The sequence below is a fragment of the Lissotriton helveticus genome, chromosome 3_1 (genome assembly GCF_964261635.1).
Source record: "Lissotriton helveticus chromosome 3_1, aLisHel1.1, whole genome shotgun sequence".
NCBI lineage: Eukaryota > Metazoa > Chordata > Amphibia > Caudata > Salamandridae > Lissotriton > Lissotriton helveticus.
This window is the reverse complement of record NC_136061.1, coordinates 1,501,799,783-1,502,903,823: the sequence shown is the minus strand read 5'-3', so window position 1 is coordinate 1,502,903,823 and position 1,104,041 is coordinate 1,501,799,783. Positions and strand designations below refer to the sequence as shown.

General features: G+C 47.2%; 2 protein-coding genes across 4 annotated transcripts; both read left to right on the top strand.

Moving 5' to 3' along the window:
- The first annotated feature begins 174,197 nt into the window (after positions 1-174,197).
- On the top strand, positions 174,198-1,100,323 carry ARHGEF12 (Rho guanine nucleotide exchange factor 12). Of its 3 annotated transcripts, XM_078682160.1 has the most exons (41): positions 174,697-174,861; positions 301,053-301,076; positions 303,715-303,803; positions 306,024-306,080; positions 313,841-313,939; positions 314,134-314,183; positions 324,883-324,940; positions 325,203-325,369; positions 325,970-326,047; positions 330,171-330,290; positions 355,118-355,252; positions 355,539-355,610; positions 392,287-392,379; positions 419,859-419,969; positions 488,446-488,544; positions 521,060-521,102; positions 534,574-534,679; positions 535,827-535,964; positions 536,108-536,140; positions 554,479-554,593; positions 632,133-632,241; positions 633,673-633,885; positions 635,059-635,194; positions 643,476-643,511; positions 644,091-644,245; positions 644,422-644,568; positions 645,359-645,444; positions 646,303-646,428; positions 695,973-696,087; positions 758,022-758,122; positions 758,235-758,312; positions 809,572-809,647; positions 812,260-812,421; positions 870,815-870,902; positions 948,248-948,340; positions 948,705-948,778; positions 999,084-999,305; positions 1,012,058-1,012,495; positions 1,040,336-1,040,877; positions 1,089,390-1,089,459; positions 1,096,695-1,100,323. In XM_078682160.1, the coding sequence occupies exons 1-41, from the start codon at positions 174,830-174,832 to the stop codon at positions 1,096,703-1,096,705; spliced, it is 4,797 nt and encodes a 1,598-aa protein (XP_078538286.1). In that variant the 5' UTR covers positions 174,697-174,829; the 3' UTR covers positions 1,096,706-1,100,323. The 3 variants fall into 3 exon arrangements, with proteins under 3 accessions (XP_078538289.1, XP_078538286.1, XP_078538287.1); XM_078682163.1 differs by lacking the exon at positions 306,024-306,080 and having other exon boundaries at positions 174,198-174,861; XM_078682161.1 differs by lacking the exon at positions 643,476-643,511.
- Positions 443,368-486,518, top strand: LOC144825334 (uncharacterized). Its single transcript, XM_078684136.1, has 2 exons — positions 443,368-444,311; positions 486,488-486,518. The coding sequence occupies exons 1-2, from the start codon at positions 443,368-443,370 to the stop codon at positions 486,516-486,518; spliced, it is 975 nt and encodes a 324-aa protein (XP_078540262.1).
- Positions 1,100,324-1,104,041: the final 3,718 nt, after the last annotated feature.

The following is a 1,104,041-nucleotide window of genomic DNA, read 5'->3' as shown; positions in this document are numbered from 1 at the left end:
TCTGGTAAATGCATGAAATGATTTTTCAGTATCTCACTAGTAAAGTAATGTCCACCGTTAGTTATTGTAGTGCTGTTTTTTGCATTCCTGGACACATGCCTATGGGTGATTCATCTTTTTTATGCAGAAAGTAGCTGACCTCTTTAAGCGTGTATGAATGCTGCTTGTATTTCATCAGGCCTGTACCACTGAAAAGCACATAGTTGCATCCCAAGGCCCAACAGCCTAATTAGTTTAGGAGGAGCTTTAACGCTTTAAGTGCGGCAGACGTGAACACCACGTGCTCCCACCAAAGGGAGAAAATCCCTTTGGTGCTCACAGAGGGGGCTCACTTTTGAAGTCCCCACCTTGGAGGTGCTAGGGGTAAGCTGTAGCAGATCAGAGTGCATGGCACACTGACCTTATCATGACAGAAAATGATAGTAAAAGGAGACATTCTGTCCTTCTCGTTCCACATCTCGGTTTTCTGAGCACAGACGTCAAAGAGAGAAGGTCCCCTTTTCATTGATGTCTCTCCTATCAGATTCCTGTTTGGGATTTGGGCCAGGAGTTCAATTCCGAGTAGGACCCACAAGAGATTTAAATGGTGCAGGGAGCAGCTCCGGGGCATAGCTTACTGCCCCCCCCCCCCCCACCCAACAAGGTTACCTACAGGCTTTCAGCCATAGAGGGTGATAGAAAGCCCACTAGCCACCATAGTAGTGTATAGTTAATTTAAAAAATAGAATGGGATGGGGACTAGTCGACCTGGTATTGTCTCATACCACCCACCCCTAAAGGTCAAAAAGTCTATGTGCCCCTATCCCTCAAATAAGCCAATTGGGGGATTTACCCTTTACCTGTCCTCCAGGGGCAGAAAGCACACTAGATACTGGGAAAATGTCCTGCAAAAGAAAAATGGCATTGGGACACACTACCTCCTCTAAGACCTCAACAGTTTTTCTTCCCCTCTCAACTATGGGATTTAAATTCAATCGGCTCTCTCCAGGGGAGAAATGGGGTTTAGGGCAGCAGAAAGTCCATACGGCAAGAATGATTTATTTTTTGTAATGAGGTTGTGGCCAGTCCATTCTGGCATTGGGCTGTAACAACCCCATGCCTAAAGCACACAGGGGCAGATTTACAAGCCCCTTGCGACACTTTTACGCTGCTGTTGCGTCACTTTTGTGACGCAGCGGCTGTGTAAACAATGCGCCACGTTGCGACTTAGTTATTTACAACGTGACGCAAAGCCCTGCGCCACATGAAACCTGCGTCAGGTTTCATGTGGGCATTCTGTCGCAGGGTGGGCGTTCCCTCGCAGGAAAGCTCCGTAAAACTGGCGCAGTGAAATCTACATGATTTCATTGAGTCAGTTTTACGACGCTGCTGTGTCAAATCCTTACGCCTGCTTGAAGCAGGCGTAAGGAGTGACGCACCACGTTGAGTATGGGTGGCCCCTGTGCATTGCAGGACTCCAACAATGCGCCGCCCATACGCCACAAGATGCATCACGCATCTTCCCTTCTTTGTACCATGGTGCGCCGCATTGTAAATGCGGCGCATCTGTGGTGGCGGAAGGAGGGAATTGCATGACGCATCTGTTCTGGCGCATCCCTGCTGATTTGCAGAGATGCGCCAGAACATGTAAATATGCCCCACAGAGTCTTTCTGCCCCACCAGATGGGCGAATTGGGGGATTTACCAGGGATACATATTTTTTTATTTCAAATCTTTTTTATTGAAGATTAGATAAAATTGAAAATAAAAAACAGTACAATAAATCTTCCAAAATATAGATGGATATAGCATTGGTGAAAAGACACCTACAATAACCAGGATATAGCATTGGCGAAAAGACACCTACAATAACCAGGGATAAATATTTATTTGAAAAAATGGGGTGAGGACCAGCTCACCCGGGCATTAGGCTGCATCCCCACCTCTAAAGCCCCAAAAGTTTTTCTGCTCCTCCTCAGGGGCACAGTTAGGGATGTACCCCCATATGCAATACAAACGAATTACCCTGCCCAAACTCATAAAAGAAATGGAATATCTCACCTTTATCTGGGATATTCATTCCCCAAATGTGGCCCAGCTAATCATAAGAACACAATACATCAAACCAGGTATGAATATATTTAATAAAAGTATTTCATTCAAATTGCGTATACATACAGTATTAATCACAAATTAAGTAGATTATTATATATAGTTCACACTTTTTCAACACAACGATAAATGACCAAAAAAAGGAATCAAATCTAGATCTCACATCCCCCATCAACCAAAAAATCCTCATCCACTTATATCCACAATCATCTCATACACATACCTCTATTATCCAACACACCAAAATACATATACAAAGATTGCATATATAGGAACAAAAGATAACACCTGAAATTTAAACATACAATAATGCAATGTCACAGTACATATGTTCTATAATCCAAGAAACTATTTCTTTACATATATAGACAACGAAAAGCTACATCACGTTCAATTCAAAAGGAAATACAAAGCTAATAGATAGCTGTCAACATATCTTGCTTTACATTATATATCCTAGAATAGTTTCCTCTATCTAGGTATAATATCCTAATGTTCCTGCTGTAACCAGCGCCAAAGTGTGTTTCAGTGACCACCACAATATTGGTAACACCTTCTTCAGGGCGCTAAAATAGGATGTTCTCGACTTCAACAGGATTTGAAGGGGGAGGGGAAGCAAGGAAACACTAGTCATGTTTCCCTGTCTGTGAGGGTTTACATCAAAATACCTGACCTGCTGCAGGTTGGCTCAATGTCCATTCCGAGAGGCACCAATTCAATCAAGGGCCCTCGCTTCTCAAAAAACGGCCAACAGTCGTCCTGTTTTTAGGAACTTCCAGGCACACACTAGGGTTAGAAATCGGGCAAATAGGAAATCAAAATTGTAGAACTCTGCTGTGAATCAAGGGATTAGACTTCACTGGCGAGGCAGCAAGCGAATCAGCACCCGGCTTTAGCAGGAACGCTGCGCAAGCATCTAAGTACGGCGTCGTAACGACCAGATTAAAACTGCCTCAGGGATGCTCGATCACGGCGAAACAGTAACTCCAGCCTGACCTCTTGGGGGTACAGAAAGCCCACTGGACACCAGGGATAATTTTGAATGCATTAATAAATAATAGGGTGAGTGCCAGGCTGTCCGGGCATTGTGTTGCCTCAGCCCTAAAGATCCAACAATCTTTTAGCTCCCTAGAGGGCCAATTGTGGGATTTACACCACAAGGGAGCAGGAAGACCATTATGCTCCGGGGATAGGGTGAAAAAAAATGGGCTCCGAGCTGACCTGTCTTGACATCACACCTCATCAAGCACATAGAGGAAAACAGTCTTTCTGCCCTTCTGGGCCATTTAATCCCAGTCTTTCTGCTGGGCGGGAGGCAGAAAACACACCACACACGATGGGCCACAACAGGGGTTTGTGCCTGCACCCCACTGCACTCTGCCTTTCCTCCTGCACCATATTGCAGATTTGGAAGTAGAAGCTAAACCATTTTTGTAGGCCCACTGACTGTATGCCGCACAGGGAGTGGGTACTGGGTACCAGGTTTCCCCAGTCATCCTCCCTTTACAAAGTGAGGCCGGTCCGCCTCTAGTGAAAGGTGGAGCAGCAGCTTCAACCTGTGGCCCTATATTTCACTATTGCACTCTCCTCAGAACATTCTTGCACTGTCAGAGCAGAGATCATGCTTGTGCTGAAAACACCTGTTTTTATTTGTAATCAGATGTACTGTGCACATCTAATTAAGGGTGCACTGCGACAGAAAATGGGGCAGTGCGTCTAAAGTGTGATGTGGCACCTAATTCTTTTTTTTGTTTAGAAAAATGTGATGGTGGGCCAGTTCATCCTGGCATCAGACAACATCCCACCACAGTGGTGTTGTAAGGTTGCCATGGGCACTAGTGCAAGAACACGAAGTGGGCCCCCTCACTAGGGTGACATCTCTGTCTGTCAGCTGCCCCCAACACTCCTCACCTCCTTCGACAGAGTCTGCGTCTGCCATATCAAAACTCACTGTCATTCTTGTACACACACTTTTAAATTTGCGCTTTGCACTGTACTTCTGCAAGTCCAAGCCAAAGCCCTGAAAAAGCCAATAGGTTTTGCCATTGTAATGTGCATGCACACAGAGACACAGCATGCAGGGGCCCGACATTAATACATCTATCCTCACATACGCACATCTCTTGCAGACATATGCCTCACTCTGCATTCACACAGGCACAACTTTCAAACTGTAGACAATGTTAATCCTGCAATTTCATTGGAACACCTCTCACGATGCAGTCACTAAACATGGTAGCTGTCCTGGACTTGTGCAAGTACACTGCTCACAGACGGATATACCACTCACTAGGAAGAAAAAGAGTTTGGATAGATAGTGGCATAGGAAGCACAAGTTGAGTATCTGGTGTATCGGGCCACTAGTACAATTCAAAGTTGCAGAGTTAAGCTACGCTGAAGCCTGAATGTCAACTGAGGTTTGTAGTAAAAGCATATGCTAACATAAATAAAGAAAAACAAAAAAAATGCCTACAAAATGTGGAGGGCATGTGCTTCAATAAAAAAATGTAAAGCTGCACACTGGTCTGCTATCTTGGGACAGTAAAAATGTATGCAGAGTATGCAGAATACGGTTTCAAGATGGTGGCATGGTATTGAAGCTTGCAACAGTGACACCTGCTGCTCTGAATAAGAAAATTGTGGTGCAGTAGCAAAGGAAGCACAACTACTGGTACTCTCATTACTCAGTCATCACTAATCTGCATTTGCATGAGCTGCTGGAGTATAAACATAAAGAAAAATTTTCAGGAGGTTGGGCTCCTCTGGATGCAGAGTAGCATAGTGTAAGTAGGGAAAATAATATTACTCAAACTACCTGACATCCTAAAGACCAGTGATTGTCTACTAGGCAGAGCCAAACATTGGCAACATAGCCAATGGTTGATGAGGGCTGATCTACTATCTAACTGTATTTAAGCTGTTCTAAAAAGCTGATCCGATATGTGAATGACATGCTGTCTGATAACCCAAAGCCCACTTTCCCTAAGCAAGATGAAGTATTATTTTAGCGAAAATATGAGGCTGGTAAGACAGCTAAAACATTCTTTTGGTCAGACAAAAAAACTACAGAAATAGAGCACAGGGGGTCCTTGGCTCACATACATAAGACATGCAGCACTGGTAAGGAGCATCACAATCTTCCCTGAAAGACACTAAACAAGTGTGGTACGGCAGAGCCAGTGTAAGTTTCTTCCTAAGACATGGAGCGATTGTGGTACTGCAGTGCCGTCACAAGATTCATTAAAAACTTGGAACAAATTGGCATTCCAGGGCCAGTGCAAGTTTCATTCAAAGACCTGGAACAAATGTGGCATTGCAGGGTCAGTTCAAGCTTGATTCAAAGACATGGAACAAGTGTGGCACTTTGCAGCACAATTTAACGCCTCCCTTAGACACAATGAACAAGCAGAATTTCAGATTTGGTAGCCTTGTAAGAAACAGCACTGACCTGTATGAGTGAGGTACAGTGTTGAGCAATACAAACTTTCCTCACACCCACATAATGCATACCTCTCTGGTCAGAAACAATGCAAACTTCCCTCACATGCACAGAACATGGGCAGCATCTGCAGCAGTAGTCCAAGTCTGCATGTCAACACACACACACAAATGTGTAGCATTTGGGTTCAGTGTAAATTCCCCTCACACACAGCACAGGCACAAGGTGGTGATCAGCTGTGTAAATTCAGATATTCTCACGTACAAAACAGGTATAACACTGGCAGCAGTATCTATGCTTATTTCAGGCATGGTATACCCAAAATAAAGTATATGGTGGGGGAGCCTATGAAGGCTCGAGACAGATGCTAGACTCTGGTTCAGCTCAAGTTCCTCTTGAGCACAAAACGCACTGCTCTAATCTCAAGCACCAAAATGAAAGACAAAATATTAAACTTTGTTGTCAAATAGGAGTGAGAAAAGGATACCAATCTGGTGGCTGAATTACACAGTATGAAACTGGAAAACCAGGAATCAATCCTGGCTTGGCCTCTTGATCAAATTGTGTGTTTCTAGGCAATTATTTTATTTTATTGTTCCTCCTATTTTTTTCATTACTGCATATGACTTAATGGGCTATTATGTACCTCCATGTAAAAAATATAGCCCACATATAGGGTGAACATGACAACTAACTGGCTTCATATTTCACAGATGGGATTTTCGTCGGATGGGGGCATGAATGTTTCTAAGTTCATGTTTAAAAACGATCACTTTTAATAAACATCTCTCAATGCGGTGATATAATCTGATGCACTAAAGTGAAACTTGTGTTAAAGAAATATACTTTTTGGAATTTTGAAGACACTTTACAATTTTTTTATATATTATTTGTTGCATGATTTCCATGTCAAATGTTCCCATTATTCAGTCCTTGTTTGAGAGCCAAGAGCCTTAGTCCGGCTTTCCTTGTTAATTTGTTAGCTCGCCCATTTCCACTAAAGTATTGTGTATCACAGTTACTCTAGTTCCCCCTTTCTAAGAATCTTGCTCTGGGGAGCAACGCCTTGTTTTCTGAGGTTCTGGCAGGTGTCCACGGGTCTCCGAATTAGAACTATTGCTATCCCAGGTCTTAATAAGGAAGAATTGTGCCTTAGCAACACCAAAACATTGTTTTAAAGTTACCTGTCTATTTTTATAGCATAAAACGATGCAAAAATGCTCAAATCATTAATTTTCCCAGTTCCAGCACTCAGTCCTAAGTAAGCCTCTATTCTTTTAATAACTGTCATAATTTGCCTTCCACCCATCAGGCTGAATGAAGTGATTACTGTGACTATCTTGTCTTCAGAAGCAGCATGGGCATAACTTCTTCTTTGACTTCTGCTTGAGTCAGGTAGCCAGGGCCGAATGCACACACTCTACCTTTGCAAAAAGTGAGCAGGCACACTGCTTCCCCATTCAATATGCACACAATGAGGCATTTGCAGTGCTCCAACAGAAGTTTCAGTAGATTCTGCTGCTCAGAGTGTGACTCCTGCCGGTGAGAGAATCAGAAGAATCTAACAACAAGCTCCCAATGCTGTAGATGTTCCTGTGGCCCTAGTAGGTAGTGAACTCTTAGGAATTATGAAAAATACCACCATCACACACAGAACAAGTGTCACAAATGTGCAGTGACCATATAGCAGGACAGTGGTAATGATGTAGTATGTGGCCAGTGTTCCATTTAGAAACACACTGCCACAAATATATTACTAAAGCATAGTGTGGTAGCCACCATCATTAGGAAGCAGCATATTTTCCATTGAAATGAACACTACATTTGCACAGACATAGGGGGAGATTTACCAACGTTATAATGTAGCGCACTGCAGCAGCCGCAAATGCTGCGCTGCGCTACATGAAAAGGAGAGAGGAGAGCACCCCATTTACTAGAACAAGGCACTCTCCTCTCCTCTCAATAGGGCAGGCACTGAAGTCAGCTGCGTTGCGCCATGGAGACACCTTGTGCCATGGTGCAAGGGTGTCTCGTGATTCTAGCATAGGTTTTGTACTGGAAGGGTACCCCTCCAGTGCAAAATACTATGCTGAGACTCACTTGAAACCTTTTCCTTCTTTGTATGTGTGCTGTGCAGTGCAGCACGCATGCAAAGTCGGAAAAGGAAGAGGAAATGAAAGCATTTCTCCTTCCTTGCGCCTACCTGAAAAGGGTGCAGTTTTCTCACACTACACCCAATCTACTTTACTTAGTAAATTGGGTTTAGTGTGGAAAACCTTGGGTGGTTGCATGGGAATGCCCATGCTCCACCCTTGGAAGGCCCCCATGGCTTCGCGTTACTTCTCTGTTATTTCGAGCGCTAAACAAGTTTAGCGATGGAAAGTAAATTGTAAAAAAAAGATTTAGCACCAATTTGCGTCACTTTTGTGATGCAAACACAGTGCAAAATCTTAGTAAATTGCCCCCTCAGAGTTTTACTCATAAAGCTATGTAGCGCACAAATGATAATGCATTGAAATTTGGTTTCAGCTAATATTTTTCACTTGTGCATCACCAAATAATGGTCTTGATTTGTTTTGATCCTATTAAAATCTTTGTTTTTATTAAACTTCTGAATTAGAAAATAGAACTTCATTTGTGCTTTTCTAGATGTTTATTTATTTTTTGAAATATTTGTACTGTTCATTTATAGGTATTTAAATGTTGATGTGTTAGAAAAAAACGACATCATACAGCATTTCCTTTCACACCAGCAAGATTGTCACATAATTCATTTTAGAAAATCCTGAAATTTTGCCATAGAAAAGTTAACACCAGTCTCCATGTCAAAAGAATAAACAGCAATGTGTCAGTAGACTAGACTGACATTCGACCTCTGCCTTTGAACGCACAGCAAACGTACGTTCACCTTTGTAACTCCAGCCTGATTATTTAGGTGTCCTTTCAGGGCTCAAGGGGCTGCTGTAGTTGGTCCCCTACACACTTCTGGGCCCAGAGCATTGCACCGGCTGCACCACTGGCTGCTATGCTCTTGCCCCTCCACTCAAACACACTTTCTGCCCCTGATGGGCCTTGAGTTCAAATACTGTAATTGAGAGGAAACTTGGATTCTTTGGGGTGTAGGTTTGGCATATGATCGACAGAGACTGCTGTTTCTGCCTCTCTTGGGTGCGTGATGAATATCTTTCCCTGGTGTCTAGTGTGCTTTCAGAAAGGTACAATGTAAGCCTTCCAATCTTTCTCCTATGGAGGAAGAAACATTGTCTGGTGCCAGAGCTGTGGTTGCACTCCAGTGCCATGATGGGTATGCCTTAAACCCATTCATTCTTTTCTCTGAAGTCCCGGTGTGCTTTCTGATCCATTCTGGGAAGGACAGCTAGTCAGTAGACACCCCAATCTGCCCACCCAGAGGATCAGAAAGCCCACCTCACTACAGGGGAAAAAAGAGGAAAAAAATGAGGTCAGGCGCGGTAACATCTTGACTTCAGACTCAACCATAAAGCACCAGGGGTTTCCAACCTTTTCTGTAGCGAGAGCTACTTCTGATCAGTGAAAATCGTAGTGAGCTACTACAGGCTAAGCAACTCACAAATCTTTCCGAGAGACCCCCAATGCCCAGCGTCATTGACTTTAAGGCTGTCTCACAGCTCCTCATCCACCACGCTGCGTCCCCTTAACATGATAACCGCAGCTAGGTGTTCATCAGTCAAGACATGGAACCACTTCCCACACAGTATCAGAAACTAAAGAAAACACTTGCAACCACCCACCCTACACATGCCAAAGTTGCTCTCCATGTAGGTAAGTAATTCAGTGCCATACATTGGGTTAGTAAGCACTATGAAAAGACTGCAACAAAATTCCTCTTTTTTTTCGTTATCAAATAAACAAAGGGAGAAAAGTTATGCTATAAATTAATGCATATGATTTTCCTTCATGTTTGGACTGTTGCAGACAATAAAACAATAAATGTCTGTTTTTTAAAGGTTGCAACTCTAGTTTCATTTATTTTCAAATGGCAATGCATGCATGCTGGTCATTTAACAGTTCCAAAGCAGCGAATTCAGTGGATTAATGTATCTGCTGCAGAAAAATGTATATGTGTTAATGCACCTGCTGCAGAGATAGGAATGCAACCTTAAGGTTGCAGGTTCAAACCCAGTATGAAAGCTCAGGAGGTTAGTGCGCTTGCTGCAGAGCTCCAGATGTAACCCGCAGGTTACCAGTTCTTGCTGCAGTATGATAGTTGAATAGGTTAACACAGCTCATCTCCCTACTTGCAGATCAAAGTTTCCTGTTGTAGTATATATATTGGAGATCAATGTACCTCCTTCACTAATCTGCGTTAACCTATGGCTCATTAGTTCCAATGAAAGTAAAATAGATCAGGGGATTAAGGCACCTGTTACGAAGCGCTGCAGGTCACAGTCTCCATTAATTAACTCACAATAGAGCTCTGTGAGGTATCCTGCAGGACAGAGGCTTCAGTCCAGAGAAGAGCGCTCAAGTCAGTCTTACTAAGGTTGCTCATGGGGCAGAGCACCTGCTGCAGCAGTCAGGAACAGTGGCTTGAGGTTTTTCCAGTTGTTGTAATCTGCGTGATCGGATGACGCATTTCAAGGTTACAAACAGTGGCTGTAGACCCGGTCCCATGGTTTGATTGTCCTTTTCGTAAAGCACTGCAAATACATTTTCTGTCTGTTTGGTAGCAAATGCACCCACTTCCTGCCTCCTCTATGTCTATCTCTCTGTGTACGGGCTGATAATATTTTCATTAATCCATTTGCTGACACAGATAGCACGTTAAATGACAACTCTGAGAACAACTATGAGAATGCATATCGTCACTTCTGCCTCGCATGCAGGGCTGGACTGGGAACCAAAACCGGCCCAGGCAAAGTGCTTGGCCGCCCCCCATTCCCCCCACCCACTCCCCCCCCCCAGGTTTGTTTGGGGTGCCGCCGAGCACTTTTCCAGGGCCGTTTTTCTGCCAATTTTGTTACAGGGACGATTTTGCAAAAACAGCCCTGTAACAAAAACGTCCCACCGGGTTATTGCCCGGTGCCCGCTACGGCCAGTCCGGCCCTGCTCGCATGCACTCAGACTGCTCGTCGCTGGGGCTGGCCTGTCTGCGGCTGGGATTGTCTGTTGTCTTACTCAGCGCTCGGTAACCAGAAAAGGGTAAATTAAAAGCATTATTTTATTTATTATCTGATTTATGCCTAATAAACTCCCATAAATAAAGAGTCACAAGACCACTAAGCAATTGTATTTCAACCAGAGGACAGCAAGGAGAATAGCTATCTGTAAGAGCATTTTGACTTGCATTCATTGTGCTTTTTCCCACAGGCTTGTTTCTTGAATTAAAAAAATACATCTTTGAATCCTATAATCCGCAGCCATTGCAAGTAGGCCTTTGTTGAAATAGGCAGCAGAGTTATTAAGCATAAAACAGAACATTTGTTGAAATATTATGAATAAAGGTATTGGTGCATGTTTTTCAGCTGCACGAAGCGGAGGACAGTGCTCCCCGTGGCACATGTTTGGTCTTGCTATTATCAGTATCTTTATTAGGTATTGTAGAATCATTCAAAACAGGCAGCGTTTCACTGCGATTTCTTCTTTTGGGCGGGGGAATATTGCATGTACAGCTATGCACGTTCAAATCAAAGGGTCTTCTATGCACTTAGCTGGGAAACATCCTTTACAACAAAACTTTTTCCACGCAGTACCTTTACAACGCAGGAATTACAACACAAGTCGTTACAACGACGTGCGCTGTAAGATAGGGAATAGTTTAATTTACTATCCAAAACCTTCCCTATTATCCACGGGGACTGGAGTTGGAATAGTAAATTAAACTATTCACGACTTGCGTTGTAAAACCTGCGTTGTAAAGGCATGCGTGGAAAAAGCATGAGTTTTAACGACATACATCCCACTTAGCTGCATTAACTCACCATGCAGTTACTGGGGCTCGGTTACCAACCTGCTGCCGTGCTCCGCTCCACGCAGGATCAAAAGGCTGCTGCTGCAGTTCTCGGAAGGGGCAGTAGATCAATAGTGCTTGCGCCACCTGAATTACAGCTGCCAGGCGTTCCGTCCTGATTATCTGCGCCCATGTCTTGCAGGATATAAAGTGCGGTGACAGCCTGGAAATAGCAGGTGGCGCGGTTCCTGCTTGCTCCGGAGTTCAGGAAGAACGTCATGTTCTTCTGCCCGCCCCGTTCCAGCTAAGCTCCCTTTCAGCCAATCTGAGCTGCTGGTTTGGGTGAGGGCGGGCAAGTACTCATAAAAGGCCTACAAAGAGAAGGAAAGCGTAATAAATAGATGCCAGAGCTCAGAGTGAGGCCATAATAATTCAATACTGGTGCAAGCTACTCCCAGGGGGTCGGCGAGCTACCGGTAGCTCGCGATCGACCGGTTGGAGACCCCTGCACCAGATAGTATTTCGGCCCACAGGGGATGGCAGATGAGTGGTTTAATCTCTGTCTGCAGCCTATATGGCAAACTACACCCAAGAAATCACAATTTCCTCTAAATTGCTCAGGGGAATAGTTGTGCTATTCAGTCACAGAGTCAGCCGGCAACCAGGGAATGCAACTAATCCTGTGCATTTCTGAAACATAGAGAAAGAGGGTGATCGATCCATGGTGGTGCGGCTTGCATGGTCCCAGCAAGTTTTCTTAACCAGAATGCCAAGCAAACACTAGAAATACGCTTCAAACACCCAATTTCCTCTCTCTTTCCATGGGGGATATCTGCAACATTTCAGCCTTTAGAGGCCTGTCAGCCCCCAGAGCGTCCTCTCAACCCTCGGCATTTCTAAAACCTAGCAACCCAGGCGAAGCAAGTGTGATGTTGCTTGCATGGATCCAGCATCATTTCTTGGGTCCAAAATACTATATTTCACTTATCTACATGACAAAAAAACAATGGAACTTCCAGCCAATGGCCAAGGTCTTACCCATTCCATTGCCACACTTTTCCCAATTGAAATGCTGCCCCTTATGTGTGGTTGGCTCTAATGTACTTTGTAGACACAGACAAAACCTGTAACCATGTGAATACATCATTCACACCACATTGACTTCTCACAGTCCAATTTTTGACCAGTTTTTATTGCTGGCAGGCCAGCCATGTTTTTAATCGGGAAAAGTGTGAAACGCTACGGGTAAGACTTTTGTGGAACCCCACAGATTCTGGAGCTTTCCTTCACAGAAATATGAGAAAAGTCAACGATTTAGCTGTGGTTGGACTTTTGCAAAGCATTCTAGGTAAGAAACTGCAGTGGGATGCAAGACATATCACCCTGAATTAATGTGTGTCTACTCTTAAAAAATGTCAGGGGTTGGTAGTTTTTTTTGGGTGTCATCTGACCCCTGGCCCAACTACTACTACAAGCCACATCCCCAGAATGAGTGCCCTTCAAATAAAACATGTTTCAGCATCCACATTGAATTTTGGGGCCCTTCCTATTGCAGTTCCATCCACACAACTGGGGGTACACTTTTTAAAATATGAGAAATATGAGTTGAATCTATGTTTTCAGTCAACGTTTGATTTTTGCAGGGCAATCTGGGTAAGAAAACATAATAGGATCCATGCAGGCCAACCAACACTGTACTCCCTGTGAATCTAGAGTACAGAAATGTCTACGGTAGGTAGGTTTCCATGAGGCCTGGGTGAGCCGGGTCCCAGATACAGCAACTTCCCCCATCACCAGAATGAGTGGATTTCAGAGGGAAAATGTTGAGGTTTTCAAGTTGCTTTTGGGGGCCTTTCCTTTCTCAGGCCCATACATTCAAGCGGAGCACCGTTTTTCTTGGGAGAAGTATGGAAGCACTGTGGCAAGACATTTGTGGATCCTTACTGATTCTGGAACTCTCCCTCTTGGATATGTTTAGGATTATCAATGATTTTTACTAACATCTGATGCTCACGTTGCATTCTAGATAAGAAAACGTGGTGGCTACATCACCTTAAGCCACATCACCCTAAACTTTCCAGAGTGTGTAGTTTTCAGAAATGTCTGGTATGGGTACGTTTTCCTGAGTGATGACTGACACTGGGTCTAAATATCACAGCTAACCACATTCCCAGAGAGAATAAAATTCAAAGGGGAAATGTTCATGTCTCCATTTTGCATTGGTGGGCCTTTCATTTTGCTGGAGTAAGGCCTATTCACACAAGTGCAGTAAAATTTTTAGGACAATGCCATCCAGAAAGCATGGCTTTCTAGGTTTGTTAAAGACATCTTGGGGACATTCAGAAAGTGTACATAGAAATGCATTACGCCCGTTGCTTTGTAACTTACATTTCCTGGCTTTCAATTTGCTGGCTTTATTTGCTTTAGGCCTATCCAGCTCGAGCTCGTCCCTCTTGTACCCAAACCTTGTTTACTGTGTTCTCCCACAAACTTTTTAAATCTTATCTTGTTAGATTTGCTGTGCATTCAAAGGCAGAGGTCAAATGTTAAGCTAAGTCTTTCGGGGAGCTTGGTATTTATTTTTCTTTCTCTGACTTCAAAGTGAGGGTATTTATGTGACAATCATGCTGGAAAGTGGGAACCTGTTTGAGGAAGTCTGTACAGATGTTTTTTTTTCTAGTAAACAACAAAATGTAAATGTCTGTAAATGAACTGTGCTGATGATCAAATCAATAAATTGGATGAATACATTTCCACACATCGTTTTTGCAGTGTATACTTTTATCAGTAAAAATGTATCTGAGTGCAAATGTAATGCTCATTTCATTTGAAGATGTGTTGTCTGTAATGGCAATACGCTACCATACAATGCATACTCCATGCCACCCCACTCCACTCTACCCTGCACCACTCCACACAACTGCACTCTTGTCTGCACCACTTCACTCCTCTCTACTCTACTCTGTGCCAATGCACTCTTCCCACATTACTATGCACCACTGCACCACGTGCCACTCCCATGTTATGCCACCCTGCTCTGAAAAACCACAATATATGCCACTGCACTGTACGCCAATGCACTCCATACCAGTTTTCTCAAAACCAATGTACTCAACACCAATCTACTCTGCACCAAATCACTCTACACCACTATACTTTACCCCACAGCACTCTACACCACTCTACTCACCTCTGCGTTACAATACTGTATGCAACTCTATTCTACTCTGAACTACTGTACCCTATGCCACTGCTCTCTACCTCACTCTATTCTGCACCACTGCACTCTTTGCCACTGCATTCTACGTCAATGCACTACACAGCACTCTACTATACACCATTGTACTCTACAACAGTATACTCTGTCACTCTACTTCATGCCACTCTTCGTCACTGAGCTCCACGCCACTGAACTCTATGGCACTGAGCTCTAAGTCACTGACCTCTACGCCACTGAACTCTACATGACTGAACTACTCTATGCCACTGCAGTCTACACCACTGTATTCCACTCTACACCAATCCACTTTACCCCACTCAATTTTATACCACTTCACTCTACACCAATGCTCTCTACACCACTTTACTCAAAACCAATACACTCTATGCCACTGCACTCTACACCAATCTACTCTGCACCAGTGCACTGTACGCCACCATACTCTGACACTGCACTCTATGCATCTCTACACTATTGCACTCTGTTACTTTACTTTGCACCACTCTACGCCACTGCACTCTATGCCATTCTACACCACTGCACTCTAAGACATGCTACTCTATGGCACTCTACCCTGTGCCACTTTACTCCATGCCTCGGCACTCTACTCTGCACCACTGTACACCAATGAACTCCAAGCCACTCTAATCTACTGTGTACCACTGCACTCTATGACACTGTACTCTAGACAAATCCAGTCTGGGCTACTCCACTCTTCACCACTCCACACCACTCAACTCTACAACACTGTACTCTATGGCTCGCTGTCAAGAAGACAAAAACTCAATTCTCTAACATATCTCTGCTTCTATCCAAGACTCACATAGAGATAAATCTAAGTCTCCTCTTAAATCCACATTGGACGTGAGTTGAATATACCATCATTTAGTCTCCTGTTATCTCTTACAAATATAATAGTGTTAGGGCCTTGATGTGGCTCTTGATCCTTTTTCATTCGAATAAATACTATCACCATATTGTGTATTCTTATATGACATAATATTCAGGTTTTGTTTAGTATACCATAGTATATTATATTTCTCTATCTTGTACTAATGTTTTTCTTCCTTGTTATTGTGTAAAAAACTGGCATATTTTGCATGAAACACTGTTTAAATCCTACTTAATTAGTCATAGTATATTCTAATGTTCTATTTTATATTTATGCAATTCTATTGTCACGATGTTCTTCTTCCTCAGGTTTATTATCTGCTATTTTCAGCATGCTCTGTTACATTTTACTATTCTAGGCTGCAATGTCTTATATTAATCTATATTATTCTAGTTAATGTTTATACTGTTGATTAAGAATGGGTTTTAATTCATTTTAGGATATTCTCCCACCAATTTGTTGCTATTTATAACTCACATTCCACTATAGATCAATAAGACTTCATCCATTTTCAATATATCATAGCTCATTATAAGATTATATTTTGCACTTCTAATGTTCTACCATAATAGATCTTTTGATTGTTGCTCTTAATATTATACATTATACTGTACCGCTATAAGCCCTACTCTATTATATATATTTAATATTCATCTTTATATTTATAAACCCTCATTTATATAGGTTTACTACTCTCTCATCTCTATTTATGCATGTATTACACATTCCTTCAGAATAATCCATGAAATTAATATCTTCCATTTTTACTCACTGTTGCATCATTTACCTTATATTATTTTATTTTGTGTTTCTCAGATGGATTACTGTGCTATCATAGGTTTTCGTCTTGTAATTTCCACTAACCCTCCTCACTATCTCGCTTTCTGATGGGGCCCACCCCCGTGGCGTTGCTCCAGTGAACCCGGAGCCTCGGTTAACAGTTTAGAGTCCCTAGTCCTGTTTCATTCCTACTCTCCCTTCACTTCAACTTTCTTCTATATCCTTACATAACTTGTCACATTGTATCCAGTTTCCAATTTTCTAGACTATTTTCTCTTTCTCCTTGATTGTCTTCTTATATCCACATACTGCTGTCTTCGTGGTAAGCCAGAGTACCCCCCCTTTTCCTATTTTGACCTCTATCCTCTTATTGCATTCTCATTAATTTATCGTTCTTTTCACTTTTGACCACTATATTGAATCTTGCTCTATTAATTCCTTTTGACTGCATTTCAGCATGACTAATGTTCATCCACTCTCTACCATCACATGGAATGTCCATGACTCACCCACTACATAAAAAGGAAAAAAGTACCTTCTTATCTCCACTCCAAACATGTAGATACAGCCTTATTACAAGAAACACACTTAGATGCGTTAGAATCTGACAAACTTTGTAGAGATTGGGTGGGGAAGGTCAATCACAGCAGCATCCAAAAAGATTAATCCGCAGATACTAGACCTGTCTGGAAGTGTGGAGTTGCAATCCTTATTCGTATGTCATTTCCAGTTACGATCTCTAAAACATTGACGGATCCTGATGGCCATTATGTGTTTGCTAAACTACGTATTGGTAATTCTTACACCTGCTTAGGATCAGTTTTTGCTCCGACAGGCACTAAAAAATCATTCTTCCTCCAGCTGAACCGCCTACTAACAGAGATTGATGCCTCACAATATCTCATTGGTGGGGATTGGACTTTGGTACGAGATCCTATACTAGACAAAACAGGTCCGTTGGATAAAGGAAACGCAGCAGATAGAGCTATATTAAATGATATACTTTCAGAAAATGGATTAGTTGATCATTGGCGTCTTATTTATCTAACAGACACAGAATACACATTCTTCTCTCCCACCCATGGCACGTTTTCTCGCTTAGATTACTTTTTGACATCACATAAAGTGGTTCAATTGGTCACAGAATCTCACATTTTAGAGGCAGCTTAGTTTAGAGGCAGCTTTGTCTGATCATTCTCCTGTCCTTCTATCTTTAGATCTAGGACTTTCTCAGCCAGGGCGCAAACCATGGCGTATCAACATCCAATGACACAGGACTCCGAAGGGTAAACTCCAATTGCAATCTCATCTCCACGATTATCTCTCTACTAACCTGTGTTCTGTAAATTCCAGCACGACTATTTGGGCTGCAGCTAAAGCCACTATCAGAGGCCAGCTAATGCGTGATGCAGCACTTGCTAATAAGCAAAATAATGCAAAGCAAACAGAGTTAGAATGAGACATCTTATTCCCGCCTGTACACATCAACTCCAACCTTGCATAATCGTAAATTATTAGAGCAAGCATGCATGTCCCTAAATAGCCTTTTTACCTCTAAAGCTGCATGTGCTTTGCAGACAATGAAGGGGCAGCATTACGAGCAGGGAGAGAAGGCCGGCAGATTGTTAGCTGCACAATTGCGTCAAAAAGAGGCAACAATAGCCATCCCAGCTAGTCGTTCAACACAAGGTGACATACTCACAAGACCTCAAGAGATTGTATTTTTATCAATCCTCTCGGAATCATCTCCGTACGTTGGCTCATACATTGTGGCCTGTCAAACACCTTTCAGAAGATGCATTAGCCCTCTCACTTGACGCAGAAAAAGCGCTTGATCGCATTGAATGGGAATACCCTTTTACAATAATGCAACAATTTGGATTAGGTGATCGATTTATAACTAAAGTATGTTTATTATATGATAATCCCTCTGCTCAGGTGAATTGTGGGTGTTTTTATCTGATGCATTCCCGATCCGGAGAGGAATGTGCCAGGGTTGTCCCCTATCCCCTCTTCTTTTTCTTTTAGCAATGGAGCAATTAGCTGACACAATCCGTCAATCTGCTGAAATCATGGGTGTTCCTCTCCCAATTGGACATTAGAAAATGTACTTATATGCAGATGATATTCTACTTAATCTTACAGATCTCCCTCAATCTCTTCCGTCTCTTCTTCAAATTATCAATGACTTTTCCTCTTTCTCAGGTTATAAAATCAATTGGGACAAGAGTGAAGCTCTATCCGTTTCTAATGGAACTACAAAAGCAGCTGTATACGGTTTTCCTTTTCATTGGCAGTCTTCACACCTCAGATACCTTTGATTTTTTTTTAAAAAAGGGTTTGGAAAACATGGTTACAGACAATTTAGCTCCTCTGCTTTCTCAAATGCAATGTGACTTTGACAAATGGAAAACTTTGGGGCTATCGTTTTGGGGCAGAGTTCAGGCTGTCAAAATGGTCACTCTTCCGCTTTTCATTTATAATTCAGGCATGCTCCTCCTTCAGATTCCTTTACTTACACTTCGCTCAATGAATTCCAAGATTAAGTCCTTTATATGGGTTCTGCTAAGCCACACCTTGCAATGGCAAAATTAAATGGAGGAATGGGTCTTCCATCTATTGAACACTATTCTCTTGCATTGCACATCTCTCAATTCTCTTACTTCTTGCCAGGAGTCAAAGATATTCCACTATGGGTTTCTATTGAGCGCCATCTTTTATCCATGGATTCACGTCTCTCTCTTTTGTATGACAGCGGCACTAGTCGTTCTGACCCTAAAAAACAGATGTTATCAGCTATGCAGAAATCCTGGCAAGGAGGTAATTGTTTATTAGATTCAAACCCGCATATTCATGTCAAAGCTCCCATGTGGAACAATTCAGCTATGTGCATTAATGGTCGCACTTTATCCTGGCTTTTGTGGCAAACAGCTGTCATCTTCTCCCCGGATCAACTTCTTCATAATGGAGACTTCAAACCCTTCTCACAATTAAGTGAGGAATTTAATCTACCTATACAGCAATCTTCTAAATACCTTCAATTCCAACAATGTTTGAAGAAACACCTGGGATCTTCCCCTTGGTTGCTTCAAGTACCTCCAATATCATCCCACTTAAATATATGGGGACATCATAAGGGAGTGACCTCTGGCCTTTATAAAACTTTTACGCTTCACCTATTTTCACAAACCCTCTCTCATAATCTTCAAAATAAATGGCAATACCGTTTAAATATTTCCTATACAGCCACTGAATGGGAACAGATATTAAAAGGATTACATAAAGGTGTCTGTGAAGCTAGGCTTACATTTTATATATTCAAAATCCTTCATGAATGGCACTGGTCACCGCTCAAATTGCATAAAGCTGGTTTACTTTCGCATGCCGATTGATGGAGATGTTCACCTCTTGTTGTGACGTAACTCATTATCTGTGAATGCCCTAAGATACAGCCTTTTTAGACCTTTGTTGGCAACACATTGTAATCCACAATGTCATTATGTCTTCCACTTACATCTGCCAACATTCTTTTGCATGATTTACGTCATTCTCCAAAGCTCTCCAAACCACAAATTTGTCTTTTCCATACTGCATTGGCTACAGGAAAAATGTGTATATTACGCCATTGGAAGTCATCATCCCCACCCTCACAGGAAGAATAGTTAGTGGCAATTATGCAGACGGCTTCACATGAACGCACTATATACAACCTTCAGGATCAAGCTAATATTTTTCTCCAGACCTGGTCTCCTTTCCTTAAAACTGAAGTTGATAATACTGCTAATTCTTCTGTTTTGCCTAATGCAATTTATCACATTGACTAATTTACTGTCTTACATCTTCATACATTAAATTGTTTCCACTATTACTTGCTTTTTTCCATTTCCCATCTTCTTTTACCATCTCTTCCCCTTCCTTTCTTTTCCTCTTCCCCTGTCTTCTTCTTTACTCTGGCTCGACTTTTCCACATTTTTATTCTGGTTTATTATTTTCCTCTTATATTCTTCTTCCCCTTTTCCTTTCTTATATTATTTTCTTATCCTCTTTCAAACTATTGTGTCCTAAACTCTTGCAAGGTAAGTATTTTCTATGATAGCATTTTTACCTATTATTATTAAGATGATCTTATGTAAAGTCGTTTCTTTCATACTTACATTTGATTCATTTCTATTGTATCTATTATTAATACATGTGATATCAATTTTCTATTTCTCTAATTTCTCACTATTTATCTATTTACTTACTTAATTATTTATATACATGACTGCTTATATATTCCATATTTACGTCTTTATTCATCACAAATACCATGTATTCCATGTTACCTTTTATTCCTGTATTTCTTCAATATTTATTGACAATTTATTGCTTTTACCTATTTTGTGTTACCATGTATCTTACTGTAAAACTCAATAAAAAATGTCAACACAAAAAAAAGCACTTCAGCGCGATATACAACCTTGTTTCAAAATGCAAGATAACAAAAACAGAACAAAGTTCCTTTCACAATGCTGTTGGTTAAGAAAGGAACAATCTTACCTGATTGTAGCTGAGAGAGGATCTACAACCTGGGAAAAGAAAACAGAAGTCTTCTTGCTGCAACTGGAATCTTCTTTCAGCAACCAGAGAACAGGAACAGCTGCTGCTCAAGCTCAGTGTTCTCAATAACCAGCAATGAGAACAGGGTGTGGCCCCTATTTAAAGGGCTCAGGAAGAAGCTTCTAGAACTGGGTGTGGTCCCTATTAGCTCACAGGCAACTACTGGAGCTGAGAAAGGATGAAAGGCCTTGATAACATCATAGTCTGCAACAAGCATTGGCACAGACAAGTGGCAAAAGTCACAACAAGCATTGACAAACACAATAGAAAACAGTAAACAGATAACTTCGTAGTCTGCAACAAGCAAAGGCAAAGACAAGTGGCAAAGCCATAACAAGCATTGGCAAAGACAGTAGAAAACAGTAAACAGGTGCCAGACAAGGTGCACCAGGAATCTCACGTGGCAGAATCATGACACCCAGTAGCCAGCTGGTAGGCCATTGAATTTGAACTCCTAGGTCATAGTGTTCGAACATCAAGGTCTCCCTTGTTCCGTAGGGAGCTGTAGTTTGGATAAGTCCACCTTACATCTGCCCTTGTTCCATATAAGGTTGTCTAGCGTGTTCAATTAACAATATATGGTACGAGGAATAATGACCGGAAGGTTGGCAAAATAGTATAACAGCCTCAGTAACATCACCATCTTGGAGAGGGCTACACAACCTTGCAATATGAGGGGGAGGTAACACAAGAAAGCAACCTGTGGCCTGAAATATGAGATGGCCCTTGCAATGTTACCCTCTATCAGGACCAGTGTTGAGTGGTAGATATTGATAAGAATGTATTGAAAGTTTTGAGGCTCCAAAGTAGGATCATAAGCAGCAGCCATGAGAGCGTGCAGTGGGCAAGAGGGATGTCGAGAGAACAGACAGGTCTTGTTCCAGTTCACCTCAGTCAAAATGTTGGCTGTATTCCCTAGGCCCTCTCATATATCTTTTATATATACCAAAACATCCACAGCATATAGGGAGACCTCGTGCGTCTTAACATTATGTGGCATGCCCCAGGCTCATCCCAACTTCTGAAGGTGTTGCACAAGAGGCTCCATCGCCAGCAAGAAAAGCACTGGGGACAGAGGGCATTCTTGGCGCATGCCCTTGCTGATTAAGAAGTGGTTCAAAATCTCTTGGCCAATTTAACCCTCACCATAGTCTCCGCATAAAGTAGTTGGATCATTTTCAATATCCTCCGACTAATGCTCAATTTCTGTAAGACCATAAACATATACTCAAAATTTAGCATGTTGAACGCTTTTTTAAGATAAGAACCAGGCAGAATAAGGCCAGTATGGTGGTGCTTTAACATGTATGCAGTTCAGGAGATGGATATTATTAGGACGTGGATCTGCCTGGTATAAATCCATTCTGGTTTGAATGGACCAACTCTGACATGTGCCAGCAACGAGTTGCCAATATTTGGCTAAGGATTTTGTAATCGCTATCCATCCTAGAGAGTGTTCTATAACAGGCGATCTTCAGTGGATCCCTACTCGGTTTTGGCAGTGACACCAGCAATGCCTTGCAGATAGTAAGAGGTAGACAGCCAATATCAATAGAAGCGGAATACAACTCAGCGAATTAAGGGGCTAACAGAGTTTTTGTAGGCCGTCGATGCCCTTAGTTTTACTCATGGGAGGGTTCTGTATTGCCTTCTTAAAAAATAAGAGAGTCACCCAGAAACCAGAAAGGACCGGGTATCAATGATATAAACAAAAAGAGTTCCTTTCTGTGTTGTTATACTTCTAGTTGGTGGCCAAAAGGTCTACACACAAATCATGATTTACTTTATATTCAAAATATGACACAGATAATTATTGCTACACAACACTATATTTACTTTTATCTCTCAGATTTTATTGACTTTAAGAGAGTTTTTTCCTTTGGTTAAAAACATGAACTGGTCAGGCATTCATTTACATATCATGAAAAAGGTCATGTGCTCTGGTACATAATATAAAAATCTAACTAACAATTCCAATTTACGGTCACTGTCTCAGAGTCACTGATCCTTGTACTTTGATCGAAATTTAACTTGAGTCACAAATCAATAAATGAACATGATACATTGAATCAATTAATAAACATAATACATAAATATAAGGATAGTTAAAAAGTCCTTTGTCAACGCGTTTCGGTGCTTTTTGTAGTGTTGTAACACCTTCCTCAGGACAGACGAATTAAAAACAAGAATAATCTTCTTTCTAAAAAATGAATGCATATAATTAATTATACTGACTAGAAAAATAATATAGCGTAACAAGTTGTGTGCTAATCGTGTCATGATTAAAGAGGTATTTATTTCAATAACTAACGGGCTTACTTTAGTTAGTCAACTATTGGTCCTTCTCATCAATGTTGAGGCCAATGAATATAATTTTCATTATGGTTATGGAGCCAATAAAATGTAGCTCACGAGCTCTGTAATTAAAAAGGAGAGCATGAGAATAGGTACAACTTTCCCTACCCTTTCGGCATAATATGAATAGCCATGCCTACTTACTTAAAAACGGGGATGCTCTGATCTATGGTGTCATATTATCATAGCTGCGTCTTTCAATCTGCACAGTGCATTTTAGTAGATTTTCATGTTCCCGGTACCTACATGGATTAATCAAAGTTTCTATTTAGAATCTAAGCATTATATAGATTCCTTATGGACAATCGTTAGATTCTTTTCAATGTAGATACGTACCAGTAACATTAAGGTGCATCACTTCGTCCAGCTTATTATTTTCACGCTGCCCTTTTGATTTTAAACGAAGACCCGGGTGTAATCAATTTAACCCGTCTTGATGTGATGACCCACTTCTTCTGTAGTACCTAAATAATGGGGGTATGCTTAGTACACCTAATTCTGTGTATAGTTCATCAAGCATATGTTTATGCATTATCATCTATACGTTTTAAGTCTAAGATAACTGCATTCTAGTAAGAGCCCGATTGGTGTCTTACAGCCTCAGTTTATAGTACTGTTCTAAAACTGAATCTACCAATAGTCCCAGTGAACAGGTGTTTATGCACTGTGAACTAATATCAACAACAGGCAGAGACCCCTTCACCGGGTTTGATGCCCAGCGCTTACTACCCCCTTTTTTTTCTTTTTTTAATTCTAGGGCACAGTAACCATTTTTTTTAAAGGAGGAAACTGCCAAAGACCAGCTACTTGAATAGACGGCCGGCGGTTAGATATTATATCTAGGGTCTGATAATAGGTACCCTAACAAATAAAGTTCTCTATTTCTAGTGCTGGTCACATGCTGCTCGGGTGTGGCTCTAGCTCGCTTTACCAATAACAACGAAGATGAGCGTTTTCGCATTAAAATTTTACAACGAGTCCCACCGTGATTGACTGCTTTATTTAAACGTCGACCACTAAGCATTATGTCTAAGGCCTCATGGATGCGTCCTGAACCGATAGCGCAACCCCCTGTTCTAACAACGCTCCTTACCGTGTTTTAGCGTTATGATATCGTCTGGCACCGTCCTGCTCCCCGCACTTGATAAGAGATGACGGCGGATTGGGGCTTTACATACAGGCTTCCTATTTGCTAAATTGCCTAATTGGCGTTTCAGGCGGCCATCAATTGGTCTCACCTGTTCTGTTATGTCAGACGCCATTTTTGTAGTTTTTCAGAGGAATCAGCCTACAAATCCCTTCCGGGGTGTCTTAGGTCGGCACATATAGGTGCGCCATCTTAGTAGTTCTTAAAAAGATAATTTACCGTTTATCCAACTATGTGTAAGGTGTGTCGATTATCTGTTGTTGTTAGGTTTATGTTGGCATTCTAATCTTATTCAGTAACCTATTTTTCATGATATGTAAATGAATGCCTGACCAGTTCATGTTTTTAACCAAAGGAAAAAACTCTCTTAAAGTCAATAAAATCTGAGAGATAAAAGTAAATCTAGTGTTGTGTAGCAATAATTATCTGTGTCATATTTTGAATATAAAGTAAATCATGATTTGTCTGTAGACCTTTTGACCACCAACTAGAAGTATAACAACACAGAAAGGAACTCTTTTTGTTTATAGGGTTCTGTATTGCTCCACTGACCTCTTGTTCCATGATGGGACCATTCAGGGCTTCTCTCTAATCAGCTGTCACTGCTCGCAGCACAGCGTGAAGAAACTACACCTTTCTGGGTTGCTGCTATGGAAAGGTCTAGGAGGCGCAATGATTGGTAATGAGTATAAAAAACTTAATAGATATCTTCTTGGGTATATACGATAGAGTAGGGAGTGGCACAAATAGTGTTTATTGGCTCAAAGTTAGTTTCTTGTCAGAGGAAAAATGGCACTGCTGTACCATGAACCACATCTACAGTCCATGTTTGATGTAATTTCGAACATTGTTTTTTACTGTGTCAACAAGCAGAGCTTCCTGTGGAACTTTAAACATCTCTCTTATAATTTCCTTTTCCACAGACCCTTCATTAATTTGTGTGAAAACTTCCAGGATCCAAATCAGGAGTGTATAATTTTCTTTTGTTTGCTGGTATATTACGGAGATTCAGACAATTTCACTGCTTGCCTAGATGGCCAAAAATGGTCTAACTTCACTTGCAACAGTTTAAGGCAGACTCATCGCATCTGGTCAAAATGATAAACATCAAACAAGCATTGGCAATGCCAATAGGCCTCGGTAATCCAAGAGCTATAAGCATTGTCAATGTTAATATCTATAGGCGTTGTCAATGCATTGTCAATGCTAATGACACATCAGCGCAGCCATGCACACTCGGTGCCAGGTGAGGCCTGCCCTCCTCACATCAATGTGCCCTCACTCCTTCGGGGTCTATAGCACTGAAAGCAAAACAGCAGAAACACATCGACATAGGAAAGCGACATCTCAACAGCAGTTCTCTGCTAAAAAAGGTATTATATAATAAAAATGTAATAACAATGTTATTTACGTTGGTTTGCATGATGTAAGCAATTGCTTGTAGTTATTGTGATCTCCTTGCATGCATGGAACAACGTATATGTTCCTAATGAGTATGTTTGTTTCCACTATATATTTCTTCTTCCTTCTCATGAAAGAGATTAATAAAAAAGTATATAAAGGAAATGTAAGGTGGTAAATATAACAGAGTCACTGTTGTACCCATGGGATGGTCAGCCTTTAATTTGATGGATGTGACAACTGAAAATCAAGCGCACAGGCAAGATAAAATAATATGCCAAGGGGAAATGTAAATATAAATTCACACTTCTGTGTATTTTATAGAGGCTCTAATGTGAGTGCATGTCTTAAATGTGAAACCGATGTAAAGCCTTTTTAAAGTGAATATTTTGAAAGTTATGTCAGAATTAAAAGTAATGTTTCACTGGTAAATCATTGCATTTATTTGTACTCTGAATTGCTGGTAAGACATTTTTAATTGTGATTGCGCCTAAAACATACACTTAAATCGCACTTCTATCACTGCAAATAAAATAGTATATTTAGGTATATATTTACAAGTAAAATCATAAGATTAAAAGCCTTCATTTAAGCATATGTTTTGCATTTAAATCAGATGCACTCAGAATTAAAAGTAATGTTGCACTGGCAAATATAAATAAAAAATAAACGCAATATGTTGAAAGTGTTTACTTTTGATTTACTGGTGCAATATTACATTTAATTATGAATTCGTTGTGTGAATTACTTTTACAACATGAGCTTAAACAAAGGCTTTGAATCATTTGATTTTGTGTGTAAACACAAACCCAAATAAGGTCTTTAAATTGAAGTAAGAGAAGTGTGATTTTACCATGTGTTTTGAAAGTCAATCACAGGCACTCAGAATTACAAGTATATCATACCAATGCCAGACCTGAGTGTTGACATACACCAATCATGTGTAGAATGCATGTGGATTACTTTTACAACATGCGATTAAACAAAGGCTTTGAATCATTTGATTTTGTTCATAAACAGGCATCCAAATAAAGGGGTCCATTAGGATGTCGGGCGGTGGCACCACCGCGGTGTTGGCGGGGCGGAAAGAAGCCCTTTTCCGCCCTCGAGCTGCGGTACTCACGTCCGCCATATTAATATAGCATAACACAGGTAATTTCCCGACCGCCGCGGAGCGACGCGCACCGCCATCAAAGTGCGCCCGCTACCGTGGCGGTGGGAGCCAATGGAGACTCACCGCCATGCGAAATGACGTCCGTCCCGCTTCACAAATTAGGATGGCCCAAACAGGCAGACAGGCAGACGCAACGCAGTGGAGACACCGCCCAACCAGACACGGTGGAAACTCGACAGCGGAGCGCGATAGCAGCGACCCAGTCCTCTCCACCCAGTCATGAACGCCATGGACCCAGCTCTACATATGCATCTGGTCATGTACCTGCTACAGCACTACCATCAAATTAGCCGCCGCCGCCACAGGTACGCAAATACAACACACAACACACGGACTGACACAAGGTCCAATTCTACAACAGACACCCTGCTGGGGATCACAACACATCCACAAGGGCACCAACACATTACCCACCTGCCAACAAGTCACCCCTTTGCATCCGGGACACAAATCGTCCGCGAACTAGCAGCAACGTCCCGTTCCCGGTCACGTCACCACCGTGGTCAACAAATGCGCACAATGCAGAAGGCAGAAGGCAGGGCCACTACAAGGCATGGGCAGGGCACAAAGACCACAGGGACACACCACCCCCAAACACACATCAACACACCCCATCAAGTCACAGGCCAGCTGCCCATCCTGTGCAACCCCATGCACACCAACAAGCAACAAGCACAGCAACAAGCAAGCACAATACACACCCTGCACCACACAATAAACAACTAGGGAGACAGCCACTGCAGGAGTGTCTGACAAGGAACACACAACACCAGTGCCTGACACACTGAAGGCTGCCGATACTTCCCAGCACATATACACACAAACAAACACACACCCTGTGTGTAGCCATGAACAGAACACACACACAGGGATGCCTGAACAGATGCCTGCCCCAAAACAACACACAAACACTACAGAAACACACACACAACCCCAGCAGAAACAGACATACCCTGTCAGCCAAACTGTGGAAAGGCAATGGGAGCACAAACACAACATGAGTGCACAACATCATCACTCAAGAACAAAACACACTAAAAATACCACAAATCACACAAGAAGTGCACCTGCACAGACCTACACCGCCACATCAAATCAACCACAGATGCCCATGAAAGCACAAATCATCAAACACCACAGGACATCAGGGGGTGCACATCAGGTAATGTCAAGCCCACATACACACAGCACTGTATGCACAACAAGCAGTATGTGCACAACAAGCACAGCAGCTACACACAGACATGACTGACACAACCTCAACACACACCACAAATCAGCACAGCACAAAAACAACAGCACACCCAGGAAGTGAAGCAATACCACAGCCAACACACAGACATCCAAAACAACAACAACAGGATGCACCACTCTGGGATACACGAGCACAACCACCTACACCAGAGCACTGGACAGCATACACAGCCCAAGTGCACATGGGCAATCCTCACTGATAAATACCTCAAGTACATCACACATAAACCATTGGGGCAATGTCCAGAGTGCAACATCACTCATGGCCCAAGAACTGCACCCCAAGGCACAGTCTCACAAATGAAGTGATGGGGAGGCACATACACATGTAAACAAAGGGGACAGCTGACATCAAAGTCAACCGACTTGCATGTCAGTAGTCGACATGTAAGGGGTTGTAAAGGGGCAGGGTCAGGGGGAGTGGTAACAAGCGAGACAGAGTCCGGAAATAGTGCTCGTAAAGAGGGTTTTATTTTTAAGTAGGCTTTCCGCCTTTTGCTAGTCACTCTTAATTTGGCAAACTCGTTTGGCTCCGTCCTGACTCCTCTTGGAAAAGCCGAATACTCCAGAATGAAGCCGCCCCGACGTTCTACTGGCTCCGTCTGACCGGTCTTGGCAGAGGGTTGGCTCGTCTGGGTTTGGCTCCGCTCTCCGTCCGGACCGTTGAAAAGAAGAAAGAAAAAGGAAATCACTGGGGCGTCCTTGACAGGACTTTTGGGGCCGGGAGTGAGGGAAACCAAGTGCTCAGATATGAACAAAACCTGCAGTGCTCGTGATGGGAAGGGGCACAGAGGCTTTACAATATTTACACTGGCTAAAGGGAGTACGGCTGGCCGCTACGCCCCACCCAGCCCGCTACTTTGCCCCGTACCTTTGTCAGCCACGCTCCTCCCATGGGAACGTGGCAGGGCGAGTCGCCGAGTCGGTGGCCTCCTGGCTTGATGTTATCAGCTGGGCTCCGCTCGTCTCCTTCTTCTTCGTCTCCAACGCTCGTCTGGTCCGCTCTCCGTCTCCACTCCAACACTCCTTCCGCCTCCGGGGAAACGCCGTTCACTGTCTTAGAGGTTCTTCCGCCTTTTGGCCCCGCGTCGATCACAGGGGGCGGGGCCATGACGCCCTGTGGTCCAGGGTTAAAGGGACCCTGCTCCTTTTCTTCCGGGCGGTACCACACTGTTTCGCCTTCCGTGGGAAACCACTCCCCGGGGTCAGAAGCATCAGTCTGTACAAGGGGAACAGAAAGGGGGGCCAACGGTACAGCGGACCACCAGTCCAAGGCAACATCCATGTCTATATCCGAGGGATCCGCCTCCCCGTCACAGGGGTGTACCATACACAACTAGAGGGAGTGCAGAAACACAAATGGCTAGGCACACGTGGCACACATAGGATAGGGGATGGCATCACACCACACACACCATGCCATACAGGAGGAGAACAGGCACCATGTGCCTGCAATGCATGACAAACACAAACACAATGCCAGTGAGGAGCAGCAGGGCCACACAGTATAACCAAACACACTCAAGACACATTGATGATCAAACAAAAACAACACTGATGTGCAAGTTACACACTTTGCACACTCATAAGTGACCAAAACAACAAGGAGTCACACAGAACTGCATGGACACACCAACACACTGCACAGTGCACAACAGACAACTCTCACAAGTGCATACAATCATTTACACGGTGGAGGACAATCCAAACTACAGGCACACAACTCCTGGCTGACAGATGTGTGTCTATCACAATACAGGGTCACACACCCACCCACACCCACTACAAAGCCATACCCTTCACACTGCACACCTCCTCACCACGCAAGAGCACACATCTCATGTAGGCCAGGGGACTAGGACTAAGGGCCAACACAAAATGAACATACACATACACAGCTGGGCACATATACAGGAATAACACACATACATCATGACATTGCCCAGCCTGCTTGCAAACCTGTGCACAGCATCACACCCTGTGCTGCAAGTACATCAACCTGACATGGCAACAACGTAGCCAACAATAACAAACCACTAAAAAGAGAACTGCCTCACAGGTAAAAGAGCCAACACAGATAACACAAGTATCAGTGTTTGAATGGACTGATGGCCCTGTCACCCCTGTTTAGAAATGTGATGCGGGCAACGAGCTTGGCAATGTTTAAGTGACACATAGAGCATGGGGCACAGGCAACCAAATGCACACACCGAAAAGAACTGTAATCAGCAAGGACACTGACAAAACACACAACAGGAGTAACTGTCTTTATTCACATATTGCACAGGTGTGATAGTAGAACAACAGTGGACAAGAGCAAGGCACAATATTCTGACCATATGCAAGATAATCAGCACAGGCAAACTACAAACAGGAAGGCCAGTGGGCATGGCACAGGGGAGATCACAACACAGCAGAGCAACAGGGCCAGCGTCCATGGCACAGGGGAGAGTACAACACAGCAGAGCAACAGGGCCAGTGTCCAGGGCACAGGGGAGAGTAAAACACAGCAGAACAACAGGGCCAGTGTCCATGGCACAGGTGAGAGTACAACACAGCAGAGCAACAGGGCCAGTGTCCAGGGCACAGGGGAGAGTACAACACAGCAGTGAATGTCAATATCAGTGGCCAGGGAGAAATGCGGAATCAGGACACGAGAAGCTGCACAGTTAGTGTGTCTGACTGTACCCTTCCATGACCAGCAACACACCCAGGTGGCAAACAATGGGCAGGACTAGCACACCTGTATGCGAGACAGGTGTATGAGGGGGACTGCCACTCACATTTGGCTGTCAGGCGGACTTGGAGCTGGCTGTGTGTCGGGACAGCAGGAACACTTGAGTGGGGAGACAGAGGCACAGGTGATGTAGGGCTATCTGTTGTCTGTGAAGCTGGAGGGCTGTTTGAACCAGGTGGCATAGTGGCACGTGGAGGTGGAGTCATGCAGACCTGTGACACAGTGTGGGTGGGAGAGGTTGGAGGGGTGCCCTTCCACTTTTTGGGAATACGAAATGGCTTCCCTGTCTTGGGGTTAATGGGAACTGGTGATAACACAACAGGCACACACACCAACTGTCCCGCATCAGGTGCAGACACTGGCACTACCTCTGGTGATGTGCTGGATCCTGCGGAACGCTTTGTCTGGCTACGCCTCTGGACCACCTTCCCCTGTTTGCCAGGTGTCCCACCTACAGTGCCCTCCTTTGACTCTTTGCCAGGGGTGGGCCCTACAGTGCCCTCCTTTGCCTCTTTGCCAGGTGTCCCACCTACAGTACCCTCCTTTGCCTCTTTGCCAGGGGGGGCCCCTACAGTGTCCTCCTTTGCCTCTTTGCCAGGGGTGGCCCCTACAGTGCCTTCCTCCACCTGCTTCACTTGGCTTGGAATTGGAGTTGATGTGGTGGAGGGATGTGGCCCTGTGCCCTTCCTAGGTGTACCCTTGCTATACAACACCTCCTCAGTGGTCACAGACACTGCACGCCTAGCTCTGCGTGAAGTTTTAGGGCCTGGAGAGTCCTTTGATGGTGATGCCTCTGAGGCATGTGAGCCTGATGTCAGCCTCATTGCTTTTTCGGCCTTGCTCTTCCCTGGCGGGCTCTTGTCCTTGCATGCTGGGGTGGCTCTGCTCTTCTGTGGGGATGGTGTCTGTTGGCGGGACCGCTTGGGATGTGCTGCTTTGTGCTCCTTGTGCTGTATCGTGTCTGTGACGCATGTGAACCATGGTCACTGTCATCTGATGTGGCCACTGACTGAGGGGTGGACAAAGGCACCTGAGCAGGAATGGGAGCATGTGCTTGTTGAAGGGCAGACGTCACAGCGGATGACAAAGCTTGGACTGTATGGTGTAGCCCACCCACGTCAGAGTGTATGTCCTCCATGTAGGCAACCACCTGGCCTAATTTCTTGTCATGGTCGCTGAAGGCATTGAGCAGGGCGGTCTGGCCCACACAAAGCTGGCGCAGGAGCTCAACAGACTCAGCACTGAGGCCAGCAGGGGGGACAGGTGCAGGCTCAGCGGTGCCAGGTGTGAATGTAACTCATCCCCTCTTACTGACACGGACACGGCTAGCACCAGATGAAGTGGATGGGAGGCTGGGCACTGGCCGCTGTGTGGTAGATGATGTTGCAGACTCCCCATCCCCAGTGCCTGCCAACATGGATGCATCACCTCTGGCATCAGATGATATAGTACTCTGTGTCTCAGCCACAGATTCCTCCTGCAAACTACGGTCCCCTACAGATGCTCTGGTGGGCTCGGTGTCACTGGCCTCCGGTGAAGCTGTGGTGCTACTCTCGCCACCACTGGTTTCCGGCTCCCGTTCCTCCGTGTCCACTGGCGATTCTGCATGATAGGGAGATGCAGGGTTGTGTTAGTGTCATCTGGACAAAGCAATCCAATCAATGCAGTACAGGGGATGCCCGAATCAACATGGTGACCACCACACCCTGCAATCACATTGCAGCAACACACTACATAGGCCACAACAGTGCCTGTAACCCTGAATATCTGCCATGACTGAGCCATGTTGAGGCCACACAGCACAACACCATGCCCGTGGATGAAGTGTAACAGACACACAACTTGCCCTGCCCACACCTATCATGTCCCAACACTCATTGCCACTGACAGACCTTTAGGGAACAGGAGGGGACCACACACACACCTATTAGGACATGACAGTCCACAATGTCAAGTAGGCCATACCAAGCACCATGTGTTACTCTGGGTCACCTTGTCAGATGTGTGGGCCTCACTGATCATGGTGCTTGCAAAGTAGGCATACATGAATTCACACTCAGATAGTGGACCCTGCTGTTCAACCCCTAATAGATTCCCCACGCTATCCCAATGCAGAATAACCATGTGGTTCCTAACACATCTGGCTATGAGAAAGCACAGCAGGGAGGATCAGCTTTATAAGGCCAGTTTCTCCCAATGCCTGACACTAGCACACATCCCAGTACCCACTCACAGGACATAGCCAGCACCACCATAAAAACTTCACATGGGCCACCGCTGCCACAGGCCCTGTACACATGCATCTGCTCCCAGCAAAGTCACCCTCCCCAAATACTCACCCCTGCCTTGCTGGCGATGCTCCTTCAGACGTGCATCCAGCTCAGGATTAGTCACTGCCAAAATGCGGGCCATCAGTGGTGTTAAGTTGCGCCGTGCCAAACGCCCAGTGCGCGGTTGCAGTCCTAAAGTCATCTCAGCCACGTTCTTTGCCAGCCGGCTGATGTCGTCCCACCTCTTGTGGCAGTGGGTGCGTCGTACGTTGGATACCCCCAGGGCTCGTACCTTTGCTGCAATGGCCCTCCACACGGCCTTACGCTGGTGTACCTTGAGCTGCAGGTATGGGAGAAAAAGAAGGGTAAATGGCCAGTTACACAGAGTCATGTACCAACATCTATCAGTACAGTGGCAATACACAGACTCAGGACCTATCGTAATCTCCCTCCATCCCAAACTGGGGGATACCTCACAAGTGCACTCTGCATGGGCCAAACAGATGTGATTGCATGCATACATGAGGGCGTAGAGGGTACCTGATATTCACACACGCATGCAGGATGACTGCACTGAACCCCCTCAGTGGCTCACAGATATTACCAGTCCCATGCATGTCTGACACCCCCTGCCCTACAGCTCCCTTCATGATAACTTACCACTACATTGGGGCCACCATACAGCCTTGGGTACTGTGCCAGCACCTCGTCCACTAGGACCTCTAGCTCCTCACTTGTGAATGGACTGGCACGGATCTTCTCTGTCCTTGCCATCCCTGTGGACATGGAACACCTGTGGTTGATGTGAGTGGTGAGGAGTCCCAGGCAGCAGGCACTTCAGGCAGCAGCAGGAGAGGGTCCCAGGCAGCAGGCTCTTGAGGCAGCAGCAGGAGAGGGTCCCAGGCAGCAGGATCTTCAGGAGAGGGTCCCAGGCAGCAGGCTCTTGAGGCAGCAGAAGGAGAGGGTCCCAGGCAGCAGGCTCTTGAGGCAGCAGCAGGAGAGGGTCCCAGGCTGCAGGCTCTTCAGGCAGCAGCAGGAGAGGGTCCCAGGCAGCAGGCTCTTCAGGCAGCAGAAGGAGAGGGTCCCAGGCAGCAGGCTCTTGAGGCAGCAGCAGGAGAGGGTCCCAGGCTGCAGGCTCTTCAGGCAGCAGCAGGAGAGGGTCCCAGGCAGCAGGCTCTTGAGGCAGCAGCAGGAGAGGGTCCCAGGCTGCCGGCTCTTCAGGCAGCAGCAGGAGAGGGTCCCAGGCAGCAGGCTCTTCAGCAGCAGCAGGAGAGGGTCCCAGGCAGCAGGCTTTGTGAACAGTGGAAATGTGAGGCTCACTCCCACAGATTTATAGCCCCCTGGGGTCGTTTGTAAGGTGCAAAGCTGCAACAATTGGTTGTCCAGGTCTGCCTCATTCAAACCCATCCAATGACTGCCTCCGCGGTGGCGGAGCACGCGATTTTCAAATGTGCATCATGCCACCGCAATCATCGTTCTCATTGGCAGTAGGCAATGCTCCATGGCGGTGATGCACCGCAGGGGCCAGGTGGTAGCTACCGTGATTTGGGTGGCGACGCATGCCCACCGCCATCTACCCATGTCTCCATGCCAATGGCTACCGCACTTGTGAAGGGGGTAGTGCTGGGCTCACACCGCCGTGGCCAGGCGGTAGCTACCGCGATTTGGGTGACGGCGCATGCCCACCGCCATCTACTCATGTCTCCATGCCAATGGCTACCGCACTTGTGAAGGGGGTGGTGCTGGGCTCACACCGCCATGAGGTAGCTACCGCGATTTGGGTGACAGCGCATGATCACCACCATCTACCCATGTCTCCATGCCAATGGCTACCGCACTTGTGAAGGGGGTGGTGCAGGGCTCACACCGCCGTGGCCAGGCGGTAGCTACCGCGATTTGGGTGACGGCGCATGCCCACCACCATCTACCCATGTCTCCATGCCAATGGCTACCGCACTTGTGAAGGGGGTGGTGCTGGTCTCACACCGCCGTGGCCAGGCGGTAGCTACCGCGCTTTTGGGCACATGCAATGGCAATGTCCATCGTGAACTCTGCATCAGTACACAGCAGCAACATGGTTAAGGGCACATCATTGGGCACACAATGCCATTATTCAATATAATGCACGAGTGGTCACATGTTATGTGTGAGGCACATTGGTCTGTGGTGCCTGCAATGTCACTTATGCATTTGATGTTTGATGAAGCTTCACAGTGTTAAGCTGATGTCAATGAAGTGTGACAAATCAATGTGTTGTGGGTCAGTGCTGACCTAGGCAAGGCTTGTCTCGCTGTATGGTGTTGTTACTTACTTGTGCTACCATATCAGCTCATGCACACAAGTGACAGTTTTCCTGCTACTGTGATCATTGGGCTCTTGATGTGTGCCAAGTTCACATGATGCATTGAGGTGTGACAGGTACAGCAGATGGATATGAGCCAGTCATGTTCATTTGACACACTTTTGTGGATGGTACGGTACGAGGCGTGCACATGTGGGATGTAGTGTTATGTATGTGTGCATTCCCTTTGACCTATGTGTTGTTTGCGGCACTTGTGTATTGTAAATGGAGAGGTGTGCCCTCTGTGTGTCTCAAATGTCCACCCATGTAACCTGGTGTGCCACGCATCTCTCATGGCAGTCTTTGATTTTGCGTGACATCCTTAACGGGATGTGCTGTGGCCACCTCATGATGTTTGTCATTGACATTTGTCCATTTACATCTGAACTAGGAGGAGGCCTAATCTCATACGTTACCTGACAGTGCTGGAGGACATGGAGGATATAGCGATTATTCGCAAATTCCGCCTCCACAGACCGACCCTGAAGACCCTTTGTGATCTGTTGGAACCCCACCTGCAGCCTCGTTGCCACTACCCAACTGCATTCACACCCACATACAAAGTGATGGCAGCCCTCCACATTTTTGCAACTGGTTCCTTCCAGGAGACCGTGGGCGGCGCTGCAGGGATGTCGCAACCCATGTTCAGCATAGTGCTGAGGGATGTTCTTGCAGCCATGATGATATATAAGGATCGATACATACATTTTCCCAGGGGAGCAGAATTGGCCGGTGTGAAGGGGGACTTCTATCCCTTTGGGCACATCCCCCATGTTGTTGGTGCCATCGATTGCACCCATGTAGGTCTGGTGCCACCACAGGCGACTGAGCACATTTTAAGAAATCGCAAACATTATCATTCGATAAATGTGCAGATGGTGTGCCTTGCGGACATGATCATTTCACATGTGTGTGCAAGCTTCCCCGGCTCAGCCCATAATTCGTACATCATGAGGAACAGCATGGTGCCCCGGATGATGGCAAATCTGCTTCCCGAGCGTGCTTGGATTGTGGGTGAGTATGCCTAGTGATATGGTGTGCTGTGTGTGTGTGACCTGCTACCCTCTGCCTGTGCAACATTGCAATGTGTGTTTGTCATTCACAGGTGACTCTGCATATTCCAGCCGTCCATGGCTGCTGAGCTCACTATGAAATCCCAGGACCCCAGCTGACGTCAGGTACAATGAGGCCCATGGCAGGACCCGACGTGTCATTGAGCGGACTTTTGGGCTGCTCAACTCAAGATTCCGCTGCCTTGACAGGACTGGAGGTGCACTGGCATACTCGCCTGGGAAGGTCTGCAAGATCGTTGTGGCATGCTGTATGCTGCACAACATGGCCAACAAGGGACTTCCCCTGTTCCTGGATGATGGTGAGGAACCAAGGCCCCTGCCTGCCCAAGGACCTGAGTCCAGTGATGAGGACAGTGGAGAGGAGGAAGGAGTTGACATGTGTCAACAGCTCATCACCTGCTACTTCACTTGAAGGTGGGTGAAAAGGTACGACTTGTACATTGTCTGGTGTGATTGTTTTTGTTGTGAAGGGCTATGGACGGATGGTACAGACAGGCACATGATGAGTCACTTGTTTGTGGAAAGGTGGCAGTGACATTGCATATGTGAACGTATGCAGAATTCTGTTTGTTGACACTTGCTGCACATTGTGTTGTATGCCTGTAGACTTATGTGTATGTTTTGTGTATCGTTATGTCTGGGATGCCACACTGACGCCACTGACTGTTGTTCTGTTGTACCTCCCTAGGTGCTTCAAAATTATCCTGCCCTACATACTGTATATCTTTTGGATACATCATGTACATTTTCAAAACTGTAAATATTGCACTAAAAACAAAACAGCACAAATTCTAGTGTGTAAGGTATTTTATTTGCAAAGTGGACATGTGAGGGATGCAGGCATATTTACATGAAGGTGGTGATGGAGCAGTGAGTTGACAGTCATGGTAGATGAGTTGCAAGAGTAGACACCACATGGATGTGGTGACCCAGTCCAACAGACAAGTGCCATTCACAAGGCAGTGTGGGGAAAGACAGTCCAAACAGTCAATGCAGTGGGTAAGAGGGTTGCCATCAGGGCTGGCTCCGTGACTGGCGTGTGGATGGTGCTTTGCCTCCAGAGACTCCCAGGCTCTTCTTTGGATGCTCCCTTGATCGCTTGGGCGAGGGGGCCTGCTGCATGGCCAGCGGCGTCCGAGGACTCACCCCTCTCTGTTGGCGCAGGGGAGGATGGTGCACTGTCATCCTTCAGCACAACAGAGGGGGGCGGAGGTGTTGTTTGGGAAGCAGGCCTGTCCCTCAGCAACGCCACTTGCTGGGCCATGAGGTCCACCATTTGACCAATGCGTGTGTCGGTGGACCTCATCAACAGGATGAGCTCACGTAATAGTTCGTCAGACCGGCCACTTTGTCCCTGGACCTGTTCATATGCACCGATGACTCTAGTGAAGTGGTCCAGGGATGGTGTGCCAACCTCCCGAGGTCTGGGGGTGACCCTGGCCCTCCCACCTGCCCTTCTGCCATGGACCTGTTGCCTTGCCATGGTGGGTCCATGCACACTCTCCCTGCCCTCCACAGTTGGTGGTGTGTCCTGGTCGTCCCCTGGGACAGGGAGGGTGCTGGTGATGGTGGTGGTGTTGGTGGTGGCCAAGGTGGCAGCGGTGGAGGCACAGGCTGTGACTGCAGGGGTCTGCTGTGCTGTTGTTGGTGCAGCAGACGTGGTGGTGGGGAGGATGGGGTCCTGGGACCTGTTGGTCCTTGGCACACCAGATGGGCCGGCCCAGAGCTCATCGTCCAAACTATCCTGGGAGTCAACATCCGAGAGTCCATGTACCATGGGTGGAGACTGGCTCTGTTGGTCGTTGTTGTTTTCAGCAGCGAGATCTTCATCAACTGTGGATTAGATGGGGAATGATCAGTGTTGGGCAATGTGCAAGTATTCTGTTAGCTGCATGTCATCCGCTGTCTGTCCACTACACAGTTGAAACAACTTCACTATTATTATTAAATGCAATACTGGGTGTTATTACATGGTGCAGAGGAACATCAATTAATCATACATGTCAGGTATTGATTCAGTGTGTAGTGATGCAGGTCTCACAACCACAAACAGCCAGACCAGTGAAGATGGCTACCTATCCGTAAGTTTGTTTGATGAACAATGCAATGGCTTACATGTGCTCCTGGGTGGTGTGGGGGGAGGCCTCCATCTTACTGGGGAGTGGGACAGGGGGCATTGTGGGAGTAGGAGTGTAGGCCTCCCACCCCCTAACAGGCCTCACAAGCAAGATGGCTAGCTACCTGTTAGGTAAGGGTGAACAGTGCAATGGCTGACACATGCTCCTGGGTGGGGGAGGCCTCTATCCTGCTCAGGTATGGGACAGGAGGCATGGTGGGAGTGGTAGTGCAGGCTTCCCACCCCCAAACAAGCCTCCCAAACAAGATGGCTACCTACCTGTTAGGAGAACAGTGCAATGGCTGACACATACTCCTGGGTGGGGGAGGCCTCCATGCTGCTGGAGTGTGGAACAGGGGACATGGTGGGAGTCATGGTACAGGCCTCCCACCCCCAAACAGGCCTCACAAGCAAGATGGCTAGCTACCTGTTAGGTGAGGGAGAACAGTGCAATGGCTGGCACATGCTTCTGGGTGGGAGAGGCCTCTATCCTGCTCAGGTGTGGGACAGGGGGCATGGTGGGATTGGTAGTGCAGGCTCCCACCCCCAAACAAGCCTCCCAAACAAGTTGGCTACCTACCTGTTAGGTGAGGGAGAACAGTGCAATGGCTGACACATGCTCCTGGGTGGGGAAGGCCTCCATGCTGCTGGAGTGTGGAACAGGGGGCATGGTGGGAGTCATGGTACAGGCCTCCCACCCCCAAACAAGCCTCCCAAACAAGATGGCTACCTACCTGTTAGGTGAGGGAGAACAGTGCAATGGCTGACTCATGCTTCTGGGTGTGGGAGGCCTCTATCCTGCTCAGGTGTGGGACAGGTTGCATGGTGGGAGTCGTGGTACAGCAAATTCGAGAAAGTTTCTTTCTAGTGACCTCTGAGCTAGCTGGCACTCACAATTAAGTCTAGTATATTCGATAGAGACCTAGTAGACCTCAGTCCTATGTCAAATCTATAGGATATATTATTCCAATGCGCAGAGCCTATTGGGAATATAGGAATTACACTACAATATTAAATTCTGGTAGTATTTTAATTTCTTGAAAGGTTTGGGGGGTGAAGTTGGATAGGATGCTCTTTTAGTTTTAGCTATTAATCATTTCAGGTTGGGGATGGAGGGCAATTGTCGTGTCACATGTTCAGATACCTTTGTCAATACATTTTAAAAAATTTCAGTGCTTGTTTGTTGGGAGCCTGTGCTTGCTTCACAAACTGTTTCTAAGGCTTCCCTTACTTCTACTTCTGTCACATTGGGTGGATGGTTGTGCTCTGTCACATTCACAATGTTGTTATCTATAGTTGTAGCTTGACCATAACATGCAGTTGAATAGTATTTGATACATTTCCAATGTGTCTTGTTATCTTTTACTTTTTCTTGGGTGTAGGTATAACCCATGTAGGTGAGCATTAATTTTCCTTTTTGTGATGTGATAAAGCTTGCTCCTTCAGCCATTTCTAGGGTATATCTGTGAAAACATATATATTTGTGTTGAATGAATATGCTATGGTTATATATGCATTTGTTTGTTTGAATAGTAATTTAAAACAAATACTTACATTATTATTCTTTCTGTTTTGTTGATGGCTTTCTTTGTTGTTATTGCAGTTCCACGGTTGTAATTTCTGGGGTAGAAAATAGTTTGAGTTAATAATATTGTATATTATTTTTTGTTTCTTTGTTTTTATCATTTATTAAAAGTAAAAGTATACTTAATTTTTGTAGTAGATGAATTTAATTTGGTGTATGTTCTTTGGTAGATGCAGTTTGTTGAAGCTGTGATGAAAAAGGTATACATTAGTTTTTTTTAAAATTTTTATCTTTGTAAAAGTATTAGACAATGTTACTTTATTTCTAGATAAAGTTTGCTATTTTATTAGTTCTTGTTTTCTTCATGTAGCATTAGCTATGATAGTCAATCACATTTGTATTTTATACTTTTTGCTGTTGATGAAAGGAAGTTTAGTTTTTATTTAAAAAGAAGAGAACATTTAAATAATTTAGGGAGTTAAACTAAGGATGTTGAGGACTTTATATTAATTAAAAAAGATTAAAAAAGGGTTTTTCTTACCTGTGTTGTTGTGTAATCTGTTATAGTAGTATTTGTAGATCGTCTTTCTCTCTCTCTCTCTCCAGCAAAGTAACAGTCTTCCTCCGTGTTTTGCTAAAAAAACGGTAATTTTTGTAAGTTAGGTAATTGTTTTTATAGTGGTTAGTTAAGTAGTTCTAAATTGTGGTTTTGTAGTTTGAATTTATTGGTTGAGAAACTCTTTTGAATTTGGTAGCAGTTTCTTTTTAATTAGGTAATTATATTTGTTGTTTGTTAGTTGTTTATAATTTATTTTTAGTGGTAGATGTTTAAAAATTGGAGTTAATAGTTTTATTTTATAATTTAGAAAATGGTTGTATATGAAATGCATGTTAATAAATATGTGTTAGTGAGTATATTTTAATTACGGTGCCTGTATATATTTATTTGCATTTTTATAATTGATAAATATTGATTTTAAGTATATACTAAATTTATATATGTTGGTATAATACGTTTTTTAATTTTTGAATGTATTAAATTGTCAGATAGTTGAAAGGAGTGTTTATTTAATGTTGAATAGTATTGTCGATATATTTTGTATAAGTTATAAGCAAATGTGTAAGTCGATATTAGTGTTATCGATATTTTTGTAATGTTTTTTTATTTGAATTTTTCGATATTTTTGTATTCAGTATGTTTGAAGTCGATATATTTGTTAACAATATTTATTAAGGCGATAATTACATATCGATATTTATGTTAAAACTTGTTTATGTATAGGACGACAATATTTTTGTGTACAATCTTTTCACCTAGCTGTTTTTTTTGGTCGGTGTTTTTGTGATCGATATTTTAACAGTGATCCGCACAAACCCTCTGAAATCCGCCAGTTATGGGAAGGGATGCAGACAGCACATGAAATAACTCACTCTAAACTGCCATATTTTTCTGAAGGTACCTTTTTATGGTCTGGCTTGACAGCGCAGCTGTCGCCAGACAATTATGTGAGCATTACTAGAGAGGCTTTGCCTCCGCCCACATATTGGTAGCCAAGAGTACATGTTTTGATTGGGCAGAGGTTGTGTACTTCCACAAAAAGTACTTGTCCTCCATGCATCTGTGATCATTCTGTTTATTCATCCAGCTACCTAAGCTTGAACTTTCAGAGGCACACACATGACATTGGAATGCTACCAAAGTGTCTTAGAGATCTAGATGACTTGTGTTGTTTTTCTTTGGCAGCAGTACAGAAGGGAGGAGGGCAGTTATTAACCTACAAGTATGTGTGGATCTGGCTTGACAGTGCAACTGTCACCTGACTTTTTAACCTGCACCAGTATTATTGTACACATCTTTGCTTCCACACAAAAGCATATCTATGCCCATGCTATTTACTTGTAATGCTTCACATTACCATACGACATTCCTTTAAAGCCAGATCTATTGGCAGTGCCAATGCTTGCATGTTTTTGTGCCATTGCCAAATATCTGTTTTGTTCATGGTGGTTGGCCAAGAGTTATGTTGTGTGTGTTCTTTGCCATACACAACTGGCACATTTCAGTGGTTTTGGACCTGCAACAGCCCTGCACTCAACCAACTGTGGGTGCCCATCCATGGTGCGCATAGCTTCCAGGTCCTGCATCCGTCTGCGACAGGCAAACCAGAGCTATGTGAGGCATTTGGTTCTGGGGCATGGCCTGTGACCAGGCATTGTGCCTATAATATCCCATCACATGGGCTGAACACAATATAATGGGACACATTTACAAAAGGACAGGTCTACTAGCCTTTTCAGGGTGCCACCTAAAAAAAGCAGAAACAGTTCACAAAAACCCAATGCATAAGACATTAAAACCTGTTATGACCATAGCAACATATAATTACATTGTTTATTATATAGAGATATTCAATGGTAACTTTGTTAATGGCAAGCAGCATTGCGTGTTTCAAAATACTGCAAGCATGAGTATTGTTCTATTTTTACGCATGATGCAAAACACCTTTAAGACTGTAACAAAGAACGTTGTAACTCAAAGTCTTAACACTTAATTTGTCCCCTGGGAGACTTAGGGCGCCCATCTGAAATTGAAGTGGGAGGCTCCTAAAGGGGCTGTTGCACTCATGGCAAACCCAAAATAATTTCTAAACTGTTAGTCATGGCCCTGCCCTGCCTGGGGAACAACATGCTTTAAATACACATTTTGATAGGCCCAACGGAGCGTTTTATGAGGTGAGTCTCTCACACAACTGATAGGGGCCATGGTGTTGCTTTTGATGTGCTGAAGGCTGTCAGCTTTGCCACTTTTTTTGGTATACATTCTGGGGCGCTTCATATTTTTTAAGAATAGTAGCTCAGCTGTAGGTGGCCACCCGAAGCAGTGGGGGAGCCCTACAACCTCTGTACCTGGATCTGTTTTGATGCACTGATTCAGGAGCTTGCAGCTGCATTTCTTCCCACCCGAAGTTAGGGCCATATTTATCAAGTAGTTGCATCGCACTTGCACCACGCAACAGGATGCAAGCGCGATGCAACTACTTAGTGCAATTTATCAAGACATGCAAGGCCAAGGTGCATGGCTCTGAGTGGCTTGATAGTTCTGGAGCAATGCAAAGCAGCGCAAATTGCTGTGTTGCGTTACTCTACCTCAGGGAGGCATTCCATGAGAGGTGCGTGAGTGTTCACACGCAAGATCCATGCATTTGTCCCAGGTTTACCATAATGGTGCAAGGATGCCTACATTGGTGCTAGGTAGCACATTGTGCGCCAGTGCCAGGAAAAGGCCGGAATGCGATGTATTGTGTAAAATACACTGCATTCCTGCCCTTTACCTGTCACGCAGTGCAGCAAGGTGACTTGCTGCGCTGCATGACATATTGGTATATATGACCCTTAGCACAAGCAATTTACTGAGGTGTCGCACCACAAGCTCCCCCTAGACAGGTTCTCTAGAATAAAAAGGGGCAACATAGTAACCCAGGGACCTGGACCAGACAGTAAATATGTAAAAGGTGGTCCCCACAGGAAAAGTGTAGCCCTTGACTTCCACAGCAATAGTATCGAAACAGAGATAGAGTCATCCCTTTTAAGACTCAGTTTTCAATAATGCGTTTAGTGTATTTATTTTTATGTATCTTCTCAGTTATGAATATATATATCAATTGTTAGTCTTTTTTTATACATTACTTATATTATACAAAAGATAAGGTGGTCCTATAAGGTGATGGCGCAGTGAGAGTGATCAATAGTGAAAAAAGTGCATACATGCTGTGTACAAAAATATATTCATGTGATCGATAGGGATAATAGAGTGCTTGAAGTCAATGTTCATCAAGCAAGTATTGATATCCACCATCAACTTCTTAAAAACACAGTCCACGGGGGCGTGGCCTAGCGGGCGAAGATGGTGGACGCAGCTTACTAGAGCTCCCACCGGCCCGACATAGATTTGCACATATATTCTGGCTCCCGGACCTACTCAGCGGCATACCGGTTTCGATTTGGTGGCGGAACGTGAGAGGTGCCCTCCGGTGTCGCGAGCGGGGGTTCCGAGCTCCTCGCGGTGAAGAAAACGGCAGTGGCGTCTTGCGGCCTGGTCCCAGCGTGTACAGCCGGGGCCTCGATTTTGGTGGAGCCCGGACGGGCGACGTTGGTGCTAGCCCGCGGCATCGGCTACTGGTGCTGCCCCGGGCAATCAGCTTGGCACCGGAGCGGAGTGTAGATGTCCCGCTGAGCCCCCCGCTCTCTGAGTAGCTGCCCGGGCAGTGTGGATGCCAGGGGAGGGCTGCGGCCTGTGCGGCGGCCTGGAGACCGGGGCCTCGATTTTCGCGATCCCTGGCTGCGAGTGGTGAAGCCCGGGGCCGACCCGGACGGTGAGGTAGGCGGCCCTGCCTGCAGTCACAACACCGGTGCACAGACTGGGATCCTTGACCGGTGGCCACCTGGGAGCTCCCGCTGGTTTGGTGCCTGGGTCCCGGGAGTGCCCTGGACAGTGGCCGGGGAGCCGCAGCGTACTCCGTGGGTACCTCCGGCCCCTGTATATGTGGACAAAGGGTTAAAAGGCTGCGGCGGCCGGCGGAGCCTGGGCTGTGGTGTACGGGGACCCCCGCGATGCGAGGACTACTCTGAGGCCCATTGACGAGCCTGGACGCGGCCTACCCTATACAGCCTTGGACATGACCAGGGGCGGAGGAGGCAGTGGGTCCGCCAAACAGGGGCCCATCGATAAATTCACTGGGCCGAGTGGAGGTGCCGGTGCGTCGGGGGGGGCCAGGGTGCAGGACCGGACAATGCAGCACTTATGGCGGCGATCACCCAATCCAGGGACATGCTTGACGTCAAGATAGGAGCGGTTGAGGCAGATGTGACCTTGCTGTGCCAGGACCTTCGCAACGCGGTGACCCGCATCACGGAGGCGGAATCCAGACTCTTGACCGTGGAGGATGATGTGGGAACCCTGAAGCAGAAAGTGGTCGCAATGGAGAAGATTCAGAGGGGCCTTGCGCTCCGTGTTGAGGATGCCAAAGGGCGGGCGCGCAGGAACAACCTCCGCTTCGTGGGATTTCCCGAGGGCTGAGAAGGGGAACATGGAACGCTTCCTGTCCCAATGGTTGGAGGCCTGGTTACCCCCGGACGCGCTGTCACGGTGCTTTGTGATAGAGCGCGCCCATAGAGCCCTGACGCAGAAACCGCTGACCGGAGAGCGGCCCAGACCGGTGATCGCTAGGATTCTGAACTTTCATGACAGGGACACCATCTTAAGGGAGGCGAGGGCAAAAGACACTGTTATGTTCGAAAATCAGAAAATCATGATTTTTCCGGATTATACGAAGATGGTGCAGCAGCAAAGACATTCTTTCATAGCGGCCAAGGCGAAATTACGTGGCTTGAAGCTCCAATATTCTTTACTTTATCCGGCCCGCCTCCGAGTGATTTTCCAATGCCGGACCCACTTCTTTGACACCCCGGAGGAGGTCTTCAAGTGGACGGATGAGACAGTGAGGGTCCGGCTACATGCTCAACCGGGCCTGAACCCGGGTTCCTCCAGGAGCTCCTCTCAGGAGCGGGCCGACCAGCGTGTCCGGGGAAAGAGACACAGGAGTTCTAGGTCGCAGCAGCGCTCCTCTTCTCACACTGGGGCGCGAGATGGTGCACCTACGGACTCGGACCAATCCAGCAAGGAACATTGAAGGACATTGGAGTGCGAGGTGACCTATTGATGTTGTAGATTCTGGCACTGAGTGGTCGATTGCTATGCCCGGCTGCCCGGATGGTTTGGGACTGGGCACCTTGACACTGTTCGCTCTACATGTTGGTGATGGTGTAGGCTGCGGTGTGGGGTTTGGGGTGCCTGTTTATAGGGGCTACTTCCCTCCTTCATAGGCGGGTGTTGGTAAGGGGGGGGGCTCCCGGTGGTTAAGTGGGTAGTTGGGATCCATTGGTATGGTTGGCCTTGGGCGCTCTGTTTTGGGCCCGAGGTTGCCCATGCCGCGACAGATACTTCTGTGTTCTATGAGGTATAGGGGTGGGGGGTGGGGGATGGGGCCGGGCGGTTCAGGGGGGTGTTCTGGGGGGGCGCGGGTGGGGGAGTGGAGGGGGGCCGGTTAGTTGTGCACGTGATTTTCATGCCGGGATAGTGCTGGGGCTATGTATTCAGGCCTGCTGTTGGATGCTTTTGCTTTGTGTTCCCTGGGATCATGGCTGATGCAATACCTCCGGGGCCCCAAGGGGCGTCTATGCGCATATTGAGCTGGAATGTCAGGGGGATGTTGGATAAAATTAAGAGGGGTGCCGTCCTGCGATGGGCGAAGAGGGAGGGGGCGGATGTACTGCTCTTACAGGAAACGCATATGATGGGGGCGAAGGTACTTAGTCTGCAGAGATTTGGCTATTGTCAGGTTTTTCATGCTGGCTTTTCGAGGGGCTCCAGGGGGGTCGCCGTCTTGATCCATAGACGGTTAGCTTATGTTCATGAGAGACTATGGCTAGACCCGCAGGGCCGCTATATTATTGTGAAGGGGATGGTGGGTACGGAGCCTGTTGTGTTTGGGAGTGTCTATGCCCCCTCCTCTACAGTGGTCCCTGGCTGAAAAGCTGTTTGCGGTGTGGGCGGAGGTCCCGGAGTCCCTGGCGGTGATGGGTGGAGATTGGAACGACGTGCTGGATGCGAATGTGGACCGCAGAAGACTGCAGGAGACTCCAGCGGTGGCCGCCCCCTCTCGGTTGCGAGCGATGGTGGACGGTTTGGGCTGGGTTGATGCTTGGCGACACTTGCATGCTGCGGCCAGGGAGTATACGCATGTTTCAGCGGTGCATGGCTCCTTTTTACGGCTAGATTGTGTGTTTGTGCCCTGTATGTATCTGAGCAGAGTGCGAGGGGCGGCTATCCTGCCTCGGGGGTTGTCCGACCACTCCCCAGTGGCCGTAGATGTTGAGTTGTGCAGGAGGAGGCAGCCGTTTTGGTGGCGAATGTCCCCATGGCATCTTCAGCAGGCTGACTATATCCATCATATGAGGGGGGCGATAGCCCACTATTGGCAGGAGAACCTTGGCGAGGAGACAGGGCTGACAATAGCCTGGGAAGCTATGAAGCCTACGTTGCGTGGAGTGGACATAGCGTGGTGCGCGGCGGCTCGCCGTCGACGCAGGGAGGCCATAGTTGCAGCGGCGGCGCGAGTGGAGGTCCTCGAGCGACGGTGCCAGGGGGAGGGAGATGGCGAGGCTGTGCGGTTACTCCTGCAGGCGCAGCAGACCTATGCGTCTGTACTGCTTGATGAGGCCCGACAGGCTTGGCTAGCCACACGCAGTAGGATTTACCAATGGGGGGACAAGTCGTGCACTATGCTTCATCGACTTTGTCAGAATACCATGCAGCCGATTACGCTGCCTGGACTCACGGATGATGCTGGAGTTACGGTGACAGATCCGGTGGAACTGGCGGCTAGCTTCGCGCGATATTACGCGGAACAATATGCACCGCAAGATTGCCTCCCGGCTGATGCGGTGGACAAGTTTATTGCTGACCTGCCCCCGAGAGCCGTCTCCGACGAGACGCGGGCGGTATTGGACCTCCCTCTTATGGTGGAGGAGCTTGGAGACGCGCTGGCGCAGCTCAACACTGGTAAGGCACCCGGGCCGAGTGGCTTCCCATGCGAGTTCTACAAGAAATTCCAGCTCCAGTTGGGGACTCACTACAAGGCAGTCCTGGAGGCTGCGTGTGAGTCGGGTCGGTTGCCCGCTGACTGGCGACATGCCGAGGTGGTGGTGTTCCAGAAACCGGGTAGACCACCTGCTAGACATGATTCGTATCGCCCCATATCATTGCTTAACATAGAGGCTAAGCTACTAGCGAAAGCGCTGGCGAACCGACTTCTCCCTTACGTGGCAGACCTAGTTCATCCGGACCAAGCAGGCTTCATGCCGAACAGAGCGACACGACGCAACATTAGATGGGCACAAACGGCCGTAGATGCGATGGGGGCCATGGGTGAGCGAGCTGCCCTGCTCCTGGGGGATATAGATAGGGCGTTCGACTCGGTGAGTTGGGCTTACTTGTTTGCGCTCCTGCCTCGCCTTAACCTGGGCCCGGTCTTTATCTCATATGTTCGGCTGCTGTACACTGACATCACGGCGGCCGTGCGGGTCTCAGGGGCGGTCTCTGCGCGGTTCCCAGTCGGTCGTGGGACCCGTCAGGGCTGCCCGCTGTCCCCGTACCTCTTTGCGCTTGCTATGGAACCCCTGGCCTCCTGGGTGCGAATTGCTGCGCAGATGCGGGGCTTTAGATGAGACGGGGGACGTTCTGACAGGATTGCACTGTATGCGGATGACGTCCTTTTCTTCCTTACGGACCTCGATAGATCGGGCCCGCGGGTGTTAGAAATTATGCGAATCTTCAGAGAGGTTTTGGGTCTGTACCTTAACCCGCGTAAATCCACCTTGTGGGTGCTGGGCGATGGAGCGTATGCGGGCTCCTGGGCATCGGCCCTAAGAGTGGCGGTTGGAGGCCTGTTGTACCTAGGTGTGTTCTTGTCCGAGTCTGCGTCGATCTCTTGGGAGCGTAATGTGGTGCCGGTCTGGGACAAAGTTCAGTCAGATCTTAAAACGTGGGCCCGGATGCCCCTTACTATTTTTGGTAGGTCTGCAATTTTCAAGATGGTTGCGCTCCCGCGCCTTTTGTATCAGCTGCAGAATCACCCACATCCGATTGCACCCCAGTGGTTTCGGCAGGTTAATTCTGCGCTGGGACGCTTTTTGTGGGCTGGGGGTGCCGCCAGGGTGGCACTGCGCACATGTTTTTTGTCCACCTACTGTGGTGGTCTTGCGATATCAGATGTGCTGTCATACTACCAGGCCTCCCACTTGTTAGTTCTGAACGAATGGTGGTACGGAGATAGGGGGGATCCGGCATACGCCCTGGAGCGCTTGCTGATGGGGGATCACACCTTGCATACGATTCTATACTCGGCCAGGCTGCGGCGGTGGCTGCCCCGTGCCACGCAGGTGGTGTTTACGATATGGCGACAAGCGCTATGCCGCATGGGTTGGTGGGGCAGACTGACGGCTGAGACTCCTTTGTGGAATAATGGGCAACTCCCCGCATTAGCCTCGCTGTCAGGGTTTGGCGGATGGGATTCAATTGGGATTTCGTCATTAGGAAATGTCGTCTCCGGCGCGGCCCTCAAATCGTTTCAGGAGCTTAGAGTTGAGTTCCATATGCCCAACACCCAATTTTTTAAATACCTCCAGCTCCGCCATGCGCTTGGACCCAGTTTGGTGGGCTTGGAGTCGCTTCCAGAGTTCAGCCCTCTGGAAGCTAAGGTCTTCATGGGAGACCTTGGCGATAAGAAGGTATCCCGTATCTATCAAACCCTGGTCACTCATTGCTCCTCCTCCCTCCTTAAGTTGAAGGAAACCTGGGAGCGGGATATTGGCCCACTGGATGAAGATGACTGGAGAGAGGCTTTGGAGTCCCCGCGGGGACTGCTATTGCGGTGCGCCTGCGCCTGGTTCAATTCAAATATCTACATAGGGCCTACTATACGCGAGAGCGATTGTGGAAGGTGGGCTTGATTGGGTCCCCGGAATGTTTGCGATGTGGTGCTGAGATGGGTACTCTGCTGCATACTGTATGGTACTGTACTGGTCTGACTCGGTTCTGGTGGGGTGTATGGGGCTGTCTATCTGAGGTACTGGGATGGGATCTTCCTCGGTCCCATCGTCTGGCCCTTCTCCACATACTGGAGGGTGTTGGGGGAAACGTGTACAAGCGTCACCTGTTGTTGCTGGGCCTTGTCGTGGCCAAGCGAGACTTGGCACAGGCGTGGAAGAGTGATCGGGCCCCCCCGCTGAGTGTTTGGAAGGCAGGGATGGACTATTGTATGGGGTTGGAACGCCCGGTGTTTGAAGCCAGAGGGTGCCCCCGAAAGCATTTTAAGATCTGGAAGAGGTGGGCGGACTATAGGGGTTTGACATTGGATCCCCCAGCGGAACCTGATGAAGAGGTGATTTTGATGGACGGGCTGCAGGCCTGAGGAGACGCTAGCTCTCTTACTGGATACACACGACTACTGGTGATCGGCTATGGTTACGTGCACGGGGTTGGGGAGGGATAAGGGGTGGGTAGCGGGTTCGTTGGGGGGTCCTGAGTGGTGGAGGGGCGGGGTGGGGTTGTTTCTGATTGGGTCTGCATTGTGCTCCTATATGCTTTGATGTTGTGGCAGGGCTCTCCTGACTGTGGAGGACTGCATATATGCTTTGCCTGATCAATAAAATAAAAAATTTTGTTGTGGAAAAACACAGTCCACAAATGTTGATTCATCATCATCGGGATGTAAACAATATATAGGAAGCACCAAAAATAGTGGCAGAAGGTTGTGCAGTCATAGAGAAATTGATATTCTAGTGGGTAAAATAACTGCCGGAAGAATATATATAACAACATCTAGTTGGAAAACGGGTGCAATGCTGGATGTCAAAATCATCCGAAAATGTATTTTATTTATTTTTATTTTATTTATAACGTTTTATATAGCGCTAGCTAGACCCGTGGGTATCAGAGCGCTTCACATACACAAAGGAAACTAAACAATGGTATAACATCGCAGGACATGAGGATGCATAAAGATATAAGCAAAGACATAATACTTATGTATCCAGTGAGGGGAGAAAGACGCAGGTGGTTGACACAGTCAGATCATCACCATCCTTGAAGGTCAGAGTGAGGGGGGAGTCCATTAAGTTATTGATGCCTAGGTTGGTTGACTTGGCTGGCAAAGTATTGGTTGAGGAGAAGGATTTTCAGGTCCTTTTTGAAGCAAGAGAAGGAGGGGTTTCACCTGAGGTCAGTAGGGAGTGCGTTCCATATCCTGGGTATGTTACCAGAGAAGGACCGGCACTGGGTCATTTTCTTTTTCAGTTTCGGAGGAATGAGAAGAAGTGAATTGATGCTTCTCAGAGTTCTGGATTTTCCTGCTTTTACTAGTTTGCTGTTTAGGTATTTGGCGGATTGGGCGTGAAGGTCCTTGTATGTGATGCAGGCCAGGTTGTAAATACATCTACCTTCCATGGGAATCCAGTTGAGAGCGTTGAGGGTTGGTGAGATGTGTTCAAATCTTTTTACATCAGTTATGAGTCACAAATAAGCTACTTCTTTAAATGCATTTTGTACATTGTGCTTTAATAAGCAGCTTCCAATTAACCCAGCTGAACAATTGGTGCAATGCTGGATTCTTAAATCATCCATATTTATGTTCCTATCTTTTAAAATATAAAGCACTTTGCTCTTCAGTGAGCAGCTTCCATGGTCTCCTACAGCCAGCTTGCATTATAGAAATGCATTTAAAGAAGGAACTTATTTTCGGATGATTTTGACATCCAGCAATGTGCCCGTTTTTCAACTAGAAGTTGTGATAAATATCATTCCAGCAGTTATATCACCCACTAGAATTCTAATTTCTTAATGACTGCGCAATCTTCTGCCACTATTTTTCGTGTTTCCTGTATATTTTTTATGTCCTGATGATGACCTTGCTTTAAAGGGTCGAAACATCGACGAATCAACACACGTGGAGTGTGTTTTTAAGAATTTGATGGTGGATATCAATACTTGCTTGACGAGTATTAACTTCAAACACTCGATTATCCCAATCAGCCACATGTATATATTCCTGTACATAGTATGTATGCACTTTTTTCACTATTGATCAAACTCACTGCGCCGCCACATTATAGGAGCATCTTTTGTATGATATAGGTAATGTATAATAAACGATAAAAATTAATATATATATTCAAAACTGAGACGATACATAAAAACAAATAACTAAACGCATTATTGAAAACTGACTCTAGTAAGGGGTTTACTCTAGCTCTCTCTTGATACTATTGCCGTGGAAGTCAAGGGCTACACTTCTCCCTTGGGGACCACCTTTTACATATATACCCCCCCAGACAGGGGCACGCCACAATGCTCCTGAGCTGAAGAACGCTATGAATGTACACCACAGCTACAGTCAAGATGGCTTCACACCCAGTGGCGGGAGGGGGCTCTCCAGGGACAATGTTTGAAGCAGTGCAACTGCACAATAACCATTTATTTTTTACAATAACCCAAACAACAACTCCAAACAGTTTTAGCCTAAGCCTTAAAACAAATCTAACTATAACCCTATTCTAACGTGAACCCTTATGCAGTGTTTAAGAATAGAGTGAGGGGGCGTGGCTTAGCGGGCGACGATGGCGGTTGCAGCTTGCTAGAGCTCCTGCCGGCCCGATATTAATCCGGCCGATTATCCTGGTCCCCGAACCCAAACTACAAACCACTTGTGGGGCAAGTGTTGCTGAAGGTATCGGGAGTCCTCCGGTATGCACAGCGTGGCTCCTGGATTATTTGATGCGGCTGGGTCGCCGGGAGAGACGTGAGGCCTAGAGCGGGGCGGCGAAGCCGGGGCCTCTATTTTGGCGCCTCCCGGCCGGAGGGCTTCTAAGAGGGCCGGCTGACCCGCCGATCTCCCTGGTCCTAAATTAACCTGGAGGCTGAAGGGTGATAGGCGTTCCCCCCGTTGCCTCACCGGTGGGGGCAGAGGTGCCTGGAGCAGAGAACGTGCCCAGAAAGGAGAAGCGGCCTAAGGGATCCAGTGCAGCCGGAGCCTCGAGTTTCGTGTTTCCCCCCCATCGAGATCGACGTCGGCTCTTGACCCCAGTCGGAGTGCGGCCCGGACCGGGAGACTGGGCTCCCACTACTGGACTCCTACAGGCGACAGACCGGAGTGTGGCCGGGCAGACCCGTTACCGACGCTGCCCTGCGGCGGACAACGAACTGTGAGTGACTCCCCAGGGACCTAGACGGTGGACTTATTGGTGGCGGGCTCTGGGGGTCGGGCTGCTGCAGCAAATAGGGCCCGCGGCACCCAGCGACGTGGGACAGATCGGTCCGAAGCGGGTGGTCCGCGCGGCTGCGGGACCACGGGGCCGTTGGTGACAGAGGTGAACATCCCGGGGCCTGATCTAGCAGCCACAAGTCCACGGCCTCGCCGGGGATATACGCCAGTACTGGTGTGAGGGCGCCTGTACCCTGTGGTGGAAGGAACGCTGGGTTAGGCCTCTATTGGACATTACAGACGAAGTAACGAGCCTGCGTTGGTACCACCGTTACTATCCTACACGGCCCATCAGTGGTCTGCAGCCATGACCAGAGGAGGCGGGGGTCCCTCCAAGCAGGGGACCATCGATAAATTTACAGGGCCCAGTGGGGGTCCCGGGCCCTCGGGAGGAGGACATGGCGCGGGGCCGGATAATGCGGCGCTCATGGCAGCGATCACCCAGTCCAGAGACATGCTCGATGCTAAAATTGGTGCGGTGGGTGCAGATGTCACCTTGTTGCGTCAAGATTTATGGAACGCAGTGGCACGAATTACAGAGGCGGAATCTAGAATTTCGGTGGTGGAGGACGATGTCGGTTCCCTGAAAAAGAAAATGGCGGCAATGGAAAATATTCAGAGGGGCCTGGCGCTCCGCGTGGAAGATGCAGAAGGGCGCGCACGCAGAAATAACCTCCGCTTTATTGGCTTTCCGGAGAGATGTGAGAAGGGGAATATGGAACAGTTTCTCTCACAGTGGCTGGAGAGCTGGCTGCCCCCGGGGGTTCTTTCTAACTGTTTTGTCATTGAGCGTGCCCATCGAGCCCTAACACAGAGGCCACCGGAGGGTGAGCGGCCCAGGGCAGTGATAGCTAGACTTTTGAATTATCATGATCGGGACGCCATTTTGAAGGAAGCGAGGACCAGGGATTCCATTGTGTTTGAAAATCAAAAGATCATGATTTTTCCAGATTATACTAGGCTTGTGCAGCAAGGCAAAGCTGCGAGGCTTGAAAATCCAGTATTCCCTGTTGTATCCGGCCCGCCTGCGGGTGGTTTTTCAATCGCGAACGCTCTTCTTTGACACCCCGGAGGATGTGTTTAAATGGACGGACGAAACTGTGAGACTCAGGCCGAATGCCCAACCGGGTCTAAACTCCGGCTCTTCCAGAGGATCATCGCAGGAACGTGGTGACCAGACAGCCAGGAGCAGTAGGAACCGGAGGTCCAGATCACGGAAGCGATCTGCTTCTGTCAATGGGACACAAGAAAGTAGGACAGTGGACTCGGATCAATCTGGAAAGGATCATTGAAGGCCTTGGGAGTACTCTGCTTCTCAGTTGCCGTTACAAGCTCCTCTTAATGGGAGCTGCATGGCCGGGTTCTATAGTTGGGTTGCATGACCAAGGCCTCTGTTGTTGATGGAGAATGACTTATTGAACATGTGTGGGATTGTGGGGTGGGGTTCGGGTGGCTGCTTATTAGGGGCTGCCATTCTCCTACTAGTGTGGGAGTTGTCTTGGGGGGGGGATGTTTCTACTGTTTTCCGGGGAGTTGGGATCCATTGGCATGGTTGGTCTTGGGTCCTCTGTTTTGGGCCCGAGGCTGCCCATGCCGCGACAGGTACTTCAGAGTTCTATGAGGTATAGGGGAGGGGGCGTGGGGTGAAGATGGAGAAGGAAGGGGGGGTAGAGTTGGGGTTGGGTGGGGTCAAAGTGGGTGGGGGGTCTGTTGCTGTGGGGGGACGTGGGGTAGGTGGGGGGGACAACACGTGAGTCTTTCTGATATGTTGGTGTCGTTGCTAGGTGTGTGGGTGTGGCGTAAAGGGCCTGATTGGGTGGTACCCCTTGATTATGGCTGAAGCTTCCTCAAGGCTCCCTAGTGAGTCCATGCGCGTAGTTACTTGGAATGTCAGGGGGATGCTCGATAAGATTAAACGTGGAGCGATCTTCCGATGGGGGAAGAGGGAAGCTGTGGATGTGCTATTATTGCAAGAAACGCACATGATGGGGACGAAAGTGCTCAGTTTACAGCGGTTTGGCTACCAACAAGTGTATCATGCCGGATTTGCCAGGGGGTCTAGGGGGGTAGCCGTCTTGGTGCACCGCAGGTTGGCCTATGTCCACGAGAAACAATGGGCGGATCCACAGGGTCGTTACATCTTTATCAAAGGTATGGTGGGTACCGAACCGGTGGTCTTTGGCAGTATATACGCCCCCCCCCCTATGCAGTGGTCCTTGTCTGAGCGGCTGTTTACTGTGTGGGACGATATTCCAGAGTCCATGGCAGTGGTGGGAGGTGATTGGAACGAGGTGATGGATGTAAGCATGGATCGCCTGCGGGAGACGATAGTGACTGCCCCCCCTTCCCGATTGAATGCGATGGTGGATGGGATGGGCTGGGTGGATGTGTGGCGCCATATGCATCCTAAGGTGCGAGAATACACGTATGTTTCCGCGGTGCATGGCTCCTTCTCGAGGCTGGATTATGTGTTTGTACCCGGTGTGTACCTGAACAGAGTGCGGGAGGCCGAAATTTTGCCGAGAGGGCTATCTGACCACTCCCCAGTGGGGGTCAGAGTTGATATGCTTAAAAAACGACAGCCTTTCAGGTGGAGGATGTCCTCGTGGCACCTCCAGCAGCAGGACTACGTCCAGCATCTACGTGGTGCGATTGCCCACTATTGGGAAGAAAACCTAGTGAATGACATAGACGCGGTGGTGGTTTGGGAGGCAATGAAGCCCACCATACGGGGCATTGACATTGCGTGGTGTGCGGCAGCCCGCAGACGACACCGAGAAACCATTGCTGAGGCGGCCGCGCTTGTGGAGTCCTTGGAACAGCGGTGCCAGAGAGGGGGCGATGAAATAGCGGTGAGATTGCTCCTGCAGGCACAACAGACTTATGCGTCGGTGCTGTTGGACGAGGCTCGACAGGCATGGCTGGCCACGCGGAGTAGAGTATATCAATGGGGAGATAAGTCCTGCACGATGCTTCATAGGCTGTGTCAGCGTACCTTCCAGCCACTTACACTGCCGGGCCTCACTGCTGAAGACGGGACAGCGATTACTGACCCGGGTGAGCTGGCGGCGAGCTTTGCCCACTATTTCGAGGTGCAATATACACCGCAGGATAGTCTGACTGCGGAGGAGGTCGCCAAATTCATCGACGACTTACCGCCGAGGGCGGTCTCGGATGAGACCAAGGTAGCACTGGATATTCCCCTTACGGCGGAGGAGCTGGGCGACGCACTGGGGCAGCTCAACACTGGGAAGGCACCTGGGCCAAGTGGCTTCCCGAGCGAATTTTATAAGAAATTCCACCTCCAACTAGGGTCCCATTTCCGAAATGCGTTGGAAGCGGCGCGCTCACGAGGTAGGCTGCCCCCTGACTGGCGACATGCAGAAGTGGTGGTTTTTCAGAAACCAGGCAGACCTCCGGACAGTCACGACTCCTATCGTCCGATCTCATTGCTCAACATAGAGGCCAAAATACTTGCCAAGGCGTTGGCGAACCGCCTGCTCCCGTATGTGACGGATCTGGTGCACCCCGACCAGGCCGGCTTCATGCCTCATAGGGCGACGCGGCATAACATCAGACGGGCGCAGGCAGCGGTTGATGCTATGGGTGCCACGGGTGAACGGGCAGCGTTGCTGCTGGCGGACATTGACAGAGCGTTCGACTCAGTTAGTTGGGCGTATCTATTTGCACTTCTGCCCCGTCTCAATCTGGGCCTGGTGTTTGTTTCCTACGTCAAATTACTATATACAGATATCACTGCTTCGGTGCGGGTCTCCGGGGCGGGCTCGAAAGAATTTCCAATTGGCCGGGGGACCCGACAAGGGTGTCCACTCTACCCATACCTCTTTGCTCTAGCTATGGAGCCTCTGGCCTCTTGGGTGCGTATTGACGCCCAGATGCGGGGTTTTGAGTGGGGTGGGAACCTTACTGATATAATCGCGCTATACGCAGATGACGTCCTATTCTTTCTTACGGATCTCTCTAGGTCGGGACCCCGAGTCTTGGACATCATGCGTATTTTTGGGGAGATATCGGGCCTTCATTTGAACCCACGCAAGTTTACTCTGTGGGTGTTGGGTGGTGGTGCTGCAGCAGGTCCCTGGGCGTCGGCCTTGCAGGTGGCGGCTGGGGGGTTAAAATACCTAGGAGTGTTCTTCTCTGAATCAGTGGATATTGCATGGGAACGGAATATAGTGCCAGTATGGAAAAAGGTCCAGACGGATTTGAAAACATGGTCGCGGATGCCCCTAACCATTTTCGGTAGGTCGGCGATATTCAAAATGGTTGCGCTTCCGCGCCTCCTCTATCAGCTGCAAAGCTACCCACATCCAATTAACCCCCGGTGGTTTCGACAGGTCAACTCAGTTCTGGGCCGCTTCCTCTGGGCTGGAGGGGCGGCCAGGGTAGCGCTGCGCACATGCTTCCTGTCTACGTACTGTGGTGGTTTAGCCACGTCAGACCTCTTATCCTACTATCAGGCCTCCCAGCTGCTGGTACTCAATGACTGGTGGTATGGAGACAGGGGAGACCCGGCGTATGCCCTGGAGCGTTTGCTAATGGGGAATAACACCCTCCATACGATCTTATACTCGGCTAGGCTAAGGCGGGCATTGCCGTGTGCTACGCGAGTTGTCTTTGAGGTGTGGCGACAGGCACTGCATCGTATGGGTTGGTGGAGTCGATTAACGACGGAGACTCCGTTATGGCACAATGGGCCACTGCCCGCACTGGCTACATTGACGGGATTTGATGGCTGGGATGCAATCGGGATCTCGTCGTTGGGCCACGTCATGACAGGGGTTACCCTCAAGTCGTTCCAGGAGCTCAGTAAAGAGTTCCACATGCCCAAGACCCAATTCTTCCGATACCTTCAATTTCGCCATGCGCTGACGCCTAGCCTTACGAACCTGGAGTCACTCCCGGAATTCAGCCCAATCGAAGCGAAGGTATTCATGGGAGACCTTGGAGATAAGAAAGTGTCCCGAATTTATCAAACACTGGTTACTCACTGCTCAACCAACCTACTCTCACTCAAGGAGGCCTGGGAGGAAGATGTTGGTCTCCTAGATGACGATGATTGGAGGGAGGCCCTGGAGTCCCCGCGTGAGGCCGCCATCGCCATACGGCTCCGGCTCATTCAGTTCAAGTACTTACACAGGGCGTACTACACCCGAGAGAGGTTGTGGAAGGCGGGATTGATTGGGTCACCAGAGTGTCTGCGCTGCGGAGCTGAGAAAGGTACGCTATTGCATACAGTATGGTCGTGTGCTGGATTGTTCAGGTTCTGGAGGGGCGTTTGGAGTTGCCTGTCAGAGGTATTAGGATGGGATCTTCCCCGCACTCCTAGATTAGGGCTGCTCCATGTATTGGAGGGAGTCGGTGGAAATATATATAAACGCCATTTGTTGTTGTTGGGGCTTGTGGTTGCCAAAAGGGACCTAGCGCGAGCGTGGAAGGGAGAGCGGGCCCCCCCCCCCTGTGTGCGTGGAAGGCTGGATTAGATTACTTCATGGGACTGGAACGCCCGGTGTTTGAGGCGAGAGGGGGCCCCCGGAAGCACTTTAAGATCTGGAGGCGATGGGCGGAGTATAGGGGATTGCTACTGGATCCCCCAAGGGAACAAGAGGCCGAAATACAGGTAGAGGATGCGGTACAGGCATAGGCGGTGCGTCATGCCTATCACAAAGCGACCGAATACAGATTGTCTGGTATACTCACGTGTTAGCGGTTAGGGAGGGATAAGGGGTGGGTAGTTGGGGGGTTGGGTGGTTGGGGTTTGTGGGTGGAGGTGGGGGAGGGGGTGTTCTGTTATTCGGCTTTTCTTGCGTAAAATATGCATTACAGATAAAAATGTGTCATGATGCTTGGTGGTGATCTCCAGACTGTGGGGAGCCACGTATTTCCTTTTTACCTACCTGCTCAATAAACTTTGTTGTGAAAAAAAAAAAGAATAGAGTGATGCGTGTTTCATAATTTGCTTTGAATCATTTAATCAAGCGACCATAACCTATGTCTTTAGTCTAACCCATACCCTAAAAAAACCAGAAAAAACCTTAACCACACAATGTTTACATCACTCCTTAAAATAGATATTTTAAGCTTTCAGTGGATAGTCTTCATTACTACTGACAATTTTAAAAAATGTCAAATTTAATACGCCACCAGATGGCAGCAAAAACCCATTACTGATCTTTTTAAACTAATGCACTTTAAAGTTCCACGTGAGTTGCGTCCAAAAATCAGAGAAGAAATGGTTTGAATGTAGAAAAAGTTGTGAATGATTTTACTTGTTTCTGTTCATGAAAAACTGATGTTTTTTTAAAAGGTCTTCTGTAATATTTCATACCACCCCAATTTTATACCATTTAAAATGTAAGCAACGGTTAGTCAAGAAATCTTTATTAAGCATACTCCTGCCATAAAAGATACACAATGCTTTAAAATACATGTACATAATGGAAGATTCCTGAGATATAAAACGATTATTAACCTCTTCCATGCTCATGACGGCTCCCAGCCGTCATGAGTCACGGTGGGCGTGTGCTGATGACGGCCGGGAGCTGTCATGACCACGCCCGTGATCGGAATGTTCAGCAGCCCGCGATCGGAATGTTCAGCACTGCGGCGGAATTCGCGCCGCAGTGATGAGGTTAAAAAGTACAAACTTCTGATATCAATTTATCATGGCACAATGCCAACAGAAAGATTCTTCGTCTCACAATCTTGACATACCACCTCTTATTACAATACAATGGGGCATATTCTCAAGGATTTATCACCAAGTTAGCGGGGCATTATAGTAGCCAACGTGATGATAAATTTATCGCCCCATTCACAAGCTGGTGATAACGGCCCATATCACCAGTTTACCTTCGATAGCAGCCACAAAAAAACGGATGTATGACATTACAACGCATGCTTTTACATCGCATGCTTTTACAACGCGAGTTTTACAACGCATACCATTACAACACATAGTGCTTTGGGGCGCTGGATAGTTTAATTTACTATTCCAACTCCAGTCCCCGTGGATAGTAGGGAAGGTGTTGGATAGTAAATTAAATCTATTCCCTATCCTAGAGCGCCCCCCAGCGCAATGCGTTGTAATGGTTTGCGTTAAAAATACCGCGTTGTAAAGGCACTACGTTGTAAAAGTTGCATTGTAAAGGTTGTTCACCCAAAAAACCGCCACAGATGACCCCGGCAACTACCGCTAATGAGATGCAGAGTAGACGTTCCTGTGCAAAATGCTGCGACAATACCACTCCGCAACATTCTCAACGAACAGCCCGATTGGTGATAAGAATCCAAAAAAGGTGATAAGGTGCATTAGCAGCAGGAAATTAACACCTACTCTGACCTGGTGTAAAGTCAGACGACAGCCTGCACCAGAAAAGGAAGCCCAGCCCAGAGCCACACCTGAAGGGCAACAGATGCCATGGAACCACTGCTCATGCAGCTCGGAGCCCCAATCGGGTCCCAACACACACCGCTACCACCCCCAAGACCCCCCACCCCTCGGCTCCTCTACCCCACCCCCCCAGCAAAGACATGCCACATCAACTTCACGAAATTATGTACCAAAGAATCCGCCTGATGTCGCACACTAACATTTGGTTACATGCATGTGTCGTCACAAAAATGAGCATCACACATTCACCTTCGAATTCCCAAACGAAAATGTATTTTAAAAAGTCACAAGAACATTAATGAAGACACATGACGGCTCTCCTCGGGACAATCTGTAGGTCACAACCTGCAAGACAAAAAAACAGTTTAGAAGATGTGCTATTCCCTCACCAAAGTCAGAGAGAGAGAAGGAAAGCGAGAGAGAGATACAGAAAGAGAGAAAGAGAGGGAGAGAGAGAGGAAGACGGAAAGAGAGGGAGGGAGGGAGAGAGAAAGATGGAAAGAGAGGGAGGGAGAGAGAAAGATGGACAGAGAGGGAGGGAGAGAGAAAAACTGAAAGAGAGGGAGAGAGAAAAACAGAAAGAGAGGGAGAGAGAGAGAAAAACGGAAAGAGAGGGAGAGAGAAAAGAGGAATGGAGAGGGGGAGAGAGACTCAGAGAAAAGAAGAGAGGGATAGGGAGAGAGTGTGCCGACACTGCACACCCAGGCCTCACTGCTCGCTTGCTGCCACCAGTGTGTCACCAACCACGTGCCGGTATGTAGTGCAGTTCCCCAGGTCCCTCATCTGAAACAGACCCCTCATCTGAAACAGAGTCCAGATACATGAATGGCATAGTGCATACAATTGCACACGCCATCATCGCCTGTCCGTCCCTGCGCACCCAGGCAGCTGCACCCCAGCCCCTCCCACCGCCCAGTGGTGCATGACCGCCCCTGCCCACCACGGCAGCTTCCCCAGCCCCTCCCGCTATCCAGCGGTGCATTCCAGCCCTTGCGCACCCAGACAGTTCCACCCCAGCCCCTCCTGCTGCCCAGTGGTGCTTGCCTGCCCCAGCGCACCCAGGCCTCACTGCTCACCTTCCTCCTCCGGCGTGTCGCAAAAAGGGCCCCCAACGTGCCGGTGCAAGCCCGGGGTCCGCAGACATGGCACCCTCCACATCATGCAGCCCCCTCTGCGGGTCACCAGGTCTCACATTTGATTCTGGGTCTTGATTCCGCCATGGCAGAGGACATACCAGTGCACACGGCATCATCGCAGGCTGCACACCCGCTCAGCCCTTGAGGTGCCACTAACTCTGTGACCCGCGAGGCAATGCCACGTTGTGGTTGGCATGCACTGCCCACTGACTCAGGCCTACACTGCGGACTAGCTGGGCTCACAACGATCATCACTAGTCCAGACCGCCGGGACAGGGCATCATCGCAGGCTGCACACCCGCTCAGAACTTAAGGTGCCCCTACCTCAGAGCACCAAAAGTCACTGATCTGTGGCAGTGTGCCTGTGCCGACCGTAGTGTATCCGGTGCCACCAAGTCTGTGCCCCGAAAGTCATGGACCCTCTATGATTGAGTATTGTGGTGCAGACGACAGGATGTCACCTCCGGCCCTGGGAATGTGATGTTGCAATGCCCTAGACCCTCATATCTACATTAACACCACACGGATACGCCCAGATGGAGAGTGAAAATGGCATCAAGCACATGCGCCCCGCCCTTTTTATTGGCAAGATCACATGTCCTGTGACACGGGTGCTGGATGGGTGTGGTGTGGGTGTAAACCAGCTATGAGGGAGTGCCTGCAGAATGCTGACAACTAGACCTGGGATCAGCAGAACACTACAGGAAAGACCTGGGACATGTAGCTTTGTCATCCCCCCCGTGAGCATTAGCGGATTGGGCTGTCCTGGCGTATGCCAGTCAAGCATAAGGGTTTGAACAATGACCCCGAGGCTCTGGACGTGGTTCGTACTGGGCTGGACAAGGAAGTAACTAATGCGTGTGTCCCTGTTGTTGTGTCGGTGCCACCCGGACCGGATTCAGCAATGTGTCACCCTGTGACCCAAGTCCAATGACATGAGCAACATGGACGTAAGGGGGAATCACTGAGTCTACATTCATCCATACTTCCACACTTGAAAGATCATAGACATGACACATCTGTATGTTTATGAATGTTTAATGCAAATTAAGTGGAGTGTTGCAACTGAAGCAGTACAGGGCCATGTAAACCCCACTTTACAATGTAGGCCAGTGGAGAGCCAGCAAGAGTCCTTCAGGGAATGACAAGTCCAAGGAAGAGGATGAGTTCAGTACACAGTCTGATTGCTGTGTCATTGGCGATCAAACAGAATATGGCAGTCCATGTCGAAGTTGAAGGTAAGTGTCGCAGAGTGTATCAGGGGACAGTGGAAGATGATGATGCAGAGGACAGAACCAAGCAGAAACAGGCCCTATGGCGGAGATGAATGCTACAGTTTTCTCCTTACCAGTAGGCGGTTACATCCGCTTCTTCGTCCTCTGCTGTTGCATGTGCCTCACGTATGGGTTGTGGTGTTCTGTCTCCAGCACTTTGTGGCAGTGACACATCAGTGGACGGAGGTGGAATGTCTGCCACACTGTGGCACTGACACTTCAGGGGTGGAGAGGTGTATGTTGTGGTAGCAGCAGCATGTATCAGCCCGATGCCTTGTGGCAGCAATGCCATGAGGATGGTCCTGAGGTCATTGAGGAACCCAGCTACCTCTCGCTGGTGTGCAGCCGTGGCAGCCGCTCTTTCCGCCTGTGTCCGCTCCATGGCCTCCATTAACCTCCACAGGTGTCCCAACTCCTGTGTGACATCTCTAGAGCCACTCTGACTGGACAGTTGTTCTAGTCTCTGAGTCAGGGCTCCAGCGATGTCAGCCATGGTCCGTTGAAGAGCATGGAGTGGACTGTGGGTATCCGTTAGGGACTGTGATGGGTCCCTGATAGGACTTAAGACACCCAAGTATGGCATCTACTTTGGCTGCCATGCTGTCGCACCCCACTGGACCTGTTCGGCCAGATTCTCCTGGCACCCCAACACACGGTGTTGGAAGGCCAATTGTTATTCCTGGTGGTCCTGGAAGGCAGCCGTGGTGGTGGGTGCTGCCTGCTGCGTGGTCTGTGCAGGGGGTGTGGTCTCCTTGTGGCAGCTGGGCTGCCCTGCTTCTGGAGGTGGGGTGCGGAAGCTGTCAATGAACTCTTGGATGCGGGACAGTGGACATTTCGGCAATATAACGGATGTGTTTGTACTTGTACATTATCAACTCACATTTCCCTCCATTGTCAAATGTGATTGGCCAGTTCCTACACACAAGCGGCACCAGTTGTGTCCTCTGTCAATGTTGATGTGCTCTGCATGTTATGTGTGTGTCCTGCATTTTGGGGGTGTCGCCCCTGCAGCTCTGATGTTGCTGCCCCTTCTCCCTTTCGTGCGGTGTGCCTTTGACTTCTGTGCTTATACAGTGCTGAGATGTTGCATACTTGCGTACATTGGTCTCTTGGTGGGAGTTGGGGGTCTAGGGCATGGTTTGTCTGCAGATATGCTCTACTTAAATGTGCACGTGTGCCACTGTGCCCATCTCCCCCAGTCCCCCAGCCCCTGGTCGTTACTCACCCCGGTGCTGTTGTGTCAGGTCAAGTTGAGCAGTGTCCGGTCCCCCAACTCCTGCGACCGTCTCCCCACTGATGACTGTGGACAACATTTTCTCCATATTGTCCAGCTCCTCCTGTGGTGCAGGACTCCCACCTCCAGTCTGCATTGCTACCTTCCGGTTGTTTGCGAGTTTCTGCCTGGTTTTGCGCTTCACATCATTCCATCACCTCTTGACCTCTTCCATTGTCCTCTTCAGCACTCCGACTGCATTCACCTTGTACACAATAGACTGCCATATTCCACTTTTTGTTGCCAATGACACAGTGGAGGTGACAAACAGTAGTTGATGGTGTTCTACCACCTCCGTTTTCCTGCGGACTGAACCACTTCTTCCTACTCTTCTTGTCCTTGCCCTTCCCTGACCCCGAAGTCCCAGGATGGTCCTCCGGGAGGCTTGTGGGGTTCTGGTTGTCCTCTGTACTTGCTCCGGCAACATCCATTGTGCTTCACTGTTGTTTGGCTTTTGTTTGTATGTTTTTTTTCTACTTTTCCCGCCTGACGTGTGTGAATTGCAGGCCTGTTGCTGGTTTTCTCTGATTTTTGTATCGCTATTGGCCTCATCGCAACTTGTTTTGCATTTGTGTTTCACATTTTTGCGGTGTCGCATTGACTTTATCGCAGTCATTTGATGCGTTATCGTGAGCCTATCGCATGGTATCACCATGTTGAGAATACAACGTTAACAAAGTGTTATTTTCCCGCGATAGACTGTGATGTGAAGAGTTGCGTTAAGCTAATTTTGCGGTAATTATCACACGTTCTTGAGAATATCCCCCCCAGTGAACAAGTGTGTGCAACTTAATTTGATCATCCAAATAGGGAATTCCTATCTCATTATGGCAAATAAAATTAGAAGTATTTGTCAGGGCAGTAAGAAGTCAGCGTAGAAAGGCATTCTCAAGCAGATGTAAACCATTCCAGTTGTTATATGCCACAATTCTACTTCATAACTTGCAATGTGAATACACTGGACAACATCTCCTTGAGAGGTCTGTATCTCAATTCGCTCAAGAACCAGAAAACTGTGTTAATGGCTTTTTCGGATTGTGGCCCTCTAACTGAGTATACTGAGCGGATTGAAGAGCTCTGTAAATTAACAATATACCGTGGTTGAAATGAGCCTAGTTTTCACAGAGCAATGTCCACAGGTCATCACAAAAGATTTGGAAAATGTTGTATTAAGATTGAGATCTGATATAAACTAGGCAAACAAACCTCACACCTTCACAAGCCATTGGCAATTCGGGCCATTAAAATTGCCTCATCTGCGTATACAGTAGAGGCAGTGGCTGAGTCCCTATCTGTGGCATGTTCTGCCCCCCTTGCTCTTAGGTATATACGTTATGTGTATTTGTAAAGCGCACTATCACTCGCAAGGATATAATAGCACAGAGTAGGTGTGTGTGTGCATAGCCCCATCTATGGTAGGATATTTAATTCTAAATCCAAGTCTTCAGCTTCTTGCAGACTTCATGAAGAGAGGAAGAGGCTCTGACATGGAGAGGGAGGTCGTTCTGCTCTTTAGAAATGATGTAAGAGAACGCTAGTACTCCTGATCTCGCTCTGTGTATGTGTGTGATGGTTGCAAGTTGGAGTCCTGTGGAGCGGAGGTGTCTGGAGGTTGTTGAACTGATATGCAACTGTTCAGGTAGGTGGGACCTTAGATTGTAGAGTGGCTTGAATGTGTGCATGAGGAGCTTGAATTGAGTGTTTTTGTGTATTGGAAGCCAGTGTAGTTCCCTGAGGTGTGGGATAATGTGAGTTCTGTGTGCAAGGTTGAAGATGAAACATGCCGGCGAGTTCTGAATGGTTTGTAGTCCTCTAGAGAGTTGCTTGGTGATCCAGGGGTAGAGGGTGTTCCCATAGTCCAACGTACTAGTGACCAGGGTGTGAGTGACAGTTTTTCTTGTGCTGCTTGGGAGCCTTTTGAAGATCTTCCTCAGCATCTTCTGGGTGTGCAAGCAGGATGCAGTGACGGCATTGACTTGTGCAGTCATAGCTAGTTTGCTGTTGATGATTATTCTGAAGTCCCTGGTACAGGTTTTCAGAGTGGGTGTGGGTCCAAGTTCAGCCGGCCACCAGTTGGAGTCCCATGGTGAGGTGTTCGTGCTGAAGATCACTACTTCTGTCTTGTCCGTGTTGAGCTTGAGACAGTAGGCTTCCATCCAGTTACCGACTTCGGTCATGCAAGGGGTAAACGTGTTTCTTGTGTGGGGGGTTTTGTCCGAGAGGGTGAGTATGAGATACTTGCTATATAGTTCCAGATCATTAATGTACATGTGCAGAGAAAGGGGGATTCCTGTCTCACCCTTCTGCTTCTTCCTAAGTGACTTGTGCACTTACCCTCCAAATCAGATCTTATGCAAGCTCTCATGTTGGTTTGAACCTGCAACAAGGAATGAACAGTGGGAGGATTAACTCCCAACACCAACATTTTGTGCCACAACTTATTCTGATTGACTTGATTGAATGCGTTTGACAAATCCATAAACTCAAAGTGCATAGGATCACTGTTAAATTATCGATCACAAAAATACCGACGTACAAAAATATTGAGGTGAAAATACCGTATACAAAAATATTGCCATCCTATACATAAACAAGTTTTTACACACATATTGATATTTAATTATCGCCTTAATAAATATTGTGATTACAAAAAGGGGGTGGTGATGGACAGAGTATCTGAGTTAATCAGAACACTCCTACCCAGTCAACAGATCAGGGCTTGATCCATCACCGTTTTTTAGCTCACTGCACCATCCCAGTTCAGAACCTGGCTATATGCAAATTAGTCTGTCCCTGGCCCAGTGCATCATGGGAACAGGGCAGACCAAACTACCAAGCCAATTCTTCACTGGAAAGGAAACAAGCTTCCGGGGACCGGTTTCTGGCATTACAGCCGTCTTCGGCCCGGCTTGCTTAAATCCTGATGGTGCAATGAGCAAGGGACTCATGTCTGAGCATACCCTTCCACACTCATGGTGGCCAAAATAATTACAAAAAGGGGGTGGTGATGGACAGAGTATCTGAGTTAATCAGAACACTCCTACCCAGTCAACAGATCAGGGCTTGATCCATCACCGTTTTTTAGCTCACTGCACCATCCCAGTTCAGAACCTGGCTATATGCAAATTAGTCTGTCCCTGGCCCAGTGCATCATGGGAACAGGGCAGACCAAACTACCAAGCCAATTCTTCACTGGAAAGGAAACAAGCTTCCGGGGACCGGTTTCTGGCATTACAGCCGTCTTCGGCCCGGCTTGCTTGAATCCTGATGGTGCAATGAGCAAGGGACTCATGTCTGAGCATACCCTTCCACACTCATGGTGGCCAAAATAATTACAAAAAGGGGGTGGTGATGGACAGAGTATCTGAGTTAATCAGAACACTCCTACCCAGTCAACAGATCAGGGCTTGATCCATCACCGTTTTTTAGCTCACTGCACCATCCCAGTTCAGAACCTGGCTATATGCAAATTAGTCTGTCCCTGGCCCAGTGCATCATGGGAACAGGGCAGACCAAACTACCAAGCCAATTCTTCACTGGAAAGGAAACAAGCTTCCGGGGACCGGTTTCTGGCATTACAGCCGTCTTCGTCCCGGCTTGCTTGAATCCTGATGGTGCAATGAGCAAGGGACTCAAGTCTGAGCATACCCTTCCACACTCATGGTGGCCAAAATAATTACAAAAAGGGGGTGGTGATGGACAGAGTATCTGAGTTAATCAGAACACTCCTACCCAGTCAACAGATCAGGGCTTGATCCATCACCGTTTTTTAGCTCACTGCACCATCCCAGTTCAGAACCTGGCTATATGCAAATTAGTCTGTCCCTGGCCCAGTGCATCATGGGAACAGGGCAGACCAAACTACCAAGCCAATTCTTCACTGGAAAGGAAACAAGCTTCCGGGGACCGGTTTCTGGCATTACAGCCGTCTTCGGCCCGGCTTGCTTGAATCCTGATGGTGCAATGAGCAAGGGACTCATGTCTGAGCATACCCTTCCACACTCATGGTGGCCAAAATAATTACAAAAAGGGGGTGGTGATGGACAGAGTATCTGAGTTAATCAGAACACTCCTACCCAGTCAACAGATCAGGGCTTGATCCATCACCGTTTTTTAGCTCACTGAACCATCCCAGTTCAGAACCTGGCTATATGCAAATTAGTCTGTCCCTGGCCCAGTGCATCATGGGAACAGGGCAGACCAAACTACCAAGCCAATTCTTCACTGGAAAGGAAACAAGCTTCCGGGGACCGGTTTCTGGCATTACAGCCGTCTTCGGCCCGGCTTGCTTGAATCCTGATGGTGCAATGAGCAAGGGACTCATGTCTGAGCATACCCTTCCACACTAATGGTGGCCAAAATAATTACAAAAAGGGGGTGGTGATGGACAGAGTATCTGAGTTAATCAGAACACTCCTACCCAGTCAACAGATCAGGGCTTGATCCATCACCGTTTTTTAGCTCACTGCACCATCCCAGTTCAGAACCTGGCTATATGCAAATTAGTCTGTCCCTGGCCCAGTGCATCATGGGAACAGGGCAGACCAAACTACCAAGCCAATTCTTCACTGGAAAGGAAACAAGCTTCCGGGGACCGGTTTCTGGCATTACAGCCGTCTTCGGCCCGGCTTGCTTGAATCCTGATGGTGCAATGAGCAAGGGACTCATGTCTGAGCATACCCTTCCACACTCATGGTGGCCAAAATAATTACAAAAAGGGGGTGGTGATGGACAGAGTATCTGAGTTAATCAGAACACTCCTACCCAGTCAACAGATCAGGGCTTGATCCATCACCGTTTTTTAGCTCACTGCACCATCCCAGTTCAGAACCTGGCTATATGCAAATTAGTCTGTCCCTGGCCCAGTGCATCATGGGAACAGGGCAGACCAAACTACCAAGCCAATTCTTCACTGGAAAGGAAACAAGCTTCCGGGGACCGGTTTCTGGCATTACAGCCGTCTTCGGCCCGGCTTGCTTGAATCCTGATGGTGCAATGAGCAAGGGACTCATGTCTGAGCATACCCTTCCACACTCATGGTGGCCAAAATAATTACAAAAAGGGGGTGGTGATGGACAGAGTATCTGAGTTAATCAGAACACTCCTACCCAGTCAACAGATCAGGGCTTGATCCATCACCGTTTTTTAGCTCACTGCACCATCCCAGTTCAGAACCTGGCTATATGCAAATTAGTCTGTCCCTGGCCCAGTGCATCATGGGAACAGGGCAGACCAAACTACCAAGCCAATTCTTCACTGGAAAGGAAACAAGCTTCCGGGGACCGGTTTCTGGCATTACAGCCGTCTTCGGCCCGGCTTGCTTGAATCCTGATGGTGCAATGAGCAAGGGACTCATGTCTGAGCATACCCTTCCACACTCATGGTGGCCAAAATAATTACAAAAAGGGGGTGGTGATGGACAGAGTATCTGAGTTAATCAGAACACTCCTACCCAGTCAACAGATCAGGGCTTGATCCATCACCGTTTTTTAGCTCACTGCACCATCCCAGTTCAGATCATTAATGTACATGTGCAGAGAAAGGGGGATTCCTGTCTCACCCTTCTGCTTCTTCCTAAGTGACTTGTGCACTTACCCTCCAAATCAGATCTTATGCAAGCTCTCATGTTGGTTTGAACCTGCAACAAGGAATGAACAGTGGGAGGATTAACTCCCAGCACCAACATTTTGTGCCACAACTTATTCTGATTGACTTGATTGAATGCGTTTGACAAATCCATAAACTCAAAGTGCATAGGATCACTGTTAAATTATCGATCACAAAAATACCGACGTACAAAAATATTGAGGTGAAAATACCGTATACAAAAATATTGCCATCCTATACATAAACAAGTTTTTACACACATATTGATATTTAATTATCGCCTTAATAAATATTGTGAACAAAAATATAGACTACAGACATATCGAAAACAAAAACATTGAAAATTATAAATTAAAAAGAAATACAGCAAAAATATCGATAACACTAATATCGAAGTACAAATATAGTTATAACTTATACAACAAATATTGATAATACTATTCAACATTAAAAAAACACTCCTTGCAACTATATAATAATTAAATATAATAAACCAAATAGTATTTAATAATACCAACATATAATAAATTAATATATATTTAAAACAAATATAAAACATTTATAAAAACACATATAAATATATAAGTTCACAAAATACAATGAATATGCTCACTAACACATATTTATTCACATATACATATCATATACAACAATTATTTAAATTATAAAATAAAATTATTAACAAATATTTTTAAATAATTACAACAAAAAATATGTTATAAACATCTAACAAACAACACATATAATTATCTAATTAAAAGGTAACTAACCTAATTCAACAAATGTATCTCAATCATATCTCAATCAATGAATTTAAACTAAAAGACCACAAACCAATTAAAATTGAGAAGTACTGAGCTAACCACTATAAAAACTAACACCTAACTTAAAGAAAATTACCGTTTATCGGCCAAACACAGAGGAAGAGAGTTACTTTGCTGGAGAGAGAGAGATAGAAGATCTACAAAAACTACTATAACAGATTATACAACAACACAGGTAAGAAAAAGCATGTTTTAATTAATATAAATGCCTCAACATCCTTACCTTAACTCCCTAAATTATTTAAATGTTCTCTTCTTTTTAAATAAAAACTAAACTTCCTAACAACAACAGCAAAAAAAATGTGATTAAGTACCTTATCTAATTCTACATGATAAAAAGCATGAACTATTAAAAAACAAATTTTACCTAGAAATAAAATAAAATTGTCTAATTTTGTTACAAGCTTATAAAGATAAAACAAAACTAATTTATAAATTTTTCATCACAGCTTCAAAAAACTGCAACAAATAACATCCACCAAATTGACTTCATCTACTACAAAAAGTAAGTATACATTCACTGTAAATAAATTATTAAGACAAAGAAACTAACAATAATCTCCAATATAATTAATATAAACACTTTTCTACCCCATCTACAGAAATGACAACTGTGAAACTCAAAAAACAACAAATAAAGCCATCAACAAAACAGAAAGAACAATAATGTAAGTATTTTCTTTAAATTACTAATAAAACAAACAAATTTATATATGACCAAAGCATATTTACTCAACACATATGTATATGTCTTCACAGTTATACACTAGAAATGGCTGAAGGAGCAAGCTTTATTACATCACAAAAGGGAAAATTAATGCTTAGCTACATGGGTTATACCTACACCGAAGAAAAGGTGAAAGATAATAAAACACATTGGAAATGTAGCAAATACTATTCAACTGCATGTTATGGTCGAGCTACAACTATAGATAACAACGTTGTGAATGTGAGAGAGCACAACCGTCCACCCAATGTGACAGAATTAGAAGTAAGGGAAGCCTTAGAAACAATTCGAGAAGCAAGCATAGGCTCCCAACAGATAAGCACTGAAATCTTGAAAAATGTGTTGACAAAAGTACCAGAACATGTCACAGGACAATTGCCCTCTACCCCCAATCTGAAACGATTAATAGCTAAAACTAAAAGAGCTTCCGCTCCAACTCCACCCACCCCCAAACCTTTTAAGAAATTGAAATACTATCTGAATGTACTATTACCCACAAAGAGAACACATTTTTGATGTATGACAACGAAAGTAATGCTTAAAGAATTCTTGTTTTTGCTTCTATTAATAACTTGCAAAAATTGAAACACTGGGAAACATGGATGATCGACAGAACTTTTAAAGTGTGCCCAAAACCATTTTACCAACTTTACACCATTCATGTTGAATTTCAGGAAACCAATATTCTCTTCATTTATGCATTGCTGCCAAATAAAAATAATCCCACCTATATTGAACTATTAACAACAATAAAATAATTAACTGATAATTATTATCCCCAAATGAAAATAATAGATTTTGAACTAGCTATGATGCAAGCTATTCTAAAAATATACCCACATACTGCAATCCAAGGGTGTTACTACCACTTTAATCAAAGTATGTGGAGACTCCTCCAAAAATCTACCTTAGGTATTGAGTACTCTACTAACAGCAACTTTGCATATCGAATAAAAAAAATTAAGTGCACTAGCATACGTGCCAACAATACAAGTAGCAAATTATTATGACTTGTAAATAGATTGTCCTTTCTACCACATTAATGGCTAAAAAAATACTCCCTTGTTGGATTACTTAGAGGACCCCTGGGTGGGGAAGTTGCATCGTTCAGGTCACCGTAGACAACCAACATTTCAAATTCCCCGGTGGAATGTCTACGCTAGCACTATTGCACAAAAAGCTAAAACTAATAATGAGGTAGAAGAAGGGCATAATGCCTTCCAGGCCACAATAGGGAGGGGGCAACCAACACTGTACAAACTTATACAATCAATCGAAAAAGAACAAAGTTACCAAGAGCTCAGAGTGCAACAATTTCTAACCAAAATAGGACCAAAACTGAGTAAACAAACAATTAATATGTATGAATACTTCCACCAAAAATCAAGAATGTATCCAAATATCCAAGGTCTAGAATACATAGACCTAATAGCAAAATCTATTCTTAATTTAAAACAAATAGCAAACATTAAAAACATATCAAACACAAAAGTATTTTTATTTTTATATTAGTTAAATTATGTCATATATGTTCTATATAACTCACTATGATATGACATAATATAACTAATAAAAAAATAAAATTCACAAATAGACATTGCCCACCCTCAATAATGTTAAAAACAACTTACGGTTGTGTAGCTGTAGAATATCCTCGAAATAGATTAAAAGAAAAACAATCCAAGGCAAAAATAATCCATGTAGTATATATATGTATATATATATGCTCCAAAACTCCCCCTCACGTAGGAAAGACTAGTCGCACACTTGACTTTACTGTTTGCAGGTATTTAATTATTTGTTGAACAGCACGTGGCTTTATCCTTATGCATTTCGTTCGTTCCACGAACTTCCTCAGAGGTGAGCCAACACCCAACACGCCGCCACCAACCACTGCCAAAATGCCTTTCAATTAGATACTTTTTCCGGTCCCCAGATGGACTTTTATACACATTGCATTATGGGGCTTGTGGTGCTTAAGTGACATGTCCGTTTTAAAACCCTCCAATGGGCGGTGTCATTTTAACATGCTGCTACGGGTTTCACTCTCCATAGTTTATACATTGTTATTTTCGCAACAAGTCAATATATTATCCTACCCACTTTCAAGGCTGGATACATAACCCTTACCAAAGACGGTCCTTGGTGGCACCTCGTTGCTCTTCGTGTTTCCACGGACCCACAGTTCGGTTATATATATATATGTGTACTTTATTCGGTTTTACAGTGTAGAAAACCATAAAAGCAATATCACAGATAAAAAACAACATTATACATCATTAAAAACGTATTACAGTTCGCTATACACACGTTACCCGTAAGCAGCATTGGGGATCCCTGACCATACTTTCTAATACATCAACATTCTCAGTGTCCAGAACTGTCCCGATACAGAAGGAGGGGCTTATCATAAGTTTGTCCTGTGTTTAAAAATAAATGTTAAAAATTTGGCGATATATTTACAAGTCCATTCAGTTTCTAAAAACTGCAAGCACAGCATGGCTGGACGACATCTTTTAAAACCCAACAATTTTAGCAATGGTAACAACAAGAGTTTGCGATGGCAGTCGTAAAACTTACAGAATAAAACAGTGTGTATAGTTGTCTGCTCTGAAATTTCATCACAAGGATAGGGTAAAACAATTCGATCCCAGTTGTTTTTCACAGAGAAAACCACCAATCGATGGAATATATTTAACCTGAATCTTGTCGGAAGGAATCGCTCAAATAGCGTAAGATCGTAAACTAAATATGGCTGAGTTGAAAAAGTAATCTGGACTGCCATTGAATGTTGAACGGAGGGTTTCATTGCTTCCTTGGCAATTCGCAGTTCTTCTAAGTGGGCAAAAGCCGTTACTTTCAGTTCCTTCCTAGATATGCCACAAATCAGGTCTGGGGTAGAGTAAAAATCCCCTAGTCCAAAATCAGTCAAAAAACTTTTTACATATGTTAGCCATCTAATTTTAAGAGAGCGGTCAAGAGACATGCAATCTGCCAATATTTGCTTGGTGAATAAGTTGTTTGGGGATGTCCAGATTCAACGCCAAAGTAAAAGTGGTTGGAGTCTTGCTAGATCCACCAAATACGGAATCCCCAATTCTGTATGGCAAGCAAACGTGGACCCACATTTTGGTACAGCTAGCAAAAATCTTTAAAAAGTGTTCTCTGCCACTTGTTGGTCGCTAATGTTGGCGTGCCCCCACACTCCTGCCCCGTAAAGGGCTATTGCCTGACATTTAGCCCTGTAGATCTGCAGCAATTCTACAGGCGGCCTTTTACCCAGTTTTTGGGAAAAGTTTATGAGTGCAGCAATCGCTCTCATCAGATGATGTTTCCAAGCCTCAATCGCGGCTTTCCAATTCAGTTTGTCGTCAATTATGATGCCTAGATAGGGGTATTGTCCAGTAGTTTCTAGTTTTTCTTTATTAAGGAATATTTTTTTAACCCTTTTTTCCCTGTTCCAGCTACCATTACATAGGTCTTTTTTATATTTATGCGTAGATCTAGACTCCCCATGAAGTCAGCATACCTATCCAGGGCCTTCTGTAGTTCGCATGGGGTGCGAGCCAATATCACGGCGTCGTCTGCATAGAGCAGTGCGGGGATCGGACGAGTTCTTACTTGCGGTAGGTCCTGGCCCCCCCTCAGCATTGCCACCTCCAATCCATTTGTATAGAGGGAGAACAGAAAGGGGGCCAGGACGCATCCTTGCCGAACACCGCGCTCTACTCCAAACGACGCAGGCAGCTCGCCCTTAACGCCAAACCGTACCCTCGCAGAGGCATTCGAGTATAATTCCCTCAAAAAGTTTACCAAAGGGGGATCAACCCCCATTAATGACAAAACAGACCAAAGCTTGGCATGGGAAACGCAATCAAACGCAGCGGTCAAGTCAACATAAACCATGTATAACTTGCCCAGCTTTGCGCAAACATATTTGCCCAGCAACAGTGATAGATTCATGGCTTGCTCAGTCATGCCAAAGCCCTCCCGGAACCCAAATTGAAGGTCAGAGAGGACCCCGCCATTGTCCGCCCACTGCTGGAGACGCCCAAGCACTACTCTCCCTACCACCTTGCCCAGTGAATCCAGCAGTGAGATCGGGCGATAGCAGGATACCTCCTGCCGGCCTCCTTTTTTAAATATAGGGACCATAATAGATTTGGTCCAGGAGTCCAATAAACCCTTCACCATTACTGCCCTAAACACCCTGGTCAATATTGGGGCCTATAGGTCCATATTATACTTAAATAGATCTACAGGGACCCCATCTGGGCCCGGGGCTTTCCCATTTTTACTTGCACTTTAATGCTTGAAGAACCTCATCAATGGCAAATTCTAGCGGAATGGGATATGACACCTCAACCGAACTACTGGTGGAAACTACATCAGTCCCTGGGTCTTTCTGGAATATTTTCGAGAAATGTGCCACCCAGACCGATTCCTCAATAGCTACTTCTATATGTGGAAGATTTTTCTGGTCTGCTAGGAAGGGAGATTTTACCACTCTCCAGAATGCCTCACTATTTTTATCTATTGAACGTTTCTGCAGTTGATCCCATAGTTCTTGTTTTAATTCGCCCTTTCTCTCCTTACGTGCAATATTATAGTCTTTCCTTAGGTTGCTTATTTCCTGTGGGTCTCTATTAGCTTTATTTAAAGCAGCTTTCAGGATTCTGTGGGCTTCCGTGCATCTATGATTGAACCACCCTGTTTTCCTAGGTCGGTCACTTTTTGTCTTTACTGTTAGTAATTCATTTACTTGTGCCAAAATTAGCGCAAAATTACTTAGGACTTCCTCCTCTGACGTTACAGGGTCTAGGCATTTATTAAAAGAATAGTATACGGCCATTATCGCGTTTTCCGTTATTTCCCCGGGGACAATCTTCTCCCACCTTAGGAAATACCCATTGATCTTAGCTAACTGCAAAGTATTCTGGCTCAACGTGCTGACTATGGTCTTTGAAGAAAACTGGGAACAAGTTAACTGGAGTTCTAAACTAAGGGCGCAATGGTCGCTTAATGTATTAACCAATAGGTCAAAGCTCGTAACTCTGTCAGCCAGAGCATTTGAAACTATAATGTAGTCGATTGTTGTATCATACCCCCTCCCCAAAAATGTTGGATCACGGCGATGCAAGTTTTGGTTCACTTTATTGACTACCCTAAGGCCCAAGTCTGAGAGAACTTTGTTCAACTACGTCCCCGTGCTGGAATGATTAAAATGAACAATCGGATCCTCGTGTTCATCCACCAACCCACAGATGTTACTATGGGTGCGTGGGCAAGGATGCTGGTTAAAATCACCCCCCATATGATGCTAACAGTTACTCTACCTCCTATATCTTGCCTCAATTGCGAAAGCTTCTCTCGCAAGTTGCACAGAACCTTTAACACCTGTCCTTCCAATAGGTTATTGTAGAAATTAAGCAGAAGGATGGTCTCTTTATTATTGAAGGAAAGTCTAGGAAGCTGGTAATTAGCATCCAGGTGTATTACAATTGTTTTCAGTCCCCATATTGTGTTTGCTATGTAAGTGATCAGGCCTCATTTGGCCCTGCCCGAGGTTACTGCTAATGCAGAAGTGAAGTATGTTTTATATCCTACCAGGTGTAATTCGGTCTTTGACCATGTCTCTTGAAGACAAATTATATTATAGCCCTTGAGAAAATTCAAAGCACTACCGTCTTCAACCTTTGGGCGAAGGCCCGCAATGTTCCAGGAAGTGACTTTCAACACTTGGCAGTCATTAACTAGGAGACTGTCCTTTAAAGGGGTAAGGTGGAATCCCGGACGTACCTTAGCCGTTATAGGATCCGTTATATTTTCTCTGTCTATATTTTGAGCCACCCCTCCTACAGGATTTCCAGCTTCATTTTTATCTACGCTACTAACTACCCTTGCTATCATTTGAATGCAAGAGGATTTATCACTAGTGTCCTCTTCCTGATTAGCTAAACCACCTATTGTTAATTTTTTAGGATTTACAGGTTGAGCAGGGGTAGATAGTTTCTCATTTCCTGTTGTCTGGAGTCAATCCACACCTTCTAACCCAGACAGCATCGAAAAGTGATTTAGGGTTGGAATATTAAAACCGTGATATTCTGTGCTATGCCTATTAAAGACCTGATTTCCTAGGGGGAATCTTTGAGGGTGTCGGAGCGGTCTCTGCGGGTAAAAATAACTTAAATAATGCGTAGAAATTTCTTCGCTACCTCTCGCATCGAACCAATCACCAATGTGTCTCACGGCCCTATGATCTTTAAAATTAATGATAATGACATCCCCCTTTCTGTCTTTAAGCCGATTTCCAACCCAATTCACACGCCTTACATTTAAAATGTCTCCGTTGATATGAGCCGGTAAGGGTCTATTATTGCACAGCCAAAATATTACTTTATTTTTTAAAGCACGGTGATCCTCTTTTATTCCTTCTGGGAGTGCCGGGACACCCGCCATAACAACAACAAATGGTGCTGATTCCGGTGGCAAGTCTTTTATTTTATGGGTTGCGCTATTTCTATTATTATTTGGGGCAGTGGACCCATTATCCATTTTTAGTTTGGCTTCCTGCTTCTTTTCCGGCTTATCCCCCTTTTTATGATTAATCACACTGGGTTTAGATGTCCTATTGGGGGCCGAGGTCTTCTTAGATGGGGAGGGTAATTGGGCCTTATTTGAGGTGTTAAATGATGGCCCCTGACCTGATGCACTGGGCTTTATAGGGACGGTGGGACACAAGGGACCTTGCTTATTGAGCAGCTCGGTGTGCTTTAACATCTCCTTTGTAATAGAGCCAAACGATATTCTTAACTCAACATTTATGTATGTCGACATGTCCCCGTCGTTATTCTTGCTCTGCACCAAGTGCATAGCACCCTTTTTAGTGATGTATATTTAAATGTCAACAGGAACATGTTGAGGTACTGATCAATGATGCCTTAGCCCTGCTGAAAGGCGTATTGAACATTTGAAAAGACTGGAACATCAACTGCCTATTGCTCTGATTTATCCATTAAGTCTCTCCCTGCCACTTTAGCCACTAAATCTATTAGCAAGATTGGTTAAGTGTAAGCCTTATTCCTCCTCTTATAGATCGGAATGATAACCTGGGGGCCTATTAGGATGGCGGGCGGACCTTAGCAGTGCTGGGACCAGCCGCCAGTGGTGCGGCGGTCCTACACCAGCAATTAGGATGCCGCCGCGGTGGCATCCCCCATCCACATAATTGTGGCGGGCGGTGCAAACAGCACCACCCACCACATAGCTGTGGCTGCACACTGTGCATTTGCATGCACAACGTGGCAGGCACCAATTTTTTTGACCCTTTCTATTAGGGGGATGATTAGTGACTTAACCAGTTTTTCCATACTGGGAATTAATGCATCTATGGGCGTTATTGATGGGAGCTGTTGGACTGTACTATTTTTAGGATCAGTTAATTTCACGCATGTTGGCTGGTTTTGCGTGAGCTTTGCCATTTTAGCGTTCTTACCACCCTTATTGTTGTTGCTCCTGAGCTTCCTCTTTTTTGACTGGGGGCCTGTGTCACTGCTTTCTATGACCAGTCCCTCACCTAAGGTAGACTTGTTTGTAAATGACAATATTACGGGATCAGAGGAGATATCTAAAGAAGTATCCAATGTTAGGTCAGTTCCATTTGACACTTGTGTAGGTGGTTCGATAAACGATGGATGCAGTGAATCATTTACAATTTGGGAATCTTGGGATTGAGACAGGGTCACTAGAGGGGGTTACAACTAAGTTAATTGGACCCAAGGAGGAGCGTTTTTTGTTCAATAACTCCAAAGAGAGACGCTTTTCTGTTAATACTATCTCTTTTTCTAATACAGAAGCTGCTCTAGTAATAAAGGCATCTAGTGTCCCCCTCACAGAAGCCCCACCAGTGAGGGTTTTCCTAAACTGCTGCGTCGACTCACGATGCCCTAGGGTAATACTGACAATCAAACCCTAAGACAATTGATCATACACTCCAGTTAAAGATGTGTCTTGATCTTTCTTTCCCAATTAAAAATGAGAATGTGAAGAACAAACGAATCGGACTAAGCAAAATATATTACACAGGAACCTAAAACAAGGCTCCTTACTTCTAACTGATGCCCCACCTGAAATGTCAATGGGATGGCCCAGCCCAGCCTTGTCCGGCCCCGGACGGCCACAGATGGCCCGCCCTTTGCCCGGGCTTAGCCCGGCTGGTCCCGCGCGCGTCCCGCGAATCGCGTGTATCAACCAGGCTAAATAATAGTAGATAGAGTGGAGGTGATAGGCGGGAAGAGGACCAGCAGCGCCCGATATCGCGCACTGCCTGCTGGTCCTCGCAGTCCCGCTGCCTCCCGTAGATGTTATGTCCTTCGCCCAGGTCCCGGAGCAAAATGGGGAAACAGAGTCTGCTGATTATGCCAGCCGAGGTCAGCAAACAAAGAAAGAACAGCCAAAGGTGATCCTGACACGGCGGTGTCAATCCAATTCGGAAGGGCTCTGTACCTTAAGATGGCTGCGAGCCGCAGCCGTCTTAAGGTTCAGTAATGAAATACCCCAAAAAATGGAAAAATCCAACTGTAGAAAAAAAATCCAACGCAGCAATCCTCTCGATGACGAAACCATAAAAACCAAAAAAATATTTAACTCTAAAAAACACTCCAACAACCCAATAAAAAAAGGAAATGTATAGCAACTTGTTTTAAAACAAGAAACAACAATTTCCTTTATTTAAAAAAAACAAAAACGCTTGGACATTTCCATCTGTTCACCAAAGACCAGACTTGTAAATAAAAGCAAACAACACCCACCCATAACAAATATATAAACCCACAAATCGAAATAACAACATATAACAAATATAAACACACATAGTAAAATAATAGTAAAATAACTTTGCATTTTCATAACATTTGATTGTAAATAAATCACTAAATCACTACCCTACGTAAACAATACGTAACTTTCATAAAAATGGTTAAATAACACTTTTACAAAGGCATTAACACTACCACTAACTTAACACTACCTTAAAACTCACTTAAAAGTAATTAAAAGTAAACTTACTGGAACGTAGACGAAGCAGCTCCCTACCGCGAGGTTTCATCTTCACAAATGACCCAAACAACAAAGTAGATAGTTCAATAAGTGATTAAAGGAAAACAAAATGATGGCATAATTAATACAAAAATAGGAGTAACTCCCCATAGGAATAAATGGAAAATAATAGAAAATGCTTTAGAAATGTATACAAATGTGTTATATATTTTTTTATAAATGTTTAAAATAAACATATGAGACTTGTAAATTATACATGAATTATTTTATTACAAAAAATTATAATATAATGATTAATGTATATTAAAAACTATGTTAATTACATACACTCTTTATTTCCTAATATTATACAAATGTTTAAAAATACATATGTATTTTTCAAAATATAAATGGAAAAACTTGTGAATTATTTAACATACTACATTTTATTTTATTAAAATAAAACTGAATATACTATATAATAAAACATAATGTAAAACAATGTACAATGTATATATATTCCAACTACTGCACTTTTATAAATCATGATATAAAAATATAATAAAAGTTGATGACAAATATGTAAATGTTTGCATAAAAAATATTAAACAATACAAAAGATACTGTATATTAATGTAAAAATTATACTATTGTACATTACCATTATATATGTATACCAAAAATATAGTAAAATGTTTAAGAACTGTCAAATTCATTTGTACATCAATGTAATAAAATAGAATTTGTTGAACATGTCTAATTAAATGTTACAATATCCTAATAAAATATGAAAAAACATAACAAGGTGTATTATGTAGTCAATATTGTAATAAATTTTAAAAATCTTTTAAATGTCTTAATTTACTATTCAAACTGCAACTCCAAAAAACATATAGGAAAATGCTGGATGGTAAGCCATAATAATTTAGTATTATAACTCTAAATCCAATGAAACTCAGGGAGAGTGCTGGATATTAAACCATGATAATGTACTATTCTAACTCCAAATCCAATCAATTTCAGGGAAAGTGCTGGATGTTAAAACATAATAATTTACTATTCGAACTCCAAATCCAATGAAACTCAGGGAAAGTGCTTGATATTAAACCATAATAATTTACTATTCTAACTCCAAATCCAATGAAACTCAGGGAAAGTGCTGGATGGTAAACCATAATAATTTACTATTCTAACTCCAAATTCAATAAAACTCGGGGACATTCTTGGATATTAAACCATAATAATTTACAATTATAACTCCAAATCCGATAAAACTCAGGGAAAGTGCTGGATATTAAACCACATTAATTTACTATTCTAAATCCAAATCCACTGAAACTCAGGGAAAGTGCTGGATATTAAACCATAATAATTTACTACTCTAACTCTAAATCCAATGAAAATCAGGGAAAGTGCTGGATAGTAAACCATAATAATTTACTATTCTAACTCCAAATCCAATGAAACTCAGGGAAAGTGCAGGATATTAAACCATAATAATTTACTATTCTAACTCCAAATCCAATTAAACTCAGGGAAAGTGCTGGATAGTAAACCATAATAATTTACTATTCTAACTCCAAATCCCATTAAACTCAGGGAAAGTGCAGGGTATTAAACCATAATAATTTACCATTCTACTCCAAATCCAATGAAACTCAGGGAAAATGCTGTATATTAAATCATAATATTTTACTATTCTCCAAATCCATATAAACAATCAACAACAAATATTTAATATACCCTCTTTCATTTACAGTATTTAAAAATATATATCCTTAAAACTGCATATAAGAAATTAATAGATATGTCATTTCTACATTTAAATTAAAAACAAATTATATGAAAATACAAATATAAAAATTCTTTACTATTCTTAGTATTTTTTCAAATTTAAAATATGTTTTTTTAATATTAAACAATTTCATTACCAATTAAATAAATATAAAAAAATATTTACAAAATATTTCCAAATACAATGTAAATATTATACAAATATAATATTTATGTACATTGAAATTACATTGTTGATCAAATTCTCTATAAAATGTATATTAATATATTTTCACTTCAAATAAATATATTAATTTCATATATTTCATAATTAAATTTGTATAATTCAAATATAAAATGTTTTAATTACCAACTTTTCCACATTTTATTTTATGTATGTTTAAAATTAAAAATATATGAAATTATTATACACAATTTATGAATCTGATTATTTTATTTTAATAACAGATTATCAATTCCAATTTAAAAACAGATTTTCGCAAAAATTATAATTTTAAATGATAAATTTCTAATTTCAAATTACATTTTTTCTTAATTTAAATTATTATTATTAAACTTTTGAGACATTTTTAAATTACTACCCACCCTTATCCCCTATAAACCCAAATATTTACAAATTGTTTGAAATTTAATTAATTAAAAATACACTTTTTAAATTACTACCCACTCTTATTCCCTATAAAATCAACATCCCACTCCTAAAAGTAATATAGAAATTACCCCCAATTTTTTCACATTTATTCATTCCATACAAACATTAGAAATGTGAAAATATAACATAAAATAACTATTAAACAACTAAATAAAATTCACATCATAAACATTAAATCGATATTATTTACATTGATTTTTTTACATCTATATTTTTAACATTGATATTTAACACTCTTGATATTTTTACAAAACTAACAAATCGATATTTTTTACATAGATATTAATTACATCAATATTTAAAACAAACGATATTCTTAACTCAACATTTATGTATGTCGACATGTCCCCGTCGATATTCTTGCTCTGCACCAAGTGCATAGCACCCTTTTTAGTGATGGTATATTTAAATGTCAACAGGAACATGTTGAGGTACTGATCAATGATGCCTAAGCCCTGCTGAAAGGCGTATTGCACATTTGAAAAGACTGGAACATCAACTGCCTATTGCTCTGATTTATCCATTAAGTCTCTCCCTGCCACTTTAGCCACTAAATCTATTAGCAAGATTGGTTAAGTGTAAGCCTTATTCCTCCTCTTATAGATGGGAATGATAACCTGGGGGCCTATTAGGATGGCGGGCGGACCTTAGCAGTGCTGGGACCGGCCGCCAGTGGTGCGGCGGTCCTACACCGGCAATTAGAATGCCGCCGCGGTGGCATCCCCCATCCACATCATTGTGGCGGGCGGTGCAAACAGCACCACCCACCACATAGCTGTGGCTGCACACTGTGCATTTGCATGCACAAAGTGGCAGGCACCGCGCGGTGCCTGCCACTTTGTGCATGCAAATGCAGGGGGTGCCATTGGTACCATAGGTGCCATAGATACCTCCCATGTGCCCCCCACTCCCCCAACTTCCTGTTGGCCCGCGACGGGCACCCAACTGCGAAGCCCGCATGCCTTGCTGTGGTGGAAAGGCTGATCCCTGCATGCATAGTAATATGGATGGTGGTGTCTAACAGACACCGCCGCCATATTCAAACCTTGTGGCGGACTGTCTTCCCATCCACCACGGTACCCTGCCAACACAATCAGGCGGGGTAATTTGCATGCGGGTGGTGGGTAATGGCGGGCGGATCACCACCGCCATACGGGCGGTGGCGATCCGCCCGCCATTATAATAGACCGCTTGGTGTGACCAAGATCTTAGGGGAGATGTTTTAGAAGAAGCCCTGATTACATTTGTGAACAATGGTGCCCAAAGGTCAGGCTTATCTTTATAAGGCAAACACAAGGAGATGATAGACGGAGCACTGAAACTTTCAGACACTCACCCCAGTCACAGATCGGGGTTGAATCCATCATCATTGTTCAGCTCACATCATCACCCCAGTTCAGACCTAGCCGTATATAAAACAGTCTTGATCCTGTTCCTAATGGGAACAGTCCAGCCTGAACTGCCAAGCCAGGTCTACTGTGGACCGTAAACAAGCATCCTGGACCGGTTTCGGGGTTACACCCCTCATCAGCCAGGCTAGCTTGAATCCAGTGGCAAAGTGAGCAAGGGAACCATGTCTGGGCATACCATGCCAACTTAGGGTGAACAAAGGAAACACAAGGATATGATAGATCGAGCGCTGAAACTTTTCAGACACTCACCTCCATTCACAGATCTGGGATGAATCCATCATTGTTCTTTAGTTCACAATGCTATCCCAGTTCAGACCCAGTCATATGCAAATCAGTCTTGACCATGTTCCTCATGGGAACAGTCCAGCCTGAGCTGCCAAGCCAGGTCTTCTCTGGGCCAGAAACAAGCATCCTGGGACTGGTTTCAGGGTAACACCCCTCATCCGCCAGGCTAGCTTGAATCCAGTGTAAAGTGAGCAAGGGGCCCACGCCTGGGCATACCATGCCAACTTAGGGTGAACAAAGCAAACACAAGGAGATGATGGCCAGAGCGCTGAAACTTTTCAGAAACTCACCCCAATCACAAATCTGAGCTGAACCCATCATCGTTCTTTAGCTCACTTCGCCACCCCAGTTTAGACCCAGCCATATGAAAATCAGTCTTGACCCTGTTCCTCATGGGAACAGTCCAGCCCGAACTGCCAAGCCAGGTTTCCTCTAAACTGGAAACAAGCATCCTGTGACCAGATTCGGGGTAACACCCCTCATCAGCCAGACTAGCGGGAATCCAGTGGCAAAGTGAGCAAGGGATCCACGTCTAGGCATACCCTGCCAACTTAGGGGGAAAATAAAACAGAAGAAGAAGATAGACGGAGTGCTGAAACTTTTCAGACAATCACCCCCCAGTCACAGATCTGGGTTGAATCCATCCTCGTTCTTTAGCTCACCTTGCCACCCCAGTAGAGACCCAGCCATGTCCAAATCAGTCTCGACCCTGTTTCTCAGGGGTACAGTCCAGCCCAAACTGCCAAGCCAGGTCTTCTCTGGACCGAAAACAAGCATCCTTGGACCAGTTACGGGGTAACACCCCTCATCAGCCAGGCTAACTTGAAACCAGTGGCAAAGTGAACAAGGGACCCACGTCAGGGCATACCCCGCCAACTTATGGCGAACAAAACAAACACAAGCAGATGATGGACAGAGCGCTGAAAAGTTCATTGGTACTTAGTTCATGAACATTGGCCTCTAGCGCTGGGATGCCTTTGGTAACCATGCGCTTTATAAATGTTTTCCAATTACAATTACAACTCACCCCCAGCCACAGATCTGGGATGAATCCTTCATCGTTCTTTAGCTCATTTCGCTACCCCAGTTCAGACCCAGCCATATGCCAATCAGTCTTGGCCCTGTTCCTCATGGGAACAGTTCAGCTCTGTCTGCCATCTTGTTGTATTTGCTATGTTCGCCCTAAGTGGCCAAGGGTATGCAAAGACATGGGTCACTTACTCACTGTGCCACTGGATTCAAGCTAGCCTGGCTGATGAGGGGTAATACAGCCAAATCGGTCCCAGTATGCTTGTTTCCGGTCCAGGTTGGACCCGGCCTGGCAGTTCGGGCTGGACTGTTTGTTATATTCATATGCTTTCATGTTTTCTTATGATTTGTGCAAAGCATGTGGAATCTTGGGGGTTACTAGGTTACTGGAGCTGGAGGGTTGGAATGACGGTTTCAAAGCCTGTGTGGGAAGGTGAAGCTGTGTCCTAGAGGTCCCTGCATTTGTACAAATAAACCAACTCCTACAAACTCAACTGTGTTGGTGTCTCTCTTCAAAATTGGCGACAGAGGATGGGATTGTTCATTTGTTATGAAGAACTCCATCACTGAAGAAGATTGAATTTTTTTTCACAACTCCACTTTCAAAATTTCAACATTTCTACTTTAAAGTGACCTCTGGATAAGGTATTTATGACACTGACTTCTTTATTTATTTATTCAAGGGCTCAGGAGCTCCGTTTAAACACTCCGTTTAAACATCTGCGCTTCCCTGCTACATCTTATTTTGCATGAAGAACATGGAGGTATGTCTGCTTTGAAAAGGAAGTGTAGGGAGAATTTCTGGTGGGCCGGTATGGATATTCAAATGGAGCGTTTTGTCCGTGATTGCATTGCGTGCGCATGTAGTGACAAGACTCATTGTTCTAGGGAGACTGAAATTGTGTCATCCTCATTTCCCAAGGGTCCTTGGGAAAGGTTAGCTATAGACATTTGTGGTCCTTTTGATATTCTTGGTGTTTCAGAGAGATTTGCAATAGTCATGATTGACTACTTTTCTAAGTGGCCTGAGGTTGCCTTTGTGAAGGAAATTAAGTCTGGTAATGTGATTTCTTTTTGTGAGGACATTTTTAGAAGAGAAGGGTGTCCAGCAGAGATTATCACGGATAATGGGCCACAATTTATTTCAGACGAGTTTAAGTCCTTCTTGGATAGTTGGGCTATAAAACACAGCACCACTCCTCTTTATCACCCAAGGGGTAATGGCCTTGTTGAACGCTTTAATAGAGTGTTGGTGGAATGTGTTCAGTTAGCATGCACCAATGGGAAACCGTGGAGGGAGCATGTTAGGAACATGTTGTGGTCGTATCGTACAACACCACATTCTGTAACTAATGAAACTCCTTTTTCTCTTCTAAAGGGAAGGGTTCCATGTTCTCAAGCTGTGCCAGCATGGATGAACAGAGCTGATAAACATGAGATAGATTTAGGAAAATTACAAGAGAGAGTACTGAAGTATCAAAAGAGTTATTGTGATCGTTACAACAGGAATATTGTCATGCCCAAGCGTGTCTTTACTCAAGGCATGTTTGTCAGGGTTATGTTGGTGACAAATCCAAGAAAGGTTGGTCTAAATGGTCATCTCCAAAAAAGGTGGTTTGTGTTAAGGGAAATAGTGTAATGTTAGATGATGGAAATTGGTGGAATACAAGAAAAGTTTCATTGTGTTCTGATACTGAATTAAAGGTATTTACAGGTTCTTGTCGAAGAGCGTGTTCCAATGTTGATGGATCGCCTGATAAACATGATTCATCGGTTCATGCTCGTGATGTTTCGGTTCATGCTCGTGATGTTTCTAATACCTTGATTAGAAGACCTTCAGAACGTTGTCATGTAAGACCAAAAAGATTTGATGACTATGTGTGTGCTTAGAGATGTTTTCTTAATTGTATATATTTTTCTTTCTCCTTTGTGATTTGTATGATTTTCATTTTCTTTATTTATTTTAAGAAGGGAGATGTGTTATATTCATATGCTTTCATGTTTTCTTATGATTTGTGCAAAGCATGTGGAATCTTGGGGGTTACTAGGTTACTGGAGCTGGGGGGTTGGAATGACGGTTTCAAAGCCTGTGTGGGAAGGTGAAGCTGTGTCCCAGAGGTCCCTGCATTTGTACAAATAAACCAACTCCTACGAACTCAACTGTGTTAGTGTCTCTCTTCAAAACTGTTCCCATGAGGAATAGGGTCCAGACTTATTTGCATATAGCTCGGTCCAAACTGGGGTGGCATAGTGAGCAAAAGAATAATGGATTAAACCCAGATCCATGACTAGGGTAAGTGGTTAAAAAGTTATGTTATGTTATGTTAAACTTTGGTGAAGCGCGACAGCTGCCCCAGCAAAGAGGCGTCCCGGCGCTGGTAAAACACAGAACATCCATGAGGCAGAGAGCTAGGCAAGGACCTAGAGGGGAGGGAATAGGTGGAATTTCACAGCTCTTCGGAAGGCATACAGATTTTCCAGTGAACGAATCTTAAAAGGGAGATCGTTCCAGAGTTTGGCTCCTAGCACTCTGAAGGAGCGTCCGCCGGTACGAGCCAACTTAGTAGGAGGAATCGACAGAAGTTGTTGCCCTAGTGAGCGCAAATTGCGCAGTGGCACATACGGCGTAAGAAAAGGCCGGAGGATTTCAGGGCGTCCAGTTTTAAGGGTTTTAAAGACCATGATGAGAGCTTTAAACTTGATTCGGGACTCGATAGGCAGCCAATGCAATTGACGGATTGTGGCTTTGGCTGAGCATCTGCGGGGTAGTCCGACTAAGGTTCTTGCCGCGGTGTTCTGAACGCGCTGCAGACGCGTTATCTCTGCTTTGTTGGCGCCCAGAAGTAAGACGTTCGCGTAGTCTAGGCGGGACAGAATAGTAGCTTGGATGATCGTTTGGCGGACCTTAGGATCAAAGAATCTGAGTATGGGCTTGAGGCTCCTCATCAGGCCCACACAGGTGGCCGATACTCTTTTTGTGTGGGTCTGGAAGTTAAGTGATGAGTCCATCCACACACCTAAGTTTTTAACCAAGGGTTTGGGGGATGGGACGATACCCATTGACGATGGCCACCAGTGTTGGTTCCAGTGACTGGTGTTCTTTCCGAGGAGCAGCACCTCAGCCTTGCCTGCGTTGAGTTGGAGGCAATTATCTGTCATCCATTGGGCTACCGCTGTCAGCCCATCTCTGAACCTTGCCGCAGAGGTGGAGGGACCCTCGGTAAGAGTAATAACCAACTGAGTGTCATCAGCGTATGACACCAAGGAGAGGTCCCATTCTCTGGCAACAGCCGCAAGAGGTTGTACGTATAGGTTGAAAAGGGATGGGCTGAGTACAGAGCCTTGAGGGACTCCCTGTCCGATGGTGTGGGACTGGGAGAGGAATGGAGGGGCTGAAACCCTGAAAGATCTGTCCTCCAGAAAGGAGCGGAACCATTTTAGAGCCCGGTCTGCAATACCAGCGGTTTCTAGACGATTCAGCAGGATATTATGAGATACCGTGTCAAAGGCGGCCCTGAGATCTAGTAGGATCAGCGCAGCACTTTGGCCGGCATCGAGGATCGTCCGGAGATGTTCTGACGTCGCTAGAAGGGCAGACTCGGTGCTATGGCCTGGCCTGAAACCGTTTTGCGAAGGATCTAAGATGTTATTAAGGTCCAAATGTTTGGACAGCGCAATGTTTACGTGGGCTTCCGCAAGTTTAGATATCCAAGAGAGCAATGAGATAGGTCTGAAGTTCTCCAGTTTGGTAGGGTCAAGAGTTGGCTTTTTAATGATAGGAGAGACCCATGCTTGCTTCCAGGCAGTAGGGACAGTGGCCGAGGAAAAGGATAGGTTCAACATAGAAGCCAAGGAAGGAAGTAGAAATTCCAGGGAATCCATAAAGTTGGCCGGTCTCATGTCGTCATGTCTTCCTGGGTGATTTCAGGTATAAGCTCCAGCTTGGTGCCATTTTTGGCGGGTAGGGGGGGGGCTAAGAGGTACATCAGAGTGGTGCGGGAAGGATTTATAAATGTTTTGCACTTTGTCGACGAAGAAGGAGGCAAGGTCCTCACATTGCTGAGCTGACATGGTATGAGAGGAGAGAGATCTCTTACTTTGTAGCTCGTCCACTAGTTTGAACACCACTTTGTAGGGGTTAGGGCTAGAGCTAATCTTATCAGCATAAAAGGCAGCTCTAGCAGAGCAGATTGCTTTGTGATAAAGCTTTTGTTTGAGACGATACTCAGATTTATCATTGTTGTTATATTCGCGTCTCCATGCTCTTTCTGCAGTCTTGCAGTCTTTCCGCATGGCTTTCAAGGAGTTATTATACCAAGGGTTGGAGGGGGAGCTGCGTCCCTTAGTCCATTTGAGCGGTATAAGGGTATCTAACCCTTGAGTGATCCATTGGTGAAAGGCAGCATATGTGGAATCTATATTTGTAAGCGCCTCTTGGTGGAATTCACCTAAGGTGGCGTGCAGGTCACTAGTAGAAAGTTTGTGCCAGGCTCTTTTTAGGTGACGGGGCGGTTCAGCTCCTGTGAACGCTTCTTTAATCGGAGTGGTGAATTTGATAAGGTGATGGTCCGTCCAGTCCATGGGTTTAGGCAACTCTGCTAAAGTCTCCGGGAGGTTGGTGAAAACGGGGTCTAAAATATGGCCTGCCGAGTGGGTGGCGTTCAGAATCAGGGGGTAAAGTTGTAGGGGTGAGAGATCGGCCAGTAGATTTTTAACCGTAGGATCTTGGTGCCGGTCAAAATGGAGGTTTAGGTCGCCTAATATGGTAAAATTAGCCGAGCTCACGACTAGGGAGTTTGCTACTTCGAGGAGAGATTCTATGAACTTAGGTGAGGGCCCGGGTGGACGATAAATATAGAGGCCGGATAGAGAGAACTGGGGTCCCGCTATGATCTTGAAGCGTGCGCTTTCACAATTCGCGATGGTTTCTTTAGTGAAAGAGCACAGAAATTGCTTTCTGTATATGACAGCGATGCCGCCGCCTCTAGTATCTCTATTTATCGATTTCATGTGAAAGCTATCGGGTAGCGCGAGATTGATGATGCTGGTCATATTGTCTTGTAGCCAGGTTTCGCAGATGAAGAGAATATCGGGGTTTTCTTCTATTAGCAGGGTGTTGACCTCTTGGTGGTGCTTACCGAGCGACCTCACATTGAGTTGTAGGATAGTGAGGAGGGCGGGTTTGTGCCCAGCTGACAGATATTTGGGCAGACAGGGCTTAGGTGTCGAGAAGTGACAGGACTTACAGTGGAGGTTGGTCTGTCCGAGACATCCCGATGTAATCTTACAGTTCCTGCTAGGGTTCAGTGCAATAAGGGAGTCTCTATCATAGCGGATGGGTTCCCAGGTAGATTGGCCAGAGGGACTGGCGAGAGGCGATGTCTTGGCGATGACGGGCGAAGACGGGCTTGCCTTAGGCTGCGCGTACGGTAAATGCACATATTGATAAGGGAGTGGAGAGGGCGGGGGCGTGGCCTCAGGGTGGGCGTGGCCTCGCGGCTCGCCAGAGATGGCGGCGGGAAAAGTTTGTTTTCCAAGGGTCCGCGACCAGCGTTTACTCGGCTGTGCCGTGTGCTCGGTCCTAACAAGTGAGTGCTTTAAAATCAGCAATCATTCAAGTGACATGTAAATTTTTAAAATTAAACCACTGAAGAACTCCCGGCTGCGCCTCAGGAGGAATAGTGCATCTAGTTGTGGCGCTGAAGGTCTGCGCTTTAAATAGAGCGGGGCGGGGGCGTGGCCTCAGGGTGGGCGTGGCCTCGCGGCTCGCCAGAGATGGCGGCGGGAAAAGTTTGTTTTCCAAGGGTCCGCGACCAGCGTTTACTCGGCTGTGCGGTGTGCTCGGTCCTAACAAGTGAGTGCTTTAAAATCAGCAATCATTCAAGTGACATGTAACAGCACTCCGTCTGTCATCTTGTTTTGTTTGCTATGTTCGCCCTAAGTGGCCTAGGGTATGCCCAGACATGCCCAGACATGGATCCCTTCCTAACTGTGCCACTGGATTCAACCTAGCCTGGCTGATGAGGGGTAATACACCAAAATTGGTCCCAGGATGCTTGTTTCCGGTCCAGGGAGGACCTGGCCTGGCAGTTTGGGCTGTACTGTTCCCACGAGGCACAGGGTGAAGACTGATTTGCATCTGGCAGGGTCCAAACCGGGGTGGCATAGTGAGCAAAAGAACAATGGATTAAACCCAGATCTGTGAGTACGGGTGAGCGGTTGAAAAGTTTCAGCACTCCTTCCATCATCTTGTTGTGTTTCTTATCTTTATAACAATCAGCAGGGACTAAATCCGGGCCAGCAGCTTTCCCTGACAGGCTCTTTGTCAAAGCCAGCTTAACCTCTTCAAGTTTGAACTCCACCTCACTCTCTGGATTTGTATAAACTTCTTCCTGTGTTTTTTCATTAATTGCTTTTTCATTAATTGTTTGGAAGCAATTTGTTCAGGGAGTGACTGAAGTGTAATACACCTTGAGAAAGGACTTATCTGTGTTTAACTCAAGTTTTGCTAGCATTGGGAACGTTGCTCAACTTTGAAAACAAAAAAGGGTTTCCTCTTGGATCTCAAACTGAGTGTGAGATCTTATTGCAACAGTGATCAAGCTTGTGCTTGCAATACATATATATATTCACAGAAAAAACATAGTTTTTAGGGACGTTATAGTTAGTTGGACAATTCACTCACAGAAAACGATAGAAACTCCACTGGTATAGTTAGTTGAACTAACTATAACTCGGGCTCCCGCAATGCACTGCTGATGACATCGCATATTACATCATTCATGACATGGTCAGTGACATCACTGATAACATCTCAAATGACATCACTGATGACATCATCTAGTGAATGTGTGTTTCTATAAAATGTAAATATGTTATATATATATATATATATATATATATATATATATATATATATATATATATGCCAAAGTGTATTGAAGAATGAATGGGTGTATAAGAGTCAGGATGGATGATTAGGTAGGTGTGTGACTGACTGTATAACTGAGTGATTAATTATATCTTACTTAATGCATGTGTTAGCGACTGATACAAACATTCACACAGTTTAGGTTGTCAGTTGGTGTGTAAGCAGTTGCATAGGTTGGTTAGCAACTACATGAAGATCTATATGGGCTATTGATTGGTTGTCTGAGTATCCGTATGGGTGCCTGAGTGTCTGTGTGGGTGGGGGGTGTGACTCTGTGCATAGATGTCTAAGTGGAAAATTCACTGGGTATATGTGTTTAAGTCTGTATCTGTGAAGGGCTGTATGGCTGGGAGAGTGTGTATGGGTGTGTTGGTGTGTAAATGGATACCTCAGTGGTACATGTGTGAGTAACTGCATATGTGAAAGGCAGTATATGTGAGTGTTGGACTGTATAAATGACTATATGTGAGAGTGACTGATTGTGAGAGGGCCTGGATGGATCAGTGTATGCTTGTATTAGTTATTGTATTATAGTGTAAGTACGTGTTAGTATATGTTGAAATGAGGTGGTATGTGTATAACTGTACAGGTGAGTAAATGAAAGTGTGATTGATTATGTCCATTAGTGACTAGGTGTGTGAATAACTCTATGAATCAGAGGCAGTCTCTGAGTGTCTGTATAGATGATATATGACTGGATATGATAATGCTGTATTGATGGCTAACTATATATATGAGTGACTGTATGGGTCAATGAATGGATCTGTGTGTAAACCTACGAATTAGTGAGTGGATATGTAATAACTGGTATTGGTGTGTTCATGGTTTCGAAAATTATAATCTGTATTTTAGAGTGGGTGTATCAAGTGTTATATTAGGGTCTGATGAGGTGCATCAGATTTTCACATGGATGATGTCATCAGGGATGTCATTTGAGATGTCATAAGTGATGGCATCAGTGATGTTACTGACCATTTCATGAATGATGTAATATGTGACGTCATCAGCAGTGCATTGCGGGGGCGTGAGTTATAGTTAGCGCAACTAACTATAACAGCGGAATTTCTATCGTTTTGTATGAGTGAAATGTCCAACTAACTATAACGTCCCTAAAACCTATGGTTTTTCCTGTGAATTTCTAAGGTTTTTTAAATGCTAGTTCCTAACTATACGTCCGTAAAACCTATGTTTTTTTCAGTGAATTTCAAAGGTTTTTTAAATGCTAATTTCTAACTATAACGTACCTGAAACCCATGGTTTTTTCAGTGAATTTCAAAGGTTTTTTAAATGCGAATTTCTAATTATAATGTTCATTAAACATTTCTTTTTTTGTGTTTTTTAATTATCATCCCATTCTCAACCTGGTGAAAACTGCAAATCTCACCACTCTTCCATCGATACCTTCCGCCAACAAAATCGCCACAAACAAGAGCCACAACTAATGCTAATGATATGCAAAGTAGGTGTTCCCGTGCACAACAACACGAAAACACCACTTCCCCATATTTTCAAAAACCAGCCAAATATGCAATGCGATCCAAAAAGCAGACGATAAGCCGACTTACCAGTAACAAATTAACATCAACCTTTAGCTGGTGTAAGGAGGTCGACTATCTACTGCGTGAATTAGACCCAACTCACAGCCACATCTAAAGACCAACATGTGATAGAGCTACTGATCATGCAGCTCCGACACCCAACAAGGCCACAACACCCAGCGCCACCAACATCAGAACCTCACCCCCGGACCCTCCGCCGCTACTACCGCCGAAGCAGCTCAAAACAGGACAACGGACCTTCCCAAAACACCATGGCCCCTCAGCCGCACAATAGCTGAATGTTGGGAGTTGTGGCAACCAACTATGTATGAAGGAAGCAAGTCACCCATCAATAATAATGCACACAATGCCAAGTGTAACGCTGATGTGCTGCACAGACCTCACTATATAAAGCACAAACCTCTCCATGTGGAGATATACTATTGATACTTTTACTGTAGTGCACAGTGGATGGAACCATGTTACCTCAGGCAGTGGGGAAGATCTCAGTCATGTAGCTGTGTTGTCCCCCCTGGAAGCTTAAGCGGAGTGGGCTGGTCCAACGTACGCCACTCCAGCGTAGGAGTATGAATAAATAGGCCAGGCCCTGGGTGTGGTTCACTTGTGGGAAGACCAACGGGTCTGCAGAGCGGCGGTCCTCACCCTGTCATGTGGCTGCCGCCATGACCGCGGGCCTCCTCCACACAGGCCCCCTGCGAGCCCAGTGGCACAGCACCGCAGACTTATGTCTGTACCTACTATTGCCTTCGTTCTACACTGCAGACAGCAGGGTTCACAACTGGAATTCAGCCTTGATGTATTAATTGCACAGAGAATTGTACTCTAAGTCCTCGGATTTTGTCCAGATGAAGTGAAAAAAGCATTCCTCAATGTCTATGCTAACTACTGCCTTTGATCTACACTGCGGACAGCAGGGCTCACAATTCAGATGCAGTGGTGATTACAGATGACACAGTCCAGTTCGCAAGACATGTTGCTCCCAGTGCGGCCCGCCGGGACCATGCATCATTGCATGATGCGCACACGCTGTGTGCTTCCTGTGCTACTAACTCACTGCACCATAAGTCATCTCCACGTGGCCTTATAAAGGCAAGACATTGCTCCCAGCGCGGCCCGCCAGCACCACGTATCATCGCAGGGTGCGCACAGGCAGAGTAGTCCAGGTGCCACTAACTGTGCAGCTCAACTCAACGCCACGTGGCTGTGCGCCCATCCTGACCGCTGACCACTGCCTGCGCCCTACACTGGGGTTACACGGTTCACAATTCAAGATTAGTAGTGACGCAAATTGTGTAAGAGACTATAATGGGTTAAGAAGACCAAATGCTCCCAATCTGTGCAGCTCAAGTCAACTTCACATGCCTGTGGGCCTTTGCTGACCGCTACCTCTGGCCTACACTGTGGAAGACCGGTGACACGTGGTGCCAACTAACCCTGTTCAACACAAGCCGATCCCACATGTGTAACTAGTTCCTGAGTCCTGAATGGCAGCGACCCCAACTTTGTGGCAGTGACCACAGCACCAGACTCCCTTCAATCAGTGAAGGACATTTGCATATGGAATGCCAGCGACAGGTGGTGCCACTGAACCTGTACTATGCAGGCCGGTGGGGCCACCAACGAACGCACATGGCTATGGGCCCTTGCTCACCACTATGTCTGACCTACACTGTGGAAGGCCGTGGGCAAATGGTGCCACTAACCATCTTCAACACAAGCCGATCCCACATGTGTAACAGTGTCCTGAATAGCAGTGACCCCCAACTCCGTGAGTCAACCACAGCACTAGACTCCCTTTGATCAGTGAGGCATATTGCCATATGGAAGGCTGGCGACACGTGCTGCCACTAACTCTGTTCAACACAAGCCGATCCCACATGTGTAACTGTGTCCTGAGTCCTGAATGGCAGTGACCCCAAGTCCGTGGCAGCGACCACAGCACCAGACTCCCTTCCATCAGTGAGGCATATTTCCATATGTAACGGCGGCGGCACATAGTGCCACTAACTCTTTTTAACACAAGCCGATCCCACATGTGTAACTGTGTCCTGAATCGCACTGACCCCATGTCCGTGGCAGCGACCACATCACCCCAATCCCTTCGAACAGTGAGGCATATTTCGATATGCAAGGCCGGCGACACGTGGTCCCACTAACCCTCTTTAACACAAGTCGATCCCACATGTGTAACTGTGTCCTGAGTCCTGAATGTCAGCGACCTCAACTTAATGGCAGCGACCACAGCACCTCACTCCCTTCGATTAGTGAGGAGTATTTATAGATTGAAGTCTGCCGACAAGTGGTGCCACTGAACCTGCACTACGCAGGCCGGTGGGGCCACCAACGTATGCACATGGCTGAGGGCCCTTCCTCATCACTACCTCTGGCCTACACTATGGTCAGCCGGCCTCACAACACAGATACAGTCCTGATTCCACATGACGCAGTCCAATAGGCAACACACAGTGCTCCCAGTACGACCCGTCCACATAAAGCTTCATCACAGGCTCATACAGTCTCAATGCTTCTGGTGCCACTAACCCTATTTAACACAAACCAATCCCACATGTGTAACTGTGTCCTGAGTCCTGAACGGCAGTGACCCCAACATCGTGGCAGCGACGACAGCACCAGACTCCCTTCAGTCTTATTTGTTGTTCTTTTCTTTAAATACATTTTTTTATATGTAAATCTATTAATGACTAAGATTCTTCTTTGTCCAACCGCACAGGGACATTTCCGGGCCCAAGAAGGTTGTTGGGGGTATGCTGGTAATGTGGGAAGAGGGTACGTTACCTGCTAATGTGAGGAGAGGGAGCTTCAAAGGGGTATCACTCACAGAAAGAACTCCGATATGTTTTCACAAATGCCTCGGACAGATGCCAGCTGACGGACTGAATCACAAAATGTTTTTTCAATACTTATGTAGTGTGAGTTATGAACAGGTGAGACCCAGGCTCGCAGAGGGACAGCTGCGGCCCGTCCGTCGACTCCCAGACACAGTACTACGAGCCGTCCGCGTCATTGTGTCTATCCCTGCCCTGTTCTGTCGTACGCCACACCACGCCACTCCAACTACGTTCCAACATTGGCCCCACATTGTAGTGTAGCTCCTATTTTCCCAATAGGCTCTGCGCATTGGAATAGTACCTACAGCAGTAAAGGCCTAGGCCAGACGTTAACTAGGTCTACTACTGTCGATACTAGACTTAATTTTTGGGTTTGCCAGCTAAGCTCAGAGTTCGCTAGAAACTTTCTCGAATGTTCAAGGAAGGATTAACTCCCCTGATTAGACAAGAAGGGATTTAGTTTCTGACAACCATAGAACATGACAACTTTGCTCTCCCCTAATCAAGAGTCAATCTCGAGAGTCGTGTGAGCACAAGGCAATTATTTTACTCAGTCAGTACGTGCATTCTTAGTCTCATCAGAATGTAGAGAAAAGGAAGAGACGGGCGTGTTCAATAAAAGATGTTATTTATTGATCAGTCTCTTTTCTCGTACAAGAGAAATGGATCGATATTATTGCAATACTTATAGTTAAGTAAAGTGCATACATTAAAAGCAATAGTATAAAATAATACTGTAAAAACATTGATATGGTTTCTGAGCCATATGATGTTTTAAAATGATTAAAATATATTTACATACACATATACATTTGACTAAACGTACTCAACTGGTGTTTCTAAATACGCCTACCCCGTGTACCTGACCTAAGTCTAATGCGTGGGCGGGAATAGAAAGTTACAGTTTAAGTTAAGTTTGTTTTTGCCAAGTGAATAACTAAAGAATTCTCTAGGAGGGGTTATTCAGTTCTGTACCTGGAATTTAGGATGAATGAGGAATGGTATCTCTTTCTCTGCTCTCGATATTCCAGGCTGCCTGCGAGGGCTACCCGGAAGCGCCGGTGCTGGGTCTCTCGGCTTGAGATAGCAGCGCGTCTCTCAGCGCGTCAGGAAGGCGGGGCTGCTGCCTGCGGGGTCTGCTTCTGCTCTCGGCTTCGGCAAGTATGGCTGCTCCGTCCTGTCACCACGCGTGTGTTTTGCATAGGGCAAGGTCGGCAATATTTATACCTTAAAGGTGCCGGGATTGACGTAAGGATGGACATAGGTACGTCAATAAAGATGTCATACGACTTGCTCGTTAGCACATTCTTTACTAAAGTTCTCTGTGAAATCAAAACAATGGCCGCACGGATTATCCAGGTTGTCATAGGTTTGATTTGTTATGAGAACGTCGTATGCCTTATCAGGGGCTGGAGGAATGTCGCTTGTCTAATTAGATCTCAAGCGTTATGACCTAATCAGATAACACGTTCCTGTGCCGTAGTGTGACTGCGTCAGATAACGGTATCTGCATCATGGGGGATTTCTTGCCTCATGGGCTGACTGTTAGTTAACTAGCTAGGTAGGTTAACCAGAATAGGGTCAGGAATAGGGGGATCGATTCAGAACCTATAGAAATACACGACACCCACTCCACGCTAACTATGGTCATATCTACTAATCTATGCATAGTATAACATAGTACAACATACTATAGAGTATAGTGTATACCTTACCACCCCAAAATACATAAATGCATTTTGAAATTTTCAAATATACTGAAAAATTGCAGTCATATATATTGTATGCACTTAAGCTATGAATTAAATGCAAAAGTAAACACGCATCGTTATGCATTATTGCTTGTTGGTATATGAGAAATACACATGAAATGGCTCTTAATATGGCTATACAGAAAAAAAGTCGAAACCATTTCATCACATAAAATATATTGTGAACATACCAGCGGGCAGCTAAAGTCTATATAAAGTTTATAAAGTATCTAAAAAAATAGAAATCTTAGTTCTCTAGGAATAGTTTCTTACTTTAAGCAGAAGATCAGTGTCCCGGGGCAAAAATATATAGAAAAATATTTTAAGGGCTTGCTGAAAAAAGTTGCTGTCCGTGAACTGGATCGTAATTGTTCATGTGACTTTATTTTTTAAAAGTTGAAGGCCGAATTCAGGGAACGCCGTGTGCGAGTTTACTCAAAAGTCTCTATTTCTGTTCCGGAGAGAACATCATATCATTCAGGCTTTCGAAAAAACTGTCAACAGCTTCATGGGAAAGTTCCACTAAGTCGGAAATAGGGGTAACCATGCATTCATGCGCATGATTGTCTGCATTGACATTCTGATTTGCATTGCTGACAGAAGGTCGTACCTGTTCGATGTTGCTTTCATCTTGAACTTCACTACTCTTCAATCGCAGTGGTGAAGATTCCAGGAATGCCGTCATCAGAATTGGCAGCCTTTGAGGGCAGCACAAAGCGTGAACCTTGGTAGGAACCAGCAGTGTATCTGCATCCACCGGCGCATCCGATTGTAGCGTCAGACAGGTGTCTAACACGCATTCTTCTCCGCATAGCAGACACCTTAGTACAGGTAAAACACACCTTTGCCACATTGGTCGAAATGATAGAAACCAAGTCATGTTTAGGTCTCTAAGCCGGGAGAGTCCCAGGATTTTTGATATCCGGTCCCGGTATCCAATGGCTAGGATCGTATCTTCCATTGTCGTGAGAGTTTGTTCTGTGACATGGGTTGCCATAACGAAAAATAAGGACTAGGAATAGGATTCCTGCAATTAGTCCCAGGATCAGGGGAAGTCCGCCAAAAATCGAATGGACGAAATCTGGAAAAATACCCAGTATGGCTTTGAATGGTGTTAATGCCATCGAAAATACTGTCTTAAATACCTTTGAGACCCCAGTGGTATCAGAAATATTTAAGATTTCGCTCAGGATTTCCGCGAAATGTACGGGGGAATTAGTTGATAATAATGTATGTATCTCTGCAGTCGTCCTTGCGACTTGTAGATCATACGTTTCTTTAGATGACGTGAGCCTTGTAGGCGTCTGAAGAAGCACTGTTTTCATTCTGCTTAAAGTGTCTATTCGAATAGAAGTAATTTTCAAACCGGGCCATGCCCTTGCCTCCCTGTCTGGAAAGGAGCTGGGGAACAAAGAACGTCCACAGCACTTGACCTTCGCCGTCGTAGTGACGAGATAAGGAGTCCCGGGCATAAGACTACAACATCTGCGGTCTACAATAAGAATGTAACTCCCATTATAGAGTCTTTGAAAGAATGGTTCTATTTCAGTTGCAGGTGCGCCTTGCTGGTGACATGAAAGGTTGTATGAATTCCCTTCACAGGCTCCGTGCAAACTAATACCGTTACACAGAAGTGTGCCGCTTAGTGACATAGCACAATTGTTGCCACTAAGAAACACTTTCTGTCCTTTGTTACTGACACATGCATGTGAATAGGGCAGGTTCCAAGTTGTTTTAAGGTACCCCTTTCCCAATTTCTCGTACATGCCAGCCTGTATATATTTTTGGCAGTATTGAAACCTGAAGGTTGAGATTGGAATATTTATGATTCCATGGATTATCCATTCACTGACAGGTCGTTCTGACATTGTCAACGGTAATCTTTCTAGTTTTTCAATGCTCAAGATTGTATAATCAGCACCCTTCTGCGCCATACCGATTTGTCTATCAGTAAGGTTAAAGATTTGGAATAGTGACGTTGTGTTGATTAAACGCCAAGGCACATAGCCAGAACGCAGATTTTGTAACGTCCAGCCAAGCTGTACAATAGAACGCAATTGTGACTGACCATGTTGTAATAACAGTAAGTCTTGCGATAATATATCGATTGCTGAAGACACAATGCTGTCCAATGAAAAAATTCTGGAGGACAGAGTCATTAACCCATTGTCCACTACAGAAAGTGATTTTTCCAAATTAATACGATCAATTTCACGTATTCTCTCTGCTGTTTCAATTTGAGTAACCTTCCAGGCCTCATTGTATGCTGCATATACAGAGGCTGCTATGAAACGCTTTTGACGCTGTTTGCGTGGTCCCATTATGAAATCACGCAAGTCAGCACCATCAGTAAGTAAAGTTAGGTGTTGCTTAATTTCAGGCAGTGTGGAAGACTGTAGCCATTGAAGGCATAATTTGCCCACACTGTAGGTTGTTATTATCCCTGGGTGATGTCTTTGGGGATATCTAGGGTCTGGCCTGGTCATTTTGAAACCCTGTGTTTTATTCAGGAATCTATCTTGACAGTTATTTGTATCTGTGGGCCAGATCAACCATTGTTTCCAATCAGGATGTGTTCTGTTTTGGTTAAGTATATGGTTTATGTCTATTTCTTCATCTGTATCAGAGTTATTGCTAAACATTGTTGGCTTTGGAATAGACGGGTTATTTAAATCTTTGATTTTGGCTAAGCCAAGACAGGTGGTTTGTTGAACAGTGTCATTTAAAAATATCATTTGTTCTGGGATCATGCAGGCTCTAAACAAAGCTTCTATACCCTGTACTTGCCATTCTTTTGTACCCCAAACACTTTTCAAATCAACATTTTTGTCCCAATAATCGAATCCAAAAGTATTCATTTTTTCAAAGAATGAATCAGAATAAATCAATTTTGTGTTGGTTATCATGGTTTTGGTCCCTGTCTTGTTTGACAATTTATAATAAAATGTTTCAGCATTACTAGTGTTAAAACCTTGAAAGTATGAATATTTGTCATAAACGGTTCTAGAGCTCCCTTTTGGAGGTGTAGCACAATGTTCCCATTGATTATAATTTAAAACATTTCTAGGTTGTGCAGATTTATGCAAGAAATGGTTACCATAGTGGTTATAGCAATACATACTATCATAATTTGTAGAACCTTGCAAATAATCATGTTTTGTAAATTTAGCAGACATTACTAAGTCAGACATCATGTTGTTTAATACTTTCAAAGTCCCAATCATCAGCAAATGAGTTTGGTTTTGCAAAGTCACTCAAAGAGATCTTAATTTGGTGTGGATATTTCAGGATCTCGACCGGACCATAAATTTCATAGTCAGTGTTGTCCCAGGCTACCCCACCAGGTATTGGAATTGCTGTGAAGTTGGCTGAAGAAAGTTCTGAAGAAAGTTCTCTTTTCTCGACGTGTGAAGATGTGTGTGGTTTGAGGACCAAGTTGATGTTCTGACTTGCTGTGTCCATTTTAGCATATTTTCCCTCAATGAAGCGTCCCAAAGTAAATACCATGATGAGCCAAAGTATGAGGATAAATGCACCAAAACCCACCCAAAATTCAATCCATGGAGAAATCAGATATATTCCTTTTAGTTGTTTCAAAAGTTCCTTCGCTTTTTCTTTAAAGGATTTTGATGAAGGCTGTGTCTTTTGTTCGCTGAAACCTTCAGAGGAATCATCGAAGTTGATGAAGTAACCGGATGCAGTTCTGTCAATTGTTCCAATTGGTTCAGGATTTTTGTTTCTTGCATTTTCACTTGGTACTTCAGTATAGATTGGTGTGTCTCTGCTAAATGTCTTTATTTGGGTTTTCAGAGGTCTAAGTTCTATTGCATTGTTGCATAGTCCTTGTTGTTCTTCTGTAGGCGTTTCGAATGTGATGAGCCTCTTTGTTAGGACCTCTGTACTGGTAGCAAACCTTGGTGTTCTGCTACTTATTGGGAGTCCACTTGGCCTACTGTTTGTTATCGGCCACATGTTGTGGTTTTACCAGGTCGATGGATACAACTCGGTTCTCCTTTTTTCCAGCAAGGGGCGGTAGTACAACTGATCTTGTCCCGTTGACAGACAAGACAGGAACTGCTTTTCTGTAAGAAGGCCCAAATTCCTTCTTTACCGCGATCTTCTCCCTGACTAGATCCCCGACTTTTGGAATCCAGACAGGTCTTGCTGGGACAGGTGGTGATTCTTCAGTGGTTGTTGGCTGTTGTTTCAACTGTATGTTGCTCAGGTCTTTTCTTGTTTTGTTTAAGTCCTGCAAAATAGCCAAACGGTCTTTGACATCAAAGCTTTTTTCTATTACCACTGAAGTCTGACTATCAAGGTCAGAGATCAACATCCTAGTTCCGAATAATAATTCGTACGGACTGAATCCCTTCAGAGAATTTCTTGGCAAGTTATTTAGACTACGTTGGACACTTATTAGATGTTTGACCCACCCAGCTCCCGAACCTAATATCCCTTCTATTATAGATTGCTTTCTGTCTTGGTTTTTTCTTTACACCATCCCATACCCTCAGGAAGGAAGTGAGAAGATTCCCGCTGGGCTGTGCTCATTTGGCCATTCTTTCCCCCCCCAGGCTGGATTGTCTGAGAAAAAGAAAAAAAAAATGGTCGAACGTAGCATGCTCTTAGCGTATATGCCATTTAGACTCGCAAATCTTGTATAATAGTCCGGACGTCAGCCGAGTGCCGTGGATCTACATTATAAGTGGGAACTAGCCTGTATATGTTAATCGCAAGCCATTCTTTTTGCTGGTAATATTATCTGCCTTGATACGACGAGGTATTAAACTGCTTCTCTCCCCACTGCGATCTCTGTTGCAGTTTGGGCAGTTTTTTACAAAGATGGTAAGATGGAGGCTCATGCCTGGCCACCAGTACCGTGATTGTAAATCTTCCAGAGAATCTTTTAATTTAAGGTGTCTGTGACCCTCGCCCATGTGTGCGTCTGCGATTAACAAGTTTCTCCTGTCCATGTTTGGAATCACTCTATCCCCCACTCCAGGGATTCGAGCAAAAGGGACGGAGTTTGCATCGATTATGTATGTATAATTGAGTGGATAGTTGATCGGTAACGCTGAGCAGTCGCCTTTTGATGACGTTTTCACCGCCAGCAATGTTTCACCGTCAATGTATTTTAATGTACGCTTTTTCCGATCTACGGGAGCCGATTTAGTGGCTGCCGCTGCAGCTGTCTCAGCCAATGAATTCCCTACAACGTGAACGCCATCACGTTGATGACTCAGTGAGTGAGTCACGTGAGTCTTTGGTAGTTCTTTCTTCAAAAGAGCTACTTGTTCCCAGAGAAGTCTCTGCTTTATTGGTGCATCTGTGTCATCTTTGTAACCGTTCTGAATCCATGTCTGCAAATCCTTGTTATATGCTTTGACGCAGAAATATGAATCTGACACTATAAGTGTCGGGAATTCGCGATCCGCATTATCTAGCGCCATTTTCAAAGCTATTATTTCAGTTTGCAGTTCTGAATTAGTTTCTACTGAGTGTGATTTTATTAATAGAGGTCTTAGTTTCCCTCCGCGCCACACTTCTTTTGTGATCTCACATGTGGGATTGTATGCATGTTCTCCCCAAACGGAGGGTTGAGCATGTCCGTCTGTATAGATTACACAGGCGTAATGTCGTAGAGGCAGAATGTCGATTGGCAGAGGATACGTTTTTTCATATTTTAGATTTTTTAATTCTTCTAGTTCTGGATCAAAGAAGTAGTATACTTTGTCCGTTGTGATTGAATTTACCCATTGTAACCATTCTGGATCCAATGTTGTTGTTGGTAAATTACACGGTGTTGTTAATGCCTCAAAGGCTGATTCAGCTGTTCTGACTGTGATATGTCTACCGTCAGCTATGTCTTTTTCTCTAGCTATTGCGGTTTGAACTGCTTGAACAATTTTTCCTTTGTTGCTGCATCTCTGTTCAGCTTTTGTGTACAAGTGTGATCTGAATGCAATTGGTACCTTTTCTCCCTCATTAGAGGTCAGGTATGTGAATCCGCATCTCCCTGGGATGACTCGGATCACAAGGTTGCGTGTATTATCACGTGTTTCTAATTTTGTCTTAATTAGCATGTCTGTTTGTAAGGATCTCAAAATGTCTGTGTGTGTTTGAGTCTAACTGGATCTTTTAAAATCTGGTTTAATTAGATCGTAAAGGGGTTTGACCCTTTCTGTGTAATTTGCAATGTAAGTTCTTCCGAAATTTAGGAAGCCTAGAATTGACTGTAGGTTTTTTAGTGTTTTAGGAGCTTGGATTACGGCACATTTCTCTAGGAAATTGTCTGCCAGGCTTTTGCCTTCACTTGATAACTCATATCCTAAGAATAGGACCGTCAGATGGGCAATTCTGGACTTTTTGAAGTTGAATTTGTAACCCTCTGCAGCGAAACCAAGTATTATGGTGTTCACTCTTTTCAAGTGAGTCTCCAAGTCATCATCTGTTAAGTAAATGTCATCGACATAAGATAATGCTTCATCATCATATTGTTGTAGTAATTCTGTTACTCTCGCTGAGAATACCCCCGGGCTATTCTTGTACCCCTGGGCTAACCGACAGAATTGTTTTTGAGTGCCATTTACTGAGAAAGCTGTTAAATATCTGCTCTCTGGTGCTATGTTTTGACAAAAGAATCCATTGGAGATGTCCAAGGTTGTTTTGTATTTTTTGCGCACTATGTTATTCATTAGTGCAGCACTGTGTGAGTTTTGCACTGCAAAGGTTTTGCAACATGTGTTAAGGTGTCGGTAATCCAAAACTAGACGGTACGAATTGTCTGGTTTGGAGACCGGAAAACAAAGGATTGTTCATTTGTGAGGTGCAAGTTTCAATCACCCCCTGGTATTCTAGCTGATCTAGTATTTCATTTACTTGTTTTTTAGCTTCTTGCTTAACTGGGTACTGCCTTTGTGCAGTAGGTTGTGATTTTAACTGGATTTTGTGAGGAGGAGAATCCTCATCCCATCCTACATGATTTTTGTATAAAGCAGGTGCTAAGGCCACTGCCCACTTTCTAGCAAGTGTGTATTTTTTATGAATCGGTATTTGATTCGAGAAGGCAGGCATAATTACTTCTTCGCCATGAGGGCACTCCCTGACAAACTCTGGTGGCCAGTCTTTTTCAGCTAGAAGGATGTCATAGCCTTTGGAGAGGTTATCCCAAAATAGTCCCCTAATTTTCCTAGTCTTATCTCCCTCTATACGTAATGTTATCTCGTATATTTTGTGGGGCTTGCTAACTCTGGTATCTGCAGTTTCCACTTGAAGGTATTCATTCGTGTCCACTGTCTCCAGATGATTCATAAGGACTTTGCGAGCTATGCTCACCTCTGCTGCGCTGTCTAGCATTGTCTGAGCCCACTCTCCGTTTTTCAGTTGTGTCCTCAGTATTCTCGGCATTGTTAACTACCTTGATACTGGCTACCTTCTTTTTTGGAAATTGTGATTTCTTTTTCAGTTGAGCAGGTTCCTTGTCTTTGGACTTGGCGTGCTCTTCTGATCGTCCTCTTCTTTCCGATTTCTGCGAGGAATTCTGAAAAGATTGAGAGGGACTTGTATCAATGTCTTGATATCTATCAGGTTTTTTAATATTATCCCTATTTCTAAGGTTATATCTATTCCCAGAGGGTTCACTCTGGGGTGACCTTTGTCTCGGGTTTGGAGATTTCTCTCTTCGCCTAGGAGACCTTCCTCTGGACTGGAATTTCTTTTCTTTAGGATTGGATTGTTTGTTCCCATCCCAGTTCTTTTTTGGTGAATTATTATTATTATTAAAAAACATTTTTTCTGGACTTGTAGTCAGTTGCGGTTTTACTGGTATTCCACCTAGACTATCTCTGCCTAGTTCTTCATAGGATTTTTCTATGATTCTGGCAATTTCAGCTGGTTGGTCTGCTATATCTGTCTCTTTTAACCTCTGGCGGATCGCCACGTTTGCTGCTTCACCCTTTATGTTGGCTAGTAATATAGCCGAGACCTATTTGAAGTCTTTTAGTAATTTCATACCAAGAGTTAAAGCAGGTTCTGGACCGTATTCATCTTGAATTTGTTTTAGCACATCTGGTATCACCGAAATGGATGGAACACCGTGCGTTTTTGTGTAGATGGAAGCAAAGACTGTACCCCAAGTGTCACAGTCCTCAATGTGTGGTGCGATTCCCATTGGGAGACATATAGTCAGAATCCTGTGTTTTTCTAATGGGGTGGTGTCAGGAAACACCGCCTCTATTTGGGTAATTTTCTGTGCCAACCAGAATGGTATTTGTTCCCGTTTTGCTGGGACTTTACCTAGGCAGGATTGGATGTTCTGTGGTGTAATTTTATTTGTGTTCCCCTGGTGAGGGGTCAGCTGTGGAAGTTTAATCGCTGGCTGAATTGTTGAAGTCCGCATTACATACTGAACTAATTGTCTGTGAATTTTTAGTAGTTGTTTTAGCTGTATTAACAGCTCTGCTGCAGGCATTCTTTCGATGTCTGGATGTGGTGTGTATCCGGCTAGGACCGGCCACGTTGCTCCTGGTCTTCCTAAAGGACCGAGCCTTGTAATGTGATTGTTATGTATTAGGGCGCCATCAAATAAGAGCAAATGCTCTTGGAATTTGAGTGGTACTTCCACCTCCTCAAAAGGAGTGTACTCATTAGGAGGTTCCTCTACTTTGTAATAGTGGAAGTACTTTGTTACAGTATTAGCTGCTGGAAAATGTATCCATGTATAGTATACCTCTGTCTGCCGATATTCGTGTGCCTCGATTACGAATATGACTGTGCCACCTCTAGGTGTCAGTCCATTTTCTATTAGTTTTAAGGTTATAGATCTCCTTTTGGCGACCTGGATGAGTATTATATCCGGGTCTGCTGTTTGCATGGTAGCATCAGCATCTGCTATTTCAGTAGCTAATCTAGTAACCTCTCGTTCTTCATCGCTGTCCATTTTGCTGACAGGATGGTATTATGTTTATTTGCAGATCAGGTTTCTTTATGGAAACAGAGATTAGATGCACAATATTTTGGAACTGTTTTATCCTTCAACGTTGACTAGACCAAGAACCATACATAGGAGTTCCCTCCTGCGAGGTTTTGGAGGATATAATAACCTTTCACCCACTCCAGACGTCTTTGGAGTATTTGGGAAAAGGGGTCTGAGTGAGAAAGCACGACTGAGTTACTCTAAATGTCTTACGTTAGTTTTATCGCCCTTTCCAAACGCGTTGGGCGCCATGTAGTGTAGCTCCTATTTTCCCAATAGGCTCTGCGCATTGGAATAGTACCTACAGCAGTAAAGGCCTAGGCCAGACGTTAACTAGGTCTACTACTGTCGATACTAGACTTAATTTTTGGGTTTGCCAGCTAAGCTCAGAGTTCGCTAGAAACTTTCTCGAATGTTCAAGGAAGGATTAACTCCCCTGATTAGACAAGAAGGGATTTAGTTTCTGACAACCATAGAACATGACAACTTTGCTCTCCCCTAATCAAGAGTCAATCTCGAGAGTCGTGTGAGCACAAGGCAATTATTTTACTCAGTCAGTACGTGCATTCTTAGTCTCATCAGAATGTAGAGAAAAGGAAGAGACGGGCGTGTTCAATAAAAGATGTTATTTATTGATCAGTCTCTTTTCTCGTACAAGAGAAATGGATCGATATTATTGCAATACTTATAGTTAAGTAAAGTGCATACATTAAAAGCAATAGTATAAAATAATACTGTAAAAACATTGATATGGTTTCTGAGCCATATGATGTTTTAAAATGATTAAAATATATTTACATACACATATACATTTGACTAAACGTACTCAACTGGTGTTTCTAAATACGCCTACCCCGTGTACCTGACCTAAGTCTAATGCGTGGGCGGGAATAGAAAGTTACAGTTTAAGTTAAGTTTGTTTTTGCCAAGTGAATAACTAAAGAATTCTCTAGGAGGGGTTATTCAGTTCTGTACCTGGAATTTAGGATGAATGAGGAATGGTATCTCTTTCTCTGCTCTCGATATTCCAGGCTGCCTGCGAGGGCTACCCGGAAGCGCCGGTGCTGGGTCTCTCGGCTTGAGATAGCAGCGCGTCTCTCAGCGCGTCAGGAAGGCGGGGCTGCTGCCTGCGGGGTCTGCTTCTGCTCTCGGCTTCGGCAAGTATGGCTGCTCCGTCCTGTCACCACGCGTGTGTTTTGCATAGGGCAAGGTCGGCAATATTTATACCTTAAAGGTGCCGGGATTGACGTAAGGATGGACATAGGTACGTCAATAAAGATGTCATACGACTTGCTCGTTAGCACATTCTTTACTAAAGTTCTCTGTGAAATCAAAACAATGGCCGCACGGATTATCCAGGTTGTCATAGGTTTGATTTGTTATGAGAACGTCGTATGCCTTATCAGGGGCTGGAGGAATGTCGCTTGTCTAATTAGATCTCAAGCGTTATGACCTAATCAGATAACACGTTCCTGTGCCGTAGTGTGACTGCGTCAGATAACGGTATCTGCATCATGGGGGATTTCTTGCCTCATGGGCTGACTGTTAGTTAACTAGCTAGGTAGGTTAACCAGAATAGGGTCAGGAATAGGGGGATCGATTCAGAACCTATAGAAATACACGACAACATAACTACCTGTCGCAGGCGTACTCGCTGTTGGTGTACACGTCGGTGGTCTAGTTTCAATATCTCACGGCCACTCCCTGAGAGCAGGTTTGCACACACACTACACCCATCCTGAAGAACTGGGATTTCAAGTACCCAGCGGCGCCAGGGACACGCCCAAAGTCCTCTGGGTTCCCTTGCCTTGGTATACAGAGACACGGAATACTTCTAGGTGGCGTCAGAGATCAAATTTATTAGCTGCAGCTAGTAGCAGAAATCCCAGTAATACAACACGGTGTACAACTCAAGAAACTGCTCAATTTTACTAAGGCGAGACATCCCTATTTATACACAAAAAGGTACATTTAAAATGCACGCCCCTGCACCAAAATTCAACCAATAGAAAATACATGACATCACACAGCATCATATAGTAAAGCTCATTTTACAGTGTCCCAACCCACAAGTTAATATTTAGGCATATCTAAATAATAATCTGGAAGGCCCGGACAAACCCTTAATTGAAAGCGTAACCCATGAAATGAAGAAACAGTAAAAAAAGTAGTTTCAGATAATGTGCAAGATAACAGAAACGTAAAGAAACTTAAAAGTTAACAAATGTCTTGAATGTTGATTGGGAAAGTGGATAACGATCTTGCAGGGAAATTGGCTTGGCAGGGTCAATTCCAGGTGAAAGGCCAGCTTCTGAAATTAACTCCAGCGCACGAAGGAAACCTTAGTTAATGTACACATGACCCACAAAAGGTCAGACTGCTTTGCTCGCAGACTAACTTCCGAGGCCTACGTAAAAGGCAACACCAGATGGCAGTCACGACGCATGGCAAAAACCCATGTTTAGAAAAGAAAGTCGTGCACTTTAAAAGCACGCAAAATCACAGAACCTCAATCCGGCACATGTGGCACAGGCCATGTGACCACGCAAATATAATAGATCGACGTCACATCCTTTATTGCCGGTGCTGACTAGCTGGCGAAAGCTCCACGGGCGTCAACCATAAAGAGTCCATGAAAAGTTGTGCAGAAAGTTAGTTGCACCCTCAGCCGTATGGCCTTCAGCAGCCTACCATCCCCTTGCCGCGGACTTCATATGCATAGGGTTAGTGCCACCCGAAACTCATATGGCCATCAGGGGCCTACCACCATGTGGCACGGACTTGAGTTCCAGAGGCTTAGCAGCACCAAACCCTGAGGTGGTCTCTGCCATTGATGACTCAGCGACTTGTGTGAGATCTGCCGGGCCACGGAGAAGCTGATATGGTCTCCACCATTCATGACTCCGCGACATCTGTCACATCCGCGAACAAGCTAATGTGGTCTCCGCCATTCAGGACTCAGGACTCAGTGACATCTATAAGATCCGCACAGAATCTGATGTGGTCTCCACCATTCAGGACACAGCAACACGTCTGAGATCGGTGGGGTTTTGACGGGCACGTGGAGTCCGCCCACTGCTGCACACTCCGCTGGCACCAGGTAATTATTTGCTCATGGATGCGCAAAGGCGACAGTCTGTCTCTCTCTTTCTCTTTCTCTCACGTCCCTCTCTTCTCTCTCTCTCTCTCTCACTCTCTTTCCTTCAATCTCTCTCCCTTCTCCCTTTCTCACTCCCTTTCTTTCTTTCCTTCCCTTTCTTTTTCTCCCTGGCTTGTTTTCCATCTGTGTTTCTCTCTCTCAGTCCTTTGAAATGCGCATTACACACGTCCTTATTTTGTGCCTTCTTTTCCAGGCACTGTCGTCGACATCCATGGTCCCCACAGGAGTTTTCCACCTTGTTGTTTTCTATTATGTTTGTTAAATTTTGTTTATTGGTTTATTTTTATATATATATAATAATAGAAAAATAAAATTTGAAAATTGTTTATGGTTTATATATGTTTATAAAAAATAAAGTTTGACAAAAAAAAATGATTAACCTTTTCGGTTGTTTTCTTAACTGCTGTGTGACTCTTTCTTGTTCTTATTACTGTTATTTGCTGGTATCCACCATGGTGTTAAATTTTGGAGCACGTATCGCGGGAATACTGGTGATCTATGCAGTTTACACCAACTTCTGAATACTGTGTTAGATTTATCTCAACTTTAGTTGCATTAAAGTGCTGATAATGAAATGCAGAGTAGCCGTGCCCATTCAAAAACACACGAGGTGCACCTTTGCGATTTCTTCTAAATACTAAAATCCTGTATTGAATTGCACTGAGGTAGTGTCTGCACTTACAGTGTACACACAAAATCAATGAAGAAATCTCATTGTATTTATATTGATTAGGAATAGTGCGTCAGGTGCTGGATCTTGACGGGATACACTGCCCAGTTCGTATATTGTTCTGCACACGAAAAAATGACATCACAACTTTCACAACTGCAATGCGAAATTAATTCGGCCGATAACCCACGTTACCACCAGGAATTTTACACCTGCTTTCTGCTGGTGTTAATCAGGACGACTACCTGCAGCATGAAAGGAAACACAACCAAGAGCCACACCAGAACGCCCGCATGAGCCAGAGAGTCAATGAGAACGATACAGGGATAACCATGAAGGCCACAAGACTCATCGCAACAACCCCAGAACCACCAATGGCCCCCAAACATGCATCAGACCATGTGTGTCTGTGTGGTCATTGAGTTAGCATGATAGGCACGGACCCTGCAACATCACAGTGTGCCGTCTTCAGCAGACGTTACCATGTCACCTCAGCGTTGGCAGTGACGCACTCATCCTCCTGAAAGCACAACACACCTGTGCTAGTCTGGCGTAGACAGGTCAGTGCAGGGGTGTGCCTATCCGAAAAGGGAAACGGGGTGTCTTGGACATGTCTGTGTGCAGGAAGTGCGGTAAGTGTGTCTCTGTGTTCTGGTGTGGCCTGCCACAAGGGCCGCAGCAGACGATGTTGTAAAGTGGCATACGCCACCACCAAATAGCACTCTCATGGTGTAGTTTGAATGCCGCAGGACATGCAGGAATAGACATTACAATGCTGTGTCTTACGGGTGCATGGGATACAACAGCGTACCGTACAAAAGTGTGGGGGCTCATGGGAGGGAGGAGCAGCTGTTTGGCAACGTAACACACAGTGAACAAGCCCATGTGCCACGTGCTGGGCATCTCATCCATGATGACCACGGTCGCAGATATCCCACAACACCCACGACCGGCCTTTGTACACATCCTGTATGAATGCAGCGTGGTTTTCACTTCTATGCTCCTTCATTGGTGTGATGTTGCCTGGTTGTGTGACTTACACTCCTTGTGGGTTGTTTCATTTTGGCCATTCTTTGTCTATACTTGTGCTGTACTTGATTGTACATGTGTGCCATTGTGCCCATCTCCCCCCGTCGTCCTACTCCCAGCTTCTTCCTCTTCCTGGTGCTGTTGTTTCTATATTTTTGTTCCTCCACACATAAATACATGTAAAGAACAAATTAGAATACTTTATTGATTCTTTTACGTTTCAAAACTTCTCTCTATTAGTTTCTTTTAATTTTCCATATAAACAGTTTTTTTCATATTCAACGACACATCGAAGTCAGCAGTGCAACCTATTCTATCAACACACTTTCTAGAACATTCTACAACACGGGCAGGTTAAAAATTCATGAATTTCTTTAATCCTAAAAATATTTTTTTGCAACATTTTCTCGAACATTTAACGGCACGTGCAGGTTAAAAGTTCATGATTGTCTTAAGTTCGAACAGTGCCTTCCAAATACATGTAGCAGGTGTGGTTGAGTTGAGCAAATGTTAACCTATAATATGTACTCCACGTTCAAACTGCTTTTTCTTAACCAATCACAAAGATGCTTTTCCACAAAAGGAATGTGCACCTTACTTTTAAAAAACAATGCTTTTCATCTCCCAATCTGGTATCGTTTTGTATGTGAAAAAAAACTAGTTCCCCATCTTTAAACATATCTCTTATTCTACGAAGGAACTGCATGAGCTACAGACATCTTTCCATACCTTCCAGCAATACCTTCAAAATGCTAGTGTGGATCGTAGGACATAGCTATGTTTTCTGGTGCAAGAGGTATGCAGAACAGAAACGTATTGGCTTAGATCTAGGTTTACAAAATGTGGACATTGAATGGTTTGCACAGAGAGGATTGAAGTGGCACCAAGTGCTGCCTTTAATTAAAACAGGTTTGCATCTCCAACACCCTGACCTCATGATTGTGCACTGTGGTGGAAACGACCTAGGCACATTGACTGGGTAGGTTTGGAAATGTTTATGAAGGACACCTTTGGACAATTGATGTTACTTTTGCCTCAAACTGTCTTTGTATATTCCAATGTATGCCAAAGACAGAAGTGGAAATGGTCAAAACAATTTTGTCCTCAGATTGAAAAATCTAGGAAGAAAGTCAACAAAGCTGTGTCTGCATACCTCAGAGACCACAAAATGGGGTCCAGCTACAACAACATACGTTTTGATATGGCTGATATCTACAGAAGTGATGGAGTACACTTCACAGATCAGGGAAATCGATTTTTCCTGAATAACTTGAAGCTGTGCATCCGCACTTATATGTAGCTCGAACTAATAAACAGCAAAACACACAAGATGATGGACGGAATGTTGCACAATGGCTAAACATTCACCCCCAGTCACAGATCTGGGTTTAATCCATCGTAATTGTGCTCACCAAGCCACCCCAGTTCAGACATGGCCATATGAAAATCAGTCTTGACCCTGTGCCTCATGGGAACAGTCCAGACCGAACTGCCAAGCCATGTCTTTCCTGGACCGGAATCAAGCATCCTAGGACCGGTTTCTGGCCATCAGCCGTCTTCAGCCAGGATAGCTTTTTTTAGCCAGGATAGCTTGACTCCAGTGGCTTAGTGAGCAAGGGACCCACGTCTGGGCATAACCTTCCCACATAGGGTGAACAGCAAAACACACAAGATGATGGACGGAATGTTGCACAATGGCTAAACATTCACCCCCAGTCACAGATCTGGGTTTAATCCATCGTTATTTTACTCACCAAGCCACCCCAGTTCAGACATGGCCATATGCAAATCAGTCTTGACCCTGTGCCTCATGGGAACAGTCCAGACCGAACTGCCAAGCTATGTCTTTCCTGGACCGGAATCAAGCATCCTAGGACCGGTTTCTGGCTATCAGCCGTCTTCAGCCAGGATAACTGGACTGTTCCCATGAGGCACAGGATCAAGGCTGATTTGCATATGGCCATGTCTGAATTGGGGTGGTGTGGTGAGCAAAAAAACGATGGATTTAGGCCCAGATCTCTGTACTGGGGTCAATGTATGACATTGTTCTGCATTCTGTCTATCAACTGTTGTTTTTGCATTTGTCACCCCGAGTGGGACGGGTATGCTCAGGCGTGAGTCCCGTGCTCTCCACTCCACTGGAGTCAAGCTATCCTGGCTGAAGACGGCTGATAGCCAGAAACCGGTCCTAGGATGCTTGATTCCGGTCCAAGGAAGACATGGGTTGGCCGTTCGGGTTGGACTGTTCCCATGAGGCACAGGGTCAAGGCTGATTTGCATATGGCCATGTCTGAATTGGGGTGGTGTGGTGAGCAAAAAAATGATGGATTTAGGCCAAGATCTCTGTGCTGGGGTGAATGTATGACATTGTTCTGCATTCTGTCTATCAACTGTTGTTTTTGCATTTGTCACCCCGAGTGGGACGGGTATGCTCAGACGTGAGTCCCGTGCTCTCCACACCACTGGAGTCAAGCTATCCTGGCTGAAGACGGCTGATAGCCAGAAACCAGTCCTAGGATGCTTGATTCCGGTCCAAGGAAGACATGGCTTGGCAGTTCAGGCTGGACTGTTCCCATGAGGCACAGGGTCAAGGCTGATTTGCATATGGCCATGTCTGAATTGGGGTGGTGTGGTGAGCAAAAAAACGATGGATTTAGGCCCAGATCTCTGTACTGGGGTGAATGTATGACATTGTTCTGCATTCTATCTATCAACTGTTGTTTTTGCATTTGTCACCCCGAGTGGGACGGGTATGCTCAGACGTGAGTCCCGTGCTCTCCACACCACTGGAGTCAAGCTATCCTGGCTGGAGACGGCTGATAGACAGAAACCGGTCCTAGGATGCTTTATTCCGGTCCAAGGAAGACATGGCTTGGCAGTTCGGGCTGGACTATTCCCATGAGGCACAGAGTCAAGGCTGATTTGCATATGGCCATGTCTGAATTGGGGTGGTGTGGTGAGCAAAAAAATGATGGATTTAGGCCCAGATCTCTGTACTGGGGTGAATGTATGACATTGTTCTGCATTCTGTCTATCAACTGTTGTTTTTGCATTTGTCACCCCGAGTGGGACGGGTATGCTCAGACGTGAGTCCCGTGCTCTCCACACCACTGGAGTCAAGCTATCCTGGCTAAAGACGGCTGATAGTCAGAAACCGGTCCTAGGATGCTTGATTCCGGTCCAAGGAAGACATGGCTTGGCAGTTCGAGCTGGACTGTTCCCATGAGGCACAGGGTCAAGGCTGATTTGCATATGGCCATGTCTGAATTGGGGCGGTGTGGTGAGCAAAAAAATTATGGATTTAGGCCCAGATCTCTGTACTGGGGTGAATGTATGACATTGTTCTGCATTCTGTCTATCAACTGTTGGTTTTGCAAATGCTCCAACTAATGAACACAAGGGCTTTTTTTAGAGCCACCCTATAACTTACAACTTAGGCCTGCTATTTTAGGGCCAGGTAGCGGCAACTCACCCTCGCCAAAATGTATTCTCCACACAGCTGTGGCGCAGCGGCCACACCATCTCACTTTGCAGCACAGATCTCTCGCTTTGATCACCGGCTCCACTCACCCTTGGGGTGAGTAGTTTGCGCTTTACAAATACCGTATTGATTTACCTTCGCACTCCCTATACAACACCACCTAAGCACCATATACAAGTTGGACAGGTGTGGCACAGAGCCCAGAGCACATGACTTCACAGCATAGCACACGCAGTTTAGGCTCACGTTTTCATCCCTGTGTCCAGCAGCAGCTCAATTTAGCAGCATGCCACTCTAGGCAATACCACATTTAAATTTCCATACCCACCACTTTCAGACCGGTGGGGGTCAGTAGTTCAGCGGCTTTACCCCGACTTTGGCAGCACCTCAGCTTACGCCCCACCTAGGGTAGCCTGGCTCAAGCGATAAGGCCTAACTCTGAGGCGACTTGTTGCACTTGCGACACACTCAACACAGTAGCACCGGGTACTTCCACTTAAAAATGACACTACACCGTATTTATAAAAAGTTAGAAAAGCTTTATCTTTCCTTCAGTTAGTTTAGCGGTTGCACACAATTTATTAAATCAACATTTAGGCCTTACTCCTGATACACCTGCACTTGTAAACACATGTTGAACCATAGGATCACATTTCATAAGCGATTCTTCTTTTTACTCATAGTATCATAAAGAAGATTAGATGTAAAAATAAATTCATTACATTACCCATCAGAAAGAAAATAAGTTCTAGTGGTAATTCTGCAGCACTGGTGCCTTGATAAAGGAATCAATCAGCTGAATGTCTAGTATGCTGTCTGCAGACCAAAACAGTAAATCATTTATACATTGAATCCATTCTACATTCGTTTAAAATATTAGATCAGATTAGCAATCCATACAGGTATAGAGTTGGTGGAGAAATTACCCTCTTAATGAGGGCAGAACATGAATTAAATTAATAACATGGGGGGGCTTTTCCCTCTCAAAGAATCATGGCTTCACATTTATTTCAGCACATCAACATGCCCCCCTCGATTGACTTGTCGAGTACCAGTTTCAGATTAGCCCAAGTCATGTTGGTGTGGTTCCTGAGTTCTTAGTTCTGACAGACAATAACTTCCCCCAGCAGTTTAGTTCTGTTAGTTTAGCTCCCTGGGCTCTTCTCACACTCTTCCTGTTTAGGCTGAAGGGGCCGATCACCTCACGGCCCAACAGGGGACTTAGAAGGACTGCCTGGCCTCCCACTAGCCCAATTCCCAGCTTACTTGTCGTCTAAAGCGGTAACAGTAGGTCCCGAGGACTGTGGCAGTCGGTGATACAGAGCTTCCACATCCGACGCCTTCTTCAGCTGGGAGGGCCCTTAGCGGCTGGCTCGCGGAGGGGAATTCCCGCTGTCTCCGATTGGCAGGCCCTGCTCCTGGCGTCCCCTCCCTTCCGCTCTCCAAGGAGGAAGGAACCTCCCGGGGTCTGGCCTCCTGTACGTCCGTCCCACCTCCCTGCGCTCTTTCCTGTCAGTGCTGGGCGGGACTTCGCTCAATCTCGCTCCCGACCTTCTCCTCACAGGAATTGCGGCACTTCTCTCTCCCGCACCGATCCACCTCAGCGGGAGAGGAGCTCTAGCGGCTGGCAGCTCCCTCTCCACTTCTCTCTCTTGCACGCCAGTTCCGGCCCCCAGGCAGAACCATCCCCACTACAGGGGCTCCAAACAGGCCGGCAGCAGCAAGATCAGGTACGTGCTAGCCAAACCAGGGTCTGTGGCAGTCTTAGGACCCGCACTGGAGGGCAAGTTCTAGGGAGTTCTGTCAGGATAGTAAGACAACCCAAGGGCTCCGGGAGGCAATTCAGCAGAGACGAGGGGCTGATGAAAGTGGACCCGATCCCCTACAGGAGGGTGTAGCACTCACCTCCCTCCTGTCAGTTTGGATGCCCTTACACCCCAGAGCCAAACCAGGATTTCTCTCACGGGGCAATAAAGGGAGGATGATGCGACTTCCCCAAGCTGAGGACAGCAGGGGGTAGCGTCAGCAGTTTGGGGTAGCAGCCCCAGGGGACAGTCAGACCCTCCCACAGTGCACTAACCTCCCTGCCCAGCAGCCTCAACTCCTAACTGGACCCTCTCTCAGAACACACTCTCAAAATGGCTGCCCAACATTCCACCTTTTATAACCTGGGCCCAGAGTGTCCAGAGTGGACCAGAAGGTTCCGGAACCCCTCATGTCCCTCATTGGCACCAAGCAATGAGGTAAAAACTTGACAGTTGGCAGGCCATCATTTTGTCAGGATCTCCTATTCATCCACCATTTTAGAGAAGCACCTACGCTTCATGATAAATCAGTCATCATGGAGCGTCCAGAGACCTAAGGACAACACCAAAAGAAATGTGGTGGACAAAAAGAAAAAGAATGAGAAGGCAGAAAAGGGGGTAAAAAAAAATAAAAGATAGGAGGGACCACCCAAAGGGCTGACAGGTCTAACACCCAGCACCATCAGACCCGTAGGAGTGAGTAGCTTGCACTTCAAAAATACCGAATTGATTTGACACGCACAATTTTACCTTTGCATTTCCTGTATAACACCCCCTAAGCACCATACACAAGTTACAATGTTCGAAACAAAAGTTCATCCGAGTAGGTATAACTACATGCTCACACTACTTGGACAGATGTGGCACAGCGGCCAGAGCACATGACTTCACAGCATAAGACACACAATTTGGGCTCACGCTTTAATCCCCGAGTCCTGCACCAGCTCACCTTAGCAGCATCAGACCCAAGGCAATACCTCACTTAATTTCCGTAGCCCACCACTTTCATACCGGTAGGGGTGAATACTTCGCTTTGCACCCCCTCTATAGCACACCCTAAACACCCCACAGAGGTTACAGTGCTCCTACCCTCCTCTTTCCCACTTTTTATTCCCCTTTTTTCCCCTTACTCGCTTCAACGGAATCACAAAATGGCGGCCAACACGTCCTAGTTGCAACCGCTCGCAGCCAATCAGCAGCAAGCTCGTGCTTGTAACGCCTCAGCCAATTAGATGGCAGAATTCCCAAATATCAATATTTGTAAATGTCGATATTTCTCCAAAATTACTGAACAAATTGACACCACATAAACAAAAGCGTGCTTTCTAGACCAAGACCCTTCTCCCTGCCAAATTTGGGGTGATTCCCTTCACCCGTTCGACCTGTAGCCTTGTCTAACGTTTCCTATGGAAATTAACATGGAGAAAACACATTTTGGAACCCCCTTTTATCTCAGCTCCCCTTGACCAATCACCTCCAAACTTTCAACATATGAGCTGATATGAGCAAAGAATTTGTTTTGAAACTTTCATGAAGATTCATCAAACGACTCCAAAGTTATAAGTGAAACATAAAATGCTTTTCCTATGGAAACTTAGTCGTAACTATAACTACCTACTGGCGACCGCCAGTAGGTAATATATATATTACCTACTGGCGGTCGCCAGTAGGTAGTTATAGTTAGGATCGTTTTCCATAGGAAATCCGCAACATTCTATTGGGAATAACTTTGGCGCCGAATGAGGGATCTGCCTGTCATTTTCCTTAACTTTGCCTCGCTACGCTCCGCTCCTTCCCTTAAAGTTTCGGGGGGATCCGTCAAGCGGGGGCTGAGATAAAAGGGGGGTCCCAAAACATGTTTTCCCCATGATAATTTCCATAGGGCGGTTGAACTCACTTTTAGCCCGAACGGCTGAATGGATTTCCACCAAACTTGGCAAAATTGTAGGGACTGGTACCCCGATGTGCCTTTGCTATGTTTTAAGATATATGCTCCAGTGGTTTTTACGAAAATTAACTTTGAAAAAATATATATTGGGCTACATTGGGCTATATATATGTTAGAGCCCAAATGTAGCCCAATGTAGCCCAATGTAGCCCAAAGATGGCCACCAGAGACAAAAAAAAACAAATGTAGCCCAAATATCAGCCAGATGTAGCCCAACTATAGCCCAATGACAGAATGTCCCAGAGTGTTCTAAAGAACAACTAGAGCGCTAATAGTCTTACTTATGACAAAAGTATGGCACACCTGAAGTCATCTTGATTGGAATAAAGTGTTAACACTTAAAACATTTAATTTGCAAAGGAACAAAATGAGGGGGTTCATTTTGCCATAGAAATTATGATTAGTGCTGAAGAAAGAAAAATTAGGGCACATTTTGAGTGACTTCTCAAATCCTCTTATATTTCATTAAAAAAATTCTGATATACAGTCTCTCAAGATGGCCACCAGAGACAAAAGAGCCCAAATGTAGCCCAAATATCAGCCAGATGTAGCCCAACTATAGCCCAATGACAGAATGTCCCAGAGTGTTCTAAAGAACAACTAGAACGCTAACAGTCTTACTTATGACAAAAGTATGGCACACCTGAAGTCATCTTGATTGGAATAAAGTGGTAACACTTAATACATTTAATTTGAAAAGGAACAAAATGAGGGGTTTCATTTTGCCATAGAAATTTATATATATATATATATATATATATATATATATATATATATATATATATATATATATTCACTGAAAAAACCATAGGTTTCACACCAGTTATAGTTAGGAATTAGCATTTAAAAAACCTATTAAATTCAGTGAAAAAAACATAGGTTTCACACCAGTTATAGTTAGGTGGAAATTGTACTCGCATAAAACCATTGAAATTCCCACGTTATAGTTAGTTGGACTCACTATAACTTGCGCGTGCAATGCACTGCTGATGACGTCACATATTACATCACTCATGACATGGTCAGTGACATCACTCATGACATCACTGATGACATCTCAAATGACATCACTGATGACATCATCCAGTGAATGTGTATCTTTCTGAAAAATAAATATTTTTTATATATGTATATCTAAAGGTTGATGGAAGAATAAATGGGTAAATAAATGTCTAAATGGATGTTTTTTTTGTGTAAAATTGATTGGTTAACTGACTTATTAAATGTATCTTAGTGAATACATATATTAGCGAGTAATGTTTAAATATTTAAATATCTGTATCTGTGTCTCACTTTGTGTATAAGTGGCTGCATGGGTTGGTGAGTAGCTACATGAGTGTGTATATGGGTTATTAGTTGTTTTTTGAGCATCAGTATCAGTGTCTGTATGGTTCGGTGGGGGATATTACTTAGAGCACAGATGCATGAATGAGTGACTCACTATTTGTATGTATTTTGAAGACAGCATGTGTGCAAGACTGTATGGGTGGATGATTGTGTGTATGGGTGGGTTAGTGAGTATGTGTTTTTATAATTGATTGTTTAAGAGAGTAAATATGTTTCCGTTTCTGTAGAAGTATGTGTAGTGGTGTGTATATAGCAGTATAATCAAGTAAATGTTTTTTTGATAGTTTATTTGCATGTGTGAATTTGTGTGTGAGTAACTATATGGATGAGTATTAGTGTGTAACAGGATGTATAGGTGTATGAGTACATATGATGAGTAAGTACATGCATGAGTGACTATATAGAACTGTTGGTGAATGAGTGGATGTGTATGTAGATGTTGGAATTACCTAATAAGTTGTTGTAATTGGTATTGGTTTCTCCTTTTTTAAGAAAATGTTAGTTTCTATTTTTGAATGTGTGTGTCAAAGGTTATTTTATGCTGATAGGAGGTCTGCCACTTTGTCACAAGGATGTTGTCATCAGTGATGTCATTTGAGATGTCATCAGTGATGTCATGAGTGATGTCACGGACCATGTCATGAGTGATGTAATATGTGACGTCATCAGCATTGCATTGCACGCGCAAGTTATAGTGAGTCCAACTAACTATAACGTGGGAATTTCAATGGTTTTATGCGAGTAAAATTTCCACCTAACTATAACTGGTGTGAAACCTATGTTTTTTTCAGTGAATATATATGTATATATATATATACATATATATATCAGGCTCCTCAACCGCTCCCTAGGAAAAGGATAGTGTGGGGAAAATAACAAACATCGAGCTTTGCTCCAGCTCTAAGACTCCGAAGATCCTCGAAGGCAAAAATGTCCTACATTACAATGTGCTGCTCTTTTATTTCTTGTACTCCTCTGTTTTATGTTCCTCCCTTATTTTGTATCTGATGATTATCTGTGTTGTTCTACTGTAAAGCGCTCCGATACCACGGGGTCTGGCCAGCGCTATAGAAAACCTCTAGATAAATAAACAAACAGGCACAATCCCGATGCCACTGCGCCTTTCCACCTCCCTCAGAGCAGCGCGACCAGGGAACGGACCACCAAACAGCAAGTCTTTTCAAATTTCGTGCTTCATTTCAAAATCAGCAGTCATGACGCGTTTCGACCGGAGAATCTGGTCTTGATCACATGACATGCCCTGACCACCCAAGTGCCAAATGCTGTCATATTGGAAACTAGCTCCTCCCAGCAGTCATAGAAGTGAACAACAGACTTTAAATGCTTGTACATATTTCAGACCACCAACATGCCTGTTCTTGAAACATTTTTCAATAAGTATTGTGAGTTGAATCAAGGTAGGTCTAAAATCAATTAATTTTAAGATCCATATATGCGGATTAATGTATGCATATATACACACATGAGCAATACTGGGCAAGTGCCCTTAAAATATATATCCAAATAATGCATCCGCTATAATGAGATCAAGTACATATCTTCTTATAATGTTCAGTAGGCTGTATCAAAAGGTGTTAAACGTTCCCGACAGTATTTCAATTTATTGTGTTAAAAAAATTATATATAGTGCAATATTTAAATTTAACAGAAATGCAACTATATCATTAGTTCCATGATTAGCTTGCCATTTTTGAAACAATAATGAATAAAGAGGCAAATTGCATCGGACTACAATATCAATACTTATTGCAATAAAGTGCAAGTGCAAGTTAGTACAAAAGAAGAGAGCATTTGGACTAAAGTGTCATAGTAATGTTTGAACAATACCTATCAATTTCATTTAAATACATAACAATTCGATGATTATTGCACGAATTCATGATCTCTTGTTCATAAAGTTGTATTGTAACCAATAAAGTACACGATAATAATCTATAGATTCAAGTTAAAATCACATGCACACAGCAATCAGTGCAGCTTCCCACCTCACAAACACCAGATAAAAACCAGTAAAACCAGATAGCCAGTAAAAATAGTTAAAATCTAGTAAAAAATTAGGCTAAAACCCACATAAAAACATTTACACATAATTAAAACAACAGTCCATAAAAATCATCATCACAGTAAAATCAAGAGCATAGCAGCATATCTAGAGGTTCAATATTCATAAAAATGTTTATAAATCTTCCCCCGTGTTTAAACCGTTCGGCATTTTTGTATCGAATTTACAATATATTGGCTTTCCAGTTGCCGTAATTTCTTTTCCCTGTTGCCACCTCTAATAGAATTTGGCACAGCATCAATTACAAAATATTTAAGATCATTTAAGTTGTTTTGGTGTACTAATTTGAAATGCTGTGCCACAGGGTAACTGAATCAGAGTTAACAATCACATGTAAGTGCTGGAGAATGCGATTGAACACTTGAAGTTTTGTACTGCCTATATAGCTTAACTGACAAGTACACTCTAAAACATAGACCACATAGTCAGTTTTGCATGTGAACGGTCCTTTGATTTTACAGGGACTTGGGGAAAAAGCATCTAACAGTTCTGTTTTGTTCACACCAAATTTACATGGCCTGCAGGAGCAGCATTTGTAAAATCCTGCCCTATTTGATAACTAATTTCCTTTTTCTTGCACCTCAGGGCTAGATTTTACCACGACATCCCTCATACAGGTTGCGCGTCTAATGTAATAGATGGTGAATCTTCTATTTCCAAAGATAGAGAGATGTCAGATTTCAAGATAGGCCAGTTCTTAGTAATAATTTGTCTGACCTGTTTATGATGACAACTATACATAGTTATTAATCTGACAGGTGGTTTCTCATTTTTCGATTCACTCCGTTCGTTTAAAGGAATGATATTTTCCTCACTACGAGTTGTTGGTACATTCGATGGCAAAAAACACAGTTGATGGACAGAATGTAGAACAATGTCATACATTCACCCCAGTACAAGGATCTGGGCCTAAATCCATCGTTTTTTTGCACTCCACACCACCCTGGGTTAGACACTGGCTATATGCAAATCAGCTCTGACCCTGTGCCTCATGGGAACAGTCCAGTCCGAACTACCAAGCCATGTCTTTCCCAGACCGGAATTTAGCATCCAAGGACCGGTTTCTGGCTATCAGCCTTCATCAGCCTGGATAGCTTGACTCCAGTGGTGTGGAGAGCCTGGGACTCACGTCTGAGCATACCCAGCCCACTCGGGGTGAAAATTGCAAAAGACACAGTTGATGGACAGAATGTAGAACAATGTCATACATTCACCCCAGTACAAGGATCTGGGCCTAAATCCATCGTTTTTTTGCACTCCACACCACCCTGGGTTAGAGACTGGCTATATGCAAATCAGCTCTGACCCTGTGCCTCATGGGAACAGTCCAGTCCGAACTACCAAGCCATGTCTTTCCCAGACCGGAATCTAGCATCCAAGGACCGGTTTCTGGCTATCAGCCTTCATCAGCCTGGATAGCTTGACTCCAGTGGTGTGGAGAGCCTGGGACTCACGTCTGAGCATACCCAGCCCACTCGGGGTGAAAATTGCAAAAAACACAGTTGATGGACAGAATGTAGAACAATGTCATACATTCACCCCAGTACAAGGATCTGGGCCTAAATCCATCGTTTTTTTGCACTCCACACCACCCTGGGTTAGACACTGGCTATATGCAAATCAGCTTCGATGGGCCATGTATTTTGGTTAACGCTGATCTCAAATCTGCCATATTGTAACCTCTCTCTAAGAATCTCTGTACACACTGATTTAGACATATCGTCAAATCTTTCTCATTGCTGCAGATCCTTATAATTCTTAGGAACTCCCCATAGGGGATGCTCTTGATCAGATGCCTGGGGTGGGTGCTACTAGTGTGGAGGATCGAATTCCCAACAGTTATTTTCCTGTGTAACTATATATATATATAGAGAGAGAGAGACATGGAGTGTCACTGAAGTTAGAAAACACTGATTGATGACTCAAATATTTCATAATAAACCACTTTATAAAAGAAAACCACTGGACCATTACCCACAAGGCCTAGTATTTTAATTTTATCTGAGTGCACATTATTGCATATAAAAAAACTGCATGGCATACATCATGCTTACAGATATGCTGAGTGAATTATGGTGTTTATTATCATTGTTGAAGTAGGAGTGGTGTATCAAGACCAACTTGAGGCTTCACTCCACTGGCTTCCCCACCCCGTGAGCTATGATCCCTTCTCACACTCAACAATGGTAATAAATTCCATATTACACTTGCACATCTGTAACTATATACCTTTCTCTCTCTATTCTGTACATAACAGTGGTGGTTGGCAATGTGTATTTGTGATTCAGCCACACTTTCCATTGAAAATGCCCCCTGTATTGAGTACATTCATCCTACCCATCAGTTCAAGTGCAAGACTGTGAGTATATGGTATCCAGGGGCATAGCTTCAGGGAGGGTGTTTGGGGTGTTACACCCCCCTAATAAATGTATTTTCTGATGAACAGTTGGGCACAGGTGCTTTCAGTTGGGTAGGGTGAGGTGTCTGTCTGATTCTACCTGGGATTTTTGCATGAACAGACTGATAACACATGCACTCTCTGTTTTGAAACTCCTCAAAATTGTTGGTTATTCACAAAATAATGTGTCTTTCTTACTTAGAACTCATACCAATATGCATTCCTCTCCCTTTCCACTGCCCCTTAAGCCCATCCCATGCACCCTACTTGTCATATAATGTATTTTATCATCATGTGCCAGCGTCATTGTTGGGAAATCTGAAGTTCACAGAGTCCCAAGCTCACTGACCAAGCTACGGCCTTGATGGAATCCTGTTTTTTTAATTTTTGTCCTTAGGCTCACACTAGTGTGTGCATAGCCCTAGGCCTGTCCTTGGACAGGTCCTGGACCTGTCTTGTGACCTGAAAAGGTGCACCAAGTGTGCCATCATTTAAAGATGGTGGACTACTGTCCGTGTGGTTGGTTTAGCTTGTAGAGCGATGGTGGCAGCGTAACCTGTTTTGTGAATCCTGAGTTGTATCCAAACCTTTTTATCTGTGTCACTGAGTGGTGGTCTGCTGGCTCACTCATGTAAAGATCCGCTTTTATGCACTAACCTAGACCAGGTGCAGAGATCTCAGATTTATTTGTGTCTCTGCTATGGGTGCTCCTGGCTGGAGTTTTACCTGCTTTGAGGAGCATCACCCTGCACAAAGATTGTGTCTGTAAAGTATCTATGAAAGGACGACACTTGAAAAAAACTCCCCCAACCCAGTTGCGAAAGTCCCAATAAATAATCCTCATCTCCTGTCTTTTTGTACCTTAAAACAGAGGGAGCCACTGACCCACTTGTTCTTCCTGTTCCTAATTCCCTTTTTACAATAAAAGGGAGTGCTCCGCAGAGTGCTCAGGGGACAGCTCTGCAACAAGACCTGGTGTCTGCCGAACAACCAGCTTCCCAGAAGTAAGGGGACATCACCTGCAATCTAGCCGTGCTCGAAGATGATGTTTCCATGACCTGAGTGTTGCGAAGCCAGCCTGCCTTCTGCGAGAGAAGCCTGCCAATCCTGCAGGAGAAGCGACTCCTCAGGGATTGCCAGAAGCAGCTAGGCCCTGGTGGTGTCAGATTCAATCACAAAAAGAAGATTGTGGAGAGCAATCTGAAGTTCTAGTCTAGGACGTAATTTCAGGGGGTGTTTGGGTTGTTACACCTCCTAATATAAATAGTTGGTGACAGGTACTTTCAGTAGAGTTTTGTGGGATGTCGGATTTCACCAGGGATTTTTAAACAGACAAAAAGGCACACACACTCTCACCCCCTCTGTTTTAAAAGTCCTCAGAATATTGGCTATTTGAAAAAACATTGGGGCACTTTTACAAGAACTTAACACCGCTGTATCGTCGATTTTTTGACGTCATGGTGGTTTTTTTATTGACTTATTCACAAGTTGCCGCTCACTGCAGTCAGCGGCACTTTTCCAGCATAAACGTGAATTTTCAAGATTGCCACTTCTGTGGGCTGGATGGAAGGAAAATGCATTCCTGTGTTAAAACTGCCGCTAACCACACTTTGCAATATTTACACTGAAATTCCCACATGTCGATAACCCTCCAAAACTGCTACTAAGTCCAGTTAGAGGCAGTATTTTAAGACCAAACAATTGCTGGTCTTAAATTTGGTGCAAACACTTGGGTCCACATATAGGATGTTTGGCTGAAGGACAGCGCTGCAAGGAATATTGCTGCTCTGCCCTGCACCACAACAAAAGGTCATGAATGCGCCCTATCAATAAGATAGGGCGCATTCCTGGGCCTCATTCATGAAAAGTGTTGCATCACTGCGACAAAACTGTATTGCAACACTTTTCAATGCGCCCTCATTGAGACACCATGGATGCGCCATATTTACTGTACAGCTCTACATGTCGCAAACGATGACAGATACATCTGGAATCCTGATTTATCTGTTAGCACTAAAGTCACGCATTGCTGCAGTTGTGGCGTTCCGCCCGCCAAAACACCCCGCCGGACGGCCTTTTACCCCCACCATATTAGCATGGCGGGGTTACCGCGGCTGAAGGAAAGACCGTCCACCACTTTTCCGCCAGTATGCAATCGTCCCGTAATGGCCATCCAAATTATGATGTGACATTTTCAATGCCTTTTCATGGTGGAGACTCCGCCATGGAAAGGCATGCAGGGATTTCTTTGGGGGCCTGTTGCGGGCCCCCAGGGGGTACCCCCCAACATTGGTACGCACAAGGTGGCAGGCACCGCACGGTGCCTGTTACGTTGTGCATACCAATGCACAACATACATATATTGCATTGTGGCGGGTGCTGCTTACAGTGCCGCCCGCCACAATGCAATATATACAGGATGCCACCGCCACAGTGGCGGTGGCATCCTAATTGGTGGTGCAGGACCGCCGGACCACTGGCGGACGGTCCCGGCACCGCTAGGGTGGCGGGCGGACTGAAGTCCGCCCGCCATCCTAATATACCCCTTAGTGTGGCACACCCCTGCGGTGATGTGCTCTAAGGTTGACATGTTTCTTGCCAATTTGTCAAGTAGACGGCAATTCTTCAGGACCAGTGGTAGGATCTATCTATACTATTGAAGGTGATCAGTGGTAGTGCAAGTGAAAGACGACACACAGTACCCTAAATGTGGTACCTGTCAATCTAGAATGACAACCTGTAATGAAACAAGATATTCACAGCACAAATTTAGGGTGAACTTGGCATTCGTCATACAGTTTAAAACTATGCGCATGCAGCACTCAAACAGTGAGAAAGTCATGCTACATGCTGAAGTGCTGTGGCAAACCATGTGGCGGCGGTGTAAAAAATAAATCAGTGGCAACAATTACGTGGTAACTTTCCCCTTTGGGGTCAGGGGTTCGTGTCAGTGTATTCCAGAAGGTATGGACACTGAAGCAACTAGTGCCCTCTTAATTAGGAATATGAATAGCATAGTAAAAAGGCAGGTATGGTTAAAAAGATGGCCCTACCTGTCGCAGTGACCTAGGGTTCGCCCGATACCCTCAGATCAAGGTGTCAAAAGAAGTCTGGTTATGTGTCCCATGACTTGGGGCATAGAGGGGGGCTGTGTCAGATGGCTCGTGCAGATCGGTATGGTGCAAGAGAGTGTGCGGTGACGCCCAGTACCCAAAACGAGTACAACGGGGTTGGCCGAGGCCGTTCCTATCCATTGCACTCTCCGGGCCAGGACAACCACGCCAATCCCCTGTGCATCACTCGTGAGTATCCCTTTCCCGCTACATATGTGGCAGCTCCTTTGATTTCCTGGTGCCATCACCCGAGGTGAATTCTTGCAGTTTGTGCTATTACAGACCGCTGTCTGGCTGCTCTTGATCCTCCTGACACCACGGTGATGCGCGGGGGATTGGCGATGATGGTGGTGGTGTACAGTGGGAGTGGTGAAGGCGTGATGTATACAATGATGATCGGTCCAGGAGAGTTTGGTGGTGTGGCTTTGGTTGAAGTTCCTGTTGGCGGGGAAGATGGGGTCAAGCGTGTGTCTGGCTATGTGGGTCGGTGAGGTGACTAGCTGCTTGAGTCTGATGTTACCAAGGTTCTCTAGGAGGGTGGTGGTGTTCTGGTCACTGGGGTTGTCCAGGTGGAAGTTGAGGTCTCCGAGTAGAATGTAGTTGGTGGATGGAGAGAGCCTGGCGTGCGAAGAGGTCTACAATGGCATTGGTGAATGGGGGGTCATGGGGCGGGGGCCTGTAGGAGAGGGGGCCTGCTGAGGGTGGTGTTATGCTTGGTCTGGATCTGGAAGTGGAGGTATTCCATGGTCGCCGTTGGGTCATTAGTGTGTGAGGTCATTGGGATTGCTCTTTTGTAGACGATGGCAATGCCTCCTCCAGGGTGGTTAGGGTGGTCCTTGTGGGTGATGTTGTTGCCGTCGGGCATGGCGATGGCAATGTACTGTCCGGGGCAGAGGTTGTTTCAGGTTTCAGTGAAAAAGGCGATGTCTGAAGAGTTGTGAAGGGGCCACACGTTGAGGAGGGTGCAGTTGAGCCGGTCAGGTGCGATGTTGGTTGGCTGGGGGGCGAAAGGTGCTAGTGTGCTGATGTGGCAGAAGGTGCATTTGCAGTTTTGGCAAGCAAAGGGTGCAAGGCTATTCTTCAGTGATGCTAGATGGCAGGCAGTGTGGCATCCAGAGTTGAGGGCGAGGAGGGTGCTGGCATCATAGCGGTAAAGTGACCGAGAGGCAAGGTCCATGGCATTGGGCATGGTCCATGTGCAAACAACACAGACAAGCTTGCCATTGGCGTGCATTTGGTGCACCAGTGGCACGCCCGCTGTGCATGGCTGCACAGCGGGCGCCATTAAGTAGTGCTGTTGGGGACTGGACAGCTGGAAGGTGGGAAACACGGGAAAGGACACTGGAGGGGTGGGGCTGTGGTGGATCACAGCATCAACAAAGGAGGATTGAATGATCATACAATGCTGGTAAATACATTGCATGCCTTTTCCTCTCATTTTGTATCCTGGGTACAGCAGTTGCGGCCAAGTGCATTGGGGAACTTCCCGATGCAGGTGATGCAATAGGGCACCTTAGGCATGAAGTTGCAGCTCTTCCGCCACACAAGTATGGTGCAGCTCAGGGGCCTTACCTTCCACAGCATCCCTTGCCAAATCCTCCAGCCTGTGGTGTAGAGAGGCGCAGCCCACCATTGGCAATGTCCTCTGTGAGCCCCGGTGTAGTGGTGACAAAGTGTTATGCTATGCAGACATCCCTATATTGGTGCGCAGGAGCCTCTACCAATCACAGCTCCGAGGGGCGCCAGGCATACAGGTCAGCAACATGTCTCCATGCATCCTGCCAGACTTCACCACCAGGTAAGGTGCATCGCCGATGCATCAATGTCTACCGCCAAGCCCAAAGGGCTTGGCACCAAAACAGCCCGCCTCCACCGTAAGGCCACAGCAACTCCACAGCACCTCCGGCTCCCACTTCAGGTCTCAGACGCAGGCCCAGCAAGGCCTCCAGGGAGTGTCCATGCTTCGGCTGCCATGGTATCTCAAGACAAGCACTATGTAAAGTGATTCATCACTGGTTTTCCCCAGCGATGTGCATCTTTACATAAATGGAGCCCTGAATCTGCATTTCCTTTTCCCCATGGGCTCTGGCTAGTCGTCCTGGCTGTTGTGGGTTGTGGGGGGTGAAGGGGGCACAGTTGTTTACCTGTACTGAACTTGGCCATGGCTGATTCATTCTGTATTCCATTGTTTTTATTTTCTGTTTATCCTTGGTGGTGGACTTATAGGCTATTTTTGCCTCTAGAGGCAGAAAAGTGACTTTGGGCTGACTAATGTGAGTTTGTTTGCCTCTAAATTGGCCTTTTGTCACTTTTCGCTCGCTAGTGGCATACATTTTATCACCTTGACGCTAGTGTTAGCAGCAGTTTTCGCCACACGTAGCTGATACTATCTCCCTGTAGCAACGTATTGTACATACGTCAGTAATAGGGCAATAGTTTTTGTCGATAGGCAGCGTTACAAAAATTGCCGCTAACTAACGCTAACGCTAATTAGCGGCAATTCTTGTAAATATACCCCATTGTGTTTTCTCTCTTAGTACTCCTACCAATCCACATTCCTCTCCCTTTCCACAGTCCATTAGGCCCCTCTCATGCACCCTGCTTGTCCTATAATGTATTAAAACATTATATGCTAGCCTGATTGTCGGAAAATCTGAAACTCAAGTCCCCCCATCTTACTGACTAAGCTACGACCCTGGTCTTAGGAGCGCAGGGCACAGTCTCTTTAAATTTAAGAACCACAGAAAGGAATTGTTACCGCTGTGACCAAGAATTGTGCCTGAGGTGGATGCCACAGCTGTAACCCAACTTCCGCTAAAGCAGCCATTGCCACTCTCAACAGAACTGAGACAGAGGTGGACTGTGCTGGTAGAACCAAGAACTATGTCTGAGGCAAACTCTGCTGCCATAATCAAGATGGTGCACTTGATGGTGTGCCTATAGCTGCCCTCATGCCAATTTGACCCCTAACGCTATGATGGGCCACTTGCTGCACCTAACCACAATACCCAGAACTCATTCCAACTCTTGTTGTCAGCCTTTGCCAATATTCAGTACATGCACCAGTGGCGTAATAAACGCCCTCCGCAGCCCCCTCAGTGCGGGGGGCCGAGCTCCAGGTGGCTCCATCAGCACAGTACCCTGGCCTGAGAGCTCCTGAGTGAGTCTGGAGGGGGGGCCCCTCCATGTACTTTGCAGGGGGAGGGGCTCAAGTTTCATTACACCACTGACATGCACCCCATCTGCGAGGACGCTGGATGGCAGCTCCCACTGCTTTATTCTACTGTGGCCAACCCGGATCACGCTCCAAGCCTATGGCTGGCATCTTTTCTCCTGGAAACAGAAGAAAAAAGAGATGCAGGCGCAGGTTTCCACTGACTGCTGAAAATGAACACTGTGATGCTCTGTGGTGAGACTGAACCAAAGGGGACACTAAGCATCAAAATGCCGAAAAACAGACAATCTAAACTCTAGGTGGGCATAAGACCAGCAGCAGGTCAATATCTTTAGATAAGGTGCTATGTTTTCTCCTCCGTGCTACACTGCAGAGCATATTTGGACATTGTGCTTCACTGCATGAAATCTTAGTAAATTTGGACTGAAGTGTGTTGTTTCAACTTGTTTCACAAGTTATTTCCAGAAACATTCTGTAATACAGTCAGGAAATGAATAAAGCTTGATGATATGATCCAAGACAATTTTTTCCAAATCTGTTTCTGTGGGGATTTCTTCCAAGGGAATACAATGTCTGAAAAGTCTATTAGCACCAAAAATGGTGTGTACCTTTCGGTCTTGAGAAGATCCACTATAAAATCCATTGAAAGCACTGTCCATTTCTGCTGTGGGTCTCTCTTTCAAAGATGTCTAAACACAGGTGAGTTATAGTATCGGGATATGGGATGATGTTGCAAACGTTTGGTAGGAATTAACAAAGATTGTCCTCAATAGATTAGGTCTATGATCTGTTTCTTTTTTTACTCAGGTCCATCTGTTTATCTATTTCCTGATTAAATTGCTGAACCTATGCTACAAATGGAGGAAATTCTCTGGAATCCCTCAGGATAACCATGATAATGTAAGGGGAGGCAGCTTGGCATCAGGCCTTTCTTCATGGTGAGACATGGCATTTGCCTTACCTTGGCATGTCCGAGAATGATAATCAATAGTTATAACTATAATGGTATCTGGAAAAGAAGAGAATTCAAAGTCCAAGGACAACATTTGCATATTTTATTGATTTTAGAATAAGAGTCTGGTCTGTCCATACAGGATGAATATGCTTTTCTCAGTACAGCCTCTGAGCGATTGATTCATTAATTGCAAGTAATTTCTAATACAGATAATGTAATTTAGTCAGATTGAGGATATCTTTCAAGAATATTACGCTACCGCAAGGCTTCTGTCTCTTCATTCTTTTGTGACAATACAGCTCCAATACCAAAACGGGGAGGCGGTGATTTATTTGACAAAAGATAATTCTGCATCCAGATGTTATGAGACTCGTACAGTGGGAAAGACTCACTTCCATATGTGAAATGCTTTGGTCAGCCTAGTAATGGGACCGGTGATATTAAGGAGTCCTGGAATGAAACAGCGATTAAAAAAGAAATTGAGAATTCCATAAATCTATGCACTTATTTCACTGAATTTGTCACTTCACGACTACTGAAATCTTGGATATCACTGTACTTCTCCAGATATCTGAAATTAAACGAATACCCTTGTTCCACACTTTTGTGTTTTCTCAATTTTTATTTTCAATTAATTTATAGGAAATAAAGAGTTGCTGCATTTTTGCCAAGCTGTCACTGGTTGTTGCTTCTCAGATCAATTACTTTTATATATTAGGACAGTGATTCATAACCTGTAGAACGGGGGCACCTGGGGGTCCGTAAAGCCATCTCATGGTGTCCCGGACTACTTAGAAAATTTAAAAATACTAACAGATTAATAAAGTTTATATAAATTAATAAGTAAAATATACAATTGAAAAATGTAAAATGTTCTGAAAATGTGAAGGAATTAGAAATTGTAGGTTAAGCATCCCTTCCGCACCGGAACGTCACTTTTTTGAGGTTCTGGTGGCGCAATGTGCCCCATCATATTTAGATGACCACGTAAAGCCACTTTATGTGCCTTTTCAGGACTTTGTAAATATGAGCCCCATTTACGCAGAACACTGCGTGAAAGTGGCGTTCCATGGGTGTTGCTGTGGGTGTTTTTCCCACGCAACACCCATCAAATATGAAGCATTACCAGATTTACAAGAAATTGTAACCCTGGCAATGCGTCAGAATTTAACGCTACTCCAGGGGTGGCGTTAAGGAGGCGCAACGAGGAAGAAATATTTAGATTTCTCCTTATTTTTACCTTTTTCTATGTGTTTTGCATTCTGCAGCAGACATAGAAAGAGGAAATCGCCTGAATTTATTGATTTTGTGCAGGAAGGTATCTAATAAGACTGCCGCGAACAAAGGGCCCTCGCTACTATGCAAATTAATGCTATATGCAATATGGAGCGATAGTGCGAAAGGCTGATGCAGGCAGGTTTTGAAAAGCAGCGTATTTTGATATAATCCATTGCAAATTAAGCTGTAATCTGATGTGCTATTAAGCAAAGATCAACCAGGTGTTTACAAAGAGACATTTAAGCATAAAGTCATTAGAATATCATAATGTTATCTGCTTAGCAAATCATTCCAACACGAAAATACTTTACTTACTGGAACAACTAAAGAGCATCATCATACCACAGCCTGCTGTGAATTGGCCTCAGAGGGAGGGCCGGGGTTGTGCTTGTCGTGCTGTCCATAAACGAAGTGGCCCACTACCAAATCTACTGAGTGGGGGCTCAGAACAACTCTTCAGACTCCATCAAAGTAAAGAGCTTCAATGGAGAGCAAGGCGAGGCCAAAGCTCCTCCAACTGTCAGTCTGACCCTGAAGCCAGCATGCAACAAGGCTCTAGAGATGGTTTGCATGAGCAAGTTCACCAAGAAGGAGTAGAGAGGCCACTGCTTTCCACCAATGGTTACACTGCTGATGTTTCCTTAAAACCACCATCGTCATTTTTATACTGCCAAAAAACCCAATATTGGTAATTGATGGGCTGCTTGGATAGACTTTTGAAGATTTCATAGATGCACTAGATGACAAAAAGATTATCAAGTATCTGAAAAACATGGCTGATATCACAAAATGGGGAAGTGACATGCAATCAAATCAAAGCAGACTTGAATGTCAAGTTCAATCAAGTGCCAAATGTAGATTACGAGAGATACATCTTCGGTCAAGAACGCCAGACAGTAGGTGAAACCTTCAATTAATTTTTCGAGAGACTGGATCTCCTTATAAAACACTGTAAGTTCTGTGAATTTAATGACGAGGAAGCTATATGCTTCAGAGGTATAGATGTATATCTGTCAGATTCCTTTCAATGATGAATACGGAAGGAAACTCTGAGCTTAGAGCAAGTCCTCCCGGCTGCCTGAGCTGAAGAGCATGCTAATCGACCAGCAGCTGGCATGGAGGCTAGAGGTGCCCAGAATGCATCAGTGATGAACCTGAAAAGTAAGCCAAAGCACTAAGCTGAGGGACACAATGCGATGTCTCCACAGAAAAAATAAATTGTTACAGATGTGGACTGTTGTTTCCACATGATGGTGGATGTCCCAACATTGGACAGATTTGCAGTGCCTGTGGCAAAGCGAACCATTTTCTGACGGTTTGCAAAGTGAAGGGAAAAGTACGTGTTTCACAGCATGAAGACAAATGGCCGAACAGCGCTGCATTCGACACACTCACACAAAGCCAAGCAGTCACGCCAACTGAGGCAAATCGACACCAACCAAAGTTGATCGTCATTAAAATCATCGTCAAAGAGTTCCTCCATTTCGGTTTCAATTGAAAGTGACAATGATAATAGTGCAATGTCGTTGTTAACTCAGGAGAGGAATGCACATGTGAGACTAGTCAAATATGAGAAAAAACAGATGAAAGAAAGATTAACATGAAAAAGCACTAAAGAGATCCAGACATTGTCTAAAGATTACCCTGAAGATAAATGGTTGTTTTATACCTTTTATTATTGATAGCGGTGCGTCAATAAACATTTATGCCTTAGGAGTATTGGGAATTGTCTTTCTTACCACAGCTTACAAAATTGAAAACTAAATTATATACATGGGCTGCGTTGACACCTTTATAAAAGTCAAGGTTCATTTGTAGCTACAATGAAACACAAGAACACAGTGGTACAAGTGTACTTCAAGGTACAGCTTCGATTTTATCACTGCTGCTGCTATAGGACTGATATCAGTGAACTACAATATGAATGGTCATCATGACATAGTAAGTCAATTTCTTTCATTATTTCATGGGTTAGGAAAGCTCAAGACTATGAAAGAAAAGTTACATATAAATGACGATGTTTGTCCTGTTGCCCAAAGATACAAACAAATTGCATTTCACTTGCAAGAAGCCGTTGAATGGTAACATAATGTGGTGCTCCGACATAATATCAATGAACACTCCGCTGGTCCAATGCCATGGTTTTCTTCCATTGTAGTAGTAGTGCCTAAAAGACACAGTGAAGTAACTGTATGCATGTGTGTTCACATTTGGCAGGCCAACAAGGCAATCGAGAGAGAACAATATTCAGGTCCATACATTGCTGATATGATAACTCCATTGAATGGTGCAAAGTTTTTCTCTCGACTCAACTTAAAGAAAGGATATCACCAGTTGGAACTTTTAGAGAATTGCAGGTACATTACAAACTTTTCTACACACATTTGTTTTTTTCGCTATAAGTGACTGAGTTTTGGTATATCCTCTGCTGCATTGCTTTTCCAAGACGTCATCCGACGTATCATACAGCCTGTTATAAATTCCTTCAAATAGATAGATGACATATTAGTATTCGAAGATACTCAGAAAGAGTATGACAAAGCTCTCATGCAAGTATGTTGTTTGCTAAATGATGCTGGTTTGACGTCGAAAGCTGAGAAATGGGAATTCCATCACACAAAATTTAAATTTTTTGGCCATATCTTTTCTGATGGGGGTATGACTCCAGACCCAGCTAAAGTGCAAACGCTATCTACTGCTAATCCCCCATAGGACCTTTCTATGTTACGTTAATTCCTTTGTGATGGCCAGGTACTGTTCTAGATACATACAAGACTGTAGGAAAGTGCCCCTTTTTGACATGGTCACCCACACATTTTGTCTGGTAAATGATGTGATTTCGACTGAAAGTGCACTGTGTTCCTCTAGCCAGGTCCTCAGTGCCAGAACTCTTTCTCAAAACTGTACAATTGTTCCCCCAATTGGCAAAATCTTTAGCACCAGCTGCAATTCCCTAGCAAATGGCACTCTGGTGCCTCAGGTCTGAGGTACTAATGAGGGTCCCTAAGGGATGCAGCACAAATTGTGGCACCCTAAGGGACCCCTCACTAAGCACATGTAAGACTGCCATTGTTGGCTGCGTGTCTTGGTGAAGACGAAAGTGAAAATGCAACATGTCACACATCCCTGTGTGCCATGTCCTTAATACCGCATGTAATATTTGGAAGTCACCCCTACAGAAGGCCTGACAGCCCTAAAGCAGGGTGTTGAATAATACATGTGAAGGCATATCTGCATGAGCAGATATGCCCCTGTGCTTGTAATTTCTGTACTGCCAGTACAAGTGACAAGGGAATCCATTTTAAAATGTGTTGGGCACTGGTGAAAAGGAGTGAGATCCTTTGGTCTCAGGAGACACAGAACAAAAGCCTGCCCCTCCCACAGGATAACCTGCTGATTAGCCTCAAATGGCCAGCATGCTTCATGGAAGGTGTATCTGTCTCCCCTCACAGGAGAGGAAGCCACCTTCTGTTCAGAACCCCCTTAGCACTTGGAACAGGCGGGAAAATTAGCTAGTCAGTTTGGGGTGCCACCTCCAGGTTAGTACCACCCCTAAAGTAGGCTACTGTAAGGTGGACACTATTTTTCAGAAGTAGCCATCTTTGTAAATGCATACTTAGGAATTCTAGGACACGGTTATGCCTACTTCCCACAAAAAGTGATCATATAAGGGGCATAGTAACCCCAATTGTCAGTAGGTCATTGGCTGCTACCCAAAAACCCTAAATTCAGTATTTAGGGGAGTCTCTGACACCAGAGAAGCATATTCTCATGACCTAAGAAGAGAGAATACACCGAAGAGCCGCTAAAGCAGAGAGTAGGAGTAACTGACCTGGTACCATCCCTGCTGGCCGGTCTGAATCCCTCGTTGAAAATTGTGCCAAAGTGAACTCCTACTGCAGCTGTTGGCCCCAGAAACCTGGGAGGACTGCCTGCCTTCGAAAAAAACCTCAAGACCTATCAAGAACCGCAGACCTGTTCTGAAGAAACACCAAGAGAAAAGGCTCTGAGGCGTCCAGAACAACCAAAACATGACACCAGAAGCCACCACTGCATCTGTCGCCTCCAGCCCAAGTTGAAGTGGGCCACCAGTGCCAACAAGGTCACCGAGCCCTCCAGAGCCTGAGTCCATTGAGCTTTCACCCCTTCTGGACACCCGACGTTGCCCTCAGCCTCTGCACGCAGGCCTCCTCAACTGCAACTGCTCCGGTAAGGAAAAACCAGACACCTAAGGACACCCCTGCATTCATTGCCCCCAGGCCTTGGAGAAGAAGAGAAGAAGACCAAAGGAGTGCCCCCGTCCACGGGCATCACAAGACCTGAGCCCACTTGCTGGTTCAGCCCGACTGGCCTCCAGGCCAGAGCCTGCAGCCTCTTTTCACAGTGACCAATCTCCATTGAAATACATTGAAAACCCAATGCTGATTTGAACCCTGCACCCGGCCACCCTCCTGCTGCTGGTGGTGTACTGTTTGTGCTGCCTTAGACCTTGACCAGCACTCACCTTAAATCCTGGGGATTGGTCTTGTAAGTCGTTGTACTATACCTGTTTGAAGAACTTGTTCTTCCTTCCATAAGATAACATTGCAGAACCCAGAAATTGCACTGTGTCCACTTTTTAAAGTGAAAAGAATTGATATTTAAACACATACTTACCTGAATAATTTTTCTCGATGCCTAAACATATATAAAGATACCTTCTTTTTTTATAAATTGGTTTGGATCCCCTCTATAAATCGTGTGTCATTTATTATTCACTGTGTGTATTTGGAAATGTCTTGCAGTCCTCTGTGTCACACCTGCTCGACCACACTACCCCCTGATAGAGCACTTTGGGATTGCATAGCAAGTCTTTATACACTCATAAGGGAACCCCTGGACTCTTTACATGGTATATCAGATTCTTGATATATCATATAAAGAGCCAGCTTACTACAAATACTTTGCCATGGTCAGGGTTATGAGAACTGAGGAAAAGAATGTTGTGTTTCAGTGGTCACAAGAGTGTGAGTAAAGTTTCAAGAGAAGTAAGCAAACTATTGGGAATACCACTGAAGTTACCTACTTTGATCCAAACTTCATACAGAGGTTGTTGTTGATGCTAGCCATGTCGCATTTGGTGCAATCCTTGCATAGCACAATGGACAGTCAAATGTCCGAAGGCATATCTTGGCTTACGCCCGTAAAAGCTTGTCACAAACATAACATGCTTATTCACAACCTAAGAAAGAAAGCTTTGCAGTGATGTGGGCTTGTAAATATATTTCCATGTGTTCTTATATGGAAAGCCTTTCATAGTAGTGACCAATCATCAAGCACTATTGATAATATTAAGCAATCCAAAAGCCAAGATGCCTCCTCATATTGAATGTTGGGGTCTGAGTTTACAAGAATACAACTACACAATTGTTCACTGTCCTGAAAAAGATCAAAATCCTGCTGATTATTTTTCAAAAGTGCCATTACAATGCCTTGGCACCCCATCTAAGAGGGCTGAAGTATACATAAATGTAATTGTAAAATTGAGCACACCGGAATTAGAACAAATTGCCATGAGCCAAGATTGTGACACATGCTGACATTGAAAGATATCATGGCTCACCAATCTTGTAACCAGCACTCTTGAATGCTCACAAAGTGATAGTGAATCCTTAAAATGTAGAAATGTTAGAGATGAACTGTCTCTAACCCAGGAAGGCCTCTTCACAATTGCCATTCCAGAGAGTCTACGACAGCAAGTAATTGAGGTGGCCCATAAAGAACACCAAGGAATAGTTGCCACTAAGAGAGCTCTTTGAGGCAGAGTCTGGTTTCCTCATCTCAATGAAAGGGTTGAAAGAGAGTTAAAGGGTTTACATTTATGCAACTGTCTCTCATCCAATGTTACTCAGCACCATTTAAACATGTCAGAATTGCCTAACAATGCTTGGGAGAGAATTGCTGTTTATTTCTTTGGTCCTTTTGAGAATGGACATCATTTGATGGTCATTGGTGATGAATACTTCTGCTTTCCATTGGTAGATCTTTCATCCATTACTCATGAAAAGGTAATAGAAAGATTAGATAACAACTTTGCGACATAGTGTATCCCTGTGATCTACACATCTGACAATAGCCAGCCCTTCAATAGTCAAATGTTCAGAGACTTTCTCAGCCATCTTAATGTAAAGAATCAGAAAAGCACTCCTCCTTGGCCTCAGGCCTTGTAGAACAATTCATAAGGACTCTAAAGAAAGCTGTGCAGAGTGCTGCATTAGAGTCGTTCGATATAAAGGTTGTTTTGAATACCACTCTTTAAGCTTAATTATCAACCCCTCACTTGACGACAGGGGACTGCCCTGCAACCTTAATGTCTAGGAGGAGAGGATGGATGACGTAGTCACCGCAATGGACCAACATCAGAGCAATGACTGAGAAAGTGTATTTATTCATTTATTTATTTATTGTAAAACGTTTTACCTTGTTATTTAACAAAGAGGGAGATGTAGTTTGGTGTAAGTAAAGAATGACAGAACTCTTTTGGTTCCCGATGGAATCTGTAGACCTGTGACGTAAGCGTTGGAGGGTAATGAAGTAAATGCAGGTTTAGAACGTTTAGGTCTTAATTACACACTGAAGAATAAAGACTTGTATAACTACTCTGCGTGTGTTGCTTAGTCATTGGTGAGTGCCCAGGCTTGGTAGGCTGCTACACATGGGAGCAGTGCAAGTGCATCAAATAGAATATAGTATGGACGATAAGTGGCGTTAACTGAACTTAGAGACGCTGCAGCCTTCCTATTGAAAGTAAAATTTCACTTTTTTTTAATATATTTGTGTATCATTTAAATTAAATATTTATTCATTTGTGTATTTGTGTGAATAATGCGTATTTCTATATTTTTGTGTATTGTTTTGCAGTTCAAATCATAGAAAATTCTCAGACCAGGGTGCCGGGCTTGCAGTAATGACTCAGTGGGGGTTCTGGGATTCAAAATATGATTCAGTGGTGGTCCCTGGGTTCCAGGAATGATTAAGTGGGGTTTCCTCAGAAGTCACAAGATTAAGAACCACTGTATTAGGATGTAGAAACTTCTTCTCTTCCCTCAAGACACTCTGGCTTGCCCTTCAACTGAGGTTTCTGGTTTGCTTTTAAATGTATTTAACATAATTGCTAATTGATTATTGATACATTTTCAGACAAACACAAACCAGAAACCCCAGAAAAGGGATGAACAAGAGCATTTCAAAGGGAGAGAAGGAATCTTTATGTTGTCTTACATAAAATCCTAAAGATATCTAAAAAAAAACATGGTTTCTGAGACTTCAAAGATTCATTTTTCCATTTTTGAGCAAGTAGAGTGCTGGTGTGGCCTAGGGAGAACTTTACTGAGATTTCTGCAATGTTTAAAGTTGGTTGACTATACCAAAATGATGGACATGTGTAGGAGCAGAGAGAGAGGGGTGGAACTAGATTTAGGAGAGATGGGGTAGAATAGAAGGGAGGCTGAAATGTCAGCTGGAAGGAAGAGAAGTGAGATAGAGAAAGAAAATATAGAGCTATGGGAAGTAAGGAGGAGCAAGAGAGCTGGTGGGAGAGAGAGTATTGTGCCAAATCTCACTCGTGTTACATTAATATTGTTAGGAAAAATCCACGGGGCAAAGAGAGGTGCTAATGGAGAGGAAAAACAAGTTGGTGGGGCAAGATAAAGGGAGACGTGAAAGATGGGAGCTTGGTGGTAGGGCTGAGTTGGGAAGATGAAAGATAGATGAGAAAAATGGACTGGGAGTTAATGGGGTAAAGTCAGAGGAGAAGAAAAACTAGGTAAAGGGAATGGACAAAAGTGAGAAGATGAGAATTATAATGATCCAGGAGAGAGAAGAGTGCTGATAGGGCCGAATGAAGGTAAGTAGCAGAGTTAGGAAAGAAAAGAGTTGGTCTGAAAAAGGCAGAGGGGAGCGGGGCATGGGAAAGATGGTGGTCTCATCAGATGCATCTTAACGAGCTCTGAGGCTGGCCCATGCGTAATGCTCCTCTAATCCTTCCCATCCAGAGATAGTTTCCAGATTTGTACAGCCCAGGCTGCCTGCCATTTTCAGGTGGACAACAAACAACACTGTGTCCAGTGTGCTGCGTTGTCTCCATTTCTGCAGCATTGGGGATGTGCAGAGTTGCCCAGAGGAGAGGCCTAGAACAGGACATGTGGCGGTACAGTCCCGCTGCTAAATGTGGACCGTACCACATAGGAGCTGGTGCAAGGAGCAGAGCAGCGAGGGCATCCACCCCCCATTAATCTACCTGAGGTGTCCCAGAGGGCAGCTCCTGACCCCTGTGGCGGGAGACCCTCTGCATTATCTGGGCTTGAGCCCCAAGAGACTTTACGGCTGCCCTCCTGAGGCCGTGAGGTCATGATACATTGGGGCAAGGCTGAACCCAATCTGGCCTACATGATAGCCGCTGTAATCTCTCTATGCAGTGAGTGTGGCACGCAGGCCTGTTGTTGCGTGCTGCGAGGGACCAAGTAGGAAGTGAGGGGCGCCTCGGAGCGGTGAGGACATCTGGCACCCACCATTAACCTTGGAGTGTCCCAGAGGGAGGCTCTCGACCTCTGTGTGTGGACCCTGATAGGATCTAAAGGGGCGTGCTGAGCCGAGCGGCCATCCCCTGTCTAACTGTCTGCGGCCACAGGGTCTGCACTTCTTGGAGTGAGATTGCCCTCGGTCGGGCCGCCTGGACAAAGCTGCGGTCTTCCTAACCGGTGCATGCAGTGCATGGGCCTGACGATGGCTGAGTCACTTGGCGACGTACACTGCGGCACAATCATAATGAACCAGCTGTAGCACGCAGCATTGATGTGTGCCAGCATGAAAGAGCTACAGTGAGTTCCCCGTAGTATTGTCCTCCGCTTCTGGCCCTTCTGAGTTTTGTCTTACCTCATGGATCTCCCGAACCCCGTGCTTGGCCTGCTGTCTGCCAGCCTGGGCTTGAAGCTGCTGGGGACAACAAGATACACCGTATCCCTGGTTCTTGTTCCCCCATAGTCCCGGACTGATGGAGGGTGGCCCTGAACATGCTGGGGTTGACAGCCATAGTCCATTCTGTGCAGCTCGATGTGCTGCTACTTTCTTGAACATTGCTTGCCCCTCTCAATGGCTGATCCTTCAGGGGCTTGACTGTGGACCAGTTACCTTGCACACATAATTCCGACAGCGCCCGTCCCCCCACCACAAGTGCACACTCCTCTTACTTTTTTGGTCTAGCGAGCCCCCGAGGTGCCAGGGATTGTGCAGATGAATTGCCTTGAAGTGCATGCCTCCATCAGGCAGTTTCCGGACTAACCCTGGCACGCTGTGCTTCACATCAGGGGCCCTTGCTGTTGGTTAGACCAGAGGCCTACCGAATCAAGTGTCCCATCCGCAGGTGCACGCTACCTGCTTCGAGACATAGAGCAGCAGACTATACCAGATATTTACGATGTTCTGAGTGCTGGCAGTTGGGAATGTGGACCTGCATCTTGCTTCAACACTGGCCTATAAGTGGGTGCCGTTACACGGTACAGCGAACTGCTTTCTTATTTCATCTACAATGGACACGCTGTGGGATATAACGATGGTAAAACCCAAGTTTGCCAAGCCTCTGACATCTGCTACCTTTCACACACATTCCACTCAATTTGAAAAAGTGCTCCAAGCGATTCTGGACACTAAAATGTTATTGGAGACCAAGATCAACACAGTTTCCCTGAATGTGAATCTGTAAGGGGCAATCGTCAAAAACTGGCTGACCGGGTGGATGAAGCTGAATCTACCCTGACCACCCTGAAACCCACAGTACTAGAGTTACAAGTTGAACAGAAGACGATGGAATTGGAGGGGGCCTCTCTGCAATGCAGAACAGAAGATGCAGAAGGGCGCTCCAGGCGCAACGATGTGCGCCTGCTGGGATTTCCCGAATGATCAAGGGGGTCAATTTGGAGCTATTAATTAAAACCGTGCTAGCGAGGAAATGCCAAAATTCTTTTCTATGCCAAGAGCTGACCGGATACCTGGCATGTTGCCCCCTTCCACCGAGCCTCACCATGTCCAATTATTACCAGACTGAAGCAGCTGAGCGCGGAGTGTGCAGATCACCGATTATCGGAAGCGCGAGTGAGAGGACGTCCTCGGCCCCTCCGCCTCTCCGCCTTTCTCAGCTGAACTGCTGAACCCTACCTGTACCCTGCCCCACCCCGTGCATTGAGGTGCAGTGAGGTGCGGGGCACGGGGGGCGTGAGCGCCGGAGCGCCGGAGGCCGCCTGAGCCCACAGTTCACCTAGCAGCCACGCCGGGAAAAACCGGGAGCGGCCCGGTAGCGGCGGGAGCCGCTGTGAGGCTCTTCCAGCCGGCGGCTGGAGGCAGGCGGCTGGGGCAGTGGGAAGCCACTAGTGAATCCACGAGAGAGAGCCAGAGAAGCATAGAGCAGCAGCAGCAAGCAGGACGCCAGCTACCGACAGAAGCCGGTGCCAGAGCCTCCACAGCCCGCCACGGCCCGGTGGAAATAGGGTGACCAACTGGCATTGGTGCAAATTCAGGACGGTGGCGCTGCTGAGGCAAGTCTGAGCCGAGGTCCGAGGTCCGTGGAGAGAGACGAGAGGAGAGGAGAGGAGTGTTCGCCGCCACCGAGGCACCACGAAGCCACGAATTGCGGGGGCCGTAGCGGACACTGTTGGTGTTTTATCCCCTTCTCCTCCCCCCTCCCTCGTGAAGACGCAGTGAAGACGCGGTCAAGCGGCGCCGGGACGAGCCGCGAGCCGCTACCCGGGAGCCAGCGGAGCGAGCTGCCGCCTGTGAGGAGTCGCGAGGAGAGAGCAGTCCCGTCGCGGGGAGCGGTGAGGGGGGGGTTGTGAGTGATTGCCCGGACTGCGAGTGCTGGCATCAGCTGCCGGGATACCCACCCCCACCTCCACTGCATACCTCCAAACAACACTACTCCCACAGCTTAGAACGCCTGAAGCCGGCGCCCCTGCTGCTGCTGGAGGCGGGGTGCTCTCCTCCGAGCTCCATGCGCCCAGCGCTGGGCCGGGCTTCACAACCCCTTTTAAAGGAGCCGCAAAATACTTGCAACGCGGCAAAAACCCCTGGGCACGTCTGAGCGTGGCAGAGAGCTGTGGTGAGCCGCGAGTCGCCCCACAGCGTGGTGGAGAGCCGCAATCTGCCACATAGTGACACACAGTGACATAGTGAGACTCACGGGAGGCAGAGGCTTGGCCTGAATCGACCAGCTGCCTGCAAGAGCACCTGGGACACGAAGAACATACCAGCTGACCCAGGTACGTGGTTACACGACAAAGCTATCCCTGCCCTCCACGAAACTGATAAAGAACACTGCCAATTAACTGCATGGTGCTTACAAACATCTAACCGATTACATCATTTTTAATGAAATTAATGAAATTACAATTTGAAGTGGCCCACACCTACTGTCATTCACCTATCAAACACTCTAAATAAATAACTTCTATTGGGAAACAGTACTTATTCTCTTGATTCACATGCAGTGGTGAAAAAGAGTTCAAGTCAAGACCTTTCTGGAGCTATGAGATCCGGAAAAGAAAGAAAGTACACTGCTCCTAAGCGAAGGAAGTCCAAGCAAGTAGACGCAGCTGGGGTTCAGGGCCTCGTCAAGCACACCGCAAAACCTCAGAAACTCAAGAGCCTAACTCTACGGGATTATTTTAGAAAGACCCCATTAAAAACTACAGAACTAATACAACAACTAGAGCAATACCTGCAAGCCTTGGAGGCAACCACCTTTACAACCTCTGACCACCAAGGGGTTGACCTTAAAGCATCACCGAAAAATTGGGTTTTTAACACAATGCCAGCAAAAGAGCCGCCAGAGGTCTATCTCTTTGGGTCTACCTGTACCAACCAAAACAGGGAAAACACCCAAACAGATTCTCTCAAATCGGAGAAGCCTTCCACCCCTCGGGCAGACGATAACGGGACTGCCCCTCTACTGCAAACACAGCTGGAAGACATCATGTGTTCAATAGAAGCCTCTCCCTTGCTGCTACAACTTCCACACTTTCCGATCAACCAACTCAAGGGCTCCCAACAACAAACAACGACGGCCCAAATTCACGGGCTAGTCGGGCCTCCGCTACTTAATGGTAGTTGCCAACCTCCAAATTCGCTAACTTCACCAATAACAAAAACATTAACAGAACCAACAGACTTAAGTCCACCACATAAGTCATCTCCACCTTTTGGCCAAATAAGAAGTCTATGTCAAAGTCAATCGGCGCAGATGGCAGCAAATGATCAATCCATCCCGAATTTGTCACTTTTCCTTAAAACCACCTCAAATTCCCCAAACCAGAGTCTTACTCTGGATGACAATCCTAATACAGAAGAGGACACTACGACCAGCGCTTGGCCCCAACTATTGCAGACCCTCCAACAAATTGTGACCGCACTTAACTATCACTCAATCAAATTAGAGGTCCAAGTGGATCTACTAAACACCCTGGCACTCTTTACGTCAGGGATTGATGGCAAATTAGATCAATTGAATTCACTAATTTTAAGAGCGCAAGCATCTGCAAACTTTGTACAACCAACGTGCTGCTGCTCTCCAATTATTGACTCCCTCTCCCTGCTCCCAGATTGCCTTTCCACAGTTATCAGGGAAGTAAAGCAGCGGAGGGGGGGTAACGTGTCAGCCATACCGCAATCCATTAAACATCAAGAACAGGACAAACCATTGAAGGACTGTGGAAATAAAAACACAAAAACAAAGGAAGAAGAAGCGGATATTAAAGGACCCACTAACCGCCTCTCATCGATGAACGACCACCCTCATAGCGCTCTAATAAATCCAACACTGACAGTTGAAAACTGCATTCTTCCATCATCAACCGGGCCTACAAACCAGTATGTCAAACCTGTGGACGGACGAATCAACAGCCTTGATTCTCCGCCCGCTCCATCAGTCCTGGTCTCTCCTAGGCCTATTCCCCCTTGCAGCAAAAGAGAGCGCAAACGTCAACGAAAAGCGAGGAATAAACTCAGAGCTAACTCCAATCTGGCCCATCAGAACCTTTTCCCCATCTTCTCGAAAGCTGAAAATAAAAAATCCTCTTCAGAGCCCAGCACAGTGGTACCGACAACAAACCTAACAACAACTTCATACGGACCAACTGTGGACTTACCCATTCAAGAACTGGCGAGGAGCCCCCAGAGTTTAAGTACATCAACAATCGCCTCGGCAATGAAAACAGAGGGCATCGACCCTGCAACAAGCACAAGGGCGAGTCCAGCTACGTCAAGTAACTCTTAGCAAGTGACAACGGCTGGAAAATTTCAGCCTTTAATGGATTCCCCCCTTTTTGGAAATGAAACAACATCGTCAAAACTGAGTCTTACTAAAACCATCTGCAATGACATAGCTGTTCGGATCAGACACACTCCACAATCAAAACAGGCTCCTCTCCAACCACTAGTAAAAAACAGGTGTGTGGAGGGTCTAGGGGAATATTTACGGACCTGTCTGCTCACTCCCCTAAAGTCACGATACAAAAAACACAAAAGAGCAGACCAGGTCTATAGAAGGTGTGTGGCTACTGTGGTCATTGCGCGACAGCAAAGTGCATACATGAAACAAGTTGTTGAAGACGGCAACTGTGGATAACAGAAAGCTAAAGCAATTACCATCAGACCACCCTCATGGTGGAGTTTGCATCACGTGGGAATTGCTTGTCATCCCAGACCAAATCCGACCCTAAAGTGCCGGTATGGGAAAGGATGTCAAAAAATGTGATCATGATGTACATCCTACAAGTGATATGAATACATTTGCTCAAATAATAAACGTGAGTGAAAAAAGTGACTGCCTCGACTCTGAAAAACGTTTAAACAGAAGTCTCAGTGTCAAGAATAAAACACCTTACCAGGTAGTAAGACTGCCTAAAGGTGCTATGTAGTACGGTCGACATGTTTCAGCCTAAGGGGCATTTAGCCCAGCTTTCTTCAGGACCTATGATGTAAAATAGCTACTGCAACTCCATATGTTGTATTGAAGTGACAAGTAACACAAATGTACTAGTAAGAAGTTACACTTATACCACAAACTTATGATACTTAAGTGTCCACTGATGGAAAAGATGTGCGACTTCTTCCCAGCTTTGTGTGGGTGAAGACCTCACCTCACCCGGCGACCGCTCGGGAGTATGAGGCCCCGCTCTGTCCGTCGGTGCCTCCAGTTTGGGCCCGAGCGGAAGTGGCACTGACACTGAGACTTCTGTTTAAACGTTTTTCAGAGTCGAGGCAGTCAATTTTTTCACTCACTATTATTATTTGAGCAAATGTATTCATATCACTTGTAGGATGTACATCATGATCGCATTTTTTGACATCCTTTCCCATACCGGCACTTTAGGGTCGGATTTGGTCTGGGATGACAAGCAATTCCCACGTGATGCAAACTCCACCATGAGGGTGGTCTGATGGTAATTGCTTTAGCTTTCTGTTATCCACAGTTGCCGTCTTCAACAACTTGTTTCATGTATGCACTTTGCTGTCGCGCAATGACCACAGTAGCCACACACCTTCTATAGACCTGGTCTGCTCTTTTGTGTTTTTTGTTTCCTCTCCAACCACCACAGAAGCCACATAAAAATAGATCCGCTGCAACAATTGAAAAACAGATCCCCAAACCCACAACTGCACCAGAGCCGCGAAGCGACAACCAATCGTGTCATCAGATTTTATTAGCCCCCGAATACAAATCCAAGGGGCGGCACGATATTCTCAACAGATCAAATCTGCTGAAATTAGCGGAAGGCATACCGGGGCTAGTGGGCCTGGATACGAATAACATCGAATCCATTGAATTTCTTCCCCCACGAGGAAATCAACCCTCTGAGGTCACTGTCGTAACTTTCACGCAAGCAGGCTGGGCTGGGGCCTTTCTCGAACACAAGGCCACACTGCGAAATTGGGGGATCAGAGTGCACCCTTACTCAACGCCAGGGTATCCAATCACGCTGCTATCAGGAGCAACTACATCCAACAAGCCAGCCTTCATCAAAAATACAGAGTATGGGAGGCCGTTCTCTGTTTTAAAAAACGCCTCAGGGCCGGACACAGAACTTAAATGCCCTGAAACAGCGGTGAGAAACAACGAACCAGACCATGCCTGGAGTTGGCTGCCAGTAGCACTGGCCACAAAAAGCAGAAACTGACCATCTGCCACAGGCCCACCAGCAAAAACACACAGTTCAATAAAACCACTTCCTCCATCAGGGATACAACAGCACAGTGTGGCCAGTGGCAAGGGGGAGCCACTTTTCTCACTGTGCTCATGGAACATATGTGGGCTACACCATAAAATCCTAAATGAAGACACTATGTCTTTCCTGGGGGAACATATGGCAGTTGCCCTGCAGGAAACCTGGGAGCTTGAGGGTTGCCCCATTGAAGGATTCATTGAATATCGGAAGCAGGCACTGAGGGACAGTCGCTTCGGCCACCCCAAAGGCGGGCTCTCCATATACGTATCCAACAATCGAAAAGGTGAACTGAGCCAACTTAACCTGAAGGAAGACTGGCTATTGGGGGTCAAAATCAAACTACGTAACAGGCAGCGATTGCTCCTACTTATAAATGTGTATATCAATCCCAACACCCGCACAAAAAAAGACCACCTGGCCAGATTTTGCGAAACAATGAACGATATAGCCATAGAATACCCCAGCTCGGACCGCATCATCACTGGGGATTTCAATACAAACCTTTTCCAGGGGAATATAGCAGACACAGAAGGACCCAATTTGACCAGCATTATTGAGGATGTCCCCCAATCTAGACCCCCCAAGCAAATTTCCAATACACTAGGTGAGGTCACCGTGTTGAGGCTTTACAACGCAGGGTATCTGGTGGTGAATGGAAGATCAGCAAGCGATTCCCCCCCAAATTGGACCTGGTCAAATGGAAGAACAAAATCCTACCTGGATTTCGCTATCTGTAACTCGGAACTTCTGACCAATCTGGCCAGTTTCTCTGTCCTGCCAAGACTTGAGAGCGACCACAGGCCACTGGTCGTTTCCTTTGCTACAAATTTAGTTATCCATAAAAAGGCACCATCCACATACAAAGGAATATATTCTGACAACCTAAAACGCCTGAAATGGAGTGAGGCTAACGGACAGTGCATTCTAAAAACCAGCAAGGATTTTATCATGTGTGCTCTAGACCAAATGGCCTCCCCAACAGCAACATGGTCGCAGTTATGCACACATCTGATCAGAATGTACCCAGCCACAAGGCAGGACCCAAACCGCACACCACCAGTAGGAGCAACAGCACTCCCCATGATAAAAACATTAAAAAGAATGAGAAATAACGCACTGAGGTTGCTTTTAAAATCTCCAGAGAACAGCAGCCTCCTCGACACATATCGTCATGCCCAAAAGGCACTTAGGAGGACAGTCACCTAAGAGAGAAAGGACCAGGAATCTCGATTTTGGGTTAAACTAGCATGGTCGCAGTTATGCACACATCTGATCAGAATGTACCCAGCCACAAGGCAGGACCCAAACCGCACACCACCAGTAGGAGCAACAGCACTCCCCATGATAAAAACATTAAAAAGAATGAGAAATAACGCACTGAGGTTGCTTTTAAAATCTCCAGAGAACAGCAGCCTCCTCGACACATATCATCATGCCCAAAAGGCACTTAGGAGGACAGTCACCTAAGAGAGAAAGGACCAGGAATCTCGATTTTGGGTTAAACTAGTATGGGAAAGTAAACAACAAAACTCAAAGACATTCTGGTCTCTTATCAACAATATCGATCGAAATACAACATCCTTCGGATCAGCGAATATCCAGGAAGCAGACTGGATCTCGTACCTAACAGAGCATTTCCAGGCACAAGATAACCCTGACTGCCCTGGATTAACACGGATCTCTGACATTGGCACGAGTACAACATCGAATTCTCCATTTGATCAAATGCAGGGGCCTTCTTCATTCGCGGAACTGTCTGAAGAAAGAGTAGTCAAAGCACTGACTAAAGGGAGACAGGACGGAGCACCAGGCCCGAATGGCCTGCCACAGAGACTATTCAAGTCCGACGTCCCTTTCTGGTCCAAAGTGCTATTAAATCTTTTTAATTACACCCTGACTCACCAAACCATCCCGGATTCCTGGAGAGGTGCTATTATCCATCCCATCTACAAAGCCGGACCACGAGGCATCCCGAACAACTACAGATTAATTGCCTTGTTGGACATAGAGGCAAAACATTTTGCAGGCCTCATTTTGGAGGATCTTAGACAATGGGCCAAAGATAAAAATCTGATCCCCCTTAATCAGACAGGGTTTGTTGCCAAATCAGGAACAATGACAAACTTACTGGCAACCTCCACCATCATTGATAAAGCCCTCACAAATTCCAGGTCGGTCTTTTGCTGCTTTGTCGACTTCAAAGCAGCATTCGACAGGGTGCCCAGGGCAGCGCTGTGGCAAAAGCTAAAGCAGTGGGGAATCCCAGACAAGATCTTGAATCCTATTATCCTGCTGTACTCCAACACATGGGTTCGAGTGAAGTTAGGGTCTGGCGCGCATCTCTCCCGGAAAATCTGGACCTCGCGTGGAGTCAAACAGGGATGCGTGCTGGCTCCCCTTCTTTTATAGCGGACCTATCAAGCACTTTAGAGGAAGTAATCAGTCATCCACCAAAAGTCGGAGGCACGGCATTATGCAATCTTTTATATGCCGACGACTTGGCACTGTTCAGTCTCACCAGAGTGGGGTTACAGAGACTTCTGGATGCCTTGATGCAATACACGGCCAACAACCAGTTAGAAATCAACATGAAAAAAACAATGGTTGTTCCGTTACGTGGAGGTTGGACAATAAACAAAGAAAGCATTTCAATTGCCCAGTCGTACAAATACCTAGGGGTCCATTTGGACTCCAGGGGCAACTTCACCAAACAGAGCACCAAACAGAGCACCGTGATTGCAGCCAAGGCAACAGCGCTAATGATATCCCTGGCTAAGCTATCGAGGAGACTCTCAGGCCCCACGTTTCTGCCCTTACTGGAAGTGCTTAGAGCAAAGATCGGGCCCACACTTTCGTATGGCATAGAGATCTTTAAGGGAAAAATGAACAAATCCCTAAACAAACTGACAACCAAACTCTATAAGAAACTGCTCCACCTGCCGAGTACCTCCTCGCCAGCACAGGTCAGACTAGAGCTGGGCTTAACTAATTATGAATCCTCCAATGTTGGCTCATATCTTAATCTGATCCACAAACTAAGGAAGGCAGAAGCTGGCACCTTGGAATTCCTGGTCTGGAACGAAATTAGTATGAGCAATCCGGGAGGAACATACGGCCGCCTCCTAAATAACTACATCCAACAAACGTCTGCTGCGGATCTCTGGGCCCTCAACCCAAGTCAGACTGCCTTCAAAAACACAATCAAAAAAGTTATAAGACTGAAATCCCTGACTATGGATAAAGCTCTCCTTGCGAAACGCAGCCATGCTTGGGCAGTAGCCAACTCCTATAAACGACTTTACCCGGCAAATTATCTTTCGATCACATTCTCCTACCATCTAAAGCGATGTCTGATCGCCCTAAGACTGGGAGACTGGCGCTTCCTACAAAATCTCCCTGTATGGCGGCAAAAAGGGCTGATCAAACGTGTAGAGGGTGTGGGTCTGTAAGCGAAACTTTTTTGCATGTGCTTTGCATATGCCCCTTCTTCATTTCCCAATGCAGACGCCTACTCAGGCCGGAATGGAACAGGCTGGGAGTTCGGACTTGCAGACACGCCATTACTGCTGCTCTGTCCTTAGAAAACACTGCCTTAAACATAAAATTGGCCAAATTCGTTCAGTATGCCTACAGGCTTCTAGAAAAATTGGACTGCTGTGTAGCATAATGTGTACCTTACCCCATTTGCATTGTCCGGGAGTGCTATTTTTAAATTGATATGTTGCAGTAAGCACTGATAAGAAAGTCACATTTTATTCTGTTTTTATTTTCTATTCTTTTAAGCTGTAAGATTGTATTAACGTGTTGGAAGAATCTTTTAAAGATATGTTTTATATCTAAATAAAGAATTTATTATTACAGGCAAAAAAAAAATTATCAGTCTTCTCAATTTTCGCAACCATGACCTTGTGTTGCAACATTTTCAGGTGAAAGCCCCCTGGCTATGTGGGTATGCTGTGATCACGGTGTATCCTGATTTTACAACAGAGTTGCAATGTCTTAGTGGATCCTATATCAAGGTCAAATAACCCCTCAAGGTTGTCGCCGTTGATGCAACCCATGTTTTACCTGCCCTAGAGAATGTGTGGACCTGGCTACATGCCAAAGGACTGGCTCACACTCGGCGGCTGGGGAATAGTTGGTACCCCGCCCTCGATGACAGAAGCAGAAATCCCTTAAAATCTGTACCACTCGGCCCAGGCTGAGCAGGCAAGGGCAGTAAAAAAAGCCTTGCAGCACAGCACAAACTGCTTTGTTCTTCTAAGCACAGAACACCCTTTGGAGTCTGTCTCTCACACTGGTGGCTCTGGGTCCTTGACAGCTGGTGTCCACCAAGGCCCGAAAATTACTCCACGATCAGCAGATGACTTGTAGTCCACACCAGTCTGGGCCTCCTTGGGCGGACACCTGCAGAATTGGACTGCTAATACAGCAGGGCATTACCAAGGTAAGCCATTGAGATTTGAGCTGGCTGGATGATAAGTCTCTGAAACAGGCTCATGCCATGGAACACTTGGGCTTTAGTTTTTCCACGCTCCACAGAGACTCCAAAGTGGACGTGTTTTGCCCATTGTCTAGTATATTTAGTTTTTGGTTACTTGTTGGGGCCTTATGGCCAGGAACTCGTTTGTCACCTGATCTGGGAAGGGGACACTTATTTGTTATTGTTTTTAACGTTTTATGTTTGTTTGTATGGAGTATTTGTATGCAGTCAAGCTCATATCGTGTGCATGTAGCTAGTGGGAGGAAGTGTTGGACATGAGGTGTGAGAGGATATGCAACACTAGTTTCTTGCCTGGAACACACATCACCACTATGCATCATGGGGATATGCACTGATAATCTTACACCACTCTACAGTGTGAATAAATGGAATATGCTCCGCATGGTAACTGCTGAAAGATACAGAATTTATGGCTACCTTCAGTGGCAACACACTTGCCATGTTACAGGAAACGCATCTCACAACCACAGAACTTCAAAAGGTGTGTGAGCACCAATGAGCCATTGCTGGGTCAAATGGTTTCAATAGGAGAGCGCTGCTGGAGCTCCTTAACAAACCACAGCAGCAGCCTACTCGACCGGTCACCCTCTGCATGCAACATGGTAAAGGTGACATTTATAGTTGTGCATCTGCCTCTCTATAGTGCCTTCAGAGTTGCTAAAGACGCTCAATCCCTTCAGTGCAATAAGCCATGTCCCACTCCAAGCAGTGAAGTCAGCAGCGGCGTGTCAGTAGTGGTGTTAGCAGCAGCATGTCATTAGTGGCGTGTCAGCAGCGGCATGTCAGCAGTGGTGTGTCAGCAGCGTTGTGTCAGCAGGGTTGGGTCAGCAGTGGTGTGTCAGCAGTGGTGTGTCAACAGCGACATCAGCAGTGGTGTAGCAGCAGTGGTTTGTCAGCAGGGGCGTGTCAGCAGCGTCATGTGCACATTCACGCATTCTTTAGATAAATAAAACATCAACCGCACCTCAAGCGTATAGTAACAAAGTAGCATAAAATTAAGAAAAAGCATCCCACAGGCAACAAGTAGCGTAGAATATACAAAATGCATCCCACACGCAAGAGACCACACCTTAATTGCATAACCGATATCACAAAAAAAGCCATAAATAAACCAATCAGAAACGCATAATCCACTAAAGCTTACCTTTTATTCCGAACCCTCATCTACAAAAGCTTAACTTTTATACCGAGTCTTCTGTCTGGATGCTAATGTTACGGACATCCCCTCATAACGCTTCCAACGGCATGTGCACATTCAAGCATTGTTTAGATTTTTAAAAAAGCGTATAGTAACAAAGTAGGGTAACCAAATAGCGTAGAATGCAGTCCACATGCAAACACATGTAACAGTTTTTTTAAAAAGTGCAGCAAGCCAATGCTCATCCCATAGTCTCACTCCGCCAGTAAAAGAACCAATCGCGCTGGGAGTGGCCTAAAGAGGACAGGGTGGCAACCAGGAGGGACTAAAAACCCTCTGGTACAATCAACAAAGGCAGTTCTGAATAAGTGATGACAAATTAGGCATACCAATCACATTTGCAGGCGGAGCTGAGACAACTTCTGGAACCGTATCGATTCCAAGAAACTCTCGCATGGCAAGAGCAGCGTATGCGCTCTGCTAACGCCAGGCGAGACCTAAAAACTGTTGTTACACAGTTACAGTGTGGCTTCAAAGTGACCTTTCCTCAGCCCATCTTACATGCTTCATTTAATACAAAGTAAGCATTTGTAAATATGACCTAAATGTCTTCCTTTTTTACAATAATCCTTACCAGTTAGGAGCGCTCCGTTTTTGTTTCACTTCAAGGATCTTTTTATTATAATACGTAACACTGCTTTATGCACTAACAGTTACACAGTTGAGGATGGTTTTCTTGGCAAACCAAACATTTCGAATTGCTAATGGGCCAGTCGGGGTGGAGTAGAAGGTTGCACTCAAGCATCACATGGCAGCCAAACCCTAAGGAATGATAAACACAGTTTACTATCGGGTTTTTTCGGAGGGAGCGACCGAAGGGAGACACCTGCTGTGACAAGAAGCCACATTTCAATGCTGTCTCTGGGTTCCAGTTGGATTTGTACTGCAAGCTTCCTTCCCTCACCTTCGCCTACAGTTAGCTAGAGGCGCTCATCACAAGCATCCTTACTAATGTACAGGTCCAAAGCAAGGTGAACTCTCCCCAGCACATCTAACGGCTCTGAAGCCTTAATATGTTGCAATCTGCATAATACTTCACACTTCCTCCCCTGGTCGTCTCCCCAGGCTACTTACAAACATACATAAAAAACATTGTTACACAGTTAGAGCGTGGGTGCAAAGTGACTTTTCCCCAGCAAATCTTATGTGTTTCATTTAATGCAAAGTAAACATTTGTAAATGCGCCCTAAATTGCTCCCTTTTTAAAAAAGAATAACCCTTGCCAGCTAGGAACGATCCGGCGCACACCAAAAGCATCCCTACTAATGCACAGGTCTAAGGCAAGGTGACCTCTTCCCAGCCCATCTAACCTTGCCAAACATTTAATATGAAACAATCTGCAAAAAAGTTCAGGCTTTGTTTCCTGGCTGTGCCCCCCAGCTACTTACAGGCATACATAAAAACTGTTGTTACAGGGTTACAGTGCTGCTGCAATACCAGAACCCACATTTCACAACTTGAAACACAATACAAGCATTTTCGCATTTGCGAGAGTTTGAGCTATTGGCATTGTAAATGACAATGCCTTTTATTTATGTGTTTTGAAATGTGTAATGTGGTGCGTAAACACAAATTCTTTACGAGAAGCAAGGCTGGCAGTAACTGAGTCTCTTTAACCGCCAGCCTTGCTTCTGGTAAGCACTACAAGTACAAAGTGGCACCGTTACTGCCAGCCTTGCTTGTCGTAAGAAACGCCTATAAGTACAAAGTGCGTGTTTACACAATACTTGCAAGTTTTCAAAACACACAAATAAAAAGCAGTCAGTTACAAAGCCAAAAGCTCAAACTCTCGCAAAGGCGAGACCTATTGCATTGCAAATGCTTTTTTATGTATTGGGACTAAAAGAGTACCTACCCGTCCATGACTCTGGAATTTGCCTTCCTGATCTATACTCCGTAAATATTGGTGCCATAATGGTGGCCCATTTAGAGACTGTTCCCTTATATACCATTGGAGGTATGCCGCTTGGGTGTGATGTCCCTCCTGGCCGCATTTTATTTATAATGTGCTCGACCATATCTGCTGTTATTTCCTTCTGATCGTTTGGTGCTGGTGGTGGCTCTAAGCGAGGTAATATGCTGGTTAAAGTAGCCGGTTTGTGATTTGTGCTGTCTTCGCTGGACGAGTCCGCGTAAAGAACGTATATATGATTTTCCCACGCTTGGGCCAAGATGTTTGTGACAGAGGGTTGAAGATTTGATTTGAAGCAGCTGTTCATCCACTTCCAGAATCTCTTCTGGTCCTGGGACTTTATTATTTCATGGGCTTTGATCCAGTGAGATTCTTCAGCCATTCTTCGACGAGAGAATCTTGTTTTCCTGCAACTATGAGGGATTGCTGCCACCTTTTCCTGGGGTGATCTATGTTCAGAGATTTCATTGGTGATATTTTGCATGATACAGTTTAATTTACGTTTAATTGCTGATATTAACTCTTTTTGTTTTTGAGGTGGTCATCTGTCAAGTATGTTTTGCACGGATTACTCTTCGTCACTCTTAGTTTATCCCTAATCTCTCCCAGAAGTTGTTCCCAAGATATTGTCGGGTTAGATTACCATTTCCCTCAGTTGCTCTGGACAGGATTAATTTTACTTCTCCATCCATTTTTTCTCTATGTTCGATCAACCACCTTATTTTCCTGATTGGCTCGAGATTGGCCTCCTCACCGATCAATTGGATTTTTGGGTGATAGCATTGTGATGATAGAATATTGCAGGAGATGATGGCATGGTCACTTGCGAGTGAGGGAGTAACAGCAAAATCTTGTGCTGCTTGAAAATGCACAATTGAGATCCAAACATAGTCTAGAGTGGCCAGTCTGGAGTGGGAGAGGTGAGTATACGCTGCTTGTGAGTCAGAGACTGATCTTCCATTTAAGACTCGGAGGCCCAATTGGTTGAAATAGGCTGACAATTCGAGTCCATGGTTGTTCTTTCGTTGGTACTGGCAGCTTATTTCTGGAATAGACCAGGTTGAGTCATCCAAAGCTACCAGGGAGGAGTTTAAATCGGACTCCATTACATTTGCGTTAAAATCACCCATAATTAGCCACAGATCGTCCGGGTATTCAGCATGTAAATCGCTGATTATTGGCAGCATTCTGTTTAACGATGTTTCTCTTTTGGGCTTAGATGGATGAAGGTAGATACAGACCAAGATCATTTGCCGCTGAAGAAGGGCGAAGAAGATGCCATGCAAAGAAGACAGTCAAAGCCCACTGACTTGGCCCCAGCCCTACCGGCCTGTCCGCAGCCCTCGAAGATCTTGCGAAGAAAAGATACCTGTCCTGCAGTCAGCCACCTGCACAACTCCTGGTTGGACTGCCTGCCTTTGAAGAAGACCAGAACTCCCAAGGACAGCACTTCTGCCCACAAGAAAGCAACACAAAAGACTCTGGTGCCCTCTGGATCTGTGATCCCTTACCACTCTGCACCTGATGCCTCCAGCCTGTGTCCAGGGGGTCCACAGATCCAGTAAATGTTCCCCTGCGATCATGAGTCCAAGTCCAGCGTTGGCTAACCCCTCCTGTACTTTACAATGACACCTGCAGTGTGAAGCCAAAGGCTCCCCGCCCCCGCCTCCGGTAAGAGAAACCCGACGTCAATGGACACCCCTGCATCGAAGCCCCTGGGCCTTGAGGAGCTTGACCAACGGTGTCTCTATGACCTACAACATCCCAACTTACCTCTGCTTCTGATGATTTCCTTCATGTAGCCTCCAGTTTGTCAACTGTGGCCTGTTTTCCAAACAGAGTTTCTCAACTGAATTGCATTGGGCGCCCAAGACAGTGTTTGCACCCTGCACCCGGCCGTCCCTGTGCCGCTGGTGGTATATGTTTGGTGCTGCCTTGTAGCCCCACCCTTGCGCTTGCCTAAAATCTCAGAAGCTTGAGCCCTACAGCTGCTTTACTTACCTGCAAGCAATGTGTCTTCAAGCAACCCCAGTCTCCAGTGGGTAACATTGGGCCTGATTTTCAACTTTGACCCCTGCACCCGGCCGCCCCTGTGCCGCTGGTGCTGCAGTGTTTATGCTTACCTGAACCTTGCCCTCTGCTGACCCTGCAACCCCAAGACTGGATATGTAAGTTGCTTACTTACCCGTGAAACCACATTATTATTTTTCTCCATAGGTTAACTTTGCAAAGACTGAATATTGCACTAGGTGTCCACTTTGGAAACTGAAAAGAATTCCTATTTAAAAATATACTTAACTTTTTGCGAAGTTCTTGGTCTTAAAATAAATCTTAGGCAAATCTTTTTTTTATAAAATTGGTGTGGATCTCCTTTTTGAGTCGCCTGTCATTTATTGGTCATTGTGTGCACAACAAATGTCTTACACTCCTCTATGTTAGGCCTAAGGCTGCTCACCTACACTACCACAAATAGAGCACTTTGAGTTTGCATTGAGCCCTGTAAGCTTCTTTGGGAATCTCCAGACTCTGTGCACGGTATAGACACATAGTGGTATACCATATACATAGCCAGCTTCCTACAACACCCATGTGTTTAAACAGGGCCACACTCTGCTCTGGATATTTTTCATAATAGATTTTATCAAAAAACTCAAATGCTGCAGTTTAATTTTATATTATCATGGATAACCTAGTTTGTTTGGACAGTTCATATTCTTCCTCATTGGACCCTTCTTTAGCTCCCAGCTCCCTATGCAACAGCTTAAACATTTTAACATATACTCCCTGCAAGATCTTTTCTGTGGTAGACAAGATATGGTATGCCCATATCTTTGTCAACCCCATGTATGGCAACTTATTTATTTTCAAGTCCTTGATTTCCGTGACCTATGCTATTTCGACCTTACCTTTCCCCCCCTTACCCAATCTGCTCCCCAGCGTCGGTTCCCGTGTTCTTAGCCTTGTCACCTTGTTGTTCTCCTGCTGACGTCCATGTCCATGTATGAGACCCTCTGTCCCTCTGTGCAGCCGCCTTCTTTTTTTTTCTTACTCCTTTTTATTGCTATTTCGTATACATTTGTTCAAAGTACAGACAACAGGCACACCTACATGCAGCTCCTTCCGTCTTAACAGCATAGCATTATAAAAAAAATAACTTCTCATGAATATTGCAGACATTTGCTATTGGAAAAGAAAAAAAAGAAAAGAAAAAAGAAAGAAAGAAAAAGAGAAAAAAGGCATTACTCGAAAGAGAGTAATATCATGATAGTTCATAATTCAAATGCCATTAATAATCATCATTTAGAGCATAATTTGTTAATATTTGCAGCTAGAAAAAGAAAAAGAAAAAAGGCATTACGAGAAAGGGTGTAATATCCTAATATTTCATCATTCAAATGCATTTAATGGTCACCATTTAGAATGTAATTCATTAGTATTTGGGGGGGGACATATATACATGTATGTAATGGACCCTAAGACCTGACTGAATAGGTGTGAATTAATATAGTTGCAACCCATTGTCAACATCGGTTTCTTTATTTATGCTATATTATAGTACCCGTAGCTATTGATTTATTGTGCTCCCATATTTGTGCACATTTCCGAATAGCCCATATCCTGAGGGAATAAAGGTTTTCTCTTTCTTTCGTGTTTCTCATTTTGATTGCCCATTGTGCATGATTTCCACTTTTGTAAGATCAATGATCTAGCTATTAGTGAAGCATTGAACACAAATTGGTATCAGTTTCTGATTCCTGATATGTGTTTAATGTGCACAACATACGTGACTGCTTCAGAAAGTGGATCCTCCGGGAGTCGCAATTTCTTAACTAGACTTGAGATTTGCAGATATGAGAATATTAAGATAGGGGGTTCTTCTATTTTATCTTGTTTAATTTGTCCTCAAGAATTAACCTCTCCTTGTAGTACCAAACCTTTAATTTGATAAATGTCCAGCCTTTCCCAGTTCTTCAATGTCTGTGTATCAATTGCAACTCCAAGTTGCCTACAATGTACCAACTTAGTTTCTGGATGTAGTGGTGTAAATTGATACTCCTCTTTTAGTCGATTGAGTCTATCATGGATGATGCGGGGAGTCTTGTATCGGTAACGTTTGGGTAGCTTAGGTATTTTAATAAAAGATCTTAAATCCATATTTTATTCAGATAACATTTGATGTAAATAGAAGTTAGGTCTATAACCTTGTGCTGATAATGTGTGTCCACACCAGTCCAAAAGAGCAGCTTGGAAATATTTTTGTATCTACGGTAACCCTAGACCACCTTCTTACGGTCGCAATTGCAGTTGTTAATTTGGTTAGCGGTTTATTTCCTCTCCAAATGAATTTTCAAACTAATTGATCTATTCCGGAAAAGTAGGTGGGAGGAATTTTGATGAGAACGCTTGACAAAACGAAAATAAATAATGGAAGTACCATCATTTTTATCAGTGCCACCCTTCCAATTATAGATAGAGGTAAATTGTGCCAATTATTGAGAATCTTGGTAACTTTACTTAATGATGTAATATAGTTAACTGTGAAGAGTTGTGTATAATCATTTGAGACCCAACTACCTAGATAGCGAATAGGATAATGTGTTGCCACCCTACTCTGAAGGGCCTGAGGCAGAATCTGGTTGTGACAATTGAATAGTAGAATCTCCAATTTACTATCATTAATTTTATACCGCCCCAGTTTCGAGACTCATGGCCACATGAATTTTGTGTCTTGTCACCCCAGCTCCTCCGGTGTCTGACGATCTACGGTCCGAAGTGGAAGGGGGTGCAGGAAGTCTCTAATAAGAGATGGGCTGACCGCTGCCAGGGTAGCATACAACCTCTCGTAGTAGCTTTGGAAGGCAGTGTTTATTTCATCCAGACTGTAGAGAGGTTTACCTATTTCCTGACTTGGGGGCTCATTAGGATGACGGGCGGACTTTGTCCGCCTTCCATCCTGTCGGAATTCGGGACCGCCCGCCATAAGGGCGGGGGTCCCGCGGGGGTATTAGGATGTGCCCACTACAGTGGGGCGCACATCCTGCATTTTTAGCATTGTGGCAGGCGGTGCTCTCTGCACCGCCCGCCACAATGCTAAAAATGCATTGATGCATTTGCATAAACAAAGCGGCAGGCACCGCGTGGTGCCTGCCGCTTTGTTAATACAAATGAAGGGGGGGGGTACCACAGGTACCCCCCCCGTGTGCACCCCCCACCTCTCCTTCACTCTGGGGGCCCGCAGGGGGCCCCCAGAGTGAAGACCGCATGCCTTTCCGTGGCGGCATCGCCACCATATTATTTCTTTTCCGCCCCGGCCGCAAGGCGACCGGGGCGGAAAAGCGGCGGACGGTCTTTCCGTCCGCCGAGGTCCCCCCCGCCATACTAATATGGCGGGGGGGAAACGAGTGTGGATGTCGGGCGGATTGCCCCCGCCAGGCTGGCGGTGGCTACTGCCAGCCTGGCGGGGCAATCCGCCCGACATCATAATGGGCCCCTTAGTTGGGTGATAGGTGACCCACGGGTTTCCAGGTGGATCAACCACACCAAGAGTCGTCCGGCTCTCCCCTCTTCCCTCTACATCCTCTCTAAGTACTCATTGTGGCTGTGGCAACAGAGGCTGTTCAGCACCTCCTGATATTTCACTTGCGCCTCTTGTAACCCAATCAGGGAAGCGAGGTCACCTCCCTGAGCATTATCGAATCGACGCAGCTCTCCCTCCAAATCCAGAAACTCTTTGCGTATTTCACGCTGTGCCCCAATGGACTGCCCCATGCAGTGACCCCGTACCAATGCCTTAAAGGCCTCCCATTCTAGCAGGGCAGAGGACACCTTAAAAGATTCAATGAGCGCCGTCAATGAGGACCAATGTGGTGCATCTTCCAATGCCAGCATGTTAAATCTCCAGGAGGGGATTGGAAGTCGTCTCCCTAAGGGTTGATAAGACAACAATCGGGGTCTGTGGTCTGATAGAGTATGCCCTAGGTATTCAGTGTGTGTGATGAAGCCACAAAGTGTTGGCGTGCAGAAGAAGGTATCTAGTCTGGTTTATCAGTGAGAAGAAAGAGTACTCTCTATCACTGCCATGTTGCCGTCTCCAGACATCCTCTAAGCCCCAATGGTTAATCCAATCCCAGAATCCCTCTGCTGTACGATAGGACTGTGGCGGGTGGGAGTGGTCAACCCCGGTGTCTGCTACACAGTTAAAATCCCCTCCCAGTAGTACCTGCCCGCTCATGTACTCAGCTATTGTGGTTGAGAGGGAAGTTAGGTAGGTAGTCTGATCATGGTTGGGCGCATAGATGTTCCCAAGTGTTACCTCTCTTCCCGCCAGTCTACCCATCAGGATTATATACCTGCCCTCCATGTCTATCAGCGAATGTGTGAGGTCAAAAGGGACTCCAGGCTTTACCCATATTGACACCCCTCTGGAGAAGGCCGAGGTGGTTGTTGCGAAGTCCTGGCCCCTCCACCTTTTGCGAAGCTTCCCAGCTTTGTCCATAGTTAGATGGGTCTCCTGGAGGAGAGCTATGTGTAACTCCCTGCGCTTCAAATATGAATGAATATTATGGCGTTTAGACATGGTTCCCATACCCCTTATGTTCCAGGACAAAAACCGTATGTTATTGTACGTTTGTGCCCTGGTAGCTGTAGATCTCTTGCAGGTCGCCCCGTGGACCCTCCCATGTTCTCGCTCCCACAAGCATGTAGAACCACTCTATTCTGCAAACAGTCAAAAGAAAATTAACATAACAACCCATTACTGAACAACTCCCCGACTCCAGGGCAGTCTGACAATGGACAGCCTCCCAAATTGCATGTAGAACATCAAACACTAGGTGAGGCCTGTGAGACGTTGGCCTGATATGTGATGTCCACTATTCTAGTGGGCACCTTGTATCAGTCCAAACACCTAGAGGCACACTTGGCTCACCTGTGGCAGACATGATCTAGTGAGGTGTGGTGTGTGCACCTACCTACACTAAGTGTTTTCCTACTAAACCTCTCTAGGAGTTGTAGTCAGGGTGTGCTAGGCCCTTTGGTCTACAACAACTAAGTTCAGTAGAACTTAAGTATTATAAGTCTTGTTTTATATGTACCTATAGGTACCTGTATGATCTTTCAAATGATATTACAAAGATTACAATTGGTAAAACAACAGCAAGCTCAAATCCCAACCGGTGCACACCAATGTGAGAAGTTGGCCTGATATGTGATGTCCACTATTCTAGTGGGCACCTTCTATCAGTCCAAACAACCCTTATGGTGATAGTTGTAAAGTCAACCTTATAGACCAGCTATCCTAGTGGTAGCATGGACAAAGCAGTCTTAGGCTAAACTCAAGAGGGCATGTGAAGCCAGCTGTTTTACCATATGTAACCCCTTTAATACCACGTGAAAGGACACCACAAAGGTTGTATATCAAAATATATATGTATTTATTTCTAACACAATCATCTGAACTCTTTATGAGGTCAGAGGCACCAGCACATAACAAGATACCTAATTCAAATACAATAAGTTGCACAAAATACAGTAATGCCTTAGGGGCACTTCGAACCATATACTAAAATAGTGGTATAAGGACTACGTCACAAACAAAGGAAAGGCCTAGGGCCTGGAGAATCGCTGCGGCTACGCTGTACTACCAAAGGTTAGGGAGCAGGAGGCCCACGGGATGCGTGTGCAGTGTCTTTACACGCACGCAAATTACCATAGAGTTAGAATGGGAACAAAAGAATTGGAAACTAGTTCTTTTAGGACACTTCCGGATGGACTAGGGAAAAGCTACTTGAAACTAGGACACTAGGATAGTCAATACCCACAGGAGTACCGAAATACTCGCGTTACCTCACCCACAGGAAGCGGGTGCATAGGTGTCAAAGTGTGTCCGGTTTCGTCGCTGATTCCTACGGAGCCTTGGAGAAAGATGCTGCAGGCAACCAGGAGAGAAGTGTCCGGGTGGATCCAAGGGCGGATTGAGGATGAAGAGTACCTGAAAGCAGAGGGGACAGAGTCTGGGTCACTAGCCAGTGACCAGGATGGAACCAGGAAGGAACCAGGCGATGTCGCAAAGCAATCAGGTGATGTCGTGAAGCTTGTCTCTGCAGCCACGTGGACCAGGAGGTGTCGACGATGATCAGGAGCTGGATACGAACTGTCCCACAAAGGCTCTCGCTGTCGGCGGTGTCGGCTTCCGGATTGAAGTCAACAAGCCTTGGCAAAGGCAACCCACACGGGAATTGAAGATGGCTTCTTGATCAGACCAGCAAGGTCTGATGGGCTTCTCCTTTTCAGGGAAGCAGGGGCCAGTCTGGAGCAACCAGACCAGTGGTGTAAATCAAAGGTTTCGTCATCACAGAGGCCACTAGCCAACGGGCAAGTGACCGGACAGACGCGTCGAGCAGGAAAATGCAGAAGGGCCCCACGCAGAACTCGTGGAGTGTGGAGGGCTGATCTTCGGTGCAGTTGGTGCTCGGGGCTTCTCAATCCCCAATACACAACTTCGAGGGTGCCTCAGAAGTTGCACGGAAAGCAATTCGCTGGCTTTCCAAGATGGCAGGTCCCACGTTTCTCGTCACCTCCACGGGCCTCAGCTCTGCTGTGACTGTGGATTGGGCTGTTAGTCTTGGGACTCAGCTCCTACCTATATACCAAATTTAGGGGCTGGATTACCTGCTAGGTCCCTCCTATGGGTGGGACCCAGAAAGGGGATGGTTACATCCCTTTCCCTTTGTCCAGTTTCGCGCCAGAGCTGGGGCTGGAGTGCCCCAGCACCGGTTTGTACTGGACTATGCATGGGACACCTTGTGTGCCCCAGGCAGTGTCTCATTTCATTCAGCCCTCCCTGCCCCAATACACAATAGCCTGTCTGGGGTGGTGCTAGCACCTCCCAAGACAGAAAACCTATTGTCCAAGCCTCCCTCGCTGGAAGGACTCCCAGCAGCAGGAGGTCAGACTTGTGTCTGTGGCAGCAGCATCCATTTTGTGATGCTGAGGCTCTGGTTAACTTTAACCGGGATTAGTAGGAACAACATGTCTTCTCCCTCTAGAAGGGTGGAATGCTACCCCCATCGCCAGAACTGGCGAGGGGGTAGTATTCCAAAGCGTATGACACCTTACACGACATGTTTTGATAAAGCCAAACCAAAGTTAGCATTTAACCGCGAGGTTCATAATGCACTTAAGAGTATATGGTATGGCTATATCCTAGAACAGCTATAGGGACATGGTTCCGAAAGCTGCAGACAGGCTCAGCTCATGCAAGAGCACCATCTCACATAAAACCAAGCACTCTGCCTCCAGGATTGTTAAGGCCTGCCATAGGAGTAACTTATAGGTGCATATGTGTCTATATATAATGGTAGGTATAGGAATACTATACCTAAGCAAGTGGTGATTACACGACCTTGCCCCAGCTGAGTGATCAGTCAGTTATGTCAGTTTGGATGGCCAGCCAGGGGTGGCATAAGATATGCTGCAGCCCCTGGTAGGCCTTGGGTGCACCTATGCCCTGGGTACCTATGGTACACTGTACAGGGACTCACAAGAGTGACCCAATATCCAATTAGGTATGTACCTAAGGTACATGGAGTCCATTTTATAGAGGGAGCAGATAGCCTGGGGCCCTGATTAGCAGGATCCCAGGCCAACTAAGTCGAAAACCACAAGGCAAAAAATCTGGGGTAACCATAGTCAGGTATCCACCTTCCTACAAGGCCCAGCTCCAAAGGAATTAAGGAGTCAACGGGGTCGCAAAGACAAAGGTGTAATCTGAAACGTGTCAAGTGCCCATGGCGCGCCGGCCCAAAGCAATGTAAGCCAAGCCTGGCCTCCGGCAGACATCCGGAGCCATCCCGTCACCCCGGTGGATTCACCAAGAGTCCCCAGCCCACCCCTTCTTCAAATAATCTCATCTGCAGTGCCAGGGGTCACCGCCGGTAGTGCGGTGCTGCCGTCACGGGAAGAGTCCGACTTGATCCCCTCAGCCTCCCTCGAGGAGTGGATCCAGCGTCCGATGGGGGTCTTCTGTCCTGCATGATGGCCGCTACCGCCTGCAGCGCCTCAGCCCTCTCCTTTTCAGTTTGTGAGGATGTTGGCCGGTTTGGTGTTCCCCACCTATCACGCCTCCTGGATCTCCGCCTGGGTTCCAGTTTCTCAGAGGCCACTACCTGCGACCATGCAGTTAGGGGGGGGCTCCTGTTTTGTATGTCTCTAACCACTTCCAGGCAGCCTTGGGATCATTACAAAAGTGTGCTTACCTGTCTAGGAGTATATGTAGTAGGGCGGGGAAGATCAAAGAATACTGGAGCCCCTCTTCCCTTTGTGCTTTCTTGACCTCAAGAAAGGAGGTTCGCTTTTTCTGGACATCCAGGGTGTAATCAGGGAATATGGAGACTTTAATATTGTCCACAGTGTATGGGCCTTATACTCGGGCTTTGTGTAGGAAAGCATCTCTGTCCCTAAAATGGAGGAGTCTGGCCACCACAGGATGCGGGGTTCGGCCAGGAGCCGGCAGCCTAGCCAGGACACGGTGCGCTCTCTCAAGAGTGTAGAAGGTCCATAGGCCTTCAGGGGCCACCACAGTCCGGAGCCATTGTTCAAGGAAGGTCACCATATCACTGCCCTCAATTCCTTCAGGCAGGCCAAGGACCCTTATATTGTTCCGCCTATTCCGCCCTTCAACATCTTCTGCTCTCCGCTCCAAGCTGCAGATTCGCTCAGTGAGGTCTCCCATCTGCGTCGTTAGCATTTGTTGCGCCGGCTCAAGTACTATTAGTCGAGATTCTGTGGTCTTCACTCGCTCGGCCAGCTTCTTTTGTTCCTAACTGAGCAGGGCCAGACCCACCAACACTGTGCTGATGTCCTGGTGGAGGGTGGCCTTGGTGTCAGCAATCGTCTCCAGGATTTTTGCTAACTGCTGCTGTACTGGGCCGTCCTGGTCATCCTGCCTTTTGTCATGCAGGGCTTCTTCAGTATCTTGGGCAGCCCCCATTTGCTTTGTTTGTGGCTTGCCCATTTTGGCGGGGTATGCTTGATCTCGTGGCCCTTCACCTGTGGTATAACTCTAGTCCCAGTAGGGCACAGCCACACTCCAGCACCCCCTGGAGCCCCCACCAACAGAGTTCCAGTGTACCTGCAAACACAGGGACTCTGCTTCTCGGCACCCTCACATGGCTTGTGCCACCTGGGGGCACCAGGTTTTCTCCCACGCTGCGTGCATCGCTATCTGCTCCCGGCCAAAGGCCCCAGCCCACAATTGGTCCTCTCGGGGCAATGGCGCTGTGTCACTCCCCCTTTGATGTCTTACGGTAAGGGGAATCTCCCCCATACAGCTACGCTTCATCAAGCGCACCACAGATCTCAGGCAGGTCCTTCACAGGGGTCACCACTGCCTTACCAGTATCCAATTTGCCTCTCAGGCTGTGGGATAGAGAAAGAGGAGGCGCAGCAGTGCCCTTATGTTAATCTGTGCCTAGTTCCCTCTTTGCTGCCAGTAAGACCGTCTGTGCACAGCTTTAATTACCACTCACCAGCCGGGCCCCAGGGCTTCACTCCTCCCCAGTTGCCCGCCTTGCCAGTACTTGGGCTTCTATCCGCCCTGCAGCTATTCTCTAGGGCCTCCCAGCCGGGTTCTCAGTGCCCAGCTTGCACCTCCAGGGGGCCAAACCTCGCTGGGGTGCACCCCGCACTGCACCTCCGCAGTGGGATTTTTCTGCCGTCCTGTGGTTCTGAAATTCTGGACCCTACCGTTGTCCCGGTATCGAGGTCCAATACCCGTGTCCCGAAACATCAACGTACCAAGACGAATTTGGTGTCGACGAACCGATAATGATTAGGACATCATTCCTATGCATTTGCGTCATGATCGAGGCATGCTAACACTCCATAATCGTAGTTTCCGTCCCGACCCCTCAGACTCCATTTTGTAAACGGTATCCATCTTGTGTCTTGCCCTCATGATAAGTCAATTAAAGGTCGAGCTTGATCTAAAAGGACACGTCCACCTTCCCTGACTCCCCCCTGACCTGTCTCAACTGACTCCCTTGCCTCCAGCCAAACCTGTTTGGGCAGCTCCTCGCCCAGTGGCCAAACACGATAGCATCAATGCACAACATACCACAAACCATTCACCGCGTACAGATCATGTTTTCTACACACATACACACCTGTCCACGATCCCTGTTTATGGCCAGTTTTATGACTAGGAGGTGCCTTCTTTTATTGGGGCTTCACCGATATCTGATGGGAGTTCCGGGCCTGGCTAGGTAATCTATCACGAATTGGACATCTAAAATACGGGCTTGCCTACATGACTTCGCTCTTTTGTATTATTGTAGAAATATGTGTATAGCCATATCATAAACTCAAGAATTCTTGCTTGCAGCTATTATTTTTGTATATAAGGAGAAGGCTGGTTCTGTAAAAACGAACAGTCTCCTGAGAACACATGACCCGTGTTTGTCGTGCTTGTAGGACACCTGTTACTTGGTAGCTGCCAATAAAACTTGATCTCTGACTGCGACTAGAAGACTCCGTGTTTCTGTGGTCCGGAACAGGGAGAACTCAGAGGTCTTCGGGTGTTATCCCCTGGCACCAAACGGGTTCCTAAAAACCCGTTACCTCAGTCCCCTGCCGGGTCCAGGGCGGGCGGCAGGTGCCGAACCGCTCAACTGAAGTGCTGCACCGCAGGGATCTCTCCTTTCATGGCTGCCGCACTGGCCAGCCCAACGTCACCAAGCGCTTCAGATTTTGCCGGTGCCCACTCGATATCAGGGGCCAGCCGCTGACACTCAGTGCTCTGGTTCAATCCTCCACTGTCTGCATGGCTGCTGGGTTTCACCACTTCACAGTCCGCTGCTCCACAGGTCCCTCGACCGCAGGTCTCGCTGTCACTCCTTTGCCGGACTCCCTGTCAGGGCCCCCAGCAGTCTATCCGTGCTGGTAGCCAGTACCCGCTGGGGCCGTTGCTTCGCCTCGTTGCTGCCAAGGTTCTCTAGGTGTTCCCGGGTCTCTCCCCCAGCCGTGCCCTGGGGTTCACACCGCCATTTTCTCAGTGCTCAGGTCAGCACTGCTTTTGCTCGGCAGCTCCACGTCTCAGCTCCCCACGCGACTCGGGCGATCCCGCCTCCCGTCCCAGCTGCTCAGGACTGCCCTGGGCTGTGTGTCCGAGCTCTGTCTGCCTCCAGGAGAACAGGATGGTTGCGGGCCGGCAAGGAGCTATAGGCTCACGTGTCCTCCATCTTCGGCGTTCAAGCCACGCCTCTGTGCAGCCTCCTTCTATTGTGTACTTTTTCTTTCTTTCGTATCTGACCTTCATTCCACCAGTACATCTGTAGACATGTAGTTTATGCCTACTTTCCATTCACAGCCTTCACCCTAATTGACACCATAACCGAGGCCGTCCAAGTGGCCCTTACATCCTTACCTGACATTAAGGTCAGTGCCGGCTCTGTAGTCTGCTGCCTTGCCAGTAGAAGCCGCCTGCCCGCCAACCTAGTGTCAGTGGATCAGGAAGGTACGGTGTCTTAAGCCTGTAAAACACTATGTGGACAATGATTAACAAACCCAGCCCCCACGCCCATGGACCTTCCTGTCCCTTGCTGCCACCACCTCTACTCCGCCTCATCATTCGCATCACTGTCAACAACCTCGCCCTCCCCTCCAGTCTAACCTCCTCATAGTCCAATTCCATAATTAATGTGCCCCCTCCCACTCAGCGTGTGGTAATACCGCCACCAGATATTGCACATTATGACCCATTTCAGGTTAAATGTCTACCTTCTCTGGGATTGGGGAGCAGTAACGAACCCTCCCAGGTCCTCTGTAGTAGCAGGCCACCTTGACTTGACCCATATGCCTTTCCTCCCGAAGATTCTCTGCGCTTGCCCTCTGGTAGGCCAGACGAGTCCTTACTGGACCTTTCTGTGTCTAATACGCCAGGTCCCATGACACCATCCAGCTGACCGCTCCGTGCCATACCATCACTTCTCCTAGGTTTGTTGAGCCACACTATACCCTCCATAGTCTGCTGCCCGCAGATGTCCCGAAACCTGTAAGAAAGAGGTTAGGTCCAGTGTGCATAACCCTTGCTGCCCTATGTTCCTCCCTGTCCATTCTGTCTCTTCACTGACTTCCATACTCCTGTTACTCCACCCCAGAGCACTAGACCACGCGGCTCAGATACCTACTGGCTCGATAGAAGCAGACTGAGGATACTCAACTGCAAACCTCTCTTATGCCCTCGCTACGCCTATGCGTTGTCTTCCCTTGCGCTTGCATCCCCTTTGACCTCTGTGGGAATATACACTTTTGGGCCCATTCCTGCTGCTCTAGACTAGCTAGACTATGCTCCACTACCTCCCGGCCTTCATCCTCGCTCCACTTCAACCCCAACACTGCTGGGCCCAGCAGTGGCCCTGTGGAAAGACACCGGGCCAAGGTTTTGCATCAGGTCCCTTTTCCCCGCAGCATCTCCCCCCCGGCCCCCAAATCACCTCCACTTGCCATTGTACCTGCGAACCTTGCAGCGCCATTTCCAGACATTCTTGAATCCCCAGAGATTTCCGTGGCTTAGCCCCAACACATCCTGCCTCTTCAGCATGTATATTTGAACATGTAACCTCCAACCACTGCGCTTCACCTCCTACTTTCCCTTTTTCGGATATCTAAATCCTCTTGGGAACGCTCCATCACTTCCTTGCCACTCACCTCTGACATAGCTACAACTGGACGCGTTCCCCTCCTCCTGCTTGCCTCTGAATTATTATGAATCAAAGGCGGGACAAGGAGCAGATACAATAGGTCCAGCGACCAAGCTCCTAAATGGGAAATCTAGCACAAAAGAAGGGTGCCGTTCCTCATGGGGGTAGTGGGGTGATAAGACTGTCAGAAGGAACTGGCGGGTAGACCAAAGGGATTGGGAGGGGACCTGAGTGATCAGATCTGAATGCCCTCACACACGCACAAGGTTGTCATTTTTCATCATTGGGCTGCTCCTCGTCAGGCGGGTGCTGCAATGCCCGACAGGTCCTTTCAGTGGGGGCACTTTAGCGGAGATCTTCTGATCTTAGACACACTGATGAATGGAAGTGAGAGGGTGTCCGTGTAAGGTGGTGTGTACTTCTGTAAAACTGCATCAATACTTGGTAGAACTAGGTTTAAGCTCTCACCAGGAGTTGGGGAAGAAGGCTGACCAATGGATCAAAACAAAGGTGTACCAAAAGTCTCATACTGGAGTGACCAAAAGAAAGGGTTTGCTAATCCCCCCACAGGAAAGATGCGAAACAGTCTAAGAAAAAAGAGAGAGCGTCTTCTAAAGGACCCAAAAAACCTGTTCAAGAGGGTGGACCGGGAGACACTTCACAATTCAAGGGTGGGAAGCAGGTTAAGAACTGGGATTTTAAAAAAAGCTTGATGGTTCACTTGTAAAGCAATGGACACCTAACTGGGGGCTCTTTCTGTTTCAAAAAGGCTTCCACTAGTGCACCCCCAGTTACCACTGGGGTGGTGGGTCTCCAAATATCAATGGGGTTAGAGTAGAAGTACTGAGGGATACAGGTGCAAGTGTTACCATGGTGACTAAAAAACTGGAATCCCCAGTGCCGTACTTGGAGGGACAAACTTATCCAGTCACCAGTGCTCATGACCATACTAAGGTTCATTCCATGGCTATGGTGTCCTTAGAGTGGGGAGGGGTTACTGGCTAAAAGAAGGTGGTTGTGTCCTCTGCCATCCCAGTACAGTGCCTGCTACAGAATGATCTGGAGTCCTCAGCATGGGCTGAGGTAGAGCTAAGATGCAATGCAGCCATGATGGGAATTCCAGAATAGGTGTGTGTAAAAACAAGAGAACAGAGCATAGCCCAGGGCGAAAAAGAGGAGTTCAAGTCTGGAATAATGGCCCAAACCTGCAAGAAAAAAAGGTAAAAAGGCTGGGAAACCAACTTCCAAGCAGCCATAAGTTCAGGTACCCTCTCCTCAGGGAGAATACCTGTTAGCCCTAGAGGGAAGTGAGCCCAGGGAACTTGGGCCTCACACATCAGAGCTCCAAGCCCCAGGGGGATCCTCTAGGGAAGAGCTGTGCCACAGAAAAAGAACCTGTCCCACTCAAGAGCCTGAGACGGCAAGCCGCTGCACAGGAAAAGGGAGATGTCAGTGGCTCCCACAAAACCTATTGGGAGGAAGGGTTCCTGTATTCTGAGGCCAGAGATCCCGAACCTGGTGCCATTAGGAGTGGTAGTGCCCCAGCAAAACAAGGTTCTTACCAGCTATGGCCGGCACAGGTAACCGCAGTGGGGCGGGGGAAGTCGACAGACAATGGAATAGGTATAATTAAATAAATAAATAATTCCAATTCTGTCCTTTGTCAACTTCCTCCCGGCCACGCCCCGACGCACTGCACTTACCTGTGCCAGCAGCAGCTGGTTCTTACTCTCATTGCCCCATGGCATCCCCTAGGTTGGGCATCATGGCCAGGCAAAGACTTGGGAGTAGGCTAGTTGCCCACTTCTGCGGGCCGCGAGAAGTACACTCTTTGGAAATGTAAACAGTCTGTCATATTTTTATATGGGATTTGTTGCACAGTTGGTATGCCACACGTTTTCAGGGCTCAGCTCGTGCAATGGTTTAGAGCCCAGTCAGACCCTTGGCATGGCTCAGCTCTCCCTGTTAATGATTGGCTCACGCCTTGCCCACCTCTAGATGAAACAAGTGTTTTAGACTGCTAGTGTAGGCAGACGCAAATACATGGTATGATATTTTACATACACGTAGGCAGAATCTGTACCAGCCTCTCTCATCCTCTGCCTTGGCTTCTAGGGGTTTCTGGGCTATGCAACATGTCGCGTTTACTTACCTCACGCAGGCACTAGGCCTCGCCCTCCCGAGAGCTCCGGTGGCACACTCCTCTCACAGGCTAGTGCTCCATCGCCAGACTACAGCTCTCATTGACCTGTGAGTCGAGGTAAGAGTTCATGAAAGGCTCGAACGGGTACTACTGCTGCGGACATCTGCGATGACAAATTGCACAGTATGCATGCATTCAAATGACACGCATGTGCACTTAAACGACAGAACACTGGGGAGCTTAGAAATACCTACACCAAATTACAGGGCACGCACGCGTACGATGACGCGCATGCGCAAACGCGAGGATGGGACGAAAACAGACGAGGAGCTCAAAACGACTGAACACCCGGCGTAGGAGTCCCGGCGGAGGGATCCCTGGAGGTGAGGCGTCGCTGGACAGGGCAGGGAAAACAGAGGCACGAGAACCGGGACCCGAGCCAGCCGGACCGGAAGCGGCTCAAGTGGCACCGGAAGCTGCTCTGGAGGTACCGGAAGCGGGACCAGTCTGCAGCGATGCGGCTCCAGGAGCACCAGCGCCCTCGCTGAACAGCTGCACCCGGGGGATGGAGCAGGGGCACGGGCCAGGGAGCGCAGAGCCTGTGTGATCCGGGGAGAGAGCCTGCAGAAGGAGAGGAGCCCCGAGGAGCGGGCGGCAAGCGCATACCACCGAGGACAAGGGTAGATCAGCCTCCTTAAAAAGTAGCAGGGTCCACCCCCTGATAAAGGTGTGTACCGTGAGGGCCCTCGTAACATTTGGAACAACAGCAAGGGACAGAGGCGACTTCCTCCCGCGACGATTGATGTCATTTGTCATGGAGAAAAAAGGGATTGTACACAACCTCTAGAACAGGACCCAACCAGAAATCGGCAGAGTTTACATAATTTGCTCTACAATGCTAATTGGATAAGAAGCGGCATTTGCTGAGGGCCCCAATGAGTGGCACACAGGCGGCGGTCACGGACAGGTCAGTATGAGTTGTCTGTGCCCCTTTTTCATTCTTAGCTGAAAAAACACTTGACACATATTTAGGACATGCTTTCATATACATCTGGGGTGTCCCATGTGGATCCAGGGTGGCTGTACATTTCAGATTTTCAGGATATTTGGTTGCACTTAATTTAATGTAAATAGTTCTCCATATACATTCCAGGTTGTCTTGTCATGAACCCACCTGTCCGTGTTCTGTGATGGAAACCACTATCTATCCTAAATAATGTGTGGAGTTGTTTAGTATTTACATTCTGGACTTTGAGGTATATAAAGGCCCTTTGTTGTATGTTTGCTGTACAGGCTTCTTTTCACCTGCCTTCACCTTAACACCCGCTTTACAAGTTTATCCGCCGTTACTACAGTAAAATAATTACTACAGGATGGATTAGATCTGTTCTGGCATGTGATACACTGCCTTCTATAACTTCAGGGCATCTGTGACTGCATAAGCTTTGAGACCAGTTGCTGCGCCGCATGAACTCCATGCTTTATAAAAGGTGTACAAGTCCGTGTAAACCCCCTCTTAAAAAAAAAAATATATATATATATATATATATATATATATATATACACAATTGTATTCTGCCTTTAAAGCTGTTTTTTTAACCATAGTACTTTGAATTTTTTTTTTTACAAAATGGCAAATGGGCTTGGTAAGAAAGTGATTTTGGGCTAAGTATTGAACTCAAGTTGGGAACCACCTGTACCGCAGACACGGGGGGTAGGCAATGCACATTCCGAATCGCTCTGGGCAAGTGTGGTCACGCACTAATGACAGGCTAAGAAACGTCAGTACTGACTCCAGCAGCAGCAACGAAAACATGCACACTGTATTGATTCCTGTAACATATCAAATGTATTTCTCCACTTCTGAAGTACAGGGTGCGATACCCCCTTTGGAGGTCAGCAGAAAACTGTGGTAGGGTCCTCTCGTGGAGTGAAATCAATCCATTTTGAGTCTTAACCAAATAATGCCTCAATGTAGCACACCGCGTGAAATTTTGGAAGAAAGACTTTTTCATTCACTTTTAACATTGCCACCTGCTCGTCCATGTCACATTTGAGATTTTGGGGAATAGCCAGCTCGGGCATTGTTTCTGTCCGTCACTTCCTCGTGTCTGCTCATTTAGGAAAACGTCTGCTCGAGACACCAGAGACCTTTCTGGAAGTTAGTTTGAGCCCTGCAGTATTAGCATAAACAATCTGGTAGTATTCGGGTAGCTTCGCTACGCTACAGCGTGGCAAAAATGGCGATAAACCGATTGAAATACGTTTTCCTCCGTTGGGAGCTTTCTGGAGAAGTTCTGAGCTGCCCTCTCAGCCGCGTCGAAAAAGGAGGCATCGCAGTTACACTATTATCAGTAACAGAAACTGGGAAGTCAACCTATGTTTCTGTAACTAAACCCTTGCCGAAAGGTGCAGCATTTTAACTCGTATGTAGCAGCATTACAACGCCGACAGAGGGGGCCTTTGTTTACTTATTCCAATTAAAAATAATATCCCGTACAATAATAGATATGTGTCTGTACACACGGGTAGGAACCCGGTTGCACCACGGAACGTCCCGCTGGGTAGAGAGATCCTCTTAAGTTTTGGCAGCAGTGTGATGTCGTTGAATTCTGGGAAGGCCAGGATGCTCTTCCTGGGAGGCGGGGCGAGTGCTGAAATGGGGGAGGGGTGAGGGGGCTTGGCTGTTGATTTGCAGCTGGAAGAGGCTGCCCGGCTTCTGGAGAGAGTCCAGGCAGCAGGGCAGCGTGCTTTCCGCAAAGCCCGGAGATGGCGCCGGCAGAGCTAATTCTGTTCAGGGCCAAAGATGTGACTGCCCGCCAGTTGAATCTGCAGTGTCCAGACTGCCGCCTGTGGAGGCAAGACCCCGGAGCTCTAATCCCAGTTGACGACATTGGGTGATGTTGTACCACACCGCAGAATGTCTACATTTCACAACACAGTGAGCCTGTAGAAATCCTCTGAACACCAGCGTTTAGTGCTATTTTATAATACATTAGCCTGGTGTGCCTGATTGGATCTGAACCCTTGCAAACGTCGCTAATATAATAACATATACAATTATGTTGCTTGGATTTTCTCATGTTGTTGATCCAGCTCAAAGATACTTGTTTTATCAACAACATAGAGACGAACCAGTGAGTGAATAGATCTACCAGCAATTGACCCCTGTCGCTCTGGTTACACACGGATTTCCACAGTGAACGCTTTCTTCCCATTGAATATCTGACCCTACTGTATACGCCTTGTTCTTGTTGTGGTGTTTTACGAAGCGTGCTTCTGAAAGACATCTGTGTGTGGCAGTTCCACAGAGAGAAACAAGGTAACGCTTTGTAAGAGGGCTTTTGCATGTGCTGGCGCCCGGGCTCCTTCCTGGTGGAAATGTTTTCACAAGAGGCTGGCACGCACCGACGCCCTGTGGGTGACATCTTTGGACAGCCCTCATGGCTGCCGGGTAATCCCACGCTTACGGAGGCCCAAACAGGGTCGAATGTGCCTCCTGGGAGAGGTGGCCTTGTGGTTTCATGACCACCTAATGAACCATGAGACATAAACTGTAATCCCAGCTTCCCCTTTGGAACGTCCGTGTGATCTTCTGTACAAATCATTCAATTTTGAACTGCTACTTTCTGCCTCAACGCTCCAATCTGAGAATTCTTCGCTGCAGGCCAACACACTGCGAGGCCTTATATTCCAGGGGTTGTGTTTGGCCAGCGAAGCTATCCCATAGTCTGTAAATGTTTTCTAAGTTGAGCTGGGACCGCAGAACTCCGTCAGCTGTCAGTGATTGGATATACCTTGTCCCCAGACAGCTGGTCTATCTCACAAGTAGCCCTAAGAACACGGACTTTGACCTGTATCCCCAGATGCATGGTTGTTACCGTGAGGAGTGTAGGTCAGAGACAGAGTTTTCATTTTAGAGAAAGTTTAAGAAGCCATTCGGCATTGACAGGACGCCCCCTTTTGGGGGTGGGGAGGGGTAGGGGAGAGGGTCTCTCTCCCTTGTGTTTATCTATTTGTTCATTGCTTTGGTTATCTACACAGTACAAACCTAGCCCAATATATAATATGCCTACTGCTTCCAGGCAGTCTAGGGTTCAACTGTACAGGTGGACTGTGAATGCTTTGGGTATGTAAAGACATACCATGAGATCTGATCGAATACTGGCTGCAGGCAGTCCTAGATAGAGGTTCATCTGAATAGTTGTCTGGGTTGTGAATGCCTTCGGTATAATAATATATATATATCTTAAGATGTGCTATACACCTTGCTCTCAGGCACTCTAAGGGTGCAACCATGTAGGTGTCTGGATGGTGTTCCTTGGTGTCACAGGGGCAAAACACGAGCTCTTGGAGGTATGGGAGTTGACTGCGTTGTAGTAATTTACAGATTTATTTATAGACAGTATTTGGTACACCTTCTTTGGATATATTCCTTAATAAAGGGAAACACATCGGATTCTTTTGTGGCATTAAAAGGCTTTCAAGGTGCAGCCCTTAAAGGTTTTATTGGATGGCCCGGACCTCTGAGCTGCATGCTTATATTTACATTCGGTTAGGCGTTGCGATTTGTTAAGTTTTTGGCTTCGTTCCTTCGGTATATTTTCTAGTAAATTAACTTTGTGTTTATTTGTTTCTTGAGCGAAACCAGCACTCTCCCGGTTTGAACAAACTTTGCAGATTGAGGCCAGGCCTTGTAATAAATGAAACAGTGTTTCTTTTTGCATCTCTGTAGCACTGGCTACCTTGTTGTGAGGATGCAGCACTTGAAAAGACGTTTGCATGTTTCACTTCTGAAAGCCTCTCCTGGTGTTAGACTTGTCGCATACTAAGTACGCTTCACTTCAGACTCGTTAATTGCAATTTCATGGTACAACAAAACTAAAAGAAACTTAAAAAATAAGAATATCCCAATGTGTAATGAGTTCAAGTGTCTTTGCAGCGTTCTTCAGCAGTGTAGCAGAGACTGCAAAAAACACAATCGTGTTAATGCTTTTTATTATTTTATTTATAACAGGACCACCACAGCAACACATTGGGCAGCTTGCCTTGTAAAATTGAGTTTTTGCTTTAAGATTTTCATCAATGTGTCCAGCCCATTGTGTCCTTAATGATAGCTTAGTATGTTGATGGGACGCTTTCTAGGAGGTGGAATATCTTATGTGGAGAATACTTGTAGTGGCGAATAATTGTTATAGAATGAATCGATAATTTATGGGGACGCTTTGTAGGAGGTGGAATATCTTATGTGGAGAATACTAGTAGTGGCGAATAATTGTTATAGAATGAATCGATAATGCAGAATTTGACTGTATCAATTAAAACAAAAAGTATTTGCAGCATATAGCTGCAGACAACTGATATTGTAAATGTACTAATCATGCTTATTGTATCAACTGCTGCCGAATGAATCTTACAACTTTTTTTGCTCATCGCAACAGCATGCTACAGAGCTATCTTGTTGGCTACTATTCTGGTGGGTGACTTTTAACCCCTCCCCTGCTGGTGACGGAACCACTCCATCATCAGCCGCGGTCGCGCCGTGCTGATGACGGAGCGGTTCCGTCACAGCCCGCTCGGAACGCCTGCGCGGCGCGGATTCCGCACCTGCGCTGAACGTTCTATTGAGCAGGCGGGGCCGTGACGGAACCGCTCCGTCATGAGCACAGCGCAACCGCGGCTGGTGACGGAGCGGTTCCGTCACCAGCATGCGCCCGCCCCGCCCCCTTAGCACTGCGGTGGAATAGCCGCCGCAGTGAAGGGGTTAAACATGATTGTTGTTACCCATGAATAGTATATGAATATTTTTGCCGTAATTCAAATGAAAACCCAATTATGTCTATTAAGCAAGCTTTGGTGCATAGGGAATCTGAGATCCCTCCTCACAGTTAATTTGATACAATGGAAAGGTGGTAGCCTTCTAGGATTGAAGTTGTTTGTAGTTCATTGTTGTGGTGGAGGGTGGGCAGCTAGCTGCCTTTGATTTCTTTTTGAGAAACGAAAACGTTGCAGCCATCTTGAAGTGGGGAATTCTTTGTAGTTCATACTTATTACTGTAAAACATATGCTTGACTATTCCTTTTACAATGCATACCAGCGGACCGCATAAAAGATCTGATCATATTGTGACTGATCGAGAAATATTTATCTGCTGTACTTGATAAATGTATGTATTTGGAACAGTTGTGTCTGCGTTGAAGAACTCAATGTTTCCCCCATTACCATGACCTGTATTTTCATTTTTTTTTTTGTAAATTATTTTTACTGTAGCTCAGCAGTATGCTTTGGCCACTATGGGGATCTTCAGAAATAGTTAATGCATTAACCAATTGTACCGTTCATGGTGGAGGCAATGTATATTGTGGCGTATGTACATCTTCAAGGTTGTTAGATGGAAATTGCCATATACAGGTGGTGGATGATGAGATGTATGTCTCCTCCAAAAAGGGCCTTTAGCTGCTTTTTTGTTAAATATTTTTCCATGTTTAAAATAGTACTGACGTTTGGGTTCTTCTACTTTTATGTCTGCTAGTTTCTGCTTATCAATTGCCTTGTTAATTTGTTGCACAAATTCAACCCTGGACTCGCTGAGAAAAAAAATACAATAATATATATTTATTTTAAGGCTGCTGGTGTTTTAACTTCATTTACACACCTTACCTGCTCTCACAGTCTTTTCCTTTTTACGATGGTTCCAAATGGGAGATGGGCCCTTTTTCCCACTTAACACACAATTTAGTGATGTTAGAGTTTTCTTACTGTTTACTACAAATTCAATAGGTAAGATTTTTTTTTTATACGTCCCGTTTGCCTAATTCTCCAGCACAGTTGAATGGGAATTTTGATACAAAAGAAACATGTTTTAAAAAAAAAAAATGCAGGCAAAAAGGCTCCATCATTCTAAAGTTATGTTAAATGCCATATTAATCCCAAATCTTCTTTTTGGTCTTAATTTTAATTAATACATTACATCTTATAGTGTAAGCAGTCCTGAATTAAGCATAGCTGAAAATAGGGAATAGCTAGCGGACTGAACCTAATTCCATGGTGAAAAAAATAGCTTTTACCTGTCACTGTGGGCAAAATAATATGCAGCAATAAATACAGATTTTGGTGCCATTTTCTCTGCAGATGTTTTAATACCAAGTACCTTTTACTATTAAAATGGAGAGGTTAGTGCCGAGCAGTGATGGAAAGTGAAGGAGAAGAATGCTCTATATTTCCGATTTATCAATCCAGGTTATAAATAAAATTGCACATATTCATACATTCTCTATTTGTGTCTGGTCAGCACGCAGTACCCTTCTTCCAATACCTGCATGTGTTTGTAGCTTATATTCAGCCTGTTAGTTTCAAACATGTTCCTTAAAATTTGATTTTTGGAAAGTGTGTGCTCTTGACTCTGACTTTTGATGAAAAAGAGAAAAAAACAGTGTTGCTGGAATATTGTGGGGGAGGTGTAAGTCAGACAGGTTGCAAGGCACAACATGATGCTGTAGTGAGATGGTAGGTAACATTTGCAAGAATAAAGATCGAAACTTTCATAGTAGTTTGCACACCTCCCAGCCCATGTCACAATAATGTTCTCCCATTATTCGCCCTTCATCTTTACATGTTGAAATGTTCATGCATGAGACCTGCAGTGTATCTGCCCGTTCTTTCCATCAAGTGGGAATTTCCTGTCCTAGTCGGCGGACTAGCACTTTGTCTTTTCATGGCCCCACTTTTTATGTCTTTTCATGGCCCCACTTTTTATGTCTAGTCGGGGCAGCGCATACGCTGCTCTGCGAGGCATGCTTTATTCAGGTAAGGACTTGATGCTCCGCCCACTCTCCACCCACTTTTTTTAATTGGCTTGTGTCATTGTCTTCTGTAAACTGTGGTTATTCGTTGATCAATAGGCTTAGTAGTCCCTCCTTAGTACCGCCTTGTCTCATTTTGTAACCTCCCATGGTGACAACCCCCTGTTACGTGTGTTGTTACTTGGTAGGCTTTAATTACAGCCTCCGAGCACTATTTACTCAAATTGTTCTGTTCAGCCTGCTGTTGCAGATAGAACACGCTCTCTCCTAACGTTTAAAAATAAATAAATTTTTAGCACAAACGTATTTGCAATGTAATAGGCCTTGCATTTGTGAGAGTTTAAGCTGTTGGCATTGTAAATGACAATGCATTTTGTTTATCTGCTTTAAAAACAACCCATAAATAAAAGGCATTGTCGTTTACAATGCCAAAAGCTTAAACTGTCGTAAATGAGAGACCTGTTGCATTGCAAATATATATATATTTTTATATATATATTTTTATTAATTATAACACGAGTAGAAATATACACATCGGGCATCATTTGGTGGAACATATCGTAAGGGTGAACGGGCAAATCAATTAAGAAAATACACAACAATTATAGGCATCTGAAAGAAATCAATACCAGCTTAGAGCTGAGGTAAAACAATACTGTACAGATAACCGTAAGCAAACATCATCGGATCCCGCCCATCCAGAATACAGGATATGAAATCGGACACTCGACACCCAGATATGAAGAATAAAAGATCAGGAGAATATGCCACATCTCTTGCGAAGAAGGGAAAAGGGAAAACGAAAGGTCATAGAACAAAATAAAGGAAAAATAAACCCCCCCCTCAACCCCCCACCCTGCACTGCACCCCTGCGGATGGCTACGACCTAACCCCACTAGCAGCGTGCCTGTCACCCACTAAACTAACCCCAAGGAAGGGAAAAAGATGGAGGAGGGAATGTCGTAAAAGCAAATATACCCCCGGTCTCCCGTACCCCCCGCCAGCAGCAACCACCCCGAGATATAATCAAACCAACATATAGCGAAATATACAAACCAATCGGGGGAGTGTAGCAAAGCACCACCCAACTCCCATCACGTTACATGTGACAATCCCGGCATTGAATCAAGCTATTTTATCAAACCCAAGCCCTCAAGTTCAACCCTGGCCGGTACGGTATTGCGTGAGAGTCTTTTTCACTCGAACCACCATCTCAAGGGAAAAGGCAGAACGTTCGTTAAAGTCCACGTCAGTGTTGCAGGATCAACAACCGGAAAGAAGTTCACGATATCCACGAAACGAGCGAGGGAAAGTGTCCAGAAATAACGAATCTCTCCAACAGTCACTGAGGAACTTGTTACAGCACAGAAGATTGTCCATATCAGTACGAGGCGGCAGCAGGATCGAGCAGGGAACGCTAGCGACAATCACGGGCTCGCTGGCTGTGAATTGGGGGCCGACAAAGCACATTAAATCCGGGTTCTGCTCGGGGACCTCGGTCTCAGGCGTACATTGCACCGCTGGCACCACAGATAGATGAGGACTTAACGGAGAGTCGTGCACCAGTCCCAAGATACCGTCCACTTGCACGATCAGTGTCCGGAATACAGCGGAAGATTGTGAATGGAGCGCCTCAATGGCGGCCATGACGGCCTGTAGCGATGGCGTGCCTTCCGTCCGCCTCATCTCCTCTCATGAAGAGGCAGAGCAGGATTCGAACCCCGGAGGCCGGCTACTATGGGGTAACAGGCCACGTGAATCCGATGACAACAATGGGCGCTCTCCATCGTGCAAGATCGACACCTTCGCCGGCAGCGAGGGCCCCGACCCGTCGACCCCGGGAAGGTAGCAGGGTTTCCGGGCGTCTGACCCCCGAACACGGCACCCGGTGCAGTACGCTGTTGTCTCCACGGTGTAGAACGTCCACAGTGTCAGCATCCAAAACAAACAGTTTACGGTGCACTTCGGGGGACCGGGCTCAGTCCAGGTCCAGCGGCCGATGTTGATCAACTCCAACCCGGATAAGCTAGAAATCGAGGCCCCGGCTTCCACATGATGTTAGGCCGAGAATGGGAACACGGCGTATCTTCGGCATCCGACAAGATAAAAAGCTCGGGATCACACCTTTAGAAGCAGAAATACTTCATGAACCCGGGAGTCTGGTGCGAATTCAGGATTGATAGCAGGATATACGAGCTGCTGGCGGAGGTCGGCGGAGCCGGGAGCTTACGCGGCCATCTTGGTTGCTAGCGTAGCTCCTCCAGCGCATTGCAAATATTTGTTTTATAAATGTTAATGTGGTGTTAGTTGTGGCCTCCGGTTAGGGAGGCCACAAGAGGCACACGGGTATAGGTTCTCTTTATGTCCGGGGTTTATTCGCATGCCTTGTTTGGTATAATGAAGAAATCTATACAGATGAGCTTGTTGGCAGAACCCCATTGCATCCGAAGGTTGGAAGAGAGTATACCGCTATTACATGGCAGGGCCTAATTTTTATAGGGGTTGCTCTGACTCTCCTTCCCACCTTCATACTGGGGCTGATTGGTTAATCTGTGCTGCTTTTCTAACCACAGTAGAATTTAGAGAAGGCCAGTGAGTCATGCTAGGCAGGTGTTGGAACCTGGAGACTTCATGGATTATGTAACTATTCTCTCTCTATCCCTTTTGATATAAAACTACCTAAGGAATCCAGTCTCATGGGGACCTGCGGTGACCCACTCTCTCAGGCCCTGGCATGGTAAGCTTTAGGAGTCCTGAGGCTGCAAACCAGGCTCTGTTACACACACCCAGAGGCATACGAAGCTCACCTTTAGGGGAGGAAGGAGCAGGCAAGGGTGTATCTTTCTCCATTTTGTGGAGGTCTAGATAGGGACTTACCAACCCTTTCAGTTTCCTCTCCGTGAATGCTCTTCAAAGGAAGCTTCCTCACACTGCAAGCTCCATTGTTCCTCCAGAGCCACCGGTCCTTGTCTTATATCAACGAGGAACACGTTGCCATTTGCTGAAGTGCTAAGCAGGCATCCCCGGGAAGGGTTGTAGTGAGCTAAAGCATATGCTTCTGGCTGATACTGGTCTGGTGGCCTCTTTATCTCTAAGCTCCTGTCCTAACTGCTGCAGAAATGCATGCAAAAACTTGCTCTTCAGTGTTTACGTACAGGTTCGGTAACCTAAGCCAGGATCCTTTTTTTGTTTTTACTTTTTGGGAGTTACAATCCCTTCTTGGCTATCAAAACACAAACACACACAACGGGACCTGTCGCAGACTTGGAGTTTGCTATTTTGGAAAACATGCTTAATTTGCGTGTTGTAAAATATGTCAAATGAAGTACCCCTGCAGATATTCCTGGTTCACATATCTTCCAAGCTCTAAAGGCTGCTGTAAGACATTTGGCGGCACCACATAGACCCTCCCTGCCTTTCTTTGCTTAAAAATAAGAGGTTTTAATTTTGGCTGCATCTGCAATGTTTAGTTACAGATTTTCTATGCAGTTGGCCTGTTTGTTGTTGTTACACTACCTCGCTTTGCTTTTCTGCTCATAACCTACATGGTTCTCTCCCTCTTGTGCTTTGTAGATCTTCCTCCACTCATTACCTACCTATCCCTTTTAAACCCATCGTGCTGCTTCTACAGTTTACCTTCATTTGTTGCCTGTGTAGCCAACTCCTGCCCCATCTCTTCTTCTGAGCTACCCAACTCTTTCCTCCCCATACAACTTGTGACCTGCATGGATTTTCCCATTAGTTCAGGCCCTTATTCCCTTGCAGTTTACAGATTACTTTCCATTGTGCCACCTCGCTGCCCGAAAGGCCCTTGTGGTTTGCTTGTTCTTCCAGTTTTGAGATTGTCATGCTTGCTGTCTGCCTTGATTCAGAGTCCCTCTTATTCTTTCCAAGCTTTCTCTGATGTGTAAAGTCCTAGTTTGCAAAGGTTCCTCTTTTCCCCTCAATCTGCACCAATCTAGTCTGCAGGGGCACCCTGTGCATTTTACTATCAGAATTTTATTTTTTTCTGTCATTGTAGGGCATCTCCTGCATTGATGTGACAAGGTTCCTCACATTCATCACTTGTTTTCTCTGGCCACATTCTGTGGCCACAGTCGGCATAGAAGAAGATGTTGAGTCTGTGGCTTCTGACGATGGCTGTGAGGGGGGCCATGTAGACCATGAAGAGGGTGAGTCTCAGAGAGGAGCTGATCTCTTTAGGTTCTGAGAGGACCAGGGGTAGTCTAACTCGCTGAGTGCAGCTGGTGAGGAAGGAGTGGATCCAGTCCAGTGCCTTCTTGCGGATTCCGGCGTCGTAGAGTCTTGTGATTAGGGTGCAGTAGTAGGCACACTAAGGTTGCCAAGAGGTTTAGTAGGATGAAGGCTGTGGTCTCGCCCTGGTTGAGGAAGGAGCAGATGTCATCAGCAGCGAGAAGTGCGGTCTCCATGCTGCGGTTGCTTCGGAAGTCGGATTGAGAACTGTCCATGAAGTGGTTTCCTTCTAAGAACGCAGAGAGTTGGGCGTTGGTGGCCTTCTCGATAACTTTGGCTGGCATGGGGAGGAGGGAGATGGGTCTGAAGTTCTTGAGGTCGGTCGTGTCTGAAGACGGCTTCTTTGGCATGGGGTTGATCTCTGCGTGTTTCCAGGTGCCGATTTTAATGGAGAAGTTGATGGTGCGGCAGAGGTGGGGTGGCGATGGCAGCGGCTTCTCTGTGGAAGATGTGGTACAATTTTCATTTTGTATGTAGCAGCCCCGCCTCCCCCCAGGCATGTCAGTGATACATTTGTGGGTACGTCGATATCGAATGCCTTAGTGAGCTAACCTAGTAAGTACATCATGCACAAGGCTTTGTGAGCAAAGTGTGCTGGATACTTTCAATAGCCGTACAGTCTGTACTCATCTTCACAACCTACAAGCTAAAAACAAAATGGCACAAACTCTGAAAAAATCCTTCATGGTTATGGTTTGAGTTCTCTGGAATCATTTTTACACCTGATTAGCAGAACAACCAAAACACGTAATCTTCATGCATATGCTGAAAATGATTTTTTAAGGCAGCAATTAACAACACTATCACAGTACATCTGCACCTGTTTCTCGTATCATGAAGTGACCTAGGCCCACATAGAAAGTTCTTTCTCTTCTCAAGAAAGGGATGGGACATAACTGACCAGATCTCGCTGAACCACCAGAGGCGGCTGATGCCAATCCAATTAGGGTTGAGGGGGAGGGGCGGGCGGGCGGGACCAGCACGGGAAAAAATAATAAATAAATGTTCACTTACCTCTACTGCCAGCCTCCTTGATCTACTCCAGAGCCGCATTGCTTCTCTGATCCCCCCGCTCTGCAATACCCGTGAGCACAGGCTTCCAGACTCCCCCACGCAATCCCAACGCTACTCTCATTCTATACTCCCAGCATAAGAAAAGGTGTTGGGATTGGGCAGAGTAGGCCAGTTTCCCACTCCAGCAGGGACTGGGAGCCTGTGCCCCTGAGCACCGCTGATATCTCCAAGGAACAGCTTGGAGATATCCATGCACACGTTGGTTTGGCTCTTCTTAACGTGCCTGATTCAGACTAGAGGTGTATGTCAAATACTTCAGTGGTGTGCTCCCTCCTGCACCCTTATAATGACCAGCACTAGTCCCCTTCCTGCCCTCTACCTTCTTCCTACTTCCCAGTCCACCTCACTCATAATCCTTTGGCTAAAGCTATGCACCGGTGACTATTAAATGAGATATTTGGTCAATGCTAAAGGTAGAGAATGGCCCTCTGCCCCGACAAAAATCTCTGTGCTTTATCTTCCACCACTGGAGAGGAATCCTCTTTTCTTCCTGATTAGCAGCCAGTCAGCTTCCAGTAAAAGCCAGAATGCAGTTTGAATCCACAAAGCATTTGTTCATGGATTACCTTCTGACTGTCTTGTCAAAATAATTGAAGTGTAATTTTCTATGTAGATTTCATTGGACTCCTCGAAGTATGCTGGAGTTACCACAGTGTAATTTTCCTCTGAAAGCTTGGAAAAGAATATCTGAGCCCAGTGTAGCCGTCAGTTTAGCTATCTTCTCCATTCTCCTCAAATGTAAGACCACCCTTCTAATTGTAGGTGCTGTGTAAAGGTTGACATGCTAACCAGCTAGAGCTCCTTTCTCACGGTGCTCTGGTGCCCTTGTGTGATCATTCCCCATGTATAGAGGGCGCAGAGTCGGGGTCGAGGGGTGACAAATGCTTTATTGACCTGCTAGTGTATAACAGTGTACAGGTCCTCAGGGGTCCCAAAACAGAAACAAAGTGGGACAGCGTTGCCAGGCTTAAACAACAAACAAAAAAAAGGGGCTCCTTGGGTGTCAGTCTGGTCAGAGTCTCACGAGGAGGATAGCTTCTGTGGTCTTCCCGTCAAGGGGGGGGGGGGCTTCTGTGGTTACTGATGGGCTTCTCGTCACTGCTGGGATGCCAGGTGGGTGTTTATGTCCCTTACCCTCAAAGAGAACAAAATAACAGTAAGTTCAGCAACATACGGTTTGGGTCGGTTACTTCACCGTCACCTACAATCGGGGATGTGACTAGAGCTTAGGAAGGGAGGTCCAATTGTGCATGTGATGAGGATGAGGAAAGGGACTTTGACCAGGGGGAATTCTTACAATCCTGACCTCCACAAGCCCGCAGTGAAATAGCTTAAAAATAGTACTTGCCTAGGGCCACGGTCCTCCTGGGGCATGGCTGTCGGATTCTTGCCACCCTCCTCCTCTCTGGGCCGGCTGGACTCGTGCATGTTGCCACTAGGCTGTTTTCCAGACAAGAAGCTCTCCTTCTCCTCAGCGTCTTCTTTCTCCAGCGATGAGGGCCCGGTCCAGTCTCCTTCACAGCAGGCTGCAGAAGTGGCATAAAATGAACCTCTGTCCCTCTTGGCGTTCTCCCCTCGCGCTGTTTGTTTCTCCCCCGCTGAGTTGCTGAATTCCCCTCCGGAAAGACTAGACCTCCTATTTCTTGTTCCGGCGGTCTAGTCGCGGACGCCTTTTTTGATTTCTCGCCCGCGAAGGGCGCAAGACTACACCTTGGTAACTAGCCTTTATAGTTATATGTGGCTCGAAGGTTTACTCAGAATTTGTGTGGGAATGAACTAACCCAGGTTGCAATTTCAGCTGTTTCTACATTTACTATTTTCTCACTGTTAATTTCCAATTTAGTCAGATTGGATTTCTGTGCTTGCTTAATTAGAAGAAAGAGTTCAAGAATTTGGCACTCTAGTCCCTCTCTTTTAAACTCTTGTCACTCACCAAAGTAACCTAACTACTTAGCACCATCAAATCATTTACATCATGGAGTTAGTGGAAGCAACATTACAGACGATTTGGATCATAATGCCATCACAGAGAGTGCAACCACAATAAGTGACTTTGGGTTAAAGGCCCCCATTTATATCGACAGCTCAAGGCTGGATTGCTTCAAATTCATCACTTCTCAAGAAAAAGTTATTGGGATTAATATGGAAGGAAGCGATAAGCAAAACACAAATGAAGGGAAAAGGTGGTATTGGCACACCCCACTCTCCTTTCTCATCACCTAACCCATCCCCTACCCCTCCCTCCTAAAATAACAAGCATTTACAATGCAACGGTCTCGCCTTTGCAAAAGTTAGAGCTATTGGCATTGTAAATGACAAACTTTTTATTCATGTGTTGGTTTTGAAAACAGATAAATAAATGGCATTGTCATTTACAGTGCCAATAGCTTAATCTCTCGCAAATGCGAGACCTGTTGCATTTGCACACACACACACAGCCACACACACAGACACACACACACACACACAGCCACACACACAGACACAGAGACACACACACACACACACACACACACACACACACACACACACACACACACACACAGCACAGAGCCACACACACATAGAGCCACACACACATAGAGCCACACACACATAAAGCCACACACATAGAGCCACACACACAGAGCCACACACACAGAGCCACACACACAGAGCCACACACACATAGAGCCACACACACATAGAGCCACACACACATAGAGCCACACACACACAGAGCCACACACACACAGAGCCACACACACACAGAGCCACACACACACAGAGCCACACACACACAGAGCCACACACACACACAGCCACACACACACACAGCCACACACACACACAGCCACACACACACACAGCCACACACACACACAGCCACACACACACACAGCCACACACACACACAGCCACACACACACACAGCCACACACAGCCACACACAGCCACACACAGCCACACACAGCCACACACAGCCACACACAGCCACACAGAGCCACACACAGCCACACAGAGCCACACAGAGCCACACAGAGCCACACAGAGCCACACAGAGCCACACAGAGCCACACACAGCCACAGAGCCACACACAGCCACAGAGCCACACACAGCCACAGAGCCACACACAGCCACAGAGCCACACACAGCCACAGAGCCACACACACACACACAGAGCCACACACACATTCTTACCCATAATAGTGTACAAATGGGTTTACAATGGACATTTAGCAACACTACTAGTGCCTTAAATGTTTAATCCGCATAGTCCACAACCCTTGAGTTTATGAAGGAAACAAGCGTCAACAGCCCCTTTCAATCTCACCCCAATTAGGAACGAAAGTTGAGAGCACAACACGAGTCGGAGACCACCCTGTTTCTGTCACTGAGATCACCTTGTTTTGCAAGAGAACATCAAGCCCACTCCGCCGGTAGCAACTCACACTCACTGAATCACAGTGGAGGACATGCAACACGTGCTAATCAAAGCTTTAACACTCATTCAATTCGTAATGGCACAGTGTGCGATTTGTGCATACAGTTGCTGCCTCATAAGAGAACTCTAGTGTTGGAACAAAAGGCATTGGGAAGAGCTAAACACGTTTAAATACTGCCCTGAATATTTTGTAGCATTGTTTTTAAGAGGGCAAACATTGAAATAGCAGGTGCATAAGGACCCTTCATTTAAGAAGCATCTCAGGGAGCATACGCTAGGACCCTGGCAGGCAGCAGCTGGGAGCGCTTATGAAAACAGTCAAGCCACATTCTGTAATCGTGGGGGGTGCGCAGCCCTGTGTAGCAATTCGGTGGGCCCAACCCCAGCTCCATAACTTGGTGAATTTAGCTCTGCGAGGCAGCTCTTCCCGGCTGGTCAATTTCACCCTCACCTGCACCAGTGCAGGCCTGACGTGAAGGTTAAAGGGTGGCGCAGGAGAGGTGAGTGGCGCGTGTCGGCAAACGTACAGAGAAGCACTCACGGGGGGGTGTGAAGCACCTATAGCTGGGCAGTGTTGGGCCTGAATGCTCGGGAACACTCGCGGTGGTGGCTCGCGGCGAGGCGGGCCATGAAGCGGGAGTGATGTCTGAGACCCGACCAGCAATGAGTGCAGACGAGACCGAGGGCAGCAGCAAATGACGTCCCATGACTTAGGTAGAGGCCGCGTAGCTCTGATCAGGGAAAGTGACAGGGAGGCCGCTGCGTAGCTGGGTTTGAAAGAAGACAGACTGAGATTGCCTCTCGTGCCAGTCACAGTTGTCTTCCTGCTGGCTTGAAGTCTGTCACACGGACGGACAGGCTAGATTTTGGGCCCGCAGTTAACAACGCAGAACAGATAAGTTATACAGTACCAAGCGCCCCCCGCACAGCCATGGTTCAGACCACCCACTCTCGGGAGGCGGGCCGTTTTGTAAAAGGACTGCAATTCTAAAGGAGTACAATTTTGTTCTGTGCGCGCCGAGCAGTGATGCAGCCGAGCGCCGTGGGTGCGTCACAGCAGCGCACCGTTGCTATGGCTGTCGATCCGAGGCAATCAGTATGATGAGGCCACGCGGGTGAGTGTTCTATTGATTTTTGTGATTTAATAGAGCGCTTCACAAGAAAGTTAGAACATATCAATTTAAACTTGTACATGTACATTAAAGGTGAAGTGAAGTCCTTCTGAAGGTTGGAGGAAGCGTATCTTTGCGTGGCTGTCTTTCTCTCTAAGTGCCGTCCCTTGCAGACTGGGTGGCCCCGACTTCCTGCTGTGGTAAAAGGTTCCTTATCTTCTTTATGGGGCCATCTGGACCCATAAAGAAGATAAGAAACCTTTTACTTCAGCAGTAAGTCAAGGAACCCAGTCTGAAAAGGACAGGGCTTAAAGAGAAAGAAGAACGTCACTAGGACCTCTTCTCCAATGGCTGGCCATCGTTTAGGAGGCCTACCAATGGAGAAGATGGGCGGGGCTTAACCCTCGATAGTGAAGTACGCTCTAAAACATAAAATCTTGTGAGCTTGACTGCGCATGTGCGCAGTACGCCATGCGAGACCTAAAAATGCGTAAGTAGTTGAAGAACTGGAGGAACATGGTGAATAGATGAAAAAAATAAAGATTGGGGTTGAAAGGGGGGGGGAAGGGAATAGAAGGGCGATGCTGTTTTAGAAAACAATTGGGATTAAAAAATAGACCAACTAATACTCTAAGTGTTCAGAAAAAGTAAAGGCAAAAAAACTAAAAAAATATGGGAAATAATTGATACAGTTGATAAATACATTTGAAGTAATTCGGTCTATTCACATACACACTCATAAAAGTTAATACTCAAAGTTAAATTATGCGTTTATAAACGACTTCATAATGTTAGGGTTGCTTCCCCATCATGATTCTAAATTAATATAATTCACAAATCTTTGTTTTTTTTTTTACAGACAAACGCATATTCACCCTGTCTTTAACACGTTTCCCTGACAGGTACCTTCATCGCAGAGCACAGTTCCCTCCCAGATAGAGCATGGATGAGTTTTATTAAATCTAATAGTAACGCTGGTAAATAACATAATCTAGCAACAGTAAAAACGTTTCAATTATGTGCATCTGAAAGAAAGTCATCGCTTCTAATAATATTGTATTTTTAAGAATGATCATACATAGCGCTTGTTTACAGTCATCAGCGAGGAGGTGGATGAAGTTGTACCACTTGTTGCCCATCCCAAATACTCCTCTGTGGGACGTGACGCAGTTCACATTCTAGCATCCCTCCTTCGTGTAAAAAATGTGCGAAACACAACCGCATCTTCTAACTCTTTCTTCTCCCAACACATTCCCATTGAGGTTTTTGAGGCTGTTGGCAGAAGGGTAATATAAACACAAAAAGATACATATTTTGCTGTGTAATTGGGTCAATCATAAAGTTAACTTAGAATAATTTTTGTTTCTAATTTTTTTTTTGCTGTGGTACATTGCATGATATCTGATATGGGTTCTTCTGCTGTTTTTGTAATTTACAGTAGGTGATGGTTAGAGTATTGACACCATATTGAATACATAATTATAATTTTGATTGATGAGGTGTTTTGCCTGTTTATTGGGTCTACCCCAATCTGATATATATGGCCCATTATATCCCATTGCGTTCTGCTCCTGGTTCCAGGTGGGACCTGCTGTGGTTGTATGAATCCTTTTATTTACGGTGACAGCTTCTCCAGTGGCCTTCCCACAACCCTGTATTAACTTTGCGGGTCTGTCTTGATTCCCTAACATACTCAAATAAAAGCAAAAGTTTAGAATTTGTAATGTACTGATAATTAGCAATCCATTAGCAAGTTAACAGTTGAAATGTTCCCACTGCTAATGACAAGAGGCAAAGTCGGCTTCCAGACATTTGTGGGGAAAGGGAACCAAACAAATAGGTCTCACCTTTGAGATCAGTTGGCTTAGTCCCTGATGAGGTGCAACTTGGCTCAGTGAGGGATGAGTGAAGCTAGCTTGTGATGCGCTGGCTGCACTATTTTGTAGGCTCACACACCATGCATGTGCACGCCTACTAAGATGAAACCATTTTATAAAGTTGTCAATCCGAGTTTCATCGGGGGAAAAAAAAGAAAATCAAAAGTGTGAAAGCATTTTTTTTTAAAGCACGGGTAGAAGTGTAGCAACACAGCGAGCTTGTGTGGGGGCAGAAACAGGGCAAGGGTTGGAGAGATGACGCAACGGTGACAGAAGAAGGGCGTGGTTGGGTAGGAAGCAACACTTGTAGATGGGGTGACGGAAGCAACTTGGAGGGTGGGGTTGAGGAGAAGAAACAACAGTTGAGATAGAAGTGAAGACTGGGGGAGAAACACTGGCTAGAAAGTATGTTGAGAGGATATGAGAGTGAGCACAACATGAATGGCGGCAGGGAGGAGCACACAGGAGGCAAGGATTACATGGGTAAAAGAAGTACACAAGGGAGACACTTGAACTCTCCTAAACCAAAAAGAAAACAAGTACTGCTTAAAAAGCAAGCAGAGGAAGCATAGTAGTGAGCCAATCAAAATAGATGCTAAAGAAGCTGTGCTCCATTGGAGGAATAAACAGAAGATTGATAAGCTGGGACAAGAATAAAGAGCATGCAAATGACCGACAGAAACCACAACCAATGGGAGGCAATTGGTAGGCTCCAAGCCCCTGTATGTTCTTGGTAAGCCCACAATATGGCTTTGGCTTTCAGACAGCTGCACTGTCTGGTGGGCTTTATCTAATGCTGTTTTTTTTTCTCTAATAAAAAAGAAACCATAGTTTAGACCTAAAACTAAGACCGTTTTACCAAGATCTCTTAAAATGGTCTTAGTTTAAGGACAAACTATGGTTTATTTTTTATTAGAGAAAAAAAGTCATACTCTTATTTACGGCACATAACCTAAACTTGGGATTTTCCTCCGCTCCCTACTCCTTGATTCGATGGCTTTGTTGTCTTTTTTAGTTTTTTGCTCTTGATTCAGTGGCTTTCCTCCCTATTTGTTTGTCCCACCCAGGAGCATTTTAATTCAGTGTTCTGATTGATGAGTTGTATTCCTGCGCTGCATACTTGAGGACACGATTTTCTTTTTATTTATTTTTTATATTTACTGTTGAACTCTGTGGAAGTGTCTCATTGCTCTCTCTTCCCATGTTCCTCTTTTTCCCACAGCTGTCTGCCATAATAGAATTGTAAATTTAAAATGGCTGCTATGCATCACAGTGCACGTTTGCGTCACAACACTTGTGTGTAATATTAGCAATCTTGGAGAGGGTTTTCTTTAATAGAAAACCCATTGCAAGATTGTCGGCCAAGTGTAAGTGTGTGTTTGGCAAGCCAAAAGCTCTGCCTCAAGAGCTGACAACGATTGGCTTTACCAATGCTTCTTTACAATAGGCGTAATTCTGTTAAGCTGTCAGATGTATATATCTTGTTTTCTGCTTCTAGCTTAGTGAATTTGTGTATTGACCTATACTGTAACAGGGGATACCTTGATGGGCACAGCGTTTTGCTAGGCCTTCAAAACAGCAGACAGGGTTCCTATTTTTCCTTGAACTAACTTCAGCCTGTCAAAATAAAAGGCTTCCTGTATGGAACCTTGGCTTGAGGCTGAAAGGATTTCTGTTTCTGTGAGCAGTTAATGGGAGTGTACCCATGTTCAAAGGATGGGGAACTGTACGTTGGCAACCATCGAAAAAGTATTCGAATTTTTTTGTCACGGTGAGTGTTCTGAAATCAATAAATTCACACAAAGATGTTGTTCAACTTTTGTACATTTCTTTCATGTTGTCTAGCGTTGTAGTGATAAATCTGTTTTAGGAATATGGAATATTTGTAAAATGTAGAAACACGTTCCCTCTTCTTTGCACCGTAGTCTTCATTCCCCTGCCTTAATGTACACAGATGTTAACAGATTTTTGATCCAAGCCTAACACCATGTATCAGTGCAACTTTCTGGAAACCAAACCCCAACCAAATGTCTCATCAAGAGACAGTTTGGGATCCTACACCGATAGACCTTCTCAAACAAGAGGAATCCCTGAAAACCAAACCCCAACCAAACCTCCTCAAGCAAAGTGTACTCTGTATCCAGACATCAAATTTAGGAATGCCTTGAATGCAACGCCTCAACCAAGCATAAGCAATTAAAGGAATATGCTGCAATGACAAACTGCATCAAATAGAGTGACATTTCAGACTTGAAACTCAAGTAGATGTAAACCAAAGTGGCATTCGGAAATCCGGACCCTCAACCAGAGGTCATACATTGAGGCATTTGGGAATCCCGACGTCAAACAAAATGACATTGCGGACTGGAAACGGAATCTTGATATCAAACAAAGGGGAATTGTGAATTTCAAACACAAGATAATTTTAGAATCAAAAACTCCACCAGATATCAAACAATGTGACATCCTGGGCTTCAAAACCCAGTTTGACATCAAAGGTATATTGTGGAATTGAAAAGCTAAGGACATAAAACATAGGGGCATTCTGGAATCTATAACCAAACCTTACAACTTCAAGCACAGGAACTTTCTAGCATTCCTAATGTTTATGATGTAGGATTTTGTTAAAGGTGGAGCACAGGAACTTTCTGGCATTCCTAATGTTTATGATGTAGGATTTTGTTAAAGGTGGATTTCTTCTCGTCTCGTGCAGTGGCTGTTTTACATTATTTCATCCCAGCATGCACTTGTTTGACAATGTCCTCGAACTTATCGATTTTAACTTAAGTGTTTGCTTAGAACAGGCAATTGGTCTAATGAGATCGGTACATTCTGAGTCCTATAATGTCCAATAATTGTAGCAACATTTTTGCCCTGTTTTAGGCTTGTCAGTGTCATGTTCCTAATTTGGTGGGTAACATATTAATTCTTGCTGCTTGAAACTTACCCGCCTCTCCCGCCCAAAAATGCTTGTCGAGGAATACAAAATGTTCCCACTGTTGCGACAAGAATTTTAGATTCTCTCAAGGACACGGAGGTGAGGATTATGCTGTCTCAATTTCTTTACTGCACTCACAGCAGCCAATTAAAAGTAAACTACACAAGTAAAAAACATCATATCCCATGAGGCTTTGAACCACGCCTCCTCATAACAGCCAATGGCAACATGTCAAAGTATACAAAATAGAGAGACACCATCTTGGCTTCCTCTTTCTTTGCGAAGGAAGGTGAATATTGTTTCCTGGTGGATGGAGCCCAAGCTTGTTGTATAAATCCGGCAGCTGCCTGTGAAAGGCCTTCAATGCTCTCATGTCTCCTGAGAGCGTCCACACCATGAGAGATAGTTGGTTCTGCAGGACCAGCGGATGGCAAGCTCCCACTGGGTCCTGGAGAAGCGTCGGGAATATCGGAGGCTGGGAAAGGAAGATCAACAGACAACTCCAATAGTGTGGGAAACAATGACTGAGTCTTTTACAACGGTGTCACCAAAACTATTGAGGCTGTCTGACGATGGACGAAGGCCGCCACTCTCGGGATCAAGGCAAAAGGAGAAAACGCATGATTCCTCTGCGGTCCTCAATGGTGAAGGAACGTGCTGTTCCCATCACCATCGGGTCCGGTCTCCATCTGAAGAATGACGGGAGCTGAGCATTGAGGGGAGAGGCAAAGAGATCTATCTTGCAGGGGCCTCGCATACTCATGATCTCCGCAAACAGCGTGGGGTGAAGCCTCCAGTCGCTGTAATCCCTGAGGAACCTGGAGCTCCAATCCGCTACCTGGTTGAGCTTGCCTTGCAAGTACTCTGCTATGACGGTGATCTTGTGATCTAGGCAGAAGTGCCAGAATTCCTTCACTATGTTGACCAACATACGTGACTTTGTTCCCCCTAGGCGATTGATATATCTCACCGCCGGCACATTTTCCACCCGGAGGAGGATGCAACAATTGCTCTTCAGAGGAGATATTGACCATATTGCAAATGACCCTGCTAGTAGCTCAAAGCAGTTGATGTGCAACTTTAACTCGTCTGCAGACCTAAGTCTGCCTGTGGCAAAGCCTCCACACCGAGCGCCCCAGCGGCTGGACTCAGACTCTACAATGACGTCCGGGGATGCGCCCAAAATCGCCCTTCCATTCCAGGCCGTCATATGTTCCAGTCACCAAAGAAGCTCTTCTTAAGCATCTGGAGCCAAAAGAATGAGATGATCTAATGAAACCTCTTCTGAATGTAATAAATGTTGAGGCGCTGAAGGGCCCAATAGTGCAGAGTGCCTGGGACGATGGGCTGAATGGGGAAAGCTAGAAGGCCACTATTCTCGCCAGTACTCTCAGTGAAATCATTTGTTTGGACAGGGTGGATTTGATTTCTCTTCTGATAGACCTGATCTTGGTCAATGGGAGAAGTAGTTGCGCGGATACTGAATTTATCTGAAAACCCAGGATTTGTATCTGTTGGCTCGGAATTATCATTGACTTTTTGATGTTTATGACTAAGCCCAGATCCTGTAAAAGGGACATCGTCCACTCCAACTGAGTGAGGAGGAGATTCCGATCCTGAGCCAGGATCAGCATATCGTCACGGTAGACAATCATGCGCACTCCCATTTCCCGAAGGCGGAAAACAACTGGCTTCAAGAGTTTGGTGGAAACCCACGGGGCTGACGACAAGCCAAATGGGAGTGTGCAATAAGGGTACCATTGTCCTTTCCATTAGAATTGAAGGAATTTCTGATGAGAGGGGCAAATTGGGAACGTGAGGTAGGCCTCTTTCAGGTCTAACCAGACTATCCAGTCCTTCTCCAGCAGGAGATCTCTCAGAAGATGGATGCCCTCCTTCTTGAAATGCCTGTAGACTACAAAAGGATTGAACTCTCTGAGATTTAAGACTAATCTCTGACCTCCTCCTCTCTTATGTACCAGGAAGATGTTGCTGCAAAATCCTTCGTGAATGAAGGATCCTACCGCAATAGCCTGCTTGGCCAAAAGCTCTTGCAGTTCTGAGGATATAAAAAAACGGTTCTTGAAGGGAAAAAAGGACCAAAGAGGGGTCACCTGACACGGGGAGTCTAGAAGTTCTATCTGATAACCCTGTACAGTCTGAAGGATCCACACCTCTGTGGTGAGGTGCGTCGAATTTGCAACAAAATGTAACAATCTGCCCCCTAGGGGAATCATCGGACACACCGGACTTACGAGAAGAGTGGGAGTCAACATTTTTGTAGCCTCGGTTAACACCTCTGTTGAAGCGGCCCCTGTAGCCTCGAGACCTGGAAGGATAGAAGCCGGCCTGTTCTGGCTCTTGGGTGGAACCCCTGCGTCTGGGCGCGAAACCTCTCTGAGGACTGGGGTTGGTGTAGCAGCCGGTCGAGCGTCCTCTGCCACGCCCGGCCCTACCAGAGACCTGATGAAACACTCTCTTCAATTAGGACTGTGACTTATCCAGGAAGGCGAAGGTGCTCACAAATTTGGCAATCTCTTTTACAAACTTCTCACCAAAAAGCTGTCCTTCGGCCAGAGGGACCGGTTCAGACAAGGTCAACTCCACCAATTGAGGATCAATTCCAAGCAGGTCAGACTTGCGCCGTTCGGAAGCCAAGGCGCAGTTAGCGTTACCTAGCATACAGATCGCTCTTTGCGCCCATCCAGCAAGGACTTCGGGGTGAATAGCGGCACCCGTCTCCTGTGCCTGGAGGACTAACTCAAGAATCTTGGCCAGAGGACCTGAAAGGTCTAGCACCTTATCCTGACACGCCGGAAGGGCGCGGTCGATCCCTTTCTTCGGATCCTTTTGTAGTTCTTCAAGAAGGTAGTCATAGAAGTGTGTATGCCTGGAGTAAGCGCCACCTTAAGAGCTAAGTCTGGACGGGGGCATTCAGATTTCAAGCGAGCCCTCACCTCCTTATCAAAACTCTTACGTATATGTGTTTGCATGTAGTCTGCAACTACAGGGGGAGGGACCCAATCAGCTCAACGTGGGTGGAAAATGTCTGAGGGGTCGAACATAAAAGGGAGAGGGTTGGACGGGGAAGATGAGTGTTTGCGCTTCTTAGCGCATTTGCGAGGCCTAGACTCTTGAGATGAGTCCATGTCAGTGTCTGTATCAGTAGTGGTATCAGGAATATGGATAGGAGAAGAAGAGGGAGGGGGGGCCAGGGCAACCATCCTGGGCCTGCTCTTTAGACTTGTAGAGCTTCGAATACGTGTGCATATGTGGCCAGGGAAGACCAGTGGGTTCTGGCGTGGGTAGTGGCGCTGGAATAGAGTAAGGCCCTGGGGGAGAGGGGTTAGAGGGAACAAGAAGTTCTAGTTTCTGGGCTATAGGAAGCAAGGCGGAGGAGAGTGCCTTACCGAGCTTGACATCCAACTTCTTATCAATAATGTCCTCCATTGACTCATCCTAATAATAATCTCCATCACCCTGGTCCTCACACGCAGCTACCTCCTCTAGGTAGAATGCACATTCTGCCATCCTCAAGGCGAATATTGATGATATTCAATCCCAATCCCCAGAGGGAAGCACAATTATCAGCCCACACAAGTAGAGTAGGGCGTCGGTAGGGAGCAATGCCGGGGCAAAGGAGCCAATGAAAAAATATTAATACAGTCACGAATAATAAGTACAGCCCAGGACTAATGGAGGGAGTAAACCCCCACCTGCCTGTGCAGAGCAGAGGTGCCAAAAATTAATTTCCAGATGCCTTGTAAGCTTAAGAGTTAATGTCTAGTCCGAGATGAGCTGAAGCGCTGCCTCAGCTTGAGAAAATTGCCCGTTATGGCTCCAGAGCCTGCTGCGTAGCTCCCCTGTTCAGCCTGGGGCAGGGCGTCGGTCCGGCAATGAAATGAGGGAACTGTGCCACACACTGGTGCGAGCGAGCTCCCGAGATGCATGCTGGCAGCCCGGCCGGGCTCCCGCGTGTTTCTTGCTCCCCGCGGGGGTGGGAGGGTGGGGGGTGGCAATCCCCTCCACACACAAGCAGCGAGCGGTTAAAGCCAGCAGCGCTGGCGGCAGCAAAGGCACAGAAAACGGGGAAGATCCTAAAGCGCAAGACACGCTCAACAACCGGGGATTTAAGCAAAGCACATCGCGTGCTGGAAACGGAGCGTTTTACCGCTCCAACTCACCAAAGCAATAATCGCGCTGCACAACGTGCATTAAACGAATACCGCATAGAACAGTAAAACTTCAGGTTTAAAAAGCATACATTCCAAATAAAGGCATCAACAAGTGAATAGCAATATAAGCAAAGTCAAAGTAGAGAGACACTTATCTTGACTGCGGGAGCAGCAAAGAAAGAGGAAGCCAAGATGGTGTCTCTCTATTTTGTATGCTTTGACATGTTGCCATTGGCTGTTATGAGGAGGTGTGGTTCAAAGCCTCATGGGATATGATTTTTTGTACTTGTGTAGTTTACTTTTAATTGGCTGCTGTGAGTTCATTAAAGAAATTGAGACCGCATAATCGGAAACCTCCGGTCCTGACATAGAATCGGAATGTGAACAGCAGTGAGTTTCACCTTGCACGCAACCACCTGCAGGACTGTTGTGGTTCTAGTAACATTTGTACAAACATCAGATTGCTTGAAAATGTGGAGTTTTGGCCCTACATGTTCTTGCTCGTGTAATGCATAAAAAAGGAGAAAACAAATTAAAGTGGCCGTTTTTTGTCTTTAAAGTGAAAAGCATGCATGTGTTTTTTAGAGTTGGAAAATAAACTGCACATAAGCTCTTTTCTGTGGTGACTATATAGAGTACCATAAAATTGATATAATTTCTTATATACAGCACCTGTAAACAGCAGAATTGTGGTAATAAATGCTTTATAAAAAAGTATTCATTATTTTGTGTCCCAAACTACTTCCACTCACTTCATGTACTGCAATTTCCTCGCAGCCTGCGACACCCATGTCTAGGCTGAGGGATATCCGGAAGGGAGTAGGAGAGATCATTGGAATCAGTGGTGCTGGTGTTACTGGCTGCTGAACACCCATACACGTCTGCAAGTTCAATAGGATCCTTGGCTAACCAGGGCTGCTGAGACCTTTTAAACAAGGTGCACCTAAGTCTGAGGTCACTGACACACACATCCTGGACCACTAGTAGGTTCTGATTCTTCCTACAAGTGAGGTGTCCATTGTAGGCCCAGGTGGGTGGGTGCATTCCAGATTTTCTGAATAACCACTAAGAAATTCTCATTAGGGTCCTTGTATGTAATGTATCTGCCTATCTTGATAGTTTGGCATGAATATGGTAACTCTGAACTTGTATTTTGATGCCTGTATCCTAGAAGCCTATGGGGATGGTTGACTGAAGTGGCCAGATGTCACGCATTTGTTCTGTACAATAGTGCGCTCAGGAGGCGAGTACGGCTTCCTGGGACCTTGCTGACTACAGGCTTCTGACGTGCTCCTATGAGAACTCCCAGGCTGGTCCCTGTCCCAAGTTCATGTTCTGGTGGTGATGCAAACTACCCAGACCATTTGCTCTGGTTTCACGACTTTAGTCCGAGGGTTGTAGCTTTAGGAGCGTTACCCGAGGGCTCCTGTCCTAGGCTGCACCTCCAACCCTGAGGCGGGTGAGTCCGGCTGCTTAGCCGAGCTGGGTGCCAGCCAGTGGGCGGTACTGTAATGAAAAGGGACGGGAGAGTGCCCTCCAAGCAGGACATTCGAAGTGATTGGAATTGACATGCTGCAGTCTTGGGCAGTTTTATTATCTCATTGTTTTGCGTGTTTGTACGTAACTGATTGTTGGCTAGTTATTACACAACACTATATTAACTGTCCCACCGATCTCTGAAATTTGAGATGGTGGGCATTGCCTCTCCCCAGCTCTGTGTCTTTACTAGTTATTTCTCAACTACAGTATAGCAGAGTACTGTAGTAGGATCGTGAGAATGGTGGACACAGGACGGGTGCACGGGAGAACTAAAACACAACATAATACACAACACCATGTGGTAACAAAATGGAGGTAAGAGGAGGCTTAATTTATGTAGCTGGTTCTGCTGAAATTCCACTGGTGCCCTTTACGAAGACTCTACCCCTCACTGCAAACAAGGGGTTAAAGCTCCATTCAGTTCCAAGTTTTTTTTATTTTTTTTTTTAAATCACTGGGTGCTAAAACCAGTGCAGCAGGTTGCCCAGTTACAGAGAAACATTCCAGAAATGCTCTCAAGGCACTGTTGGTGATGGAGGCATTACCAGTTAAAAGACCCCATTTTCGAGCTTGTACAGTACCAGAGGTCACTTGATATAAGACAGGTAACGTCCCCAAGTCCAGTGGACCTAACAAGTACTTATTCTCAAGCAGGAGACTTTCCTATAGTTAGTGTAGCTGGGCCCTATACAGCCAAACATTGAGCAAACAGGATGCGAGAAGTCTTAGAAATAGGAATAGATAAAGGGAATTCTAGGTAGGCAGGCAATTTTTTGTTTAAGAGGTTTTATATAGCGCTAGCTAGACCCGAAGGTATCGGAGCGCTTCACAGCATATAGGGGAGAAAAACACATAAAAGAGGTACAAGAAAGCGTAAGTGATCAAAAGTTCCAGTGTGCTGTGCGTCTGAGGAGCACATTGAGGTACAGTGGTTCCGATGTAGTTTCGATGCGTTGGTAAACTCCTGACCTCGGTCTCCCTCTGGCAGTGGAGGAGAGTAGGGGGTTAGGGGGCATGGATGAGGTGGGGGGGTGTTGGAGCAATTTCCTGTTGGCAGCAGGGTGTCTGCTTGTGCGCTTCAGAATTCAGTTGGGGAAGGCACGGTTGAGGTATGATTCTTCTAAGAGTCTTTTGAATTTTATGAAGGAGGGAGTAGTCCTGAAGTAAACCGGGATGGAGTTCCAGATTTTGGGTGCGTTTCCTGCGAAGGAACGAGCCGCAGTTTTTTTGTTTGCGTGTTTTCAGAGGTATTAGTAGGAGTGTGTTGGAACTTCTAAGGTTTCTTGACTGGCTGGCTTTCTTGAGCTTGGAGGCCAGGTATTCCGGTTTCCCTGTGTGTAAGGCTTTGTGAGTAAGGTAGGCAGTTCTGAAGCTGGCGCGCATTTCCACTGGGAGCCATTTTAGTTCTCTGAGTGCAGGAGATAGGTGGTCGTAATTTTTGACTCCGGTGACCATTCTGGCAGCAGCATTGAGAGTTGTTTTGAGTGGGGCTAGGCGGGAGAGAGCTGTACCGGAGACAACTACGTTCCCATAGTCCAGTCTAGATAACACCAGTGATTGGGTAGCTTGTTTGAGGTCCATGGGTGGGATGAAAGGTTTAATTTTGTTGAGGAGCTTTAGATTAAGGAAGGCACTCTTGGTGGAGGTCTTAATGTGGTTGGTCATGGTTAGTTTTAGGTCAAGAGTGATTCCTAGTGATTTTACTGAGTTAGCTAGGGTAAGATTGCCGTTGAGAGCATCAATAGCTTTCAGCCACTCTACGATTTGCGGGTTTTCATCTTTGTTGGGGATGAGGAGGATTTCGTTTTTTTCTTGATTGAGTTTAAGTTGGGTTGTTGGAATAGGAATAATTGCTTCAAAATCAAGAAAATGAAAACAACCAATATAAAATGACACTGATTTCCTTGCCCTTCTTGCTACCCCTCCCCTACTGAAAAACAGTGTCGGGGACAAAACATTTGAATTCCGACTATGAATAGTCAAAGCCCAGATAGATCATGAAAGCAGACCATTTTCCTTGTAGGGCTTGTTTGTCTTCCTCTGATAGGAAGCAACCCTAAAGTTGTAACACCTTCAGTAGGATTTTATGGAAAAGAGTAACCAAGAGAGGATCAAGATAGCCAGTAGTTTGGCATAGGGCTAGCAAAGGAGTATTGCTCAAGGTTTATGATGAAATAATGTAAAGCCCAAGGCGTAGCCAAGATTGAGGTCCTCTGAAATCCTAGATGTCGTTACAAACGCACAGTTAACCAGTGGCTATAGTTGAAACTTAAAGAGCAATGATTGGTGGATTAGAATATGTGCTAAAGACTCTAAAGTAGTCTTCCAAGACAGCAGGAGAGCAATTCCATGCCATAGAAGCTGTCTTTAAAGACAAGACACCCAGAACAAAGAAAATAAAGTTACCTCCTCACTCCCACGCCCAGAAGACAGTATCCTCCTTACTCCCAGCTTGTATCTTTTCATAAGGCCACACAAAGAACATGGTGCTATCCAAGCATTCAGTCGTGAGTTCAATTATTTCATGAGGAATGACAAGCTTTGAGTGGATATTAAACACTGAGTTTTAAGCCCAATAAATAAACCAGAAACCATGTTTTTTCTATGACACTCTTCCTGAGAATAAAAACAGCTATGCCACACCTAATGGTAAAGGGCTGTGGTCTCTGGCTCATGACAGGAGTTATCTCATGATCACAAGTGTGCCTAAATTCATGAAATGGGAGCCAGTGTGGGCTCTTAAGAACAACTGCCTGTCCTGGCCAAAGGACAACTTTGGGCACTGTAATGTGTGGTCACAGTACAGGAAGTTTGTTAACAGTCTTTGACATGGATGGAATCAACCAAATGCATTATTATAGTGTGTAGTGTTAGGTATTTTCCAGTTTATTTTTCTAGAGGAATTGAAACTATTGTTATAATTTCAGTCCTTCTCAAATCATAACTGTGTAACCGCTCCCCACATTGCTGGTATTTCATATTTGATGTTTTCTATGTCAAAATTCAGTGATTTTGACCATTGATCGCTTTTTCACAATTTGATTGCTCCACAAAATATTTTATTCCCTTCCCTTTGTTCAGCTATTTCAGTGTGCATTGAAGTGCTTTTCTGTTTAAATGCATGAAAAACCTTTAGTTCCCTACCATAAAAAATCCTTTCATCTCGGTTTTCACATGGCACTTCTATGAACCAAGCACTTAACGAGATGAACAGGCGACCTGATTGAATTCTTCTCTGTGTGGAAAGCAAGGCCTTTTCATAAGCGTCAGTCCTCTGGAAAATCCGGTTTGCAATCTTCGGGGCAGGGTTCAAGGCTGATTTTTCTACTGATCTGTTGGCATTTTCGTGCTTCCTGTCCAAGGCCACCGCCGCGACTTCCCCAGAACTGTGTAATGTGATCTTATGTGCCGACTGCTAGTCTTAAGGCAATGATTAAGTAGCATACTACTGCAGTTCGGCAGGCTGTACCGCTACTTTAGCAGGGCAGCATCGTAGGACACTGGCCCAACAGTATATGAAACTAAAGACCAGCCTCGAGGTGTTGTTGTTCAGATATGCGTGGCAGTTGTACAAGAGATATAGAAGGTGGTGGTGCAGATAAACTTTGAGATGCGTCAGATGAGCACTGGTAGGGTACCAGTAGCTGAATAACATGGGAGCTCTTCATCAGCATTGCCGTGCGTTTGCCTTGGCAGCTGTGTGCATGTACCCCATTACTAGAGTTGGTTTGAGGTGCAGAGGCATTGGAGGACCTTGAACAGGAATATAGGTGGAGGCTGTAGTTCATGAGTGAGCTGCATTAGAAAATCTGCCTTTATTTAAATGGCAGGTGGTGCTGCAGGGAATGCAGTGCTTTTTCAGAGCCGGGCATGGATGGGTTCAGTACTGGAAGCGTTGAAGTGCGGTGAGGATGTGTTTTGTGTTCCCGTATTTGCTTAAAGGGGCGTGTTGTCACAGATGTGTGGGGGAACCTGGGGATTGTACGCAAGTGTGTACTCCAAGAAGGTATCGAGGTGTATTGGGAGAGGAATGTGTGGGTGCCGTTATTAGAAAAGCAAGAGTCTGCATGTCTGAGTTGAGGTGCATTGGTAGACTGGGCTTTCATTACTGGAATAGTGCTCTTTGTAGTTCAAGTCTGGGGTCTATGTGAACAGCTCTGCGTGTAAGACTTAATTGACTCACTGTGGGTCAGGTTGGAGGTGCGGCGGCAGAACTATGTGCAATTGTCTGTGTAGAAGCGGATACTTCAGACCTGGGATTGAATGTAAAGGTAGAACTGTGTGTTGCTGCCATTAATGGAACAGCAGGGAATTTTGCAGGCTGCTCAAGTATATTGCAGACCAGTTTTATTTGCTACAGTTTTGCAATGATGCACCAAATCCGAATGACATTTGGAGTCGGTGCATAGATTTTTTGGCACTTGACAGGTTGAGATGGCAGTTCTAAAACTGCACACACAGACATAGTAGTGGCAGACCTGAGACAGGTTTGAAGGGCTACTCATATGGGTGGCACAATCAGTGCTGCAGACCTACTAAGTAGTATTAGACTTACAGGCCCTGGGCACACCTGGTGCACTGTATTAGGGACTTAATGGTAAAGCAAATAAGCCAATCCTGGAGAACCCAAATACCATTACATTTTAGACCGAGAGCACTTGCACTTTTAGCACTGGTCAGCAGTGGTAAAGTGCCCAGAGTCCTAAAGCCAGCAAAAACGAAATCCAGCACAGTCAAAAACAGGAGGTCAGTGGCAAAAAGAAGTGAAAACAACACCAAAACATGCCAGGTCTAACGCAGAGTGGTGTAGATGTATGAATGAGGCTCACTTCACTGTGTAGCAGAGCGAGGATCCTATTGTCCAGTTGAATGTCTTGGATTCTGCTATTGGGGACGTAGTCTTTCACCCGTGCAGAAGATCATTGGGCCTTGAGCCTGCCTTGCACTCTTTAAAAACAAACCAGTGAGTAAATGAACCATCTTGGCAGGTTGTCAAACTTCTAGGCTTTCTAAGTGCTAGAATGGACTGTACAGGGAGACACAAAGCCCAAGGCACAGCATTTGCTGCAGAAACCCAGATAACGCCTTCTTCTGAGAATACACTGATAGGCAGATGGGTTTGGGACCTGTTGTGGTTGATAAGGAATTCAACGACGGCTGCCCCACACTTTAAACCACAGAGGACACACAGACATCATGAAACTGGCTTGCTGACATCAACCATGAGAACACTGGAAAGTTGGAGTTGGTATACCCCTGGCAGCCCCTCCGTATAACCATCAGAAACCTGTTTGAGCTGCCCTCTACCGACAATACTGTGAATGTTAAGCTGTGAAATACACCAAAAAGAGGTACCAGTTGTGGGAATGAAAAACCTGAAAGATGCTAGATGACAGAAAAGGAAAAGCTGTGAGTAAACTGAGATGAACATTGATGCAGATATTCTTGTAGGTGGAATCGCCAAGTACCGATTTAGAAAGCAGACCTAATGGCCATGTTAATGAAATGAAAAGACTACAAGCTTCACAAGGAGCTGTTAGTCCTTGGGTTAGAGAGATGTGCTATATACAGCCAAGCTTTATGGTTATGGAATTTGGACTGAGTCTGGGTATGAGCCGCCTGTAATTTCTCTCTGCTTACAGACTTGGTATGGTCACACTGTAGTCTGCACAGCTATCTCTCCAGTTGGAGAGATTTAACTGGCTCAGACCAAAGGCACGAGAGCTGTGGCACACGTCTTAGATATTTGATTGTTTAGGATTTAGGTAGGGTTTTCCCTCAGGTTATAGAGATTGATCACCAGAGGCTTATATTGGGTTATGCTTAGTATTTTTATATAATATTGCTTCAAACAAATATTTCGGGGGAAAAAAGCGATGTTCAGTCCTTTTCCAGTATGCCAAGCTAGGCCTATCTCCTTGGTAGTTAATGTGCCTTTTTACAGTGTGTTGAGTGTGGGAAGTATTCAGTGTCATGTCTGAGGGCAGGAGTGATGGTAAAAATGTGTCAATGCAGTCTTGGGCCCTGGTTAGGAGTAGCCTGAAAATGCCAAAGGGGGTAGCACCGGTACTTACCAGTCATATCATAAGTATACTCTTTGGAGGAGCATTGGAGCACCGTTATGTTTCACCAGGCGATTTTTACATGCTACAAGCGGGTGAATACTGTGGGTAAATTACCTGGGGGGAAACATGCAGAAATTGGACTGGCAAATTTGACTCCTGTATGTTTTTCCTCCAAAATCTGTAATTCTTATTATGTTCCTCTCCCAAAATTACCAGGACTTAAGTAACACTAATTCATTCCGAGCAAAATAATAGTTATTTTTCATGGCCACTCATAATGCTATTGTAGCGCTGTGTGTCGGCATGTCTGTGATATAGAAGATTGTCTTATCGATGTGATAATGGATTATTGACACAAACCCCTTATCATAGTCTCTGGCTTTTGGTTGATTTACCAAGTATTGGTGTAACTGTCTTTGGAGTTTTTGTGCCAAGTTGTCATTTTGTCAAGGATGGTGCAGTGATTTTATACAGGATAAAGAAGAACTAAATCATTGCCCATCGAAATTCCACTGATTTAGAAAGGTTTCCTATTCAAGCTGGGAGTGAGTTTCATAGTTTGGTGTCAGTGCAAAACAGAGGCTCTGATGAGGTACTTACTGAACCTGGAGATGATCAGAACAAGGTGTTCTTCTTGATAGGTGGCTATCTTTGCAATAAGTGCAGAGCTTGCTTTACAGGAAGTCTGTGCATGCTGCCCATATTGCTCGAGTTGCAATGTCAAGTGCAATGAAGGAGATTCAAATGGGCACAGGGAGCAGGTGAAATATTTGAAGAGCATTACAAGTTTTATATAGCCTTAATAACATGTTCTATTGTATGTTAATGACTTGCTACCATCTACAAAGATTCCATCAAATGTGCCACATCCACAGAGAACTCCATCCCATTAATGCAAAACCTGCACTTCAAGCTGCAAATCTCTGGAAAATTCACCTTCATTGGGACCGTCGCCTACCGACCACCTGAACCATGAGCCACCTTTACCAACCTCATCACCAATTCTGTTGTTTCACTCACCATCGACTCCGGTGCCTACATTCTCCTCGGTGACCTCTGCTTTCACCTGGTAGACAGAACCGACCCCTGCTCAGCAGCACTCCTTGAAAGCTTGAGCAACTTCTGACTCCCCCTGCTCGTCACAGAACCAATACATACATCAGGACACACACTGGACCCCATCTTCACCACAAGCGTTAGCATCAAATACAACTCGACCACACAGCTCACATGGACTGACATCTCCGCCTTCCTCTTCCGAATCAACACACCAAGTCAACACCCCTGCTAGGTTCAGCACTCCAAGCCGCAGTTGGGGCAACATCACATAAGCGGACTGGCTCAACACTTTCCACACTGATCAGCCTAGCCTCACAGACAACCTCAACAAGGATCGATTGGCTCAAGAACTGTGTGGAACCAATCGCACCCATGAAACCCAACAAGTATAGTAGATCAAAGAAGCAGCCCAGCTGGTACACAGAAGATCTCCGAGACCCCAAATGACACTGTAAACTGCTGGAAAGGAAATGGAGCTGTAATCCACACCACAATCAAACAGAACTACCAACAAGACTGCACTGAGATGCTATCACCATCAAGTTAGAGACATCCAGTAAAAAGCATGAGTGGCCCGCATCGAAGGAAGCTCCAACAGCTGCAAGCAGATCTTCTCAATCGTCAAGAATTTTACCTGGTCCACTGTCAACAACATTGTTGCCTCCCAACAACTCTGCAATGACCTATCCAACTTCTTCCACAGCAAAATCGTAAAGATCTACAGCAACTTCACACACATGCCAACCCCAGAGCACTCATTGCTGACCTACACACCACCAACCAAGACAGCTACCGTACCAAATGGAAAACACTCACCAGAAACGAGACCGCTGCAGTCATGTGGACCATCCACTCAGGAGCCCCAACGGACACAAGTCCCGCCACATCAACAACCTGGGAACATCACCAATCAGCACCAGCCTAGTCCACATCCTCAACATCTCCATTATGTCCGCAACTTTCCCGGATAAATAGAAACTTGCAGAAATCAACACCTTCCTCAAGAAGCTCACAGCCGACCCGAATCAACTGAGCAACTTCTGACATATTTCCCTTTTCGGAGATTGAGAAGTCCATTAACAAGCAACTCACAACCCACCTCTAGCTTCACCATCTTCTAGACCACACAGAGCCCGGATTCAGAAAGAACAGCAGCACTGAAACAGCACTCATTGCGGCCACTGACTACATTCGAAACATCATTAACTTTGGATAAACAGCAGCTGTCATCCAGCTTGGTCTCTTTGCAGCCTTCGGCATGATTGCCCACAGTACCCTCATCAGAATCCATGAGATTGGCAAGCAAGGATCCACTCTCAGATGGACCTGTTCCTTCCTTATGGGAAGAACCCAAAGGGTCAGACTGCCACCCTTCAAATCCGAGACCAAGAAACTGATATGAGATGTCCTACAGGGATCATCCCTCAGCTCCCCTCTTTTCAACATATACATAGACTCTCCAAAATTATCCAATCACACAACCTCACAGCCACCTCCTTCGTCGATGACACCCAACTCGTCCTCTCCTTGGGCAAACACCACTAAAACCAACTTCGCCAACTGCATGACCATGGTAGCAGACTGGATGCAAAAACGTTGCCTGAAACTCAAGTCCGAGAAGACTGAAGTACTGGTCTTCGGAAACATAACCTCCCAATGTAATTACATCTGGTGACCGTCCGAGCCATGACCAACTCCCACAGACCAGTCAAGAAATCGAGGGGTAATTCTAGATGACAAGCTCAACATGACTGCTCAAGTCAACGCAGTGACCATTATGAGAATGGGGTAACCCTAATTGGTCATGGACCTGGGTGAAGTTAGGTATAGAAAATAGTGGTCCTGGACCTTACTTAATTAGCAGAGGTAATCTGTACGCAGTTATAAAGTAAAAAACCATTTAGAGCATGCTATAAAAATTATCAGCTCGTAGTACTTAATACTTATACACAGGAAAAAGGAAAAGACTACATTCAAGGACTAGAGGCAATTTAATTCATTGCAACTAGAAGGTTGAGTACAAATCACAATTATTGTTCATAAAATATAAACGTGTAGATTGTCCCAAGGGAGGAACGTGCAGAAAGGGGGTACGGTGGTTGGGGGTGTTTGAGTGATTGGGTAGCCGAAAGGAAAGCCTTTAAGATGGTGACATAGAATTAATTTACTATATTTTACATATGGAGGATCGGTTTAAAATCACCGTCCTTATTAGCCTGGCCACAATGACAAGTGGACACATTTATAAAAATCATTCAAGCAATGTGGATAATTATTCCAATTTTATGGCACGTGGAGTGTGGATAATAAGGGTCCAGGTTGGGTCAAAGGAGAGCATCGTGATGTCCATGGTTGCCAAAAGGCAAGACGTAGGGTCGTGTAGGCGTCCATCAATCATTTGAATCGTTTGCATTGTGTCCCGTAGATATGTGGGTGTAGCTACCGCAATGGGTTTAAGGAAGACATCTATATATTTACATAGTGGTTCCAGTAGAGAGCCACATCCTGATATGATGGGTCTACCTGGTGGGTCCTACATCCTTTTGTGTATCTTTGGGAGGGTATAAATAGTGGGCATCCGAGGGTGTTTATTATTTAGATAATCATGTTGATGCTTGGTGATGAACCCATTATCAAATGCTTCACGTGGGATTCTATTGATAGATTCACTGATATCTTGGGTGGGGTCTTTTCTAAGCTGGGCATAGTTGCCTGCTACAGACAACTGAGATAGTATTTCGCATTTGTATTTCTCCGTATTTTGTACAACGATTGCTCCGCCTTTATCCGCGGGCTTTATTACAATCTTGGAGTTGTTCTTCAAGGTTTCTAAACCCTCTTTTTCTTGTTTACTTATATTGTATGGGAGATATTGTCGACTAGTCAGTATGTCATCCACATCCCGTAATACCACTTGTTCGTAGGCTAGTATTTTATGGGCCATCAGATGAGTGGGGGGATTGAATTTAGAAGGTTGTCTAAGGCCACTGCCTGAAAAACTAGGGTTGATCCACCCAGACCAGCAACCTTTTTTAGCAGAGGAACCATGGTGGGGACAACGAGGAAGGGGCCGTCCCTGGGGGAGACCCAGGGGAACAAGAACTCCGATGTGGAATCGGGGCACAGGGAGAGGGAGAAAACAGACACACTTCCAACAAGACTCACACGGGGAAATCCTGTCAAGACGCCAACACTACAGATGGTAGTACACAAACCTGACAACCCCATAGTTAACCTTTTGGACTATACACTAACATCCAATGAACAGCAGGTCCTATCAAAAGGCCTATCTTTTGTCCCTACATCTATGCCCAATAACTTCAACCTTAAAATTGAATTGCATCAATTTTTCAGAAAAGTGAGACTTAAGCACAGCTTTCTCAAAACCCCTCACAACCCTAGTTTTTCAGGCACACGTGAAGCATTTGATAATGGGTTCATCACCAAGCATGAACATGACTATCTAAATAATAAACACCCTCGGATGCCCACTATTTATACCCTCCCAAAGATACACAAAAGGATGGAGGACCCACCAGGTAGACCCAGCATATCAGGATGTGGCTCTTTACTGGAATCACTATGTAAATATATAGATGTCTTCCTTAAACCCATTGCGATAGCTACACCCACATACCTAAGGGACACGATGCAAATGATTCAAATGATTGATGGACGCCTACACGACCCTATGTCTTGCCTTTTAGCAACCATGGACATCACGACGCTCTCCTTTGACCCAACCTGGACCCTTATTATCCACACTCCATGTGCCATAAAATTGGAATAATTATCCACATTGCTTGAATGAATTTTATAAATGTGTCCACTTATCATTGTGGCCAGGTTAATAAGGACGGTGATTTTGAACCGATCCTCCATATGTAAAATATTGTAAATTAATTCTATGTCACCATCTTAAAGACTTTCCTTTCAGCTACCCAATCACTCAAACACCCCCAACCACCGTACCCCCTTTTTGCACGTTCCTCCCTTGGGGCAATCTACACGTTTATATTTTATGAACTTTAATTGTGATTTGTACTCAACCTTCTAGTTGCAATGAATTAAATTGCCTCTAGTCCTTGAATGTGGTCTGTTGCTTTTTTTCCTGTGTATAAGTATTAAGTACTACGAGCCGATTATTTTTATAGCATGCTCTAAATGGTTTTAAACTTTATAACTGCGTACAGATTACCTCTGCTAATTAAGTACGGTCCAGGACCACTGTTTTCTATACCCAAGTCAACGCAGTGTGCACCTTGTGCTTCCACATCCTACGCATGCTGCAAAAGGTCATTAAATGATTGCCTCACAATGCCAGACGAACCTTCACACAAACACTGATCACCAGCAGGTTGGGAAAATGCTCTTAGCCACAATCTCTACACAACTCCTACACAGACTCCAGACCATTCAGGACACAGCTGCAAGACTCGACCTTCACACTGCACCTGCATCACAATGCACCTCAAGAAGCTCCAATAAATCCCTACTCACAAGCATAGCCAATTTACACGTCTCATGCACAAATACAAAACCCTACACAACACAGGAACAAAATACCTGAACAGCACTATACACTTTCACCAACCTACCAGACCCTTGTGCTCTGCCTCACTTGCATCAGATCAGTCACTGCACCCGCAAAAGCAAAATTGGACGTTGCTCATCCTCCCACATCTCACCCAAGACATGGAACAACATCTCACAACACATCAGAGCCTCCTCCTCACTTCTTGAATTCAGCAAGAAGCTGAAGACCTGGCTCTTCATATAATCACTTGGGGACCATACACCTACACAACTTGCCCAAGCACCTGGATTCCCTCTCAGTTTGATTTCTATAGCGCACTAATCACCCAACAAGGTATGATTAAAAAACTAGATATTGTTCCAAGTTCTTTAGGGAACAAGCTGTGTCACTGAAGCCCTTCTGTTGTGCCTGTGACTGTGAGGTGTACTGTGCTGATGTTTGGTGAGTATTTTTTTGCTCTTTTTTTTTTTAGCTACCACTGGCAGTCAGAGCCTGCCCTGGTAAATCCACATGGCAGTTTTTGTCTCCAGATTTTTAATGTGAATCTTCTCGGAACCTGAGGAGCTTCAAGAAAAGAGACCATTGTAACCCAATCGTGCTGAAATGATAGCTATGACCAGTGTTGCCTGTTGCTTTCAGTAAAGAACTGTTGATGTTTAGTCAACAGTTATTGAGATTCTGAATAACTCATTAGCCACTGCAGAAGTACTGGCAGATTGAAAGTTGGCAGTGGTTAAACCCTGGCAAAAAAAGCCCTTGCAGTCCAATTTGTGCCCAATCTTATTATTGCCTGCAATGGATAAAATAATTTAAAAATTGTTCACCAGCCAATTAGTTGCATTAATGGAAAACGCTAATGTACTCCACTCAAGGCAGTCCTGTTTCCATCTAAAACACTCCACTGAATCTGCAATGTTTGAAGTTGTCGACACTTTAAAACTGATGGATGCAGGGCAGAATGCAAGGTTGATTTTGTTAGACTTATCCGCTGCATTTGATACCATCTCCCATGACATCTTGCTACATTGGAGCATAGAGTGTGGGGTTTCTGGACTGGCCTTCTCCTGGATAAAATAATTTCTTACAGATCGCAGATAAAGGGTCATGCTGGGACCTTCTTCCTCTGTAAAAACAGCTGTAATCTCAGCGGTTCTGCAGTGCTCATTGTTGAGCCTGACCTTGTTTAACATCTACATGTCTCCTCTAATTTCCCTGATTGCATCTATTCCAAAAGAGGTAATCACCTCGTATGCCAATGATACCCAGCTGATACTATCGCTAGACAAAGCACCATTTGGGTCGGAGCTGAACTTCAAAAATTGTATAACTGCAGTCATTCAGTGAATGCAAGATAAGGGAAACAACCTTTACAACGCAGTCATTACACCGCGATACCTTTACAACGTGGTCGTTACAACGACCGCGTTGTTAGTACACAATGTACACGATGCAAGTCTTTACAATGAATTCCACTAGGGGGCGCTGAGGTATTGGAAATACATTTCCAACACCTTCCCTACTGTTGAGCAAACTGGTGTAGGAATAGTAAATAATACTATTCCGAAGTCCAGCGCACTTTCTAGTGGAAGTCGTTGTAAAGACTTGCGATGTAATACATTGTGTACTAACAACGCAGTAGTCGTAACAACCGCTTTGTAATGGCACACAATGTATTACATTGCATTGTAATGTGCCATATTCACAAAATAACCATCTGAAATGCAATACTGAAAAAACCGAGATCATGCTGCTTGGCAAGTTTAATCCCTTTGCCGCAGCCAAGTGGTGGCCAGACTCCGCCCCTCCCCCTCTTCTAGACACAGTGGAGGTCGTTAGGAACCTGGGAGTAAAAATTGACTCCTTCCTGTCTTTCTGTCTGTTGCAGGCATGTGCTTCCGCTTAATAAAATCTATGAGAAAATGTTTGTATTTCGTGCCTCTAACAGCTAGAAAGACAGTAGCTTGTGCACTCATAACCTCCAAGCTGCATTACTGAAATAGTCTGTACGCCGGATCTTCCTAACAAACTGTGCCGAAACGTCAAGTTGTTCAGCCTGCAACCGTCAGACTTGTTCTTAAAATGCCAAGAGGATCATCTGCCTCTGTCTCTCTGAAATAACAGCATTGGCCGCCAGTTGACAAGAGGGTCCATTTCAAGATTCTCTTGATGACTTCCTGAGTATACAATGCAACCGGTCTGAAATATTTAACAACCAGGTTCACTCACGATATTACTTTACTGTCCTATGTACCAAGGTCTGGAACCATCTTCCAAGACATTTAAGATTCATCGACTCAGAAGCTACCTTCAGAAAGCTGTTAAAGACGTGGATCTTTGGAGTCCCTGACATACTATGCTATTCTCTTATTCTCTAAGGGAATGGTCCTCCCAGGCTTGATCTTCACACTATGGGCCAGATATAGCAAAGAGTTTTACTCATTTTGTGTGTATGGGAAAATGTGTTCATACATATGGCCCATTGAATGATGTTGTTTTTCGTAATAGCACCAGGATGCTCCTTTGGGAGCGGCATGGCGCTCCACAAATATTTAGTTCAAAACATTAATCTAATTACCACAGGTTTTGCAAGATAAATGGTCTGATTTTCCATGGCGAGACAATTGTATGAATAAAAACCAAAAGACTTTGAACACTTAATGTGTCCATCTCCAACAAGCATAGGTTTTGTGGGCGTCAAGCAATTTCTTCACTGTATCCCTTGAACCTTCTGGTAACAGTTCTATTAAGTTAGAATTAAGAGCTTGCCAGTTTTCCAGGATCCATCTGTGGATCCGCATGACTAAAAAGTCTGTGAAACTGATGTAAAGCATCTAACCAAATTAAGAAAACACAAACTGTACCAAGAGCACAGATACGAAAAAGTATTCCTAGCTGAAAATCAGCAGCCACTTAAATTATGTTAATCCACTGTGCAAACTGACGTGTTTGTAAACCTCCTACCAGAGTATTGCCTCGTTTTAAGTTCGAGGAACAAAATGGGCCATTAAGAAAACCAGCCACACTGAGGTGTGGGTCCACTCTGTGATGTGTGAGTTTGTTGGATTTGCATAATGTGGGAAAGGCCTTCTTTGTTCAGACAGCCTCTGTAAGAAACCTATAATCTTAGTGCATGTATCCCCTTGGAATGAATATGCTGTCTGATGATGATACTTTTATAATGGATATCAATTTATGAGAATGCTGAGTGGAAGTTCCATGGCGTCATTTGACCATTGTTGATATCCTAGGGTTTACCCATGACAATGCCTGACCTTCAAAGCACTGTTCAATTAGTTGCTATGAAGCTAGGTGAAGGACATAGTGTAGGAACAACATAAAGCAAACCTGGTTCTTAGAACCTTTCTTATATTCCATTCCTGGTTCTATCTTCATGACCATTTCACTAGGAGTATCTAGGGCTGTGCCTGGGGTACAGTAGTAAAAGCCGCTCCTGCACTTGCTACCCTTTATTCACATCCATGATGTATATCTTCTCTAACCTAAGGAATAGCAGTGCTGTGCCATGGTAAAACCTGCGTAACCTGAGGTGTCAGCTGTTGGTGGCGCGCCACGGTACCTATAATGTTGCTCTACTATGCACGTACTTCAATTCTAGGACTGAAGTAACCTGAGGGATTGCCCTGCTGTGCACATCTGCTGATTTCAAAGCCCAGTTAACCTGAGGAGTATGTTACATTAACAAAGATTTAATTATTCTACAGACTCCTGTCTTGCACAGCTGAACAGTGTAGTGAGAGCTACTCTCTGATGGGCTGACACATTGTATTGTTTTGTAGCATTTATTTAGAGCTTACTACCCCTAGGTGGGAGGCTGAAGTGCTTGCCTACATGAGTAGCACGCTACATTTTGGCGAGTGTGTGGTAGAAAGTATGTTGTCTTTGTGTCGATCTCTGAGGACCACTGAGCTGCGGTTAAGGTGTAGTGGGGCGCAGCGCTTAGCAGTGTGTTGGGTGAAGAAGTGTGAGACACACATGCGGTTTTGTGGTTTTCAGTTTGCTGAAATTGTGCAATACCTAACCAGAGCACGTTCTGGTGGTATTGACTCCCAGCAGCGCCGAACATTTTGTCCCTTTTCCTCCGATATATTTTGATACTTCTAGATGATGTGACTTGTGTCGTGAAACATTTCTTGAGTGGCCTAATGGCTTTCTGGACACATGCAAAAATTGTTGCAGCCTAGGCAGACCAGAGCCCTTGCTGCTTCCTGGTTTGTTGCAAACAATAAATCATTCTGTCCTTCGCTGACCTTCTCGGGGTGTCTGTCCCACGACAGTCGGGATCTCTCTAACTCGTGCACGTGAAATTCTTGGAAATATTTCATTGAGGCACTACGCATGGCAGTGAGCTTTGTAAGTGCCCATAGTAACGTGGATTGGTTTCTAACCAGGAGCTGCGCTGAAATGTTTTCTTTTAGCCTCTGCCCCTTGCGTGCCTAAGTGGAAGGCTGTGTGTCGCACTCCGGTTCGTCTGCGAATTTCTGTGGTATTGTTGGAGAGCTCTCGTCGATCGGTTTAGGGCAGGTGTAGTGTGGAGGTGGTTTGTGTACGAGCAAGATAGTAAATATAGTTCTGTAGCCTGTCAGTCGAGGCTCACGGTTCTATCCTCGCCACTGTGATCGATTGCTACACTTCAGTGTCTACCTCTCGTAGTTATAATTTGGGGATTGTTTACTATTTATTGAGAAACCCAGGTTTGATCCATCGCTGCTCAATAACTTCCAACGTTTAGCGCGCCGCCTTTTTTCTTTGTTTTTTTCTTTGTTTTCTTATTTTTTTGGCGGGGGGGAGGGGGAGTTGAAATTATCACTAAAGCAGTGACATTACATTAGCCAGCCGACGTTATGGATTTCAGCTATGTAGCCTTCAGTTTAGAGAGCGCAACTAGGCAGATCCTACTAATTGTGGTAGATTCAGTGGGTTTAACATGTATATTCAACATGACCCAGGAATTTGTATTAAAAAACGCAGTCCAGATTAAAAAAAGAATAGGTTGTAGTTTACATATACTTTGTTGTGAAGTACAAAACTGTAGTGAAAATGTGATGAATTTTACCTTCTGTGCGCCTTTAAAATAGTTTAACCTTGTCCTAAATTTACCGTAATTCTATCCTTTACCCAGCACCGTACTACATTTACTATTTCAAACCTAACCGCACACCAAAAACTAGCTATTGTAAACTAGGAGTGTGCAAAACACACATAATGTGCTCTAGGCCAATTACACAAAATCATTCAGAATCATGTGAAATGCATCTCGCACTAAAAAATTACCCTAACAATCCGTTCCGATTAAAATTCAAACTGAAAAATGTAAATTCAAGTGATTTCTGGTTGTTTGTGTTCAAAAGACTGCTGCTAGCATTCAAAATTACTGATACTTGTGTGTATTAAAAAAAAATCTGATTTGCCATGCGCATTCCTAAATCACTTTTAACAGTACATCTCCTCTTAAAATGTCTCTCTGAAAATGTGATATGGCTTAAAATTGGTCATTACACAAATTTTGTTATGAAAAGTTACCATATTATCTCGATTTATTTAAAAATTCACCCAGTCCGAACTCTAAACCTCACCATGACCGTGCCATTTGTCATAACGTTAAACCCTACATCTTAACATAAGTGACCAGAATTCTTACCATAACCCATTTCTTTCCCTAACACTAAACCATAACTCTAATTTATTAATATACTTTACCATTCATTTTCTTTTTTCATTCTAATATACTACAGCATTTTTTATATCTACACATTTAAAAAATCTAAATCTAACATTACGTTAAAAGTATACAATAATAATACCTTAAAGAGACTTTGTTTGTGCCTCAACTAATTTTGAGGACACCTTTCTGCTTGTGTTAGTGCCTTTTTATTGTCTAGGCTCAGTTGACCCTGGCTTTATTATTTTCATGTTCTCCTCATGAGTGGCCTCTCGGAAATGGGGTCTTGGCATTTTTTGTATCATTTCTCTCTGGCCTCATTTGGTGCTTCGAGCATTGAGGCAAAATGCCCTCCCTCTTTTTAGGTCTCGCCTAGCGTTGTAGCGCATGCACTGTGCGCTGTGCGAGATCTATGGTTGTAGAGTTGATTTCGGAGGTGGAGTGGAAGCTCCGCCCATGCTTTTGATTGGTTTATGTCCCACCTAATGCTAAACGCTCGCTTTCGATTTGGAGTGAGTCTTGTTTGTTCCCTCCCTGTCTCCTTTTCGGCTCGCCCATTCGGACTGGATCATGCACTTGCGGCGTGACACGATCTCCTACATTAGTCGGTGTAGGTCCTTTTCTTTTTCTTCATTAAAGGGAACGCGTGATGGCGACGGCTTGCTTTAGTTTGTAAGCCCTCTTTTCTTTAATGGGTTTCTGCCCGCTTTCACCTTTAAACACAGCATGCTTTCCAGCAATCCTCTGATTACTTTCCAGCAGAGAAAGGTTGAAAGGCTTGTACTGGTATGAGAGAGCTGATGTGGGGAGAAGTTGTCAGAGGGCGAATGCTGGCGCGAGGTGAAACACTCGGGTGTTGGGGTACCGGTAAGTGATCAAACACATGGGGGCTAAGTAGGGACAACGGGGTATACGCTTAGTTGATGAACTCTGACTGGAGACATCCTGCGAAGCAGCGCCCGGTCATGGTTTCAGCATGGACTGCAGCCTCCGTTCAGTCAACAGTTAATGCAGGGACTGGATTATATGGCTGTTTACATTATTGTATTTTATATTCGGCAAGGTTTTCAAAGATGATCTGTGGAGAGTTTTATGTGTGCTGTGTACACAGAATAAAAAGTAACTAAACACACAGAACTAGACAGGGAGCGGGCAGGGAGCCTAGGCTGAGAGAAAAGGGGCGGAGACTGTGACGGCAGCGAGAGGAAACGCTGAAAGGAGTGTGCGAAGTGCAGAGAAATGGAGAACTGTGGAGAGAGCACACAGGAACGGTGTAAGGCCTTCTGCCAGACCACACATCAAGGACTAGTGCATCCTTGTCTTCTTCAGCATCAGAAAATATTGGCCTGGGCGCCCTTTGGGGCTGTGAACCACATTGCTAGCTGCGTAGGGTGGCTCAGTGAGCTGAACATTCACCACTGACAAAGGTTCTGCTCTGGAAGTCATGAGACCGAAACCAACAGGGCACACTTAGATCTTCATTGTTCCATAAATTCAGTACTATAAAGTGATTAATAGTAAGAGTTGTTATTTACAGTGCTTGGAAACGGCGAGTAGAGTTCTTTGACACTACATAAACATCAAGTTAGCATTCACGTCCAGACTCTATTATTTGAGCACTTCCTCTGGCCCCCCTTTCTGCCACCTCGTTCACACGTCAACAGCCTACTCTCAGATCTCAGTCTCAGCACCCAGCCCCCGCAGTGTTGGTCTGTCCTCAGGCTCAGGGTGCCAGATATTATTTCAACTTACTTTGTAGAGCTTGTCTGCGGACCAACGCTTGCATCAGAGCACACACAGCAAAGCTAGTCCTCTGTTTGTGTGGAGTACATTCAAACACAGCTTGGCGGGCTTTCATCTGCCCTAATGGCCTTTACTGCAAACAGCACTAGAACAGCATTTGAACCTGCATCCCACGGTACTTGATTTGCATATATCGTATCCAGTATGCATATAATATAAACATCCTTATGTATATGTGGCAACCCAGGCATTAGAACTCAGTGTTCAATGAGCTTAAGTCGGCATGTGGCATTTGTGAGTTAAACATGCTGCCAAATGGCCCCACATTATATATGATGCCTTCAGTGTCCCGGGCCTTTTTAGGGCTCGCCTGCTGATGCGCTTCAGCGCATAGCTGGCGAAGCTCTATAGGGGCTTATCCAGTGTTTATCCACTGGCGATTCCACTGGCGATTCCTTCAAGTGCATGTGCTTTTTAGGTCATTGCGCTTGCGCAAGCCCTAAAAAGCGCGTGCACAATGCCACCAGCCGCCTGCCTGCCTGCCTCGCATTACCACATCAAAGGCAGCCCTCCGAGCGCATTTCTCACCCCCTAATTATTCACGGCCGGCCGGCAGGCACATCAAAGGCTGCTGCTGCCGTGACTCGCATTTCTCCTCCCTCCTCCCCTATCACTGCCCAGGCCGGCCGTACTTTCTCTTTACAAGGGCGCCCATTCCTGAATCACTTGAAATCTCTCCACATTATTTGCATTTTGTTAATTAAAAAAATTAACTTCAACACAGCGTTGCACATTTTTCTCGACTTCGGAAGGATGAGTCCCAATCTCATTTGTACAAAGTGTTGTAATGGGATTATTGGAGAGTTAGAGAAACGTGCTCACAAGTTACATTTTTATGCAAATCATCTGAGTAAATAAACAATAGCATGGTGCCGTTTGCGTCCTTGACTTGATCTGGTTTTTATTTTTATTTTGCTATTATTCTCACAAAGGCTAAGAAGGTCTGCCTACTTTAGTATTAAGTGCTATACGTCGCATAAGCAACAGCTAACCATTCACTCACCCACGCAACGCCACTCACCCATGCAACGCCACTCACCCACGCAACGCCACTCACCCACGCAACGCCACTCACCCACGCGACGCCACTCACCCACGCAACGCCACTCACCCACGCAACGCCACTCACCCACGCAACGCCACTCACCCACGCAACGCCACTCACCCACGCAACGCCACTCACCCACGCAACGCCACTCACACACGCAACGCCACACACACACGCAACGCCACACACACATGCAACGCCACACACACATGCAACGCCACTCACACATGCAACGCCACTCACACATGCAACGCCACTCACACATGCAACGCCACTCACACATGCAACGCCACTCACACATGCAACGCCACTCACACATGCAACGCCACTCACACATGCAACGCCACTCACCCACGCAACGCCACTCAGCCACGCAACGCCACTCAGCCACGCAACGCCACTCACCCACGCAACGCCACTCAGCCACGCAACGCCACTCAGCCACGCAACGCCACTCACACACGCAACGCCACTCACACACGCAACGCCACTCACACACGCAACGCCACTCACACACGCAACGCCACTCACACACGCAACGCCACACACACACGCAACGCCACACGCAACGCCACACACACACGCAACGCCACACACACACGCAACGCCACACACACACGCAACGCCACTCACACACGCAACGCCACTCACACACGCAACGCCACTCACACACGCAACGCCACTCACACACGCAACGCCACTCACACACGCAACGCCACTCACCCACGCAACGCCACTCACCCACGCAACGCCACTCACCCACGCAACGCCACTCACCCACGCAACGCCACTCACCCACGCAACGCCACTCACCCACGCAACGCCACTCACCCACGCAACGCCACTCACCCACGCAACGCCACTCACCCACGCAACGCCACACACACACGCAACGCCACACACACACGCAACGCCACACACACACGCAACGCCACACACACACGCAACGCCACTCACACACGCAACGCCACTCACCCACGCAACGCCACTCACCCACGCAACGCCACTCACCCACGCAACGCCACTCACCCACGCAACGCCACTCACCCACGCAACGCCACTCACCCACGCAACGCCACTCACCCACGCAACGCCACTCACCCACGCAACGCCACTCACCCACGCAACGCCGCTCACCCACGCAACGCCGCTCACCCACGCAACGCCGCTCACCCACGCAACGCCGCTCAGCCACGCAACGCCGCTCAGCCACGCAACGCCGCTCAGCCACGCAACGCCGCTCAGCCACGCAACGCCGCTCAGCCACGCAACGCCACTCACCCACGCAACGCCACTCACCCACGCAACGCCACTCACCCACGCAACGCCACTCATCCACGCAACGCCACTCATCCACGCAACGCCACTCATCCATATGCAAAACGAAAAATGTCAAACTCTTCTATTGCGAGACCTATTGCATTTTCAATGCTTGTTAGGTTTTGCCTCGCCAAAAAGATGCGCTCTGCGCATCTTTTTCGGCGCAGGCGAAAACCTGATGAGAACAGTAGTGTGGCTTTGGTTCGGCCCTCGTCATTGATTGGCTGGCTCCGTAAACGGAGCCTTGCCATTGGACGAGGGGCCGGACCAGACACGGGGGCGTTCCTGACATTCTTTCCCTTTTGCCGACGTCACGCGACGCCGGGAACGCCCCCGAGTCTGGTCCGGCATTGCCGGCACCTCCCTTGCTCTACTGTCATCACCACAACACTGCGCCCATTTTATCCCAAGCTAAACACTCGGAGAGGTGCAGTGACCAGGTCTTTGAAGGCCGCTCTCCCAATGAAAACAAGTTTTCTCTCCGAGTCAGCACGAGCAGGAAGACGAGCAGCGCGCCTCCCAGCTGGCCTCTCGCATCAGCATCCAGAGCTGCCCTGCGCGGTGTGTAGCTTCAGTGGAGCTTCAGAGTGGAGCTTCAGAGTGGAGCTTCAGAGTGGAGCTTCAGAGTGGAGCTTCAGAGTGGAGCTTCAGAGTGGAGCTTCAGAGTGGAGCTTCAGAGTGGAGCTTCAGAGTGGAGCTTCAGAGTGGAGCTTCAGAGTGGAGAGTGGAGCTTCAGAGTGGAGCTTCAGAGTGGAGCTTCAGAGTGCAGCTTCAGAGTGGAGCTTCAGAGTGCAGAGTGGAGCTTCAGAGTGCAGATTCAGAGTGGAGCTTCAGAGTGCAGAGTGGAGCTTCAGAGTGCAGATTCAGAGTGGAGCTTCAGAGTGCAGAGTGGAGCTTCAGAGTGGAGCTTCAGAGTGCAGAGTGGAGCTTCAGAGTGCAGAGTGGAGCTTCAGAGTGGAGCTTCAGAGTGCAGAGTGGAGCTTCAGAGTGCAGAGTGGAGCTTCAGAGTGGAGCTTCAGAGTTCAGAGTGGAGCTTCAGAGTGGAGCTTCAGAGTGGAGCTTCAGAGTGGAGCTTCAGAGTGGAGCTTCAGAGTGGAGCTTCAGAGTGGAGCTTCAGAGTGGAGCTTCAGAGTGGAGCTTCAGAGTGGAGCTTCAGAGTGGAGCTTCAGAGTGGAGCTTCAGAGTGGAGCTTCAGAGTGGAGCTTCAGAGTGGAGCTTCAGAGTGGAGCTTCAGAGTGGAGCTTCAGAGTGGAGCTTCAGAGTGGAGCTTCAGAGTGGAGCTTCAGAGTGGAGCTTCAGAGTGCAGAGTGGAGCTTCAGAGTGGAGCTTCAGAGTGCAGAGTGGAGCTTCAGAGTGGAGCTTCAGAGTGCAGAGTGGAGCTTCAGAGTGGAGCTTCAGAGTGCAGAGTGGAGCTTCAGAGTGGAGCTTCAGAGTGCAGAGTGGAGCTTCAGAGTGGAGCTTCAGAGTGCAGAGTGGAGCTTCAGAGTGGAGCTTCAGAGTGCAGAGTGGAGCTTCAGAGTGCAGAGTGGAGCTTCAGAGTGCAGAGTGGAGCTTCAGAGTGCAGAGTGGAGCTTCAGAGTGCAGAGTGGAGCTTCAGAGTGGAGCTTCAGAGTGGAGCTTCAGAGTGGAGCTTCAGAGTGGAGCTTCAGAGTGGAGCTTCAGAGTGGAGCTTCAGAGTGGAGCTTCAGAGTGGAGCTTCAGAGTGGAGCTTCAGAGTGGAGCTTCAGAGTGGAGCTTCAGAGTGGAGCTTCAGAGTGGAGCTTCAGAGTGGAGCTTCAGAGTGGAGCTTCAGAGTGGAGCTTCAGAGTGGAGCTTCAGAGTGGAGCTTCAGAGTGGAGCTTCAGAGTGGAGCTTCAGAGTGGAGCTTCAGAGTGGAGCTTCAGAGTGGAGCTTCAGAGTGCAGAGTGGAGCTTCAGAGTGCAGAGTGGAGCTTCAGAGTGCAGAGTGGAGCTTCAGAGTGGAGCTTCAGAGTGGAGCTTCAGAGTGCAGATTCAGAGTGGAGCTTCAGAGTGCAGAGTGGAGCTTCAGAGTGCAGAGTGGAGCTTCAGAGTGCAGATTCAGAGTGGAGCTTCAGAGTGCAGATTCAGAGTGGAGCTTCAGAGTGCAGATTCAGAGTGGAGCTTCAGAGTGCAGATTCAGAGTGGAGCTTCAGAGTGCAGATTCAGAGTGGAGCTTCAGAGTGCAGATTCAGAGTGGAGCTTCAGAGTGCAGATTCAGAGTGGAGCTTCAGAGTGCAGATTCAGAGTGGAGCTTCAGAGTGCAGATTCAGAGTGGAGCTTCAGAGTGCAGATTCAGAGTGGAGCTTCAGAGTGCAGATTCAGAGTGGAGCTTCAGAGTGCAGATTCAGAGTGGAGCTTCAGAGTGGAGCTTCAGAGTGGAGCTTCAGAGTGGAGCTTCAGAGTGCAGATTCAGAGTGGAGCTTCAGAGTGGAGCTTCAGAGTGCAGAGTGGAGCTGCAGATTCAGAGTGGAGCTGCAGATTCAGAGTGGAGCTGCAGAGTGCAGATTCAGAGTGCAGAGTGGAGCTTCAGAGTGCAGATTCAGAGTGGAGCATCAGAGTGCAGATTCAGAGTGGAGCTTCAGAGTGCAGATTCAGAGTGGAGCTTCAGAGTGCAGAGTGGAGCTTCAGAGTGCAGATTCAGAGTGGAGCTTCAGAGTGCAGAGTGGAGCTTCAGAGTGCAGATTCAGAGTGGAGCTTCAGAGTGCAGAGTGGAGCTTCAGAGTGCAGATTCAGAGTGGAGCTTCAGAGTGCAGAGTGGAGCTTCAGAGTGGAGCTTCAGAGTGCAGAGTGGAGCTTCAGAGTGCAGAGTGGAGCTTCAGAGTGGAGCTTCAGAGTGCAGAGTGGAGCTTCAGAGTGGAGCTTCAGAGTGCAGAGTGGAGCATCAGAGTGGAGCATCAGAGTGGAGCATCAGAGTGGAGCATCAGAGTGGAGCATCAGAGTGGAGCATCAGAGTGGAGCATCAGAGTGGAGCATCAGAGTGGAGCATCAGAGTGGAGCTTCAGAGTGGAGCTTCAGAGTGGAGCTTCAGAGTGGAGCTTCAGAGTGGAGCTTCAGAGTGGAGCTTCAGAGTGGAGCTTCAGAGTGGAGCTTCAGAGTGGAGCTTCAGAGTGGAGCTTCAGAGTGGAGCTTCAGAGTGGAGCTTCAGAGTGGAGCTTCAGAGTGGAGCTTCAGAGTGGAGCTTCAGAGTGGAGCTTCAGAGTGGAGCTTCAGAGTGGAGCTTCAGAGTGGAGCTTCAGAGTGGAGCTTCAGAGTGGAGCTTCAGAGTGGAGCTTCAGAGTGGAGCTTCAGAGTGGAGCTTCAGAGTGGAGCTTCAGAGTGGAGCTTCAGAGTGGAGCTTCAGAGTGGAGCTTCAGAGTGGAGCTTCAGAGTGGAGCTTCAGAGTGGAGCTTCAGAGTGGAGCTTCAGAGTGGAGCTTCAGAGTGGAGCTTCAGAGTGGAGCTTCAGAGTGGAGCTTCAGAGTGGAGCTTCAGAGTGGAGCTTCAGAGTGGAGCTTCAGAGTGGAGCTTCAGAGTGGAGCTTCAGAGTGCAGAGTGGAGCTTCAGAGTGGAGCTTCAGAGTGCAGAGTGGAGCTTCAGAGTGGAGAGTGGAGCTTCAGAGTGGAGCTTCAGAGTGCAGAGTGGAGCTTCAGAGTGGAGCTTCAGAGTGGAGCTTCAGAGTGGAGCTTCAGAGTGGAGCTTCAGAGTGGAGCTTCAGAGTGGAGCTTCAGAGTGGAGCTTCAGAGTGGAGCTTCAGAGTGCAGAGTGGAGCTTCAGAGTGGAGCTTCAGAGTGCAGAGTGGAGCTTCAGAGTGGAGCTTCAGAGTGCAGAGTGGAGCTTCAGAGTGGAGCTTCAGAGTGCAGAGTGGAGCTTCAGAGTGGAGCTTCAGAGTGGAGCTTCAGAGTGGAGCTTCAGAGTGCAGATTCAGAGTGCAGATTCAGAGTGGAGCTTCAGAGTGGAGCTTCAGAGTGGAGCTTCAGAGTGCAGAGTGGAGCTTCAGAGTGCAGATTCAGAGTGGAGCTTCAGAGTGCAGATTCAGAGTGGAGCTTCAGAGTGCAGAGTGGAGCTTCAGAGTGCAGAGTGGAGCTTCAGAGTGCAGATTCAGAGTGCAGAGTGGAGCTTCAGAGTGGAGCTTCAGAGTGGAGCTTCAGAGTGGAGCTTCAGAGTGGAGCTTCAGAGTGGAGCTTCAGAGTGGAGCTTCAGAGTGGAGCTTCAGAGTGGAGCTTCAGAGTGGAGCTTCAGAGTGCAGAGTGGAGCTTCAGAGTGCAGAGTGGAGCTTCAGAGTGCAGAGTGGAGCTTCAGAGTGCAGATTCAGAGTGGAGCTTCAGAGTGCAGAGTGGAGCTTCAGAGTGCAGATTCAGAGTGGAGCTTCAGAGTGCAGAGTGGAGCTTCAGAGTGCAGAGTGGAGCTTCAGAGTGCAGAGTGGAGCTTCAGAGTGCAGAGTGGAGCTTCAGAGTGCAGAGTGGAGCTTCAGAGTGGAGCTTCAGAGTGCAGAGTGGAGCTTCAGAGTGGAGCTTCAGAGTGCAGAGTGGAGCTTCAGAGTGGAGCTTCAGAGTGCAGAGTGGAGCTTCAGAGTGGAGCTTCAGAGTGCAGAGTGGAGCTTCAGAGTGGAGCTTCAGAGTGGAGCTTCAGAGTGGAGCTTCAGAGTGGAGCTTCAGAGTGCAGAGTGGAGCTTCAGAGTGGAGCTTCAGAGTGCAGAGTGGAGCTTCAGAGTGCAGATTCAGAGTGCAGAGTGGAGCTTCAGAGTGGAGCTTCAGAGTGGAGCTTCAGAGTGGAGCTTCAGAGTGGAGCTTCAGAGTGGAGCTTCAGAGTGGAGCTTCAGAGTGGAGCTTCAGAGTGGAGCTTCAGAGTGGAGCTTCAGAGTGGAGCTTCAGAGTGGAGCTTCAGAGTGGAGCTTCAGAGTGGAGCTTCAGAGTGGAGCTTCAGAGTGGAGCTTCAGAGTGGAGCTTCAGAGTGGAGCTTCAGAGTGGAGCTTCAGAGTGGAGCTTCAGAGTGCAGCTTCAGAGTGCAGCTTCAGAGTGCAGAGTGGAGCTTCAGAGTGCAGCTTCAGAGTGCAGAGTGCAGCTTCAGAGTGCAGAGTGGAGCTTCAGAGTGCAGAGTGGAGCTTCAGAGTGCAGAGTGGAGCTTCAGAGTGGAGCTTCAGAGTGTCAAGAGCAATGCCAATAGCTCTAACTTTAACAAAGGCAAAACCATTGCATTGTAAATGCTTGTTTGCAAATAGTAGTTTGCATGCAGGGTTTTTATCTTAGACTCACAATGTTAAATAAGTATTGGTAAATTCAATAAATAGGGGCTCTGTTAGGTATTTTCTATTCTTTGTAGAATTACTTGCTGTGTTTGGTGCAGTGGTAGAGTGTAAGGTGGTTTTGATAGGAGCTATTGAAATGATGCGATTTGTGCGCCTGCTGCATTGTCCGCATAGTTATGAATTCACCACATAATTCATCATCTGCTACTTAATCTGCAGATTTTGATAAACAATTTTGATTCTAGTGCTGATGGACAAAAAGTTACTAAAACTGGGCAAAATGTTACAGTGCAGTGGAAGGACCTTTGTAAATGTTGGTTGGTCCCCTTTCTGTTGCTTATTGCTATATTTTGGTCTTAAACTGCTACCAATGGAGTGGGGCATTTGCTCAGACAGTGTTAACCTATGCACAAATGACAAAAAAATAAAGTAATACTATACGAAATGTGCTACATAACACCACATAATTTTCCTCTTATTGCTGCGTAATTTAGTCAACCATGCTCCACCCTTCCGGTCCTCTCCTGACGCATAATTCTATTGGCCTTGGTCATTATGTAAACAGATCACCAGTCAGAGGAAAGGATTGTGTAAATGGGAAGGCAAACCAATAATTTTTGTAAATTGACAGGGTTCAGAGTGTTGGAAAGACCGGTACAGTGTAGCTAACGCACCCAGTAGTAGGGGTTGTTGGTGCTTGAAGTAAACCGAGACAGCTAGTGAGAGGGGAGGTTAGGCAGTGACCCCTATTGCCAGGGGTTATGGGGTGAAATGGCAGGCTGAGACAGAAGGGCAGGAATAGACAGCCAGTGGCATGGATTTGGAGTGCAAGGGCCGAAAGAGATCGGCAGGAGATAACTAGAAATCCGAATTAATGGATCATGGGAAGTTAAAGGACAGGATTAAAAAGAAGGGCACGCAGATGCTGTCAAAGACAGCCTGTGAGAAAGACTGAGGCAGCAGGAGTGCAGGGGAAGACATCAGGAAACAGCAAATGACTAAGATGTGCAGGTCACACGGACACCTACAGGGGAAGCCATTGGAAAGAAGTGGATTAGGTGGTGAATGACCCCGAGGGAGCAGGATGAGGAGAAAGAGAGATCGCTAGTGACATGGACTGAGAGGGTCGGGATGGAGACATCGCCAGATCAGACAGTCAGTGAGGGGCTGGACGGATGATGTCACTTGAAGTGAGCAGAAGGTTAACTTAAATATTTATTTAGTCGAAGCACTTTTATTTTTATTATTTATAAACCAGAACAATGTAAAATGGTGGGAAAACTCATGCTGTGCCTCTACCATGAACACCTATTCTAGGGATACCTCTCCTGTGTGCTGCACAAAGAAAACACTGTTGCACCAGAAACTAATTGGGTAGGAAAACACACGTGTCCAAGAAATACGCAGCATATGAGCTGTTTACATCAGAAACACACAGGATGCACATTACTATGACAACTACAATTGAGTAGTTACCAGACGTAATTTCATTCGAGACTTAAGCCCTAATTTATTTTAATTCTATACTCGCTAGACTTAGTTGCTTCCAATTCTCCGTTGGTGCATTTCCTGTTGGGGAAATTACTTTTTCCTGCCACCTTTGTTACACCTCTTTAATTATTTTTTCAATTACAACTTCTTTTAATTTAACAGCCGTGGTCTTGTTAACACTACCTAAAGTTTCGACTCTGTAATGTGTGCACAGTTCCAAAAGTTCAGTAAATTAGAAAGGCAGGACTCGGTTATCAGGGTTTATAATGTGAAGATTGTGCTGCATTTATTTTATGCAAAATAGCTTTATTTAATCGCGATCACTATTTCTTTTAGTAAAAGTTGTAAGTTCTGCTTGAGGTGGAGCGGCAAGGACAGTAGTGCAGAGAAAATATGGCTTGTCATTTACTGCAGCAGTGGTCTAAACTGTGAGGGGGGCACCGCTTGGCAACCATTCACAGGTAGCACCCATACTTCAGTGGTCACAAACCTAAGAGCCCATAGAAAACCCGCCTGATATTCAAATGACATGGCTTCCAGGTCCAGACACACGCCTGCCATAGTCTATTGTGCTGGTTATCGAACTGGGACCCGCCTAACCAATAACTGGTCAAAGGAAGCTTCTACGATACTGCCATTACACTTCCTGGAGGGCTCTGCACACCTGCCTGCTACACGCGGTTCCTACTGTCAGCTCATGTATTCTTGGCTGGCACACAGTCCTAGGCCCAGAAGTCAGTGTGCATGCTCTGAAAGCGCTCGCCCTTTATGGAGCTACACTTTGTGCAAGAGATGGGGCTGAACAAAAACCACGTTAGAATCTACTCCATCCCTAGCGCTGAAGCTGATGCCTCCTGTTCATAAATATTTGCATGGCCAGGAACGTCTCTCGATCGTTTCATCATCAAAGAAGGTTTGTGGCTGTCTCCAGATCGTTAATCGTTTAATATCTCATTTAGAAGTGTAGTTGTCAGCCTGTCAGTCGAAGCGTTTGTGCCTAATGTTGCCTTTATGTATTCAATCCTCTGTACTAAACTAAATATTCAGTTTGTGTGATTTGCCCGGATCGCTCTAGTCTATGCAGTGTCAGAAGTTATTTTTAAATATTTCTAGACGTTTCATCTAATTGTTTTTAGTAACTTTATTTCCTCAGTATGGATAGAGGAATGTTGTATTTTTTTATTCACTTGTTGCAGCCATAGGAAGTGGGTTTCAGACCCATGGGAAGAGCCCTGGTGTCACCACACCCAATTACACTTGCTGATGATCTTGAAACTCATCAAATAGCATATGTTTCGGTCCCGCAAAAGTACATGGTATCACATACGTTACAAGTACTCTAACAAGAGCTTTAAGTGGAATGTAAAAACTTGGGCTGTGGGGGAGCCTCTACAAGCGACGTGGTCGATTTAATTAAGGGCGTGGTTTAAATAAATGAGCTAAAAATCTGTGTTTAGCATATCGTGCCGCTCATCTGATATAATGCTGCTTCTGTCATTGCACTGGATAGCCCCTTTGACATACAGTAATTGTCACTAAGCTTGAATGGTGTTATGCATATTATTGAATGTGGTAGTTTATATTGGTGTTATGTGGGATTAATTGTGGTCTTTCGTTGGCAGATTTTATTAGCATTGTTCAAAAAGAGACTCCTAGTTGGAATTACTCTTGTTTTAAAAACCTGCAAGCTGTGCGTAAATACGCAGTTTGTACTTCTAGTCCTTGCTCACCAGAAGCAAGGCTGGCAGTAAGAGGTGCAGTTACTGCCAGCCTTGCTTCTGGTGAGGAAGGACTAGAAGTACAAACAGCGTGTTTACGCACCACTTGCAGGTTTTTAAAACACATAAATAAAAGGCGTTGTCCTTTACAATGCCAATAGCTCAAACTCTCGCAAATGCGAGACCTATTGCATAGCGAATGCTTGTTGTTAGTATGTTATGTTATGTTATGTTATGTTACACATATTTGTATTGCGCACAGCTGCCCCAGCTAAGGGGCGTCCTGGCGCATGGCAGGAAATATGCAACACCTACAGGGAACACAACAGATAAAAACAAGGGAGATTATTAAAACAGAAAAGTTTTTAAAGCTTTGCGAAAAGCTAAAAGGTCATCTAATAACCGCAATTCAACAGGAAGGGAATTCCAAAGCGCAGCTGCTCTGACCCGGAAGGATCGACCACCAACCCGGCACAGCCTGTATCGAGGGGTCACGGCAAGAGCTTGGCCCTCAGATCTCAAAGAACGGGTAGGTACATACCAGGACAGAAGATCTGCAAGGATTTGAGGACCCCCTCCCCTCAAAATCTTGGAAGCCAAACACAGCACTTTAAACTGAATTCTTGCCCTGATAGGCAGCCAGTGCAACAATCTCAGTGTGCCGGAGACAGAACTCGTTCGGGGTAGACCAACAATGGCTCTCGCCGCAGCATTCTGAACGCGTTGGAGGCGGGTGACCTCAGCCAAGTTGGTCCCTACCAGGAGAGAGTTTGCATAGTCCAGGCGAGATAACACAGTAGCCTGGACTATCAGCTGCCTGGTACGATGGTCAAAGAACTTCAGAATGGGACGCAGCGACCGCAAAATGCCGAAGCAGCAGGCCGCGATTTTCTTCGAATGGCCCACAAAACTAAGAGCAGGATCCATCCATACTCCCAAGTTCTTTAGTTCAGTGACCGGACAAGGGGCCGGCCCCAGTTCAGCCGGCCACCACCTGTCCCCCCACAGTTCCGCCCCCCTACCGACGATCATGATCTCTGTTTTCTTAGCGTTGAGCTGGAGACAGTTGTTCTTCATCCAGCTTGCCACCGCCCTGAGTCCACTCTGAAACCTGGGGGCATCCCGGTCCGCGTCCCCGCTGATCGTAACCGCTAGCTGAGTGTCGTCGGCATATGAGACCATGGTCATGTCCCATTGCTTGACGACCTCAGCCAGCGGTCTCACGTATAGATTGAACAACGTGGGACTCAGCGAGGAGCCTTGCGGGACCCCCTGTTTCAGAGGATGGAATTGGGACTGGAACGGTGGCAGGGCAACGCTAAAGAAACGATCGTCAAGGAAGGACCGGAACCACTGGAGGGCAGGACCACCCAGCCCAATCTCCTCCAGGCGATGCAACAGGATGGGATGAGAGACAGTGTCAAACGCGGCGCTCAGGTCTAATAAAACGAGCGCCGCTGTCTGCCCCGCATCCATCACCGTGCGAAGATGTTCCGCCATGGAGAGAAGGGCGGTCTCCGTGCTGTGACCAGCACGGAAGCCGTTCTGGGTGGGGTCCAAGATGTTAGCCTGGGTAAGGTGGGCCGAAAGAACTTTGTTGACGTGGGCCTCCAACACTTTGGTTGGCCAAGGAAGCAGGGAGATAGGCCGATAATTTTCTGGCTTATCTGGGTACAGAGAGGGTTTCTTTAAGATGGGAGAAACCACTGCCCGCTTCCAGCTAAGGGGAACCGTGCCGGACTCCAACGAGCTGTTCATCAAGGAGTGTACCACGGTCCGTCCCACGAACGACTGATCTCTAAAAAGAGTCGAACTAAGCGGGTCAGCGGGGGACCCCGATTTAATCTGCTTAGCCAAGATGTCGAACTCTTCAGATGTCAACGGGGGCAACGCGTGCAAAACGGTATCTCCATAGATGTTAATCGGAGACTCCACTGGAGGCCCTGTAGAAGGGAAGGTCTTATAGATGTTATGGACCTTATCCTGAAAAAACAAAGCAAGGGCCTCACAGTGAGCGATGGAACCAGTCGTCGGGGCACAGGGGCGTTTAACTAAAAGATCCTTCATCAGTTTAAAGATGGTTTTAGAGGGATTGGAGCTGTTGCCTACTTCGGCAGTATAGTAAATTGCCCGAGCTCGGCAAACAGCCCGATGGTAAGATTTGACGGAGGCGAGATAAATAGCTTTTTTCCCAATATCGTACGCCTTCCGCCAAGCCCTCTCTGCTCGCCTACAACTACCCTGTATGTTAGTATTTTACAGAGTACCCTAGGGGCCTGTACTGTCTCTCCCCATATTTATTCAGAATTTGGAGCTGCTGTCCAATCAGGTGGCTGACTGGGTGGGCTTCATCCATCAGTACACTGCTGATGCGCAATTGTACCTTCAAGTGGATGCTTTCCGTGTGTTTGTAGGCAGTGTGTTTTAATGTTAACCCTTTAGAAACCATAATTTTGCAGATAAGTACATGGAAGTTGAATACTGTCCCACAGTCTTTATAATTATTGGGTGCGATGGTGGATTTGACTCTAACCTTGTGGAGCACCCAAGTCACAGGGCGTTGTGCTGGACTCCAAACTTTAATTTGAGGCACATTTAGCCAGCAGTGTCCTGTTTAGCCCATCACTATTCCACCTGGGGCGTGGCCAAGCTGCCGACCGCGATGGCCGCGCAGCTTTGAAGCTCCTCCGTTGTGTCCACAGAAACGTAATTTATTAGCACCAAAGACGTCCCCTAGATCATGGGAGACCAACGCAGGAGTGGTGCAAGGCAGTGGTGGCTCGGCGAGGCTGGGACCGGTGGCCGCAGATGAGGTAACATCGTTGAGACCGGGCCCGACCAACTTCACCGAGTGGAGCTGCGCGCTGGGGCCTGTAATCAAACCCAGGCCCAGCTTGCGGCCTAGCATAAATCTGAGCTGATGGCTCAAGGAGCGACGGTGAACCCCCACCAAACAGAACACCGGAGTGAGCAGCGAGGTGAGCAGGGCTATCCTGACTACCCCCCACTCCAAGATCCATTATGGCGAGACCCGTGAGTTGCGTGCGAGGGGCCTGCCCGGCGGTGATGCCGGAGGCCCTGCGGCAACAGGGGTCGCAGGCCAGCCTGGGATACAGCCACCCGGCTGGCCAGCCAGGCGGGAGTGGAGGGGGGACAACAACAAATCAGCCCTCCTCTTCAGTTTACAGCCATGAGATCGGTGATGGGGAGGAGCCCAACTACAGGTGGGCCTGCTAAAAGTCTGTGTGCCATGGACTAAGGCCTGCCGGGAATCCCAGATTCAAACACTTAGGGATGAATCTGCCTACCATCCTGGTCCGCAACGAGACAGCGTTTCGTGTGGGGGCGGTGTGTTGCAGCTGAGCTCCCCCGATAGATATAGTGGATGAGAGGGCCCGCTGCGCAGAGACCTGGTCATCCGGGAGCTCTTCTCTGGGTCTCCTGCTTTGCCCCTGCGACCACCACTGCCATCCCCCTTGCTTCTACACTGGTTGTTGTGCCTTAAGGAACCTACTGGCTGGCGCACTGAATGTGCACATTAGCGGATGTGGTCGAGAAGGCATGGGCCGTAAAGACCAGAGGCAGCAAATATTGCAGTTCCCCAAGGTGACAGAGAGGGTCCCTACTACTGACGTAGATATGGCTGCTGGGGGTTCTGCCACAGGTTCCCCAGTGGATCAGCCCGCAAGCCCAGACTTTCTGCTGAAGTTGCTCCGTGCAGGATTTAAAGCCTTGGACAGCCGATTTGACATTTTGGGCAAACATTTGGACAATCTAGGCACCACGATTTATGATCATGAGAAGCGATTGGACACTGTTGAGGGGAGGATGTCAGACTTGGAGGATGGGTCGGCTCAGGCTGTGCGCAAGCTTGAACGATTCAAAAAGATTCTCAAGGATTTGGCAATTAAAAGCAAAGATTTAGAATCCCGCAGTGGACGGAATAACCTGCGCATCCTAGGCGTTCCAGAAACTTCCAATAATGGTCGTTTGGATCAGTTTGTGGAAAACCTATTAGCTGATCTATTTGGCAGAGAAGCTTTCACCTCCGTTTTCATTGTTAAGTGTGCCCATCGCTTACTGGGCCCTCGCCCTAATCCTGGATGCCCCCCTAGAGCTACAATTGCGTGCTTGCTAAGTTTCCGCGACAGGGACACCGCACTGCGACTAGCAAGGGAAAAGGGCTCACTAAGCTGGCAGGGTTCTACGCTATCATTGTGTCCAGATTTTACTATTATGGTCCAAGAGGTGAGGCGTAAATATAACGGTGTGGAGACGACGCTACATAATTTGGGCCTGCAATATGGGCTTTTATACCTGGCACGTCTTCGTGTTGATATTGAGGGCAGGCCCTGAATATGTGAGTCCCCTTCAGCAGTACAAGAATTTTGCAGAGGCTACAAGGTTGGCGGGCAGCGTGGTAGCAAAAATGCAGTGGAATCCTCCCCCCCACATAGTGGCTCTGCTGCCAGTGTGGAGCTTTTCTCTACTGAATTATACAGGCGCAGGAGTGTGGCCTTCGGTATCTCCGTACAAGATGTAGCTGCGCTACCTTAATTCATGGACTGTCATTGGACTTATTAGATAATAAATAGACGATGTTGATAATTTGTTTAGATCCTTATCTCTCTTCAGTGTTGACTGGTTTGTTTGGGGTAGCTAACTGTACGCTTACTGGGGATGTTCCCTGCTTCAGTGTGTGCGGGTATGGGAGGGGGATGGGTTTACCATATTCCTGGCTAAATTTGCTGCTGCTCCATTTCATTAGTTGTACACTTTGCCACATTAATACCGCCAGCAATTTGAATACAATATTTAACAGAACAATATGCCTGCTATAAATGTACCTACCTCTTCCAACCTTAAAATGATCACTTGGAATGTTAGTGGGTTGAACAGTGCAAAGCAAGGAAGGATTGTAGTGCAATATCTTCAGAGACATGGGATTGATATTGCATTTCTGCAACAGACTCACCTGCCTAGAACAGAGGTTACTTTGTTTGCTTCCACTTGGGGTCCACATAGATATTTAGGTAAGTTACGCACCTATGCTCGTGGTACAGCGATTTTAATACATAAACGCTTGGCATTTCACCTACATAAAGTACATAATGATACAGAGGGCCGCTACACCATGGTAACGGGACAGTTAATGGGCCACTGTGTAGCCCTACTGAACATATACGCCTCTAACATAGATTGTCCGGAGTATTTTCAAGATGTACATTCCCACATTCTGCAAATGGAGGCAGAGTTTATATGCATGGTAGCAGATTTTAATTTACTAATTGACCCTAAACTAGACAGCTCTTCCGTTTCCACAGATGCTAAGCCACGAGCGCACCAAGCTCTGTTTGAGCTTAGCGATTCAATTGGACTGTTAGATATTTGGCGACGACAACATCAGCCCACCCCCGCCTACACACTTTAAGCCACCCAGTATGATACCTGGACCAGATTAGATTATTGGTTAATTACTCCAAATTTGTCTACTTGGTACAAAGGTATTAAACTTTTCCACAGAATGTATTCAGACCACGCCCCAGTGGTTTTGGAGCTGCTGGTCCCTAGGCCTGAAGGGGTGGAAAGACAGTGGAGATTCCCTGGACTGGCACTGCTAGATGGTCTCTTTTGAGCAGAGCTTCAGGTTGCTATTGAAGAATATTTTGAATTATGGGCTCAGTTGCTACTTGGGCAACACTCTGGGGGGGCTTTTAAGGCCTCCCTCCATGGCGTTTCCATTTCTAAACATGCAGGAGTATTAAAAGATATGAGCTACGATAATGAGCATTGAGTGAAATTTAGAAGACCTATATAGGGAGCAGGCTGCCCGACCGACACCACACGATAAGGCACTAGATTGACCCTACTGACTGAATTTAGGGAGGCCGCAGAAAGGGAAACTCTTTTTTAACCAAATACAGTAACGCCCGGCGATATGGAGAGGGGGATAGGCCAAGGCGGATGTTGGCCAGGCTGTTCAAACCCCACACTGGACGCGCCTATTTCACAGATTCGCACCCCTGAAGGACAGATTCTCACGAGCACAACGTAAATAAGAGATTCATTTTTATCATACTACATAAACCTGTACACTTCCCGGAGAGATGATGATGGCTCTGCACAAGCTACCTACCTGGCAGAGATTGCGGTGGTCTGGCTAGAAACATTTATGCAGGAGTTCCTTGCGGAACCCTTTTCTAAAGAGGAAATCTCCAGCACGATAGACGCGATCAATGGATCCACGGCCCCCGGACTAGTTGGATTTTCTGGAGATTTTTATAAGGCTTATAAAGACCTATTGGTACCGCATTTGCTCGAAGTTTATAATGAAGCCTTGGAACAAGGTCGACTGCCCCCCCCACTCCCCCCACCCTCCCCCCACTACGGAAAGCAGTAATTATACTTCTTCCCAAGCCGGTTAAAGATATGTCGTCATGTGGAGCATATCGGCCTCTCTCGCTCTTGAACTTAGATTATAAAATCTTGGCCAGAATGATTGCGTCTTGTTTAGCCCTGTTATTAGACTGGATAATTTCCCCAGCTCAATTTGGTTTAATTCCCCATAGATCGACAGTCCTGAATCTGAGAACGCGATTTGCTGTCCTGCACTTCATTCCGGAAAGGCCTTTAATTCTCTGGAATGGACTTTTTCCTGGCAGTGATGCGCACAATGGGCATGCCAAAGTGCTTTTTATAGCTCTCACTGCACTCCTATACCAGAACCCCACTGCTAAGCACCGCTTGAGCGGTACATTGTTGCGGTCTTTCCGCCTTTCTCAGGGCATCAGACATGGGTGCCCGCTTTCCCTGTTACTTTTTATTATCACAATGGACCCTCTGGTTAGGCACTTTCAAGAATGTCATCCTCATAGAGGACTACAGTTCAAGACCGGCCCTTTGCTTGTGTGTCTCTACGTGAATGATAGTTTATGTACGCACCCCGGAGGAGAACTTTGGACCACTCATCAGGGAGATCATTCGTTTTGGGTTGCATTCTGGCTTTGAGATCAATTGGGAGAAATCTGTGATTTTTCCGATCACTCCCGTCACCAAGAGATGGGACTGTGGGTTCCCTCTTGACTGGTGCTCTGATTCGGCGCGGTATCTAGGGATAAATATCCATACAGATACAGACCAGGTATTTAGACTGATCTATGGTCCTGTGATGCATAATCTGGAAGAGCAAGTCGAAAGATGGCTGTGCATCCCTCTCTTACTGGCAGGCCGAGTCACCTTGATGAAAATGATCATCCTCCCTCGGTTTTTATACTTGTTCAATAATAATCCAATTCCGCTTCCCAACAGCTTTTTTTCTTAAACTTCGGTCCCATTTGATTAGCTTAACTTCGGGTGGCACGAATTCCAGGGTCAGCTGGGACGCTATGACATTGCCTTATGCCGGGGAAGTTTTGGGGTTCCGAGCCTTCACATATGTTACCTGGTAGCGCAGTGCAGCTTTGCGCACTCCTGGTATCATCTGGATGCTAGATTGCTCTGCTCAAGACCTGAGGCTGATCTGGTTTTGCCTGCAAAACTTCATACAGTATTACTTCAGGGCCTGCCAAGAGACCCTAGAGACATTCAAACCGTTTCCACGACAAGCTGGGCCTGGCAGAAATTGGTTAGAATCACAACCACGAATACACTATATTCCTCTGAAATTTCGGTTTTGAATAATGCATGGATCTCCGTCATGACTGAAAAAATAGTGCAGCACACTCTCACCAAATATACAATCAGCAAGATCGGCGACCTATTTCCAGACGGCCATGTCTTTGACAGAGACGAGGAGGATAGATTTAGTAATGCTACATTTATGGACAAATGTATCCTTCTGGTACGAAGCGCGCTTAAGGCTACATTTACAGAATTTTCCTTGGTACCAGCCGACTTGGGCCCATTAACCACTGTAATTTCTTCCCCGGGTAGTGCCTAACTGGTTTAAAAAATGTATAGTTCATGCATGACACTAGTTCCTGGAAAGGACACCAAGATCAGGGAGGCTTGGGAAAGGGATTTGGGGCATCCTGTTCCAGACATACACTGGGACTTTAGCTGTGCACAAATTAAAGAAGTTTCCTTAAACAGTAGACACCGGTTATTACACCTTAAGTTCTTATGGAGGGTTTATATGTCCCCAGAAAAAATGCACACCAACGACGCTAGCAGGCCACATGCATGTTTAAAGTGTGGCGTACCACACGCAGACTTTGCACACTTAGTTTGGAACTGCGCAAAGATTGCGGCATATTGGCGTTCGATTGCGCTGAAATAGCTAAGATGATTTATGATAATGTGTGTCTCTATCACCGGAGTCTGCATTATTGGGCTGTGTACTAAGCATCCCTAAGCCCGTTCGTAAATGTACTGCAATGGCCTTCCAGCTTGCCAAGCGGGAGATTGCCCTTAAATGGGGCTGCTAGGCCCGTCCCACGACCAAGGCCCGGCTACAGAGTTTAGCCTACTGTAACATGAATAGTGATCTGTATACGGAAACCATACCTGCAGCGTCGCGTCCAAAGGATATTTGGGACCCCTTCATAGCCTATTTAGTAGATATGAACACCACCCCCACTTCACAATCTCTGGACGGTGACACACTACAGCGTGGGCATACGCCTCTCAGATGCACCCATTGTTTTGTATATTTCATCTTTTGGGGGGGGACTCGACCTTCTCAGATTACAGATGATTATTGTGGGGTTGGAAAGCATTGTCTTGGTATTCTGGTTACATAAATAGGCAGTTACCTATGTAAAGCCAGTTGCAGGGTGGGGGAGACCATCTCAGCAAATTTATTCAATGTTCATTGTATGATTCAACTTGGAGTTACCTACTGCGGTGCGGCAGTGTACTACATATGTGAATGCTGTGACTCTTTGTACTATGGAAATGGAAAATAAAGCTTAAAAAATAATCACTATTCCACCTAAAATATTCCAGTCTTGTAAGAAATTACATTATTAATTACTATAGGTGACTATCCACCTCGAGGAATAAACACAGTTCTTGTAGCAGTGAACTCTCAGAGTCATTAAATTAGCCTGCGCTATGACATGTGGTAGCTATGACACATAGCAGACAGGCTTAATTTAGGGCAATGTGTAAAGTATTTATGCAGTACCAAGACAGTAATAAAGTCAAAATCCCAAACAAAATTAGAAAAATAGAGTAAAATGTAATGAACAGAATGACCTAAACATAAAAAAAATCCAATAAGGGGAACCGGAGATATTAATTGTTACATTTTTTAGTAGAGGTAACGCCAAAAGACACATTGCTCTAATGATAATCAATGGTAACAGTAAAAAGAGACCTAGGCACAATTGAATGCTGATCGCGATGGAGTGAGTGTCGGACACACTAACCAGGATTGTCCTGGTCAAAGACAGGAGTACACTTCTTGAAACCCCCTTGGACCTCAGGTGAGGCACTTGAAGACTTGCAGGTTGTCCATCACAGGCCAACAGGAGAGTCTAGTCCAGGTCCAGCTGCCACTGGACACCTAAGCAGTTGCAGAAAAGGCCTGATATGAGCTAGTGGGTGCAAATTACTACTGGACATGCCCTAACCAATGGGGTAAAAGTTCCCTGGGCCAACCTGACCCACTTGGGACATTTTCAAGATGGCAAAAGTCTTCAGCTGCACAAAACTTCAGCTCAGAGGGCTGGGGTGTGTGTTTGTGGGGAGTGTAATATAGTAGTCTTAGTGTCCTCACACATGTAACACCTAAATCCAGTTTGATGCTGCTACTGTACCCACCAACAAAACCAAATAGTGGATCCACAAGAATTGTATTGGATCTTGTTCTGCCCTTTGAAGTGTGCCACTAATATTATATGTAAACCCCACGGACCTATCCAGCTGAATTAGACCCGCCAGCAGGATTTGACCCTCCATTGTCCCCCAAAAATTCCCAGTCCCCACTATTCTGTTGAGCTTAGAGGAGTCCTCCTTACCCTTTCCGATTCATCGGTTGATTATAGTAACCTATTCTGTAGCTGATTGGAGGTATTGCATACATTTTTCAAATGCTAATCCCCGTCTGGGAGAATGTAAAGAGCAAATGCAAATTAGCCTCCAGGAAAATTAGACATGGAAAATATAACTTTCTAAAAGATATTTTCTTTAATATCTATTAAAATCTGACTTCACTATTGAATTGAATGTTTTAATACCTATTGAAATAGTGCATTTCTACAGAGGCCACAGTGAAAAATAGCCTGTGGGTGCAAGTCACTGTAAAGACATGTAACATTAAATTTCTACTTTTCCTACTTTTAATTACCATGCACGCTGCCTTGCGAACTGCTAGGCTTACATATGGGTGACTTATACATATTTTAAAAGGAGGTTTGACCTGTAAAATGTTTATTATGATAGGTCAAATTGCAGTTGAAAAGCTGCTTTAGTCAATTTAAAATGGGAGGCCCAAAGCCATGTTTTACCCAGTCACTGTAGTGGATGACACAAAGGGTGCAACAGTCCGCTAGTGACATTTTAACTAGCAGGATCGGAGTAAACTTTGTCCCATATACCAGGGTCTTTTAGATAAATTGCTTATGCCAATTAGGGGTATACCAATTTCATCATGTTGAACTGAGGAGCACAGATACTTCATTTCTGGTTAGCAGGGGTAAGGTACACAGAGGTCTACAGCCGGCAAAACCACAGGAGGAGGGAGAGGCATCATGCAAAATATGCCTTTAACTCTGCAGCATGTCCAGTTGTAGATGCTGGAAAATTTGTCAGGATTTCCTATGCATTCACTCCCACTTGAATATAAGTTGTGGTACTTGCTTTATACGGCTCTAGTTTTTTTAATGTACACGTCTTTATTATCCACCAAAGTAGCATTGGCTGGAAGGATTTTTTATTTTAGACAAACGATGAGGCAGACACGGACCAAATGGGTAACATGACCTAAGCAAACTCAAAACTTGCTCACAAATGTACAGGAGGGAAGAAGTTAATCTATCAATACAGGAACTAACATGGAAAGGTATTCCAGTGTACAATCTCTCAGACAACTTGGTGCCACACACAATTTTTTTGCTGGGTAAAGGCCTTTCCTTTGTCCCTACCACTTAAACTCACATAATCAGCATCACTTAAAAGTCATAATCAGCATCACTTAAAAGTCATAGAACTTTTCAGAAAAAATCAGGCTCAATGTGTTCTTCATGAACCACCTGAACCAATAAGAAATTCACAATTCCGAACTCAAAGGATTCAGGCAAAAAATATTTTAGATCATCCACTCTTTTTTTCCACCATCCATCCCAGCCTCAGAGAAAGCAATGTCGTTAAACAATGATGCAAAGTATTGGATCAAATAAAATATGTCCTAGAAGAGGGACTAACTAAAGGGTGGCTGTCCAAGACAGAATGTAGCATCTTGTATCATAAATAGCCCTGGGGCACCTGTCTTCTACACTCTAACTGATATTCATAATCTACTAACCCGCTAGAGAACCATATTACATTGTTTTGCGACTCTGCTCTAGAACCAGTTTCTAAATGCATAGATCACATAATCAATCTCTTTGTACCTGAAAGACAATAATATTTGAAAGACCATATGCACTCTATTAATGAATTTAAGACTATCACTTTGCTGAAGGGACCGATATCCAAAAACATCCAAGCATTATATCCCAATATCCAGCAGGACCTGACTTTTCAAGTTTTTGAGAATACTTCGATAAATGCAGCTGACAACGTAATGTTCCAACTTCTATTATTCTCAAACTCACCAACTTGTATTATTCTCAAACTCACCAAGGTCTCACTAGACGAAAACTATTTCTGATTCAAGGGCAAATGGTAGTGGGGTTCTGCGTTGCAATTGAAATAGCAAAGCTCATCGTAGGTAACACTGAGTACATGTGGGTTTGAAATTGATGGTAACTGAAAAACGATAACATCAAACAGAAAAGATACATCAGTGATGTTCAACTCATACAGCACTGCTCAACCAAGGATCTTGGGGCATTCAGTGAATGGTGGACACACAGTTAGGGAATGAAGACTGACCATGGAGTGCTAGGATAGGAAGACTGAGCATGGAGTGCTGGGTTATTAAGACTGAGCCTGCAGTGCAGAGTGTTACCGATTGAGCCTGCATTGCAGCCTTGGGCAGAGGTGCGCAGATTGGGTGTGGAAAGCAGAGTTGTGTAGACTGAGCGTGAAATTTTGAGCCATGTAGACTGTGCATGAAGTCCATGGGTGTGCAGATAACATAGTGTTTTACGTATGAGACAGAATGTGGCGTAGTGAGGTATGCAGATTGGGCCTGGAATGTATAAGATTGGAAGTGAGCGTAGAGTGCAAATTTATGGATGCTTAGTTTGACGTGCAGACTGAGTGTGGAGTGCTGTAGAAGGCAGAAGCGTTTGATCTGTGCAGGCTGACCATGGAAAACGGAGGTATGCAAATCGCCATGTGGTAAGGAGATGTGCAGGATGGGCCTAGAGCGTACACTGACTATGGAATACTGAGCTGTGCAGACTTGCTGTGAAGTACTGCGTTGTGCAGTACAGCCCAAAGATACCGAAGTGCAGACTGCCCATGGAGTGCTTATATGTGAAGTGACTCTGGAGTGATGGTTTGAACACTGTGATCTTGGAACTCTGATGTGTTGACTGACCCTTGAGTACTTGGGTGTGTATGCTGGGTACTGAGCTACACAGAGAAAAGGCTTCTCAAAAGACACATTTTCTGCTCGATCATATATCCCCTAGACATTTGCTGCTTAAACCAATCCTCTGCGGCAAACAAAATCTCAAACATTTCGGGCTAGAGTAGTTTCTGACACTTTGCATAATTGACTTGATGCATAATTGCACACGTTATGAAAATTGCGTAGGGTAACAGAACGTTTTGCATAGACTTCTTAAAAGATGTATAGTATTAACATAACAGGAGGCACATATGCAAGATGGTAGTGACAGTCTCCTAAATGAGTATGTTCCTGAGTGCGCCAGTCTTGTCTATAATGGTTGCTCATCGCATATAGGTTATTCAGAACTCGGAGTCCAGAACTTTCAGGCAGCTGGTGTCATGTAAGTGATTTTTTAAGGCTGGTCTTGAACAGAGTGAAGGAAGAAACCAATAGTACCTTGGTTGGGATTTAGTTCCAGAAGTTTAGGGCACATGGCTAAAATACATCTTCATGGTCGAGTTGAAATGTTCTTATATTTTTCAAGGTTGATGCATAGAGGAGCCTCCTCACCCTCAAAGGCCATTCCTTCATTTAGCTATGATAGGTTTGCTTGCAAGTTATTTTAGAATTTTCCCTTTGCAGTCGCCTTGTATGTAATACATTGGACTAAGAATGTGCTTCCTGCCTCTAGTGGTGGCCAGTTCAAAAGGCTAGAGTGACATAATCTAATTTTCTTTTTTAGGTTTTGCCCTGACAGTGTGCTGTCTCTGCAAGACATTTTGTTTGCATACAGTGGGCTTACAGCCAACCCATAGCTTACCATGTGTTAGCCACAGCGGTACTCTCCTTTGCGTCGTTGCCATTTGTATTGGCATGCCTGTGTCATGTTCTCTTCTGGCTCTCCCCTAGACCATGGACCAAGTACTTTTGTCCTTCCACTGCTTCTGTCATCGGAGCTACTTTTTTGGGGGGATTCACGCTCTACATGAGTGCTTATGGGTTCAGTCTGTCTGCAATATTCTGTCCATGTAGCTTTTATCCCCTCCCACCCACCCACACACCAAACAATATATGCATAATAGATCGTCATTACGGCGCATAATTTGCATACCCTTGTACTGTAACGGGTGACAGTGATTCTGCAAGCTTTCTAAATAAAAAAAACTCTGCAACATTATTTCTTGTCCTCCAATTATCATTTGCTGAGTAAAAAATGGTTTCTGCTGCACGCTTTCCTTTGTCCAAATTATAGTGCTCACCAGTGTAGTGCCTCTGTGAAATGCACTGATGTAGGCTTTTTAACTGCATTCCTCTAGGCCACTGCACTCTATGCCAGTCTACACTGCACCACTTACTCTAAACACTTTGCCACTCTACACCACTCCACTCTGCGCCCCTCCACTCTGCGAGGTTCCCCGCCCTCGGCTTTGGTACTTGCAAGTTCCAAAACTCCACTCTGCGCCACTCCACTTTGCGCCACTCTACTCTGCACCACTCTACTCTGACTTTACATTACACTCCACTCTGCGCCACTCCATTCTGCGCCACTCTACTCTGCACCACTCTACTCTGACATTACATTACACTCCACTCTGCGCCACTCCACTCTGCGCCACTCCACTCTGCGCCACTCCACTCCACTCTACTCTGACATTACATTACATTACACTCCACTCTGCGCCACTCCATTCTGCGGCACTCTACTCTGCACCACTCTACTCGGACTTTACATTACACTCCACTCTGCGCCCCTCCACTCTGCGCCCCTCCACTCTGCGCCCCTCCACGCCCCTCCACTCTGCGCACCTCCACTCTGCGCCCCTCCACTCTGCGCCCCTCCACTCTGCGCCCCTCCACTCTGCGCCCCTCCACTCTGCGCCCCTCCACTCTGCGCCCCTCCACTCTGCGCCCCTCCACTCTGCGCCCCTCCACTCTGCGCCCCTCCACTCTGCGCCCCTCCACTCTGCGCCCCTCCACTCTGCGCCATTCCATTCTGCGCCACTCCACTATGCGCCACTCCATTCTGCGCCACTCCACAATGCCCACTCTACTCTGCACCACTCTACTCTGACATTACATTACGCTCCACGCCACTCCACTCTGCGCCACTCCACTCTGCGCCACTCCACTCTGCGCCACTCCACTCTGCGCCACCCTACTCTGCCATTACATTACACTCCACTCTGTGCCACTCCACTCTGCGCCACTCCACTCTGCGCCACTCCACTCTGCGCCACTCCACTCTGCGCCACTCCACTCTGCGCCACTCCACTCTGCGCCACTCCACTCTGCGCCACTCCACTCTGCTATACAGCATGGCTAAAAGACATTGGCAAAGACAATAGCTCTCACATAGGCTAAACATATTGGCTTTGTTAGTGCTTGCTTAGAGATGTGACCGGCAGAACATTCGAAGAACTGCTTGTAACTGCATAATTTCCGATTTAGTAAGGCCTGTAAATAAAGCATTTCTATATTCTATTCTACATATGACTGGCTTGACCAGATCATTCAGCTGAGTGCTATGTAGTCGGTTCTTTGTGATCTAGTGGTATTCTCACATCTATCATGTGTCTCTGTGTTGACTTATGCTTCAGGGGCACCGAGATTCGTGCTTTTGGTTGAGAAGTGAAGTAGCTGCTGTTGTGAGGTTGAGTTCGTCTGAGACTGGTGCATTGTGGCTCAGCGACCTGCGACTGAAGTTGTGTGGTTCAGCATGTCTATGACTGTTGCGGTGAGGTTTAAGAATTTGTAAATGTGTGGTTTAGCTGGTCTAGGACAGATGCGCTTTGATACAGTGGGTCTGTGACTGGGAACCGTGTGCTTCAGCTCGTCTGTGGGTGAAACTGTGTGCTCTCTGAAGGGAGTTATTTGATTCTGCAGCCTTATCACTAACTGTGGATGCGACCAGTCGTTTCCGTTAGAAGGGAAGTGGTTTCTATGGATGAAAACATGCTGGGTCTGACGATTGCAAATATTTCATTGGCAGTCCTTGATTTCCTGTCCGTTGTGGTCTTTTTTGGGGGTTTCTGGACTGACGGAAACCTTGGTGTCTCTCCCGCCAGGCCTGCTCAGGAACTTTTCTAGCTTCACTAGCACTCCTTGTTTGGCTTGGGTGTTGCTAGATTGTTTAAGCCCAGGTTCGCAATCTGGCATTGCAAGGGGGGATTCTGGTATTTTTTGTTTTATTTTTATTGCATTTATCCAGATTTATTTTCGCTTATTATTTATCTATATTTATTTTTGTGTTATGTTGAAAAACGTAGTTAATACTAGACTATTTACAAATGTATTCAACCGCAAAACAAACTCTAGCCTGGATGCCTGCAGATGTTTAGTGCAGCAAGAAGCCATATATATTGAAATACATTAATTTGAAAGCAGCAGCTTTGCATTCCAATGACGTGAAAATCTGCAGGTATTTATACATCAAATAAAGTTTTGTCATTTCTTTGAACTAACTATACTGTCAATTTGCATCACATTTGACTTGGCAGAATTGATTGCACAGTGTCTCAAAAGAAAACTGGGGGTCATATGCACAAAACTTTTTGGGAGGTTACAAATTTTTGTAATGTACATGAGCCTGCTACTGAATCACAACTTGGCTTTGCAAATTGGTATTTGGAAGGGGCGTGTTTAGTGCACGCCTTCCAAATACCGATTCGCAATGGTCTCTCATTGGGCCAGATGCATCAAAGGGTTTTGCCCATTCTGTTTCTATGGGAAAATGTGTTGATGCATATAGCCCTTAATGTTTTGCGTCCGAATTCTTGTTGCAAAACATTAATATTTTACCTATACCTCGAAGGAAGGGGTAACCCATAAGCATTTGGGTGGGGATCCTAGGCTCTTCTTTCACTTTGAGAATGTAAAAAATATTTTTTTAAGAGCAAGCTGTGGTCACATTGGCCACTGCCTACTATGTTTTTCTCTAAGGAAAATGTGTTTCATTAGGAAAAAAAATAAACATTTGTTTAAAAGCAAACACAGACATGGTGGTCTGCTGGCCCCCTAGCAGGCTTCCATTCTAGGGATTGCTATCATTCCTAATGGGTCAGAAACTTCAATATTAATATACATGAGGTAGGTTCGATTTGTGACACACTAGGAAAATGTTTATACATATGGCCCCAACTTTCCATTTTGTTTGGTCTCTGAAAACAAATAGTTACTGAAACAGTTGCTCCTGGAAGGACTCATCCTTGAATGGCTTTTGGCGCCTCCTTGAAGGGCAGGCTTTTGACGCCTCCTTGAAGGGCAGGCTTTTGACGCCTCCTTGAAGGGCAGGCTTTTGACGCCTCCTTGAAGGGCAGACTTTTGACGCCTCCTGGCTTCTGACGCCTCCTGGAAGGGCAGGCTTCTGACGCCTCCTGGAAGGGCAGGCTTCTGACGCCTCCTTGAAGAGCAGGCTTCTGACGCCTCCTTGAGGGGAAGGCTTTTGACGCCTCCTTGATGGGCAGGCTTTTGACGCCTCCTTGATGGGCAGGCTTTTGACGCCTCCTTGATGGGCAGGCTTTTGACTCCTCCTTGAAGGGCGGGCTTTTGGCGCCTCCTTGAAGGGCGGGCTTTTGGCGCCTCCTTGAAGGGCGGGCTTTTGGCGCCTCCTTGAAGGGCGGGCTTTTGGCGCCTCCTTGAAGGGCAGGCTTTTGACGCCTCCTTGAAGGGCAGGCTTTTGACGCCTCCTTGAAGGGCAGGCTTTTGACGCCTCTTTGAAGGGCAGGCTTTTGACGCCTCCTTGAAGGGCAGGCTTTTGACGCCTCCTTGAAGAGCAGGCTTTTGGCGCCTCCTTGATGGGCAGGGTTTGGGCGCCTCCCTGAAGGGCAGGGTTTGGGCGCCTCCCTGAAGGGCAGGCTTTGGGCGCCCCCCTGAAGGGCAGGCTTTGGGCACCCCCTGAAGGGCAGGCTTTGGGCGCCTCCCTGAAGGGCAGGCTTTGGGCGCCTCCCTGAAGGGCAGGCTTTGGGCGCCTCCCTGAAGGGCAGGCTTTGGGCGCCTCCCTGAAGGGCAGGCTTTGGGCGCCTCCCTGAAGGGCAGGCTTTGGGCGCCTCCCTGAAGGGCAGGCTTTGGGCGCCTCCCTGAAGGGCAGGCTTTGGGCGCCTCCCTGAAGGGCAGGCTTTGGGCACCACCCTGAGGGCAGGCTTTGGGCGCCTCCCTGAAGGGCGGGCTTTAGGAGCCTCCTTGAAGGGCGGGCTTTTGGCGCCTCCTTGAAGGGCGGGCTTTTGGCGCCTCCTTGAAGGGCGGGCTTTTGGCGCCTCTTTGAAGGGCAGGCTTTGGGCGCCTCCTTGAAGGGCAGGCTTTGGGCGCCTTCCTGAAGGGCAGGCTTTGGGCGCCTCCCTGAAGGGCGGGCTTTGGGCGCCTCCCTGAAGGGCGGGCTTTGGGCGCCTCCCTGAAGGGCGGGCTTTGAGCGCCTCCCTGAAGGGCGGGCTTTGGGCGCCTCCCTGAAGGGCGGGCTTTGGGCGCCTCCCTGAAGGGCGGGCTTTGGGCGCCTCCCTGAAGGGCGGGCTTTGGGCGCCTCCCTGAAGGGCGGGCTTTGGGCGCCTCCCTGAAGGGCGGGCTTTGGGCGCCTCCCTGAAGGGCGGGCTTTGGGCGCCTCCCTGAAGGGCGGGCTTTGGGCGCCTCCCTGAAGGGCGGGCTTTGGGCGCCTCCCTGAAGGGCGGGCTTTGGGCGCCTCCCTGAAGGGCGGGCTTTGGGCGCCTCCCTGAAGGGCGGGCTTTGGGCGCCTCCCTGAAGGGCGGGCTTTGGGCGCCTCCCTGAAGGGCGGGCTTTGGGCGCCTCCCTGAAGGGCGGGCTTTGGGCGCCTCCCTGAAGGGCGGGCTTTGGGCGCCTCCCTGAAGGGCGGGCTTTTGGCGCCTCCCTGAAGGGCGGGCTTTTGGCGCCTCCCTGAAGGGCGGGCTTTTGGCGCCTCCCTGAAGGGCGGGCTTTTGGCGCCTCCTTGAAGGGCGGGCTTTTGGCGCCTCCTTGGAGCTGAAGAAGGTTATACTCCTCCTTCCAGCTGAACTAACTGGGGCTATTCTTTGATGGTTTTCCTAATCAGTCGCAGCTCGCATGTCTCGTGGGTGGGGGGCTGTGCGGGTGGGTAGTGGGTGGGGTGTTTAATAATACATTTTCAAATAAATTAACTTACCGGTTCCTGCGCCGCCTCCGCTCCTGGCCGGCTCCGCTGCAGTGCTGGAAAACGAAGATGGCAGCCTCCCTCCCCTCCTCAAAGCCAATCACAATGCTGTAATGGCAGCGTTTTTATTGGTGCGGACAGTGTCAAGCCGGGTGCCTAAGGGGAGGCGATTTTCTCTATGTAGGCTGCATGCAGCCTACATAGAGAAAATCCAAAGTGTGCATGACTGGTTTGGTAGGGCCCAGAGGGCCGACCAAACAGTCAGGGCACTCAGAGTGGCCAAGCCACTCCTCCCCGACCCGCCCGCCCCCAACCAGGCATATCCTCCCGCCCGCCCTAACCAGCTATACCCTACTTTCTCGCAGCGCGAGAAGCAGAAATGTGTTTCTGCTTTCTCGCACCGTGAGAAAGCTGTGCGGCAACCCACCTCTGCCCTAATGGAAGAGCCGCCCATGTTCCTAATGTTTTGCCCTGCGCTGTTCCCTCAGGGCAGCATGTTCTCTAATTCAAAATTACCACTTTTTAATCCTTCCTAAAAATGATTGGAGAATTTCTATGTCCCCCACACCCCCAAACATTCCAACACTGGAGTTAGAATATTAAATACCCTCGTGGAATATTTGAGGGAAAGGACTGGAGCTAGAATAGTATATTTAACCTTCCAGTGTCCGCCACGCACACTGCTGCCCTGAGGGCTCAGTTCAAGGACAGACACAGGAACAAGCTTCCATGAAGGGATGGCGGCTACTCATGGATAGTACAGTGGTGGCTGCTTCTTGAAGGTCTGGGGCTATACCTTGAAGGTTGGAGTTCTAAGTCACTCTCACTTCCCCACCATATTCAGTGGCACTCAAAGCAAGTTGTGCCTGGCATTCAATCATTTTTACACAGAACCTCATTGTAGGTTCCCCTAAGCATGTCAGTATCCTCTCAAAACCACCCTCTCACTGCCCCTTCGGTTAGTCATCCTAAAAGCATGCTCTCTCTGCCATTCAGTCAGTCCGTGCCGAACAAATCACTCTTTTCCTATTTCTCAGTCTTTTTCAAAGGAAAATCTATGCAGCCTTTCCCTAAGCCTTTTGTACTATTTTCCCTGTCATTAGACCTCTTTCGCTCAAAAGCCTTCCTCCTGAACCTGTCAAAACAGCCATGCATCCATAGCAGCTATGCAGCAGACGCACTTCCACCTGGAGCATGTTCTATGAAGCAAATATTCCTGTCGGAAACTTTTCTGAAAGACATGCTTTCTTCCCTGTCCATCTCTGGAAGAACAGTACTGTGGCCTCAAGGGTGTCTCTCAAATGATGTTCTTGCCTTTCTCACAGTCTACAGTCTACCAACTTCAACCATGAGCAGGCTTCGCACACATGCTTCCTTTTGAAAGGCTGCTACCGACGAGAAGTTCAGCTCAGTTTAGAAACTGACCTATGGGAATTGTGGGGATGCAAATCATTGTATAGTCTCCACAATATTATTAATGCCTCTGTATTGAACAACATGACTAAATCCTTTATCTTAATAGGGTCATATTGAGGCCCATGTGTGCTAACTTGTATACAGTGGTTGAAGAGTGATAAAGCAAGGCACATTGTACTCCTTTTCTAGGCTTCCAGTCTTCGTTCCTGTGTGTTCTTATTGGCATCACAAGTCCTTCTTGCGGTAATCTTGGCTAATGGCTGAAGATTGCTTAGGTCAAGATACACAGTATTCCTTTTTAGGTCTCGCCTGAGTCAGCACATGCGCTGCACTGCGAGACATTTAGTAGTGGGATTTTAAAAGTGCTACCCCACGCTTTTGCTGGCCTAGTGCTTGCGGTTACACATGCGTGCACGCACGCAGCCGCCAGCTTTCGCACCACTCGCGTGCTTGTTTTGTTTAACTTTCGCGGCCGCGTCACTTTTTTTTTCCTTTGCATGCTTGTTTTGGTTCACTTTCGCATAATCGCGGAACCCGCGCTTTACTTTTAATTTTAAAAGTATAGCGCAGGTACCGCGATTATAGCAAAAGTAAAGAAAAAGATATTTTTTTTTTATTTCTTTACTTTTGCAGCAATCGCGGCACCGGCTCTTTACCTTTAACAATGAGTAAAGCGCCGGTGCCGCGATTGCTACAAAAGTAAAGAAATAGAAAAAAAATCTATTTGTTTACTTTTGCTATAATCACGACACCTGCGCTTCACTTTTAATTTTAAAAGTAAAGCACGGGTGCCGCAATTATAGCAAAAGTAAAGAAAAAAGTTTTTTTCTATTTCTTTATTTTGCAGCAATTGCGGCACCGGCGCTTTATCTGTTCTTCATGTTATTTCTCCCACCCATTCCCTCCTCCTGCCAACCATTGATTCTGCTCGCCACTCCTGTATTGCCTCCCCATCTGTGCTGTGTTTCTTCCTCCACCTATTCCCTCCATGCTGCTCCCCCACTTGTGATTTTTGAAAAAAACATTTGCATTGTTTTCTTTTTCTATTTAATGATCCAACTTTTGATCTGCAAATCAAAAGCGGAAAGACAGTGTCCGAATCATAGACTTTTTTTTTCTTATTTATTCCTGCTACAGAGCTTCTGGAATGACATGACATAAAAAACATTGACAAAGCCATTACGTCTCAGTCATTACCTATTTGCTTTGCCAATGCATGTTAACATATGGCTCCTAATTCTTTTCTTTAGGAAGTACATTTTGCTCTGTTTTGTGTCCTCGCTCTCTGGTAGACTTCAGCTGTGTTGAGGTATAGGCTAATTGTGTTGTTTCCATCAAAAGTTTTCATGCTTAAAGAGAATTCCTCTCCACAAATCTTTCTATTTGTGGAATTGGGAAAGAAGCCTTGCTTAGTTATTGCGCACAATTTCTGTTAAACCAAAGCACAATCTCTACTAAGATAAAATTGTGGTTAATAAATTGGAATAGTGATTGCTTTTGAAAGACCAGGGACCACTGCCTCCCGATATTGTTGACACTGAAGAAGAGCATGTGGTTAAATATTTGTACTCTCACTTTGTTGCCTTTATTTCTTATCCCATTGGGGCTTGGATAAGGATATGCAACTCCTGCAATAGTTAACATGTCTGTCTATAAAGTATTAATAATGCCATGCAGACAGTTTGCTTTCCTCCATTGACTGTATAAACCCATCATTTTAAATTGTATTGTATTACTGCAATTTTTGCTTGACATCTGCAAAAGAGGAATGCAGTCAAAATAATGTGGTTTTCTGCCAACAGTATGAAGCACTAGCTAAAGAAGTTATTGCCAAAGACAATATTATCCCATTGTAAATATTGGAATTTTATTTAGTAGATGCATGCTTTAATACTTTGAGCTGCAATCACGTGTTAATATAAAGTGTATGTTCAAACAATAAAGCATGAAATCAAACAATGATATGTTACCCATGTGAGCTGGATATCCCAAGCAACCTGACACAGTGGGCTACGTTGTCACTTGAGAACATTATGAAATTGTTTTGTACACATTTGCGCCAAGACGAGCCATTGCATTTTTAGGTCTAGTTTGACAGAACAGTTTTTAACTTATCTTAGGTGAGCAACGGAAAAATAACTTCCAGAAACTACCGAGTGACAGGCTACTACTCATATTGCTTCCCTTTGGTAACTATATGCTGTTTGAGTGGGCAGAAATTGTGTGCTTTCACTGAAAGAGTGCTTATTTTTCACTTTTTTTTCTTGTGAGAAAGCTTAGGCTCAACACAGCAGACTGCAGTTGGTTATGGTGGCAAGACAATGATCAAGGCTATAGACCTAATGTTTCTTATGAAAAGTTATGACAAATGTAGGAGCTCTGGTGTATTTGTGTTGAAAAGAGTATTAAGGCAAACAGGTGTTTAACAGTGGATTGTTATTACAGGTTGAAGCCTGTAGAGAGATATTTACTTAAATGGAATGTTATTGATAAACATAGTACATAAGGGTTTTGGTGTATGTTCGCTCTTCTGATAAACCCTGGATTGGAAGATTTGCACTGAGAATCCCTGGATTATATTTTGTTTTGCCAACTGAAATTGTGTATATTTGGAAATTGTATGGCTGTATTTCTGATTGTTAACTTGTGGGAAAGCTGATACTTAATGCATAGTTGGTAAGAGAGGAAATCTTATGTAGAATACAATAGTCTGGAGTTGTGGTGACAAGCTAATGATTAAGATCGTTATGATAGGTTATGTGTATTTTTATCATACACACCTCACCCGAAAGTTTATCCTGGGGCTGCAGCTGGAGCTGTGTGGGCTGAGCGAGGGTCTGGGCTGGGTGAAAAGCAAGATCTTCAGTTTCTTGCAGAATTAAACAAGCATTGGCATAGCCAATAGGTCTTGCCTTTGGGACTATTTAAGTGTTTAGCCATGCTTCAGTTGTTGTTGCACCAAGAATATTGTGCTGCATAACTAAATACTTAGAAGGTCCCAAAAGTGAGACCTATTGGCTATGCCAATGCTTGTTCACAGTTGTCTTTGAGTTATATTTCCTTTGTCGTCAATAGTAGTTGTCCTTTTTAGGTCGAGCTGGAGTTAGCATCCAAAGGATGCGTCCAGCTGGAGACCTAATGTTGCCTGTCTCGGGGGAAGGAAGGACAAGAGGGTGTTACGAGCTTGAAAGCCGGATTTGTGTGCGCGAACACGCACGTTCCGTCCCGCGCCGTGCACTTCCCTCCCATACTCCCAGCAAGTCAGCCTAACGCGCATGCATGCACACAGACACACACACACACACGCGCACATGCACTTACACTTACTTACTTACTTGCTTACACACACACACGCAGGCACCCAGACAGGCAACCCCCTCTCCCCTCCTTTCTCTTACCTAACCGGGCTTCTCGGGAGCCTCGCAGAGCACTCGAGCTGCTCTGCCATGCCTGCAAGATGCGGGGCTCTCCCTTTAGGCTTGGGGGTCCCGCAGTCTCCTTGCTGGTCTTCACCCGGGCCCCCTCCTGGGTCCCGGGACTTCAGGAACGGCACTTCGCTGTCGCTCCGGGGCCGGGCTCGCGCTTGGAAACGAAACTTGGAAATGTTGCGCATGCGCAGGCAGCCCCTGCCCTCCCACTCCTCCCAGGCCGGATACTGAGCTTGTGTTCATCGCAAGTCGGCGAAGTACATGTCCGAGACCAGCAGTGCAGGGCCCACCCAACTCGTAGTTTGCAGAATATGGCCGAGAACCTGGAGTCAAACACTGGTCTCTTTCTTGCATGCGCAACGACTTAAATACATCCACTTCCGAAGGCCATCCTGGCAAATGTCCATGTTTTTGTGGCGCATTAAAAATACTACGGTCTTAGCTCGAACTTTACATTTACATGTTTTGCCTTGCTGGGTAGGCGGGGACATCCACTGTACATAGAAAGGATTTAAGTGAACGGATTGGCGTTTTGACCTATTTCTGTCGTCGTGTGGACTAGTTAATGGCGGGGACGAGAATGGTGTTGCGTTTTGAACACTGCAGAAGGTGTGGACAGAGTGAGGGATGGCAGAGGCTGCGCGAGAATGGATTTGTTTCTCGTTTTACACCAAATTCAATATTTAGCACTATGTAGATGCACAATGGCGGACATATGTATCAAAATAGAATTGAAATACAGATATTGCAATTGTTCTGATAATTAACCTAAAGGTGTATTTTGGAAGTTTCAACACGATCGTGAAGTCGTTGTTTTTGTGCATGTGCGCCCTTCTTTTGTAAAATGATCCTTTGTCGTGTTACGAAATGAGCGTGTAAATGACAGCAAGGCACTCGGCAGTAGCCGTCTCAATAAACCATCGCAGCCCAATTCTGTCATTCGTATTTGCTTGCATATCTGTACTCGCACAAAGGACTGTTTTAACATTTTTCAATAGGGCTTTCCATTACAACAGTGGGCGTGCCGCAAGTTACACCGACTCGTGCATTTGTCGTTGATGCCGCGCATACCCCTTTGTCTGATGATGTTCATATTTTCAGCTTTGTTTAAATATGTAAACTGAATTACAGAGTATACCGAACCTGGGTATAGTTCAGGCTTCCACCAATCTGACCTTTTCTCGCCCACCCTCGCCTGAAATACACTAGAGGATTAAACCTGTTTAACTCTCTGATAATGCAGGTTCCACATTAAATGTTTTTCCTCCTTACTACGAGAAGGAATCACGCAGTTATACAATAGTTTACACGAGCCCAAAGTGCTATATTTCCTAAGGAATTTAAACAGGCACCAGCATGCTTTAGTCTCGAAAGACACAAACACATACTAATTGTTCTGGATATAGTCATATCCATAAGATACCATCTACTGTAACGTTCAGAACTACACTTTTTACTTTTTAATCACCCATTATTGCTATTCAAATCCGACACTGCATTTATAACCTCTAACCGTATATGTTCCAGTCACTGACCTGAAAATATTGACGCATAGGGCAAAATTGGTCGATTCATCTGGATAAGACACTCTTATTTTCTCACTGGGAATCAGTCCAGATAGTTGTAGGTGTAAAGATACCGTTGGTAGATGGGTGAAGTTTCCAACTGTGAAACCACCACTGTGTGAATCAGTCAAGTTCTCCCAGAGAAAAAAAAACACTGCCTTCCAAGGTTTATGCATATTATGGTAGTCCATGTGCAATGAATTATGGGTCACATGTGCCCTGTGTAAGGACTGTTGGTGTAAATTAGACTTCCAGTGAAAGGATCACTCATTTTGGATGTTTCTGAGACTCCGGAACGCATAATTTGATTTTTTTAATGTTTAATCTTGCCCACAGGTATTTTTTACTTCCGCTGGGCTTTCTTGTCGGCTATAATCACTAGCAGCGGTGCTGTGCCCAGCATCTGGCCAGGCCTCTATGGTGGGAATGTTCACATAGTCGAGTTTATCGATGAGAACTTCCCATGACAGCGCCTCTGCCTGCAACATGTTTCAGCGTCTCCCACACTGCACCCTGCCCCCCTCTCCCCCAGCACAGCGGGGGAATTACCCCCGCAGCGAAGGGGCTAAGCTATTAGCATTGTAAATGTTTAAAAACAAAAACATAAATAAAAGGCATTGCCATTTACAATGCCAATAGCTCTAACTTTAATAATGCGAGACCTATTGCATTGCAAATGCTTGTTTATCATCTTGGCCAGTGGCTGGCCACACTGTACTCCCTCCCTTGCCATGAATGTCCATCACCACCCTTCGTGTCTGTTGTCCTATATGCATAGGCAGTCCTCAAAATAGTTGTTGGTGGAAAAAGTGGCAAGAGCAACACATGCTAACCCGTTTTTCTTTCCCGACTGCCTCACAAAACTTTTTACCACTGTTATTTTCTGTATGACTGTCTGGCTTGGAGCGAGGTATGCTTTGCTCCCCCCTGTGTCTTGACTGACCTTCAGCACCCTGCATTTGTCATACCCTCCATCTTAAGATGGTCCTCTTAAGTCATCTGACTGGTTTCCTTGGCCTGTGGCTGGGGATTATATAGAGGAAGAGCTATTCATCTCTCTTCTCTAAGATGATTTCTCCTCCTTACCCAACCTGTCTGGCGCGCTTCGTCTAAATGATTATCTTGAAGCCTACTTGTGGACTTCTCAGACCTCTGCCTTGAGCAAGACATGCTCTGCTCCCTTCTTGTAATTACTTTATTTCAGTACATAGCTTGTCTTATTTCCTTTGTTATTGATGTCTTTGTGTAGTTTACTTGGCAAGTTGTTCCTGACTTCCTAGCAGCTGACATGCCGTACTCTTTAGGAGCCACCCTTCAGCACTTCACCTTTAATATTTCCTGTTTTTTATGTTGGTAGTCTTGAGGCCTGGGTAAATATCGGGAAAGTCCCTGGAGCAAGACATTCTGTACTCCATCCTTTTTTCTGATCGCCCTTTAGCATCCTGTCTCTCATCGTTTATCTAGAGATGGTACTAGGTTCTGAACCCAGTTGTCTCAGCCTTCGACTGGAGAGTGCTTAGAGTGAGACATGATTTCTTCCTACATATTGACTGCCCTTCTGCACTTTTGTATTCTATCCTGGGTCCAACATTGCCTGTCTCGAGGCCTGTACCTAGTGACCTCTGGTTAATTGGAAGTCCTTAGATTGAGAAGCATTCACCTCCCTCCTTTGCTGTGACTGGCAATCGGCATTTTGGGGTTCCAATGTTTGTCTTGTATCCCTGGACGGCCCAAGGGGCTGCACCTGATTGTTTCAACCACATTGGTGGTTGTTACAAAATGGGGTTATGTTGCAGTACCCCACCCCCCTCCACACACACACACACACACACACACACACACACACACTTTCTGCTTGACTTTTGATGCAACTTTGACTGTAGAGTACTGGATCCCTGCTGTTCAGGTTCCCAGTACCAGTGTTATTTCCCTAAAACTAAATCACAAGATGCCCTTCAGGTCCCCTGTAAGTCCCTGGTAAAAGGTGCGTGGGTACCTATGCTATTGGCACTGAAGAGGGTCTCCTAGGGACCCCTCCCCTAGGCCATGCACACTGCAGCATGCATGGCCTGCTGCAGAAAAAAATTACAAAGACGACATGTGCCATGCTGCCAACTAGCACTGCCTAAGATCTAGGTAAGCCAGTCCTCAAGTTGGCCTCACCAGCCCTAAGGCAGGGTGCACTATATCATATGTGTGGGCATATCTGCATGAGCAGATATGCCCCTGCCATATTTGGGTCTATTCCTTAGTTTTGTAAGTGCCAGGTAAGCCATAGAGAGTATGTTGACTGGGAACTTAACAACTCAAGTTCCATAGGACCATGATGGCTTCACTGAACACAGGAGTGTTTGGGTACATGTTTCAATAAATCCCACACTGGCATCCGTGTGGGTATATTGAGAGGAGTAGTTTGGTACCAGTGGGCACCTCAGAGGTGCCCCTGAAAACCTAGCAACCCTGGTGTGGCCTGACAGGCTTTAGGCAGCCTGCCACCTCCAGACATGTTTCTGGACCCCTTGGTAGAGAGCCTCTGCTCTATGTGACCAGAAACAATGCACAACCTGTACAGTGGTGTCAGACCTCCTCCCCCAGGATAGGCAAAGTGCTTGAAGGGGAAGCTTCAAAGGCCTGCCGCCGTTGTTATGTGACCCCCAGCCTCTGCTGTTCGTATCAGATGGCAGCCCCGGGTTTACAGCCCCACTTTAGGTGGGAGAACCGTTGGGAAAACCTAAAAGAATAGGAGGTGTGCCCATCTTTGCCAACTCCACCCCTAATGTGGGGGGGGCGAGGTGAAATACATCTTTCAGTTCCCGCCATCTTGAAGATGAGGGGACCCCCTCCTATCAGGGCCAGGTCTATGCCCCCTGCCACAGGAAGGTGGCATAATTGTGGACGTTGTCATCCCAGGTAAGGTGCCCATTGGCCCTACCTGTACTCCCTTAAAATACCCCCACATTTTAAATTTTGGTGGTACTTCTAAACCTGGAAAGCAGGTCTGTGACGACCTAAGAAGAAAGAAGATATCCCTGTGGAGAAGACTGAAGACGGCGACTGCCTTGGCCCCAGCCCTACCAGCCTGTCTCCAGCTTAAACGACCCTTCAAAATGTCTTGCAGCCAGTGACTTTTGAAATTCTGGTAGGACTGCTGCCTTTGGAACAGACTTCAGTCTCCCGAGGACAGTGCCAGAAGATACCTACTACTAGGACTCTGGATCTGTCTCTCCTGCCCACTCCACTCTTTACCCGATAACCACGGCCTGAGTCTGAGTGGCCCTCTGTTCAATGAAGTCACCCCAGTGATCCAGACTCCGAATCCAGCGTTGGCCAAACTCTCCTGACCTCCACGATGGCGCCTGCAGTGTTAACCTGAATGGTCCCCCCAACTGTGACTGGCCAGGTAAGACGAAATCTGACGTCTGAAGGCACCTCTGTATCCCCTGGACTTTGAGGGGCTTGACCAGCGGTGCCCCTGTGACTCCCAACATCCCAACTTAACTGTGCTGTTGCTGGTTTTCTGCCTGCACCCTCCGGTTCTACGCCTGGAACCTGTTTCCCAAAAGAAGAATCTCCATTGAAAAGCATTGGGCGCACAATGCTGAGTTTGCACCCTGCACCCAGCTGCCCTTTGTACCGCTGGTGATGTCTGTTTGTTGCTTCTTTGTGCCCTCTGCATCACCGTGTTTGTACTAACCTCCAGAGCTTGGCCCCTGCAAGCGACCTACTTACCTGCAAGCAGTGTGGTTCCGAGCACCCCCTTCCTCCTTTGAAAAGCATTGGGCTGAACTCCGATTTTGACCTCTGCACTCACCTCCCTGGTGCCGTCTTGCCACTTGCTGACCTTTGGGCCCGCAGACTGGAATTGTGAGTGTTGTGCTTACCTGTTAAACTCCATTATTATTTTTTCCGCATAGCATAACATTGAACTGTTCAAAAAATGCATTGTTGACTTTCTGTGGTGAAAATAGTTTTTAGTTAAAAACGTACTTACCTTAATGTGAAGATCTTGGTCTTTAAAAATAAAATACAGACTGTGTTTATTTTTCTAAAATTGGTGTGGACATTTTTTTTTTAGTTGTGTGTCCATTATTGATCAGTGCTGTGCAATAAATGTCTTACACTCCTCTGTGTTAGGCTGAAGGCTGCTAGTCCACACTACCAATAATAGAGCATTAAGGGTCTTACATTGAGCCCTGTACACTTTTGGGGAACCCTTGGGCTCTGTGCACAATGTAACCACCTAGTGGTATACAATATACAGAGACAGCTTCTTACAGTGGTTTTAAATGTGTATCTGTCTCTGATCCTCAGACTTGGGACCATATGTCAAAGCATTTCATGCGTGCGCACTGACTGACCTGTATTTTAATCTTCTCATTTACCGGAAGTACGATAGTACTCACAAACCTGATATTAAAGCACTGAAACTACAATAGTAAACTATGCTTAATTTGAGCCGGTGGTTTCTGGTGCTCAGCACCGATACCTAATCATCAACACCAACGGTTTTCATGAGCACCAGTTAAGGGACACAATGTATGGGGAGATTAAGTAATTAAGAATCACAGGATGTTGAGCTCATGCAGAGACTCGACCTGCATCCCCAGCTGCAAAGTCGGCAGCTCTGGCCATTACGCCATATCCTTTCCCCGCTTTCATGGTTAGTAGTTGGTTCTGTTTTAGGCGGCGCTAACAAGAGAAATGCGCTGTAGCAAGCTGCCTCCTAACGGGAACCCCAGCACTTTTTTTTTGTTTTTGTTTTTTACAAATTACCCACTGATAGTACATCTCCCTTTCCTCGAATATTTGAGGTACTCCTATGCCTCTTCTCCGAGGTAGGGCGAGGCTTTGACTACTGGCACTGTCCGGGGCAGGGAGGGGCACGGGCGGAAGGGGAGCTCGAATGGTTCGACCTCTCGCTGCGGTGTTTACTTGCTGTGGGTGGGGAAGCTGAGGGCTCCCGCTGGCAGTAATCTTGACTTACCTGTGAGACGGGAGCGAGTAATTATGGCCTTGAGCAGGCAGTCTGGCTCTGTGGGCGGTTTCAGGTTACAGGAAGGTGTTCGAAGCTCGCGCATTGTTGTGCTCCGGGCCAGGTGAGGCCGGCGCAGGGGATTGTTGCGGTGGCTCCTTCTCACGAGGGTGGAGCCCGTCTTCTTCCTTTCATCCCTTGAAACCCCCACCACTCTGCTCGCGTTCGGATTGGTGAATGTCTCGTCCCTTACCTCCCCCAGAAAATAAGCGGAGGCTCTCCAAATTATAGGTCCCTCGGAGACGTGACTGCAGAGGCATAGGCCTTGTTTTGAGGCCTTCTTTCTCCGGGACTGCTTTGCGTATGGGCCACTTTGGGGGTTTTCTTAGCAGGATACACACTTGTACTTTTCTGTTCCCTTGTAATTAACTCGGCTGGTGTTTGGAAGTCTTATTGGCTGAGGAGTGGTGACGGTGCGTTACGTTATGTGTACTTTTAATGCTCCCGTTCTGTCATTTTAGTGCAGCCCTGCCGCTTTTCTCGAGTTTACGCGTGGCGTGGCCTAGTGGTTCCCTTCAGAGGCAAGAAGGATTCTGTTTTTTAACGTGTGCTTTGTTGTAGGTAATCCTGGCGTGGTCATATAGGGCAGACACAAATGAGTTCTGCTTTTATTTTTTTACGTTATCTCTTGTCTTGAGCTCCTGTTTCCCTGGCTCACTTGGTACTTATACCAATCAAAGTATGCCTGGCATCGCCTCTCCCTCACAGGCTATGTTATTGAGTTTCCCTCTCGAGTTTTGAATGCTGGAGCATGAACACAATTCCACATTGGTGTCTTGTAGTCCATGAATGTGGGGATGCCTTCCTTTCTTAGCCCCCATTGTCGTATACCCCACCAGTCAGGGTGGTAGGATTGTTTTGAGCTGCGGTCTAAGTCCATAAAAAAAGGTATGGGAGCTGTGAAGCTGCTCGCAAAAAGGATCAGTGTGAGGGAGCGTGAGGGCAGGGTCAAAGGCCGATCTAAACTCCCCTCCCCCCAAATATTCGATGAGTTTTTCGGCCTTTCACCGTCAGGTGACTACATATAAAATAACGCACAGCTTAAATGAAAGATATATGCTTGTTAAATTAATCCGTGGGAAGTGCACTATCTTACATTATGGAAACTCTATTAGCTAATGCACTCAGTAGGTCTGTGTCTGTAATCAAGAGCCACATCATTGAATCAAAAGGTCTTCCAAAATATAGATTTTCTTAATAACTAGATTGTACTTAGTGCATTTTTTAAGAACTGTCCTTTAAAAGCACGTACTTTACAGCTCAGCTAGTAAGTCCCTTGCAATACTACGCAAACATAATACATTTTTTATCAGGAAGCTTCAAGTGATTCTATCAATTAACGCCAATACTAGCTACCAAGCACCCTTTACATTTTCAGATAAACCATTTGCATTTCTTTCAGACAAGCAGGCACACTGGCAAGAAAGCGTGTTTAGCCATTTCACAGCACAGGAGACTGCCCCTGCCTTACACTTCAGTTGAAGCTTTTCACCTGTAGAATTTACCCGTCCTGGGACAGTTGCCTTTTAATAAATAAAAAGTAGTGCAACCGTGTTGTTCTTAAATAAATAAAAGTATTGTCACGTCGATCCCGCCCAATTCGACCACTGGCTTTGAGAAAGCTTATGTTATTAACAAGGCTCCTCCCTTATTCCCTTCCTGCACAACCTTTTTCCCTCACCCTTTCTGTGTTTTGCGGCGTCTCCAGCAACCACCACAAAATAAACTTAACACCGGCTCCGTGCTCTCCTTAGAGCCCTGGAAAAGTTCTCCTTGTTCCTGCTCTTTATACCCTTTCCAAAGGCCTTGCTTTCTGGATATGGACGGCAACTGGCTGCCTCGGCTTGGATGGTCCTCTTTTTGCACAAATGGAATGAGGGCCTGGTTTGCCCACTTTGGGCGACCGTCTTTTTGCAGTAAAGCAGATTTTGTGTGGCATTGTAAGTTTGGATAATGCACTTGTGGCAAGGCCTGGCAGCCTTTGTTGCTCTGTTTGAGTGATCCTTATCCTGTATAGTTTCACTTGAAAATGTCTTGCGTACTTTGGAGAGGTTTTACCTTCACAGTTTAGACATGCCTCTTTTGCACAGTTTAATTTTTTTCGTGTGCATGTTTAGTGATTTCCTTTGTTTAACAGTTTCAATGAAAGTTTTTTGTATTCCAGAGTTTGGGTGAAGTAACGTTGCAAAACGTGTCTGCCTCTTGGTATAATTTTGATTATAAACGTGTTGCACAGGGTGAATTTTGAATGTCTCCTTTCTGCTCAGTTGTGATGCTCTGACCTTGTTAGACTGCACGGATGGCGTGAAGGCCGGCTTTGAAGACCTCAGCGATCTTGCTTCCCTTAACAATTCAGAGTGTTTATCTTTTTAACGTCACTTCTCGGATTGACTTAACCCCTCGGGCTTGGCTTCGTTTTCGTGCAGTGAACCCTGGTGATTAGTTGGCTGGATTGCGGCAGGTTCCTGAAGTTCTTTACCTTGCAACATACATACCAGCAACGCCCAGACGGCCTCTGTCTGGAGGGGAGATTTGAAGCATACTGCGGCCGGGCCGTGTGGGCTGCGCACACGGGGGGCGGGTGGTGCTGACGGAGGGCTCTTGTGCCCGGGATTGTTTAGTGTTGAGTCACGCTGAGCCGGCCAGCCTGCACAGCCGGATCTCCCTGCTTCGAACCTGCATTGCCTGCTCTTCCTGATTACAACCTGCACTTGCTTCGAACTTGCGCCTGCTTTCTCTCCTTCAAATGGCACCGCTTGATTTCTCTTCTTCAGGAGACCGCATGACCTTCTCTCGCTGCTTCCAAACTACTTTCCAACATCCAGATCTTGGGGCCTCAGACCAGGCCTTCCCTGCTGTCTCTCTCTGGTTCAGACCGACCCTTCACTTCTTCCCCTTCGTTGGGCCGCCACCTGGTGTACCTACCGCCCGTGGGCTCTCCCGCCTACCTCCACTGCCTACTCTCCTGAACCTGCACCGCTTGCTCTCTCTACCTCAAACCTGCACTGTCTACATTATTAATCCTGCTCTGCCTCTGCCTCAAACCTCCACCTGAGCACTGCTTGCTCGCTGCTGCGAGACTACACTGTCTGTACTCTGGTTCTAGTGTGTCTTGCTGGGCCTGGCTCTTGGCCTCAAACCTGGCTGCCTTCTGCCATGTAACATCATTCCCTTAAAGCGACATCCCCTCTTTTCTCCATGCGCAGCTCTCATTTTCTTCCTCCCAAACACTTCGCACCTTGTCCTCTGTCTGTAATCCACATTGGGCATACTCCGCCCCGCTGACCAACCATGTTTGTGTGTCTGACCGTGAAGGTAGTTCAAAATGTGCCTGTTATGGGACTACCTGGAGTCATCTTTGTTGATGTTGTCCATCTGGTGAGAAGTTGGCCAACTCTTCAAGGCTATAATTCCCTAATTTCCAGATATTGGGCTGGATCGGTGTGCTTGGAGAAGAATCGAGGCAGCTGCCCTGTAACTCCCAGTCCCCGGTTTTCTTATGGCTAAGGATGTCACGTCACTAAAGACAGTGCTCCTTTTCTGGGAAATAATTGTGTTACTTGCATTGGAACAACGGAAGTCGACGAGGAATACAACTCCCAGAATGCATTTTCTAAAAACATCTTTTTTTATTAATTTAACAGCACAAAGATAGTGCACAAAATAACAGTCCTGTTGTAACAAACGGTGATCAAGTGATGAGTAGCTCTGAACATACAAGCAGGCTTGGGATGGACTGATCCCATGAAAAGCAGGGCCAGTACTGATTCGCATTAGGTGGACTTCCGTTGTAACAGTGACAGAGTACCCTGTCCTACACCTTCAAGACCACCCCCATCCGAATTTGAGTCAGGCGGGCCGTCCAAGTTAAATTTACTCTCTGTGTAAAACTTCCTTCAATGGTCTGACCAAGTAGGTGTAATTGGAAGTAAGCCATCTTGCTGTAAGCCCTATTTAGAGTGGGTGGTCCGATGGCTTTATTTTTTTTCTTACTGTCCCTCACAGCCAGGTAGAATCAGTAAATAGAAAAAATGATATCCCACACCATTGCGGGGAAAACTGGTGTGGGAATCACTCGTTTTTTTTCATTTTTCAAAGGCAATCCCACTTTAGAATTTTGTTTTTCAAAAATAAAAATCTTCAAAAAATGTTGACGGCCAGCCATCATGTTTGACGGATCCATCCATTGAACGTTTCCTACATTGACAGGAATCACAATGACGGCGGTTTTTGCCAATGTATGAAGAGTTTGCTGGGCTGGCTGACATCTCTAAATTTGGAATACGGATTAAAGGCAGTAAAGTCTTTCAGCACCATGTCTGCCTTTACTCTGCCTGCTAAATCCTATATCAGGCCCTTTGTATGAAGTGGCAGAGTGGGTAAAAATAATGGTTTGTAATGCTACTCCAAGGTATTGCCTGTAGTTAGACTATTTGCAAGTATTCATCCCATCATTTTTTAGGTGTGTGAATGCCAGTAAAATTCCCGGAATTCCTGAGAATGGTATAGATTTCCACGCCTACTAATGCGAATATATTTGAGTGCAGATTTGCTACCTTTTTTTAGTAAACTTGATACCTAGGGGCATATTAAGAAAGCAAAGCAAAGTTGAAGCACTGTGTTTCATCACCTAAAGAGCACAGAACTGTGCCATATCTTCACAGAAATGGCAGACTTCTTATCTTTTCATACTCTGGTGCAATTTGGGATAACTAGTGTCAACGCAGGCACCTATGTGCCACAGTGAAAGGGTGTCTGTGTTATAGTCAGGATGGTTTTTGTGCAGGATGTTGTACCTTCCTGCCCAAAAACTATTCTTGGAGGTTTTTTTACTCTCTTTGTGTGCTACATAATGCAGCACAACTGCAAAGAGGAAATAAGGAGAACTAAAGATATTTCTCCTTGTTATGGCAGACTCATGAAGGCACAGCACACTATTTTGGTGCAAACTCAGATCTACAACTCTTCGTAAATATTGGTTTGTATCAAAATCCATGGGTGGATGCACAGAAACACCCATGCACCACCCATGGAATGCCTACCTGATGCAAACTAATGCAGTGCATTAGATTTTCTTACAATGCACACATATCGACATTTGCGTTACTTTGTGAATACTAGGGGTGGGCAGTGAACTCTGCTCTGCTAGCGGAGTTCACTGATTTTTTGGCATTCCGTGCTCTGTTTGGAGCTTGGAGATCATGGTTGGCTGCTAATCACCTCAAACTCAACGCTCTTAAAACAGAGTTCCTCTTGATCTCACCTCCTGCGAAGATCACTAGCACTCAAATCTGGCTTAAACACCTAACCGCACTCAATGTTCAGCCCACCATTGTGGACTCAGCAAAATCTCTAGGCATAACACTTGACACCAACCTCAACATGCAGGAACACATCAACAAAGCAACTAAAGGGGCGAACTATCAGATCAATACCCTAAGGAAACTCAAACCCTTCCTTCCAGCCAAAGATTTCCAAACTGCGGTACAAGCTCTAGTCATCCCTCGAATAGATTACGGCAGCATCGCCCTCTGCGGTCTCCCCCTAACTACCACGGCACCCATAAGAGCTTCTCTAAACGCTGCAGCGAGACTCATCACCGGTTCAAGAAAGCACTCACACATTTCCCCTGACCTGAGAGCCCTGAACTGGCTGCCTTTTGAAGCCAGAATTCATCTGAAAATCGCCTGCATCACGCAGAACTCACTCCCCCCCTGAAATCAGACTCATCTCCTCTACCATGCTTTTTAAGAAAGAAGTAAAGGCTATCCTCATGGCTAAATACACTTGAATTATTACTGGGGACGATATTCACAGACGGTGCACCATTCAGTTTTACTAATCTTTTTTTGCATTTTTGTATGACGCATGTTATTGACCTGCCTGAGTGTTTACGCTATCAATTATTTTGCACTTGTATCATTATTGATGTATCTGGATGACTATGCTCCCTCATGTATCTTCCCCACCCCAATTGCTATTTTACTCGCACGTTGTTCCTTTCGTCTGTAAAGCGCTCTGATATCTGCAAAGATCTTGTTCGCGCTATATAAAACTTTCAAAATAAATAAATAAATAAATACAATACAATTAGGAACTCCTTGAAGGTCTTTCAAAGGGCCACGGGCCAAGCAGGATTTACTGAGCCCAACTGTGGTGTACTTATCTACTAACACAAAGTGCAATACCACACACTGCAAAACAATATACCCTGCCGTCTCGATGCAAGCCTCCTAGCAATATCCGGGTCAGCTTTCCAGCCCCACTTCCCCATTCATGGCTGATGGTTGTTCCCCATTCCTATGCTGCAACATCCAAGGGAGGCCCTCTAAGGCACTCAAGGTTCAGAAGTTCTAGGGGGGCTCATGAGTAAGGTCACAGAGTCCCTGCTCTGTAGTTCATCAGTTCAGAGCAAGTTTCCCATGGACTGACAGCCTATTTTTCAATCTTACCTGCTCTTTTTGAGCAGTGGTTCAGAGTCCCTAGGGACCCCCTCGGAGCCCGGCTGTATCCGAACAGAGGGAAGCTGCAATTGCGGGAGTCACCACCCTCGGCGCTCCTCCAATGCAGTAAGTCTCTCCTGGGATGTGGGGGCAAGTCTCCGATGCTCCTTGATAGGGGAGTTCGAGACGCTGCTCTCACTCTACACAGGTCCCTGCCCATCTTGTCTTCTCAGCTGCACATAGGTTCAGCACAATGGCCCACTTCCTCCTTCACTGTCCCTTCCTCCTGACATGTAGGTAGGATCACAGCAGCACTTGCAGGAGGGCAGCCGTCCCTCTTCACCATGGCTCCTCGCCTGGCATACAGGGGTCCTGCAAAAAGAACAATTGATGGACAGAATGCGGAACAATGTCATACATTCACCCCAGTACAGAGATCTTGGCCTATATCCATCGTTTTTTTGCTCACCATGCCATTCCAGTTTGTTCCCAGCCATATGCAAATCAGTCTTGACCCTACGCCCAATGGGAGCAGACCTGCCCGAACTGCCAGGCCTGGTCCTCCCTGGACTGGAAACAAGACTGGAAACACCGGTTTCGGTGCTTCAGCCCTCATCAGCCAGTATAGCTTGATTCCAGTGGCATGGAGAGCACGGGACCCACGTCTGGGCATACCTGTCCCACTCGGGGTGACCAATGCAAAAAGAACAATTGATAGACAGAATGCAGAACAATGTCCTACATTCACCCCAGTACAGAGATCTGGGCCTAAATCCATCTTTTTTTTGCTCACCATGCCATTCCAGTTTGGACTGGGGTCCTGGGCAGCACAAACAAGGTGATGGCCCTCTTTAGGTCACAGGGCTGTATTGGCAATAGCCCTCTCCTCTCACAGTGCAGCACCAAGGGCGATAATCCTTATTCATCACTCCAGCCCTTATTAGGCAAGGGGTCACAGAATTTGGTACACAGGTTGGCAGCCCGATCGGGACTGTGGTGCAGATAAACCAGAATCTCACACTCTGCTCCTGGGATCCATGCAACAGTATCTGTTCTGGACCTCGCTCCCTTCAAGCGATCTCCTCCACCCCACAGCGTCCACTTGTCTTGAGCTGTTCCGCCCCTGCATAACAAGGTTAACCAGTCAAAACCCAAGGTACGCCTTGAAGCCAAGAGTCATCCCACCGTGGAAACATCTCTGCATGGCCATCAGCCTCCAATGATGTGGCACCCAGTGCCTGCACGACTGCTGCAGCAGTCTCTGTCTCCCAGTCGAGTTAAGTCCCACTTGGGAGAGGTGCCAGGGCAGTAACTACTTCTTAGCTGGAGTGGGCTGGATAAAGAAAGGCTAAAGCGGGACCAATGGAGCTCACTAAATGGCATCTGCCAGCTTGGCCCTGCCACCACCTGCATGAGCATTGCATCTTTGGTGCCATAGACCCATTTGTAATCGGGTAATCCTATGTCTGACTGCATTTACTTTGACACTGAACTATGAGTTTTAGCAAGCTGGGGATATTAATTCAAATGTACCAGGCCTCCGGTAATACAAATCGACCGGGACTAGTGAACAATCACATACAGTAAGGTAGGGATCATGAAATATTCACAAACCGTAAGGAAGAACTGGGTAACGTTGATTCAGAGCTAATCAGGGATCCTGTAATATTGACTGAGAGTAAGTCTGGAATTGGGGAATATTCACTCCTAGTAAAGCAAGGGCTTGGGAATATTCACTGTAAGAAATTGGGTTGAAGAAGGGTTTTGTTAAATTGGTGAAATCCCTCTCGAGCAACAACCACAATCCCTCTCGGGGTGGATCCTGAAAAGTCACTAAATTAACCTGTGCTCAATCCTTTGGTAGCTTTGCACAAAAGCAGTTATGCTTGACTTAGAGGCAATGTGTAAAGTATTTATGCATCAGAAGATCAGTAATAAAATGAAAAAAGAACACCAGTTTAGCGGGCGAGTAAATTTGAATAAATAAAATACCAGAACAACAAAGATGTAATCTGTTGAACTGAGAGTATGCAGCTTTAGAGTTCTAGGTAAGTATAGTACCTAATAGTACTAAGCCCCACTCGCGGTCATCTGGTCGTGCTAAACCAGGGGAAAGTCACAAGTTCAGGTCAACCACAATGGAGTACAGGCCAGATACAGGGATCAAGTTAGTCCCCTAAAAAGTTGCCTTCTCAATGTCCAGTGGGAAGAGTTCTGTGTGCCGTGGAGAAGGCAGCGAAGATAGTAGCGACTGGTCATCTCTGTAGCACGTTGAGCAGGTGGTTGTTGCTATAGTGCGAAGATCCAGTCTGGCATCACAGATGACGTTTCTGTAACTTTCTATTGCCGGTTAACCCAGGCTTGCTTTGCTGAAGCGTGAAGTCCTCATCTTATGTCACCAGTCGGCGCTAGCGGTTGTTGTAGTGTGAACAGTTTCAATCAACGGAGCTTCTTATTGGCAGACATCTGGCGAGCCAGAGTCTCGGTGCGAAGAGGCTCGTTTTGCGTTTGCAAAGAGCCCAAAACGTAAGGATTTTTGGGATTTCTACTTTTCTTTCAGAGGAATGCACTCTGACTCCAACTAAGGGCCCAGAACATGGAGATGCACCTCCAGGGGATCTGGGACTCACTCTAGCAGAAGCCAGTAGGTCCAATTGCAGCAGGTAAAAGGAAGCTGCAGGGGGCTTGTGGTGTTCCTGTAGCTGAGAACGGATGGCTGGGTAACTCGACTTTAGAGTAACTCTGCTGGTCATTGACGCAGCAGGTTCAGTCTCCCTTCATCAGGCAGCAGGACAGTTCCTCCAGCAGCAGAGCAGTCCTTCTTTGGAATCTTCCACTGGTCCAGATGTGATCTGATGAGTGGCTTAGGGGCTGCAATATTTCTTCCTGCGGACAGCCCTTGAAGTGGATGTACTTCCTATACTACCCTCACATTTGGTTCTGGATAACGCCTCCCCTCCCAAGGCTGCAAGTGGTCTAGGGTTACAATAGGCTGGTGCCAAGCCCCTTTGTGAGTGTGCTGGAGGCAGCCTCTTGAACTGTATGTAGAGCAGTGAACGGCTCCACCCCACCCATTCTTCCAAGATGCCCCCCCCCCTGCCACCTTTAGTCCCCCTTTGTCTCATGGTCTGGGAGGAATATACAAAGGCCTACTGCCAAGATATTCACACTCATATGACCCTGGACATAGGCAGCAGGCACCAAATGATTAGGACAAGAAAATACAAACTTTCTAAAAGTGGCATTTTTAGAATTGTGATTTAAAATCCAACTTTTCCATTAATGAGGATTTTAAATTACAATGCATTTCAGCGTAGCCATCATTTTCCTAACTGTTTCCAAAATTATGTTATTATTTATTAAGTGTAATAAGGTAACCCAGTGTTCTCCTATGGGAGACATAGCCTTGCAACAGGGAAAAAGCGACTTTCAGAGTTTTTTACTTCCAGGACATGCAGAACTTAACCCACATGTCCTACTTATGAAATTCAATGCAGTCTGCCCTCTGAGCCTTTAGGGCCGACTTACATTTATTAAAAAGTGAGGTTATGCCTACAAAAAGTTTATTTTGCTAGGCCGAAATGGCAGTTTTAGACCGCACTGCAGTGGCATACCTGAGACCTGTTTTAAACCGCTACTTCAGTGAGTGGCACCATGAGTGCTGCAGACCTACTAGTAGCATTTAATGTACATGCCCCTGGGTACATGTACCAGTTACTAGGGACTTGCAAGTAAATTAAATGTGCCAGTTAGGTGTAATCTAATTTTACCACATTTTTGCTCAAGCTCTTTAACACTGATGAGCAGTGCTAAAGTGCAGAGAGTTGTGAAGCCAATGAAAACAAATTCAGCAAAAAGGTTGAAGTGAAAGCAAAAGGTTGGGGTATTACCATCCATGGTTGTTAGGTCTGTCTTTCACTTACAGTAAGAATCTGACTGGGAAATATTCCCTCACCATCCGGCTAGATCTAGGGAATATTCACTTTTTGTAAGGCTGGGACTGGGGAATAGTGTCTCAAAGTAAGACAGTACTGAACAACATTGATTTATAGTAGGACAGACTCTGTAATATTGACTCGGATTAAGGCAGGGACTGAGAAATATTAATTCACAGTAAAGCAGGGTCTATTGAATATTGACTCCCCTTAGTTACCGACTGGGTAACATTCGGTCTCACTAAGGCAAGGGCTGGAACTTATTTGCTCACAGAAGGGCAGTGCCAGAAAATTATTTCAAAGTAAGGAAGGGCCTAATAAATATTCATTAACAGGACCAGCTGTAAGAATATTCACTCACAGTAACTTCAGGACTCAGTAATATTAACTCACAGTAAGGATAGTCTGGAGACTATTCACTCTCTGGCAGTGACTGGGGAATATTAATTTACATTAAGGCAGAGAGGAAGGAATATTCAATCCTAGTATGGATGTTACTTGCTAATATTAAATTGAAGTAATATAAGGACCTGGGAATCTTCAGTCTGATTATGGTGGAGAATGGGTAATAGTGACACAGATTAAATCAATTAATATTCCGTCACTGTAAAGTGTGTACTTGAAGATACTCATTCACGGTTGGTTGGCGTATCGGTAATAGTTATAGGTGGGCCTGTGCAGAGTTCGCGAAGTTCCGCTATGCGGAACTCGGCAGAGTGACAAAAAAAACTCCTCCGTGCTGTGCAGAATTCCGCAAGAGGCAGAGAGCGTTACGTCGCACCGTTCGCGCTGCTGATGTTTAGTGCTGTGGGTTTGTCCTGTGCTGTCAAATCAGCGCGACCAGCATTACGTGCAGAGCAAGAGGGCGCTGCTTCTTTCTACCACTCGAGTAGAAGTTCTACTCGAGCCGCAGCTTCCTCAACCCGAATGGAAGGTTTCTGAACACGAGCAGTAGCGATAATCCTCGACCGCCCGTGTGGAGAAATGTTGCTGGTATTGGATTTTCCTCACTCGCCTACTTGACATTGTGGAGCGAGGAAAAAACTCTACTCCACTTGGCTTTTCAGCACTCAGCGTGCTCCGTGTGGTTCAGAAAACTGTACACTTCGCGGAGGGGAGTTCACCGCCCAGGCCTAGGCATAGTACAGAATGAACGGGGGATACATTTATTCATAGCATACGTCTCTCATTCTGCAAATTGACACTCTTGCACACAGTAAAATGTTCACTTTCATTCAGTCTGGTGCATCCCCCACACAAGGGATTGAGATAAACTCACCCAGCAGTGGCAGATGGTACACTGGTCCTTTGACTTAGATCTCGGTATGAGGCTTGCTTAGGGCTGCTAACACTCTGAAGGGCACTCCTAGCATGCACCACTTAAGTCTCTGTCTTTAAGCAGCTTTATTTCTATTCAACGAGACGTAAAAACATATTTTTTTAGTTGCACTGCAAAATATTGAATGCAAAGTAGATGGTGGTGACAGTGGTTAGACTACGGAAGTGACGAAGTAGCCTGGGACAGAGGTGGAAGTCTGAATCTAAAATTTGCACAGCCTGAAAGTGGAGGCCAACTGAAGGGCGTGTGTGGCACGGATACATAGTGTACAGTACATCCCTAATTAAAGAACAGGCGGAGGAAGTGGAGAAGGAAAACATAAAAAAAAAAAAAAAGAATGGATATTTAATTAGGCACTTTTTAAAACAACACTCCCTGTCTAAGGATGCGTGTATCCGCTCCCCCGATGACACGAGACATGTCACATGGTGACTTCTGCTGAGTACGTGGTGACGCCATAGGGGTATCACTGCTCCTGAGTTGGTGTTTCCAACTGTGCAGATTTGCACAGGTGCGCACCGTCAGAACTGTAAAGACATTGGTCTCGGGTAGTAGCACTGTCTCTCCAGGATGTGTGCTGTAAGAGGCATACACTTAACACTGGGGTATGCTCTCAGTGGTGCACTCTGTGAAAGGTGTACATTGGCGACCACTGAACTTTTTTTTGTCCAGAAGAAAACCTCTGATCGTAGTAGCACGACCTAAACACATGTAGACCAGAAAAAACCCTCGAAAAAAAACATGTACTCTCAGTTGTGCGTTCTGTAATGGGTGTTCACTACCTGCTCTGTAGAGACAATGTCTCAGAGACTTTCAATGATGCCCCTAGTGACAGGTTTATAGGGTTAGTGCTCTGGGGACACGTCCAGAGGGGTGCACCTGGGTACGTACACTCTCTCTCCACTGTAGAGACCTGACCTCCGCTTCCATCCTGAGATGGGTGTATGGCGTCCGCAATGAAGATACATGTCCTCAGGGCCATACCATTGCTGAGTGCATGATTTCTGGTGAGGCACTTATGTGTTGTGATCTGCTGGATTTATCATAGTGTGTTGCAGTGGCAGAGTTTCACTGGTGTGGTCCAAGGAAGTAGAGGAGGTAGCAGGGCAAGAGAAAGCTTACAGGTGATCTGTCTACTTACCATGGTCTTTACGTCCAGACTACTTGTCATTTTCCAGTTAACCAGGTTACTGGCTTTGTGCCAGCCAGCTTATATTAACTTCCAGTGCAGACTCCCAAGTGTATCGGAGAAGGAGCAGTAGTTCACGACACAGGCCAATATTGCAGTTTTCTCTACCAGAGACCAACAGCCAGCAGGAGGACCCTTGTGTCGAAGTGTTTCATTACAAGTATTGCCCTCTTTTTCTTTTTACCCAGTGTTTTTATTTTCTTCCAATATATATTATAGTTCTAAACTAGCTTTTCTTTTCTTGTAGTTAATTGATTCTCTTGACTTCCTGGCAACCCCCCCCCCCCCGCTCCTTGGTCTTATTTTTTGCATAAGAATTACATTAAATCTTAACGTGTTAAGTCCCTTTGGGCTAATCATTTCCAGTATTTCCGTTCAGTATGTTTTGTGTTCTTTTCCTGCTTATGGGAGATCATCAAATGTCAATTATTTTAAACTGGATCTAAGGTAAATTATGGTAGAAGGATTTGCTTCTAATATAACTTACTTTTCACTATTTTGTGTTCTTTAAAAAAAAACTCATGACGGTTTATCTACGTGATTTGGTCCTAGTGAACTCTTTTTGACTGAATAAAATTAATTCTATCACAAGTTCTTAATTTAATGTTTTTATTTGAATCCTATACAATTTTTTCACAAGCAGTTGAGAACAGTATTTTATGTATATTTATTTGGATGATGTTGTTCATACCTGAAATAAGCGATCAGAATTGTGAATATATTGGCGTTCTGTGAACCGTTAGTAGGATTATATGCATGGCCACTCGATTTACGAATCCAATAGAGGGCCAGGTGTAGCTGGGTCGACATAATTGTGTCCATGAAAGGCATATTATGTGTTTATTATGTTCACCTTTTTCCTTTAAAATGGTATATAGAACAGTACACAACATTTTTAGATTTACTATGTTCTTCTCTCGCTAGCAGATACCCTAAAAGAGGTGCAACATATGTTTAAATCTTCCAAAGTTTGACTGCCCCTTTGAAGTAACTGCAGCTTTGAGAACAGTGACTTTGATGTAAACCTAAACTTAAGTTATTAGTGAAATAAGCAAAAAAAGCATGACTGAAGGATCACTCTCTCCATCCTTTGTCAATAACATTAAGTTATAAAAGGGTGTTATTGCAGGTTGCAAATAAACGCCCTGCCCCCAGGCTGTGAATTTGGGATACTTACATTGTTAGGGCAGCAGTGACCTTAGTTTACATTTTCATGTGCAGCAATCGCAAGCCGAAGGTGACCAGCTAGCTTCCTTACAGCGTCTGGCTTGGCATTACACCCGTGTGCAGCAAATGTAATACCCTGCGATTCGCTTGTGTGCAAAACAACGTTTGTTGTCAAAATCTGCAAATTATTTAGCTGATCGTGGAACCTGTATTGAAGAAAAACGCAAGAGTTGCATTACACTTTGTCTTGGAAAATGTATACATGGAAAAATCTGTATGAAAGACACCTATGTATTTCTGAATTGGGTACAAATTATAGAGTTCAGAAACAGTATATAATTGCACATTTTCAAAATTGGGAATACTCCTACTAGCATGAGTATTATTGGTCATTATTCATAAAGATTTTTTTTTTACACAATGTCTTTCATTGAAAGGGAGAAATGCATGGAAGCTCAATTGGTAATAACAGTTGATTTACAAATCTGAATTACCCCAAGTCTCCCGATAAAAACGGTACCTCACTTGTGTGGGTCGGCCTTGTGCCTGCGACAGGAAACGGCGCGAAATGCAACATGGTCGCACCTCAATTTCCCAGTGAAATCTTGCGCTCTTTGGACAAAGAGACTACCTTTTGTTTTTGAGCCCTAGCTCTGCCAGCACCTAGGGAAACCAAGCAAACCTATACATTTTTGAAAAGTAGACACCCAGGGGAATACAGGATGGGGTGACTCGACTGCCTACCACCAGGTTTTGTTACCCAGAATCCCTTGCAAAGCTAAGAATTTGACAAAAAAACACATTTTCCTCACATTTCTGTGGTGGAAAGTTCTGGAATCTGCGTGGATCAACAAATTTCCACCAACCCAGCGTTCCCCCAGGTCTCCGGAAATAAATGGTACCTCACTTGCGTGGGAAGGCATAGTGCTGCGACACGAAACAGCGCAAAACGCAACGTGGTCGCACCTCAATTTCCCAGTGAAATCTTGCGCTCTTTGGACAAAGAGACTACATTTTGTTTTTGAGCCCTAGCTCTGCCAGCACCTAGGGAAACCTAGCAAACCTATACATTTTTGAAAAGTAGACACCCAGGGGAATTCAGGATGGGGTGACTCGACTGCCTACCACCAGGTTTTGTTACCCAGAATCCCTTGCAAAGCTAAGAATTTGACAAAAAAACCACATTTTCCTTACATTTCTGTGGTGGAAAGGTCTGGAATCTGCGTGGATCAACAAATTTCCACCCACCCAGCGTTCCCCCAGGTCCCCGAAAAAAATGGTACCTCACTTGCGTGGGTAGGCATAGTGGCTGCGACATGAAACAGCGCAAAACGCAACGTGGTCGCACCTCAATTTCCCAGTAAAATCTTGCCCTTTTTGGACCAAAAGACTACCTTTTGTTTTTAAGCCCTAGCTCTGCCTGCACCTAGGGAAACCTAGCAAACCTATACATTTTTTAAAACTAGACACCCAGGGGAATCCAGGATGGGGTGACTCGTCTGCCTACCCCCAGGTTTTGTTACCCAGAATCCCTTGCAAACCTAAAGATTTGACAAAAAAAAACACATTTTCCTCACATTTCTGTGGTGGAAAGTTCTGGAATCTGCATGGATCAACAGATTTCCACCCACCCAGCGTTCCCCCAGGTCTCCCCAAAAAAATGGTACCTCACTTGCGTGGGTAGGCATAGTGGCTGCGACATGAAACAGCGCAAAACGCAACGTGGTCGCACCTCAATTTCCTAGTGAAATCTTGCGCTTTTTGTACAAAGAAGACTACCTTTTGTTTTTGAGCCCTAGCTCTGCCAGCACCTAGGGAAACCTAGCAAACCTATACATTTTTGAAAAGTAGACACCCAGGGGAATTCAGGATGGGGTGACTCGTCTGCCTACCCCCAGGTTTTGTTACCCAGAATCCCTTGCAAAGCTAAGAATTTGACAAAAAAACACATTTTCCTTACATTTCTGTGGTGGAAAGTTCTGGAATCTGCGTGGATCAACAAATTTCCACCCACCCAGCGTTCCCCCAGGTCTCCCGAAAAAAATGGTACCTAATTTGCGTGGGTAGGCATAGTGGCTGCAACAGGAAACGCTTCAAATCGTACGGTGGTGAATTTACAATACCCTATTGCAAAACTAACTTGAATTTTTGGGGGGGGCACCTGAGTTTTTGGCCCGGGGCTCGGTGGCCATCTTTGGAAACTACCAAACCCGAACAGTTCTGAAAACTAGACACCCGGGGGAGTCCAGGGAGGTATGGCAAGCATGGGTCCCCCAATGTTTTCCTACCCAGAATTCCTTGCAAACCTTAAAATTAGGTAAAAATATCACTTTTCCAAACTTTTTTGCGTGGGATCTCTGTGCCGGCAAAAATGTCCTACCACCCAGCGTTCCCCTTGTTCTCCCGAGTAAAAGGATACCTCACTTGTGTGGGTGCGCCAAAGCAGAACAGGCTAAAAATTAATTTAAAAAAAAGTAGTATTTCAGTTTGACAAATTAAGCCCCCCTACCTTAGTCACAGGCCTTTGGCCCACCCACACAAGTGAGGTATCATTTTACTCGGGAGAACAAGGGGAACGCTGGGTGGTAGGACATTTGTGCCGGCAGCGAGCTCCCACCCAAAAATGTATGGAAAAGTGGGTTTTTTAACCTAAATTTAGGGTTTGCAGGGATTTCTGGGTAGGAAAACATTGGGGGACCCACGCATGCCATACCTCCCTGGACTCCCCCGGGTGTCTAGTTTTCAGAACTGTTTGGGTTTGGTAGTTTCCAAAGATGCCCGCCAAGCCCCGGGCCAAAAGCTCAGGTGACCCCCTCAAAAAATAAGATTGTTTTGCTAAAGGTAATTTTTTGGTCTCCACAGTACGAATTGGGCCTTTTCCTGTAGCACCCACTATGCCTACCCACGCAAGTGAGGTACCATTTTTATCGGGAGACCTGGGGGGACGCTGGGTGGGAGGTCATTTGTGTGAGCCCAGTGATGCCACGCTTTCCCACACAAAAAAGTGTGAAAAAACTGATTTTTTTTCAGCTAAAATTGAGGTTTACAAGGGATTCTGGGTAAAGGAACGTTGGAGGATCCACGCAATCCATACGTCCTTGGAAGCCCCCGGGTGTCTACTTTTCAGAAATGTGTGGGTTTGGTAGGTTTCCCTAGATGGCCGTCTAGCACGGGGCCAAAAACCCAGGTAACCCCTCTTGCAAAAGCTGGTGGATTAGACAATGGTGACAATGTTAATAAATAAATGCATAAAAACCGAACCAGTGACTCGCAACTCGTGAGCTGTAAAGACACGACAAGGCACCAACCGTTTTACAGGCCATTCACGCACCTTTCATACCTGATACAAACCAGACCACTGACACCATCTGGAAGGAAAAGCAACACATTACAACAATCACAATAAGGGACAAGGTACACCCTACTGCAGAAAGAGAAAAATAAAATGTACTGCACAGCCATCTAATCCGCAAGCACACTCACATACTGGTTGGATTTGGCACGAGGGTGAGTGATGATTCAGTACATACAATTGTATTCGCAAGTAATTTCACAAAAAATGAAATACACTGCGTATAATTGAAAGTATGATTAACTGAACCACTGACTCTCAGCTCGTGAGCTGTAAAGCCACGTCAAGGCACCAACCTCTTTACAGGCCATTCATACACCTTTCGTACGTGTGACACATTCAAAACATTCACACCGCCAGCCGCGGACCCATCACATTTCAACACTCACACCAGCAAACAGCGCCATTCAAGGGCCCATCACTTTCACACGCCCACATTTCTGACACTGCAACTACACAAAATGATGGACTGCGTGGAGTGTCACTCAACTAGCAGTGTGTGTAGTGACCAACAGAAAGTAACTACTCACACACCGCCAGCCGAGCGCCAGTCCACCCACACCACCATCCAAGCACCAGACCATGCACACCACCAGCCAAACACCACTTAGCGCACACCGACAGCCAAGCACAACTCCGTGCACAGACAGCCAAGTACCACTCCACACACACCACCAGCCAAGCGCCACTCCACACACACCGCCAGCCAAGCACCACTCCGTGCACAGACAGCCAAGTACCACTCCACACACACCACCAGCCAAGCGCCACTCCACACACACCGCCAGCCAAGCACCACTCCGTGCATAGACAGCCAAGTACCCCTCCACGCACACCACCAGCCAAGCGCAACTCCACACACACCGCCACCAACCGGCACACACCACAAACACATTTAGAATTCTTTTTTTCAAAATAACACTAAACAAATGGAAATACCTACAAATCAGCTAACACAAATTCTTAAACTAAACACTTTGCACTAATGCCAAACCTTGAAACAAACGAAAAATTTTTACAGAATGCAGACCAGGCAATTTACTTTACAGCTCATTAAAACTCCCAAAACTTCTTTTGCGTGTGGTACGATTTAAAACAAGCTGACAGACACAATCCAGGCTTAGAAGGACAGTCGGGACAGTATATACGAGACTCCTTCCGCACGCATCTTCGCCAACAGACTCTGCATCTTCTTGTCGGAAAGTCTCTTGCGGTAGTGGAAGGAATAGATTCAGGAAAGTGGCGATCTTTCAATCTAGCCACTTCCTCCACCACTCCAAATCTAGGAACACTTGCCTGCTCCACAAGTACAAGGCTGCCTATTATAGACTCCTGAAACTTAACAAAAGGCATCTTCTTCTCAGGACAAGACTTCTGGTACACAACAAAAGCATTAAAGGATGCCAAATGGAACAGATGGATAGCCAACTTCTTGTACCAAACGTAAGCCTATCGAAGAGCAGCATAAGGTTCCAACCTCTGATCTACTCTGTCAACACCACCCATGAACTTATTGTAAGCTAAAATGCACACAGGTTTGCGCACTTCAGCACCCTGACCCCAAACAGGCACAGGTTCTGTACTTTCATCGTGGATAGTAGTCAGCATGTACACATCTCTCTTGTCTGAAAAATTCACAGCTAGAAGCTCCCCACATCGCAATGCTGTAGACTGTCCCCGCACAAGCCTTTTGCAAACAAGTTCCTTTGGGAAACCTTTACGGTTACTGCGCACTGTGCCACAAGCAACAGTGCCCACTTTGGCCAACTCCTTGAACAACCGCACACCAGTGTAGAAGTTATCTACATATAAATGATGGCCTTTGTTAAATAATCCTCTACCTAGTTCCCACACAATTTTCTCAGTCACTCCAAAAGTAGAAGGACAACCAGGAGGGTTAATGCTGGACTCCTTACCATTGTACACCCTGAAATTGTAGACATATCCACTCTCACTGTCACACAGCATATACAGTTTGATTCCATAGCGTGCCCTCTTACTAGGAATGTATTGCCTAAAAACCAGCGGCCCTTGAACAACAGCAAAGACTCATCCACTGCAATTTCTTTATCAGGAGCAAAGATCTCAGAAAAACGATCAACAAAGTGATCAAGGACAGGCCGAATTTTAAACAAACGGTCACAATCAGGGTGATCGCGTGACAACGCTAAACTATTATCAACAAAATGCATCATCCGAAGAAGAAGCATATACCGATCACGACTTATGACTGCTGGAAATATAGCTGTTGCCATCAAGGGACTAGTGGACCAATATGAAGACATTGATGGCTTCCTTAGCAAGCCCATCAAAAAAGTTAATCCCAAAAACTTCTTCATCTCTTCAACATTTGTGGGAGTCCACCGGATTGCTCTAGCATAGGGCTTAAGGCTGGCACTGTTGGCCCTCAAAAACTGTTCTGCATACAAATTAGTTTGATCAACAATCTCTTGCAAAAACACATAGTCAAAAAACAACTGAAAAAATGTATTGGCAGAAAATTCTCAGTATTCACTCTACACCCAGGAACACCAGTGAACTCTGGCAATGCCGGCTGCACCATGCCAGGGGGAACCCAGAGGCCATCCCTATCAACGGGGGGAGCAGCCACCCCAGCCTGCAGCCCAGAAGCCTCTTGCTGCTGTTCACCAACGGGAAGCCTAACAGCCACAGATACTTCTGGCTGCACAACACCAACAGAAGACATAGCATCCCCAGAGGGCTCTTCCTGCACTACACCAACTGGAAGCCCAGCAGCCTGAGATGCTTCTTGCTGCACTACACCACCGGGAAACCAAGCAGGCCCAGATGCCTCTTGCCGCTCTACACCAATGGGAAGCCTAACACCCACACCACCATCCAAGCACCAGACCATGCACACCGCCAGCCAAACACCACTCAGCGCACACCGACAGCCAAGTACCACTCCACGCACACCATCCAGCCAAGCGCCACTCCACACACACCCCCAGCCAAGCACCACTCCGTGCACAGACAGCCAAGTACCACTCCACGCACACCACCAGCCAAGCGCCACTCCACGCACACCGCCAGCCAAGCACCACTCCGTGCACAGACAGCAAAGTAGCACTCCACGCACACCACCAGCCAAGCGCCACACCACACACACCGCCAGCCAAGCAGCACTCCGTGCACAGACAGCAAAGTACAACTCCACACACACCACCAGCCAAGCGCCACTCCACACACACCGCCAGCCAAGCACCACTCCGTGGATAGATAGCCAAGTACCCCTCCACGCACACCGCCAGCCAAACACCACTCAGCGCACACCGACAGCCAAGTACCACTCCACACACACCGCAAGCCAAGCGCCACTCACGGCCAGCCAAGCACCGCTCCACGCACACCATCCAGCCAAGTACCACTCCACACACACCGCCAGCCAAACACCACTCCACACACACCACCAGCCAAACACCACTCCGTGCACAGACAACCAAGTACCACTCCACGCACACCATCCAGCCAAGCGCCACTCCACACACACCGCCAGCCAAGCAGCACTCCGTGCACAGACAGCCAAGTACCACTGCACGCACACCACCAACCAAGCGCCACTCCACACACACCGCCAGCCAAACACCACTCCACGCACACTGCAAGCCAAGCGCCACTCCACACACACCGCCAGCCAAGCGCCACTCCACACACCACTCCGTGCACAGACAGCCAAGTACCACTCCACGCACACCTCTAGCCAAGCGCCACTCTACACACACCACCAGCCAAGCACCACTCCACACACACCACCAGCCAAGGCAGTAAGGACAAAAAAAGACCAACCGGCACCAAGGGAGGCGGACAGCAAAAAACAACCAAAATTAAAACCAATATTGGAACAAAACTCAAACCCTAGGGCCTAGTGGGCCAAAAAACAGGAGGCAAAACGTAAAAAAAAACGGGCCGATTTGCCCCAAGGGCGGGCAGAAATTCAAAAACATAATTACTTGCCACCAGGAAGCGACCCTTGCCCAAGGGTTCGCTTCCTAAAAACTAAATTTAAATTCCCTGGTGCTAGTGGGCATTTTCTGCCCCCCCTGGGGGCAAAACGGCAAAAAAACGGGCCGATTTGCCCCCAGGGTGGACAGAAAAACAAAAACACAATCATGGCCACCTGGAAGCGACCCTTACCCAAGGGGTCGTTTCCCAAAACAAACACATTGCCCCAACAAAAATCCCTGGTGCTAGTGGGAAATTTCTGCCCCCCTGGGGGCAAAACGGCTGAAAAACGGGCCGATTTGCCCCCAGGGGGGGGCAGAAAAACAAAGTTAATTGGGAGGCCACCTGGAAGCGACCCTTGCCCAAGGGGTCGCTTCCTAAAAGCTAAAAACGAAATCCCTGGTGCTAGTGGGCATTTTCTGTCCCCCCCCTGGGGGCAAAAAAGCAAAAGAAAAACGGTCCGATTTGCCCCCAGGGGGGACAGAAAAACGTAAACAAAAAACATGACCGCCATATTTGCCAGCAAAAAACAACCCTGGTGCTAGTGGGGAATTTCCGCCCCCCCTGGGGGCAAAACGGCCGAAAAAACGGGCCAATTTGCCCCCAGGGGGGCAGAAAAACGAAAACATTATCAGACCCCGCCTGGAAGCGACCCTTGCCCAAGGGGTCGCTTCCTATAAACTAAAATTACATCCCTGGTGCTAGTGGGGGCATTTCCGCCGCACAATCGCGACGCTGTGCGCGATCGTGAGGCTGAAATGCCCTGCAAAGAGACATCAGAGGAGAGGAAAATCTTTCCTCTCCCCTGATGCCTCTTCGCTGCCCCAAACCCCTGCCAGACACAAGAAACCTACCTTGTTCTCCAGCGCTCAGGAAGCAAATGGCTTCCCGAGCGCTGGGAATCCCTGATGATGTCCGCGCGCGCTGTGCGCGCTGACGTCATCAGGGATTCCCATGGGGGGCGGCGGGGGCGGCAGCGGAAACTCTTCCGCTGCCACCCCCAGCAAAACAACCAAGATCGGAGACCCTCGGGGGGGAGCGCCAGCGCTTCCCCCGAGGGTGGGGCTGATGACGAGCTGGCCTTGTCATCAGCGCACGACCGGTGTGCGCCATGACGAGCCCAGCTCGTCATCAGCCCCGAAGGCGTTAAATAATGGATGTTTGTGCCACACGTTGCACTCAGTAGGTGTTTAGGCCTGAATTTCGGTGTGTTATGTTCATTCCCCGGAGGGATGAAGTGTGTGTGTCATCTTATCATTTAAAGTTATTCTTAAGTAGAGGTCGGCACAGTTTTTCTTTGGGCGTGATGTGTTGTTTGTGGTGATGACTAAGGGTACAGTTATCTGATAGGAGAAATAGCTGTGGCACAAGCGTGAGCCTGTGGTGAGTTTACATGTCTCATCTCCTGGTGCCTGTTTTTTTTTCTGTCTTGTTTTAGTCTTTTCTGCTTCTTAGTCCCATTCCTTTATAAGTGCGTGTAAGAAATTGGATTATTGGCTGACGGTAGTGGAAGCCCCACCCAGGCAACAACCACCATTCTTGTCAGGGTGCACCATAAAAAAGTCATTAAATTAATCTGCGCTTAATCCTCTGGTAGCTTGGCACAAAGCAGTCAAGCTTAACTTGGTAGCAATGGGTAAAATATACATGGAGTACACAAACAGTAATAAAGTAAAAACACAATCCAAGAAAAATCCCACACCAGTTTACAACAATAGTGTACATTTTAATGAATAAAATGATCCAAAAATGGCAAAAATCCAATCGGTAGAACTGGAGATATACAATTCCAATGTTTTCAGTGTATATATAACTCCACTCGTGGTTATCCAGTGTTCCTAGACCGGGGAAACTCACAAGTTAAGGCCTACCACAACGGGGCGAAGGGCTGGCTGGATACAGGGACCAGGTTTGTCCCTCTGAACAAAGTTCAGCACAAAGAGATCCGTATGCAGTGGAGACGTCTGGGAGGAGTATGCTTATCGCCGCGAATGGTCGTCGCTGTAGTAGAAAGAGCCGGTCGGGCGTCTAGGACTGTCGTTTCTTGAACTTCATGTTGGCGGTCAGCATAGGTTGTTACTGTAGTGTGAAGTGCAGATTTTGCATTGCCGGTCGTCACTGTACCGCAAAGTGCAGATCTTCACCTGAGCTTCACATTGGTGGTCTTTGCGGGCATCAGCGTAATGGGGCCAGTTTGCGATCCTGTAAAGCCCAAACTTCAGGATTTCACCCCTTTTCTAGGGAGGAGTTCCAATTGATGCCAGCTAAGGACCCAGGATCAGCAGGCACCTCCTAGGGGTCCGGTACTCACTCCAGCAAAGGCTAGCCAGGGCACAGGCTGATCCAGTTGCAGGGCCATGTGCAGTAGGTCAGCTAGGCATTTGCAAGGAGGCCTTCGCAGCTTGTTTTGTTCCTGTAACTCAAACAGGAGAACAGCCAACTGACTCTTAAGTCACTCCGATATTAGCCTGGAATGAAGGCAAGCAGGTTTAGACTTCCTTTTCAGACAGCAAGGCAGTCCTTAAGCAGCAGGGCTGTCCTCTGTAATTTCCACAGGTCCACAAGTGTTTTCCATCAGAGACTCACATGGTCAATTTTTATATCTGGTTTCAGCCTTTAAAGGGGTGATTCCCTGTACTACACCTACATCTGGTTCTGGAAAGTTATTCCCTTCTCCTTTTAAGACTCCTAGAAGTCTAGAGTGACAAAAGGCACGGCAGGTCTGGTGTCAGATTCCTTTGTGTGTGCAGCCCATTTGAGGTGTAAGTGGGGCTGGTTACAGCTCTGCCCCCAGCCATCCTGGCAGGATGGCTGACCCTGTCCACACCAAAGCCCCCTTTGAGCTACTGTCTGGAAGTAATACACAAACCCCAACAGCAGACCCATTCATAGTAATGTGCCCTAGAGTACCAGCTGTAGGAAGCTGGCTCTGTATATACTATACCAACATGAGGTATGGTGTGCACATAGTCCAGTGGAACCCCAAAGGTAGGCAGAGGTAAACGTAGATATCACCTTACTCTCTATTTGTGGTATTGTGGTCGAGCAGTAAGGCTTTATCAGAGGGTAGTGTTAAGCATTTGTTGTACACACTCAATCAGCAAATGATGTCACACACTCAAAGACTGAACTCAGACCAATTTTGTTTGTATAAAAATATTAAGTTATTTTATTTCTAGAACCAAGCGAAGCCTGGCACAGGTAAGTGAAATAAATGCTTTGCAAAATCGTATGCAGTTTTACAATTGAATGCAAGTTCAAACACAATTGATTGAAATACAGGTAAGTTAAATGTCCAATTTTTTCTCAGATTACTTTTTAAGTTACTTTTTCTACTCAGTGTGATATGTCGTGATATCACACTGGGACATTTCCTAGAGAAAAGGTAAGTAAAATCAGTTTTGCACAGTTGTAATTTTTCAGGTTTTAGTACAAATCAACTCCACAATTAGAACATTTTTTAATGAAAAACTGTCAATGTATTCCTGAGGAGAGAAATGAAGTTATCGGTTAACAGGTAAGTACTCGGTCTTTGGGGTGGAGTTTCTGGGGTTAGAACAAGGGTTCCCCCAGGGTCAAGGATGCACTCGTTCCCCCAGGGTCAAGGATGCACTCTCAAAGCACCCCCCGCGGCAGTAGGGCGGCCGGGTGCAGAGTGCTGAGGCCCAATGTTATCCAATGGTGGATAAGGGGCCTCCGGTTGGTGGCCACTCACGAGCAGGCCACAGGGTTGTGGGAGCAAAGGTCCTGGTGTTCGGCTCAGGGCAAAGGGGGTTCTGAGTTAGCACCCAAAGTACACCCGTAGGGGCTGAAGTTCCAGATCTATTTATATCATCAGCCCATAGTTGAAGATTATGTATTTGCAATCCACAGGACTGTGCAGGTCTGCAGTCGAGGTTTGCATATTCTGTATTTTGAATACCAGGTCTTTTTGTAGTTCCATCCTGTAGCCCCTCACCTTGTATTCAGTCATTATGTGGCACATATTGGATTTTAGGTCTTCCTGTCTCTGTCTCTAGCACATGGACACTCACTCTGCATTAGACGCCTGATTCTCTGTGTGTTCTTTCATTAGTTGTATTTAAAATGCAGGGGTTTCTGCTACTATCCATTTCCATTACCAGTGTGCGGCTATTTGATCATCATTTTCTGAGATACTTGCATGTGATTTTATGACTGGTCATGATTCAAAGCACATGAGAAAAATGCCCTTACTAAGGGTTCAGTGAAATGCATTGGGATAGTTCATTTTATTCGAAGCAATGGAATTAACTATTTTTAAGGAATTCAATATTTTTGTTCACAGAAAAAAAAAAACATTTCTGTGATGAGTCTATGGAACACTGGATTACTTCATTATGCAAGTATAACGCTGCTGAAACAGTCAATTACTTTAGTTAGTTTGACGATTTAGGCACTTGTGGAACACAATGCATTGCGCAACTCACTCCATGTAAAAAGAGTTTACTTACTGTTAAATACTGTTCTACCCATTTCAGTCTCAGTCCACGGTTGCAGAGGTTACATTTGGTATTTGTGCATGTATTTGAGGATTCCATGTCTTGTGTATGTGGTCATTACATGTTGGACTCTCGAAAGGTCTGTCTTTCTCTATCTCTTTCTGCTGCTCATGGTCCCTCACCCTATATTTGGTAATTATTTTTTGTTTCTGACAGCTGGTGGAATTTGTTGTAAACAATTATACCTTCTTGTAAGTAGGAAGACTGGTATCCAGTCATGTAAATCATAACATGTAGATTTATTGTTGAACTCGTGTCTTAGGTTACAGGCTATACATAAGGTGGTAAATACCCCAACAAGAGCAGCATTCTTGCTGCTCAGCCCACTCTCTCCAACTGACAGACATACCAAACAGGCACTCATCCACATTCCATTCCATTACACTGGCTGAGCAGCAGTGAACTGGGAACTATGGAGATGATGCATAGAATAGCAACAACACAGGTTACAACACAAGTCCATGGCCGTCTGTCTCTAGCCTGTAGACTCTCGCAGCAGGCTTGATGCTTATCTGACTTTCTGTGATCACTTTATTTAAATTTGCAGCTCGTTCTGTGCTTTTAATATATATTTTTACCTGTTACACAGTAGTAGCTCTTGGGAACTAAAGAGCTGGGAGTGTCGGAGGCAGCACAAAGAGCACATTGAGCAGTGCTTGTGCTCATCCATCCAGCCTTTTTCTTCCACCTAACCTTCCGCCCACACTTAGCCATGTTCCACTTTACCTAGTCTGATCTGTGAATACACTTATGTCTTTATGAAATGTTCTGACAGCACCTGGAAAAACATCAGCTATGTTTTCCAGTCCGGCAATCCCTTTTTAGGTCTCACCTAGCGATGCAGCGCATGCGCTGCTCGTCTTGGCGAGACCTATAGTCGTCTGTTTCTCTGCCGAAGGGGGACAGGAGATGTGCATGCGTACGGAGAGGAGATGTGCACTCCATACGCGTGCCCATCTCCTGTCCCCGGGTAGGGCTGGCCTTGAACCCAGCGTGCGCATGGCACGCTTGCACACGGAGACCGCTTGGTTCATCAGCCCTCACTTCCTCGTCTGAGGGCCTAGTACTTTCCTCTCGCCACCACCAGGGGGAACTCACGCCTCACACTGGCTGTCGCTGACCTCAAACAGCTGCCACACCTGCACTCTCTTGTTGATCCCGGAATGGAAAATCCAACGGCGGCCTGACACGAAAGAAATATTAAAACGCGTATCAATGAACATAAAAGCTACATCAGAACTTGCAGCGTTAAGTCCACAATTGCAATACAGTTCAAGGAATATCGGCACAACATCAGCCAACTGCAGTTCGCGGATATTGAAGTAGTGGAGAGACGTGAAGGCCGTAACAAAAACAACTTTCTCTTACAAACGAGAGAATTACTGGATTAAATATTTGAACTCAATGAAACCCAACGGTCTCAATGATCGGATGGAGTTTTCCTGTTACCTCTAATGCAACTGTAAACTTTTTCTCATTCTCAATGGTCTTATTTTCATTTAATTCTTATTCTTATTTTCATCCTCATTTGTATCAATTTTTGGCTGTACCTATTCCTTTGAATTCCTGTACCCTCCTCATCAATCTCTCTTTCGTATATATGTTTGTACATAATTGTGCACTTTTTTTTACTAACACTGTGTTCATTACATGCATGTTTTCACCTCTTTTCCACATCTCGAGTACTCCGCTGAATTGTTTACAGATCGTGACTCTTATTGTCAGCATGAAGTCTTTTCATGTTTTTCCCATCTTAAGATGGCGTCATTGTTTTTGAACATTTATGTGTGCATTCCCTCTGTCTTTTATGCCGTGACGATCGGCAACACTATATCCGGTCACCCGTCTACAGCCCGACGTTCACATCCGCACCTTGGAGTTTATCGCGAGCACTTTTTGTACCGTAAGTTGTATCTACTTGTTCTGATACCAGGTCTGTATTTTGCATGCCATTATTTTTTTTGACTCCACGTTAACTTTCACGTGGCACAGCTGTTTTTAATCCGCCGGTATAACGATTGTTTACATGTTGTCCCATCGCACGCTTGCGAGTACTTTTCCCACTCCGTTATCGGTTTTTCCGACATCTACTTTTTATTGACAGGGCACACTTGTCTTTATGTTTCGGTGTCATTTTATATGTCGTTTCACCGTATGTTTGTGAGCACTTTTTCACCTTGCTATTAGTCTTTCTGATATCTCACGGCCGCTTTTAACCACATTCTTTCAGCTAGCTCCCAAACACAATGTTTACTATCGGGTAGATACTTACACAGTCACGAAGTTGACATCTTAGTTACTTGGTTAAAACTTCAACGCCATATATTTGCGTTGCAGAAGGTGCAAAAAGTCTTTTGAGCTCATACATTTCTTTTGATTCAGAGCATTTACTTACAACCACTTACCAGTTACTTTATACGCATTTCACAGTTGTTTATTAACCACTTAGTATGCTGATACATTGATTCATTGTTTTTGTTGGTGCGAGACACTAAAAAATCACACGCTTTTTTATGTTTACAGATTATTCCCCTGATGAAGGGCGTTCTTCCCCCAATGCATAGGGATTTGGTGATACTGTGAAGATGTTTTGATGATGACATAACATTCATCCTGAAGGATTATTTTTCTTACTATGATATCTGAAGAGAATGAATAAAGTCCTCTTTAACAATCTCAACCTTTGAATATTGGAATATATAGTTTCATGGTTTACATGAACAACACAATATGTTGTGAGCATACACGCTGTGCCCAGGGGGAGGTCGCTGGAACCAGTCCCGCCGCTTGTTGCTGTTACTCGTACACCCCAGTCAGGGGGTGATACCCCAGGAGCACGTGACAACTTCTCTAGAGCAGTTATAAACATTTTGTGTGCGTGTCCAATTTGTTTGATTTTGGCCTGACACGGATCCCAACGTTGAAGGCACACATGACCCGGGCGCTCACCTTGGCACTTAAATCCGGGAGGGCGGCGTGTCATTGGGCGCTTCAAAAAATGCCGTCCAATCACCTTCCTACCATTTCGCGGACCTGCTGACTGCCCTCCTCTCGCTCAGTCCTCGGTAGGTGTTTGTCATGATCCCCTTGGTGGTCCTGCTTCGCTTCTCCGGCCCGCACGCTGACCTGTGGTCGAAGATTGATACTCCTTATGACGTATTAAAGAACAGGGATCTCTTCTCTATCTAGCACCTTTCTTTCCTTCTGTTCTTCTCCCGACTTTGTATTTCTCATGCACCTTGTTAAAACACTGGATAAACAAGAACATTTCCTATTACTGTTGGGTGCCCCCTCTCCTCCCAAGAAGAGGTTCGCAGAGGAGGGCTTAAGAGTTTCTATTTTTTTCAAGGCCAGACCCTTGCTACCTGTCTATTCTTTAGATTTCACGATGCATCATGAGCATTTTGATTAACTTTCTTGGGGGTGGGAAGTGTTGGAAGGCGGCTGGAGGTCGGAGTAGATTACTGAATACTGTACAGCAGAGAGCCATCAGCTGCTAACAACTATCGATTGGGTGAATTGACCAGAAGCAGCATTGGAGTAGATGAGCAGTGGTACAAAACATAGACCATTGACAGACGTTTTTTCTTTAAAACAATTGTTTTTTTCATGACTAAAGAGGATAATATATGAGTTCAATAGAGAGATGCATTGAACAGGAGTGTTATTGATTTTGAGTTATGCCTAGATAATGGAGTGGTTTTTTTTGGGTAGCCAGTTTTGGGCATCTGGCCTGCTGGTGTGACTTAGCCAGTTTGAGGCAGTTGAGTTGCCGTGCTTTTAAGGCTGGGTGCAATGAATGTAATCATAGGCACTGGAATTATGCTGCAAATTATGCATTGTAAGCCGCATAGAGAAGCATATTCTGTGGCAGTATTGTAATATTTCGTTATTTAATTTGATATATATCAATCTAGGCAACAGAGCGTAACGAGAGGTCGAAATGAACTGAGCTAAAACATTGGTTTTTTGTAAAAAAGGGGAGTTCAATTTTATTCACAAATTATTAAAACACATTGAAATAATAATACACATTTACAATTTACATTAAACACATGTAACTCAATGAATTGAGAATACACAACAACACTGTTAAAAAGAAGCAAATAATTCAACGAGGTAGAAGTTACATAAAATGAACACAATTTTTAAGAGAAAAATGTGGCTAAATTAATCTCTACGCGCGTTTCGGCGAACCAGCGCCTTCTTCTGGAGCAGCCACGATAGTATCTACAAAAAGGAAAATATCATATAAAGAAACATTATGTACAATATTACTCTTGTTGTGTAACATAAAAACACTTCAGAACAATCCAATGTTATTGTAGTAGTCTCAGACTTTCCATTTTGTTTTGACCAAACGTTTTTATATTATAACATTACTATTAAGGATTTCATTTCCTTGCCTTGAAGGTAATCATACATGCGTAACTGTGGTAGATCATTGAACCCATAATCTTTTATCTGCACTAGTGGTCACAGAAAGAAGACAGTGTCTTATAGTCATAGATTGACTATTCCCAATGTTGTAAGTTTAAAGGGTTTTTACATTGGATGGTTAATAAAGGGATTCTGATATTTGTATCTCTCTAGTTGAACCTCTAACTAGCGTGAACGATGAAGTAGAGAACACTAGAGATGGTCGCAGTTATCAGGAAGTTATTCTAGCAGGACCTAAATAATAATATGCAATGCATCTATATCATAAATAAGGTCACTTACTTTAAAAACACGAAATATATTGCTGTAATTCGATGACGCAATCTGGTCTGTACGTCCAACGAGTACCCTTTCTTTTGTTTATGTTATGTAGATATTCTAAACCATAAAGAAACAGTAAATGAACATTTGAGCCCTTATTATTATAGCCTAGTCTTATGATTTCTTCATGGCCAATACTTAATAGACGAACAAGATTGGTGTATTACCTATTTTAATTGAGGTTTGCAGATGGATATTCCATAAACATTGATGTGATTCGTTGGTCTCGAATGTTGATTTAAATTTCTATATTTCCTAAAGAAATTATAGGATCTTTCAATATATTCGATCTTTCAACTTTTGATTTTTAAATTTTAACTAAACAATTAGTAAGGATATAGTTTTTTACTTTTGAAGATGAAGGTACCTTAATTAAGGAGTAGGGGTTCATTTAGACCCGCCGCCTGGAGTTAAAAAGTAGTGGCCGCAGTAATGCGTATTTATGTGAAACTGGAAAGGTATGATCCTCCTGATGTGGGGATAGTTAATTGTGATGATTGCCTACAGAATGGATAGAAAGAAAACTGGCATAAACATCTATACTATATAGTCACAGGATAGCAATTTCTTAACTAAAACTCTTAAGGAGATGAAGGACTGATGGTTACCTTTTTGGTTGCGCTCAGAGGCGGTTGATTCAGATGATTTTAAAATAACTCCCTGTCTGTAAAATAGAAAAAATGGTAGGGAAGTTATGTTACTCGCTCATTATTTAAAACTAGCGAGTCAACTAAAGAGTGACTAGATTGAAGGTGCCGCATTAAGGATTTCTCCCAGGACTCACCCAATAGATATCAACAGGGCTCCAAAAATCCGGCGGCGGGACACGGGGGTTCTATGCTCCTTCCACGAACGATGGCAACTGAAAGCTCTATCAACTGCTGTTTATATACCCTACTTGATTGGATAAGTAAGTGCACCTGACCTGTGTGTGGGAATGGAGAAAGGACCACCAATTGCAAGGAAGTAGAAAGAGGACTCGATTCTCTAAAGGGATAACCAAGATGGCTTCCAAGTACACTGTCACTTGAGTAGACATAGATGATGGTGTGGAGCGATTAGACTCACCTAACTCAACAGAAGAGTAAAAACGGAGAAGGGAGCCATATTATCAAGGGGCACTAAGGTCAATTTTACCTATTGACCAAATGCAAATTAGGAAACTCTATGTACATAGCGCAACAAGAATGATTCCAAATATAGCCATAGGCACGTTATGTATTGAGTAGCGATCTACCTAATAATTTGCAAAAGAAAGGGTCAAATCGTGCGGAATCTCATCAGGCTTGGAACTCTGTTTGATACCACTATACGTGTAAACTTGAAGAAACTCCAGATTTTCTATACTTTTAGTCATTATTAGATCAATGCTTCCCAGATCTAATGTTGCTTAAATCAACATAAACGACAGTGTGGAACGCAAGGAAAATTCCACCTAGTCAGGATAATGGAAGATAACGCGAGAAAGTTGCATCTTAGGTGGGCACTGAACTCAATTGTTATTGTTGTAAAAATCAAACCAGGGAATTATCAATGACACACCGCACGTGTATGCGGGAATAAATCTGGACTCGTTATAAAGCGGTATGTGCTCTATTTTATGGATGTGAAAATCAAACCATAAAGAGAATAGTGCAACTAAATAGTATATTTGACAGAACCATAGATGTCAACATGATGGAAATCTATATCATTTACTATTTTAAAAGATTATACATAAATAATATGAATTGACAGAAAGAAAGAATGGTTATGGTAGTAATAGCTAGAAGAGGAAGAAAGGGGACCCCAGTGTATGTGATATAATACGTGATATCACATGAGGAGAAATACTTTGGAGCTTCTTAATAATTATTTTACTCAGGACACACTATACATAACTGTCAATTTATAAACGGAATGGATCTTCAACATTACATCAGATAGAGCCAAAACAAATATTCCTGAGGTAGGAAAAATCTGCGGTTATTCTAGCAAATAGCGTGCTCCCATGGCAATTCACTATTCATTCCTTCCCGAAAGGTGTTAAAGACAAATATCCAGAACACCTCCCTCTTTTTTCTAATTGCACATCCACCATTGGAGTCTGAGATATGAATTTTTTCCAGCACTCTCCATTTGAAGTCATCTGCTTGGTGTCCCTTCTCCAAGAAATGCTTCACCATTGGGGCAGCAAGTTTGTGAGTTCTTATCGCCGAACGATGTTCGTTTAGCCGTGTTTGTATAGCACGGGATGTTTCTCCTATATACCCGAGGAGACACGGACACTGTATGAAATAGATCAGATTTGAGGATCTGCAATTCCACATTTCTTTCCCAACAGTTGTATGGCCATTGTGTGTGAATTCTTTGCCTCTTATGATGTTGGTACAAGAGGAACATGAGGAACAAGGGAAGGTTCCTTTTATTGGATTGCCTGTTACAATCGACCTTTGTACTGAATGATTTCTGTCAGATGTAGGTTGGAAGCGTGAACGAACGATATGTTCCTTAATATTTCTGTTCCTCTTGTAGGCAAAAAGTGGCTTAGCTAATTTCAATTCTGGAGTACAGTTGCTGTTTAAGATGTGCCAGTTTGAATTTATGACTTGTTTAATTTTAGTGTCCAGGGTAGAATGTTTAGTTACACAAACCACCTGGTCAGTAGTTTTTGCAGGTTTTGGTTGGAGCAAGTGATCACGGTCATAATAGCGGGCACGCTTATAGGAGTGTCTCACTAATCGGTGAGGATAGCCTCTCTCGATGAATTTGCTTCTCATCACCATTGCCTGTCTGTCGAAATCTGCAAGGCTTGTGCAGTTGCGCCTGACCCTTAGAAACTGGGAGAATGGGATTGAATCTTTTTGTGACCTAGGGTGAAAACTACTGTAATGCAGTAGGGTGTTTCTGGCTGTAGGTTTCGTATGCAGATCAACTTTTAAGATGCCCGCGTCATTCATAATTTCAATATCTAAGAATTCCACCTTATCATCACTGATATGAGACGTAAAGTGCAGGTTGGAATCTGCTTCGTTTATCCAAGAGATAAACTCCTCTAATGTCTCCCTCCCATTGGTCCAGACAAAGAAGATATCATCTATGTATCTGGACCAATGGGAGACGGACTCGAAAAAGGGAGCTAATTCATTATATATATTTTTTGCTTCAAAAGCCGCCATATATATATTCGCAATCGAGGGCGCTACTGATGCGCCCATACTTACCCCCTTGATCTGGCGGGAAGTATTCGATCCAAATTCAAAAAAGTTGTCGGTTAGGACAATTTCCAAACATGCCAGTAAAAATGATTTGGGGCAAGAGATGTTATATGAATCAATGAACCAAGATGTATCTTTCATTGCTCCAATGAGGGGAATATTGCTGTACAAAGACTCAACGTCTAATGTGACTAACAGGTCTCTTCCAGGGGCAAAGGTTAAGCCTTCTGTTTTTTGTATCATGTCACCTGTGTCACGCACATATGACTTGATCTTAGATACAAATGGACGTAGATAGTTGTCTATATATTTGGAAAGGGGCTCAGTAGCTGTACCTATGGTAGAGACTATTGGTCGATAAGGGGGATCAGATGGGTTTTTATGGATCTTTGGAAGCCCATATATGCAGGCTGTTTTTCCTTGGTGATTTAAAAATTCAAATTCCTTGGGATTGATGTGGCCATCTTCTAAAGCTGTTTTAGTTAAGGATCTTATTTTTTTAGATAGATTCAATGAGGAGTATGCTTGAATCGGGATGTAAAAAGTCGTGTCACCCAACATTTTTAGCATGTTGAGTTCATATTGGGCCGTATCGATGAGAACAATCCCACCACCCTTGTCACAACTCTTAATAGTGAGATCTTTATTGGATGAAATAGTCGATAGAGCTAGATGTTCTTCTTTGTTTATATTATAAATTGGTTTTGGGATGTATCGCAAAGCTTGGTCCAGTTTTTTTAAAACGACTAGCTCAAAAGTGGCCACTTCCGGTCCTAGTTGTTCCAAAGAAGGACTAAAGGTCGATGGAAGACTCAAAGATTTAATATTGGTAGTTTCTATATCAATACCCTCATTAGTTGCAAAAAATCTTTTTAGACGTACTTTCCGAAAGAATGAAATTATGTCACAGTATAGTTCAAAGAGGTTTGGGGTTGAATGGGGCACAAAGGAAAGACCCTTAGATAACAATGCAATACTGGAAGAGTCTAGATTAGTTTTAGAAAGATTAAAGATTGGAATTATGTCCCCTGCTTCCAATATTGCCTGTTTCTTGTCTCTCTAGGAACTCTATTTCCATGCACTCAGGGGGTCCTTGATAAATATTGACGCATATTTCGTTATTTAAACACTCAATAATACTGTCTGGGCAAAAATTAGACCTTATTAAAACAAGTTTAACACCCAAGTATACTAATTGGCATCTGAAAGGTGACAGCTTATTCTTTGCAGATGGCCCGGCACTGCTCTGTATCAATATGGCAAGTAACCTTGGATTAGTTTCAGCTAGAAACAGATATATTTCTGAAATCTGCAAATATTGGACCAGGTGTTGGATTATCTCCTGGCCCCTGGAATTATGTGATTCTGCGCCCATACCTTTTTTTCACATAATTATGGATTGTACATATTTGCCACCCAGTTCATCATCTGCTGCATAACCGGCAGATTTTGACATTTAAAATTTTGTTTGTAGCTTGAACGTATCAAAGTTTTTAAAAACGCAGCAAGGTATTCACGCAGTGAAATGTCTTTCACAGCAGTTGACTCTGTCTTTCATTTGCTCATATCTGTATTTAGGTATCAAACCGATACTAATACGGTGAAATCATTGCCCAGGCAGTTTAACGGTATGTAAAAATGACAAAAGAATGAATTCTACAAAAATTATGCTGTATTATGTCACATAGTTTGCCCTTTCCTTGCTGCATAATTCAGTGCTTCTGTTCCACATAATTTGGTGCTTTCCTGCCACATAATTCCAGTGGTCTTGGTTATTTGATAAGTGCTGTAAATGCATATCAGTGTGAAAATGTCCGCTGAATTGCATGATTTTAGTGTCCGTGGTATGGTCTTCATTTTATTCAGTAGTTAGATAGGGAGCCAGTAAGGAGCCCTTCATGAAGGAAAGATTTTCCTTGCACTTCTGTCATAGTGGATTGGGGCATTTTAAAATAAATCTACGAGGAGGAGCTTTGTTTTGACAATACGCTATGGAAAGTGTGAACTTCATCCATTCAGCAAGGACAATACACAGCAGAATGGATTGTGTTCTTGATTAAGGCGTTGACCTGTGGAACAACGGACATAATACACATTGTATAAGGGACAACCAAGTTCTAACCTCGCAGCGTGTTTCCTCTGTGCGGTGCAGGGTGCTTTAAAGTGCTCAAGAAGGGTAATTTTCCGTCTGAATCCTGAAGTGGCCTCAAAGTCAGCACTCGCCCCCTTTATCCTTTTTTGCAGGGTCTGAGTGGAGCAGAAAGTCGGCTGGGGCACCGAAACAAAAGTGGCCCCATTAGTCAACTGAATATCTAAAAAGAACCAGGATTTGCAATGCAATTGGTCTAGCATTTGCGAGAGTTTGAGCTATTGCCATTGTAAATGGCTTTCGAGAAGCAAGGCTGGGATTAAAAGAGATGCAGTTACTGCCAGCCTTGCTTCACATAAGCAACAACTATAAGTACAAAGTGCATGTTTACACACCGCTTGCAAGTTTTCAAAACATAAATAAAAGGCATTGTCATTTACAATGCCAATAGCTTAAACTCTCGCAAATGCGAGACCTATTGCATTGCAAATGCTTGTTCTTGAATGAGGGTGAAGGGTAAGTAAGACATTATCTCGGGTGTAATGAATATTACCAGAGTCCCCGGGGCGCATCTATGAGAAGTAGAGGAGAGTGCCAGAGGCAGACAGCACATAGGAGGGAACTAATAAAACCGCAGAGACCGGCAAGCAGAAGATACCCGGAAAGGAAAAGGGGTACAGGCAAGAGAGAGGGCTAAAGGGAAGTATGAAGCCTTTGTGAACTGGACAGTGAATACTGATGCATTCATACATACAAGGTAAAATAAGAGAGGAACAACAAGGCATAATTGGAGGAGTAGGCAGGAGCTGCTCTTAAAATGGGATGGGGAAATAAGCAAATACAGACAGGTCAGTGATGGAAGGCAAAGGTGATGAGAACTGTGATCTTAGTAAAGAATATTTCGTAAGCACCAAATCCTCCCTCTAGTTATACCCAGTCATGCAGAGACAGCTCGGAAAACAGACAGTCCCAGGAGACAATGTCTGCTTCCAACAAGAAAAGAGAGACAGCTGGAAGTTGGTTAGAAAGAAGTGAGACGGGAAATAAAGAGCAAGCAGGATAAAATGTTGGTAAAAAGAGGTTATAGGCATCAGAGGTAAGGGAATGGGATGCAGATGAACACAGATAACATAAATAACTATTTAGTTGTTAAAGGACCTGATGACTGGAACCATCTGCACTGATCCTTGTTCGAAATTAGTTCCCCTTCTGGTCAGTCATAAGTGTGCTCGGATGTTGTTTGGTGTTACCAAGTGATTCTGAGAGGCTCCAGGTATTGGTGAGTAAATCATAAAATTACTGAGACATATGTTTGGTGTAACCTCATGGGGGCTGGTGGTCAGGTATCAAAGCCCTAAAAAAACAAAAACTTCACTTTTCAAAATGTATGCTTTATTGTGTATATATATGCAAAATGAGGAGAGCGGATTTTTTCAGCAGTTTCATAAGTGGGAGACCTGTTTTCACTTAATTGGGCGTCCTGTTACAGTTTGTCACCTGGTTTTAGTCAATGCTTGACTTCGGGTATCAGATGTTTGGTCAGTTGGTGAATGACGATTACCTTGTGCAGAAACAAGTTTCATTGTGCAGATTGTGTGTTAGTGTCCGAAACTCTCTTCTGAAACAGGAGGTTGGGGAAGTCAAAAGGAATGCAGGTGGTTGTCACTGTGATTTGTGTAACTGGTAGGTGCCAGTGTTGTCTTCCTGTAGCTTGTGGTAGAGCGTGGTTTCATATTTGAAGATCTGCTTTAGGTCAATCTAGATAGGCGATTATGGTTGGGCGATACTGGCACCAACTAGTAGTTCTCCTGCGAGTTATGCTCAAACGGGCCTGTGTGGATAGTATTGGTGTTTGGTTAAGTGTTGTTCAATTTAAAGTCTCTTCTTTATCCTTAACCTACGAAAGTCGGCTTTGTCAGCCTTTCCTTTCAACATTCCTCAATGACCTTTAGCTCTCATAAACATTTTCTCTGTAGCCCCTAGCTCTGTATGTTGCCCCCTTTACCCTTCATGCTCCTTCACAATTTTGCTCTGCGTTTTCCCTTTTCCACTCTGCTTTTCTCTGTCTTTCTTCCTTTCTACAGAGCTTGTCAGCATTCTTATAGGCCTCACCACTTTCACTGCCTTGCCATCTATCTCTTTCCTTCGTCTCGTTCTATTAATCTTCCTGCAACATGCTCCTCTATCACCTCCTAGCCCCAGACTTTCTAGTTCTTCTTCTTTTAGCTGGAGGAAAGCCTTCTAAAGAGTTTTCAATGTATTTCACCCTTCCTGGAAGTCATTACTTTGCCTACCCATGCCAAAAGTCCTGTAGAATTTGGATGTGTCAGTAATTCGGCATACTGGCTGGTATTTTGCCAACAGGCTAGCTGCTTCTGAACAAGTCTTTAGTAATTATACACGGATGTCATTGTTAGATTGTTTCCGGAAAGGCTTTGAACGCACTATTTTGTTCACTTTGTACTGAGGCCAAAAACGTGGGAAATAATGAAATGTACATCGTATAGGGACTGCATACATATTTGTATTTTCTCAAGTGTACCAGACCCTGCCACTGGCTTCGATAACCGATGAGGATACTGTCTGAACTCTGAGTGTGCCCTAGTCAGGGTTGTAGGACTGGGCCTTCTGTTTGATGCTTCAGTCTATCTCTTCCACTGACATTGTGACTTCATGGAGCACACTATATGTATTAGAATGTTTTTGCCAATTTTTTTTGTCTCTTTTCTGAAGTGCTTGGTCATCTGGCTATAGGAATCTGGGAATGTTCTTGCATCGAAGACAGATTACCATTTCCTATTGTTTCTCTCCCTTAATGATCTTTCTTTTTGTGTGTTTTTTCAGGTTTCCACTCAAGAAACCAGCCAGGTAAGAAGGAGCTGGTGTTCCCTGGTCCAAGGGGAGAACTCTTCAGGTTCAGACGCATGGCTGTAAAGACCCATTATGGAGAGGGTGAAGGCAGAAAAAAGGAACCAATACTTGGGACCTGGAACCTTGCTTAAGGGGTGCCAAATGTGCTGATAAGTGAATATATCCCTTAAATGCTAATGCAGAAGGGAACTTGTCGCTCTTGCTATTTTTGTGTATTTTTGTAGATCTTTAAGCTTACTTTCCTAGTAGTTGGTGGATCACAGATAATCAGTTTAAGCAGTGGGACTTTCACATAACCTCTTAGCTTCTGGGCCTGTTTTTAAAGCCAGAACTGAAATACAAGACATTTTAAGAGTACCTAGTTCTGTTTGTGGGTTGGAGTGACGTCCTGTGTGGTGAGATACATTATATTTCCCATGTTTAATGTGCCCTGAATCGGACTATATGGGGTTGTCTCTAACTTCAATCTTTACACGCTTCCTTGAAAAGAAAGATTATCACATGGGCTCTTCAAGTTCTACCTCACTTTGCTCATTAGTCATGTTTAAAACTTGCCTTTGTCATCTGTTTCCACCCTTTTTTGTTCCGCCTTATTCTCCATTTGCGATGCTCCTTTTCTAGTTTTGTGCGGACCATTATTTTGTCTGAAAAGCCTACTCTCATCATTACTACCTTTGTATCTCTGCACATGGTCTCACATTTCCTCCACATTCTCTTCCTCTCAGTTGAAATGTGCAATAGAATTATTGAACGAGGCTTGTGTTGTCATTTTGTATGCTAGAACATGGTGGCTTGAGAGGCTCTGAGGAGATGTTTGTTGACTTAAGGGGTGTATCTGGAGTCTACCTCTGATGCTAGGCTGGAGAATGGAATGGAGTTAGAAAGACTAACTTTCATTTTTTTGTGTGTGCATAGTACAGCGTATACAAGAACAATATGTCTTGTGACAGGAGTGCTACATTTGCAGTTTCGTTGGATGTACAAATGATGCTCCTTGTATTGCAGGAGTTGAGATGCTGAGATGTGTGCAGCTTACTAAGTGTTCAAGCTGGGGATCTCAGTGGTCTTTTTGCTGGAAAATATGAATGTTTGAGCTTGGTTGGGCAGTATAGTGTGCGGTTATGCTAAATATTGTATGGGGTGCTGCAGCGTGTGCCTCTATACTGAAGCAACTCTATTTATTTTGGGCCTCTATGGATTACATGACTTGCTTGGGAGCACACCCTGTCATACCAGTTCCACAGAGTTGACCCTTGTTTTAACAGATGTAGGCAGTGAAGGTTTTAGAAAATGGGTTGAGAGGTTGTGCTATTGAGTGTAGAGCTATATATGTTGAAGAGCAGCGGCAGGATTACAATAGAATGAATGGTGAAGTAAAGAAGGTTTCAGTAAAAGAGGAGAGTTGGCTTAGGTTCGCATTCATGTGCTGTCCCTTGTGGCACTGAAAGAGATATCACCCTTCTCCCTTGAAATTGAAAATGCCCCTCTCTAGAAACTGAAAGTACCCTTTGTTGAAGCTATAAATGTACTGAAGTTGCCCTTTGCCCATGAAGCTGAAGTTGCCCTTTGCCCTTGAAGCTGGAGTTGCCCTCTGCCCTTGAAGCTGAAGTTGCCCTTGAAGCTGGAGTTGCCCTTTGCCCTTGAAGCTGTAGTTGCCCTTTGCCCTTGAAGCTGTAGTTGCCCTTCGCCCTTGAAGCTGTAGTTGCCCTTCGCCCTTGAAGCTGTAGTTGCCCTTTGCCCTTGAAGCTGAAGTTGCCCTTTGCCCTTGAAGCTGAAGTTGCCCTTTGCCCTTGAAGCTGAAGTTGCCCTTCGCCCGTGAAGCTGAAGTTGCCCTTCGCCCCTGAAGCTGAGGTTGCCCTTCGCCCCTGAAGCTGAAGTTGCCCTTCGCCCCTGAAGCTGAAGTTGCCCTTCGCCCCTGAAGCTGAAGTTGCCCTTCGCCCCTGAAGTTGCCCTTCGCCCCTGAAGTTGCCCTTCGCCCCTGAAGTTGCCCTTCGCCCCTGAAGTTGCCCTTCGCCCCTGAAGTTGCCCTGAAGCTAAAGTTGCCCTTCGCCCCTGAAGCTAAAGTTGCCCTTCGCCCCTGAAGCTAAAGTTGCCCTTCGCGCCTGAAGCTAAAGTTGCCCTTCGCCCCTGAAGCTAAAGTTGCCCTTTCGCCCCTGAAGCTAAAGTTGCCCTTCGCCCCTGAAGCTAAAGTTGCCCTTCGCCCCTGAAGCTAAAGTTGCCCTTCGCCCCTGAAGCTAAAGTTGCCCTCCGCCCCTGAAGCTAAAGTTTCCCTTCGCCCCTGAAGCTAAAGTTTCCCTTCGCCCCTGAAGCTAAAGTTTCCCTTCGCCCCTGAAGCTAAAGTTTCCCTTCGCCCCTGAAGCTAAAGTTTCCCTTCGCCCCTGAAGCTAAAGTTGCCCTTCGCCCCTGAAGCTAAAGTTGCCCTTCGCCCCTGAAGCTAAAGTTGCCCTTCGCCCCTGGGGCTAAAGTTGCCCTTCGCCCCCGAAGCAAAAGTTGCCATTTGCCCCCGAAGCTGATGGTGCCCCTGTCTCTTGAAGTGATGATGCACTTCTCTAAGGATGCTGAAGCCCTCATCACTGGTTAATGATATTGCCCTTTTTATTAGAAGCTGAATGTGATCATCTCTCTTTTGTTCTAGGCATGGCAGCATTCTGAACAGGGAGTCTTCAACTGACAAGAGGAAGATTGAGCGTTCCTCCAGCACTACACATGACTTCGACCCCACAGGTATGTCTTTCAGAAGCCTTTGGGCTAGGAATTGGAATCTGACAGTTAGGAAATTAATAAGAGTTCTTGACACTTGTGAAATAACTCACATATGCATCATTTTCGCAGTCTCTTACTCCCACTCATCATCATCTCTTTTGGAGCCTTCCACCACCAAGCCATCTTTTTTTATTGGCTTTATTTCTGTCTCTTACCTCATCTTCTTTCTACTTCTTTTTTTTCTCCTCAGTTCCCCAGTTACCATCCCTTATACTTTCCACTATCTCTGGTCATCCAATTTCTTTTCATCTCTCTCCTGGCAGTCAGCTGTGTGCTTCTTTTGGTCCTGCCCTCTTCACCCTCCTGTGGCTCGCATCCTTTTGACTCTTGACATACACCCGTTTTCTTACTCCATGACTTTTGCCATTGGTCGACCGTCAGCACACTAGACTTTTGATAACTGTCCCGCCCTCTTTTTGTGCTCAAGTTTGACTTTTGCAAATATCTTCTGTACTATATTCCTTATTCTCATTGGTTAATTATAGTAGTTTTATCGTGTAAAATGCAGGGTAGTTCAACTCCCTTCAGATCACATATATTGACGTTCTGTGGCACTCAATAGTTATATTTTTAACAACTTCATCAGTATACCATCGGCTATTCTACACCTTTTAAAGCTAGAAGCACAGTACTGGAGAAAGAGAACAGGTATTTGCTGTTGTGTTTTAAATTCTACATTGAACTCGAACATATAACGTATAAAACTGGGTGCAAATCACTGAGCCAGTGAGGAGGTATAATAATTTGCACAATTACCTAAACAGTCTTTCTTTACATTGCCTCACATTGACTCTTATGTTTCTTGTGTTTTTCAATAACACAGTGGCATGCTATCCATATATACGTTACCCCCAGAAACCATTTCTTATAGTGAACTGAGCTACATGCATTTTGGGATTTTTTGCTTTGTCAAGGTAAACAACTTCAAGGGTGCCATCTATGAGACAAGCCTCTGTTTCTAAATGTAACAGAAAGTCCTCTAGGAAAAGACCAGATACAACAGATACAACATCAATCGACTCCTAATGATAGTAACATCCTCATCCATACTAAATGGAGCATGCTGAATTTAAAATATATAAGTAAATGTTGCAAAAAATATGTAAGAAAATGTTGCAACGTCTGATGAGACCCTAACAAAAAAGTGCATGGCCTTGGGAATGAAGGCCCCTGAGCCCTCCCTTCTTATGGTCCTGAGCTGACTCGTTTTGTGTCTCAGTGGTGTCAGGGAAGGCTCCATGATGTGAGTGTTGACCGGAATCAGTGATGAGACTTCAAGGATTTGAAGAGCAGATACAGAGTCCTTCAGTACCCCCAACACCCTCTGCACAGAGGTTTTGTCCACTCAATCTGTTTGGGAGATAGAGCAGGCAGCACCCATCCTTTGGATTATCAAGCACTTAATCCAACCCTGAGTTATAAAGACAGATTGTGGGGAGTTAGGGAGCGAATACCAGGTATATTCTCCAATCAAACCACTTCATTTCTTTATTTGAAACAACTTGCATGCTGCAAGATCTCATGGAATAGTTGGAAATATCTTTATTGTTGAAAGGACACAATATAGTCATAACTTGTTGCCTCTAGCATGTTAATAGAAGCACAGATCAGTGGATTACCTAATTGCTTAACATTCCCTTTGAAAAATTAAATGAAAGGGGGCAGCTCAAGCCAGCGGGACATATCGTAGTTAATATATCATGGATCAAATAGCATATTGCCTATTACTTCTGTCTAGGTTTGAACCTTAACTATCACCTGTTCTGTCATCTTGGAGATCCCCATAACTCTCACACCTCACAAACGGTGTCAGGTGATCAAAGAAAGCAAAGGCCTCACAGACCTCATCAGCCCACCATGGTGAGGCTTTCATTACCCCAATCTAATGAGATCATCAATTATGTTAAATACTGTATCTCTGCTATCTCGATTCTTGTTGTGTAAACCCAGTCGATGGAGACAAGAAGTGAGTGGGAGATACTTTTCTATGGACACGTGCACCTTGGAATGTGCTTTTCTCCCCTGTGTGCGTGTTTGCATCTTGTTTAGCGCTACACGATATAACCTGCACACGCTCCACACAATATCTGTGGCTCTACTCGTTTGTGTCTCATAAAATCGTCCTGTTGGTCTCTGCATTTTCTGTATCTTTATCTCCCCTTCTCTCCTGCTCTTGTGCAGATAGCTCGTCCAGGAAGGCAAAATCTAGTTGGGATGAGAGTAGACACGAGACATATGGTAAGCGGAAGCAGCCTGTGCAGTTCTCTACCTTCCTGCCAGCTCATGTTGTCCCCCGCATGTCACTTCCGCTGCCTGTAACTTGTTCTCCCTGCGCATGGCAACCCCCTGCAGTGTGGTCGTTTGAGGATGGAAAATGCACCGTCTGGCAGTGCTTAAAGCATGGGGATACTAACCTTCACATTCCTGAGACCCTACTTTTCCTCCGACTTTCCTTCCCTGTCCTGTACATCCCTTTTGTGGTGGTTTAATTTCTCCTGACTGAACCCCCTATGACCGAGAAGACATGCTTATCTGCTATAGCAAGAGATAGTTTTAGTTCTCAAGTCTGTTTGCATAGTAGAGTCTTTCTGTCTCTATTTGAAGTTTGAAGCCAGTCAATAGAATTTAAGATTGAACATAGCACCTAGTTGCTACATAACTGAAGACTAGAGCAGCTTTTGAAGGCCTGGGACATTTGTGGCCATGATCCTCCACGTTCAGTCTGTGACATATACAAGCTTGCTATCTACTGCCCATGTAGAAGTGGAACTGCCCTCGCCACTGACATTTAGAGTAACTTGAAGAAAGAATACGGACCATGGGAGCCAGAGAAACTGGAACATGGCCACCAGCTGACTGCGACTTAAGTAGAGATTAACTGTTACCTGCTCATAGACTGACTACTGCCCCTTGATAGTCCACATGCTCCTTGACACACAGATGCTGTGAAGGTGATGGTCTTCATATTTTCACAGAGGCCTATGCAAAAAGCTGCTCATTACAGGTCATAGCGAATGACTTCCACTATTTGAATTGTAAATAAATGCCCATGGAACTGCTTGTACTCTGAAAAGTAAAGTTACCAGAGCGCATTTAATTTCTGTTACCAAGCAGTAAAGTTACCAGAGCGCATTTCATCTGTTTCCAAGGAACTGTGCCAGTCTTTAAAAGCAATACGTTTCATTCTCAGTAACTAGACCGACAATTAGGTGTGAGACCAAAAGCATGATTCTGCAGACCAGTCTTATCATTAATGTCATTACAACACATCACCAAGAAGAATTTATTTTTCTGAGTTCCTTTGCTGGCAGGCTCCTGGCCTTGAGTTCAGATTTCTTATATCCATGGCAAAGTAAAAGTAGAGCATATGGGGAAGGGAATTGTTTGATGGTTTGTAACCAGGAATGGGCAGCCATTTATGACTTGAAATACTATAACAAATAAAGTCTATCAGGTCACATAGCGGTGGTAAGGCTAACAGGGTGGATAAGAAATGTGAATATTTGCTATGGCCAGCAACATGCACAACTCCCTTCTTATGGGTCCTGAGCTGGCATGCCACTATTCTGATGTACAAGTACAAAAACATTAGACATTCCTGCGTAGACGTACATGTAGAAAAGATTTGTAAACCAAATATGTGTAAGCAGTGTGAAATAAGCCTTCACACTAGTGAAGTTAGTAACCAGGCAATACTGTACCCTATATCTATGCAGGTAGCACTACCCCAAGTCAAATGTTCTTGGTTAGAGATGGCCTGCCGGGTGCCTTTATCTGTTGGTCAAATGGCACTCAATTAGGGGTGAACAATGTTGGAAAGATGTTTGGCCAATGTTTGCGAATATGAAAGGAAAACTGCACTACTGTGCAATGTTACTTTACCTCATCTGCCTGAAAATCGTGAAGTTTACAACATTTTATATGGTCTATGTCCCTAGTTAACACTAACAAAAAGATTTTGCGCATGGTACACATCACAGAAACTGATTGGTGTCACCATGGGCAGTACACCAATGTGCAAAGGAAAGTTATTTCAATAGGTAATCATGCAGCGGAAAATTCTGCATGCATTTTATAATTTGGCTGTTTCCTACGACAGTGTAAGTTACTTCACAGTGCGGGATAATTTTGTGAAATGCTAAAGTTAAATCAAATTGGCATAGTTGGCGAAGGGAGAAAATTGAGCACGTTGCATAATTTGACTGGCAAAACACGAGCACTTTGCATTTTCCTACTTATGAAACAACAGTGTCCGTCAAAAGTGATGCTTCGGTGTGGATGGCGAAAATTGAGAACTTTGCTAAATTTGACAGGTGAAAAACAAACACTTTACATTTACCTTCTCATGATTCAACAGTGCCCTTTAAAAGTGCTGTTCACTGGTAGAGTGTTTTTGTTTCTATATTTCAAAGCAAAATTGAAACACACATGTACACTTTAAATTCAGACCAAGGAGACTCAATGCTGCTGTCGGTATGTACTCCTTTGATTTTTGCAAACGTGCTTTTCTAATGTTCGTGTGAGAAATGTTCATTCACACTTTCCTCCTGACCCATTTCCTGTGCATTTGCCAGGAATTTAGCAGGATGACTGTCCCTTTTCTCTGAAATCTGGCTGTCCCAGACGCCACTTCTTGCATCTCCCTCCGTCATCTCCTCCCATGCTATGTAGGAAGCAGCTGTTTGCTTTGGAAAGATTGCTCGCATTTGCCAGAGTCCTTAAGTGGATATATGGTAATAATGTGCTCCTTGCTGGTGGTGGAGTATTAACTATCTGACTTTAATACTGAAGTGTGGGGGTCGATGAGGCAAGAGTGTTCCTTTTCCTATGCTCATTTCCTGTTTTCTGCTTTTTAAAGAACTGGTTTGCCATATTGTTACAATTGGTTAAGCACTACACAGCATCAACAATGACTAGTAGTGTCAGAAGCAATGGATCAATTGTGATTGTAGAGAATAGCTTTGCTAGAATAATAGAAAAGGGTAAGTGTGGGAGACCATGTCACAATAGGTTGACCTACGGGGTGAGTACAGTAGATATTGCAAAACTAGGGGAGGACCAAATAACATGCATGAAAGATTATGAACAACAATGAGAGATGGACACTTGCGGTCCAAGAGCGAAGTAAGGGAGGATAGCCAAGTTTCTAGTAGGCCCAAGGAAGAGAACCATGATTGATACTACGATAAAGATTAAGACTAACTTGTGATGCATGGGGAAATAGGCAAAACCCCAGAAACTCAAGGTCTACAGAGTCGTTGATAAAATTGGAGTGGGTTGAGGGATGACAGTCGAAGTACTGGCAGAACTAAATAACCCTGGAGGGGTAAGTGTGGGTGGAATGTGAAAATAGCAAGATCTTTTCTTTAAAATGTTTAGACCGAAGATGGTGAAAACAGTGCACCGAGGCAAGTGAAGAGATTGATGGGAATAAGCAGACATTTGCTCTGTTGCTGAATTTCACATGGAAAACTGTAGACCATGGCTAGAGTGGGACATGAGGGGTGTGATCAGGAGTCACTGGTAAAATGAGAATAACTCATGATGGTGGATACTGGAGACTTGTGCAAGACCCAGTGTTAGCCCTGAAAAGGGGAAGACTAGATGCTTGTAAAACCCATAAAACCTGAAAAGGGAGGAGTAAGAGACTCACCAAACAGAGGGTGTCTGATTGCAAGGGAATACACTTGTCAAACTAAGGAAACCTGCAGGAAAATATTAGGAATTGTCAAATTAACCCAGAGGGTTAACCTCAAAAGTTGAAGAAAAGCTTGGGTAACCAGAGTATAAATCTAGGAAGTGAAGCAAAACTACTGAGCAAGGCTTTTTCATAGTTGAGTCCCTTGAAATCAAGTGTGGTATCGCAAAACATATATAAAGTTCTCTGATGAAAAGGCATTCACTTTGGCAGTTCTGGCACATTCAGAGAGAACCAAGTAAAAACACAAAGGAAAACCTGGCAAAAGCGTGACACATTTGCGGATATGAAGGTGTCTCAAGAAAAAACGAATCTGAGCTCTAGACGTGGAAGATAGTTGAAAAATCATATTGATGCACAAGAATGAAAATAACAAGCATTTGCAATGCAATAGGTCTCGCATTAATTACGTTTGAGCTATTGGCATTGCTAAATATTGCAACACCAATTGCAACAAAAGTCTATAAATTGTAGGCCAAAAAAATGTGTGTTTATTTTTGTAGCAATGGTGGCATGCTGCGCTTTAGATGAATATGTATAAAAGTAAAGTGTGCCATACTGCGATTGCTACAATAGTTAATTGTGGATGCGTTAACAATTGTTGTGTGCACTGGTGGTGTGTGTGCCTGTAGAAATTGTGCACTGATGGCTGGTGGTCTATGTGCCTGGTGGAAGTGCGCACTGCCGGCTGGTGGTGTGTGTGCCTGGTGAAAGCATGCACTGACGTCTGGTGGTGTGTGCCTGGTGGAAGCGTGCACTGACGGCTGGTGGTGTTTGTGCCCAGTGAAAGCGTGCACTGACGACTGATGGTGTCTGTTGAAAGTGTGCACTGACAGTGTGGTTGTGTGTGTGTGGTTGTGTGTATGGTTGTATGTGTGCTTGTGGTTGTGTGTGTGGTTGTGATTGTGTGGTTGTGTGTGGTTGTGTGTGGCTGTGTGTGTGTGGTTGTGTGTGTATGGTTGTGTGTGTATGGTTGTGTGTTGTGTGTGTGTGGCTTTGTGTGTGGTTGCGTTTGTGGTTGTGTGTGTGTGTGTGTGGTTGTGTGTGTGGTTGTGTGTGGTTGGGTGTATGTGTGGTTGTTTGTGGTTGGGTGTATGTGGTTTTGTGGTTGTGTGTGTGGTTGGGTGTGTGTGTGTTGGGTGTGGTTGTGCGTGCGGTTGTGCGTGCGGTTGTGCGTGCGGTTGTGCGTGCGGTTTTGTGTGGTTGTGTGTGTGTGTGGTTGGGTGTGGTTGTGCGTGTGTGTGGTTGTGTGTGTGTGGTTGTGTGTGTGTGGTTGTGTGTGTGTGGTTGTGTGTGTGGTTGTGCGTGTGTGTGGTTGTGTGTGTGGTTGTGCGTGTGTGTGGTTGTGCGTGTGTGTGGTTGTATGTGTGTGTGTGTGGTTAGTTGTGTGTGTGGGTTTGTGTGTGGTTGTGTGTGTGTTCGGTGCGTGTGTGGTTTGTGTGTGTGTGTGTGTGTGTGTGTGTGTTGTTGTGGTCGCGTGTGGTTGCGTGGGTGGTTGTGTGTGGTTATATCACAGCATAACCATTAAACCTGGACGTTTTAACTCATAAAAAGTTCATACAAACTGATGATAGGGCCTTTTACTGGCTTCACAAACACTGCCTCCTGCACGTGTCACAGAGCTGCTTTAGTGCATTATCCTTGGTGCAAAACCTATTAGCATTTGATTTTATTTCTTATAAAATGCCAAGAATCTTTTAGAAATCCAAATGTCTGTTCACTAGCTCAGGGAAGGATAATAACATATGCATTTACCTTGTGGCCAGCCTGCATGTAATCCTCGGCTGCTCTCTATGTAAACAAACCCCAAGCTCGCACTATAGACACCGGATTGCGCGCACTGAAAGAACAAGCACTGGCATTAAGTGGGCGCCTGCTAAAATATGGTGCCCGTGTTAATAATGCTGAAAGTTTAGCGTGGCCCCCGGGGGCAGGACAGCAATGAGAAAGCTGCCTGACGCGTGGCCAAACAAAAAACAAGTAACACAGTACGAATTAAAGACAATTAGCAACAAGTAGGAAAGCAATAGGACGGGGATTCCGAAATATGTAGAAGCTTCATATTCGGAGTTAAATAGTTTAATATTATATCTGTTCTCGAAACTCACCAAAGACAGAGGCAGAATGCATAGATAGGGGCTGCAGCGGGGGAGAGAGGCGGAGAGAGTTGTGTACGATCGCCCAGCGAGCAAAAGCAGTTAATGAATAATGAGCCATGACGGCTCGTAAATGAGATAGGAAAGGCAGGTGGGCGGAGAGGAGGCTTTGATGGAGAGCGACGTAAAGCCATATGGCTGCTTTGCGCGGGATAAGAAAGGCAGAGGGGCGGAGAGCAGGCTCTGAGGGAGAGCGCGTGCACCCCTCGTGCACTGTAGCTCTATGCCAGCCATGCCAGAGATGCCAGCGGTAGCACTCTGAAATCCCCCTTACTAAATGTCTCGCTATCTCAGCGAGACCTAAAAATTGACAGTGAGACCTGAAGTAATGGGATTGGTAGGTTCAGAATACCGAATCTACAAGAAAGTGAATAAAACTGCAGATTCAGGCACAATGTTAGGCAAGTTATTTCTGTTGGCAATTGTGACAAATATTGGGTGAGTGCTGGAGAGGCCGGCAAAACCAGCAACACTTATGGGGATGATGTAAGTAATGTTGGTGTAATCGGTGAAACCCAATGGTGAGAAGGAAACAGTGGGGGGGGGGAGCGCGAAGTCTTGGTAAAAGTGGTTAATGTATGAAGTTGGGTGCTGATGGAGAATTTGCACCAGAACCACTCACCAACTAGTAGAATGTGCTGGTTAAAATAGGGAATTCCAAAGCAATGAGAGATGGACATTTTGGCATTACTAGTGTGACCCAAGAGGAGAGGCGTGGGAGCATCTCAATGGGCTATGGATGGGCAATATTGGCCAAGACAGACTTCAAGCAGTAGCTTGGTATGTACTGGCACAAGTAATGTTACTGGAGATTTTTTAATTCAAATAAAATCATTGAAATGTATGAGTTAAAGTGACAAAGAGGCCTAATGCATTCAGGCTGAGCTGGAGAAGTTAAACTGACTGTCCTTCCTGAATGTTGCGTGGAGAAACTTAGCTGCATTTTTATATATGAACCATGGATTTATGTTGCTGCTTTACAGCTCTGACAAACTGATTGGCTTTTGAGTAAAAGTCCCTTTTTAATCTCACTTCATGTTTCATTTAGTTATTTAATGCACAAATCTACATTGCCATAGTGTGGCTTTTTTACTAATTATGCATAAACAACATTTCTCCAGCTTTCCTGTATGTGAGCAAAATAGATTCCCCAACTCGGTGGAAATAATGGTCCTTACATAACGCATTTGGTCAGGATGCTGTGGGTCTCTTCTCCTACTGCTGCAGCCGTTGCTTAAGCTTTACTGCTTTTTCAATGATCCAAACCTTTGTGATTAAAACAGTAATCAACAATATCATCTACCTTTCTTCCTACAAGCACTTGGCAGGTTAGTTCAGTTTTTGGTCGGTGGGTGGTGTATACTGCTCTTACCTTTGGTTGAGGTTCCTGGTAAGTGATCAGTGATATTATATTAAAATGGAGTAGTGTTGGCCTTTGCCTCAAATCAATGACTGATGCTCCTGGTGGGATATTTGGACATGTAATGGGCTTCCCTCTAAAAACCTGTTGCATTTTCATTTGTGTAAACCCCTTCTTTAGGGTGAATGTCAGTGCTCATGTGTTCCTTGGAACCACCTCTTGGGAAGGATGTACTAAATATGGACGATGGCTGGCTTGCTCTATGATGTTAGAACTGCTTTGGTAAAAGAGGGGCGTGCCATTAGGACCATTGTAACTGGACTCCTGGCTTAACAGTGGGTGTAGTCGCTTTTTGAAAGAGGGTAGTGTTTCACATATAGGAGGTCCCTTTAACAGGGAATGAAGTAAGAAGGGTGACTGAATGCAAGTGATGTGGTTCATAAGGTTTGATGGTCCTCAGTGTTGGAGATAGTCATAGGGTTGTGATGGCTTTGTTAATAACGTTGTGTGTCCTTGAACAGTCAAGCCTGTCTGATACTAGAATTGCTCAAGAGAGAGAAAGAGATACTCTTAAATATTAATAAACTGTCTGATGCTGCAGCTGCTAAGGAAAGGAATGGTGCGTTACATTGTGTTGTTCCTTTCACTGTTTTAGTCACTGAATTACTGGGACTACTGGCTCAGAAACAGCAATGTGGATCTACTGAAAGAGTTTCAGTTGCAGGTAAATCAATTTTCTGGGATGTTAAAGCAGAGTTTGACTTTATGCTGTTTGGCCATTTAGGGTTGGTTCAACGCTGTGTAATAATCCAGCGGGATGAGAATGGATTTGGATTGACTGTCAGTGGTGATAACCCCGTCTTCGTTCAATCTGTGAAGGATGGTAAGTAGAGTGTGCATTTGTGCATGTCAAAAATTGGCATTTGGGTGACATTACGATAAAGAGTCTGTACCTGATGATAAAGCAGCACTTTTGAGTATTTAATGTTAAGGTACAATCAACCTTGGGTGTGATGTTGATTGGAATTTATGCATAGAGATCTGTGACCATCTCATGACATTTTTATTTTCCTCTAGATGGAGCGGCAATGCGAGCTGGAGTGCAGACAGGAGACCGCATCATCAAAGTAATAATGAATGCTTGAATATACTAGGGGAGGAAGGATGTATAATGTTACATATGAGTTATTGAACTGTTTGTTGTGGCTTGCTGGTTTCCAGTTTAATATAAAGGAAGCCCCTGAACAAGAAAGAGGGAGTATATGGCATGACTTTAATGGGTTAACATCTGTTTCCTGGTATTAAGTGGATATCTGCACCATGCCTTTGGTTTCCACACACTTAAGACCTTATTCCTGAAGAAATTAGAAGCAAGCTTTCTGTGTTTTTAATAATCATAAGTGTTACTGGGTAATTAGGCTTTCCACTGTTTTCCCAACACATATCTACCTGCAAGCCACATTAAACTAATCCCATTGCTGTGAAGATGTCTAAAGTGCACAGAATTGGGGGGTCAAGTCAACATGGTCATGACTCAAAAAAAGATCCTTCTTTACCTCCATTCAGATCTGAAGAAAAGATTCTACAACCACTCCCGGGTATATTATGGCAATGACTTTCTTGTCTGGCCTCAAAACATCTTATGAGATTCCTGATTATTCAAAATGTTTCAACTTGCCTTCTCCTGTATTTCAATTCATCTATCTCAATCAGAAGAAGAGGCTGACAAAAACATGCTGTTAAGAAATAGATCTTCATTCTGTAGTGTGTTATGTGAAGACAAGGGGGGACCTTTACCAAACATGTTTGGCCATCTTCAAGGGTTGTAATGCAGTTATTAGCCTATGAAAAAGAAAGCTGTTCTTAAATACCCTAGTGTTCACACCTCCATCTCTTCATTGAAGACCCGTTTATGCAGTGGTGACAGGGGCAGAAAACTTGGGATTAGGTGTTTGAAGGGTTGCATAGCTTTTACTTCTCAGACTTAGTGATTTTTGTTTTTTCAAATCTTGTTTAGCTTCACGTATTTTATTACTTTATTTTAAATCTGCGGGGGAGAACTCCTCCAAAAGTTGGTTTTGCAGAAACCGCTCCCTTAAAACTATGTACAACAGAGGAATACTTTTGAAAAATATACCTTAAATGAAAATAGACCTGCAACTTTTTTTTCTATTGAGTTTTCGCCCTCCGACTTTGCCACTAAAATTATAATTTCAGATCCCCCTTATTTCAATATGTCTAGAGTCTGAAATGACATGGATTGCCTTCATGCCCCTTTCAAGAAACTGGGTTATTAGTTATGAAGACTATAAATCCTGAGTAAGAAACAAGTCTGTAGTTGTATTTTTACTGGGAACCAAGTACCCCATTGTAGCCCTCGATTCTCAGTTGAGTGAAGCAGAGCAGTCCGTGGCCTACTCGGCGGTAGTGGTGGGGGCTAGCAATAGCAATCCGCTGGCCCGCTGCAACCCGACAATAAATTATTGTGCAGAATGTGCTTTTTCTTTTAAAAAGAAAAAGTTCTTTTATTACACACACACACTACTAAATAATATGCATGAAATATATATACATCGGGTAGGTGGAAATACCTTTGGTGCCCCCTCATATCACAATACACCCCAACTGGGCCCTAAACCCCATAGTCATAATGCCCTCCAAACACCTATATCTAAAATAACATTGCATTATTAGGGTAGGTATATATATATATATATATATGGGTCCAATAACCCATACCCAACCTAAAAATTCCTTTGCCAACAAAAAAACCCACATCCACCTTAAAAACGCCCTGGCCCTAACACAAATACATATATAGAGACTAGTGCTAACCCGACTAAAGTTATCTTTAAGATCCTTAAGGAACTTAGCTCTAAAAAACCCGACAGCATTGTCCCTACTTCAGCTGTCCAATGTGAAGAGCTGGCTTCCTTTTTCGTCGATAAAATCCGGGGTATCTACCAAGCCTTTAACCCAGGACCACAACCTAGCTATTCTCCGGTCTCTCGGCCTATCTCTATGGCTAAGTTATCGGTCATCCCTGAAATTTCTAGGGAAGAGTTTGACAAGCGTGCAAGGCAGATTAAATCTGGCTCGAGGCAGACCCTTTGAGGCCGGCCCAATTTAGAGAGTCTTCTCTGCTCTGCCTGACCCAGCTATATAGTCTTGTCAATGCCTCATTCTCTACGGCTACTGTCCCAGCCAGTTGGAAGCAGGCATGGGTATCACCCATACTTAAAAAACCCACTCTAGACCCGTCAAAGCCAGAAAACTTTAGGCCTATATCCCTGCTGCCCATGGCGGCTAAAATCGCAGAGTCCCATGTGAATCTAGTTCTTACCAGCGTTCTCAAAACCAACGACACTCTGGACGAAACCCAGAATGTTTTCCGTGCCGGCCACAGCACGGAGACGGCGCTTCTGGCTTTGACGGAGCATCTCCGCTCCACCTTGGACCATGGTCAAACGGCGGCACTGATCCTCTTGGATCTCAGTGCCGCTTTTGACACTGTCTCCCACCAGATCCTTCTACATCAACTTGAGGAGGCAAGGATCACTGATGCGGCTCTCGCTTGGTTTCGATCCTTCCTGACCGATAGAACGTTTCGTGTCACCACTCCTCCTTTCCTCTCTGGGGTGCGTTTCATTGAGCAGGGTGTTCCGCAGGGATCGCCTTTGAGCCCCACCTTGTTCAATCTTTACGTCCAACCACTGGCTGCGGTCGCTAAAGCGTGGGATCTTAACATCGTCTCTTATGCTGACAATACGCAGCTAGTGGTTGTCCTCACGGAAGGCTCTACCATCGACCATATTAGATTCAAAGCGGGTCTGACCGCCGTAGCAGCCTTGATGACAGATAACTGTCTCCAATTGAATGCTGCCAAGACGGAGGTACTACTGGTGGGGAGAAACGTAGATCTATGGGGTGACCATTGGTGGCCACCTACTTTGGGGGCAGCCCCTACACCTAAGACTGAAGTGAAGAATCTGGGACTCTGGTTGGACTCAGAGCTTAAGTTTGATGTCCATACAAAAAAGGTCGCCGCTACTTGCTTTGGAATCTTACGCAGCCTGAAATTTTTCGATCTAGTTACCAGGCTGTTAATTGTTCAGGCTACGGTACTGTCCAGACTGGATTATGCCAGCTCCTTACTTCTAAGCGCTAACAAGGTGGAAATTGCCCGCCTTCAACGTATTCAAAAATGCGGCCGCGAGGGCCTTAATAGGCCTGCCACGCTTTAGTCCCACTTCTGCCTCCATCCGGAAACTTCACTGGCTTCCTGTAGCTCAAAGGATACAGTTCAAGACCCTGTGTATCTCTTTTAAAATCCTTAGACTGTCTACCCCTAAAATGTTGGGATCACTGCTGAACCTGTATGTGCCTGTGCGTTCTCTGCGTTCGGCAGGGCAGAATCTGGTGGTAGTCCCCTGATTCAATCGTAGCAGAGCAGGTGGCCGTTCCTTCCGTTTTCTAGCAGCTAAGTTATGGAATTCCCTTCCTGCCCAGATACGGAGTTGAAAGACATGTTGCATTTCAGGAAAGTTGTCAAAACACTTTTATTTCCTAGGAAATAATTTCCCCTCCGGTCTTTTCTGCCCTCAGTTCTGTTTTTCACTTGGGACTAGTGCCGGGACGCCTCTTCGCTGGGGCAGCTGTGCACTCTTAAACCATATAACATAACATAACATATACGTATGTAAATATGCATATGTGTATATGTATATATTTTTATTAGAGCATTACCATCTGACATTTAAATTATTCTGCGCACAGACACGGGGTCGATTTTTGCACGCACACACACACACACACACACACACACACACACACACACACACACACACACACACACCTACACACCTACACACCTACACACCTTTAATTCACCTAACTTTATACTTACATTTTCCATGGTAATGGCCTGCGTTGTAAAGGTAGGTCGTGGTAAAGGAATGCATGGTAAAGATGCATGTGTTGTAACACTTGCGTTGTAATGGCGTGCTTGGTTTAGATCGTGTTTGAAAATTGCTGTTTCCCCTTGCTTGCACACCCCAGGCTGCAGAGACTCCTGGCTGTCTTGCAGAGGACCTAAGGTTGACAGCGAAGTCCAGTTCATTACCCCAGCAGGTCCTCAGGGAGCATAGAGGGACCAGTGCTACTGGCCCTGAAGAGATCCATCCTACTTATGGGGTCCTGCTGGTGACGTAGTCCTTTTTGGCAGGGCACCAGGTGACTTCTCTTTCCTTCTAGACATTCCCTCCGTATTTGTCTCCTCCCAGGTCCACGGTCTTCTGATCCTGCCCTTGTGTAGGGGTATTTAAGTGGCGGTAGAAATGTCTAGATGCCAGGCATCCTTGGCCAGTCCCTCCACCCCGGTCTCAACCCTCATACACAGCATTCTGGGACAGCTCATCATGGTGACTTCAAGTTTTCTCTGGAAAGAGCTCCACTCCGACCCTAGCTAACATCACTACCAGATCCCTTTCCCCCAAAACGTCAATGGTGTGCTCCTACTGTGATTTGTTCCAGCATTCCAAGCTTCTTTCCTTTTGTTCAGTGGACCTGGGCTGAACCAGCCCAGGTGCACTGTGACAAGCTAATTATCAGAAGCAGATTTCCTCCCAACCCCTTCTTTTCCCAGGAGCTGGGTCAATCATTGTTAATATCTCCTTTTGTGTGAGGAGGCCTTTATTCCCTCTGCTCGGGAGCAAAGTAATTAACTCACCCGTTGGTGGACAAAGGCTTGGAATCCGATTATGAGCTCAGTTTAAAAAATGACAATTCATGAAGTCACATAAGATTTAGTGTGTTGGGAACCTCAAATTCAAACTCTGCATTCATCCCCCTGCCCCCCAGTTTCACACACAGCTCTTCTGGTGGATGGCAACTGCACTTACGGGAAGATTTGCCTATGTGTATAATACAGTGAAAACACTACAGATTTTCCAGTAAGCCCTACATACTTATCTATGAATGCCCACTAATATTTCCAGGCCAGCCACAGCTCAGCATCTATTCCTGCAAAGTCCCTTCTGCACCAGCCTACCTTGCGTAATAATCGGTCTGAGCACGGCAGTAGCTGCTCACAAGCAGCCCGCAAATGTGTGTGCACACCTGTTAACATGTAGCCAGCCCAGTGCCTCTTACCCCAACAGTGCAGCGAATGCTGTACCTTAAAACACAGACACTGGTGGTTACCATGCTCAGTCCAATAACCGTGAATTTACCATGTGGAAGATATGGGATTCGAGACTCACTCACAGTAATGGTTTAAAAAAATGGGTAGTCAAAAGTGAAAAATCCTGGTGGACTCAATGTGCAGAACTCATTTGCTACACCCCTCAACAAACAAGCTGCCCTCCTCTTTCCTCTCACTGTGCCCCTTGTACATTATTTGAAATGGCTTATGTAGAAACACTGCTGTATGTGGCAATAAGATAGATAGGTGACAACTGTTATTCTTGCTTCCATGCTAATAATGTGCAAAACTGCTAACTTAATATCCTTATTATTCCCTAATGTGAATAACCATATTATTTACCTTTAATAACAATCTTTCTTGGGAATACTTCGTCATCCTGCAGATTTCTTGCATCTTGAATCCTCTCCAGCCACCTGACTGGATCTGGAAAAGTTGAAATAGCGATCCAATGCTGACAGGTTATGCTACTGACTGGGCTCCGGGAACAAACCCAGAAATTATATCACAGAGCCAGATAAGATACCTGAGGAAATGGTCACATCGAGACATCCTGCAACACATTTCTAGCAAAAAGGCAATCTATGAGGATTCCGGAGTTGAGACCCTAATGTCTGGTGGAAGTGTGGGTGGACTGAAGTTCATGTGTCGGCTCAGCAAATATCTAACATGGAAATACCCTGAGACCCCACAAAAGAAGCAGCTTTTCATCCTAGTGGAATAGGCCCTGATGCCCTCAGGGTCTCCTTGTTGGAGTGGGTGTGGGTTGGGAAGAGGGTGAAGCTAATATCGCTGTATAAATTAATTTAGCAGGAAATGTGCTCATGAATTGCCGTGGCCTTCTTGGTGTCAGTGTAACTCAGGAAAAGTTGATCATGTGAAAATTGAGTGCCCTGTGATGGATGATCCAGGCTGTGCAGACTTCTTATCTGAGTGATTGATTAGGTTTTGTCAAATCGAGTTATTGCTCTGGGAAAAACGTCTGCAGGGTTAGCTTGTCTAGAAAAAGTGAAGTCTAAAGATGCTGGGTAGACAAACCTAACACGCCATGGTAATGCCAATCAGAAAAAACAAGGCTTAGTGCGAGTAACCTCAAGAGAAGGCTGTGCTTGGCCTTGAATTGTGAGCCCTTCACACATCAATTTACGTAGCTCATCCGAAATGTGGGTACAAAATTAAGGTCCCACTGTAGCATGACAAAGGGTGAAGGGGGTAAACAAATGAGTTAGCCCTTTCAAAAAATGCATACCAGTAGAAGACTTTAGCGATAACAGTTGATCTGGCTAACAAACAAAAAAGCAAAAGACAAACAAATAACCTTTTAATAGTGATCACAGCAAAGCCTAGCTGTACCAAAGACTGTGCAAAGTACATCACATCTGACAAACGCGATCCAAGAGGATCAACTTCCTCTTTGATATCAAGAAACATCATGACCAGTGTCCAGAAAAAAACTTTATTAATGGAGGGGTAGCTAGCTGACAAGTTGATGTCCACAATCGCTTCTGGCAGGGCAAAAGAACTCACGAAACCTGCACAGTCCCCAGTCATGAACTTAAAAACCCTGAAATTATTATGAAGAATATGCCCCTCTCTCAAGCAGAGGAGGTCCAACCTGAGAGAAAGCAAAAGAGGAGGACACAGGAATGTGAAAGCAGATCAAAGTAACACACCTGCCATGGCCAGTTATGTGCAATCAAGGTCTCAGGCGTACTGTTTGGAAGCAGTTACTCCAAATCGCTTGAATTAAAAGAATCAGCAAGAAGACCTAGTGGAATTGGAAATCCCAGCTCAGGTGGATAGCGTCTTCCAGAGCCCCACTCAGAGGAAACTGTAGTGGGTGGAATAGAGGACAGTGAGTGGCAAATAAATCCACTGAAGCCGTGTTTTATTGGTGGAGATGAACCGAAGCACCTCCAAGTGGAGACATGACTCATGATCAGCAAGATGACACAGACTTATATAATATTCCCGCACATTCAGGGAGGCTGCTGGGTTGACCTACTGTCATGTGTTGCTCAAGATCATGGTTTTATGGTTCCAGACACAGGAAACCCTTGCTGCCTTTCTTGTTGGCCATCAGGATTGTCTGTGCAAGGAGGGCATGAATAACTTGAGGGCCAGAAGGGCAGCCCAAGCATGTTGAAGTTTGGCAGCTATTCCTTGAAAGACTAAAATCTCTTGTCTGCAGGGCACCAAGATGACCACCCTAGTTGTGAGAAGAGGCCTTGACTACTCCGGACAGCCTGGCTTCCTGCAAGATAAATGTTCGGCCACCATCCACCACTGCAAGTTCAGTGTTGCCTTCTTGGGAGCTGGATATCATCCGTTAGGACTCCTCTCAGCAGAATCCACTGAAAAAACAAGGCATCTCTAAAGTGCTTGTGTATGCACCCAAGATGTGGGAAGCAAATAGACCCTAAAGATGTAGAACTTTTAAGGCTAGAAGATTCCTGTCCTGAAACGTGTGATTCATATCCCTAACATACAGAACTTGTTGTGGTGGTGGGAAGGCCTTCAGTGTAACAGTGGGACTTGATCAGGTTGATTGAAAACCCCAGGTCAAAGAGCCAAGAAGCTATGGATGGAAGGTCGTATGACACCAGGTGTGATAAGATTGCCTTCAGCAGCCAATCATCGGCGTACAGGAATACAGAAATCCTGACCTACAAACCTGCACCACAACCATCGTCATGACCTTTGTGGAGGCTCGAGGGGCACTTATCAGCCTGAAAGGAAGAATCGCAAGTTGATAAGTGGGCAGAAAATAAAGGTACTTCTTGTGCGACTACTGGATCGGTATATAAAAATACATATCCTGCAAATAGATTGAAACCATCCACACTTCCTGCTTCATCACCAAGAGGGACCTGCAAGATTAAATGCATCCTAAATTCCTCATTGTGAAGGAAAATGTTTAGGAAACAAAAGTCCAGTATTTGAATACGAGCCTCCCTTTTGTTCTTGAGAGAAAGAAAATAACAAGAATAACAACCCTGTTTGGTTTCAGAACCAACTGTATGGCCCCCTCGCTCAATCAAGCCAGACTTTCCTTGTTCACAATGCAATCATGATCTGTTGATGTAACCGAAGAAACTGGGGTGATGAATAGAAGCATGTCCTGGAAGGGAAGGGCACAGCATTATTTAATGATCCAGTGGATCAAATGGTGCATTGTGGCAGTCTGTCAGCCTTTCAAATGAAAGGACAGCTTCCCTTCTCCACTAAGGCTACCTCTGCACCCTTAAAGGTATACTACAACAGTTGTGAGGGAGGGGCTTGGTGTGAAGGAAGGGGACAGTTGTTGATGTCTTCAATGATTCTTGGAGTCTCCACTGCCTCTGCAACTCCGAAAAACTCATTGGTCCATTGTACAGGTTGCAAAGGCTGGCATGACTTAAATCTGAGGGCCTGGGACCATCCCCTGAATTAGCAGTTTTGCTGATGCAACTGTGCAGGGAAAACTATTTCCAGATAGTAGGCAGTTACCTAATTTAGATTGAAGCATTCAAGAACCAAATGACCTTCTTGCCAAAGAGGCAAACTCCATAAAATGGCATGCCCATAAGAGTCCTTAAGGTATTGCCTGAGAATCCAGTGGACTGCAGCCAGGCATAGTGATTAATAGCTATCAAGGGACCCATGAAGCCATGCCACCTTGTCCGCTTTATCCTGGCGAGAGAAGAGGATCTGTTAGGCTGCATCCTGCCCATCAGTTACACCTCCAGAAAAATGGTCATGGAGGTGATCTGGAAGATTTGAAACCACCATTTCCACCGTCTCCCCCAAAGCATGGGAATAACCGGCTAGAGGCATTTTGCATTACAGCATTGAAAAACAAGGCTCTCTGAAAAGACCTTCTCCATGGCTTTAGTCCACATCTGTTCCCTATCGGGAGGAATAATAGTGCAAGAGCCAGGATCATGTTTGTAGGAAGAGGAAGACTGAAAAACAAGACACTCTAGGGAAGTGAAATCCATAAAGATCTTTGGGCTATTCGTTGCTGACAACTTGGTTGTTCCCTATCGGAGTGAGAGTTTATTTATTCCTTGCAGCCAAGATAAGGTCCATGAAGGCGTTTTTGATTCAGAACCAGTGGCTCTGTGAGAGAGGAAGGAGGTTGCAGTACTTGCTTCATTTTCCTTTACCTTTAAGGGCAATACTAACTCTTCAGCAGCCTTAAGCTAAACGGCTATAAAATAGGACAACCTCTTACGTCTAGGTGATGTATCTAGGCCACTGGCATTCTCTGTGCCAAAGAATCACCAGTGTCAGTAGGGGGCAAGAATTCCTGCCTCACTGCTGACTTGGTCATCATTGTACGATCGTAGATGTCCTCAGAATCTATCTGAGCCAAATATTTCATCAAGCCAATGCAAGTATTCCTCACAAGAAAAGGGTATGAGTCAAGTTTAATCCTCCGCTGCCTACTGCGCCATACTTCCTGATCAGATCAAAATAATCATCATCGTTTCAAAGTTCATCACTTTTTGCATGGAATCTGAAGTCTGCACTGAAGCCATCAAGGATGCACCTGCTGCCAGTGCCAGTGCCAGAGCACTGGCAAGGCATTGGTCAGTGGAGAAGGAGCTGCTGGTGTGGAATGGCATCAGAGGGCCAAAGAAGGGGTTTGGCCAAAGCCACTGCTGAAATCTTGCTCAGAATTCCAGAAGGCATCTTCGAGCTAGAAGGTTTACCAGAGGGAGCTCAAATAGAACAGAAGAAGGTCAAAAATCCTTTATGAAGGTCACAATCTGAGCCGGGGCAGCCCCATGTGTGGGGTCTTTGAGGAGGGAGTAGTGGACTCCAGGCCTGGATTTATTATTGAAGCTGGTTCCAGCACTGGTTGAATGTTCACCAAGATAGGCTCCAAAGACAATGTTGCATCTGGGCACCTGGAGTAAATTTGCAGACTGGCAGCCCTCCTCTTTGAGTGGGATCATCATAGAGAAGAGGAAGAATCCCTCTGTTGTGCTGTTTGTGGGATGGTTTGTCCTTGGAGGCCACCTACTTTGAAGCGTTGCCTGCCCGTCAACAGCGAACCAGTGAGAGACCTGTGCCTTGAAGAGATTTGCCTCCGACTCTTGATGGCCTTGCCATGGACAAGGCCACATTTATGACTGGACCATGAGTTGTGTTTGGATCTAAAACAGCAAAGTAAGAATTTGTGGGAATCTGAGCTCAACATTGGGTTGTTGCAGGAACTAAATCACTCAAATCCTGAAATCTTCAGGGGGAAATGCTGCTTTAGGGCAATGCAATAAATAGACTATTGGAGGAAAATGTTGCAAACAGAGCAACTCTACATATGTGGTAAATGCAGCAGGAAAGAAAAGGACTGTAAGTCAGTGCACCAGTGTGGTGCCTTATAGGGGTCCATGACGCATGCTCTGAGGCTGGTCCTACAGCCAAGTGCTATCTGTGCTACCACCTGGAGGCTTAGGAGATCTACTTCAACATTTCCAGATCCAGTCTGTCCCCAGGAGGAGATTCAATGGGTGCAGGAACTGCAGGTATAAGTATCCATCAGAAAGGTTTATAAATGGGTCTAGAGATGGAACCCGATTTGGTAATCCAATGCATATTTCTTTCCAAATCAATGTTTTTTTCTGTTTTTTTTGTAGGTCAATGGAGAGTTAGTTACTCGATCCAATCACCTGGAAGTGGTGCAGCTGATCAAGTGTACGTGAATTACATGACCTCTAATGTGATCAACACAGACTTTCAGAGCAGGACCTCAACCTTTCAATTGTTTAGTCTGTTCTTAGATAGCTCTGGCCTGCAATTTGTTGATTATATGGGATTGTATAAGACTGTGGTGCTTGTCAGTAGTTTTAAGAGTCTTGAGTTAGAAGCCACAATTAATTAGTTTGGAATAATGTCTTGTGTTTTAACAATATGACCTTTTCTAAGATGCATAATATATTTGTATTTCCTAATGTAGCGGGCTCCTATGTGGCTCTCACCGTGCAGGGGCGCCCACCAGGGTCTCCCCAAATCCCATTAGCTGATTCTGAGGTGGAATCAATAACGTTTGGGTCAAGCATGGCTCCCCACTCCCCTGGAACTACAATGAACACCGAAAGGATCACCAGTCCCGTGCTGATGGGGGTAAGATAGCACTGTCAACCTAGTCATTTGTCTTTTTCATTCACTGTTCTATGGAACTGGATCCCTGGGTTCCCTGTACTCTTTTTTTGGAGGCCTTTTTTTTTAGTTTCCTTTATTTTCATGCTGTGGACACCTCTAATGTATGGATATGTTCATAGTATTGTTAAATGGATCCATTGCCAGTTGCACAGTGTACTTTTTTTCACCCTTCCACATATTTGGAACCTGTTTTCTCAATCTGTATGTATGTCTGGGCGATTTTGCTGGTCCTTCGAAGGCAAATGGTGCACTTTTGTTGAGTCCTTTGATTTGTTTGAATCTTAGTTTTTAATATCATAAGATGTGTTTTTAATACTTTTTCTTGAGCTCTGAACTGCCTCTGTAAAAACCCATGTTCTATTACACATCCTATGTACGTATCTTCATCATCTCTTCCAGCACCTACCCCTTGTACATGCTTTCAGCCTTTTGCTCCCACTGTTTTTCTCTGCATGTCACTGCCTACCATCTTCAAGGCCCTGTCATGGTGTTTTTATTTTTACTTCTACTTCTACTTAATTCTCTTTGGGTCCCTGTTCTCTCGTCTCATCTCTTCCCTAGGAGGAGAACAGTTTTGTTCACAATCAGAAGGTTGAGATTCTCAGAAAAATGCTGCAACAGGAGATGGAGCAGTTGCAGGTATGATCACAGTGTATGGGAAGTGAAGTGTTACTGCTAGTCTAGTGCTGGAGTTTGCTTTTTTTTATCCAATATGTGCTGAGGCAAATGGTGTATCCGTGGCTTTTAGCCCTGCCCTAGTTCTACAATTAGACACAACTTTAGACACCATCATGAACATGAAACTGATCCAAGGAAATAAAATGTGTTAAATCTTGCCACCTCAACAAATTGCTGTGCCTACATTGCATCAAGCTTGCCGTTCCAAGCTGAGCAACATACATCTGTGGGCCACAGCAGAAGCAAACACATGGTTAATTATCATGTCCATTTGTAGAGTGCACAATTAGTCCTTTGGGCATTTTGGTGCTCAATAATAGGTGTTTATTATTACCCGAATTAAGGGCTCTCGTTTTGTTGATGTTGGTAGGATGAGTTGCCCAGTTGATCTTCCGTGATTTCAATCTGTGGCCTTTGGGTCAATCGCAGGTTTCTGGAGTAGCTGAATTAGCCTACTGAGCCACTGACCCAACTTGTCTCCTATTATCCTTAGGTTTTATTCTAGATTAGACATTCAAAACTTATCCCTCACACCAATTAAAATGACAATTCTGCTTACATCTTCTTTCATGCTTTAAAGAAGATCAAATATGTAAACTCCCCAGACCGCCTGAAAAATGTGGATGTGAGAAAATGGGGTTCTGTAGCAGGAATCCCTACCCCGCCCCCTCCTCCCACCACCCACGCACACACATTTTGCTTGGCTTTTGATGCAACGTGACTGTAGAATACTGGGTCCCTGCTGTCCATGTTCACAGTACTAGTGTTCTATCCCTAAAAATATATCCTCAATTGGTACTTCTGCCCCTGTAAGTCCCTAGTAAGTGGTACCTATGTCTGGAAGCTGAAGAGGGTCCCCTGGGCCCCCCTCACTAGGACTGTGCCACTGCCCTTGCAGCTTGAGCGCCCCTGTGAAGTGAAAATGAAGCGACAAAGTCGACATGGCTCCCTGCCTGGGTGCCATGCCAGCCATCACTGCCTGAAGGTGTGGGTAAGTCACCCCTCTAGTAGGCCTTACATCCCTAAGGCAGGGTGCACTACACCACAGGTGAGGGCATAGCTTCATGAGTAAATATGCCTCACAATACTTACGTACGTCAATTCTTAAATACTGTAAGTGCCAGGGACGCCATAAGGAGTACATGGGCTGGAAATTCGTCTACTCGAGTTCCCCAACAACATGATGGCTTCACTGAAATCAGGAGTGTTTGGTACCAAACAACTCCTTGTAATAAATAATCACTGTTGCCTGTGGGGGATTCATTAAACCATGTACTCCGAGGTCACCTCAGAGGTGCCCCTGAAAACCTGCCGGCCCTTGTGTGGTCACAGACTGGCTCTTGGCAGCCTGACGCACATAGACCTGTTTCTGGACCCATGGGTGGCGATCCTCTGCTCTCTAAGACAAGAAACCCTGCACATCCTGGGCAGAGGTGTCACACCTACTCCCCCAGGATGGGCACAATGCTCAAAGGGGAAGCTTCAAAGGCCTGCCGCCTTTGTGTTGCGACGCCTCTGCTGCCAGCAGCAGACAGCAGCCCCCAGTTCACGCCCCCACTTTGGGCAGGAAAACCGGAGTGAAAAACTTAGAAAGACTTGGAGGTGTGCCCATCTTTGCAAACTGCAACCCTCTGGGGGAGAAGGCTAAGCTAAACACAAAATCTTGAAGATGAAGGGACTCTTCCAATCAGGACTCGTACTATGCCACCTCCCAGAGGAAAATGGCATAAAAGAGTGTGCAGTTACTCCAGGTGAGCTGCCCATTGGCCCTGCCTGTTACTCCCTTAATACGCCCCTAAATCTAGTATTTAAGAGACGTTCTCAGACCCTGAAACTAGGTACCTGCGATCTAAGGAGAAAGACGAAGAAGACGCCGTGCAGCGAAGCCTGAAAATGACTACTGACTTGGCCCCAGCCCTACCAGCCTCCCTCCAGCTTCCAAGACCCTGCAAGAAGACGATGCCTGTCTTTTAGTCAGTGACTTTGAAGAAACCAGAGGAAGAGTGCCTGAACTTTGAAAAAGATCAGAACTCCTGAGGACAGCAGTTCTGTCCCCAAGAATCCAACACAAAGGACTCCTAGGCCCTGAAGATCCGCAAGTCCTTCCGACTCTGCACCCGATTCCTTCGGACCATGTCTAGGTGGACCATTGACCCAGAACAGGTTCCCCAGTTATCCTGACCTCATGTCCAGTGTTGGCTGACACCTCCTGGACTCCACGATGACGCCTGCAGCCTGAATTTTGAGGCTCCCCCTGACCGCAACCTGCTTCATAAAGAAGACTCTGATGTCAAAAGGCACAACTGCACTCAAAGCCCCTTGGCCCTGGGTGAGCTGAACCGACGGTTCCCCTACGACCCCCTAAATCTCTACTTACCTCTGCTGTTGTTGGTCCCCCTCGTTCAACCTCTGGTGCGATGCCTGCAGCCAATTTTTGTAAAGCAAAGTCTCCTCTGAAATGCATTGGGCACCCGATGCAGAAATTGCACCCTGCACCCGGCCGACCCTGTGCTGCTGGTGGTGTAGGTTTGGTGCTGCTCTGTGGCCCCCTGTGCTTGCTGTGACTCACAAATCTTGGCCCCTGCAACCGATCTACTCAACTGCAAGCAGTGTGGCTTTGAGCACCTCCAGTTTCCATTGAAACGCATTGTGCAGAATGCCGATTTTGGCAACTTCACCCTGTGCCCCAGTGCCCACTAGGGGTGCAGTGTTGGTCCTCACCTGATATTTGCTCCTTGCTGACCTATGGGCCCGAAGACTGGACTTGTAAGTTGCATACTTACCTGTGTATCCGCATTATTGTTTTCCTCCGTAGGATAACATGAAACTGTTCAGAAATTGCACTGTCGACATTTGAAAGTGATAAGTATTTTTAGTTAAAACTTACTTACCTTATTGTGAAGATCTTGGTCTTGAAAGAAAGGACAAACTAAGCTTATTTTTCTAAAATTGGTGTAGAGCTCCTTTTTGAGCTGTGTTCATTATTGATCGATGTTGTGCAATAAATGTGTTAAACTCCTCTGTATTGGCCCTAAGGCTGCTCGCCCACAATACCACCAATACATTGAGCCCTGTACAGTTTTGGTAACCACCTAGTGGCATACCATATACAGAGTCAGCTTCCTACAGTGGATAAAGCCATTTTATCCATTTCTGATTTCAAGATTGCTCTCCCGGCATGTGTCTTGCACTCTTTACCCTCTCACCCATATCGAGACTTTTCTAAATTCCACAGCCAGACTTGATACGGAGACAATAATGTATCACCCATATCTATCCGAAACTCCCTGATTGACGGTGGCAGCCTGTTCTGTTAGAATGAATTTCAAACTTAAATTGTCTTACTTATATGGCCATCCACCAAAATAAACCATCTTATCTATAAGAATTCCTCTCTATTTCTCGCAGACCCAAAATATCTAAGGATAAATCTCTCTTCCAACATTTGGAATGCTTTGCATATGTGACCAAAGAGCCATTCTCTTTTATTAATAAGACTCTTAATCCCTTTCCCCTTTCTGATTTGACTTGCCTATTTTTTGATATCTCTGGTTCCCATTCAGATTCAGTTATTTACCTTCTTGCTTACTTACTTCATTTACTGCTATTCAACAATTGAGATCTGAATTATAATAAAATACCTTACATGTAGCTCATTACCTGCGATTCAATTACTTGCTGGACAGGTTCTCTGCCGCTGATGCAAGTTTTAGTTCTGTGCAAGGCAAAACCCTACGCGTAGTGGCGAAGAGGTCCTTAGTAAAACTGCTAATTAAACAAATACATTTACTGCTTGATACTCATACACAACAGATTCAAGCCAACTACTAGCCAATATAATTTATCACTATCCAATGGACTACTCTGTTTTTAATTACCACAAAAGCCATTTCCCAATATGATTCACCTTTAAACAGTACAACCCAACCCAAAATAATAACCATATTTTGCTGCATTTACTCCAGTGATCACGAATTCCAAACCCATAAAAAATGCCTTTACTCTGAAAAAGGTAGAGGACCATATAAATAGTAAAAATGTGCTACGCAAATGCATGCAGTATAACATAATGTATATTTTTCAGTCTTTACAGGAAGATTATGGTCGAGCTCCTTCCTCACGCCTCCACAAAGAGATTCAAGAAGCAAAGAAGCACATTCCTCAACTTCAGGAACAGCTCTCCAAAGCCACTGGATTGCCACAGGTAGCAGTTGTGCACAAACATGACCAATGACGTCCGTACAGCCAGAGACTCCACCAAGCAAAATACATTACTTGTTAGCTAGACCATCCTCTCCTTGCCCAGAAGAATTACAATCCCTAGACTTGGCTTCATTAATGAGAACAAAGGTATCCCAATAACCAGATGTTTCCTACAGGAAACAAATGTCCTAGTATGCCCGGTCTCTGTCCCATGACAGGAATTATTTTGCTCAGCACTTTACATCCGAGAGCAAGTCATTTCGGTTTCACACTAGCTTCTAAGATGGAAGTCCCCCATGCTCTGATCAATGAAAAAATTCTAAAGGGAAATTTTAAAATTGTTTTGGTAGGGCTTCACATGCTTGCATGTCTACTGACACCCATTCTTAACAATAGTACTTTATTTATTCAAAGTTTTATATAGCGCGAACAAGATCTTTACAGATATCAGAGCTCTTCACAGAGACAGGGGTAGGGGCAACAGAACTGAACAGACATAATGGGAGCAGTATAATAGTCACTAACATAATAGGATAACAGTAATGTACAGAAAACATACCGATATACAATCAGGTAACAAATAATATAAGACGGCGCAAGTCATTGATCCCGCTACAATAGAGTTCAGGTAAACATTGGATGTAGGGATGGCTTATACCAATTTCTTAGGATAGGGAGAACACAGGGTGTGGGCATCGGGAGGGTGATTCAACCACCTAAAGTGTGTCATATATTGGTCGGTAGTAGGAGAGTAGCATAGTAGTGTCACAATCAGGTAAGAATATAGTGCCAAGAAACAATCAGGTGAACAATAATACAGAGCGATGCAGAGTCTCTGGTCCAACATCTATAAAGTTCAGGAGATCTTGGCCAGAAGGATGGTTTTCACCTCTTTCTTGAAGAGTGCAGTGGAGGAGATAAGGCTGGTTTCAGGAGGGAGCGCATTCCAGATCCTGGGTGCCATTCCTGAGAAGGAGCGCTTGTATGTTTTTTCTTTCCGGAATCTACGAGGTTTCAGGAGTAGATTTTTTGTACTTCTGTTGGATCTCGAACCTCCCGATATAGACAACTTTTGAGCGAGGTAGTTGGGTGCCTTGTGGTGCACGGCCGAGTGTGTCATAACGGCAATTTTTAGCTGTATTCTGGCTTCAAAAGGCAGCCATTTTAGAGATTTTAAGTCTGGGGATATATGCGAATGTTTTCTTGAGCCAGTAATGAGTCTCGCGGCAGCGTTCAGGGAGGCTCTTAGGGGTGCTGTTGTGGATAGCGGGAGTCCGCTGAGGGCCACAATTCCATAGTCTATGCGAGGGATGATTAAAGCTTGTACAGCAGTTTGGAAGTCTTTGGCTGGGAGGAAGGGTTTAAGTTTCCTCAGTGTGTTGATTTGGAAATTAGCTCCTTTTGTGGCTTTGCTAACGTGCTGTTGCATGTAGAGCTTGGCGTCGAGTGTGATGCCTAAGGATTTTGCAGAATCCACGATGGTCGGTTGGACATGGAGTGCTGTTAGGTTATTGAGCCAGGTTTGGGTGGTGGTAATTTTCGCCGGAGGTGAGATGAGTAGGAACTCAGTAGTTTTCAGAGCATTTAGTTTGAGGTGATTATCGGCCAACCAAGATTGAGTGTTACTAAGTGTGGAATTGAGAAGTTTGACATCTTCCGGGGATCGTAGCTTTAGGTAAAGTTGTGTGTCATCGGCGTACATATGGAATTGAACATTGGATGCTTGGAGCAAGGCGGCGAGCGGTTCCATGACGAGGTTGAACAGTGTGGGGGAGAGGGAAGATCCTTGCGGAACACCTAGATCTTCTGGCACCGGTGTAGATAGCACATTGTCGATCTTGAACTTCTGAGACCTGTTATGAAGGAAGGAGGTACACCATTTGAGAACAGTTCCCGATAGACCCATTCTAGTGCTTAGCAGCTCCAGTAAGTTCTCGTGTTTGACCGTGTCAAATGCTGAAGAGAGGTCAAGAAGGATGAGGAGGCAGGACTCATTGCGATCAAGGATTTGGATGGCGTCATCAATTATGTGTGTCATAGCTGTTTGCGTGCTTTGTTTCGCTCGGAAGCCTGATTGATGAGGGTTGAGGAGGTCAAATTGATCAATGTGTTTTGTTAGTTGGAGTTGGACACATTTTTCCAGCAGTTTGGCCAGGGTGGGGATATTGGTGATAGGGCGGTAATTGTTCAGGTCAGACGGGTCAGCTGTAGGTTTCTTGAGAATAGGCGTGACTTGCCCCACCTTGAGGGAGTCTGGGATGAGACCTTGTTGAAGGGAGCTGTTGATGATTTTGGTCCAAAGTGGGAGGAGCAGGGGGTGAAGTCTTTTACAGCATTAGCAGGTAGGGGGTCTATGAGGTGATTAGAGGGCTTCAAGGTGCAGAGCAGTTTGTGTATTGCTTCTTCCGAGTAGGTGTCGAAGGACAACCATGATGCATGATTTTTAGGTTGAGTGTTAGACATTCTGGTGTGGCTGGGGAATCGGCTTACATCCATGATGAGGTCATTTCTTATGTTGTCGGTCTTTAGCTTAAAGAATGCAGAGAAGGCTTCACAGTGTGGGGTGTCGCTTGTTGTGCTGTTTGATTGTAAGGGTTGTGACTTTGTTTGAGTTTTGATTAGTTCGAACAGCTTTTTTGGCCTGTTTTTAGCTTGGTCCAGCTGGCGGCTAAAGAAGTCAGACTTTGCGCGCTTTATTTTCCTAAAGTAGGCATTTCTCTTGTTCTTAAGCGTTTTGAGATGCAGTGATGTGGGGTCAGATCTCCAGGTGCGCTCTGCCATTCGCATAGCACGCCTGTCATCATTGAGTCTGCCGTCATACCAAGGGTTAGAGATCCTGGTGGAGACTCTCTTCAGTTGCAATGGGGCGACTTCATTGACTATTGAATTCATAGAGTCAAGGTAGTGGTTGGTCAGCGATAGAACATCCGAGGCACCTGAAGGGGGAAGGAGGAGACTGCCGATGTGGGGAGGCAGGGTATTGCGGTTAAGATTCTTCATGTCCCTTTTCCAGGTCTTGGATTTGGTAGGTTGAGCCGGGTTAAGTTTAACTTTTTCGTTGATAAAGAAGGTGATAATGTGGTGGTCTGACCAGTCACAGGGTTGGATCGCCTCCAGTTGGGTAGAGTCCTCTTCGGCGATGATGAGATCGAGTATCGAGCCTTTGTCGTGTGTTGGTCTATCGCATATTTGGGTGAGGTCAAGCGCTTTAAGGAAAGTTTTGAGACTATTCACCACTGCGTCTTTCTGATCGTTCCAGTGGAGATTAAAGTTACCCAGGTAGACTTGGGTGGTCTGCCGACCGGCATTGGATGTGATCGTGTCCATTAATTGTTGAGTGAATGTGAGGTTGTCACCAGGCGGGTGATAGATGAGATGTAAAGCACAATCTTGTTTGCCCTCGCTGGTGATATCGAGGCAGAGGAGTTCACAGGAAGTAAGGGAGGGGGAGGTGGCTTTAGTAACGGAGAGGTTGCTCCTAAAAATGCATGCAATTCCCCCGCCCGTCTTGCCAGGAGGCCTGTCCAGTCTAATGATGTGATAATTGGGGGGGACTAGTATGTCCATTATCGGTGTAGAGGCTTCAGTAAGCCACGTTTCAGTCAGAATGGCTAGGTCCAGATCCATTGTTGAGACGAGATCAGCGATGTCGGAGGAGTGTCTCTAGGCCGATCTGCAATTAAGTAGGATGCATTTGAGTTTGGGAGTGAGAAGGGTGGTCGAGCCTTCTAGAGAGAGGGGGACTTTTCTGAGGTTGTTAGGGACGGAACCTCTGTTGCTAAGGGTTGGGAGCCTCAGGGGATTTGTGAGAATTGTGGGTATGGGGATGTGTGTGATGGCTATGTGTTTTACCGGACCTGGGCCATAAGAGCGCAGGAGGGAGCATAAGTCGCGGTCCGACAGGGAGTTGAGGACACGACGGGGGTGGTGGGAGTTATTGCGAGCGGGGATAGTCGGCCAGCGCGGGGGTCGTTGAAGGCGAAGGTATGCGGGGAGGGTGCGTCGTTTGTTTTGTAGTGGAATGGTGGGAGGTTGACTGGGCTATGAGAAGAGAAGTTCTTTGATTGCGTGGAGGTCTTTTTTGACTAGTAGGAGATCCTCTTTGACTTGTTGGAGGGTGGATAAAGTAAAGTCCAGAGGTGTATTGGGGATGGGGTTGGTGATGAGAGCCGTTGGCGAGTGGTTGAGTAGTGAGCTGGAAAGCGAGCAGGGTACCGGGGGGGGATATGTTAGTGTTATTGGATGGTTCTACGGTGATATTAGGTGGGATGGCATTCGATGTGTGGGAGAATTTGTGGGCGAGGGGTGTGGGTGAGGTAGGGGGAATGTGGGAGGCATAGGTAGAGACGTCGGTGGGAGACTGAGCCGATGAATTGAAGAGTGTGTGAAGGCTGGAGACAACGGGGGTGGCAGGAAGGTAGTGGGGGCTGAGAATGGGAGGGGAGAGAGGGGGATGCTACGGTAAGGGAGGTGGTAAGTTCTGTGGGTCTAGTTGGGAGGGTGGAGCATGGGAGGGAGAAGGATCTGTCGCGGGGGGTGAAGGGGGGGGAGATAAGCTCCGGGCGGTGGTGTGTTCAGAGGCGTTCGTGGGGGGTGTAAGGTGGGGGGAAGGGAGCGTGGGGGTGTCGAGGATGTGGGGGTATCGGGGATGTATGGGGGGAGTGTTCTCACGTGGGGACTGAGAGTGGGGTGGAGCAAAGGGTGGCGTTTGTCGTTGTGTGTCGTTCTGGTGCGGATCTAGGTAAGAGGCGTTGTGGGTGGGAGTTGTTATGTCAAGGGAGAGAGGAATGGGAGGTGATATGAGTGGGGATCAAGGGGATAGTGTTAGAGGGGCGGCTAGTGTATGAGGGGGAGATATTTGTGAATGCGCTTGGGGAGCGTGAGGTGGTAACAGCAGGTGGGCTATTGACTAGGGTGCTGGGGGTAGAGGTGAGGTGCGTGTGGATCCGCTGCTGAGCTATGTTAGAAGGGTTGTGGCTGGGGGCTGCGACGTCAGGAGTGATAGTGCTGGAGGAGTTATGGATGGAGGTCCGCAGCTTGGAGAGGTGCTGTTTGAACTTGGGGAACAAGTTGTCTAGTAGTTCCAGGTACTTGTCTGTGGATTGGATTAGGACAATCCCGTTATTGTAGATAGTAATGGTGGTTCTGCCAGGGAAGAGTTGGGAAGGTGTGATAGAGAGAGTTAGGCCATGAGCGGTTTTCCTGGTGGTGGAGACGGTGAGTAGGGTTAGGAACGCTTTTCTCCATTGAGCTCTGCGTGAGGTGTGGAAGATGATATCAGTGTTCAGGGCTCCATTGCCCGGTGAGAAGTAGGTGTCGGCAAAGGGCGTTTCAGGGTGCGACCTCAAGAAGTTGTGTTTAAAGCGTTTAGCGGCTTTTTTGGTGAGAGTGGAAGGGTAGTTGATTCTATAGGTGTGCTTGCCGATGAGATCCATGTTAGGATGGCTGTAACGGTGGGTGTGGGAGGAAGCACGATAGTAATACACATATGCAAAGAACAACTATCAACCGTTGGTTACAAGCACAGGAGTGACAGTAGTGAGTGGCCAAAAGTAGGCAGAAAGTATAAGAGGTAGCAGTCGGTGCAATCCAGGAACAAACAGTGCGCAGGTACAGCTCACAGAATGTACAATATATGAGAGTTAGCAATCAGTTAAATGGAGCCAAATTGACACATCAGAATGTGAGAGGTAGCATCGGTGTAATCCAGGAATAGAAAGTGAATGGGTGCAGCTTACATGACTAAACGAAGTAAATGAGGTAGTAATCAGTGCATCATAGTGGTAAAGTGAGATGGAAGTAGCTTACAATACTGAACCAAATAAATGAGGTAGCGATCAGTGAATGATAGGGATAAAAGTGAGATAGGTGCAGCTTACAACATAAAATTTAAATTGTCTTTTAAAAAGAGGCTATTGTAACATACATTTTAAAATGCCGCTTGTAAGCGTGCTTGCAGAACCATTCGGATGAAGGAAAATTATTGACAATTTACAGAAAACAAAATATAAAGGCCTCTTAAGTGAAGTTACAAAGGTTTTACGTAAAGAAAGTAATTTTTTAATCTAAGTTCCTATTTAACTACTGGAAACCAGCAACTGATTGGTGGTTGGGTCGGTTATGTAGTGTTTGATCACCATACATTTTTATTGAAGGTTTCATACCTTCCCTTACACCCCCAGTCCCCTTATCAACAATAATGAATTCTGTTGCTGTACTGCTTGTTCCCGGTAAATGACGTGCCCCCTAGCAGTATTTAATTAAAAAATGTTTGCAACTTAGTTTTGCTCTTTCACCTTTTCCAGTTCATGATAAATTTATATTTACATACAAGACTCAAGAAAGTAGTACACAGACTGCTTTCTCGATTATAGAGATGTCACTGTTCTTTAAATTGTTAATATATCAGGAAATTATTAATCAACATTTCTTTACATGTGGATTCCTTGCTTGCAAAGTAAGGTTGTAGGAAAGTGCCCCTTTTTGTCATTGTCACCCCCACTTTTTGCCACTGATGTTTTTTGACTGATGTGCACTGGGTCCCTGCTAACCAGGCGCCAGTGCCAGTGCTCCTTCCCTAAAATTGTGTCCTAATTGGCACACACTGTGACACCTCTGTAAGCCCCTATTAAGTGGTACCCCTGGTACCTAGGGCAAGGGTATGAACGAGGGTTCATAAGGGCTGCAGCATGTATTTTTCCACTCAACAGGACTGCATGTCCCGGTGCAAACTCACTGTGTGCCATGCCAAAGTCTCTGCAAGTAATATATGTAAGTCACCCTTACAGCGGGCCTTGTAGCCCTAAGGCAGGTGGCATTCTAGTACATGTGAGGGCATATCTGCATGAGCAGATGTGCCCCTTGTTGAATAGTGACCCTTTTTGAATAGTGCCCCTTTTTGACATGGTCAACCCTAGTCTTTGCCTGGTAATTGATGCACTTTTGACAGAAGAGCACTGGGTTCCTGCTATCCAGGTCCCCAGTGCTAGATCTCTTCCCTAAACTTGTACAATTGTTCCTTTAATTGGTAATACCTTTAGCACCCCTGAAAGTCACTTGTAAATGGTACCCCATGTACCTAGTGCATGGGGACTAAAGAGGGTCCCTGAGGGATGCAGCATGTGTTGTGCCACCCTTAGGGACCCATCACCACACTCATGCAATCTGCCATTGAAGGCTGCGTGGCATGGTGCAGACAAAGGCGAAGACATGACGGGGCTAAACTACTCTGTGTCAAGCCTGCAGACACTGCATGCAATATATGTAGTTCACCACTACAGTAGGCCTTACAGCCTTAAGGCAGGGTGCATTATGTTACATGTGAGGACGTATCTGCATGAGCAGATATGCCGCTGTGGTGTCCTAGTCAATTCCTGGACATTGCTAGCGAACAGAGAATCGATTGAGAAGCCATCTTGAGCATATCTTCTGGCACTGGTGATTACGAGTGCCCCAGCTCCATGATGGCTTCACTGAAAGCAAGGACGATTGATATCAAATATCTTGTACTAATAAACCCACATTTATTCCAAGGATGGATTTATTAATACATGCACCCATTGGGTACCTTAGAGGTGCCCCCTGAAAACCTACCAAACTAGTGTGCTGGCTAACTGGTGTAGTCCAGCCTGCCACCCCAGACAAGTTTCTGGCCCCATGTAGGTTAGAGCCCCTGCTCTCTGTGGACAGAAACAATGCCTTCTCCGGCTGGGGGTGTTGTCACCTCCGCCAAGCAGGATGGCTTAATAGTCAGCAAATCAAGGCAGGAGGCTTTAAAGGCCTCTGCTGCCTTTGATATGTCCCCAGACTGGGGAAATGCCACCCCCTGTCCGGTCCATTTGACACAAGGACAGGCAGGAAAATTATCTAGTCAGGAGGTGTGTTCCCCATCAGGCTAGCTAGTTCCACCGCAAGGTGGGCTACCTGATTTGAACACGAAAACTACAATTCCACCATCTTAGTTTTTGATGGGATTATTTTACTGGGCCAGGCTTATGCCCACTACCTACAGGAGGTGGTCCTATAGGGGGTGTAGTCACCCTAAAGGTGAGTTGCCCATTGGCTACCACCTGTTCCGCCCCTTAACACCCCTAAATTGAGTATTTAGGTGGTACCCCTGTTGCCAGAAACTCCGATTCTGATTGACTGACTGACTTAAAAAGCGCTCTTATGCCGAGGCGTCTTGGCGCTGAGTAAATATGATGCAGACAACAACAGCTCTTAAGGCCTTGAGAAAAGCCAGGTTTTTATCATTTTTCTAAAAGCGACCCTATTGGATTCTAACCTGATTGTCACGGGGAGGGAGTTCCATAAAATGGACGCTTGGTAGGAGAAACTGGTTACTCCCCAGTTAACTCTTTTTGTTCTAGGGACACAAACCAATCCAGTATTGGCTGACCTGAGAAAGCGTTTGGGCTGGTATACTGAGAACAAAGTTTGAATATCCCCAACCCCTCCTCCATAAATAGCCTTATGCAGTTGGCATAGGGCTTTAAAGTTCACTCTCTGATGGACTGGGAGCCAGTGTAATTTCTTGATCACTGCAGATGTAGGGTGATATTTGGGTAAGCCAAGTAAAACCTGAGCCGCTGCATTCTGGACCGATTAAAGTTTTTTGGTCTGTCCCTTACCAACTCCTAGGGACCCTGAAGAAGAGGCCAAAGAAGAGCTGCAAAAATGAGAACAGAAGACTTGCTGTGGACTTCGTGGCACCAAGCCCTGCCTGCCTGCCTGCGCCAGTCTCTAGAATTGTAAAGAAACTGACTCACAATGCAGCTGCCTTTCTACCAATAACCCTGGTAGACTACCAGCCCTTCACAAATTGCCAGCCATCTCCCTTGGAGTAGAGGAGCTACTCACCTGCAGTCCACAGGCACCAAAACAGCAGAGTCCAGTTTACCAAGAAGCTGCTTCTCGGTGATATCCACACAGCAGCCGTCCGGGAAAAGGTCACTATGCTCGAAGGCCAGATATAAAATAAAATAAACAAATACCAAGACCCAAGATGCTAAGACCCACCGGAGCCGCACAGCACCAATAACTGGGGTACCGGATTACTTGGGGCAACCAAAACCTGTTTGAGTCCAATCCGGACTCCCAACAACACAGAGCCCAAGCAGCCATCAAGTGATGTCAGCACCACAGAGACCCACTTGCACAATTGCCCAGCTGTCCTGATTTTATGCATTGTCAGCTGGCGAAATCGTCAACCGCAAGGTTCTACAATGCACCAGCCCAGCAGACATAACCCCTGTGCACCCGAGCCCCCCGGCACAGGTTTGTGAGAATTGACTGTGCTGCTTTGCCTCCAGGACCCTTTTGAACTGAGCCCTCCATCGGGAGCTCCCGGACTTGTCCCCAAGTCCCTCTCCAGACTGTTTTTATGTGCTCCCCTCCCCCCTTCGGTGTAGCTCGTAAGGCCACCAACCCGACCAGGACCTCTGTACCCGCATGCCCCAGGGCAGGAAACCCTAACTGCTGGTAGTACTTTGGACGTTAGTCCCCTACCACCTTAAGTCCTAAAGGAGTCCTCGGAAACCTACTGCACCGTATGTCTTTTGGTCCCATAGGAAAGCATTACTCGCAATGATGCATTTATGTCAACATCTTTTTTTATTAAGTCTCAGGTTGAGACACACAAAAGAAAAGGGTCACATTGACACAGCGATAAGCCTACAACCCTCATGGGGCCGGCCGCGTAAAAGAACTCAGGGTACAATCGCTGCGTGAATCAATATCTTCAAGCACATGTGCCGAACTGCACATTAAGATCAAACAAGGTCCCATTAAGTCGCTCCAGAAGGGGGCCCAAAAGCGCCGTCCAGTATACTCCAGTGATACCCCGCCTTGTATATCGTCCCGCAAAGCGGGCAGGCACAAACACATCAAACTGAAACAAATAACCGGCCCAAGGGGCCCAACATTCAACCAGAGGCCTAGTAGAAGGCAGTCAAAAGAGCAGAGCAGAAGTTAGAGGGAACAGAGAGGAAGAGCAAAGGGAGAACAGAGAAAGCTTGGGGGGGGACAGCCCCGGCCACAAGGGCGTTACAGGTTGCGAGGGGTAAAGGGGAGCACCGCATCTTTCACCAATTGCAATGCTCGCAGCGCTGGGGGCATATTCCTAGCATATTCGCTCTTGCAAAGATAAGCCACAAGTGGCTGCCAGACCTTTTCAAAGCGGGTCGTGCGGGACTGTAGCCTAGCCGAGAGCAGCTCCATAGTGATGACTTGCCACAGTCTGCCGAACCACACGGCTAGGGGGGTGCCTCCACCTTCTTCCAATACAGAGCGATAAGCTGTCTGGCGGCACCCAACATTTGCATCGCTACGGTCCAGTCACTGTGGGTGAGGGCCAGCAAGTCAACAGGTTTGAGTCCCAACAGTATTGTGCTAGCAGCATCAGGCAGAGGAAATCCCAGCACCCCTCGTATGTGGCTCAGCACCTCCTTCCAAAAGATAGCGATCACAGGGCAGGTCCACCAGATGTGCATGAAGTCACCAGGCACATGATGGCATCTCCAGCATCCGGGCGGGACAGAGGGGAACATCCTGTGTAGGCGATGGGGCGTATAATACCACTGCGTCATTATTTTATACGCGTTTTCTTGTTGCGGCACACTGCGATACACCCTAGGAACATCCCTCCATAGGCGGGTCCACTGCGCCAGGTCAATATCAGCACCTAGAGTCTCCTGCCAATGTCGCTGATATGTGTGAGCAGGGGGGGCAAGAGGATGTTGCAGAATCTGATAAATTTTTGATATAAGGCCCTTCGTGCCCGTACCAGAGCGGGCCAGCCGCTCGAACGGGGTGAAGGCCCGAGTGGCCCCAGGGTATATCGCGTCAGACAGGGCCCAGTGACGCAACTGCAGGAACTGCAATTCAGCCTCTGGGGGAAGACGGAACTCCTCTCGACAGTGGGCAAAGGACTTCATGGAGCTTCCGTCAAAGAGATCCGTAAGGACTTTGCAATCCTCACGTGTCCACCTGCGAAAAGCGGGGGTGTGGTTAGCCGGCGGGAACCATGGATTATCCTCTATGGGGGTGTGCGGCGAGGGGAAAGTCGTCAAGCCTTTCCGCACCGCTATCCTGTCCCACACGTCCAGGACCGTTCTCGTGGGGATCGCCAAGTAAGCACTAGGGGACCGTCCCGCCCTATGGGTCCAAGCGAGGTTCCAGATCGTACGACCTGTGACCGCCCGGTCAAGGTGCAGCCACCCCTTCTCGCTCTCCCTAATACCCCACTCAATTACAAACCGCAAGTGAGCGGCCCAATAATAGTCCACAAGATTCGGGCATCCCAGCCCTCCACGATCCCGCGGGGCCATAAGGAGTGTCTGAGAGAAGCGGGGTCTCTTGCCCCCCCAGATGAATTTAGTACAGTCCCTTTGCAAGACTCTAATCTTCGGCAGAGGGATGGGCGTAGGAAGGCATTGGAACAGGTAGAGTATTTTAGGCAATATAGACATTTTGACCGCGTTCAACCTGCCCAGCCAAGAGGGGATAAGAGGCTTCCACCGCTGTAGATCAGCGAGAACAGACTTGCGACACTCCGCCCAATTGAGCGCCGACCAGCCCTCCAAAGAGGGAGTCAGGGAGAGGCCGAGGTATCGGATATGTTGGTCCGTCCATCGGTAGGGGCACAGCACTTCCAGGGGAGGGACATCGGCCGGGGGGATCGTGAGGTTAAGCACCCACGACTTATCGTGGTTAATTTTCAAGCCAGAGGCGCTTTCGAAGGAGCAGAGCACCTCATGAAGCGCCGGCAGGGATTGTCGCGGTTCCGTTAGCGTGAGAATGAGGTCGTCCGCATACAACGCCACCTTATGATTTTGCCCTCCCATCTGTACGCCGCAAATGTCCGGGTTGCACCTGATCAGGTCCGCCAACGGTTCAATCGCCAGGGCGAACAGCAATGGCGACAGAGGGCAGCCCTGCCTTGTCCCTCTGCCAATGGCGAACGGTTCCGTCAACCTCCCATTCACCCTGACCCTTGCCCTCGGTGCCACGTAAGGCGCCATGATCCTGGCAATCATCCGCGGGCCGAGCCCCATCCGGCAAAGGACCGCTTGGAGAAACCCCCAATCCACGCGATCAAACGCTTTCTCAGCGTCTAGCGACAGGAGGCACGCCGGAATGTGCCAGTGGTGCACTTTCCCTACCAAATGTGCCAGTCTCCGCACATTGTCTGCCCCTTGACGGCCCCGAATGAAGCCCACCTGGTCAGGGTCAACGAGGTCCGGCATGTGGGAATCGAGTCTCTTAGCCAGCATCTTCGTGTAAATTTTGAAATCAGTATTAAGTAGCGCAATCGGGCGGTATGACGAGCAAAGCGCCGGATCCTTCCCAGGTTTAGGGACTAGAGCTATTTCTGCCATACCCATGTCCGGCGAGGGACCCTGACCGCCATCGAAGGAGGCGAAGAGTCTGAGGAGATATGGACCTAGCTGTTCCCCGAAAAGGCGGTAAAAGGAAAGCGGTAAGCCGTCCGGGCCTGGTGTCTTCCCCAAGTTCAGATCTTTAATGGCCTCAGACACCTCGGCAAGCGAAAGTGGCTCTTCTAACCTCTCCGCCGCGTCGGGGTGCAAGCGCGTCCCGCCATAGTGCTCCAGAATCTCCTCCGGCAGGGTAGCGCCAGTCGGAGCCGCCGTGTATAAGGAGGCGTAATAGTCTCGGAACGCCTTCATTTTAGCCTCCATCGCCGTTGCCCGAGACCCGTCCGGTAGTACCACATTCGCTATGTGGGATCTGGCCGCCTTAACCCTCAGTCGTCTCGCCAAGAGCTTCCCTATCTTGTCCCCGCCATCAAAATGCATACGCTTTAGCGCCAAAAGGGATTTCTCCGCCCGATTCGCCCGCAGCATGCGCAATTGCCCTCGCAGGTTCGCTAGACGCCTTCGCGTCTTCAGAGTGGAAGCCTCTTGATTCTGTGCCTCCGCCCCCCGCAAGTCCGCCACCAGTCCTTCCTCCACTACTCTCCGTTCACGCGCTCTCGCAATCTCAAGGGAAGTGATGTGACCCCGGATTGTAGCCTTGAAGGCGTCCCACACCACCGGGAACGGCGTTTCCGGTAGGTCATTGAACTCAAAGTAGGAGGTGATGGCCGTGCGGATGTCGTCAACCGACGCTGCATCTCTGAGTAGGTATGGGGGCAAATGCCATTTCCGTTCCCTAGGGGGACCACTCCGCAGATCTCGGAGGAGTAACTCCACATGCGCATGGTCCGAGATGGAGATGTCGGACATTTCCACATCCATCACATCACAAATCAAGTCGTGCGATATGAATGATCGATGCGGGAATAGGAGCGGTGAGCACTAGAGTAAAAAGAGTAATCTCGTTTGTCGGGGAAGAAGTAGCGCCATGCGTCGAAGAGACCTAAGTCGCCTATCTGTCCGCGCAGTGCCGAGGACATCGCCCCTGCCCCATGAAAGGAGCCTGTACTCCGGTCCAAGGTAGGGCACCACACCAGATTAAAGTCACCCCCCAGAATAATCGAGGGCCCACCTCGAAGGACATGGGTGCGCAAAAGATCCCGAAGGAAGCGATCCTGTGCCAGGTTGGGCGCATACACGTTGCACAGCGTAAGACGGCGGGAGCCCACCTCGACCGAGACCTTAAGGAAGCGACCGTCACCACCCCGGTAGAGCTTGTCAGAACCCCGCCTGATGCCAGCTTTGCACAAAACTGCTACCCCAGCTGTTTTCGTATCTGCTGTAGCCCAGAATTGGAGGGGGTATCTAGGGTGCGCCATACGCTTTGTATCTGCCCGGAGAAGGTGGGTCTCTTGTATGAAAATGATGTCCGGGTCATGACGCAGGAAGTAATGCCAGAGCTGTTGGCGCTTGTTAGGTGAATTAAGGCCTTTAACATTGAGTGATAAAATCTTAAGGGGTCTGGCCATGTCACTCGCCATCTTGGGGGTCCCTAAGGTAAGTACGCAAAGCTTCGCACAGCAGAGCACCCATCAGTTCAGAGCCCCACCCAGAGGGCCCGCCCCCGCTCCCCGCATTATCCCCCGTCTCCAGCCCCCCACAGCAGACAGAGAAAGGAAGGAAAGACAGAAAAAAGAGGAAAAGGAAGGTCAGAGGAGAAAGCCAAACATTCAGCAGTCTGGAGGACGGACGGCCTAGGCCGTAAAAACAGGGCCAACTGGGCCAAAGTACACTATCTCCAGAGTAGGGCATCCTACACCCACAGGTTCGAATGTCCATCGGGATGTCACTCCCCAGGAGACAGTCTCGGTGGGACATGACCGGCCGGGAACACCAGAAGGCAAGGAGCCCCCACCAACCTAGGCCCAGCACAAGGAGATCAGGAGTCCAAGCACCTTTCCTCCCGCCCCACAACCATCCCCGCCCTCCGGAGGGGTAGAAGAGAACAGTACCTCAAGGCCAGTGACATCCATGTGCTGTCCATCTCACGATGTGGAGGACCGTCCTGCAGGGGAGCGGGCAGCACGGTCGATCTCAGTCTCTTCCAGCGCTCTAATGTGGGCGATGACCTCCTGCCTGGCTTGGCTCGTCGTTGGCACGTCAACAGGCGTCGCACGCTGTCTCCTCGGCACCGTGGTCCAGTCTGGGGTGAGCGGCGTCCTCTTGCTCGGAGGGTGTCGTGAGGGGCTCCCCGGGGGAGAGCCTGCAATGTTGAGGAGACGCGCCGCCTCATCGTAGGACCGCAAGGATTTACGCTTACCCTCCCATTGAAAGATAAGTGCAAAGGGGTGTCCCCATTGGTACGAAATGTTCAGGGACCGCAATTTCTCCGTCACTGGGCGGAAAGCGCGTCGCCGCTTCAGGGTGTTGGGTGCCAAATCTTGGAAGATCTGGATCTTGTGGCCCTTATATTGCAGGTCCGGCTTGTCCCGAGCACGTTTCCAAATCTCCTCCTTTTCCACAAAGAAATGCACCCGCGTGATAATGTCCGGGAGAAGTCCCGATCTCCCCGCAGGCGCCGCCACACGATGAGCACGGTCCAGTGTGGGAGGCGATACATCTTCGTCGCCCCGCACCTCGTGGAGGAGTTGCGCCACAAAGTCCATCACGTCCTCCCCTTCTTCTCCGAGCGGCACGCCGCGGATGCGGAGGTTGTTCCGCCTGCCCCGATTCTCCAAGTCCTCCTGTTTGATTTGGAGTTCAATGTTCTGTTGTTCCAGGGCCGCTAAGCGCTGCCATAGATGTTCCTGGTCCTCGGTGCGCGTGTCCGCAGTCCTCTCCAGGCTGTCCACACGGTCCCCCAGTTCCGTGACTTCTTTCCGAAGCTCCGTGACACATGAGTGGACCTCCGACCTCAGGGATCCTATCTCCGTCTTAAGTTCGGTCATGAAGGCGGCCATGAACGCTTGTGTGACCGGGGGGGGAATCCGCCATCTCCGCAGGTGGGCCACCACTGGCCGCCGGAGTTCCTCCTTTGCCCCACATGGCTGTTACAGGGTTCCCCTTGGGGGCCGGTGCCGGTTCCGCCTTGCTGTTCCTGTTGGTGCGCGTCATTCTCCGCGCGGACCACAGGGTGTCCCCTAGCCTGCGTCAGGGCCCGTGCCCGGCGTAGGGTGCCCGAGAAAAAGCACAAAGCACCAAGGGGGGCGGTGGGGGGCACTGGCGCAAAGTCACAGCGCACCGGAAGGGTCCTGGCCTCGCAACGGCCCACCCCTCAGCAGCGAGCAGCCAGCACACACCCCACGTAGCAGATCAGGCAGTCCGGGGATCCCTAGGCCTCAGCGCCGCCACTCACCATGCGCTGCCAGTCAGGGAGATAAGCAGGTCCAACGGGGCCACTAGTCCCTCAGGGGTATCAGCATCAGGGAGTGCCCCACACCATCGCTCCAGGCCAGCACTCACCCCCAAGGAAGAGCCGTTATGAAAACTCGCAGCTTCGCCGGTTCTCCGTCGGCTGGCGCCGTCCGCTCTCGAAAGTGCCCCGGGGGCACTGTCCGTCTCAGCCCTCCGCTCTGGCCGCTCTCACCGCTGTTCACCGCGGCTCCGCAGGGCCGGCTTCTCGGAGCAACCCGCTGGTGGAGGGAGGTCAGCAGCGCCTCCGATCCTCGCTGAGGCCAGAGGTCGGGTCTCGCCGCCTCACAGCCCCACACTGCAGCGCGGGAAACAGGATGCGCAGGATCAAGAAGCTGCACAGGGGCCCCCTACCAGGCACTTCGCCACACCGCTGCCCCAGGTAAGGGCGTCTCAAGGCTGTCTTGCGGGGAGGGCGGGGGTCGATCTGGCCAGCGGCCGCCGGCAGCTCCAGGGTCCGACAGGGTCCGCCGTACACCGCCTCCTCCGCGGCCGCAAGATGGCGGACGGACCGGGCGGCCCCTCACACTGCAAGCCGGCTGTGCGTTCTCGCCGGGGCTCAGACGGGGCACGGAGGTCCCGCACACAAAACACGCTACACAGGTGGGCAGTGGTCCCAGGGAGGTGTGCGGCGGGTCCAGACTCCCGAATCACGCACAAATAGCCAATGATGGGCCCAACGGCGGTGGGAGCTCCGCAGCAACGCGTCTGCTCACATCGCTGGTCAAGCCACGCCCCCGCAATGATGCATTTAAATGATCTTTATTTACCTGTGAAATTCGATGTTTTAAAACGTTCTTTCTTGCTTATGAAATTCTTGGTATCAAAATTTATTTAAAAATAAGTTATTTTTCTAAATTGATCTTGGATTTATTCTTGGCGTGCTTGCCTCATTTATTGCCTCCGAGTACAGCAAATGCTTAGCACTACCCTCTTATAAGCCTAAACTGCTCAGCCACACTACCACAAAAGAGAGAATTTAGTGTTATCATTTTTGCCTCTATAAAACAGTAAGGGTTGCCTGGACTCTCTACGCAGTGTACCTCATTTTGGTGCACTATATAGAGAGCCTGGTTCCTATAGGGGGTGCAGTGGCCCCATGGGTAAGAAGCCCATTGGCTACTATCCTCCACTCCCCTTAACACCCCTAAATTCAGTATTTAGGCGACTCCCTGATACCAGGACTTCAGATTCGGATGGACACAAAAAGAGTGGACAAAGAAGATAGTTGACCCGAAATCTGGGGAGCACGACTGACTTAGCCTCATCACTACAGCCTACCTGCTGTACTCGACCCTCGCGGACCAACCGACTCGTCCTGTCACCAGGAACACAGATTTGCCTGACTAAAGGACAGAGAAGAATGCAGGAACAGTGGACTTGGCGCCCACCCGTGCCTGCTTGCGCCTGTCTTGACATTTGCAAAGACCTGACTCATCCTGCATCTGTGCATCCTTCAAAAGCAGACAGCTGCCAGCACTTCGCCAGCCAGCCAGCATCTTCCTTGAAGTGGAGTAGCAACTTGCCTGCAGGCACTGACTGCACAGCCCTGTTCACCGATCTGCTGACCAACGGGTCCACCCACGCAGCAGCAGCCATGGAGGCGGTCACAGAGTGTCCCGGAGGCCAGCCAAGTCAACCCATCCAGTCTTCGAGACGTTGATCCACTCCGGAGGCTCTCTGCATCGATACATGGGTTACCAGAGCCTATTGAAAGCACCAAGCCTTCTTAGTGTTCAGTCCGAACACCACTGCCACAAAAACCGATCTGCACACTGAGGGACTCCAACAGAGGTCAGCTCCACAGCAGAAGTGGTCTTTCTGTGTTGCTTCTTCCTCTACTGCAGTTGCACCTAAAACTGTGAGTGCCTTAAACACTCTGACCCGCTGGACAAAACACCTATGCACCAGAGCCCCCCTAGGCAGAGTCTGTAGGAAACTGGGCTATTGTTGTAGTTGACCCCCCACTTTTAGCCCCCTCTTTACCTGTTAGATGCTGATTGTTGACTCTGTTCTAGTGCACTGAGGCCTGCCAAACAGACCTCAGTGCCAGTGCTCCTTCCCTAAAACAAGGTGAAGTCTAATTGTTCTACAGTTGGCTAAGGACTTTAGTACCCCTGTACGTCCCTAGTAAATGGTGCCCCTAGGACATGGGTGTTAAAGAGGATCCCTAAAGGCTGCATCATATATTATGCCATCCTAAGAGACCCACATACAAATTCCACATGAACTGCATAACATGGTGCAAACCATGAGTGAAAACATGACTTGATAGACTCCTGCATGTCATGCCAAAGTCCTCATCTAATATATGTAAGTCAGCCCTACAGCAGACCTTTGAGCCCATGGCGGGTGCATTATATTTTATGTGATGACATATCTGCACGGGCAGATATGCCTCTGTGATGTCTTATTCTATTACTAGATATTGCAAGTGAGCAGGGAACTTGCAAAAAGGAAGGGGTGGAACCAGGAGCTGTTATTTAAACAGGTCCTGCACATGGCTCCTAGAGAACTTTGTTGCGAGATGGTATGCAGTTCCTTAAGTGAGAGTGGAAAGGGGAAGACAGGTCTTTTTTCATGATGCCCTCACACACCCCGAGAGGTGTCATGTTCCATCGGGCTTTGCTCCTTGTCAGCTCTTTGCCGGATATATTTTTGAAGATCTACTAGGGCCCCACGTCAGGCCCCCATAAACCTAGGAGCCTGACTATTAGTTGTGCACTTCACCATTACATAGGCCCTGAAGAAGTGCCACTTGACTCTTTAGGAGCAATTAGGCACGAAACATGTCAACCTTGTACACAGTGACAGCCCGCTAGGAACATTATATCCTCATAGGGCTTCCTTCCTTTTTAACTAGGCTGGATCTACCTACACCATTAAAATTGTTTAGGAAAAGGACTGATGCAGACTTATTTAAAATTTCACCTCACCTGCACCACACTTCCCATGCCCACCCTCCTGAATGCACCCCACGGCTTCTTCAAAAAGATCTTTGGCAAAGAGCCCTGTTTACGGTGAGCCCGTCTGGCATTGCAGCGCCGGCCCGACGAGGAGCAAAGCCCAATGATGAAGCATGACACCTCTTGGGGTGTGTGAGGGCATCATGAAGAAAGACCTGTCTTCCCCATTCCCCTCTCACTTAAGGAACTGCATACCCTCTCGCAACACAAGTGAGCAGGGAAGCCATCTTAAACTATGTGCTGGGACTGGTCAAAACGTGTTACCCAGCTACATAATGGCTTTTCTGAAACCTGTGGTGTTTGGTATCAAACACCCCATATTAATAAACCCACACTGATTGCAGTGATGGATTTATTTATGCATGCACCCGGAGGGTACCATAGAGGTACCACCTAAAACCTACCAGCCCTCTAGCGGGCTTGTTGACTGGACCTGTCCAGCCTGCCACCACAGACAAGTTTCTGACACCCTAGGAGGTGAGCACCCCACTCCTAAGGCCTCTGCCACCTTTGATATGCACCCATGGCTACCCCAGATGGGCAAAATGCTATCTCTTGCCCTGGGCCCATCTGGTGCCAGGCCATTTGGGAAAATTAGCTATGCAGGAGGTGTATTGCACTGCCAGGCAGGACACACCTCTAGGGTGGCCTGCTTGAAGTGAACATGAAGTTAGGGATTCCACCATCCTGTGTGTGGTAGAACTAGAAATTCTATGATAGGATGATGCCCACTCCCCAAAGGAAGTAATCATCTAGGGGATGTAGTGACCCAGGGGTAAATAGCTCATTGGCTACTACCCTTCACTTCCCTTAACACTCCTAAATTCAGTATTTCTGGGACCCCCTGATACAAGGACTTCAAATTTTGATGGACACAAAATAAGTGGACAAAGGACAGCTTTCCCGAGAACCGAGTAGCACAACTGACTTGACACCAACCCTGAAAGCTACACTTTACCTTCTTGGAGCAACCAAATTGTCCTGCTGCTGTGCAGACTCCAAGGCAACCGGAGAGCTGCCAGGGCTTTGCAAATTGCCTTGGTGTAGAGGAGCCACTCCCCTGCAGCTGCAGGCACCAAAGAAGCAAGACCCTGTTTACTGACCTAACGCTCACCCGGTCTATCAAAGCAGGAGCAGCCCAGGAGCAAGTATCACTGCTCCTACAGGTGTGGGGACGCCAGGACCTCCGCAACACCAATACCTGGGGCACTGGACCCCTTGCAGCAACCAAGGCTTGTGGTGTTCAGTCTGGACACCAACACTGAGGAAAAACGACCGGCACATCGAGTGACTTCATGAATACTGAGACCCACATTGTGATTGGCCCAGCTGTCCTTTTTGCCCCTCTTCAGCAGAAACCAAGACCAGGAGGGAGCCCCTGACCGCCACCACCTGATGCTTCAAAGTACCTCTGCACACGTGCTCCACATCCCGAGCCCGAAGAAGGCGAGGTCCCCAAGACCCTCTAAGGCTAGCCCACTCTTGGGTTTTCCAAGACCGGACTTTCAGTTGCCGCCTGCTGCAGGCCCCCCTCCAACCACAATAGCCTCCACACCAACCCAGAAGCCAAAATGACACCTCTGCAACCGAGCCCCATAGCCCCAGGAGAAGTGGACCAAAGCTGTCCCTGCATGCCTGAGCATCCAAAGGGTCGAGCCCCCCTGTGTTTTTCCCTTGTCTTGTCCCCCAGTCCCAGCCTGGAGCCTCTTTCTGACCGGACCTTTCCCAATGGAAGTGAACGGGATGCCTATGCTGTGACACACGTTGGCACCTGGGCGCCCCAGAGGCTCCAGTGGTGTCCTTTTAGTGTGGCCTTGGGCCTTGCTGTCCCGGAGAACAGTCCTGTAAGTCACTGTTAGGTGCCCGATAGCAGTGCATGTTTTTACCCCTTGCGAAAACTGCACAGCATCAAATTTTGAAAACTGTAAAATTTCATAACTCCAAAAGTACTTGCCTGATTCCGATGATCTTGGTATCTAAATTCATATAAAATGTGTCTTATTTTTATAAATTTGTGTTGGATTTCTTTATTGCGTTTGTGTCTCATTTACTGCCTTTGTCTGTGCAATAAATGCTTGGTACTACCCTCTGAAATGCCAAACTGCTCGGCCACACAGCCAGAAAAGAGAGCATTTGGGGTGTCATTTGTGCCTCTGTAATTCCTTTGGGGTTTGCCTGGACTCTTTATATTGTGGACCAAAAGAGGTACACAGTGTAAAGTGCCAGCTTCCTGCAGTCCATTAAAAACTAGCATTGGCATAGCCAATAGGTCTCGCTTTTGGGGCGTTATAAGTATTTAATTATGCTGCACAATATCCTTGGTGCAACAACATCAACTGTTGCATGGCTTAACACTTATACGGTCCCATAGGTCAGACCTATTGGCTATGCCAATGCGTGTTTTGTTACTTCAGGGGGCATCATAGATAGCAGAAGGAGGGAGGGCTAGTGTGAGTAATCCAATATGGACAACAGGAGGCAGGGTGGGAGCAAGACAACACAGACAACAGGTGGGAGCAAGACAACACGGACGGAGGGTGGGAATGAATTAGCAAACCAACATGGACTACAAGGGGAAGGGTGGGGGCAAGGCACCACGAACAACGGAAGGAGGAAGGGTGGCAATAAGGCAACATGCACAAATGGAAGGAGGGCAGGGGCAAGGCAACATGGTCAACTGGTAAGGGGGAGGGGGCAAGGCAATTTGAAAAAGTGTAGAGGAGGTGGGGAAGAAAAAATGGACTGCAGGATGGAGGGTGGGAGAACACAGCTGCGGAGAGAGGGTAGATGGGTGAGGGGACAACATAGAAAGCAGAAGTAGGGAGGGCTATTGGGAGCAAGTCAATACAGGCAACAGCAAGGAGGGTGAGAGCAAGACAACTGACAGAGGGAGGAAACTAGCAAGACAACATGGTCTGGTAAGGAGGGGGAAGGGAACATGGAGAGAGGGTGAAGGAAAGGCAACATAGATAGTGGGAGGGAGGTGGAGCAATGCAACATGGACAATGGAGAGATGGGTGGGGGATAGGGGGCTAGCTGAAATGTCTTGGACCATAAGCACGCGCACAGGACTCATGATATCACGTGAGGTAGGAGCGACTTGTCCACTCCTCCCACCCCCACCCCGCACCTGGTCAAGGGGGTCAGGTTGGATACGTGCGGGTCACTTTGCTGCTAGGAATCCGGTAAGGGGAGGCACACAAGGAATGACGTCAGTGTTTCCAGCGCACAGATTCAGTCACGCCAGGGCCCTGCCCCCTTCCTGGCCCTCAGGTGTAGACCACTCCCTCTGTCGGGCCAGCACAGCCTGGGTGTCCGTCTCAGCGTCTCTTGTTTGTGGCAGTGCCAAGGGTCTTGTTAGGGCTGTGCAGACAGCACTGTGCATGCCGCACACGAGCAGACATTAGTTATTCAAAATTGCACTCACATTAGGTGGGAAATGCACATTTCTCTTACACTGTGCTGTTCAGGGAGCGCCCCCTGCTTTGAGGCCATGGAAGAAGCAGCCAGATCCCAGTCACACACAGTTTGCTCTTCAGAAGGCTGAATACAAGCACAATGGCGCCTTTTAAAGGGCTGTCCACCCCAAACGTGGTATTCAGTATAGACAAAAAAAAGTTTGAAAGATGTTTACCACACACAGACATTGTGTGCGGTGTCTAGAACTGATCAGTGTGGCTTACAGAAATGTGTGTGGAGTACTATCTAATACTACTCAACCAGCGCCATCTAATACTGGAGAGGGGGGGTAGCGGGCAGTTTAAGAGACAGTTGAGCGAAAAGAAAAACCGATCAAAAGATGGACAGAGAAGAGTGAAGGGAAGGGAATTAGTACCCGAGAAAGGGAAGAGAAGGAAGAACATGAAATGAAGCACTGCCGGAGAGAGAGAAAAGGAGTGGAGGGAGAAACTATGCAACAAGCAGAGAGCTCGTCAGAGAAGTGAGGAGAGAACCTACTCAACAGAGAGACAAGTTTAACACACCCGTTGTGATCGTGAAGCAGTGCACACTTACTGCACGCTGAAGGGATCGCAGCAGCCGGCGTTGTACACTTACCTCCGTCTTAGAAAGCACTCTGTCTTTGTGGAGGCTTAAGACTGCGTCCGTGACTGTGTTGTCATTGGGTAGGAAACGGCTGCTTATGAAAGGTAGGCAGATGGAATAAATAAGCGATAATAACGGCATGAAAGTGAAAGCGACCACGAGACAGGCAAATGTAAACAAGCTCGAGTGGCCACGCTAATTAGAAACAGATGGCCCCTGCGCGCCGCTGCTCGCTCCCGCAAGGTAGATGCCACCACACGCACAACTGTTCGAAAAATGCAGACTGATTCCAAAAGGCCATCTCCTAGTGCAGCGCATGCGCGCTGCGCTAGGCTCGACTTAAAAATTGTGTTTCTTTGGTCCAGAGCCCTTCAGGAGCCAAGCCCTTTTTTGGTTCTGCTGGACTGATCCTCCAGTCCCCCCTTGCTGCCTTTCTTTGAAAGTACTGTTCCCTATTGACTTAAACATGTTGCACCTGAGGCTACCTCAGCTGAAAGCACATCTGCACCTGGACACCCTAGGGCAGCTAAACCTGAACTCTTGGTGCTTTCTTGGCCATAGGCCGATGCTTAGCTTAAGTCCGGAAGAAAAGTCCTGTAAGCCGTTTGCAAGTGACCCTGTGCAGTGTATGTTTCTCCTTTAGGATAACATTACAGCGTTTGAGGCTCATGCCTCAGATCTGATAGCTGTATTTCGGTGTTTCTGAAAATCGCTAACTCAAATTACTTGCCTTAGCTAGAAGATCTTGGTGTCCAAAAATATATATAAACGTGTATTTTTAGAAATTGGTGTCTGATTTCCTTGATAATGATGTGTCTCATTTATTGACTCTTCGTGTGAAACAAATGCCTAACACTCCCCTCTGATAAACCTAAGCCTGCTCAATCACACTAACACCAATAGAGCACCTTAGATTGGTAAAGCAAGCCCCTGTAAACTAGTAAGGGATACCGGGACTCTCTCCACAGTGCACCTCATTTTGGCATACTATGTAAAGAGCCAGCTTCCTGCAAAGGTAACTTGCTCTTTCATCATTTTGCCCTCTGAGGGCAATTCATGACCGCGCAAATTACTATACATAAAAGTAACAAGTTAATTTCTTTCTCTGAGCGTCTGTTGATCTAAGTGACGATTCAGATATGGTACAGGATACTTCTGGTCTGATTGCAGGATTTTAAGTCTTTCCCTGCTTTACAGCATCCTCATCTTGAAATTCCTGAGCTTCTGTATCCCTCAAATGGATACCCTTTTATTCCTTTATTAACCACATCACATTTCCTCCTTCGCCAAAGCACATCATGTATTTGAAAGGCAGGTCCTAACACAGTCCCTTCAAATTCTGATCCCCATAGAACTACAAACTCATTTTCACTTCTAGTTACCAACAATTTACTAAGCCTGGGCGGTTAACTCAGCTCCATTAGTGGAGTTTGCAGATTTTTCCGTTCTCCGCTGCATGTAGAGCAGAGTTTTTTTCCTTGCTCGTCATCGTCAAGTCCACTTCTCAGCGATATTTTCCCTTGGCCGTGCTCACCAAGGTCTAGTTGGCGAGTGTGAGTGAGGAAAATCCACCTCCTGGTGAAATTTCTGAACGCAGGTGGTCAGATTTCTCAATGCGAGTGGTCACAACCACTTGTGTTGAGAAACCTTCCGTTTGCGTTGGGAAATCTACTCGAGCAGCAGAAAGGAAGCCGCACCCTCTGGTGCCGTTCACGATGATTTTACAGCGCGGAACAAACACCTGGTGCTCAAAAGCCCCTCAAACAGCATGACCCTAACTCACTCTGCTGCTCGCAGAACTCAGCGTAGTGCGGCTGAGTTTTTTTTGTCACTTCCTGAACTTGTGAACTCTGCGAACTAATCCCATGCTTACAGTTTACGTGCAACTATTTCACTTTCTTTAATAGTCAATGCCCCAGTTTTCTGCTATTTACTCCAGGATCTCAGCGGGGTGTTTGTTGCTTTGGGGGTCAGCTTCTTGGAGTAGTATCTAGTGAATGTTTTTGAGCAGTATGTTTTTCTCTCTTTCTTAGGCTAGCGTGTGGGCCTGCAGACTTGGCACAGACTCTCTGCAAATCAGTGAGATGGAGGCAGACGGCAGTTCTGAAATAGTCAAGACAGACCACAGCAGCATAGAAGGATTGTGTCCAAGCAGTGAAAAAACTGATGTGAGTTGTGCAATGACTATTGTCCGTTCATCTATAGAAATCGACCTTCTCCTATTTCTATTTATTGGTTTAGTTCTTTACAAGCATCTCAATCGTGGTGTGTCAGGACATGAAACTGTGCTTTACCAACACAGTTTTCATACCTCACATCTTTGAACTCTCTCTCAGCACTGATGTACCCTGCACAGTTACTTTTGTGTAAAACTCACCTAACATTCCAAGATTTGACAGATTCAAATTGATGATCTGTCTTTGTCCTATGTGCTTGCTTTTGATCGTTCTTCAGAGTCCAAGGAGTGGCCCCAAGGAGAAACTTGCTGTGGAAGAAAGTCCAGAAAAGAGTGATCTCCATGATACAGTGAGTGCAAGACTTCTTTAAGCCTCATCCTATTCCTCTAGCAAGTTTGTCTTATGCCCAGTGGTAGGATGTACACAGAGCACATCTTGTGTACACATTGTTTTTAGTGAAATGATTTCCACTGCATGGCATCCGTACTTTGTGTCCTGTAACAGGTCTTGTCATAGGACACACCCATCTTGAAATTTGGGTCAGGAATTAGAATAAGCATCTGCTACAACAGGAAATAGTTGCAGATGTTTCATATATTTAAAGAGATCTGGCATTGGAAAAGTGTCCAGTCACTGTCATCAGTTTGCTACAGCAGGGTCTATAGGCTTAGATTTTCCTTTGAAAGATCTTGTGACATAACCTCCACTCTGATGTGGGTCACTGTGGTTTACTAGTAGGGTCTTTTGACAGAGATTTCATTTGTCATATTTCGAATCACAGCGCCTTCGTCCCTGTGACAGGGAAAAGTCATAAGCCTTCCCCTGAACATGATATGGTTGCAAAGTATCCCTCAAAGTGCAGGTATTCAGACTTGGTTTACTCTGCAGGATGCAATCGATCATGCAGTGGGATCCAATCAGACCTCCATCTTTCCCTACAGTAGTGTCCTATAATATTTCGGCCTGCCTGTTGTATGGATTCTCTCATTTGGTTAGGAGCTGAACGTACTGAAATTACATGGACAGGTAGTTGTAGGTAACTTGCCCTCTGTGTAGAGTTACCCCAGAGTTTTCGCCTTTTGCTACATCCCATATTTCTGCTGGCTGTAGAACTGTGCACTTTACCCTTGTTAAATAGTGATAACGTTCCTTTGCTCCCCCTCTCAACATGATGAAATTGCATACCTCGAATTGACATGTATAGCTTGCCTGTAAGTCCCTAATGTATTGTAGAAAGGGTACTCAGTGCTGTGCCTGTAACTTAAATGCCACGAGTGGACTGCAACACCCATAGTTCAATCCACTACAGTGACCGTGCAAACATGACTGCCGGCCTAGCATTTCTATTCTGGCTGTTGCAGTTTTAAACTGCCAATTTTACTGTCAGAAATAACCCATTTAGGACTTCTATCCTATAGGGCAATGTTCAAGGTATTTTAAAGAGGGAGATGTAAGAATTTGATCCCAAACATGTCCTTACTATGAAAAAGCCCCAAAACAGTTTTCACAGTATCAAGGATGACTGGTCCATAGGAAAAGAGTGGGTTACATGATTACATTTTATAATGCTAATTGTTCTGGGAATGGCTAGAAAAATCAACTTTTTAATAGTCATTAAAAATACGATTCAGTGGCAAAGCCAGTTTTTTGATAAATGTGAAGGAAAAGTTACTTTTAGAAAGTTATCTTTTCCCTGGCCAAAGCCTCTTCCGTCAAATTTGCATTTCTTCTCCCACTTCTGCCAGTCAATATTTAGTATTTAAGGAGGTGTGAAAACTACTCCTAGAGCAGAAAACAAAGGCTTGGGTGTTCGGAGGTAGTGTTGTTCCCTTTACTGAATGGCCATAGTAGTTGGCATCAGGAACTGGCTTAACTTCAGAGTACTCCCCTATTGCATACTAATGTTGGCTGACACCTGGCATGGCCCATCCTTTGTTCCCTAGGCCAAGTAGCCTCCAATCACAGTGTCCCACATTTTGACACTACAGTGTAAAATCCTGGTTTTCAGGCTACTGAACATTTACATATAACATTGGGGGCACACATTAAAGGAAGGAAAATGAGAAGAGGACTGAAGCTGCTGTCTGTGACTTTAAAAGAGCCTATACGATTGGATCTATGCTTCCTCTTAGACCCAGGAAAAATAAGTTAACTCCAAGGGTCATAAGACTGACCTCCTGTTAAAGCTTCAGGAACACAACAAGCTACAAGAGGTCTTTGCTTGTAACTATCCAGCTGACCAGTGAAAAAAGTGGACTTGGTCTAGACCCTGCTGTTTGGCCTCTGCCTGACACCCTGTGGCCGCCCCCGTTTGTGGTGGATTGGGACTTGGAAGGACTGAAATCAGAAGGTAAAATGTTTGATCTTAATGAACCTGGTTGGTGTATCCGAACCACGCTTTATCGCGGTCAATGTCAAATTGCACCTGGCACCTTGTCTACTGTGACCATTGACTTGTACCTCTTTTTGTATGATCACATCCCTAACTTTTGGACTGATGCTGCTGTTTTTTGATTCTGTAATGCAGCAGACCCTGCTGCCCAAAACTCATTGTTTGTGCTCTGCCCCTCAAAGCTGTGTACAATTGGCCAATACACGATTAATTATTGTACCTTACGTGTAAGTCCCTAGTATACTATACAAGAGGTACCCAGGGCTAGTCATTAGCATGCTGCAGCACTAAATTGTGCCACCACAACAGTGACAATGTGATTCTAGGCTTGTTGCTGCAGCCCATTTGCATAGCAGAAAAAAAACCTCTTGCCAAGTCAAGACTTTCCTTTTTAATATTAATAAGTCACCCCTAGTGCAGGCCTTGGTAGCCTAGAAGGAAAGGTGTTGTATATTAAAAAGAACGGCATGTTCCTCACATATTTGACATACCCTGACAGCAAAAAACAAAACTGCCATTTTCACCGTAGTAAGGCAAGTGGCCCTATTGGTTAAAATTGAGTTTTACTATCCACCACGATAAGGGCTAACTTCCATTTGGGACTGCCAAAGACATCATTCCGAGGTATCAAATTAATTCTTACATTAAATTTGACTCATTGCTGAGATCAGACATGACTTAATTTTTAATGTTAAGGTGATTTTATAAAGCCACCACATTGTTGCCAAAACTCTGGTAGCCTTTTCTACTTTTCTTCAGCAGTTGTCATTTCATACATCATGCTTAGCCCCCTTGCTAGGAAGTGTGAAGTGCTCCTAGGAATAGGTAACAAAGAACTGTTAGTGTCAAGTAAAGGTGTGGCTTCCTTCAGCAAGTTGACTACAAGGCAGAGGCCACAGATGATCCAGCTTCAATGAGGCAACCACCTTCGTAAATCAAATGGCGATCACACCTTATCCTGCTAGCTCCTTTGTGCTGGAAGACAGACAGACTGGCAACTTCTCCGGAGGGGTGAAACCTTAGTAGAAGCAGTTTTCTAGAAGGAGTGGCTCATTTTGCTGGGTACACCTGAGGGGTGTGCCAAGATCTCCACACAAGGAAAGAAGATCTGAGCGCTCTTGGATACAGACAGAGAAGGGTACTCTTGGATTGTTATGGCCAAACCCCCGGGAAGTGATCTGAAGTGGGAAAGGTTGTCTCATGGGAACTGTTGCCCCATTAGCTTGTGAGTCCTCCCCTCCCACAAACACATAGATCTCATATAAGTGGCACCCCTTCCACTGAGTTCTCAGATCACTACTGATCTGGATTGAAGGCCGAATGACTGCCCTGCTGCAGCCTGGTCCCAGTAAAGAGGGGCTGAACCAAACAATGGAGTGCACTTGCTGCCCCTGAGGGACAAGCAAAGAGGCCTGTGCCTAGTCATGGAGAAAAGTTCAGCTTGTGCCAGTACAGAAGAAGTGACTTCACGGACTAGGTGGCTAGCCCTCTGTTGAGCACCGGGACAACGAAAGGTAAAGAAGCCTGCACCCTCAAGAGCTCACCTGCCCACCACTGGATGCCTGGGCTGCTGAGTCTTGACCATCACAAGGTGCCCCAAGGCCGTTAGATCTGTGACTAAAGTTAGAATGGACTCTGTATCCACATAAGAAATATTTGCTTACACATAGAGAGCTGTGACTTAGAGACCAGTAGGCCAGTGGCAACTCAAATTATGCTGGAGTCCACTGGTGCATTGTGGGAGCTCAAGTCCTGAGATCACATTCTGATTCCTCCACATCAGGACCACTTATTTGCTAGACCACAGTAAAGAGTAAAAATACAGAGGGAACAGATAACTTTCTCCCTCGACCCAAGTGGTCCCTGTGACTAGCTCTCAACCCTTTGTGGCCTGTCCAAGTGAAGATTAGTAGCTGTTCAAGAAAATTGGGCCGAACCCATCTACCATTTACCTACGATTTATTGCTTTCTTTTTCAAAAGAACTGCAGTGATTTACTTAGCTTTTGAAAAAATCATATCTCCAATTTTGCAGCATGAATCCTGTTCGAGGCATGTGGGCTGCTGAATTCATATCTTAGCATAGATCGCCGCCTAGTGTTGGGTCCGGATGTTTGCACCTTGTTGTCCTGGAAGAGTCTTCGAGGTATCACGAGATAGGTGACTCCTCCCCTGGACTACAGTGCGCATGGGCATCTCTCCATCATCAGATTGTTTTTTTTCCGCCATTGGGTTAGGATGCTATTCCTCTACTCCAATTTCGGAACCGAAACTTAACAACTTTCTAAGACCAAAAGGCCTTCTACCTCAACAGTATTGTTCTCGTTCGGTACTCCTTGACTTGATCAAACTTTCCATCTCGAACCGGTCGTCGACGCGGGCCGTTGGGCCTTTTCGACGCCATGTGGGCCTGCTGTCGATGGAAAGGAGCCCGTTTAAAAGGTGCCCACAATGTCACTCCAAATTCCCACATACAGTATGCAACAAGTGCTTATCCCCAGAGCACAACGAAGAAAATTGTCCAGCGTGTGCTCAATTCCGCTCGAAGAAGACTATCCGGAGCCGAAGGGCCGCTAGGCAAGCGATGCAGCGGCAGGCACCGGAACCGGAGAACATCTTTGATGATGAACACGACCCCCCAGAAGCGGCGGACTCGGATCTAAAAATCGTCACTGTTAAAGACCAGTTGGACTCCGATGACCAGATCACACTGGGGCAACCAGTGAGTACCCAGCCCCCAACCCCGCTTATACCGAAAGACAAGGCTCCGGTCGAAGCATCGCCTAAAGACCTTAGCCAAGATCGACAAACTCCTTCAGAGACCCCGCCTTCCGGCTCGGCTCCAAAGCCCAAACCCAGGCCTTCTGATAGCCCAGGAACGAGCGACACTCTTCCCAAAAGGTCGTACAACCGAAAAAGGTTGTCGAACCAAAAAAGGTCGTAGAACCGAAAAAGGTTGTCGAGCTGAAAGCTGTCGAGCCAAAGAAGAGCCTCGAACCAAAGAGGGTCGTCGATCCAAAAAGAACACTCGACCCGAAGAAGCCCGTCGAGCCTAAAAAGAGTGTCTATCTCCAAAAACAAGATCATACTAAAAAGCCAGTCGAGCTGAAAAAAGCCGAAGACTCGACCAAGAACATCGAGCCGAAAAAGGTCGTCGAGCACAAAAAACACGCCCAAACGCCCAAACACCCAAACGTATCGAACTGAAGACTCCGGTCGATCCAAAAAGGTCGTCGAACCGAAAAAGGTCACCGACCCGAAAACAGCAGTCTAGCCGAAAAAAAGCTCCACAGCCAAAGGCCCTCGAGCCAAAGACTCACAAACAAGTGACTAAGCCAAAAACATCGGCTCCAAAGACACGGACAGTTGAGGAAGAACTCTTCCATCCTGATCCAGTGAGTGAGGAACAACCTAAACTGTATGTAGACCCTGAAACAGGACACGTTACAGTTTACCATCGGAAAAAGAGACCATTGGACACGGACACTCCTTCCCCTGTTCCTCCAAAGAGACAAGACTTCGGAACATCTCCCTCAAGGCCTTTTACTCCTCCTCCTTTCTTTCCTAACATGCCCTTTGTGCCTTACTCTCCTACACATTCAGGCTATGATGAGGGTGACAACATGGGGGAAGATCCTCAGGATAATTTTGGAGAACCAGAGGATCATGATGCACAGGATGACACATGGGATGACCAGAATGATCCATATGAACCACAACCCATCCCTGACACCTCCCCATACCCTACAAAGCCGTTGCCTACTGCCGACACCATTGTTTTTAACCAATCACTAGATAGGGCACCAAAATACCATGGTGTAGACATGCACACTGACCCAATAGAAGAAGATTTTCTATTCGACAATTTTCCTACTTCTAAAAAAAGTGTGAGGACACTTCCTATGTTAAAAGGGGTAATAAAACACGCACCAGACATATTCAAAGACCCAGCCAGAGCGCGTGTACTCAATCCCAGAATTGTGAAGAAGTATAAATCAGACCCTACAGACCCTACTTATATTAAGTCCCAGTTGCCTTTAGATTCACTAGTTGTAGCAAATGCTCGAAAGAGAGCTAATTCACAAACAACAGGAGATGCTCCCCCTCCTGACAAAGAGTCTAAAATATTAGAAGCCTCAGGCAAAAGAGTAGCCTCACAGGCTGCAAATTCCTGGAGGATTGCAAACACACAAGCTCTATTAGCATGCTACGATAAAGCACATTACAACCAACTTGAAGATTTACTGCAATACCTGCCAGAACCTTTTAAAGCTAAAGCTAACAACCTCATACAGGAAGGCAAATTAATAACTAATGCTTCCATTAAATGTGCGCTTGACGCAGCTGATACATCAGCCAGGTCCATTAATACTAGCGTATTACTACACAGGCATGCGTGGCTACACATCTCTGGTTTTAAGAACGAGGTGCAATCCACCATCCTCAACCAACCAGTTAACCAAGATTTCCTCTTTGGCCCTGCGGTAGATACCATCTTGGACAAAATGAAAAAAGACACTGAAACTGCTAAGTCTATGGGCGCACTTCAGTTTCAACAACCTATAAGTTTCTTTTGTTGCTCCTCCTTCAGAGGCTCCGGGAGAGGCAACACATCACAAACTTCCTCAACATTCAAAAGTAACACCCAGAGCTCCTTTAATAAAGGCTCAAACAGAGGGGGTTATAGAGGCAACAATAACAAACCCAGGGGACGTGGCGGCAATAACACCAGAGCCTCCACCGCCACCAAACAGTGACTTCATCACACTCCCTCCAGACCACTCAACACCGGTCGGAGGCAGAATACAACAATTCCTACCAGTCTGGAACGCCATTACCACAGACAGGTGGGTGAGACAAAATATCCAGTATGGTTACTGCCTGGAACTCACTTCTACTCCACCCAACATACCACCCAAACACCGTCCTTTGTCCAAAGAACACATCACGCTGTTACAACAAGAGGTCACGTCCATGCTAAAAAAGGGAGCCATAGAGCCAGTCCCTTTTCAACACCAAGGAACAGGAGTATACTCTCCATACTTCCTAATTCCCAAAAAAGATGGATCCCTCAGACCAATACTAGACCTCAGACCTCTAAACCAATACATACTCTCCGGGCATTTCCATATGATTACTCTACAACAAGTACTCCCGTTACTCCAGCAAGGCGACTTCCTTGCTACATTAGACCTCAAAGATGCATATTTTCACATACCTATACATCCAGCTCACAGGAAATATCTCAGGTTCACAATAGAAGGTCAACATTATCAGTTCAAAGTTCTCCCCTTCGGGGTAACTATAGCCCCAAGGGTTTTCACAAAATGTCTAGCAGTAGTAGCAGCACACCTCAGAAGGCAACACATCCACGTGTTTCCATACATAGACGATTGGCTCATAAAGGCCAACTCGTACGCGCAGTGTGCAAGCCATACGTCTCAGACAATCCAGCTGCTTGACAGTCTGGGTTTTTCCATAAATTACCCAAAATCACTCCTACAGCCCTCCCACATACAGCAATATCTGGGAGCTACAATAAATACCTCCGTGGCAAAGGCATATCCAAATCCAGCCAGGATAGCCAACATGCAGACTCTCATTCAAAAGTTTCAGCCACAATACTCTCTGCCAGCTCGAGTGTTCATGCAGCTCATAGGCATGATGGCCTCCTGCATATTCATTGTCCCTCATACCCGACGTCTAATGCGTCCATTGCAAGAATGCCTAGCACTGCAGTGGAACCAAGCTCAAGGACAACTAAAAGACCTAGTGTTGGTAGACAGTTGCGCTTACAACTCTCTGCAGTGGTGGAACCCACAAAACCTTTCCAGGGGGCGACTGTTCCAAGAGCCGGTTCCACAAGTAGTATTAACAGCGGACGCATCACTGACAGGTTGGGGAGCCCACCTACTTCAATACACAGTCCAAGGTCTCTGGACAATCAAACAGAAGACACTGCATATCACCCACTTAGAGTTGCTAGCAGTATTTCTGGCACTGAAAGCATTCCAGAAATACTTGTACAACAAGGCTGTGTTAATCCGGACGGACAACATGACAGCCATGTACTACATCCAGAAACAAGGAGGGACACACTCTCCACAGCTGTCTCACCTAGCACAGAGCATATGGAGGTGGGCAATTCCCAAAAACATTTTTCTCCTCGTAGAACACCTGCCAGGGAAAGACAATCAAATAGCAGATCTGTTAAGCAGACACAGCCAACAGCTACACGAATGGGAGATTCACCCTCAAGTTCTCCAACCATTCTTCCAAGAATGGGGGCATCCAGAGATAGATCTGTTTGCCACAAAAGAAAACTCAAAATGCCGGTACTTTGCCGCCAGGTTCCCACACCCGTTGTCACAAGGCAATGCGAAATGGATGAACTGGTCAGGCAGATTTGCGTACGCTTTTCCACCAGGCCCACTAATTCCGCTGGTGGCACGCAAACTGCGCCAAAAGTCACTCGCAATGATCCTGGTTGCTCCCACATGGGCAAGACAGCCATGGTACACAACGCTCCTGAAACTTTCAGTAGTTCCCCATCAAAGACTGCGCCTCTCGCCACATCTTTTAACTCAGAACCATGGAGAAATCAGGCACCCAGATCCCAATCCGATGAACCTAGCGATCTGTCTCCTGAAGTTTTAGAGTTAGGATACCTTAACTTGCCTCCAGATTGCATTAACATTATCAAGGAGGCAAGGCGCCCAACTACTAGAGCATGCTATGCAGCTAAATGGAAAAGATTTGTAATTTATTGCAATTATAACCAAATCAATCTATTGGATGCTTCCATCCAAAACATTATCTGTTACCTGCTACATCTTCAAAGATGCAATCTAGCATACTCTTCCATAAGGCTACATCTTGCTGCTATAGCAGCATATCTCCAAAACAGCCAACACATGTCCCTGTTCAGAGTTCCACCGATCAAAGCTTTTATGGAAGGACTTAAAAGGATAATCCCTCCAAAGCACCCACCTTCACCAGTCTGGAACTTAAACATAGTACTTACCAGACTTATGGGACCTCCCTTGGAACCACTCCATTCATGTGAATTACAATTCTTAACATGGAAGGTGGCGTTCTTGGTTGCCATTACCTCCCTCAGGCGAGTGAGTGAGCTACAGGCACTAACCATTCAAGAACCTTTCATGCAAATACATAGCAATAAGGTAGTACTTCGCACTAACCCTAAGTTCATGCCCAAGGTTATATCCACTTTCCATATCAATCAGTCAATAGAATTGCCAGTTTTCTTCCAAAACCCGCAGTCAGTGGTTGAAAGAGCCCTACACACACTAGATGTAAGAAGAGCTCTGCTATATTATGTTGACAGGACTAAATCATTCAGGAAAACAAAGCAACTGTTTGTTGCTTTTTCTCCACAACATAAAAGTAACCCCATTTCAAAATCAGGAATAGCCAGATGGATAGTTAAATGCATTCAGATATGCTATCAAAAAGCTAAGCGCACTCTAACAGTTCCCCCAAAAGCCCACTCTATGCGTAAAATGGGGGCATCCATGGCTTTCCTACGAAATATTCCCCTAGAAGACATATGTAGGGCAGCTACATAGTCTACCATACACACTTTCACTAAACACTACTGTGTCGATGTGCAAACAAAGCAGCAAGCTGCTGTAGGCCAGGCTGTCCTTAAAACTCTTTTTCAAACTGCTGCAGCTGGAGCAGGTGACCACCGCTAGAGGAGATACTGCTATACAGTCTAGGCTAAGATATGAATTCAGCAGCCCACATGCCTCGAACGGAAAATGCTACTTACCAGTATGCATCTGTTCTTGGCATGTAGGACAAAAAGAGAAAATCTCCGGTCTCCGACACCGAGAGAGCACTTGAGGTCAAAAAGAAAATGAGACAGCTCGAAGCCGAAATGGCTGCACTTCTCCAGAAGAAAAAGGAGTTTGCATCACTCGAGGAATTCCGTACTCCAACGATTCCTTCCGCCGACACCAACAAGGTTGACGCAGAGGAGACGGAAGATGCCGAAGGGGTGAGAAAAGGGGATCTTCGAGTCACCCCCAAACCACGCGATGATGACCTCGAGGAGTACATGGACGCTCCAGAAGAAGAGTAAGCCTCTGAGACTTTCAAGGACCAATGGACCGACCTCAACACAGAAAGCCCAGAAGACGAGATATGCTGTTATCCCTCGAAGGTTTCTCCCCCCAGATGACCTAGCCTTCTACAACGGCTAAGTGAAGAGAGCAGCTGACGCTTTCGGGGTGATCTTCGAAGAAGAAAAGGGAGACACTCGTTTCCTCTTAGAAACACTAGCCCCAGCTAACAAGGGCACGCAATACCTGCCAATGCTGCCAAGCATCCTGGATCAGGGCAAAGAAGCCTTCAAAGAGCCTGCCTCAAGTTAGGGAGTAACCCCAAGGGTCGAAAAGAAGTACAAACCCTCTTCCAAGGACCCCAAGTATATCAATTATTGTCACCACAGCAAGAAGAAGGGCAAATGCCATCTCTAAAAGTGGACCACCTCGAGAGACGGGAAGCAAACGGATGGATATGGTAGGCAGGAAAATTGAGAAAGAGGCGGCTACGCAATGGTGCATTGCAAACTCAAATGCCCTGTTGAACAGGTACGGACATCAGCAATGGGATGACATTGAGGAGCTCATCAAAACGCTCCCTGAAGATGACAAGAAAAGGGCAAAAGCTATTGTCCAGAAAGGCAAATACATGCCTTAAATCAGCACTGGATGCAGCAGACACTGCCAGCAGACAAATGTGCACAGGCACCACAATAAGAAGGCATGCCTGGCTTAGAATATCTGGGTTTAAGCAGGAGGTTCAAACCTCCAGCATTAACAGACCGTTTATGGGGGACGCACTGTTCTGGAAGGAAGTAGTCTAATGCCTCCAGCAAATAAAAAAGGACAATGAGACTGCAAGAGCCGTGGTAGCCCTGCAATAAAGAGGTCCCTTCAAAAGAGGAAGGTTTAATGGAAGAAAACTCACAGGAAGAGGAGCATTTGTTCAAAGACCGCAAATGTCTCCTCAGCAACAGGGCCAAGGAAATGGTCAACAAACAAGCCAGCAGGTAGGATACCAAAACTGGCAACAGCAGCCAAAACAGTCCCTTCAAGGAAGGGGCAGTGGCTAGCCCTCTAGAGGAAGAGGAAATGGTTCCAATGGACTCCTATACAAGAAAGGACCCCCACACAACACTGGTGGGAGGCAGGATATCACAATACCTACAAAAGTGGCAAAAGATCACTACAGACAATTAGATATTAAACTTGATAAAGTACGGATATTGCATAAAACTGACAAAACCACCACCAGCAAACCCACCAAGGATAAAGAAGTTTCTCAAGTCAGAACTGACACAGTTGAATTCGGAAATAAAGGAGCTTCTTCACAAACAAGCAAGGAAATTGTGCCAAAGCAAGAACTTTTCAAAGGAAACTACTAACTGTATTTCCTAGTACCCAAACAAGACCTTTTGCTAAGGCCCATACTGGACCTAAGGTTCATAAACAAATTCATTTTGACACAACATTTCAAAATGGCTTCACTTCAAGAAATAATACCACAAATCCAAAGGGGAGATTACATGGCTACAATAGACCTCAAGGACGCCTATTTACACATTCCCAGGAACAAAATCCACCAAAAATATCTCTGGTTCCTACACAAAGGAACACACTACCAGTTCAAGGTACTCCCTTTCAGAAGAAAATCAGCACCACGTGTTTTCACCAAGTGCCTAGCCGCAGTAGCAGCGCACCTGCGTAAAGGAGTACACGTCTACCCTTATCTAGACGTCTGGCTTATAAGGGCGAACACAAATGTATCAGCCATGTTCGAAAGGCAATCAATACACTCCAAGGATTAGAATTCTCAATAAATTACAAGAAATCGTCTACAAGTCCTGAAAAAGAAACAAGCATTTGCAATGCAGTAGGTCTCGCATTTGCAAGAGTTTGAGCTATTGGCGTTCTAAAAGACAATGCCTTTTATTTGTGTTTTGAAAACCTGCAAGCGGTGCATAAACACGCACTTTGTACTTATAGTCCTTGCTTATGAGAAGCAAGGCTGGCAGTAAAAGAGGCGCCGTTACTGCCAGCCTTGCTTCTTGTAAGCAATGACTGCAAGTACAAAGTGTGTGTTTATGCACCGCTTGCAGGTTTTTAAAACATGTAAATAAAAAGCATTGTCACGTACAATGCCAATAGCCCAAACTGTCGCAAATGCTACAACTATTGCAATGCAAATAGTTGTTTCTTTTCCACTGCACATAGTAGGCAGGTCCTGGCCCACTTAGAGCAGAAGCTTCTATTCACTGTCATAAAGATGTTGAGGTCCAAGAGCCACATGTGTGATATTTGTCAGCTGTGGACCAAAAGCTAATGTGTGAAGAGGAAGGTCTATATCTGAAAATCACAGAAATCACAACAGACCACTGAGACTGTCCTGGAATAAGACTGTGCCCATGGGCGTGAGATGTGCATTTTATATGGCAGGTTAGGTTTGTGACGCTTTCTATAGAATTGGCTGAAGTCCAACTTTAATAAATGAATATCTCCTGTCAATGTTTTTATGCGGGGTACGCCAACATTTTATTTCCTTAAGACAGCATACACTAACAAGACTGCACAGTATTACAAGGAGCTCCCACACCTGTCCGTCAGTTGTCTTAAGTTAATGATGGGCTATAACTCTTAATTCCCAAGTTTCCTTATAAAGGGAATTAGGTCTAAATGTGGAATTTATCAGACATGATTCATGCTGGCATCACAAGTTAAAACTTACCAGGCCTATTTTTGTTGCATAAGAGTGGTGCCCAAAAGCATCCCTCCTGTAAGAAAGGTAATAGAACAAGCATATGGTGCTACCTTTAGGCAGTGGCATGCTTCTTTATTTTTTATTCTTTTTATTTTATGCTTGAAGTTAAAACCACAAAAAAGTTGAACAGTGATCCAGCGTGCCATACCAGACCTATGGGCTTTGCCATTATGGTATTGTATTAAGCAAAGTGTTTAAAAAAAAAAAACATTTTACGCTATTCCCACTTGGGGCCAAGCCCTCCCAAAAGACAAGCACATGACATTCCCACACAGTGAATCAAGGGCTGAGACGGGATTACCGTTTAAACCCGTTAGTTACAACCAGGAGACAGCAAAGTCGCCCCTCAAGTCCCCTTTAGTTTCTTAGACACTTGTCAAAAGCACCCCCTACCCCCACCCAAACGCACTGAACCGACACCCCACAAAGCACTTTTTCCAGTTATACTTTCTCATCCTTTTCACTGATCCCTGCCCTGTGAATGACGTGTGAGCACCCGCCAGAAAATGCTAAATCGTGCAAAATGGTTGGGAGAACACAAAGCTGTTGAGTGTCTTTTCACTCAACAGCACGTGACACCGAGCTGCCTGCAGACACCGCGGTGCAGAGGTGTGGACTCTTTGTATAGCTACTAGTTTAGCCACCTAAAGGTCCCCTCAAAGATCGCAGCCACAATGGTTATGCTGGAAATGTAGGCCTACAGTTTAATGCGAAAAGAGACACTACAAGTCCCAGAATGCAACGTGCTCATTACCCAACAGCTAGGACCAAGCGAAGGAGTCACAGGGCTAGAGGTAGCTTGATAGTACAGAGACCTACACTTGTGCACAGAGAGGGAAATGTGCAGATGGGGGACGGGCGGAGGTGCAGGCACTCAGTACAGATACTGGGAACATTCTAGAAAAATGCTGTGTTACAAGTGTCCGAAAGGCCACGTGAGCCCAGAAACTCTTATAACAGATTTGTAAATCCCGTTTCCAAGTAGGCGCTGTAAAAGGACAGAGTTCCAGCGCTGTCCGATAATCTATGTTACATGTATAAGACCCTGTGCAGTCCCTGCTGCCACTGTCTTTAATTGACTCTATATTGCTGGACTACACTCATGCACTTATATAGCAAGGTTTCATGTATACGGCAGTATTCTTTATAAACCGGACGTTCGCTTGCCACCAAAGGGACTGCCACAGAGAAACATCACAAGTGTTTAAGGAGATACTATTGGAAAAGTCCTGCATGTTCTAGGCGCCCTGGGGAGGTTAAGTGCAGAATCGGACCGCTCTCGCTGTGCCAATGTGGAAGGAATTCTTTTTAGGAAAGATTAGCATTTTGTGTAGTGTGCTTCCTCAAGGCGACTTCAGTGGGTGCCACCTTGAGTGGAGAGAGATCCGGAGGTCTGTTATTTTGAGGTGGCAGGGAAGGGTTCCTGTGAACGGAAGTGGTGCACGTGCGCGCCACAGCGAGACATCTGCTTTGCATTATCGGGCACGATAATGCAAAACAGATGTCGGCTGTGAGGGCAACAGACACCAATAGGCCATGGGCAGGGCAGATGAGGGACATGCGCCCGCATTTGACCAATTGTGTGAAGTCTTTGTTATAAAGACGCACGCATTGCCCAATAGCCTGCGATTAAAACAAAACCACACGCACAAGCGTGTGGTCAGCTTTCCGAAGCCCCTACATGCACAGTGCAATGCTAGGCGCGAAACCTAAAAACATTCTTAGGGACAAGACTCAACTCAAAACTCGCACAGGCTTATCCTACACAAAAGAGGATACAAGCAATCAAACAAGAAACTTCCCTCTTCCAGAGGGGTCAATCTCTGACAGTGAGAAGAGTCAATAAACTCATGTGCATGATGGCATCATGCATCCACTCATTCCTCATGCCTGGCTACATATGCGCTCCTTCCAGGAATGGCTTGACAACAACTGGTCACAGCTCACATGGAGTTGGGAGGATCTAGTGGTTGTTCCGTACAAACTGCAAGCAGAAATACAATGGTGGGCATCCAGGAACATAACACAGGGCAGACCTTTCAAAGATTCAACTCATACTGTGACAATCACAACAGATGCATCCCTCAACGGATGGGGAGCACACTACAAACAACTGAAAATACGAAGCCAGTAGAATGACCTCAGCTCCATAAAACATCAATTACCTGGAAATTAAAACCTTAGTTCGAGGCATGTGGGCTGCTGAATTCATATCTGTGCATAGATCGCCGCCTAGTGTTGGGTCCGGATGATTGCACATTGTTGTCCTGGAAGAGTCTTCGAAGTATCACGAGATAGGTGGCTCCTCCCCTGGACTACAGTGCGCATGGGCATCCTTTCCATCCTTAGATTGTTTTTTTCCGCCATTGGGTTCGGATGTGATTTCCAACTCGGAGTTTGGAATCGATAAAAAACTTTTCTAAAAGGCCAAAAGGCCTTTGGGGTCGTTGGTATTGTTATCTGATCGGTAACGACCACTTTCTTCGGTCGTTTTATACTCCAATCGTCGAATTGGGCCGCGGGCCTTCTCGACACCAAGGGCCAATCGTCGATGGAACGAAGTCCATTCAAAAGATGCCCCAATTGTAACTCAAAATTCCCACACATAGATAAACACTTGTTACACACAGGGTGTTTATCTCCTGAACACAATGAAGCCGACTGCTTAGCTTGTGCGCAGTTCCGTTCAAAGAAAACACTTCAGGTTCGACGAGCAGCGAGGCAGACGATGCAGAAGCCAGCGCCTGACCCAGAGAACATCTTTGAAGACGACGAAGAGGTCGTCAAAGCTGAGGACTCAGACCAGTAGTCAGAGCAGGGGTCGGAACATGACTCCAGCTACTACGTCGACGAAGAAGACGACATCGTCGAGGTAGGGGACGACGATCCAGGCATCGGAGCCGTCGAGGACGACTCCGGCGAGGACACGGGCCAACCGTGAGTTCGGAGCCCAGTACATTCACTGATACGCTTCCAAAGGCTCAGGTCGAGGCATCGCCGGAAGGCCTTAGCCAAGATCTAAACATCGATTCTATAGCCCCGCAATCCAGCCCGGCTAAGAACATACAGCAAGAGCCATCGGTGCAACATTACCATTCCCTGGTAATATCGAAACCGAAAGTTACAGAAGCAAAAACGAAACCGAAACTTATAGAGTTCCCACTCTTCGGACCGAAAGGTGCGGTTCCATCGGCGCCGACCAAACACAAAATGGCCGTCGAAATAGCTGGGTCACATATCGGGGCTGTCGAGTCAAGAGCCAGTACGCCCAGAGACATGCCTAAACTGAATGCCGTCGAACCGACGAGATCGATGTCGACGCCAGGCAACACAAACAAAGGACTCCAGTGGAAGACGGTTGTCGAACCGAGACAACAAGGTGACAAGCCAAAGACGGTGCAGACGGGGACACTCGAGCCGAAGGCACGATTCGAGCCCAAGGGGGCGATCGAGTCGAGGCATAACATCACTCCAAAGCAACAGACTCCAAAGAAAACACAAGGCCACAAAGTGGTTATCCAACAAACAAAGACTGTCGGGTCGATAACACTCCCGGCACCGTAAAAGGTTGTAGTGTAGTTCCTATTATCCCAATAGGCTCTGCGCATTGGAATAATACCTCCAATAGTATAGACCTAGACCAGACGTTAACTAGGTCTTCTACTGTCGATATTAGACTTAAAGTTTTGGGTTTGCCAGCTAGCTCAGAGTTCACTAGAAACTTTCTCGAATAGACAAGGAGGAGTTGAACCTCCCTGGATAGACAAGAAGGGATTTAGTTTCTGACAACCATAGAACATGACAACTTTGCTCTCCCCTAATCAAGAGTGTATCTCTAGAGTCGTGTGAAAACAAAAGACAACTTATTTTACTCAGTCAGTACGTGCATTCTTAGTTTCACCAGATTGTAGAGAAAAGGAAGAGACGGGCGTGTTCAATAAAAGATGTTATTTATTGATCAGTCTCTTTTCTTGTACAAGAGAAATGGATCGATATTATTGCAATACTTATGGTTGAGTAAAGTGCATACAATAAAAGCAGAATTATGAAATAATACTGTAAAAACATTGATATGGTTTCTAAGCCATACATTATTTAAAATGGATAAAATAGATACATACATATAAACATTTGACTAATCGTACTCAACTGGTGCTTCTAACTACGCCTACCCCAGTGTACCTGACCTAAGCCTAATACGTGGGCGGGGATAGAAAGTAGCAGTTTAAGTTAAGTTTGTTTTGCCAAGTGACTGATTCAAGAATTCTCTGTAAGGGGTTATTCAGCTCCGTACCTGAGGTCTAGGATGGTTGAGGGATAGTATCTCTCGTCTGAGGTCTCGATATTCCAAGCTGCCTGCGAGGGCTGCTCGGAAGCGCCGGAGCTGGATTTCTCGGCAGGAGAAAGGCAGCGTCTCGTTCTCAGCGCGTCAGGAAGGCGGGGCAGCGCCGGTGGGCTTCGCTCTCTGCTGGGCTTCGGCAAGTCTCGCTGCTCCGATCTCGTCACCACCGCGTGTGTTTGCTTAAGGCAATGTCGGTAATATTTATACCTGTAAGGTGCCGAGATTGACATAAGGATGGACATAGATACGTCAATAAGGATGTCATACGAGCCGGTCGTTAGCACATTCTTTTACTGAAGTTCTCGGTGAAATCAAAACAATGGCCGCAGGGTTTTTCCCAGGTTGTCATAGGTTTGATTTGTTTTGAGGACTCCGTATGCCTTATCAGGGGCTGGAGGAATATTGCTTTGCCTAATTAGATGGCAAGCGTTATGACCTAATCAGATAACGCGCTCCTGTGCCGTGGTCTGGCGTAATCAGATAACGGTTTCTGCATCATGGGATGGCTGCTAGTTAACTCGTTAACCAGAATAGGGTCAGGAATAGGGGGATCGATACAGAACCTATAGGAATACATCACACCCACTCCACGCTAACTATGGCCATATTTACGAATCTAGGCATAGTAAAACATACTGTAGAGTATCGTGTATACCTTACCACCCCAAAATACATATAATGCATTTCGAAATTATGTAATGTACGGGAAAAATAAAATAGCCATATGTACTATATGCACTTAAGCAGTAGACTAATGCTAAATTAATCACGCATGTATACATTATTAGTAATCGAATATGAGAATTACACATGAAATGGCTCTTAATACAGAAGAAAAGTTCGAGACCACTTCATCACAGTTCAAGAGAAAAAAAAATATTTATGAACATACCAGCGGGCAGCTAATGTCTATGAAGTTTCTAAAAACAGAAATTAGTTCTCTAAGAATAGTTCCTACTTTAAGCAGAAGAAAAGTGTCCCGTAAAATGTAAAAAATTTTGGGGCTGCTAAAAAAATTGCTGTCCGTGGACTGGAGGAAAAGTTGATCTTGCTACTTTATTATTAAAGTTGTAGGCCAAATTCAAGATGTCGGGAACGCCGTGTGCTAGCTTGTTCAAGAGTCATTATTTCTGCTCTGGTGAGAACATCATATCATTGAGACTGCTGAAAAAGCTGTCAACAGCTTCCTGTGAGAGTTCCACTAACTCGGAAAAGGATGTAACCATGCATTCATGTGCATGATTGTCTCCATTGACGTTTTGAGTAGTATTGCTGACAGAAGGTTGTACCTGATCGATGCTGCTTTCATCTTGATCTTCACTACCCCTTAATCGTAGTGGTGAAGTTTCCACGAATGCCGTCATCAGGATTGGCAGCCGTTGAGGGCAGCACAATGCATGAGCCTTTACCGGACCCAACAGTGTTTCTGCATCCATTGGCGCATCCGATTGTAGCATCAGACAGGTGTCCAACACGCATTCTTCTCCGCACAGCATGCACCTTAATACAGGTAAAACACATCTTTGCCATATCGGTCGAAATGAAAGAAACCAAGTCATGTTCAGGTCTCTAAGCCGGGTTAGTCCCAGGATTTTTGATATCCGGTCCCGGTATCCAATGGCTCGGATTGTTTCTTCCCTTGTCGCAGGTGTTTTGTCTGTGACATGGTTTGCCATAACGAAATATAAGGACTAAGAATAGGATTCCTGCAATTAGTCCCAAAATGAGGGGAACTCCTCCAAAAATCGAATGGACGAAGTCTGGAAAAATACCCAGTATGGCTTTGAATGGTGTTAATGCCATCGAAAATACTGTCTTAAATACATTTGAGACTCCACTGGTATCAGAAATATTTAAGATTTCATTCAGGATTTCTGCGAAATGTATGGGGGAATTAGTTGATAACAATGAGTGAATCTCTGCAGTCGTCCTTGCGACTAGGAGATCATACGTTTCTTTTGATGACGTGAGCCTGGTCGGCGTCTGAAGAAGCACTGTTTTCATTCTGCTTAAAGTATCAACTCGAATAGAAGTAATTTTCAAGTTAGGCCATGCCCTTGCCTCCCTGTCTGGAAAGGAGCTGGGGGAACAATAAGCGTCCACAGCACATGACCTTCGCAGTCGTACTAACGAGATAAGGAACCCCGGGCAGTAGACTACAACATCTGCGATCCACAATTAGAATGTAACTCCCGTTATAGAGTCTTTTAAAGAATGGTTCTATCTCTGTTGCAGGTGTGCCTAGCTGGTGACATGAAAGGTTATTTGAGTTCCCTTCACAGGCTCCATGCAAACTAATTCCATTACACAGAAGTGTACCGCTTAGTGACATTGCACAATTATTGCCACTAAGAAACACTTTCTGTCCTTTATTACTGACACATGCATGTGAATAGGGCAAGTTCCAAGTTGTCTTAATGTACCCTTTTCCCAATTTTTCGTACATGCCAGCCTGTATATATTTTTGGCAGTATTGAAACCTGAAAGTAGATACCGGAATATTAATTATCCCATGTATTATCCATTCAATGACAGGTCGTTCTGACATTGTCAATGGTAATCTCTCGAGTTTCTCAATGCTCAGGATTGTATAATCAGCACCCTTCTGTGCCATACTGATCTGTTTATCAGTAAGGTTAAAGATATTGAATAGTGACGTTGTGTTGATTAAACGCCAAGGCACATAGCCTGAACGCAGATTTTGTAACGTCCAGCCAAGCTGTACAATAGAACGCAATTGAGACTGACCGTGTTGTAACAGCAGTAAGTCTTGCGATATTATGTCGATTGCTGATGACACAATGCTGTCCAATGAAAAGATTCTGGAGGACAGAGTCATTAACCCATTGTCCACTACAGAAAGTGATTTTTCCAAATTAATACGGTCAATTTCCCGTATACTTTCTGCTGTCTCAATTTGAGTTATCTTCCAGGCCTCGTTGTAAGCTGCATATATGGAGGCTGCTATGAAGCGTTTTTGACGCTGTTTGCGCGGTCCCATAATGAAATCACGCAAGTCAGCACCATCAGTAAGTAAAGTTAGGTGTTGCTTAATTTCTGTCAGTGTGGAAGTTTTTAGCCATTGAAGGCAGAGTTTGCCCACACTGTAGGTGGTGATTATCCCTGGGTGTTGTCTTTGGGAATATCTAGGGTCTGGCCTGGTCAATGTGAACCCCTGTGTTTTGTTCAGGAATCTGTCGTGACAGTTATTAGTATCTGTGGGCCAGATCAACCATTGTTTCCAATCAGGATTTGTTCTGTTTTGGTTTAATACATAGTTTACGTCTATCTCTTCATCTGCAGAGTTATTGCTGTTCATTGTTGGTTTTGGAATAGACGGTTTATTTAAGTCTTTGATTTTGGCTAATCCAAGACAGGTAGTTTGTTGAATACTTTCATTCAAGAATATAATTTGTTCTGGGATCATGCAGGCTCTAAACAATGATTCTATACCTTGTACTTGCCATTCTTTTGTACCCCAAACACTTTTTACTTCAACATTTTTGTCCCAATAATCAAAACCAAATGTATTCATTTGTTCAAAAAATGAGTCCGAATATATCAATTTCGTGTTTGTAAGCATGGTTTTTGTTCCTGTCTTATTTGACAATTTGAAATAAAATGTTTCAGCATTACTTGTGTTGAACCCTGAAAAGTATGAATATTTGTCATAAAAGGTTCTTGAGATTCCTTTTGGAGGGGTTGCACAATGTTCCCATTGATTATAATTTAAAACATTTCTAGGTTGTGCTGATTTATGTAAAAAATGGTTACCATAGTGGTTGTAGCAGTACATACTATCATAATTAGATGAACCCTGCAAATAATCATGTTTGGTAAATTTAGCAGACATCACTAGATCAGACATCATGTTATTAATACTTTCAAAGTCCCAATCATCAGCAAATGAGTTTGGTTTTACAAAGTCACTCAACGAGATCTTGATTTGGTGTGGATATTTGAGGATCTCAACCGGACCATAAATTTCATAGTCAGTATTGTCCCATGCTACCCCACCCGGTATAGGATTGGCTGTGAAATTGACTGAAGAAAGTTCTCTTTTCTTGACGTGTGAAGACGTGTGTGGCTTGAGGATCAAGTTGATTTTCTGGTTTGCTGTGTCCATTTTAGCATATTTTCCCTCAATGAAGCGTCCCAAACATAGCATCATGATGAGCCAAAGTATCAGGATAAATACACCAAAGGACACCCAAAATTCAATCCACGGAGAAATCAGATAGGTTTCTTTCAGCTGTTTCAAAAGTTCCTTAGCTTGGTCTTTAAAAGTTTTTGTTGATGGCTGTGTCTTTGATTCACTTAGATCTTCAGAAGAATCATCAAAGTTGATGAAGTAGCCGTATGCCGTTCTGTCTATTGTTCCAATTGCTTCAGGATTACTGTTTCTTGCAGCTTCAGCATATTCATTTGTTACTTCATTGTAGGTTGGTGTGTCTCTACTAAATGTTTTTATTTGGGTTTTCAGAGGTGTGAGTTCCATTGCATTGTTGCATAGTCTTTGTTGTTGTTCTGTAGGCGTTTCGAATGTGATTAGCCTTTTAGTTAGCACCTCTGTACTTGTAGCAAACCTTGGTGTTCTACTACTTATCGGGAGTCCACTTGGCCTACTGTTTGTTATCGGCCACATGATTGTGGTTTTACCAGGTCGATGGATACAATTCGGTTCTCCTTTTTACCAGCAAGTGGCGGTAATACAACTGATCTTGTCCCGTTGATGGACAAGACAGGAACTGCTTTTCTGTAAGAAGGCCCAAATTCCTTCTTTACCGCGATCTTTTCTCTGACTAGATCCCCGATTTTTGGAATCCAGACAGGTCTTGCTGGGACAGGTGGTGGTTCTTCAGTGGTTGTTGGCTGCTGTTTCAACTTTATGTTGCTCAGGTCTTTTCTTGTTTCGTTTAAGTCCTGTAAAATAGCCAAACGATCTTTGATATCAAAGCTTTTTTCTTTCACCACTGAAGTCTGACTGTCAAGATCTAAGACTAGCATCCTAGTCCCAAACAGTAATTCGTACGGACTGAATCCCCTCAGAGAATTTCTTGGCAAGTTGTTTAGACTACGTTGGACACTTATTAGATGTTTGACCCACCCAGCTCCCGAACCTAATACCTTTGCTGTTATAGATTGCTTTATGTCACGGTTTTTTCTTTCAACAATTCCGTTTCCCTCGGGATGAAATGGACAAGAATACCGCAATGCAACGCCCATGCTGGCCATGGCCTCCTTATAAGCTCTAGAGCTAAAAGCAGGACCCTGGTCCGAATGCAGCATGCCAATTGCGTATGTGCCGATAAAGACTCGCAAATCTTTTATAACAGTTCTGGCGTCAGCCGTTCGCTGGGGCCACATCCATATGAATCTCTTGCATGAATCCACTGCGACCAAGATATATTTATAGTTACCATCCCTTTGTAAGGGACCACAGTGGTCCAGGTAAACACAGGCTAATGGTTTATCCGAGATTAGAAGGGGCGTCTGTGCTGGTCGTCTCACTGTTGATACTTTCATTTTTTGACATATTTCACATTCTAGAACATAGTTCCTGGTTTGTCTTCTCATTTGTGGCCACCAGTATCTCTGTTTTAATAACGATACTGTGGCTGAGACGCCAGCATGTACAGAAGCAAGTCCTTTGTGTGCCGCTATGATGAGTCCTAACCTATGTTCCATGTTTGGAATTACTCTATCCCCCACTCCAGGGATTCGAGCAAATGAAACATTATTTGCATCAGTTATGTATGAGTACTTTACTGGAAAGCCTTTCGGGAGTGTTTCTATCGCATCTTTTACTGTAGCGCTGACAGCTTGTAATATATCGCTGTCTATTTTTGTTTTTGACCGAGTGATGGCAGCTACGGAAGCCGTTTGCACAGCTGCCTTCGCGGCCTCATCAGCCAATGAATTCCCTGCAACGTGAACCCCATCACGTTGATGACTCAGTGTATGTATCACGTGAGTCTTTGGTAGTTCCTTTTGTAAAAGAACTACTTGTTCCCAAAGCATTGTATGCTTGATTGTGCCTCCTTTTGCATCCTTAAAACCATTCTGAAGCCAGATCTGTAAGTATTCATTGTAAGACTGAACGCAATAATACGAATCACACACTATGAGTGTGGGGAATTCTCGATCGGTATTTTCAAGCGCCATCTTGAATGCTAGTAGTTCTGCTCGCTGAGCTGTACAATCTCCTAGAGATTGTGTTTTAGTGACCGCTGGTTTGAATTTCCCATCGTGCCAGCGACCTTTTACAATCGCACACGCAGCACTGTAAGCTTGTTTACCCCCTACTGCGGGTTGTGCTGATCCGTCTGTATATATTATACAGCCGTAATGTTCTAGGGCATGAATTTCGGTCGGCGGCGGACATTCGAATTCGTATTGGAGAAACTCTTGTGTTTTTAAGTTAGGATCAAATTCGTATGCCACGTCTGTTGCAGCAAGAGAATTAGCCCATTGTATCCATCTCGGATGAAGCGCTTTAGCATTCGGTATGCTTGCTTTTGTTACAGCCTCTAGGGCTGGTATCGGTGTAACGATTATTATTTGTTTACCTTGTGAAAGGGCTCGTTCTTTTGCTATAGCTGTCTGTGTTGCAGTAAGAATTTTTTCCGTTGGGCTAAATTTCATTTCAGCTTTAGTGTACAAGTGTGATTTGAATGCAATTGGTACCTTTTCTCCCTCGTTAGAGGTCAGGTATGTGAATCCGCATCTTCCTGGGATGACTCGAATCACAAGGTTGCGTGTGTTATCACGTGTTTCTAATTTTGTTTTAATTAACATATCTGTTTGTAAGGATCTCAGAATTTCTGTGTGTATTTGAGTCCAATTGGTTTTTTTAAAATCTGGTTTTATTAGATCATAAAGGGGTTTGACCCTTTCTGCGTAATTTGCAATGTATGTTCTTCCGAAATTTAGGAAACCTAGAATTGACTGTAGGTTTTTTAGTGTTCTAGGTGCTTGGAGTACGGCACATTTCTCTAGGAAATTGTCAGCCAGGCTTTTGCCTTCACTTGATAATTCATATCCTAAGAACAGGACTGTTAGATGGGCAATTCTAGATTTTTTAAAGTTGAATTTGTAACCCTCTGCCGCGAACCCAAGTATTATGGTGTTCACTCTCTTCAAGTGAGTATCCAAGTCATCATCTGTTAGGTATATGTCATCGACATAAGATAATGCTTCGTCATCATATGTTTGTAGTAACTCTGTTACCCTCGCTGAGAATACTCCTGGGCTGTTCTTGTACCCCTGGGGTAACCGCCAGAATTCTTTTTGAGCGCCATTTATTGAGAACGCTGATAAGTATCTGCTCTCTGGTGCTATATTTTGACAAAAGAATCCATTAGAGATGTCTAATGTTGTTTTATATTTTTTGCGCACTATGTTATTCATTAGTGCAGCACTATGCGAGTTTTGTACTGCAAAAGTTTTGCAACATGAGTTAAGGTGTCTGTAATCCAAAACTAGACGATATGAATTGTCTGGTTTGGAGACAGGAAACAAAGGGTTGTTCATTTGTGAGGTTCAAGTTTCAATCACCCCCTGGTATTCTAGTTGATCTAGAATTTCTTTTACCTGTTTTTTAGCTTCTTGCTTGATTGGATACTGCCTTTGTGCAGTAGGTTGTGATTTTAACTGGATTTTGTGAGGAGGAGAGTCCTTATCCCATCCTACATGATTTTTATATAAAGCAGGAGCTTGAGCTACTGCCCACTTTCTTGCAAGTGTATATTTTTTATGAATTGGAATATGATTTGAGAAGGCCGGCATAATTATTTCTTCGCCGTGTGGGCACTCCCTGACAAACTCTGGTGGCCAATCTTTTCCAGCTAGAAGGATGTCATAGCCCTTGGAGAGATTATCCCAAAAAAGGTCCCTTATTTTTCTAGTCTTATCCCCTTCTATACGTAAAGTTATTTCATATATTTTGTGAGGTTTGCTAACTCTGGTGTCCGCAGTTTCCACCTGAATGTATTCATTCGTGTCCACTGTCTCCAGATGATTCATAAGGACTTTGCGTGCTATGCTCACTTCTGCTGTGCTGTCTAGCATTGTCTGAGCCCACTCTCCGTTTTTCAGCTGTGTCCTCAGTATTCTCGGCATTGTTGAATACTTTAATACTGGCTACCTTCTTTTTTGGAAACTGTAATTTTTTATTTGGATGAGCAGGTTCCTTGTCTTTGGACTTGACGTGCCCTTCCCTGGGTTCCGATCGTCCTCTTCTTTCCGATTTCTGCGAGGAAGTCTGAAAAGATTGAGAGGGACGTGTATCAAAATCTTGATATCTATCCGGTTTCTTTATGTTATCCCTATTTCTAAGGTTGTATTTTTTCACAGAGGGCTTCCTTTGGGGAGACTTGGGTCCTTGGTCCGGAGATCTTTCTCTCCGCCGAGGAGACCTTCCTCTGGACTGGAATCTCTTTTCTTTTGGATTGGATTGTTTGTTTCCATCCCAGTTTTTCTTTTGACTGTTTAGATTATTTTTAATAAATATTTTTTCAGGACTTTCAATTAGTTGGGGCTTCATTGGTATTCCACCCAAACTATCTCTACCTAGTTCTTCATAGGATTTTTCTATAATTCTGCCAAATTCAGCTGGTTGGTCTGCTATATCTGTCTCTTTTAACCTCTGGCGGATCGCCACATTCGCTGCTTCTCCTTTTATGTTGGCTAGTAATATTGCCGAGACCTGCTTGAAGTCTTTTAGTAATTTCATACCAAGAGTTAAAGCGGGTTCTGGACCGTATTCGTCTTGAATTTGTATTAGCACATCTGGTATTACCGATATGGATGGTACACCATGTGTTTTTGTGTAAATGGAAGCAAAGACTGTACCCCAAGTGTCACAGTCCTCCACGTGTGGTGCGATTCCCATTGGAAGACAGATAGTCAGAATCCTGTGTTTATCCACAGGGGTGGTGTCTGGAAACACCGCCTCTATTTGGGTGATTTTTTGTGCTAACCAGAATGGTATTTGTTCCCGTTTAGCTGGTACTTTACCTAGGCAGGACTGTATGTTCTGTGGTGTAATTTTATTTGTGTTCCCCTGATGAGGGGTCAGCTGTGGAATTTAACTACAGGTTGGATGGTTGAAGTCCGCATTACATATTGGACTAGTTGTCTATATATTTTAATTAATTGTTTTAGTTGTACTAAAACATCTGCTGCAGACATCCTTTTGATGTCTGGATGTGGTGTGTATCCGGCTAGGACCGGCCATGTTGCTCCTGGTCTACCTAGTGGACCGAGCCTGGTGATGTGATTATTATGTTTTAGGGCGCCATTAAACAAGAGCAGGTGCTCTTGGAATTTGAGTGGTACTTCCACTTCCTCGAAAGGAGTGTAGGTATCCGGTGGTTCCTCTATTTTATAATAGTGGAACTCCTTTGTTACAGCATTTGCTGCTGGAAAGTGTATCCATGAATAGAATACCTCTGTCTGCCGATATTGGTGTGCCTCAATTACGAATATGACTGTACCACCTCTTGGTGTCAGTCCATTGTCTATAAGTTTTAACGTTATAGATCTTCTTATGTTGACTGGGATGAGTGTTATATCTGGGTCTGCTCCTTGCATAGTATTATCAGCTTCTATTATTTCAGCTGCTACTCTAGCTCTCTCTTTCATCATCACTTTCTGGCATTTTACTGTCAGGAAGGTTATTCTGTTTGTTTGCAGATCAGGTTCCTTATGGAAACAAAGATTTAGATGCACAATATTTTGGAATAGTGTATCCTTCAACGTTGATTGAACCAAGAACCATACATAGGAGTTCCCTCCTGCGAGGTTTGGCGGATTTTACCTCTCACCCACTCCAGACGTCTTTGGAGTATTATGGGAAAAAGGGGTCTGAGTGAAAAAGCACGACTGAGTTACTCTAAAGTCTTGCGTTAGTTTTATCGCCTATCCAAACACGTTGGGCGCCATGTAGTGTAGTTCCTATTATCCCAATAGGCTCTGCGCATTGGAATAAACCTCCAATAGTATAGACCTAGACCAGACGTTAACTAGGTCTTCTACTGTCGATATTAGACTTAAAGTTTTGGGTTTGCCAGCTAGCTCAGAGTTCACTAGAAACTTTCTCGAATAGACAAGGAGGAGTTGAACCTCCCTGGATAGACAAGAAGGGATTTAGTTTCTGACAACCATAGAACATGACAACTTTGCTCTCCCCTAATCAAGAGTGTATCTCTAGAGTCGTGTGAAAACAAAAGACAACTTATTTTACTCAGTCAGTACGTGCATTCTTAGTTTCACCAGATTGTAGAGAAAAGGAAGAGACGGGCGTGTTCAATAAAAGATGTTATTTATTGATCAGTCTCTTTTCTCGTACAAGAGAAATGGATCGATATTATTGCAATACTTATGGTTAAGTAAAGTGCATACAATAAAAGCAGAATTATGAAATAATACTGTAAAAACATTGATATGGTTTCTAAGCCATACGTTATTTAAAATGGATAAAATAGATACATACATATAAACATTTGACTAATCGTACTCAACTGGTGCTTCTAACTACGCCTGGGGTGTACCTGACCTAAGCCTAATATGTGGGCGGGGATAGAAAGTAGCAGTTTAAGTTAAGTTTGTTTTGCCAAGTGACTGATTCAAGAATTCTCTGTAAGGGGTTATTCAGCTCCGTACCTGAGGTCTAGGATGGTTGAGGGATAGTATCTCTCATCTGAGGTCTCGATATTCCAAGCTGCCTGCGAGGGCTGATCGGAAGCGCCGGAGCTGGATTTCTCGGCAGGAGAAAGGCAGCGTCTCGTTCTCAGCGCGTCAGGAAGGCGGGGCAGCGCCGGTGGGCTTCGCTCTCTGCTGGGCTTCGGCAAGTCTCGCTGCTCCGATCTCGTCACCACCGCGTGTGTTTGCTTAAGGCAATGTCGGTAATATTTATACCTGTAAGGTGCCGAGATTGACGTAAGGATGGACATAGATACGTCAATAAGGATGTCATACGAGCCGGTCGTTAGCACATTCTTTTACTGAAGTTCTCGGTGAAATCAAAACAATGGCCACAGGGTTTTTCCCAGGTTGTCATAGGTTTGATTTGTTTTGAGGACTCCGTATGCCTTATCAGGGACTGGAGGAATATTGCTTTGCCTAATTAGATGGCAAGCGTTATGACCTAATCAGATAACGCGCTCCTGTGCCGTGGTCTGGCGTAATCAGATAACGGTTTCTGCATCATGGGATGGCTGCTAGTTAACTCGTTAACCAGAATAGGGTCAGGAATAGGGGGATCGATACAGAACCTATAGGAATACATCACAAGGTCATACAGCCTAAAAAGACTGTTGAGGCACAAAAGACCCTCAGACCGATAAAATTCGGACTTCCGATGCACATACGCCAAAAAACGGTCGAACCAACAACGGAAATCGAACCGACACACACAAGAAAGGCGATAACAGGGAAAAGGGCTCAAGCGCATGAAGAGCAAGAACCCTCCACAGAGGAGCAGACCAAACTGTATATGGACCCAGATACTGGCAAACGTACCGTACTGAAAAGGAAAGTCAGACCAGACACTTCTGCTGAAACCTACCGCATTCCACTCAAAAAGAAAAGAGACTCTGCTACATCTCCAAGTCTCTTTGAGCCCATCAGCACACATGTGCAAGAAACTTATACATATTCTCCCACACGCACAGAGGAGGATGTGGAATATGAGGATAATGAACTGTATAATTATCCAGTGGACGATGACCAGGACAACCAAACTGAACCGTGGTCTAGTCATGTAGATCCTCTGGACTCACTGACCATGCTAGATACTGCTGCATACTCTGTTAAAACTTCGCCTACAGAGGACACAGCTGCTTTCAATGCATTAATCGAAAGAGCAGCATACAACCACCACGTGGAAATGCATGCAGACCCCATTGAGGAGGACTTCCTCTTCGACACTTTCAACACTTCTGAAAGATCAGTGAAAACATTGCCAATGCTAAAAGGGGTGCTTAAACACGCAGGGGACATATTTAAGGAACCAACCACGGCAAGAGTCATTAACCCAAGGATTGAAAAGAAATATAGGCCAGCACCAGTGGACCCTACATACATTAAGGGACAGCTGCCATTGGACTCTTTGGTAGTATCCAATGCACGTAAACGTGCTAATTCTCAAACAACGGGCGAAGCTCAACCTCCATACAAGGAGTCTAAAGTTTTTGAGGCTTCAGGCAAAAGGGTAGCTGCCCAAGCAGCTAACATATGGAGAATCTCTAACACACAAGCCCTGTTAGCCAGGTATGACAGGGCACACTACGACACACTTGAGCATCTTCTCCAGCATCTACCTGACCTTTAAAAAGAACAGGCAGAGTTCCTAATACAGGAGGGAAAGTTAATATCTAACGCCTCCAAGTGTGCGTTAGACGCAGCTGACACAGCAGCCAGGGCTATCAATACCAGTGTAATGCTCAGAAGACATGCGTGGCTCCGCATCTCTGGGTTCAAAAATGAGGTTCAGACAACTTTACTTAATCAGCCAGTCAACCCTGATTATTTGTTTGGCCCTAATGTGGACACAATATTAGACAAAATGAAGAAGGATACCGAGACAGCAAAGTCTATGGGAGCCTTGCAGTCACAACAATACAGAGGTGGCTCCTTTCGTCGCTCCGGCAACAGAGGAGCTGCAAGAGGAGGGTCAGCGCAGCAAACCTCATACAACAAAGGGAACACGCAAACCACCTACAACAAAAACAGTAGAGGTGGATACCGGGGCAATAACAGCAAAGGTAGAGGACGAGGGAATAACACCACCAGATCCTCTACCAATACCAAGCAGTGACTTCTTGTCACTGCCCCCAGACCATATAACACCGGTCGGGGGCAGATTACAGCAGTTCCTGCAAGTCTGGGAAAACATAACTACAGACAGGTGGGTGAGGAAAATTATCCAGCATGGCTATTGCCTAGAATAATTCTCCACACCACCCAACATACCCCCAAAACACCGTCCTATGTCCGCAGAACACCTACACTTATTGCAGCAAGAAGTCATCAGCATGCTACAAAAAGGGCCATAGAACTAGTACCCTTAGAACACCAGGGTACAGGGGTATACTCACTGTACTTCCTAATTCCTAAAAAGGACGGGTCTCTCAGGCCAATCTTGGACCTCAGACCCTTAAACCAATACATTTTATCATAGCATTTCCACATGCTCACTCTACAGCAGGTATTACCACTGTTGCGTCAAGGAGACTTCCTCGCAACACTAGACCTCAAGGATGCATATTTCCATATACCGGTACACCCAGCACACAGGAAATATCTCAGGTTCACCATACAAAATCAGCACTATCAATTCAAAGTCCTTCCTTTCGGGGTGACAACAACCCCCAAGTGCCTAGCGACAGTAGCTGCACATCTCAGAAGACCGCATATTCATGTCTATCCATATCTGGACGACTGGCTAATACAAGCACAGTCAGCCCAGCAATGTGCCAGCCACATGTCACGCACTATTCACCTCCTGCACAGTTTAGGTTTCTCGCTGAACTACCCAAAGTCCCATCTTCAGCCTGCCCACGTACAACAATACCTGGGAGCGACGATAGACACTCTGGCAGGGAGAGCACAGCCGAAATCTGTCAGAATACACAGCATTCAGACGCTAATCCAAAGGTTCAAGCCCCAACACTCGCTCCCAGCCCGAGTGTTTATGCAGCTAATAGGTATGATGGCCTCATGCATTTTCATAGTCCCTCACACAAGACTACACATGCGTCCGCTGCAGGAGTGCCTAGCACGTCAGTGGAACCAGGCTCAAGGACAATTAGACAACCTAGTGTTGGTGACCAGTCGTGCATACAACTCTCTGCATTGGTGGAACCCACAAAACCTTTGCAAAGGACGACTGTTCCAAGAGCCTGTACCACAAATAGTCTTAACAACGGACGCATCCCTAGTAGGGTGGGGAGCCCATGTCCTCCACCACACAGTACAGGGCTTATGGACCACGCAACAGAAAAAAATGCACATCAACCTACTGGAGCTGATGGCAATTTTTATGGCAATGAAAGCTTTCAAAGTACATCTGTGCAACAAAGCCGTGTTGATCCGGACGGACAACATGACTGCGATGTACTACATACAGAAGCAGGGAGGAACACACTCTCCACAGCTGTCACATCTAGCTCAAAGCATATGGAAGTGGGCCATTCTGAGAAACATTTTTCTCATGGCCGAACACCTCCCAGGCAAGGACAATCAAATAGCGGATCTGCTCAGCAGACACAGCCAACAGATACACGAGTGGGAGATTTATCCCACAGTGCTTCAACCATACTTCCAACAGTGGGGACAACCAGAGATAGACCTGTTCGCCACAAAACAAAACGCAAAATGCCAGTACTTCGCCGCAAGGTTTCCATACCCGCAGTCTCAGGGCAATGCGATATGGATGAACTGGTCAGGCAAATTTGCCTACGCTTTTCCACCAGCACCGTTGATACCGCTAGTGGCACGCAAACTGCGCTAACACTCCATGACACTAATCCTAGTTGCTCCAACTTGGGCGAGGCAACCGTGGTACACCACGTTCCTAGAACTTTCCGTGGTACCTCATCAAAGACTAAAACTAACGCCCAGTCTCTTAACCCAGAACCATGGAGACATTCAGCACCCAGATCCACAGCAGCTGAACCTTGCAATCTGGCTCCTGAAGTCATAGAGTTTGGCTACCTAAACTTACCTTCTGACTGCATGCACATTATCAAAGAGGCAAGAAGACCTACCACAAGAGCATGCTATGCGGCAAAATGGAAACGTTTTGTCATTTACTGTAACAACAATGACATAAACCCACTAGACGCATCAACTCAAAATATCATATGCTATCTTTTGCACCTACATCGCTGCAATCTAGCCTATACGTCCATAAGGATACACTTAGCTGCCATAGCAGCTTACCTTCAGAACAGGCAACACCTTTCCCTATTCAGAGTACCTGCAATTAAAGCATTCATGGATGGACTCAAACGAGTAATCCCCCCAAGACACCCACCTTCACCAGTCTGGATCCTAAACATCGTTTTAACCAGACTAATGGGACCACCTTTTGAGCCTCTACACTCATATGAAATACAATTTTTAACATGGAAGGTGGCGTTCCTCGTAGCAATTACTTCGCTTAGAAGAGTTAGCGAGCTGCAAGCCCTAACTATTCAAGAGCCAATCTTCCAAGTCCACGCTAATAGGGTCATGCTTAGAACTAACCCTAAATTCATGCCAAAAGTAGTGTCCCATTTCCACATCAATCAAACGATAGAACTGCAAGTGTTCTTCCCAAATCCACAGTCAGTACCTGAAAGGGCCCTGCACACACTAGATGTTAAAAGGGCTCTCCTATATTACATAGACAGAACAAAAGATTTCAGGAAAACAAAACAGTTGTTTGTTGCTTTTTCACCACAACACAAAGGCAACCCCATTTCCAAATCTGGGTTAGCAAGATGAATTGTTAAGTGCATTCAAATATGTTATCTTAAGGCAAAACACACTTGAACAGTTCCCCCAAGAGCGCATTCAACACGCAAAATGGGGGCATCCATGGCTTTCCTGGGAAACATTCCTCTAGAGGAAATATGTAAGGCAGCCACATGGTCCACCATACATACTTTCACAAAACACTATTGTGTAGATGTACATTCCAAGCAGCAAGCTGCTGTAGGACAGGCTGTTCTAAAAACTCTGTTTCAGACTGCTGCAGCTGGCACAGGTAGCCACCGCTAAGGGAGAAACTGCTATACATTCTATGCACAGATATGAATTCAGCAGCCCACATGCCTCGAACGAAATATGCTACTTACCAGTATGCATCTGTTCTTGGCATGTAGGGCTGCTGACATTCATATCGCCCACCCTCCTCCCCGGTGCCTGTCGCAGCTGTAGCATTCATTCTAACTCTCACTTTCTTGCATGGACATCTCTTACTGTACAACACTCCACCTCTGCCACAATGGCAAAAAACAATCTAAGGATGGAGAGGATGCCCATGCGCACTGTAGTCCAGGGGAGGAGCCACCTATCTCGTGATACTTCGAAGACTCTTCCAGGACAACAATGTGCAATCATCCAGACCCAACACTAGGCGGCGATCTATGCACAGATATGAATGTCAGCAGCCCTACATGCCAAGAACAGATGCATACTGGTAAGTAGCATATTCCTTCTTAGTGCTAAAAGCGTTCCAGAAACTCATTTGCAAGAGGACTTGATTAAAACAGACAACACTTAAGATGTATGGTTTATTGGCGTTGGTATTTAATATGATGCTAATTGTAACTTGCACTGTGAATTGTATGAGCAACAGTGAAATGGTCTGTCATTTTTTCCAATAAAAATATGAAAAAAAATAAAAATATTAAAACAAATACAATTTAAAAAGAAACAGACAATACTACCACAATGTTTTACCTCAACAAACCTGGAGGTACGAAATCATTTCCGCTAAGCAAAATAGCACAACAAATCTGGCAATGTGCAATTTCTCAAAAGATCAATCTGCAAACAATACACCTACCGGGAATATACAATACAACAGCAGATCAGCTGAGCAGGCAGAAAAACTGCTCTCACAAGTGGGAACTGAAGCAGAAGACAATACAAATCATCTTCAAACTCTGGGGGACCCCAAAGATAGACCTTTTTGCTACAATACAGAACAAGAAATGGCAGTTTTTTGCCTCAAGGTTTCCTCACCACCTGTAAAAAGGGAATGCCCTGTCACTCTATTGGTCAGAGACATTTGCATATGCCTTTCCACCAATACCTCTAATCCATAGAGTTCTAGAAAAAGCAAGACAACCAGGAACGAACCTAATTCTCATTGCTCCACAATGGACCAGACTAACATGGTGCTCAAGTCTGCTAGAACTGTCCAAGGGACAATTAAACCGACTCAGAGCGGACAAGCACCTAGTAACAATGCAACAGGGCCAAACCTTCAACCTGGAGCCAATGACACTACGCCTAGCGGCTTGGCACCTGTATACATAGTTTGGCCACCTAAACTTGCCTCAGCAAACATTGGGAATTCTAAAGGAGGCAAGGAAACAGACAACAAGGCAATGCTATGCTATGCTGCAAAATGTAAGCGGTACACCACTTGGTGCACAGCAGACAACCTAATGAACACAATCAACACACAAGAAACTGTTATCATTTATCTAACTCACCTTCTAGACAGTCACATCAACTACTCAAGCCTAAAAGTACATCTCGTGCCATAGTAGCTTACACCAGAGGAAAATCATGCAATAGCTTCTTTAAAAGACCTCTTATTAAGAGGTTCCTAGAGGGGTCTAAAAGAATTGTTCCACTGAGAACAGCACCAGCCTCCATGTGAAGTCTAAATACAGTCCTCGCAAAACTTATGACAAGACTTTTGGAGCCCATGCATAAGGCAGACCTCAAACACATCACTTTAAAGACTGCTTTTCCAATTTCCATAGATCTTTAAGGAGAGTAAGTGAGCTACAAGCTTTAACTGTACAAGAATCAGACATGTAAATCTTTAAAGACAAAGTTATCCTAAGAACTAATCCACAATTCTTACCAAAGGTTGTATCCAAGTATCACTTGAATCAAAGCATTTTTCTACCAGTCTTTTCAAAGACCTGCAAACAAAAGGAGAAAGAAGCCTCCATACCCTGGATGTAAGGAAGGCTCTACTGTATTATCTGCAGAAAACAAAACAAGTACACAACAGCAAACAGCTGTTTGTTGCCATCTCACACACAAAACACCGGGGGCACCTGTCACGAGGACAATAATTTCACAATTGATAGTCCAAACAATCCAACTATGCTATGCCACCGCAGGAAAAACCCTATATGTATGACCAAGAGCTCACTCAACTAGAAAGAAAGGAGCAACTCTTGCATTCATGGCCAAGCCAATGTGCCTATAGACACTATATGTGCTGCAGCAACATGGGTATCCCCGCACACATTTTCACCGAACATTACTGTTTGGACATGCAAATAAATAAGGAAGCACAGATGGGACTAAAGTTATTTCAACACCTGTTCGCAAAATCTTCCTTTAACTACAACCTCCAGAAGTATGGAGAAACCACTACATAATCAAATGCACAGCATGTGAATCCAGAAAAGGAGTTGCGCTGCAAAACGAAATGGTTACTTACCAGTAGGAGTAATTTTGCAGCTTGCAGAGTTTTCTGGATTCACATGCAACCCACTCAGCTTCCCCTACAAGGAATACAAACAGGTTGGGAAGCATGACTAACATTTCCCAAAAGTACTTTCTAAAGGACTATCAGACTAAAACACTAGGAAAAAAGAATCCGAAGATGGCTACCACGCAGAACAACTTCCAGGGCACCGTCTGACGTCACACAGGGGACGTACCTGGCACCAATTGGTGGTCGATGACGCCCAGAAGGGGGAAAAAACATTTAAAAAAACATCCTATTCTGGACCCAACCACTAGATGGCGGAATAATGCACATGTGAATCCAGAAAACTCTTTAAGCTGGAAAACTACTCCTACTGCTAAGTAACCATTTCTTTTCCCTCCAAAGATTTGACATTTTGGTGTCTACTTAAAGTAATAATATAACCTCTTTTTATAAATTGGTGCATGGTTTCTATTGAATTCTGTTTCATACTTATTTACTCTTTTTAGTACTCCTAAATGTTTTTTTACCTCTCCTTTAACTAAGCCCAACTACTCTGTGTCACAGCTACACAGGACTTAGCTAAGAGGTTTTTTTAAAGAGCCTAACTGGACCTGATGGAGATTGTGGCAATATTACATGGTGAGGTCTCACAACCACACCACCTAATAATTCACTTTCTTACAACTATCCGTGGCACTTTGTGCTTCTTGGCGCTATTTTTTTTACTTCAAACTGTCACCATAGTGAATATTTTGGTGACATTTTGCTTACGTTTTATGCTTATTTTTCTAATTCTGTTTGGGATTTTTAGTGTTTTGCATTTTGACTATATTACTGTTTTTGTATTTCATAAATACTTTACTTATTGCCCTCAGTTAAGCCTGTGTGCTTTGTGCCATAGCTACCAGAGGTTGAGCTAAGGATAATTTAGTGACTTTTGAGCTTTCACCCTGACATGGGTTTTGATTATTCCTTAAGGTGGGTAGTCGCCCACCCCAAATAAAAATCCAGTTTCTTACAGTACTTCTCTAAAGATATAACTTTTTTTATTTCTCCAGATGTATTTCTCTCTTTTAGATTATTGATGTTCTTCCCAGTCTGTGTCACTACTAAAAAAGTATTACTGTGGGGGAAAGTAGGTCCTACCAGACTACCCTTCCCCCCCAACCCATGTCATCTTATAGCTCTGATGGCAAATGTAGAATCCTCAAGAGACAACTGAGTCTGCCATTGTCATGTACTCCTCTTTTCTGAACGCACAGAGATGTGTTTATTTCTGTTCACTCAGGATTCTCAGTCAAGCATCGTGAATCCTTACACTCGCTCTGGTCTCCAGATTATAGGAGCTGAAGATGAGGACTTTGATGCTGAGCAGGAGCAGGTGGGTTCTGTTTCTTAGGAACGCTATTGTAGTGTCACACAAAAGTGTGTGTCCAACACATGGAATAATGTAGTCATTGCTATGTCTTCTGAGTGTGTGTGCCACACTTTAATGTTTCTGCAGAAATTGTGGAACAATGCTGCTATTGTCTGTAAAGGTGAATGTGTTCTCTGTGATACTGTATTTGGGCAATATTTCGACATAGCCACAATGAGTTAAACTATACCCCAGTGAACACCAAAAATGTTAACCCCCCCCTCTCTCAAATGACGTCTGGTATTGCTACAGCCATTGCTCACAGAGTAGCCCTTAAATGTATGTTCGAGGCATATGGGCTGCAGATGGTACATTACGAATAGATCGCCATCTGGTGTTGGGCTCGGATGATTGCACTTGTTTTTGTCTTGGAGAAGTCTTTTGTAGTCACGAGGCTGGTGACTCCTCCCTTGGGTGATAGTGCGCATGGGCATCGGCTCCATCCTTAGATTGTTTTTTTCCGCCATCGGGTTCGGATGAGGATCAAAGCGCTCCAGATCGACTTCGAGAAAAAAGTTATATTTCGGCGCGTATTCCCTTTCCAATTTGACGGTATTGTTTATGGAGCGCGAGTTCATTCCCATTTCGACGTGCTTCGACGTCAACACCAAAGATTTCCAACTCTACGTCGACGGGACCGGGAGGCCCATCTCGACGTAGTCCAGCCCGGAGTCCATGGAAAGGACTCCATTCAAGAAATGTCCAACGTGTGGTGCTAAATTCCCACACAAGGATCTACACGAGGTGTGCAACCTCTGTTTGTCACCTGACCACGAATCCAGGGATTGAGAAGCCTGTGCGGCTTTCTCCTCCAAGTCGACGATTAGAAACCGTCGAGCCCGAAGACACGAGATGTCAAGGATGGAGTCAGATGCAATCCCAGAACTGTTCGAGGTCGAACACCCCGAGGAGGAGGAAGATGAGGACGGGTCGGGGTCAGAAGCGGACGAGTCTGATGTCGAAGAAGTCGACGTTCATCAAACCGTGAGTGACGACATCCCTTTGTCAAAAAATCGACCCCGATTGGTGTCGACCCCGCCTTCGAGCCCGGTTAGACAAGCGAAGAAAGTTTACGACGCCCCGCCTTCTGGCTCGGCACCGAAACCGAAACACTCGGTCTCCCACTATGTTGGGTCCGAGAAACGGTCGACATCGACATCGACACCGAAACTCCATACCAAAGAGAGCTTGAGGTCGAAACATTCCATGTCGAAACCGAAACATGCTTCGACGTCGAAGACTCCCTCGACACCGAAAAAATCGGACTCGAGCAAACTCTCGGTGCCGAAAACACATAACACTGAGACACAGAAGCAAAAGCACCTATCGGACCCAAAGACTTTGGTACCGACACAGGAGCAACAAACAGATCCAAAACAAAAGACTTTGCTCATTGATCCACAAACTGGCATGGTGGGGATAAAACTACCTAAAAAGAGGAAGACTCAACCGTTGGAGGAGAAAGCTCCTCCTCCTAAGAAGAGAACAATGGGGACAAATACAACTCCTCCCCTTTCTCCACACCCTTTGGACCCACCCTCTTCTCCTCTTCCTCATACTCTGCCAGCTATCCCTCGACCTTTTACACCACGCCCATCTACACCTCAAACAGATGTAGAAAGTGACACGGGGGATGGGGACCTTCCTAGGGATGATAACAATACTATCCCAGAAGATAATTCGGGTTTTGCACAATTGATTAATAGGGCAGCAAAAAACCACAAGGTAGATTTATATGCGGAACCTCAGATAGAAGATTTCCTTTTAGAAAAACTACCTGCTGCACAAAAATCTTCAGGGACCCTACCAATGCTCAAGGGTCTCCTCACTCACACATCAGACATATTTAAAGATCCTGTGAGGGCTAGGGTGTTAAACCCAAGAATTGATAAAAAGTATAAGGCAGCCCCAAAAGACCCAGTATTTATTAAGAGACAAATACCTCTGGACTCGTTAGTAGTCTCAAACGCTCGTAAGAGGGCGAACTCACTAACAGCAGGAGAAGCTCCTCCTCCTGACAAGGAGTCCAAGTTAATAGATGCCTCTGGCAAGAGAGTAGCATCCCAAGCAGCAAACAGCTGGCGCATAGCAAATACTCAAGCGCTACTTGCAAGCTATGATAGAGCTCATTATGATGAGTTAGAGAAACTCATTACACATCTCCCTAAGGAACATCAAAAAAGGGCAGATCAGCTGATACAAGAAGGGAAGATAATAACCAACACTTCCATTAAGTGCACCTTAGACGCAGCAGACACTGCGGCAAGATCTATAAACACCAGTATCATGTTAAGAAGACATGCATGGCTCAGGGTCTCAGGGTTCAAACAGGAGGTACAAACTTCTTTATTGAACCAGCCTTTTGATGGGAAAACGCTCTTCGCTCAAGCACAGATGAGGCGTTGGAGAAAATGAAAAAGGACACAGAAGCGGCTAAGTCAATGGGAGCATTGCAACAGCCATCTCAGAGAGGTTCCTTTCGTAGGTCCACCTATAGAGGCGGATCAAAGAATACAGGCACAAGCCAGCAATCAACCTATTTTACACCAACATCACCCAAAGGTAATTCTAGAGGCAGTTACAGAGGTAACAACAACAAGGGTAGAGGTCGCGGAAACAACAACAACTGCAACTCTCCTACCCCAAAACAGTGACTTCATACAGCTCCCCCCAGACCATGCAACACCGGTCGGGGGACGCCTATCACAGTTCCTACCTGTCTGGGAAAACATCACATCAGACATCAGAGGTTCCTCGCAAGATGGCCGCCTGGTAAGAGCTCCAGTCCGGAGCTCCTAGTGCCTGGGATCCCTTTTTGGAATTATCCCTGACAGCACCCATCTGCGCTGTACAAAAACAAGTAACTGGATTTACAGCAAGAAACAGGTTTTACATAAAAGTAACTGGATTGCAAAACATTCACCGGAAACTGCAGCGGAGCCCTGGACGGTGGGGCGAGCTGGGGAGAGGACTGCTGCTCGACGCTGGACATCGGAGGAGTTGGAGTCCAGGATCCCCTGGAGGCGTCGCTCGGTTCCAGTGTCTGCACCGGACTGGTGAGGACTTCAGCGCTGGCTACGTCGGGAGTTCACCGTGAATGCTGGGCGGCCCACAGGAGGGCTACTGGCGAGCTGTGACCCGACCCATCTCCGCTGAAGCTGGGGAGGCTGTGGGGGCGTCGCTGGGGCCCTGCACCGCTTGTCACTCCGGAGGATCGCCGTGGGTGCTGTGCTGCTCACGGGAGGGATGCTGGCGTTCTGTGGCTCCGCTCGTCACCGCTGGAGCTGGGGAGAACGCCCGTGACGGCAACGGACCTGAGACACACCGGGGACCTGGCAGCCCCGAGGAGAATGTCTCCACCTCGCCACCACCCCTGCAGGCATTGAGGGGGTAGGCTCCGCGGGGCATGACCGGAGCGTGCCAAATCCAGCTCGGCTGGTCTGTCCCCCTGCGCCTCTCTGTGACGACACCTGGGGAGCTGAGCACCTGATGGTCGTGAGGCTGAAGGAGGTGAGGGACGGAGCGGACTGGCGGAGAGCGGGCGAGTCTGGGCTTCCCAGCCTGGCTGATACTCGCGGGCTGTGATCGGCGTGTCCCGCCCGGACGGGGGAAGGGCAGCTCGTCCTCCGCCTGTAACAGCTATCGTGCTAGGAGTGGGGGAGAGGACCTAGGGGTCTGGCTCGGCTCTCCCTCTCGCCCCGATCACACCGTTCATCACACCGCTCACCCAGCTTCTGGGGGTGAGCTAGGCAAGGAGGAAGGATTTGCCTTGGGGAGGATCTGCCCTGATCTGCTCAATGAGCTGCTCTGATCTGCGATCCTGTGCACGCTCACGTTTCTTTCTCTATTGGATGTGCTGCATGGATGCAATACTTGGGAGCAGTGACGGCCGGTGAGCCTGTCGACCTGGGCACCACTACATCGGTGTTATGCAAATGCTGGCAAATAAGGTCGTATTTGCCCCTGCTGCGGGGATTGCAGATCGCTTGCCAAAGTGAAAGCTGACTAAGGTATTTACTGCCCCAATACTTCTTGCTGGATAAGTTACTTTTTCTGCCCCACTCGATTTCCCTAGTGATTCATCCTGTACAAAAAAAACATATTGTCCTCAAAATGGCCGGGGCCATAAACTGAACACTCTACCCCCGCCTGAACATACGAGGCCCCTCAGCAGCTCCTCCTCTGATATCAAATCTGAGATAAGACTCCCCTTGGTATGCAGGACCCTGAGCCAGCCGGAATGGAATCTGAAACTGCTCTGCCCTGCTATCAAAACAGCAACAACTAAAAGAGGACTAATGACTACATCCCCCCTACTTGGTGGCCATCTTTAAACTACTCTTGCTCTCTTTGCCGGCCATCATGGACTAGTCCTTCTGACCATTATTTACTATCGGTACGAAGGTCTCCACTTAGCTCTGTAGTTAAATATTGGTGTTCTTAAATATTTGTCTTTTACTGCGGGATTTATTATTATTGTATTTTACAATTTATGTAACCTAGTGCTCTTGATGTGTTTAAGTATCCACCTTTCACTACAGTATTATACTACTACTAGTACCCTACACCTTACGCAACTTACACCCATCGTCACTTTTACCCACTGACAGTTCACTGAGTGCTAAATACAATATTTCCCTCACGACCTATTACAATTTCAACCAGACACTTTTATATCCGCTTATTTACCATACACAAGGTGACTCCAAATATAACTATTTTTAAATTTTTTTTTTTATTTTATTTATTCATTTTTTGTCATTTCTGTAGATTATTTGTTCATTTCACAAAGACATAGATTTACAAAACAGCATTTAAAATCTTTAGAACAATTCATCAATAGACATCGTACAAAACAAAAAGAAAAAGAAACCTAAATATTCATTTATAGTACATGCATACACTCATTATCATTCATACAGCATTCATACTGCAATCTATGTTAGAGGGATCACGTATGGTTGTGTGATCTAATACGCAAGGTCGACGCGTTTCGGTGGGTTTGTGACCACCTTCCTCAGGACCTCTTGAAAGCACAATCGTTCAATCCACAAAACATAAAACTTTCTGTATCGACATCTATAGAAATACAGGAAAGTGGTTCCACTAGTCTGTTCTGGTTTTGGCTTAAGAACCAAATGCAAGCCATCCACTAAAAAAAATTTATAAATATACGACTCTGCAAGTCAACAACTTGCTATTTGGATTTTATAAATTTCCATGGAAATGAGGAGCGTCCAGAGATGGGTGGATTCCCTGAAAACGATATAAATATATATCTTGCTTAACGCAATCTGTCTTTGCATGTATTTCAAGTAACCGCCAGGTATATCCGAGTCGGCTAAGTCGGCTTGTGGTTCCAGGCGGTTCCAGGCGTGTCGTTTTTTGTCCACAATAGGCTGGGGGTCGCGTAACTTCGTGAAAATAACGAGCCGCCTACAAACGCCTCCTCACATGTGGAACCACAAGCCGACTTAGCCGACTCGGATATACCTGGCGGTTACTTGAAATACATGCAAAGACAGATTGCGTTAAGCAAGATATATATTTATATCGTTTTCAGGGAATCCACCCATCTCTGGACGCTCCTCATTTCCATGGAAATTTATAAAATCCAAATAGCAAGTTGTTGACTTGCAGAGTCGTATATTTATAAATTTTTTTTAGTGGATGGCTTGCATTTGGTTCTTAAGCCAAAACCAGAACAGACTAGTGGAACCACTTTCCTGTATTTCTATAGATGTCGATACAGAAAGTTTTATGTTTTGTGGATTGAACGATTGTGCTTTCAAGAGGTCCTGAGGAAGGTGGTCACAAACCCACCGAAACGCGTCGACCTTGCGTATTAGATCACACAACCATACGTGATCCCTCTAACATAGATTGCAGTATGAATGCTGTATGAATGATAATGAGTGTATGCATGTACTATAAATGAATATTTAGGTTTCTTTTTCTTTTTGTTTTGTACGATGTCTATTGATGAATTGTTCTAAAGATTTTAAATGCTGTTTTGTAAATCTATGTCTTTGTGAAATGAACAAATAATCTACAGAAATGACAAAAAATGAATAAATAAAATAAAAAAAATTTAAAAATAGTTATATTTGGAGTCACCTTGTGTATGGTAAATAAGCGGATATAAAAGTGTCTGGTTGAAATTGTAATAGGTCGTGAGGGAAATATTGTATTTTGTTGTTGTTTTCCCCTCTTTCCCTGACCTAGAAAATATTTGTAGAGGGGGTCCCATATTTATGCTAATAAGTTCACTGAGTGCTACCTCATATTCTAGTGTCGTACTTGTTATTGCTGTAATTTGTTTGCACATATATGGGATTCAGTAATTCTTTAATAGTCTAGCCCTATTCTCATACTATATATATGGTAAGCCGCACATATCTCACCTTTATCCCTATCACTCACTGTTCGCTACCTCACTTACTTGTTGGTTCGTCGATGTAAGGTACCTCACGATGTTGCACTGATTACTATTATTACTACCTCAGCCACCTCGTTTAGTCATGTAAGCTGCTCCCTGTCACCTTCTACACCTAGACTACACCGCTGCTACCTCGTACACGCTGATGTGTAAATATGATTCCACCTAACCGGTGCTACCTCTCATATTTTGTACATGATGTAAGTTGACTGCTACCTCGCATATAGGATACATTAAGTAAGCTGCACCTATGCATTGTTGTTCTTGGAGTGCACTGACTTCTACCTCTTACACATTGATGCACTGACTCCTACCTCTTACACACTGATCACTCACAAGTGTCACTCCTTTGCACTGTAATTAGCGGCTGACAGTTTTTATTGTCGTCCTATCTCCTACACCCAACATCACAGCCTTCTAAAATGGAGCTCAACGGCACGCACACTTTTAGAATTAACTACCCTCCCACACTGACCAAAAAAGCCACTAAACGTTTTAAACATAACTTCTTGAGGTCGCACCCTGAAACACCCTTTGCCGACACCTACTTCTCACAGGGCAATGGAGCCCTGAATACTGATATCATCTTCCACACCTCACGCAGAGCCCAATGGAGAAAAACGTTCCTATCCCTACTCACCGTCTCCACCACCAGGAAAACATCTCATGGACTAACTCTCTCTATCACACCTTCCCACCTCTTCCCTGGCAGGACTACCATTACTATCTACAATAACGGGATTGTCCTAATACAATCCACGGATAAGAACCTGGAACTGCTAGACAACCTGTTCCCCAAGTTCAAAGAGCACCTTTCCATGCTGCGGACCCCCACCCAGAACTCCACCAGCATTACCACCCCTGACATCGCAGCCCCCACCTACAACATCCATACCCCTAGCACCCCAGTAAATGGCCCACCTGCTGTTAACGCCCCTCACTCCACAAGAACAGTCATAAATGTCCTCACCCCATATACTAGCCGCCCCACTAACATGACCCATCATACCCCCACTCATACCTCCCCCATCCCTCTCCCCCCCGACATAACAACTCCCATTCACAACACGCCACCATCTGAACACACCATCGCTCAGAGCTTATCCACCCCCTCCTCCCTTCCCCCCCACGGCAGACCCATCTCCCTCCCCAGCCCTCTCCCCACTCCCACCCACGAGTCTCCCACATCTGACATATTAACTTTCACCCACACGCCACCATCTGCACACACCACCATTTGGAGTTTATCCACCCCCCCTCCCATCCCCCCCACGGCGGACACCTCTCCCTCCACAGCTCCCTCCCCACTCCCACCCAAGACACTCTCACCCTCCCAACAAAAGATACAGAACATACCGCCTCTCCTACCTCAGCATCCCCCTCTCTCCCACCTCCTATTCTCAGCCCCCACTTCCCTCCTGTCTCCCCCACTATCTTCAGCCTTCACTCACTCTTCTACCCAACGGCTCCGTCTCCCACTGACGTCACTTCCCATGCCTCCCACCGACCTCCCATTTCACCTACTTCACCCACGCCCCTCGCCCACAAAAAGGCCCCCACTTTGAATGCCATCCCACTCCTTAGCACCACAGAACCCTCCAACAACACTAGTATATCCACCCCCTCGTTACCCTGCTCGCTTTCCAGCTCACTACTCAATGACTCACCAATGGCTCTCACCACAAACACCATCCCTAATCCACCTCCTGACCAGACTTTATACACCCTCCAGCAAGTCAAAGAGGATATTCTACAAATCAAAAAAGATGTCCACGCAATAAAAGAGCTTCTCTCCTCACAGCCCAGTCTACCTCCCACCATCCCTCTACCCCACAAACGACGCACCCTCCCTACATACACTCGCCTCCAACGACACCCGCGCTGGTCGACTATCCCCGTTCGCACTAACGCCCACCGCCCCCGTCGTGTCCTCAACACATTGTCGAACCGTGACTTATGCTCTCTACTACGCTCTTATGGCCCAGGTCCGGTAAAACGCATATCCAACACACACATCCCCATACCCACAATTCTTACAAACCCTCTGAGGCTCCCAACACTCAACAACAGAGGTTCCGTCCCTAACAACCTCAGAAAAGTTCCCCTCACACTAGAAAGCTCGACCACCCTTCCCTCTCCCAAACTCAAATGCATCCTACTCAATTGCAGATCGACCCAGAGACACTCCTCCGACATCGCTGATCTCGTCTCAGCTAGGGATCTGGACCTAGCCATTCTAACTGAAACGTGGCTTACTGAAGCCTCTGCCCCGATTATGGACATACTAGTCCCCCCCAATTATCACATCATCAGGCTGGACAGGTCTCCTGGCAAGACGGGCGGGGGAATTGCATGCATTTTTAGGAGCAACCTCTCCGTTACTAAAGTCACCCCCCCCTCCCTCCCCTCCAGTGAACTCCTCTGCCTCGACATCACCAGCGAGGGCAAACAAGTTTGTGCTTTACATCTCATCTATCACCCGCCTGGTGACAATCTCATATTCACCCAACAACTCATGGACATGATCACTTCCAATGCCGGTAAAAGACCACCCAAGTCTACCTGGGTGACTTCAATCTCCACTGGAACGATCAGAAAGATGCAGTGGTGAATGGCCTCAAAACTTTCCTTAATGCGCTTGACCTCACCCAAATATGCGATAGACCAACACACGACAAAGGCTCGATACTCGATCTCATCATTGCCAAAGAGAACTCCACACAATTGGAGGCGATTCAACCCTGCGACTGGTCTGATCACCATATTATCACCTTCTTTATCAATGAAAAAGTTAAACTTAACCCAGCTCAACCAATCAAATCCAAAACATGGAAAAGGGACTTGAAGAACCTCAACCCCTCTACCCTGCCTCCCCACATCAGCAATCTCCTCCTTCCCCCTTCAGGTGCCTCGGATGTTCAATCACTGATGGACCACAACCTTGACTCTATGAACACAGTAGTCAATGAAGTCGCCCCACTGCAACTGAAGAGAGTCTCCACCAAAACCTCTAATCCCTGGTATGATGATAGTCTCAATGACGACAGGCGTACTATGCGAATGGCAGAGCGCACCTGGAGATCGGACCCTTCAGCACTTCACCTCAAAAGGCTTAAGAACAAGAGAAATGCCTACTTCAGGAAAATTAAGCGCACAAAGGCGGACTTCTTTAGACACCAGTTGGACCAAGCAAAAAACAGGCCAAGAAAGCTGTTCGAACTAATCAAGACCCAAACAAAGACACAACCCCTACAATCAAACAGCACAACTAGCGACACCCCACACTGTGAAGCCTTCTCTGCTTTCTTTAAGATAAAGACTGACAATATAAGAAATGACCTCATCATGGATGTAAGTCGATTCCCCAACAACACCAGAATGTCTTACACTCAACCTAAAAACAAGGCATCTTGGCTGCACTTCGATACCTACTCGGAAGAAGAAATACACAAACTGCTCTGCACCTTGAAGCCCTCTAATCACCTCACAGACCCTCTACCTGCTAATGTAGTAAAAGACTTCATCCCCTTGCTCCTCCCCCTCTGGACCAAAATCGTCAACAGCTCCCTGCAACAAGGCCTCATTCCGGACTCACTCAAGGTGGGGCAAGTCACGCCTATACTCAAGAAACCCACAGCTGATCCGTCTGACCTAAACAATTACCGGCCCATCACCAATATCCCCACCCTGGCCAAACTGCTGGAGAAATGTGTCCAACTCCAACTAACAAAACACATTGACCAATTTGACCTCCTCAACCCTCATCAATCAGGCTTCCGAGCGAAACATAGCACGGAAACAGCTATGACACACATAATTGATGACGCCCTCCTAATTCTTGATCGCAATGAGTCCTGCCTCCTCATCCTTCTTGATCTCTCGTCAGCATTTGACACGGTCAAACATGAGAACTTGCTGGAGCTGCTAAGCACCAGAATGGGTCTATCGGGAACTGTTCTCAAATGGTTTTCGTCCTTCCTTCACAACCGGTCACAGAAGTTCAAGATCGACAATGTGCTATCTACACCTGTGCCTGCAGATCTAGGTGTTCCACAAGGATCCTCTCTCTCCCCCACACTGTTCAACATCGTCATGGAACCACTCGCCACCTTGCTCCAAGCTTCCAATGTCCAATTCCATATGTACGCTGACGACACTCAACTCTACCTAAAGCTACAATCCCCGGAAGACATCAAACATCTGAATTCCACGCTCATAAACACTCAATCGTGGCTGGCAAACAATCACCTCAAACTAAATGCTCTGATAACCGAGTTCCTACTCATCTCACCCCCGGCGAAAATTTCCACCACCCAAACATGGCTCAATAACCTAACAGCACTCAATGTCCAACCTACCATCGTGGATTCGGCGAAATCCCTAGGCATCACACTCGATGCCAAGCTCAACATGCAGCAGCACGTTAGCAAAGCCACAAAAGCAGCCAATTTCCAAATCAACACATTGAGGAAAATTAAACCCTTCCTCCCTGCTGAAGACTTCCAAAATGCGGTAAAAGCTTTAGTCAACCCTCGAATAGACTACGGACTCGTGGCCCTCAGCGGACTCCCGCTATCCACAACTGCACCCTTAAGAGCCTCCCTGAACACTGCAGCGAGACTCATAACTGGCTCAAGAAAGCACTCGCATATATCCCCAGACTTAAAGGCTCTAAAATGGCTACCTTTTGAAGCCAGAATACAGTTAAAAATTGCAGTTATGACACACGCGGCCGTGCACCACAATGCACCCAACTACCTCGCTCAAAAGTTGTCTATATCAGGAGGTTCGAGATCCAATAGAAGTTCAAAAAACTTACTCCTGAAACCTCGTAGATTCCGGAAAGAGAAAACATACAAGCGCTCCTTCTCTGGAATGGCACCCAGGATCTGGAATGCGCTCCCGCCTGAAACCAGGCTGATCTCCTCCGCTGCACTATTCAAGAAAGAGGTGAAAACCATCCTTCTGGCCAAGATCTCCTGAACACTATTGGTGCTGGATCGGAGACTCTGCATTGCTTTGTATCACTGTTAACCTGTCCTCTGGCACTATACTTCTAACTTGTTGGTGTCACTACCAATATATGATACACGTTGGATTACTGATTCACTCTCCTGATACCCTCACTCAGTGTTCTCTCTACACTAAGGCTTTGATATAAGCCATTCACACACCCAAGGTGCACCTGAACACCTCTGTGTTGAGATCAATGACTTGTACCGTCTTATATTACTTGTTTACCTGAGTGTATATTGATATGCCTTATGTATGTTACTATTATCCTATCATGTTAGTGACTATTATACTGCTCCCATTATCTCTGTTCACTCCCACTGCCCCTACCCTGTCTTTGTGAAGCGCTCTGATATCTGTAAGGATCTTGTTCGCGCTATATAAAACTTTGAATAAATAAATAAATAAAATAAATAGACAGGTGGGTGAGACAAATTATCCAACATGGTTATTGCCTAGAACTCACTGCTACCCCACCAAACATCACCCCCAGACAGCGTCCAATGAGTCAAGATCATCTGACATTATTAAAACAGGAAGTACTATCACTGCTACAAAAGCATGCGATAGAGGAGCTTCCACAACATCAACAAGTAACAGGAGTATACTCGCTATACTTTCTAATTCCCAAAAAAGACTGATCTCTAAGGCCTATACTAGACCTCAGACCTCTCAATGCATACATAAATTCGGAACATTTCCACATGATCACGCTGCAACAGGTACTTCCTTTACTGAAGAAAGGGGACTTTCTTTCTACACTGGATCCAAAAGACGCCTACTTTCATATCCCAATTCACAAAGCTCACAGAAAATACCTCAGGTTTGTAATAGAAGGGCGACATTATCAGTTCAAGGTCCTTCCGTTTGGAGTCACAACAGCACCAAGGGTGTTCACAAAATGCCTAGCAGTGGTTGCGGCACACCTAAGACGACAGCAAATACATGTCTTCCCTTACTTGGATGACTGGCTAATAAAGGCCACGTCACAACAGGAATGTCTTCAAAACACACAAAAGACAATTCAACTGCTGCACCAGCTTGGGTTTACAGTGAACTACACAAAATCCCACCAGCAACCAGACAAGGTTCAACAATATCTAGGGGCTACTATAAATACAGAAAAAGCCATAGTATACCCCAATCCAGTCAGGATTCAGACAATGCTCACCTTAATTCAAAGATTTCAACCGCAACACTCATTAACAGCTTGAGTGTTCATGCAGTTATTAGGGATGATGTCCTCTTGCATACTGTTAATCCCATATGCCAAACTACAAATACGTCCGCTTCAAGAATGTCTAGCAGCACAGTGGAATCAGGCTCAAGGTCAGATTACAGATCTGGTGTTGGTAGACGACCGCACGCATCGCTCTCGGAAGTGGTGGAATACAACAAACATTTCCTAAGGGCGGTCGTTCCTAGAACCAATTCCACAAGTGGTACTAACAGCTGATGCATCGCTCACCGGATGGGGAGCGCATATGGAGAGATACACAGTACAAGGGAGATGGAGTGTACAGCACAAACAACTGCACATAAATCATCTAGAACTACTAGCAGTGTTCCTAGCATTAAAAGCTTTTCAAATGCATATTCTCAACAAAGCAGTCCTGGTCAGAACGGACAACATGACAGCGATGTATTATATTCAAAAACAGGGGGGGACACACTCTCTCCAACTATCCAGACTAGCGCAGGAAATTTGGAGATGGGCCATTCCTCAAAACATCTATCTGTTAGCCGAACAACTTCCAGGGGTTAAAAATTAGATAGCAGACATCTTAAGCAGAGAGTCAGAACAAATACACGAATGGGAACTGCTCAACCAAATACTGCAGCCATTCTTCCAAAGATGGAGACAACCGGAGATAGATCTCTTTGCCACTCATCAGAACGCAAAATGCCAAAGCTTCGCATCCAGGTACCCACACCACCTGTCGCAGGGCAATGCATTATGGATAAATTGGTCCAACAAATTTGCATACGCTTTCCCCCTCTCCCACTAATTCCATTAGTGGTTCGAAAACTGCAACAGCATTCAATGACCATGATACTGGTAGCACCCACGTGGGCACGGCAGCCGTGGTTCACCACGCTCCTACAACTCACAGGTGCCACGCCAAAAATTAAGAATCTCACCCATGCACCTTACACAGAACCATGGAGAAATAATGCATCCAGATCCCAAACAACTGAACCTAGCGATCTGGCTCCTGAGGTCTTAGAATTTGGATACTTAAATTTACCTCCAAACTGTATGGAAATTATTAAGCAAGCAAGACGTTCCACCACCAGAGCCTGCTATGCAGCAAAGTGGAAAAGGTTTGCTGTACACTGTAACAGTAACAACATCAACCCTCTGGACGTATCTACGCAAAATATTATTTGCTACTTACTACACTTACAGCAATGTAACCTTGCTTACACCTCCATTAGAGTACATCTTGCAGCTATAGCAGCATACCTGCAAAACAGGCAACATCTATCCCTGTTTAGGGTACCCGCAATTAAGGCTTTAATGGAAGGCCTCAAAAGAGTTATTCCACCAAGACTACCACCTTCTCCAGTCTGAAACCTCAACATAGTACTCACCAGACTAATGGGGCCACCTTTTGAACCTATGCATAGGTGTGAAATACAATTTCTTACATGGAAGGTGGCCATCCTTATAGCCATTACCTCCCTCAGGAGAGTGAGTGAATTACAAGCATTAACAATACAAGAACCATTTCTACAGTTAGACAAGAATAAAGTGGTTCTTAGAACAAACCCAAAGTTCTTGCCTAAAGTAATTTCAGCATTCCACATCAATCAGCCAGTGGAACTACCAGTCTTTTTTCCAAAGCCACAGACGGTAGCAGAGAGGGCCCTACATACACTAGATGTCAAAAGGGCAATATTATATTACATAGAAAGAACACAAGCTTTCAGAAAAACCAAACAACTATGTGTAGCGTTTTCCCCAACACATAAAGGCAACCCTATCTCTAAAGCAGGTATTGCCAGGTGGATTGTAAAATGTATACAGATATGTTACATAAAGGCAAAAAGAACACTTACTGTTCCCCCTAGAGCTCATTCTACACGCAAAATAGGGGCATCTATGGCATTCTTAGGGAACATTCCCCTAGATGACATATGCAAAGCAGCAACTTGGTCTACACCGCATACCTTCACAAAACACTACTGTGTTGACGTGCAGGCAAGACAACAGGGAAATGTGGGCCAGGCTGTATTAAAAGCTTTATTTCCAACTGTTGCAACAGACACTGGTGACCACCGCTAGGGAGGTAACTGCTGTGTAATCTATTCATAATGTACCATCTGCAGCCCATATGCCTCGAACGGAATATGCTACTTACCAGTATGCATCTGTTCTTGGCATAGAGGGCTGCAGAGTGGTACATGCCCTCCCTGCCTCCCCGGAAACCTGTGTCTGTTCCAACATTATCTTATTTAGCTACACTTACATGGGCATCTCTTTCTGTATTCTATCATACTACTCCATCTAACCCTACTATGGCAAAACAATCTAAGGATGGAGCCGATGCCCATGCGCACTATCACCCAAGGGAGGAGTCACCAGCCTCGTGACTACAAAAGACTTCTCCAAGAGAAAAACAAGTGCAATCATCCGAGCCCAACACCAGATGGCGATCTATTCATAATGTACCACTCTGCAGCCCTCTATGCCAAGAACAGATGCATACTGGTAAGTAGCATATTCCTTATATCAGATCTCTGAAGGTAAGTGTAAGAAAATGCCTCTATTTGTGTGGCCACCAAAAAGATTTTTGACTGGTGCTGTTGGCTTTTGGACTCGCAGAATGCACGGAAGCCTGCTAACCAGACCACAGTGCTAGTGCCCGGACTCTAAAGTGTATGTTGAATTGGCTGTACCCAATTGGAAATGGTTAGCTTACCTTAGTATATGGTACCTTGGTACCCAGGGCATTTACGTTAGAGGGGTACCCCAGCCTGGAGTTCCCCCCAAGTAAAACGAGTCACTGAGTCTGCTACTACAGTCTGGCAGAGCAGTCCTGCACTGCTAGCCAAGTTTGCCATTAAAAGCAATGGCAAAGCCACTACTTCCCCTGTATATTTGTGTAAATCACTCCCTTGCCACGCTCACCAAGTCCTACAGTGGGGTGCAACATATGATATGGGCAGGACATGTAGTTTACACGTCCGGACAGTAAACATGTGAAAAAACAATTTTCTATTGTGAAAGACTTGATTGCCCATTTGGCAAGTACAGGATTACACGCTGACCCCTCAGCTAGGATAACTCCCGAATGATGCAACCAAAGTGGGCTCTCCAAGATTAAACAACTCTTTACATTAAGCTGACTTGTATGTCAAGTCAAAATTAATGTAACTTCTTTGCAATGCTGCCACTTTGTTGCCTTTAAAACTCCTGTTCCTTCCCGGGCACACATGGAGTCTGTTCCATGAGATGGCTTTCTGCCCTCTTGGAAAGACATGCCAGCGACTTTCAGGCAGGAGAATAATAAGGGATTGTAGGCCAGGGTGGTGTTAACTCCCTCCTGCAGGAAGCCACCTAGGTTACAGCACCAAGAGGCAGGCTTCAAAGGGGAAGCTGCCTTTGAAGGGCAGATGTGTCACACTAGGAAGGAGGGCTGGCCGATTGTTTTGGCAGATAGACTAGCAAAGGGAACAGGCAGGGGAAACCAGTTGCCAAACTGGTTTCCCTAGGGGTGTGTAGCCCTGAGGTCGCCATACACCATGGGTGGACTAGGAGGTCTGAGTATTGATAGAGGAGTCTCTCCATCTTGGAAGTGGGCATAATTGTGCATCCTGGGATAGCCAGATGCCACACTCCACAGGAAGTGGTCACCAGGTGGGAGGGAACCTGGTAGCCCATTGGCTACCAACCGCATCCTGCCTTGAGGGCACTTTCCGTGTATAAGAGGGGCACCCCTGGTACACAGACCTCAGATCTCAACTGGCTTGAAAGAAGAACTGAAGAAGGACAACTTTGCTGTACCGAGGGACCAGCAAGAGAAGCTGCACCATCGAAGACTGCATATAGTGGCTAGGGAAGAAAGAGACGGTGCATGCTGTGTCAGCAGAAGCTTTCTTAAGAGCCCAATCAAGCCAAGAGACTCCAAAGGCCAGCGCAACTGGCCTCATGTTAACAGCATAGGGGTACAACAGCTGAAGAAGCCTGCAGGGGCAAGTTGGTAGCCCAAAGTATTCAAGACGCTAGCACTGCCACCATGCAGCATCAGGAACAGATGCATAGAGTTGCACCCAAGTTCACTGAGCTTCTCTGAGAGCTGCTGGGACCCTTAAAAAGCAAGTTATCAACCCAGAAAGGATTGGCCTGTGACACCAGGCATCTGGACTTCGGCCAGACCAGAGAGGGCCTCATGGGATGCAGACCCTGCAACCAGCGGCAAAAACAATTGATCGTTCAAAGGCCTGCTGATTTTTACACAGGTGTGAGGGATGCTCTAGCCTTGTGGTCCCAGACTTCCATCCTGCCAGAGGACCAAGTTCTTACCTCAAATACCTCCCTTCATAATGACTATGGATACCTCCCTGGAGAGCTGGTGCGGGCATCTACAGGACCTGCAAGTTCAAGGAAAGTGGTCTCCTCTCCAAAAGAGCATACCTTTCATTCGCCTGGAGCTCAGAGCCACTGCCTCCAAGCTTTCCTGCCAATGATAGCAGTCTTCGGTGTTAGGATGCATGGACAATACAACCAGCATGCAATGAAACAACCTCTACGAATGGAAGTTTTATCAGTCTGCGCTAAATATGATCTTCTCAACTGCAACAAATGAAACTCACAAATGCCATTTCTATGCAAGTTGGCATCCACATCCAGGATTGTGGAGGAATGCTTTTCAACAGATGGTCTGGTATCTATGCTTACCTTTCACCCTGATACCTTTAATACCAAAGGTTCTCCGCAAGAGGAAAGCTGAGTGGTGTCATCTTATCCGGATAGCCTCCAGGTAACCCATGCAAGCATTGGTTCACAGAGCTTCTCCTTCTATCGGAGTACGACCACATTCACTTTCTAACATCCCATAAAATTTTGACGATCAACTAAGGCTAGGTCTTTCATCCTGACCCGACTTTTCTCTTTTTATGCGCACAGCTCCTGAATTGCATGAATTAAAGGATCTCAGTGTTCCTCAGGACTGCAGGTGTAGTCTGTCCAAGTCAAGGTGGAAGCCACAATAAAGACATGTAAACTGTAATGGAAATGTTTCTGCCTATGGTGCAAGAAAGGAAACTTACATTCTCTACTAGCACAATCTGGCTGCTAACAACACTGTCTCCTCTCAATAGCTCATTTACGGTTGCTGCATGGATCTGTTAAGGTATGACTTGCAGCAATATCAAGATATAGATGCTCCTCACATTCTCTCTCTTTCTGCTTCTACAAAATCATCAAATAGTTCATGAAAGAATTATTCAGAGTTTTTTCCTCCAGTAAGGGCTCCTTCCACAGACTAGCAACTGAACATAGTTGTATCTCAACTCATGAAGAGCTCGTTTGAACCCATTCACAGAGCACACCTCCTATTTCTCACATGGAAGGTCGCCTTGTTTACTAGTGCTCCTCCAACCAGGAGGGTAGAGGAGATAACAGGCTTTTTCAACTCAAGAAATTTCTTGCTCCTCTACAATTTAGTACTTCTCAGAACCAATCCATAGATTTATTCCCAAGGTTCCTTCGGATTTTGCCTCAATGAACCTATAATATTTTAGACTTCCTTCCTAAATCCAACACCACCAGCTGAGAGGTCAATTCATACCCTAGGTATCAAATGATATCTAAAATTCTATTTACATTGTGCTAAACAACCCATGAGAACTGAGCAACTGTTGGACTCAGGTGGACACCCTTGCAAGGGTGCTCCAGTCACGATGGCAACCATAGCTCAATGAATTTCAACTGAAATCCAGTTCTGCCACTCAAAGGCTTACAAGCCCCTCACAGCGAAAAACAGGGTGCACTCAACTAGGGCAGTTTCCATGTCAACTACTTTGTTTGTGTGAGTGCCTCTGGAGAAGACGTGTGGTGCACAAATACTGTTAGATATATAAATACAGTAACTGCTTGCTTTTCTGATACAAGCATGTGTATCAATGATAGATCCAATACTGGAGAAGAAAATAAGTTACTTTCTTGTAACTGCAGTTCTCCAGTATTGGAATCTTTCATAGATTCACATTTGACCCACCACCTTTTCCAGAGAGGCTCCCCGTATGGCTCAGGATTATTTAATCCCTCTTGTGCTTGAAAATCTGAGGGACTCTGCCTCTGTTTGAGATTGTGCTGTTGCCTGATTGGTTATAGTTCAAGTATGTCAAAAACAACTTAGGAGTGACTCAGTGAGACAAACAATATTAAATTAAATATGTGTTAAACTATGTTAATCCCCCACCAAACAAAAGGTGAACCGATTTGAGGGAGCCCCCGATTGGTAACCCACAAATCAAAATCAAGCATTTATATATATAGCGCGCTACTCACCCAGAGGGTCTCAAGGCGCTTGGGAAGGGGGGGGGGGGTGGCGCTACTGCTCGAACAGCCAGGTCTTGAGCTGCTTCCTGAAGGCGAGGTGGTCTTGGGTCAGGCGGAGGTGGGTCGGGAGGGAGTTCCAGGTCTTGGCGGCCAGGTAGGAGAAGGACCTTCCTCCTGTGGTGGCTCTTCAGATGCGTGGGACGGCGGCGAGGGCGTGGCTGGTTGATCGGAGCTGGCGTGTGGGAGTGTAGAAGTTGAGGCGGTTGTTGAGGTATCTCGGGCCCTGGTTGTGTAGGGCTTTGTGTGCGTGGGTGAGGAGACGGAAGGTGATTCTCTTGTTGATCGGGAGCCAGTGCAGGTCTCTCAGGTGTCCGGAGATGTGGCTGTGTCGGGGGATGTCGAGGATGAGTCTTGCTGAGGCATTCTGGATCCGCTCGAGTTTCTTCTGGAGTTTGGCGGTGGTTCCGGCTTAGAGGGAGTTGCCGTAGTCCAGTCGGCTGGTGACGAGGGCCTGGGTGACCGTCTTCCTGGTCTCGGTGGGGATCCACCGGAAGATCTTACGTAGCATGCGCAGGATGTTGAAGCACGATGAGGAGACGGCGTTGACTTGTCTGGTCATGGAGAGGGAGGAGTCCAGGATGAAGCCCAGGTTGCGTGCGTGGTCTGTAGGTTTGGGTGCGCTGCCCAGGGCAGGGGGCCACCAGGAGTCGTCGCAGGCGGAGGGTGAGGATCCCAGGATGAGGACTTCCGTCTTATCTGAGTTCAGTTTCAGGCGGCTGCTCATCATCCACTCGGCTACGTCTCTCATCCCTTCGTGTAGGTTGGTCCTGGCGGTGGTGGGGTCGTTGGTGAGGGAGAGGATCAGCTGGGTGTCGTCGGCGTAAGAGATGATGTTGAGGTTGTGTTGGCGTGCGATGGCCGCGAGGGGGCTCATGTAGACGTTGAAGAGGGTGGGGCTGAGTGATGATCCTTGTGGTACTCCGCAGATGACTTTGGTGGCCTCGGATCTGAACGGGGGAGGCGGACTCTCTGTGTCCTTCCGGCGAGGAAGGAGATGATCCAATCAAGTGCCTTCTCTTGGATTCCGATGTTGCTGAGGCGTTGCACTAGGGTGCGGTGGCAGACAGTGTCGAACGCCGCGGAGAGGTCCAGGAGGATGAGGGCCGCAGTTTCCCCGTTGTCAAGCAGGGCTCGGATGTCGTCGGTGGCTGCGATGAGGGCGGTCTCGGTGCTGTGGTTGGCCCAGAAGCCAGACTGCGAGAGGTCGAGGGATCCGTTCGTCTCGAGGAAGGCGGCCAGCTCCTTGTTGACGGTCTTCTCGATGACTTTGGCCGGAAACGGGAGGAGCGAGATGGGGCGGTAGTTTTTGAGTTCGGTGGGGTCCGCTGATGGTTTTTTCAGGAGGGCGCTGAGTTCGGCGTGCTTCCAGCTCTCCGGGAAGGTAGCGGTGTCGAAGGAGGTGTTGATGATGTCCCGCAGGTGGGGTGCGATGACAGCGTCGGCTTTGTTGAGGACGTGGTGAGGGCAGGGGTCGGTTGGGGATCCGGAGTGGATGGAGTTCATCGTGCGGATGGTGTCTTCGGTGGAGGTCCGGGTCCATGCGCAGAGGGTGGTGGTGGCGGGCGTTGTTGCGGTCGTAGGGAGCGTCGGTTGCGTGCTGAAGCTGTTGTGTATGTCTGCGATCTTGTTGTGGAAGTAGGAGGCGAGGGAGTTGCAGAGGTCTTGTGAGTGGGTGATGTCGTTGTTTCCGGCGTTGGGGCTGGAGAGTTCTTTGACGATGTTGAAGAGTTCCTTGCTGTTGTGTGCGTTGTTGTCCAGTCGTTCCTTGAATGCCGTCTTCATGGTGGTGTGGATCAGTTGGTGGTGTTTTCGGGTTGCGAGCTTTAGGGTGGTCATGTTGTCTGGTGTGGGGTCTTGGCGCCAGGCTCGCTCGAGGGCACGGCAGTTCTTCTTGGAGCTTTTGAGTTCGTCGGTGAACCATGGTGCTTTCTTACTGCCGGGTCTGCTGGGCGGGGTCCTCAGAGGGGCGAGTTCGTCTGCACAAATGGCAACCTTTGCCCTTGTGTGTTTACAGAAAAAGAGGAAGACAAGTCTTTCTCTTTGTAAAAGGACCCTCACTCACCACTAGTTGGTGACATGCTTCATCATTGGGTCCCCGCCGGGGTGGCCGAATGCCCCCCCAGCGTGCTACAACGCCTGAATTACAGCGGAGCGGGATGGTGATGTGTGTAACCGTGCTCTAACTGAAATGTGAGTATAACTGTGAGTGCAAAGTTAAAAAATACGAGGTTGAAACCTGTACAAAAATCTTTAATAAAGGCCAACCTGTATTAAGATTAAAAACAATGTGTGCGGACAAGACTAGGTTCTATATTAGGAAACCTGTGTCCTTAGATAAAATAATCGGTCAACATGTTTCTGCTGTTAACTACACAAAATCGCTCCGCATTCATCAGGACCATAACAGATGGCACTCCGGTGGTGTGCACGCGCTAAGGTGCACCCTCCCGTGAGGCTTTTAATGTGAAAAGAGAAGAACATTTTTTTTAAGTGGTATTACTCACGGATTTTACCCGTGGCAGCTCACTGCAATTCACAGGAGCAAAAAGTACCTGTAGAAATGGGAGAAAAAACAAGACATATAGGTTGACTTAAGCAACGTTTCGCGGAGGCATTTCCTCCCGACCAAATCATTAGGGTGCTTAAGATATATATATCAATAAAAAGCAATGTAGCAGTCGCACTTGGTCACCAAAAATTACCAGCAAACGTCATTAGGTTAGAACACCACGACGTTCCATCTGGTGAGTTCAATATCGTTAAAAAATGAAGAGGAGAAGCACTCACAGATCAAGAGAAAAGTGCTCTCATCCTGGGTCAAGACGGCGCAGGATGAGAGCACTTTTCTCTTGATCTGTGAAACGTTGCTTAAGTCAACCTATAGCTGTCTGAAATCAGCGCTATCGGTTTCTGAAATTGAAAATAATTACAACTCACAAAGGAGGGATGTACCCCATTCTCTGATTATGTAGTAGAAGGGTTCTCTATCATATCACTATGACAGAACAATGGTTTGCAGAGGCTATATGTTAATGAATATGTCACGTCGCTGAAGATTTGCTGACAACTATTAGAACAATGAACTATATGTTGGTCTTTGTCACTATGTGTTGTTCTGTCTTGTTTTTGCTCCCATTTCTACGGGTACTTTTTGCTCCTGTGAATTGCAGTGAGCTGCCACGGGTAAAATCCGTGAGTGATACCACTTAAAAAAAAATGTCTTCTCTTTTCACATTAAAAGCCTCACGGGAGGGTGCACCTTAGCGCGTGCACACCACCAGAGTGCCATCTGTTATGGTCCTGACGAATGCTGAGCGATTTTGCGTAGGTAACAGCAGAAACATGTTGACCGATTATTTTATCTAAGGACACAGGTTTCCTAATATAGAACCTAGTCTTGTCCACACACATTGTTTTTAATCTCAATACGGGTTGGCCTTTATTAAAGTTTTTTGTACAGGTTTCAACCTCGTATTTTTTAACTTTGCACTCAGTTATACTCACATTTCAGTTAGAGCACTGTTACATACATCACCATCCCGCTCCGCTGTAATTCAGGCGTTGTAGCACGCTGGGGGGGCATTCGGCCACCCCGGCGGGGACCCAATGATGAAGCATGTCACCAACTAGTGGTGAGTGAGGGTCCTTTTACAAAGAGAAAGACTTGTCTTCCTCTTTTTTCTGTAAACACACAAGGGCAAAGGTTGCCATTTGTGGGTTACCAATCGGGGGTTCCCTCAAACCGGTTCACCTTTTGTTTGGTGGGGGATTAACATAGTTTAACACATATTTAATTTAGTATTGTTTGTCTCACTGAGTCACTCCTAAGTTGTTTTTGATGTACTGACAGGGGTATAGGAGTGTCCACCCATGCCTTCTCTCTCTTGTTGATATTGTTTATAGTTCAAGTCTGGTCCTATTTTAAAAAAGACATAGATAGGCTATTAAACTGACTTTTTCATTGCCCTTTTAGCCTATGCTAATGATATATACTGCTTTATTATGGTACAGTGGGACTTCCACTTCGACGACGGGGAATGATTCAAGCATGGGAATCTATGAAAGATACCAATACTGGAGAACTGCAGTTACAGGCGAGTAACTTATTTCCTTAGCCTCTGAGTGTATGGCTATCCTCAGGGAAGCTCGACGCACAACCACTAGAGCTTGTTATAAAACAAAGTGGAAAATGTTTGTACATTACTGCATTCCCGAACACACAAATCGTCTAAAACCACATGTACGTTGACTGTTACCTTTTCCATTTACTATGCTCAGGCCTAGTTTATACATGTATTTGCTTGCATTTAGCAGCAGTGACAGCATATCTACAAAATAGGGCACACTCCTCGCTTTTGAGAATTCCTGTGATTAAAGCTTTTATGGAGGGACTCGTCATCTCTCCCAGAGTACCTCCAATTCCATCCTGGAATCTTAATACAGTCCTCACAAGGTTAATGGGGCCCCTTTTCGAACCCATTCATTTTTGTCCTTTGCAATTTCTGTACTGGAAAGTGGCTTACCTAGTTTCTATTACCTCACTTAGATGAGTGAGTGAGATCCAAGCATTAACCCTAGAAGAACCTTTTTTCAAATTGCTTTCTGATAAAGTAGTTGTTCGCAGCAGTCCGAAGTTTCTACCTAAGGTGATATCATCTTTTCACCTCAGCCAAGCCATAGAACTACCAGTGATCTTTCCACATCCAACTACAGTAGCAGAAATTGCACTTCATAGACTGGGTGCTCTACTATATGGCTAGAACACAAGCATTTTGGAAAACTCAACAGCTGTTTGTTTCTCAAAACGCTGTACAGGGACAGCTATCTCAAAACAAGGAATAGCTCGCTGGCTAGTCAAATGCATACAAACATGCTATACCACACCCAAAAGACTGCTTATAACCCCTCAAATGCCACTTTCTACTTGGAAAAACACAGCTACAAAGGCTTTTTTTGGGAACATTCCAATTGCAGACATTTGCAAAGCCTGCTACTTGGTCCACAGCACACACTTTTACTAAACACTACTGTGTGGCGTCCTAGCAAAACAGCAAGCCCAGGTAGGGTAAGCTGTCCTACTTACACTTTTTTAATGTTCTGCAACATTGTTTGGCTAACCACAAACTTACAGGGGAAACTCCTTTCTAGTCTATGCATTGCATGTGTATCTTCAGCTACATATGCCATGAACGGAATATGCTACTTACCCTGTATACATGGCATGCTGTAGATTCAGTTGCGCCACCCGCCTACCCGGAAGCCCTTGGTTGCTGCAGATAACACACCTACTATACACTTTTTTTTCTCTCAGTCATCACTTGAACATCTCTATGCCTCACTTTACTCTTTATCCTGCACCCACTGGACGGGAAAGACAATCTGAAGTTTGAGCTGACGTTCATGAGCAGTACTGCCTAAGAGATGAGTCACTACACCTTGTGACTCGAATGACTTTCTTCAAACAAAAACAAGTTGTACACGTTCGGGCCCAACACTATATTGCAAGAGTGTGCATACCATGTGAATCTACAGCGGTACATTCCACAAATAGATGTATACAGGGTAAGTAACATATTCCCTCTAATGCTACCTGACCGCAGCCACCAGTGGGGTAAATACATCAATTATGCTACGCTGCCACTGCCACCTGATCAACCAGCCTTTTGACAGAAAACACCTAATTGGCCCGAGATTGGTGAGATGTTGGCAAAAATAAAGGATGGCACGAATACAGCCAAGGCCATGAATGTCCTCCATCTCCTGACAGTCGGAAGTCCCTTTTGGAGGCGGTAAGACTGTGGTGGTCCAATACCACTTTCCCTGACAGTCAGTCATACCAGCGACAGCAATAGGCTTACCACCATGAAGAGGTTAGAGGATTCACACAAGATACCTTCTGATGCAACAACTCCATGGGACAAGACAGAGTATTTCCCAGCAAGACAGCCTCTACCTCCAAACAGTAACTTGCCCCATATCCCCCTTATCAAACAGCACCTGTCGGGGGCGAGGCTTCAAGGGATTCTTCACCGCTGGGGGGAAATCATTTAAGATCAGCTGGTCCTTTTACTGAGCACGGCTACTGCCTAAATGCTCACCACAACCCCACCAAATATCCCACCTCACGCACAGCCCCTAAATCCCAGAACACCTGCCCCTAATACAACAGAAGATTCAAGTGCTCATGCCAAAGAATCAGTACTGCACAGCACCAACACAAAGGAGTCGACTCTCATACAACATTATCCCCAAGAAAAATGGATCCCTAAGGCCAATTCTAGACCACAGGCCTCAACAATTCCTTCCTCTCTGAAAACTTCCACATGATCACCCTGCAGGGTGTCATCCCCCTGCTGCAATAGGGCCACTTTGTGACTAGATCTGAAAGACACCTACTTCTGATTACCCATCCATCCTTCTCATTGCTGTTTCATGGTAAATGGCAAGCATTACAAATTCACTGACTTACCATTCAAGGTCAACACGGCTCCCAGGGTGTTCACCAAATGCTAAGCCGTGATAGTCTCAGAAGGGGGTCGCAATCATGTGTTCGCCTGTCTCAATGATTGGCTGATCAAGAGCACAGGCAACCAGCAGTGCCTAGCCGACACCATGATATAGACCTCTTAGCCACTCTAGAAAACACAAAATGCCAAAACCTAGCCTCTAGGAATCATGTATGGATGAACTGGTCAGGGAGCTTTGCCTATGCTTTTCCTGCCTTCCACTAGTCTTGTACTTGATGATGTGTTGGAATCCACCTGTGTCAGGCAGCCCTGGTTCTCAACACTAGATGAGCTGTCAGTTGTCCCCCACGAGAAGCTCTCCATCAGGCCAGATTTTGTCATACAGAACCAAGGTAGAGTTAGGCACCCTGACCGTAGGCAGCTCAACGTAGCAATGTGGCTCTTGAAATCCTAGAATTTGGGTACCTTAATCTACCCCAGAAATGCATGAACCTCCAAAAGGAAGCACTCGGACAAGAGCTTGGTATGCTGCTAATTCGAAATTTTTTGTCCATTATTGCATTTCAAAGAGTCTAGCTCCCTTAATCCTATGTCCAGGACATTGTCTGCTATTACCTTAATTCAAAAAAAGTAAGGCTTTATCCACACCTCTACATACCTTCAGTTGACCTCTATTGTGGCATACATGCAGAATAGAACTCACTATTCAGAAGTCACTGTTAGCAAGTCTTTTATGGAAGGACTCCAGAGTCATCGCACCAAGAGACTCACCTGCCCAGGTCTGGAACCATTGTGTGATTCTCATAAGGCTTATAGGTCCTCTTTTTGAACCAATGCACTTCTTCCCCCTATAATTCCTTACCTGGAAGGTTGCCTTCTTGGTTGCTATTGCTTTCTTATGGCTCACTAGCGAGCTACTGTCCCTCACACTAGACAATCCTTTTTAGGACAAATTCCAAGTTGCAACCCAAAGTGGCATCTCCTTTTCACCTTAACAAGACTTTAGGGCTCCACGTCTTCCCACAGCCAGACTTTGTAGCTAAACAGACCTTGCACAGTTGGCGTTAAAAGCACCATCATATACTACAATAAGACCAAACCGTGTTGCATGACTGAGCAACTATTCATTGCTTTTGCTACCCCTTACAGGGACTCTCTTACATCAAAAGCAGGTATAGCCAGATGGATTCTCAAGTGCAGGCTGACCTGCTTCCTTAAGCCAAGAGAACCTTGCGTGCTGCGCCAAGAGCACTTGAAAAAGTAAGGCACCATGACTTTTCCACGGGAACATCCCTACAGCTGACCTTTATACGGCAGTTACATTGGCAGCTCCACACACATATACCAAACACTATTGTGGGGATGTCCTAGCAAACAAACAATTGAGGGTTGGCCAAACAGGACTTTGTTTCAGACATCGCCACCATTCACTGGCTGACCACTACTTTTGAGAGTTCTGCTTTACAGTCTGTTCAGAGCATATGCTATGAACAGAATATGTTACTTACCCTGTAAGCATCTGTTCATTGTGTGTCATGCTGTAGATTCACATGCATCCACCCACCTCTCAGGGAGCCAGTGACTTGAAAGACTTCTTCAAAGAAATTCCCCTGTTACAAACGTTCAAGCCCAACACTAGATGACAGAAGTATACAGAGCAAGTGGATCGACACACTACATGCTATGAACAAACGCTTACAGGGTATGTAACATATATTCTTTATAATTAAACATACTGCCCGAAAACATACATTGAGAGAAACTACACTTACTGTAAAATTATGATAGAAGCTTCACTTCAAAAGGTAAAAATATTACTCCAAGTGCATTGAAATACGTTGAAATTTGAAGATCGATTCATGTAAGTTGTGAAATCTGGAAACTATGGGTACAGCCTTAACAAAACGTCTCCCACAATGGCTTGCAATAATTAACATCTGCCTATTCTTTACAGATCAATGGTCAGTGCAGCTGTTTCCAGAACATGGATTTGTTGAAGGCCCGGCCCGCTCACTTGGCTGTGTTCGTGCATCACGTGGTCTCGCTATTTGATCCGGCAGCATTGGTAAATCTGTGCCTGACTCCTGTTGTCATGGTCACCCGTGATTCTTCAAAAATGTAGAGCAAGATTTAGGACTCCTCAGAAGGTGTATATGTGTGCCACTTCTGCACACCATCCCCTCTCAGAAAGTTAAACCCTGTGCCCAATGGAAATAGACCATCCACTCAAGTTTCACAGTGTCTTTTTCAGACTCTGCTTCTTACCTCTTTGTATACTACTGAAGCTCTGTCTTTGCATCGTCATTTGTACCTTTGTCAAAGGGTATATCCCTGTGCAGTATACCATGTAACAGCTACCTCTGTACAACTTCCAGTATACCTTTGTAGAACCGATCTAGTACTGTTTTCTCCTGTGTACCTATAAAGAGCATGCTCAATCTTCATAACCATCTGTGTACCTCCATTGAACCCACATCTCTCCCATATACTTTCAAAGAGCGGACTTCCTATGTAAAATCACCTCTGTGCCGGTTTCGTGCAGGTTTCCTCTATTCCATGCCCACTGTACCTGTGAGGAACTTCTCTGGCACTCTATAGCCTCCTATGTACTTGTAAAGTACATACTCTGCCTATGAAACCTTTTATGTGCCTGTATTGAACAGGCTTACACCGGTGCAGTCATCCCCTGTGTAGTTGTTCAGAGCATGCTTCCTCAATAAAACCTTCTGTGGTACATGTATATAGAAGGCTTTTCCCACTTTAGCCTCACTTGTACTTTCAAAGAGCTAGCTCCAACTTTATAACTTCATGTATTCTTATGTGGAAGAGGCCAAATCTCTGTCCATCCCTTTGTCTACATGTAAATGTCATGCTCCTTTTAGTACAATCACACATGTATATTCATAAGACATCTCTATACAGCTTCCTTTGCACCCATAGTTCCCCTCTGTAAAATCTCCCATGTACATATATAAGCACAATCTCCATCCATGTACATCTATAGAGTCCCCATACTGCCTTCCCTACATGTGTATAACAGATATCTCTGTTTAATTTCTTGTGTGCATATAAAGGGCTACCTTCCTCTGTAAAGCATTGTATGTACCTGAATATTTCATGCATTCTGCAAGCAGTCTCCTTTGTATCTTTAACGCCTTAACCGCGGCGGTTTTTCCGCCGCGGTGCGGGCGTTCTAAAGGGTGGGCGGGGCTTCGTCGGCAGTTGGCCGATGGCAGCACTGGGGAGGGAGTGCTCGGCCGACGGGAGCACGAAAGGGGTTAAAGACAAGGCTTACTCCGAACAACCTCTTGTGTCAATTTTATTTTTGTATTGTGGTCCGTGCTCCAGATAGACAAGCCGTGCATACTCTGGTCTCATGTAGGAGGTAAACTGCACAGTTGGACATGTGAAGAAGAAAAACATCTCTACAGTCTCCTTGCATATAAAAGCTTAGCCCACTTTAGCATCCCGAGGTTCTACAAAGGCTTTTTTTTCTTCTCTCTGCACCCTCCTTACATAAGAATGTAGATCAAGATAATTCTTTACCATCTCCTGTGTGACTGTAGAGAGCAGGCCTCTGTTAAGCAAGTTAGGCAGACTCTTCAAAGAGCATCCTGCTTTTTAACTGCTACTGTTCATTTTCATAGATTAGACTCTCTTCTATGTTCTCTCAAAAATGCAAATCAAACGACGGAGTGGCTGATCCCCTGTCTTCAGTACTTGCTGCCCTGCCTGCCCTGGGGCTTGAGACTACACTGGGGGTGTCATTGAGCGGAGCTGACCGGCCAGTACCGCGGAGTGTCCTGACTTATAGAGATATCCTGGTGGCGCTGGCGGATCTACGGGCGATATGGCAAAGGACTGCTCGAGAGCTGGCACGGAAGATCGACAGCGCTGCCCATGTCATGGGGCAATCGCGGCTGGCTGACCCTTTGCTGCCTCTCACTGCTCCCGAGATGGATACAATGTTGCAACATGTGCACACAGAGATCGGCCATGTCCCTGGCTACAGTGTCGAGTGTTTCCCTACTGACGAGACTGCAGCTACAAAGTATCCCTCCATTCTTACTACTGAGACTTTGCCTACGAGAATGCTGCCATCGTCTTTTCTTCACAATCGGAGTGTGAGCTATCCTGCGGGAAAAATAGAGCCCGCCACCTTGGACGCTTCTCTGGCTGCCGACTGGGGACACTCCCTTCTTCTTTTTCCGTTTCTTCCATGCCGAGGGCGGCCATTTTCCTCCTTTGTTCTGCCTGAAGTGCGCTCACAGCGGTGGCCAAGCCTGCTGGGGTTTCGACGTTCAGGACAAGGTTGATGCTGTTTCTCTCACTGGTTCTGACTGACTGGCTGGCTGAGACCCGGACTGGCGCGCTGGTTGATATACTGGTCGCGTTTTACATGCAATGACCCCCCACGCGGATCTCCATGCTACAGTCGACGGAATTCCTGGTGACTTTTGACGGCCATTTTGTGGTCTCACTGCACTTTCGTTTTTCTCTTGCCATGTTGCTTCTTTGTTCTGCAGTGGGCGAGCTTCTTTCGGGGAGCATGTCCGGGGGTTTATCCACGTTTGGGTCAGGGCTGGGCTGATTTCCTTAGTACCTGCTTCTTGGCTGGTTGGGCCGGGTTTAGGATTGTTTTTGTGTCCAGTTTCATCGACTGCTGCTAGTTGATCGAGGGCTGGGATCGGGGGTGCTCCTGAGATCGGGACAGGGCTGGGCGGGTTCCTGGTTGTGTCATTGTCTTGCCGGGTGGGGATTGGGGTTCGAATGGGGTACGTATTGGCTGCATGGCTTATGTTTACGATGTAGATTATTCTCCCCCGTCTGTCTCTATTATAGCTAGTGGTTGTTTTGCTTTCCAATCAAGGCATCCTTCGGGTGCTGCGACCTTTGTCAATGGCACAGTCGGCATTATACACTGGCTACCCTAATTAATTGCTGGCTATCGGCTCCGCCACGTTTTCTATGGTTCCTGTTTGCTGGTCCTGGAAGCTTGTTGTGACATGGGTGTTATTTGTTTAGGGTAGCGTCCATCTTGCTCTCCTTTCTCTGCACTCTCGTTACGGCGGCCATCTTGTCCCTTTGTCCTGACTGGGGAGGGCCTTTGCTGGGCGTCATGCTGTAGTGGTCGCTTGCGACCTGATCAGAGCTGGAGGTCTTCGGGGCCTCGCTCTTGTTGGACTAGCTGTTATGTTTCGGACTGTGCCGCATCTCTGGCGAATGTAATGGTCGTAGCCCCCCACATTTCTTCTGCTACTGTTGCTCATCCTGGCGATTTCGTACGTGGGGTAGAACTGGGTGTATCCTGTTATTGCCCATATGGACGGGGTGGTCATTCAAGTGCCGGCTCAGGGTCCCGGGTGTATTTGATTCAATTTTTCATTTGGTGGTGTACTTTTCGATATTATTGCTTCACTCAGTGCAGGGGGCTATACATAGCTGGGGGTCCGGGAATTTTGTTAGTATTAGGGCTCCTCCTCCCCCGTTTCCTTTCTTTTTCGGGAGTGGTAGACTAGCTTGTTCTTCTCTTCCTCCCGATGCTTCAAGTGTGATAACTTTCTTTTCTTATCTTTCTTCTTTCTTTTCTATTCTTCCTCTGTATTTCGGGTTTCTTTACTGGGCGACAGGCACTTTGCCGGGGGGGGGTAGGCCGTAGCCTCCGGATTGTTGCAGGGTGGGGGGGTAGATTTATTTTTCTTTTTAGTTTCTATGGGCCTTATTTTTCTAATTTCTGCGCTTTCTTGTTCTGCTTTCTGTTCTGGGTCTGCGTTAGGGGTCAGTAGGGATTGGGTGGCGCTGAGGGTAGTACGTCCATGTGAACTGCAGCTCTTATTGTTTTGTATGGTACTGCCATATTTATGGGGTGTTCTTACTAATGTTGTTCTAATTGCTGCTGCCTGCTCATGTTGTAAAGCTAATGTCCGGACTCAGTTCTTCTTGATTTTATTCTTTACTGATTTATATTTTTTCGAAACTTTAAAATTTAACCTTCAATACTCCTTCTCCTTGGCGACATGACTCCATTCAGTGTAACTGCTACTGATTGCTGCTATCTTGCCTGTTGCCGCTGTGAAACCGCATTGCTCGCACATGTGCTTAAAGTTTCGTGGCCGGCCTGCTGGTTGTAGGCCCGTATTTGTTCTCTCTTTTTGTGCACAATAAAGGTTTAAAAAAAAAAAAAAAAATGCAAATCAAAATTGATTTCACTGTATGATCTTCTTTGTGCCAGTACAGTACAGACTTCAATGCCCATCCACCACAGCACCACCATAGTGGGTGCACAATATGTACAACCTCCTGTGCCCCTTTGATTATTTTGAAGAGTTTGTGTGGTTGGCTGCGGAGTCGATGCGGTGGTGATGGCTGCTTTCTTGGTTTCTTTGATGTGCCTTTGATAGTTGCTGAGGGCTATTTTGTGAGCTGCTCTGTTTGCGGTGTTCTTGGTGGCACGCCATAATTTCTCCAGTTGGTGGCAGTTACGCTTGGTGGTCCTGAGTTCTGGGGTGTACCAGCTGACTTGTTTGTGGCTCTTGTTGGATTTTGTAGGTTTTCAGTGGGTCGACTGTTGGTGATCCAGGGGGGGAAATTCTGGGTAGCCTGATTGAGGTCTGTTGAGGCCTCGAGTTTGGAGGAGGTGAGGGCCTGTGACCATTGGGTTTCTGTGACCTTGCTCCAGCTGCGGTGGGAGGGGACCTGACGCCTGGTGATGGTATGCTGGGTGTCGGGGATGGTGATGGTTAAGTGTACGATGGTGTGGTCAGTCCAGATGAGGTCTGTGGTGTGGCTTAATTTGATTCTGTCGCTGGAGGTGAAAATGAAGTTGAGTCCGGCTTTGTGTGTGGGTTCGGCGACCAGTTGGATGAGGCCTATATTGTTCAGGTTCTCCAGGAGGGCGATGGAGTTGGCGTCATTGGGGTCATTGATGTGGAAGTTGAGGTCGCCGAGCAGGACAGTGGTGAGAGTTGATTTGTGGGAAGGGGGTGTGTGAGGTTGGGGGTGTTGTCACAATCTGTTGCTCGGGCCCCATTGGTCTGTAGGCAAGAGTGCCTCTTATCGTGGTCTTCTCGTCAGTTTGTACTAGGAAGTTGAGGTGTTCCCTGAGAGGTGTGGGATCGTTGTTGGTGATGGTGCATCTGTTGGTTTCCTTGAAGATGATGGCGATGCCTTCAGGAGTGGTGGTGCTGAGGTCGGGCTTCGAGGAGGGGTTGAGCCACATTTCTCTGATAAAGACAACCTCCATGGAGAGGGTGGTGATTGTGTCCCAGATTTCTGTGGCATGTGAGTGGGCATTGAGCAGAATACATTGGAGCGGTTGTGCGGTGATCTTGGTCTTGTGGGCAAGATTGGTGCCGGATCTTTGTAGGTTGTGTCACAGGAGAAGTGGCAGTGTCTGCAGGTGAAGTGTTCTTTGGTGGATCGTGGTGAATGAGGAGACACAGCTGTTTCGGTGTCCAGGTCCAGGAGTTCCTTGGAGGTCTCCCGTTGGGTGGCGGGAGGGCCATGGGACCTGGTGCAGGGCGTTGTCCAGCCGGTGGTCCGATGTCGGTGTGTCTGCTGTGTGGTCATGTGGCAGCCTCCATTAGTGGTCCTGGTAGGTGGTCCTAGTATAGGCATCGCAGGGGCAGCATAAACCTGCAGAGGCAGTAGATAGCACAGGGGCAGCAGGTAGTGCAGGGACAGGGGCAGCAGGTAGCACAGGGGCAGCAGGTAACACAGGGACAGAGACGGCAGGGGCAGCAGGCGGCGCAGGGGCAGCAGGCGGGGCAGCAGACATCGCTGGTTCAGCAGGTAGTGCAGAGGCAGCACAAGGACTGCAGGCAGCCTAGGAGCAGCAGGTAGCACAGGGAAAGGGGCAGCAGGCAGTACATGGACAGTAGGCAGCATAGGGACAGCAGGCAAAACAGGGACAGCAGGCAGTGCAGGACCAGGGCATCAAGTAGTTCAGAGACAGTAGGCAGCTCAGGGAAAGCAGGCAGCGCAGGACCGGGCCAGCAAGTAGCAGCAGGTAGCACAGGGGCAGAAGGCAGTGCTGGGGCAGCAGGCAGGGCAGAGGTAGCGGGCGACCTCAACTAACCAGCGAACACCAGCCAAAACATCACCACCTGGTCACCGCTCACCACCCTGATCACTTAGCCATCATGTCTTCCATCCACTCCTCGGCGCCCACCAACCCTTGCCCTCACCACCGCTACAATCTTGCAGCAAACCCAATCAGCATGAAACTCACTGGCATTCTCAACACCTCCATCTCCATAGATGGAAACACGCAGACATCAGACCCCCTCCTAAAGAAAGCCTCCGCTGACCCCAACTATCTCAAAAATTGTCATCTGATCTCTCTGCTCCCCTACCCAGCCAAAGTTCTCAAGAAAGTCATCCACCAGCAGCTCACCAAATTTTTGGAGCAAAACCTTCTACTGGACGCCTCTCAATCAGGATTCTGTGGCAACCACCACGCTGATTGCCACCACAGATGACATTGTTGACCATGGAAAACTATGGCCCTGCCGCCGCAGCATTTGGCACAGTCTCTTACAAAATCTCCCATCAACAGACTATACAACAAAGGCATACAGCAAGATGCCCTCAAGTCGACCTCCTCCTTCCTTACAGGATGCACATAAAGCATCCAGCTGCCTTCCTTCACCTCCGCACCCAAAGACATCTTATGCGGAGTACCACAAGGATCATCCCTCAGCCCCGTTCAACATCTACATAACCCCCTTCACAGACCTCGTCGGAATCCACGGATACAACATAATCGCCTAAGCAGACACTCAACTGATCCCCTTGCTCACTGAGGGCCCTCTTCAAAACTAAAACCAACTTCTGCAGCGCCATGACCAACATAGCCAAAAGGATGAGAGACAACTGCCTCCACCTCAACTCCGACAAAGCTAAGTATTGACCTTTGGGAAGAGCACAGCTGGTGGCCTGCAGACCTCGGACCCACATCTACATCGAACGACCACTCGTGCAACCTCTGTCAAATTCTTAATAGCTAACCGACCATGAAATGACCAGGAGTGAAGATTCAAAGGGGGGGTGGGAGGTGTTTAGGTTACTTCCCCTCTAATAAATGTATTTTCAGATGAATCATTTGGTATAAGTGCTTTCAGTCAGGTATGTTGAGGTGTCTGATTTCACCAGTGATTTTTTGAATACACATACTGACAAAAAAACACACACCCTCTCTCCTATCTCTGTTTCAAATGCCCTAAAACATTTTTATTTTTATAAAATATTGTGTTTCTCTCATTTAGTCCCCCCATTAATCCTTATTCCTCTCCCTTTCCAATGCCTCTTAAGCCCCCCTCATGTGTCCTGCTTGTCATATAATGTATTTAAACATTATTCTGCCAGCGTGATGGTCAGGAAATCTGATGCTCACACCCCTCCCAATTTTACTGACCAAGTGTGAGAAAGTGGCTCTATATATACTGGATAATAAGGAAGTACAGTGTGTATAGAGTCCACAAACCCCAAGGGTATAACAGAGGTTAAAGTCAGGACTGACTTTACTCTCCAAAGTGTTAGCTTGGTCGAGCAGTAAGGCAGTACCAGAGGACAGTGCAAAGCATTTGTTGTACACACTCAGTCAGCAAAAGATTTCACACACTCAAAGACTGAACTCCAGGCCAATGGTTGGTATATCCAAAGATATAGGTGTTTTATTTTTAGAACCAACAAGCATAAAAATATACTTTGCTATGTATGCAGGATTTCATGTAATGACTTTGCAAGGAAGCAATAAGGTATGTAAACACAACAGGTACAGGGGTTGCTGAAAGCAACACAAGTCTAGACACACTTTAGCATTGAGCTCAATGGATTATTATTCGAAAAGTACAGTTAATTACAGTGTAGATTACTTTAGTAGTTCCAAGGCTAAATCCTAGATTCAGTCCTGGGGTCTAAGCTGAAACCAGATTAGCAAAAACGTTTTAGTTACTGTAGTGAATTTTCATGAATATAAAGCTATTTTAAAAGTTCACACTTAGAAACTTTTCAAATAAAATCTGTCAATGTTATTCAATAGGAGAACATTCAGGTTGCAGGTAAAGTATAATCGCTTTACTTTTGTAATGTAGCACTGGTCTCCTAGGGCCAGCCTTGGGGTCTTAAATCAAAACAGGTAGGTAATTGCGTTTCAGTATTTCGTACGATTTTTAAAGAATATTTCAAGTTTTCAAAATAGACAATTTTGAAGACATTTCATAGAAAAGCAGACAATGGGTTCCTATGGAGAAAATACAGATTACTAGTAACCCCGGTAAGGATTACTTTGCGGTTCACTACTGGGCTGAAAGTTACAGTACTGGCTTCTCCCCTGATCACAGGTGAGTACTTCGGAATTCGGCTGATTTTATGTGAATATTTTCAGTTTTCAAAACTTCACACTTAGAGGGAGGCACAGGGGGCTGTAGGGCGCCGGGTGCAGGGGTGTGTTTGGGTGTCGGAAAAGCTTACCCTCGGCTGGTCTCGGTTGGGGTGGCCCCTGGTTCTGAGTCTGCAGGCGTCGACTGGTTCGTCGAGGAGGGTCTTTGGGCACTGGGCTCCGGGTCCCAGTCGCCGGGGGGACGTCCTCGTGGTCTTGGTTCGGTTGGGCCCGGCCCGGGCTCGGCGAGTGCATAGTGGGCTGCTCCGGAGCTTCCTGGCTGGCACCAGGTGGGTATTTGCAGCAGAGCCTCTGCTGATGGGAGTCCCAGTCTTCAAGTGGGTCAAGGCAGGCAGGTCCTCTGGGTGTCCCAAGGTTGCTGTCCGCGGGAGTTGCCGGGATTAGGCAGGAGCAGGTTCCAGGATTGACAGGCCGGTAGGGCTGGGGCAAAGTCAGTTGTTGTCATTCTGTTGTTAAGAGCTGCACGGCGGGTCTTTCTTCTTCTTGCTCTTCTTTCTTCTTTTCGTATCGGGATCTGAGAGAGGAAGGTTCAGGGAGTCCCTAAATACTAAATTTAGGGGCGTTACAGGTTGGGCTAGGACAGGGACCAATGGGCCCCTGTCCTGGGGTGAGTACACCCCCCAGCCTGCTCCTCTCCTGTGGGAGGGGGGCAGGAGCCTAGCTGGGATTGGGCAGGGCTCCCCATCTACAAGATGGCTGGGGCCCCGGGTCGTGCTTCGCCTCGTCTCCCCCACCTGAGGGGTGGGGTTGGCACAGGCTGGCACCCCCCCCCTTCCTGACGTAGTTTTTCCCGCCAGTCTTCCCGCCAGAGTGGGGTCAGGACTGGTGGGGGCCAGCTGTTGGGTACAGCAAATGGTCTGTAGAAGCTCACAGAAGCGGTATGCCTTTGAAGCTTCCCCCTGCCCATCCTGGGGGAGGAGACCTAGCACCTCGCCCAGGATGTGCATTGTTGCAGGCCCAAGAGAGCGGGTGGCTCTCCACCCAGGGGTCCAGCAACATGTCTGCTGTGTGGCAGTCTCTGCAGCCACTCTGCCCAGATGTGGATTGTCTGGTGCATTTTACATTAAATCCCACACTGGCATCAGTGCGGGTTTAATGTGCTGAGAAGTTTGATACCAAACTTGTCAGTCTTCAGTGTAGCCATTATGGTGCTGTGGAGTTCGTAATGACAACCTCCAAGCACCATATACTCTTGATGGCATCACTGCACTTACAGTGCCCAGAAATGGCCCTGGGTACTGTAGGGGCACAGGGCTCATGCACCTGTGCCCACACCTCTGGCATAGGGCACCATGTCGACTCTGGTTTTAGTTCTGTTCTTAGGCACTCAGCCTGCAAAGGCAGTGTGTGGATGCCAGTGTACAGGGCCCCTGAGGGTGGCACAATAAGTGCTGCGTCCCTCAAGGGTCTTCTCTGGTCACGATGCCCATGGTACCTAGGGTACCATCTACTAGGGGCTGACAGGTGGCCAGAGATGCCAATTGGGTTTTGCTTCAGTACAGTTTTAGGGAAGGAACACATGCCCTGAGTACCTGGTTGGCAGGAGCCCAGGGCACACTCAGTCAAAGCACATCAGCAATTCAGACGAAAAGTGGGGGCATGCCAATGCAAGAAAGATGGCACTTTCTCACACCAAGCTATGTCCCTGGAAATGACAAGTTAATGCAGCCGTCTCCTCCTGCTTCCACACACTACGTATGCTCTGCAGAATAGTCAGATGGATCCCAACCAACACCAGAAATACTGTCACTCAGGCCCTCGCCACCAGCCGCATTGACTACTGCAACACCTTCTGTGCCGGCATGTCCACCCAGCTCCTCCGAAGACTCCAAACCATACAGAACGATGCAGCCAGACTCATCCTTGACTTCCCCAACAAACCCACATCGCCCCCCACCTGATAGACCTCCACTGGCCCCCCATCCAGAGAAGATGCCAGTTCAAGATACTCATGCATGCCTACAAAGCCCTTCATGACCTAGGACCTGCCTACCTCAACCATCAACTGAACTTCCGCCCATCCACTAGACAAATGTGCTGTTGCCCTCGCACACACCTCCCACAGCAGTGGCCTCTCCGTTTCCTACATCGCAGCCAAGACCTGGAACGTCCTTCCCCTCCTGCTCCGTACAGCCCCCTTGCTGACAGACCTCAGAAAGAGACTCATAATGTGTCTCTTTGGCTGAGACACAGCGCTCAGATACCCCCTAGGGGTAACAGTCCTACACTTTACAATGCTTGTTCCTTTGTTTGTCCCTGTTGAGAACATGTTCTCCTCTGCAAATCTACAAGGAGACATCAACTATGCAGCATCCTTTGTGTTTGGTTTGACATCTTAGGATAGAGTAGGATTTCAACTAGATTGACAAGCTCCTTTTTTGGGCATGGCTAACTTTGATTTTGCAGCATATGCTGTTGTAGATCACTTTTTCACAATTGTCATTTATTTTTATTTGAAGTAAATGTTTAGAGGTGACAATTGATAACTCTCTTGAAACACAATGGACAAGGACATAGACACCACCATAGTTTTTTTTTATCCCCCATCGGGTTTGGAGATCTCTTTCATAGCTCTGAGACCGTCATGCATGCAATAGGATAAGCCTTGACATCGATTTTGAGAAAGTGCCCTCTTTCTTGCATGGTAGGCCCCCGCTTTTTGCTGAATTGCTGATGTTCTTTGACTGAGTGTGCCCTGGGCTCCTGCTAATCATGTTCCCAGGGTCTATGTTCCTTCCCTAAAATTGCATTGAAGCTTAAACCCAATTGGCATCTCTGGCCACATGTCAGCCCCTGGTAAATGGTACCACAGGTACACAGGGCACTGTGACCAGAGACGACCTCTTAGGGCTGCAGCACTTAGTGTGCCACACGTAGAGGCCCTGTACCATTACACTCACACACTGCCTTTGCAGACTGCATGTCTTGGTGCAGAACAAAGTGAAGAGTCGACATGGCACACATGCCCACAAAACACTGCCCTGGCATACATCAGTCACCCCTCTAGCTGTGTGCTCTATGCCAGTGGTGAGGGTACAGGTGCATGAGCCCTGTGCCCCTACAGTGCCCAAGTCCATTCCTGGGCACTGTAAGTGCAGTTCTGCAATTAAGAGTAAAATGGTGTTGGGAGTTTGTCATTACGAACTCCACAACACCATAATGGCTACACTGAAAACTGGGAAGTTGGGTATCAAAATTCCCAGCACATTAAACCCACACTGATGCCAGTGTGGGATTTCCCACACTGATGCCAGTGTGGGATTTTATGTAAAAAGCACAACAGAGGGCATCTTGGAGATGTCCCTTGAAACTCGACCAACCCCTAGTGACCTGACTGAGTGGCTGCTTAGCCTGCCACCAACAGACATGTTTCTGGAACCCTGGGTCAAGAGACTGCTGCTCTCGGTGGCCTGAAACAATGCACATCCTGGGACGGGGTGCAAAACCTCCTCCTCCAGGATGGGCAGGGTTCACGAGAGGGGAAGCTTCAATGCATGCCGCCTTTGTGAGCTTCCCCAGACCAATTGCTGCTTTCAGCAACTGGTCTCCACTGGTTCTGCCCCCCACTTTGGGCAGGATAGCTGGTGGGAAAAAAAGTGAGGGAAAGAGGTGTGCCCTCAGGTGGGGGAGGAGAGGTGAAGCACAACTCTGAGTCCCCCCTCCTAGCCAAACAGGGAAAGGCTCCTGTCCCCCTCCCACTGGAGGGTGATTAGATAGGGGGTGTACCCACCCCAGGGAAGGAACCCATTGGTCCCTGCCGTTACCTATCTGTAACGCCCCTAAATTTAGTATTTAGGGGCCCTGAACCTTGCTTCCTCAGATCCAGACAAGAAACAAGATAAGAAGAAGGACTGTAGAGCCGTGCAGCACTAACAAGAGGACGACGGCCACTGATTGGGCCCCAGCCCTACCGGCCTGTCTCCCCCTTGAACCTACTCCTGGGAAATCCCGGTGTGTCCTGCAGTCAGCAACCTCAAGAAGCCCGGAGGGTCCTGCCTGCCTTCACTTCTAAAGACTGCATCTCCTGTGAACACCGGATTTGTTCAAACTGCAGCTCCTGGCACCAGCCAGAGACCGCAACTTCAGCCCAATCTGCTCCTGCCGAACCGGGCCCGAGCTTGAGTGGAAAAATACCATGGTGAGGTCACCCCCGCCATCCTGACCCGACATCCGGCGACCCCTGACTTGCCTCAAGCCTCCAGCCGACGCCTGCAGCCTAAATCCAGAAGGCCCCCTAACCGAGACCAGGCGCTGGTAAGAAGATCCGAACCAAAAATCATCATAATAATAATAATAATACAGTAATTTGTAAAGCGCGAACAGCTACCTCCCGAATTAGGTGTCCCGGCGCTATACCAACAAGTGACACACGTGGAGCAAAATTAGTCAAAACTAAAAAGCCACGTTTTAACTACTTTTCTAAATTGTGGTTCAGAAGTTATCAAGCGTAGCGTGTTGGGGAGAGAATTCCATAACTTGGACGCCCCGAGCATAAAAGATCTGCCACCCATCCGGGCTTTCCTGACTCGTGGGGGTACAAAGGCGGTTCTGAATATTATAACTCAGTAGGTGAGTCTGCTTGTACGCACCTAGCCGTTGTCTCAAGTAGCTGGGGCAGGTTCCATGAAATGACCGATGTGCTAGAGTTAAGGCCTTGAATTTAATTATTTTGGCAACTGGTAGCCAGTGTAGTTCTTTAACCCCTTGCATGCTGCCGTTATTCTGCGCCTGTGCGGCAAAATCGCGAGTGGGCGGGTTTATGACGGCCCCCAGCCGTCATCAGCACATGAGCGCCGTTGTACATGACGCATGGGGGCCGTCATCAGCATGCAAGGGGTTAATATGCAGAGAGATATGGTGCTGGAAAGGGACATTTCTGATCAATCTCGCAGCCGCCTTTTGAACCATTTACAACTTTCTGACCAGGTGAGCCGGAAGGCCAAGATACAGGCAGTTTGCGTAGTCCAGCCAGGATGTCTCTGTGACATGGACTACGACCTTATGATAATTCACAGGCAGCAGATGTATACATTTCCGCAGGTTCTTCATCCTGCCAAAACATGCCCCTGTTCCTGCTGAATTTGGGCCGAGAAGGATAGGTCAACGTCCCATTTAACTCCCAAATTTTTGGCAGATCTAACAGGAATAGGTTGAGGACCATTTCCAATGGCCACCAGAGGTTAGCATCTGGCAATTGGTTAGTGCCAAAAAACAGCACCTCTCTCATTGAGCCTAGATTATTGTTGTTCATCCAGTTGGCGATGTCTTTTAGACATCCCTTGAGGAGGCACCCCTGCACCCGACGCCCCATGGCCTTGTGTGCCCAAACCAACGGTGCCTAACCAATCCTTAACTTCCCAACTTACCTCTCCCAAGTGGTGATCGCACCCAGAAGTCCTTGGTCTCCCTGCCTGCAGTGCTTTTGCAAACCGGAGGTTCTCCATGAAAAACAACAGGGCGCCGACGTCGAAACAGCACTCTGCATCCGGCCGCCCCTCTGCCTCTGAAGGTGCACCTTTTGTGCTACTTTGTTTCCCCATTTGCCCTGACTTTAACCCTAGGAGCTTTACTCCCACAACCCAGAGGCCTGCTTGCCAGCAGCCACCAACCGGAGACCCCCTATCCCCATTGGATAACATTGGGCCTCAACACTCTGCAGCCGGCCGCCCTAGTGCCACTGAGGGTGCAACCACAGTACATCACTGACCCTGGGGGACCCCGGAGTCTAACCACAGAACCTTAACTCCCACTGTTGATTACTTACCTGTGAACCGTTAACCTGTTTTCCTCCCTAGGATAACATTGACAATTCTCTTCCAAAAAGTTTTTAAGTGTGGAGTTTTACAATCTATAAATATTCTTTAAAAATCGCCCAAATACCCAAAACTTATTTACTTACCTGTTTACAGGAAATGTCCCAGTGCTGAATCCAAGTATCCAGCACTGAGTAAGAAAAGTAACTTAACTGTAATTTACTGAAAAAGCCTATACTTTTCAATGTACTGTATTTGCTAAGTATTGCATCCTACTGCATCCCCTGTAAATCAAACAAAGTACAATTTCTATAGCCTTTTCAAACTATTCTAAATGCAGTAACTTATTACTGAACAGTATTTAATGCTTACCTGTGCCAGGCTTGCTTGGTTCTAAAAATAAAACAACATTATAATATTTTTATACAAATACAATTGGTATAGAGTTCAGTTATTGAGTGTGTGAATTAATTTGCTGACTGAATGTGTACATGAAATGCTTAACTCTGTCCTCTGATACTGCCTTACTGCTCGACCACTCTACCACCATTAGAGAGTAAGGTTCTATCTAACTTTAACCTCTGCTTACCTCTGGGGCACTTGGTCTCTATACACACTATACCTCATTTTGGTGTAGTATACATAGAGCCAGTTTCCCACATCAATTTACTAGAATTCATAATTTAATGAACAGACATTGTGCAACTGTCGTCCACTTGGGTACCGAATTGGATTGAACGTTTAAAGTAGGGTCATTTGAGAATCACCTATTGGGTGTTATGGGGGAGCATGGTTAGGGCAGGGTAAATGGACAATACATCCTTTCAATTCTGGCCTAAGTGTAACAGCAACTTCCCTCTCGCTTGACAAAGGAATGTAACATTTGTCTCGAGGAAGACCATGATAAATCAACCTCTTTGACCTTCCAGACATTTAGGAAATGGCGGTGAGCACATTATAAAATGCAGTAGCGAGGCTCTCCTGAACCATCAACCATGCCAAGTGTTGAAAATGTTGAGGTTATCTTCTTGGATGAAGAAAAGGGTGGGGCTACTTCAGGGATCCAGTGGGAGCAGAGTTGTATCTAAAGGCTCTGACTTTGGAGATAATCCTTCTCCAGTGTCCTAAGTGTAACTGTAAGAAAGTGCCTCTTGTGACATGATTAGCCCACACTTTTTTCCTTTTTTTTATGTTGTTTTGATTGTAGTGCACAGGGTCCCTGCCGACCAGCCCCCTGGGCCAGTGCTGCCTCCCTAAGTACTATTCCACATTTGGACCTTCAGGCCCTCTGTTAGCCCCCAGTAAATGGTACCTGGGTACCAAGAGCATTGGGACTGAGGAGGGTCCCTAAGGAACACCTCACCTAGGCCATGCAGGCTGCCACTGCAGCTTGCGCAGCCTGGTACAGAGAGCACAACAGAGTTGACATGGCACACTGTCTGTGTGCCATGCCAACTAGCACTGCCTAAGTAAGTCACTGCCTAGGTAAGTCACCCCTGTAGCAGGCCCTACCACTAAGGCAGGGTGCACTACATCCTAGGTGTGGACCTATCTGCATGAGCAGATATGTCCATACAATATTGGGGTCTATTTCTTAATGTTATACGTGCCTGGGAAGCCATAGAGAGTACATGGGCTGGAAACCTGACTACTTTAGTTCCACAGCACCAAGATGACTTCACTGAACACAGTAAGTAAGTAAGTAAAGGATTTATAGAGCGCATGAATGCCGAGGCGTCTTGTTGCTAAGGTTTGCGTAGAGACGTGAACAACGTACAGGAAGAACCAGAACATTCCTAAGTAGGAAATAACCAGGTTTTGATCATTTTCCTGAACTGAGGTCTGGTAGGTTGAATCCTAATGTGGGTTGGTAGCTCATTCCAGAGCTTTGAAGCGCGATAATCGAGGCATCGAACTCCCCATTTTGCTTTGTTGATTTTAGGAACCTGGGCCGCGGCTTTACTGGACGATCTAAGATTCTGAGGGGGGGGGGGGTGTACCACTGCAAAAGTTTATTTTGATCCAATGGCCCTCCACAGTATAGTGCTTTAAGAACCAGGCAGAGCACCTTAAACTGGATGCGCTGCCTAACTAGGAGCCAGTGGAACTTCCTGATGCTGCCAGAAATATGATAGTATATAGGAACATTGCGCAGAAATCTTGGTGCAGCATTTTGCAGTGATTGCAGTTTTAACAGTTGACGCTTGTCAACCCCTAAATAGAGTTTGTTACAATAGTCAATTTGAGAAAGAGTTAGGGCACATACTACCATTTTTCTAAGGTCTAGTGGAATGAAAGGCAGGATTTTACTCAATATTTTTAGTAAAAAAGAAGCAGGATAAGGTCACAAGATTGATCTGTCCTGAGAAATTTAACTGGACATCAGAGAAACCCCAAGTTCCTTACTTTTGTCACCAGACTGACCCCCTGCCTCTACCAGCCACCAAGATTGACTCCATATTGGAGGTCCCTTTCCAAATTCCAAGACCTCTGTTTTATCTGTGTTCAATTTGAGGAAGTTGTTATGCATCCATTCCATAATGTGCTCACAACACCGGTGCAAACACAGGAGTGTTTGGTACTAAACTACTCCTCACAATAAACCCACACTGATGCCGGTGTGGGATTTATTGTAACATGTTCTCAGAGGTGCCACCCCTGAAACCTACCAACCCTGTTGTGGGCACGGACTGACTTTTGGCAGCCTACCACAAACTGACATGTTTCTGGGCCCTTGGGTCTCCCTGGGACCAGAAACAATGCAAATCCTGGGTAGATTTGTTTAGCCTCCTCCCCCAGGGTGGACCAGTGCTCAAAGGGGAAGCTTCAAAGGCCTGCCGCCTTGGTAATGGGACCCCCAGTCTCTGTGGTTAGCTGCAGACGGTGGCCCCCGGTTTACACATCACTTTTGGCTGGACAACCGGCGAGAAAACTTAGAAAGGCTAGGAGGTGTACCCACCTTTTCCAACTCCACCCCTCAGGTGGAGGAGGCGACGTTGAACACACTTTTCAGTCCCCTCTATTTTGAAAATGAGGGTACTTCCCCAATCAGGGATAGGCCTATGCCCCCCTCCCACATGAAGGTGGCATAATCTGTTTTCCCTCCAAATTTCTCCTTTGCTCTGTGAGCTGTATTTACTGGGGCCTGTGCACTTCGTTTTTTGGCCAGCAGGGGGAGTAAAGCTTTATTCAAACAGTATTGTTAGATTTCGAGTTAGTGAAGCCTTTACCTGCTGAAGTCCAAAGTTGTGGATTGAGCCTGTCTGTCTCCTAGGAGATTCTGAACAGGAGCAAGCAGCTGCCCAAACCCCACCCCCAGGCCAGCAGACCATTGGCTATTCAGCTACCAGGCAAGTCTGAGCCCTCGTCTCACACCTGCCCAGGCCCCTGAAGGCCTTGCTGGGTGCACTCCAAATCATTCTCCTCCATCTTGTGAGTTGCAGCCCACATGTGCCCCAGATTGCTTTGAGCAGAGTCCAGGAAGTGGTAAGGAGACAGACTAGTGCTGTCTCTTCCCAAGACAAAAAGTTGTTTAAAAAACGATTTTTACTTTCTGTGTTTACTGTCTATGCCTGTGGTTGTTACAGTTAAAAATTGTAGTTTTATCCTGCCTGTAATTGCATATTTTATCACCTGTGTTGTGTTTTAAATGTGTGGTTTTCCCTGCCCATGATTGCCTTCATTTAGTGTGTTGAATTGTGGGATTTGCAGTCCAACCTCTGTAGTTTGTCCCTCTAATTCCTTGGTGACAAATCTGTTTTCCCTCCAAGTGTCTCCTTTGCTCTGTGCTTAGGCCTGTGTGCTCAAACAGTGCACCCCCCGCCACCATTTTGTGTTCACAAGCCAGTGAGGCCAGCCCCCCTGCCCCCCCCCCCTAGCTACAGGGATTTTCTACATCAGAGGGTGCTTCTGTGAGCTGTATTTACTGGGGCCTGTGCACTTCGTTTTTTGGCCAGCAGGGGGAGTAAAGCTTTATTCAAACAGTATTGTTAGATTTCGAGTTAGTGAAGCCTTTACCTGCTGAAGTCCAAAGTTGTGGATTGAGCCTGTCTGTCTCCTAGGAGATTCTGAACAGGAGCAAGCAGCTTCCAACTCCCTGGCCAGCAAACCTTGTCTGAGGTTGCTGGGACCTTATATGGTGTGCTGGTGGTTGGCACATGTGTACACTGATTGGTGGTTGTATCTGGTGTTTCTATTGGGTTAGGGTTAATGTCCTCATTGGTTGGGTATTTGAGGGTTCTGACTGGTTTCTCGGTCTGTGATTCAATCATTGCAGGGTTGGGACTAGGGCTAGGGTTCAGATTTCTATAGGAAGTAGGGACTAGGGCTTCCTATGTTATTAGTTGTTGGGAGTAGGGTGGGACTAGGGCTAGTGTTAGACCTTCAATTGGAAGTAGCTATTTAGTGCTTCTGGTGTGATTGGTTGTTGGACCAGGTGTGGGACTAAGAGTAGGGTTAGGCTTGCTATTGGAAGTAGGGACTAGGGCTACCTGTACCATTGGCTGCTTGGACTTGGATTGGGACTAGTGGTAGGGCTAGGGCCTTTACTGGACGTAGAGATCAGGGTTTTTGAACTGATTGGGTGCTTGGACTAGGGTTAAGATTGGCTGCAAGGTCCTGGTCTCCTATTGGTTCTAGAAGTTAGGGCTAAAGTTGTGATTGGATAATGTTAGGGCTAGGGTTCCCATAGGCTGAAGGGGTCACCTGATTACTAGGGCTACAAAAAAGGCCAGGCTTAGGGCGTCTCAGCCCGGGCGTCGAGGCTAAGGGTGGAGAGGACAAGGGTAGTTGCCTGTTTGGGCCTGTTAAGGGTGGAGAGGACAAGGGTAGTTGTCTGTTTGGGCCTGTTCGAGACTGATCGGGACTAGGGACAGAAATGCTGCCCTTTTTCTCATAAAAAAAAAAACCTTCACTCTTTTATTCCTCCACTATGCTTTTTTTCTATAAAAATTAACAGACTAACATGTTCACTTCTCAAATTCCATGTTCCATATGCAACTATACTAATATATTGCCCAAATAACTGAATAACATATCTACTACTCAAATTACTTCATATTTATACTATACTAATTTTCAACACTAATCCTTTATGGGTTCCGAAGTGGCGTGCTACTCGCCAAAAAGCGCTTCAACACCCATCAGGTGCTATATGAATGCAAATCTTTCTTCTCCTTTTATCCATCCGCTATCCTTCTCACTCCAAGTAACAGACTAATATACACCACTGAAATTACCTCATATTTCATCTATCCTTCTGATTTAATTCCAAATCCAAATAACTGACTAACCTATCCACCACTTAAAATGTACTTGCATGTTTCACTATACTAATTCAACACTAATCCTCTGTGGGTCCCGGAGTAGCGTGCTACCCGCCGAAAAAACGCTTCGACGCCTCGTCAGGGGTAGTAAGCGCTATATAAATGCAATTACAATACAATACAATAATAGTGGGTGTAGCCACCCCAGGTAATATGTCCATTGGCCTTACCTACTACTCCCATAAAATGGCTCCCTCAGACCCTCAAATCAGATTGCTGCAACCTATGAAGACGACGCCGTGCAGCAAAGCTACTACTGACTTATCCCCAGTCCTACAAGCCGGTCTCCAGCTTTAAAGACTCTGCAAAGAAGATGACACCTGTCCTGTGGCCAGGGACTTCCAGAAACCAGAGGAAGACTGCCTGATCCCCAACAAAGACCAGATCTCCAGAGGACAGCTGCTATGTCCAGAGGAATCCAACTACAAGGCCTCCAGATCCAGCTGAAACCACAACTCCTGCCCACTCTGCACCGGACACCCACATCCCGAGTCCGAGTGGCTCACCTGACAGTGAAGTCTCCCCAGCGATCCAGACCTCGAGGCCAGTGTTGGCTGACACCTCCTGGATTCCACGACGACGCCTGCAGTCTGAATCCAAAGTCTTCCCCTTGCCGCGACCGGCTCTGGTAAGAAGGCTCCAACATCTAAGGGCACCCCCACACCCGAAGCCACTGCGCCTTGGTGAGATGAATCAATGGTGTCCCCCACACCCTGCTGCATCTCTACTTACCTCTGTCATCATTGGTTTCCCTCCAGCAACCACTGATGCCTGCAGCCTGTTTGCTGAAAGCAGAATCTCCTTTGAAAAGCATTGGTTGACCGATGCTGAATTTTCACCCTGCACACAGCCGCCCCAGTACCGATGTTGGTGCATGCTTGGTGCTGCTTTGTGGCCCCCCTGTGCTTGACCTAACCCCCAAAGCTTGGCCCCTGCTACCGATTTACTTACCTACATGAAGTGTGTAGGAAAGTGGGTTTCTGGTGCAGTCACCTCCCCCCCTTCCCTCCCCCCACACACTTTTTGCCAGACTACTGATGCACTTTTACTTGGTGTGCCCTGGGTCCCTGCCCATCAGCTTCCCAGGGCCTGTGTTCTTTCCCCAAAATAAACCCACTTGGCATCTCTTGCCACAGGTCAGCCCCTCGTAAATGGTACCACAAGTACCCAGGGCACTGTGACCAGAGAAAGCCTCTAAGGGCTGCAGCCCTTATTGTGCCACTCTTAGAGGTCCTGTACTACTACACTCACACACTGCCTTTGCAGGCTGCATGCTTTGGTGCCTAACAAAGTGAAGAGTTGACATGGCACACATCCCTGTTTGCCATGCCTACAACCCACTGCCCTGGCATAGATCGTCACCCCTCTAGATGGGTGCACTATACCAGTGCTGAGAGTACAGGTGCATCAGCCCTGTACTCCTACTCTGTCTAAGTCCATTCTTCGACATTGTAAGTGTAGTGCTGCCATTAAGAGTATATGGTGCTGGGAGTTTGTCATTGCGAACTCCACAGCACCATAATGGCTACACTGAAAACCGAGAATTTTGGTATCAAACTTCTCAGCACATTAAACCCACACTGATGCCAGAGTGGGATTTATTGAAAAATGTACACAGAGGGCATCTCAGAGATGCCCCCTGAAAACTAACCAACTTCTAGTATCCCGACTGAGTAGCTGCTTTGGTTGCCACCACCAAACATGTTTCTGGACCCCTGGGTCGAGAGCCTGCTGCTCTCTGGGGCCTGAAACAATGCACATCCTGGGACGAGGTGCTAAGCCTCCTCCCCCAGGTTGGGCAGGGTTCACAAAGGGAAAGCTTCAAAGGCATGCTGCCTTTGTGAGCCTCCCCAGACCAATTGCTGCTTTCAGCAACTGGTCCCCACTGGTTCTACCTCCCACTTTGAGCGGGAGAAACGGTGGGGGAAAGCAAGTGAAGGAGAGAGGTGTGCCCACCTCTGCCAACTCCACCCCTCAAGTGGGGGAGGCGAGGTGAAGCACAACTCCGAGTCCCCGCCATCTTGAGAATGGGGGACCCAAACAACAAGGGTCAGGCTCCTGCTCCCCTCTCACTGGAGGGTGGCACAATAGGGGGTGTATCCACCCCAGGGAAGGGACCCATTGGTCCCTGCCCTCTACCTACCTGTAACGCCCCTAAAACTAGTTTATTCGAGGCATGTGGGCTGCTGAATTTATATCTATGCATAGATCGCTGCCTAGTGTTGGGTCAGGATGATTGCACATTGTTGTCCTGGAAGAGTCTTCGAAGTATCACGAGATAGGTGGCTCCTCCCTGGACTACAGTGCGCATGGGCATCCCCTCCATGCTCAGATTGTTTTTTTCCGCCATTGGGTTCGGATGTGCTTCTTAACTCACGTTCGGAAATTATACTAGTTACTCTTTTTTGGGGCCAAAAGGCCTTAGGGGCGTCGGTAATGTCTTTCGTTCGGTGCCTTTCAGCTTTCCTGTTCTTTGAACTCGACTTCGGAAGACTTTTAGTCTTCGACGCCAAAGGCCCGTCGACGATCGATGATGGAACGGAGCCCGTTCAAGCGCTGCCCCGTCTGCAACTCTAAATATCCCCACATCGACATGCACCCGGTGTTCAACAAATGTCTCTCACCGGATCACGACGAGGCCAGTTGCATGGCCTGTTCGAAGTTCAGGTCGAAGAAAACTCTCCGTCTTCGACGCGCGGCACGACAGTCGGCGCGTGAATAGGCACCAGACCCAGAAAACATCTTCGGTGGTGACGACGATGAAAATGTACAAGACGACGAACCGGAACCCTCGGACCCCGCGTCGGAGCCAGACTCCACCTACAACGAGGACGAGGAACAACTCTACGTCCATGATGAAGACATCATCGAGGTAGGAGACGACGCACAACCTCTCGGAGCCGTCGACGACGACTCAAGCGAGGAGCTAGGCCCAACCGCAGTGGCGGGGCCCCATACAGACACTTCCACGGCTCAGGTCGAGGCATCGCCGGAAGGCCTTAGCCAAGATCTTCGACAACATTCTCTAGTCCCGCTTCCAGGCCCGACTAAGAACATTTCCAAAGAGCCATCGGTAGATCGACCACTCTCAGTGGAAAAATCGAAACCGAAAGCAAAAGACCCAAAATCGAAACCGAAAGTATTGACTACAACCGTCGGCTCGAAGACTTCGGAACCGTCCAAGTCAAAACAAGTGCTCGACCCCTCGGAGTCGACAGGGGGCGTCGAGCCGAAGATCGGAGCGACAAAGCCTGTGTCTGCTGTTAAACACGTCACGCTCACGTCGACGTCAACGTCGAGGCCCGGCTCCAAAGATGTCGCCTCTTCCAAAGGACTCCAGGCCCAAAAGGCCGTCGATCTGAAGATCCAGAAGCCGCAACTGGTCAAGGCCTTCGAGACGAAAAACACCATCGGCTCGAAGGAACAATCCTCCTCCACCATCACAAGCGTCCCTGCTCCGCAGCAACGCGTCGAGGCGACGAAAACGCACAAGCACGCGGACCAGTCGGAGTCGGTCGGATCGAAGTCGAAGCCTTCGAAGCAGGTCGGTCCATCACCGATGCCTTTGGCGCCTATCAAATACGGCCTGCCCCCAACGGCTAGACCTAAGGCTGTACAACCTCAAAAGGCTACAGACTCGTCCAAGGCAATATCAGTAGCTGCACCCGCCCAGCCTCGGACCGAAGACGTGCAGTTCCAGCCACCAAGCTACGACGAGCAGTCGAAGTTATACAGCGACTCCGAATCAGGCAGGCTCACCGTTTACAAACGGAAAATCAGACCTGAAACACCTATGGAGCCTTACAAAATACCACTAAAGAAAAAGAGAGACTCCACCACCTCTCCAATTCTTTTTGAACCCATGCACACATATGGGCAAGGCTATTCCTACTCACCCACAACAGTCACCGAGGACGTGGGGGAAGAGGACAATGATGAGCAGTTTAACTACCCCATGGACACAGATCAAGATGAGTCCCAGCCATGGCTGATACTGTTGACCCTGATGAACCACACACCACCCCTGACATTCAGTCATATGCGGTCAAAACTTCGCCTACTCAAGACACTGCTGCGTTCAACGCGCTCATTGAAAGAGCTGCACATAACCATGACGTGGATATGCACGCTGACCCCGTGGAGGAAGACTTCCTTTTTGATACATTCTCCACATCTGAAAAATCTATAAAAACTCTACCTATGCTCAAAGGTGTGCTCAAACATGCAAGTGACATTTTTAAAGAGCCCACTAAAGCAAGGGTGATAAACCCGAGAATTGAACGGAAGTACCGGCCTGCGCCCGTGGACCCTACCTACATCAAGGGCCAACTCCCAGTGGACTCCTTGGTGGTGGCTAATGCTCGCAAGAGAGCCAACTCGCAAACGACGGGTGATGCTCCTCCTCCGGACAAGGAATCCAAGATCTTGGAGGCCTCTGGAAAACGTGTGGCTGCGCAGGCTGCTAATATTTGGAGAATCTCCAATACCCAAGCCCTGTTAGCAAGATATGACAGGGCACACTACGACACTTTAGAGCAGCTACTGCAACACCTACCAGATACTTATAAGGAGGGAGCAGAAATGCTTATACAGGAGGGAAAGTTAATTTCCAACGCGTCCATTAAGTGCGCGTTAGATGCAGCCGACACAGCAGCTAGGGCCATAAACACTAGCGTTATGCTAAGGAGGCATGCCTGGCTCCGCATCTCTGGATTTAAGTCTGAAATCCAGACTACCCTGCTCAATCAGCCAGTAAACCCCAACTTCCTGTTTGGTCCAGAAGTATACACCACTCTGGAGAAGATTAAAAAGGACACTGACACTGCGAAATCCATGGGGGCTCTGCAGTCTCAGCAGTTCAGGGGCGGTTCCTGTCGTCGCTCCGGTAACAGGGGAGCCTCAAGAGGACAAGCGTCACAACAAGCCCAGTACAGCAAGGGAGGCACACAAACCACCTATAACAAGAACAATAGGGGTGGATATCGTGGACACAGTACCAAAGGCAGGGGACGTGGAAATAATAATGCCAGATCCTCCGCCACTAACAAGCAGTGACGTCTTGTCACTGCCCCCCGCCCATATAACACCGGTCGTGGGGAGACTCCAGCAGTTCCTGCCAGTCTGGCAAAGCATAACCACGGACAGGTGGGTGAGCCAACTTATACAACACGATTATTGTCTAGAACTAACCTCCACTCCACCCAACATACCCCCAAGGCACCGTCCTATGTCCGCAGAGCACATGCACTTATTGCAGCAAGAAGTCATATCCATGCTGCAAAAAGGGGCCATAGAGCTCGTGCCTGTACAACAACAGGGAACAGGGGTGTACTCTCTGTACTTCTTAATCCCAAAAAAGGACGGATCCCTCAGGCCCATTCTAGACCTCAGGCCCCTAAACCAATATATCCTATCAGAACACTTTCACATGCTCACGTTACAGCAAGTTCTGCCGTTGCTCAGTCAAGGAGATTTCTTGGCAACCCTAGATCTAAAGGATGCCTATTTCCACATTCCCATTCACCCCAGTCACAGGAAATACCTCAGGTTCACCATCAACAACCAGCATTACCAGCTCAAGGTCCTGCCTTTCGGGGTCACTACAGCCCCCAGAGTGTTTACAAAGTGTTTAGCGACAGTGGCCGCGCACCTTCGGAGACAACATATCCATGTCTATCCGTATCTGGACGACTGGCTAGTACAAGCAAAGTCAGCCCAGCAGTGTGCCAACCACATGTCCCGCACAATCCACCTCCTACACAGTCTGGGATTTTCGCTCAATTACCAAAAGTCCCATCTTCAACCCGCACATGTACAGCAGTACCTAGGCGCAGAAATAAACACGCTCGCTGCCACGGCGCACCCGAACTCAGCGAGAGTCAATAGCATGCAACTGCTGATTCAGAGATTCAGGCCACAACACTCACTCCCGGCGCAGGTGTTCATGCAGCTGATAGTCATGATGGCCTCCTGCATCTTTATAGTCCCTCACGCGAGGCTACACATGCGTCCGCTTCAGGAGTGCTTAGCACGCCAGTGGAACCAGGCTCAAGGACAGCTAAAGGACCTAGTGTTGGTGACCGGTCGTGCATACAACTCTCGGCATTGGTGGAACACACAAAACCTTTGCAGGGGACGACCGTTCCAAGAGCCTGTACCACAAATAGTACTGACAACGGACGCATCTCTCCAGGGCCGGGGAGCGGATGTCCTCCATTACACAGTGCAGGGACTATGGACACCGCAACAGCAGAAGATGCATATCAACTTACTAGAACTGATGGCAATCTTCATGGCAATGAAGGCATTCAAGTTGCATCTCTGCAACAAAGTCGTGTTGATCCGGACGGACAACATGACTGCAATGTATTGCATCCAAAAGCAAGGGGGGACACACTCTCCACAATTGTCACACCTAGCACAATGCATGTGGAAGTGGGCCATTCAAAGGAACATGTTCCTCATGGCGGGACACCTCCCAGGGAAGGACAACCAGATGGCGGACTTGCTCAGCAGACACAGCCATCAGATGCACGAGTGGGAGATACATCCCTCAGTGCTCCAACCATACTTCCGTCGGTGGGGTCATCCAGAGATAGACCTATTCGCCACACATGAAAACGCAAAATGCCGCACCTTCGCCGCCAGGTTCCCACACCCGCAGTCTCAGGGCAATGCAATATGGATGAACTGGTCGAACAGATTTGCGTACGCCTTTCCTCCAGCTCCACTCATTCTGCTAGTGGCACGCAAACTGAGGCAACACTCCATGACGCTCATCCTGGTTGCTCCAACGTGGGCAAGGCAAGCGTGGTACACCACGTTCCTAGAACTTTCCGTGGTTCCCCACGAGCGCCTACGACTCACGCCCAGTCTCCTCACTCAGAACCATGGAGACATTCAGCACCCCAATCCGCAACAGTTGAGCCTGGCAATAAGGCTCCTGAAGTTATAGAGTTTGGCTACTTAAACCTGCCTCCTGACTGCATGGACATCATAAAGGAGGCTAGGCGTCCTACCACAAGGGCCTGCTACGCGGCCAAATGGAAGCGCTTTGTTATCTATTGCTCCAATAATAACATAAATCCGCTGGATGCTTCCATGAAAAATCTCATAAGTTACTTGCTGCACCTATACAAGTGTAATCTAGCGTATAGTTCCATCAGGATACATTTGGCAGCAATGGCAGCTTATCTTCAAAATAGACAGCACCTATTCCTTTTCAGAGTGCCAGCCATTAAAGCTTTTATGGAGGGACTGAAAAGGGTCATTCCTCCAAGACAAAATAGCAAAAAGACCCGCACAAGGGAAGTTATACATACATTATATTTCTTGCTAAAGTATGCAATAGTATTCACAAATGTACAAGATTAGCGCTTTCCAAGAAGAAGTAAGGTCCAAGTCTTGAGAGTTATGAAGTAGGGCTTTTTATTCAAAGACAAGCATGTTGGAGATTCAAGAAATTGCTAGCAGCCAACGCGTTTCGTCACCACTGTGACTTCTTCAGGGCTAGAAGCAATTGTACATAAAACACAAAATTACAAATAGGAAATATTTGCACAAGACATAAAAAGACAAACAAACCTTATATACATCATAAAAGAGGTTTCTTTTGGTCTAAAAAATGGTAGTTGCACTAAGCCTAGTACAATTGACCATTAGCAGTTATATATCAAGGGTTACCATGATGTCAGTTGACATCTGTACTTAGTTATATTACATGTGTTGCAGATTTGCATCATTCCACTGCATACATTTGGAAAGCGTTAGATGGTATCACGAATTACATTATTTTATAAAAATTGCCTTCTCACAGTATTCGAGTGTGAAGCTAACACAGGGAGGAAATTAACTTCAAAACTCATCTAGTTTCACTTCTTAAAAAGTACTATTAGTTATATCTCCTTTTTATTCAGAGATGTCATATAGTGCCCAGTATGTGTTCAGTATTACACACTAGGACAATAAAACTACCTAACTCATTGGTATATTACAATTACATTGCTACAACATCATACTCCTCATATCTCATTTTGGAACCATTTTCTTTTATGAATAAAGCATTTTGCATACCTCTAAGGTCAGTTGAGCTGTGTAAAATAGAGCTTGCGTCGCTTGAACCAAGATACATCAATATAAGCACCTATAAGGTATTAAATATATACATTAAGTTCCTATGGATACATACAGATGATATGCATAGAATCCATAGATTTGACTAGCACTTACAATCAAAGTCCCTTCTTCCAGTTCCTTATGTTTTTAATTTAACTTCTCAGTTTTCCTCTAGTGTACAGCATTTAACGATGTTCCCATCTGTGTCACGGGGATCTAAAAGTATACAATGCACCTTAGTACCAACTTAACATGTATAGTGTGTCATAATGAAGGGTCGTTTTAAATACCCAGAGAATTTTACTTACAATATCAGGAGTAATCTGATATATCCAAAGTAGCGTCTTGTTCGTTTTTTTCTATGAATTCAGATAGTTGTGATTATGGGACCATCAGGAATTCTTCAATAAGTAATAGGCATCTAAAATAACATGCAAAAGTCATAATTTAGACACTCATTCTAATGATTTCCCATTATGCAATCTCCTATTTTTTGGGGTTCCATGGTCCTACTTTTACCAACCAACCACCCCTATTTAATTATCATTAGTAGGTTCTTAGGCATTATAATTATAGCATCTAATGTTCATGTTTCGCTGTTAGTTGGTAATTATTTCCAAAACGAGCAGTTTTTAAATGCTTTAAAAACTGCTCGTTTTGGAAATAATGGTACAACACCATACTACTGTGCCCTAGCAAGGATCCTCACAAAAACAGGAGACTGAAGAATATGGAACCATTATAATGAGTATCTCAATAGGCTTGTAGAGTCAGTTGCAGTATTAGATCACTGTGTTAAAAGTAGGACCATGGAACCCCAAAAAATAGGAGATTGCATAATGGGAAATCATTAGAATGAGTGTCTAAATTATGACTTTTGCATGTTATTTTAGATGCCTATTACTTATTGAAGAATTCCTGATGGTCCCATAATCACAACTATCTGAATTCATAGAAAAAAACGAACAAGACGCTACTTTGGATATATCAGATTACTCCTGATATTGTAAGTAAAATTCTCTGGGTATTTAAAACGACCCTTCATTATGACACACTATACATGTTAAGTTGGTACTAAGGTGCATTGTATACTTTTAGATCCCCGTGACACAGATGGGAACATCGTTAAATGCTGTACACTAGAGGAAAACTGAGAAGTTAAATTAAAAACATAAGGAACTGGAAGAAGGGACTTTGATTGTAAGTGCTAGTCAAATCTATGGATTCTATGCATATCATCTGTATGTATCCATAGGAACTTAATGTATATATTTAATACCTTATAGGTGCTTATATTGATGTATCTTGGTTCAAGCGACGCAAGCTCTATTTTACACAGCTCAACTGACCTTAGAGGTATGCAAAATGCTTTATTCATAAAAGAAAATGGTTCCAAAATGAGATATGAGGAGTATGATGTTGTAGCAATGTAATTGTAATATACCAATGAGTTAGGTAGTTTTATTGTCCTAGTGTGTAATACTGAACACATACTGGGCACTATATGACATCTCTGAATAAAAAGGAGATATAACTAATAGTACTTTTTAAGAAGTGAAACTAGATGAGTTTTGAAGTTAATTTCCTCCCTGTGTTAGCTTCACACTCGAATACTGTGAGAAGGCAATTTTTATAAAATAATGTAATTCGTGATACCATCTAACGCTTTCCAAATGTATGCAGTGGAATGATGCAAATCTGCAACACATGTAATATAACTAAGTACAGATGTCAACTGACATCATGGTAACCCTTGATATATAACTGCTAATGGTCAATTGTACTAGGCTTAGTGCAACTACCATTTTTTAGACCAAAAGAAACCTCTTTTATGATGTATATAAGGTTTGTTTGTCTTTTTATGTCTTGTGCAAATATTTCCTATTTGTAATTTTGTGTTTTATGTACAATTGCTTCTAGCCCTGAAGAAGTCACAGTGGTGACGAAACGCGTTGGCTGCTAGCAATTTCTTGAATCTCCAACATGCTTGTCTTTGAATAAAAAGCCCTACTTCATAACTCTCAAGACTTGGACCTTACTTCTTCTTGGAAAGCGCTAATCTTGTACATTTGTGAATACTATTGCATACTTTAGCAAGAAATATAATGTATGTATAACTTCCCTTGTGCGGGTCTTTTTGCTATTTTCATTGCATGTGATGTCTTGCATCACACTTTAGGGGGTGTTTACGGGTCACGCCCTCGACCTATACGCACAGGCTTTTGAGTATTAGACACAAGACCAAACATAGTGGAATAGTGTGCAGGCAGCAAATAGCTCTGACCCAATCTTGTTGTGTTATTCATTCCTCCAAGACACCCGCCTTCGCCTCTCTGGAACCTCAACATCGTCCTCACCAGGCTCATGGGCCCACCATTTGAGCCACTTCACTCTTGTGAGATACAATTTCTCACATGGAAAGTGGCTTTTCTGGTGGCTATTACGTCGCTACGACGAGTTAGCGAGCTGCAAGCCCTCACTATTCAAGAGCCTTTCATTCAGATATATGCTAATAGGGTTGTGCTGCGCACCAACCCTAAATTTATGCCCAAGGTAGTGTCACAGTTCCACATTAACCAAACTATTGAACTACCTGTGTTCTTCCCAAATCCTGATTCAGTGGCAGACAGAGCACTACACACACTAGATGTTAAAAGGGCTCTCCTGTACTACATAGACAGGACTAAAGCTTTCAGAAAAACTAAACAACTGTTTGTTGCCTTCTCTCCACAGCACAAGGGCAACCCAATTTCTAAATCAGGTATAGCCAGATGGATTGTTAAATGCATCCAGATCTGTTATCAAAAGGCTAAACGCACGTTAACAATCCCCCCAAGAGCGCATTCCACACGCAAGTTGGGGGCATCCATGACTTTCCTAGGTAACATCCCCCTAGATGACATATGTAGAGCAGCCACATGGACCAACATACACACATTCACCAAGCACTACTGCGTGGATGTCCACTCCAAACAGCAAGCTGCTGTAGGTCAGGCTGTTCTCAAAACTCTTTTTCAGACTGCTGCAGCTGGCACGGGCAACCGCTGCTAAGGAGGGTACTACTATTTATTCTATGCATAGATATAAATTCAGCAGCCCACATGCCTCGAACGGAATATGCTACTTACCAGTATGCATCTGTTATTGGCATGTAGGGCTGCTGACATTTATATCGCCCGCCCTCCTCCCCGGTGCCTGTCGCAGCTGTAGCATTCAGAATTCGCATAATTATTCTCATGCATGGTCATCACTTACTCTATCACACTCCATCTCTGCCACAATGGCGAAAAACAATCTGAGCATGGAGGGGATGCCCATGCACACTGTAGTCCAGGGAGGAGCCACCTATCTCGTGATACTTCGAAGACTCTTCCAGGACAACAATGTGCAATCATCCGGACCCAACACTAGGCGGCGATCTATGCATAGATATAAATGTCAGCAGCCCCACATGCCAAGAACAGATGCATACTGGTAAGTAGCATATTCCTTAGGGGTCACCCTGAACCTTGCTTCCTGAGATCCAGCCTGACAACAAGAAGAAAAGAAGGACCATGCAGCCAGCTAACAAGAGAAAGACACCCACTGATTTGGCCCCAGCCCAAACGGCCTGTCTCCCCTCGAACCTGCTCCTGCGAAATTCCGGTGTGTCCTGCAGCCAGCAACCTCAAAAACCCATAGGACCTGCCTGCCTTCACTTCCAAAGACTGCTATTCCTGTGAACACCGGATTTGTTCAACTGCAACCTCTGGCAGCAGCCGCAAACAGCGAATCCAGCCCACTCTGCACCCGCCGAACCCGGCACGAGTTAGAGTGGAAAAATACCATGAGGAGGTCACTCCGATGACCCTTGAGCTGCCTCAAGCCTTCAGCCGACACCTGCAGCGTAAATCCAGAAGGACCCCTAACCGCGACCAGGAGCTGGTAAGAAATCCTACCCCAAAAGACACCTGTGCACCCGACGCCCCAGGGCCTTGTGTGCACAAACCGATGGTGCCTAACCAACCCTTAACTTCCCAACTTACCTTTCCAAGTGGTGGTCGCACCGAGAAGTCCTTCGTCTTCCTGCCTGCAGTGCATTTGCAAACCGGAGGTTCTCCATAGAAAGCCTACAGAGCGCCCGACGTCGAAACAGCACTCTGCACTCGGCCTCCCCTGTGCCGCTGAGGGTGCACCTTTTGTGCTACTTTGTTTCCCCATTTGCCCTGACCTTAACCCTAGAAGTTTTGCTCCCATAACCCAGTGGCCTGCTTGCCAGCAGCCACCAACCGGAGGCCCCCTGTACCCCATTGGATAACATTGGGCCGCAACACTCTGCACCCGGCCGCCCTAGTGCCGCTGAGGGTTTAACAAAAGTGCATCACTGACCCTGGTGGACCCCTGAGTCTAATCCCAGCACCTTAACTCCCACCACAGTCTAATACTTACCTGTGAACCAATAACCTATTTTTCCTCCATAGGTTAACATTAACAATTTTCTTTCAAAAAGTTTTTAAGTGTGGAGTTTTGAAATCTAAAAATATTCTTTAAAAATCGCTTAAATAACCAAAACATATTTACTTACTTGTTTGCAGGAAATGTCCCAGTGCTGGATCTAGGTATCCAGCACTGAGTTAGAAAAGTAACGTAAAAAGTAACTTACCTGTAATTTACTGAAAAAGCCTATTCATTTCAATGTATTGTATTTGCTAAGTGTTGCAACCTACTGCATCCCTTGGAAATCAAACAAAGTACAATTTCTATTGCATTTTCAAACTGTTCTACGTCCAGCAACTTATTACTGAAAATTATTTAATGCTTACCTTTGCCAGGCTTGCTTGGTTCTAAAAATAAACAGCAGTATATTTGTTTATACAAAAACAATTGGCCTAGAGTACAGTTCTTGAGTATGTGTATTCATTTGCTGACGGAGTGTGTACATCAAATGCTTAACACTGTCCTCTGATACTGCCTTTACTGCTCGACCACTCTACCACAAATAGAGAGTAAGGTTCTATCTAACTTTAACCTCTGCCTACTTCTGGGGGCACCTGGAGTCTATACACACTATACCTCATTTTGGAGTAGTATATATAGAGCCAGTTTCCTACACAGCGTGTAGGAGACCACCCCCAGTCTCTATTGAAACACATTGAGCTGAGCTCCAATTTTGACCTCTGCACCCGGCCGCCCCAGTCTCACTGGTGGTGCAGCTTTGATACTCACCTTACCATTGCACTTGCTGACCTTTTGGTCCTGAAGCCTGGAAGTGTAATTTGCGTACTTAATTTTATAACCGCATTATTGTTTTCCTCCATAGGTTAACATTGAACTGTTCAGAAATTGCACGGTCGGTTTTTGAAAGTGAAAAGTACTTTTAGTTAGAAATGCACTTACCTTATTGCAAAGATCTTGATCTTAAAATAAAGTACAAACAAAGCTTATTTTCAAAAATTGTTGTGGATCTTTTTTTTGAGTTGTGTGTCCATTATTGGCAAAGTTGTGCAATACATTTCTTGCACTCCTCTGTGTTAGGCCTAAGGCTGCTCGCCCACACTACCACTAAAAGATCACTTTGGGTTTTACATTGAGCTCTGTACACTTTTGGGGAACCGCTGGACTCTGTGCATGGTATAACCACCTAGTGGTATACAATATACAGAGCCAGCTTCCTACAGTAACCCATACCCAGGACAAATACTATGCCTGAGGTTTCCTAGCCAACACTTTAAAGAATCCTCTGTCAAGGGTTTGACCTTGAACAGATCCTTGGCTTCAGGGCAAGTAATAGCCACGATAGTCATGCCTCAAGCCATGAAGCAACTCCAAACCAGCCTGACCTCCGTAAAAACCTCAAGACCAGGTTCTAGAACCTCCTGAAATCGTGGAGTGCCTGTCTCGAAACACTGAAGTCTGACTTGTAGCCACCATTGTCTTTGACGTTGAGTGTCCTAACATCGCATGAACAAGAAGACGAGCAGCCTGATATGAATCAAGGGAAAATCTACTTAGACCCAGTTTTAAGGCAGGTGTTAGCTCATTTACCTCAAACTGCACCTGCCTCACACAAAAAGACATCATCTCAATTTCAAGGAGGTAATCTCTGAACACCTCAGGGCATGTTCTATCCATTAGAAAACTAGGCTTAGGTGGTCAAGCCCACCAACAGCAAAGTCACCTACCCATTCCACCTCCCCTCCACAATCTGTTCAGAGAGACGCCTAGTCTGATCCTCCTATGTATGTCCCAGACCCCTACCCTTGACATATTTAGAATTAGGGCTCTGTGTTATGGTATTTATTTTCATGTGTAGTTATCCATATTTATTTTTTGGCCATCCTAGGAGTATTTATCCATGTTTATTTTGTGGTTTGAGAATAAGTGGAGTCAAAAATGGTAAATTTCAACACTAATTCTCTGATGCCCATTGTGTTTTAGCAAATTCAGAAGCCAACTACAGCAAAGCACTACAGCCACAGATAAATATTAGCAATTTATTATAAATATATTTTAACCTATGACTGTATTTAAAGATATCTTAACTTGTTTTTTAACTCCCCATGCGGTCGATCCGCTCATCTGTTGTATTGGAATTCACAGCAGACAGCACAGAAAGTCACTCATGAGAAGCACAATTTTCAGTATTTTTCCGCTTTTAAAAATAAAAAAAGACAGGAAACAGATTGTTTTCTGACTGTATTTATCTATAAAAATGGAAAACTGCGAGCCTTAATTATAATGTCAATCCCTAAGACAAGCTGTCTTTGGAATTGTTTTCTGTCAAGTCATCGCCACCAAATAATAACACCTTCTACAACATAGTCACCCAGTGTGTAGAGAACTATACAAGGCAAACCTCAGTGTAGTTGAGGAAGAGTAGGAATTTATCATTGAAACACTACCTAAAACAGAGAAATCAGTACAGTATCTGCAGATGCTAAAATACATGCTTTTATGCTCAGTTCAAAACATAAGACATCATATCATTATTTTTATTTATTTATTTATATCATTTCTAAAGCGCGCTGTAACCCTACGGGCATCCTGGCGCCCGTAGGGTAAAACTAGGTATTTCACAAAAAGATTGAAAAAAAAGTAAAAAGCTGTGCTTGAGGACCCTACAGTTAACAGGGGACATGGTCACCAGATTCGCTTGTGGTCAATTGTTCTGGCTTCTGAGGGGTTGCCTGTCCACATGACAAGGAAAGCAAGCTGATTGATGCTGCTTACAAAAATGTAATTTTTTGGGGGAGCTGTCACAGAGTGATGCAGAGCCAACTCTGTTGGACTATGATAATGATATCACCAGTACCACTTAAAAATCATCTGCAACACAAATATTAGGTGTGCCCTGGAAGCATCTGACCTTAACTCCAGGAAAACCAACATTCTCCTCTGATGGCATGCATGGTTGCAAGCCTCTGGATGAGGAACACCTTTACAGCCCTCAAGAGACCTTGGTGTTTTAAGAAAAGAAAAAAAGATCATCATGGTTTCGGTGGCAACAAGCATGAGCTGGAATCAAGTCAGTGGCTACCTCACCAAAATCACTATCAATCAAAACAACCTTTCATGAGGGTCAGTGGGGGAGATTTCTACGGAAGTAGCTGTGCGCAGGCCCAAGGCACCCATGTCTCCTAGTAAAGAAGTTGCATAAACACCCCTCACCACTCAACCGTTCAGCACATGTCTGGAAGGGGGGTGCTTAAAAGATTATATTCTCCCCATTTGGGTATTGGGAAGGTATAACATCAGGCAAGTTTTATACCACACCACTCAATATTATACCATGCTGCTACAGCATCATCCAAGACCACTAACAGATGCAGCCAGGAACAGTGCAGGTTTGGTTCCAGAAGGGAGCAATAAAGCTTTATCCTTCAGACCACCGGGAAAAAGTGTTTATTCCATGTATTTTCTCATTTACAAAAAAAAGACTGGATACAGAAGCCAATACTTTTTTCTATGCTCTGGGTCAGGGACTGCATGGCGACCCTTTATCTCAAGGACTCCTATTCCACATGTTTATCTGTCCTGCACATCCTGAGTATTTTAGGTTTGTGGTAAGTGAAACCCATGATCAGTTCAAGGTACTCCCTTTCGGGGTCTAAACAACCCCCTGATTGCTCTCAAAATCTCCCACAGTGGTTGCAGCTAATCGCTAGGTAATGTCAATAATGTACTTTCATACATAAATGACTGGCTGGTAAAGAGCAACTGTCATGAGCAATGCCTCGCTCACTCTAAACAGTTTCTCTACTCCATACATTAGGGTTCACAGTCAGTGCTATCAAAAAGCGAATCTTTGCCACCAACAAACCCACCACTTATGAGAGCCATACTCCATACAGTAACAGGCAAAGCCTATTCCAACAAAGTGAGAGCGGTTGCATTTCAGACGATATTTTACTTTTACCAGACTTCATATCCTCGGACAGTGACAATAATGCAACTGTTGGGAATGATGTTCTCTTGTACTGCAATAGTTCAAAGTGCTCAGTTAAAAATTCATCATCTGTGGGAGTGCCTTGTGAGACAGTGATCCCAAGCTACTAATCTTTCAGAGAGTCTAGTGTTACTGGAGTCCAGTGCTCAGCACACTGTGTTATGGAAAATCAAAAACGTGTTACTTGGCAAATTGTTCATTAACACCCAGTCACAAGTGAGTCAACACAAAAACCTGTGTTACAGGGCGTGGAGCACATTTGGCTCACCTTGGAACCCAAGGCCAAATGACCCCTCTAGCTGGGTGCACTATACCAGTGGTTGAGGGCACAGGTTGATGAGCCCTGTACCCCTACAGTGTCTCGGCCAATTCTTAGACATTGTAAGTGCAGTAATGCCATAAAGTATCTGGTGCTGGGAGTTTGTCATTACAGACTCCACAGCACCATAATGGCTTTAATGAAAACTGGGAAGTTTGGTATCCACCTTCTAAGCACATTAAACCCACACTTTAATGAAAAATCCACTCCGAGGGCATGTTAGGGATGCTCCCTGAAAAACGACCAAACTAGTTTCCTGGCTGAGTGGCTGCTCACCAGCAGCCACGAACAGACATGTTTCTGGCCCCCTGGGTTGAGAGCCTGCTGCTCTTGAGGGTCTGGAACAATGCACGTCCTGGGACGAGGTGCTATGCTTCCTCCCCCAGGATGGTCAGGGTCCACGAAGCGGAAGCTTCAACGGCTTGCTGAATTTGTGAGCTACCCCAGCCATTTGCTGCTTCCAGTAACCGGCACCAACCAGTTCTGACCTCACTATGGGCGGTAGAATCGCGGGAAAACCATGTGAGGAAGGGAGGTGTGCCCACCTTTGCCAACCCCATCCCTCAGGTGGGGGAGGCGAGGTGAAGCACAACTGTCAGTCCCCGCCATCTTGCAGATGGATGGGCCTAGCCAACCAGAGAAAGGCATATTACCCCTCCCACTGGAGGGTGCCATAATACGGGGGGAACTTAGCCCTAGGAAGGGACCCATTGGTCCTGACCTTTACTTACCTGTAACACCCCTAAAGCTAATATTTAGATCGCAACCCCAAACCTTGCCGCCTCAGACATGAACCGACCAGAAGAGAGAAGGAGGACTGAAGAAGCCGTGCTGAACTAAGAAGAGGACGCCCACTGACTTGGCCCCAGTTCTACCAGCTTGTCCGCACCTCGAACCTGCTCCAGCGAAATCCTGGTCTGTCCTTCAACCAGCAGCCCTCAAGAATCCGAAGGACCTGCCCTGCCTTTCAAAACCAAGACTTTGTCTCCCATGAGCACTGGATTTGCTCACTTACAGGCTCTGGCTCCGGCCAAATCCGTGAGTCTGCACCCGATGCACACGGCCCAAGTTCGAGTGGTCCAACACCATGAGGAGGTCTCCCCGGCGATCCTGACCTGAGATCTAGTGATCTCTGACCTGCCTTGAATCTCCAGTCGATGCCTGCAGCCCCTTTCTGGAGGACCCTCCAGACTCTGATCGAAGCTGGTAAGAAAACCTGATGCCTAAAGACACCCCTGCACCCGATGTCCCAAGGCATTGGGTGGCCCAACCAACAGTGTCCCAGCAACCCCAGGCATCCCAACTTACCTCTCCAACTGGTGGTCACCTCCAAAAGATCTTCGCCCCCGACCCTGCAGTGGTTGTTGCAATCGGAGAATCCCCATTGAAAACAACAGGGCTCCCGATGCCAAACCAGCACCCTGCACCCAGCCGCCCCTGCTCTGCTGCGGGTGCACGTTGTGTGTTAAACTGGATCCTCCTTTGCCCTGAACCTAACACCAGGAGCTTTGCTCCCCCAGCCTTGTGGCCTACTCGTGAACAGCTACCAACCGGAGACCCCTATCCCCCATTGGATAACATTGTGCCTCAGCACTCTGCACCCGGCCAGCCTAGTGTCGCTGAAGGTGTCACAAGATTGTGGAGTCAAAAGGAAAAGCAACTCCACCCAAATCATCTAGAGCTGCTAGCAGTCTTTCTAGTACTCAAAGCCTTCCAAACTCATCTCGTAGGCAAAGCTGTGCTAATCAGCACAGACAACATGACAGCCACATATTACATACACAAACGGGGGGGACACACTCTCTCCTACTGTCACACCTTGCACAAGCCATTTGGAGATGGGCCATTTATCAAAAAATGTATCTCCTAGCGGACCACCTCCCAGGAGTAAACAATCAGATCGCAGATCTGCTCAGGAGACAGAGACAACAGATCCACGAGTGGGAACTTCACCCTCAAGTTCTCCTCCTGTTCTTTCAGATATGGGGTTTCTCAAACATAAAACTGTTTGCCGCACACCAAAACATATAATGCCCAAACTTCGCCACTAGGTATTCACATCCATTATCCAAAGGCAATGCTCTATGGAGGAACTGGTCAGGGATATTTGCCTATGCTTTTCCGCCTCTCCCACTCATTCCACTAGTGGTTCGGAAGCGCAGGCAAACATCCCTCACACTAATCCTGGTAGCTCCTACTTGGCCCGTCAGCCCTGGTTCACTATCCTGTTGGAACTCTCAGTAGTTCCTCATCAAAAACTACATCTCATATCCAGTCTCCTCACGCAGAGCAACGGAGAGATAAGGCATCCAGATCCCAAACCTCTCAACCTTGCGATCTGGCACCTGAAGTCATAGAGTTTGGTTATCTGAATCTTCCACCAGACTGTATGAATATCAGTAAAGAGGCCAGAAGACCTACTACAATGGAAGCGGTTTGTTATTTATTGTGATAACAACCATATCAACCTGCTTGATGCTTCCGTTCAAAATATAATTGGCTATTTACTATATTTACAACGCTTACATTTAGCGTACACATCTACACGCTTACATCTCGCTGCTATAGCTGCTTATCTTCAAAATAGACAACATCTGTCCCTATTCAGAGTGCCTGTTTTTAAAGCTTTCATAGAAGAACTTAAGAGTTATTCCTCCCACCCTTACACTTGCCCCAGTGTGGAATCTTAATATTGTCCTTACCAGACTAAAGGGTCCACCCTTCGAGCTATTGCCTAAATATGAACTGCAATTTTTCACTTGGAAATTTGCTTCCTCATTGGTGTCACATCACTGAGGAGAGTGGGTGAGCTTCAGGGGCATTAACCATAGAAGAACCATTTTTACAAGTACACCAAAACAAAGGGGTTCTTCGCACTAACCTTAAATTTCTACCTAAAGTTGTTTCTGCCTCCTACATCAACCAATCTATTGAGTTTCCTGTGGTCTTTACTCAACCAGATACTGTGGCAGAACGTGCTCTACACACCTTGGATGTTAAAAGAGCATTACTCTATTACATAGAAAGGACAAAACCTTTTCATAAAACTAAACAACTCTTTGTCGCTTTTGCTCCACCACACAAAGGCAATCCCATTTCTAAATCGGGTATTGCACAATGGATAGTTAAATGCATTCAAACTTGCTATGCCAAAGTAAAAATAATTTTACCAATTCCCCCTAGGGTGCATTCCACCCACAAACTAGGAGGTTCTATGGCTTTTTTAGGAAACATTTCCATAGCTGACCTCTGTAAAGCTGCAACATGGTCTACACCACACACATTTACAAAACACTATTGTGTAGATTTGTTAGCTAGACAACAAGCTAATGTACCGCAGGCAGTTCTACGTACACTATTTCAAACAACTGCAACAGCTACAGGTTAGCCACCGCTTTGGGAGATTACTGTTGTGTAGTCTATGCAAGGCATATGATCTACAGCTCACATGCCTCGAATGGAAAATGCTACTTACCCTAGTATGCAGCTGTTCTTGGCATGTAGAGCTGTAGATTTACACGCGCCATCCCACCTCCCTGGGTCCTGTTCCAGTACTATCTTACTTGGATACATACACCTGGACACCTGTATTCTACTCTTACTAACTCCATTCTCATCCTCTGCGGGAAAATAATCTAACAATGGAGTCGATGCCTGTGAGAAAGTGGCTCTATATATACTGGATCAGAGTACGGTACAGTGTGCATAGAGTCCACAAACCCAGAGATATAACAGAGGTTAAAGCCAGGTGTAAGCTTACTCTCTAAAGTGGTAGCTTGGTCGAACAGTAAGGCAATACCAGAGGACAGTGTAAAGCTTTTGTTGTACACACTCAGTCAGCAAAAGAGTAAATGTAAATGTAAATGTCATGGTACTTATAGAGCGCACTGTCACCAGACGGTCACCTTGCGGTGTCGCCTATGCGGTTTCCTGGCGCTGATACTCATACCGCTGTGGAACCCCTCCTGGCTTTCCCTGTGAAGTGTCCACTCCTGGGCACCCCCAGGGTGAAGCCAGGCATCCTTAGCGCTGTTGGGGCCGGTGTGGAGGCTAAGCAAGCTATTGCCCAGAGTTGCAGCGTGGGGCCCGTGATTAGAATAGGCACCGAGGCGAGAATTAACAGGTCCGAGGAAAATGAGCCCGAGACCCCACCGAGGCGGGAATCGAACCCTGGTCCCTGGCCAGAACTCTGCATCAGGGTCTGCCGCTCTAACCATTGAGTTCACGCACTCAAAGACTGAACTCCAGGCCAATTTCTTTTATATCAAATGTTATCGTTGTTTTATTTCTAGAACCAACAGGCATAAAAAATATGCTGCTCTCAATATGAGAGGTCGCAGATGAGTACTTTGCAGAAAGGCAATAAACTTTGTAAAGACAATAGGTATAGGGGTTGCAGTAGGCAACACAATTCTGCACACAATTTAGCATTGCGCTCAATGGATTCCCTTATATAAACATGGGTGATTACTTTTATTTTGAAAGTTTTATATAGCGCAAACAAGATCTTTGCAGATAACAGAGCGCTTTACAAAGGCAAGTGGAAGGGTAGGGAAACGAAGGAGCATAGTAGGAAGGTAGGTCATCAAGTCAATGTAAATAGTACAAATATTACAAATAGTACAAATATGAGGTAGCATGGACAATCCGGTAGTTCAACAATACAAGTAAAACATGTGTATAGGAATCAGACAGGTAATACTGATCGACGCAAAGTAAATCAAACGTAGTAGTTCAAGTGTATTTAGCCATGAGGATAGTTTTAACTTCTTTCTTAAAAAGAAGAGTGGAGGAGATGAGTCTGGTTTCAGGAGGGAGTGAGTTCCAGATCCTGGGCGCCATTCCTGAGAAGGAGCGTTTGTAAGTTTTTTCCTTCCGGAATCTTCGAGGCTTCAGCAGAAGATTGTTTGTACTTCTGGTGGTTCTGGCCCCGCCGGAAATTGTAAACTTCTGCGTGAGGTAGCCGGGTGATTTCAGGTGTATAGCCTTGTGCGTCATGCAGGCAATTTTCAGCTGTATTCTGGCTTCAAAAGGCAGCCAGTTCAGGGATTTAAAGTCAGGGGAGATATGAGGTTGTTTTTTAGATCCAGTGATGAGCCTTGCTGCCGCGTTTAGTGAAGCTCTTAGGGGTGCAGTTGTAGTTAGGGGGAGGCCGCAGAGGGCCACGCTGCCGTAGTCTATGCGAGGGATGACTAGTGCTTGTACTGCAGTTTGGAAGTCTTTGGCTGGGAGGAAGGGTTTAAGTTTCCTCAAGGTATTTATTTGGAAGTTCGCCCCCTTGGTTGCCTTGCTGATATGCTGCTGCATGTTGAGGTTGGTGTCAAGTGTTATGCCTAAAGATTTTGCTGAATCCACGATGGTCGGTTGGACATTGAGTGTAGTTAGGTGCTTAAGCCATGTTTGTGTGGTAGATATTTTCGTGAGAGGTGAGATCAGGAGGAACTCAGTTTTCATGGCATTGAGTTTGAGGTGGTTATCGGCCAGCCAAGATTGGGTGCTTCTGATCGTTGAGTTCAGACGCATAATGTCTTTGGGGGATTGTAGCTTGAGATATAGTTGAGTGTCATCGGCGTACATGTGAAAGTGTACATTGGAGGCTTGTAACAGGGTGGTGAGAGGTTCCATAACTAGGTTGAATAACGTAGGGGATAGGCATGAACCTTGGGGGACACCTAACGAAACAGGTACTGGAGAGGACATCAAGTTTTTGCTCTTGAATTTTTGAGACCGGTTGTGTAGAAAGGAAGTGAACCACTGGAGAACAGTCCCAGAGAGACCCATTCTTGTGTTTAAGAGTTCGAGTAAGTTCTCATGTTTCACAGTGTCGAATGCTGAAGAGAGGTCAAGAAGGATGAGGAGGCAGGTATCATTTTGATCTAAAATTTGGAGGGCGTCGTCAATTATGTGAGTCATAGCGGTTTCATTGCTGTGCCCTGCTCGGAAGCCTGATTGATGAGGGTTGAGGAGATCAAACTGTTCTATGTGCTTTGTCAGTTGAAGTTGGATGCATTTTTCCAACAGTTTGGCGAGAGTGGGAATGTTGGTAATCGGACGGTAGTTGTTTAGATCAGTGGGGTTGGCTGTTGGTTTCTTCAGTAAAGGTGTAACTTGTCCAACTTTGAGGGAGTCAGGGATGGTTCCTTGTTGAAGTGAGCTATTGATAATTTTAGTCCAGAGTGGGAGGAGCAAAGGGGGGAAGTCTTTTACGGCGTTAGCAGGAAGAGGGTCAGTGAGGTGATTGGATGGTTTCAGGGTGCTGAGTATTCTGTCAATTTCATCTTCAGAGTAGGTGCCAAAGGATGACCATGTCGCATTGTTTTTTAGTTCATTGGGTGTTATGCAGTGGGGTTTTGAGTAAAGGCTTGCGTCAATGAGGAGATCTCTCCTTATGTTGTCAGTTTTTTGGTTAAAGAAGGCAGAGAAATCTTCACAGGAAGGAGCAATGCCCATAATGTCAACAGCTAGGGGTTGTTCCTTAGATTGTGATCGGATTAGCTCGAACAGTTTACTTGGACGGTTTTTTGCTTGGTCGAGCTGGAGTCTGAAGAACTCTGATTTTGAGCGTTTTATTTTCCTGAAGTATGCGTTTCTCTTTTTCCTCAGAATTTTTAAGTGCAGTGTCGAGGGAACAGATCTCCAGGTGCGCTCTGCCATTCGCATAGCCCGTCTGTCTTCATTGAGGCTCCCGTTGTACCAGGAGTTGGAGATCTTGGTGGAGACTCTTTTCAGTTGCATCAGTGCAGCCTCATTGATTATTGAGGCCATGGTGTTGAGATAGTGGTCAGTTAAGTACTGAACGTCAGTAACGTCGGTAGGGGGGAGTAGGAGATTGCAGCTGTTAAGGGGTAGAGAGTTTGGATTGAGTTTCCTCAGGTCTCTTTTCCAAACTTTGGGCTTGGAGTATTGGATCGGGATACGTTTAACTTTTTCCTTGAGGAAGAATGTGACAATATGGTGGTCTGACCAGTCACAAGGTTGGATTGAATCCAGTTGAATAGTGCCTTCTTTGGAGATGACAAGGTCGAGGATAGAGCCTTTGTCATGTGTCGGGCTGTTGCAGATTTGTGTGAGGTCAGAAGCGTTAAGGACATTTTTGAGGCTATTAACCACTGCGTCACTGCAGTCATTCCAGTGAAGATTGTAATCGCCAAGGTAGATTTGTGTGTTTTGCCGTCCTGAATTGATTGACATTGTGTCCTTGAGTTGTTGGGGGAAGATGAGGTTGTCCCCAGGAGGGTGGTATATGATGTGTAGTGAACATACAGGTTTGTTTTCACTGATGACATCAAGGCAGAAGTATTCACAGGAGGTAAGAGAAGGGGCGGTGACTTTATTAATTGAGAGGTTGTTCTTGTAAATGCATGCGATTCCGCCGCCTGTCTTGTTGGACCTGTCAAGTCTAATGATGCAGTAGTTGGGGGGGACTAGGATATCCATGATAGGAGTGGAGGATTCAGTTAGCCATGTTTCAGTTAGGATGGCTAAGTCAAGGTTCAAAGACATGATGAGGTCAGCGACCTCCGATGAGTGTTTTTGGGCCGATCTACAGTTGAGAAGTGTGCATTTGAGTCTGGGGGTGCAAGGGGAGGAGGATGGGTCTATAGTGAGAGGGATTTTAGTGAGGTTGTTGGGAACGGAGCCTCTGTTGTTATGCATGGGGTGTCTGAGAGGGTTGGAAAGAATCGTAGGAATGGACAGGTGTGTGGTGGCTAAGAGGTTTTGGGTTGCCGGGACATATGTGCGGAGTAGGGTATGTATGTCGAGGTCCGAGAGAGTCTTGATAGTGCGCTGGGGGCGGTTGGAGGTATTACGAGAGGGGATAGAGGTCCAATGTAAGGGGTGAATAGGATGTGTCTTGATAGTGCGCTGGGGGCGGTTGGAGGTGTTGCGTGAGGGGATAGAGGTCCAATGTAAGGGGTGAGTAGAATGTGAGGGGGAGTTGTTGTTTCATTGAGAAGTAGTGGTGGGAGGGGGGTGTCTGGGGTGCGTGAGGAGTAACTCTTTGAGGGTGTGGAGTTCTTCTCTCACTTGGAGGAGGGTGGTCATGATTGTGTCCAGCGTGCAGTTGGGTAAGGAGTTGGGGGGGGGGCACTGAGGGAGAGCACGTGTTTAAGTGACTGGAGTATGGGGGGAGAGGGGTGGGGGTGTTATTGAGGTGACTTTGTAGATTACTTTGGTAATTCCAGGACTGGCTCCTAGGTTCAGTCCTGGGGTCTAAGCTGGAAACAGTTTAGCAAAAACGTTTTAGGTATTGTGGTGATTTTTCAGGAATAAAAAGCTATTTTAAAAGTTCACACTTAAAAACGTTTCAACAGAAATCTGGCAATGTTATTCAATGGGAGAAAATTCAGGTTGCAGGTAAAGCGCGATCTCGTTACTTTTGTAATCCAGTACTGGTCTCCTGGGGCCAGCACTGGGGTCTCAACTGAAAACAGGTAAGTAATTACCTTTCAGTATTTCGTATGATTGTTAAAGAATATTTCTAGGTTTCAAAAGTAGACACAAAAGAAATTTCATAGAAAAGCAGGCAATGGATTCCTATTGAGGAAATACAAGTTACTAGTAAACCCGCTAGGGATTACTTTTGCATTTCAGCACTGGGCTACAAGGTACAGTACTGGCTCCTCTCCTGATCACAGGTGAGTATTTCGGAAATCGGATGATTTTATATGAATTTTTCAAGTTTTCAAAAGTAGACAGAAGATTTTTCGAGTCAAACCGGTCAATGTCATTCAATGGCAGGTAAGTGAGTTACCGGTTTTCTTGTGAGTACTCGACTGGTGAAGTTGTGGTTCTGGGCATAGACTCAGGGGTCCCCCAGGGTCAGGTAGGTACAGTTGGTTCACCCTCAGCGGCACAGGTGCGGCCGGGTGCAGACGTAGTTAGGCCCAATGTTTTCCAATGGGGGACGGGGGCCTCCCGTTGGTGGCTGCTGGCTAGCAGGCCACGCGGATGTGGGAGCTGGGCTCCTGGTCACTTGCTCAGGGCAAAGGGGGAAGCAGGATAGGCCAAGGTGGCACGGCCAGCGGTTCTCGGGCGGCTGGGTGCAGGGTGCTTTTGAGCCATCGGGCGCTCAATGTTATCTAGTGGAAAAGGTCAAAAGGTAACAAAGGCTGCAGGCTCGGGGGCGGAGACTCTCCAGGGGCGACCAGCACGTCGAGAGGTAAGTTGTGATCTTGGAGCAGAGGTAGGTGCCCCAAAGGCAGGCAAATGGGGCTGTAGGGCGCCGGGTGCAAGGGTGTCTTTGGGTGTCGGAAAAGCTTACTCTCAGCTGGGGGCCCCTGGTTCTGAGTCTGCAGGCATTTTCTGGTTAGTCGAGGAGGGTGTTTGGGCACTGGACTTTGGGTCCCAGTCGCCGGGGGGACGTCCTCGTGGTCTTGGATCACTCGGCATGGGCCGGGCTCGGGGGGTGCAGGGTGGGCTGGCACCAGGGGGGTTGTTGCAGCAGAGCCTCTGCTGATGGGCGTCCCAGTCTTTAAGAGGGTCAAGGCAGGCAGTTCCTCTGGATGTCCCAAGGTTGCTGTCCGCAGGAGTTGCCGGGATTTAGGCAGGAGCAGGTTCCAGGACCGACAGGCCGTTAGGGCTGGGGCCAAGTCAGTTGTTGTCGTCCTGTTAGCAGCTGCACGGTGGGTCTTCTTCTTGATCTTCTTTCTTCTTTTGATATCGGGATCTGCCGGAAGAAGGTTCAGGGAGCCCCTAAATACTAAATTTAGGGACGTTACAGGTAGGGCAAGGGCAGGGACCAATGGGTCCCTGTCCTGGGGTGGGTACACCCCCTAGCCTGCTCCTCTCCTGTGGGAGGGGGGCCAGGAGCCTAGCTGGGATTGGGCAGGGCTGCCCATCTTCAAGATGACCAGAGCCTGGGGTCGTGCTTCACCTCGTCTCCCCCACCTTAGGGATGGGGTTGGCCCAGGCTGGCACACCCCCCTTCCTGACGTAGTTTTTCCCGCCAGTCTTCCCGCCAGAGTGGGGTCAGAACTGGTGGGGGCCAGTTGCTGGGTACAGCAAATGGTCTGGAGAAGCTCACAGAGGCGGCATACCTTTGAAGCTTCCCCCTGCCCATCCTGGGGGAGGAGACCTAGCACCTCGCCCAGGATGTGCATTGTTGCAGGCCCAGGAGAGCGGGGGGCTCTCCACCCAGGGGTCTAGCAACATGTCTGCTGTGTGGCAGCCTCTGCAGCCACTCAGCCCAGTCGTGGATTGTAGGTTAGGTCTTCGGAGAGCAAAAGCTTTAAGATGCCCTCAGGTGCATTTTACATTAAATCCATCACTGGCATCAGTGCGGGTTTAATGTGCTGAGCAGTTTGGTACCAAACTTGTCAGTCTTCAGTGTAGCCATTATGGTGCTGTGGAGTTCGTAATGACAACCTCCCAGCACCATATACTCTTAATGGCATCACTGCACTTACAGTGCCCAGGAATGGCCCTGGGTACTGTAGGGGCACAGGGCTCATGCACCTGTGCCCACGCCTCTGGCATAGGGCACCAGCTAGAGGGGTGACGGAAGTATGCCAGGGCAGTGGGTTCTGTGGATATGGCACACAGGGTTGTGTGCCATGTCGACTCTTGGTTTAGCTATGTACCTAGACACTCAGCCTGCAAATGCAGTGTGTGGGTGTCAGGGTACAGGGCCCCTGAGGGTGGCACAATAAGTGCTGCAGTCCTCAGGGGTCTTCTCTGGTCACCATGCCCTGGGTACCTAGGGTATCATTTACTAGGGGCTGACAGGTGTCCAGAGATGCCAATTGGGTTTTATTTTCAACACAGCTTTTAAGGAAGGAACACAGGCCATGGGTACCTGGTTGGCAGGGACCCAGGGCACACTCAGTCAAAGCACATCAGCAGTTCCGAAAAAAGTGTGGGCATACCAGTGCAAGAAAGATGGTACTTTCGCACAATGCCCATGCGCACTATCAGCGAAAGGAGGAGTCACCTACCTCGTGAGGGGAAAAGACTTCTTCGAACAAAAATAAAGTGAAAACATCCGGACTCAACACTAGATGGCAGACTTATGCAAAGCATGTGAATCTACAGCTCTACATGCCAAGAACATTTGCATACTGGTTAAGTCGCATTTTACTTCCTCCCATAGGATTGCATGGACTGCTTTTCCTTGAAAATTCTTCCAAGTGTGGAGTTGGTTTGTATGAATCATTGAAAAACTGCAAATGTGTAAAACCGGAATTACTTACCTTTCGTATAGGATTTGTTTCAGTGTGAAATCTAGGCATATCACACTGATTAGCAAAAATAATCCAATAAGTAACATGCACAGTAATCTGTAAAGTAACTAAAAAGTAACCTCGAACTGTTGACTTACCTCTAAATCAACCAACTGCATTTGAACCTGCATTCAACTGTAAATTACTGCATAAGATTTTGAAGTATTATTTCTCTTACCTGCACCAGGTTTGGCTTGGTTCTAGAAATAAAATAACTAAATAATATTTTTGATACATACAAATTGGTCCGAGTTCAGTCTTTGAATGTGTGACATCATTTCTTGCCTGAGTGTGTGGAACAAATGCTTAACAATACCCTTTGATAAAGCCTTACTGCTCGCCCACACTACCACATATAGATAGTAAGGTGCTATCTACTTTTACCTCTAACCTACCTCTGGGGTTCCACTAGATTCTGTGCACACTATACCTCATTTTGGTATAGTATAGACGGAGCCAGCTACCTACACCAATACCATAGGCAAAGGCAGTGGGTTGTAGACATGGCACATAGGTGTGTGAGTGCGCCATGTCGACTCTTCACTTTCCTCTGCACCAAAACACGCAGCCTGCAAGGGCGTGTATGTGTGTTAAGATACAGGGACTCTAAGGGTGGCACAATATATGTTGTAGTCCTTAGAGGCCCTCCCTGGTCACCCTGGTACCCATGGTACCTTTTACAAGGGACTTGCATGTGGCCAAAGAGGTGCCAATTGGAGGTGCAAAGGTACAGTTTTAGGGAAAGAACACAGGCTTTGGGTACCTGGTTAGCAGTAACACTGGGTGCACTTCGTCAAAGAGCATCAACTTCAGGCAAAACGTGGGGGGAAAACATGCAAAAAAGGGGGACTTTCCTACACATTTTTTAAGTGAAAAGAATTTATATTTGAAAACGTACATAACTGAACGATCTGTCTCTGTTGCCAAATCATGTATAAAGGTACTTGCCATTTTTTATAAATTGGTGCTTATCTGCTTATCTTGAGTCTTGTGTGTCATTTATTAATCATTGTGTGTATTTTTAAATGTTTTCCACTCCTCTGTGTTCAGCCCAAGGCTGCTCGACCACTCTATCCCCCTAATAGAGCACTTTGGGATTGATTAGCAAGCCCCTGTGCGCTCATAAGGGAACCCCTGGACTCTTTACATGGTATATCAACGTTTTGCTATATTACGTAAAGAGACTGCTTTCTAGAATTGGCTAGTGTTTTCTCTAAGCCTAAGTCTCTAAGACTAGATGGCCACAGGCGCAGTTAGAGTGAGACTTAGTGACAAAACTCTTTGCCACACTATGCAGCGTCATGCAGACTCACTTTGAGATGTCAGGTTGTACTGTTCGCTGAAATCTCATATGAGAGAATTGAATCATACATGGGGAGTCTCTTCTGTAGTCGCTGCTATACTTATGTATTCAGGCGTGGTGACACCATCTTGGGTGAGGTTCCTTTGTTTATATTCATGCCCTTCCATTACAATCCCAAATTTGAGTCGAGTCACAGAAACCGTATTTTTATGCCAATGTTAGCTGCTTTGTATGACCGCCATCAGAGATTAGGGGTTCCAAGATCACTAAATTGCAAAATAAACTCACTTGTGCAGGCACAGTTGGGTGAGATCTTCTTCCCAGGAGACTCCCGCTGGACCAGTGAGCGTGCCTCATTTCTTTTCTACCTGCCATCCTGATAAATAAAAGCAACTTAAAGGAGCTCCACCCCACGGGATCCCCCAAAGTCACTTTCACCAGTCTGGTATCTGGGATGGTTATTCCACAGCTGCTGCAGTGGAGAAATATTCTACTCTGGGCAGATCTGCTGAGTTAGACCACTATCTTCCTTCTTGTCCAAACCATGCTCCCGGAAGGCCTTGAAAGAGTAATTCCTCAGAGGATGCTGCTGTTCCCTTCTTTGAACCTCAATATTGTTCTTACCTGGCTCTTTAGCTGTCATTTGAGCCGTTATGCTCTTGCCCTCATCAGTTTATTTCATGGAAGGGGGCCTTCCTCATTACAATACACATTGAAATTGCTTCCCTTTTGTAGTGTTGGTGAACTGCAAGCTGGTGGAGCAATTGTTTTTCTCAGTGCAATGCCCTGCCTTAAGTGTGGTTAGTATATCCAGATGCGGACCCTGTTAGAACAGGACCATCACTGATTTGCCTGTGGCTAGTTCCTGTCTGAGGTGACATAGTGGGCATTGGACTAGACTGCAACCCAGAGTAATTTCCAGTGGGCGAGATCAGTTTGAGATCTACCTATCCCTTTTTAGGTTGAGCCTAGCGGCAGCGCGCATCCACTGCTCGCTCGGCGAGGCATGCTGTAGTATGGTATGCCACTCTCTGCCCATATTTGTCATTGGTTTTGTGTCATTGTCCTTCTTAAATGCTGGCTTCTGATAAATAGGCGTTTAAGTCTCTCCTTGGTACCGCCTTGTCTCCATTTGTTACCGCCCATAAGGTCTGGACCTTTTACTGGTCATGCTTCACGGTCTGCTATATCATGGCTAACAGCACTATTTTGTTTATTTTTTTTATTTGCAGCGCGGTCCGCTTTCACTTTTGCGGCCGCGCTTGTTTGTTTATTTAATTAATTTACAGGGCGGTCCGCTCATTATAGCGGCTGCGCTTGGTTATTTAATTACTTTGCTGTTCTCTTCTGCGCGAGGGACACTAGCGAGGCTAGAGCCAGGCACGTCACAGGAGGCTTGGTTCTGTTGTGGTGAAAGGCAGGCACTTTTACCTAAACATGCATTTGCAATGCAAAAGGTCTCGCATTTACGCGAGTTTAAGCTATTGACATTGCAAATGACAATGCCTTTTATATTTGTTTTCGTTTTTAAACATAAATAAAAGGCATTGCCATTTACAATGCCAATAGCTTAAACTTGCGTAAATGCGAGACCTATTGCATTACAAATGCTTGTGTAATTAATTAGCATTTGACAAAGGAAGAACCGTGTTCCCCAAAGCTAGAAGCAAAACCGGTGTTATTTGGGCCTCTGAGTTGGCTTAACTTCCAGAGAGGGAGAGACCAATTAGGGTCCTTCCAACTATGATGGGAGGGCCCACCCCTGTGCCTGAATTAATCTCACAAACTCTGTGCCGCTCTCTCTCCTTCTTACCCGTGATCTGGGTTGAAAGGTAGTCACCTCTGAGCTGTTTGACTGTCAGGGAGAGAGAGCGAGAGACCCGTCCCGGCGTTGCCAGCGGTGATGGATCACCTGAGGGTTCTTCACAAGTCCCGCCCCTGGACTTCTCGTGGTGCTTGATCTGGTGTATAGTCATTGCACAAGCTTTACCTCTACACTTCTGCACCGAGGCACACTCTATGAATTCCTACCACCCACAATCCCCGGGGCCAACCAGAAATACCTGATCCGAGCCCTGCCGCTCCAGGGTGGATACGACATTGTGTCTTAAAGTCAGACACCTACCTTGAACAGTCAGCGCAGAGGGGCCAGCAGAGACAGGCACATAGGAGAGTGATCAGATCTCCTCAGCGTCCTTCCTGTGCTGAGTGAGTACAATTCACTATTTCTTACTTTAAACTGCATCCACTGTACAATTAAGAACGATTCTGAAAAACTACAATGCCTGTCACATTTTCGCCCAAACCAGAAACTCCTTTCGGCTCCAACGTCCATGGTGGGTTTCATGCTGTTTTTCAGACTATACTATGGTCACAACTCTATAAAGACGCCTCTCCTCATCTTGCACAAACCTTGCTTACCCAGTGGCGTAATCCAAAATAGAGGTGTGAGGTCTGATTAAGGCTGGCACTCTCCCATTAAAAGTATTAAACCCCCTCAAAGGAGTGCAGGTGCTCCTTCTCTCAAATCAAAGAAGTGCAGGCACTCTGTACCTGCACTTTTACAGCAATAGTGGTAAACAACACTGTCCCCTTAGCATACTGCCCAGTAACCACTGGCTGACACGTAAACGAAAAAAACAAGCATTTACAATGCAACGGTCTCGCCTTTGCAAAAGTTAGAGCTATTGGCATTGTAAATGACAACATTTTTATTTATGTGTTGGCTTTGAAAACAGATAAATAAATGGCATTGTCATTTACAATGCCAATAGCTTAATCTCTCGCAAATGCGAGACCTATTGCATAGGTCGCGTATATAAGCGAGTTTGAGCTATTGATATTGCAAACAACAATGCGTTTTATTTATGTTTCAAAAACCAAAACAAATAAAAGGTTTCTCACACTGCTGTCTCTTCCACACACAGCCACACACACACACACATACAGAGAGCATCACACACACACACACACACAGAGCCACATACAGAGAGCCACACCCACACAGCCACAAAAACACACAGAGCCACACACACACTAGAGAGCCACACACACACAGCCACACACACACATACGGAGAGCCACACACACACAGCCACACACACACAGAGACGCACACACACACACAGCCACACACACACAAAGAGCCACGCACACACACTAGAGAGCCACACACACACAGCCACACACACACATACAGAGAGCCACACACACACAGCCACACACACACCCAGCCACACACACACCCAGCCACACACACACACACACACACACACACACACACACACACACACAGCCACAGCCACAGCCACAGCCACACACACATACAGAGCCACATAACGCCGGAATGGCTGAGGTTGAATTACAATACAGCTGCCTTGCTTCAGCAGCTGCTTTGCATCTCTCTGGCAAACACTGCGTTCCCATCTCATCATCGCTTAAATGAACTGCAACAATTTACCACGAACAGCACCACACGCAGCCCTTTGAATTCATCACTACACACGCACCTAGTAGCTGCACGCCGGATCCAGGCCCTTCATGCTTCCACCGTGTCTAAAGACACAAGTGCGGTTTGGCCCGGCTGGCAGTAAGCGAGTATCACGCAATAAGCTGGGATAGGAAACATAAGATGAGTTCAATGCGGATCACATGCATGACACACACACACCCACTGCATTTAAAGAGATCCATTTTTACATACTAATGGGTTGGTTTGTTTACATTCCATTCTCCAGACGTGGCTTGCGTGCGACAGCAAAACAGGTGAAAAGCAAAATGCCCAAGGACAGCAGAGGTATTATGCGAAACAGGAAATAACAGCAGCTTTTAAAAACAAATTGGGAAAACTGAACAATCAGAGCTCTTGCTTTCATAAAAATACATAACCTGCAAGTGCCCTGACTCTAGCCGTGATCCTTGAAACATGTCTATCGGGTGCATTTTGTCAGCAGTCAGTATTTTGCAAGATTCTTAGGAGGTCTGCAGTCGGAAAAGAGGTGCAGCCTGAGCATCTAACCCGCCCCTCCAAGATAGGAAGGTAAGATCGGAACAGTGAGGACAGCACACGTCTGCTTTCAGGCTGACTCCATCGTCGTCGAGTTACAAACACTGGCATAGGGAGAAGTAACAACACACATGCAGGTGAAGGGGGGGTCACAAGATGCTATACGCAAGTATTTTAGGTGCCGTATCTGGCACTAAACAATCCAGCAAAGAGCCTGTTAAGTTAACCAAATCTGCAAACCTCACTCGCTCAACACACCATCCTCGAATACAACACCTAGGGCTAGCAATACACCCGATGTCACGTGACTGGGGCTTGCATGCGGAACCGCTTCAGACCCTGCACCATAGAAAACGTGCAGAAGCTCGCGCGTGACGCGTTTTAACAGCACCGTGTGATGGATTCAAGGGGCGCCCGCGGATGGCGGAGGTGCCAGTAAAGGCACCGTGCGGCGCTCTCTTTCCTCTCGTGAATCTGAGCCCCTTCTCGCACACCCCACCTCCCCCCTCGCATATCTGACAAACTATGGACTTCCTGTTTTTGTTGCGAGTATAATCGTAGGGAGTAAAATTGTCCAAAATGGTTCTTATATAAACGTTTTTGTAGGTCATTTACACAAATTGAGATCTCAAGTTTCTTGAGTTCTTGCATGACTAGATGAGCGAATCCCGGATTTTGCTTTGCATTCTGGGACTCGTAGTCTTGATTTTAATTGTAGGGGAAACAGGACTACAAATCCAAGAATGCTAAAATAACAAGCATTTACAATGCAATGGTCTCGGCATTATTAAAGGTAGAGCTATTGGCATTGCTCATGACATTTTTTTCTTTTTTTTTTTAAAACATAAATAAATGGTATTGTCATTTACAATGGCAATAGGTGAGCATTAGAGAGTAGTAGAGAGGACACATTAATTTTGTTAGGCACGGGGAGGGGGTCAGGAGCTCACGCACAAGCCACGAGGGGGGTGGGGGATCAGGAGCTCACGCACAAACCACGAGGGGGTCAGGAGCTCACGCACAAGCCACGAGGGGGTGGGGGGAGGGTGAGGAGCCTACGCAAGAGCTCACGCACAAGCCATGAGAAATTGGTAATTGAAATTCTTAGACAAAATATTCAGATTGCAATTGATGCTGGTAACGCTGTTTTCGAAGCAGCTAATCTGCGATTACAGCAGTTTAAAGTAATTCATAGATAGTATTATACACCAATGAGATTACATTGTGAGACATTCAGGTTTATTCCAAATGTCCCCCAATGCTAAATTGAGCAAGTGGATTACATTCGCACATTTCTGAACTATAATAAACTAACTTGTTTCTGGGCGGAGGTAACCAAAGCAGTTTGGACAGGAGTACAATTTGGTTATCTAGGCTCCGAATATTGTCCTTGGAACAGGTGCATAATCCTGTGGCACTGTTTTCTTTCACCGCAATCTGTACGGCTAGGTTATGTATTGCCCAGGAGTGGATCAGCACTATTCTACCGAACATAGATAAGTGGTGGGGTCAGCTCTGGAATTATTATGAATTGGAAAGAGCAGCCCAGGTATTAAGTGGGGGAGAAGGAAGAACACCATTTGAAATATAACATGGGACCAATGGCCTAACTTGTGAGCAGACACTACTTTATTCTTTTTCACCTAAATGCTTAAATGCATATTCTCTCTACACACATACCCAATACAAGCATAATAATATGAATACCGACATTCAAACCCATTGACACCCCTACTCATAAATCCAATACCCACATGCCTTTATATATACACATTAACAGGCTTACTAACATACATGCCAGCCAACAACGCACACAAACATATCTACTCACGGGCATCTCTAGTGAGGGGCCCAATGGGGCCTGTTGCCCAGCTCTATTTGTCCTGCCTTCCTCCCCGGTGCCCCCTCCCACCATGGTTGGTAATTTTACCAGGAGGCCACAGAAAAAAACAAGAAGACACTGTACCTTGCCACACACATTAATGTCTCCTACTACACTCAATTGAAAGCAGAGATTTTTGTTTTAATTGTTTACATTTGAGGTTGCATGATTGTTTATAAATGTATTCCAATTGTAAATATGCACACACATAAAATGTGAGATTTAAAATGTATGCGTGTATGTGTGCATATCTCCTGTGTAGATGGCCACACCAGTTTTATCTGTGGCACAATATGTTACACGCCTTAAAATAAGCTTGAAGAGATGCTGAGGGTACCCGCATGCATACACACTAATATGCATACCTACATTTATGCTAACACATTACAATGTGCAAATCTACAGTATAGTAACACGCATACTTACATACGCACATATATAAATCATACATATACCTACTCAGTCACTAACGTGCAAACCTACATCCTTGCTGAAGCGCATATCCAAACACACCAAAGCGAGCACAGACCACACATACAAATACATACTAACACACAGAAACCCATACACTCACGCATAGTCACAGAAACACACACTCATACTTATTCACGCATGCACACCTGCATCAATACCTACACATACACCAACACACGTTCCCACATTTACACTCATACAAACACATCCCAATACATTTGCGCACACATACCCCAGCCACATACACACTCATTCACACACATGCCTCCTTAGTGGCACACACATACCCATTGCAACACCCGACACAAACAAATACTGACTGAAACACACGGTCACACTCACATGGCCACGCGCGTGTCTCACATACATAATGGTAGTAAGGCGGGGAGGTGTTAAGAAGAACCAGGCCCGGTGACCATTCCATAGACATACCCAAGGCTGAGGGGGCGGGCTATTCTCTCAAGACGTTTTCTGTCCCTTGATCCTGGCAGGTCCCTCGGGATGACGCGGGACCGTGCACAAAGGACGCCCCCTCCCACACACACACACAAACACACACTGTGGCTGGGGGATGCCGCAGCACAGCGCCACCTCTCTGTTGGAACTTGGCCGCTTCACTAGAGAAACCTCTCACCTACTCCCGTCAGAAACACCCCTCTAGAGAGCTCTCCAAAGGACCTGCTCCCCAGCCTCTGACACAGATGGAAACAGGGGAGGGGAGCGAAGGGGACATAGAAAGGAGAGAGGAAGGAAGAGGTGGCAGAGAGAGGGAAATTAAGAGAGAGCGTGCGAGAGAAAGAGGAGGGGAGCGGGGGAGAAAGAGGGAGGGAAGGAGAGAAATGCGGGAGAGAGGAAACTGGGGGGGGGAGAGGAAACTAGGGGGGGGGAGAGAGTGTGGGGGGCAGAGAAATAAGCTGCAAAGAGAGAGAGAAAAAAGCTCGAGAGCGAAAGAGGGGCTCCCCCGATATATACCCAAAGATTCTGAACAAAAGATTTTTTCCCATTAAATACATATTCATTCGCTTCAATAATTGGATAATTCAAAATATCATAACCCGGCAAGAAATAAACCGTTGTTTCATAAGGAGATTTCACGCGTCTTACAACTTTCCTTTAAAGAGTTGTCTATTGTAACTGCAACGATGGGGCTGGGCACGTTTGAAATGATAAAATTGTAAATGATGAAAGGAGGAGCGTTGCCGCAGTATTTCAGTGGTGCGCGTGAGCCTGGGCGCTGGTGCGGTCCTCCTTACCGGTGAGTGGGTCATTGGCGTCCAGATCCTGTCAAACCCCGATCTTGTACCGCGGCCACTTCTTTTCTCGTCACGAGGCGGCCTCTGACGCAGACCACAAAGGAACCTGCAGAATTTACAGCCGCCGGGGCACAGTCCGATCTGAAACCCGTGGCGAGAAGCCAAACTGCATCTGCATCCAGGTGCTAGCGTGCTGCGAAAACAACAGCAAGAGACACCCTTTCACCAGATGTATGAAACAAGCGGCAATACGGTCCCCAAGTGCGGGACGTACCCAGCCGAAGTATGAACAAGAAAAACGTCACAATCGGGGGCAGAAGAAAAGTTACCTGTGGCAGCGAGGCTATTCTGGCCAACAATGGCGGCTGCAAGGTTCCGAACATTTTCAGATTCGGGCGCATGTTTTGGCTTCTGAGTGACGGGTGACGTCACAGGGCGAAAGAACGCCAAAAACACGCCCCCGAATCCGAAAGAGACGGGGCTTGTTTGGAATGACGCCTCTCTCCAATGGCTGGCCTCCGTTTAGGAAGCCAGCCAATGGAGGAGAGAGGCGGGATAAACGACGCTACTAAGAAACATAAGATCTCCTCCCGGAAGCTGGCAAGCCAGCATTTCCGGTCCGAGACCTAAAAATGAGCTATTTTATTAGCATTGTACTGGAAAACGTGAGACCTCCGATTGAAGCAGCATGGAATAATGCATTCCTTAGTTCCTGTTCCACATCCTCATAAGCCGACTGACTCACTCTACCAGTAAAGAGAGGACCGTGGCCCGCCAGAGATGCCCGTAGCAGAGGAGGGTGAGGCGGCCGCTGGTGTGGCCCCTGAGGAGGCAGCCCCAGCTCTGCCAGGGCCTGCACCTCTGTGGCCAGTCCGATGCATCTTCTTATCTAGGTTCACAGAAGCATAACACAATCAGATGCCCCCTGGCTGACCAAAATAACCGCGATGGCACCCACAGAAACTGCCCCACATGTGCCATTAGAAAAACAAGTAATGGAAAAGCTACAATCTCGGCTCCCCCACTTCTACACATTGCGTGATCCTGAGAGCACCGCGAGCTCAAAAACAAACTAAATGCCGATTTGTACATGTTATGTAAACAATGGGCGCTATTGTGCCGGAGAACTTCTTTATTCTCTAAAAAAAAGTAATACTATCCACTATCAACATAACTGTATTCTATTTCGCTTATTTTGGAAAGTTCCCGATTTCTGCATCCCGAAGCTGGCAAGAGAGTAGGCGCTGTCTGTTGGAGTAGAGTGGATTACGCAAACCTTGTAGTCCGAGTGCCCGAGAATCCAGCGTGGCCAACCTCTGTGCATAAACGTAAAAGCTACTCCCACCCAGGGGGCAAAGATAAGAGGAGCCCTGCTACGGTGTCCAGGAGCCGGGGAGAGGCGGCAGCAGCGCTCCGTCCGTCTAACTCCAGTTTTGCAGCGTGAATCTTTCTGGATTCACTATGCTGTGCATTATTCCGCGGTCTTGTGGTTGGGTCCGGATTCGTAGTCTTTTCTTTGTTTTTTTTTTCTTCTTTTTTTTTTTCCGTAGCCCAGGTGGGCGTCGGCGTCACACCTCCTGGGGTGCATTTCCGGTGACGTCGGCATGCTTCCTGCGGAAGCTCCCACTCTTGGGCGCCATCTTCAGATTCTTTTTTTCCGCGGTCGGGTCTGGATTGTTCCCGTTTGAGCTCCAGACATTTTTGGAGAAAGAAGAAAGGAAAAGACAGAAATTACAAAGAAAAGGCATCTGAAGACTCCAGGAGACTTCATCGACGAGGAGTCAGCAAAGGAGAAGGAGAATTCGAGATCTTCGACGAACGTCGACGAACACGCGACCAGGGAGGCCCTGAGCGCTCGATGATGGACAACACGCCGTTCAAGTTCTGCCGTAACTGCCACCACAAGTACGCACAGAAGGACCAGCACCCGGTATGCAACCTTTGTCTACCGGTAAATCACGAAAGCGAGGACTGCAACGCCTGCTCCGCCTTCACCCCGAAGACCCTTCGTGTGAGAGAGAGACAGAGGGTAGGGCACGCCACCCTGCAGGGGAAGGCCCCGACTCCGTCCCTCTACGATCTGGGGATGTCTTCCGAGGAAGAGGACAACGCTGCCGCCGAAGACGACAGCTACACGGTCGTAGAGACAGATTACACGAAGACTTCTGATAAGGTAGGAGACTCTCCGGCCCCCAAGAACCCGAGAGACTCTGAGTCTCGAAAAAACGAGGGCAAGGCCCCGAAAACGCCGACGCCAAAACACCTGGCGTCCGCGAGTACCCACAGGCCCAGCGGATCCTCTGAGAAGGAGTCCCCGGCGCCGAGAGCTGTTGAGCAGCAGAAGTCGTAGAAAATCGTCCCTGAAAAGGATCGATCGACGCCGAGGGAGAAGGACCCTAAACTACCGACGCCGACCAGAGACCCAAAATCCGGTTCGACGTCGAAAACTTCGGCACCGAAGAGCACGGCGCCGAGCCAACCGCCGAAAAGAGCGGCCGAACCATCCGACGCGGAACACGCGGCCGAGATGGAGAAAAAGAGAAGACGCCTCGAGGCCGAAATGGAAAACATCTTGCAGCGGAAGAAAGATTTCAACGCAAAGATGAAAACCTTCACGATCCCACACAAGACCAAGCCACCAGTGGTGGAGGTGGTCGAGGAAGAAGACGAGGTCCCCGAGGAACAAGACCCGGACGTCGAGGTGGTCGACGACCAGGAAGAGGAAGAGAATCCCTACGATAGTTACAACTATGAGGAGGAAGAGGACAGCAGGACGGACGCAGAGTCGGCCCCCTCTGACCTACAGGAGGTGGATTACCTAGATGTCGACACCGACAGCCCGGAGGAGGCGGTCGACACATATCCCTCGAGGCCATCGCCGCCAGACGACATCGGGGCCTACAACTTGGTGATAAGATCTGCCGCAGCGGCATTCAAACTCAAGCTCGACGAAGAGAAGCAGAAAGCAGACTTCCTTCTAGAGACATTGCTCCCCACACAAACAAGGAGCCAATACCTGCCAATGCTCGACAGCGTCTTGGTTCAAGGGAAGGAAGCATTCAGGGAGCCCGCAACATGCAAGGCAGTAACTCCCAGAACAGAGAAGAAGTACAAACATTCCTCAAAAGACCCACCCTACATTCAGGGGACGGTCTCTGCAGACTCCATTATCACGGCCACAGCAAGGAAGAGGGCTAACGTACCCACTACTTCTGGACCACCACCGGATAAGGAGAGCAAGAGGATGGATCTGGTGGGCAGAAGGATTGAACGGAACGCCGCGACCCACTGGCGCATGGCTAATTCCAACGCATTGATAAACAGGCACATGTACCAGATCATGGAGGAGCTGGGGCAGTTGGTGAAGGACCTGCCCCAGGATGCCAGACAGAAGGCCGAAAAGCTGGTCGAAGAAGGGAAGAACGCGGCAAATTCTTGCCTTAAGACGGCCCTGGATGGAGCAGACACCTCCAGCAGGCTCATGATGATGGGTGTCACTGAAAGAAGACACGCCTGGCTCAGGATTTCAGGTTTCAAACCAGAAGTGCTACACAGCATCCTGAACACACCGTTCAACGGCGACACGCTTTTCGGAACAACAGTTGATGAGAAGCTCAGTCAACTAAAAAAGGACAACGAAACAGCAAGGTCCATGGGAGCATTGCAGTTCAGAGGCAACAAAAGGGGCACCCCGTCACGGAGGCCTGGCGGGAGAGGTGGAAACCAGCCAGGTACATCACACCAGGCTTTCCAACAGACGCACCAGGCAGACTTGCGGGCTCAGCAGGGTCAGCAGAAGCAGTCCTGGCAATACCAACAAAGAGGCCAGTCCTTTCGAGGGAGAGGAAATGGACGTGGACAGAATAGAAGAGGTGGACAGCAGCCCGCCTCTAAGTGACTTAAAAAAAACCCGTGGGCCCACCAAAGAAATGATCCCAGGGGGCAGCACGTACAGAGGGGTCAAGACAAGTTACACATCTACGACCACATAACACCAGTGGGGGGAAGATTAAGATTTTACCTCCAAGAATGGAGAGAAATCACATCAGACAAATGGATCCTCAACCTCATCCAATTCGGATACTGCATAGAGTTGGAGGGGAGGCCAACAAGCAGAAAACCAAAAAGAAAACAACTAGCAAGCAAGCAGCTAGAGTGTCTTCAGGAAGAAGTAAAGGAACTCCTGCGGAAGCAGGCCATAGAACGGGTACCCTTCAAGGAAAGAAACAAGGGAATATACTCAACGTACTTCCTGGTACCAAAAGTAGACGAGACAATGAGACCCATTCTGGACCTAAGGTTCCTGAACAGATTCATAAGAACGCAAAAATTCAAAATGACCTCCCTGCAAGAGGTGCTCCCGCAACTGCAGATCGGGGACTTCATGGTCACAATAGACCTCAAGGACGCCTACCTGCACATCCCAATGAACAGAAAGCACAAGCATATGCTCAGGTTCACCATCGGAGAAAGCCACTACCAGTTCACAACACTAGCCTTCGGGCTAAAATCAGCACCGAGGGTCTTCACAAAGTGCCTCGCAGCAGTCGCAGCGCACCTACGAAGGCAGGGAATACACGTATACCCCTACCTGGACGACTGGCTGGTGAAAGCAAACTCATACCAGAAATGCAAGCAGCACGCACACACGGTGACGAGCACGCTCATAAGCCTGGGGTTCTTCATCCATTGGAAGAAATCATCAATGGAGCCGGAACAAGTGAAGATCTTCCTGGGAGCACAGATCAACACCTTGCAGGGCAAGGTTCTCCCCAGCGAGAAGAGGGCGAGGGCACTGGTGAAGGAAACTCGCCTCTACCGGAAGGGACAAGCTCGGACAGTGAGGACTGCGAGCAAGATCATGGGGATGATGGCATCATGCATCCACCTGGTACCGAATGTACGTCTCCACATGAGACCCATTCAAGAATGGCTACAGGAGCAATGGTCACAAGCTACAGGCAGTTGGGAGGATCTAGTGGTTGTAACGCACGCAGTGCAGAAGGAGATGTCATGGTGGACCATGGAGAACATACCAAGGGGAAAGCCTCTAACGCCCCCAACGCCAACAGTGACCATCACCACAGACGCATCCCTGAAGGGATGGGGCGCTCACATGGAGGAGCTCAAGGTGAGGGGACTGTGGAAGCCAGCAGATGCGACAAGGCACATCAATTACCTGGAATTGAAGACAATCTTCCTTGCACTGAAAGCTTTCCAAACAAGACTGTACAAGCACAAGGTGTTGCTACAAACAGACAACACCACCGCGATGTTCTACATCAACAAGCAGGGGGGCACACAGTCAGCCCCGCTTTCAACGCTGGCGCAGGAGATATGGAGATGGGCCATCCCTCTCAAGATAGACCTGCTAGCCATACATCTACCAGGGAAGGACAACATACAAGCAGATTGGCTCAGCAGACAGATATCGGCATCCCACGAGTGGGAGCTCAATGCTCAAGAGACGAGGTGGCTGTTCGACAGATGGGGAACACCGTCAGTGGACCTGTTTGCCACACGGCGGAATGCAAAATTCCAAAACTTCGCATCCAGACAGCCCGAGGAGGAGTCACTGGGGAATGCCCTATGGATAGATTGGTCCGGGACATTTGCTTACGCCTTTCCCCCAATACCACTGATACACAGAGTGCTCAGCAAGTGCAGAGCGAGCAACATGACCCTGATACTGGTCGCGCCACAGTGGGCCAGACAGACATGGTACTCGCAGATCATGGAGATGACACCGTGTGCACCCCACAGATTCGGCAGGAGGAAAGACCTACTCTCCATGCAGAACGGAGAGGTGCTACACCCAGAGCCAGAGAGCCTGAGCCTAGTAGCGTGGCTCCTGAGGACATAGAGTTCGCACATTTGAGACTGCCAGAAAGCACCCTGAAGGTCCTTCGGGAGGCACGGAGGCCCAGCACTCGGAAGTGCTACGTTGCGAAATGGAAAAGATTCACAATGTGGTGCAGAAAAGAAAGACTTCACACTAAAATGAAGAAGGACTCCACAGTGCTAAGGTACCTAACACACTTGTTGGAGAAGAACCTTAGCTCATCCTCGTTAAGAGTTCACTTGGCAGCGATAGTCGCCTACACAAGGGGAGAGACGTGCAGGAGTTTCTTCACATCACAGGTGGTGAAGAGATTCCGGGAAGGAGCAAAAAGGATCGCACCACCCAAGCGGGTGCCGCCACCGGCATGGAACTTGAACATAGTCCTCACGGAACTCATGAAAGAGCCCTTTGAGCCAGTTCACAAAGCCTCCCTAAAGATGCTAACTATGAAAACAGCTTTCCTGGTTGCAATAACGTCCTTACGCAGAGTAAGCGAGCTTCAGGTGCTAACGCTACAAGAACCCTACATACAAATACACAATGATAGGGTTGTGATGAGGACTGACCCACACTTCATGCCGAAAGTGGTATCCAAATTCCACATGAACCAGTCTATACAGATACCGAGTTTTTTCCAAAAACCAACATCTAGCGCAGAGCGAGCTCTGCACACCCTGGACGCCAGAAGGGCAGTCATGCACTACATTGAGAGGACGAAGGGACACAGGAAGACAAAACAGTTCTTCGTGTCATTCGCCAACAGTTTCATGGGAAAGGCAGTAACCAAAAAGACTATTGCACGATGGATCGCACAGACAATTCAACTCTGCCACAAAAGTGCAGGACAAGAGCTAGCAGAGGGGACACGTGCCCACTCCACTAGGAAAAAGGGTGCTACAATAGCCTTCCTGGCTAACACACCCATAGAGGACATATGCCTGGCGGCAACATGGGCTTCGGTGCACACCTTCACGAAGCACTACTGTGTGGATATACAGATGAACAAGGAAGCACAAGTCGGACAAAAGGTGCTCCAGCACATATTCAACAACCAACGCTCATCTTCCACCCAGCCGCCACAGAGATGAGAAACCGCTACAAAATCTATGCACAGCATAGTGAATCCAGAAAGATTCACGCTGCAAAACGAATAGTTTTCTTACCTGTCGGTGTAGTTTTGCAGCTTGAAGATCTTTCTGGATTCACTAGCGAACCCACCCACCTCTGCCAGAAAGATGAGGCTGGAGAGCTCTGCACACCCTGGACGCCAGAAGGGCAGTCATGCACTACATTGAGAGGACGAAGGGACACAGGAAGACAAAACAGTTCTTCGTGTCATTCGCCAACAGTTTCATGGGAAAGGCAGTAACCAAAAAGACTATTGCACGATGGATCGCACAGACAATTCAACTCTGCCACAAAAGTGCAGGACAAGAGCTAGCAGAGGGGACACGTGCCCACTCCACTAGGAAAAAGGGTGCTACAATAGCCTTCCTGGCTAACACACCCATAGAGGACATATGCCTGGCGGCAACATGGGCTTCGGTGCACAGGTTCACGAAGCACTACTCTGTGGATATACAGATGAACAAGGAAGCACAAGTCGAACAAAAGGTGCTCCAGCACATATTCAACAACCAACGCTCATCTTCCACCCAGCCGCCACAGAGATGAGAAACCGCTACAAAATCTATGCACAGCATAGTGAATCCAGAAAGATTCACGCTGCAAAACGAATAGTTTTCTTACCTGTCGGTGTAGTTTTGCAGCTTGAAGATCTTTCTGGATTCACTAGCGAACCCACCCACCTCCGCCAGAAAGATGAGGCTGGAGAGAGAAGAGGTGGTTAAAAAAAAAAAAAGAAAAAAAAAAAGGGAAACCTTGAAAGTACAAGCGGTAAAATATCACCTGAATAGAACATTGCCATTACTTCGGAAACGAAAGAAACACGGAAAAAAAGAACCCGAAGATGGCGCCCAAGAGTGGGAGCTTCCGCAGGAAGCATGCAGACGTCACCGGAAATGCACCCAAGGAGGTGTGACGCCGACGCCCAGCTGGGCTGCGAAAAAAAAAAAAAAAGAAAAGACTACGAATCCGGACCCAACCACAAGACCGCGGCATAATGCACAGCATAGTGAATCCAGAAAGAACTTCAAGCTGCAAAACTACACCGACAGGTAAGAAAACTATTCGTTACAGAGCAGGGCTCGGGCCGGTCCGGGCTGCGCCACTCGCCCGGGCGGTGTCACCAATCGGGAGGCGAGGGGAGGGGAGCGGCCGTGCAGGGCCTGCCCACAGTGGGATTAAGAAGCTTTCAGGAGTTTAAAGGGCCGAAAGCAGCTGGGCGCAGCCACAGAGCGGGAAGTCACTCGGTGCGGTGCGAATGTACAGTGACTGGAATTACGACCCGCCCGCCCCAGCTCCATGAAAAAAATGGCGGCCGCAAACATCATGAACAAAAAAAAAGGGAAACACCCATCTCTTCATGATGAGGCAAAGGGGGCGGAGCTTTAAAAAAACACAGGAACGCCCACGAATCTGCTCCGAGAATGATTGCCACATCTCTCTTCCAATGGCTAGCCTCCATTTATGGAGCTAGCCAATGGAAGAGAGAGGCGGGTTAAAGCCCCGTACTGGAGATCAAAATTATTTCGCTTATTTTGGAAAGTTCCCGATTTCTGCATCCCGAAGCTGGCAAGAGAGTAGGCGCTGTCTGTTGGAGTAGAGCGGGTTATGCAAACCTTGTAGTCCGAGTGCCCGAGAATCCAGCGTGGCCAACCTCTGTGCATAAACGTAAAAGCTACTCCCAGCCAGGGGGCAAAGATAAGAGGAGCCCCGCTACGGTGTCCAGGAGCCGGGGAGAGGCGGCAGCAGCGCTCCGTCCGTCTATCTCCAGTTACAGAGCAGGGCTCGGGCCGGTGCGGGCTGCGCCACTCGCCCGGGCGGTGTCACCAATTGGGAGGCGAGGGGAGGGAAGCGGCCGTGCAGGGCATGCCCACAGCGGGATTAAGAAGCTTTCAGGAGTTTAAAGGGCCGAAAGCAGCTGGGCGCAGCCCCAGAGCGGGAAGTCACTTGGTGCGGTGCGTTTGTACAGTGACTGGAATTACGACCCGCCCGCCCCAGCTCCATGAAAAAAATGGCAGCCGCAAACATCATGAACAAAAACAAAACAAAACACCCATTTCTTCATGACGAGGCAAAGGGGGCGGAGCTTAAAAAAAACACAGGAACGCCCACGAATCTGCTCCGAGAATGATTGCCACATCTCTCTTCCAATGGCTAGCCTCCATTTATGGAGCTAGCCAATGGAAGAGAGAGGCGAGTTAAAGCCCCATACTGGAGATCAAAATTTCTCGCCTGCGCGACACTGCTTGCGCAGTGAACGCCAGGCTTCGACCTAAAAAGCCCTCACCTCTGTACAGCAAGCAGTGCATGCTGGCATGAAAGAACCCCCAGCATGGGAGGCATTTGTGGGTAGCTACACCAAAAACTTGGCAACACAACTGGTTTGTTTTTTCTGCTGCAGAGAGAACACTTTTTGAAAGGGACTTCCGCCTACCTTGCTTTCTTCTGCAAAGGCAACTTCTTCTCCATTTCAATCATTTCCAGATAGGCACAGACGACAGCAAGTACTGCTTTAATCCCTGCAGGAGAGACTGGACTCTTAGTAACAGTGCAATCTTGAATTTAAACTATCCCAAGGCTGTCAGTTACATCAGAGCATCCCACGTATGGTTCCAGAAACTAGAATCATGTGGCAATGGAGAATCCAGCTGTGCGGCAGGGTTGATTAAATTAGGTCACAAAAAAATACAAATGATGCTATACAATGTGGCATGTTTGTGACAGGAATTGTTTTACTAATTACTATTTTGTCATTTTAACACTGTCTGGGCACATGTTTAAACTCTTTATCGTCAGTGTACTGCCTAAATTCAGGAGTCAGTAATTAAACAGTGACCTGTCAACATCTGTAAAAGTTCTGCCACAGCGCCCTTGCAGAACCCTTTTTAAGTAATTTTTGATCTAATTGAGCTAGAAACGAGATTATTTTGGTTGTAATTTTTAATTTATGCAGCAGATGGTGGAATACGTATGCAAATCCATAATCATGCAAAAAATGCTGCAGCTGCAGAATCGCATAATTTCAGTGGCCTTTCTAATATATGGCTTCTGTCACAAACATCATATTCATACAGACGAAAATGCCACAAATTAATCGTTACTTTTTTTTTTTAACACATTTTATTGTTTGTGTTCCAGACATATCAATGATCACAGTGAATTGCATTGAGTTCAACATTCTAACATCATCTGATAATCACCACTGGACTGGCACCCTGTTACAATTAACACATGTATTGCTCGCTCCCAGCCCCTGGTCCCCTCCCTGTTCCCCCTCATCTCCCTGTTCCTCCTCATCCATGCGTCTGACCATCATAAATTCTGATTTTGTCATCCAGGGTTTGGGATTGCGTACCTTATGTCTCCTATTGGATGCCCCTATATTGGCACTTGCCTTTCCCGATTTTACCATTCTTCTGTGGGCACTACCTGGCACATCCAGACTCATGCAGTGGCCCAAGTCTGTTTTCCAGCCCTATAAAAGAGGGTTGCCAACACTATTCCATTCTTGGGCTATGTATCGCTTTGCAGCTGCTAGCCACATCCAGAGCAGTGCAGGTTAGCATCTATTACAGTGCAGGTCAACAGACACGTAGTAGGGCTAATCTGGGGTCCTTCGAGACTCTCCAGCCCAGCACCCAAATTAAGTTACTTTTAATAATTTTAATTATATAGAATTTAACCCTCATTGCGATTAGGAGTTCCTTGGGTTGCCACATGGTGATGGTCAGATTTTTAGGTCGAGACTAGCGGCAGTGTGCATGCACTGCTCGCTCCGTGAGGCACGGTGGAGTAGGGTATGAGGTGGAAGCCTCGTCCACTCTCCGTCCATATTTGTCATTGGCTATGTGTCATTGTCCTACTTAAATGCTGGCTTCTGATTGGTAAATAGGCTTTTTAGTCCCTCCTTGGTACCGCCTTGTCTCCATTTGTTACCATCCATAAGGACTGGACCTTTTACCGGTAATGCTACACGGTCTGCTTTATCATGAAACAGCATTATTTTGTTTATTATCTTTTTATTTGCAGCGTGGTCCGCTTTCACTTTAGCAGCCGCGCTTGTTTAGTTAATTTGCAGCACGGTCCGCTCACTTTAGCGGCCGTGCTTGGTTATTTAATTAATTTGCAGCACGGTCTGCTCACTTTAGCGGCCTCGCTTGGTTATTTCATTAAGTTGCTGGTTTCTTCTGCGTGAGGGTACAAGTGGGGCTAGAGCAAGGCACGTCACGTGAGGCTTGGTTATGTTGTGGTGAAAGGCAGGCACTTTTACCTCAATAGCATTTGCAATGCAATAGGTCTCGCATTTACGTGAGTTTGAACTATTGACATTGCAAATTACTGTTATTTTTGTTTTTAAAAATAAATAAAATGCATTGTCATTTACAATGCCAATAGCTTAAACTTGCGTAAATGCGAGACCTATTGCATTGCAAATATTTTTTTGTTTTCCTATACTTATCATAACCTGGCCTGCTATCCATTATGTCACAAAATATTTTTACGTGGATGTTTGTGCTAGAGAAGAACAAGTTGGGCAAACTGTTCTTAAAACTTAATTTTAAACATTGTCTGCTCTAGCTTCCAAATAACCACTTTAGGGAGAAAGGCACAGCAGATGATGATGCGAACAGAAAATGTTACTTGCCTTTAGCAATCAGTTTACAGCTTATAGTGTTGTAAATTCACATGTGCCCTCCGACTTCTCCAAATGCAAGCTTGCAGCATTGTATTGATAAAAGTAATGAATACATGGTAATACATTTTACCAGTACATACAGACTGTCCTGCTTGTCACCTATTTATTCTAACCCACGTGGTAAAAAAAAAATTCTAAGATGGAGACTTTCCTAGTGCATTGTGAGTTTCAGGGGAGATGTCACAAGTCACTTCAAGACTGTAACTTCTGCTTTGAACAAAAACAGCTTGTAATGTCCACACCCAATACTAGGTGATGGGTTTGTGCAAATCATGTGATCTGTAGCCCTAGAAAATGTAAATTATGGTAAGGAGGAAAAGTTTATCTTTCTATATCCCTGATTTGCTATTATCTTCATACATACATGCTAATGTTTAAACCTTTCTTTTTCTATTCTCAGCTCTGCTTCCTGTACACAGACTTATACCAACAGACAAGCACCAAAGAATCCCGCCGCATCTTCCAGGAATTCCACCAGTTGTTCATGGAGCGAAATGCTGTACGTTCTGATGATGCTGTTTCTCTTCAAATCCCCAAATTTTATATATTGCTATTTTCTGCATGCCCCGTTTGTTTCTCTCACTGATGTCGTCTTTTCCCTGGACCAAAACACCATTTGCTCACTTTTAAATTAATCAGCCGAAAGTACTTATCATGGTACTGTATGAGGATATTCAGTTTGACATGAGAGTTCTGTAAGCAATTAGAAAAGCAAGGCTGAAATTCTATTCTAAGTTTGATGCTCCATGGTGACTTGTAGGCATTGTAACCAAATCTATTTAAACATACTTAATTAAGCCAGACACTTGTTTACTAGTTAATGGTTTGGAAAGTTCTGCTGTACATTTCTTCACATTTTTTAGATTTTGCAGGCCAAGTTGGTCTAGCTTATCTTGAGTTTAATGCTCTGGAAGGAAGACCAGCTCCCATATTTTAATTTGTTCTTGCCATGCAAGGAAGGGTGATTTTTCTGTAGGGCAGTGAAATGCTCCCCCATATGTGAGGCATGCGGTGCAAGAGATAGTACTGGATCTGGGACAATTCTCATGATGCATAAACAAAATAGTTGTTTATGTCTGTAGTGGGAGGTGGTGAGTGCTGCACTGCTGCTGTGTGGGACAGCCCCTTCCGGTATTACATCAGCAAAAAATAAAATGCACTGCCCTGTAATATATTCCATCCTTTACAGGTGATTAAAATAAACCTTTGCCTAGAGCGGGACTGTTCTCCCTTAGGGCCTCTAAAACCATATATGTTATGTAAAGTTACCCTCATAAAGTTTTCAAGCAGCATTTAAAGAATGTTTTTTTAGTTTGGAGGTCTAGATGGTGTAGCATTTGGTCCAGTAGGTTACGCTTTTTCTTTCTCCTTCTGGGCCGAGAGTCCGCATAATAAGGGATTATGGGTGAGAGGGGCCAATATTAGAAGATACAATAACATTAAGGGAGGAGTAGATATGAGCGCAAAGGAGTATACTTATACATGTTCCCTCCTCTTTCTAACTGATCCTGACTGCTTTGAAGAGTAGATAAGGTCCCTCTGCTTCTCTTCTCTCTTCTTCCTTTCTTTTCTGCATTTTGTCTCTGTGTTTTTTCTTTCTTTAGTGTAAGTGACTGGGTGGGTATCTCCGGGATGCAATTGCCTGGACTTCATCTGTCCAGATAATTGGGGTAGGGGTTCTCAGAGGTGGGGGGAGGGTTTGGGGAGGGCACAGGGTAGGGGTTGGGGGTGGGTGCAGCAGACAACAAATTTAAAAAAATCCTCAGTCTCCTTTTTTAGGTCTCGCTAGAGTCCGCGCATGCGCTGCTCTTGCGAGACATTTAGTAGCGGCTTAAAAAAGCACTACCTTGCCGGCCACCAGCTTGCTAGACCGCGCATAAGCGCACATCACTTTTTCCCCATCACTCCCGTGCACACCTCTCGCATCACCACTAGCGTTTTTTTAAATTATTTCATTCGTCGCACGCACATCTCGCGTCACCACTCGTGTTTTTTTTTATTATTTCATTTAGTGGCCTGCGGCGTTACTTTTACGGCCGCGCGGCCAATGCTTGTTGAAAAGTTGTGTTTTGACTATCCTACCAAGGCCACGAGCCTTTGCGGACACACAGCTCAGCGCGAGCTCTCCTGTGTAAACAGTAAACCGCTGTTGACCCTGTCTTGAGTACCCTGCAGACTTGCCCATCCTCCCACAGCAGCGCATTCAGAGCGCCTCGTTCAATACAGGGCAGTGGCGTGGCAAACAGTACGACTTTAAGTGGAGCCATTTGCAGGCCGGCCCGTCCTTGCAGAACTTGGGAACTGCACTCAAAGCTTCTCATTCTTTGCACGGAGACATGGAAGGCGCTGCACACCCTAATCTGGAGTCTTGATATTTCAGCCCATGTTTCCAGAGCTCAGCCATCCATCGTACTCAGTCCGCTCCTCACTCACAACTGAGGCCAGCAGTCCCAGCATAGCGCCTTGCACCCAACGTGCAGTGCTTCAACGGAAACGGATGTTTACAACCCTTCTAGACTAGCAACTTCTTGTGGTAAAGTGCTGTCAAGTGAAAATAAAATGACAGTTTGACGAGTGGCTTGGTTCAGAGCTAAGTGTGCACGAAAGCAGTGGGGTTAGGCTTGGCGTGTCTTTGTAGGAGTTGGATGAATCTGCTGCTGCTGCTCCAGAGGCATCTCTCGACGCGGCCCCCGTCACTCTCCTGGAGACCCTCGATCAGCACCGAACCCCAGGGCTGCACACCACGTCTGGATGCGGCTTGGTTCAGGCTGTGGGCAGAGGCAGGAGCAGTCAAAGCAGTTTAATCCCACACAACAATTGGCGCCAACACCGGTAGGCACCCACGCGGCCCTTTTCAAACCAGCCATCAGCGTGGGCTTTCTATTTTGGTTTGCGGCGCCCAATCGAATCGTAACATTTTAATACACGTTACGAGACTATATGAATAATAATGATTTTCCATTGAAAGCAAAACAAGCCAGTGTGAAAACATGAACAAATTTAGCAAATACTTTTAATATGTTCATGTCCATGCCACTAGTTTCTACATGACTCGTTCAGTGACCTGTTTCCAGTTCAGTTCTTTACTGTACACAGCTTAAGTAGGCAAACGCATCAAGGCTTTGATGTTTTAAAGAAAATGAAATAAAACCGTTGCAGAGGTAAACCCAAATAAATGAAATGTTTACTTCACATGGGTTCACTACAAACGATCAAGGATGTTTTCACTGCCCTCACGGGAGCTTTCACATGATTATTATTTTTTAAACACTGAATGTGTGAAGTGTTGATTAGCAGGGGTTCCTCATCCCAAAATTAGACAACGTTTCCTTGCAATAACAAATATTCAAGGCTAAACAGTTTCTTACAAAACAGAAATACACCTCTGGTTTGTTTTTGGCATCGGTATTGTTGACACCGTACGGCAAAATACTTTGGTGAATATTCCAGTGCTCAACTCAGAAAATGGCTTCCAGTGGCATCAAATAATGATGGCTTATCGACATCTAGCAGCGAACTGAACTGCACAAACCCGGCGGTACTCACTAGGGAAACACCCAAGTGGAAGCTGAGGAAACTGATAGAAATAAACCACATTAGATGCCAGGATATTGATGTAACTATAGTCAAAGTAGGAATGCACCAGTGTGTTTCCCCCCGGAAGAAAGCAATCCCCTGCGTGCACAGCACCTGCAAAACGACAGTCCAGCTCTTCAAAGCTTCCTTAACAGCCTCTCCCAGAATATTTTATCTGCCCCCCTCCCCGGTACCTTCAGAGAAGCACGTGCACTCTCAGTGCGGCACACCTGGGGCAGACGGTCCTCCTGTTGTGATGCACACAACAGCACCAAGAAGCATCCTGCCCGTATTACAGCGATACATTCTCTTCGGACTCTCGGTTTCGCTGGCAGCTGAGATTATGCAGTGACAGGATGGGAGGAAACCACAGGTCCGAATCACAAATATCTGTTTCCTTTTCCTGGAGTAAATGGGACTTGGAGAAACTGCGAAAAAAAATTACTCTCAGAAAAAAACATTGCCCGCTTCGCACGTTGTCTAAACAGCACTAGGCGCTACAGTGTCTCTTAACGAGCCCGCCTTTGCTGTGTCTTCACTAGGAGCTTATATAGTTGTAACTTTATAATGTGCGCCTCACTGATTTAACAAACCGTACTCTTTAACATTAGCATGTTTCTAATGTTTTAACCCTTTAATAAAAGGAAGCACGCCCCCAGTGTAATATAAAAAATAAAAAGCAGTTATGCTTCTACCCACTGGGCGTTGGTCGTTTTATGAATGCGTTAATGAGCTCTGAATGTGTGTGGCTACTGCGCCCCTTGAATAATTTATCTGAATATTTTTTTTATGCTGTGCACAGTGTGCAATATTTATTGTTGTGATAGGCTCTTTGCGACCAGTTATGCACAATATCTATTAGCATTCTCAAAGTGACCCTTGTCCTGACCGGATCAGGTTTAACTGGGTGTTTTAAGTTGCATTGTAAAATGCAAACTCTATTATTTCCTCTCTGAATCGATTAAACCATCTGACACATTTTTCTGAGATTGTCTTGATGCTGACGAGGCGGGATGTCTTTGATGAAGGCGGCTCTCCTCAAATTTCCTCACACACAAAGCTGATTTGTGCCCACTCTCTGCAAAGGGCCCCTGTCCCTCCTGTGTGTTCTGGACAGAGCCTGTCCCTTCCCTTCCTCAATTGTGTCCCTCGTTCCACGTACATCGCCCAGAGGTTGCTCTCTTTTCTAGAATCCCCCGAAGTTGGAATTTTTTAGTGTGTGTGTGTGTGTGTGTGTGTGTGTGGGGGGGGGGCGATTTAAACCAGCTTCAAAAGTTATGTTTCCCTTCCTCCAGCCACCTGGATGGTAATAGGCTTAATACCAAAGACCACAAAATCAATGTATCCGGTCCTGAGCCACCTCATATTTTTAGGTCTCGGCTAAGCGCGCGGAAGCGCGTTCTCGCCGAGAACCTATTGTTGCCGTGTCTGCTTTCCAGGAGACAATCCTTGCCGCGCGCAGGCGATTTGGAACTGGCACGCGCACAAGTAACGAGCGCTGCGCGAAGCTCCCACACAACACACGCATGCGCATACACAAACACACACACACACACACACACAAGCGCACACGCACATACATACATACAGAACCCCCCGCACACGCATACATACACGCGCGCACACACACACACACACACGAGTGCACCGCCCCCCCCTCCTTTTGTACTTACTGTGGCAATCTCGGGGGACTCCGCTCTCACCACGCGGCAGGGGCAGGCAGCGGGCATGTGCCTCGTGCCCCCTCGGCAGAGTTGACGTTGCGGCTCTGCAACCTCCTGCTGGCAGCCCCGGGGCTCTCCATCGCTCACAGGAGCCCCGGGCCAAGAGACGCATTTCCACCGCCTGCCTCCTCTTCCTGTCCGGACGCGGCCCGCCCCCGTCACAGGCGACCTTGCCTGACTTCCGCATGCATACCCAGGCATTCGTATTTTTGCTGCGTAAGCCCAGAGCAATCAGACTGTTGCACGTGTATCCTGGTAGCGGGAAAATGCGCTTCTGGCCCTGACACTGGGCTTTCTCCAATAATGCATTGCTTTGGTTTGTAAATGGTTGTTGTGCGGAGCCTGCTGTAGAAAGTAATTTTGCTTTAATGACCCTCCTGATTGCTGCAGTTGTTGGGCTGCATAGCCTCCCATGCAGTTTACACAGGGCGTATATTGTCGCTTGGGCTTTTGGTTTCATTCTTTGTTGATAAACAGTTGACTTCTCTGCGTCACTAAACCATGCCCCGAGGTAGTCATAGGTCCTTTTAGATGCTATTGTCTGGGGGACAGTCGCCATCTTTGTGATAACTTTTTTGTATAACTACCCAATGTCACCACTCCTAAAGTACATTTCAATTCATTTTTACTTTTGTACTATTAAAATGCTTAATGTTTTTCTAATTTCCAAGTGGACATTATTCTTAAACTATGTACATTTTTTATTTGTGTGGTTTCTTGAACAGTTTAATAGGCATTCTTTTTATATGTCCATCAGGGCTACTGAATTGAGTCCACAAACCTTTCTAGGGCCAAAGCACCGATGCATTACATCCCACGGTTTGTGGATCCGTAGCTGCGACCTAACAACTAGACTCCTTCTGTGCTCTGAAAGTTTATTAAAGCTGCTGCAGTGAAGTGTGTACTTAGAAAGTTTGTGAACTGAAACACAAACCCTCATTATTTATGTTGCAGGATTAGTTTGGCAGTTAGCATGTGTAGGCCAGTTATTTACGCAGCGGTTTAACATTTGCTCTCTTCTAAATATTTTACATTTTGACTGGCACAGCAACTGAAAACATTAAATGAAGTTATTTTACCCAGCATGAAACTGTACAATTCAGCCCAGATTTAATCAATGCACATATATCAATTTAACAACCGGAATGAATAATTTCACTAAAAGTGCTGCAGAGCCATAATTATTTCGTCCTTCTTGGGCTGTTTTTTTGTGGAGGACAGGATAGTCCCCAGCTTACTTGCACATCTTACACTGTCCTCTCCCTGTTCCAGACGGTTGGCATGCTTCAGCTTCCAATATCAGGTTGGACATTCTACAATGGCGTGGGTGCTGACATGGTAAAAGTAGAGACTTGAATGACCCCTATAGCTAACCCACCACAAAGTCCAGTAAGGTGTGCGCCGTGTTAAAGTATTGAGTGCAGAGTATTGAGTGTGCAGAGTATTGAGTGTGCAGAGTATTGAGTGTGCAGAGTACTGAGTGTGCAGAGTACTGAGTGTGCAGAGTACTGAGTGTGCAGAGTACTGAGTGTGCAGAGTACTGAGTGTGCAGAGTACTGAGTGTGCAGAGTACTGAGTGTGCAGAGTACTGAGTGTGCAGAGTACTGAGTGTGCAGAGTACTGAGTGTGCAGAGTACTGAGTGTGCAGAAGTGAGTGCAGAGTACAGAGTGAGTGTGCAGAGCCGAGTGGTGTGTGCTGTTGAGTGCAGAGAGAAAAAAAAAGAAATGTCATGAGCAATGCCAATAGCTCTACCTTTAATGATGCCGAGACCATTGCATTGTAAATGCTTGTTTTAACGTATTTTGCCTATGTCATTTTCCTTTTCAATGTGTCATCAGTATGAACAGACACCTCAACTAGAGGTTTTCCCCTTTCTTTTCCTCAGCAGCTGCACGTTTGTTGATCCCTCTCTGCTCATTTTCTGACAGGTCATGGTTTCACCTTCTGCCCTGGTGATTGTTTAAATTCGACGACCCTGCACGCTCCTGCTTCCGCATCTCCCAGAAGGTGCTGTTGCGTGAGTCCCACTCGTGTGAGATTCTGGTCGACATTAGTGAGCATGGCATTGTCCCACTGCCACCTGCCTGGCCTTAACACCCTTTATGTGCCGAGAAATGCGTGCAGCCTAGACTCCCACTTAGTAGACTGCACATTTGCACCGCAATCTGCCCGCCTTTATTATCAATGGTTTCCCCTAAATCCTTAAGCATTTCTCACACTAGAGGTACAAATTAAGAGGATTGAGGGGGGTGCCGACTACCGTGACGCAAAATACTTCCACTATGGTTTAAGAGACATGTGTCTGTGTGCTTTCGTGGTGGTGGTTGCCGAGGTCGTGTGTGTGAAGGAGAACCTGGGTGCCTCATGGAATCTCATCTGTATGTGTATGCAACACTTACCCAAAACCATAACTCACGTCCCCACACCATCTGGCACGCCCCGCAACCATACACACCTTCAGTGGCTGCACACATTCCACAGGTAACTGCTGTCACGCCCACGGACGGCATCTAGCAAAGAGCAGGGCCGGTAGAAACCAGTAACGCCAGGTCACAACTTCAGCACCAGTCCTTAAGCAGCACTCTGTCTGTGGGCCATTGACCTACATGGGTTTTTAGGCCTGGCTTGATAGTGCAACTGTCACCTGACCATGTAACCTACACCAAAGGTATTCTTCAGTCCTTTGCTTCACACAAATGAATATCCATGCCCATGCTCTTTACTTGTAATGCTTTACCTTATCATACAAAACAGCCAGACCGGTTGGCATTGCCAATGCTTGTTCTCCATGTTGTTGCAACATTTCGGGTCTTACCAAGATGATATTGACGCCTTATGTAAAGTGGAAACATTCGGGTACAAAATATCACTGAGTCTAGTAGTAAACTGAGACTCATATTAACTAAGCATATATCTGAATGGCAGATCATGCTATTTTACAGAAAGGCATTAGAAATGGGTAATCTGAGTGCAATGTAGAGAGCAGGCAATCAGAAAACCATGAGTATTTAGTGACTGCCCTTAAAAGAAGTACTTGGACTTGGCTATAGTTCGACGCAGGGGTGTCTGTACCTATTTTTCTGTGTGGGCCATGCATGGTTTCAGGAACATCTCAGCTGGGCTTTGATCATCACTTAAATTATCAGTTTGAATCTGCCTGAATGCCTCTTTGATGCTTTAGATAAGCAGGCAGGAAGTGTTAATTCTATCCTGCTCTACTTTTCTGGGCACTCCGCCACCAAATCTTGGGTCTGACCTCAATGACCTCCCCTGTTCTTATTAAATCATTCAGTTTGGCCTCTTCTGTTCTTATTATTCGGTTTGGGATCCCTTTTCTGATCTTTAATGCATGCTTGTTTTGTACTGTGTTGCATTCATCGTTTACTGCATTTATTTCTAGTGGTCACCGAGACCAAGATGTTTGGTCAGAAAATGTGAGCTCCGTTTATCCGTCTCACCTATAGACAGCTTAAGCTGTTTTGAGGACAAACCTACTGTTTCTAATAAAGACTTACTCTCAATAAAACAATCAAAAAAATCTAGCATTGCCGTAGCCAATAGGTCTCGCTTTTGGGGCCTTATAAGTATTTAGTTATGCAGCACAATATCCTTGGTGCAACGAATTCAACTGTTGCATGGCTAAACACTTCTAAGGTCCCAAAAGCGAGACCTATTGGCTATGCCAATGCTTGTTTGTTGTTGTTGTTTGTATTTACGCCATTCTTAAAGTGATGGCTTTGGAACTAAGCTGTTTTAAGTGCTGGTGTGGGTCACTTCAAATTCAAACTCCTATTTTAATGTTAGTTTTTTTGATTGACTTAACATGAGTCTTTTACAGATTCTGTCCTGGAATTTTAACAGGCTACGAACTAGACCAAGAAGGGATACGATTATACAGTATCTTCAAGATACACCAGCTCAGGTTATTATTCTTCAGGAAACACATCTTCTTAAAGAAGAGACAGTCTCTCTCTTTAAAAATAAAAGATGGGTGGGCCCATACATATGCAGTAGTCAGACAGCAAATATCAGAGGAATCCTAATTATATTTAAGAAATCCGGCAAAGTGCACAACTTACAGCAACTGGTTGACTCAACTTACAGCAACTGGTGGCAGATGGGTTATCATTAAAGTTATGATAAGGGGGACTCTGTTTACCCTGGTCGGTTATTATGGTCTTAACCATGATGACCCCTCCTGTCTTGAGACTATTTTTTCTCATCTATTAGATTTTCCTGAACCGATAATCCTAGCCGGGGACTTTAACATAGTCTTGAACCCTGCATTAGACAAGACTCCAAATAGTAGAGCCATGGTCCCTTCAAGATCTCTGGACTTCCTATTCGAGGCAATGAAACAATTTGCTTTCTTAGATATATGGAGGGAAAGATCAAGTCAGCAGCCAGGCGTATTGTTTCGAAATTACAAATATCACCACCAATCCAGAATAGATTATGTGCTGATAAGTAACTTGCTAAGAGGCAGAGTCAACAAAATGTCATACCTAGCCAACAATCTCTCAGATCACTCAGATATCCTTTTGTGTCTAGAACGTCCATTATCTGGTCCTACCTGGACATGGTAGTTTGACTGTTCCTTACTCTTGGAGGAAGAGGAGAAGTCCTTTTTACTACAGGAAACCGAATGGTTTCTGGAAATGAATTTAGGGTCAACTCCTATGACTAATGTATGGGACTCTCTAAAAGCTTTTGTGCGTGGCCAAATCACCAGCAGGGCATGCTTTAGAAATAAAAGATATAAAGAAGAGGTACTATCTATGGAAGGAAAGCTAAAGTATGCAGAGGGCCGAATTAATTAACCAAGCCTCCCCTGAAATCCAGCAAAAACGGGAAGCTAAGTGGGACAGCTTAAAGGGACATTACAATTGGGGGTGGGGTCGCACACTACTCACACACCAGCGGGATCGCCCCTAAGGACTGTGGTAAGTGTAGTTTGTGTTCCGCGATGCATCTTCTTTCGATTCTCTGCTATCTTCGCTATCTTCGCCATCCCTGGACACGTGTTTCGTGGTATTTACCCCTCATCAGCAGGGATTAGGCCCTGTTCTGGGGTTGCCAAATATTGCCAGGTTTAGTACCACTCAGGCACGCAGGTGCGGGGTCCCAGGCTCGTCAGCCAACTGCTCGAGGGAGCTTTAACATTACAATTGGGGGTGGGGTCGCACACTACTCACACACCAGCGGGATCGCCCCTAAGGACTGTGGTAAGTGTAGTTCCTGTTCCGCGATGCATCTTCTTTCGATTCTCTGCTATCTTCGCTATCTTCGCCATCCCTGGACACGTGTTTCGGGGTATTTACCCCTCATCAGCAGGGATTAGGCCGTGTTCTGGGGTTGCCGGTGGCTGCCAAATATTGCCAGGTTTAGTACCACTCAGGCGCGCAGGTGCGGGGTCCCAGGCTCGTCAGCCAACTGCTCGAGGGAGCTTTAACATTACAATTGGGGGTGGGGTCGCACACTACTCACACACCCTCGGGATCGTCCCTAAGGACTGTGGTAAGTGTAGTTCGTGTTCCGCGATGCATCTTCTTTCGATTCTCTGCTATCTTCGCTATCTTCGCCATCCCTGGACACGTGTTTCGGGGTATTTACCCCTCATCAGCAGGGATTAGGCCGTGTTCTGGGGTTGCCGGTGGCTGCCAAATATTGCCAGGTTTAGTACCACTCAGGCGCGCAGGTGCGGGGTCCCAGGCTCGTCAGCCAACTGCTCGAGGGAGCTTTAACATTACAATTGGGGGTGGGGTCGCACACTACTCACACACCCTCGGAATCGTCCCTAAGGACTGTGGTAAGTGTAGTTCGTGTTCCGCGATGCATCTTCTTTCGATTCTCTGCTATCTTCGCTATATTCGCCATCCCTGGACACGTGTTTCGGGGTATTTACCCCTCATCAGCAGGGATTAGGCCGTGTTCTGGGGTTGCCGGTGGCTGCCAAATATTGCCAGGTTTAGTACCACTCAGGCGTGCAGGTGCGGTGTCCCAGGCTCGTCAGCCAACTGCTCGAGGGAGCTTTCACATTACAATTGGGGGTGGGGTCGCACACTACTCACACACCAGCGGGATCACCCCTAAGGACTGTGGTAAGTGTAGTTCGTGTTCCGCGATGCATCTTCTTTCGATTCTCTGCTATCTTCGTTATCTTCGCCATCCCTGGACACGTGTTTCGGGGTATTTACCCCTCATCAGCAGGGATTAGGCCGTGTTCTGGGGTTGCCGGTGGCTGCCAAATATTGCCAGGTTTAGTACCACTCAGGCGCGCAGGTGCGGGGTCCCAGGCTCGTCAGCCAACTGCTCGAGGGAGCTTTAACATTACAATTGGGGGTGGGGTCGCACACTACTCGCACACCCTCGGGATCGTCCCTAAGGACTGTGGTAAGTGTAGTTCGTGTTCCGCGATGCATCTTCTTTCGATTCTCTGCTATCTTCTCTATCTTCGCCATCCCTGGACACGTGTTTCGGGGTATTTACCCCTCATCAGCAGGGATTAGGCCGTGTTCTGGGGTTGCCGGTGGCTGCCAAATATTGCCAGGTTTAGTACCACTCAGGCGTGCAGGTGCGGGGTCCCAGGCTCGTCAGCCAACTGCTCGAGGGAGCTTTAACATTACAATTGGGGGTGGGGTCGCACACTACTCACACACCAGCGGGATCACCCCTAAGGACTGTGGTAAGTGTAGTTCGTGTTCCGCGATGCATCTTCTTTCGATTCTCTGCTATCTTCGTTATCTTCGCCATCCCTGGACACGTGTTTCGGGGTATTTACCCCTCAGCAGGGATTAGGCCGTGTTCTGGGGTTGCCGGTGGCTGCCAAATATTGCCAGGTTTAGTACCACTCAGGCGCGCAGGTGCGGTGTCCCAGGCTCGTCAGCCAACTGCTTGAGGGAGCTTTAACATTACAATTGGGGGTGGGGTCGCACACTACTCACACACCAGCGGGATCGCCCCTAAGGACTGTGGTAAGTGTAGTTCGTGTTCCGCGATGCATCTTCTTTCGATTCTCTGCTATCTTCGCCATCCCTGGACACGTGTTTCGGGGTATTTACCCCTCATCAGCCAGTAAAATTGCCCATTTTGAGTATGGGGAGGGTGCAGGCAAGCTTCTTGCATGGAAATCGAAAGTAGACCGGGTGAGGAATCATATTAAAGAAATTATTAGCGGTAATTCTCTTCAGATGGGGAAATTAGTCAGGCTTTTCACACCTATTTTCAGGATATCTATCACGAAGACAAAAGCCTGGATATCCTTAGTGTCCAGAGTTGGCTGGGGGACATCCCCCTTCCCTCCCTGAAGCCTGATCAACAACAGCATCTAGATCAGGTTTTCACACAAACTGAAGTCAGAGTAGCTATTCAACGCTGTAAGAACGGGAAAGCAGCGGTCCCTGACGGCCTCCCAGCAGACATCTATAAGATTTTTGGAGATAAGATCATCCCCACTCTTACGTTGCTTTTTAATCATGTGTTAGAGGCTGGTCTAGGGCTCCCAGCTTCATGGAATGACGCTACAATTATCTTGATTTTGAAACCTGGGAAATCTCCATCAAGCTGCGGGTCATATAGACCTATATCACTTTTGAATGTAGATTATAAAAACTTTACTTCAATTTTAGCAGCAGGATTGGGCCTCGTAGTGGGAGATATCCTTCACTCAGATCAGAAGGGCTTTGTCAGGAACCGGCAGCTTTCAGACCTCACCTATGATTTCATCAGCGCAATTGATCTTGCCTCTGCATACTCCCTTCCATTGGCTGCCATGACTTTGGATGCCACCAAGGCATTCGACAGAGTGAATTGGATCTATCTGTCGGAGGTCCTGAGGAAGATCCTGGTTAACAGAAATATTACTGACCTCTTTAAGATCACAAGAGGGACCAGACAGGGCTGCCCACTCTCCCCTCTTCTTTTCGAGCTATACATTGAGCCGTTTGCTCAAAGGCTTAGGGATGACCCCAATATCCAGCCTTTTAAGTATGGGGAGTGAGAGAGGAAGCTAGCCCTGTACCCTGACAACATCTTAGTTCTTTCTGCTAACTTAGAGTTACCCTTTCCAGCTGTCATCAGTCTAGCCCAGGAGTTTGGTTCTGTCTCCGGATATGAAATGAATGCCTCGAATACGGAAATCATGACTTGGAATCTTAAAGAAACTCAACACCAGCACCAGATTAGTTCCAAAATGAGATACTTGGGAGTCCATGTTCTTCAAGACATCACTGAGATTGATGATACCAACATGGCCATGGTGGCAAGGGACTGTCAGAGGCTAATGAAATCTTGGACCCTACTTCCCCTATCCATCTTAGGCAGAATCAATCTAATTAAGATGTCGATAATCTCGAAGATCACTATTCTTTTTAATTTCATTCCCCTTCATTTAGAAAAATCTACTATCGATAAGTTGCAGAGGGAAATTAACTCATTTGTTTGGGCGTCCAAATCACCTACGATTGCCTGGAAAAAGCTGAGGTGGAGGAGAGAAAAGGGAGGCCTAGCTTTACCAGATCTCCAGGCCTAGCTTTACCAGATCTCCAGCTGTATGCCTGGGCTTTCCAACTTTCACATTCACGCAGGTTGTTGAGAATGTCTGTGAACACTGGTGCTGGGGGATGTTTGTTGGTTATGCTTAGAGGCGCCAAATTGTAAGAAAAGGGTTTCCTGTTGAAATTCGGGGATCCGAAGTTTTAAAAAAAAGTTACGCAGAAGGTTCTCCAGGGGGTGGCTAAAACTTGGGCCAAATTGAGGGGCTCAGTGGCACTTGGTTATTTTTCCAGCTTGGGTCCCCTATTGGATTCCCCAGGGGCTCCAGAGTGCTTAAAGGACAGGTTGGCAATACCTTTGAGAGAAGTTGGGTTGGTGGTTTGGGGAGACCTGCTCAATGGAGGCACCCTTGTGTCATGGGAACAACTTGAGGACAGGGTTGGAGTAGGCCTTTCCCGATTTAAATATCTTCAACTGGTAAGCTGGGTTCAATCCCACCCACAACGAAATTGTAAGAACACTGCGGGTTATGGTAGTTTTTAGAACGCCAGCTCGTGACCAAGCCCCCAGGTAGGAAGGAAGTCTCTTTTTGGTATCAAGCCCTGCTTGAAGAAGTGGACGGCAAATTCAGTCTTGCTGAGGAACTGTGGGGTGGCTCCTTACCTACACATGACTGTGTTCAATTATGGCAGAATTCTTGCAAGACCTTACATGAAGTTGTGAAACCAGCCTGGTTAAAAAGGAACCACCTGTTTAACATACACAGGGCCTATTTACTCCCCACAAACTGTCAAAAATCACCAAAGAGCCACCGGTGAGTTGTAGGAAATGCGGGTTGGTGTCTGCTTCCGACATCCACATGTTTAAGGAATGTCCAGCCCTGGCTTCCTTTTGGGAAAGTGTTGGAAACTTTTTGACAAGCCCCTTGGGATATCCTATTAACATCGACTTACCCCTAATTATATTTGGCTCTGCGGATAAAGTTATTGGCCCTGCTGCAGCTTTGTTTTTCTTTACTATCGTCCAAGCCAAGAGGCAAATTTGTATAAGATAGACAGAATCTACCCCGCCCCTCTTTTCTAGATTGGCAGTCTTCGGGTTTGGCAGTTTCTAAGTTGGATCTTGCCAGATCAGGCAGTAAAAAGAAGAGAGCATTTTGGAATCTTCTGCAACTTAGCGAGGGCTATGAGATGACTGGCTGAGGAGTTTTTTTTTCTTCCCTAAGTCCTGTGATTATGCCGCTAACACTCTTCGGGCTAAGTCGGGTATTGCCAGATTTTCTGGTAGTTCTACGACGAAAGTCATCTAGCTCCTAGTGTTTGGCAGAAGAGGTATCTCAGTTGGTTTCTTCATTGATCCCCAAGTTGCTCTGGTACCAGTAGGGGGGTCTCCACTTCCAACAGCCTATGTTCCTCAGCTTGCTGAGTGTGAGTACAGACATCTAGGGTGTGATTTGAAGTGAGATTGGTGGCGAATGAGGAAAAAAACAACAAAAAACATTTAAAGAATGAAAAGGCCCTACGCTGTGCGTGCATTCACCCTGCTAGTTCTCCCCCCCACCTTTTAGGTTGTAATAAAATGTTTTTTAATAAAGTCTACAAGACTGTGTGGCCTATATAACTCCAAAAGACCATTTAACTGCCCACTGTACTTTCAAAATAGTGCCTACTGTTCTTTCGGTATTTACCACTTCACAGAACATTGAAAAGAAATACACACTACTCTGTGGAGCACTGTCCTCCCCTTCAAGGCACCAAGAATTAGCTAAAATGTGGTCATGTGGCTGACGAAATTCTGTACAGATTTGTGTAGCATTCAGTACCTGCAAATATTCGTGGTTTGCTGACATTATTCTTGGTAAATCCATGCATATTTATGGGTTTTCCAAAAAAGTATCTGTTCAGACCTAACTGACATCACAACTAAAATGTAATAATTTATCATTTTAAAATAGTGATGTCATTTTCTTACTAATGACAGATTCTGGCGCCAGTATTACATTGTAATAAAGATGTGTATAGTTATTTAGGTCTTGCACAGACAGTGCATGCACCGTCTCTTCGAGACATTTTGTTTACTGTTAGTGGGCTTCGAGCTCTCCAATTACTTACACTTCACAGCCACTCTTGATGCAGTCAGCAGTTTCCTCTTCTCGCATGTGAACATCTTCTAGAGCATGGCCCAAGTACTTGATTCCTTACACTGCTCACACTTTTGGGAGCTATTGTTTTCTTTTTGTTGAGCCACTCCACAGAGTGTATCTTTCATTGCTGGCTCTGTCATCTGCTTCTTCCCTTTGTCTGTGTGTGCTTGTTAACCCTCCCTCCCATTGCTGTGCATCCACCCTTCCATTCTCTGTATCTGGTTGCTTATTTAGCTTTCCCCATTGTACTGCATCTCGGCCACATCCTTACTGTTTTTATCTTTTTTAAACAATTTTAATTTAACTGAGTTTGTGTTTAAGGCATGACAGCAAGGGGACCTTGCTCATGAGTGTTTGTTTCTTCTCGGATCAATCACACGTTATCACATTAGGGGAACTGCTTGCCTGTTATACACTTACTTTATCACATTCGCTTCCTTTAGGATAAGAAATTGTACTTCGAACTCTCTCTTCACTTGCAGTGTTAGTGGGGAAATTTCATTCATATTTTGTACAGGACTTTTGTGGGTTCAAAGGCCACTGATCTGCAGATAACGAGATCTGCATTGCCATGTTTTTTGTTATGTGCAAAGCGCTGGCCTTTGAAGCTGGAGAACCCCAATCAAGTCCCAGTGACACCACAACTTCTTGTTCACAGCTCGAATAAATTAAACGGCTAGATCTGTTGGCTTTGCCAATGCTTGTTTATACAGGTTTTGCAGTCTTCCAGCACTCATGATGCAACATAGTATTTACAAAGAGCTTCCTGATGCAAACCTGCTGCCTTGACACACTGGCAAAAAAGGTGTTTCCGCTAATGGTTATACTGTTTGATTTATTAGTTTCAGATGATGGCAGTCTGTTGAGTAGGCCACACAGAAATTTGCACAAATGAAATTAAATAGGACACAGATCTTTGTAACAAGAATACAGATCCCTGAACCTATCTTGTGCAGAAGTTACATTTGTGATTGTGGTGCAAATTAGTTAAGGTGGATGTGTAAACAATGAAATAATCTAGTCTCCACTCCCCCTTAACATTGCAAGTGAAAGCAGTATGGGAAGCACATTTTCTTATTTGAAACGAAACTGACTTTGCATGAGAGGACCTATGTTCGAGGTTTTTGAGCTGCAGATTACACACTGTGCATATATCGCCACCTAGTGTTGGGCCCGGATGCTTGCAGTTTTTTATCCTGAAAAGTCCTGAAAAGTCTTTGGAAGTCACGAGATAGGTGACTCCTCCTTTGGACAATAGTGCGCATGGGCATCTGCTCCATCCTTAGATTGTTTTTTTCAGATGTGTTTCCTGCGCTCCGGTTTGGAACCGGTTTTCCTTTGGCGTGCAATCGAGCACGCTTCCCTTCGACATTACTCTTCATGACTCGAAGTCTTCAATTCCGATCGTCGACGAAGGCCTTCGGGCCTACTAGGGCCTTACTGTCTGGCTCATGGAAAGGACGCCATTAAAAAAGTGTCCTCAATGTGGGTCGAAGTTTCCCCACACCGATCTACATGAGGTGTGCAACCTTTGCCTCTCACCGGAGCACGAGTCCAGAGACTGTTCCGCTTGTGCCTCCTTCCGCTCCAAGAAGAGGATTCGGGACCGACGAGCTCGAAGAACCATGTCTCGCTCGCCATCTTCGATGCTTTCCAAGAAGGCGTCGACGTGCCAGAGCAGAAGCAACAACATGGCGTCGACAGCGACTCCGAGGCCAACGACTCAGACGTCAAGGACATCATTCCGGCACAGAGGATCGTAAGTACACACGTCGACCCCGACCCTTCCTCGACACACTCCAAAAAGGCTTCGGTCACACCCTCGTCTTCAGGCCCAGATTCACACCGAGAGACTGCTTCCCATGCCCCGCTTACCTTCAGGCGACTCGGGCTCGAGTCAGCCTACCCCCGGTGCTGGCACACACCTACCGGCACCGAAAAAGAAGCCATCTTCCACCTCCACGCCAGCTGCTTCCACATCTAAGCACTCGGTGACGAAGACTGGCACCGGCTCCTTGGCACCAAAACCACACTCGGAGCCGAGCAAGAAATTGCCACCGAAAGCACCCGACTCCCATGCTTCGGAGCCAAAAAAGCAACCGGAGCCGAAAAAAGCTTTGGAGCCGAAAAAGACAAACGGCCCACCGGACAAAGACACTACAAAAGAACATGTTTCTAAATCAAAAGATGCTACCGGTTCGGTGCCGAAAAAGCCAACGGAACCAAAAACCTCGGCACCAAAGGATCTACCTCGCACAGAGGAACTATTCCATACAGATCCTACACAAAAAACTCTGGTTAAAGATCCCAAAACTGGTTGATTGACTCTTAGTTCTAAAAACATGACCATTACAGCCTGATCCGGCTCCTCATCCTAAGAAGAAGGACATTGCGACTTCTCCCCTAAGAATACTTTCTCCTCCTCCTCCTCCTCCTCCTCCTCCTCCTCTTCCTCCACCTCCTCCTCCCCTTCCTCCACCACCTCATCCCCTTCCTCCACCACCTCCTCCCCTTCCTCCACCACCTCCTCCCCTGCCACATCACTCCCCTACATCATCTCCTACTCCATTACAAGATGATGATGACTGGGATAACACCACTGATGACACAGGGGATGGTGCAGATAATGAACCACTAGATAATCCTAGTCCTCCTGGCTCACCTGACCCTTGGGATGATTATAGTACCCCAGACGTCCCTAACATCCCACAAGATGACATATACCCCTCCAGGCCTTCCCCACCAGAGGACACTATGGGATTTAACCAACTTGTCCATAGAGCTGCACAATATCATGGAGTTGACCTACATACTGACCCAGTAGACGAAGACTTTCTTATGGATACCTTTGATACAACACAAAGGTCCACCTCAATTTTACCTATGCTTAAAGGGGTTATTAAGCATGCGCCAGAGGTCTTCAAAGATCCAGTTAGGGCTTGAATCCTCAACCCCCGAATTGAGAAGAAATATAAGGCTGCCCCCTCAGACCCAGCCTACATTAAAGGGCCTGCAACACTAGACTCCCTTGTAGTCTCCAATGCACGCAAAAGAGCCAATTCCCAAACATCAGGCGAGGCTCTCCCACCAGATAAAGAGTCTAAACTCCTAGACACCTCAGGCAAGCGCACAGCATCACAAGCAGCAAACATTTGGCGTATTGCTAATACTCAGGCATTATTAGCAAGGTACGACAGGGCACATTATGACGAGTTAGAATACATAATGCAGCACCTTCCTGACAAGTACAAGAATAGGGCCGATGAACATATACAGAGGTTAAAACCTTCACCAATACCTCTATTTGTTGTGCCCTAGATGCAGCAGATACAGCTTCAAGGGCAATTAATACCAGTGTCCTTTTGCGTAGGCATGCCTGGCTACGCATTTCAGGTTTCAAACCTGAAGTCCAAAGTGCCATACTCAATCAACCCTTCGATGAGCAACACCTATTTGGGCCTAATGTGGACATATCCCTTGAAAAAATGAAAAAAGGAAATGCACACAGCTAAATCTATGAGAGCCTTGCAGTCGCAAGCTCCCAAACGTTAGTTAGTTAGTTTCGTCGCTCATCCTATAGAAGCACCACTAGAGGCTACTCCTCAGATAGTCCCTCTACTCTTTACAAAGCCCCTACACAATCCACCTACAGTAGGGGCTACCAAAGAGGGGGTTACAGGGGTAACAACAATAAAGGCAGAGGCAAAACTAACACCTCCCGCTCTGCCTCCACTCCTGCCCAATGACTTCCCTCCACTTCCCCCACCACATTCCACTCCAGTTGGGGAAAGACTTCAACAATTCCTTCCTGTTTGGACCAACATCACATCAGACAAGTGGGTGCGACAAATAATTCAGGCAGGTTACTGTCTCGAACTAACCTCTACCCCCCCAAACATACCACCCAAACAGCATCCAATGTCACCAGAACATTTGCTACTGCTCAGCCAGGAGGTAATATCCGTCCTACAAAAAAGCGCAATAGAACCAGTTCCACTGCATCAACAAAACAAGGGAGTTTTCTTCCTGTAATTTCTTATCCCAAAAAAGGACAGCTCTCTAAGGCCTATTCTAGACCTCAGACCACTAAACCTGTACATACAATCAGACCACTTCCATATGGTCACACTCCAACAGGTCCTTCCTCTCATTTTACAAAACGACTTCCTTGCCACTATAGATCTCAAGGACGCCTATTTCCACATTCCCATTCACACAACTCACAGAAAGTATCTCAGATTTGTACTAGACGGTCAGCACTATCAATTCAAGGTACTCCCATTCGGAGTCACAACAGCACTAAGAGTGTTTACCAAGTGCCTAGCAGTAGTAGCTGCACACTTAAGAAGACAGCACATTCACGTCATACAGTCAGTGTGTACAACACACTAACACCACCATCCAATTACTCCACAACTTGGGGTTTGCAGTAAACCACACCAAGTCCCACCTGCAACCGTCCCACGTACAAAATATCTCCGTGCCACAATAAAAAACCTCAACAGCGCTAGCTTTTCCCGCTCCTGCCAGGATAGCAAATATGCAAGCTCTTCTAACCAAATTCCAACCGCAACACTCTCTTCCAGATCGAGTGTTCATGCAACTCATAGGAATGATGACCTCTTACATATTCATAGTGCATCATGCAAGACTATAGATGTGTCCTCTTCAAGAGTGCTTAGCACGACAATGGAACCAGGCTCAAGGTCAATTAACAGACCTAGTGTTGGTAAACCGTCGAACTCACCGCTGTCTGCAATAGTGGAACACCAAAAACCTTTCCAAGTGCCAACCGTTCCTAGAGCCACTTCCTCAAATAGTTATGACAGCAGACACATCGCTCTCCGGCTGGGGAGCCCACCTCCTGCAGCACACCATGCAGGGCAGGTGGACACCGCAACAAAAGTTACTCCACATCAACCACCTGGAGTTACTAGCCATTTTTCTAGCCCTAAAAGCATTCCAAAAGCACATATCTTAGTTTGCACAGACATCATGACAGCCATGTACTACATAAACAAAGAAGGAGGGACACACTCTCTGCAACTCTCTCAGTTAGCGCAGCAGATATGGAGATGGGCTATACCTCTCAACAACTTCCTCTTATCCCAACACTTTCCAGGAGTACAAAACACCATAGCCGATCAGACACAACAGATCCACGAGTGGGAACTTCATCCTCAAGTTCTTCAACCGTTCTTTCAGATGTGGGACAACCTTAGATAGACCTCTTCGCCACCCACGAAAACGCCTAATGCCCAAGCTTCGCTGCCAGGTATCCACACCCGCTGTCCAAAGGCAATGTGATATGGATGAACTGGTCCGTCTAATTTGCGTACGCTTTTCCACCTCTCCCACTGCTTACATTAGTGATGCGCAAACTTCAGCAACATTCCCTCACTGTCATTCTAGTTGCTCCAACTTGGGCCAGACAACCGTGGTACACCACACTGCTGCACATTTCTGGCTATACCTGTCTCCACGCTTCCTAACCCAGAACCATGGAGAGATCAGACACCCAGAACCAGCTCAGCTCAACCTAGCGATCTGGCTCCTGAGGTCTTAGAGTTTGGTTATCTTAACCTTCCTACTGACTGTATGAACGTTATTAAAGAAGCTAGACGTCCCACCACTAGAGCATGTTATGCAGCCAAGTGGAAACGTTTGTGATATACTGCCATAACAACGACACCAATCCTTTAGATGTGTCTGTTCAACACATCATAGGATACTTACTACACCTCCAAGGATGTAACTTAGCGTAAACATCTATTAGACAGCATCTTGCTGCCATTGCACCATACCTACAAAATAGACATCTATCACTTTTTAGAGTACCTGCCATAAAAGCTTTTATGGAGGGCCTCAAAAGAATAATTCCTCCCAGAACACCACCTTTACCTGTGTGGAATTTAAACACTGTTCTCACACGGTTAATGGGACCCCCCTTTGAACCTTTACATAAATGTGAACTGCAATTCTTAACTTGGAAATTTGCTTTCCTAGTAGCTATTACTTCTCTAAGAAGAGTTAGTGAGCTACAAGCATTGACCATTCAAGAACCTTTTCTGCAAATGCATCATAAAAAGGTTTTTCTCAGTACCAATCCTAAATTCCTTCCAAAAGTCATTTTGCCCTTCCATCTCAATCAATCTGTAGAGCTGCCCGTATTCTTCTCGCAGCCAGTGTCACAGAAAGAGATCTTCACATCTTAGATGTCAAAAGAGCATTGCTTTACCACATTGAAAGAACACAACCCTTTCGTAAAACTAAACAGCTTTTTGTGTCTTTCTCACCACCACACAAAGGCAAGCCCATATTAAAATCTGAGATAGCTAGGTGGATTGTCAAATGTATACAAATTTGCTACCACAAATCTAAACGTACGTTATCTGTTCCTCCTAAAGCCCATTCTACTAGAAAGATAGGGGCTTCAATGGCATTTTTAGGAAACATTCCCTTAGATGACATCTGCAAAGCAGCTACCTGGTCTACACCGCACACATTCACAAAACACTATTTTGTAGATGTGCAAACTAAACAGCAAGCTACTGTGGGCCAGGCTGTACTTAAAACACTGTTTCAAACTACTGCAACAGATACTGGTGGTCGCCGCTAAGAGTGGGTACTGCTATACAATCTATGCACAGTGTGTAATCTGCAGCTCATATACGTCGAAAGGAAAATGCTACTTACCAGTATGCATCTGTTCTTGGCATGTAGAGCTGCAGAGTTACACACGCCCACCCGCCTCCTACCTTTATTTGTTCCAGTATTATCTTAATTAGATACAGCTTACATGAGCATCCTTCCTGTTTCTTACAAAACTCCATAATTTCCCTGCTGGCGAAAAACAATCTAAGGATGGAGCCGATGCCCATGCTCACTATTGTCCAAAGGAGGAGCCACCTATCTCGTGACTTCCAAAGACTTTTCAGGACAAAAAACAACTGCAAACATCCGGGCCCAACACTAGGTGGCGATCTATGCACAGTGTGTAACTCTGCAGCTCTACATGCCAAGAACCGATGCATACTGGTAAGTAGCATTTTCCTTCCCTTTATTCCACCTGGGATAATACGGTCTTTCATTTTTTGTGTTAGACCACTTTAAACAATAGTAGTGACTGTACCACAGCCTAAGTTATATTCCCCTCGAACAATGCTGCCTTTCAATTATTTTGTTAAACAGCTTTAAACGATAGTTGTGAGTGCCCAAACACAGGATGTATGTGTAAATGTATGTATACTTGTAAAGCGCACTATCACCTTGCAGGCATCCTGGCGCTGTATACCGCTGTGGAACCCTTCCTGGCTTTCCCTGTGAGATGCCCCCTACTGGGTACCCCCAAGGGGAAGTCAGGCATTCCAGCGCTTTCGGGGCCGTTGTGGAGATTAAGCAAGCTATTGCCCAGAGTTGCAGAGTGGGACCCATGATTAGAGTAGGCACCAAGGCGAGAATTATCGAGTCCGTGGACATTGAGCCAAGACCCTGCCGCGTCGGGAATTGAACCCTGGTCCCGGGTCAGACCTCTGCATCAGGGTCTGCCGCTTCTAACCCGTGAGCCACACTTCTCCAAGTTACAAGTACAAGTTACACAGGAAAGTGTTACCCTTCTCTTATTTTAGCTTATGGGTGTCCAAAAGGCGACCAAGAGGGCAACATTCACCTTTTAATTTACCTTTGTTCCACCTTGCACAGTGCTGCCTTTCACTTATATTGGAGAGCTTTAAACTATATTTGCGACTGCACCTTACCCACAACCTAAGTTTAATTATCAACTTTACTGTGCCAAAAACAAGCTTCCCAGACACACTTTTGCTGTGCTTTTAAAAACAAATAGCATCCGTTCTTAGCTCAAGCACACTTTATCACTTTTGGGGAACTGCTTGCCTTTTATACCCACACTCGGTCACATTCTGTTTCCTTTGAGATAAGAAACTGCATCTGATAGAGACTACTAATCACAGATTCCTTCACGTACAATTATCCCCAGGCGTGAGACTGGATCCGGAAACTTTTTGGCCACTGCATCCCTGCGGGCTGGGGGCGGGGTGACATCACGCGACTCCGCCCAGGCGTCGTCCGCGTACGTAACATCAGCGAGGTCACATAAGCCCCACCCTGGCGCGCCTACGCCAGTTTTTTAGGTCGAGCCTAGAGCAGTGCATGCGCTGTGCTCTGGCGAGACTTTTAGTAAGGGCTTCAGAAAATGCTACCACTGTGGCCTAGAGCTTGCGTGCATGTGCGCGGGCACGCGTTGAAGAGCAGAGGCGCCATTTGGCTTTTCTCTCTCGTCATGGGTCACAGGCTCTGGCTGTTCTCTCCTCCCTCTGCATTCCATTCTCCTTATCGCCAAAGTTGAAAACAACCCAGCGGGACCTTCTCCAGCCTGCTCTATCCCCTCTCGACCCCTACCTTTGGACAGGGAGAAGGGAAACTGCTCCTGTTTGCTAGCCTCACTACTATTCATGCAATGGAAGTTTGTCAATAGTTCATGAACAGTGCATTTCATTTCTTGAAAACAAGTGTCCCTGTCTCCCTTTTTACTCTGGGCTGCTCGCTCCTCCGGCCCCCACCTCTAGGCTTCAAGGTACCAGTCTGCCAGCAGGTTCGCTCTACAGCTCTTCTCTCCTCTTCTCCCCCCCCCCCCTTTTTCAGAGTGGAGGGGAAGGGAGGCTAGGTCAATTGCAAGCTTCTCAACCAGCAGCTTTAGGTATGTCATAGAAGCGGCCACTTTACCCTTAATACGTAGTGCTTACCCCCTCTGCCCCCGCTCTGTCCTAACACTTATCATCAGATTTAAAGCTGGTCGTGCTTCCCCCCTGCCCCCGCTCTGTCCTAAGACTTATCATCAGATTCAAAGCTCACCGTGCTTGCCCTCCTCTCTGTCCTAACACTTATCATCAGGTTCAAAGCTTGCCGTGCTTACACCCTCTGCCCCGCTCTGTCCTAACACTTATCATCAGGTTCATAGCTCACCGTGCTTACTCCCCTGCCCCCGCTCTGTCCTAACACTTATCATCAGATTCAAAGCTCACCGTGCTTGCCCTCCGCTCTGTCCTAACACTTATCATCAGGTTCAAAGCTCGCCGTGCTTACCCCCCTGCCCCCGCTCTGTCCTAACACTTATCATCAGGATCAAAGCTCGCCGTGCTTACCCTCCTGCCCCTGCTCTGTCCTAACACTTATCATCAGGTTCAAAGCTCGCTGTGCTTGCCCCCCTGCCCCCGCTCTGTCCTAACACTTATCATCAGGTTCAAAGCTCGTTGTGCTTACCCCCCTGTCCCCCCCCGCTTTGTCCTAAAACTGAACATCAGGTTCAAAGCTTGCCGTGCTTACACCCTCTGCCCCGCTCTGTACTAACACTTATCATCAGGTTCATAGCTCACCGTGCTTACTCCCCTGCCCCCGCTCTGTCCTAACACTTATCATCAGATTCAAAGCTCACCGTGCTTGCCCTCCGCTCTGTCCTAACACTTATCAGGTTCAAAGCTCGCCGTGCTTACCCCCCTGCCACCCGCTCTGTCCTAACACTGATCATCAGGTTCAAAGCTTGCTGTGCTTACCCCCCTGCCACCCGCACTGTCCTAACACTGATCATCCGGTTCAAAGCTCGCCGTGCTTACGCCCTCTGCCCCCCGCTCTGCCCTCGCTCTGTCCAAACACTTATCAGGTTCAAAGCTCGACGTGCTTACCCCCTCTGCCCCCGCTTTGTCCTAACACTTATCATCAGGTTCAATGCTCGCCGTGCCTGCCCCCGCACTGTCCTAACACTTATCATCAGGTTCAAAGCTCGCCGCGCTTATCCCCCTGCCCCCGCTCTGTCTTAACACATCATCAGGTTCAAAGCTCGCCGTGCTTACCCCCCTGCCCCCGCTCTGTCCTAACACTGATCATCATGTTCAAAGCTCGCCGTGCTTACCCCCCTGCCCCCGCTCTGTCCTAACACTGATCATCAGGTTCAAAGCTCGCCTTGCTTACCCCCTGCCCCTGCTCTGTCCTAACTGATCATCAAGTTCGAAGCTCGCCGTGCTTCCCCCCCCCCTGCTCCCGCTCTGTCCTACCACAGATCATCAGGTTCAAAGCTTGCCGTGCTTACCCCCCTGCCCCGCTGTGTCCTAACACTGATCATCAGTTTGAAAGCTTGCCTTGATTACCCCTCTGCCCCCGCTCTGTCCTAACACTTATCATCCGGTTCATAGCTCGCCGTGCTTACCCCCCTGCCCCCGCTCTGCCCCGTTCTATCCTAACACTTCTCATTCGGTTCAAAAGTCGCCTTGCTTACCCCCGCTGCCCTTGCTCGGTCCAAACACTTATCATCAGGTTCAAAGCTCGCTGTGCTTACCCCCATGCCCCCCGCTCTGTCCTAACACTTATCATCCGGTTCAAAGCTCGCTGTGATTATCCCTCTGCCTCCCGCTCTGTCCTAACACTTATCATCAGGTTAAAAGCTCACCGTGCTTGCCCCCGCTCTGTCCAAACACTTATCATCAGGTTCAAAGCTCGCCGTGCTTACCCTCCTGCCCCTGCTCTGTCCTAACACTGATCATCCGGTTCAAAGCTCGCCGTGCTTACCCCCTCTGCCCCGCTCTGTCCTAACACTTATCATCCGGTTCAAAGCTCGCCTTGCTTACCCCCTCTGCCCTCGTTCTGTCCAAACACTTATCAGGTTCAAAGCTCGCCTTGCTTACCCCTCTGCCCCGCTCTGTCCTTACACTTATCATCAGGTTCAAAGCTCATTGTGATTATCCCTCTACCCCCCGCTCTGTCCTAAAAATGATCATCAGGTTCAAAACTCGCTGTGCTTATCCCCCTGCCCCCGCACTGTCCTACCACTTATCAACAGATACAAAGCTTGCTGTGATTATTCCCCTGCCCCCGCTCTGTCTTAACACTTATCATCAAGTTCAAAGTGTGCCGTGCTTGCCCCCGCTCTGTCCTAACACTTATCATCAGGTTCAAAGCTCACCGTGCTTGCCCTCCGCTATGTCCTAACACTTATCATCAGGTTCAAATCGCGCCATGCTTACCCCCTCTGCCCTCGCTCTGTCCAAACACTTATCATCAGGTTCAAAGCTCGCCGTGCTTACCCTCCTGCCCCCGCTCTGTCCTAACACTTATCATCCGGTTCAAAGCTCGCCTTGCTTACCCCCTCTGCCCTCGTTCTGTCCAAACACTTATCATCAGGTTCAAAGCTCGCCTTGCTTACCCCTCTGCCCCGCTCTGTCCTTACACTTATCATCAGGTTCAAAGCTCGCTGTGCTTATCCCCCTGCCCCCGCACTGTCCTACCACTTATCAACAGATACAAAGCTTGCTGTGATTATTCCCCTGCCCCTGCTCTGTCCTAACACTTATCATCAAGTTCAAAGCGTGCTGTGCTTGCCCCCGCTCTGTCCTAACACTTATCATCAGGTTTAAAGCTCGCCGTGCTTACCCACCTGCCCCGCTCTGTCCTAACACTTATCATCAGGTTCAAAGCTCACCGTGCTAATCCCCCTGTCTCACGCACTGTCCTAACACTTATCAGGTTCACAGCTCACCGTTATGCAGCACAATATATTTGGTGCAACAACATCAACTGTTGCATGGCTAAACACTTATATGGTCCCAAAAGCGAGACCTATTGGCTATGCCAATGCTTGTTTCCTTTTCCGCGTGCAGCACGGATCCAGTCTTGCTGCGGGCCTGTTTGGGGCCCTTTTTTTCTCACCTTTGTCTTCTGTCTTGGTGGAACAGTGTGCGAATGCCTTCGGTCTTCAAAACTTGCACGTCTTGTTGGCGTCTTATGTTGGCCACGGACCCTCATCTCATTTGTATGTGGTGTTTGGGGGAGGATCACGGCACCACTGATTGTGAGGCATGCCAACAGTTGAAGCCAAAGTCGCGGCGGGAGCGCCAAATGAAACTTCTATCGGCCCATCTCCCCAGATCGACCTCCTCCCCTCGATCAGCCTCGGCAGACAGCTTCAGATAGGGCCATGGTCCTCGTCCTTCTCCGATGTCGCTAGAGAGTCGCTCCCCGTTGGGTAAGTGTTGCCCCCGGGGACTGGTGTTCTGCCTTCCGGGGGCGTGGACTCTCTGCGGGTGATTCAGCCCCGTGTTTCGGCCTCCTCTCCACCGTGTCGCGGGAGGTTGCCGGGGCTCGGGTCGCATCCCCGAGCCCCGCTCGGCCTTCTGGGCAGGCGAAGGCCTCGTCCAAGGCTGAGCTGACGCTGCCACGGTGCCGGTGCCTGCTTCGGGCAGCGCCACAGGGGTCGGTGACCTTTCCTCGTCCCACTCTGGGTCGAGGTGGGGTGGGGACTCCTCGTCCCCCTCCGGGCCCTTCTCGTCCCTCCCCGCGGGCGGCTGCCTCGTCGGAGGGAGAGTCGGAGGTTGGTTCATCCCTGGCGCCGCTGCATGGGTCGCTGGACCACCTCCGTAACATTCTGGGCCGAGGCTGGCGGAGGGCTTCGTGTCACTCCCCCGGTCCCTCTCATTCCTCCATGCAGGCGGCAGAACTGCTTTCTTCTCCGCTGGGCTCTACAGAGGCGGGTGCGGCCTTCGCTCACGCAGTGTCAATGGCTGTGGGCATTCTGCGCATTGGGGACCCGATTGCTCATTTCCCGGCGCACCATGTCTTGGTGGTTCTCTACCAGGGCTCTGGTGGGAGGGAGATCCTGCTCCCCTTTGAGGGTTCGCTCCTTTCTTCCCTGACGAGGGCTTGGAGGCGTCCTGCCTCGGGGTCCCTCGGGGGTCCCGGTGCCTCAACACCTTCTGCAACGACACCTTCCGGCGGAGCGTGACCCTGCGTGCCTCTCCCTCCACCCCCCTGCTGCCACTCCCCTTTTGTGGACCGCTTTTCCCTCTCTGCCGCCATTGTTGAATCTGCCGTCGCTGGACTCTTGGGGGCGCAACATGTTCACCTCGACCAGTGCTGCCCTGCGGGCCCTTTACACCTTGTGTGTATTGGCGAGGGCCTCTTCTTGTTTGTGGGACTCGGCTGAGTCTCTGGGATCTGCGGCTTCCCAGGAGACTGTTCAGGTGAACTTACGGCATCATGCTTTGGATGGGCGGGAGCTGGCGGCGTTTATTCTCCGCTGTGCTCTGGACATCTCGGAGGTGCTGGGACATGGCTTCCTCAGTCGCCCTCCATCACCATGTTTGGCTTCGGGATGGAGTGTTCTCTGAAAACATTTGGGTGTGGCTCATTGACCTTCTGTTTGATGGCAGCCTGTTGTTCCATGCCCCGGCTGACTCCGCCATCCAGAGGTTCCTGGCGGGGCTCCGTCCTCCTCCTCCTCCTCCTCCGCCTTATTCTCCTCCTCCTCCTCAGTGATTGCTGAGTTTAGCTGGGTATGGGCCTTTTCGATGCCCTTGCGTAGGTGGTGTTTGCTGGCCATTGTGTCCTCATTGCTGGGACTTTGATTGTTGGCTGCTGGACGGCCCTTGTTGCCTTTGTGTGTGTGTTTTTGCTGGAATTGTTACACAGACTTGGCCCTGAGATTACACCTTCTGTATTTCTTTGGGCAGATGTCAAGCCTTCCACTGGGCTGTCTTTTTTCCCCTGTGATGCTTTTGCTTTCTCCTCTGCTGCGGAAGTTCTTCCAAAGATGGTTCCCGTGTTTTAGGGACTTACCATACCCTATGTGGGGTAGTGGTAGCTGTTGTATAGCTATATTCCGCTGGGGAGTGCTAGTTGCCTTTGATGCCCGTTCTCCATGGCGTTTCTGTATGTTGCTATTGCTTGTTGAGGTTGTGTGCGCGACCCTGTAGTAGTGGGTCCAGGCATTTCCTCTCCTTCCTGCTCTTGTGCTGATAGCTGGGATGCTTCTGTGTCCTTCTTGCTTCTTGCGGCTTAGGCTTTAGCTGCCGTTCTAAGCGGTACAAAAGGGGGTGGTGATGGACGGAGCATCTGAACCAACCAACCAATCAAACACTCACACCCAGTCAACAGATCTGGGTTTAATCCATCACCGTTCTTTAGCCCAGTCTGCCACCCCAGTTCAGACATGGCCATATGCAAATCAGTCTGACCCTGTGCCTCATGGGAACAGTCCAGTCCGAACTGCCAAGCCATGCCTTCCCTGGACCGGAAACAAGCTTCCTAGGACCGGTTTCTGGCATTCCAGCCATCTTCAGCCAGGCTTGCTTGAATCCAGTGGCAAAGTGAGCAAGGGACTCACGTCTGAGCATACCCTGCCAACTTATGGTGAACAAAGCGGTACAAAAGGGGGTGGTGAAGGACGGAGCATCTGAACCAATCAAACACTCGCACCCAGTCAACAGATCTGGGTTTAATCCATCACCGTTCTTTAGCCCACTCTGCCACCCCAGTTCAGACATGGCCATATGCAAATCAGTCTGACCCTGTGCCTCATGGGAACAGTCCAGCCCGAACTGCCGAGCCATGCCGTCCCTGGACCGGAAACAAGCTTCCTAGGACCGGTTTCTGGCATTCCAGCCGTCTTCAGCCATGCTTGCTTGAATCAAGTGGCAAAGTGAGCAAGGGACTCACGTCTGAGCATACCCTGCTAATTTATGGCGAACAGAGCGGTACAAAAGGGGGTGGTGATGGACGGAGCATCTGAACCAATGAAACACTCACTCCCAGTCAACAGATCTGGGTTTAATCCATCACCGTTCTTTAGCCCACTCTGCCACCCCAGTTCAGACATGGCCATATGGAAATCAGTCTGACCCTGTGCCTCATGGGAACAGTCCAGCCTGAACTGGCAAGCCATGCCTTCCCTGGACCGGAAACAAGCTTCCTAGGACCGGTTTCTGGCATGCAGTTCTGGCTGGACTGTTGTCTTCCCTCTGGGTGGGCTTGTCTCTTTCCTTTGTTTCCTTGCGCCCTCTAAGCTTCTTCTGCCTGTCCTGGCTTTGAGTGGAATCTCTGTTGCCTTAAGGGTGGAGTGAGGTGCTTCGGCCTCTCCGGCCTTGCCCTTGGTCCCTCTGTAGGGAGTGTGCAGGCCCCTTCACTCTTCCTTCTTCCTTCTACATCCCTCTTGGGGTTGCTGGTGTTTGACTTGTGGGGGTCCTCTTGCCTGGTAGGGACGAGGTTACTCCCTGGTCTACAGGTCTGGTCCCCTGTGGGCCACCTGTCCTGTCCAGACTGGTGGGGTTCCTTCGCAGACCCTCCTTTCCCGTGGGTATTGCTAGGGTATCTATTCTACATGAAGGAATCTGTGGCTAGTAGTCTCTAAAAGATGTACGAGTTACTTACCTTCAGTAACAATGTATCTGGTAGAGACGATTCTAGCCGCAAATTCCTTCACGGCCCGCCCTTCCTCCCCATTCTGCGAGGACCCCATGGCCAGTCTTCGGTACTTGCCTCCCGGTGGGGGGCTATGACCTCTGCGAGTACCTTCTTTTGCTCTTAACGGTGGCTCTGTCTGGTTGCTGTTCTTCCCTCCCCTTGGTTCTGGGAAGTTGGTGTTCGGGTGATCCTATGCCCCGCTACTCAGGTTGGGGGGGGGTTTGCCTCCAATCTCTACCCTTCCTCCCTCCCTCTTCTTGCTAAGGGTCCTGGCCCCTCTGCTCCTCTGAGTTGGGGTCCTTTGGTCGTCCTTACCCCTGTTTCTCAGGGGGCGGTTGCCCTCTATGCTGGGTGGTTTGGAGGTTGGTTGTTCCTGTTGGGACTGTCTCCCTTTCCTTGTTTCAGGGTGTGGGTTGTAGACCTGCTACATGTGTCATGACTTTTTACGCAGGTTCCCTGTCTCTGAGGGAGGGGGGGGAGGTGGCTGTATATGAATTGGCAGGGTAGCTGCTTAGGGCTCTGCTCTGTTCTTCTTTCTCTCCCTGCCCTGTTCTTCTTTCTCTCCCTGCCCATGGACACTGCGGTGTTGCACTGTTTCCTATGGGGTCTCTTCCCTTATTTGTATACTCTTTCACACACTGTTCCCACGCTCTCACAGTTTTTTGTTTGATGGCTCCGCATTGTGGTGCGGAAAAGTTCTCAGAAGAAAACTGACGTAGGCGTGCCGGGGTGAGACTTATGTGACCTCGCTGACGTCACGTACGCGGACGACGCCTGGGCGGAGTCGCGTGATGTCGCCCCGCCCCCGGCGTGCAGGGATGCTGTGGCAAAAAGTTTCCCGATCCAGTCTCACGCCTGGGGATAATTCTACATGAAGGAATCTGCGACTAGAATCGTCTCTGCCGGATACATCGTTACTGAAGGTAAGTAACTCGTACTTCCCAGCTCTCTTTACTTCCAGTGTTATGGGGGAAATCTCATTTATTTCAATATGTGCACTTTAATGAATTTGCACCATTTACATCCATTTAAATTATTTGGTCATTTAAAATTAAAGAGTCCTTTCCACTAAACATGATGTATATTTACTATTACACTATCCATTATCCACCTTTCTTATTACCTACTACTAGCCATCCCATTCTCTATATTAAGCACACCAACCCCCCATAAAAAAGCGCAATGTTCACTATATCATAATACTTAAGTAAGCCATTGTTCGTGTTGCTACTTCCCTTCCATATCTCATTTTAATTCAAAGGTAATACCAGCCCTCACGCATTAATAAGTAACAAAAAACTAATGGCTGTTTCATAGCAGTTTATAATAAAACATTCAACATACAGTACAGCACAGCTAAAATAAACTAAACTAATAGCTCTGGCAGAGACTAGGCCTATTGGCTTTGCCAATGCTTGTTCATACAGGTATTGCAGTTTCCCAGCACTCATGTTGCAACGTAATATTTACAAAGTGCTTCCTGACTCAAGCCTGCTGCCTTGACACACTGGCAAAAAAAAATATGTTGATGTTTGTGCTGTTAGATTTATTAGTTTCAGATGATAACAGCCTGTTGAATAGGCCACGCAGAAATTCGAACCAATTAAATAGGATACAGATCTGTGCAACAAGCATTCATATTCCTGAACCTATCTCTTGTGCAGAAGTTAAATGTATCTGTTTTTTGTTTGCTCCTTCTTAGTTTGGAAAACCCTCCGTCAGGCAGGTATTGTGAGCAGGTCTTACTCTGTGCTTTCGTATTGTTATATCTTTCTACTGTCGGCTTTTAATCATTCACCAAGTCCTAACTGAGTAATTTCTTTTTTTCTTCCAGCATCTTAAAGTTTCGGTCCCTGAAGATATTGCCTCGGATCTAGGTAAAAGATGGTCAGCATTGGACTAATATATATATATGATGCATTGCTGTGGAGGCAAGAGTTTAAAGTTTGACTGTAGTTTTGCATGGCAGAGAGAAAATCCATTGTGGTTGGTGTTGGAAGGCAGAGTAAGAGAGATGTTGTTTTTTGTGGAAGAGGATCACTAGATGATTGTGTGTTGGTAGACAAAATCATGGGACCCCATTACATTGTGGAAGAAAATCAGGTGAATTGTGACATGAAACCAGTACTTCTATGATGGTGCACTGAAGTCTGTGTTTCTGCTGTATTGTGTTATGAAAGGTTTGGATAATGCAACACTGATAGAGATGGCCTTTTGTAGGAAGTTGGATCTGTATATACTATGCCAAAGTGAGGTATAGTGCGCACAGAGTCCAGTGGAAACCCAAAAGTAGGCAGAGATAAAGTTAGATAGAACCTTACTCTCGATTTGTGGTAGTGTGGTCGAGCAGTAAGGCAGTATCAGAGGACAGTGTTAAGCACTTGTTGTACGCACTCAGACAGCAAATTCATTCACACACTTAAAGACTGAACTTTTGTTTTCAATGGAGAACCTCTGGTTTGAAAAGACTCTGCAGGCTTGGGGACGAAGGTCTTCTGGATGCGACCACCACTTTGAGAGGTAAGTTGGGAAGTTAGGGGTTGGTTAGGCACCGTTTGTTTGGGCACACTAGGCCGTGGGGCGTCAGGTGCAGGGGTTCCTTTTGAGGTCAGATCTCCTTACCAGCTCCTGGTCGCGGTTAGGGGGGCTTTCTGGATTTAGACTGCAGGCGTCGGCTGGAGGCTTGAGGCAGGTCAGGAGTCGCCGTATCTCGGATCAGGATCACCAGGGTAAACTCCTTGTAGTGTTTTCCCACTCGAGCTAGTGCTGTTGGAGGCGGGTGCTGATTGGTGCCGATTTGCAGTTTCCGGCCAAGGCCAGGGGTTGCAGATGAACAAATCCGGTGTTCCCGGGAGACAAAGCCTTTGTGAATGAAGGCAGGCAGGTCCTCCAGGGTTTTTGAGGTTCCTGACTGCAGGATACACCGGGATTTTGCAGGAGCAGGTTCGAGGTGGGGACAGGCCAGTAGGGCTGGGGCCAAGTCAGTGGGCGTCTTCCTCTTGTTAGCTGCTGCACGGCTGTTCGTTCCTCCTTCTTCTTCTTGTAAGTTCTTCTTGTCTGAGGAAGCAAGGTTCAGGGGTGCCTCTAAATACTAGATTTAGGGGCGTTACAGGTAGGTAGAAGGCCGGGACCAGTGGGTCCCTTCCCTGGGGTGGGTATACCCCTATTATGCCACTTTCCAGTGGGAGGGGGGCATGAGCCTGTCTCTGGTTGGCTGAGTCCCCCTATCTTCAAGATGGCGTGGACTGAGAGTTGTGCTTCACCTCGTCTCCCCCACCTGAGGGGTGGAGTAGGCAGAGGTGGGCACACCTCTCTTCCTCACTTGTTTTTCCAGCCGGTTCTCCTGCCCAAAGTGGGAGTCAGAACCAGTGGGGACCAGTTGCTGAGAGCAGCAAGTGCCCTGGGGAAGCTTACAATTGCGGCAAACCTTTGAAGCTCCCCCTTCGTAAACCCTGCCCATCCTGGTGTAGGAGGCTTGGCACCTCATCCCAAGATGTGCATTGTTTCAGTCCCCAGAGAGCAGCAGGCTCTCGACCCAGGGATCCAGAAACATGTCTGGTGGTGGCAGCTGAAAGCAGCCACTCAGCCTGGACACTAGTGTTAGGTTAGTTTTTAGGGGGCATCTCTAAGATGCCCTCTGTGTGCATTTGTCATTAAATCCCGCACTGGCATCAGTGTGGGTTTAATGTGCTGAGAAGTTGATACCAAATCTCTCAGTTTTCATTGTAGCCATTATGGTGCTGTGGAGTTCGTAATGACAAACTCCCAGCACTATATACTCTTAATGGCAGTACTGCACATACAATGTCTGAGAATGGACTTAGCCACTGCAGCGTTACAGGGCTCATGCACCTGTACCCTCTTCACTGGTATAGTGCACCCAGCTAGAGGGGTGACTGATCTATGCCAGGGCAGGGGGTTGTAAGCATGGCCATGTAGACTCTTCACTTTGTTCTGCACCAAGACACGCAGTGTGTAAGTGTCAGGGTACAGGACCTATAAGGGTGGCACATTAAGTGCTGCAGCCCTTAGATGCCTTCTCTGGTGACATTGACCTGGATACGTGTGGTACCATTTACCAGGGGCTGACCTGTGGCCAGAGATGCCAATTGGGTTTAGGCGTCAATGCAGTTTTAGGGAAAGAACATAGACCCTGGGTACCTGATTAGCAGGAGCCCAGGTCACACTCAGTCAAAGTACATCAGCAAATATGCAAAAACTGGGGGCAACCATGCAGAAAGAGGGCCCTTTCTCACACAACCCCCCCCCCCCTCCCAAACGAAAGAGGATTAGACTAACCTTTCCCTAGATAGTCTTCAACTTCTATGTGGAAGAACATGGAAAGTCCATCTGCATTGGCATGGGCAGTCCCAGGTCTGTGTTCCACTACAAATTCTATTCCCTGTAGGGAGATGGACCACCTCAACAGTGAAGGATTTTCTTCTTTCATTTGCATTAGCCATCTGAGAGGTCTGTGATCAGTTTGAACTAGGGAGTGAGTACCAAACAAGTATGGTGTCAGTTTCTTCAGGTACCAAACCACAGCAAAGGCACTCCAACGCTTCTCTCTGGGGAGAAGCCATCTGCTTATAAACGCAACAGGTTGGTCTTGGCCTTCATCATTGGTCTGGGATAGGACTACTCCTATCCCTAGCTCAGAGGCATCAGTCTGCACAATGATCTGCCTGGAGCTTTGAGATTTGGTTGTGAGAAAGTGGCTCTATATGTACTGGTCCAAAGTAAGGTACAGTGTGTATAGAGTCCACAATCCCCAGAGGTATAACAGAGGTTAAAGTCAAGTCTGACCTTACTCTCTAAGGTGGTAGCTTGGTCGAGCAGTAAGGCAGTACCAGAGGACAGTGTAAAGCATTTGTTGTACACACACACTCAGTCAGCAAAAGATTTCACACACTCAAGAACTGAACTCTAGGCCAATTGTTTTCATATCCAAAGACATAGTTGTTTTATTTTTAGAGCCAACAGGTATCAAAATATACTTTTCTTGATATGAGTACTCTCATGTAATTACTTTGCAAAGAGGCAATACACTTTGTAAACGCAATAGGTACAATGGTTGCAGTAGGCAACACAATTCTAAACACAATTTAACATTGAGCTCAATAGGTTTTTCTACATAAATACAGCTGATTATTTTATCGATTACTTTTGTAACTCCAGGACTGTATCCTAGATTCAGGCCTGGGGTCTAAGCTGAAAACAGTTTAGTAAAAACGTTGTGGTTATTGCAATGATTTTTTAAGAATAAAAGGTATTTTAAAAGTTCACACTTAGAAATGTTTCAGTGAAAATCTAGCAATGTTATCCAATGGGAGAAAATTCAGGTTACAGGTAAAGTACGTTCTCGTTACTTGTCTAATCCAGTACTGGGCTCCTAGGTCCAGCACTGGGGTCTCTACTTAAGACAGGTAAGTAATTACGTTTCAGTAGTAGGTACGATTTGTAAGGAATATTTCAAGTTTTCAAAAGTAGACAGAAGAAATTTCATAGAAAAGCAGACAATGGATTCCTATGTAGAAAATTCAGGTTACTAGTAAACCCGGTTAGGATTACTTTTGCGGTTCAGTACTGGGCTACAAGGTACAGTACTGGCTTCTCTCCTGATCCCAGGTGAGTACTTCAGACTTCGGTATTCGGCTGATTTTATAGGAATATTTTAGAGTTTCAAAACTTCACACTTAGAAGATTTTTCGAGTCAAACCAGTGAATGTTCTCCTATGGCAGGAAAGTGAGTTATCGGTTTTCAGGTGAGTACGCTGACTGGTGAAGTTAAGGTTCTGGGCATAAACTCAGGGGTCCCCCAGGGTCAGGTAGGTACAGTTGGCACACCCTCAGCGGCACAGGGCCAGCCGAGTGCAGAGGTAGTTAGGCCCAATGTTATCCAATGAGAGGCACGGGGCCTTCGGTGGGTGGCTGCTGGCTAGCAGGCCATGCGGCTGTGGGAGCTGGACTCCTGGTAACTTGCTCAGGGCAAATGGGGAAGTAGAATAGGACAAAGGTTGCACTGCCAAGGCCACTCGGGCGACTGGGTGCAAGGTGCTTTTGATCCGCCGGGTGCTCAATGTTATTCAATGGGTATCTTGAAAAGGGAACAAAGGCTGCAGGCTCGGGGACGGAGGATTCTCTTGTGTGACAAACACTTCGAGGGGTAAGTTGGGATCTTGGAGGATAGGTAGGCACCCCAGAGTTGGGCACCGGGGGCTGTGGGGCGTTAGGTGCAGGGGTGTCTTTTGAGGTCGGGAAATCTTACCCCCTGGTGGTCGTGGTCTGAGGGGTCCTTTGTCCCGAGGCTGCAGGCGTCATTGGGGTCGTCGAGGAGGGTACTTGGGCAATGGATTCCATGTCCGAATCACCGGTGGGGCATCCTCAGGGTCTTGATTCACCCCAGCACAGGCCAGGTTTGGCGGGTGCAGAGTGGTCAGGGTTCGCGGTTCCAGGCTGATGCCAGGGCTTGTTACTGGCTTTGAGCAGTACCGCTGCTCATGGGAGACACAGGTAGTCCGAGTCACAAGGCATTTCGGTCCTCCGGGGTTTTTGAGGTTGCTGACCACTGGAGATGCCGGGTTTAGCAGGAGCAGGTTCGAGGGTCGACAGGCCAGTAGGGCAGGGGCCAAATCAGTTGGTGTCCTCCTCTTTTTAGCAACTGCGCGGCAGGTCTTCTTGTTCCTTGTTCTTCTTTCTTGTTTCGGAATCTGGAGCTGTGGAAAAAGGTTCAGTGTGCCCCTAAATACTGAATTTAGGGGCGTTACAGGTAGAGCAAGGGCAGGGACCAATGGGTCCCTGTCCTGGGGGTGTGTACACCCCTAGCCTGCTCCTCTCCTGTGGGAGGGGGGCAGGAGCCTAGCTGTGATTGGGCAGGGCTCCCCATCTTCTAGATGGCCGGGGCCCAGGGTCATGCTTCACCTCGCCTCTCCCACCTGAGGGGTGGGGTTGGCACAGGCTGGCACCCCCCCTTTCTGACGTAGGATTTCCCGCCAGTCTTCTCGCCAGAGTGGGGGTCAGAACTGGTGGGGGCCAGTTGCTGAGTACAGCAAGTGCTCTGGAGAAGCTCACAAAGGCAGAATGCCTTTGAAGCTTCCCCTGCCCATCATGGGGGAGGAGGCTTGGCACCTCGTCCCAGGATGTACATTGTTGCAGGTCCAGGAGAGCGGGAGCTCTCCACCCAGGGGTCCAGAAACATGTCTGCTGTGTGGCAGCCTAGGCAACCTCTCAAACAAGACATGGATTGTAGGTTTAGGTTTCAAGGGGCATCTCTAAGATGCCCTCGGTAGTGCATTTTACATTAAATCCCACACTAGCCTCAGTGTGGGTTTAATGTGCTGAGAAGTTTTATATCAAACTTGTCAGCCTTCAGTGTAGCTATTATGGTGCTGTGGAGTTCGTAATGACAACCTCCCAGCACCATATACTCTTAATGGCATCACTGCACTTAGTGTCCAGGAATGACCCTGGGTACCATAGGGGCACAGGGCTCATGCACCTGTGCCCACACCTCTGGCATAGGGCACCCAGCTAGAGAAGTGCTGATGTATGCCAGGGCAGTCAGTTTGTGGGCATGGCACACGGGGATGTGTGCCATGTTGACTCTTTGTTTAGTTCTGCACCAGGACACTCATCCTGCAAAGCCTGTGTGTGTGTGTCAGGGTACAGGGCACCTAAGGGTGGCACAATAAGTGGTGCAGCCCTTAGGGGTCTTCTCTGGTCACAATGCCCTGGGTACCTAGGGTACCATTTACTAGGGGCTGACATGTGGCCAGAGATGCCAATTGGGTTTAGGCTTTAGTACAGTTTTTAGGGAAGGAACACAGGCCTTGGGTACCTGATTGGCAGGGACCCAGTGCACACTGAGGAAAAGTGCATCAGGTATCAGGAAAAAAGTGTGTGGGGGGGGGGGGTACTGCAACAGAAACTCACTTTCTCACATTGGTGTTGAGCACATAAACTTTTTCAGGGTGTCAAAAGCCTTTTGATAACTAACTGTCCAGTTTACCTTTTTGGGCATCTTCTTGGAGGTGAGTTCTATGAGGGGAGCCACAATGGACCCATAGCCCTTCGCAAACCTCCTGTAGTACCCAGTCAAGCCAAGGAATGCCTTGACTTGGGTCTGGGTTGTTGGAGCTGCCCAGTCCAGGAGGGCCTGCATCTTGGGCTGTAAGGGTTGTACCTGGCCTCCACCAACAAGGTGTCCCAAGTACACCACAATTCTTTGCCCTATCTGGCATTTGGATGCCTTGATAGTTAGGCCTGCAGTTTTCAGGACATTTAAAACCTTCCCAAGGTGGATCAGGTGATCCTGCCAGGTGGAGCTAAAGACCACAATATCATCTAGTTAAGCTGCACTGAAGGATTCCAATCCAGGAAGGATTTAGTTCACCAACCTCTGGAAGGTGGCAGGGGCATTCTTTAAACCAAAGGGCATAATAGTAAACTGATAATGCCTATCAGGTGTAGAGAATGATGTCTTTTCTTTTGCTCCTGGGGCCATGCCAATTTGCCAGTACCTTGTAGTTGAGTCAAAGGTACTTAGAAATTTGGCTGCACCAAATTTGTCTATCAACTCATCTGCTCTTGGGATAGGGTGAGCATCTGTCTTGGTGACCGAGTTGAGCCCTCTATAGTCCATACAGAGCCTCATTTCTCTCCTTCCACCCTGTGGATGGGGTTTGGGGACTAGAACCACTGGGCTGGGCTGGCCCAGGGGCTCTCAGAGGGTTCAATAACCCCGTACTCCAGCATCTTCCTGACTTCAGCTCTGATGCTTGCCTTGACTTGGTCAGACTGTCTATAGATTTTCCGTTTCAAAGGTGAACTGTCACCAGTGTCCACATCATGGGTACACCAGTTTGTCTGACTAGGGGGTCAAGGAAAAGAGCTTAGCATACTGCTGCAAGACTTGCTTGCAATCAGTCTGCCGTTGGGCAGAGACGGGGTTTGAAAAGACAACTCCATCCACTGACTCATCTTTTGGGCTGTATGAGAGGAGGTCAGGGAGAGGTTCACTCTGTCTCCTGCTCCTCGTCAGTCACCATCAGCATGGTGATGTCAGCCCTGTCATGGTAGAGCTTTAGGCGGTTCACATGGATAACCCTTTTGGGTGTTCTGCTTGTGCCCAGGTCTGAAACCACCTCCTTAGGAAACCCTACTCCGGTGAAGACACCAATGAGGGCCTTGGCAACTCCAGGAGCTGTAGTACTCCTAAGGGGAATTGCTTCAGGGTACCTAGTGGCATGATCCACTACCGCTAGAATGAATTTGTTCCCTGATGCTGTGGGAGGTTCAAGTGGACCTACTATGTGCACACCTACCCTTTCAAAAGGAACCACCACCAGAGGTAGTGGTAATAGGGGGGTCTTTGAGGTGCCTCCATTCTTGCCACTGGCCTGACAATTGACACAGGAGCTGACAAACCTCTTTACTTTTTGGTGCATCTGGGGCCAGTAAAAGTGGCTAACTAGCCTTTCCCAAGTCTTGGTTTGGCCCAGATGTCCAGCTATGGTGATATTTTGAGCTAAAGTTAGGAGAAACTCCCTGTACTTCTGAAGCACTACCGCTCTCCTAGTGGCTCTAGGTTTGGGGTCTCTGGCCTCAGTATACAGTAGTCCCTCTTCCCAATAAACGCTGTGGGTACCACTGAGATCTCCCTTTTCCTGTGCAGCAGCTTGCTGCCTCAGGCTTTCAAAAGTTGGACAGACATGCTGTCCAAGGCACAGCCCTTTCCTAGAGGGCCCCCCTGGTAAGGGTCAAGCTCCATGGGCGCAGTAACCTCTGGGGTGTCCAAGTCCTCTCCCTGAGGATTGGGGTCCTGATTCTTTTGCTGTACAGAAGCTGGTTCCCCAGTCTTCTTACCTTTTCTCTTGGATGTTTGAGCCATACTTTCAGGCTCCAACATTTCTTTTTCAACCTGTCTCTTGCTCTGTGCTCTTGTTTTTACACACAACAATTCAGGGATGACTAGCATTGCTGCATGGGGTTTCAGTTCAACCTCCGCCCTTACTGAGGTTTCCAGGTCATTGCCAAGCAGACATGCAGCTGGTAGCTTTGGAGAGACCACTACTGTTTCAGGCGAGTAACCCCCCTGCCCCGCCCCCCAGTCTATTGTCACCATAGCCATTGCATGGTTAGTGGTTACACTGTCAGCATTGGTGACTGGGTAAGTTCTCCCAATCAAGTGTTGCTCAGGGGAAACCAGTGTGTGTCTCACCATAGTGACACTGGCACCTGTATCCCTCAGAGTGTCTATCCTAGTTCCATTAGTTCAAGGGTATTGTAAGTATTTTTTTAAGTTGGGTGGCCACACAGCTACAATGGCAAACTCAATTTCCCCTTCTGAAACTAGAACTGCTTCAGCGTGCAACCCAATTTGCTCTAGGCACTGTTGATCCCATCTAGAGACTTGCTACCCCAGGAGTAGCTGTAGTAGTACTAGTGCCCTTCTTGTTTGGGCAAACTGCATCTCCAGTTAAGTGTCCCAACATATTACAGTTGTTACACCAGGCCTTTAAAGGATCAACGTTCTTTCCCATGTACCCATTAATGGACTGGGAAGAGTTTTGGGGAGGGTTTGTAACCCCTTTATTTTGGTCACCCCCAGTGGTTGTCTTTGTCACCCTTGTCTTGACCCAGTGGTCTGCCTTCTTTCCTAATTCTTGGGGAGAAATTAGGCCTAGGTCTACCAAATGCTGATGTAACTTTTCATTAGTGATATTACTTAAAATATGTTCTTTCATAAACAGATTGTAAAGTCCATTGAAATCATGCACATTGTGTCCAGTTAACCAACCATCTAGTGTTTTAACCAAGTAGTCTACAATGTCAATCCAGGATTGCTTTTGGGTCTTGTGAGCCTGCCTGAATCTAATTCTGTATTCCTCACTTGTAAGTCCAAATCCATCAATCAGAGTTCTCTTCATGAGGTCATAAGACCCAGCATCTGCCCCAGAAAGGGGCAGGAGTCTGTCTCTGTAGTTACCAGAGAACAGTTCCAAAAGAAGTGCCACCCAGTGTGACTTCTTTCACTTTTCTCACTTCACAAGCCCTCTCAAAGGCTGTGAACCATTTTTTATATCATCACTCTCTTAATATTTAGTGGCAACCCCTTTGGGGATTTTAGGATCATAAGATTGCTCTTTATCCTTATTAAGTAAATTGCTGCCACCATTGATGGGTGCTAGGCCCATCTCTGCTCTCTCTCTTTCTAGAGCCAGCAACCTGGTCTCTAGAGCCAGTCCTTTGGTCAGCCTTACTAAAAGGCTGCCCTCCTCATTGAGGCTGTCCTCAATGTCCTAATGTCCTCAGTGGTTCCTGATCCACCTGTGTGAGATCTAGACACTGAGAGTTCTACTCTTGGAGTCAAGGGTACTTGGACCCTTGTCTCCCTAGGAAGTGAAAGGGGGTGTTGTACCTGGTCATCCCCTTCCTCTGCTTCCTCATCTGACTGGTCTTCACCACTTTCAGATGGGTGGTCCTTTGCACACCCAGCCAACAGCTCCTGGAGCTTTTGTTTGATGGGATGGGACCTCATGTTTGTGTTTTTAAGTTTGCATAGGGACCTTATCTCCTGGAAAGACAAGTGAAGATAAGGGGTGTGAGGTAGAGCTCCTAAACCTGGTTCTCTGTCATTATGGTTATTTTCACTAACAGCTGGGTTCTTATTTTGAGAGATTGTAAAAAAAAAGTCTAACCCCTCTAGCCCTAGCTACAGTGACTTTTTATTTTCTAATATTCTAAAGGGACTTAACCAAGACCCTAACAAGACTTTTAGTAATTTTGCAAACCATGCCAATTTGAAAAATCAGAATTCTAAAGATCAGGTGATAACCAAGTAGTCCAATAAATGCAACGTTGTATATCCCACCGCTGATCCACCAATATAGGAAGCTGGTTCTACATATACCATACCAAAGTGAAGTATAGTGTGCACAGAGTCCAGTGGAACCCCAAAGGTAGGCAGAGGGAAAGTTAGATAGAACCATACTCTCTATTTGTGGTAGTGTGGTAGAGCAGTAAGCCAGTATCAGAGGACCGTGTTAAGCACTTGTTGTACACACTCAGCAAATGAATTCACACACTGAAAGACTGAACTTCCGAACAATTGTTTTTGCATAAAAATATTCTTTTAGTTATTTTATTTTCTAGATCCAGGCACAGGTAAGCAATACGTACTTTACAGTGGTAATGCAATTGAAATACAGTTTGAATGATAATTGTATGTGCACTTTGATTTGTTTTACAGGATGGATGCAGAGAAATGCAATACTTAGTAAATGCAGTACATAGACTTGAATAGGCTTTTCAGTAAAATAGCAGGTAAGTAACTTTTGAGTTTATAGGCTTACACAGAGTAGTATACCTACATACTACTCTGGGACTATCCTGAAAACAGGTTAGTAAAATCGTTTTTGTTAGATTAGTCGATTTTAAAGAATTTCTTTAGTTTCTCAAACCCACACTTTGAAACGTTTCACAGAAGAACAGTCAACGTTATCCTATGGAGATAAATAGTGTTATTGGTTTTGAGGCAAGTATTTGGTAGTGGGAGTTGAGGTTCTGGGGTAGACTCGGGGATCCCCCGGGTCAAGGATGCACTCTTGTTACACCCTCAGTGCCGCTAGGGCAGCCGGGTGCAGAGTGCTGAGGCCCAATGTTATCCAATGGGGGATAGGGGGCTCCAGTTGGTGGCCGCTGGCAAGCAGACCACTGGGTTGTGGGAGCAAAGTTCCTGGACTTTAGCTTAGGGCAAATGGGGAAACAAATTAGCACCAAAGGTGCACCCTCAGTGGCACAAGGGTGGACAGGTACAGGGTGCTATTTCGACATCGGACGCCCTGTTGTATTCAATGGAGAACCTTCGGTTTGTAAAGACACTGCAGGCTTGGGGACGAAGGCCTTCTGGGTGAAACCACCACTTCAAGAGGTAAGTTGGGAAGTTAGGGGTTGGTTAGGCACTGTCGGTTTGGGAACATAAGGCAGTGGGGCGTTGGGTGCAGGGGTGCCTTTTGGGGTCGGATCTTCTTACCAGCTCCTTGTCTCGGTTAGGGGGGCCTTCTGAGTTTAGACTGCAGGTGTTGGTTGGAGGCTTGAGGCAGGTCAAGGGTCGCCAGATCTCGGGTCAGGATCGCCGGGGTGACCTCCTTGTGGTGTGTTCCCACTCAAGCTCGGGCTGTGGACGGCCGGTGCATAGTGGTGCGGTCTCCGGCCAAGCCCAGAGGTTGCAGATGAACAAATCCGGTGTTCACGGGAGACAAAGTCTTTGTGGATGAAGGCAGGAAGGTCCTCCAGGGTTTTCGTGGTTGCTGACTGCAAGACACACCATGATTTCCCAGGAGCAGGTTTGAGGTGGAGACAGGTCGGTAGGGCTGGGGACAAGTCAGTGGGCGTCTTTCTCTTGTTAGCTGTTGCACGGCTGTTCAGTCCTTCTTCTTCTTCTTCTAGTAGTTTCTTCTTGTCTGAGGAAGCAAGGTTCAGGGGTGCCTCAAAATACTAGATTTATGGGCGTTAAGGCAGGGGTGGGCCAGGGTTGGGTATGCCCTCTATTATGCAACTCTCCAGTGGGAGGGGGGCATGAGCCTGTCCTTGGTTGGCTGAGTCCCCCCATCTTCAAGATGGCGTGGACTGTGAGTTGTGATTCACCTCCCCTCCCCCACGTGAGGGGTGGAGTTGGCAGAGGTGGGCACGCCTCTCTTCCTCACTTGTTTTTCCCACCGGTTCTCCTGCGCCCCAAAGTGGGAGTCGGAATCAGTGGGGACCAGTTGCTCAGAGCAGCAAGTGGCCTAGGGAAGCTCACAAAGGCGGCAAGCCTTTGAAGCTTCCCCTACGTGAACCCTGCCCATCCTGGGGGAGAAGGCTTGGCACCTCGTCCCAGGATGTGCAATGTTTCAGGCCCCAGAGAGCAGCAGGCTGTCAACCCAGGGCTCCAGAAACATGTCTGGATGTGGCATTTGAAAGCAGCCACTCAGCCTGGACACTAGTGGTAGGTTAGTTTTCAGGGGCATCTCTAAGATGCCCGCTGTGTGCATTTTTCATTAAATCTCACACTAGCATCAGTCTGGGTTTAATTTGCTGAGACGTTTGGTACAAACCTCTCAGTTTTCAGTGTAGCTATTATGGTGCTGTGGAGTTCGTAATGACAAACTCCCAGCACCATATACTCTTAATGGCAACACTGCACTTACAATGTCTAGGAATGGACTTAGACACTGTAGGGGTACAGGGCTCATGCAACTGTACCCTCACCACTGGTATAGTGCACCCAGCTAGAGGGGTGACTGATCTATGCCAGGGCAGTGAGTGGTAGGCATGGCACACAGGGATGTGTGCCATTTCGACTCTTCTCTTTGTTCTGCACCAAGGCAGGCAGCCTGCAAGGCAGTGTGTGAGTGTCAGGGTGCAGGACCTCTAAGGGTTGCACAATAAGTGCTGCAGCCCTTAGAGGCCTTCTCTGGTCACAGTGCCCTGGGTACTTGTGGTACCATTTACCAGGGGCTGACCTGTGGCCAGAGATGCCAATTGGGTTTAGGCTTCAATGCAGTTTTATGGAAAGAACATAGGCCCTGGGTACCTGATTAGCAGGAGCCCAGGTCGCACTCAGTTAAAGTACATCAGCAATTCAGCAAAAACTGGGGGCAACCATGCAGAAAGAGGGCACTTTTTCACACATTTCTATTTGGTATTGTTGGGAAGGAAAATCCCTGGATCCTCAAGAATTGTGTGTAAGATGGCAGGAATTATGATGTTTGTATGCAAGAAAACCTTGTACGCCTTAATCGCTATAGAAGAAAATGAATAGATGCTCGTGCATTGTGAAGGAAATTACAGATTCCTGGTGGATTTTGGTTAGAACGCTTTGGATACTGATGGCTGTTTGAAAGAAGATCTTGGATCCAGGTGCAATTTTGGATTATTGATACAGTATAGGAAAAAGAAAAGTATAGGACATGTATAATTGTAGATGAAATGGCAAGTTCCTGATTGCATTTATTTAGAAGCAAAGGGAGTGGGGGAGCATTACCTTTTGGGGTTTGATTTATATTTTGGGTTGAGCCACCGCAACGAGTGAGTAATTCAGTGGTGTTGCTGGTATGGGAGTGGTCTGCTACTACACAATAGTGACATTTTGGGAAGTGATTGCTCAACACCAGTGCATCATTGACTCATGGTGCATTGTGGTAAAAAAAAATCCAAATAGATTAAGGGAATGATGTGTTACATCCTGATGATGCATTTAGAAGTGAATGTGGAACTCGATTATGTCATTGAACGCATCTACTCCACTTTAAGCTCACAAACATATTTAAAGAATTTAAGTTAACGCAAGATCCTTCTATTTCTCAGAGAAGAGGCGTCCAGATCTCATTCCAGAGGAACTACACCGTGTTTATATCCAAAATATGCAGGAAAAGGTCTTCCCTGAGGTTCAGAAACACTTGGAGGATTTCAGGTATATAGTCTTGTGAGCTCTGAAATAAAGGATTCCTGGAGCAGATCTAACCACCTTTTCATTTTTATTAAATGGAACCTCTCTTTGCCGTAGGTCGTTTTTCAGGATGAGCTTCACCCGTAAATCATTTTATGTGACTGGTATCCCATAGCTTGCCATTCTCAGAAAAGCCACAGTCTTCTTCCCCCTGTTTAATTCCTTTACTAGGACCTGTCAGAATTCCTCAGCCCCTCTGCCCTAGCAATGATTGCATTCCCCATCGTCTAACTTAGTTGAAGCCTCCGAAGTTTATTGAGATGCTCCTCTGCTGCCCTCCTTGTTGAAGTGCATTGTGTATTGCTCAGACAAGATCTTAAAGCGGCATCTAGAGCTCTCCTCTTAAGAGTCTTATTTTCAAAGTATTGCTAAATCCTGTGCTGGCTAATTTATTGTGCATGCATGATTTACATAGCCGAAAAGAGCCTTCTTGCTTTCCAAAGCTGGGATGTTATGTGTTCTTACATCAGTAACTGGGGTAATTCTCTACTCAAGAAATTTTTCTGCAGATTTTGACAGCAGGGTGGGAGTTGAGAGGCGTGTGGTGACAGTCAGTGATTTGTCTGAGAGAGCTGGGGAACAATGGCACATGTTGTGGTGTTAGCTGAGACTACTGGTGGACCACTGATCAGAGGAAGTAAAGGAAGTGATTCCCCTCAGCTTTCTTAGAGTGCAGCAAGTTCAGTCACATAAGGGACTGATGTATTTTTCCTTGGTATTCTCTCAGTGTGATCTCTGGCACTGAATACTTGCCTATTATTCACCTAGGTTTTCTCTGATTGCCAAATGGCAGTTACTGATTTTAGACTCTAAATATGCTCTTCTGAATCGATCTCATGCACCTATGGTGTAAATGGTGATTGTTTTTGGTGAACTCTGCATATCTTAGTCCTGTAGGCAGCAGTGGTGCCTGCCTTAGATAAAGTCTGCTGGACATTGCACAGACACTGAAGGCAGTGGCGATGACTGCCCTGGTTATTCTATTTTGGGCACATCTCATGCATGCACTGTAGGCAGTGGCGGTGTCTGCCCATGATGCGCTCACACTGTGGTCTTTCATCTTTCTGTCTCATAACCCCACAATTCCATATTGTCCTACTTCCCTCTTCAGGCAGAAACGCAGCATGGGACTTACACTTGCTGAGAGCGAGTTGGGCAGGCTGGATGTAGAACGGCTCCGTGACAAAACAACATTGGAGAAGGAGAGGGTGTTTGCAGAACAGATAATCAACAAGATCGATGAAGTGCTGTAAGTGATTGTGTGCTGCTGTTCTGTGTTAAAAAAGCCTAAATAAAGTGATCTTGTCCCAGTGTGTTGCGAGTTGCAACAAATGGGGATGAGCAGAGACATACTAACTTCATGGTCTAATGTGTCTTCTCTTTCATCTTCAGGATGACGTCCCATCCCGTCGAGGAGGACAAAAGGTGATGCTTTTTTTATGAGCCTGTTGCAATTTCAAACATGGTGTCATCTTTCATAGAAATGAACGCACCTTATATGTAACCTATGGGTTTTATTGTAGACCCCTTAAGCCATATGGTATTAAGAGAGCAGTATCATGTGCCCTACGGAAAGCTCCACTGGCAGACATTTACTTGTACTTCAAAAAGCATGTAGCATGTTTCTCCTCATTGCTACGACTTATGACCCAGCTGTAGTTTGTGTGATGTCGTTTGTACAGCTAGAAACAAAGAAATGACAGATGGAATGCGTGAAATAATTTTACAAAGGTACTTGTGGCTGCATTCCAAATCCTTCATTCTGTTGCCCACTATTCCACTCCAGTCACACCAACTGCATGTAAATCAGACTTGGTCATGCTCCAAAGAGAACATTCCAGCCCAAACTGCCAAGCCATGCTCCCTGTACAGGAACTCTGGAGACCTCGGAACACATTCACCAATTGTTGTCTCTTCAGGGTAGTGAATCTATAGCCCTGTGACACAGATATCAAGGGCCCTATATCTGGGGATAGCAGCATCACTCTCGGGGAGAATCATTATTAGGAAGTATCACTTAGAAAAAGAAAGTGTTTTTCTAAAATAATGTTTTTTTGTTGTTGTTGAGTGGGGGACTAGTCTTAGCATGAGGTGGGACTGGGACAAAATAAGAATGATTGACAAGAAGGGGACTCAGTTGTTCCTAGGAGAAGAGTAATAGTAATATGGTCAAGAAGGGAGGAAGATTGATGAGGGGGTAGTGCTCAGTGGAGGGCTCCCCTGGGCATCCCATTAGTTGGAATGAATGGCCTCACACACTCTTGCGAGTGTCATGCTTCATCATCGGCCGTTGCTCCTCGTTGGACAGGCGGTGCAATGTCCAACGGGCTCACCTCTAAGAGGGGCTCTTTATCGGAGATCTTTTTTCCAACAGCCTGTGGGTGAAGTGCAAGTGAGGGGCCAGGTAAGAAGTGAATAGTGTAGGTGGGTGTATTAAAATATAGCAAGGGATACCGGAGAGCAATTTATTCTGGTGGTTCCCATACTATAAGTAAAACCAGTGGGTGGCCTATGATCGCCAGAGATTAGGTTCTGTATCACGATCTAGGACTACACAGCGTTCCGTGAGGTCAACATGTTTCTCGCTTCTGCAATTATGCTGCGATTCTTCAGGACCTTATATAATTGTACATCTATCACAAAGGAAAAACCTAAAAGTGTCAACCTATAAACATCAATTTTTATTTTTAACTGTTGTACTACCTGGGTGTAACCGCTCTTGCCTAGAGGAGACAAAAGGAAGAGTTACCAAAATACAAGGACAACAGTTACCCATTCTTGACCGTGAGCACACTGTGATTGCGTGAAGAGAAGTGACTCTGTGTCTGTGGCATTCTGTGAGCAGTGACCAGTAAATATCCACTTGATTCACATGTATCACAAGTCATCTCTATCACAAATTAAAAAATAAATAAATTAAATTAATAAAACTAAAATTAAAAAATTAAATTTAAAACATGATAGCAGCAGTTATTATTCAAGGTGTCTATTTATTAACCCCACTGGGATTACTTTGATACTCACCTATAGGTCAAGGAGTACAGGTGTCAACAGTACCCGGTAGGTGTGACTTCAAGGGAGAGAGCCAATAGGGGTTTAATGGCTATAGGGGAGATAAAGGCACCAATTTCCAGAGTTGTCAGAGAACCCCAATGTCTTAACGTTTCATAGGTGGAATGATTTCTCTATGCGCGTGAGATCTCACACTATTGGTATAACCCTATAATATTGGTTTTATACACTCATCCTGTTCAAGCTGATATGCAGGTAGGTAAGCAATTGTATATTATCAACTACCTCTGTAAAATGATTGCCATATTCTTATTCAGGTATCAGGGGCATAAGCACACATGTCCATCATACAGTGTGGGCATATTCGGTTCTGATTACAAATGCCACTGTCTGCGTGTTGATTATCGTAGGGTTGCCCAACCTTACATTGCGCTAGGTTCGAATAACGAAATCAGAGGCCAGTTGTACTCGTATGTTCCCAGAGATTTAAGCGCATATGTCCATCATCCAGCGTGGGCACAACCGGTTCTAATTACACGTGCCACTATCTACGTGCTAGATGTTATAGTATTGCACAGTCTTACATTACGCTTGGTACAACCGCGACCTCGGAATCAGAGGCCAGAAGTACTCGTATGTAGTCGGCTGAGCAGCGAAGCAATCATAAGAATTCAGAGATAAGCGCATACATACACGTGCCACTATCTGCGTGCTAAATATTATAGTATTGCAGAGTCTTACATTGTGCTCGGTGTACACACAAAATCAGAGGCCAGAGGTACTCGTATGTAGCCGGCCGAGCAGTGCCCGCCCTTACTACGGAAGCGCCCGGCGCACACACCAAGTTCAAGGTGTCCGGGTCGGTACACCAAACTCGCTGCGCTCACCCGGGTCACATAAACAAAGCGCGCCGCCTACTTACTTCTCAGAGCCTCGGTCAGTGCTCTTACGCCTACCCATCACTACCGGGATCCGGATAGTACCGGGTCCCCGGTACACTGTTGTTTTTGTTGCTCGTTTGGGGTGACTAGTAGGTCACGTGATAGGTGATGTAAACGTGGGCGCCATCTTGGAATGGGCAATTCCAGGTGCCTTCAATATTCGGAAAAGCTGGATGACATAATGGTAAGGTGTTGGCTTCATAACACTCTTAGCAATGGTTGTTAGTAAGTGTGGAAATCAGAGTTGGTCAGCCCTCTTATATTTAAGATTACGTAAGGCACATCACGTCTCTTAAATAAGATGACGCTAATATGGGCGCCATCTTGGAAGGGTAAAAAACGGACCCCTTCTTATTGTTAGCTCAATGGAGCTCCATGTGTGCAATACAATACTTATCTTAAACTATTGGAATTCACTGGAAGGACCTGTGCTGTATGAGTCCAGCTGCACGTTGGTCCACCAAAGACATGAGATAAATACAGGCGCTTAGTATGTATCAAGCGTGGGACACAATCCTACAATGTATTTATAGACTGCTCCACGGGATATCTTCGTTCAGTCCCCGCTTATCTGAGGATAACCTATGTATCCAACGCTGCTCTTTGTGGAAAAGGTCCTGTTTGGATCTGCTGGTGGGTGTTTCAAGGATGACCCACCAAATAGAGTCAGCAGTGTGATTGTTTTCCAGGAAGTGGCGGCACATCTTTGTGTTGGTCTTTTTGCATCGTATATTACTGCGATGTTCCGATATACGAGTCTTGACCGATCTGGTGGTCATGCCAACATATTGTAATTCACAAGGGCACCTAATGAGGTAGATACAATTGGAGGAGTTGCAATTGGTATGATTGCGAATTTCCCAAGTGAATGTCTCTGTCAAATTGATGGACTTGGTAACATTGGTAAAGGGGCAAACGCTGCAGGAACCACACGGGTAGTGTCCCATCACTGGAGGGAGTTGCCAGAGTGTGTTCTGTCTGCGGCCTCTACTTTGTTTTGGTCTGGTATGTACCAGGACGTCTTTGATGTTACTGGACCTTTTAAAGGCAAACCTGGGGATCTCCAGAGTCAGCTCTCCTGTATTGAGGATTTGCCAGTGTTTCTTGACAATTCTCTTAATATCATTAGAGATTGGTGTAAAGGTTGTAACACATGTCAAGGGCATGGTCTCTTGCGAGGTTCTGATGTTACCCTCCAGGAGTGCCTCTCTGTTGTTGTTCTGTGCCCGCTTCCGAGCTTTGTAAATCTCCCTGGTAGGGTAACCTCTTTCCTTCAAATTTCTTGAAAGGATAATGGACTCACTCCTGTAGTCATTGAGGTTGGTGCAGTTACGCCTTACCCGCAAAAATTGACCGAAGGGAAGGTTCAATCTCAAAGCTCTTGGATGGTGGCTGGTGAAGAGTAACAAACTGTTTCGGTCAGTGGGCTTCCGATACATCGTGGTGTTGATCTTTCCCCCTTCCAATCTGATAGTAAGGTCCAGGAATGCAATCCTGGAGTCTGAAGCAGTGATTGTGAAAGTCAGGAAGTTATTCAGGGTGTTCAACCACGTAAAAAACTCCAGGTACTGGTGTGTTGTCCCTGTCCAGAGTATGAGGATGTCATCAATGAACCTCCTCCATAGTATGATGTTAGAATGGTAGGGGTTCATTGGTCCATTGATGTATTGTTCCTCAAAGTCTGCCATATACAGGCATGCCACCGAAGGGGCAAAGGTACTGCCCATAGATGTACCCTGGGTCTGTTGGTAATATTGTCCTTTGAATTCAAAGAAGTTCTGAGTCAGGGCAAGTTCCGCGCATTCCATGATGAAGGAAGGTGGTGTTGCTGATGTCCATACTTCCATGTTAAGAGTCCTCTCTATCACCCGAGTGTGGCCCTCTGTGGGATGTTAGTGTAGAGGGCCTCCACATCAAGGGTAATGAGGAAGTCTATATGGATGTCCTCCTGCAGATTGTCAAGGAGGCATAAGACATCTTTGGTGTCCTGCACGTAGGAAGGGATTCTCTTCACCAGCGGTTGCAGGAAATAATCACAAAATTGTGATAAAGGCTCCAAAATAGAACCTATCCCTGACACAATCGGGCGTCCAGGTACCGGTGTTGTGCCCTTATGAATTTTGGGGAGGGTGTAGAAGTATGGTACTCTTGGATTCTGTTTCACAAGAAATTCTGCCTCTTTCTTGGAAATCCATTCCTGGCACTCTGCAGATTCCACCAATCCTGTGATGGTGGTTTTCAGCCGTGCGGTAGGGTCAGTCGGGATAGGAGTATAGTAGCGTCTATCTCCTAGTTGTCTTAGGCATTCTATTTCATAGTCTTTAGTGTCCATCAAGACTGTTGCCCCACCCTTGTCAGCCTGTTTGATCGTGATGGTTTCGTCATTACCCAAAGAGTTGAGTATTTGTTTCTCCATACTGGACAGATTCTGGTATTTCTTACACGGTCTCAGGGCCCCGATGTCCTTGAGCACAGCCTGCTCATATGTTATGACTTCGTTTGGTATCATCCCACTGTGTGGTGTAAAGGTCGATGGATTGTGAAGACCCGAGTCAGTGCGAGTCTCGACGGCTTTCCCATCAAAGAAAGCTCTCAATCTGACCTTTCTGAAGAATTTCTGGATCTCACAAGTCAGTTCAAAATTGTCTACTTTAGGGGTGGGCACAAATCCCAAACCTTTCTGGAGAACTTTTTCTTCTGGTATTGTGAGCTGGCGTGATGAAAGGTTCACCACAAGACTTACTTCCTCCCTGTCTTGCTCCTCGTTTCCACCCCTGTGGTCTGTGTTTCCTCCCACTGGACCCTTTTGTCCGGAGCGTTTTCCTCGCCTGCGCCCGCGCCCTCTGCCCCAACCTCTGTCTAAAAAAGGCTGTTGGTTCACATTTTGCGGGGCAAACTGAGGGGGGTATGGAGGTCCAAAGGGGTTCATGGGATGTTGAAACTGTGGAAAATGCCACATTGGAGGACCTTGGTAGGGAGGCGGTTGATAGAAGGGTTGTCCCCTTCTCCCTCCTCTGTTACCTCTCCGGGGTCTTGGTTGCCACTCATCTCCACTGGAGTTGTCGTCGTTGTTAGACCCTCGCTTAGAAGAGGAGGCACTTGAGTCGGAGAGATACCCTGTCCCCGTAGGGACAAAGTCGTCCTTGAGATAAGGATAGACTTTCTCTTTGGAGAATCGGTCAATATCCTTTTGTAATTTTGCCACTTTTTGTTTCATCAAGAAGTCTTTATGTTCAGTGATTTCTTTATTGAGCTCTGTCAACTTGGTCTTAAAACCGGTGTTCTGTCCAGAGTTTTTTAAGGCGCTTTCTGCTGCCTGGATTTTAGTCAGGAGCTCGTCAGCCAATCGTTTGGCTGTGTTTACCAGAAGAATCAGTAAGTCATGAGTACATTTCCAAGAAATGAGAGACCATTCTATTTTAAATTGGCCATCCTCCCAGAAAATTCTGGGGAAATTCTTGACGATGAGGCCGTTAGGTGCTATTTTAGCCTTGAAGTATTCTGCCATTAATGCTCCATGTAGTGTGATTCTGACCCACTCTCTTTTCATGTCAGAGAGTGCTTTCCAGTCTGTGGAGTTACTCCCTGTTGCAATTTCAAGGTCCATGCCTAGCATAGATGGAAGCCTATGAATAGCTGCTGCATCATCGTCACCAAAACTGAGTCCTTGTCCGTCCATCTTGGGACGGTGCAGGGTTCTCTGGTGAAAAAAGAAAGAAAAAGTCAAAAGGGGATAATACTAAAAGTATATCAACCCGGTCCAAGATACATTGGTCAGGGACTCAGAAAGAGGAGGGGGATAGAAGAACACTTACCCACCGAACGATATATATACCCCACGGTGGTTAGCCGTGCAAGATATGTAACAAAGAAGGGGTAGAGGAATTGGATCAAGAGTTGATCCTAAGGCTCAATTTACCATTCCAAGAAATTAGAATGGAAGGTCCAACATGAGTCGGAGCCCCAAGTAGCAATGATTGACAAGAAGGGGACTCAGTTGTTCCTAGGAGAAGAGTAATAGTAATATGGTCAAGAAGGGAGGAAGATTGATGAGGGGGTAGTGCTCAGTGGAGGGCTCCCCTGGGCATCCCATTAGTTGGAATGAATGGCCTCACACACTCTTGCGAGTGTCATGCTTCATCATCGGCCGTTGCTCCTCGTTGGACAGGTGGTGCAATGTCCAACGGGCTCACCTCTAAGAGGGGCTCTTTATCGGAGATCTTTTTTCCAACAGCCTGTGGGTGAAGTGCAAGTGAGGGGCCAGGTAAGAAGTGAATAGTGTAGGTGGGTGTATTAAAATATAGCAAGGGATACCGGAGAGCAATTTATTGTGGTGGTTCCCATACTATAAGTAAAACCAGTGGGTGGCCTATGATCGCCAGAGATTAGGTTCTGTATCACGATCTAGGACTACACAGCGTTCCGTGAGGTCAACATGTTTCTCGCTTCTGCAATTATGCTGCGATTCTTCAGGACCTTATATAATTGTACATCTATCACAAAGGAAAGACCTAAAAGTGGCAACCTATAAACATCAATTTTTATTTTTAACTGTTGTACTACCTGGGTGTAACCGCTCTTGCCTAGAGGAGACAAAAGGAAGAGTTACCAAAATACAAGGACAACAGTTACCCATTCTTGACCGTGAGCACACTGTGATTGCGTGAAGAGAAGTGACTCTGTGTCTGTGGCATTCTGTGAGCAGTGACCAGTAAATATCCACTTGATTCACATGTATCACAAGTCATCTCTATCACAAATTAAAAAATAAATAAATTAAATTAATAAAACTAAAATTAAATTTAAAACATGATAGCAGCAGTTATTATTCAAGGTGTCTATTTATTAACCCCACTGGGATTACTTTGATACTCACCTATAGGTCAAGGAGTACAGGTGTCAACAGTACCCGGTAGGTGTGACTTCAAGGGAGAGAGCCAATAGGGGTTTAATGGCTATAGGGGCACCAAAACCCAAAGCTGGCTCGGCACCGAAACCAAAGGATGGCTCGGCACCGAAACAGAAAGACCTTGCGGCACCGAAGCCTAAAGAAGTATCGGCACCGAAACCGAAAGAAGTACCAGCTCCGAAGCCGTCCACTTCGAAACATAAAAGTATGAAGCCATCGTCCGACGCCTCGAAGCCGACGACAGCGGCTCTCACACCGAAAACACCTTCAGTGCCGAAGCCCACAAGGCCCGATTCCGATGTGCCCAAGCCCTCGAACCTGCCTACCAAGCCGAAAACAACACATTCGGCACCAAAAACGACGCCAGAGGACTTTATATCACCTCCCAAGGCTAAACATACAAAACAACCTCGGCTGGAACCGAAAAAATCGGCGCCTAAGAAGGTTGTACATGTGGTGGAACTTTTCTTGCCAGATCCTCGACAAAAGATCATCTACATCGACCCAAAAACAGGTCATGTAGAAGCTACACCTCACAAAAAGAGACCAGCAGATGCACCGCCCACACCTGTAGTTTCTGCCAAGAAAATGGACTGTGCAACATCCCCTATGCACTTTTCCTTTCCTATACCTCCTCCTCCTTCTTCTCCTACTCCTCTTCACATATCACCTCAGATCTCTCCCGCACATTCTCCACTTTTATCATCACATTCACCTCAACATGATGATGATCAATATAGTCTGGGTGGAGGGGATGATATAGATGAGCCTTTCCCATACCCCGTGGATGACGTTATATGGGACTTGCCAAACCCACAAAATGTGCCTGATATTCCTGACCCGCAGTTATCCCCTTCAAAACCTTCCCCTCCAGAGGATAACATTGATTTTGGTCATTTGTTAAACAGAGCTGCTGCTTACCATAAAGTCACTATGCATTCTGATGAGACTGAGGAGGATTTCCTCTTAGATACCTTTGAACAGTCTCAATGGTCTGTTCTTCCCATGATTAAAGGGATCATCAAACATGCTCCAAAGGTATTTAAAGACCCTGTACGCACTAGAATTTTGAACCCCAGAATTGGGAAAAAATATAGGCCTGCACCCACAGACCCAGTCTACGTTAAAGGACACCTACCATTAGATAGGGCAAATTCTGGCGAAGCCCCCCCGCCTGACAAAGAATCCAAAGAATCCAAAGTAATTGATGCGTCGGGTAAAAGAATAGCTGCACAAGCCACTAACATATGGCGTATAGCTAGTACACAAGCCCTCCTCTCTTGTTACGATAGGGCTCATTATGATCAATTAGAAAAACTACTTGAGCACCTACCAGATCAACATAAAGCTCAGGCAACTGACCTCATACAGGAAGGCAAGTTAATTTCAAATGCCTCAATAAAATGTGCACTAGATGCGGCAGACACCGCATCTAGAGCTGTGAATACCAGTGTCATACTTAGGAGACATGCGTGGCTACGCATTTCCGGGTTTAAACAGGAAGTGCAAACTACCATTTTAAACCAACCATTTAATCAGAGCCAATTATTTGGCCCAGAAGTGGACACTATACTCAAAAAGATGAAAAAAGATACGGACACCGCCAAGTCTATGGGGGCTTTACAGTCCACACCAGCTAGAGGTTCCTTTCGTCGCTCCTTCTACAGAGGAGGCTCCAAACAAACTGGAGCAGACACTACAACATCTTTCAAATCTCACACACAAGGATCCTTTAACAAGGGATATTTTAGAGGAGGACACAGAGGCAATAATAACAAAGGAAGAGGTCACGGTAACAACAGCAATCGATCCTCTTCCGCCACAAAACAGTGACTTCCCTCTGCTCCCCCAACAGCATTCCACTCCTGTAGGGGGCACATTAACACAGTTCCTGCCTGTCTGGAACTCCATTACAACAGACAAGTGGGTGAGACAGATTATCCAACATGGCTACTGCCTAGAACTTACAGCAACCCCTCCACACATACCTCCCAGGCAGCATCCATTGTCTACAGACCACCTGACTCTGCTCCAACAAGAAGTTCTGTCACTTTTACAAAAGGATGCCTTTCAACTAGTTCCTTTAGAAGAACAGGGAAAAGGGGTTTACTCGCTGTATTTTCTAATTCCCAAAAAGGATGGGACACTAAGACCAATTCTCGACCTCGGGCCCCTCAACCAGTACATACAATCAGATCATTTTCATATGATCACTCTGCAACAAGTACTCCCACTACTGCAACAAGGCGATTTCCTTTCAACCCTAGACCTAAAGGAAGCCTCCTTTCACATCCCTATACACCCTGCTCACAGGAAGTACCTAAGGTTTGTACTGGAAGGACGACACTATCAGTTCAAAGTCCTTGCATTAGGGGTAACAACAGCACCACGCGTGTTCACAAAGTGCTTAGCAGCAGTAGCAGCACATCTCAGAAGGCAGCAGATACATGTCTTCCCATATCTAGGCGATTGGCTCATAAAAGCCAAGTCATTCAAACAATGTGTCCAACACACACATCAAACAATTCAAACGTTGCACGACTTGGGGTTCACGATCAACTACACCAAGTTGCACCTGCATCCTTCTCATGTACACCAGTATCTAGGGGCTACAATAGACACATCTACAGCTCTAGAGTATCCCAGTCCAGCAAGGATACAGAGCATTCAAGCCTTAGTCACAGTCTTCCAACAACAATCTCTGCAAGCCAGAGTGTTCATGAGACTAATAGGCATGATGGCATCTTGCATCTTCATAGTACCACACGCAAGATTGCAAATGCGCCTGTTACAAGAGTGCCTAGCACAACAGTGGAACCAGGCTCAAGGTCAACTAACAAACCTGGTGTTGGTGGACAGCCGCACGCATCGCGCTCTGCAATGGTGGAACACCAAAATCTTGACAAAGGGGTGGCCGTTCCTCAGACTTGTTCCACAGTTAGTACTCACAACAGACGCATCTCTCACAGGGTGGGGAGCCCATCTCTTACATCATACAACTCAAGGTCAATGGAACAATCAACAAAAACTGTTCCATATCAAACATCTAGAGCTGCTAGCCATATTCTTAGCACTCAAAACTTTTCAAGTACAAGTACAAAATAAAGCGGTCTTAATCCGGACGGACAATATGACAGCCATGTACTATATACAAAAACAGGGGGGGGCACACTCTCTGCAACTGTCCCAGCTTGCACAGAACATTTGGAGATGGGCCATTCCTCAAAATATACATCTGTTGGCAGAACACCTTCCAGGAGTTCACAATCAGATAGCAGATCTGTTAAGTCGGCAGTCACAACAGATTCACGAATGGGAACTACATCCACAAGTCCTTCAGCCATTCTTCCAGAGGTGGGGTCATCCACACATAGATCTGTTTGCCACCCACGAAAATGGAAAATGCCCAACCTTCGCTGCCAGGTTTCCACACCCATTGTCCAAGGGCAGTCCGATATGGATGAACTGGTCAGGCAGATTTACATACACTTTTCCGCCTCTTCCACTGATTCCATTAGTAGTGCGCAAGCTGAGACAACAGTCTCTCAAACTGATCCTGGTAGCTCCCACATGGGCACGCCAACCGCGGTTCACCACACTGCTGGATCTCTCTCTGGTTCCACATCAAAAGTTACAGCTCACACCCTCCCTGTTAACACAGAACCATGGAGAAATCAGACACCCAGACCCACAACAACTGAATTTAGCGATCTGGCTCCTGAAGTCTTAGAGTTTGGTTATCTAAACCTACCACCAGACTGTATGAACATCATTAAAGAGGCTAGGAAACCCACTACCAGAGCGTGTTATACCGCTAAATGGAAAAGATTCGCAATATATTGCACAAATAATCAAATTGATCCCCTGGATTCTTCCATCCAGAATATCATTTGTTACCTTTTACATCTACAAAGGTCTATTTTAGCATATTCTTCCATACGCCTGCACCTTGCAGCAATTGCAGCGTATTTACAAAACAGACAACATCTGTCTCTCTTGAGAGTGCCAGCAATCAAAACATTCAATGAAGGATTAAAAAGAATAATCCCACCCAGGTTGTCACCTTCTCCTGTGTGGAACCTGAACGTTGTCCTTACAAGACTCATGGGACCCCCTTTCGAGCCTCTACATAAATGTGAACTGCAATTCCTAACATGGAAAACAGCTTTCCTTGTTGCTATTACCTCTCTTAGAAGAGTAAGTGAGATACAAGCTTTCACTATACAAGAACCAATTTTTCAGATACATCCTAACAAATTGGTTCTAAGATCTAATCCAAAATTTCTTCCAAAGGTCACCACTCCTTTTCACTTAAATCAATCCGTAGCGTTACCTGTGTTTTTCCAAAACCCAGACTCTGTAGCGGAAAGGGCTTTACACACTCTAGATGTTACAAGAGCTCTTCTATACTATATAGATAGAACTAAATCTTTTAGGAAAACAAAACAACTGTTTGTATCTTTCTCTCCTCCACACAAAGGCAACCCCATCTCTAAAGGTGGGATCGCAAGGTGGATTGTAAAGTGTATACAAATATGCTATTTAAAAGCTAAACGTGCATTAACAGTTCCTCCTAGAGCGCACTCCACTTGGAAGCTAGGAGCCTCTATGGCCTTCTTAGGAAACATACCCCTAGAGGACATATGCAAGTCAGCAACTTGGTCTACACCACACACCTTCACTAAACACTATTGTGTTGATGTGCAAGCCAAGCAGCAAGCTGCAGTAGGCCAGGCTGTCCTTAAAACTCTTTCAAACCACTGCAACGAATACAAGCGACCACCACTAGGGGAGTCACTGCTGAACAATCAATGCTAAGTGTACAATCTGCAGCTCATATGCCTCAAACGGAAAATGCTACTTATCTGTATGTATCTGTTCTTGGCATGTAGAGCTGCAGAGTTGTACATGCCCTCCCGCCTCCCCGGGACTTGTACCTGTTCCAGTTTTCATCTTACTTAGATGCACACGCATGGACATCCTTTTTTCTTTACTTATTCTAACTCCATCATTTCCCATCATGGCGAAAAACAATCTAAGGATTGAGCCGATGCCCATGCTCAGTATTGTCCAAGGGAGGAATCACCTATCTCGTGACTACAAAGACTTCTTCCAAGACGACAACAATCTGCAATCATCCGAGCCCAATACCAGGTGGTGATCTAATGCTAAGTGTACAACTCTGCAGCTCTACATGCCAAGAACAGATGCATTCTGGTAAGTAGCATTTTCCTTTCAACAGACGTTAAACAGTACAGCCATGCCACGCCTACAATTGCAAAATAGAGCATCTGCATGAAGAAGCACACATAAGGGGTAGATGGCACCTGGCATAGCAGATTCAATCTTCGTGGAAAGTGCGGCGCAAGACACCTAATATCAGACTAGAGATCCACACTCCATATGGACCGCCCCTCCCTACCTAGCTATAATATAATCACATGGAATGTACGGGACCTGGGAACCCCCCGCAAGCGCCAGGCAAGTTCTGTCATATTTAGATGGACATAATATCCACTGCGCAATGTTACAAGAAATACACATTGGCTCCTCTGCTCCCACCACCTTTGCTGCTCGCTGGGCGGTACATAGATGCTTTTCCACATACTCTACATATGCACGGGGAACAACAATCTTAATTAAAAGTAGCGTGCTGTACGTCGCTCTGGGATCAATAACAGACCCACAAGGCTGATACTGCATCATGTTGGGGAATATGGCATCCCACTCCATAACTTTTATAAGCTGCTATTGGCCAAATAATGACGACCCCGTATTCTTCAATATTCTATGGGGGAACATTTTGGACATTGGATCCACTCAAGTGATATGGGGGGGGATTTTAATATCACTCCGGACCCACAAATGGATTGGTTGCACCCACAGACACATCATTATATGTGCACCCAACGACAATTGAGGGACATAATCACAGAATACGGACTTATAGATGCTTGGAGAGATTTACACCCGAATGAAAGGGAGGGAACATGTTACTCCACAATACAGTCTTTGTGGTCATGAATAGATGGATGGTTACTAACTAGAGGGCTGAAACCCTGGCTGACCAAAGCGATACACTTACCTCGCACATGCTTCGATCACTCACCTGTATTGATTACACTTACCCCACCTTGTTGGGACTTGTTCATACCAGTCCTGGAGGCTGCTGACGCATGCCATGGTGGACACCGTATTCAGAACCGAACTGGCACAGGAGATAGAAGAGTACTTCTCACGCAACATAAACACAGTATCTCAATACTCCACAGTACGTGAGGCATTTAAAGTCATCGTACATGGGACATGTGTTGCCAAGGGAGGAGGAATACTGAAAGATATATGTACTACGCTCCAGAAATTAGAAACCAATCTGAAACAGCTAGAATCTCATATGCAGTCAGCACCCTCCGCCGACATACAAAAATGAAGCAGAGAGGTGATGTTAGATTACCAAGAGACAGCGGAAAGGGAATGTAAGTTCAGGGGGAAATACCATCGAGCCCACCAATAGGGGGGAGGGAGAAAGGCCAGGGAAAACACTGACAGCTGACCCAAACAACCATATTCTCGAGCACAATACTTTAGGTAGCTGATGATGAAGACCGTACACATAACACTACCCCAGACATATTGGATACGTTCTATAAATTTTATAGCACTTTATACACATCACACAGAACACAGCTGGTAGAGTTCATACCATATTTCGAAGACACAGCACGGGGTTGGTTGGGCGATGCCCAGATGGAATTCCTACTGGCGGACTTTGAGGATGAAGAAATTCACACTGCAATCATGCAGCTGAAGTCTGGACGGGCCCCTGGACTCGACGGGCTCACGGCATAATTTTATAAAACATTCAGTGATCACCTCATCCCGATCCTCTAAAATGTCTATGAAGAAGCCAGAGAAATTGGAGTTCTCCCCCAAACAATGCGTGAGGTACTCATCATATCTCTACTCAAACGCGGGAAATCGAGACAGACGCGATTCATACAGACAACTGTCCCTCATTAATTGTGACGCCAAAATCCTAGCAAAAATAATTGCGAACCGCATAAGCCCCTTCATGAATGCCTTGGTATTGCCAGACCAATCATGGTTTGTGCCTGTGAGAGAAACATCGCACAATCTGCAAAAGTTGTTTGCCCTGTTGCAGGACATCAACACAATTATGCATGATGTGGCGGTCTTTTTAGATGCCCCCAAAGCATCTGATTCCCTGGAGTGGGACTACCTGGCGAGCGTTCTCAGGTGCATGGCATGATTGCCCCCTAACCAGGTGCGAAGATGAAGTCAAATACCTGGGAATCGTAGTGACTAGAGACGGGGAGGAACTAATGAGATCAAAATATGGCAGGGTACTGGAAACACTCAGACATAATCACCAAAATGGTCGCCATGCCTTTGTCATTGGCAGGGAGAGCATCATTGATAAAGGAGCTTGGGGAGGATTACCATTTTTTATCTCTTTATCAACATTCCGTATACGCCCAGTAAACAATTTTTTAAAGAATTAAAACCCAACTTATTTGGCTTATCTGGGGGTAAAAACTCCCATCCCCTGCTTAGACATTCAGGATCTAATTAATTGTGCTTCCTGTGCTGTCGGAGATGTAATCTTGTGTCTGACTTGCTGACCTTCGAAGTTTGCATCTAGGCCTTTTCTGACTTGGACACGTCACCACCACAAAGGGTTTCTGTGCAATTAAGTCCCTCTCCTTGTGTCTTGAAAAATTGTAAAACAGTGTAATGTAACAATATAAGTGTGCATTTTATCATTGTTTTTGTTACCTTTCTTCTTAATCATTCCTCTATAAGTTGCATATTACATTGCTATGTTACTGGTGCTCCCTGATCCTCTTGTATGCTGACATGAGGGTTGATATAAAAGTATGACAATTTTTACGATGCTAATTTTGTCATCCCTGATAATCCTCCCAATTGGGCTCCAGTAGACCACAAGAGCTATTGTCCTCAGTACTGGAATTGTTTTTATTGAATGTGTGAGAAAGTGCCACTTTTGACATGGTTAGTCCCCACTTTTGGCCTGGAAATTGATGTGCTTTTGACAGTAGTGCACAGGGACCCTGCAACCAGATCCCCTGTGCCAGTGCTTCCTCGCTAAAACTATTCCACAATTGACCCTCCGTGTCCCCTGTAAGTCCCTAGTATATGGTACCTATGCATTGGGACTGAAGAGGGTCCCCAGGGGACTCCTCGCCTAGGCCAAGCAGACTGCCATTGCAGCATGCCTGGCCTGGTGCGGACAAAACGACAAACTCAACATGGCACACTGCTTGTGTGTCATGCCAAATGACAATGCCTACGGTATAGTTAAGTCACCCCTCCAGCTGGCCTTACAGCCCTAAGGCAGGGTGCTCTATACCACAGGTGTGGGCATATCTGCATGATCAGATAGGCCCCTACAATATGTAAGTACATTATTAGATATTATCAGTTCCTGGGAAGCCATACAGAGTACCTGGGTTGAGAGGTTGACAACTCACGTCCCCCAGCACCATGATGGGTTTTCTGAACCCAGGAGTGTTTGGTACCAAACTAATCCTTTCAATAAACCCACACTGATGCCAGTGTGGGATTTATTGAAACATGTCCTCAGAGGGCACCTCAGAGGTGCCCCCTGAAAACCTACTGACCCTGGTGTGGTCACAGACTGGCTTTAGGCAGCCTGCCACCACCAGACTTGTTTTGGGACCCCTGGGTCGAGAGCCCCTGCTCTCTGGGACCAGAGACAAAGCATATCCTGGGCGGAGGTGTCTCCCCTTCTTCCATCCTCCCCCAGGATGGGCACAGTGTTCAAGAGGGAAGCTTCAAAGACCTGCCTCCTTTGTAATGCATCCCCCTGCTGCTAGCAGCAGATGGCAGCCCCTGTTTTTCACGCCCACTTTTGGCGGGGAAAACCTTTATGAAAACCTAGGAAGCATAGGAGGTGTGCCCACCGCTGCCAACTGCACCTCTAAGGTGGGGCAGGTGAGGTGAAGCCCATCTTTCAGTCTTGAAGATTGGGAGACCCCTCCAATCAGGGCTAGGACTATGCCCCCTCCCACAGGAGGGTGGCATAATTAAGGTTGTAGCCCCCCCCCAGGTAAGGTGCCCAATGAACCTACCTGTCAATAACTTAAAATGCTCATACATTTAGTATTTAGGTGGCTCCCCCAGACCTGAAAACTCCTGCTGACCTTAAAAGAAGGATTAAGAAGACGTCGTGCAGCGAAGCCTGAAGATGGCTACTGACTTGGCCCCAGCCCTACCGGCCTGTCTCCAGCTCCAAAGACGCTGCAAAAGAAGACAACACCTGTCCTGCAGCCAGTGACTTCCAGAACCCAAGGAAGACTGCCTCATCTTTGATAAAGACTAGAACTCCTGAGGACAGCCGATCTGTCCCCAAGAAATCTACACAAAGAACTCCGTTGCACTCCGAGACCATGAGCCCTGCACACTCTGCACTCTATGCTTCCGGCCCATGTCCAGGTGGCCATCTGATCCAGAATAGATTCCCCACCGATCCTGACCTTAAGTCAGCATTGGCTGACAACTTCTGGACTCCATAATGATGCCTGCAACTCTGGTGAGAAGAACCTGATGTCAAAGGACAGCTCTGCACCCGAAGCCCGTGAGCCTTGGTGAGCTGAACAGACTGTGTTCCCATGACCCTCAACACCTCAACTTACCTCTGCTGTTGCTGTCTTCCTCTGTGCAGCCTCTTGTTTGACACCTGCAGCCTGTTAGTTAAACCAAGATTCCTCTTTGAAAAGTGTTGGGCACCCAACGCTGTTTTTGCACCCTGCACCCAGCCGCCCCTGTGCCGCTGAGGGTGTATGTTTGGTGCTGTCTTGTGACCCCCCCCTGTGCTTGCTCTAACCCCCCTCCAAGGATGGCCCCTGCAACCGAATTACCTACCTATGCATTGGGCCAATCTGTGAATTTGACCTCTGCACCCGGCCACCCATGTGCCGCTGGTGATGCAGACTTTGTGTTTACCTGAACCTTGCCCTCTGCTGATCTAAAACCCCGGAGACTGAAACTGTAAGTTGGGTACTTACATTTTGTTGTTTTCCTCCCAAAGTATAACATTGCACTGTTTTAATATTGTACTGTGTCGACTGTTCTTACCTTCTTGCAAAGATCTTTGTCCTTAAAATAAAACTCAATAACCGCTTACTTTTCAAAAATTGGCGTGGATCTCCTTTTTGAGTCGTGTGTCAGTTAATCTTCAGTGAATGTGCAATAAACGTCTTACACTCCTCTGTGCTTGGCCTAAGGCTGCTCGCCCACACTACCACAAAAGGAGAACTTTGGGTTTACATTGAGCCCTGTACACTTCTGGGGGAATCTCTGAACTCTGTGCAATGTCTAACCACTTAGTTGTATACCATACACAGAGACAGCTTCCTATAGAATGGCTGCTGCCATGAAAGAGCTAGTTCATTAAAATGAATAAATCTACATTGTTTCCGATAGAAATGGTTACTCACTGAATTCAAACGTTTTTGATAAGTACCTTTCTTTTCCCCTGTTTTTGGGATTCCACGGTGTTTGGTTGTTTCAACTCTGCTGTTATGCTGACATCTTGTGTTTGTTTCCGTTTTTGTCATCACACTAAATTTGTATTCTACTACTCTATGCCACAACCTTGGCCCCCATTATTTTCCACAGTGTGTGCTTTTAATTCCATGGTTCTTGCATATCACAGTTTTTCCTTAAGACATGTGAATCCTATCTCTGGTGTCTGTATCCCACAGGGCTTATTGACAGTGGATGTTCGCATCTTCCTCGTGTGTGTGTGTGTGTGTGTGTGCGTGTGTGTGGGTGGGTGTGTGTGTGTGTGTGTGTTTGATGTGTATGTGTAACCCTGTCTGTTCTGTATTTCACAGTTCTGCCGTACAGTATGTGATTCTCACATATATGAAGCACCTGGGGGTAAAGGTGAAAGAGCCACGGAACCTGGAGCAGAAACGTGGTCGAATTGGTTTCCTCCCCAAGATCAAGGTAAAGGCATTTGAGGATCATTCTCATGCCATATCCCTTCCCTTTGATATCACTTCTTTTTCCAAGCCCCTCACCCTTCAATAGTAAGCAGCAATTTTTCCCTACTCTTAATTAACACTTAACTGGCTCAGTAATCGTCGTATTTCTGTAACTTTCTGCTGATACCTTTCTCAAGTGTACTGTAGCATTTCAACAAAACTAAGCCAAATCAAGTAGGTCTACACAGTGGCTGGACAGGTTATTGTTTTGTATCAATCATAACCCGCGTTTTGCGGGTCCTGGGTCCTTTTGTTTCTACCTCTCGGCAGTTGTGCAGTTTGGCGGCCATATTAGGTGAGGGAAGGACGCCGGGCGTGTAGTACACGCTCTAGCGCCCAAGGACGCTCGACCTCCTCTTAAGGAAGTCATGTTGACGCGCAGCGGTTACGCGCAGCGGGAATGCCGGATCACTGCCAGAGTCAAGCCCGTCTGCGCCCGTCTGCGCCCGTCTGCGCCCGTCTGCGCCCGTCTGCGCCCGTCAGCGCCCGTCAGCGCCCGTCAGCGCCCGTCAGCGCCCGTCCGCGCTGAGGACGGGCTGGACGCCGGACCCCCTCGTCATCTTCCACAGGTAACCTGTAGTTATACCTTCTGGGAGTTATTGGCTCTTAAACCATCTTCTCTGCCTTGTCATCATAGATTCTCTCCGGAGGGTATATTACACTCTTCATTTTGCCACACCTGTAAATCGGCTCTTTTGCAACCAGCTACCCGTGAGAGTAGTTCTCAGAAACTGCCGGCGTTACCTGGGGCCATTCCTTCCAGGAAGGGTTTTTTGATTAATGCTAGGTCTCTCGTTAAAAATAACATTGCCTTTCACGAGTTCGTGTCGAACAGACAACCCGACTGGATGTTTGTGACGGAAACGTGGGCTTCTGAGTCGTCAGGCCATGATCTACTTCTGGCCATTCCTGAGGGCTTTAAACTGTTGAGGCAGGCTAGATTTAAACGCAGAGGGGGGGGGCTAGCTATTTTATGTAAAGCCTCTCTGCCCTGTACTATTAAAGCTCTGTCTGAGGCCTCGGATCCTTTTGAGGCATTGTATTTTTCCATTCTATGTGCTCCCTCGTTCTCCTTCACGGGTATTCTTATCTACCGGCCACCTGGCCCGAGAGCCAATTTTAGTGGTGATTTGCTGAGGATTCTTGAACCTTATTTTGGCAAACCCCACCTTACTATATTGGGGGACTTGAATTTCCATTTGGATAATCTGGGGGACACTGACAGCGCTATGCTGGTGGACTCACTCGGAGATTGTGGTTGTACCCAATTGGTTAACAGTCCCACTCATCGGGCGGGTCACATCTTAGATGCTGTGTTCACTAATGACCCGAGACTTTCAGTTGGTCTTCCGGTGCCTTTAGTCTGGTCAGACCACTTGGCAGTACCCCTTGAACTGGCATCTGGCCTGGCAGAGCTGCAGGTTCTGACGGCTGCAACTAGAGACCCAAAAAGGTGTTATAAGAATATTACCAACGAAGCCCATGCTCCATATATAAAGATCAGCGATCACTCTTTGTTGAGAGAAGCTGACGAAGCCGCCCAAGTGCTTGCCCACTCCATCGCCAAAGCTGTCGACGAACTAGCCCCTGCATCTTATCGATACTCAGCATGGCGTAAACCTTCTGCCCCCTGGTTCTCAGAGCCGTTGAGACTTTTGAGACAGAGTTGTAGAAGACAGGAGAGGAGATGGAGGAAGGCATGGGACCCCATAGAAAGAGATGCACATAAGCGCCTGTTGAGAGAATATAAGGCCAGTGTAATCAAGGAAAAACAGGAGTTCTTTTCAAACCTTACTACTTCCTTGACCTCGTCCAGAGAACTTTTTAAAATCGTGGATTCTCTCTGTTCCCTCCAAATGCCTGATCCGGTGGTGGGCTCGCAGGAGCTGTGCAACAATATCTCCGAGTTTTTTCATAAAAAGATCCAGGATATATATGTTGCCCTGGAATTGCAGAGGAAAACCTTGGGGGACTCTTCCTCTCAAACCCTAGCTAATCTAGAATTTTGGTCAAGAGACCCCACCAGGATCTTCTCTCATTTCCCGCCACTCTCCCTTGAGGGGCTTGATCTCCTGTTGGATCGGACAAAGTCGTCCTCACCTCTGGACCCTTGTCCTTTGAAGACTCTCAAAGACTGTAGGCACACGCTTCTGCCGCCTCTTCTTGAAGTAATGAATGGGGCCATGGCCCAAGGTACCTTCCCTTTGGTGTGGAAAAGGGCAATAGTGAAGCCCCTCCTGAAGAAACCCACCTTGGACCCAGAACAGCTTAAGAATTTTAGGCCCATTTCCTTGTTACCCGCCCCCGCAAAAATGCTTGAATCACACCTGAACGTACACCTATCTACCTTTCTGGATTCCTCTGGGTTCTTAGATAGCTCCCAGCATGGATTCAGAAAGGCCCATAGTACTGAATCTGCACTGACTATGGTTGTGAATAACATCCGTATGAAGGTGGATGTGGGCCAAACCACTGTGTTGGTATTACTTGACCTCACAGCAGCGTTTGATACCCTGTCTCCCTCTACGCTAACATCGCGTTTGAGGGAGGCAGGGATTGCGGGCTCGGCCTTGAGCCTTCTGCACTCTTTTCTACATCTGAGAGAGCAGAGAGTCATGCTCGGAGAGTTCCTCTCCCCTGCTAAATCCTTGCAGTATGGGGTGCCACAGGGGTCGGCCTTGAGTCCGACCCTATTCAACATCTATGTGGCTCCCCTTGCCAGGCTAGTAAAATCGCAGGGGATGGAGGTTGTCATACGCCGATGACACTCAAATCATGGTGTCCCTGGCCCATTCTGCTACCACTTCTGCCGTCAACTTTAGGACTTGTATGCAGACAGTCTCGGACTGGATGATACAAAACTCCCTAAAGTTGAACGGCGATAAAACTGAGATCCTGGTCTTTGGCAAGGACCAGGATATCTGGTCTAGTGAGTGGTGGCCTTCATCTTTGGGAACGTGTCCATCTCCCTCCCAATCTTGGCGTTATATTTGACACATCTCTGTCCATGACTCTACAGGTCAATCGAACAGTGGCCACTTGCTGGGGAGTCATCAAGATTCTTAAAAGAATAGTGCACTATCTCTCTCCCCAAGCACGTAAGCAGACAGTGGTTGCATTAGTGGGTTCCAGGTTGGATTACTGCAATGCTCTTTATGCAGACTCCAACAAGGGACTCATTCAGCGCCTTCAGGTTGTTCAGAACGCGGCCGCGCGTTTTGTTCTAGCCCTACCTAATCCATCCTCCGCTACATTGGCCAGAAAGAGCCTACATTGGCTTCCTATACAACAGAGGATCTCTTTTAAGATCTTGTGCTTGGCCTTTAGAGCTCTCGCGGCTGATTCTCCAAGCCCCCTGGGCCCCCTGCTAACCCGCCATGTGCCCAGCAGAACCCTCAGATCATCGGAGATGAATCTGTTGATGGTTCCTCGGGTTAGGAAGGTCCGCTGGGGCAGCAGAGCATTCTCTATCGTTGCCCCAAGGTTGTGGAACTCACTCCCATTGGAGATTAAAGCCCAACCATCCCTGTCCCTTTTTAAAAAAGCGCTCAAAACTTGGTTTTTCATCAAGGCCTACCAGTAATAGAGCATATTTGCTCCAGCTAGTTTTTGGTTAGGCGCCTTGATGCCCTTTGGGCTTAGTAGCGCTATATAAATTTGTTTTCATTTCATTTCATTTCAATTCATTTGTGATGATAGGAGCTAAGCCACATAACTTCTTTTTTGACTTAGTAGTTTATATAATGCTGTAACCCTCCTTACATTCCTTTCCAAGTGGAGGAGCTGTGTTATGGAAATTAGATCAAATGTCAGACACTACTGAAAGCAAATGCTATTTAGAATATATAACAACGTAGATATCAGTAGTGATATAGATCTCGGAACTGTTATTAATAAATAAACAGTATGATACTTATATATATTAAAAGAATAATAACAGTTGAAGTAATGTTATTATAGTTAAGTATTGGAATCAGACATGAGCTAAGCTTAAACCCCCAAACCACTTTGCAAGAAAGTGTCTCCTTTGACATGGTTAACCCCTGCCTGGTTTTGATTTGGTTTCGATTGTAGTGCACAGGGTCCCTGACAACCAGGTCACCTGTGCCAGTGCTTCTTCCCTAAAACGAAACCCACAATTGGCCCTTCAGGCCCCCTGTAAGTCCCTAGCAAATGGTATTCAGGCCATTGGTACTGAAGAGGGTCCCCTAGGGATCCCTCGCCTAGGCCCTGCAGACTGCCACTGCAGCATGCATGACAAAGTCGACATGGCACACTGCCTGTGTGCCATGCCAGCTAGCACCGCCTAGGATATAGATAAGTCCCCCTCTAGCAGGCCTTACCAGCCCTAAGGCAGGATGTACTATATCACAGGTGTGGGCATAACTGCTTGAGCAGATATGCCCCTACAATATTAGGGTCTATTCCTTAATATTGAAGTGCCAGGGAAGCCATAGAGAGTACATGGGCTGGAAACTCGACAACTCTAGATCCCCGACACCATGATGGCTTCACTGAACACAGGATAGTTTGGTACCAAACTACTCCTCTCAATAAACCCACACTAATGCCAGTCTTGGATTTATTGAACCATGTACCCAGAGGGCACCACAGCGGTGCACCCTGAAAACCTACCGACCCTGGTGTGGTCAATGACTGGATTTAAGCAGCCTGCCACACACATGTTTCTGGATCTCTGGGTGAAGAGCCGCTGCTCTTTGGAACCAGAGACAATGCTCTTTGGAACCAGAGACAATGCACAACCTGGGCGGAGCTGTAACCCCTCCTCCCCCAGGATGGGCCCAAATGCTCGAAGGGGAAGCTTGCAAGGCCTGCTGCCTTTGTAATGCGATCCCCCAGCCTCTGCTGCTAGCAGCAGATGGCAGCCCCATTTTTACACTCCCACTTTGCGTGGGAAAACTTAGAAAGACTCGTAGGTGTGCCCACCTTTGCCAACTCCACCCCTCAGGCGGAGGAGGCAAAGTTAAGCACACTTTTCTATCTCCTTCATCTTGATGATGAGGGGACTCCTCCATTCTGGGCTGGATCTTTGCCCTCTCCCACGGGAGGGTGGCATAATTAAGGGTGTAGTCACCCCAGGTAAGGTGCACATTGGCCCTACCTGTAACTCCCCTAAGACACCCACTTAATATATTATTTATGAGGCTCCCTCAGGCCTCGAAGTTTGTTACCTGCGACCTAAGAAGAAAGACAAAGAAGACACTGTGCAGCGGAGCCTTAAGACAAAGGCTGACTTGGCCCCAGCCCTACCTGCCTGTCTCCACCTTCAAAGACCCTGTGAGAAGGCTATGCCTGTCTTGCAGCCGGCGACTTCTAGAAACCCGAGAAGACTGCCTGAACTTTGAAAAAGAACAGAACTCCAGAGGACTGCTGTTCTGTCCCCAAGAATCCAACACATGGGACTCTGGTGCCCTGTGGATATACAAGTCCTGCACACTCTGCACCAGATGCCTCCGGCCCTTGTCCAAGTGGACCACCGATCCAGAACAGGTTCTGAACCTGACCTCAAGTCCATTGTTGCCGTACCCCTCTTGAACTCCAAGAGGACGCCTGAAGCCTGAATGCAGAGGCTCACCCTGACCACGTCCGGCTCCGATAAGAAGAAACCCCTGGGTCTTGGTGAGCTCAATCGATGGTACCTCTATGATCCTCTACATCTCTACTTACCTATGCTGTCACTGGTCACCCTCCTTCAACCTCCCGTGAAACGCCTGCAGCCTGTTTGTGGAAAGCAAAGTCTCCATTCAAAATAATTTGCCGCCCGATGTCGAATTTGCACCCTGCACCTTGTCGCACCTGTGCCACTAGTGTTGTGTGCTTGGTGCTGCTTTGTGGCCGTCCCTGTGCTTGCTCTAACCCCCAAAGCTTGCTCCTTTAAACCAATTTACCTACCTGCAAGCACTGTGGCGCTCAGCACCCCCAGTCTCCATTGATACGCATTGGGCAGTACTCCGATTTTGATTTGACCTTTGCACCCGACCGCCCTTGTGCCCCTGATGGTGCCGTTTTGGCACTCACCTTACCCTTGCCCCTTGCCGACCTTTGGTCCAGAAGACTGGAACTGTTAATTTGTGTACTTACTTGTTTAACTGCATTATTGTTTTCTTCCATAAGATAACATTAAACTGTTCAGAAATTGGAGGCAGTTTTTCAAAGTGAAAAGTATTTTTTATTTAAAAATGTTCTTGCCTTATTGGGAAGATCTTGGTCTTAATATAAAGTAAAAAATAGGCGTATTTTTCTAAAACTGGCGTGGATCTCCTTTTTGAGTCGTGTGTCAGTTATTGGTCATTTGTGTGCAATAAATGTCTTAACTGCTCTGTTAGGCCATAGGCTGCTCACCCACAGTACCACCAATATTGCCCTTTGGGTTTTACATTGTGCCCTGTACACTTCAGGGGAACCCCTGGACTCTGTGCACGCTATAACCACCTAGTGGCATACCATAGTGCCAGCCTCCTACACTTTAAAATATACTAGTTTTATTTTAGTCAACTACATTGAACTTGCCCACCCATACGCTGCCCATCATGCACTGCTTATGACCTTTTGTTTAATGAATTTCTGTTTTTTTGTTGTTAATTTACATTAGTCTTAGAATGTAACTTAACTACACTGTCACTTTTACCTTTGGTTTTGACAGTTAATTATTTTGTTTTTTTTAAATTATATTCTAAATTGGACCAACAGCCAACCCCTCATGCACCAACTCCTGTTGCACGCTGTTGTGTAGTTTCTACAAATCTATATAAGATTTGCGTGTTTATACAACAAAAACCAAGGGATTGGTGTCCAGACTGATTACAGACACTCCCAAAGGATATGTTAGTCTGTAGACCAGTTAGCTCACACTGCCACTATGAGTCCCTCTTACCAAGGAGCGAATACCTTCTGGCAACTATCGAACATGACAAACCTGACCCCTCAGGGATCATGGAAACAGTACAGTAGTTTTCGCTCGGTCACTCGTATACAAATTAAACAGTGGAGACGTTTTCAATAAGCGTTTATTGAACCAGAGTCATTCTAGTATAAAATACGTGTGCTGCAAAAAACATGAGGCAGAAACCAATATATACATTTATAAGCACCAGCAGAGTAAAGAAAAGTTAGAATTCTACCCTAGTACTAAATCAATGAATATATGCAGGCATATAGATACATGACCATAATAATGCATACTCCCACTATGTAAACCCTAAGTAGATGTACCTACGTGTACCTAGCATGCATGTATATGTATAGCCAAGAATCCTCCTAGGATAGAGCCAACCCCATTACCTGATGTGAGAGAATGAAGGACCCCATCTTGGTCTCAAGATGGACACCCCGTGAGGGATGTCAGACCACTGCATACTGGAGTGACTGCTTGCAGGGACCTCAGCGTCTCGTGTCAGCATGGAAGTCTTTCCCTTTTGGTTTGCCCAGCAAAGATGTGGTGCTTATATACCCAAAGGCTACTCTCAGGGTTTCTTCCTAGATGTGTACTATGGGCATCTCGGCCAAGGATGACGATAGTGGTGACCCTTATACACAGTTGTTATGCAGAAGATGGTAAACGTGCTGAGATTCCTCATACAAAATAAATTAGGTTAGATTTCGGAGAAAACCACACAACATTTATTCAGCACCTAACTAGCTAAAAGGTCAGCGCCAGACCCGTTTTTATAACAATGGTAGGATAAATGTAGGTAAAGGGTCGTGCAACTACCTATGCCTATATTGGGGTAAATTGGGGTTCATAACACAGCCAGGCCCTATACCATCTCCCAAGTGTGTGCCTAGCACCCATTTCGTCTCTTTTTTTGTTTTTTGTTACCATGGTACCTCCACACACACTTTCACCCCATGGCACGGCAGCACTATGCAAGCTTCCCCGAGGCAACTTGCACAGTGCCGTGGTACCATGGGGGGAACATTTGTACAGTGACTCTTCCTGGATTACTGCCCAACTTCACAAGAGAGCCACACAGTGTCCTGAGGGATTACCACTGTACCTGCAATCCAGCCCCACCAAAAACATTTATTCACTCCCATGCGTCTTATGACGCCTGAGTGGGATCATAATGTTCATACACAAAGTTAAAGTGATGCATGCCACCTTGACAACCACTCTCCCCTACAAACACCATCTTAATCCCTGCTCTAGGTTGTTTTTTCTCTTATTTGCTTTCCCCCTTCAAAATATGCTCTCTGCTTCTATCTCCCTAATGTTCTTTTCCCCCACCAAACTCCACTTACCTCTGCTCTGTGTTGCTCCCTCCCTCATGCGCATGTTCCCCTGGAAAGCACTCCCCACTCAGAGCTCCATGTTTCTGTCTACCCCGTGTACTTTCCCCCTGTAAACTCCCTGCACTCAGTGGTGCTTGCACCCTCATCTGATTCTCTCCTGAAAACATCCCACATTATCTTGCTCTCTCCCTGGTGTCCTCCAGTAGGAAATTTCCCCTTTTTGTCAATGTCACCCCCACATTTTGCTACTGGTACTGATGTTTTTTGACTGATGTGTACTGGGTCCCTGCTAACTAGGCCCCAGTGCCAGCGCTCTTTTCCAAAAAACAAGGTCAAATGGTCTAATTGTAACACAATTGGCACACACTTCGGCACACCTGTAAGTCCCTAGTAAGTGGTAGTGGGTAAGTAGTCCTTCCTTTGGCTACTACCATTCACTACTCTTTACACCCCTAAATTCAGTATTTTGGTGGCACCTGACAACTGGAACGGAGATTCACCTGACAAAAGAAGGACCAAAAAGAGCAGAAGAAGCAAGAACTGTAGACTACAGGTGGACTTTGGCACCAAACCCTGCCTGCTCCTGTCCCGACAATCGCGACAACCCAACTCATCCTGCAGCTGTTTTTCCTGCAAAAGCCTTGGAGAGAAGACAGCACTCCTCCAAGCCATCAGCATCTCCCTTGAAGTAGAGGTGTGCAGGTGCAGCGTGCAGGTACTGATTGCAACGTCCGGTTCAGCGAGCTGCTGACCACCTGGTCGACTGATGCAGCAGCCACCCAGGCAGAGGCCACCATAATCCCAGAGGTCACATCTGTCTCCCACCAAGACTGGAGATGCAAGGACCCACAGGACTCACCCGGCACCAATACCTGAGTACCATACCCCTTGCAGCAACCAAAGCTTGTTTGATATCCAATCTGGAAGGTGGCACCACAAAGACTGACCAGTCGATGAGGGATATCAGCTTCGCAGAGGCCAGGAGTGCCTTTGACGCACTGGCCCAGCCAACCAAATCCCTCTACTCCCGAGGTCCCTGGCCGGGTCCATGAACACCGACTGTGCCTCACTGCTGCCAGGAACCTCACAAACTGAGGGACTCTTTGGAACTCCCGGACTTGTCCCTAAGTCCCTCTCTGCAGCTTGTTGCTAGGTCCTCCCCATCCCTTTGCCTACATTGTAGCATGCAAGGCTACCAACTCATCCAGCACATCTGCACCAGGATACTCCAGAGCAGGTAAACCCGAACTGCTGGTGGTTCTAGTGACCTTGACTGCCTAGCACCTCAAGTCCTAAAGGGGAGCTTCTAGATATGATTGTAAATACTTGTATGCAATATATATTTCTTTCTCCATAGGAAAACATTACTGTAAGGCAGTGGCTCTGTATATACTGGACCAAAGTAAGGTTCAGTGTCCCCAGAGGTATGGCAGAGGCTAAAGTTAGATATAACTAGGCTGTCCGGAATTCGGTTTAAACCGACTATGCTGGACAATACACTACCGAATGAAAATCAGCTGACCCGGTTTAAACCGAGTCTGACTGATTTTCATTGTTGTTGCGTTTCTTGTCCACTTGATGGAGCCACAGTAATACAAACCATTGGCCTGCCTGGGGCGTCTGGCACGGAGGCGTCAGGGGAAAAAACACTGCTTATGCAAATGGAAAGCCGAGGTGTGAATGGCCCAAGGGCCAGAGTAACACCAGGCTGCCTGCCTGGCCCACATGGGGGAAGAGGAGCTGTTGTGGTCTGCTGTTTTACTGCAGCGGCAGTACTTCACCGGGCTTTCAAAAGACCATTTACTCAACAACTCTGTTAATAGAGGAGTGGGCGACGGGGTTGGGGGTGGGGGTGGGGGCGGGCACCGCACATTGGTATCAAGGGCAGGCCTGGTTCTAGAAGGTGGGCCGGGTGGGCCAGGCCCACCCAAACATGAGCCTTGGTCGTCGGATTGGCAAGGTAGGCATTCGGCCGGTACCTGAGGCCCAGTGCCCGAGGCTTGATGTGAGCAGTTATTTCCCCCCATCGGTGTTCGGACTGGCTCTCCTGATCTGAATTCAAAAGGCTGCTGCAGCCTCTACGCAGCCCAGCACAGAATATCGTGGCCCATTGCCACAAATAGAATGACAATGGGCCAACCCCAGCAGTCACAGCATGTGGTGGGAGCTTCCGCCCTGGCCTTAGGGTATGACAGTGGGGCCTCATCACGGGAGATGCTGCGTGACAGAGTTTTCACTCCCCTTGAACAGGAAGTGATGAGGGCAATTAACAGGGTTCTGCTCTTGCTCTCTGTTTGCCCGCAATAGATGGCCCGACTATTACTACGAAACCACCACAGGGCCTCGGCTGGAGCCTGCAGCATACAGACCTGACACCCGTCAAAGCTGAGGGGGTGTCGTGCAGAGCGAACGAAGGCCTGCAGGGCCCCTCACTGGGACACCGTCTCGTTACTCTTCCTGGGTTTGCTGCGTTCTTTCACCAGCGGCCATGCTTTCCTCCTCCTTCTATCTTTACTCCCTATTTACATTCATTCAGTCAGTAAAATAGCTCAGCGAGTTAACCGCTCGGCGCTGTGTGAGAGACCCTTGTACCCTCTGCAGTCACTTCGGGCTCAAATCTGACAAGACGGGCTCAGGCCTTCATCCATCTGAGCAGGACTAGTAAAACATTACAGGCTTGCGCATTAATATCTTCTATTATTACTACATGAAAAACTATGCGAACACAAAGTATGAATATTTTTCATTCCATTCTGTCCCCTCGGGCTGCTTGCCACCTCCCCATAATCATTAATTTTCATCTACTTTTTACAACTTTGTTTAATTCTTTAATTTCCTTAGGCTTCAGAGCCACTCTAATCTGCTTCATAGTCTACTCTTTCTTCTTTACATCCCTCGTCACTTTCCTTGCTATTGATCATTTTTAATCTAGTTCATTTCTAACGACCCCTTTGCTTCTTTCCTTCCCTTCTTCTTCTCTTTTGCGTAGTTATTTTTGCATTCTCCTTATTTCCTCCCCCCTCTTCACTTTCCTCTCCCAGTATCACCTAATTTCCTCGGTCACTTATACCCCCCCCCCCCACCCCCCCCCCCCCCCACCACCACCGCTGTCCATCTCGCTATCCTTTCTTCCTCCTTTTCTACAGAAGAGTTCCGGAGACTTTCCATCTGTACTCAGTGAGGCGCGCACTCCGCTCTCTTTTCCCCATCTCTTCCCCTTGCCACTTTTCCTCCTTAATGTGGTTGCTTCCATGAACATATCTGAAGGTAATTACCTGGCTTTCCGAGGGCCTCGCTGGCTGCTACTCCTGGTCTGCTGCAAGCTTTGAATATTTCATTTGGCTTGGAAAGATCATTTACACATACTCCAAATGGTTGGCATCGTTGTCCCTGTACCCATCAGTGCAAGGAATAGTTACACACTTATTCCAGTGGAGATTGGAGCGATGCCATGCTCTTTCTGCTCTTGTGCCAACTTCCAGACAACTCTAGAAAGTTCGAGAATTACCCTGTGAGAGGTGAGTGTTGAGCGGGTTTGATGCTAGTGGCCTGTTTGCTAGTCTGTCTATATTGTTTCAGTTCACAGAAGTCTGGTATTAGCTGGAATCAACCCGATTGTTGACAGGACTCTAATCAGGGCACTCACAAGACATGATTACTGTGCCATATTTACACGCCGTACGTAGTGTGCTGGAACAATTGTCAAGGTGCGGGTGCTGCCATCAATGTTGCATAACTAAAATCATAAGGAATGTAAAAAATCAAAAGGTAGCACAAAAATCAAAAGGTAGCACAAAGAACCTGTGTCACAAATGAGTTACAATTATTCAGGAGGGTGGTAAGGGCGTAGTATGTAACTGGTGGTGATGCATTTTTTGGGCACACTGTCGCAATTATATTACTAAAGTATGGTGCGGTATGTTATGTTATTTAAATTTATATCGGGCACAACAGCTACCCAAAAAGGGTTTCCCGGCGCCAAGCCAGAGAAGGAGCAGGAAAGGAATTACTGATTAAACAACCAGGTTTTGAGTAACTTACGAAAGTGCGTATAACTGGTTTCATTCCGGAGTGGTAGAGGAAGAGCATTCCACAGAGGGGGGCCCAGGTAAGCAAAGGAGAAACCACCCATACCGGACAGCCTAGTCCTGGGCACTATGAATTTAGCCTAGGTGGTGGAGCGAAGTGTGCGTGATGGCAACTCTGCATTAACTGTAAACAAATATGGTAATACACTGCCTCTTCCTCCCCAGCATACTGATCCCTTCCCAAGCCGCCCACCTGTTCCTGGAGTCCACAACGCACGCAGCCCAGCACATGGTGCACCTAACAGTACCTCGTTCCATTTCAGCAGTTGCTACACAATCCTTTTGGAGAGCAGTCAAAAGAGCAAAAGCTACCATCACTGTTGGACAGAAAAAAATCAAGTGCAACAACAAAGCTCCAAATACTTATTATTTTTTTTTGCTAGAGGAAGTCTTTTTCTTAACCCCATTTTTTTGACTTGCCTGTGCCCCTTCGGTCACATTGCAATTTCATTATAGCATTTAAAAAAGTTCTCTACGTATATTTGACAAACACTTGTTGAGTGACCAATGCACGCTTTCATTTTAAACAAACATTTACAATGTAATAGGTCTTGCATTGACACAAGTTTGAGCTATTCACATTGAAAATAATGCCTTTTTTTTGTTTTCGTTTTTAAAACATAAAAGGCTTTGTCATTTACAATGCCAATAGCTTAAGCTCACATAAATGCGAGACCCATTGCATTGCAAATGCTTGTTAAATCTGAGCTGTAGATTCAAAGGACAATGGAAAGTATTTCATGACTTTATTAAGCTTCTGAAATGTAGAGCAGTATACAGTTTCTGAGGAAAAATTGAAAAAGCAATCATAAAAGCAAATCGTTCCATAAACACCAGCAAAACACCGTTTCAGTTGTTTTTTATGGCGCGAAAATGAGTAAACACTGAAAAGCACTGTTTTTTTGAGGTATGGAAATCACTGGAAAACACTGCAGTAAGGCAGTATCAGAGGACAGTGTAAAGCATTTGTTGTACACACCCAGTCAGCAAACGGTCTCACACACTCAAGAACTGAACTCTAGGCCAATTGTTTTGTATATAAAAATATACAGTTTTGCAGCGTGAATCTTTCTATATTCACTATGCTGTGCATTATTCCGCGGTTGGGTCCGGATTCGTAGTCTTTTCTTTCTTCTTTTTTTTTTTTTTTTTGTAACCCAGGTGGGCGTCGACGTCCCACCTTTTGGTGTATTTCCGGTGACGTCGGCACGCTTCTTGCGGAAGCTCCCACCCTTGGGCGCCATCTTCAGATTCTTTTTTCCGCGGTTGGGTCTGGATCGTTCCCGAAAGGGCTCCAGACATTTTTGTAGAAAGAAGAAGAAAATACGCACCTTTTTGGAAGAAAAGAGATTGAGAAGACTACAAAAGAATACACCATCGAAGAGGACGACGAAGGAGTAGGAGAACTTCGAGAACTTCAAGAACTTCGACGTCCATCGGAGAGTGCAAGCTCAGGGGGGCCCCCTGGACGCATGAGATGGACAACACTCCATTCAAATTCTGCCGTAACTGCCACCACAAGTACGCGCAGAAGGACCAGCACCCGGTCTGCAACCTTTGCCTACCGGGCGACGACTGCAACGCCTGCTCCGTCTTCACGCCACCAGGCAGGGCAAGGGACAGCCACCGTCCCTTCGAGACCTGTGGATATCATCAGACGAGGAGGACAACGCCGCTGCCGAACACGACGGCTACAAGGTCGTAGAGAACGATATTACGAAGACTCCAAAGAAGATAGGAGACTCTACGGCCCCTAAGGCACTGAGAGACCCCGAGTCTCGAAAAATTGAGGGTTTCAGCAGACTCCATCATCGCAGCCACAGCAAGAAATCGGGCCAATGTGTCTACCACTTCTTGGCCACCTCCAGACAAAGAAAGCAAGAGGATGGACCTGGTGGGGAGAAGAATTGAACGGAATGCCACAATGCACTGGCGCATGGCGAATTCCAATGCACTGCTCAACAGACACCAATACCAGATCCTGGAAGGGCTGGGCCAGTTAATAAAGAACATGCCACAGGAATTCAAGCAAAGAGCGGAGAACCTTGTCGATGAAGGGAAGAATGTAGCCAATTCTTGCCTCAAGACTGCCCTGGACGGAGCAGACACCTCCAGCAGGCTCATGTGATGGGCATCAGGGAAAGAAGACAAGCCTGGCTCAGAATTTCGGGCTTCAAGCCAGAGGTGCAGCACAGCATCCTCAACACACCGTTCAACGGAGAAACGCTGTTCAGGGCACCAGTTGACGAGAAGCTCAGTCAACTGAAGAAGGATAATGAAACTGCAAGATCCATGGGGGCACTGCAGTTCAGAGATACTAAAAGGGGCACCCCCTCACGAAGACCTAACGGGAAGGGAGGAAACCAGCCAGGAACATCACACCAGGCGTTCCAACAAACCCACCAAGCAGACACCCAGACACATTAGGGGCAGCAAAAGCAGTCCTGGCAGTACCAACCTAGAGGCCAGTCCTTTCGCGGGAGAGGGAATGGACGTGGACAGAATAAGAGAGGGGGACAGCAACCCGCCTCTAAGTGACTCAATAAAACTCCATGTGCCCACCCGAGCAAAAACTCCCAGGGTGAAGCACAAACACATCGGATAGAAGTTACACAAACTAGACACCTCCGTTCATGTAAGACCAGTGGGAGAAAGACTGAAACACCACTTCAGGGAGTGGAAGAGTATAACATCAGACAAATGGGTACTCCACATCATACAGTACGGGTACTGCATAGAGTTGGAAGGAAAGCCAACGGACAGGAAACCAAAAAGAAGGCCACTAGCAAGAAAAGACCTAGAGCTCCTTCGGGAGGAAGCAAAGGAGCTCCTGCAAAAACAAGCCATAGAACCAGTACCTTAAAGGGAAAGGAACAAGGGCGTATACTCCACATACTTCCTGGTACCAAAGGTGGACGAAACTATGAGACCCATCCTGGACCTAAGATTCTTAAACAAGTTTGTAAGAACGCAAAAGTTCAAGATGACCTCCCTACAAGAGGTACTTCCTCAATTGCAAGGCGGGGACTTCATGGTCACCATAGACCTAAAGGATGCCTACCTGCACATCCCAATGAACAGGGGCCACAAGCACCTCCTCGGATTCATCATAGGAGAAGACCACTACCAGTTCACAACCCTGGCGTTCGGACTCAAATCGGCACCAAGGGTTTTCACAAAGTGCCTCGCAACAGTCGCAGCACACCTACGAAGGGAAGGGATACACGTGTACCCTTACCTGGACGACTGGCTGATCAAAGCAAGCTCATACAAAACGTGCAAGCAGCACGCACAGAGAGTGACCAATACACTGATGAATTTAGGAATCTCCATCCATTGGGGAAAATCCTCCCTGGAACCAGAACAAATAAAAATCTTCCTTGGAGCACAGATCGACACCCTACAGAGCAAGGTGTTCCCCAGCGAGAAGAGAACGATTGCGCTCTTGAGGGAGACGCAGCTCTACCAGAAGGGGCAAGCTCGGACAGTGAGAACAGCGAGCAAAATCATGGGCATGATGGCATCATGCATACACCTAATGCCAAACGTACGGCTCCACATGAGACCTTTACAGGAATGGCTACTGGATCAATGGTCACAAGCTACAGGTCGTTGGGAGGATCTAGTGGTTGTAACGCACGCAGTGCAGAAAGAGATGACATGGTGGAACATGGGGAACATAACAAGGGGGAAGCCTCTGACACCACCAATGCCAACAGTGACCATTACCACAGACGCGTCCCAGAAGGGATGGGGCGCTCACATGGAGGAACTCAAAGTAAGAGGCCTGTGGACACCAGCAGATGCGGTCAGACACATCAATTACCTGGAGTTGAAGACAGTTTTCCTAGCCTTAAATGCCATCCAAACAAAACTGTACAACCAGAGAGTGTTGATCCAGACAGACAACACAACAGCGATGTTTTACATGAACAAGCAGGGGGGGACACAATCAGCCCGCTCTCAAAACTTGCGCAGGAGATATGGAGATGGGCCATACCACTCAAAATAGACCTGCTAGCCATACATCTGCCAGGGAAGGACAATGTAGAAGCAGACTGGCTCAGCAGACAGACATCAGCATCCCATGAGTGGGAACTCAATGCACAAGAGACAAGGAGGCTCTTCAGCAGGTGGGGGACACCGTCTGTAGACCTATTTGCGACACGCCAGAATGCAAAATGCCAAAACTTCGCATCTAGGCAGCCCGGGGAGGGCTCCCTGGGCAATGCCCTATGGATAGACTGGTCCAGGACATTTGCTTACGTTTTTCCCCCGATACTGCTGATACACAAGGTACTCAGCAAGTGCAGAGCGAGCAACATGACCCTGATACTGGTCGCACCGCAGTGGGCCAGGCAGACATGGTACTCGCAGATCATGGAGATGAGACAGAACGCACCCCACAGATTCGGGAGGAGAAAAGACCTACTCTCCATGCAAAACGGAGAAGTGCTGCGCTCGGAGCCAGAGAGCCTGAGCCTCGTAGCGTGGCTCCTGAGGACATAGAGTTTGCGCATTTGAAACTGCCAGAAAGCACCCGAAGGGTACTTCGGGAGGCATGAAGACCCAGCACACGGAAGTGCTACGAAGCAAAATGGAAGAGATTTACACTGTGGTGCAGGAGGGAAAAGCTACACAATAAGATGAAGAAGGACTCAACAGTGCTAAAGTACCTCACGCATCTGCTCGACAAAAATCTGAGCTCATCCTCTCTGAGGGTTCACTTGGCAGCGATAGTCGCCTACACAAGAGGAGAAACGTGCAAGAGTTTCTTCACATCACAGGTCGTTAAGAGATTCCTGGAGGGAGCAAAGAGGATCGCACCGCCAAAGAGGGTGCCACCACCTGCATGGAACCTTAACCTAGTCCTAACGGAACTCATGAAGGAACCTTTCGAACCAATTCACAAGGCCTCCCTAGAAAGGCTGACTATGAAAACAGCTTTCCTGGTAGCAATCACTTCACTGCGCAGAGTGAGCGAACTGCAGGCACCAACGCTACAGGAACCCTACATACAGATACACAGCGATAGGGTGGTAATGAGAACGGACCCACACTTCATGCCAAAGGTGGTGTCAAGGTTCCACTTGAACCAGACTATACAAATACCAAGTTTCTTCCAAAACCCAGCAATAAGAGCTGAAAGGGCACTGCACACCCTGGACGCCAGAAGGGCAGTCATGCACTACATTGAGAGAACGAAGGAACACAGGAAAACAAAGCAGTTCTTTGCGTCCTTCGCTAACAGTTTCATGGGGAGACCAGTAACTAAAGGAACAATTGCGCGATGGATCGCACAAAGATACAGTTCTGCCACAAGCGGGCAGGGCAGGAACTAGCAGAGGGGACACGTGCCCACTCTACCAGGAAAAAAGGAGCTACAATAGCCTTCCTAGCTAACACACCAATTCAGGACATATGCCTGGCGGCAACATGGGCTTCAGTGCACACGTTCACGAAGCACTACTGTGTGGATATACAGATGAACAAGGAAGCACAAGTCGGACAAAGGGTGCTTCAACACATATTCAATAACCAACGCTCATCTTCCACCCAACCGCCACAAACATGAGAAACCGCTACAAAGTCTATGCACAGCATAGTGAATCCAGAAAGATTCACGCTGCACAACGAATAGTTTCTTACCTGTCGGTGTAGTTTTGCAGCTTGATGATCTTTCTGGATTCACTAGCGAACCCACCCACCTCTGCCAGAAAGATGAGGCTGGAGAGAAAAGGTGGTTGAAACAAAGACAATACTTGGAAAAAGAAACCTTCAAGGTTAAAGCGGTGAAAATACTTTAGTTGAACATTGCCATAACTTCGGTAACAAAACGAACACGAGAAAAAAGAATCCGAAGATGGCGCCCAAGGGTGGGAGCTTCCGCAGGAAGCGTGCCGACGTCACCGGAAATACACCAAAAGGTGGGACGTCGACGCCCACCTGGGTTACAAAAAAAAAGAAAGAAAAAAAAGAAAGAAAAGACTACGAATCCGGACCCAACCACAAGACCGCGGAATAATGCACCGCATAGTGAATCCAGAAAGATCATCAAGCTGCAAAACTACACAGACAGGTAAGAAACTATTCGTTACTTTATTTGAGAACCACAGTAGGTATCATAAATACTGTCTCAGAATGAGATGTTTAATTGAATACTTTCAAATAGCAGTTGACTTTTAAATGCAATAGTTACAGTTGTTGCAATATGCAACACAAGTTTAAACACAAAATAACATTCAGCTCAAAGGGTAGTTTTTAAGTAAATGCAATTAAATTACTTTACGAAAGTTTTTCTTACTCAGGGCTGGATCCTGGATTCAGCCCCTGTGCATGCATTTCCTGTAAACACTTGAAAGAAATTATTTTGTTATACAGGCGATTTTTAAGGAATATTTGCAAGTTTGGAAAGTTGACACTTAGAAGTTTTTCTGGTAAAAAAACAGGCAATGTATTCCTATAGAGGAAAAATGGGTTAACAGTAAATCACGGTTATAATTACTTTTTAGGTTCAGTGCTGGGCTAAAAGATACATCACTGGGATCTCTCCTGAATGCAGGTGAGTAAATTCGTTTTTGAAGTTCAGACAATTTTTAAGGAATATTTGTAATTTTGAAAAATCGACACTTAGAAGAAATCCTGAGTGAAACCCAGCCAATGTTAACCTATGGAAGAAATCAAGTTATCGGTCTTAGGGTAGATACTCGGCTGGCAAAGTTAAGGTTCTGGGGGTAGACTCAGGGGTCTCCCAGAAACAGGTAAGAACAGTTGTTACACCCTCTGCGGCACAGGGGCAGCCGGGTGCAGAGTGAGTAGGCCCAATGTTATCCTATGGAGGATAGGGGGCCTTCGGTAGGTGGCTACTAGTAAGCAGGCCACACGGCTGTGGGAGCTGAGCTCCTGGTCACTTACACAGGGCAAGTGGGGAAGTAGAGTAGGGTAGTTGCAGCACTTCCAGCGGCACTCGGGCGGCTGGGTGCAGGGTGTTTTGGGCCGTCGTGCTCCCAATGTTATTCAATGGGAGACTTGGAATTTGAAAGGCTGCAGCCTCGGGGAGGAAGATTCTTCAGGTACAGCCACCACTTTAAGAGGTAAGTTGGGATCTTGGAGGATAGGTAGACACCCTGGAGTTGGGCACAGGGGGCCGTGGGGCCCCAGGTGCAGGGGTGTCTGTGGACATCGGGAAATCTTACCCTCAGCTGGTCGCGGTTGGAGGGGTCCCTTGTTGTGAGGCTGCAGGCGTCGTCAGGGTCGTCGAGGAGGGTCCTTGGGCGCTGAATTTGTGGTAACAATCGTCGAGGGGATGTCCTCAGGGTCTTTGTCCACTCAGACACGGGCCAGGCTCGGCTGGTGCAGAGGGTGCTGGATTCGCGGTTCCTGGCTGGCCCCAGGGGTTGTTGCTGTTTTGAGCAGAACCACTGCTCGTGGGAGTCCCAGTCTTTTGATGACCAGGGCAGGCAGGTCCTCCGGGGTTTTCGAGGTTGCTGTCCGCAGGAGACGCCGAGGTTTTAGCAGGAGCAGGTTCAAGGATCGACAGGCCTGTAGGGCTGGGTCCAAGTCAGTTGGTGTCGTTCTCTTGTTAGCAGCTGCACTGCAGGTCTTCTTTCTTCATGTTCTTGTTTCAAAATCGGAATCTGAGGAAGGAAGGTTCAGGGTGCCCCTAAAAACTAAATTTAGGAGTGTTACAGGTAGGGCAAGGGCAGGGACCAAAGGGTCCCTGTCCTGGGGTTATTAACCCCCTATCCTGCCACTCTCCTGTGGGAGGGGGGCGGGAGCCTAGCTCTGATTGGGCAGGGCTCCCCATCCTCAAGATGGCAGTAGCCCGGAGTTGTGCTTCACCTCGCCTCTCCCACCTGAGAGGTGGAGTTGGCTGAGGCTGGCACACCCCATTTCCTTCCTTAGTTTTTCCCGCCAGAGTGGGGTTCAGAACTAGTGGGGGCCAGTTGCGGAGTACAGCAAGTGGCCTGGAGAAGCTCACAAAGGAGGCATGCCTTTGAAGCTTCCCCTGCCCAACCTGGGGGAGAAGGCTTGGCATCTCATCCCAGGATGTGCATTGTTTCAGGCCCCCGAGAGCGGCAGGGTCTCGACCCAGCGGTCCAGAAACATGTCTGGTGGTGGCAGCCTCGGTAGCCACGCAGTCAGGACACTGGGAGTTGGTTAGTTTTCAGGGGCATCTCTAAGATGCCCTCTGTCATGCATTTGGCATTAAATCCCACACTGGCATCAGTGCGGGTTTAATGTGCTGAGAAGTTTGGTACCCAACTTTTCAGTCTTCAGTGTAGCCCTCATGGTGCTATGGAATTCGTAATGACAACCTCCCAGCACTCTTAATGGCATCACTACACTTACAGTGCTCAGGAATGGCCCTGGGTACTGTAGGGGCACAGGGCTCATGCACCTGTGCCCACACCACTGGCATAGTGCACCCAGCTAGAGGGGTGACTGATGTATGCCAGGGCAGTGTGTTTGTGGGCAAGGCACACAGGGATGTGTGCCATGTCGACTCTTTGTTTAGTTCTGCACCAAGACACTCAGCCTGCAAAGGCAGTGTGTGTGTGTGTCAGGGTACAAGACCCCTAAGAGTGGCACAAAACGTGGTGCAGCCCTTAGGGGTCTTCTCTGGTCACAATGCCCTGGGTACCTAGGGTACCTTTTACTAGGGGCTGACATGTGGCCGGAGATGCCAATTGGGTTTAAGTTTCAGCACAGTTTTAGAGAAGGAACACAGGCCCTGGGTACCTGGTTGGCAGGAGCCCAGGGCACGCTCAGTCAAAGCACATCAGCAATTCTGCAAAAAGTGGGGGCATACCATGCAACAAAGATGGCACTTTCTCCCCACCTCCCCCCTCCATAAAACGAAAGGTGATGAGACGAACCTTGCCCTAGGGAGTCTTCATTGTCTAAGTGGACGGACCTGGAAAGTCCATCTGCATTGTCATGGGCAGTCCCAGGTCTGTGTTCCACTACAAAGTCCATCCCCTGTAGGGATATGGACCATCTTAGTAGTTTTGGATTTTCCCCTTTCATCTGCATTAGCATTCTGAGAGGTCTGTGGTCAGTTTGAACCTGGAAGTGAGTTCCAAACAAGTAGGGCCTCAACTTCTTCAGGGACCAAACCACAGCAAAGGCCTCCCTCTCAATGGCACTCCAATGCTGCTCTCTGGGGAGAAACCTCCTGCTTATAAAAGCAGCAGGTTGGTCTTGGCCTTCTTCATTGGTCTGGGATAGGACCGCTCCTATCCCTAGCTCAGCGGCATCAGTCTACACTATGAACTGCTTGGCATAATCTGGTGCTTTTCGAATTGGTGCTGAGCACATTGCTTCTTTTAGGGTGTCAAAAGCCTTTTGGCAACTAACAGTCCAGTTGATTTTCTTGGGCATCTTCTTGGAGGTGAGTTCTGTGAGGGGAGTCACAATAGACCCATATCCCTTCACAAACCTCCTGTAGTACCCAGTCAAGCCAAGGAATGCCCTGACTTGGGTCTGGGTTGTTGGAGCGGCCCAGTCCAGGATGGTCTGGATCTTGGGCTGTAAGCGCTGTACCTGGCCTCCACCAACAAGGTGACCCAAGTACACCACAGTGCCCTGCCCTATCTGGCATATGGATGCCTTGATAGTTAGGCCTGCAGATTGCAGGGTTTTTAAAACCTTCCCAAAGTGGATCAGATGATCCTGCCAGGTGGAGCTAAAGAAAGCAATATCATCAAGAAAAGCTGCACTAAGGGACTCCAACCCAGTCAGGACTTGATTCACCAACCTCTGGAAGGTGGCAGGGGCATTCTTTAACCCAAAAGGCATTACAGTAAACTGTGCCCATCAGGTGTGGAGAATGCTGTTTTCTCTTTTGCTCCTGGGGCCATGCAAATCTGCCAGTACCCTGCAGTTAAGTCAAAGGTGCTGAGAAATTTTGCTGCCCCCAATTTGTCTATCAGTTCATCTGCTCTTGGAATAGGGTGAGTATCTGTCTTGGTGACCGAGTTGAGCCCTCTCTAGTCCACACAAAACCTAATTTCTCTCTTTCCACCCTGTGAATGAGACTTGGGGACCAGAACCACTGGACTTGCCCACGGTCTCTCAGAGGATTCAATAGCCCCTAACTCCAACATCTTGCTAACTTCAGCTTTGATGCTTTCCTTAACTTGGTCTGACTGGCGATAGATCTTGTTTTTGACAGGGTTACTGTCACCAGTGTCCTCATCATGGGTACACCGGTTTGTCAGACATGGGGTAAGGGAAAAGAGACTAGCATACTGTTGTAAGACTTGCTTGCAGTCAGTCTGCTGTTGGGCAGAGAGGGTGTCTGAGACAACATCTCCATCTACTGACCCATCTTTTGGGCTGTAAGAGAGGAGATCAGGGATAGGTTCACTCTCTGCTTCCTGTTCCTCATCAGTCACCATCAGCATCGTGATGTCATCCCTGTCATTGTAGAGCTTAAGGCGGTTCACATGGATAACCCTTTTGGGTGTCCTGCTTGTGCCTAGGTCAACTAAGTAGGTGACCTCACTCTTCTTTTCTAGGATAGGGTAAGGGCCACTCCATCTATCTTGAAGAGCCCTTGGTGCCACTGGCTCCAACACCCACACCTGTTGCCCAGGTTGAAATTCAACCATTGCAGCTTTTTGGTCATACCAGTGCTTCTGAAGCTCATGTCTGGCCCCAAGATTATTGGATGCCTTTTCCGTGTACTCAGCCATTCTGGACCTTAGGCCAAGCACATAGTCCACAATGTCTTGCTTGGGTTATTGGAGAGGCCTCTCCCAACCCTCTTTTCACAAGACAGAGTGGTCCCCTCACAGGATGACCAAAAAGAAGTTCAAAGGGGGAAAACCCTACTCCCTTCTGTGGCACTTCCCTGTAAGCGAAAAGCAGGCATGCAACAGGACATCCCATCTCCTCTTGAGTTTTTCAGGGAGTCCTATGATCATACCTTTCAATGTCTTGTTGAATCTCTCAACAAGGCCATTGGTTTGTGGATGGTATGGTGTAGTAAACGTACTGCACGCCACACTCCTTCCACATGTGCTTCAGGTAAGCAGACATGAAGTTAGATTCTCTGCCGGAAACACCTCCTTAGGAAACCCTACCCTGATGAAGATACCCAGGAGGGCCTTTACTACTGCATGTACTGTTCTAAGTTCTAAGTGGAATTGCTTCAGGGTACCTAGTAGCATGATCCACTACTACTAGAATTAATTTGTTCCCTGAGGCTGTGGGAGGTTCAAGTGGACCGACAATGTCCACACCTAATGTTTCAAAGGGAACCCCCACCACTGGCAGTGGTATCAGGGGGGCGTTTGGGTGGCCACCTGTCTTGAACTAGCCCGACAGGTAACACAGGAGCTAACAAACTCCTTCACCTTTTGGTGCATCTGGGGCCAATAGAAGTGACTAACTAGCCTTTACCAAGTTTTTTTTGCCTCAGATGTCCAGCTAGGGGGATGTCATGAACCAAAGTTAGGAGGAACTCCCTGTACTTCTGTGGCACTGCCGCTCTCCTGGTTGCTCCAGGAGTGGGGTTTCTTGCTTCAGCAAACAATAATCCCTCTTCCCAATAAGCTCTGTGGATTCCACTGACCTCTCCCTGTGCTTCTGAAACAGCTTGTGGCCTCAGGCATTCAAGAGTGGGGCAGTCTTGCTGACCCTGGCACAGCTCTTCCCTAGTGGGTCCCCCTGGGCCCAGGAGTTCAACCTGGTAAAATTAAAGCACCATAGGCTCAATTCCCTTTAGGGTTTCCAAGTCCTCACCCTGAGGAGAGGGGTCCTGAGAGGTTTGCTGTGCAGAAGCTGGTTCCCCAGTCTTCTTGCTTTTTCTCTTGGTTGGTTGGGCCATACTTTCAGGCTCCAAACCTACTTGTTCATCCTTCTTTTTTCTCTGTGCTCTTGTTTGCACACACACTAATTCAGGGATACCCTGCATGTTTTTTTGTTGTTTTTATATTTCTTTTTTATTAAACAATGAAATTACAGCACAGTCATCAAATACAGGCAGGCTACTTCAGTGTCACAGCGACATCGTACAGCGTTCAAAATACATTGTCAGTATTACATAAATCAGATCAGGGGGTATCAACAGTGTCCGTATCCAATTGGCGACCAGGTGGAAGACAAATATTAGTAAGTGGAGACGTGTGGCTCAGTGGTTATAGGCGGCAGATTCGGAAGCTGAGATCGGCCGTGGACCAGGGTACGATTCCCCACCTTGGCGGGTCTCGGGCTCTAAAAATCCACGGACTCGATAATTCTCGCTCCGGTGCCTACTCGACTCACGGGGTCACACTCTGCGATTCTGGGCAATAGCTTGCTTAATCTCCACTACGGCCCCTCGCGGCGGGATGCCTGGCTTTCACCTTGTGGATACCCTGCCGGGGTATCTCACAGGGGAATACCAGGACGGGTTCCCTAAGCAAGCGCTTAGATACCGTGTCGGTGATTTGCGCTATATAAATACATGTACATTTACATTACCTCTATAGCGGTTCCATGCTCCCCATACTTTAACCCACTTCCCAGGGCATCCCCTCGCGATGAAGACTGATTTTTCTCTATACATACACTAGTCCAGATCTTCCTTCCAGTTCAATTGGGGCTGTTGACAGGCCCCCCACTTTTGTGTGATATTACGTTTGCCAAGGTTGCCCATTGCGTGGTATACGTATTAAGATCAGTTGGTTCCCAGATATTTAATAGGCACCTACTGGCTTCCAGTTGTAAATCTTCTCCTAAAGCAGACCTCAATACGCGGTGAATGTCACTCCAGTATTGTTGTATCCACTGACATTGCCATAGTTCCCAGCTCCCCACACCCCCCTCCTACCGTGCCCGCTTCCAGCTCTCCCCATGCGAACAAGACCAGGACCCGTGACATATATCGTATGCAATATTTTTATTTGCATTAGTCTCAGCCTGGCAGGGATCGCTACTCCTCGCGGGGAGGAGACCGCTTCCTGCCAGTCTTCATTGTCAATTTCTAGACGGTTCTTCCATATTATTAATTAATTTCTTTTATATATAGGAGATATTTTTTCTGGAAGGTGTCCGTCGAGGACTCTGTCCTCCAGTGGTGAGGCTTCCGGAAGCGCTGTGCCACTCTGTACATGGGCAAGCAGGGCATGACGGATCTGAAGGTAACGGAACCGCTCAGTGTCTGCCAACTTATATTGGGATTGAAGTGACGCAAATGATTGCACCGCTCCCTCCCCCCATATCTCCTTGATCTGGGAGATCCCAATAAGATCCCACTTATCGAAACCCTTGGATTTCCAGAGGCTTCCGAGTTTCTCTGAGTTCCACAATGGTGTGGCGAGCGTGAGTCTATTATCCGACTATAAGTGTTTGGTGACTGTGTGTCATACTTGGACAGCGTGCGAGGCCGGTCCTGTCAGTGGGTACCTACTTGGCTTGGCGTATAATGCTCTAGCATAGTCACCCCCGGGGAGCTGCCATCTATCCATGGCGTACCCGGGGTCTCCCGGATGACCATATATCCTGTGGTTGGTAGCTGCCAGATGAGACGCCCAGTAGTACTTCTTTAGATTTGGAAGACTTATCCCCCCATCATACCAATTAAGCGTCAGTTTGGAAAATGCTATTCGAGGTCTGCCCTCCCTGAGAAGCTGTCTCTGGAGACTCTAAATTTCTTTGAAATAGGTTGCGGGGACCGAAGCCATTGTGTTCTGGAGCACATAGAGAAAGCGAGGCAGGGCCATCATTTTAAACAGGACCACCGTGCCTAGCATGGAAAGGGGATGGGCTCTCCAATGCGCCACGTCAGCCTTAAGTCTCTGCATGGGTGAGTCCAAATTACGCGTATAACGCAGCTTTGGATTTAGTGTCACAAAGATTCCAAGATATCGGAACCCCTCCGACACGATCGGGATCGAGCAACCCTGAGGTGTCATCTGCGGCTCACCTTTGAGGACACTGATTTAAGCCAGATTTAAGCCAGTTCACAATAAATCCGGAGTATCTGCCGAATATGTTCAGCACATCCAGGAGGCAGCTCAGTGACCCTCTAGGATTCGTAAAATATAGCAGAATATCATCCGCGTAAAGAGATATCTTATCCTCCCATTCCAGAGACCACCTCATTCCACGGATTGACCGTGTCTAATCCAAGCCGCCAAGGGCTCCACTGCCAATGCCAATGCGAAGAGGAGGGGTGACAAGGGGCAACCCTGCCTAGTGCCCTTTGAGGGAAATCAAAAATCCCATCTCAGGGGTTTGCACTAACACCTGATCCTTTAAAGCAGCATGAAAAAGTTGGCACAGAATCTGTAATCAAGAGAAACATATTTATTAAATTACAACAAGTGAGGCCATGTCACACAGAAGCCGCAGCACTCTGTATGAGATGGTCTGAGGACTGAAGGCCACAGTATCTCTTATATACCCTCACAGGGGCTAAAAAGGGGCAGTACAAGTGCACATAAGAAGAGTTACACACATAGATGGTCATACAGAAAATGCACAGTCGACAAGTAGGAGGAGCTAACAGTTTTGCCAATGCTAGCAAGCACATCCTGACAGTTACAGAATATTAGCAGCTGCAAGCACAACTGAGCATGTGCAAAGTAGGAGGAAGAGGCTAAATATACCGAGCAGAGAACAGCAAGATAGGACTGAGTACATGGTGAGCACATGGCCATCTAAAATGGCTGCCAAATACAAAATGGATTCCATAAAAAGACAAGATAGTCTCTAAATACAGGATGTCTTCTGCTAATGCTTAATCTAATCGCTGCTAAATTACGACAGACGACCCTTTCAGCATTAGCTGAAGACATTCCCATGATCCAGTAAGAACATAGAAAATATTTGTACATTCAATTTCACAATTTATCAATATCCTAATTCATTGCTAGGGGAGCATTTTCCAGTCTAAACATTTCACTAAGGGTATCAGCAGGAATCCAAGAAAAACGGGCATTGGATCATAATAAACATACAGACAGTAGGAGAAAGCAATGGCCACTATTATAAACAGAATTATCATTTTTCTTGGCCTAAGCTAAAGCAAATCCTAAAATCATCTAGTAGACATTTTCAGGGCTCCTATGCATTTCAGTGACTATTCATTTTAAATTTCAGAATAGCTAACAGCTCATATCTAATAAAAACATTTTCCAATTGACTGTTACATTTTCCTTTTATGAGGGCTAGAACATCAAGCATATCTGGGACCAGGAGGACCACACAGGGCCATAGGAATTAGGGCCAAGAGCTGCAAAGGGCTGCTCTTCAAAAATGGGACAACTAAAGGGATACATTATTGACAAAAAAGAGGAAGTCCTTGGGGAAATTGAATCCGCTGTACAACCAACCAGAGGGGGAGTCTTCTCCCTGTGTCCATTTGAGCCTCACAGGCAGGCTCTTGTTGTTTCCACGGTGGAGCTGCACAACTCGCAACTCAAGAATCACAGTCCAGTTTCAAGGAAAAAAGTCTCTTCTTTCAGGATAGGGCAGTCACCCAACAGGCAAATGCTCTTAGCGATCCTGTCCAGTGTCTCAAACAGTGCACCACTTCTCTTCACTTCAATCTAACAGGCACCAGTGACACAGAACTTGAACCCTAATCTCAAGTCCTTCCCTATCTCCTATATTGCTTTGCTGGCGCACTGCTCATTCGTTGGGGCTACACATTTGCATCCAGTGTACCCAGGTATCTCTTGACCAACAAACAAAGGTGCAAACTTGTATTCACTTTAGGACCAGAAATCAGAGGCCTGATTCTAGGATCTCTGAAGCAACCCTTGTTTCAGAAGGGGTCACCTCAAGCAAAGCCTCCTTGCCATTCTGGTCGGTCTGTGACTCTCAGCTGGGCATGATCCACGATTTCTCCTTTCTGATTTGTGACCCCGTCTTTCGCTCAAAACAGTGGCAGGGGTACACACTTAATCACAGGGCTTCCGCCTTCACTGAGGTCCTAGTTGCCAGCAATGCCTGTGCTGGTTACCTTCACTTTGGCTTCAAGCTGCACTGGTGCTGACGCTGACTCCCCAGGCTGAATCTGATGTCCGGGCCCCTCTGGTAGTGGTTTGTACAGCAGCAAATATCTATTGGTGGACAGAACAAATTGTCTTTAGACAAGGCACAGAAACAGTCTATCAACAGAGTGTTAGAAAATACTTCCTAGTCTTGGGATGCCCCATATATTAGCAAGGCACCCAAGAACCACTTCCATCTATCTATGTGAGAGTAAAGAAAAACACAGGCTGGACCTATTGGCAAGTATACAAAAAACAATTCATTGCAGGGGATTTGCAAGCAGGTGGCCTGCAATCTTCAAAGGAGTGGCCATACACCATGGGACTATAGTGATCTAAAACAAAATGTTCGAGGCATGTGGGCTGCTAAATTCATATCTTAGCATTAGATCGCCGCCTAGTGTTGGGTCCGGATGATCGCACATTGTTGTCCTGGAAGAGTCTTCGAAGTATCCTGAGATAGGTGGCTCCTCCCCTGGACTACAGTGCGCATGGGCATCGGCTCCATCCCCAGATTGTTTTTTTCCGCCATTGGGTTCGGATGCGGTCTCGACGTCTCTCTGTCGGAACCGAGAAAAACTCGCTTTTTTACGGCCAAAAGGCCTTATATTCTTACGTCGGTATTGTTTGCGCACGGTCTCGAGTTCTTCCGTCTCTTGGAGTCGGAATCAGCGGAGTAGTTTCACTCTTCGGACATCGAGGCCTTCTCATCGCGACACGACGCAACTTTTCGGCATGGAGCGGAGTCCGTTTAAGAACTGTCCGCTCTGTGGGTCAAAATACCCACATATAGACGTGCACCCGGTCTGTAACAAATGCCTTTCACCAGACCATAACGAAGACAACTGCATGGCCTGCGCAAGATTCAGGTCCAAGAAGACACTCAAGCTTCGGCGCGCGGTGCGCCTTGAGGCCAGACAAGCGGCCCCGGATCCCGAAAACATCTTCGGCGACCTAGAAGAGGAGGACCGGAGCCATCATCTTCAAATCTCCCCGCCCGGGGCGGAGGTCGAGGCAGATCCGGAAGACGACGACGGAGTCGTGGGTCAAGGCCTTGAATACGTCGACGAGGTAGGGGACGGCGAAGAGGTTTATGGGGCCGCGGAAGATAGCTCAGGGGACGAGCTATGCCCCGAAGGTTACGAAGATCAAGAACGGGTCACGGGATCGCCTGTTGGCCTTACCCAAGACCCCGTACCGCAAGCCACGGCCCCGCCTTCAGGCCCGGCCATGGACATACTTGCTGCGCAGCCAGTATCGAAACCGAAACTGAAACCTACGGTATCGACTACACCTAAAATGGCCGACCCCAAATCGAAACCGAAACTTATGGATTCGAGCGTCCCGAAGATGGCGGCCGTACCACCAAAAACGGCTAAACCCGCTGCTTCATCGACTCCGTCGGCCTCCGGTCCACAGAAGTCGAAGAAATCTGTCGATTCGAAATCGGCGCCAGAGGAGGGATCCTCTAAGAAGGGTGGTAGGCATGGGTCGACCGCTGCAACGCCGGCAAAGCCCGCCAAAGCCAGCGACACGGCTCCGGTTCCGACTGGGACTGTGTTAGTCGGACGCGTGGTCGAGACGGAGCCGACGAAATCACAAGGATCGAAGGCTGGCACATCTGCGCATCGGTCCAAGGACTCTGGGTCGGCGGCTGCGGCATCATCGTCCAAAACACAGAAGGGCCAACAGGACGTCGGATCCAAGGGCAAGGTCAAGACCTCCTCGTCGGTGCCAAAGGCCTCTGTAAGTGACGCGTCCCTCATTGCCTCTTCACTACAGAGAATCAGGGAGAAGGCCTCTGCTACGTCGGCTCCGATGCCATCGCCACAGAAGCCGATGGACGTTCCGGTGAAGCCTGCGGGTAAACTTCTCTTCCTTCTGCCGCCAAAAGAGGCGCCCAAGGCCTTTTCAACAAAATCGACGCCAAAGAAGTCGGATTCTTCAACGGCTGGGGCACTTTCAAGTCGGTTACTCGACTCAGAAGAGGATTCTGAGCGTTTTATCGACGCAGACACAGGCAAATTTACCCTTTACAAGAGGAGGATCACTTCACAGCCAGTGGACTCCTATGTCATCCCCCTGAAGAAGAAAAAGCTTCCCCAAGACACTTCAGGCCTCATGGAACCTATCCAGCCTCCTCCAAGAAGGAGCCCAACTCCTTCTCCAGAACACTCTGAGGGTGAGGGATATGATGAAGATGACCAATACACTTTCCCCATCAATGAACCAGATGCACAGCCAGATTCATATGATGACATTGGTGACCAAGGCACCCAAAATGTGGGGCAAGACCCACAGCCTTTCAGTGCACGTGCGTCCCCTACAGAAGATTCTGCAGGTTTTCATGCACTCATTGAGAGGGCAGCTGCTAATCATGATGTGGACATGCATGCTGACCCGGTAGAAGAAGACTTTCTATTTGACACTTTTTCAGTCTCTGAAAGGACAGTAAAGACACTGCCTATGCTCAAAGGGGTCCTCAAGCATGCTGCGGACATCTTTAAAGAACCTACCAGGGCGAGAGTGGTCAATCCACGTATCGAAAAAAAGTACAGACCAGCACCTGCAGACCCTGCATACATTCGGGGCCAGTTGCCGCTTGACTCCCTGGTGGTCGCAAATGCCCGCAAACGGGCCAACTCCCAAATAACGGGTGAAGCTCCTCCCCCGGATAAGGAGTCCAAAGTGCTAGAGGCTGGAGGCAAAAGAGTAGCTGCACAGGCTGCCAATTTCTGGCGTATTGCAAATACACAGGCACTCTTGGCGCGTTACGATAGGGCGCATTACGACACCCTAGAGCAAGTTTTACAACACCTGCCTCCGCAGTTTCAAGAGGGCACCAAACTGCTTATAGAGGAGGGAAAACTGATCTCCAACGCAGCCATAAAGTGTGCACTTGATGCCGCGGACACAGCCGCTAGGGCCATTAACACTAGCGTCATGCTGAGACGACAGGCGTGGCTCCGCATATCGGGGTTTAAACCTGACATTCAAACAACCATACTTAATCAGCCAGTCAATCCTGATAGACTGTTTGGTCCAGATGTTGACACCACCTTAGAAAAAATTAAAAAAGACACCGAAACTGCTAAGTCTATGGGGGCCCTACAATCACAACAGTTTCGTGGCAATAATTTTCGTCGCTCAGGTGCGCGTGGAGTCACCAGAGGACAGATGGGTCAACAATCACAATTCTCTAGAGGTGGAGCACAATCCTCGTACCCCAAACAGAACAAGGGGGGTTACCGAGCGAACAGCGCCAGAGGACGCGGCAGAGGGAACAACAACTCCCGCTCCTCTACCCCGAGCAAACAGTGACTCTCTGTCACTGCCCCCCGACCACTTAACACCTGTCGGGGGGAGACTACAGCAGTTCCTGCCCGTCTGGAGAAACATCACCACAGTCAGGTGGGTGCGACAACTTGTCCAGTACGGTTATTGTCTAGAGTTAAAATCCACTCCACCCAACATTCCACCGAGGCAAAGGCCTATGTCCGCAGAGCACTTGCACTTATTGCAGCAGGAAGTGGTGGTGATGCTGCAAAAAGGCGCAATAGAGCTCGTGCCAGTGGGAGAGGAAGGCACGGGGGTATATTCCCTGTACTTCCTTATTCCAAAGAAGGACGGATCTCTCAGACCCATTCTGGATCTGCGTCCCCTCAACCTGTATATACTGTCAGAACATTTCCATATGCTTACACTGCAACAGATTCTTCCCTTGTTAAACCAAGGGGACTTCTTAGCAACCTTGGACCTCAAGGATGCTTATTTCCACATTCCACTACACCCGTCCCACAGAAAATACCTCAGGTTCACTATCCAAGGCAGGCATTATCAGTTCAAGGTCCTACCCTTCGGAGTCACCACAGCCCCAAGAGTGTTTACCAAGTGTCTGGCGACAGTAGCAGCGCACCTCAGGAGGCAGAACATACATGTCTACCCCTACCTGGACGACTGGCTCGTTCAAGCCAAGTCGGAACAACAGTGCGCCGCGGACATGTCGACTACCATTCACCTCCTTCACCATCTAGGTTTCTCGTTGAACTACCCAAAGTCGCATCTTCAGCCGGCACGTGTCCGGCAGTTTCTAGGTGCGACGATCAATACCCTGACGGCCATGGCTCAACCAAACCAAGTCAGGATAGACAGCATACAGTCTCTAATCCAGAAGTTCAGACCACAACACTCACTTCCAGCGAGAATGTTCATGCAGTTGATAGGCATGATGGCCTCCTGCATCTTCATAGTCCCTCACGCATGGTTACATATGCGCCCGCTCCAGGAGTGCTTAGCAAATCAGTGGACGCAGGCTCAGGGACAATTAACAGACCTAGTGTTGGTTACCAGTCGGGCATACGACTCTCTGCAATGGTGGAATCCACACAACCTTTGCAAGGGCCGACTGTTCCAGGACCCAGTGCCACAGATTATCCTGACAACGGACGCATCTCTCCAGGGATGGGGAGCTCATCTGCTCACTTACACAGTGCAGGGACTATGGACGACGCAGCAACAGAAGATGCACATCAACTATCTGGAACTGATGGCTATCTTCATGGCGCTCAAGTCCTTCATTGTATATCTGTGCAACAAGGTAGTGTTAGTCCGGACGGACAACATGACCGCGATGTACTACATTCAAAAGCAGGGGGGCACCCACTCGCCACAGCTGTCTCATCTGGCTCAGGGCATGTGGCGGTGGGCCATTCAGAGGAACATCTTCCTCATGGCAGAACACCTCCCGGGCAAGGACAATCAGATGGCGGATCTGCTCAGCAGATACAGCCATCAAATGCACGAGTGGGAGTTACACCCATCTGTACTCCACCCGTACTTCCAGCAGTGGGGTCATCCGGAGATAGACCTGTTTGCAACAAAAGAAAACGCAAAATGCCAACACTTTGCCGCCAGGTTCCATCACCCACAGTCGCAGGGGAATGCGATATGGATGAACTGGTCAGGCAAATTTGCGTACGCTTTTCCGCCAGCCCCTCTGATACCGCTGGTGGCAAGAAAGCTAAGGCAGCACGCGATGACTCTCATCCTGGTTGCTCCAACGTGGGCTCGCCAAGCATGGTACACCACGTTCCTCGAACTCTCAGTGGTGCCGCATCAAAGACTGCGCCTCTCGCCCAGACTTTTGACGCAGAACCATGGAGAAATTCAGCATCCAAATCCGCAACAGCTCAACCTGGCGATCTGGCTCCTGAAGTCCTAGAGTTTGGATACCTTAACCTACCTCCAGAATGCATGAACATCATCAAAGAGGCAAGGAAGCCAACTACCAGAGCATGCTATGCTGCAAAATGGAAGCGTTTTGTCATTTACTGTACAGCCAATGACATCAACCCGCTAGATGCATCTATCCCTAACATCATTTGCTATCTGCTACATCTTTACAAGTGCAATCTAGCGTACACTTCTATTCGGATACATCTATCCGCCATAGCAGCTTATCTTCAGAATAGGCAGCATCTCTCTGTCTTCAGGGTGCCTGCCATTAAAGCTTTCCTTGAAGGTCTGAAACGAGTCATTCCCCCAAGAACACCGCCAGCTCCGGTGTGGAACCTCAATGTGGTCCTCACCAGACTGATGGGACCACCTTTTGAGCCACTGCACTCGTGTGAACTCCAGTTCCTAACGTGGAAAGTAGCTTTCCTAATTGCTATTACGTCACTGAGGCGTGTTAGTGAGCTGCAAGCGCTCACAATCCAAGAGCCATTCATTCAGATTCATCCAAATAGGGTAGTGCTCCGTACTAACCCCAAATTCCTTCCGAAGGTGGTGTCACAGTTTCATCTCAACCAAACTATTGACTTGCCGGCATTCTTCCAAAACCCGCAAACGGTGGCGGAAAGAATGCTCCATACGTTAGACGTACGGAGGGCGTTGATGTACTACATAGACAGGACACAACCTTTTAGGAAAACAAAGCAGATTTTTGTTGCCTTCTCACCACAACACAAAGGCAACCCTATTTCCAAAGCAGGAATAGCCAGGTGGATCGTTAAGTGCATCCAAATCTGTTATCAAAAGGCCAAGCGCACTTTAACAATACCCCCAAGGGCGCACTCCACACGCAAATTGGGGGCATCCATGGCTTTCCTAGGGAACATTCCTTTAGAGGACATTTGCAGAGCAGCCACGTGGGTTACACCACATACCTTTACAAAACACTACTGTGTAGATGTGCATTCCAAGCAGCAAGCTGCTGTAGGACAGGCTGTTCTCAAGACACTTTTTCAGGTTTCTGCAGCTGGCACGGGCAACCGCCGCTGATGGAGGGACTGCTATGTATTCTATGCTAAGATATGAATTTAGCAGCCCACATGCCTCGAACTGAATATGCTACTTACCAGTATGCATCTGTTCTTGGCATGTAGGGCTGCTAACATTCATATCGCCCACCCTCCTCCCCGGTGCCTGTCGCAGCTGCAGATATACTATTGTATTCAATCATTAGCATGGACATCCTTTACACCTTTCACTCCATCTTCTGCCACAATGGCGAAAAACAATCTGGGGATGGAGCCGATGCCCATGCGCACTGTAGTCCAGGGGAGGAGCCACCTATCTAAGGATACTTCGAAGACTCTTCCAGGACAACAATGTGCGATCATCCGGACCCAACACTAGGCGGCGATCTAATGCTAAGATATGAATGTTAGCAGCCCTACATGCCAAGAACAGATGCATACTGGTAAGTAGCATATTCAACTGTCATTTTCATAGAGTACAAAGACAAAAGGTAGTAGGTAAAACAGCACCTCTAGCCTCTTCAATTGGGTTTCCATGTGAGAGCATACCCTCTACCATCTAAAGGTAGACAACTACATAATGGATGTCTTCACACATAGTGGCATTGTCTAAGGGGGTAAGCACACTTTCCTCAATGATTAAGTCTAGGTGTTCCTAAATTCCTTATCTAGAACACCTCAAAAAGAGAAATCACATAATACAGATTATCAGGGACATGTAGACTAATTGTGCGTCAGGTGGACTATACAATACAAAAGCTAATAGCAATGTAGAAACAACAGACAAGAACTAGAGTCCTGGTATTTCCATGATTAGGACACATCTGATCCCACCAAAAATTAAGGCAGCAGGAAAAAGAACTGAAAACTAAATTAGAATAGGCATTTAAATTTGTCATACTAAATACACGTGAAAGTATCTCCTATTGAGGTGGACAACTTGTCTTACTATAATCTATCACTACCCTAACAGTCAGACTAGAAAACATCAGAGTAGGCCTAAAGACATTTTTGAAAACCAGTTTGGTCATACAAAAGGGAATTACACATATTATAGAGGAACCTGATACATCACTGTAGTCTGGAAATGTAAACCTCTAAATGGTGAAAGAAAAACGAAAAAGGGAAATAGGACTAGGACACAGCTAAAATCCCCAAAAACTAGGCACAATGTGACATCAATCAGGGGAGAAGCAGCAAAAGAAAAATCTATAGGAAGGACAAAAAATACTTGGGTGATAGTCAAGTTTGTGACATAATACCAAAAGCATGGATACAAAAGTCACAATAGTGCAGAAATCTGGACTCTACCACTGGCCCCTACACCATATACGGTAATCTCAGCTAGTTATCCCATTCCTTCCTTTCTCGGGGAAAATGAAACCTGGTTTCCTTTTAAGACAGAACATCATTTAACTAATACTATATAGAATTTAGGTCACCTTACATAAGAGTCACAGATCTATAATTGCTTCCTTAGGTCCAATCAAGGAAATATAAATGTGAGGCTGCCTTTTCCTTAAGGGAAAAGAGCAGTAACGACTAAAGGTGACACACTTTGCTGTATATATTATAACCACATAGGCATGCACTTGGTGAAGTGCTGTCTGTTCTTGCTCACAATATAACAATATCATATATCATAATTTAGTATCAGCAAGTTTTACCACTTAACAAGTTTTAACCACTGTTGCTCAAAGGATATACATAGTCATGTCATCCCTTCACAACACAGCAAAACTTACAAAAGTACTAACATGGATCACAAACATACATAATATAGGACATTTCATGCCAAGCCATCAGATATACTTTGCTGTATACCTTAGCACAGAAAAAACACAATAGCATGCAACACCATTTCATGCACTTTCTGCACAATAAACACTCCAATAACATTAAAAAAAACATTCGGGCCCATTTTAATTTTGTCAGACTTATACCTAAATAACACCTTCTTTTAATCCATCCTCACCCTTTTGACAGCAGATCAAGCAGTCAGTGAAGATCAGCTGTCAAATATAACTTACTGTGTCGCGTCAGACACACAGGAAAAGCAGGGAAAATTCATAGAAGAAATGCAAAAAACATGAAAATGCACAGATAATTCATTTCAAAGAAGTCATAAAAACACATCTTTGTTTCATCATACAGCCAATACTTCACATAACACACAAAATCTCAAGTAGAACCACCCAGCTTTTGTAAATGTACAAAATCTCTTAAGCAAAAACTCTTTCACAGCCTCTGCGTGTCCCTTACACCAACCCCCCAGTTTAGGCCCTGCTGTTTATAAAAAGCCGTGTCAGGAATGCACTCTTCAAATGTCGACGTGAATGGCTCCTTTGCGTGACGCTTTTCCAAGCAATCATTTCACCATTTGTTGTCACATACTCCTAAGCCTCCACCACACTGACCTAAAGGTCAAAATCTGGCCGGAGCACCAAGCTTTCTTGTAACCTCCCTGGGACCCTCACTGTGAAACTGACAAAGACAATAAGTCTCTGCAAGTCTGTGCAATAATCAACCCTATTTAAAAAAGACATTTTAAATATATTACTTCTTTTAGAGAACTACAATATATTTATTCTCAGAGCATTAACACATTTACTGTGAATAATTCATGGAACATAACAACACACCATACCATCTTCAGAATAAATGTGTGTCACTGTGCCATGCAATGCTACACATTTTATCAACCTTAAATGAATGAATGGCTCAGTAGGCCCCGCTGAAGTCAAAACCTTCAACCCTGATATTAAACACAAACCTCTGCGCTGGGCACATTAACTCACTAAGCTATGAAAAAGCAAACGTGCACATTTGTATTATACTTGAATGTATGCATTCACTGAAGCCTAAGGCATTATAAAACTAGTTTAAATGGCAAGAAAGCCTTTTAAAATGGTCTATTTAACTCAATATCGTTTTTGCAATTTGAGGTACTTAAAAACAAATAACCTATAATTGTGTTACATATTAATCATCCTCAAAATGTTCTTTAGAGATTGCAGAAATCGGACTTAGACATATCTCATGTAAATCTTTAAAAAAATGAGTTCTTACGCCTGCGCCAAGTGAAGGTCCCATACATAAATGTCCTCATTATGCAGTACTGCACAACTTAAATTAAATTATAATGCTAGGAGGTCACAGTATGAGTATTAGGCTTTATGAATATCAAAAAACGATTTTAAAAAGCACTTATTTTTTTTTTTTTCAAAATATTTTTTTATGTCATAATTCAAAATTACTCTCTATATTTCGTTTTTGTAATAATCCTATATTTAAAACCAAGCTGCATCCCTATTCTAAATCTGCCCCTTGCTTATGTTTTTAGAGCAACTATTCACAAGCCTAAGTACATAAGCTCGTCAACTTCGTGCTACTTTTGTTTGAAAAGGACAATGATTTTAGCAACAGAGCCATAAATGCTAAAAGAGAAGGGAAACCGCAATTAAAATGTATGTCTCTGATTCAAATAATTAACCTTATTTTTGTAAACCTTGCTTTCAAAATAACACTCTGAGATGCAAAGTTGCACGTTTAACTAAGGAAGAAGTCCTGGCTAAATAAACTAGGCCTGCGAAAATAACAGCTGTGTCCTTGACGGCAGGCCCTACCCAGTGTTAAATTTCCTGGAGGCAGCCTTACTAAAGACAGACATTCCCAGCTTTGAAATGCGTGTTTAAGAATACACATTTTAAGTTCAGAAAAACTCACTGCAGCTAAACTGTTTTGCCTGTAAGCATCTTAATGCAATGTATATTAAGTAAACATGCTATGAGTGTGTTATCTACAAAAACACACCATTTTATTTTACTGCTGTAGGCCTTTAATATTCCTAGTGAATAAGAATTTTAAGTTTATCCCTTAAACATTTAACAATTGTACATGTGCGCTATTCCTTACCCTATAACTTTAAGGAGAAACATATAGTTATGTTAGCACATCACATAGGTCATTCCTGAATTTCTATCGAATTTTTCCCTAATATTAATTAATCTAACATTATGTTTAACAGACTGAAAACATCAAAAATAACCACAAAAATGCATTTGAGCTCAGTACAGACATAAACAGAAAGGGGTAAAACACAAAAGACACACAATACAGCGTGCTTTAGCCATGTTTCAAAAATAGCGACGACGCAATGTACAAGCAAGAGTGACATGAATGGGAAAAACCCACAAACCAGCTAGACATTTAAACACACCTTTTAAACCATGGGTTAACACTAAAGCCAGAAACAAAACACAGCCCGCAGACTGCATCCAAACCACCTATGTAAATTCCAGTTGTAAGTCATATTTACAAGGAGAAACCCTATTCTCAACAGTATTCTAAAAACTGAAGTAGAAATACTCTCAATTCACTAATTCAGGCTGGCAGAACACCAAAAACCGCTCTGCATATCTTCATACATAAAATTGCACAGAACAAAGGATCCTCATGTGTATTATGGGCATATTTAAATTCCCTGGGGAAAAATTTCACCAAGGAAGAAATATGTTTTCATACTTAAAACCTATTTTAAGTTTTCCCTCTAGGGGAAGCCGGGTAATTCAATTCATATCTCACTATGGTACCTCTCATAAAACTACACATTTTACATGTGAGTTTGGAACAGGCATGCAAACATAATGCAAAATATGCATTATCATAATCTAAAATGGCACTTAATCATTGTGCCGCTCATAACCATAAATGGAGAAACATCTCCACATTACCTGCCTACATGTGTTGCAACGCATATATCACATAATCCATATCATAAATATGATCGATCATGCATATCCATATCCATATCCATAAGCCACAACAAGCGTATCCTAAAACTGCCTTGCGAGTCACTGGCTACCATAAGCTCACAGTAATTACCATACAATGGTTCTTACCAAGCACGAGCGTCCAGGTTCTATCTGCCAAGTTTTGAATGACCTAACAGTCTTTTCTTTTAAAATATTCACGCCAGAAATGTTCTCAGTCAGGGGTGCCATCATGTGGAGGATCAAAAACCAGTAAGATCAGAAGTAGACTGGGCTACCGAGACTAAGAACCCCCAGAATTGGTACCTCCTTTAGTAGAATCCTGCCTTGTCTTCCTCAGTAAATGTCTGTCTCCTGACCAAAAATCGCTCCTGCAGATAGTCACCGCTCTGATGAGCCCCAAGTTGGCGCGCCAAATGAGGGAAATCAAAAATCCCATCTCAGGGGTTTGCACTAACACCTGATCCTTTAAAGCAGCATGAAAAAGTTGGCACAGAATCTGTAATCAAGAGAAACATATTTATTAAATTACAACAAGTGAGGCCATGTCACACAGAAGCCGCAGCACTCTGTATGAGATGGTCTGAGGACTGAAGGCCACAGTATCTCTTATATACCCTCACAGGGGCTAAAAAGGGGCAGTACAAGTGCACATAAGAAGAGTTACACACATAGATGGTCATACAGAAAATGCACAGTCGACAAGTAGGAGGAGCTAACAGTTTTGCCAATGCTAGCAAGCACATCCTGACAGTTACAGAATATTAGCAGCTGCAAGCACAACTGAGCATGTGCAAAGTAGGAGGAAGAGGCTAAATATACCGAGCAGAGAACAGCAAGATAGGACTGAGTACATGGTGAGCACATGGCCATCTAAAATGGCTGCCAAATACAAAATGGATTCCATAAAAAGACAAGATAGTCTCTAAATACAGGATGTCTTCTGCTAATGCTTAATCTAATCGCTGCTAAATTACGACACCCTGCCCAGCTGAAAGTCTGAGGACCTGCGGTTATTTACTACCACCCGAGCCATCTTGTTGGACCCGGCCTCGTGGTGTGGTCCTACCCCTCCCGCATGGCGGGCCCCGGACGACATCGGCCCTCCATCCAGCCCGGGTCGGCCTCGGGCACACCTCTGCACGACTCACAAACCACCAGATCCGCCACCCGGCGGCCCACAACCACTGACACGGCACACTCGGGCCGCCCCAGCATTACCGGTCCGGTGCCCACCCCGGACCCTCATTCCAGGCCCGACGCCATCTTGGGCCCATCCCGTCACAGACACGTGGTCCCGGACCAGCCGCGGCCACGACCCCAGCGAGCCCGCCATCGAGGCACCAAGAACCCTCCGGGTGGTAGAGTGGCCACTCAACCAGAGACAAGGAGAGGGGAGTTTCGATGGCTCTCCGACCGTCCCCGGATGCCTGGTTTCGATCGGCCTCCGGACTCCCTGAGCGATGGCTCCACCCCCCTGCTGGGTGTCTGGACACCATCATCCCGGCCCCTCTGACCCCCAGGCGAGAGGGTCCGGACATCAAAGGACTCCAGACCTATATCTGGGTCAGCCCCGGAGTAGGACGGCAGTTGTATCCTGGAGTCGAGAAGCCCTGTTGACGCTGTCGCGGCTGACCCTGAGACGAACTCCTTTTGCTGCTCTACCTGGAACCTGCTGGCGCTGCCGCGGTCCATCTTTGCTGTAACCATCTTGGAGCCTGCTGGCGCTGCCGCGGTCCACACTCGCGGAACCACCTTGGAACCTGCTGGCGCTGCCGCGGTCCACACACGCTGAATCATCTTGGAGCCTGCTGGCGCTGCCGCGGTCCATCTTTGCTGTAACCATCTTGGAGCCTGCTGGCGCTGCCGCGGTCCACACTCGCTGAACCACCTTGGAACCTGCTGGCGCTGCCGCGGTCCATCTTCGCTGTAACCACCTTGGAGCCTGCTGGCGCTGCCGCGGTCCATCTTTGCTGTAACCATCTTGGAGCCTGCTGGCGCTGCCGCGGTCCACACTCGCTGAACCACCTTGGAACCTGCTGGCGCTGCCGCGGTCCACACTCGCTGAATCATCTTGGAGCCTGCTGGCGCTGCCGCGGTCCATCTTTGCTGTAACCATCTTGGAGCCTGCTGGCGCTGCCGCGGTCCACACTCGCTGAACCACCTTGGAACCTGCTGGCGCTGCCGCGGTCCACACACGCTGAATCATCTTGGAGCCTGCTGGCGCTGCCGCGGTCCATCTTTGCTGTAACCATCTTGGAGCCTGCTGGCGCTGCCGCGGTCCACACTCGCTGAACCACCTTGGAACCTGCTGGCGCTGCCGCGGTCCACACACGCTGAATCATCTTGGAGCCTGCTGGCGCTGCCGCGGTCCATCTTTGCTGTAACCATCTTGGAGCCTGCTGGCGCTGCCGCGGTCCACACTCGCTGAACCATCTTGGAACCTGCTGGCGCTGCCGCGGTCCACACTCGCTGAACCATCTCGGAGCCTGCTGGCGCTGCCGCGGCCCAACCTTCCGGAACCCCCCAGCTCGAGGATTGAGAGCTGTGCGTAGGGTCTCCTTGCAACCGACCATCTGTAAGACTGTCCCGCTACCTTGCCCCTTGCCACGAGACTTTCCAGATCTCGGGATCTGCTGTATATATTGAAACGCTACTAATTGCCCGATAAAGATTGAAAACTCTATCTACGTGTGGTGTATATTTGTAGTGGTGTGGTTACTCTGCTGTACGATTCTAGGAGAGGGCCCTCCCGTCGGAGGCCTCTCGACATCGCTCGGTCCCTTCTCTGAAGGAGGGGTAGACCTAGGGGTGGTCAGTCAGACACCTTCTGCCTCCCCCGGGTTCGCCTTTCTAACACATCTGGTCTGAATACAGGAGACAAACCCAATCTATGTATTCCTGGCCAAATCCCAATTTGCCTAATACAGCAAACAGATAGGGCCACTCCACCATATCGAACGCCATGGTGGCGTCCAATGACACGATGACAGCTGGCTCCAGTATGGTATGTACTCTACTCAATACGCCATGTAGGCTGCGCAGGTTAAGAGCTGTGTTCCGGTGTGGCATGAAACATGACTGGTCCGGGTGAACAAGAGTGGTGATTACTTTAATCAGGTGTTACGCCAACAATTTGGCAAGGGCCTTAGGCTCCACGTTCAAGAGCGATATCGGCCGATAAGAAGTGCAGCTATTTCTGGGCTTGCCCTCCTTATGTATGACCACTATGTTAGCAACCCGCTGATCATATGGCAGCAGACCTTGTTCCTTACTCTGAGAAAGTGCCATCTTTCTTGCCTTGGTATGCCCCCACTTTTTTCTGAACTGCTGATGTGCTTTGACTGAGTGTGCCCTGGGTTCCTGCCAACCAGGTACCCGGGGCATGTGTTCCTTCCCTAAAACTGTGCTGAAACTAAAAACCCAATTGGCATCTCCGGCCACCTGTCAGCCCCTAGTAAGTGGTACCCAGGACTTGGTGACCAGAGAAGACCCCTGAGGGCTGCAGCACTTATTGTGCCACCCTCAGGGGCCCTGTACCCTGGCACCCACACACTGCCTTTGCAGGCTGAGTGCCTAAGTACAGAACTAAACCGAGTCGACATGTCACACATCCCTGTGTGCCATGCCCACAGAACCCACTGCCCTAGCATACTTCAGTCACCCCTCAAGCTGGGTGCCCTATGCCAGAGGTGTGGGCACCGGTGCATGAGCCCTGTGCCCCTACAGTACCCAGGGCCATTCCTGGGCACTGTAAGTGCAGTGATGCCATTAAGAGTATATGGTGCTAGGAGGTTGTCATTACGAACTCCACTGCACCATAATGGCTACACTGAAAGACTGACCGGTTTGGTACCAAACTTCTCAGCACATTAAACCCGCACTGATGCCAGTGTGGGATTTAATGTAAAATACACCAGAGGGCATCTTAGAGATGCCCTCTGAAATCCTAACCTACAATCCACGTCTGGGCTGAGTGGCTGCAGAGGCTGCCACACAGCAGACATGTTGCTGGACCCCTGGGTGGAGAGCCCCCCGCTGTCCTGGGCCTGCAACAATACACATCCTGGGCGAGGTGCTAGGTCTCCTCCCCCAGGATGGGCAGGGGGAAGCTTCAAAGGCATGCCGCCTCTGTGAGCTTCTCCAGACCATTTGCTGTACCCAGCAACTGGCCTCCACCAGTCCTAACCCCCACTCTGGCGGGAAGACTGGCGGGAACAACTACGTCAGGAAGGGGGGGGTGCCAACCTGGGCCAACCCCACCCCTCAGGTGGGGGAGACAAGGTGAAGCACGACCCCGGGCTCCGGCCATCTTGAAGATGGGGAGCCCTGCCCAATCCCAGCTAGGTGCTTGCCCCCCTTCCACAGAAGAGGAGCAGGCTAGGGGGTGTACTCACCCCAGTACAGGGACCCCTTGGTCCCTGTCCTTGCCCTACCTGTAACGCCCCTAAATTCAGTATTTAGGGGCTCCCTGAACCTTCCTTCCTTAGATCCCGAAACAAAAAGAAGAAAGAAGATCAAAAAGAAGACCCGCCGTGCAGCTGCTAACAACAGGACGACAACAACTGACTTGGCCCCAGCCCTACCGGCCTGTCGATCCTGGAACCTGCTCCTGGCTAATCACGGCGACTCCTGCGGACAGCAACCTTGGGACACCCAGAGGACCTGCCTGCCTTGACCCTCTTAAAGACTGGGACTCCCATCAGCAGAGGCTCTGCTGCAACAACCCACCTGGTGCCAGCCAGGAAGCTCCGGACCAGCCCACTCTGCTCCTTCCGGGCCGGGCCCAACCGAACTAAGACCACGAGGACGTCCTCCCGGTGACTGGGACACGAAGTCCAGTGCCCCAAGACCCTCCTCGATGAACTAGGCGACGCCTGCAGACTCAGAACCAGGGGCCACCCCAACCGCAACCAGCTGAGGGTAAGCTTTTCTGACACCCAAAGACACCCTTGCACCCGGCGCCCTACAGCCCCCTGTGCCTCCCTTTGGGGTACCTACCTGTGCTCCAAGATCCCAACTTACCTCTCGAAGTGCTGGTCGCCCCTGAAGAGTCTCTGCCCCCGAGCCTGCAGTTTTTGTTTTGTTCCTTTTTGACCTTTCCCATTGGATAGCATTGAGCGCCTGACGGCTCAAAAGCACTCTGCACCCAGCCGCCCGAGTGCCGCTGGCTGTGCCACCTTTGTCCTATCCTATTTCCCCCCTTGCCCTGAGCAAGTGACCAGGAGCCCAGCTCCCACAGCCGCATGGCCTGCTAGCCAGCAGCCACCAACCGAAGGCCCCCTTTCCCTCATTGGATATCATTGGGCCTAACTACCTCTGCATCCGGCCGGCCCTGTGCTGCTGGGGCTGAACCAACTGTACCTACCTGACCCCTGAGTCTATGCCCAGAACCATAACTTCACCAACCAAGTACTCACCTGGAAACCGGTAACTCACTTACCTGCCATTGGATAACATTGACCAATTTTGACTCGAAAATTTTTTAAGTGTGAAGTTTTGAAAACTGAAAATATTCATACAAAATCAGCCGAATTCCGAAGTACTCACCTGTGATCAGGGGAGAAGCCAGTACTGTACCTTTCAGCCCAGTACTAAACCGCGAAAGTAATCCTTACCGGGTTTACTAGTAATCTGTATTTTCTCCATAGTAACCCATTGTCTGCTTTTCTATGAAATTTCTTCTAAATGTCTACTTTTGAAAACTTGAAATATTCTTTAAAAACCATACGAAATACTGAAACGTAATTACCTACCTGTTTTAAGTTAAGACCCCAGTGCTGGCACTTGGAGACCAGTGCTGGATTACAAAAGTAACACGATCGTACTTTACCTGCAACTAGAATTTTCTCCCATTGAATAACATTGTCAGATTTACATTGAAAAGTTTCTAAGTGTGAACTTCTGAAACAGCTTTATATTCATGAAAATTCATTACATTAACTAAAACGTTTTTGCTAATCTGGTTTCAGCTTAGACCCCAGGACTGAATCTAGGATTTAGACCTGGAACTACTAAAGTAATCTACACTGTAATTAACTGTATTTTTATGATAATAATCCATTGAGCTCAATGCTAAAGTTTGTCTAGACTTGTGTTGCCTTCAGCAACCCCTGTACCTATTGTGTTTACATACCTTATTGCTTCCTTGCAAAGTAATCACATGAAAGTATTCATACCTAGCAAAGTATATTTTTATGCCTGCTGGTTCTAAAAATAAAACAGCTATATCTTTGGATATCGCAACCATTGGCCTGGAGTTCAGTCTTTGAGTGTGTGAAATATTTTGCTGACTGAGTGTGTACAACAAATGCTATGCACTGCCCTCTGGTACTGCCTTACTGCTCGACCAAGCTACCACTTTGGAAGGTAAGGTCGGTCCTGACTTTAACCTCTGTTATACCTTTGGGGTTTGTAGACTCTATACACATCGTACTTCGTTATTGTCCAGTATATATAGAGCCACTTTCTCACACTTACTCTGTCAACATTACTCGGAAATGAGGAGGGAGTTTATTAGAGTTCAATTTATACAATTCAATGAGAACACCATTGGCCCCCGTTGCTTTACCGGAGTTCAAACCACGGATGGCCTGCGCCATTTCGTCAACGGTCAGTCGAGAGTCCAAATAGCATGATGTCCCCCAACATTTCCACATTGTCCTTTTTCGTAAATCTACCGGTCTCTCTATATACTGTACGATAATGACTGGCAAAGGTGTCGGCTATTGCCTGCGGGTCCGTGACAGGACTGGAATCCTGCCCCAAAATCTCAGGCCCCACTCTTGACGACCACTCATGTCTATCTAGCCACGCAATCAATTTCCCAGCCTTGTCTCCAAGCTCATAAATGTTACTTTGGACCGCTCTAGCCTGCGCCCTGGCACTTTCTTTAGCTATGCCCTGAAACTCAGCTTTCCTTAATCTAAGAAGGTGAAGGCCCTCAGGAGAGACCTCCCGAACCAGCTCCTCCTCCGACTTAATCACATCCTCTTCAGCCCGCACAAGATCAGCCTGTCTCTCTTTCTTTTGACCAGCGATTAGGGAGAGAGTTTGCCCCCGCATAACCGTTTTATACGCTTCCCAGACTGTTTGAATGGAGTGCACCGAGCCCTTGTTCTCCTGAAAGTAGTGCTCCGTGGCATTAATTATACTCCTCCAAGTATGTGGATCTTTCAAATACCATGGATCAAGGGGGACCACTCTACCGGCGCACACTACTTCCCACTCTATTTTAAGCCACAACGGGGAATGATCTGAAATGCCCCGTCCCAAATAACGTACCCCTCGGGTAGTGTGGGCCCGAGATGCCGGTACCAGAACATCTGTGGTGCGCCCCAGATAAGTGTGTATATTGTTTTATGTCCGGGTTTCGTGCCCTTCAAGCATCCATCAACCCCATTGTATCTACGAAGTCGGGGAGTCCCCTCTGAGCTGGTCTAAGCACACGAGGGGGCTGCCGATTCAGATCCCCGGACATGACGGCATTGAAGTCGCCCCCCAGTATCAAGACTCCCAACGGTAGTATAAGGAAAATCGCGCCCAGGTCCCTGAACAAATCTGTCTGGAGAACGGGAGGGACATATATTGAGACAAATGTCCCATTGGCCTGAAACCCCCACGTAACTGCCTCGATTGTCTGTCCAAGTGGCATGTATTGTGAAAGGAAAGGAATTCTTAATCAGTATACTTACTCCCCTTGACCCTGAGGTAAATCCCGCATGCGCTACAAGTTTATACCCTCCCCTGTGCAAGGCCATACATCTGTTCCCTATCAGGTGTGTTTCTTGGAAAAGAATCACCTCAGGAATATGCCGCCTGATAAATTGGCTAACCATTCCCCGCTTTATTTTGTCGCCCAGCCCGCGACAACATGGATCTACGAAATGTTGGGTAGCCTTGCCTTGACCGTCGATGCTGTTTTAGAAACCAGAATCATCAACAACCAAATTACAACATTGAAAAACAACCCCACCCTCTCCCAACTCCAGCCCCCCCCCCCCACCCTGCACCCCTGCTCTTGGCTTTTGCCCATCTCCAACTGGCAGAGTGCCTATTGCCCTGCAAACTAAAACTATAGATCAACTAAGGGTAGTAAAGGGTAGGATGCCAGCACAGCCCCCCCCCCCCGAGCCCGTACCCTCTCAAACATTTTGTCCTTTGGCGCCCCTGTTTATCATAACAAAGACATTATGACCCAGAAGAGAGTCAAATACTTCACCCCGGGTCAATGCCCCTGTACCTGACAACGTTCAGGAAGACCGTTTGAGTGGGACTCAAGTCTTGGTCTTGTTCCTGCGCCGCCTGTTCTTCACTTCCGTCCCTTGATCTGGTCCCCCCAGGGGGTCGGCTATCGATCCAGTCAGATGAAGAACCACGCTCTCCCCTCCACCTCCACTCGCAGATGCGCCGGGAACATCATAGCGTACCCCAAACCTTTGTCCCTGAGTTTTTTCTTAAACACCAGGAAGTTCCTCCGCTGTTTCTGCACCAGCTGCGTGAAGTCGTGAAAGAAAGAAAGAGTGGCAATTCTTATAACGTAAGGGGGAGTCCTGACGAGCAGCCTGCAGGATAGCATCTCTCCAGGATAGTTCTACACCTCTCCACCTGCAACCCTCCCGTCAGTCCTCCATCTCTCCACTTGGTATCAATTGCTCCCAGCCCGCCCAGCGCCGTCACAGCACGCCGCAAATGATTTCTGGGCCCGGATGTCTTTGGCCCAGAGGGTGAGATAAGTCCGGTACATACCGTTGGGCAGCAATCCTCTCTCTCTCCCGGCCCCTTCCACCACACGCAATTCCTGGCCAGTCAGACAATGACCCCGCTGCCGGCGTCTCACTACTGCGGCAAAACCAGTTCATAAAACCATTCCTGAAACCATGCTAGTGCCACCCTTCCACCTCCAAGGCCAGTCACAGCAGCAAATCTTCCCTTTTGGCCCCTGGAAGGTAACTTGCGGTCACCCTACCGCAGTCTCACAGTCTGACCTCAAGCAGTATATTAAAATGAAGCAGCTGTGTACTCTGCGCAAATCCTCCGTCGAGCTCCAGCATCAAACACCCCAGACCACGCACACCCCAGTGCGTGACAAAATGGGGCCGTTGGTCCCCAGAGAATGGCCCTCCAGGTGCAGCGTGGCCCGATGCAGATTGCAAAAATAATCGGCCTCCCTGAGTACTGCGAGTGGAGGGGGGTGGTCTCGATGAAGAAAGGAAGCTGGCAAACACTCAACCCCCGCCACAAGAGACCGTTCAGCCGCCGACTCCGCTCAAGCTCTGCAGCACTCTTTTCTGTAGCCGCTGCTCCAAGCCGCTGCCTACGCACAATGGTGCCAGGGAGAGAAGGGGGGAAGTATCCCCACCGATGGCAGCCACAATCCGTCTGTCTCACCTCCGAGCTCGGCACAGGAGAAAGCACAGCCTCCCTCCGGATATGTGGCGGGACCGGCGACTTCCGGTTCCATCCTGCCGCTGTTGTTCGATTCGGGGGCTGGCCACCCAATTACGCCAGTCCCCGGACTCGAAGCCCCGACAGGCCTCAAAGCACGGAGCTCAGCGAACCGGTCCACGTTATCACCTTAGGGCCGGGGTATTGCAAGTACTTCTTTAAGTTGGGTGGCCACACATCTACAGTGGCAAACTCAACTTCCCTTTCTGAAACCAGAACTGCTTCAGTGTGCATCCTGATTTGCTCTGGGCACACTGTTGATCCTATCTGTATACTTGCCATCCCAGGAGTGGCTGCCTTAGGGGCCTTGTTGTGGGGGCAAGATTTATCTACAGTTCAGTGTTCCAACTTCTTATAGTTGTTACACCAGGCCTTTAAAGGATCAAAGTTCTTACCCCTATAGGGCTGAGGCACATTGGGAGTACTTTGGGACCAACCCACCTGCACAAGTTTTAGGGGCCCTTTAGAAGTCTCAAACTTTTTATCTTGGGGATTCTCACCACCTTTCCCCTGGGGAGGTTTTGTAACCATCTTCTTCTGGTCACTCCCAGTGGCTATCCTTGTCACCCTTGTCTTGACCCAATGGTCTGCCTTCTTTCCCAATTCTTGGGGAGAAATTAGACTTAGGTCTACCAAATACTGATGCAACTTCTCATTTGTGCAATTACTCAAAATGTGTTCCTTCATAAACAAATTGTAAAGTCCAGAAAAATCATGCACATTGTGTCCAGTTAACCAACCATCCAGTGTCTTTACTGAGTAGTCTACACAATCTATCCAGGACTGAGTCTGGATTTTGTGAGCCCCCCTGAACCTAATTCTGTACTCCTCAGTAGTGAGCCCAAATCCCTCAATCAGAGTCTTCTTCATGAGGTCATAGGACCCTGTATCTGGCCCACAGGAGTGCCCCCCAGATAAGTTTATTTAGCTTTCTCATGTCACAGACCCTCTTAAAGGCTGTGAACCATTTGGTGATGTCATCACCTTCCTCAAATTTAGGGACAATCCCTTTGGGGATTTTAGGATCATAAGATTGCTCTTTATCCTTATTATTAGTATTGATGCCACCATTGATGGGTGCTAAACCCATCTCTTTCCTTTCCTTTTCTAGAGCCAGGAGTCAGGACTCTAGGTCGAATCTTTTGGCCAGCTTTGCTAAAAAGCTGTCCTCCTCATTGGGACTATTCCCAATGTATTCCCTGGGGACTGGTCCACCTGTGTGGTCTCTAGGACCCCAGAGATTTACTCTTGGAGTCAGGGGTATACATATTCAGAGGGGTGGCCTTTAGCATACTCAGCCAGGAGCTCCCGGAGCCCTTGTTTGGTTGGATGCTGGCCAATTTGGATGTTTTAGTTTTGCATAAGGACCTCAATTCCTTGAAAAACAAGTGTAAGTAAGGTGTGAGGTCAAGCTGATTATTAATACCTCATTCACTTCGTTTAGTCATGTAAGCTGCACCCAGCCACTGTCTACATCTAGACTACACTGTTGCTACCTAGTACACATTGATGTGTATAGTTGATTCCACCTAACCGGTTCTACCCCTCATATTTTGTACATGGTGTAAGCTGACTGCTACCTCGAATATAGGATACATTAGGAAAGCTGCACCTACGCACTGTTGGATCTTGGATTGCACTGATTTCTTCCTCTTATACTTCTGGTCACTCACTAGTGTCATTCCTTTGCCCTGTAACTAGTGGCTGACAGCTTTTATTGTCCTCCTATCTCCTACACCCAACAACCCTATTAAAATGGAGCTCAACGGCAAGCACACTTTTAGAATTAACTACCCTCCCACTCTCACCAAAAAAGCCACTAAACGTTTTAAACATAACTTCTTGAGGTCGCACCCTGAAACACCCTTTGCCGACACCTACTTCTCACCGGGCAATGGAGCCCTGAATACCGATATCATCTTCCACACCTCACGCAGAGCCCAATGGAGAAAAGCGTTCCTATCCCTACTCACTGTCTCCACCACCAGGAAAACAACTCATGGCCTAACTATCTCTATCACACCTTCCCACCTCTTCCCTGGCAGGACTACCATTACTATCTACAATAACGGGATTGTCCTAATTCAATCCACGGACAAGAACCTGGAACTACTAGACAACCTGTTCCCCAAGTTCAAAGAGCACCTTTCCAAGCTGCGGACCCCCACCCAGAACTCCACCAGCACTATCACCCCTGACGTCGCTGCCCCCACCATCAACACCCCTACCCCCAGCACCCCAGTAAACGGCCCACCGGCTGTTAACGCCTCACACTCCCCAACGACAGTCACAAATTTCCCCATCACATATACTAGCCGCCCCTCTAACATGACCCCTCTTATCCCCACTCATACCCCCCCATCCCTCTCCCCCCTGACATAACAACTCCCACCCACAACACGCCACCATCTGAACACACCACCACCTGGAGTTTATCCACCCTCCCATCCCCCCCAAGGCAGGCTCCTCCCCCTCCCCAGCTCCCTCCCTACTCTCATCCACGAGTCTCTCACACCTGACACAACAAATCTCACACACAACACGCCACCATCTGAACTCACCACCATTCGGAGTCTATCCACCCCCCCTCTCATCCCCCCCACGGCGGACACCTCTCCCTCCCCAGCTCCCCCCCCACTCCCACCCACGACACTCTCACCCTCCCAATAAAAGATACAGAACATACCGCCTCCCTTACCTTAGCATCCCCCTCTCTCCCACCCCCTATTCTCAGCCCTCACTACCCTCCTGTCTCCCCCACTGTCTTCAGCCTTCACTCACTCTTCTACTCTCCGGCACCGTCTCCCACTGACGTCACTACCTATACCTCCCACCCACTGCCTACTTCACCCACACTCCTCGCCCACAAACACGCCCACACTTTGAATGCCAGTCCACTCATTAGCACCGCAGAACCTTCCAACAACGCTAATATATCCCCCCACTCGATACCCTGCCCGCTTTCCAGCTCACTACTCAACCATTCACCAATGGCTCTCACCACCAACCCCATCCCCAATGCACCTCCTGACCTGACTTTATCCAACCTCCAACAAGTCAAAGAGGATATTCTACAAATCAAAAAAGATATCCACGCAATCAAAGACCTTCTCTCCTCACAGCCCAGTCCACGTCCCACCATCCCTCTACCCCACAAACGACGCACCCCCCATCTTCCCACCATCCCTCTACCCCACAAACGACGCACCCTCCCTACATACCCTCACCTCCAACGACACCCGCGCTGGCAGACTATCCCAGTTCGCAATAACTCCCACCGCCCCCGTCGTGCCCTCAACGCATTATCGGACCGCAACTTATGCTCTCTCCTACGCTCTTATGGCCCAGGTCCGGTAAAACACATATCCAACACACACATCCCCATACCCACAATTCTTACATACCCTCTGAGGCGCCCATCACTCAACAACAGAGGTTCCGTCCCTAACAACCTCAGAAAAGTCCCCCTCACACTAGAAAGCTCGACCACCCTTCTGTCTCCCAAACTCCAGTGCATCCTACTGAACTGCAGATCGGCCCAGAGACACTCCTCCGATATTGCTGATCTCATCTCAGCCAGGGATCTGGACCTAGCCATTCTAACGGAAACGTGGCTTACTGAAGCCTCTACCCCGATTATGGACATCCTAGTCCCCCCCAATTATCACATCATTAGGCTGGACAGGTCTCCTGGCAAGACGGGCGGGGGAATTGCATGCATTTTTAGGAGCAACCTCTCCGTTACTAAAGTCACCTCCCCCTCCCTTTCCTCCTGTGAACTCCTCTGCCTCGACATCACCAGCGAGGGCAAGCAAGTTTGTGCTTTACATCTCATCTATCACCCGCCTGGTGACAGTCTCATATTCACCCAACAACTCATGGACATGATCAATTCCAATGCCGGTCGGCAGACCACCCAAGTCTACCTGGGTGACTTCAATCTCCACTGGAACGATCAGAAAGACACAGTGGTGAATAGTCTCAAAACTTTCCTTAATTCGCTTGACCTCACCCAAATATGCGATAGACCAACACACGACAAAGGCTCGATACTCGATCTCATCATTGCCAAAGAGAACGCTACACAACTGGAGACGATTCTACCCTGCGACTGGTCAGATCACCACATTATCACCTTCTTTATCAATGAAAAAGTTAAACCTAACCCTACTCAACCAATCAAATCCAAAACATGGAAAAGGGACATGAAGAATCTTAACCCCTCTACCCTGCCTCCCCACATCGGCAATCTCCTCCTTCCCCCCTCAGGTGCCTCGGATGTTCAATCACTGATCAACCACTACCTTGACTCTATGAACACAATAGTCAATGAAGTCGCCCCACTGCAACTGAAGAGAGTCTCCACCAAAATTTCTAACCCCTGGTATGATGATAGACTCAATGACGACAGGCGTACTATGCGAATGGCAGAGCGCACCTGGAGATCGGACCCTTCAGCACTGCACCTCAAAAGGCTTAAGAACAAGAGAAATGCCTACTTCAGGAAAATAAAACGCACAAAGTCGGACTTCTTTAGCCGCCAGTTGGACCAAGCAAAAAACAGGCCAAGAAAGCTGTTCGAACTAATCAAGACCCAAACAAAGACACAACCTTTACAATCAAACAGCACAACAAGCGACACCCCACACTGTGAAGCCTTCTCTGCTTTCTTTAAGCTAAAGACTGAAACATAAGAAATGACCTCATCATGGATGTAATCCGATTCCCCAACCACACCAGAATGGCTAACACTCAACCTAAAAACAAGGCATCTTGGCTGGTCTTCGATACCTACTCGGAAGAAGCAATACACAAACTGCTCTGCACCTTGAAGCCCTCTAATCACCTCACAGACCCTCTACCTGCTAATGCTGTAAAAGACTTCATCCCCTTGCTCCTCCCTCTCTGGACCAAAATCATCAACAGCTCCCTGCAACAAGGTCTCATTCCAGAATCCCTCAAGGTGGGGCAAGTCACGCCTATACTCAAGAAACCTACAGCTGATCCGTCTGACCTAAACAACTACCGGCCCATCACCAATATCTCCACCCTGGCCAAACTGCTGGAGAAATGTGTCCAACTCCAACTAACAAAACACATTGACCAATTTGACCTCCTCAACCCTCATCAATCAGGCTTCCGAGCGAAACATAGCACGGAAACAGCTATGACACACATAATTGATGACGCCCTCCAAATTCTTGATCGCAATGAGTCCTGCCTCCTCATCCTTCTTGACCTTTCGTCAGCATTTGACACGGTCAAACATGAGAACTTGCTGGAGCTGCTAAGCTCTAGAATGGGTCTATCGGGAACTGTTCTCAAATGGTTTTCGTCCTTCCTTCACAATCGGTCTCAGAAGTTCAAGATCGACAATGTGCTATCTACATCTGTGCCTGCAGATCTAGGTGTTCCACAAGGATCCTCCCTCTCCCCCACACTGTTCAACCTCGTCATGGAACCGCTCGCCACCTTGCTCCAAGCGTCCAATGTCCAATTCCATATGTACGCCGACGACACACAACTTTACCTAAAGCTACAATCCCCGGATGATATCAAACATCTGAATTCCACGCTTATTAACACTCAATCCTGGCTGGCCGATAATCACCTCAAACTAAATGCTCTGAAAACTGAGTTCTTACTCATCTCACCCCCGGCGAAAATTTCCACCACCCAAACCTGGCTCATGAACCTAACAGCACTCAATGTCCAACCTATCATTGTGGATTCGGCGAAATCCCTAGGCATCACACTCTACGCCAAACTCAACATGCAGCAGCACGTTAGCAAAGCCACAAAAGCAGCTAATTTCCAAATCAACACACTGAGGAAAATTAAACCCTTCCTCCCGGCCGAAGACTTCCAAACTGCTGTACAAGCTTTAGTCATCCCTCGAATAGACTACGGAATTGTGGCCCTCAGCGGACTCCCGCTATCCACAACAGCACCCTTAAGAGCCTCCCTGAACGCTGCAGCGAGACTCATTACTGGCTCAAGAAAACATTTGCATATATCCCCAGACTTAAAGTCTCTAAAATGGCTGCCCTTTGAAGCCAGAATACAGCTAAAAATTGCAGTTATGACACACGCGGCCTTGCACCACAATGCGCCCAACTACCTCGCTCAAAAGTTGTCTATATCAGGAGGCTCAAGATCCAATAGAAGTAAAAAAAATCTACTCCTGAAACCTCGTAGATTCCGGAAAGAGAAAACATACAAGCGCTCCTTCTCAGGAATGGCACCCAGGATCTGGAATGCGCTCCCGCCTGAAACCAGGCTTATCTCCTCCACTGCACTCTTCAAGAAAGAAGTGAAAACCATCCTTCTGGCCAAGATCTCCTGAACCTTATAGGTGCTGGATCAGAGACTCTGCATTGCTGTGCACCACTGTTCACCTTGTCCTTTGGCACTATACTTCTGCGTGATGGGGACACCACTACGCTATTCTCTTACTACCGACCAATATATGATACACGTTGATTTACTGACTCACTCTCCCGATGCCCCAACTCAGTTCTCTCTACACTAAAACATTGATATAAGCCATCCACACACCCATGGTGTACCTGAACACCTCTGTAGTGGGAACAATGACTTGTGCCTTTTGATATTACTTGTTTACCTGATTGTATACTGACATGTTTTATGTATGTTATTATTATCCTACCATGTTAATGACTATTATATTGCTACCATTTTCTCTGTTCATTCCTACTGCCCCCACCCTGTCTTTGTGAAGCGCTCTGATATCTGTAAGGATCTTGTTCGAGCTATACAAAACTTTGAATAAATAAATAAATAAATAAGCTCCTCCACCAGGTCCTGCATGGTGTTAACCTTCATGTAAGAAAGTGGCTCTGTATATACTGGACCAATGTAAGGTACAATGTGCACAGAGTCCACAATCCCTAGAGGTATGGCAGAGGCTAAAGTTAGATATAACCTTACTCTCTAACATGGTAGCTTGGTCGAGCAGTAAGGCAGTATCAGAGGACAGTGTAAAGCATTTGTTGTACACACTCAGTCAGCAAATAGTCTCACACACTCAAGAACTGAACACTAGGCCAATTGTTTGTATAAAAAATATATAGTTTTATTTTTAGAACCAATAATAGGTATCAAAATATACTTTCTCAAAATAAGTTATCTTTGTTAAATACTTTTCAACTAGGCAACAGACTTTTGAGTACAATAGTTACAGTTGTTGCAATAGGCAACACAATTTCAAACACAATGTGACATTGAGCTCAATGGGAATTTCTAGTTAAATGCAATTACTTACTTTATGGATTACTTTTCTAACCACAGGACTGGATCCTAGATCCATTCCTTGGACATCTCCTGTAAACAGTTGAGTAAAAGCGTTTTGGTTACAGCTGTGATTTTTAAGGAATATTATTGTATTTTAAAAGTTGACACTTCGAAACTTTTTCACATAAAATCACCAATGTTATCCTATGGGAGGAAATTCACTTAGCAGGTAAGTACTGTTTTTGTTACTTTTTCTTACTCCGTGTTGGATCCTAGATCCAGCCCTGGTGTATCTCCTGTAAACAATTGAAAGAATTTGTTTCTGTCATACAGGCAATTTTTAACTAATATTTGTAAGTTTCAAAAATCGACACTTGGAAACTTTTTCAGCAGAAACCAGGCAATGTTATCCTATGGAAGGAAATCCAAGTTACCGGTAAGTACAGTTATAATTACTTTTCAGGGTCAGTGCTGGGCGCCAAGGTTCAGCACTGGGATCTCTCCTGATAACAGGTGAGTATTTTCGTTTTCGTGATTCGGCTGATTTTAGATGAATATTTTAAAGTTTCAAAACTCCACACTTAGAAGAATTTCCAAGTGAAACGAGTCAATGTTACCCTATGGAAGAAAAGTGAGTTATCTGCTTTTGGGTAAGTACTTGACTGGCAGAGTTAGTTTTGGGCATAGACTCAGGGGTCTCCCAGGGTCAGGTAGGTACAGTTGTTCATCCTCATCGGCACAGGGGCAGCCGGGTGCAGAGTGAGTAGGCCCAATGTTATCCTATTGAGGATAGGGGGCCTTCGGTTGGTGGCTGCTAGCAGGCAGACCACGCGGCTGTGGGAGCTGAGCTCCTGGTCACTTACACAGGGCAAGTGGGGAAGTAGAGTAGGGTAGTTGCTGCACTTCCAGCGGCACTCGGGCGGCTGGGTGCTTTTGGGCCTTCGGGCGCTCTGTTATTCAGTGGGAGACTTGGAAGTTGAACAAAGGCTGCAGGCTCGGGGACAGAGATGCTTCAGGTGCGACCATCACTTCGAGAGGTAAGTTGGGATCTTGGAGGATAGGGAGACACCCAGGAGTTGGGCACAGGGGGCCGTGGGGCGCCGGGTGCAGGGGTGTCTTTTGACGTCAGGAAATCTTGCCCTCAGCTCAGTTAGAGGGGTCCCTTGTTGTGAGGCTGCAGGGGTTGTTGGGGTTGTCGAGGAGAGTCCTTGGGCACTGGATTCATGGTCACAATCGCCGGGGGGACGTCCTCAGGGTCTTTGTATACTGAGGCACGGGCCGGGCTCGGCGGGTGCAGAGTGTGCTGGATTCGCGGGTCCTGGCTGGCACCAGGGGTTGTTGTTGTTTGAGCAGAACCACTGCTCATGGGAGTCCCAGTCTTTAGATGAGCAAGGTAGGCAGGTCCTCCGGGGTCTTCGAGGTTGCTGTCCGCAGGAGACTCCGGGGTTTAGCAAGAGCAGGTTCAAGGATCAACAGGCCTGTAGGGCTGGGCCAAGTCAGTTGGTGTCATCCTCTTGTTAGCAGCTGCACAGCAGGTCTTCCTTGTTCTTCTTTCTCGTTTTCAAATATGAATCTGAGGAAGGAAGGTTCAGGGTTCCCCGAAATACTACATTTAAGGGTGTTACAGGGAGGGCAAGGGCAGGGACCAATGGGTCTCTGCCCTGGGGTGAGTACATCCCTACCTGCCACTCTCTAGTGGGAGGGGGGCAGGAGCCTAGCTCTGATTGGGTAGGGCTCCCCATTCTCAAAATGGCGAGAGCCCGGAGTTGTGCTTTACCTCCCCTCCCCTACCTGAGGGGTGGAGTTGGCATAGGCTGGCACACCCCCTTTCCTTCCTTTGTTTTTCCCGCCTGTCTTCCCGCCAGAGTGGGGGTTAGAAAAGGTGGGGCCAGTTGGTGAGTACAGCAAGTGACCTGGAGAAGCTCACAAAGGCGGCATGCCTTTGAAGCTTCCCCCTGCCCGTCCTGGGGGAGGAGGCTTGGACCTCGTCCCAGGAAGTGCATTGTTTTAGGCCCCCGAGAGCGGCAGGCTCTTGACACAAGGGTCCAGAAACATGTCTGGTGGTGGCAGCCTCGGTTGCCATGCAGTCAGGACACTGGGAGTTGGTTAGGTTTCAGGGGGCATCTCTAAGATGCCCTCTGTCCTGCATTTGGCATTAAGTCCCACACTGGCTTCAGTGCGGGTTTAATGTGCTGAGAAGTTTGGTACAAAACTTCTCAGTCTTCAGTGTAGCCATTATGGTACTGTGGAGTTCGTAATGACAACCTCCCAGCACCATATACTCTTAATAGCATTACTGCACTTACAGTGCCCAGGAATGGCCCTGGGTACTGTAGGGGCACAGGGCTCATGCACCTGTGCCCACACCACTGGCATGGTGCACCCAGCTAGAGGGGTGAATGATGTATTCCAGGGCAGTGTGTTTGTGGGAATGGTACACAGGGATGTGTGCCATGTCAACTCTTTGTTTAGTTCTGCACCAAGACACTCAGCATGCAAAGGCTGTGTGTGTGTCAGAGTACAGGGCTCCTAAGGGTGGCATAATAAGTGCTGCAGCCCTTAGGGGTCTTCTCTGGTCACAATGCCCTGGGTACCTAGGGTACCATTTACCAGGGGCTGACATGTGGCCAAAGATGCCAATTGGGTTTAGGTTTCAACACAGTTTCAGGGAAGGAAGACAGGCCCTGGGTACCTGGTTGGCAGGAGCCCAGGGAACACTCAGTCAAAGCACATCAGCAATTCAGCAAAAAGTGGGGGCATACCATGCAAGAAAGATGGCACTTTCTCACAATTACCACGTAAAAACATATTTGTGTGAAATGTTTGTGATCCGTAAAAATGTATAACTCTAAAAGTACTTAGCCAATTACAAAGATCTTGGTGTCATAAAATATATAAAAATGTTATTTTTCTAAATTGATTTCCAGTTTCTACTTCAGCATGTCTCTCACTTATTGACTCTGTGTGTTGAACAACTGCTTAACACTGCCCTCTGATCAGCCTAAACTGCTCACCCACACTACCTCAAAAGAGAGCATTTGGGATTATTAATTTAAGCCCTGTAAGTCAATAATGGTTGTCTGGGCTATCTACATTTTGTACCTCATTTTGGTACACTTCATAAAATGCCAGCTTTCTACACTGATTCCAAGGGAGGAAAACCAGAGGCCTCATTGTGGTCACTAAGACAGATGCACACCCCATTCCAAGAGCGGATGAGCTCATTGACAGGTTAGGGGCAGCCAAGTTTCTCAGTACTTTTGATTTGACATCAGGGTACTGGCAGAATGGGTTGACTCCTGCAGCAATAGAAAAGTCTGCATTCTCCACCCCAGATGGGCATTACCAGTTTACTGTGATGCCTTGGTTTAAAGTACCACCTTCCTAAAGCTGGTGAACAAAGTTCTGGCTTGGCTGGAGTCTTTTAGTGCAGCATATCTTCATGATATTGTGGTCTATAGTTCGACCTGGCAGGATTCCCTGATCAACCTTAGAAAGGCCTTTGAGTCTCTGCAGCATGAAGGACTCCCTATCAAGGCAAGCAAGTGCCAGATAGGTCAGGGCTTGGTGTATACTTGGGTCAATTTATAGGTGGACCCTTACAGCCCAAGATCCAGAGTATTCTGGGCTGGGAAGCTCCAACAACACAGACTCAGTCGGGGCATTCCTTGGCTTGACTGAGTTCTGCAGAGGTTTGTGCAGGGGTATTGCACCATTGTGGCACCCCTCACTGAATTGATCGCCAAGAAGCAGCTCAAGAAAGCAAATACTTTTGACACTGAGAAGGAAGCATTGTTCTCAGCACCCATTCTAAAAGCTCCAGATTATACAAAGCAGTTCCTTGTGCGAACTGATACCTCCGAGCATGGGATATGGGCAGTTCTATCACAGACCAACAATGACCAGCCTCTTGCTTTTATTAGCCGGAGGTTACTCTCAGGGATCAGCATTGGAGCGCCATTGAAAGAGAAGTGTTTGCTGTGGTTTTGTCCCTGAAGAAGTTGAGACCCTACCTGTTTAGGACTAACTTCCTTGTACAAACTGACCACGGGCCTCTAAGATGACTGATGCAAATGAAGGGGGAAATCCAAAACTGTTGAGGTGGTCCATCTCCGTACAGGGAATGGACTTTACAGTGGAACACAGTTCTGAGACTGACCATACCAATGGAGATGGTCTTTCCAGGTTTTTCCACTTAGACAATGAAGACTTTCTTGGGAAAAGTTAGTTTCATCCTCTTTCTTTTGAGGGGGGCGGAGAGGTGGGGTTTTTTAGGAAAATTCCCCTTTTTGTTATGGTCACACCCACCTTTTGCTACTGTTACTGATGTTTTTTGACTGATGTGCACTGGGTCCTTGTTTACCAGGCTCCAGAGTCAGTGCCCTTTCCCTAAAAACGAGGTAAAATGGTCTAATTGTAACACAGTTGGTGCACACTTTGCCACCTCTGTAAGTTGCTAGTAAGTGGCCCCCATGGTACCTAGGCGATGGGTACCAAAGAGGGTCCCTAAGGGGACTGCAACATGTATTATGCCACCCTAAGGGACTCCCCTACAAATTGCATTTAGGCCGACATTGAAAACTGTGTATCACTGTGCAAACCATGAGTGAAAACATAACATGGCACACTCACTATGTGCCATGCCAAAGTCACTGCATGTAATATATGTAATTCACCCCTACAGCAGGCCTTATAGCCTCAGGCAGGGGGCATTATATTACATTAGAGAGTATTTCTGCATGAGCAGACATGCCCCTGTGCTGTCTAGTTCAATTACTAGATGGTACAAGTGAATGGCATTACTGAAAACTATGGTGTTTGGTATCAACCACCTTGTCTTAATAAATCTGTACTGTTACCTGTGAAATAGGTATTATGACATGCACACAGAGGGCACCTTGAGGTGCCCCCTGAAAATCCTACCACTATCTAGTGTGCTGGCTGACTGGTATTACCCTGCCTGCCACCACAGATGAGTGTATGACACCTGCAATGTGAGCCCATGCTCTGAGGCCAGAAACAATGCTTGCTGCTAAGGAAGGTGTTCACACCTCCTCCAGCAGGATGACTAGTTATTTAGCATATCAAGGGTTGGGGCTTCAAAGCCCCACCACCTTTGATATGCAACCCGGCTTCCCCCTGACCTTGGAAATCCCACCACCATGCCCTGATGCCCATTTGGCACCAGGAGAAGTGGGACATTAGCTATACAAGTATGCGAGTTGCACCACCAGGATAGTCACACCGCTAAGGTGGGCTACCTGATGTGCTCCATGAAAGAAGAGTTCCGCCATCCTACTTTTGGTGGTGCTCGGAACTCTGGGACAGGGTTAAACCCACTCCCCACAGAAAGTGGTCATATAGGGGGTGTAGAGACCCCAAGGGTAAGTAGCCCATTGGCTACTACCCTTCACTCCCCTAAATTTAGTATTTAGGTAGCCCCATGACACCATGATCTCAGATACGACCGACTAAAGAAGAAGAAGAAGGACAAAGAATAGCCGAAGACCGTGAGAACTGTGGATCTGATAGAGACTACTAGCCTCAGATTCCTTAACGTAGAATTATCCCCAGGCGTGAGACTGGATCCGGAAAACTTTTTGCCACAGCATCCCTGCGCGCCGGGGGGGCCGTACCACACGACTCCGCCCTGACATTGTCCGTGTACGCGACGTCAGCGAGGTCACATAAGCCCCACCCCGGCGTGCTGACATCAGTTTCCTTCTTTTCCGCGTGCAACGCGGATCCGGATTGTGTTCCTTGACCTTTTTTCAGGCCTTCTTTTAACGCTTCGTGTTGGTGGAACAGTGTGCGAATACCTTCGGGTTTCAAGACCTGTACTTCTTCTACGCGTCATATGTCGGCGACGAACCCTCACTCTATTTGTATGTGGTGTTTGGGCGATCACCACGACTCTACGAACTGCAACGCTTCTCAGCATCTTAAGCCGAAGTCCCGGCAGGAGCTCCAGATGAAATTGCTTTCGGCCCGCTTCTCCAGGTCGGTCTCGTCACAGCGTCCGTCCCCTACCTCGGAAGCCAGGAGCCGCCGATTCCGACTGCGGCATCGTCCTTCACCAAGGCCCCACGGGCGACGCTCACCTGCTGGTAGGTCCTGCAGCTTGTCTAAGAGGCCTTGTCCTCATTCTGCAGAGGGCGCGGGTTCCCCTCGGGACGTGCACCCTCGCCAGTCGCCACCCTATCCGCCATTTCCTGGCGTCGAGGCAACTAGGGCCTAAATGAAGGCCTACGGTACGGCTCTGCAGGCTTCTTTGGCCCACCTTTTCCTGAGACGTCCGTGGATCCCTTCATGCGCGGGGCCTTCCTTAGAGTCGCCGGCGGATTCGACCCCGGCGCCGACGAGTTCGGCTTCAGGTTGTGGTGGTGTGGTGTCGTCGAGGTGCGGCCCTGCAGTGTTCCCCTCTTTGATCCACAGCGTCCCTGCCTCGCCGCAAATCCCTGCAGGGTTCCCTGTGGTGTCGCAGGAGGTCGCCGGGACTCATGGTTCGTCCCCGAGTCCCTCTCGGTCCTCTGGACAGGTGGCTGCCTTACTGGAGGCCGAGCTGACGCCTTTCCGGCGCCGACTGCTTTCCTCCCCGGCCCTGGCGGCGCTGCAGGTGGTGGCTGGGACCTGGGGCGCCTCCCAGAGTCCCTTTCGGTCCTCTACGCAGGCATCTGCCTCGTGTGAGGTCGAGCCGGTACTTTTTCGGCGCTGTTCATTAGCCGATCCGGCTCTGACCCCGCCCCATTCTCCCAGGACGCACGTGGTGGTGGAGGTCGACTCGATGCCCCTGAGGACCGCTTTGGTGGCGATTGAGGCCACACCCGTGCCTGTGGTGGACTCCACGCCGCCATCCCGGCGTCGGGTCGTCGACTCTTCTCCGGATGTCTCATCCTCTCCGGAGGTTTGTCATCTCCTCATCTCCTCTTTACCGGAGACTGGATGCCGCGTTGTTGCTTTTTCCCTGGCGTCTTCCAGGGAGGGCTCTACGCCGTCTCCGCAGCCACAGACCTCTGACCCTCTCTTCCGCAACTCGCTGTTGGTTGCCCCGCAGGCTTCTCTGCCTTCTCTGGAGACCCTTCAGGTCCCCCACTCGTCCATGGATCTTCCATTCTACAGGGGCTGGCCGTTTCGTCCTCCTGCTGGACTCTGGGATGGGCGGCTTAGTTTGCAGCCTTCGCCTACGGAGGAATTGCTCTCTACCCCGCGATGTCCTACGGAGGCGAGTGTTGCCTTTGTTTGGGCCATTTCAACGGCCGCTGGCATTTTGCAGATGGGCACCCCTGTAACTCCATTCCCTACGGACCATTTGTTGGAAGTTTTTCACCAGGGCTCTGGTGTAGGGGAGCTGCTTCTTCCATTTGAGGCCTCGCTCCACAACTCTCTTCTGGGGACATGGGGGCGTTCTTCCACTGGAGATCCGGTGCCTGAGCCGCTCCACCACAGTCCTGCTCCGCATGATCCAGTCTGCCTTTCTTTCCACCCCTCAACCCAGGGTCCTTTCCTGCAGACTGCTTTTCCTTTGCTTCGGTGTTGCTCCCTCCCTCAAAGGAGGCCCGGTGGTTGGACTCCTGGGGGCGTAACATCTTCGCTTCTACTAGTGCGGCTTTGCGAGCGCTCAACACTCTGTGTGCTGGCCAGGGCTACCTCCAGCCTATGTGATTCTGCTGTGTCCCTTCTGTCTCGCACCTCACATGAGGGTGTCAGCGCTGATCTGCAGCACCATGTGTTGGATGGTCGTGAGTTAGCTGCCTTTATTCTCCGTTCGGCCTTGGATGTTTCTGATTCTCTATGCCGCACTATGGCAAGTTCTGTGGCTCTCCGCCGCCATGCTTGGTTGCGGGATGGTTTTTTTCCAGAGAATATTAGGTAGCGTCTTGTTGACCTGCCTTTTGATGGTGTTCTTTTATTTAACACCCACGTGGCCATTCAACGACTCCTTGTGGTGCTCCCCCCTCCTCCCCCCTCCATAAGCTTTGGTTTGTTGGTCCTCAGGTGCTTCATGGGAGGCATTTATCCCACCTTTCTCCTTGGGCCTAGTGTTTCGGTTGGCCCGTCTGTGTGTTCTCTGCGGATGCCTTCAGGGTCCTTAAGTTGGCCCCTCTGTACTGTTGGCTGCTGGTCCATCCTTTAGCTTTTGTGGTGTGTTTTTTGGCTGTTAGTGAAGCCGTATAGGTCCTCAGATTGGACCATCCGCGTATTTCTTTTTGGCTGATTAAAAGGCGTCTGTGGTGCTTCCCACAGGTCCTTTATGTTCTTGACCTCTGCTGCGGGATTTCTTCCCTAAGACGTGTTCCCATGTTTTGTTTTGGGACGTGTCATACCCTAGGTGGGGTACTTGTAGCTATTGTGTAACTCTGTCTTAAGCTGGGTGGATGTTAACACCTTCTCGGGTTCATCGCTTTTCCTGGCGTCACTGTATACCGTGTGGCGCGGTATTTTTCTTCTGTCTTAGCGCTGCTTCAGGTTCTGTCCTGCTTAGTATCTGCTGAATCGACAGGCCGGCTTTGGCCTGCCGTCTACTGCGTCGTGTCTTGGTGTTTCCACCTTGTTATCTGATGTTTTGGCCAGGCCCTCTGCCTTGTGTTCCAGGGGGGCTAGGATACTCCTGGTGTTCTCCTGTGTTCCGATTGTCGGCTTTAGACCTGCACTGTGTACTTCTCCTCTTTTCCTTCTGGCTGGTTCCACTTCTTTCCGGGGGTCGGGTTGTGCCACTGGAACGGTCCTTCTCTGGGGCTTGTTCTGGGATTCCCTTGCCTCTGTCTTGCGCTTGGCTTGTTCTGGGCGCCCTTCTTCTTAGTGTACCAGCTGCCAGCTGCACACGCCTGGTCGTTATGGTCCACCTCTGTTGGCTTTTGTGTGTACGGTGGGAGAGGTGTGGCGCCGCGGCCAGGGCGCCTGACGCTGGAATCTGGGGACCACGGTTCGATCCCCGGCTCCGGCGGCAGGTTAGCCCAGCACCATGTGACTCTGGGCAATAGCTTGCTTAATCTTCCCGACGGCCCCCCAGCGCCTAGAGACCCTTACGGGTGATTGTGCGCTTTACAAATGTGGACTTTACTTTACTTTACCCGCTGTGAGAAAGTGGCTCTATATATACTGGACTAGAAGGAAGTACAGTGTGTATAGAGTCCAGCAACCCCAGAGGTATAACGGAGGTTAAAGTCAGAACTGACCTTACTCTCCAAAGTGGTAGTTTGGTCGAGCAGTAAGGCAGTACCAGAGGACAGTGTGAAGCATTTGATGTACACAATCAGTCAGCAAAAGGTTTCACACACTCAAGGACTGAACTCCAGGCCAATTATTTGTATATCCAAAGATATAGTTGTTTTATTTTTAGTACCAACAGTTATAAAAGTATACTTTTCTCGAGGTGAGCATTCGCATGTAATTACTTGGCAAGGAAGCAAAAAGGTTGTGCACACAATAGTTAAAGTATAAGCAGTAAACGACACAGTTCTGAACCACACTCTAGCATTGAACTCAATGGGTATTCATAGATAATTACAGTTGATTACTTTACGGATTACTTTGGTAGTCTCAGGACTAGATCTAAAATTCAGTCCTGGGGTCTAAGCTGAAACCAGATTAGCAAAAACGGGTAAGTTACTCTGCAGAATTTTCAGGAATATAAAGCTGTGTTAAAAGTTCACACTCAGAAACTTTTCAAGGTAAATCTGACAATGTTATTCAATGGGACGGAATTCAGGTTGCAGGTAAAGTACGATCGCGTTACTCTTGTAACCCAGCACTAGTCTCCAAGGGCTTAACTCAAAACAGGTAGGTAATTGCGTTTCAGTATTTCGTACAATTTTTAAAGAATATTTGCAGTTTTAAAAAGTAGACACTTTTTCATAGAAAAGCAGACAAAGGGTTTCTATGGGGAAAAATACAGGTTACTAGTAACCCCGCTAGGGATTACTTTTGCGGTTCAGTACTGGGCTGAAGGGTACAGTACTGGCTTCTCTCCTGATCACAGGTGAGTATTTTCGGATTCGGACTTTGGCTGATTTTATAGGAATATTTTCAGTTTTCAAAACTCCACTCTTAGAAAATTTTCGAGTCAAAATGGGTCAATGTTATCCAATGGCAGGTAAGTGAATTACCGGTTTCCAGGTGAGTACTTGGTTGGTGAAGTTAGGGTTCTGGGCGTAGACTCAGGGGTCCCCCAGGGTCAGGTGAGTTCAGTCCCAGCGGCACTGAGGCAGCCGTGTGCAGAGGTAGGTAGGCCCAATGTTATCCAATGAGCGAAAGGGGGCTCCGGTTGGTGGCGGCTGGCTAGCAGGCCACGCGGCTCTGGGAGCTGGGCTCCTGGTTAGTTGCTCAGGGCAAGGGGGGGAGTAAGTTAGAACGGAGGGGTCACAGCCAGCGGCACTCGGGCGGCTGGGTGCAGGGTGCTTTTGAGCCGTCGGGCGCTCAATGTTATCCAATGAGGATCTTGACAAAGGACAAGGAACAAAGGATGCAGGCTCGGGAACGGTAACTCTCCAGGGGCGACCAGCACTTCGAGAGGTAAGTTGGGATCTTGGAGCACAGGTAGGCACCCCAAAGGGAGGCACAGGGGGCCGCGGGGTGCCGGGTGCAGGGGTGTCTTTGGGGGTTGGAAAAGCTTACCCTCGGCTGGTCGCGGTTGGGGTGGCCCCTGGTTCTGAGGAGGGCCTTTGGGCACTGGACTTCGGGTCACAGTCACCGGGGGGACGTCCTCGTGGTCTTGATTCAGGTTGGCCCGGGCCGGGCTCGGCTGGTGCAGAGTGGGCTGGTCCGGAGCTTCCTGGTGGGCACCAGGTGGGTTGTTGCAGCAGAGCCTCTGCTGATGGGAGTCCCAATCTTCGAGAGGGTCAAGGCAGGCAGGTCCTCTGGGTGTGCCAAGGTTGCTGTCCGCGGAGGTCACCGGGTTTAGGCAGGAGCAGGTTCCAGGATCAACAGGCCGGTAGGACTGGGCCCAAGTCAGTTGTTGTTGTCCTGTTGTTAGCAGCTTCGCGGCGGGTCTTCTTCTTCTTGATCTTCTTTCTTCTTGTGGTATCGGGATCTAAGGAAAGAAGGTTCAGGGAGCTCCTAAATACTAAATTTAGGGGCATTACAGGTTGGGCAAGGGCAGCGACCAATGGGTCCCTGTCCTGGGGTGAGTACACCCCCTAGCCTGCTCCTCTCCTGTGGGAGGGGGGCAGGAGCCTAGCTGGGATTGGGCAGGACTCCCCATCTACAAGATGGCCGGAGCCTGGGGTCTTGCTTCACCTCGCCTCCTCCACCCGAGGGGTGGAGTTGGCACAGGTTGGCACCCCCCCTTCCTGACGTAGTTTTTCCCGCCAGCCTTCCTGCCAGAGTGAGGGTAGGACTGGTGGGGGGGCTGGTTGCTGGGTACCACAAATGGTCTGGAGAAGCTCTCAGAGGCAGTATGCCTTTGAAGCTTCCCCTTGTCCATCCTCTGGGAGGAGACATAGCATCTCGCCCAGGATGTGCTTTGTTGCAGACCCAGGAGAGCGGGGGGCTCTCCACCCAGGGGTCCAGCAACATGTCTGCTGTGTGACAGCCTCTGCAGCCACTCAGCCCAGACGTGGATTGCAGTTTCGGGTTTTTGGAGGGCATCTCTAAGATGCCCTCTCGTGCATTTTACATTAACAGCATCGCTGCTAGAGCGATTCCCCTGCTGTGCTGGACAGCAATAAAAACGGGTGTGGTCATGACGAGCTCAGCTCGTCATGAGCACAGGAGCACTGTACTGCATGACGAGCTGAGCTCGTCATGAGCATGGAAGGGGTTAAACCCCACACTGGCATCAGTGCGGGTTTAATGTGCTGAGAAGTTTGGTACCAAACTTGTCAGTCTTCAGTGAAGCCATTATGGTGCTGTGGAGTTCGTGAATGACAACCTCCCAGCACCATATACTCTTAAATGGCGACACTTCACTTACAGTGCCCAGGAATGGCCCTAGGTATGGTAGGGGCCCAGGGCTCATGCACCTGGGCCCTCACCTCTGGCATAGGGCACCCAGCTAGAGGGGTGACTGAAGTATGCCAGGGCAGTGGGGTCTGTGGGCATGGCACACAGGTATGTGTGCCATGTCGACTCTTGCTTTAGTTCTGCACTTAGGCACTCAGCCTGCAAAGGCAGTGTGTGGGTGCCAGGGTACAGGCCTCTGAGGGTGGCACAATAAGTGCTGCAGCCCTCCGGGATCTTCTCTGGTCGCCATGCCCTGGGTACCTAGGGTACTATTTACTAGGGGCTTACAGGGGGCCAGAGATGCCAATTGGATATTTAGTTTCAGCATAGCTTTTCTTTCTAGGGAAGGAACACAGGCCCTGGGTACCTGATTGGCAGGGACCCAGGGCACACTCAGTCAAAGTACATCAGCAGTTCAGAAAAAAGTGGGGGCATACCAAGGCAAGAAAGATGGCACTTTCTCACACCCGCGTGCACCTGCCACTTGCTCTGCTGGACCTTGGCGCAACCGTGTCTTCCTTTTCACACCTGTGCTTCTCGGCCGTGTGCTTTTCTTGCCTTGTCCGCTGCTTCGGGGCTGATGCCTGTTCAGCTGTCCCATTCGCTGTGTGTGTGTTCTCCTGCGGTGGGCTCTGCCCCGTTTTCCACCTCGTCTCCTAGGATTTTGGGTGGTTCCTTTCTTACTTTGGTACTCTTTGGCACTGGCTGTCCCTCCGGGGTTTTCTGGCGGATGCCCTTTGTACCTCGGGTAGGCTTGTCGTATCCTGGCCTTCCTTTCTCCCTGTTTCTGCTTACTTCTGCTTGGTGGGGGTTGGTCCTTCCTCCCTGTCCCCCTGACATCCCCTGTTGGGGCCCTGTGTTTCTTCAAAGCTGGTGATGTTCTCTCGCTGACCCTCCTCCCCTCTGGGTATGGCTAGGGTATCTAATTCTCTGTTAAGGAATCTGTGCTAGTAGTCTCTATCAGATGTACAAGTTACTTACCTTCTGTAACAATGCATCTGGTAGAGACGATTCTAGCTGCAGATTCCTTCACGGCCTGCCCTTCCTCCCCATTTTGGAGGGCCTTCAGCTTGGTCTTCTGTTCTGGCCCCCCTCCTAGAGGCTTTGTCTTCTGCGAGTACCTCTTTCGCTTCTTCCCTGGCAGACTGCTTTGTTCTGTCTATTGGTTCTACTCCTGCCCTTCTGGTACTTGGACGGTAGGTTTGTGTGTACTCCAGGATCCCAACACCCTGTTGTTTTTTCCAGTTGGGGCTTACCTATGCTCCCCCCCCCCCCCCCCATTTATTCATTGTTTGGGGTTTCTAACTCCTCTGCAGTCTTCTGGGTTGGGGGTCTGTTGGCTGTGCCTCAGTCCTTAGCTCTTTACGGGGGATGAGACACTCTTTGATGGTATTGTCTAGGGGTAGATTGCCATTTTTTATCGGTTCAGGACTTGTCGCCCTTCACTGTTATAGCTTGTGGGTGCAGACTTCCGTCGTCTGCCATGACATTGTTCACGTGTTTTCTGCTTTCAGGGAGGATATCGCCTCTGCTTTGCAGGGTTGCCCCTCGAAGCGGTGCTCTGCTCTTTTTCTTCCATGACTTTCAGTGATACAGTGCCTGGCACTGTCCCTAATGGTGCTGTTCCTCACCATTCGCTTCTTTCCTTTTGTGTTTTCTGATTTTTTTCGCTCACTGTTCCCCTAATCTCACAGTTTTGTTTGTGATGGCTCCGCTTTGTGGCGCGGAAAAGTTCTCCAAAGAAAACATATGTCAGCGCGCCGGGGTGGGGCTTATCTGACTTTGCTGACGTCACTTACGCGGACAACGTCAGGGCAGAGTCGTGTGGTGCCGCCCCCCGGCACGCAGAGATGCTATGGCAAAAAGTTTTCCGGATCCAGTCTCACGCCTGGGGATAATTCTACGTTAAGGAATCTGCGGCTAGAATCGTCTCTACCAGATGCATCGTTACCGAAAGTAAGTAACTTGTACACTATCAGTGGACTTGGTGCCAAACACTGCCTGCTTTCTCCTGTCCCTACAGTTTCAAAGACCAGAGTCGTCCTTCAGCTGTGCATCCCCACAATGCCATATTGGGGTGCCAGCACTTAGCCAACCAGCCAGCATCTGCCTTGAAGTGGAGGAGCAATTTGCCTGTAGACACAGACTGCACTGCCCGGTTCACCGATCTACTGATCACCGGGTCCACCAACGCAGCAGCAGCCTAGGAAGAGGTCATCATGCATCCAGGAAGTCAGCCCTGTTGATCCATGCAGCCTTCGAGATGCTATTACACCCCAGAGGCTCCCTGTACCAATTCCCAGGGTACAGGAGCCTATTCCAAGGCTTGTTTGCATTCATTTCGAACACCACTGCTGCCAAAACGTACCTGCACGTCGAGGAACTTCACCAGAGACCAGCTGCTTGCCAGAAGTTGTCTTGCTGTGTACAAAACACATATGCACCCTTTCCTCTCTGCCCGAGTCCTTTGAAACAGACGGTGTCTCTGTGGCCCTGAGACCCTCAAGAGCTGAGCCCCTCCTTTGACTACCGCCGGACTGGTCCACCAGTCCCCACTTGCAGCCTTTCTTTGCAGGTAATGTTCCCTATTGACTTCAACGTGTAGAGTTTGAGGGGAACACCGCTGAAAGCATCTCTGCACCTGAACATCCCAGGGCAGGTAACCTTGAACTCTTGGTGCTTTCTTTGACCTTGTCCCCTACTTGCATTAAGTCCAGAAGAACAGTCCTGTAAGTCGTTTGCAAGTTAGCCTATGCAGTGTATGTTTCTTCCATAGGATAACATTGCTGCGATCAGGGCTCATGCTTCAAATCTGACAGCTGTATTTTCTAAGTGTGAAAAAATGGGGTTCTCCTGCAGTAGCCCTCCCCCTCCCCCCCGACACACATTTTGCCTGGCTTTTGGTACAACTTTGACTAAATTGTACTGGAAACCTGCTGTCCAGGTTCCCAGTACCAGTGTTCTCTCCCTAAAACTGTACCACAATTGGCCCTTCAGGCCCCCTGCAAGTCCCTGTTGAATGGTACCTGGGTACCTAGGTCATGGGGACTGAAGTGGGTCCCCTAGGGACACCTTACCTAGGCCAGACAGACTGCCACTGACCTGGTGCAGATAAAACAACAGAGTGGACATGGCACACTGCTCGTGTGCCATGCCAACCAGCCCTCCCTAAGGTAATGGTATGTCATTCCTCTAGCAGGCCTCAAAGCCCTAAGGCAGGGTATGCTATACCACAGGTGTGGTCATATTTGCAGGAGCAGATATGCCTCTACTGTATCGGAGTCCATTCTTAGATATTGTAAGTGCCAAGGAAACTATAGAGAGTACATGGGCTGGAACTTGACAGCTCAAGTTCCCCAGCACCATGATGGCTTTTCTGATCCCAGGAGTGTTCGGTACAAAACTACTCCTCTCAATAAACCCCAACTGATGCCAGTGTAGGATTTATTGTAACATACTCAGATGGCACCTCAGAGGTGCCCCCTGAAAACCTACTAACGCGTGTGGTCACAGACTAGCTGGAGGCAGCCTGCTGCTACCAGACATATTTCTGGCCCCCTTGGTCAAGAGCCTCTGCTCTCTGGGACTGAGAACAATGCACATCCTGGGCAGACGTGTCACACCTACTCCCCAGGATGAGCACAGTGCTAGAGAGGGAAGCTTTAAAGGCCTATTGCCTTTGTAATGCGATCCCCTGCCTCTGCTGCTAGCAGCGGATGGCAGCCTCCTGTTTACTGCTCACTTTGGGCAGGAAAGCTGGCAGGAAAACGTAGGTAGAATAGTAGGTGTGACCACCTGTCCAACTCCACGCCTAATGTGGGGTCGGCGAGGTGAAGCACATCTTTCAGTCCCTGTCATCTTGAAGATGAGATTGCCTCCAATCAGGGCTAGGTATATGCCCCCTCCCATAGGAGAGTGGCATGATGGAGGGTGTAGTCACCTAAGGTAAGGTGCCCATTGGCCCTACATATTACTCCCCTAAAACGCCACTATATTTAGCATTTAGGTGGCTCCCCCAGAACCTAGTTTCCGCTGACCTAAGAAGAAGGACGAATAAGACACTGTGGAGCAAGACCTGAAGACTACTGGCTTGGCCCCAGCCCTACCGGCCTAGTTCCAGCTTTAAAGAACCTGCGGGAAAGACAACGCCTGTCCTGCACCCAGCAACGTCCAGAATCTGTGGCAGACTGCCTGCACTTTGACAAAGACCAGAACTCCAGCGGACATGTCCTCAAAGAATATCTTCAAAAGACTCTGGTGCCCTCCTGAACAGTGAGTCCTTCTAACGCTCATGGCCCGTGTCCAGGTGGCCCACCTATCCAGACCAGGTTTCCAGGCAATCTTGTCCTGAAGTCCAGACCCCTCTTCGATCCTAAGACGATGCCTGCAACTTGACTCCAGAGGCTCACCCCTCTCCTGCGACCGGCCCAGTAAGGGAAACCCAACGTTCAAGGACACCTTTGAAGCCAAAGCCCCTGGGCCTTGAGAAGCAGAACCCACGGTGTCCCTACGCCATCTTACATCCCGACTTGCCTCTGCTGTCGCTAATTTTCTCTGAAAAGCCTCTGGTTCTATGCATGCAGCCTGTTTGTCGAAGCAAAATCTCCATTGAAAAGCATTGGGTGCCCGATGCTGAAATTGCACCCTTCATCCGGCTGCCGCTGTGCCGCTGATGGTGTATGTTTGGTGCTGCTTTGTGCCCCGTGCTTGGTCTAACCCCCAAAGCCTGGCCCCTGCAACCTGTCTACTTACCTACAAGCAGTGTGGCTTCAAGCACCCCCAGCCTCCATTGAAATGCATTGGGTGGAAAGCAGAATTTTACCTCCGCTCCCGGCGTCCCAGTGCCGCTAGTGGTGCTGTTTTGGTACTCACCTGACCATTGCCCCTTGCTAATCTGTGATCCCGAAGAATGGAACTGTAAGTCATGTACCTACCTGTATAACTAAATTATTGTTTTCCTCCATAGGAAAACATTGAACTCTTTAAAAATTGCACTGTGTTGACTTTTGAAAGCCTTAAGTATGTTTCCTGCAAAATGTACTCGCCTTATTGCAAAGATATTAGTCTTAAAAAAAAAAAAACAACTTGAACAAAGCTTATTTTTATAACATTGGTGTGGATCTCCTTTTTGAGTCGTGTGTCCCTTATTGGTAAATGTTGTGCAATAAATGCCTCAAACTCCTCTGTGCCAGACCTAAGGCTGCTCACCCACACTATCACTAATAGAGCGGTCCATGTTGCTTTCTCACTCGTGTGCTTTCCTCCAGGCACCCCCACCCCTCCCCCCAAGCAGCATTGCAAAGCCAGTAGGTCAAAGGCGCTAGACTTCATTTGCTTTGCTAATTCGGATTAATAAAGCAATTGCATCAGGAATGCAAAACATCCATTTTAAAATCTGAGTAAACTGCATAGTATAATGAATACATTTCCATTTCTTTAAAATGTATATTGTGCATTGCCTCAAAATTCTGTAATCCCAGAAAAGGTACGCTATATCATTGCTTCTATATATTATTGAAATTCTTGGACGGATCAAGTATTCTTATATTTTGCAGTAGAGTGAACCTTTATGCAATAAATGATTATGTTCATTTGCACAATTTTAGCAAGGCAATCATGACTGGGGAACTGAGCAGATAGTAAAAAACAAACTGATTTTCATAAAAAAAATCAAATGTGATCTGATAGTTATCAAGCAGTATTCATGTGCACACTCAGTAAAACTGGAAATCCAGACCCCTTGATGGTACAATGTGTGAATTAATCTGTATTTTGTAATGGATTTTACAACACTGTCCAGTTTGCAGACAGTGTCTCCTAACTTTAGATATAGAATAAGACAACTGTCATAAAGAAAAAATAATTTAATAAGAACATGACTAAATTATGAAATGACAGAAGGAGCTAACCCAATAGAAATGCGCTTGTTCAATTTTTGTGAAAAGTATGGTAAACACATGAGTGTAGGATACTCCACTACTCAGTTCTTATTGTGGAATGATGGGTTTTCGATAGAATGCTTTGGTTTTAGGAAGAGCGATAAGCTAAAGTTCCTCTTTGACTTTTATATACTCATTAGTGAAAGCTTCTGCTTAGTGATCGAAGCACTATAAGGGAGACTCTTAAAAAACAAAGAAACTACCTCTATGGCATTTTTTACGACATCGTTTGGTGATGCCACTGGTGCGCCACCATACTCTTGAGTGCAGCCTCCCTCCACTGAATGCAACAAGTAGTAGCCGAAGATCAGAAATCTTGTCCTAATAGAGAAACTGTGAAAAAGTGCCCTCTTTCTGCATGGCTGTCCCCACATTTTGCTGAACTGCTGATGTACTTTGACGGAGTGTGCCCTGGGCTCCTGCCAATCAGGTACCCAGGGCCTATGCTCTTTCCTTAAAACTGCATTGAAGACAAAACCCAATTGGCACTGTCTGGCCACAGGTCAGCCCCTGGTAAATGATACCCTTGTACTCAGGGCACTGTGACCAGGGAAGGCCTCTAAGGGCTGCAGCACTTATTGTGCCACCCTTAGAGGTCCTGTACCTTAATAGTCACAAATTGCATTTGCAGGCTACGTGTTTTGGTGCAGAACAAAGTGAAGTCGTCATGGTACACATCCCTGTGTGCCATGCCTACAACCCACAGCCCTGGCATAGATCAGTGCACTAGCTGGGTGCACTATACCATTGCTGAGGGTACAGGTGCATGAGCACTGTACCCCTACAGTGTCTAAGTCAATTCTAAGACATTGTAAGTGCAGTGCTGCCATTAAGAGTATATGGTGCTGGAAGTTTGTCATTCCGAATCCACAGTACCATAATGGCTGCACTGAAAATTGTGAAGTTTGGTATCAAACTTCTCAGCACATTTAACCCACAACGATGCCAGAGTGGGATTTAATGTATAATGCACACAGAGGGCATCTTAGGATGCCCCCTGAAAAAACGACCTACCACTAGTGTCCAGGCTGAGTGGCTGCTTTCAGCTGCCAACACCAGACATGTTTCTGGACCCATGGGTCAAAAGCCTGCTGCTCTTGGGGGGCCTGAAACAATGCACATCCTCGGACGAGGTGCTAAGCCTCCTCCCACAGGGGGCAGGGTCCACGGAGGAGAAGCTTCAAAGGCCTGGCCCCTTTGTGAGCTCCCCCAGGCCTCTTGCTGCCTTCAGGAACTGGCCTTCGCCGGTTCTCACCCCCACTTTGGGTGGGAACATTTGGTGGGAAACTGAAGCGAGGAAGAGAGGTGTGTCCACCTTTGCCAACCCCACCCCTCAGGTGGGGGAGGTGAGTTGAGGTGAAGCACAACTCTCTTACCCCTTAATATTGCTGTTGGGGGGGGACGGACCCAGCCAACCAGAGTGAGGCATATGTCCCGCTCCCACTGGAGGGTGGCATAATTGGGGGTGTACCCACCCCATGGAAGGGACCCATTGGTCCCAACCTTTACTTACCTAAACGTCCCTAAATCTAGTATTTACCTTGCTTCCTCAGACAAACTATAAGAAGAAAAGAAGGACCGAACAGCCGTGCCGAAGCTAAGAAGAGGAGGACGCCCACTGACTTGGCCCCAGACCTACAGGCCTGTCCCCACATCGAACCTGCAGAAGCAAAACTCCGGTGTGTCTTGCAGCCAGCAACGCAAGAACCCCGAGGACCTACCCTGCCTTCCAAACCAAAGACTCTGTCTCCTGTGAACACCTGATTTGTTCTCCAACAGACTCCTGTTCTGGCGAAATCCACGAGTCTGCACCACTTTGCACCCGACGCCCACAGCCCGAGTTTGAGTGGCTCAACACCACAAGGAGGTCTCCCTGGCGATCCAGACCCAAGATCCAGTGATCTCTGACCTGCCTCAAGCCTCCAGCCGACGCCTGCAGCCTAAATCCGGAAGGTCCCCCCAACCGTGACCAGGAGCTGGTAAGAAGAACCAACCTTAAAAGACACCCTTGCACCTGATGCCGCACTGCCTTGGGTGGGCCAACCGATGGTGTCTAGCAAACCCCCAGCATCCCAAATTACGTCTCCAAGCGGTGATCGCACCCAGCAGATCTTCGTCCCTGAGCCTGCAGTGTGTTTGCAAACCGGGAAAAAAAACCATAGAAAGCTACAGGATGCCCAACGCCAAAACAGCACTCTGCACCCGGCCCCAGTGCAGCTGAGGGTGTGTGCTGGCTTGAACCCCCATTTACCCTGAGCTTAAGTCCAGGAATCTTTGCTCCCACAACCTTGTGACCTGCTCGTAAGCAGCCACCAACCGGAGGCCCCCCTATCACCCATTGGATAACATTGGGCCTCAGCACTCAGTACCGCAGAGGGTGTAACAAGAGTGCATCCTTGGCCCAGGGCACTCATGAGTCTACCCCCAGAATAGCAACTCCCACAACCGAATACTAACCTAACCGAATACTAACCTTTGAACCGATAAGACTATTTTCCTCCATAGGCTAACATTGACAGTTTTTCTGTGAAAAGTTTCTAAGTGTGGAGTTAGAAAATCTATGAAAAACTTTAAAACTGTAACCGAATAACTAAAACATTTTTACTTACCTGTTTACAGGAAATGTCCCAGTGTAGTATCCAGGTATACTACACTGTGTAAGAAAAGTAATTAGTGGACATTCTACTGAAAAGCCAATACAAAGCATATGTACAATATTGCAATGCATTGCATTACTAGTAGTTCTACTGTAATCAAACCAAAGTATATATACACAAACTGTAGTATTACTGCAAAGTATGTATCACTTACCTGTGCCAGGCTTGCTTGATACTAGGAAATAACATAACTAAAAGAATATTTTTATACAAACCCAATTGGTCTGAAGTTCAGTCTTTGGGTGTGTGATATAATTTGCTGATATAGTGTGTACACCAAGTGCTTAACACTACCCTCTGATAAAGCCTTACTGCTCGACCACACTACCATAAATAGAGAATAAGCTGCTATCTAACTTTACCTCTGCGTACCTTTGGGGTTCCACTGGGCTCTGTGCATACTATACCTCACTTTGGTATAGTATATACAGAGCCAGCTTCTGTCGGAAACCACAAAGACTCTGAGATTGAGTATTTTTTGGCGAGTGATAAGCATTTGATTCTGGTTTCAAATTAGAGAATAAAGGTCACACAGAGGGTGCTATGAGGTGGATTGGCGGTGATGGGTCAAAAACTGAATAAAATGTTAAGTTCACCTCCAGACTACAGCACTGATTATTAGAGCTGTGTTCAGTTATTGGTTCTTTAACCCCTTTTCCACCATTTTGCGTTTCTCCCTTAGTAACCCCATCCTTTTCTCTCCTCAGAAACTAATCGGGTTTGTCAAATATTTCAGCAAAATACAGATATTGCTGGCTGCAGCCCACAGATCTATCACCAGCCTTATGTTTGTTTTTTTATATCCTTTTCCAAAGTTACACTCGCTGTTAAAAACAAAAGCTTATGAGGAAATGTGCGCAGCTTGCACCTAAAAGTTTCTTTTGTTTAATTTGGTTACACAGAGCATGAAGGAAAAGAAGGATCGCGAGGGTGATGACAAGGGTAAGAGGCGAGTGTTCCAGAGCATCCTAGGGCCTCAACGCAGGATCAGCCGCCATGACAGCAGTGCAAGTAAGTGTGTACATGCCTAATCAGCTTCGCAGTGCTCCTGTAGAACAGATGCTGCGTGTTTCCCAGTGAGATGGGCATTGTTAGTCAGGAATTGCCACTGATTTCTCAATGGCCCATTGTTTCATTTAAAAGATGTGTGATCAGTCATTTTCTGCATGAGGACTTACGTTGACGCCATTCTTCATCCATCATTGACAGTCTAAGAAAACTCCACCTTTGAAGTCACCATGCAGGATCAGGCTGGACAGTGTTCTGTTGATCAAGGAGGAGGGAGGGTTGCACTTGCTGCAAGCATGTTCAGTCACTTAAGAACATTGCAGGGCTCTGTCAGTTTTATGATATCTGGTCTAAAACCAGTTCTTTGGATTTTTTTAGAAATGTACTCAAGAATCTGCTTTATTAACACAAGTATAGATTGATTAACATAATTTAGCTGTTTCTGCCAACATCATTATTTGAGCTGCAGGTCACACATTTAATCATGGCATGGCAAATTAAGCCTTTCATCATTCTTGGTTAAGTCGTTCATGCAATATCGAATTTGATAAATAGAAACCTCTGTTTTTCCACTGCTAAACTCGGTACTATAAAGCGCTACACAAAAAGTTGTTGTGTTTTTTTGTTGCCATAGTTATCGTTATGGCTATTGTTATTTATATTGTTGTACTCCTATTAGCTACCATGAAGTGCTATTTTGCAATGCAACTAGGCAAGTCAGCCAGAAGTACTTTGTGAATAGGCTAATTAAAGATTATACTTTTTATATAACACACACTATCAGCTCAACTGCCTGTTTCTCTGTAAGTTTGCATCTTGATGGCTGTGAGCCATCTGTATTACATGGCTGGAGGGTACAGTCCATTCGTATCATTGGTCGCATAGCTCCAAAATTGAGGGAATTCACCAGGAACCGGGTTCTTTTGTGTATGTTTTCTGTTACATGTTTATCCACTTAGCGGTCTTTGGCAAGAAGGTGGTGAAATGTATTCTGAGCTCTGCCTGGAGTCTTCACTCTAGATCACCATTTTCAGTGGACAAATACTTGAACACCTCATGGTTCTGTAGGTAGTATAGTTGGCTGGAAGAAGATTATAAATGATATACCCAAATGAGCATTGGGCCATGCAGAGGCAAATTTGCTGCAGATGTTGGAGGAAGACACGACCCCCCCCCCCCCTCCCACCCCCATCTGCTTTACAAATGTTATTCTCTGCGTGCGGTCTTCTGCAGATTGCCTTGGTCCTCTGGACAGTGTGCCACCTTCACAGTTGACTGAAAGTGTCCATACCTAGACCCTTACTGGCATATGTCTGTGGTTCACTCAAATTATTTTCTCATTTATGGAATTGCTTGATCCTGGTGCAGGACGGTTTTGAGAAGCCAATATGCTAAATTTCTGGTTTAGATGATGCCACTTGTGCTTATGTTTAGTTGGCAGAGCAATGGACATGCATAAACAGCGCCACCCTAAACACGTTCCGGCATCTTCGTCCAGCAGCCCTGAGCCTGGGGAGTCTAGCCGGCTGCGCCAGAGTGTTGCTGCCAATGATGGGACGGATGGTGTTCCCTTGTCTTCTGGGTCCATGTCCCCTCTTGCAGCAGTGGGCTATGGTTCTACAGATGGAGGGAAGGAGAATGAAACAGGTGAGTGCTGTTCACAAGAGGGGAGCGCTTGGATACATTTTTTGTAGTTCAGGGTTTAGGTTCCTTTCTCCTTCCCTTGTTATCTACTAATTTTTATTGCTAAATGTATTCCTTTCCTCTTTCCTTCTTTTGCCCATATACTCCCATCCATCCCATTTCTGCTAAATACTTTCATCTAATGTTTATTGTACTACTCTCCCCTTGATGTCCGTCGGTTCTATCACTGTTATGCACATTTGCTTTGTGACTTCTTCTCACCTGTTTGACTTTAAGATTCATTGAATCCAAGTGCCTCCCTATCGGCATAAAGTAACCATTCTCCCTGTCATGTGCGTGCAGACCTTTTGTTTCATAGCGCCCAGCTTTGGACCTCATTTAATTCTCTGCCTTCTCTGTCATCTCTCCCACTCCCCAACAGCCTTTTGTTTTTCCATTCCCTATGTCAGATTTTTCTGTGCCAGAATATCCCCCTGGCACCAGTGTCTCTATTTCTTTGGCACCCTTGGATTTTACTTATGTCAATGAGACTGATTTTAGCCACTTAGTTATTAGTCTCTTAGTTATTAGTTTCTCCCTTTTTCCACCTCTCTCCCATTGTTGGTGCACTCTTTCTGCCTGTCCACCTCTGCTGGTTTTCTTTGAATGATGGTTGCTTCCTATTTGTTTCTCTCTATGATGCCTGCCTAGGCTGTGTTGTCTCGGCTGCCAGCTTCTGTTACTTCATTTTCTGGTTACCCGATTTCTATATGGTGGTAGTCCTGGCCTTCCTTAACTCTTCTTCCTGTGTCTGCCTGGGATAATGCTTTCTTAGTCTTTTACTGCCTACTACTCACCACTTTGAAAATATTTTTCCTTTTTCTCACTGCCTCTTTCTCTCGCTCTGTCATGTCATTTTTTCTTTGGTGCCCACATGTCTGTTGTTTTTTTTTAACAGTCTCACTTTCTTGTTTGCCCGATACCTATGTCCCCTCTTTCTAGTGCCTATATGAGACCGTCTCGTCACTGCGTATGGCAGCGTATTCTTAGTTCCTTTCCTATCCCACATGTTCTTTCTCACAATTGCAATGTTTTTAATTTTTCCTTCTCTCTCTCTTTACCTTCATACTCTCCCCCTCTTTGATATGTCTGGCGCTGTTCTCTAATGGCTTTTCCTTTGACCCCCTTATTTTCTAGGCACAAAGCAAACCGGGGAGTCCTTGTCATCTGCTGATTCCTTTGATAGCACGCCACGCACTCCAAGCAGCACTATTTTTGACTTTCCATCTCCTGTGCTGGACCATCTGCAGGAAGAAGACTCTTTGCTGGAAAGGTATATGCAGAAAATCTTCTAGACATGCTACCACAGTGTTGGAGATGTATAGGTGATGCAGTGGGAGATTAGATGAAGAACAAGAAGGGTTTATATTAAATAAGCCCATCATTGTTCCTATAGGGAGGGAATGGCTGTGTTCTTATTTCTTAACATAAATTCACGATAACCTATCACACACTGGGGTACAATGCTGAATGACAATTGGGCGGGAGAGGGCTGTGGTAGAGGAGGGTGGGCATCAATTTATGAAGGATTGTTGACTGGGTGTCATATTCTTTGTCTATGGAATACTACCATGTTTGAGTTTCAGTTTAACAAAAAGCAAAAGTCACACATCATGGATTAATAACCTGCTGGTATGGGAAGGTATGTGTAATGATATGCGTATAGGCCTAACATTAATTTCCTCTCACTTGACTCACCCTTCCCTGTCCTCCCTGAGCTCATACAAAGCTTTAAGATAGATATACTTGTTTTACAAACAACCAGCAAAATATAACTAGTGTGAGATGAGCTCTGAGGAACATTCAGGGTCATGTAGAACAAATAAAAGGAGGAAGGATTAATGGTGATCTCCTCCTGAAGTTCCTGTTGTGGGTTCGATGAGATGCTCCTTGAAAAGGTTAGTCCTTTTCTATATGTCTAAGGGGATGTGGTAAGCTTTATAGGAGGAGCAATATTGTTACAGATCCTCTGTGTACACAAAGAGAATAATTCAATTCTCGTTTACTTCTGTTTGCAGTTCTTTGATTCAAGAATCCTTTAGTTCCTTTGGGCTGCCAGGATACTAAGATTTGTAGCTGCAGTGCAGTAGGTCCGGTAGATGATGAAAGCTTGCAAGGGCAGCCAGTGCAGTTTCTTGATAGTGTAGTGTGGTTGTGTTTCTTTTGTCCTTTGAGGTCAACTGAGGCATGACAGGTTCCATCAATTGGGGCTAGCACCAAAGCCGAAATGCCAGATGGGATAATGTTGCCTCCATGCATTCGGGGAAGAATCAAGCCGTGGGTAATCTGTTCAGTTCCTGGCAGATAGATGTTTACATACATTTACATTGTGAGCTGGTACAATGTTGTCTTTACCGTTCAGCCAAGTAGAGGTTTGTGCCAAGTATGAATCAAAGTGGTTCTACGCTTTAGGTGATCTGATGTGTGAAACCATCTAAATTCATGTTGAGTAAACAATATTCCATCAATACTAATATGTTACTGTTAGTCAAGAGTTAAAGTTAGTTTTCGTAGGATTGTTTTAGGAAGTTGTTAGACATGCAGTTATCTTTTAGGATGAATCTTGATTTTATGGGCATCTGAAAGTTTAGGAGAGTTGCCTGTCAGCAGCTTATTGATGGATGCTAATATCGTCTTCTGCATTCACAATCTTGCAGGGCTTCATGTGGAGGTTGAATATGATCGAAAGAAAAAATGAATGCTGGTGTTGTACCTTCCTAGAATATTAGTGCTTTTCAGGACTAATTAATTATTTACGTTTGAGTATGATGTAAACCATTAAAGTGTTGTCTCAGAATCTTCTGCTAGTGTCTAAAACGTCTTCCAGGGCCTAATGGATGAATGTGTCAAAGCTGTCCTTGAGTTCAAACAATGTAACTGTCCATATTGCCTATCTCCATTTCCTGGTCCCTATGAAAATGCAAACTAGTGGTACAAAGATCGAATAAATTTTTTTAGCCTGTACCAAAAAATAGTGTTTTGGTCATGGGTATTGCTGGGTAAACTAGGTTCGAGGCATGTGGGCTGCTAAATTCATATCTAGTGCATAGATCGCCGCCTAGTGTTGGGTCCGGATGATTGCACATTGTTGTCCTGGAAGAGTCTTCGAAGTATCACGAGATAGGTGGCTCCTCCCCTGGACTACAGTGCGCATGGGCATCGACTCCATCCCCAGATTGTTTTTTTCCGCCATTGGGTTCGGATGTGGTTCTCGACGTCTCCGTGTCGGAACCGATAAACTTTGTTCTTAAGGCCAAAAGGCCTTCGTTACCAGCGTCGGTATTGTTTGCGCACGGTCTCGAGCGTCGTCCGACTCTCTGAGCCGGAAATCTACGGAGTCTAGTTACTCTTCGCACTTCGAGGCCCTCTCGTCGCAGCAAGACCCGACGACCTTAACATGGAGCGGAGCCCGTTTAAGTTCTGCCCCGTCTGTGGATCCAAATATCCACACATCGATGTGCATCCGGTCTGTAATAAATGCCTGTCACCGGACCACAACGAAGACGACTGCATGGCCTGCTCAAAATTCAGGTCAAAGAAGACGCTCAAGCATCGGCGCGCGGCGCGCCTCGAGGCCCAGCGAGCCACACCGGCACCCGACAACATATTCGACGACCCTGCGGAGGAAGGCGGTGGCCATCATCTCCAAATTTCACCACCGTCGACGGAGGTCCAGTCCGATCCCGAGGAACAGGTCGAAGGACAGGACCAGGACATTGAATACGTCGAGGAGGTAGGAGACGACGAAGAAGTTTATGGGGCCGCGGAAGATAGCTCAGAGGAAGAGCTATGCCCCGAAGTCTATATTACACAGGCTCAGGTCACGGGATCGCCACTCGGCCTTACCCACGACCCTGCACCGCTATCCCCGGCCCCGCATTGTAGCCCGGCCACGGACACTCAAGCGGAGCCGCCATCCAACGTACCGAAACCTTCGGTTTCTACAACACCCAAGATGGCCGACGACCAGGCAAAATCGAAACCGAAACTAGCGGATTCGACAAAACCTAAAATGGCCGACGTCCAGCAGAAAACGAAACTGAAACTAACGGACTCGACAACATCTAAGATGGCCGACGTCCCACAAAAAATATCGAAGCCTGCTCCTTCATCGACTCCGTCCACCTCCGGTCCACAGAAGTCAAAGAAGGCTATCGAGCCAACAGCGCCGCAGAAGGTGCACAAGGACTCGTCCTCCAAGAAGGGCGTCCGTCAAGAGTCGGCCTCTGTTGCTCCGGCACGGACGTCGAAGTCTGTTCACACGCCTTCAGACGCTCCTACGGCGCCGTCAACTAAACGCCCCGTCGAACAAAAATCGACTACAGGCCACGACCCGAAGGCCGCAGCCACTACGCATCGGCACAAGAATGTCGGAAATGCAGCATCGGCATCGGCGCCAAAGCCTACAACGGAGCCGCGCCGCGTTGCAGCTGAAGAATCGTCGACGCAAATACCGTCGACACCGAGGGACTCCAACGCCACCGGACACCGAACGTCGGCTACGACACCCTCCGCCTCCTTCACTAAACAAGTCACCGACTCCCTGAAAAGGATTCGAGAAAAGACTTTGTCGGCGACGGCTCCCACGCCATCGGATCCAAAAGAGGTTGACACTCCTCAGAAGTCTTCAACCAAGCTTATTTACACTCTTCCACCAAAGGTGCCACCAAAGGCATTTGCACCTAAATCGATGCCAAAGACTTCGGCTCCTTCGACGCTTCAAGCCTCAGAAGAACACTCTGAGCATTTCATCGATGCCCAAACAGGGAAACTGACCCTTTACAAAAGGAAGATCACTTCCCAACCACTGGAATCCTATGTTATTCCACTGAAGAAAAAGAGGCCAGCACAGGACATTCCTGCCCTTATTGAGCCTATCCTACCACCACCCAGAAGAAGTCCATCACCTTCCCCAAACCAATCAGGGGGAGAGGGTGATGAGGAAGACGACCAATACAATTTCCCAGTGGACAATGACCCTGATGTTCAGCAGGACACATATGACGACACTGGGGACCAAGGTGGCCAGCAGGTGGTACAAGATCCACAAGGTTTTGGGCCACGTACATCTCCAACAGAGGATTCTGCAGCATTTAATGCTTTAATCGAACGGGCAGCGGCAAATCATAATGTGGACATGCATGCTGACCCGGTGGAGGAAGATTTCCTGTTTGACACTTTCTCTGTCTCAGAGAGAACAGTTAAAATTCTTCCTATGCTCAAAGGTGTCCTTAAACATGCCCCAGAGATCTTTAAGGAACCGACCAGGGCAAGAGTGGTGAACCCACGTATCGAGAAAAAATACAGGCCAGCACCTGGAGATCCTGCATATATTCGAGGACAGTTGCCTCTAGACTCGTTGGTGGTCGCCAATGCCCGCAAAAGGGCAAACTCCCAAACTACGGGTGAAGCTCCTCCCCCTGACAAGTAGTCGAAAGTGCTTGAGGCATCTGGCAAAAGGGTGGCGGCGCAGGCTGCCAATGTATGGCGTATAGCGAACACACAGGCACTATTAGCGCGTTACGATAGGGCGCATTACGACACCCTAGAACAGCTCCTTCAACATCTGCTTGATGAGTATAAAGAAGCAGCAGAAATGCTCATACAAGAGGGAAAGCTTATATCAAACGCTGCAATAAAATGTGCACTTGATGTGGCTGACACAGCGGCTAGGGGAATTAACACTAGCGTCATGCTCAGGCGACAAGCTTGGCTTCGTATATCTGGATTTAAGCCTGACATCCAAACTACTATCCTCAACCAGCCCGTCAATCCTGACAGATGTAGACACCACACTTGAAAAGATTAAGAAAGACAACGAGACTGCTAAGTCCATGGGGGCACTTCAGTCACAACAGTTCAGGGGCAGCACTTTTCGTCGCTCAGGAGCACGTGGTGTTACCAGAGGACACTTGGGTCAACAATCACAATTTTCAAAGGGTACTGCACAATCCTCCTACCCCAAGCAGGGTAGAGGAGGATACAGAGGTAACAGTGCCAAGGGCAGGGGCAGAGGAAACAACACCTCACGTTCCTCTGCCTCCAATAAACAGTGACTCTCTGTCACTGCCCCCCGACCATCCAACACCTGTCGGGGGGAGACTCCAGCAGTTCCTGCCAGTCTGGACATCCATCACTACAGACAGGTGGGTGCGAAAACTTATCCAATACGGTTACTGTTTGGAGTTAACGTCCACTCCTCCCAACATTCCCCCAAGGCACCGTCCTATGTCGGCAGAGCACTTGCACTTATTGCAGCAGGAAGTCTTGGTGATGCTGCAAAAAGGTGCAATCGAGCTCGTACCAGTGGAAGAGGAAGGCACAGGAGTCTATTCCCTGTACTTCCTCATCCCAAAAAAGGACGGATCCCTCAGACCTATTCTGGATCTACGCCCCCTCAACATGTACATACTGTCAGAACATTTTCACATGCTGACACTGCAACAAATTCTTCCCCTGCTAAATCAAGGGGACTTCCTAGCAACCTTAGACCTCAAGGATGCTTATTTCCACATCCCACTCCACCCATCCCACAGACGGTACCTCCGGTTCACCATTCAAAACAGGCACTATCAGTTCAAAGTCCTACCCTTCGGGGTAACAACTGCCCCCAGAGTGTTTACGAAGTGTCTGGTGACAGTGGCGGCGCACCTCAGGAGGCAGAACGTACACGTCTACCCGTACCTAGACGACTGGCTTGTTCAAGCAAAGTCGGAACAACGGTGCGCCGCGGACATGTCCCACACTATTCAACTCCTGCACAGTCTGGGGTTCTCGCTCACCTACCCAAAGTCGCACCTTCAACCAGCCCATGTGCGGCAGTATCTGGGCGCGACAATAAACACCCTGACTGCTATGGCTCAGCCAAACCCAGCCAGGATCAACAGCATTCAGTCACTGATCTAGAGGTTCAGACCGCAACACTCCCTGCCAGCGAGAGTGTTCATGCAGTTGATAGGCATGATGGCCTCCTGCATTTTCATAGTCCCGCACGCGAGGTTGCACATGCGTCCTCTCCAAGAATGCTTGGCGAATCAGTGGACACAGGCTCGGGGACAACTGACTGACCTAGTGTTGGTGACCGGTCGGGCATACAACTCTCTGCATTGGTGGAATCCACACAACCTTTGCAAGGGACGACCGTTCCAAGAGCCTGTGCCACAGATTATCCTGACAACGGACGCATCTCTCCAAGGGTGGGGAGCTCATGTGCTCCACTACACGGTGCAGGGACTGTGGTCCACACAACAACAGAAGTTGCACATCAACTACCTGGAGTTGATGGCAATCTTCATGGCGATGAAGTCCTTCAAGGTACATTTCTGCAACAAAGTCGTGTTGATCCGGACGGACAACATGACGGCCATGTACTACATCCAAAAGCAGGGAGGTACTCACTCACCACAGCTGTCTCATCTGGCTCAGAGCATGTGGAAGTGGGCCATTCAGAGGAACATTTTCCTCATGGCGGAACACCTCCCCGGCAAGGACAATCAGATGGCGGATCTGCTCAGCAGGTACAGCCATCAAATGCACGAGTGGGAGATACATCCATCAGTGCTCCACCCGTACTTCCAGCAGTGGGGTCTTCCAGAGATAGACCTGTTTGCCACAAGGGAAAACGCAAAATGCCAAAGCTTTGCCGCCAGGTTCCTTCACCCGGAATCGCAGGGGAATGCGATATGGATGAACTGGTCAGGCAAATTTGCGTACGCTTTTCCCCCAGCGCCTCTCATTCCGCTGGATGCAAGAAAGCTAAAGCAACACTCGATGACTCTCATCCTGGTTGCTCCAACATGGGCACTCCAACCATGGTACACCACGTTTCTAGAACTTTCCGTGGTACCGCATCAAAGGCTGCATCTCACACCCAGCCTCTTGACGCAGAACCATGGCGACATTCAGCATCCAGATCCGCAACAGCTCAATCTGGCGATCTGGCTCCTGAGGTCTTAGAATTTGGCTACCTCAACCTGCCTCCTGAATGCATGGACATCATCCGGGAGGCACGGAAGCCCACGACCAGAGCTTGCTATGCTGCAAAATGGAAGCGATTTGTCATTTACTGTACAGACAACAATATCAACCCGCTAGATGCATCCATTCCTAACATCATCTGCTATTTGTTACATCTTTACAAATGCAATCTAGCGTACGCTTCCATTCGGATCCATCTATCCGCCATAGCGGCTTATCTCCAGAATAGGCAGCACCTCTCTGTTTTCAGGGTGCCTGCCATTAAAGCCTTCCTAGAGGGGCTGAAACGAGTCATTCCTCCTAGAACTCCACCAGCTCCTGTGTGGAACCTCAATGTGGTCCTCACTAGGCTGATGGGCCCACCTTTCGAGCCACTGCACTCATGCGAACTTCAGTTTCTAACGTGGAAAGTGGCTTTTCTCGTTGCTATCACGTCGCTCAGACGTGTTAGTGAGCTGCAAGCGCTCACTATCCAAGAGCCATTCATCCAAATACATTCTAACATGGTGGTGCTCCGCACTAACCCCAAATTCCTTCCAAAGGTGGTGTCACAGTTTCATATCAACCAAACTATTGACCTGCCTGCATTTTTCCAAAACCCACAAACGGTAGCAGAAAGAATGCTTCATACATTAGACGTTAGGAGGGCGCTAATGTACTACATTGACAGAACACAACCATTTAGGAAGACACAACAACTTTTTGTTGCCTTCTCTGCACAACACAAAGGCAACCCCATTTCCAAAGCAGGAATAGCCAGATGGATTGTTAAATGCATTCAAATCTGTTATCAAAAGGCTAAACGCACTTTAACAATACCCCCAAGAGCGCACTCCACACGCAAATTGGGGGCCTCCATGGCTTTCCTGGGGAACATTCCTTTAGAAGACATTTGTAGAGCAGCCACATGGTCTACACCACACACATTTACCAAGCATTACTGCGTAGATGTGCATTCCAAACAGCAAGCAGCTGTGGGACAGGCTGTTCTCAAGACACTTTTTCAAGCTTCTGCAGCTGGCACGGGCAACCGCCCTTAATGGAGGGACTGCTGTGTATTCTATGCACTAGATATGAATTTAGCAGCCCACATGCCTCGAACTGAATATGCTACTTACCAGTATGCATCTGTTCTTGGCATGTAGGGCTGCTAACATTCATATCGCCCGCCCTCCTCCCCGGTGCCCGTAGCGGCTGCAGACACTCTCTTGCATTCATCATTAGCATGGACATCCTTTACACTATTTCACTCCATCTCTGCCACAATGGCTAAAACCAATCTGGGGATGGAGTCGATGCCCATGCGCACTGTAGTCCAGGGGAGGAGCCACCTATCTCGTGATACTTCGAAGACTCTTCCAGGACAACAATGTGCAATCATCCGGACCCAACACTAGGCGGCGATCTATGCACTAGATATGAATGTTAGCAGCCCTACATGCCAAGAACAGATGCATACTGGTAAGTAGCATATTCATTCTCTAGGTAGCATCAGATAGGTACTTTTGATTTGCATGGAGATTTAAATGCCTTTAACCGGTCCTTGAAAAATAACTCCAACTTCTATATTTGTATAGGTTTGCAGACATTGGGACTCCCAAATCTTTCAGAAAGTGAGTAGCAGAAGTCTCTTAATTTTTTTTTTTAAATGGCCGTGATTCCAGTGCAACACTGGAATTATTGCTTGTACCCATGTTTTCAAGCGGTACAGAGATCACTCAGTGTGTGGAAAAATTCTGAGCATCAGTATTTTTGTGGAAACTATTTAATTACTGTAAATCGAATTGAATCGCACATTCTATTTAGGTTCCTGCATGGTGACATTATCCACATTACATTTCATCCACTACATATATTTTTGCTGTGGTGGCTCACTGCTCTCCAGTCCATGAAATTCTGAAGACACTCACTACTTCTGTTTGTATACCAAATGTTGTGTTTCTCAGGTCTTTGAGTGAAGACCACATACTTCCTCAGATAGAACATAGCCAAGTCCTCTGTGAGTATTGGTAATATTTAGATAACACTGATTGTGCTTAACTCGCCTACAAATTACAGGCGTATCCCTGTGACAGTGTTGCTGACCCTCTCTCTGTAGGTTATTGGAGCCTCTCTTTGTAAGGGTACTGGCTGCCTAAGTCTCAGTTTAGATTAAAGATTCTGGGGAAACCTCACAAGTCTTTCTCTTTTAGATTGGACACCATTGCCTATGGAGATGTCCAGAGTGAAGATGAGTGTTATGAGTTTGATGTTGATATGGATCCACCCAACTGGCAGCAGATGGTTAGTCGGGAAGTTCTGCAAGGAATGAAACCCCATGAAATCAAGCAGCAGGAAGTCATTCATGGTGAGAAGTTTCAGAAAAAAATTGCTTATTTGTGCTTTTGTCGCCTACTTAAATGGGTATCTTTTTCGAAATCTTTCTGAGAAGAGGGTGAGCACTAATAGGAGAGATTGACACCTTCTGTTTCGTAATATGGCATTGAATTAATTTGCAGAACTTGTTTCTATCTCCCTACTTAGAGCTTTTCTACACAGAACGTGCTCATGTGCGCACTTTAACCGTTCTGGATCAGGTGTTCTACCAGCGCATATCTCGTGAGTCCATTCTGACACCTGCTGAAGCACGAGGCATCTTCTGCAATCTTGATGAGATCCTTCTGCTCCACGGTACATGAGCCAAGAAGAGGCATTTATCCTTTTTGCTCTTGCCTGCCACGGGGTTTATTTGGTTTCACTGTCACACAATATGTATTTTTTTCTTTAACACTCCATGACTTTTATGCCATTCCTCTTCACCTTCTGCCCACCCCAAGTTACCATTTTTAAACCAAAGACACTGTGGCACATTTGAACTTCAGTGCCCTCATATTTTCGCCGCATTTCCTTAGCATCTAAGTCATTCTTTAGATTTCTCGTTCTTTTGTGCCATTCTACCCCTATAGTCTCAAGTGCATTAGTTATTCTTGACATGTTAATGTATTCTGACTCAGAATACACAGCACAGATAGCAATTATTTAAAATGTGCTTTCATCTTGCCCACCACCACCGCCTACACACTTTTTTCAATCTTTCATTATCCTTTCCCTACATTGGCCTCCCTACACACAATTTCACTTGCTCTCTTGTCTTTTACTGCTGCTTTTATGTTATTTTTATTTTCATCTGTAACAATCCTTTCCTGTGTTGACCCTATAATGTTAAATTATTTTCTTGATCAATTGTATTTCTCTTATCTGTGATGCCCACCCCCTCTGCTTCTGTCTCTTTAACTTAATCTTGGCACATTTCCCCATTAACTTTCACAAATCAGTAATCTTTCCCTCTCTGTTATGTTTGTCTTTGGTTCCCCACGTTGTTGCTCCTCTCTACAATTTCTAACATGCTCCATTCTATCCCTATGAACTCATGTTTCAGATCTATGCACCTTTTCACTTGTCTATATTTCACTCGTTTCAGGTGGATTGAATGAACAGATGAAAGCAATACGCAAGCGCAATGAGTCATCCGTTGTTGATCAGATTGGTGATGACCTACTCATCTGGGTGAATTTGCTTACTTATTTCAGGTCTTAGTTTTAGATAATACTGGGAGGCCATTGAACACCGTATCCTTGTGATAATCTTGTGTACATCATGCATATGTGTGCTATATAAATAATACCCATTTGTCAGGGTGTGATGGAAAATGAAGACCGGACTGTCTGTGTTTTGTTAAAGCTTCAAAAAAGGAGCTGGTAGTTTGGGTAGCAGCACAGTGCCGTGGGATTTTCAATCAAGGGTGTGGCCATATTTAGCATTAGTGGATTTTTCATTTTTCCTCTTTTTTAATGCAGAATTCCCGATCCCAAAGACAACGTTCTTGTCTCTGAGCATCTTTATCACCTTTGAACACCGTAAATTGTTAATGTCCCTCTTTCTTTGTTACAGATTAGTCTACATGTAGATAGCAAAATAGGTATCCAAGTATATTTTTAACATGTCATATTTCCAAGAAACCCACCCATTATAATGTATCTGCCATTCACCTAAATTGGAATTATTTACATAATGGATATATCCTGGAAATGTCAAGTTTGTGTAACTTGTTGAATTAAGTTTTCTTTGGGTCTCTTGATCATTTCACATTTTGGATGAGTTTTACTTGTTTTAGATTTGCTTTGGGGCATCTTTCTCACATGCTACTTTGGATATGCTTCATGACTTTTTTTAGGGCTTCTCGGGTGGTTACTATGGCAATTTTCGAATTTCACATGTGTTTGTTTGTGTCCCACACTTTTGTACCTCTCCTTAAGACTACCTTCATTTTAGATTCTCTAATATGGTAGTTTGTCTGTTTTGTACCAAAATTAGAGGTTCTTTGTGACTGCTTGGCCCTCTCTGATAGTTTGCATTTTCTTTCAGTTCAGCGGAGCAGGGGAGGAGCGGCTGAAACAGTCAAGTGCTACTTTCTGCAGTAATCAACCTTTTGCCCTGGAGATGATCAAATCTCGCCAGAAGAAAGACTCGTGCTTCCTGGCCTTTGTACAGGTGAGTTTCTCAATACTGTTGCTGAGCACTGTTTACTGTATGGCAAAAGATGAGAAGTGGCTAGATTACTGTTGGCTCTGGGCCAGGCTTAAGGAGGTGAATTAATTCAAAGATGACTGAAGCATTGCTGATGTTATTAAAGTACAACCTGTGCTACTTTGGCACAGTATCTGGACCACAAGCAGCACAGGTCTAAATCAGGAAACAATTAAAGATGCAATGCAATTGGACCATGCTACTAAGATCAATTGGTTAAGGTACACAACATTTTTTGTGTACGATTTAGGGCACCTCGATTATTATAATTGCCCAGACAATGATTACTATCTCTAGGAAAGAGTTCAAAACAACATGCATGTCCCACTTAGAGACTATTAGACTCACACATGAAATGAATAAACCCACAGTAGTCCAGCACCAATTGACTTTGATAACACATGATATCCAACCATATCTTTTATGCTGTTTATGGGGTTATGACAGATACGTTTTAGCCCGTTTTGGATTTGGGGTTTCTACCGGTTAATCAGCTATCCAGAGATGAATAACTGGTCCAAGGAATTATGCTGCTCTCCTTGTGATAATGTCTCCACACACAACTATACTTATGATCCTATTTTGTACGTTTTATGTTAAAGAGAGATCAAGATGGATCCGGCCCTTATTAAGGAAGGGGGGGTGGAGACAATGCCGACCCACTTTTTTATACTTACAATCTCTGGATAGTGTCTACTGTATCGGAGTTATGACTGGTTTCTTAAAAAGTATACTGAGAGTGAGGAAAACGGTTAACATTTAACCCCCATAGAAAGTATGCCTGGTTTTGCTTTGCTGAAATGCTTTGTCTTATTGTATAGTTTTATTATCTCTTATTACACAATACACATGTATGGTTTGTGTGTATCTGTAAATAGATAACATATAGAACTATCGTACATGTGTATTCTTAAATCAAAGGTATACTTAAGAGGTTTTTATTTATGTATGATGCTTTTGTGATTTTATATGATTGAAATCGACTAAAGCTTATTCTGATTCTGACTGAAGCACGTAGAAAGAAATGAATCTCACAGTTAACAACCAACACCACACTTCAACCAAAAATTGTTTTCCAGATGCTCTGCTAAATCTTTTGATTCTCAAGTCCAACAATTTAATGACTGAGGCCTTTAAACAAACAAAATGGGACAAACACCTTGGCAAAGGAATAAGTTCTTTTCATGTGATCACACAAAATAAAATGTTCGTACCATGCGTGGCTGTACATACACATGCTCTATATACTCCTTGCATCTAGTGTTGAGTTTGGACTGTTGCAACTTGTTTTTCTTCAAAGAAGTCTTATGAGTTATAAGGCTTCAGTGACTCCTCCTCCTGGTAGTGAAGAGGCATGAGCACAAATTCCATTATTAGATTGTTTTTCTCAGACATCATGTTCAAACCTGTACAGATGTTGCTCTTGGTCTCGATGCATTCCTTCTTTGACCATCGTGGCCCAGGAGCCTGTTGCTTCCCTTACGATCGCCAACAAGACGTCCACTTCAATGCTTGTACCTTTGTCTTTCTCTGCTTCAGCTGCTCTGGACATCCTCATCGAAGAACCAAGCCCCCGCAACCTTAGTTGTGTCCCACCCTTTCAACCACTGCATCTTGCTTTCTGGCGCCGGAGAATGAATACACACAGCGTGTATTGGAACAGACGCCCTTAAAGATATGCCCTCAGTGACACTCAGGGTAACTTAGGGCTGACATTAATTCCATCTGTAACCTGTCCTTCTCTCCAGAGCACAGCAAGACCTGCTGCAATTCTTTTCGGCCTTCAGAAGCAGAAAGACCCTTTGGCATGGATAGACAAGCAGTGGGCCCACAACAAAATGTACCAATCATCTTCAGCGTGGCCAGACATTTTGGCGAAGAGGACCTTGCCCTGAATAGGAGTTTGAGGAGTTGCCAAACATCAACACAATATATACCTATAGTCTAAAAAATGTGTCAGCAGCACAATAGGTGTGTCACTCCAAATACCCATAAGTGAAAGATAGATAGGAAAAAAAGAGAAGGCAAGACATCCCTTAAGGATAAGATCCCTCACTCACCCGAAGGTGACATGCTTCATCATTGGGGTCCTCCTTACCAATGTTCAGACCTAGTCTGCATTGGAAGCTGCTACTTCTGATGGATTTAAGGAAGTAGCTCAGAGATGTTTCCACTAATAAGGACTAGGATGGTAATCCCAATGGGAGCTGAAGGGTATAGTGAGGTGTGCAGCGCTGTGAAAAATTATATATATACTAAGTGGTGGAGTTAAAACTGCCTAGGTGCAATCACAAGGAAATGCTTTAATAGTGTGTTGTACCTGACAGGATTAAAAAGAGAGGTAACAACACAGTGGTATGGATTTAGAACCACTGTCACTCGGTGGTCGACATGTTTCAGCCTCTAGATCACTACCCGTGTATCAATGGCTTTCTTCAGGACCAGATTGCATTAGTGATAATGCTGCTGCACTGTTTGGTGTAAAAATAGAAATAGAATAATAAAGAAAATGTATACAGAACCGGTATTCCTGCTTGTCTTTTCAGTCAGGTCATACCCAGGTATCTGAAAACAAAGAACACATGATAGGAAGAAGAAGAGACACACTTGAAAACTACTGTGCTGCTTGATCATTTTGGCATTACTTGTCAATAAATCACAAGTGTCGTACTGTTTGGGAGCAATTTTAAGTATCAAGGACTTACCCTCATCAGTAGGATATTCCTGCCTCACCTCTACCTGGCGAACTGCTCTGGAGGGAGGCCCCGCTCTGCGGGGGAAATGATGTGTATAAGTGTCACAGGGACAGTACACTTATCTATGACAATACATGCATTCATTCAATTTGACATGAGTGTCTTCATTAAACACATTCATGGTGAGACACACCCACTAAATGAAGAGACCTGAGACACCCACCCACACTGGTGACCAGGGCGCCACCTCAATGGTTCCTTAATGTTATAGACCGTTATTAAAAATTATTTAGAAAAAAATATGTATATTGCTGGCTAGACAGTTTCTTCAGTCGAAAAACAAGTGTAAGCACATGAATTAGCTAGTTCTAATAATATGCTGCTGTGCTAAATCATGTTTCCATTCTCTTCAGTAAAGAGCAAAAAGCAAGAGGTTGCAGTGGCCTTACCTGTCCGTCGGTACCTCGTCACCTTCGAGAGCAAGTCCCGGGAGGTACCGACTGGTAGGCCGATTCTCTTTTAAATAGTGTGTTACTTGATTGTTCGACGCCCGGAGCGCCAAAGGTCCTTACTATCCTTGGTGGCCAGGGATTTGCCTGTATTCGTCTGTACGACCAGAGCAACACACGCTATTCACTCGCGCATGCGTGGAACGGGCCATACTGAAGAACCCTGCTCCTACGCGCATGCGCCGTAGGCTCTCAATTCAGTGCTCGATTCAAAACACACAGCGCATGAGCAATGGAACGCTGTGTCATCTTGGCAAATGTTAATGCCTGTGATCTTTATACCGAGATGTATTCAGCGTCTCCCTAGTGTATCAAAAATGAAAGGGAATAGAGTATTTACTGTTGCTGAGAGATTAAAAATTAACCTATTATTACAGGATTACGTATTTTTAACTACTCAGTGCTCGATTCAAAAAACACAGCGCATGAGCAATGGAATGCTGTGTCATCTCGGCAAATGTTAATACCTGTGATATTTATACCGAGATGTATTCAACGTCTCCCTAGTGTATCAAAAATGAAAGGGAATAGAGTATTCACTGTTGCTGAGAGACTAAACATTAACCTATTGTTACAGGATTACGTATTTTTAACTACTCAGCATGGAGTCATTAAAAAACAAAGCTGTTTAGTCACAGGGTCAATGGAAAAAATCTTTCTTACATCTGACCTGGGGACACAAACTCACCCAATTAATTAATTGGAACTAAGTTCTGACAGAAAGGCCCCCCCTAAACATACACCGAGGGTATTTTGTTAAATGGACAACCAAGGAATATCATCGTTAAGTCCCTGCGTTTCTGTCCCAAGTCTGTACACCCATTGTTGTTCCTTTCTGAACAGAAATTGCGTGGGATCACTTAGCTGGGGTGGAATCCAAGGTTTCTCTAGTACCACCCACCGTAAATCTGTGTCTAACAACACTTTAGAAAGACCCTTATCCCCAGGTCAGATGTAAGAAAGATTTTTTCCATTGACCCTGTGACTAAACAGCTTTGTTTTTTAATGACTCCATGCTGAGTAGTTAAAAATACGTAATCCTGTAACAATAGGTTAATGTTTAGTCTCTCAGCAACAGTGAATACTCTATTCCCTTTCATTTTTGATACACTAGGGAGACGTTGAATACATCTCGGTATAAATATCACAGGTATTAACATTTGCCGAGATGACACAGCATTCCATTGCTCATGCGCTGTGTTTTTTTAATCGAGCACTGAGTAGTTAAAAATACGTAATCCTGTAATAATAGGTTAATTTTTAATCTCTCAGCAACAGTAAATACTCTATTCCCTTTCATTTTTGATACACTAGGGAGAATACATCTCGGTATAAAGATCACAGGCATTAACATTTGCCAAGATGACACAGCGTTCCATTGCTCATGCGCTGTGTGTTTTGAATCGAGCACTGAATTGAGAGCCTACGGCGCATGTGCGTAGGAGCAGGGTTCTTCAGTATGGCCCGTTCCACGCATGCGCGAGTGAATAGCGTGTGTTGCTCTGGTCGTACAGACGAATACAGGCAAATCCCTGGCCACCAAGGATAGTAAGGACCTTTGGCGCTCCGGGCGTCGAACAATCAAGTAATACACTATTTAAAAGAGAATCGGCCTACCAGTCGGTACCTCCCGGGACTTGCTCTCGAAGGTGACGAGGTACCGACGGACAGGTAAGGCCACTGCAACCTCTTGCTTTTTGCTCTTTACTGAAGAGAATGGAAACATGATTTAGCACAGCAGCATATTATTAGAACTAGCTAATTCATGTGCTTACACTTGTTTTTCGACTGAAGAAACTGTCTAGCCAGCAATATACATATTTTTTTCTAAATAATTTTTAATAACGGTCTATAACATTAAGGAACCATTGAGGTGGCGCCCTGGTCACCAGTGTGGGTGGGTGTCTCAGGTCTCTTCATTTAGTGGGTGTGTCTCACCATGAATGTGTTTAATGAAGACACTCATGTCAAATTGAATGAATGCATGTATTGTCATAGATAAGTGTACTGTCCCTGTGACACTTATACACATCATTTCCCCCGCAGAGCGGGGCCTCCCTCCAGAGCAGTTCGCCAGGTAGAGGTGAGGCAGGAATATCCTACTGATGAGGGTAAGTCCTTGATACTTAAAATTGCTCCCAAACAGTATGACACTTGTGATTTATTGACAAGTAATGCCAAAATGATCAAGCAGCACAGTAGTTTTCAAGTGTGTCTCTTCTTCTTCCTATCATGTGTTCTTTGTTTTCAGATACCTGGGTATGACCTGACTGAAAAGACAAGCAGGAATACCGGTTCTGTATAAATTTTCTTTATTATTCTATTTCTATTTTTACACCAAACAGTGCAGCAGCATTATCACTAATGCAATCTGGTCCTGAAGAAAGCCATTGATACACGGGTAGTGATCTAGAGGCTGAAACATGTCGACCACCGAGTGACAGTGGTTCTAAATCCATACCACTGTGCTGTTACCTCTCTTTTTAATCCTGTCAGGTACAACACACTATTAAAGCATTTCCTTGTGATTGCACCTAGGCAGTTTTAACTCCACCACTTAGTATATATATAATTTTTCACAGCGCTGCACACCTCACTATACCCTTCAGCTCCCATTGGGATTACCATCCTAGTCCTTATTAGTGGAAACATCTCTGAGCTACTTCCTTAAATCCATCAGAAGTAGCAGCTCCCAATGCAGACTAGGTCTGAACATTGGTAAGGAGGACCCCAATGATGAAGCATGTCACCTTCGGGTGAGTGAGGGATCTTATCCTTAAGGGATGTCTTGCCTTCTCTTTTTTTCCTATCTATCTTTCACTAATGGGTATTTGGAGTGACACACCTATTGTGCTGCTGATACATTTTTTAGACTATAGGTATATATTGTGTTGATATTCGTATTAGGGAACATACCTAGTGGTCTATAAACATCCCTTCTCGACCCCCAATCTACGGTAGTGTGATAGAGTTGCCAAACATACCAGCCCATCAGCCTAGCCCTGAGAGCATCGGATTCAACTCTTTGGAGACTGAAGAAAAGGAAGTCCAGGAGGAAGAGGAGGCATTTAAGGGCACCCCATCATCATCTGTCGACTCCATACCTTGAATGAAGACAACACCAAAATGCATGGTATGGTTGATGCCCAAACATCCACACTGATTTCTAAAACTTATAAGCTGCTGCACATTGAGGTCGAGCTCCACCACTGCTGGGTTCGGGCTTCAAGCCATGTGCCCAAGCCACTGCCGCCTCCACATATGCCACAGCCGTTGGGCTCAGGTTGGCAGTGAAACAAGGTGTCTGAGCCGAGACTGGGTCCAGCTAGGAACCTTGATAGCAATCGGCCCACTAGTCCAAACCATACTTCTGCACTAAAATTTCAAAGTGGAAAGTGCCATTGGCACCGAAAGCATCATCGGCTTTGAGGCAGTTGGCAACTGACTCGGAGGTGAGACCCATCCGCAAAGCTCCAACAGGAACTGGACAAAATGCAGCAGTGCCTTCTCGTCATCCACCCATGCACAGACAAGACCTCTACTTTAGAAAAGACTTTTCCTTAAACCTAGAGACTTGCCTTTGGGGATTCTCCAGCACTTGATGTTCCCCTGTAGCTAGCGATTCCAAAAAAGGGCTAAGAACAATGCGGTTATTCATACATCTCCACCACGTGGTACTTCTCCTCAGAGGTCACCGGAGTCATACTCAGATGGAAAGAACCCTAGTCCCTATTCCTGAGCAAAGGTCTTAAATGCGCCAATCTACCCACACCCTCACAAATGATTCTTGGGTGACTATGACGTGGGACACAGATCTTGACCATTTCCTTGTTAGGGCATCCCCGTCACACATCACTACTGTATAACACGTTGTCATCCAACTTACAGCTGCCTGTCACAAGGTGAACATGCATGTCACCCTGGAGAATGATGACTTCCTAGTTGAGATGCTCTGTAGAACCCACCACTTCCTCCCATTTCTCTCTATGCTTAAATGGATGGGAAATCTGCCCCAGAAACATTTAAGGAGCCTGTAAAATCCTGGGTGGTAACACCCAGGATTCAAAGGACATTCAAGCCTTCACGTTCTGGTCCCCTCTTTATCTGGGTCTCGTCCCACCAGACTCCATGGTCGTTTTCTCTGCCTGCGAGAGAGCAGTAGTGCAAGCCACATGCGACTCCACTCCTACTGATAAGGAGCTAATTGATGCTACTGGCAAGACATAAGCTCCATGCACTGGTACATCCCCAATAGAGTAGGTCTCCTACCTCGTTGGGGCACAATGAGAAGAGATGCAGACCCTAATCTAACATTCCCCAACCAACATCGAAAGAATAAAGAAGAGATTGTCAAAGAGGAGAAGGCCATATCCAATGCCACCATTAGAGGCGTCCTAGATTCAGCTCACACAGCTGCCAGAGGGGTGACTATACATGTGTTATTTTGCCACCAGTCTTGGCTATGTCTCTGGCATCAAGCCAGAGGTCTAAAACATCTTATCAACCTGCCCGTCATTGAGGAGCATTTGTTCGCCCCTCATATTGGAATGTTGGAAAAAATAATAAAGGGCATGAACACGACTAAGGCCATGGTGTCCTTCAATTCCTTTCTACCAGGGGCTCTTTTCAAAGACAGCAGACAAGTGGGAGCTCAAAGCTACTTGCCCCATTACCAATGCAGTCATACCAGCAGCAAGGAGGTAAGGTTACACCTGGGGCACCGTCTGAGGGAACAGCTCCAACGTTAGAGGCAGAGGCCCTGCCTCCAAAGGAGCCGCCACTTTCAAGCACTGACTTGCCCCACAACTTCCCTGATCATACACCACCTGTTGGAGAGAGGCTTCAGGGATTTCTTATCCGCTGGGAGAAGATCACCACAGACTGGTGGATACTATACATCATTGAGTACTACCCCACATTCCAAAACAACTTGCCCTAAAGCGAGAGGAGGTTCAGGTGCTCCTTAAGAGCGCCATAGATCCAGTGCCTCTTCCACACCAGGGCAGAGTAGTTGACCGCCTGTACTTCCTCTGTAGTGTAGTTCCTATATTCCCAATAGGCTCTGCGCATTTGAATAGCATAAACGATAGTTTAGACGTAGGACTGAGGTCGACTAGGTCTCTATTGAATATGTTAGACTTAATTATGAATGCCAGCTAGCTCAGAGGTCACTAGAAACTTTCTCGAGTAAACAAGAAGGTGTTAACTTTCCTGAATAGACAAGAAGGGATTAGTTTCTGACAACCGCATACACATGACAACTTTGCTCCCTCCAGAATAAGGAGTATATCTCCAGAGTCGCGGAAACAATAGATAACTATTTTACTCAGTCAATCGTGAATGCTTAGTTTCACCAGAAGCGCAGAGAAATAGAGACACAGGCGTTTTCACTAAAAGTGGTTATTTATTGAACAGTCTTCTTTCTCATGCAAGAGAAGTGAGTTGCCACAATTGCAATACTTGTCATAAAGTAAAGTGCGTACAGTAAAAGGAGTATTATGAAACTGTAAAAGCATGGTACGGTTTCTAAGCCATACCGTGTTTAAAATAGATAAAATATATACATATATAAAATCATTGACTAATCGTACTCAACTGGTGCTTCTAAGATACGCCTACCCCGGTGTTCCTAACCTAACCTAAGCCTAGTACGTGGGAAGGAGTAAGTGAGCTATAGTTTGAGTTAAAATAGTTTTGCCAAGAATCTGAATCAATAATTCTCTAAGGGTCTAATCAGCTCCATACCTTGTTTATAGAATGAAGGAGGTCTTGTATCTCGTTCTCAGGACTCGATCTCCCAGAAACCCGCAAGGGTGACTGGAAACACTGGAGCTGGATTTCTCGGCAGGAGAAAAGACAGCGTGTCTCTCAGCGCGTCAATGGGAGGGTCGGCTTCCATCGACACTTGCCTCAGCAGGGCGTCGGGCAAGTAGATAGCTGATCTGCTCCAAACCACCGTGTGTTTTTCTAGGGCAGCTGTTGGTATATTTATACCTGGAAGGTGCCGATTTTGACGTAAGGTTGGACATAAGACGTCACTAAGAACTCGCAGTTCTTTCTAAGACTCCAGGAGTTCTAGGACAAATCAATACAGAAGCAGGGGGAATTCCCGGGCTGCTGGAGTCTTGGTTTGTTTAAGAACACGTTGTGCTTTCTAGGAGTCTATGAGAGTAGCCTTGCCGTATTTGGACTGCATTGGCTATGACTAAATATGGATATGATTCTTATGCCTTTCTAAGGATATGATTTGTTATAACCACATAAGGGCATGAATCGTATTTAAATAGGGTCCCAGATATGTTCACAACAGCTCATCCCTAAAAAGGATGGTTTCCTCAAGTCAATCCTCAATTGCTGTCCTCTTAACAAATACATCCTCTCAGAACATATCTACTTTGTCATCCTATAGGGTGTCATAGTCCTGCTGCAGAAGATGACTTCATGGCCACATTAGGCCTGAAGAACGCCTACTTTTATATCCCCATCAATCCGGCCCATTGGTGCGTCATGGTAAGCGGTCACCACTATAGGAAGCTGTCTTTTTATGTAGTGTACCAAAATGAGGTAAACTCTGTAGAACGTCCTGACGCCCCTTATTGGCTTACAGGGCATAAATAAATAATCCCAAATGCTCTCTTTTGTGGTAGTGTGAGCGTTCAGTTTAGGCTTATGAGAGGGCAATGGTAAGCATTTGTTGACCACACCGAGTCAATAAATAAGACACACTCAAAAAGATTCTAATCTAAAATAAAAATAACAGGTATGTTTGTGTCAGTTTATGTATTTTAGAACTCCAAGAACTTCGTAATTGGGTAAGTACTTTTCGAGTTATCAATTTTTACAGTTAGTAAAAATGTCACACAAATGTCTTAATGCTTTCCTATTGAGAAAGAAACATTTTCAATCGTATCTAGAGGGTCCTCTTTAGTACTTAAGGTCTTAGGGGGGTAAGGTCCAAAGAACCACCAGCAGTGGGGGTTTCTTGCCCTTGAGTGTCCAGGTGCAGAGGGGCTGCGCAGGTTGGTAGCCTTGCACGATACACCGTAGGCAAAGAGGGGTGCTTGTGGACCAGTCCGGGAGCTCCAACGGGGGAGAGGGGGTGTGGTGGTTGCTCAGTTCCTGAGGGTCCTGGGAGCAGAGGGGGGGTCACAGTCGTTCATCGTGGACCCGGGCCGGGGAGCTCAGGTGAAGAGGGTTTTAGTCAGCTGGGCCAGTGCATCATTGGCACTCGTGGGTCTCACAGTTGGCCTGCAAAGTGGTACAAATCAGGGCAGCTGCACCACTCTGGGTGCTGGCCTCTGCGGTGTTGATGTCCCTCGTCGACTGGTCGGTCTTTGCGGTGGTGGAGTCTGGATTGGACCACAAACAAGCTTTAGTTGCTGTAAGGGGTCCGGTACTCCAGGTATTGGTGCAGGGTGTCTCCTGGGGTTCCTGGCTTCTCCACTCTGGGTGGGGAGAAGGATCTGACCTCTGGGAGCATGGTGACCGCTTCTGAGTGGCTGCTGTGTCGGTGGACCTAGTGGTCTGCAGAACATTGGCGTTGGTAACTTCAGGTTGCAGGGAAGTGGCTCCTCCACTTCAAGGGAGATGCTGACCCATGGTAAAATGCTGGTGACGCTCCCAAGCTTTTGGACGATGCACACCAGCAGGACCAGTGGGATTGTCGTTATTGTAGGCAGGCAGAGTTCGGCTCTTCTTAGTCCTCCTCCTTTTTTTATGTCAAGTGAATCTGCATTCTTGGTGTCAGGGGACTGCTTAAATACTGAATTTAGGGGTGTAGAGAGTGAAAGTTAGTAGCCAATGGGCTACTTACACTTGGGTTCACTACACCCCCTATATGTCACTTCCTGTGGGGAGTAGGCATTACCCTGTCCCCTATTTGCTAATTCCACCAAAACGGTGGAACCCTTCTTTCATGAACCACATAAGTTAGCCACCTTAGGGTGTAACTAGCCTGGTAGTGCAACACGCCTACTTGCATCTCAAATTGACTGCCTGTCCTGGTGCCAAATGAGCTTCAGGGCAGGGGGTGGCTTCTCCCAGGTCTGGCGAAAGCTGGGGTCGCATATCAAAGGCAGTAGGGGTACTGACCTGAACCTTGCCCCTTGCTGACATGTGGTCCCAAAGACTGGAACTGTAAGTTGGATACTTACCTGTATAACCACATTATTGTTTTCATCCATACGATCACATTGAACTGTTTGAAAAGCGCACTAAGCGTCGACTTTTGAAAGTGAAAAGTATTTTTCCTTAAAAATTTACTTACCTAATTGCGAAGATCTTGGTCTTAAAGTAAAGCTTGAACAAAGCTACTATAGGAAAGTGTCCCTTTTGGCATGGTGGCCCCCCACTTTTTGCCTAATGTTGATGTACTTTTACAATTGGCCTGTGCACACGTCGATGGTGTATGCAGAGCAATGTCTGCATGTTTAACACTTCAAAGTATTTGAAACAACAAAATAAACAATCAATTGCATATAAAGAAGAACACTCAAAAGTATCATATGTTCTCTGTATTTAATTCTGATCGATTGCCCAGTCAACACGTGTTTTGTCTGGATAGTAACCCACAACTTCTTTAGTTCTTGGAGGCAAAATGCAAGGTGGTGATCGATCTCTCTGCTGGTTGTAATTCCGTGCCGGCTGTTATGGGATATAAGACTTCTAAAAATGATATAGAAAACAATGGTCCTTAAACCAATCCTTCACCAAATATAAGTCAATTATGTTATTTACACTTTTCAGAGCTAATCAATTATACAGCTCCTGGAGTTAAAACAATTCCTCAAGAGAAAAAAAGAATGTGCAACAGCCAAATATAGACAGAGAATCATAACTTTATTCCGTTATATGAAGGTTTTTAAGATTTTTTAGCGATCCAAGAAGCAATTTCAAAAGAAGGTTGCTCTAAACGAACGTGTAAAGGAGAGAGTGCTCAAGGGTGGTGAGTGGGAGTAATCCCAAGTGTAGGATGGAAAAGAGAAAGAATTAGGATTTGAGATAGTGGGATTGATAAAGAATTATCAATCAATGGTGACCTGGCCCAAAAATATTTTACATGGTTTATTTACAACATTTTACAATCACAGATTGTATCTTGTGGGGGCACGTCACAGATTGGTGTATGTTGGGTCCAAGTACAGGGGTATGACCAGACTTGTGGCGCAGAGGGTGTTTTTGAACCTTGGCCTGCGGGTCTTCCTCAGGACTAAAGTGAGCAACCAAGCAGTGGTGTGGGATCTCATCCGCATGTCATGGCGGAGAAAACCAGTACATGTGTATGAGAAAGTGCCATCTTTCTTGCATTGGTATACCCCACTTTTTGCTGAACTGCTGATGTGCTTTGACTGAGTGTGTATGTGAAATAACAATCCCAGGCATATATTAAAGCAACAACCAATAGATATAACAAAACAAACTAGTGCAGTTTCAGGACATATACATTTTTAATTTGATTAAAAAAGATTCAATTAAAACAGTGCATTGATCAAAATTGATAAAAGATTCTATAATGATACATATGTATTCATAAGAAAATTTAATTAAAAAGGAGGTTAGGTGGCATCCGGTCGACGCGTTTCGGCATAAACTATGCCTTCATCGGGACTTAAACCATCCAATTTCTGTAAAAAAGATTATAACAATAGTTTACTTGTTACACCTTCTATCATTAAGTGATACAACTGAACTAGTTCTAGTTTGTTACAACATTCTATTGGTATAAACATTCGCAAAAATGATATATCGCCTTATATACAAATATTTTACACCTATGCACATACAGATTTTCATACCCAAGCCACACTTTAATGTGTACAGGCAAACACGAAGATGTGATACTCAGAGTTAAATTATTTAGCAAAATACAAAAGTTTACACATTTTGTCAAAGACATCCTTATATATCATTCTCTTATTAATCAATGATGTCACGTTAATCAAATCTAGTGGTTCAATTGGTGATTGTCATCCAATTGACTAGTCCATCTAAGCATTTCAATGGCTTTGTGTTTGCTTAAGGCTTTTACTGAAACATGGTTCCTTATCGTTTCTTAAGTACACGGAGAGTTATAAAGTAAAGACATAGGAGAATAAAATAGGAAAGGTTGGAAAATAGAGAAAATCCATTTTTGTTGCACTATTTCAGTTAGGATCCCTATTCTAGAAAAGTGGTATCTTAAATATAAGCACCAATTTACTATGATTTTATAGAGGCAACTGTTCCTACAGTTCTAATACATAAGCACAAATTTCTTACCTAAACTTGTACTGAAGTACAAGACCAGTGCTGTTCTCTAATTATTTAAGCTGCAGGGCGGCTGTATAGATGCTGTATCCACGGATTCAAGGCTGGGTGATTTATTTAAAGTTTTCTGAGGGGACCAAGATAATATGCGGGTAAAACATGGGTCAAAAACCTTTTTATCCCACTACCCCAGTTCCCTTGTTTAGAGCCTATATTGTTACGCTAGGAAGATTACACATAACTGCTCACCTTTTGTTTCTATTTAGTGTTCTTTCGGAGCTTCCTTAGCCTAAGTTTCTTGTTAAAATATGAACAGGTCACAGTATCCTATTCGTCAAAAAACAATTGCTTTAATATGCACCCACAGTAATGCTTCTTTATTATGAGACTGAAACATATTACTCGTTCTCTTACCCTCAGAGGATTATTTTATGTCCTTCTACTGGGGTCTTTTTAAACGGTTGTAGGTAACGTGACAAGGCCTCCGGTGTGTTGAATAAGGTCCTAACAATATAACACACCAAACAAGGTCAGCCGGGATTCTATAATGCTAGTTTATTGAAAAATATATACGCGTGATCAGTGTATAATTATCACTTACCTAAATATTTTTAAGTGATGTTATTGCGTGGTGCCAATTCATTCGCGTAAGTTGAGTGAAAAACTTGTTTGAGGCAAGGACATCCTGTGTTCTTTTATATTCTGCTGATATAACTGATATAGGCTCCTAGTTAGAGAAAGGGCGAGCAGCCTGTTAATATGCCATTTTAAAACAATCACTCTTTGCCGGTTCACTTTGAAGGCGTTTATCTCAACTTGATACAGAACCGCAACTCAACGGACTACCGATTGCTCGAACAATTTAAAGTAGCACACATTTTTACATTCTCATGCCACCGCTTACCTAATTTAAAGAAGGCCGCTAATTCATACGTCGTGCGCTGCTACACTCGTGATTCAGTCCTGAGTATACGGCGGAGACGTCATGATATTCCACTTTGTTGGGTCTCAAAATGCACGTAACTCCTAGTAAGAAGAGTGCAAGGTTTTAATGTTACCCGGATTCTAACAAAGGGCTAAATTCAAGTCCGTTTAGACGCTACATGGCATATGCGGTTTTCTACCTTAAGTTTGCACAGGGACGCCGACAAATCCGGATACACTGCCGATGCGTCAGGTCTTTCAAAAAGAACAGCCGTGATTTGAAATTTGGAAGTTCTTTTATAAGACCAGGTGTCATTGGTTAAAGAAGAGCCTAGGTTTCTTAAAGGGGAAGGCCCTGTTTACACGCAGTATGAATTTAAAGGGGTTTTCACAGAATTGCATTTTGCCAGGGCAGCTCCTGATTAAGACCATGACTAAAGGTCTTAAGAGAGAAAATCCAAAAGACTTCTCGTCTTTTTCTTATCTTCTCTCCTCCCTTAGTATTCGGTATTTGTACTTTTTCTAAAATGCGCCACCGTATTTCTGATGGGGCATGGTTGAAATCAGAAAAATGTGTAGCAAGTGGGGCAGCCAGTTTCTTAGTTTTGATTGCCGACCTATGTTCGGTCAGTCTGACTTTGATAGTTCTTGCAGTCTCGCCCACATATCCTAAGTTACAAGGACACATGAGCAAATAAATAACATTGCTGGTGTTACATGTCCACAATTCATTTGCTACAATGTTATATCCATTTAATTGGAAAGTCTGCCCTGGTATGATACCGTCACAAGAGTGGCAGGAGCCACATCTTGAAGTGCCCTTTATTGGGTTTGCTCCCTGTATAGATTTTTGTACAAATGGGATTTTTTCAGAGGTACCAGTATGTCTTGATCTGACTACAAAGTCCTTTAAATTCTTGTTCCTCCGATGCGCATACATTGGTTTTTGAAGTTTTGGGGCAGACGGTTCTAAATTCAATAGGTGCCAATTGGCATTAACTATTTGCCTGATCGTCGCATTTAGTGTTGAGTGTCGTGTAACACACACTAATTTCGGTTCCTGGGCTTCCTTTTTTGATCTCAAGAGAGCATCACGGTCATAGTATCGGGCCCTCTTATAAGCCTCACGTACCAGACGATGAGGATATCCTCTATCAAGGAATTTTTGCTTCATCCTTACAGACTGACTATCATAGTCCTTGATGTTTGTGCAGTTCCGTCTCACCCTAAGGAACTGGGAGAAGGGAATACCATCCTTCTGGCTCCTAGGGTGATAACTTGAAAAATGAAGCAAGGTGTTTCTTGATGTGGGCTTCGAGTATAGGTCTACTTCCAACGTATTGTTTTTATTCCGGATATATATATCCAGGAATTCAACCTCAGAGGTGTGGACATGGGCAGTAAAACGAAGGTTTTCGTCCGCAACATGGTCTACACCACACACCTTCACCAAACACTATTGTGTTGACGTGCAGGCTAAACAACAGGCTTCTGTAGGCTCGGTTGTTCTTAAGACACTTTTTCAAACCACTGCAACAGATACAGGTGACCCCCGCTAGGGGAGACACTGCTGTACAGTTTATGCACAGTGTACGATCTGCAGCTCATATACCTCGAATGGAAAATGCTAGTTACCAGTGTGAGAAAGTGCCATCTTTCTTGCATTGGTATGTCCCCACTTTTTTTCTGATTTGCTGATGTGCTTTGACTGAGTGTGCCCTGGGCTCCTGCCAACCAGGTACCCAGGGACTGTGTTCCTTCCCTAAAGCTGTATTGAAACAAACCCCAAATGGCATCTCTGGCCACCTATCAGCCCCTAGTAAATGGTACCCTAGGTGCCCAGGGCCTGGTGACCAGAGAAGACCCCTAAGGGCTGCAGCACTTATTGTGCCATTCTTAGGGTGTGTGATTTAAAGTGAAATGTACCACAGGGCATCTTCGAGATGCCCCCTGAAAACCTAACCTACAATCCACGTCTGGTCTGAGTGGCTGCAGAGGCTGCCACACAGCAGACATGTTGCTGGTCCCCTGGGTGGAGAGCCCCCTGCTCTCCTGGGCCTGCAACAATCAACATCCTGGGCAAGGTGCTAGGTCTCCTCTCCCAGGATAGGCAGGGGGAAGCTTCAAAGGCATGCCACCTCTGTGAGCTTCTCCAGACCATTTGCTGTACTCAACAACTGGCCCCCACCGGTTCCAACCCCCCCTCTGGCAGGAGGACTGGCGGGAAAAACTACGTCAGGAAGCGGGGTGAGCCAGCCTGTGCCAACCCCACCCCTCAGGTGGGAAAGGCGAGGTGAAGCACGACCCCGGGCTCCGGCCATCTTGAAGATGGGGAGCCCTGCCCAATCACAGCTAGGCTCCTGCCCCCCCTCCCACAGGTCCTACCTGTTACGCCCCTAAATTTAGTATTAGTATTAGTATTTAGGGCCACCATGAACCTTCCTTCCTCAGATCCCGATAAGAAAAGAAGAAAGAAGCTCAGGAAGAAAAAGACCCGCTGTGCAGCTGCTAACAGGACGACACCCACTGACTTGGCCCCAGCCCTACCGGCCTGTCGATCCTGGAACCTGCTCCTGCTTAATCCCGGCGACTCCTGCAGACAGCAACCTTGGGACACCTGGAGGACCTGCCTGCCTTGACCCTCTTAACTGGGACACCCATAAATAGAGGCTATGCTTCAACAACCACCCCCCTGTTGCCAGCCAGGCAGCTCAAGAGCTGCCCACTCTGCACCCGCCGAGCCCGGCCTGTGCCCGAGTGACCCAAGACCACGAGGACGTCCCCCAGCCACCAACCGGAGGCCCTCTGCCCCTCCTTGGATAACATTGGGCCTAACTACCTCTACACCCGGCTGCCCCTGTGCCGCTGAGGGTGAACCAACTGTACCTACTGACCCTGGGGGACCCCTGAGTCTATGCCCAGAACCCTAACTTCCCCAGTCGAGTACTCACCTGGAAACCGGTAACTCACTTACCTTCCATTGGATAACATTGACTGGTTTGACTCGAAAAATCTTCTAAGTGTGACATTTTGAAAACTTAAAATATTCCCGTAAAATCAACCGAATTCCGAAGTACTCACCTGTGATCAGGAGAGCAGCCAGAACTGCATGTTGTAGCCCAGTACTGAACCGCAAAAGTAATCCTAGTCGGGTTTACTAGTAACTTGAATTTTCTCCATAGGAATCCATTGTGTGCTTTTCTGTGAAATTTCTTCAAAGTGTCTACTTTTAAAAACTTGAAATATTCTTTCTGTAGTAGGGCATCTCTGTGTATAGTCATAATCTAATGAATAGTCCCGCCCATGTGCGTGGACCCCGGAGCAATCAAAAATAATCTCTTAAAGTGTCGGAAAATGCAGAACTGCACAGACACTTAAGAGAGAATTAAAGACAGATAATGCAGCCTATATCCACAGGCTACACTGTCCAGTACTTCAACTAGAAATTCCTCCAAAAATCCACAAACAGCACAGCCTGTCCAGATTTCTCCACAGAGAAAAACCTTGCCTTAACAGCAAAAACCCTCTGGAATGATAGGGAGGAAGAAATAGACAGACAAGCCCCATAGGCTGCCATTATGTGGCTCAGAACAGGATACTGTGCCTTTAAGAGAACTTTCCAGAACTTCAAGTATCCCAGAATGCACTGCAGGTCCCTTTTACTTTCAGTTCTGTTTTCCGGCTCCTGCAAGCAGGACCCTGGAGCATTGAGCTCTCCCTTTTCAATGGTTTATTGGTGATTTTTTTCACTTTTTCAAAGTTATTTGAGTGCTTTTCTGAAGTACTTTCGTGGTTTTTCTTCCTGTTTGTCTTTTGGTGCACTCTTTGATTGTCAATATGCCTGCATTATTTGACAAATGTCCAGAGTGCTCCAGGAAGAAGGCCAAATCGGACCCACACGAGGTGTGTATCATCTGCCTTCCCTCGTCTCATGTCCCAGAGGAGTGTGACATTTGTCAGGGCTTTTCTAGCAGGACCCTGAGGGATAGAATGAAGATTAGGCTTCAGGGTCTGGAGGACAGAAGACCGAAGGCACAAGGTGGGTCTGGAGGGGCTTCCTTGGCCCATGCTGATGCCTCTGGGGGGCTCCCCAGAGGCAGGAAGACCAGCAAGCGTCCCCATTCTCCGTCTGTGTTGATTGCACCGACTATGGCGTCGAGAGGGATGACTACAATCTGTTCCCCTTCTCTCCAGGGCTCTGGGTCAAAGCGACGTCGACGTTCGGCGTCGAGGGAAGTGAACAGACCGCCGGTGACGATCTCGTCATCGAGTAATCGACATCGAGAGGCCCGGCTTCGGCGCTCGCCGTCGAGGCGACACCGCCGTTCGCCGTCGGAGAAGAGGAGAAGGTCGTCGTCGAGGGGAGCCTTGATGTCGAGGAGAAGATCGCCGTCGAGGCGAGAGAGGTCGCCGTCGAGGCGAGAGAGGTCGCTGTCGAGGCGAAGGCGTTCGCCGTCGAGGGTGAGATGCTCGCCGTCGAGGAGAAGACGCTCGTCGTCGAGGGGCCGTCGCTCGCTGTCTGGTCGCCGTTCTTCGACGCCAAGAAGGCGCGGAATGAGTTCTGGCGCCAGGAGTCAGTCTAGCAGGCGCCAGGTGCCTATGGGAGACTCGCCAACGTCCCAGCCTGGAAAGGAAGGCGGATCACCGGGTTCAGTGTACTCAGTGGTGTATACCCCTTCTAGGCATAAGTCGGTTACGCCCCCTCCTCCCTTGCCGAGGGGGCTTCCTCCGCGGGCTCCCACTCCACCGCGTCCTCAACCTCTACCTCAACCTCAGCTGCCGGCAGACAAGCCGCCCCCGATTCCTCCGAGGTCAGTTTCACTACCCCGATATCTGATTCCTCCCAAGGGGACCCCTCGGCCGAGGGCCCCAGCCAGGCCAAAGTCGCCCGCCCCTGTGGAACCGGTGGATCGACCGAAGCCAAGGAGGTCATGATCACGCTCCGGACGGAGGGGGAGATCGAGGAGTCGTCACAGATCCTCCACTAGGTCAAGACGGCGCCATAGGAGGCGCGGATCACGGTCCCGCACGGGCTCTTCCAGGACCAGGACCTATTCACCGACTTTGTCGGAATCCCCGGGGACGAGAGTGTCTCCTGTGGACGACATCAGCATGTTCCAGGATGTTCTCCTGAGGGGCGCAGCAAAATTGGTAATCACGGTGACGGCTCCAACACCCACGACGTCCGTGATTTTTGAGACGCTTCATAAGAAGCATTTGTCTTGCCCTCTACTACCGCTTGTACCAGGATTGGTAGAGCCCGCGGAGGAGCTGTTCCTTACACCAGCAGTGACGAAGGCCGCTCCCTCCCGGCCCTTAAGAAGTACAGGGCCCCGGATTTTAAACCGGGTTTTCTGCGGATGGATCCGATTCCGGATTCTGTTATTCGGACGGCGGCCAGGAAACAACATTCTACCTCCCCGTCTTCTACTGTATCTCCTGATAAGGAGAGCCAATGGATCGACTCAGCTGGCAGGAAGGCCTGTGGGACGGCATCTACGGCCATGAAGGCATCTAGCGATGCGGCTCTGCTAGGGCGGTATGATCGTGCCCTGTGGGAATCCCTTCAGCAGTTCACTGAACTCCTGCCTCGAGAGAAGAAGGAGGATTTTCAGGAGATCCTGAAGGAGGGGATGCTGGTGTTGAACCAGGTCATCAGCGCGGCTGCTGATGTATCTCTTTTGGCGCCCCATGGGTACTGTCATGGGATCAACCAACGGCGCCATGCTTGGCTTAGGCTCACCTCACTCAAGCCGGAGGCTCAGCAGCGGGTGGCCAATCTGGCCTTCTCGGGGGAAACCCTGTTCGGCAAGCATGCGGATGATGAGATGGCCCGCATTAAAGCGGAGGCCGAGACCCTGACGGCTGTTGGGTTGGAGAAGACCAAAGGAAAGAAGGCCTACCGCCCGTTCCAAACACTGTTCGGGGCACAGGGCAGAGGGCGAGGGCAGGCTTCGGGACAGCAGCAGCAGTTCCGGAGGCCCTTCCAGAAGCGCCAGAAGGGTAGAGGAGGCCAGCAGTCCTCTACAGCGAAGAAAGGCCCGGCTGGGTCTCGACCCTGAGCGGTTACTTCCCCTACATCCGTTACCCGCTCTGGTGGGGGGGGAAGCGTTCAATTTTTTCTGGCAGAGTGGAGAAAAAGGACTCAGGACAAGTGGGTGCTGCATATTGTTTGCAATGGATACAGTCTTCGGTTCACCAGCACGCCTCCATCGTTCCACCAGTCAGCTCGCGGTTTCAGCTGCGCGAGCTCCAGGCGGAGGCCGATATCCTGTTAAGGAAAAGGGCGATAGAAGACGTACCTCTGTCTCAAAGAGGAAGAGGTCTGTACTCCCGGTTCTTCCTGGTTCGCAAGAAGGACAAGAACGAGTTGAGGCCCATTCTGGATTTGCGACAAGCAAACAAGTGGATTCGCAGAGAGAAGTTTTGCATGCTGTCGTTGCATCAGATTTATCCTCAGCTGCAACAGGGAGACTGGCTATGTGCTATAGACCTACAGGATGCGTACTTCCATGTGCCCATTGCACACAAACACAGGAAGTTCCTGCGATTCCAAGTCAGCGCCAATCATTATCAGTACACAGTACTGCCATTCGGACTGAAGTCTGCGCCAAGAACATTCTCGAAGTGCATGGCAGTGGTAGCTGCACACCTCAGGAAGAACAAGGTGTTTGTCTACCCGTACCTGGACGATTGGTTGATCAAGGCCTCCTCCTTCTCGGAAGCTCAAGCGCACTTCCAGAAGACGTGCGTTCTCTTAAACAAGCTGGGGTTGCACATCAACATGTCCAAGTCTGTCCCGACTCCGGTCCAGTGCATACATTACTTGGGAGCCTCCATCAATACGCTGTCAGCAAGCGTGTCTCCTTCGGAGGAGAGACGATTATCACTCCTTCGGAAGGCTCAGGCTCTTATGACCGCTCCATCTACAACAGTGAGGACGGTGTCTTCTCTACTGGGGTCGATGGCCTCTTGTATCTTCCTCATGCCACACGCACGGCTGCACATGAGACCATTGCAGGAGTGCTTGGAGGATCAGTGGGATCAGAGGAAGGGGTCTTGGGAGGACAAGATACAGCTGTCTCTGCATGCTCTTCAGTCTCTGAAGTGGTGGTGTTCAGCGGAGAATCTCCTCAGAGGGGTTCCCTTCCACAAGGATATTCCCACTCAGACTATCGTGACGGATGCGTCTCTCCACGGCTGGGGGGCGCACTCCGGAGACTTACAGATTCAAGGGACGTGGTCCCCGACGGCATCCACGTACCACATCAATTTCCTGGAACTCAGAGCTGTTCACTTGGCACTGAAGGCCTTTCATCCGTCCTTCCGGACCAACCCTCTGCTTGTTCAGACCGACAATACGACCACGATGTATTACCTCAACAAGCAGGAGGGGTCGAGATTGCGCACTCTGTAGCAGGAGGCGCAGGCGATCTGGCACTGGCTTCTAGCCAGAGGACTGACGATAACGGCTACCCATCTACCAGGTGTGCAGAATGTTCAGGCGGACGCACTGAGCAGACTGATTCAGGAAAACCATGAATGGGTCATAAACGACAAAGTACTTGGAGAAGTCTTCGCAAGGTGGGGGACTCCAGATGTAGATCTGTTCGCCACCGCCGAAAACAGCAAATGCCGAGACTTCTCCTCCAGGTACTACCAATCGGGGACGCTGGGGAATGCGTTATGGATTAACTGGTCGAACAGCTTTCTGTACGCTTTTCCACCCATTCCCCTGATTCCGGCGGTGCTCATCAAGCTGTTCCAGTCCAGGGCACGGATGATCCTGATTGCCCCGAAATGGCCCAGGCAGTGGTGGTTCACGGACCTGCTTCACCGGTCTCTCCTTCCTCACATACGGCTGCCGTGCAGGCCGGACCTTCTCACGAAGTTCAGGGGGCAGATGTTGCACCCCAACCTCTCGTCTTTGAGTTTGGCGGCATGGCTCCTGAGATAGTGCAATATGGCCATTTGAATCTACCTGAAGATTGCATGGACATACTGAAGGAGGCTAAGCGACCTTCCACTAGAACTTCTTATGCTTAAGTGGAAGAGGTTTTGCATCTGGTTCCAGTCCAAGAACTATGACCCAACAACGTGTAAGGAAGATGTCATCCTTCCGTATCTTCTACATTTGGCGCTGTCTGGCCTTAATGTCTATTCCATTAAGGTTCATCTTGCTGCGCTGACTGCCTACAGGAAATGCCCTTCACAGACTTCCTTCTTCCAGATCCCTGTGATCAAAGATTTTTTGGAAGGCTTGAAGAAAGTGTTCCCTCCTGTCCGGCTTCCTTCGCCTTTATGGGAATTGAACGTGGTGCTGTCCAGATTGATGAAGGAGCCTTTTGAACCCATTCATAAGGCTTCGTTGCAGCACCTGTCCTGGAAGGCGGCGTTCCTCGTGGCCATTACATCAGCCCGCAGGGTGAGTGAAATTCAGGCGTTGTGTTGCCAAGAACCTTATACTGTATTTCATGCTGCTAAGGTTGTTATGCGTACTCACCCTAAATTTCTTCCAAAGGTTATATCTGATTTTCATGTTAACCAGACCATAACTTTACCTACGTTTTTTCAGAATCCTTCATCTACAGCGGAAAGGTCTCTGCATTCCCTGGATGTTAGGAGAGTGTTGAAATTTTATCTGGATAAAACCAAGGATATTCGTAGGTCAGACCAATTGTTTATCAATTATGGATCAGTCAGGACGGGTCTCGCTACCTCTAAACAGTCCATCTCGAGGTGGATTGTGTCCTGTATACAATTGTGATACCAAAAGGCTAACAAGGCCTTAGAGGGTAAACCTAAGGCTCATTCCACCAGGGACAAAGCTGCCACAACTGCTTTGCTCCGTAATGTTCCAATTGCAGAAATCTGCAAGGCGGCCACTTGGAAGTCGGTCCATACCTTTGCTAAGCATTACTGTCTGGACACTGATGCCAGGGCAGATGCTCAGGTTGGGCAGGCTTCGCTGCGAAATCTGTTCGCACAGTAGTGGTGTTATTTTCTCTGTTCTCCACCGCCGCTTTGGTGTGGGGGTGGGCTTGCCATTCTATTCACTAGATTATGACTATACACAGAGATCCCCTACTACAGAAGGAGTAGTTTTGCAGCGTGAATCTTTCTGGATTCACTATGCTGTGCATATTCTGCAATCTGGTGGTTGGGTCCGGAATCGTAGTCTTTTTTCTCTTTTTTTTTTTTTTGTCGTAGCCCAGGTGGGCGTCGACGTCCCACCATTTGGTGTACCTTCGGTGACGTCGGCGTGCTTCCGGCGGAAGCTACCACCCTTGGGCGCCATCTTCAGATTCTTTTTTCCGCTGTTGGGTCTGTATCGTTGCGTGAAGCTCCAGAAGTTTTGGAGGAGAAAAGGAGGAGAAACAGCAACTCTTCGACGGTAAAGACCTGAGAAGATCGGGAGAAGAGGACCATCAGAGAAGAGACGACGAAGAAAGGAAAGAACCTCGAGATCTTCGACGTCCTTGGAGGAATGCGCACACAGGGGGCCCCCTGATCGCAGGGATGTACAAGACACCCTTTAAATTCTGCAAAAACTGCCACCACAAGTTCGCGTTGAAGGACCAGCACCCGGTCTTCAACCTCTGCCTGCCAATCGACCACGAGAGTAGAGACTGCAACGCCTGCTCCGTCTTCAAGCCGAAGACACTCCGAGTTCGAGAGAGACAGAGGACAGCTCACCACACGATGCAGGGCAAGGGCCAGGCCCCAACGCTTTACGAACTGGGCCTCTCCACCGACGACGAGGACAACATCGCCGAAGGTCCAGATGACTTCACGGTCGCAGAGACCGATAAGAAAACGCCTGACAAGGTAGGAGAGTCTACGACCCCGAAACCCCCCACAGGGCCTCGAAAGCCAGAGGCAGACTCTCGAAAGTCAGAGCCCAGAGCCTCGAAAGGAGCACCGGCGCCGAAAACTTCGACGACCGAAGCTGCATCCTCCGAAAAAGAGCCCAGCGGATCCTTCGAGAAGGACTCCCGGAGGCCGAAGACCAGCGAAAAGCAAAGGTCGTCGAAGCAAGCCCCCGAAAAAGGGTCTTCGACTTCGACGGAAAAGGAGCCGAAGAAACTTTCGACGCCGTCAAAAAGAGCGGCCGGAAACGCTCGACGACGAGCAGGCCGCAGAGATGCAGAGAAAGAAAAGAAGAAAGAAGGACTTCGATGAAAAGATGAGAAATTACAGGATCCCCTCGAAGCCAGCAACGGCAGTCGCTGAGGTACAGGAGCACGAGGAGTTCGACGTCGAAGAGACGCCGAAAACTCCGGACCCCTCGGAGCATGAAGAGGAAGAAGACCTCTACTACACAGAAGGGGATTACGGGGAGCAGCAGTCAAGCTACGGCTCAGGTTCCTCGACGGCCCAAGACCAGGAATGGCAGGACATCGAGGCCGAAAACCCGGAGGAGGCTGTGGAGACATACCCCTTGAGGCCTTCGCCACCGGATTACATTGGGGCATACAATGAGGTGGTCAGGAAGGCTTATGGAGTTAAGCTGGAAGAGGAGAAGCCAAAAGCAGATTTCCTTCTGGAAACATTGCTCCCCACGCAGACAAGAAGCCAGTTCTTGCCCATGCTAAAGAGTTTCACAGACCAGGGGAAGGAAGCCTTCAAGGACCCGGCTACATGCAGATCAGTAACGCAGAGGACGGAGAAGAAATACAAATTCTCCTCCCAGGACCCAGCTTACATCAAGGCATCCGTCACAGCAGATTCAATAATCGCTGCAACGGCCAGAAAAAGGGCAAACGTCCCAACAACATCTGAACCTCCACCTGACAAGGAAAGCAGGAGGAGGGATCTAACTGGCAGGAAAATAGAGAGGAACGCCACAACGCACTGGCGGATGGTGAACTCCAACGCCCTCCTGAATAGACATCAATACCAGCATTGGGATGAGATGGGCCAATTGCTCAAGCACCTCCCGGAACAATACCGTGAGAGGGCATCACACCTTGTGGAAGAGGGGGAAAGCATCGCAAACTCGTGCCTGAAGACAGCCTTGGATGGGGCAGAAACATCCAGCAGACTGATGGCTATAGGCATCACAGAGAGAAGGCAAGCCTGGCTCAGGATCTCAGGCTTCAAGGCTGAGGTTCAGAACAACATCCTGAACACACCCTTCAACGGTGAAACACTGTTCGGAGCCCCAGTTGATGAGAAGCTCACCCAACTGAATAAGGACAACGAGACGGCAAGGTCCATGGGGGCCCTGCAATTCAGGGGGATGAGAAGGGGCACTCCTACACGGAGGCCGAACGGCAGGGGTGGAAACCAGCAAGGGCAATCACACCAGGCATTCCACCAGGGACAACAGAGTGACAACCAAAGTCACCAGGGCCAGCAGAGGCAAAACTGGAACTACCAGAGCAGGGGCCAGTCCTTTCGATCAAGAGGAAATGGACGGGGCCAAAGAAGGAGAGGCGGTGAACAACCCCCCTCTAAGTGACTTCACACGGAAAAAGGTGCTCTCCCACTCGAACCCTCCGGGGGAGGAGCACGGGAAAACAAAGAGGAGAGGGCTACACCGACAACACACAAAGGAACATGTAACGCCAGTAGGAGGAAGATTGAGATTTTTTCTCCAGGAGTGGAGAAAAATAACCACAGACAAGTGGATACTCAACATTATGCAGTTCAGATACTGCATAGAGTTGGAAAAGAGACCACCAAACAGAAAGCCAAAGAAAAGAGAGCACTCGGGAAGAGAGCTGCGATTACTCCAAGAGGAAGCTCAAGAACTCCTCCTCAAAGCAGCCATCGAACGGGTTCCATTCAAAGAACGGAACAAGGGAGTGTACTCAAACTACTTCCTGGTGCCAAAAGAGGACGAAAGCCTAAGACCCATTCTGGACCTACGGTTCCTAAACAAATACGTAAAGACTCAAAAATTCAAGATGATGTACCTACAAGAGGTCATCCCGCAGATAAAGGCCGGGGACTTCTTGTCCACCATAGACCTCAAAGATGCGTACCTGCACATCCCCATGAACAGGCAGCACAAGCACATGCTAAGATTCACAGTGATCAAGGATCACTACCAATTCACGACCCTGGCATTCGGCCTAAAGTCCGCACCAAGGGTGTTCACCAAATGCCTCGCTGCAGTGGCCGCACATCTAAGAAGGAAGGGGATACACGTGTACCCCTACCTCGACGACTGGCTCGTAAAGGCAAGCTCTTACAGGACATGCAAAGATCATGCAGAACAGGTCACAAGAACGCTAGCAAGCCTGGGATTCTCCATACACTGGGGAAAATGCTCGATGGATCCAGAGCAAGTGAAAATCTTCCTGGGAGCTCAAATCGACACCATTCAATGCAGGGTGTTACCCAGCGAAAAGAGAACATTCAGCCTACTGAGGGAGAAACGTCACTACAAGAAGGGGCGAGCTCTGACAGTGAGGACTGTGAGCAAGATCTTGGGGATGATGGCGTCATGCATACACCTGGTCCCCAATGTACGCCTACAAATGAGACCACTCCAAGAGTGGCTGCAACAGCAATGGTCACAAGCTACAGGAAGTTGGGAGGATCTAGTGGTGGTAACGCACAGGGTGCAGGAAGAAATAAGGTGGTGGACCAAGGAAAGAATAACAGTAGGGAAACCTCTAACACCGCCGGACCCAACAGTGACCATCACCACAGACGCATCCCAGAAGGGATGGGGCGCACACATGAACAGGCTCAAAGTGAGGGGTCTGTGGAGCCCTACAGATGTAGTCAGACACATCAATTACCTGGAATTGAAAACAGTGTTGCTAGCCCTCAAGGCCTTTCAGAAACACCTGTACAGCCAGAAGGTGCTAATACAAACAGACAACACCACAACAATGTTTTACATAAACAAACAGGGGGGAACTCAATCATTCCCTCTGTCAAGCTTGGCACAGGAAATCTGGAGATGGGCTATACCACTAAAAATAGACCTGCTAGCCATACACCTGCCAGGGAAGGACAATGTAGAAGCAGATTGGCTCAGCAGGCAGACTTCAGCGTCCCACGAGTGGGAACTCAATATTCAGGAAACAGAGAGACTGTTCAGGAGGTGGGGCACACCAACAATAGACCTGTTTGCAATACGCCGGAATGCAAAATGCCAATACTTTGCATCCAGGCAACCAGAGGCACTATCACAGGGGAATGCCCTATGGATAAGCTGGTCAAAAACATTTGCCTACGCTTTCCCCCCCGATACCACTGATCCCCAGGGTTCTCAACAAAGGCATGACGAGCAACATGACGCTCATCCTGGTGGTACCACAATGGGCCAGGCAGACCTGGTACTCACAGATAATGGAGATGGCGCAGGCCCCCCCCCACAAGTTCTCAAAAAGAAGAGACCTACTCTCCAAGGAAAACGGAGAAGTTCTACACCCAGAGCCGGAGAGCCTCAACCTCTCAGCCTGGCTCCTGAGGACTTGGAGTTCGCACATCTAAAACTACCAGAGAGCACCCTGCGGGTGCTGCGAGAGGCAAGAAGGCCCAGCACACGCAAGTGCTATGGGGAAAAATGGAAAAGATTCACTCAATGGTGTTGGAAGAAAAAACTCCATAGAAAACTGACCAGGGAATCTACGGTGCTAAGGTACCTCATGCACCTAATTAAAGCTAAGCTAAGCTCATCCTCGCTGAGGGTGCACCTGGCAGCGATTGTGGCGTACACAAGAGGAGAAACCGGGAGAAGCTTCTTCACATCTCAAGTCGTAAAAAGATTCCTGGAAGGGGCTAAAAGAATAGCGCCACCAAAGAGAATGCCGCCTCCGGCCTGGAACCTAAATGTGGTACTGACGGAGCTCATGAAAGCACCTTTCGAACCCATCCACAAAGCATCACTGCAAATGCTAACAATGAAAACAGCTTTTCTGGTAGCAATCACCTCGCTACGAAGGGTGAGCTAACTGCAGGCACTCACACTGCAGGAACCCTACATCCAGATATACAGTGACAGGGTCGTGATGAGAACAGACCCACACTTCATGCCAAAGGTGGTGTCAAGGTGCCACATGAACCAGAGTATTCAGATTCCTAGCTTCTTCCAAAATCCCACTACAAGCGCTGAGAGGTCGCTCCACACTCTAGACGCAAGAAGTGCTGTGATGCACTACATTGAAAGGACGAAGGGACACAGGAAAACAAAACAGTTCTTCGTATCCTTCGCAAACAGTTACATGGGTAAACCAGTGACTAAAAACACCATAGCTCGATGGATCGCAGAGACAATACAATTCTGCCACAAACAAGCGGGCCAGGACCTAACAGGAGGGGCACAGGCCCACTCCACCAGGAAGAAAGGAGCAACAATTGCTTTTTTGGCCAACACACCAATTCAGGACATATGCCTGGCGGCAACATGGGCTTCAGTGCACACGTTCACTAAGCACTATTGCGTGGATTTACAAATGAACAAAGAAGCACAAGTAGGACAAAAGGTGCTTCAACATATATTCAACAGCCAACGCTCATCTTCCACCCAACTGCCGCAAAAGTAACGAAAACCGCTACAAAATCTATGCACAGCATAGTGAATCCAGAAAGATTCACGCTGCAAAACAAATAGTTTCTTACCTGTCGGTGTAGTTTTGCAGCTTGAAGATCTTTCTGGATTCACTAGCGAACTCACCCGCCTCCGCCAGAAAGATGAGGCTGGAGAAGAAGGTGGAAACACATAGAAAAGAAAGCAAGTTGAAGCTTACAAGATACGTGAAAAGATACGTGAAAAGAATTACGTTGAAAAAACGATTAACAAACATAGCCATGGATTCACTACAAACACAGAAAAGAAAAAAAGAGACAGAAAAAAGAATCCGAAGATGGCGCCCAAGGGTGGTAGCTTCCGCCGGAAGCACACCGACGTCACCGAAGGTACACCAAATGGTGGGACGTCGACGCCCACCTGGGCTACGACAAAAAAAAAAAAAAAAAAAGAGAAAAGACTACGATTCCGGACCCAACCACCAGATTGCGGAATATGCACACATAGTGAATCCAGAAAGATCTTCAAGCTGCAAAACTACACCGACAGGTAAGAAACTATTCGTTTCTGTCCTGTAACTCCAGTTCTGTAGTAGGGGTATCTCTGTTATAGTCATAAGCGCCCGCCCTCCTCCCCGGTGGAGAGAGATATTCATGTAAGGAATGCTACAGGTCTGGCGTGTTACGCCTTCAAAAATAACTGAAAGTTAAAGGAACCTGCAGTGCATTCTGGGATACTGTGAAGTTCTGGAAAGTTCTCTTAAAGGCACAGTATCCTGTTCTGAGCCACATAATGGCAACCTATGGGGCTTGTCTGTCCATTTCTTCCTCTCTATCATTCCAGAGGGTTTTTGCTGTTAAGGCAAGGTTTTTCTCCGTGGAGAAATCTGGACAGGCTGTGCTGTTTGTGGATTTTTGGTGGAATTTCTAGTTGAAGTACAGGACAGTGTAGCCTGTGGATATAGGCTGCATTATCTGTCTTTAATTCTCTCTTAAGTGTCTGTGCAGTTCTGCATTTTTCGACACTTTAAGAGATTATTTTTGATTGCTCCGGGGTCCATACACATGGGCGGGACTATTCACTAGATTATGACTATAACAAAGATACCCCTACTACAGAACTGGAGTTACAGGACAGAAACTACTCCTTAAAAATCATACCAAATACTGAAAGGTAATTACTTACCTGTTCTAAGTTGAGACCCCAGTGCTGGACCTAGGAGCCCAGTAGTGGATTACAAAAGTAACAAGATCGTACTTTAACTGCAACCTGAATTTTCTCTCATTGGATAACATTGCCAGTTTTTCATTGAAAAGTTTCTAAGTGTGAACTTTTAAAATAGCTTTATATTCCTTAAAAATCACTGCAATAACAAAAACGTTTTTACTCAACTGTTTTCAGCTTAGATCCCAGGACTGAATCTAGGATCCAGTCCTGGAACTACCAGAGTAATCTACTGCAACCACTGTACCTATTGTGTTAACAAAATGTATTGCCTTTCTGCAAAGTACTCATCTGAGACCTCTCGTATTGAGAACAGTATATTTTGATACCTGTTGTTTCTAAAAATAAAACCACTATATCTTTGATATGAAAACAATTGGCCTGGAGTTCAGTCTTTGAGTGTGTGAAATCGTTTACTGACTGAGTGGGTACAACAAATGCTTTGCACTGTCCTCTGGTACTGCCTTACTGCTCGACCAAGCTACCACTTTAGAGAGTAAGGTCACACCTGGCTTTAACCTCTGTTATGGCAGAAAAAAGAGAGAGTATTCCCTACTAAACCCAGAAAGGACCGGGAAGTGTTGTAACCAAAAAAGAAATTCCTTTCTGTGTAGTGCAGCTTAAAGCATTAATATGACTTGTAAACAATGACACCTATTCAAATCAATTATATCCCCAACTAATCATACATTGCATATAAGTCGAATCATAACATAAGATGTATCCAAATAGTTTTTATTAAAAAAGTTTCATCAATGAACTTAATGTAAACACTTTATCACACATAAAAATAGTTTTTCCAGTTCTTCTAAAGCAACAATATACATATATTCATAAATCACAGTACATAATTTTTTATACATAAATAAACAGTCAGTTAAAAATAGTTTTGTCGACGCGTTTCGGTGCTTCGATGTTTGGAACACCTTCCTCAGGACTATTTTAAAACATCTTCTTTCTAAAAAATATATACAACATCTATTAGTATACAATGTATGGGGATTTTATATTTTTACTTTTATGGTGTCAGGAGCAAAAGATCTTGATATTATTTTACATTTTGTTGCAATTTTATTTTGCGGTATCAGTATAGATCCACGAGTTGAGGTAATCATAGATAATCCCCTGTAACCCAGCTTTATCGTCAGCGGATCTGTGTGTGAAATGACATCGTTTTAGACATTTAATAAACCATAATGGGAGTAGAAAATCCAAAGAAGCGGGAGATGTAACATTATTGCTTACTTTGTAATTTGTATAGGACTATATGAGTCAATAAATAGACTTCGAGGAACTTTATAATAGTGGTTCCTGCTTATTGTTAGGTCAATCCCAATCCATTGTTCTTTAAGGATTTCCACGATGGTCGTACCTCTTTCTTGATTTGAGGTAATCTATAACCTCTATAAACAACAATAAAAAGATATTTTTAATGAAGGTAATGTGCATATGTTCCATACATATGCACATATAAACCCAAGTTATATTTGTTAATATTGTTTGTGACAAGGGTATTTTTACTTGTTATAATATAAGTTTTCCTCCCGTTCTATCTTTTCATATTTTGCATTTATGTCAAGCCTGTTTAGACAGAGTCTAAACCGTTTTTAAATAAAGCAGGCTGGTTCTATTGTCCACCATGTTGGGAGACAATCCTATGCTTTAAATAGATCCCGTTGTCGCGGGATACTCAAATTGACAGAGGAATAAGTCGGAACAGACTCTCAGTTTTACTGTTGACTCGCCCAATCCTCCTCGCATTTCAAGCGAGTTTGCGGGCAACCTTTTAAAACAATGCTCGAATCTATTTAACGAGCCCTCTGGCGTGAAATCGTTTGGTGCAGCTCTTACCTCTCAAGACGACAGACGCACCGCCGAACCGGTCTCCCTGGTATCCCGTGTTAGAATAAATCCTGCACCGGGCTCTCACTATTTATACACAAGATAATTGTGTTTAAGTGAAAGATTGTTTTCACCTTTGAAAGCGTACTTTCGGGCAGCGTGGACGCCATGTTTGTAGTTTTTCCTCGGTTGTTGTCAACTACAACCGCACTAGAGGACGGACTGGCCTGCATTCACTTGTAGAGTTGCCGTATCCTCGTTGTTTATATTTGCGGCCCATATATGCACGTATTTGATATTTTTCTTTCTGTATTTAGGGACGGGTTAACCTGAGGTAAAAATACCTATTTTATCAGTTTGAGTTGCGGTATTTTAGATTTACACTGCATCGGATGACGATCTTTATATCTAGAATGGACTTACTCGAAGCTTGCTGAGTTATAGTTTTTAAGCAAAAATTCCTGTTGGAAACCGACTATTTCTGGTAGGCTAAGGCTGATGCCCAAGCCAGGCAGAAACCACCATTCCAGTCAGGGCAAGGAAGTCACACGCCAAGATAACCCCTGCTCGCCCTCTAGGTAGCATGGCGCGGGCAGTCTAGGCTAAACTCGGAGGCGATGTGTAAAGCATTTGCGTCAGCGCACAACAGCAACAACATACTAGGTACACCACAAAAGAGACTCCACACCAGGTTATATTAAAATAACTTTTGTATTGTCAAAACATATCAGATAGAAATTACACATGTACATTGTGCCAACTGGCACGGCAATATTCACAAGGGATTATTTACAAGACAGGGCCACATGGGCCATTGTCTGAATCAACACTTTGCAGATATAGAAATACTTGTCAGAAATTAGAATAAAAGTATATAAACTTCACTGTAACACAAAGTAACAGTTATAGATCACACCCAGTAACTACTGGGAACAGGTAAGTACCACCTACGCAACCCTAAACTCCTTGGGAGACTGTCACGCAGGGGACCAGGACCTCACTAGGACCACCTGTACTAAAAAGAACAACCACCTAAGTATCACACAGCATTTAGGGGTCTAAGAAAGAACACATTACCCATGATGTATGAAACACATTCAGAGGAGTAGAAAAGACAACCACCTAAGTATCACTCAGCGTTTAGGGGTCTAGGAAAAGGACACATTACCCATGATGGAGTAGTGTGGCTCACTGGTTAGAGGCGGCAGACCTAAGAGCAGAGGACGGCCCGGGACCAGGGTTCGATTCCCGGCGCGGCAGGTTTCTGGACCAGGGTCAGCGGACTCGATAATTCTCTCGCCTCGGTGCCCACTCTGATCAGCGATCACACTCGGCAACTCTGGGCATTAGCTTGCCTCATCTTCACTAACGGCCCCACCAGACCGCCGGGGATGCCTGGTCTCACCCTGGAGATACCCATTAAGGGACCATCTCTCAGGGAAGCCAGGAAGGGTTTCGCAGCGGTCGAAGCGCCTTGGGACCCTACGGGTAAGTAGTGCGCTATATAAATGCCTATACATACATACATATACATGATGCAATAACCTACATTCAGAGGAGTAATAAAGACAACCACCTAAGAATAAACACATTTAGGGGTATAAACCAGAACACCTTACCCATGATGCATGAACACATTCAGAGGAGTAATAAAGAGAAACACATGAGGCCTAAAGCATTCAGAGGTGTTAAGAATAAAGCACATGATGCAATAAAATACATTCAGGGGTGCAGCGCAAGAAGACACAGGATGACTAAACATTCAGAGGTGCAGCGCCTGGAAAGAAAGACACATAATGCATAAACATTCAGAGGTGCCATAACATAAGTCAATAGCGCAAAAACACACAGTAGGCAATTACTATTAAAAGCATAGAAATCGCATTGCGCCAACACTACATAAGCCACTACCTGTGGCAGTCCCTAGGCCAACTGGCCTTGTGGGGCAAAGATGCCCTGAGTCCAAAGTCAGGGTGCGCTGCCATGCAGCGCCAGTCTCAAAGTACAAAAAGCCTAAACGTGGCAGCTGCCCACAAAGTGCTGGACAGCTGGAAAACAACAAAACTGCGCCAAGGCCCTCACTGGCCCTTAGGCGTCAACTGCGCCACTGCTGGAGCCACACAGGCTCTGGGCACATCGCACATGCCCCAGACGTTGGAGCTCTCAGGCTCAGCAGACAATTCCCCCTCGAGCCTTCCTGGACTCTCCAAGCGTTGGGGCGACCCACTGCCAACCGGGGCCGCCCTTAAAGCCCTCGTGGCTTCACACTGACCATGAGCGCGAGCTCGCGCTACGGGGGAGGGGCGGACACCGACAATGTGTCCCGGCGCCCCTCCCTGCTCTTCTGCCATCGTGGGAGCCATCACGTGCCCCTACGGAGCCTCTCGGGGCCCTCAGATAATGCCCCCAGAGCCGTCTCAGGCTCTACACACCGTTGGGGCGGCCCGCTGCCATCCGGGGCCGCCCTGAAGCAGTGCCTCTAAACCGGCACCAACACGGAGCAAGGCGGGCCCTCAAGAGCCCCTCGCGGGCTCTGTACTCACGGTGGGGCGACCCACTGCCATTCGGGGTCGCCCTTACTCGGTGCCTCGACCGGCACCGCACGGAGCTTCCTGGCATGCCCCCAGAGCCTCTCAGCGGTAAATCACTGCCATACGGGGCCGCCCAATCTTCAGGCCCACAGCGTCGCGGAGCCCCCCCCAGCCGCTTGCACTCACCGGCTGTCATCGGCGGGGGCTCTTCTCTGCAGGCCGCCCTCTCGCTCTTCCTCCTCAGATGCCACCGGGCTCCCTCAGCTCACGGGAGCCCGGCCGACCTGCCGCCATGCGTCCTCTTCTCTCCCGTCCTTCCCCGGGCTCGCGGTCGCCATTCCTCGGCACCCGGGCTGCGGGGCAGGACTTCCGGCCGGCCGCGCTGGGATTGGCCGGCCAGCCAGGTACTTCCGGGTCGCCGCGGGCAGCGCGGCGGCCCGATTCAGGCAGGCAGGCGGGCAGGCATTAAAGATCTCGGCGCGGGCAGCCGAAATACAAGTACCGATAAGCGAGGTGGGCACTCGCAATGTAAATAAAGCGCTCCCAGCGCTAAATGACGACCCACAGCGCTATAATCCAAATAAAGCGCTCTACAGCGCTAGAAATCAGGCAGAGCGCTCCCAGGCGCTCAGGGACAAGTCCAGCCAAGTCCTTCAGGGGGATGCAGCAAAGTCCCTCCAGGGTAAAGCAAAGTCCCCCATCCTTCCAGGACAGGCAGAGGGGTCCCCCAGAGGTCCAGGCATCCAGGGGCTGGGCAGCGCCCGCCCCTGGTAGATTCCAGTCCGAAGTAAGAACAAGACAAGAACATTTTGGAAGGGGCAGAGCCCCTTCTTATACACAGAAAAAGCTTTGAAGCCCTTTGAAGTCGTTGTGTAAGCGAGCCCTAAGCTCTGGGTGTATCTGGTTTCCCTCTCCTGTCAGCCTCAGGTCAGAGGTGACAGGGGGCCATCAGGAGGGAGAGCCATCAGGGGTGGGCTGCCAGGCACGGCACGGCACCACCAGAGCTCTTTCCACTCCTCCCTAACAGCAGATGGGGGCCTTTCATCTACGGCTTGACTCAGACCCCCCCTCCTCCAGACAGTCCATCTACCAACAGGCCCAGGCATGCCTGGGCCAGGCCCATCAGCCAATCACGTGCTAGCAGACTCACTACACAATTATGCCAACTTCTAAAAGTGGCGCTTCTGGACTAGATACCGCCATGCCGCATACACCATTCTGCAGCATTCATTCTCACGAGTTCATACATATCAAACTCGCCCCTGCACTCCCCATGCATCAGGAATCTACCATGGGCATACATATTCCCCATTCATTCCTATGGGAGGGCAGGTCACTCACCATCCATACACAGAAAGCACACGCACTTTACACTGTACCACAGTGAAAAAGTGCGCAGAGGCCTACAATCACCAATCCAGGTTCCAAAAACAGGCTAGGAAAAAGCAAAAAGTCACGGGGTAAACCTGCCCAAAGGACCGGGTCCAACAATTCCATTCATTGATGATATCTCTTTTGGGGTATTGATTTTATGAAGCCTTTACTAGATAATTCTAGCATATTCACGGAAATGCTTTTTATGGAGAAAATCTCTGCCATTTTAGTAGTATTCAACTGCATAAGTCCGTCTTCCTGGGGCTAGTGCTTCGTTATTTTTACTTTTATTATTTGTGCTCAACATATGTACAGAATATTACCGTATTAGATGACGTGTTAGATAACGAGCGCTCCCGTTGTATTATGGGATCTTTTACTGTTAAACAAAAAAGTGTCACTATTACTCTTACTATAAGAACCGGCCATGTTTTATACACTTTTTAAAGTTCAACAATTACTCTTGCTATTAGGTCCGGCCATAAATTATATAAATTTGGAAGTTCAACAATTATTACTTCTGCCAAATCAGTATAGATACCCATTTCAATCGGAGCGTCCGTAAATCCCATCATTATTAGTATGTAAACAAGTATGGTATATTTTTAAAGGATCGCATCGCATTCAATACATTATGGTTTCACAACAGCAGTGCATAAATCAATTCAATAGAGATATATTCCATGAGATCTTTGATCTTTTCACCATTACAGGGTACATCGTAACACTTAATTGTATTATTTGTTTACTAATTTTTGTCAACATTGTCCATATCTTGAATCTAAATATCAATCTTTTTCTCAAGTATACAGTGCTGAAGAAGATCTTGAATTAAAGTTAGTATATCAATATGGCACATCAATTTAATTACATTTATTATCTCAATATGATGGACTCAAGGAGCCAATTTGTATCCTATTTCAAGTCCCCATGGTAAACATATTTTTATTTAAACAATATACATTAATTTATAGACACTGAGTGTTTTGAAGTCCAACTCTTTTTAAAGTGAACAATATTCATGAAAACATCACCTTCCTTTATACAGTAAATTACCATCAAACAATAACACATTAGAACATCACATTCCTTAGTACACATACAGTGATGAGATTCTGAATACGAGATTATACCTATTGTGTATATTTACAGACAGCTGGATTTATCTGACTAATCTCTCCCACTCCTCTCTACTGTTTAGGCCATGGGTGTATGTTCTGAACTTAGACATACAGAATTGTTCTCTTTGTTTACATTTCTTTTCAGTATCTCCCCCTCTCATTGTTGTTTTTATTTTCTCCACTATAAACCATCTAAGTTCATCTTCTTTGTGGTTTACTGCTGCCCAGTGGTCAACCAATGGAGCATTTTTCTTTTGATTTTTGAGGGCTGATCTGTATTCTGATTGGCGCAATCGCACCTCCTGTCCAGTTTCACAAATGTAACCCTTTTGGCATGGACATATTATTAAGTATATGACATTGGATGTCCTACAATTCACATGTTCGTTCATCCAGTGTGATATACCATTCAATTCAATCCTGTCAGATTTTATAATGGATCTACAGTGGGAACAAGTTCCACACGGTAGATTTCCTCAGATAGGCTTTCCCTGATCAACACTCAATTGGCAACCTTTTTTAGGCTCTCTATATGTTTGGACTAAACAATTACGGACAGTCCCATTCCTTCTATTGGAAAAAATGGGTTTTGGTAGAGGTATCCTTCCTTCTTTATTTAAAATTGACCAATTTGTATTGATAAGATTTTTAAGTTTGAAGCGCATACCGTTGTAGTTTGACACCATTACGATATTAGTCTCAAGTTGTTGCATTCTATTCTTGGGTTCAAAGAGAGATTCTCTATTCTGATATTTCGCTCTCTTATAGCTTTCTCTTATTAATCTCTTTGGATAACCCCGTTAGGCCAATTTAGTTTTTAGATTTTCTGCATGTTTTTCAAAGGTAATCCTAACCTCTGTTATACCTCTGGGGTTTGTGGACTCTATACACGCTGTACCTTATCTTGGTCCAGTATATATAGAGCCACTTTCTCACAATGTGTTCTGGTAACAAGGCAGGAACAGCCATACCCTGCCGAAGTAGGGCGTCAGCTCAACGTTTTTGGGTCTACCGCACAGCGGTCGGTAAAGCCGGCAAAGAATGCCTAGTGGACTTGTGTATGCAGTCTCCCACTCCAGCTACTACACAACTTGGGATTCACTATAAACTACACCAAGTCACATTTTCAGCCCTCCCACATACATCAGTATCTAGGGGCCACATTAGATACCTCCAAAGCTCTGGCATATCCCAATCCAGCCAGGATAGCCAGTATACAAACCCTAATCACCAAATTTCAGCCACACTATTCCCTACCAGCGCGGGTGTTCATGCAACTCAAAGGAATGATGGCCTCTTGCATTTCATCCTACCTCACGCAAGACTCCAGATGCCCCCCTTAAAAAAATGCTTAGCACGTCAGTGGAACCAGGCTCAGGGACAACTTACAGATCTGGTGTTGGTGGACAGCCGCACACATCGCTCTCTGCAGTGGTGGAACACACAAAACCTTTCCAGAGGGCGGCCGTTCCTAGAGCCAGTTCCGCAGATAGTGCTAACAGCAGATGCATCACTCGCCGGCTGGGGAGCCCATCTCCTAAACCACACAATTCAAGGCAAGTGGACCACTCAACAAAAAGTGCACCACATCAATCACCTAGAATTACTGGCAATATTTCTATCACTAAAATCATTCCAAGCACATCTACACCACAAAACTGTCCTAGTCCGGACGGACAATATGACAGCCATGTATTACATACAAAAACAAGGAGGCACACATTCTTTGCAGCTGTCTCAGCTGGAACAAAGCATATGGAGATTGGCCATTCCACAAAACATATACCTTCTGTCAGAACACTTTCCAGGAGTTCACAATCAGATAGCGAATCTGCTATGTCAACAGACAAAGGAAATACACGCATGAGAACTTCATCCTCAAATTCTTCAACCATTTTTCCAAATGTGGGGTCAACCAGACATAAATCTGTTCACCACACACGCAAACACAAAATACCCAACCTTCGCCGCCAGGTTTCCACACCCATCGTCCAAAGGCAATGCAATATGGATGAACTGGTCAGGCAGATTTGCGTATGCTTTTTCCGCCACTCCCACTAATTCACCAAGTGGTACGCAAGCTCAGACAACCGTCTCTCAAAATGATCCTGGTGGCTCCCACATGGGCACGCAACTGTGGTTCACAACACTCCTGGTACTCTCAGTAGTTCCACACCAAAAACTATGTCTCTCCCCAACGTTGCTAATGCAAAACCATGGAGAAAAAAGGCACCCCGATCCAAGCCAACTGAATCTAGCAATCTGGCTCCTGAAGTCCTAGAGTTCGGTTTCCTTAACCTTCCACTGGACTGTATGAACATTGTAAGAAAGTGGCTCTGTATATACTGGACCAAAGTAAGGTACAGTGTGCACAGAGTCCACAGTCCCCAGAGGTATGGCAGAGGCTAAAGTTGGATATAACCCTACTCTCTAAAGTGGTAGCTTGGTCGAGCAGTAAGGCAGTATCCGAGGACAATGTAAAGCATTTGTTGTACCCACTCAGTCAGCAAATGGTCTCACACACTCAAGAACTGAACTCTAGGCCAATTGTTTTGTATCAAAAGATATAGTTGTTTTATTTTAGAACCAACAAGGTATCAAAATAAACTTTTTCAGGATGAGTTACTTTAGTTAAATACTTTTCAAATAAGCAATAGACTTTTTGAATGCAATAGTTAGTTTGTTGCAATAGGCAACACAATTTCAAACACAATGCAACATTAAGCTCAATGGGAATTTTTAGTTAAATGCAATTAGTTATTTTGTAGATTAATTTTCTAACCACAGGATTGGATCCTAGATTCAGTCCCGGGACATGAGCTGTAAACAGTTAAGTTAAAGCGTTTTGGCTACAGTAGTGATTTTTAAGGAATATTATTGTATTTTAAAAGTCGACACTTAGAAACTTTTTCAGTTGAAATTACCAATGTTATCCTATGTAAGGAAATTCAATTTGCAGGTAAAGTATGTTCACGTTACTTTTGTAATCCAGTGCTGCACTTATAGGTTCAGCACTGTGTAAACAGGCAAGTAATTACGTTTTTATCGTTGGCACGATTTTTAAAGAATTCTTTTAAGTTTCAAAAATCTACACTGAGAAACTTTTTCAGCAAAAAGCAGGCAATGATATCCTATGGAAGGAAATTCAAGTTACTGGTAAGTACGGTTAAAATTACTTTTCAGGGTCAGTACTGAGCTACAAGATGCAGCACTGAGGTCTCTCCTGATAACAGGTGAGTAAATCGGAATTAGTTGTTCTGCTGATTTTAGATGAATATTTTAAAGTTCCAAAACTCCACACTTAAAAGAATTTCCAACTGAAACCAGTCAATGTTAGCCTATGGAAGAAAAGTGGGTTATCGGCTTTTAGGTAAGTACTCGACTGGCAGAGTTAAGGTTCTGCGCATAGACTTAGGGGTCTCCCAGGGTCAGGTAGGTACAGTTGGTACACCCTCAGCGGCACAGGGGCAGCTAGGTGCAGGGGTAGTTAGGCCCAATGTTATCCAATGAGAGGCAGGGGGCCTTCGGTTGGTGGCTGCTGGCTAGCAGGCCACGCGGCTGTGGGAGTAGTGCTCCAGGTCACTTGCTCAGGTCAAATGGGGAAGTAGGATAGGACAAAGGTTGCACTGCCAGGGGCACTCGGGCGGCTGGGTGCAGGGTGCTTTTGAGCCGTCGGGCGCTCAATGTTATTCATTGGAGATCTTGAAAAGGGAACAAAGGCTGCAGGCTCGGGGATAGAGGATCTTCTGGAGCGACCAACACTTCGAGTGGTAAGTTAGGATCTTGGAGGATCTGTAGGCACCCAGGAGTTGGGCACAGAGCGCCGTGGGGCGCCGGGTGCAGGGGTGTATTTTGAGGTCGGTAAATCTTACCACTTGCTGGTCGCGGTTGGAGGGGTCCCTGGTCCTGAGGCTGCAGGCGTCGTCGGGGTCGTCGAGGAGGGTCCTTGGACAATGGATTCCACTTTCAGAATTGCCGGGGGGATGTCCACAGGGTCTTTGTTAACTCAGGCACAGGCCGGGCTCGGCGGGTGCAGAGTGTGCTAGATTTGCGGTTCCTGGCTGTCACCAGGAGTATTGTTGTTTGAGCAGAACCACTGCTCGTGGGAATCCCAGTCTTGGTAGAGTCACAAGGCAGTCAGGTCCTCCGGGGTTTTTGAGGTTGCTGACCACAGAAGGAGCCGGGGTTTTGCAGGAGCAGGTTCGAGAGTCGACAGACCTGTAGGGCTGGGGCCAAGTCAGTTGGTGTCGTCCTCTTCTTAGCAGCTACACGGCAGGTTTCCTTGTTTCTTGATCTTCGTGCTTGTTTCGGTATCGGGAACTGAGGAAGGAAGGTTCAGGGTGCCCCTAAATACTAAATTTAGGGGCGTTACAGGTAGGGGAAGGGCAGAGACCAATAGGTCCCTGTCCGGGGGTGAGTATGCCCCCTATCCTGCTCCTCTCCTGTGGGAGGGGGCAGGAGCCTATCTCTGATTGGGCAGGGCTCCCCATCCTCAAGATGGCCAGAGCCTGGAGTTGTGCTTCACCTCACCTCTCCCACCTGAGGGGTGGAGTTGGCACAGGCTGGCACACCCCCTTTCCTCACGTAGGGTTTCCCGCCAGTCTTCCCGCCAGGTTGGGGGTCAGAACCAGTTGGGGGCCAGTTGCTGAGTACAGCAAGTGGCCTGGAGAAGCTCACAATGGCGGCATGCCTTTGAAGCTTCCCCCTGCCCATCCTGGGGGAGGAGACCTAGCACCTCGACCAGGATGTTCATTGTTGCAGGTCCAGGAGAGCGGGGGCTCTCCACCCAGGGGACCAGCAACAGGTCTGCTGTGTGGCAGCCTAGGCAGCCTCCCAGACAAGACATGGATTGTAGGTTAGGTTTAAGGGGGCCTCTCTAAGATGCCCTCTATAGTGCATTTTACATTAAATCCCACACTGGCATCAGTGTGGGTTTGATGTGCTGAGAAATTTGATATCAAACTTGTCAGTCAGCAGTGTTGCCATTATGGTGCTGTGGAGTTCGTAATGACAACCTCCCAGCACCATATACTCTTAATGGCATCACTGCAATTACAGTGCCCAGGAATGGCCCTGGGTGCTGTAGGGGCACAGGGCTCATGCACCTGTGCACACACCACTGGCATAGGCACCCAGCTAGAGGGGTGGCTGGTGTATGCCAGGGCAGTGGGTTTGTGGGCATGGCACACAGGGATGTGTGCCATGTCGACTCTTTGTTTAGTTCTGCACCAGGTCACTCAGCCTGCAAAGGCAATGTGTGTTTGTCAGGGTACAGGGCCCGAAGGGTGGCACAATAAGTGTGGCAGCCCTTAGGGGTCTTCTCTGGTCACAATGCTCTGGGTACCTAGGGTACCATTTACGAGGGGCTGACATGTGGCCAGAGATGCCAAATGGGTTTAGGCTTTAGTACAGATTTTAGGGAAGGAACACAGGCCTTGGGTACCTGATTGGCAGGGACCCAGGGCACACCAAGGAAAAGTGCATTAGGTATCAGGCAAAAAGTGTGTGTGGGGGGGGTTTACTGCAACAGATACCCACTTCCTTACAAACATCATTAAAGAAGCCAGACACCCTACCACTAGAGCTTGCTATGGAGCAAAATGGAAAAGATTTGTCATCTACTGCAATAACAATACAATCAATCCGCTGGATGCTTCAATCCAGGACATCATTTGCTATTTGTTACACTTACAAAGGTGTAATCTAGCATATTCATCCATAAAATTACATCTAGCTACACTTGCTGCTTATTTACAAAACAGACAACACTTGTCACTATTTAGATTACCTCCAATTTAAGCCTTTATGGAGGGCCCTAAAAGGATAATTCCTCCCACACTGCCACCCTCTCCAGTGTGGGATTTAAACATTGTCCTTACCAGGCTCATGTGTCCCCAATTTGAACCTCTACACAAGTGTGAACTGCAGTTCCTCACATGGAAAGTAGCTTTCCTTGTCGCAATTACCTCTCTCGGGAGGGTAAGGGAGATCCAGGCTTTAACCATACAAGAACCATTCTTACAAAAACATTGTAACAAGGTGGTTCTTAGAACAAATCCAGAATTCCTTCCCAAAGTAGTCTCTGCTTTTCATCTTAACCAATCAGTTGAGTTACCAGTGTTTTTACAAAACCCGGACTCTGTAGCAGAGAGAGCTCTTCACACTCTGGATGTCAAAAGCGCCCTTCTTTATTACATTGACCGGACTAATCCCTTTAGAAAAACAAAACAACTGTTGGTAACCTCCTCACAACCTCATAAAGGAAACCCCATCTCCAAAGTTGGGATTGCTAGGTGGATAGTCAAATGCATTCAAATATGCTGCCAAAAGGCTAAACGCACATTAACAATTAACCCTAGGGTGCACTAAACACGCAAACTAGGGGCTTCCATGGCATTCTTAGGGAACATTCCCTTAGATGACTATCTGTAAAGCAGCAACATGGTCTACACCACACACCTTCACCAAACACTATTGTGTTGACGTGCAGGCTAAACAACAGGCTTCTGTAGGCTCGGTTGTTCTTAAGACACTTTTTCAAACCACTGCAACAGATACAGGTGACCCCCGCTAGGGGAGACACTGCTGTACAGTTTATGCACAGTGTACGATCTGCAGCTCATATACCTCGAATGGAAAATGCTAGTTACCAGTGTGAGAAAGTGCCATCTTTCTTGCATTGGTATGTCCCCACTTTTTTTCTGATTTGCTGATGTGCTTTGACTGAGTGTGCCCTGGGCTCCTGCCAACCAGGTAACCAGGGCCTGTGTTCCTTCCCTAAAACTGTGTTGAAACTAAAACCCAATTGGCATCTCTGGCCACCTGTCAGCTCCTAGTAAATGGTACCCTAGGTACCCAGGGCATGGTGACCAGAGAAGACCCCTGACGGCTGCAGCACTTATTGTGCCACCCTCAGGGGCCGTGTACCCTGACACCCACACACTGCCTTTGCAGGTTGAGTGTCTAAGTGCAGACCTAAACAAAGAGTCGACATGGCACACATCCCTGTGTGCCTTACCCACAGAACCCACTGCCCTGGCATACTTCAGTCACCCCTCTGGGTGCCCTATGCCAGAGGAGTGGGCATAGGTGCATGAGCCCTGTGCCCCTACAGTACCCGGGGCCATTCCTGGGCACTGTAAGTGCAGTGATGCCATTAAAAGTATATGGTGCTGGGAGGTTGTCATTACGAACTCCACAGCACCATAATGGCAACACTGCTGACTGACAAGTTTGGTACCAAACTTTTCCGCACATTGAACCCGCACTGATGCCAGTGTGGGATTTAATGTAAAATGTACCAGAGGGCATCTTAGAGATGCCCCCTGAAAACGTAACCTACAATCCACGTCTGGGCTGAGTGGCTGCAGAGGCTGCCACACAGCAGACATGTTGCTGGACCCCTGGGTGGAGAGCCCTCCGCTCTCCTGGGCCTGCAACAATGCACATCCTGGGCGAGGTGCTAGGTCTCGTCCCCCAGGATGGGCAGGGGGAAGCTTCAAAGGCATACCGCCTCTGAGAGCTTCTCCAGACAATTTGCTGTACCCAGCAACCAACCCCTATTGGTCCCTGCACTTGCCCTACCTGTAACACCCCTAAATTTAGTATTTGGGGGCACCCTGAACCTTCCTTCCTCAGATCCCGATAAGAAAAGAAGAAAGAAGATCAAGAAGAAGACCCACTGACTTGGCCCCAGCCCTACCGGCCTGTCAATACTGGAACCTGCTCCTGCTTAATCCCGGCGACTCCTGCGGACAGCAACCTTGGGACACCCGGAGGACCTGCCTGCCTTGACCCTCTTAACGACTGGGACTCCCATAAGCAGAGGCTCTGCTTCAACAACCAACCCCTGGTACCAGTCAGGAAGCTCAAGACCTGCCCACTCTGCACCCGCCGAGCCTGGCCCGTGCCCGAGGACGTCCCCCCAGCGACTGGGACCCAAAGTCCAGTGCCCAAAGACCCTTCTCGACAAACCAGATGACGCCTGCAGCCTCAGAACCAGGGAACACTCCAACCGCGACCAGCCAAGGGTAAGATTTCCCGACACCCAAAGACACCCCGGCGCCCTGCGACCCCCCATTGCCTCCCTTTGGGGTATCTACCTCTTCTCCAGGATCCCAACTTACCTCTCGAAGCGGTGGTCGCACCTGAAGAATCACCGTCCCCGAGACTGCATCCTTTGTTCCCTTCTTACCTTTCCCATTGAATAACATTGAGTGCCCGACGGCTCAAAGGCACACTGCACCCAGCCGCCTGAGTGCCCCTGGCAGCGCAACCTGTGCCCTATCGTACTTCCCCATTTGCCCTGGGCAAGTGTTCAGGAGCCCAGCTCCCACATCCGAGTGGCCTGCTAGCCAGCAGCCACCAACCGGAGGCCCCCTCCCCCTCATTGGATAACATTGGGCCTAACTACCTCTGCACCCGGCCACCCCAGTGCCGCTGAAGGTGACCCAACTGTACCAACCAGACCTTGGGGGACCCCTGAGTCTATGCCCAGAACCCTAACTTCCCCAGCCGAGTACTCACCTGGCAACCGGTAACTCACTTACCTGCCTTTGGATAACATTGACTGGTTTGACTCGAAAAATCTTCGAAGTGCCTACTTTTGAAAACTTAAAATATTCACATAAAATCAACCTAATTCCGAAGTACTCACCTGTGATCATGAGAGAAGCCAGTACTGCATCTTGTCGCCCAGTACTGAACCGCAAAAGTAATCCTAGTCGCGTTTACTAGTAACTTGAATTTTCTCCATAGGAATCCATTGTGTGTTTTTCTGTGAAATTTCTTCTGTCTACTTTTGAAAACTTGAAATATTCTTTAAAAATCATACCAAATACTGAAACGTAATTACTTACCTGTTTTAAGCTGAGACCCCAGTGCTGGACCTAGGAGCCCAGTACTGGATTACAAAAGTAACGAGATCGTACTTTACCTGCAACCTGAATTTTCTCACATTGGATAACATTGCCAGATTTCTGTTGAAAAGTTTCTAAGTGAGAACTTTTAAAATAGCTTTATATTCCTGAAAAATCACTACACTAACCAAAACACTTTTTTCTAAATTGTTTTCAACTTAGACCCCAGGACTGAATCTAAGACCCAGTACTGGAACTACCAAAGTAATCTACAAAGTAATCCACTGTGTTTATATAGAAAAACCCATTGAGCTCAATGCTACATTGTGTGTAGAATTGTGTTGCCTACTGCAACCCCCTGTGTTTATTGCCTTTCTGCAAAGTACTCATCTGAGACCTCTCATATTGAGAACAGTATATTTTGATACCTGTTGGTTCTGAAAATAAAACTATATCTTTGATATAAAAATAATTGGCCTGGAGTTCAGTCTTTGAGTTTGTGAAACCTTTTGCTGACCCAAGTGTGTACAACAAATGCTTTACACTGTCCTCTGGTACTGCCTTACTGCTCGACCAAGCTACCACTTTAGAGAGTAAGGTCACAAATCCAAAGAGCACAAAAAAACAGCAGACCAAGGTCAAGCACAATGGTTCTAAAAGTTCACAGTATTTGGTGGTGCAACAACTTCCAAACACCCGCTGTTTTAAGGGTGCTAATTCAAACAATAAGCAAAACCCAAAGCGGAAGGTGCACTCAAATCAAAGTCAGTAAGGCAGATAAAAAAAATTTGATGATTATTTCTTCTTTATTCAATTCAAACAGGTATTTTCATAGAGCACAGGCACAGCCAACGTGTTTCGTTCCCTACGTGCCGTGGGAACTTCATCAGGGCTGTAAAAAGTGACATACATGTACATAAATATACATAAATATACATAAAAATATATACAACAAGACATAACACATCAAGAGAGAGAGTATATACAGTATCATCATTTACTACAAATACACCAAAATTTTCAACAGAAAGTGTAATAATCTGAAGACCCAAAAACATGCAAAACATGATATAATATACAAGGTATATGAAACAAACAAAAGATGTGAACCATACAAAGTTGAGATTAAAACAAAAAGAACGTCAAGTGAAACAAGTCACTCCGCATTCCAAAATTTAAAAAACATTTGTGGATAGAAAAGAGAATGTAATCCCCTTTACTAAAAGAAAAGAAAGAAAGTTTTTTTTTTTTAAAAACAATTGGCCTGGAGTTCAGTCTTTGAGTGTGTGAAATCGTTTACTGACTGAGTGGGTACAACAAATGCTTTGCACTGTCCTCTGGTACTGCCTTACTGCTCGACCAAGCTACTACTTTAGAGAGTAAGGTCACACCTGGCTTTAACCTCTGTTATACCTCTGGGGTTTGTGGACTCTATACACACTGTACCTTATTCTGGTCCAGTATATATATAGAGCCACTTTCTCACAACCAGTATGCCTCTGTTCTTGGCATGTAGAGCTGCAGAGTCGTACACGCCCACACGCCTCCCCGGAACCTGTATCTGTTACAGTATCATCTTAATTAGATACATTCACATGGACATCTCTTTTACTTCTTACTAACTCATTTCCCATCATGGCAAAAAAACAATCTGAGGATTGAGTCGATGCCCATGCGCACTATCGTCCAAGGGAGGTGTCACCTATCTCGTGACTACAAAAGACTCTTCCAAGACAACAACAAGGTCCAAGCATCTTCGCCCAACACCAGATGATGATTAATGCACAGTGTACGACTCTGCAGCTCTACATGCCAAGAAGAGATGCATACTGGTAAGTAGCATTTTCCTTCTCGAAGGCATTACTTTTCCCTCCTATTCCTTTCGTAATGCCACAGTGGGACTTGAATCTGGTTCCTACATGTCTAATGTGCGCTCCCTTTGAGCCTCTGCACAACTGTCCTCTTCGTCTACTGACCTTGAAGACTGCTTTCCTGGTTGCCATCACCTCTGCCAGCAGAGTGAGTGAGCTCCAGGCTCTTTCTTGTAAGCCTCCTTTTCTATCAGGGTTGTGCTCAAGACACGTCCATCCTTTCTGCCAAAGGTTGTCACTGCCTTTCACATCGGGTAGAATATCACTTTGCTCACCTTCTTTCCGCCTCCGCATCCTTCTAGAGAGGAAGAGAGGCTCCACCGTCTGGAGCCAAAACGTGCGCTCTCGTTTTACTTGAACCGCACACAACAGTTCTGGGTGGATGACCAGCTCTTTGTTGGCTATGATGGAGCCAAGAAAGGTCAGGTTGTACACAAGCGGACTATCTCCCGATGGGTCGTCTTGTGTATTAAAGCCTGTTATTCTATGGCTAAAAAGGATGCTCCATTAGGGCTGCGTGCCCATTCCACCAGGGTGACGGCTGCCACTACGGCGTTGGGACATGGTGTCCCCTAACAAGATTTATCTCAGGCAGCTAGGTGGGCCTCGCTGCACACTTTCACTAAGCACTATTGCCTAGACAGCCAAGTCAGGGGAGACCGCTTCTTTGGCCGTTCTGTTCTCCGTGACTTCCTAGTGTGATCTTGGTTCGCAGACCCACCACCGGGGTTGGTATTGCTGGGATATCTATTCTAAGGTAAGGAATCTATTACTATGTGTTTCTTTCACATGAACAAGTTACTTACCTTCGGTAACGATATATCTGTAAGAACCATGAGTAGTGATAGATTCCTTACCGCCCCACCCATTCTCCTCGTTCTGCAAACTGATTTCTAGGGTTAAGGTCATCCCTTTCAGTGCCCTAGTTTCAAGGCACCAGTGGTCAGTATCTTGCATGGCTCTACCTTTTCTGTCGCGGAAAGTCGTGTACAGTACTGACGTCAGCGCGCGAGGGCAGCGTCTAAGTAGCTGCAGCGACATCATCTTTGCAGCCAAGACGCTAACAATGGACGCGGAGCCGCGCGATGCCAACTTCCGACGCGCAGGGGTACTGCTAATGAAAACTTTCCGGATCCAGTCTCACCCCTGGGGGTAATTCTTGGGTAATGAATCTATCACTCCTAATGTTTCTTACAGGTGAGATATATTGTTACCCGAGGTAAGTAACTTGTTCGTTAGCATTTTAAGCATTATTGTGTTAGCATTTTAGACCGCCACCAGGCTATGGTTTGCCAGTCTGTCCCAGGGACTTCATTTCTGGCACCTACAACTTCCACACTCTAGCTATTACTGCTTTTATCAAAAACTGCTTTACAGTCTATGCAGAGCACCTATGCCTACATGCTACAGAAAATAATTCTTCCCCGAATGCCTCTGTTCATAGCATGGTGCTCTGTAGATGCACACTGGCCCACCTTGCTCCACAGAAACTTGTGACTTTATATGCAGATCTCTTCTTATCAACTTACTTCTACGAACTTTATACTAGGATTTCTAGCCATCATACTTAAACTCATCTACTGAGCGAAAAACCATCATAACAAGGAGATAGTGCCCATGCACATTGCCTTCTAAGGGTTGACTTACAGTGAAGAAAAACCACTTGCAAACATCTGAGCTATATGGCAGGAATATGCAGAGCATGTGAATCAACAGCACTAAAAATAGATGCTTACAGGGTAAGTAACGTTTTCTGTATGTTACAAGTGGTGCTAATTACATTTTTAATAGTGATTAATGCAGTTATTCTCTTTATTTTAAGGAAGCTGAAAGTAACCCTTTGTGTCGGAGGCTCCAGCTGAAGGATATCATTCCAACAGAAATGCAGAGGCTGACCAAATACCCACTCCTTCTGGATAACATTGCAAAATATTCTGGTAGTTCAATATAATGTTTACCTTTTTTATATGGTGTTTATTACATCACAAGTATCAGACATGCATCACACTATGACCGTAATATGTTGCATTGCAACAAATGGATAAAGAGGATGCTTTTCCCTTTGATAATTCAAGTGTACACCTCTCTTAAAGAGAAATCACTGGTACACGTCCCTCTCGTTGACAAATCTACAGTCCTCTTAAATTAACAAATCAAATGTAAAGCTGTCTATCAATAAATCAAGTATGTGCTTTTTGCATTGAGGAATCCTGGTTGCACCTTCCAATATTCAACGATTTCTCCCTCAAATTGATATATCAAAGGTTCACCCTCCTGTCACTGAGAAACCAAGTGTCTACTTTCCCTATTGAGAAATCAAGTCAAGACCCCCATTGATAACCCAAGGACGCACCTCTCACAAAGACAAATCTAATGTTTTACCTTTGTCTATTTGTGAAACAATAAGTACACCATCTCATATAGGAGTCCGGGTATGATCTTTTCAATTGAGTAATAATTGCTCTCTTCTCTAATATGGAATTTTTATGTTTCTCTCTTTAATTAAACATGGGTTGCATCTCTCTCATAGCTAAATTAAGGACTCATCTAAGCTGCAGAGAAATTATTAAATTAATGGAATCCCTCTCCCTTAGGGAAATGTAGGGTAGTTCTCCTCCAGGGGATCCTCATCAGTAGTCTTCGCTCCATGTCTCAAGACCTGGTGAAGTTGCACTGGCTCCCAGTACGAAAGCGAATCGCTTTCAAGGCATTATGCACAGTGTTTAAGGCTCTGAGGGGGCTGGGCCCGTCCTGCCTTGCTCACTATTTCCAGCTATACAAACCGGGCAGGCAGCTGAGATCAGCGGATCAGGGGCTGGTTGTAATCCCACGAATCAGGAAAGCCCAATGGGGCGGCAGAAACTTCTCTGCGGGGGCAGCGAGGGCCTGGAATGCCCTCCCTCTTGCACTGAGACAGGCTACAGAGATATTGCCATTTAGAAAACTTCTGAAAACTTGGCTGTTCATTCACTAGCTTTAGGCTTGGCCCAGGGAGCGTTCATTCAGTGCCAGGACACCATCTGGTAACAGTGTGCTTTATAAATGTCACAAATAAATAAATAAATAGTCTTGAGCACTGAATAGTCCCGCCCACATGCAGGGCTACTCAGTGCTTCGGACTGTAATGAGGATTCCCCTGGAAGAGAAATAGGATTACAGGTGAGTAACTTTTTCATCTATTCCCAGCAGCCTGAATTGTAAAGGGACATTGGCCTATGAAATAGAAAACCGATGACATTCTCAAGACTTATGAAGAACAAGTGTCTCCCAAATCAGTATATATGACCTCTCATCTTAAGTAGAAAAGAGGCCTCATCTTTACTCTCGAGTAGAGAAGACTATGGACCTTGTAACTCCTGCAGAGGAGGAGGAAGAGGCACTTTGAGCTTCTCATCTCCAGTGAAGAAGGATGGGAGCTATCATGTGTAATGCAGCTTGAGATACAGCCTTCTTCAGCTCCTGTTCAAGAGGACACTGACCTCACACATCTACTGAAAGAAGTGGCTGCATTGCAGAATGAACCTGACCACTCAGCCTCCAGTACAAATAAGAGGAACACCAGTCTTCTTGGTGCTCCTGTTGCACTGAAGAGTTGTTTTTGGTGGGTACTTCAAAGGGCATATTTCTCAGCTTTGGACTATTACATAGTACCCAGAATGGCTCTGTACGTTTTCCTAGTAGGGCTCCCGCACTGCTAGGTGACACTCTGTGTGTCCGTTTTGGCCCCATACTGACATGGAGCAGATTCACATGTAATGACCACTCCTTTTCGCTGATGACATCGGGTTCCTTTCTTTGTGCACCCTTGTATGCATATCTGGAGCTCCTCTCTTTTTTGTCAATTGACTACTTCTTTTCGTAATTCCTTCAGTATTCAAGGGAACAATATCCCCACCAAAGACTACAGGGTTCAAACTGTACCATGACTTTGGGACGTAGATGTCTGCGACAGTCTAGCACAGTCTGCCTCTAGTGTTTGGGCTTGGGACATGACTTTAGATCTTGCGAAGACTGTACCTTGATGCACCTGAAGACAATATGGAACCATGAAGTGAAGCTGTATGTCTCCAAACACTTAAAGAAGTCACAGATTTTGTGATATCCCCACTCCCAGTGGTAAGTGCAGACTCATTCTTGCTCTCAAAGTCCTCCTGCACCAGGTCCTCATCGTGGTTTAAGTCATCTGGTTAGTTCAAGTCAAGGAAAGAAACTTAAGCAGGATGCAAACCCATCCCATCTCCATATGTTCAAATAGAAATTGGGACAGTATCAAGAAGCCAACGGATCTCTGTCCCAGTTGCAGAGCCGATTCCTCAACTGCTCACATTAGCATGTAGCAGGTTGAGGCATTTAAGGAGTTCATGCTGTGTATTGTTTGCACTCTCCCAGTGCCCTCCGGCATGTAAAATGCTTGCTTTGGCCTAAGTCTGTCTGCCCTGGATCCAGGGGAACTGGGTGGTCACCTTGGACCTGCAGGATGTATACTTTCATATGTTGTTCTTCTGTCCCACAGACACTACCTGTAGTTCAAAGTCGTCCACAAGCATTTTCAGTTTGCAGTGCCCCCCTTTGGTTTTACCACCACGCCTTAGGTGTTCCAAAAAGTGATAGTGGTGCTCACTGACCATCTTCAGAAGTTCGGAATACCAGTTTTCCCTTATTTTAATGACTGGCTGTTGAAGGTGGGCTCGCCACAGTGAGTTGTGAACCTCCTCCAAAAGACAGCAAACATCCTGACATCATTGTGGTTCTTGATAAATGTGCTGAAGTCACCCTTGACTCCTTTGCGGAGTCTTTTATTTATAGAAGCTGTTCTAGACTCTGTGCAGTTCAGCCTTTCCTTTGTTGCAACTAGTCCAGGATGTTTGGGCTGTGATCCTGATGTTTCGGCTTTGGTCCTGGATCTTCGTGAAAGCAGCTCTGAGGCTTCTGGGCCTGTTGACATCATACATCCTGCTTGTCCAGTTCGCCAGGTCGCAAATGCTAGCTCTACAGTGGGATATGATCTGAAGTGTCAGTGGGCCCAGCACCAAGGAAACTTGTCAAATGTGATCCTGTTTTTGGAAGAGTCTGCACAAGAACTGCAGTGGTGGCTGCTCAACTGTAAGAAAGTGCCCTCTTTTTGCATGGTTGCCCCCACTTTTTGCTCAGCTGTTGATGTACTTTGAGTGTGCCCTGGGTTCCTACCAACCAGGTACCCAGGGCCTATGTTCTTTCCCTAAACTGCATTGAGACAAACCCCAATTGGCACTCTTTGGCCACATGTCCTTCCCTTGTAAATGGTACCACAGTTACCAAGGGCAGCGTGGCCAGAGAAGGCATTTAAGGGCTGCAGCACTTATTGTACCATCCCTTAGACGCCCTGTACCTTTACACACACACACTGCCTTTGCAGGCTGTGTGTTTTGGTGCAGAACAAAGTTAAAAGTCGACATGGCACACATCCCTGGGTGCCCTGCCTACAAGTCCACTGCCCTGGCATAGGTCAGCCACCCCTCTAGCTGAGTGCACCGTACCTGTGGTGAGGGTACAGGTGCATGAGCCCTGTACCCCTACAGTGTCTAAACCAATTCTTCGACATTGTAAGTGCAGTAATGCTATGTTATGTTATGTTATGTTAATTATATTTTTATCGCGCACAGCTGCCCCAGCAAAGGGGCGTCCTGGCGCTTTGACAGAGACTACAACATAACACACAGTAAAAGAAGGGGCAACTATTCAGATACGGGAAACAAGAAGGTTTTAATCGCCTGCCTGAAAGCAAGCAGGTCGTCAAGAGCTCGGATGTGGACCGGGAGCGAGTTCCATAATCCTGCCGCAAGCACCCGGAAGGAGCGGCCACCCATTCTGCTCAGTTTGAAACGGGGGCATACTGCCAGGTGGAGCGCCTCGGATCTCAAGGATCTTAAAGGGATATAGGGAGTAAGTAGGTTGGCAAGTGCCGGCGGCGAAGAAAACTTCAGAATTTTAAAGGCCAGACACAGCGCTTTGAACTTGATTCGCTATCTGACCGGGAGCCAATGTAGGGCCACGATAGTACCAGACACTGAGCAATGTCTGGGGAGGCCCACAATGGCTCGTGCCGCGGCGTTTTGAACCCTTTGGAGCCTAGAGGCCTCTGCTTGATTCATCCCTAACATCAACGAACTACCGTAGTCCAGCCGGGATAGTATTGATGCTTGGACTACAAGCTGTCTGGTAGGGGGGTCAAAATACTTTAAAACCGGCCTTATACCCCGCAGGATGCCATAACATGTGGCCGCCACCTTCTTGGTGTGATCCATAAAGGTGAGTGCAGAGTCCAGCCAAATGCCTAGATTTCTTACTCCAGAGGCAGGAATCGGAGTGACACCCAACTCTGGTGGCCACCACTGATTTCCCCATAGCTCCGCGTGCTTCCCTAATACCAACACCTCAGTTTTGGTGGCATTCAACTGAAGGCAGTTGGTCCGGAGCCAGCTTGCTACTGCCACAAGACCCTCTCGGAATCTGGGGGCCTCCACCTCATGGTCTCCACTAAGTGTCACCGCCAGCTGTGTGTCGTCAGCATATGAGGTCATCGTCAGACCCCACTGTTTGACGACTGCAGCTAACGGTTTCACATAGAGGTTGAACATTGTAGGGCTCAACGAGGATCCCTGTGGGACTCCCAGCTCCAAGGAATAGGTGGCGGATTGACCTGGTGGTATAGCCACTTTAAAGGTTCGCTCCGATAGAAAGGAACGGAACCACTGGAGAGCGATGTCCGTAACTCCAGCTTCCTGTAAGCGTTGGATCAGTATATGGTGGGACACAGTGTCAAAAGCAGCGCTTAGATCTAATAACAAGAGCGCTGCTGTATGACCCGAGTCAAGTACCTGGCGAAGATGTTCCGTGATGTAGAGTAATGCCGTCTCGGTACTGTGTCCTGACCGGAAGCCATTCTGACTGGGATCTAATATCTGGTTACGAGTTACTATTAAGAGTATATGGCGCTGGGAGGTTGCCAGTACGAACTCCACAGCAACGTAATGGATTTACTGAAAACTGGGAAGATTGTTATCAAACTTCTCAGCACATTAAACCCACACTGATGCCTGTGTGGGATTTGATGAAAAATGCACTCAGAGGGCATCTTAGTGAAGCCCCCTGAAAAACAACCTAACTCTAGTGTCCTGGCCGAGTGGCTACTCGCCAGCTGCCACCCCCAGACATGTTTCTGGACCCCTGGGTCCAGATCCAGCTGTTCTTGGGGATCTTAAACAAAGCACGTCCTGGGAGGAGGTGCTAAGTCTCCTCCCCCAGGATAGGCAGGGTCCACGAATGGGAAGCTTCAAAGGCTTCCTGCCTTTGTGAGCTACCACAGCCCTTTGCTACTCCCAGCAACTGGCACCCACCTGTTCTGACTCCAACTTTGGGCGGGAGAATCGGCTGGAAAACCAAGTAAGGAAGGGAGGTGTGCCTCAGGTGGGGGAGGCGAGGTGAAGCACAACTCTCAGTCCCTGCCGTCTTGCAGATGGGTGGACCAAGCCAACCAGAGAGAGGCACATGCCCCCCTCCCACAGGAGGGTGGCATAATAGGGGGTGTATCCACCCCAACGAAAGGACCCATTAGTCCCAAACTTTACTTACCTGTAACGGCCCTAAATCTACTATTTAGGGGTAACCCTGAACCTTGCCTATTCAGACATGAACCGACGAAAGAAGAAAAGGAGGACCGAAAAAAACGTGTTTAACTAAGAGGAGGACGTCCACTGACTTGGCCTCAGCCCTACCAGCCTGTCTGCGCCTCAAACCTGCTCCAGCGAAATCCCGGTGTGTCCTGCAGCCCTCAAGAACCCGAAGGGCCTGCCCTGCCTTCCAAAACCAAGATCTTATCTCCCGTCAGCACCGGATTTGCTCACCCACAGACTCTGGCTCGGACCAAATCTGCGAGTCTACACCACTCTGCACCCGACTCCCATGGCCCCAGTCGAGTGGCCCAACACCACGAAGAGGCCCCCCCCCCCCCCCGGTGATCCTGACCTGAGATTTGGTGATCTGACCTGCCTCGAATCTCCAGTTGACTTCTGCATCCCCTTTCTGGAGGATCCCCCGACCGGAGCTGGTAAGAAAACCCGACGCCTAAAGACACCCCCCTTTGACTTCTCACAGCCTTGGGTTGCCCAACCGATGATGTCCCAGAATCCCCAGGCATCCAAACTTACCTCTCCAACAGATGATCTTCGTCCCCGAGCCTGCAGTCCTTGTTGCATCCGGAGAATCATAATATACACTGAAAACCCTTGGGTCAGAATTTCCAATCAGAGGACAAAAACTGATTATCTTATAACGTTTGTGGGGAGATCCCTTTGTTAGGACTAAATCCCTCACCCACCGTAGGTGTCATGCTTCATCATTGAGATTCTTATTGGAATGGGAAAACCTAGTCCCGCCACAGGCTATAACCCCCTCACTGAAAGGGAGGAGCTCAGGGATGTTTTGTGACTAGTTATTAGGATATACTAAATCCTACAATGAGAAGAAAGGTGTCAGGTTGGGTAGAGGGCTTGGCGCAAAATAATATAAACTGGGGCGATAGTGGTAATTAAACTAGCTACCACTTATGAAAGAAATGACTTTATTAGCTCGTTGCTGGAATACCAACTCCCACAAATAAGTACTTACCTGCAAACCACGAACTTAATTTCCATCCGTAGGATTGCATTGACTGCTTTTCTTGAAAACGTGTTCTAAGTGTGGAGTTGGTTTGGATGAAACACTGAACAACCGCAAATGTACTAAAAGTGAATTACTTACCTTTTGTCTAGGAAATGTCTCAGTGTGATATCTAAGCATATCACACTCATTAGCAAAAGTAACTTAAAAAGTAATCTAAAAGTAATGTGCACAGTAATCTGTAAAGTAATAAAAACTTAATTTCAAACTGTTAGCTTACCTTTAATTCAACCCAACTGCATTTGAACCTGTATTCAACTCTAAATTTAACTGCATAAGATTTTGCAAAGTATTATTTCACTTACCTGTGCCAGGCTTGGCTTTAGGAATAAAATAACTAAATAATAGTTTTGATATAAACAAATTGGTCTGAGTTCAGTTTTTGAGTGTTTGACAGAATTTCTTGCCTAAGTGTGTACAACAAATGCTTAAAACTACCCTCAGATAAAGTCTTACTACTCACCCACACTACCGCAAATAGAGAGTAAGGTGATATCTACTTTTACCTCTGCCTACATTTGGGGTTTCACTGGACTCTGTGCACACTATAACTCTTTTTGGTATAGTGTATACAGAGACAGCTTCCCACAGCTGCCTAATGTGAAATGTGGTCAAGGCTTTCCGCTAGAAGGTCTCTGCATCACTTCATCTGGAAATGAGGTGGTTTGTCGTGCCTACACAGATTGTGGCTAGACCGTACTCATGAATCAATCTGTAGGGATCACAATCAGAACAGCTGATTAGAGAGCGAGTGAGCAATGAGAAGCTGTACATGGGTCAGAATGAGGTACACAAGAAAACAAAGGGCCAAATTGAGATCCCACTATGGCATCACAAACAGTTTGGGATGGAACACCTGTGTCAAACCTTTAATAAAATGCATCAAAACAGGTGATTTAGATAAGGACGAGTGGCCCGTCTGCTATTTTAGGGTAGGGGGCCGTTACACTTTGTAGTGAACACCCTTCTTCCACCCTCTGTTCTGTCAGCTGAGGAGCCACCAACTCAGGCTGGACATGTACCTGAATAGTCAGGTCTTTTTTGTGGGCTAGGGAGTACTTCACCAGTCCCAATTTTGGAGTTCTCCCCTACTGTGATAGAATCTCCCTGGCTCACTGGAACTGTGGCTAGCAGTTGTCTACCTTTCCTACATTGTCTCTTCTTTTTCTTTTGGGGCTCATCGGATCAGCCTCCCCAGGTTCCTTGGATGAGGTCTGGCCCTGGACCAGTACCTCTCTTTGGCTCAGACCAGCCTCTTGGTGGTCATTCCTAATGAGAAAATCAAGGGGAAGTCTTGTTTGACTACCAACTTTCTATAACTAAAGGCCCCAGCTATTTCTAGGGGCACTACAGCCACATGCCTACCCTGGGATAGCTCCTACTCTTTTAGTTCCCCTGGGACATACTAGTTTGAGAGTACAAGCCTATCTGATAAAGACTTCTAGCTGCAGATTCCTTACCTTTGAATTTTCCAGCCGTCCGGCAGGAGCCGGAAACTTTTGCTGAGCAATAACCCTTGCACACGGCATCGTATGTCTCCATTCGGCTCTGCTTGACATCGGCATCGTAAGCGTCTGTTATGACGTCGTGGTGCCTATTTAGGTGCCACCCAGGCACGCAAAAGTCAGTTCTTTTCTTCCTGTGCCAGCTAAACGCTGATCTGGGAAGAGCCTCTTTTTGGCAGGCCTTTTCTCTACTTTTGTCGAAATTTTGGGATTCCAACTTCGTGTGCGAAGTATGTCTTCGAGGGAGAACAGTTTCAAGCCATGCAGGACTTATTCCGGCACAATCCCGGTCAATGATCCCCATCGCTTATGTCTGTGCTGTCTCAAGCGTGACCGCACTACAAAGTCGTGTTCAGACTGTCAGGCAAATGGCTCCGAAGACCTTGAGGGAGCAGGCGGTGAAGTTACTCGCGGCCCAGCAGTCGACACCATCAAGCGAGACTCAGAGGAGGCCACGGTCCCGATTGAAGAAGAGGAGGTCACGCGAATGCTCACTGAGTCCTAGGTCCTCTTCCTCTCATTCGATTTCCAGCAGGAAAGAGGCATAAGAGGACTTCGACTTCCCCTCAGCTGGTGTCCGTCGTCGAGAGAGATAAGGAGCACAGACTAAAGACACGGTTCTGCGGAGCTGGAGCCAGAGTCGACTTCGCATCCCCCCACCCTTTCCGGTAGCCAGAGCGACTCCCGCTCAAATTAGTTTTATGAGGCCATGCACCGCGTATTTGAGCGGAACGACCCCGCTGGTGAGCCTTCAGGCCCGCGGAATTGGAAGGGCCCCTTTGATTTGACTCAGTCGGGACTGCCCAAGACGCCGGTCGTGCAAATGCGCCCTTCTGCCACATTGAATCAGAAGTCGGTGCCTGCAACATCACCGAGGCCCGTTGGTGGCACAATGCCCATCCTCATTCCCGATGACACATAGCCGAATGGCGTCAATTGACGCCGATTCTGACGTCGACAGAACCCAGAGGTTCTATGTTGTCACCTGAGCACTTTGAGGATGTGCTAGGCTCGGAAGAGGAATGGGGGTGTCTGGGGATCCTCTTGAAATCCAGGAAGTCTCTGAAGAGAATGTGGACTGGCATGGGGAACTTGTGGAGGCCAGTGGATTGGATACTTCTCTAGATACTGGCATGCTGTCTCCTGTAACAGTGGATACGAGGAGGGGGTTAAAAGGTGCCATGGTGGTCAAAAGGGCTGCTGAGGTCCTTTGACTGGAGCTGCCCTCTGTGCAGGTCAGGACTAATCTCCAGACTGATGTGCTTCAACCTGGGACTTTCACTTCATAACCCTTGTTGCCCTTTAATGAAGCCCTTACAGATGTTCTTCTGGGTACAAGGTCCAAACCTGGCACGGCGGGCTCCTGTGAATAGGACGATTGCAATCCGCCATCGCCCAGCACTGGTTTCTCAGCCAACATCCCACCCCAGAGAGTCTGGTGGTGCAGGCCTCTACGTCCCAAGGCGCATTCCCTTCCGGACAGGGAATCCAAGAGGTTGTATGCCTTTGGGAACAAGTGGTTTTCTTCCTCCAGCCTGGCATTGCGGTCTGTGAATACTGCTTGTTTATTTGGCAGTTTCTCCCATTCCCTTTGGGAGATGGATGCACAACTGCTGCCACAAGTCCCTGGAGGAGGTCCGGGCTGTGCTCTCTCAAGCTGTGAATGATAGGAGAGATGCAGCAAAATTTACCATACGGTGTGGCCTAGATAAATCAGATTTGCTAGGTTGGTTGATTTCAATGATGGTGGCCTTGAGGCCCCACGCCTGGCTTCGTACAACTGGCTTCTCGGGTGATGTCCAAGCCAATGTGATGAACATGCCCTTTGATGGAACCAGCCCTTTCGGGGAAACGGCAGATTCGGCCCTGGTCAGGTTCAAGGACTTTTCATCTATGGCCAGATTCTTGGGCCTCCCCTCCACCCACAGTGGTCAGTCTTCCTCTTCCTTTTCATTTTACTCTTCCCCATTTCCCTTTTCCCCTTTCCCCTGAAACTGGCTCAGAGGTAGGCAGAGGTTAAAATTAGATAGAACCTTACTCTCTATTTGTGATAGAGTGGTCGAGCAGTAAGGCAGTATCAGAGGACAGTGTTAAGCATTTGATGTACACACTCAGTCAGCAAATTAATTCACACACTCAAGAATTGTACTTTGTTTGATTTACAGGGGATGCAGTAAGTTGCAACACTTAGCAAATACAGTACGTTGAAATTAATAGGCTTTTTCAGTAAATTACAGGTAAGTTACTTTTTGCGTTACTTTTCTAACTCAGTGCGGGATACCTAGATTGAGCACTGGAACATTTCCTGCAAACAGGTAAGTTAATCGGTTCACAAGTAAGTAATCAACTGTAGGAGTTAAGGTTCTGGGGTTAGACTCAGGGTTCCCCCTGGGTCAGTGATGCACTGTTGTTGCACCCTAAGTGACACTAGGGCGGCCGGGTGCAGAGTGTTGAGGCCCAATGTTATCCAATGGGGATAGGGCGCATTCGGTTGGTGGCTGTTGGCAAGCAGGCCACTGGGTTGTGGGAGCAAAGCTCCTAGGGTTAAGGTCAGGGCAAATTAGGAAACAGAGTAGCACAAAAGGTGCACCCTCAGCGGAACTCTGGCGCCCAGGTGCAGAGTGCTGTTTCAACGTCGGGCGCCCTTTTGTTTTCTATGGAGAACCTCCGGTTTGCAAAAGCACTGCAGGCAGGGAGATGAATGACTTCTGGGTGCAACCACCCCTTGGAGAGGTAAGTTGGGAAGTTAAGGGTTGGTTAACCACCGTCGGTTTGGGCACACTCGGCCGTTGGGTGTCGGGTGCAGGGGTTCCTTTTGGGGTCGGATCTTCTTATCAGCTCCTGGTCGCGGTTAGGGGGGCCTTCTGGGTTTAGACTGCAGGCGTCGGCTCGAGGCTTGAGGCAGGTCAGGGGCCACCGGATCTCGGGTCAGGATCACCAGGGTGACCTCCTCGTGGTGTTTTTCCACTCAAACTCGGTCGGGCCGGTTTCGGCGGATGCAGACTGGGGTGAATTTGCGGCCTTTGGCTACCGCAAGTGGGTGCAGTTGAACAAATCTGGTGGTCACGGGGGAAGCAGTCTTTGAAGTGAAGGCAGGCAGGTCTTCCGGGGTTTTCGAGGTTGCTGCAACCCAGGGTGGACGGACTCAACTGCGATACAAAAGGGGATGATGGACGGAGCGTTTGAACAAATCAAACACTCACCCCCTGTCAACTGATCTGGGTTTAATCCATCACCATTCTTTAGTTCACTCAGCCACCCCAGTTCAGACATGGCTATATGCAAATCAGTCTGACCCTGTGCCTTATGGGAACAGTCCAGCCCGAACTGCCAAGCCATGTCTTCCCTGGACCGGAAAGAAGCTTCCTGGGACCGGTTTCGGATTCATAATCCTCATCAGCCAGGCTATCTTGAACCCAGTGGCCAAGTGAACAAGGGACTCACGTCTGAATATACCCTGCCACACTTAGGGCGAACAAAGCGATACAAAAGGGGATGATGGACGGAGCGTTTGAACAAATCAAACACTCACCCCCAGTCAACTGATCTGGGTTTAATCCATCACCATTCTTTAGTTCACTCAGCCACCCCAGTTCAGACATGGCTATATGCAAATCAGTCTGAGCCTGTGCCTTATGGGAACAGTCCAGCCCGAACTGCCAAGCCATGTCTTCCCTGGACCGGAAACAAGCATCCTGGGACCGGTTTCGGATTCATAATCCTCATCAGCCAGGCTATCTTGAATCCAGTGGCCAAGTGAACAAGGGACTCACGTCTGAGTATACCCTGCCACACTTAGGGCGAACAAAGCGATACAAAAGGGGATGATGGACGGAGCGTTTGAACAAATCAAACACTCACCCCCAGTCAACTGATCTGGGTTTAATCCATCACCATTCTTTAGTTCACTCAGCCACCCCAGTTCAGACATGGCTATATGCAAATCAGTCTGACCCTGTGCCTTATGGGAACAGTCCAGCCCGAACTGCCAAGCCATGTCTTCCCTGGACCGGAAACAATCATCCTGGGACCGGTTTCGGATTCATAATCCTCATCAGCCAGGCTATCTTGAATCCAGTGGCCAAGTGAACAAGGGACTCACGTCTGAGTATACCCTGCCACACTTTGGGCGAACAAAGCAATACAAAAGGGGATGATGGACGGAGCGTTTGAACAAATCAAACACTCACCCCCAGTCAACTGATCTGGGTTTAATCCATTTTATTATGAATCCGAAACCGGTCTCAGGATGCTTGTTTCCGGTCCAGGGAAGACACGGCTTGGCAGTTAGGGCTGGACAGGGTCAGACTGATTTGCATATAGCCATGTCTGAACTGGGGTGGCTGAGTGAACTAAAGAATGGTGATGGATTAAACCCAGATCAGTTGACTGGGGGTGAGTGTTTGATTTGTTCAAACGCTCCGTCCATCATCCCCTTTTGTATCGCTTTGTTCGCCCTAAGTGTGGCAGGGTATACTCAGACGTGAGTCCCTTGTTCACTTGGCCACTGGATTCAAGATAGCCTGGCTGATGAGGATTATGAATCCGAAACCGGTCTCAGGATGCTTGTTTCCGGTCCAGGGAAGACACGGCTTGGCAGTTCGGGCTGGACTGTTCCCATAAGGCACAGGGTCAGACTGATTTGCATATAGCCATGTCTGAACTGGGGTGGCTGAGTGAACTAAAGAATGGTGATGGATTAAACCCAGATCAGTTGACTGGGGGTGAGTGTTTGATTTGTTCAAACGCTCCGTCCATCATCCCCTTTTGTATTGCTTTGTTCGCCCAAAGTGTGGCAGGGTATACTCAGACGTGAGTCCCTTGTTCACTTGGCCACTGGATTCAAGATAGCCTGGCTGATGAGGATTATGAATCCGAAACCGGTCTCAGGATGCTTGTTTCCGGTCCAGGGAAGACACGGCTTGGCAGTTCGGGCTGGACTGTTCCCATAAGGCACAGGGTCAGACTGATTTGCATATAGCCATGTCTGAACTGGGGTGGCTGAGTGAACTAAAGAATGGTGATGGATTAAACCCAGATCAGTTGACTGGGGGTGAGTGTTTGATTTGTTCAAACGCTCCGTCCATCATCCTCTTTTGTATCGCTTCGTTCGCCCTAAGTGTGGCAGGGTATACTCAGACGTGAGTCCCTTGTTCACTTGGCCACTGGATTCATGATAGCCTGGCTGATGAGGATTATGAATCCGAAACCGGTCTCAGGATGCTTGTTTCCGGTCCAGGGAAGACACGGCTTGGCAGTTCGGGCTGGACTGTTCCCATAAGGCACAGGGTCAGACTGATTTGCATATAGCCATGTCTGAACTGGGGTGGCTGAGTGAACTAAAGAATGGTGATGGATTAAACCCAGATCAGTTGACTGGGGGTGAGTGTTTGATTTGTTCAAACGCTCCGTCCATCATCCCCTTTTGTATCGCTCTGGACGGACTCAACTGCCAATGCCTAGCGTATCACGAGTGGCGTCTCCAATCGGAGGATGCGCAAGGTCTCTTTCAGCAGTGGGGAGAAGCTTGGTTAGATTTGTTTGCCTCTGAAGAGAACGTGCAGTGTCAGCGAACTGCACTCTTGAGTTTCCAAGCTGGCTCAGGTCTGTTGTATGCCTTTCCGCCCACACCATTCCTGCCCAAGGTTTTGAAGAAGATTAGGAACGACTGAGCCCAAGTCATTCTTGTGGTTCCAGACTGGCGAGAAGAGTCTGGTATCCAGAGCTTCTGAAAAGGAGTATCCATCCTCCGATCAGGCTGCCCTTTTGGGAGGATCTTCTGTCGCAGGGGAGGGTTCTCCACCCGAACCTGTCAACTCTGCACCTCCATTAATGGAGATTGAGCGGTGATAGTTGATAGCTTTTGATCTTCCTCCCGAAGTCTGTAACGTTATTCTGGCTGTGAGGCGGCCCTCCAGCAGGAGAGTATATGCCTGTCATTGCTAGAAATGTGTGTTATACTGTACAGAAGGGTCTATTGACCCCCTTTCTGCTTCTCTTTCTACTGTCCTTTTATTCATTCTAACCCTTGCCCAGCAGGGTTCTGCTTTGGGAACTCTCAGGGGGTCACCTTTCTGCTCTGTCTGCTTTTTTTGCGTTTGCCAGACCAGCCATCTCTCTTCAAGTCTCCAAATGTTAATAGATTTCTAAAAGGACTGACTCCCCCTTTTCCACCTACGCCCTTTGTCATGCCACAAAGGGACCTTAATTTGGTCCTTACCTATCTAATGTGTGCTCCTTTTGAGCCTTTGCACAGTTGTCCTCTCCGGCTGTTATCCATCAAAACAGCCTTCTTGGTGGTGATCACATCTGTCCAGAGGGTGGGTCAGTTACCGGCATAATCTTGCTCGCCTCCTTCGCTTATGTCCTTTCCTGACAAAGTGGTGCTTCGCACCAGAGCTTCCTTTTTTCCAAAGGTTGTGACCCCATTCCATCTGGGATTTTGCCCACTTTCTTTGTTCCCCGCATCCCTCTAAAGAAGAGGAGCGTTTCCACCAACTGGACCCAAAAAGAGCTTTGTCGCTCTACCTTGACCATACAAAAGAGTTCCGGGTGGATGGCCAACGCTTTGTGAGGTACGTGGGAGCAATGAAGGGAACGGCAGTGCAGAAAAGGACTATTTCCCGCGGGGTTGTACTCTGCATCAAAATCTGTTATGCACCAGGGGAAAGGCTTCGACTATGGCCTTGGCTGGGGAAGTCCCGGTCCAAGACATCTGTCAGGCAGCAAATTGGGCTTCTTTGCACACGTTAGCAAAACATAACTGCCTTGATGGTCAAGTACACAGGGACGGGAATTATTCAGCATTCTATTGGTTGGGTCCGGAATAGTCTTTGTTTTGGCCTCGTCGAACACCAATTGGTGCCAGGCCCATCCCCTACGTGACGTCAAACTGCGCCCCAGAGGTCATTTTGCATAGTAGCCACGTTCAGATTCTTTGTTCTGCCATTGCGTCTGGAAGCAAAAGGGGACGCTCCGAAGAATTGCAGAAGATCCCCAAATTAAACTTGTGATTTCAACAAAAAAAGGAAATCGACCTTGTGACCGGAGAAATCAACTTTCCTCCTAGGACGACATCTCCGTTACCGAATACCTTCACTAACACTACTACACATAGGGTTCGACAAATGGCGAGGTAGGGGCCATGGAAAATACCCCTTTCAAATTCTTCCCTGAGTGCCTCCACAGATTTGCACAACGCGATCCACACGATGTGTGCAACCACTGCCTGTCCAAGGACAAGGACTGCAAGGCCTGCGCAGTGTTCCTGCCGAAGACCCTCAGGCACACGAAAGCAGAGAGTGGCCCAGAAGAAACCTTACTTAAAGGGCCTAGGTCTCAACAGCGACGAGGAGGACCAAGGAGTTCCAGCAGAATCTACACACAAATGATCGGATATCAAAATTCAGGAGAGAGACTCCGAAAAGATCCGCGTCCAGAAAAAAATGGCAAAGGACACAGAAAAGAAGAGTGACAATGTAAGACACCCTCATCCGTGGGCACGGAAGGGCCATGATAATAAGGCACGTCCTAAGGCAGCTCAATGCTGAAGAAAAAGGCGATCCTCCAGAATAAAAAGGAGTTTGCATTGCTGTAGGAAAGTGGGTTTCTGTTGCAGTAACCCCCCCCCCACTTGTTGCCAGACTACTGATGCACTTTTACTTTGTGTGCCCTGGGTCCCTGCCAATCAGGTTCCCAGGGCCTGTGTTCTTTCCCCAAAACAAACCCAATTGGCATATCTGGTAGAGACTACTAGCCGCAGATTCCTTTACGTAGAATTATCCCCAGGCGTGAGACTGGACCCGGAAAACTTTCTTGCTCAGAATCTCTGCGCACCGAGGGGGCGGTACCACGCACGTCCGCCCTGACGTCCTCCGCGGGCGTGACGTAAGCGAGGTCATATAAGCCCCACCCCGGCGCGCTGACGTCAGTTTTCTTCTTTTCTGCGTGCAACGCGACCCAGATCGTTTTCCTGGCATGTTTCAGACCTCTTTTTTTCTTGGGAACAGTGTGCAAATCCCTTCGGGCTTCAAGACGTGCTCGTCTTGCGCGCGCCAGATGTCGGCGAAGGATCCTCACTCCATCTGCATGTGGTGTTTAGGGGAGCACCATGACTCCACAGACTGAGGCCTGTCAGCAAATGAAACCGAAGTCCCGACTGGAGCACCGGATGGAACTCCTTTCAGCACGCATGTCCAGGTCGGCGTTGTGGCAGCGTCCGTCCCCCGCGGACGGTTTCAAGAACCGCCGTCTCCGACATCGTCCTCCCAGGCTCAAGAGCGTCGCTCACCTGTTGGTAAGTGTTGCAGTTTGTCCCCAAGGACCGGTTCCCGGCCTGTTGGGAGCTTGGGTTCTCCGCGGGTGGTGTGGCCCTCGCGTCGCCACCCTATCCGCCGTTAGAGCACAGATGGAGGTCTATGCGGCGGCTTTGCAGGCCTCATTGGCTTGTCCTTCATCTCCTTCTCCTCCTGGGACGTCTGCGGATCCCTTGCTGCGTGTGGGGACTTCTGCACAGTCGCTGGCGGCTCCGGCGCCGACAGGTTCGACTTCAGGTTCGGAGGATGTGGTGCCGTCGGAGTGTGGTCCTTCGTGGTTCCCTCCTTCGGACCACGGCACCTCTGCCTCGCCGCAAACCCCAGTGGGGGGGTTCCTGTGGTGTCGCGGGAGGTTGCCGGGGCTCGGGCGTGTCCTCGAGTCCCCCTCGGTCCTCTGGGCAGGTAGCGGCCTTGTCCGAGGCCGAGGTGATGCCGCTCAAGCGCCGGCGGCTGCTAGCCCTGGCAGCGCCCCAGGGGCTGGCAAGGGGTTGGGGCGTGTACCCCTGCCCTCCTCATCCCTCCACGCAGGCGGCTGGCTCATCGGAGGTCGAGCCGACACCTTTTTGGCGCTGTTTCTTAGCCCTGCTCCGACCCAGCCGTGGTCTCCTGCACCACACGTTGTGGCGGAGGTCGTTCCAGCGTCTCCTTCGGCGCTGGTCGTCGTTGACTTGCTGCCGGTCGTGGACTCTACGGCGCCGGGCTGGTGCCGGGTCGTTGATTAGTCTTCGGACACCCCATCTTCTCCAGAGGTTCGGCGGTTGTTGGTTTCATCTTCTCCGGAGAAAGGTCACTGCGTCGTGGCTTTTTGTCTGGCATCGTCTAAGTGCGGCTCTTCGCCGTCACCATGGCCACAGTCGTTGCCGGAGACAACTCAGGTTCCCCATTCCTCGGTCCCCTTTCCGGGCTTGGCCTTTCTGTAGTAGAGGATCTCTGTGTATAGTCATAATCTAGTGAATAGTCCCGCCCATGTGCGTGGACCCCGGAGCAATCAAAAATAATCTATTAAGCTGTCTTCAGTGCAGACCTGCATAGACACTTGAAAGAAAATTAAAGACAATAATGAAGCCTATACCTACAAGGCTACACTGCCCAGTACTTCAACTAGAAATGCAAAGGATATTCCACCACCATCACATTTAACACAGTCTGTTAAGTTTCACCCATAGAGAAACTTCCCCTTCACAAAATCCTTAGAATGATAGAGAGAAAGGGATGGACAGACAAGCCCCCATAGGCTGCCATTATATGTCTAGAAATGGGATAACGTGCCTTTAAGGAACTCTCCAGAGACCCTCGGTATCCCATGATGCACAGCAAACTCCTTTTACTTTTAGTTCTTTTTTCCGGCTCCTACTAGCAGGATCCTGGAGCATTGAGCTCTCCCTGTTTGGGTGTTTTTCATTTTTTTGGCACTTTTAAACTGTTTAGAGTGTTTCACTCGACGTCTGACTGTTTCTTCTACCTGTTTCTGGAGTTTTTGCCCAGTTTTGCCCACTCCTTTGTTGAATATGCCTGCCTTGTTCGACAAGTGCCGGGAGTGTGCCAGGAAGAAGGCAAAGTCAGAACCTCACAGGGTGTGTATCCTCTGTCTCCCATCCTCTCATGTCCCTAAAGACTGTGAGATTTGCCAAAAATTCTCCAGGAGGACCCTGAAGGACAGAGAGAAGATCCGGCTCCAAGTGCTGGAGCTCAGGAGACAGCAAGATCAAGGTGGGTCTGGGCATGGAGGGACTTCGTCCTCTGCCCGTGCGTCGGAGACCAGGCCAGAAAACAGCACAGATCTCCGTCGACGTTGATAGCCTCGGCGTCGGCGTCGAGTGGGTTGACCACCATCTGCTCCCCGTCATCCCAGGGCTCTGGGTCAAAGCGACGTCACCGTTTGACGTCGAGGGGACCGACGTCGAGACCTCGGATGAGGTCGACGTCGAGGACTGCGTCGACGTTGAGACACTATCGAAGTCGAGAGGGGTCCAGGAGACACCGGCGCTCACCGTCGAGGCGACACCGCCGTTCGCCGTCGAAGTCGAGGAGGAGAGGCTCGACGTCGAGGGATGTATCGACGTCGAGAAGTTCGACGTCGAAAAAGAGGTCGACCTCGAGGAAAGAGAAGTCGAGGTCCAGGGGATGTTCAAGGGGCAGGACTGTGTCCCATGACTCGGTAGTCACCCTGTCCTCTGTGTCCACGAGCCCACGGTCGCGGCGGCCCCGGCGCTCGTCTAAGAAGAGATCGGCCTCTAGAGCATCCTCATCAAGGCATGCACAGAGGAAGAAGAGAAGAGTGGTGCGGTCTGCGGACTCTGATTATTCTCAGACCTACTCGCCATCTAGGCCCAGGACGCCTACGCCTCCTCCGTTGCCTAAGGATCCTCCTCTGTATAATTGCTGCGCCTCCACATTCTAGGCTTCCGGTTCAGCCTCCGCGGCTTTCCCCTCAAGTACGGCCAGTGGATCGCCCTAGGCCTAGGAGATCAAGGTCACGGTCCAGGAGGAGACACCGTTCAAGGAGTGACCGTCGCTCCTCAACGCGGTCAAGACACAGTCACCGGAGGGACAGGTCCCATCACACGGACTCTTCCAGTGCCCGCGACTACTCACCCACCTTATCGGATTCACCACTTACGAGGGTGTCACCGGTGGATGACATTGTGTCGTTCCAAGAGGTGTTGTTGAGAGGGTCAGCAAAGCTGGGAATTACGTTGACGGTCCCCACACCTTCTACGTCAGTGATTTTCGAGACCCTGCACAATAAGCAGTTGTCTCGTTCCTTGTTGCCCTTGGTGCCAGGGCTGGAGGAGCCGGCTATGGAGCTCTTCCTGACTCCGGCGCTGACGAAATCTGTTCCTTTCCAACTGCAGAAAAAATACAGAGCCCCAGACTCCGATCCGGCGTTCCTTAGATCAGACCCGGTGCCGGATTTAGTGATCGTCACGGCGGCTAGGAAGCAGCACGCTACTGCCCCATCCTCTACGGTGCCTCCGGACAAGGAGAGCCGTATGATGGATTCCGCGGGAAGGAAGGTGTGTGGTATGGCAGCAATGTCAAAACCGCTAGTGCCACGGCTCTCCTGGGTCGGTATGACCGGTCTTTATGGGAATCCTTACAACAGTTTCTGGAGCTCCTTCCTAGGGACAAGAGGGAGGATTTGCAGGAAATCATCAACGAGGGCATGATGGTATCCAACCAGGTTATCAGCTCGACTGCAGATTCCTCTCTCCTGGTGGCTCACGGCTACTGCCACAGGATTAATCTTAGGCGTCATGTCTGGTTGCGCCTGACTTCGCTGAAACCGGAGGCGCAGCAGAGAGTCGCCAACCTGCCGTTCTCTGGTGCTACGCTATTTGGAAAGTATGCGGATGAGGAGATGGCCCGCATGAAGGCAGAGGCTGAAACCCTGACGGCCGTCGGGTTAGCAAAGCCGCAAGAGAAGAAGACCTTCCGCCCCTTCCAGAGACGTTTTGATGCCCAGGGTAGAGGGCAAGGTCGTCAAGCTGGGCAGCAGCAACACCAGCAGCAGCAGTACCAGCGGCGTCCATTCCAGAAACGCCAGAGGGGTAGAGGCGGCCAGCAGTCCTCCTCGACGTCTAAAGGCCCGGCCGGGTCTAGGCCCTGAGGTGCTACTTCCCCCTCGTCCATTACCCGCTCCGGTGGTGAGAAGCATTCAAAATTACTTGGCAGAGTGGAGAAAAATTACTCCGGACAAGTGGGTGCTGAATATTGTTTACAATGGATACAGTCTACGTTTCGTCAGCCCGCCTCCAGCGATTCCACCGGTTTGCTCGCAGTTCCAACTGTGCGAACTTCAAGTGGAGGCCGATACCCTGCTAAGAAAAAGGGCGATCGAAGACGTCCCTCTGTCTCAAAGGGGAAAGGTTCTTTACTCACGGTTCTTCCTGGTACGCAAGAAGGACAAGAACGAGTTCAGGCCCATTCTGGATTTGCGACAAGCAAACAAATGGATTCGCAGAGAAAAGTTTTGCATGCTGTCTTTGCACCAGATTTATCCTCAGCTGCAGAGAGGAGACTGGCTTTGCACGATAGATCTGCAAGATGCGTACTTCCATGTGCCCATTGCACTGAAACACCGAAGTTCCTGCGCTTCCTAGTCGGCACCAATCACTATCAGTACACCGTACTACCGTTTGGACTGAAGTCTGCACCCAGGACTTTTTCTAAATGCATGGCTGTGGTGGCAGCGCACCTGAGAAAGAACAAGGTGTTTGTCTACCCGTACCTGGACGACTGGTTGATCAAAGCCTCCACCTTCCAGGAAGCGCAATTGCACTTCAACAAGACGGCCGTTCTGTTGAACCAGCTGGGTTTGCACATAAACATGTCCAAGTCTGTCCCGACTCCTGTCCAGTGCCTACAGTACTTGGGAGCCTCCATCAATATGCTGTCAGCAAGCGTGTCTCCTTCGGAGGAGCGACGCTTATCGATCCTTCGGAAAGCTCAGGCTCTCATGGCTGTTCCCTCTCCGACAGTGAGGACGGTGTCATCTCTACTGGGGTCGATGGCCTCTTGCATCTTCCTCATGCCACATGCACGGCTCCACATGAGGCAGCTGCAGGAATGTCTGGAGGACCAGTGGGATCAGAGGCGAGGGAGCTGGGATCACAGGATCATGCTGTCCCTTCACGCCCTACAGTCCCTGAAATGGTGGTGTTCAGCGGAGAACATCCTCAAGGGGGTTCCATTCCACAAGGACATTCCGAGTCAGACTATCGTCACGGATGCGTCTCTCCTCGGCTGGGGAGCGCATTCAGACCAGCTACAGATTCAGGGAACGTGGTCCCCAGCGGAATCCACGTACCATATCAACTTCCTGGAACTCAGAGCGGTTCACTTGGCCCTGAAGGCTTTTCATCCGTCCTTCTAGACCAACTCCTTGCTTGTGTAGACGGACAATATGACCACAATGTATTATCTCAACAAGCAGGGGGGCTCGAGATCGCGCACTCTGTCACTGGAAGCGCAGGCGATCTGGCACTGGCAGCTAGCCAGAGGACTGACGATAACGGCCACTCATCTGCCAGGTGTTCAGAATGCTCAGGCGGACGCCCTCAGCAGGCTCGTGCAAGAAAACCACGAATGGGTTCTGAACAACGAGGTTCTAGAAGGCATCTTTGGGATGTGGGGCACTCCAGACGTAGATCTGTTCGCCACCATCGAAAACAGAAAATGCTGAGACTTCGCCTCCAGGTATTACCAACTGGGGACTCGGGGGAATTGCGCTATGGATCAGCTGGTCGAACAGCTTTCTGTACGCTTTTCCACCCATTCCCCTGATTCCGGTGGTGCTCATCAAGCTGTCCCGGTCCAGAGCACGGATGATCCTCATTGCACCGGAGTGGCCCCGACAGTGGTGGTTCACGGATCTGCTCCACCGGTCTCTTCAGCCTCACATGCGACTGCCGTGTCGGCCGGACCTTCTCACGAAGTTTGGGGGGCAGATGGTGCACCCCAACCTCTCACCGTTGAGTTTGGTGGCATGGCTCCTGAGATAGTGCAATATGGACACCTGAATCTGCCTGAGGATTGCATGAACATTCTCAAGGAGGCTAAGCGGCCTTCCACTAGGACGTCTTATGCCTACAAGTGGAAGAGGTTCTGTATCTGGTGTCCTTCCAAGAACTATGGTCAGAAGACCTGCAAGGAAGATGTTGTCCTTCCATATCTCTTGCATTTGGCTCAGTCCAGCCTTAATTTTCAATCTATTAAGGTTCACCTCGCAGTGTTAATGCGTACAGGAAATGTCCTTCACAGACTTCCTTCTTCCAGGTCCCGGTGATTAAGGATTTTTTGGAAGGATTGAAGAAAGTATTTCCTTCTGTTCGGAGTCCTTCGCCTTCCTGGGAGTTGAATGTGGTGCTGTCCAGATTAAACCCATTCATAAGGCTTCACTGCAGCACTTATCGTGGAAGGCGGCTTTCCTTGTGGCCATTACATCGGCCCGAAGGGTGAGTGAGATTCAGGCATTATGTTGTCAAGAACCTAATACTGTTTTTCATGCTGCTAAGGTTGTGATGCGTACTCACCCTAAGTTCCTTTCTAAGGTGATCTCTGATTTTCATGTTAATCAGACTATAACTTTACTTACGTTTTTCCAGAATCCTTCCACTCCAGCGGAAAGATCTCTTCATTCCCTGGATGTGAGAAGGGTATTGAAGTTCTATCTGGATAAGACCAAGGACATTCGTAGGTCAGACCAACTGTTTGTCAACTATGGGTCGGTCAGGACTGGTCTTGCTACCTCGAAACAGTCCATCTCTAGGTGGATTGTGTCCTGTATCCAGGTATGTTACCAGAAGGCTAATAAGACCTTAGGAGGTAAGCCTAAGGCTCATTCCACCAGGGGCAAAGCGGCTACAACGGCTTTGCTACGTAATGTTCCCATTGCAGAGATCTGCAGGGCTGCCACGTGGAAGTCGGTCCATACCTTTGCTAAGCATTACAGTCTGGACTCTGATGCCAGAGCAGATGCTCAGGTGGGGCAGGCTTCGTTAAGAAATCTGTTTGCACAGTAATGGTGTTGTCTTTTTCTCCACTGCCGGTTAGATTGCTGGGATGGGCTTGATGTTCTATTCACTAGATTATTATTATACACAGAGATCCCCTACTACAGAAGGAGTAGTTTCTTACCTGTAACTTCAGTTCTGTAGTAGGGGTATCTCTGTTATAGTCATAAGCGCCCACCCTCCTCCCCGGTGGAGAAAAGGGTACTGTAATGTATGCTGCAGGCCTTGCTTTATACACCTTCAAAAAGAACTGAAAGTAAAAGGAGTTTGCTGTGCATCATGGGATACCGAGGGTCTCTGGAGAGTTTCTTAGAGGCACGGTATCCCTTTTCCAGACATGTAATGGCAGCCTATGGGGGCTTGTCTGTCCATCCCTTCCTTTCTATCATTCTAAGGATTTTGTGAAAGGGAAGTTTCTCTATGGGTGAAACTTAACAGACTGTGTTAAATGTGATGTTGGTGGAATATCCTTTGCATTTCTAGTTGAAGTACTAGATAGTGTAGCCTTGTAGGTATAGGTTACATTATTGTCTTTAATTTTCTCTTAAGTGTCTATGCAGGTCTGCACTGAAGACAGCTGAAAAGATTATTTTTGATTGCTCCGGGGTCCACGCACATGGGCGGGGACTATTCACTAGATTATGACTATAACAGAGATACCCCTACTACAGAACTGGAGTTGCAGGTAAGAAACTACTCCTTCCTTCCTCTGGTTGGACTGAGGAACTGCTTTCCCCAACGCGGGCCCTATGGAGGCGGGTGCTGCCTTCGCTCTGGCTGTTTCCACGGCTGCAGGAATCTTGTGCATGGGCGATCCGGCTGCCCATTTCCCCACGGATCATCTTCTGGAGGTCCTCAAACAGGGTTCTGGTGGTCAGGAGCTGCTTCTTCCCTTCGAGGCTTCGCTCCACACTTCTCTTTTGGGGGCTTGGGGATGGCCGGCCACGGGGGACCCGGTGCCCCAACAACTTCTGCACTGCCACTGTCCTGCGCCACATGATCCGGTCTGTCTTTCCCTCCACCCCTCTACCAGGGGCCCTCTTTTACTGACTGCGTTTCCCTCCCTGCCATTGGTGTTGTCTTCCCCGTCACGGTAGGCCCTCTGGTTAGACTCCTGGGGGCGCAATATCTTTGCCTCCACCAGTGCGACTTTGCGGGCCCGTAACACTCTTTGTGTATTGGCTAGGGTCATTTCTTGCTTGTGTTATTCGGCGGAGTCCCTTATGTCCGCCGCTTTTCAGGAGGGTGCCTGTGTTGATCTGCGGCACCATGTGTTGGATGGCCGGGAGCTGGCGGCATTTATTCTTCGCTCTGCTCTGGACATTTCGGAGGTGCTTGGTCGTACCATAGCTTCTTCAGTGACCCTTCGTCAACATGCATGGCTACGGGATAGTGTGTTCCCGGAGAGCATTAGGGAACGGCTGGTGGACCTTCCCTTTGATGGCACTCTTTTGTTCACGCCCCTGTGGACTCTGCCATTCAGAGGTTTCTTGAGGGGCTTTGTCCTCCTCCTCCTTCTCCCCCTCAGTGACCTGTAAGTCGGTCTGGGTTTTGGGAGGTGTTCTTCCGTTGTTTTCTGGGGCCTTGTAGCGAGTAGCCCCGGTTGTGTGTTCTGTGTGGTTGATGTGCCTTTGAGTCATTTTGTTAGAACTTTGGTGTAGTTGACTGCTGGTCTGGCCCTTTTTTGATTTGTGGTTTTGGCTGTTGGTAAGCCGTGTCGGCCCTGAGATTAGGCCTTCTGTGTACTCTTGTTGGCTGATTGGCAAGCCTTCTGAGGTTCTTCCGCAGGTCTTTCTGTTTGTCCTCTGCTGCGGAAACTTTTTCCTAAGAGGGTACCCATGTTCTTGGGACGTAACATGCCCTATGTGGGGTAATGGTAGCTATTATATAGATCTATCATGTGCTGGGGAGGTGTGGTCATCCTTTGGACCTCTGCTCTCCGTGGGTATGTTGCTGATGCGATCCTCTTGCTGATGGTTTTGGGGGTGGCTTACGTTGCGCCCCAGTATGTCCTTCCCCTGGATCGCTGTGTCGTTAGCCTAGTCTGGCCTGCTGTCTGCGGCCTTGTGTTGTAGCTTTGCCTGGTTCCACTTCATTTGTGGGCCCGTGTGTGCCGGCCCCTCCCTTGGGGTGTGTCCTGGCCCTTCTTGGCCTTTACTGGCCTCTACCTTCGGCTGGCCTCTGGCTTGTCCTTGGTGCACTGTTCCGTGGTGTTTTCTGCTGCTGGCTGTGCATGCCAGTGCAGACCTGTTGTTCTTCTACACCATTGTGCCTTTCTTCTTCCGTCTGAACTTTTAGCGGTGCAGCCGCCCCTGTCTTGTCCGCTGCTTGAGGCAGGGGTGTGTTTGGCTTTTCTTCGAGCGGGCCCTGCCTCCCGTTCTACCTCCCCTCCCTAGGGGTTGAGGTGGTCCTTGTGTTCCTTGTGGCTCTTCAGGCGCGGTCTGCCCCTGCGGGGTGTTGGGCAGTTCTCCCTTGGTGGGCCTTTGGATATCCTGGTGTTTCCCTTTTTGTCCCTGTGGCATCTCCCCTGCTGGGGCCCTGTGTCTCTCCTGGTTGGGAGGCTCTCTTGCAGGCTGTAGGAGAGTAGGGTCTGCTTCCTATGGTCACCCCCACTTTTTGCTGTGATTCTCTGGTTTTTCGACTTTAATGTGGCTGTGGGCCTGCTAATCAGACCCACAGCCCAGCTGTTCTCTCTCTAGATTGATACCATGTACTTTAGGTACATACCTGATTGGGTATTGGGTCACCTTTGTGAGCCCCTGTATAGTGTACCATAGGTACCCAGGGCATAGGTGCAACCAAAGCCTACCAGGGGCTGCAGCATGTATTATGCCACCCCTGGCTGGCCATTCAAGCTGACACCACAGGCTGATAACTCAGCTTGGGTAAGGTGGTGTAATCACCCCTTACTTAGATATAGTATATCTATATCTACCTTATATATAGACACATAGTAACCTATAAGTCACTCCTATGGCATCCCTTTACAATTCTGGAGGCAGAGTGCTTAGTTTTATGTGAGAGGGTGCCCTAGCATGAGCTGAGCCCCTCTGCAGCTTTCGGAACCATGTTATTATAGCTGTTCTATGATATAGCCATACCATATACTCTTAAGTGCATTATAATCCTCGCGGTTAATGCTAACTTTGGTTTGGCTTTATCAAAACATGTTGTGTAAGGTGTCAAACACTTTTGGGTAGCATTCCACCCTTCTAGAGGGAGATGTCATGTTGGCTACTGCTTTACCCGGTTAAAGTTAAACAGAGCCTCAGCATCACAAAATGGATGCTGCTGCCACAGACACGAGTCTGACCTCCTGCTGCTGGACCAAACTCCGGCAGGGGAGGCCTGGACAATAGGTTTCCTGCCTTGGGAGGTGCTGGCACCTCCCCAGACAGGCTTTTAGTGTATTGGGGCAGGGAGGGCTGCAAAACGAGACCCTGCCTGGGGCACACAAGGTGCTCCATGCATAGCCCAGTTCAAACCAGTTGCTGGGGCGCTCCAGCCCCGCTCTGGCGTGAAACTGGACAAAGGGAAAGGTTTCTCAGGGTCCACCCATAGGAGGGACCTAGCAGGTAATCCAGCCCCTTAGATTAGTATAAAGATAAGAGCTGTGACTAGAGACTTTAGATTATCCTGGACTGAATCTCTGAAACGAAACTCTTGGACCTTCGACTTTCTACATCGACTAGAAGACGGAAGACATCTCCCTTGTGGTCAAGGAGTGACCACCCTGTTCAAACAGGCACCACCAGTAACTTGCCGGTTTGCTTTGTCGACGCTCCCAACGGAACTCGAAGACTCAGCTACTCAGGACTGGACTTCCAGACTTCTTGGACTCCGACCCACATCCACAGCAAAGCTGAGACCCGTAGCGGACACGAGAAACGTGGGACCAGACTCCCTGGACATCCTGCAAATTGCTAACTGCATCGACTCCTGAGGTAACTCGCAGTTGTGCATTGGGGCACGAGAAGCCCCAGACCCGAGCACCATTTGCACCGAAGCTCAGCCCTCCGCACTCTACGAGTGCCATGTGGGGCGCGCTCCTGCATTTTAGCTCGACGCGTCTTCCCGTTTGCTAGCCCGTTGGCTAGTGAGCCCCCTGAAGGGGAACCTTTGAAATCATCTTGCTTTCCTGGTTGCTCCAGGCTTGCTCCAGCTTCCCTGCAAAGGAGAAGCCCCTCAGACCTTGCTGGTCTGACCTGAAGCCAATCTTCACTTCCTGCATGGGTTGCGGTTACCAAGGCTTGTTGGGTCCAATCCGGATACCGACACCGCAGTCAACTAGATCCTTCCTGGGACAGCTCGACTCCACCTCCTGGTCGTCATCGACGCCTCCTGGTCCTCGTGGCTGCAGAGACAAGCTTCACCTATTCACCTGTTTGCATTGCTACATCACCTGGTTCCATCCTGGTCACTGGCTAGGGCTTGGGTCACTCTGTCCTCTCTGCTTTCAGGTTCTTCAGCTACTCGATCCACCCTTGGATCCACCCGGACACTCTTCCTTTGGCCGCCTGCAGCACTTCTTTTGCAGGTCTCCATTGAAAGCATCGACGAAACCAGACACGAAAAGACACCTATGCACCCGGCTTCCCTGGGTGAGGTAACTCGAGTACTCCGGTGCTCCCGTGGGTATTGACTCTTCAAGTGTCCTAGTTAAAAGGGGTTTCACCGTAGTCCACCCGGAAGTGTCCTTAATCAGTAACTTTGTGACTTCTTCGTCCCCCATTGTAAGTCAATGGTAGCTCGCGACTGTGTTCCCACACTGCACGCGTCTCCCGTGGGTCTCCTACTTCCTAACCTTTGGTTCTGTAGTGTAGCCCCAGCGATGCCCTAGGCCTATTCACTATTCCTGAAGTGGTTCTTATACCACTTACTTAGTATATGGTTCATGAGGCCCCTAGGGTAGAATTGTATTTGTGCAACTTATAGTATGCTTAATGAGCAACTTGTAACGTATCTCGAACTCTGACCTCATAAAGAGGGCACAGGGGTTGTGTTAGTAATAAATACATATATATTTAATATATACCTTGTGTGGTGTCCTTTCATTTGGTATTCAAGGGATTATATATGGTAAAACAACTGGCTTCACTTACTCTCTGAAGTTTTAGCCTAAGACTGCTGGTCCATGCTACCACTAGGATAGCTTGTCTATAAGGTTGCCTTTACAACCACCATCAATAAGGGTCATTTAGACTGGTGCAAGGTGCCCACTAGAATAGTGGACATCATATGCCAGGCTAACTTCTCACATAGGCCCTCCTCCCTTTTGGCTATGACTAAGTTATCCATTCTACATTAAGGAATCTGCGGCTAGTAGTCTCTATCAGATGTACAAGTTACTTACCTTCGGTAACGATGTATCTGGTAGAGACAATTCTATCTGCAGATTCCTTCACAACCCACCCTTCCTCCCCGTTCTGCGAGGACCCTCTGCTTGGGTTTCTGCAGTCGCCTCCCTCTGGGTGCCTTGTCTTCTGCGGGTGTCCTCTTCGTTTTCTTCCGGTCAGGCATCCCCCCGGCTGGTTTTCTCCAGCGTGAGGGCCTACTTTTGCTCTTTCCCTCTGTTGTTTGAGTTTCTTATCCCCACCTGATTTTCTTCGTTGGGCGTTCTTTTACCTGTCCTTGGCCTCCTGTTCCTTTCAGATGGCACTGAAGTCTGCAGTTGGATTACCTGTCCTTGACCTCCTCCTCCTTTCAGTAGGTATGGCCGTCCTTGGCAGTGTAGTCTGGGGCTGGATTACTGTTGCTCCTCTGTTCACGGGCTTGTGGCCCTTCCCCTTCTGGTTGTAGTTGCAGACTCTCTTTTTTTAGGTCTCGGCCTAGCGTAAACTGCGCAGCAGTGTTCGCGCAGCCAGAGACCTTTTCTCGGTGTTTTGAAAACAGACCTGGAAATTCCACACGCTCGTGTGTGTGTGAATTTCCATTTGCAGCCTGCTATTAGCCTCTCACTGCTTGCAGTTTTGTAAAGTAGACACCAATATGCCAGAGGCGGGTGCGTAGCTCAGCCCCTGGCCTACTGGTGTCAGTTATGCGCATTTCTGGCATATGCTTTCAATTATCGCACCGACACACGGGCGCGATAATTGAAAGCATATGTTTTGCCATGATGTGCGCGTGCATGCAGCATTGGCGGCTGTCTCGCCTTCTAAGACCTATTGCTTTCAGTTTCGTCATTTCTCCGGGGGATCTGCTGGTCCGGGATTTCTACATTTATTTACATAGGCAACCGTTTGGCGCCAGCCCCGTTAAGAGCCGCTACCTTGTGGCTTTGCAGCCTCCTTCTTTCTTCTAATGTTGTTCCACGTGCAGAGACCCAGCCCTTTCGAGGAATCCCATGCGGTGCAGCGGGGGCGCCGGGGGCCTTGTTTGTGTTTAAAGACACATTTTAAGTAATGGCGCCACCCTCCGTCGCAGTTGTGAGGCCATCCCGCGCGGCGCGCGCTTCTAATTGGACTGACAGGGCATGCAGCGAGCTGATTACACACAATGCGCCAGCGAGGTAATATCAATGTAATAGCAGCCTATGCTGGCTGTCGGAATATTAACAGCGCTAATAGAAAAGCTCCCTGGTACATGGGAGAGGCCTGGGAGGGACAGCATTACTGAGGTTCTCTATTCCTCCCAAACAGGGTCATTGTAACCTAGGTGTGGGCTAAGAACGGACACTACTGTTCCTTCCACCCCTTTTAGGACAGACGCCTATTAGGTGAGCACAAATACCATACATATTTCTATGTATGGGAGCACTTGCCAAAATGTGCTAACTGCCTATGCAATAGGTAAAAAAGCGCACAAATGTCGTTCGTGCATATAATTCCCCATTTTTTACATACTGGTCTACATCAGCTTCAAACAATACATCAGCCTCCCCAAATAATATTTATCCTGGGATATTTTTGGTGCCACATTCTGCAGGGATGTCCAAGTAGATAGGCTGCAGACCTCTGGGGGGGTGCGGGGGGGCCGCTAGCTGAGACTCAACTGCTTCCATTCAACACATTTCCCAATCCTTTCTTCTGAAGTGTATTACACACGTTTGTAAACCGCGTGATTTCACCTGGTTGCTATCGAGGAACGTTTATGGGCGGAATAAAGTAAAACACGTAAAATTCCGAGTAATGTGTCCACATTTGGGGCTGACCACATCACCTGGGATGGTTTCCCACTTATCTCAATAATAAACAGTTCCCAGACCAGCTAAAGCCTTCACCTCACACCGCTGCTCGAGAGGCTGCACAGCTTTGCAGCTTCAGCACTTCTGACTTTCTTAGAAATCGAAGAAACCACAGACTTACTCAGTTAATAAACAATATGTGGACCAGCAAGAAAATGCTTTCCTCGAAAGCTTGTGTGCTGATCCTCGTGCCGACTCTAATTCTGCAGCACTCCTATATGGTATAAGTATTGGTGGCTTGTGGTATAACTATTGGTGCTTAGGGAAGCCTTTAAGTGGACAGGAGCACATACGTCAACCTGCAGCACTACATACATTAGAAAAATAAACACCGTCACATTTTCCATTAGTTTCCACAAAGTTAGGTTAGGGACTGAAATAGCACATATCACCCAACAGCCCATAAGATCGCCTCACCTGGTGCACAATAGAAATCAAAAGCCATATGTTATCTATGTTTTGAGGCCATGGCTGCCTCTGCAGACTCTTCTAGGTCATGGAAATTTCAAGCATTAAGGACATACTGGCTTCTGCCACTCTTTGTTGTGCCACCCAGCAGTCATGTTGCTAGACCCCTGGGTGGAGAGCCCCCCGCTCTCCTGGGCCTGCAACAATGCACATCCTGGGCGAGGTGCTAGGTCTCCTCCCCCAGATTGGGCAGGGGGAAGCTTCAAAGGCCTGCCGCCTCCGAGAGCCTCTCCAGGCCATTTGCTGTACCCAGCAACTGGCCCCCACCAATTCTAGTCCCCACTCTGGCGGGAAGACTGGAGGGAAAAACTACGTCAAGAAGGGGGGTGTGCCAACCCCACCCCTCAGGTGGGGGAGACAAGGCGAAGCACGACCCCGGGCTCCTGCCATCTTGTAGATGGGGAGCCCTGTCTAATCCCAGCTAGGCTCCTGCCCCCCTCCCACAGGAGAAGAGCAGGCTAGGGGGTGTACTCACCCCAGGGCAGGGACCCATTGGTCTCCGTCCTTGCCCTACCTGTAACGCCCCTAAATTTAGTATTTAGAGGCCTCCTGAACCTTCCTTCCTCAGATCCCGATACGAAAAGAAGAAAAAATATCAAGAAGAAGATCTGCCGTGCAGCTGCTAACAACAGGGCAACAACAACGGACTTGGCCCCAGCCCTACCAGCCTGTCGATCCTGGAACCTGCTCCTGCTTAAATCCCGGCGACTCCTGCGGACAGCAAGCTTGGGACACCCAGAGGACCTGCCTGCCTTGACCCTCTTAAAGACTGGGTCTCCCATCAGCAGAGGCTCTGCTGCAACCACCAACCTGGTGCCAACCAGGAAGCTCCGGACCAGCCCACTCTGCACCCGCCGAGCCCGGGCCGGGCCCAACCGAACCAAGACCACGATGACGTCCCCCCGGCGACTGGGACCCGAAGTCCAGTGCCCCAAGACCCTCCTCGACGAACCAGCCGACGCCTGCAGACTCAGAACCAGGGGCCACCCCAACCGCGACCAGCCGAGGGTAAGCTTTTCCGACACCCAAAGACACCCCTGCACCCGGCGCCCTACAGCCCCCTGTGCCTCCCTTTGGGGTACCTACCTGTGCTCCAAGATCCCAACTTACCTCTCGAAGTGCTGGTCGCCCCTGGAGAGTCTCCGTCCCCGAGCCTGTAGCCTTTGTTCCTTTTTGACCTTTCCCATTGGATAACCCCACAAGTTTTGGAAGTTGTTTCAGACCGAGCTTTTCCCTCTTCTATATTTGATCTGCTGCCAGTCTCTAAGTACTGCCACTGTCCCTAACAGTTGGAAACTGGCCATGGTATCGCCATTGTTGAAAAAAGCCACCCTGGACCCTCTCTGCCCTGTGAACTACTGACCCATCTCCTTATTACCTTTTCCAATTAAAATTCTGGAAAAATGTGTAACTAAGTCCCTCTCTCATTTCATTGAGGAGAATGTATGCCTAGATGTAGCCCATTTCGGTTTTCGACCTGCACATGGTACAGAGTCGGCGTTGGTAGTGGTTCTGGATGACTTACGATCGCGAGTCGACAGTGGCCGAGCAGCATTTTTGGTGCTGCTTGACATGTCGGCCGCGTTCGACACCGTGAACCATTCCATACTGATCAGGAGACTGGAGGATAGTGGGGTGGTCGGTACAGCCCGTGACTGGCTAGCCTCCTACCTCTCTAATAGACATCAGGTGGTGACCTTGCCCCCTTTTATGTCTGATAACAGAATGGTAGGGCAAGGTGTCCCTCAGGGCTCGGCGATCAGCCCCCTTTTGTTCAATCTTTACCTCTGTCCCCTGATCAAGTTGATCAAATCTTTTGGTATCACGGTAATAAACTACGCAGATGATATGCAACTTATCTTCTCTCTTGAGGGTAAGGATGTTGTCTCTACAGAGACCTCCCATCGCAGTATGCTGGCCTCGGCGGGCTGACTGAGGGAAAATTCCCTCCAGTTTAATGGATCGAAGACAGAGGTTTTACATTGCTCGCTGGATAAAATCCTGCGCCCTCTGCCCGAAGATTTCTGGCCCTCGACCACTAAGGACACTGCTGAGTCAGCTGGCTCTGCTCGCAATCTGGGTGTAATTTTTGGTCCCCACCTGCAATTGGATGTCCACATAAACAAGACTGTTAGCACTTGCCTGATGTTGCTAAGAATGCTGCGCAAAATTCTCCCTATGCTACCTTTGTTGGCGAGACCTGAGGTAGTGCGCAGTATTATACTCAGTAGGTTAGACTACTGTAAAGCACTATTTCTAGGAGCCTCTAGCTCTTTGATAAAGCAACTGCAGCGGATCCAGAATATGGCAGCCAAGCTGGGTCTTTCACGTGTGCGTTCTGCATCTTCATCTTTGGCTCTCAAAGACCTTCATTGGCTGCCTATACATCAGCGGATCTGCTTCAAGGCTGCTACTGTCTTTAGAGCACTTTATGGACTGGGACCCATTACTCTTCAGAACAAATTCAAATGGTATTCTGCAGCTAGGCCTTTACGCTCCTCCTCTGCCTTTTTGGTTGGGGTCCCTCGCATTCAGAGGATGCGAATGGGTGGCCGCTCTTTCAGCTTTACTGCCGCTAAATTGTGGAATACTCTTCCACTCTTTAAGGAAGCTGAATGAGCTAACCCACTTTAAAAAGGGTCTGAAGTCTCACCTTTTTCCTAGGGCTGTCTGATCCTCCTCTGCTTGTATTGCGATTATGGATTCAAAGCGCCAGGATACCCTTTGCATGACAGTATGCGCTATATAAGTATGCTATACATACATACATACATAACATTGAGCGCCCAACGGCTCAAAAGCACCCTGCACCCAGCCGCCCGTGTGCCGCTGGCTGTGTCACCTTTGTCCTATCTTACTTCCCCCCCCTTGCCCTGAGCAAGTTACCAGGAGCCCAGCTCCCACAGCCGCGTGGCCTGCTAGCCAGCAGCCACCAACCGAAGGCCCCCTTTCCCTCATTGGATATCATTGGGCCTACCTACCTGCTGCTGGGGCTGAACCAACTGTACTTACCTGACCCTGGGGGACCCCTGAGTCTATGCCCAGAACATTACCTTCACCAGCCAAGTACTCACCTGGAAACCGGTAACTCACTTACCTGCCATTGGATAACATTGACCCATTTTGACTTGAAAAGTTTTTAAGTGTGAAGTTTTGAAACCTACAAATATTCATCTAAAAACAGCCGAAGTCCGAATTCCGAAGTACTCGCCTGCAAGCAGGCGAGAAGCCAGTACTGTACCTTGCAGCCCAGTACTGAACCGCAAAAGTAATCCTTACCGGGTTTACTAGTAATCTGTTTTCTCCATAGGAACCCATTGTCTGCTTTTGTATGAAATTTCTTTTAAGTGCCCACTTTTGAAATCTTGAAATATTCTTTAAAAATCGTGCGATCTACTGAAACGCAATTACCTACCTGTTTAAAGTTTAGACTCCAGTGCTGGCCCTAGAAGCCCAGTACTGGATTACAAAAGTAACGCAATCATACTTTACCTGCAACCTGAATTTCCTCTCATTGAATAAATTTGCCAGATTGTCATTGAAAAGTTTCTAAGTGTGAACTTTTAAAACCGCTTTATATTCATGAAAATTCACCACAGTAACTAAAACGTTTTTGCTAACTTGGTTTAAGCTTCGACCCCAGGACTGAATCTAAGATCTAGTCCTGGGACTACTAAAGTAATCTGTACTGTAATCACCTGTACTTTTATGGTAACAATTCATTGAGCTCAATGCTGAAGTGTGTCTAATCTTGAGTTACCTTCAGTAACTCCTGTACCTATTGTGTTCATCAACTTTATTGCTTCATTGCCAAGTAATTACATGAGAGTTCTCATATCAAGCAAAATATATTTTAATGCCTGTGGGTTTTAAAAATAAAACAACTATATCTGTGGATATAAAAACCATTGACCTGGAGTTCAGTCTTTGAGTGTGCGAAATCCTTTGCTGACTGAGTGTGTACAACAAATGCTTTACACTGTCCTCTGGTACTGCCTTACTGCTCGACCAAGCTACCACCTCTGTCATACCTTTGGGGTTTGTGGACTCTATACACACTGTACTTCATTATTGTTCAGTGTGTATAGAGCCACTTTCTCACAGTGGTGATGTAGGCGTTGCGGGTTGAGTGATGATGTAGGCGTTGCGGGTTGAGTGGTGATGTAGGTGTTGCTGGTTGAGTGGTGATGTAGGCGTTGCGGGTTGAGTGGTGATGTAGGCGTTGCGGGTTGAGTGGTGATGTAGGCGTTGCGGGTTGAGTGGTGATGTAGGCGTTGCGGGTTAAGTGGTGCTGTCCGCGGTGGGGATTGAGTGATGCTGTAGGCGTTGCGTGGTGGTGTAGGCGTTGCGGGTTGAGTGGTGAGGTAGGCGTTGTGGGTTGAGTGGTGATGTAGGTGTTGCGGGTTGAGTGGTGATGTAGGCGTTGCGGGTTAAGTGGTGCTGTACGCGGTCGGGATTGAGTGGTGCTGTAGGTGTTGCGGGTTGAGTGGTGATGTAGGCGTTGCGGGTTGAGTGGTGATGTAGGCGTTACGGGTTGAGTGGTGATGTAGGCGTTGCGGGTTGAGTGGTGCTGTAGGCTTTGCAGGTTCAATGGTGATGTAGGCGTTGAGTGGTGATGTAGGCTTTGCGGGTTGAGTGGTGATGTAGTCGTTGAGGGTTGAGTGCTGCTGTAGATGTTGCGGGTTGAGGGGTGCTGTAGGTTTTGCAGGTTGAGTGGTGCTGTAGGCGTTGCGGGTTGAGTAGTGCTGTAGGCGTTGTGGGTTGAGTGGTGCTGTAGGCGTTGCGGGTTGAGTGGTGCTGTAGGCGTTGCGGGTTGAGTGGTGCTGTAGGCGTTGCGGGTTGAGTGGTGCTGTACGCGGTGGGAATTGAGTGGTGCTGTTGGCGTTGCGGGTTGAGTGGTGCTGTTGGCGTTGCGGGTTGAGTGGTGCTGTAAGCGTTGCGAGTTGAGTGGTGATGTACGCAGTGGGGATTGAGTGGTGCTGTATGCGGTGGGGATTGAGTGGTGCTGTATTCGGTGGGGATTGAGTGGTGCTGTAGGCGTTGCAGGTTGAGTGGTGCTGTAGGCGTTGCGGGTTGAGTGGTGCTCTAGGTGTTGCAGGTTGAGTGGTGATGTAGGCGTTGCGGGTTGAGTGGTGATGTAGGTATTGCGGGTTGAGTGGTGCTGAACGCGGTGGAGATTGAGTGGTGCTGTAGGCAGTGGGGATTGAGTGGGGATGTAGGCGTTGGGGGTTGAGTGGTGATGTAGGCGTTGGGGGTTGAATTGTGCTGTGGGCGGTGGGGATTGAGTTGTTCTGTGGGCGGTGGGGATTGAGTGGTGCTGGAGGCGTTTGGAGTTGAGCGGTGCTGTACGCGGTGGGGGTTGAATGGTGATGTAGGTATTAGGGGTTGAGTGTTGCTGTATGCGGTGCACGTGTTCAGCAGGCACACTCCTCCATCCGTCTGTGCACACTTTCACCAGGCAAACACCACTATCCATCACTGCACGCTTTCTACAGACATACACACAACCAGTTGTCAGTGCACGCTTTCACCGGGCACAAACACCACCAGCTGTCAGTGCACGCTTTCACCGGGCACAAACACCACCAGACGTCAGTGCACGCTTCTACCAGGCACACACACCACCAGCCATCAGTGCACAATTTCTACAGGCACACACAACCACCAGCCATCAGTGCACACATCATTTGTTAACGCCTCCACAATTAACTATTGTGGCAATCACAGTATGGCACACTTTACTTTTAAACATATTCATCTAAAGTGCAGCATGCCACCATTGCTACAAAAATAAATACACATTTTTTTGGCCTACAATTTATAGACTTTTGTTGCAGTTGGTGTTGCAATATTTAGCAATGCCAATAGCTCAAACTTAATTAACCCGAGACCTATTGCATTGTAAATGCTTGTTCTGTCATGGCGCTTTCACATGCTTGTGCCTCCAGGATAGCTCTCGCCTTGATTTGTAAGGTGGTTGCATGGAGTGGTGCTTTGCGCTTTTCTTGCTTGTCCGAATTCCGAAGTACTCGCCTGCAAGCAGGCGAGAAGCCAGTACTGTACCTTGCAGCCCAGTACTGAACCGCAAAAGTAATCCTTACCGGGTTTACTAGTAATCTGTTTTCTCCATAGGAACCCATTGTCTGCTTTTGTATGAAATTTCTTCTAAGTGCCCACTTTTGAAATCTTGAAATATTCTGTTCGAGGCATATGGGCTGCAGATTGTACATTTATGAATAGATCGCCATCTGGTGTTGGGCTCGGATGATTGCACTTGTTTTTCTCTTGGAGAAGTCTTTTGTCGTCAAGAGACCGATGACTCCTCCTTTGTGTGCTAGTGCGCATGGGCATCGGCTCCATCCTTAGATTGTTTTTTTCCGCCATCGGGTTCGGATGAGGATCGAAGCGCTCCGGATCGACTTCGACAAAAAAGTTACATTTGGGCGCGTATTCCCTTTCCAATTCTACGGTATTGTTATCGAGCGCGAGTACATTTCCATTTCGACGCGCTTCGCCGCCAACAACAAGATTTCCAACTTCTACGTCGACGAGACCGGGAGGCCCATCTCGACGTAGTCCAGCCCGGAGTCCATGGAAAGGACTCCATTAAAAAATGTCCAACGTGTGGTGCTAAGTTCCCACACAAGGACCTACACGAGGTGTGCAACCTCTGCTTATCCCCTGAACACGAATCCAGGGACTGTGAAGCCTGCGCGGCATTCTCCTCCAAGTCGACGATTAGAAACCGTCGAGCCCGAAGACACGAGGCGTCGAGAATGCAGTCAGAGCCAATCCCGGAGCTGTTCGAGGCCCAGCACCCCGAAGAGGAAGAAGAAGATGAGGACGAGTCGGGGTCGGAAGCGGACGAGTCTGACGTCGAAGAAATCGACGTTCATCAAACCGTGAGTGACGACGTCCCTTTACCAAAGAACCGACCCCGATCGGTGTCGACCCCGCCTTCGAGCCCGGTCAGACAACCGAAAAAAGTTTCTGATGCCCCGCCTTCGGGCTCGGCACCGAAACCGAAACACTCGGCCTCCCACCATGTTGGATCCGAGAAACGGCCCACCTCGACATCGACACCGAAGCTCCATACAAAGGAAAGCTCGAAGTCGAAACATTCCATGTCGAAACCGAAACATGCTTCGACATCGAAGACTTTCTCGACACCGAAAATATCGGATTCGAATAAACTCTCGGTGCCGAAAACACAAATTGACAGTCAGAAGCAAAAGCACCTTTCGGAAACAAAAACTTCAGTACCGACACAGGAGCATCAAACAGATCCCAAACAAAAGACTTTGTTTATTGATCCACAAACTGGCAAGGTAGTGACAAAACTACCTAAAAAGAGGAAGAATGAACAGTTGGACGACAAAACTCCTCCTCCTAAAAAGAGAACAATGGGGAAAATACAACTCCTCCTCTTTCTCCACAGCCTAGAGACACACCCTCTTCTCCTCTTCCTCACACTCTGCCAGCTATTCCTTTTACACCACGCCCATCTACACCTCTAACCGATGTAGAAAGTGACATAGGAGAGGGGGAGCATCCTAGGGATGATGAAGACACTGTCCCAGAGGATGCAGACCCATGGGAAGATTATAATGTAGTGTCAGATAATGATAACGACCCTGAACTGTATCCCTCAAAACCGTCACCACCTGATGATAATACAGGTTTTGCACAGTTAATTAATAGGGCAGCAAAATACCACAAGGTAGAATTACATGCAGAACCTCAAATAGAGGATTTCCTTTTAGAAACACTACCTGCTGCACAAAGAATATCAGGTACACTACCAATGCTTAAGGGTCTCCTCAATCACACATCAGAAATATTCAAAGACCCGGTGAGGGCTAGGGTATTAAACCCAAGAATTGATAAAAAATATAAGGCAGCCCCAAAGGACCCAATATTTATCAAGGGACAAATACCTCTGGACTCGCTAGTGGTCACAAACGCTCGTAAGAGAGAAAACTCATTAACTACAGGAGAAGCTCCTCCTCCTGACAAGGAATCTAAGTTAATAGATGCCTCTGGCAAAAGAGTAGCATCCCAAGCGGCAAACAGCTGGCGCATAGCTAATACGCAAGCGCTACTTGCACGTTATGACAGAGCTCATTATGATGAGTTAGAAAAACTCATTACGCATCTCCCTAACGAACATCAAAAGAAGGCAGATCAGCTCATACAAGAAGGGAAGATAATAACTAATACTTCCATTAAGTGCGCCCTCGACGCGGCAGACACTGCAGCAAGATCCATAAACACAAGCATCATGCTAAGAAGACATGCATGGCTCAGAGTCTCAGGGTTCAAGCAAGAGGTACAAACATCCTTATTGAACCAGCCTTTTGATCAAATAACACTTTTCGGCTCAGGGACAGATGAGGCCTTAGAAAAGATGAAAAAGACACAGAAACGGCTAAATCAATGGGAGCATTGCAACAGCCAACTCAAAGAGGTTCCTTTCGTAGGTCCACCTATAGAGGCGGATCCAAGAATACAGGTACAAGCCAGCAATCAACCTCTTTTACACCATCACCACCCAGAGGTAATTCTAGAGGCAGTTACAGAGGTAACAACAACAAGGGTAGAGGTCGCGGAAACAACAACAACCGCAACTCTCCAACCCCAAAACAGTGACTTCATACAGCTCCCCCCAGACCATATAACACCGGTCGGGGGACGCCTATCACAGTTCCTACCTGTCTGGGAAAACATCACATCAGACAGGTGGGTGAGACAAATTATCCTACATGGTTATTGCCTGGAACTCAAAGCTACCCCACCAAACATCCCCCCTAAACAGCGTCCAATGAGTCAAGATCACCTAACACTGTTAAAACAGGAAGTACTATCACTACTAGAAAACCATGCTATAGAGAAGGTTCAACAACACCAACAAGGAACAGGAGTATACTCTCTATACTTCCTAATTCCCAAAAAAGACGGGTCTCTAAGGCCAATACTATTCCTCAGACCTCTCAATGCATACATAAATTCGGAACATTTCCACATGGTCACGCTCCAACAAGTACTTCCTTTACTGAAGAAAGGGGACTTTCTTTCTACACTGGATCTAAAAGACGCTTACTTTCATATCCCAATTCACAAAGCCCACAGGAAATACCTCAGGTTTGTGGTAGAAGGACAACATTATCAATTCGAAGTCCTTCCATTTGGGGTCACCACAGCGCCAAGAGTGTTCACAAAATGCCTAGCAGTGGTTGCAGCTCACCTAAGAAGACAACAAATACATGTCTTCCGTTACTTGGACGACTGGCTAATAAAGGCCAAGTCACAAGAAGAATGTCTTCAAAACACACAAAAGACAATTCAGTTGCTGCACCAGCTAGGGTTTACGGTGAACTACACAAAATCCCACCTGCAACCAAACAAGGTTCAACAATATCTAGGGGCTACTATAGACACAGAGAAAGCCAAAGTATACCCCAATCCAGTCAGGATTCAAACAATGCTTACATTGATTCAAAGATTTCAACCACAACACTCACTAACAGCGCGAGTGTTCATACAGCTATTAGGGATGATGTCATCCTGCATACTGCTAATACCTTATGCCAGACTACAAATGCGTCCGCTGCAAGAATGCTTAGCAACACAGTGGAATCAGGCTCAAGGACAGAATACAGATCTGGTGTTGGTAGACAACCGCACACACCGCTCTCTGAAGTGGTGGAACACAACAAACATTTCCAAAGGGCGGTCGTTCCTAGAACCAATTCCACAAGTGATACTTCAAGCGGATGCATCGCTCACCGGATGGGGAGCGCATATGGAGAAATATACAGTACAGGGAAGATGGAGTGTACAGGAAAAAAGACTGCACATCAATCATCTAGAACTACTTGCAGTGTTTCTAGCATTAAAAGCCTTTCAAATGCACATTCTCAACAAAGCAGTCCTGATCAGAACAGACAACATGACAGCAATGTATTATATTCAAAAACAGGGGGGGACGCACTCTCTCCAACTATCCAGACTAGCGCAGGAAATTTGGAGATGGGCCATTCCTCAAAACATCTATCTATTAGCCGAACACCTACCAGGGCTTCCAAATCAGAAAGCAGACATCTTAAGCAGACAGTCAGAACAAATACACGAATGGGAACTACACGACCAAATACTGCAGCCATTCTTTCAAAAATGGGGACAACCAGAGATAGATCTCTTTGCCACTCATCAGAACGCAAAATGCCAAAGCTTTGTATCCAGGTACCCACACCACCTGTCGCAGGGCAATGCGTTATGTATAAATTGGTCCAACAAATTTGCATACGCTTATCCCCCTCTCCCACTAATTCCGTTAGTGGTTCAAAAAATGCAACAACACTCAATGACCATGATACTAGTAGCACCCATGTGGGCACGACAGCCGTGGTTCACCACGCTCCTGCAACTCTCACAGGTGCCACACCAAAAACTAAGAATTTTACCCATGCACCTTACACAGAACCATGGAGAAATAATGCACCCAGATCCCAAACAACTGAACCTAGCGATCTGGCTCCTGAGATCTTAGAATTTGGATACCTAGATCTACCTCCAAACTGTATGGAGATCATTAAGCAGGCAAGACGTCCCACCACCAGAGCATGCTATGCAGCAAAGTGGAAAAGGTTTGCTGTATACTGTACCAGTAACAACATCAACCCTCTGGACGCATCAACAAAAAATATTATTTGCTACTTATTACACTTACAGCAATGTAACCTTGCTTACACATCTATTAGAGTACACCTGGCAGCTATAGCAGCGTACCCACAAAACAGGCAACATCTATCCCTGCTTAGAGTGCCAGCAATCAAAGCCTTCATGGAAGGCCTCAAAAGAGTCATTCCACCAAGATTGCCACCTTCCCCGGTCTGGAATCTCAACATAGTACTCACCAGAGTAATGGGACCACCCTTCGAACCTATGCATAGGTGTGAAATACAATTCCTTACATGGAAGGTGGCCTTTCTTATAGCCATTACCTCCCTCAGGAGAGTGAGTGAATTACAGGCACTGACAATACAAGAACCATTCCTACTGTTACACCAGAATAAAGTGGTTCTTAGAACAAACCCAAAGTTCTTGCCTAAATTAATTTCAGCATTTCACATCAATCAACCAGTGGAACTACCAGTCTTTTTCCCAAAACCACAGATGGTAGCAGAAAGGGCCCTACATACATTAGATGTCAAAAGGACAATATTGTACTACATAGAAAGAACACAAAATTTCAGGAAAACTAAACAACTATTTGTAGCGTTTTCCCCAACACATAAAGGCAATCCGATCTCTAAAGCAGGCATTGCCAGATGGATTGTAAAATGTATACAAATATGTTACATAAAAGCAAAGAGAACATTAACTGTTCCTGCTAGAGCTCATTCTACACGTAAACTAGGGGCATCTATGGCATTCTTAGGAAACATTCCCCTAGATGACATATGCAAAGCAGCAACTTGGTCTACACCACATACCTTCACAAAACACTACTGTGTTGATGTGCAGGCAACACAACAAGCCAGAGTGGGCCAAGCTGTATTAAAAACTTTATTTCAAACGGTTGCAACAGACACAGGTGACCACCGCTAGGGGGGTAACTGCTGTATAATCTATTCATAAATGTACCATCTGCAGCCCATATGCCTCGAACGGAATATGCTACTTACCAGTATGCATCTGTTCTTGGCATAGAGGGCTGCAGAGTGGTACATGCCCTCACTGCCTCCCCGAAAACCTGTGTCTGTTCCAACATTATCTTATTTAGATACACTTACATGGGCATCTCTTTCTGTATTCTATTACACTACTCCATCTAACCCTACTATGGCAAAACAATCTAAGGATGGAGCCGATGCCCATGCGCACTAGCACACAAAGGAGGAGTCATCGGTCTCGTGACGACAAAAGACTTCTCCAAGAGAAAAACAAGTGCAATCATCCGAGCCCAACACCAGATGGCGATCTATTCATAAATGTACCGCTCTGCAGCCCTCTATGCCAAGAACAGATGCATACTGGTAAGTAGCATATTCCTTAAAAATCGTACGAACTACTGAAACGCAATTACCTACCTGTTTAAAGTTTAAACTCCAGTGCTGGCCCTAGAAGCCCAGTACTGGATTACAAAAGTAACGCGTTCATACTTTACCTGCAACCTGAATTTTCTCTCATTGAATAACTTTGCCAGATTGTCATTGAAAAGTTTCTAAGTGTGAACTTTTAAAACTGCTTTATATTCATGAAAATTCACCACAGTAACTAAAACGTTTCTGCTAACTTGGTTTAAGCTCCGACCCCAGGACTGAATCTAAGATCTAGTCCTGGGACTACTAAAGTAATCTGTACAGTAATCACCTGTACGTTTATGGTAACAATTCATTGAGCTCAATACGGAAGTGTGTCTAATCTTGAGTTACCTTCAGTAACTCCTGTACCTATTGTGTTCATCAACTTTATTGCTTCATTGCCAAGTAATTACATGAGAGTTCTCATATCAAGCAAAGTATATTTTTATGCCTGTGGGTTTTAAAAATAAAACAACTATATCTGTGGATATAAAAACCATTGGCTTGGAGTTCAGTCTTTGAGTGTGCGAAATCCTTTGCTGACTGAGTGTGTACAACAAATGCTTTACACTGTCCTCTGGTACTGCCTTACTGCTCGACCAAGCTACCACCTCTGTCATACCTTTGGGGTTTGTGGACTCTATACACACTGTACTTCATTATTGTCCAGTGTGTATAGAGCCCCTTTCTCACAGTGGTGATGTAGGTGTTGCGGGTTGAGTAGTGATGTAGGCGTTGCGGGTTGAGTGGTGATGTAGGCGTTTCGGGTTGAGTGGTGATGTAGGCGTTGCGGGTTGAGTGGTGATGTAGGCGTTGCGGGTTGAGTGGTGATGTAGGCGTTGCGGGTTGAGTGGTGATGTAGGCGTTGCGGGTTGAGTGGTGATGTAGGCGTTGCGGGTTGAGTGGTGATGTAGGCGTTGCGGGTTAAGTGGTGCTGTCCGCGGTGGGGATTGAGTGATGCTGTAGGCGTTGCGGGTTGAGTAGTGATGTAGGCGTTGCGGGTTGAGTGGTAATGTAGGCGTTGCGGGTTGAGTGGTGATGTAGGCGTTGCGGGTTGAGTGGTGATGTAGGTGTTGCGGGTTGAGTAGTGATGTAGGCGTTGCGGGTTGAGTGGTGATGTAGGCGTTGCGGGTTGAGTGGTGATGTAGGCGTTGCGGGTTGAGTGGTGATGTAGGCGTTGCTGGTTGAGTGGTGATGTAGGCGTTGCTGGTTGAGTGGTGATGTAGGCGTTGCGGGTTGAGTGGTGATGTAGGCGTTGCGGGTTGAGTGGTGATGTAGGAGTTGCGGGTTGAGTTGTTCTGTGGGCAGTGGGATTGAGTTGTTCTGTGGGCGGTGGGGATTGATTGGTGCTGTAGTCGTTTGGAGTTGAGGGGTGCTGTACGCGGTGGGGGTTGAATGGTGATGTAGGCGGTGGGGGTTGAGTGTTGCTGTATGCGGTGCACGTGTTCAGCAGGCACACTCCTCCAGCCGTCTGTGCACACTTTCACCAGGCAAACACCACTATCCATCACTGCACGCTTTCACCAGACATACACACAACAAGTTGTCAGTGCACGCTTCTACCAGGCACACACACCGCCAGCCGGCAGTGCACACTTCCACCAGGCACACACATCACCAGTCTTCAGTGCACAATTTCTAAAGGCACACACACCACCAGCCATCAGTGCACACATCATTTGTTAACGCCTCCACAATTAACTATTGTGGCAATCACAGTATGGCGTACTTTACTTTTAAACATATTCATCTAAAGTGCAGCATGCCACCATTGCTACAAAAATAAATACACATTTGTTTGGCCTACAATTTATAGACTTTTGTTGCAGTTGTTGTTGCAATATTTAGCAATGCCAATAGCTCAAACTTAATTAACCCGAGACCTATTGCATTGTAAATGCTTGTTCTGTCATGGCGCTTTCACATGCTTGTGCCTCCAGGATAGCTCTCGCCTTGATTTGTAAGGTGGTTCCATGGAGTGGTGCTTTGTGCTTTTCTTGCTATGGCTTCGCTGCTCTGGTCTTCTGGTGCTTTACTGCCACCTGCTGCTTTCGCCTTGGCTTGCACAAGTTGTTCCTCAGAGTGGTGCTCTGCTCCTTTCCTGCTCTGACCTGCTGTTGTTGCCTTCTGGTGCCACTTGGTGGTGTTTATCACCTTTTGTTTCTCTCTATTTTATCTCTCTGGTTTTATCGCACACTGTTCCCATGCTCTCCTCAGTTTGGTTGCGATGGCTCCGCGTTGTGGCGCGGAAAGGTTCTCTGAAGCAAACTGACGTCAGCTCGCCGGGGTGGGGCTTATGTGACCTCGCTGACATCACGCCTGCGGAGGACGTCGGGGTGGGGTACAGCCCCCGCTGGCGCGCAGAGATGCTGTGCAAGAAAGTTTTCCGGGTCCAGTCTCACGCCTGGGGATGATTCTACGTTAAGGAATCTGCGGCTAGAATTGTCCCTACCAGATACATAGTTACCGAAGGTAAGTAACTTGTACCTCTGGCCACAGGTCAGCCCCTGGTAAAAGGTACCACAGGTACCCAGGGCACTGACCAGAGAAGGTCTCTAAGGGCTGCAGCACTTATTGTGCCACCCTTAGAGGTCCTGTACCACTACACTCACACACTGCCTTTGCAGGGTGCTTGTTTTGGTGCAAAACAAATTGACGAGTCGACATGGCACACATCCCTGTGTGCCATGCCAACAACCCACTGCCCTGGCGTAGATCAGTCATCCCTCTAGTTGGGTACACTATACCAGTGGTGAGGATACAGGTACATGAGGCCTGTATCCCTACAGTGTCTAAGTCCATTCTTAGACATTGTAAGTGCAGTGCTGCCATTAAGAGTGTAGGGTGCTGGGAGTTTGTCATTATGAACTCCACAGCACCATAATAGCTGACTGAAAACTGAGAAGTTTGGTATCAAACGTCTCAGCACATTAAACCCACACTGGTGCCAGTGTGGGATTTAATGAAAAATGCACACAGAGGGCATTTCCGAGATGCCCCCTGAAAGCTAACCCACCTCTAGTGTCCCGACTGAGTGGTTGCTTAGGCTGCCATCAACAGACATTTTTCTGGACCCCTGGGTCGAGAGCTTGCTGCTCTCGGGGGCCTGAAACAATGCACATCCTGGGACGAGGTGCCAAGTCTCCTCCCCCAGGATGGGCAGGGTTCACGAAGGGGAAGTTTCAAAGACATGCGCCTTTGTGAGCCTCCCCAGAACACTTGCTGCTTTCAGCTGCTGGTCCCCACTAGTTCTGCCCCCCACTTTGGGCAGGAGAACCTGCGGGAAAAACAACTGAGGAAGAGAGGTGTGCCCACCTCTGCCAACTCCACCCCTCAGGTGGGGGAGGTGAAGTGAAGCACAACTCTGAGTCCCTGCCATCTTGAGGATGGGGGGACCCAGCCAACCAGGTACAGGCTTGTGCCCCCCTCCCACTGGCACAACTGGGGGTGTACCCACCCCAAGGAAGGGACCGATTGGTCCCTGCCCTCTACCTACCTGTAATGCCCCGAAATCTAGTATTTAGGGGGCACCCTGAACCTTGCTTCCTCAGAGCCAGAAACGAAAAGAAGGACCGAACAGCCGTGCAGCCAGCTAACAAGAGGAAGATGCCCACTGACTTGGCCCCAGACCTGCAGGCCTGTCTCCCCTCGAACCTGCTCCTGTGAAATCCCGATGTGTCCTGCAGCCAGCAACATCAAAAACCCCTGAGGACCTGCCTGTCTTCACTTCCAAAGACTGCTTCTCCCGTGAACACCGGATTTGTTCAACTGCAACTGCTGGCAGCAGCTGGAGATCGTGACTGCAGCCCACTCTACACCCGCCGACCCATGGCCTTGTGTGCCCAAACCAACGGTGCCTAACCAACCCTTAACTTCCCAACTTACCTCTAGAAGTGGTGATTGCACCCAGAAGTCATTTGTCTCCCTGCCTGCAGCGCTTTTCAAAACCAGAGGTTCTTCATAGAAAACTACAGGGCACCAGATGTCAAAACAGCACTCTGCACCCGGCCGCCTCAGTGCCGCTGAGGGTGCACCTTTTGTGCGACTTTGTTTCCCCATTTTCCCTGACCTAAACTGAAGGAGCTTTGCTCCCACAACCCAGTGGCCTGCTTGCCAGCAGCCACCAGCCGAAGGACCCCTATCCCCTTTTGGATAACATTGGGCCTCAACACACTGCATCCGGCCGCCCCAGTGCCACTAAGGGTGCAACAAGAGTGCATCACTGACCCTGGTGGACCCCTGAGTCTAAGCCCAGAACCTTAACTCCCACAGTTGATAACTTACCTGTGAATCGATAACCTGTTTTTCCTCCATAGGATAAAATTGGCAATTTTCTTCCAAAAAGTTTCTAAGTGTGGAGTTTTTGAAATCTAAAAATATTTTTTAAAATCGCACGAATAACCAAAACGTATTTACTTACCTGTTTGCAGGAAATGTCCCAGTGCTGAATCTAGGTATCCAGCACTGAGTTAGAAGAGTAACATAAAAAGTAACTTACCTGTAATTTACAGAAAAAGCCTATTCATTTCAATGTACTGTATTTGCTAAGTATTGCAGCCTACTGCATCCGCTGTAAATCAAACAAAGTACACTTCCTAATGCATTTTTTAACTGTTCTACATTCAGCAACTTATTACTGTAAAGTATTTAATGTTTACCTGTGCCAGGCTTGCTTGGTTCTAAAAATAAAACAGTATATGTTTTATACAAAAACAATTGGCCTAAATTTCAGTTCTTGAGTGTGTAAATTAATTTGCTGACTGAATGTGTACATCAAATGCTTAACGCTGTCCTCTGATACTGCCTTACTGCTCGACCACTCTACCACAAATAGAGAGCTAGGTTATATCTAACTTTAACCTCTGCTTACCCCTGGGGTCACCTGGACTCTATACACACTATACCTCATTTTGGTGCAGCATATATAGAGCCAGTTTCCTATAATCGCTCAAGGGATTCCATATCCCTCGATTCACGCCGTTGACTCCGATGATAGGGAGGAGGCCGAAGGGGAAGAAGATATCCTTGAGTCATTTCCAACCCCTGAACCTTGCGATGACGACCTCGAGGAGTACATTGATGCCCCAGAGGAAGAAGAAGCCTCTGAAACTTTCGAGGATCAATGGAACACAGAACGCCCAAAGGAGGAGATATGCTGTTAGCCCTCAAAGGCTCGCCCTCCCAGTGATATAGCCTTCTACAACGGCCTAGTGAAAAAGAGCAGCTGATTCTTTCGGGATCGCCCCTGAAGAAATGAAGAGGGAAACATGCTTCCTCTTAGAAACATTAGCCCCTGCCAACAAGGGTACACAATACCTTCCTATGCTACCAAGTATCATGGGTCAAGGCAAGGAAGCCTTCAAGGAACCTGCCTCATCCAAGGGGATTACACCAAGTGTCGAAAAGAAGTCCAAGCCATTTTCCAAGGACCCTAAGTATATTCAAGGAAATACAGTGCCTGACTCCATTTTTATCACCACAGCACGAAGGAGAGCAAATGCCCTTTCTAACAGTGGACCACCTCCATAGAAGTAAAGCAAACAAATGGATATGGTGGACAGAAAAATGGAGAAGGATGCAACGCAGTGGTGCATCGCAAACTCAAATGCCCTGCTAAAGTGGTACGGCCACCAGCAATGGGATGACATCGACAAGCTCATCAACAAGCTCCCGGAAGAGGACAAGAAGAGGGCAATAGCCATTGTCCAAGAAGGCAAAAGCATAGCAAACACGTGTCTTAAATCAGCACTCGATGCAGCAGACAGGGCCAGCAGACAAATGTGCACATTCACTACACTAAAAAGGCATGCCTGGCTACAAAAATCCGGCGTTAAACAGGAGGTTCAAAACTCCATCATTAACAGACCGTTTACGGGGCACGCACTGTTCTTAAAGGAAGTAGACTAATCCCTCCAGCAAATAAAAAAGGAAAATGAGACTGCAAGAGCCATGAGAGCCCTGAAACAGAGAGGTGCCTTCAAAAGAGGAGGGTTTAACGGAAGAAAACCCACAGGAAGATGGGCTTTTGCTCAAGGGCAGCAAATGTCTCACCAACAACAGGGCCAAGGCAACAACCACAAGCAAATCAACAGGCGGGTTACCACAACTGGCAACAACAGCCAAAGCAGTCCTTTCGAGGAAGAGGCAGAGGCACAGGCCATCCCTCCAGCGGAAGAGGAACTAGATCAAATTGACACATGCATGGAAAAGGATCCACACACACCAGTGGGAGGCGGAATATCACAATACCTGCAACAGTGGCAAAATATCACAACAGACAATTGCCTCAAGGTTTCATCATCACCTGTCGAAAGGGAATGCCCTGTCGCTAAATTGGTCAGGGATCTTTGCATAGGGTTTTCCACCAATATCTCTAATCCAGAGTCCTAGAAAAAGAAAGACAACCAGGAACAAACCTGATTATCATTGCTCCACAATGGGCCCAACAAACATGGTACTCAAGTCTGCTAGAACTGTCCAACAGACAAATAATCCAAGTCAGTGAACAAGGACCTACTAAAAATGCACCAAGGCCAAATCCTCCACCTGGAGCCAGTGACGCTACACCTAGCGGCCTGGCAGCTGAATACGTAGAGTTTGGCCATCTAAAATTGCATCAGTGAACAATGGAAATTCTAAGTAAGGCAAGAAAGCATACCACAAGGCAATGCTATGCCGCAAAGTGGAAGCGATACACCACTTGATGCACAATAAACAACCTAAAGGACTTGATCACCACATAAGACATAGTAATCATATACCTAACTCACCTCCTAGACAGTCACATCAACTACTCAAGTCTGAAGGTACACCTCGCTGCCATCGTAGCCTACACCAGGGAAAATTATGCAAAAGCTTCTTCAGAAGACCTGTCATAAAAAGATTCCTGGAAGGATCTAAGAGAATTGCACCCCCAAGGGCATCTCCATTCCCCATGTGGATTTTAAATACAGTCCTCCCACAACTTATGATGGAACCATTTGAGCCCATGCAGAAAGCAGACCTCAATTGCATCACTTTATTGACAGCATTCCTAATAGCCATTACATCATTATGAAGAGTAAGTGACCTACAATCACTAACCATAAAACAACCATACATTCAAATCCATAAAGACATGGTTATCCTAAGAACTAATCCTCAATTCTTACCAAAGGTTGTATCCAAGTATCACTTGAATCAAAGCATTCTCCTACCAGTCTTCTTCAAAGACCCAATATCAAAAGGGGAAAGGAGCCTCAATACCCTGGATGTAAGAAGAGCTCTACTCCATTATCTACAGAGAACAGAACAAGATCGCAAAAGCAAACAGTTGATTGTTGACAACTCACATACTAAAACAGGGACGCCTGTCACAAAGGCAACAATTACACAATGGATTGTCCAAACTATCCAACTATGCTATGCCACTGCATGGAACACCTTAAGCGTACAGCCAAAAGCTCACTCAGTTAGAAAGAAAGGAGCAGCTCATGGCCAATGTACCAATAGGCACTAGATGTGCTGCAGCAACATGGGCTTCCCCACACGATTTCACCAAACATTACTTCGTGCTCATACAAATCAAAAAGGATAAATGGTATTTCAACACCTGTTCGCAAAGTCTTCCTCTTACCACAACCTATACAAGAATGGAGAAACCGCTACTTAATCTGATGCACAGCATGTGAATACAGAAAAGGATTCATGCTGCAAAACGAACTGGTTACTTACCAGTAGGAGTAGTTTTGCAGATTGAAGAGTTTTCTGGATTCACATGCGACCCACCCAGCCTCCCATACAAGGAATACAAACAGATGGGGTACTAAAGCTAACAATTCTCTAAAGTACCAAATGGTGGTAGACGAGTGTAGGAAGCTGGCTCTGTATATACTATACCAAAATTAAGTATAGTGTGCACTGAGTCCAGTGGAACCCCAAAGGTAGGCAGAGGTAAAAGTAGATAGTACCTTACTCTCTATTTGAGGTCGTGTGGGCAAGCAGTAAGGCTTTATCAGAGGGTAATCTTATGTATTTTTTGTACAGGCTCAATCAGCAAATTATGTCACACACTCAAGACTGAACTCAGACCAATTTGATTTGTATAAAAATATTATTTTGTTGCATTTATTTTCTAGAACCAAGCAAGCCTGGCACAGGTAAGTGTATTTGATCATTTTCAAGGCAGGTTGAACATTACAAGCAACCTGAATGAAAATGACTTTTGTTACAGGTTTGTAAATGCTTTCAATGCAGTGGAGATTACTTTGAATTACTTTGCAGATTTCTTTCTGGATTATTTTTTGTACTCTGTATGATACACCTAGATATGAGCTAAAGAAGCGTTTTCCCATTGGTTAACGTCCTCCAGTTGCACAGCCAAATTCCCGAAAGGGATTAATCCAATGTTGTTCAACAGGTCAACAAAGAGTCAAGGTTGCGTACTATTTATTCTACATCATCGTTTGACTGAATTTTTTTTTTTTTTAAGAAATAGTTTCATCAAAGACATGGATGGGTCTAGTTGTTTGAATCCGATGTGTCAGATTGTACAGACCCAACGCATTTCAGGCAAAACCCTTCGTCAGGGAAAGTTTGGTCTAAAAAATGAAACGGAAAACCCTGGATGTATCATGAGCTCATCGGTACATCATGGGGTTAATTGTGGAATATGAAATCAGTTGGTGAGAAGGTGTACGGTTAACCAATGCTTTGCGCTTAAATCTAGGTGAAGATAAAGATTTAAGTGAGCAGTCTTTGGCATTTTGACAGCAGTGCACAGTGAAACACCATATACCCTGTTGGGATGAAGTCATTATGAAGAATCAGGTGGTGATCAGGAAGTGAAATAAGGTTATGTGAAGACAGAAATATTAACGTGCACAGTAATATAAACCCTACTGCGCACGGTATAGAATTGCGAATCTCATCCAAGTGCCTCATGCACAAGAGCTGGTCCAACAAAGTGAAAAACATTAACAAGAAGTGACAGAAGTAAGAAAGAAATCTCCCATGATTGTGACAACTTGACCCGCGTTAAAATGCGAGTCACAAAAGTGTGTGGTTTCCTGCAAAGTAAGCAGAAATAGCAAGAATGGAGAATTCAACATTTTCATCGCACTGATGATCAGTCAGCTATAACCTGGTCGCACGCAGATCCTCAACTTAAATTACACAAGTGATTTTGCTGTGCATATACCACTACCTCACATACACCTAGATATCACACGGGGACATTTCCTAGAAAAAAGGTAAGTAAGCAATTTTTAGTTCTTTGGGACACCATCCTAAACTGACTCTTTGCCGTGTGGTTCCCTGGGCTTGGGAATCCGTGTGTTTAACCCTTCCTGCGACTTTGCTGCCTGCTCCTCGCCGCACCCGCTTTGCGGGTGCCGCTTCGTCCATCAGAACTGCGGGTTCAGTACCTTACCGTGGTTGGAGGTGTTAAGGACTGCAGAGGCTTTCCCAAACATCGCATCAGGGCTGCGAGCGTTGTTGCAGGGACGCCATCTCCCAGGAGTCCCTGCCCGACCAATAGGCAACACCTAGTCCGCTCTCCCTGTTTGCTCCGCCCACAGGACACCTGAAGGTGTAAAATCATTTGCCTTTTTCATTTGTGTGGGACACCATCCTAAACTGACTCTTTGCTGTGTGGATCCCTGGGCTTGGGAATCCGTGTGTTGAACTCTTCCTGCGACTTTGCTGCCTGCTCCTCGCCGCACCCGCTTCGCGGGTGCCGCTTCGTCTATCAGAACTGCGGGTTCAGTACCTTACCGTGGTTGGAGGTGTTAAGGACTGCAGAGGCTTTTCCAAACATCGCATCAGAGCTGCGAGCGTTGTTGCCGGTACTCCATCTCCCAGGAGTCCCTGCCCGACCAATAGGCAATACCTGGTCCGCTCTCCATGTTTGCTCCGCCTACAGGTCGTAACCCGCCCTATTTAGAGGTCCTAGGCAGCCGCGGCGCGGGCGTGCGCTGGGCTAAGCCCGGGCAAAGGGCGGGCCGTCTGAGGCCATCCGCGGCAGGTCGAGGCTGGGCTGGACCTCCCCCCTTGGCTTCTATTCTATTTTTTCATTATATTTAAATATTGTTTCCAAGGGGTTGTTCTGGATGTGTGATCTGTTTCTAGATCTGATGTAACAGGTGTTATGGCGGCCCAGTCGGCTAAGGGGGGAAATGATGGAGGGAAATCCAATACTGGAAGTTTAAAGGGAACTCTGGACAATTACATTACGCGGGTGTCAGTAGCACTGAACCATCAGCTAAGTGCCGTTGAGAAGAGATTATCAACTGAGATATTTTCCAAACGTTCTTCTCTGGGGTCGATTCAGAATTGTATTTCACTGGAGAATCGTATTAGTCAGCGTTTAAGTGATTTGGGTCTACCAGAGTCAAGTATCGAACTTGACTCTCTTGCAAATATACTTGAGGAAAATAATTCAATAGTCTTGTTGAATACTAGTGCTGACTTAGATGAAATGTGCCAAAGTTCCCCAACGCCCTTAAGTACCCCTATTAGTGACACACACGATTCGTCGTCGATATGTAAACGAGTGACCGGGAAAAGGAAAAGAAGAGGAGGGGGGGCAAAAAGTAAAAGAGACAAGATTCCCAAGATAATGAAAAAGGGGTCTAAGTCCACGGATACGGGGGTTTATACCGGAACTGATAACCCAGTGCAGTTTAATCCCATGGTAAAAACTACATTTGCTGCACAGGGTGATGAATCTCTGGTAGGACAGTTTGAACACTTGATTAGATCCCTTTTACTCCCGGTAATTGAACGACTTAGATTGGTCATTGTTAGCCTGGACGAACTGGAAATTGTTGCCAATGATAATTCTAAAATGTTACAATCTTTAGCTGGCGAAACGAGGAAGGGAATAGATTTTACTGCCAACCATAAACAGGTAGACACTAGAGGTGCTCAACTACCCACTATGTGTAAATCTCCAGCTCAGAATGGGAAGAAATTAGCTCTACCCAATGATACAAGACCGACCGACTTTGGGGGTCTAAAAACATGCAGTGAGACCAGTAACGATAAGCAAGGGGCTCCAAATTTATATCAGGAGGCACGTGCTGAAGCATTGAGATCAGCATTTGGCCATTTGCCCCCTGTAAAATTGGATTCTGCTATGGGAAAACATTCCACCCTAGACTTACCACCCGAAAGTGCGCCTTTGGTAGTAGTTATGGTTAATGTTCCCCCCTCCGTGCTGGGATAACTGAGGATTATTACCAACTAATTTCTAAGGTTACACATTGGTTTTCAAAGAATTTGGAGGAGGGCCACGGGGTTGGACGCAATATAATCATGGCACGTAGAGTGGCATGGGTGGGTCGCTCGAAGTCTAGAGAAGGTGACTGTATTGTCATAAATTTTAATAACCCCAATTGCACCGCTAGGATCCTCTGGGAGATAGAGCAACATTCACTATCAAGGGGGCAGGGCATTGACATTTTACCCCTAGGGTTCTTTTATAGACCTGGTACTCACGAACCACCCACACCTAGGATTCCTATATTAAGGAATTTTAACAACCAAATTCGCCCTATGGTAGGTCAAGGGAGGAGGTATACACCCCATATGACTCCAATTGGTCCCTGGCACATAGGTGATCTATGGAACAGAGGTGGTGTTAAAGTTAGAAATAAATTCAATGTCCTATCAGGGCTCAATGAATGCGATTGACTTGGTTCTAACCAAGTTGGCAGTAATCTGGAGTATGATTCTAACCCCCTCCTGGATCATCCTTCTAATCATGTATCTATGATAAAGGGTGACTCTAATCCAGTAGTTGTCGATGGTAGCTCTAAAGATTTAGTTGTACCAATGGTATGTTCTGCTGGAGAATTAGTAAATAATGCTGGGGAAGAGGGGGGAGTCTAGTATCCTGGAATATAGCTGACTTGCGACACAGACATGAGTCACATGATTGGGTAGATTTCATTAATGGTTTTGATGTGTGTCTTTTTCAAGAAACCTGGATGTGTGAACCTTCTTTTCTTCAGGGGTATCTGAACTACTCAGTTCCTGCAATTAAAGGTCAAAAGGGTCGCCCAAAGGGAGGTTTGACAATTTGGGTGAGGCAAAGTCTGTCTCTCCCTATCAAGTTGGTAGATTGAGGTAGTAAGGACATCCAACTTATAAATCTGGATATGGGCACTTTGGGGTGTCTTGACCTATATAATGTATATGTTAGGGGTAATGATGGAGGAAAGTCAGAAGTATTAGAGGCTCTTACCTCCTTACTTGAAACTCACTCCCTCGACAATAACGTTGTAATAGCTGGTGATTTTAATCGCATGTTCAAACCCCTGGATATTTGCGACGACCTTGTTGGAGCGGAAGAGGATAGGCATTGGGGGGTCCCCAGACTAGATTTAGAGCCTATTAGACAGTGGTCTGAGGACGTTATTTGCTTAAATGAGATTTGTCTCGAAAGGGGCCTTAGGGCACTGAATGGGAGAACAAAGAGTGACAGGGGGGGGCTTGTACGTTTGACAATGGGCGAAGTAAGAGCAGGATAGACTATGTATTGTGTAGCCTGAACCTATGGAAGCAAGTTTCTGATATGGAAGTTAAGCATAGGCTCGAAAGCGACCACGATCCCTTGTGTGTAGCGCACAAATGGTGGTCAACCCTGAATGGGAAGCCTAACGTAGAATGGGAAGGTCTCCCCATCCCTGTTCCTACTAACGATATGCGTCGGCTGAAATGGCCTTGTGTATTGGCTAACCAACAGTCCATGGACAGCATCAATATAGAGGTAGATGGTGCGTTAAAAGCATTGGAACAGGCTACTATAGTCACGCCAGGGACAAGCGAAGCTACAGTTGTCCATGATAACCTTTTTTCTGCTATTAAATCCCACTTTCAGAAACCAGTTAGGGAAACCAATAGGGCACCAACTAGGCCTGCAAAGTGGTATAATGCACAGTGTAGGGACGCTAGGCTTGCTCTGGGCACTGCTATTAAAACTAGGGAACAGACTGCTATTCGTAGTGCCAGAAAGAATTACAAAGATAGTATAGCTACTGCAAAAAAGTTGTGGGATGAGCTGCATTGGAGTGAGCTAAAGGAAGCATGCAGTACTAAAGATTCCAGGCTTTTCTGGAACATTGTTAAATGGGGAAAAGGAGGTGAACCTGACTGTCCTGATAATAATGTCCCGGAGGAGGATTGGGTCAATTATTTTAAGCCACAATATGCTGAAGCTAAACCTAGCAGGGAGATGGATGGGTTCAAGGCTGTGTTTCCCAAAGCAAATCTTTTCAGCCATAGAGAGGTGTTAATGGCACTCAGTAAAGTGTCTAGGGGCAGAGCACCAGGTTTGGACGGGGTCCCGGCGGACCTTTTTATTAATGATATGGAACGCTGGGGCAAATATATTTTTCTCTGTCTAATGCTGTTGCCCGGGGTGCATCAGTACCGTCTTCCTGGAAGGGTGCAATTATCATCCCAATTTACAAGAAAGGAGACCAGGGCTTGCCGGGTAACTACAGACCCATAAGCTTGATAGCTACCATCCAAAAGGTGGTGGGGAGGATGTTGGTTAACAAACTTATGGACTGGGTTGATGATCACAACGCATTATCCCCTCATCAGGCTGGGTTTCGGAAGGCCACAAGCACGGTGGACCAGGTGTTCCGCTTTACTTTGCTACGGTGGCGAACGGTGGTGCTAGGGGAGGGCAGCCTGTATACAGCTTTTGTTGATTTGCGGGCTGCATTCGACCTGGTCCCTAGGACTAAGCTGTGGTTGGTATTGAGGAGCCTGGGACTACCTGAGGAACTACTAACCCTGGTCATGAGGTTGCATGAGACGAATTTTGCTAAAATTCAGTGGGGTAGGCAGGGGGAGATCACTGATGAGTTCCCGGTCGAACGGGGTGTTCGGCAAGGGTGTGCAATGGCCCCCTTGCTTTTTTCATTATTTATTAATGGGGTAGTTGCAAAAATGTTATCTGTTAATGTTGATGTACCCTCGTTGGCGGGCATTAAGGTACAGATTTTAATGTTTGCAGATGACACCCTGATTTTATCAAAGACCCCGAGTGGCCTACAACGTGCCCTCTATATGTTTGATGAATTTTGTGGGGAGCACGGTTTAGAAGTCAATGTAGCAAAAACTAAACTAATGACTTTTAACCCCCACCGTAATTTTCGGTCCAGGGTGTTTATGAACCATCGCCCGTTAGAGGTAGTTAGAGCCTTTACTTATCTTGGTATCTATGTAACTGATGATGTAAGATGATCCCAGCATATCGATCTTGCGATACTAAGGCATAGGCAAATAGTGGGAGCCCTTGGGGCTGAGCATAGAAAATCAAAGTCCAAACAAATAGCTCCAGCTCAAAAGGTATACGAGGCAAAAGCCCTGGGATCAGCATTATATGGTGCAGAGCTGTGGGCATTCGGGAAGCTCCTTTCTATGCAGAAGTCCGAAAACAAGTTTTTTAGGACAATTACGGGTCTTCTCAAAAGCACCCCCTTGCTCCCCCTCAGATATGATTTGGGCAGAAAGACCGTAGGTGATCTGGCGAGGCTTTGCCCGATTCTATATTGGAGGCGGCTCCGGACTACTCCAGAGCTCAAACACTATGCCGAGGGCTTCCTAGCAATGATTGAAGCTGATGTGTTTCACAGGATAAAATGGCTAAAGGATCTTCGAACCTTGTTGTGTGTGCTTGGCCTTCAATTCCTTTGGGATAATCCACTAGGAGTCGCTTTTCCCAGTAAAAAAACAATTAAGGAGCTTTATTGGGACTATGTGGCTAAGCGGGATTGGAGAAAAACCGATGCGGAATCTATGGCAGGTCGATATCTGGAAGCTAAATGATTCCCTGCCATAGAACTGTACTGGGACAACATAACCAAGCCAGGGGATAGGAAACTTCTCTTTCAGATGAGGATAGGAGCCCTTCCCCTTAGGTCCCTAACTGGCAGGTGGAGGGGAGCATCTAACACCACCTGCCCTGTCTGTGGAACCACAAAAGAAACTATTGGGCACTTTCTATTCTCTTGTAGGGCCTATGTCGCTCCAAGGCGGATTTGGTTAACACCTGCCTGTAAGAATTTAGGCACCTCTAGTAGTTCAGTGGCACTGAGAATTATCTGTACTAGCTCCTGCTTGCTATTAGCTATAGCAACAGCTAAATATTTGGGGTGGGCATGGGTTATCAGGCAGAAAGCTATAGTCGAGGGACCACCCATATAGGGATTGTTGTATTTACACATATTTGATCAACTGTGGAAATTTTTGCTAACCTGTAAATTGTTTTTTATTGACATTTTATGCATTCTAATTGATTTTCTTGGAGGCATCTATTTAATGATGTTTTAATGATGTTTTAAATTTATGTATGTAATGTGCTTTTATGAGAATTACTCGAATAAAGCCTCTTGAATTGAGTTCTTTGCAGTTTTACTAAAGTTCAATATAAAAACCAACTCCAAACTTAGAACATTTTTCAAGGAAAAATAGTCAATGAATTCCTACGGGGAGAAATGAAGTTATCGGTTAACAGGTGAGTACTTTGTTATGGGAGTTGGTATACTGGGGTTAGAAGCAGGGTTCCCCCATGGTCAAGGATGCACTCTCAAAACACCCTCAGCGGCAGTAGGGCAGCCGGGTGCAGAGTGCTGAGGCCCAGTGTTATCCAATGGGGGATATGGGACCTCCTGTTGGTGGCTGCTCACGAGCAGACCACAAGGTTGTGGTAGCAACGCTCCTGGGGTTTAGCTCGGGGCAAAGGGGGATCCGATTTAGCACACAAGGCTCAGCGGCGTAGTGTGGCTGGGTGCAGGGTGCTGTTTTTGCATCGAGTGCCCTGTTTACAATGGGGATTCTCGATTTTGTTTTTTAGCTGCAGGCTCTGTCCAGGAAGACTTCTGGGAGGAACCAACAGCTGGGCAGGTAAGTTGGAGGGCTCAGGATGTAGGTGCACCTCAGGTTCTTTTCTCCAGGCAGCAGGGCGGCTGGATGCAGGGGATGAGGTCGAATTTCACCTTACCGGGCCACTTGTGGTTGGGTGGGTCTCTGTGCAGAGGCTGCTGGTCGGTAGACTTGGACTCTGAAGTACTGGGGGACCTCGCTGGGACCGGTGGGCCACTCGGGCCGTAGGCATTGGGTGGAGTGGTGGTTTCAGGCGTCGCGTTTCTTCCTTCGCAGCAGGCTCTGAGTCTTTCTTGGCTGTTTCATTGGAATAGAGCTGCTGTTCACAGGAGATCCAGTTTTTGTGGAAGGCAGGGGATTTTGAGCTCGCTGGCTGCAGTACAAGGAACCTTTTGGCGCAGGTTTTCTGGAAACTGCAGACGGGTCGGTATGGCTTGGGCCAAGCCAGTTCTTCTCTGCAGTCTCCTCTGCTGGGCATTTTCTTTCGTCCTTCTCAGGTTGCAGGAATCTGTCTTTTTTTGTTCAAGGCTGTCCTCTAAATACTCTATTTAGGAGGCGTTTTAGGGGTCTCCAGGTCAGTAACCAATGAGCGACTGACCTTAGGGTCACTACACCTTTGGTGGTCTCCCCCCATGTGGGGGAGCGGGCACCATCCCTAATCCTGATTAGAGAGCTTCTGCCATCTGCAAGATGGTGGGCAATGAAGAGTGGGCTTCACGTCGCCTCTCCCACCTGAGGGGTGAGGTTGGCAGTAAGTGGGCCTGCTCCTGATAGCAGGAGAGGCTGGAGGTTGCGTTACAAAGGCAGCAAGGCCTTTGATGCTCCCCTCCCACAGATGGCTGTTCCTGTCCTGGGGGAGATGTGACCACCTCTGCCCAGGAAAGACTTTGTTTCCGGGCTCAGGGAGCGAAGGCTCCCACCCCAGGTGTCCAGAAACATGTCTTGTGTTGGCAGGCTGGTGTGTACCAGTCAGGGAACCCAGCAGAGGCTGGTCGTTTTTTAGGGGGTATCTCTAAGATGCCCTCTGAGTGCATTGTATAATAAATCCCACACTGGCCTCAGTGTTGGTTTATGATGCTGAGAAGTTTGCTACCAAACTTCGCAGATTACAGTAAAGCCATTACGGTGCTGTGTAGTCTGTAATGACAAACTCCCAGACAATTTACTCTTTATGGCTTTACTGCACTTACAATATCTAAGAACTGACTTAGACACTGTAGGGGTTCAGTGCTAATGCAACTGCACCCTCACCAGTGGTATAGTGCACCCACCTAGAGGCGTGTCTTACCTGTACCATACTACCAAACAAGCAAAATGACCAGGTAGGTTGTTATACTCAAATTAAATAGAACCCTAGACGGTCAATTGTAATGTCTACTTGCTTTATTTAATTTCAACTTAAGACTTTTTCAAGAGCAAAAATTCACCCAGTCATATCATGTCATGAGACGGGCGACACATCATTTGGATGCACATTACACGTGTAAAACATTTACAAAAAAATGCATATGAACGCATTACAACAACACAATTGTGAATAAGCACTATTGTTATCAAGTCAAAAACAAAACATGAACACAAAAAACTTTCATAAGTAGTGCAAATGACCAGTCCTTATTTGCACACCAGCACTAGGCTGACAATAACACGTTTGTACTAAGGTTCGCACCTACTGTCCTGCCTGCGACATGAGTGATGGGGTTGCACAATTATAATGGGTGTTGTCTCCAGGGGGGAAAAACAATTCAAACTAATTCCCTCGAGGCACGTCCTATACCATAGTCTGTGGGTTGCAGGCATGGCACACAGCTGTCACTGCAATGGTATGGAGAAAACTCCTTACTTTTGCGCTTTCAAAAGTACTGAGTTTTCTCCATACCCATTGTAGTGATTTTTTGTTAGGAGACCGTGGCAGATCCCTCATAGGAAGCAGCACACATTGATTCACTTTTTTAAACCTGTAACAGGGAATCATACACACTAGAAAGATAAGGCGTGCAGGTTGACACAACCCATTAAAGTACACAGGTATGTGTGCCATGTTGACTCTTAAATTTTCTTAGCACCAAAACAAGTAGCCTGCAATGGCTGTGTGTGTGTGTGTGTGAGTGTGTGAAGGTACATGACCTCTAAGGTTGGCTCAAAATGTGCTGCAGCCCTGAGAGGCCTACCATGGTCACAATGCCCTTGACTCCCATGGTACGTTATACAAGGGACGTACATGTGGCCAGAGAGGTGCCAATTGGGGGGACAAAGGTACAGTTTGTGAAAAGAACACAAGCCCTGGGAACCTGATTGGCAGGGGCCAGGGTCACATCAAGTCAAACGGCATCAGTAGTCTGGCAACAAGTAGGCGGGTTACTGCAACAGAAACCCAGCTTCCTACAGTAGCCCATCACCAATGTTCTTTGCTTTACCTTTCTCCTTGAAAGAGAAGGAGAGACTCCCTCTACAGGATCCAGAGAGCTGTGACATTTTTATATTTATTGAACTAAAGACCATCAAGTGGATGATCAGCTCTTGCTGGAATTCTCCAGATCAAAGAAAGGAAAGGTGGTGCAGTTAGAGACTCTTTCAATGTACAGTTTTCTCCATTAAGACCTTCTACGCATTGCCCAAGATACAGCCTCCACCAGGACTAAAGCTGATACGATTGTGTTGACATGCAGTGTGTCTGTTTTTGACATCTGCTAGGTTGCAATGTGGGCATCTGTGCACAAGTTAATTACTGCTGTGACAGCCAGGTTCAACAGGCAGGGTATTTCGCCTGTCCTGTCCTGCAGTCTTTTCTGTCTGAGCCCACTCCATAGTTCCTCCATATTTAGGAAGCAGTGTTTGTGTATCTATTCTAAATGTGAGGATTTTGTGGTGAGAAGTAGCCATCAGAAGTGAAACAATCCTCTTTCCTCAAAAGGCTTTAATAGACAAATACACCAATCTTTCATCTAGATACTTCTGTCACTACAGACAAGAAATTAGAGAAATTTGACTGAACCTACAGATGAACAAGATTAATTTTTGATTTGCATCGAAGCAGACAAGCCTATCATTTCTATCCAGATAAGGATCAGTCCTATGTAATTTTTCGTCCGCAGTGAGCTACATCATAAAGAACCTTTCCACATCCATTTAGAGAAATATCTTGTTTCCACGAGAAGTCAGAAGAAATGACCAGTGCTAATGGGTATTGTTTTAACTTTTTTTACTTCTGCTTTATTCATAGACCGACCTGATGAGAAAGAAAAGGTGAAGAAAGCTGCTGAGCACTGCCGACAAATCCTCAATTGTGTGAATCAGGCAGTGAAAGAAGCAGAAAATAAGCTGGTAAGGAACATTAAGCCTGGTGTAGATGTCGCAGTGTATGTTCAAACGTCAAAAATGCTTAAGGATATCCTCCTGAATGCACCATGGTTTTTTGTTTACTTTTCTTATTTAGCACCTGGAGGATTATCAGCGTCGACTGGATCTATCCAATCTAAAGCAATCCGAATGCCCCATGTTGGATGAATACAAGGTGAGTAAATCTCCATGGTACTTTTTCAATCTATAGGTAAACTGCACATACATGTTTTCTCTGATGAGGCCAGCCGATTTTCTTACAATTGCATATTTTTTGTCCTTTATATTGTTTTGCTTTCTTAGCCCACCTTTTGGTATTCTACTTTTTTTTTTTTTATTATATCTTTGTTGGATGTTTTGGCGTTTCAAAGTTCTTCACATACAGGCATCAACAAAAGTAAAACAGAATACCAAATACACTAGCTACATAATTAGTTGTCACCCTCCTTTAACCTCTTATTTAATCAAGCATCTAAATATGACGTCTACATGTGGCTGTCAATATCTGAAAGAAACAGGTTAGTATTAGATTCCTTACCTTAGAATATCCCCAGGCGTCAGACTGGATCTGGAAATCTTTGCGTAGCAGTACCCTTACACGTCGGTAGGCGTCGGCTGCGACTCCGCGTCTGTCGTCGGCGTCGTGGGCGCCTTGATGACGTCGACGGAGTACTTGGATCGCCGCCTCCGCATGCTGACGTCAGTTCTTCTTTTTTTCGCGCCAGCAGCGCAGATCCGGAAAAAGTGGTACCTTAGTCATTTTTTGACTAAACTTTTTAAGATCCCTTTTGATAATTTTTTCGAGTCTTAAACTCCGAACGGTGCCGATAGGGATGCCAGGTTTTAAGCCCTAACCGGAGCATGTAGTTGTGACGGACGCGTCCCTCCAAGGCTGGGGAGGCTACATGGGAGAGGCGGAGATCAGAGGTCTCTGGTCTCCGGGGGAGTCCCGGCTCCATATCAACCTTTTGGAGCTGCGGGCGATTTGTCTAGCACTGAAGGCATTCCCCGCCTCTGTCCGGGGGAGTGTAGTGCAGGTGTTCACGGACAACACCACCGCCATGTGGTACTGCAACAAATAGGGCGGGGTGGGGTCGTGGACCCTTTGCCAGGAGGCTCTGCGCCTCTGGCAGTGGCTGGAACATCAGGGCGTGACCCTGGTGGTTCAACACCTGGCAGGTTCTCTAAACGCCATGGGGGGACGAGCTCAGCTGTCTGTGCATGACGGATCACGAATGGCGTCTGCACTCGGACGTGGCGCAAGGCCTCTTTCAGCAGTGGGGAGAGCCTTGGTTAGATCTATTCGCCACCGAAGAGAACGCGCAATGTCATCAGTTCTGCGCATTGGCATTTCCAAGGCGGCACTCGCTCGGAGACGCTTTTCGTCCCGAGTGGAGTTGCGGTCTGTTGTGCGCCTTTCCGCCTATACCACTTCTGCCCAGAGTGCTGAAGAAGATCAAACGCGACCGGGCCCAAGGCATTCTTGTGGCTCCGGACTGGGCACGAAGGTACTGGTATCCTGAGCTACTCAGTATGTCAGTCGATCCCCCGGTTCATCTGCCTCTTCAGGAGGACCTTCTGTCGCAGCAGCAGGGGACGGTCCTCCATCCAAACCTGTCCAGTCTCCACCTGCATGCTTGGAGATTGAGCGGCAACAGTTGAGGCCATTTGACTTGCCTCCTGAAGTCTGTAATGTCATTCTGGCAGCCAGGCGTCCCTCCACAAAGTCGGTATACGCCTGCAGGTGGAACACATTTGTGGTATGGTGCACAGCAAAGGCTGTGGATCCGCTTTCTGCCCCTCTTTTAGAGGTTCTTCTCTTCCTTCTTTCTCTTGCCCAGCAGGGCTCTGCTCTGGGCACTATCAAGGGCTACCTTTCTGCCCTTTCAGCCTTTCTGAGGCTGCCTGATCAACCTTCTTTGTTCAAGTCCCCTATTGTAACTCGTTTTCTGAAGGGCATCACACACATGTTCCCTCCTGTTCCGTTTGTGATGCCTCAGTGGGACTTGAACCTTGTTCTGACCTTTCTGATGTGCGCTCCCTTTGAGCCACTTCACAACTGTCCTTTCCGCCTCCTTACTCTGAAGACTGCTTTCCTGGTTGCCATCACCTCTGCCAGGAGAGTGAGTGAGCTCCAGGCTCTTTCGTCCAAACCCCCTTTCCTTTCTGTCCATCCGGACAAGGTTGTGTTGGGGACTAGACCATCTTTCCTGCCCAAGGTTGTCACGGCCTTCCATATCGGGCAGCCTATCACCTTGCCCACCTTCTTTCCGCCACCGCATCCCTCTAAAGAGGAAGAGCGGCTCCACCGTCTGGACCCAAAACGTGCGATTTCGTTCTATCTGGATCGCACACGCCAGTTCCGGGTGGATGACCAACTCTTTGTTGGTTACGTGGGCGCTAAGAAGGGATGGGCGGTGCACAAGAGGACCATCTCTCGGTGAGTCGTCTTGTGTATCAAGGCTTGTTACTCCTTGGCGAAAAAAGAGCCTCCGGTTGGGCTGAGGGCCCATTCTACTCGGGCCACGGCGGCTACTACTGCCCTGGGTCGGGGAGTCCCCTTGCAGGACATCTGTCAGGCAGCTACGTGGGCCTCGCTGCACACGTTCGCAAGACACTACTGCCTGAACAGCCAAGTCCGGAGGGATGGCTTCCTTGGCCATTCCGGCCTCCAGGACTTTCTGGTGTGATTATTGGTTCGCTGACCCACCACCGGGGTTGGTATTGCTGGGGTATCTATTCTAAGGTAAGGAATCTAGTACTAACCTGTTTCTTTCAGATGAACAAGTTTCTTACATTCGGTAACGATATATCTGTAAGAAACAGTAGTTAGTATTAGATTCCTTACTGCCCCACCCATCCTCCCCGTTCTGCGAACTGATATCTAGGGTTAAGATCATCCCCTTTCAGGGCCCTAGTTTCAATGGCACCAGTGTTGGTTTTTAACATGGCTCTGCGTTTCTGGCGCGGAAAAGCTGTGTCTAAGAACTGACGTCAGCACGCGGAGGCGGCATCTAAATACTCCGACGATGTTATCACGGCGCCCACGACGCCGACGACGGACGCGGAGCCGCAGACGACGCCTACCGACGCGCAAGGGTACTGTTACGCAAACATTTCCGAATCCAGTCTGACGCCTGGGGATATTCTAAGGTAAGGAATCTAATACTAACTACTGTTTCTTACAGATATATTGTTACCGAAGGTAAGTAACTTGTTCATTAGTCTTATATCTTGATCGATTATGTACTCCTGTTTCTGATATCATTGTCTTTCATGTACTCCAGATGAGTTGTAGGTACGTGTGTATTTAATAGCCATATCATATTTTATATTAATAAACAAACTGTCCCATATGTCTGGAAAACCAAGTAACTTAATCATATCCAGTGGTATCCCTTAAACACCATATTTTGTCAGTGCAATTTTGCTATGCATACTTTTTGTATTCTTCTCTAATGTGAGTGGGGTGGGGTGGGGAGCAAACTGTCTTTGTTGGTTCCTCCGATTATTAGAGTCTGCTCGTATTTTCCTTCTTATAATTTAGTTAGGGGTATCACTCTCTGCCTCTGTACTCCTTTCCCTACCTTCCTGATGGTCACAATGCTCATCTTTTCTACCAAGCCAGGTGTCAGGGACTGTCCGGGACTATGTGGGGAACACAGTCAGGGACTTGGACAAGGACTGGGAACTGGGTAGAAGAAGTACACAGAAAGGAGGAGTACAGGGAGTCAGAGGAGAAAAAGGGATCCTAAGGGGAAGCCTGTACAAGTGAACAAGATGGGTAAGACTCAGAAAGGAAGGGCACTCACAAGGCAATTTAGCATTCAGACTAACTACACCAAGGACGGACGTGCAAGACATATATATAATACAACATCAACAATAAAGGGTGGTGTGGGGTAAAGCACTCAGGAGCTCCATATGGTAAGACTGAAGCTCAGTAAATTTATTACCCACAATTGCTGTTTCAGATACTGACTGCAAATACCCACATGTAGGATATGCATGCAAAGGCAGGGTCTGTGGAGCTTATACCTATAGTGATGTTATAAATGTAACTCAAAGACAAAACTCACAGTGAATAAGAAACAGCACCTAGGTAGTCAGCAGAGCCCACGGATCCTGGCGATCAAACAGGAACGCGAAAGGCAGTAACAGCAAAGGGGTAGAATTAAACACAAGCACAATAGACAAGGAGCTAGCAAGGAGGAGTGCTTAACAGAAAAGGAAGGAAATGACAGGGCACACTTGGCAGAAAGCAGGTAACAAACATACAAGCTAACAGAAGTAAGACAGCAGAATAGAAAGGCAGCAAACTAGAACTGGAACCGAGGAAATGGGAAGCAAGGCAGGGACTGGAAACGGATATACAGAAGAGGAGGCTACAAGGGTATACTAGAATAGTGCAGGTTAAGGAATCAAGAAAACAAAGTAGCATAGAAGGCAGTGCTGGGGCAGGAACAAGAAGTGAGCTAAGGCTCAGGAGTCAAGTCAGTACAGCAGACAGTGCTGGTTCAGGAACAGGGAACTACCAAAGCTTCAGGAGTCAAAGTAGCACTGCAGGCAGTGCTAGTTCAGGAACAGGGAAATTACTAGAGCTCAGGAGTCAAGGTAGCACTGCGGGCAATACAGGTTCAAGGACACAGGACATAGCTACAGCTCAGGAAACAAGGTAGCACTGCAGGCAGTGCTAATTCAGGTACAGGGAATAGGTATAGCTCAGGAACTCAGGAAACAAGGTAGCACTGCAAGCAGTGCTAATTCAGGAGAAGGGAACTGCTGCAGTTCAGGAACAAGGAATACTAAGGCTATGGGGTCAGGGTAGCACTGCAGGCAGTGCTAATTCAGGAACAGGGTAAACAGCAGCAGGTCAGGAACAAGGCATAATTGAAGCTCAGGAAACACTGGAAACAAGAATAGCAAAAGCTCAGGGAACTCTGGAACCAAGGATTGGTCTCACCGGTAAACAGCTACAATGATCAACCTTTGCCTGAAGGGAGCTGGGGCTTAAAAGAGCTCACAGTAATCAAATGCAGCTGGTGTGAGCAGGCTAGCAGCAGCCAGCCACAGGTGAGCTGAATTCCTCCACCCATCCTTGGCCTGCAGTGGTGGAGACAAAGTAGTGAGCAGGGAATTCTGGGTAATGGAGTTTCAGGCATGAGGAGGCTGGCTTTAAGTCTAAGCAGGCTGGCTTTCACAAAACCCGGCATGGATTGGGAATGGATGTCAATTCCCAAATAGTGTCCAAATGGCTGGAAGTCAATATATGCATGCAGGGGAGTGTCAGGAAGCAAATTAGAACACTGGAGAGTCCCACAGTTCAGCCCCCTGGTGGTGGACATGAGAACATAGGGAGCGAATCATGACACCAGGCTCTCAATATCTCGGTCCATAATTCCGCTATGGGGCGTCTGCTCATTCCCCTCTTGCTGTATGGCTCTTTCCTCTGTCTTGGCACAGTTATCTACATCTTTCTCCCATGTCACTATTGGGGGGCCCTTCGCGCTTTCCAGTTCATGGCTATCTGACTGCGTGCTAGAACCAAAGCTAAGGTCTTCAAATCTGGCACCCACCTTCTTAGCTTTTGGTCTGGGTAACAATCCGAGGAGGCATACCTCCACTGAACATGGCAGTGTTCGGGCTTGTGTTGAATTTATCTGTGAAAGCACTGTGTCCCAATATTCTTGTATTATCACACACCCCCAAGTCATATGTATGATTTCCACATCTTGTTGTCTGCATCTGGGGTAGCTCCGGGGCTCTTCCCCATGCATACATTTAGCATGTGGGGGGGGTTAGATAGACCATTTGCACATAGTTAAATTCAATCAATTTGAACGCAGCATTTCTAGATATTAGTTTTGGGCCTCTTAGCACCTTGGACCATTCTGTATTCAGCAAGTCCCTTGCCATGGTCAGTCTATCTCGGAAACGCTCTAGGGGTGTCCTTACCATGTTGATCAATGCTCTATAATGCCACTTTACAAGATGTCTGGCTAACCCCAGTGTAATCCGCACTCTCAGCACCTCATGCGTTGGAGGTTCTAACTGGGCTCCTCCCCAGAGATCCTTACATTTTGTAGCTACTGCATGGTAAGTAAGTAATTGGCCTCTAGGCAGCTTATATTGAGCCAGAAAGTCTTCTAGTGGAATCAGTACTCTGTTCTGGTAGCAATCCCCTACCATTGTTGCTCCAGCCTCTGTCCAACTAGTCATTTGCGTCCTTGAAAGGAATACAGACGGTTCCCCCATGGGATTCCCGCTATGGGCAAGCTCGGTGCATACAATGCGATTCCCTTTGTACGTCGGCAGCATCTCTTCCAACTATCTAGTGCCACTCGTAAGTGTACCACTGGGTTCCGGACAGCCACTTCTGGGTGCAGGACTCCCGCCAACAATTGCTTCGTTTCAGTAGCTGTACTCAAGTTATTTAACAATTGCAAAATCTGACCCTCCAGCCACTGGGCCAGCCATTGCAACTGGGCTGCCAGATAGTATAACTCAAATTCTGGTGCCCCCAAATCTCCTTCCTCTGGGGTCCTCTGTACGACAGCCAGGGAGACAACTCCTTCCCCCATACCTATTCAAGCCCCGTAGCAAGATGTTACATCCCGTGAACCACTCGGGTGGAGTCCCCACTGGAAGGTTCACTAAATAATACAATAAACTGGGGAGCATGACCATTTTTGCCATTGCAGTTTGTGCCATCATGGGAAGTCTTAGCGAGCACCAGAATGGGACGCACGTCTTGAGGGACCTCACAACTGGATTCATGTTCCCCTCCCGCAGATCCTCTATCTCATGAAATACCTGTATTCCAAGAAATTTAAAGGAACGGGAAGCCCAAGCTAGCTCCACAGGTAGATCCCTAGGATGACGCTGGGTCGCCCCTGGTATTGAGAATATGCAGGAATTTATTTTATTTAGTCCAAATCCCACCAAGACAGAATGTCTCGAGGAGAGTCAGCGCCTGTCGTACTCCACGATCCCCGTCGGTAGGAAGCTGGGTTTCTGTTGCATTTTGCTAGATTTGCTGATGCATTTTGACTTGATGTGCCCTGGGTCTTTGCCAATAAAGTTCACAAGGCCTGTGTTCTTTCACAGAACTTTACCCCCAATTAGCACCTATCTGGCCATATGTTAGTCCCTTGTAAAAGATACAATGGGTACCAAGGGCACTGTGACAAGTTAAGGCCTAGGAAAACAATGTAGAGAGTTAGGACTCATAGACAGCCGTCCGTGTCCCAAGTAATATAATGCTAAACAAGAAGGAACGGCCAGAAACAAAAACTTTGTCTGACAGGAAAAGGAAGGGGTTAGCACCTTCAAAACATTTTTATAAAACCCTCACACACCAACCTGGTTGGTGTCATGCTTCATCATCGGGTCCCAGCCTGGCGGCAGAGTGCCACCAGGCTGTGCTGCAACTGTTTACAGTGGAGCTGGTAATTTTTTAGGTGATTTGATGTGTAACTACGTGCGTGATTAAACAATTAAAAATACCTCCAGAATACTACCGTCAATTTTTATTCGTGGAGTCCTGGGGTATGGTTAAAAATACAGAGAGAGTGAACAAGTCCTATGTGAAACTGTGTATATCATCAGGTGGTCGACATGTTTCAGCCCAGGAAAAAATTAAAGGGCTTTCTTCAGGACCTCTCTTGAAAAAAAGGTGGAATAAAGTGAGTGATAAAATTGTATCACGTGTATTGCATATTTACACTCACGCTAAGGAGTGTATCATGCTTGCAGGACAAACATTTAGTCGTCCGCCTTCAAAAATGTTGAGTACGTTTATATAGTAAGAGGCTTATTCATCTCTGGCCCGGATGTGGGGAATCTGTAGGCGATTATTTTTTTGTGATCATCGCGCTTCAACTGGAAACCTGTATCCGGAGTCCAGGGCAAAGGCTTGCCTGTAAGGCCGCATGCACATATTGTGTCACCTTTAGAGGTCCTGTACCTTTGCACACACACACTGCCATTGCAGGCTGCGTGTTTTGGTGCAGAACAAAGTAAAGACTCAATATGGCCACATCCAGGCGGTATAGTGCATCCAGTTAGGGGGTTGGCTGACCTATGCCAGGGCAGTGGGTTGTAGGCATGGCACACAGGGATGTGTGCCATGTCGACTCTTCACTTTGCACCAAAACATGCAGCCTGCAATGGGTGGGTGTGTGTGTGGGTGTGTGGGTGTGTGTGTGTGTAGATAGATAGATTGATAGGTAGGTAGGTAGGTGGGTGTGTGTGTGTAGATAGGTAGGTAGGTACAGGGCCTCTAATGGTGGCATAATAAGTGGTACAGCCCTCAGAGGACTTCCCTCGCCACAGTGCCCTTAGTACCCATGGTACCTTTTACAAGGGACTGACACGTGGCCGGAGAGGTGCCAATGGGGGGTACAAGGTACAGTTCTGGGAAAGAACAAAGGCCCTGTGAACCTGATTGGCTGGGACCCATGGCACATCAAGGCAAGGCCTCTTGTTTAACTTGATTGTACAGGGCGGGGATATCCCTAAGTCATGGCTGGCGGCTGAGGTGGTCACAATCTACAAGAAAGATAACAGAGAGGACCCTGCCAACTACAGGCCGATTAGCTTAATCGACGTAGTGCAGAAGGTAGGTGGCGTTGTCAAATCAGAAGAGACGGGGCAGATGCATGGACGCTTGTTACCACGATGAGAAAGACTACCAGGACTGTTACCCTGTGAAGCATATGTTGACGTAGGGTTGTCGGTTAACATCAAAGAACCAAATTTACAGAGAATAAGTTTATGCAGATAAAAAGAACATGACTGGAGCGTCACCCAAAACATCTCTTCCCTGTTTTTAATATGAAGATTACTGAGTTTAACTGAGATACACACATTTGTGGATAAAGCAATCATGACCTCAGAGACGATCGTATGGCAAAGACGTAAAACCAAGATATCAGTAGTTACGAAATAGAGATTAAATATCTGGTCAACGCACAATTTAAGGTACCCTGCACACACCCTGGGGGAAAAGGGGAAAAAAGCCTTTCTTCGCTGGTCCTGAGGAAGGTGGTATAAACCCACCGAAACGCGCGTAGACCTGGCGTGGAGATTCACAACCAACATCTGTGCTACCTCAACCTTAGACAGTGTTTGCATTATAAAATAGATATGTGTAGTGTTGTATGTATGAGTAGGTGTGTATGTTGAAAGGTGTGGGTCAAACAGGGTGCTTGTTTCTTATTGTAATAAGATAAATTTTGTATTTATTGTTTCGTTGAAACAAATGAATTGCTGTTTGTATTTTAATGTAGAAATGAATATAATCAATATAAATGAATTGACAAATATATATGAAAAAAAGCAAAAAAGTATTTTTTTGATAAACCACTATAAAATAAATAAAAAACCAAAAATATTGGGAAAACTGGTGTATCTGTGTTAACCTGAAATCTTACTGTTGAAATATTCAAGTAATGCGGTTTGAGTAACTATGTTTAGACCATGGGGGAATCTTGTTATATTTTCGAAGGTAGTTGGCAGGGTCATTGTTTCCAGAATGGGGTCGTGGCTAGAAGAAGGGAATATCCTGTCACATCTTCAAGCAGGCTTCAGGCGGAGGGTGGGTACGATGGACCAGGTTTTCAGATTCTCCGCAGTATTCTGGAAATCTGTGTCCATCGGGAAAGGCCGTCTGTACCTGGCCTTAATTGATCTGAAAACCGCATTCGACCTGGTGCCTCGCAATAAACTGTGGCAGGTGTTACACGACATGGGATTCCCGAGTTATCTTCTTGAGCTGATCAAGAGATTACATATGGGTAATTATGCCAAAATTAGATGGGGGAGTCAGGGAGAGCTGACGGAGAGGGTTCCTGTGAACAGGGGGGGTCCGCCAGGGCTGTGTGATGGCACCGACCTTGTTCTCCCTCTTTGTGAATGGGGTGGTGGACCATTCGATGGAGGACCCGGCCGACGCCCCAGTCCTGGCGGGGGAAAAAAACACCAACCCTCCTCTTCGCAGACGATATCCTCTTGATGTCCAAAACCCCTATGGGACTTCAGAAACTCTTGGACAGGTTTAGCTTGTTTTGCAAAGAGCGGGGATTAACCATCAACACCTCCAAAACAAAGCTGATGGCATTGTCTTCATCTAAAAAATCAAAAAGGCTTAATGTTTCCCTCAATGGGACTCCCTTGGAAGTAGTTGAGGCTTTCGATTACCTGGGAATAAGGGTCAATAACAAACTGACCTGGAATTCCCATATTTCGAAAATGCTTCTAAACCGCAAGAGAGTTTTAGGTGCTATTCTCAGAGACCAGCGAGGCTCCATTAGCAGGCCCATAGCCCCGGCCCTCGCAGTATACGAAGGGAAGGCATTGGCCTCAGCTGTCTACGGCTCGGAACGGTGGGGTTCGAGAATACCTCGGACCTGGTTAAAGCTGAGAACAAGTTCTTCAGAGATCTAGTTTCCCTCCCAGCTTCAACCCCTTTAAAGCCCCTTTTTTTTTTACATGGGCAGGCGCTCAATCAAGGACATAGTTCGCCTTCGTCCACTACTGTTCTGGGCGCGCAAGAAGGTCACCAGAATTGGGTAATTATGCAGCGGTGCTTGACAAACTCATCAACTTGAACGGCTGCAGTAAGATCCGGTGGCTGAGCAAGTTGAGGGAGCTGGTCATACACATAGGGTTGGTTGAGTCTTGGCCATCTCAATCCCCCCTACCGAAACAGATTGTGAAGAAAATGTATTGGGACAGGGTCCAGAAGGAGGAACTAGAGGGGCAACAGTGGGGGTCCCTAACCGATCAATTTTTGGTTCATAAGTCTATCAGAAAGCTTGAACAATTTCTGGACTTTGTCCAATCCCCCAGTGATAGAACTCTTTTTTTTTTTTTTAAAGTTTAGGCATGGAACACTACCATTAAATTTATTTACTGTGAATTGGAAAACCTCACAGGATGACCAAGGAAGTTGCCCATGTTGCTCATGCCCTAAAGAGTCCTTATCTCACTTTCTGTTTGCTTGTAAAGCCTATAGGGGGGCTAGAAGTCGGTGGCTAAAGCCGATATGCAGGGAGTTGGGCTTTAGACAACATCATATGGCCCTGCGTATCCTCACAACAGACGTAACCTCTCCGATCACTGTATGTGGGGTTGCAAAATTTCTGGGAAAAGCCTGGCAGATACGTTAAAAACAGATAAAGAAGCATCTGAGAGAAATACCCAAGATGTAATCCAGATCAATTGTTCCTGATTGTACTCCTATACTATCCTTGTCCCTTAGCAGTCCTTTTCCTTTCTTTTTTAATTGTATATAAGCTTTTTTAATGTATTTATGATCTGTATTTTTATAACCATGAATTTTAAGGGTTGTTTGTACTTGGAGTATGTTTTTACTTTTATGATAAACTTTTATCGAATAAAGTACTACAACGCATCAGTATTCTGGTAAAAAGTGTGGGAGGGGTTACTGCAACAGAAGCCTACCTTCCTACGCAAGCCCCCCCAGCCCAAAGGCCAGGAGACTCTGTCAAACCTGGGAGAGTCTTCCTAGTCTTTCATGCGAGGAAGGGTAGAGGAAGTGGTTTGAAAGTTGCAGGGCCTACTCTGCCTTACATCCTTCTGTCCATCTTGCCTATCTCAACAGTTTCAGGGCCCAATTCCCAATGCTCCTTTCCTAGGTCTTTAGTGACTTTACCCCATCTTTTTAGTTTGAGTTCAGAGGAGCCTACATCTGCAAATTCTAACTTAGATAGGGCAAAACCCAGCTTACCCACTGAGGTTACCCACAGTTTGAGTAACCTCAACATGACCAATAGGATCAGGGGGTCTAAGTTGCTATGTGGCATGGGCTAGGCCAGCATGCCAAGGACAGTGCTGCCATGAAGGCTAACACCCAGCAGAGGCTACTGACAGCTGTCATTGCCCAAAACCACACCTTCAGCTCTTTATTGGTAGGTGAAGTGGCTACCTTTCAGGCTTCTGGTAACCTGCCTGTTGTTTTAGGGTAGGGGGCCACTACACTTTGTAATGAACACCCTTCTTCCACCCTCTGTTCTGTCAGCTAAGGAGCCACCAACTCAGGCTGGACAGTTGCCTGACTAGTCGGGTCTTTTTGTCGGCTAGGGAGGACTTCACCAGTGCCAATTTTGTAGTTCTCCCTGTAGGACACTGGCTCTATATATACTACACCAAAATGAGGTATAGTGTGTATGGAGACCAAGTGACCCCAGAGGTAGACAGAGGTTCAAGTTAGATAGAACCTTACTCTCTAATTGTGTTAGAGTGGTCGAGCAGTAAGGCAGTATCAGAGGACAGTATTAAGCACTTGATGTACACACTCAGTCAGCAAATGCATTTACACACTCAAGAACTGAAATTTAGGCCAATTGTTCTTGTATAAAAATATACTGTTTTATTTTTAGAACCAAGCCAGCCTGGCACAGGTAAACATTAAATACTTTACAGTAATAAGTTGCTGGATATAGAACAGTTTGAAAATGTAATAGAAATTGTACTTTGTTTGATTTACAAGGGATGCCGTAAGCTGAAACACACTACATTGAAATGAATAGGCTTTTTCAGTAAATTACAGGTAAGTTACTTTTTACGTTACTTTTCTAACTCAGTGCTGGATACCTAGATTCAGTCCTGGGACATTTCTTCGAAACAGGTAAGTAACTACGTTTTGGTTATTCGCATGATTTTTAAAGAATATTTTTATATTTCAAAACTCCACACGTAGAAACTTTTTAGAGAAAAAGTGTCAATGTTATCCTATGGAGGGAAAACTGGTTAACGGTTCACAGGTAAGTAATCGACTGTGGGAGTTAAGGTTCTGGGGTTAGACTCCGGGGTCTCCCAGGGTCCGTGATGCACTCTTGTTGCACCCTCAGCGGCACTAGGGCAGCCGGGTGCAGAGTGTTGAGGCCCAGTGTTATCCAATGGGGGATAGCGGGCCTCCGGTTGGTGGCTGCCAGCAAGCAGGCCACTGGGTTGTGGCAGCAAAGCTCCTAGGGTTAAGGTCCGAGCAAATGGGGAAACAGAGTAGCATAAAAGGTGCACCCTCGGCGACACTGGGGCGGCCGGGTGCAGAGTGCTGTATCGACGTCGGGCGCCCTTTTGTTTTTGTATGGAGAACCTCCGGTTTGCAAAAACACTGCAGGCAGGGAGACGATGGACTTCTGGGTGCGACCACCACTTGTAGAGGTAAGTTGGGAAGTTAAGGGTTGGTTAGGCACCATCGGTTTGGCCACACAAGGCCGTGGGGCATCGGATGCAGGGGTGCCTTTTGGGGTCGGATCTTTTTACCAGCTCCTGGTTGCTGTTAAGGAGGCCTTCTGGATTTAGGCTGCAGGCGTCCGCTGGAGGCTTGAGGCAGGTCAGAGGTCGTCGGATCTCCGGTCAGGATCACCAGGGGGACCGCCTCGTGGTGTTTTTCCACTCGAGCTCTTGCCAGGTTCGGCGGGTGCAGAGTGGGCTGGATTTGCAGTCTCTGGCTTGCGCCAGAAGCTGCGGTTTGAACAAATCCGGTGTTCACGGGAGATGCAGTCTTTAGAAGTGAAGGCAGGCAGGTCCTCCGGGATTTTGCAGGAGAAGGTTTGAGGGAGAGACAGGCCGGTAGGGCTGGGGCCAAGTCAGTGGGCGTCGTCCTCTTGTTTGCTCTCACGGCTCTTCAGTCCTTCTTCTTATCTTCTTTCTTGTTTCTTGTCTGGACCTGAGGAAGCAAGGTTCAGGGTGCCTCCAAAATACTAGATTTAGGGGTGTTATTGGTAGGTAAAGGGCAGGGACCAATGGTTCCCTTCCCTGGGGTGGGTACACGCCCTATTCTGCCACTCTCCAGTGGGAAGGGTGGCAGGAGCCTGACCCTGGTTGACTGGGTCACCCCCATCCTCAAGATGGCGGGGACTCAAGGCTGTGCTTCATCTTGCCTCCCCACCTGAGGGGTAGAGTTGGCAGAGGTGGGCACACCCCTCTTCCTCACTTGTTTTTCCTACCGGTTCTCCTGCCCAAAGTGGGGGGTAGAACCAGTGGGGACCAGTTGCTGAAAGTGGCATGCCTTTAAAGCTCCTCCTTCGTGAACCCTGCCCTTCCTGGGGGAGGAGGCTTGGCACCTCATCCCAGGATGTGCATTGTTTCCGGCACCTGAGAGCAGCAAGCTCTCGACCCAGGGTTCCAGAAACATGTCTGTTGGTGGCAGCCTAAGCAGCCACTCAGTCAGGTAACTAGGAGTTGGTCGAGTTTAAGGGGGCATCTCTAAGATGCCATCTGTGGTGCATTTTACATTAAATCCCACACTGGCATCAGTGTGGGTTTAATGTGCTGAGAAGTTCGATACCAAACTTCCCAGACTTCATTATAGCCATTATGGTGTTGTGGAGTTGGTGATGACAAACTCCCAGCACCATATACTCTTAATGGCAGCACTGCACTTACAGTGCCCAGGAATGGACCTGGGCACTGTAGGGGTACAGGGCTCATGCACCATGCACCTGTACCCTCACCACTGGCATAGGGCACCCAGCTAGAGGGGTGACTGATGTATGACACGGTAGTGGTGTGTCAGCATGGCAACAGTGCTGTGTGCCATGTCGACTTTTCACTTTGTTCTGCACCAAGACACACAGCCTGCAAAGGCAGTGTGTGCGTGTCAGGGTACACGGCCTCTACGGGTGGCACAATAAGTGCCGCAGCCCTTCAAGGCCTTCTATGGTTAAAGTGCCCTGGGTACATGTGGTACCATTTACCAGGGACTGACATGTGCCAGAGATGCCAATTGGGTTTAGGCTTCAGTGCAGTTTTAGGGAAGGAACATAGGCCCTGGGTACCTGATTAGCAGGAGCCCATGGCTCACTCAGTCAAAGAACGTCAGCAATTCAGCAAATAGTCAGGGCATACCATGCAAGAAAGAGGGCACTTTCTCACTCTCCCTAGGTAGAATCTCCCTAGCCCTCTGGAACTGTGACTAACAGTTGTCAACCTTTCCTATGCTGTCTCTTCTTTTTCATTTGGGGCTTATCTGCTCTAACTGAAGGTTCAGCCCCTCGGGTTCCTTGGATGAGGGTTCGCACTGGAGCAGTACCTCTCTTTGATTTGGAGCAACCTTTCGGTGGACATTCCCAAGGAGACAATCAAGGGGGGGGGTCTTTATTGACTACCACCCTTCTCCAACTAAGGCACCCAGCTCTTTCTAGGGGCACTACAGCCACAGGCCTGCCCTGGGATAGCTCTTAATCTTTTTGTTTCCCCTGGGAAATACTGGTTTGAGAGTACCAACCTGTCATGCACCACAGTGTGACTGGAACAGGTATCTCTCAGGGCAGTGGCTATGATTCCATTCACCAGTAGGTGATGGAACTGTCTACTCCCCTCTGGAATCTCCAACTCACCTTTTGGGCCCATCTTGCAGTTGAAGGCTAGGAGGACTTCACTTCCTCATCTGTGGAACCACCCTCCAAAGTTACACTGGCAACCCCTGGAGCTGCACTAGGGGCTTGTTTTTTAGGGAATCTAGAGTCCTTTATGTGGTGTCCTGTCTTTTGATAGTTGTGACTTCATACCATTTTGGGATCCCAACTCTTACCTTGGTACCCAGTTTTAGTTTGTGAGGTGTCCTTGGGCCCATCCTCCTGGACAGGTTTTTGGGGGGCTACCTGGGACTCCTTACTTTCATCTTTAGTATGCTTGCTGTCTTTCCACTGGGGAGGTTTTGTAACCCCTTTCTTTTGGTCACCCTCAGCAGATGTCCTGGTCACCCTTGTCTTGACCCAGTGGTCTGCCTTCTATCCCAGTTCTTGGAGAGAAATTGGACCTAGGTCTACCAGATACTGATGCAACTTTTCATCAATGCAATTACTTAATACATGTTCTTTCATAAACAAATTATAAAGACCATCATAACCTTACTCTTTACTTCCAGTCAACTAGCCACCTGGTGTTTTCATTTAGTAGTCTACAAATTCCATCCATGGCTGACTCTGGGGTTTCTGAGTCCCCCTGAATCTAATTCTATACTCCTCAGTAGTGAGGTCAAATCACTCAATCGGGGTGCCTTTCATGAGTTCATAGGACTCTGCTTTTGCGCCACTAAGGGTCAGAAATCTGTCTCTGCACTTACCGGAGAACAGGTCCCAAAGGAGTGCCCCCACAGTGAGTTTTCTTCACTTTTCTGGCTCACAAGCCATCTCAAAGGCTGTGAACCACTTGGTGAGTTCATCACCATCCTCAAATTTAGGGTCAATCCCTTTAGAGATTTTGGGTTCATAAGATTGCTCTCTGACCCTATTTATTACGTTGCTGCCACCATTCATTTATTGGTGCTAGGCCCAGCTCTACTTTCTCTTTTTCTAGAGCCAGGAGTCTGGTCTCTAGGTCTGATCTTTTAGCCAACCTTACTAAAAGGTTGGTATCTTCATTGAGGCTGTCCTCAATGAACTTAACCCACCTGTGTGGGCTCTAGGTGCTGTGAGTTGTATTCTTTAAGTCCGGGGCAATGGGACCCTGTTCTCCCTAGGAAGTGGAGGAGGTTGGAAGTTATACTCATCTCCTCCATCCTCTTCCCCATCTGAGAGGTCTTCACCTTGCTTAGAGGGTTGGTCCTTAGCATACCCTGCCAACAGCTCCTTGAGCTTTGGTTTGGAGGGATGGAGGGATGGGACCTCTTCAAATCCTCGATTCCGGTCGCCGTCGCGGGCCACTGGGCCTATCGACACCGTTCGGCCCAAGACTCATGGAAAGGACTCATTTAAAAAATGACCACAATGTGGAGCTAAATTCCCACACAGTGCCCACCACAAGGTTTGTAACCTGTGTCTCTCGCCTGAGCACGGCGTGAATATCTGCCAGGCCTGTGCTTTTTTCGATCCAAAAAGACCATCCGTGATCGCCGGGCCCGACGACACATCATGGCCCAGCCAGCAGCTACGGTACCGGTGGACATCTTCGGTGAAGGCCCGATGTCCCGGAGGAGGATTCTGAAGATCTGGAAATCATGTCCAAAGCAGACGACTCAGACCACCACATCACTCCAGGTCAACGAGTGAGTACAATTACCCCTACCCCAACCCCACCTCAAAGAAAGAAGGCCTGGTCAAGATTTCGCCTACTGGCCCCAGTCGTTACCGAAATCAAGCTTCAGAAGCCCTGGGACAGCTCCGTAGATAAGGGACAAGCCTTCCGGCGGCTCATGATCAAGCTATGAAGGAGCCCTGAACCAAGAAGAAAGATTTCTGCCACCTACGAAGAAGAAGGACCCCTCCAGGACTCCCCAACATCGCCTGCAGCCTCTGCACGGAGACCCCCCAAACTGCTAGTGCCCCAGCAAGGTGAAATTCGACCTCAAAACACACCCCTGCATCCAGCCGCACTGTGCCCTGGGGAAGAGAACCCGAGGTGCACCTGTGTCCCGAGCCCTCCAACATACCTGCCCAGCTGTTGGTCCCTCCCTGAAGTCTTCCTGGACTGAGACTGCAGCCAAAATCCAAAACCTGCAACTCCCGTTAAAAACAACAGGGGTTCTGGCACCAAAACAGCACCCTCTACCCAGCTGCCCCAGCACCACTATGGGTGCAACTTGTGTGCTAACTCTGATTCCCCCTTGCCCTAAGCCTAACACCAGGAGCCTCGTTCCCACAACCTAGTGGCCTGTTCGTGAGCAGTCACCAACCGGAGGCCTCCTAGCCCTGTGGATAAAATTGGTCCTCAGCACTCGGCCACCCTAGTGCAGCTGAGGTTGTAACAAGAGTGCATCCTTGACCCTGGGGGACCCCTGAGTCTCCCCCAAAATACAAAGTCCCACAAACAAGTACTTACGTGGAAACCGATAACTAGCTGGGTGCTACTCCAACCTCGGTGACGGAGGTAAAAAATCTGGGTGTCTGGCTGGACTCTGCTCTTAGCTTCGATAATCATGCTAAAAAAGTGTCAGCCACTTGTTTTGGAATCTTGCGAGGGCTCAGACCTATTCTGAAATTTTTTGACACCCCTACTAGGCAGCTGATCTTGCAGGCCACTATTTTATCTTGGCTTGATTATGCCAGTTCGCTCCTGCTGGGGGCTAATCAGGTTGTAATCAACAGGCTGCAGCGCGTCCAAAACGCTGCCGCTAGAGCCTTAGTCGGCCTTCCGAGGTTCTGTTCCGTGAGGGAGACTATACGGTCACTACACTGGCTGCCTATGACACAGCGGATTGATTTTAAAATCTTGTGCCTGTCCTTTAAGATTCTTAAACAATCTTCCCCCCAGATACTGGAGAATTTGCTTATTCCCTATGTACCATCACGGTCACTTAGGTCTTTGGGCCAAAACTTAGCTGTGGTTCCGCGGTTTAAGCTTTGCCGGGCTGGGGGACGTTCCTTTCGAGTTCTAGCTGCTAAGCTATGGAACTCGCTTCCATCTCAAATTCGGGCACTGGATAATCTGTTGGAGTTCAGGAGAGCTATAAAAACCCACTTGTTCCCTTCTGTATCTTAGGTTCTCTGTGTTCTGTTCCCATGCTTCCTGATGTTTTGTTGTGTTGTGCCTTTACCTGTCCTAAGCGCCGGGACGCCCCTTTGCTGGGGCAGCCGTGCGCTATAAAAGTATGTATAACATAACATAACATAACAATTTCCTTCCACAGGATAACATTGACTGTTTTTCGGTGAAAAGTGTGGAGTTGGAAAATCTATGAAACCCTTTCAAACTGTAACTAAATAACAAAAACGCTTTTATTTACCTGTTTACAGGAAATGTTCCAGTGCAGTATCCAGGTATACTGCACTGTGTAAGAAAAGTAATCTGTAAAGTAATCTACTTGACATTCTACTAAAAAGCCAATACTAAGTATATGTACAGTATTTTAAAACATTGCATTACTAGTATCTCTACTGTAATCAACTCAAAGTATATATACCCTTGCAGTTCAAACTGTTTACAATCTGTATTATTACTGCAAAGTATTTATCACTTACCTGTGCCAGGCTTGCTTGGTTCTAGGAAAAAAATAACTAAAAGAATATTTTTATACCAAACCAATTGGTCTGAAGTTCAGTCTTTTAGTGTGTGATATCATTTGCTGATTGAGTGTGTAAAACAAATGCTTAACACAGTCTTCTGGAAAAAGCCTTACTGCTCTACCACACAACTACACATAGAGGCCGAAGGAAAGCCCAAATGGCTGCAAGATAGCATTTTAGAGTGCCCAGAGCTGCTGGGCCAAAGAAAGGATGAATAAAATAATCTCTGAAAGAGGGGCAGAAAGGGGATTCACAGCCTTTGCTGTGCACCATGCCACAAACTAATTCCACTGATAGGCATATACCATCTTAGTGAAGGGACCCCTGGCTGCCAAGATGACATTGCAGACTTCGGACGGAAGGTCAAAAGCTGTCAACTGTCGCAGCTCAATCTCCACGCAAGGAGGTGGAGGCTGGACAGGTTCCATGGAGGACCGTCCCCTGCTGCTGCAACAGAAGATCCTCCCGAAGGGGCAGTCTGATCGGAGGATAGACCGCCATGCTCAAGAGCTCGGGGTACCAGACTCTTCGTGCCCAGTCCAGAGCCACAAGAATGACTTGGACCCGGTCCCCTTAATCTTCTTCAGCACTCGGGCAGAAGTGGTACAGGAGGCAGCAGTTCCACTTGCGAGTAAAACGTTGCCTACCGAGTGCTGCCTTGGAAACTCCAACATGCAAAACTGCTGACATTGTGCGTTTTCTTCGGTTGCGAACCAATCTAACCAAGGATCTCCCCACCGCTGAAAAAGACCTTGCACCACCTCTGAGGGAAGACGCCATTTGTGATCCAGCAGGCACCAAAGGCTCAGTTAGTCTGCCCTGGCATTCAGAGAACCGGCCAACTGTTGAACTACCAGGGTCATGCCCCGATGTTCCAGCCATGTCCAAAGACGAAGAGTCTCTTGACATAGGGTCCAGGACCACAGTGGCGGACAGAACCAGTGGGGACCAGTTGCTGGAAGCAGCAAGTATCTTGGGGAAGCTCATAAAGGCGACAAGCCTTTGAAGCTTCCCCTTCGTGGCCTCTGCCCATCCTGGGGGAGGAGGCTTAGCTCCTCATCCCAGGATGTTCATTGTTTCAGGCCCCGAGAGCAGCCGGCTCTCGATCCAGGGGTCCAAAACGTGTCGGGTGGTGGCATCTGAAAGAAGGCACTCAGCCTGGGCGCTAGTGGTAAGTCATTTTTCAGGGGGCATCTCTAAGATGCCCTCTGTGTGCATTTTTCATTAAATCCCACAGTGGCATCAGTGTGGGTTTAATGTGCTGAGAAGTTTGATACCAAACTTTTCCGTTTTCAGTGCAGCTATTATGGTACTGTGGAGTTTGTAATGACAAACTCCCAGCACCATATACTCTTAATGGCAGCACTGCACTTAAACTGTCCAAGAATCGACTTGGACACTTTCGGGATAAAGGGCTCATGTACCTGTCCCCTCACCACTGGTATAGTGAACCCAGCTAGAGGGGTAACTGATCTATGCCAGGGCGGTGGGTTGGCATGGCACGCATGGATGTGTGTCATGTCGACTCTTCACTTTGTTCTGCACCAAAACATGCAGCCTGCAAAGGCATTGTGTGAGTGTGAAGGTACAGGTCCTTTAAGGGTGGCTCAATAAGTGCTGCAAACCTTAGAAGCCTTCCCTAGTCACAGTGCTCTGGGTGCCCAGGGTACCATTTACCAGGGGCTGACCTCTGGCCAGGGAGTGCTAATTGGGTTTTGTCTTTAATGCAGTTTTAGGGAAGGAACATAGGCTCTGGGTACCTGACTAGGAGGAGCCCAAGGCACACTCAGTCAAAGTACATGTGCAGTTCAGCAAAAAGTGGAGGCAACCAGGCAGACAGAGGGCACTTTCTAACGCAGGTCCACTGACATTATAAGAGCATCTGGAAATTTACTTGTCTCTGAGTGGTGTATAATGTAGTCTACGGATGTTGGCAGAGGTAGACGGAGGTAAAAATAGATAGCACCTTACTTTCTATTTGTGATAATGTGGGCGAGCAGTAAGGCTTTGTCCGAGGGTAGTGTTAAGCATTTGTTGTACACACTCAGTCATCAAATGATGTCACACTCAAAGACTGAACTCAGACCAATTGTGTGTATAAAAATATTGTTGTTATTTTATTTTTAGAACCAAGCCAAGCCTGGCACAGGTAAGTGAACTAAATGCTTTGCAAAATCTTATGCAGTGTTTACAATTGAATGCAGTTTTTTCAAATGCAGTTTAATTGAAATACAGATAAGTCAAAATATCGAAATACACTGTATAGATTACTGTGAGAAAGTGCCATCTTTCTTGCATGGTATGCCCCACTTTTTGCTGAATTGCTGATGTGCTTTGACTGAGTGTGCCCTGTGTTCCTTCCCTAAAACTGTATTGAAGCTAAAACCCAATTGGCATATCTGGCCACATGTCAGCCCCTGGTAAATGGTACCATAGGTACCCAGGGCATTGTGCACAGAGAAGACACCCAAGGGCTGCAGCACTTTTTGTGCCATCCTTATGGGGGGGGGGAGAGGAGAGAGAGAGAGAGAGAGAGAGAGAGACACCCCCCCCGTGGGTTTAATGTAAAAGGCACTACAGAGGGCATCTTAGAGATGCCCCCTGAAACCTAACCTTCAATCCACATCTTGTCTGAGAGGCTGCCTAGGCTACCACACAGCAGACACATTGCTGGACCCCTGGGTGGAGAGCCCCCCACTCTCCTGGGCCTGCGGCAATGTACATCCTGGGCGAGGTGCTAGGTCTCCTCCCCCAAGATGGGCAGGGGAAAGCTTCAAAGGCTTTTGTGAGCTTCTCCAGGCCACTTGCTGTACTCCGTCCATCACCACCCCCTTTTGTACCACTTTGTTCGCCATAAGTTGGCAGGGTATGCTCAGTCGTGAGTCCCTTGCTCACTTTGCCACTGGATTCAAACAAGCCGGGCTGAAGACGGCTGAAATGCCAGAAACCGGTCCTCGGAAGCTTGTTTCCAGTCCAGGGAAGGCATGGCTTGGCAGTTTGGGCTGGACTGTTCCCATGAGGCACAGGGTCAGACTGATTTGCATATGGCCATGTCTGAACTGGGGTGGCAGAGTGGGCTAAAGAACGGTGATGGATTAAACCCAGATCTGTTGACTGGGTGTGAGTGTTTGATTGGTTCAGATGCTCCGTCCATCACCACCCCCTTTTGTACCACTTTGTTCGCCATAAGTTGGCAGGGTATGCTCAGACGTGAGTCCCTTGCTCACTTTGCCACTGGATTCAAGCAAGCCGGGCTGAAGACGGCTGAAATGCTAGAAACCGGTCCTCGGAAGCTTGTTTCCGGTCCAGGGAAGGCATGGCTTGGCAGTTCGGGTTGGACTGTTCCCATTAGGCACAGGGTCAGACTGATTTGCATATGGCCATGTCTGAACTGGGGTGGCAGAGTGGGCTAAAGAATGGTGATGGATTAAACCCAGATCTGTTGACTGGCTGTGATTGTTTGATTGGTTCAGATGCTCCGTCCATCACCACCCCTTTTTGTACCACTTGCTGTACTCAGCAACTGGCCCTCACCAGTTCTGACCCCCCACTCTGGCGGGAAGACTGGCGGGAAACCCTACGTCAGGAAAGGGAGTGTGCCAGCCTGTGCCAACTCCACCCCTCAGGTGGGAGAGGTGAGGTGACGCACGACTCCGGGCTACCACCATCTTGAGGATGGGGAGCCCTACCCACTCACAGCTACGCTCCTGCCCCCCTCCCACAGGAGAGGAGCAGGATAGAGGGGGCACCCACCCCAGGACAGGGACCTTCCTTCCTCAGATCCCGATTTCGAAACAAGAAAGAAGACCAAGAAGAAGACGACCTGCGTGCAGCTGCTAAGAAGAGGACGACAGCAACTGACTTGGCCCCAGCCCTACAGGCCTGTTGATCCTTGAACCTGCTCCTGCTAAATCCCGGCGTCTCCTGCGGACAGCAACCTCGAGAAACCCGGAGGACCTGCCTACCTTGACCCTCTTAAAGACTGGGATTCCCATGAGCAGTAGTTCTGCTTAACCAACAATACCCCTGGTGTCAGCCAGGAACCGCAAATCCAGCCCACTCTGCAACCGCCGAGCCCAGCCTGTGCTCGAGTGGACAAAGACCCTGAGGACGTCCCCTGGCGATTCTGAACTGGAATCCAGTGCCCAAGGACCCTCCTCGACGATCCAGACGACGCCTGCAAACTCGGAACCAGGGACCCCTGCAACCGCGACCAGCAGAGGGTAAGATTTCCCAGCGTCCAAAGACACCCCTGCACCCGGTGCCCCCCGGCCTCCTGTGCCCACCTCCAGGGTGCCTACCTATCCTCCAAGTTCTCTTCCAGGGGATCCTCATCAATAGTCATAAGCATTAGAATATTCCCGCCCATGTGCGGGACCCCGGAAACACTATATTATATGTGCCCCACATATATATACTCATATATATATAAATACATATATATATATATATATATATATACATGCAATAGCAGCCAAATAAAATCAGAGCTGAAATATGCTGTGTAGAATTTCCACTATACATGAATAATAAGCATTAGAAACATGAGAAACAACAACAAAGTTTGTTTAGAAACTGTTTTAATGCTCAGAAAGCAGTAGACATTCTCATAACTCACTGGCAGCATAGAAAGCTCCCAGGCTGCATTGCAAACACACAGTCTAAAAAGACTGAAAAGCTAACCTGTAGCTGCATAGCAATAAACTGACACCGTGCCTTTAAGGCACCCATGACCCCCAGTATCCCATCATGCCTCAGGGGTGACAGTTAGGTCAGTTGTTCTTTCCGGCTCCTTCAGGAAGGATCCTGGTTACACAGCTCCACTAATTTTCTGTTTTTCTGACAGAAAAATACTTCACGTTTGTCTTTTTTTACACTTACTTTGACATTTAACAACTTGTCAAGTAAGATACTGTCTTTTTTAGTCAGTTTTGTGAACATTTTCTTCTGAGAATGCCTTCACTCTTTGACAAATGTCCTTCTTGTGGCAACAAGAAGGCAAAATCAGACAATCACGGCGTCTGTATCTTGTGTCTGCCTGAAGATCATGATCCAGACACCTGTCATCACTGTGAACACCTGTCAGGAAGAACTCTGAAGGACAGGGAGAGGATTCGCATTTATGGCCTGGCTCACAGGTCATCCAGAGGAAGATCTCCGGTGAAGAAGGGCTCCAAGAAGGCTCAAACATCTTCAAAAAAGAAGTCTTCACACCCTTCAACATCAGCGTCGGGTTCGGTGCTGAGAAAAGAACCACCGGTGGATCAACTCTCGTCAAATCTACCGTCGACGGCGGGCTCGCCGTTAAGAGAAGACCAGGTGGGGGAGAGGGGCTCAACAGAGGGTTCAAACCCCTCAGTGGTCCCAAAATAAGAACCAGGGAAAAACCCAGTTTCGAGGCAAAGCCAACAGAGGTAGAGGAGGTCACCAGCAATCCTCTAACACCACGAGAGGAGGAAAGGCCTGAGCAGTGGCTTCCTCTGGCGCCGTTGCCCACTCCAGTGGGAGGAAGTGCTTCACAACACCTGGCAGAGTGGGTCAGCATCACAAAGGATCAGTGGGTGCTGAATATACTGCACAATGGATACAAGCTTAGTTTCCGTGCGCTTCCAAAGAGCGTTCCTCCAAAGAACTCTTGCCCTCATCAGCTAAACTCGCTCCGAAGAGAGGTGAAAGTTCTACTACAAAAAAGAGCTATAGAGGTGGTCCCCCCCTCTCAAAAAGGAAAGGGAGTCTACTCCAGGTACTTTCTTGTCCCCAAAAAAGATCAGGAGGACAAGTTCAGACCAATACTCGATCTACGTCTCTTGAACAAAGTCATCGTCAGAGAAAAGATCTGCATGTTAGCTCTTCACCAAATATGCCCACATCTTCAAACCAGAGATTGGATGTGTTCGGTGGATCTGCAAGATGCATACTTGCACATTCCGATTGCTCTTCAGCATCGCAAGTACTTGAGGTTTGTAGTGGGAAGCAAACACTACCAGTACAATGTGCTACTCTTCGGTCTCACCACGAGTCTTTACCAAATGCATGGCAGTGGTGGTGGCTTTTCTTCACAAAAAGGGTCTCTTCATCTATCCATACCTGGACGACTGGCTCCTAAAGGGCTCGTCTCCAGTTCAGGTAACGCACGATCTGCAACTTTGCCTACACCTGTTGCACAGACTCGGTCTCCATGTCAACTTGGAGAAGTCAGTCCAGCGGCCGACACAGTCCATCCACTACCTAGGCTCCGTTCTGGATACAAAATTGGGAAAAGCGTTTCCTTCGGAGGAGAGACTTTTTTCCATGAGTCAGAAATGCGAGATTCTGCTAGAGTCAGCCCGACAAGTAGCATCCCTGCTGGGTTCCATGGCGTCCTGCATTTTCCTCATTCCAAACGCCAGGCTGAGAATGCGTCCTCTACAACAAGCTCTAGAGGACCAGTGGGACCAAGCGACGGGGCATTGGGAAGATCGTATCACTCTTTCCCAGGCGACGAAGGATGACATCAAATGGTGGACTCGGAGAAAGAATGTGCGGGTCGGAGTACCTTTTCACCAACCTCTTCCATCCCAGTCGATAGTGACGGATGCCTCTCTACAAGGCTGGGGTGCGCACATGGGTCCACTTCAAATACAAGGTCAGTGGTCTGCACAGGAGCAGACATACCACATCAACATGCTAGAACTCAGAGCAGTTTTTCTAGCTCTCAAAGCTTTCTTTCCAGCGATCGAGTCCAACTCAGTCCTAGTTCAGACGGACAATACGACCACCATGTTCTATCTGAACAAGCAAGGAGGCACACGATCTCGCCCACTCTCCAGAGAAGCTCAAACAATCTGGCACTGGCTTCTCTCTCGAGGCCTGACGGTAGTGGCGGTGCACCTTCCAGGCGAGTTGAACGTAAAAGCAGACGCACTCAGCAGGCACTTCGAAGATCAGCCAGACTGGGTGCTAAACGACGAGGTGGTAGAAGAGCTTTTTCGTTGCTGGGGTCGTCCAGCCATAGACTTGTTTGCAGACGACGAAAACGCCAAATGCCACGCCTTCGCGTCCAGGTTCCACCGACCAGGGACGCTGGGGAATGCTCTTCTGATGGATTGGTCAGGAACATTCGCTTACGCGTTTCCTCCCCTGGCTTTGATTCCGAAGGTAGTGTCCAAGCTCCTCAGGTCGGACATGAAGATGATCTTAATAGCTCCGGATTGGCCACGGCAGAGGTGGTACCCGGACCTTCTACATTTCCCTGTGTGTCCACACAGACGACTTCCTTGCAGGCCGGACCTGTTGAGCAAGATGAACGGGAGGATACTGCATCCCAACCTCCCATCGCTGAACCTAACAGCATGGCACCTGAGGTCCTGCATTATGGACATCTGAACTTGCCTCCCGAATGCATGAACATTTTAAAGGAGGCTAAGAGGCCTTCCACGAGAACGTCTTATGCGTTCAAGTGAAAGAGGTTTTACTTGTGGTGTAGGGATCATCAGCTGGATCCTACTAAAGGGCAGGAGGAGGTAATCCTGCCATACCTCCTTTCCTTGGCTACTTCTGTATTGAAATATGTTTCCATTAGAGTGCATCTGTCAGCCATAGTGGCGTACGGGAAATCGCCTCATCAGATTTCTTTCTTTCAGGTTCCGGTGGTTAAGGACTTCCTCCAGGGGTTGAAGAAAGTCTATCCCCCTGTGCGAAATCCTTCTCCTCCTTGGGAATTGAACCTGGTTCTGTCCAGGTTAATGTCACCTCCTTTCGAACCTATCCACAAGGCTTCTTTGCAACATCTTTCTTGGAAAGCAGCCTTTTTAGTGGCAATCACATCAGCGCGCAGAGTAAGCGAGATACAAGCTCTCTGTGCGAAGGAACCATATACTGTTTTCCATCACAATAGGGTTGTCCTAAGGGCTCACCCTTCCTTCTTACCTAAGGTGGTTTCTGATTTTCACATAAATCAGTCCATTTCCCTCCCGTCTTTTTTCCCAAATCCAGCGACCCCAGCAGAGCGATCGTTGCACTCATTAGATTTAAAGAGAGTGCTCAAGTTCTATTTGGAAAAAACCAAGGGAATCAGGAAGTCGGATCAGCTGTTCGTGAACTATGGTTCGATGAGAACAGGCTTTCCGGCGGCCAAAAGGTCCATCGCTAGATGGATTGTCTCTTGCATTAAATTGGCCTACCAGCTTGCAGGCAAGCCTTTGTTGGTGTCACCCAAAGCGCATTCTACTAGAGGGAAAGCGGCCACAGTAGCTTTTTTGCACGACATTCCAATGTCAGAAATATGCAAGGCTGCTACATGGAAATCAGTTCATACCTTTACGAGACATTACTGCCTAGAATCTGATTCCAGGGCCGATACTCAAGTAGGACAAGCCTCTTTGAGGAATCTATTTGGGTAGCCTACGGCCTGTACAAGCTTAGTTGTTACTAGGCTTAGTATGGGAATTACTGTATTGTTACTCCTTTGCCCGCAGGGAGATGAGGTGAGGCTCGCTATTCTATTCTAATGCTTATGACTATTGATGAGGATCCCCTGGAAGAGAAGGATTAGTTACTTACCTGTAATCCTAGTTCTCTTCCAGGGGTATCCTCATCAAAGTCATAAGCAACCCTCCCGCCTCCCCGGGCAAAGGACATTCTTTAATAAGGAGATATTGTTAACCTATTTGTTACTGGGTTTGTTTTCAGTCTCCGAAAAGAACAACTGACCTAACTGTTACCCCTGAGGCATGATGGGATACTGGGGGTCATGGGTGCCTTAAAGGCACGGTGTCAGTTTATTGCTATGCAGCTACAGGTTAGCTTTTCAGTCTTTTTAGACTGTGTGTTTGCAATGCAGCCTGGGAGCTTTCTATGCTTCCAGTGAGTTATGAGAATTTCTACTGCTTTCTGAGCATTAAAACAGTTTCTAAACAAACTTTGTTGTTGTTTCTCATGTTTCTAATGCTTATTATTCATGTATGGTGGAAATTCTACACAGCATATTTCAGCTCTGATTTTATTTGGCTACTATTGCATGTATATATATATATATGTATTTATATATATATGAGTATATATATGTGGGGCACATATAATCTAGTGTTTCCGGGGTCCCGCACATGGGCGGGAATATTCTAATGCTTATGACTTTGATGAGGATACCCCTGGAAGAGAACTAGGATTACAGGTAATTAACTAATCCATCCCAACTTACCCCTCGAAGTGTTGGTCGCTCCAGAAGATCCTCCGTCCCCGAATCTGCAGCCTTTTTTCCCTTTTCAAGATCTCCATTGAATAACATTGAACACCCGATGTCTCAAAAGCACCCTGCACCCAGCCGCCCGAGTGCCCCTGGCAGTGCAACCTTTGTCCTATCCTACTTCCCCATTTGCCCTGAGCAAGTGACCAGGAACCCAGCTCCCACAGCCGCGTGGCCCGCTAGCCAGCAGCCACCAACCGAAGGCCCCCTGCCCTCACTGGATAACATTGGGCCTAACTACCTCTTCACCCTGCTGCCCCTGTGCCACTGAGGGTGTACCAACAGTACCTACCTGACCCTGGGAGACCCCTGAGACTATGCCCAGAACCTGAACTCTGCCAGTCGAGTACTTACCTAAAAGCCGATAACTCATTTTTCTTCCATAGGCTAACATTGACTGGTTTCACTTGGAAATTCTTTCAAATGTGGAGTTTTGGAACTTTAAAATATTCCTCTAAAATTATCTGAACTACGAATTCCGATTTACTTACCTGTTATCAGAAGAGACCTCAGTGCTGCATCTTTGAGCCCACTACTGACCCTGAAAAGTAATTCTAACCATGCTTATCAGTAACTTGAATTTCCTTTCATAGGATATCATTGCCTGCTTTTTGCTGAAAAAGTTTCTAAGTGTCGATTTTTGAAACTTACAAATATTCTCTAAAAATCGTGCCAACGATAAAAACGTAATTGCTTGCCTGTTTTAGATAGAGGTCCCAGTGCTGAACCTAGGAGTCCAGCACTGGATTACAAAAGTAACGTGAACATACTTTACCTGCAAATTGAATTTCCTTCCATAGGGTAACATTGGTAATTTCAACTGAAAAAGTTTCGAAGTGTCCTCTTTTAAAATACAATAATATTCCTTAAAAATCACTACTATAACCAAAACACTTTTACTTACCTTTTTACAGCTCATCTCCCGGGACTGAATCTAGGATCCAGTCCTGTGGTTAGAAAAGTAATCTACAAAGTAACTAATTCCATTTAACTCCTCAAGGTTGTATTGTGTTTGAAATTGTGTTGACTATTGCAACGAACTGTAACTATTGCATTCAAAAAGTCTATTACCTATTTGAAAAGTATTTAACTAAAGTAACTCATCCTGAGAAAGTATATTTTGATACCGTGTTGGTTCTAAAATAAAACAACTATATCTTTTGATACAAACCAATTGGCCTTGAGTTCAGTTCTTGAGTGTGTGAAACCATTTGCTGACAGAGTGTGTACAACAAATGCTTTACACTGTCCTCTGATACTGCCTTACTGCTCGACCAAGCTACCACTTTAGAGAGTAAGGTTATATCTAACTTTATCCTCTGCCTAACCTCTGGGGACTGGGGACTCCATACACACTGTACCTTACTTTGGTCCAGTATATATAGAACCACTTTCCTACAATTACTTTTTAAGTTCCTTTTCTGCTAAGTGTGATATGCCTTGATATTTCACTGGGACATTTCCTAGAGAAAAGGTAAGTAAAATCAGTTTTGCACAATTGTAGTTTATCAGGTTTCCATACACATCAACTCCACACTTAGAACATTTTTCTGAGAAAAACAGTCAATGTATTCCTATGGAGAGAAATTAAGTTATCGGTTACCAGGTAAGTACTTGGTTTTTTGGGTTGAATTGGGTTAGAACAAGAGTTCTCCCAAGGTCAAGGATGCACTCTTGTTACACCCTCACCGGCACTAGGGCGGCAGAGTGCTGAGGCTGCCCAATGTTATCCAATGAGGAATAGAGGGGCCTATGGTGGGTGGCTGCTCACGTGCAGGCCACGAGATTGTAGTAGCAAAGCTCCTGGTGTTAGGCTCAGGGCAAAGGGGATCCGAGTTAGCACCCAAAGTACACCCACAGCTACGGCTGGGTGCAGGGGGCTGTTTTAGCTTCGGGTGCCCTGTTGATTTCAATGGGGATTGTCCGGTTTCAACATTGACTGCAGGCTCGTGGACAAATATCATCTGGAGGTGACCCCTGGTCGGAGAGGTAAGTTGGGATGCCTGGCGATGCTGGGACATGGTTGGTTGGGCTACCCAAGGACTTGGGGCTTCGGGTGCAGGGGTGTCTTTATGCGTCATCTTTCTCTTACCAGATCCGGTGGCGGTCGGGGAGGGGAGGTGGGAGTCTCCAGAAAGAGGCTGCATGGCTTTCCTGGTAGATTCGATGTAGGTAAGAGATCACCAGAGCTTGGGTCAGGATCCCTCGGGAGACCTCCTCGTGGTGTTGGGCCGCTCGAGCACAGGCCATGGGTGACTGGTGCAGAGTGGTGCATACTTGCGGTTTTGGCCGGAGCCAGATTCTGGGGGTGAACAAATCCACTGTTCATGGGAGACAGTTTTTTCTGTGGAAGGCAGGGTAGGTCCTCAGGGTTCTTGAGGTTTCTGGCTACAGGACACACCGTAGTTTCGCTTTTGCAGGTTCGAGGTGGGGACAGGCCGGTAGGGCTGGGGCCAAGTCAGTGGGTGCCCTTCTCTCCTAAGCTTCGGCACAGCTCTTCGGTCCTTCTTCTTTTCTTCTTGGTCGGTTCTTGTCTGAGGAGGCAAGGTTCGGGGTGACTCTTAGATACTAGATTTAGGGGTGTTACAGGTAAGTAAAGGTTGGGACCAATGGGTCCCTTCCTTGGGGTGGATACACCCCCTATTATGCCACCCTCCAGTGGGAGGGGGAAAATGTGATGTTCCTTCTGACTAAAGACCCCAAAATCCCATTTTTCTACACCCTACCCAAGATACACAAAGGCATCACCCCTGTGCAGGGGAGACCTATCGTGTCAGGAATAGGGTCTTTGCTCAAACTACTCTCCAAGTTCTGTGATTGTTTCTTGCAACCTCTAGTGAAGAAAATACCCTCCTACGTCAAGGACACCTCAGACGTTCTACGTCTGATTGATAACATCGAAGGGAGGGAAGGGGTGGACTTACTGGTCACCTTAGATGTGGAAGCGCTATATACTAACATCCCCCAGCGCTCCACTCTGGAGGCCATTGAATAGAGCCTCCTTACTGAGGAGTGGACATCTCCAACACCCATCGCTTTCATTATGAACTGTGCGACTCTAGCCCTTACTGAAAACTTTTTTAGTATTAAATCTTTTTTATTAAGCATCAAAGGAAAACATTGCATTGAGTCCAGCTACCCGTACCTGCATGAGCACAAGTCGGTCACTGCATGAGCACAAGGCGGTCAAGGGATCTGAAAACCTTTTTGAGTACAACACCCTCCTTTTTCATCAGACTCAGGGCACGTCAATGGAGAGCAGCTTTGCCCCTAGTGTGGCAAGTTTATACATGGCTACGTTTGAAAGGGATGTCATTATGAACCCCAATAATCCATACGGGGTAACCTCACCATGTGGAAACGTTTTATTGACGATATCCGCTTACTATGGAAAGGTGATGCGGACACATGTAAATCCTTTTGTGAGTGGATCAATACACAGAATCCCTTTCTGAAATTCACTAGCATTGTATCCAGCAGTAATATTCCTTTCCTGGACCTTAGAATCTTGCTTACTGACACTGGTCTCCACACTAGCCTATACAAAAAAAACAACCAACAGAAACTGCCTCCTTCTGTACCAGAGCCACCATCCCAAGTCCCTGAGGGATAACCCCCCATTCGGCCAGTTCCTTCGTATCAGAGGGAACTGTACCTCTTTGGCTGACTACAAAACAGAGGGACAACTTCTGATAGATACATCTGCCGTGTGAATTCCTCACCTTGTGATTCCTCACCTTGTGAATATCCCCTTGCGTCAGCAGCATTCGGAAATTATTTTTTGTAGCTTTGCGCCGACGTGGACTTGGACGTCATAGAGGCACGGCATCGCTCGCGACTCCGCTGACGTCACCAACGCCCATAATAGGCCCACGCCGGCATGATGACATCAGTTCCCTTTTTTCCGCGTCGTCTACGCTAACGGTTTCGGGATACTCAGTAGCTTTTCGTAACTCTGTTACTGTTTTTCTTCGTTTCTTTACTCTCTTGCCTCTTTGTCTCCTTATAATGTCGACAAAGAAGACTGGTTTTAAACCCTGCAGGGAGTGCGGGAAGATGATGTCCGTTACGGAACCACACCAGGACTGTATTTGGTGTTTGAGCTCCAACCACGACGTGGATGGATGCTCGTCGTGTCAAAAAATGAATCCAAAGGCCCTGCGAGAAAGGGAGACCAAGCTTCTTGTGGCAAGACTGAAAGCCGATAAAGGAAAGAAGTCTTCAAAATCCCGCTCGAGGAAGTCGAGGTCGAGGTCAAGATCAAGATCTCGAGAGGCGTCGGCTTCGAAGTCTTCATCGGATCATGCTTCGAGGTCACATAAGAAGCATAAGAAAAGGAGACATGAATCTCGACGTCATTCGGGTGAGAAGTCGGGCTCGAGGTCGAGATCACCCAAGAAGGTTAAGTCAAAGGTGATCCCTCCACAGGAGGTTTCGGATCGAGAAGGCGAGGCCTCGCCTTCGGAGTCGCAAGTTCAATCTCCGACTCCGGTTTCCGATCCGACTCCGGCGCCGTCTCCGGCTCAAGAAGAGGTCGGTGAAGTTCCTAATGAGGAAGAGGAATCGGCTCCTGTTGATGAAACAGATTCGAATCTGCCTCGAGATCGACCTGAGGGTGATCATCCACCTTTTCCAGCACCAGGTCAGGATCCTTCAGCGTTCTTGAACGCTATGTATGGTGTATTCTCGAGGTCATGGTACCCCTCTGGTGCGCCTTCGGGTCCCATGGGTACAATGGCATTTAATTTGGGTGTGCCTTACTCTTATGCCCCGGCACCTTTCATGCCGTATATGCCGGCCCCGACTCCGCTGTGGCAGTACCCGGCTCCACCGAGGTCGACGCCGATGCCGGCTCGACCGAAGTCCACGACTCCAGCACCGGCGTCGCCCGCTCCAAGCAAATGTCTAGAGCATCCTTCTAAACCTTTGAATTCGGTACCGACGTCGGCTCCGGGGCCGTCGGAGTCGACAGTGGATCCGGTTGCAATCCGTGTTAAACAGAGATCTAGGAGAGAAGCTCAACGTCTCCTAGAAGAACAAAGGTATTATGAGTCTCATTCTGATTTGGAAGAAGGTGAACTGGAGGAGAATTATTTCGAGGAGCTAGCTGATGCTAGTGGTCTTGATTTTTCCCCAGAGTGGGTGTTGCCATCGGTTCCAGATGCACCCCCTAAGGATGTTCAGCCATATCACGTGGTAATGAAAAAGGCAGCAGGACTTTGGGCTTGACATTACCTACTGTTGAATTTAAATCAAATCTGCTTACAGAGGTTCTCCATTCACCGAGTTCAGCTGTGGAACCATTACTCCCATGAGGCGTTAACTGAACCCATTATGGAGGTATGGAAAAAGCCTCTTTCTGCTCCTGCTGTCTCAAAAGGTGTGGCTAGAAGATATAGAGTGGCTCCTGAGGACACTGCATTTTTATCATCTCACCCTTCTCCTGAAAGTCTGGTGATTCAAGCTGCATGCTCAAAAAAGTCAGTTGGTGCTTTTCCCCAAGTGCCTGGTGACAAGGAAGCTAAAAAACAGGATCAAGTGGCCAAGAAAACTTTCTCCTCCGCAACTATGGCATTAAAATCAACGAATGCCACTTGTCTTATGGGAAGGTATGTGCACGCACTTATGGACTCAATGCGTTTATTGATTCCAAAGGTTCCAGAAGACTGCAGAGGTGACTTTGAGGAAGTTTTATCTGATACTCAAGCGGCAGCTCGTCAAGTTATCCAGAGCGGTCTAAATACTGCAGATTCTGTTGCAAGGATCATGGGCACTGCGGTTGCCACAAGACGTTCAGCTTGGCTAAAATCCTCTGATTTTTCTGCTGATGTGCAGTCTGCATTGTTAGATCTGCCTTTTGATGGTGAAGGACTCTTTGGCAAGAAGGCAGATGCAGCCTTAGAGAGATTTAAGGATAGCAGGGCAACTGCTAGATCTCTTGGTCTTCAAGTGAGAGGTTCAACGACCAGAAAATTCAGAGGTTTTGGACGCTCTTCTTTTCGTACCTTTAGAAAAGGTCAACAGCAGCAACAACAGCAGCAGCAGCAAAATACCTTGTATAGGTCATACAGGGGAAAGCAAAGGGCACGTCCTCGAGGGCGTCAAGCCTCTTCCTCCTCCACCTCCTCCAATCCCCCAGCCACAGAAAAGCAGCCCTAGATCCGCCATTCAGGATCATGTTGGTCCGGTGGGGGGTCAGCTTACCCACTTTCTACGGGATTGGGAATCGGTTACATCAGATCTTTGGGTTCTCAATCTCGTAGAAAATGGGTATGCCCTTCCCTTTCGGGAGTTCCCTCCCAATTACCCTCCTTGCCAGGGATATTGCTCAGAGGAACATCTGTTGCTCCTACAGGAGGAAGTTTAAACTCTGTTAAGAAAGGGTGCGATAGAGGTGGTTCCAGAGCAGGAAAGGGGTCAGGGATGCTACTCCCAGTATTTCCTGATTCCCAAAAAGGATAGCAGGCTTCGTCCAATCCTGGATCTCAGGATCTTGAATTGGTATCTGAAACAAGAGAAATTCAAGATGCTCACCCTTGCTCAGGTTCTTCAGGCACTGCTGGAAGAAGACTGGATGGTGTCGCTCGACTTGCAGGATGCGTACTTTCACATCCCCATCCTGAAGTCGCACAGGAAGTATCTCCGTTTTACGGTGGGATCGCAGCACTATCAGTTTGCGGTCCTTCCGTTTGGGCTTACTACTGCGCCTCGAGTCTTCACCAAGGTGATGGCAGTGGTGGCGGCGCATCTCAGAAGGTCAGGGATTCCTGTATTCCCTTATTTGGACGACTGGCTGATCAAAGCAGAGTCGTCGGAGAGAGTGCTCCATCATCTGCGAGAGACAACCCAGTTGTTGTACAGGTTGGGTTTTTCGATAAATGTACCCAAGTCTCACCTGGTGCCCTCCCAGCGCAACCTGTTCATAGGTGCTGTACTGGACACAACTGTATGTCGTGCATTCCCTCCTCCTCAAAGGATTCGCGACATACAGGAAATGATTCCTTTATTTTACTATGGAGCGGTCGTTCCAGTCCTGAAGGTCCTTCACCTGCTCAGTCTGATGGCTTCATGCATTCTGTTGGTCAACCATGCACGCTGGCACATGAGGGCGCTCCAGTGGTGCCTCCGCAGGCAGTGGTATCAGCACAACGGAGATCTCAGGGAGTCAGTGAGGATCTCCAGAGAAGCTGCGGCGGATCTGTCTTGGTGGGCGTGGAAGGCAACCTGTCTCAGGGGAAGCCTTTTCAGTTGCCTCCTCCGGTGGCCACAGTGATAACGGATGCATCCACTCTAGGGTGGGGTGCTCATCTGGGGGATCTGGAGATCAAGGGTCTTTGGTCTCCAGGGAAAGGTTGCTTCACATCAACCTTCTAGAATTGCGGGCGATACGTTTGGCGCTCAAGCCCTTCCCTTCCCTTCGCGGTCGTTCGGTCCTGGTCCTGGCGGACAACACGACCGCGATGTGGTACATCAACAAACAGGGAGGAGTGGGGTCGCAGTGTCTCTGCAGAGAGGCTCTGCGTCTCTGGTCTTGGGTTCAGGACCATCAGATTTGTCTGATGGCAAATCATCTGGCCGGAGTTCTGAATGTTCGTGCAGACAGTCTGTCGGCAGTTCTCTGCCGACCACGAGTGGAGGCTTCACCCGGAGGTGGTTCACGACATCTTTCAGATGTGGGGGACTCCTCGGGTGGACCTGTTCGCCACTCGCGAGAATGCTCACTGCCTGTCATTCTGCAGTCTCCAGTATCCGATGCAAGGAGCCTTGGGGGACACGTTTCAGTTGAGTTGGGGAAATCAACTCCTTTACGCAGTTCCTCCCATACCTTTGATTCCTCGGGTTCTGAGGAAGATTCGCCAGGACCGGGCCCAAATCATATTGGTTGCCCCGGACTGGCCAAGAAGGGTGTGGTTCACAGATCTTCTCCACCTCTCCTCTCACCCGCCGCTCCGTCTCCCTCTCAGGGCAGACCTCCTCTCTCAGATGGATGGGCAGGTTCTACACCCCCACCTCCAGACATTACACCTTCATGCCTGGAGATTGAACGGGGCAACCTGAATTCCTTTTCCCTCCCGCCTGACGTTGTGGATGTCATCTTGTCAGCCAAGGCGTGACTCCACTAAGTCCATCTATTCTTATAGATGGTCAAAATTTGTCACTTGGTGTGGGGAGAATTCTATTGACCCTTTGAGAGGCCATTTGTCTGATGTTCTCCAGTTTGCCATTTCTCTGGCGCAACAGGGGCTTGCTGTTGCCACAGTGAAGGGCTATCTTTCAGCGCTGTCGGCATTTCTCTGTTTGCCTGACCAGCCATCTCTTTTTAAATCTCCTGTGGTTTCAAGGTTTTTGAAGGGCCTCACAAATAAGTTCCCTCCTACTCCTTTTATTGTGCCTCAGTGGGACTTAAATCTTGTATTGACTTTTTTAATGGGTGCTCCCTTTGAGCCTCTTCACAAATGTCCTATGAGGCTTCTGACTCTTAAAACAGTCTTCCTCGTTGCAATAACCTCGGCAAGAAGGGTAAGTGAGCTTCAAGCTCTTAGTCACAAGCCCCCTTTCTTGACCATTCATGCTGATCGAATGGTTCTTAGGACCAGGGCTGCTTTTCTGCCTAAGGTCAGTCCATCTAGGACAGTCCATTACCCTTACTACCTTCTATCCTCCCCCTCATCCTTCTAAGGAGGAAGAGAGACTGCACCGTCTGGACCCCAAAAGGGCGGTGTCTTTTTACTTGGACAGATCTAAAGACTTTCGTTTGGATGACTGTTGGAAAGAGAGTCGTAGGAATCAAAATATTCACTTCTTCTTTATTGAAGTAAAGGGTACATTACAGCGACACCGACCACAACAGGAACCTCCACCTTCCTCCTTAAGCAACCGTCTCTCTCTCTCTCTGCCTCTACATTCTCACCAAGCATTCATTCCACGTATTCCAAACGTGCACATACAAACACGCGCTCACGCACACACACGAGACATACCATGCGCACATACTACGTATGCAACCAATACCACACACCCTCCTCCTCAAAAGCTTGAAACAACACCAAAAGAAATTACCCTAACTTAAAATCAGAAAACCGGACAGGTAACTTCCTTGTTCTAGTACCACGACGTAGAATCTCACCTTCAACACCAATATTGGTACAAGATGAACCAACCTCAACAATATCTCCAACGTTACCTCCTGTGTCACATCTAGTGTTACAATCACCCGTATTACCAGTTGATGCTACATCCTTCATTAATCCAAAATCATCACCTAACATATATCCACTACACGTTCCTTCATCGGTACCACCAGATCGTGAACCTACCACACCATTCCCTTCATTGCAAAAACTTAATTGCCGAAAATTCCACTTCTTGCCATCCTCCAATTCTACTGCACTACCAAACACCTTCATTACTCTCAAGGGTTTGGACCATAGACTTTCACCTTTCAACACCATCCTAGGATTCTTCACTCTAACCATTTGACCAATCTTAACCAAAGGCCAACTACACCTACCACCATGATACTGCTGACTGCGATCTTGATACCTTCTGACCTCAGATCTGATTTCTTTATCAATATCGCCGTCATTGCACACCATTTTATTATTCCTTTTCCTCAACCACCAAGGAACTAAACCAGTAAATGGCTTCCTGCCTCTTAAAACCTCAAAAGGTGTTTTCCCTGTAGCAGAATGCGGGGTAACACGATATGCAGTCAACCTCTCTTGTAAAGCTTTCCTCCAAGGTAAACCTGCACTCAATGCCAATTCTATCACTTCCTTAACCACTCTGTTGAAGTGCTCAACTTGACCGTTGCCTTCGGGATGATATAGTGATGATTTGAAATGCTTGATACCCATTACCGCTAGGAATTCTTCCATCTTTTGCGAGACAAATTGAGGACCATTATCCGAAACCAGAACTTCTGGTACTCCTTCCCTAGAAAACACATCCTCTAAAAATTCGATGACCACATCCGTAGTCATCCCACTTACCATCCTTACTTCGGGCCATTTCGAATAGTAATCAACTAATACAATAGCATAACAATCCTTTGCTGATAAAGCTGAAAATGGACCCATGAAATCAATAGCCAGTTTTTGCCATGGATACTCAGGTAACTCCACCATAGTTAAAGGCACATTCAATGGCTTTGCCACCTTATCACTGACGTTACACACTTTGCAATTTCTCACTAATCGATCCACCATGGAATCAACCCCTGGCCACCAAAACCACTCTTTAATCCTTCTTTTAGTACTGGACATACCACCGTGCCCCATGTGACTCTTCTCAACAATGTCCTGTCTTAAGCTAACTGGAGGTACAATTCTGTCACCTCTTAGGATAATATCATTAACAACACACAGTTCATCTTTAATTTTTGAAAACGCTGCACATTCACCCCGTAAGCTGGACTCTCTTGGCCAACCACTGACTATGAACCGTTTAACTTCTCTCAAAACAACATCCTTGTCCATCTCGCACATCCAAGACGTCTCAGATACGACGCTATTCACATCCTTCTCACCTATCAAAAACACATCCTTGATGGTAAAAGCTACTTCACAATCACTATTAATTCCAACTCCTGACAAGTCCACATTAGGTAACCTTGAAAGACCATCCGCAACTACATTATCTTTACCAGGAATATATTCTATATCAAAACTGAACATTTGCAGCTTTGAAGCTAAGCGAGCCAACCTAGGAGTCAAATTCTTCCCACCTTCAGGTTTCAAAATATTTACCAATGGTTTATGATCCGTGCAAATTTTGAACTTTTTCCCCCACACATACATCCTGAATCTCTCAGCAGCCCATGAAGCAGCCAATAACTCTTTTTCTATTACAGAATAATTGCGTTCCGATTTTGTTAATGTGCGTGAAGCATACGCCACTACCCACTTCTCTGATTTAACATGTTGAGAAGGTGGTGAACATTTGGAGCTACAGTGGACGAGACCCTGCTGGGTGTGTGGAGCGTCCCTATACTGCAAGAGTGGACAAACCTTTTGCCGGGTGCGTGGAGCGTCCCTGCACCGCAAGAGTGGACGAACCCTTTGCCGGGTGCGTGGAGCGTTGGGGGTGCAGCTGAGGGGCCTCCACCTGGGGAGGCGGGAGAGGCTCGTCCGCGCCGCCTCTCCCTCCCAGAGCACCCCACGGCGTCTCGCTGACAATTGTTATGGCCGGACCAGGCGATGAAGAAGAGGGGGGGGGGGGTCGGAGGCATATGCAAGACATCCCTCCCCCCGTGGCCTGCAAGTCGCCGGGAGAAGAAGGGAATGGGAGGACAAGTTCATTCCGGGCCGGGCCATTCACCCCACGATTTCTCCGGCCGAGGGGTGGCCAGCCGCTTCTCCACCCCAGGCCACAGGAGCGGGTCCCTTGGTTCATCCTGGGGACAGGCCTTGGCGCGTGGTGTCGCCTCCGGACTATTCGCGTAATGGTTCTCCACCCCAGGCCGCCGCCGCCGGCTTTTGTAGACTTTCTGACGCCCAAAAAATCTACTAGAAAGTAGCCCAAAGTAGCCCAACATTGCTACTTTGGGGAAGGAGGGACGGGAACGGCGTCAAGCAGACGGCGAAATGCATTGTGGGTTTGTTGTTGCAGCCGTTTGCCGTGTAAATAGTTGTTTAATATATTTTTGTTCAAATAAAAACGTTTTAACCTGTTACTTTGCTATAGAGTTGTATATTTCTAATATTTGCCTAGGGTTTGTCGTTAATTGGGCGGGGTGGTCGGTGGAGCCGAGCTGTCTCGCAGTCATCATGGCGTTGAGTTCGGCTTTCCTCACTAGTTTCATACTTCCTGAGGGGTTGTTCCTAATGTTTCCATTTCAGTGAGGTTGAAAAGAGATCTCATCAGTGGCCTACTGATTTTACTCGATTCCTTTTGTTTTTCCTAACGATTCTTATGTTCTTTTATTTGCTAGCACGACACAGCGGCTAATCCGCATTTTCTTTATATATGTCCTTTTTATTAGGGGTGTCCTCCGGTGGAGCCAGATGGTCTACCTCTAATAAATGGTCCGGGCTGAACCAACTACTGAACAATGGGGAGAAGATAGGCATGACGGGTTACAACGGGGACAAAAGTCAGCACTACCTATCCTTCACTACTTTGCGGAGACTAGGTAGAATATTTCTATTCTGCAGTATTCGCAAATAGGGAATACCCATAGAGAGAACCAATTCCAAACAGTCAAGTTCGGACAAACAATCAATCAATCAAATGAGGAATAAAATAGGCGCGACGGGTTACAACGGGGGCAAAAGCCTGCGCTACCTACCCTTCACTATCTGCAAAGAGAGAGATCTTCCTGTTCCTCTCTGTTTGTAGGCAGAGAAGATCCTTTCCAAGAACCAATTCCGAACGATCAAGGTCCGGTCAAACAATCAATCAGTGGGGGATAAAAATAGGCACGACGGATTACAACGGGGGCAAAAGCCTGCGTTACCTATCCTTCACTATCTGCAAAGACTAAACCGAGTATGGCGGCTCTGTGCTTGTTTGCAAATAGAGAATGATCCAAAGAGAACCAATTCCAAAACAATAAATGCTTGGATAACAATCAATCAAATGGAGAGGGAAGTAGGCGCGACGGGTTACAACGGGGGCAAAAGCCTGCGCTACCCACCCTTCACTATCTGCAAAGGGAGAATACTCCTATCCTTCCCCGTTTGTAGACAGAGAATCTCTCAGGACAAAACAATCAAAATGCGTAATACTAGTATTTTCCAATGACAATCAAACAATCAATTCGCAATTTGTCGTGTTTACACGACCTTACCCGGACCGTATGGACAGTTTCTCGTCTTCCGTTTCCAGCGCCCGATCGTCCTCTATTCTCCGTAATTGCTGTGGCACTCCTGATGGTTCCCAGTCAGGACCGTAGATCACTCGAGAGAGGTCTGTTCGGAACCAGTGAAGTTCGGATGATCGGCTGCCAGACAAGGGTCTATCAGGCAGGAGCTCTTCCCGATCGTTGCAGTCGTTCACTCTGTCGTTGGGACCTCTCTCACTGGATCCACGTGTCGCTGATGGGCCCCACGTTGGGCGCCAATTGATGAAAAAAGGGTTCAGGCAGATCAGGTCGTTTTACCCCTTTTCTAGGTTTGCCCGGCGTTAGCCGCTTCTCACCCAACTCACGATTTACCAAATAAAGAGGCAGGCGCTGGAGATTGGAAGGCAGGAAACAGGAGTTTATTTCCGACGGAACAGAACACGTCAGATCAGACAACAGGGTATCTTCTCGAGGTGCTCTAACAAGTTTCTCTACGGCTGCGTCTTTTATACGCAGGTTTATGATGTACAAACATTCCTTATTGCAATAAAGACTCTTTGAAGTACAAAAAGGGCATGTTTGGGACCCCAGCTCCAGGCCCATTCCCATACCGACCGCTCTGATGTTGTTTTCCCCTCCCAAATGTGATATGTGAATTGCAATCTGCAGCCGGACATTCCAACAGGGCACGAGGGCAGGAGGGGGTGGTCAGATCTAAGGTTGGGCAGGCGATAAGATCATGTTTCGCTATGCGGGGCCGGAGGGGTACATCCACGAGACCTAGTTTTATGATGTGGGACTGGGTCGAGAGGCCAGGTGTAGCCGGGGGGGGCCATCAGAAGAGAGGAAGGGTGTTCCTGGGAGGGATGCGGGGGTGTCGGACAGATCTAGGGGTGTGAAGGCCTTGATTAATCACCGTTCCTCTGATGTGAGGCGAGGTCCTACTGTAGGAAGCAATAAACTGCATCTGTTGGGCTAGGTGATGGCCCGGGATCAGGCCGGGCAACCGGGCAGGGAGGAAGAGGTTACCAAAAGGGCCCGTTCTATGAGTAGGATGAAAGAGCGAGGGGGCAGGGGTCCAGAGTGGTGACAAGGTCGTGTTTAGCGGTGCGTTTATGGCCCGAACAGGAGAGACCGGGGGCTGTCGGGGCGCGGGGTGCTTGCGGGGCTGGAGAGAGAGAGAGAGAGCGAGAGCAAGAGAGAGAGAGAGAGATGATGGCTATCGGCAATGGGCAGAGAGGTCATGACACAAAGATGGCTACTATCTATGTTCGTGATGGAGCCTAAAAGGGAACAAGATGGCGGGACCACTGTTTCGTGACTTTCTTTACCTTCAACAGTGGCGAGGGTGAACACAAATGAACGCCGCTTATGTACATATACATTTTGTCATTTTCCACCTTTCAAGATTAGTTGGATAACTTCAGCTATGAAGTGGGGGCCGTTGTCGCTCCATAGGATTCGACAAAGACCGTAGCGAGGGAAAAACTCTTTCAGCAGTACCTTGGCAGTGTTATCACGGGTTGGATAGGCTTCTACCCATTTGCTGAAAGCACACACAATGACTAATACATACTTCAGGCTTTGGCATCTTTCCAGTTGGATGTAGTCCATCTGGAGGACCTCAAAAGGATGGTCGGGGACCCCAAACCCTCCCCGGGGTACCACAGTTCCTTTCCCAGGGTTGTGTTGCAAACAGATAAGGCATTGCTGGACCAGGCGTCTGGCTGAGTCGGGAATCTTGTCGTTGTGCCAAACCCTGGAGATGAGTTCGATCATGGGGGCAGATCCTATGTGTGCGGGGGAGTGTGCCATAGTCAGTATGGGGATCAAGTATGAATTGGGTAGCAACCATTTGTTGGTGTACTTTGTCCGCCAGCAGCCTTCCTCGTCTTGGGGTGGGGTGGGGTGGGGTGGGTTGGATTGGGGTGGGGTGGGTTGGATTGGGGTGGGTTGGGTTGGATTGGAGTGGGGTGGGTTGGATTGGATTGGGGTGGATTGGATTGGGGTGGGGTGGGTTGAATTGGATTGGGGTGAACTGGAGTGGGGTGGATTGGATTGGGGTGGGGTGGGTGGATTGGATTGGATTGGGGTGGGTTGGATTGGAGTAGATTGGATTGGATTGGAGTGGGGTGGATTGGGGGTGGGTTGGATTGGATTGGAGTGGGGTGGATTGGAGTGGGGTGGATTGGATTGGAGTGGGGTGGATTGGAGTGGAGTGGATTGGATTGGGGTGGATTGGAGTGTGGTGGATTGGATTGGAGTGGATTGGCGTGGGGTGGATTGGCTTGGAATGGGGTGGATTGGAGTGGGGTGGATTGGAGTGGGGTGGATTGGATTGGATTGGAGTGGGGTGGATTGGATTGGAGTGGGGTGGATTGGATTGGAGTGGGGTGGATTGGATTGGAGTGGATTGGATTGGAGTGGGGTGGATTGGAGTGGGGTGGATTGGATTGGATTGGATTGGAGTGGGGTGGATTGGATTGGAGTGGAGTGGATTGGAGTGGGGTGGGCTGGATTGGATTGGATTGGAGTGGGGTGGATGGGTGGATTGGAGTGGGGTGGGTTGGAGTGGGGTGGGTTGGAGTGGGGTGGGTTGGAGTGGGGTGGGTTGGAGTGGGGTGGGTTGGAGTGGGGTGGGTTGGATTGGAGTGTAGTGTGTTGGATTGGAATGGAGTGTGTTGGATTGGATTGGGTTGGATTGGAGTGGGGTTGATTGGATTGGATTGGAGTGGGGTGGGGAGGGTTGGATTGGATTGGAGTGGGGTGGGGAGGGGAGGGTTGGATTGGGGTGGGGTGGGTTGTATTGGAGTGGGTTGGATTGGAGTGGGGTGGGTTGGATTGGATTGGAGTGGGTTGGGGTGGGGTGGGTAGGAGTGGAGTGGGGTGGGTAGGAGTGGAGTGGGGTGGGTAGGATTGGAGTGGGGTGGGGTGGGTTGGATTGGGGTGAATTGGGGTGGATTGGAGTGGGGTGCGTTGGATTGGAGTGGGGTTGGTTGGATTGGAGTGGAGTGGGTTGGAGTGGGGTGGAGTGGGGTTGGATTGGATTGGAGTGGAGTGGGGTGGGTTGGATTGGAGTGGAGTGGGGTTGATTGGAGTGGAGTGGGGTTGATTGGATTGGAGTGGAGTGGGGTTGATTGGATTGGAGTGGCGTGGGGTGGATTGGATTGGATTGGAGTGGGGTGGGGAGGGTTGGATTGGGGTGGGTTGGATTGGAGTGGATTGGATTGGAGTGGGTTGGATTGGAGTGGGGTGGGTTGGATTGGAGTGGATTGGAGTGGGTTGGATTGGAGTGGGGTGGGTTGGATTGGATTGGGGTGGGTTGGATTGGAGTGGGTTGGATTGGGGTGGGGTGGGTAGGAGTGGGGTGGGTAGGAGTGGAGTGGGGTGGGTTGGATTGGGGTGGATTGGAGTGGGGTGGGTTGGATTGGATTGGGGTGGGTTGGATTGGAGTAGATTGGATTGGATTGGAGTGGGGTGGATTGGGGGTGGGTTAGATTGGAGTGGAGTGGATTGGGGTGGGTTGGATTGGATTGGATTGGATTGGATTGGATTGGGGTAGGGTGGGTTGGATTGGATTGGGGTAGGGTGGGTTGGATTGTATTGGATTGCTTTGGTGTGGGTTGGATTGAATTGGATTGGGATGGGCTGGGTTGGAGTGGAGTGGGTTGGAGTGGGGTGGATTGGAGTGGGGTGGATTGGAGTGGGGTGGGCTGGATTGGATTGGAGTGGGGTGGATTGGAGTGGGGTGGATTGGATTGGAGTGGGGTGGATTGGAGTAGGGTGGATTGGAGTGGGGTGGATTGGATTGGAGTGGGGTGGATTGGAGTGGGGTGGATTGGAGTGGGGTGGATTGGAGTGGGGTGGATTGGATTGGGGTGGATTGGAGTGGGGTGGATTGGAGTGGGGTGGATTGGAGTGGGGTGGATTGGAGTGGGGTGGATTGGAGTGGGGTGGATTGGAGTGGGGTGGATTGGAGTGGGGTGGATTGGAGTGGGGTGGAGTGGGGTGGAGTGGGGTGGATTGGATTGGAGTGGGGTGGAGTGGGGTGGAGTGGGGTGGATTGGAGTGGGGTGGATTGGAGTGGGGTGGATTGGATTGGAGTGGATTGGATTGGAGTGGATTGGAGTGTGGTGGATTGGAGTGTGGTGGATTGGATTGGAGTGGATTGGCGTGGGGTGGATTGGCTTGGAGTGGGGTGGATTGGAGTGGGGTGGATTGGATTGGATTGGAGTGGGGTGGATTGGAGTGGGGTGGATTGGATTGGAGTGGGGTGGATTGGATTGGATTGGAGTGGGGTGGATTGGATTGGATTGGAGTGGGGTGGATTGGATTGGATTGGAGTGGGGTGGATTGGATTGGGGTGGATTGGATTGGAGTGGGGTGGATTGGATTGGAGTGGGGTGGATTGGAGTGGGGTGGATTGGATTGGAGTGGGGTGGATTGGATTGGAGTGGGGTGGATTGGATTGGAGTGGGGTGGATTGGATTGGAGTGGGGTGGATTGGATTGGAGTGGGGTGGATTGGATTGGAGTGGGGTGGATTGGATTGGAGTGGATTGGATTGGAGTGGGGTGGATTGGAGTGGGGTGGGCTGGATTGGATTGGAGTGGGGTGGATTGGAGTGGGTTGGAGTGGGGTGGGTTGGAGTGGGGTGGGTTGGAGTGGGGTGGGTTGGAGTGGGGTGGGTTGGAGTGGGGTGGGTTGGAGTGGGGTGGGTTGGAGTGGGGTGGGTTGGAGTGGGTTGGGTTGGATTGGAGTGTGTTGGATTGGATTGGAGTGTGTTGGATTGGAATGGAGTGTGTTGGATTGGGTTGGATTGGAGTGGGGTTGATTGGATTGGAGTGGCGTGGGGTGGATTGGATTGGAGTGGGGTGGGGAGGGTTGGATTGGGGTGGGGTGGGTTGGATTGGAGTGGGTTGGATTGGAGTGGGGTGGGTTGGATTGGATTGGAGTGGGTTGGATTGGGGTGGGGTGGGTAGGAGTGGAGTGGGGTGGGTAGGATTGGAGTGGGGTGGGGTGGGTTGGATTGGGGTGAATTGGGGTGGATTGGAGTGGGGTGCGTTGGATTGGAGTGGGGTTGGTTGGATTGGAGTGGAGTGGGTTGGAGTGGGGTTGGATTGGAGTGGAGTGGGGTGGGTTGGATTGGAGTGGAGTGGGGTTGATTGGATTGGAGTGGGGTTGATTGGATTGGAGTGGGGTTGATTGGATTGGAGTGGCGTGGGGTGGATTGGATTGGAGTGGGGTGGGGAGGGTTGGATTGGGGTGGGTTGGATTGGAGTGGATTGGAGTGGGTTGGATTGGAGTGGGGTGGGTTGGATTGGATTGGGGTGGGTTGGATTGGAGTGGGGTGGGTTGGATTGGATTGGGGTGGGTTGGATTGGAGTGGGTTGGATTGGGGTGGGGTGGGTAGGAGTGGGGTGGGTAGGAGTGGAGTGGGGTGGGTAGGATTGGAGTGGAGTGGAGTGGAGTGGAGTGGGTTGGAGTGGGGTGGGGTGGGTTGGATTGGGGTGAATTGGGGTGGATTGGAGTGGGGTGGGTTGGATTGGATTGAAGTGGGGTGGAGTGGGGTTGGTTGGAGTGGAGTGGGTTGGAGTGGGGTTGGAGTGGAGTGGGGTGGGTTGGATTGGAGTGGGTTGGATTGGAGTGGGGTGGATTGGAGTGGAGTGGGGTGGATTGGAGTGGAGTGGAGTGGGGTGGGGTGGGGTGGATTGGATTGGAGTGGGTGGGTTGGATTGGAGTGGAGTGGAGTGGAGTTGGGTGGGTTGGAGTGGAGTGGAGTGGGTGGGTTGGATTGGAGTGGAGTGGAGTTGGGTGGGTTGGATTGGATTGGAGTGGAGTGGGGTGGGGTGGGGTAGATTGGATTGGATTTGAGTGGTGTGGGGTAGATTGGATTGGATTGGAGTGGGGTGGGGTAGATTGGATTGGAGTGGGTTGAAATGGAGAATGAGGAGTTAGGCACATGTTTTAATGAGAAATGTTGTAATTCCTACACTGCACAAAACTGAAGTACTTTACAAATATATATGAGACTGAGGACACTGGTTTTAATTAGAAATTGATTAACTGCAGTGCTGCCCAAAATTGAGGCACTTTCAAAATCTGCATACTTTGTATTTGAAAAGGATCAGATGTGTCCAAACTTTTTGTTGCTTATTAGCAACCTGACCTGAAGCATGTGACTCGACTGCTTGTTTGGAAAGGTTGGAACATAGTGGGGGGGGGGGGGGTAGTGGGGCAGATCGGAGTGGAGGTTGATTGAAGTGGAGTGCAATGGGGTGGGTTGGAGTGGAGTGGGATAGATTGTAGTGGGGTGGAGTTGGTGGGGATAAATTGGAGTGGTGTGGATTTCAGTGGGGTGGAGTTGTGGCCTTTAACCCGTTGCATGCTCATGAAGGCTCCACGCCGTCATGAGCCACGGGCGGCTTGTGCTCATGACGGCATGGAGCCGTCATGCCGCTACCGCTCTGCCCACGCGGCACTATTCCCCCGCCTGTGCAGACGAATTAGTGAGTGGGCGGGGTCATGACGGCTCCACGCCGTCATGAGCACACGCTGCCTGTGACTCATGACGGCATGGAGCCGTCATAAGTACCAGAACGCCGTGCTCACCCCCACGCCACGGCAGAATACGCGGCGCAGGGAAGGGGATAAGCTACATCTTTTGCAACTTTGTCGCCTGAGATTGAGGACTTTGGCAAGCTTTTAAGGCAAAATAGAGTAGTTGCTGTGCTGCACAAAACTGAAGCGCTTTAAACAGACCTATACACTATGTATGTGCAGAGTAAAGGTGAAATGCATATGAAACTGAGGATACAGGTTGAAAGGAGAAATGGATACATTGCAGTGCTGCCCAAAATGTTTGTACACTTATTGTGTCACCCAAAATTGAGACATTTGAGAAAGCCTCATGCTTTGTGTTTGAAAAGGCACAGATGTGTCCAAAATGTTTGTTGCTTAGTGGCAGCCTGGATTGAAGTATGTGACTGGACTGCTTGTCTGGAAAGACTATGGGAGTGTGGATTTAGTCTAGTGCATGCAGCCTTCAAACTGTTGGTGCTATGACAAGAAACTCCGAACTCCAAAACAATTTAATGTAACAATGTAGGAAAGTGCCCTTTTTGACATGGTCACCCCCACTTTATGCCTGGTATCTGATGCAATTTTGACAGAAGTGCACTGGATTCCCGCTTTCCAGGTCCTTGATGCCAGATCTTTTTCCCTAAAACTGAACAATTGCCACCCCAATTGGCAATACCTTTAGCACCCTCTGTAAGTCTGTAGTAAATTGCGCCCCTAATACCTAGGACAGGGAGGCTAAAGAGGATCCCTGAGGGCTACAGCATGTATTGTGCCACCCTAGGGGTCCCTTCAGCACACTCATGCAATCTGCCATTGCAGAATGTATGACATGGTACAGAGAAAAGTGAGGACACAACCTGGCCTATCCCTAGTGTGCCATGCCTGCAAACACTGTATGCAGTATAGGCAAGTCACCCCTACAGCAGACCGTACAGCCCTAAGGCAGGGTGCACTATACTGGATGTGACGACATGTCTGCATGAGCAGATCTGCCCCTGTGATGTCTAAGTTGATTCTTCGATATCACAAATGAAAAGGGAAGCCATTTTAAGTACATGTGCCGGAAATTACTAGTTCCCCAGCTACATGATGGCTTCAGGGATACTAAAGATGTTTGGTATCAAACATCTCGTATTATTAAGCCCACACTGATTCCAGTGATGGATTTACTAATGCATGCACCCAGGTGTCCGCCTAAAAATCTACCAACTACTAGTGTACTGGCTGACTGGTGTAGACCAACCTGCAACCACAAACCGATTTCAGGCCCCCTGCTGGTGAGATCCCAAGCTCTCTGAGGGCAGAAACCAAGCCTGCTCCGGCCAGAGGTATTGTCACCTCTTCCAAGCAGGCTGCAAGTAATCGGCATGTCAAGGCAGGAGGCTTCAAAGTCCTCTTCAGCCTTTGATATGCGACACAGGTTCTCCCCAGACAGAAGAAATGTTACCCCTAGCCCTTGGCCCATTTGGAACCTGGACAGGTGGGGAAATTGGCTAATCAGGTGGTGTGTTCCAGTCAGGCTAGTTCCACCACTATAGTGGGATATCTGATGTGAACACAAAAAGTTGAATTCCAGCATCTTGGAATTTGGTAAAATTAGGCCAACTGTGTCAGGGGAAGTGTCCCAGAGGAAGTGATCATATAGGAGAGTGTGGACACCTTAAAGGTTAGTAGCCCATTGGCTGCTACCTGTCACTTCCTTTAACACCCCTACATTGAGTATTTAGGGGCACCCCTGATGCCAGAAACGTAGATTTCGCCAGATCCAGAAGAAGAGGACAAAGAAGAGCTGCAAGAGAACAAGAACTGAAGGCTGCTGTGGACTTTCGGCTCCAATCCCTGCCTGCCTTCCTCCACCAGTCTCAACAGTTGTGACCGAATGACTCGTCCTGCAGCTGAGCAACTACCAAGAACCACGGTAGACGGCCAGCCCTTTGCAAATTGCCAGCAATCTCCCTTGGAGCACAGAAGCTACTTCCCTGCAGTTCGCAGGCACCGAAGAAGCAGAGTCTGTTTTACCTTTTTGGCACTCCCCGGCCAGCCGGATGCAGCAGTCCCACACAAGTGAATTCCAGTTGTGGGAGTATGAGGCAGCGTGACGCGTTATTATCTTATTGTAAAATGTATGTAGGCTTTCAAAAACCTGGAGGTAATGAAGTCTGAATATCAGAAATATTGGTTGAAAAAATTGGGTTTGCTACACAAGTATTAATGTTTATATTGGCAAACAGGCTTAAGTATATTTTAGTAAGAAGGTTATAGTTTAAAAACAAATATGGGAAGTTAGGCCATTGGAATCCTGTGTTAAAAACAAAGAAAAATCAAACTTTTGATATGTTTTTTGGGCAATGATTGAAAACATAATCTAGTAAAGGGAAAGAGGAAGGGTTGTGCAGTGTACCCCATAATTAATTACATTAAAAAATAATTCTGAGATTAAACTGGACATTGCTCTTTTAAAAGCCTACAATGTTTAAAAGCCTACAATTTGTGAAAAATGAATGCAAAATTCAGTAGTACTGCATTAAATACTCCCAGATGAATCACTTGTTATTCATCTCAAATGGGCTATCCAGGTTAGAACACATGAAACCATGGCAGTGAATGGCGAGAACGATAGATCCTTTTCCAATATTTATATTGTTATGTTGATGTATTTAGCCAAGGTGTCTTGATCCAAAGAACCACCTGTTTTTCTTATCTGAGCAAGAGCATCTACTCCATCTCACCCATTTTACCCATATTTCCTCTCTCTCCTCTTCTCATGCTCCTTTGCATTTTTCCCACTCTCTCTGTCACTCCCCGTTCTAGCTCTATTCTCTCTCTCTCTCTCTCTCTCATTCCATGTTTTTAGTTAAGAATATTTCTTCTCATTGATAACTTTGACATGCATCTCTCTTTATGGCTCTGCCGTGGTCTAGAGGGTTCCATATTCTCCACCCACTTAAGTAAGACCTTCGCCACTGTATGCATGAACGAATGCACAATGTCACACGAAATTACGTGATAAATTGTCTTGAAAGTGAGGTAGCTTTTCTTGTGGTGCAATGTCCTCTCTCATATCGTCTCTCTGATGCAAAAATGTCGATTGAACCTTTCCTTGAGTCATTGCATCTCTGCTCCCAAACTCGAAGTTACGTGGTCACTCAGATCCCAACAGAAATAGCAAAATCTTTAATTCCATTGTGTGTGTGTGTGTGTGTGTGTGTGTGTGTGTGTGTGTGTGTTCTTGCCTGTGAGTGTGTGTTTGTGTATTACTTTAGTCTTCACTTAACTGAGAAATAATATTGCCTGTATCTCATGAACATATGCCAAAAACCTATACACTTTATCTGTTCTGATATCGCTACTCACCTATAACTAGAAAATGTTTTTTCTGTATTCATTTGGTACAGTGAGTTATAACATCTGGCTACCAGTCCAGGTTTTGATGTGAAAAGCTGCTAAATAGTTGACTATACAGGTTATTTTTTATTATATATATTTTTTTGTTTACTGATTACAATCTAGTGGATAAAAATCACTCATACGCTTCTTTTTTACTTACTGTGCAGAAGGTAGAAGTAGGATAGCAAGAAACTATCTGAATCTAATAACGCACTCAGACATGGGATAAAAGTGCCTACTAAACGGCTTGAAATATTAGCTTGCCAAAACGTACAACCTATTTAGAATTTTGTTTTGATTTTACAGTACAGATTCAAAATTGTATCTGTATTAGCTCTCTATTATGTACAAGAAAAGTCATGGTGCCATATAGTCATCTCCGAGTTCTATGGCCTTATAGCAAACTCTGCCCAGATCCTGGTCCTTCAGTATTTGCGTGTGTGACTTGGTGTATCTGCTTGCTTACTTCTCTTTTTCTTTTACAGACTTTGGATTTAACAAAGAAGAAGTTGATTCATGAAGGGCCTTTGAAGTGGAAAGTCTGCCGGGATAAGACTATTGGTAAGTAGCAACTGGGATGGAAGAAGAGTCAGGAATGGTCGTAACCGGTGAAAATTGGAATATTTTATTCCTCAACTTCCCTTTTTCAGGACTTTCAAGAAATGTTGACACTATAGGAAAATCAATGTAATACTCATGGTTGTACAGTGAGGTCAACAAAAATGCTCCTGTATTAAGATTGCTTTCTTCCCACCACCAATTTTTACGATGTTTAGTGGAGCCTCTCTTGCTGGAGACCACTGTCAATGTAACAGTGGGAAAAAAACCTTAATGTTTCCTGTCCTAGAGAGACACTTTGTGGTTCATACATTATGTAATTGGTTACAAATTACTTTTGAAAAATGAAATGTCTTGTCCCAGGCTACATAAGGACACTTTTTTGTTTCTCGGTTATCGATTTCTTATAGCACGGTGGTGGATGTGCTGAGTTACAAATTTGTTCTGTTGCTGCTCCTCCTTGGTAAGGTTTGCATCTGGTTTTACACTTCTATAGGACCGATTTTTACACTCCTTTACCATCAGTGTGTGGCTGATACTTCTTTTAACTAGAAGCTCTTAATCCTTAAAGTTGGCTACTGAACAGCTAGTTTTAGTCACTGTACAGTATCTATCCCTTTTACAGAATTCTGTGTTTTTTACCCTTTTAATATGTTAAAATAATTAGCTTTCCTTGTACTTGGTAACTGATGTTCAATTATTATTTGTCGAGCATTCACATGCAAAGTGGCTTCCTGGCATTCTGACACACTTCCTATCCTACAGCCTTTTGTTGTAAAAAGTATTTTGTAAACAGCCATGTTCTAAATAATTTTCTAAACTGTGCAGATGTAATTTGATCTGCAGGTCCAGAGGTAAGATTTCCCAGATTTTAGCAGGGGGGTCATACATTTTTCACCATAGCCTTCTCAGGTTGAATATTTTCTGGATTCACATACTGTATATTATCCTGTCATGTAGAATTTGGGTGGAGAATTAAATCTTTTTTCCTATTTATTGTTTTTCCCTGTTTCTAGGAAACCCTTCAATGGGTATATCCCCCACCCCTCACTCCACTCCACTCCCAGTGATGTCAGACTAACGTCCACAGTGCACCATGCATGCTCACAAACATACATAGGCTTGCCAGTCACAAAAGAAACCTTTGCACGGTGCAAGCCATCCAAAGTTGTTACAAACTAAAAAGCGTAACTTCACTATGGATAAGGGATGCCCACAGCCCATCCCCTTGCATTTCATAGGGAATATATTTATAAATGACATTTAACACTTAGCACATGGTCATCAGGCCAAACGTTCAATAAACTATTTCGTAGGCATTTAAGTTAACAGAAAAACTCAGATGGGCCACAAGGCCATAAGACCCTTGTTCACAAACCAACCTCCCAAGTGGTGGAAATACTGCTACATACTCAGTGCACAGCGTTTAAATCTAGAACAGATTCATGCTGCAAAACAAAAAGATCACTTACTTGTAGGTGTAGTTATGCAGCTTGAAAACCTTTCTGGATTAACATGCACCCCCCACCCCCAGTCGCCCTAAAAAGGTTTAAGACCTAAACAAGGTGCAATCGCTATATAAGTTAAGGTACACAGCCCTAGAACAGTACAAGGCACCAAGGGCTGCTGAGTGTACATATTCATCTGATGTTATAGGAGGGGGACTACACCCACCTAAAACATAGAATAGAGGGATAATTCAGAACTCCACCACTATATAGCATTATAACACTCTTCATGTGAATCCAGAAATGTCTTCAAACAGCAAAACTGCTCCTACAGATAGTAACCTTTTCATTGCTGTCTGTACCTTGAGGTCAGAGAGAAATAATTGATGCACCAGTAGAGGACCTCTCCCAGGCTATGCTATGCAAATTTGTTAGACTTATTGATTGATTTTTCTGTAGTAACTATTACCTTGAAAACAATTCTGCTGCACATCGTAGAAATTTTGCAAGTGGGGTGATGAGATCACATGTGCCCAGGGCAGTGGTATTCTGCCCCTGCTGAAGGTGATGCAGCAGTTTCTCAGGTGCCACCGGGAAGATTGAATTGTCATAGCCTAGTTCAGAATATTCTGAGGCATTAATAATTGGGACTTGATGGTGACTATCAGAAAGAAAAAATGGCCTTAAAGTACTTTAGTTGGAATTAACAGGCTCTAGGTGTTCAGACTAAATTCTGAAGCTATGGTTACTAGTCTGGGCCCATTGTTTAAGCCACTCAGGATATCCTCATGTGGACGTATCCTGAGTAGTTAAGAGAATCTTTCTTAGGTGTATTAGGCATATTAAAACTTGCCCTGCGCATTTATGTTATTATTTCTTCAGCACAGCCAAATGGCATTACCCATTCTAGCTTCTAGGAACTAACCCAAACAATGCACTGAAAACCAGGAGAAAATATGACATAAAATACAATCAGTAACAAGAACATTGATCAGATGTTTACATCATACATTTTCATAGTATTTCCCCCCTTCCTGTTGCTGAGTTTACCTTAAAGTATTAGCTCTACCCTCCCCCTCTATTTAGGAGATGTAGAAAGGAATTCTTGATAATACAAATGTACTGTTTGCCTACAAATATGTTGCCCTTCTGTATTTCGTTTCTCAGATCTCTATACTTTGTTGCTGGAGGATATCCTGGTTCTTCTGCAGAAGCAAGATGATAAGCTGGTTCTAAGAAGTTATAAGGTCCCGAACCCTTCGGGAGAGAGCAAGCAATTCAGTCCCATCATTAAGCTCAGCACTGTGCTAGTTCGACAGGTGGCTACAGGTAAATATTTTATTTGATTGGTAGTTTGTTGTCTAGGAGACAGTGAACAATGAGGATGAAAATTGGTGGAGATGTGTCAGGACTGTTAACGGAGGATGCAGGTGCCTATACCTGAAAATATGTAGTTCAATCAGAAAGATGAATGCTGAAGAGGGGATGGAGAATCCCTGTGCACCAACAATCTTAAAGCAGAAGTGAAATTGAGTGGACATCACCACAAACTTAGAAAGCAAGACCCGGCAACAGATTGTCTAGGCTGCACCTCACGTATTAATCATTGACAGTAAAATGTCCCATGCACAAATCCTCGGGCACTTGCCGCCGTTTAGTGTCACTGTTCAACAGACTCCAGACTTGTTGTACGTAAGGAGGTGCACCAGGAAGAGAAGTCCTATCTCATAAATCTTGCAAAGAAATCCTGTATTTTTTCATCTTCAAATTTAAAAAATACAATCCAGCCAGTGTGTTTCGTTCCAAAACACTCCTGGAACTTCGTCAGGGCTTTGAATTTCATTAAGGCCAACACTCATTAATTACACCAATATTCCAGCATTGTTTGCTGGCTGTTTATCAATTCCCATGGGCGTTCTGGAGCCCCATGTCCGTCACCATGATAAGTGTGTTTTGTAGTCTCCTTGGGGTCTGGTTTCAAAACCCTGACGAAGTTCCAAGAGTGTTTTGGAACAGAACACGTTGGCTGGATTGTATTTTTTTAAACTTGAAGATTGATAAATAAAGGATTTAATTGCAAAATTTATGAGATTGAACATCTGGTTCGTACATTGTTCCGCCCCAGTTTGAAACCGTTCTTCGGGTTCTCCTTGATGCGCAATCCACTCTACCCTTGACGGTATTGTTTCGTACCGGTTTTACCGAGACGATGTATCTGACACCCCTCTTTCCGGCTCTGCACCAAAACCGATAGTCAAGCCTGCCGGCTCGGAACAGAGTCGACCAAATTCCTCTTCGGAGCCAAAACCTTCCAGTTCAAATACCAAATCTGGCTCGGAGCTGAAATTCTCTGAGTTGAAAGGAAAGCATGCTTCGGAGCCAAAACCTTCAGCTCAAAAAAGCGAATCCATCCCGGCATCCAAACCTTCCGTGCTGAAATCAAAAGACAGCAACTTTGAACCTTCTGACTCTAATTTAGACATTGTTCATCCCAAACTGGATCCCAAACAAAAAAATATTTATATCAATCCTGATACAGGACATATTCATGCTAAATCTCCATTTAAACGCAAGTATCTTTCTGAGGACTCTCACTATAACATTCCGTAAAAGGAGGAGGAGGATGTGTCTACCAACCCTGTTTATCCTGCTCTACCATCCCCTCCACTTCTACCATCTTCTCCACATTTAGATCCTTTACACATTATGCCTCAAGGATCTCCACTTTCACAGCTTGAAGAGGGAGATATTGAGGAGGAAATACCAATAGACCCATGAAAGGATTATACACCATTGACTCTCCGTTAGACAATGACCCAGACCTTTACCCTGGAAAGCCTTCCCCACCTTATGATAATGTGGCTGATCAGGAACTCCTTGCTGGAGCAGCAGAGTACCATAGCGTAGCGTTACATAAAGAGTCATTAGAAGAAACTTTTTATTTCAGACACTTGGGTCCACTCACAGGTCAAGTCAGACACTCCCTTTGCTGAAGGGCATTATGAGGCACACGGATGACATTTACAAAGATCCTTGCAAGCACCAATTTTGAATCCTAGTGTCGATAAAACATATACACATTCACCCTCTTATTCTATCTTTATTAAAGGTAATCTGCCTCTTGACTCCCATGTAGTGTCCACCGCTCGCAAAAGAGCTAAATCGCAAAATTTTGGTGATGCTCCTCCCCAGGATAAAGAATCTAAGCTCATAGATGCTTCAGGGGAACGTGAAGCTGCTTGAGTTGCTAATCACTGGCGCATCACAAATACACAAGTCCTGCTAGCTAGGTACGACAGGGCACACTGGGATGAGATGGAGGAGTTCCCCAATATCACCCAGAAGAACACATAAACAAAGCAAAAGAGTTATTTCAAGAGGGAAAACTAATTTCTAACTCTTCTATCAGTTGTGATTTAGATGCTGCTGACACCGCGGTTACGGAAACAAATACCAGCATTCTCCTCAGAAGGCATGCATGGCTTAGAATGTCAGTCTTTAAACCTGAGGTTCAACACTCAATTTCAAACACCCCCCTTTGACAAGCATAATCTGTTTGGTCCTGAAGTCAATCGGGCTTTAGAAAAAATGAAAAATGACACATAAGTGGCAAAGTCCATGGGAGCACTTCAGTTCCCATTAAATAGAGGCTCTTTTCATCGTTCTTTTTATAGAGGTACGTCCAAAACCACATCATCACACCCAAATGTTTCCTTTTATAAAAGCAATACCCAACTCTCTTCCTCCAGAGGTTATTATAGAGGAGGATATTGAGGAAACAATTCCAAAGGTAGGGGTAGGACTGCCTCAATGCGTAACACCCTTTCCCCTAACAAACAGTGACTTGCAAACACTTCCTTTCTCGTTCCAGGGTGTGCATAGTTTCAGATCCCCGAGAGGAGCAGGCTCTCCACCCAGGGATCCAGATACCTGTCTGGTGGTGACAGCGGGCGAGCAGCCACTCAGCCAGGACACTTGAGTTAGGTCGTTTTTCAGGGGGCATCTCTAATATGCCCTCTGTGGTGCATTTTTCATTAAATTCCACACTGGCATCCATGTGGGTTTAATGTGCTGAGAAGTTTGATACCAAACTTCTCAGTTTTTAGTGTAGCCATCATGGTGCTGTGGAGTTCGTATTGACAACCTCCCAGCACCATATACTCTTAATGTCAGCACTGCACTTACAATGTCCAAGAATGGACTTAGACACTGTAGGGTACAGGGCTCATGCACATGTACCCTCACCACTGGCATAGTACACCCAGCTAGAGGGGTGACTGATCTATGCCAGGGCAGTGGGTTGTAGGCATGGCACACAGTGGTGTGTGCATGTCGTCTCTTCACTTTGTTCTGCACAGAAACATGCAGCCTGCAAAAGCAGTGTGGGAGTATAAAGGTACAGGACCGCTTTGGGTGGCATAATAAGTGCTGCAGCCCTTAGAGGACTTCACTGGTCACAGTGGCCTGGGTACCTGTGGTACCATTCAGCAGGGACTGACATGTGGCCAGAGATTGCCAATTGGGTTTAGGCTTCAATGCAGTTTTAGGGAAAGAACATAGGCCCTGGGTACCTGATTATCAGGAGCCCAGGGCACACTCAGTCAAAGTACCTCAGCAGTTCAGCAAAAAGTGGGGGCAACCAAGCAGAAAGAGGGCACTTTCTCACACAACAACCCCCTCCCCCCCCCCCCAAACGAAAGAGGATGAGACTAACCTTTCCCTAGAGAGTCTTCATGTTCTTAGTGGAAGATCCTGGAAAGTGCATCTGCATTGGCAGTCCCTGGTGTGTGTTCCACTACACACTACCCTGTAGGGAGATAAACCACCCCAACAGTTTAGGATTTTCACCTTTCGTCTGCATTAGCCATCTGAGAGGTCTGTGATCAGTTTGAATTAGGAAGTGAGTACCAAGCAAGTATAGTCTCTGCTTCTTCTTGGACCAAACCACGGCAAAGGCCTCCCTCTCAATGCCACTCCAATGCTGCTCCCTGGGGAGAAACCTGCTGCTTATAAAAGCAACAGGTGTAAAGATAAATGCCCCCCTGCTACTAATGAGCAGTTCCTATAGGCAGGGAAATAATACATACTGTAAAGTCCTAGGGAACTTCAACAACTACTAGTTCCTAAGCCAACAAGTAAACACTGGGAGAGACAAGTGTGATGGAAAAATACAAAAATCCCTATTTATTGATAATAGTACATTATTTTCTCTAATGTAAAATATAAACAACCTACATGCCTGCCACAATATATACATGTACAGGTATATTCAGTATTTGAAACCGTGTTTGTCAACATATTGTGTACATGATCTGATGTATTTGATTTTCCTAAATACACATGATTATTTTTTAAAACTGGGCCTTGTTTTTAGGCTTTTGATATAGAATGTAAGGTCTTTCCTTTGTACCCCACACGGGAGCTAACATCTTTGAAATATTCCAGGACATTGTGTCATTTTTTCGCAAAATACGTCTCAAAAAAAATATTTGAAAACTCCCCTTGTAGAGACATAAGTGAAATCAATAGGTCAGGGTTGCGCCTTGGATCCACTTTCACTCCTACTTTGGATCAAGTGGGCCCAGAGGTAAACATATTTGAAACTGTGGTTATGGCTAAACTTAAAGCAGCTACTAATTACAACCTACTCCCATCCCCTAACCTACAAAAAGAGGAACGTGATGCTCTAGTTGAACTAAAAAAGACTAAGGACTTGACAGTGAAAAACTGTGACAAAGGGGGAGGTATTGTTGTAATAGACAGATATTTGTCTCCAACATGCACAACTTCCTCAGTTACACAGTACACTATCTCCCAGTAAACCTGGACCCAACAGCTAGAGTTCAGAGAAAGATAAAAAACCTGACAAAGAGGACATTGGAAAAAGGTACCCAATGCCAAAATGAGTGATTTTTTTAACGTCATTCACCCCGTAATGGTCCGTGTGTATGGGGTACCAAAGATAGGCTCAATTCTCCTTATCGACCTGTTGTTACAACTAAAGGGTCAGTTACCGAACCCATCTCCAAGTACATTGACAAAATTGTAGGTACACATGTATCTAAAACCACCTCAAATATTAAGGACAATAAATAGAAGATCATAAAAGTAGAGGGTCTCCCATTTCTAGCTATCAGTGACCCTCTTGTCACATTAGACATAGAGTCCCTCTACAGCAACATTCCGCAAAAAGGAGCACTGACTGCGGTAGAATGGTTCAGCTCTCATTCACAAATAGACTGCGATGTGTCCTTCATTTTAGACATATTACGCATTGTCCTTGAGGAAAACTCCTTTGAATTTAATAGAAACCTTATCAAACAAGTGAAGGGGGTAAGTATGGGGGCCTCTTGTGCACTGACGGTGGCGAATATCTACATGGGTCTGTTTGAACAACACTTCATATATAATGAAGTCGCCCTTTCTACGAGTCCATGATATATTGGCTGGGATATATTGACAACCTTTTCTTTGTATGGAGTAGGAAGTCAGAAGCTCTCATGGATTTCCTCGATTGGATTAATTTATGCGACTATAATCTCCGCTTCACCGCCAACATAGGAACTCCCAAAATAGAATGTTCGAGGCATATGAGCTGCAGAGTCGTACACTTAGCAATAGGTCGCCGCCTGGTGTTGGGCTCGGATGATTGCAGGTTGTTGTCTTCTTGGAAGAAGTCTTTGTAGTCACGAGATAGGTGACTCCTCCCTTGGACAATACTGTGCATGGTCATCGACTTCATCCTCAGATTGTTTTTTCTGCCACTGGGTTTCGGATGAAAGTTTTCCGCTCCGGCTAGAAAACACTTTTTCTGCATTTTCGAAGTGTGAAACTTAAGATAAACTTTTTCGACATTGAATAGACTTTTCGACATCACCAGCTACATCCCGGTGCGTCAACGCGGGCCGTTGGGCCTATCGGCGCCATACGGCCTTCGCCGCATGGACAGAACTCCATTTAAGAGATGCCTGGTATGTTGAGCAAAATTCCCTCATAGCGACCATCACAAGGTTTGCAACCTCCTGTTTCTCGCCAGAACACGACGAGTCGACCTGCACAGCCTGTGCCTCGAAGAAGACCATTCGGGATCGGAGGGCCCGTTGACACGAGATGAGGAGATCAGTGCCAGCACCAGAGGCCATCTTTGAGGAGGAGATCGTCGAAGAAGACGTCTCGGAGGACGAGAACCCACTCGAAGATATCTCCGAGGACGAGCCTCCACTCGTCGCCGAGGAAGACTCGCCTGATCTCCAGATCATATCGGGAGCAGAGGACTCGGACGATTCGATTCCATCTCGACAACCCGTGAGTACCTCTGCCCCTGCGCAACAGACACTACCCAAACAAAAGGCAGCGGTCAGCATCCGCCCATGGGGCCTAGTCTAGACCAAAATTTACCCTCCGACGCCCCGCCTTCGGGCTCGGCTCCGAGGAAAAAGACTACGCCTTCCGGTGCCTCGGCACCGAAAAACCACATGTGCCAATTCCACCTCCTCCATTGGCACAGAAACATCCTCCGACACCGAAGGACTCTTCGACACCGAAGCCAAAACACCCTTCGGTGCCCAAACACCCTTCGGCACCCGAACCAAAAGACACATTGGGGCCGAAGCCAGGAACCGAACCGGACCCGAAAGCTTCGACTCCGAAACCCTCCGGTTCCAAAAATAAGAAAGGCAAGATAGATTCCGGCGCTGCAGGCTCAACAAAACCTGTCTCCCCGCCAAAATCTTCAATATCGGTACCAAAGACTCCAAGACCTGATACAAACAAGCCTAAACCACATTCGGCACCGAATAAAAATTGCCACAGGACTCAATCACTCCTCCTAAGGCAAAAAACACTAAGCAACCCCTATCGGCACCGAAAAAATCTACGCCGAAGAAGATTATAGAAGAGGAAGATCTGTTTAGACCAGATCCTAGACAGAAAAAAGTCCATATTAATCCAAAAACTGGACATGTAGAAGCAATTCCTTATAAGAAAAGATCAGCAGACACACCACTTCCACCTGTGGTTCCTGCCAAAAAGGATTGTGCAACTTCTCCAATGCACCCTTCCTCTCCTTCACCTTCTTCCTCTCCTGTCCCTCCATATTTTGAACCTATAACTTCTCCTGCTCAATCTCCTGCATCATCACACCACACTGACAAGGAGTATGATTTAGGTGGGGGGTATAACGTACCAGAGCCACATACATAACCTTTAGATGAGGATGTCAATCCAGAATATCCCAAAGATGACGATGCATATAATTTTCCACCAAACAATGCACCAGACATCCCTGATCCTCAGTACTACCCAACAAAACCTTCCCCTCCAGAGGATAGTATTGGGTTTAATCATCTATTAAACAGAGCTGCACTTTACCGTGGAGTTTCAATGCACTCTGATGCCATTGAGGAGGATTTCTTATTAGACACTTTTGAGCAGTCACAAAGGTCTACTCAAATATTACCCATGATCAAAGGAGTCATTAAACATGCTCCAGACATTTTTAAAGATCCAGTACGGTGTAGGGTGCTAAATCCCAGAATAGAGAAAAAGTATAGACCAGCACCAGCTGATCCAGTCTACATTAAGGGACATCTGCCACTAGACTCTTTGGTAGTGTCAAATGCATGTAAAAGAGCCAATTCCCAAACTTCTGGTGACACACCCCCGCCTGACAAAGAATCTAAAATTATTGATGCGTCAGGGAAACAAATTCCTGCACAAGCAACAAACATATGGCGCATAGCAAACACACAAGCCTTACTCTCACGCTACAACAGGGCTCACTACGACCAACTAGAAAAATTAATGGAACACCTACCAGATCAATACAAAGATCAGGCAGCAGTGCTCTTACAAGAAGGCAAATTAATATCTAATGCCTCCATTAAATGCGCACTAGATGTAGCTGACACAGCATCCAGAGCAGTTAATACTAGTGGTATTCTCAGACGTCATGCATGCGCATTTCAGGTTTCAAACCAGAAGTACAACCTACCATCCTGAACCAGCCCTTCAATCAGAACCGGTTGTTCGGGCCGGAAGTAGGCAACACACTAGAAAAGATGAAGAAAGACACGGACACTGCTAAGTCTATGGGTGCATTACAATCCACCCAGACTAGAAGTTCTTTTCGTCGCTCCTCTTATAGAGGAGGCTCCAAGCAGACCGGCGCAGATAACACATCATCTTTTAAGACACACACAAACCTCCTCTAATAAAGGCTACTTTAGAGGAGGATACAGAGGCAACAACAATAAGGGAAGAGGTAGAGGTAATAACAACAACCGCTCCTCTTCCACTCCCAAACAGTGACTTCCCTCTGCCTCCCCTACAGCATTCCACTCCTGTGGGGGGCAGACTATCACAGTTCCTACCTGTCTGGAATTCCATCACAACAGACAGGTGGGTAAGACAGATTATCCAACATGGCTACTGCCTAGAACTCACAGCAACTCCCCCAAACATACCACCCAGGCAGCGTCCAATGTCCGCAGAACACATAACTCTGCTTCAACAGGAAGTTCTAGCACTTCTAGAAGAAGATGCTATTCAAGTGGTCCCTTTACAGGAACAAGAAACAGAAGTCTACTCCCTGTACTTCCTAATCCCCAAGAAGGACGGGACCTTAAGACCAATTCTCGACCTCAGGCCCCTCAACCACTACATACAATCAGATCATTTTCACATGATCACTTTACAACAAGTACTCCCATTCTAGAACAGGGAGATTTTCTTTCGACACTAGACCTAAAGGACGCCTATTTTCATGTTCCTATACATCCTGCGCACAGGAAGTATCTAAGATTTGTCATACAAGGACAACACTATCAGTTCAAAGTCCTTCCATTCGGGGTCACAACAGCACCACAAGTGTTTACAAAGTGCTTAGCAGTAGTAGCAGCACATCTCAGAAGACAACAGATACATGTCTTCCCTTATCTCGACGACTGGCTCATAAAAGCAAGATCGTTCAACCAGTGTGTACAACACACAAAACAAACGATTCAAACATTACACGACTTAGGGTTTACAATAAACTACACCAAATCGCACCTAGAGCTTTCGCACTTTCATCAATATCTAGGAGTTACCATAGACACATCGGAAGCTCTAGCGTATCCCAGTCAAGCCAGGATTCAAAGCATTCAGAACTTAGTCTCCCTTTTTCAATGCCAACACTCTCTTCAAGCCAGAGTGTTCATGAAACTAATAGGCATGATGGCGTCTTGCATCTTCATAGTCCCTCACGCAAGACTGCAAATGCGCCCACTACAAGAATGTCTAGCACAACAGTGGAATCAGGCTCAAGGTCAGCTCACAGACCTGGTGTTGGTGGACAGCCGTACATATCGCTCTCTGCAATGGTGGAACACCAAAAACTTGACAAATGGACGGCCGTTCCTAGACCCTGTTCCACAAATAGTGCTCACGACAGATGCATCCCTCACAGGATGGGGAGCCCATCTCTTGCATTATACCACACAAGGCCAATGGAACAACCAACAGAAACGGTTCCACATCAACCATTTAGAGTTGCTAGCAATTTTCCTAGCACTCAAAATTTTCAAGTACAAGTACAAAACAAAGCTGTTCTAATCCGGACGGACAATATGACAGCCATGTACTATATACAAAAACAGGGGGGGACACACTCTCTGCAACTGTCCCAGCTTGCACAGAACATTTGGAGATGGGCCATCCCTCAAAACATACACCTGACAGTAGAACACCTTCCAGGAATTCACAATCAGATAGCAGATCTGTTGAGTCGTCAGTCACAACAGATTCACGAATGGGAGCTGCACCCACAAGTTCTCCAACCATTCTTCCAAAAGTGGGTGCATCCACAAATAGATCTGTTTGCCACCCACGAAAATGCAAAATGCCCAACCTTCGCCGCCAGGTTCCCACACCCACGATCGGAGGGAAATGCGATATGGATGAACTGGTCAGGCAGATTTGCGTACGTTTTTCCGCCTCTCCCACTCATTCCACTAGTAGTACGCAAGCTCAGACAACAGTCTCTCAAACTAATACTAGTGGCCCCCACAAGGGCACGTCAGCCGTGGTTCACCACGCTACTAGATCTCTCACTGGTTCCACATCAGAAATTACGGCTCACGCCATCCCTGCTAACACAGAACCATGGAGAAATAAGGCACCCAGAACCAAACCAACTGAATTTGGCGATCTGGCTCTTGAGGTCTTAGAGTTTGGCTACTTAAACTTTCCACCAGACTGTATGAACATAATTAAGGAAGCTAGAAGACCCACTACCAGTGCATGTTATGCTGCTAAGTGGAAAAGATTTGCAATATACTGTAACAACAATCACATTGATCCACTGGATGTTTCCATCCAAAATATTATTTGCTACCTTCTACACCTACAAAGGTCCAATTTGGCTTATTCTTCCATACGCCTGCATCTAGCAGCAATTGCAGCCTATTTACAAAATAGACAGCATCTATCTCTCTTTAGAGTACCTGCAATAAAAGCATTTCTGGAAGGATTAAAACAAATAATCCCACCTAGGTTACCACCTGTATCAGTATGGAACCTACATGTGGTACTTACAAGACTTATGGGTCCCCCTTTTGAGCCTTTACACAAGTGTGAACTGCAATTCCTAACATGGAAAACTGCCTTCCTGGTTGCCATCACCTCTCTCAGAAGAGTTAGTGAAATACAAGCATTCACAATAGAAGAACCATTTTTTCAAATACACCCTAACAAAGTGGTTCTTAGACCCAATCCAAAATTCCTGCCAAAAGTTATTACTCCTTTTCACCTTAACCAATCAGTAGAGTTACCAGTGTTTTTTCAAAAACCGGACTCTGTTGCAGAAAGGGCTTTACACACCTTAGATGTTAGAAAAGCTCTATTATACTACACAGACAGGACTAAATCCTTCAGAAAGACAAAACAACTATTTGTATCTTTCTCTCCCCCACACAAAGGCAATCCCATCTCTAAAGGAGGAATTGCCAGGTGGTTTGTAAAGTGTACTCAAATATGCTATCAAAAAGCTAAACGTACTCCAACGGTTCCTCCTAGAGCGCACTCCACTCGCAAACTAGGAGCCTCTATGGCTTTCTTAGGAAACATACCATTAGAGGACATATGCAAGGCAGCAACATGGTCTACAATACACACCTTCACTAAACACTCTTGTGTTGATGTGCAAGCCAAGCAGCAAACTGCAGTAGGCCAAGCTGTCCTTAAAACACTATTTCAGTATGCTACAACGGATACAAGCGACCACCGCTAGGGGAGACACTGCTGCACAATCATTGCTAAGTGTACAATCTGCAGCTCATATGCCTCGAACGGAATATGCTACTAAACAGTATGCATCTGTTCTTGGCATGTAGAGCTGCAGAGTTGTACACGCCCTCCCGCCTCCCCGGGACTTGTATCCGTTCCAGTACTCTTCTTACTTAGATGCACACGCATGGACATCCTTTCTCTTTACTTCTACTAACTCCATCATTTCCCATCATGGCGAAAAACAATCTGAGGATGGAGTCGATGACCAGGCGCAGTATTGTCCAAGGGAGGAGTCACCTATCTCGTGACTACAAAGACTTCTTCCAAGAAGACAACAACCTGCAATCATCTGAGCCCAACACCAGGTGGCGATCTATTGCTAAGTGTACAACTCTGCAGATCTACATGCCAAGAACAGATGCATACTGGTAAGTAGCATATTCCGTCTGGACATAGAAATTAGAGAGTGTGATTCAAAACTGGAAGTACATCTTTATGTAAAGCCCAGGGCAAGAAACACCCTTTTACATTTTAACAGTTATCACCCTAAAAGCCAGAACAAGAGTATACCTATGGGCCAGTTTTTACGCCTCTGGCGCAATTGCACTAACCTCAAAGACTATGATCTTTGGACTGTAGCCATGAAAGCAAAGTTTATCAGTCACGGCTACCCTAGAAGACTAGTCCGAGAGGCATACAAAAGAGTGCGATTTTATGATCGAGATCACTTGTTACAAACTTCTGAAAGCACAGAAATCTCTAAACTGGTTTGTGTGACAAAACAATCGGTCTTCCATGAGAAGATAGTTCAAAAAATTAATGCTCAGTGGCAAATTCTTAATGTAAACAACAAACAAAGTGCCATTATGCCACATCCAATGTTTGCGCACAGACGCAACAAAAACTTGAGAGATTTGGTAGTACACAGGATGATGACAAACACCAACTTTGTTCAAAAGACTTTCAATGGACAAAATGCGGTCATGGACAACCACAAATGTTTCCATTGTAAAGCATGTAATGAAGCCATAGCCACCAACATGTACATACAACGCAAAACAGATCAATTTATAGACCTTTACCAATTGCAAGACCAAAAACGTTTTACTCCTATGTCCGTGTGACTTAGGTTACGTGGGTGAGACGTCACGTTTGTCCTCCACACGCCTTACAGAGCATTGTGCATCTATCAGAACTAATAAAACTGCTGCACCCATAGTGAAACATTATTTAGAGAAATGCCACACTCCTGAGGATATCAGATGGCTAATACTAGAAAAGATTGATAACAGGCCAGGCACAGACACTGAGGAAACAAGGAAGCGGAGAGAAGTGTACTGTATTTGTGTATTGGACACTTGTTCCCGTGGACTGAATTCAGAAATCCCATGGGGCCAAGCAATACGCTATAATAATGGATAACCAGTACAGCCATGTCCAGTCCTAACTCACAGATAAACCTCATCCGTTTGCTTTCCTACATCATAACACACGATTTACACATAACATTGTGTCATTCCACCTGGACGCCAGCCTAGGATGCAGATTCTTACATTCATTCATACAGGCTTTATTGTCAACCATCCACTTTGTGTCAACTATGGTGTCGATTTAACAGTTTAAGCAAGACCTCTCACATAAAGGTATCCAGATGTCATGTGATCTGTGCCGGAGGTATCTATATCAGAATTCTTGTGTAAAGGAGGGCTTATTTGTTAGGACCTCCACTTCTGCGATCTTGGGCTCATTCATCTTTATTTTCTCAAATTAATTTAAGAATTATCTTCCCTACCGGCATAGTAGGGACTGTTCATAATTGTACAATAGTTGTACTGCCCCTGTATTTATATTCCAGCGCTTATACTATGTATGACTATCCCCATGTACATCCCCGGTATTACGGAGCATTAACCTTTTTTCCAATTTACCATTTTAATATGGCCGCCCTCTTTTCATGATCTTTGGCACCTAACATCCTGCCCATATAGGAAATACGTGGTAAGTCACATGACCTCCTCCACGACTGTTTCTTAAGCCAGCAGCAGACTCCCGGACCGTTTAGATTTGATCGGAAACGTCAAGCTTTGTGCATCATCTATTAGCACACACGGTGAATAACCTCTCGGGCGCCGCAACGTTCCTTCCCGAGTTATAGAACATCCTTCTATTTTCATATGGTGAGTCCATTTGTTTCATACTTTGCCAGCACGCTATATCGCATTTGCGTGGCCCATTTCATTGTTTGTATCTAACCACCTAATCAGAGTTCTTTTTAATGGGCGCATGGATCCATGTTGGGACCCATACCATGTCAGCGCGTTATATTATCTTTGCTCCGTTTGTTTGGTCTTCACCTTTTTGACCACTTATTTCCTGAACTTTGCACTGCAATATATCTTTACCACTTACTTTCATAGTTTAAAAATGAATAGCTCTTCTTGTGCTGTTACAGACATATTCCCACATTGCCATATATTTCTGACTTAAGTGGCCATTACTGCTCCGCATTTCTCTCTTTCGTTTAGTCTTGTGATCCTTAATCCCTGTTTGGACATTGCCACTTTAGGTCCACTTTTGGCATAATATCCTTTGAATATTCGATACATCATTGCAGCCTGATGCTATGATCCATTTTCGTGTTTTTACACATATACAGGCAACTATTATTTGGATTGTGCATTCCAAGAATCAAAGAGGAATAAATCCATCTGCAATTGGCCTCTGCATTTGTAGTGAACTACTCAGCAAACTCACAACTTTCCTATAAGTGACCCAATACCATCCCAGGGTAAATATGCTTTTGCATGTTTGATATTTTTCTGACTGGTATTCTAAATCATCATATACCTGATGTCGTGCTTGCTCGATTGTTAGACGATATCATGACGTCCACTTGAAAGCAAGACACCTGTTTTTTCTGTATTTGGTACGGCTGGACGCTTCGGAATCATAGATAATCACTGTAAAAATTGTAAATTATCATACTTTTGGAATGTCGCAGGACGTTTTCATGCACTGGGCACATTTACTTTCACACCAGCATGCAAACAGCTTGAACAGTTGATGTTATCACACTGGTGTCTTTCGGTTTCTTCTTCTTTTTTCTTTATCTTCATCCCTTTCTTTTCCTACACTCAAGTATCATTTGGTCTTTTCTTATTGTACGAAAGTGGGTTTCTGTTGAAGTAACCATCCCACTTTTTGCCAAATTTCTGATGCACTTTTCCTTGCTGTCAGTCAGGTTCCCGGGGCCTGTGTTCTTCCCCCCAAAACTAACCCAATTGGCATCTATGGTCACAAGTCAGCCCCTGGTAATTGGTACCTCACGTAACCAGGGCACTGTGACCAGGGAAGACCTCTAGGGCTGCAAAACGTATTGTGCCACCCTTGGAGGCCCTGTACCCTGACACTCACACACTTCCTTGGCAGGCTGCGTGTCTTGCTGCAAAACTAAGTGAAGAGTCGGCATGGCACACATCCCTGTGTGCCATGCCCATAAAACACTGCCCTGGCATACATCAGTCACCCCTCTAGCTGGGTGCCCTATGCCAGTGGTTTGGGTACAGGTGCATGAGCCCTGTACCCCTACAGTACCCAGGTCCATTCCTGGGCACTGCAAGTGCAGTTCTGCCATTAAGAGTAAATGGTGCTGGGAGTTTGTCATTACGAACTCCACAGCACCATAATGGCTGCACTGAAGACTGGGAAGTTTTGTATGAAACTACTCAGCACATTAAACCCACACTGATGCCAGTGTGGGATTTAATGTAAAATGCACGACAGAAGGCATCTTAGAGATACCCCCTGAAACTCAACCAACTTCTAGTGACCTGACTGAGTGGCTGCCTTGGCTGCCACCACCATACATGTTTCTGGACCCCTCGATCGAGAGCTTACTGCTCTCAGGGGCCTGAAACAATGCACATCCTAGGACGAGGTACAAGCCTCCTCCCCCAGGATGGGCAGGGTTCACGAAGGAGAAGCTTCAAAGGCATTCCGCCTTTGTGAGCCTCTCCAGACCACTTACTGTACTCAGCAACTGGTCCCCACTGGTTCTACCCCCCACTTTGGGCAGGAGAACCAGCAGGCAAGACAATTGAGGAAGAGAGGTGTGCCCACCTCTGCCAACTCCACCCCTAAGGTGGGGGAGGCGAGGTGAAGCACAACCTCGAGTCCCTGCCATCTTGAAGATGGGGGGACCCAGCCAACCAGGGACAGGCCCCAGCCCTCCTCCCACTGGAGAGTGGCAGTATGGGGGTGTACCCACCCCAGGGAAGGGACCCATTGGTTACTGTCCTTTATCTACCTGTAACGCCCCTAAATTTAGTAGTATGGGGCAACCTGAACCTTCCTTCCTTAGATCCAGCAACCACAAGAAAAAAAGGACGAGAAGCTGTGCAGAGCTAACAAGAGGATGTCGTCCACTGACTTGGCCCCAGTCCTACAAGATTGTCTCCCCTCGAACCTGCTCCTGCGAAACCCCGGCGTGTCCAGCAGCCAACAACCTCAAAAACCCCAGAGGACCTGCCTGCATTCACTTTCCAAGCTGTTTCTCCCGTGAACACCGGTCATGTTTAAACAGCAGCTTCTGGTGCCAGCCAGAAACCGGGACTCCAGCACACTCTGCACCCGCCGAGCTCGGCCTGTGTTTGAGTGAACAAACACCATGAGGAGGTTCCCCCGGCGATCCTGACCCGAGATCCAGTGACCCCTGACCTGCCTCAAGCCTCCAGACGACGTCTGCAGCCTCGATCCAGAGGACCCCCCCTACTGCGACCAGAGCAGGTAAGAAAATCTGACTTCCCAAGGTACCCCTGCACCTGACTCCCCACAGCCTTGTGTGCCCAACCCAGTGGTGTCTAACCAACCCTCTACATCCCTACTTACCCCTCGAAGTGTTGGTCGCTCCAGGAAGATCCTCGTCCCTGAGCCTGCAGTATTTCTTTGTCCCGGAGAATCTCCATTGAAATCAACAGGGCACCCGGACTCAAAACAGCACCCTGCACCCGGCCGCCCTGAGGGTGCCCCTTGGGTGCTAAGTTGGTCCCCAACTTGCCCTGAGCTTTACCCTAGGAGCTTTGCTCCCACAACCCGGTGGCCTTCTTGCCAGCAGCCGCCAACCGGAGTCCCCCTATTCCCAATAGGATAACATTGGGCCTCAACACTCTGCACCCGGCCGGCCGAGTGCCGCTGAGGGTGCAACATAAGTGCATCACTGACCCTGGGAGACCCCTAAGTCTAACCCCAGAACCCTAACTCAAAAGACCGATTACTTACCTCAAGACCGATAACTCATTTTTCCTCATAGGATAACATTGACACTTTTTCTCCCAAAAAGTTTTTTTGTGTCGACTTTTGAAAACTACAAATATTCCTTAAAAATCAGCCGAATAACCAAAACGCATTTTCTCTACTTTTTTCAGGAAATGTCCCAGTGCTGAATCTAGGATCCAGCACTGAGTAAGAAAAAGTATTGATAACATAACTTACCTGCTAATTGAATTTCTTCCCATAGGATAACATTGGTGATTCTATGTGAAAAAGTTTCAAAGTGTCAACTTTTGAAATGCAATAATATTCTTTAAAAATCGTACCTTTTACCAAAACGCATTTTCTCACCTGTTTTCAGGAAATGTCCCAGGGCTGAATCTAGGATCCAGTCATGTGCTAGCCAAAGTAATTGCCTGCATTTTACTTAAAAAGCCCATTCAATTGAATGTACTATACCTGCAATGTGTTGCAAACTGCTTACTTAAAACTGTAACCAAAACCAGTACAAGTTGCACTGTAATTTTGAACTGCGTTCATACAAGTAATTTACTACTGAAAGGTATTTTTATGCTTACCTGTACCAGGCTTGCTTGGTTCTAGAAATAAAACAACAGTATATTTGTTATACAAAACAATTGGCCTAGAGTTCAGTTCTTGAGTGTGTGAATCAATTTGCTGACTGAGTGTGTACATCAAATGCTTTACACTGTCCTCTGATAGTGCCTTACTGCTCGACCAAGCTACCACTTTAGAGAGTAAAGTTCTATCTAACTTTAGCCTCTGCCAAACCTGTGGAGACCCTTGGACTCTATACACACAGTACCTCACTTTGGTGCAGTATATATAGAGCCAGTTTCTTACACTTATTCTTATGTATTTTTAAATGCAAAAGAAATTTGAATCCCTTTTTTTCTAATCCCTTCTTCGTTCATCAATTCTGAGCAATCTTCACTAGGGTGGTGAGCTTTAAATACGGAGTTTGTTGTATTTTTTAATAATAATTGTATATTTAAACATTGAGCAATGTTCTATCAAATAGGAGAGACGGTATATACTTTTGGTATGTTTAATTTTTTCAGATAGTACCTGTATCTGAGGTGGAACACGCGTAGAGCTACCCGAGAACTGCAGTCGCTTCATGACACAGATACACATTCTATATCAAAAGCCTAAAAACAAGGCCCAGTTTTGAATTTAAAAAAAAAATAATCATGTGTTTTTAGCAAAATCAAATACATCAGATCATGGACACAATATGTTGACAAACAAGGTTTCAAATATTGAATATACCTGTACATGTATATATTCAGAGTTTGAGTGTGTATGATTAGATTATTTTGGCGTGCATGTAGATTGTTTATATTTTATATTCGAGAGAAGAATGTACTATTATCAATAAATTATTTCTTTAATTTTCCATCACACTTGTCTCTCCTAGTGTTTACTTGTTGGCTTAGGAACTAGTAGTTGTTGAAGTTGCCCTAGGACTTTACAGTATATAAAAGCAACAGGTTTGTCTTGGCCTTCATCATTGGACTGGGATAGGACCACTCCTATCCCTAGCTCAGAGGCACCAGTCTGCACAATGAACTGCTTGGTATAGTCTAGAGCTTTGAGAATTGGTGCTGAGCACATTGTCTCTTTCAGGGGGTCAAAAGCCTTTAGACAGCTAACTGTCCTGTTTATCTTTTTGGGCATCTTCTTGGAGGTAAGTTTTGTGAGGTGAGTCACAATGGACCCATATCCCTTCACAAACCTCCTGTAGTACCCAGTCAAGCCAAGGAATACCCTGACTTGGTTCTGGGTTGTTGTAGCTGCCTAGTCCGGGATGACCTGAATCTTGGACTGTAAGGGTTGCACTTGGCCTCCACCAACAACGTGGCTCAAGTATACCACAGTTCCCTGCCCTATCTGGCATTTGGATGCCTTGATAGTTAATCCTGCAGTTTGAAGGGCTTTTAAAACCTTCCCAAAGTAGATCAGGTGATCCTGCCAGGTGGAACGAAAGACAGCAATATCATCTAGATAAGCTGCACTAAAGGACTCCAACCCAGCATGGACTTGGTTTACCAACCTTTGGAAGGTGGCAGCGGCATTCTTTAAACTAAAGGGCATACCAGTAAACTGATAATGCCCATCAGGTGTGGGGAATGCTGTCTTTTCTTTTTCTCCTGGTGCCATGCCAATCTGCAGTACCCTGCAGTCAAGTCAAAGGTGCTTAGAAATTTGGCTGCACCCAATTTGTCTATCAACTCATCTGCTTTTGGGATAGGGTGAGCATCTGTCTTGGTGACAGGGTTGAGCCCTCTTCTAAAGTCCACACAGAAATTCATTTCTCTTTTTCCACTCTGGGGATGAGGTTTGGGGACCAGATCCACTGGGCTAGCCTAGGGACTCTCACAGGGTTCAATGTAAATGTAAATGTAAATGTATTTCGATTTATATAGCGCACAAATCACCCAGGGGTCTCAAGGCGCTTGCTTAGGGAACCCGTCCTGGTATTCCCCTGTGAGATACCCCGGCAGGGTATTCACAAGGTGAAAGCCTGGCATCCCGCCGTGAGGGGCCGTAGTGGAGATTAAGCAAGCTATTGCCCAGAGTCGCAGAGTGTGACCCTGTGAGTCGAGTAGGCACCGGAGCGAGAATTGTCGAGTCCGTGGAATTTTGACCCCGAGACCCGCCGAGGCGGGGAATCGAACCCTGGTCCACGGCTGATCTCAGCTTCCGGGTCTGCCGCCTCTAACCACTGAGCCACGCTTCAATAACCCCTAACTCCAGCATCTTGCTGACTTCAGCTCTGATGCTTTCCTTGACTTGATCGGTCTGTCCATAGATTTTGTTCTTGAAAGGTGCACTGTCACCAGTGTCCACATCATGGGTACACCAGTTTGTGTGACCAGGGGTCAAGGAAAAGAGCTTAGCATACTGCTGCAAGGATCACTTGTAATTAGTCTGCTGTTGGGCAGTATTGGGCAGTGATGGTGTTTGAAAAGACCACTCCATCCACTGACACTGGGGCTGTATGAGAGGAGGTCAGGTAGAGGTTCACTCTCTGTCTCCTGATCCTCATCAGGAGGCAGAGACTGAAACTGCTCAGCACATTAAACCTACTCTGATGCCAGTGTGGGATTTAAAGAAAAATGCACACAGAGGGCATCTTAGAGATGCCCCCTTAAAAACGACGAGCCTCTAGTGGGTTCCCAGAATTGTACACACCAGCTTAACTTGCTACAACAAGAGATGTTTCTGGACTCCTAGGGTGGGAGCCTTCGCTCCCTGAGCCGAGAAACAAAGCCTTTCCTGGGCAGAGGTGTTCACACCTCTCCCAGGCCAGGAAGAGCCATCTGTAGCAAGGGAGCTGCAAAGGCCTTTTAGCCTTATTAATGCGAGCCCCAGCCTCAACTGCTATCAGGAGCAGGCCCCTTTTCTGTCTCCCCTCATTTTCGACGGGAAGACAGGTGGGAAAAATTATCCAGCCCAAAAGGTGTGCCCACCTCTGCCAACCCCAGCCCTCAAGTTAGGGATGCGAGGTGAAGACCACTCTTCAGTGCGCGCCATCTTGCACATCCTGCAGATAGCAGTCACTCCTCAATCAGGATTAGGGATTGTGCTCACTCCCCAGCGTGGGGTGAGCACACCAAGGGTGTAGTCACCTTAAGGTCAGTAGCCCATTGGCCACAGACCTAGAGACCCCTAAAACACCCTCTAAATACAGTATTTAGGGGGCATCCCTGAACCAAGAAGACAGATTCCCGCAACCTAAGAAGGAAAAGGACATAAGAAGACGCCCAGCAGAGGAGACTGCAGAGACAAACTGATTAGGCCACAGCCCTACCGGCCCGTTCTGCAGTATTCAGAGATCCTGCGCCAAAAGTCGCCTTGTCCTGCAGCCAGTGACCTACAAAACCCTGGGAGGACTGACTGCCTTCAACAAAGACCGTATCTCCTATGAACAGCAGCTCTGTTCAAAAGAAACTCCCAAGACAGACTCTGAGCCTGCTGAGGACTAAGAAACCGACTCCTGGAACCACCACTGCACCTGTCATCTAGGGCCCGAGTTCGAGTGGCTCACTGGTCCCAGCGAGGTCCCCCAGCACTCCAGAGTCTGAGTCCACCGTAGGTTGACCCCTATTGGACTCCCTAATGTCTCCTGCAGCCTCTGTTTGAAGACCCCCACAACAGTGAGTGGCCCGGTAAGGTGAAATCCTATCTTAAAAGACACTCCTGCATCCAGCCGCCCTGCGGAAAATAACCTGAGGTGCTCCTAACTCCCCGAGCCCTCCAACTTACCTGCCCGGCTGTTGGTTTCTCCCGGAAGTCTTCCTGGACCAAGCCTGCAGCGAAAAAACGAAAATCCCCATTGAAAACGGGGCACCTGACGCCATAACAGCACCCTGCACCCAGCTGCCCCTGCACCCTGACGCCCCTGCACCGCTGCGGGTGCACTTTGTCTGCTAAAACCGATCCCCCTTTTTCCTGAGCCTAACAGCAGGAGCTTTGCTTCCACAACCTCGTGGCCTGCTCGTGAGCAGCCACCAATCGAAGGCCCCCAACCCCCATTGGATAACATTGGGCCTCAGCACTCTGCACCCAGCCGCCCAGGTGCCGCTGAGGGTGCTATGAGAGTGCATCCTAGACCGTGGGGATACCCTGGTTCTAACCACAGAATACCAACTCCCACAACAAAGTATTTATCTGTTTACCGATAACTTCATGTTCGAGGCATATGAGCTGCAGATCGTATACTGTGCATTAGATCGCCACCTGGTGTTGGGCTCGGATGATTGCAGGTTGTTGTCTTTTTGGAAGAAGTCTTTGTAGTCAAGAGATAGGTGACTCCTCCCTTGGACAATACTGCGCATGGTCATCAACTCCATCCTCAGATTGTTTTTTTCCGCCACTGGGTTTGGATGAAAGTTTTCCGCTCCAGCTAGAAAAGACTTTTTCTGCAACTTCGAAGCGAATAACTTTATAACAAACATTATCGACATCGAATAAACAACTTTCGACATTAACTACATCCCGGTGCGTCGACGCGGACCGCTGGCCCAATCGGCGCCGTACGGCCTACGCCTCATGGACAGAACTCCATTCAAGAGATGCCCGGTATGTCGAGGAAAGTTCCCGCATAGCGACTGTCACGAGGTCTGCAACCTCTGTCTATCGCCGGAACACGACGTGTCGACCTGCACAGCCTGTGCGTCCTTCCGATCGAAGAAGACAATTGGGGATGGGAGGGCGCGTCGACACGAAATGAGGAGATCAGCACCAGCACCGGAGGCCATCTTTGAGGAGGAGATCGTCGAAGAAGACGTCTCCGAGGACGAGGACCCACTCGAAGATATCTCCGAGGACGAGGCTCCACTCGTCGCCGAGGAGGCCTCGCCTGATCTCCAGATCATATCGGGAGCAGAGGACTCGGACGATTCGATTCCATCTCGACAACCCGTGAGTACCTCTGCACCTGCACAACAGACACCACCCAAACAAAAGGCAACGGTCAGCACTCCGTCCTTGGGGCCCAGTCGAGACCGAAATACCCCCTCCGACGCCCCGCCTTCGGACTCGGTTCCGAGTAAAACAACTACGCCTTCCGGTGCCTCGGCACCGACAAGACCACACGTGCCAATTCCACCTCTCCCATTGGCACCGAAGAACACACATCCTTCGGCACCAAAGGATTCCTCGACACCGAAGCCAAAACGCCCTTCGGTGCCCAAAGACAAACATCCTTCGGCACCGAAACCAAAGGACGCTTCGGTGCCGAAGCCTAAGACTGTACCGGATCTGAAAAAAGCTCCGACTCCGAAGCCTTCCGGATCCAAAGATAAGCATGGGAAACCAGAGTCCGATGCCACAAGGCCAATGGGACCTGTCTCCACTCCCAAATCTCCAACCTCGGTACCAAAAACTCCTACCAAACCAAAACCACCTTCGGCACTGAAAACTTTGCCAAAGGACTCAATAACGCCTCCTAAAGCAAAACACACAAAACAACCCTTATCGGCACCGAAATAATTGACGCCAAAGAAGGTTGTAGAGGAGGAACAACTGTTTAAGCCAGATCCTAAACAGAGGAAAGTCCATATCAATCCAAAGACTGGACATCTAGAGGCTATTCCTTATAAAAAGAGACCAGCAGAAACACCACTTCGACCTGTGGTTCCTGCCAAAAAGAAGGACTGTGCAACTTCTCCAATGCACCCTTCCTCTCCTTCACCTTCTTCCTCTCCTATCCCTCCTTACATTGAACCTACAGTTTCTCCTGTGCAATCTCCTGCATCATCACACCACACTCATGAGGAGTATGATATAGGTGGGGGAGATGACATACCACAAGAAGACCCCTTAGATGAGGATGTCAATCCTGAATATCCTAAGGAAGATGACATGTATGACTTCACACCACACAATGTGCCCGACATTCCTGATCCTCAGTCTTACCCAACAAAACCTTCACCTCCAGAGGATATGTTGGACACGGCCTCGTGGCGTGGTCCGACCCCGTCCGCCTGGAGGGCCCCGGACGACATCGGCCCTCCATTTACCTACTATCGACCCCCCTGACACGCACATGCATGAACCCTCGGCGCGAGCAGCCTCCCCGGCCACCTACAGCTCTCCCCCTCCCGGGTACCCCGGCCGAACCTGCTCGCCAACGCTGCCAGCCTGGCACCCTGACCAGGCCACCCTTTCCGGGCCGACTCCATCTTGGGACCCTCACGCCCCGAACACGTGGCCACAGCCATCCCGGGCCCGGCCCCAACGAAGCCCAGACATTGAGGCACCAGGATCCTCCTAGGTGGTAAAGTGGCCACTCGACCAGATCCCGGAGGAGGAGAGTCTCGATGGGCCTCCCACCGCCCCCGGACGCCTGGTATCGATCGCTCTCCCGGCTCCCTGGGCGCTGGCTCTGCCCCCCTGCTGGGTGTCTGGACCCCTTCATCCCGGCCCCTCTGACCCCCAGGCGCGAGGGTCTGGACATCAAAGCCCTCCAGTCCTTTATCTGGGCCAGCCCTGGATTAGGGCAGGAGTTGTATCTTGGAGACGAAGCCCTGCTGACCTCGTCGCGGCTGATCCTGATCCGAACTCTTGCACCTGGAACTATCTTCGAGGCCCTGCTGACGCTGTCGCGGCCTGACCAAGCTGAACCATCTTCAAGGCCCTGCTGACGCTGTCGCGGCCTGACCAAGCTGAACCACCTTCGAGGCCCTGCTGACGCTGTCGCGGCCTGACCAAGCTGAACCACCTTCGAGGCCCTGCTGACGCTGTCGCGGCCTGACCAAGCTGAACCACCTTCGAGGCCCTGCTGACGCTGTCGCGGCCTGACCAAGCTGAACCACCTTCAAGGCCCTGCTGACGCTGTCGCGGCCTGACCAAGCTGAACTATCTCCGAGGCCCTGCTGACGCGGTCGCGGCCTACACCCTTGAACTATCCACGCACCAGTGGGTGCCAAGACTGTCCCGCTACCCCCTTTCCCCGAGACCACGACATTACGGATCCCTCGATCCTTGCTGCTACCCTGCCAAGAACTTGCGTTGATTACTTATATAAAGATTCTTGTGAATATCCTTCCTGTGTGGTGTCTATCTGTAAGTAGTGGGATTACTCTGCTGGTACGATTGTAGGAGCGGAGCCTCGCCAAGGAGGCCTCCCTACGGCGCTCGGCCTATTCCATAGAGAGAGGTGGGACTCGGGCAGACAGTCAGACACCTTCTGTCTCCCCCGGGGGTCGCCTTTCCAACATTGGTGGCAAGCGGCGGGATCCGAGCCCACGCAAATCGTACAGCAAGTAACATGTCACTACTGACAGAGACCCACAGCCACGATGACTACTAAGGAAGCCGGAACGACCGCAGAATTCCAGAAAAACCTGTTAGAGGAGTATACGCATAAAGAACTTAAACAATTTTGCAAAGACTTGGGTATCGCTACCACCGGACTAAGCACAAAGGACGATTTCAAAGAAGCGCTGCAAACCTGGGTGGAGACCAGAGAGACCCCACCCCAAACGGACGATGACATTGTCCGAGAAGTACCCGTGAGTACCGTCATAGCCCCCATAGAAGAAAGAACCACCAACGGGGACCCGGGCCTCTCCCACGAAGACGCCCGGGAGCGGGAGAGGAGTCGGCTCCATGAACTAGAGCTCGCCCGACTCCGGCTGGACGGAGAACTCCAATTAGCCGAAAAGAAAATGGCCCTCGAACAACTGCGATTAGAGGGAGATCTGGAAGAGAGGCGGCGGCAAAGAGAGTTAGAAGAAAAAAAACTCGCATACGAACACGAGCGTGGCCTCAAAGAACTCGAAATCAAAGCCAAACTCGAAGAGGCTGGCGCCACGGTAGCCCGGAACCCCCCACCTCCTGCCGACACAAAGGTCCACATCCCGAAGGATATCGTCAAGGAGTACTACAAGAATGACGATATCCAGCAATGGTTCAAGGCGTACGAGGTTGCCATGACCGCGCACCGCATTCCGCGAAGGGACTGGGGTGCCGGCTTATGGGGGAGATTCGTCAGCGAAGGAAGAGACACCCTGCTGGAGCTGGCCGACGACGTAATGTCCTCCTATGACCACATGAAGGACGCCCTGCTTGTCCGGTATGGCCTCACCCCCGAGATGTACCGGCAGAGATTCAGAGATTGCAAGAAAATCCCCGGTACCACGTGGGTCGAGTACGTGAACTTTTATAGCAGGGCCCTGGAAGGATGGATAAAGGGCAGCAAAGTGTCCACCTACGAGCAGCTGTTCGACCTCATCGTTTGGGAACACCTCTCCAACAACTGCTTTGTCGAGCTCAGACAGCATCTACTCGACAGCAAGCTAACCGAGCCCCGGAAACTCGCCGTCGAGGCGGATCGATGGGTGAACACCCGGGTCCCCCGAACACCGATAGGAGAAACCGGTCCGGGCGGCCGGGGGCACCCCCGCCAGCGGGGAGGCGGAGGAGGACAGAACCAGAGGCGAAGCTTCCCGCCGGCCTCGAGCCGGGGCCCCCTTGCCGGGTCCCCCCCGAGTAACACGTTGCCGTCCCTGAAGAGGGACACCCCGGCCCGGCCGGGGCCCCACCCGAACATTACTTGCCACAGGTGCCAGCGGACCGGTCACTATGCCAGTGACCCCCTCTGCCCCATGAACCAGCGTCCCGGCACCACTGGGCCTCCGACCCGCCAGTTCGCTGCTGCAGCTCTGGGAGAAGAGGGAGAAGAAGACGTAAGGATCTACGAAGAAGATCAAACCGAGTATGAACCGGCCGCCATGGCCCTAGCCTGCCTGGGCAGTAGAGACCTGGTCCCCCAGGCCCCGCTACCGAGCAACACTAGTAAATACCGTCAGTGGGTCCACATCAATGGACGACGGACCGAGGCCCTCCGGGACACGGGAGCCAGTGTGACGGCCGTCCGCTGCCACTTGGTGACCCCCGAACAGATCATCCCGAACATACGCTGCCCCGTGAGGGCCGCCGACAACTCCGAAACTCTATGCCAGATGGCCCGTATTCCCTTCGAATGGGGGGGGAGTGTCGGGCACCCTCAAGGTAACCGTCCGGGACGACGCCCCCGTGGACTGCCTCCTTGGGAACGACCTCGAGAGCTCTCCCTGGGCCCAAGTCGAGCGGAGAGAGCACCTGGGAATGATGGGATTACCAGAGTGGGTCTGTGCAACGACCCGATCTATGGCGGCCCGAGCCCCGGCAGCGACCGAGGCCGCCCCGACCGAAGAACCGGAGTGGCCCGAGCCACCACCCTCTGCCATCCATGAAGAAGGCGACTCCGAGACCAGGCCCTCGGAGCCCGGAAACCACCACGAGCTCAGCGACATCCCCGAACTCGCCCAATGGCGCCAAGAGGGTGGTCCCACCCGAGAACAGTTTCGGCAGGAACAGAAGACCTGCCCTTCCCTCGAGGGGACCCGCCAACAAGCCGCTGCCCAAGCTACCGGGGATACCTCAGGGTCCCACTGGGTCTACTGGGACCACGACCTCCTATATAGTGAACAGAAAATTGCCGAGCTGGGGGCCAGCCGAGTGTTAGTGGTTCCCCTGCGATTCAGAGACTTCCTTTTGAACCTGGCGCACGATGTGCCCCTCGCCGTGCACCTGGGGCAGGACAAAACTTACAGCCGCCTGGTGACCCATTTCTACTGGCCGAAAATGCGCAACGATGTGCATAACCACTGCCGCACCTGCCCGACATGCCAAGCCAGCGGAAAGAGCGGGGGAAGATGAAGGCCCCGCTCCAACCTTTTCCCGTAGTGACCACCCCCTTCGAGCGAGTGGGAATAGACATTGTGGGGCCCCTGGACCCTCAAACCTCGCAAGGGCATCGCTTCATACTTGTCCTGGTGCCCCACGCCACCCGCTATCCTGAGGCCATCCCCCTCAGAACCATAACCGCTCCCGTGGTGGGGCGAGCCTTGATGTGGATCTTCTCCCGAGTAGGATTCCCCCGGGAGGTCGTGAGCGATCGGGGCACGAACTTTATATCTAAGTATATGCGGTCCCTGTGGCAACAGTGCGGGGTCACATACAAGTTCAACACCCCGTATCATCCCCAAGGGAATGGACTTGTGGAGCGGTTCAACCGGACACTCAAGGGGATGATCCAGGGTCTAGAAGAGCCACTACGACGCAAATGGGATGTCCTGCTGCCCTGCCTCCTGTTTGCCTATCGGGAGGTACCACAGAAATCCCTGGGGTTCAGCCCCTTTGAACTCTTGTACGGACACCCTGTCCGAGGTCCGCTCAGCCTAGTCAAAGAAGGCTGGGAAACGACCGTCCAAGGCGCACCACCGGATGTCTACCGGTACCTCCTGACCCTCCGAAACCAGACTCGGAAGTTCCGGGCCCTTGCAGAGGCCAACCTGGAGGCCAGTCAGGAGGACATGAAACGCTGGTACGACCAGCACTCCTCCTCCATCGAGTTCGAGCCGGGCCAGCGGGTCTGGGTCATGTCCCCGGTCGAACCATGTGCCCTCCAGGACAAATGGTCGGGGCCCTTCAAGGTGATCGAGCGCAAGAGCCCCGTCACTTACCTCGTGGATATGGAGTCTTCCCGGAACCCCCTCCGGGTTCTGCACGCCAACCGGCTCAAACCTCATTTTGCCCGCACCGAACTGAGCCTGCTACTCGCTACCGACGATGGGACCGAAGACGACTCCGAGCCCTTGCCCGACCTCCTAAAGTGCACTGAGAAGGACGGCTCTGTCGAAGGGATCTCGCTCTCCCCCGACCTGACCCTCGCCCAGCGCCGAGACTGTCAAGAACTGTTGGGACAATTCACAGATCTGTTCTCCCTCACCCCCGGGGTCACCCAATGGTGTGTCCACGATGTCGACACCGGGGACAGTCAGCCAGTACGACACCGGGCCTACCGGGTCCCCGACCGAGTTCGGGCCTGCATCCAGACGGAAGTAACCAAGATGCTGGCCCTGGGGGTAGTCGAACCCTCCGACAGTCCCTGGGCCAGCCCAGTGGTCGTGGTCCCCAAGGCCGCCGCGCCTGGCACCCCGCCAGAACTCCGGTTTTGCGTCGACTACCGGGGGCTGAATGCTGTTACGAGAACCGACGCACATCCCATCCCCCGGGCCGATGAACTGATCGACCGCCTGGGGGCCGCCAAGTACCTCAGTACCTTCGACCTCACCGCCGGGTATTGGCAGATCGGCCTCACCCCTGGCGCCCAGGAGCGCTCAGCCTTCTCCACGCCCGACGGCCACTTCCAGTTCAAAGTGATGCCCTTCGGCATGAAAAACGCCCCGGCCACCTTCCAGAGACTAGTAAACAAAGTACTGGCGGGGCTAGAAGAGTTTAGTGCCGCCTACCTAGACGACATTGCGGTCTACAGCCTCCACTGGGCTGAGCACCTGAAACACCTCTGGGAAGTCCTGACAGCCCTCCGCCGGGCCGGGCTAACTGTGAAGGCCAGCAAATGCCAGATAGGCCAAGGGTCCGTGACCTATCTGGGACACCAAGTGGGGAGCGGCCAAGTGGCTCCCCTCCAACCCAAGATCGACGCCATCCTAGCCTGGGAACCTCCTGTCAACCAGACCGCTGTCCGAGCCTTCCTGGGGCTCACGGGGTACTATCGGCGTTTTATCAAGGACTATGGGAGCATTGTGGGGCCCCTCACGGAACTGACCTCGAAGAACCGGCCACAGAAAGTGCAGTGGACACCCCCGTGTCAGGTGGCCTTCAAGACCTTGAAAGCAGCCATGTGTACCGCCCCTGTGCTCCAGGCCCCCGACTACAGCCGAGAGTTTGTGGTCCAGACCGACGCCTCAGAACACGGCATCGGGGCGGTCCTATCGCAATTGGACTCCGCGGGAACTGACCATCCTGTGGCCTTCATCAGCCGGCGGCTGCTGGCCCGAGAACAGCGATGGAGCACCATCGAGAGAGAAGCGTTCGCTGTCGTGTGGGCCCTCAAGAAACTCAGGCCCTACCTCTTCGGCACCCACTTCCGGGTGCAGACTGACCACCGGCCCCTCAGATGGCTGATGCACATGCGTGGCGAAAATCCCAAACTGCTGCGATGGTCCATCTCCCTCCAAGGCATGGATTTCACTGTGGAGCATCGCCCTGGCAGGGACCACGCCAACGCGGACGGCCTGTCCCGGTTTTTCCGCCTCGACGAAGAGAGCCCCCAGGAAGATGGGTGACTCTCCCCGCCTTCAGCTGGAGGGGACGTGTGTTGGACACGGCCTCGTGGCGTGGTCCGACCCCGTCCGCCTGGAGGGCCCCGGACGACATCGGCCCTCCATTTACCTACTATCGACCCCCCTGACACGCACATGCATGAACCCTCGGCGCGAGCAGCCTCCCCGGCCACCTACAGCTCTCCCCCTCCCGGGTACCCCGGCCGAACCTGCTCGCCAACGCTGCCAGCCTGGCACCCTGACCAGGCCACCCTTTCCGGGCCGACTCCATCTTGGGACCCTCACGCCCCGAACACGTGGCCACAGCCATCCCGGGCCCGGCCCCAACGAAGCCCAGACATTGAGGCACCAGGATCCTCCTAGGTGGTAAAGTGGCCACTCGACCAGATCCCGGAGGAGGAGAGTCTCGATGGGCCTCCCACCGCCCCCGGACGCCTGGTATCGATTGCTCTCCCGGCTCCCTGGGCGCTGGCTCCGCCCCCCTGCTGGGTGTCTGGACCCCTTCATCCCGGCCCCTCTGACCCCCAGGCGCGAGGGTCCGGACATCAAAGCCCTCCAGTCCTATATCTGGGCCAGCCCTGGATTAGGGCGGGAGTTGTATCTTGGAGACGAAGTCCTGCTGACCTCGTCGCGGCTGATCCTGATCCGAACTCTTGCACCTGGAACTATCTTCGAGGCCCTGCTGACGCTGTCGCGGCCTGACCAAGCTGAACCATCTTCAAGGCCCTGCTGACGCTGTCGCGGCCTGACCAAGCTGAACCACCTTCGAGGCCCTGCTGACGCTGTCGCGGCCTGACCAAGCTGAACCACCTTCGAGGCCCTGCTGACGCTGTCGCGGCCTGACCAAGCTGAACCACCTTCGAGGCCCTGCTGACGCTGTCGCGGCCTGACCAAGCTGAACCACCTTCAAGGCCCTGCTGACGCTGTCGCGGCCTGACCAAGCTGAACTATCTCCGAGGCCCTGCTGACGCGGTCGCGGCCTACACCCTTGAACTATCCACGCACCAGTGGGTGCCAAGACTGTCCCGCTACCCCCTTTCCCCGAGACCACGACATTACGGATCCCTCGATCCTTGCTGCTACCCTGCCAAGAACTTGCGTTGATTACTTATATAAAGATTCTTGTGAATATCCTTCCTCGGTGGTGTCTATCTGTAAGTAGTGGGATTACTCTGCTGGTACGATTGTAGGAGCGGAGCCTCGCCAAGGAGGCCTCCCTACGGCGCTCGGCCTATTCCATAGAGAGAGGTGGGACTCGGGCAGACAGTCAGACACCTTCTGTCTCCCCCGGGGGTCGCCTTTCCAACAGGATAGTATTAGGTTTAATCATTTATTGAATAGGGCAGCCCTTTACCACGGGGTTTCAATGCACTCTGATGCCATTGATGAGGATTTTTTATTGGATACATTTGAGCAGTCACAAAGTGTGAGAAGTTGGCCTGATATGCAGTGCTCACTATTCTAGTGATCACTATGTATCAGTCCAAACAACCCTTATTGATGATTGGTTGTAAGTCAACCTTATAGACCAGCTATCCTAGTAGCATGGATACGAGCAGTCTAAGGCTAAGACTCCAGAGGGCGTGTTAAGCCAGCTGTTTTACCATCACATTACCCCTTGAACACCAAGTGAAAGGACACCACACAAGCTGTTATGAAAATAAACAGATATTTATTTATAACAAGACTACCCTGAACTCTTTATGAGTCAGGGAGCTAAGCACATAACAAAACTCTTAAGAAAATACTTTAAGTCGCACAATTTACACAAATGCCCTAGGGGCACGAAAAACCATATATTACAAAAGTGGGATGCGAACTACTAGCAGGTAAGTAACTATTCTCATGGACTTTAGAAACGCTAGTCCTACAATGCTAAACACTTGGATTAGTTGCAGGAGGCCTGTGGACGTCGTGTGCAAAGTGGGTACTCTCACGCGTAAGGCGGGAAAAAGTCTATGGACGCTAGTAGTCACAAAGTTACTGTTCTCGGGCGAACCCGACTAGGTGGGTCGAAAACGGGGGTGGATCCGAACACTTAGGGTGTTGGACTATGCTGGAGCACCGGAGTACTCAGGTTACCTAGCCCAGGGGCCGCGGCTGCATAGGGTTGAAGTTGCGTCGGAAACCCTCGTTGAAGATCCAGGAGCCTGAAGAAAGAGTTGCTGGCAGGCGGCCAGTGAAGAAAGTTCGGAGTGATCCAAGCCTGGATCAGGGAAGAAGAAACCTGTAAGCAGAGGGGACCAAGTTCTGAATCACTAGCCAGTGATTTGAGTGGGCACCAGGATGGCACCGGACGAAGTCACCTCAGCCAGGTGAGTGGGCGCTGCTGGGCTCTGCAGTCTCTCGGACCAGGAGGCGTTGTCCGCCACCAGGATGGAGGTGCGAGCTGTCCCACGAAGGTTCTTGCTGTCGACGTTGCTGGACCCAGGATTGGGGCAACAAGTCTTGGCAAATGCAAGGCCCACGCGGTGGACCTAAAATGGCGTCTTGAGTGGACCAGGAGGGTCCAGGGTACTCCTCTGTTGGAGGGGAGCAAGGGCTAGTCTGGAGCAACCAGACCAGCAGTAGTTGTCGTCGTGGAGCGTCGTGAAGGGGTCACTAGCCAACGGGCAAGTGACCTGGACAACGCGGTGAGCAGCAAAGAGCAGAAGGGCCCCACGCAGATCTCGTGGATGCAGGGGGGCTGAACTTCGGTGCTGGAGCTGCTCAGGGTCGGGGCTTCTCTTACCCCAAAGCACTCAGTCGAGGGTCACTCGGGAGTCGTGCTGGACAAGCGTCGTGCAGTTCTGAAGATGGCCGGTCCCTCGAGGTCTCGTCGCACCCATGGATCACAGCTGGGCTGATGATGTAGGTTGAGGTCAGAGGTGCCAGGGAAGCCGGTTCTCGTCGTGCTGGAGCAGTCTTGATCCGAAGGAGAGACTGGCAACAAACCGCGATACTTGGTTGGTGCCTGCTGCTGCAGGGTGACTACTCCTTAGTCACAAGGGAGAAATCTTGAGAAGAGTCTTGAGTTCCTTCTTGCAGAAAGTAGTTTCAGGATTCAAAGATGATCTGATTTGGAAGGGGGCCAGTTCCTACCTTTATCCTGCAAAAAGGGGCTGGCACGCGACTAAGTCCTGCCCTATGGGTGGGACTAGGAGGGGGGTGGTTACACCCCTCTCCTTTGGCGGGCTTTCCCCAGGCCAGGGGCTGGAGTGCCCCTGGAACTGGTTTCAGCCGGCCTATGCACAGTGAGCACCGGGGTGCCACTTGCAGTCACCTTCCTCTAAAGCCCTGCCTACCTAGAATACACAAAATCCTGTCTGGGACGGTGCTGGCACCGCCCCTGACAGGAAACCCTTTGTCCTTGCCTCCTGCTCTGGGAGGACTCCCAGCAGCAGGAGGGCAGACTTGTGTCTCGGTGGCAGCATCCATTTTGTGGAGCTAAGGCTATGTCTGACTTTAACCGGGGTTACAGGTTACATACATGTCGTGTCCCTCTAGAAGGGTGGAATGCTAACCCCGTCGCCAGAATTGGCGAGGGGTTAGTATTCCAATTCGTATGACACCTTACTCGACATGTTTTGATAAAGCGATACCAGAGTTGGCATATAACCGCGAGGATTATAATGCACTTAAGAGTATATGGTATGCGATATCATGGAAACGGCTAAGGGATGGATCCCGAAAGCCGCAGACAGGCTCAGCTCATGCCAGAGCACTATCTCACACGATTCCAAGCACTCTGCCTTCAGGATTGTCAAGGCCTGCCATAGGAGTGACTGATAGGAGATCTGTGTGTCCATTTTTAGGGTTAGATATAGGAATACTATATCTAAAGCAAAGGGTGTTTACACCACCTTGCCCCAGCTGTCGTGCAGCCAGTTGTGTCAGATTTGGATGGCCAGCCAGGGGTGGCATAATACATGCTGCAGCCCCTGGTAGGCCCTGGGCACACCTATGCCCTGGGTACCTAAGGTACACTGTACAGGGACTGATAAGGTGACTCAGTATCCAATTGGATATGTACCTAAGGTACATGGAATCCATTTTAACAGAGAGAGCAGTGGGCCTGGGGTCCTGAATAGCAGGGCCCCAGGTCAACTAAGTCAGAAAACCAGCAAAACACCAGGCAAAAAGTTGGGGGCAACCATAGTCAGGGATCTACCTTCCTACACAAAGGTCTACACAAATATTACCTATGATCAACGGAGTCATTAAACATGCTTCAGAAATATTTAAAGACCCGGTACGGTGTAGAGTACTAAATCCAAGAATTGAAAAGAAATACAGACCAGCACCATCTGATCCAGTCTATATTAAGGGGCATCTGCCACTAGACTCTTTAGTAGTGTCTAATGCACGTAAAAGAGCCAATTCCCAGACTTCTGGCGACACGCCCCCGCCTGACAAAGAATCTAAAGTTATTGATGCGTCAGGGAAAAGGATTGCTGCGCAAGCAACAAACATATGGCGCATAGCAAACACACAAGCACTGCTCTCACGCTATGATAGGGCGCACTACGACCAACTAGGAAAACTAATGGAGCACATCCCAGATCAGTACAAAGATCAGGCAACAGAGCTCATACAAGAAGGCAAGTTAATATCCAATGCCTCAATCAAATGTGCACTAGATGTAGCTGACACAGCATCCAGGGCAGTTAATACCAATTGAATACTCAGACGACATGCGTACTTACGCATTTCAGGTTTTAAAACCGAGGTACAGACTACCATTTTGAACCAGCCCTTCAATCAAAACCAATTGTTCGGGCCCGAGGTAGACAACACACTAGAAAAAATTAAAAAGGACACAGATACAGCTAAGTCTATGGGTGCGTTACAATCCACACAGACTAGAAGTTCTTTTTGCCGCTCCTTTTATAGAGGAGGCTCAAAGCAAACCGGCGCAGACACAACGTCATCTTTTAAAACAAATACACACCGCTCCTCTTCCACTCCCAAACAGTGACTTCCTTCCGACTCCCCACAGCATTCCACCCCTGTGGGGGGCAGATTATCATAGTTCCTACCTGTCTGGAATTCCATTACAACAGACAGGTGGGTAAGACAAATTATCCAACATGGTTACTGCCTAGAAGTCACAGCAACCCCCCCAAACATACCACCTAGGCAGCGTCCAATGTCCACAGACCATATTACCTTACTTCAACAAGAGGTTCTAGCACTTCTACAAAAGGATGCTAGTAGTTCCTTTAGAGGAACAAGGAACAGGAGTTTACTCCCTGTACTTCCTGATTCCCAAAAAGGATGGGACACTAAGGCCAATCCTCAACCTCAGGCCCCTCAACTATTACATACACTCAGATCATTTCCACATGATCACTCTGCAGCAAGTACTCCCACTACTACAACAAGGTGATTTTCTTTCAACACTAGACCTAAAGGACGCCTACTTTCACATTCCTATACATCCTGCTCACAGGAAGTACCTAAGGTTTGTCATACAAGGACAGCACTATCAATTCAAAGTCCTTCCATTCGGGGTCACAACAGCACCACGAGTGTTCACAAAGTGCTTAGCAGTAGTAGCGGCACATCTCAGAAGACAACAGATACACGTCTTCCCTTACCTAGACGATTGGCTCATAAAAGCAAAATCATACAGTCAATGTGCCCGTCACACAAAGCAAACAATTCAGACACTGCACGAATTAGGGTTTACCATAAACTACACCAAGTCTTACCTAGAGCCTTCGCACGTTCATCAGTATCTAGGAGCTACCATAGACACATCTACAGCTCAAGCGTATCCCAGTCCAGCCAGGATACAGAGCATTCAGACCCTAGTCTCAATTTTTCAACACCAGCAGTGTCTCCAAGCCAAGGTGTTCATGAAATTATTAGGCATGATGGCATCTTGCATCTTCATAGTGCCAAATGCAAGACTGCAAATCCGACCATTACAAGAATGTCTAGCACAACAATGGAATCAGGCTCAAGGTCAGCTCACAGACCTGGTGTTGGTGGACAGCCATACATATCGCTCTCTGCAATGGTGGAACACCAAAAATTTGACAAAGGGACGGCCGTTCCTAGAGCCTGTTCCACAGATAGTGCTCACGACAGACGCATCCCTCACAGGATGGGGAGCCCATCTCCTACATTATACCAAACAAGGCCAATGGAACAACCAACAAAAACTGTTCCATATCAACCATCTAGAGCTGCTAGCAATCTTCCTAGCACTCAAAACATTTCAAGTACAAGTACAAAACAAAGCTGTCTTGATCCGGACGGACAATATGACAGCCATGTACTATATACAACAACAGGGGGACACACTCTCTGCAACTGTCCCAGCTTGCACAGAACATTTGGAGATGGGCCATTCCTCAAAACATACATCTGACAGTAGAGCACCTTCCAGGAATTCACAATCAGATAGCAGATCTGTTGAGTCGACAGTCACAACAGATTCACAAATGAGAGATACATCCACAAGTTCTTCAGCAATTCTTCCAAATGTGTGGGCACCCACAAATAGATCTGTTTGCCACCCATGAGAACACAAAATGCCCAACCTTCGCCGCCAGGCTTCCACACCCAAGGTCGGAGGGGAATGCAATATGGATGAACTGGTCAGGCAGATTTGCGTACGCTTTTCCGCCACTCCCACTCATTCCACTAGTAGTGCGCAAACTCAGACAACAGTCTCTCAAACTGATACTAGTAGCGCCCACATGGGCACACCAGCCGTGGTTCACCACACTACTGGATCTCTCACTAGTTCCACATCAAAAATTAAAGCTTCCGCCCTCCCTGTTAACACAGAACCATGGAGAAATAAGACACCCAGAACCAAGCCAACTGAATTTGGCAATCTGGCTCCTGAAGTCTTAGAGTTCGGTTACTTAAACCTACCACCAGACTGTATGAATATAATCAAAGAGGCTAGAAAACCCACTACCAGAGCGTGTTATGCCGCTAAGTGGAAAAGATTTGCGATATATTGCAACAATAATCACATTGATCCGCTGGATGATTCCATCCAGAATATCATTTGCTACCTTCTACACCTACAAAGGTCCAATTTAGCCTATTCTTCCATAAGAATGCATCTGGCAGCAATAGCAGCCTATTTACAGAATAGACAACATCTATCTCTATTCAGAGTACCTGCTATCAAAGCTTTTATGGAAGGATTAAAACGTATAATCTCACCAAGGTTACCACCTGCTCCAGTATGGAACCTAAACGTGGTCCTTACAAGACTTATGGGACCCCCTTTCGAGCCTTTACATAAGTGTGAATTACAGTTCCTAACATGGAAAACTGCTTTCCTTGTGGCCATCACCTCTCTCAGGAGAGTTAGCGAAATACAAGCATTCACAATACAAGAACTATTTTTTCAGATACACACTAACAAAGTGGTTCTTAGGCCTAATCCAAAATTTCTGCGAAAGGTTATTACTCCTTTTCACCTAAACCAATCAGTAGAGTTACCTGTGTTTTTTCAAAACCCGGACTCTGTCGCAGAAAGGGCTTTACACGCCTTAGATGTTAGAAGAGCCCTATTATACTACACAGATAGAACTAAAACCTTCAGAAAGACAAAACAATTATTTGTATCTTTCTCTCCTCCACACAAAGGCAACCCCATCTCTAAGGAGGGAATTGCCTGGTGGATTGTAAAGTGTATATAAATATGCTATCAAAAGGCTAAACGTACACTAGCAGTTCCTCCTAGAGCACACACTACTCGCAAACAAAGAGCCTCTATGGCTTTCTTAGGAAATATACCACTAGAGGACATATGCAAGGCAGCCACGTGGTCTACAATACACACCTTCACTAAACACTACTGTGTTGATGTGCAAGCCAAGCAGCAAGCTGCAGTAGGCCAAGCTGTCCTTAGAACACTGTTTCAAAATACTGCAACGGATACAGGCGACCACCGCTAGGGGAGACACTGCTGCACAATCAATGCACAGTATACCATCTGCAGCTCATATGCCTCGAACGGAATATGCTACTTACCAGTATGCATCTGTTCTTGGCATGTAGAGCTGCAGAGTCGTATACGCCCGCCCGCCTCTCTGGGTCTTGTATCCGTTCCAGTTATCATCTTATTTAGATGCACACGCATGGACATCCTTTCTTTATCTTTACTCCTACTAACTCCATCATTTCCCATCATGGCGAAAAACAATCTGAGGATGGAGTCGATGACCATGCGTAGTATTGTCCAAGGGAGGAGTCACCTATCTCGTGACTACAAAGACTTCTTCCAAGAAGACAACAACCTGCAATCATCTGAGCCCAACACCAGGTGGCGATCTAATGCACAGTATACGACTCTGCAGCTCTACATGCCAAGAACAGATGCATACTGGTAAGTAGCATATTCCTTCTCTCCATAGGAATACATTGACTAATTTTCCTTGAAAAACGTTTTAAGTGTGGAGTTGATTTGTGTGAAAACCTGAAAATGTGCAACTGTACATAAAACTGATTTACTTACCTTCCCAGTGTGATTTCTAGACAGATCACACGGAGTAGGAAAAGTAACTTAAAAAGTAATCTGAAAAGTAATTTCGACATTTTGACGTACCTGTATTTCAATCAGATGCATTTGAACCTGCATTCAATTGTAAAACACTGCATAAGATTTTGCAAAGTGTTAATTTCACTTACCTGTGCCAGGCTTGGCTTGGTTCTGGAAATAAATAAAATAGCTTAATAATATTTTTATACAAACAAAATTGGTCTGAGTTCAGTCTTTGAGTGTGTGACATCATTTGCTGATTGAGTGTGTACACTGACCCTGCTCGCAGGCAGGTCGCTCCCCACGCTGCTGCACTGCTCTGCCTGCATTGTTTTTGCCTAATCTTGTGTTTTTCCCCTGTGCCTAACTTGTTTTTTTTGCCCAGACTTGTTTTTATTCCTCTGTGCCTGTACTTGCTTTCTTGCCCAGACTTGTTTTTATTCACCTGTGCCTATACTTGCTTTCTTGCCCAGACTTGTGTTTATTCCTCTGTGCCTATACTTGTTTTCTTTCCTAAACATGATTTTCCTTCCTGTGCCCAGTTGTCCTGCAGCCCGCCTGTTTTTCCCACCGCTGCGTCCCTGCGGTCCAGCCCCCCTGCAATCACATTCACCGCCCCGCTCCTGCCTCCCAGCTGCTCCTCCCTCCCACATCCCCTCATATGGAGACCGCGCCGCTGGCGTGCCAAAGGTCAGCCTAAGGCAAGCCCGTCTGCGCCGGTCCATGCCTGGACCGCGCCCTGCGCCAGGACCGCACCCTGCACCAGGACTCCTGGACAGCGGAAATGCCACGACGCCCGACACCGATACGATGCCAGAACCCTCCACGCACTCAACACCGGACGATCACACACCTGCTTCCTGGCCGCCCTGAAGCGCACCCACGGAGCTTTCACCTGCCGGAACTGCAGCTTCACAAGCATCCGCCCCACCATGCTGATGACCAGGAAAGAACCCAACCACCTCCGATGCATCCTTCTTAACACCTGCTCTGCCCGCAAACAAGCCGTTGAACTCTGGGACCTACTCGACTCAACATCCCCAGACGTCGCCTTCCTGACAGAGACCTGGCTGAACCCCGACTCAGCACCCGACATAGCCATAGTCGTCCCGGAAGGCTACAAGATCACCCGCAGGGACCGCACCAACGGAGCAGGAGGAGGAATCGCCATCGTCCACAGGAACACTCTGAGTCTCGACCAACGCCAACGACACCCTCTGCACCGCCGAACACCGCACTTCCAGATCCACACCGATCCCAACACCACCCTCAGAGGAAGCCTCATCTGCAGACCCCCCTCGACCACAGTTCAGCTAATCCATCGTCGACTTAGTCAGCACACACGCCCTCGCCTCCACAGACTACATCCTCCTCGGGGACCTGAACTTCCACCTCGAGAACAACGATGACACCAACTCCACCACCCTGATCGACAACCTAGTCAACCTCGGACTCAGACAACGCGTCACAACACCCACCCACTCCGCCGGTCACACGCTTGACCCCATCTTCTCCGCAAGCCCCCTCATCTCCTTCAACCACACCACCAAACTCCACTGGACCTACCATCGCTGTATCCACTTCACCTTAAAGAAACCCACCACACACCATCGCACCCAACAGATGCCTCGCTGCTGCTGGAGAAAAGTCACAGAAGATCAGCTAATCACCTCCCTCGCCCAGAGCTCACCCACTGAGCCCGACACCGCCGCCCGCAACCTCAGACAGTGGATCAACGACTGTGCCAACACCCTCGCCCCGATCAAAAAAAACTTCCAACAGTCACACCAACAAGAAAGCCAGCTGGTTCACTGAAGACCTCCGGGCTTCCAAGCAAACCTGCCAAAAGCTGGAGAAGATCTGACTCCGTGAACGAACACTGGACAGCCACGCAGCCCACAAGAACCCCACCCGCAAACACTATCACCTCATCAGATCCGCCAAAAGGGCCTCCTAGACAACAACGCGCACAACAGCAAAGAGGTCTTCAACATCGTGAAGGAACTCTCCAACACCAGCTCCAACACCAACGACGCCCGACCCTCGCAAGACCTGTGCGACTCGCTGGCCACCTACTTCCACCGCAGGATCGCAGACATCCACAACGGCTTCAGCGCCACGACCGCCCCGACAACCACTGAGACCTCCGCCCCCACGATCACCATCTGCACCAACCGCCTGCTCTCCTGGACCAACATCAAGGACGACAACACCATCAAGATCATGAACACCATCCACTCCGGATCTCCCTCAGACCCATGCCCACACCACATCTTCAACAAAGCCAGCACAGCCATCACACCCCATCTTCGGAAAGTCATCAACACCTCCTTCGAGACAGCAACCTTCCCGGAGAGCTGGAAGCATGCCGAGGTCAACGCCTTACTAAAGAATCCCAAGGCTGACCCCAAGGACCTCAAGAACATCCGGCCCATCTCCCTGCTCCCATTCCCGGCAAAGGTCATCGAGAAGACCGTCGACAAACAACTGACCCGCTACCTCGAGGAGAACAACGTCCTGGACCCTTCACAGTCCGGGTTCCGCAGCAATCACAGCACCGAGACTGCCCTCATCGCCGCCACCGATGACATCAACTCCCTGCTGGGCAACGGAGAAACGCGGCCCTCATCCTCCTGGACCTGTCAGCCGCCTTCGACATGGTCTGCCACCACACACTACGAACTGGACCACCTCCTTCCTTTCTGGCACAACACAGAGCGTCCGCCTTCCCCCTTCCACTCCGAAGCCACTGAGATCATCTGTGGCGTACCCCAGGGCTCATCTCTCAGCCCAACTCTGTTTAACATCTACAGGGCACCGCTCGCCCACGTCGCCCGTCGGCACAACCTCAACATCATCTCCTACGCCGATGACACCCAGCTGATCCTCTCCTTCACCAAGGTTCCCCAAACCGCCAAAAACCAACCTTCAAGAAGGTCCCTGTGGCAACAGTGCGGGGTCACATACAAGTTCACCACCCCGTATCATCCCCAAGGGAATGGACTTGTGGAGCGGTTCAACCGGACACTCAAGGGGATGATCCAGGGTCTAGAAGAGCCACTACGACGCAAATGGGATGTCCTGCTGCCCTGCCTCCTGTTTGCCTATCGGGAGGTACCACAGAAATCCCTGGGGTTCAGCCCCTTTGAACTCTTGTACGGACACCCTGTCCGAGGTCCGCTCAGCCTAGTCAAAGAAGGCTGGGAAACGACCGTCCAAGGCGCACCACCGGATGTCTACCGGTACCTCCTGACCCTCCGAAACCAGACTCGGAAGTTCCGGGCCCTTGCAGAGGCCAACCTGGAGGCCAGTCAGGAGGACATGAAACGCTGGTACGACCAGCACTCCTCCTCCATCGAGTTCGAGCCGGGCCAGCGGGTCTGGGTCATGTCCCCGGTCGAACCATGTGCCCTCCAGGACAAATGGTCGGGGCCCTTCAAGGTGATCGAGCGCAAGAGCCCCGTCACTTACCTCGTGGATATGGAGTCTCCCCGGAACCCCCTCCGGGTTCTGCACGCCAACCGGCTCAAACCTCATTTTGCCCGCACCGAACTGAGCCTGCTACTCGCTACCGACGATGGGACCGAAGACGACTCCGAGCCCTTGCCCGACCTCCTAAAGTGCACTGAGAAGGACGGCTCTGTCGAAGGGATCTCGCTCTCCCCCGACCTGACCCTCGCCCAGCGCCGAGACTGTCAAGAACTGTTGGGACAATTCACAGATCTGTTCTCCCTCACCCCCGGGGTCACCCAATGGTGTGTCCACGATGTCGACACCGGGGACAGTCAGCCAGTACGACACCGGGCCTACCGGGTCCCCGACCGAGTTCGGGCCTGCATCCAGACGGAAGTAACCAAGATGCTGGCCCTGGGGGTAGTCGAACCCTCCGACAGTCCCTGGGCCAGCCCAGTGGTCCTGGTCCCCAAGGCCGCCGCGCCTGGCACCCCGCCAGAACTCCGGTTTTGCGTCGACTACCGGGGGCTGAATGCTGTTACGAGAACCGACGCACATCCCATCCCCCGGGCCGATGAACTGATCGACTGCCTGGGGGCCGCCAAGTACCTCAGTACCTTCGACCTCACCGCCGGGTATTGGCAGATCGGCCTCACCCCTGGCGCCCAGGAGCGCTCAGCCTTCTCCACGCCCGACGGCCACTTCCAGTTCAAAGTGATGCCCTTCGGCATGAAAAACGCCCCGGCCACCTTCCAGAGACTAGTAAACAAAGTACTGGCGGGGCTAGAAGAGTTCAGTGCCGCCTACCTAGACGACATTGCGGTCTACAGCCTCCACTGGGCTGAGCACCTGAAACACCTCTGGGAAGTCCTGACAGCCCTCCGCCGGGCCGGGCTAACTGTGAAGGCCAGCAAATGCCAGATAGGCCAAGGGTCCGTGACCTATCTGGGACACCAAGTGGGGAGCAGCCAAGTGGCTCCCCTCCAACCAAGATCGACGCCATCCTAGCCTGGGAACCTCCTGTCAACCAGACCGCCGTCCGAGCCTTCCTGGGGCTCACGGGGTACTATCGGCGTTTTATCAAGGACTATGGGAGCATTGTGGGGCCCCTCACGGAACTGACCTCGAAGAACCGGCCACAGAAAGTGCAGTGGACACCCCCGTGTCAGGTGGCCTTCGAGACCTTGAAAGCAGCCATGTGTACCGCCCCTGTGCTCCAGGCCCCCGACTACAGCCGAGAGTTTGTGGTCCAGACCGACGCCTCAGAACACGGCATCGGGGCGGTCCTATCGCAATTGGACTCCGCGGGAACTGACCATCCTGTGGCCTTCATCAGCCGGCGGCTGCTGGCCCGAGAACAGCGATGGAGCACCATCGAGAGAGAAGCGTTTGCTGTCGTGTGGGCCCTCAAGAAACTCAGGCCCTACCTCTTCGGCACCCACTTCCGGGTGCAGACTGACCACCGGCCCCTCAGATGGCTGATGCACATGCGTGGCGAAAATCCCAAACTGCTGCGATGGTCCATCTCCCTCCAAGGCATGGATTTCACTGTGGAGCATCGCCCTGGCAGTGACCACGCCAACGCGGACGGCCTGTCCCGGTTTTTCCGCCTCGACGAAGAGAGCCCCCAGGAAGATGGGTGACTCTCCCCGCCTTCAGCTGGAGGGGACGTGTGTTGGACACGGCCTCGTGGCGTGGTCCGACCCCGTCCGCCTGGAGGGCCCCGGACGACATCGGCCCTCCATTTACCTACTATCGACCCCCCTGACACGCACATGCACGAACCCTCGGCGCGAGCAGCCTCCCCGGCCACCTACAGCTCTCCCCCTCCCGGGTACCCCGGCCGAACCTGCTCGCCAACGCTGCCAGCCTGGCACCCTGACCAGGCCACCCTTTCCGGGCCGACTCCATCTTGGGACCCTCACGCCCCGAACACGTGGCCACAGCCATCCCGGGCCCGGCCCCAACGAAGCCCAGACATTGAGGCACCAGGATCCTCCTAGGTGGTAAAGTGGCCACTCGACCAGATCCCGGAGGAGGAGAGTCTCGATGGGCCTCCCACCGCCCCCGGACGCCTGGTATCGATTGCTCTCCCGGCTCCCTGGGCGCTGGCTCCGCCCCCCTGCTGGGTGTCTGGACCCCTTCATCCCGGCCCCTCTGACCCCCAGGCGCGAGGGTCCGGACATCAAAGCCCTCCAGTCCTATATCTGGGCCAGCCCTGGATTAGGGCGGGAGTTGTATCTTGGAAACGAAGTCCTGCTGACCTCGTCGCGGCTGATCCTGATCCGAACTCTTGCACCTGGAACTATCTTCGAGGCCCTGCTGACGCTGTCGCGGCCTGACCAAGCTGAACCATCTTCAAGGCCCTGCTGACGCTGTCGCGGCCTGACCAAGCTGAACCACCTTCGAGGCCCTGCTGACGCTGTCGCGGCCTGACCAAGCTGAACCACCTTCGAGGCCCTGCTGACGCTGTCGCGGCCTGACCAAGCTGAACCACCTTCGAGGCCCTGCTGACGCTGTCGCGGCCTGACCAAGCTGAACCACCTTCAAGGCCCTGCTGACGCTGTCGCGGCCTGACCAAGCTGAACTATCTCCGAGGCCCTGCTGACGCGGTCGCGGCCTACACCCTTGAACTATCCACGCACCAGTGGGTGCCAAGACTGTCCCGCTACCCCCTTTCCCCGAGACCACGACATTACGGATCCCTCGATCCTTGCTGCTACCCTGCCAAGAACTTGCGTTGATTACTTATATAAAGATTCTTGTGAATATCCTTCCTCGGTGGTGTCTATCTGTAAGTAGTGGGATTACTCTGCTGGTACGATTGTAGGAGCGGAGCCTCGCCAAGGAGGCCTCCCTACGGCGCTCGGCCTATTCCATAGAGAGAGGTGGGACTCGGGCAGACAGTCAGACACCTTCTGTCTCCCCCGGGGGTCGCCTTTCCAACAGGATAGTATTAGGTTTAATCATTTATTGAATAGGGCAGCCCTTTACCACGGGGTTTCAATGCACTCTGATGCCATTGATGAGGATTTTTTATTGGATACATTTGAGCAGTCACAAAGTGTGAGAAGTTGGCCTGATATGCAGTGCTCACTATTCTAGTGATCACTATGTATCAGTCCAAACAACCCTTATTGATGATTGGTTGTAAGTCAACCTTATAGACCAGCTATCCTAGTAGCATGGATACGAGCAGTCTAAGGCTAAGACTCCAGAGGGCGTGTTAAGCCAGCTGTTTTACCATCACATTACCCCTTGAACACCAAGTGAAAGGACACCACACAAGCTGTTATGAAAATAAACAGATATGTATTTATAACAAGACTACCCTGAACTCTTTATGAGTCAGGGAGCTAAGCACATAACAAAACTCTTAAGAAAATACTTTAAGTCGCACAATTTACACAAATGCCCTAGGGGCACGAAAAACCATATATTACAAAAGTGGGATGCGAACTACTAGCAGGTAAGTAACTATTCTCATGGACTTTAGAAACGCTAGTCCTACAATGCTAAACACTTGGATTAGTTGCAGGAGGCCTGTGGACGTCGTGTGCAAAGTGGGTACTCTCACGCGTAAGGCGGGAAAAAGTCTATGGACGCTAGTAGTCACAAAGTTACTGTTCTCGGGCGAACCCGACTAGGTGGGTCGAAAACGGGGGTGGATCCGAACACTTAGGGTGTTGGACTATGCTGGAGCACCGGAGTACTCAGGTTACCTAGCCCAGGGGCCGCGGCTGCATAGGGTTGAAGTTGCGTCGGAAACCCTCGTTGAAGATCCAGGAGCCTGAAGAAAGAGTTGCTGGCAGGCGGCCAGTGAAGAAAGTTCGGAGTGATCCAAGCCTGGATCAGGGAAGAAGAAACCTGTAAGCAGAGGGGACCAAGTTCTGAATCACTAGCCAGTGATTTGAGTGGGCACCAGGATGGCACCGGACGAAGTCACCTCAGCCAGGTGAGTGGGCGCTGCTGGGCTCTGCAGTCTCTCGGACCAGGAGGCGTTGTCGGCCACCAGGATGGAGGTGCGAGCTGTCCCACGAAGGTTCTTGCTGTCGACGTTGCTGGACCCAGGATTGGGGCAACAAGTCTTGGCAAATGCAAGGCCCACGCGGTGGACCTAAAATGGCGTCTTGAGTGGACCAGGAGGGTCCAGGGTACTCCTCTGTTGGAGGGGAGCAAGGGCTAGTCTGGAGCAACCAGACCAGCAGTAGTTGTCGTCGTGGAGCATCGTGAAGGGGTCACTAGCCAACGGGCAAGTGACCTGGACAACGCGGTGAGCAGCAAAGAGCAGAAGGGCCCCACGCAGATCTCGTGGATGCAGGGGGGCTGAACTTCGGTGCTGGAGCTGCTCAGGGTCGGGGCTTCTCTTACCCCAAAGCACTCAGTCGAGGGTCACTCGGGAGTCGTGCTGGACAAGCGTCGTGCAGTTCTGAAGATGGCCGGTCCCTCGAGGTCTCGTCGCACCCATGGATCACAGCTGGGCTGATGATGTAGGTTGAGGTCAGAGGTGCCAGGGAAGCCGGTTCTCGTCGTGCTGGAGCAGTCTTGATCCGAAGGAGAGACTGGCAACAAACCGCGATACTTGGTTGGTGCCTGCTGCTGCAGGGTGACTACTCCTTAGTCACAAGGGAGAAATCTTGAGAAGAGTCTTGAGTTCCTTCTTGCAGAAAGTAGTTTCAGGATTCAAAGATGATCTGATTTGGAAGGGGGCCAGTTCCTACCTTTATCCTGCAAAAAGGGGCTGGCACGCGACTAAGTCCTGCCCTATGGGTGGGACTAGGAGGGGGGTGGTTACACCCCTCTCCTTTGGCGGGCTTTCCCCAGGCCAGGGGCTGGAGTGCCCCTGGAACTGGTTTCAGCCGGCCTATGCACAGTGAGCACCGGGGTGCCACTTGCAGTCACCTTCCTCTAAAGCCCTGCCTACCTAGAATACACAAAATCCTGTCTGGGACGGTGCTGGCACCGCCCCTGACAGGAAACCCTTTGTCCTTGCCTCCTGCTCTGGGAGGACTCCCAGCAGCAGGAGGGCAGACTTGTGTCTCGGTGGCAGCATCCATTTTGTGGAGCTAAGGCTATGTCTGACTTTAACCGGGGTTACAGGTTACATACATGTCGTGTCCCTCTAGAAGGGTGGAATGCTAACCCCGTCGCCAGAATTGGCGAGGGGTTAGTATTCCAATTCGTATGACACCTTACTCGACATGTTTTGATAAAGCGATACCAGAGTTGGCATATAACCGCGAGGATTATAATGCACTTAAGAGTATATGGTATGCGATATCATGGAAACGGCTAAGGGATGGATCCCGAAAGCCGCAGACAGGCTCAGCTCATGCCAGAGCACTATCTCACACGATTCCAAGCACTCTGCCTTCAGGATTGTCAAGGCCTGCCATAGGAGTGACTGATAGGAGATCTGTGTGTCCATTTTTAGGGTTAGATATAGGAATACTATATCTAAAGCAAAGGGTGTTTACACCACCTTGCCCCAGCTGTCGTGCAGCCAGTTGTGTCAGATTTGGATGGCCAGCCAGGGGTGGCATAATACATGCTGCAGCCCCTGGTAGGCCCTGGGCACACCTATGCCCTGGGTACCTAAGGTACACTGTACAGGGACTGATAAGGTGACTCAGTATCCAATTGGATATGTACCTAAGGTACATGGAATCCATTTTAACAGAGAGAGCAGTGGGCCTGGGGTCCTGAATAGCAGGGCCCCAGGTCAACTAAGTCAGAAAACCAGCAAAACACCAGGCAAAAAGTTGGGGGCAACCATAGTCAGGGATCTACCTTCCTACACAAAGGTCTACACAAATATTACCTATGATCAACGGAGTCATTAAACATGCTTCAGAAATATTTAAAGACCCGGTACGGTGTAGAGTACTAAATCCAAGAATTGAAAAGAAATACAGACCAGCACCATCTGATCCAGTCTATATTAAGGGGCATCTGCCACTAGACTCTTTAGTAGTGTCTAATGCACGTAAAAGAGCCAATTCCCAGACTTCTGGCGACACGCCCCCGCCTGACAAAGAATCTAAAGTTATTGATGCGTCAGGGAAAAGGATTGCTGCGCAAGCAACAAACATATGGCGCATAGCAAACACACAAGCACTGCTCTCACGCTATGATAGGGCGCACTACGACCAACTAGGAAAACTAATGGAGCACATCCCAGATCAGTACAAAGATCAGGCAACAGAGCTCATACAAGAAGGCAAGTTAATATCCAATGCCTCAATCAAATGTGCACTAGATGTAGCTGACACAGCATCCAGGGCAGTTAATACCAATTGAATACTCAGACGACATGCGTACTTACGCATTTCAGGTTTTAAAACCGAGGTACAGACTACCATTTTGAACCAGCCCTTCAATCAAAACCAATTGTTCGGGCCCGAGGTAGACAACACACTAGAAAAAATTAAAAAGGACACAGATACAGCTAAGTCTATGGGTGCGTTACAATCCACACAGACTAGAAGTTCTTTTTGCCGCTCCTTTTATAGAGGAGGCTCAAAGCAAACCGGCGCAGACACAACGTCATCTTTTAAAACAAATACACACCGCTCCTCTTCCACTCCCAAACAGTGACTTCCTTCCGACTCCCCACAGCATTCCACCCCTGTGGGGGGCAGATTATCATAGTTCCTACCTGTCTGGAATTCCATTACAACAGACAGGTGGGTAAGACAAATTATCCAACATGGTTACTGCCTAGAACTCACAGCAACCCCCCCAAACATACCACCTAGGCAGCGTCCAATGTCCACAGACCATATTACCTTACTTCAACAAGAGGTTCTAGCACTTCTACAAAAGGATGCTATACAAGTAGTTCCTTTAGAGGAACAAGGAACAGGAGTTTACTCCCTGTACTTCCTGATTCCCAAAAAGGATGGGACACTAAGGCCAATCCTCAACCTCAGGCCCCTCAACTATTACATACACTCAGATCATTTCCACATGATCACTCTGCAGCAAGTACTCCCACTACTACAACAAGGCGATTTTCTTTCAACACTAGACCTAAAGGACGCCTACTTTCACATTCCTATACATCCTGCTCACAGGAAGTACCTAAGGTTTGTCATATAAGGACAGCACTATCAATTCAAAGTCCTTCCATTCGGGGTCACAACAGCACCACGAGTGTTCACAAAGTGCTTAGCAGTAGTAGCGGCACATCTCAGAAGACAACAGATACACGTCTTCCCTTACCTAGACGATTGGCTCATAAAAGCAAAATCATACAGTCAATGTGCCCGTCACACAAAGCAAACAATTCAGACACTGCACGAATTAGGGTTTACCATAAACTACACCAAGTCTTACCTAGAGCCTTCGCACGTTCATCAGTATCTAGGAGCTACCATAGACACATCTACAGCTCAAGCGTATCCCAGTCCAGCCAGGATACAGAGCATTCAGACCCTAGTCTCAATTTTTCAACACCAGCAGTGTCTCCAAGCCAAGGTGTTCATGAAATTATTAGGCATGATGGCATCTTGCATCTTCATAGTGCCAAATGCAAGACTGCAAATCCGACCATTACAAGAATGTCTAGCACAACAATGGAATCAGGCTCAAGGTCAGCTCACAGACCTGGTGTTGGTGGACAGCCATACATATCGCTCTCTGCAATGGTGGAACACCAAAAATTTGACAAAGGGACGGCCGTTCCTAGAGCCTGTTCCACAGATAGTGCTCACGACAGACGCATCCCTCACAGGATGGGGAGCCCATCTCCTACATTATACCAAACAAGGCCAATGGAACAACCAACAAAAACTGTTCCATATCAACCATCTAGAGCTGCTAGCAATCTTCCTAGCACTCAAAACATTTCAAGTACAAGTACAAAACAAAGCTGTCTTGATCCGGACGGACAATATGACAGCCATGTACTATATACAACAACAGGGGGGACACACTCTCTGCAACTGTCCCAGCTTGCACAGAACATTTGGAGATGGGCCATTCCTCAAAACATACATCTGACAGTAGAGCACCTTCCAGGAATTCACAATCAGATAGCAGATCTGTTGAGTCGACAGTCACAACAGATTCACAAATGAGAGATACATCCACAAGTTCTTCAGCAATTCTTCCAAATGTGTGGGCACCCACAAATAGATCTGTTTGCCACCCATGAGAACACAAAATGCCCAACCTTCGCCGCCAGGCTTCCACACCCAAGGTCGGAGGGGAATGCAATATGGATGAACTGGTCAGGCAGATTTGCGTACGCTTTTCCGCCACTCCCACTCATTCCACTAGTAGTGCGCAAACTCAGACAACAGTCTCTCAAACTGATACTAGTAGCGCCCACATGGGCACACCAGCCGTGGTTCACCACACTACTGGATCTCTCACTAGTTCCACATCAAAAATTAAAGCTTCCGCCCTCCCTGTTAACACAGAACCATGGAGAAATAAGACACCCAGAACCAAGCCAACTGAATTTGGCAATCTGGCTCCTGAAGTCTTAGAGTTCGGTTACTTAAACCTACCACCAGACTGTATGAATATAATCAAAGAGGCTAGAAAACCCACTACCAGAGCGTGTTATGCCGCTAAGTGGAAAAGATTTGCGATATATTGCAACAATAATCACATTGATCCGCTGGATGATTCCATCCAGAATATCATTTGCTACCTTCTACACCTACAAAGGTCCAATTTAGCCTATTCTTCCATAAGAATGCATCTGGCAGCAATAGCAGCCTATTTACAGAATAGACAACATCTATCTCTATTCAGAGTACCTGCTATCAAAGCTTTTATGGAAGGATTAAAACGTATAATCTCACCAAGGTTACCACCTGCTCCAGTATGGAACCTAAACGTGGTCCTTACAAGACTTATGGGACCCCCTTTCGAGCCTTTACATAAGTGTGAATTACAGTTCCTAACATGGAAAACTGCTTTCCTTGTGGCCATCACCTCTCTCAGGAGAGTTAGCGAAATACAAGCATTCACAATACAAGAACTATTTTTTCAGATACACACTAACAAAGTGGTTCTTAGGCCTAATCCAAAATTTCTGCGAAAGGTTATTACTCCTTTTCACCTAAACCAATCAGTAGAGTTACCTGTGTTTTTTCAAAACCCGGACTCTGTCGCAGAAAGGGCTTTACACGCCTTAGATGTTAGAAGAGCCCTATTATACTACACAGATAGAACTAAAACCTTCAGAAAGACAAAACAATTATTTGTATCTTTCTCTCCTCCACACAAAGGCAACCCCATCTCTAAGGAGGGAATTGCCTGGTGGATTGTAAAGTGTATATAAATATGCTATCAAAAGGCTAAACGTACACTAGCAGTTCCTCCTAGAGCACACACTACTCGCAAACAAGGAGCCTCTATGGCTTTCTTAGGAAATATACCACTAGAGGACATATGCAAGGCAGCCACGTGGTCTACAATACACACCTTCACTAAACACTACTGTGTTGATGTGCAAGCCAAGCAGCAAGCTGCAGTAGGCCAAGCTGTCCTTAGAACACTGTTTCAAAATACTGCAACGGATACAGGCGACCACCGCTAGGGGAGACACTGCTGCACAATCAATGCACAGTATACCATCTGCAGCTCATATGCCTCGAACGGAATATGCTACTTACCAGTATGCATCTGTTCTTGGCATGTAGAGCTGCAGAGTCGTATACGCCCGCCTCTCTGGGTCTTGTATCCGTTCCAGTTATCATCTTATTTAGATGCACACGCATGGACATCCTTTCTTTATCTTTACTCCTACTAACTCCATCATTTCCCATCATGGCGAAAAACAATCTGAGGATGGAGTCGATGACCATGCGTAGTATTGTCCAAGGGAGGAGTCACCTATCTCGTGACTACAAAGACTTCTTCCAAGAAGACAACAACCTGCAATCATCTGAGCCCAACACCAGGTGGCGATCTAATGCACAGTATACGACTCTGCAGCTCTACATGCCAAGAACAGATGCATACTGGTAAGTAGCATATTCCTTCTCTCCATAGGAATACATTGACTAATTTTCCTTGAAAAACGTTTTAAGTGTGGAGTTGATTTGTGTGAAAACCTGAAAATGTGCAACTGTACATAAAACTGATTTACTTACCTTCCCAGTGTGATTTCTAGACAGATCACACGGAGTAGGAAAAGTAACTTAAAAAGTAATCTGAAAAGTAATTTCGACATTTTGACGTACCTGTATTTCAATCAGATGCATTTGAACCTGCATTCAATTGTAAAACACTGCATAAGATTTTGCAAAGTGTTAATTTCACTTACCTGTGCCAGGCTTGGCTTGGTTCTGGAAATAAATAAAATAGCTTAATAATATTTTTATACAAACAAAATTGGTCTGAGTTCAGTCTTTGAGTGTGTGACATCATTTGCTGATTGAGTGTGTACACTGACCCTGCTCGCAGGCAGGTCGCTCCCCACGCTGCTGCACTGCTCTGCCTGCATTGTTTTTGCCTAATCTTGTGTTTTTCCCCTGTGCCTAACTTGTTTTTTTTGCCCAGACTTGTTTTTATTCCTCTGTGCCTGTACTTGCTTTCTTGCCCAGACTTGTTTTTATTCACCTGTGCCTATACTTGCTTTCTTGCCCAGACTTGTGTTTATTCCTCTGTGCCTATACTTGTTTTCTTTCCTAAACATGATTTTCCTTCCTGTGCCCAGTTGTCCTGCAGCCCGCCTGTTTTTCCCACCGCTGCGTCCCTGCGGTCCAGCCCCCCTGCAATCACATTCACCGCCCCGCTCCTGCCTCCCAGCTGCTCCTCCCTCCCACATCCCCTCATATGGAGACCGCGCCGCTGGCGTGCCAAAGGTCAGCCTAAGGCAAGCCCGTCTGCGCCGGTCCATGCCTGGACCGCGCCCTGCGCCAGGACCGCACCCTGCACCAGGACTCCTGGACAGCGGAAATGCCACGACGCCCGACACCGATACGATGCCAGAACCCTCCACGCACTCAACACCGGACGATCACACACCTGCTTCCTGGCCGCCCTGAAGCGCACCCACGGAGCTTTCACCTGCCGGAACTGCAGCTTCACAAGCATCCGCCCCACCATGCTGATGACCAGGAAAGAACCCAACCACCTCAGATGCATCCTTCTTAACACCTGCTCTGCCCGCAAACAAGCCGTTGAACTCTGGGACCTACTCGACTCAACATCCCCAGACGTCGCCTTCCTGACAGAGACCTGGCTGAACCCCGACTCAGCACCCGACATAGCCATAGTCGTCCCGGAAGGCTACAAGATCACCCGCAGGGACCGCACCAACGGAGCAGGAGGAGGAATCGCCATCGTCCACAGGAACACTCTGAGTCTCGACCAACGCCAACGACACCCTCTGCACCGCCGAACACCGCACTTCCAGATCCACACCGATCCCAACACCACCCTCAGAGGAAGCCTCATCTGCAGACCCCCCTCGACCACAGTTCAGCTAATCCATCGTCGACTTAGTCAGCACACACGCCCTCGCCTCCACAGACTACATCCTCCTCGGGGACCTGAACTTCCACCTCGAGAACAACGACGACACCAACTCCACCACCCTGATCGACAACCTAGTCAACCTCGGACTCAGACAACGCGTCACAACACCCACCCACTCCGCCGGTCACACGCTTGACCCCATCTTCTCCGCAAGCCCCCTCATCTCCTTCAACCACACCACCAAACTCCACTGGACCTACCATCGCTGTATCCACTTCACCTTAAAGAAACCCACCACACACCATCGCACCCAACAGATGCCTCGCTGCTGCTGGAGAAAAGTCACAGAAGATCAGCTAACCACCTCCCTCGCCCAGAGCTCACCCACTGAGCCCGACACCGCCGCCCACAACCTCAGACAGTGGATCAACGACTGTGCCAACACCCTCGCCCCGATCAAAAAAAACTTCCAACAGTCACACCAACAAGAAAGCCAGCTGGTTCACTGAAGACCTCCGGGCTTCCAAGCAAACCTGCCAAAAGCTGGAGAAGATCTGACTCCGTGAACGAACACTGGACAGCCACGCAGCCCACAAGAACCCCACCCGCAAACACTATCACCTCATCAGATCCGCCAAAAGGGCCTCCTAGACAACAACGCGCACAACAGCAAAGAGGTCTTCAACATCGTGAAGGAACTCTCCAACACCAGCTCCAACACCAACGACGCCCGACCCTCGCAAGACCTGTGCGACTCGCTGGCCACCTACTTCCACCGCAGGATCGCAGACATCCACAACGGCTTCAGCGCCACGACCGCCCCGACAACCACTGAGACCTCCGCCCCCACGATCACCATCTGCACCAACCGCCTGCTCTCCTGGACCAACATCAAGGACGACAACACCATCAAGATCATGAACACCATCCACTCCGGATCTCCCTCAGACCCATGCCCACACCACATCTTCAACAAAGCCAGCACAGCCATCACACCCCATCTTCGGAAAGTCATCAACACCTCCTTCGAGACAGCAACCTTCCCGGAGAGCTGGAAGCATGCCGAGGTCAACGCCTTACTAAAGAATCCCAAGGCTGACCCCAAGGACCTCAAGAACATCCGGCCCATCTCCCTGCTCCCATTCCCGGCAAAGGTCATCGAGAAGACCGTCGACAAACAACTGACCCGCTACCTCGAGGAGAACAACGTCCTGGACCCTTCACAGTCCGGGTTCCGCAGCAATCACAGCACCGAGACTGCCCTCATCGCCGCCACCGATGACATCAACTCCCTGCTGGGCAACGGAGAAACGCGGCCCTCATCCTCCTGGACCTGTCAGCCGCCTTCGACATGGTCTGCCACCACACACTACGAACTGGACCACCTCCTTCCTTTCTGGCACAACACAGAGCGTCCGCCTTCCCCCTTCCACTCCGAAGCCACTGAGATCATCTGTGGCGTACCCCAGGGCTCATCTCTCAGCCCAACTCTGTTTAACATCTACAGGGCACCGCTCGCCCACGTCGCCCGTCGGCACAACCTCAACATCATCTCCTACGCCGATGACACCCAGCTGATCCTCTCCTTCACCAAGGTTCCCCAAACCGCCAAAAACCAACCTTCAAGAAGGAATGAAGGCCGTCACTGAATGGATGAGGAACAGCTCACTGAAGCTGAACTCGTACAAGACGGAGGTCCTCATCCTCGGATCCACCCCTTCGGCCTGGGACAACTCCTGGTGGCCGACGACACTGGGAACCGCCCCAACACCCACCGACCACGCATGCAACCTAGGGGTCATCCTCAACTCTACCCTCTCCATGACTAAACAGGTCAGCGCCGTCTCCTCCTCCTGCTTCAACACGCTCCGCATGCTCCGCAGGATCTACAAGTGGATCCCGACTGAAACGAGAAGAACAGTCACCCACGCCCTCGTCAGCAGCAGGTTGAACTACGGAAACGCCCTCTGCGCAGGAGCCTCTGCCAAACTCCTGAGACGGCTCCAATGCATCCAGAATGCCTCTGCATACCTGATCCTTGACATCCCTCGCCGCAGCCACAACACACCCCACCTTAGAGACCTGCACTGGCTCCCGGTCAACAAGAGGATAACCTTCAAGCTCCTCATCCACGCTCACAAGGCACTCCACAACACCAGACCAACGTACCTCAACAGACTACTTGGCTTCTACACCCCCACTCGCCAGCTCCCGCCGCCAACCTCGCCCTCGCCACTGCCCCCGCTTCCGAAGAGCGACCTCCGGCGGCAGATCGTTCTCCCACCTCACCGCCAAGACCTGGAACACCCTCCCCATCCACCTTGGCAGACCCAAGACCTACTGACCTTCAGAAAACTCCTCAAGACATGGCTTTTCGAGCAATAGCAGCATTCCCCACCCCAGCGCCTTGAGACCCTCACGGGTGAGTAGTGCGCTTTACAAATTATATGATTGATTGATTGATTGATTGATTGAACACTACCCTCTGATAAAGCCTTACTGCTCGCCCACACTACCACAAATAGAAAGTATGGTGCTATCTACTTTTACCTCTGCCTACCTTTGGGATTGCACTGAACTCTGTGCACACTATAATTCATTTTGGTGTAGTATATACAGAGCCAGCTTCCTACAGTGGGTACAACAAATGCTTAACGCTACCCTCCGATAAAGCCTCACTGCTCACCCACACTACCACAAATAGAAAGTAAGGAGCTATCTACTTTTACCTCTGCCTACCTTTGGGGGTCCACTGGACTCTGTGCACAGTTTACCTCATTTTTGTATTGTATATACAGAGCCAGCTTCCTACAAGAAGCTCAAAGGGACTGAACCCGAAAGACTTCTGCAGTACCTCCCTGTAAGCAAACAGGCATGGTAAAAGGACATCCCACTTATGCCTCATGGGTTCACCTATAATCGTGCCCTTCAGGGTCCGGTTAAATCTCTTCACCAGCTTGTTTTCTTTGGGGGTGGTAAGGAGTGGTGAACTTATAGGTAACACTGCACCTTTGCCACAGGGATTTCATATAAGTAGATATGAAATTGGTCCCCTGGTCAGACATCACCTCTCTGTGGAATCCCACATGGGAGAATAGCCCCATCAACGCCCGACGCACCACAGGGGCCATCAGAGTCCAGGGAGGGATGGCTTCGGGGTACCAGGTGGCATGGGCCACCAAGACCAGGATGAACCTGTTGCCCATGACTGTCTTGGGGTCCAGAGGCCCCACAATGTTGATACCCACCCTCTAAAATGGGGTGCTGATGACAGGGAAAGGTTGGAGAGGAGCCTTGCACTTCCTCCCACTCTTTCCACTTGCCTGGCAAGTCCTACAATGGGTGTTGGAGTCTTTGCACATCCAGGGCCAGTAAAAGTGGGTGACAAGCTTTTCAAAGGTCTTGTCTTGCCCCAGATGCCCTTCCCCAAGGCACATCATGAGCCAGACCCAGTAGGAAGGCTCTGAAGCACTGGGATACCACCAGCACATGGGCTAACCCAGGCTCAGCAACCTTAGACTCACTATACAGGAGACCATTCTCCCAGTAAATCCAATGTGATCCAAACTGATCACCTGCTGTCTGGTTTGCAACCTGATACCGTAAACCAACAAGAGAAGGTCATTCCTGCTGTTACTTGAGAATTCCTCCCAAGAGGGCCCCCCTGTCCTGCTGTCATTGGGTCAGCTCAGGCAGGCCCCCCAGTTTGGCCACTTAGTCCCTTGTGCTCCAGGGCATCCCCCTCAAGGTTTGCCTCCTCCTGGACCGTGGGAACTTTGGAGGCAAGTTTCCTGTACCCACTGCCTCTTCTCTTTCTGGCAGGCACCTGGGCCACTCTTTCAGGCTCCAGGTCCTCTTGATAACCCTATGCATCACTGCTGTTTGGGGAGGCCATCTGGGAGAGGTAGAAATCAGAGCATTCTGGTCTCCAGCTGAGACCCAGCTCCACATCAGTTTGCTAGTGTTGCAGGTGATTTGCTTGGCGTTCAAAGCCTTTTTACCCACTGTCACGGGGAGGCTGCTACAGGTTCTCACAGCCAAAAGCACCACCATGAGGTACTGCAAGAAGCAGGGTGTGGGAGTTTTCTGTGGCAGGAGTTTTGTGTGTCTCTGGAACTGGTTGAATCATCAGTTACAGCATTTCCTTGGTGGTTCACCCACTAGGCAGGATCTTTAAATGCCGGGTGGACTGACATATGGAGGTGGTGCAGGGTGTCTTCCAGTAATGTGGGGAACCGTGGCTTGATCTTTTTGCCACCCTCGATTGTGCAATGTCCAAACTGGAGTTGTAGCCTTGTTGGGAAGATTTGTTCTGCCAGGAGTGAGGCATAGGACTCCTGTACTCGATTCCTCTACTACTCGCCCTGCCCCAAATTCTGAAGATTAGGAATGACCAGGCCCAAGTCATCCTAATGACTCCAGATTTGGTCAGGAGCGTGTGGTACCTGGAACATCTACTTTGAGCATCTCTTCTCTGATTAGGCTGCTGCTTCGGTAGGATCTTCTGTTGCAGCAGGGTGTGTTGCACCCGAGAATGTGCAACCTGCCTCACCATGCCTGAACATAGAGTTGTAAGAATCATTCTTTTTTGACATCTCTCCTTTTGGCTTTTTTAAGTCTGCTGGTCCAGCCGTCCTAGTACAAATCACCAGTTATATTGAGTTTTATAAAACATTTGTAACATATCTTCTACCAAAGCCCTTTGCAATGCCACACATGGGACTGGAACTTTCCTAATATGTACCTCTTTCTAGCCATTGTACAGTTGTTCACTGCACCTCCTCACTGTGAAAAAAGTCTTTCTGATTGCAATAACTTCAGCATTCCATATGAGTGAGCTTCAGGTTCTTTTGGTTCATCCTCATACCACCTTTTTTCCAGACAAATTGGTGTTACGGACTCAACCTGCATTCCTACCATAGATGGTGGTGCCTTTTCTTGTCTGACCAACCATCACTCTTCCTACATTCCTTGCACTGCCTCATCCATCGAAAGGGTAAGAGAGTTCATTGTTTGGATCCCAAGAGAGCACTGAGCTTATAAATCGATCGTACCAAGGAACATCTGGTGAATGATCAGCTCCTTTGGGGGTTTCTGGCACATAAAAAGGCAAGGCTGTGAAGAAATGGACCATCTCCTGATGGGTAGTTCTCTGTATTAAGTCTGCTATACATTGCCTTAAGAAGCAGCCTCCAAAAGGCTGAGACTTCAATTCACCTGAGCTAAGGCTCCCAGGGTTATATGTGGGCCTCAGTGCACACATTCATGAAGCACCACTTCCTTGATTGCTAGCTGCAATGGGAAGGGCATTTCGTCTATTATGTCCTGTAGGACTTCTTGATCTGAGCTGGTTCAGAGACCCACCACCTTGTGAGAAACTGTTTTGCTATCCATTTACAGGGTGAGGAACTGGTAGTTAGAAGTATCCATCTGAAGAACATGTTACTTACTTTTTCTAACACTCTTTCTGGCAGATACTCTATCTGCATATTCCTTTCTGCCCTGCATCACATCCCCGTTCAGTGGATTGGTCTCTTTCCATCACAAAAGGTCCTAATTTTAGAAATCTGCACCCTGCTTCTTCTCATCTGCTGGTTCAGAGTCTAAGAGCGCGGACAGATATATGAAAAGAAACTGACGTCAGCAATAATTGGATGCACTTAAATGTGACTCAGTGAGTCACTTCTGGAGCGGAGTACCATAATACCTCTTCCTGCCCCACAAGAGCACTGTTTTTGGAGTTTTTGAATCAAGTCTGGTGCCGGGGGATATTCACAAGGCGAGGAATCTGATGCTAGTTGTTAGATCGAGAATCCACCAAAAAGAGAGTTACTAAAGCAAAGTTATTTTATTTAATTTATATTTTTCCAAGAATGCCTGCTCTGGAAAATATCACAAAAAATAAAAGGGAACCGAAGCATGAAGTATTTGAGAGAGAAGAGCAGGGGGTTATTGTGACTGTGTCAGGTAATGAAGGTTTTGGGATTCATGAGAGGATGGGGCATTTTCAAATGGGGTGCCTCAGGTGCTCATGTAGTTGTACATGTGTGCAGTGTACTTTCTCTGTTTATTGTCAACATTTGATGTTAAGTTACTGACTCTTTCTGACCAGGCCTACTTCCTTTCTCTGCAGACAATAAGGCGTTATTCGTAATTTCCATGTCGGATAACAGCTCCCAGATTTATGAGCTAGTGGCACAAACTGTTTCTGAAAAGAATGTGTAAGTAATCCACAGTTCTTTAAGTTTCTTAAGATTTCTTTGAAATGGAAAGAGTATAATTTTATAACCTGACTGCATTAGGATTTACCAATGCCTTCCAGAAAATATGGTACTAATGTTTGTGCTAGATATCTGTTTAATTAGAGCTTTTGCAAATCATTGTTAACAAAATACACACATTTTCTTGTACTGACCTGTTATTGTGCATTCTCCCTCCAAAGCACAATGATGGACACTGACAATCATTCCATTTTTGGTGCGTCCTTAATGGACTAAGGTGTCTTTAAATTAAAAGTAAGCAAGATCTAATGTGTTATTTTTGATTCATGATTGAATGTTGTTGAAGCAAAGTATAGTCAAAGATTTGTCTTACTGTGTTTTGATGTTGTTGACATTGATCTAAAAATGTGTCGGTGCTAGCCGGAGAAAAAAACGAATTTGGAGTGGCCGAGCTCTGCTTCTGCCTTTCCACACTTAGTCTTTCACCTCACACTGGGCCAGCTACAATCAGTGGATATAGAGCCTACTCAGAGTCTGCCACAGTGAGACAGTGGATCCGAAGTCGAGAGTTGCGTTGGTTTGAACCTAATAAGGACACTGTGCTGAGGTAGGAAGAGAGCTACATGCTCTCTGTCTTGCTGCTGCGGTATGGAATAGAGTATTCATGGTGCTGAGATAGGATTGCATGTCGGGTCGTCCCTGATGATATGACCTTCATGGAGAAGATGGAACAGGTGCTGTGACTGAGAAGATCCAATCGATTGTGAGAGACGAAAGAGGGCGCAGGCGGATGAAACATAATTTGGCTGAATGCCCTTGTAGAAGTCCAACATGCTGAAAAAATGCTGCACTGCTCTGAGAGACACAAACGGGTGCATAGGCATGTAAGCCCATCATGGTTACTGGAATCCTCTGCACCGGGTAAAAGCCGGAAGGTCTCTCTGAATGTGTGCACTGTACAGCAGCAAAATACCCCACAGGTTTTTAGAGTGATCACAACAGGCACTATAACTCTGCTGCTACCATGTGATAAGTTGCTGCAACCTTGACAAACCCTCTCCCAAAAGTAATCAAACACCTCTCTATTCTGAGATAGTTTATTTTATTCAAAGCATTACATTTAGTTCCTTACATGGTTGGTCCACGATTGCTGCAAACAGAAGAGGATAACACAACATACAAGGGATATGCTGTGTGCAAAGAGAGCCAAGAGTGACAAAGGAGAAAAGTCAAGTGTCTTGATAAGGTCCTCCCTTTAGAAGTCTCCTGAGTCTGCACCAGTAGCCACCTTAGCCTAGGAGTAACTAAGGTAGTCCTGGATGAACTTTAAGGAGAAAAGTTCCATGAGCCAAGTGGATTTCAAAATGTTTCTCCATGAGCTACATAAACATGTAAGAGCACTAGGGAGCAAAGTGGACAACTTTTAAAATATAGTCATTAACTTGACAGATGAACAACACCATTTTGGCTTGCAGATCTTAGGTCTCAAAAACGTATGTGGAGCTACCGTTGAAACCCAAAGACCTTGAAAACCAATCATGTTGCAACAGTATAATAATAAGGGGCCTTTCTAGTAACTCAGATTTCTGTCATTCACTCCTACAGTAGGAGTCTCCCTCTTCACCTCAGGTACTGACCAGAGGCCCTCCAAACAGCCTAGACTTGACATAGAGTGCCTGGTGTGGCCCTGTGTAGAGAAGCACCACCAGATATCCTTAACTGTGTGCACTTCTATGGAGACAAAGAGGAACTCATTAATCTTGTACTTAGCACTGACACCATCACATTCACAAGATATTGGGCTACAAGCTACAGATCTACAGTGACTTAGCTGTTTCTGTGTTGAAGAAAAGGAGAGATTTTAGGCAATTCACAAACTTCTTGCGAGACTGAGGCATGCCCTACCCGCGAGGCCCACCCGTTCTGTGAAAAGTAAATATATATATATATTGCTGCATGTAGATACACATGCTCTGTATACTCCTGACATCTAGTGTTGAGGTTGGACACGTACAACTTATTTTTTTCCGAATACTTCTTTTGAGTCACAGTGTGTTACTCCTCCTGTGACTGGTTTTGCGCGTGTTCATCTGTTCCATCTTTAGATTAATTTCTTCCTCCTGTGGGTTCAGACATGGGTCGCTGAAGCTCCCAGTTCACACCAGGTGTCGTTTGACGCTGGGGCCTTCTGGAGGCTTCCATGTCTGTTAGCACAGAAAAGTTGTGTTTGCAGTTTTATGTCTCCATCCTTTCAGTTCTGTCCTGGATATTTGTTTGGGTTTCGGCCAGCTGGCCTTTCTCCTCGGCCACCCGCTTTGAGAATGTGCAGGCCATGATGGACAGGACCCCTTTTCAGTACTATCCACAGTGCCACTTCCAATGCTAGTGGCACGATCACCACTCAATCCGCAACCTTTGCTTGTTGCTGGACTACAAAATCTCGTTCTCATCCTACCTCTCATTCCAGTCCAAGCAGACCCGCAGGTTCAAATGCAACTGGCGGCTTGCTTGGAGAAAGATGGTGCAGGGTCAAGACGACAATACCTCAACATTTTTGATGTAGAAGCTGAAGAAGAAACGGGTGCCTCAGTCTGTGGAGCAGCCAGCCTGCTTCAGTACTAAACCAAGCCCTCCTTCGGATTCCAAGGGCAACGACCAGCCACCCACACAGGGACAATACTAGAAGGAGCATATTGTGATTACTGCGCCCCATAACACTCACCAACCTGTTGACCACCGCCCTTCAAGGGCCTGGCATAAAGCCCAACAACAGCCCAACACCATTCCTGCCCACCACTGCATCCCAGCCTTTGCTGACACCGTCGTAAAGCAGACTCTGTCTCTGACGCCAAGACCGCCACACAATACCTGGCCTTCTTTGGCGCCGGCAGTGCCCTCGATGCCATACAGTTTCTTGTCGCTGGTGCGACCTCACCATTCAGAACCAAAACCCCCTTTGACAAGGAGACAGACTTTTAAATAAACAGCCGTCAACATAAAGGTCAGCTTCGGAGCTGAAACACCAATCACTGTTGACTCGCCCATCCAAGATGCCATCTTCACTGGGATCTGTTGACCTTGAGCATCCTATTTTACAGCGCCTCCTGGAGGGGTTGGAGGAAAATAGACAGAGGAGACATTTCATTCTCCATCAAATGGGTAAGATGTGTTTACAACCGACAATAAAAGTACAAGACACTCTTCCTCGCAAGAGGAAGCTTACCTTCAAAGAGCAGTTTGCATTGGAGCTGCCACCTCTTCCAAAGCCCAAGAAACATAGAGATTGTGGCATCAGCTCCCTATCTTCTCAACCTTCTCCTTCTCTTTTCACCCAAATCAACTACCCCCACCACATAGGCCGCCTCTGCTAAGGGGGTTCTCACATTCCTCCTGCGGGAAGGGTAGCCGAATAGATTCTACAGACTAATACGATGCCCTGTACAATGCAGAGCCCTGGAATGAATCTTGGAATGACTATGGGCTTGTTCCTACTGTCAGCAATGACCCAAACATCTATCCCACAAAGACTTACCCTCTGGATGATACTACCTCGTATCACAAGGCCATTTAGAGGATGGCCATCTTCCCTAATGTGGACTTGCATACCATCATAGAGGAGGATGACTTCTTAGTGGAGACAATTTCTCACACACTGTGCTAAACCCAATAGCTTTCTATGGTCAAGGGCATGTTAAAATCCACCCACAAGGCTTTTAAAGACCCTGTTAAGGCCAGAGTAATCACACCCAGGGTTTATAAAAAGTACAAGGCCTCCCCCCTCATATTAGAGAGCAGCTTCCCACGACTCTCTGGATGTCCACACTGCCCATAAAAAAGAGAATGCATAAGGTATTGGGGATGCTCTGCCACCAGGTAAAGAAAGCAAGTAAATAGGTGTGGCAGGCAAAAGAGTGGCCACACAATCTGCCACACATTGGCGCATCGCCAACTCGGCGGCCTGCTCTCGAGGTACGACCGAGCTCAGTAGGATGAAAACTACTCCAATAGCTCCCAAAACTAATATAGGCAAAAGGTTCAGGAGCTTGTGGCCAAGAGCCAGACCTTCTAAAAAAACACCATTAGCTGTGCCCTAGATGTAGCTGGTCCTACTGCCAGGAATATTAACTCAGCATCCTAATCCACCAGCATTCCTTGCTCTGTCTGTGGCTTCAAGCCTGAAGTCCAGCAGCACCTGATCAACATGCCCTTTGCTGAGAAACAGCTCTTTGGGCCTCCAGTTGATCACATGCTAGAGAATATAAAATAAAAAAATGGACACTGCCAAGGCGATGAGAACCCTCAAGACCCCATAACCACACCGGTTCTTTTGCCACACAGAGTTTCAGGTCGATGCCAAGACCATCTCTCTGAAAGCCTCTTCCTCCTACCAGAGGCAATAGAAGCAGTAAGAGGCAGAGGCGGTGTGGCAAAGGGAGTCGCTCCCACCAAGCAGTGGCTCCCTTTTCCTTCCCTCCGATCACACAACACCTGTGGGGGGCTACATAGAGGGGTTCCTCACCAAATGGCAATATATCAGCTCCGACCTGTGAGTTCTGTTCATTGTGCTGGAACATTCCCACCCCGGTAGATGCTCCAAGCGACCACCAGTGTCTCCTCCAGGAGGAATCAAACGCCCTACTGCTCAAAGGGACTAAAGAGCCTATTCTGTTGTACCACCACTGCAAAGGGGAAAACTCCCTGTACTTTGTAATCCGTCGGAAACAGCCGTCAACCTGAAGGATGGCAATTTCCACATCTCAATCCATCCTGCTCGTCACCGCTACCTCAGGTTTGTGTTAGTGGACAGAACTTTCAATTCAAAGTTCTGCTGTTCGGGGTCAGTTCAGCACCCTGGGTCTTACCAAATGTTTTACAGTGGTGGCCGCTCTTCTCTGGAGGAGTGGCATCCATGTATTTCCTTACCTCGATGACTTGCTGATAAAGTGTGGACAAGGAGCAGTGCCTCTGCCACACTCAGATCACCTTTGATCTCCTCCAAAACCTTGGTTTCACTACCAATGTGGGCAAAGCCCACCTCAACCCACTCACATACAGCCCTTTTTTTAGAGGCAATTCTAAATTCAGTCACCAGACAAGTTTATCCCAGGCCTGCAAGGGTCCAAGCCTTCCAGCACCTGCTGCATCTTTCTTAGCCAAATTGCCAGTAAAAGGTCAGGGAGGGCATGTGCCTCTTTGGCCTGATGATTGCCTCCTGCATCGTCACTGTTCTCCGAGCATGAAGAGTGCCTAAGTGCTCAGTGGTCACAAGTGGGGGGACATGTGGGGGTTGAGAATGTGAGGAACTTCTGTTGATTTAGACCAGCACCCATCACTCTCTGCAGCAACAACCTGCTGCAGGGCAGGCTCTTTCTAGACCCAATCCCACATGTGCACTTTACCACAGATGCCTCCCTCGTGCTGGAAGTGCATCTGCTGATATGACGCCCCTCTGCAGTCCTTTCATATCAACCACCTAGAATTACTGGCAGTCCAATTCACCCTCAGAACATTTTGCTGCCATGTACATTACAAAAGAGTCCTGATGAGAACAGACAACATGACTGCCATGTATTGCCTTCAGAAACAGGGGGGCATACTACCTCCTCAGCTCTCCAAGTTGGTGCAGAGCGTTTGTCATTAGGCGATCCACCACAGTGTTCACCTGCTAGCGGAGTACCTTCCGGGAGTGGATGATGAGTTTGCAGACCTGCGCAGCAGAACACAGCTAGAAGTCTGTTAGTGGCAATTCTGCCCCCAAGTCCTACTCCCATACTTCCAACATTGGGGGCTGCTGCGCCGTAGATCTTTTTCCAACCACAGAAAAGGCCAAATGCCCAAGCTTCGCCTCTTAAGTTACTGCAACCCCAGTTCATAGGCAACACAGGTTAACTGGTCAGGGATATTTTCCTACGCTTACTGCCTCTCCCTCTACTTCTGTACGTGGTCCGGAGGCTAAGACAGACCTCCCTTGACCTCATTCTGGTAGCTCCCACGTGGACCAGGCAGCCATAGTTCACAACCTTTCTCATGTTGACAGTAGTCCCACATGAGAAGCCAGGCCAGACCTTCTCACTCAGCACTAGGGCACAGTCAGACACCCCAACCCCAGGCAGCTCAAACTAGCAATCTGGTTCCTGAAGTCTTAGAGTTTAAGTATCTCAGTTCGCCAACTGAGTGCATGTCCATACTTAGAGGCTCTGCGTCCCACTACCCAAACCTGCTATTCAGCAAACTGGAAGAAGCCTGCAGCACAGGACATTGTCTGCTACCCCCATTCATTTGCCACGCTGTAGTCTGGCTACGCGGCGATCCGGGAGTAGGCAGTCGGACGAGGTTCTTCCCTCAGAATAGTTGTGTTCTTGGGACACCTACCTGCAGGGCGCCATGTCGAGTTTTCATCTTTAATGAACTCACTTATGTTTCCTGTGTTGTTGGGATCCCCTCCACACATGTTGATTCAATTGGAATCTCGTATGATCAGTTTATTGGTACTTTGACCGAACAACGGCTTGACCAATAGCAGGACTGGTAGCAACACACGTCCTGAAGAAGACCGGGGCGACCTTCTTGGTGCAGTAAGTCGGTCGAAACATGTTGACCACAGCGGTATTAGGAGGGTTGTTTAGAGAAACCTAATTTTCTCTTGAAAACATTACCCATCCTTTCCTTTCTTTTAATCCTGGTTGCGGAACCTATTAATAAAGTGTTGTTTGGTATACTCAAACCAGTTTTAAACACTTCCCGGATTAACTGCACGTGTTGCACACCAGTTCCAGTCACAGGGTGACATTCACTGATCACTTTTTTGTATATGTATATATGTTGTTTGGTTTTGTATTGTGTCATTTGGTCTTTTATGTTTAACCCCCCCCCCCCCCCTATGCTCCGTCCAAAGTGTGGCTACACCTGGGCGTTTTGTAAGCAGACCCTATGATGAAGCATGACACATACTTCGGTGTGTGAGTGAGGGCAGTATTTTCAAAACAATTATATTTGTTTTGTTTTGATGGGGATGTTTGTGGGTTTTTTTGTGAGTCTCTCCACCCCCCTATGTGTGTATAAGTCTGGCTTGCACCTCCATTCGCTTATATTTGGCTACAGTGGCAGCATACCTGCAGAACAGTCTTTGCTGTTCACAATCCTGGTCATTAAAGAAGCCTTGAAAACCCCTTTTTAAAAGTTCACACATACAGGGTAGTCCTGAGGACTAACCCAAAGTTTTTGCCCCAGCTGGTCTCCCCCTTCCACCTCCACCAAACTACTGAACCTGGTGTTCTTTCTGTACCCAGATTCTGTAGTAGAGAGAGCTGTTCGTACACTAGATGTTAAGAGGGCCCTCATGTACTATATACTTTTCGCACCACTCAGCAGCTATTTGTCACCTGCACTAATGCACTAAGCCACACAAAGGTTGGGCTATGTCAAAAGCAGGAGTGGCACTTTGACTAGTCAGGTGTATTCAAACCTGCTTTGCCAAAGCCAAAAATCAATTCTCCATTCTACATAGGTCACATTTGACATGCAGGAAGGAAGCTTCTATGGCTTCTTTAGGAAACATCCAACTAGCTGACATCAATAAGGCAGCTACCTGGTCCACACCACATATGTTCACTAAACACTTCTCTGTGGATGTCCTAGCTCATCAACCAGCCCAAGTGGGCCAGGCTGTACTAAGTACACTTTTTCAGTCTACTGCATTATCCTCGGTGTAGCCACCACTTTATGGGAGAACTGCTTGGCAGTCTATGCAGAACATGGGTATCTACAGGTATACATGCCACAAACTGTTACTTACTATGTAACATCTATTCGTTAACTGGACAATTGTTGTACCTCGGCACTCTGATCTTGGTTTTACATGGAAGCAAGTGCTTGTATGGGAGACAATTCCCTGTCCTGGCCTTCTTACAGAGTCACAACTTTTGGTGATCAAAATACACAATTCAATATTCAACTGTAAATAGAGAACATCCAAGACATGAAATATCTTTGCTGTTTTAATATCGTATTTTACACAGTTATTGTCTTTACAATGCCATATTGTTGATACATGTCACAAAGCTCGTTGTTAGAGTTTCTTCTGTACATATATCCAGAGACCAGAATAAAACACAACAGGCACACTTGTTTCGTTACTAAAAAGTAATTTCCTCAAGGCTTATATTATTTCCTAGTTAGGATATGTCATCCACAGCTTGCGCAATTTCAAACACGGAAGATAGATATGCCTTAATTAAAAAGTTAAGTTGCATCTGAGTCCTATTGGTCAACTTGTTATTCATCAAAGATTGTGGAAGTGTAGTCCTTATCTAATAATTGTCATTCAGCTGTGTATAATGTATTTCACCACAGCAAGTTAATAAGAGGTCCAAGACGAAATGAGGTGGACCTATATTAAAATTCTGCAAATGCGGCGGCGTATGTGAGAAGGATCCCCATGGTCAGATTATTATAAGTTCTATGTGGAACAAGTTTGTGGCATGGTGCACAGGGAAGGCTCTGGATCCCCTTTCTGCCCATCTTTCTGAGGTTCTTTTGTTCCTTCTTTCTTTGGCCCAGCAGGGCTCTGCTCTCGGCACTATCAAAGGTTATCTTTCGGCCATTTCCACCTTCCTAAGGCTTCCTGATCAGCATTCTCTTTTTATGTCCCCGGTTGTAAACCGTTTTCTAAAAGGCATTGCACGCACGTTTCCTCCAGTGCCGTTCATCATGCCTCAGTGGGACTTAAACCTTTTCTTGACGTTTCTGATGTGTGCTCTCTTCGAGTCCCTTCATAACTGTCCTTTACGTCTTCTCACTCTCAAGACGGCTTTCCTGGTAGCTATCACCTCTGCCAGAAGAGTGAGTGAGCTCCAGCCTCTTTCTTCTAAACCTCCTTTCCTTTCTATTCATCCGGACAAGGTGGTTCTGAGGACCCGTCCTTCTTTCTTGCCAAAGGTTGTCATGCCCTGCCACATCGGGCAGACCATCACTTTGCCCACCTACTTTCCGCCTCCACATCCTTCCAGAGAGCAAGAGAGGCTCCACCGTCTGGACTCAAAACAAACGCTCGCCTTCTACCTGAGCCGCACACAACAGTTCCGGGTGGATGACCAGCTCTTTGTTGGCTACGTGGGCGCCAAAAAAAGGTTGGGCTGTGCACAAACAAACCATCTCTCGGTGGGTCGTTCTGTGCATCAAAGCATGTAACTAAACGCTGCCCTTGGTGGTGGCAATACAGTTAATCCTGGCTTTATGTTGTAAACTGGTGGTGCCTGGCTATTTCGACTATTGGATGTCCTTGTAATAGTTAATACTGGCTTTATGTCCCTGTTGGAAAGTGGTTTATTGGTAGCGGCAAATGTAGGTCTGCCACTGGCAATAAGGCCACTAACACATGATAGGACTCAGCATAGGTCTTAGAAAATAATTCATTTGCTCAACCCTTGGTAACGTGGCTGCGAGCAGGCAGGCTTAACTTCAAAGACAGGTATGTAAAGCATTTAAAAACACCATTTCAGTAAATAATCAAGACACACCACAAAATAAAAATCCAACACCAATTTATAAAAATAGGTAATATTTTTATCTTTTAAATGACACCAAAACGAAAATAATCCACTGTAGGGAACCTGATATATGAATTTTTAAAGATTAGTCACTTTATATTGCTTAGAAACCAACAGCGCCCCTTTAAGTCTTTTTGTTTGCTCTGTCAGGGACACACCTTTAAAAATTGTTCTAAAGAATTCTCACCACTGTAGTGGGCCGCCTTCTTCAGCAAGCGGGGTCCAGTTAGAACACCTTCCTGGCGTTCTGCTTGCAGGTCCCAAAGTATCCAACACACAATCCAAGGTTCTGGAATCTCCAAGAGGGTCCTTGAAAGTGTGAAACTTCAATGCTGCAATCCACTTGAACAAAACCCTTACAAATCCACTGTACTCCAGTCTTGGAATTCTTTGTGGGGCTGTCCAGGTGAGCTCTGTTAACCTGTAGCTTGCAGGGAGTCCACGCTTAGTCCTTTTGCAGCAAGGTAATCCACAGGGCTGCAGTTTTACTTGGTGCAGTCTTCAGAGGTCAGGCCTTAGAAATCTTTGCACAGCTAACTTCGCAGCAGGGCACTTCTTGCTTCATTTAGTTTAAAGCAGCAGATCTGGAGGGCTCTGCCCCTCTCAGATACTTATTCAAAATTCTCTGGGTCAAGCACCAGGTCACTGCTGACCAATGAGAGCAGGGCAACTCCTCCTAGTTATGACCACATCCTGTGGAGTGTGGCATTAGTTTGTCCCAGAATGCATCATCTTTCCAAATCCATAATGGCTGATTTTCCAGCAAGGAGGTAACAGCTGGCTAAACACACCCCCTGGGATATCTCATTTCCATGGACCATCCCAGTAACATCTGCAAATTCCTTTCTTAAGCCTAGTCCTGACTCTGGGTCAAGACTGTCATTGTGGACTAAAACCCAGGCCTCCCCTCTTGCCTTTGAAGAGCGTAGTTTACGACGCCACCTCCTAGCCTGGAATTTCTATAGAACAGATCACTGCCCTCCCAGCAGCCTGGCTAATCCACTTAAATCTGACCAATCAGGGCAGACCACTGAAAGGCTGAATTTGGACTTACAAACAAGAAAGTCTCATAACTTATTGTATGTACACTTTAGGAGAAATTCAACAATATAATATTGTTGGATTTACTACGACCATTCTGGGAAGTCTTTGAATGGTCCGGCTAGTCCTCTCCTATCAATATTTATTAATCAATCACTTCCTACCATGTTAACCTATGGGCCATGTGGTTTGCAATGGGGAAAATGACTTGCACCACTTTTGTAGCACCAGGGCTTATAAAACCATATTTTATAAGTATTTCCCAAATTTCTACCGGACCTCCCACCCCCTGTGCAACTAGGGGAGACTTCAGGGGTTCTGAATCTGCAGAAATATTGCAGATCACCCTTACCCAATTCTTCCTGCATCAAAGTCGAATTTGACCACCTCTTTAAGACAATGTGGGGAGTGAAATGTAAAATTTCACTTTACCCAGGCTTCTAAGAACTCATTTTATAAGGGCGCTCCTTATAGATAACTGACCCCCCACCCCTGGGATACCTAGGGGTGACCCTGGGGGTCCCTAATATGCAAAAACATGGTAGGTTTTTAATTTTTAAGGGCCCCTACCCTCAAAGTCGAGTTTGGGTACAATTTAAGGTTTAAAAAGCTGTCCTGGCCACCAGTGCAGCTTTTAAACTGACCTTAGGCTTCAGCACTGCACACATGCTGGTGCAGAGAATCCGCTGGCCTCTGAACTGCCATGCCCCAGGATACTGGAGACTTCTAGGTAGTTTCAATCCCCTGCCCTATTACATACTAGGGGCTTAGGTGGTAGGTCATGCCAACTACAGGGGTACCCCACCATACTATAGTGTACCCTAGTGTATGTTGGGTGTCTTAACTGTGTTCTAATGTGTTCCTTTTGGCTTGGCACTGGCCCTGGGCCTGGTTAAACCGAGCCCAGGGTCAGTCAGTCAGTTACCACCAGTTCCAGTCAGCAAAAAGTTGGGGGGTGCCCAGGGCACAGGATGACTTTGCAACATAGCCCCCCCCCCCAAACGAAAGGTGATGGGTTACTAACCTACACCCTGGTAGTCCTCATCGGCTAAGTGGAAAAACCTGGAAAGTCCATCTGCATTGGCATGGGCAACCCCAGGTCTGTGTTCCACTGTAAAGTCCATTTCCTGTAGGGAAATGGACCACCTTAACAGCTTGGGATTCTCCCCTCTCATCTGCATGAGCCACCTGAGAGGCCTGTGGTCTGTTTGACCACGAAAGTGAGTCCCAAACAAATATGGTCTCAACTTTTTCAGTGACCACACCACAGCAAAAGCCTCTCTCTCAATGGCACTCCACCTCTGCTCTCTGGGACAAAGCCTCCTGCTAATAAAGGCAACTGGCTGGTCAAGGCTCCCTTCATTCAGCTGTGACAAAACTGCACCAATCCCTTGCTCTGAAGCATCAGTCTGAACTACAAATTCTTTTGTGTAGTCAGGGGCCAGTAACACTGGTGCTGAACACATAGCAGCTTTCAGAGTGTCAAAAGCCGTCTGACACTCTGGGGTCCAAATCACCTTTTTGGGCCTCTTTTTAGAAGTCAGTTCTGTTAGGGTCCTCACAATGGTCCCATAATTTTGAACAAACCTTCTATAGTACCCTGTCAGTCCAAGGAATGCCCTGACCTGAGTCTGGGTAACAGGAGCTGTCCAATCCAAAATAGTTTGGATTTTAGCTTGGAGAGGCTGTTCTTGGCCCCCCACCTACCAGGTGGCCCAGGTACACCACAGAACTCTGCCCTATTTGGCACTTGCTTGCCTTAATAGTCAGGCCTACCTGCTGCATGGCCTGAAGCACTTCCCTTAGGTGGTTTAAGTGATCCCCCCAGGTAGAACTGTATACAGCTATATCATCCAGATAAGCTGCACTGAACTGTTCCAACCCAGACAAGACCTTGTTCACAAACCTTTGGAAGGTGGCAGGTGCATTCTTTAATCCAAAGGGCATTACCTTGAACTGATAATGTCCCTCTGGTGTGGAGAATGCTGACCTCTCCTTTGCTCCATCAGTGAGGGCAATCTGCCAGTAACCTGAAGTCAAATCAAAAGTACTCAGGTACTTAGCAGCCCCTAACCTATCAATGAGCTCATCAGCTCTAGGTATAGGGTGCGCGTCCGTCTTTGTGACTGCATTCAAACCTCTGTAGTCCACACAGAACCGTAACTCCTTGGGTCCCCCCTGAGGATTAGGTTTAGGTACCAGTACCACTGGACTGGCCCATGGACTCTCAGACGGTTCAATTACCCCCAGCTCCAGCATCTTAGCAACCTCAGCTTTAATGCTAGCTCTGACATGGTCAGACGACCTGTACATTTTATTTTTGACAGGTCGGCTGTCACCAGTGTCAATGTTGTGCACACACCACTCAGTGATGCCTGGGGTCAGAGAAAACAGGCCAGCAAACTGCTCCAGCACCTGCTTACAGTCTCTGTGCTGCTGGTCTGTCTACTTGGGAGAGAGCGCAACGCCCTCCCTGACCCATCTTGCACATTGGTGGAGAGGAGGTCGGGCACAGGCTCAGTTTCCTCTTCCACACCCTCATCAGTGGCCAGTAACATGGTCATGTCTGCCCTGTCATGGTGTGGTTTCAATCTATTCACATGCAGGACCCTGTGAGGGTTCCTGGGGTTGCCAAGGTCAACCAAATAGGTAACCTCACCCTTCTTTTCTAAGATTGGATAGGGCCCACTCCACTTGTCATGGAGGGCCCTGGGAGCCACAGGCTCCAACACCCACACCAACTGTCCTGGAGTATACTCAGGCATAGTAGCCTTTTGATCATATCAGTGCTTCATGAGCTCCTGGCTGGCCTCCAGTTTCCTGTTTGCCTTGTACATGTACTCTGCCATTCTAGATCTCAGGCCTAGCACGTAATCAAGCACATTGTCCTTAGCTTCTTTAAGAGGCTTCTCTAAAGACTCTCTTAGCAGGCTCAATGGCCCCCTCACAGGGTGTCCAAACACCAACTCAAAAGGACTGAAACCAACCCCTTTCTGTGGCACCTCCCTGTAGGCAAACAGTAAGCATGGGAGGAGAACATCCCATCTCCTCCTGAGTTTCTCTGACAACCCATTTATCATGCCCTTCAGGGTTTTTTTGAATCTCTCAACAACCATTTCCTTGTGGGTGATAGGGGGTGGTGAACTTGTAATTGACACCACACTCATCCCACATAGCAGTCAGATAGCTGGACAGGAAGTTCGTGCCCCTATCTGACACCACCTCTTTTGGAAAACCCACTCTGGTGGACACACCAAGCAGTGCTCTAGCCACTGCAGGTGCATCAATGGTTCTAAGAGGTATGGCTTCAGGGTATCTAGTAGTATGGTCAACTACCACTAAGATATACCTATTCCCTGATGCAGTAGGTGGGTCCAGGGGACCAACAATGTCCATCCCCACCCTTTCAAAAGGAACCCCAACCACTGGCAGTGGTATTAGGGGAACCTTTGTCTTGCCCCCTGCCTTGCCACTGGCCTGACAGGTGACACAGGAGCTGCAAAACTCCTTTACCTTTTCAGACATATTGGGCCAGTAGAAATGGTTCACCAACCAGTTCCATGTCTTTGTCCGTCCCAAATCTCCTGCCAAGGGGATATCGTGACTCAAAGTCAGGATGAACTCTCTGTACTTCTGGGCCACCACCAATCTCCTGGTGGCCCCCTCCTTGAGGTTTCTGGCCTCAGTATAAAGCAGTCCATCTTCCCAGTAGAGTTTGTGAAACCCACTGTCATCCCCCTCCTCTTGCTTAGAAGCAATCTGCCTTAAGCTCTCAAGGGTGGGACAGTCACGCTGTCCCTGACTGAACTCCTCTCTGGAGGGTCCACCTGCTCCTGTCAGTTCTGCCAAATCTGACAGCTCTGGCAGGGATGGAGCCCCTCCCACAGAGGCCAGATCCTCCCCATCAGGGTTAGATTCTTCCTGCACCTCTGGAGTTCCCTGGGCTGGCTCACCAGACCCAGTGCCCTTGTCCTTGGATGCTTGGCCCTTTGTTCCAGGGTCCAAGTGTCCAGCCCCTCCCTTCTGGCTAGTCTGTGACCTAGTCACAGCACATACCCACTCAGGGAGCTCCAATATTTTCATATGGAGTCCTCTCGCCACCTCTGACCACGCGGAGGCTTCAAGATCATTGCCCAGTAAACACTGGACCGGGAGCACCTTTAACACAGCTACCTTCATAGGGCCTGTCACGCCTCCCCATTCCAAATCCACCACAGCCATGGGATGGAGTTTGGTAGTGCTATCTGCATTTGTCACCTGGTGAAACTCACCAGGTAACAACCTCTCTGGTGGCACCAGTTTATCCAGGACCATAGTTACACTAGCCCCAGTGTCTCTGAAAGCCTCAATCTCAGTCCCATTCACTTTAGGCCTCTGCCTGTACTTGTGAATGTTTGGAGGTAAGGCAGCAAGGGTGGCAATACTCACCCCACCCAGGTACACTAAGGTTGCTTCCACCACCTGCCTGTTCTGTACACCACCCTCCACCCCTACACTGACACTGGCAATCCCTATGGATGGCCTTTAGGGGGGAGCTTCTTGGCGCAGACAGCATCTCCCTGCTTATGCCCTGGCTGGTTACAGTCAAAGCACTTACCCACCTTTGAGGGATCAAAGAACCTACCAGGCTTTCCCTGAAACCCCCTCCCTTTGAATTTGGGTTGGCTCGGGCCCCCCCCTCCTTGTGCAGGTTTTTGTGGGTCTTTGAAGGACTCCTTAGGATTTTGACCTTCATTTCCCTGGGCTTTCCCCTGGGGAGGGACCTGCCCTCCTTTCTTCTGGTCACCCCCCTGATGCTGAATGGAAACCCGGGTTCTCACCCACTCATCAGCTGATTCCCCCAGCTCTCTGGGGTCAGTCAGCTTAGAGTCCACTAGATACTGGCGTAACTTCTCTTCTGCACAATGAGTCAAAATGTGTTCTTTTAAAAACAAATTATACAATCCCTCATATGTGTCAACTTTGTTACCAACAATCCAGCCTTCCAGTGCCTTTACTGAAACGTCCACAAAGTCTACCCAAGACTTTGAACTCAATTTCTGGGTGCCTCTAAACTTCACCCTGTACTGTTCTGGAGTCAGACCAAATCTCTTGACTAAGCATGCTGATAAAAAGACTGCAGGCCAGCAGAGATTAGAATATTTTATTCCGTACTGCTCCTCTCTCCACCAGAGAATCACTTCACACAACATTCTAAAGCAGCCTTCTCAGAACACGGAAGGTGCCAACAGGAACAGGAGTAGGGGGGTGGAATGTACCAAGTTATTTAGCTTGACAGTAACATTATATGACGGTATCAGAGTATATGATGTAAACAATGTTTATAAATAAAAGTAAAAGTACCAATGTGATATGTAAAACAAGTGTAACAGGTTATAACACATCTTCCCCCCTTAGCATAACCAGGGAAAGGAAGAAGCAATATCAAATATAACAGCAAGAAGAAAAAGACAGGAAAGGTTATTTGTGCATCATAAAGTCTTTGAGCCATATAGGTGTTTTGCGTGTTCTTTGAGTATAGGTATAGGTAGAGGTTGTAGGTTGAGATGTAACTGGAGATTCTTGCTGAGTAGGGTTATGATCTAGTTGTGACTTAACCGGCTTTCGATTGTGTGAGTCGCGGGAAGCTCTGGGGAGCCATGGCAAAAATGGGTGTGGACCAGAACTTAGTTAATCTGCTAGAAGATATGCATTCTGACACCAAAGCGAATGTCAGATACACACAAGATCTAAATGTGACAAAAGACTTTGGAGTGTATCGGGGTGTTCGACAAGGATGCATTCTGGCCCCGTTCCTTTTTAACCTCTACATAAATGATTTGGAAGAGCACCTTTTAAGTACTAATACAGACTACCCGTACATTGGCCGAAAGGGACTGCCGGTTCTGCTATATGCGGATGACGCAGTCCTTTTATCTAGGACCGCCAATGGACTTCAAATTTTATTAGACTCCTTTTTTTCTTTCATGAAATACAGAGATTTAAGTATTAATAATTCTAAATCCTACACAATGAAGGTTGGCCAAGGAAATAAAAAACCAAATCGCTTAAATGTAAATGGAGTACAAATCCCTGCAACGAACACATTCTCTTACCTTGGGGTCCTTTTTGACACTCAATTAAATTGGGGACCCGTGATTCAAAAAAAGAAGGGAGAGGTTATCAGGGCAAATGCGGCTATAATGGACTTTTCCAGGAAAATGGGAAACAGTCCAGTTGCTGCATTACTCCAACTTTACCAGGCCAAAAGTGTTACTACAGCATGCTACGGTAGTGAAATATGGGGATATGCTCCTCTGGAAGCCCTAGAGATAGTTGAAAATAACTTTCTAAAACAATTATAAAGGGTTCCTAGGCGTACGGCAAATTTCTCTGTGCATGAGGAATTGGGGGTCCCCTTCGTATGTGACAAAATTGCAGTAAATCCCCTATTATGTTGGATGAATTGCTGGCTAAATGACAACATACCACTCACCCAGCTTATATTAAGAGATGCACTTATATGGGATAACAGGATGAAGGTTCCCTGGTTAAAGTACTTGTATAAATGCTTTACTGATTTAGGTCGTCCTGAACTTTTCTTATTTCCTGAATCCATTACTAAATTGGATGTTATTGCGGTCAAGAAGGCTTTTATTGATTCTAGATACCAGGATAGGGAGTCATGTGAATTAAAAAAAGATAGTGTACGAAATCACGTACTAATAAAAAGTACATTGCTTTTGGAACCGTACCTAACATGGCAAATATCTAGTTATGACCGTTTTTTATTGACAAGGTTCAGGTTTAACCTGTTTCATTTACTGTTGGCTGTTCCTAGGGGATCTCATCGTGGGCAAGTGTTGCCGGCTTGCGGCTGCGACGATAAGTCTCCGCAAGACCTGGCACACTTTTTGTTTTTTTGTCCCTATTATGTTATACCGAGGAAGTTATATTTAAAACCCTGCTTGAAAAAATTGAATTTTCTACAATTTCGTCCTGCACTACACTTCCTTCAGCTGCTAAGAAGTGAATACACCTTGTATATATGTAGTTTTTTTAAACTGGCAATGAAATTCAGAAACAGTATGGAAGGATAAAAGTATTGATACACGAATTGCTATTTCCTGTTTCTTTTAAGGATTCTTTTAAATATTCTGAATGCTTAATGTAGATCTGTCTTGTTTATGACTCTATTTTATTTGATTTCTTCTTTTAATGAATAATCGTGTTAATAAATGTATAATGTAAATGCTTTTATGGTTGTCAATAAGAACAACCGAATAAAGTTTCTTGACTTGACTTGACTTGACTTGACTTAACCAACCTGTCCATACTCCACGTTTGGCCATTGTTTAAGATGACCGTGTTGCCTCTCACTTCTGTTATGCACATGGGTTTTGAGAATTTACTCTCAGGATCACTTCTCCTTGGATTTTTGATGAAAACCCAATCTCCAATTCTCCATTCTTGCATTTTAGTTCCATGTTTGGAGTCATAGTGATCCTTGTACTTGCTTTGGTGATTTTTGATTTTGTCTTTGAATCCTTGCATGTCCATTGTGACATGCGATCCCCCACCTAGCCAGTTGGGGAAAAACTTAGTACAGGGTTTCCTCCCTCTTAGAGCTGAAAAAGGGGAGATTCCTGTGACTTGGTTGGGGGTGGTATGATAGGCCCATAGCATATCTTGTAGTGCCAGATCAATGTGAATATTGTTACTACTAGCTAGTTGGATGCATCCCTTTACCATACGGTTCATTCTCTCCACTAGACTGTTTGCCCTGGGGCAATATAGTGGTGACTTTATATGCGTTATGTTTAGCAAGTTCAGGAATTCTGTCATGGCATGAGATACAAACTGTACCCCGTTGTCCGTGACAATGGAGGCTGGAATCCCCTCCGTGGCGAAAGGTCTCTCTAAGACATTGAATGACAGTGGCAGTAATGACTTTGGTGACCTACAGTCCAGTGAGAATGATAATCTACTAGGACTAACGCAAATTGTTTGGTTACCCTAGGAAGGTTTAGGGGACCCATTATGGCTAGAGCGATTTTTTTCCCAAGGTCTGCTTGGTACTGAAATGGGAAATATGGGAGTTTTCCTAGGTATCTTGGACTTATCACTGTTGGTGCAAGCATGGCTGAGTTTGACTTTCAACTAGTGAGTCCATGTTGGGGAACCAGTATCCTTCGCGTAACCTGGCTTTAGTTAGGCTCCTACCCAAGTGGCCTTCGTGAACCAGATCAATTATTTTATCTTTGATGGCTTCAGGGGGAATGATCTTGTCCTTCCTGAACAACATACCTTGGTCTATGTTAAGTTCATGGCGCACATCCCAGAATTTGTTTACGTCAGTACTTATTAGGTCTTTAGAATCAGGCCATCCCTGTAAGGTGTAAGATAAGAGTTGCGTCATGGTTTTGTCAGAGTTCATGCAATTTGACCATTCTTGTGAGGAGATGGTAGAAAGGTTGACCTGAAAGATGGGACATTCACTTACATCAAATTGTTCTTCTTTCTGTAGTGGACTTCTGGACAGGAAATCGGCTGCAGAATTTTGAATTCCGGGTACGTATTCAACTTTGAAGCAGAACCCTTCCATTCCAAGGATCCATTTTGCTATGCGTGGAGTATTGCAGGAATTGTTTTTCGGATTGAACATATAGACCAATAGTTTATGGTCTGTGCGTATACTGAATTGTAGTCCCCACAGAAAAAATTTGAAATGTTTCACGCCCCAAAAACATGCTAGTGCTTCCCTTTCCACTACTGAATAGTTGAATTCAGCTTTGGTCATAGACCGTGAGGCGAATGCGACAATCCTTTCTTTTCCATCAATCTTTTGTGATAGGGTAGCTCCTAAGCCTTTCCCACTCGCATCTGTGGTGAGAATGGTTTTGCGGTTGTGTTCAAAATTACAAAGATAAGGTGCCGCCAGTATACTTTCTTTCACTTTAGAGAATGACGTTTGGTGTTCCTCCAACCACTTGAATTGAACATTCTTCTTTGTGAGATCTCTCAGATTGGCAGTGAGTTCTGCAAAATGACTGACATACATCGCCATGTACTCCGCCAATCCCAGGAAGGATTTGAGGTCTTCGTTGTTGGTGGGTGCTGGGGCCTCTTTGACCGCCTCTACTAGACAGAGTTTAGGGTTAAATCCGTCTTTAGAAATGCAGTGGCCCAGGTATTCCACTGACTCCACTCCTAGTTGGCATTTCTCCTTCTTTAAAGTGAGACCAGCCTCCTTGAATTTTTGCAGTGCTTGTCGCAAGATGTTGTTGTGCTCTTCGACGTTGGCATCATATATTAGAACATCATCCTGGAAGCATAGTGTATTTTGCATTCCCCCCAGGATGTGCTGCATAATTTTCTGAAAGATGGCTGCTGCCGAAGCTAGCCCAAACGGCATGCGACAGAACATGAAGGTTCCTAGGGGAGTAGTTAACGCTGTGAGTCTTCTTGAATCAGGGTGTAACTCCACCTGATGATAGGCCATGGAGAGATCCAGAACACTGAAATGTGTTGCCCTCCCCATGGTGCTCAACATCTCGTGGATGCGAGGTAAGGGATGTCTTTCCACGTATATGCTATTGTTCAAATCTCGAAGGTCAATACACATTCTGATGTCTTGACTATGGTTCTTCTTTGCGATCACAATGGGGGCCACCCATTCTGAGCAATCCACGGGTTGAATGATGTTCAATTCCCTCAGTCTGGTTATTTCTTTCCTTTATGGTACCGACATCAGATGAGGAATCGGTCTGGTTTTGTGAACCACAGGGCAAGCGTTGTGCTTCAATTGAATCTTGTGCTGGAAATTCCTGAGTAGTCCTAGTTTATCTGAGAAGACTTCAGGGAATTCTTTGATTATGTTTTCGTTATTATTTCTAGGATCGGTGAATAACACTTGCTCAGGATTGTTGGGGTCCAGCTTAATCCCTAATTCTTTTTGGTGTTGCCACCCCAGCAAATTAGAACCATTTTCCACCACATAGACTTTCCCCACGGTGGAGCGGTTCTTGAAAGAAATGATGGATTTGAACATTCCCTTCATGGGAATGGGGTCCCTGTTATAACCGCTGGGGGCTAGGTCAGCTTTGGAGAGTTTACTTTGATCCTGGCCAGTTAACAAATTGAAATCTGAGTAATTCACCAGGGTGAAAGGGGAACAAGAATCTGCAAACATTTTGAAGTTTTTTCCTTCGATGATTACTTCGCATTCAGGATATTTCTTTTCGTCTGTCCCTACTTCATTGACTTGCAGGATTATTTTCTTCACCTGAGCTTTATCACTGGGTTTGTTGCTCCAGGTTTTCCTCGGGAAGCATCCACACACCCTAGACAGGTTTCCTTTCGTGTTGCACTTCCTGCACCATGCAGATATCGTTTGACAATTGGGGTCATTCGCTAAGTAAAGTAAAGTCCACATTTGTAAAGCGCACAATCACCCGTAAGGGTCTCTAGGCGCTGGGGGCCGTCGGGAAGATTAAGCGAGCTATTGCCCAGAGTCACATGGTGCTGGGCTACCCTGCCACCGGAGCCGGGGATCGAACCGTGGTCCCCAGATTCCAGCGTCAGTCGCCCTGGCCGCGGCGCCACACCTCTCCAAAACAATGAATGTGTGTGGGGACTGCACTCATTTATTCAATTTTAACAGTTTGAACGGTATGTGTGCGCGTTGGATTAGTGCCTGCACACTAAGTGAATAACAAAATATATGGCCTGGTGACAGCAGTGACCAGGACTCCAGCGTGCACCTACAGTAATTCAAATTCTCCAATCAAACATAGTAGATCCTGTTTTTATCACAGATTTAATCACAATTCATCAAATGGCATCACAAATTATGTTGCATTTCAGGTGAATATCATGAGTATAAATCAACAATCGATCTATATAACCAAAAAATACATACATGAATTTAAATTAATCATAAATTGCATAAACCCAATGCATTTCGGGGCTTGTGCCCCTTCGTCAGGGGTCTGTTTGAAAAAAGAAGAGAAAAGAAAAAAAGAAGAAAACTAAGTTACTTCCAGTGCTGAGGAGGGAAGTGGCTTTTCAACATATAGTGTTAAGAAGTCAATCTTACCGCAACTTTAAACTTTCAAATCCACTCGTGGATTCACTAATGACATGGCGCGCGACTGTGAGGTAATCTGGGGAGTAAACGAATGCTTTGGATAAACACATTGCTATTTAAACCACAAATGTGCTTGTGAATATTAAACACATGAAGTGTTAATTACCTGAGTACTTGTAATTGCATAAGCTGAAAATAAACAAACAGAGTGCATACCGCTTTATATTAGGGCGAGCTTCTCTAGAGTTTTTCAAGAAACATACGTAAATGCTATGAACATAGCTCTAGGCTCACCTGAGAGACTTAGGATGAAATGTATTTACCCTGAGGGATTAAAGAATAAGGAGAACTTTTGAGCATTTAGACGTTACATCAACTTAGACAATTCTAACTGACACTCCACAGCAAGGAGGAAGCGTGTTTACCTGAGGGGATTCTACGAGCGTTTTAATGCGGCAGTTCGACAAAGTGTCTCAGCACACTGTAAGACAGTAAGCAGATAGATACTTTCAAGACTAAGCTGTGGGTTATACATATTGTATACTAGTTTGAGAAAGCGGAGCTTACCGCGGAACTCGACCGGCTCACTCAGAATGTAATCTGCAACCGTAACGACGTGGACGCGACTAGTCCCTTTTCCCTTATTAAATCGTCAAGTATTGGGAAACTAGACATAGAGAATGGACTATTCCGCGCTGATGACAAGCGCCATCGTTAAACGTCTTGAATCTCGCTCAACTGTATGTTATCACGATCGGTTAGAATTTCTAAGTGAAGTCTTACAGATCCATAGAAATAGAAATAAATATAAAAACGAAAGGAAAAGATGAGTTCAAAAGGGGATATAAAGAAAAAACAAAGCAAGTACTATTTTCATCCACTGCCTATTTACAATCTTATACTGAACAACCCATATTGAAATAAAGATTCAATAAGAGTGACATTATTAGTTTACTGCCTATTTACAATCTGATACAGTATTTTGATAAGTCAAAACAATTTATAGTGCTGAAAAGTATTGTTGTGTTTGGGGATTAATGTATGTGAATGACATTAGTAACACCGTGAGATTGAGATCCCCAAGGGTCCTACTTTTAAATGTTCATAAGAAACAGACCATTTCCATTTTGTCATTGAGCCCATTTGGGGCCATTGTTCGCAATTTACGAATCCAAAAGGCTTCCCTCTGGAGGAGAATCTTTGCGTTATCCTGGCCCAAGCGCTGTGGGATCAGTTCAATTATTTGAAATCTTAATTGGGCCAGTGTATGTCCTGCATCAATCCAGTGCTTTGCCAACGGAGAAGTACTGTTTCTATTCCGTATCCGGCTTTTATGTTCTGACAGTCGAACTTTAATTTTTCTATCAGTCTTGCCAACATATAGGAGTCCACATGGGCATTTAATCGAATAGACCACATGTTCTGAATTGCAGTTCGTGGTGTGTCTCAATGATATTTTCTCTCCAGTACGTGGGTGCAGTAAGGTACTCCCTAGTATGGCATTATTGCAGTTGAAACACTTAGTTGTGCCTTTAAATGCTTCATTTTGTTGTCTCCCATCACTGAAGGATTTATTCAAAATCTCTTTGAAATTTTGAGCTCTTTTGTATGCAAACAAAGGTTTGTCCGTAAACAGTGTGCTGAAATCATTTTCTATTTGGAGAATTTCCCATCTTTTTAGAATTATCCTTTTTATATCTCTCGAGGCTGTTGAATACTTAGATACAAAAACCATTCTTTGTTTGACCATTTTAGATTTCTTTTGTAGAAGATGATTCCTTGGAATTAACTTGATTTTTCCTAGATGTGCTTTGAGTAATTTTTTAGGGTATCCCCTGTCAAGGTATCTGTGCTTTTGCTCATCAAGACTTTTCTCACATTGTGCTTCGTCCGTTGATATTCGTTTTATTCTCATGAACTGTGAGATTGGAAGATTGTTAATCAGAGAGGCCGGATGGAAACTGCCAAAAAGCAAAGCTGTATTTTTATCAGTTGCTTTTTTATACAGACTTGTTTGAATAGAACCTCCTGCTATTTCTACCATCACATCCAGAAATGGTAATGATGTTGAACTGATGCTGTGCGTGAATTGAATCCTCGGGTTAGCTAAATTCAAAGTTTTGATGTTGTTCTGTAGTTCTGGGATTGACCGCTTCCATATCAAGAACACGTCATCTATATAACGTTTGTAATATACAAGTCCATTTTGCCAGGTACTGTCTTCAAGAATGTAGTCTAATTCAAACTTAGCCATGAATATATTGGCATAAATACATGCCCCCGGAAATCCCATTGCTGTCCCTGATGATTGAATGTAGTAATCATCAAGCCATGTGAAGTAGCTATTGGTTAAACAGAATTCTAGCAGTTGCATGATCATCAACTTTTGTTCTTCGGACTTATCAGTTCTTAGTAGAGCCCATTCCATAGCTTCCAAACCTAGTTTATGCGGGATAGATGTATAGCGGAGCGTAATACGTTATATGCATTGGCCAAAAACAGCACCATTAAGATCCAAAGGGCAGACAAAGGAGGAGGTCTGGTAATAATGGACTCGGATTTCTACACACAGAGGGGTGATGAACATGTTCAAGATACAAACACGTATGCGAAACTTGAGAAAGACCCAACTCAAGAAATTGTGAAAATGTTGGATATGATTTTGGAGAAAGCAGAAGAACTAAAATGGATTAACAACATGACCAAGCGTTATCTAAGGCAATTGTACCCAAGAAGACCTAGGATTTACTTTTTACCAAAAGTGCACAAAGACTTGAAAAATCCCCCTTTTAGACCGATAGTGTCTGGATGCTCGTCAATTTTTGAAAATCTAGGCATATTTATTGATGCTCAGATGCAGCCATTCATTCGCGAGTGGCCAACATATCTGGAGGACACCTCTGACTTCCTTAGAAGTCTTTCTACGATCTCAACGGACAATTGCATGGAATGGACATTGTGTACAATAGACGTTACGTCATTATATACGTCGATCCCGCATAAACTAGGTTTGGAAGCTATGGAATGGGCTCTACTAAGAACTGATAAGTCCGAAGAACAAAAGTTGATGATCATGCAACTGCTAGAATTCTGTTTAACCAATAGCTACTTCACATGGCTTGATGATTACTACATTCAATCATCAGGGACAGCAATGGGATTTCCGGGGGCATGTATTTATGCCAATATATTCATGGCTAAGTTTGAATTAGACTACATTCTTGAAGACAGTACCTGGCAAAATAGACTTGTATATTACAAACGTTATATAGATGACGTGTTCTTGATATGGAAGCGGTCAATCCCAGAACTACAGAACAACATCAAAACTTTGAATTTAGCTAACCCGAGGATTCAATTCACGCACAGCATCAGTTCAACATCATTACCATTTCTGGATGTGATGGTAGAAATAGCAGGAGGTTCTATTCAAACAAGTCTGTATAAAAAAGCAACTGATAAAAATACAGCTTTGCTTTTTGGCAGTTTCCATCCGGCCTCTCTGATTAACAATCTTCCAATCTCACAGTTCATGAGAATAAAACGAATATCAACGGACGAAGCACAATGTGAGAAAAGTCTTGATGAGCAAAAGCACAGATACCTTGACAGGGGATACCCTAAAAAATTACTCGAAGCACATCTAGGAAAAATCAAGTTAATTCCAAGGAATCATCTTCTACAAAAGAAATCTAAAATGGTCAAACAAAGAATGGTTTTTGTATCTAAGTATTCAACAGCCTCGAGAGATATAAAAAGGATAATTCTAAAAAGATGGGAAATTCTCCAAATAGAAAATGATTTCGGCACACTGTTTACGGACAAACCTTTGTTTGCATACAAAAGAGCTCAAAATTTCAAAGAGATTTTGAATAAATCCTTCAGTGATGGGAGACAACAAAATGAAGCATTTAAAGGCACAACTAAGTGTTTCAACTGCAAAAACTGCAATAATGCCATACTAGGGAGTACCTTACTGCACCCAAGTACTGGAGAGAAAATATCATTGAGACACACCACGAACTGCAATTCAGAACATGTGGTCTATTCGATTAAATGCCCATGTGGACTCCTATATGTTGGCAAGACTGATAGAAAAATTAAAGTTCGACTGTCAGAACATAAAAGCCGGATACGGAATAGAAACAGTACTTCTCCGTTGGCAAAGCACTGGATTGATGCAGGACATACACTGGCCCAATTAAGATTTCAAATAATTGAACTGATCCCACAGCACTTGGGCCAGGATAACGCAAAGATTCTCCTCCAGAGGGAAGCCTTTTGGATTCGTAAATTGCGAACAATGGCCCCAAATGGGCTCAATGACAAAATGGAAATGGTCTGTTTCTTATGAACATTTAAAAGTAGGACCCTTGGGGATCTCAATCTCACGGTGTTACTAATGTCATTCACATACATTAATCCCCAAACACAACAATACTTTTCAGCACTATAAATTGTTTTGACTTATCAAAATACTGTATCAGATTGTAAATAGGCAGTAAACTAATAATGTCACTCTTATTGAATCTTTATTTCAATATGGGTTGTTCAGTATAAGATTGTAAATAGGCAGTGGATGAAAATAGTACTTGCTTTGTTTTTTCTTTATATCCCCTTTTGAACTCATCTTTTCCTTTCGTTTTTATATTTATTTCTATTTCTATGGATCTGTAAGACTTCACTTAGAAATTCTAACCGATCGTGATAACATACAGTTGAGCGAGATTCAAGACGTTTAACGATGGCGCTTGTCATCAGCGCGGAATAGTCCATTCTCTATGTCTAGTTTCCCAATACTTGACGATTTAATAAGGGAAAAGGGACTAGTCGCGTCCACGTCGTTACGGTTGCAGATTACATTCTGAGTGAGCCGGTCGAGTTCCGCGGTAAGCTCCGCTTTCTCAAACTAGTATACAATACGTATAACCCACGGCTTAGTCTTGAAAGTATCTATCTGCTTACTGTCTTACAGTGTGCTGAGACACTTCGTCGAACTGCCGCATTAAAACGCTCGTAGAATCCCCTCAGGTAAACACGCTTCCTCCTTGCTGTGGAGTGTCAGTTAGAATTGTCTAAGTTGATGTAACGTCTAAATGCTCAAAAGTTCTCCTTATTCTTTAATCCCTCAGGGTAAATACGTTTCATCCTAAGTCTCTCAGGTGAGCCTAAAGCTATGTTCATAGCATTTACGTATGTTTCTTGAAAAACTCTAGAGAAGCTCGCCCTAATATAAAGCGGTATGCACTCTGTTTGTTTATTTTCAGCTTATGCAATTACAAGTACTCAGGTAATTAACACTTCATGTGTTTAATATTCACAAGCACATTTGTGGTTTAAATAGCAATGTGTTTATCCAAAGCATTCGTTTACTCCCCAGATTACCTCACAGTCGCGCGCCATGTCATTAGTGAATCCACGAGTGGATTCGAAAGTTTAAAGTTGCGGTAAGGTTGACTTCTTAACACTATATGTTGAAAAGCCACTTCCCTCCTCAGCACTGGAAGTAACTTAGTTTTCTTCTTTTTTTCTTTTCTCTTCTTTTTTCAAACAGACCCCTGACGAAGGGGCACAAGCCCCGAAATGCATTGGGTTTATGCAATTTATGATTAATTTAAATTCATGTATGTATTTTTTGGTTATATAGATCGATTGTTGATTTATGCTCATGATATTCACCTGAAATGCAACATAATTTGTGATGCCATTTGATGAATTGTGATTAAATCTGTGATAAAAACAGGATCTACTATGTTTGATTGGAGAATTTGAATTACTGTAGGTGCACGCTGGCTTCCAAAACAATAACATTTTCATTTTATGCTCTCCTGGTCCCCAGCATGGTGTTGCACGTGGTCTTTCTTGGATTTATGTAGATCACTTCTTATTTTGCAGATTTCAGTCTCTTCTTCTACGTTGACTACCTCTGCCACTTTGTCGCTAGGGTCAGTGTTTATTTCCTTAATACAATTGTTTGTATGTTCTATGGACTTAGCTATTTTAATAGCTTCCTGGAGATCCGGTTGCTTTTGTAATAGTTTCTTTTGGATTTCCTTGTTGTTCGTGCAACGTACAAGTTGGTCTCTAATTAAGGAATCATTTAAGTCCTGGAATTCACACAGTTTACTGAGACCTCTGAGGATTGCAACATATGTGGAAATGCTTTCCTGTTTTCCCTGAACACGACTGAAGAATTTGTGCCTTTCTAGCACCACATTCACCTTGTCTCCAAATTGGATGCGCAATTTAATCGGGGATACGTTGTATACATCGTCATCTTCATCCTCTGTTTCTGGTTCCGGGAGTGATTCAAACACCTTTCTACCAGTGGGGCCTAAATTGTGCAATAAAATATGTTGCTTCCTGAACGCACTGAATTTCTCTCCTCCGATGGCTACCAGGTATGATTCAAAAACTTTCACCCAATCTTCCCATGAGACACTGGGTTCCCCAAACTCATTTAGAAAAGGCGCAGGTTGTGACATACTGGCAGCTGCCATGATGGCTACCCTGATGTGAGGAAGGTAAAGTAGGCCAGAGAGGTTGAATGAGCAAGGGAGAACCGAACCCTAGAAAGATAGATAGTAGTCGTAAAGGGACTAACATGCAGATTCCAGGAAGAGGAAATGCAGACCCACCTATGCTACTAAAATGTTCATTAAACAGCTAGCATGACCCACAAAAGATAATTTGCGATTGGGGTTTAAATGCATTAAGACTGTGTGATACAGTTGGTACCGCAATGATACATGAAATGACACAAAGCATGAAAACAATTTAATATTACTACAAATATGCTGTACAGACTGTGAATGCTAACCAAAGGTACCATAAACGACTAAAATGTGAAAATCACGACTAAAAAAACAGCACAAAGAGGCGTAGATATTACAACTTTGTTACCAATGTGTACATATGAATATGAAGAATGGCTATGATTAGAAAGAGAAAATATACTTCTTATTTATCTCCAGTCAAGGTACCTATATAAAGGAGTGCATACCTTCATGAACAATGCATATACTACTGTCATAGACATAAAAAGGAATGCGTAGGGTATATATACAACTATTTATTGCCAGCCAAGATACTTGTAACGAGGAGTGCGTGTCTCCGTGAAAATGCTAATATTTTAGACAATGACACGCATATGAAGTGCGTATCTCCGAAGGTGCTGCTAATATGTAGGATGATTTAATGTAATTGTGAGGCAGGTGTGCGTGTCACCGCAAGAGACAACCAACTCCTAGTTACTGACACGCATGTGGAGTGCGCATCTCTGAAAACCACAATAGCGGTGCTGCGGAGGCTGGGGCGCTGGAGGTGTCCTACGTAGATCCCGTGAGGCCCGGCATCCAGGAAGCGGCTGCAGTGCGCGGATGACTGGTGCCTTCTACACCGCTGAGGAGACACTGAAAGTTTTGTGTGGGGCCGCGAAGAAGCAAAGCGGCGGGGTCTGGTGAGTTCCGCTCTGAGGGGCAGTAACAGAGCAAGGCGTCACCGAGCCTTCCAAACCGCTGATGAGACGCTGGAGGTTTAGTGTACCTAAGGATCGAAGCGCCGGGGTCTGGGGAGTTCCGCCCTGAGAGGCAGTGAAGAAGCAAGGCGCCAACGAAGAGTCGATGCAGTGCCCCGCTGCTGAAGAACCACTGCGCGCAGGAGATGACCGGAATTAAGTGTGCCCCACTTGACTTCTGTGAGGAGATGGGCTCCGCTGAAGTGCCGCCAGGTAACCAGGACAGGAGGAAAGGCTTGGTGACTCAAGGCCAACCCCGTGGCGAAGACGCTTGAAGAATGCACGTGAGGGCTGAAGGGGAGGAGGTGGGAGGCAGCGTGGCATGGCTGAGAAGGACGAAGTAGGGGTAGGAGGAGATACTAAAGACGAGGCTGAAAGACGCTAACTGTTCTCCACAGTCAAAGGGGAAGGGAGAAAGTCAATGGGCAGTTAGGAGTGCCATAATGAAGTTATAAACAAAATGTCAATTCCAGTGACGAAAACGATGCCTCACCAAATAGTTAGAAGCAGAATGGCAGGAACAGGCGACCACTAAGAGTTGCTGAAGATGGAAGTAGGTAACTCTGTTAGGCGAAGTGAAGAAGTAGAGTAGGTGGTGGAGTTCAATCAGAAGGGGAGGAGCAGGCACCATCTGTCCCCTTCCACAGATCGTCGCCAGTGATAAAAAGACTGCAGGCCAGCAGAGATTAGAAGATTTTATTCCGTACTGCTCCTCTCTCCACCAGAGAATCACTTCACACAACATTCTAAAGCAGCCTTCTCAGAACACGGAAGGTGCCAACAGGAACAGGAGGAGGGGGGTGGAATGTACCAAGTCATTTAGCATGACAGTAACATTATATGACGGTATCAGAGTATATGATGTAAACAATGTTTATAAATAAAAGTAAAAGTACCAATGTGATATATAAAACAAGTGTAACAGGTTATAACACATGCCTTCATCTGCTGGTATGATTCTGCATCCTCTCCTTTCAGGGTCAGGAGCCTATCCCTCCCAGCTACTGGAATCAACTCCCACAGGAGTGCGCCCCAATACCTAGAGTGAACCCTACTCATTTTAAGGGCCCTCTCAAAAGCTGCTAGCCACTTGTCAATGTCATCCCCCTCAGTGTACTTGGGTACTATGCCTTTGGGAAGTTTAGGTTCAAATCTACCACCCCTAGACATTTCAGCATCTTCTTCACTTTCGCTGCCACCATTCCTTTTCTCCTCCCTCTCCCACTTTCTCTTAGCCAATTCGAATTTCTCCTTCTCCAAGGCAATCAACTCTAATTGAGCCTGAAGCTGTCTCTCTGCAAGGGACAGTAGTGGTACCCGAGTAAGGGACCCTTCCCCACTCCCACCACCCCCTTGATTCACCTGGATAGCACTAGTCACAATGGGAAAGGTCTCATCCTCACCCCCCTCTCGGGTAAGGTTGGGGGGGGAACATCTTCCCACCCCCTTGGGTTCTCCTCAGCTGCCCTGGCCCAGGCCTTTAGGGACTCGAGCAACCCTGCCTTCCTCATCTTCTTGGCAGCATGCAGCCCTCTAAGCCTACACTGTTCCCTAAGATCAGCCATCTTAAACTGGGACAGTTTAGCCAGGTCCAGCTCCATGGTTCCCTAGTTTTGGGTCACAAAAAAAACTAGGCAAAATGGACTTAGAACAATTTGGAAAAATCAAAACAATGGATTAAAAACAGTGTAGTCCAAATTCCAAAAATCACACTTAAAAGTTTTGTTCTAAGGCAATTTAGAGGATTTTTATAATCTTAAAATATTCACTGAAAGGTGTACTTTTTAAACACATGTCCTCATCCGCACTGCTGAACACCAAATGTTGGAAAGTGGGTTATTGGTAGGGGCAAATGTAGGTCTGCCACTGGCAATAAGGCCACTAACACATGATAGGACTCAGCATAGGTCTTAGAAAATTATTCCTTTGCTCAACCCTTGGTAACGTGGCTGCGAGCAGACAGGCTTAACTTCAAAGACAGGTATGTAAAGCATTTAAAAACACCATTTCAGTAAATAATCAAGACACAACACAAAATAAAAATCCAACACCAATTTATAAAAATAGGTAATATTGTTATCTTTTAAATGACACCAAAACGAAAATAATCCACTGTCGGGAACCTGAAATATGAATTTTTAAAGATTAGTCACTTTCTAGTGCTTAGAAACCAACAGCGCCCCTTTAAATCTTTTTGTTTGCTCTGTCAGGGACACACCTTTATAAATTGTTCTGAAGAATTCTCACCACTGTAGTGGGCCGCCTTCTTCAGCAAGCGGGGTCCAGTTAGAACACCTTCCTGGCGTTCTGCTTGCAGGTCCCAAAGTATCCAACACACAATCCAAGGTTCTGGAATCTCCAAGAGGGTCCTTGAAAGTGTGAAACTTCAATGCTGCAATCCACTTGAACAAATCCCTTACAAATCCACTGTACTCCAGGCTTGGAATTCTTTGTGGGGCTGTCCAGGTGAGCTCTGTTAACCTGTAGCTTGCAGGGAGTCCACTCTTAGTCCTTTGGCAGCAAGGTAATCCACAGGGCTGCAGTTTTACTTGGTGCAGTCTTCAGAGGTCAGGCCTTAGAAATCTTTGCACAGCAAACTTCGCAGCAGGGCACTTCTTGCTTCATTTAGTTTAAAGCAGCAGATCTGGAGGGCTCTGCCCCTCTCAGATACTTATTCAAAATTCTCTGGGTCAAGCACCAGGTCACTGCTGACCAATGAGAGCAGGGCAACTCCTCCTAGTTATGACCACATCCTGTGGAGTGTGGCATTAGTTTGTCCCAGAATGCATCATCCTTCCAAATCCATAATGGCTGATTTTCCAGCAAGGAGGTAAGAGCTGGCTAAACACACCCCCTGGTATATATCATTTCCATGGACCATCCCAGTAACATCTACAAATTCCTTTCTTAAGCCTAGTCCTGACTCTGGGTCACGACTGTCATTGTGGACTAAAACCCAGGCCTCCCCTCTTGCCTTTGAAGAGCGTAGTTTACGACGCCACCTCCTGGCCTGGAATTTCTATAGAACAGATCACTGCCCTCCCAGCAGCCTGGCTAATCCACTTAAATCTGACCAATCAGGGCAGACCACTGAAAGGCTGAATTTGGACTTACAAACAAGAAAGTCTCATAACTTATTGTATGTACACTTTAGGAGAAATTCAACAATATAATATTGTTGGATTTACTACGACCATTCTGGGAAGTCTTTGAATGGTCCGGCTAGTCCTCTCCTATCAATATTTATGAATCAATCACTTCCTACCATGTTAACCTATGGGCCATGTGGTTTGCAATGGGGAAAATGACTTACGCCACTTTTGTAGCACCAGGGCTTATAAAACCATATAAGTATTTCCCAAATTTCTACCGGACCCCCACCCCCTGTGCAACTAGGGGAGACTTCAGGGGTTCTGAATCTGCAGAAATATTGCAGATCACCCTTACCGAATTCTTCCAGCATCAAAGTCGAATTTGAGCACCTCTTTAAGACAATGTGGGGATTGAAATGTAAAATTTCACTTTACCCAGGCTTCTAAAAACTCATTTTATAAGGGCGCTCCTTATAGATAACTGACCCCCCACCCCTGCAACTAGGGGAGACTTCAGGGGTTCTGAATCTGCAGAAATATTGCAGATCACCCTTACCCAATTCTTCCTGCATCAAAGTCGAATTTGACCACCTCTTTAAGACAATGTGGGGAGTGAAATGTAAAATTTCACTTTACCCAGGCTTCTAAAAACTCATTTTATAAGGGCGCTCCTTATAAATAACTGACCCCCCACCCCTGGGATACCTAGGGGTGACCCTGGGGGTCCCTAATATGCGAAAACATGGTAGGGTTTTAATTTTTAAGGGCTCCTTCCCCCCAAAGTCGAGTTTGGGCACAATTTAAGGTTTAAAAGGCTGTCCTGGCCACCAGTGCAGCTTTTAAACTGACCTCAGGCTTCAGCACTGCACACATGCTGGTGCAGAGAATCTGCTGGCCTCTAAACTGCCATGCCCCAGGATACTGGAGACTTCTAGGTAGTTTCAATCCCCTGCCCTATTACATACTAGGGGCTTAGGTGGTAGGTCATGCCAACTACAGGGGTACCCCACCATACTATAGTGTACCCTAGTGTATGTTGGGTGTCTTAACTGTGTTCTAATGTGTTCCTTTTGGCTTGGCACTGGCCCTGGGCCTGGTTAAACAGAGCCCAGGGTCAGTCAGAGTCAGTTACCACCAGTTCCAGTCAGCAAAAAGTTGGGGGGTACCCAGGGCACAGGATGACTTTGCAACAGTCCCTGGCTATTTCGACTATTGGATCTCCTTGTAAGTTAGAGTTTATTTCTACCCTGAAAAAGAAACTTAAATCATGGGAAAAATACTGAATCTCCAATATTTTGGCCATTTTTTTGAGGGAATTTATGGAACTGACATGCCCCAATACCTAAAAATACCATGTGTTATGGCTATAGAGACTTTCGCACACAAGTCTGCAGCTTAGCCCTAGATGTTACACATGTATGCAGCTGTGATGGTGTTGGGATTGGAGGGGCTGGGAAATTAAGGTTTCATACTTGACTCCTGTTTGAAAGTGCCTGCAACTCACTCACTCTCCTTGTGGAAGTGAGCGCAAGAAGTAGCGCTGTTTTCAACATCTACATGAAACCTCTCGCAGTGATCGCACACCAGCACAACCTCAACATCATCTCTTACGCCGACGACACCCAGCTGATCCTCTCCCTCACCAGAGACCCCAACACCGCCAGAATCTGCCTACACGAAGGGATGAAAGACGTCGCCGAGTGGATGAAGGACAGCCGCCTGAAACTGAATTCGGACAAGACGGAAGTCCTCATCCTGGGATCTTCGCCCTCTGCTTGGGACGACTCCTGGTGGCCCCCAGCCCTGGGCACCGCACCCAAGCCAACCGACCACGCACGCAACCTGGGCTTCATCCTGGACCCCTCCCTCTCGATGACCAGACAAGTCAACGCCGTCTCCTCATCGTGCTTCAACACCCTGCGTATGCTTCGCAAGATCTTCCGCTGGATCCCGACCGAGACCAGGAAGACTGTCACCCAGGCACTCGTCACCAGCCGACTGGACTACGGAAACACCCTCTACGCCGGAACCACAGCCAAGCTACAGAAAAGACTCCAGCGCATCCAGAACGCCTCCGCCCGACTCATCCTGGATGTCCCCCGACGCAGCCACATCTCCAGCCACCTGAGGAACCTGCACTGGCTCCCCGTCGACAAGAGGATCACGTTCCGGCTCCTCACCCACGCACACGAGTCTCTCCACGACCTGGGCCCCAAGTACCTCAACGACCGCCTGACCTTCTACATGCCCACCCGCCAGCTACGGTCCACCAGCCTCGCCCTCGCAGCCGTACCACGCATCCGAAGAGCCACCCCCGGAGGAAGATCCTTCTCTTACCTGGCTGCCAAGACTTGGAACTCCCTCCCCATCCACCTTCGGATGACCCAGGACCATCTCGCCTTCAGGAAACAACTTAAGACCTGGCTGTTCGAGCAGTAGCATACCCCTCCCCCCAAGCGCCTTGAAACCCTCCCGGGTGAGTAGTGCGCTATACAAATGGCATGATTGATTGATTGATTGATTTTCCAAGAGATGTATTTCAAGTCAGCTCTGAGCACCGGCTCGAATGGATGCTTCATAATTAAGGACTACATTCAGATGCCATGTAGGTGGCAACATCCTCACTGGAGGGAAAGATCTGTATCGTCCCTTCAAGAATTGTTTGATTAATCTGCTTGACCAAAGGGACGGTCCCGCTGCAGTTCTTTTATAACGGGATATCGCAGCCAAGTGTACTTTAATTGAAGAGTGGGCTAGGCCTGCCTTCGCCAGATGTAACAGGTAAGGCAGGATTTGTTCCGGCGAAGAAGAGAAGGGATGTATCCCTTGATCTGCACACCAAACACAAAACCTCTTCCATTTCAGGGAGTACGTTTTGGTGGTGCTATCTGCTCGTGCTTTGGCTAGGATGTCTCTACAATCCTGCGGAATGTTTAAATCCCGAAACTCTCGGAACTCAGGAGCCAGGCGGCTAACTTGAGAGACTTCAGATCCGGGTGTTGAATTTGCCGGCTGTGCATGAGTAGAGATGGATTCTGCCTCGGACTGGCAGTTCCAGGGATAGACGTTGTAGCTCTGTGAAACAATGCTATCTTGGCCAAGTTGGGGCTATTAAAATGAGAGTACACGGCTCCACCTTCATCTTCCTGAGGACTCTGGGAAGCATCGGAAATGGCGGAAAGGCGCACGCAAAGACGTTGCACCATGCGATGGAAAATGCATTCCCTAGAGATCCTGATTGGGGATGCCAACTTGCGAAGTATGGGCGTTTGGCGTTGATCCTCGTAGCGAAGAGATCTATCTGTGGTGTGCCCCATCTCGAGAAGATTTGGTTGAGAATTTTCTCGTCTAACTCCCACTCGTGAGACGATGATTTTTGTCTGCTCAACGAGTCTGCGAGCACATTGTCCATACCTGGGACGTATTCCGCCTTTAGGGCTACATTGTTCATTATCAACCAGTTCCAGATTTTTTGCGACTCGCGCGAGAGTGTCAGCGAGCGCGTCCCTCCCTGCTTGTTGAGATAGTGCATTGTCGTGGTGTTGTCCGTCCTGACAAGCACTAGGGAGTTTTTGATTCTTGGTAGGAACGACTGTAAAGCCAAGAATACCACTCTCAACTCGAGAAGATTGATGTGGAGCTCTCTCTCTGTGGTTGACCACTTTCCGCTTATTTGCAGTTCTTGCAGGAAAGCTCCCCAACCTTCTTTGGAAGCGTCCGTCGTTATTACATGAGGAGCCGCTGTAAGTAGGAATGTCAAACCTCGGGACAGGTTCCGTGAAGACATCCACCATCTTAGGGCCTTGACCATCTGAGAAGTCACTCTTACGTGGTCGTCGAATGACCCCGTGCACTGGACCCACTGTCTCGAGAGTGCCTCCTGCAGAGGACGCATCCGTAGGCAACAGTGAGGGATCAACAGGATGCACGAAGACATCATCCCTAAAAGGGACTTGAAGAGTCAGACCTTCAACACTCTTTTTGAGGCTACTGTAGACGCTAGCCGAGGAAACTTGTTTTGCCTCTCCTGAGAGGGGAACGCTCTTGCGGAGGTTGTGTTCAAGGTTGCTCCCAAAAAGTTGATAGTTTGAGATGGTCGCAGGATTGATTTTTCCTGATTGATCGTGAGACCCAGGCAATTGAAGAGATTCAGACAGGCGTTGGAAGACCTGGACGCGTCTTCGAAGGATGGTGCCTTGATTAGCCAGTCGTCCAGATAGGGAAAGACTTGATGACAGCATTGCCTGAGATATGCCGCTACTGGGGAGAGACATTTGGTGAAGATGTGGGGCGCAAACTTGAGTCCAAAGGACAGGACACAGAATTGGAAATGCCTGCCCGCTACTGCAAATCTCAAGTACTTTTTGTGATTTTGTGAATTGGTATATGGAAGTAAGCGTCTTGTAAGTCCAATGACGCCATAAAATCCCCTTCCCCCAGAGGATGCAAAATTTCCTGAATCGTTACCATGCGCAACGACTGTTTCTTCAGAAACTTGTTGAGAGCCCTGAGATCTAGGATTGGTCTCCATTTCTTTTCCTTCTTTTGGATTAAAAACAAACGGGAATAAAATCCTTTCCCTCTTTGGGATGGTGGAACTCTCTCTATCGCTCCTTTCTGCAACATAACAGAGATTTCTTGCAGAAGCAGACATAGGTTTTTGTGATGCATTGGGCGAGGCGGGGTTCGTGGAGGGATGCTCATGAATTCCATGGAGTGGCCGAATTGTATTAATTGAAGGACCCACCGGTCCGTAGTAATCTTTTTCCAATTCTGTAGGAAATAGGTAATTTTTCCTCCAATTTTTAATAAGGGATATGAAGTGTGGACTGGCCGAAGTAAGAGGTCATTGTCTTCGCCCGTTGTTTCTTCTCTGTCCTCTGCCTCGAAAAGACGACTTTCCGTATGAGGACTGTTGGCCTTGTTGTTGTTGCTGGCGCTGTTGGTATTGCGGCCTATTCTGGTTGGACGAATAAGAGGATCTGTACTGGAAACCTCCTTTGTAGGAAGATTGTCCTCTTCCTCTATTTCCTCGAAAGGACTGATTTTTATACTGAAGTGTGCCTAAGGACCTTGCAGTGTCCGTATCCTTTTTAATGCTTTGTAAAGCCTCATCAATTTTGGGGCCAAATAGTAGCTGGCCATCATATGGCATGTCCAAGATCTTTGACTGCACTTCTGGGCGGAATGAGGTCGCTTTTAACCATCCTTGACGTCTTAAAACTGCTGCACCAGCCAGCTGTCGAAATCCTGTCATTGCAACATCCATAGCACAGTCTATAATCTCTGATGCTGATGTTTCCCCCTTCTATGAGTATTTTCTTCACCTCTTCTTTGGATGCGTCAGGTAACTCAGACAGGTATGGGGCTATGTCTGCCCACAGCTGTCTATTATAGCGCCCGAGAAGCGCTAAGGCATTTGCAGCCTTGACAGTCATTGACGACATTGTTGAAAAACACTTTCTTATGTTGTCCAGCTTTCTTCCGTCCTTATCCGGAGGAGCCGATACAGGAGAATAAGGATTTCTAGAATTTTTCTGGGCCTCCTGCGTCACCACAGAATCCGATTTAGGATGACCTGTCAGACAGGCTGGTGCCGAATTTGGAGCCTTGTATTTTATGTCCAATCTAGGGTTTACTGGTGAAACTGAGGCGGGATACTGCATGATCTGCTCCCCCTGTTTCCAGAGATAATCAATCATAGGAATTGTTCTCGTTGACTTCTTTAATGGCTCCTTAAAATCATACAGGAAACATTCCTGTTCCTGAGACTCCATTGTAATCTGGAACCGCTTAGCGGCCCTCTACACCACATTATGGAAACCACCTATATCAAATGGTGGCGAATTTGATGAAGCAGGTTCCGGAGATGCTGGTGAGGCTGCGACATAATCCTCCCAGTCATTATTGACGGATTGATCATCCTGCATCTCCCCTTTTTCTTGCTGTTCCTCCTGCTCTTCTTCCTTTTCTTCGCCCTCCGAAGATTGAGGACCTGGTATATCCACCCGTTCCTTCTGAATGATTAGGGGCGGGGGTCTTGGTCTCGGCAATGGAGCCGTTGCGGGAGCTTGAGGTGCCGGAGATTCTGGGAACCTCTGCTTGTAGTCTTCTATAAGGTATCTTAGATCTGTAACCAGGGAAGCTGGCAGGCAGACCATAGGTGTAGGTGGCGAACGGATCACCTGCTCCTCAACTTCCTCCTCATCCGAGTTTCGGCATTTGACATTTAGCTCTGATGGGCTAGTCGCCAATTGGAACATATCCCCATCGTCAGAATCTTCATCCTGAAGTAGACGTGCTGGTGGTAATAGCTGCACACGGCATGGGAAAGTTAGCTCTGGCGTCAGCGTCTTTCTGGTAATCTTCAGACACACCGAAGCTGACTGAAAGCCAGAATCAATCACCGTCGACGGTGAGATCGTCGACGGAGTAGCGACGACAGCCGTCGTCATCGATGATGTTGCCGTCGACGGTATAGATGCTTCCGTCGTCGACGGTGTCTTCGTCGACGGTGATGGTCTCGTTGTCGTCGACGAGGCTATTATCGACGAGGCTGTTGTCGACGGAATCTTGGTCGTCGACGACGATCTTTTAATTACAATCGTCGACGATACAGCCTTACCCGCCGGCGACGATGGAGTTGTCGTCGTCGATGATGATAATTACGATGACGCCGTCGTCGTCGAGACTGTCGTCTTCGACGTAGATACATAAACAGGAGATACTGCTTTCGTCATCCCTGATGATGTCGTCGATGATACCGTCGTCGTCGACGGTGCAGGCTTCTTAAAGGTGTGAACTTCCTTTTCTGAAGCTGTTTTTGCCTTGACCTCTGAAGACTTTTTAGCTGCCTTCTTTTGGTGAGTATCCAAGGGGCCAGGGGAAGCTACCCTAGGTCTTTTGAGAGACAATTTTGAGGAGATTGAAGAACCCTCACTTCCCTCAGAAGAATCCAAATTGTCTCTATCCTTAAGCCTTTGGAGCCAGAACAAAAGGCGTCCCTCTCTGTCTTTTAGAGTCTTAGTAGAAAAGGTTCGACATACCTTGCAGTCCTTAGTCACGTGATCTGGGTATAGACAGTACAGGCAGTCCTTATGTTGGTCATCAATGTGTAACCACTTTTTTTCCACAAGAGGTACAAGCTCTGAAGAGACCTTTCTTTGGAGCATCAGCCATATTAATTTTCTTTGAAGAGAAAAACAGGAAACAATATCCTAAACTGCTGAAAAGCAACAAACCTGAACAGAGCTCAGGAGAGACTCCCTTAGCACAACATGCGGTAGAAAATCTGAGGGACTGAGGCTCCTGCCAGGAAGGCTCTAGAGGGAGGTGACAGCTGATTGGCTCTTTTCTAGAGTTTGGTCATTTTTACAAAAGGACCTAGATATCTTGCAAAAGTGAGGCCCTATGGCCTACTGTTCTCTATATGTCTATGGGACATTACTTATTTATGTACCGGGGACTCCCATCTCGACGACGGGTAATGATTCAGCCTTGTGAATCTATGAAAGACACCAATACTGGATAACTGCAGTTACAGGTAAGTAACGCATTTCTTCGTGGACTTTGCCCATCCTGGGGGAGAAGGCGTGGCACCTCGTCCCAGGATGTGCATTGTTTCAGAGACCCCCGAGAGCCGCAAGCTCTTTGTCCAGGAGTCCGGAAACATGTCTGGTGGTGGCAGCTGACGAGCGGCCACTCAGCCAGGACACTAGAGTTAGGTCGTTTTTAGGGGGAATCTCTAAGATGCCCTCTGAGTGCTTTTTTCATTAAATCCTACATTGGCATCAGTGTGGGTTTAATGTGCTGAGAAGTTTGATAGCAAACTTCCCAGTTTTCAGTAATGCCATTATGGTGCTGTGCACTTCGTACTGACAACCTTCCAATACCATATACTCTTAATGGCATTACTGCACTTACCATGTTGAATAATTGGTTTAGACACTGTAGGGGTACAGGGCTCATGCGACTGTACCCTCACCACTGGTATAGTGCTCTCAGTTAGAGGGGTGGCTGACCTAGACCAGGACAGTGGGTTGTATGCAACGCATACAGGGTTGGGTGCCATGTCGACTCTTCACTTGGTTCTCACCAAACACTCACCCTGAAATGTCAGGGGGTGTGTGTAAAAGTACACGGCCTCTAAGGGTGGCACCGGAAGTGCTGCAGCCCTTAGATACCTTCCCTGGCCACAGTGCCCTTGATACCTGTGGTACCATTTACAAGGGACTGACAAGTGGCTAAAGAGTGCCAATTGGGTTATGTCTCAGTGCAGTTTAGGGAAAGAACATAGGCCCTGGGTACCTGTTTGGCAGTAACCCAGGTCATACTCAGTCAAATTCTGAGAACCAGAGGGATAGCTTCCAAAGTCCTTCGTCCACTGTGTCGCCTAGTAAGTCACCCCATAGGCGATCTGCGCTGCGGCCTTCCCCTGCTTTACCGGAATCAGTACAGGTGTCTGTCCCACTCCTTCCGTGTTTTCCCGGCGCCCAGGCAACTATTGCTCAGAAGAGAGAATACTATCAATGTTTTCATGCCATTTTTGGTTCTCAGCCTTCCTCTGGTGCTCATCTCAGCCTTAAGAAGGTCAATGAGGCCTTTTTAAAAAAAAAAAAAAATGTATTGCAGTCAAACAACAATACACATGGCTTGTAGCCTACAACCATATTTGGCCGGCTGCCTCTGAAATAGTCAATCAAAGCTCAACTTGAGCTGCATGTATAGACACAGCAAGCCGCCTACAACCACATCGGGCCGGCCGCGTTAAATGAAATGTTACTCTTAAAACGGTCATGCTTAAGGCAAATCAAGATCACAAAGAAGAACACTACAGAGATCACAGTATTAATCACATTATGCGCTCGGCTTGTCCATTTATCCGTATATTTAATTATTCACTGTATTGTATTACGTTACATATGACATTTAAAAAAATAATACAACAAGAACATCCTCGGATGCCATTCACACATCAGGTCATATTACATCATAACATTGCAACTCATATTGGCCAATCATTCTTCGTGAGACCCCAAGCGCGTGTGTAACATTGAGAGTGCACACCTTTTGAGTGTCGCACATGTAGGTCAAAGAGGACTATTCCTTCCCCCTCTATGTCTGTGCTCTTGAGGGCCTTGTGAAACCAGGTTTATCGATGTGTTCTCCACATCCCCACGTGGTCTTGACAATAGATAAGACGTCAGCGGCGACCAGATGTCCCTAGGTCTAGATGTGTTAGGCAGCAGTTCCGCATAGGTGGTAAGCTGCTCTTGGCAATATATCATGTCGTCAAGCCATTCCTTAAACTTGGGCGCTCTCCCCCTGCCCCACCTGCAGGCCACCCGCCTTTTCACCATCAGTAGTGCCAGGGCTATATATCGTCGGTATGTTGGCGGCACATTTTTAACATAACTCAATAGTGCTACTAGTGGTGTAGCTTCCAACTGCACCTCTGTCATCTGATGTAGGGTCTCAAAAACATGATCTCAATATGTGCTCACTGCCGGGCAGCTCCAGGCCGCGTGTAACATATCTGCCTGCGGCGCATGACATCTATCCGAGTCACGCAGCTGGTGTTGGTGCATTTTAACCGGTGTATAGTACAATCTATGTAAGTATTTATAATGTATGACTCGCAACCTGCTGCTGGCCGATATTCGCTCGGTCTGCAAGCAACAATACTCCCACTGGTCATCCATAAGGTCAAATCTTAACTCTTCCTCCCACTGTGTTCGGGAATGCGGAGCTTCCATCTCCCTTTGGGTGTGGATTGTGCGGTACAGTAAGGACACCAGCCGCTTAGGTGTGTCCTGCTGTAGGAGCGTATGTAGCGGGCCAAATGTTTGTGGTTCCTCTGGGAAGGTCGGGTTCTGAGCCCGGATTCCCTGTTTAAGCCGTATGTATAAGAAAGTATCCAGTGGAGTGTGTTCTATGTCCCGAAATATGCTTTCCGAGGTTCAGAACTGTCCATTGTCATACAGGTCACCCCAGGTCCCAAGGGCGGTTCGCTCCCTAAATTTATGAAAAGCGTTTCCTGCAATAGTGGCATGCTTGGGTCATACACCAGGGGCATGAGCGGGGAGTAGAGCGTGGTGGCCGCTAGGAGCTGTTCAATGCGCCTCCACGCAGTGATTGTGGCATGTACAGTGTTCTGCGTGCGCTCCTGGGCCTTCAAAGTAGTATATATCACCCCTTCTATCGGGATCGGGTGTACCAGCCAGTGTTCAGCTGCTTGCTGCGGCATATATTTGGGTTGTCGTATCCAGAAATATAAAGAATGTGCTTGAGCGCTTATACAATATTGTTCAAAATCTGGGATCCCAAATCCACCTGAGGCATACGGCCTCGTCATGACAGACCACTGTAGTCTAGCCTGCTTCCCTCCCCATACCAGTCTGATCAATTCGGTTCTGAGGGACTTGAACAACTGCCGTCCCGGGTAGTATGGGATGTTTAAAAACAGATAAAGCAACTGAGGGAGTATCACCATTTTGATTAATGACGCTCGCCCTGCCAGAGAGAGTGGGCGCTTTATCCAGCGTAACGTAATCGGTAATGCGGGACAGTGCCACCCCATAGTTAAGTCTCATAAGCTCCTCCTTATTCCTGGTTATACCAATCCCCAAGTAACGCAGCTCATCCTCGCACCATTCTAACGGATAGTCCAGGGGAAAATGCTCCACTGAGTCCATCAGTGGAAATAGACATGATTTACCCCAATTGATTTGGACTCCCGAGAGGCCTCCAAAGACTATGAACTCCCGAAGGAGCGTATTCAAGTTAACTTGAGGGTCTCTTACGTATAGAGTAATGTCATCTGCATCCATGGAAATCAGTATTTGCCGCATATTGCATTGTAGCGCCATGTCATTATGATGCTGCCTCATCCTTGCTGCCAGCGGTTCGGGTGCCAAGGCAAAAAGTAAAGGAGACAGTGGGCAACCATGACGGGTACCTCGAGTAATCAAGAATTTTTGGGACATATGTCCATTGATTAGCACTTCGGCCCCTGGTTGGTGGTATAGCAGCCGAATCCAAGACAGAAAAAGTGGTGGGAAGCCCATCCGGAGCATGACCCCAAATATATAGTTCCACTCTATTGAATCGAAAGCCTTAGTGGCATGAAGAAATATTGCTGCCAAGGGCAATTCTGGGGAAACGTTATTCAGTATAGTAAAAAGGGTTCGCAGATTGTGGGATGTGGCCCTCCCCGGGACAAACCCGGACTGATCCAGTAGTATTAAGCGGTCTAGTAGCAAACTCAGTCGATTAGCAATAAGTTTTGCTAGAATCTTGGCATCGCAGTTAAGAAGAGAAAGCGGTCGGTATGACCAGCACAGATGAGGTGGTTTGTCAGGTTTCAAGAGTGAGACTATGAGGGCCTCCCTCATAGACTGAGGAAGGATGCTAACCTCCAACGATTCATCGTACACTTCGCGTAGGATTGGAGCCATCCGGTCTATGTACGTTTTATAGAATTCTATCGGGATACCGTCTAACCCGGTGGCTTTCCCAGACTGCATGTCCATGATGGCGTCTCGGACCTACCTCATCTGGTTCAAAAGGAGCACATAGGAATTCCCGGTGTACATCGCTCAGCCAGCCCAGAGTAACATCACCAAGGTAGGTGTCTAAATCTAAGTCTCGCCCCCCAGTGCTGCTGTACAAAGTGGCATAGTGACAGGTGAATTCCTCTAGTATATTAGCAGTGTCCCAGCACCGCGTCCCATCCGATTTCTCTAAGTCTATGACGTAGGTGGAATGCCGTGGTCGCATAATCGTGTCCGCTAGCGCTTTGCCCGGACGTTCCCCCTCTCCATACCTACGTGCCACCCAGTGTTCCACCCCTGAAGCGCGTTTCTCTGTGTGCCTCTTCCATGTACTCAGTCAGTGTCGTCCTGAATTTGTGCCGCGTGTTTCTGTCTGGGCTAACTGACAATGTCGCCTCTAGCGTCCGAGTTCCTTTTCCAGTTTACTGAGTGTTTAGATATGCAAACCCCCTTATCGTGACCTTGAAGGCCTCCCATAGGGTCTCAACACGTTGCACTGATCCCTTATTTCTTTCAAAGAATTCTTGGATCTCTTCACCCAGTTCTTCGCGGAACAGCACATCTAGAAGCATACGTGTGTTAAGCCGCCATGCACCTCGTGGAGGGCCAAAGTCTGCAGAAGAGAGTGTGAGCTTGACAGGTGCGTGGTCAGAGTACGTCCTGGCCAGATGCTGCACCATACCAACCGCTGGCCCCAACCCTCGGGATATGAGCCAGTAATCCAATCGCGCCCAGGAAGCGGCGTGTGCAGTGAAGTGTGTGCCTTCTCGCTGCTGAGGGTGGACATGTCTCCATGCATCTATCAAACAATTATCTATAATATTATCTTGCAGTGTTATGCTCGTTCTAGTGTGATGGTGTGGTGCAGGATTAGCTCTATCCATGCCAGGAGCGTAGGTAACATTAAAGTCTCCACCCCATATGATGTGATTTGAGCCTATCCTACTTATTGTCTCCCATAAAGAAATAAAAAAATCTGGGGCATCCACATTGGTTCCATAACAACACACCAAGGTCACCGAGTCGCCCCCAAGCAAGGCAATACCTCCCCTGGTCATCACTGGAGGTTCCCACCACGTGAAAGGGTACACTCTTCTTAATTAATATGGCAGTCCCTCTAGCGTAAGTTGAATAAGATGGAAAAACCCTGTGCATCGCCCATCGAGATGCAAACGTAGAGGTTCTTAGAGGTGTAAGGTGGGTTTCCTGCAGCATCGCTATATGTGTCTGATGTCTGTCTAAGTTAGCTAAGATTTGCCTCTTCTTCCGCGGGTCTCCCAATCCCCTAACGTTCCATGTTACAATGTTTAGTGGCGTCGCCTCAGTGATCGTCATATGTACAGTTTATAATATGGATAATGCATGGCCGTGTAGTGCTGTGGATCTCAGACCAGACAGAGCACAGCGTCTTTAGCTGCAACCATTCCTTGCCTAGTAACTGTGTGTCCTGTAGGTTCCAAATGTAAGGCATCAAGCCCACCTATACTACCCCTTTCCTGCTCAAATCCCTTCCCTACCCTTCACTCCCACTGGAGCAACCCCAACATGCCAGAATCATACATCCACCCCTCCCCTCCCGTCTCCCTCCCCAACAAGAAAAACAATATCATAGTCCCCACTAGCCATTTGTAGCGGACCAAATTGGGGTATTTCCCTTCGGGGGCCATTCTAGGTGGCAACACAGCGCCCCCGTATCCGCAGAGCCCAGCAGCCGAAGCTGCAGCTCTAGTGGGCAGGGGGGGCCCAGCGATCAACTATATGGCATTTTATGACACAATTATCTATGAAACACATTCCTGCTATTAGAGCTACCTCTCAACAGACAGAGCAATAGTCCCAACTAACACATTTTGTTACCAAAGTCTATGACGCGCAGAAGGGTCCATTACTGCGGGTCAGCATCCATTTCTTCCATCGGGGACCGCCGCGGTTCTTCAGCAACCGCACCGCCTCTGCCCCCTTTTTTGAGGTGTTTAAGGAATTCCTCCACTTGTGGTTTTATAAAGAATCTTTGCTTGCCTTGATGCGTAACTCGCAGCCGTTCCGGGTACAAGAGGGCATAGTCAATCTGGGCTTTGCGCAATTTGTTCTTGACATCTATGAATTTCCGCCGCTCCTCTTGGACCATGGGCGTGAAGTCAGGATTTATGGAAAAGGAATTACCATCATATGACAAAGTCTGTTTACTTCGCGCCGCTCGAGTGCCACATCTCGGTCCCTGTAATTTAAGAGTCTTGCTATTATAGGTCTCGGAGTATCTCCAGGTTTGGGCCTAGGCCCCAGCGATCTGTGTGCTCGCTCGACAATAAATTGATTAGAGAAGGCCTCTGAGCCTATCGCAGACAAAAGCATTTTCTCCACATAATCTTCCATCCGCCCAGTGTTTGTCGTCTCTGGTATACCTAAAACGCGAACGTTGTTGCATCGACTACGCGCATCCAAATCTTCGTTTTTCGCCGCGATAATCCTCAGCAAATTATCCATGCGAGAAAGCTGCGACGTGTGGCGAGCGGTTGTATCTTCCGAATCTGAGATGCGCCTTTCTGTTTCCTTGATCCGTTCGTCATGCCCATCCAGTTTGTGAGCAATGGCGTCTATGCGCGACGACATCCTATCTACTTTATCCACAATGCTGACGATCCCCTGCCGCACCTCTCGGAGGATGTCCTGTATGTCAGAGGCCTGGGCTGCCGCAGTATCTTGAGCACCACTGTTCCCAGCTTGTTCATGATCATCCTGCCCAGTTCGGTTTGTTTTTTTAACGGAGTCGAAATTAAGTTTCGGCTGCCTCGTGTCAGGTTTACCCATTTCGCCGCTGAGTTCACGGCGTAGTACAGGCTATGTTCCGCAGGTCAAGCGCTCCGTCTGTTGGGTCAATAGGGGATTAAAAATGGCGCGTGGGTAGAAGCAGCGATGTGCCATTATTTTCCCGGTGGATTATAGTAAACAGGGTAAGACCCAAATAAAGCCACTGGGACCTGGGTAGTTAAGTGATATGGACAGGGGGTCCCCGACTGAAGAACCAAAGTTAAGAAAATACAAACAACTGAAGCACAAATTTAAGGAAGAGAAACAGATTCAAAAATACCCTGTTTTTATTCACGGAGTACTTATAGAAACCTTATTATAGGTTATACGATGTGTATCAACAGGAAAAATGTTCTTATTCACAATATTTATGCCCACATGATGAGGAAAAAGGGGGGAAAAAAGGGTAGTGCCGTGAGGGAATTCAGTGAAGAAGGTAAAGAGTAACACAGTTCTCATTGGTCAAGCAAATAAATTCATTAGTCCATACTTATTTATACAATCATAAGATGGTCCCCTGAGATCAGGGCCACATGAAACAATAATGCACATGTCATCACAAATCTTATACACCAAACAACCCAAAAAGCTGTACAAATCCTGCTGGGGGTGGGAGTTGGTAGGATAGGAGAAAAACAGTCAACGTTTCGACCCTGTAGTATGTGGGGATGCTTGCCCTTACAGCGCGGGTCTTCTTCAGGACAAGGGGGGCGGTGGGCTGACCTCCTAGGGTTAAAAAAGAATGTAAGAGCTAATCAGATTATGGGTCTGTAGGAGATCCCTAGGTAGCCATAGCAGGAAAAACCTACTTGGACATGTCATTAAAACCATACACAGAGCGAAAAATCCCGGACCACTCGGGAAAAACACACTACTAGGCTAGAGGATATCTACCAAGGGTCACAAAACTAAAAGAAATGCGAGTTACCTTAGAAGATAAACAAGGGTAACGGGCGCGTCAGAGATCGCGTGGTCTGATTCACTGGACCTCGTAGTAATCTGTGGGCCCAAAAAGAATTTCATAAAAACTAAGATTCTACATAAAATACAAAACAAACACACCGCAGGGGTATGGGTCATGCATAATTTACCTCAGTGATTGTAGATCATTTGCTGGAGGATGGAAGAAACAATTATCTGAAACAGGGAAAGGGACCCATTTAGTATAAGGTACATATCGATCACTCAAAAATTAGAGAATAAAAGAGACCAAAGGGTCCAGGCGTCACTACTTTGCGACTCACCTAACCAGTAGGTATTGAGGCACGGAAAGGTCGTGCTGGGGAATCTGAAATCAAACGAAGCTCGGCAGTTGCCTCAAAGCTCATGGGTCGATGGCTGGAAATTACCGGAATTCAATATCTGTAGGAAATGGGACTAGATTAGTATCAAGTTCCCAATACCAGACATCGGAAAGGATTTGCTTTTTGTAGGTTATACGACTCACCTAGTTAATCGATACTATGGCACGAATAATCGTGCTCGGGAAATTGACGGCAAACAAAGCTCACGTCCCGAAACCCGGAAGTTCGGGCGGAGGCGTGGTTACGCATATAATGCGTTATGTAGAGAGTGAAGAAAGACTAAGCGTCCCTGTACTGATTCAGTTGCCAAGTAACCAGAGGCAAAACACTACGTGGGTAACTGGCGGGAGGTGCCTTCCAAAATGCGAGTTATGCTACAATCCAAATAGTCATCTCTATTATAGATCGAAAAAAGGCTTTGTTGCAAAAGAGTACAACCAGTAATATAGGAGCGTATTCAAGTTAAATGATTCATGTATGTGCCACCTACAATGGAAATGTTCGGTGCATACATTAAGACAACAGTACAAATGCCAACAATTAAAACAGGTACTCCATTGAAGTAAAGAGAGACATTCAAGATGGTTAATGTATGATAAAAACACCCGTATGTGTGTACCTAACCAACATGTTGGTAAACCACATGACATATATCAATGCGCAACCAGTTAGATCTCTGTGTATATACCTGCCCAACATGGTGGTAAACAACACGATATCACGGTTTTTGGTATAGTTCAGTGCAGTTAGTAAGAACTGCGTGTGTGTACCTACCTCACATCGTGGTAAAACACACATTCTCACAGATTGTGACAGTAATAGTGAAGGAACAGCGTAGAAATTACAGATTGGCAAGTTGTACAAAACTACTCTCAGACTCATTTAGACCATTCTGCAGAGTCAAAAGAGTTTATCCATTTGAGTTCTCTGATATTAAGGATAGGAGCTATATTCCCTCCCCTGGGGCCCATTTTTACATGTTCCAGCACAATCCACTTAAGACTTTCAGGTAGATGGTTTTCTTTTATACAATGCTCAACCATGGGTGCCCCAATGACTTTACACCTAATGCGACTGCAATGTTGCAGAAAACGCACTTTGGCCCGCTGTTGGGTTTGACCAACGTATATTAAATCACACGGGCAGATTATACAGTACACCACATCTGTGGTGTTGCAGTTAGTTTGTGATTTTAAAAGGATACGGTGATGTTTGAAAAGAAATTCCTTTGATTGAATGGCCGAGGGGCATGCTTTACAGTTGCCACATCTATAGTGGCCCACAATAGGTGGCAGATTCCAAAGTGAGATAAGAGTAGATGTAGTTGCCGTATCCAAAAAGGAACGTACCACATGGTCACGGACGTTTTTGGCCTTTTTAAAGGAATGCAGAGGTAAACAGTTAGTGTCTAAATCATCCAAAATAATGTTCCAATGCTTGTTTATGGCTTTTTTGATTGCATTACTCTTAGTGGAGAAGGTAGTCACACATATTAGACGTTGGTCCACATCATTGGTTCGTTCACTTGGTTGCAGCAGAGATTCTCGTGGATTGAACCACGCTCTTTTTCTAGCCTTTTTGGTTAGACGTTTGGGGTAGCCTCGTTCAATAAGGCGGTCCATTAAGTTCTCAGATTGCTCCATATGGTCGTCCCTCTTGCTACAGTTGCGGCGGATCCTAAGGAACTGACCGAAGGGCAAATTGTCCCTAAGGCCTCTCGGGTGGTGACTCGACTATTGAAGTAAGGAATTCCGCTCAGCTGGTTTTCTGAAGAGAGTGGTATGTAGTACTTCGTCTTCAGCGACGATGGAGAGATCAAGGAAATCTATTTTATTCTTTTCAAATTTGATGGTAAACTGGATATCCTGAGATTTCCTGTTGAGCCAGGTGTAAAATTCCATAATTTCGGTTTCTGTACCCATCCAAACAAAGAGGATATCATCGATATACCTCACCCACATATGTATGTGTGACCTGAAAGGATTAGAGTTATTGAGAATGAAGGTGTCTTCAAAGGTTGACATAAAAATAATTGCCAGGTCAGGGGCGTAGGCAGCCCCGATCGCTACCCCCTTTGTCTGTAAATAAAAACAGTTCTGGAATACAATTTTTTTTCCATCATTGCAATTTTGAGAAGCAGAATGATGAATGAGGTAGGGATACGTACCGGTGCTTCACGTCTATCCAAGGCCATGGCCACCACCACCAATGCTTCTTCCTGGGGATACTCGTGTAAAGAGACACGATGTCACACGTTGCCAGAAGTTCTTCATTGGAATTAAAGGGACGTCCGTCCATTATGTTGATGGTATGCGTAGAATCCCGTAGATATGTTTCCGTATGCTCAGCCAAAGGTTTCAAGAAAAAGTCAATATAGCGGCACAGTGGTTCGAGTATCGAGCCGCACCCTGAGACTATTGTTCGGCCCGGGGGGTTCTGCATATCCTTATGCACTTTAGGTAGTGTGTAAATAGTAGGGATACGCGGATTCTTTTTGTTAAGATATTGGAATTTCTGTTCGGACACAAAGCCTTGGTCCAAACCGTCTTTAGTTACTTTTAGGATTTCCATTGCAAGATCTTTAGATGGATCACAAGCCAGTTCCTTGTAGCTAATCCCATCTCCCAGCTGTCTCATGATCTCATTAGTATATTTCTCCAGGTCTTGAACAATGATTGCACCGCCCTTGTCAGCAGGTTTGACAATGACATCCCTATTGTTTTTAAGAGATGACAGTGCCAACTTCTCTGCCTTGCTGATGTTGTATTTGGTATATTTGTTCTCATTGAGAATCTTTTTCACATCCCGTAGAACTAGACTTTCAAACGCCAAAATCCTTGGGGTCATCGCGTAGGTGGGAGGGACAAAAGTCGATTGTATTCTGAGGCCGGTAGTCGATAGGTTCATCTGTGGTGGTTTATTTTTGAAAAAGTACTGCAGTCTAATCTTCCTGAAAAAAACGTGCAGTTCAGCTGTTGTTGTAAATACATTCGGTAGGGCAGTTGGTACATATGACAAACCTCGGCTAAGCACTTTGACTTCGTCATCATTTAGAGCATAAGATGAAATATTAATGACTGGTGTATTCACAGGTTTCACCACCTGTAGTTCTTGCGACGGGTTGATCTCTCCCTGTGCTCCTCTGGAGGAAAACGGACCTGCTTCACTCCTCTCCCGGTGTCCCATTCCGCTCCCACGTTCTGTTGGCCCCTGCCAGAGCCTCTGTTCCAATTGTTGCCCCGGCCCGTGGCGGTCTCCATCCTCCCTGTTCTAAAAAAGGGTTTTGTGGGTATGATGGATCATATGTGTCTTGATACACGTAGGGTCTGCTGGGCCCAGCCTGTTCAGAGTCTTCGCCAGAACTATAAGATGAATCGGAAAACGTAGTGAAGTTCCGTCTACCCCTAAAACCCCCACGGCCACGGCTGGTGAAGCGCCCTTGGGAGTCTTGACGATAGTAATCTTCTTGTAGGTAGGGATAGGTCTTTTTCTTATCATAGAAACGTAGGTCACGTACAAGCTTCTCTAGTTTCTTCTTGATAGTGGCGGTTTCAAAATCTTGAAGTGTCGCAACCAACTTGGTCAGAGCTTCTTTTGAATTGGTGAGTGTCGAGTCAGCTGCAATCTCTGCTTTCAAGTCGGCTATCTGTTTTGTCAGAACTTGGACCTGCTCCGCCGACGTCTCGATTCCCAACACCGATGCTGCAATCTCTGCTTTCAAGTCGGCTATCTGTTTTGTCAGAACTTGGACCTGCTCCGCCGACGTCTCGATTCCCAACACCGGTTGGGAATCGAGACGTCGGCGGAGCAGGTCCAAGTTCTGACAAAACAGATAGCCGACTTGAAAGCAGAGATTGCAGCATCGGTGTTGGGAATCGAGACGTCGGCGGAGCAGGTCCAAGTTCTGACAAAACAGATAGCCGACTTGAAAGCAGAGATTGCAGGTGACTCGACACTCACCAATTCAAAAGAAGCTCTGACCAAGTTGGTTGCGACACTTCAAGATTTTGAAACCGCCACTATCAAGAAGAAACTAGAGAAGCTTGTACGTGACCTACGTTTCTATGATAAGAAAAAGACCTATCCCTACCTACAAGAAGATTACTATCGTCAAGACTCCCAAGGGCGCTTCACCAGCCGTGGCCGTGGGGGTTTTAGGGGTAGACGGAACTTCACTACGTTTTCCGATTCATCTTATAGTTCTGGCGAAGACTCTGAACAGGCTGGGCCCAGCAGACCCTACGGGTATCAAGACACATATGATCCATCATACCCATTAAACCCTTTTTTAGGACAGGGAGGATGGAGACCGCCACGGGGCCGGGGCAACAATTGGAACAGAGGCTCTGGCAGGGGCCAACAGAACGTGGGAGCGGAATGGGACACCGGGAGAGGGAGAGGAGTGAAGCAGGTCCGTTTTCCTCCAGAGGAGCACGGGGAGAGATCAACCCGTCGCAAGAACTACAGGTGGTGAAACCTGTGAATACACCAGTCATTAATATTTCATCTTATGCTCTAAATGATGACGAAGTCAAAGTGCTTAGCCGAGGTTTGTCATATGTACCAACTGCCCTACCGAATGTATTTACAACAATAGCTGAACTGCACGTTTTTTTCAGGAAGATTAGACTGCAGTACTTTTTCAAAAATAAACCACCACAGATGAACCTATCGACTACCGGCCTCAGAATACAATCGACTTTTGTCCCTCCCACCTACGCGATGACCCAAGGATTTTGGCGTTTGAAAGTCTAGTTCTACGGGATGTGAAAAAGATTCTCAATGAGAACAAATATACCAAATACAACATCAGCAAGGCAGAGAGGTTGGCACTGTCATCTCTTAAAAACAATAGGGATGTCATTGTCAAACCTGCTGACAAGGGCGTTGCAATCATTGTTCAAGACCTGGAGAAATATACTAATGAGATCATGAGACAGCTGGGAGATGGGATTAGCTACAAGAAACTGGCTTGTGATCCATCTAAAGATCTTGCAATGGAAATCAAAAAGAATCCGCGTATCCCTACTATTTACACACTACCTAAAGTGCATCAGGATATGCAGAACCCCCCGGGCCGACCAATAGTCTCAGGGTGCGGCTCAATACTCGAACCACTGTGCTGCTATATTGACTTTTTCTTGAAACCTTTGGCTGAGCATACGGAAACATATCTACGGTATACTACGCATACCATCAACATAATGGACGGACGTCCCTTTAATTCCAATGAAGAACTTCTGGCAACGTGTGACATCGTGTCCCTTTACACGAGTATCCCCCAGGAAGAAGCATTGGTGGTGGTGGCCATGACCTTGGATAGACGTGAAGCACCGGTACGTGTCCCTACCTCATTCATCATTCTGCTTCTCAAAATTGCAATGATGGAACAAAAATTTGTATTCCAGAACTGTTTTTATTTACAGACAAAGGGGGTAGCGATGGGGGCTGCCTACGCCCCTGACCTGGCAATTATTTGTATGTCAACCTTTGAAGACACCTTCATTCTCAATAACTCTAATCCTTTCAGGTCACACATACAAATGTGGGTGAGGTATATCGATGATATCCTCTTTGTTTGGATGGGTACAGAAACCGAAATTATGGAATTTTACTCCTGGCTCAACAGGAAATCTCAGGATATCCAGTTTACCATCAAATTTGAAAAGAATAAAATAGATTTCCTTGATCTCTCCATCGTCGCTGAAGACGAAGTACTACATACCACTCTCTTCAGAAAACCAGCTGAGCGGAATTCCTTACTTCAATACTCGAGTTACCACCCGAGAGGCCTTAGGGACAATTTGCCCTTCGGTCAGTTCCTTAGGATCTGCCGCAACTGTAGCAAGAGGGACGACTATATGGAGCAATCTGAGAACTTAATGGACCGCCTTATTGAATGAGGCTACCCCAAACGTCTAACCAAAAAGGCTAGAAAAAGAGCGTGGTTCAATCCACGAGAATCTCTGCTGCAACCAAGTGAACGAACCAATGATGTGGACCAACGTCTAATATGTGTGACTACCTTCTCCACTAAGAGTAATGCAATCAAAAAAGCCATAAACAAGCATTGGAACATTATTTTGGATGATTTAGACACTAACTGTTTACCTCTGCATTCCTTTAAAAAGGCCAAAAACTTTCGTGACCATGTGGTACGTTCCTTTTTGGATACGGCAACTACATCTACTCTTACCTCACTGTGGAATCTGCCACCTATTGTGGGCCACTATAGATGTGGCAACTGTAAAGCATGCCCCTCGGCCATTCAATCAAAGGAATTTCTTTTCAAACATCACCGTATCCTTTTAAAATCACACACTAACTGCAACACCACGGATGTGGTGTACTGTATAATCTGCCTGTGTGATTTAATATACGTTGGTCAAACCCAACAGCGGGCCAAAGTGCGTTTTCTGCAACATTTCAGTCGCATTAGGTGTAAAGTCATTGGGGCACCCATGGTTGAGCATTGTATAAAAGAAAACCATCTACCTGAAAGTCTTAAGTGGATTGTGCTGGAACATGTAAAAATGGGCCCCAGGGGAGGGAATATAGCTCCTATCCTTAATATCAGAGAATTCAAATGGATAAACTCTTTTGACTCTGTGCAGAATGGTCTAAATGAGTCTGAGAGTAGTTTTGTACAATTTGCCAATCTGTAATTTCTACGCTGTTCCTTCACTATTACTGTCACAATCTGTGAGAATGTGTGTTTTACCACGATGTGAGGTAGGTACACACACGCAGTTCTTACTAACTGCACTGAACTATACCAAAAACCGTGATATCGTGTTGTTTACCACCATGTTGGGCAGGTATATACACAGAGATCTAACTGGTTGCGCATTGATATATGTCATGTGGTTTACCAACATGTTGGTTAGGTACACACATACAGGTGTTTTTATCATACATTAACCATCTTGAATGTCTCTGTTTACTTCAATGGAGTACCTGTTTTAATTGTTGGCATTTGTACTGTTGTCTTAATGTATGCACCGAACATTTCCATTGTAGGTGGCACATACATGAATCACTTAACTTGAATACGCTCCTATATTACTGGTTGTACTCTTTTGCAACAAAGCCTTTTTTCGATCTATAATAGAGATGACTATTTGGATTGTAGCATAACTCGCATTTTGGAAGGCACCTCTCGCCAGTTACCCACGTAGTGTTTTGCCTCTGGTTACTTGGCAACTGAATCAGTACAGGGACGCTTAGTCTTTCTTCACTCTCTACATAACGCATTATATGCGTAACCACGCCTCCGCCCGAACTTCCGGGTTTCGGGACGTGAGCTTTGTTTGCCGTCAATTTCCCGAGCACGATTATTCGTGCCATAGTATCGATTAACTAGGTGAGTCGTATAACCTACAAAAAGCAAATCCTTTCCGATGTCTGGTATTGGGAACTTGATACTAATCTAGTCCCATTTCCTACAGATATTGAATTCCGGTAATTTCCAGCCATCGACCCATGAGCTTTGAGGCAACTGCCGAGCTTCGTTTGATTTCAGATTCCCCAGCACGACCTTTCCGTGCCTCAATACCTACTGGTTAGGTGAGTGGCAAAGTAGCGACGCCTGGACCCTTTGGTCTCTTTTATTCTCTAATTTTTGAGTGATCGATATGTACCTTATACTAAATGGGTCCCTTTCCCTGTTTCAGATAATTGTTTCTTCCATTCCCCAGCAAATGATCTACAATCACTGAGGTAAATTATGCATGACCCATACCCCTGCGGTGTGTTTGTTTTGTATTTTATGTAGAATCTTAGTTTTTATGAAATTCTTTTCGGGCCCACAGATTACTACGAGGTCCAGTGAATCAGACCACGCGATCTCTGACGCGCCCGTTACCCTTGTTTATCTTCTAAGGTAACTCACATTTCTTTTAGTTTTGTGACCCTTGGTAGATATCCTCTAGCCTAGTAGTGTGTTTTTCCCGAGTGGTCCGGGATTTCTCGCTCTGTGTATGGTTTTAATGACATGTCCAAGTAGGTTTTTCCTGCTATGACTATCTAGGGATCTCCTACAGACCCAGAATCTGATTAGCTCTTACATTCTTTTTTAACCCTAGGAGGTCAGCCCACCGCCCCCCTTGTCCTGAAGAAGACCCGCGCTGTAAGGGCAAGCATCCCTACATACTACAGGGTCGAAACGTCGACTGTTTTTCGCCTATCCTACCAACTCCCACCCCCAGCAGGATTTGTACAGCTTTTTGGGTTGTTTGGTGTATAAGATTTGTGATGACATGTGCATTATTGTTTCATGTGGCCCTGATCTCAGGGGACCATCTTATGATTGTATAAATAAGTATGGACTAATGAATTTATTTGCTTGACCAATGAGAACTGTGTTACTCTTTACCTTCTTCACTGAATTCCCTCACGGCACTACCCTTTTTTTCCCCCCTTTTTCCCCATCATGTGGGCATAAATATTGTGAATAAGAACATTTTTCCTGTTGATACACATCGTATAACCTATGATAAGGTTTCTATAAGTACTCCGTGAATAAAAACAGGGTATTTTTGAATCTGTTTCTCTTCCTTAAATTTGTGCTTCAGTTGTTTGTATTTTCTTAACTTTGGTTCTTCAGTCCGGGACCCCCTGTCCATATCAATTATTTTCCCGGTGGCTCTCCAATTAGGTTCCCCGCTTCTTGTCTGTGTCTATGCGATTCTGGCAGTGTGGCCCAGTCCTTCCAGCAGTGCAGGGCTACCCAGAAATAGAGATAGGTCCTGGTTGTCCCACGCTTGCACGCGCTACATATATATCTCCCTATGCAGATGCCAGTGCCCCGGGCCTTCCCTGCTCCCGATGGTACAGCGTCGCTATTTGTTTGCGGCCCAGTGTCACCAGCTGTTGAGGGCCACCTCCGCCACACGCGGTTCGGTACATACCACCATAAGAAAAGGAGAAGTATTAAGGTCCACTCCGCGCCGTCACGCAGCACCGCGGGCCTTACTCCGGCCTCTGCAGTAAATCAGCAAGGCCCCCGGGTAGAGTGGTCACAGCCCCGGTTAGACCTGGAGTTTGCTCTTCAATGATCTGAGTCATGCAGTGATCCGACGCGCGGCGGGGTAGCGACGCAGGGGCCTGTGGACTCTGTTAAGTTCAGGGCCTATAAATTATGGCAGCCACAACTGGCCCGCGGACTCCCCGCTGCACTGCAAGCTCCCTCTCCGATGTCCCGCCTGGGAGTTCCGCTTTCATCGTCGGCGTCACTGGCGGGAGTCCGCGCCCCTCCGCCGCCGCGTCTGTGGAGTTCGGCCTACGCGGCCTAGATGCCTCGTCTGAAGCCTCGGGCTGGAGTGATGACAGGGGCCGATATTCAGGCCTCAATAGCTTGCCGGGTGTCGGGGCCAACTTCGTCAGCGCCTCACGAAGTCAGGAGGTGGTCAAAAGCCCTGATTTTCCCCATGCAGCTTCAGATGAGTTAGCTCTATCGATTCATCGAACCGTATGTCATTTTTGTTGCCAATAAAAAGGATATTTGGAGGATTATTGTCGCCGGGCGGCAGGAGCCTCACTCACATGTGGCCATCTGCAAGCGCGCCACATAGCGACCCCCCAAGGTCAATGAGGCCTTGACTAACTCTAAACCCGTGGGACCTCCCTTGGTGTCAGCGGGGCCCTCCGAATCTGTGACTGACTCGGACTCAGCTCCAGTGCAAAGCCCTTCGTGGTCATCATGTGGCGCATATGTTGGACCCGCCGGTGCTGACTTCAGCGTCGACGGCACTGATCGCCCCAACTTTATCTCTCATCCCTGGTGCCGAGGTGTCGACCTCTGGACTCTGTGCACACTATGCCTCACTTTGGTATTGTATATACAGAGCCAGTTTCCTACATAGTGGGAGTTGAGGTTCTGGGGGTAGAATCAGGGGTCCCCCAGGGTCAACAATGCACTTGTTACCCCTCAGCGGCACTATGGCGGCTCAGTGCAGAGTGCTGAGGCCCTATGTTATCCAATGGGGGATAGGTGGCGTCTGGTAGGTGGCTGCTGGCGAGTAAGCCACAAGGTTGTGGGAGCCAAGCTCCTAGTGTTAGGCTCAGGGCAAAAGGGGATCCTGTTTAGCTCAAAAAGTGCACCTGCAGCAGCGCAGGAGCAGCTAGGTGCTGGTTGCTTGTTTGGCATCGGGAGCCCTGTTGTTTTCAATGGGGATGTTTGATTTTGGTTTTCAGCTGCAGGCTCGGTCCAGGAAGACTTCTAGGAGGAACCAACAGCTGGGCAGGTAAGTTGTAGGGCTCGGGGACGTAGGTGCACCTCAGGTTCTCTTATCCAGGACGCAGGGAGGCTCGATGCAAGGGTGCCTTTTGGGGTCAGATTTCACCTTACCGGGCCACTGGCGGGTGGGGTCTCTGTGCTGAGGCTTCAGGCGACGTCGGGGAGTCCAGGAGCGGTCAACCCACGGTGGACTCGGACGCTGGTGCGCTTGGGGACCTTGCTGGGGCCAGTGGGCCATTCGAACTCCGGCCGTAGGCGAGGGGTGCAGAGGTGGTTCCAGGCATCGGGTTTCTTTTTCCTCAGCAGGCTCGGAGTCTTTCTTTGGTGTTTCTTCTGAACAGAGCTGCTGTTCACAGGAGATCTGGTCTTTGTTGAAGGCAGTCAGTCCTCCCAGGGGTTCTGGAGATTGCTGGCTGCAGGACAAGACATCTTTGGCGCAGGATCTCTGCAAAGAAAAATAACTTTGCCCTGAGCAACTACAAACTCTCCTCCGGATGCAACTTTGCACTCAACACCCACGTCCCGAGTCCAAGTGGACCACAGGTCCTGTGAAAGTTCCCCAGCGCTTCTGAGCCAGAGTACACTCAGGGCTGACCCTGCCGAAGTCATCCTCGATGCCTGCTGCCTCAACTTGAAGACTCCCCCTGACCGTGACCTGCCCAGTAATAGTTTTCCAACGCCTAAGAACGCCCCTGCATCCAAAGCCCCAGGCCTGGGGGACCTCAATCATCAGTCCTACGTCCCCTGGCATTTCTGCTTACTTGGGTAACTATGGATTTTGTTTGAGCGCCCTCCTGGCCAGAGCCTGCCGCCTTTCTTCATAACTAATCTCCCCCATTGGTTAACATTGGGTGCCCTATGCTGTGTTGGCACTCTGCACCAGCTACTCTTGCCGCTGAGTGTGTAAGTTTGGTGCTGCCATGTGGTCCTCCTTGTACTTACCCAACCCCAGGAGATCCACCCCTGACACCGCTTTACTCACCTGTGAATAGCACGACTTCGAGTTCCCCCAGTCTCCATTGGATAACATTAGGTGCCCTACCTCTAATTTGACCTCCGTATCTGGCTGCCCTGGTGCCGCTGGTAGTACACTCTTGGAACTGGCTTGAACCCTGCCTGGTGTTAACCAAAGACCCCGAAGACTGAATCTGTAAGTTGAGTACATACATGCAAAAATGGCATTCTTTTTCCTCCCATAGGTTAACCTTGCAAAGCCTGAAAATTGCCCACTTTTTTTTTTTTAAAAAACCTTCTTACCTTTTTACGTATTTCTTGGTCTTAAAATAAATCTTAAAAGAAGATTATTTTTCTAAAATCGGTGTGGATCTCATTTTTATGTTTTGTGTCATTTATTAGTCACTGTGTGGATAGCAAATGTCTTATGCTCCTCTGTGTTAAGCCCAAGGCTGCTCTCACCCAAAGGGAGCACTTTGGGTTTACATTGAGTGCTGTACACTTCTGATGGAATCTTTGGACTCTGTGCACGATATAACCACTCAGTGGTATACCATATACCAAGACAGCTTCCTACAAAGGCAATTCACTTTTTGTGCTAAAGGTTCATAACTAATATTTATAGCCTATATGGTCCATTGTTGTCTCGCACCTTGAGACAATCTAGCTTTTTAGTCAATATCACTTTGTCGGTTTGATTTTTGAGCCCAGACTTTGACTGTTAAAATGAAACTACATGTCCCAAAACATAATCAGAGTTGTCGCTGGCTTATGGTGTTAGGCTTGAAAAAGGGATAACTTGGAAGATTGAAATCGCCACAGAATAGTAATATTACTTACATGAAGGTATGTAAAGAGCAGAAAGGAAACCAATTGCATTCTGAAAAAATCATGTTTCAGGTGTATGATAAAGCCAAATTCTACATTTTATTGCTGCAACTCAGAAGTTAAATGGATACTGTATTGTTGTCGGGGGTTTACGACCACTAGAATTTGCGTAATCTTTAGAAGGGGTAATGAGTGCAACCCCCCCACAGCTCATGGCATAATTTATTATGAACATGTAATGTTATGTTTTTTTTATGGTGTGTGTCAAATACCCCAAAGAGTTTCCTGGTACTAAAACAAAAGATGCCTAACAAACACATGGCTACAAGCAGAGCCTGAGGTGACTCAAAGGTGTTGGTCACAGCAGAGATAGTTCTTATCAAAGAGGCATAATACAAACTACTAGATGCCAAAAAAATGTTTTTGGGTGCTTTCCTGAATTGAAGTAAAGAGGGAATTTTTTGCAGAGGAACATGAAGCTCATTCCAAAATTTTGCTGCACACATGGAGAAAACCTTCCTCCTGTACTGCATTGAGTAACCCGCGGTAGAACCAGCATATCAGAGGAGCATAGCAAACAAGAGGTAGTGTATTGCTTGAATTTATCTGAAAGAAACACGTAGTGATAGATTCCTCACCTTAGAATTACCCCCAGGCATCAGACTGGATCCGGAAAGTGTTAGTCAGCAGTACCCCTGCATGTTGGAAGGTGGTGTCGTGCGGCTCTGTGTCCGTCGTTGGCGTCGTGGTCGCCGAGATGACGTTGCTGCAGCTACTTAGATGCTGCCCTCGCGTGCTGACGTCAGTTCTTTCTTTTTCTGCATCAGCAAGAGCAGATCCGGAGAGAGCGGTAGCCCCAGTCACTTTTTGAGTTAGTTTTTCTAGACCTTTTGTCTCTTCTTTTTCGAGTCGATTGATTCCTGGTGCCGTAGGAATGCCCGGCTTCAAGTCTTGCGGGGACTGTCATCGTATGATGTCAGTGGCGGACCCGCACCATGTGTGTCTCTACTGCCTGGGGCGTGACCACGACCCCAAGTCGAGCCCCGACTGCCAGGCAATGGCGCCGAAGACTTTGCGGGAGCGGTCCCAAAAGTTGCTTGAAGTCCGGCAGTCGACTCCTGTCCCGTGGGAGGTCGAGGGACCTGTCGTAAAGCCATCACATTTGTTCATCGGGATCAAAGTCTTAGCACTCGGGGTCAGGTAAGATGAAGCATCACAAGTAGTCAAAGAAGCGTCATCGCTCACGACTTCCCGTCGCAGCTGAGGGTGCGGGTGGTGCCTTCCCAGTGGCTCCGGTGGAGCCTATGGTGTCGCCGTCGGCCTACCCGCCCTTCCTGGGTCCGTCAGTGACTCCAGCCCAGCTACAGGAATTTCTGTCTTTGGGCCGTCGAGGCACGCCTTCGGGGCCCGTGGGCCCGACTGCCCTTTACTGTCAGCGACTCCGGCATTGCTGTCTGCTTCCGCCGCAGGTCCCCCAAGGATCCAGGCCTGGATACCGGTCGACGCCGGTTGACCTTGGAACACCTCCACTGATGTCGACCCCACCGGCACCACCTCCGAAGTCGCCTGTGGCACTGGACGACTTCGCCCCAGGTCTCCGCCCCGATGTGGACAAGGGGCCGGTATGGCGTCGCTCGGCGCCGATTCCGATGCTGATGGAACCTTTCTTTCCCTATGTCCAGCCTCCTTATTTTAGGCCTGTTCATCAGCCTTCGGAGGAAGGGGAGTACTGGGAGGGTCTGACGACCCTCTCAGAGCTCAGTGTTAGTAGGACTCGGACTGAGCAGAGGAACTGGGGGTTGCCAGTGGCCTGGACACCTCTCCTGACCTTACCGGGCCACTGGCGGGTGGGGTCTCTGTGCTGAGGCTTCAGGCGACGTCGGGGAGTCCAGGAGCGGTCAACCCACGGTGGACTCGGACGCTGGTGCGCTTGGGGACCTTGCTGGGGCCAGTGGGCCATTCGAACTCCGGCCGTAGGCGAGGGGTGCAGAGGTGGTTCCAGGCATCGGGTTTCTTTTTCCTCAGCAGGCTCGGAGTCTTTCTTTGGTGTTTCTTCTGAACAGAGCTGCTGTTCACAGGAGATCTGGTCTTTGTTGAAGGCAGTCAGTCCTCCCAGGGGTTCTGGAGATTGCTGGCTGCAGGACAAGACATCTTTGGCGCAGGATCTCTGCAAAGAAAAATAACTTTGCCCTGAGCAACTACAAACTCTCCTCCGGATGCAACTTTGCACTCAACACCCACGTCCCGAGTCCAAGTGGACCACAGGTCCTGTGAAAGTTCCCCAGCGCTTCTGAGCCAGAGTACACTCAGGGCTGACCCTGCCGAAGTCATCCTCGATGCCTGCTGCCTCAACTTGAAGACTCCCCCTGACCGTGACCTGCCCAGTAATAGTTTTCCAACGCCTAAGAACGCCCCTGCATCCAAAGCCCCAGGCCTGGGGGACCTCAATCATCAGTCCTACGTCCCCTGGCATTTCTGCTTACTTGGGTAACTATGGATTTTGTTTGAGCGCCCTCCTGGCCAGAGCCTGCCGCCTTTCTTCATAACTAATCTCCCCCATTGGTTAACATTGGGTGCCCTATGCTGTGTTGGCACTCTGCACCAGCTACTCTTGCCGCTGAGTGTGTAAGTTTGGTGCTGCCATGTGGTCCTCCTTGTACTTACCCAACCCCAGGAGATCCACCCCTGACACCGCTTTACTCACCTGTGAATAGCACGACTTCGAGTTCCCCCAGTCTCCATTGGATAACATTAGGTGCCCTACCTCTAATTTGACCTCCGTATCTGGCTGCCCTGGTGCCGCTGGTAGTACACTCTTGGAACTGGCTTGAACCCTGCCTGGTGTTAACCAAAGACCCCGAAGACTGAATCTGTAAGTTGAGTACATACATGCAAAAATGGCATTCTTTTTCCTACTTAGATGCTGCCCTCGCGTGCTGACGTCAGTTCTTTCTTTTTCTGCATCAGCAAGAGCAGATCCGGAGAGAGCGGTAGCCCCAGTCACTTTTTGAGTGAGTTTTTCTAGACCTTTTGTCTCTTCTTTTTCGAGTCGATTGATTCCTGGTGCCGTAGGAATGCCCGGCTTCAAGTCTTGCGGGGACTGTCATCGTATGATGTCAGTGGCGGACCCGCACCATGTGTGTCTCTACTGCCTGGGGCGTGACCACGACCCCAAGTCGAGCCCCGACTGCCAGGCAATGGCGCCGAAGACTTTGCGGGAGCGGTCCCAAAAGTTGCTTGAAGTCCGGCAGTCGACTCCTGTCCCGTGGGAGGTCGAGGGACCTGTCGTAAAGCCATCACATTTGTTCATCGGGATCAAAGTCTTAGCACTCGGGGTCAGGTAAGATGAAGCATCACAAGTAGTCAAAGAAGCGTCATCGCTCACGACTTCCCGTCGCAGCTGAGGGTGCGGGTGGTGCCTTCCCAGTGGCTCCGGTGGAGCCTATGGTGTCGCCGTCGGCCTACCCGCCCTTCCTGGGTCCGTCAGTGACTCCAGCCCAGCTACAGGAATTTCTGTCTTTGGGCCGTCGAGGCACGCCTTCGGGGCCCGTGGGCCCGACTGCCCTTTACTGTCAGCGACTCCGGCATTGCTGTCTGCTTCCGCCGCAGGTCCCCCAAGGATCCAGGCCTGGATACCGGTCGACGCCGGTTGACCTTGGAACACCTCCACTGATGTCGACCCCACCGGCACCACCTCCGAAGTCGCCTGTGGCACTGGACGACTTCGCCCCAGGTCTCCGCCCCGATGTGGACAAGGGGCCGGTATGGCGTCGCTCGGCGCCGATTCCGATGCTGATGGAACCTTTCTTTCCCTATGTCCAGCCTCCTTATTTTAGGCCTGTTCATCAGCCTTCGGAGGAAGGGGAGTACTGGGAGGGTCTGACGACCCTCTCAGAGCTCAGTGTTAGTAGGACTCGGACTGAGCAGAGGAACTGGGGGTTGCCAGTGGCCTGGACACCTCTCCTGACCTTGGCATGCTCACTCCTCCTACATTGGCTACGGAGGAGGGTGCAAATTATGCAGTGGTGTTGTGTATGGCGGCCGAGGCCCTACCACTCCAACTACCTACAGTGGCCGTCAAGACTAACCTCCTGACAGAAGTGCTTCAGCCGGCGGCTACCTCTGTGGAGCCACTGCTGCATGTTAATGAGGCACTTTCTGACGTTCTTTTGGGCACCTGGTCCAGGCCCAACACAGGGATAGGAACGTGGCCCGCTACCATAGCCCGGCCTGGGCAACCTCCTTTTCCTCTCCCAACACCCCACCCCTGAGAGCTTGGTTGTCCAAGCCTCCACGTCCCAGAGCGCATTCCCTACCGCACCCCCAGACAGGGAATCCAAGAGACTGGAACAGTTTGGGAAGAAGATTTGTTCTTCGGCCAGTTCAGGGCTGCGGTCTGTGAACACTGCATGCCTCTTGGGCCATTATTCCACTCTGTGTGAGATATGGTGACGCAAGTGCTGCCTCAGTGTCCGGTGGAGACGCGGACAGTGCTTTCTCAGGCCATTGTTGAGGGGAGAGATGCAGCGAAGTTCACAATACGATGTGGCCTTGACACCACCGACTCGCTGGGCAGAGCGATTTCCACGACAATGGCGCTCCACCGCCACACCTGGCTGAGGACTACTGGCTTCTCGGGGGATGTCCAGAACATCCTGATGGACATGCCCATTGATGGCATTCGCGTTTTTGGCAAAAAGGCAGATAGTGCATTGGAGCGTTTTAAGGATTCGTGGGCAACGGCCAAGTCCTTGGGCATTTCGGCCACTCGCCCTCCTCCGCCTTATGCTTTTTGCTCCTTTTGTGGCCACAGAAGGGGCGCCCCAACACGTTCGCTTCAGAGCCACAGGCCGCAGCAGCAGCAGTCTCAGCGTGGATGTGGGACCCGCAGAGGCGTTACCAGCACCCCTCGGGTGTTCACGAAAGTGGTGGCGGGGGTCGCAGCTCAGGGGTTCCGGTCTGACCCTATCTCGACGACTGGCTGTTGAAAGCGGGTTCACCCCAGGCTGTTGTCTCCCACCTCCAGACTACGGCCGGCCTCCTGCATTTGCTGGGGTTCTCCATCAATGTGCCAAAGTCGCACCTGATTCCCTATCAGAAGCTCCCCTTCATCGGAGCGGTTCTGGATACTGCGCTGTTTTGGGCCTATCCTCCCGAACGGCGAGGCCAGGATATTCAGGTTATGATTCTGATCTTTCAGCCTCTATCCTGGGTTTCGGTCAGGATGACCCTGAGGCTGCAGGGCCTCATGGCCTCCTGCATCCTGCTGGTCACTCATGCCAGATGCAGGCTCTGCAGTGGGAACTGAAGTTCCAGTGGGTGCAGCCTCAGGGGAACCTGTCCGATTACGTCCAGATCTCGGGGGGCAGTTCACAACAGCTGCAGTGGTGGCTCAGGAACCGGCATTGGGTCCAAGGCAGATCCCTCTCCCTTCCCCAACCGGAGCACATGGTAGTGATGGACGCATCCCTCCGGGGATGGGGGGGCGACATGGGAGAGGCGGAAATCAGAGGCCTCTGATCTCCGGCAGAGTCCAGGCTCCATATCAACCTTCTGGAGCTTTGGGCGATCCGAGTTGCACTGAAGGCATTCCTTCCCTCTGTCAAGAGGAAGGTCGTGCAGGTGTTCACAGACAATAACACTGCCATGTGGTACTGCAACAAATAGGGTTTGGTGGGGTTCTCGACCCTATGTCAAGAGGCTCTGCGCCTCTAGACATGGCTGGAACAGCAGGGCATTTCCCTGGTGGTTCAACACCTGGCAGGTTCACTGAACACCAGGACTGACTAACTCAGCTGCAGGTGCATGAGAGATCACGAATGGCGTCTTCACTCGGACCAAGGCTCAAGGTCTCTTTCGACAGTGGGTAGAGCCTTGGTTAGATCTATTCTCCACCGAAGAGAATGCGCAATGCCAGCAATTCTGTGCCGTGGAATTTCCAAGGCGGCAGTCATTAGCCAACGTTTTTCGTCACGAGTTAAGGTGCAGTCTGTTGTACGCCTTCCCGGATATACTACTTCTACCCAGAGTGCTGAAAAAGATCAGGCGCGACCGGACCCAAGTCATTCTTGTGGCACCGGACTGGGCTCGAAGAGTTTGGTATCCCGAGCTACTCAGTATGCCGATGGATCCCCCGATTCGACTGCCTCTTCGGGAGGATCTTCTGTCGCAGCAGCAGGAGACGGTCCTCCACCCGAACCTGTCCAGTCTCCACCTGTTTGCGTGGAGATTGAGCGGCGGCAGTTGATTCCTTTTGACTTGCCTCCTGAAGTCTGTGATGTCATTCTGGCGGCCAGGCATCCCTCCACTAAGTTGGTATACGCCTGCAGGTGGAACAAATTTGTGGCATGGTGCACAGCAAAGGCTGCGGATCCCCTTTATGCCCCTCTTTCAGAAGTTCTTCTGTTCCTTCTTTCTTTGGCCCTGCAGGACTCTGCTCTGGGCACTATCAATAGCTACCTTTCTGCTATTTCGACCTTTCTCAGGCTTCCTGATCAGCCCTCTCTTTTGAAGTCCATTGTTGTAAATATATTCCTCAAAGGCATTACTTCATCTTTTCCTTCCTATTCCTTTTGTGATGCCACAGTGGGACTTGAACCTGGTTCTTACATATTTAATGTGCGCTCCCTTTGACCCTCTTTACAATTGACCTCTTCAACTACTGACTTTGAAGACTGCTTTCCTGGTTGCCATTACCTCTGCCAGGAGAGTGAGTGAGCTCCAGGCTCTTTCTTGTAAACCTCCTTTTCTATCTGTCCATCCGGAAAAGGTTGTGCTCAGAACACGTCCATCCTTTCTGCCAAAGGTTGTTACTGCCTTTCACATCGGGCAGACCATCACTTTGCCCACCTTCTTTCCACCTCCGCATCCTTCCAGAGAGGAAGAGAGGCTCCATCGTCTGGACCCAAAACGTGTGTTCTACTTTTACCTGAATCACACACACAACAGTTCCGGGTGGATGACCAACTCTTTGTTGGCCACTTTGGCGCCAAGAAAGGTCGGGCCGTACACAAGCGGACTATCTCCCAATGGGTTGTCTTGTGTATTACAGCCTGTTATTCTCTGGCTAAAAAGGAGCCTCCGGTGGGGTTGCGTCCCCATTCCACCAGGGCGACGGCTGCTACAGCATTGGGATGTGGTGTCCCCTAACAAGACATCTGTCAGGCAGCTACGCGGGCCTCGCTGCACACTTTTACTAAGCACTGTTGCCTGGACAGCCAAGTCTGGATAGGCAGCTTCTTTGGCCTTTCTGTTCTCCAAGACTTTCTGGTGTGATCTTGGTTCCCAGACCCACCACCAGGGTTGGTTTTGCTGGGGTATCTATTCTAAGGTAAGGAATCTATCAGTACGTGTTTCTTTCAGATGAACAAGTTACTTACATTCAGTAACAATATATCTGTAAGGAACATTAGTTAGTGATAGATTCCTTACCGCCCCACTCATCCTCCCTGTTCTGCAAACTGATTTCTAGGGTTATGGTCATCCCTTTCATGGCCCTCATGGCCCTAGTTTCAATGCACCAGTGGTCATTATCTTGCGTGGCTCTGCGCTCCTGGCGCGGAATGGAATGTACATAACTGACATCAGCGCACGAAGGCGGCGTCTAAGTAGCTGCCGTGACGTCATCTCTGCGACCACGACGCCAACGATGGACGCGGAGCCGCACAACGCCACCTTGCGACGCTCAGGGGTACTGCTGACGAAAACTTTGCTGATCCAGTCTGACGCCTGGGGGTAATTCTAAGGTAAGGAATCTATCACGAACTAATGTGTCTTACGGATATATAGTTACTGAAGGTAAGTTACTTGTTCATTAGCCAGATAGACTGGGCCTGTTCCATGAGCTGCTTTGTATATGAGGCAGACTGATTTAAATTTCACTCGCTTTTCAGCTGGAAGCCACTGCAGATGTTTTTTAGCCTCTAAAGTTGATGACCAGTGAAGAAGAGCCAGTATCATCTTGGCTGCCACATTTTGAATGCTTTGCAATTTTCTTAGATATCCTTTGTCTGCCCTTAAATAGAAAGAATTGCAGCAATCCAGGTCGGCTGAGAATAGTCACCTGAATCTCCACCAACAAGTCTTGAAAAGTTAATGGGCCTGTGATCTAAAGTTCACAGTATGACAGTGTGATAATCTGGAAGCCTATACCAGAGAGAGGGAGATTGGTATGTGAGACAGATTGCAAGAGAAATTGACTTATTGAGAGTTTGACTGAGATATATATATGATAGAATCAAAGACTGCAGTCCATAGCTCACGTTCCAAATGGGCAAAACAAAGTGTGTGTACATTCTGTAATATGTGTATGCTTTAAGGGAAATAGGTACCTGCCTGCAATATGTATCTGAAAGAGACACGTTAGTGATAGATTCCTTACCTTAGAATATCCCCAGGCGTCAGACTGGATCCGGAAATTTTTGCGTAGCAGACCCTTGCGCGTCGGTAGGCGTCGTCTGCGGCTCCGCGTCCGTCGTGGGCGCCGTGATGACGTCGTCAGAGTACTTAGACGCCGCCTGCGTGTGCTGACGTCAGTTCTTTTTTCCGCGCCAGCAGCGCAGATCCGGAAAAAGTGGTACCTTAGTCTTTTTTTACTAACTTTTTGATCTCTTTTGATCATTCTTTTTCGAGTCTTCGACTCCGAACGGTGCCAGTAGGGATGCCAGGTTTTAAGCCCTGAGAGGATTGCGACCGACTGATGTTGGTCACCGACCCTCACCGTCGGTGTCTCCACTGTCTCGGCGTCGACCACGACGACAAGACCTGTTCCGACTGCCGGGCCCTGACTTCGAAAGCTAGGCGGGAGCGGACCCGCAAGCGACTCCAACTCCGGCAGTCGGCCCTGCGCCAAGAGAGGTCCCGGTCCGGATGGAGGTCGAGGGACCGGTCGCGGGAACAGGGCCATCATAGCTCCGGGAGTCGACATCACTCCTCTGGGTCGAAGTCGTCAGGTAAGCACAAGAAGTCGAAGAGACAGTCATCACTCTTCCGACTCCCCTCGACGCTCGCTCGAGGCGGCCGGGGTTTCAGGTGACACCGCCCACGCGGCTCCGTCGGAGTCGCAGGCGTTGCGTCCGGCCCCATACCCTCCGGTCCCTGGATCGCGCGGTTCCTCATGGCCATGAGGTCCCTCACTCCCCCGGCGGGCTCCGCTGCGCCTTTGGGACCAGCGAACCCGTCTGGGGGCCCTAGCGGGTCGGGGCCTCCGGCCCCGACGTAGGTGAGTGCTTCGGCCTCAGCGCCGCAGGGCCCCACTGGATCCGGTTCCGGATACGGGTCGTCGCCGGTGGACCTAACGACCTCCCCGGCGCCGGTCCCTCAGGTGTCACCCCCGGCGCCGTCTTCGGGCGGTGCTGTCCCCGAGGCCTCCCTCGACCCGGCGCCGGAGCGGCACCGCTGGGCGCCGCTTCAGACGCCGTTTGGAGAGTTCACCTTTCATGAGCCGGCCCCATCATTTGACACTCCTGGGTACCAGGAGATGGGTGATGAGGAGGATTGGGAGGGGTCTGAGGACCCTCTGACACGGGAGTGTCAGTCCCAGGAGGACTGGACAGGTGGACTTGGGGATGCCAGTGGTCTGGACATTTCACCAGACACTGGCTTTGTCTCCCCTCCTACCGTGGCTACGGAGGAGGGAGCTACCTATAGTGTGGTGCTGACGCGGGCGGCCATGGCCTTGGGCCTTGAACTCCCCGTCGCGGCCGTGAGGACTAACCTCCTCACTGAGGTCCTTAAACCGCTGTCAAGCTCGGCTGAGCCTCTGCTGCCGTTTAATGAGGCCTTGACCGACGTTCTTTTGGGCACTTGGTCCAGGCCCGCTGCAGGTTCGCCTGTAGATAGGAATGTGGCCAGACGCCACCGCCTGGCCCTGGGCGACCCTTGTTTCCTGTCCACCCACCCCCACCCCTGAGAGCCTGGTGATCCAGGCCTCCAATTCCCAGACCGCATTCCCGTCGGCTCCGCCTGACAGGGTATCCAAGAGGTATGAGCAATTCGGCAAGAAGGTATTCTCCTCCCTAAGTTTGGGACTGCGGTCTTCCAACACCGCATGCCTCTTGGGCCGCTACACCCACTCCCTGTGGGATACGGTCGCGGACGTGCTGCCAGAATGCCCGTTGGAGGTACGGGCTAAACTCGGCCAAGCCCTTGTGGAAGGCCGGGATGCGGCACGTTATTCTATTCGGTGTGGACTGGATACCACCGACTCACTGGGCAGAGCGATGGCAAAGATGATGGCGATTCGTTGCCACGCCTGGTTGAGATCCGCCAACTTCTCGGCTGATGTCCAGAATACACTCATGGACATGCCGTTTGATGGTCGTCGCCTTTTTGGCGACAAGGCAGACCATGCGCTTGAGCGCTTTAAGGACTCCAGGGCTACGGCTAAGTCCTTGGGCCTCTCGGCCCCGCACCAGCAATCGGCTGCCTTTCACTCCTTTCGTGGCCACGGAAGGGGTGTACCCACACGTGCTGCCAGCCACGCGCCGCAGGGTAATACCCAACGCGGTGACAAGAGAACTGGGAATAAAAGGAACAATCTGCACTACTCTTAAAGTACCATGCGTTATGTAAGAACAGAAGGTGCTAGGTCCAGACACGTGATCCCCACACGGGCCTTACGGAGGATAGGCAACCTATCAACCAGGAAAACTGATTTATGAAATTGGACAGCACCCTTCAAGAGTTATGCACTGTTGCAAAACAATTGTCGAAAAAGAACATACATATGAGCAGAGTATTGTTTTCCCAAGCGTACACAGAATACACACAATCTTGTGACTTTGATTTTCTTTCTTTTATTCAGTTATTATTCTTTCTTTTCTTTTTTTGATAGTTGCAAATAGCCGACGCGTTTCGTCCGTTGCCGGACTTCTTCAGGGCTATACAAAAACATACAAAAAAACATATATTACAAAAATTAGTGGTTGCAGAATTTTGTCTATACAGGGACACCCTAAACCAAAGAAAAATAACAGAACCAGAATAGATCGAGGGGTCCGGTAACTGATTTAAAAACACATTTACAAACATGGGAAAACATTTACATACCATAAAAAAGAATATTCACAAAAAATAACAGAGATAAAGTCTCAGAACCAAAAAGCAGTTTAGTGCAGCAGTCAAAACATATTTCTGTCCTCACAATGTATGACATAGAGTAGCCTATCTGTTTGTTTAGAAACTAATATCTGTTGTTAATATAGACCAGAAGGTAAACTAACATATTATAATAATAACTTAAACATACACAGCATTATTGTAAAAAAGGAAGAAATATACATCTTCTTCAAAGTACCTTAAAACAATCTTTCTGATTTCTTTTTTCACATTAGTACCGGTCAGGTTTTCCAAGGAATTTCTATTGTTAATCTGTTAACAAAATTATCACAACATATATCAGAGGTGGTCCCCTCATAACATGATACATAATAGAGACTACCCAGATCCCAATTATATCAATCCCATTTTAGAGAGATAGGGATAATCGTTATATTCAACCGTGGTTTACAACTGGGGAGGCAAGTTGTAATAATACAGAAATTATATTTGTCTTTGCACTATATGCTATGTTACTTAAGAAAAAGTATATACACTCCCTAATGGAGACCTCTAAAGTCAAATAATATTTGTACTCACTGAAAGGTCATAAACAGGATTACAAATCCTAGCAACAGTCAGTGGAGACAAAGGACAAGAGCAGGTCCACAGTAAGGTCTAAGGAAAAATCTCCCAAAGATATATATCGGTTTTTGGAAAAATTTATCCATTCTATAGTTAACAATAAATCACAAACACCAAAGGTCATTATTATTTAAAATTAAAATTAAAAACAGCAAACAGCAATTTTAACAAGAGGAAGAGCTCTATATATTATTTTCCAGCTCAAATTCACGATGTAGTAAAAAAGGGACTGTAATTTTATATGTAATATGATATAAAAGTAGATAACGATATATTCAAAAAAGAATAATTGAAATTGCTTTCACCAAAGAAAGATTTATTTAGTCAAACACCTTCCAGTGATATTTACACAAATACATATAGATCCTGATACGTTTAGAAGGAGACAGGCAGTTGTTAAGCTGTGTTCCGGGCAAAAAGAACCGCCATCTTGAGCAAGACATACTAGTCCCCGACTCAGACCCCATCGTATTTATAAGAGCAGCACTCTATCGTCAAGATACTCAGATGGACTAGGCTTGAAATTCAGCTTCAGTAGTGAAAAGATTTAATTGTAGCATAATAACTCTCTAAACCGTGCTGAAAAATACCAGAGTTTCTCCCAAGAACTGACAAGGGAGATTAAGATCGATACAGCGCGCATGACTCACCAAAAAGTTCGGAAGTACAGGAGCATCGTGTTGTCGCCTTCTGGTTCAAAAAGCCAGTCCCAAAGCCACAGTATATATAGGCATGCTGATTGATTAATCAGAACAATTAGTCCTAAATGAGGGTAAATAATTGCCGGTAAAGTTGGAAAAAAGGCGCCGCCATCTTAGAGCGGTAAAAACGAAACGACCTCTCGGTACCAAGTCACGTACCGAATAGGGAAAACAAGCTTCTAAAGGGTATCCAAAGAACACATATCATATTTTAACTTATGAGCAGGCGTTAGATATAACTGTAAGCCGCCGATGGATGTTAATGAAGGAAAGTTTAAGAGGAAACGGGCGGCCCATTATCGGGCTTACAGTCACCTCATAGAGCGAGCAAATTACCGCCGCCATCTTAAAATGTTTAAAAATTCCTTATACTCTGCACTAATGGCTATATATACTCGGTGCAATTGAAAGATTCATGCGTTTCAGTCAGTTGTAAAGATTTGCAAGTAATAAAGACACGCAGTACCAATCATCGCCCATTGTATACGTAAAGTTTCGTTTATAAGATACAGGTGTATTGATAGAAAGCAAAGATTGTTAGGTAGTGAGAATGCCTCATAATATAGGCATAGGTTGGCATAAACATAAAATTTCAAGGTTAATACGTGGTCCATTGACAAAAAATACATTAACCTTTACAGCGCGATGTATGCTGTTACAGGCGCCATCTTGGAATGGTCAATATTAGTCGAGAAAGAGGGGGCATGAATGCCAGCAAGTATGTCACATGCAAACTATTCATACCAAATCTATTCCCAAGGTCTGCAACAGTATTATAGCGACCCATTGTATATAGCCAATTCTAGAAAATATAGTATAGTATGTGGAGTGTATAAATGTATGTACATCAAATAAACTTTCATGGAATCGGTTATGCAATTTGCAAAGGCAACGAAAAAAAGAATCTAATCAAGGTGCTTGAATTGAAAAAAGCAGACAAACATAGTATCTGCAAGCCACCTTGTAATTAGAGAAACAGACCATTATAGAGAGGAGAGACAGCAGACATCATACCAATACCCATAGAGCCCTATAGGAAAAAGTGAAATTCATTGTTGGTATTCATTCCCTGCTGGACCGCTCTCAATCTGCAGATCCAGCGAGATTCCCTTTGTCTTAAAAGTAAACATCTGTCTCCACCTCTTACATTACAGGCCACATGATCAATGGCATGAAATGTAATGGCATCATGATCGGGATGGCATTCTGATACATGTTGTGCCACAGGACTACGAATATCGTGATGTTTTATGTCACAAACATGTTCCTGAATTCGTTTTTTAAGGTGCCTAGTGCTACTGCCCACATATATCATTTTACAGTGACAAATGAGGGCATACACTACATGTGTCGTGTTACAGTTGATCATTCCCCTTATAGTATATTCCTTAGGGCTATTATAGCTAAACGTCTTGATTTTATTAAGACCAAATTCACAAACAGAACAGTTGCCACATGTATAGAAACCATCCGTTTTTACAGGTGACCATGTGGTGATCGTTTTATTAACCGGTTTGACATAACTGGGACAAATCATGTTCTTAATGGATGTTCCTTTTTTGTAGACCACCCTAGGCCTGGCTGGCACAATGTCCCTGGGGATAGATTCTGACAATAACAGGTGCCAATGTTTCCGAAGCAGATTATAAATGTGGTTACTGTATAAACCATATTCAGTTATGAAAGTACATTGTTGGTTAAAAGAGTTATCTCTCTTGGAGGCTCGAGTTGTAAGAGTCTTATTCCTATTTTTCTTTTTTATCTTGTTTTCAGCTGTTTTAAGTACTCTTGGATCATAACCTCTTCTTTTGCAATTGTTAGTCACCTGTCGTATCCCCCTTTCAAAGTTCTCCTCTTCACTGCAGTTACGCCGTACCCGTGTCATCTCTCCAAACGGAATGGCATCTATGGTGTTTTTCGGGTGACAACTGTCTGCGACAGTTGAGACCATTTGACTTGCCTTCTGAAGTCTGTAATGTCATTCTGGCAGCCAGGCGTCCCTCCACAAAATCGGTATACGCCTGCAGGTGGAATAAGTTTGTGGCATGGTGCACAGCAAAGGCTGTGGATCCACTTTCTGCCCCTCTTTCTGAGGTTCTTCTCTTTCTTCTTTCTCTTGCCCAGCAGGGCTCTGCTCTGGGCACTATCAAGGGCTACCTTTCTGCCCTTTCAGCCTTTCTGAGGCTGCCTGATCAACCTTCTTTGTTCAAGTCCCCGATTGTAAATAGGTTTTTGAATCACACACACGTTCCCTCCTGTTCCGTTTGTGATGCCTCAGTGGGACTTGAACCTTGTTCTTACATTTCTGATGTGCACTCCGTTTGAGCCACTTCACAACTGTCCTCTCCGCCTTCTTTCTCTGAAGACTGCTTTCCTGGTTGCCATCACCTTTGCCAGGAGAGTGAGTGAGCTCCAGGCTCTTTCATCTAAACCCCCTTTCCTTTCTGTCCATCCGGACAAGGTTGTGTTGCGGACTAGGCCATCTTTCCTGCCCAAGGTTGTCACGGCCTTCCACATCGGGCAGTCTATCACCTTGCCTACCTTCTTTCCACCACCGCATCCCTCTAAAGAGGAAGAGCGGCTCCACCGTCTGGACCCAAAATGTGCGCTCTCTTTCTATCTAGATCGCACACGCCAGTTCCGGGTGGATGACCAACTCTTTGTTGGTTACGTGGGCACTAAGAAGGGAAAGGCGGTGCACAAGCGGACCATCTCTCGGTGGATCATCTTGTGTATCCAGGCATGTTACTCCTTGGCCAAAAAGGAGCCCCCTGTTGGATTACGGGCTCATTCTACTCGGGCCACGGCGACTACAACTGCCCTGGGCCGGGGAGTGCCCTTGCAGGACATTTGCCAGGCAACTACGTGGGCCTCGCTGCACACGTTTGCAAGACACTATTGCCTGGACAGTCAAGTCCGGAGGGATGGCTTCTTTGGCCGTCCTGTCCTCCAGGACTTTCTGGTGTGATTATTGGTTCGCAGACCCACCACCGGGGTTGGTATTGCTGGGGTATCTATTCTAAGGTAAGGAATCTATCACCAACGTGTCTCTTTCAGATGCACAAGTTACTACTTGTGTAACGATATATCTGTAAGAGACATTAGTTAGTGATAGATTCCTTACCGACCCACCCATCCTCCCCGTTCTGTGAAATGATATCTAGGATTAAGATCATCCCCTTTCAGGGCCCTAGTTTCAATGGCACCAGTGTTGGTTTTTAACATGGCTCAGCGCTTCTGGCGCGGAAAAGCTGTGTCTAAGAACTGACGTCAGCACGCGGAGGCGGCGTCTAAGTACTCCGACGATGTCATCACGGCACCGACGACGGACGCGGAGCCGCAGACGACGCCTACCGACGTGCAAGGGTACTGCGATGCAAAAATTTCCGGATCCAGTCTGACGCCTGGGGATATTCTAAGGTAAGGAATCTATCACTAACTAATGTCTCTTACAGATATATCGTTACACAAGTAGTAACTTGTGCTTCGCAAGCATTGGAAAAATAGTTCTCATTTTCTCATTTTGGGGTTGTGGTTGGGGTGAGGGTATCAAGGTTGAGATTAACAGGGCATTTTGTATAAAATGATCACCACTAACTTGCAAACAATTGGAAAATTCAAAAAGAATATACTAGAAATTACAAAAAAAAAACATTGAAAACTGGAAGCTATAGGTGTTACTAATCACAAATCCAAAACCTTGCTTCCATCGTTCATTCATATTCTTAATATTAGCAATGTGCCAGGTGAATGCTTAGTGGATAAAGTTGAATACGGTAGATGAATGGTTTATTGGTAAGGTTCTACTATTGCCTCTGAACGAAAGAGGGCTGTAAAGGGACCTCCTTTAATAAATCAGAAGCAAGTCAGGGACCATATTAAAGCAGAGACCCTTATCCCTAAATTTTAATATCTATATATATATTGTTCTAAATGTTACACGGTTGTTGAAGTTTCAATGAATCTTCGTCCTTGATCATCACAAACTCTACAATGAAATGCTTGAAATGTGGTCGAAATGGGAACACTTATGAAGTAGGGAATCAAAAACCTGGAGGATCAAGTCACCTAAAATGCATGCTCTCCAAAAACTTCTTTAATCTTTTTCATCCAGTAGAATAGATACGTTTACCTCTTGGGATGTAATTCATACTCTAAACTGAAATGCATACCCTTCCCCTTTCCAAATGGGATGCCTTTGTAGAGACGTTCGTGTTATCTGTATTGCAGAATTACCAATAAGTATTTGGTGTACTCCCTTTTAAGTCACTCTGTTGGTTGTGAATGGCTGCACCAAGTTCCCTTTTTGTACAACAAACCAGTTTTCAGACAATGCCAATTTACATGCCCTTAATGTAAATCTTTCTAGTGATTATTCATGGTTGAAACTCTGATGACCCAGTTAGATGCAGCACTCAAGAAACATTACTGAGCACATATTATCTTTCATGTTGTCCCTGTGACCAGTATTAGGGTTGATATTATTTGCAGTTATTCCACTTAGTCCTTAATCTTACGAGTGGTATTATGAACTCCATGTTGTTGAAGCTCCTCCTCATAAACCACGGCAAACTACATAGGACTTGTGCATCACTGATCTTGTTGGTGACTGCATTGCTGTCTTGATGTTTATTGCCTCTGATATTAAGGCTATTTTTAATCTTGGAGAGTTGAGATAGTCTGTTCAGAATACCAGTGCCCTTCAGAGGTTGCATTGTACTAGGTCTAACAAGTAAGTTCTTCAGGCAAAGGGAGAGCTGAAACATTGTCAGATCTGTGTTCTCTGACCTACCCAAAGGTTCTGATCTCACCGTTACATAGATCATATTACTGAGGTGTTCATTTAAGCCGAGTTAACTCAAGGTCACTTGATCCCATACTTCTTTTGTGACTTACACAATAGTGACTGCTCATGGTGGACTTGCTGCTATAGGGGAAGGATGTTGTAGAATTTCTTCTAGGGATGAATAATAAGCTCTTGTAAATTCGGATTTTTTTTATTCTGTCTTGGCAGGTGGCAGAATCTCATAGCAAGAATGGTGGTCAAAGTTGAAGCTATCAAAAAACCCATCCCCTTACCGCCGGCCCCTTCTGGCATCGTCACTGAGTAAGTATTTACGGAAAGGGGTATGTGATAAAGGTTTAAGGCTTATGAATTGCATGAGGCAGACTTGGAAGCAGGTGGGTGGGTGGGTGGCAGGAGGAATTATCATATGTTTTAACAGAAAAACGATTTAGGACAAAACCATAAAGAAAAGGGGTGTAAGGTGGCGTAACGCTATAACTTCATGTCACCATGCCCTGTTGTAAACCTATACAAGAGGAGCTACATTGGAGACCAGCTAATGCTGGTAAAGTATGGAGATGGGACGTTGGCAGTTGATTGAAGGTGGTGCTGTGTATTAGAAAACATGACTTAATGCTGCTGCAATTATGAAAATGAAAATAATATCTTATTGACATAATTGTAGAGATGAGGATGAAGATGGTCAGAAACTGAAGAAGGAGGTCCAGAGTCCACCTACCAACAAACTTAATAACCCAGGTAATCAGTTTGGATATCCAGTTTTCTATTTTCAATGAGGCATTCATTTATTCATTTTCCACTAATAAGGATCAGGTCCACTTATCTAATTGGACACCTGGAGGTCTCCTTACTTGCAGCTTATGAATGTTTGGATTGCCCACAAATAAGCATATCTCGAAACAATATAGAGGTAAACTAATGTGGTACCAGATCGTGGAGGGGGAATGAGTATTAAGGCAGAACTTCTTGAAATATTTTTTAGAGGCAGATTAGTAAAGAAGCGCCTCATGCAAAGGTTGATGGGACATTATAGCCAAATAAGGAAAAGTGGACAGGCAGCTGCTATATAAATCAGGAGTAACTTGAAATTGAATCTCAATGATTTAAGAGACCAAGAAGTACCTTTGTAAATTTTGTCTTGCAAGTCCATTCTGCAGCACCTGATTTGCAGTTTTCTTTGCATTACTCTTATTCGTTTGTGACTCCAACTAATATTTTCTGTTGAGCTTTCTAGCTGCCGGTTCCTCACACTTTAAATATTCCCCAGGCGTCGGAATGGATCTGCAAACTTTTTAGCAGTTCCTCCTAGTAAGAAAGTGCCTCTTTTTGTATGGGCACCTTCAAAGTTTTGAACTGGTGCTGCACTGTTTATTGACCCTGTGAGTGCACTGAGGCTTGCCAACCAGACCTCTGTGCTAGTGCCTTGACCTTAAAGTATGTACATGTGATTGGCTTGTTCCCAATTGGCATAATCTAACTTTCTTGTAAGTATATGGTACCCAGGAATTGCAGCTCTGGGTGTGACGAAGGTAAAACAATGCAGACTGGAATTGCAGTTTAAACATGCTAACCAAACTTTTCTATTTAAAGCCCAATACTCCCTTTTTATGTCTCGCCAGAGCTAGCCCGTTTGCTTCTCTGGAGAGACTTTTAGTAAGGGGGCTTCAAAAAGCTCACCACATGGTTGTGCTTGTGGCCTAAAGCTTGCGGTTACGCGCAGAGGCACATCTGGCTTTCCTCTCTCGTCATAGCTCATTAAGCGCATCGCTCGCGGGCACCCTTACAGTCACTTTCACGGCTGCGTGGATGCGTCAATTTCACGGCCGCGCAGCCAATGCATGTTTATTTTATTTTCAGCAGTATATCCCGCCAACACGGCTCAGATTAAATTACATTCCACCTCACTCCCGTATTTCTGCTGTTTCCTCTGTTTTATGTTCTCTCCAGCCCGTCTCCTGCTCCAAGCCTGGCTCTGTTATCTGCACCGCCCCTTTCACTCTTTTCCCTCATGAAAGTATCTCTCCTTTTACCCTCGCCCCCTCCCCTTCCAATTGCTTGCTCTGTATCGGCTGCTCCTATCTCTGCTCCTGCTCGCCCCCCTCCCCGACTGGCCCCTTTGCACAGTGCTCCTTTCATGGGCAGCGCCGCCCCTCCCGGGGGACGCCGCCAGCCCAGACTGTGACTCTATTATTCGAGCAGCTGTTGTCTGCTGCAGTCGGTGTCGCCACACCAGAGGGTGAGATTAAATATTCTGATAGATACATCTGCCGTGTGGATTCCTCACCTTGTGAATATCCCCCTTGCGCCAGCAACGTTCGGAAATTTTCTTCGTAGTACGCCGACGTGGGCGACGTCACAGGAGCACGGCATCGCGCGCGACTCCGTCTGACGTCACCGACCCTACATCAGGCCCACGCCGGCGTGATGACGTCAGTTCCCTTTTTTCCGCGTCTTCGACGCTAACGGTTTTCGGGATCTTACTGCGATACTTAGTATCTTTCTGTTTATTAATAGACATTGTTTCTCTCTTGCGACTTGATTCTTATCCGAAGATGTCGTCGAGGAAAACAGGCTTTAAGCCGTGTAGGTCTTGTGCCCGCAAGATGTCCATCACTGACCCACATAAGGACTGTTTGTGGTGTCTTGGTTCGAGTCACGACGTCAAGAACTGCAATTCCTGTTTTAAGATGAATCCGAAGGCACTTCGAGAACGTGAAGCTAAATTACTTTTGGCTAAGGTAAAACAGGATTCTGGACGTTATTCAAGATCGACGTCACGGAGGTCGAAGTCGAAGCAAAGGTCTCGATCGAAGTCGGTGTCTGCGTCGAGATCCAGAGCGGGTTCGAGATCTGGTGAGGATACGAGATCTAAAGAGAAATCGAAATCCAGGGAAAGATCGAGGTCTAGATCTAAATCGGCTTCCGGTCACGCTTCGAGCTCCTCGAGGAGAAAGCATAAGAGGAGGAAACACAGTTCGAAACATCATTCAGAAAAGGAATCCTCTGACTCGAAGAGAAGGTCTCATAAACATCGTAAAGACTTTATCTCTCCTTCTCCTGCTTTATCGAAAGAAGGTTCTCCGGCCCCGGAGCCAGAACCGGAGCCGGATCCGGATCCGGATCCGATGTCCTCGGAACATGAAGAGGAAGAAGAAGTGATTCCTCAAGAACCGACTCCAGCGGAGACTCCTGCGGATCCGGAAGGTCAGAGTGAGGGTGTGTCGGGGCGACCTCCATTGGATCCGGTAGGTCTGTACCCTCCCTTTCCTGGTCCTGGACAGGATCCCTCGCATTTTTTAAATGCAATGTTCGGAGTATATTCCAGGGCAATGTACCCCACTGGAGCACCTGTTGGTCCCATGGGTCCATTATCATACAATCTGGGTATTCCTCAGTCGTATGCCCCAGCTCCGTTTATGCCATTCATGCCGGCGCCTCTTCCACCATGGCTCGGTACGGCTCCACCGAGGTCTTCGACTCCGCATGCGGCTTCGCCGGCTCCGGATCGACCTCGCAGTCGAGATCGAGGTACCACACCTGTTCATGACTCTCGTCCTGCTCCGGCTCCTCGATCGACGTCGGAACCGGCTCCGTCGGAGTCGTTACCGGATCCGTCGACGTCGATTCGATTGGAGTGGTCGAGGCGAAGAGCTCAGCGCCTTCTAGAACAAAAGGATGATGAGAGTTCTGATGTGGAAGAAGGCGAGCTTCCTGATCATGACGATGATTTCGATGAACTTCGGGATGCTAGTGGTCTAGAACTCTCTCCTGAGTGGGTTCTGCCTTCAGCTTCTGATGCTCCATCTAGAGACGTGGCACCCTATCACGTGGTCATTAGGAAGGCTGCTGACCTTCTTAATTTAAAGCTGCCCACAGTGGAGTACAAACCCAACATCCTCACTGAAGTCTTACATTCTCCTTCTTCAATTGTGGAACCTACACTGCCATTTACTGATGCCTTGACGGATCCAATAAAGGAGATTTGGAAGAAGCCCTTATCTGCTCCTGCAGTTTCAAGAGTTATTGCAAGACGCTATAGGGTGGCTCCTGATGACCCTGCATTTCTTTCTACGCATCCATCTCCGGAAAGTCTTGTGGTTCAGGCGGCTTGCTCTAATAGGGCTGCTGGCTCCTTCCCTCAAGTGCCAGCTGACAAAGAGTCTAAAAAATTAGATCTGTCTGCGAAGAAGACTTTCTCTTCTGGGAGCATGGCTCTTAAATCATCAAATGCTACTTGCCTTTTAGGTAGATACGTGCATGCGCTAATGGACTCAGTGAAGCAATTATCATCAAAACTTCCTGAGGATGATAAGAAGAACTTTAATGAGGTTGTCTCTGACACTCAGGCTGCTGCCCGCATGGTCATTCAAAGCGGTATGGACACTGTGGATTCTGTTGCTAGAATTATGGGTTCATCCATTGCGACCAGGAGAGCTGCATGGCTAAAGTCTTCAGATTTTTCTGCGGATGTGCAATCTACATTGCTGGACTTACCCTTTGATGGAACTGGCCTTTTCGGTAAGAAGGCTGATGTAGCCTTGGAAAGGTTTAAGGACAGCCGTGCCACCGCTAGATCTTTGGGTCTGCAGATGAGAGGATCGTCGACTAAAAAGTTCAAAGGATTTGGCAGATCTTCTTTTCGTCCCTTCAAGCAGGGCCAACAACAACAACAGCAACAGCAGCAAAACCATCTATATAGATCCTATAGAGGTAAACAAAGGGGTAGTGGACGTAAACGTCAAGTCTCCTCTTCCTCCACTTCCTCCAATAATGCCCAACCCCCACCCGCATCAGCAAAGCAGCCCTAGATCCACCATTCTGGATCATGTAGGGCCAGTAGGGGGTCGGCTTACTCATTTTCTACGAGATTGGGAATCGGTTACATCAGATCTTTGGGTTCTCAATCTCGTAGAGAATGGGTATGCACTTCCTTTTCAGGAATTCCCTCCCAATTACCCTCCTTGCCAAGGTTATTGTTCGGAGGACCACCTGCTTCTCCTGCAGGAGGAAGTCCTGGCACTGTTTCGAAAGGGTGCGATAGAGGTGGTTCCAGAGCAGGAGAGGGGTCAAGGGTGCTACTCCCGGTATTTCTTGATTCCCAAGAAGGATGGCAGGCTTCGGCCTATCCTGGATCTCAGGATTTTGAACCTCTATCTCAAACAGGAGAAGTTCAAAATGCTCACCCTTGCTCAGGTTCTTCTAGCGCTGATGGAAGAAGACTGGATGGTGTCGATCGACTTGCAGGATGCGTACTTTCACATCCCAATCCTGAAGTCGCACAGGAGGTATCTCCGTTTTACGGTGGGATCGCAACACTACCAGTTTGCGGTCCTTCCCTTTGGACTTACTACTGCGCCTCGAGTCTTCACCAAGGTGATGGCAGTGGTGGCTGCGCATCTCAGAAGGTCGGGGATTCCTGTATTCCCTTATCTAGACGACTGGCTGATCAAAGCAGAGTCGCCGGAGATGGTGCTCCATCATCTGCAGGAGACAACTCAGTTGTTACACAGGTTGGGTTTTTCGATAAATGTACCCAAGTCTCACCTGGTGCCCTCACAGCGCAACCTGTTCATAGGTGCGGTACTGGACACTTCTGTATGTCGTGCATTCCCTCCACCTCAAAGAATTCACGACATTCAGGAGATGATTCCTTTATTCTACAATGGAGCGGTTGTTCCGGTCCTGAAGGTCCTTCGTCTGCTCGGTCTGATGGCTTCTTGCATTCTGTTGGTCAGTCATGCACGCTGGCACATGAGGGCACTCCAGTGGTGCCTCCGCAGGCAGTGGTATCAGCACAACGGAGATCTCAGGGAGTCAGTGAAGATCTCCGGGGAAGCTGCAGCGGATCTGTCTTGGTGGAGCGTGGAAGGCAATCTGTCACAAGGAAAGCCTTTTCAGCTACCTCCATCAGTGGCCACAGTGATTTCGGATGCGTCCACTCTCGGGTGGGGTGCTCATCTGGGAGACCTGGAGGTCTAAGGTTTTTGGTCTCCGGAAGAAAGGTTGTTTCACATCAACCTTCTGGAATTGAGGGCGATACGTTTGGCACTCAAGGCCTTCCTCCCTTCCCTTTGCGGTCGTTCGGTTCAAGTCCTGACGGACAACACGACTGCGATGTGGTACATCAACAAGCAGGGAGGAGTAGGGTCGCAGTGTCTCTGCAGAGAGGCTCTGCGTCTCTGGTCCTGGGTTCAGGACCATCAGATTTGTCTGGTGGCAAATCACCTGGCCGGAGTTCTGAACGTTCGTGCAGACAGTCTCAGTCGGCAGTTCTCTGCCGACCACGAGTGGAGGCTTCACCCAGAGGTTGTTCACGACATCTTTCGGATGTGGGGGACTCCTCGGGTGGATCTATTCGCCACTCGCGAGAATGCTCACTGCCTTTCGTTCTGCAGTCTCCAGTATCCGATGCAAGGAGCATTGGGGGACGCGTTTCAGCTGAGTTGGGGAGATCAACTCCTTTACGCGTTTCCTCCCATACCTTTGATTCCTCGGGTTCTGAGGAAGATTCGTCAAGACCGGGCCCAAGTCATATTGGTCGCCCCGGATTGGCCAAGAAGGGTGTGGTACTCAGACCTTCTCCGCCTCTCCTCTCACCCGCCGCTCCGTCTCCCTCACAGGGCAGACCTCCTCTCTCAGATGGAGGGGCAGGTTTTACACCCCCACCTCCAGACATTACACCTTCATGCCTGGAGATTGAACGGGGCAACTTGAGTTCTTTTTCTCTCCCTCACGAGGTAGTGGATGTCATTCTTTCTGCCAGGCGTGACACCACTAAGTCCATTTACTCCTATAGGTGGTCTAAATTTGTTTCTTGGTGCAGGGAGAGAGATGTTGACCCTTTGAAGGCTCATTTGTCTAATATTTTACAATTTGCCCTTTATCTGGCGCAGCAAGGTTTGGCTGTGGCCACGGTCAAGGGGTATCTTTCTGCCTTATCGGCATTTCTATGTTTGCCGGATCAGCCATCTCTCTTTAAGTCTCCGGTGGTTTTGAGATTCTTGAAGGGTCTCATAAATATGTTCCCTCCTACTCCTTTTGTTGTTCCTCATTGGGATTTGAATCTTGTGCTGACCTTCTTAATGGGTTCTCCCTTCGAGCCCTTGCACAAGTGTCCATTGAGGCTTCTATCTTTTAAAACGATCTTCCTCGTTGCAATCACCTCGGCAAGGAGGGTAAGTGAGCTTCAAGCTCTAAGTTCCAAACCCCCATTCCTGACCATTCATGCTGAAAGGATGGTTCTCAGGACCAGGGCTGCTTTTCTGCCTAAGGTGGTGACTCCTTTCCATCTTGGGCAGTCCATTACCCTTCCTACCTTCTATCCTCCCCCTCACCCGTCTAAGGAGGAAGAGAGACTGCACCGTCTGGACCCTAAGAGGGCGGTGTCGTTCTATCTGGACAGGACTAAAGACTTCCGGATGGATGACCAGCTGTTTGTTGGTTTTGCTGGCTGCAAGAAGGGCAGAGCGGTGCACAAGCGCACACTTTCCAGGTGGATAATCCTGTGCATCAAGATCTGCTACTCTCTTGCTGGTAAGGACCCTCCTGAGGGTATTAGAGCACATTCTACTAGAGCAAAGTCTGCAACATCTGCTTTGTCTAGGGGTGTACCTGTTGAGGATATTTGCAAGGCCGCGACTTGGGCCTCCCTCCACACTTTCGCGAAGCATTACTGCTTGGATACCGAGGTGAGGAGGGATGGCCACTTCGCGCGCTCTGTCCTCCAAGACTTCCTGGTGTAGCAGAGTGGGCACCCTCCTCCGGGAGTGGGGACTGCTGTGGGAATCTATTCACAAGGTGAGGAATCCACACGGCAGATGTATCTATCAGAAGAACAAGTTACTTACCTTCGGTAACGCTTTTTCTGGTAGATACTATATCTGCCTGTGGATTCCTCACTGACCCACCCGCCTCCCCGTTGTCCACTCTGCTATACCTGGTCTTTCTGTATATATGTTTATACTATTGATTTAGTTCTATTTGTACTGTGTACATTGTATATTTGCATATTTGCTGTCGTTGGTCCGTCCGTGTGCCTCGAAGGCACGGAAAAAAGGGCGGAACTGACGTCATCACGCCGGCGTGGGCCTGATGTAGGGTCGGTGACGTCAGACGGAGTCGCGCGCGATGCCGTGCTCCTGTGACGTCGCCCACGTCGGCGTACTACGAAGAAAATTTCCGAACGTTGCTGGCGCAAGGGGGATATTCACAAGGTGAGGAATCCACAGGCAGATATAGTATCTACCAGAAAAAGCGTTACCGAAGGTAAGTAACTTGTTCTTTACCACTCTGAAACGAAGTGGCAGGTCACCCCAAACAATGGAAGTTGCTAGAGCCCCGCACCCCGTTTCTCACTTTTAGCTTCCATTCATGAGCCCGTGTCTTCCACACAATCCCTAGCTTTATCTGAAAGCGCCTTCCTCCTCTTGAGCAAAATACTGCATTCACACAGCTATGGTTCAAACTTCACACCGCCAACTCTTCTGTGTCGCCGTATTGACGTCAGCGCCTACCTCACGACGCTGCCTTCAAGGTGACGTGATGCAGCTAGACTGGCTGCCCGCCTCATAGATAACCTTTAACTAATGACTAACAGCCAGTTGAAATAACTTGTTATTTTAATACATACTGCTGTTATGCTGGTTCATAATGCACTAATCATCAGGTGTTACCAGTACCCGTTTGCATAGCCAAGTCATACACAGAAACCTGCTAAGTCACTTGCTGAAGCAACTTGCCTGTGCAGCCTCCCCATCCCCTTGCTAAATGTTTCTGCGTGGAGATACTTCACGCCCCCTCTGTCTCCTTCCCCTCCCAGGATATGACACAAAGAGTAGTTGCTTCTTCTTCAATCTAGTCCCTCCCCTCCTTTTATTTCATTTATATTAACACCGACAAATGTCCTCCAAATCCATTGAGTCCGCACTTCACAGGACTATGAAATTTTAAGATAGAAGTGGATCACCATCAAAGCTGGGGACCGGAGGGAGGCCTCTGACATTCTGACTGACTTACATTTTTGTAGGAACCACCACCCTAACAGAGTTTTTTGGCATTGGTCTAAACATGGCATAGCCAAGCAGATAAGACTTCAGCTTTTTATTGAATCTTGGAGTGTTGTTGAGAACTTTGTCTGGAGGCAAGAAAATCCATAATACTGGAGCCTGCACTGAGAAAGACCTGTCTTCTTGTGTGCAGGGATTATATTAACAGGCCACTGCCGTAGTTGTATTTTTGCTACATATATAGGTGGACACCACTGACTGCTATATTCTGAGACCTTTGAAAACAAACCAAAAATGTTTTATGAAGTCTGATGCAAATGGCAATAAAATGTAGGAACTGTTTGCGTCCATTGGGACCCTCAGAGCCCCGGTGACACTGCACCTGCTGCACACTTGATAGCTATACCTCCTCCTAGCAAGACCACTGAAGCTTGACCCAAGTGTAGTAAAATATATATTTGAGGAGGTCTTAGTTACATACCTTTACTTTACAACCGAATTACACTGTGTGGCTCTTTTTACCACCCGAACTCTGCAGGGTTGGATGTCAGGACTCCAAGGCCACTGATGATGCCTTACCCCAATAGCTAAGCAATGAATTATATTACCTGTTTAAAGTGCAAAACTTACAGCACATGTGGTATTTAGGTTTCCCAAGATCATGCAATGCAATAGGTCTCACAATTAAATTATTTTGAGCTATTGACATTGTAAATGGCAATGCCTTTAAAAAAATTAAAAGGCATTGTTATTTACAATACCAAAAGCAACACCTATTCCCACTAAAACCTGGAGAACCTTCGACCTCGTACCTGTAGCTGAGATTCTCAATCTAATCTCCTCCTCCAAACCCTCTTCACACATCCTCGACCCTGTACCCTCTCAACTGACCAAAAAGCTGAAACTCTCCCTCGCACCACGATGGTGCGAAATCATAAACAGTTCCTTAAAAACTGGCATCATACCAGACTGTCTCAAAGTCGGACAAGTCACACCTTTACTCAAAAAGCCTGGCCTAGACCCCAACGACCTGAACAACTTCAGACCGGTTTCCAATCTCCCCTTCCTAGCCAAACTCCTTGAAAAATGCGTTCTCCAGCAACTGAATCGGCACCTGGACAATATCAACCTGCTAGACCAACACCAATCAGGCTTCAGAAAAGGATGTAGTACTGAAACTGCGATCCTTAACATCGTGGATGACATCCTCAAATCCCTTGACTCTGACCAATGTTGCCTACTCATTCTCCTAGACCTCTCGGCAGCCTTCGACACTGTGGATCACAATCTTCTCATCAAGGCTCTCAAAGACCGAGTAGGTGCAGACGAGGTGGTCCTTCAATGGTTCTCTTCCTTCTTTCATGGTCGCTCCCAAAGGATAAAAATCAAATCCTTTACGTCCGACCCACTCCCCGTCAACAGAGGCGTCCCCCAAGGCTCAGTACTCTCTCCTCAACTGTTCAACATATACATGGAACCCCTCACAACCATCCTACAAAAAGCCAACATACCCTTCCACCTATATGCTGACGACACCCAGATCTACCTGGAAACCTCCTCCATTAATGACATCCTAAGACTCAACAACACTCTCAAAGAAGTTCAACAATGGCTTGCCACAAACCACCTTAAACTTAATCATGAAAAAACCGAAATCCTCCTTATCTCCAACAAAGATGAAAACCCGCAAATTAGAGAGTGGCTGAAAGCTATAGATGCTCTCAATGGCAATCTCACCCTGGCTAACTCAGTAAAATCTCTAGGAATCACCCTCGACCAAAAACTTAACCATGACAAATCACATCATGACCTCTGCCAAGAGTGCCTTCCTTAATTTGAAGCTCCTCAACAAAATCAAACCTTTCATCCCACCCACGGACCTCAAGCAAGCCACCCAATCACTGGTGTTATCTAGACTGGACTATGGGAATGCAGTTCTCTCCGGTACAGCTCTCTCCCGCCTAGCTCCACTCAAAACAACTCTCAACGCGGCTGCCAGAATGGTCACCGGAGTCAAAAAGTACGACCACCTATCTCCCGCACTCAGAGAACTAAAATGGCTCCCAGTGGAATTGCGTGCCAACTTCAGAACCGCCTGCCTTACTCACAAAGCCTTACACACAGGGAAACCAGAATACCTGGCCTCCAAGCTCAAGAAAGCCGGCCAGTCAAGAAACCTTAGGAGTTCCAACACCCTCCTACTAATCCCTCTGAAAACACGCAAGCAAAAAACTGCAGCTCGTTCTTTCGCAGGAAACGCACCCAAAATATGGAACTCCATCCCGGTTGACATCAGGACTACTCCCTCCTTCATAAAATTCAAAAGACTCCTAAAAGACTTATACCTCAACCGTACCTTCCCAAACTGAAATCCGAAGTGCACAAGCTGACACCTTGCTGCCAACAGACAATTGCTCCAACATTCCCATCCTCATCCACGCCCCTTAACCCCCTACTCTCCTCCACTCCCGGAGGGAAACGGAGCTCAGGACTTTACCCTCGGATCGAAACTACATCGGAACCACTCTCCCTCAATGTGCTCCGAGGGACGCACAGCACACTGGATCTTTTGATCACTTACGCTTTCTTGTTCCTCTTTTATGTGTTTTTCTACTCGCTGTAAAGCGCTCTGATACCTTCGGGTCTGGCTAGCGCTATATAAAACCTCTTAAATAAATAAAATAAAATAAAACCTATTGCATTGCATAGCGCGGTGTCCGTGAAGACGGAGCCGCACTTATCAAAGTTTAAAAAAGTGTGTTGGGGGGACAGAGAGCATTGGCATAGCCAATAGGTCTAGCTTTTTTTTTTAGAGCTTATACATTTTTAGTTATGCAGCACAATATCCTTGGTGCAACAACAGCAACTGTTGTATGGCTAAACACTTATAAGGTCCCAAAGGCGAGACCTATTGGCTATGCCAGTGCTTGTTAATATATGTAATTCATCCTTAAAGTAGGCCTAGCAAGCCCTAAGGCAGGGCTCTTAATATTAAGAAGTGGAAAATGCATATTCATAGCATATGTTGGCTGCAGTTACACATTCTATGCACAATTCTGCTTTCTAGTGTTTGACCCAGACTCTGCAATTTGTTTTTCACAAAGAAGTCTTTAATGGTCAACATCGTTCGTCGTATCTCCACCTACTTGAGGCAATGCTCGTGTTCAATGGCTCCTTGGTTAGATTTTTTTTTCCACCAGCAGGCTCGGATTGGGACAAGGTGGTTTTAAGGTGGTTTTAACGACCCGTCCTTCTTTCTTGCCAAAGGTTGTCACGCCCTTCCACATCGGGCAGACCATCATTTTGCCCACCTTCTTTCCGCCTCCGCATCCTTCATAAGTGGAAGAGACGCTCCACCGTCTGGATGCAAAACGTGCACTCTCGTTCTATCTGAATCACACACAACAGTTCCGGGTGGCTGACCAGCTCTTTGTCGGCTATGTGGGCGCCAAAAAAGGTTGGGCCATGCACAAATGAACCATCTCTCGGTGTGTCGTTCTGTGCATCAAAGCATGATACTCATTGGCTAAGAAGGAGCCTCCTGTGGGGCTGTGTGCCCATTCTACAAGGGCAACGGCAGCCACTTCTGCCTTGTGACGCGGCGTTCCCTTGCAGGACATTTGTCAGGCAGCTAGGTGGGCCTCGCTGCATACGTTTACCAAGCATTATCGCCTTGACAGTCAAGTCCAGAGAGACTGCTTCTTTGGCCGTTCTTTTCTCCGTCACTTTCTGGTGTAATCTTGTTTGCAGATCCACCACCAGGGTTGGTATTGCTGGGGTATCTATTCTAAGGTAAGGAATCTATCACTAACGTGTCTCTTTCAGATGCACAAATTACTACTTGTGTAATGATATATCAGTAAGAGACATTAGTTAGTGGTAGATTCCTTACCGCCCCACCCATCCTCCCCGTTCTGTGAACTGATTTCTAGGGTGAAGGTCAACCCTTTCAGGGCCCTAGTTTCATGGCACCAGTGGTCAGTTTCTTGCATGGCTCTGTGGTCCTGACGCGTAAAGTCGTAAACAGAACTGACATCAGCGCGCATGGGTGGCACCTAAGTAGTCTCTGTGACGTCATCTTGGTGCTTACGACGCCAGCGACAGATGCGAAGCCACGCGACGCCACCTACCGATGTGCAGGGGTACTGCTGACGAAAAACTTTCCAGATCCAGTCTGACGTCTGGGGATATTCTAAGGTAAGGAATCTATCACTAACTAATGTCTCTTACAGACATATTGTTACACAAGTAGTAACTTGTGCCTTGCTTTCACTAGAAGAGGCATCGTCGTTTGAACTCTTGGGAGCTGAAATCAAGCTGGAAAAGACACTTATTGCGAAAACACTCCTTGTATATCATCCACTTGGGAATTACACAATCTTCCTTGAGCAACTTATGGAAACGGTCGCAATCAATGCTCCCTCACTCTCTAAGACAACACTATTAGCAGTTTTCAAACTGCATTGGAACATTGACAAAGATCCCTCTGCTCCTCCCACTTCGGGAGTTTTAGACCACACTATGGACCTTGCAGTCCGGGTGTGAGGAGGGCACCCAATGATGAAGCATATCACCCTTGGGTGAGTGAGGGTTCCCGCCCTTGAAAAGAACTCCTTCCATGTAAACAATTTCATTGCATCACACGCGTACGTATGTTTATAGGGTATAGTTTCAGGCAGTGTACTAGCCTCTAGCCCTATTTGTATTATAAGGCCAGGCGTACTTGAGTGTGAATTATATGTAATGGTGGGATTAGTACGCAGCTGGTAGGGATGATCCTTAGATCCCTAGTGTGAATTCTAAAGATCCCACAGTGGCAGCCCTCAGTAACCTCAACATGATTCAAACATGTAAGTGACCAACTCACAACAAAGGGGCTACACTTGACCTCACCATCGCTAAACAGGGATCAGTAAATATGCTAGATATCACCCCAACCGACTAGTTCGATCACTATCCAATTCTTTCTCAAATATATACACAAGAAACGAAAATCAAGGTTCAAAGAAGACGGGCTAAAACATGGGAGAGGGATTACAGCTGCGTAAACGGAACTGACCTTGGTGCTCCCAGCTGACCTAACATTGGGTTGAAGACCTGACATATCTCTACAACAGCAATGTGACCGACATAGCTCAGAAGGTTGCGCCTCTACATCCAAAAAAGGCAAGAAAAAAGCCTCCAGTACCATAGTTCAATCAAAATATAAACAAGGAAAGAAGACAGCCAAGACATCTGGAACGTCTATGGAGGAGGGACCCAAACACTACCCTTCTCAAACAATTAAGAAGGCGCAGAATCTCATACAAAAAGGCTATCCGGAAAGCCAAAACAGCTATCAGATATTTTGACAGAGCTAAGAACAGGCCTAGAAAACATAATAGAACAACAATCAGGAAAACTTTCAGGACCCACAATTGAAAATTACTCGAAAGATATCTCCAACTCCTTGTCAACTTTCTTTAAAGAGAAAATTGCAAGCATATGCAACTCAATCACCTGTCAAGCTAATGCCCAACCTAGGGAATCCATCTTCCCCACTCAGTGCACAGCAAACTCACAGTCCCTCATGTAGGAGAGTAGGATCTGCTTACTATGGTTACCCCCACTTTTTACTGGTGTTTCACTGTTTTTGACTTTAGTCTGGCTGGGGCCCTGCTATCCAGGACCCCAACCTAGCTGCTTCCTATTTAAATTGATTGCATGTACTTTAGGTACACTCCAGATTGGTTACTGAGTTACCTTGTGAGCCCCTAGTATATGGTACCTTTGGTACCAAGGGCATAGGTACCCCAGAGGCCTAACAGGGGCTGAAGCATGTATTATGCCACCCCTGGGAAGCCTTCAAAAATGTCACCACAGGTCTGCTAATGCAGCCTGGGTAAGGTGGTGCATCCACCCCTTACTAAGATGTAGGTTACCTATCACTGACTAATCATATATACCTATAAGTCACTCCTATGGCAGGCCTTATCAATCCTGAAGGCAGAGTGCTTGGTTTTGTGTGAGAGGGTGCCCTTGCATGAGCAGGACCTCTCTGCAGCGTTTGGAATCTATTCTCTGATGCTGTTCTGTGATGCAGCCAGACCATATACTCTTAAGTGCATTATAAACTCGCAGTAAATGCTAAGTTTGGAATGGCTGCTTGGAAACATGTCGTGTTTGGTGCCAAACACTTTGGAATCCTTCCCCGCCCTGCCAGTCCTGGCGACGGGGGTAGAATTCCACCCTTCTAGAGGAAGAAGACATGTACACACTTACCTAACCGGTAATAGTTTAAAAGAGCCCCAGCATCACAAAATGGATGCTGCAGCCACAGACATGAGTATGACCTCCTGCTGCTGGACGAAACTCCGGCAGGGGAGGCCTGGACAATAGGTTTCCTGTTACAGGGAGGTGTAACCACCTCCCAGACTGGCTTTAGTGTATTGGGGCTGGGTGGGTGCATTCATAGAATGCTTTTCAGACAGTGTTGGGGGCACACTTGGTGTCCCTGTGCATACCCCAGTTCAATCCGGTTGCTGGGGCGCTCAGCCCCTGCTCTGGCACGAAACTGGACAAAGGCAAAGGGGTGTAACCAACCCCTCCCTGGGTCCTTCCATAGGTGGGATCCTAGAGGAAGTCCAACCCCTAAACTTAGTACAAGTATAGGAACCCAGTCCGTAGGACTTTAGATTACACCTGAACGAAACTCTGCAACATATATCCTGGAATTTCGACATTCTATTTCGACTAGTAGACGAAGAATCTCCCTTGGGGTCAAGGAGTGACTCCCCTGTTCAAACAGGCACCAAAGAAGCATCTTGCTGGTCTACATTTCCAAGGCTCCCCCCAGATCCCGACGGATTTGTGACTCAGGACACAGACTTCCAGACTTCTCAGAGGTAGACACGAGATCCCAACAAAGCTGAGACCCTCAGCCCCCACGAGTGACGTGGAACCGGAACTCCTGGACACCGTGCACATTTGCAAGTGCATTGACTTCCCGAGCTTTCCCGAAGTTATGCATTGGTCTACTGCTAGTCCAAGCCCCGAGCACCATTTGCACCGAAGATTGTGGGCCTACACTCCACGAGTGTTCCGTGGGCCCGCTTCTACCATTCCCGCTCGAGGCTCCATCGCGATTCCCTGGTCCGTCGACTGGTGGGTCCCCACATAGGTAACTCTTCTGTTTCTTAGGCTTTCCTGGTTTCTCCAGACGTGCCCTGACTCCCCACTGAGTAGTGAGTCCCTGAGACCTTGCTGGTCTGCACCGAAGCCAATCTTTGCTTTCTGCGTGGGTTGCTGTTGCCAAGGCTTGCTGGGTCCAATCCGGATACTGACACCGCAGCACTCGACATCCTTCGTGGGACAGCTCGATTTTAGCTCCTGGTCATCGTCGACGCCTCCTGGTCCTCGATGCTGAAGAGTCAAGCTTCACCTTCTTCACCTGAAATCACCTGACATCGTGGCTAATCGCTCATTGCCTTCCTGGTCACTGGCTAGTGACCCAGACTCTGTCCCCTCTGCTTTTAGGTTCTTCAGATCTTCGATCCACCCTTGGATCCATCCGGACACTTTCTACTTGGTCGCCAGCAGCACTTTGCAGCAGCTCACCATTGAAAACGACGACGAAATCCGACATTAAAAGACACCTATGCACCTGGTTTCCCTGGGTGAGGTAACTCGAGTACTCCGGTGCTCCCGTGTGTATTGACTCTAGAACTGCCTAGTTCTAAAAGGGTTTGCTCCATGTCCTCTTCCAAGTGTCCTTAATCTGTAATTTTCCAACCGCGACATTCCCCATAGAAGTTAATGGTGATTCACGGCTGTGTTTAGACACTGCGCGTGTCCCCCGTGGGTCCCCTGTGTCACTACATTGGGTGGTTCCTGGTGGCCCCAACGGTTCTGAAGGCTCTAGGCCTCGTATCTATGTCAGCCGTGGTTCCTATACCACTTTCTTAATATATGGTTTGGTACGCACCTAGGGCTCAATGTATATTGTGCTAATTTGCTGTGTGCTAAATAAGTTTACTGTATGTACTTTTGCCTATGGCCTCATAAAGAGACTAGAGGGATGTGTTTAGAATAAATACATATATTTTATATATATACCTGGTGTGGTTCTCCTTTAATTTGGTCATTCATGAGATTATAGACTGGTAAAACAAGCTGCTTTACATTCCTTCAAGACTTAGCCTGAAGGCTGCTCTCCACAGCTACCACTAGGATAGCTTTCTATATAAGTTGCCTAGCGGATTACCAGTGGAGCCTCCATCCAGGAGTGGTGCAAGGTCTCTTTCAGAAGTGGGGGGAGCCTTGGTTAGATATGTTTGAAACCGCTGAGAATGCGCAATGTCAGCAGTTTTGCATGCTGGAGTGTACAAGATTGCGCCCACTTGGAGAAACTTTTTGTCTTTAGTGGAGCTAAGGTCTCTTTTATGCCTTTCTGCCCATACCATTCTTGCCCAGAGTGCTCAGGAAGATCAGGAAAGACCATGCCCTAGTCATCCTTGTGGCTGCAGACTGGGTTTGGAAAGTTTGGTATCCTGAGCTGTTGATCATGGCCATTGGGCCCTGATCAGGCTGCACCTTCGATAGGATCTTCTGTTACAGCAGCAGGGGAGGGTTCTCCCCTCAAACCTGTCAATTTTCTTGCACGGAGATTGAGCCGCAACAGTTGACTGATTTTGACCTTTCACCCAAAGCCTGCAGTGTTATTCTGACAGACAGGTGTCCCTCCACAAATACAGAATACGCCTGCTGCTGGGCAAGATTGTGGCATGACGTGCAGAGAAATCGGTTGACCCCCTTTCTGCTCGCGTTTCTCAGGTTCTTCTATTTATTCTTTTCCTTGTCCTGCAGGGCTCTGCTATGAACACCTTAAAGGGCTTCATTTTTGCTATATCAGCCTTTCTGTGATTACCTGACCAGCCAATCCTCTTCAAATCCCTTATTGTACATAGGTTCTTGAAATGTTTACAAGATATGTTCTTTCCTTCATCATCCCTCAGTGGGACCTTAATCTTGTCTTAAAGATGGCCTTTCTTGGTGGCAATAACATCTGCCTGGAGAGTCTGTGAGTTTCAGGCTTAATCATCCAAGCCTCCATACTTGAACATCTACCCAGATAATCTGGTTCTATGAACCATGGCTTCCTTTTTGCCAAAAGACATCACTTCCTTTCATGTCGGCCAGTCCGTCACCCTGCCTACATTTTACACTTTGAGAAAGAAGAGGGGCAACTTCCCCGACTGGACCCACAAAGACCGCACAAAATAGTTCCGGTGGGTGACCAACTGTTACTGGGGTATTTCAGATCAAAAAAGGGAAAGGCCATGCAGAAGCAGACCATCTCCCAATGGATCGTGCTCTGCATTAGGATCTGCTACACTTTTGCCAAGAAGCAATGTTTGCTCATTCCACTAGAGCCAAGGTTATGACCACGGAGTTAGCTCACGGAGTTCTGGTACCCGATATCTGCCAAGCAGCAACATGGGCATCTCTACACACATTTACCAAGCGCTGCTACCTGGGCAGTCAGGTCCATAAGGATAGGCATTTTGCCCGTTCGGTCCTGCAGGACTTATTGGTATGAAATTGTTTTGCAGAATCACCTTCAGAGAGGTATCTATTATAAGGTAAGGAATCTTCAGCTAGAAGGCTCTGTCAGATGAACTAGTTACTTACCTACGACAATGCCTTAGCTGGTAGAGACACTATCTAGCTGTAGATTCCTTACCGACCCATGTTCTGTGAATTGATTTCTAGGGACACAGCTTTTCCCCTTTTAGAGCTCTAGTTTTCCAATCCAGTGATCAGTGTACTTTGTAGCTCCGCACTACCGGTGTGGAATGTCGTGAAAAAAATGAATGTCAGTAGGTTGGAGTGGCACTTAAATATTCACAGCGCACGTCACTTCCAGCGCAGATGACACACCATGGAGCAGATCGACACCACCTTCTGGTGTGCAGGGGTACTGCCCACAAAACATTTCCAGATCCAGTCTGGTGCCCGGGGATCATTCGAAGGTAAGGAATCGCGACCAGATATTCTCTACCAGTTAAGCCATTACCAAAGGTAAGTAACTTTTTGTTCTGGTTTGATGTGGCAAACGCCAGAGTGACCCTTTTCAGGCCAGTTTATCTGTTTTATTTGTTTTGCCCTGCAAGGTTTTGCTCTGGACACCATTAAAGTGTACCTTTTGGCTCTTTCGGCCTTTTTTCGGTTTCCAGATCAGCCCTCGTTGTTTAAGTCTCCCATTTGTTTGATTTTTTTTAAATAATTTACATTTTTTTGCTTCCTTCCCCTTTGTCATCACAGTGGGACCTTAATTTGGTCCTCCCATATCTGATGTGAACTCCTTATGAGCAGCTTCACAGACCCTTGAGGCTTCTCACCCTCACCATAACATCAGCGCAGCATGTCCATGAGCTTCAGTCTCTTGTAAACCTGCCGTACGCCACCTTCTTCCCAAACAAACTGCTTTTGTGGGCCTGGCATCCTCCTTTTCTAAAGTTGTGAAACTATTCCACCTCTGTCAATGGATCACCTTTACAGCGTTTTATACTCCGTCTCTACCCTCTAAAGAGGAGGAGAGTCCACCATTTGGACACCAAGAGAGCTCTAAGCATATATATTGATCATGCTGAAGAACTCTGGGTGGACGGTCAGCTCTTTTTGGGGTACTCTGGAGCAAATAAAATGAAGGCTGTGCAGATAGGAACCATCTCCCACTCGAGCATGCTTTGCATTACGGTCTGCTATGCATTGGCCAGCAAATCAGCTGCTGAAATCTCTGCGTGTTCATTACACGAGGGCCAAAGCTGATACCACTGCATTGGCACATGGGATCCTGTCCTGAGCATTTGCCTTGTGGCTACGTGCTACAGCCATTCGTACGTTCACAAAGCCCTATTGTCTGGACAGTTCGGTTCTCTGGGATGGCATTTTGCCTGCTCTGTTCTGCAGCACTTTCTGGTTTGAGTCCATCGCCAAGTAGGTACTACTTGATATCTATTCAGAAGGTGAGACTTCTATGGCTAGAAGTCTCTTGAAGACATTACTTACCTTTGGTAACGCTCTTTCTGGTAAAGACTGTATCTTGCCAAAGATTCCTCAACAACCCTCACATCTTCCCTGTCCTGTGATCGGACTCTATCTAGTTAATAAGATCCCAAGTGTAGAAATATGCAAACTGGTCACAACCAATTTGCTTTTGGGCTTTGTGTCTGGGGGCGCAGACAGCCTTGAAATCACCTGACCAGTGCATGGGAGGGTGGCGATATAGGCTCCCCACATCATACCTGGAGCTGAATGGTGTCAATGTGAAGCAACATGGTGCAACATATAGCCATGCAGAAATACTGCTGAAATGTTTTTGGAACCAGTCTGATGCCTGAGAAATATATATAAAAGGTGATGAAACTGTGGCTAGTTATAGAGTGTTAGTGAGGCTGCTGTCCAAAGACTTAACACTGTGAATAAAAACTGCTAGTATGTGGTGTCCACGAGCCAGACGAGAATTCTGTTTCATCTTTTTAGAACACTTTTAAATCCAATTTAATTAAGACAGAAATTTGGTATTTGGCGATGCCACACCATAATCCTTATTCTATAGGTGTTAACCTTACAAACGAAAAAAAAAAGGATTCACCCATGCCAGTTAAGATGAGGACAATTTGGTTGTGTATTTTAAATCCTGGTCCTCGAAGCACAGTATCCCCTGGTCACCATATCTGCCAGTAGTTCCACATAAAAGATGTATAGAAGACGGAATAGTGTTTAAACCTGCTTTGTACTGCCCCCATTATTGAATTGACTAGTAAGTAAAGTCTTAATGTAAGCTGACCTTTGGGATCTGGTTAGGGCACCCTGACAGCCTTTACCACTTTATAAGACCTTTCATATCTGGACAACAGCAACTTTAAATATGTACTTATGTGGTATTTATGTAGTACTAACAGAACACTATAGGGATAAAGGCGAAGACTGAGGCAGCTTGTGATTGAAGGGGTAGCTTATTTCTGAAAGCGAAATGCTGCATTAATTGAAGAGGAAAATCTCAGCTCTTTCCTAAGTTAGAGCAGAGTCCGCCATCCAAGGCAACACAATAAAAGGTCTTTTCTGCATCCACAGGTACCGCTTTAAATGTGGAAGTGTTAACTACCACAAATTCTGCATTGAACAAAAAAGTTGCATTTGTTCTTTCCTATCCCTAGAGTATCTGCATTAGGACAATATTTAAACATACAGGCAGTATTTTAGTGAAAATGTCATCCTTACAGTTTAAGAATGAATTTGTTTAGTGAGGTGCAAAACTCATGATTGTGAAGCCTTCCTTCCTTTTAATTATGATTGTTTAATGAGCAATTCTATGTGTAAAACCTCTGCCTTAGCTACATTGCCATTCTTAAGAGGCCTTATAGCCAAATTGTTCTGTCTTGTAAAGATATTGCCTGAAATTATTTCTGCTGTCTTGGCCCGAGTTGTAGCAATACAATACTGTTGTGAAATCACAAATGCTTAATAATCGAGCAAAGTATTAGACTTGATAAAGTGTAGAAGAGACTCAACGGATATTGCCTAAGCAGTATCCATATCAGACATAAGCTTGTTGTTTTAGTGATCTTTTCCTTAGCATTTTTCCTCTTCCCCTCCCGCCTTCTATAATTGTGCTTTGTCACAACTGTAGTGCATTTGTTAAACTAGTGACAGCCATCCTTGTGCCTAGATTCATAGATCAGCATAATCCAATGCTTCTGTACACAGACTGAAGAGTCCTAATTTTGCTACATAGGAGGTGCATTTCCGCAACTTCCTCTTACTCTCTAAACCTGCTTTCAATTTGATATATTTCTGACTTTAGATCCCGCCATCTTAGCTTCTCTTGATCCACCCATTTTGCTTGAAATGGAGTAATTGCCTTGCAAATATATACTTTAAAAGATTTCCATATTGTTTTATAATCTGCAGAGTCAGTATGAAAGGGCACAAGGAATTGTACTGCTTGTTGTATTTTCAGTAAAACTGATGGATGATGTAATTTTACAAAGTCCAGTAAGATAACCTTATTCTAATCCTCTGATTCAACCAGTGTAAGGGTTAGCCAAGAGTGATGTGTTTTGTGTACAGCTTCAAACTCAGTAAGAATTCTGCATGAGTACTTTGTGTCGAGAAACAATTATATCCAGGTTGTTCTGTGCTTTGTACTTGCCAGATACAAGCTAGATTAAACATTTCAAAGGTTTGGGTAGCCATAGGCTATGAAGACAAATAGTTCCATGCTCAATGATCCGCACTTTAAAAGGGGGCGTGGCTAAGCGCGCAATGGCGGAGGTCACACTAGGGTAGAGCTCCGTGCAAAGCTCCCCTTCCCTGGGCCGATTCTCTGCCAAAATTAACCGTAGCCGCCCGAAATTGCAGGCGATCCTTCACGGAGCAGTATTTGGCATTCTGACAGACTTTGAAGTCGGGGACCCGGCGCGGTCCACACCGGCCTTTCCTGCGGCCCTCCTGCGGGGCTTGTGGCTTCCCGACCGGCGGAAAAGTCACGAGAGGGCACAGCTTGGGCCTAGCGCACAGGCCCCATCCTGCGACATCCACCCCAGCAGGCGCAGCCTCCCTGACAGCTGCCACCGAGCCGCGGAAGCTCCCTGGCTGACTTGGGAGAAGAGCGGACACCCGGCCCCATTCCCACGGCTGCCACGCTGCTGATGGCCCGGACGTGAGGCGCGCCTGCTTGGCCTCCCGACGACACGCTTGGTGACGCAGCGACTCCGGAGACACTACCGGCGACATACCGGGTTGGTGGGACCAGCCGCCGGACCCCCCCTCCGAACATTGCCAGGAGACCGGACCCACCCGGTAAGACCCCTCCGCGCCTACTCGCGTTGCCACAGCGAATGCTGCAGAGGACCTGTGACGGACCCCGGCGCCCGCACGAAGGAACCACCGAACAACCACTGGAACTGCTCGCGCATTGCGAACCCCTCACTCTACTTGCGGCGACGCTGCCCGACCCCACATGCTGACTGACGCGCAGCCACGTTTGGCGAGCTAGCCGATTCTTCCGTCAAAGGCCCACATCGGCAGACTCTGCACAGAACTCTCTCATAGACCTATTGCGGGACTAACTGTCGCCCAACCGGCGGGGCAAACCACGAACAGCCGCGGCTTGGGCCTGGCGCCCGGGCCTCCACGCGCGGCCTACGGAAGGACTTGCACTGCCTCCGCGCCCTTTCAGACACTGACCCAGAGAGCCCGTACACCGCCCAGGCCCCGGTTCCTCATTGCACCTAGAACGGCGCAGTGGCCCTGCGTCGGAGGGAGGCGTGGTCCTGACTGAAAGTCCTCGCCCGGCACACCGGCAACGACTACTACCGCTCTACCTCACTCAACGACCTGGACCACGCAGTGCGTGAGGCGCCGACTGGCCACTCGCGTGGGTTCTGACGCACCCGGAGGCCGCACTGCACATCGCGGACGTTGCCTGATCGCACACCAGCCGCAGTGTTCCTCCTCTGCCGCACAGTCTGTACCATTGGCCGGGCGGCTCTGCACATGTCCGGAGGAGTGAGGACCCGTACTGGGACAGGAGGTGCCCCACCGAAGGGAAAACCGGACAAACCACTGAGCAAGATGGCTGCCGATCAAGTGACCACGAGGCTGGACAGCGTGCTAGCGGCTATGGAGCCATGGAACAGTCGCTTCAACTAACCAGAACCTCCCTGGAGTCCAAAATTGACAGTGTTCACGTCGATCTCACCCACCTACGAGACTCCGCACTGCAGGCCTAAAGTACTCCCTCCTCTTTCCTGCAAAATTGAGAGTGGTGGCACGGGACAAGATCTACTTTTTTAACACCCCAGAGGAGGTCGGCGAGTGGCTGGACAGCGGCACGGACACGACACCCAGGCAGGCGCAGGGCAATGAGGCGAGGCCGCACTCACGCGGGCCGCGGCGCCGCCGCAGAAACAGAGGCCAGCAGGCCCAACGCCCGGAGGAAGTATCACGCCACTCCCCGCCAGCTGACAAGATCGAGTGGGACGCCTTCAAGGTGGTGACCCGGGGACTCTGTTTGGGTACACAGGGGCACATTAAACGACAACTAGAAATCGACCTGACGCGACTGGAAACTGAGCTGCTGGCCCTCGAGCGCGCTACGGAGGGGGCTGCGAACGCTTGGCTGACGGAGGCCACGGCAGAACATGGTCGCCTCCTAGAGCGTTTACGCTCCATTAACTTCGCGGCACACTCTGCCCGCATGCATCGCCAAGGTGACAGGCCTGGCAAGCTGTTAACCTGGCTGATTGCGCAAGAGAATCGTTCGTCTTCCATTTCGGCAATTCGGGCGGCAGGAGGTGATTTACTATACACCCAACGCCAAATACACGAGGCGTTCACCAGTCACTACTCGGGGCTGTATCGTTCCCGTTTGCGCGCTTCGATGTCTGACATAACCGAATACCTCCAGCCCATACCTCTGCCCACGTTAACGGCCGAGCAGCAGGCTGACCTTGGAACACCCCTAGATCCCGAAGAGATCCGCGACACTATATCTAACCTTTCGAACGGCAAATCTGCGGGACCGGATGGCTTGCCCGCCGAATTTTACAAGGCCGCCTCTGATGTCCTTATTCCCCAACTGGTGAAAATGTACGCGGCAGCGCCGGATGATTTTTGCTTACCCCCGACGCTTAATGAGGCTACCCTCGTGTCCCTGCTCAAACTCGACAAAGACGGCGAGCAGATGGGCTCCTACCGCCCCCTGGCTCTCCTCAACACGGACTATAAAATACTTGCCTCCTCACTCGCCCGCAGACTGGCCCCTATGGTACCCGCACTGATACATCATGACCAGAACGGGTTCGTGCCGACGCGCCACACTTCCCATAATATCCGCCGCCTCTTCCGGATACAGGAATATGCCACACGGCAATGGCCGTGCGCTGGATGCCTGGTACTGGATCTGGAGAAGGCGTTTGATTCCGTGGAATGGCCCTACTTGCGAGCGGTCATGGACAAATTTGAGCTGGGAGACGACTTTATGACCATGGTTGGCCTCTTGTACCGCAGACCTACAGTCCGCGTCCGCACTGGTACTCTACTATCTGACCCTATACCTGTACAAAGAGGCACCAGACAGGGCTGCCCCCTGTCGCCCCTGTTGTTCTCCTTAGCAGTGGAACCCTTAGCCGAGACACTTAGGTCCCGAGGGGCGGAGTGGGGTATACCGATGGCAAATGGCCTACATGCGATGTCCTTGTATGCTGACGATCTCCTCCTATATGTGAAGGACCTCAGTGATGTTCCGGAGTCCCTCACTGACATTTTCGGCACTTTTGAGGAGATGTCAGGCTTGAAGGTCAACTGGGCCAAATCAGGAGCCTACTCCTTTAACCCAAATACTCCAGAGAGTGAGATACGCATCAGCGATGTGAGACTGCAGTGGTATCCCACGACGTTCCGGTATCTAGGGATACATATCTACCGGGAACCTGCAGATATACTAGACGTCAATCTACTGCGGGCGATTGCATCCATCCGATCGCAGGTTGGGTTTTGGAAGACGCTGCCACTGAACGTTCCTAGTCGTGTGGCCCTGACGAAAATGATCGTCCTGCCAAGGCTCTTATATTACTTTGCTAATGTTCCAACGTATGTCCCCAACCGGGTGTTTCGGGACCTCTAAGCCCTATTACGCGACCTGCTCTGGAACAAGGGCCGGCCACGTGTCGCTCTGGCGAAACTATATATGCCAACTGAAGCGGGAGGACTAGCTCTTCCCAACCTGGAATTATACTATTTGGCAGCGCAAATGCAATGGGTGTCAGGTTGGCTAGGCGGAAGGAACTTAAGAGACACAGCCACGGATGTCGAGATCTGGACACAGTTGCAGGTCCAGGTGTTGTTTCACCCGCTGACCCAGAACCCGCGCCCGTCGCAACTACATCTTGCAGTAGCGCGCAGATGCTTCCTCCGCTGCCTATGCCTCACGCGGGCGATAACGCCATACGCCCCTATTGGGTACCCCGACTGCGACAGGGATGCTAGTGGCTGTACAACTTGACAGCTGGACCGCAGCGGGAGTGGAGACGTTGGGAGACCTATACTCTGATGGCACCCTCCTCCCCTTCGCCAGCCTCGTAGAAGACACGTCTCTACCAGCCGGACAGTTCCTCTTACATGCATCCCTTGCCCGCACATTGACTGCCGCCTGGGGCAACATAACTGTCGAATTGCCCACCCATCACTTCCTGCAGTACCTTCACGTCATGTGTAGTGGCACACACATAATCCACTGGCTAGCGCAAGCTCTTCTTCTCCATACTCATCCTACCACAGTGCAACTGAGGGAGAAATGGGCGACCGACAGAAGACGGGACTGGACGGATAAGGAATGGGCAATGATTCTAGCTGGCCCGGTTAATGTCCCTCGCAACCCTCGTTTTAAAATTATACAACTCTACATACTACACCGCGCCTACCTCACTCCGGACAAAATAAACAGATATTTCTCGGTCGTGGATACGGCCTGCAATCGCTGTTCCCAGATAGGAGCGGATCTCCTACACATGCTCTGGCACTGTCCTACCCTTCAACAATACTGGGATGGGGTGACCATGCTACTGACACATTGCACTAACGAACGAGTGCCAAAAACTTGGGAGGCATACACACTGGGATTATACAAACGTACACGGCTGAATAAAGTCCAGGCCCGATATTGGGATCTAGGGCTTATCACGGCCAAGCGCCTGCTCACAAAGAGGTGGAAGGCCGACACACCTCCACACATCCGACACTGGAGCCTATCGTTAGTAAATTGGGCACGGGCAGAAAGCGCTGCCTTGCGACGAGAGGAAACAGCGGGCCTTCAAAAATTCCTGATTGCACAATCCTGGGACACTATCCTCCAATCCTTTCAGCAGAAATGTATAGAGCAAGGGATCACGTGATAAGATGTAGACCACCCCCACTTCCCCACACAGCGACTGACATCGCACAACGTGCTTACACCTGGCGGATCTCTCCCTTACTCCATTTCCCCCCCTCTCCAGCCCTGCTACGATATTAGAACATAACCTATGCTGCACTACTTGCTGCCTTCATGACTCCCAGGTCTTGGCTACTGTATGCTACGTACACGGCTGTCTTGTCGTGACGGATGTATTGCCTCTCCCGCACCCAGGTCCCCATATGTTTTACTATGGCCAGGGGTCCTGCCGCCGGCCGCATTGAGATCAATACTATCCTGTTAACTCTACAATGCTTTTACACTGGGAACCCTCCCTTATGAGCCTGACACACTGGCGGGCCCCCTACTGCGCCCCCGAGGCTACCCCACCCGCTGGATAGCTACTGGCATATTGACAACACACCACCCCCCCTTACACATGGCTACCTCCTTCCCACTCCCCTTCTCCCCTTCATTTGTATCTCCCAAGTTACTGTTATAAAAGTTATTGACCTGCTGGTCCCCCCTTCATCTGGACCGCGACCTTTAGTGCTGTTTCTCATACACGCTACACCATGGGGACTTTGGGGACACCTGCCAGGGCTGAGGAGATCCTACCCGGATTCGACCACGGACACCGGACACTCCCATCAGGTCCACTATGTTGTATACTCACCCGATGACCAACACACATACGGAGCTATACAGCCTCATCCCTCCTTAATGCTATCCCACGCCCTCCTAGAGAGTGAGCTGGCCTGTTATCCATTATGTGCCCTACCAGTGTTACAGCGGGCCATGGCTCACTGAAAGACTTCGATGAGCGCTGACATAGCACTATGTTTATGAGTTTGTATATGAACAAAAAGAGAAAACACAAGACCTACAGACCTACACTCCTTATTTAACGTTTTATTTTATTGCATTGCTGAATGTTCGCATGATTATAAACTTCTGAATCAATCACTTAAACGCCGCCGGACCCGAGGGTTGTCGGCCTTGTGGCTGTGTTCCTCCATCACATGTGATATGACTTAGATACCACGCGGCTGGCCCGGACGGGTTGTAAGCTGAACGCTGTGTACGTGTACTGTACGACTCCAGCAATAAAGGTTTTAAAATATATAAAAAAAAAAAAAATGATCTGCACTTTAAAAGGCCGAGTTGTACTCTATGATCAAATGAAAGGGAAAGAGAATTCTCACAGAGAGGCAATCAGCCCACAAGTAGGTGCGGTGCTCCACCATCTCATTTAGCTCCACCACAGGTTAAAAGCAAGCTCCATTTTCAGCACAGAAATTACACATCTCCCAGGGATTCGAGATTACCTCCAGACACTATTTCTGTAATACGGCTTAAAGATCTTATCAACGCAACAATATATTTTATTAAGTTTACACAGTATACATTAAGCCTTGGCCCGAAGGATATATTTTGATGAAATTATGTGACAGTGTATACATCTGATCGTAACTTCTGGAAAACGTGCATATACAACAATTACAACATTGCGCAGTACATCTCAAATCCCATGGAGTTAAAAGTGTACAATTAGATATACGATCTGGAAGTCTTAGATGAAATTCCTGGTTGTACAATGACTGAACTCATCAGGGGAACACAGCTCATCAGGGTTCTGGAGTAACAAAGGGGGGTAACTCTATACCCCTGTAATCCGCCCAACGCTGCCATATTTGCCAATGCTTTTGGGGGCAAACTTGAAATACAGCAATCTCAGCATTCATACACTCCTCAAAGGCATTTTTCCAGCTGCCTATCGTCGAAGGGGACACACTATTCCATTGCTGGGCAAAGTCCCATTTAGCAATGGTGATGGCTAAAAACAATAGGTGCTGCTTGAATGGGAGATCCCACGACAACACCTCCCTCAGGCTTGCCACAATCTTCTGCCAGAATAGTTGCAGTGCTGTACAGCCCCAGACAGTATGCATGAAGGTCCCATCTTCCACCCCACATCTTAAACGTGTAAAGTACTGAATGGCGCCCACCTTTCAGAGTCAGAATCGGATGTAGTATATGCGGTGTAAATATTTAAACTGTGTGAGTCTGTAGCGCGATGAGACCTCCGCTCCTTGAGGGCTAGCTAAGGCTTTAGTCCAATCGTCATCAGTTATGTCTGGTATGTCCTGTAACCATGCCTGCCTGGTCTTATGTAGTGTGGTGTGGTTGTATGTCGTCAGAGTTTGATATATCTGGCGGGTCTTGTGGGCACCCAAGTCACCCATCAATAAGCGCCCTTCCAGAGGGTGAAATTCAGGCAGTGTGTCAACCGGCTGCAATAGGGTACTAAGGGCATGCCCGAGTTGGAGATATTTATAGAATTGAGTCTTGTGTAGTTGAAACGCTGCCTGGAGCTGTTGGAACAATTTAAATGCAGAGCCTTGTACTACGTCCCCCCAAGGTGGGTTTGCCCACAAGGACCCACTCACGGAATCCTGCAAGTGCCACCACAGAGCGCAGAGGGGTACCGTGCCACAGCGGGGTCGCTTGAGTCAGGCGGCCATGCCATCCCATCTGTTTAACCATAGCTCACCAGTGTCGAATCACTGTGCTGTAGGCAGGAGGTAGGAAATCTAGAGTCTGTGAACTATATAGGAGTTTAAGGAGGAGAACATTCCCCATTGCCATATGGTCCAGTATGAACGCCGGTTCCAAGGGTGAATTGTACCACCACTCATTAACAACTAGCAGATGGGAGGCCGCATAATAGGTATATACATATACATATACAGCTGCATTGCCGCCACAATAAGTTGACTGCATACACATACGCAATGCCACTCGTATTGCCCTGTCGTGCCAGAGAAATGTATTATGTATAGCATTCAACTGTGCGAACCAACCCAGTGATATGATATATAGGGGAAATTCTGAAGCCTGTAGGGTATTCTGGGCAGTGAGCTCATTTTAAAAAATGCTGCGCGCCCGTGTAATGAAAGCGGAAGAGGAGACCAAACGGCAGTCACATCTTTGAGGCTTTTGAGGAGTGGATTGATATTGTGAAACCACGAGGTCTTCGAACAGGGTGACATAAAAATACCTAGATACTTGAATCCAGTGGTAGCGCGAGACAGTTGCTCCACCCATGTCTCCCGACCTTGATTCCAGCACACCGGGTACAGCACAGACTTGAAGGAGTTAGTGTTAAGCCCGGTGGTCTGGCCAAATACCCGGAGGATCTGTAGGATGCGGGCCCGAAAACCACAGGTCAGTCATTAAGAAAAGGACGTCATCTGCGTACACCGCAATGCAATCAGATCAAGTTGAATGCCATTCAAAGCCTCTGAGCACCGGGTCACTATGCACCCATGCCGCCAAAAGTTCTACAGGCAAGGGCATAAATAATGGCGACAGGGGCTAGTCCTGTCGTGTACCACGATATATGAGCAACTGGGCCTAGCAATGACCCGCGACCCTGACCGAGGTCGTTAGCCCTGTATAAAGTAGAGGTATATATGCTGAAAAAGCGTGGGCCAAAGTTAAAGGCTTCCAAGAGTCGAAAGAGGTACAACCAGCTGAGGGAATCGAACGCCTTGTCGATGTCTGCGTGCAATATGCCTTTAGGGCGTCCGGGTTCCGGGGCTTTTGCCATGGCATTGTGCACCCGCCTGATGTTATGGCGCGAGGAACGGTGGGGCATAAACCTGGACTGGTCCGTGTGGACCAGGTCTTGTACACAGGATCTAAGGCGGTCAGCAAGAACTTTGCCCAGAAGTTTGGGCTCAAAGTTAATAAGAGAGATAGGTCTGTATGAAGCTGGATCTACCGGCGGGCGACCTAGTTTCAAAAAGAGGGCAATCTCTGCATGTCACCAATCCTCGGGGAGTTGGTATTGGTCAATTGCTTCATGTACGGCATCAAGCAGGTATGGACCTAGTGTGTTCATGTGTGGTCTAAGCAATTCCATAGGAAAACCGTTGGATCCAGGAGCACGGCCCGGGTGTATGGCCGTCAGTGCTACACTGAGTTAGTCAATGGTTATGGGGGTGTCAAGTTGGTCCTGTGCTGAATCGATAGGCCTAAGGGGAGTATATCATGCAAAACATTTGTCAATAGAGGCCTCTGTTAGCTGCTCTTGGCAAGTATACAGGAGCGAAAAATAGCGCGCAAATTCTTCAGCCACCATCGCGGGAAATGAGCACAAGGCGCCACTTCCGTCTCGGAGCACCGGAACACTGGCTGGGGACTTTGCCGATTGACATAACCTATGAAGCATTTTGCTGGATTTATCACCCCATTGATAGATTCGATGCTAGCCAAATCTTTGGCCTCCTCCATGAGGTGGCGCTAAATAGACTGTTGTGCCTGGAATTAGGTACCTTTAAGAGCTGTGTTTTGATCTGTGAGGCACTGTGCCTCCAGGGCTCTCTGGCGGACCTCTAGGTTCAACAATTGCACCGGTCGTTTATGTTTAGCCATGGCACAGAAACTAACATTGGCCCTCGGACAGTAGGTTTCAAGGCTTCCCATGAAATACATTTGGAAGGGGCCGAGGCCTTATTTAATTCAAGATACTCCGAGGCCGCCTGGGACAAAGCCTGCAGATACTCCGGGTCCCGCAAGTGCCAGGGGGACATCCTCCACCTAAATGGAGGTTTGTAAGAGTGCACACGGGGAAAACACTGGACTGGAGAGTGATCGGAAAGACCCGTGGGAAGATGTGACACATGGGAGACCTGATGGATGTTGCTACGTGGAATGAACATATAATCCAAGTGGGACAGAGAGCCATGGACAGTGGACATGTATGTGTAGCTGAGTTCAGAGGGGTGGAACTCGCGCCAGATGTCTGGCCAACCTAGTGTAGTAGCCAAGAGGTGTAGCTTCGATCTGTCTGTTGGGGGTTCCCGCCCTGGTGCACACATCTTGTCTATTACTGTCATGGTGTCGTTCCAGTCCCCACCCAGGAGCGTCAAGTCGCCTGGTAGTTCGTCCCACAATCGAGTTAATTTTTCAACAAAGGTGGTGCCTAGTGGTCGGATGGCATAGATGCATCCAAGCTTAAGACATTCCCCATAGAGTGTACCTGATAGGACACTCTATGGGGACATAAGGATATAAAATCTGCGGGGATCTAGCCAATGCTTTGTGTGTACAAAGGGGACGCAGCGATGTATGAGAAAGGCCATCCCTCGAGATCCCCTAGTACACCCGGCTTGGTATATGATGAGGTACCCAAACCTGGCGAGACCTGGGTACCCAATAGATGATTATTTTGTAAAAAAAAAATATATATATCTGCACCCTAGCGTTTGGCTTGGCAAAGGATGGCGCCCCTCTTAACTTTATTTAAGAGGACCCTGACATTCCACGACACTATGGTCAAATCTATAAGTGGGGAAGCATGTAGCTGTGTTGTAATCTACTCCCGGGGCATGGGTGTGTTAGACCTGAGACAGTGGGATCGAGACTTGGCCTCTGTGTGCTTGCAAAAACAAAACTATGCTGACTTAATACTATAAGAAACCCCCAGCCCTGACCCGATACTGCCTAGAACATGGAGCATCTGTCACGGCGGAGGATACTCTCAGGCCCCCAGCGGAGGGACCCAAGGCACCTCCTCCAATGGTACCCAAACCCCCAATATAACCTTAACAAGAAAAATTGAAGTGTCTGAGGCGGGAAGGAGTGTGTGACTGGACATCCACGCCATCCTTGTGGTCCATACGGAGCAGGATAAGACTTGTGGATTATCTTCGGACGTGACCCAGGTTCAATGAAGGATCGTGCCCACTATTAGAGATAAGGATGCTTCCTCTGGGTCAGAGGAGCGCTGTGCTGAACCAGATCAGTGGCGTCTTTTGGATTTATTTCGCTTTTGCCTGTTCCTGTGTGGACCCTGAGATGAGTCCGACTCCATTGGTGGCGGTTTTGTATGTGATTACGGTCGTGTTCACTCATCTGTCCAAGCAAATATCGCCTCTGTCGAGTCAAAGAAGTAGGATTTAGAATTGTAAATGACAGCCATGCGAGCCAGATATAAGAGCATGTATTGTATGTTCAGGTCTTGCAGCCTACGCTTCGCTGCCATGAAAGACTGGCGCTGTTGTTGTACCAGACTGATATAGCCCAGGAAAATCATAATGGGTTTAGAGTCATACTTGAGTTTGTCCTCTGGAACCTGGCAAATTGCAAAATAGAATCCCGGTCAGCGTAATTCAGAAATTTTGCGACTACGGGTCTCGGGCTTTCACCTGGGGGCGGCTTCTTTGTGAGAGCACGATGTGTCCTTCCAACTACCAAACAAGCAGACCGTTTTTATCCTGGCAGTAGGTCTGATAACCATTGGGTAAGAAAATAGGTCATGGATGAGCCCTCGTATCCCTCTGTGAAGCCATTGAAGCGCACATTTTTGCGTTGAGAGCGTCCTTCTCTGTCTTCGACTGGAGAAGCCAGTTCCTGTGTCAGCACCATGAGTTTATTAACTTTTGTCTGTGGGGCGGTTACAGTATCTTCGACTGTGGACACTTCCATCTCTGCCTCGGTAATGCAGTCCACCGCCTTCCTCAGATATTGGCGTAGGAAGGATACTTCTGATCCTACCTTGCCGATTTTGACATCCAGGGTGTTCCTTGCTTCAGTGATGGCCGCCAGGAGTGCTGCGTTGTCCGGCATCGTGCCACTCATATCTCCCCTATAGCGCTGTTCGGGGCTATAGCATACTGATCCAGGGTGCGCTGCTTGGTGTTGACGAAGCCCGGCTTATCTTTTCCCATGTCGATGGAGGAACTGAGGGTGAGATCTTATAACGGGGAAAAGGGGGGGAGAAGTATGTCCCTTGTCGCCGTCCCCCAACCGACGGCCACTGACTAGTCGTGGTGTCTTAGGGGTTATGCACCAGGCCGGGCCTCACGGAATCCAACGTGTCTCAGGCCACAAGCCGAACTGGACCTAGCCCAGCCGCCTCAGCAGCCCTTGACCACTGGCCAAGTAGGCCCCGCTACAGGGACCAGACTCACCAGACTCCCAGTCCACTGCGCGTCCCCACTCCGCCGATGTCACCAGGTCACATACACCGGTCAGGAGCTTCAAATCAAGCCTCCGGAGAGGATCTCAAACTCCAGTGCCAATCGTTCTCCTGGTCCAATGCGTATATTCTAGGCCCGTGTTTCCAATGGCACCCTCCTACTCACCACAGTGGTGCATGACCTCCACACAGGCGAATCTCGGGGGGTGGGCCCCGGGAGTCCAGCGAGCGCTGAAGCCTCAGGAGTCTGCGTCAAGCCCCCAAGCCGTCGCGCCCAGCAGGTACTGAGAGGAGAGGGGTCCCAGTGAGAATTAACTAATTATCTTGATTTAAATAATAATAATGCTGCACTTAATGATTCTACAATGTTTAATTCACAGAGTAGACACAACCAGGATGTAGTATCCAACATTAATCAATTTGAAACGGTTGACTAGTGCCCAAGAACAAGGGAAAGGTGATAAAGTGAGGATAGTGCAAGTAGGGGAAGTGACAATAAAATCAGAACAAAATCTGACACATTTACACATGAATTGAAATGCTCGGATGATCATAAATCAAGCTAATAACTAGAATCACATGCCCCACGTAGTACAATTATGTAACATTTTTCGGATCGGGGGCAGGAATTGCAGGGAAAAGTTGTCGACGTTTCGACCCTCAGATGGTGCAGGACTTAGTGGAACCCTTGCGGTGGGGTCTTCATCAGGACGGGTATTGTGACTAGCAACCTATTAGTATCAATAATGGAGTATAGATTAATGGGCCCATTTAAACAAAACAGTGATTACATCAATTATTTATTATAAAAGCACACATTAAGGGGAGAGCCTACCTAATTAATCGGTGCTCATCGTCTAAGTATCATAGTGGGAAACCTCCATGTGAAGACTTGGATTATCTGAGAGGTAAAAACACATAATTTACACGTGTTTAAGTATTAATGGACAGAGAATAGAGGATAAATCATATATTCAGCCTGGATATTCGTTAGGCACATTGAAAAACTTACATCTTGTTAATTACCAATCGCGTTGCGGCGGGAATCAAAAGAGGCCCGGGGACATTGGGCAGTGGAAATCCAAGGATTAATCTACAGAAATAAGGGGACTACATCAGAAAAAACGTAACCAGGGCCCAGCAGAGTATCGTATTATGAGTACCGCTGGCCAGGCTTACCAAACAGTTGGGTGCATGTTGTGGTCGTCCCCAAGTGCTGGAGGGCGCTGAGAATGAATCAAAAGTCACCCGCTGGGGAGAGAGCAAGGAGATCGATTAAAATGTGCTCGGAATTAATTAGGGAACGTTTTAAATGGTGGAGGATGGGGCCGCCAGAACGGCAAGTGTGCTCACCGGAGAATAGAATCAAAGTCGGCGTCTTCACGGCAGGCTGCAAAATGGAAGGCGCACTTCCTATTTGGGTAGTAACCAAGGAGACAGAGTCATGTGACTCTCACACTTGGATAAACATAGTGGAAAGACTCCGCTAGGTAGGGACTCCGTGACCAGATTTTCTTATTAATGGTGATCGCAATATTATTGAGGGGGTAATTTGGTCCCTGCAGTGCACCTGGAGTACAGTCAGTTAAGCGGCCAGTAAAAGGGAAGAGTATAAATGAATATTCAAAAAGTACGAAATATTTACAATGCAAAGAATATATACGTTATTACACGTGGCCATATCAAATGTTAACCTTGATGACAGAATTAATATAGGTAAAACATGAATTAATAAAAGTATAAATGATCTCTTATATAAGGTAACAAGGCACTGATGTCAGCCAATTAGAGAAAATGACAATAGTATATTCATGTATTGCCCTTCAATATTATCGTGCATGATCATTGATTCAGTTAAGGAGGGTTGACATTTTCACGGTGTACCTGTCACATGACGGTAAAACCTCGATGACACAATTGCATCAATACATAACAGCAGAAGAGTAGACCAAGTCTGGAAAATGGTGTGTGTCTCTGAACGAGCGGAAATGCAACATTTGAATGTACATGCAGGTGGTGCCTCGAACCTGACGACAAACCAGGGTTTTGAATAGTAACCCATCAGACCACCCATTTGGCGGAAATTCATCATTTGGGGGTTGATAAATATTCAAACCACTGCCTGGCCATTTTAGTGCCAGGGTAACATAGTATCTCTATGTACAATATTCCTCAATGTAGTAATGTTTATTAAAGTGCAGTGCTCAAAAAAATAATAAGAGTGAGTAAAATTGACTACTGAGACATAAGAAAGTTTCAAGATAGAGGTCAGAGTGTCAAAGCTTAAAAAACACGCCATGTAGTTTGGAATTTGATACTATTCTGTGGCGCTGAGCAAGGTGGTCGACATGTTTCAGCCTACAGGGGAAACTACCCCGGCTTTCTTCAGGACCTTTCATATAAACTTGCTACTGCAACAAACAATAATATGTGATATGAGGAATAATAAAAATTGTGCTTATAAAAAGTCACATATCTACCAGGAACTTTACATTCCAATGTTCACTGGAGGATGAGAGACATAGCTTCTTCCTATTGTGAGACAAAAATTCACACAATCAATCAGGACAGGGTCACCTACATGCATCCGCATGAATACATATACCCCACTCAGAAAAACACACATGCATGAGCAAATTATATTCTGTTAAACTAGAACAAATTATATTCCGCTTTACTGAAACAAAAAAGCATAATAGCTACATCACTCAGAGGCATTACCTCCAGGTGATACTCACCCAGCTTTGTGTGGGTGACGACCCCACCTCGCCCGGCAACCGCTCGGGAGAATGAGGCCCCGCTCTATAGTGTATACAAAAGACAAAGTAAGTGAACAACATCCACTTTGTCCAGCCAAATTGCGCTACACAACAACCCAACAAACGTGTGATGAAACACCCAAGTATCAGACCATTAGATTCCTTACTCACAGTTAAGTCATGAGATAGTGGGGGGCCTCAAACACCAATGAATATGTTACAGAATACGCCTTATGGGCACTATTACGTGTCCCTATGATAATCATGTTGTCAACCGAATTCGGAGGCATTCATGAGGGACCCCAGGTCTAGGGTCTAGATGCTCAAGATCATTAGGGACCACAATTCTATAAACAGATGGTAAAAATTGTAGGGCTCCACCGATTTTAAATGTACCCAGCTACTCTACTATATACCAATTGACTCACATAGGAGTATGAGGGCAACTTGTGTTGGAAACGCCAATGATAACTGCAAAGAATGCACTCAAATCATGCAGAAAAAGCGACCTATATCTCACCTGTCCGTCGGTACCTCTGGTGTTTCAAGAGCGGAAGTGGAGGTATGTCTCCTACCGTCCGCCTTCGTTTTATAACGGACCCGAGTCTCGTTAATTAGTCACATGAGGACTAATTACGCGCCAGCAATGACACGTTTGTACTGCCCAGTAGTAGTCCCGCGGAGAGTATTCAACAGAGCGCCCATCCGCCCGGTTGAGGGACCACTGCCCTTCTCGGCGAGCGCAACTGCGCATGCGCATAGCCGAAAACGCTGTTTGAACGCGTCTGCGCACTAGACGCGAGGAAAACAGTGATAGAAACCGGAGCCCTGCATGTCAAGCATGCCGACAGATCTCATAGGTGGTTGCGCCGGGCACGCATGCCCGTTCCGAAGATCACGGTCAAGGGTGCGCTGGTTAAAATAAATATCCCAAGCCGAGAGTAATTAAAGGCACAAATGTAACAACATTTTTGTATTTAGAAACTGAACGGCAAAAGCTCGCATTGTTTACACATAATTAGTGTATATGATGGACTGGCTAGAGATCGCAAGACCCATAGAAGAATTATTATTCACAATAGGCTGCAAACCTTTCTGGGTGCCAGGAAAGATAGAACTGGACTGAGTAGGGGTTCATCACATTTAGGTTGGGTGAGCTATATATGTATACGAGGGTGCGTATACATTGAAACAATGACCCGCAGCGGGTCATTGTTTCAATGTATACGCACCCGGTTTCTATCACTGTTTTCCTCGCGTCTAGTGCGCAGACGCGTTCAAACAGCGTTTTCGGCTATGCGCATGCGCAGTTGCGCTCGCCGAGAAGGGCAGTGGTCCCTCAACCGGGCGGATGGGCGCTCTGTTGAATACTCTCCGCGGGACTACTACTGGGCAGTACAAACGTGTCATTGCTGGCGCGTAATTAGTCCTCATGTGACTAATTAACGAGACTCGGGTCCGTTATAAAACGAAGGCGGACGGTAGGAGACATACCTCCACTTCCGCTCTTGAAACACCAGAGGTACCGACGGACAGGTGAGATATAGGTCGCTTTTTCTGCATGATTTGAGTGCATTCTTTGCAGTTATCATTGGCGTTTCCAACACAAGTTGCCCTCATACTCCTATGTGAGTCAATTGGTATATAGTAGAGTAGCTGGGTACATTTAAAATCGGTGGAGCCCTACAATTTTTACCATCTGTTTATAGAATTGTGGTCCCTAATGATCTTGAGCATCTAGACCCTAGACCTGGGGTCCCTCATGAATGCCTCCGAATTCGGTTGACAACATGATTATCATAGGGACACGTAATAGTGCCCATAAGGCGTATTCTGTAACATATTCATTGGTGTTTGAGGCCCCCCACTATCTCATGACTTAACTGTGAGTAAGGAATCTAATGGTCTGATACTTGGGTGTTTCATCACACGTTTGTTGGGTTGTTGTGTAGCGCAATTTGGCTGGACAAAGTGGATGTTGTTCACTTACTTTGTCTTTTGTATACACTATAGAGCGGGGCCTCATTCTCCCGAGCGGTTGCCGGGCGAGGTGGGGTCGTCACCCACACAAAGCTGGGTGAGTATCACCTGGAGGTAATGCCTCTGAGTGATGTAGCTATTATGCTTTTTTGTTTCAGTAAAGCGGAATATAATTTGTTCTAGTTTAACAGAATATAATTTGCTCATGCATGTGTGTTTTTCTGAGTGGGGTATATGTATTCATGCGGATGCATGTAGGTGACCCTGTCCTGATTGATTGTGTGAATTTTTGTCTCACAATAGGAAGAAGCTATGTCTCTCATCCTCCAGTGAACATTGGAATGTAAAGTTCCTGGTAGATATGTGACTTTTTATAAGCACAATTTTTATTATTCCTCATATCACATATTATTGTTTGTTGCAGTAGCAAGTTTATATGAAAGGTCCTGAAGAAAGCCGGGGTAGTTTCCCCTGTAGGCTGAAACATGTCGACCACCTTGCTCAGCGCCACAGAATAGTATCAAATTCCAAACTACATGGCGTGTTTTTTAAGCTTTGACACTCTGACCTCTATCTTGAAACTTTCTTATGTCTCAGTAGTCAATTTTACTCACTCTTATTATTTTTTTGAGCACTGCACTTTAATAAACATTACTACATTGAGGAATATTGTACATAGAGATACTATGTTACCCTGGCACTAAAATGGCCAGGCAGTGGTTTGAATATTTATCAACCCCCAAATGATGAATTTCCGCCAAATGGGTGGTCTGATGGGTTACTATTCAAAACCCTGGTTTGTCGTCAGGTTCGAGGCACCACCTGCATGTACATTCAAATGTTGCATTTCCGCTCGTTCAGAGACACACACCATTTTCCAGACTTGGTCTACTCTTCTGCTGTTATGTATTCTAGTTTAGGGGAGTGAGTAGACAGGTCGGTAAACTTTCCCCTTGACCCTCCATACTGTTTGTTGTTTGTACAATTGCATCAATAACAGTTCTAAAACATATAACGGCCATGGAGTCAGCCACGAGTTATATCATTGCATTCGATGACTTGCTCTTATGTAACATTGCTAAACCAACATATGGACAACGGTATAACTTTCTAAGAGTACAAGACATATATTGATAATAGCATATGAAAGACAGGTCCTATGAAACCATTTGACAGTTAGTAGGATATATCTGAGCAGACTTTTAAGGCAGTGTCGCTAGCTGGGAAAATGAACTATCATGTTCATTCAGACCTGTTTGTATTGAATTAAAGAAAAACATCCATTTAAGCTCACGGGTATTCAGAATTGTTGTAATATTGCCTCCGCGAGGTCCTAGTATTGCTTTATAAAGCAATACTAGGACCTCGCGGAGGCAATATTACAACAATTCTGAATACCCGTGAGCTTAAATGGATGTTTTTCTTCCACTATGATACTTAGACGATGAGCACCGATTAATTAGGTAGGCTCTCCCCTAATGTGTGCTTTTATAATAAATAATTGATGTAATCACTGTTTTGTTTAAATGGGCCCATTAATCTATACTCCATTATTGATACTAATAGGTTGCTAGTCCCAATACCCGTCCTGATGAAGACCCCACCGCAAGGGTTCCACTAAGTCCTGCACCATCTGAGGGTCGAAAAGTCGACAACTTTTCCCTGCAATTCCAGCCCCCGATCCGAAAAATGTTACATAATTGTACTACGTGGGGCATGTGATTCTAGTTATTAGCTTGATATATGATCATCCGAGCATTTCAATTCATGTGTAAATGTGTCAGATTTTGTTCTGATTTTATTGTCACTTCCCCTACTTGCACTATCCTCACTTATCACCTTTCCCTTGTTCTTGGGCACTAGTCAACCGTTTCAAATTGATTAATGTTGGATACTACATCCTGGTTGTGTCTACTCTGTGAATTAAACATTGTAGAATCATTGTGCAGCATTATTATTATTTAAATCAAGATAATTAGTTAATTCTCACTGGGACCCCTCTCCTCTCAGTACCTTAACATGACCCAGGTCCCCGTGACTTCTCTTGGGTAAACCCCCCCCCCCCTTCTATACGTCGCGCCCAGCAGGGCAACCAGTTCATGCGGTTGTCATCTGCTGCGGGAAGGCCCGACTGGGAGGCAGCTCCATCAGGGACTATCCCCGGGTGGCACCCACACTGGACAGGCCGCTCAAATTACCGGCACCCACCCCCTCCAGCCTCCGCCTGCAAGCTGCAGGCCACTCAGGATCAGGGGTCGGGCCTGCAGGCCGCACCGTCCGCCCGGGCCCGCGAAGAGTCTAGCCCGCCCCAAACAAGGCCCTGTGTCCCGCGGGGAGGCATAGGCCAGGCAGGGAGGCTGCTTCAAGGAGTCTATTCGGAGGCAGTAGGTCCTTCACGCCCTCTGGGCTGCAGTCGCAACCCGGAGCCAGCCAGGCAGTCGTCGGGCCATGGGACGCCCCTCGCTTACCTCCAGTGTCGCGAACTTCTCCGCCCTCCTCGCTAGGCCGAGATGGATCCACCCGCTAAACGGCAATCGGCGCAAGGCCCCAGCACGGCCGCAACCCCGCTCATTCGCCACTTCAGGCAGGGATCATGCTGTGGGTCTCCGTCGGATTCTCCGGGTGGTGCAGCCGATGTGCTCCGCAGTACAGGATTATGTCGGCTTTAATTGTTTAATGGTGTGGATGTGCGGAGCTCCGTTAAGGTGCGTCCGCCATGTTGGCCATCCAAGCCACGCCCTTATCAACGCAAATTTGACCCTTCACTTCTTCTGCTGCCTGGTTTTCTAAGTTTGCATATACACAGTTGGCTTTGTTTTGTCTGAGACAGGATTTGGATAAATGAATGGATAGCTCACCCCATGCTTTGTAGAAAGCATTATTTGGTAGCAGCTGCTAAAAAAATACTTAAGTAGATTGGTGCTGTCTGGTAGTGGTAATGTGACGGAAGGAAGAGATGGTAATCTTGCATGAGAATCTGGGACGTTCACAGATATTTTGATTGCATTTGTGTAAGACTGCCAAATGTAAATAGCAACATTTGATTTCAACTCATCTTGCCTGTTTTACTGTGCCACAACTTTAGAGGTTTTGGGGAAGCCGGGGTCATATTTTTGCTTATGTCAGATGTGGTAACATTGAAGTAGATAATGCACAAATGTTTTGTACACTATTAAGGGAATGTTTTATATGTATAGGAAGCTGCCTCTGTTCATGGCATGCCACTGTGTGGTTATACTGTGCACAGAGTCCAGGGACTCCCCAAAAGTGTACAGGGCTCAATGTAAACCCAGGTTGCTCTATTTGTGGTAGGGTGGGCGAGCAGCCTTAGGCCTTATACAGAGAAGTGTAAGACATTTGTTGCACAACGTTGACCGATAATGGACACACGACTCAAAAATAGAATCTACACCAATTTTATAAAAATAAGCTTTGTATGGACTAAAACCAAGATCTTCGCAATGAGGTAAGTAAGTTTTAATTAAAAAATACTTTTCTCTTTCAAAACTCGACACTTGGTGTAATGTCAGAAAAGTTTAATGTTATCCTACAGAGGAAAATAATGCGGTTATGCAGGTAAGTAAACAACTTAAGTTCCAGTATTCGGGCCCAAGAGTCAGCAAGGGTCAGGTGAGTAGCAACATTGCATCACCAGCGGCACAGGGACACCTGGGTGCAGAGGTCAAAATCAGAGTTTGGCCCAATGCGTTTCAATGGAGACCAGGGGTGATCAAAGCCACACTGCTTGCTGGTAAGTAAATCAGTTGCAGGAACCAAGCTTTGGAGGTTAGAGCAAGCACAGGGGATGACACAAAGCAGCACCGAACCTACACCACCAGTGGCACAGGGACGGCCAGGTGCAGAGTGCAAATTCAGCATCGGGCTCCCAGTGCTTTTCAATGGGGATTCTTTTTTTGGCAAACAGGCTGCAGGCGTTGGGCCAGAGGTTGCAGGAGGAAGACCTACAGCATAGGTAGTAGAGAAGTAAGAGGTTGCAGGGGCACCATTAATTCAGATCACCAAGCCTCAGGGGCTTCTGGTGCAGGGTGGCTTCAGAAGTCGTAATCTTCTTATCGGAGCCTGTGGCGGTCAGTGGGTGCCTCTGGATTCAGGCTGCAGGTGTCATCAGACTCCAGGTGAGGTAAGCCAATGCTCAACTCGAGGTCCGGGTCACTGGGGAGCCTTCACTGGGCAGGGGGGCCACTCAGATGTGGCCGTCTGGTACAGAGTGGCCGGGATCTCAGTTCCAGCTGGATCCGCAGCCCTTGTAGTAGATTTATTCTGGACAAGTCCACAGAAGATTGGAGTCTTTTTTGAAGGCAGCAGCCCTCCCAGGGTTTTCAGAGGTCACTGGCTGCAAGACAGGTCTCAGGGTCGTTAAAGCTGGAGATAGGCTGGTAGGACTGTGGCCAAGGCAGTTGTCGTCTTCAGGCTTCGCTTTTTTCTTAGGCCACAGCAGATCTAGTTTCTAGGTCTGAGAGAGCCACCTAAATACTGAATTTAGGAAGCGTTTTAGGGGAGCAGTAGATTGGGCCAATGGGCACCTTACCTGGGATGACTACACCCACTATATTGCAACCTTCCTGTGGGAGGGGCATGGGCCAAATCCTGATTGGAGGAGTCTCCTTATCTTCAAGATGGAGGGGACTGAAAGTGTGCTTAACTTCGACTCTTCCACCTGAGGGGTGGAGATGGCAAAGGTGGCCACACCTCCTAGTCTTCCTAGGTTTTCCCACTGGTTTTCCAGTCCAAAGTGGGTGTGTAAACCGGGTTCTGCCATCTGCTCCTAGCATTGGAGGCTGTGGCTTGTATTGCAATGGCAGCTGGCCTCTGAAGCTTCACTTCGAGTATTGGTCCATCCTGGGGGAGGTGTGACACCTCTGCCCAGGATATGCATTGTTTCTGGTCCCAGCGAGCAGAGGCTCTCCATCCAGGGGTCCAGAAACATCCCTGTGTGTGGCAGGCTGCCTAAAGCCAGTAAGTGCCCACACCAGGGTCTGTAGATTTTCAGGGGGCACCTCTGAGGTGCCCTTTGAGTACATGTTGTAATAAATCTCACACTGACATCAGTGTGGATTTATTACAAGGAGCTGTTTGGTACCAAACACTACTGTTTTCAGTGAAGCCATCATGGTGCTGGGGAACTCTAGTTGTCAAGTTTCCAGCCCATGCACTTCTTATGGCTTCCCTGGTACTTGCAATATTTCACAATGGACTTAAATATTGTAGGGCTACATCTTCTCCTGCAGATATGCCCTCACCTGTGGTATAGTTTAACCTATCTTAGGGCTGTGAGGCTTGCTAGAGGGGTGATGTTCCTACAACCCATGCAGTGTGCCATGTTGACTTTGTCGTTTTTCCCCTCACAATGGCATGTACACTGCAAGGGCAGTAGTATGGTCCTCGTGAAGGGGGTCCCAAGGAACCATCTTCAGCTTCCAATCCCTATGTACCCAGGTTGCCACTTACTAGGGACTTTCAGGGGGCAGAAGTGCCAATTGTGGATATGTTTTAGAGAAGAAGCACTGGCACAGGGGACCTGGTTGGCAGGGACCATGTGCACTGCAAATACCAGGCAAAAGGTGGGAGCTAACCATGTCAAAAGAGGCACTTTCTCAAAATATGTATATTGCACATTTGCGAATTTTAATACCCATTCTGATTCCGTTTTACTAATGGACAGTTTTATCCTCCCACAGGTCTGTAGGATTTGGCAGCTCGGCTGTTTGTTTCTCTGCATTTAGTGTTGCATGGCAGAACCAGACACGAAAATAGGAGGACTGTATCTCTTCTGATACCCAAAGTTGGGTGGCAGAGCTAAGATTTATATATACAGCAGAAGTTCTTGAGGCTTGGATAGGGTTTGCCGCGTTAGTTCTGGTGTGTGGGAAACATTTTAAAGTAGCTGAAAAGGAAATATATGTTCGAGGCATATGAGCTGCAGATTGTACACTTTGCATTAGATCGCCACCTGGTGTTGGGCTCGGATGATTGCATGTTGTTGTCTTCTTGGAAGAAGTCTTTGTAGTCACGAGATAGGTGACTCCTCCCTTGGACAATAGTGCGCATGGGCATTGGCTCCATCCTTAGATTGTTTTTTTCCGCCACTGGGTTCGGATGAAAGTTTTCAGCTCCGGCTAGAAATAGACTTTTCAAGCACTTCGAAGCGCAAAAAAAGTCCCAAAACTCTCCAAACTACTTTCGGTATCGACTAACATCGTTTCGACTCCATCAGCTCGATTCCGGTCGTCGACGCGGGCCATTGGGCCTATCCACGCCGTGAGGCCTACACCACATGGAAAGGACGCCATTCAAGAAATGCCCCGGGTGTGAAGCAAAGTTTCCACGCAGTGACCACCACGAGCTCTGCAATCTGTGCTTATCGCCAGAACACGACGAATCCAGCTGTACAGCCTGTGCGTCCTTTCGATCCAAGAAAACCATCAGAAATCGGACGGTCCATCGACACGACATGCAGAGATCAGCTCCGGAACCGGTGGATATCTTCGACGAGGAGGTTCCGCTCGTTCCCGAAGAAGATTCCGATGATCTCCAAATCGTATCAGAGGCAGACGACTCAGATGACTCCATACCATCGGGTCAGCACGTGAGTACTACTGCCCCTGCACCACACACAGCACCCAGATCGAAGGCAAAGGTCAACACTCTGCCTCCGGGGCCCAGACGCAACCGAAAATCCACTTCGACAGCCCCGCCATCGAGCCCGGCTCCGAAGAAAGTAACTAAACCTTCCAGTAGCTCGGTTCCGACCAAGCCGCACGTGCCAATCCCACCAGCTCCCTCGGCACTGAAACCGTCGACTTATAAAGAGAAGGGTACGAAGTCAGCGTCCAGCTCCTCGAAGCCGACGCGACCAGCTTCCACTCCGAAGACATCGTCTTCGGTGCCGAAACCAACAAGGCCTGATTCCGATGCGCCAAAGCCCTCGAAACAGCCTATGACACCGAAAACAACACCTTTGGTGCCGAAAACTACGCCAAAGGACATTGTAACAACTCCTAAGGCTAAAGACAAGCTGCAAACTTGGGAAGAGCTCTTCAAGCCAGATCCTCTCCAAAAGAAGATCTATATTGACCCAAAGACAGGTCAGGTGTCCACTAAACCACACAAGAAGAGGAAGGCAGATGAAACATCCACACCTGTGGTTCCTGCCAAGAAGAAGGACTCTGCCACATCCCCTATGCACCCTTCTTCACCAATACTTCCTTCTCCTTCATCTCCTGCTCCTCTTAACATTTCACCACAGATGTCTCCTTCTCATTCTCCTCTGTTACCTTCACACTCACCTGAAAATGATGATGAGTATAGTTTAGGAGGAGGGATAGACACAGATGAGCCTTTCCCATACCCTACACATGATACAGACTGGGAGTACCCAAACCCACAGGATATGCAAGATATTCCTGACCCACAGTCATACCCATCAAAACATTCTCCCCCAGAAGATAACATTGGCTTTGGGCACCTATTGAACAGAGCTGCCATGTACCATAAAGTCACTATGCATTCTGATGAGGCAGAGGAGTATTTTCTGTTAGACACATTCGAACAATCGCAAAGATATGTTCAAATTTTTCACATGATCAAAGGGGTCATCAAACATGCTCCAGAAGATTTTAAAGACCCTGTACATACTAGGATTTTAAACCCCAGAATTGAGAAAAAATATAGGCCTGCACCTACAGATCCAACCTACATTAAGGGACAACTACCATTAGATTCACTAGTTGTAGCAAATGCTAGGAAGAAAGCAAACTCACAAACGTCAGGTGAAGCACCCCCACCTGACAAAGAATCCAAGGTCATAGATGCCTCAGGCAAAAGAATAGCTGCGCAAGCTACCAACATATGGCGTATAGCTAATACACAAGCCCTACTTTCCCGATATGATAGGGCTCATTATGATCAGTTAGAGAAACTGCTGGAACATCTACCTGACCAATATAAGGTTCAGGCAAATGATCTTATACAAGAAGGCAAACTTATCTCAAATGCCTCAATCAAGTGCGCACTAGATGTAGCAGATACTGCATCTAGAGCTGTAAATACTAGTGTCATACTTCGAAGACATGCGTGGCTACGCATTTCAGGGTTTAAACAGGAAGTGCAAACTACCATTTTAAATCAACCATTTCATCAAAACCAATTGTTTGGACCTGAGGAGACACGGCACTTGAAAAAACTGAAGAAGGATACAGACACCGCCAAGTCTATGGAGGCTCTAGGATCCACACAAACTAGAGGTTCCTTTTGTCGCTCCTTTTATAGAGGGGGCTCCAAACAGACGGGTGCAGATAATACAACATCCTTCAAATCTAACACACAAATATCCTCTAACAAGGGATATGTCAGAGGAGGATATAGAGGGAATAACAACAAAGGAAGAGGTCGTGGTAACAACAGTTATCAAACCTCTTCCACCTCAAAACAGTGACTTTCCTCTGCTCCCCCAACAGCATTCCACTCCTGTGGGGGGGTAGATTAACGCAATTCCTGCCTGTCTGGAACTCCATCACATCAGACAAGTGGGTAAGACAGATTATCCAGTATGGCTACTGCCTAGAACTTACAGCAACCCCTCCACACATACCACCCAGGCAGCGTCCAATGTCCGCAGAACACCTTACTCTGCTCAAACAAGAAGTTCTGTCACTTCTACAAAAGGCCCCAATACAATTAGTTCCTTCACAAGAACAAGGAACATGGGTTTACTCGGTGTACTTTCTAATTCCCAAGAAGGACGGGACACTAAGACCAATTCTCGACCTCAGGCCCCTCAACCATTACATTCAGTCAGATCATTTTCATATGATCACTTTACAACAAGTGCTCCCACTGCTGCAACAGGGCGATTTCCTCATAACCCTAGACCTAAAGGACGCCTATTTCCACATTCCTATACATCCTGCTCACAGGAAGTATCCAAGGTTTGTACTGGAAGGACAACATTATCAGTTCAAGGTCCTTCCATTCGCAGTGACAACGGCACCACGAGTATTCACAAAGTGCCTAGCAGTAGTAGCAGCACATCGCAGAAGACAACAAATACATGTCTTCCCTTATCTGGACGACTGGCTCATAAAAACAAAATCATTCAACCAGTGTGTTCAACACACACATCAGACAATTCAAACATTGCACGACTTAGGGTTCACAATCAACTACACCAAGTCGCATCTGCAACCCTCTCACATACATCAGTATCTAGGAGCTACAATAAACACATCTACAGCTCTAGCGTATCCCACTCCAGCAAGGATACAGAGCATTCAAGCCTTCGTCACAGCCTTTCAACAGCAACACTCTCTGCAAGCCAGAGTGTCCATGAGACTAATAGGCATGATGGCATCCTGCATCTTCATAGTACCATATGCAAGAATGCAGATGCGTATGTTACAGGAATTTCTATCACAACAGTGGAACCAGGCTCAAGGTCAACTAACAGACCTGTTGTTGGTAGACAGCTGCACACGTCGCTCTCTGCAGTGGTGGAACACCAAAAACTTGACAAAAGGGCGGCCGTTCTTCGAACCTGTTCCACAACTAGTGCACACAGCAGACGCATCCCTCGCAGGATGGGGAGCCCATCTCCTACATCGTACAACTCAAGGACAATGGAACAGTCAACAAAAATTGTTCCATATCAACCATCTAGAGCTGCCAGCAATATTCTTAGCACTCAAAACATTACAAGTACAAGTACAGAACAAAGCTGTCCTGATCCGGATGGATAACATGACAGCCATGTATTATATACAAAAACAGGGGAAGACACACTCTCTACAACTGTCCCAGCTCGCACTAGACATTTGGAGATGGGCCATTCCACAGAATATATATCTGTTGGCAGAGCACCTTCCAGGAGTTCACAATCAGATAGCTGATCTGTTGAGTCGGCAGACACAACAAATTCACGAATGGGAACTACATCCTCAGGTTCTTCAACCATTCTTTCGCAAGTGGGGTCATCCAGACATAGATCTGTTCGCCACACAAAAAAACGCAAAATGCCCAACCTTCGCCACCAGGTTTCCACACCCGCAGTCCAAGGGCAATGCAATATGGATGAACTGGTCAGGCAGATTTGCGTACGCTTTTCCGCCAATACCACTAATACCACTAGTAGTACGCAAGCTCAGACAATAGTCTCTCAAACTAATCCTAGTAGCTCCCACATGGGCACACCAACCGTGGTTCACCACACTGCTAGAACTGTCTCTAGTTCCACACCAAAAGCTACAACTGACTCCATCCCTGCGAACACAGAACCATGGAGAAATCCGACATCCAGATCCAAATCAACTGAATTTGGCGATCTGGCTCCTGAAGTCTTGGAGTTTGGTTATCATAACCTACCACCAGACTGTATGAACATTATTAAAGAGGCCAGGAGACCTACTACCAGAGCTTGCTATGCCGCTAAATGGAAGAGGTTTGCCATTTACTGCAACAATAACCAAATTGATCCCCTGCTTGCTTCCATCCAGAATATCATTTGTTAACTTTTACATTTACAAAGGTGTAACTTGGCATATTCATCCATACGCATGCAGCAATTGGAGCATATTTACAAAATAGACTACATTTGTCTCTTTTCAGAGTGCCTGCAATTAAAGCATTTATGGAAGGATTGAAAAGAATCATCCCTCCCAGGTTGCCACCTTGTCCGGTATGGAACCTAAGCGTTGTTCTTACAAGACTCATGGGACCCCCTTTCTAGCCTTTACATAAATGTGAACTGCAATTCCTTACATGGACAACAGCTTTCCTTATTGCTATTACCTCTCTTAGAAGAGTAAGTGAGATACAAGCAATTATAATACAAGAACCCTTTTTACAACTACATCGTAACAAAGTGGTTTTACGAACTAATCCAAAATTCCTTTCAAAAGTCATAACTCCTTTTCATTTAAACCAATCTGTTGAGTTACCTGTGTTTTTCCAAAATCCAGACTCTGTGGCAGAAAGGGCTCTACACACATTAGATGTTAAAAGAGCTATTCTCTACTATATACATAGAACTAAGTCTTAGGAAAACAAAACAACTGTTTGTGTCTTGCTCTCCACCGCACAAAGGCAACCCCATCTCTAAAAGTGGAATTGCAAGGTGGATTGTAAAATGTATACAAATATGCTATCAAAAAGCAAAATGTACATTAACAGTTCCTCCTAGAGCGCACTCAACACGCAAACTAGGAGCCTCTATGGATTTCTTAGGAAACATCCCCCTAGAGGACATATGCAAAGCAGCAACATGGTCTACAACACACACCTTCACTAAACACAACTGTGTTGATGTGCAAGCCAAGCAGCAAGCTGCAGTAGGCCAAGCTGTCCTTAAAACTCTTTTTTAAACAACTGCAACAGATACAGGTGACCACCGCTAGGGGAGACACTGCTGCACAATCGATGCAAAGTGTACAATCTGCAGCTCATATACCTCGAACGGAAAATGCTACTTACCAGTATGCATCTGTTCTTGGCATGTAGAGCTGCAGAGTAGTACACGCCCTCCCGCCTCCCCGGGACCTATATCTGTTCCAGTTTTATCTTACTTAGATGCACACGCATGGACATCTTTTCTTTACTTCTGCTAACTTCATCATTTTCCATCATGGCGAAAAACAATCTAAGGATGGAGCCAATGCCCATGCGCACTACTGTCCAAGGGAGGAGTCACCTATTTCGTGACTACAAAGTCTTCTTCCAAGAAGATAACAACATGCAATCATCCGAGCCCAACACCAGGTGGCGATCTAATGCAAAGTGTACTACTCTGCAGCTCTACATGCCAAGAACAGATGCATACTGGTAAGTAGCATTTTCCTTTATGAAGAAATACCTTTGTTTTGCCATTGTTTCGTTTTGTTTTTCTTGCGGTCATTCTCTGTTCTGCCTGGCCACCTAGTAAGCCTGCTTAACATCCTGGCATTTCTTGAACTAGCTAAGGATGCTGCTAGGATGTTTTTTCCTTTTTGTTCTTCTTTTGAAATCCACAAATTAAGCTTAATGTTAAATCAGATAAATGGGGTATGGGGATTTCCCTTGACTTCAGCTTCACCTTTCCTGCTAGTGTAAATATCATGCTTCTCCAAGACAAATCACCATGTCCAAATAGAGTTGAAGCACCTGGTCATAGGATGACCTCTGCCCGGCTTTGGCCGACAGCAATGCCAATCTGCTCTTCAGAGCTGGACAGTGAATGGTTTTGAATCCGTTTTAAAATGTTCCCTTTGATTGCAAATTCATACCATACAGTTTTCAGGACAGGTCTGACTTAAGAATTATCGGTATAATTCGAGAATAAAGATTTTGTGAAAAGTGCCTCAGGTGATTGTCTTTTTGTTTTCAGGGAAACACTTCAATGAGGCGTCCTCTTTTCTGTCATCAGCCAAGCGTATGAAGTCACGGTTCTTTTCAGTACAGGAGAATGCAGAGCTAATAAGCGACTCACTTGATGATTCAGTGCCGGACCATATTATCACCATGGGCTCTAAATCCTCCCTGAACCCCAGTAAGGAACCTCTGTTGCCTCATTTGGAGCCGCAGTGGGCACTTGATGCTTTAAAGCACTGTAAGTCACTTTACAAGTCAAGTTTACTGATTGAAATGGACGTTGGAATATTTGTGGATGCATGCAGTTGTTTGTACTGCTTGCAGCTTCATACTTTCTAAGTTTATATTATTTTTCTTCGTTGACCTAGTTTAAAACAGTTTATTTTAAGTCATTTGCTCTGTCCAATTTGCATTGTTTAAAATTTCACTATGTCTCAATATGTATATGAAAGTAATATAAATCTACAGAATTTTTAAAACTAAAAACTGTCTATCTGCATCAAAATCAATAAGTGAGTTCCCAACCATGACGTTTCACCCAACACATACAAGGAGCAGTGGAGAGGGCAATAAGAAATATTTTTGATTACAGTTGATTCTGTATTGCACAAATGTATTAAAATGTTACCTTTATCTTTCTCCATGTTCTTTTTACGAAGGAGACAAATAAGCATTCTTATGTCCACCATGTCTTTCCTGCACTCTAACATGGATTGTAGAAATCCAGATACACATGAAGTGCTTCATATTTGCATTAAATTAATATCTGATAGAGACTTCTAGCTGCAGATTCCTTACCTTTGAATTTCCCAGGCACCATGCTGGATCCGGAAAACTTTTGCTCGAGCAATACCCCTTGCGTGAGCTGTCTGTTGCCTCCATTTGGTTCCACGTGACATCTGCGTTGTTAGCGTTGGTTATGACATTGCTGTCACTTATATAGGTGCATTTCAGGCACACGAACATCAGTTCTTTTCTTTCTGTGCCAGTTAAGCGCTGATCTGGAGAAGATACCCGTCTGTTGCTTTTTGACAGGCCTTTTTCGAGTTTTGTGGATTTCTTGATTTTTTCTTCGTGTGGAGGATGTCTTCAAGGAAGACAGGGTTTAAACCATGCAGTGCCTGTTACCACAAGATATCGGTAACCGACCCCCATCTCGTCTGTCTCTGGTGTTAGTGGCATGACCACAACTCGAAGTCGTGCTCGGACTGTCGAGCTATGGCTCCTAAGGCCTTGTGGGATCGAGCCATGAAGCTTCTTGCGTCCTAGCAGTCGATACCATCAAGCGAGACTCCGTTGAGATCCTGGTCTTGTTCGAAGAAGAAAAGGTTGCAATACCGCTCCAGGAGCCCCAAGTCCTCTTTGTCCTACTCAAGTTGTGAGTATGTGCCCTCTTTCTGCATGGTTGCTCCCTTTTTTGCTGAATTGCTTATGTGCTTTGACTGAGTGTTCCCTGGGCTCCTGCTAATCAGGTTCCCAGGGCCTATGTTCTTCCCCTAAAACTGCATTGAAGCCTAAACCTAATTGGCATCTCTGGCCACAGGTCAGCCCCTAGTAAATGGTAGCACAGGTACCCAGGGCACTGTGACCAGAGAATGCACTTATTGTGCCACCCTTAGAGGCCCTGTACCCTTACACACACACACACTGCCTTTGCAGACTGCGTGTTTTGGTGCAGAACAAAGTGAAGAGTCGACATGGCACACACCTCTGTGTGCCATGCCTACAAACCACTTCTCTGGTATAGATCAGTCACCCCTCTAGTTGGGTGCACTATACCAGTGGTGAGGGTACAGGTGCATGAACTCTGTAACCCTAGTGTCTAGGTCCATTATTAGACATTGTAAGTGCAATGCTACCATTAAGAGTTTATGGTGCTGGGAGTTTGTCATTACAAACTCCACAGCACCATATTGGCTACACTGAAAACTGAGAAGTTTGGTATCAAACGTCTCAGCCCATTAGACCCACACTGATGCCAGTGTGGGATTTAATGAAAAATGCACACAGAGGGCATCTTAGAGATGCCCCCTGAAAACGAACCCACCTCTAGTGTCCAGGCCGAGTGGGTCCTTTCAGTTGCCACCACCAGACATGTTTCTGGACCCCAGGGTCGAGAGCTGCTGCTCTCTGGGGCCTGCAACAATGCACATCCTGGGATGAGGTGCCAAGCCCCTCCCCCAGGATGGGCAGGGTTCACAAAGGGGAAGCTTAAAAGGCTTGCTGCCTTTGTGAGCTTCCCCAGGCCACTTGCTGCTCTCAGCAACTGGTCCCCACTGGTTCTGACCCCCACTTTGGGCGGGAGAACCGGCAGTGAAAACAAGTGAGGAAGAGAGGTGTGCCCACCTCTGCCAACTCTACCCCTCAGGTGGGGGAGGCGAGGTGAATCACTACTCTCAGTCCACGCCATCTTGAAGATGGGGGGACTCAGCCAACCAGGGACAGGCTCATGCAACCCTCCCACTGGAGAGTGGCATAATAGGGGGTGTACCTGCCTTTTACCTACCTTTAACGACCCTAAATCTAGTATTTAGGGGCGCCCCTGAACCTTGCTTCCTCAGACAAGAACCTGCAGCAAGATAAAGGAGGACCGAACAGCGTGCCACAGCTAACAAAAGGAAGACTCCAACTGACTCGGCCCCAGCCCTACCGCCTGTCTCTACCTCGAACCTGCTCCTGCGAAATCCCAGTGTGTTCTGCAGCCTGCAACCTCAAAAACCCGGAGGACTGCCTGCCTGCAACTTCAAAGACTTTGTCTCCCGTGAACACTGGATTTGTTCATCTGCAACCTCTGGCCTTGGCTGGAAACCGCAAATCCGCACCACTCTGCACCTGCCGTCCATGGCCCGAGCTCGAGTGGGCAAACACCACGAGGACGTCACCCCGGCGATCCTGACATGAGATCCGGTGGCCCCTGACCTGCCTCAAGCCGATGTCTGAAGCCTAAATCCAGAAGGCCCCCCCTAACCACAACCAGGAGCTGGTAAGAAGATCCGACCCCAAAAGGCACCCCTGCACCTGACGCCCTACGGCCTTGTGTGCCCAAACCAACGGTGCCTAACCGACCCCTAACTTCCCAACTTACCTCTCAAAGTGGTGGTCGCACCCAGAAGACCTTCATCTCCCTGCCTGCAGCGCTTTTACTAACCGGAGGTGCTGCTGAGGGTGCACCTTTTGTGCTAATCTGTTTCCCCATTTGCCCTGAGCTAAAGTCCAGGAGCTTTGCTTCCACAGCCAAGTGGCCTGCTAGCTAGCAGCCACCAACCGAAGGTGCCCTATCCCCTGTTGGCTAACATTGGGCCTCAGCACCCGGCCGCCCTTGTGCTGCGGAGTGTGTAATGAGAGTGCATCCTTGACTTAGGGGGAACCTTTGTTCTAACCCCAGAACCTAAACTCCAAAAACCTATTACTTACCTGTTAACCGTTAACTACATTTCTCTCCATAGGAATCCATTGACTGTTTTTTTCTGTAAAAAATTTCTAAGTGTGGAGTTGATTTGTATGGAAACCAGAAAAATAACAATTGTGCAAAACTGATTTTACTTACCTTTTCTCTAGGACATGTCCCAGTGTGATATCTAGGCATATCATACTGAGTAGAAAAAGTAATCTCAAAAGTAACGTTAAAGTACCTGTAGTTTTCATTGCAAAGTCGATACTAAGTATATGTACAGTATTTCACAGTATTGCATTACCAGTATACCAGTATTGTATTACCAGTAATTCAAACTGTAACCATTTCAAAGTACATTTACAATTACATTTCAAACTGTATATTTACTGCAAAGTATTTATCAACTTACCTGTGCCAGGCTTGCTTGGTTCTAGAAAATAAAATAACTAAAAGAATATTTTTACACAAAACCAATTGGTCTGAAGTTCAGTCTTTGAGTGTGTGAAATAATTTGCTGATTGAGTGGGTACAACAAATGCTTAACTTTGTCCCCTGATACTGCCTTACTGCTCGACCACACTACCACAAATGGAGAGTAAGGTTATCTAACTTTTACCTCTGCCTACCTTTGGGGTTCCACTGGACTCTGTGCACACTATACCTCATTTTGGTATAGTATATACAAAGGCAGCTTGCTACACAAGGTCATCGGGACACTCTAGGAAGATGCACAAGAAGAACTTCATCTTCGCCTCGACTGTCGTCCATCGACAAATGAAGTGAAGAGCACTGACACTTTAGGCTTGGTTCTGCGGAGCCGGAGCAAGGGTCTACTTCGCGCCTCCCTCCCTTTCCAGGAGCCGGTGTGACCCCCGCTCAAATTAAAGAATTTTACGAGGCCATGTGCCGTGTGTGTGAGGGGGTTGACCCATCGGATTTGGCGCCGTCAGCTCCGGCCACTAAACCGGTGGGGCCTCAGGGATCCAACAGAGCCAGTCGTGCCTTTCTTGACCTTCCCTGGCGTCTGTGCCTACGTAGATGCCGGTTGATGATGTTTTAGGCTCAGAGAGGATTGGGAAGGGTCTATGGACCCTTTAGACCACCAGGATGTTTCTGCAGAGCAGAAGGACTGGTATGGGGAACATGGGGAGGCCAGTGGACTGGACATTTTCCGCCAACTGTGGCTACATAAGAGGGGCATCTTATGCCGTAGTGGTCAAGAGACCAGCTGAAGTCCTCGTACTGGAGTTGCCCTCCCAGCAGGTCAGGACTAATCTCCTGACCAAAGTGCTTCAGCCTTGGGCTGCAACCACTGAACCCCTTTTTCCGTACATTGAGGCACCTACTAATGTCCTTCTCACACGTAGTCCAAGCCTAGCACAGGGGCTTCTGTGAATAGGAGAATTGCACGCCGCCATCGCCTGGCTCCGGGCCACCCAAGGTTTCTCAGCCAATACCCCACCCCTGACAGCTTGGTGGTGCAGCGTTCCCTTCCGCCCCTCCAGGTAGGGAATCTAAGAGGCTGGAATCACTTGGAAAGAAGATGTTTTCTTCCTCCAGCCTGGCATTGCAGTCGGTGAATACTGCATGCTTATTTGTCCTTTTCTCCCACTCCCTTTATGAGACGTTTGTGCAAGTGCTGGCACAAGTCCAAGAGAAGGGCCGGGCTGTGCTCTCTCAGGCGGTTAAGGACAGGGGAGATGCAGCAAAATTCGTCATAAGGTGTGGCCTTGGCACGACTGATTAGCTGGGCAGAACAATTTCATCGACACTGGCCTTGCGGTGCCAAGCCCCGCTTAGAACCACTGGTTTCTCGGGCCGATGTCCAGGCAAACTTGATGGACATGCCGTTTGTTGGATGCCGTCTTTTGGGGGAGAAGGCAGACTCTGCCCTAGTGCAGTTCAAGGACTCTCAAGCTATGGCCAGATCCTTTGGCTCTCTTCTACACCTCAAGGCCAGTCTAGCTTTCGCCCCTTTTGTGGCAGCGGAAGGGGGTGCCAGCCGCATCAACCCTATTCCAGCCACCGTCCTGCACAGACTTGCCAAGTTGTGCAGAGACGTGGATGCGGTTCATTCCGCCCAAGGAATGGAAGCCAGACGTTGTCAGCCTCCCTGCCCTCTGCAGCCTCCAAGCACTCCAAGTCTGACTCTGCAAAACCACACCACTTCAGTTGGTGGGAGAATACATCTTCATCTCCCCCACTGGAGGTCCATACCATCAGACAAATGGGTCTTGCTGATCATTCAGGAGGGCTAGTCTCTGCCTTTCCTTTCCTCCTTCCATTCTGCCAAATCATGAACGCCTGGCGGAGGATCATTTAAAATTACTCCAAGAGGAAGTTACAGATCTCCTGGCCAAGGAAGCAATACAGAGGGTCCAGGATTCAGAAGTAGGCAGTGACTGTTATTCCTGCTACTTTCTGATGCCGAAATAGAACAAAGGTTGCGGCACATTTTAGATCCTCAGACCTTCAATCTATTTCTCAAGAAGGAGAAGCTCAAGATGCTTACTTTAGATCAGATCTTGTCTGCCCTAGAGTAAGAAGACTGAATGGTAGCATTGGAACTGCAGGATGTGCATTTTCACATCCCCTTCTTGCTAGGCTACAGGCGTTACCTGCGGTTCAAGGTAGGCCGCAAGCACTTTCAGTTTACCATGCTCCCCTGCAGGGACGGGCACTTTGCTTGTTCAGTCCTGCAGGACTTACTAGTATGAGGAATTGGTCCGCAAACCACCGCTAGGAGAGTATGGATTGGGTAACTAATTCAAAGGTAAGGAATCTGAAGCTAAAAGTCTCTATCAGATGAACAAGTTACTTACCTTTGGTAATGCATTATCTGGTAGAGACTCTATCTAGGTGCAGATTCCTTACAGGCCCACCCATGCCTCCTCACTTTGCTGACTGATTTTGTTAGGGCTAGGTTTACTCCGTTTTTCAGGGCCCTAGTTCACACACGTCTACATCAGTTACTTTGTAGCTCTGTGTTCGAGGCATGTGGGCTGCTGAATTCATATCTATAGCATAGATCGCCGCCTAGTGTTGGGTCCGGATGATTGCACATTGTTGTCCTGGAAGAGTCTTCGAAGTATCACGAGATAGGTGGCTCCTCCCCTGGACTACAGTGCGCATGGGCATCGACTCCATCCCCAGATTGTTTTTTTCAGCCATTGGGTTCGGATGCATATTTGATCACTCAAGTTCGGAATCAATAGAAACTTTCTTTTTGGCCCAAAGGCCTTTCCTATCGTCGGCATTGTCTTCCGATCGGTGCCCAGTTCTGTTCCAGCTCAGTTCCCGAGTCGGACATCCAGAGGAGTCGCGTGGCTCTTCAGTGCTCGAGGCCCGGTCGACGCTACAGGCCTTCTTCGACGAACCATCATGGAATGAAGCCCGTTCAAAAGGTGCCCCGTGTGCAACTCGAAGTATCCTCACATCGACGTCCACCCGGTGTGCAACAAGTGCCTGTCGCCGGATCACGATGAAGCCAGCTGTATGGCTGGTTCTCGTTTCCGCTCCAAGAAGACAATTCGACTTCGGCGCGCAGCGCGCCAGGAAGCCCAGCAGACGGCACCTGACCCGGTGAACATTTTCGATACCGAGGGAGAAGAGGCAGACGAGCAGGAAGATCAAGAGCCGCTTTCCAATCCAGCGGTGGAGATCGACTCCAACTACGACGCAGACGTAGAAATGCTCGATGCTGAAGAAATCGTTGACAAGGTAGGAGACGACGATGAGGCCTATGGGGCCACGGAAGATAGCTCAAGCGAGGAGCTATGCCCCGTTGAAACAATATGTACGGCTCAGATCGAGGGATCGCCACATGGCCTTACCCAAGATCTTGCACCAAGTTCCACAGTCTCGCCTCCGGGCCCGGCTATGGACACTTCTAAAGAGCCACAACTGGTGAAATCGAAACCGAAAGAGAAAGCTTCGGTGTCTACACAACCGAAAGTGCTAGAGGTGCCGTCGAAACAGAAAGTGCGTGTCGCCTTTGTCGGCTCCAAGTCTTCAGACCTGTCGTGCAGACAAAGCCAAAAAAGGTTATCGACCCGGTGAAGTCGCTCAAGGGTGTTGAGCCGAAGACTGGGACACCAAAAGCACTTGTCAAGGTCGTCGAACCGAAGACTTCGCCGCCGAGGGCCGTCGACACCGACAAAGGACTCGGAGCTACAGAGGTTGTCGATCCTGCGCGTCGGCCGGACAAGGCCAACAGTACTACAACCATCGAGTCCGCACCTGGTGGTGGCTCGAAGGCACCTGTCGAGTCGACTCAGCCGTCCGTCTCCTTCACGAAGCAGGTGTCGGAATCATTGAAACGCATTAAGGACAAAGCTTCCGCTGCCGATCCGAAGGATACTTCCACGCCGAAGCCTGCCACCAAACCGCACAAGTCGACAGCGCCCATTCAGTTTACGCTGCCGCCGAAAGTGGTGCCGAAGGCTTTCGCGCCGAAGACGGTCGTCGAGGCGTCCATGAAGGTGTCCACGGGGCCGAAGCCTTCACCTGCGGTTGTGGGCCCAAAGCATCGACAACCCCTGCTGGAGGAGCAGTCGGAACAATTCATCGACGCCGACACCGGTAAACTTTCTATTTACGAAAGATCACCCCGGCACAGCCTATGGAGTCCTACAGAATTCCTTTAAAGAAAAAGAAGGATTCCACGGATTCATCCGTTCTGGTAGAAATAATAGCTTCACGTGGACAGGACACTGCTCCAATCTCGCCCACTTACTCAGAGGTGGAGGCTGGGGAAGGTGACTATGATGAGTACAACTACCCTGCAGATACTGATCCTCAGGATCAACATGACACATGGGCAGATGCTGCTGACCCAGGGGATCCACAAACTGCCGCAGACACTCAAGTGTATAATGTAAAAACTTTGCCTACTGAGGACTCAGCGGCATTTAATGCGCTTATTGAAAGGGCAGCCAAAAATCATGACGGCCAGCTCCATGCTGACCCTATTGAGGTGGATTTTTTGTTTGACACCTTTTCCACCTCTAAGAAGACCGTAAAGACTCTGCCAATGCTGAAGGGTGTCTTAAAACATGCTGCAGACATTTTTAAAGAACCCACAAGGGCCAGGGTTATAAACCCCAGAATTGAAAAAAAGTACAAGCCGGCGCCTGGGGACCCTACCTACATCAGGGGCCAGTTGCCGTTGGACTCTTTAGTTGTTTCCAACGCCCTGAAGAGGGCAAACTCACAAACTACTGGTGATGCTCCTCCCCCTGACAAGGAATCTAAAGTGCTAGAAGCATCAGGGAAAAGGGTGGCGGCTCAAGCGGCCAATATCTGGCGCATTTCAAATACTCAGGCACTCTTGGCCAGATATGACAGGGCACATTACAATGCTCTTGAGACCCTGTTACAACACTTGCCAGATGAATATAAAGAGGCAGCAGAGATGCTCATACAAAAAGGGAAACTCACCTCAAAAGCTTCTATTAAGTGTGCACTGCACGCAGCAGACACCGCAGCCAGGGCCATTAACTCCAGTGTAATGTTTGCGGCGACAGGCCTGGCTCAGAATCTCCGGGTTCAAGCCGGAGATACAAACCACCATCCTAAATCAGCCTGTAAACCCTGATCACTTATTTGGACCTGAGGTGGACACCACCCTAGGAAAAATCAAAAAGGACACCGAGACTGCAAAGTCTATGGGGGCTCTCCAGTCCCAGCAGTTCAGGGGTGGTTCTTTTCGTCACTCAAGCAATAGAGGTGTTTCCAGAGGCCAGCTGTCCCAGCAAACACAGTACAATAAGAGTGGCGCACAAATCTCGTACAACAAACAAAGTAGAGGTGTCTATCGCGGAAACAGCGCTAAAGGCAGACTTAATGGAAACAACAGCTCCCGATCCTCCGCCGCCAACAAATAAGGACTATTTGGCACTAGAGAAGGTGGGAAATTAGATATTCAGGAGGCGTGTTTCACTTACAGGCTAATTACACCCCTAAGGTGGGCTACCTCAATTGGACAGCTAGAGAAGGGTTTCACCATCTTGTTTAGTAAAAGATAGAGATTACTGGGTCACGGTTATGCCAACTCCCCACAGGAAGTGGCCAGACAGGGGATGGGCTATGCCCACTCCCCACAGGAAGTGGCCAAATAGGGGATGTAGTCACCCTAGTAGTAGGTAGCCTGTTAGCTACCATTATATACTCCCCTAAATGCCCCTAAAATGAGTTTCCTGCACCAGAGGCACAGATTTTTCTACCCAGGAAAAGAAGGATGAAGAAGAGCTGTTACAGCGAAAACTGAGGACCAACTACGAACTTGGCACAAAACCCTGCCTGCCCAGCTGCTGGTACCTTGACAGTTGCAAAGACCAGACTCTTCCAAAAACTGTGCATCATCCCTAACACTTGGGGGACTGCCCAGCACTTCGTCAAACATCTAGCATCTCCCTTAGAGGAGCCATCTCCCTGTATACTCAGGCACCAACCGCACTTGTCTGGTACACCATGTTGTTGGCCATCGGGCTCACCAAGGGAGCAATACGTCCTCAGAAAGTCTTCGTGGCTGTAGATCAGCCCAGTCTCTCTGCCACGTTATGAGATGCTTGACCCTCCAGGAGCCCAGCCGCACCAATACCCTGAGTACCGGAGCACCTGCACCACTCAAGGCTTGTTTGTGTCCTATCCGGACACCAGCACTGTGAAAAACCTACCTGCACATCGAGAGACTTCAGGACCGACGAGATCCACAATTCGCGTGACCTTGCTGTCTTGTTTTCCTCTGCAGAACTGACTGACAAACATGAGAGCCTCGACCTCCAGTGGCCAGCCAGCCAAGACCCTCTTACCTCGAGTTCCACAGCCTGGGGCTGTGTCAGTCAGTCATATATCTTTTATTCGGTTTCCATAATTTTTTAGGAACCATAATGAGTACATTGCAATAGACAGTTTATAAAAATAGGACGGAGGACAGGGTTATATCAACATACAAAATTTTCATTAAAAAAGATACATTTTGAAGTTAAAATCAGACGGGGTTATTAAACAAGCTATTGATAAAATGCAAGTGCAGTAAAAAGGCAAATTAGTCATAATAACGCCGATATTTTATACATGTTTTAAGAAAACCAGCTACACATTTGGCGTGAATTCAGAATCTAGGTATTGCAGAGCAATGAAAGCGGGACGACAAGATCTCAGGCCCGTAGCAGATAGTAAAGGGACAATCCAACGCTTTCGTGGTAGTTCATAAAATCTACAAAATAGCGTAATGTGAATTGTGGATTGATCCAATGTGTCATCACAAGGGCACCTAATAGTAGATTTAGACCAGTCCTGCTTTTTCGGAAAAGAAACCATACGAAAGAATATATTAAAACGAAACCGAGTCAGCAGGTATTTTTCATAAGCATTCAGATGATATTTCAAATAGGGTTGAATGCCTAAGGAAGATTGAACAGTTAAAATCTGGATATTGGAGATCTTAGTAATTTCATGAGATATGCGCAGCTCCCTCAGTTGTGATAAGCATAGGATTTTTAGTTTTTTTCTTGAGATGCTTGACAAGGTAGAGGGCTCAGAAAAATACGTTGTCATGTTTATATCCTTAAAAAAGGTACTCTCATAGGCCAGCCAAGGGATTTTTATCCAGTTGACCAGGCCTAGGCAGTCCATAATGAGTGAGCGGGTCAAGTTACACTGCTCAGTGGTCCAAACTCGGTGCCATAGAAGAATGGGCTGGATTTTGATGTTATCCGTGATATAATCCATACCCAGTTCAATATGGCTACCGTAGGTTGGAGCACCTTTTGGAGTTGCCAACATGTACCTAATAAAACCATTCTCTACCACCTGAAGAGCTTCTACGGCAGCATAGCCCCACACCCCCGCACCGTAGACAGCCACGCTGTGGCATTTGGCATAGTATATTTTCAGAAGTTCTCTGGGGGAGGCTTTCCAAGCTTTCGTGCGAATGCGACCAGGGCAGTTGTTGCACGGAGAAACATTAATTTCCTGCTGCACATGGCCTGCTTCCAGGACATTTTGCTGTCAAATAAAATACCTAGATAAGGGTACGTACTAGTACATTCCAGCTTGTCTTTATTGATAAAGATTGGTTTAGGCTTCTTTACCCACTTGCCAATGTGCATTACAAAGGTCTTTTTAATGTTGACCATCAGGTCTAAGGATGACATAAACTTGCAGTAATTGTTAAGAAGGTGCTGCAGCTGGTTTGGGGTTCTTGCCATGATCACTAAATCATCCGCATACAATAGAGCGGGAATGGGGCGGTGGTCATTTGTTGGTAGGTTCTGATTCCCTTCCAACATGCCCAACTCAAGGCCATTGGTGTAAAGATTAAAAAGGAAGGGAGCCAGGACACACCCTGGGGCTGTGACCCCTGACTGCATCCCCTTGGCCTAGGGGTCCTCGCAAATCAAGCCCCCCTTTGTGTTTCTCTGGCTTGTCCCCAAGGCCCCCTTGCAGCCTCTTGGTTTCCGGTACCATTGACCTTACTGATGTAGCGCTCAAAGCTACCATCCCGAACAAGCACCTCTGCACTTGGACTCCCCAGGGCAGGTAAACCCAAACTACTGCTGGTTCTGTAGACCTTGGCCGGCCCCTAAGAACCATTTGTCCTAAAGGGGCACCCCTGATCACAGACTGCAAGAATATGTGTGCTGTGTATGTTTTTTCTCCCATTGGAAACATTACTGCATTCAAGACTCATATCTCAAAAATTGTTATTTGAGCATTTTTCCTGTTTTCTTATAAAATTGATGCCTTCAAAAGTAACTACCTAATTCCGAAGTACTTGCTGTCTAAATTCCTATAATAATCTGTGTTATTTTCATACATTAGTCAAGGATTTCTTCTTGAGTGTGTATGTCTCACTTGGCTACTCCGTGTCAACAACAAATGCTTAATGTTCCTATCTGATAAGTCGAAGCTGCTCAACCACCATCACATATTGAGCACTTGGGATTATTAAACTAAGCCTGTGTAAACCGATAAGGGTCGTCTGAACTTTTTTGCTTGGTGTGCCCTTACATTGGCCCTTTACATAAAAAGTCAACTTCCTACAGGGCCCTCTTGCGAGATCCCACATGCTTCATCTACTTGTGCACTAGCCTCCTTTGAGTAGGTGTCCATTTTACTGCCATCTATCTAACACAGGCATATGCTGAGAAACCTTTGTACATATTTCTGTAAGTTGCATTAATGGTGCTTGTTTGATTCTGTATTCTGTATGCTTGTTTGATTCTGTATGCAGTTTGATTCTGTATGTTTGATTCTGTATGGATATCAGATATGTACCCATTATCCCTTTGTATGATGAGAAGCTTTCTGTGTCATCAGAGGACATACTTTGAACTCTTTTTTTGCCTCAGACTTCCTTTGGTAGGTAGGTGAACAGAGTACAAAGTTTATTAATCTGGGCCAGATGTGTTTTAGAATATGCGCACTCAGGAGTAAGTGATGTTTTCTGTTTCTCCAGTAGGACCGTACAATGCCGAGATCAATTCAACTAATGAATACATATGGAATAGCGCCATTTATGTAGGAGGACGTGTGATCTTTATAACTAATTACTAGAATGGCTACTCAATTAATTTCTTCTCTCATTTCAGTGGGCCTGTTAAAGCAGCTGCTGCTTCACCAGTTGTTACTCTCTAAGAAGCAGACCGACATGGATTTGCAGCAGGGTCTGTCCTCACGGAACACCTCCGAGGGAGCATTTCACCAGGATGTACCATTTGCACAAAGACATTCTGGAACCAACCTCTACCACCATGGATCTCCCCAGCAGGTTTCCATCAATAAAAGTCCAGAGTCTAACCCTTGCCTAAGGCTCTCACTGCTGGATCCGGAAGCGAAACAACAAATTGGAATTTTCAAAACAGGTGGGAGACCAGCAAATTGCTCAGAGAGGACACCTGCAGAAGGCGGCCTGGAGGAAAGTGGTGATCAGTTCTTTGATGCACCTGAAGCCTGCGGGGATGAGATTGCAAATGAGGAGGATGGATCAGGAGCAAAAGACGAAGTGGAGCTCAACCTGCGGATCTCAGGTACTTCCATATTTGTATTACTTCCTGCGCAAACCCCAGTTTTAAACTTTAAATTTACAAAGCATGACACCATGATGTATGTCCTTGAAATGTAAAGATTTAAAATCTTCAAATTGTGCCCTTAAATATTTAGAGCACTCCTTTGATTATGAACAGAACACCCAATGTGGATAGAACCAATTGATATATTCATAGTACGGTGAATAAATGAATTGCTGCAATACCCGTTGATATGTACACATGTACCACAGAGCGTCAAACAGATATGTACTGTAGACTTGCATGGGAACATATCCTGGATGGCTATTAACATGTACCCTATACTGATGTGTGTATAAATATTGCAGACTGACACAAGGATCTGTTACACAGATTGTCACACAGACATGTAACATCTATATTGCTTTATTAATTGAACTTTCATATACAAATTGGTACCTGCACTTGTGGTGCACTAATGCATCCTATGCAAAGGCATAGAAATGATGTGCAGAATATATTTGTTTAATATGCACATGCTTCGCTTAATCAAATTTTCTATTCATTGATCCTTAAAGCTGTCTAGAGACAGATCCTAAAATCAGTGTGTTTTGGCTCATGTTTGTTTTTCCAAACCCTCCCTCTGATATCAAGTCTAGCTCCACAGTATTAAAAATCTACAACCGCTCTTCAGATATAAAACGATTAACAAAAACACACTTTATTCAGAAGCTGTCAAATGACTGCTCAGTGCTGAAACATCCATCAGCAACAAACATCATTCTTTGTTGTAGATGATGCACAAATCACTGTTAATTTAAAAGATATCTTTGAAGTTGAGAGCCTATAAGAAACCTCATGCCAATCATGAAAATGTAAACTCTGTCTAAGAATATTTGGGTGATGGTCTACTACTTAACTGTGTACTTACACAGGCGTGTTTGGCAATCTTAATTATTTAAGTGCAAGAATAGATGCAGGAGATTTGGAAAAAAACAAGGCCCTTATTTGTTTTGAGTACATCCAGACATCTAGATATTGAACTGAAAAGTATGGTTCATTTAATCCTAAAGTTTAGACATCTCTATTGGGTCGCAGAGATCATCAAAATCCTTAGTGAATCCAGTCAGCCAACCTCCAGGAAATGCCATGTTCTGAATAGAGACACAGCTATGTGCGAGTGCAACAAAAAGAACAGCTCATCTAAGTGATATGCAGCCCCTCAGATGGAATATCTACCTCTTCTTTAAAGGCTTCTAACTGCAGATTCCTCACCTTTTGAATTTTCCCCAGGTGTCAGACTGGATCAAGAACCTTTTGAGCAGTACCTCTGCGCGTGGGCAGGTGGCGCAGTGCAGCTTTCCACTGATGCCCTTCTGCTTAGGAAATTATGTGTGGGGCCTACATAGGTGCCACTCTTGCATGCTGACATCAGTTCCTCTCTTTGTGCGCCACAAGACACAGATCCAGAGCTATACCTTGTCCCTTTGATATACTTTTCTTCCAATTTTTTTCATTGTTCAAGGGAAATGTCAACTCACAAAACAACTTTTGTACCCTGTAAGGGTTGTTACAACCAGATGTCTGACATATCATCATCAGATTTGCCTATGGTGCTTAGGTTCTAGCCACGACCCCAAGGCATGCAGTGACTACGTGCTGATGAATCCAAAGGCCATATGACACCACAAGGTGAACTTCTCACCAAGCACTAGAATACTTGCTGACTAGACTGGTCTAAGTCGAAGGGTCTGTCCCGATCCAGAAGCCGCAAAAGTCTTTCCTGATGTCAGTCGGCTGTCACCAGTGCTTAACTTGCAACAACAAAAAAAAGTGCCAGGGCTCTCATTTGGATGCCACTACAGTGTGCACCATACGTTGCCACTGCCATACTGCCAATGATAGTAACAATACAACTACTAAGCATCACACTCCTACAAGCGTGACAGTTCAGACTTTTTCAGGCCCCCAAAGCTATAAGAATGACTTGGGCGACAGATAATAGTCATTTTTAATATATATTGAATTAAAAATTGGCGGTTGTTGTGGTCATCTCAAAATTAACCACACAGTACCACCTTTTTAAATATTTCTGTCACAAATTGAGAATTAAATGCTGGTGCTGGGCACCGGAAACGACCTGCTGAAATTTAGCTCTGGTATTCACGCTCCAAGTGTTCGGTTAAGTTGAAGAAAAAACATACTAAATCCAAGTCGCACTCTGCCCCTTCCCTCCACTCGCATGCTCCTGAGAAGGTGCAAGGGTGTCGCCATACCTCTTGATCTCGCTCCCAAAGTCAGTCAATGTCCGAGATTATCCCGCAACTTGTCCAGAGTTCCGCGTGGTTAGCCTCTGGCTCTTTATATCCTTAACATTTCCCTCTGGAATGCCTTTAGGCCCCATTGTGCCAGGAGGCTCTCCATCTGATTTACTGCCTCCAGGTTTGCTTTTGGTGCCCATTGGACCCCTGAATACACCTCTGGGCCTCCTCAGATTTCTGTCTCGAATGCGCCTCCGTCACCATGCTCCATGCTAGTTCCTGGAGCCTCGACACTGGTGCGAACTCCTCCAACGCCATAGAAGGTGTCCCTTGTGCTCTCTGACACCAAGTCAGCACCTCTACAGCCTCAACCATGGTGGGGCTCAATTTCCATTGAGGCACTACCTCCCCCACTTGACTTGCTACCTTCACAAGGAAGGACCCACCTGCTACATTCCTCATTTGGCATGGATTCAGACAATGATTATGATGTGGGTGATAAAATATGGCAACCATACCTCTGAGAAAATTGATATTTTGACCTTCAAAGGGTCAGGGGCCATGATACTTCCCCTGAATAGGGACTGCTCTCACCCCCTGGTCCTGCCACTGAGGAGACTGCTTCTTGCCTTGAGCTTTCCCATGTTAGAGGTCAAAATCAGTGTCTTAACAGAAAGGCTCCAGCCGGGACAAACATCTACTGAGGCCCTCTTGCCGTTCAATAAGGGTCTTACAGACCTTTTGGGGTCTTGGGCCAAACCGTGCTCTGCCACCCCGGTCAGTCACCAGATTGCAAGATGTCATCTCCCTACCCACCCTGCCATTTTGTCACAGCACATATAGAAACTGGACTAATCTGAATATGTTTCTGACTATACCCCCCACTTGAGGGAGTCCAAACAAGTGCAGATCTATGAAGGCCTGCTGCCTCCTAAGGCATTAGTACCATAATCTTTAGGATTCAGAAGCTCAAGTTCTCCTAGGTGTGCCAGATTATTTCCGACCTTTCCCCTACTCAAGCAATACAGGATGTTTGAGATGTAGGCAAGTTCACAAGTCCTTGTGGCTTGGACACCACTCAGTCCATTGGGTGTGCCATTGGCACCAGTGTTGTTGTTCACTGCCACAGCTGGATGTGGTCAACCGTTTTTTTAGGCGATGTCAAATTATCTCTTATGGAAAATACCCTTTCTCTGGACTCACCTGATTGGCGACCAGGCAGATTCTGCTCTGAAGCGGGTCAAGGAGATATGGGCCTTGATGAGGGGTGCTTTGTAGTCAAACCTTTGTCAAAGGGCTCTCCCTGCCATCAGCACCTACTCGTACGTCTCTGTCCTCCCGATGTTTGGGATCCTAGTCCTGGGGAAAGCCCAGGACCCATCTGTGGGCCGTTGATGGGCTGAAATCTGTCGACCTAGTGTAAGAAAGTGGCTCTGTATATACTGCACCAAAGTAAGGTACAGTGTGCACAGAGTCCAAAGTCCCCAGAGGTATGGCAGAGGCTAAAGTTGGATATAACCTTACTCTCTAAAGTGGTAGCTTGGTCGAGCAGTAAGGCAGTATTAGAGGACAGTGTAAAGCATTTGTTGTACACAGTCAGCAAATGGTCTCACACACTCAAGAACTGAACTCCTAAGCCAATTGTTTTGTATATAAAAATATATAGTTTATTTTAGAACCACAAGTAGGTATCATAAATACTTTATCAGAATGAGATGTTGCAATTGAATACTTTCAAATAGCAATAGAGTTTTAAATGCAATTGTTACAGTTGTTGCAATATGCAACACAAGCTAAACACAATATAACATTGAGCTCAAAGGGAAGTTTTAAGTAAATGCAATAAAATCACTTTACCTAGGTTTTTCTTACTCGGGGCTGGATCCTGGATTCAGCCCCGGTGCATTTCCTGTAAACAGTTGAAAGAAATCGTTTTTGTTACACGGGCGATTTTTAAGGAATATTTGTAAGTTTTGAAAATCGACACTTAAAATACAGGCAATGTATTCCTATGGAGGAAAATTGGCTTAACAGTAAATCATGGTTATAATTACTTTTGAGGGTCAGTGCTGGGCACAAAGATCCAGCACTAGGATCTCTCCTGATTACAGGTGAGTAATTTCGTTTCTGATGTTCAGACGATTTTTAAGGAATATTTCAAAGTTGCAAAACTCGACACTTAAAAGAATTTCCAAGTGAAACCAGCCAATGTTACCCTATAGAGAAAATCAAGTTATCGGTCTTTGGGTAAGTACTCGACTGGCTGAGTTAAGGTTCTGGGGTAAGATTCAGAGGTCTCCCAGGGTCAGGTAAGTGCAGTTGTTACACCCTCATTGGCACAGTGGCAGCCGGGTGCAGAGAGAGTAGGCCCAATGTTAGCCTATGGTGGGCAAGGGGCCTTTGGTTTGTGGCTGCTAGCAGGCAGGCCACGTGGATGTGGGAGCTGAGCTCCTGGTCACTTACACAGGGCAAGTGGGGAAGTAGGATAGGACATTTGCTGCACTTCCAGTGGCACTCGGGCGGCTGGGTGCAGGGTACAGCGTACAGGGTGCTTTTGGGCCTTCGGGTGCCCAATGTATTTCAATGGGAAAGCTGGATGTTGAACAAAACCTGCAGACTCTGGGACGGAGATTATTCAGGTGCGACCACCTCTTCGAGAGGTAAGTTGGAAAGCTGTAGGTTAGGTAGCCACCCAGGAGTTGGGCACAGGGGGCAGTGGGGCGCTGGGTGCAGGGGTGTCTTTGGGTGTCGGGAATTCTTACCATCAGCTGGGCGCGGTTGGAGGGGTCCCTTGTTGTGAGGCTGCAGGCGTTGTCAGGAGCATCGAGTAAGGTCCTTGGGCACTGGATTCCTGATCACAATTGCCGAGGGGATGTCCTCATGGTCTTTGTTCACTCAGGCACTGGCCGGGCTGGCGGGTGCAGAGTGTGCTGGATTAGCGGTTCCTGGCTGGCACCAGGGGTTGTTGCTGTTTGAGCAGAACCACTGCTCATGGGAGTCCCAGTCTTTAGATGAGCAAGGCAGTCAGGTCCTTCGAGGTTTTCGAGGTTGCTGACCCCTGGAGATGCTGGGGTTTAGCAGGAGCCGGTTCAAGGATCGACAGGCCTGTAGGATTGGGGCCAAGTCAGTTGGTGTTGTCCTCTTGTTAGCAGCTGCATGGCATGTCTTCTTTCTTCTTGTTTTTCTTCTTGTTTCAAAATCGGGATCTTATGAAGAAAGGTTCAGGGTGCCCCTAAATACTAAATTTAGGGGTGTTACAGGTAAGGCAAGGGCAGGGACCAATGGGTTCCTGTCCTTGGGTGAGTACACCCCTATCCTGCCACTCTCCAGTGGTTGGGGGGCAGGAGCCTAGCTCTGATTGGCTAGGGCTCCCCATCCTCAAGATGGCGAGGGCCCGGAGTTGTGCTTCACCTTGCCACTCCCACCTGAGGGGTGGGGTTGGCAGAGGCTGGCACACCCACTTTCCTCACTTAGGGTTTCACGCCGGTATTCCCACCAGAGTGGGGGTCAGAACCATTGGGGGCCAGTTGCTTAGTACAGCAAGTGGCCTGGAGAAGCTCACAAAGGCGGCATGCCTTTGAAGCTTCCCCAGCCCATCCTGGGGAAGGAGGCTTGGCACCTCGTCCCAGGATGTGCATTGTTTCAGGCCCCCGAGAGCGGCAAGCTCTCGACCCAGGGGTCCAGAAACATGTCTGGTGGTGGCAGCCTCGGTAGCCATGCAGGCAGGACACTGGGAGTTGGTTAGGTTTCATGGGAGCATCTCTAAGATGCCCTCTGTCGTGCATTTGGCATTAAATCCCACACTGGCATCAGTGCGGGTTTAATGTGCTGAGAAGTTTGATACCAAACTTCTCAGTCTTCAGTGTAGCCATTATGGTACTGTGGAGTTCGTAATGACACCCTCCCAACACCATATACTCTTAATGGCATCACTGCAGTTACAGTCCCCAGGAATGGCCCTGGGTACTGCAGGGGCACAGGGCTCATGCACCTGTGCCCACACCACTGGCATTGTGCACCCAGCTAGAGGGGTGACTGAGGTATGAGGTATGCCAGGGCAGTGGGTTTGTGGGCATGGCACACAGTATGTGTGCCATGTCGACTCTCTGTTTAGTTCTGCACCAAGACACTCAGCCTGCAAAGGCAGTTTGTGTGTGTCAGTGTACAGGGCCTCTAAGGGTGGCACAATAAGTGCTGCAGCCCTTAGGGGCCTTCCCTGGTCACAGTGCCCTGGGTACCTAAGGTACCATTTACCAGGGGCTGACCTGTGGTCAGAGATGCCAATTGGGTTTAGGCTTCAATGCAGTTTTAGGGAAGGAACATAGGCCCTGGGTACCTGATTCGCAGGGCACACTCAGTCAAAGTACATCAGCAATGCAGCAAAAAGTGGGGGCATACCATGCAAGAAAGATAACACTTTCTCACACCTAGGTAGAACACAAGCTGCGTCATTTTTGCCTCATATGTCCGATATTATTTTTTAATCACCCTACACCACCCATTTAATAAATTATATAATCTGATAGAGACTTCTAGCTGCAGATTCCTTACCTTTGAATTTCCCAGGTGTCAGGCTGGATCCGGAAACTTTTGCTGAGCAATACCCCTTGTGCTCGATGTTTGGTAGCTCCATTCGGCTCGGTGTCATTGGCGTCTGTTATGACGTTGTTGTGCCTATATAGGCGCCACACGGACATCAGTACTTTTCTTTCTGCGCCAGTTAAGCGCCGATCCGGGAAGAGCTACCCCGCTACCGCTTTTTGACAGGCTTTTTCTCTCTTCGAGGAAGACCGGTTTCAAGCTTTGCGGGACTTGTTCCCGCATGATGTTGGTCAACGATCCACACCTTGTATGTCTTTGGTGTCTTGGGCGCGACCACAATATGAAGTCGTGTTCGGACTGTCAGGCGATGGCTCCAAAGACCTTGAGGGAGCGGGCGATGAACGTACTTGCAGCCCAGCAGTCGACACCGTCAAGCGAGACTTCGAGGAGTTCACGGTCCTGATCGAAGAAGAGGAGGTCGCTGGACCGCTCAAGGAGCACTAAGACCTCTTCCTCCCATTTGAGGGCCTCAGGACACTCTGGGAAGAGGCCATAAGAAGAAGAAGAAGAAGTCCAAGCGGACTTCGTCTTCACCTCAACTGGCATCCGTCATCAAGAGAGGTAAGAAGCACAGATGCTCTAGGCATGGTTCCGCTGAGCCAGAGTCGACTTCGCATCGCCCCCCTTTCTGGGAGCTGAAGCGACTCCTGCTCAAATAAGAGTCTTACCAGCCCATGCACCACATATATGAGTGGAACGACCCTGCTGGTAAGCTTACAGGCCCCGCAGTGTTGGAAAGGGTCCCTCCACCCACAACACCGGTGGGGCCCCAGGGATCCGATCCCAGATCCAGTTTGACGCCTGCCGTGCCAGAGCAACTTTCCCCAGTGTTGAATCCGAAGTCAGTGCCTGCAACGTCATCGATGCCCATCAGTGGTGCCAGCCCCATCCTCATCCCTGACGTCACGGAGCCAGAACGACATTGACAGAACCCAGAGGTTCTTTGTTGTCGTCTGAGTACTTTGAGGATATGCTAATCTCAGGAGAGGATTGGGAGGGGTCTAGAGACCCTCTTGAAACCCAGGAAGTCTCTGAGGAGAATTTGGACAGGTATGGGGAACTTGGGGAGGCCGGTGGGCAGGATACATCTCCAGATACTGGCATGCTCTCTCCACCTATGGTGACTACGGAGGAGGGAGCGTCTTATGCCATGGTGGTTAAGAGGGCAGCTGAGGTCCCCGTACTAGATCTGCTCTCGATGCATGTCAGGACTAATCTCCTGACTGAGGTGCTTCAATCTGGGGCTTCCACTTCCGAACCCCTGTTGAACTTTAATGAGGCACTTGCAGACATCCTTCTAAGAACATGGTCCAAACCGAGCGCAGGGGCTCCTGTGAATAGGACGATTGCACGCCGCCTTTGAAAATCTCCGGGTGACACAAAATTTCTCAGCCAACACCCCACCCCGAGAATTTGGTGGTGCAGGCCTCTACGTCCCAAAACGCATTCCCTTCCCCCCCTCCAATCCAAGGCTGGATTCATTCTGGAAGAAGTTGTTTTCTTCGTCCAGCCTCGCATTGCTGTTGGTGAATACTGCATGCTTTTTCAGGCGTTTCTCGCATTCCCTGTGGGCGACGTTTGCCCATGTACTGCCACAAGTGCCGTCGGAGGCCCAGGCTGTGCTCTCCCAAGCTGTCAAGGATGGGAGGGATGCAGCAAAATTCACCATAAGGTGTGGCCTAGATACAAACCGATCCGCTGGGCAGATCGATTTAAACGACAGTGGCCTTGAGGCACCACATCTTGCTTCGTACAACTGGCTTCTCAGGCAATGTACAAGCTAATTTGATGGACATGCCCTTTGATTGAACCCGCCTTTTTGTGGAAAAGGCAGACTCGGCCCTGGTCAGGTTCAAGAGCTCTCGAGCTACGGCCAGATCCTTGGGCCTCTCCTGCACGCCTGTGGCCAGTCTTCCTTTTGCCCCTTTCATGGCAACGGAAGGGGTTTCCTGCCGTGTCAGCCTTATACCAGCTACCGTTCCACACAGACTACCCAAACTGTGCGAGGTTGTGGACACGATGCATTCAGATCTCGAAATAGAGGCCAGAAGTCATCGACCACACTACCCCCAGCCGCCGCAGCCTCCAATCAATCCTAGGCTAATTCTGCAGGACCACACTACTCCAGTTGGTGGGAGAATTCGTCATCATCTCCCCCACTGTAGATCCATAACATCGGACAAGTGGGACTTGCAGATTGTCCAGGAGGACTATTCCCTACCTTTTCTTTCTTTTCATCCTCCTATTCTGCCAAATCAGGAACGGCTGACTGAGGTTCATTTAAAGTTGCTCCAAGAGGAAGTTACGGCTCTCTTAGCCAAGGGAGCTGCAGAAAGGGTCCCAGTTTCAGCAGTAGTGTTTTATCAAATTGGGTATTGGCTGAGGGTTATCCACTCCAGCCATATGAGAGGTTTCCCGGGTTTTTTCGAATAGAACCACTTGTTTTAAAGAGCGACATTCACTTGTAGTCGCCCCTAGACTATCGATCCACGAAGTCTCACCTTTTTTCCAGATTGCACTGAGGACACATACATACTGTGAGTGTTATATTTACAATTACCAACGTTTTTCATCGACTAAGGATGGTCACGGGCCCCGCCGGTTCGGAAATATCACCGGTGGAGCGACCTATATCGGGTTCACGCTGCATACGTACGCCCTGAGGAGTCACGATCACTCTGTTCCTAACGCGACGAAACACGTGTCGACTGGTTGTGGAACGATTAAAATCTTGAAAATCATGGAAACTTAGTGTCAAGGAATCTATTAATGATGTTGTCTTTGGTTCTACAAATTTGCATTGTTCTTGTACAGATACAAATGTAAATAATCAGTGTTAGTGTGTTCATAGGCAATTTTTGGTACCGCCCATTTTAGATCTTCGGACCGTCAATCTGTCCACAAAAAAGACAAATTCAAAATGCTCACTCTGGCTCAGGTCTAGTCTTCCCTAGACCAAGAAGACTGGATGTGAGCGTTGGACCTGCAGGAAGCATATTTCAAATGATCATCCTGCTGAGCCACAGACGTTACCAGCGATGGAAGGTAGGTCGTGAGCACTTTCAGTTTACTGTGCTCCCCTTCAGTCTTTCCAGTGCCCCTCGGGTGTCACCAAGGTGATGGCATTGATTGCAGCTCATCTGTGCAGGTTAGGGGTGTCAGTCTTCCCCCTACCTCGATGACTGGCTGTTGAAGGCAACCTCGCCCCAGGCTATCGTCTCCCACCTTCAAACTACGGCGAACCTTCTTCATTTGCTTGGGTTCTCTATAAAAATGCCGAAGTCACACCTGTCTCCTTCTTAGATGCTCCTTTTTATCAGAGTTGTTCTGGACACAGTGCAGGTTCGGGCTTATCTTCCTGAGCAGCGAGTCTGGTATATTCAGGCTATGATTCCGATATTTCAGCCTCTGTCCTGGATTTTGGTGAAACTGACTCTGAAGCTGTTGGGCCTCCTACTACCTGTTGGTAAGACACGCCAAATGGCGTGTGCGGGCTCTGCAGTGTGTTTTGAACTTCTAATGGGCACAGCATCAGGAAAATCTCACCGACATGGTTCAGATCTAGGAAGGAACAGCAAAAGATCTGCAGTTGTGGTTAACGAACCGCGATTGGGTCAACGACAGACCCCTCTTCCTTCTCCAACCAGATCTCAGTCATGACAAATGCATCACTTTTGGGATGGACAGCCACCTGGGAGAGGTGGAGATCAGGGGACACTGGTCTCCTACGGAGACGGGGCACCACATAAATGTATTGGAGCTCCGAGCGATTCGGTTGTCATTGAAGGTATTTCTTCCATTTGCCAAGGGAAAGTTAGTGCAGGTTTTCAATGACAACACCACCACCACCATGTGGTACTGCAACAAGCAGGGAGGAGTAGGGTCCTGGACCGTTTGTCGAGAGGCCCTGTCTCTCTGGATAGGACTTGAACATCAGGGCATAACGCTGGTGGTTCGAAACCTGGCAGGTTCTCTGAATGCCAGGGTGGAGAAACACAGCCGCCGATGCCTAGCGGATCACAATGGCATCTCCAGTCGTAGATGGTGCAAAGTCTCTTTCAGCAGTAGGGAGAACCTTGGTTAGGTTTGTTCGCCTTGGAAGAGAACGTGCAGTGTCAGTGGTACTGAGCGCTGAAGTTTCCAAGGCAAATATCGCTCGGTGACAGTTTTCATCGTGAGTGGAGCTCAAGCCTCTTGTACGCCTTTCCACCCATACCACTCCTGCCCAGGGTTCTGAAGGAGATCAAGAGTGACTGGGCCCAAATCATTCTTATTGGTCCACAGTGGACTAGGAGAGTCCGGTATCCAGATCTTCTGAGAATGAGTATCGATCCTCCGATCAGGCTGCCCCTTCGGGAGGATCTTCTGTCACAGCAGCAGGGTAGTGTTCTCCACCCGAACCTGTCAACTCTGTGTCTCCATGCATGGAGATTAAGTGGCGGCAGTTGATTGCTTTTGACCTTCCTCCCGAACTCTGTAACGTTATTCTGGTGGCCAGCTGGCCCTCCACTAAGACGGTATACACCTGATGCTGGCAGAAATTTGCATTATACTGCACAGAAAGGTCTATTCAGCGCCTAGATGCCCCCGGGTGATTGTCGCGCTTTAGAAATTCTATTTCATGCATTAATTAATTGACCCTCTTTCTGCTTCTCTTTCTACTGTCCTTTTATTCATTCTAACCCTTGCCCAGCAGGGCTCTGCCTTGGGAACTCTCAAGGGTTACCTTTCTGCTCTGTCTGCTTTTTTGTGGCTGCCAGACCAGCCCTCTTTCTTAAAGTCTCCTATTATAAATTAATTTCTAAAAGGGCTGGCTCACTTATTTCCACCCACGCCCTTTGTTATGCCACTGTGGGACCTTAATTTGGTCCTTACATATCCGTTGTGTGCTCCATTTGAACCTTTGCACAATTGTCCCCGCACAATGTTGTCCATCAAGATAGCCTTCTTAGTGGCAATTAAATCTGCCTGGAGGTTGAGTGAGTTGCAGGCATTATCTTGTTCGCCTCCTTATCGTATGTCCTTTCCGGACAAGGTGGTGCTTCGTACCAGGGCATCCTTTTTGCCAAAGGTTGTGACCCCATTACATCAGAGTCAGTTCATCAGTTTGCCTACCACCTTTGCTCCCTGCATCCCTCTAAGGAAGAGGAATGTCTCCACCAACTGGACCCACAAAGAACATGGTCATTCTACTTTGAACGCACAAAAGAGCTCTGGGTGGATGACCAACTCTTTGTGGGGTATGTGGGAGCAAAGAAGGGAAGGGCAGTTCAGAAATGGACCATTTCTTGTTGGGTCATCTGCATCAAGATCTGTTATGCCTTGACAAAGAAGCAGCACCCTGAGGGATTAAGAGCCCATTGCACTAGGGGAAAGACACTGACTACAGCCTTGGTTTGGGGTGTCCCAGTCCAAGACATCGGTCAAGCAGCGACGTGGGGTTCTTTGCACACGTTCGCACAACATTACTGCCTTGATGGTCAAGTGAGCAGGGATGGACATTTTGCCCGTTCAGTCCTGCAAGACTTCTTAGTTTAGAATGCCAGTCCTCAACTCACCGCCGGTATGGTATAGATCAGGTATCTGATTCAAAGGTAAAGAATCTGCAACTACAAGTCTCTGTCAGATGAACAAGTTGCTTACGTTCGGTAGCGCATTATCTGGTGGGGACTCTATCTAGCTGCAGATCCTTACAGCCCCACTCTTGCCTCCCCGCTTTGCGGACTGATATTTTAGGGCTATGTTTTTTCCCCTTTTCAGGGCCCTAGTTTTGCACATGACTGTGTCAGTTACATCGTGGCTCTGCGCTTCTGGCATGGTAAAAACAAAAAGTACTTACATCCTTGTGCCTGGGTGGTGCCTATATAGGCACTGCAATGTCATAACCGAAGTCGACTACATCACGCGGAACTGAATGGACCCACCTGACGTCACGTGCTAAGGGCATTGCTCAGCAAGTTTCTGGATCCAGCCTGACGCCTGGGAAATTCAAAGGTAAGGAATCTGCAGCTAGATAGAATCTCTATAAGATAATGCGTTAGAGCAAGTAACTTGTTCATTTAAACTCTGATAGATACACTGGGTTTTTAGTAGTCCAGATCCCCCACTCCCCAGACCATCCCTGAATAGTCCCTCTATCCACAACAACGCCCCCCCCCCCGCCACTAGAGCATTCTCTGGTGAGCTCAGGTTGGCGAGTAATGAAGCTAGGGCACCCAAGAGGTGTGTGAGGCAATTTTGTTCTTTTTTGGAAATCCCCCCTGGGTCTTCTCTTCACCTAAATGAATCATCCTGAATTGAGTAAAAGGCTCACTAATGGGATATCTGGTTCCCATATTTGAGAGCCATACTGGGGTACGTTTGTTTTGTGGTTGTTCTTCATATTGTGCACTAAAATAAGGTGCACTGTGTAGAGAAAGTCTATGTATCCCTTATCATTGTACATGGGCTTGCTTTAACAATACTAAGGTGCTCTATTTGTGGTAGAATGGTTGAGTAGCCTGAGGCTTATCAGAGGTGAGAGTTAGGCACTTGTTGCACACACAGAGTCAATAAATGAGACACACACTCAATAAGAAAATCCGACACCAATTTAGAAAAATACCAGATTTTTATATAATTTTAGACATCAAGATCTTCGGGATCAGGGAAGTATGTTTTGTGTTAGTATTTTTAGACACTTAGAAAATACAGCTGTCAGATTTGAGGCTTGAGCCTCGAACAGTCATGTTATTCTACAGGCGAAACAAACACTGCATAGGGACACCTCTAAAGGACTTACAGGACTGTTCTTCTGTACTTAAAGTAAGTAGGGAGCCATGGTCCAAGAAAGCACCAAGAGTTCAGGTTTGCCTGCCCAGGGGTGTCTGAATGCAGAGGTACTTTCAGGGGTGGTAGCCTTGAACGCTACACGTTGATGGGGATCAGTACCTGCAAAGAAAGGCGGGGGGGGGGGGGTCTACGGTTCCAGTACAGCAGAACCCAAAGGGAGGTTTGCTCTTGAGAGTCTCTGGAGCAAGGATGCACTGTCGGTAGACTCGGGCTGTGGGGCTCTGGTGCAGAAGTGGATCGCTTCCGTTGGATACTCTCACTTTTTAGTTCGGCCTGAAGATGGTCAAAACAGGGCCACTCTAGATTGTCTATTTTTCTATGTTGGTGTCTGGGCTGTACACTAAACAAACCTTGGCTACTGCAAGGGCTCCGGTACCCCTGGTATTGGTGCAAGACTGGTACTGGCATCTCCAAACTTAGTAGAGACGGCTCTGACCTCCTGGAGCACGGAGACCTCCTCCTGGGATGCTGCTTTTTCGGGAGTCAACAGAATGGTGTACCGGGTCAATGCGGTGGGTGGCTGAAGGGAAGTGGCTCTTCCACTTCAAGGGAGATGCTGGCTGGCTGGCGAAGTGCTGACAGCCCTCCGAGGCTTTTGGAGGATGGACAGCTGCAGGATGAGTCAAGTCTTTGCAGTTGTGAAGACAGGAGCAGGCACTCGGGGCTTGGTGCCAAGTTCACAGCGAGTCCACAGTTCTTTCGTTCTTCAGCTCTTCTTTGTCTTTCTTCTTTACACAGGTGAATCTGAGTTCCTGGTGTCAAGGGGGCACCTAAAGACTCAATTTAGGGGCGTTAAGGGGAGTGAAGTGTGGTAGTCAGTGGGCTACCTACCCTTGGGGTGACTACACCCCCTACATGACCCCTTCCTGTGGGGAGTGGACATAACCCTGTCCCAGTGTTCCTAAATCCTCCAAAAAACAAGATGGGAGAATCCTTCTTTCGTGTAGCATATCAGGTAGCCCACCTTAGGGGTGTAATTAGCCTGGTGATGCAACACGCCTACTAGCATAGCTAATTTCCCACCTATTCTGGTGCCTAATGGGCCTCAGGGCAGGGGTGGCATCTCCCAGGTCTGGGGAAAGCTAGCTCACATATCAAAGGCAGCAGGGGTTTTGAAACCCCTGGCTTTCATATGCTAAATCACTATCCATTCTGTTGGAGGATGTGTGAGGCATTGTTTCTGGCCTCAGAGAGCTTGGGCTCTCACCTGCAAGGGGTCAGCAACTTGTCTGTGGTGGCAGGCTGGACAAGACCAGTCAGCCAGCACACTAGATAGTGGTAGGGTTTTCAGGGGGCACCTCTAGGGTGCCCTCTGGGTGCATGCTATAATAAATCTTGTACTGGACTTGTATAGCTGTTCCTATAGATTGTCCTGCTTGGAAATGATTTGGAGACTTCGCCCTTGGGCTGAAGTCGAACTGATGACCCATAGCAGCATGGTAGGTCTCTCAGGATGAGTTTGTGTTACAACCAGAGCACAGAGAACAGCTCTGGCTGAAGAAAGGTAATGGATATTGCAAGAATGGGCCATCCCTCCACGAGAAACGGCAAGAAGACCAGGAGACCAGCTTCTAAACAGATCTCAAGTCAGAACGCCTCTTCTCGGGAAGAGGACTTGTATTCTCATAGGTAACTGAGTGTAGGAAGCTGGCTCTGTATATACTATACCAAAATGAGGTATAGTATGCACAGAGTCCTGTGGAACCCCAAAGTTAGGCAAAGGTCTAGTTAGATAGCACCTCACTCTTTATTTGTGGTAGTGTGGCCGAGCAGTAAGGCAGTATCAGAGGACAGTGTTAAGCATTTGTTGTACACATTCAGTCAGCAAATGAATTCACACACTCAAAGACTGAACTTCAGCCCAATTGTTTTTGTATAAAAATATTCTTTTAGTTATTTTATTTCCTAGAACCAAGCAAACCTGGCACAGGTAAGTGATGAATACTTTTCAGGGGTCCCCCAGGGTCAAGGATGCACTCTTGTTATACCCTTAGCGGCACTATGGCGGCCAGGTGCAGAGTGCTGAGGCCCATTATTATCCAATGAGGGATAGGGGGCCTCAGGTTGGTGTTTGCTGACTAGCAGGCCACTTGGTTGTGGGAGCCAAGCACCTGGTATCTGATAGACATCTAGCCACAGATTCCTTAACTTAGAATATTCTCCAGCGTCAGACTGGATCCGGAATTTTTTTTGCAGCAGCACCTATGCGCGCCTGGGGACAGCGCCACACGACCCCGCCCTGATATCGTCCACGTACTTGACGTCAGTGAGGTCATATAAGTCCCTCCCAGCGCGCTGACGTCAGTTTCCTTCTTTTCCGTTTGCATCATGGATCCTGAGTTAGCGGTTCCTCTGGCCTGTTTTCAGGCCCTTTTCGACGCTTCGCGTCTGGAAAAGTGCGCGATGCCATCGGGCTTGTACTTCCTGTTTGCGGCAAATGTCCGCGACTGACCCACATCTTATCTGTATGTGGTGTCTGGGCGAGCACCATGACTCCACGGACTGCGACGCCTGCCAACACCTCAAGCCGAAGTCCCGGTGGAAGCGCCGGATGAAGCTTCTTTCGGCACGGCTGTCCCAGTCGGAGTCGTCTTGTCCCCTGGCCTCTTCAACACCCCTCTTCTTTCCAGTTACGCCGTTGATCGCCCTCTGGGGCCCGGGGCCGTCGTTCGCCACTTATTGGTAAGTCACGGCGTATGATGCAGAGATCCTCGACCTCACTTTCATCTGTTTTTGGGGGCACTGGTTCCCGGATCATTCCGGACGTGCGCCCCCGAAAGTCGTCCCCCCTCTATCTGCCCTATCCGGGTGCGGAACCGACTCGGGCCCAGATGGAGGCCTATGCCGCGGCTCTGCAGGCCTCCCTTGGGTCCTCTCCCGTCCCTGGGGCGTCCTCGGGGCCTCCGCTACCTGCGAACCCACGGGTGGGTTCGCCTCCGGCGCCAAATGAGCCCCTGCTGTCCAGGAACGTCTGAGATGTGGTATCGTCAAGGCGCGGTCTGGCTGGGTCGCAAGCTACCACCCATTGCACCCCTGCCACGCCGCATAGTCCCGTTGGGTTCCCTGTGGCGTTGCAGGTGGTTGCTGGTGCTCAAAGCTTCGAGCACTCCTCGGCCTTCCAGGCAGGCGGCTGCCTGTCGGAAACTGGGGTTGGTGCCGTTCCGGCGCCGTAAACTCACCTCCCCGGCTCTGCCTCCGCTTCTTTCTTTGGAGTCGCAGCCTGTTGTGGTTCAGGATGAGTTGGCGCCGGAGGCTTTCCTCCCCGGCTCCATCTCCTTCTTCAGAAGGGGAGCTTGTCGTGGATTCAGCACCGGATGGAGTTGAGTCGGCACCGGACGAGGCTCGATCGGCGCCGACTAAAGTCATTTTGACACCGCATTGACGCCGGGTTGTTGACTCTTCTACGGAAGCCTCAGGAGAGAGTTTGGCGTCTGCCTCACGCCCAGCAACACCGGATGTATTCTTGCCTGTGCCTCCCTTAGAATATTTGGTCCCGGGAGGATCCCCGCCTCCTCAGAAGCCCCCGGACCCGGCAGGCTCCTCGCCTCCTCAAGAGCCACATCAGGACCCCCATTCATCAATGGGGCTCCTCTCAGTTGGGCATTGGTCACAGCCTCAGTGTCTTGGGAGGGTTAGCTTACAGCCCTCACCTACTAATGAGCTATTGTCCCCTCCACGGAGGGCTACCAAGGCTGGTGCGGCTTTTCTGAGAGTGGTCTCCTTGGTCACTCGGATTTTGAACATGCAACCCACTTCAGCACCCTTGTCTGTGACCCTCTCCTTGATGTCCTTCATCGTGGGTCAGGGAATGTGGAGCCGCTTCTGCCCTTTGAGGCTTCTCTTTATGATGCCCTTTTGGGTACCTGGGTTCGGCCAGCTTCCGATGATCCGGTGGCTCGTTCAGCCTTGCACCGCCAACGTCCTGCTCCACATGATCCAGTTTGCTTATTTGTGCATCCTGACATGCAGGGGTTCGTTTTGCAAACTGCCTTCCCTTCCTTGCCCCGGCTAATGCTTCATCCCTCCCGGGAGTCCATGTGGCTGAGACATGGGGTCGGAACATCTTTGCCTCCACGAGTGCTGCCCTACGGTCACTAAATACAGTGTGTGTCCTGGCTCGGGCTACCTCTGCCCTGTGGGACTCTGCGGAGTCTTTGCTCTCTGCCACCACTGAAGGCGCTCGTGTAGACCTCCTTCATCTTCTCCGGGATGGCCGTGACCATGCTGAGTTTACGATCCACTCTGCCTTGGATACTGCTGATTTCTTAGGCCGGGCTATGGCCGGTTCAGTTGCCTTGTGGCGCCATGCACGGTTGCGGGATAGCGTCTTCCCGGAGAATATCCGGGAGAGACTTGTTGATTTACCCTTTGATGGGGTTTTGTAGTTGGATGCTCACGCTGAATCGGCTGTTCAGCGCCTTCTTGCGGGATTTCGCCCTCCCCCTTAGGCTTGTATTCCTCAGGCGTTTGTTCTGGGGTGGTACCTTTTCATTTAGCATCCTTTTGATGCGTTCTGTGTTTTAGGCTGGCAGTAAGCCTCGGGTCTTCCTTTCGCATGGTCGGGGGTGGTTACCCTTTCATTTAGCATCCTTTTGGATGCATTATGCGTTTTGAGCTGGCTTTTAGCCTACTGTGGCAGTGTTCCACAGATTGTTGTCTGGTCCTCTGACTGTGGCTTGTCCTAAAAGGTCTTCCCGGTTGTTAAGGTGCGCATACTTCATGTGGAGTACTTGTATGCTATAATATAGCTCTGCTTATGTCAACTGGGCCTAAGAGATCCCTTGGGCTCTATGCGTCACCTGGTGCTCTTTTCTAACGTTGTACGGTGCTTAATGTTGTGCCTTGGCGTCATCTTCTATACGTCATGGGTCATCTCGCCTATTTCCCTCATTCTCCTCCTTGTGAGGTTTTCAGAGTGTTTATCACGCTTTAAATGCAGCTACCATCTGTCATTACTGCACTACGTGTGTTCCTGTACAACCATGTCACATAGTCGTGGCTATTTACCCATCTTTGCTATATTTATGTATTTATGTATATATACACAAGTTCCATGGGTACTCTTCTTCCTACGTCTTCACCTCTCTTCGAGGCTGCAAGGTCTGGTCCAATGTCTCCATGTGTCAGGTAGGTTTTCAGTGATGCATGCGGGATTGCCAATAAGGCCCTTTTTGCATACCACTTACTGGGGTGGTTCCCCAGTTTTACACTGCTCCCTTCTTCATGTTCAGGTACTGAATGATTCTCTCTTCTGGCCAAGGGTTACTTTTCTTCCAGTCGGACGGTGTGGTGTAGAATTCTGAGATTCTTCCTCCATTTCTACGCCTTGGTACTTTGGTGCCTATGCTGCCCCTTCCTTCGGATTTGCCTCCTTCTTTAGGTTCACCCTAGATTATACCAGCTGGGCATGCGGGACGGTTCTTCTGATGTCAGTCGTCCTAGGTCTACACCCTTCATATCTGTATTTCATGTGTTGGTTCTCATCTTAGTCTTCAAGCTGCCTGATCGAGCAGTCTTATGCTTATTTTAGCTACACCACCTTATGGTCTCTGTGGCTGTTTGCTCTGTGCATGGTTCTATGATGGCCCAGAGCGTGCTTCAGAATCTTCCTGTCCGCCACTGTTTTCCCCTTTTTCGAACTGGTTGTGCACTTGGCGTGTTTCTTGTTTCCGCCTGTACTTCTAAAAACACTGCTGAGTTCTAACTCTTGACCTTTGGTTCTTGATTGTAGCCTCTCCGGTCTTCCTTCTATGGGCTAGTCTGGTAGGCTCTGGTTGCATCTCTTCATGTTTCTTCTCCACCTTTGGTTGGTGTTCACATAGTGTGCCATCAAGCTGAGAGCGGAGAGTGGCCCTTCTTTCTCTCTCTCTCTCTCTCTCTCTCTTTTATTCTGTTATATGGCTGGTGCCGTTTCTACCTCTCATGCTTATACAGCTATGGTGTAGCGCCATTCTGGCATTTTTGGGATGTCGTGCATCCCGTTATCTTTTGCTCTTCCAAGCTAGTTGGGTTGCTGTCTGGCTTTTCCACCACAGCCTCCCCCATTGTCCGTCACTCAGTTGACGGCTCAAGTGCTTGGTGCCTTCTGTTGTTCTGTCGCAGACCATCCTCCCCCTTGGGTTATGGCTGTGGTATCTATTCTAAGTTAAGAAATCTGCAGCTAGATGTCTCTACCAGATGTACGAGTAACTAACCGTTGTCCAGCCGCAGATTCCTTAATGCCCACTCAGCCTTCCCATTCTGTGAGGACCTTGCCAAGTGGTTTCCCAACTGGCCTCTTTCAGTTTCCATTGGTTTTTAACCCACAGGTGCTCACATTGTTGCGTCCCTTTTGGGAATTGCCATATACAGCTGACTTCCTCCAAGGGGTTTCTTTCCTGTAAAATGGTGCCTTTTGATTCACCATCACCAGGAGATTCACCTGCTTTTTCTTTTCTTCTCCCTTCCGCCTTCTCTATTGGCTCAGGGTTCTGGTCTCCTCTACAGTCGTTTTCTTTGGGGATCTGTTGACCTCTGTTTCTAGTCTTACTATAGGGGAAGTGCCAGTCTTTTCATACCTTCCTGCAGTAGACTGTTGTTCTCTCTGTGCTCCGTTCTTGATGGACAGCACAGTTCCACATGGTAATATCAGTCTATTTCTGTCTGTTGAGATATCTTCCCTTGTTGCACTTGGGGAAGTGTCTTCGCTTAGCTTGCAGGGCTCTTTCTCACTGCTTTTTCACTTATATGTAGGCAGTGTCTAATTCTGTCTTTTACAATGGTGTCCTGCACCATCCTCTTCTTTATTCACGGATTTTTCATCCCTCGCACACCGGTCCCATACTTTCACAGTTTTTTGTTGGTGGCTCCGCGTTTTGCCGCAGAAAAGTTTCTCCGAGAAAAACTGACGTCAGCGCGCCGGGAGGGACTTATATGACCTCGCTGACGTTACGAAAGTGGACGACGTGAGGGCGGGGCCGTGTGGCGCCGTCACCCGGCTCGCAGAGGTGCTGCTGCTGCAAAAAATTCCGGATCCAGTCTGACGCCTAGGTATATTCTAAATTAAGGAATCTAAGGCTAGACAATGTCTCTACCAGATACATTGTTACCAAAGGTACGTAACTCGCACATTAGGCTCAGTACAAAGGGGGACCCGGTTTAGCACACAAAGTGCACCCACAGTTGTGCAGGGGCGGCTGGGTGCAAGGTTCTGTTTTGGTGTTGAGTGCCCTGTTGTTTTTGGTTTTAGTTTTTAGCTGCAGGCTCCATCCAGGAAGACTTCCGGGAGGAACCAACAGCTGCGCACGAATTTTTTAGGGCTCGGGACGTAGGTGCACCTACGGTTCTTTTCTCCAGGACACAGGGCAGCTGGATGCAGGGGTGTCTTCTGAGGTCGAAATTCACCTTACCGGGCAATTCGCGGTTGTGGGGAGGTCTCCATGCAGAGGCTTCAGACGACGTCGGGGGGGTCATGGAGGGGTCCACCCACTGTGGACTCAGACTCTGAAGCCCTGGAGGACCTCGCTGGGAATGGTGGGCCACTTAAACTCGGCCCTAGGTGACAGGTGCAGTGATCGTTACAGGCGTCTGGTTTCTTTGTCCTCAGCAGGCTCAGAGTCTGTTTTCGGAGTTTCTTTTGAACAGGGCTGCTGTTCACAGGACATCCGGTCTTTGTTGAAGGCAGTCAGTCCTCTCCGCGGTTCTGGAGGTCGCTGGCTGCAGGACAAGACAATTTTTGGCTCAGGATCTCCAGAAACGATAGACGGGCCGGTAGGGCTGGGGCCAAGTCAATTGTTCCCTGCAGTCTCCTCTGCTGGGCATCTTCTTTCGTCCTTTTTCCTTTTAGGTTGCGGGAATCTGCCTTCTTGGTTCAGAGCTGCCCCCTAAATACTGTATTTAGGGGGCGTTTAGGGATCTCGGGGTCAGTAGCCAAAGGGCTACTGACCTTAGGGTGACTACACCCTGGGTGTGCTCATCCCACGTGGGTGAGTGAGCACAATCCCTAATCCTGATTGGGGAGTGTTTGCCATCTGCATGATGGCGGGCACTGAAGAGTGGGCTTCACCTTGCCTCCCCCACCTGAGGGGTGGAGTTGTCAGAGGTGGGCACACCTTGGCTGGATAGTTTTTTCCGCCTCTCTTCCCGCCGAAAAGGAGGGGAGACAGGAAGGGGGCCTGCTTCTGATAGCAGGAGAGGCTGGGGGTCACATTACAAAGGCTGCCAGGCCTTTGAAGCTCCCCTGCCGCAGATGACTCTTCCTGGCCTGGGAGAGGTGTGAATACCTCTGCCCAGGAAAGGCTTTGTTTCTGGGCTCAGGGAGCGAAGGCTCCCACCCTAGGGGGTCCAGAAACATGTCTCGTGGTGGCAGGCTGGTGTGTACCCGTCACGGAACCCACAAGATGCTGGTTATTTTTCAGGGGGCATCTCTGAGATACCCTCTGTGTGCATTTTTCATTAAATTCCACATTGGCAATGTTCGAAGCAGCAAACGGGTTAATGTGCTGAGAAGTTTGATACCAAACTTCTAAGTTTTCAGTGTAGCCATTATGGTGCTGTGGAGTTTGTAATGACAAGCTCCCAGCACCATATACTCTTAATGGCAGCACTGCACTTACAATGTCTAAGAATGGACTTAGACACTGTAGGGGTACAGGGATCATGTACATGTACCCTCACCTAATGGCATAGGGCACCCAGCTAGAGGGGGGACTGATCTATGACTGGGCAGTGGGTTGTAGTCAGGGCACACAGAGATGTGTGCCATGTTTGCTCTTTACTTTGTTCTGCACCAAAACACGCAGCCTACAAAGGCAGTGTGTGTGTGTGCTTGTGTGTGTGTGTGTAAAGGTACAGGGCCTCTAAGGGTGGCACAATAAGTGCTGCAGCCCTTAGAGGTCTATCCTGGTCACAGTGCCCCTGGTACCTGTGGTACCATGTACCAGGGGCTGACCTGTGGCCAGAAATGCCAATTGGGTTAGTTTTGGGGAAAGAACACAGGCCCTGGGAACCTGATTAGCAGGGACCCAGGACACACCAGGAAAACGTGCATCAGTAGTCTGGCAAAAAGTGGGGGGTTACTGCAACAGAAACCCACTTTCCTATAGCGTTTCCAAAGGATTGCTAAACTTTTCAAAGGATTTACGTAAAGTTTGAAAAAGTTGTGACAAAAAGGTTTCAAAAGCTTTTCAAAAAGTTCCAAGAGTCACCTTTTTAGAAAGGAAGCATGGAGCTCAACATCAAAAACCTATCCTCCCTCAGAGATGAGTCGAGGACACTTTGTGGGGACAGGAGAATCAACATGGGGACTAAGGAAGAAAAATGAATCAATTGGGAAGAGGCATACAGACTACCTCCCCACCTGGAGATGTAATTACCCCAATGTAGTGGGGAAGAAGATTAGGTGGATAGCAACAGTACAGTTGAAGAAACCAATGGGCAGTTATGCACCTAGCCCCTAACATCGGGCCAAGGGTGGATTCCAGAGCCAACAGCCAAGTGCGTTCCATCACTCGCCACTATTCCCTTTAAGAGGACATCGCAGCTTTGGATCTAGAAGATAGAGCCGTAGCCTTGGCTGAGAGAAGATTGGCCCTTGAGAAGGGTCAGGCTTGGCCTAGGGCCCAGAGAAGTGGTGGCCACAGAAGAGCTATTGAGGTATCTGACAAGGGTGCCCAAGAAGTCAGATTACCCAAATAGATTGTCCCTAGTTATGTCCAGGGAGTGATGGGGATAAGTGGCTGGCCTCATATGAGAGCTCATCAATAATCAAACTTCCTTGGATAAACATACACAATCAAAAACAGTGGAAGGGATATATAAGCCTCATATATCTCTTCCACTCTTTTTGATTATGTATACTCATATGAGAGCTCTCAGGAGGAGGAGTGTGGGGACACTATTCTGGGAGTTAGTGCTAGTAGTTGGTAGGGAGAGACTACTCCCTCTTGAGGATGAGATAGCAGAGTCTTAACCAAATATGGAGGCAGCATTTTTTACAAACTATTTTGAAGCATTCCTGAAGAGTATAGACCGAAGCTTAGGACAACACAAAGGGGGGCAACGCAGACATGGGTTGACTTTGTTGACACTTCAACTAAGGCACTCGATGCTGGAATAAAAGCAACAAAGTAGACACTTCTGAAGGTCTCTACAATTTGATTGCCAAGGAGCACATACTAACAAATTGTCACTCAAAGAAGTTGCTCCAGCATCTCGTGGACTCTTCGCTGGCTAGCTCCATGGAACTGGGCAGGACAGTTGATGACTGGGTTCATACCAAAGTCCCCAAAAGATCTCTGGGTGGTGACCAAAATAAAGTAGGTCAGGGCCCTCTTCATGGAAAGAGGGGTGTAAAGATAAAAAGAAAGATTGTTCCAAAGAGTTCCCAAAAGATGCCAAAGAGGGGGCTAAAAGCCACATCTCATACCAAGGGCCGGGGGTGCCTGATAAATAACGCTAAATGTCACTGCCACCTGTGACACCATGAACTTGATCTACCTATTAAAATGCCCATGTGTCAAAATATATACAGGGAAAACAGAACGAAAATTCAAGGTTCGTTTAAATGAACATAAGTCAAACATAAGAACGAAAAATTCGAAATCTACAGTAGCTAGCCATTTCACGGAAATGAATCACAACATTGCCCAATTAAAAGCCATGGTATTGGAAGTGATTACCAAAATTAAAGGAAGAGATAACACCAAACATTTACTACAACGAGAGAATTACTGGATTTATAGACTGAATTCCATGAAGCCCCACGGGCTTAATGAACGCATTGAATTTTCGTGTTATCTATGAATAGCACACATGATGACTGTTTTAGCCCATTATGGGCACCGATGCTCTGATTAATCTCCTGACTGCATATGCATATATTTAACATCTTAATGTTTTTTGATTACATGCAGCAGTACCCATATTATTTGTTATTATGTATATTTACTTTCACATTACACACACTTATATTCACCAGCTTTCATTTCCTTCACCGCGGTTTAGCCCTCTTTCTACCTCAACTTTTCCACAGTCACATGACCAATAGATCTTCCGGTTTATACCACGGAACTAACACACACACACTCACAAACTCGCTCGCCTACACGGAAGAATTTCACACTCAGCGCGACTTCCGTGACACCTCGCTGTCGTAGACCGTAAGTAAAAGAGGGCGCCATAAATTGTCAACGCTCGTCAGCGTCGATAACCGTTTGATCTGTTTGACTCACTCTCATCATCTTAACCGTTTAACTCACTCCAGTTCACGCTGATCAATCCATCCAACCACCATCACCTTACCTTTTGATACTGTATACTTGGACGCATGCGCTTTATAGTTTATCACCGTTTATAACACCATAAATTCGATTTTCACCACCCATCGTTCGTTTACTGTCACCAGCACCGTTGACACTTAGCTCAGTCACCTTGCATGCAACGCATTTTTTCATCATCAACACCTGATATGTACGCAATTTATGTTGTTCTTGTAGATGCTCCCAGATGAAGGGCGGTAGCCCGAAATGCATTGGAGCTGTAGAAAGTATTGTTTTGACAACGAGCAACTTTATTCAACAGAAACTTTATTGAACATGTGGATGAACATGAATTATTGAAGCAATGTAAATGAAAGAACATTTTCAAATCATTAAGAGTAAATCTTTTCAGAACATTAAACGGAGGATAGTATCCCCATCCAGAGTGCCCCGAGGGATGCTATCAGTTTTTAATTGACAGCACTCGCGTATCTACTCCTGGAGGAGTAATCACTGGAGCCCAGCCAAAGCAAAGGAGACTCCAGGGGTCAGTTGGCGGACCTCCTATTTACTGTACAGGGCTACAACAGCTGAAGAAGCCTGCTGGGGCAAGTTTGTAGCCCAGAATCTTCAGACTGCCACAACCGCCACCATGCGGCGCCAGAGACAAAAACCCGACACTCAAAGTTGCACCCAGTTTGCTGAGCACAGAAGAGTTGTCAGATTGCAGCTTGGTCACCCAGAAGCCAAGATATCGCCCAGGGAAGGATTTGGCTTTGAGTGCGATACCAGGCGACTGGTAGCCTAGCGGCAAATTGACTTTTACCATCACCCAGAGGACTTAGAGGGACGTCGATACCCTATGACAAGGACTGTCTCACCCCCTTATTGAACCGAGGAGTAGCCCCAGGAAGAACCCCCTCGGCCACATAACATCCGCAGCATCTTTCAGCATCTTCAGCATCCTTTCTCTCCATTGGAAGCCACCAAAACAGATAGAAGTGCCTGATATTGAGTGACTACTGCTTCACCTGCTGAGGTAGCTTTTTCTGAGGACCTTGCTGAGCCACGTGACTGCCTCCTTACTGGTGTTTGTCGTTTAAAGTGACTCGTACTGACTGCAAAACAAGTAGCCCAACTTTTTGCTGAAAAAGTTTCTAAGCCTCCGATTCATTGAATTTGCCAATGCTTGTTCGTGATTGAGTGAAATGCTTTGATTTACTATAACTTGAAATTTCAACATCTCCTTAAACCTCTAGTGGATCTATTTCATTGTGGTGTATAAAAATTGTCTGTTTTTATAAATTGGTGTAGGGTTTCTTGATTGTCTCTTGGGTTTCCACTTCAACTGTTTGGTGGCGTTTAAATAATTTACACTTGTTCCTTTATGTAAGCCATGCTGCTCATAGCCACAGCTACCAAGGTTGAGCTGAAGGGTTTAACAAGTGAAATCTACTGGTCCTAAAAGGGTTGGTAAGTGTATTCCATGATAAGGTTGCACGACCACACCTTATAATCAAGGTGTTTGGAATTATGCACCAGGAGAGGGACAGATAATTTGGCAGAGTTGAGTAAATTATGTGGCAAGAAGAGGCAAATTATGCGGCACATTTTGTGATAGTATATCTTCATTATTTTCTTTTTGACACTTGTTAACACCATCTGGGTATTAGTTGCACCTCATTAGTACCAGTATAACACCCAAATATAGCAAAAAATTACAGAGAGGTGTGACCAGTCAGCATTTCCAAAGGGCCTTCCAGTGCGCGGCAACAAGTGTCACTGTATTTTTACTATCTTTTGAACCGTTTAAGCTAGCAAGAAACGTGTTTATTTTGTTAAAATCGACTGATTAGGCAGCAGATGATGGATTATGTGGCAAATGCAGCACATCTACAATTATGCGAAAATCGCCATGGCTGCACAATCACATACTTCTAGTGGCCCTGCATATAATACACTAATACATTAAATATAAACATTGTATTTATTTGTGTTCAGAGCTCACAGAACATGAAAGTTGTATCCAAGTATACGCTTCTGCTTGATAGCTAACATCTATGTATACAGACCCATAAACACTTTGGACTCTGATGCCAGGAATAATGAACAATAAGAAATGTCTTCAGGACTGCTTAGCCATTGTATTTTGATATAAGTGTGCTACTTTATCTCTGTATACGAATCAAAAACATGTTTATTCTGCAAAAAGAGAACTTTCTTGTTATGTTACATTCTTCTGCAGCTTGATGTCTGTTATAAATTGCGATGTGACTCACATAGTCTCCCCTAGATGGGAAAAAGGATCATGAGATTTAGGCTGTACTGAAGACAAAGCACCCGAATACGACCCTAAATTATAGGGTGTTGTGGGACTAAGCTTGCCATTATCGAGAGGATATATTAACAGAAGCATTTGATACAGTGTTTTTATCACACGTTATAAGTAATTGTACAGACCAATCACTCTGTATATCTGTCGGATTACAATCTACAAAACCATTTAAACAGGTACCTAACATTTTCTATAAACTACATACTATTGTGGACACGTGCTGTTGACTGCCGCATGGACACGTTCTCTAAACCTTTTCATGGACTGGTGTTACGGATTGCTAACCATCCATGCTTTTAATGAATGCATCGACTAAAAAGCCAAAGTAGACATATCTGCATATAGCCCCACCCTTCAGATCTACTATCACAAGCCTCCAGGAATCATAATTCCTAGAGTTGAGAGATATTTGGTTATGGTGGGATGTGAATTGGGGCTAAGAATTTCTGTATTTGGAGTTTTTCTCTGAACCTACTTTGAATTTGTCCACGTAGTGGTGTATAAATGAACAATTTGTAAATATATTGTGTTTTGTGTATAAAAAAAGTGTATATATAAATATTTATATACATGTTGTTCCTCTTCCTTCCAACAGGGAATTATTTAATCTTGGATGGATGCGAGTATGGGCAGGAGAGCTCCACTGATGACGAATTTTCTTCTTCTTCCATTGTGAAGCATAGCACTGAAAGTGGCTTGTTTATGAACTATAGTTCTCAGAACTCTTCAGAGGGCATGCAGATGGACCCAGGTGGATCCCTGTTACCTGGAACCCTGCGACTAGAGGAGGGAGATCCTCGTTGTCCTGTGGCCACACTTGCCAACACTACCAGTACTACCTCCTCAGGGGGGGTGTGGACAGACACAAGTAGCAGCCCGCTGTTAGGAGGTGTGGACACAGACACATGCAGCTCCCCACAAGGAGGTGTGTGGACAGACACAAGCAGCTCGCCACTGGCGGAAACTGGGAAGAGGGATCTGCACCACATCCCGTATCCAGGAGACTTCATACAGCAGCACACTGGTCTAGAAGAGGAGCCGTGCTCCTCTGCTGAGAGGACTCTTTTCTCTAATGAGTCATGGGAGCAGTTCCTGCAATACATTCAGGCAATAGAAGCTGACCTACAACACCTAAAGGTACAGGAGGGATAGTCTTGTTTGCAGCGTGGCACTTGTAGGGATGGGGAGGTGTATGCGAATTGACATTAGTAAGTAATACTCCCATGCACATATGAAGGAAAAAACGTAGCACCTGGTGTTGAGTATTGTGACAAAGAATTGCCCCTCTGTTCCGTACGGTGTTTTTGTTCGTAGTATGGCGTTGTGTACATATACATCAATTTATCAATATGCTAGAGGTAGCAGAAGTGACATCACATGCCCTTTGTCCACCCAAATGACTTCACAGGAAGTGATGTTATATAACTTTTGATCCTGGTGACATTACACAAAGTCACATCATGTGAACTTTGAATGTGTTGGCATTACAACAAGTGACCTCACTGAAGTTAAAAAGCCTTCAATAAGTGATAATGAAAAAATGATACAGAAGTAGTTAAAAGTACATTTTAGATCTCACTGATGTACTGACTGGGCTGTTTTGCGATAATGCTAGTTGTGTACCCACAACAAGCTATTATAGAAAAGAAGACAATGAGGATTTATAGGCAAGCTTAAGTAATCTTGGGACAGATGTACGATCCGTTTTTGCATGCGCAAACGGATTTGCAAACCCGTTTGCGCATGCAAAAACCTATTGGGCCATGTACATAGCCTATTTAGCGAGTCACAATTATTTTGCAACTCGCTAAATAGGTTTTGCGACTCGCTGTTTGGAAGGGGTGTTCCCTTCCAAATAGCGAGTCTCAAAAAAATGTACTAATGTTTTGCAACCGCAATTACTTCAAGTAGGTGGTAATTCATTTGCACCCCCTGGGGATCCCTTCCCATTTGCAAATGCATGTAAAATAGTTTTTTAAGGGCAGGCAGAGGTCTCGGGGACCACTGCCTGCCCTTAAAAAAAGGAAAGAAGAAGTTTCATTTAACATTTTTTTTTTAAATGCATCCCATTTTCTTTTAAGGAAAACGGGATGCTTTTAAAAAAAAAAAAAAAAAAAGCTGCTTTACTGAAAAGCAGTCCCAGACATGGTGGTCTGCAGAGCACAGCAGGTCACCATCCTTGGGAGGGCTGGCATTCACAATGGGCTCGCAAATTGCGAGAGGCTCATTAATATTAATGAGTCTCGCAATTTGCGACCCAATTGGGAATTGCAAAACAGTGTAAACACACTGTTGTACATTTCATTTAGCGCCTCGCAATTTGCGACTCGTAATTTGTCGCTAATTGCCAGGCGCTAAATTAAAGGGTCGTACATCTGGCCCCTCATTCCTAAACATAGTTTTAGTTCCAGGCACAGCCTTGAATGCTCAGGCACAGCAATCAATTGGTATCCACAACCATCATGTTTCTAGGCAAAACTGTATTCTTATCAGAAAAATACTCAAATACAGGCTCAAAAGCCCTGGCAGACTATCTACATGTCAAGACTAATCCAATATATGCTCATAACTTCATTTGCCCACTGATCTCCCATAAGAAAATAATCATTAAACAGAGGGTACTCCTGGATGGAAGACAGTTTCAACCCCCCACATCAGAGCAAGTATATGCACAGACTTAGCCCCAGGCAAACTTGACCCACCAGAAAGGCACATACTCCTCTCACACACAATGCCCAGTTCGTCTTCCTTCTGCCACAACTACCTGCTTGCACAGGAAACCTGGATGCCTATTCTGGGAGGAGCGCGTTTAGGTTTTTTAGCTGTGTTTTCTTGCCAACATAAGGCAATGAGTGTTTGATCTACGCCAAGTTTTCAGAATAACAAGTGAATCTTTAAAGAGGTTGCGTTTAGTTCCACATAAATGTGTTTTATGTGGCCATTAGAAAAATCTGGAATGGGTCAAGCATGCCTAGATCTTTAATGGACACTGTACTCTACTATGTTAACCTTATATGTAGCACTGTGCAATGGCTTGCGTGTGAACCACCTGCACACCTAACTCTCACACTTGTATGCACCTAGTTTTCAGGAACGTGTTAATTTGTGTGCATGTTGATGCCTTTGAGTACCTGCCAGTCATTTTCTCACCTTTGCGCACAATCCCATATCACCTATCTTCCTCTCACTCATATACACCTTACCCTATTAGCTGTGTGCAATGCCACTCACCTGTGTACACATAAAAAACCCTCAGCTACATGCCCTTGCCCTCACCTGTGCGAAGTGTTTTCCAAGTATCATTGACTAGTACAGGAGATAAGAATACTAACTATGACAATCCATGTAGTTGTTTTCTAAAATTAATCGCATCTGCTAGGCCTATCAAGTTAAGTTATTTGGCTGTGTTAACCCATATTACTAGTCCAAATGAATGGCATGCAGTCAAAATACATGTATTTTTGTCATGTAATCTCAACAGTGACACAGAAGGACGAAATAGGATGAGAAACAGACCTACTAAGGGGAGGAAAAAGTAGAGATTGACTGAGGAAAGGACAATGATGGAAAGGAAAGAGGGAGAAACAAACATGTGAGTGGGTGAAAACTAAGAGACGGGAAGCGAGAGGAGAGTGTGGAAAGGAGAAAACTTAAATCTGAGGAAAGAGGAAAGCCAAGAGACATAGGGGATCAAAGGGAGGACATTAGGCTTACTTAGAAGATTGAAGAAAAAAATGGAGGAAGAAGAGAGATTAAAATAGCCCGGTATAGAATTTGACTGACAATACTCTGTCCGTCAGGGTGGCAGAGGACATTAACTCTGCCATCCTAATAAAACTACTGTCCTTTACATTTAAAAACGACCAGGCTGCCCAGCGGTCATCTCTGTACATTGAAAGGAACGTTTATCATGTCGGTTCTTGTGAATATACAGAAAGTTTAATGAACAGATGCAGTGTTATGTGATAGCCATCTTTAAATTTCTTTTTGTGTTTCAGGAGGAATGGCAATTTAAAAAAAACTGCCCTACCCTCACATAACCCCCTAATCTAAACGTCTGTTGGGGGGAGACTGCAAGATTTCCTTCCAGACTGAGAGAAAATAACTTTAGACCATTGTGTTATTGGAGTAATCCGCAATGGATATTGCTTAAACTTCCTACAGCCTCACAATTCATCCAACCCCTCCAAACACGATGACCTCAGAACACTTTTTTACTGAAAGAGAATACTAACCACAGATTCCTTCCCTTAGAATGTTTCCCAAGCATCAGACTGGATTTGGAAAATCTTAAGCAGTACCTCTGCATGCTGGTAAGTGGCAACGATCAGCTCCACGTTGGCGTTGGAACTGACTTTGCTGTGCCCATATAAGGTCCACCTCTGCACGCTGACATTTGGTCCTTTCTTTCTGCTCCAAAGGCACAGTTCCTAAGGGCTTTTTCAGGGTTTTGTCTACCGTTTTTTGAGTGTTTGCTCCCAATGTGCTTATGAAAATCTCTTCCAAAATCTATGGGTTTTAAACCTTGTGGGGACTGCCACAGGCAAATGTCATTGTTGGATCCTCATTTGGTTTGTCTCTGGTGCCTGGGGTCGTGCCACTACCCCCAAGGCCTGCATTGAGTGCAAGTCCATGCACCCCAAGGTGATCTACGAATGATCAATGAAACACCTAGAAGCACGGCAGAAGAAAGCCCCACGCCTTTCCTGTTTCCGAGGGAGATCTTGGGATAGTTCCCACAGACGGATGTCTTCCTGCTCAAAGATGTCCTCTCCAAAGTTGGGTAAATCAAAGAAACAGCTAAAGATGTCCGAGGTTTTATGCTTCCACCTTCTGATCTTGTGCTACAAGGCCCTATCCCACACTCCACCTGTGAACCCAGCATCCCCTCTCTGTGCTTCCCAAAGTTTCCTGAGACTGGAGAGACTCCTCAGTAGGAGAAGTTCTACAATGCCATGCATGCTATCTTTGAGCTGCTGACTCCCTCTGGTGTGTCTTTGGCCCCATGGAGCCCAGATGTGCCTTTACTGGTTTATCGCCGTGCCCTTTGGAGCCACTCCTAGATCCAGATTGACACTGAAACGCATGCCTTCTACCGCCCTAGCTCCTTTCTATCTGGTGCTGCAAATCAATAAGCTCATTATCATCCCATCTCTCTTCTAGTAGGATTTGACATCCATTTTTTTTTTTTAAACTGTTTTTATTAATTTTGTGCACAAAACAGACAAGTTCAATTCTCAGATCATCCCACTCATATTCCGTTTCTCCCCGCCTTGTACACACATACCCGTTCGACAAATCCTAAACATAACATCCCACCTCCCTCTCTACCCCCACCCCCCCCTTGTCAGTGTGCCTCACATCCCCAATTACGGTTCAATTGGTCCAACATTGCAACAGCGGGTGGCACTCCCCTTCATTCACCGCCCACATAGAATTCCAGGTATAATCCAGCATTGCCAAATTCCAGTATCACAACCCCGGAGCCCGGTAACCCCCTCAATCCGCCCCCTCCCTGCCTCCGGTTCTCAGTTTAACTCCTTCCCTCCATCCCTGCGGCCTCCACCCCACTCCGTCCCGCGCCCCCGTGCCCTATTCGCCAGCTCGCCAGTCTCCCCATCATCATCAGCCTCCATTAGCGACTGCAACTCTATCACTAGTGCGCTCCACGCCCTAGCTGTCTCCATCGCTTTATCATTAGCTGCGCGCCTAGCTAATTGCAATCGGAGAGTGCTCTCAGATGAGGCCCATTGCAGGAAACACCTCCGCCACCTCAGGAAGTTGGGTCCCCCTCTAGATTTCCAGTGTAGGGTAAGTTCCCTTTTGGCCATTATGAACCCCAAATCATAAAATTTACTAGTGACCTTAGTGGCAGGAGTATGGGGAAACCAAAGTAGCAGGCATGCACCCGCGTCTGCATCAATCTGCCGACCCGTGACCTCGTTCAGGCAAGCGAAAACATCCATCCAGTACGTGCCGAGCCCCGTGCAGGACCAGAACATATGTGCAAAGTCAGCGTCCCCCGCAGCGCAGCGTGGACAGGGCGACTGCGCTCCTCCAAAGATTCGATGGATCCTGGCAGGTGTCCAATATGCCCTATGGAGTGTATAATATTGAACCAGCTGGAACCGGACATTTCGGGTGCCCTTCCAGGCCCTACGTACTAGCTGGGGCCAAGTCGTCTCCGGTATCTGCCGTCCGAGGTCAGCCTCCCAGCACTCCCGCAGCCCATCAAGGGGAGGGGGTTCAGCCAGCGCCAGTCTCCTATATAAGCATGTGATGGCCTTATGCGTGCCAGCCGCCATCACTACGTACTGGCAGCCCAGTGACGTGGGCGGTTCCACCAGCCCCATCCTCCAACGCCTCTGAATCCCGGCAACCAAAGCCGCGTGCAACAGGTAGTCACCCCGCGGGAGCCCGAATGTCTCTTGTAGTGCACCGAACGGCTGCAAGGCACCGTCCCGATATAAGTCACCCAGCATGTGGACCCCAAGGTCCTCCCAGCCTGCAAGCGCCGACCAATCTCCGCCGTGCGGGATGGCAGTACACATCCCCAGTGGTATCTCCGGTGCATAGGGCGTTCGGCACCCCCCCCCCGTCTGTGGCAGCGCAACCAGCACTTGCGAAGAGTACGCTCCTCAAGGGTCAGCTGCTCCAGCCGAAGTTCCTGTTGGAGCACAATAAAAGACAGAACATGGCGCTGCACAAGCCGACCCTGCGGGCCGTCCGGTCCACTGAATTCTCGCGCCACCGCCTGCGTGAGCCATTGAAGTTGAGCAGCCAAGTAATACCACTCAAAATCTGGTACGGCCATACCACCCTCATCCCGGGCCCTGAGCAAAGTATTCAGGGCTACCCGTCGCCTGCCAGTGCCCCAAATAAAGCCGATCACCACGGACCTCAGAGTGCGGAAGAAGGAGGATGGGATCCACACCGGCAACGTACGGAAAAAATAAAGGAATCTCGGCAGGACCACCATTTTTAACAAGGCTATCCGCCCCGCAACAGATAACGGGAGGACATGCCAAAACCTCATACTACCTCTGATGCCCCTCATGGCCCTTCCCACATTCCCCTCGTACAGTAGCGAATGGGTGTGATATATATATGAACTCCGAGATACTGCAGGCAATCCGGTTCCCAGCGCAGACCATCCAGCACCGCCGGTTGAACACAGCGAGCGGTTAAGGGGAAGAGGCAGGTCTTGGACCAATTAACCCGAAGGCCCGATAGGTCCCCGAATTCTCGAAGCAAGGCACGTGCCCCCGACAGACGTCGTATGCACGTCGAGGTGTTCCTAGTGGGGATAAATCCCGACTGGTCTGGATGAACCAACGAGCACATATGAGTTGATAGCCTCGTCGCTAATATCCTGCTCAACACCTTGTAGTCTACCGTGAGCATCGACAATGGCCGATACGCCGTTCTAGCCGTAGGGACGCCGCCCTTTTTCAACAGCGGGATGACAATCGCCTCTCGCGCCGACGTCGGTAGTTCACCCCGCTCCCAGGCCTCCTCATACACCTGGTGGAGGCGAGGTGCCAGCAAATCCACATACGCCGCGTAAAACTCCACAGGGAGACCATCCCCCCCCGGTGTCTTCTTCCTGGCCATATGTTTAATCGCCGCCCTAATCTCCCCCTGTGTAATAGCCGCCCCAAGTGAGATGCCCTGTTCTAGTTCTAGCCGTGGCAGCTGGGCCTCCTCAAGGAAGGCACCCAGCTCCGCAAGGCAAGCCGTCATCCGACTCCGATAGAGTTCCGCATAATACTCCCGGAACTGAGTGTTAATCTCCAGTTGCGAATGGACCACGCCCCCGGTCGATGTAGCTAACGACAGGATCGGGGTGCCCCTGGTAGTAGGGGTCGCCAGCCAGGCCAGCAGCGTGCCGACCCGATCTCGCTCCGCATGCGCCCGGACCATGTATTACCGGTAGTCATGACATCGGAGCCTCTCCACCTGGGCGGCCACCCGTTCCCGAGCTTCCAGCACATCGTCCTTATTACCACCCGCTTCGTGACTGTTCCTCTCCGCCAGGCGCAGTGTAGTCTCCTCCCGCATGATATCGGCTAACAGCGTCCGGCGAACCCCCGACGTGGACGAGAGGCACGCGCCTCGCACCACCACCTTGAAGGCGTCCCACTCAATTGCTCGAGTGGACGCTGTCCCCGAGTTCTCAAGGAAATAGCGCTCAATGCAGTTCTGCAAGTCAGCGTGAAAGACTGGGTCCTCCAGCGTCAACGGATTCAGCCGCCACGAAGGGACCGGCTGTCGCTGCCTGGTCCAGATGACCGTAAGCAGGCAAGGGTTATAGTCCGATATGGTCCGCGCCAGGTACTCGCAATCATGCGTGAGCTCCTGGGCCCCACTTGAGCAGAGGAACGTGTCAAGACGCACATGTAAATCATGCGGTACCGAATAGAACGAATAATCCCTATCCGTGGGATGACACGTCCGCCACGCGTCCTGCAGTCCCCAGCGGTCCTGCCAGTCTCTCCGGACCGCGGCCACTCTACGCACCACCGACCGAGCCAGCGGCGGATGAGAACGGTCCAACTCAACATCTGTCACCGAGTTAAAATCCCCACCCATGTACACCGTACTCACGAGCACATCCGAAAGTCGACTCGACAAGACGGAGAAGAACGCTGCCTGATCAAAGTTGGGGGCATATACGCTACAGAACGCCACATCCCGGCCATCCAGCCTCCCCAACACTGCCACAAACCTCCCGTCTTGATCCACTCTAGTGATCAACGGTTGAAAGGGGACACCCGCCCTCACCCAAATGAGTACCCCTCTCGCATGCGCAGAATAAGTAGTATAGAAGAGTTGCCCTCTCCAACGCCGCTTCAGCGCTTGACCCTCCGCCAAAGTTAAATGCGTCTCCTGCAAGAAAGCCACCTGGACCCCCCTTCGGACTAAATATGCATGTACTTTATACCTCTTCCTCATGGAGTTAAGCCCCCGCACATTCCAGGTAATGCACTTCAGTTCCAATCTAGCCGCCATCAATGGGCACATAGCGTAGTCCAAAACCCCACAGTCTCACCAGCACACTGACAGTACCCAACAACTCAACAGCCCCATAACATCCCCAACCAACGCCCCTCCCACCCACCCCCAGAACAGGCATCAAACAGTTGTCACCCATCCAAACCCCACCCCCGATTACGAGGGAAACTCTGGTAAGTACCAGAGACTCACGAAGTACGTGAGGTCGAGGAGGTGTCCACTCACCAACCCGCCGGACAGCCAAAACCCATCCCACCAGAGGCGCCGATCCCGGCTATTAACAGTCCTCCCCCACCCCACCCCCGGCAGCACCACCCCACAACAACAACCAGGCCCGAAGCCCATCACCCTCCATAGGATGCGGAGCACAAGTGCCCCTCTGGGCGCCCAGAGCACAGGGCCTCTGGGGCTCTCAGTATGTTCACCCCGCCGGGCCCGCAGTTCCCCTTACTGTCTGGTACTCAACGGCTCGTAGTCACTCATCCAGTAGGCCATCCGCCGTTTGCGGCGTGATCCGGAGCCGCTCTCCTATGTCCTTGTCCGAAGCTTCATCTGACCCTCCTGGTTCCGCCTCATCCGAATCCTGTCTCGAGCCCGAGTCTGCCACCTGAGTCTGATGCACCACTCCAGAGATGTCCGACACTGCTTGCAGGGCATCTCTCCTTTCCTGTGCAGTTTGAGAAGCTGAAGGTGACCTCCTGCCCTGCTCTCTCCTCCGATTGCGCCTGCTCCTGCGCGGTCTCGGCCTGGTCTCTGCACTCTCCGTCCAAGTACCCGAACCATCCTTGCCCGCTCTGTATCGCTCCAACCACTGCCAGGCTTCGTCCGGGGAATCACAGAACGTCGCTACTCCGTCCACCAGCACCTTCAGGCGGGCAGGAAACAACAGAGAGTATTGAACCCCTTCATCACGGAGAGCTCTCTTGACAGCTATAAAGGAATAGCGGCTGCGTTGGACCTCCTGGGAGTAGTCTGGGAAGATCGATACAGAGGCGTTGTCCACCTTATAGGGGCCAGCCAGTCTGGCCTGCCGCAGTATAAGGTCCCGGTCCCTGAAGTGGAGCAGCCGGGCTATCACCGGCCTCGGAGGTCGGCCCGGGGCAAGGGGACGCGCCGGGACCCTATGAGCCCTCTCCAAAGTGTAGAAGGGCGTCAAGCCCTCAGTGACCACCACGTCCCGCAGCCATTTCTCCAGGTACGCAACCATATCGTCCCCCTCGATATTTTCGGGCAATCCCACCACGCGGATGTTGTTGCGTCCTTCTGCGTCGGCCGCCCTCCGTTCCAACATCCGCACCCTACGGGTTAGGTCCTCCAGGGCAACGTCCGACGCCTTCTGGGCTGGTTCCAGCGTTCCTATCGCCAGTTCTGTGGCTTTGACCCGGTCCGCAAGCTTTCCATGGTCCGCCTTCAGAAGGCCAAGGCTCGTGGATACCTGGGCGATGTCCTGGCGCAGCGCCTCCCTCGTGTCCCCAATAGCCTGAAGAATCTGGTCCAGCTGTTGCTGCTGTAACCCCGCTGTCCGATCACCCGCAGTTTGCTGCTGATCCAGGGGGTCCGTCGAATCCTCCACCTGGTCCGGCTGCGCGGCGCCCACTCCCTTCCGTGGCTTCCCCATGGCAGCGAGCCGGCGATCACGGCACCACCAGCCCCGCAGGATCACCCAACCTGGGTCCGCAGCAAGGCCAAATGAGGTAGTCCGCCAAGAAGCCTATCGGGTCAACAGGACCCAGCACAGGGACGAAAAAGGAAGGAAGGGAGGGCGACCAGCCAGCACAGCCAGGACCCGGCCCCACTATCTCCAAAGAGGTGCACTGCGCCCCAGGCCTCCGGTGCCAACAGCGTAGGCCGCCAGGGATCCTGCACTGCGTCCAAATCGTCCCCGCCGGCCGCCTGCTGCACAATGTCCGTGAAGGGGGTATAACGGGCCCAGGCCCTCCTCGGCACCAGCCGGTCGTCCCAGGGAGTCCGCAGGGACAGGGTCACCGGCGCCACCGGTCGCCGCAAAACACAAGGGGGCTCCTTCCGGTGATCCCAGGGCCCCCCCAACGATCGTGGCCACTAGTCCCGGCAAGCTCTGCCAGAGTCCAACAGTCCCGCCTCCAAATCAGTGCCCCCGGGCACTAGGCCGGCGGCGCTCCACTAACTCAGCCACAGGAGCAAGGCGCCAGGCGGCTACCGCACCGTCCCTCGACGTCGGGCACCTCCGCCCCCAGCAGCCGCTTCTAACCTTCTGTTGCGCCGGTGTCGAGGCGTCCGCTCCGCCGATGTCCGGTGTGTCAGGTCCGGTCCGCAAGACCCCAGGGCGTCGCTGTCCTTTCCCAGTGCTCAGGCGCCCGTCAGCGCCGCCCGCCAGCCTCCCACGTCAGAGAAGCTCCGGCGGCCCTCAGAAATCTAGGCCGGGGATCGGCCGTCACGCATAGGCCCAGGCAAAATGGCTGGCTGGCGCTCTCGCGGAACCCGCCGAGGGGCGCGATTCTCCGCTGCGGCGGGACCCAGCGCGGTCCCTCTCGGCGCTAAGGCAACCCGTGGCTCTCAGCTGGCGAGCCCGGGTGTTGGCGCCGCCGGGGGGGGGGTCTGCAATCAGGATAATCCCCGAGATCGGCCTGGAGCTCAGGGCTCAGGCATCCATGCTCGTCGGCTCCGTGGCCACGCCCCCGTAGGATTTGACATCCATGCCGGCAAAATTCAAGCCCTACCAACCCCCGGACTTAGCGCTCTAGATAGACAATTCCTTCCAGAACGTGAAGATGAGAAGGAAGGGTTTGGTCCTCTAGAGTAGAATCATGAGAAGAAAACTGGTAGGAGGAGCTGGGAGACACTAGTGACTTGGACACTTCTTTGGACTCTCAACCAAGACTTAGTGGACGGTAGAGATGCAGTGAAGTTTGCCATCATGTGGGCTGGATCCCACATACTCCCTGGGTAAAGCCATGTCGTCTACGGTGGCTCTGCATCACCATGCTTGATGTCCAAGCGTCCTTGCTTGACAAGCCCTTTGTTGGCTTCTGCCTATTTGGTGACAAAGATGGCAGTGCACTCAAGGGTTTTCAGTAGAGCCAGGTCGTTGATAGGTTTCTCTGGCTTTCTCTAGTTTTCTGGCCCCAGCAATAGACCTTCCTCCCCTACTGCACCTGTGGTCTGGGTACGTATGGGTGTTACCAATACCAGTTGTATCAGGCAATCCAGCATGTGCTCAGTTCTTTCATGGAATAGGTCGCAGAACCCAAAGAGGGTACAGGAGTTAGACCCAGCGTTCTGTCCAGTCCCTCACCCCCCTGGCTGTAGCCACCTTTAAGCCTGCCCCAGTGGTCTGCAATTACATCTGACGAGTGTGTGCTTCAAATTGTGCGGAAGGGGTACAGCCTTGCATTTGTGAAAACCCCTCCGCCCCCACTCCAAGAACAGCTGACGGAGGGCTGTCTCTCTTTGCTCGATCAGCAAGTGCAGGACCTTATGGCCAAAAGAGCCATAGAGAGGGTGCCTTTGCCAGGATTAAGAAGGGGTTGCTATTCCCACTACTTTCTGGTGCCAAAAAAGGATGGATCTTTGCCTTTCTACCGAAAGAGAAATTCAGCATGCTTACTTAGGCTCAGTTGTGGTCTACCCTGGAGGCTGGATGAAAGCTTTCAAAAAGCAGAATGCTAATTTTCCACATTCCGATCCTGAAGGACCACAGGTGTTATCTGTGGTTCAGTCCTGCCAAGTACCACGCATCAGGGGTTAGACCAAAGCATTTCAGTGCGGTGATCTGCTGGCCAGTAAATCAGAATTGGCACGGCTCATAAGGAAGTGTCAGTGCGACAGTGACAAACTCAGCGCTGAAATGTTAATCTAATTTGCTTTTGAATTAAGCGCTTAGCGCGATCAGCTGCCTGCTGGTCAGTGTAGTTTTGCTCTTGTCACTGAGCACACGGGACCTGGGGTTTGGCGCTGCAGTTCTTCTCTTATATTATGCCAACAGATCTCAAGTTGAGTTAAATGGTACTGCTTGTTAAAACCACCCTCCCCATGCTCGGTGTCACTCCTTGGGGCATAACCAGATCCCAAACTATTTCGTAACTACACAGAGCTGCAGTGATGGATGAGGCCTAACTCTACAAGAGATCTTTGAGGACACCCAGCCATGTAACAATCCTACGTGACTGCCACGAAAACAAAGAGGGCTGAAGATCTATTAATCTGTTAAAAGTTTTAAAACGGAGCATCTAAAATTATGATTTTAGTTTCTGACAAGATATGCTTTATCTTTTTTCTTTAGATATTTATAGCTTTGGTCTCCATTCTTCGGTCTTTACGATTTAATTTGAATAATAAGCTTAATTTCAAAGCTCATCTCTCAAAGCTTACCTATTATTTTCACTACGAGCTGTGCCTGCTCTACTGGATCACACATCCTCTTTACTGTCATTTTCCAACCAATTCCTGGTTATTTATACACAGAACTAGTGCATGTTTCCACAGAGACAACATGCATAATTAAACAAAAAAGTTAAGCTGATCAGAGGTACAGAATGACATACGTCATTGCTCTGTTCTGAAAGCATTATGTTCAAGCCCTGCCCACTGATGTAGTACATTTTGGAATTCCTAAGCTGTTACCATCTGAAGTGCAGCATATTTTGGTTACTCTTTTTGTAAATCATTTAAACAGTCTAACGCAGGGTGCGTGGTACTTGGCAGGGCTGCTGTGAATTTTAAGTGTGGGCCTCAGCTGCCTGTCAGGTTGTCTTGCCCAAATTCACTGCCTGGCTGTGCGCTGTCTGCCACCTTTACCTTGCATCTTGGACGATCTGGAGTTCGCACTGAGCGTCTCCCTTTCACCGCAAGGTAAGCTGGCTCCTGCTCATGCCCAACTAATGTTGACAAAAGACACACAATTGATAGACGGAATGCAGAACAAATCAAAACCCCCAGTTAAGAGATCTGGGTTAAATCCGTCATTTTTTTGCTCACCATGCCACCCCAGTTTAGACCTGGCCATATTCAAGTCAGTCCTCTCTGGACCAGAAACGAGCATCCTAGGACCCGCTGAAGAAGAATGACATACCCTGAAACCGGTCCCAGGATGCTTGTTTGCGGTCCAGGGAGGACCTGGCCTGGTAGTTCAGTCTGGACTGTTCCTGTAAGGCACAGGGTCGAGACTGATTTGCATATAGCTGGGTCCAAACTGGGGTGGCGTGGTGGGCAAAAGAACGATGGATTTAACCCAGATCTTTTGACTGGGGGAGAATGTTTGCATTGTCAGCATTCCGTCCATCATTTGTTTGCTGTAACACCTATACTGTTGAGCATTTTATTTCTACTAGTGAGATGAACTGTTTAAAAATGGAAATATTGGTATTTTGTAACCTAAAATGCCTTTTTAAATAAGTGAAAAATATCAAGTTGTAAAGAATGTAACACAGATCTAATCAGTCACTGGAAATGGCCACAAAAAGTCCTTACTTTGCCAGCCAGCCCTCTTTTTCTCATTTTCCTGCACCCCATTCTATCAGGTGTTAACAGAATTCAAGCTTCCCCACCACAGCCACACTCTTTACTTTCCTCTCCATGCCATGGATGATCTGCAGTGAGCTCTGGGTTCTGCTAGCTCAGACTGATCACAGTGCTGTCATAATTTCTTTAACTCTGCTCTCTAGTCTTTTTTTTAGGTCTGATGGTAGTGCTTAGAAGCAGGCACTATAAGTTATATGCATTGTCCATGCTGGTCACTCTTTCCACCAGGGAGGTCGAATGCTTCTTTTCCACTGAGCATGCCCCTTGCCACCACTTTACTTCCAAAGTGTCCCTTCCGTTTCTGGTGCTTTACGGCACTTTTAGTATCTAATTACAGTTTCTTGTTGCTCAAATTGGTGTCATTTCTGATATTTACATGTTTCTCCTTATTTATTGCTTGATTTTTTTCTCGTGAGAAAGTGTCACTCATAGTCATTCAAATGTCACTCATAATTACACGGAAACTATGAAAATGTCACACATATCAATCTGAAACCTTGGCAGCTAAGGTGGTTCATAGTGGGCCACAAGCACTTTCAATTTGCTGTGCTCCCGTTCTGGCTCTCCAGAAGGAGGTCGAGGGTTCCTGTCTTACCCTACCTCGATGACTGGTAGCTGAAGGCAGGCTCTTGCTCCAGGCAGTCATTACCTACCTCCAATATATGGCAAACCTTTTGCATTTGCTGCGGCTCACTTTCAACATGCCGAAGTCACATCAGATTCCTTCTCAGATGCTCCCTTACATCAGAGCCATTCTAAATTCAGTTCAGTTGTGCGCCTTTCCTCCAAATCAGCCAGTCAAGGTAATTCGGGCCATAAACCTGCTATTTCATACTCAATCTTGGATTTTAGTGAGACTGACTCTGAGGCTGCTGTGTCTGATACCCTCATGCATCCTGCTGGTGAAGCACAGCGAATGGCATATGCAGGTTATGCAGTGGGATCTGAAGTCCCAGTGGGTGCAGCACCAGGGGAATTTTCCTGAACTGGTCCAGATTTTAAAGGAGTCAGCAAAAGATTTGCAGTGGTGGTTAATGGACCATGATTATGTCCTTGGCAGACCCCTTTCTATTCCCCACCCGAAGCTGACAGTTGTGACCAATCCATCACATCTGGGTTGTGGCGGCTATCTGGGAGAGGTGTAGATCAAAGGAATCTGGTCTCTTGTGTAAGCTGAGTAACTGTCCAGTGCTGAGAGCAATACGCTTGGCATTGAAAGCATTACTCCCTTCCATCAAGAGAAGGCTGGTTCAGGTGTTCAAGGACACCACCACCACCATGTGGTATTGCAACAAACATGACTGGGAGGAGTTGCAGACCCTGTGCCTGGGGGGGTTTGCACTTGGCTGACGTGCCAAGACCCCTTTCTGGTTTTGAAGCACCTGACAGGCTCATTGAATGCCAGAGTAGACCAACTAAGCTGTAGATACCTTACAGATCATGAATGGCAAGAGGTCTCTTCCAAGAATGGGGAGAACCTTTGCTTATTACGTTTGCCCCACCAAGAATATGTATTGTCAGTACTGAAGTGGAGTTTTTAGTAATGTCTGATGGTGGACGCACCTATCTCAGAAGGGAGAGTGGCACCCATGTGTTCCCTTATCTCAATGATTAAGCTAATCACGTGTGCAGGCAGGCAGCACACTCAAGCTGCCATCTCCTCTGCCTCTGCCACAGCTTGGGATTTGCCATGAATGCCACCAAGTCCCATCTCCAACCACAAGTGCAAAATTTTCTTGGTTCCATCCTAAATGAGTAAGCGGCAATGTTTACCCAAACCTGGCTGGCTTTTCAGCAACTGCTATCGCTTTTTTAGCCAAATCGTTAACTCTGTCAGTCTATCGTAGTCCCTCATCCAGGCTCCATATACACCCTCTCCAGAAGTGCCTCTTAGCCCCGTGATCACAGGCATATGGTCAGTGGGAAGATCTAGTATTGAGGTCCAATACCCATCACTTTGTGCAGTGGTGGATCAGCAACCACTTGTGGCAATGCAGTCCCTTCATAGACCCCAATCCACAAGTGAACATCACAGCTGAGTGGTTCGGGGCATGGGGACAAGAGGTAGGGGTGGGTGGGGGAGCAAGACAGTTCAGGGCTTGTGGTACCCTCGCTAAAGAGGTCTCCACATTAGTCACCTAGAGTTTCTTGATATTCACCTAACTCTCAAAGCCTTTCAGGAAATACTTGGTAAGATAGTCCTGGTCAAAACATACAGTATTGCAGCCATTTATTGCCTACAGAGGGGCACCCACTCATCACAGTTGTACGTGTTAGCACAGGGAATATTATACTGGGCCACACACCATCACATTCAACACCTGCCAGAATATTTTCTGGAAGAGGATAAAAAAAATGCAGACTTGCTAATCAGGATGCATAAACAAGTCTACGAGTAGTAACTCTGTCCGCAAGTCTTATTTCATTGCTGGGGTGTTCTACATATAAACCTCTTTGCCCCATACAAATTCAAAATGCCAAAGCTACACCTCCCGGTTCCTGCACCCAGAATGGGAGGTTAATGTTCTGTGGGTGAACTGGTTAAGGATATTTGCTTTTGCTTTTCTTCCTCTCCTAGTTTCCCCATTCATAGTGAGGAAGCTTCAGCAAACATTTCTCATGCTCATTCTGTTAGCTCCCACCTGGCCAGACACCCATGGTTCTCAACAGTTTTTGAGATGTCTGCTATTTCCCATGAGAAGATCCTCAAAAGACTGGACCTTCTCACACAAAACCAAGGCAGGATAGGGCACCCAGATCACAGACTGCTCAACCTAGCAGTCTAGCACCTGTAAGAGATTGGTTACTTCAGTTTGCCACAAGAGTGTATGGATAATCTCAAAGAAACTTGCAAACCTACCATGCACACTTGTTATGGCTCCAAGTGGAAAAGGTTTGTCCATTACTGTATTCAAAAATAAATCGATACTCCTAAACCCAGTGTCCAAGACATTGCCTGCAATCTAGTTCACCTTCAGAAGTCATGGTTAAACATCCATACAGCACTTACTGACTAATACTGCTGAATTGCAAAACAGAGAATATCCTTCACTGTTTAGAATTCCTGTCATTATGGATTCTATGCAAGACTTCAAAAGAGTTATTGCACTCAGTCCAAACTGCTCCTCTCTGGACCTCAGTGTCGGTCTTACAAGACGAATGGGACGTCCTTTCCCGCCTTTGCACTCTTGCCCTTTTACGGTTCCTCTCTTGCAAAGTGGCTTTCTTTATAGCTAATACATCTTTGAATCATATTGGGGTGCTACAAACTTTACCTTGATAGTGTCTTTCTTTCAGATGCATATTGATATGGTTGTCTTGCACTCTGTTGTAATCAGTGATATCATGTTATGAGTGATGTAATGCGAGAGGTCATTAGTAGTGCATGTGGCGGGTGCAAGTTATAGTTACCGCAGTTAAATATAACTGGTAAATGTCTGTTTTTTTTTAGTGTTTAAAATGGAATATTTAAACTGATATTTTCACTTCACTGTAATGTCTTTTTAACCTTAATTTTTTCAGTGAATATCTAAGGTTTATTCTAAAGAAGATAATATTACCATACCTAAACATAACGTCACTTTAACCTTTGTTTTTCAGTGAATTTTTATGTTTTTTAGTGTACTATAAGTTTCTGTTACCATACGTAACTATGCCAACTCCCCACTGCACAAGGCCTTCAGTCGTGTATGTTGTGTGTTGGCAGCAGGTCCTGCCCTGTTGACAGACCCAGCACCTATGCCCATGCGCAGCATAGGTATCCCAAAGGGCCTCGCTTGCAATCAGGCCCTACGCCTAATTACCCACAGACAGCCAAAGTCCTGCCACGCATGTACTTTATCCATATGAGGCGTGAGTTGGCAACAAGTCCTGGACTGTGGCCAAGATCTGTACCCAACTACCTGTACATAGCCAGCCCACATCTGCTCCCCTTTTTGTTTTCAAAAACGTTTTTTTGATCCCATGGGATTCTCTCAGAAGCAGCATGCCCCTGTGCTTCTGCATGACTCTCACAGGAGCACATCGGGTTGTGCTGGCACTCGGGAAATTGCGGTACCACAGTTTTGTTCTTTTGGCCCTAATTGGTTATGGGTGGAGGGCCAACAAAGTCAAGGGGGTTCAGGGTACCCCCTACCCTGCCTTCACAAACATTTTCTATTTTCAGGACACGGGGACCAAGTCCCTGTGACCTGGAATGGCATCCACAACATTTCTCCATGTTGTGGCCTGCCAATCAGAATGTGAGCTCTTTTGGGACTCGTGAGAGCTTATCGCTCCCACAGGAGCGAGGCAGCCGGCTGGGGGGTGGGAGGGAGCCAATTAACTTGCTCCTTTACTACTTGAGACTTCTGAGAACCCAACCGTCCAAATAACTATATATTGTGAACCTCAATTTCTCAAAAGCTACTAAACCGATATACCCCAAATCACAAAAAGCATGGTTTTTGGGGAAAGATGCAGCTTTGTGCCATATTTGATGTTTTTCCGTTGACCTGTTCTGACTGTTGCATGGTTTTAAATTTCCTATTGAAATCCCATAGGTAAATTTTGTTTTGGGGCGCCCCTGTTTTTCCTCAACTCCTGCTTGACGGATACCCCAAAACTTTCAAGGAAGTAGCTGGAGTGAATTAACTTTTAAAAAAGTAAAAGTTTTGTGAAGATTCGTCAAACTGCGCCAAAGTTATTAGCAAACAAAAAAAAGCATTTTCATATGGTACCTAGGTAATAACTAGAACTATGCCACACTATATATAGTCTTATCGTAGCATGTATGCCTGTATATATGCATATTCTGCATACTCCTGGCATATGGGGTTGGGTCCGAATATTAGCATTTTCTGTTTTCTTCAAACACGTTAGTGACAAGATATGTTGTGATTCCAACCTTCATCCACAATGAATAAGCACGCTGGCTCCACTGCAGATTGAATTGTTCCGCCATTGGTCTTGGAAGTTGAGGAACGCTACACCTAGGTCAGCGCATGGATATGCACCTGGTCATAGTTCTTTCTTCCACCGGCTTCCTCTTCCAGTGCTACGACTATTATGTTGAGGAAAGCTTCTGTTCAGTTGAGACTTTGGAACCAGTGGGTAGTGCTGTAAACAGTTTTTATGCATCATAGCCTAGACTCCCTATCCTTCCTAGAGTTTTCCAAGGTTTTCTCAAGAATGAGCCTAGGGCACCAATATGGAATTCACTCAATTCCACTTCTGCCTTGATGTAAAGGAAAAATAACCCTGGAGCAACTGTTGCAACATCTGCAACCTTTGCCTCTTCGAAGAACACGCAGAGACCTCCTGCAAAGCCTGCCTCACCTCCACACCAAGAAAACTGTAGTGTTTGCTCAAGGAATACACGTATAAGAGGTCAAATACAGAGTTTATTCTGCTCAGAAGAAATACAGCGACATGAAGCAGAAACAGAAGTCAACTGCCAAAACCCTAACATTCTGACATAAAGCCTAGAACCATCATGAGACAAAGGTTCTACCTACAGGTGCCTGAGAGGCACAACACAGAGAATACTACATTATCCTCTTTTCAATACAACAAAAGATAAAACCATGATAGAAAAAAAAAGAAAAGACAAGAAGAGAAAGAAGAAACGCAGGCGAGAGAAAAAGAAAAGAAAAGAAGCATGGAAAAGAAAAGTACCAGGACACAATTGAGAACAAAACAGGATTTAAAAGGTTATCTGAACCTGGCAGGAATCCTACAGACTCTAAGACTCCTGCGAAGCTCAGGCACAAAAGTTACATCAACATTACTACCATTGGAATCCGAACTAGAACTCGACAAAAGGTCATTAGAGAAAGCATCATCTCTACCAACCTTAGCAACTTTACAAATGTTCCACCAATTCTTGTTATTCACCCGCACTGCATTACCGCAAACCTTATCAACCACTAATGGCTCGGAGAATTTGCTCCTACCCTTGGTGACATGAACAGGATTTTTGATGCGAACCACATCACCAGCACGAATATTATGAGGAACAGATTTTTTCCTTTCATCAAAATAATTTTTTTGCTTATTCTGAGCATCAGAAACATTGTCCCTCGCAAAACCATCAATGCCATCCATCACATTCATCTTCACCCATTTAGACATCCAACCAGGACAAATTTTCGTAGAAGGTTTCCTTCCCCTTAAAAGTTCAAAAGGAGAAACTCCAGTTGAAGAATGAGCAGTAGTACGGTAAAACCATAGCATGGAACGCACAGCATTCTCAACTACACACTTGCTGGCAATGGCCCACTGGACACAGTTATTGAGCACACGATTCATCCTTTCGACAAGGCCATTGGCCTGGGGGTGATAGAGGGAACTTTTCTTATGGGTGACACCACCCTGTTTAAGGAAACCCTCGAATTCAGAACTAACGAACTGTACATCATTGTCCGTCATGACCACCGAAGGAAAACCTTCTCTCAAGAAAATGTCTTTCAAAAAAAGAATAACATTAGCAGAAGAAGGTTCACTGATAAAACAAATCTCCGGCCACTTGGAGTAATAATCAATGGCAACAATAGCAAAGCGAGAACAAGAGGGTAAGAGATAGAAAGGACCGACCAAATCAACTCCAATCCTCTCCCACGCTCTCTCCGGAAATTGAATAGGTTCCAAAGGGGGAGACCTAACCCTGTGACTTTTGTCTGATGACTTGCAAATAACACAATTATCAACCAAAGTATCAACACAAACATCCATTTGCGCCCACCAAAACACATCCCTCAACCTACGCTTCGTGAAAGTTTTCCCTAAATGACCTTCATGTGCACCGTCAACAAGACGTTTCCGCAAGCTCTCAGGAGGAATAAGCCTTCCACACCGCAAAAGAACACCATCCTCAACAGTGAGTTCATCAGCAACCTTAACATAGGTTTGGAAAAGTCCAGAAACATTCTTTTCTTTTGGCCAACCAGATTTCAAGTACTTTACAACTTGAAGAAGTACCTCATCCTTCAACAACTCTCTTTTCCACTCGACTTCATTAATAGCACACATCCCTTCAAGATCCAAAGCAGCAACAAAACAATCCTCTAGATCATCTTCCTTTTCAAAATCACAATCATTCCCAGTTATAGGAAAACGTGAAAAATAATCTGCCCTGACATTCTTCGAACCAGGCAGGTAAACGATCTCAAAATCATATTGTAGTAACTTCGTAGACAACCTAGCAATCCTAGGAGTATGCTCCTTAATCTTTTCACCAGACAAAATGGAGACTAGAGGATTATGATCCGTACGAATGACAAAATGACTGCCCCAAAGAAAAGGGTTGAACTTCCTGACCACCCACCAGCAAGCCAAAAGCTCTTTCTCAATGACAGAGAAATTCACCTCGGCCCCACGCAACACTCTCGAAGCATAAGCAATGGTATTGTCAATTTGGCCATTCCTTTGAGTGAGCACAGCCCCAAGACCAAAACCACTCGCATCCACAGTCACAACACATTCTTTGTTTGGGTCAAAAGGTTTAAGCACACTGTCACCCACTAACTGTAATTTAATCCATTTGAAAATTTCTTGACAGTTCTTATCCCAATCAAATGGTACATTCTTCTTTAACATGTTAGTGAGGGGTTGAACTTTAGATGCATAATCTTTGATAAATCTGGAATAAAATTCACTGACCCCAATGAATGACTTCAAACCAGATTTGTCGACAGGAGGAGAGGCATCTACAATAGCTTTCACCAAACCAGGGCGTGGTTCCACCCCTTCATGTGAGACCACATGACCTAGAAATTCCATTTTTTCCTTTAAGAAAATACATTTCTCACTCTTAAGTACAATACCTTTATCTTGCATGATTCCTAAAACTTGATTCAAAGAAATGTCATGATCCTCTTTGTTCTCGCCAAAAATCAAAACATCATCCTGGAAAACAATTACTCCAGGAGTATCTTTAAACATTTGACTCATTAGCCTTTGGAAAACTGCAGCCGCCGACGCGAGGCCGAACGGCATCCTGCAGTATTGAAAACTTCCGAAAGGAGAGACGAATGCCGTCAAATGCCTAGAAGATTGACTCAACACCACCTGGTGGTAAGCGGAAGCCAAATCCAACTTGGTGAACCACCTTGCACCTCTGGTAAGAGACAACAAATCTGTGATTTTTGGCAAGGTGTGTGAATCAATCCAGATGTTTTTATTGAGACTGCGCAAGTCCACACAGACGCGCAATCACCATTCCTTTTCCTGGCGACAACAAGAGGAGACAACCACAAGGACGACTCTATAGGTTCTATGACCCCTTTCTTGCACAACCCACTCAACTCCTTTTCCAAATCATCCCTTACGCTGAAAGGAACGCTCCTGACCTTATGTTTTACGGGGATAGCCCCATCTTTCACTCTAATCTCATGGTTAAAACCTTTAATCATACCAAGACTGTTCCCAAAAACAGTAGGAAACTTGAAAATTAATTTCTCAATGTAGTCATTTGAGTCTATGACTGCTAACTTCTCAAAATAGTCGCAAGATTCCGTGATGCTAATCTGTTCTTTAGTACCAGGTCTCAGGATCATCTTAAACAATCCCTGGTGAAACCATCCCAAGATGTTTAACCCCTTTATAGAAACATATATTTTTCCAAAGATTTTCCTTCCCCTGAACTGAATGATGTCCTCAAAAAAACCAAGAAGAGCTACCCTGCGTCCTTCATAGGAAACAGGAGCTCTATCAGGTGGCATGAGCATCCTTTCAGGCCAGGTCTCATCAAATAATTCTTGGGTGATCATTGTTACTTTAGCGCCTGAATCTACTAACAAAGAAATGACTTTGTTACCCACACCGAAATCTTCATAAGGATCAACACATTCTGAGGGGTCCCCAGTGATAACACCATCATCCCGTACCACCACAACCATGTCCCTAAGGTCGTCTTGGATACTGTTGATAAGATCCGAGTCCCTTCCTGTACTCTCATAAAATTCTGAGGCATTTCCTACTGCATTAACAGTGCTCTGACCCTGAGATTTATTGTTGAAGGTTGAGTTTCCCTGTTTTGAAACTTGACAAATTTTGGCAAAGTGACCACATTTTCCACAATTCCGACAGGTAGAGTTCCTGGCAGGACAAAATTTGTTGTTCTTGTTATGTGAAGGATTACCACATCTATAACAAATGTCACTCCTAGAAAAGGCATTTCTCTCAAAACGTTGTGAATTGGGAAAATTGTTTTTCTCAAAACGTTGTTGACCAAAAGCCGCTTTATTGTCCTTGTTCTCCTTAGTTCTAACTATAGAAATTGCTTCTTCACATTTCTTCTCAAGTTCCTTTACTTCCTTTTTAGACAATTCTATATTCTTGGCCATACGGATAGTCTCTTCAAGCGTTGGGTTGCCCAACGTAAGTAGTTTTTGTTGAATAGACTTGTCAGAACATTTACAAACATATTGATCTCTAATTAATTGTTCTCTAAAACCCTCAAATTCGCATTCTGCACTCAGCTGCCTTAAACTAGAGACGTACGTCTCAACATCCTCCCCTGGTAGCTGTTCTCTTTTGAAGAATTTGTGTCTAATAACAACAAGACTAGGTTTAATATCAAATCTTAACTTCAGTCTCATTCTAGTCTCAGTGTATTCGTCTACATCTTCTTCTGCGTTGTTTCTTACCAAGGGGGGTAAGTGTTTATAGATCTCTCTCCCCTCAAAGCCCAAAGAATGTAATAATAGACATTTCTTCCTTTCTGCGCGATATCTTGACGCTCCAATTGCACCCAAATAAGTCTCGAAAGCATCGAACCATTTTTTTCCAAATTATGGGTGGATTTCCCGGGGTTTCCAGAAATGGAGGTGGAGGAGAAACTGATTGCATGCTGAGCAAAATGTGGTTTTAGTTCTCAATGGAATGCCAGTTAATCCCAAATCTTCATTGACTTCCCTTCCAAATTTTCATTGACTTGCCCTGTCGCTGACCATAAGAGAATGGAAGGAGAATTTATTTAAGTGCACTACTTTATCTTTCCATTGACAGTCTCTATGTTTTGTTTTTCCTCTTTTTTTTTTTTTGCGCCAGCGTGTTGGAGAAACAGCGCAAACTTCGTTTTAGTTACATAAACGATGGTGTGGTGATACTTCCACGAACGTGTGAAAAGCGGTAAACATTCAGTGTTTCGCAAACATGGGGAAAGTTTACTGAACGTTGCCAAGGTGACGCTTCCTACAATGTCCGAAGAACAGACAGGATTGGCCGTGCTTTCTCCAATCCGTGAAGGGCAGGCAGGATTCGCCGTATGCGGTTGTGTGTACAGTGTTGCCTTGGTAACCCGTTTAAAATGGCAGAGACAAGCGTCAGTTGCGTGTAAACACGCTGCCAGCCACACACGTCAGAATCTTGAAAGCGTGCGTACGTTGCCAACCACACCTACGCGCTGAGGACAAGCCGATGACGTTGATTACCAAAATACGCTAAAGCCTTCTTTTAACGGAGAAACGCCATAAACGCGCTGGAGATAAAGCGAAATCACTTATCTTGCTTATCCTCAACGTCTGCTTGCTGAAAACTGTTTTGAAAACGGCTAGTCCTCGTACACCCACGAAGTTTATACATAAACGCTGGAACTCGAGGAAAGTCGAGGTAAGGCAGGTTCTTTACTTTCTCCTGAGCATCGTCGCCAACAATTTTGTAGTGTTTGCTCAAGGAATACACGTATAAGAGGTCAAATACAGAGTTTATTCTGCTCAGAAGAAATACAGCGACATGAAACAGAAGTCAACTGCCAAAACCCTAATATTCTGACATAAAGCCTAGAACCATCATGAGACAAAGGTTCTACCTACAGGTGCCTGAGAGGCACAACACAGAGAATACTACAAAAACATTAGGGTACAGAAGGAAAAGGAGATTAACACACCACAAAATTCAGAGATGTGTCTTCTCAGCAAAACCCGACATACATTCTGGAGGGTCAAACAGAGAAAGATCCCAAGCCCCTCTTCTCAGAGACCTACAATATCAAGGAAGATGTTGAGTTCTTCAGATCAGAGGCTCAACACACCCCAGAATTTGGGACGAAGATAAGTGTCAAGCAAACCTGCATCTACTGCATACAAAGGTCCATCTTGAACCCATAGACCGAAGCAGAGCACCGCTGCCATCGAGCAGATAGTTAAGCTGGGAAGTGCACAAACCCCCAGGTGCCACACCTACAGCCTAGATGCCCCTGATTCAAGGTTGTAGATGCTGATTAAGGCTCCACTCAATGACACCAGACCACACCATCTTTAAAAGTCTATTGGGCACCAAGGCCCTGGAAAGAATCAGTCAACGCTGAAAGTACTGCCAGGTCGGCCCCAAAGCTGTCCACATACCATGCTCAAAGCTGAAATCGACGCTGAAAGCTTGTCCTCAGCTGGCACGGAATTTGATACAGAAACTCCGCTCATAAGCTAAGATCTGATACAACAGAAGGTGCCATCTCTCCGAAGCTGGAAAATGTACTGGATGAAAAGCAAAATGAATTGCCATCCATTTGGACACAGGCAAGATACTTGCCAAACCCCTGGCTCCGGGGATTATACTCATTTCTAAGAAGAACCGATTTGTCTTTGAGGGAGATCCAGACTTGGACCTTCCACACCATCCACTCCCAAAAGGGTTAGAGCCTCTGCCACCAATTCTACACTATTCCAACCATTACCATCCACACATCCTCCCTCCACATCCACTGCTACTGCTACACTCTCCTGAGCCTCAAAATCCTTGCTCAGACACAGGCAGTCCATATTGCCCGCATGACCCATATGATGAACCTCTTCTGCCACAGGAAGGTAGATGATGCAGGAGATGATTCTAGGGAGAATTATGTGGTAGATGCAGAGAGCGCTACACACTTTGAGCCGTACCCTGATAAGGCCTACTCACCTGACCACACTACTGCTATTTTATTTATTTATTTATTTATTTATTTAGCTTATATAGCGCAACAGCTACCCAACAAAGGGTTTCCCGGCGCTATGATTCAGTAGTAAATGACAGGACAACCATCTTAGATGTTGAATAGCCAAGTTTTTAAGGCTTTCCTGAATTTCATATAGCTCACCTCAGAGCGCAGAGCATGTGGCATAGTATTCCACAGTGAGGGTCCAAGGAAAGCAAAGGATTTGCCACCCATGAGTTGTAGTTTTATTTTAGGGATAACAAAATTGTTGGCTGTTGTAGATCTTAGAGTCCGAGAAGGGTGGTAAGGGCGGACCAGATTTTGTAAATACTTGGGGGCTTTTTTGGTAGAGATCTTGTGCATGGAACATAGGGATTTGAATTTGATCCGGTTCTCTATTCCCAGCCAATGCAGCTCTCGGATGAATTTGGAGGTGGATGAGAAGATGGGAATTTTCCCTAACAGTCTCGCCACTGCTTTCTGCACTGTTTGCAGTCTGCGGATCGTTGCCTTTTTTGCCCCCAGATATAGCACATTGCCGTAATCAAGCCTGGATGTTATTAAGGCATTGATGACCCTTTTTTTGGTGTGTTCAGGTAGCATCCAGCATATTTTTTTTAGCCATTTCAGAATTGCGAAGCAAATAGCCGATGTTTTCACAGCTTGCTGGTGCATATTCAATGAGTCATCCACAATGAAACCCAGATTACGAGCCTGTGTAGTTGGAATCTGGGGAGTACCCATTTCTAATGGCCAATGTTGGGGCCCCCAAAGTTCTTTGTTTTTTCCCAGGACAATTAACTCGTTTTTTTCACCGTTTAATTTGAGGACGTTTTCTTGCATCCACCCTGCAATCTTTCCCAATCCTAGATTTAAGGTGGAGGGATTATCACTTTCCGTAGAGGAAAGAGAGAAGAGAAGCTGAGAGTCGTCAGCATAGGAGAACATCAGCAATCCAGTTTCTTCTACTAATTTTGCGAGCGGACTCGTATACAAGTTAAAAAGCAGCGGACTTAAAATCGAGCCCTGTGGTACTCCGTGTTTGAAGGTCAGGGTATCCGAGCAGGCAGATTGAGAGAAGACTTGGAACGTTCTATTCTCTAGCTATCATACAATTATACAAAGGGCTGATGCAATACCACCATGTAAAACTACATACTATGTACGAGTACAACCTTCTTGTTGAAACCCTGTCCAAAATGTAACAAAGTGTACATGATCTGCCTATTTATTTATTTATAAAGTTTTATATAGCGCAAACATGATCCCGAAGGATATCAGAGCGCTTTACAATTTGAGGGAAAGGAGGGTAACCGTTGCAGTACAGCCATCAAAACGAATGCCGATCCAAACAAATCAAATATGCCTATGCTTAAGGGGATGCTAAAGTTGGCCAGTAACATTTTTAGGGAGCCAGTGAAGGCCAAAGTATTTACTGTTGATAAGAAATATAAGCCTGTTCCAGATGACCAGGCTTGTATTTGGGTCCATTTGTTCCAAACTCCTTGGTAATGTGCACTGTCCATAAAAGAGTTTCTGCACATGCCACAGGGGATATTCCACATCCTGACAATGAGTCCCAAGAGAATTGATACTGTAGGAAAGGGGATAGCATTTGAGGCAGCCACACACTGGCACATTGCTAAATTAGTGGGCAACCTCATGAGATACAATTGCCTCCACTGGATGGAGACGGAGGAGCTGGCCAGGTGCCTGTCAAGTGACCACTGAAAGAGAACAGGAGCAGGTTGCTGAGGGCAAGAACATTGGCATTGCTAATATTAGATGTGCCCTTGATATAGCTAGCCCACCCGTCAGGGATATCAATACTAGCATCATCCTCTGTAGATGCCAGAATTAAAGTGTCAGAGTTTATCCCGAAGTGCGACAACACCTCTTAAATCTTCCTTCACATGTTTGGCCCTCTGGTCAACCAGGTGAGCAAAATGATCTAAAAGGACTCAAACATAGCAAACATTTATTGGTGCCCTACTTTCCCAAGTTCATCAGCACCACACTAAAGGAGCTCGGGTCAGAGACCCCATACCAACAATACCAGCAGTCCTTTTAGGACCCCCAGCAATTTAAGTCGTTCCATAGTGTTCTATAAAGTAAATGGGTGTGGGAAAGACGCAAGTGACTCTGCAAGGGGCTTGTCTGCTCATGAGCAGTGACTCCCCTTTTTTCACCCTGATCACACCTGTCGGGAGGGAAAGACATGAGACACTTCCTTCCACAGTGGCAAATCATCTTGTAGGATTAATACGTCCTCTCCATTGTTCTGGAAAGGTGCTGCCTCGTTTTCACACAACCTTCCGAACACTCACCAGGTACTGAGCTCAGTCAACCTCCTTCTTGTGCAGGAAGACGTTTGGGTGCCTTTGCAGAAGGGCACAATAGAACAAGCTTCTGATAGAGACCTCTGGCAACAAACTCCTCACCTTTTGAATAATCCCCAGGCATTAGACTGGATTTGGAAACTTTTCAGCAGTACCACAGAGCACTGGGCGGCTCTGCAGTGTTTCTGCTTCAGAAACTATGTGCGGAGCCTATATAGGCAGCATTGCTGCGCACTTCGGTCAGGTCCTTTATTTCCACACCACCAGACGCGGGTCCAGAGCTCCCTTTATGTTTTTCAGAGACATTTAGCTCAATGTATGTGTGCAAGGAATGTCAGCGCCTAAAACCACAGGTTTTTAAGCCCTGTAGGAACCGATGCAACCACATGTCTGTCACAGATTCCCACCAGGTAAGCCTGTGGTAGAGCCATGACTCCGAGGCCTGCTGCGACTGTGCGTTATTGAATCTGAAGGCCATCAGGGACCATGAGGCATAGCTTTACATTGCCAAGCACATGAAGACCCCTTGTCGGGAACGTTCACATTGTGGTATGGATAGAAAGTTTATCTTGTTCCCAGGGGTGACGTAGCCATTTCGAGAGGCTGGTCTTCATCACAGTCCATATCATTTGCTAATTCAAAAACAGAAGCACAAGTAATCTTAAGTGGGATTCCACCGTTCACACCAATCGCATTCACCTGAACTGGCACAGTAGTGGCACCACAACTCTAGATCTCTCCCACAAAGTCGAATGACTACAGAGCTGACCCGCAACTGGTTCAGGCACAAACCCAATTCCTGGGGCCAACAGCGACGCCATATCAGATCAAAGATTCTGCTCTTCTATGTTGTGGCTCTTTGGATCCCCCCAGTCTCCCTCTTGTGTGCCTTTTGGCTCCAAGGAGCTGAAAAGCCCACTAACGGGAGTACCTTTGGCAGGTTCGTCCTCCGCACCAGTTAGATCCTCTGAACCTGTTTTGCCTTCTGATTCACTCCTGACCCCACTTTGGTGCCACGACATATGCTGGCCCTGGGGATTTCAATGCTGATACTGACTCCCTCGACCTCAACTGAAGTTGTGCCCGATACCACCAGAGGCAACACTTCCCTCACCTGAAATGTCACCTCCACAAGGCATGTCATAAACATTGCATTCCCTTTTTGGTATAGACTCCAACAAAGATGTCTTGGGTGAGGTTTTCACTCAACCATACCAGGATGATAAAGCCTTACAGGAGGCTAGTGGTCTCGATATCTCCCTGCAAAAGGGTCTACCCTCACCCTCCGGACTGGCCACAGACAAATTCACTTTCTACTCCATGCATAAGGCAGCTGATGTACTTGACCTCCAGCTCACCGCCTTTGGAGGTATTAATAGAAGTCCTTCAGCCACTGCAGACATCTTCCATTTAGTGAGGTGCTGAAGATTTTGGCCAAACCTTGTTCTGGCCCTCCAGTCAGTCGAGAAATTCCCAGGTGCCTCCGTCCTGCTGCTAGCACTCTGCTTTTCTCTCACAGCACCCTTCCCCCAAAAATCTACCAGTGCAAACCTCCACAAGCCGATCTATCCAAACACTTTTCCGACCACTCTTCTGACCGGGAATCTAAGCTGGTAGAAACAGGTGGTTCGAGGCATATGGGCTGCAGATGGTACATTTATGAATAGATCGCCATCTGGTGTTGGGCTCGGATGATTGCACTTTGTTTTTCTTCTGGAGAAGTCTTTGTCGTCATAGGTGACTCCTCCTCTCGGTGTTAGTGCGCATGGGCATCGGCTCCATCCTTAGATTGTTTTTTTCCGCCATCGGGTTCGGATGAGGATCGAAGCGCTCCGGACCGACTTCAACAAAGAAGGTTATAACCGGCGCGTATTCCTTTCCAAATCGACGGTATCGTTATCGAACGCGACTTCACTCCATACCGACGCGATTCGAAGGACGACGACTACGAGAAACTCGACGTAGTCCAGCCCGGGGTCCATGGAAAGGACTCCATTCAAAAAATGTCCAACGTGTGGTGCTAAGTTCCCACGGTGTTTTCCTCCACCAGTCTGGCACTCCATTTAGTAAACGCCAGCTGCTTATTATGATGGTATTCCTCCACCCTCTGGGACTCAGTGGCACATGTCATCCCTGATATGTCTGAAGATCTCTCTGAGGTCTGAGGTGGTTAAAGATGATTGTGATGAGGCCCAGTTCACTATTCATTGTGGCTTGGATACCACCAATTTCCCTCAAGTGAGCCTTCAGCACCAGTGTTGCTATTCACCGCCATGTGTGGCTGCAATTGACTGGGTTCTCCGGTGATGTCCAGTCCTCCTTGATGTGATGGGCATGCTCCTTGATGGGACTCACCTGTTTGGGGACAAGGCTGATTCTGCTCTAGAATGTTTTAAAGAGAACAGGAATAGTGCATGATCTCTGGGCCTGTCTGCACCACCTCACCAACTTCACAAGTTTTCCTGCTCCTTTTCCAGCACTGCTTGAGGTGCCTCGGAAAGCCAGCTTGTCTAGCTTCCACAGGGATCCCAGCAGTAGCAGTTGAAGCGGTGGTGCCACTGCCCCCATGGCAGAGGTCACAGGGCACTCAGTCTTCCCTCCCCCAGTAGCACCACCTGCCAATCCTCTTTAGCATGCCCTTACTGGAGCACAGCCACCGGGTGGGAGTCAAAATTCAAGAACTCTTACCAGGTTGCCAGCCAATAACATCGAACAGGTGTGTCCTACCAGCTCTCTTACTCAGCAGCAAAACCCCACCATCGACCTCTATTCCTGTCTGAGAGATATAGTCAGCTGGATGGACAGATCTCACTTGAAGCTTAATAGCGACAAGACGGAGATTCTGGTGATGGGTAATCAGGCCTTCTTTCGTCCAGACTCTCTCTGGTCCCATGCATGGGTACGCCCCCAACTCCCAAACCCGAGATTAAAAGCCTCGGTCTATGGCTAGACCAAAATCTCACCATGCACACCCAAGCAAGGAAAACGGCTGGTCTGTTTTGGTCTCATGCGCTCCACCCGGAAAATCCTATCACTGCTCCCTTTCCAATCAAGGAAACTTGTGATCCAGGGCCTTATTTTGTCAAGGCTGGATTACGGAAACGCATTGTATTTGGGCGCACCGCGGAAAGTTACAACTAAATTACAGGTGGTGCAGAATGCGGGCGCTAGGATTCTGACCAACACCAAGTGCCGCTGTTCGGCCAAACCAGCCATCCGAGCACTGCACTGGCTACCCGTCGTGGAAAGAGTGCAGTTTAAGGCGCTCTGCCTAACGCACAAAATCCTCAACGGAAAAGCCCCTCCCATCTTCAAAGACCTGGTGACTCCTTACACCACCTCCAGACCCCTCCGATCCTCTAACGCCCACCTTACTTTGCCACCTAAGATCAAAAGAGCACGTTCAGGAGGTAGACTTTTTTCGTACAACGCCTCCAAATTATGGAACTCCCTTCCCTCCGACCTCCGCGCACAACCCAACCTTCTGACATTCCGAAAATCTCTTAAGACTTGGCTGTTCCCGTGAGCTTCCCTTCTTGATTCCATCTGTACTTGTTCAGCGCTGGGACGCTCACGGGCAGCCATGCGCTTTAGAAATCCGGTAACATTAACATTAACACACACACAACTGCACACAAAACCACACACAAAACCACACATAACCACACTCACAACCACACACAAACCACACCCACACCACACACACAACCACACACACACACAACCACACACACACACAACCACACACACACAACCACACACCCAAACACAACCACACACCCAACCACAGCGACACACCCAATCACACACACCCAGCCACATAACCAACCACACCCAACCACACACACACACAACCACACATACACACAACCACACAAAACCACACACATACACACAGCCACACACACAGCCACACACACAACCTCACACACAACCTCACACACAACCTCACACACAACCTCACACACTTCCACACTCAACCTCACACACAACCACACACACAACCACCCACACACACACAACCACACACACACACCACACATGCACACAACCACACGCACAAGCACACACAAACCACACACCCAACCACACACCCACACAACCACACACCCACACAACCACAAACACAACCACACACACAACCACAAACACAACCACACACACGACCACACACAAACACACAGACAACCACACACAACCACAAACACAACCACAAGCAACCACACACACACAACCTCACACACACAACCACACATACAACCACACACACAACCACACACACACAACCAGTAACTTCCCTGTAACTTCCCACCCTCACACACCCCCCCTCATCTACCTACACCTCTTCCATCATGGAACGCATGGGCAAGCACACATACAAAATTAATTACCCACCCGAGCTCACCAAAAGAAACGGCAAACGCTTCAAACACAACTTCCTGAAGGCCCACCCTGAAACCCCGTTTGTGGACACCTACTTCTCTCTGATCAATGGAGCCACGAGCACTGATATCATCCTTTACACTATGCGTAGAGCACAATGGAGGAAAGCGCTCCTCTGCTTTCTCACTACCTCCACCACCAGAAAATCCGCGCATGGTCTAACACTCTCTATCACACCATCCCAACTCTTCCCAGGCAGAGCCACCATCACTATCTACAACAACGGGATCATCCTATTCCAATCCACAGATAGGAACCTTGACCTACTCGACAACCTGTTCCCCATCTTCATAGAGCATATCTCCAACCGTCGGACCTCCATTCCTAACACCTCAGACTACACCACACCCTCCACCCCCAATCGTCAAGCTAACATTCCTAACGACACACACCTCTCCCCTCCCCCTAGCGCTCTAGTCAGTCACCCACCCGATGTTACTTCTTTACACCTCTCAATCACAGGCGTAGACCACTCCCCCCCCCTACATCCTCCACTCCCCCCTACCCCCCACCTCACACCTCCTACGAGTCTCGCAGATGTCACTTCTTCACACCCCTCAATCACAGGCGCTGATCACTCCCCCTCATACATCCTCCACACCCCCACCCCCCTCCACCACCCCCCACCTCACACCTCCTACAAGTCTCACAGAACCCACCACCTCCCTGAACTTATCTCCCCCTCCCCACGGCAGGACCATCTCCCACCCTATCTCCCCCCCCACTCTCACTCCCCACTACCCCACTCTCCCAACTAGACTCTCAGAACGCACCACCACCCTTACCTTATCCCCTCCTCCTCTCTCCCCCATTCTCAGCCCCCACTACCTTACCTGCACCCCATCATCTCCAGCCTACGCTCATCCCCCAACTCACCTTTGCCGGCCCCCACCAACGCCCTCACCTATGCCTCCAACCTCCCCCCTACTTCATCCACACCCCTCACCCACAAACTCTCTCAACCATCGAATGCCATCCCACTTACTATTACCGCAGAGCCCTGCACTATCACTAGCACACCCCTCCCCCCCACTCCAGTCCCCTGTTCAACCAGTCACCCACGGATCTCATCACCAACACCATCCCCACTCCAACTCTGGACATGATCTTATCCACCCTCCTACAAGTCAAAGAAGATCTTCATACCATCAAAGAACTTCTTTTCACACACTCTAGACACCCCCTGCCCACTGCCACTTCCTCGCCCAACAAGCTCTCCACCCTCCCCACAGACCCTCTCACTCAATACTCCCTGCGTTGGCCCTCTATCCCCACTCACAATCACACCTACCGCCCCCGTCGCGCCCTCAATCTCCTTTCGGACCACGACATTCACACCCACCTCCGCTCATATGTCCCAGGTCCCTTAGCCCACACAATCACCACATACCTCCCCATATCCACGATTCCTTCAAATCCACTTAGGCCCCCACACAAAGCAACAGAAGCTTTGTCCCCAATAATCTCAGAAAAGTCCCCCTCTCTCTAGAACACTCAACCACCACTCTCATCCCCAGACTCGAATGCATCCTCCTCAACTGCAGATCGGCCCCGAGACACTCCTCCGACATCGCGGATCTCATCATAACAATGGACCTTGACCTAGCCATTCTGACTGAAACCTGGATAACTGAATCCTCTACACCTATAATGGACATTCTAGTCCCCCCCAACTACCACATCATTAGACTCGACAGGACCGGCAAGACGGGCGGGGGAATTGCATGCATTTTTAGGAGCAACCTCTCTGTTACTAAAGTCACCTCCCCCACCCTCACCTCCTGTGAACTCATCTGCCTCAATATCACCAGCGAGGGCAAACCTGTATGCTCTTTACATGCCATCTACCACCCGCCTGGGGACAACCTCTCCTTCACCCAACAACTCATGGACATGATTTCATCCAATGCCGGACGACAGATCACTCAAATCTACCTGGGGGACTTCAATCTCCACTGGAACGATCAGAACGACGCAGTGGTGAATAGTCTCAAAACCTTCCTTAATGCGCTTGATCTCACCCAAATCTGCAACAGCCCGACACATGACAAAGGCTCTATCCTCGACCTTATCATCGCTAAAGAGGACTCTACCCAACTGGAGGCAATCCAACCCTGTGACTGGTCAGACCACCACATCATCACATTCTTCATCAACGAAAAAGTTAAACCTTACCCGGCTCAACCCACCAAATCCAAGATCTGGAAAAGGGACCTGAAGAAACTTAACCCCAACTCCTTGCCTTCCCACACCTGCAGTCTCCTCCTTCCCCCTTCGGATGCCTCTGACGTACAATCTCTGACCGACTTCTACCTCGACACTATGACCTCAATAATCAACGAAGCCGCCCCCCTGCAACTAAAGAGAGTCCCCATCAAGAACTCGAACCCATGGTATGATGGTAGTCTCAATGAAGACAGGCGTACCATGCGAATGGCAGAGCGCACCTGGAGATCAGACCCCTCAGCACTGCACCTTAAAACTCTAAAGAATAAGAGAAATGCCTACTTTAGGAAAATCAAGCGCTCGAAATCTGACTTCTTTAGCCTCCAGCTGGACCAAGCAAAAAACCGACCTAGAAAACTGTTCGAACTAGTCAAAAATCAAACCAAGGTGCAACCTTTACAATCAAGCAGCACAACAAGTGATATACCATCCTGTGAAGGCTTTTCTGCTTTCTTTAAGCTAAAGACTGACAATATAAGAAGTGATCTCCTCAATGATGTAAGCCTATACTCCAGCCCCATCAGCATCACTACCACTCAACCCAAAAACAACGCGGCATGGTCGACCTTCGACACCTACTCCGACGAATCAATTTACAAACTGCTCAGCACCTTGAAACCCTCTAATCACCTCTCAGACCCCTTACCTGCTAATGCTGTAAAAGACTTCACCCCCCTGCTCCTCCCACTCTGGACTAAAATCATCAACAGTTCCCTTCAACAAGGACTTATCCCAGACTCACTCAAGGTGGCGCAAGTCACGCCTATACTCATGAAACCTACAGCTAACCCGGCCGACCTAAACAATTACCGCCCTATTACCAATATCCCCACCCTGGCCAAACTGCTGGAAAAATGCGTACAACTCCAACTGACAAAACACATTGATCAGTTTGACCTCCTCAACCCTCATCAATCAGGCTTCCGAGCAAAACACAGTACGGAAACGGCTATGACGCACATAATTGATGACGCCCTCCAAATCCTTGATCACAACGATTCCTGCCTCCTCATCCTACTTGATCTCTCCTCAGCATTTGACACTGTCAAACACGAGAACCTACTGGAGCTGTTATACACCAAAATGGGTTTATCCGGAACTGTGCTCAAATGGTTCACTTCCTTCCTACATAACCGGGCTCAAAAGTTCAAGATCAACAACGAGCTGTCCTCATCTGTGCCTGTAACATTAGGCGTCCCACAAGGATCTTCCCTATCCCCCACTTTGTTCAACATCGTCATGGAACCACTCACCACCTTGCTTCAAGCTTCTAATGTACACTTTCACATGTACGCCGATGACACTCAACTTTACCTCAAACTACAATCCCCGGATGACATCAAACTTCTGAACTCCACGCTCAGAAACACCCAATCATGGTTGGCAGATAATCACCTCAAACTAAATGCTCTGAAAACTTAGTTCCTGCTGATCTCTCCTCCTGCGAAAATCGCCATCACCCAAACCTGGCTCCAGCACCTAACTGCACTCAATGTCCAACCCACCATCGTGGACTCCGCGAAATCCTTAGGCATCACACTTGACGCCAATCTCAACATGCAGCAACACATTAGCAAAGCTACTAAAGGAGCTAATTTCCAAATCAACACCTTGAGGAAACTTAAGCCCTTACTCCCAGCTAAGGACTTCCAAACTGCTGTACAAGCCCTAGTCATCCCTCGCATAGACTACGGAATTGTGGCTCTCAGCGGACTCCCCCTATCAACAACCGCACCCCTAAGAGCCTCCTTGAACGCTGCAGCGAGACTTATCACTGGATCAAGAAAACATTCGCATATATCCCCTGACTTAAAATCCCTGAACTGGCTGCCTTTTGAAGCCATACTTCAGTTGAAAATTGCCTGTATGACACACTTGGCCATACACCACAAATCACCTAACTACCTCACTAATAAGCTGACTATATCAGGAGGCTCGAGATCCAATAGAAGCACAAAAAATCTCCTCCTGAAACCTCGAAGATTCCGGAAGGAAAAAAACATACAAACGCTCCTTCTCAGGGATGGCACCCAGGATCTGGAATGCACTCCCTCCTGAAACCAGACTTATCTCCTCCACCGCATTTTTTAAGAAAGAGGTAAAAGCCATCCTTATGGCTAAATTCACTTGAACTCTATTTTTGTTGGATCAAAGACTTTGCACCATTTTTGTATTATTGGTTATCTGATTGTCTATCTGTTTTTAAGTTTTTATCTGACTGCTATCCTATGTTGTTACTCGCGTACTACCGACTACTATATTGTACCTTGTTTCTGTAAAGCGCTCTGATATCTGCAAAGATCTTGTTCGTGCTATATAAAACTCTGAAAATGAAGAAAAACACACCACACGCGCACACAACCACACGCACAAGCACACACAAACCACACACCCAACCACACACTCATACAACCACACACACAACCACACACGACCACACAAAAACACAGACAACCACACACAACCACACACAAGCAACCACACACACACAACCACACACACAACCACACGCAAACCACACGCACACACAACCACACACACAACCACACACAGCCACCCACACACAGCCACCCACACACACACAACCACACATAACCACACACACACAGCCACACACACACAACCACACACACACACACACAACCACACACAACCACACACACAACCCCAACCACACACCCAACCCCAACCACACACCCAACCAAACACCCAACCACACACACAACCCCACACACGACCACACACATGACCACACACATGACCACACACAAACACACAGACAATCACACACAACCACACAACCACAAATACAACCACAAGCAACCACACACACACAACCACACACAAAACCACACCTATCCACACCCACAACCACACGCAAACCACACGCACACACAACCACACACAACCACACAACTAACCACACACACAACCACACAACTAACCACAAACACAACCACACACACAGCCACCCACACACACACAACCACACACAACCCCACACACAGCCACACACAACCACAACCACACACACAACCACACACCCAACCACACACCCAACCACAACCACACACCCAACCACAACCACACACCCAACCACAACCACACACCCAACCACACACCCAACCACACTCCCAACCACACCCACAACCACTCATACAACCACACACACAACCACACACATGACCACACAAAAACACAGACAACCACACACAACCACAAACACAAGCAACCACACACACACAACCACACACACAACCACACGCAAACCACACGCACACACAACCACACACACAACCACACACACAACCACACACAGCCACCCACACACAGCCACCCACACACACACAACCACACATAACCACACACACACAGCCACACACACACACACACACACACACAACCACACACACAACCACACACCCAACCACAACCACACACCCAACCCCAACCACACACCCAACCACACACCCAACCAAACACCCAACCACACACACAACCACACACACGACCACACACATGACCACACACAAACACACAATCACACACAACCACAACCACAAGCAACCACACACACACAACCACACACAAAACCACACCTATCCACACCCACAACCACACGCAAACCACACGCACACACAACCACACGCGCACACAACCACACACACACAACCACACACAACCCCACACACAACCCCACACACAGCCACACACACACAACCACAACCACACACACAACCACACACCCAACCACAACCACACACCCAACCACAACCACACACCCAACCACTCACCCAACCACACTCCCAACCACACTCCCAACCACTCACCCAACCACTCACCCAACCACACTCCCAACCACACTCCCAACCACACCCACAACCACACACACAACCACACACCCCCAACCACACACACAACCACACACCCTACCACACACATACACACATACACACACACATACACACACACATACACACACACTTCCACACACACATACACACACAACCACACACACACACACACAACCACAAGCACACACACACACACAACCACAAGCACACACACAACCATAAGCACACACACAACCAAACCACACACACAACCACACACACAACCACACACACAACCACACACACAACCACACACACAACCACACACACAACCACACACACAACCACACACACAACCACACACACAACCACACACAACCACACACACATACACAACCACATACACACATACACAACCACACACACACATACACAACCACACACACACACACATACACACAAACACACACACACTCCACACACAACCACACACGCAACCACACACGCAACCACACACGCAACCACACACAACCACCCACACAACCACCCACACAACCACCCACAACCACACGCACAACCACACTCAACCAACCACACACATACACACACAACCACACACACACACCCAACCACAACCACACACAACCACACACAAACACCCAACCACACAACCACACACCCCCAACCACACACACAACCACACACCCTACCACACACATACACACATACACACACACATACACACACACATACACACACACTTCCACACACACATACACACACAACCACACACACACACACACAACCACAAGCACACACACACACACAACCACAAGCACACACACAACCATAAGCACACACACAACCAAACCACACACACAACCACACACACAACCACACACACAACCACACACACAACCACACACACAACCACACACACAACCACACACACAACCACACACACAACCACACACAACCACACACACATACACAACCACATACACACATACACAACCACACACACACATACACAACCACACACACACACACATACACACAAACACACACACACTCCACACACAACCACACACACAACCACACACACAACCACACACGCAACCACACACGCAACCACACACGCAACCACACACAACCACCCACACAACCACACACAACCACCCACACAACCACCCACACAACCACCCACAACCACACGCACAACCACACTCAACCAACCACACACATACACACACAACCACACACACACACCCAACCACAACCACACACAACCACACACACAACCACACACAAACACCCAACCACACATACAAACACCCAACCACACATACAAACACCCAACCACACATACAAACACCCAACCACACTCACAAACACCCAACCACACACACAAACACCCAACCACACACACAACCGCACACAACCACACATACACACAACCACACACAACTACACCCAACCACACACACAAACACACATACAATCACACACACAACCATACACACAACCACACACACACACAACCACACACACATACAACCACACACACACAACCACACACACACACAACCACACACACACAACCACACACACACACAACCACACACACACACAACCACACACACACACAACCACACACACAACCACACACACACAACCACACACACACACAACCACACACACACAACCACACACACAACCACACACACACACACAACCACACACACAACCACACACACAACCACACATACACACAACCACACAAAACCACACACACATACACACAACCACACACACACACAACCACACACACAACCACACACACACACACACACACACACATCCACAAACACACACCACACACACAACCACACACACAACCACAAGCACACACACAACCACACAACCAAACCCAACCACACACAACCATACACATAACCACACACAACACACACACAACACCACACACACAAAACCACACAAAACCACACACAAACACACACTACACAAACACACACAACTACACACAACCACACACAACCACAAGCGCACACACAACCACACACCCACAACCCCCCACACACACAACCACACACACAACCACAAACACACAGACAACCCCACACACAACCACAAGCACACCAACTTTTTACTTAACCGCGAACAAGCACTGGCAATCTCAATAAATTTGACACTTACAAACTTTTTCAAGAAATTCTTTCTGAAGGTGTAATGCTGTTACTTAGACTTTGAACACAACCTCAATAGCGTCATTACAGGATTTACGAAAACTCCTTTTGAGCCCCTCTATTCCTGCCCACTTTAGTTTTTGTCATGGAAAGCAATGTTGCCATTACTGCGCTTCTCAGAGTTAGTGAACTGCAGGAGTTGGCAGTGGAAGAACATTTTATCCAACCGACAAAGATCTGGTTGTTTTTAAGACCCGTCCTTCCTACTTGCCAAGTAATTGCTCCGTTTTGTGTCAGTGTATCGATTTGCCTTCCACAATACTTTGGATGTCAAAAGCTCTTACCTTCTATTCACATTATGCCATTTCCATCAGAAAAAGCAAGGAATGATTTGTTTCTTTTACACAGCCCCACTTTGAAAACCAAATATCTAAGTCTGTACTTGACAGTTGGACTGCAAACCAAAAAACAAAATTGCTAGTGCAGAACAGCATCTGGAAAACAAGAATAATGACACACTGCAGTTGCCGGCTATGCAATTCCGGAGGGGCACACCTTCATGAGTACATAGGCACGTATGTGACGGTCAGCATGCACTCACCCATGTAATGATGTTAGTTCCATTTTATTTTGCTTTTTATTTATTGATTCAAAATGGAGAACACTACATAGATTGGTAAATAATAAATTTGAAAGTTTTACTCGCTTGTAAGCATTGTTTGACATAGGGTACTGGATGGCAGAAAATGTCAGATGTGGGCCCTCCAAAAGCACAAAATAAAAAAAATTAAGAAACGAAAGTGGTGGGTGAGGGAGCAAAGGAGGAGCATCTACATTTGTAAAGCCAATAGGTAAAAAAAAAGACCTACAGTTTTTGTCAATGTTTTTTCTTTTTATGGTGAAATTGGTTGTGTCTGAAAAAGACCCCACCACTTGCGAGCCTGGGAAATTTTTTTTTCTTTCTGATTTGGTATTTCTAAAGGTGGATGCCTCATCTTTAGAATATATGCAGGTGCTAAACTGGTTCAGAAGATTAAAACATCATTGCTCCTGCACACCGGTAGATGATGCTGTGCAGCTTGCTTTGACTTCCTTTGACCTTAGAATTGACAATGGAGCCGCATCTAAGTGTCACGCCTGCATGTTGTCGGTTCCTTTCTGCCTGCATCTTCGTACATGGATGCGGAGCTCTCACTCAACTTTTTTCTTCGTCAATTGACACGTTTAAAAAAATAAATCCAGTGTTCAAGAGAATTATGTTCACTTTTAAACCCCAGGTGATAAGCTTCCAAGGTATGGTTGCAAACAAATGTTTGTGACTAAACCCCTTTGCGTGTACCTCCAGTGTTTAAGTTCAAGACATGAATCCAAGTCCTGCGAGTAGTGTGACTTATGAATCCAAAAGTGATCTGGTAACACAAAGCTGTATTTCGCCAAACACTAAAAGAAGTCTCTGCAGTCCCACTCCAAGTCAAGGATGCAAACTTGTTCCCCCGACAGGTCCTTATCATGGTCCAAGTCTTCCAGGAAGTTGAACTGGGAGCTGAGATCCCAGTCCCACCACTCTCAGCATACATGAGGGTATCAGGGTATGCCTCAGTCTTGCTTCTGTTCCCCTGCTGAGGAGATGATTCCACAACTGATCTCAATGCATCTCAAGTTTCTGGAGCCATCAGCAATGTTACAACAGTTTAAGGCTTTCAAGGAGGCCCTGTTGTGAATCTCCCTCTGGTGCTTCTTCAGGCTTCAAGGATTCACCTTGGCCACTAGTCTGGTTATGGCCATTGACCTGCCCTCAGCACAGTCTGTGTCTCCAGAACCAGTCTCTAGATCCGCTTAGGGACAAACTTTCAATCCGGCACCAAAATTCACACCAGTCTCTTTCACATCCCTGCCGGCCCCAGTGCAGCCAGCACCAGATAAACTCCCTGTTCCAGTGGTCTATACCATCTCTGAGCCAATTTCATCTTGCCCTAATCAAAGTCATGTACTGAAGCTGTAGAGATGTCCCCAGTCTCAGTTCAGTTAAACTCAGTCAGAATCATACCTTTGCCTAGTAGCCATACCCCAGTGCACCACAGCTATTCTTTTCCGACTCTGATCATATTAAGAAAACCTTTGGAGATGGCAGTGGAGATGGAGATTATTCCTCATACACCCACCCCCATAGTATGATGATGACAGTCTGTACATGGACTTTCAGGAGGTCAGTGGTAAGGCACTTCCCCTGACAATGGGTTGTGTTCTTTTCGGGGGGCCTTCAATGGAGTAGAGTGCCTCTTTTGCGGTGGTGATGAGACAGGCAGCAGCAGTATTAGTCTCACAGCTGTCATGTATGGATGTCTAAAGTAATGTGTTAACAGGTTTTCCAACCTGGACATATTTCTTCTAAGTCTCTGATACTATTCAATGAAAACTTGACTGACTGACTCACACCATAATGAGCACCTAGTCTAAGCCTTAAAACACTTGGGAAACTGTTGTTTTCTTCTGCCAGCTAAGCCTCTGGCCAGTCAGTGGCAGCTGTTTGCTGGGGAGATTTTCACATACTTTATGGTGAATTGTTGATGAGATCGTGCTTGAACCCTGAAGATTTCAGGCCAACCTGGCTTAAACCACTCAAGGTAGTCAGAATGCAGCCAAATATGTCATGCATTCTGGACTGGACATGATTGCTTGGGTAGGGCTGTCAGCACTAGCATGGAGCTTCAGCGTCATGTTTGGATGAGGTCCACAAGCCTCTCTGGTGAAGTGCAGACCTCTTGGAAGGATATGCCATTTGATGGATTTGGTGAGATGGTGGATTCAGCTATGAATGCTTTAAAGAAAGCCAGGCCACAGCACATTCCTTAGGCCTTTCTCCTCTAGCAAGACAATACCTTCAACAGTTTCTCCACTTTTGAGGCTACTCCAGACGTTTGGAATAATGGCAACACTAAGGCATGCTTCTTCTGCAACCCCCGCCCCCCTCAGTCCTGTTGTGGTCAGGGGAAGGGATCAAGCGGACAACACCCAGGCCACCAGGGCAGCAGACTTCCCAGTCCCCTGCATCAAAAGCCAAGCCTCTTTAGTTTGCCCTTGGTGGAACCCGACCAATCTGTAGAAGGTAGTATCAGACATTTCCTCCAAGGGTGGTAAAATATAACATCTGGCAGGTGGTTCCTTCAGATTGACGGCAATGCTATGCCATGCAATTGTTTTTAACTTGCAGCATCTTCCAGCCATATCAGAGCCTCTTTCAGAGGTTCATCAATCCATCTTGCTCTAAGAAGTGCAGGCTCTTTTAGACAAAACAGTTATAGCGAGTGTCCTGGCCACTGAAATACAGACTGGCTGTTACTCCAGCTATTACCTTGTGCCAAAGAAGGGTAGAGGCCTTTGTCCAATTACATGTCTCCGATCTCTGAATACCTTCTTGCGGAAGGACAAATTTGAGATGCACTCATTCGCTAAGGGTCTGTCTGCCCTGCATCCAAGTGACTAGATGGTTTCTGGACACCTTCTTTCTAGTATCCATGCTGTAGTCTCAGTTGCTACTTAGGGGGGCCAGGAGCATTTTCAAATTTACTGTGTCCCCCTTCAGTCGTTCTAGCGCCCTCCAATGTTTTATTTTTTGCTTATGAAAACGGTGGAAATGGTCTTAGCAGATCTTTGGAGGTTATGGATACCAGTTTTCCCCTACCTCGACTGGCCGTTGAAGGCAGGCTCACCACAGTAAGTCTTGGAAAGCCTCCAGATGACGACGAACCTCCTGACATAGTTGCACTCGACTCCTTCGCAGTGGTTCCCTTTCTTAGGAGCCATCTATGAAATGCTGCAGTTTCAGGCCTTCCCTCCATTCCACCGCGTCCAAGACATTCATGCCGGGATACCAATTGTTTTGTCTTGGTACAGCGTCTCGGTAAGTGTAGCTGTTAGGCTTCTGGTCGTCTTGGCCTCCTGCATCCTGCTCATCAACTATGCTAGGTGGCATATTCAGGCTCTGCTGTGAAACCTGAAGTCTCAATGGGAGCAGCAACCAAGTTTCAGAGGAGACTGATCAAGACCTGCAGTGCTGGATACTCAACTATAATTGGGCCAGTGGAAGACCCCTCTCTCTGCCCTTATCTGAGCTGACGGTGGTGACTGATGCATTATTACTTGAATGGATAGGTTGTGAGGACATGGAGTGAAATATATGGTGAGATTGTGTGACCTTATCATGTAATACAATTATTAGCCCCTTTAGGACCAGGAGATTTCGTTTGCTAAACCCTCTGCCTCAACCCAGTGTAGCTGTGACTCTGAGCAGCAAAGCTTACTCAGAGTGTGAGGAAATGGGGTGTAGTATATGCTGTGGTTATGCAACCTCTCTGTCCTATACACTCACCAACCATTTAAGACCCGAATGCTTTGTTTGTCAAACCTTCAGCTCGACACTAGGTAGCTGTGATTCTGAGTAGCACGACTTACACAAAGAACTGTAAAGCATTTAAACAGCACCAAAACAATTGGAAAAGAAATCGAGACATCAAAGAAATAAGTCACCAATTCATAAAAAAGATATATATGAGATATAAGAGTTACGAGGTATAGTAAATCAAAGTATTTCATTCACCCATGAACAAGCTTTGTCAAATTCAACAAATTCGACTCCTAAAATATTTTGAGCAAAAAGTTAGGTAAGTTGTAATGCTGTTGAAGCTGAAGATACATGATGCTGAAGGATTCTGTTGATGTAAGGATGCCAACAGGTCTTCCTGCAGTGACTTACCCTTGAGCAGGACCCAGCAGGCACAGTACTCTTCTTTATTATCTACCAGGTGCAGAAGGGGCAGTCTGCATCAATGCAGCCTCTCTTCGCCTGGAACTTGGTGAAGCAGGGCAATACACCATCAGTCCTTCTTCCATTCCAGTTGAGATCTGAGTTCTGCCAGGGATTCCCCAGTTTATGCCCGGATAATGCCCTCTGGGTAGAATACAGTTGGTGGTCAGTGGGCTCCCAGGCTCCCTCCCTCCTGATGAACACTACCTAGGAAGAGTGCATCTGGCTGTCCCAAGATGCACCATTCTGCCCACTCCCAACATGGCAGAATGTCTTTGAAAACCAGTTTGGCAACTGGTTTCCCCTCTCCTGCCGAGTGTCAGCCTGCGAGAGAAAGGAGCCATAGAGAGCATGCCAGGATCAGAGATCGGGTCTGGCTGCTACTTCGGCTACTTTCTGCTGTCAAAAGAGGACAAAGTACGTCGCTTTAAGTGAGACATCCACCCCTGAACCTATTCCTGAGGGCAAGTTCAAGATGATCACCTTGAGCCAAGTTCTGTCTGCCCTCAATCCAGGCGACTGAATGGTGGCATTGGATTTGTAGAATGTCTATTTCTGCATTCTTTTCCTAAATCCCAGAGACGTGACCTGTGGTTTCAGGTAGACCACAAGCACTTTCAGTTCTTACCTTGATGACTGATTGCTACAGGTAGGCTTGCCTCAAACAGTGGTTATCCGCCTCCAGACTACAACCAATCTGTAGACATCCCTGGGATTTTCCATAAATGTGCTGAAGTCGCACCTGACTCCTTCACAGAGACTCCTTCTCATCCGAGCCATCTTGTACATGATGTTGTGTTGAGCCTTTCCTCAGCGAGTCCAGGATATTCTAGCTCTGATACAGATTTTTTAATCTTGGTCTCAGTGACCTCCTGAATCCTGCTAGTAACACATGTGGACTGTGCAGTGGGATCTGAAATCTCAGTGGGATCAGCCTCAACAGACCTTTCAGGTTCCATCCAGGTTTTGCAGAAGACTATAAAAGATATGCAGTGATGGTTATTGGACTGCAGTTGGAAATGCGGCAGATCCCTCTCTCTGCCCTAACCAGGGCTAACAGTCATAACCAATGCATCGTTGCTAGGTTGGTGAGGCAATGTGGGGGAATTAGAGATCAGGGGTCGCTCGTCTCTAGTGGAAGCCTGTCTCCGCACCAAACTGCTGGAGTCGCAGGTGATTAACTTGTCACTAAAAGCTTTCATCCCGTCCTTGAAGCAGGCCTGGGGCAGGTTCTGACAGACAACACAACTGCCATGTGGAACTACAAAAAGCAGGACAGGTTGTGGGTATTGGTCACATGCCAAGAGCTTTCATGCCTATGGAAGTTGTTGTCATCAGGGCATCTCCCTGGTCATACAACACCTGGTAGGATCTTTAAATGCCAGGGTGGATGAAGTCAGCCGGCATTATGTAGCTGACAAGTAATGTCTGCTTCATTCTAAGGTGGAACAGGGTGCCTTGCGGCAATCGAGAGAACCCAGTCTTGATCTCTTCGCCACTGTCTGGAACGTGCAATGTCCAAACCTTTGCGCTCTGGAGTTCCCAACACAATCCTCTCTCGGAGATGCCGTGGATTTGACTGTAGATCGGGACTCCTGTACTTCTTCCCACTCTACCTCTCCTACCGAGAGGTCTGAAGAAGATCAGGAAATATCTGGTCAGAGTCATTGTAATGGCTCCAGGTTCAGCCAGAAGAGTGTAGTGCCCAAAACCTCTGTACAGCTGCCTCTTTGGGACCTCCACCTGAATCTGCACAGCTTACACCTCCACGCTTGGAGATTGAGCAGCGACAGCTGACTGCTTTTGATCTACCTCTCAAGGTAATACATGTTATTTTGGCTTTCAGATGTCCCTCCACCAAAACTATATATGCAGGATGCTGGGAGAAGTTTGTTGTTTAGTGTTCTTCTCTGCATATCCAGCCCTTTCAAACCCAGTTGTTTGTTATTCTTTTCCCCTCTCTCTAGCATAGCAAGGCCTTGCTGTGGCAAAAGTTAAAGATTATTTGTCGGCCTTATCGTTTTTTCTATGGTTACCTCATCAACCTTCTTTGTTTAAGTTTACTGTTGTGATGCAGTTTTTGAAAGAACTGGTACATTTTCCACCATAATCGTTTGAGATGTTCCAGTGAGGCCTCAAACTGGTTCTTAAATTCTTGATGTGCTCTCTATTTGAGAGCCTATGCACAGCTGCTCCTTGAGAATACTCACCTTATAGACCGTGTTCCTCATTGTGATTACATTGCGTCAGCTCATCACATGAGTGAACTGCAAGCCTTTTCAGTCCAGCAAGCATATGCCACCTTCCTTCCAGATAATTTGTTGCTAAGGAACAAGGCGGTGTTCTCCTCAAAGGCTGTAACTCCTTTCCACGTTAGGCTGTCCGTTTCCCTGCTGACATTCTTCGGTGCTCCTCATCCTTCAAAGCTGGACAAGCGACTCAATCGCCTAGACCCGAAAAGAGCCCAGACTTTCTACATTGATCGCACCAAAGAGCACCAGGTAGACTATCTGCTGTTTACGGGTTTCTCTCAGTGTAAGAAGGGCAGATCAGTGTAGAACTAGACCAGATACATTGTTCTTTGTATAAAGATCTGCTATGGTCTGGCCAGGAAAGAGGCAACAGAAGGCCTGCGAGCTCATTCCACTAGAGCCAAAGCTACTCCCACAATGCTCACTCGGGGTTAATATTTTGGGCATCTGCTAGGCTGGGATAAAACAGAGTCTGTCTGAATAGAAAATCAATTATAATAGTGAAGTAAGTAAGAGAAAAGACAATCAAACTCCATGAATTGAATCAAGCATCTGAATGAACTGCCTGGCAGCTCATCAGCTTCACAATTTGAAGGGTGTCAGTTGACCACTCTCAGAGGCGAGCACTGTGGTGAAGTGTACCTCTCGGCCATGATTCATTCTGAAATTGTTTTCTTACAGAGGTGCCGACATTAGCATGTCCTTCATGACCAGAAAGCTGGTGTACTGTTCGATAATCAAAGTCCTGGTCATTGTGTAGAGGTCCAAAGTAAGAATGTCGGCATGCTCTTTATTCTCCAGTAAATTGTATTCAACAGTGCTGTAAACCACTGGGCTTCCAAGCACTCTGGGTTTTGGACACCTAACCAGTAGACCATGATGACTTGTAATATCCTATCCCTTCATCCGGCATACTCATAGTGATTAAAGTTCACCTCTTCCTGAACCAGCTGCTGAGTCAGCTTCATCATTGAACTGTCCTGGGCTGGCTTTGCTGCCTTGACACCTTTCCAGTTATGGCAGCCAAGCACACTACCCATTTTGCAAGTATTGAGTGTCATTTCACAGGTGGTGCTGCTTATGTGTTGAGTATTTTGGAGAAAGGTACAGCAGTTAAATACATTTTCTTGTTTTACAGGCGGTGGAAGAGGAGTATTATGCCCTACAGGGGCGGCTGACTGGATCAGCCCACCCAGATAAGCGTTCAGGTATGTCTGGATGCATTTCCTTGAGTTGCTGAATGTCTTCAGTTTGTCATCTTGATAAGTCTTTCTTTAAGCTGTTTTTGGTTATTCCATGTGTTGTTTTTTAAAATTTAAATTCTTACATAGCCTGTACCTGCGTGCTGCTTCTACCTGTGTATGTGTCCACAACCACGAACAACATTTGATGGTTTTAATCATCTCTATCGGCCTCAAAGGATCCCTGCCCTCCAGCTGGGTTAGAGGCAAGTCCCAGTGGATCACAGTTGGTGAACCAAATTATCTAAATGCTCTGCACTGTGTGGATCAGCTCAGGCAGAGATGTATTCACATTGGCTAGTTGACTTCAATGCTTTATAATACAGGTGTTGGTATGAAAAGTTTTAAGGGTAGCAGTTTGACCATGCATGAACAAGGTATCTGAAAGAGACACGTTAGTGATAGATTCCTTACCTTAGAATATCCCCAGGCGTCAGACTGGATCCGGAAACTTTTGCGTAGCAATACCCCTGCGCGTTGGTAGGCGTCGTCCGCGGCTCCGCGTCCGTCGTCGGCGTCGTTAGCGCCGGAATGACATCGCCGGAGTACTTAGACGCCGCTCTTGCCCCCTGACGTCAGTTGTTCCATTTTCCGCCAAAGCTAGCGCAGATCCAGAGAAGCTCTACCCCTTAGTCACTTTTTGACTAAACTTTTTTGATCTTTTGATCTGTCTTTTCTCAAGTCGTTCGACTCCTACGGTGCCGGTAGGGATGCCCGGGTTCAAACCCTGCTCCAAGTTCAGCCGACTGATGTCGGTTACCGACCCCCATCGCCGGTGTCTTCAGTGTCTAGGCCTCGACCACGACGACCAAACCTGCTCTGACTGCCGGGCCCTGACATCTAAGGCTAGGCGGGAGCGGTCCCGCAAGCAGCTCGAGCTCCGAAAGTCGGCCCGCGCCGTTCAAGGTCCCGGTCCCACAGGAGGTCAAGGGACCGGTCGCGGGGTCGGAGCCCTCGTAGCTCCGAGAGTGGGCATCGGTCTTCAGGATCCAGGTCCTCAGGTAAGAGGCATGAGAGGTCGGAAAAGCGTCATCGTTCTTCCGACCCACCCCGACACTCGCGCGACGCGGCCGGGGGTTCGGGTAACACCACCCACGCGGCTCCGACGGAGTCAAGGGCGTCGCAACCTGCCCCATACCTTCCGGTCCCTGGGCACGATGCGATGCCAGAGGAGATCGAGCAGTACCTCATGGCCATGAGGTCTCTCCCTCCTCCGCCGGGCTCCGTGGCACCTTCGGGCCCAGCGGTCCCGGCTGGAGGGCCTAGCGGGTCGGGTGCTTCGGCTCCGACGCCGTCGGGTGCTTCGGCCCCGGCGTGACCGGCGACTTTGGTCCCTGTGCCGCATGCCTTCACTGGATCCGGTTCCGGATCCGGGTCGTCGCCGGTCGACCTCACCGACGCCGGCCCCTAGGGTGTCGCCCTCGGCGCCGCCTACGGGCGACTCCGTCCCCGGTCCTGCCCTCGATTCGGTTCCGGCGCCGGAGCTGCGCCGCTGGGCGCCGGTCTCGACGCCGTATGGAGACTTCTACTTCCACGAACCGGCCCCATCCGTTGAACCTGAATTTCAGGTGATGGGTGACGAGGGAGACTGGTAGGGGTCTGTGGACCCTCTGGCACAGGAGTGCCAGTCTCAACAGGACTGGACATATGAGCTTGGGGATGCCAGTGGACTGGACACTTCGCCAGACACTGGTTTTGTCTCCCCTCCAACCGTGGCTACGGCGGAGGGGGCTGCCTACAGTGTAGTGTTGACGCGGGCAGCCAAGGAATTGGCCCCTGAGCTCCCCGTCGCGGCCGTGAGGACTAACCTCCTCACTGAGGTCCTTAAACCGCAGGCAAGCTTGGCTTAGCCTCTGCTGCCGTTTAATGAGGCCTTGTGTGACGTTCTTTTGGGCACTTGGTCCAAGCCCGCTACAGGTCAGCCTGTAGATAGGAACGTGGCCAGACGCTACTGCCCGGCTCCGGGCGACCCTTGCTTCTTGTCCACCCACCCCACCCCCGAGAGCCTGGTCATCCAGGCCTCTACTTCCCAGACCGCATTCCCAACTGCTCCGCCCGATCGGGAATCCAAGAGGTACGAACAGTTCGGTAAGAAGGTGTTCTCGTCCCTGAGTTTGGGACTGCGGTCAGTCAATACCGCATGCCTCTTGGGCCGCTACACGCACACTCTGTGGGACACGGTCGCGGACGTGCTGCCACAATGTTCGGAGGAGGCCCGGACTAAACTCACCCAAGCCCTTGTGGAGGGTCGAGATGCAGCGCGCTATTCCATCCAGTGTGGGCTGGATACCACGGACTCACTGGGCAGAGAGAGGGCAACAACGGTGGCGGTTCGATGCCACGCCTGGTTGAGGACCCCCAATTTTTCGGCCGATGTCCAGGCCACCCTCCTAGACATGCCGTTTGATGGCCGTCGCCTCTTTGGCGACAAGGCAGACCATGCGCTTGAGTGGTTTAAGGACTCCAGGGCTAACGCCAAGTCCTTGGGCCTCTCGGCCCCACGCCAGCAAACAGGTGCCTTTCGCTCCTTTCGTGGCCAAGGAAGGGGTGCTCCCACACGTGCTGCCAGCCACGCACCGCAGGCTACTACACAGCACGGTGGCGGCCATGGAAACCGGCGTGGCGGCTATCGGGGACAACGGCGAGGCCAGCCCACACCTTCCCCTGCAGCACCCGCCTCAAAACCCTCCTAGTCCGTGCTTTCAGGCCCATGTGACGCCAGTGGGGGGCAGGGTTCGTCATCACCTCTTCCACTGGCGCACTGTCACGTCGGACATGTGGGTGCTGCAAATCGTCCGAAGGGGCTACTCCCTCCCCTTCAAGGCGACCCCTCCAGCCATGCCACCGCAATACCACCGCGTGTCGGTGGATCACTTGCAACGTCCGCAAGAGGAAGTTACGGCCCTCTTGGCCAAGGGGGCCATCGAGCGCGTTCCTGGGCCAGAAGTAGGGTGTGGTTGTTACTCCCACTACTTTCTGGTACCCAAGAAGGGCAAAGGGGGCCTACGCCCTATCTTAGACCTACGGAACGTCAACGGCTTTCTCCGGAAGGAGAAGTTCAAGATGCTGACTTCGGCTCAGGTCTTAGCTGCCCTGGACCCAGGAGACTGGATGGTAGCGTTGGACTTGCAGGACGCCTATTTCCACATCCCCGTCCTGCCGGCTCACCGGCGTTACCTGCGGTTCACGGTAGGCCACGAGCACTTTGTTTACCGTGCTCCCCTTCGGCCTTACCTGCGCCCCACAGGTGTTCACGAAAGTGATGGCGGTGGTCGCAGCTCATCTGCGCAGGTTAGGGGTTTCAGTCTTCCCCTACCTCGACGACTGGTTGTTGAAGGCGGGCTCTCCCCAGACAGTCGCCTGCCACCTCCAGACTACGGCCGACCTCCTGCATCTGCTTAGGTTCTCCATCAATGTGCCGAAGTCACACCTGTGTCCCTCTCAGAAGCTCCTCTTCATCGAAGCGGTTCTAGACTCGGCACAGTTTCGGGTTTATCCTCCCGAAGAGCGGGTTCGGGATATTCAGGCTCTGATTCCAATCTTTCAGCCTTTATCCCGAGTCTCGGTCAGGTTGACACTGCGGCTTCTGAGGCTGATGGCCTCCTGCATCCTTCTTGTGCATCACGCCCAGTGGCGGATGCGGGCTCTGCAGTGGGACCTGAAGTTTCAGTGGGCCCAGCATCAGGGCAACTTGTCCGCCCATGTCTTGATCTCGGAGGGCACTGCAAGACAGTTGCAGTGGTGGCTCACGGACCGCGATTGGGTCAGCGGCAGATCCCTCTCCCTACCCCAACCGGAGCACATAGTTGTGATGGACGCGTCCCTCCAGGGCTGGGGGGGGCCACATGGGAGAGGCAGAGATCAGAGGCCTCTGGTCTCCGGCAGAGTCCCAGCTCCACATCAACCTTCTGGAGCTGTGGGCGATCCGACTTGCACTGAAGGCATTCCTCCCCTCTGTCCGGGGGAGTTTAGTGCAGGTGTTCACGCACAACACCACCGCCATGTGGTACTGCAACAAACAGGGCGGGGTGGGGTCGTGGACCCTCTGCCAGGAGGCTCTGCGCCTCTGGCAGTGGCTGGAACATCAGGGCGTGACCCTGGTGGTTCAACACCTGGCAGGTTCTCTGAACGCCAGGGCGGACAAACTCAGCCGTCGGTGCATGATGGATTACGAATGGCGTCTGAACTCGGACGTGGCGCAAGGCCTCTTTCAGCAGTAGGGAGAGCCTTGGTTAGATCTATTCGCCACAGAAGAGAACGCGCAATGTCATCAGTTCTGCGCGTTGGAATTTCCAAGGCGGAACTCGCTCGGAGACGCTTTTCATCGCGAGTGGAGTTGCGGTCTATTGTACGCCTTTCCGCCTATACCACTTCTGCCCAGAGTGCTGAAGAAGATCAGGCGCAACCGGGCCCAGGTTATCCTTGTGGCTCCGGACTGGGAACGAAGATATTGGTATACAGAGCTACTCAGCATGTCTGTCGATCCCCCGATTCGTCTGCCTCTTCAGGAGGACCTTCTGTTGCAGCAGCAGAGGACGGTCCTCCACCCGAACCTGTCCAGTCTCCACCTCCAAGCTTGGAGATTGAGCGGCGACAGTTGAGGCCATTTGACTTGCCTCCCGAAGTCTGTAATGTAATTCTGGCAGCCAGGCGTCCCTCCACAAAGTCGGTATACGCCTGCAGGTGGAACAGATTTGTGGCATGGTGCACAGCAAAGGCTGTGGATCCACTCTCTGCCCCCCTTTCTGAGGTTCTCCTCTTCCTACTTTCTCTGGCCCAGCAGGGCTCTGCTCTGGGCACTATCAAGGGCTACCTTTCTGCCCTTTCCGCCTTCTTAAGGCTACCTGATCAGCCATCTTTGTTCAAGTCCCCTATTGTAAATAGGTTTTTGAAGGGCATCACACACATGTTCCCTCCTGTTCCTTTCGTGATGCCCCAGTGGGACTTGAAACTTGTACTTATCTGATGTGTGCTCCCTTTGAGCCACTTCATAACTGTCCTCTCCGCCTTCTTACTCTGAAGACTGCTTTCCTGGTTGCCATCACCTCTGCCAGGAGAGTGAGTGAGCTCCAGGCTCTTTCTTCCAAACCTCCTTTCCTTTCTGTCCATCCCGACAAGGTTGTGTTGCGGACACTGCCCTCTTTCCTGCCCAAGGTAGTCACAGCCTTCCACATCGGGCAGTCCATCACCTTGCCCACCTTCTTTCCGCCTCCGCATCCCTCGAAAGAGAAAGAGAGGCTCCACCGTCTGGACCCAAAACGTGCGCTCTCTTACTCTCTGGATCGCACACGCCAGTTCCGGGTGGATGACCAACTCTTTGTTGGTTACGTGGGCGCTAAGAAAGGACGGGCGGTGCACAAGCGGACCATCTCTCGTTGGATCGTATTGTGCATCAAGGCGTGTTACTCCTTGGCTAAAAAGGAACCTCCTGTTGGGCTGAGGGCCCACTCCACTCGGGCCATGGCGACTACTACTGCCCTGGGCCGAGGAGTCCCCTTGCAGGACATTTGTCAAGCAGCTACGTGGGCCTCGCTGCACACGTTCGCGAGACACTACTGCCTGGACAGTCAAGTCCGGAGGGATGGCTTCTTTGGCCGTTCCGTCCTCCAGGACTTTCTTGTGTGATTATTGGTTCGCAGACCCACCACCGGGGTTGGTATTGCTGGGGTATCTATTCTAAGGTAAGGAATCCATCACTAACGTGTCTCTTTCAGATGCATAAGTTACTACTTGTGTAACGATATATCTGTAAGAGACATTAGTTAGTGATGGATTCCTTACCGACCCACCCATCCTCCCCGTTCTGCGAACCGATATCTAGGGTTTAGGTCATCCCCTTTTAGGGTCCTAGTTTCATGGCACCAGTGTTGGTTCTATCATGGCTCTGCGTATCTGGCGCGGAAAAGCTGTGTATCAGAACTAACGTCAGCGCGCGAGGGCGGCGTCTAAGTACTCCGGCGATGTCATTCCGGCATGAACGACGCCGACAACGACGCGGAGCCGCGTACGATGCCTACCGACGTGCAGGGGTATTGCTACACAAAAGTTTCCGGATCCAGTCTGACGCCTGGGAATAATCTACGGTAAGGAATCTATCACTAACTAATGTCTTTTACAGATATAGCGTTACACAAGTAGTAACTTGTGCTAATGGGCTACTTGCACACTGTGGTGGTTCAGTTGTGAAATTACAGTTTGTAAATCTTCTTAAAATACTTGGTTTGGTTATCCGCCCTCACCATGACCAAGCAAGTCAACGCCGTCTCCGAAAACCGTGACCCAGGCCCTCGTCACCAGCAGACTGGACTACGGGAACGCCCTCTATGCAGGAACAACAACCAAGCTCCTGAGACTGCTGCAACACATCCAGAATGCATCGGCACGACTGATCCTCGACGTCCCCTGACGCAGCCACATCACACCCCACCTGAGAGGCCTGTTCTGGCTCCCCGTCAACAAGAGGATCGCCTTCAAACTCCTCATCCACGCACACAAGGCCCTACACAACGCCGGACCAGCATACCTCAACGACCGACTCAGCTTCTACACCCCCACCCGCAGCCTCCGCTCTGCCAACCTCGCCCTCGCCTCAGTCCCTCGCATCCAAAAAACCACCGCCGGAGGCAGATCCTTCTCCTACCTCACCGCCAAAACCTGGAACACCCTCCCTACCAACCTACGACAGACTCAGGACCTGCTTGCCTTCAGAGGACTTCTCAAGACCTGGCTCTTCGATCAGTAGCAGCCCCCCCCCCAGCGCCTTGAGACCCTACGGGAATGTAGCGTGCTTTACAAATATATTGATTGATTGATTGATAATATAGAGTTGTCTGGCATTGATTGTTAGTGTGGCAGCTGGTACATTGGAAACTAACAGGTTGTTGATTTGTCTTACCAGTTTATGCATTCTTCATTCTCTAAACTGTCATTTAGCAGGTCAGTGTCCTGCGAGGCTGTACTTTTGCATTTCTTTGAATCTCTCTCTGTTTAGCAGTTCACTCAGATATGCCCCACGGCTCACTATGGCATTGCATGGGGTAAGTTGGAGATGGGACAGTGTGTGCGTAACTATTTAGAAGATTATTGGAGTGTCTATAATGGTTGTGTCTGGGTTTTGTAGTATGCTAGGTCGTCTGTGAGCCTTGAACTTTTTTCACTTTCTGAAAGTCTGGTTTCTAGGTCTCTTTTTTTTGTCTTTTCAGGTGAAAGCTAGGACAGAGACGATGTTAGCAACTAATGCTTGGATGGATTGCGGAATCCAACTTGCACCTGGTCCGTAGCCAGAGAGCAACTGGGTATGCTTGCAAACTTCGCATATGGAAGAGCCATGCACTCTGGTTCTTGTCGGAGGAAGATCTGCTGTCTTCTGTTGAAAGATCCGTTCTGATTCACCCCATCAATAAATGGACAGAGCACTGGGGAGAGGATTAGTACATTACAGTTGTAACTAGAATTGTTAAAAAAAATCAGGTGTATTTATGTGACACGTATCGGAAGCACACACTTTGTCTTTTTCTTTGTTTTCATCTAGAGGTTAAATGCAAACTTTGTATGACGAAGTAGAGCCGCACGCATATGATGGCCCTTGCAAGAGTAACCTTAAGCAGGCCATCCTGCTTCTTTATGCTAAGCACCTCTCTTCGCACACATGTAGGCCGGTCATAGCGGGGCGCATAGGCCAGCCCTCTCACATAGTCTCTCAAAGTGAAGTCAGTCTGTCCCGTTACCATAACCATAGACTACAGGATTGGTGTGGGCCACAGTCGCTGAAAATGGAATTTGGTCTAATCACATTACTGTTTTTTCTGACATACGACCACCATAGTTGCAGTAGTCGGACAGAAGGATGGAGATCTGCAAGACTGATGCATGGCACAGTATCTCAGAGATCTAACCATTCATAGCAAAACATCTTTTGTGAGACTCTTACAGGCCATGCTCTCTCTAAGAAGTGGTATACATGGAATTTCAGATGGAGACGCAAGACAGTTGTGTGTCACTATCTTACTAGAAGGACAAGCGTAGTTCTGTCTTGACACAGGTGCTATGGTGCACATTTTACATCTATAATTGATCAAGTTTCAGTTTATTGTAACAGGTTTCTTGTGCTGTCTGAGATGCCTGGTCTAGATGCACTGGCTGCTTTAGGAAAGCTGCTCTGGTGAGCGAGCCAAAGAAATTGATAGGGTATCAGGTGCTGAAGTAGTACGCCATATGACCTTGATACTACCGTGCAGCAGTATTTGAGTGTGCACTGATGGTTCTTGGAGGATGTATCAGTTGCATCAGTTTCGGCAATCTGTTAAGCAGATGAATCTTCCTTGTAATCTGAAATGACATTCTGTCAATGTTGGATCTGTTTAAGCAGTATTGAGTGGATTCTTCTGAACTAACTCTTTGAGGTAGTCTTGCAGATGAAGATAGGGTGCTTCCCCTTGCTTTGCTGTTTGAAGTGACAGACAGTTTGAACACCACAACAGAAGTGGGCGTTATCTGTGCTAGATTTGTAAATGTTTGGTATGTATACAGAGAAATGCTGGCCAGTACAGAAGTCAGAGAAAGCCTATGGCTGCACATGGGACCAAAAAGGACACTATATGGAGAGCACTGGATCTGTTTTGTTCCTGACTTTGCTTGCTTTTCAGCTTAAGATAAGTTCTGCACCCTTAGCATGAAATCTCGTGCCTGTTCCACTGAACGTAGCACTGACTTCTTTGGAGTGAAGTAAACATGTTGGCTGGTATTCCAGTTCCACACTGGGTGCAGTGTTGAGCATGGCTGTTACAGGACTAAAGTAGCTATGCATGCTGGGTTTAGCATGTCCAGGTTAGTGACTGTTAGACTTCCCGCTTTCTACCTACGAAGAGCAGATGTACCTTCCCTGGCCCAGACATTGATTGGTGTTCTACCCTACTCTTACTAACATGGGGCTTCATCTGTCTTCCCTGCTTTAGACATTGAAGTGTGCTGTACAGTGATTTTCAGACGTGTGGCTCTGCTCCCCTTAGCACTACCTAGGTTAGGACTTTTGTTCATTGTTCTCTCCTCAAGTCAAGAATTAAGGTATAACTTTCTTTGTGTTTGAAATGCCACATAATTGTATCCAATCTACCCACTGTTGAGTGCTTGTGGTGCTCTTGGCCAGCTTTAGAGTATTGTGAGCTACAGCACTAACAACTTTGCTGCCCAACAGTATCGTCTTCTGGAATGGAGTTGAGGGTTTATTTGAAAGTTGGTCGAACGTTTTTTTTGGAATTGATTTGGGTATGTGGAATTAAATGGAGGAGCATTCTTTGATTGTGGCACAAAATTAACGCTGGTAGGTTAATCTTTTGACAGGCAAGGGACTATTGGCCAGTACCCAGACATAGCAATCAACAGAAAATTAATTTCATGCCTTGCATGTTGATTTCTTTGTTGCCAGACACACTACTTTCCTCAGGATTCAGTTAGTTTTACGCAGTTTGCCACTTTTCACTACTGCACCCTTGCTTACTTCTTTCTGCTGCCCCACACCATCTACAGTCTGCTGCACTGCTACCTCTAATTTCTGGTGCAGCACCCATTGTAACTCATCATTTAGTTTTAGGAGGAGGTCTGGTCTGTTTCTTGCACAGATATAGCTTTAGGTCAAGCCCTTCCCTTTGCCATGCAATTCTGCACATCCTCATGCCCACTCTTCATACACTGGTCTGGGAAACGTCTACTTTCCATCCCTTCAATAATGTAGGTCTCTCTCTTTCACTGACATTGCTGCCTGACTCCTGCATTAGGGGCAAGTCCCCCAGGCCTTGCACTTGACTTGATGTCATTCCTGCTTGCTCCATGCACTGCTGTAAATACCTGCTTCACCTTTGCGTTGCTGCAACATCGCTGTGTACACCCTTACCCATACACTGATAAAGAAAACTCAGTTTCCTTGCAGCAGCCAACTCCCACCACTGTATCAAATTCTACTGTGGTTACTCATTAGCTGCTGCAAAACACTCCCATAGTAGCTGTGGGTCACTGCCATCTCTTTCTGCATGGCCCTACATTAATTTCCGCCAGACGCATGGGAACCTCTAATCCATCACTTCTTCACCTTGCTGTATGAAACCAGTGTTCCTCCTTTTCTGCACTGCCTTATATGTACAGACCATTCATCTACATGCCCTTAGCAGAAGAGAGCACATTTTTGCTTGGTAGAGCAAAAAATAGTTTCCTCCTTAAGCCTTGTGTCCTGCATTCCATTTTGTGCATAATGTAATAAGGTTATAAAGGATGAGCATAGCAAGTGAACAGGTGGTTCTCTGTAGTCCAATGCCTGCAGAGAGTGAAGGCCCCTTCATTGGCCCATGTACACAGGACCCTTTATCATCAGGGCCCAGCTAGTGAGTCCAGCTTGTCACTTCTGTAAGGTCCCTAGCACAGTTACATTTATCACTGGTAATAGTGTGCGGATGGCACTTCGCAGGTATACAGGGTATCGGCCTGAATCCTACAGCATGGATCCACCTAGACTCTAATTCTGGTAATTTCTCAAAACTTGCCACACCATTTAATTCTATGCGTATCACATGTACAATCATGTACTCATTTGTCAGCTATTACTTAAAACAGTGATCTGGAGGCATTGTTACAGTTTATTTCCATTAATATGCTGTATGTTTTCTGATTTATGTTTGTGTGTCTAATTTTATTCCTAACACACATATCCTGAGTTATGTTTGTACATTACCTTTAAGTAGCTGAGAAGATCAGGTGTCTCCAAAATGGAGTTTGGGTCTCATGAATTGGTTCTGGGACAGTAGACATGTATTCAGCTATTAAAAAATGTCTCACAAACAGAGTCTGTGTAAGTCCTGTCATTTATCTCATTATTATCACTTGTAAGTCACCTTTGATTACACATGGAAAAAGAAGAAGTGTGGGTTGCAATTGTATAATGCCTGTAGAGTCTTGGGGATCTGTAGATGTTACTTATTAAAGACTGGAGTAGTTTACTGTGATCCAAATTCTGGCTGATGGTATAGGGGTACTCTAGTTTGAGACGGAGACGAGTTTTGCAGCATGAAGTAGTATGAAAATGGTAACTTATTTATGCATTATGAACTTATGTTCTATGACACCCAGAGTCATGCTGACTCTTCCGCGGTTGATACCCGAAGTCAAAGATTTATCTTTAAACAGGCTTTCTGATCACAGCAACTAGATGATGGAATACTGCAAGACATATGATTCTGATGGATACTTCTAACCATAGATTCCTTAAATTTAGATTATTGCCACACTGGACCTGCAAGATTGAAACAGAATGTCTCCCCTATGCCAGTAGGTGGTGCAGTGCCTTTCCACGTTTCCACCTGGAAAGTGATGACAGAGCCACATATAAGCTCCACTCCTGCATGTCAATAGCAGTTTCTTTCTTTCTGCACCTTCGTACATAAATCCAGAGCTCGCTCAGTTTTTTTTCTTGCCAGTTAAGTTTGTCTTAAAAAAATCTACTTTTTTCCAACTGTGCAAGGGAACTATGCCCGCCCTGCTCCCACCTACCCCCACCCCCCAACTACAACTACAAGGTTTAAGCCTTATAGGGACTGTCACACACAAATGTCTGTGAACATTCCCCACGAGGTGTGCACCTGGTGTTTGCATTCGAGAAGTGTGCCTTTATGAAAGTTATAAGAGAACGCAAAGCTTTATTTCGCTGAACACTGAAAGGATCGGGGCTTCTGATATTTCTGTTCAAGAGCGCAGACCCATTTCTCTCAACAGGTCCTCATTGCGGTCCAAGACTTCGGGTAAGCCAAAACAGAAGCACAAAAGAGCCAGTCTAATAGAGACTTCTAGCAGGTGCAGTGACGTCCGTTCTTTTCTTTCTTCACCAGCCATCGCTGATCAGGAGAAGCACTACCCCTCTGTTGTTTTTTGACAGGAATTGTGTGCCTTTTTGGCAACTGCTTTTTGAGGTTTACTCCTGGTGTGCCGAGGATGTCATCATGTAGAAGAGGTTTTAAGCCCTGTGGAGCCTGTCTCCTGGTGATGTCGATGACGGATCTGCATCTTGTCAAATTGTGGTGCCTAGAGTGCGACCACAACACCAAGTTGTGCTCTGATTGCCTGGCCATGGTGCCAAAGTCTTTGAGGGAGCATTCCCTAAAGCTGCTAGCAACACCGGTATGCAGCTCCCCGGAAGTCGAGGGCCCGGTTGAGAGGAATGTCCCTGGATTGCTCATGGAGTCTGAAGACCTCTTTGTATCAATTATGATAGTCAGGATATTCAGTTAAGAGACACAAGAGCAAGAGTAAGAAGACGAAGGAGCATCTGCATCCGGGGCCTGGTTGTTTGGTGCCTGGCTTGGCAGTGCGCCTCCCTGAATTTCCGGGAGCCAGAGCAACCCCCGCTCAACTTAGTTTTATGAGGCCCTGCATCTTATATTTGGGCGCCTGGACCGTCATGGACCCTTCAGGTCCGATAATGGATCTGGATCTGCACCATACCTACCACTTTGAGCGTCCCCGATGGCGGACTTGATGCTGCTGGCACCCGCCGGCGACGCCAGCCCCATTATCATCCCCGAATCTGACACATAGCCGGCGGTGCGTCACCTGATGCTGACTGACGCCGGCAGGACCTTTAGGTCCTAGATCAGATCCTGAGGACTATTCATACGGGCCAGGTCTCGGAGAGGAGTGGGAGGTGTCCCTGTGGACTGGAGTGAGGAATAGGGTGATGCCAGTGGACTGGATACCTCTCCAGATCTGGGCATGATTTCTCCCCCGACTGTGGCTATGGAGGAGGGAGCTTCTTATGCTGTGGTGGTGTCGAGAGCATCTGAGGTCCTTGACCTTCAGCTGTCTTCGGTGGCTGTCAAGACCAATCTCTTGACTTAGGTCTGCAACCAGGAGTCTACTCCGCAGATCCCCTACTCCCATTCAACGAGGCTCTCACAGACGTCCTTCTTTGAACCTGGTCCAAACCTATCACAGGGGCTCCTGTGAATAGGATGATTCCCCGCTGCCACCACCTCTCTCCTGGGCACCCAAATGTCCTTATCCAGCACCGTACACCGGAAAGCTAGGTGGTCCAAGCTTTCACATCCCATGGTGCATTCCCTACCGCACCCCCAGAGACGGATTCTAGAAGGCCGGACTCATTGGGGAAGGAAATGTTTTCTCCCACCAGCCTGGTGTTGTGGTCCATGAACACTGCATGTCTATTTGCCCACTATTCCCACACGCTGTCTGATATGGTTGTGCAAGTGTTGCTGCCGCAGTTCCCAGAGGAGTCACGGGCCATCCTCTCCCAAGTAATTACAGACTGGAGAGACACAGCAAAGTTCACAAGCCGTTTTGGTCTGGACACGACCAACTCGCTGGGCAGAGCGGTTTCCTTGATGGTGACATTGAGATGCCACTCCTGGCTGAGAAAAACTGGCTTCTGAGGAGTTGTCCAAGCTTCCCTTATGGGCATGCCCTTTGATGGCCTTCATCTTTTCAGAGACAAGGCAGAATTTTTGCTGGAGAGCTTTAAGGACTCACAGGCTACAGCCAAGTCCTTGAGCATCTCGGCTGTCCCACATCATCCCCAGTCTACTTTTCGCTCCTTTCATGGGTACGGAAGGAGTTTTCAACTGCGCCAACCCTATCCCACCCACTGAGCTGCACAAGCTTCCAGGCTACTGCGTGGGCGAGAGTGCGATTCCTACCGGACTCGTGGGTCGGGTAGCCAGCGGTCTGGTCCATTCACCCCCTTCCCCAGTAGCTGCAGCCACCAAATGTTCCTAATCTTGCCCTTTTAGATCATGGGCATACAGATCGTGGCAGGATTTGCCATCACCTCCACCACTGACTGTCCAAATTAATGGGCAGGTGGGTTTAACAGATTGTCCAAAAGGACTACTCCCTCCTCTTTGAGACCACCTCTCCCTCCATGCCGCCATCTTATGACCGGCTGACGGAGGATCATTTTTCCTTACTCCAAGAGGAAGTCATGGCTGTTTTGGCCAGGGAAACCATAGAAAGGGTTCGGACAAGAAGTAGGCTGTGGTTGTCATTCCCGCTACATTCTGGTCCCTGAAAAGGACAAGGGCCTTGGTCATATCCTAGACCTCCGAGCCATCAACCTCAACCTCAAAAAAGAGAATTTCAAGATGCTCACGCTAGATCAGGTCTTTAATGTAGGAAGACCAGGGTGTTGTTAACGCTGAGATTCACGCTATCCTTGAAATGACCCAATGTAATGCTGGTAGGTGTCTCACAAATGGCTACACCCATAATCCACTGAAAAGAGGTAATTATAGGTACATGGTGGAGGTTTTTACCCCTTAATCCGGCAATGATTGTGTTATTTATTTTTTCTTTGTTACACCTTGTAACCTCGTAAAAAGCAACAGGAAGACAGCTGATCAAGGGCTTTCTCAAGGCAAGAATCCAAAGAATTGTGCGTGCGCAATGCAATAACACTGTAAAAGACGCGATCGAATGGAGTGAATATAATTATATCCGTGGTCCTCGAAGGAGAAGTCACTTTGAGGACCGCAAATATAATTATATTCACTCCATTC

Bases quoted from the DNA above. Each gene is read 5' to 3' on its own strand.
- ARHGEF12 (XM_078682160.1), top strand. From the start codon at position 174,830: ATGAGTGGCACACAGGCGGCGGTCACGGACAG. The intron at 313,940-314,133 runs GTAAGTAGAGTG...ATTTTCCTCTAG, and splicing joins CGTTCAATCTGTGAAGGATG to ATGGAGCGGCAATGCGAGCT. The intron at 314,184-324,882 runs GTAATAATGAAT...TTTTTTTTGTAG, and splicing joins CAGGAGACCGCATCATCAAA to GTCAATGGAGAGTTAGTTAC.
- LOC144825334 (XM_078684136.1), top strand. From the start codon at position 443,368: ATGGCTGATACTGTTGACCCTGATGAACCACACACCACCCCTGACATT. The intron at 444,312-486,487 runs GTACAGCAAGGG...TTTGTGTTCCAG, and splicing joins CAAGCGTCACAACAAGCCCA to ACATATCAATGATCACAGTG.